General features: G+C 37.8%; 9 protein-coding genes across 20 annotated transcripts; 7 read left to right on the forward strand and 2 right to left on the reverse strand.

Moving 5' to 3' along the window:
* Positions 1-53,964: 53,964 nt before the first annotated feature.
* On the reverse strand, positions 53,965-58,570 carry LOC128146728 (spidroin-2). 7 transcript variants are annotated; one of them, XM_052798389.1, is made up of 6 exons: positions 57,834-58,570; positions 57,425-57,526; positions 56,855-56,993; positions 56,197-56,280; positions 54,936-55,038; positions 53,965-54,458 (listed from the first exon to the last, which is right to left on the reverse strand). In XM_052798389.1, exons 1-3 carry the CDS (start codon positions 58,568-58,570, stop codon positions 56,858-56,860), a joined length of 975 nt encoding a protein of 324 aa, XP_052654349.1. In that variant the 3' UTR covers positions 53,965-54,458; positions 54,936-55,038; positions 56,197-56,280; positions 56,855-56,857. The 7 variants fall into 7 exon arrangements, with proteins under 7 accessions (XP_052654349.1, XP_052654347.1, XP_052654348.1 ...); XM_052798387.1 differs by lacking the exon at positions 53,965-54,458 and adding an exon at positions 54,781-54,817 and having other exon boundaries at positions 54,936-54,988; XM_052798388.1 differs by lacking the exon at positions 53,965-54,458 and adding an exon at positions 54,781-54,817.
* FHIP2A (FHF complex subunit HOOK interacting protein 2A) lies at positions 58,465-94,718 on the forward strand. Of its 2 annotated transcripts, XM_052798375.1 has the most exons (18): positions 58,465-58,592; positions 66,025-66,103; positions 68,052-68,221; positions 70,385-70,489; positions 70,839-70,961; positions 73,512-73,550; positions 75,337-75,621; positions 76,490-76,686; positions 77,882-77,996; positions 78,102-78,178; positions 78,282-78,474; positions 79,711-79,880; positions 80,761-80,904; positions 82,645-82,735; positions 84,484-84,627; positions 89,005-89,145; positions 90,234-90,337; positions 90,429-94,718. In XM_052798375.1, the coding sequence occupies exons 1-18, from the start codon at positions 58,548-58,550 to the stop codon at positions 90,532-90,534; spliced, it is 2,328 nt and encodes a 775-aa protein (XP_052654335.1). In that variant the 5' UTR covers positions 58,465-58,547; the 3' UTR covers positions 90,535-94,718. The 2 variants fall into 2 exon arrangements, with proteins under 2 accessions (XP_052654335.1, XP_052654336.1); XM_052798376.1 differs by lacking the exon at positions 73,512-73,550.
* Positions 94,719-122,082: 27,364 nt separating this feature from the next.
* Positions 122,083-158,642, forward strand: TRUB1 (TruB pseudouridine synthase family member 1). 2 transcript variants are annotated; one of them, XM_052798395.1, is made up of 8 exons: positions 122,083-122,283; positions 124,089-124,181; positions 127,703-127,758; positions 141,439-141,520; positions 147,255-147,327; positions 148,624-148,763; positions 149,891-149,947; positions 151,318-158,642. In XM_052798395.1, exons 1-8 carry the CDS (start codon positions 122,139-122,141, stop codon positions 151,530-151,532), a joined length of 861 nt encoding a protein of 286 aa, XP_052654355.1. In that variant the 5' UTR covers positions 122,083-122,138; the 3' UTR covers positions 151,533-158,642. The 2 variants fall into 2 exon arrangements, with proteins under 2 accessions (XP_052654355.1, XP_052654356.1); XM_052798396.1 differs by lacking the exon at positions 149,891-149,947.
* Positions 158,643-213,698: 55,056 nt separating this feature from the next.
* On the forward strand, positions 213,699-756,212 carry ATRNL1 (attractin like 1). Of its 4 annotated transcripts, XM_052798371.1 has the most exons (29): positions 213,700-214,590; positions 256,974-257,057; positions 259,101-259,214; positions 261,361-261,489; positions 264,758-264,966; positions 278,212-278,386; positions 279,598-279,685; positions 293,704-293,959; positions 302,035-302,218; positions 306,175-306,329; positions 320,464-320,548; positions 322,425-322,633; positions 325,057-325,175; positions 333,158-333,290; positions 334,458-334,639; positions 345,824-346,037; positions 348,108-348,296; positions 353,208-353,426; positions 359,444-359,581; positions 390,544-390,637; positions 420,901-420,953; positions 444,872-444,966; positions 445,610-445,688; positions 446,911-447,068; positions 496,241-496,302; positions 518,081-518,159; positions 617,334-617,441; positions 696,880-696,994; positions 752,307-756,212. In XM_052798371.1, the coding sequence occupies exons 1-29, from the start codon at positions 214,283-214,285 to the stop codon at positions 752,429-752,431; spliced, it is 4,158 nt and encodes a 1,385-aa protein (XP_052654331.1). In that variant the 5' UTR covers positions 213,700-214,282; the 3' UTR covers positions 752,432-756,212. The 4 variants fall into 4 exon arrangements, with proteins under 4 accessions (XP_052654333.1, XP_052654334.1, XP_052654331.1 ...); XM_052798373.1 differs by lacking the exons at positions 696,880-696,994; positions 752,307-756,212 and adding an exon at positions 655,096-657,042 and having other exon boundaries at positions 213,699-214,590; XM_052798372.1 differs by lacking the exon at positions 617,334-617,441.
* A 51,436-nt stretch (positions 756,213-807,648) lies between these two features.
* GFRA1 (GDNF family receptor alpha 1) lies at positions 807,649-959,783 on the reverse strand. Its single transcript, XM_052799707.1, has 9 exons — positions 959,364-959,783; positions 957,973-958,275; positions 956,589-956,672; positions 868,668-869,007; positions 851,709-851,818; positions 846,399-846,533; positions 841,740-841,918; positions 817,742-817,798; positions 807,649-815,694 (listed from the first exon to the last, which is right to left on the reverse strand). Exons 1-9 carry the CDS (start codon positions 959,401-959,403, stop codon positions 815,533-815,535), a joined length of 1,410 nt encoding a protein of 469 aa, XP_052655667.1. The 5' UTR covers positions 959,404-959,783; the 3' UTR covers positions 807,649-815,532.
* A 26,579-nt stretch (positions 959,784-986,362) lies between these two features.
* On the forward strand, positions 986,363-1,006,433 carry CCDC172 (coiled-coil domain containing 172). The gene is made up of 8 exons (XM_052798734.1): positions 986,363-986,441; positions 986,662-986,747; positions 990,189-990,305; positions 991,767-991,932; positions 993,895-993,996; positions 994,957-995,059; positions 1,005,478-1,005,565; positions 1,006,401-1,006,433. The coding sequence occupies exons 1-8, from the start codon at positions 986,363-986,365 to the stop codon at positions 1,006,431-1,006,433; spliced, it is 774 nt and encodes a 257-aa protein (XP_052654694.1).
* A 22,678-nt stretch (positions 1,006,434-1,029,111) lies between these two features.
* Positions 1,029,112-1,048,442, forward strand: LOC128147078 (pancreatic lipase-related protein 2-like). Its single transcript, XM_052799284.1, has 14 exons — positions 1,029,112-1,029,226; positions 1,029,892-1,030,006; positions 1,030,186-1,030,234; positions 1,031,700-1,031,854; positions 1,033,904-1,034,029; positions 1,034,975-1,035,109; positions 1,036,057-1,036,165; positions 1,037,877-1,037,996; positions 1,038,084-1,038,206; positions 1,040,530-1,040,645; positions 1,042,181-1,042,310; positions 1,043,714-1,043,825; positions 1,045,632-1,045,796; positions 1,046,675-1,048,442. Exons 2-14 carry the CDS (start codon positions 1,029,947-1,029,949, stop codon positions 1,046,736-1,046,738), a joined length of 1,464 nt encoding a protein of 487 aa, XP_052655244.1. The 5' UTR covers positions 1,029,112-1,029,226; positions 1,029,892-1,029,946; the 3' UTR covers positions 1,046,739-1,048,442.
* Positions 1,048,443-1,055,738: 7,296 nt separating this feature from the next.
* LOC128147534 (pancreatic lipase-related protein 2-like) lies at positions 1,055,739-1,075,525 on the forward strand. Its single transcript, XM_052800170.1, has 14 exons — positions 1,055,739-1,055,837; positions 1,060,333-1,060,429; positions 1,063,560-1,063,608; positions 1,064,417-1,064,571; positions 1,066,168-1,066,293; positions 1,067,791-1,067,925; positions 1,069,692-1,069,800; positions 1,070,426-1,070,542; positions 1,070,618-1,070,740; positions 1,071,618-1,071,736; positions 1,072,513-1,072,642; positions 1,072,919-1,073,030; positions 1,074,101-1,074,268; positions 1,075,355-1,075,525. The coding sequence occupies exons 2-14, from the start codon at positions 1,060,427-1,060,429 to the stop codon at positions 1,075,416-1,075,418; spliced, it is 1,410 nt and encodes a 469-aa protein (XP_052656130.1). The 5' UTR covers positions 1,055,739-1,055,837; positions 1,060,333-1,060,426; the 3' UTR covers positions 1,075,419-1,075,525.
* A 3,057-nt stretch (positions 1,075,526-1,078,582) lies between these two features.
* On the forward strand, positions 1,078,583-1,094,490 carry LOC128147077 (inactive pancreatic lipase-related protein 1-like). Its single transcript, XM_052799283.1, has 12 exons — positions 1,078,583-1,078,631; positions 1,079,390-1,079,544; positions 1,080,067-1,080,192; positions 1,082,406-1,082,540; positions 1,083,640-1,083,748; positions 1,086,706-1,086,825; positions 1,087,079-1,087,198; positions 1,088,626-1,088,744; positions 1,089,878-1,090,007; positions 1,091,132-1,091,243; positions 1,093,022-1,093,189; positions 1,094,399-1,094,490. The coding sequence occupies exons 1-12, from the start codon at positions 1,078,583-1,078,585 to the stop codon at positions 1,094,460-1,094,462; spliced, it is 1,407 nt and encodes a 468-aa protein (XP_052655243.1). The 3' UTR covers positions 1,094,463-1,094,490.
* The last annotated feature ends 8,270 nt before the right edge of the window (positions 1,094,491-1,102,760 follow it).

Genomic DNA, 1,102,760 nt, shown 5'->3' on the forward strand with positions numbered 1-1,102,760 from the left:
TCTGTGTCAGGATTTTTAGTACAATACGTTACACCTGACTGTCAGCTCAGGAACTCCTCAGTCTGTGACATGATAAATGAGGACATGAGCATACTCAGTAATACGGGTATCTGAGACCATGCCCATTCTCAGCAGCTGGCTTCCCACATGACCTGGTGAGAGTCCTTAAAATGGAAGTTTATTTAATTTACCAGTGTCTTTGTGATATTACATCCTTTGCCAGAATGAAAAGAATATGCTAACGCAATCTCTAAAGTGAAGACTTCACTGTTCTTTTTTATAAGAAATTTAGGTGTGGCACTGAGCAGAAGAATATCATATCCAGATGGAAGGAATGGACACAACTTTCCAGTGTATCACGTTCAGCTGTCAGCAATCACAGGCTGACACAACTCCTTACAGAACCTGATCAAGCTCCAACTTAAAACATGTAACATTTACAAGTTCCATTGGAAGGCTGGTGTAGGGATTAATTTTCTTCTAGCTCCTATACTAAATTTGTTAATGGGACGTTCATAAACTTTTTTCTTGCGACAACATCATCCATTAGTTAAAATAGCTCTTCTCCCTTCACAAGTGTCATTTACTTTTGGATGTATGTCCTGACAGGTACATTTTCTCTTTTGTTAGGCTGAAGCAACACGTCCTTGTTTAGAGACCTAACCACCACCATCCTGTCATCAAACAAGGCATCAACATTCTTCTCTGCTATCATTCACTCCCGGTAAACTCCTACTATACAGCAAAATTCGTTGTTCTTAGTCCCCAAGCACACAAAGGTCTCTTACTTAGTAAAACTGAATTTCAACCTTTTTCTATGACTTGCCCTAAACCCCTCTGTACAATATGCTAATCCCCACTTGACACTGAATATACCTCCCAAATGTCTGTCACCAGTACACTTCATTAGCAGACCTCTATGTTTCTCTTGTCCACCTTACAACTCATGTATGAACTGTAATCTCTTGCAGCTTAATTAGTAATTTCTCAAGAAAAAATATTCAAGCTTATGAATTTGTCCATATTTTTATTTTTATTTTATTTGCCCTGTTTTATATTACCACGTCAAAAAAAGACCTCTTATCAGTCACTCTTGCACTAAGCTGTTCTGGTGGCTCAAGCTGGGTCAAAAGCACTCTGTACCCAGAGTAAAAAAAAAAACAAAAAACAATAGTTAAGTTCTGTCCTTAAGAATTTCTTCAAATGAGTGTTCAATTCAGCTGACATCTTCTACATTTCCAGAATAACCACAGCATTGTTTCAGGAAAAAACAAGAAGTGTAGCCATTTTCACTTTTATTTCAATAATGCCTGTAGGCTTCTACTGAGGGTAAGACACTACTGGGCTAAGATCTGTAAAAAACATAGTAACATTCCTGTACCAACTAAAATCTGAACAGGTGAGATAACCACTGGACAAGAGACAAAATGAGGACATAGAAAGAAAGGAATTAATTACTCTAAATTTGCATACCACAAATCACCAGCAAAGCCAGACAGAGAACCTAGAGGTCTTAGAACGCTCTAGGCAGGAACCCACAAGACAGTTTTTCATTTTTGTTTAAGTACAGATGCGCCTGATGGGAATATTAAAAATGAGAACAAATGAACAACATATCCAACTAAAAATATAATTGTCTCTATGATAACTGTTGCTTAGATAAATCACCAATATATCTGAAGTCCAAGGCTCAAAAATCTGCTAGAAGGGGCAAATCTGAAACAGCTAAAGGCTTTTATAGACCTCCATGTGCTTTAAGTCTAAAGCACAGTTGATAGGCAAGAAGACTGGAAGAATTCAAATGATGCCTTGTAACTCTTTTCTGCAAGGCAATTTTTATCACAGCCTATTGGACTATATTAAAAATTCTTTCATTAAAATTTTATTACCACTGAAATTACTACATATGAGATGTGGCTCCAGAACAAGAAAACTTATCACAGTGATTAAAGCAAGGTGATACAGAAACATAAACAAAAGGGGGTTTTACAACTTTAAATTCAACACCTGTCTAGTCAATAGCCTCACTGGAAATATCAGGCTGTTAACCACTAGTGTATCTAAGTAAATAATGTTTGGGGTTTTTTTGTTGTTGTTGTTGTTATTTTGTTATGGTATGCAAAGAAAACTGAAAGTGCTAGCATAACAGACCTCAGGAGTATCTGCACTCAGTTTAACAAATAAGCAGTAAAGAAAGTTAGGCAGTCAGAAATATGTAGGATTAAAATTGATAACAACCTCTATCAATTTTAATCCTGCTAAGTCAAAAGAAAGGGAGATTTATTCTTTTTTTACACTCACATTTACATGCTTTTATACCTGCATGTTTTCTGTAGAAGTAGGGCAATGGCATTTGCTTCTAGTTAAAATGCTTAAGGGATGCCTTGCAGGATCAGCAGTTCTATTATTTATTTATTATCTGTGTTTCAAAGGATGGAAAATGAGAACCATTTTCACTGCTACCTGCTATATCTAACCAGTAGTTCCACATTGCTATTCCTATTACTCAGTGCCCCACACATTATAAACCACACAGTAGGAGCACAGAGAGCTCATCTGAGTGCAACTCCTTTCTCTGTTCTGCCCAAATTTTCTGCTAGAGTAAGCAGAATTCTGGTCAGGACTTACATGTGGGACAAGAGACCAAAGATATGGAAATTCACATTGACCATCACTCATTTGTCCGGTCATTCACCATCAGGAGGACAGAGTTTAAAAGGAAGAGCCCTGACAAGCAAGAGCAATGCTTGGGGGATGGAGAAGATCATTGCTTATGTGAATACTGAAACTCTTCCGGTGTCAGATTCTACCTTATGGCTAGTGCTTTATTTTACAAGCAGCCCACTGATATCCTTATTGTCTCTTAAGATATGAGTAAGGATGAAAAAATTTCAGCCTAAAAAAAGTACAGCCTGTGCCTACCGACTGCAGACCACTGTGTGCGGATTGGATTGCTGAAGGGCAGCAGCCCCTACATTCAGCAGTCTACTGCCATCAGAATCCCAGAGTCTTAAACGAAAATCACAGAATAAGTCAAGCTGCAAGGGACCTCTGGAAATCTCTAGTTCAATCTTCTGCCCAAAGCAGGGCTACTTTCAAAACCAGATCAAGTTGCTCAGGGCCTTCTTCCATCAACTTCTGAAAATCTCCAGACATTGCACAACTTCTCTGGGTAATCTTATCAGGAGCTCAGACACACTCATTGTGAAAAAAAAGTTCCTTCTATTTAGCTGGAATTTCTCTTGGTGCAATTTGTGACTGCTGTCTTCCGCCCTTTTGCTATGCACCAGGGAGAGTTGGGGAAGGGGGCTATATAGTAAACAAGGTTCCATTCGGGTAACTGAAGCCAGCAACTGTATCTGCCCTTAGACTTCTCTTCCCCAGGCCCACACAAAGCCGGTTCCTTCACCTTTTCCATGTAGGCCACAAGGTCCAGATCCCTCATCAGCACTCCGCTGCCATTGCTCATTTGTCAGTATCCTTCTTGCACAGGAAGGTGGGGGTAAAACTGGAAGAAAACTGGAAACCATTCCAGAGGAAGCCCTCAGTGCTGAACAGAGGGGAGCAATTGCTTCCCTTGATCTGCCAGCTACCTTCTTGCAAACCTCATAAATTTTACTCTGCTCTGCAGTAAGCTTACAGTGTCACAACGCACACTGCTGACTCAAATTCAACCTGCCCATCAGGACCTGCTAGCCCTTTTCTGCAAAGGTGCCACCTGGCCAGCTGCTCCCAGTCTGCTCAGTTATCCCATCCAATGTGCAAGACCACGTTTGTCTTTGCCGAATGTCCGAAGTTTCCTGCTGGCCCATTCTTCCAGACTGCTTAAGTCCCTCTGAACAGCAGCCTTGCTCTCCCTCCAGTGCTCTGACTGTTTCTCCCAACCCGGGGTCATCTGTGAACACGCTACAGGGGTGTTCTGCCCTACCATGTAGATCACCGATGAAGATGCTGAACAGCAGTAACTCCAGCATCAAGCCCTGAGGTACACTGCTTGTCACAGGCTGCTAGATGGACTTCAAAACACTGACACTTGGAGCCTGACGGTCTAGCCAGTTTTTCACAAACCTTGTAGTCCACCCATTTGGTCCATAACCCCTTGTTTGACTAGAAACATGCTATGCGAGATCAATTTCTTTGTATGCTGGCTTGGAGAATAGCAAGCACACTCAAGTTCAAAGCTTTACCCCTGCTACAGACACCAAAGTCCAGACAGAAGAGGTTAAAGGGTGATCACCACTGGGTGAAACTACGAAAAGCTGCATCATCTTTTCAGAACCCCAAGGTATTCATAAGCATGCATCCCAAATGGAAACGATCAACACTTGGGTCACCAACTGGGAATTCCTCCCTTTCCCCTGTATTACTAGTAACAATTTACTCCTTCTGTCCATTTTTTTCCTTTTTTATTCACTAAAGGGATACCAGCAAGGCCTTTTAACACCTCATTCTCTTGTTATTAATTAATCCGCTCTCCTGCAAAGAACAGAAAGCAGCTAAGATGTGGTCTGCTTCTTCTATTTAAAGAATTAGCTGTTATAGTTAGCCATCAATCCCAGATGAATCAGAAAACAATTCTACCCTTTGGCATCCGAGAACCCATGGAACAATTTTATGAACAAAAATTAATACAAGCCAATGAGATTTAGCTGGCATTTAACTGAGCACTTAGTCAGCAATTTATGCACACTGATGACACCCACACACTAATTCTACTAATTTTTATCATGAGTTTCACATTTGTTCCATGACAAATCAAAAGTGAAAAAAAAAACACCCCACCCAACAAATAGTTTGGCCTTTTAGCAGGTTGATTATGTACACTAAAAGGAATCAGAAGCCTAACTCAAGGTCAACTGTGTTGCCAAAGAAGGCAGTTCAAAACAAATTCCATCTAGAGTACGTGTCTCTGATCAGAGATTTGAAAGGCTGGATAACACATACCTTACAGACACCTACACTGGAAACACAAATCCTTTGTTCCACTCTGAGCATTTATCCTTTTTACGTAGACACCTTTACATGGATCACATATTCTCAGAAGCTCAGTTGCCAGATAGCTTTATTATAGTGTCACTAATTTTTCCAGCTCAGAACTATTTTCAGTTTCAGATCAAATGCTATTTTTAATCTTAAACTCTGGCTCATTGCTAGGATTAATTTTATTGTGTACTTAAAGGTGCATTTAGTTCCCATGCTTTTGCAGTGCCAAGAAAATTATCCTGGTGATCTCTGGACTAAATTTACAATTACTATTCTTTTTTCATCAGCCTGAAACACTAAAATAATGAAAAACTATGGTGTTACTCATCAATTTAAAAAAATATAAACAAACCAAAAACCTTAAATGCTGTATTGAGTCTTAGACTCCATATTCAAAAGAGGTCATTTTGTATCAAAAGATAAGGGACTTCATTTTCCTCATCTCCAGGCCACCCGTACCCTATTCCAAGAGGCACCACAATAACTTATACAACTGTCTTTTAAAATCTCCAACTGATCTGACCATACCAATTCCCCCCTCACTTCCTAGTAATCTGTCTTGGCAAATATAGACATACTCTTCACTATTATCATCAACTAATTTGCAAAGCAGTAATTCCTGGAACTCTAGAATGAAAGTCCCATTTTCCAAAAAGTCAGATTTAACAAATTTGAGAGTACAAGCAGCTTCCAAACTGAACAAATGAGCTGGGTCATCACAGAAAGTCATTCTTATTTTTCTTCAATTATAAGCACATAAGAAAAGAAAAAATCTAATCCTGGGAATAATCAGTGTACCTATGCCCTGATACGCATTTTACTCACACTGTCAGAAATTAAAAAGATTGCTCCTCTATGCAAATAGTGTTGCTTTTGGGTAAAACCACACTAAAACCAGAAAAAAGCCTAAGTGTTTCTGTCCCACTGAAGTTGTTTAAAAAATAAAAAACTTCCAGCATATAATGCAGTTAAAGCTGATGAAAAATCTTGGATCTCTAGAAGGCACTGCTTTCTAGTCAACTCTACCATATCAGAATACTTGCTCCTTTCCAACACAAACACACACACCAAAATCTAAAGGCATCTTCTCATAAGTTTAAATGCACGCTATGAATAATACTATCGTAAGGCAATCTGATGGGAGATGAGTTAGAAATACCTTGGAAATATTTTAAATAGCTCCAGTGCCTTGGAGAGGTAATTAACTGTCCTGTGCTAGAACTAAATAATACAGATGCTTACTTAAAAGTAGCTGAAATGCATGTTCCAGACCTGCCTGTAGCGACAACTCTTGTTTACAGCTCAGGAGAAAAAAATTCTATTTAAGGAAAAAACTACTCTTGGGGAAGATGGCTCCAAATCTTTCCTTAAATGAATTCCCACTTAAAGTGCTTTCCATTGCACACTGGAGCAGTAAGGTCTCTGCAAACAAATACTCACAGACTCACAAACTAGGGCTGGACAAACAAGCTTGCATTGTTGCCAGTCCAAGTGACCTCCAGGTTATGTCCCTGGTTGCCCAGCCAGAGGACTAGAAAAAACAGCACCATGTTCTGAGATGACAGTATCTATTCCAGGACTGGGGACAAATGCCTCTGCCTTTGAAACACATGAGAGAAGATTTAGCTGTCCTCAGAACAGTATGAGAATCACCTACACAAGCACCACCATGCTCTGGGAGAATGCTAGGAAGCAGAGAGGCATTAACCAGCCTGGACCACTGCTGGCACGCAGCAGCTGCTGACAGCCTGCCAGCACAAATCTCAAGCACTGCAGTAACAAAACAACTTAATTAGTGGGCAGCCACAGTCTACACTGACTTCAGCTTCTGGACAAGTTCCATATGTAACTCTATGCATGGGCTGTCTTTAGGCCAGTGTAGCTACAGCTTCACAAGCAAGGCTTTAAGGTAGAGTATTTTATCACTTGGTAGCGCCTATAACAATGGAGGCCAGCTCTTTAATTGCAATCCTAATGCACCATCTCATTGCAGCGTATCTCATTACTGTCATATTCCACAGCAGGACTATTGTGGAAACAATCAATTCAATAGCAAGGGACAGTGACTCTTGGGAAGCCAATGCACTTAGCATCTGGTAAGACGGAAGATAAAAAACCACCTCTGCATATCCCTTAGAATTACCTGATAAAAGAAGAGGCCTTTTCTAGGCAGCTCCAAGTATAAAAGGGATCTCCTGGGCTGCGGAATTAGTGCCTGTGACCACCACAATCCTTTAATAATATCGTATGACAGGGCCCTGAATTTGAAGAGGTGTTCAAACAAACATCCTACTTCAACCTGCAGAGAAAGGAGTGTGTCAGAATATTTTCAAACAATTTTTCCATGTGGGAGAGTGGCACAGGCACAGCATAAGAGTGATATTCCAGCTGTAATTTAGAGGGAACATTACAAAGAGCTCAGAGCAGTTCCCATGCACCCATCCTTTCCTCATTTTTCACAACCTTCCTGAATTTAAAAAGGGAGTTACTGCTTTTTCAAAACAATCTTGGCTGAGTCACTAATAAGAACAGCAGCGACAACAAAAAAATTACATGCTGGGACTAACTGGCAAGATCTGGCAGTACAGGAAGCCCTCAAGGCACAGAGCCAGACAACTGGAGCTCATTGGCCAGGTGGTGCATTTGTTCCTTGGGGAACCTGGCATTAGTCTCACCCAGCAGCTGAACCACAGAATAATTCTGGCTTAAGTGTTGGAAAAAGTGTTTAAAGACTTGCTCTCTCAGCTGTGGGTGAAGGTGGCATACATCAGAGCCAGGGTAAAGCAAATGTAAATTACTGTACTGGGAGTAGGAGGTGGGTAAAATCTTATCAGATTTAGAAGGAGTCCTTAGTCCCTGATGCAGGCTCGAGGCAACAGTTTTGCACAGAGGAGAGACTTGGACATTGGGGACATGGCACTGGGTGTAATACTGTGCTGCCTGCAACCCACTGGGATACTGCAGTGTCTCGCTCTTTATAATAATTACCTACTGTGGCACTGAGGACATGTAGCCAGGTAGATTTATTTTTGAGTGCTTGCCGTCTTTACACACAGACTGTAATGGGTTTTCTGCCTGCAGACATTTCAGAAAATTAATTCAAATTAACTTTTGAAATGGATTACAGAAACTACTTTAAAGCCTTTTGTGGACACTCTCGTTCATAAGTAAGAGTGACCTTAATCAATTTCAGTTAGCTCATCACAAGAATAAATTAAGATCAATAAGAGCGCCTTCAACTCTGAATTCACTTCTTTATTTAATTTGGACTAGTTGTTCCTATGTCTCTCCACCAGACTGTGTCAAAATATGAGGCTGGAGAACAAATAGAAAGAAACAAACATTCCTGCATTATCTTCCTGGTCATTACACTGTGAACCCCCTGTAACAGAACATGCTCTCGCGCAAAGCTGTTATGTCCTTGTTTCTAACACCAAAGTAACCAAGACAGTAAAACTCACTGTTTTGGATAAAGGGAAAATATCCTAGTAATATCTGGAAGTGATACATTGCCACTGGGTTGCTTGGACACAACAGTTCCGCTGTTCCATTCATATATTCTAGCTTCTTCTCTAGGCCTCTGTCATCTACAAAAGCTTCTGAGCCCTTGTAACTCCCCAAGAAGGTCTTAGGGCAATGACAGGAGCAGCAAACAACTGATGAATCTGTCATATCTAAAATCCTTCTGTCATCCAACCTCACTATCTCCTAATCCCATGACCAGAGCTGGTTTTGTATTGGCGATTATACTGATGCATGTGGGACAGCACACCCAGCTACCATCTGCAACTACAGCATTACAGAAAAGTGGGAATTGTTTAGTATTTCCCATGAATACTTGGCAGCAAAAGCCTTGTGTACTCCAGAAGAGCAACCACAGCAATAGCTAGGTGCTGCCTTTCTTCCACCCCCAGTCCCCTGAAGAAGTTAGGTTGTGGCTGGAGGTCAGTGAGGGACAATGAACACAGGGTGTCAGAAGTGACAGGGTCCCACGCCTTCGCATCAGAAAAAACAGCAAAAGCAAATGACGCATCTGTCAGGCCTCACTCCAAAGGCAATCACAGCTGAATGCTGTGGATGATGCCAACTGTGATTTGAGCTACACTTGACAGCCCTCAGCTTCTCCTCAAGTGCAGACCATATACAGAGACTATGGAAGGAGCTCAAAGCAAATGAACCAAAACAGCCTGCATTTTACAGAAGTCTTCAGAGCTGGAAATAGGCTCAAGGATCAGGTAGCAGTTGCTGAGCACTGAGACTTTTCCTTACAACCAGGGTTGCCAGCTGCCTCATATGGGGACAGGAATAACCCATTTTGACAGATTTACTGCTCTTGCCATTTCCCCCTAAACCTTCAATGAAGTTTTTATGAACCATTTCCTTCAAACACCCTTTCACCAGTTGACAATGCAAGGAAATTACATTTGCAGAGTGAAACAAAGTCAAGCAGACAGATGGGAGGCAAAACAAGCTGAGAAGAAACTCACACTACTTGCCAAGCATCTTCCTAGTATTTTCCACAACAAGCTGTAAGCAGTATTCCCCACTTTCTCAAATATCACGTCTTCCCTAGGACCACAGTTTTTAAGTCACCTTCTACTCTCTTACAGCATTACTAAAGGAACAGAGTTAGTCAGACAACTTTTTTGCCTAATTGGAAGAGTAGCCTTCTTGTATGTGCCAAGAATCTTTATTCACCCCCTATGCATCTGTAAAGCAGTGAGCACTGGAGAAGTTGAGCAGCATTCCACTGATCAAATCAGTGTGACACTGACTTCCTCAAGAAAATCAGCCTGGTGGTAGTGTGTTAACTGCAGGCTTCACCAGTTACTTTGAAATTCATATGACTGTAAACCTTTGGGACCCCAGAGACTGAGCTGTACTGTCAGTGAAACTTGAAATAGCATAAACCCAGGAGAATTTGTCCTTATGTTGCGACCTATTTAAATTACTATAGGTTTGCATTATGCGTGCATGACTGAGTGTGTGTATTTAAGTGTGAGGGGGTGATTCTGATTCTCTGTGTCTTCAGCATTACTTCACTACGCATTGTTGTGGAAGTGCCAATATTACTAGTACATAGCTCCAAGTGGAAAGGCAGCAAGAGTGAAGCATGGAAAAGCAAGAAGGAGGCGGTAACAAAAAGCATGCAATGGCATCCAAGATGTCTGAGCTTAAACCCCACCTCTGTCAGACTTTTTGAGGAATCTTGGGCACATCATTTCTACCTCACACATGTTAAAATGTATGTGCACTGGAAAACAATGGCTGTTTTTACATGCCTTAGGTCTAGAACTAAGACTGACAAAAACCTATAAAACCTTAAGAGTGCTTTGTCTTCTTTAATTGTAGGTTTCCTGAAAGTTCTTATGTAACACTCATGCAGGAGATGGAAGGAGGAAGAGACCAAACTTTATGCTGCATTACGGAATGCACACCAGCCAGCCATCCACGCTGTCCTCTGAATTACACATGTAGCACCATTTGTCCCAAAGAATTCAAAGAACTTTACAATCTTTAGTGGAATATGAAGTAGGCTGATACAAAGTCCTGACACACAGAACTCCCACTTCGGTGATGTCGTGGTTTAACCCCAGCCAGCAACTAAACACCACGCAGCCGCTCACTCACTCCCCCCCACCCAGTGGGATGGGGGAGAAAATCGGGAAAAGAAGCAAAACCCGTGGGTTGAGATAAGAACGGTTTAATAGAACAGAAAAGAAGAAACTAATAATGATAACACTAATAAAATGACAACAGCAATAATGAAAGGATTGCAATGTACAAATGATGCGCAGTGCAATTGCTCACCACCCGCCGACCGACACCCAGCCAGTCCCCGAGCGGCAATTCCCCGCCCCCACTCCCCAGTTCCTATACTAGATGGGACGTCCCATGGTATGGAAAACACCGTTGGCCAGTTTGGGTCAGCTGCCCTGGCTGTGTCCTGTGCCAACTTCTTGTGCCCCTCCAGCTTTCTCGCTGGCTGGGCATGAGCAGCTGAAAAATCCTTGACTTTAGTCTAAACACTACTGAGCAACAACTGAAAACATCAGTGTTATCAACATTCTTCACATACTGAACTCAAAACATCGCACTGTACCAGCTACTAGAAAGACAGTTAACTCTATCCCAGCTGAAACCAGGACAGGTGAGCAGGAGGAATTTCACATTCAGAGATAGGACTTGCAAATGCAGTAGTAGGAAAGTACTGCTTGAGGGTAAATCCATACCCTGAGACCACAGCAGATTGTCTGAAGCCTATGAACTTCATGGTATGATTGAAAGAATTACTTTTAACCATGAACAACTTTTTCTCTTTGTTTTACTGTCCATCTACATTTTGTCATAAAATGAAAAGTGGTCAAATATTGACTCTCAGAAACGTGCAGGTACTCCCATCCCCTTCAAGACAAAAAACCACTGAAAATAGACCAAGGAGGAAAAGCAGAGATGAAAAGAGGTTAGGAACGAAGGTGACCTATCACTTTGTCGAGTGTTCTACCTGCATGCATTCAAATCCATAGCCTAATGAAGACAAGTTCAAGGAAGACAGTCTTGTGTGGAATGACTTCTACCAGTAAAACTGTAACAAAACAACAGGAAACAAAGTGGTGCATGCAATAAATGTATAAGCAAACTGTAACGCTTAAGACTAGAAGCTGTCCCTTCCACGGAATACAACAATTTCTTGCAACACTGAGACAAGAAGTGGAAAGTACCATAATGAAGTAACCAGAGCCTACCATATCTAGAAAGTAAACTATTCAGTGATACATCTAAAAATATAGCTAGCAGATATATGTGGATTAGGAAAACAAATAAAAACTACCTCATTAAAATTTGATCTGGGATTGCTGAAACGGTTTCAGGAACTTCAGTGCAGTCAGAATCTTGTTTTCACAAGGTATCAAACAGCACCTTCCCAATGAGCTCACTGATACACTGCAATGCCATCTCAGCCCTGACACAGGCAGAAGACTGCACCATGCAGAAGCCTAGGCAGCCATCCCTTTTCACCTTTGCCCAAGCTATTCAAGAATGAGTCAGGTCTGACACTGCCTTACATTACAAAAATTGCATGAGAAGCGATGTGGTGATGAGACCTATGATAGAAGAGATTCACAGAGAACAGAAGACAAAAATCCCTAAAATTTTTAAAGCATAGTTGACGAATATCCAATGTCAGTATCGACAGGCCAAGCATCCGTCATATTCCTTACCTGCAGCAGTTTCCTGGTGAGAGCTAAAAACAAAAAGTTCAGAGTAATGTTTTCTGTTTAGTGGAGTGAATTTTATGTCTTCCTTCCCCTATCACGTCTGTTTATTATTCTAGTGTATTTCTAGCCTTGTCAATGGGCAGGCAAAAGTACTTGTTAGAAGTACTGCTTCCAGACTGACTGGCTTTGGGACTCCAACACTTTATGGTAACTTTCTCCTCTTGAAAAGACTAAACAAGGAAGGAAGGAAGGAAGCCTGGGGAAACTAAAATGCTATTTGTCATTATGAGGCCTCAAGAGAAAACAGTAAGTTTTATTTTCCTCCACTCTTGCATTGGTAATTTGCTAGTAAGTCTCAAATTCTAAAAGCTCTTCTAAGCACTACTGCTATTATCAATTTCAAATTCAAACTCAGTTGTACTTATCACCTTCGCTGGCAAAAAGGGAGACTGTCAGGTATATCTGCATTAAGGAAAACATGTGATGTTGCTCTTCCTTTCACCTTACCGGTATTCAGCAAGCATTCAGGTGAAGCTGATAAGCAACCCTGCTCACAGGTACAGATTCATCTTAGGATATTTCTGAGAGACAGTTTCAGTTGAATAGGAATTATTTATTTAGAAAAAAAGGTTGACAGATCCAGATAGATAGTCCATAGTTCTTTAAAGCATTTGGTTTAAACTATTTTCTTTCTGTAAATGAATGTTTATATAGGACTGGATGAGAAGTCTGCCTGGAAAGCATACCAAATATAACACCATATTCATATTTCTGAGGCCATCCCTGATACTGCTTATAACAGGCAATGCAGCGTGGTAAAGGAACAAGACGGGGATGCCAACAGAAATGGAAAACAGAATTTCCAGGCAAATTACTGAATCTCTTGCTTTGCCTGATTAAAGACAGTCTGTGTGTCACCTCTCAAAAATCAAATTCTAACTATCTGAAATAGCACCCAAAAACTATGGTACCCAAATTTAATAGGCATCCTAAAGAAATTAGCCAAGTGTTTTTCAAAATTTTTTTTCAGGGACAGAAAAGACCCATCCCCCCCATTCCATTTCAGTTAAATCAAAATTCAAGGCAAAAAAACTCACATATTCACAGAAATATAATTTGCAAGTATTTACTTAAACTCTTTAGTACTCCAGCTTTTTAATTTGTGAAGTGTCGTTCTCTTCTCTACTCCCTTACAACTTCATATAGCACCGTCACTGCAGTATCCAACTACCAGAGTACCCAAATTTGTCCAAAGCAGCTTTCAATACTAAAATCTAAATCCTGCAAAATACCCTGAAATCTTTGGAGAAAATACACACAGGCTTATACGTATTCTCTCAGCCCCATGCTATACTATTATAGATATATTAGCACTGCACACTTGATAGCAGCTATATGCTTCAGTAGTGATGGACTAAAGCAAGTTGCATTTCCTTTTAATTAAAAGACACCAATTATTTTTTTATTTTTAAATGGGAGAGAGAAGTCAGTCATCAGCAATGGCAAGCCAGTTGCTCTGAAATGAAGAAAAGTGATGCTGACAACTGTCTAATTCTCCTCCCTGTTACAGGCATTCTGGTAACTCCGTGGGGCAACAGCAAGGGAATTCTAACAGCAGAAAGTAGTGTCTTATAAATCTGGCATTAAACTTGTGTATCTTCACTCATCAAGTTAATTTTCTAGACAAGATAAAATAACATAGGCACTACAGATAGAAAGCCACATAAGCAATGTCTGCCTAATTTAACCGGACAGATGAGAGGCAGGGGAATATTCTTAAGCCTTTCCAGTTTTCCGTTCCTTAGCTGACCCCATCTATTTGCCTATTTATGCATTGTTTCTCCTACATGAATTGTAAGGTTTTACCTTGGCTGCTTCTGTGACTTTGTAAAACTTAACTGTATAGTAAAATGTTGGTGTCTGCTCTTTCTGTTTGGTTTTTATACCGCAGTAACGCAGTATAGCTTTCAAAACAAAAAGACAATTATTAAACACACAATTTTCACAACTCACAGGCTTTTGAACTTTCAAAATGGAAAAAAATTACTGCAGTTACAGTTAAAAAAAATACTGGGGGAAGCTTACTCTCTTTAAAAGAGAAAATGCTTTTTTGTCATAAGTTTTGTACAGCTATGCAGTCCACGCTGTAAAGAGTCCAGGAAAGTTTAGGCCTCTTTCATTTATGACTTTGATGATTACTCAGATACAAGGTTTAAAACAAAAAAAGAATTTAAAAAAATAAAATATCTTCCTAATGTCAGTCTCATCTGTCACCTAACCATGCAGCTACTGTACAGTCTGCCTTTTGCCAAATCCCTTTTATAATTGGTAAAGGAAATACTATTCATTTACATGCAGCTGCAAAAATAAAGAAGGTAATCTTCTTACTCTCGTTTCAATATGAAATAAAACACAATGGTTTAAAAAACAGAATCTCAATATTTTTAAAAACAGGAACAGATAAGATGTTATTGATTACCTACTGTAATATACTTTAGAGAACAATTATTCAGAACATCAAGTTAGATAATTGCAGCTACTTGTAATGAGGCTTGTCTACCGTGGTCCCAGCTCTCATGAAGCTTCTACTCTGCTGCAAAGTTAGAAACAAACTGCAATGAGAAGGAATAGATACAGATGGCAGATGTAATGTTTGTACTCTTTCACCCAAATGAATCCCAGAGAGCTTTACAAACTTAACTAATTATTTTTAAAGTGCCCCAAATCTTACAAATATTTTGCTAGCTGAGAAGTCATCTTTTGGCATTATCTGCCACTAATGGTAGCTTTCCCTGGGCTAGAACAGTATGGCAATCTAACCATACTTGTAATTTATATATAAGTAAATAAAACAACAAAAAAATAATAAACCAGAACACCGGGCAGTGTTTAGGGAAGAGGAATGAAAAGAATACATAAATAATTCTGTATCAGAAATAGTCCAGAAAAAAACATTATTCTCTTCTCCCTTCTATCAAACAAAGGTCAATAAGACATTATGGAAAATGTATGTCTGCTTTACATGTCTGTAATTCTAGGCCCCTTAGATTCATAAAAATTACTTCCAAAATCAAAGGCAAGTCAACATTTCCAAGCCTGTTCATTTCATCTCTAGCATTAACAACATCAATTATTTGACATAAGATGCAAACATTATCATATGTAGAGATCAGTAGCTAAAAGGAAGTTTCTAAAACAAAGTTTCACACAACATAATTCCATGAAGATTTAACCTCTAGAAGAACATATAAGTAACTGAAATACACTTTGTATTTTCTTCTTCTAAGCTCACAGTTGATTTTCATTTGATGGCATGTGGAAGTTTAGAATCCCTACATGGGCAACTCTTAAATGTTACTAACAGAATAAAGGCACCACCGTTCCAAAGTACCAGCAACTACCAAAGGTGGGCTTGCTGAGCTTCCTAATCCTAGTAGATTTAAGTTAGTTTGGAGCGCACCTTCCCTGTTGCAGTGAAAGAGAAAGGAGACATAGGAGGGGACTGAAGAATTCACCAACTGCCAAGACACACTTCAGACTGCCAGCAAGTGCCAGGAGGCATACAGGCTTTCAGTTGATAAGCTCGTAGCCTGTGCATCCCATTTCCATGCAGTACCATCACTCCTAAAGCCCCTGCATGAACAGGAATCACTGGGCAAATGCAGCTGCCTGTAGAGTTCTGTACAGCAGGCATTTAACAGCACATTCACCCACTTAGATCCGGATGCGAAGTACACCACATTCATGTCCACACGTGTCCACAACATGTCTATGCTCTGCGAACTGAAGCATCTTTTGCACAGGCAAAAGATGAATGTAATTTGAAGGTGGTAACAAGATTAATGCTGCTACTCCTTCAGAATACTCCAAAACCACTGACTGAGCAATATGTTCTTTAAGGGCATTAGCATGCTTGCCATCATCTGTTTTTACTGTATACAAAAGGCACTTTCTGCCATGACTTCCACAAAATACAGTTTATTTTAGTGAATTTAGAGGGTTGGCAACTGAGAGGATTATAGGATGTCTACCGGTAAACTGCATTTGTCTTCAGAACATGCACACCTGTGAAGAGCATAACACGTTTTAAAAGATGTGTCACAAGGCAAAAATTGTGGAAGAGTGACATTTACAAAATATATACACTAATTTGGTCTTGGGGGAACAATCACAGAAGAAAAAAACTGTTCTAAAAAAAGTAAATACTATATAAATACATAATATATAGCTTTTCTGGATTTTAAAGTAAGTTCTCACAATGAAAGGCAAAGCCTCAAACTTCAAAAAGAAAAGCAAAGGACGTACAGAATTTTTCAGATAAAAAAAAACATCGTACTGACAATTCTCTGAATTTTTAAAAGGACACAGAAAGTGTTTCTGCAGAAAAACAGACTCCTAGGACTGCATTTCTTGTGATGAAGACAATTACATAGTTTTCAAGGTTCCACAAAGAAAGCTAATATGAAGACTACTCAAGGGGATAATATGGACTGGCAATCTGTAGAAAAAGTACTGGCCTGATCAACTGCACCTCTGGGGATTTATTTCAGAAAGAAATGCAGCTCAGATTTCAACAGTCCTAGAAGCACAGATGCCATGCCCAGGGGTGGTCATGGTACAGGCATCTAAAAATTGTTTGCTAGCACATATTCTTAACTTAAAAAAAAAAATGCAATACCAAATACAGCTATAGCACCTTCTCTTGCTTTCTTCAGTCTCAAAATGCTCTTAAGATAGTGTATAACCTCCTCAACTTATACTCAGGACTTCAGAACCCGCAATTTTCTAATGTCAGTAAAACTAGGCATTTGGATAGATTAGTCTCACAGACTCAATTTCTTTCTTTGTTTCATTAATTTCTTGATTTCATCAAAAGCCTACTGCAATGAGTCTCAAAGTCTAACCAAGCACTCTCATTTTTTCCCTCTACAGGTTTCCCATGATGTGTTTTTAACTGAGTGCCCTGATATTTTTCTTAAGAGGAAAGAAAATAGATGGTCTTTATCTATCTTTATCTCTATCTATACCATTTATAATTTTAGCTACTGATATGACACAGAAGGGGGATGAAGAATAGAGCCTAAGACAATAATCCCAGGGGGGTTTAGTCTTTCATCATGTGTTTCCAGCATGGATCATGTTAGTCCCCGTTTTCTGAACTCTCTTTAGTTTAAGATGAAGTAATCAGAACTGCAAAATATTCCAGGAAAACCTGAATCACCACCCAATATAAATGAATAGTACTTGTTATACGCCACATTCCCTACCCCCTTTCACTTGTCCCTTTGGTCCTTATAAGCACCCTAAGAAGAGCAAGTGTTTGAAAGATATTAATCTTAAGACAGAGTATTCAAGTCATGATGAGTATTTAAGAGAAAAAATGAAACTTAGTCTTTATATTTTCAGCGTCTACTGTACCTCCTAGCCAATAGTAAACTATTTCTAGTAACAGCTGCTAAGAACTTTGAAGAGTATTTTTAGGATGTAACCAAGCTCTGGGTATTTTTAATCTATGATTATACATTGTCTAAGTCAGATGAGCATCAGTTAGGAGGTTTAGCCAGACTCTGTTCTTGTTATCATAGCCTCATATAACTTGAGACTGCTGCAAAACAAATCTTTATGAAGGGCAGCTTAAGAAAGGGTATAACAGAGAAAATTGAGCAGTCCTATCATTTCTTGGGCAGGGAACATCTTCAGGAGAGCCTCACCTGTTCAGCCTCTACGATAATAATGGTAACTCAATAGTAACTGCAGGTAGACAGACTGAAGTTTTCCTAAGTTCCATACACTGTGACACTGATTTTAGCCATACTGGGAAAATTCATTAGTTTCACAAGGTTACTTCAGATTTTCGACAGTGCAGCAGGAGATGAGAATGTGGCTGGTCTGATGAAAAATGTAGAATTCTGCAGCCTTGAAGAGGGGGTACTGGGTCTTTTTTCACTTGTTTATTTCCTCACTGTTTCCAAATACTAAGCAGCTGAGGTGACAGAATAATATAGCCTCAACCTCTTGGAAGTATTGCCAGATTCTGCTGAAGATTAAAAGACAATTTTCCAATTGTTTTTTTCTTATCTTTGGGATTCTGAGAGAGCCTCTCATGGAAATGATGAGGTAGGAGGTAACTATCTTTGTCGGAAAGGCAAAGCCGGCTTTGCACTGAGTAGTAAGGGTATCTTTTCCACCTCCACATTAATTACTTTTCGCTTTGCGCAGTATTATGTAACATATTACTGTGAAACTGTCTTGCAGTTTAAGTTTCTCTACCCAAAACAAAGAGGGACCTGCTCCCTTACTGCCACTGAAATTGCTCACTGGCAGGAAAATAGAGCAAATCAGTTGGAGATTTCCAGACTGCACTGCTGAGAGGAATGAAAGAACAAGTTACTGTTAAATAGCTGCAAGACAGAGAAAAGGGATACCACCCATGCCAGAGTGTTTAACCAACTGAGAGAGAGAAAAAAATACTGCTTGCTTCTCTCCCATAACACAGAACTGAGGGCATATGAGAAAGGTTCCCAGCAGGCCACCAGCTCACACTGACAACAGAAAAAGCAATATAAGTGATTTTAACAATCCCTCTCACACTATTCTCTGCCACAAGCAGTAGCAACAGGATACACATAGATCCAAACAAAACCTGTAATTGTTTTAAATTATTTATTGAAACTCTGTGAACATTTTTCTTTTCTGTTTGAAGACCAGCTGCTTTTATTACACCAAAGAATAGCAACAGGAAAAAGGAACTATAACAAGGAAAAAAAATACCACTACAGCAACAGAGATGCAAGTACCTTGATACCCTCCCCACCCTATTGCTTCAGCTTGACATTATCTGGTATCTCAGTTCTATTTCAGCAAAGGAAAGCCCAACTCAATGGGTAAAGGATAGGGAAGTTCAGCACAGTGTTAGTGTTTCATTTTAGGTTCACTGCAGTTTCCTTACTCTCTCCCCTGGAAGCATGTGCAATTTCACAACTGAGGGAAAGGCTGAGGGTATCAGCCTAGCCCAGCCAGGCAGACTACTCACCCTGACACTTCAGTGTTAACTGGAAAGAAACACAGATGCTGTAGAAAATGACTCCTGCCCTAGGACACTGACCTTCTTTGCCAAGGGAAATGAAAAGTGATTAAAGGAGTTGGGAGAGTCAGAGAGGGAGCACAACTGAAAAATTACCTGGGATGTGGACTCCCCACTCCAAGACTGAACTTGTGAAACACTGCGCAAAGATCTGTAGAGCCTAAAATTTCTCCTTATACCTACTACACTGTGAAATAAAATCGACCTATTGCTAGAACAACTGACTTGCCTGCTTCTTTTACAGGTGAAGCCTGTAATTCCAGAGTCATCACCTGGAAAGATAGAGGTGCTCCAAGGAGGTCACACAGTGCAGTTACAATGCTATGATGTCTGGAGTCAAAAAAGACCAAAGCTTACCTGCTCCAGGGCTAGGCCACCTGCAGACGCAGCTCCAAAAGACTTCAGAAACTGAATTACAGGCAGCAAGTTCCTTTGGACACAAGAATGTCTGACAGCTGCCATTAAGTCATTTCACCTTTCTCTCATTCAAACCCATTTTATAGCTAGGAATGCAAAACTATCTCACAGGAGTTCTGGGATGGCTAATGCCAATCAGATAGGTATCTACAAACAAACTGCCAGCAAAGATGTTCATTTGTTCCCAAGGGATAAGCTGTTTACACACTAGAACAGCATGAAAGCAAGGTGATCAAATTGAGTGAAAATACAACCATTGGACTGCAACTATTTAGTGTCACAAGTCCAAATCTGGTGAACTAAGAGAACTACTTACAGTCTTCCAGAGATCCTAAAGCCTTGCAGATTGACACAGAGGAGGCTGAGATTCAATACAAACATGCAAAAACTATCTGCAATGAAAGCCATGGTGAAAAAAAACTGATGTGGTCAGGCTCCATACTTAACCAGGTAAGCACTCAACCCTGAACAACTATTCTGAGTAACCAGAAAGAGAACCAGCAAAGAGTGGTGAGAAAGTTTACTCCAACACTCTGAGAGGTCAGTATGTGCAGTCTAGTATCTAAACAATCCCTTCACCTCAACTTTCAATAACATCCTGTGCTGAACACATAGGCAATACAGGAAGAAAGCTGAGCCGGACACAGGTACAAAATGGGAAATTCCCACCAAACCCGGGGCATATTATGTTCGGTGTATGTGCTCAAACCAGGAGAACCCAATGATCTTAGAACAATGAAGGGACTAGCATATAAAAATCACAAACTACTTAGGAAAAAAACATTAATTATCTATTTGAGGCATATCATAAGAATATGCAAGAACAAACACCACAGCTGTGGTTAAGGAACAGAAAACAGAGATCCAAACAATTCTAAACCTGGTTTTCTGATCTAAATGCACGATCTTTTTGAACGGAGTTTATAAAAAATAGACCGTACCCCAACATCTTTTTGGATAATTATTTTTAGGTGAGGAAAATTCAGTTTATGTGGTTTAGCAATAGCCCTTTATACAGTGCCATTTTATACAGCGCCATTTTATACAGCGCCAAAAAGGAAAAGATGAGCGTATCTGGAGAAGATGGGAAAATTACAGGTGAACAAGGAAACAGGTGACTACGCGGGAAGAACAAGAGGTTATGCAAGAAAGGCATGCGTCAGCCGAACTCCACCAAAAAGCTGAGAACTACGCGGCTGCGGTTTTGAGGGCAGAAAACATCAATGGTGGGGCCCTGCAGGAAAGCTGTGAGGGAAGCTCAGGGGTCAGCGCGCTGCCCGGAGAGCGGCTCATTCCACCGGCGGGCCTCCCACCTTCATTCCCCGCGGTGTGTGGGCACAGCGCTGCGACTTGCCTGGTCACCAAACAGCATCCCAGCCGAGGACGGCCGCCCGCTCCCGGCACCGGGACCCTCTCCGAAGAAGGGCCGGCCACCGAGGCCCGCCCGCTGCCCGCAGCGCCCTCCTCGCCCTGCCGGCTGACCGCCCCCCCGTTTCCCGCGCTCCCTGCAGCCCGCCGGAGGAGCATGCGCTCTGGGCGCCGGGCTCTGTCAGCGGCGGGCGGGGCCCGCGGCCCTGACAGGGCTGCGAGGAGCCCGGTGGCGAGTGCCGGCCTAACTTCAGCCCCGGGCCCATCAGAAGTTCTGCCTGAGGACGAGGGAGGCCGGTCCGCCGGGCAGCCAGCGCCGAAGTACCTTCCGCTGCCCGTTCTGCTGGCAGAACTTGACAGCCTCAATGCTTACCTAGCTCGGAAGCGACCTTAATTTGTGGCCGGCGTCTGAGGATGGCAAATGGCCTCCATGCATCGGTTTCAGGTTTTGTGGAAAATACGTTTCAGACCGATTTCCTACATCTTGTGATTCTGACTGCCTTGCTAAAGATCAGTAGGTACATTAGAGCTAAAACCATGCAAGGTGCAGCTGTACTTCAACGTTCTCATCTGAATAAAGTCAAGAAATGGATCTAAAAATGCTGGTTTTACATGGATTCTCTATGTAGCAGGCTGTAAGGCCCAACGTTAAAAATGTGCTAGACGGATACTACAGTCCTACCTCACAACCCTGCGAAGGCAGCACACCACCAGCACGTGCCTCCGGTTGAAAGCGCTCCCTGAAAAGAAGTGGCACCTCTCCCTTTATCTGCAACGAAGAATCCACTGCTCTGCCATCCAAAGTGCATTTTATTAACTTGATTCAGGGTCTGTCACTCATTTTGCAGCATCTTACGTGTACCTACAATATATGTCATGGTTAATCCATTTGATGGAACTGTGTTTTTTTGTGCTTCTCTGATGAACTCTTGGCAAGTTGCCTGCTGGTCCAGCCCCTTTACAACAACTTACCAGAGTCCAAATTATTAAAAAAGCTTTACATAGCTTGCTTTATTAATAAATACAAGTAAATAAATAAAGGCTACAAACTGTTTCTCTGTTTCTGCTGTCTATTTAGATTAGCAAGTCCTCTGGCACTGGTCTTTCACAGCGTGTAAATGGTACTCGGCACAATGCCTGTCATTCACCCCAGCCTTGCTGGGCTTCCCAGTGCAAGTCTAATAATATAAAGCATTTTTTTTAGAGCAAGATTCACCTTATCTATCAGTAGTTGCCTAAAAGATAAGCATCTCCTCCACACTACATCATCAAAGCTTTCTCTCCAATTAACATTAAAAAGTACCTACGAACATTAATACATCAGCCTTGTCATACATCTTTTGGGATGAAAGACACTTTTTACTCCTCAGCAACCATTTGGACCAGACACAGTAAAAGCCACCTCAGTCATGTGTCAATGTATTAGCGTCAGTTTCCTCAAAGAAAAAAGTATTTCCCAAACTAAATGCTTGCCTTAGGTCAATTCAACACAACTAGTGTTAAAGGAAATCTCTGTAATTTTAAAAATGGGTGGTGGTGGGGAAATGGCTTTAATGGATTTAAATGAGCTGAAATCATGTTTGTTTCCAAAAACATTTGTTCTTCCTCAAAAATGAAACCTTGTGACACTATCAAAATGGTATTATTCCTCCCCAATTTTCTGTAATAAATTCTTAAATGCATGAGGCAAACTTTTCCTGCTAAGTATATTTCTGATAATCAAAATCCAGATCTTTAAAAAAGCCAGTAATTGTTAATCTCATGACTAAAACTATTTCTCCATTCAGCAACTGACATTTTCAGACTTTAATGCAGGGAATCGCAACACACCATGAAGTAGCCTACAATAAAAGATTAAAACAAGGAGTAAAAGGAAAAGCTTTTTATGGTCAATCCTCACTACTAGGCTACAGCAAGTGGAAAAAACCCTGAAAGAAAAAAACCCACAACTGTAGGAATAAAGACACAATTGGCAGCACACTTTTGGCCATGACCGATGGTTCCACACACTGCTCAGGCAAAGGACCACCATGGAGCATACCCAGCTGTAGGCTCTTGAGGTGGCCTGACCACTCCAAAGGAAGCAATCTGTGCAGCATTTTCACACTGTGTGTATCTTCAGCCTCTTCATCTGCTGGGCAAGCGCTCTCTCACGTATCACCGTCAAAATCCCTATGACCCTATGAGTGAAGCCAAGAGCAGTCAGGTGTACTTCAGTCATAAAATACCATTTCACTGCATGTGACCTAAACTGGATGCAAATGAACAAACAAAAAAGATAGTACTGAGAAAATCACTGCCTTCATAGATCAGATTAGTGTCAAAGAAGGGACAATGGTTTGGAAATTCATATTTTTTTTTTTATTTTTAGTATCTTGACCTTGATCATGTACATCTTAAAACACTGAAATTACACTTGCTGTTTCGAAGGAAAGTCACGTCCGAAGCAATACAGCTGCAAATGGATCATTCCTGAGTTAGCTCTGGATTACAAGAGGCTCCCGAAATGCAGTACCAGCTGTCCCCAACACCTTTTTGGAAGCCTGCACTTAATACAGATCTCCTACAAATCTTACTGGTTTTGCGACAGCAGATACCAGGGCCCTTCCAGCAGATACCTCAGCAACCTACAAGGCAGGATGCCAGATCATTTTTTATTTTAATTTATCACTACAAAGGCAGGTCATCTGTAGCGTGATTAAGTACATCCTGGAGAATACTCCAAGCACGGGGCACTGCAAGAGGTTTTCCCAGGTAATAACAGGAAGGTCACTCCAGGCTTAGGTGTGCTCCCAAGGACAGACAATGTAGACCGCTATTTTAGCCACAAGCCTGTCCTGAATAATCACTGGACACAAACCAAATTCTGCAGTGTCCTACTAATAAAACACAGCCCTCCCCTCCCCACAAGAATGCCATGGAAATCAGTTAATTAACAAACTAGGAAGAACATAATTACAGATTGTAGGATATCTTTATCGCTATGAATATGTCATCATATTTATCACTGTTTCCTGTCACCACATACAAAGAACATGTCTTCAGTGCAGTTAGTTTAATTTACAAGCTCCAAAATAATCATTTCACATCTCTGTGGACATTTCTGGAAGTTATTTTTGCCTTAGGAAAAGCCAACATGAGGATGTGTGAGGCACATTACACAAAGCAGCTTGAGGCTTTTATCTGCCTCAACAACCAAATAACGGTGTTAGAAAAGTGTTACTTCTGCTCCCAAGCACGTTCAGAATGAAATTTCCCAAAGAAAAAGAGTGACCCAGTTCAGCAATGTAAATACATGTCACCTCATTAGCTTCAAAGTTTAGCTGAAATAACGTTCCTTGCACTTCAGACGACAAATTCCATAAATATTCCTTATGATTAGCAGGACCAGCTAAAGAGACAGTCAGATCATTGCAGGGGCAAACTGACAGAGGTCACTTCAAAGGCCACGTTCTTACAGCTGAGGCTTTGCTAGGGAATCCTATGAGCTGTATTCTTCAGATGTTTGCATTGCTTCAAGTAGCAGGTCAGCAAGCGGCACTAAGGAAAGACTAGCAACCCTACAGTGAAATTCAACATCACCAGAGCAGGCAAACTATTCCCAAAGCCATCCCAGAAATAATCTCTGTATATTTGCCTAAGAAAGCCACTCCAAGTATCTTCAATTTATTCCTAATATGATCTGTCTCCTTCACCTGTTAAAGTTATTTTAAAAAATGTTATTGAAGAGGATTAATTTCATTCATAAAGCTTTTTCTTACAGCTGTACTGAGGAGTCACAGATGAGCTGCTTTTGTAGAGTTTGATGTGTTTCATATTTCTTTTTTGGGAAAAAGCACCACCATGCTTTTGAAAACATGAACATATGCCAACTGCACACTAGTATTAGGATCCCACAGCTCTCACTCCATAACACAGCTGAAAAGGGACTTTCAGTCATCAAAACCTTTCCATTTCTCTACAGCTGTTTATAATGAGAGTAAAGAAACACATCTTCTCTCCAATCCAGCCTGGATGATTAATTAACTGATGCAACAGCAATGCTGCAGCTGCGTTTGCCAAGTTATCATCCTCAGGACCATAATTAACACAGACGAAGTTCCAGTGGGAATCAGGCTTGAATGACATCAGTGGTAACAATTAAAGCTCCCGAAGCTTTTACAGCACTTCAGAGCAGCTTCTTAGTTCTCTGAGCAATCCTTCAGTTCTGCCAAATGCCTCTTGGAGGCAGCTAAGGCTCAGTATGTTTTTACTGGACTCAGGGATCGTCCTGGCCGACAGAAACCTCTGACCTAAGGTTTCACTTGTAAAATAACAGTGCCTTGCTTACACTTCCCCTTTATCCCCATTTCTTCCATGTAAGCAATGACAGCACAAGAGGGAAGTCCAGAACTAAAATGGGAGATGAGGGGAGATTTTTCCCTTCAGTCTGCCTTTTGGATTTGTTGGTAAATTCTGTAGTTCAAGCAGGCAAGAGATCATAATGCTAAATAAATATACTTAACTGTACCCTAGCATTGTTTTGGCTTTCTTCCCCCACTCTCCAAATCTTTACAGCACTTAGCCATGGATATTCATGCCTCACAGCATAAAACCCAAACACCAGACTGAAGCAGTATGTTATAATATGATAACATAGTGGATTTTTAATGTTTTTGTTTTACCTAGTGCAGATACTCCCATCTTCACCCTTGATCATCAACCCAGTGTGCAAGATTTCCCAATTCCTCCCACAGACATCAGTCTTATCCCCAGACAGCAGTTCCTAATGAGGCAACACAGTTCTCTCTCCTCTAAAACAAATGCAAAGAGAGGACATCCTTGATCTTTTATTGCCTAAGTGTTTCTGGTGCAATGATCTACTTGCAGCTGACATTTGAAACTTGAAGCTAAAAAGAAATCCGCAGATGGGATTTGAAGGTCATCCAAACACAGCTTTAAACTTGCTCTATTTTGCTCCCTAATGTAGCCTTGATACAAGCCTCTGGTTGTAAGTTATCCTGTACTTTTTTTCCCCTCCAAGTTGATCATCTGGTATATCAATTTATGACTGGGCGGGTAACAGCAAAAATGTATTTACAGAGATTTTCCTGATGATATTTACTTTTAAAGCAGTAAAGCTGGAAAGCTTGATTTTGTCTTTTAACTTACCCTGTTCAAAGAAAAAAACCCCTCTTTTTCTCTATCATCACATGACACCTAACTAGAAAGATTTGCATCACGAAATGCTGTGGTAAGTGCTTGTTACGTCTTTTCAGGACAGTGTGTCAGAGACACTGGAATGCTCCCTGGGCTACCAAGTGGACTTAAAAAGAACTTGCATTTGTAATTCAAAACTGTTGATTTTCAGACTGATCTACATTTGAGCAAAAAGGCTACCTATGTGTTTGCAGAAAAGGCTGACTGCAACCCCATGCAAAGGATTAGCCCACATCTGCATGACACTTAAATCCTACTTGAGCCTATTCCAAATATCATTAACGTTCTTCTTGCACAAATGAGACAGCACCACTGTGGATTAGGTAATGGGAGACATGCTTAGCGTGCTGGACTAGATAACAGGGAAGGAACAACATAGCATTACTAGGTTATGCTATCATCTGTGCTTTCTAACCTCCTTGAATATAATGGCTTCATCTTATACATCCTCTCCTATATCATGAGCTGCACCTGCCATCATAGATCACACTAACCATTGACACCTGGTATGTTGAATCACAGAGTAGGAGAGAAGCTGCAGCACTGAGGAAACTCTTCAATCTGTTCACCAGATTGGCATGACAAGTTTGCACTCAAAGGAAAAGACCAACTTATAGATGACAGCTGATGGCTATGCTGGTGAGAGGTCATGCTCAAAATGTGTTCCATGACTGCTGTCTCAAATTATTTTCATTCCACAATTCACTGATTTTAAGGTATCTACAATCACCCAGTCTGATTTCCGACAACAAAATTTATGATGGTGCACCCGAGTCTCAGGAAATGCCTGCTAACCGGACACTTTACAATGAACTTCACTAACACTAGCACAAGGGTAAGCATGTTTTCTGAGTGATTCTGCATGTGGGCTACGTGATACTTCATCTCCCATAATTTGCACTTCTTAACCATTTCTCTTATACCAAATCTGAAAGTCCTGTAAATACAGGTGAGGTGATTTTGCAGATCAGCTTCTACAATCTGCCTGAGGATTTCTCAGAGCTGTTGAAAGGGAAGTTGTTCTGCAGCTCCTGACCCCACCGCATGGCAGCGGTTAGACTCAGCCCACAGCTCATCTGCACAAGAATAGAAGCACTTGTGTCAAGCCTAGAACTGCTCTTCTGGACATCAGGAAAGGCAGCGAACCACTATGGGCAATCATTTTAATGATTAAAGAGCTTGATCACCAAGTGAGGTAGCACTGATTTAACAAAGTTCCTCTACTGTATTGTGCATTAAAATCACTAATCCTCAAAGCTTTATAAAAAGGACCAACACAGCTGTTTGTGAGCAGCTGTCTTCAGCAGAGAAACCAAAGGCCAAGAGGAAAGGAAGTCACTAAGTGTTAGCCAGACTGCATGTTGACAAAATAAAGATAACACCTGAAGCTATATACATTTATAATCCTGCTGGTTTTCATTCTGTCCAGCTGTGCCACATATGCAGAAAAACTCAGTGACAGGCTGGGCAGCATACTGGGTAGAAATTTGCAAGAATGCAACCAAAAAGGATAGAGGAATTCTGAAATGAATCTCAGGGGCTTGCCTAAAACCACATCAAAAGCATAACCACAGCAGCAGTAGCCATACACAAATGCATATGAAGGTTGGGAACTAACAACACTTAAGTCGCAGTGGTATGGATTTCAGCTCAGCCTATTCACCAAAACATATAGGTCCTTTCCTAAAACTCGAGCCACTGTGACTTCCCTTGTACTGTTACCCAAACTATCTCAATTAAAGATTTTATGCCATGTCATATGGCAAGTTACAATCACACCCCTGATCTGTAGACTGGAGCAACAGGTGGCTTTGATTCCTGCATACCTGGAGTTCAGCAACAGCAATAGTTCATACTGCTGTACGTGGCACCATTTCCAGTCTCCTAACCAGGCTCAGCCTTGATATCTGCCTTCAAGAAACAATTACAATCTCTTTCTGGTCCTAACAAAACACTCACAAGGCCAACTTGCAAGTAGAGGGAAAGTGTCATGAAAGTAATATTCTTCCTCACATGGAGATACACCTGAAACACACAATTGATATCAAAGGGTTCAGGTTCCTAACATAAAAGGGACAAGAATTCAAGCTTCTTTAAAGTTAGCAGATTGGAGACACAGGCCCATCGCTGCCTTGTCACAGGAGGTACAAAAACCGATTATGGGCTGTTCATGTGACCCAGAAGGAAGCTGGACATCACAATCATGGAAGGATGAAACCTCACCAATAATAATGTTTGTGGAATGTACACTTTTGCCCAGAAGGGTGTTGACAGTCTCGTTGTCAAGGAAATAGAAATACCGTTATATAAGGGAAATTGTGCACTGAATCCAATACCATCCCCTGTACCCAGCACACAAAGTCAACACACAAACCAGCAGTAAATCATTCAACCACCTAATAATGCTGTATTCTCTCTCTTCTGCTTTTGGAGCGACTCCTGGAAAAGCTGGGGCAGAGAGCCACAGCAATGCAGGGCTTGGGGAGATATCAAAGGAATAAGATGCACCCTAAATGCAGCCTAAAAGCATAGGCTGTGTAAGCAGTAGCTCTCGGACATTAGCAGGTCCCAAGTGCCTTACAGAGCATTACCGAGAGAAGTACTTATTATTTGTTTTAACTTGGATAGAAACAAAATACTGGAAATTATTTGACTGGTTTCCATTTACTTGTCCAGGAGTTTACTCCAAGCATCCCAGGCATCTTCACACCAAGCTTCCTCAGAGCTGAGAAAACAAGGTGAAATTTCTCAGTAACCTGCATAGCAAATAGCCACTTGAAAGACCCAGCCCAATCCTGATTTAACTTTTCTAATTCCACTGTGCTTACTTTAGAGTTGAATCTGGCCCCTAGATCCTACATTGCTCCACTTAACACAGCTAACGTGTGTGACTAAAGCTCTGCTCAGCTCCAGATGGCCAAACGTCAAATAAATTGAAAAACAGCAATTGCCAAATCTCTTCTTAAAAAAAAAAATTAAAAAAATGCAGAAGAAATCAAAGAGGGACCACAAATTCAGCATCAGAAAACATAATGCAACACACTTCCCTTTTGTAACTCACTTTTACAAGGTATTTACCTTGTAAAAGGTAATGAAAAGATGCAAAGGTCATGAAAACACGCAATAAATCTCTGCCCCCAGCTACTGAACAACGTCTCAGCAATCTTCATCCTGCCGACAGCGTTTATGTCCTCCAAGACAGAAAGCCACTATGCTCTAGATTAGGGGTAAGACCTCCATGCCGCTACTGGCACACAAGCTATTCCAAAGAGGTATTAAAACTAAATAACAACTATAGTCAGATACTGCACTTTCTTTAGAGAAGATAAGGCATGACTAGAAAGCAAACTATGCACCAGGCAAAAAAAATGGGCACTTGCCTGTGGTTCAGCTAACCCAGAAATTATGATCATCGGCAGCTGATCACGAATAACTGAATAAAAACATCTATATACATGCATATGCAACTTGTAGAGTTCCTCGTGTTTCCAGGAGTTTTCCAATGTGGCTGCCAGGATGGCAAGAGAATTCTACTCAGTTCAGAGCAGAGTTTAGCCTGGAGGGGAGAAGGGAGAGAGGGAGGAAGAGACTGCAATATTTTGATTAATATACAGAACTGGAACTCATTAAGAGTAGGATCAATTTCCAGTTTTATACAACTTCTCTTCCCTGCACTAACCTACATCTGACATCAGTCATAACAGTCTAGAAACAGCTAAAAGTAATTTTCACACCTTCCTTCTAGGATAGCCTGTTATCTAGCATGTCCTAGATCAGATAAAGCAGATTGTAGATGAAATACAGACTTTACCTAGACTCTTGTAACTGCCAGGATGAACCATTTCCCATAGATCACACTGCCTACCATTGTACTTCCAAATGGGGGGAATATTTATTCAGCTTCATGTAGCTTAAGAGTCACTGTATATAAAATTAACTGTGTAACTTTTATACATGCCAAAGTATAACTGTCTTCATTATCATCTAAATTTCTAAATAACAATATATTGTTGAGGCTCTCTGTACTGCTGTCATATTCAAATGAACGTGCAAAAAAACCTTGTTTTAAAGAAAGTCTCTAAAATAGGGGTTCAGACTGAACACAGCTGAATAAACCCGTACATCCCATAGCACAGAACCCTAGAAGTTACAAAATACCAATGGAGAAAGGGACTTGAAAAAGCTGTGCCTCTTCCCGCCTCAAGGCAGGATAAACTGTCACTACAACCATTCCTCTGTTCAATGTCTTCCTCTACCTCATATCATTACCAAAAATCTGACCAATTCATCTCTCTGATTAGCACAAATCTGGAATTACTCTGCTGGCCTCCACAGTTATTCCAGATTTACACAACACAAGAGAGTATAGCTCGTCTTCAAAGAGCTCCGCTACCAAAAAAGACTTGTGTCAATATATTCTTTGCCCATAAAATAAGCACTGCAGTTTCTAAACAGTCGTTCAGGCAAGAAATAGATCAGAAATAAAAGGCATGCTGATTAATTTTTGAAGCATTCGGAAAGATCAAATTGCTGTGTGTGTCTCACCCTCTGATACTGCAGAATACTATGCTCAAGTGTAACCAACAGTACTGCCTGACATTTTCAAGACATGTAAAAGAGGAAAATAACCATTTTAGAAAGGCTTTTAACTTCCAGTTCCTAGTGGAAAATTAATTTGATGCTAAACATTTGCGCTCCCAAGATGAACTATTAATATTAAGAGTAGCATGCTTACAGAACCCATAAATATTAGCAGTAAATAATGTTGGACAGAATGAAAAGCTGAATTAAAGATTTCCTACTGGCTTATTTCGCATTACAGAAATTAAGGAGGTGTGGCAGAAAATGAAACTTAATAGTAGTCAAGAACTATTTCAGTCCATGATGAGTATTTTTTCTGGAATACAGACTGGGAAAGAAACATCAATGAATGCTTTACTAAGAACTGCACACTTGAAAGAAATTCTGAGCTGGCACACTAACATGCATTTTAAATGGACCAACACTCTCCCATATTGGTGTCAAAACATCATTTTTTTATCCTAGAACTTGGAAAAATCTCAGACACTCTAACCCTTATGTGGTCCCTTGGCCACACTTTTGATATAACATTTATTGCTGGAAATCAGAAAATGAGAACACACTACGTAAACTGAGCTTTCCTGCCAGCATGAAGGAAGATATAGTCTGACTAAAACTGTTAAGCTTGGGACTGTTGATAGCATTACTAGTGTTTAGGTAGCAGCAGTGATTCCTGTGGACTTTATTTTCTCTTCCAGTTATTCCTTCTGTCATCCTAATTTCATTTACATGAAGTGTATTTTGCAATAGAAAAACTACTTGTTACATTCACAAAACACTTTTGATCAGTTCTGGCTGCATCTGTGGGGCTCTTTAGACACGTCAGAAATCAAAAACACATTGTAGCTGATCTCGTAATTAATCCATTCCCAGTGAGTTAACACAGGACTTCTGTTGGCCTTGTGCTTTCTAGTTTCTTTACATGCCCCAGCTGATGGGGTTTCCTAATTGCCCTAGGAAATCTCTTAATACTTCTGTTTGAAACATCAACTTGCAGTGCAAAGAAAGCATTAGTAGAAAAGAATTAACTATGTATTCAAGGAAAACAGCAGATTCCACTTTTAAGTAGCTACACAGACTGTGTAACTCAGCAGGATGGAAACGCACCAGGGCTGGAGCTGTTCAGTCTCACTGAAGATCAGCTCTTTGCTATGCAAACATGGAAATATGGCACCAAACTCAGTTTTATATTTTTCCCCTGAAAAGTCATATGCTTGCACACGTGCTCCCCCCCCCCCCCCCTTTCCAGGCCCATACGCTGGTGTGATATTGCTAGAGAAGCATAACTTCATAAAGTTGGGAGAGAAACCTAATTGCTTAAAAATAGGATCTGGCAGTGCACCAGCTCCTAGATCAGTCCGTGAAGCGTTCAGAGTTTTTAGGCAGCTAAGAGTTTTTCCTCAGGCAATTACAAGCCAGTACTTCCCTTTGCTTCCTTCAGAAAATCACAAAAATATTTGCAGCAATTGTATGCACAGTTACTCAGCTCACACTCCTCTTAACTGACTGCAAGGCTACTTGGGGTGTCCAAAAAACAAAGAAATAAAAACAAAAAGCTTTTTGACATCAGAACACTTACAACTCCTTTCTGTAACTCTCCAAATGTTCTCTAGTCCCATCTCTCTCAATCTTTTTTAGGTTCAGCATCAGTTCTGGTCCGTATCAGTTCTGCCTCTATACCAGCTTGGAGAAGGACTTCCACGCACTCTCTCTTGCCTCACTCTGCTTTAAATATGTCTCTTTTGCTCACTGTTCTCAGGTGCCCTTCTATTCCTCTTCCACTCTCTACAGCTCTTACTGTCTCCTTCACCCACTGCTCTCATGACTTCTCAATCTCCAGAAGAAAGCGTAGGAAGCAAATTTAACAAGGGCAGAACAAGGTTCAGTCTCGACTTTACTTCCTTCGAAAACTGAGTCATAATCTGTATTAGCAGCATACAGATCTTGCTGGACCTGTACATTTGGAGGTAGGGTTCAGCTACGGAAACTGAGTATCATATAGAAACCATTCCATGTAACTCCGATAATCTTCAGGAAGAGGAATTGTGTGGAACATCGCATGAATTCATCTCCTCCCCTCCTTCAAATGGCTGAAGTGAGCACAGGCGATTATAGTTTCTTTAGTTGTTTTCTATACGTAGACTCCAAACCTGTTTATGTGCACGCACGCACGCACGCACACGACCACCAAAGGGCTCTTTGCTGGGGTTACCCCTTCCCTGCAGTTCCAGCCACAGTACTCATTAGTTTCAGCTGGCTGCCTCCTGACCTACCCTCTCTCAGCCACTCCCTTGGGCAGCAGGGCCAACAACCTTCGACTAAAAATACCTCCTCAGCATAATAAATAGCAAGATGGTAGGATTCTTAATCCCCCTTCAGGCACATAGTCTTTTTGCTTTTGATAAATATGGAGCGGCAATAATGGACAGAGAATAAAAGTGCATCTTATAGTACTGGTCTGCTCAGCCTGTGTGCCTTGCAGGAAGGAAAAATGAGAACTCCCGGTATCCACAAATGCTGTCATCAGAGGACAAGAGAAAGAGGGGGAAATTGCTATTGCAAAAAGTCACAAAATATCCCAAACCTAAATTTGAACATGTTTAACTCAATAGGATTTACTGCCCAAAACACAAGACCAGTGTTATTAAAGAAAGCTTTAGATCCGCAGATTATCTGCATCAAGCTGGGAGCCAGCCAGCAAGAAAACCCGAAGCAAAAGAAGGGAAAGGTTGACTCTTGCCCTGCTGAACTTCTGCACCACCACAAACTGTCCAGAACAAGCCAAATGCACAGTGCCATGCCAGCCCGGCCAAAGGAAGAACAGTATGTAGCCCTTTCACGGCACTTCACTCTTGAAACACCATACCAAACATTACATAAACTTCTCAACACCCCTGCCACACAGATTTGAAAAACCCCTGCATTACCTAGGGACTAAGGTCATGTTACATCTAGATATACAAAATACATTGAAGATCCTAAAATCAACTGCCATTTGAGTCTAAGTTTTCAGCCATTTTCCTTATTGAATGTATTATGGGTAGAAATTCAAAAGTACCAAAGAAACTTTATGAGTCTGTCAGCTTTGTTGATCCTTACAATTCTGCTGTTTTTAAAAATCCCAATTTATGAGGAATAAAAGGTTCAATTTTTTTTTTTTTTTTACATTCTCCTTCAAGTTTTAAAACATTAAACCTGGAAAAATTTGCCACTGTCCAGCTGCAACTCTGAAGGAAGAACGTCACAAGCAGAGTTTCCCACACAAAGGTGTAGGAAAATATTTACTATGTTGTAAGCATGGAAAGAAATACGGCATCACTGTGGTAACTATAATACAGTCACAGACATTAGCCATTTAAAATCTTTAAATTTTAAATTACATTTTCAGAAAGACAGAAAGCAAGATAATGGCATCAAAATTTTATTGTAAATTAATCATATTATGTATGAACATAATCAGTTAACCAGAGCCTCTTTCTCTGAAACACTAGACTCCAAATGTATATTGCCTATCTAAGCACACAAAACATTTTTGTCATTCATCTCAAATATCAAAACATCTGGCAACAAAAAATAGGAAAAAAAATATTTATAGACATTTTTGGACAGAGATTACTTCAGGTCGAGTCAGAAAGCATCCCTAAGCTTCCATCACCAAATTCTTTTATCAGTTATTTTGGATTTAGCCAGCGTAACTACGAGAGAAATATGACATAGGCTTTTTATAGCAGCTGCCAATTCAACAATGATCAAAGTTTTATTATTCCTCCTTAGATCAAAGTCTGGACTAGATAATTTGGGGATTATCTCCAGCTCATAAAGTAGAAGAAACAGTTTTGGATAACCACATTATTATACAACAATATTGTCTTCTTGCAATAAGTTCTGTTCTTGTTTACATATGCCACAGGTTTTTAGTGGATTGTCCGATTATCATTTAATTGTTTTATTGGCTTACTAGGACAATAAAAGAGAAAATTATACAACAGCAGCAGCAGGCCATAGAAACATTCAAATCATGTCTTGTGTATCTACATTCATATGCAGAGGATATTAATGAGAACAGGTGAAATTAAGATTAAAAAAATAAAACTGGGCACAATTCCAGTGAAAGGTAATAGGTCTTAGAGCTCTGCTCATTATAAACAAGACAACTGCAGATCTCCTTTTTGTGGAACTGAGACATTCACACACAGCTCGGCACAGCCTGTTCATGCATGTACACACCCTTCTGACTGGCATAAAGAAAGTCCTCAGCAGAGAAAATTAGTATACTTACATTATGTTGACTTTCATTAGTAGGCATAAAACATTACTTCACAGATAATACTCAGCACAATTCCTTTTGCAACTAAACCTAATTTTAAAGGTGCTTAGATTTGTGCTTCACTCAGGTGTGCTCTCATTCAAGAAGAAAGGGGGTTTCTCCATTTAGTTTTCATTCTGAAAAAAACATTGATTTCTGCATTGTCTATTGACCATCGGCTCAACTACACTCCTGTTCCACTGAATAAGGTATTTACTATTATCTTCAGTGAAAGAGCAAGTCCTAAATCCATCTCTTCTTTTACACCTTAATTCTATGAAATTCACCTTACACAGTCTTTATTGAAGCCAACTCTTCCACAAATGTAGATTAACAGAAGTGGCAACCTAGGACACCAGAGAAAGCCAGTATTTTGGCATAAACTGTTTTGCATTTTCTGTATGTGTAGGGTCACAGAGAGTTAGAGCTGCAACATCTTTTACAGAGCTGTTATTATACCCTCTTAGCTATATGCCTTTTATCATTAACTAGATTTCCACTCTTACCTAACCTGGTTGTCTCCCAGACTTTCTAATGCTAAAAATAAAACGAAAGCTTTCATCACTGGTTAAAAAGAAACTGTAATTTGAACAGCAGTTTTGCTGACTTCTCTGTTGATCAAAGATGCCTCACAGAGCCTGATGTGATAGAAACAAAATCAGTTTTATAATAACAGTAATTAAAGCAGAATCTTTTCATTGAGTGAAATCCCAGTCCTTACTCATACAAGACTTACACTGGAGGAAACAGTAGTTAAAATGAGAGCACATTAGAAATTACTAAGTTGAGGTTCCAGGTATAGCAAAGGGAATTATAAGTACTAAAAAAATGTTAGAGAAACCATTTCAGCTTCACACTTTGGATTAAAATGTGTCCACCTCTATGACAATACATGACCTGTTTTGCCACTCCAGAAACAGAATAAAATATCTTTATTAGTAAGGAAGCAGTAAACCAGAACTTCTTATCATGCCATCCTTGTAAAGTCCACTGTGATAAGACCACTCACTTCTCTGACCTATCTCCAAAAGGATCACTGCTAATTGCCATGCCAATGAGTTACCAAGAAAAAAGTCTATGAGCATGAGACAGAAAAAGACATCCTTGGCTTCATCAATGAACAGCAACACAAACTGCACTTTTCAGCATGCTCCAAAAAGAGCTAAAGGCTAGGTAAAGAGCTAAAGGCTAGGTAAAGAGCTAAAGGTATAAAGGCTTCAGGGAGTCAGAACCTCACAATTTGCTGGCTGGCTTGGACTGGTTTTCTTGCACCACCCTCTAAGTAGAAACTGCAAATATACCACAGGGGAAAAAAGAGAACCTTTTGCCTCACCTTTGAGACCATTGTCTTCTGGACGTTTCCTATTTCATGCTTCCATCCAGAGCTCCCCTCAGTCACAGCTGCATCAGAGCAGGCATCTCTCCTGTGCATCTCTCACAGTAATCCTACCACCACAGCAGGAAAACCCCAGCACCTCCTCTCTGAAGGCAGAGAGCATACTGGTGCCACAAAACACCCTGGCTCATCGTACATTTTACACATCAGTCTTTTTTACAATGATGACGACAGATCCTCCTTCCACTTCAAAAACGTAGAGTTCAGAAGAACAGATTCAGTTTTCAACAAACATAAAGTGCATGCTATCTTTTCTAGCCATGGGGAAGTAACTCCAAGGCTATGTAATTACACCATAGTCATCACCAGAACTGAGTTTGTTGAGACTGGCTGCAACAAACTGCTCACAACAGCACAGAAGTCAACACAGGCTGCAAAATGCACACAAGAAATTGGGCAGGTACTCAGACAGGTAGCTCATATTCAGCTCTCGCTAAAGCTCTACACAATCAGCACCACGCTGAATTTAAGTCTAACTCCAACGTGTGCACGTGAACAGCAGGCACTGCATTGTGGATGTGGCCATGTTTCATGGTTTACATGGAACAAACTGACTCACCAAAGCGCTAATTCTGGCTTACAAATGGGAAAAGGAGAATGTAAGACTCCTCCATCACAGGTGTACCTTGCTGAAGCCTGTCTTGTTTACAAATTAAGGATTTCCCTACATAACATATGGGACTGGTAAACATACCAAATGTAATGCTCAATAATGTTTACAGGATTGGGACTCTTACTTGGGTTTGAGCTTCCAAAAGTAAAGTTCTTTCTGAAAACATGCCACAATAAGGGCTGAGCATATAAAAAAATGCGTGTCACACAGAGTTTTTTTCTCCTATTACCATATAATGTCTAGGAGTTTTCTTTGGGTTTTAATGAAGAACACCTAATTAAAAAGACATTGTAGCCTAAACAGTATGTGATAAAAAAATTAGGGGCTATTTGCTGGTCTCAGAACTTACAGACCAAAGTCTGTTTTCCACTGTGTGTTCCTGCCTTTATACTGCAAAACTAAGAAATATTACACCAGTCACATGAACTAACCATGTGTGGGTTTCATTTTACTAACAGATTAGATTAAAAATAATTCAAAATACTCAATTCAAACCTATTAAAGGAAAAAAAAAAAAAAAAGAAGAAATCCCCAAAAGATTGTTTTCAGAGACCACAAAACACATGAGGTTCTGGTGTTCTTGACTAAAAGCAATTTTGCTGGCTTTTCCATCCATAAGCTGATGCTTATTTTCCTTCTGTGCAATTCCTTTCAAAGCCATGCATCTAAAATAGATTCTACCTCATTGTCCCAGTTTCCTCTTGTTGTTGCCATTAGTCTATGCAACTTTTTCCATGCATTCAGGACTAATTTTCATTAATCACAAAAGTTAAACAGCACAGACTAAGCTTTCTTGAGGGGAAAAAAGACAGGACGAAGAGGCAAAACTTAAAAAGGAGCAACTTAAAACAGATACTACTAAGTCGGATACCTCAGTAAAATATTATTCCCCATCAAAACAAAAGCTCTACCAGGCCTAAAGATTCAGCTGCAGCTACTGATTCTCATGTGCAGACAAGTACAGCTTGCAATGATGATCCAGGTGCTGATCCTGAGCTACTTAAGCCACTAAATTGAGGTTCAAGCCCTAAAACAAGTAACTAAAGAAAAAAACATAAGTCATTACTTGTATTTGGAAGAAATAAACAGATAGGATTAAATAACAGTGTGAAATCAGTACTGAAGAAATTCAGGAGAAAAGCTGGGGAGAAAAACCTTCAGAGTCAGTTCCAAATTCTGCACTGTGTAGGTATTCAAAGTGGGAAACAGCTGCGTTGGCATGACTGCACACACAGCTCTGTCTCAGGTAATGCTGCAGAGCATCGAACCCTGCCAGGAACATGCTCCTTCAGGCTATGGAGATAGCGGAAATCACTAGGACTGGAAGCATTTGAAGCTACAATAATTAACTACTGCAAACATGCTAAAATTCTCTACTTCTAAAATTAAGGAAATGTCCAGCCAGCTCACGCTGCCCCACTCTTCAGGTCGCTTGGCCTGAGAGCATTTGGTGATAGCCACGTACTAGTTAAACCACAAATTAGGGATGTTATTACATGCCTGAAAGAAAAACTTCTCACAACAAGTCAGAGAAACACAGCAATAGATTTCAGAAAATACATGGCAGACAATATTGCTACCTCTTAAGTGGCTGGTTCCTTTAGATATGAGTAAGATTACTGTGAAAATCACAGACCATAGTAAAACATTGACCAGAAGCTCCCAGCAGCTAGTTTTTAAACCAGCCAGCATAGACCTCAACCAAAACCATCACTGCCAGCAGCAGCAGCCATGTCTACAGCTATCTGAGGAGTACAAGAAAATTTGGAAAAGAAAAATAAAGGTTATTGGTAGAATACGTAGCAGCTCAAGATTTAGTACGTAAACTTCTCATTGAAAAATCTGTGATTTCTCACACAAAAGTTCACAACTGTGAGACGGCTCAATCAAATGACATGCACAGTGTGGATGAAGAAAGAACTGTTACCAGAGCAAAACATAATGAGCTGAAGTTTATCACCTTCTGTTAGAAATCTATCATCAACTTGTGTAAGAACAAATTAGGAGCCTGAGAAAAGGTCCAGAAGGCAGAAATTCCCCTGTTCTGACCTGGCTCTGGGACTCAGGGAAATGAAAAAAATCATTTCAGTTCTTGTCTCACCTGTAAAATGATGACAAAACCTCCCTCTCACCATTGTTACAGTGATTTATTTGTCTGACATGAGAAGTGTTCGATCTACATTTGTTAGAAAATCAAATAGGAAAAGACAAGGATTGTAGTATAAAATAAATTCTTAAGCTAAACAACCCTACTACTTTGACTATTGAGTAGGCTAAAAAATGTAATTACCTTCTCTACAACACCCACACTTGTAGCATCAGAGTGGCACAGTACAACCTGTTAATATTAGACAGCAATAATATTTCTTTAACACTGGCTTCTGTCAAAGTTCAGTGATTTTTGTTATGGCACAAAAAAAGGCTGAGAAGACACCACTATTGGCAAACCTCCTATTTTACATGCCTTCGTTTTCCTGAAGAAGTTGCCCACTGGACTTAATACAGCTCATGCTAATTCTTTCAACATTTAGAAAAAAATTTTAGCAAAGATCTTCATATTTGACCATACCAAACAGTACTATTTGTGCCTGTTTGCTCTAGGATAACTGAAGATTATAACAGTTAAAAAAAGCTATTTTTCCATTAACTTAGACCTTCATGATAACAAGTAGTTTTGACAGTTTTTAAGCAGTTTGAGATAACATGCACAAGTAGGTCACAGTTATACTTGGCTTTAGAAAAATGTCTTTCATCCAGAGAATTTACAGCTCTGCAAACAAGCCCTTAGGTAAGCAACAATCTATAAGGCTTACTCCAACACCCAAATTCAGTCATGTATGAGTCCCAATAGCAACTACTTAACAACAGCTGAAAGTAGAATATGAAGCCTTTTGCAAACTGCAAAATTGAAAAGCCCGACTGACGTCAACAGCAGCTCTCCACTGATCCCAACAGGCTGCAGAGCAGGTCGTGAGAGTGCCCTGGGAAGGACTCCAACTTAACAGAGAAGTGAAAAGGGATTTTCAAAGTTCGTTTCAGCTCCAGTTCAATCACCAGATTTCCAAAATCATTATTTGTTCAAGCTTCTGGGAATACATGTCTGTGCTGCTTCACCTGGCATTTGGTCAAAACATCTGCTAGAGCTGTACTAGGAGGAAAGCAGCACAAGAATGTTACAGACCTTACACTTTCGTAACAGCAAGATGTGAGGGACAGGTGTGAAGGACTGCAACAAGCTAGTCTGTGAAGGGTGGAAGAAAATAACGGAAAATTTCAGAAAAGTCATCTTAAAGCACATGTGAGCCATTAGTCCTCACAGCAACCCCTCTGAAAAAGTTAGCTACCATTATTTCCACTGTACAAGTGGGGAAGCATAAAACTCTTCATCTGGAGTTCCATTTAAGGCGAAATTACATTAATTTGTGTTATTAGTTATACTTTATGTATTGACTTACAATCTGTCATAATGTCATTGACTATATGGGTAGTTTTGGTTAAACAGCAACAGGGTACTAGAGCAGAAGAGTTAAAAGGAACGGTCCAAAAGTACAGAGGTACCGCTGGATTTCAGGAGTTTCTTCTGTCATCTGTTGCAGTCAGTTCACTAGACCATGCTGCCTCCTGGAGCAAAAGAGATGAATAGAGAGCTGCACAGATTGATAATATTGTGATGTTTTTTACTATCCCTTGAATATCTTCTGCAGTTTAGTAATAAAAATGGCACAGGTGAATGTTGAATTCTTTTGCTATTCTTGTTATGCTTGGTATATAACCAACAAGCAGACAGCTCCAAGTGTCTGATGCATTCAGAATAATAATGATCACCTTTTGGACAGCTAACACAACATAAAGTATTAACAATCAATATTCGCTGAGCATGCAGTCCCTCATGATACAGTGGTTTTAATGAGACTGCATATGCATGAGGTAATCTGCCTTCCATGAAGCAAAGGGTCCATATCTGACATTTGAACAAAGCCCTAATCCCTTAAAGACTCCCTTCTTATTCGAGCTACATTCTCGTGAGTAACCTCATGAAGACCCATCATACCACGTAAGTGTGTAAAAGTTCATACATAAGATTTTAACAGCAGCAGTGTTTAAAATGGTTAATAATAACAATGGTCTATACTGCTTTACACACAAACAGCCTTTGGTCAGTAGCGAGTATTTACTCACACAGACACATTTTCCAATTAAGTCCATTTGTTAAAACTGAAAAGCAGATACTGATAGAAATTAATATCTTAATCTCTTTCATTAATCTTCTTCACTACTTCCATAAAGTCCTATGGAATCTCCCTCTCCCCAATTAATTACTCTGAAAAAACTAGATGGCACAGGAGAGCCTGAGAAAGAATTCACTCTTCATCTCCAGGCAGCTCTCCAGCAGAATCAAGCAGGCATCAAAGATGATGTGTTGTGCAGATGAATAGGAAAGAAGGATGGGGGGGAGGAAAAGGGAATATGGCCAGTGGAAACATTCCCTGGCTTCCCATTCTGTGTGGTTCAGTTTTGGGGAGCCATCTGCAAAGCTGAAATTGCAGTTTTTTTGTCGCTTCCTCAAATCCAGGTACCCCTTTGAAGACAACAAATCTAATCCATCTTACAAAGATTTGCTGGGTTTTCCCTACAAGTACTAATGCAGCCTTAGCATACCACTGACGCTAATATACTTAAGTGTTCTTCCAGAAATGGATTCTTTGGAGACCAATACAGTCCATTTCTTCCTAAAGCAAGAATTCTACTGTGCCACGAAGAATTATGCTGCTCTAACACCATTTATTATTTATATCTGAAATGGGCGTGATGCTTTAGGAATATGGTCCTAACCACAAAATGCTGACAACCTTTCAGCAGTCACACAATGCCTTCCGTGTGCACGAAGCTCATTTGGGCATCAACAGGAATCCAAGCAAATGAAAGAGCTGGTCCATGCTGAGCAGTATTTAATACATGAAGATGCAGAGAAATAAAGGGACAAACAAATAAGACGTATCCCTACATTCAGGGGTTTGTTAATTTCTAATACATAATTTTTACGAAATATTTTTTCAATTCACAGATAACCAGGGAGTGTTTTTACTTGTCATTATTGTGCAGATAATTTTCTCTCTTCAGGAGATGCTTACAAGTATTTCTGCTTTGTTACGACAACATTCAGAAAATGCTTAACTTTATGCCTCCAGCCCTTTAATTGGTACTAACTATAACAAAAAAACCTAAAGCACCAGTCTTCGGGCCACACCTGCATCAGTTTCTCATACTGGAAGCAGAAGTTTGGGACAAGACAGGATCTGCAGTCAACGAGGTTGATCTGTTCGTCTCCGGCCGAGAATTACCGAACGCAGAGTCAGAGTCTACGCACAAACGCATGCAAAGGACAAAGGCTACGCGAATTTAGACCGTTATTAAAACAAATGAAAATCCGAAGTAAAACTTCAAGATGTTAATTTTAAGCCCGATGCAAATGTCCACCAGAGGTGTAATCTGACGATTGGATCTACCACCCCACCCGAACAGGAGCACTCGCTTTACAAATGACACGACAAGCCAGCTGCCTCACTAGCGCTTGCAGACGCACCAGTACCGACCAGTTAGTGTTTCCTAAGCGGTAACAGCCACCGAGTTCTGACCCTCAGCCCACCCTCCCCACCGTATTCCTTCCTCTGCCCACACACGCTCCCCTCACCATTCAAACCGCGCCAAACCCCCGCACCTCCCTGGCAACCCCACCACCGCCGCCGCCGCCGCCCCCCCGGGGCGCTGGCAAAAGGCGAAGCGGGGTCAGCACGCCTGGCCCGGCAGGTGCGGCGGGCGGGGTGCCCGTCCCCGAAGGATGCTCCTCTGCGGCTCTAAGCCCTGCTGCAGCCCGCTCCGCAGCCCCTTCCACGGCCCGGCTGCGAAATGGCACCGGCCGGGGTGGGGTGGGGTGGGGGGGGGAAATCTCCTCGCCTCCCCCAACCTCCGCCCAAGCGCAGCGAGCGGGGCACTGCAGCACGGCAAGGCGCGCAAGGTCAAGCGCGGCTCCTCCGCCCGCGCCCAAGTCGTTCGCAGGGACGCGGAGCCCGGCGCGGCGGAGACGGAGACCCACCTCTGGCAGACATGGCTCAGGCGGCCGCGGAGCTCCGGCGGCGGCGGCGGCGGCACAGCACGGCCCGCACCGCCCTGCGCCCTCCGCGCCGCGGCGGCCGATGCGGGGGGCGGCGGCGCTGGGCTGGGCCGGGCCGGGCCGGGCCGGGCGGGTCCGCGCCGCCGGCGCCGCCGCCGCCCTCCCTGCGCGCCCTGCGGTGCGTGTGCGAGCCCGCGCGGGTGTCCGTGCCCGTGTCCGTGCCCGTGCCCGTGTCCGTGCGTGTGTCCGTGTGTGCCGCCGCGGACCGGCCTGCCGGGGCGGGGGCAGGGCTGGCGGAGGAGCCGCGGCCGCAGCGGCTCCGGTGAGGCGTGACTGAGGGCTGGGAGCGGCGGGGGGTGGGCAGGGGAATAAGGCGATACCGGCCGCTGGGACGGCGTTAGGGAAATGTCACCGGCGGGGTGTTGCAGGGCGAGCGTCGTGGCACGGCGATGCGCTCGGGGAGAGTCACGCCGGCCGCAAAAGCAGCGCTAGGAAAAGCACCGCCAGACCTTCTGCTCCTTCGAGCGCTGGGTAGACGGGTCTTCTGCTAAAATCGCTGCCAGGGCTGTTCGACAGCGGTTCAGCTCGTTTACGACCCGACAGTGAAGTCTGTGGCACAACTTGAAATTCACCCACCGAACAGCAGCGGAGCATAGCAACTATACACCTGCGTATCTGTATGTAAATAGTATATAAACGTAAATATCGTAGCAATGTTGTCTGCAAAACAATCTTGGCATTAACATACAGAAAAGAGTACTCAGCTTCCTCCTGGCACCTTAATAGAAGCAGCAAGCAACCAACTGCAAAGCACCGAAGAACAAGATCAGTATCTCGTGGACACCCCTCCCCACGGGAGCCTAGCCGCCCATCTAATAAAGCCAAATACTCCCAAGCCACACTAAAAGGAAAACCCCTGTGCCACCAGTTCATTAGATGCTGGCAAGAGTTAAGCAAAACAACACTCTAGTTTGTCAAGAATAACAGGTTCGAAGACCACATCAGAATAGTCAAATTAAAACATTAGAGCACAGTCTTATCAATTTCAGAATGGGCAACTATCAACTAAGAAACAGCACAATCTGTGATGTTCAGTGAGGAGCCAGCATGCAAACTAAACAACAGGAGAAACTGAATCACACTCCTCCACTCTGCACTACCATACGCTATACATCTCCATACTAGCAAGAAGCCTACACATTTTTTCAATCAAAAAAACCCGATTACCAAAATCTTTGTATCTAAGAGAGGTGGCAAAGATTGCATCACAGTGTGTCCACAGAGCAGAAATGGATGCTAGTAACAGACATATCATACATTCCCACTGCCGTTTGACAGTGCAGCCTAGCCAGCATATCGGCTCTATCAGACCAACCCACTGGCAGTGCTTTTATGCCGCTCACCTTCCCCATCACCCCAACTGAGTAGGGAGCGCATATGTGTAAGAAAGCATGGAAGCAGCAGCAGAATGGACAGCACACGCGTGCCTTCTCATCGGGTGATATATGCACAAAAAATGAATCGGCACATCTGGCTGTTTGTCTGAATTTGTGTTCATGCTCACACGCAGCAATGACTTTTAGTCGTATCCAGCTCTATTTGCCATGGATTACCCCAGTGTCCCCCACACCTTAATTCAGTCATTCTCTTTATGTCATTCTGTTGTCTTGCCTGTTGCAAATGTTTCTGAATCCCGCAGCAGGAATGAAATAAATCTCAAGTTGTTCTTCTCCTTCCACACTCCTACGGCATTATCCTTAGTTGGTGATCTGATACCCACTTGAAAAACAGTTCCTTTCCCTGTCTTCTTTTCTGAAATGAGTATAATTTTCCACTTGCAAACAACTCAAGTTTTCCTTCTTGTCCAAAAGAGCCAAGGTTTTTCTCAGTCAATGTAGTATGACAGCATTTTGTATTTTTAATTGAGTAATTTCCTATGCACTTCCTCAGTGAGTTTCTGACTAGCACTATCAAGGGTTCTCCTGTGTCATACTTAATAGATGGCTTTAAAAAGAAGGTTCAGGAACATGCAGAAATTAGCTTTTTAATGAAGAACTTCCTTTCTTTATACTGCTAGGAAATAGGAAGGGAAAGGCATTTGTAACTTGGGTTTCTATAGAACACAAAGAGTTTATTCCATTCACTGTGTAAAGTCTCTAAGGCAGAGAAGTTCAACAGACATGTTGGTCAGAGAATGCTAAAATGGATCAGATACAGCACTCATTAAAAAGAGCTTTTTAGCTGGGCTTCCAGAGGAATTGAGGCTGATAAGAGTTTTATTTTCCTGTCTGTCCATCAAGTCCCCTCCAAGAATTTTCAGATTTGGATATGGAGAATTTCAATTCAAGCTGAATAAAAGCTGTAATTCAGAAAAAGTTCTATAGCCTTACAAGTTTTGTAGCAATTAGCACTTAAGAAGAGAAATTAAAATGAAGGAGAAAAGCTGCAGTGGGAACTCAACAGTTACCAGTTCTGAAGGGCACGTCTTCATCAGCAGCAAGTACCAGTCAGGCAATCTGCATGTGTGCAGCTGAATCAGCTCCTGTAGTTGCTGTCTCAGATCCTGCCAATATCTAGGAAATGTGGAAGGAAGCTGAAGAGGGTGGAAAAGGGAGGTACAGAGAAGAAGTGAGAGACCATGATTTCTGTTTTACAGATGAAGGCCTCAGATACTTGGATAAGAGATGTTGAGTCAGAGAAGATGGACAAGCCAATCCAAGAGTCCACTGCTGCTTCTGCAAGGGGTGGTCACATACTCTCCTATGCACTCCCTCTTCTCTTACTCCAACCCATCTGCTCCTGCTTCCCTCACTGCAGCACCGTTACCACTGGTTTGATCCTCAGGGAACTGCTTTAGCTTAATAATTAGCTAAGAATTGCTCACTTTCTTGCACTGGGCTAGTTTTCTGCCAGGTAAGGATACGGAAGGATACAGAAAGCAAGCAAAGGCTCAGATAAACACTGGAGCTGACAGAAGGCAAATGCAGAACTGCACAGCCAGGAAGGGGTGAGGAGGAACCATCAGAGGGAAAAGAGATGATCGTTTTGAGCAGCAGCAAGCTGTTGAGCTATTTGATTGACTGAGCCATTTCCTGACTACTTTAGAAGTCCATTAAGGAGCAGTGATTGACATTGTTTTATTTCAGGCATCTACCTGAGGCTTCTGAATTAGTCAGCTGGGAAGCAGGATCCTACCTCCTACATTCTCTTATTGACTATACAGACAGCCTAGGCTTCTAACTCAAGTTAGACAGTGTAAAAAGATCCACTAAGGTCAACATTTTTTAAAGGTTTTCGGGCTTTAAGAGATGCAAACAGGCACCTTGGGATTTTTCAGAGGTGCCCAAACAGATTAATATATTTTAACAAACAATAGGTGTTTTCAAATCCCCTATTAGTATTTTCAGATGCCTAAATGCCCCTGAGGAGCTAAGTATGTTGTCCAAGGTCACAGAAAAAACGTATGTCAGAGCAAAGAATAGAACCTGCATCTTTGCAGAAAAGTATCATAAATATTGGACTATATTCTCTGTGCAGCATACCTTGCTGTCACTTAGCCACTGTGCAAATATATAAAAGAAAATTCATTTTTCCTTCCATTAAGTAAACTGGATTTAGACAAACAGAAAACTCTCAAAAGAATTATAATGTCCAGCTAACCTGTAAGTTTGAAATGTGAAAACATTAATTGTTACTGAACTCTTACAGCCAATACATTGCCCCACTCATGATCTGCACAGCAACATGGGCGAGAATCTCTCCCTTTTCTTTTCAGTAGCTTTTGGACCAAGACTCAGACACCTAACATCAGACACTGTACCATCTTTGTAATATACTGTATATGTGCAATACATCACTGCAAGTTTTGTGCTTTGGCTTTCCAACAATTTGCTGGTACCAGTTCCTACAGTCCCTGCCCTTCTCCCTACCCTCTCCCCACCCCCTCAAAAAGAAATAAACTATTGATATTTTTAGCATCAATTCTAGGGAAAATGAGGTTTATAATATCATTGTTTGTCCCTCATCACTTTTGAACCAGTTTGTCACCTACAAAAGTAGGATAGTAGTTTTAAAAATAATTAAGATTCTATCAGTTCTACGTAAATCTTTTTTTTTTTTTTTCATGAAAATCAGGGGAGAATGATGGATGAAAAAGCAGGTAGAAGTCAGCATTACATCTTTGCCTGATGCAGGTAACTCATCAGTCAGAACATACCCATCTTTGCACAACGCAGTATGTGTCCTCTTGAAATTAGATCATTGTGACAAAAGTTAGGGGTTTTTTGGAACAAAAGACAAATTCTTACAGAAGTAGGCTTCAAAGAACAGCTTCTGTGGGCAAGGCAAATGGCAAGGATGGCCAGGACTGGCCTGGACAATCTATTTAACTTACTTCTCTGAACTGATACTGGAATGCTGAAGAATGATGGAAACTACAGGATGTTTCTACAAGTTTTTACCACGTGTTCCACCATAACTCCACTGGCTCCTTTCTTAGGGAAATCAGACCTATAGCAGTCATACTAGAAAGGAACAAAATCAACAGCATTACTAAGTCTTATGATTTAATCAGAATTTTAATAAGCTCACAATAAATACTTCTCTGTGACATGAATGACATGAAAGCAAGACAGCTCTCTCACTTTCAATATAAGACTCTTACTAGAATCTGCAATTAGTCAGTAATGGACAGCATATTCACATAAATACATGGCCCTTCACTGATTTCAGTGAGCTTCAAGGGCAGCTCCCACTAATGTTTTTTGAGAAAAGATCCCATGTATATCTTTCAAAGGAGAATTGAGCTCCAAATTACTCACAGCAAATATTAATAGAAATGCTTTACTGAAGTTTTTTTTTCCCCAAATAGCCCACATATACAAAGAGACTTAACCATGAAACAAAAAAAAAAAAGAAAAAAAAAAGAAAAAAGTTAGAAAGTTCCCCTGAGTGAGACAAATCCTGAAGTCATCTTCCTTACTTTTTTCATTGCGTGAACCAGTTTTCTTAATCCTCTGCATGTTATTCAACCCTCCATACTGTCCGTGGTATATGCACTTTTATGGGAAAAAAATGTAACATTGAACCTACATTATCCTAAGTCAGTACTGACTACTGGACTCAAGAACCCAAACATTTTTACATGGATTATGTAAGATCATGCTATCACATAAATGCTATAGGTTTTATATAACCAAGAAATATTGGCAATCCTGGCAGCTAAGGAAAAGCCCCCAAATAAGCTTGTTAATATGCAGTCTATATTGTTCTTGCATCAAAATGGCTAACCTATCTGTGGGAAATTAGGACACAAGGGCCAAAATGACAAATCCATTTCTGTGAGTCAGGTTTGGAAAGATCAGCAAAAAGTTGGCCAGCATTTACTGCTGAAGAACTTCAGCAGCACCCCTATGTGTGTATCCTTAGCAGGAAGATCCCAACAAAGAGCTCAGAGTCAGAAACTTAATCAGGTTTTACATCAGGTTCTCACAAGCTCACATATGAAGTATGTACCATGAATAAGAGCTGCGAATCTCGACTCCAAAATCTTTTTTTCTTCTAGTTTTGTATTCAGTGCATGCCTTCAGGAGATACAGAGACAATCCCACAAACTGCCTTTGTTGTTAATTATAAACCAGAGTTTTTAGATCTGCATCAAGTAAGGGCATTACCTCACTGTGTGCCCTACTTTACCCTTTACCCTAAAGAATTTGCTGTGGCCAAACTGAATTAAATTATGCAATCAGAGTTGGTTAACTGTACAAGCATTTTTACACAGAGTAACTTTTACATCATGCTATCAATGTAAAACATGACAGATACTTCCTTGGTCAAAGTTCACATTAGCAAAGGTGTTTATGGATAACATGGCAAGAATAGCAAAGAATATTCTAAATAAAACAGAGTCAAAATCTCTCAGCACTCCAATACATGGAGAAAGTTTTAGGAATCAGAAGCAAAAATTCACCTGTAGTTGCAATTACAATCAGCTAGACTCTCAGAAGCATATACATTCTGCTGTGAACAGCCGTGCTTATGTGGGGTAGAAAGTTTGGGGCCAAAGAAATTAATTATCTAAATCAATGTGAAAGCACATCAGTGAGTAATTTGACATTTGATCATAAGAGATACTTAGGTTTCTCCCCGTACTCCTGGAATTCACACATTGTTGAGGCTGTCTTAATTGCTCAAATGCTATTTTCCTTATACGTATTTTCTCTTCCAAACACTGTATTGCAGGGCCCTCTGGCTGAGAAGTATACAAGTGGACAGGCCTCCCTTCAGAGCATATCAAGATCATTCCTTAATTAGCTGGTGGACACAGTTTGATTTGAGAGACACAAAGTACTGGCTCTTTTTTAGGAACTGAATGCCTTGATCCTTAATCATACTAAGTGAAGATAGCAACCCCTCGTCCCAAACCTGGCAGTGATCAGTTTTAGAGCTAAGGCACATGCCTGCATGTAGATACATCCTCCTTGAAATTGTGATGGCTGTTTCACAAGGACTCAGGACACAGTTGGGAAAGAACATGGGCCAACCAGCCAAAGGCACAGTCTTACAGTCACAGTAACAGTAACGCGAATCTTGAAAGATTGCTGAAGAGATTTGGAAAAAAAGAAAAACATTTTTGTGCTGGTTTTGGCTGGGATAGAGTTAATTTCTTCATAGTAGTTGGTATGGGGCTATGTTTTGGATTTGTGCTGAAAACAGTGTTGGCAAGACAGGGATGTTTTCATTATTGCTGAGCAGCGCTTACCCAGAGTCAAGGCCTTTTCTGCTTCTCACCCCACCAGTGAGCACGCTGGGGGGGCACAAGAAGTTGGGAGGGCACACAGCTGGGACAGCTGACCCCAACTGACCAAAGGGATATTCCATACATACGATGTCATGCTCAGCATATACAGCTGGGGGAAGAAGAAGGAAGGGGGGGACACATTCGGAGTGATGGCATTTGTCCTCCCAAGTAACCATTAGGCAGGCGTGCTGGAGCCCTGCTTTCCTGCAGATGGCTGAACACCTGCCTGCCGATGGGAAGTGGTGAATGAATTCCTTGTTTTGCTTTGCTTGTGTGCATGGCTTTTGCTTTACCTATTAAACTGTCTTTATCTCAGCCCATGAGTTTTCTCACTTTTACCCTTCTGATTCTCTCCCACATCCCACTGTAAGGGAGTGAGCGAGCGGCTGCGTGGGGCTTGGTTGCTGGCTGGGGTTAAACCGCGACACTTTTCTTCTCCTGTTAGTCTTGCCCAGTACATTCAGGTACACATATCCTGGATATTTTCTTTCTTTTGCCTGTTGACATCTACCAATAAACTTATCTGTTGTACATGCGAGATATTTAAAGCTCAGGTCTAGCTGAGTTTTCTCCTGCAATTTTTTTCTTTCAATAAGTTTAAAAAAAAAACCACAGAAGGTTTAATTTAGTCACACGATTATTTTTTTCGGTCCACTTTTGAATCTGTTTGAGTTTAGGGCTGATGCTAATTCTCCACAACATTCAGTTGTTTATTCCACAGTAAGTCGCACTGATAGATGCCAGCAGATGCCTGAATTCTCCAGTTAAGCACATTGCTGGAGTAAAACACGAGGTCAGGCTGCCCTCTGCGGGCTATGATCTAGCACTGGGATGAATTGTTTTGCAACAGCTCATGGAAACCGATTAATGTTAGTACAAGATTTCTATGTCTGAATACAGAATTACAACGTATGCTGTACATGTAATGCCAAATATAACAATTGGCTTTCTGCTGCCTGGTTGTTACTGCTAGAGAGGAAGAAGGAAATGCAGACTGCACATCTGATGCAGCAATCGAGCACCCCAGGTATGAATAACAGCTCAATATGACACCACCTGGGAATTCCTGGGAGACCCAGAGGCGGGGGATAACAGCTTCTGAACATAAATGGGTGGAAATACTTCACTTGGCACATGAGCTGCCAGGCAGGAATCAAAGACAGTGCATTACAGCACCACTCCAAGATCTAGTCAGGAACAGGTTCCATTATATTAGGCATATTACAAACACAGGTCTGCTTACTTCAGCATTTTACAACTGAAAGTCAAACTAGTTCAAAACAGCCTGCAGCAAAAGAACAGGGACGAGCAATAGAAACATTTCTAGATGACCCTGGGTCTACTACAGACTTCATTTCCTTTGCTTGTTGTCAGTAGTGCCTCCAGGTCAGTTCCTTAAAGGCTTCATCCAAGTGCAGACACTCGTTCCTACACGGCTGATGACTCAGAAAGAATTATGAAGGATCAAGTTGTACATACTTTTTCTGGAAATGCAGTTTGGCTCAGAGTACACCTTCTGAGCATGAAATTATAACTGGAAGTGTTCAGATGGCTCCCTCTACCCTCACCTACAGGTAAGATAATGCAATGGTGATGTACATGGTCACTCTCACCTCTTTGGGAACCACACAAGAATTCAGTTAGTTGTCAAGAAGGGCCAGTCTTTGAATACAAGACCCTTCCTAAATTCATTGGGGTTTAGTTGTTGCAAAGATGCAAATATCATGTGGGATGTGATAGCCACAGGGCTAAGTCAATGTCTTCATAAACTCAAACCAGTCCTGCAGCTTTGGGAGGCAGGGTCGATCTGCTTGAGGGTAGGGAGGCTCTACAAAGAGATCTGGACAGGCTGGATCGATGGGCTGAGGCCAATTGTATGAAGTTTAACACCGCCAAGTGCCGGGTCCTGCACTTCGGTCACGGCAACCCCATGCAGCGCTACAGGCTTGGGGAAGAGTGGCTGGAAAGCTGCCCGGCAGAGAAAGACCTGGGGGTGCTGGTCGACAGCCGGCTGAATATGAGCCAGCAGTGTGCCCAGGTGGCCAAGAAGGCCAACAGCATCCTGGCCTGTATCAGGAACAGTGTGGCCAGCAGGAGCGGGGAGGTGGTTGTTCCCCTGTACTGGGCACTGGTGAGGCCGCACCTCGAGTGCTGTGTTCAGTTTGGGGCCCCTCACTACAGAAAAGACATGGAGCTGCTGGAGCGTGTCCAGAGAAGGGCAACCAAGTTGGTGAGGGGCCTGGAGCACAAGTCTTATGAGGAGCGGCTGAGGGAGCTGGGGCTGTTCAGTCTAGAAAAGAGGAGGCTGAGGGGAGACCTTATCGCTCTCTACAACTACCTGAAAGGGGGTTGTAGTGAGGTGGGTGCTGGTCTCTTCTGTCAGGTGTCTGGAAATAGGACAAGAGGAAATGGCCTCAAGTTGAGGCAAGGGAGATTTAGGTTAGATATTAGGAAAAATTTTTTTACTGAGAGGGTTGTCAAACATTGGAATGGGCTGCCCAGGGAAGTGGTTGAGTCACCATCCCTGGAGGTATTCAAAAAGCGAGTGGACAGGGTACTCCAGGGCATGGTTTAGGGGGCATGGTTGATGGTTGGACTTGATGATCTTGAAGGTCTTTTCCAACCGAAATGATTCTATGATTCTATGATTCTAAATAACAGCATTTGAGAACCAAGTGGGATAAGTGAACTGCTAAGATGATGGGCTGTCATGTGTAGCAACCAAAGCTTTTACAAGCCAAGTATCACGCAGCAGTTAAGCCCAGAGGTAACATTACTAGTTGGTATACTAATTCGTTCTGCACAGGATACATAGGGTTATTTTTTCCCCCCAAATTAGCTATGAGAGATTCTCTCTGAATATTGCTGCTGTGTGTCCCACAGATTAAACCAGGTCACCCTGTGCCCTCTGCTGGTAAGAGCAGGTTCCTACCAAGAAGCCATGAACGGAACTCAGGAGTTACTGGCTGCCTTCTAAGTCTAACAAAATATTGAAGAACATCACTGGACTTTTGTCATGTAACTCTATGGATAGTGAACACTGGAGAGCGTTGTGACACTAGTATTTGGGCCTTTCTAGATAATTGTGCTATCAATAATTTAAAATTAATCGTGAAGCCACTACCGAGTACCTCGCATCATAAATATTTGGAGACGCTTCAAAATTAAGACATTTTACAATGCCAAAATTTAGTATCAGACTCCACGAAAGATTTCAATTATGCCTCAGGACAAAGATATCTGAATTGAAACCCCCAAAAACCCCTACTTTTAATTGTAGACTAATGCAAAACAGATCTGCTGAAAGTTTCTATACTTGCATAGTAGTATTGCCTGAACTATTCTGCATAACTCGTATTGACTATCAACATCAGCTTTTGCTTATGATTAAACAGATTATCTGATGACATTTTAGGGATTAACAGATTATAGCCCTAAATCCAAAGATGTAAGTAACAATGAAATCTTATTATGCATTAGAAAACAAACAACACAGTCAGAGCCGACCTGAAAATTACTTGGAAATCTCTTAGTAGGGTCCAGGCTAAGCACCTAAATTCTCCCCAGAAATACATACAGATTCTGGTTGCTAGACTTCCCTCTCTGCAAGTACACAGACAAATGATTGAGGGAACCAATTTATAGCAGATGGACCACTCAATTATTTTTTTCCAGTATTTTGGGGCAAAATCCAGTTTTATGTCTATTCATACCACACTCAGACTCTTGCAGTCATTACAGTTGCAATATAGCATAAACCCAGAAGTTTATCCTTAATCTCTTTGCTCCATCTTCCACTACCACAAGAACAAGTAAACTTGTGGTCCTGCTAACCTGCAGACTTCAGTGAAATTGGCCAAGCTCTAACTGATCATATTTGAGAGTATTTTATCTGGTTTCAATAATTTATTACATGCTAACAATTGCAGATACTGTATGGCTGAACATTCATGTACTTACTCATAGAGGAAAGCCTGGATTATAACACTTCCGGTGGAATAGAAACATTTGAGCAAAGAATGATGTGTTTGGAAAATAAATGTCTCATTTCACTGACAACATGGACTTCTGACCTCCTTGTGGTCTCCTTTACAACCCATTATATAAGCTAAGCAGGGTAGTACAGACAGTGCAACTGCGGTAGGTACATAAGGAATAATAGCCTACTGGGCATGCATATTTGTCCATCCAGTCCAGTATTGTGTCTTCCACAGTAGCAATGAGTGATGGAGTAAAAAGACACTTGCAGATGTGACAGGTAAGTAATTAGACAATAGGTTAATGACTAGGAAGTTTGTAACCCATCAGAAGACAAATTAATGTCTCTAGAGCAGGAGTAGACGTGCAGTCACGGAGCAGGATGCACAAACCAGGAAATGCCTGAAAATGGGATTTAAAGAAATACTGCATGAGCTGATTACATGGTGCTACTAGCGAATCAGCAAGAGGGAGCTATTGCACGCAGCTGAGAGCGCAGACAACCAGAAAATTCATGATGGAAAATGACAGCAAACAGAAGCACGTATGATACTACATATAAGACACTGATTAAACTTGGAAGAAGCATAGTTTGGACTTCAGTCACACTATGCTGTTTGGTATCCAATGCACAGAATGCTTGCTTTCTGTAATAAAGGCTGGAATCAGAAGATGATTTTAAACATCTCTTTAGCCCTCCTCAAAAGCAGAGATGATGCTGAGCTGCTAACACTTCATTCTTTATTTCATCCAAGTAGTCACTGAAAACATAGATGTCAATCTGGTTATTATAAACACAATAAATTCCTGCGCAGAATATAAACAGATATTATGCATAGCTCTACTAGCATGTTTTCATCCTGGGGTACAAAAATGTACCTTCCAAATCCTCAGCCTCTCTGAAGGAAAAGTCCAGACTGCAGGAAGTTCTTCTGTAATGTAGACAAATACATCCATTAGAGACTGGCCTGGTGCCATCAATCTAAATAGCAGAGACAGAGAGATTTTCAGAGAGAAAGGCTAGCACATTATCTCACTGTCTCACTCCATTTAAACTGATTTAATCTAGACAATTTAATTTGGAAGAAGGAGAAAAGTTAGTTCCCAAAAGCCCTATCAATTAAAATAGCCTCACTTTCAAGCTGTGTCGTAACTCACATTCAAGCAAAACACTAACTCACTGCATGTGCCACCCAAAAAAAGAACTACTTTGCCAAAGAACTACAAACCCCAAAACCAGCAGAGCTCTGCTCTCAAGAGTATTAAAATAAGTAGTAATACTCGTGGTTTTTCAGGGGAAACATCAAGCATGAGCAGGTGAAGATGTATTGTTGCATATGACATGACATTGGTAGCCTGTCCGTAACTGAGTCATCTCCGGTTGAATCATCTCCAATGAGAACAAGAAGTATCCAGACAGAATGTAACCTCAACTGAGTTCTTTTGCACTGAAACTGGTGAAATAATTTTTCCATTAGTTTCCAGTGACTTGCATTACTACTGGTCTGCCAGTACTTTATCTAATATTCCCAGCAGTGAGAAATAACTCCATATACTTGAGAAGACTGAGACTACTTTAGAAGAACATAAAACCCCCCTATCTACAGTGTGCAACACGTATATGCACCACAGACTGGATTCTGCAGTATGGCTACAAATTCAAGCTCAATATATTGGTAAGTATAAGCAGGTTTATTTGCAGAGACTCAATTTGTTTAACAGGCTTAGGGATAATCACATAATTGTGATATTTTCTTTGTTTCCTTTACTGCAAGGCATTTCATATTGAGGAGTCCTAATAAGAAGTCACTTTTGCAACCAAAATCTGAATTCCAACCACAATGAAATGTTCTGTTTAAAAAAAATGTTTTTATATACATCAGGCACTCTTAGAATAACGAGGCCCTCAAGCATTAGAAAAGCTTTTACCTAGCCATCTGTGAAGAGGTGACTTATGATTTCATAAATTGTGAAGTACGCTTAGGAATACTCTCACTGTTATAAAACTGTCTCCTTTTATATCTTCATGATACCTTACTGTTTCTTTATTCATTCTGCTACTCAGAGACGGGAAGGCCCAGGCTCACCCAAAAGACATTTTTGCAAAAACAAATGGATTGCAAAGAGCATTTTAAATTACCATGTTCTCTTAGACACCTTAATCAAGCACGTGTGCCTTAAATCCACATTTTCTTCAGAAACGATGCAGGCTCCAAAACGGTATCTATGGTGAGAGAATGGGAAGGTCCCCATTAACACGGTGAACACCCTCACATTGATGGGAGAAAAGCTGTACCACTACTCAGCCCACTTGCTGACAACATGTTTGTATTCAAACCTACAACTTGTCATTTGTTTTTTCTTTTTTTAATGAAAGCAATACAAACCTGCAATACAAACCACATAAGCAGGCTGGATGTAGCTCCTGAACTGTACTTATAATATAAAAATACTAATATAAATAAAAATAGATATAAGTATTTACATATAAAAATATACATAAGTATTAATAATAATCTGGATGTATTGCAAAACTATAGTAGACACCACTTAAATTCATCTGAAGAAGGGTTTGCCTCCTAGAGCACATTTTAAAAGTCTAATAGAACCTTTGATGTTAAATCATAGAAGATGGGCACCTTCCAAATGCAGCATCCATCCAGTTAATAATTACCTGAACACAGAGATGGTACGTGTGTTTCATCACATGACTACCCACATAGAAAACTTACATTTCTTAAGAACATCTATAGAACATAACTTGACAAACCCACAATAAGCAGATTTTTCATAATTACCTCTTAAATGTCTGTTATTTGATACATCTGGATTTTGAGAAGGAAATAGCTAGCTCTGCTCCTTAGCCACTTCAGCAAAGGTGTCCACATACAACTAGTATTTACTTCCATACAGTACTTGGACTGTGGCTCTCCATGCCTGCAAAGCATGGAGGTAGTAACAACAATCAGTTCAGCAGAATCATTAGTAAGACTTCACCACAAGATCAACAGTCATCATCAGACTTCCCAGATGACACAACTTAAAACACAGCAGTTAAATAGTAGTTTTGTCCTGTCTTTTGATTCGCCTCTCTCTGCCTGCTCCTAGCATATGAGGAAGTTGGTGTTCCTCTCCAAATATTACTGAGAAAGTTTTTCTCCATTTGGTACTACAGGTTCTTTTCCCTTTGCCATACTGGTCTGTCACCTTCCCAACATTTCACTCTGCTCCCCCGGTGCCAAATCAACCCTGTTCCCCAACTTCCATTTGCCCAGAGCCCCCACACTATCCCATGAACTGTAGCTGTGCCCAAAACATCTCACACCGCCCACTGGCTACACCTATAACCTCTGATCACCCCACCTTACCTCTGCTTTTCCTGTGGCAGGGGAAAATGGCAGGGATGACCCTTCTCTCTGAAGTATTTGGCTTGGAGATGAAATAAAGCCCTCTTTGTCTCGTTCAAAGCTCTGGGGGAAAAAAACAGCAGTGAAACAGGTAAGACGCGCACTGCAACAAGCCCTCTCGTGCTGTGGTACTCCACAAGCCCTGGAAGGACCGCAATCAGCCAGGCCCACGCCACCAGCCCCACCGGCCTCTCGCCCAGCAGCAACAAGATGTGACCGACTTTTCTGAGCTCACCACCCTTACGCTGCTTTGTGGAGAGCCGGGCATTCCCCGAGGACCTCACAGTCCCTGCAGACAGTGACAGATCCCAACCGTCCCAGCAGACAGCAAGCCGGGCCGTCGGCCACCCCCGCCAGGCCCGCTCCTTACGCTCCATGCTGGCAGGCGCGGGTGGAGGCGGCTGTCTCCCAGCCCCCAGGAGGCAGAGCGGGACGGGTAGACCCGCAGACCTTTGTCGGAGGCTGACGGCAGGCCTCTGGGCACGGTGACAGCGGTGGTGGGCGCCCCTTTCCCCCCCACCTCCCTGCCCGGCAGTTGGCCGCAGAGGCGGAGGGCCGGCCCGGGGCACCCCGAGCTCGCTGCCCGCTCCCACCCCCGGCGGTGTCCCACACCGCCCGCACCCTGGGGGCCGGCAGAGGGTCCCTGCCCTGGGCAGCCCCGGCACAAGCGGCCCGGTTCGATCGACAATGCCAGGGGCACGGCCAGCGGCGCCCCCGCCCCGGCGGCAGGTCGGCGCTCTCGGCCGCCCAGGCCCGCGGGCCCCGGGCCAGACCGCCCCGGGCCAAGCGGGCCGGGCCGGGCCGGGCCTCCCCGCGGCGCGGCTGGCTGCGTGCGGGGGGTGGCGGCCCCTGCAGGCCGCGCCGGGGCGGACACCCGGCGCCTCGGCAGCCGGCGCCGCAGCCCGGCGGTGTCAGTGCCACGGTGTCCGCCCGGCAGCGAGAGGCAAGAGCCGGCGGCCGCCCGCCCGCCCGCCCGATCCCCGCGGCCAGGCCCCCGCATGCAGCCCTCACCCTGGAGCGGCGGCGGCGGATCGAGGAGCTCTCGCGGTCCTCCCGGCAGCGGCTGCTCCAGTCGCGGGACAGGATGTTCTCCAAGTTCACCTCCATCCTGCAGCACGCCGTGGAGGCGGTAAGGCCGCCGGCGGGCCCGGCCACGCCGCGCCGGGGATGCGAGCCGGGCCTAGGCGCCGAGCGGGCCCCGCGGGGACGAGCGGCGCGGCGCGGGGGGAGGCTCGGCCCGGTGCCTGAGCGCGGCGACCCTTCCCCGCCGCCGACCCCCGGGGCCTGCTGCCGCGGCAGGGCTGGCGGCGAGGGGCCCCGGCCGAGCCGGCGTATCCGCCGGCAGCCGCCGCCGCCGCCCCGCCGATCCCGGCTCGCCCCTGCCGCGGGGAAGGGAGGCGGAGGCCGAGGGCTGTCGAGAGCCGGAGATGGCGGGAGAGGAGGGAGCGGCTGGTGCCCGGGGCTCCGCGGCGGGCCCAGCACAGCCCCCTCGGCCAGCGGGAGCAGCCCGCGGGCTGTCACGGCCGGTAACGTGCCTTCCCGGTAGGCCCCGGCGCCGGGCGTGAGGGCGGCCCTTGCCCGGCCCGGCCGCTGTCCGCGAAACAGATGAGAAAGGAGGTGAATTCAGGAAAAAGTCCTCAGGATTTTTCTTCTTGTCGTGGCCAGCGGACAACAGTCGCTGTCTCCGGTGCTTTTGTGTGAACGTTGTCACCTCCAAACCGCCGTTTCCGTCCCCGGTTTCTGTTTTAACTGGGTAGGGTGGAGGGGGAGGCCGGGGGCACCCGGGGCTGCGTGTGTTCAGTTGGGTTTCGCCGTGGAGAGTCGCACATCGGTGCCCATCGCCGCGCTGGGGAGAGGAAAGCAGCAGGGCCTGTTTCCGAAGCTGCCATTTCTGTAGGCCGCGTCCAGCTGCCTGCTTATCAGGACTCGACTGTCTGCCCGGTTTCTTTCTGTTTGCTTTTCGGTGAGGTGGGGTCCTGGTAGTAATGTCTCTGGCTTTCAGCACCTTTCTCAGTGAGCCAAGATACCGACGAGGCCGAGTTTGAAGAGGTGCAGCTTTGGTTAGGTGCTAAAAACTGGCAGTGAAATACTGCTGGAAGTGAAGGCAGAAAGTGTTGAAGGAAACGGTTCAAATGGTTGAAAAAAGAGCATGCACGCTAAATCCTACCTCCTGTGAGGGGCACCCTTTGTGCATTAATGTGTACCTTGATGCTGCAAATACTTAAGCATTAAGCATATGCTTGCCTCTATGTATGCCTGTAGTTCTGCAATCTTTAGCAGGACTATTGGGGTTTTAAAGTTAAACATGTATTAAATAATTGCAGGTACCTATTTTGATCTTTTAGTCGTAGAGTGGCAATTGGAAAGAAATGTTTTAAATAATGATGAAACGGCTTAATTGAAAACTCTCTATGACCACATATGAATGCCTTCAATAGACAGTGCTTTCATTGGAGGATAAACAGAAATTAGTGGCTGCCTGACTAAAGAAATCTTGTTGTGGTGAGCTGTGCCACATTTTGAATGAGAGTGGATAACTGAGAGATGCAGGAGTGGAGGAGAAGTTATCCTTTCAGGTCTACTGGTTCAAGATAGCTAATAAAAGTTATTCCTAGAAGAACATTTACATTACTGCTGTGTACAAAAAATAAATAAAAAGAACTGCATTTATTTGAGATCCCTAAAAACTAGGAAAAATGAAAGAGTTGAATGGAAAAGGGGAAAAGTAGAGATAGTAGGGACTAGACGATCTTTTTTAATTTAAAAAAAAAAACCAAACCGGAAACAGATTGATAACATCATTTTGCAAGTGACTGCTATCAAACAACATGCTATATGCCCTTGCTCAGCTCTAGTGTCCCTTTTAGAATTGCCCCATCCTGCTAACACCACTGTGGTGGATCTCCTGATAATAAATACTACACTAAGTTGCATTTACAGGGTTGTGACAAATACTGAGCACCGCATGCTAGGAATGAAACACAGGATCACAAAAGCAAAAGGATATTAAGAATGTTTCTTACTCTATCTAGGAAGTTTGACCCCCTAATTCAAAGACAGAACTGAGAAATAGAAACTTTTAACCAGTTTTGGGGCTACATGTGACTTTAAGTCATTGTTTCATTCTCTCTTTTATTAAAGTATGTGGGCTACTTAGCTTTGCTACCCTGAAAATGAAAACTGGTGTAAATCCTAAATATAAGTCCACCCTGATGCTGCTGCTTGCTGTTTTCAGAACCTAGAGAATTCGGAGCATCATTTTTACTTGCTGTTATTGCTGCAGAGCAAGTATAGGTTGTGCAGCCTCAAATGGACTGTTTCAGCCCTGAATATCAGCAACAGCACTGATAACTAAGATATAAATTCTCATTTGGGTGCCTGCCTCCCAAAGGAATTCAGTTGCAGCTGAACAGTTTTCAGCTGAGCTGGGCACTCAAATACACTTGAAGTGCCTAGGCTTAGCTTTCATTGGTAGGACTACTTTAAATCAGAAATGTTCGGGTAGCCCTTCTCCCCTGTCGTTTCTCCTGCACATCACTTATATAATGCTCCTGTCCTGCCTCAGGGCCTGCAGGCCTGCCGACTTTAGAGATATGCATTTAAATAGTAAGAGTTCCCATGTTATTAGATAATCGTTGTTATCTTACCCTCAATATGCCATCTCTCTGAACTATGACGAGGAGTTCCAAAGGTTGACAGTCTAATCCACGTAGGAGTGTTTGCCTTTCACTTGTTTGAGTGTACTGCTCTTTAATTGCCTGCCTTCATGACACAGCTGTGATGAGGCAAACATAAGGGACCAGCTGCTTTTTATTAAGACCTTTTCTTACCTTGAATAACTCAAAACTTTCAATCTCTTCTGCCTGAATTGTCCAAGTGTGTGAAATCTTATTCCTGATTTTCATTACAACTGAATCCTAATTTTTGCCACCTCTTATCATATGTCAATCCTGCCAGTATTTTAGATATTTTTGCTCTTTCTGGATTTCTCTGCAGCATCCAGATGAGCAAGCACCACTGTGGTATCATCTCGACAGAGCATCCTTAAATTGGGTTGGGTGGGTTGGTGAGAATGGTGGAGGGGACTGCAGTCTTTGTTCTGTTACCTTACCTCAGGGCAGAATAGAAGTGTTGTTGCTTTATGGGGTTAATATTAATGAATCTGTGACAGTTTATATATGGCTTGTCCCCAAGGTGTTTTCTCTTTGCTATGCATACATTTATCCCAAATGTATACCAGGAGCGCTACATTCTCAGCAACATACAAAATGTAGTGTACAATAACAAAGCAGCAAGTTAGACTTTTTTTTTCTCTTATCTTGTGCTCTTCACTCACATCTCCCTAGACAAAATAGCTTGTCTGAGAAGTGGTCACTCAGTGTTCAAAGGACTTTTGTTTGTGGTTGATTTGGGCTTTCAGGAGATGTTTCATCTTAATAGTCAACTCAAAAGGGTGTTTTTGAGCTGTGTACCTTGAGCAGGAAAAATACGATTTTGGTTGTTTTGAATTTTGCAATTTGCTGTCAGACAAGATTATTTGTATTTCTCGGTATCTGGGAGTGAATTTAGATTTTGGTGTCTGCTGCACAATTTTGGGACCCCTCTCTACCAACCTATTATTCCACTGTATCTCTTACACTGGTACCTTAACACACTTTTAAGTAGCTTCTTTTCTGTTCATGTTTTGAGGTGAAACTGAGCTTTGAAAGAAACTTAGTCACTTGCTACAGGTACTGCTCCAAAATCATTAATGGCATAACTACTCAGAACAAGATTTATTCTTCTTGAACCCACTTGATTTGATGTAATGACCTCATATTACTGATTGTTTTAATGTTGTGCTGCTATTAACAAATCACGATGACAAAATTTAACACATGGCTTGCAAGCATGTGCAGTCTTAATTTTATATGTGAAAGCAGTGACTGTTATAAACTGTGCATTCATCAACTGAAGAAATAAAATAAACCTCAAGCATTAGTCCTTTTTCAGATTTTCCCTCAGGGCAAGCATTCACATTAGTGAAGTAGTAAGATCGAAGAAAAACATTGAGTGACTGCTGTAGTTTTCCTTGTTTCAGTCAGGGGAGTGTGCATGTACTTCCCCTTTGTTTCTCTTTGACCCAGTTTCTGCTTGCTTTTATACTCTGGCATCTGACCAGACAGTACCTGTTATTCTTTTATACAGTGTTTTCTTTACTTTGTAAACTTGTCTGAAAGATATTGAGGGATATCACCAGCTTCCGTTTTTTCCATTCTTTTCAGTGTTGAATTGCACTTCTGAAAAGCATACAGGAAAAATATGACAATGATTTTTACATGCATAAAGGAATTGCTGTTAAATTCTGAATATTTATAGGTTTCTTTGCACTTGACGTTTTGGGGTTTTTTTCCTGCCTAAACACAAATTCTATATACTTCTGAAAACTACGTGGAATTGTATTTTGGACAGATTTTATAACGAGCAGACTACAGTTCTGGTCAAAGACCTATAGTTCTCCTGAGAACAGCACTTTTCCTGGAAGGATTGGGGTTCAATCATTAGTAACAAATCATCACCAGAATGATAAGGCAGCATGTGTTAAGTTTAGCTTGTAAATGAGAACACTGACTTGCTCACTCCCAGGAAGCTCGACTGCTGGAGTTTGGGACCAGATGGAAGAGCTAATCAATGTCTGCTCAAATGGCTGTTGGTTTTTAGTAGTGTTCAGTGAGTTTTGGCTATTTGATATACCAACACCTACACTGCAATCTTTAAGACGCTGGGTTTTTTCCCCCAAAGGAGGAGAACTTCACTTTGAGATTAGGAATCGATAGCTCAAAATTAGTAAGAACATACGTAATTACATCAAAATGAATTAATATAACTGTGAGAAATAACTGTACTTTAAGGTAATTCCTTCAAATTAGACAAATGGGAGGAATTAATGGCCTTCACAATGAATTTTGATTTGCTTCAGAATCTTTATACAAGTATGTGTACTTTTACAAAAGAGTGATTATTCAGATTGGCAACTGTAACATATATTTCATCTCAGCTGGTAGCTGATAATTCATCCTAAAATAGAAACTACAATTTCATCCTAGAATTACCTGTCCTAGTAGGGTTAAAGCATGCCAACCAAGTGTTTGGGAGCTTACATTTTTCTAATGCTTTCCAGTGCTGGGCTTTCTTTGTGTATAAGCTGGTGTCTTGGTCTTGGGCTTTACCTTGATTTTGTGTCTCAATAACTAAGTTAAGAGAGTTGGGGTTTTTTTTCATTTTTTGTCAGCAAAATACTTCTCTCAGAATAGTACATAGCATTGCTGGAGCTACATCTCTTTTAAATATTCCCTGGAATAGCTGTGCTGTAAAAAGCAGATTTATACTAGGTCTGCCTGTGGTGGGAAGAGGAATTTGGGGGTGGGAGTATTTGGGGGTGGGGTTACTTTAGCTGAACAACTAAAGACGTACAATTTTTCTATATTGTTGGGAGTTGCTGAGTCTGGTAGCCCAATGCAGGCGAAGCTCCCACAGCTCCGTATCACCAGGTCCAGTTGGTGGCAAGGTTGATCATATATTCCCAATAAGCATGCATGTACACAGGCACAGGTGCACACACATGCTAATGGTATCTCTGTTTGGTACCTCTGTATTGGAGTCGTCAATCAGAGAAGACTCTGTGAAATCACTGAGTAGTTTAATTAAAAAGGGCAAGAGCTGTCCCTGACTTACCTTTTCACCTCTGAGAGGAGTCCCTGGAGGCGTGTGTTGGGAGGGAGAATGTCTGTATCTACAGTTCTCTCCCGCGGTGGATAAATTATTGACAGTGCTGAGAAGTGAAATCCTTTTCCTGGCACTGCTCAGAGGCACTAAATTCATCTCGAGGCAGATGAGGCTAGAAGAAGTGGAGAGGAAAATCACATCAGTCAAGGATAAATCTTTAATGTTATCTATCGTGTGTTACTTTGGAAATAGAGCGGTCTGAAAGGCCTGGTATTCCTCAAAAGTGGTCTCTCTGCTATTCATCAGCCAGAGTTGAGTTTTTGGTATAGTTTTATTACAGGAAGATGCAGAATTACCATTACATTGCTTGAAATACACATCTACAGCAGCAAGTGTGACATACGAAGCATGATACAAAATATCATATGCTCAGTCTTCAGTTTGTTCAGTTACTCTTCTGAATTTCAATAACCTAGTAAACTTTATAGTAAAATAAACTAGTTTTGTCCAGTGTGCAGTGTCCTGATATTTGTTCTGTGGTAGCTGGTGTGCTAAAGTGCTACTCTCAGTGCCGAGCATGGAAATATGGAAGACTTAATGAGTCCACAGACTCTCAGGGAATAGATAAGCAATGTCAGTTTGATTTCCTAGTAGCCATTTGTGAGGGCACATTTCCACACATGCAGGATGCAGGCGTAGATAGTTACCAAGCACTACTACTTTTTTAAAGTCTTGCATTTCAAAGTCCTGTGTGCAAAGGGTCTTTAACAATTAGCATTCCACTTCCTTATCATGGCAGGGCATGCTGTTCGTATACTGGGCTTTATGTCTTTACCAAGATAAATTTAAGTGTCATTCTCTCCACAAAGAGAAGAGACTGATATAGAAAACTTCCAAGGCTTTTTCAAAGAAACCAACACTACCCAGTGTAGAGTATACAGTTATCTGAGCCCTGTGCTTCTGTTTGTCCAAGAACTGAGGCAACTCAGCACTTTTCAGGCCCTACAAGGAGACACTACAGGAATTCAGAGTTACTAGTCTCAAATGTGGTATCTGTAGCTTCTGGGGGGAAAACATTTTCACTGTGAGGGTGACTGAGCCCTGGCACAGGTTCAAGCTCAGTGAGGAAGGAGCAATACTGAGGTTGAATGGGTGGAAGGCTGTGTTTTGTTCTTGCAGCATGTTATTCCTAGGTGCCAGACATGCCCAACTGGCCATCCCAAATTCCTCCAGAAAAGAAGAAACTTCCTTTTCTTTCAGAAATGAAATAAGAAATGTATTTGTTAAAAAAAAAAGCAACCTGTCAACATCTGGGGATGGGCCTGATATGCAAAAAAAAAAAAGAAACAAAGATCTTTTAATAGTTGTGGTTAACAGGGAAAAAAGGCATGGCAAAAACTGTATGAAGCAGCTAATTGGTATTTTTAAGGGAGCGGAGGCAGAAAGGAGAACAGAGTGTACAGAAAGGGAAGATGGGGTCAAGAGCAGATGTAAAAGAACACAATTTTTTCCTACAGGACAAAACTCTGAGATCTAAACAATTCAAACCTACATTTCTGGTGTTGCTTTGCTGCATGAACAGTTGCTTTTGTTGCTTCAAATAGATCATCTGGTCACAGAGACTTCACAAAGATTATCACTGATGTTCACGAGCTAGGCAGTTTGACATTGGGCTCATGCCGTGAATCATGTATGTAGTCCTTGTTAAAGGTAAAAGAGCACAGAGAGTAAGAATTGTAGCACTAGTCTGTAGCAGTTTACTTCCAAGTATAAGATAAAATTCAATTTAATCTCTGAGGAAATACGTTTATTTCATTCCTAACTGGTTTTTGTTTGTTGGGTTTTTTTCTGCATAGCTCGCACCTTCCCTTCCATTACAAGAAGATTTTGTTTACCACTGGAAAGCAATCACCCATTACTACATAGAGACATCAGGTAAAAGAAAACATTCTGTTTTTTTCTCTTTATTGTAAAAACTAGAATTCCCAATTTCGGTGTCGTCAAAAAGTAAAGGTTAAGAAATACTAAAATGAGTCATGTCTTTCATCAAAATACAAACAATAATAATTAGTAATTAAAAATATTGTATACCTCCATTCATCCCTTAAAAAGGAGGCATGAAAAACGATTGAGGGAAGGTCTCCTTTCCTGAGAACCATGTAGAGAATTTTACCTTTTCACATCCAACCCAATTTCTCTCTTCACATACTCTGTTTAATCTAAACAGACAGCTACAGAAATGCAGTCCCTGCTGTTAACCTTTTTATTGTTTTGCATCAGGGATTTTCTTTTTCTTTCCAAGATTTTAACAGAAGAAATCTTGTGTTCATAGATTTTGCCAGACATATATGAATTCTGTATACTCAGTATTAGGTATTTTTTCTTTAGTGTCTTGTCTCCATGAAAGGTATGTTGATAACATAGCTCTGAAAAGTGAATTTGTGAGCAGATTTAGAACACATTTCATTAAAAATTATCCAGACTTTATTCTGCTCTTCTAAAAAATGGGTATTCTGATGAAATATGGCTGTAGTTGCTTTTTCTTAAACTTTTCCCTGGTTTCCTACAACAGTTATGCAACATTTAAATTTTTTTTTTTTTGGTCCTAGTTATTAAACTATTAAGTTTTAAAAGCAAATGTTACCATGCTTTCCTCAAGCTTAGTAGTTCTGCATTTCTGCTAGAGTAGCTATTGAATCTGTGTTTGTGTCTGGGACTGGTGATCTTGTTTATATAAATATTTACTCTTACAAGCTGAAACTTGACCCTTGGTTCTAAATACCCCATCTTTTGGAACGCTATGTGATGTTTCCTAAGGTAGAAATGACAGGGTGGTAGGGGAAAGCTGATACCTGTGATTATGTGGTGCAGAATAAAAGCTGACCTCTCTCCCAGACTTTCAAAAGTCTTATGAAAAACAAGTTTCCACTCAGTGGATGTATTTCTGTCCTCTGCAGTGGGAGCAGAATTATGCCTAGAAAATTCAAGCAAAACACTCTAGGCTAACTAGAGGTTGTGGTAGAGAGCAAAACCACTCTGACATGGCAGCTTTCCTTTGTGATCTTGTTGCCATTTGCATGCAAGTGACAGTTATTTTTAGGTTATTGCATAAGAAGTAGTAACCATTTCCCTAGTGGGATAGTTGTTCAAGGAGAATTTAGCTGAAAAAAATAAAAAGGAAGATCTGCACGTGTGGATGTGCTTTACAACATGTTAATGCCAGCTCCCGCTGCCAGTGGCATAAATCAACAGCATTTTCATGACTTTAGTATAATGAAATCAGAGTCTTACCCTTTCCTTCATGAAGTCTGACAGAATGCTGTCTTAATGCAGAAAGTATAAAAGACAAATCTAAAAACTTTTGAAGAATAAACATCACAGAGTTTGTGTTTTCTTTGTTGTTATCATTAGAAAAACCATTTATTTAGTTGTCTAGTTTGTAAAGGAACTGATCAGCTGCAAATTAAGCTGATGCTAGAGGCTGTTTGTAGATTTTGGAATACTATGTGAAGAGTCAAAGAGGAATTTATCAAGACACAGTGGATACTAACTGGAAGATTGAGAGTGGAACCTTTCTTTCCCTAAGCTTGGTTTCTGGGTGTAAAAGTTTTCATTTTTGACTGTGTAATTAATGCATGTTTTGAAATTTGGCATTTCACCTTTTCCCCATTGCAAGGTTAGATATCTGCCTAATGCATATTCCAGTTTACATTTCCAGATACGGTTCTGAAGATGTGATTTAAGACATGTTAAAAAACTTACATACTATATATAAGATTCTTTAAATGAGTGGTCATGTTGTAAATCTTAAATTTGGAACTGAACTTAAGAAAAGTGAGGACAATATTTTAATAATTCTTGATTGCACATCTCTTCTATTTAGATGACAAAGCTCCTGTGACTGATACCAACATTCCTTCTCACCTGGAACAGATGCTGGATATTCTAGTTCAAGAAGAAAATGAGAGGGAATCAGGCGAAACAGGACCATGTATGGAGTATTTGCTACATCACAAGATTTTGGAGACACTCTACACACTAGGAAAAGCTGATGTATGTACTTCTCAGCAGAGCAGATTATCCTTTGTGTGAGCTCCTAATTGTAATAGGGACTGAAGTTCTACAGTAGGTGGTAGTGTGGGACACTGAACTCTAGCAAATAGGTGTTTGCTTATGTTACCAACATATTACAAATAACAGTCTTTTACAAGTGTGATCAAAGTGAGACAACCAGTAAGATGCTAAGGCAGAAGCCTGAGATTTGTTACTCACCACTTTGATAATATTGACTGTGAAGCTGAAGTAGAAACACTTTTGTTCAGTCTGGAATTTTTCTGGCTTCTACAAGATCAAATTATCCCTCTCTGTCCTTTGTTAAGTGTTGGGAGTTTCTTGGGTGAAAAGTGCTGTATTAAATACAAATTTTGTTTAATTTTTCTGAATGTGATGAGTTATTGCTCAGAAAGACTACCATGTCAGAAAGCATTAATTTAAGCTGATCCCCAGACAGCTTTCACATCCGAGTCTTTGGTATGAATGCAGCCCTTGGCAATGTTGGTTCTTCTCATTTCTGCTTTGTGGCACCTGTGAAATCAGCTTCATAGTCTTGGTGCATTCTTGTTGCTATCTCTCTTGGCAGACTTACAAGCTGAAATGTATGGGGTTGGATGGATCATGGGGGGAATTAACTTGGCAGCCCTTGTGCTAGAACTTTTTGTATCATGGTGCAGATGCAGTTAGGAAAGTATGGTGTATTGTGTTCCAAGGATAAATGGAACTCTCCATGGTTTCATTCTCAGTCAGTCTTTGACATGTTGTCATGAGTTTTTAATCTACTTGATTTTACATATATAGACAATGTAGGGTACCAGCTGTCTGAGCCTGGGATGTTCCTTGCTCTGGAAGGACCAGACCTCTACAATTTCTGTTACTGTAACAGCTGTCCTGTGATCAGGCTAAGATACCTGATGTGTTGAAAATACTTGCTCAGAAATACAGCTCGTTCAGTAATCTGTAAACTTTGTCAAGAAACCAAGATGAAATGGTGACATATGTGAAGCAGGTAATTAGTAGTATGTTTCTAAGAGTTGAGAAAAGTCATTTTGCTCTTATGCAAATATGCCTGTACAAGCAATTCCTATACAGCCTGTCTTTATACTTCGTCACCTGTGAGTTGATACATCTGAAGTAAACACACAGTTCATGCTTGCAAGATGTTGCAAAGATCTGTTGCAAAAAGAACAATATCCTTTCACAGCAATCACTTAGACTTATTATTGTAGACGCACCCTGATGGTACACATTTTGCCATTCTTTTCAATGGATTGCTTGACAACTCAGTGATAATTGGGGATTAATAATCTAGGCATAATTACCTTGGAAGGAGAACCATCTTAGGCAGTTGTCATTCCTGGCTGTTGCCACCCATGCTCCATTCACCTGTGCAGTGAACCAGATGAGGGAAATGATGTGGATTAAAATTAACCTATGAAATAACAGCATTTATTAACATGGTAGAACACATTAGAGTCAGGGGGGATTTAGCTAGAAACAAAGGTATATAAAGGACCACAAGCCATCGGATCTCGCGGAGATAGGAAAGTACTTTCATGTGGCATGATGCATGAGGGATAGTAGGACAAGGGTTTGGATGTTCCACAGATGTTTGTGATTTACATTCTGCTGAATCTCAGGGAAGACAACAGCTTTCTCTTGTCCTGGAACATCTGCGCATTTATAAAGGCTTTATCTGTCTAAGGTTAATTGCTCATGAATTTAAAAAACCTTTTGTAGACATTAAGATGTTTATAGTTTATCATCGTATATTTACAAGTACTGACTCACTGAATTGCTGGACTTCATGGCACAGTACCGTAAAAGACAGCTGACCTGCAGCCATTTAATTCAGAGTTAATTTCCCCTTATCACTGTATTGATAGGGAATATTTCCTGGAAAGATTAGTAGAAGTCTGCACTAGAGCAATTAACTGAAAGTATGAATAATTTGAAAAAGAAAACAGTAACGAGATGCAACATTTTTTGTTGATCTCTGTTAATATCAATAAAAGTAGTATGTTAACAGATGATGATTTTTTTAAAAAATACTTTTGGATAAATTATCGCTGTTTAATTAGCCATTTTGAGTGGCAAATTTGCATCTATGTTTCTCTCCACATTTGTTATGTTTTTGTTATTGTTCATCTGTTTTTGTTTCAGTGTCCTCCAGGAATGAAACAGCAAGTTTTGGCTTTTTACACAAAACTTCTTGGAAGAATACGGCAACCTCTTCTTCCCCACATAAATGTGCACAGGCCAGTGCAGGTACTGTTCAAATTTTCAGTAAACTATGTTTTGGCATGACAAGTTTCTCTTATTCTGCTGTAGCTAATGTTATCTTTAATTCTTCCATTTTCAAGTGAGTTAAAGAAACTGCTCAAGTGCAATATCAGTTTTAATGTATTGATGATTAGAGCCTTGAACTGCCACTGCAATGCAAATCATAAGTAATAAAGAAATCCTGTTCACAGCAATCTAAATCTAGAGCAAATGTTCAAGTCAATAATCATACGTCATTGTAGTATGTGTATAGAAAAAGAACTCAGTCCATCATTCCTAGAAAAAGCTATAACTTATTCTCTGTCTTAATTGTTCATTTTTCTTTATGTGACAGAAATTAATCAGGCTGTGTGGTGAAGTTCTGGCAACGCCAACAGAAAATGAAGAAATTCAGTTTCTCTGTATAGTATGTGCAAAGCTGAAACAGGATCCATACCTGGTCAACTTCTTCCTTGAGGTGCGTAAATCAAATAAAAATTTTCCAGGTGTATTTACTCACAGACAACATCTAATAGAGAACTGGAGGTATCACATTATGCTTCATAGCTTAGTTTTCATTCACTCTGTGATTTTTTTCCTGTGATACTAGAAGTATTTTTTTTTTTTTTTTTGCTGCCAGTGACTTGATACATCTGATTATTTTTACTAGAATTTCATTCAGGGCTCACAAATATACCTGCCTGAGGACCTTATCCTTTGTAGTGAAAGTGCCTTTAGAGTAGGGATATGAATTGTAATGTAGAACACTGTGTGAGGGAGACCTTGGATTTCTGATGTTTTGTCTTCAGCCCAATAAAGACTAAGGGACAGATTGCATGGGGCATTGAAACCGTGCAAGTTGCTAAGTGTTCTGCAGGATTGGGCCCTTATTTGGTAGTGGCACATATGGTCTAGCTGCAGTGCCAGCTCACAATCTACAATATGACATTATTTTCTATCTGTAAGAAAGCCAAATATCTTTACTCCCGCTTCGAACTTAACATGTGGCATTGATGAAATCAGAGTAGGAGGAGAAAGAATTTCTAGACTGACTTTCTGTTCCTATTTAGAAGGAGCATATAAAAGTTTAATTTATAAAAGTCCATTTAGAAATGCCTCCTGCTCCCACTTTAATGTTTCCTATGGTGACACCGTATCTATTAAGCATGTGATATATAGGTGGAAAGATGTAGCTATAGCATCCTCTAGGAATATTTTACAGGCTTTCTGCAAGCAAGATCTGTAACAGCAGAGGCTGCTAAACTGCAAAGATACATTATTTTCCATTGAATATATTAATATCACTTTTAAGTCAGTAGTAAGGAATCCATCTTGAGTTTATTTTTACCTTAATTAAATACCACCCTGATTGCCACTGTATCCACTGTAGCTGTACAAGCAGTAGAAATGGCGTTAAGGCTTGAAAAGTTAGTGTTTAAACATTAAAAGCACTGAGAAGCAAACTACTAGATATGTTACATGCAGAATATGGTAGAAGTCCAAACCAGGATTACCTTTAATGTCATTTGTGTAAGTTGTATGGTTTGAAAAGAACCCTCTGAATGATTCTTATACTCAGATAATGCCCTTGAAATCAAACCCGAGAACCCCAGTCATAAGAACCACAAGTGTTTCATCAGACATTAGTGTTCTTCCCCAAAATAGCAAGATTACAGTATTAAAAATAAGACATGGAAAACCAGATGACTCCAAATTTCAAAGAGATCTCTAGTTTCACAAAATGCTGGCTATAGAATTCAGGCAAGCTGAAGAACATTTCTTGTAGCTTCTGTTTCCTTCACAACATTATTCTCAACGTCGTAGCCTAAGGCATATGTCTTCACAACTTCTGATAATTGTTTGCAGATAAGGTACTTGGGGTGCAGAATTGTCCTTTATTAGAATAAAATATTCTGGTTGTTCACATCTATGCCTCTTAGAGGTGCTATTGTTGTGACTTGATAGTTGTTTCTGACCTTCAAATGCATGAAAGGGTAGATTTACAGAATTCTGTGTGGCATTCCTCTCTCAAATCTCCAGTGCTTATAAACTAAAATGCAGATACATCTCTCCAAAGCAGTCTGTCTGTAACTGTTAGTTTTGCTTCCTTCTTTGATTTTTCCTGCTCAGATTCTACAGTATTTTATGAAAATAAAAATCTGATTATGTACAAACCTAGGGTTTCCTCTGTATGATTCTATATCAAATAGTTTGTTGATAGAATGCTGTTTATATTTTAGTAAAATCGTTCACCTATGTTGCTTAACCAATAAGGCTATGTGGCATACCCCTATCTCTTGGGAAAGTTACTTTTGTTGCAGAAGTAAGAACTGGAAGAACTGCATTCTACTTTTTTAAATCTTTAAAATCCATATACTGATTTTATTTTGGCTTTAATTTATTCTTTTCTTTAAACTGAGTTTTTCGTGTTCTTGGGTAGAGAGAAAGAACTTACATAGGAATGTTTGACTTACCAGGTCTCTTTCAGTCATTATTTTATGCTAAACTTGTTACCTCATGTTTTTCCTTATTTGTTTATTCCTTAGTTACCCCATCTCATCTCATCTCATCCCATCTTATGCAAGATACTCGTTGCAACTGATTGTTCCATCCAAAGGGACACTTGATTCTCTGTGTTTCAGTTTCTGCTCTTGAGACCTTAAACAAGTTCTAATATAGTGTCCATTAAAAAGTCGTACCTTCATTTTATAAAATGAACAATAGTTTCACTATTCATTTCTACTTTCATTACTACAAATTACCAGCTTTATATATCTCACCACGAATTAAGTAGAGATTGTCATTAGCTGTGATATCACTTGATTTTTTCACAGAATTCTTTTTAAATCTGTCTGAACTTAGACATGGCATCATCCACCACAGATTTTGAAACTCTGATAATTACATATCACAAAACCATAAAAATGTATTTTTATATTGTCTGCTCTCTGCTGATGCTGAATTCACTTAGAGGAGTACTTTGCCTAGAAAGCATTGAATATGTGTTTTATGAAACCTTTTCTATTAGGTCATTCAGGATCCTGTTTTGCACCTTTACAGGAGGCAGGTGAGCAGCTAAGCTGCAGAATTGCATGATTAGACAATAGGAAGCTTAAATACATGCAAAACTTCTGCCCGTGTGTTGTTCAATGTACAGGCTGCTTTGTGTCACCTGCCAATGTGACAGTAATGAGCTATGGACAAATTTCTAGGGGCATTTATACATTTATATATTTTAGGTCTTCTCGTTGATGCCTTAGCTAAACAAACTATGTTCTTTCAAATGACAGAAGAGTCCAGACATGAGGTAATAGGCCGGTGTGAGATAAAATAAGTATTTTACAAAATATTATCTAATTTTTGAAAAAAGTAGCTTTTCTCTTTGGCAGCCCTGCCTGCTACTTGACTAGTGCCAGAAACAGTGTATAATCCAGGACTGAAATGCAGTTCCAGCCTTTAGTTCTGCTTTATGTGCAGGGCTCATCGTTGTGATTCAGATATTCGTGTGTATTGATAAAATATATGGGAGGATACTGGAAGACTTTAGAAGATTTAGGGATAGACAGGCATGGTTCAGACAGACACATTTTGGTTGCTTTGCAGCCTTACACATTTCACACTGTAAAAAAATATATATATATGTTGAAGGAGTAATTTTTCTACTGTAGTCAAAAATCATATTTATTTTATAGCATGCAGTATGCTGCTTTTACCACTGGGTTGCCTCTCCAGGGAATTGGTTATATGAGTGTATCACAACATTCGGTACAAATTCTCCACACTGAATGCACATCAATCAAGCAAGCATTCACAGCAGTTCTCTAGTTTGCTGCCTGAGACTGTCATGTAGTTAGTCCCTGCTGGTTTGTATGTACTAAACGCCATTAACCCCAAATGGTTACTCTTTTAAATTATTAATGCTTGAGATATACTTGTAATAATTTTGGTGTTATCATAGAGAAGGGTAACCATTTGGATTTATAATCTCACTACTGTACTCACTTGAAAAAATGTCTTGTGCTGAAGTCTAATTTATGGTTCTACTAAAGTATTATTCACCTGTGCTTGTGCCAGAAGAACACTAAATTCTTGCCTTGCTGTGAGTTTCTTCTTGGTATCACAAAGCACAAATTTAAATGTCTTCTTATGTGCTGGAGACAGATTTATGAGAAGACAGATGGGTTGCTTTCTTTCAGGCTAAGTAGAGATGCTTTGTAGCTTCCGAGAAGTTTCTCTGTGATCTGTTACAGTATCCAGCGCCCAATGCTGACTTCCAATATCTTCTCTCCATTCAATCTACTCAACTTTTTCTTCATGAGAAACACAACTTGAGAGTACTCTGCTGTCACAAAAGACGTGTTTTTCCATTTCCTGTTGAAGATAAAGTCTCACAAAGTTTAGATTGAGTTTAATTGTATGACTCCAACAGGAAATAGTGTTTCAGACATTAGATGAATTTGAGGCCTTGATCTAGAAAGGGATGTTTTATAGTATGTGCTAAGGTCTAAAGGTGCAGTAATAAGGTAAATGAAAAACTTCTATCAAATAGTGGGCAAATGAAGTGAATATGTGCTTTCAGTGGTGGAGAGAAAAAGTTGCCATCTCTTTGTAAATGGCATATTCAGCCTTGAAGCAAAATGGTACAGGGCTTAAGAGAAATTTAAGCAAATTAAAAAATGTTACAGGTTTAAAAGCTGCCAAGCTCCTGCAACCCATTACATTCTACATGGTTACTGTGTCCAGCCTTGTAGAGGACTACTTAAAATGCTGATGTAAAAAATTTGCATTTAGTGAATTTCTGCTTCAGGATGAACAGTAATTTCAACTGTGTAATTCCAAAAAATGCTTTGCAGAGTAAGTTAAAAGCAATGGCTTCCAAAGGATCAGCAAGTGTAATCACAGAAGACATGCTAAAAGGCCAAGACTCTTCGACAACAGACACGGGACAGCCTGAAGAAATACATAGTGCTGCTGGAGCGGAGCAAATGGAGAAGGAAGATGACCTCCCGCAACAGGCAGATGATCTGTCTTTCAGTCTGGATGAACTAAATGTCACATCATCACCCGAGTCCTCCACTGTTTGTCCAAATCAAGACTATAATTTAGTGAATTCTCTACTAAACCTCACTAAAAGTCCCGTGAGTTGTTTTTTTTGTTCTGTTTAATGTGATCAAATGAAATAGTCTGGATGCTGTGTGAAGTGGGCAGAGAGAGTGAATACACATGTATGTACACACAGTATTTTAAAAATAAAAAGTAAAACAAGGTTTGTTTTGCAGGCAGTTTTTGTAAATTGGCAATTTTCTTTGCCAATTCAGATTAAAGTAAAAATATCATTTTAGAAAATTAATATTAAGTTTGTTGATGGTAATGTAAGTGGGTTTTGAGCGATTTGTATAGGATGTTGCATGTTTCACAGACAAGCTACGCAGGATAATCATTAGATTAAATACACCACAGTAGAATATTTAAAAAACTACTTTCAATTGTACTGACTTAACCAAACCCACTTTTTTTTGTAAAGGCACTGGGCTATCTCTAGAGGTTTGATTTCTTTTAAAAACAACTGCTGTATGTCTTACCCAGCTCCATCCTCAAATTCATATTCAGATTCTTTCAAAAAACTTAGAGGAGGGTTGGGTAAGCTTGTAATTGCTACAGCAGTATTGAGAGCAGAAAACCGAATCTACTGATGTACCTTATTATTGTTAAATGATAGTTTACATTGTCTAATATCTTGGTCTTAAGCTGACCTACAGCTCTAGTTCTGTCAACCTGAAGGTTGCAGTTGCATTCTTAGTATTTGACATGGATTCAGGTGAGATTCTTTATTTTTTATCATCCAAATTCACTAGAATTAAGTTTTAATGACTGAAAAGCCAACAAAAATAAATGCATTCACTCACTGGGGGGGAATGGAGAGGTTTTATTTGGGAGATGTTTGCTTCTTGATTTCGAGTGAGCTTCATTCACCCTCTGATTAATTCTTCCATGCCCTTCTGCCAGGACGGCCGGATAGCAGTGAAGGCCTGTGAAGGCCTCATGCTTTTGGTGAGTTTGCCAGAACCAGCAGCTGCCAAGTGCCTGACTCAAAGCACTTGTTTATGTGAATTGTTGACAGACAGGCTGGCCACCCTCTACAAAGCCCTGCCTCAGTCACTGGATCCCTTAGACATTGAAACAGTGGAGGCAATTAACTGGGGGTAAGAATTTTATTTTTGTATTTAATACCCAAGGTGATTTTACACCCCTCCCTGAAACTAATTTTCTATAGGTAGATAAGATGTGTAAAATATTCACACCCCCATGCTAAAGTATCAAGAGCAGGGCTGAGATACCAGCTGGAGCATAGCGGTACAACTTCAGGCGTCCAGTGTACACATGATTTCTGACATGGGGCCAGGTTTGTCTGCCAGTCCCTTGCAGAGATTCCTCAGGGGGCAAGTTTTTCCACTGAATTACGTTAGCAGTTTGTGGTGATGTAGCTGTAGTATCAGGTACAGATTATTTTCTTGTTCAAACGTCAAGGATTTAGGAAACAAACTTTTCACTGTACACAGTGAGCACTGTAAGCTACTGCAGGGGGCAGGAAGGGTGTTTTTGATAACAGGCTGTTGTTGCAAAATTTTTGCAGTAAAAAAAGGAGAAGGAAAGAGTTACTGCATAACTCATCAGCATGAAGCAAAAGACACATGCCTGTTATCCTAACTGCTTGCATGTTAGATTCTCAAAACATTTCTCTTCCCCACACTGCTTTCATTATTACGAATTGCTCGTGATCTATTAGTACTGAGACAAAAAGTAGGTTATTTGCAAAATACCTACCAAAATTTCTGGTGGTTGGAGTTTGAAGTTAGAAGGGAAAAACACACAACTTTGACTAGTGAGATAAATAATTATTGGACTGCTTTACCAAAGAAAATGGTGAATTTGTTGTTCCTTAGAGCCTTTAAATTGAGAGACGTGTTTTTTTCTGGAAGATACAATCTAGTTCAGGTATACGCTGTGTGGTTTTGGTGGACTTGATTGAGGTTGCTTACAGAGTAGAGAAGAACAATTGCCTTCATTTTATGGTTCTCTGACTACAGGAGTTATTGATTCAGTTTCTGTGGTCTGTGTTTCCTAGGAGAACAAACTAGGTGATCAGTTTTCCCTTCTGACTCAAGAAATACTTAACCAAACAGAGTTCTGCTGTACATACTTTATATCCTTTAGCATGCCACTGAAAACGTGTAATGATAGCACTGCCAGATTAGTAGAGACTGGCAGAAAAGCTATTTTAATGTTCACTTCTTTGCAAGTAGATCATTAATTACTCTGTTAAGTTCAATAAGAATAAAGTCCAAGACTCTTCAATTACTTGTAGACGAAATAAGTATTTTTCCCTGTGTTCCCTAGTTTGGATTCCTATAGCCACAAAGAAGATGCATCTGCTTTTCCAGGGAAAAGAGCATTGATTTCGTTTCTTTCATGGTTTGACTACTGTGATCAACTCATCAAAGAAGCACAAAAGGTTTGGAATGTTTACAGATGATACAAATATATTCAGCAAATAAGTAGTTCCAGTTGTTTCATAGCTTTTGAGTTTGAGACATACCATTTTGTACTTTTGTTTCAGACTGCTGCTGTTGCTATGGCAAAAGCTGTGCGGGAACGATTTTTCATTGATGTTATGGAACCCCAGCTGATGCAAACGTGAGTAGCATCCTACAAGACACAGCGGAACAGAATCTGAATCAAGCTGATTTTTTTTTCAGGTGAAATGCACTACATATCTGACATGAAATTTTTTGTTCAGTTCAGAGATTGGAATCCTCACATCAACTGCACTATTGCATCGCATTGTTCGTCAAGTGACTTCAGATGTCCTGCTGCAGGAAGTAGTTTATTTTATACTTGGAGAACAGAGAGAGCCAGAAACTTTGACAGATATCAACAGACATCCATTGCGACACAGGTTAATTGAACACTGTGATCATATTTCTGATGAGGTGAGAAGTGATAATGATATAATAATGTCTTCTGGCCAGTTGTCTTGCATAGAGTCTGTAAAAATGCCATTGTGAGGTTTTTTCATATTTGTGTCAGCTAACTTTTTTTGCCAAGGAAAAGAGTTCTGACTGCCAGGCCTACAAATTCTCTTTAGAAAATGACAGTCAAGCTCTTTTCTCCAGCTAGCACATTGTTCCCATTAATAAAGATTCTTTGCTAAATTTGCTTGCCCCCTATGCATATCTAGTTAGGCTTGCTCATCTGTAAGATAGGGCAAAATCGGTTTCTGTAATTGCATTTTAATTCATGCTTTGTTATATGTTGCATCACTGTTATTTTTGATGTTGTGTCAATTCTGTCATGTTATCACATAAGGTATAGTTAAAAACTTATTATTTTTTATATAACATAAGTGTGGTCAGAGAATATACACAATGCCAATTAAAAGTTGATACAATAACTTCAAGCACTTATCACACAGTAAACGTTGTTAAAATAACTTACTTCAGTAAAATCCCTCCTCAGGAGCTGCTTGTTTCATTTTTTCTGTGAAACAACCTCCACCCTCTACTTTTTCAAATAAAAACGAAGCTTGCCCGAAATACAGATCTGTGCCTTCACATACCCATTTTTTTCAGGATGCTTACCTGCACACGCTGTCAGAATGTGTTATCTGTATAAATTAGTTGATCTTTGCAAAGCTAAGCTCTATAAAGCTGTCTTTAAAAACTGTCTCTGCATTGCTTAAAGTCAGTCTCCTTTTGAAAGCCTACATAATATCTCCATGTAAAAATCTTAGCCTATATTCTAGTCACAATATCCCAGGATTACTTTGTTTTATTCTGCGTATTTATTATTAACTTTTAAGTCCTATTCTGTGTGTCACTTGCACAATGATAACTGTCTTCCAGCATGGATCTGATTGTAATATGGAAAGCTAAGTTGTAAGTTCCCTGGATGTTCTTTGTATTGTTATTTTGGCAGATTTTACAACAGTTTTTGTTTTACAGTGACAAAATACATCCACATACTGATTTTCCAATGTGTGTGAACTCTTCACCCATGTTTATACCACATTCAGCATAACAATTTCCTAATTTTGCTTAGGATTTTTGCTTCCTTCCATAATGTAAATAAGTGATCGCAATGTTCTAGGATGTACAAACCAGATATAAGACAAAAAGCATAAGGCAGTGGTGCATCAGTTTATTGAATTCTTACTTTTTATGTTGCAGATCAGCATAATGACTTTACGAATGTTTGAGCACCTTTTGCAAAAACCCAATGAGCACATTCTTTATAATTTGGTTCTGAGAAATTTAGAAGAAAGAAACTATATGGAATATAAGCCTCTCTGTCAAGAAGATAAAGATGTGGTAGAGAATGGACAGATTGCAGGAGCAGTGTAAGTTTCTTTTTTTAGGGAAGTTTTCACAACAGCTAACTTGGATCCTTATTTTTAGAGCAAAACGGGTTTTTTTCAGTAATTGAAAAAAAAGTGAGCAGAGATAACACTTTGAGTGCTGTATGTATTAATCCATATCCATAAAGTGATGCAGAAATTATTATATCAGCAACTTATGGAAATTTTTAGAACAGTAACAGAAAAGCTAAAATTATCAATAACCTCTTTCCAGAACAATAGGCACTCAAAGGTCTTCATATATCAATTTACTTATGCATCTACCTAGCTTAAGTCTATGTATATTTGTATTGTTTTCAATGAGATTATTCTTGAAGTCAGGCACTTAGGTGTCTTGCTTACATTTATGTTCTTGAATCATTTTTTGATGGAAGAACTTTTCTGGGCCACTTTACGTAAAATCCTTTTCAATACCCTATATAACTCTTGTAACTCCTTTTTTTACTGATGGAGTGGTAAGGACTAGTCACACCAGCTATTTTAGGTATGTTAATTTAGATATTTCTGAGTCATCTAAAATAGTCTTATAATTTGCTGGAGTATAACTCTTATCTCATGTAAAAAATGTGGGTAGAGTTTAAATGATTTAATGCAGTGATTTTGTACGAGTCAAAGATGTGTACTCTGTTGTTCAGATCAAGAAGGTATCATTTTTCTTCAAAACCAAGTTTGTTGGGCATTTGTAAAGGTTGGTATTTCTGCATATTAATTAGGTAAAAACATATGCATATGGTAATGTTCTGGAAAACATCCTAGTTGTTCAGAGAAGAAAAATAGAAAGCATGCTTCTTTACCCAGAGAGTTTCCTGCCTTCCATGACATTCTGTGAATGATTATGTTTTTGTCTAATATAATCTCACAGAGACCTAGAGGAAGATCCATTATTTACTGATCTGTCTCCAGATAACACATTATCAACTCAAGAGTGGCTCAGTGCTTCTCCACCTGTCAGTCCAGAACATCCAAAAAATGATGGGAAGACTGAAGTTCATAAAATTGTAAATAGGTAAGTTGAAACAAACACTTAAAGAAATCTCTGAATGTGTGGGTGTCTGCACACACTGTGCAAATTAAATGTACCCTGTAATGAATGTTATTCTGTGCCAGCTGGTAAAATGACTTCACAGAAGGAAATTATGTGGCATTTTATCAGAAAGTTATTCCTGAAAGATTAGAGCCTACAATAAGTAAAAATAATTCAACATAAATGAGAAAAACAGAAGAACTTTAAAGCTAATAGTCTAGTTGAATACTCAGAATTAATGATGAAAGCCTCATTGTTTATAAAACTTTCTTTTCTCAAAAATACTTGCTATACTTAAACTGCTGTTACAGGACTTGACCTTCCTGGAGAAGTGTGGGGAGTCTTGCCATAAACATTTTAGGGGGAAAAAACCCCTCAAACTTCCAAGTTCCTTAAACAAATATATAAAAGTAAATAATTGCCATGCTAGAGATAACCTTCTGTTCCTTGAAAATCAAGGGGCACCTCTGTCACCTGTAACATACCTTTGTGCATGTTAGACATACTGCAAATTGGATATCACAAAGAGGACAGGCTCTGCTCTAAGCAACTTAGTGATGGTAATTCTCTTAGCAGCTAGCATTAGGACAAATGTGTTTGCTCTGTTAATACACAGTAGCAAAGCAATGCTGGTATTTCAGTGCTGGTATTTCAGTGCTGACCTATCTACTTACCCAGAAATAATCAAAGGTGTTAGCCAAAGGAAGCAAACAGCCCAAGGACAGTCAGCATAGAATGGCATAGTCACTTCTTGCCCTCTTTCCCCCAGTACTGCTATATATAGTTTATGGTGGACATGGTTTGGAGCAAAGACGCAAATAACACTCTCCTAAATTCACCTCATGTAATCTTCATCAGTGAATAGAAATGTTTTCAGGATTTGCAGTGTTTTGCAAATTTGTATTTTTTCAGGTAAGATAACTCTACACGAAAAGTCAGCTACTACATATTTCTGCATATAAATCTTACAGGATCCTCCAGCAGTTCTTGGGGTGTGGAGAAAGCGGAAATTTGGAAACAGGGTCTGAAGGCTGAGTTTTATTTTGCTGCCCAGAAGTTTTAGGGTTTCATATTTATTTTTTAAAGACAGTTCTCTCTAATAAGATTCAGAATTTCCTTATGCTTTTTAGGTCAGATATTGGTGAAGTAATAAGGACATATAGTATTTGCACTACATACCTGGGCAAAGGCAATGATATTTGTAACTGCGACATTTATATGCAAATATTCCTGTATGTTCTTAGATGTTCATTTTTTACCACAACAAACTATGGTAAATAAAACTGCCTATGCAGTAGGTTAAGAAGGTTTTTAACTGTAATTCTTCTTCTCTTTTGGCTCATTTATTCCTCAGTAAATTTTCCATATGCTCTCGTAAGATGGAGTCTGACCTTTAGCAAATACTTGACCTGGTTATGACTATACCTTTTCATCTCCAGTCTGTCTGCTAATTCTCAGAAAATGCTTCCACTGAGTTTTTTACCTCTAGTGCTAGATACAAAAGTTCTGAAGTATATATCTTGCTATTATGAACAGTAGTTAGAATAGGTGCGCTTAAATAGATTTTGTATTCTCAGTTCTTCACATAAAGTTATGGTAGAATCTGTGGATTAATTGGCCAGACAATTCAGTATTGTGTACACTGTTACAGACGATGAGAAAGTATTGATCTGGTGCTCTGTGGATTATAGATATTCATTAATGTACTTTTTTTCTCTTTAGTTTTCTCTGTCTTGTACCTGATGAAGCTAAGTCATCATACCATGTGGAGGGTACAGGTTATGATACTTACCTCAGAGATGCCCACAGACAAGTAAGTCAGTGAAGTCTTCCTTAGTCCTTGAGAATTTGAAATGCTTATGAGAATATACAAATGGTTCTATAAATAGTTCTACTAAATGCATCCTTTGGTAATGGAAAATGGGAAAATTAAATTTATATTTTCTAATGAAAACTTACCTTTGGAGATCTTTTGATGGTGAATCCACCTTGTATTACTCTAGTGGGAATAATGGATGACATTAAATGCATTAATATTCATACAACAAACACACTGAGAGAAGATCCGAACTGCAGATAGATTCTTAATTTGCTTTTGCATTTATCTGCATTCTCTTGGAGAATTGCCTGCCAAGCTGTTTGAAAGGACTAAAGGGAAATTAAAATGCTGCATAGGAGTTATACAATCTGGGCCTTTAAAAATAGAGGCTTATCACAGGGAATGTGCGGCCTAAGACGTTCAGGTTTGAAGTTGGGAGTTTTGGTAGGTAGGTACCCTACGACAGTAGGGTAAGCTTTATGATTTACTGTTTTGACATAAATGTGAGACTTGTTTGTACAAACATGATCTAAAGTTTCCTTGGTCAGAGGACAATCACTGTTCATTTGCAGCTTTCTTATTGAAGCCTGTGCATCTTCTAGAATAGAGAAATTTATGCAAAGGAGTAGAGTAGCTGAGAGAGCTATATTTAGTAGGTACTTCAAAAATTCCATAACCTCTGAATTATGATATCAGCAGTTTAAGATGGGAAGCTTGGATTTCTGTATTTATTATATTGTTTTATCTGTAGTCTATCCTAAAAAGAAAGGGAATAGATAATAGATACTAAGGAAACAAAGGTTGATGTAAAATTCCCCTATGTTCTATTCTTGGATGCCCGAAAACACATATCATCTTTGTATTTCTTTCATGCCTTGGGAAAAAGAGTATTGTGGGAGTTATTAGAGAACAGAATTGGTTTCTGTCACTTCCTGACAATGATATGGCTACTCTTAAAATATTTCCCCCCTAAGAATAGCCCTGCCTATTGCTGTTATTACATCCGAATAGCTGTTCTGCTTCCATATTTCTATTCCTGGAAGCCTGCACAAGCAGGTAAGCTACATGCAGTGAAGAATTTCTGAATTCTGTTTTGTCTCTCTTTTGCTTCTGTTTATTGCAGTGTTCCTTTTTTTCACTGCTATAACCTTCACTCCTTTCAAGGTATAGTTCCTTGAAAGTGAGACATCAGGCAGCCCACAGCAAGTCAGAGGCAGAGGCAGAGGTTGAGAAAGACTGTTACTGGTGACAGGAAACAAAGAGAGGGAAGAGGAAGCCCTGAAGTACTTTTTTCAGTTGTATCTCCTGCATATACATGTGTCTTTCCTGTACTGGCAATTAGGGAGCAATATAGATTGGATAGGAAGATAAGCTACACATAATACAGTGAATGTGTGGTAATGTACTGACAACAAGAATGTATATGAATGCAATTCCTGCTTTGAAGAACCCTGATCAGGATGTGTGGTGTTGGCTTTGCTTTGTGTTTTGGCCCCAGCTGCTTTTTGGAAGCTCTGTTCTCCGCTTGTGTCTTTGAAACTACCCTAATAGCATGACTGTCAAGAAGAAAATGAGGTGCCTACATAGAAACTGATCATGTTTATTTTAGAATGACTGTTCTTTTGAGGCTTAGATTTTTCATGTAGCTACAGATTATGGTTTTAAGGCATATGGACTATTAAAAGCAAAGAAATGGCTTCCATAGAGGTTTGAATCTGTTTTCCTCACTACTTTTTTTCTAGTTCCGGGATTATTGTGTCATCTGCTTACGGTGGGAGTGGCCTGGATCTCCCAGATCTTTGGAAAAGTGCAATTTAGAAGCATCATTCTTTGAAGGACACTTCTTGAAAGTCCTGTTTGAAAGAATGGGCAGGATTCTTGATCAGGTAAGGAAAAGCAGGTTATGAATTCCATTTCTGATACTTTCATCAATACTGAAGGGCCCATCTCCAAGGTCCCATGGATTCCCATCACTCAGATGTCTGTTATAGCATCATATTATTGTGTAATGTCCCATGTCGTTGGTGCAGGTCTCTGTAGATTGCGGGATGTTATAGTGATCAGCATTCTCAAATTAACAAAAGTAGAGAATAAAAACTCTCTTATCTTTGTTACCCACTTTTTTTGTGTACCAAATGTTTTCTTGACCAGAAATATAATATAAATTAATGAGTAAGACAAGAATATCCTTTAAGTAAAAGAAGAGGGTAAGATAGTATCTTAGGAATCCTTCAGTACTAGCATCACTGATTCTGTTTTCATTTTCTAGTATTTACACTTAAAAAGCATGTACATCTTTCAGTAAATAAAATACTGTACAGCTCCCTTCTGCCACATTTCAGTGTGAACTTCAATCTGAAGTTGTGTTCTTGAAGCAGTTTGTGTCACTGTGTAAGACGAAAAGAACTTAGTGTATTACTGCTAACATTTCCCCCATTTTTTCACAGTTAGAAAAAAATGTTATCAGTGCATGGAAAGTTTCTAGAAGGTATCCTTTTCCATCTGCAATGTAAAGTAGGTTTTTTTCCCTGTTTGATTATTTTCAACTAATAAAAGTATAGCTGCCAAGGGCAAACAAGTGAGATATAATCTGACTGGCTCTTTGTTCTGAAAAGGAGATGTGACATGTCAGACCCAGATTAGTACAAAGGAATTTAAAAAAAGTGAATTTTCCTGATGTCTGTTTGTTTCTGTCTTTAGCCAGCCTGCATGACCTAGTCTTTCTGGGGAGAAGTGAAGTGAAGGCTCAGGGAGGTGAAAAGGAGGTTGCCCGGTGTGAAAACTTAATTTTTCTTTGCGTTCTCTAAACTCTGGACTTAAGTTAGTCAAGTCAATGTTGCTGCTTTAGATCAAGAAGATAACTTTTCTTGCTAGCGAAAATGAGCCCTGAAAGTCTATATTACCCTCACTGTAATACCAGCTGGAGTTGCTACAGATGCAGTAGTACCAGTTTCAGAATTGTGTACAATTCTTTTCTGTTTTGCACATGGACCTGTCTACAGAATAAACAATTAGCTGTGGTAGTGCCAGATTTCCTGGTCATAAGCAGGACAAGAGCCATTTGAACACATAAATGCAGTAGTAGCCTCTAGGTCAGTTTTGTGAGTGTTCAGGGGAGAAAGAAGTTTAAGAGTACCAACTTTTGTAATTCAGAAGTCAGCAAAGAAAGCCAAATACTTTTATTGCTGTATTGTGTATTCTCAGGGTCCTGCCTCCAGTAAACACAATCTGCAGACTTCGCTAGCTGAAATGGTTATAGATTAGAGTCATGAAGAAAACTGGGCATCATCAGCTCTTAGGAAAAACAAGCCTCATGCATATGAAAGCCTTGTCTGACCAATGACAAATAAATTTAAAAAAGTAAAGAACCCAAGTTACATTCCCTGAGAAACACCTGAGTGTCAGATACGTACAATTACAACAAAAGTAACATCTGGCATGGAAGCACAGTGTCCATGTTGATATACTGCCTGTCAGCATGACACACGTTTGGGTTAGTCAAGCAAGGTGTTACGATCTGTGGTGTCAAAAATGGTTCTTGACTCCAGAAGAATTAAAATTAACTGCCTGAATCAGACAGAAGGGGTAAATTCTTATTATATCGTACCAAAACCCTGCCCTAAAAAACAAACTGAAATTCCTAGGGGTTATTCATAGTGAAACACATAAATCACATAGAAAAAAAACCAAACCCCAAAACAACAAAACCCGGGTCCTGTCAATGACAAAGTTGACATAATTGGTGCTAATGTCCAGACAAAGTGAAAAATGTTGAAAAGCCTTTAGTGGGGACACAGTACTACTTACAGATTGTGTTCAATGTCTTTTTTGCTTTGTCACAATACTATAGGTAGTTCTTGTGTTTTTACCAGTTTTTATCAGTAGATATCAGAAAACTTTGCAGAGATGGCAGGTATCATTAACCTAGTTTCTGACAGAAGACAGCTGAGGCACACAAGTAAAGTAACTTGTTTCAAGGCTTTTCAAATCCAGTACCTCATCTGCTAGGCAGTACCTTCTTCCTCCTGTTAATACTATACATTTCTGTGGAACTGATCATTTCCTAAGAATTTTGTAAGAATTTCCTGAACTGCAAATTTTGCTGGTTTTAACCTTTTTAGTTACAGAGAAATTTTTTAGGATGTTATCTGATATAAGGCTGTCTTACTAAGTCTGCTGACATGGACAGAAATAAAAGCTCTGTGTGAAGAAGCAGCTTTCCTTAATGCTCTCAATTAGTTCAAATCACAACAGCAATCTGTCTGAACAATGCAGCACGTGTTACTACTTTGTCTCTTTCTCCTCTTGTGAACACCAGATAATGCTCATGGCTTCAAAGCTTCCTAATGAATTGACTGACTCAGACAGCTCTAAAGACCTTCTACAGTTCAGCTAGGTAGGCAGTGGAATGGATTTATGGAAGGAATTTGTGTCTCTGTCTGCAGAGTAACTTTTCCACAATAACTCAAAATGTAGTGATCTCTTTTACCTATAACATCTCTGGTCCAGGGTCTGAAAGCTTCATTTGTTAGAAGATTGGGATGAATCTGTTGCTGGAATATCAAGTACAGAAATAACTGCCACTGACTGGGAGAAATACGTGCTTTCACTTCAAAAGATCTGTAAGGCAACTCCTTTTGCAATGCAACAGTGTGTAGTAATGAATTCAGGAATAAGGTACCTAAATATTAGTTAGGTGTCCACATGTAGTCAGTGGAAATTTTGTCAGAACAGCCCGAGTAGTCTCTGGAGCCGTTAGACTGAAAAGCAAGTAGGTGTGTCTTTTAGTGCAAAGTGAATCACCATCTCAGCTTCCTTGACTGTATTGACTAAAAGCTCTACTCAGTTGCCTGAACTGAGGTACCTGTTGCCATTTTTGTGATGCCCAAGATATTTCCACAAGCTTGCAGTTACAACACAGATCTTGCAGGATCCACCCTCTGTGGAACTGTCAAGAGACCAGCAGATACTTTTGAGCATCTGAGATGGCACGAGATGTTTGTGTGTAGGCAAGTGTATCGAGTGTCAGATCTCTGTTGAGTAGGCTAATGCGAGCTTAGACATGTAGACATATCTAAATATATCTGTCTTAATCTGAAGCTGAATTCTTCCAAATCTTACAGTCTGGAAAAGAGAAGAATCTGTTCTCTGATTTTTCAGTGGGGTGCTAACTTGAGAGCATAAAGATGATAATTTGAGGCCTTGAAATCATCCTCTTCTAGATGTGATTATGCCACTGAAGATGTTACTGCCAATAAGTCAAAGAAATGAATGAGGGCCGTGTAATCCACTTCAGGTAAAATCAACAGGGTTAAGTTAAACCATTTGGGTGTTGGTAACATCTTCAGACTGGCATAGGGATGTACCAAGGGAATGTCTGTCCATCTCTTGTCAATGTAGTCTGTTCCACCACTGAATAGATGGAAGGAAATTCCCCTGGTTTGCAAATGTTGGGCTGAATTAAAATGTCAGCTTGTTTTCACTGTGATGAGAAAATCAAAGATGGAAAAAAAAGTACTTCGAACATAAAGAAGCTATGGTGAAAATACTTGGTTTTATGGAAATGAGTTTCTCACTGGAATGGTAAAATCCTTTAAGCTAGGCACTCTTTGTTTCCTAGAAAGTTAGGTACTATTTTTTCCTTATGACTGATTAGCAACTCAGAGCATCTGACAGTGTTGCCTCTCCCATTTGGTTGATTTGGAGAAAGGAGGTAGAGAAGCAGCTCAGAATTTCATGCTGCTTTCCCAGCCTAGGACTGTCTTGTCTCCCGTAACATGCTGCCACAAGATAACCAGGCCTTCTGCAATGGTTCTTTCCAAGAAAAAAGAAAGTAGAAGAGAAATACCATATTAGCCATAAACATGGATTTGTCTTTCTGAGTTTCCTGAGCTCATACACTTTATAGTTATCCAGGAGAAGCAGGCAGATATATATAACCTAGGCTGATTCTATGCTATTTGTTTAGCTACTGAGCTGAAGAAGTGTTTCACAGGAAGGACTTATCCTACAATAAACAAGTGTGCAAAAGCTTCAAGTGACTGTAGCGATTATACAGATAATAACATCTAATACCTAGCTGTCATATTCACATCTCTTCTGTTGTGGAAAGCAGAGGTTTTGGGCCTGTCTTCTAATCTAACTTTTTACCTTTATTTATTCATAACTTTGCATATAAGGTTCTAGTAGTTAAATAAACACTGGCTGGATGAAAAGAAGCCAGCACGAAAATAACTAAGCCCTGTGTTCTCCTTTTTTTGCAGCCCTATGATGTAAATTTACAAGTTACGTCAGTGTTGTCCAAACTGTCCTTGTTTCCCCATCCTCATATACATGAATACCTTTTGGATCCTTATGTAAACCTAGCTTCTGGATGCAGGTCTCTCTTCTCTGTTATTGTCAGGGTGAGTAAACACACAGTTAATATTTACATATAGCTGTACAGCAGTGATATATTTAGTAACTTTGTAGTTAGTGGTAGTAGTTGCTGGGTAGTTTAAGTTGGCAAATGGCTTCTCATTGAAAATAGATACTTATGCTCTCGATTTGAAAATCAGAATTTTGGATTTTCTACCAAAACCATTGGAAAATTTATTTCCCAGCATTTATTTTCATTCTGCATGTCTTGAAAATTGTTTGTTTGCTTAGTTTCATTGTGTAGATGCAAAATATGCCCTCTGGCAATGATGTTGCTTTAAAGTGAACTAGGTCACATTGTCACTTGCAGGCAATGTCGGGTAGTGCTGTAAGAACAGGCAGAGTACAGGTTTGCACCTGAATGGGAAAGAGATGGCTTTGATTCACACACAAGCAAAGGACACTCCAGAATATCCTGTGCCTGGAATAATATCTCTGCTCATCCTCTTTTTTTTCTGGTGAAGGCTGTTCTTGACAATGAAGTCCTGGATTTATCGAAAGTCCTCTTTCTTTCCCTCTCTGGTTCCATCTCTTCCTGCCAGACCTGCATCCTAGAAGTGCTGGCTGGGTGCCTGTCACACTGCAGTCTTCTCAGTCAGAGATCCCTAGCCTACCCCACGCACCAGCTGTTATTAAGCTGGTCAGGAGCCTATTAATGATGCTTGCCCAGTACTAACGGAGGGCTTAGCTCCCTTTTTCCCAGAAGCCCTTCCCATTTCAAAATCTAATCTTCACTCTCTCCCCTTGTGCTTTCCCTAAACCCAGGAATTTACTGGTCAATTGCCTGCATCAACATTTACTAAGACAAATTAATCGTTGGCATAATTAAAATAAGTAATACTATTTATGGCAACAGCTAGTAAGGCTCAAGAGTTCCTGTCCTTTTGTATCTCTACTTTCTGCACCCACTCACCCTTTTTTGGGGCAGAGCAGCTACTCTGCATGTTGTTTTGTGAGCCTGTGAGGATGCTGAAGTGGGTCTGCATCCGGGGCACTGAAGGCTGTCATTTAAGCTTGCTGCCAGGCACTCTGCAAAGGTGTTAGTTTTATGTGTTGATGGCATTGTGGTTTACAGGTCGTTGGGGACCTCATGGTTAGAATCCAGCGCATCCCAGATTTCACTCCCAAACTTCTGCTGGTCAGAAAACGCCTGCTGGGCTTGGAGCCGGAAGGGCCCATGTGAGTAAATATATTGCATATTCTCCAAGACCCATGGCTGCTTTTTGTGCCTGCCAGTCCTGATTCCCTGCTGCTTTTTTTTCTTTCTCAGCATTGACCACATGACGTTACTAGAGGGCGTGATTGTGCTGGAAGAATTCTGCAAAGAGCTGGCAGCAATTGCATTTGTGAAGTATCATGCCTCATCTACACCATAAGCAGCCTTGATGAGTAGCCAGGCTCTAAGACCACCTAGCTTGTTTCAGTCGAAAAGGCTATTGACAACACTGAGATAAGAAGAGGTGGTGCCTCCTGGCAAAGTGTCAGTTGACATTTGGCAGAATTGGAAGACAAGTTACTTTCACCAGATGTTGACACTGCAAGAAAGAGGGATTCAAATGGACCTAGAATATGATTGAAGGCATTTGGGGAGAAACCAATACATAGCATTTCTAGCCACTGTGTGAAGAGCTGCAAAAGCTGCATGAAGAGCCACAGACATCAGACCTTGGTTATTCTGTTATAATGACAATGTTTAGAGAGTTGGGTCTTTTGTATGTTCTGGGGCTTACATAGCCAATTCGCTTTTTTTGACCATACTACTTTTAAAAAGCAAATTAATTTTATAACATTTTCATGTCATAATTATTTTTCTTTTCAGTTGGATATATGAAAGGAAATCACAACTATAGTTGCAATGTATATTATTAAGAATGAAGAGCTTAAAAAAATCCACTAATCCATATACAGTGGGATATATTAATGAGGAATCATTTTTGTTTTGGTGAATCTTAAAGACAACTCTGAGCTTGATTCCCCAATGGATTACTCCAAGAGATACAGCAGTATAAAATCAATACTAATGGAATCAATCCTGATTCAGCATCACGTCCATAACAAATATATCTGAAGTGCACATGTTTTTAGCATGTTTGTCTCTGTCATTCCAAGTGATTGCTCTTCAGGTCATCTGCGTAACTAGATTTGCTTTAGGTTTTTGCATGTGAACTCTAGTTGCTTGACTCATGTCACCTTTACAGGGAAGTTAATTATAGGTCATTAGTAGTTGTTGCTGAAACAGTATTTTTAATTTCTTTTAAATTGGTATTTAGCCTGAATTGGTTTAAGAATCTTTTGTGCCTTGAAAATTGGCAGCATAAACATTCTGTCATTTTTAGAAATGTTTTTATTGCTTATCTAACCATAGCAGTAGTGGCCAGCAAAAGATTGACTGATGCCAATTCAGTTAAAGTGTTGATACCATATATAGGACCAAAATGTACGCCTGCTTTTCATAGTGCTGGGATGCAGAAATGTCTCAGTGCATCTTTTTCAATATGAATACTATCAGCCAGGGCAGGCATTTGCATTGCAAGCGGAGGGCCATTCGGACTTCAGCGTGCTTTGCTTCTATTTCTCTAGCGTGATGGCAGCCTGCACTTGAGACAGTTCCTGCTGCTCACTGCCACATATGCACTGGCAGGTTCAGGTGGCTGTGCTTTAACCTTCAAGTCACGCTGAGTTGAGTGACTTGGATGAGAGACCTGTCCTGCTCTCCACACAGGTGTGTAGTACCTCTTTCCCCTCCTATGAACGTAACAGCATAGGCAGGCAAGGTAGAGTTTAGCTCCTTGTGTTTACATTGTATTTCTTTGTTTGTCTTTCCTACTATCCTATTTGCACAGCTAATGCCCGTTTCAGATGAGATTGCTTGTACGCAAATATGGACTAATTTACTCGGTCACTAGAATTTTTCTGGATTTACGTAACTGTACTTAGAATCAGATTCTGCTCTGAATCCATGCCTTTGAGGTCTTGTTTTTTAATATTTATGCAACCTGGATGTTGAGAGGCCTTTTGAGTTAGCAGGTTAATTAGAACAGTGTCACAGTTAATGGACTAAATTTATTCTTGTCACAACAGTGAGGAAGGTCCTGCTGTAAAAGCTTCCAGTACAGGTTCAGCTGGAGAGAGCAGTTCTGGAACTGGGGAAACATTTTGGCAGGTAAAAACCTGTATTCATTGGCTCCATATACTGGGAGGCTTTTGTGCAAAGCGTTGCATTTATCTGGCAAACAGAAGCGTATTTTACTTCCTCACCTTCTTTTTTTTCTGAATTTAGGCCCAAAGTGTTTTCAGGTCAAAGTGGCATAGCAGGATAAAGTTTAAAAAAATGACAATTTTCACTTTTGTACTTTAGAAACATACCTTGAAAGTAGCAAATAATTTTTAGTGATATGTATTGCAGTCAGTCCATATTAGAAGCTTTGTTAATGTAACATACCTGACACATAGTTTAGAACATGTAAATGTCTATGCAGAGCAATGTTTAATACATACATTTGTTATAAATAAGGTCCCAATTCAGCAAAGCAGTTAAACATAAGCTTAATTTCAAGAATTTTATTCCTAAACAACAGTCTTTTACATGAACAAAGTTAAGCTGTTGAGCGCGAATGCCGATGCTTTACTGAATTTGGGTCTTTGTTGGTTTTGCTTGAGCTTAATTACTTTCTCCTCAAATCTTCTATTTTCATTATTTATTTTTTTTTAAGTGTATGTTCCAGAATACTTCTAATGTCCCAATTTCAGTGGAAACTGGAAGTGATAATACTACTATAAATGAAAGTGAGAGAAATGTTAAACAAAACTTGCAAGAGCATTCCAAGTAATACAATTTATAAAGCCATTCAAGAGATGATTGATCTCAAATGAAGGCATTAACATCACCTCTTTTGTTGTTGTTGTTGTTGTTGTTGTTTTCACTGATACCTGAGCTCATTACACTGTAAGGACTTGTATCAGTCAGCTTCTGGAAGGACTGCTGCAAACTCTGTGGGATTTTAATGCAAAACAGTCTACCAAGCTGCAAACACAATTCTTTCAAGCTTGTCCATGAGGAAAATAAGTAGATATAACTATAAGCACTCTTAAATTCAGGATCTAATTGTTCGGTCTCCAGCAACATAGGTGATGTTCTTGCAAACCAGATGTTATTTAGTTGTTAAATTTGTAAGACATGGATCCATCCTGATAGAAGTGAAGCAATCCTTGAAGTTGCTTTAGCCTAAACTGCTTTTGTGAGTGCTGCCTACAAACCCTTAATTACCGTACATGATGACAATGACCTTTATTTTTGTAATAGTGATTTAATCTTCCTTAAGAGATGGAACTCATTTAATTATTTTTTGGTGATATTTTTCATGCACTTTTTAAAAAAAAAAAAAAGGTTAGAAGTTAGTTCAGGTCCATGTTTTCACCTTTCTGATCTATGCATGTCATTGAGGTGCCCATTTTGTTTCTGTGCGCGTGTGTTTGTATGTGGTTATTTATTACCCAGAGATGGACACCTGAGAAAATACATGGCCTGAAGTTCACAGCATATGCAGATCCTCCAGATGTCAGTGGGAAATGCAAGTGCTTATCACCTTAGAAAATATGGCCACTAGTATTAGAGTGAAATACTTGAGAGGTAATACTAGAATAATTTTTTATTTCAAAAAGCAGATCCAAACCACATATTAATCCTGATGCACATGTGTGTAAATAGACACATTTTTTACTTTGTTTCCATTTATAGTATGTTATAGAAAATTTTGTAATAAGCCATGTGCTAGCTCTGGTAGAACAAGTTTGTCCTTAGTTTCTCATATGACTGTAATATTCCTGGTATTCAGATCCTGTCTGTGTAATGTTCTTACTATGTATTTGTCTGTGCAATATAAAAGCTGTGACTTGATACACAGCTTGAGTCTGGTTGTACATCGCCTATGTATATATATACATATATATATAAGGACCAGAATCCCGAGCTTGCTTACACTACTATTAGTGTAAAGATTGTCGCACTTGATTTTACAGGGCACAAGTAATCATGGAATGGCTTTGTAAATGCATGGTAATTTCTACCATAACCTGCTGTGTAATTTCACAGATGACATTTTATTGTTGCTATTTGTCTTGCTAAAAGAAATACTAAACCGAAGTGCTAGGTAAAATCGAAGGATTATGTAGTAGACTTGGGGCTACATGGAAAATCCATGTCTGATATTGCGTCTCATATTGGGTTTTCAAACCATGATCCTCAGTGCTTTCTGTGCCCTGTAAAATAGTGTAACTATATGAAATATATACTCCTTGTTTTGCCTCCTGCCTTGTTTACATTAAACAGAGGATATTCAGTAAAATTTTTCTATTAAACTTTGTGTAGGTCACTTACTGACAGTCTTGCCAAGGTTTCGCAAGTGTGGGATTTCCAGTGAGGAATTGTTGAAACAGCCACATTACCAGACGTACAATATTAAGTTTTATGAAGGAGGTTGTGATAAATTCCAACTTTTTGTGCTAAAAAATGCATGGAGGATTAAAAGGGATATTCTCAAAATAAATTAATTTCATCGAAGCGACTGCTTCTATTATTACAGAGTCTGTTACAGGTTTTGTATGGATGGCCTTGAGATAGAAAATGTTTTAACGTTTTACATCATGCCTTTGATCCTGAAGTCCTTTCATTTATTTTTATTACATCCTGAAGTCCTTTCATTTATTTTGAGTCTGTCACTGCAGCATCTTCTGGGGTAAACCTGTTTCCTGTATGTACTGTACCATACTGTACTGTGGAGGGCACGGAGTGAATCAGCATACTCTTGCCCATGAAAATTGGAAGCTAAGGGAAATGGGCAGAATGGAGTCATCCTGAACACAGATTAACGTCTGCTCTTTCTGAGAGCTCTAATATCTTTCAGGACTGCAGCTGGTCAAGACCTTGGATTTCTATTGCATTTGAGTGCAGAGAGCGTCAGTCACAACATTAGTTTATTGAATTGGAAACAAATGTCATGTACGTGAGTAAGCATCATTTCTTCCTTCAGGGCCTTTGAGGAAGGCTTTTATACATAGGTTTAGATATATTTTTTAATATATTTTAGAACTGTATTTGTTGGGTATTTTTTCTTAGTATCTCATCTAGTTTTGGTGTCCTTCAAGTTTTCATCAGCTTTTTAAAAATCTCTTTGCTCTGTAAGATCCCCTCTGAGGACTACACTTGGATGTTAAGCTGTTTCTCCTTCTCAGTATTTAACAGCTGCAAGTGCTCTTGCATCTTTAACAAGAGCAGCGCTACAGCAAGATGATACACTTGACAGCTTTTTTTACAGCTCTCAGCATCTTTCCCCCATCCTCTTGGGTCTCAGAGATTGTCATCTCCCACCCCAGATCATTTATTTGCTGTGCCTGCATGAGGCATTTAGAGATTTAGGGACTCTCTGCTTCTTCAAGCAGTGAGGAAGTTGTATCAAAATTGCACATTTTATATCTTCTTGTATCTTTCTCTTACTTTGATATCCTTGAAATGACTGGATTATTGAAGCATGATAATCTTATGGCACTTGCATTCCGATGCAAGATTTTGGGGCTCTACATCCTATTGGAAAAAAAACAGAGTATTGTCAGTGTGTGGTCTCTTAATTCATATTCATTAACTCATTTTACAGATTCTCAGTCGAAGATCTCAATGTAGATACAAGTAGCGCAGGATCTACTGAATTTGTTAACCTTTAAATATTAACAGAACTGGTGCGGTCAAAGTCTCAGGGATTTTGCTAGTTTGGTATGTGATCCAATTGGATTAAAGTGGATTAATGCTCAGAGAAGTGAATCTGTCACAACTTGTATGAGCCCTTTTGGCCTAAACCCATATGTTCCTGTGCATCCTTTATCAGCTGAGGTTCCCTTTGAAGGATGAGAAAGAGAACTGAAGAGCAATTTAGGAATCAAGTGAAGCATATGGTGGATTAAAGTTTTCAGGTGTCATAAGCTTCTTGGGAATGCCAAAAAAGAAAGTGTGAAAAGTTAAATTTTACAGGTTCAGACCGGTTGCTGGCATTGCCTTTGGAGTCAGATCTGTGAGGATAAAAAGCTGCATCTTGGAACGTGGTATCTCACCAGGCTATTTAAATTGCCCTTGCTAGGATGGTTTATATATTCTGAACTATGTTTCATTAAATTCCTTCTGGTTATTACAATAAATGCTGCTGGTGGTATAAAATCTGCTAGAATAGCGCTGTGGAACTGACAACTTTGTCAGTGTCTTGTAACTTTAATGAAGTAGATGCATCTTGCTGGCTTTGCCTTTCTGCTCTACAGCATCATAATTCAGTAGGGGTTTGGGTGGTGTCCCCTCCCTCTGGTAAAACATTTTACGTACTGAAAAATATGGAAACACCTGAAAGAAAGGACCCCGTTACAGTGGTAGGCTGTAGGAACATGAGGAAAAGCATATTGTTCTTAAGCACCTTCATTTTCAAAAAAAGGTGAACCTCATTATATTCCAAGGTGATCAGTTCTCTGAAATAACAACTGTTGAAAAGAGGGAGGGTATCCTCCACAGGGCCCCCTAGATGGTAAGTATAAACCTGCTTTAGTAATTTGCACTGAGGACAGCAGAAATGAGACATTTGCGTTGTGTTTCAAGGTGTATAGTATCCCATTTCCAGTTTGGAGAGGTGAAGCAGCTGCAAATGTAAGTCATGCTGAGTAGTAACATACAACAAGACTACAGGAAGTTCTGCAGAAAACAGCAAAAGATACTAAACTGATTTAGGAGAGGAGGCAACAGGGGTAACTAAGTTTAGCATAGTTAAATTATGGCTTAGGGTTAGAGGAACATTACTTCCCAGTAAAAAGATTTTTGAAAGCCTTAAGCACCAAGACTGAAGGAGTTATGGAGCTTAATTTATAAGACTGCAATTAAGAATGAAGTAATGTCATTGAGGAAAATTGATATTCATTGTCAATGAAAACTTCCTGGCGGTGAATGCTGCTAGACCAGAAGTGGAAGGAGCCTGTAACCTCACACTTTTAACACCAGACTGGACAAAACATTGAATGTTTCAAGAGGGAACCAGCCTGTGTTGGTGAGGAGATGAAGTAAACGTGCATTTACATTCTCGGACTCCCAGCTAATTAACGGTTCCTGAATAACTTGAATTTGTTCTGCTAGAAAGCAGTGAGGTGGACTGATCCACTTGAGCATCTCCTGTAAATGAGGAAAGTTGCTGCAATCTGAGAAAAGCTGTTTTCAGCCTTCCAAAATGCGACTTGCTTACATAATAACCTCTTTGCAGAAGCGGCACCCATTACACGCAGCAGGCGGTACAGCTTGATTAGCGGGGCCGGGATCCCCCCATGCTGAGCTGCCTTGGAGAGAAGAAACAAATTACCTGTTCTCTGAATCATCATTATCCTTTACTTGAGAAACCCACTTCTACTTCCCTCATCTCCGCATCCACAGGAAGCACCTGTCAAGTTCGTATTTCTTAATTTGGGTCATGAATTTTTATTTCCTAAGGTTTTCAGAGACTCCTGTTTTTACTGTTAGCAGAATGTCCATCAACGCTCTGCATATTTCCAGACAATTTTCATTTCAGCTTCCTATAAAGGAAAGAAATCTTTGTATTGTTTATCCTGCCTTTTGAGACTCAGGTTCTCCTGCCTTGTTAATTCCTCCCTTTCAAATCCCTGAAAATGTTTTTCGTCCTGTCCTTCACCTTGGGGATTCTGCAGTCAGCAGTTTGTGCAGTTCAGCAGGCAGGGAGTGTTAAGGACAATACAGACAAAAGCAGAGCTGCTTCTGTCCACACAGGTCCAGCTGCAGGATCTGCAAGGGAAATCCTATCTACATAGCAAACGTGGCTGGGGGGATCAAGAAGGAAAACCTCAGCACGCTGAAATCAGTGGGAATTTTGCCATCAGTAGAAATGATGCAAAGTCTTCACCCCCTGCTTTGCAAACTCATTTTGGCATTTCTGATAATGTTTTAAGTTTTTCAGAAGGAAAACAGGAATGAGCGTTATCAGAGAAGAAAAAATTGGGTTCACGAATTTCCTATGATGCCTGAAGAAAACTGCATAGCTTGGTCATGTTTAAAAGACAGACATTAAAGGATTGATTTAAAGAACACATCTGCACAAGTAGTGACCTGGCAACAGTTCTGAGCTCGCCAACAGCCGTGTTTGATACCAGCTCAGCGCAGGGACCGTGGACCAGCATCTGCTCAGGCAGGTGTGGGACAACTGGTGTCTCACACCAAGGGAAGCGCGATAGTTTGTAACCCTCGGAGGGGATCGTACAGCGTTACCACAGAAGTAAAGCATAAGCCAAGGACAGGAGAATCATATTTCCTATATGCATGAAATGTATACTTCATATATTTCATATATCTCGTTGCTCAAAATTTTGTTGTTTTGATGGTGCTTCTTTGTTCAAATAATCAAACACAAATTCCTAAGGAACTGAAGCCTGAAGAATTTGGGATCAAAATTCAGTCACCCAAATCGCTTGGCCTTGCTTACATAGGCAAAAACTTGTCAGGCTCATGTAAGATACACATTTAAGCCAGTGATAACTGAAGTATTACCCTCTCATAGCCATATGCCAGAGACAGCTTTGCTGTTGGTAAATAAGACCTTACATTAACAGCTTAGAGTTCTGCTGTTCCCTGACTTTTTGCTGAAACTTAGAAAAAGTAATGGTAATACTGAGTAAAACATGCATCAGAATTGTGCAAGCAGTTTCATGCTATATATATTAAATGTCTGCTTCTCTGGAGCCATGATCTCAGCTTGGATCATTAAATAAGGAGTTGGTTTAATATCAACCAACAAATCACAATAAACCTTGATGTTTTCAAGATGGGAAATATGCAGGAAACTAGATTTATCAAACCTTATTTTTATGTTCTAAAAGATCAAGAGTGAGCATAAACCCTTTTTTCCCCTTTTGTAATTAATTCCAAGTGTCAATTTGATCTACTAGTATGATTCTAATTGCCAAATTTCTAAAACAGTGTTGCCTTTCTGTTTCTAAATATCAACCAAACAGAATAATGAAAAGATAAATGCCTTGATGTGATTAAATGTGATCTGTTCAACCAGTGGGACAGTACCACAGCTTCAAAACCACTCTCTCCAGTTCATGTCTCTCAAGTGAGATGCTGACAAGGAGCGTTCTGGCTGGTTTTGTCCAAGAGAAACATGAACAACATGAAAAGTTTTTGCCTTTTACTTCTGGGGTAGAAAGTGGAAGTACGTTATGATGGATAGTTCGGGCTTATGGTATATATACTTACCCTGTAAACCATTATTTGTTTATTTCATTTTATTTCAGAAAGAAGCAAGGGTGTGGGAACTGTAAAAAAAGTGATGCTAATAATTCTAGCCAGCATATGCAGCGGTTGGTGTCATTTCAAGGAACATACTACTTTTACCCCAATCACTGTGCTAATTGTTTAGTTATTTTTAAGCAGTTTGCTTACTGCCCACACACTGAGGTGATGCTGAGTAATTTGAGCAATTCTACTGGGTTTGTGGTTTTGAGTGACAAATATGTTTTTTTCTCCATGTGAGAGCTGGATGATTTAGTCTATTAATAGAGGAAGCTGTCACAGAGGAATTACATACACAGACTTCATTTAACTTTTTAAAGTACAAGCTATATAGGTGCAATTCATCTTTTCAGCTCTTCAGGTATTAAACTGTTTAGTGGAAGGGGCTTGACTTCTTAGTCTTGACTCAGTTTTCTACAGAAACTTTTTTTGCTCAGCAGCTATATGAACCATTATCAGAATCCCCTAAGAAATTGCTCCAGCATTGGCCCCGTTGTTTGTTACTTCAGGGGAAAAAGATGGACTTCAAGAGCAAGATGACCCAGATGCCAGATAAAGATCTTCTCTGGGTTGAAACTGGAATTCAATATAGAAAACTTGCACCATCATGAGCCAAGGTCAGTATAATTGTGTAACTCAACTATTTTAGCAGCTGAATATTCAACCTGATTAACCTATTTATAGCTTTATACTAATTCAGTACCATTTATTCCAGAGGCTCCATGAAATTTTGTAAACACAGCCAAGGAGGCACCAATCCGGCATGCAGTATTTAATGAGTTGTTTTTCATTAAGGCAGGCGAACAGCAAACTCCTGATGTTGGGCTGATCCCCCCTGCCTGCAGCTCCCTCCCTTGGGTGATGAAGCTGGGTATTAGCAGTGTCTGAGTTGGATGGGAAGCAAATGAGAAACTTAAGAATAGCATAATAATGCAGCTGTGTGAACCTGTTACATCGTAGTGCCATTGCTAGTTAAAGGCCACAGGTTTTGTGCTGAGCTTGCAAGGCCTCAGGGCTGAGGCACGCCACGCTTGCTTTGTCTGAACTTTTATTGGCCTGCCTGCAGCTTTGTTTTAATTTGATTTAGCTGTAACAGCAATTTTTCTTCTGACCAGGTCGCTACGGCTAAATTCTCTTACTTTGCTTATCATTGCAGTGGTACCGCTGCAGTTCTACACTCTAACAACATAACGCAGTATAGAGAAACATGGGGCTGGTACGATGGCTGAGGCCTTGAGAGCATTAGAGCAGAGGAATACTGGCATGGGGCGAAAAGAGATGGGGCACAGGTTTCGCACTGGAGACCCCACAGCGAAGAACTCACCCACGGTCAGTTAAAGAAACGCAGACTTGTAGCTGGACAAAACTGGTTTTAGGTTTAACAAAGACAGCCAAGAAATATCGTCTAGCATACTTAAAAGCTGCTGTACATAGCAAATTCAGATGTGATGTGGAGCTGCAGAACAGTGGAGGAAGAGGAAAGGTGTAAAACAGGTTAGCAAACATGTTAAAATGAACCCAAGTGGATCTCGGAGCGAGGGAGGCAAAACTACCAACATGAACACGATAGTCCTCCTGGCGAAGGACTCCAGATGCTGATGACCTGCTGCAGCAGCCTCCCCCCCCGAATGACAGCACCGACCACAGTGCCCCGAGGAGCAGGGGAAGGGGGCCATAGTGTCACGAAATGGGGCAGAACATAGGAAGAGCAATTCTAACTGGTTTATTATTAGCACTGAAATTTTTTGTGCCTAGAAAAAGCTGCTGCTTTCTGTAATAACTAAATCTGGGCTGATAGTGACTCTTGGAACAGACTGCAAGGATTTCAACTATACTTATAATAAATTCTTGGCTTCATATATAGGGTGTGTTTCCTCTTTGCCTATAAACAAATTTGGGGGCATAACAGTAACAAATACATTTTAGAACTACAAAAAAAAAAAAAGCAAGTAAGAGGATCAAACACACCAGGAAAACTTCAGTCTCCTGCTGCCAGGGAGAAGATTCTGACAAAGCAGGGACAGATACTTCTATCTTCTGATGAAAAATGTCATCTATTTTGTTGTTGGTTTTGATCCTGATACCCTCCACGCTGTGGCAAAGCTGCTTGCGGGTTTTTCCTGCATAAGAACAGTGACATTTGATCTGAAATCTGTCTGGAACCGAGACTGGGGATATGCATGAGGCTGTTGGTAAATACCATTCTTCAATATTTAAATGGTGCTGAAGCCCCAATTTGGAGACTTTAGCCAAGTGCAGCCACATCATCCCTATTAAAGAAACAAGAACACCTGAGTCCAAGCATTTTATAACAAAAGCTCTTTTTCTTTGCTTTGAATCTAGACATCTCACTCAAGTCAAATTCTACTCTGCTACTGCCTCCAGGTTTAACCAGAATAAAAAATGACTACTATGACAGTCAGTATGACCAGACTGCAAAAATAGAAACACAGAATTTCATTTGCATGCTCATCATTATTTAATCCAGCAACCAGTGGACATTAAAATTTCATTTTACCAGAACATATTTTTCTTTGGATTGGGTCCCAAATAATTTGATTCCCCAGTTATTACATTGTTTCAGTGGCAATATACCCACACCATAATTATTCTTAAGGGGGTCAGTGTGCATGTGGGAAACAAAGCGCTCACCAGCGGGTACCACTCTTAGTATCCATTTGTCTCTTGGTTCCCTGAATCACTGTTACAAAGCATTTCCAGGGAGCTGATACTCATGTTTTAAACCATTATGTTTCCTACCATTTATAAGCATGTCTGAGCCAGAAATCATTCAGCGGCTGTTGCTGCTGCATCCTTCAGGGACAAAATGTTCTAAAGAGCTAATGTTGCTCTTTCATTAAGAAACCTATTCAGAACCACAGAGAGTGATTTTGACAGTGCAATTGGTAGTTGCTGTAGGGTAGGAGCTTGACAGGAGTCCTATTTTACACTAAATGAATGTATACTGTTTATTAAAAAAGCAGATTCAGTTACAGATTTTGGTATGCATACATAAGTATATACCTGTGTGTCTCGTGCGCTCTGCCTCTCTGGATTGCACAAAATAATTCTGCCTTGATACATGAAAAAAAAAATCTGTTGTTTCTGGCCAGCCCTGGCATGAAGAGTAAGAAAGGAAAAGGAAAAGGAAAAGGAAAAGGAAAAAAAGAAAGACAAAAAAGAAGAAAAAGAAAAAGAAGGAAAAGAAGAAGGAAAAGGAACACAAAAAGGCAAAGAAAAAGAAAAAGAAAGGAAAAGAGAGATTCCTACAAACCCAACATCAGTCATTTCACCCAGAGTATCTCATGTTTTTCTAGCATGAACACACTTTGCTTTTTTGTATAGAATCATAGAATCATTTAGGTTGGAAAAGACCTTTAAGATCATCGAGTCCAACCATAAGCCTAATACTGCCAAGCCCACCACTAAACCATGTCCCTGAGCACCACATCTACACGTCTTTTAAATACCTCCAGGGATGGTGACTCAACCATTTCCCTGGGCAGCCTGTTCCAATCCCTGACAACCCTTTCAGTGAAGAAATTTTTCCTAATATCCAATCTAAACCTCCCTTGGCACAACTTGAGGCCGTTTCCTCTTGTCCCATCGCTTCTTACTTGGGAGAAGAGACTCACACCCACCCATGTGTTTCAGTGAGTTTAAGCGTGGGTGGAGAGAGAAGAGGACATTTAGTGAATAAGAGAAGGTAAAATGAAGGGCATTAAGGTTCAAAGTGACAGGATAGATTAACTGCTTGCAAAGATGAACAAGGGTATAGTTTCACATTATGGTTCTTCTGGTGGCAAAGCTGGTTTTAAAAAGTTTGTATCCTTAGCTGCCAGGCACCATGTTTTGTTCTTGTTGAAAGACACACATAAACAAGAACATTTCCCTGATCATTGCAACACAGCCCAAAAGGTTCAACCAGCACAGCCAAAGGTTATAAACTGCTGTCTGGAGGTGGAAACGTGAACCAGGGTGGGAATGGGCAGCAAATTTTTATTTGGCTTCATGAAGAATGGGAAAGGGCAGCAATCTGCGGCAAGGAAGGATGGTCGCGTGGCTGAACTGTGGTCTGGGGAGCTGGAAGGAGCTGGTTTCTGTCCCTGACCCTGCTGCACAACCCATCACCTCTGTTACTATAGCATGAGAGAAATCTTACTGAAAGTATCTCTTCAGAAGAGTGTAGTTATGTCTCATTAATGCAAGTTTAATGGAAGATGGTATAAAAACACAGCTTTGTTATCAGTCCCTCTCATCTTTCTAAGTGCCACTGCACAGGTAATTGCAGACTTTCAAAATTAGATCTCCTGGTAGTGCTACTGAACACATATGCTTGTGTCTTAGCAAAATGTTCTTTGCAAGGGCTTTGGAGATCAAAGATAGTCTGGGCTTGATTGGAAACCAATTATCTACTGCTGTGTGGACCTTTGAAAACTAACAGGATTTTTATTTCCTTTATCCTTTGATCCCCAAAATGAGCAATATGAAGATGAGGAAAAGCATAACAAAAGAACAGATGTACCAGGCGAAGAGTGAAAAGGGAAAGCAAGAATGTGCCTATAGGTTAGTTGGATAGATTTAAAAATAAATAAATAAAAAAAAATCAGGCTACTGGATTAGAAAACCCCAACAAGCTACAACCATAAGCAATGTATCTTTCAGCTCAGTATCTCTCTAACTCAGAAAATCACCTAAACACAGAGTTGCAATATGGATTACCTATGGATGTCTATAGGAAAGATATTTTTTTCCTCCATAGGCAACTGGAATTACAGAATTACTTGTGCAGTTGATGCTACTTGAAGTACCATTTCTCCAGCAGTACATTGCTGTACCTTTGATCTTTTTGCCTAATTTCTTTAGCCTTTCTCCTACTCTTTTCCTGGTTTGGCTTCATGTTCCAGGAAGAATCCAATGCCGACAAGCGTGCCTTAATGCTCCAGCTCTAACTTGTCATTTCCAGTGCTGTCAGCAGACTGTGGGCCAAGGCAAACAGCTGCAGATCCATTTGCTTCTGTAGCATTTCACCCACTTCTATGGCCCTATTACTTTAATTTTAGTTTTGCTGTCTGGGGTCAGTCCTTGTACTGAGACAATTAACACTGAGCATCTGAAATCTGATAGGGATTTAAAGCAAAGGGTGAGTGGTTGCCACCTGGTGAGAGGAGGAGAAAGGAGGGGGAGGATGAACGAGCTGGACCTTTTCCTTTTTCATCCGGCGCACATTAGCGGATCAATGACTGAAATGGATGAGGGTGCTGCTGAAGTGTCACGGCAGTGTAATGATGTAGCTGCTATTAATGGCTAGAGCTCCAGTCCGGAAATTATAGTTGAAGAAATGGAAAAAAAAATTTCTGAGGGCTCTGAATTGGTGATTTGAGGATTGTAATTTAGTGCTTGCTTTCATATTTCGTAAAATGGCTACTGTGCACATTTTCAGCAGTTTGCCTGTTTTTTAAGGAAGGAATAAAGTCAATAAAGTGTGCTTGATCACGATTCTCCTTCCATTCCCCATCTAAGGTAAGACACACAATCAGCGATGGTGGCTCTCCTATAAATCAAGATCTATTTCATGCTTTTTAGTAGATCTGTTTGCAGTGGGAAATGTACCGTCAGCTCTCTGGCTGTCTGGATTTAGAGCAGATGTACAAAATATTATAGTTTATATGGCCTGTGAACTCAGCGTATTTCAAGATCAAATTCCTATTACACTAAAATCACTGGCAAAACCATGGTTATCTTCAGGTGGCCTGGATATAGACACAGTAAAAAACCCACAACCACTGGCCAAAGCAAACAAAAAATCCCACAGCAAAAGCACCTCGTCTTGCAAAATTGTCGAAAAGGCCAAATCTGCTGTTCTCAGCTAAATCTGTGACCTCAGGGAGGTTGTACCCTTCCACCAGCAGTTTGACCGATACCAGGATCCAACAGGTTTTTTTCCATATTGACTTTCTTTGGGCTCCCCTTCTCCTACAGTAATTAGACAGGTCAGAGGGGAGAGCATGAAGGGAGGGAGTTCAGCTCCCTCCTCGCTGAAAATGATGCAAAGGAATGTCATCTGCTTCTGAGCCACTAAAAAGTGAATACACAGAAGTCTATAAGAAAGCTGTCTGCAAGAGCACTGTTTCCACTCACGTCTTTCAGGCTAACCTACTTTCTGCTGCCTGCTCTGAGGCTTTTCCCTTTGTCCCTGCTGTGGGCGGCTGCTGTAGCTGCTACCGAGGCTGCGGCTGCCCTTTCTGCAAGCAGGCAAGGGGAAAGCATCCAGCATGGGCTGGGTGAAACAACCGACCAGACCACTCGGCGGTTCCCACCTAAAACCGTCAGGCTTGCCGAGGCGAGGGGAACTCTGCCCTTCACAGGCTTGCGTGACATTGCTGGGGCACCCGCTGGTCTCCGCTCCCAGCCCTTTCTGCCTGCCCAATTAATTCTCCACAGCTCTCTTAGTGGAAGATTTAGTGCATACCAAAAAGGTTTTTCTCTAATTTCAGACTCCTAACTTTTTCTCTGTGCTTCCTAAATAGTGGAGGCTGTCTGATAAGGTGGCTTGGGGTGAGCAAGGAGAGGAGACCATGAGGTAAACAACAATGGATGGTAGCGCATAAATATTTCAGAAAAATGTGTCAGTGTAAAAGGCTTAGCTGCAGTTATTCCTCCTGAGGGGTCAAGTTGCAAAAGCCTCTTCCTCACTCCCCCAGCCTTTCAGGTGTGGCCACATCCAAGTGCGTAATAAATTTCAGGGATGGAGGAAGCAGGAGAGCAAGTATTTACTTTGCAGTAGTAAAACAGCTCTTATAATGCTGCCTGGTCTCTGGCTAATTAAAGCTTACACAGCCAGTTCATCATCAGTCAAAGGCTGCAGACCTTGTTCATTGCAAGGCAGTTTTGCAGCCGTTAAATCCAGCCCGATGTATATCTGACTGTTTTATTGTAACTGAACCGGTTTGTGTGAGCCACGTTCCGCACGGCTGCATGGACACTCACCAGCGGTGGTTTGTAACGGTAATTGGCTCATCAGCAGTTTGACCCTCTTCTAACAGACTATTTCATAGAAGACGCTTCACTGCAACGGGTATTTATCTCAAAATGCGCATTATAGAAAAAAAATCTGTAACACTCTACCCTAATGATCCAAAACACAGATTCAGTGTACCCTGGGGATTTCTGCTGCGCTGGTTCAAGAGGCTGCTCTCTCCCCACCGCCCCCAGCTTATCTGTCCCCAGAGCAGAGGCAGCAGAAGGGGATGATGCATCTGCTCCTCACCTACCCCGGTTCCCAGGCCAGCTACTGCCCTAAATACATCTGGCACATCCTGCAGAACTGTAGCACAACTGTGTTATACTGCAGGACAGACAGCCTGAGCTTTCAGCTTTGCTGAGAAGATGGGGACATCTATGCTCTGCTTAATTTTAACGGGAGCTGGAATCCGAGTCCTCTTAAGCAGCCTGTTAGTGCAAAATATCATGTTTGTAAAGATTGATAAAGAACTTGTGAAATTACTGAAGACTGTGGGCTGTACCATGTAGCGATGCACTCCCTGAAAGTCACATTGGGCCCAAATATTATGTACACAGAAGTTATCTTTAAACCACTCAAGCTGTGTGAGTTAGGGTATGTGCCAGCTTGGGAACTCTTTCTACGGATGGATTCAGGCCGTGAGACTGCCCTGTAAATAAGAAGGTTGTTCATAGTCCACCTGAACTTCATCTAACATTTATGTTTTCTAAATGTGCAACAGTCGGGTTGCCTGGAGAAAAGGAAATGGAGCAAAATCTCAAGTTCTGGGTTCGTCTGAGGGCTCACGGGTTCCTCCTGTGCCCTTGAGAGCTCAGCCAGCCTTGGTGCATCGCAGCCCTGCAGCCACGAGGCAAAAAATCCTCATTTTGTTCCTGGAAGGCAAAATGCTGTCAGAGTCTCGAGGTTCAGAGACATTGCTGGTGGAGTATGGGGCGTTTTAGAAAAGCTTGGTAGTATATTTAACGTAAGACTTTAGAGATCAGGAAACAGCCAGCTGTCCAGCAAACAGTATGACCAAAATTTGAGTCCATACACAATCAATTAAACAAGCTACTGCCCTTCCCTTAAAGAGCTTGGTTTCATTGATTGACCAGTGTCTCCAAGCTGGGTCTGATATTGAACACTACTAACCCCTGTCTCAGGTTATACGGCTTCTTTAACCACTCTATGGAGGAAACACTGATTAGATTGCCTTGCTCATTGATAATTTTTCCTTCTGGTTCTGATTATGCAGAATGATACTGCTAAAGAGGACATTAGAAAGTCAATCAAACATTCCAAAAGATACAATAAAAGCCTATTCTAAAAACCTTTCTTCCCTTATTTCTATTTTTTTTCGCTGTCTCTCTCTGTAAACTCACCTGACTATATTTACATTCAAGATATATAATCAACATAATTTTAAACTCCTTTGTGGGAGTTAGTTAGTTTCTTTACTTGATGTATCTTGAGAAAATATAGCCAGAACATGGATTTTCCTTGTCAGGCCACCTGCTTGGAGATAAATTATTCGTCTTTGGTTTTACATGTAATTTATTAATTTTTAATTAATAGTACAGACAATACTGGACAATCATTGTTTCTTCTTTTGGCCTTTTCCATTTAGCATGGGAACTTGAAAAATAAAGCTTAGCATATTCAAAAAGATTCAACAAAATGTTCCTTCTGACATTGTGTAACTCTCAAGGTTGGTTTCATTTCACATAGAAAATAAAAGTAAATCTAGTATGTATTATTTGAAGCTGTAAGGGAAAAAGCACAGCACCAACACAGTGGTCCCAGCTTCTTGTGCTCTAAAGGTCAGCTGTGAGAATGTGACACAGTGTTAAATTACCAGTGCAAAAGAAGCTGAAACGCAAAAGAAAGTATTGAAATGAGAAAGAAAGAAAGAAAAAGACTTGAAGAATTCCAGGTCACTATATTGTAGTTCTCAGAAGATCCAATTGCTCTGTAAATATTGCTTAATTAAGTGTACCGGGATTGACAGCAATATTTAACTCCAGTTGGATTAGAACTGAATCACTACCTGCAATATTAATTCCAGATACCAAAGCTGAAGCAAAGTAGGAATAGGTCTGAATTTACATCCTGATCAAGAATTTATGGTGCAGGCCCAAAAGCATCCAGTCAAAGGACAATATTAATTTTTTCCAAGGTCATACAGACCTCTGCCTCCTTGATTCATGTTCTCTGCTCCAGCTTTCCAGAAGACCTGTGTAAAGGCCAACTGCTTAGTCTGAATGTCATGAAGAAGAATGAAGCAAATATGGCCACCCCTTCAAATTTTAGCTTCCTAGAGAAAGCTGGTACTACATCAAACAGGTATTTATCTTGGATGCTGAGGGAAGGGAAAGGCATTTTGGTGCGTGGAGCAGCGGCTGAATGGGAAATCTGACATGACTACAAAAAATGGGCTTACGATCTGTAGCAAATGAAGGTCTGTCAATCAGATGAAATGTCAGACTCTGCTAAACTAAATGGGCTTGTTTATCACTGTAATTATGTAGCCTTACAATGATAAGGTATTATATATACATGTCTTACTCTGTGCCAGGAACTGTTCTGCAGAAACCCAGTAAATTTAATTATGAGAGGAAGAAAAAAATTCCTCTATTTCATGATCTATCCACCCCTGCAATGATTACTCTGGGGAAATTCCCACTGAAGCCAAGCAGATGGTTCCTACCTTGTTGTACGCCCAGCTTATTTTCTTTTAAGCTATGAAGTGGTTTACAATGCCATTTTTCTCTGGAGCTGCCTTGCATTTGGCAGACTTCTGACTGTGTGTGAATTCCTTTTTATTGTATATGTGAATGAACCGCTTGGTTTCTTTTTTACCCCAAATAACAAATCCCACTTAGGATTCATATAAATAAGGACATGAATCAGCCAAGTATCTAGTCCAAACATGCTTTCAACAAGATGACTCCCACTGACTTTGTTACAAGGGAGTCAATAATCAGATTTAATATTACTGAGCCACATCATCTCTGGTGCATTTCCAGAAACATGCGTATTGACCTCTTAAAGACTTGTCTATGGACCTATGTTGTGTATTTCTGCTTCTGAGCAATCCCTTACTCCCTTTTTGCACAGATATGTAAGTTTGCAGCAGACTTGAACAGATGTTAGTTCAATGAGGGAACTGCCTGCTTTCTCTGTACCTGCTGGTAACCTACATTGGTCCGGAGGGCAGGATGAAATATTCTTGTTATACTCTCCAGGGCAAACTTTGTCCTTGTGTCAGGAGCCAGCTCAAGCTCTACACACTGTTCAAGGGATCTACCCAGGACAGAGGTGTGGTATTGGATTGTTCTCAGCAGAAAGGTAAATTTCTGCTATTCCTCCTTTCTTCTCAAAAAAATTCCAGGCTAGCAGGGCTCTCAGAAGAAATATCATACAGGTTTTGGAAAACTGATGAACACTGACGATATCTCTCAAGAAACTTTTCTTTAAGTCAAATCTTTGTAAAACAAGAAGGGCCCAGATTAAAGGCTAAACCTAAATTGGCAGGTGCCTGGTCAGGGAATGGTGTATACTTTATCTGATTTGAGACTATGTAGCTCCAAGGAGTTCTTTAAAAAGAGATAAATCATTAATTCCCACAATCAGTTCAGAGCAGCCAGAAAAGAAGATAAAGTTCCTGTGTCTTTGTGCCACATATACCTCCAGGCACCTTCTAACAGATTTCTCTGCAGTTTGAATTCAGCTCTCTACTTCAAGAGTCAGAGACACAGAGGGAAGCTGTGTTTGAAAGCAAAGAAAATAGCTGAAATCTCTCATGAGATCTAATTTAAAATGGACGTTGTTGGGGGGAAAAAAGTTATTTGCAAGCATTATGGCATATTTTTCTCTGCTATCCATTAAGAGCATACATAATACCTGGATGACTTAACCTGTGACCGTTATTTATTGTAACCTACTTTTTCCCCAGAGTGAATGCCTGAATTCGAATCTTCCATTTATCGCTAAGTGCACTTCTGGGAAGGGTAAATAGAATAGCAAAGGCCTGAATCCGCAGGCAAGAAGCACACAGCAATCAAAACCAGAAAGTAGAAAAGTGGCTTTAAGTGTCCTCTTTTGTCCCTGAGCCTGGACTGGCTGTATAAGGCTGGCCCCAGCGGAAATGAGAAGACTGCGCAGCTTGCTCACTCCTCCGATAGTTTGCTTCAATCTCTCACTTTTTACTGTGGAATAAAGAACTCCGTTGCAGGCTTTGGGGAGAAAAATATTCACCCAGGAATGGCTCCAGTGCAGTGATTTGTGCGATGCAGTGATTTGCCACACAGCATCTTTGATGCAGGATTACTGTGATGATCAAAGCAAGTTTAATAAGCTCAGTGGTTTATAAGTGTTTGCAGCCCCTTCTGCCTGCCTGTAACTGGCCGGGATGTCTCCCTCACTTTGGACAGCAATGAAGCAGGGAAAACCAATAATAGCTCTGTGGCCAGCCTTCCCCCAGGCATGTTTTCACCCTCATCCTTCAATGGGAGGACAGATGGAAATATGAATTAGGAGTGGGAGACGTTGCCAACTCTACCCATTGAGGGAAGGGCTTCTGAGGGAAGGTCATCCTTTCTATCTGTTCCCTGCCCCATGAAACCTCTGAAACAAGCTCAGAAGATTTTCAGAAACATTTAGGAGCGTGCGCCTATGAACTGAAGCTCGGCCTACCAGCGTCATACAAGGCTGTTGCTTTGGCTGCCGACCCCAAGAACAAAACACAGCTGATTTTGGAGATGTGATGGTGATTCTCTGATACCCAAGCATCTTCCTGTGAGCATCTGGTCTGGCTCCACTATTGTTTTATGCTAGTCAGATAACGCGAAGATTTCTGGGGAAAAGCAAGTGCACTGTGTTGCTGAATCTCACAAAGCCCACAGTTTTCAGTGTTAAAACAGTTGGACTTTAAAGCTAAATCTGGATGAATCCTTCTGAAGAGGAAAGCAAATCCTCTTTTAGTTGTCTGAACCATTAAGCTGTACTTAAAAGAATGCGGAAAAAGTCTCACAAGTCTTGTTTGATACAATCTGCTGGTCTAGGTTTCATTCTTCCTCCAGCTGGTATTTCCTGCTCTCCAAAATGCAGGGGAAAGCTAAGGCATTATTTAATGGGATTTATCTGAGATAAAAGAGGAAATGTTAACTCTGCTATGGCACAAGGAGCGTCGGTGGCTGGGGCAGCCACACAGCTGGTACCTGCCCAGGAGTGCGTGCTGTGCAGACAGCCCTGGTGAATGAAGAGCAGAGAGGCTGCTATTCCATAAATCTGCCACTGCCACGTCCAAGACAAATCTAATTTAAGCTTTATTTTTGAGGATTTAAGTGGGGAAAAGCCTGGCCCTTGTTTTCTGCACAAGAGGTAAGTTTCCAGCAGCTGGATCAGTTACAATAACTGTTCCACTATTGCTGAAAAATTAAGTATTAATTTGACTATCAAATCACAGATTTCTTTTAGAGTCCCTCTCTCCCATTGCCAGTATTGAATGGACAGGTTCCCATATTAACTTTCCAAGTTGCCGTCATTTGCAGCAGTTCATCTATTCCAACTCTTTCCGCCTTAAGCTTTTTTAGACTGAAACAACTATAAGCTCCTTGCAATTCATGCACTGGGGCTCTCAGTTTGGCAGAGTATCAGACTGACGCCAGGACAGCCACGGCCATGGGATTTTTTTAAGGACGTTTAGTTCCTGCCATCTGTCTGTTGGCTCAACTCTGAGAAATTTAGATTGTGTTGCCTTCCCAAAGTTGTTTTTTTCCCCCTTGGACTGCTGTCAGGATATGCAATCTGTCTCTGTGAGTGTTCCAGTGAGACAGCACTTGAGATGTGATAAAATGCCTCCGATTCTTACATGTGTTACTTTATTTCTTAATAACAGGTGATGATAATGATGCATTAGCACGCACGTCTCCTGAAAGGCAATGAGTACAAAGAGGTCCCAAACTTCCTATGGGGACTTACTGTATTTTAGGAACACTGTAACAACATTTTCTATGCTATTTCCTCATTTTGGCCTTTTAGACCAGGTTGTTTGGTCAAGCTGAGGTGTGGGAATGAGTGACTAGTTTTCGTGCTGCCACGCATCCAGACTGGGGCCTTCCACAGTGGGGCCATTTCACTCAACGGTGCAGGCAATGAGGAAGAAGTGGGGGTAGATGTACTGCTTCTGGGTTCCTCTTGCTTGTTACACCCCACTTTATTTTTCATATTTTTTTATTTTCAAATATTTATTTTCCCCTTAGATGTTTTGGGAGATGGTGGTATTTCACTAATGCTCTGGTACCTCTCCCCATGAGCCTGGTTTTGCCCCATGTTGTTAGACAGCCAGGTAGTCTACAATAACACTTAGACATGAACCTCAGAGCCAGTGCCCTAGGCACCTGGTCCAATTTGATGCTGGGCATATGTATGTACTCCATTAGAGGTTTAAACTCAGAAGTAGTTTATGAACCATTCCTGTGAGAACAGGAAATCTCTACTAGAAGATCAGATCAGAGGATGCAAGTCTCCTTAAGTGAGCTGTTCTTATTAAATTTCTGCTTTTGTGAAACTTGGGATACATCTGAACTGAGCTATATTTTGTGGTCCTGTTTTCAGATATGACTTTTAAGAATGGGACATTCCCAGCGATGAGTCCGAAGGTATGACAGATTCTGTTTGTTTTGGTAAATAGATTACAAGCCCACCAACATTTAAGATATGATTTTAGACTCTGCTTGAGGGCCACCTAGGCTTAGATTAGACCTTTTACCTTACCAAGTTTATTTACTTTAAAGACCCTAAAAATATTACACTGATAGTGTGTTTCTGGATATAACCCATATGAAAGAGACATTTAGTTTATAGAATGAAACCATAAAAATCTAAAAATGTGGGAGTGCAGCTGGTTAATATCTTTGTTCTTGTCTAATTGACAGTTTTAAAAAAATACTGTCTTAGCTTGAAAATATAATCACGACTTTAACAAAAGAGATGTTCCCAGTCTTACTTGATTGCAGGGCTCACATTTTGTATATTCAGCTCAAGTCCAACTAAATTACCTTTGTTTTTTAGCTGACTGCAGTATTTCTGCAGAGAATGATGATAAATCTGCAGCAGATAAAAACCGGATGCTTTCAGTTTCAATAAAAATTAGTTATTTTTTAAAGTGGGAATAACAACAAAGAGGCACAAATTAGACAATGTAGGATTTAGATAAATTTAGGGTTACGACAGCTCTCTTGCCCTCAGCCAGTATAATGAATAATTTAGAGCCAAATTTAGGGGCAGTCCAGGACTAAAGTATTGCATTATCTAATTTCTGTTGTTACTCTGAAGTGTAAGCAGCAAGCTTATTAAATATAAATGGAGTAATCAGACAAATTCTATGACTGTGTGCGTGAGCTTCTCATTAATGTTTCACAAAGAAGCATCAAGAAAGACTAAATAGACTCCACTGGATTTAAAAGTAAAAAATATACTCCAGAACCGAAGTAACTTAATGACCTTCCTATGAACAAAAGGACTTAAACCAAAAGGATACTCAAGCAAAGTATCCTTATTGAAGCAGTAACTCAAGTAGATCATCTTTTGCACATCTCTGGTCACCTCTTGTTTATCATTTGCCAAAATATCATTGACACGGTACATCCATTTAGTACCTCTTTTCAATGCTACATTTATACACTGGTAGTCTCAGCCACAACAGCTTATGGTGATTTTATTACAGCACAGGATGATTGCCGTAAACTGGCTTCTTCGTAGGACACAGAACGTACCTTCAAGCCAAGTTAGCAATTAGGGCATGATTTTGAGCATCCTTTACCTCTCACTGACTTCAACAGATAGCACTCCTGGGATCAAGCTCTTCAGCTGTGTAAGTGAATACTCCTTCAAAATGAACTTCTGAGCTAAAAGAAAAAAATACTTTAGCCTTTTTGCAGCTTTCCAGGAAGGAGTTTTCAACATCTAACAGAGGAAAACATTCTTTATTTTATTTTATTTTATTTTTTTACATTTGAGATTGGATGCACTGATGTTCCTTTCAGAAGTAGAACATGAATCAGGGTACCACGAACAGTAATTCCTTCCCTCATCAAACAGTTTAAACAGAGATTCAGATTAAGCGAAATCAGTTTAAAGTGGAAAAATCCAGACTGCCTTTCTAGGTGATATCAGATTTATAATTCTAGCAAATAGGGTCTTTTTTCTAAGCAAAAATATTTCTGAATAAACTTCTCATTATCATTTCCCCATAGTGGTTACTACAAAAAGCAAACTTTCTCTTTGTCCATCTGTCTAGACAATATCCTTACAAATCCTGCAAGATAAAACAGCCAATGAAACAATGATACAAATACATGAAAACCTGGAAGAAATGTCAGAAAACTGACAAATACTCAACTCCATTTTACTTTCTTATTTCGAGGAAAAGTATAGGACTTGAGATGTGACAGGCAAAAATACAGTTTCATCTTAGGATTGCTCATTGTCCATGATCAAGGTATGGGATGAGATAACCCAGATGGAGTGAAATATTGATGTAGGTATGTGTGCTGCTCAAAATATTTATTACTTTGTTCACACACACATGGTAAATATGGAATGTCATTTTAATGATCACAACCCAGAATAAAAAAGCAGAACACTCATCATCTTTTTGATCTCCTTATTTTTAACAAGGTATCTGTAAAATCAAAGTCTTTCTTCCCTCTGTGATTTTAAGTCCAACTTTACGAAAATAAAAAGCAGACATTATCAATTTAATCTTACAGTTGGCAATTAGCATCTTTACAGACTCCAAAGCCTAAACAATTAAAAGTTGAATAATTTATGGCAAATGGAACAATTTCTGTCAACAGTATTATAACATGCATTAGAAATATACTTCACTGCCTGGAGCTGCTTGATTATTGATTCTGGAGTTCTCATTAGTGATGCAATTGGCAGCCCCCGCCCATAGGCAATGGCTACTTCTGTTTTTCTGCACTTCTAAATTAATTGGAACTAATCCATCGTTACTTGCACTTATTTAGGGAGAGATTCTGCCACTAGAAGAGGATGGAGGAGGTGTGCTATGGTTGTGCTCATGCCAGCAGGTTATCTTCCAGGCAAAACCTGCCAGAATGGCCACTGACTCCTCTGGCCAGGGAACACAGCAAACACCTCCTCAGCTCCAATTTAATTCTTGGGACAATGGATAGCAAATCCACAGCTTTGACCTTCTTATCATAGCTGTTTGCTTGGGCTGGTGATGTTTACAAGCCTCTCACAGCAAAGAAGGTGTTAAGCTAGGCAGACACTAAGGAGCAGTTGCAAGGGGTGAATGATCAGGTAGAAGATGAATATGGGGAGTGTGTCTTCCTTTGAAAGAGTTAGAGCCAAAAGGACTGAATCTTCCTAGGGAACAAAGGAAAGGTGGCTTGGAGAAAACTGTCAGGTTAGCGTTAGGTTGAGAAAGGCGAGTTTCTGCCTGTGTGTGGGATGACTGTTGTGGGGATTTCTCCAGTTAGAGGAGAGATTCATTGATTGAGGTCATGTCTGGGGGGAGATCATCTATTTATGTTCCCACTCTTCTTGGCATGAAGAGCCTGAGATGCTTAGCCATTGCCCTTTGTAGGGTTTCTGGACAGCTGCTCTTCTTCAGTGTGAGGAGAGGTATTTCCTTCTTCTTATGGTAGACCAGACCATTTAAGAAATTGTTACATTTTGGGCTGTAACTCCAAGACCCTAATGTGGAGTGAACCTTCATCTCTGTGCTTCTTCTAACTGCCTTTTGCAGAAAAGCTTTATAGCTGGCTGTCTACTTTCTTACTGTGAGTCACCCAGTGCAGGCCATTCTTGGGAAGGGTATGAAGACTTGTCAGACCAGAAGGAAAGACTAATAAGCAAATAATGACGTGTGCTATCCTACTTCTGCAGAGAATTATTCTTTCCCCCAATAACATAACTTGTGTGCTTGTCCAGTAGACCCCCTAAAAGCATCCACGGAATGGAAGATGGAGCACGCAGGGAGAAAGAGAACAGCTATCAGGCATCAGGCAGCTTCACTGGCAATATGTGAAGTGTCAGGCAGTCAGGAAAGTGTGGTGAGGGCCCGAGACACCTGCTACCATCTATCCCCAGCTCTGTTAATGATGCTGCGTGATCTTACTGGTGCAGAAAGAGGCTCTCCAACTGTGCCCAGGAGACCAAACTTTGCACCTTGTAAAGAGATCAAAAACGTTAATCAGGTGCTAAGAATTTTGGGAAGGAACCAAAAGCACAACAGAAGGTCTTGTTACCCCACACTATAAAACAACAACATGGCCATATTTTAATTGCTGAGTAAAATACTGGTCACCCCATATCAAGAAGGATGTTGCAAAATCTAAAAAGAGATGGAGAAGATAGTTATAATCATAATGAAGATTATAGCCAACAAATAGCCTCTGTCCGAGGAGTGACTAAATAGAAAGCTTCAGAAAGACTTAATAGGATTCTTCAAATTGAGAAGAGACAGACAAGGGGAGAGTGAGATATGATCTAAGGCCTTTCAAATCATAAGAGAGATGGAGGAAATAAATGAGCGAATTTTTCATTGTACTAGAATCAGGAGATACCTAGTGCTAGTCAAGGTAGCTCAAAATAAAGGACAAACTAAATAGGACTCCTTCATACGACTTCCAACTAATTTGAGAAAGTCATTGCCAGAGAGCAAAAGCTGAATGTACATATGGCTTCAAAGCAGTTAGGCAGATTAGACAACCGATGGAAGATTCATTGATAATGGTTAAATATAACAGCCCACATTGAAGCTTTGGCTAAAAATACCTCCGATTGCTGACAATGAGAAGCTGGGTGTGTAAGGGAAGAAGGAAACTCCTTGCAGTCTTCATTCTTATGCTTGCTTTAAGCATTTGCTACAGGCTTCCAGTAGTGGGCTAGGGACCTGAACCGACCCAGTTGTTTGTGCAGAGGAAATGGCTCTGACACTGCTGAAGCCAGAGCACACTGAATCTGGAAGTGCAGGAATGTTTTGGAAGAGAAGCTCTTAAATCTCCACAGACGGGGGCTTCATAGGCTTTAGCTTTCCTGTCAAGAAAATTACACAGTATTTATTTAACTTTGATGTGACTTTAATGTTAGAAGTTGAACGTGGCTTTTTTCTGTAGGTACAATCTGTTCCTTCACTCAAATGAGTAGGTGAGGAAAGGCCGTCATTTGAGGTGTTGGAGCTCAGGTATTCTCTTCACTGGGCATCCGTCTCACAAACCATTAATCAGAGTCTATACATGGGCTCACAAGCTGTGAATAAGTCGCCAAAGGGCTGATTATGAACACATTTATCTGAATGCTGAATTTGTACAAAGCCAGTGGAGAAAACAGGTATAAATTTGAATTACTAGTGAAGCTACAGATCTTTTTTTTTTTCCTGTCTCCCAGTATCTTCAAATCAAGATTGAATGTTTTTCAAGAAAACAGAATTCAGCTCAACTCATACTGCTGAATTTATTTTCTAGCCATGGCATTTAGCAGTTTCTCAGATTTAATGGTGTCCAGGTCCTTTTAACATTATGTTCTGAATTTACAGAGGGGCAGGTTGGACTTGAATTGTCCATATAAAAAAATCCCTCCTGATGCTTCTTTCATATGCGCATCTGGTGAGTTCTTCGTTGTTACTAATTAGGATGCAGCTTCTTGGAAAATTACTTCTTTGACAGCGACTGTAACAAGAAACTGCAAATTTAAGCAAGAACTGAGAATCCCACTGAGACTCTTATTAACAACAATATCAAAGATCTGCAGAATGTATTATTTTGTTTGTCTTCCCCTCAGCATCACTGAATCTTCTGATTCTAGACCATGCTTAGTCCTCTGTCGGTACAGACACACCTGGGCATGTATCAGAGATTAAAAGTAACTTCCCAGTCCATAATAGATCTGTCCTCACTTACTAATGCAATATGTTTAGAAAGGGTCCATAAGGAGCAATTGAAATCATATCTGTATCATATTTCTCCATAGCTAGCTCTACACCATTTGTGACCTACCAGTTATCAGGAAAAATTGCTGTTCTCTTGTTTAGCTAACTGCCAGAACTGCATTTCACATAAAGAAGGAACAGCTAAAAACATTTCGATCCTACTATGTTCTGTCCAGTTCAACTCAAATTGACACTATAAATCTGCATTAAATCAGCTAACCAAAATCTCTCCTTGTCTAAACTATTCTCAATTAAAAATAATCCCTCTAATACCAGAGAAGCCAGAATGAAGGTGGAAAGAAAATATTCCTAAAAATAAACAAAATCCTAGACATAAAATCCAAATTGGTGTAAACCTTAACTACTGATCTTGTTCTGAACAAAATACAAAAATCTGTTCATGAAATACTTGCAGTTTAGGAACCTTTTCTCATGGGGAGAATGACTAACAAAAATTGCCAAACCTAGGTTTAGTGTATGTCATGGGTAGTAATATCTTTCCCTTGCATGCAATAATTGACATTCCTTTTTCAAATTGCTGCAGTTCAACAAGATACTGAAGAACGTACTTTTGTTCAGAAGAACCACTCAAACACAATGAATTATGGCTTTGTGCCCATCTGAATGGGACCAAATGAACTAACAAGTTGAACAGTTATTTATCTACTCCTTATTATCCAAATAGATGGAACAGTTAGAGGAAAAAAAATTCTATGTATTTCAGGCTTTGATAGTTCCAATAACAGACAAAATTCCACTAGCTGACAAGGAAGCAGTTTACACGTCTAGGACCTAAACTTTCAAACAGCTGCAACTCTTTGTTTTTACAGGAAGAACATGAGCCATGATTGACCTCCTTGCAATTATTTGCTCTGATTTGGATACAGACGATAAAGCTGGAATCATAAAGTGAACACAAATACAGAAATGCCCTGTTGCTACTGAATCTAAACGCTGTAATGCAGCACATTTTCTTCTGCACTGTGGTCTGTGAGCATTACCTCAGAAAACGCCAGTCTGAAAGCACACAAAGGAATGAGCATCTTCCTGGAGAAGGTAGAAGGAAATGTTGCATCTCTGTTCTGCACAAGCAAGTAACAGATTTCTCCTCTTCTGCAATAGTATTCATCTGCTGTTTGCACGTACAACAGCTACTACCCATTATCTCCTCTCTCTAAAGCATAATTGTACCAGATCCTCGAGGCATTACTTTGTGCAGTTCCAGTGACCTGAGTGGAGGATTTGGCCTGCCTCTACTAGACCGGTCATGTTGCATGCATAAAGCAACATCATCCTTTCAGCCATTTACCGAGCCCCTTTATTAAGGTTGCAAATAAAGTCAGTAACTCTAATCATGCTTTTGGTTGTTTTGGATCCTGGCTTGGCTAGGAATTGTTGGAGATAAACATCTCATTTCAAATAGGCTACTGAGCAGATGGTAATGACTTTTAATCACAAGCAACACGAGGCAAACCTGAAATAAAACCCCTGAGATGAACAGTTTGGTACATCATTCCCACCATTTTGAATGCTGAATAACCTTGCCCCATGAAGAGAGCCATGTGTGATTTATGTACACATATACTTCCAGCTAACTGAAATACTGACAGTTGTTAATTGTTTTTCACAATTCTTATTTTGGGCCCTTATCCAATGCCCACTGAAGTCAAAGCAAACCTCCTCTTTCTAAGCCTTCAAAGACTCCATCTGCTGCAATAACAAAGTGTTGTGTTTTAATTGCTGATGCAGAAGTTTAGGAGACCTACAAGAACTTCCTGCTCAACACTAAAAATGAGAGTAGGGGGTAGTTTCTATAGACACCTGAAACCTTGTCCTCAAAAAAACCCCAACAAACCCCCAGAAAAAAAGCTTTTTGCAATTTGTGGTAACAGTACTGGGGGTCAGACACTGACCTTCAGCTCATGCCCTATGCCTGTGTCAGGTTAATTACATCATTTTAGACAATTCTCTGCTTAGGTCAGTCCTGAGAAGGCAGTGCAGGGAGTTTTTTCACAGGCCCTGTCTGCTGCTGCATTATTGGAAAGCTGAGGTGCTCTTTGCATTAAGGATGTCTTTATGCCAAGAGTGGAGTTCTCATTTCTGCATAATCTCCCCCTGATCCTTTGCGATGTTTTCAGAACAGTCTGCTGACCCAATGATACTGCTGGCCATGATGGTGTGACAGGTTTGCATTTCAGTCCTTGGGCTGCAACCTCCTTGCTCGGAAACTTACTAACACCCGGAAACTTACTAACACCATTTCTTAACAGTCATGTTTAAATAGTTTTGCTTAAGCCCACTTACAGAGCAATCTGTGCTTAAGCTCTTTGTAGCAGGGAATTGGTGAGAATAGTTTTCGAATAGTTAGCCTGACTAAACCATGTCTGCAACAAAAACTCCATCACAGTTTACAACATGCCTTCCACAACTCTGCTTAAATTTTAACTCCATGTGAATCAGTAGCAATTTTCCTGCTGACCTTTTACCCAAGCGTGTCTTTGCCATTTTATCTACTGGAGAAGGACTCTGACACCTCGCTTCCATGCCCTGCAAAGACGGCCACCTGTACTGCTCACCAGGGAATCCACCCTCGCGACTTATGGTAACAGCAAGTGCTTCCACAGCCAGATTACGGCTACGTAGATAAGGCGCCTGATGAATAATACGTGCAAGAGGCACGCAGGGGAGGCTGGTTGGCGTTGCTGGTGGCAGGAAGCCATTACCCATCTCACGGACGCGGCGGTGGCAGCCTGCCGCTGGAAGCTCTGGGCCCCGTGCAGCTGCTGTGGAAGGCGTGAGGAGGCACGGGGTGAGCCGCTGACTCTGGTCCAGGCTGAAAAACCACACAGGGACCTTGATCCTGCTCTGTACAGAGGCAGCCATTGACTTCAGCAGGAAGATTTGCTTCTCTCAAGCTCCGGGAAGGACTGGGAACATGCATAGCCCTTAGTTAACCATGTATTTATTTCCCCGTAACAGTGTCTCCTCACGGTTTCATCTGCAGGCTCTTAAAAATGACTAAATGAAATGCATGAATGAAACACGCAAGCTCTCGGTGCCTTGCTCAAGCACAGCTTGCTTAAATGCCTTGCGAGCGTTGTCAGAGAGGTGAGTCTGTACAAATCGAGCCTGAAGAGGAAAACGCACACGCTGCGCCTCCGTACGGAGGCGAGAGATGCGAGAGAGAAGCCTGCCTTCCCAGTACTCTCTTACATGACACACAGGAAGGCGGGAAGATTAATGGACTCAGCCGCTAGTCAGCAGAACATAATTCTTTCAAGCTGGGCAACGAAGGTACGACGACTAACGTCGTGCCGGCTGAGGGGCCACGCACCGGCTAGCGACCTTTCCCAGCGGTGCCCGCAGGGAGCCCCCGTGTCCGCTGGCGATACCTACAGCCACCCCGTTTGGACTGAAGGGCCCCCGGCGGCAGGCGTCCCACGCGAGACGCCCCGCCGGTCCCTCCGAGGCGGCCGTGCCGCTGTCCGCCGGGCTGCCTCGGGGGGGTGCCCGGCCGCCTCCCCTCAACCGCCTCCCCTCAACCGCCTCCCCTCAACCGCCTCCCCTCAACCGCCTCCCCGCCGCGGCCGGCTCGCCGGCGGACTACATTTCCCAGCGGCCCCCGGGCGGGGCGGAAGGCGGGCGGTCGCGGCGGGACGGCTGCCCCGGGTCGGCGGGGCCTGCCGGGAGCATGGCTGCCCGGGAGGCGGGAGGCGTCGTGCTGGGCAAGTCCGCCGATAAGCTCTTCTCTCTGAGCGGGCTGTTCGCCGTGTACAAGCCCAAGGGGCCCACCTCGGCCGGCGTGCTCAACCTCCTGAAGGAGAGGCTGCTGGCAGGTAGGCGGCCGGGCTGCGGGCCGGGGGAGGCGAGGCGAGGCGAGGCGGGCTGAGGTGAGGTGAGGTGAAGTGCAGACTCCCCGAGTTGGGCCCGGAGGCCCGAGGTGGGGTTTTGGTGGTCAAGCCAGGAGATCGTGACAGGGAGGCGGGCGTAGGCCCTGTCTGCGGTCCCAGGGCAGGAGCAGGCCGGCCTGAAGCGAACGCACGCTCAGCCCTCGAGCGTTTCGGCCAGGGACACCCTGCCCGGCATGGCGGTGGGATGGGCGTCAGGCGGTAGCGTGTGCGTTCGTTAGGCTGCTGGCACCACAACCCCTGTCAAGCCACTGCACCCTCTTTCTCAGCATTCAGAGAATAAAGGAGGACTGGGGTTTGATTTTTTTTTCTTTTTTTTTTTTTTTTGTGGTAGTTCATAGCTGTGGCGTGGCCCAGAATGGGGGAATGGAGTCGTTGCTGGATATGTTCTGGCTCACTGTGTGAAGCTGCTGGGCCCCTGCGAGACTCAGTGTGTTGGTCACGCTGCATGGTGAGCTGTAAGGCCATATTCACCACTTGCTTCACCACTTTGAGGCAGGCATCTGTTATCGCCTAAGGTACAGCGTGATGTGAGCCTTTGTTTTGAATGGGGATAAGATTTGCCCCAGCAGAAAGCTCCAGCCCTGCAGTGCACAATGCAGGGGATCCTAGCTTGCTTGGAGAGCTGTTGAGCATGGTCCCAGGGACAGCGTGCACCCATCTCCCAGAACAGGTGTCAGAAGCATCTCTGTAGCACAGCACTGGCAGGCTGTTCTGCTTCACTCCTATTGCCGTTTGCCATTAAAAAAACCCGACCACCAAATGAGTGAAAAATACAGTGTTTCGAGGAGTTTGAAAGTCCTGGGCACAGTCTGCTTTTTCTGAATGCAGGGAAACCTGGGTGTCAGATATTAGGGGAAAAAGTGTGATCGTTGTAAAGGTGTGAAGGACTACAGCCTAGATTCTTTTTATAATGGATATGGGGACTTGATCATCTAATCTGGGTTTTTGGGCACTGGCTGATGAAGTGAGAACACACTTTTGGAGTGGTGAGTGCTTATTCAGGCTGATTTACTCTGTAGTGAACTGTAGTGTAGGCACGGACTTCAATTCAGCTTTGTATGGAAGAGATTTAGCCAGAATCACGTCTGATTCCCTGATGTGAAAGGCATAATAGAGAGATTACAAATAGGTAAGGGAGCTTAGAGCATTTGTCATATTTAATACTAATAAATAAGGGGCACTGGACTCTGCAAAATTCCTGGAGTCATCAGCTGCATAGGTAGTACAGTGGGTTGAGATGCTCTAACAGCTTGAAAGCAGCAGTGAGCAAGTTCAGTTCCTTGCAGAGTTTCACAGGGCTACATACAGGCAAATAAACGGGACCCATTACATGGAAGTAAATACAACAGGAATTGCTCAGATTATGTAGCATAAAATTTGTTTATAATAGATGATTTCAGGAACTCTGCTGCTAGTTCTTGCATGCTTTGTTAATGAAACTTCTCAGGTGAACTGTCCACCAGGTTTTCTAGTATAATTTTCTGAACATCTGGTTATACTGGTACGTAAGACTTCATTAGAATCTAAGCGAAAATAGCTGGCAAATTGTTTGGGGTTGGGAGTAGATCTAGATGAAGCATCGGTCTTATTCAGTACAGCAATTTCTGGACTACTAATTCATAATTTAAATAATTTTTTCTTATCTCCTTTAGCAATCTGGAAATATGTGCTATTTTTTCCTATGTTCTAAGGTTATCCTATAATGCTTCCTTTCAATTTCTTATTTGCAGAAGCTGGTGTGCAAACAAATGGGAACAAAAGAAATCAGGTTTTGAAAATTGGACATGGTGGAACTTTGGACAGTGCAGCAGCAGGAGTTCTGGGTAATGAAAAATATAAATACAGTCATCAAAAGATGATTTGAGGAAACATTTTTATGCCTACATGCAATCAGAGGTAGAGGAACAATTTGGGATATGCATGGCAGGCTTTATGGTTTTGCGGGAAGGACGGGTTACTATGGAAGAGTGGTGTGGGTTAAATTTCCTCTGCATATACTTTTACATGCATGTAATGTGTTTCTTAACAGAAGGTTATATTCCACACCCCACCCCAATCCTGAAATAACTTGTGGGTTATTACATGAAAATACAGACTCTTGTGTAATGAATTCTAAATTACCTGAGAAATTGATGGCTTTTTTTACTTAAGCTGGGGGATTTATAGTCATCATAATTTTCTAAAGTATTTGTTCTTAAACTAATGCTTTTCTGGGATTTTGAGGGAGCCTTTTGGGTTGTAATACTCGCCAAATGAAAGATGTATAAGAGCAATTCAGCTGCTGCTTTTTTTGAGGCTCAGCACAGAAACCGTTTTTGTTTCCTGTCCTGTCTTGCATCATAAAGAGGAGTCACCAAAGAGATTTTGTCTTTTAATTTTGATAGCAATCCATTTATTGAATTCCTTTATTTTATTAAGGAGCAGGATGTGTCAATTGCTGGTGTTGAAAACTCAGCTGTGGCTGTGACCATTGGGCTGGATTATTCTCATATCATACATTGTCACCAACAGTTTTGTTGATAAGTAACGTGCAAACTACAGCTTGCTTAAATCATAGCCTTATACCTGTACTTGGCTAGAAGAAATAACAGAAATACTTTTTTGGTATTGAAAATCAACAGGTACAACTATGAGTATACACTGAAAGTAAATCCACTGAGTTTTGATGTAATGATTTCTCAGGAAGAGCTGTGCTTCAAGGGGATGTTGTTTGCTGAGACTGTTGCTGGTAGAGGCCTGTAGGCTGGTAATTGTCTGTCACCTGTGAACATTGCAAAATGTAACATTCTTGGGCTAGAAGTAAGCTTATTTTGTTCCAATTTCCTGTACTGTGTTGCTGCTCACTGGAGAATACTGTGTGTATTGCCGAAGCGGACATTTTCCTTTTACACAGATGTTCCCTTTGAGCATGCTACTGCTCATTGTGGGAAGTCAACAGCATTGATCCATAGGAAAAGAAAAATCACTCGTGCTTCTTAATTGCTTCTCCTACTGTTCTCTGATATCCAGCAGTCTCCAAAGCCTGCTCCTGTGGCATGACAAAAAGTATTTGGGCTTGATGTGCTTGGTAAAGACAGAGAAGTGCATCACCTTAATGTGCTATGGATCGATTAAGAAAAGGCACAGGATCTTTCATTCCACTGCCATACAAAACACACAGAAAAAAAAATCAATGTTAGCTAGATTGGAAAGGACAAAACTGGAGAGCAGTGGGAAAGGAAATGTGCCCAGATTTCTTGTGGGTTTGGGTAAGATAATGAGGAGAGAGGGGAGGACACAACAGAAACAAGTTATTCAAAAAATGTGTGCTGCTGTTTGGAATAGGGCGGTGGGGCAGAAAGCTTTCTTTCCTCATGGACAGTAGCATAATAGAAGTATTTATTTTCTGAAACCTCTAACCTTTCTTGATCTATACTGCTGTTGTCCAAGTTTTATGTACTGCATATCTATAACTTTGTTCATGGGAATTAGTTGATACAGAGTCTTGCTTAGTGTGCCAAGTGTACTGCAAATAACTGGGCAGTGCTTGTCATCAGAAAGTATACTTTTATATTTCTTTTCCTACTGACAGAAAATGTAGATGAGGAAGGACCTTGAAGACAGAGGTCAGTGATCTATGGCATGTAAGTGAAAGGCAGCTTACAGACCAGGTGGCATGTGATGGCCCTGCACCGCTAGGAGCCTGGAGCAACGGCTGTCTGAGAGGGAAAATCTTTTGTCTGTCCCCATCTGTGGCTTCCAGTGCATTTGGAAGCTGGTGGGACTAGGACTCAACTTCTCAACGTTAGGTCTCATATTTCAGATAGAAGAAGCAAGGAACTGTAGGTCAAGCCCTAGTGAATATCTTCTTTTAATACCAGTCTAGGGCTGTGGTTCCAGTTTAGTGTTTCTTGCTGTACAATGGGAATTGTAAACAATTGGCTTGTTTCTATATGGCAGTTGTGAATTATGCTTCCATAGTAGAAGAAAAGATGAAAAAGTATCAAAATTAAAAATTCAGTTAAACCTTGTTACACTCCGTGTAGTCTGGCAAGTTTAGTTTATGTCACCTTTCAATAATACACATGCTACACAAGCTGATGATTAATGGGGAAAATTGTTAGTGTCTTGTTCACAAAAGCATTCAATGTCTCTTTAAAATTATTCTATTGAATCTCTTGACACTCTTCAGCAAATTTCAGCTTAGCAGTTATGTTGAAGTGTCAGTGATGTCATCACATTGCAAGAAAAGTGCTTGGTTATAAAGTTTTATCTGTGTGCTTATCTCCTTTTCTCAGCCTTGTTGCAGCTCTTCCCTATCTGGCAAATATGACAGGAACAGGCTGAACTGAAGGTACACAAAAGCACAAGCACAAGGGCATCTGTGACTAAAAACCCTCAGGAACAAGAGGAGAAGTAATCGAGAGTAAGAAGTAATCTAATGAGTCTCAGAGTGTAAAGATTGAGAAGCATTAGAGCACAAGTATTTGTTTAAAAAAAAAAAAAAGTTCATTGTCAGTTTGATGCTTTTGGTACTGGCCTCTGGCTAACACAAAGCTGATTTCCTGCAAGCTCCCTTAACTCCTGTAGTTTTATTAAAATCAAGGACCTAGCTGTTGCTTATTCCATGAGTTGTACACAAAACTAATTTCCTTATAAAATTTTCGTTGTTTCTTTGAATTGCTGTATGTGGAGAAAATCAATAGGAAAACATATTCAAGGAAAGCACCCTGTTGTAAAAAGCTTTAAAGTAAAATATAAAATAGAGCTCTTTTTCTGTGTCTTTTATGAAAAACTGATTGCTGTTTTGCAGAATACTGGTTTAAGATTGAAAAGATGGTAGTCTGTACATGCACAATAATAGGAAGGTTTGATTATAAAAGATTTTTGATAGAGGCAATTGGACTTTTTGATTATTTTATTTTCTTGCTGTAAGCCTGATAAACAATTTCATTGTGCTATCTTGGCTGTATTACTCTTGGTCACTATCAACCTGTAAAAGGGCTATTTAGTTACAGTGAAGGCTAGATTCATTATTAGTGAGCCATAGCCTTCATCAAACCAGAGATGGTGTTAATCGCACTATCCATTTCTGTGGTGATTAAAAGATAAATAAATCTCGGGGTTGAATTAAAGCATTTTAACAATAGGTGAAGCTTATTTATCTTCTGCTTTAGGCTTTTTTCCTTTCACTAGTCCCATGTTGTTTGAACATCAGAGATACTTTCTTATAAGTGTTGACTATATGCTAATAGAGCATGAAAAGCTGTATTTCTGACTAGCTTAATATTTAGTAGTGAATGGTGTTGAAGAAGGGAACTGCAGAGCTGGTTTTGAAGTGGCATTTCTTCTTCTGTCTTTGCAGTGGTTGGTATTGGAAAAGGAACAAAAATGCTGAGAACTATGTTGGCAGGTTCCAAGGTAAGGAATGCTAAATGACTTGTATTAGTGAGGTTTTTTGTTTGTTTGTTTGTTTGTTTGTTTTCTTCCAATGAAGAGCTGCATCAATAGACAAATATCTCAACCATCCTGCATATTTAGTTTAAATGTGTACTTCAGTTCCTTTTTGTATTTAGTCAGAAATTTGATATTAAGACTTTTATGTCCAGAATGGTTATTTTAAAAACTTTGTTTGTCTTGGTTTTTCTACAAAATGTTAATAAAGACCAAATTCCTATTTCACAGGAAGATTTCTATACTATTTAATGTTTTCAACAAAAAAAAAAAAGGAGAAAAACTGTAATGAAGATGGCACTGTAAATGATGTTTTTGGGCTGTAATTGTGTATGATGGTTCAGTTTTTGGTCGTTATGTGTAGATAACATAATTGTTATTTAGCTTGTAGTAACAGATGGTCTCTGTTTCTTTTCTCTCTTCTTAAATACCATGAGGCCTTAAGAGGCACCTTTTGGAATTAAGTGTGTTTGTTGTTTGTGATAGTAGCTATCGTTCCAGATTGCAGCTCCTGTAGAGGGGTGGTCTACAAATGCATGGATAGGCACCTGTAAGAAGCCAAAGGTAACAAAAGCCCTGTGGCTGCATGAGATAACCCAGACTGGAGCCTTGACAGATAGCAATCTTGTTCATTGCTGCTTTTGATTAGTTGTACTGTGTCTTTGGTGAGTGCACTCCAGATTGTAGGTGTTACATACACAAACAAGTGCATGTACTCCCAAGAATAATCTACCAGTGTTGATTCCTTCTTTGCAAGTAAAACCCTGTGGGTTTAGCCATTATTTTTAAATGAGAAGTTTAGGTAAGAATGACAGATGGAGAAATCAATTAAGCCATCCAAATTTCATCTTAGACTCTGGGAAAGTCAATAGTGGGCTCAGCAAATTGATAGCCTTTCTAATGCGTTTTATTCTGCTATTTTTCCCATTCTCTTCTGGTCTGAACACTTAAGCTCTTTACAGGTGCTGAACTGATAGCTTGAGGTAGAATTTGATTAACAATCTTCAGTTCAACTCAAAGGCAAATAATTTGGCAGAAGACAATACACCTAGGGTAAAAGGACGTAGCTGTAGAGTCTGATCCAAAACTTACTGTAGTCAGTGTCAGTCTCTGCACTGGCTGTAATGGGTTTGCATTTGGTTTATAGGACCAGATTTCAGAGGCATCTGTGTTTTGAAACCTGCAGTAAGCAGCTGGAGCTGGATTTACAGTGGAAGTGTAAGCAGTTGCCACCTGACATCTCCTTTCAAAGAACTTTTAAGTTAAAAAAAGGCATTGAAATACTCCAGCTAAATTAAGTCATCATAGCTAAGTGTGTGAAAATTGTTGATTTAAAAACACGTGAAGCAACTGAAGTCTCTCTTAAGCTGATGTTCACAGTGAAAACAGCTGTGATGGATGAAGTACTTTCAACCTTTTTGGCAGAAGAGAGTGAAGACTTCACTGTGAAATCCTGTAGGCAGTAGTATTATCTAGCCAAACGTTGTCCCCAGATAGCTCAAGAAGGCTTGTAGCTGCTGCTGAGGGGCAACGGAGGGGAACACAAAGGAGAAATGGGCAGTGGGGGCAGTCCAGTAAGCTACCCCAGCTAGATCCATCAGCTCTCACCTGTCCTTAGATAGGTGTAGGCTGTGAACCTTGATTCAATGAGGCAAGCAAAGTTACATCCTTAACAGTAGATCAGGTCTTCCACTGCAAGTGTTTGTGTGTTCTGATGTGGCAGAGAGTGTGAGGTAGGTAACGTCTGTGCCAGGTGGCATGGCAGTCGTGAGCCTTCATTTGGAGCTTGTCTTGTCTCTGCTTTCCTATTTTCTGTTTGTACTTCAATAAATGAGACACACAGTAATTTGAGAGGCTTAAGGAAGTTGAAGGATCTCCCAAAGATACCTGCCTATTTGTTTTTTTGACAACACTGACAACAGTGGCTCATAATGTAACGAGATCTGATACAGATAAATCCATGACTGTCTAAATAGGTTTGAGTATCTTTTTGCATCCCATGCCATGTGCTAGGAGTTAATACTCTTATTTCATCTTTTTTTTACCACTGTGGATGCTGAAGTGTTTGTTGACATTTCTTGATGTTTTTCTTTTGTTCCTTTTATTACATAAAGATTCAGATGAACTGTCTGAGCCTCTCTGGTTAGAATTTACTGTTTGGTTATGTCCTGGTTTAAGCTCAGCTGGCAGCTAAGCACCATGCAGCTGCTCGCTCACTCCTCCCCCACCTGGTGGGGTGGGGAGGAAAATTGGAAGAAAAAGGTGAAACCTCGTGGGTTGAGATAAGGACAATTTAATAGGACAACACAAGGAGAGAAGAAGAAATAATGATATTAATAAAAGGATGTATAAAGTGAGTGATGTGCAATGCAATTGCTCACCACTGGGAACTTGATGCTCAGCCTGTTCCCGAGCTGCTATGCCTCCTACCACCAGCCAGCTCCCCCAGTTATATACTGAGCATGACATCATATGGTATTGAAAATCCCCTTGGCTAGTTCAGGTCAGCTGTCCTGGCTGTGCCCCCTCCCAGCTTCTTGTGAAAATTAACTCTATTGCAACCGAACCCAGGACAGGTTATAGGAATGTATCTTGTAAAGAAATAGTTCAGTCTGTCGTTGTTGGCAGCAGAGCTATGCTGAGTGGCCAAAACTTATGTTACTGCAGTAAACTCCATATGGTGGCTCTGCCAGAGATTGGACTATTTCTGATTTTTTTCCCAAACGTTGTGTGAAACTTTCCTGACTCTATGTGGTAGCTCTGAACATTATCACTTGGTTTGCAACTCGTACACATTATACAAGTAGTGTTACTCTTTCAGTGTAAATCTAGTCCTCCATTGGTTTGACCTCCTTATGAATTAACACAAATAGAAACGTGCAGCCAAGGGCAATACCTACTTAGTGTTCCAGATTTCTCATTGAATTCTTAATATTTATCCAGAAATAAAAATATGTGCAAGCTGGCTTAGGTTTTGTTTGTTTGCTTTATTTTGTTTCAAATGTTCCAAGTGAGGGGGAGAAGCTGAATCCCCTTGGATCTGAATTTAAATACTGAGCAATTAATACATGTTCCATAGGAGAAGCACTGTTCCTTCTTGCATTCTGGGACTTGGACTTGGTCTTGCTTGGACTTTTTGCACTGCATCATTTTGAGAGAAATTGTTTTATCATGTTCGCAAAATAAAGATAGTAGAATGAGAAAATATTTCCTGCTTCACCAGTAAAATGAACATGATGGGGTTGGACCAATTTTTATTATGGTAAATTGTTTCTGAACAACTCGGTCTTATGGGTGACTAATCTGTCTCAAACACGATGTAGAAGTGATTTTTGGGGGGGGTAGATGGGTTAGAAAATGCTAGCTAGGAGCACAGTTTCCAAAGCAGTAATCCTGTTTTAAAACCTCTCATCTACCAGAATGTGCTGTTACATAGAAGCTATGAGGGAAATGATCAGGGACCCTTCAGAGAAGAAAAAAAGGAAGAGCAGTAAGCAATGAAATTCTTCATTATTCTAATACTTTCCATAGGGAGGAGATGTCTTCCAACACATACAGCCTTTATTTTTAGGTGGGATAAAACAGGGTAATTGAAATTTTCAGACTTCGGTTCTATGCTTAACTTGTGTATTTTTCAGTGAGATAACATCTGGGTTCACCCTAAGAGAATTTGAGTCATGCTAGTGTGAATGAAGCCAGAACTTGGCCATCCATCAAACTGTGCTTGAAATTACTGCATGGGCGTATTGGTTTTATCTGACGATGCAACTTCTTGTCATGGTCCACATACAATCTGAAACCCCAAGTGCTCAGTGACGTGAGGGGAATTGCCTGAGTACTTTGCACTGGTTGCACAAGCTTGGGCAAGGACTAGTTAAAATAGAAAATTTAATCTCAAAAGTTGTGGCTTCTCCAGAATGAAATACTATTTTAAAAAAATATGTAATCACTGGATAGAGTAAAACCCAAACTCCAATTGATCACAAGGACTAGAAAGAGAAAAAGAGATTATGGGCAGAATGAAGATACATCAGTGACCTGGTATGTGACAGCTTCAATTTATTATAATTGTTAAAATTTGAGTTCTTATGAATCCTGGGTGGAAAATGAGTGCTAGTTCAGTGATCAGGTCTCAAAACTTGCCAGTCACACTTGTATCCTATGAGAGAGGGCTTGTCTGAGCAGGAATTGGTTCAAAGAGGATTTCTGAGACACATGTAAGTTATTTCTTGCAGCGTGATTCCGGGATTAGAGTTTGTATATTGCAAAATTTTTTCTCTAGAGGGTTGGCACCAGATGCTGCAGAACAAAGTGTCCATGAAGAAGGTTGTTTCTTTACCTCCTGTGATTATCTTACTGTCCTAAAAATTAGGCTTTAATTTGTATCCCTTAACTTCTCAAACATAAAGTTTGCTAGCTTTCTCCATGAATTCTTTTTTTTTTTTTAATTAAGTCCTTAGCTTCCATCTTTTGGCAATGAGTTCAATGAATTAATAATGCATTAAAAAGCACATCTAGTAGTTCTATAAGAAGCAGAACTAATGAAGCCTTTTCTTGTGACTTTGTTTGTTTACAGCTCGTTACACACCAAAGTCCCATGTGGACTCTTTGGTATCCAGTAGTACAGTGGGGCTCCCTCTGGAGCATTTTTCTTAGTGGAAGCTGCAATAGATTTATTTCCTCTCTGCCTATTTTCAGGAGGCTTATAAGAACTCGGCATCTCCGAGACCTCTATTCTTCTGCCAGCATTTGTGTGTTTGCACATTAATATGCACACCATGATGGTGTAAGTGTTATTTCTTTGGAAATCCTAATTTTCTTTTTAAAGAGCCTCACTGCAGGTTTGTTTTTTTTTAAAAAAATATATTTCAAAAGCAGTTTGTACTCCAGTTAATATATTTGAGTTACGAGTGCAAGAAAATTGAGTTGACTTTCTTTCTGAAGGATCCTCTTGGTGGTGTGTGTTCTTACTTTTAATCTTAAAAAATTCTCTACAGTATCACCAGCTAAGCTTCATCTTGCTTTCTTTTGGAGCTGATAAAACCAAAACTACTTATTTATACAGTGCATAGTGATGTGTTCTGTTTTCTTTTTCATATTCTGATATTTTTAACATTCTCTTGGAAGGGCAAGATTTGTGGGTAGTAGTAATACTTTTTGTTAGACTAATTGGTATAGTACAGAAAACTAGGCATTTAGATATGCAAGCCCTTTCTCAGATCTAAAATAGAAACCATGGACTTCAAAACTGAGTGTATTTCAGCTTTGTTTGGAATTTAGTGAAGTAAGTACCTTTTAGACCATTTCTGAAAGAAAAAGTAGTTAATGCTTGTGAGTGTGGTATACCAACAATTCTGTGTGGGCAAGCAATTGTAAGTAAGACCCCAAGACTGTTCTGCACAGATGGGCTACGTTTTATTACCTGCTTTAAAAAAATAGAGTAAGAAAACAATTTATCTCCTGTGTGGGGTAGCAAGGTTTTGTTCACAACCGATCAGCCAAGCTTCAGGTCACAAAGCGAGGGGCACTGTTATTGCTTGCTTGATGATTCTTCAGATCCCATCTTGCTTGTGTTCATCTGTGGTTTCAGTTGGGCTTTTGCTTCTGAATTGCAGTATTATCATATCCAACTGTCTGTATTTGTCTTGGAGGAATCCAAGTAAAAGTGGTTTGTTTGCTCTTTAGCTGTTTCCCTAGGAAATTTTTCATCTTCAACACCTTCTCATTTTTCACTCTGTGGTTCATGCCCTTTTACATTCTCACACCTCTTTGTTTATGGTATCCTATCCGCAATAACCAAGGGTCTGACTGAGTTTCTTTCTTTATTGAGATGGGAGAGGTAACAAAAAAAAAGTGCAGTATGTGACCTGCTCATTTAAGCAAAATGGATTGTAGCTACACAAAATGTCATTACTTTGCCTCTGTTCAAGCCCAAAGAAATTATTGTTTCCTTACAAGGGAGGTAGGAGAGGAAAGAAAGAGATGATAAGGTTATCTCCTAGGGGAAGGAGAGAGTCTGGTAGATTATACATTGTGGCATGTGAAGGGGTTAGTGTGAGGTAACGTTACAGTGTGCCATAAATCCAATGTCTCTTTTGAGCCCATGTTTTTTTTCTGAACCCAGTGGAGTTATGAATTTTAGTTCCCTGGCTTGTTTTGGAAGGTGTTTTATAGGTTTCCCTTGAGGAACAGGGCTGGCAGATCAGAGATGGAGCGATTGTTTTATGAGAGATGTTAACCCACAGGCAGATGGATGTGTTTCAGCCCTTGTAGACTAGCTAGGTGAATTCTTCCTGACATGTAGTGGTTGCTTAATTTCACCAATTTAGTTACCATTTTGTGTTAGATGAAGTATATTGCATTCCTGAAATAGAGGTGTAGGACAGAGAAGTTTTGACATTTCTGTTACATGGTATTTGTTACAGTATTGTGCAAACATTCAAGGAATACCTCTTTGTATGTTTGCACAGTACAGTGCAAAGATGTCATGTCTATTAATAAAACTTGTCCTACTTATGTCTGTAACAGCTATATCCAAGTACTGCTATAGTAGTTTGTTGTTTTTTTTTTTTTTAATCACTACTGATACCTGAGAAAGTTTTGCAGAACCAGAACTTTCTCTTGTAATTCCACAACCTCTTTCCAGAGCAGAGAAGGTTGGTTCAGAGACCCATCATTGTTTATGCAAACTTAGCATTGATTTCTATCCTGTGTGTATTATTTTACGTTACTGACAATGAATTTCTTGTTCCCTGAATGCCTCAAGATACTAACTAGAGATCAATGTCAGTTTATAAAAGGATGGTCATCTTCCTTATTTTGTCACAAGGAAAATACTCATATAAAAGAAAGGCTGGGAAAATGCATGAATAATGTTGGTTTTGATGTGTTTTGAGAATGTGTAGAAGGTGTTACCAAAACTTGGAGTGGTGTCTGTACAAAACAAGATGCATTGAGAGAATATTAAGCCTGCATGGTAGAGGATGCAGGAATCAGGAAGGGCTAAAGTGCTAGCTGGATAAAATGGTCTTAAATGTGACCCTTACGTATTACACGCTGTCACAATCTTTCATTACCTGTTACTGCAAAATATGTGATACATTTTTTTAACCTGCTTTTTTTGTTAACAAATCATAAGAAGAGGCTGATTTGAATATCTATGCCTTCCTGCCCTGCCCAGTATCCCCAAAACAAAGTTGTAGAAGAAGCAGCTGTTAAATAGTATAGATACACACTTTTCCGCAGTGATACCGTTAGTAAGCTGGCTTTACATGCTGTATATTGCTCAAGTCTCTTTTATGCTCACCCCAGAGGCCTAATCTATTAATAGCTCAGCTTCATGCTCTATTAATATTCACACTTTTTTTAAACTGTTGAAAATCTTGAGGAGGCTGCACCTATTGTGCTGCAGGAGCTCTTTCCTCCAAAAATGCAGAATATTTTAAGAGCGTGCTCTAGTGTGATTTTTCTGTTCTTCCATTCACAAGGTCAGTGTCACCTTCTTTCCTCTTGAGTTTTCTATAATTGTGTATATGTCTGTGCTACATGTAGTTCTTGCTTGTATTAATTAAAAAAAAAAAAATCAAGACTGCAACATGGCAAGGCTTTTTTCTCCTTAATAAAAGTCACAGAAAAAAAAGATGTTAACAGATTTAAACTAGCCATTCTGCATGTTTCCTGTAGTGTTCCTTTCTAGTAATTTGGAGATGCTCTTAGCACTGCCTTTTAGAATTTACTGATCTTAGCCTTAGCAGTGTCTTTGAATTCACCTAAAGGCTTTCATGCCTTCAGTTTTATCTGTGAATTTTTATGTACCTATGAAGTGTTACCCCCCTGGAAGGACCATCTTAAATTTCTGGACAGAGAATTATGAATTTCCTTAAAACTCTGTTTCTCAGATAGAAGCTGAAGGTCATATTTGTTTATTTTGTATAATCTGTGGTGTAGGTGCTAGAAGACAGAATGAGGAAACAGGTAAAGATTGGGTATTGAAGCTGAAGATGAAATTAAGAGCCAACCTGAGACATTTTCGTGAGTGTGATAGGTTTCCACAGAGAGCACGTGTCAGAAAGGTTTGCATAAAGAGACTGTGAGTTACAAGCAGTCACTTTTACTTTTGCCCATTAGCCAGCATCCCCTCTTGGATGTTGTGAGCCTGTATTGTGTTTATAAGTGACATGTGGCCATGGTGCTATCTCAGGTGACCTAGTGTTCCTGTCATTGTTCCCCCTCCCACCCCCTTTCCCGCCCTTCCTCTAACACCAAAATTTAAACTTGCTACAGTTTTTAGCTACCACCTTAAAGCTTCTCTGAACTCCAGGTAAAGTATCTTCTGTGGGTTTCCCTATTACAGGTGGTTCTAGTCCTTCAACTTGAAAATCTGGTCACCCTATATGTTTGAACTTTTAAAATAAGCTGACGTAAGAGGTCAGAAAATCCCGTAAGTCCAAGAGTAAAGATCAGACAGTTCTTCAGCAATGACAGTACAATTACAGCGGCTAGCAGTAAATAAAATTTAGTGCAGGCTTAGCACAAAGCCAGCTTTTTTCTTTCAGGAGAAAAAAATGAATGGTAGAGAAGTTGTAATGTTTGTGTATATTAAGAGGACATGTTTGGTGTTGAATAATTTTGAATTTGCTCTATTGTAAAATATGGAACTCCTCCCTCATCCTGCAGTCTTTATTTTGCCTCTGTCCAACCTGCTTTTAAGAGATTAGGGCTCTGTGCTTTTAATATATTGGAATCTGCTTAGTGAGAGTGCTTTGTTTTGGAAAATAATTGAAACTATGGCAACCCTCTTTTTTTTCCAGCTTACTTGTCTACCTCCTGTACTCCTCTGGTTTGGTGGGTGATTAGCATACTGGAAACAACTGGTAGCTGCTAATGTCATACAAACAACAAATATCAGTTATGTAAATATTAAATCCAGAGCACCTTAGTTGTGCTTGAGAAATCATTACACACAAACTGAACGTCACTGTAAAACTGAGAGTTTAAGGCCTCTTCACTATCTCAGTGGCCTAAGTCTACAAAACTATAAGTGCTCGCACCAAGCGTGCAGACTGAATGGGTTTGGCACAGGAGCACTAATTTTGATCAGTGCTTGCCTGCTGTGTGCTTGCTCTGATTTCCTTCAGGTTCTCTAGAGCACTTGGTTTTTGGTATTTTTGTTTGTTTGTTTTGTTTTATGTTCCCTCAAACTTGTCAGCCACACGCAGACATCAGTTTACATAAATTGACTTTCTGTTTCTATCGAATATGGCTTCTCTTTCCCAGCTTTCAGTCTCTTGCACAGGGGACTGTAGCCTTTATTTATTTATTTTCCTTTTACACTTCTGTGTTCAGTTGCTGCTGTGATTAGAAAATGGGTCATCCTTGGATGAACTCTTATGAACTGCCTCTTCCAGAGAGCTTGCTTGCCTGGGAAATTCTTGCAGTGGGAGCCATCTTAAAATTTTCCTGACAGCAACTACTGACCTTATTTCATAATTACTTGTGTTTCTGTCTAGCTCTTCCAAAGTGTTGCTTCTCCATGTTTGAAAAAGCTTTTAAGACATGTTATAATTTGAGATTTCAAGTCTCTGGCTTCTTTCCAAATAAAACTTTGATATATTAACAGTTAAAACTGAGAAGCTCTGTTCCATGGTCTGTCTGGCATTTGCACTGATAAGTGGGGCAGACATGCCTGGCAGTCAGCCCAGGGGCTTCAGCCTCTGGGAGCCCCCCCGGGTGGGTTGTGCAGCTAATAGCTATGCTGGCTGTACAGCCCCTCTAACAGGAGGGGATTCTTCCTCTCCTCCTCTTCCTCCTTTCACAGTTAAATATGTATACTGATAAAGTCATGCCTTTTTCTCTTTTTATGGATATACTTTCCCTTTCCGTGTTAGTATAAGGATTTCTCTGAAACTGGATGTGAAAGAAAAAAGCCAAGTGATAGCTATTCTCTTACTAAAATATTATTGTAAACATCATATGGTTTATTATTTGTGAGAATTCTGACTGTGCCCTGTGGTTGTGACTCTAAACCAAAATTCCTCTCCCCAAGATCTGTCAGATTTATTAGAGGGTTTGTAATTTGGTTCTTAGGGGTTGCTGTAATCCTTTTCTTTCTCCAGTCCTGGCTTTTATGGCATATATCTTTCTAGTCACGGGTATGGTAGCAAATGTATGACTACCAAAGCACTTCATTGTTTTCCTGGTCTTGTTGAGGTTGCATCCACCACATCCCCCAGCGTGTGTGACAGAGTTTTCGCATTATCATTGACAGAGTGCGGTGGTTTGTCACTGTAAAGTATCTTTTTGAGGCTGTCTCCTCACTGGTGTGAATGAGAGTTGCTTATACTTGAGGGCTTCTGATCGCTTTGCTGCCTTTTGTTTCAGTTGCCATAATGTCAAGAAAATGGTTTTCTAGACGGCTGAGAGATGTAGCCACTCCCTGATGCAGGATAGTTTTGGGAAGGTCTGTATGCCCTCAGGGTTGTTATACTGTTGTACAATTGCGAGGTTCTGCTTTGGGATAATGCGGACCACCATTAGAAGTTGGAATTAATGCACGATGCTGCAGTGCTTGCAAGTTGTGACTGGGAATGCTTGATCTTAACTTTTAATGCGCTACACTTGGATGTTGTGGAATCCCGTAAGGAAGCTGAGGTGCTGCTTTTAATCTTTAAATGGTTTGGGTCTAGGTCTCTTGAGATGAGTAGGGGGCAAGGATGTAGGGGCTATTGATTGGCAGAGTGTTCTCTGACGAGCTGCCGATATAGGGACATTTCCTGTCACACTCTGCACTTGCTAGGCTTTTCCACTGCCTGCAACACCTACTACCTTGCTTTTTTTATTTCGGGTTGAGTGGGTTGAAGGCAGCGTGGTTGTGAGCAGTTGCTGTCTGTGTTCCTGCAGTGATTTGTAGTTTGAGAGTACAGGAAGAAATGCCCCTAGATGTATTTTATAAAACTGGAAGAAATAAATGATTGCCAACACAGGTGAGAAGAGGTCGCCAAAGACTTATTAAATGACTCAGAATCCATTGGGTGCTTCTGAGGGCACTACGAGTCAGAGTCTAAAGAGAGTTAATGCTGAATTTTGACAAAAAATAAGAGGAACAATAGATTAAGCCTGGACTCTCATGTTATCACTTACAAGTTCCAGGTCCTGCACACTAACAAAGGGGACGTAAACCCTATTAAGTGGCTAGTAAGAATTATGATATATAATTGTAGATACCCAAGGGCACTCCAGAGACTGATCATAAACCAACTGTAATTCTTAATTTCCTGACCTGTTATAGCCTTCTTTGTGGATTATTGCATTGCTGGCCTGAGTCTTCTGTGACTCTTTAAAGGCTCCTGTAAGGAATTGGGATTTGTGACTCATTTTTAAGGACGCTCTTTTTACAAATTGGATGGCTTTTTGCCCTTTTTGCAGAAATTAAAGGGGAAGTCAAGTGTTGAGATTTGGATTGTATTGTTCATACAGTTTGTGTTTACATATAAACAGATTCAAAAAGCAAGTGGACAGGGTACTCCAGGGCATGGTTTAGGGGGCATGGTTAATGGTTGGACTCGATGATCTTGAAGGTCTTTTCCAACCGAAATGATTCTATGATTCTATGATTCTATGATTCTATGATATTATCTCTGCTGCTGGTAGGTCAAATATAACATGCTATTGTAACAGCCTGAAGCAAGATAGCCAAAACCAGAATTAAGAGCAAGAAAGTAATTCAGACTGAAGTAATATCAGTACTTTGATTTGGAAACATGAAGTTGGTGGGTGAGGGTTCAAACTTTCAGATTTAGAGTTTCACTGAACTGCTAAGATCATTCATCATGCTAGAATTATGAAGATCTCACATGTTTTTATTAACCTTTAGAATGGTTGCTGAATATTGTCTCTTTCTAGCTATGCTATTAAATGTTAAGAACTAGATCATTAAATGTCTTGGAAAGCAGGCAATTTTATGGTCCTAAAAGCAGATGATATACTTTAAAGTTTATTTAAATACTTGTTGTGGAGCAGCCTTCATTCATTCTTCCTTTCATTTCTTTTCCGTGCATTCCAAAAGTATGTAAACTTCAAGATTTTGATTTTAAAATGCCTAATTTTGCAGACTTACCAGGGGATTTGGACATCTGCAGTATTTAGGAAAAAAGTAGCCTTAATATGGTAAGCAAATAATACAGTTATTTTTGTATTAAAGTCTGCACTTCACTGCCTTTTGTCTGACTATTCCTCCTGCTTCCATTTTGTGGCAGTTTGAAGAAATACATTGAAGTGGCAGGTTGTCACATGGAACAAAATCAAGGCATGTCTTAGTAGTCCCATTTTGTAGGTGTGATTTATATGCCTACACTATTATTACTTGAGCTTGTTTGTACTTCACAAGTACATGAAAAAGGATGCATTGCATCAAAGAGTAAAATGTTAGTGCTTATGCCTGTTTGGATGTGTTCCAGTAGAACTTGATCGACCAAATTCTAGAAGATGAGTCCTTTTACAACTTAGTTCTAATTTGTATTAGCTCAGTTGGGAGTAAGTTCATTGAAACCTTACTGGGAGTTAGGTCTGTGGAACACCTTGATTTTTCTCTCCCAGGCTATGTAAATGCTTTACTTTGAAGGCCCCTGGACTTAACACAGGGCTGAGGGAAAGGTAATGGAATGGGACAGGCAGTGGATCAAACCACAGATTTTAACACCTGAAGGTATCTCCAAACTTGACCCAAACTCATGTTACAGAGTGAGTCTTCATGTGTTGGCAGCCTTGTGAAAAGACATGGGGCAGCTGGTTCATGGGAAGCCTTCTGTCAGCTTCAGCATATTCTGCCATATGCCCACAGCCTGGCAGTGCTTAGGGTGAAAACATGGAAAACAAGGACATCAGGTGAAATGCAATAAGGACAAGAGCTACTGGCCTGGGAACGGGTTAATTCCATCTTGCAAGCTACAAACACATACACTGAAGAATTCTTTAGAGAACCCTGAAAAACTCTGAAACAGAAATATCCGGAGAACCCATGATGAGCAGAGATGTCACTCAATAACCTTGCACTCCTTGTACTGGTCACAAGGTCATTATCAAATTCCATGTGTTCAAAACTCTGGCTTTAGGCTATTGCATATCACTGCATTTCATGGCAGAACTGTTGTAGTGCTTTGCCTTGGAAGTGGGTGTTTTACTTTCACAAGTAAAGGTCTTTGTGGTTTTTTGTTTGGGTTTTTTTTTTTGTTTGTTTGTTTTAAATTGTGAAGGAACAGAAAAATTGTGTGTGAAAGGTATTCTATGTGCCTTGCTTCAACAGTGACATATGACACCCCACTGAGACTTTGATTTTACCACCCTGTTATTTTCTCTATGATATTGATGTATTTATAGTAAAAATTAGATTCCATGTTGCTTCTTCCTCGGGTTTCTAAAACTGAAATCATAGGCACATGTAATGCAGGATTTACTTTTTTGTTTAGTTCCATGTCTTTTCATCTTTACTTTTGTTTACCCAGAGGTGCTGGATTGACTATTCAGATAGTATTCTTCCTGTCCTGATTTGAAATACTTGGTAGTTGCAGTCTTTATTTAAAAAAAAAAAAAAAAAAGGAAAAAGAAACAACCTTGAAGACCTGACTCACTATCTCTCTTTTTCCTTCCCAGAAGTACACTGCTATTGGACTACTGGGCAAAGCTACTGATACATTGGATGCTACAGGAAAAGTAACTGAAGAAAAACCTTATGGTAAGCATAAATGTATCTATATACTTGATATAATTTGAAGGCATAAATGGTCTCTATCATAGAAAAGCAGAAGACATGTTTGGGACTCTGTGAATTAATTTTAAATGTGAAATCAAACTAAGATTTCTTTCATCTTCAACTTCAGTGCTCATATAATTCAGACCAGTTTCATGCAATTATATCCACTGCAAGTGCTCATTTCTGTTGGAAAAAAACAAATCGGGCATTAGAATGGGAGGGAAAAAATAGAATTGGGCAGGACTGTGTCATTTTAAATCTTTGACAGGCTGACAAATGACGTGCTGTGTCCAGTAAAGTTTTCCTCCTTCAGTGTATAGTCCTATGCGTGCTCTTTTAGTAACACCCTTCAAGGCCAGTGGAGGAATAAAGTACTTAGATCTTCCCTCTAGGACGCCCCTTTAACTACAAACTGCTCAACAGAAAATGAGGATGGCATAAACTCCTTTCTACATATGTTCAGCTACCAAATCTTGCTCTTGCTTGCAGTCTGTGTCCTAGCAATTTTAATAAATGAACTTTTCTGACCCACAGAGCACAGTGCAAGGGTTTAAGGCTTCAGAGCTAATCCTACTGTGGCTTTGTTGGAGTGGACATTCCACAATACCCAGGGTGTCTTAGAAACAACGTAGAACTAACCAGGGACACACCAAACGTATTTGCCATTAGTTCTTTCACAGCCTGGGAAAAAAAGAAAAAAAAAAACAATAGGTAACTGGTTGCTTAGCAACTCTACAGGTCCGACACTGTTTGTGGTACCTGGTAATAGGTACATGAAGTAAATTATCTTTTTTTAATAGCATGATGGAAAAGGTAGCCTGGATTCCACCTCTCACCCCCAGTTTCCTTTCTTTTGCAGTTTTTCTTTTTGCGCTAGGTAGGCAAGTGTGAGTTTCTTGTCCACATTGGTGGATCATTCTGAATAGTATTATTTACTAGGTAATGTTATTCAGAGATGTTGGATCATTTGCTTCTGCTTCAGGATCAAGTTCTAAGTCTCTCTCTAAGCTTCTGAAGGACTCAGCATCCACATGGTGTTAGAGCTGGCAATGCTTCATGATAGTCGGAGAGAACACTTTATTGGTTTTTATGTATACCTCTCAGAAAGTGAAATGTTGTGGTTCTGCTGCGCTGAGTAGTATTCATTGTAGATACTCACGTATAAACTGTGAAATATCATTTTGAGTAGATGCAACTCCCATGGTCAATTAATAAATAAATAAATAAAAAACCTGTTTCTTGAAACTCTAGTTTTGCTTTTTTAATTTGTATTGTTTACTGCAGACAGAATTGAGAGTGTTGTTTTCCTGCATGTTTCCTTCACTGGCGGCTCTTATTATAGTAGTTCCCACCTCTGCACCACCTCCTCTGTTACGGCGGTTTAGCTTTCTGTTAGACTGTGTGCTTGGGGAACTGATTTGGCTTAAAAATACCCCCTTTTTTGAGTTGCTTATCTTTTTAAACTGAGATCGGTTGCATGATCCAGTTCATCATGCAGTCTCATGAAGAGCAGTACTGGCATTGCTGTGCAGTGCAGTTCTGGGTGCTGGACAAAGTTTCCTTTTGCTGAAGCTGATGGCTGAAAGAAATGCTTGTGAAATTGGTCTCAGTTGCTTTCCATGTTGGTGCAAATTAGTCAGATTTGAATTCTTCAGAAAGAATAAAGAGAGAACATGCATACTCCTCCTTTTTCTCCATGCTACCTACATATGTTGTATTTCCTTCCTTCCTCCTCTTCTAATAAAGCAGATATTTCTCATCTTTTCCAGTGTCTTCTCCAAAGCAGCTTGGGTTTCTGCAGGATTCTCTCAGTGGCCCACCATCCCTAATCCCTAACCCTAATTGGTACTCGAAGAACAGACAAACCAGATATTTCAGCTGAGTTTCAGCTTTCCTTTGACGCCTACAAGGATCCTGTGAGAAGCAGAGCATCTGCTAGGGAATATAAATCCTGCAGTGCCAGCAGCATCCAGGATTGGGCCTTAGCGCAGAGAAAGGCCACTAAAACATCTTGCAAGATGTATAAAACTCTTCTTGAATGATTCCACTGGACCACAAGAGGAAAGTGGCTGCAGAAAGTTTCCTGCTATATTAACTATAAGAAAGTGTTATATTTTAGTCCTCAAAGTGTCCCTAGACAGCAGTTTAGAAAGCAAACTGTGTATTACAGTTAGGCACAATGAAAGGATGTACTGAAGAGACCTTCTTGAATTTAACCCCTCCTGAACTTCTCACAGTTTTTTATTTGTTTCTTATCAGACAACGAGTTTGCATTTCCACATGAAATTAAGTTATGGTTTCATACTGCTCCCAGCCTACCAGATGCTGACTCTGGAAGCAAGTAGCATTTAGTGTTCCTCTGATGTTTTCTTGAGCACATTAATGTTCGTAGCCCTTTTTTTAATGTTTGTAACTATGCACAGGAATGTGCATTCTGAAACCCACTTCTTCCCAGCTGCCTACAGACTATATCCAGACACGGAGAACGAAATTCACGAGGATTTTCTGTAGGTCTCTGCTGATTATGCTGAAATACATGTTTAATAGAGCTACCTGAATAATTTGAAAAAAGTCGTCCTTTCAGCATTCTGCTTGTCTGTTTGCAAATAGTTTGTGCTGGGCCAGATTGAGTTGAGGTCATCTGCTATAGTTCTGTTGGACTGTTGTGGATAATTCTTGTGTTCTGTTTTGATGTAGTTTGCTAACAAGCACAGGCCAGCATCACCCTTCAGTGGAGGCTTCTTGAGGTTGAGGCACAATTGGCACCTTTTGGTTTGGTAACTTTAATTAACTTCCTTTATGATTATAGCAGGAAAATCAGTCAACAGTCACCAGTCTTCAGAAGCACAGCTGTTCTTAAAAATGTTCATGTTGGAAGTTAATAGGCTCATTTTCAATGTCTTTAGAAGCATTGGAGAACTGAAGTTTTGGGTGCTTTGGGATGCTGATAGAATTGTAAGGAATAGTCCACTGGAAGACACGTAGCCTGTGCAGAGATTACATAACCCCACTGTCAGTCTAAGGGCTTAGGAAGAAATTTAGAAAACAGTGTTGAATTTAATGTAATCTAAATAGTGTACTCACAGAGCAGGTACAATCATTTTGTTCTAAGCTAAGGCCGTCGTCACTTCTGGGGACTGGATGCAGTTACCCCATGGGCCAAACCTCGACAATCCTCACTGAAATTGTTGTGAAACAGGGTGGCAGCCGCCATACCCCTCCCTGAAAGAGCAAAGACCTGCAGTTTAAGTCCAGTTTCTAGGAAAAGCTTGTGCTCTGCGATATAACAGATGAGGATATTTGGTATTTGAGATGAGGATATTGGGAGGAGTACGCTAACTCTGGGTAGTAAGGGCAATTAGGATCTATGACCTAATAACAGATCTGTGCTCTGTTTCCTGCAGAAACATTGTCAACCCTTTACTCTGAGGGAGTGGAGAAGGGAAGTCAGATGGGGAGAGAAAGTTTTGGGACTGTTGATGCTAATTAACTTTGATGTGTGTGTTCATATTTCATGCTTGATGGAGGGTTGAGTCCAAATGCTTCCCTAAACTTGCTGACCAGGCAAGCTGTTAAACTACTAAACCCAAGCCCACAGTCAGGTGAGGGAGACTTGTGGGCTTAGGGCCTAAAAGGAGATGGTTCTCCTGGGCAACAGGACTGCATCCCCCCCACCTATGCTGTGGATGTAATGACTGTGGGAGCTGAAAGGTGTTGAAGGAGCTGGTTCCCAATGTGGGCTGTGTGCCCTGCAGAGTCATGAGTCCAGTCTGATGCCTGGGACAAATACACAGTTTACGTAGAGTGAAACTGTTTGTGTGGGACTGGATTAATAGGGCATTTCTTTATGACTGAGAGCTCCACCAGCCTGTGGTTCTAGGAAAGGGCAAGAATCCAGTATAGTCCATTAACACAAAGGCAGTGCATGCTGGAGGAAAAAAAAAAAAAAGCACATGTTTTTAGGTTTTCAGAACATAATACTGGCCAGCTTGTGCCACTATGTATTGCAGAAGACAAACAAGTTTTATTCTAGATCTTAGCAAACTCATCTGTAAATATTTACTTTGATAACACACCACACAACTTTGTTTGTTAATGGCTTAATACATCATTCCTCACATGGGGAATTTTTTTTTGTTTTTCAGAGATAAGTGATTTCGTCAGAGGCTAGATGTAACCTCTCAATCAGGGGAATATGAGATCAGAGCAGGAACTGAACTCAGGTGTCTCATTAAATGCCCTAGCCACAAATTCAGTTCATGGGGTGAAAATTGAAAGAGAATCCCAAGTGACACTTAAGCTTAGATCTTAAATACAAAATTCTAGCCTGAAGCAACCTGGGGTTTACAAGAAGGCTGGCAGGATCACCAGCATAGAGCTGGGTCATGCTAACTTTCTGCCACGTAGTTTTGTTGTGATATGTTGCTAAACTAGAGTAATACAAACAGAAGATTGAAATAACCATATAAGAAGCTCTTCAGAAGAAGATCCAGACTTACTATACAATTGATTTTTTTTTTGTTCCTACCCTATATTCTGATGTACATTGTTCTCTCTTAGCATCCCTGACTGACTTTTGTGCCTTGCAACTTTGCTATTAATGACACTTCTTGAGACAGCTGCTGGGGCGTAGGGACAGCATCTGCTCTTGAGGCTCTAAAGTGTGCTTTGCAAAGGTGAGGTACCACATTGCCATCTTCCAAAGCTGCGGTGGAAAGAAATCTCTTCTTTTTTACTTACAGCATGAAGTACGTCTGTTTTGTAAGATTTGCAAGTAAAGGTCTGTTCCAAAACATAATGAAGACTTAATAAATAAATTTGGTTGGTTTATGTTCCAGGATGGTGTTGACTTAGCAGGGTGACACTAATTGAATTTAACTTAGGAAAAACAGGACTAGTCAAGTCCTAGACAGCAGAAATGCACTGAAGTGCATTGTGATTACAGATCTTATGTCTGTACTCTCTATAAACAAATTAGGGATAAATGTCATCTCTGTTGAGTAGTATTCCAAAGGACCAATGCAATCAGCTACTTAGGTTATAGCCTTCTAATAAAAGTGGGACAGATTTGTATGTGTACTCTTAAAAGAGAGTAGATTGCCTAAAGCAGCTATCTTTATTTTACAGGATTTCCTCAGTAAAATTGCCTTACTTAATATATAACAATACCCTGGTGTGCATTTGCAGGTTAGTTGTTTGATACAGAAATTTGATGTGTTATTCCAGATGCAGTCTTTTTCTTTACTAGAAAAAAAACCCACGATGCTTTTGTTCTCTAATAATCCGTTGTACTTTTCCCCACAGTTAGGTACTCTTAAAGAGAAGTTGCCAAGGTTAGATGAGCATTTTATTCTTTTTGGTCCTTTAACAAAAACTACAATAGGGCAAATTTTGTAGTTTTTGCATAGTTCCCAGGAAAAATGGATATGCAGTCCCGAGAGAGAAGTGGCAAAAGAAAACTGTGTATATTGGGATTTCTGCCCTTCTGAAAGCAACCAGACTGTCTTAATCACCTCGGACAGTTTGTTCCACTCTTTGTGATAATTCACACTCCTACCTACATTCTGGGTTTTATCTCTTTTCTTTGGTGTTTTTCACCCAGTCTAAATTCAGATGAGAGGGAACTCTTCCTTCTATCTGTTTGCAGAACGTGATTGATGCCATTAGTGCCATGTGAATAATCAATGCTAACATACTTACTGTTTTCTTTCTACAGACCAGATAACAAAAGGAGATCTTGAAAATGTGCTGCAAAAGTTCACAGGGGACATAATGCAGGTTCCTCCACTGTAAGTTCCACAATATTCAGACACTCTTGGCAGTTGTGTTCAGCTGTTGGGACTTGCCAACAGAAGTCAGTTCTCTCAGAAATAGAGAGATGCATTTTGGCAAGAGAGTAGAGGCAAGGCAGCCTTAGGTATTTAACATTTGCAACTGCAGGTCATGCCCATTTGAACATCAAGCACAAATGGTAACCTGGAGTCTGTTTTTTTTATGATAAATATTATATAAAGTAGCAAAGCAGTCTTAAAGAGCTTTTCAGGGCTTGGTGGCTTCTATGCAGTCTTCCAATTAGAAAGCAAAGCTCTGAGTCTTTAATTTTAGTTGTGGGGTAAGAGGAGGCTTACTGACATCTGTGTGGAAGTGCCTTAAATGACTTCGAATTAGTTTTCTGAAAACTTAGAGTATGAATGAGTGATTAGTGACTGAGCTTCCGTAGCTTAACAAATTTCTTCTAGTCAGGTGAGCCATAGTAGCTGGCAATGTGCAAGCACTTAGCTTGTGACAGATGGCTTTTATGGTGATTTAAGCTAACGTGCTTTCCTTTGCATTTGCAATGGGTCAGTTACTGCGGTTCCAGTGTGAGCACTGTAAGGTCAGTAATTCATTAGGTGTTCTGCTTCATGTGACCTGTTTCAAATGGCCCTCTGCTAATTTGAGCAAGATCTTTTTTGATTTTTCTATGGTTATCTTTCTGTCAAGACCAAAGTTGGAGCTTTGGGTAAAGTTTCATGTAATCAGTGAAATTATTTTTTTTTGTTCTATAGTGGTCCGCTAAACACCCTAGAACAAAGCTGCATAACTTGGCAGTTGCTGTTCAGGGAAGACCCTGGTGTGACATGAGTAAACATGCAAGGCAGAATTAAAGGAGTTGCCTGAGCAGCTCCCAGCGCTCAGCTCAACATAACACTGAAAGAGTACGCCCTGCAGACTTCTGAGAGACAGTATGTTAGAGGCAGCTGCAAGTGTTGTACCCCTTATAGAAACCTTTTGTTTTCATAAACTACAGATTGAGTGATTAAACACTTTTAAATCTGTACAGCAAGAGATAAATAAAGGACCATCTCTTGTTTTCCAGTTTATAGAGCTGCTGGCAAGTGAGATGATTCTGTGTCCAAAAGATTTCAGAAGCACTTGATAGTGGGTTTTGGTTTTTTTTTGTTTTGTTTTGTTTGTGAGCACTTGGAGAGGATTAGAAGGGTAAAATGTATGCTACTGTAGTATAGTATTAACAGGATCTGGAGGATGGGAAGCTTGTTCTATTACAACCGTATGACACACATTTTCATGCTCTATCTGATCAGCTATTCTGCTTTGAAGAAGGATGGAGAAAGGCTATCAACTCTGATGAAGAGAGGAGAAGCAGTTGAGGCAAAGCCTGCTCGGCCAGTAAGAGTGTACAGCCTCTCTCTCCAACAGTTCCAGCCACCGCTGTTCACACTGGGTAAAGGCCACAGATTATTACATAGAGCGATGCTCCCAGCTTGTTAGTGCTTATTTATACTCAGAATGGGAGTAAGATAGTGAAGTGGGTTTCATTTCCCTCAGCTACTTATTTTGGTGTGAGCCCATGTGCAGAGACTTTCTCTTTGCAGTAAAAGCACTGTATTTTGGTTTTTAAGTTAAGCTGATTATATGTAATCTTGCTGTGAGGGAAAATTCTGAGAGGCTGGTCAGGGGATTATTTGCATCTGTCCATGATTTCGCAACCTCCAAGTCACTCCTCCTTTCTCAGGTCTGCTTGCTTCACTTTGCCCATTCTTTTGTCCAGACGCCCAGGCCTGCTGGCATCTCTCCCAGGGTGCAGCAAGGAGCAGTATCAGTTACTGTCAGGCCTCTTTCTCGGTTGAAGATGCAGGATCTTATCCTTCCTTCTGTCATACATGAAGAAACTTGGGTACTACATTAAGAAGCACATTAATAAATAAGCCAGAAAGACTGTTCTAAATGTTTGGTGGTACTGTGAGGTCAAGATAATGCCTTGCATTGATCAGCTACCTAGTTGACCCATAGTCCTGTTATGGACCAGATGTTATATGATGAGCAGGTATGAGTGATAGAACTCAATGGTGTGTTACTTCAGTCCTTACTTTATGGTTGGGTGACTAGCAGCTCATTACTGGCAGAGGGGGAAGGGAAAGGCTGAGAGAACAGGGAAAGTGGAAGGTGAATTTTAAAATTTTATTGGAGCTGCCTGTGTGCAGTATCTTAAAAGCATTGATAGTTTAGACTATACTTGAAATAACTTGTTATCATCATTAGAAATATGAAACAACTTTCTGAAACCTTTAAAATGAATAGGACTGAAGCATTTGTTAACATACCACAGCAAGTATTTAATTTCTAGTGAGTTAGTTCAGTTGCCATTGTATTTGCTTTCCCTCCTGTCTAGCTTAGCAATCTCATCCGCACATATGTTACAGGATGAATAATTGATGTTGCATCCTATAAATATTTTATCACTGGGTTGTTTGCTTAGTGCATTTTTACATTTATGTGGGGGCATGTTTTCTACGTAAAGTAGATTTCACATTGCACTGGCAATTTACCATGTCACTGTTAACATTCCAGATGTTGAATGTGGTGGTGGCTTTTATGTCAGGAGCCTGGTCAGTGACATTGGCAAAGGTAGGCATGAAAAAACTCATGACAGTTTAAGGGACAAATGTGTCTGTTTATGGAAGAATTTTGTCACTTTCTGTGTCTCCAGTGACCAGACTTATGTGCTATTTTGCAGAATTGTAGTGCTATCACTTGTTTTTATATACTAAGGTATTTTCCTTGGGAGCATGAGGGAATGAAGGTTGAATAATTGCCAGAGGACCTTGGGGGCTGGGGGATAAAAATGGAGCAAGTAATAGCACTGAGCAAGATAATACAAGGCAAGGTGGGGATTTTTTTTTTCCCCCTCTCCTCCATATGTTAAAGCTAACTCAGATTAAGGGTGAGAAGAAGAAGAAAGATACTGTCTTTTTAAACGTTACTCATCACATTTTGAAAACAGATTGCACAGAACATTACCATGCACATAATAAACCTGCTGGAAAGACTTCTACATTTGTGATGGTTTTTCTGGTGTTTTCTTCCTCCTTTACCTGAACTGTGAATGGTTTTGCTTTCCCACAGGGTTATTTGTGTTGTTCTCTGTATCTATCAAACCGCATGATGGAGAATAGATAATCCATTTCAAATTTTTTTTAAATGATACGTTTGCAGATCAAGAAAGCAAGTGATGTGGGATAACCGTATGAATTTCAATGTTGTTATTTGTGCTTAGGCAAGTCAAAGATTCTGTTACTGCATTCTGAGCATACTGGCTTATGTTTAGTCCTTTAATGACAAACCAAGATAAAGTCTATCCTCAGCTGGTTTCCAAAATTTAAAATGCAGTAAAACTCTTCCTGCATCAGAAAGGATGGGACAGGGTATTTTAGTATACCTGTGCACTTACAAGTCAGCTCTGGTTGCTGTTATGTTTTGTAGCCCATCATTATGTAATGCTGTCCTACTGGTGTTTGTTTATCATATCAGAGCCTTTGTTTAATTTTTTTTTTTTTGCTTATCTTAGTTTATATTGTCCTGATAGGCAGCACAGGATAAAAATGTTAAAAATCCTTCTTGAAAGCAAGAAGTGCTAAGGCCTCAAAGTCTGTGGAAAAATAGTACATGGTCTTCTGTGTCGCTTGTGAATACAGAATGTTCTGCTCATGTCTTATGTCATTATTTCCTCTCTTTTCATTCTGATTTAAGTCTGGAAAACCTTTTGACAACTTTCTGTCAGATTTTGAACTCTTTACTACACTGGAGATCTACTGAAATCAAAGGACTTCCTTGGCTCAAATATAAGAAGATATAAATGATAAATCTTCATGAGCTTCTTTCTCAAACAAAGCAGAATAATGTAGAAGGCTACATGTAAAAATACATTTTAAGTGAGTTGCAAATAGGTCAACTTGACCATGCACTGTTTCTAAATCCTCTTTTCTCCTTTACTGTAGAACTCTCTACCTGTGCCACTATGCAAGAGCTGACCCGAACCAAACATGGGCCATTTACGCTAGAGGAGCATGCCCTTTATGAAGACAAATGGACAATTGATGAAATTGCACGATCCTTAGAGCATTGCACGTCTCTTCTCCCGGGAGAGCCATCTCATAAAAAATTGAAGACAGAGCATCCTGGTGAAACTGCTGTGAGCTGTGAAGATAAGTGATACGTGGGGTCAAGGAAAAAGACTGAATGATTGAGACATTTTAAGATTGGATTGTGTTGCGTCCTGTGTAAATTTAAAAGTCTGTACCGGGAGGGTGACAAACTGCAGTGCAAGAAAAATGGTTCTTTTGTTTCTGGGTTTAGAACATGTACTGAAAATGTCCAGCGCTTGCTGTTTCCTGATCTGTTTATTTCCCTTGTTGCACACTGTAAATGGGTCTGCCACTGATGTCAAATCTTCATAAACTTTTAAAGAACTTGCAGGGTGCAATATAGCTTTTGTTACTAATTCCTCTAAAAAAAAAAATATAAACCTTAAGGTTTGCTAAATGTGCTCCAAAAAAAATTCTTTTTTTTATTTATAGCTGCTAATCAAACCCTGAAATACCACGGTGACAGGACTGTCAGAGCTTGAAGGCTTTCTTAAAATCCATTCCAGGAATCATAGAATGGTTTGGGTTGGAAGGGACCTTAAAGATCATCTTGTTTGAATGCCCCTGCCATGGGCAGGGACACCTTCCACTAGACCAGGTTGCTCAAAGCCCCATCCAACCTGGCCTTGAACACTTCCAGGGATGGGGCATCCACAGCTTCTCTGGGCAACCTGTTCCAGTGCCTCACCACCCTCACAGTAAAGAATTTCTTCCTTACATCTAATCTAAATCTGCCCTCCTTCAGTTTAAAGCCATTACCCCTTGTCCTGTCACTACCTGCCCTTGTAAAAAGTCCCTCCCCAGCTTTCCTTATAGCCCCCCTTTAGGTACTGGAAGGCTGCTCTAAGGTCTCCCCAGAGCCTTCTCTTCTCCAGGCTGAACAACCTGAACTCTCTCAGCCTGTCTTTATAGGAGGGTGCTCCAGCCCTCTCATCATCTTCGTGGCCTTCCTCTGGACTTGCTCCAACAGGTGCATGTCCTTCTTATGTTGGGGGCCCCAGAGCTGGATGCAGTACTCCAGTTGAGGTCTCACGAGAGTGGAGTAGAGGGGGAGAATCACCTCCCTCGACCTGCTGGTCACGCTTCTCTTGATGCAGCCCGGGATACGGTTGGCTTTCTGGACTGCAAGCGCACATTGCTGGGTCATGTTGAGCTTCCTGTCAACCAACACCTGCAAGTCCTTCTCCTCAGGGCTGCTTTCAATCCACTCATTGCCCAGCCTGTATTTGTGCTTGGGATTGCCCTGATCCATGTGCAGGACCTTGCACTTGGCCTTGTTGAACTTCATGAGGTTTCTCATGGGCCCACTCTCAAGACTGTCAAGGTCCCTCTGGATGGTATCCCTTCCCTCCAGCCTGTCGACCACACTACACAGTTTGGTATTGTTGGCAAACTTGCTGAGGGTGCACTCAATCCCACTGTCCATGTCACCGGCAAAGATGTTAAACAGCGCCGGTCCCAGTACCGACCCCTGAGGAACACCACTTGTCACTGGTCTCCACGTGGACATCGAGCTGTTGACCACAACTCTTTGAGTGCGACCGTCCAGCCAATTCCTTATCCACCAAGTGGTCCTTCTGTCAAATCCATGTCTCTCCCATTTAGAGACAAGGATGTCATGCGGGACAGTGTCAAATGCTTTGCACAAGTCGAGGTAGATCTTCCCTTATCCACCAATGCTGTAACCCCGTCATAGAAGTTCACCAAATTTGTCAGGCACGATTTGCCCTCAGTGAAGCCATGCTGCCCGTTACCAATCACCTCCTTATTTTCCATGTGCCTTAGCATAGTTTCCAGGAGGATCTGCTCCATGATCTTGCTGGGCACAGAGGTGAGACTGACAGGCCTGTAGCTCCCTGGGTGTTCCTTTTTTCCCTTTTTAAAAATGGGGTGATTTTTTCCCTTTTCCAGTCAGTGGGACCTTCACCGGACTGCCATGACTTCTCAAATATGATGGATAGTGTCTTGGACACTTCATCCGCCAGTTCCCTCAGGACCTGTGGATATACCTCGTCAGGTCCCATGGACTTGTGTACCTTCAGGTTCCTTAGATAGTTTTCAACCTGATCTTCTCCTATGGTGGGTGGTTCTTCATTCTCCCAGTCCCTGCCTTTGCCTTCTGTGACTTGGGTGGTGTGGCTGGAGCACTTGCCAGTTAAGACTGAGGCAAAAAGTCCATTTTACTGTAGTTTTTCCTATGCAGATTCTTTCAGTCAAATGTTACTCAAAATGCATTAAATCTAGATCTAGTGTGAAATACCAGTGTAAGTGAATAGTTTCAAGTATAAACAATTCCTGAAGGTAACTTTGATAAAAAGTGTTCTGAAGAGTGCAGTCATCATTACAGGTGTACATATCTTATCCTGGTACAATGTCCCAATTGGTGACCATCCATAATTTAAAGTATAGTTAACTGTTATGCCCTTCATAGGGCTTATGGAATTTACTTTTGCCATCTGTGTGTATTGCTTGAGCTGTGTCCCATATGCTGCATTTTATGTCTTTGTCTGCACCTTACAAAAAGCAATTTCTCTGTGTGCTGGTATTATGTGAAATGATCAAGTTCCACCCTTACTTTCAATCTAAGAAATGAAATAAATATCCTGAAGTTTCTCATTGCAGGATACCTTTTCAGATATCTATAGGGTTTTTTTGTTTTCTATACAATAAGAAACTGAAGTCTATGCAAGATTAATGAAGCTTTTGTTTAGAGGGAGGATAGAATTTATATTTTATTGTTCAGTAAACAGTTTTCTTCTTTGTATATTCTTAGAAAGAACTTAAGCAAGTGTTGAAAATGTCACAAGCAAATTGAAATGTTAGAGCACTGTAGCAGCAGCATATTTAATGTACAATATGGATGAAGTAACCATTGTAAGAAATTTTAATTTCAGAGACGGGAGAAGAGAGTTGTGTTCAGTAAGAGAACAGTGGGAGATTTTAGTTGTTTCTTTTCAGGGTAGGTTTTTTGGTACTTCGGATAGAAACAGAGAAGAAAGAGATTATTTCCTAAAGAAATCAAATACAGCAGAAAATTTCATTTTTCCAGTATACTTATCTTGAATGATCAAACACTTTGATTGAAACACAGCTTCTCTTATTGTCTAAATCTGTATTTTTCCAAGAACCTAATTTATGTTATCCCAGTGGTCTCCTAGATTAAGCTCTTATTTTATTTATCTTTCTGCTTTTTTAAAAATAGACTAGTAGATATAATTCTATTAGTCTACTTGTTTCATCTACAGGGATTTGTTTCTTTAAAAATTAGTGCAATTGAGAAATATTTCTATTAATAGGGTACATTTGTATACAGTGTTATAAGTGTCTAGCACATTTTTTATCTCATCTGTTTGTTTAATGCTCACTGTGGCTTTCTTGCTATTCCATGTAAGACCCCCTGATATTTTTAATTTAAAAAGGAGAATTATATTTTCATCAGCTTTTAGGTTAGCTTGCAACTGGTCTGTTGTAATTATTGCTAACAGATCTGTGATCCTGAGAAGACAGTATCTGTTCTATAGTCTAGTCACTCGAGAGAAATGAAATGGCAATCCAAAGAAAGCATCCTGTTGACATCAGCAAATTTTGGTTCAGGCTGCAAGCCCTAAATGCATATGGAAAGCATAGGGAAAGAAGGAATGCAGTTGTACGCATTCAGGAATCTGCATAAGGTGGGTAGATAGTGTTTCTAAAGACTTGAGGTATCTTTCAATTTACGAATGCAACTTCCCTCAATGCCTTTATTCCTCTGTAGCAAGTAGAGAGACTTTCACCAGCTGAACTTTTTTTTCCTGGGATTCCTCTCATCTTCGCCAACGCTAGGTTCTGTTATCTTCAGAAATAAAGGCAGAACTTCTTTATCTCAAATTAGTGACAAACATCTCCCCACATAACTTGTACTGAACAGAAGCTATTTCACTTCCAAGTTGGTAGCCAGTATGTTTGGTTGTAGTTGTAAATGGCTGGATAGCATGCAAAACTATGGCAGACAGCAGATAGGTGTTCTTAGAAGACACAGTGTAAAGAGTGCATAAAGTCATGAACAAATTATGCAATAACAGCTTTTTTTATGACCACTGATGCTTGTCAGCCTCATTCCAGCCTGAAACAGTTGAGCTATCTTTTCAGACTTTCAGACTCCTCTGGCTACTAACCAGCATCTTTCCTAGGTGCTCGGCCTCACTTGCATGCTCTTTCCTTGGTACCCCTGTCCTTTAATGGGTCTCTGCCACTTGAGCCATTAGTCCCTGTGAATAGTAACTGGGAAGCCACTGAAAAATCTAGGAATAGCTTTTTTAGATATGTTTTAGTAAGTGTTTAACTCAGTATCTTGAAACTATCCAGATCTGGAAGTAAGTGTTGTGTTCCCATGGGAACCTAGGGAAATAGTCATTTTAACTTCTTTGTTCTTATTAGCATGCATGTCCCTGAGATACCAGACTTCAGAATTGTGGTATACCCACAAAAAAATAGTTTTTTCCAGAACAAAATATCCCATGATCTTGAATCTTGATTGGTGACAGTCATGATGTCTCAACATTAAGGGCTATTTAGAGTGAGAGGAAAAGTGTGTACACAATATTCCTGAGACTAGTAGAAGAGTTAGTACTGAGTGCCCAGCTGAGACAAATGGTAGTTAATAGGAATTTTGTGCTACTCTGCCTGGAAAATATGCATATGTCTGTGATTTACCATTTAAAATATATCCGTGACAAAGACTGAAAGATTTGTCTCATTTTAATGAGTGTTGTTCACAGAATTCCTGATAGAAAGGCGTGTCCCGCTTTTTGAGCTGAATATTGTCTGTCTTGAATTTGGACTTGTGATCTTTAGTCCATAGTAGTATGCTACCATAGTCTGGCCCTGACTCTGCCCTAGTGTTAGTGCTGCTTCAATGAGATTGACAAGGGCTTCATAATTTATCTCCTTCTAATGTCTCTGCCTGGCTGGCTCTCTTTCTTCCTTATTTAAATGGTAGTTTTTCTATGCACGTCATAATATATTTCTGCTGCCAGCGTGTTGAGCACTTTTTTAATGTTTTGTAAGCAAAATCAATAGGATCCTTTTTTTTATATTAATCAAGTCTGAGCCATTAGCAAAATATTCTAGGAGCGCCTTCATCAATAACTAAGCATTTAGCATCTTACCCTGCAGTTCTGTTTTTGATTTATATGTTTATTAGAAGAAAAAGAAGTCAAACTTTGAATAACTCCCCAAAACCTTAGGATTTTATTTTTTAGTGTAATAGATGGTGAAGTTGCTATTCTGAGCATGAATGGCTCTGAGACTTTAACGGCTAGGGTCATTCTGTTTACTTGGCAGAGTCAAGGAATCAGTTGGCAACAGTATTAATTTCATTAAAAAGACCTTAGAGAGACAAAGCGAGAGTCCACTTGTGTGTATGTGAGAGTGTGACTACAATATACAACCAGAGGGAAGTCACAGAGACAGTGAATGGATTCAGCCAGCCTGGGCAAAATTACTGTCCGTATTAAAAAGCAGTCATTGTTTCTAATAGCCATGGGTTTATTTTGCTTCTTCGTGAGACCTGATTAAGTAAGGATTAAGTAAATCACCAATACTTAAGAGCATGTCAAACAAGCAGTTTTGTCATCTGGATGCTTATGTCTCCACCCTGGGTGATGAGATGGCACATCTTTTCTTACTGACTCTGAGATCAGCTGCTAAGATCATATAGGTGTTGAACAGGCAAAGCAAGAAGCTGGTAACTGGGAGCAGATGGTGTCATTGCTCGGGACAAAAAATGGACTATATTGCAAGAAGAAAACCATATTTTTTTCCAGTTCTGTTTTTGGGGAAGTGTTGGAGACACTGCCGTGGCTCAGAGAAAGCATTAGCATGGCTGCCCAAGACAAGCCTAACGTTTTTGTTATGGGTGTGAATGTCTCGGACTTTAATCCTCTTCCTTCCTCACCTCTAGCTCAAAGAAGTGGCGTTAAATCAAAGCAGCAGCCTCTCCCCAACTTTCCCATGTCACATTGCTGTGTGTGTTGTGGATGCTGAAACAATCCGATGCTCAAACTCTGGGCTGTAGAAGGGCTTATGTAGCTTGTCCCAGAAGTTAACAATAACTGGGAATGAGTAGGATGAGAAATGAGCGTATTCATCTTAGGTTACAGCTCTGTGCCTGGCCTTTCTACTTTGCATCCCATTAACTTACCTAATGTTTGTGGCAGTTCATCCTAAAACTCTCATCCTCGCTTTTGAATTCCTTTCCAGGTACATGTAGGCCTTGGGAAAGCGTGGAGCTAAAATGCTGTGTAGTTTCTGGGGGGACAGGAAAGCTGGTAACAAAGTAGAACCGGAGAGGGTGAGGTGTGTCTGGTCCGTTTCTTACCTTTTCATAAAAAAGATATAGTCCTGAATGCTTTAGTGCCATTTCTATGGGACATAGGATTATTTTAGATATTTTGGAATTAAGTACTTCAAAGACAGATCTGCAGCTGAGTGCATGCATTAAAAACAAAATGCATCATTTCACAGATGTCAGACTACTTTTAGTGGCTTCAGAACATGATTTTACAGCTTAAAAGGAGGGGCGTAGAAAAGGAATGGCAAGAGGTAAATGCATAATTCAGTTGTTAAATTTTTGAAATAGGTGAACTCATTTTAGGTAATCATGTAAGAAAATACATTAAATATTCTAATGGAGAAAAGGTAAAGAGAAAGGACACAATTTTTATTACCTTTTCTGTTTCTTTCAGCACATGAAACAATTAGCTTAAATACACCATTTCAAAGCTTAAGAAGCTTTTATCTGGAAATGCATGAGAGGTTGTTACTGGATGCTGATGTGAAAAAAGGCATTTATTTTCATTTCAGCAGTTGAAAAGATAGTCTCCTATGATGCCCTTCAAAAGGCAGTGTTTTGTTTTGCTTATATTGAATTGCCATAAATCCTTAGCATAACTTATTCTTTTGTGAGTGGTATGTTCATATTAAATCATTTCCTGCAGCTGGCTTTCCTAGGGGTCAACAATACTGTTTCAAGTTCTGCAGGTACATAGTACACATTCCCAGTGCAAATGGAACATTGTGTACAAACACTACATATATTTAGAAAACAAGTTTAATTCTCTGTAATCTTTGCTATGCAGATTGCTCTTTCAGTAAAATGTTATCCAGGCTGCATTAAACCTAGCTGCTGCTTTGCTGCATCGCTTTGTATACAGTTTCTTCTTACTTTTATGCTCTAATTTGACAAAGGGCACTGGCAGACTCTGTTGATTTCTTGTCCAGGTGATTAATTTCACCCAGCTGCTGCTCGTACAGAGAGATTACTGGCTTTAACTTCTGTATTTACTAGTTACCATTTCCTAGTACTGTGCTCTGCATCTCTGCTAGAGGCTACCGCCAGCAGCGCTAGCAGAAAGAAGTGTGTGTCCATCTCATCTGTCCCATTCATAGACTGGCATGTAAAGTGTCGATGGTGCAAATTTTGTGCAAATAAACTAGACTGTGTTAGGAGAAGACCATATGTCTCATTGTGTTGCTCTGTTAACCTCCAGCAAAAGATAGAGTGGGCAACAGGGGATAGTAATGTTCTAGTAATCCTCCCTCCAAGCAAGAGTCAGTGGAAAATGTCAGCGAGGTATATGGGTACATAGCTAACTTACAGCATGTTTATTTCTCTTGACTTCAGTGAGAGGAATCCCGCCCTGTTTTACTCAGTTATGTCAATTATTACTCACTGAATTAAGGCCTTATGTATTTCATTTTCACCTATCATGGTTTTTGTCCTTTTATTTTGTTTCTTTTTATTTTAGTAATGCAAACTGATGGATTGAAAAATTGTATTTGTTTTTACAGGAGAAAAAAAAAGACAGAGAAAAATAAATATTAATGATGTGGCACAACACTTAGAGTTGTTCCATGTCTAATGAATATGTAACAGTTCTATTTTCTACTTAAAAACAAACACACAAAAATTGTCAGTATAGAATTAGTGTTACTTTTTAAAATGTGTTTATCTAGGAAATGCATTTCCCTAGAGAGTGCCATTAAAGGCTGTGCAGAATGCATAAACCTATTTGAGTGTGTTGGTGATCTGTTTCTAGAGTTAGGAACGTGTAACTTTTATTGAATTGTATACCATTTCCCTGCACCAATTTTATCTGTTCTCCTCTGCTGTGTTGTAGATGTTTATTACTGGAAAGAGCGTAGTCCTACAATCTGAGCTGGTATTCAGCCATTCTTTTCTATCAATGGAAATACGAAGTACTCATCCCCACTCTGCCCCCCTGCGTTAATGAATCCAAGCTGGTCCTTCAGAATTGTATAGAAATGACCCAGAAATAAGCTGTCATGCCACAGAGAAGGCAGTATATAATTAGGATTTGAGGAGATGAATTTTATCTGGAGGCAGAGCATGTTTTACGGCTGCAAAGACAGACAAGAGAAGTCCAGCAGGATAGCCTTTCCCATGCATGTGCAATCTGGTCCTGAACACACCAAACCGGACAGCTTTTCCAAGGAAGTGCATCTTTTAGAAGAGTGTCCAGCCATTGGATCACAGGAGTAAATCTCCCACTGTTTTTCTGGGTGTCAAAATAATTGAGTAAACTTTCCACCTCTCCTTTGCTGAAGGAGCTCACTGATTTTGTTTCACTCTTGCATTGCAAGGCTGTTTTTCAAGCCCTTCAGTCAGCTCTTGAAATTTCTGCAGTTTCTGGTGACTGGTATGCACACTAGATGTGGTTGGGAGAGCTCCTCTGACACTCCCTTTTGATTTTCTTAGCTCATTTAGTTTGGAAAAAAATAAGAGGGAATGCCTGGCAGCATCTCTTTTGATATAGGCACAGACTTCGTGCTTTGTGCCTGTTCTTGTGCAAGATAAACCTGGCAATGGGAGAGGGCATTCCACAGCTGAATCTCTCCTGGGCTACCTTTCTAATCTCTCTGTGGAAAAAAAGTACAACCTTTCTCCCATTACTTCTGGAACATGTGCATGGTTGGTTTTTTCAGAGTTGGACAGCCTTCCCCAGGTCCTTCTGCTTCTCGGTACCCAAGAATCATTTATCTCTCACTGAAACCATCCAACGGTTTCATAACTGGCCCAAGGCTATGAAGCAAAGTTACAATCTAGGGATGTTGCTCACTGTGTTCCAGAAGAGAGAAAAAAAATTGGACAAGAGTGGCAGAAACAACTGGGAATTCTTGGTAAATCAAGAAAAATGGCTGGTGTCTTAAAACACTGGTGTGGTACAAGGCTGGGAAAAAAGTGTGCTTCGGCTTTCTGACATGTTTTTATAGCACTTAGCTTTGTTCTTTCTTAACAATGTTACAGTGCTCTCAGAAAAGTGGTTTTATTGGTATCAAGTCAAATCCAGTCACAAGTTTTGGGAAGCTCAGTTGATAAAACATTTGTTTATTTTCTGACAAACTTTTATGTATTTATAAATCCCTTAAATAAAATGCAATAGGTAGTCAGCAAAGTTGAAATTCAAACTTGCATATGCACCTTTTCAGGTGCACTTTCCAAGGACCTCTGCTCCAAGAGGAGTGAGTACCCTGTGGATCCCCTGCAGCTCCTTTTTATGGGGTGCAGAGTAATTGCTCAGGATGGCATGGGCATTTTAAGGAAGGGGATGGCTGTGAGGAAAAAGAAATCTTCAGACTTCGTGTTAGTATGTTTAATCTTTCAGTGAGGAAAATGTTTTTTCAGTGTTCATTTTGAGGTAAGGTCAACCCAGCAACTTTTTAATTATATATAAGCCAAGCAGCATGGTTCTTTCTGGAAATTTATTTGACCCAGAGAGACCAGTGAGGAGTTGTTGTCAAGGGAAGAAAGCACTTTGTGTTCCACAAAACTGATAAAATACCAGATGTGTGCCCATGATGAAAGAAATTTTAGGCTACATTCAAGTTCACATTTACCTGAATTCATTGACATAAAGGAATAAGAAACTTTCTGATGTGTCAGCTTATTTCCTTTCCCAGAATGTTTTCTCATTGGCGGGGGTTGCTTTGCTGTAATAATTGTAATTTAACCCCATTGCTATGTGCATCACAGTGTATGACTGTAGAGAGAGACTCAGTTCTTACCTCTAAAATGTATGATCTGTACTGACTTCAGCATAAGCATCTGACCTGGTGAGCTGAATGGTAAGCTTCAACCAAGCACAGCTGCTTTTTTTATTTTGATAAGTATGAAAAACCTTAAAAAGTATCAAAGAATGATTTGAAAGAAGAATGATTTGTATTTTGAAACTTTTGCTTTGGGAAATAAATCTGTCAGTAATCTCCTAGGGTTAGCAGGGAACTTTTCCAAAGCATGGGTTGATGTCTATTTAGAGAGGAGGATTATTAGACATGCCATTGAATATTCTGGTCATTTGGTTCAATGAACTACTGCTCTGTGGGCCTGACTGCCAGCTAAGGGGTTGTTCCTAACTGGGGTCCTGTTAAGTCACTAATACTTAATTTGAGTTTCGTGTTTCTGTCGTGCTGAGTTGGTCAGTATGTTGGCCAGTCTGTCAGGGTTACAGCCTGGTGTATGAAAGCTTGGAAGCTGCTACACAGCTGGATGAATGTAGCTGATCAGAATTAACTCTGTGGGAAAGATGCATCTTATCAAAGAGCACAAGATGTACTAGGCATAAGGGTACTCAGAAAAAAGAAAATGTGTGAGAAGGAGGAAAATTTTTTTGCTTTAAAAATCAGTTTTATTATAACTTATCTGGCTTTGGTAGATCAAACTTGCACTAGTCTGTGCAGGCTGAAGGTAGAATGAAAAGAAACTGCAAATTCACAGAAGTTCTCCAGGTCAAAACTATGATGGTTAATTGAAGAACTGTCAGTGTTGTAAGTGTGCATCATGTAAAGGCACTTCTGAGTATTACTCAATACTTACCTGTTCATCATCTTTCACATCTGAAAGTTCTCCATCTGCCCAGGTACTTACCACAAAGGACAAGCCATTGGAATTAAGATATTATTATTATGCTTTAATTTTAGAAGCAAACAGTAGAGTTAGGACTGTTGACTCATGGTCACAAGAGTGTCAAGCAGGGCTTTAAAGCAATTATTGAGGCATTAAGTTCACTTAGAATAGGATCTGGCATGTGAATGTGAGACAGCATTAATGTGAAACATTAGCGTTCCTTCCCAGATAATGTGCGTATCACAGCAAAAGGTAAGTTTTACCTCTCCATATGTTTCCAAGTTTATAAAAAAAGCCAGGCGTATCATGAGGAGAGGAAATAAACATCCACGTTTATGGATGTGAACTCTTAACAGCAACTAAGATCAACAGATTGCTTAGTTGAGCTGAGATTAGCAGCAAGTTACCTGGATCCTGGCTCTTGTCACCAAACTGAAATGCTACTTGCAGTGTAATTTAGGATTCATACACATATGATTATTGCAAATATAAGCTGGTATCTTAGGGCAGGAAATGCACTTTTTTTTATAAAACTAGTTTTAAAATATTTTGGGGAGTAGTTTATAGTTCAATGTTACGTGCCTTAAAAAGAAAGCCTCCAGCTTGCAGGTGATAAAGTCAAACTTGATCAGAACACCACCCTTTTCAGAGCATGCATACTGCTGTGCTTCCCTTGCCCATTAACTAATTGTAAAATATCTTTTTGTCTCTTCTTGTTGTTAGATCAGTTTCAACTAGTTCTGCTCAAAATTATCTGTGTAATGCCCAAATATTTCCATTGACTTCACTGACATTATTCCAGATTTATATTGGTGTGATGTAGAGCAGAAATCTGCCCTGTAGAATGTGAAAGCCCAAAGGGATTCACTAAACCCCTTTTTTTAATAATAAAAAAAAAAGATGTTGAAGTTGAATGTCATTTGTCATTGTCTCCCATTTGCTTGTATCTAGTTATAAAGGAGGAATGCAAGAAAGCTATCCCATTAGTTGTTAGTTCAAAAGTAGTTCAAAAAGAAAGCCCAGTGCCTCCAGGAATATCTTTGCTAGCAGTAGTCTAATCTCTGCAGGCTACTGTTTGGAGTTATTTAAAATCAGCCTATCCTTAGGCTTTGCTGGCTGGAAGCACCTGTTATCTGCAATCCTGTTTAACTTGCAACTTTAAAACGTAATTGAGGATATTATTTCAAAGCACAGTGCTTTCTGAAGCTCCATTTCTGAGAAGGATTTTGCACTTTAAGAAGTCGTCTTCTGATGCAATGAACACTGACCTCTGTCCTCTTCTCAGTAAAGGTAAAGCTAAAATGGAAAGGCTCTGTCATTCTTTAAAGTGTTCCAGCTAAATATCCTTTTATGTTTCTGTGGTCAAAAACGCAGATAAAATTTAAAAGTCTGTCTTTTATTATTTTTTGTAAAGAAGGGACTTGCTAAGGAGCAAATTATTCCTTAAGCAGTTCCTTTTTCTCTGCACTACTAAAGGAGTTCAGACATAAGGGCTGTTCTTTTATAATGTCACACGTTAGTATTGCAATTCTTACTTGGGGACAGAAAAATAATTTGCAAATGTTAATTAAGGATTCCACCCCAGTCAAGTGGTAAGACATCGACAGATTTTCCCTTGGAAAAAAATGAGTTAGGAGGTGGCTGGCAGATGAGCAGTACAGGGTCCTAGCGATAAGGCTGGGTACCATCTTACTGACCTACTTAACCTCATCTTACCGTTCTGGGTCTTTGCCCTCCCTTTACCTGCCTCTTTAGTCTGAAGTGATTTATGGCAAAAACAGCTCCCCAATGTGGACAATAAAGCTCCTGTTTCATTTTGCGTTTTAGGTACACCATAACATAAATGGATTTTTTTACTTGTGGATTCACCATGGCATAGCTGCTGGTGGATCTATGAGAAGGAGCAACGTTTTGGGCCAGCAAAGCTTAGGCTGAGCTTTATCTCACATTTACTGTGCAAGCTGGAAGGCAGGCCAGACCGCAGGGCACAATGGCGCTGCGCCTTTACTCCCTCTCTGCAGCGGTGAGATTTGCCGTGCTCAGTTCTTAGGTGCCTACAGAGCCTGCTTCTCTACTTTTGAAGGTGAGCTGTGTGTCAGGCAGGGGTGAGAATACCTTTACATCACACGCGTGCTGCTGTGAGCAGCTGGGGTGAGCTGCGCTCAACTCTGCAGCTGCAGAAACCGGGGAAGAGTCTTCAGCTGGCTGCAAACTGAGTGCTTGCAGTCCTGACTCCGGTTTGTGTTCTGGTGCGGTGCTCAATTGTTATCGTGCCTAATAAGCACTGAGAAATGGCCCATTTATGCTGCTGTGTTTATCAGTAGTCTACGGAAAAGCTTATAATCAGCTTGTGGTTAGCAGGTAGTGAAGTTTGCTGAGCAGTGAGGAAGAATAGTGAGGGACTGTGTTATTTAAAAGAAAGCTCTCTTGTACCTGTGCATAACAGCTCTGCAGCATGGCTACGTGAGCAGAGGCCAAAGGCAGGAGAAACTCAAAGCTGCGAGTTCGTGGGGTGTCAGGCTCCTAGGATGGGAAGACACCGAGCAGTGATCGGCTCTGAAGAGGCAAGAGGGAAGAGCTCTGTAAGCCAGCCCTCACTTGTGCAGCCCTCGCTACCCTGTCAGGCTGGCTGCTTGCCCACATCCCTGCGGTCACCTGCATTGTACAAAATGTGGAGGAAGCCACTGAAGACCCATAGGAGCTGTGATGCCCTGGACCATCAGGCTCGGTAAGAAAAGGTTGAAGAACTCTGGAAACATGCAGGTGATGAAGGGTACAATTCAGAGCTGTTCATCAGCAGCTACAGCTTTCACCCAGCACACTATGGAGCAGAAACTTCATGGCTGGAAACTTGTTCTTTGGTCCTTAACATCCTCATGGATGGTTTCTGATGGGGTCTGACCTGGACGTCCTTCTCCTGTCTTCTCCCTACCACAGACAGAGATTTAATACCTGTAACAAGTTGATGCATTATCCTGGGGGAAAAGCCAAAATTCCTCCTAGGTTCACTGCCAGGTTGCAGGATTGTGTCTTCTGTTAGGAAGATTAGATTCTACAGGTGACCTCTGCAAAGAGACTTCAAAGGTCAGTCTAGCTTAGATCTCTTTTAGTTCAGGTCCTAACCTGCAGCTCCCTTAGCTTGCTCTCGGATGCCTGGGGCTGGAGGCTGTTGCAAGGTTACACTTGGGTTTAGGCCAGTGCAGGAGGAAAGAGAGGGAAGTCCAATAGCGTATGAATTGCAGAATGTAAAACTTGGATTTTTCTTATGCTCTTGAGCATGATTCTGATTTTGCAGCCATGGGAGTTATATCACATGAAGTTCAGGTGATGAGACTAGATTTTCTGAACGAGAGAAATTGTTTGGGTTTCATTTTATGTAATATTCAAATGCAGCTAGGCTGAGGGCTTTTGTGTCTCTTCATAGATACTCAGAAAGTGGAGATGCTGACCCGTCAATTGTACCTGACAGTACCATTACAGAAAAATCTCTTCTTTTCTGTCAGTAACTACTATATACTGGCCTAGTTTCCTCCCAGCAGCTGCACAGCATGGCACCAGCAGTGTAATTCAAATCTAAATTTATGAATGTCTGTTAAAGTGCGAGTTGCACTCTTATGCACTGCTTGTTCTCAAACACGTTAAACCAGTTAGAAAATAAAGAAGCGGACAGAAAGAAGGCGCAGTAATGTAATAATAATAGTGGAAAGCACGTTTTCCCTTGTAGTTGTCTAAGAAAAAATGTGTTAAAAGATTCTGAAAGAGTGCTGAAAGCTTGCTGCTGTAGTACATGGCTTGGAAATTTTAGAGGGGGACTGTTCGTCCGTGAAGACGTTGCCTGTTTCTCAGTCAGAAGAGCTGGTGAGCTCAGCTACAGCAGCAAAACATAATCAGTTCTGTGCTCCTTCTGTATTTGGAATTATAGTTGAAACCATCAATAACCTGGGATGCACAGACAACAAACAGCTTCAAGCTGTCGAGGGCAAAAACCTTTCTGAATACTTTTGAGAATCCCAAGCATTAACCATCACAATCCTTTTACTAACTGTTCCCATGCACTAATTATAGCTAACCTTTTTTGGCAGTAACAGTCTTTGACCCAGTCTGGGGTGACTTCTGCACCAAGGTTCCCCCCGAGCACATTTCCTTGTGACCTCTGTTGTGGCAGTGTTATTTCCCTACCTCAGCACTTTCTGTTTACCTGCTCTACTGTTTCTATACACAATCTTTTTTTTTTTTCTTCTTTTTTTTCTGTCTTTGCCTGGCACTATGGCTTGCCTCTGGTTTTTTGTTGTTGCTGTACTAAGAGCCCAAACAGCTGGATTTCCCCTTTCCTCTATCTTTTTGCATTGCCTGTTTTTCCTTCCACCTTAATAAGCATCACACTCCATTGGTTTTCCTGTGCAATGTAGGGTAATTGACAGGTATTCTCTAGCCTTTTCTTAAATGATACTGCCCTTAGCTGTATTATTGTTATTATTTACTGCTTTTTCTTTCTCCTCATTGTTGGCTCCAAAATGAAAAACAGGGCTTCAGTTGTGATAAGAATTGCACAAATAGAGAGAGAGATTCTATGTCAAAGAAGCTGGAATTTGACTGATGAGTCTGGGAGGAAAGATGGACCCCAGAGTGGTGGGTGGTGCCTAGGAAATTTCCTGACACCTGATCTGGTGCCTTTTAACACTTTATGCTGATACATAGCACTCTGGTACCTGAGGAGTTAAAATAAAAGTAATAATATGTGTTAAGGAAGAAAATATATTCTTAGAGGTGTCTTCCAATATGCACTTATGTACCTGGGAAAATGGGAGAATGAAGACAAGGCAATATTCACTATTCAAAGTGATTTTTTTTTTCTGGTTTTTTATTAATGTCTCTCAGTATCCACTCTTCACTTTCTCTCACCATTACCTGCGATCATATACCAGTAAGAGCCCACTGTGGACCAGGATGCCAAAGTACTAGATGCTGGCTAACCTCGGACCAAAAATGCAGTCCCTGCCCCAGAGAGCTCCCAGGGCCGTGCCACCGCTGGGCAATAGTCAGGGGCAGAAGAACAGGGTGAGCCTTTGGGGTGAACAGGAGTGGGAAAAGCTCACAGCAGTAAGGTCACAGAAATGGACTGCAGGGTTTAGATGGGCATGGGAGAACTCTTTCTTAAAGGTATTACTTATGAAATAATTTGCAAGATATAGATGTCTATAAGAACAAACAAAAGGAGGGAAACCAACTCATGATCAGGAATGTCTACCAGGAAGGCGGTGGTGGGCACTGGGAAGAGGAGAAGAACTCGTGGGAAGGGGTTGTGAGTGGGGAATGCTGAGCTCTGTTTTAGTTAGAAAGGATTGCTAGATATCTGTGATGCACTGTTGGGCTGTGACTTTGCTTGAATAAGGGAGATAGATTTGCCTCTCTGGTTTAGACCTGAGTCATCAACAGAAATGGCTGAAAAATTTGTGGGGTTTGCAGACAAAAGATTGCCCAGAGATAAAGCACTGAGGGACACGGGACCAATAATACATCTCGCAGTGACCTCTCTTCACTTTACCTCCCTTCCAGACCTGGAGAGGGAGATGAGCATCCTCCAAAAAATGTACTGAAAGAGCAATTAAAGTTTAAAGGAATACTATTTTCCTCTTTCTCCTTGTTTTCTTCATTGCTTTAAATAAATTTATTTTTAAGTTCTTCCTTGCCAACTCACTACATCTTCCAGGGGTTCCTGTTGCCTTCTAAATGCTGTCACTTCTAGCTCTTCCCTTTCCTTGTGTCTCTTACCTGCTCTCTCTCCAGCATCTACCTCCTTCCAGTCTCACTTTTCCTTCTTTGAATCACTTTCCGAGAGTTTTATCTGTGCCTTTTCCCTACTTTCAGACTGGGGAAGGTGGGGGCAGCTTTCCTTAAGCAAAATAAATGTCTGTGAGCATGTACCTTCAGTCTCTGAAAAGCAGGCGATGTTGATTTGTCATTTGTGAGGTTCCTTAGCTCAAATCATGCAAGGCAGTTTGCCATGTAAGGGTGTTACAGAGAGCTGTAGTCTTAAATTTTGAGTTAGAGATGTCAGTGGCAGTTACCAGGGAAACTTCTAAAATTGCACTGGCAATGTCTCTGCTCAAATACTATATCAGATCTCTGGGAAATGGCACCAAGTGAACAGGCATAGGTTGGGGAAGTGGCACTGTGTAAGACTCAGGGATGCTTTACTTACAAGTAAAATAAAATTCCCTAAAGCTTCATGATGATACAGGGTCTTTAGCTCTGCAGTCCTAAACCAGGAAAATAACATGAATGAGGTAAAAAGCATTGGTTCTGTTAGAATGATACAGATGATAGTTTTAACAGGATTATATTTGTTAGCCTCCATGTTGGGTTTTGGTTTTCAATACTAAGAAAAGAAGAGTTGTTTCTAACAGGTAATTCACAAAAATTGTGACTTGTTACTAGTAACTAGTGGGAGAAGATACCCTCCTGCACACTGCCACCCCTGAGCCCCTTGGACATGGTGAAAGTATAGACAAGTGTTCATCCATATTTAAATGCATACTAATCAGAAAGAACATTTGGGATTGAAGCAAACATCAGAAACCTGTAGAAGGGAGAGTTCCAATTGCACTTGAACAGGCTCTTTACCTAAATACTGTAACACCTTCTCTGGCTGAAGAGGTCTGAGCCACAAGCTACTGCAGATTGGGATAATATTTTAATCACTACCTGTTTTCCCTATCCTGGTTCTCTTTTTTGGCTATTCGTTGTTGTCAGAGGATGGTCAAAGGTCATTCATCGGGCTCAATGGTCTTGTGTCTGACCTGACACAGCCGGGCTTATATAGGGACAAACGTCTGTCCTTCCTGGAGCTGTCAGTCCACTGCTCCTTGGAAGGACTAGCCTGTTATCCTGGGCTTCTGTATCTACCAGCCTAATGGGAATTTGTTCATGGCTGGACTTGAGGTACAAATTGTATTTCCCACATATTACATGTCTAAGTTGTACATATTTTATTATTGTCTTCAGTCACACAAGTCTCTGCTTTAAAATATGAGCTATACTGAGGAGAAAAGTGTGTATTTCACGTTATTAACTAAAATAGATGTTTGTGTATATAAGGCAACTTTGCTTTCAAAATATATTGTCTGGCCAGGCAAGCCATATATATTTATTATCTGATAACAAATGTTGTTGGATCAGCCTCTTGATTCAATAACATTTGTGGAAATTACAGTTACATTTTAATACATGTTAAAAATATCTCTTCTTGCATGGTGCTGACTGCAGAGTATTGATGTATTAACGGGCTAACTTTTGCTGCTTTCGTGCAAGTGCTCTAAGAACATAATCTAAACATATGAGGAATGTACACAGGAGTATGGTACAAATACATCTAGTGACACATAATTGGCCAACTTCAGAACTTGGGAATATGCTGCTGTGAGAAGCTGATTGCTATGCTGAATTCAAACCATAAAGAGTGCAAGTAATTAATCACCGTATGATTAATCAAAAGCTCATCGTGCTCTGGATGTTATGCATGAAACAAAAAGTGCCTTAAGTACCAAACTCCTTTGGGGTTGTAAGGAAATTATTCTAGCTGCTGCAACATGAAGAACAGTGCTGCTGCTGAGAAGAGGAGGATGGCTGCTCCGGCTTACCATACTGCTGTAGGAGTAGGTGGTTGTTTTGCTTAACGTGGATGCCCTGATATAGGAGAGTGACTTTTCTTTTAAAAGTTAGTGATCTTTGAAGATAACATCCATTCAAAATTATCAATAAAGGATCAAGCTCTATTTTAATTTCACCTGCACAAGATTTTGTTTCTTTAGGTTTTAGTATGATAGGATCTGCTGGCAGAGAGCATTCATGCAAGTCTAGTCCTCCGAAGCTGGCGGGAGGAAGGCTCCGAAGGTGAATGGTGAGGTACGGTGAAATTAGCTCGTGGTTGTCGGAGCAGCTTCAGGAGTATGTGGTGACCTCCTGATACCATTTCTTTGTGCTTCCTATTGTTTCGCCAGGAATAAATTTTTTACTCTTGATGTGAGAAGCCAGTGTTCTGAAAACTTCAGCATTTTGAGTCATGTACGTGCTGAAGGGGTGTTACAGCCTTTTTTTTTTTCCCCATAGCAGAAAGCTACTAACGATGCAGCAGCTCCCTTCCTGAGGAGCAGAGCTGACACACAGATCAGCAATTCTGAGAAGCTGCGGGAACATTTAATGAGATGTACAGCAGCTAGTCCTTCGGTTGAACCAACCGCAGCCTGCCATGCTGACAGCTCCTGGGGAAAGGGCAGGTCATTGAGCCCGTTTTGGCTGGCCAGTGGTTTGCAGTGCTTTGCTGGGTGGGAGTAGGCAGAGCTGCCCGGCACTGCGTGACCTGACTCCACAATTTCTTGACCCACCATAGCTCACGGTGTCTTCTTGCTTAGATGTGGGGCAAAGGCAACAAAAGTGAAATGGTCCTTTTCCTCTGAGAAGCAAAATTGCACTTTAGAGACAGAAGTGAGGAATCTTTTTCCCTAGCTCCCCAGAAAACCCTGCAGGAGATGTAGGGGTGTTCAGCATCACGTGCATTTTTTTCTCAGTCATAAACTATATTTTAGGCATAGTTATTTGCAGTACTCTGGTGTAGACAATAAACACACAAAGCTATTTTATGAAAACTTGGAGCTCTTAATTTAAATCCTACTTTTGTTCCTTAATCTTCACAAAGATGTGGAGAAAGGCTGAAAAAATGTGGGTGAGTATATTATAAGATATTCCTGTTTCTTTAGGGTAATGTTTAATGATCAGTCAGTAGCTGAGTTTACATACATTAAATATTTATTTTTTCTTCTGTAGAGCTGAATGGGGAAATGTGCTCACATTCCTGCCAGATAACTAATTGGGTAACTGCGGATGCTTAGGGTATTTCTGAAGCAGCAGTTTTATCTGTGGTACTGGTCTCATTAAGGATTTTACTGTTTGTATTCCAGAAGTCATGAATTCTCCAGCTGGGGCTAGGGTTTTGATAAATTGTCATTTTGTATGCTTGAAACGTGACTTTATTACCGCTGAGTAATAAAAATTGTCAGATTGCTTTTTTTTTTTTTTACATTTTTACAGCACCAATTTCTGTTCGTTTTCAATGTTTGCAAAATCAAGATTTTGTGGAAATCAGTGGGTTTCTACTAGTTGATCTGTCTGCAGAAACAAGACTATAAATCTGTGGGATGTCTGTGATTTCTTACTGCTCGTCTATTTCTTTAATTTCGTGCTCAGATTTCTGGTGGAAGTGTTTTCTCAGCCATTTGTTGCTGTACTCAAACTGGGACCATTCTTCTGGCAGGCGCAAAGTAGCCCTGGCTTTTCTTCAGGGGAACAAAACTCAGGTGGTGACTGGCAGCCACAGGAATGAATCCTTTCTACCTCCTGTTATCGAGTGGTCTGACGCCAGCACCAATCTCCATGTCCCATCTTATCCGTCCCTGGGGTATTCCTGGGGAGCACCTCGTCTGTGCTGGGTTGAATTCTGCCCCAGACACAGTCCCCTCCAGCACTGAGGACATCAGGATCAGCTTTTAAGGTGGTGCTCAGCGTTTGTTAGGGAAGGCAGATGGAGGCTATAGCAGCTGATCCTCCTAAAGTTGTGTTTAATGTCATCCCGTGTCCTGTCTGGGCTTTTTTTTCCCCCACAGGACAAGGATTCCCTTCCAAGGTGCTTCCTTACACCTGCCCTACCCCAAGTTCTGATGCTGGCAGCTTCATTTGTTTTGCTGTCCTCTGCTTCCCATACTCTCTTCTTTATTTTTTATGGGGATAGCCCTCCTCAGGAACTCTCTTCTTTGTCACAGCTGACCTGCAACATCAGTTTAGCCCAGCAGAAAGGACCTGAGCTTGCATAAGGTGTGTAGAGAAGGATCCTCCTGTCCAGAAGGATCTGGACTCAGTGAATGCATCACACATTTCTCCTTCTCAGGAGAGCTATCTTACCTACTGTTTATTTTATGTTCTGCCCCAGCTTCACTTTAGGAGCCTAGGAAATACCTTAACTCTTTCTATTCTTAAGCTTTCAGGTAGAAAATAATATTCAACTAGCATACAGGTGCTAAATCTCCCACTTGTTTGCAAAAGGCCCTGAGATGCTGAAATACTGAACTCTTCAGAGAGGAATTTTTATACTGTGCATTATTCTTATAATGTCATCCTCAAGTGTGCACCATTTCCCGCTCTGAATGTTATTGCATAGTCTAAATACCACTTTAACATTGAAGCTAATGTTGAGTCTTTAAAAGAATTTTCCCTAATGGAATTTTAAATATAGATAAATGAACATATGATATACTAAGTCTTTTTTTTTTTTTTTGAGGTTTGGTTAATCTTAATTGTTTGCTTAGTTATGACTGATTCTTTTCCTTGGCACGTTAATGATATTTATATATGGAGCACCCTAAGGAGGCTTCATAACTAAAATATTTGAAGTCACAAAGGGTCAAAGCTGCCATTCTAAAAGCTCAGTTTAGAGTTACGTTAATGACATCCATAGTTAGTTATTTCTAAGGTCACATCGTGGCAGATTTACTTATCTCTTTGTAGCCCATGAGCAGTCTATTTAATGACTGCTGCCTTTGTATGGAAGAAAAAAAGAATTCAAGATAGATTCTTTGGCACTTTCTTTAAAAATATTTAATATTTATGCTATCAAAGTGAAAACTTCCTTAAGGTAATGACAACTGAAATAATTCAAAATATTTCTACAAGAAGTAAGCTGTCTGCTTTCGAGTTTTGCTTTCTCCTTAACCTGCCCATCCCCCTGCTTCTTTCTTGATTTATCTGCCTTGAAGCTTTTAAGTCATATGAATCTCTCTCTTGCCTGTAAGGTTTCATATAATTTTTTTTTAAATGAAACAAAGGTTATTTGTACGGTGTTTTTTTTTCTGCAGCTAAAGAATTATTATTTATCTGAGCCAATGAAGCCATCCATTTTTATAGTGTTAGCCTTAAAAGCAAGATTTTTCCTTTATAACTACATCATCTTAGATATACAGTAGCATATGTATTGTATTTATTTATGAAATATAACAGCATAGGAGGCTCAAACATCTAACTAAACCATACCATTTGTTGTTGCTTTGATTAATTTGTTAGAACACTTTTATTGTGGTAAGATACATATAGAGAAAATCCAGCCTCTGTGTGTTCTGTTTCAGCATAATGTACTGAATCAATAGTTTCTATAAATAGTTTTAAAGCTGAGGTACACATTCATGGATCTACTGTCATTAGCCAGTGGTTTTCAATGCCTAAATTATGAAATGGGCCTCACTTACAGTACTTTTTTGGGTAGAGTGACTGATCTCAGTGAAGGTGCAGGAAAGTTGTGAGCTCTTTCTGCAGAGAATTCTTTTTTTTTTTGTCTTCAAATATTAAATAAATTGTCTGAGCTTGAGTATTCAATTTATTTTGATAGAATCAGATGAGTTTATGCTGATTTATGTATCTAAATGTAATGTTAACTTTGTGTCCATGGAACTGACAAATTTATCATTACTTTACACACATAGATGAATAGATACAGATATACACATGAAAATGAACCACTAATAGATTTAAATAATGTCAAATACTGAAAAATTATCACAAAAACCCTGGGAGCTCCTTAACAAGACTTTAAGGGCAAAGATCAAAACTACTGTCTGCTCTCCTGCAGTGTCCTGATGCCAGCAAGGTCAGATTTACAGTAACTAATACAACAACACCGCTGCAAATCAGTACAAAGTGCAACGCAATCATTTTTCCTGTTTGAATGAACAAGAGGAACACTAGCTTCCATGGACTTTGTTTTAACTTGTGAATACATTTTTTTTAGAATTTAAATCCTTTATTTGATAAAGCACACAGGTATCATGCCCAGCTTCAGCATACTTTACAGAAACTGTTTGACAAGACAGTGGAGTTAACACAAAATGCAGGTCGTAGTGTGTTTACAAAATCTGGGCAGTAAGTGATGTTTCAGCTCCTGCAGCAGCATTGCTGTGGTAGCTCATTCTTTTAAGGGTACCAAAAAAAAAAAAAAGCCAGTGGAGAGAGGTAGCATCTATTTAAGATTTTAGACCAATAGATACAGAACTAGTTGAGATCTGAGGCCTGACAGCTTGCCAGTTTTCTTCCCTTTGTCAGCTTGCCTATCCCTAGTCTCTGAAACTTCATGTTGAAGAAAAAGCAAAAACTGAAGAGCTCCGCTATGTTTTCTAGTTGAGAAATGTGCGTTCAGACAAGTGTTCACAGGAAGCTCTGACAGGTTTGTCAGCCATAAGTACGTGGTTCCTATGCAGAATGCTGGAAACCTGAGAGCAGAATGGGACCCTATGTCTTCAGTAAGGTAGTTGTACTTATTAACTAATACCTGAAAACTAAGCTGTAATGATTCTCCTCTGCAAAGAGAAAATGAAAGGTATATTATAAAACCTCTGAATTCTGCTGCTTCTAGGAAACCTAACATTTTGCCTAGTTCCACCATCATAACCTGTATCCTAAAGCAGGTATGTTTCCCAAATAGAATAGCTTTCATTTCTTTTTCCTGGAAGTATTCACCATTTAAGTTGAGTGTTGGTTTTGGGAAAAAGTGTTGTTTTATTCTGCATGGCTTTCAGAAAAGGTAATATTTACAGTAGATTAAATCCACTTTTTCCTTCTTTTTTTTATTTTAATGCTTCATCAGGAAACATTAATTCTGCTGTACCATCGCTTAATGGTTTTGTCTGTTTCTAAAGAGGTCAGAAAGAAATATATTTCCTTCTGCTCAATTTTTAGAACTTATTTTTATATCCCCTGTGTATTATCTCAATGATGGCATACACTTTTCATTCTGTTTTTGGCTTGTGCTCTTCCTGAAAGCAATGTTCTGTACTGCACGTTGCTCTGTAATCTTCTTAAGTCATCATTTCACTTGCACTGTAAATAGAAATCCATTTGTGTAATTAATGATTTTGTTATTACCGGAACTTTTTTTTCTTTAATTTAATTTCTTTTATGCATAGATGTCAAACATGCCATCTTTAGCCTAGAACTATCCCACATAATGTGTTCAGGGATCTGCTTCTTATTGAAGACAAAGTTGAGACTTTCACATAAGAAGCTACATTTTTGGCCTCATACTTGCAAACAGATTCTTCTGAAAGTGGAAACCAAACAGCTGAGCAACAGTGTTTGCCCAAGTCAATGTCTCTGCGGGAGCACGAACTTCCCAGTCCCATTACTCCCATTTAGGAGTTAATCCCCAAATCTAATTTATAGACCAACAATCTGTTAACTCTCTTCTTACAAGTGTAGGAAAACATAAGATGCAAAGCTCACAGATGAAGGGAAGGAGTGCAGAGGGAATCAGCAACTGTCTCGTGGAAGAAAAAGAAAAGACATGGAAGAGACTACAGAAAAGCAAAAGGTAATAATAGCAGTGATCCCAAAAAGGAGCAGGTTTTTTTTAAAATTGAATTATGCTAATGTGAGAACACAACAGTGGAAAACTCACGTCCTCAGTATGTGCTCATAATTAAGAGAGTATATCTGAAGGGTAGTTTATATTTGACTTTCACTCTTTGTGACAATCTTTTCCTGACAAGAGAGCGCTTTCTGCTGCTGGCAAATGAGCCTGCAGCATCTTCAGTTCTTACCGTGGCATGTGGACTTTGACCGAACGTGGAATCTGCATCTTTGGTAGAACAACCCGGCTAGGCAGTTTAATAAGGGGAAACATGCACAGTCTCTGCCCCAAGCTTTTTTCTTCCTTAGCCATAGCTAAAGCAATCTAGAATATCCTCCTAGAATTGCTAGAAAGCAATAAATTGAGGTGGGAAAAGATGAAAGTAACTCCAACTTTACTCTAAAACTGTTCATTGATAGGCTTTCATTTCCAGCAAGATGGGAAAACTCTTCTTATTCCCTTTTAAACAGGAAAGTGGTTTCAGGAAGTACAATTTTTAATTCTCTGCCTGCTGTAAGGAAAACGTATCTGTGGTTTTCTCTTGGATCATTCTCATAACTGATTGAAATGCATGCATTTTTCAGCACGTTGATATTTAATTTCTTTAGAGTTCCCATATCTGAATTTGATATTTTGTATTAAAAAGGAATTACCCCAAACCCTTCATTATAATGAAAAACCAGAAATCAGGAGATGTCAGACACGGAGGTAACCATACTCTTTTATGACCCTGTCTTGCCCTTTACAAAAGCCAGCTTAAGTTGGTTAGAACTGCCTGTGATTGCTCATCTTCTCTAGTCATTACTTCCTGCATACACATAGCAGAAGAAAAGTCTTGTGCCAAAGAAGATTAATGAAAATCTACATTACACTTCATTCAAAGCATCTGCCTGCTTAGGAAGTCATGCACTGGCACACATACTAATTAGAGCAGAACAAAATGTGCCTTTTTTTTTTTCTTTTGGGGAGGAAATTGAAAACCAAGAAGCTATTTTCTCCCTAATTTTTTTAAATGGTCACACCAGCTGTGCACATTAATTATCTCATATGCAATGTGCATTTTGTAACCGAGACTGCTGCAGGGGTTAAATTAATAATTCTTCTTTCTCAGAAAAAGCACAATATAACAATCATCCTTGAAAAGGGCAAAATCTACTTTTCTACAAATGAAAAAGTCAAAATGATCACTAAAAATGTATCTGCACCCTGAAAGAATCCACTGATGCTTTTGCACATAGTGCTATATACTGGCTGCTGACTAAGGGGGAGAACAGATGGTATATTATGACTAATTTTTACAGTGGGAAAAAAACACAGGTAATAATATGCCTATTAACAGAGAGGACTGTTGAGGAATTTCCTGAAATTGTGGAATGAAATGTGCAGCAATACGTGCTCATTGTGAACTGATTTTCCTGCCTCATGGCTGGGAGGGGACGGAACGGGAGGAAGACAACTGAATCGATGAGAAAGTGAAGTTGTTTAACCAGTGCAGGTGTTGCACGGGGACAAACACTCCTTGTCCCTTTGCACGCCTGTTGGTTGCACGTTCTTCTCAGAGGCAGGAGATAAATCCAGCACACCAACCCCATCCATGTTCCTGGGCATGGCCTTGCCCTTGGCAGTGAGAAATGCCTCTGCTACGGGGACCGGGACCCAGGAGGTGCAGGTGAGTTGTTGCAGTCACCAAGGGCAAGTCAGTAGAGTTCCTCTGAATTTAGAAGATCACCCAGTTGTCCTCTCAGGTATGAATGGCTGAGTCATCAAGGAAATGATTGTACATCATAGAGAAGAAAGGGCTGATTCTAGGCAGTCAGTTTAACATTTGGGAGAAGATTTCTGAAAAAAAAAAAAAAAAAAAATTGCCACCAATGTATAAAAAAAAAAAAAGTAGCAGAATTGCACTCCCAGGTATCCACTTCCAGGAGATGGATGCGCTTGAAAGAAAGAAAACTTTACAGAGCTCTTCATCTAGCTTGCTACATGGCAGAATAACATCCTTCAGTCTGTCAATTTTCTGCCATCAAAAGGCTATGAAATTCAAAGAAATGTGTTCTTTATACATTATTCAGTGTAGCTTTCCAGTTGCATACTTTGTAAATAGTATTTTTAGGGGTTTCAAAATGATGAGAAGACAGGGGCTGGCCAGTTTTCATTAGACTACCTTACAATTTTCAGCAGAACACAAAATAATTCTCCAGTGCTATAAAAAGGGATAGTGGATGAGGAACACAACCACCCATTTTTCCTAAACATGTGGCTACAGACCCTTCTGTCAGTGAAATGTAGTTTGAGCGAAAAATCAGAGTACATTAGCTATGTGGCTCCAATTCTGTATGTAAATTGCCTTCCCACACCCTCTCAGTATTAGTGCTTTGGTGACAAGCAAAGAATGTAATTCTGTTTTGAGCTTTTTATCTGATGATAAGTCTCTGTGCTCATTGCTCCCTAACTTGTCCCCACTGTGGTAATATCGGTTGCACCTTTAGTGCTTCAAGTCATAAGATATTCAGCATATACTCATTGAAATTCCTTATTTTTCTCCACTAATAGTTTTAAAGTAACTCCCTAGGGTTTTGGGTTCCCCTTGGGGTTAAAGCTAGTTTTCAAGGACTTGTTTCAATAAATTGTTAGCAATATTTGCTTAACATTAATTTTTTTGGGCAGGGGGAGATTATTGCTTTTCTCCAGTTCTATTGAACCTGCGGGCCTCAAGGAGACATCCAGATAGCGTTACACTGCAGTAAATTGGCCTGCAAGATTTTCGGTCGAAAAGCTGGAATTGATTCCACCTCAGAAATTCATGACATAGATATCTGTCTTTGGCTTATAAAACCTGGACCCAGAAAATAAAAACCTGAGAGCTTGGATTGTCCATCTTAGTGAAGTCAAATCAGAGAAATGTTTATATTGATAGCTGCAATGAAATTGTGGGGGAGAGGAGTAGATGCCAGAGAGTGACAGAAAGTATTTGAGGTAGAACAGATAGTAACACTGGCTTCAGTGCAGATAAATAGCCACTTGCGCCAAGTACATTTAAGTTGGAAATTAGACATTTTTTAATGATTAAAAGACTTAGGCTTTGCAAATGGTTTTATAATGGCAGTAGCAAGAGCAAACTACCCAACAGATGTTAAACTGGCTAACGATGAATTTACATGGGGAATCTTATGGCATTTCTCTTGCAATTGCAGGCAGCTTAGGCTCAGGGACACAAAAGTCCCGTTCAGCCCTAGGTCTCCAGAAGCTTTCAGCCTTTGGATCTCATGCAAATGACAAAAGCAAAGCTTTCTGCTGAAGGAGGCAGATCCTGAATTTTAGTAATGTGGTGTTTACAGAGTTCAGGTTCTGTCACAAACTGTCTGCTGTCTTACAGAATAAAGGGGGAAAGAAGGAAAAGAAGGCTTATTTTTTCAGGAGTGCCAACATAAGAAGTTTAAAATTATGCTAAAATAATTTATAACTTTCTGCATCCTATCTTAATTTCCTCAGCTGTCATTTCCCTCCAATACAAATAAGCTATCCCCAGTAACCCTGCTGGTAACCAGCACTTTGTTGATGCGGGATGAAAATAGATTTAAGTCTAAGAAGAGAGACACCTGAATGATACAGGTTCAGGTGTAAATTCAGTGTTTCTTTTAATGGTGCTCAAGAGTTTGAAGAATGAAGCTGCACTGAAGGGGTGGCTTGACAATAGCATCTTTGACTGCTCTATGATTGCATGGGCTTGCAGGCAACTATGGTTTCACGATAAAAAACAAGATTTTATTGTGTTTAGAAAGAGAGACTTATAAGGCTCTTTAGGATGGGGTGTGGAATTAGCCTCTCCCCTTTTTCCCCCAAATGTTGTCATGTCATGAGACACAGTGACATTTGGGAATATAAGCAAGTACACCATCAAAATGAAAACCAGTGGATAGTCCAAAGAGGCAGTTGGAACAAAGCAGGGTTTTCTTGCTCAGGGTCAGTCATAAGGTATATGAATGTAAGGAGGAGCTACTTTATCAATGTGCACTATTTATGAGTGATGAGTGAGAGAATGAGTAAAGAAGTTTTGGTAATGGGTCTGATGACGAGTCCTCTCTCAGAATCGGAAACCAGCATCCTATCACAGCAGGTACACCTTCAGAGAGAGTGTATCAGGGCTTTGAACACTGGTATTATCTTCTATATATTAAACTCTCCCACTGCAGTGGGGAAAGGAGTACAAGTTCTCTGTAGTTTCAACACTTAAATGCCACAAAAATGTCTGTTAATAAGTGGGTAGAGAAACCATTCAGTGGAACTAAGCCTGGCATGGACTGTAGATAATGCTAAAAATGTGTATTAGGTTGTGCTCTCATCTCTGTCCTCTTTTTATTTTGATTGTTGTAAACAAATTCCTATCACTTCATTGTGTCTTACAGTGAATGTCTTATTAGACTGGTGTCAAACACCCTTTATTCTCTCTGATGTATGAAGATGGCTTGGCATCCTGTTAAATTCCAATTTTGAGATGCTGGAGGTATAAAAAAAATGAATTTGTCTTTAAAAGGAGGTGGGGTTTTTGGTGGTGGTTTTTTTTGTTCATTTGTTTTTTTACTTTTCTCTTTCACTTCCTTGTGGTGCTGGGGATGAGAGCAGGCAGATGCCAAGCCATAGGTGCTACAGGACATCCTTCTCAATTCATGGTTTATCTTGCATATCAAAGAGCCTTAGGGCAACCGAGGTTTGGACGCTACAGGTTACTTAGTGTTGCCCAGGCTGAGCAGTGTCCAAGCTACACACTTGATTTCAGAACAGGCCGAGGTTGCTGCAACAACTTAGGAATAAGTGTGTTTGCTAAAGCCTGCTCCAATGCGTCATGCAAAGAAAGACAGCCTAGAATTAGACAAATCTGAAGGACTTAGGCCTGTAAACCTGCAGGAGGCTGCTTAGGATAACAAGTAAATCCAGATTTAAATATTTAAACTTTTAAGTATCTGAACACTAATGCATAAATTTGAAGCCCTGGAAATCTGTTTGTCAGCCTGTGTGTAAGGTAAGGTAACGTAGTTATACCATAGCATTTCCTCTGCACTTTCAGTGCAGTATTTTACTTCTGTCAAAATCAATTGCTGAGCCTTTTTAATGTGTTTAATTGTCTGAGTTACTCATGCAAATTCATATAAAATAGGTCTTCTTACTAGAAAGGCAATCGGTAAGAAAAACAAGTGTGCTCTTAGTTTCTGCACATTTAAGAAATGCTTGAAAAAGAAAATTCTGTAGGATTTATTAAAAGATATGTTTTTAACTGTGAAATAGCAGGAATATGTCAAGCTTGCTTACTTAGGAAATGCTGAGAGCATACTTGTAGAAGTATTACCATAGATGTGGTTTTGTGTTTCATATACAGACAGTTGTCTTTGGAGACAGCTAGCTATGATAGAGCCCCTCAATGGAAACACAATGTTTGGATGAATCGTATTTTCTTGCATCCTTTCTTGTATGCTATGGGCTTAAATAAAATTGAGCTGATCTGGCTTTAGCTAAGAGTGGAAGAGTGGTCAAAAATATAATTCTACTCCAGAAATGGACAGTGCCCTTCAGCTCCAAGTTTGGTCTCAAATTCTCACATTTCTTAGTGTGTGAGTAAGAGGGCAGTGTAGGCTTAAACTATTATTTATTGGTTGTTTTGTTTTGTTTTGTTTTTTAAATAGTGGGCTTAATGCTGTTGTAAGGCTTGAAACAGAGAATTTGTCACCTCATAGTGCAGTCAGACAAATGCAAGGATTGGAAGAGCCTAGTCCTTTCTGATCTAATAAAATGATGCTTTATCTGGAAGAGGGTGTAAAATTACTTCCTATTTATCCACACCCCTGCTGAGACTAAAATTAACGTAAAGAGGTGCTTAATGGCACCTACTAAGCCATCATATTAAACAGCTTTATAACATTTACTTTCTGGGAAAGCACCTTTTCTTTTATTTGTTATTATTTCTCTTACTTGACACTGTGGAAATGATATATACTAATAAGTCTCATGTCACTAGTGGCTTTCAACATTTTTTTGGGAAACAGCTCCCACACTGTTCTTGGCTATATACATATGTATATATATCTTTTTATGCAAGTGGTGCTGGCAAAACAGCTGCTGCCTTAACAAACATTAACTGCTGAGGCAGCCTGGAAATGCCAGTTAATTTGGCCATTATAAATTCTATACTGAATTTTGTCTCCTTTTTAGGGGAGTTGCAGGGGTAAAGTAAAAGAGGGGAAAAGACTGGCTGATGGAGGAAATGATAAGGGTCTGCTTATAATAATTCAAGCAAGGAAAAAATCTAACTAAATACAGTGATAAAATATGCTGAAGATGATTGGTGGCAATTAATATTGATTCTTTGCTTACCTTTTAGTTTCTTTCAGGTATGACATTGTCTGAAGATTTCTCAGATACCAAGGAGTACAGCCTTTCCGGAGCCTGTGGGGCAGAAAGGAGCAGCAGAGGAGCAGAGAATAATAACCAGGTCTCTTGCTTCATAGTCCCTTATTTACATTAACACTCTTCTTCTTCTTGTATGTCATAGCGAAATTGGTGCTGCTCTAAATGCATGAGAAAAAATGAGATTTGTGACAGGAAGGTAAAGTTCAGCAGAGGATTGTACCAACATGGATGGGCTGGATAAGAATCTGCAGAGGTATGGGAATATTTTCAGGGATCTGGTTCCCCATTTTTAGTATCATATTTTAAATGGAGCTGACAAACCTGACTGAATAAAGGTTTAAATTTATGTTCTCTCTCTTTATATATACATTTGAAAATTGCTGGTTTTCTTTCTGGGTAAAGATGATATACAGACCCATGTTTCCACACTTTTTGTAGTACAAATCCCCTTGTGATTCCTTTTAGCAGTTTCAGTAACGCTCACGGCTGTAGATATGTCTTTGATGGAAGCCTGAGGGGTGCACATACCTTTTGCTTATGTGGCCACATCTTTCTGAGCAACTTTTATCTTTTTTTCTTGCTTTGCTTTCTACAAATAGTCAGAAAGTAATTTTCCTTTTTTTTTTTTTTAAACTGTGTTGTTCACAGCTAGCCCATTATTTTTGCACTCAGTTCTTAAATCTATCACGATTTTCTCTGAAAGTCTAATTTGACTAAGGGCTGGACCCTATATTTCCATTCGCTCATCCAGTGAAATGGTAGCATACTCCTATCAAAGAGTATGACAGGCTCATGCTGTCATTCTGGATTCAGAGAAGATGTCGAAGTCAGCTCAAGAAACACAGAGTTGGGAAGTGAGAGGGACCAATGCTGTCCATCCACCTGGACACAATCATTTCACAAAAGGGTGATTCTGAGTCAGTACGTGATGACAAGAGGAAAACTTTATTCAAAACAGCATCTATCCTTAGATGCTTGCCAGTGCCAGCCCAAGCAATCCCTTTCAGAAACAATGCCATGCACTCCTAGAGGTAACACGGCCATCCGTACACATTCTTGGAATTCAGTCCCTGGAGTACGGCTGAAGTCTTCTGCATAAAGGAAATAACAAGTCTGATTTAGAAAAGAAACCAGAAGAAATAGCTACTATTGATAAGAAGTTCTTGAAAGCAAAGCCCAGGATCCCATGCCAGTTGGCATGCTGAATTATCGACCAGATTTTCATCAAAAGGATTTGGATCATTTTGAAGTGGGATGCGGGAATGTATACTTGGGTTAAAATAACTAATGATCTAAAGATTTGTATTAAATAGCTACTCAGCTACAGTTACTGAGTCAGTCCTGCCCACCCTAAACTCCTTTCACTAGCTTGAATCCCCAAAACTGGAGCATTGTACTCTTGGTGAAAAATACTACATTTCTCTGTGTATGTTAGAAAAAAGAAATTATTAACTTTTTAGAAATGATGAACGGTTGAATTCACACTAATTGTCTGTTACATTGTAACTTGCATTTACAGATTCCCACTGTGATACAAAAGCTGAAAGTATTTCTCCTTCAGCTGGTTAATGTATTCAGAATCTTTTAACTATGGCTGGAAGTGATGAAAACATGTCATTTTTCTGACATGTATTCTCAACCAAGAACTCTTTACTTGTCTTTTGCAAGTACAATAGACTGTCTATAATAATATCTCAGCTCTAGCTGTGGTATTTTTGAAGCAGATGCTCATGTTAGTCATCAACTCTTGCTTATATTAGTATGCCTTAGATATACCAATATCTCATTGAAGGCAGTGAGATTTTTCATGGCATAGGTGCACTCTGACAAGAATTGGGGCTGCATTATCCAGTCCTTTGTGTCGAGATCTATGCCCAAGGCAGAATGTAAAATACTCCCAGAGAACGTAGCAAAAGGAAATTGCAAAATTTATCTAAAGCATATTTCGTAGGTAGCATTCATGGAGCATTTGGGAATGGCTACCATATGAACTCCAGTTTCTCTGGGCTTTGAAGTTTGTTCTGGGGAATGAATGTATTTTTGTCTTTTTTTTTTTCCTTTTCTGGACAGAAAATAGATTTTACATTTTTTTGTTTTGTTTAAATTTAAATGGAAACAACTAACAAAAGGAGGACTTCTCAGAAATCGTTATTTCCTGTATGATTTCAAACACGTTACAATTTTATAGCTCTTCATAAGGTCAGCTGGAGCACTTATATATTTTAGAAATGATGACATATTTAGGGCACTATATTGGCATTGTGGATGAGCAAAATGTATAGATAAATAGCTATAGAGGAATGGATATATACACTAGCATGCAAAATGTTCAATGTGGAGAAGCAAAACACTATTGTAGTACCGTGTATCCTTGCCTTTAAGTTTAACAGCCCCCACTTGTGCTCCAGTGGGTTGCCCCCATCCTTTACAGATGCTGCTGGATTCCAGCTGCCCTGTGACCTTGTTCTGCAAACACTGCCGAGCATAATGCTCAATGCTGAGCTCCCCAGGCCACATCAGCACAATCCTTCATCCAAATCCGAAGTGGAGTGTCTGAACGCCCATTTAAAGTGCTGCAGGTACGTGAATCCTGAGGTGGTGTTTGTGGAATGCTGTGAATTGCCTCAGAAAGAAAGGATATTACTGCAACAGATACAACTACTTTTGAGGTCTTTTTCTTGCCCATGTAACTTCAAGATAGTTGTTGTGGCTAGGGGTGGTCAAAGCTTAGCTCGTGTATTTTCAGAGATTTGCCTTGGTTCCTGGAAATAGTGCTGCATATGACATACGTGGAATGGAATTAGTTTGGTGGCTGTACGGTAAACTGATTATTTCAGGTATTGTCATTTTATCTCTCTCCAGTGAGCACAGATTTACATATCTACAGAAAGAGCAGTGAAGAATTACGATTTCTGGAAATGTTCACCTCCTAGCTGAGACTGGAGTGAAATGATTAAATTCATTTTAAAATAGGTTTTTTTAGAAAGTAAGCTGACAAAATGAAGAGGGTTCACTATAGGGCTACAAAAATGATTCAGGGTTTGGAAAACCTGCCACATATTTAGAGGCTTAATTAGCTCACTCTTCTTTAAAGGAAAATTAAGAAGTGATATGATCAGCCTACAAATACTTATTATTATTTTGTCATTACTAGTGACAGCTCCTGTCTTGCACAAAAGCATAACAAGATCCAGCCAAACTACTCAGTGCCTAAAAATAAGAAACAATATTTCTGATTAGATAGATAGATTGATAACTAGCCAAAAGCAGAATGGATACTTGAAATCTTTAAATCAAGACCATTGACTTCCTAGAAGGAGGAACTCAGATCAACCACAGCTTGATCAGGGCTAAAGGACATTCACCACTGTTGTGGTTTAACCCCAGCCAGCAATTAAGCACCACGCAGCCTCTCACTCACTCCCTCCACCCAGTGGGATGGGGGAGAAAATCGGGAAGAGAAGTAAAACTCGTGGGTTGAGATAAGAACAGTTTAATAGAACAGAAAAGAAGAAACTACTAATGATAATGATAACACTAATAAAATGACAACAGCAATAATAAAAGGATTGGAATGTACAAATGATGCGCAGTGCAATTGCTCACCACCCGCCGACCGACACCCAGCTAGTCCCCCAGTGGCAATCCCCCGTCCCCACTCCCCCCAGTTCCTATACTAGATGGGACGTCCCATGGTATGGAATACCCCGTTGGCCAGTTTGGGTCAGGTGCCCTGGCTGTGTCCTGTGCCAACTTCTTGTGCCCCTCCAGCTTTCTCGCTGGCTGGGCATGAGAAGCTGAAAAATCCTTGACTTTAGACTAAACACTACTGAGCAACAACTGAAAACATCAGTGTTATCAACATTCTTCACATACTGAACTCAAAACATCGCACTGTACCAGCTACTAGGAAGACAGTTAACTCTATCCCAGCTGAAACCAGGACAACCACCAAGGATATCCAAAAGATCAGTCTGAAGGAGGAGGTAAGATGATGACAATTCTTTCTGCCCTTGTAATCTGTGACTGTATATAAAGGAGATAGATAGGTAGTAGAGAACAGAGCTTATTTGGAATAGACACTATTTTACAGCCTACTAAAGACTTCAAGGCCAAAGTGAATTCCATAATAATGGCAATTAAAGCATAGCTGGCTATCTTTCCAGGTTAGGCTTTTGAGTTAATTATGCAAAGGTCATTATTAATGCCACTCAAGCACAGCAGAACATGTAAAACCACCTCTAAACCACCTCTGGCAAAAACAGGTTGCAAATCTTATCTTTCTCCCTAGTCAATTAAAAAGTGGTTTGGGGTTGGGGTTTTTTTTTGTAAGCTGTACAGATTTTTTAAAAGATTGACTACTTTAGAATACAAGGCCCATTCCTACATATCTAAAATATTTTACTTATTTTACTGGAATTTCAGGTGTACAAATAGAATTTACTTGAAACTGTATCAATGAAAAAAAATATGGTATCGCTAAGTTCATTTATCTTTTACTTCAGACAAGTAAATAAATACTGAAGTGAGATAAATAAATACTGCCAGAGTAGGCAGGCAGGCAGACAAAGAAATCAAATAATTTTGGAAGTATGCTGCATAGAATGGGTAGATATAATATGTAGTATAGCATAAAATAAGATTGTTTAAAAAAGGAAACCAATTGTACTTCTGCTTTGAAATACAAATATTGCAATCTTATTCATAGAGTTGCTACCCACTATTCCATGCGGTTTGCAAAATTCCTGATGAAAAGAAATATTTTCTTCATTCATTGTAGAAAAGCTGTTTCTATTCAGATATATAGCAAAAGTTCTAATTATTAAACCCTTCTTCTCTTAGTTTGTGCTCCCGTTGCATAATTTTATATCCCTTGGTAGCCCTTTTCCTTCACCTTTTCTCCATAATTAGGAAGCAGACACTGTTTGAATCTTTGTTCGTAGAGCAGGACCTGCGTTGTCAGGGGTTGAGGCTTTTGCAGAGGATGAGCTCTCTGCTGCGCCTCCGCAAGGAACATGCTGCCAATTATTTTGAGGGAAGAGCTGGCTTACAGTAAACATCTCTCTTTTAATGGTGACAGACTTAGCTAGGGGAGTGAAATAATAAATCTTATAGAAAGAGGGAGCTGACCAAATTATTGAAGGAGAAATCACTCCTGCCAGGTACTAAGGAATTTGGTGACAAAGAGAAAATCTCCCAACCCTGGAAGGTTTTATCCATCTCTTGAATAATACTATTTTGCATTTTTAGAGCATTTCATGTCTTCAAGATGCAGAACAGATGTTTCTTAATTCTCCTAATGGTTCTGTGAAGCGGGTGAGCATTATCTTGGCTTTACAGATGGGCAAAGGAGTACAGAGAGGTTGAATGATTTGTCTCGGACCACGGTGTGAATCAATGTCAGAACCAGGAACAGGATCAAGAAGTGCTTGAGAGTACATGCCCGTACTGAAACCACTCAACCACACTGTACCCATCATAAGAAATGGAAATTAATTTTTAATATTCCTGTTTCTAAAGCGAGATTTTGGATTTTAGAAAAATTAAATATTTATTTCATTATGTATGACTTCATAAGCCTATAATTTATACCAGATAGATTTATTGGCTTTATTTCCCCATGATAATTATATAGTCCTTGTTGATCTAATGGGCTTGTCATTTTTAGTAATGTATCCATCTGCCCAAAGAAACAGCATTATTTGCCTCTTATGTACTTAGGAACAGAGTGGAATGGTATGCACATAAAAATTACACTGAGCCTCAATATTAAAATGAAGGGGTTTTCCTTCACCTAAACGCAGATTAAATATACTAAATTAATTTGCTTCAGTTTTCTAAGCAAATTTAATCCTTTGCTATTTATCAGGCTGGCAGCATTGCAGTCCTCTATTTACTTAAAATATTGAATATTTAAACTGCTGATATGTAGCAATGGCACCAGCAGATTGTAGAATTTACAAACATTAGTCACTCTGCCTTTAACAGGAAAAAAAAAGCACCCAATGCCTCTGACTGAGTGGTCATTCAGACCTACGTGCAGGATAGTGTTTGACACTGATTGGGAGAGAGGTTATTCAGGATTGGGACAACTACAGTAAGAGAGGTTTTCCCTTAGTTCCAGCAATCTCCTTTTGCTTCAGAAACTCATGAATTACTTTACTGCTAATAATATGACACTGAAGCCTCTGCAGCCATGGCATCACCATAAATGTAAGTTTAAAACTCCAATCCTTTTTCCAGGTCAGCCTCAAAATTAATTTCTTTCTATGACTCATTTTTTTATCAAAAATGTCCCTTCCAAGAGCTGCTTGGCTTCTACTTTCCCTGTGCAGAAATTGGTCTCAGTCTCCTTGCCCAACAAGTCTAAGAATCCTCTTGTTTCACAGGCCAGTGTTGGGTCCTTAACATTGTTTTTGTGGGTGAAAACAAGGTTAAACTCCATCTTCTTTTGTACAAATAGCATATAGGAAACTGGGAAAACCGTGACATTGAACATAGAAACCCTAACAAGTATCCTGACATTTTCCACAAATGAACATAGCATTTTCAGCTAAAAATAAAAAAAATGTAAGCATTATCATATTTTTCATTTTTGCATTATTATGCTCATGATAAATTTGGAGAATCCTACAGGTGCATTCAGCCAGAGAGTCAAAAGGAGGGCCCTGCTGAGTATTTTTAAATAAATGTGTCCTTTAAAGGTTAAGTACAAATGAAAGGATGTAGCATTTTTGTTCAATTACACTAACATTTTAAAGACAGCATTACTGCCATATAATTCAAGCCAAATAACATCTTAGAAAATAACAAGGATTGAGGGAGGGGGAAATAGTGACACAGAGGACTCTAGACCCTATATAAGTACAGGAAAACAGACAACAGCAGAAAGATTGAGTGGACTGGATTGTGAATGGATATATTGGTTGTGATCCTGCTTTTGCTGCTTCTTTCTCCTTTGGTCTCCTTTGGACTTCATCAGTCTGGGTCCACACTCCTTCCCCTTCCCTGCTCACCAAATTTCTGCTTAGCATTGCAAGGATCAGAACTAATTACCGATGCAAGAGATTCTCATCTGTTTCCCTCCCTTGACCTCCCCATCGGTGCTCTGTTCCTCTCCAGACAGCCTATGCACACATGTGAGAAAGAATTTGGCCAGCATGCTACCAAAAGGGGAAGAATTCAAAAGGGAGAAAAGTAATGCAGGTGGCTAAGAACTACCGGTCAGGGATTCCCAGGGTGCAAATTAGTGATGCTATTTGCTGTTGCAATAGAGGCAACTAACTCTTTGCCACAGAGCATAATGTGGACAAGATACCTGCTACAGGCGTGAGTGGTAAGAATGATAGTTCCCCTTTTTCTTCACCTATTAAATGGCACATAACGGGGACACACAAAAAGCAAAAAGACAGGAGAAATCAAGCTGTTTATGATAGTCAATATTTTCTTCACATGATCTTCTACTTCTCTTATAATAGGTTAGGTATAATTTTTTCCTTTGTCTTGTACTATGTATTAAAGGCCATCCTATTGTATCTGGTTTGACAGTCATATCTGTCTTTTTTATAATACAATCTGACTGACAGTAAGTCAGGGGACTGCAATTTGAACTCCTCATTGTAACTGGCCTGACAATCATCTCTTTCTCATTTATAGTGCAGTTTGATTGACAATAAGTCAGGGGATTGGCAGCTGGTTAGTTTGTTTTTCCCTGAATGCATGTTTCTGTCTAAGACAAGACATCTATTCCTAAATAGTCTGGTAGAAATTTGAACAGAATTCTAAAAGGGTTATATACCTCAGCATTATTATTAAAATAATATTATTCTTTGGCTTTGTACCAATTTCACTTTTAAGATGATGTGTTTCTTTCTTTCTCCTCTGCCAATTGTGCCTCTATTTATCATCAACATTATTAAAGCGCTGTAGAATTACAGTTTATATATTAGGAACTGTTACGTAGGTTCTTGACAATTTTTCTTAAAAAGTATCAAAAAAGACATCTGCTTTGCAAAAGCAATGCCCATGTACTATAATTGGGATGTTTGGGGAATTCTTTTCAGTGGTTGCTGCTTGTGCATTGTTGACTGTAGCCAGTCACTTGCAGGGTATCTTCTTTATTTTTGTAGAGAAGGAATTCTGGCACTCACTATGTTGTTGTTAAGTGTCATCTCTGAATAAATACACTTTCTCCGACACCTGGCACACTAATGCCTTCCACTAGTGGGTTTCAAAGCCAAAACCAGCATAGTTTGTGGTGATGTAATATCAAAGGGGTAGTTTGCAGTGACCTTCTCCAAAACTTGGCCAGGAATCAATGCCAAAAATGTCCATGAAACATTCCTTCTGCAGTAGAATAACAACCTGTCAGGATGCTTAATGCATCCCTGCAATGCCCAAAGGCAGAGGAAAGTGAGAGTATGGAAAACAGCTATCCTAAAAAGCATTTTTCTTTAGGGGGAAAAAAAAAAAAAGCAGATATTTGCATATTAGTGTTGCTCTGCAGTTTCAGTCTGATCTTTAGGCTCTCTCAATTGGATATACTTCATGAGTGCAGCCACTGTGGAGGCTGGTTGAAGGGCAAGGGAGAAAGGTTCATGGGCAGGAAATCAATAATGGTGCAATTCCCAGGATGAGGCAGCAGATTCTGCAGCCGCTTATAAGTCCATTATTCACATCAGTTCTGATGTCCATGGTTTGCAGGGTACTGCCTGCATTACGAAGGGCAGATTCTTCGTATCCCCTACACACCCTCACAAGATGCATTTAATTAAAGAAGTAATACGTCTGCAGAGATACTAGTTGATATTTTTGTAGAGCGTGCATGAGTTTCCTAACTAGAGGGATATGATCTCTTCATAGTTTAAATGTGCCCCCTTCACATGCAAATATTTTGTATACAAATATTGGAAAGGTTTTCTCTAGTCATTGAGTAAATATTCTGCTCAGAAATAGTTTCAAAATTCTTCATAAAGAATCCAGTCAGCTACATCGTTTAAATATGCTTGAGGGACTGAAGGCTGAACAAGCAAAAGTGTAAATTGCACTTGAGCTACTGAGGAACAAAAAGTAGAACAGGTATGTTTCTGTCTACGCTTGTTACTAAAGGATGAAAGGGTGAAGAAAAACTTTAAATTGATGCTGAAAAGACATTAGACTGCAGAATTCTGATGCAAAAATATTCAGTAGAACAAGAAGCCTAAAATGAGAGCTAAAGGCACTAAGCCAGAGGATTGAAATGTAAAGTTTGTTCACGGTGGAGAGAAAAATATTTATTCCTTGTTTTCTATTCCAAATAAATTTCTTTCCGATGCTGTAATCTTAAGCTGCTGTTTATCTCAACCTGTGACTTTGCTTATTCCCTCTTCTCTTCTAAAAATCATTGCAGCTAGTGGTGCATTTAATTAGCTTTTTTCCTAGATGATGCCTGATAGGCAGCATCTTTCCATCAAACACTTGAACTGGTGAATTCCCCCAGTTAAACACCACCATTTTGAACAAGGAAGATTAGCACAATAAAAAAATCAAAGGGAACAGAACTAAATTTCAAAGATACTCAAGGCTAACATAACACAGCACTGAGATCTGTACTCATGCAGAGAGTAGGCATGCTAAATGAAACGTGTTTTACATCTGGATCAGAGTTAGAAAAATGTTAATACTGCTATCATGTCTTGGGATTTTTTTTTTTCTTGACCAAATGGCAAAGAATATAGCAACCACTATTGCTATAGTATGGATTTCATAAAACAGAATGGTTGTGTTTTCTCACTCGTATTCAGCATTCAGAATCCAAATTCACTACCACCTTTTTCAATTAACTATGTTGGGATGGGTTATTTGGGGCACAACAGTAGCCAGTTATGGGGTAGAAGTAGACACAGTTGTTCTTGCCAGCAGTTCTTGCCACACTCCATTTAAAGTGGTCCTACTCCATGACTGGGAGCTGAAGCAGCTATTTCTATGAGCTGGAAAATAGAAGCATCTATGAACACTGTCTTTTTTTTCTTCCTAGGGGTGCCCTAAGCTGTGCTTTCACTAGTAATTACATTTCAAAAATTTTGTAAATTATTGACCCCCTAGCCCCACATGAAAAAATCAAAAAATAGACCATTTTGTCCTCTGGTGAACTATAATGGAAGACTGTAGTGCAGGAAAGAAAGGTACAAGACCAAAATTGGAAGCTCTTAGTTTTTGGAATATGAACTCTCTCCAAGTTGACTATATGAAAAGGGAAAAGAAAGATAACAGCTGTGGGCACAGAGAAGAAGGAGAACATGGAAACCCAGCTTCCCAGTTCAGTAGTCTATTCCTAGGGAACACTACTTAAAGTAACTACCCAAAGACTATAGCAAAGTATACTATTTTTATTGTCATCTCTCTAAGAAATTGCCAAGCAAGCAGCTTCTTCTGATTTATTACATTTATTAACATTTAGATGTTAAACAGTATTGCAGGTAACATTTACTCTTTTTTTCCCCATACTTCCAATTATCACGTCGAAGTTATGTGTTCATAGTTTTAAATAATGGGGAAATTCTTATGTCTATGTGAAAACCTTTACCCTCATCCTTGTGTTTACCACAAATACAGATTCTTGCCTCCTTTTTTTTGTCTAATATAATACAACCCAAACAGTAGAATACTTGGAAGACAGATTTAGGTGTGGTTTTTTAAATTGGTCACTCCCCTTTTTTTATTAATTTTTCACTTTTAAGGAGGAAAAGAATACAGCTAGGTAGAATAGACAATTTTCACTGTTTCCACTGCTACTGGTAAAACATATTTATGTTATATGATTGAAAGAATTTACTTTCAGCTTTGACAGGTTATAAATAGAAGGCATTGTCATTGTCTAGCAGTTCTCCTGCAAAGGAGAGGTAACTGAGTTGATGAATAAAATATTGGCATTAAAAATACATTTTAAGTTAAATCTCAAAGTAGCTGATGAAATATTTCTGTAGCAGTCCTGTCAGCTCATGCTCCAAGTAGTAATCTCTTTTGCTTGTTGTTTGTTGTTGGCTTTTTTTTTTTTTAAGAAGTAAAAAAACCACCCCAAACCCAAAATACCTGAGGTTGGGGAGAGCGTGAGAGTGTCCCACACTTAGAATCACAGAATCACAGAATAGTTTGGGTTGGAAGGGACCTTTAAAGGTCATCTAGTCCAACCCCCTGCAATGAGCGGGGACATCTTCAACTAGATCAGGTTGCTCAGAGCCCCGTCCAACCTGACCTTGAATGTTCCCAGGGATGGGGCATCGACCACCTCTCTGGGCAACCTGTGCCAGTGTTTCACCACCCTCATTGTAAAAAATGTCTTCCTTATATTTAGTCCGAATCTACCTTCTTTTAGTTTAAAACTGTTACCCCTTGTCCTATCGTTACAGGCCCTACTAAGTTTGTCCCCAGACAGCCTTCTTCAAGTTACCCGAGATGGAGACTTTGCCAGACCTGCCATTCACACAGATCCTGTTGAAGTGCTTTGCTCTTTAGTGTCCATCCCCAATTTTGTAGTACCTGAACACCTCGCAATACAGCCTGCTCGTTCTTCAACAAGTTGGCGAGGCAGAGGTGTGCTGCGTTCCCCTTCCGCAGGCAGCAAGCTTGGGTTGCCTGTACACTGTGCTCGTAGAGAGGTCCTGAGTCCTGACTCGACGTCCGTACCTGCTGCCTGCTTGAAGGTGCGCAGTCACCTCTGGCCACCGCACGCTGGGGAGGGAAGGGCACTGGAATCTCTGAGTTGTGGGACCACATCAGACTGCAGCTGGTTCTTGGGGTGCAGTTCAGATATGGTGTGGAAGCAGCCGGGGAGATCAGCTGGTTTGTCCAAACTGGTCCAGATCTGTGGCTGTGTCACAGCTTGAGCTTCCCTGGACGAGGCTAGTGCACTGCCCTCCTGTGCAGAAAGAGGTTAGGGGAATGTAAAAATGGTCTCGGAGTTTGTTAATACCCTTAATGAGGCATTAGCTTTATTTAATATGAAGTGCAGTGTGTGTCATATAAGGTCTGGTATTTCAGGGACAGATAATTTAAAATCTAGCAGCAATTTACCACTCTAACATCAGGCAAAACATCTCTATTTGGATTTTAATTCTTCTCCAGCTAAGGGATGACAGCATTGAAGATTAAAGCTTTTTTTACTTCTCTTTAAGATCTCAGAAGAGTGCAGATTTGAAACACAGAAAGAGGTTGACCTTCGTATTAACCTGAATCTCTTTTCCTGTTTCTTCTTGAACATATTTTATTCTCTTTATGCACAGTGGGGCTCTTTTTTCATGTGCTCCGCTGTTGAACGAAATGCCAAAAAGATGGAGTGTGCACTTTTACATCAAAGAAATGATGAGACCATAAAAACTCATTTCCCATGTGACTTCTTAAATTGTTGCTAAGGAATTGAATGAGTCTGTTTGAAACAATGTGTCCCTTTAAATTCTGTTTTCTTATTTGTCTTAAAACACAAAGCCACAGTTTCATGTAGATCCTGATCCAAAGGCCACTGAAGTCAATAAAAGATTCTTAGTTACTGCAGTGAGCGGTAGGTCAGATGTTTCAAGTATTTCACTATGTAAAACTCAGGACAGACTGTTTTAAAAAGAACTGGCTATCTAGAGGGAAAGAAAATGCCTGATGTATTTTGTTTATTCAGCTAGTTAAAAATTTTACCTTCACATGGACAAGAAGTAAGTGAACTCCGTTCTTACTGAGCAGAATGGATCCAACAAGGACAAGAAAGGTCAAGCAGTAGTTAAATTCAGAAATCCAAACCAGCAAAAATATTGATTTACTTCAGTTTTTCTCATACATAAAGGTGATGGGCAGTAGAAACAAATACAGGAACAAAATCCACAATTTAGACTCTGTTGGAGGGAAACCTTCCCCGGTTCTATGTAACAGTTTTGGATAATCACTCTCACTGCTGGGATGGATGATTTGTTACTACTACAATCCAGTAAGTTGCTAGAAATGGTCTTGATTGGAATGAAAAGGCATTGTAAAGCAATTAAGTTCTGACTATTAACAAAGGTCCCAGAGGGAGCATTAATTTTTAAAAGTAGACAAAGACTGCATTTAGTAGCTGTATAACTGTGGCTATACTGAAATATGGAAAATGCTACAGTAAGTCTACACTGTTGTAGATATTCCTTATCAGTTTCCGCAAAAAGGTTGTGAAGTTCCTATTTAGAAAAGCATTTAAGCATATGATGAACTTACTTTCATTTTAACTGGATCTAAATTAAAGAAATTGCCAAGTCCTTTGCTTAATAAGGAGCGATTTAAGTATCTGCTTATAGCCCAGGTTCAGATTTCATTGAAGTTTCCATTCCTCTGAATTGGAGCCTTAATCCCCTGAATTGTTATGGTACTTTTTGGGTCTATAATCCAGAAAACTCCACTTTTCTTCCAGACAGAAAGCAGTCATCTTCTTAAAGATACCCATAGTGTGTATCCACGTTCCTTTCCAAAGCTCCAGCCTTCGGCTCTCTTTAATTTACAGTGTATTTCTCACTCCAAAGGCCTGTAGTAATTTAAGCAGGTAAATTTACAACTGTTCAAAATAGTGATTTCTTAGTCTACCAGTTCAAGAAAAATCCAGTGCTGGAGAAGATACTAAACCTTCTCTGTGCAGGTCTCTACCTCTGGTCATGCTTAGATGTTGACACTTGCCCTCTGCCCCTCTTCTGTACATCGCAGGCTCCTGTCACTCTTATATCCAGTTTCTGGTTGGTCAGTCTCTATTTTATGCCTAGAAAGAGACAATTTCTGTTATGATTCAATGCTGGGATAGCAAAACAACGGAAAAACATTGCTACCAGTAAAATATGTTTAACTATTTTCAAAATGCTGGAGTGAGCCAACAGTCCATATCTAAGCCTTTGCAAAGGCATCAAGCCAGTTTCTCAGATTACATTGTTTATAATCTCACTTGGGTTATTTCCTAACAATTTAGAAAATGTGTGACTGGTTTTGTATCTGAAACGAGTTTGTCCAGTGCCAAAGTGAGGATATGGGGTATTTACAAAATGAGGCTACCTTGCATGAGTGGCAGTCTTTAGGACTCTGATTAACTGAATGGTTCTAGCAATCCTGTTACTGAAGATAGTTCAACCATCTTCTGAATTAGTTAGGGGGGTTTGGTTTGATTTTTGGTTTTGTTTTTTCCTGGTAGGATAGTTCTGAGCCAAGCGATTGAGACAGGTTTTGTTCCACACTACTGGTTCTGAAACTGTCAATGCAGCAGATGCAGGAATACACGTTCAGAGGATCACAAAGGGATAAATGGACAAATTTGCTCAATGCTTCTGATAGCAGAGTTCCTTGTGCTAAAGCATTTATTCTCTGGTAGTTAGAAAGGAGAAGCCCAACTATACCAGTACTTCGTTAAAAAGAATTTATTGTAAACTGCACTGAAAGTGGACATTTTATACTATTACTTAAAACTCAGATCATCATAATTTTGGTTTCAAATCCGAGGAAAGAAGGCACCCATTTTCAATACCTAATATGCTTTCATGTTAGCTACTGCAGCCCTGATTCCAGAGGATGGAAGGTCACTGGCTTCAGTGTTCTTGGAAACAGAGAAGAAAAGCAGTTTGGAAGGGAAAAAGAAGTCTCCAGTAGATCCAGTTTTCATTGTTAAACCAGTAGGTTGCTTTTTTAATATCCCACCTTGGTACTTTTTCTTTTGCCATCAGAAACAAGTATTTAACAAGTTCGTACCTTCTAATCTAAGAAAAATTGACAGAGCTCACATGTTGAAAACCCATTATACAAACAGCTGAACTCTTCAGACTTCCAGGAGTAATTTAATTACAGGGGTCCTTCTGAGATGCTTTTTTCATTTAAAAAAAATAGTGTTTTCTACCTGATGAAACCTTTGGTATCTTTGTAATGTGTAATAAAATAATCACTACCATTGGGGTTGCTACTCATTTTTCATTGTAATTAATTTTGGGGGGTGAAAAATCTCAATAAATACATTTTTTCAGGCTAAAAAATGACATTGAAGAAGAGGGAAAAGAGGAATTTTCTGCAGTGAGGTTGGAAAAAATTGTTCTGCTACTTGCAAAATGCATTGATGCCTTTTGATTAAAACTAAAAGTGAAAAATCTGACTCTAGTTTGAGAGTCTTAGAGACAAAATTTCTTCAATGAACCAGAGAATGAAAAGAGTACCAGGTAGCACTGCAAACTTCTCCATGTTCTCGAAAATGTGCTGCTCTGGAAGAACCGTTTCTAGAAGTGTAAGGGCATTTGTCTGCAAACACTCCTTAAGCCCAGGTGCTTAACTTATCTGTTATCTTTTGCTTTCTTTTCTTACAAACTGACGTCCAGCACAAATTAAACTGAATGCTAAATTCAGTGGCCAGCTACCTATTAACTGGTAAAATCTGGGTTGAAACAGTAGCATGTAACAGAGGTTAACTCCGTGTGCAGTTACCAGGCTGATGAGTTGAGGATAAAAACCAGAAGAATGAGATATTGTGCTTTCTTTTTAGAAGGCAGAACGCCAGTTTTCATTACTTGTGCTTCCAGAATGTCACTGGCTTTTGAAAATATACAAGGAAAGTGCTTCCTTTCCTGCTGTGATGCAGTGTGAGGGATTCTCACGGTCTATGCTTGTACTTTGTTGCACTCTCTAATACACCTCTCTCTTGAAGAGAACATTTATACTTGAGAAGAACTGAGTCTTTGGTAATGCAACAGAGCTAGAAAAGGCAAGAATGTTACTGACCTCAACCTAGACTTGCAATAAGCTTTGTGGAGTAATTTGGGATATCATCTTGCCATCTGTTTTAATTCCAAATGAGCAATAGAATGTGTAGTTGCATGGCTTGTATTTCAGAACTTGCCTATAAGACCTACAATAAAGGAACAGTGCAATTGAGCGAAGGAGTGATGTTGAGAATGGTAAGGAAATAATGACTTCTGTTGAGATCTTTAGTAACATTTATTGATTTCATATCTACTTAGCCATATAGTTGAAACCAAGACCAATTCTGACTTGGAAGGACTGTAGATTTCAATGTTTGCTAAAGCAAGAAGTCTATAGAGTCAGTACACACTGAATATCTTCATAAAAGGAGTATTTTCAAGAACACTTTGAGAAGACATTTTAAAAAATGTAACATCAGAAAGAACTGAAGAGCATTTGCATAGAAATGATCAGAGTCATTCATGATATCCTAGTTTGTGCCTATGTTTTAGGACATTTATGAAGATTCCAGGGCTGATTACTATATTAATTTCATGAAAATAATAGAAATGTACTGTTTCAGTGCATTATTCTCTTAAACCAGTCATAAGAAAAGATTTATCTCAGTTATCCAATGGTAAAAATTATATTGCTCAATTTCTTCATCTTTAGTGCATGTGGTAGCACAGAAAAATCACTTTGCAAAGTGCTTTATGTCAAGGGAATTCTAGGCCACAGTAAAGGAGTGCACACTGAAATAATGAAAAATGTGATTTGGGCCTATTCACAAAAGAAATAATTAGTGTGTTTGTGAATGTTAAACTCTAAGTCTGTTACTCAGCTATGCACTAGCAGATTATGCAGACATACAAAAATGGAGCATTCTTAACACTGAGGGTTGCATTTATCACTAATGGAATAAAAAAAGAAAATGGTAAAGGGAAAAGTAAAGTTAAATAATAAATTTAATTTTGCCTTAGAATCAATTCCCTGTCAGTACAATGGAATAACTGTGGAAGTGCTTTTGGAACAGAGATGTGAGGGATGGTAGAGACCAGTCAGAGGTCTAGAAATTATGATCTCTGAAGAAAGACTGTGTGAACTGGGGCTCTTTTAAATTAAAAAAGAGAAAGCTAGGCTAGGTGACCTCTCTTCCAGCTTTATATTTCTGTGGTAATGAAAGGAACTAAAGGAGGATCACTGCATCCAAAGACATAATCCTACCTTTCAGGAAATGAAAATTACTTCTGTATAAAAGTTGAACTGTCACTACCCTACAGATTTATATAAAGAAATAAGGGGACATCAGTGTCCTTTTACTCCCAGAATAGGCAGGAAAGCATCTTGCATGGGATGGCAAAATTTTGTTTATATGCAGAAGAGTGGGGTGTTGATTAAATTCTTACTCTTGCTAGAGTGTTCTTTGTCCATTGTTTTATTATTTTATTAATATTTATTACATAAATATTTAGCTAATAGATCAGATGATGCTTGGAATTATGTGGTATTAAACCAGTAAATAAATAACTGTTTTTTAACTGTGGGTGGTAAATGTGTTTACAAGTATCTTCACAAGGAGAACCTGGCCACCTCAGCAGGCCTTGACAACATAACTTTCTAGCAAGACTCCTAATCAATAATATACATGAAGTATATGCCATATGGCCATATACATTTCACTGGGGTAATAAATGGCATTTTAGTTTATGAAAATAATCTTTATAAAATGAAAATGAGTCTTTCAAACAATTGGATAAAAGGTAGAGGAAAGGGAATCTATTCAAAACTGGTATAAACTAACTGGGAAGTTTTCTGTTTACTGTTCTCCAGATAGTCTGTGATAACATTCACTGGTCCTTTTTTTGCTTTGCTTACAGGAGTGCAGAGAGATGCCTTTTCTTTTGGGTTGGTGGGGGGTATTACACACATGATGTTGTAAAAACAGGTAGGCAGAGGAGGGAGAAGATGGATTGAAGAAAGTGTGAATTACAAAGGCTGTTCCAGGTTTAGAAATTAAATGGAATTCTGTGACATGCCCATATAGAAAATCAGTGGTAGAATCAAGCCCAGGACTCAAGTCTCTTGATGTCTTGTTTAGTGTTTACTCTCTGCCATGGTTTTTCAAAACCAGTCCTGTTTATCTTCCTTGACTGTGCTTATATATGTAGGTTGCTACTCTGCCTCTGCACTCTCAACTTGTCCAATGCAATGGAGAGTTTAGCAGTATAGAAGGTTTTAAACAGATGCTTTTTCAGATTGTATTCACATTTAGCTTATTTTTTTTTAATACAGCAGGAACACTGAACATGTGAAATTGTTAATATTTTCAGTTGATTTAGATGAAGAAATATTCCAAAGTTTACTGGTTCTATTTCTGAGAAATTATAGCAATGCACTTCGTCTTTCGGACAATTGCTGCAGAGACTTGTATAAATCTGGCACATTTGTCGCTGTGTTTTTTTAATTTTATTCTTGAGATTCTGCTTGGGAAGGAGTTGTTTTAAAAATTCATTATTATTTGATTGCAAGTTGGATGTCAGCCAACTAAATTTTTGAATTTGAAAGAAAATGCAGCATCAGCTTCTCTGGAACTATAATGGAATGAAACCCTTCAAGCAGTCATTAAAAGGGCTTCTGACGTCTAGCAAAATTAGATGAGGTGTAAATCACTGAACTACCATATGTGGGTTTGAAAGGGAATATTTAATTCTGTAGACTCCAAACCCAAGGCTAAAGGGAAATTTAACTACAGCAGCGTAATATTCTGATGATGGAAGAAGTAATACCATTTTAAAGGTTTTATGTTTAATGTTTAAGTTTAAAAAATGTTTATTGAGGGAGTCTCTATTGATATCTACTTTGTTATCTAGCATATAGGAAAATGCTTGAGGAATAACACTAAAACACAGTAATAACTTTCCTCCACTGAAGAGTTTCTAAGGGCTGTAGAAATATTATTGGAAAATTCTGATTGTAGAAGTCTGATCATAATAATTATTTCTGCCCTTAGCTTCCTCCTGATAATTTTATGCCCTTTGATATAGCTTATATCAGGGGAATTTTGCTATTGCTCCTCAGTCGCTGAAGGATGGACTTGGTTCCATTGTGGAGGTAGAAGGGCTCAGGAGCTGTGAAACAGTCTTGCCTTTGATTTTCCTTGTATTCAAAATGCAGCTGAAAAGTGCTGTTTTTTCAATAACAATAACAGTAGTACTACTAGTAAATATTTCTATTCTTGATCTTTCCATTGACCCTTATTGGGATTGGGGCTTCATTATTCTGATGCCATGCAAGTTTTAAAGAAAAAATGCCTGGCCTGAAGTCTTTGTAAATAGACATAAGGAAAGGGATGTGGTTGTACCACCTGACCAAATAAATACGCAGAAGAATGGATCTCACTGTGTTATACATGAAGTAAGTTTGATTTTGATCCCTGCTGGCTCTATTTGAACTATAGCTTTGTGAGACGGCATAGTTTATTATATGGTTTTACAGTAATTTAAGTTGTCAGGCTGTGGCTCAGCCTTTAACTGAAGTCTCAAGAATAAAGGTGAGTTGGTGTTGTTTTATTGTTATTATTATCTAAATGCCTTTATGAAAGCAGGCAAGGATTCATTTCACATGCCCCAAAAGTGTAACTGCCCCAACATGAAAATCACTTTAAACAAAACCACATTTGTTTTCTTGTTTATATTGCACATAAGAATGGAATACTTCTGTACAGAAATGTACTTCCTTGTGATGGGATGGTTGAATAGACTTTGATTCCTCAAAGAGAACTATTTGTCTCTTCAAGCCAGACAAGGTGGGACTCATGAATTACATTCTAAGAGGAATCACTTTGAAGGCAAGGGAGAGATCATGTGAGAGAACTGGCATTTGAGGAAATCTTATGCAAAGTTTCAAGTTTATTAAGAATAAAGACATTCTTCAGAAAAGGAATGAGCTTTGAAAGGCTCAGGGTGTGCAGCACTGTGCTGAGAATAAGGAGGAGATTTGGTCCCTTCACATTGTTCTCTGGAGTGGGGAAGTGGAGCAGTGGGAGTGTGTTGGGATCAAAGGATGGCTGGTAATTTATTTTGTGTCCTTTTCTACAGCTACTTTGATATCCAGCATAAGCTGAAATGAATAGTGTTCATTTCTTGAGGAAAATATGGTGCATTTGAAAACCAATGTTCAAATGAGCAATAATCCAGTCTGGCTTCCTTTGTGTTATCCAAAGCAGCAGCGTCTTCAGCTTGAGATAAGGGTAGGAAGACTGCTTAATTTCAAAGGTTTTCACTTTTATCTTAGACTGGGAAATCTGAATACTTTAATGGGTTTAGGTTTTTAATTTAATTCCAGGTTGCTCATCATTTCACCTTTCAGCTGGGCTATACAGATAATTCAATCATATTTCCCTTGACAAGTCATCTGAATTATGCTTATATTTCTCTGCAGATGTGAAAATCAGCTACCATAATAGAGAATGTGATGGACACTTTTGCCTTCCCTCCCTCTTTCTTAATTTAGGGCCCGTTCTGGTCTTGCTCCATAATGCAGATGTCCTCTGACATGGGTGCATGAAAGACAGCTCTTGTATGAAAATGTAATGTGGTACTTCTGCACAGACACAATGCCAAAAGGTTTGGAAGTCAGGCTAGAGAGCAGTCATGAGGCAAGAAAGGGATCAAATATGCACAAACAGTGTATTTCGGAGGTTTGGGGGTGTGGGCTCTATTTTTGCCCAGAGTTCAAATAGCGTACTGATCTGTTTACATACTTTCTCCCCTTCATAATTGTTTTCCACAAAGACTCCTTTAATTTTCGTTTTCCAGAGCTATTCCCTTGCTATCCAGCGTATAAGCAGATCTTAACTTTAGACCCAAATACGTGAACACAGAAGAGGATTGTCTGTTCTGATTCTTGATCCCAAATGGGTGATCAGGAAAGACAGAAATATGAGGTAGTATTTTCTTAAATTAAAGTTTTTCTGTTAGACTTTACAAATTAATTTCATGTGTGAAAGTTCTTCTCTAGGAGGTACCCCAACCAAGCTCAAGCATTTCACAGATTTGGGTAAAGGCATCCTAAAATGAATGTCATGACATTTCCATGCTCGGATAAGGCCTGTCTTTTTAATGTTCATCTTCCTTTTGAGGTCACTAAACATGAAGATAATTTTTTTCTTCAACATTCATTTCATCACCTCTGTTTTTATGCCACCCCTGAAGGTCAAGACAGTGACAGCTGCTCGGGAGTTAACCAGTGCTGAACAGCACGCAGGGTGCTCTGCTGCTTTTAGAAGTCCTGGGGTGCGAACTGCTGCTACCGTCATCCCACTGAGACCTTTCTGCCTTCTTTGCTATAGGCAGCTAACGGTACTGCCAGCGTTTTCTTCTAGTTAAGAGGCAAACAGGCATCAAAGGCACATAAAATACTTTTCCCTTGAGGCCCAGACTGTAATTCCTGAGTTTATTCTCTTTAATTGTAGACCGTGCAAACCTCTGAAAGCTCAGGGTCTAAACCTACCCTTCACGTGATATGCTGTTGTTCTGCTGGTATAGTTTTCTGACATTCTTCAGAGAGATGTGGGCATTCATTTTTGCCCCAAATACTCACAGGAAACATCCATACTGTCTGCTATTTATAAAATTGGCATTCATTTTATATTTGGCAGGTGTTCATACACAACCCTGGACAACAAACAGCCTTTTTATTCGAGGCGTTTTTGGTTCCTTACTGAAGATAGTCCCTTTCAGCTGGGGAAGTAATGCCAGGCTCTTTCTTCTTCATATAGGCAGCTTCTAGAATAAGGTGTGTATGTAGGTGAGGGTATGTGAACTGGAAAAAAAAAAAAAGCCTGGAACAATTACAAAATTTTTAAAATGTGCTGCTATGTGCGTGTGTGTGCACATGCACATTCGTGTGTGTGCACATGTATGTACTGACAGGACCGTATCAGGCTAACACAGACTGATGGGTGATGTAGGTAACAATACAGTGTCCTTTTGTAAGGCATAAATGCTAGCCCTGTTCTTTACATGAGATCTCTGTACTATGCTGCTTTGGTAGAACCATGAATGCTAACAACAGAAAAATTAACTTAAAAAATGAATACAGGTTATTTTCTGGGTGTTTGTTTGTTTGGTTTTTTTTTTTTTTTAAGTAATCCAGATAATGCAAAATGAGAGAGTAATAGCTGGATAGGTGAAACATGTTGAAGAACATGTATTTAAAACGAATTTAAAAATAAAGGTAGACTGGTCTGTTAAACAAAACCTCATGAAAGCAAGAGAAACTCCTCTTTCAAATACCATAAACATAGTATTTCGGTCTCTAATTATTGTCAAGAGAGTTCTATAAGCTCTGTTTTACTATGCTACATTTTGCTTTAAGAGGTGCACTCTAAAATTCTCCTCATGTAAAAGCGAGGAGTATTTTGTATCATTTCCTTCAGTCTAGAATTACTTCCAACTGCTCTCACATTAATAAAAAAACCTCTATATTTTTCTAGGGTCAACATGGAAGATAAATAAAATGCCAAATTTGGAAATCATGGAAAAAGAGTATTCAGGTTGATGTAAACAACAAAGAAAGTGAACAGATAAGGTCAGAATGAAAAATTAAGTGAAAACTTTATAACTTGTCTTACATTCTGGAAGCTTTTCAGTCAGTAATTTATCTAGACAAAGTTTATTACAAATTATTTTTGGCAGTGAATTTAGATATTTGAATTATTTAAACAGATGGAAAGTGGCTCAGACCAAATTATGATTTTTCTCACTTTGTTTTTTGATAAATGACAAAGCAATCTTCCCATAGTCTGGAAAAATGAGGGAATGGGAGTAAATACAGAAGCACTAAATACAGTAAGCTTAACTATATTGCTGTGTGAAAAAGTGTTGTGAAAATAGGAATACTCTGCTTCCAAATTTTTTTCAATGAGGTTTTATTAAACCTTCTTATTCTCAGACTGTCTTATAGCCTGAAGCTATTTGTCTTCACAGCATAACAAAACTATTTGTAGTTAGTGGTATAACCTATCCAGAGTGTTACCTTTGAGTATGGGTTCTCGATCTTGATACTGATGCACAGCTAATAACATTCCTTGGCGATGATGAAGCCACAGATCTGCTCCATGAGATGTAGTTGAAAATCGTATTTTATAATCTTGTTCTGAACATCATTTTAATATTTAGTATGACCATGTGCAACTCTGACAGAAGTAAACTGTGATACATGGAATTAATTTCAGTAGGCCAGATGTATGCCTCGTCTTGTAATGACAGTGGACAGTTAAAGTCAACATGGCTGGGAAAGGCACCTGAGAAAATGAAACTCCACCATCTGTCTTTGCTTCAAGCTTGTGAAATTGCTTTTAGAGGACTTAAAGAAGTACAGCATCAGTATGAGATGGAGGATTTGGAGAGGAAAATGGGTCAAAAACGATTGACAAGGCATTGTAATGTGGTATAATCCCTGTGGAAAACAGCAGTCTTCTGATACAAAGCAGTATAGGAGTTACTACTATTTCAAGCACAGATCTGTCCCATTTGCACTGAATATGAATATTATCATGCCACTTGTGACTCATTCTGTGCTTCAGCATTTTTTATTTTATTCTGGCTTGCTTGTGCTATTTCTTTATACTTATCATTATATGCATGTCCTTTTTTCTATATTTTATGGTTTTCTTTTAGATTTTCAGATTGTTAAAGAGTTCTTGATGCAATCATGTTAATTTTTGATGTACTTCTAATCTTTCCTCCATGTCAGGATAATTTGCTGTTGTGCCTTTATCTCTTGCATTCCTTTTTTCCTTATCACTTCTCAGATACTTGCATTTCCCTGAGCTATTTGAAGTCCATTACCCTTATTTTGTTATTTGCAATTTAAAGGAAGAATGGAAGACTTATCATTTTTATGATCTTTTTCACTTGAATTAACTTCCACTTTAAGATTCTCAACCACTTCCTCCTAAAGAATTTGAATTAAATCTAAAATAGCTACTTTCTGTGTAATTTCCTCCACTTCATAAAAGAAAAAAGCAGTCCCTAGCACATTTGAAGAATTGAATAGACAATCTAAGTCCTGCCTTACCGCTTTTTCAAACAGATCCTCAGATAGTTATATTCCCATCTAACCACCAGGTCCTGCCATGCAGGTCTTTCCAGTTTCTGCCCCTTGGATACCTCCAATAGTTGCTATATTGAAAAAGCCTCCTGATCAGAAAATCTTTGATTTAAACTTGTCATTACGTGCACATTACTCTTTTTCTCTCCCATATTTCAAATGGTACTCAACAAATCTTCCTGTCACTTTTTCCTAGACTTCAGGAGAAGTAAATATGCCCTTCACAAGCCACACCACCTGACTTTTCCTACGTCTGTTCTTCTAGAATATGCTATGCCCTTCCATAACTACATTCCAGTATTGCTGTTAACCCAGTCACACCTCTGCAATGCCGGTTAGGTCACACTAGTGTATTAAGACCATAAGGTCTAGCACGTGTATCTCAGACTGCAGTGTTTGTGAATCTGTATTTCAGATGTTTGTTGGCTCACTTCGCAGTCTCCCTTCCTTCTTGCAATTTTTTCCTTTCTCTCCCCTCTCTCCTCCCTGCCTTGGCTTTGACAACGCTTATTCTGAACCCATAACCTGAAAAGGGGGGGAGGTAAAGCCTGCAGAATTTTTTTCACCGGCACCTTTTACAATTAGTTCAAAGCCTTGCTCATGAAGACCAACTTGCCAGGCTGGTAAGAAGGTTTTCCTCAGCAGTTAATCTTACAGACAGCTATCCTGCACGCCCACCTTCACACCGCCTGTGCAGCCAGACCTCACCCCTGGCACAGTCTGGGCCTTTATCCCTAGCTGAGGGCACAGGTAAGGTCAGCATCTCTACCCGTAGCTTCTTTAGCCTCACTCATATCATACATACCTGCAGTAACACCAGCACCCAAGTACACAAACAGGAGATGCCACATGTGAAGATGTTTTGTTCTTTTGTGGCAATATCCATATGTCTAGATATGTGTAAAACTTGTTACTTCAGGGAAATAAGGTAATTCTTAATAATAATTAATTCTACCATTATTTCAATCTGCAGATATGGAAATTAATGTCTTAAGCTAATTAAATAACTGCTTGCGTGCTTGACAAAATATTATATTTATACATGAGCATTATTTCTTCAAATTACTGTAAATACTTTCATTGAATTAATACAATATGCCAGTTTGATTCCTGGCATATAATGCCTGTTTCAACATTAATACTGAGGGAAAATTTAATCTACTCAATTCTTTTTTGACATCTGTATAGTAGACAAGACAGGGATCAATGCACGCATAGCCTATCATTTTTGCCAATTTTATGCAAATCAAAGGGCAAAAAAGAGCATCATTTTATTCCATTATTCCATTATGCCTAGTACAATTACTGTTTCATTATCCTTGTTGCAGCCTATTTGATGCATGTGTGTTTTCCATTTTTTGCAAGTATCGCTTTCCAAAGTTTAATAGCACATCCAAAGTTTAATAGCACAACTACTCAAGTATTAAATGAGAAAAGAAAGAAGTATTTTTTTAAAAATACGTAAAAGGGAACTAACAGGAAAATTCAGTAGGCTCCAAAAGTAGTAACTGGAAAGGAAAATGCAATTTTAGGAAAAGCAAATTATTTCCTTACAGTGTTCAAACAAAATATTGAGAAATTAAGTATAGAGGTTACTACAGTAGCCATTGTTAAAAGTTTTTTAAAAGAAGAGTAAGAAATCAACATGAGATTATACTGAAATAGAATCACTAAGACTAGGCAACCACTCCAAAGGATATGAACGATGATGTAAATATCAAAACACTGATTGTACTGTTGATTTAACAGTTACCCAACATTTTACATTTTTTTAAAAAAAGAGATTAAATTTGTCAGCCTGAAAATATGGACTGAGAAGTCATGCTTTAGTAGCCTTAAAAGAAATTGGAATAGGACTTACGAAGCTCTTAGGTAAAGTATAATGTGATGAGGAAAAACCAGTAAGCCACTAATAATAAGTGCAGTCTTCCTAAGTCTTGCAAAGAAAAAATAGTGGATAAGAGACAATTGAAGCTTATGGTTTATTTTGATTTTCAAAATCTTTTAGTAAGGCTTTTTTTGCCATCATTCAGCAAACTAGTCTTATCCAGAAAAATGTGGAAACCTCTGCTAAATTCTGAAGGAGGGGTGTAAATCCCAGTAAGGTCAATGAAATTTCATTACCATCAAATAAATTCTTCAGCATTTTGCTGAAACTTATTAATAAAAAGAACAAACACAGAAATAAAGGCAGCAGATAATTTCCTGATTTAGAAAAGAATGAGAGAAAATAACTCAAAGTAAATGCTTTCTCAGCTAGAAAAAGTCTAATAGCCGCGTCCCTTTGGGATCGTTAGGGGTATTGGATAAATTCAGTATACCTACTAATGATGTGTGAGAAAGGTTCAGTTGTGAGATGGAGCTTTGCTGACATGGAAAAAATGCCCTAGCTTAGTCAAGATTAAGCAGGATTGTGAAAAACTCCAGAAGGAATAGCAGTGAAAATGAAATGCAGCAGAACAGATGCAGAAAAATACTCAGCAGAAGGGATATTTGCAGTGGAAAATGTCAGTGTTTTCCAAATAATTTGTAATATATTGCAGGATGCATCAAGTTTTCAGCATGGCATACAATTACACATCTATTCAGTAGAAAGACATCTAAAAACTTTATTTTAAAAAAATCAAAAGATCATACTAAGAGTCAAGATCAATGTCAGCAGATTCATTCAGTCGTAGATGGAAACGTTATCAGGTATAGCTTGGCTATTTAATTTTTAGCATGTGTACAGAAAGTACATAAAAAAACATAATATGCTTTTATTTCCTGGTTCAATAGACTTTTATCTGAAAGCAGACAGGTTTCAAATAACGACAATGCCATTGTCAGTGCTGATAGAACTTGGCTTTGTCTAGTCTCTCTGTTTTTCTGAAATGTCTTTCATCTTTAAATGGACCTGAAGCCAACTTGTAATTTAACCTGTTATTCTTCATCCAAAGTCCACAATTTTAAAATTAGTGTGTAAAAACATAATTACTTTTTTTCCTGATGAAAAAATTCCGCAAAGGAACAAACATTTCAGTAAAAGTCTGACTCTTTCTTTGTAGAATAGATTTTAAACCTCAGCTTATGCACATGCATAAAAAATATAGAACAGACCCTAAAATTTTTTTCTCCAGATATTGGCTTTTGATAAAATAACATAAACATTCATTTCCCCCTCCATTGTTTTGTAGTTCTTGCTGAGTTTGGTAAGCTTCCTACAGCTTTTACAGTCTTTATTGTATGGCAGTTTGCTCGCCAATACCTATTGGAGATGATGGTAACAAACATGGCTTAATGCTGTAGCAAAATACATGCATGGGTGATAAGAAAGGTAAGATTTGCTATCAAGGTTTCATTTTAGAAGGGTGCCAGTGAATTTTCTGTGAATTTTATTTCTTTCTAAATTTAAAAAAAAAGAGTAGGCGATGGAGGGCTTATATTTTTAATCTTATAAAATTGATGCCTCCCAAGAGTTGACTTACCGGATAAGACAAATATGAACAGAAAATTGTAACATGCATTATTCTGTTAGCACTAGAATCTGCTGAGTAGGGATAAATTTGTTTTACCTCATGGAAGAGACTGATGGTTTGCATAATACTAGAAAGGGTTACATGGAATGGCTCAGGTGAGTCAGTGTCAGTCAATGAAAAATTAGCATGGAATTTAGGAAAAAAAGCCTTATGTTGTCCTCCATCCAAAGTATTGTGTGCATATTTGGAAAGAAAAGGTAAAGCCTACACTCATGTTATACTTCTAAGATTCAGTAAGAAGCCTGTACACTGCACACCATGAAGCCTGTGCACTGCTCTGATGTGTTAAGCTAGAACAGCTCTTGAAACTGCATCAAATCACTGTGCAGCTATTGCCTCCGCTACTGAAACCTACATGCTAGTTTTACCAATATGTCATAAGGCCAACGGAGATCTATATATCCATGCCCAGAAGCAGCGCAGAGCTTGGCCCCTTTTACTTAATGAGTCTGACAACGTCTGTCTCAAGGAGAAGGGAAAGGGCATAGAAAACATTCATTTCTCTTAATACCCTTGCAAAGAGGTCAACCACAAAGGTAATCTTTTTTTCTCCCTCTTCTCTTCAGCTGCTTATATTGTACTTCTCAACAACACTGCAAAAATACATCTGCACTAGATACCATAAATAGGACTAAGCATCCTTAAGGAAAGATGTCTGCAGCATGGCTTGATTGATATCTGCCTGTAGGAGAGGGCCAGCAGAGTAGGGAGGAGTGGGTATGTGTGTGTGGGGGGTATGGAGGAGAGGATGGATTCTGCTATATTCTTGTCCTCAGGGTCTTGCAGAAATTCTGAACAACGGAAGAAGTCTGTGTTTGAGGGCTGTTTCCCTTGATCCACTCCACCCTGCTTCACAACAGCAACCGTATAGATCTTTAAATATACTTCAAGCTGTTTTGCTGCATGAACACAAATGTATCAGTATTTTTCTCCTTGTATACTAGTGCTTAGGTTTTGATGGTAACAGCTAAGAAGCCTTTATACTTTTTCTTTTTCTTTTGCTTTCCTACTAAGCTGGATATATTCTTGGAAGGTTTTGTTCACATAACCTTCTCCATCATCTTCTGCACTAGTCTGTAATCTCATTATCTGTTTTTATTCAGTAACTTAAAACTTTTGATAAGTTATTCAAATACTTTTAAGTTGTAAATTCTACCCAAGATGCTTTAGTACATTAGTCCTTTAAAAGTGTAAATGATTTCTGTGTCAAGAACCCGAAGGATGAAAGGTGTAAAATGTTACACTTCTAAGGAAAGTGGAACTTACAGATATGTGTGTAACGATGAAAGGATTGACAGATCTGACTTCTCTCAGCCAGATCTGTTAACTTCATCTGACACTAAAAAAATCCCATCAAATCAGCACAGAAGAGAACCAATATTGGCATTTGCACATCATTCATTTTCTAGGGTTATGAAATATCTACTGCATTGATGTGACATACAGCAGCCAAAAGGTTTGCATTCCTTCATTTTCATAGTGTGCTACATTTTAGCTAGGAGATAGCTGTCCAATGCTTCTTCCTTGCTGTTGTAAATCTAGAAACCTTTATAGTTGTGTTTAGTTTTTTAGTTATGATTGTTTATGCAGTAAAAGTACTGTCATACTATTCTCTGCACCTCTTATAACCACCCCAGTCCTTTTCTGGTGGCTTATTTGTGTTTTTTCTCCCGCTTCACAGAATTACCTAAAAAGCAGTTTAAGCTCGAGCAAGGTAAATTTGTATTTCTCTTTTCTTTAGGTTTTTTTTTTTTTTGCATTAATTACTGAAGAAGAGCGTTGGCATTTAATGGACAAATGCGTGCTGATCATTGTGCTTTTGAACAGATCTGTTGCCTGGTAAAGGATTGTTGAGATCTTAGCTTTGCTGTGAATGTTAATTTCAAAAATTTGGCTGACTTCTGTAGATCCGAAGCAAAATCTTCCTTCAGTCTGAGAAAAAGATGGTGCTGGCTTTAGAACTTTTTTGGTTGGTATAGAGGAATTGTGAAAGTGGAGGAGGAATGTATCTCCCTGCCATGGTAAGCAAAACTATTGCTTAAAAGTGTTTCTGGATTACAGAGTAGTCTTGAACTGACTTTCTGTCTTGGACTATAATCTCCTATTAACTGCATTTCTGGTCTCATAATGGTATTTAACAGAGGACAGTTGTTCAGCAGCCTTAATCACATGTAATATTGTACAATTAGCAGACTGTTTGACAAAGGCTTCAGCCTCAGCTTTTTTTCACAAAATATAAAGCAGCAACACAATTTCCATTTCCTCTCTTTGCATGAACTCACCAATTCATTACAAAACACATACAAAGAGATGTCTAATAGCTAAGAAATGTGTCTGATCCAGAAGAATGAAATGATCTATCTCAGCTCTGTTAGGAGGACAATGTACAGACTCCTGGACTGAGAGTGGCTTGTGGGCCTCCTGACATCCTCTGGAATGAAACCGGACATATGACTTCTCATCTCTGTTTGTTTTCCCCACACAATTTCAGGTATTCTCTCCGTCAAGACTGTGACCTCCTTAAGGCACAGACTGTTCCTCTGTGATGTTTGTATCGTGCTTAGCTCTGACGTCCTGATCTTGGTTGGACTCTTACATCACACAAAGTGCAAATAGATACTGCTGGCTGTTGCTGTGCTCCTTACTGTAGTACTGATGTACCTTGATTTTTTTTGAAATTCAGGTGAGTGTTTAATGGTAAGGCTGGGAAAACAGGCTAAACCAACCCCCAAACAATTCCTCCACACTTCAAGGGTAAGTACTGCAGGATCTGAAGAAGGGTAGATTTGGATCTGATTTCAGACTCTAATACGGGTCACTTTGGATGGTACCAGGAGATTAAATTAAATACTGTTTCTTTATCTTCTTCGAATAGAGACATCATGTCATAAATTCTCAATTTCAGCGTTAGGATAAAGTTTCAGAGGGTTTGATTGCTGTTATTTTCTTCACTGCTTGAAAGCAAGGCTCATTATGTTTTTCTTGTAAAAAAATTGTAAGACGAAAACAGGTTATAGCAAAGCTGAAAAAGACGGGCTGTGTACGGCACACTTTGCAGGAGAAAAAAAAGGACAATTTAAGCAACGATTACTTCTGTACAGCGCTGTTTACAAAGCTAGGAACTTTTGTTGCGGCTCATCAGGCTGTCAGCGGAAGGCAACGTCTCGATTTCAACTACCAAACGGGAAGACGGAGTAAATCCTAGGAAGGTCAGGATCTCAAAACAAGCCGTAACCTCTCTTCTAGTATTAACCGTGACGAGTTCAAAGAAAACCGCCTCCGAACTTTGCAGGACCCGAGGCAAACACCAGCCCGGCTCCTGTGGAGAAGGGGTCCGGGAGAAGGGCCGGGAGACACCGGCGCCTTCGCCCGCCGCCCGCTCTCCCCGCTGACCGGGGGCCGAGCCGGGGGCTCCCGCCCGCCCCCTCACTCCTAACGGACGCCCGCGCGCCGAGGCGGGGCGGGGGGGTTCGCCCCCGCCCACTGCCACCCCGCCCCGCCTCCCCTCCCCTCCCGCGGGGCCGTGGGGCCTCCGAGGTCTGGGCGGCGGCGGCAGCGCTCCGCCGGCTTTGTGCGGCGGGTGGCCGGCGTGCCTGCAGCGCGGGGGGGGGGGCGGGCGGCCGGCCGGCCGGCCGGGCCCGGTGCCGTTTCATCTCCCTCCGCCCTTTCTTTTTTTTTTTTTTTTTAAGAAGCGTGGGCGGGAGAGGTGTCTGTCGAAGCACAGAGCGCAGGTCGCCGTCGCTGGGCGCAGGGGAAGGAAGGGGCGGGAGGGGCGTGCGAGCTGCCGGTGTGCGGTTACCCCGGCTGCCCCTTCCCCGCTCCGGTCGGCGGGGACGGTGGTCTCCCGCCCCCCCCGCGCCGCCGGCCGGGCCGGGCCGGGCCCCCCTCTCCTCCCCTCCCTCGGCCGCTGAGGAACGGGCGGAGGGACGGATCCAAACGGACCGGGGGGGGGGCGTTAGAGCGAGCAGGCGGCTCTGAGAGGAGATGACAATTAGCCTTTAAAAATGGCTGCTCGGAAGCTGTCAGCCGGGACACGGAGGGGCTGCTAACCCTCCTCTCCCACCCTCCTCCCGCCCCTCTTCCCTGCAGGGCTAATAACGGAGTTCCTCAGCCCTTTTCTCACCGCCGAGCCCCCCCCCCCCCCCCCCGCCGCCGCCGGTGCGGGATGCCGTAGCGGCTCCGGGGCCCGGCCGCCCTCACTTCCCATCTGACTGACTGACTGACTGGCGAGAGGACGGCAGCGGCGGCCCCCGCCTCCCCGCGCTCCTCCTCGCTGCCGCCTGCGTGTGTGCCGCGGGCAGAGGGACTACAAAGGAGAAGGGGGAGTCGGGGGCTACATGGTCGAGGGTGGTGTGGGTGTGTGTGTGTGTGCACGCCGGTGGGGGGCATCTCTGGCGAGGAGAAAACACAAGGTCAAGAGGCAGTTCTCCTCCTCCTCCTCCTCCATGGAAGAAGACGGGAGCGATGAGCCCTGAGGAGGACGACGAAGAGAAGGGGCGGATGGCTGAGGGCTGCCGGGCTTCCCCGCGGGAGTGACGGGGCGCGGAGAGCTGAGGCGGCCGGAGGAGGCAGCGCTGGGGTCGGGAGGGAGGAGAGGAAGGCGAGGAGGAAGCGGGGGGTTTGAATCTCCCCGGCCGGATTATTTCCCCTCAGGGGAAGCTGCCCCTGCCCGGGGTGCGCGGGCGGCGCTGCCATCGCTGCCCGCCGCCGGCCGCGCCTCGGCCCACGGCCCCCTCGGCGAAGATGGACCCGGGCAGCGCCGCGCGGAGCGCGGGAGCTGCCCCCGCGCCCCTGGGCGCCTGGAGACCTTCCCCCCCCTCCTCCTCATCCTCCTCCTCCTCCTGCTGCTGCTGCTTCTTCTCCTCGCTCCTGGATGTGAACAGCTGGCTGCTCTTCTACGGCTTCTTGTACCTGGCCCTCTATGCCCAGGTGTCCCAGTCCAAGTCCTGCGACAAAATCTCCTGCTTCTCGGGTCATTGTGTCAACTCCACCTGTGTCTGCGACCAGGGCTGGGTGGGAGACCAGTGCCAACATTGCCAGGGCAGGTTCAAGTAAGTCTCTGCCGATTACTGTTCCCTTTTCCTCCTCCCTAACTCCTTTTCCTGTCGTTTTCACTTGCCTGGTTTTTTTTTGCTTGTGTCTGCTATGATTGTGTTCATGTGTGGTGGAAGTATGTGACAGAAGTTAAGGATGAAGTAGGCTCCTCCACCTCAGGGACCCTGCCTCTAAGAACGCAGGACTCAGTCCTGCGATGGAAAATTGTACCTGCTAACTTACCGCTGAAAATAGGCTGCTCCACTTGATGGGAACTGAGAGACAAGGAGAAATCGGCCTAAAGCTGTGTCGCTGCTGTCCCTTCTGGAAGTGTCATGGAAATGACATGTGCACTTCATGGGGCTGCCCAGGGAGCAAAAATTACCAAGGGATTTGAATGACTTTTTCCTTCTGGAGAGTGAAAGTGTTTTGCTCGTTCCAGACTTCCTCCCTTTCTTTCTAGTGTTTTAGCTAAGTGGGCGTTAGTCAGGCACGTTCAGGATAACATAAGCTTAACTTAGTGAAATGTACGTACCTCATGACAAGGTTTGCAGGAGAGGAGAGAGTGGTAAATGTAAACAGTAACATATTTTTGCAAGGGAGTGGTCAGTGAAGCTAGAACTACCTTCTCATTCTTAAAAGTGGATGTGATACTGAGTCATTGATCAGTGAGAAGGAAGCGCATCCTGACACTTGCTTTTCTATCTGTTGTGGAAAAGAAGACTTAATTTATAGGGCTGTCACTTCCCCCCCCGCCCCCTTTGGTATCAGTATAAAGACTGGCTGTGAAGAATACTGTTTGCTGTTATTTCGCTATATAACCTTGGACAGGACATCTCATTTCATTCCCTTGTAAAACACCCCTTAAAAGATGGAACTCTATTTATTAGTATATTGACACATAGAGCTGGAAAGTGTTCTAATATCTAACTAATGACAATATATTGGTAAAGCTGTGTCTTACAGAATTCAAATTCTGTCTTTGGAAAGTACTTTAATTGGTAAAAGTATCAATAATTGTCTACTTAAATTTGTGTTTAAGTTCAGTTTTCTCTTTGGAGTACTAAAATTAGGCTATATAATTTACATCTTTTAAACATTCAATCCGAGGTCACTCATCACTAAATAAACAAAAAGTAAATCCAGTGACTCGTTAGCTTGGGAAGTTGAGTAGCTGGGGGTCAGACATGTTGGCTGAAGTAATGTACGTGCTGCAGAGGAAGAAACAATTCACCGATAGTATCTGGTGGATTATTTCATCAGTGAGATTATAACTGAGTTGTAAAGATAATATAAAGCAGATGTAATACATCTTATCTGCATATGAACTTGGGAATAAGATTTTAAAGTTGGTCATTTGTTGCCTGTGTGTATTGAGGATTTGGGGTTTGTCCTGTGCTGTGGAACAATGGGCTAATTGCGTAGGGATTGAGAGTGAGGAGAGGAGGCCCAGGTGAATCTTCTTTGTGTGTGAGGATCTGCAGGAGACAAGCTTGCAGAGCTATTATTTCCTTGCTTTAAAGAGATTACTTGTATCCTTTGTCTTGATGCCACTCACAACAGACCCTAATAGTGCAAGGACTGAAGCAAATTTTCATTTCTTAAATTTCAAAGCTTGTTGTGAATTAGTATGTTCTCTGAATGATTACTGGAGTCTTTATCCAGTCCTTAACGGGTATTTCCTTGATTATCTGGTAAAACATTTATGTTTCTTTACGTTTGTTGTATTTGTCAAGTGAGAAGGCACAGTGGGGTTATGTTTTCACTTCTGGTAGAAAGTTAATAATCCATCCCCACCTAGAGGAAGTTCTGCCTGAGTGTTGAAAGGGCACCTCTTCTGAGCTAAACTAACACAGTGATTAATTGCTGTGCCGTTAGGAGTTTTGGTGAAAGCAGAACAGATTTCTCATTAACTCCTCTATATTCTTTCATGCTTAGCTTTAGAAATGACAGTGATGCTTGCATTGTGATTTTTATCACAGAAGCAAGCTGTTTCTATTATATTGGAGACCTATTTTTTACTGAGGACACTTTCATAGTGGTATCTTCGATAGCTCATCGTTAATCTTTATTCTTAGAAGCAAAATATACCCTGCAATGAAAATAAGCATTCTAAGATTTAAAGCTTTTCAGGTCCTGTGAGTTGGGGATGGCATGAAATATGTTAACGTGTCTTACAACGCAAGCAGCAACTCTGAGTGGTTGTATTTTGAATCCTGAAAATTCAGATGGGTGTTGAATGGGTGATGAGTCAAGTCTATGTATTTCCAGCTGAAGAGTTGGAAAAAGAATGTTAATCTGCCTCACGGCCGGGTGATTGAAGACCTTTGTGACTTCTGTGGCAATTGATGGTTTGACTTACCGTGGAACATTTGCATATTGTTTCTGTTTGTCTGTGAAGTGTGAATATCTGCTTTATACACAAGTTGCCATGGCTGGACTTTTGCAGCAGTGGTACTTTTATTTGACAGGTTATGTTGGATGTATACCACTTTTGCAGCAGTTGCTTCTGTCAGTAAGAATTATTATGAAGAATGTTTCAAAATGACATGAAGCTTGAAAAGTGTGTTTGGCTATTATAACTGCATTAACAATTAATTTATGGGTTGTAGATACAATCTATAAAAATGTTAATAGAACCTTGTGTATTATTCTAAACATTTACATTGTTTCAAAGTTTCAGCAGTTTGAAGAGCCTGGGTGCGTCTCTGTTATGCAAGACTAAAATTGAACTTTTAATGACCTAAATTGCACACCTGTAAAACCTGTTTTCTGTCACGAGGTTAATTGAGGAAACAGATTTTTTAAGGGTAGGCCTAAAAGACTTGAAAATAAAAGGGTCTTTATTTTTCTTCTTTATTTGCTCTTCTGGGAATGAGTGACTTGCATTAGCAAGCCTCAGAAACATTATTGTAAGAGGAATGCTCTACCTAGGGGTAACTTGGGACCATTAATTCTTTGGTGAGAGATGTGTAGTATTTTTGTCTTTGTTTTACTTCTTTTCTAGACTGAGAAGTAAACAACATAGCAGAGAGACATCAAAAATAATTGATCAATCTTAGTAAGCAGGTGTCAAAATTAATTGACAGTACTATGGTAACCTTGCCTTTTCCCTGTAGGAGAATTACTGAGTAAGTAGACTACTTTGCAAATGTTGCTCTGGTTGAGCAAGGGTGGATGGGGGAAAAAATGGGCAAAAAGATTCGCTAGCACTATTTTATTACTCTTATTTATCAACTTTTGTATTTACTCCTTGTATTGTGAAGCATGTGGTAACTCATTATATACACGGAAGTGTTGTTATTCTTACTGCATTGCATTCATATCCATGTCAGTCACATTTCAGAATGATCTAGGCCTCATCTCTGCCTGCCAGTAAATTATTTTACTCTGTTCAGGATGGATATCTGAATGCAATTCTGACTTTTTTCCTTCTCTCAAACTTTTTTTTTTTCTTCCCTTCTGCTCTGATAGAATGCAAAAAAAATTTTTTTTTCTTTTTTCGGTACCAAAATAAAAAAGGGAAATTTAGTTATAAAAAGAGAGGGGAAAGAAATTCTGTCTGCCTGCCTGTGGGAGACAGGTGAAAGATAAGAAAGCCAAAGGGTGAGCAGGTTCTGTTTTTATAGCAGGGAGCTTCAACCAGCACAGTTCCCAAGATGTAAACAAAACCACAAGCATAAAAGCACAGTGTCCAGTTTTATTCTGATAGATTGATTTATTAAGGAAATGAAGTTTTAATGCTATAACTGCCACTCTTTCTTCCCCTATCCTATACCCTTGAATTTGTTGGTCAGTTACAGTTTTCATGATGATACGAGCTTGGGCAGAAGGCAGAGGGAAAGGCTGCCCAAAGCAGTTGTGTTATGAGACTCCAGGGAATTCAGGGAGGCAAACATTACAAATGGCCCAACTGTAGGAAAAGCTGCAGTCACAGCTTCTATGTATTTAGATGTCAAAGTCAATCAATGTTGAGATGCAGTGCTACAGGAAAACAGGTTTCATTAGTTTTGCTACTCACAGAATGACTTCTTAGAAGAAAAAAAAGTTTCCTTCAGGTTGGAGCAAAAAGTTACCCCTTTCTCTAGCTCTGGTTTATGCACTGGTGTGTGGAAGCGCATTAGAGAAAAAATTGTGCATGAAACTGCTCTTCCTCTTAAGTTTTTGAGTATCTGAATGATTGGAAATTCCAGTCTCCTAAAATGCTGTCTTTAAAAAAGTAGATTGTGTCTTCAGATGATTATGATTGTTTATTTGATAACTTATGAGTCCCAACTGGCGTATGTAACAAAGCAGACTGTAGAGGATAGGTGAGCACCTTTGAGTACCTACACAAGTTAATATGCTTTGCCTAGTCCTAGATATCTAGTTGTTATGGATAGAGTAAGAGCAAACTGAACAGTTTAATTATTAAACCTTGTCTCCAGATGTTCTTATTGCACTTCTAAATTACCTCCTTCCTGTTCTTCTTAATTTCTAGAGCTCCTATAAAAGATTCTGCATTTTTCAAGGACAAAACAATTTCCAAGTACAGGAACCTTCACAAGTGAAATGTTAAAAGTGTATCAAATTTCATTATTCCGGGCAAAATCCTTATTTCTATCTAAAACTCTGAATTTTGCTGTCTGCAGAATGACTCATGCAAGGAAAGTGTCCTTAAATTGCAGAATGTAAATGAACAATAATGCTGTATAAGAAATGATCTTTAGGCAAAAAGTTAGTTTTAGCTGCAGCCAGTTGAAGTTCATGCTGCTGTGAAAAGGGGTGACTTTATCCTTCACGCTTCTCTTTGATTACATCTTTCCGCTTCTTATGTAAGCATTAATATTCCTGCTGAGAGTTGAAAAGTATCAACGGGAACATATCTCCCCACCTACCAGCCAACTGTTCTTAAGCCAGCTCAGTTTCCTCATGTTACTTCACTTGCATAAGTCTCTTGCTGACCCAAAGGAGGTAGCAGGAATGAGCAGGTGTAGATGGGAAAAGAAAATTGTCCCTTTAAGAAGTGGTACAGATTTAGTTTGCCTTAACTTTAATGTGAAACAACGTCACAACTAAACTGGTGCAACTTCTGTTACAAATCCTGAGTCAGGCTATCAGTTGCAAAACTGCCTTTGTCATCAGCATGGCCTGTATCTGATTCAAGACATATGCATAGTTATTCTTACTGACATCAGTGGAATTGTGAGATTTTTACACCTGCAAATTGCCTTTTTATAAGTCAACATGTGATGTTAATATAATTAAACTAGTGGAAATGTCAGTGATTATGACTTTACCCTTATAAAATGTGATCTTTATTTAAATTGATTTTAGTGGTGATGCTCTGAAAAGTATTTCTTCCCACGTGAGTTATTCTCTCTGTATTAAAATCTTAAAATACAATGATAGTTGGTACGATAAAGAGATATTGAATTTGTAAAGAATACTTTTTTTTATTCAAATCTTGTTTTGAAATGTAGAAGCATAAGCCATACGACCATACTAAACTCCTCCTACAAGCTAAACAGCCTGCATTAAAAAGTGTTTTTTGAAAGAAAAGCAATCTTTTTGAAAACTTTAAAACCTGATTGTTATTAGAATGCTGGTGGTGTTTAATACTTCCTGTATGGAATCATTTCAGTTGGAAAAGACCCTTAAGATCACAGAGTTCAACCATTAACCTAAGACTACCAAGTCCACCACTAAACCTTTCGAATATTTTTTTAATGGGTTTTTATAGACAAGACCAGAAATGAGCTCTCTGATTACCTGTTCTTGCAGCTTGCCTTATGCAGGCTGTAGGGTAACTCTGAATTAATTCCTGTTTGAGTTGAATGCATGCTTTAGAAAACCATCCACATATGTTTGAAAGCACTTCTGCTGACTGAGAGCTCATTACAGACTTTCAAAGTTCTTCCATTGGTTAGTTATCCTCACTGTTTTCTATAACCAGTAAAAACAAATGCATAATCTGCCTAATCCAGAAAATCTACCCTATCTCATTTTTTGTCTCTTTGAGTTGCCCTGTTTTCTCATGTTTTGAGTCAGGCCTTCATTGCAGAGCCTTCAGTATGTCAGGTCTATGTTCCCTGTGTAGGTGAAAATATGGTCACCTTTTCCTTACTGAGGATGGAGGAGTGTCCCTTGAGTTGTCTCAACACAAACCAAGTTTTTCCATCCTTGACTGCTCTCTTGGTTTTTAGCCTAGTTTATGAGCATTCTTGAGCTATGAATGCCAGAACTAGATGCTTGTCTTTTGGTAATGGGTGTATTGGTGAAATGTAGCAGCAGAGCAATGTCTCCCCTGCTGCTTGGTGTCCTGCCGCGTGCAGCTGCAGAAAATGCTTCTAAGCGTAGCACTGTGCTGGCAGCTCAGTCCATTATTTTCTGCCTCACAAGTCTTCTCAGAGTTGCTGCATCCTCAGTACCAAGTGATTGATATGTGGCCATGCTTTTCTCTAACTAGTCTGTGAACCGAACACAGCCTCCCCTATTCGGAGTGATATTTAATTGTGGGGCTACAAACATGTGTGTGTTTGGGATGGACCTATGATCTTTTAAAAACACCCCTCTCTTCCCCCAAGCAGTAGATAATTAACAATGTACAGAGATCCTTCCTCTGTGTGTGAGTCTGAGACCATCTATAGGATTGAATCCAAATGCAAGTTGGGCAAAGGGCTTGTGGATTCTGGAGTCTGGTTTGTCTGCAGACGAAGCAGTTTGTTACCTAAGCAAGTGTGAGAGCAGATGGCTGAGGATGCTGACAGGCCTTCAGACAGCACCAAAGGCTGGTTGCCATCACTATGGGCGTGTAAAAAGCTCAGTTGCATCAAATGTATGCTTAAGTCTATCCGTAAGTGATACATAAATGCCTCTAACGGTTAAAGCATTTAATATTTATTATGATTTAAATTTAATTTGGCAAATAAATAGTCTCACACTGTGTATCTCTTACTTCCTTTAACCAAAAAGAAGGCACGATGATCATATTTTGGAAGGCATTACCATAGTTCATGTCATCTTTTTAAAATGAGTATGAGTAGTTTTTGAGAGATCAGTCTATCACACTGCACTAGAAATTGATTTAATTGTATCAAAATGTAGGCAGAAAAGGTAGGAGGTAATATGAGGTGCTACAGGAATATCCTTGGGAAATTCTTACACATACTAACTGAAGTGCTGGTGAAAAAACCCTTGCTTTTAAAACACTACTACATAGACAATAAAAAAATGCATTGGAAAACTCATGCAATATTGAAGAATAATTACCTGTCAGTGTCTGGGGAATTTATTATTAGCTGTATAGTCTAGTCTTGGCAAACATGCTACAAAGATGATGTAAGGAGGAATAAATGATGATGATACCTGAAAACATGGGCACTCCAGTGGACTGCAGCTGTTAACAGTAATAAAGGAACAATAGTAAACTATAAGCAAAGTGTATGTTTTCATGTGAGATGGGCGAGCAGTGAGAATTTTCAAGCTTAGTGTTATAGGTTGCCCTATATATTCTTAAAAGCCTAATAAGTGGAGTTAAGAGTTGTGTTGATTTCAGAGCTCCTTGTGGAGTAAGACGCTGTTGAGAAATGATGGAACTGAGCTCAACACTGTTACTTAGTGTTCATTCACAAGGTGGAAGAACTGCATTCAGCTTTGAAGTCTCCTGCAGACAGAAAAGTCTAAAGCTTTTAGACATCTGAAAAGTAATTTAGCCACCAGCTATATAGAATATTATAGGGTAAACATCTTAAACTCTCTGTTAATGCAACAGCATTTTGTAAAAAATGAATTCACTGTAAAATCTCTCCCAAAATTTAGAGCTTGCATCACTCATCTGGAATAAATGGATTCCAGGATCTGTTTGAATCAGTATTTTATATTTCTTAGCTAAGGATGGAGATGTGCTACTACCATCGTATGATGGCAAAATATCTAGTTTGTTCATTCTAATGGTGTTTAGAAACAAGCTAGCCATAGAATATTTCCAAGTTTTAAGCAGCATGTGACCATGAGCCATGATTTGGGTAGGGAATTTTGAAGCCAGCATGTTCTAGGATTACCTGGCAATGGAACAAGTACTGAAGTACTTAAAGATTGGATGCAGGCACATAAAATGATACTCAGCGTCTACATTTTCATATGGATTTCTTCCATAATTTATGTGCTTCAGTGTCTCATCTGTAAAAGGAAATAACACTTCCTGTAAGGTTAAAGACTTGAGGTGACCCACGACTGTAATGATGAGGGACAGCTAATAAGCTAGGTAAAATTTTAGAGAATGCATTTCTTCCTAGAATGTGATAAATACTAGGGCATGAAGTGCTGTTGTCCAAACTGTGCTATAGATCTCAAAGAAATGAGTAAAATTGCTTCCTTATTCGGTCAGATTTACCTAAAACTTGCAAGCAGTCTGTATTATTGCAGAATATTTGAAGAATACGTTGTTCTTTTATTCAAGAGAATCCTTGGAAAAAACTGTACATTGACTGTCAATGATAAGATTTTATTTCAGAAGGCAAGACCTCCAAAGACCTAACCCCCAACAAACAAAATATTGTAATACACTGTAGTACTTAACAGATGCTTTGAAGAGTTACTGCTCTACTTGTATGAATACAATGTTTTGTATTAGTTATTACATTCCTTTATCAGTATCAAAGAACCATGCATTCCTAATTTGTAGGATGATTGCATTATGTTATTACAGAATTGTGAGTCTGGATTCAGAGTCTTTAAATGTAGATTTTTATTATAGACATGCACTTTTATGCATAGATGTATGTTTGTTCCCATGTGTTTGAGTTTTCAGCTTGTTCCCTGTTTACCTTGAAGGCTAATAACTTGCCTTCAATGAAAAAGTGGGTCATGTTGAGTATGTCATGTGATTATCGAGATGCTGGAGCTGGGACTGAAGAATGATCAGAAGTATCACAGAAGGACCAGATTTTAACTATGTACATTACCAGTTGTAGCAGTAAAGTGTGAGCAGCAATGATTTTGGTCAAAATTCTGGGGGGAGATATTTTTAAATACTCTGGTGAGCTTTGCAGAAACTTTCTATGCAAGGTGTAAGTAGACCATAAGGCACTGTGGAACGAGATGATGAATGGGCTTCATTGATTGCCACCCCCAATCCAAGGACAGAGATAAATTAACCAGAAAAATATCTTGCTAGTCGTGCTGCAGTTTAAAATACTTTCCTTTTTGTAATGGATAGTAGTGGTGAATAAAATATGGTAAGCTTAATTTTCTTGATAATGCATCTCAGCTTTCAAAACTCAAGAGAACTTTGATACACTCTGAATTATATAAAGGAATACTTGATAGTTCCAGCTTTATTAGTAAAACTAAAATGCTGATTAATCCAACTGTAGGATAATTTGCACCTTTAATTGTTCTTTTTTGAATCTAGAGTAAGAGTGTGTGTATGTAAAAGTATGTATTTCTTGCAAAGAAAATCCAAAACAATAAACCAAAACAAACATAAAATATCTTGCATTCATGTTTGTGTGTGCAAGCCCAGCTGATGAATCTACTTTGGAGGATACTTGATAATCAAATGTATATGTGGTATATGCAAGATGTACCAAAGCGGTTATGGGGAAGAGGGAAATGAACTGTGTGTTTCATAGGAAGTATCATAGAGCTGTCGTAATTAAGCTGTGTGCTGCTGTAGTTCTCTTATATCAGCAGATCTGTTTTGTTTGCTTCCTAAGTCAACTGAGGCTTTTCTAAAGGATAACTTAAAACATTGAACAGGAGCTGGAAGGTGCTCTTGAAAAATGATAAATACTGAACAAACAAATGGCTGCTTTTGAAAACATACAAATTTGCACTTGCGTGCACAGCTGTAATATGTTAAGACAACTGTGTTAGAAAATATTTTTGCAGATGTTTTCTAAAACCTAGTGCTGATATAAGTATTAAATCGAGAACATTTGTATTTAAAACTTTGGGTTTTTTTTCCTGGGTATTTTTAATAGTGTAGCACTTTGTAGGAATAATCTGTGAGCATCTATTATAAAATCGAAATGACACATTTTTTCTAGAGTTTTTAATTTCCAAATTGCTTATACTATTTTAGTTTTCATGGGGGACCCTCCCCCATATTCAAGGAAGTACTTACCTCTACACATCTGTATCATACTTTGTATCTGAATATCTTATTTAAGAACTAGGTAGCTAGTTAGTTATCACAGTAGCCTTGAGAAATAGACGCTTATTTTTTGAGCTGTTTTACACATAGGAAACCTGATGTTGTGTGTTTGTCTAATGTAACATAACAAATAAGTGACTGAATTGAAATGGAAGCTTGGGAGTTTATACAATTTTCTGTAATTCTGTCCTAGTCTTCATTTTAGGAATACTGAATTGTTTTCAAATTGTACATTCATTTTCTGCAAGTATACAATATAGATTGAAGTGCTTTGTTTTCTTAGAGACCTTTACTGTGTAACATAATCAGATATAGGAGAAGATATGAAGTTTATTATTCAGGTATGGATGCACAGCTGAGGAGTTTTGTGATGATATTTTAGACCAACTGTTCCAACCACATACTGTACATCATTCAATGAGTATATGGGGGGGGACCTCTGTTAATGCAGGTATAAATGCCAATATAGGTTAGAGGTTGATGAATACTTAGAGAATTGATCTTGAAAGGTGTCCTCCATTCAAATGAGCCAGGACAGCAAAGCTGGACTGAGTTTGTAGTTGGTCTATCTTCTTGTTTTTAAAGGGGGCAGGGGAGACAGGAAACAAGCAAACCACAGCTTAATATATTGAGTTCACAAAAGCTGTTCATTAACAGGAACATTGCTGGATTATTTTATTTGCAGTTTTATATACATCCTTGAAGTGCGCCTACTGCTTTTGGGGTTTGTATGCATTCAGAAATCTGTTCTCTAACATAAAACTCTGAGGTGACAGGCCGCTGAATGTAAGCAGAATATTCCTTTAAAGTCAGACTTAGATTTTCTAATTTAGATTGACTGCATTTATAAGTAGCAATTGGACTGGAAAGCAGAGCCAGTGTATGTTAGATTCTCTTGGAATGATAGAGGCTTGCAGCGTTGCACTGAAATGGAATTTGAGAACATCTTCCTCTGAATTTTTCCTTTGTATTGTCTTGATAGTTTTGAGGTCATGCTCAGTAAAGATCTTAAAAAGCCTTACCTACTATTATTAAAAAACCCTGTGGTTAAAGTACTTGCCTACTAAGGACATTCCTTTTGAAGAGTCTTATGTGGTTTGACACATCAGCCATTGCTCTTTACAGTCACTATTTTTTTATCATCCTGGTAAATTTGACTTTTTGTTTCCATCTGCTGGTGAAAACCAAAGCAGATGAAGGACATGCTTAATCTTACTCCTTATTTTTAAACACAGCAATTAAGATTTAGTCTGTTTTTCTGTGATGATCAAGGAAAGCACTGTGCCATGTGTGATATTCTGGTCTATGTTGTAACTTTCTAAGCTACAAGTTTCCTCATTGTCTTTATGTGACTCACTGGGTATGGAGGTAAATTATTGTGCTTCAAGGCTGGGAGAATGACAAAACTAACATATGCTAATTTGGTGAGTATGAGCATAGCTGTACAAGATCTTTAGAAGAAGAAATATTCTTTGTTCTCATAGTTATGGCATTGCTGGCTTAGACTTCAGTGTATCATATCACTTATTCTGGTGCTACTTGAAGGCATACTTTTTTCTGAATAAAACAACACTATTGGATGAAACAAATTCTCAGATGTCCTATGGTTTAAAAACCTACAAATTTTTAAGGCGCAGCAACTTTGGGGTTTTTTCTCCCTTTTGAGAACTTTCTTGTTATGTTTTTGAGTCCTTCTCTCTTTCAGTTTTTTGGGTTTTTTTTTGGTGTGGTTTTTTTTGTTTGTTTTGTTTTGCTTTAACAGACCAGAAGTATTTAGGAGGCTTTCTGAGATGATGTCAACCTATAAGATAACAAGTTATGCAAGCTTATCTTGAGTATATCATGTATTTATGAAGTATACATGTTCTGATGATGTAGTTTAAATGAGAGGATGCCTTTTTGTGGTGGTTTCTGTTTTTAAGGACAGCTGATCATCCTTGTTGAATTCTCTGTTCTTTGCTCAGTACATTTCTTGTGGTAGGATATACTTGCCTTATAGTTAAGAAGACATTCTAGTCTAAAAGATCTTGTCATTGCTTCTGTAGAAAAGTGGAAACTGGAAAATGCTGTTAAAAATCTGGATGGAAATAATCTGGGAGCCTGTAAACCATGGCTCTGAAGGGAATTAAGGAACTGAGGTTAGCAGGTTTGTATGTAAGGATGTTGCTGTGCAGAAAAAGTTGCATATGCTGATCAATACATACTAACATTACATGTTTCTATTTGTGCATGTGCTCAACAGGGTAAGCTAGTAATACTGTTCAAGGCATCTCTATACTAGATTTCAATGGTAACTGGGGTTACAGGCTGCATAAATCTGGTCTGCTTGCTGTTGTGAATCTTAAGGATTTTTTCATAAAGGTATGAGTGTTTTGCAGGATATTGTCTGTGCTTAATTGTATCAGAAGGATCTTTAGGGTTTTTTCCCATAATGTTGAATTTTACTTAGTCCAGATTCACTTGCGCAGTTCTTTATGATTTTGTGTGCATGTATGCTTTATGACTCCTAAGTTATTTGCTCAGGCAGCAAAGAGAAAATTGCATAGCTGTGTGGATATGTGTGATATCTGCATATCAGAAATACTATATATTTGCTCATCTAATTAATCAAGTTGAAGTTTCAGGAGTCGAAAATAGACTTCTTCAGAAAGTAATTTTCAGAAGTTGTGTGGATAATGGACTCAGTTCAGGGGTTCCATGTACTTGCAGAAATATTTGCTTGAGGCAGGATTTGAAAGAAACTATCTCTAAGGAGGTCACTCTATGCAAAGTAAGGAGTGTTGTAGAAACAGGTGAAATTTGAGCACGTCCACAAAATAGGATTTTGGCTTTTAATTGATTCAGGATGGGAAGTATTTCTTGGTTTTGGAGACAGGTTAACTTTTATTAAGGTATACACCATCAGAAAGCATTCATGGACTTAGCGATAGTTGTAGGATAACAATGTAATATAAATATTTAAATTCATATTTTAATCAATATTATTAATATGCAATAATAAGATTATTAAGAAATAAAATGATATTGAATTTCTATTAAATTAATATTTATGATATAACAAGGAATAATAAGATTGTTCATAATTTTGCACTTGCAATCGGACTACAGGCCTGACTCTCAATTGCTATAGTCTTAAGATGTTGTAATTAATCTCTTTAGGGTTTGTTCTTTAATTTGAAGGTAAACTTCATGAAACTTGTATAATGGAATGGAGAATCAGATTCTTAAAATAATATATATATGACAGTAATGCATTTTTCACGTATAGGTGCTGAAATGTTTGTTATCCTGCAATTTTTTTATATATATAATGTGTGTGTAGGTACATATGCATCACCTTGTTATGTTGTAAAATATTGAGTTACCTTACCTATAGTGCTTGTCTTCATTTTCTAAATTACAGCAAAACGAAGAAAAAGGAAATCTACCAATAAATGAATGTGATAATGATAGGAAAGAATGACACTGATGACCAGTGTTTGTGATACTTTGTACCAATGTTTTTGAAGTTTGTGTGGCTGGATACAATCAGTCTTTTTTAGAGGGATTTTTAAATGATACAAACAAGAATTAAGTTGGTGAAATAATCTTTTCACCTAATGAACTTTTGCGGCCTGTGTTTATCTTCCTGGTACTTTTAAAATCAAGCTGTTAAGGTGTTGTCCCATGCTAAGAATGCCTGTATTATACAAAGAGTTCTCATAGGTGTGATTTAATTACATTAGTGTTGTATTCAGAAGGAAAAATAATTATTAACTGTCTGCTTTTAGCTAGGATTGTGGTTCCAAATATTTTCCTGGAGTTAGAGACATCCAAGGGAACGTTATCCTTAAGCATGTTTTATGCATGTGAAGAAAGGGAAATGCTAGCTTCTGTTCAAGTAAAATTCCCTATCCTCTCTTAAAATATTTTTAATTTATCCTTGTCAGAAGCTTTCTTAGAAAAATAAGAACAGTTGCTATTATGAAATCTCTGTGAGCTTTACTGTGTTTGGATGCAGAAGAGAAATTAGAATCTTGCCATGGGACAGAATGAGCACTTGAAAAATGAAACAATAACTGGACTATGGCATGTGACCATTATTTTGGAGTAGTTGGTTTTTGAATTTATGCTAAAGAGCACAGAAGGAAAAATGTTCAGGATGAATGTTGGTTTTTGATGTAGCGTTATATGCTGAAGGGTAGGAGAAAAAAAATCTTTGAATAAGTGTGGGGTTTTTTGTACAACTAGTATGAAATATGAATATTTGATTATGTATCTGTTTAAGCCTGTTTCTGTTGCTTCATTGTACTAATGCAACATCTTATTTTATTAATTCTCTTCCTGTTTGCAGTAAAATAGCAGTGTCTGCATTACTCAGAAGTGGTATATGTATTTGTCAGGAATGCCTGAAGTTATCAGTGTCATGGGAGACACTTATTTCTCAGCTAATCTTTTCTTTTGTTGGTACTAGACATAACTTGATGTTCTAGCAATCAAGCAACAGGCTTTTGTAGGTGTCCAAAAACATTATCGAAGTGCGTTTAGTTGTCTGATTTAGTGATGCCAGGACCACATCTGAAGCAGAATTCTGCTGTTTGTGTCTGATGGACTGAATTTGCAGGATTGTATGAATAGAAAGGCCTTTTTGTATTAGATAACTTAAAAAATGCATCTGACCAACAAGTATCAGCAGTTAAAGCATTAAACCAGAATGTTTTTAATTATATGTAGAGGACTGTTTCTGATTGCAATGTGTGGTAACAGAACATCTTCCAAAGATTTCAAGTTTTTCTGCATTGGGGGCGGGGGGTACAGGTAGAAAAGAAGTGAAGTTTATGAAGACCAGTAGATTTGATTAGCTTTACTTTTTCATATATAAGTCTGTACTTTGGATAGTGCAGATCCTGCTGTCTGTACTCTGGAACTGCCATTTTTAGCAGAAGGAGTCTCCACTCCAAGGGGTCTCATTCTGTTTGGAAGAATTCCATTGAGGGTGTTGCTCTGTCCAGCTCAAAGACTAAGGAAGGTCTTTGCAAGAGTTCTGTCAGTACTATAACACCACTTCAGTCAGCCTTTCAAAGTCATAGACTTTTCCCATCTGTGCCTCAGAAGAAGCTACAGTTTCTTATTTTATTCTGGACAAAAAGCCTCAGGCAGGGCCTTTCATATGCTAGTTGTGTATTGTTCCCATATACAACTGTATTATCCTTAAAGCATCATATAGACCAGGTAGCAATGGCTAACACTCAGTTGTGACTGCATTAATTGCCTGGTCTCAGTTATTATTCTTAGAAGAATAACTTTTAGTCTATGTAATGTTCAAGTAATTTACATGTAGAGCTTTATTTGTTTATCTAACACTCCTGTGGATAAATGCTAACTTTCTCAGGAAAAACTGAGAAGCTTTCCTATTTTCAAGTAGTTTTTCTGTATAGTTTTTCCTGTTTGTTTGGCTGGATACACAAACAAGTGTATCAAACTACTATGAACTGTTAATAGTCAGATTGTATTATAATCAAATTTTTCAAAGTGGAGCCTGAGAGAGTGGGGTGATCTGGATGAATTAAAGCTCAGTATTTGATGCTAGAGTCTGTTTTTGTTTCTTCTTGAAATATCAAATCTTAGGGAAAAGCAATTTGAAAGCAAATAAATGCCCAACAATCAATAAATGTAGGATCATCATGGAATTTTGAGGGGAAAAAATGTAAAAGAATCAATCAAAACAACTCCCCTGCAAAATGGTAATGGAATTGATTTTTTTGAAAGCTCTGAAATGAGTACTTGGGGATTGTCCCTATTTAAAAACTGCCATGTGATGGTGAGTTTGAGAATTTCATTTCTATGAAAAATGCATTTGAGTTTTTCTTATTGCCTTTACAATAAATTATATGCTTTCTTTTGCTATATCTTTTACTGCTGTATAAATGTGCAGAGAAGTTATGAATTTGTTTCATATTGCTGTGTTGTGATGAAACTGCTTATGTCATAAATTGGTTTAATTGCATAATCTAATGGGGAAGGGGAGGTAGACTGAAGAAGGGGAGGAAACCTAAATAGCATTAGAAATTAACGGATAAAAGGAGAGAAAGTTTTGTTACTGAACTATACAAGCAATGCAGTACTTATATAATGCAGAACCAAACAGTTATTTCGGTTTTCCTTTAACTTAATAATTGTAAATGACAACTTACATATAAATAAAAAAAAGTCTAAATGATGGAAGACTTCATAACACCCTTCATAGTATAGCTAAAACTTTACCTATGCTTTGTAATTTCTAGTCTCAACTACTGCAGTTTTGTTTTGGTTTGAGCTGGCTCCTCTCCGGGGTGTATAAGTGCTGAAATAAAATACTTTGCTTCGTTTATGACAGATTTATATCAGCCATTTGAGAAGCTCTTATAAGGACTCACCTCAGGTCTCTACTAAATGGGAGGAAAAGAAACTCTTCAGCCCCACTAGAGCTCTCTTTTAATTTTAGTTCCTCACAATTTAGGAGACTGACAATATTCATTACATTTGTTTCTAACCTCTAATTCTGGAGCTGCAAGTCTTGTGTGTTTTTTTTATGAAGGGATTTCAATGATACTGGAGCATGCTCACTCTGGATACAAGTTTACAAGTATGAACCATCACCTCACTGATGATAGTCTTTCACCACCAGTGCACAGTTATTTCGCCAAAATGATATGTTTGAGTAATGACTGAACTACTATTGTAAGTTTAAGATAAAATTAATGACTTAAATTGTTAATAGGAGAAAATAAGCAGGATTTGTAAAGTATGTTTTTAATTTATAATTCTCTAGTTATCATCAAAGCTCTGCTACTTTCTTTTTTTTTTCTTTCTTTTCTTCTCTGGATGAACTTTGCAGTTGTCTGAAACTGCTAAAAAGTTATAACCCAAAACAATGGGATAAAGAGGGAACTGAGCCTTATGAAGGAGGGAACAGGGCAGCAGGGAGTTTTAATTTACCAAAAAATAAAAATGTGACCAACATTGAGAATGAAAATTAAATATTAGAGCTGTCAAGTTTGAATGAACACAAATGTTGAAGTTTATTATTCTATTATGGTTCAGCCTTCTTAGGACATTATTGGACCTTGCATTAGAAATGGCAAATAGCAATTATTTTTTTATTTGTTGTGGGATAAATGAAAATTATTTGGACCTTGTGGTATGTTAATTTATAGTTGTCATTTGTAGAGTATTGTAATTTTCTGTTATTTAAATGTAAGCTTTTAAAATTGCTAGGTGCTTTTGCCTCAACTTGTGAATTTTTATTTTAACATGAAGCTTCTGATGATGCCTAGTTCTGAAGTATTGTTGTGGGGATTTTTGTTTGTTGGGTTTTTTTGTTTTGTTTTGTTTTTCCAAGTGCTTTGATTTTTCTAATGACTTGCCTGCCTTAACATTCTGGCAAGTTGGGATTAATTAAGAAGGCGGGCAAGTTGGGATTAATTAGAAAGGCTTGTCTGTAAAGCAGCAGGGATTTGTATGAGTTTAAAGGTGAAGTCTTGTGTATAAAGGCAAAATATTTCTAAAACAGATAGATCTGTATATATGTGTGAGCGTATGTATCTACTTGCATATCTATGTATGTATATACAAATATACTTGAAAAATAGAATTTTCTAGAGTCTACATGAAAGTCCAGATTCCATGCTGTTTGTTCTTTGACTTGAAGCAGCTACCTGAGTACTGCAAACCTTCCCTTATCTAGGGTTAGTGCCTCTAATCATTGCACTGCTGAATAAGAGTGGGAAGGAAAAGGAGGAAGAGTTTCATCTCCTTATGTGCTCATATTTTAAAATAAAATCACTGCCACTGCAATTCTGTGAGCTATGTTCCCAGATTGCCTATCATGATCTCTGAGGAGTGTAAGTTCATATGTCAGGGTAGACATGACACCCAACTTCAGCCAACCTATTACATCCTTTTATGAATGCCTAGAAGCATAGCTGTTGAAGAGTTCACAAGCTGCGACATGGAAAAAAAATAAGGTGGCTGTTAAGAATAGCTGTCTTCAGGACTGGACAGGCTAAGCATTTTGGGTCGCAATTTAGGCTCGAATACTGCTTTTATCCTACTTCACTCTACAAGCTACTCTCTTCTTCCTTTTCCTCCAGATTTCTGTCTGGTGTTACCAGCCAGAGTGATTGAAATTGCTGGTTGTTGACATCTCCACAAAGGGTTCATCTCCTTTTTTTTCCCTCTGTTTTCCCACTCTTGCAGGACTACTACACTAGCCTGTGTACACTGTTTTAGGGGCAAAGGCATCTGTTTGCTGCGACCTAAAAGCTGTGTGAAAAAATAATATAATGCTTCTGGTTTTTTTAATTATTGCAGTAAAATAAAGCCTTGGCTACCTATATGTGGCAAACACATAGTTCCCCATTATTATACTCAGGGATATTTTATATGGAGGGGATGTTATGTGTTTAAATAAAAGAACAAAAAACCATTCCAAAACCCTGCAAACAACTCTAGCAGAAAAATTTGAAACTTGAGCAGATATTTTTTAAAAGCATGCCTTAACGACTTTGTATATATGACTTAGATAAAAGAATCTTTAGTAAACTCTGTTGTGCCATAGTCCCAAACTCTGTGGAGTGAAATGGCAGTATATTGTAACTAAATATGACATAAACCTCTTCAAAGGTTCTTGAATATCACATTTCTGACTATCTGAATTTAGACTGTTACTCTAAATTTGTTCATGCAGTCTCCTTGATACATGCCTATTTTTGTGTGCATATAGTCACTTAGACAAAGAGCTGTTCTCTCTCCATTTGCTTTTCCTTTTGTCCTCTTTGTATGTACAGAGTGTGTAATATTTTTACCTTGGACTTGATTATGCTAGGATAAGCAAGTGTCTTCTTCCTAGGCTCTTATTTCTTCTAGTCACTCAAATAGCATTCTCTGTTCATGTTCCAGTTTAATCTTTCCTATTCTGTTTCTTGGATATGGCTTTGCCCGTCTCCTGTGCTGTGATGCTATTTCTGCTTGACTGCATCTGGAAATCCCACATCTGCATCACTGCCTGATCTCTGGAAATCCCATACTGTAGGATCATTTCTCTTTTTTTCTGGCTGTATCCCATTGGTGGCATATAGTCATTCTGCTGCTGTTTTAATTATCTTCTTTCTTCTCCAGTGGACTAATTAAAATTATTCCCCTCACTTCTAAGTGCATGATTTTACAGACTAAATTACTAAATTTAATCTCATTTCTGTTAGTCAAGCATCAACATCTAGCTCTCTGCATGGGGTATATTAATCTTTGACACTATGAACAACTTCATGCCATTAATAGATTGCACTAGCACACTTGTGCCATCACTGTTAAGTATCTTTTTAAGGTCAGCTTTTGACTACCTGCACTATCCAATGTTAATACCTATATAGGCTGAGATTTTTTTTCTTATGGGCAACCTGTTGGTCCCATTTCTATCCAGCTTGTTACTTGCATTATGGTTCTCACATTAACTTGGTCTCCAGGTTTAACTAATTGCACAGCTTATTATTGAGTCTTCATGTAATGGTAATATTCTTTATAGTTGCTTTATTAAAGATAAAGTGTGTAATGTTAATAAATTTATGATGCATTTTATTCTTTCCCCTCACATCCATATTTTTAGATTGAACTATGAATATAGAATAATGAGAAGCTAGACTAATAGGTTCTATTAATTCTGAGGAATTCCTTCTCTTTTTGCATTACAGTTAGGTACAATATTTGCTAGAATATGACAAATGGTATAATTTAATCTATTTAATAAAGTGCCTACTGCTCTAACTTGCAAGTTAATGTCTTGAATCTCTTGTTTCCGAGTATTCTTGTGTAGAGAGTCTTGTCTCTGTTCTGGTAGGGCAGTAAGTTATTTGAATTTTGTTACTACTAAAATTGTTGTATTGTCCAATTCTATACACTTATTTCCATGAGCTGTCTTGCTTTTGTAAGATAATACTTTACATCATCATCCTGAGTGAAAATTGTCAAACATTTATTTTGTGTTATCTTTAATTTTTCTTGCCTCATGCTTCCTGATGTTTTTGCCAGTTGTTTGACAAGTTTGCAATCATACATACAGGTGTGTATATATATATATACACACACACTCTCATACAAACACATGATCTAACAAACTTTCCTTAGCTGAGAACATTATTTTTTTAAAATTTGGACAAGAATTGGTGGTTCTAGGATTATTAGTGTTACACATTAAAGCTTAGAAGTTTTGGTTTTATGGTTGATTGCCTTGTCATGATGTATACATTCATTAATAAAAAAAAAGTGGAATTAGAACAGGATATAATGCTGATAAAGTTACAGATTATAATCGCAGCATCCCAGTTTATCTTTTAAGATGTAATTAGATATTAAGTAATTCAAGGCTTGTTTAGAGTTCTTCATTAGATATAATGATTTTAGCCTCGCTTGGAATTTGGGCAGTATTTTAATTCTGCCTTGAATTTCCACTTCATAAAGCAATTTTCATGTTGGTTATAAGGTAAATAGCACAACGATCATCTCCATTGCTCCATAAATTTTAATTATTTAGAATGGAAAGTTAATTATGCTGAATACTATTAGAAATACACACATTCCATGTTGCTTCCCTATTTGCTTTCTATCAATTATCTTAATTATTAATTGTGTAAATGAAACTATGAAATACTTTCATCAGATGCTATTAAGTGAACAAACACTAGCTGTGACTTGGAGAGCAAGTTGTAACTGGCAATAACAAAGAAGAAATATCTATTCATAACAGGTTTATGATCCCATGGTATGTATTTTACAAAGTAGTTGGTAAAGATGAATTATTTCTGTGCTTGTATAGTTATTAAAGGTAACAATTTAAGCAGTGTATTTGACTAATCTTCATCTCGGATTACAGCTGGAGTGCTAATGACTATGTACAGCTGCTTTGGCTTTTCTATTATGTCCATATGGATACTCAAATTGATACTGGTACATCATGCATGTATGTAACACTCTTCTGTCTTCTCTGTTCTTTTTTCCCTGCACTAGAAAATTAGTTGCTGATGGAAAATTTAAATGGAAATATCTAAGACTTAAGGATCATACATACTGGTTTAAAAAGTGCTAATTAGTTACACTTGGTACTTAAAAAGTAATTACACAATTTGCCCAATATGAAAAGCTTTGGTGCTGTGATATGCTCCAGTAATGGCCCTATTAAGTACTTATGCACCTGTTACATCTGATTTAGTATCTCTGGTTGATATGTTGTCAAAATAAGTATTTGTATTGGACTTGTATGGTGGAGGAGAGATTTATAATGAATTATATGATTTTTACCAAATCCCTCCCTGAGTAACAACAATGTTTATACAGGAGAAGGTATTAAAGTGTATATGTATCCAACAGTACTGTTCACAAATACCTGGTTTTCATGAACACCACTCTCCTGAAAATGTATGAATGAAAAAAAAATACTTGCATAATCTATCCACACCTCAGTTTTACATGGTAAACTGTACAGTTTTTCAAGACAAGTTCTTTTGTGTTTACTCACAAATCATTAAAAATTCCCAACAAACCAATCTGCTCTGTAATCCAAAGAAAATGGAAGTTTTTATGTCAGTATACATGTGAAATATAAACTAACTTATCACTTCTTTTGTGCATTTCTGTTGGTTTATATTTCAATCTTTATTTCTTGTCAAAAGCAAAGAGATACATCTTATTCCTACAGAAGGAACCCTCTACCCACACTTGTAAGAAGAAAATAAATCAGCTTTGGAGAGTTTTTAAAATTTTCTGTTGATGTATTTTACATACTTCTTAACTGTGACACTAAGATCAGTGGATTAAAGGAATTTGTAAGGGAGTGGAAACATTTAACTAGAAAAAGTTGGCAGACATAACAGATAAACCCAGTATAAACACTGTAAATCTTCTGGGTTTTGTGGTGGGTGGTTTGGTTTTTTTGGGGTTCATTGTGTCTGTGTCCGCCGCTGCCCCCCCCCCCCCCCATCTGTGAGATTGAGTAAATTGTGTCATTTAGAGCAGTGCATAGCAGGCAACTTTCTGGATGATGATGACTTCTGTATGTTTGGTTCACTAGCAATGTCATGGTGAGTCCTAAGATGTCTGTCATCCTGATATTTTTACCTCATTTTTAGAGGGGGGGAAAACCCAAGCAATACAGGGAAGACTAGGATATTATGCTGTTCATCTTTTTGTGAAAGTTGATTACTTCTACTGGATGCATGAGCCAGGGAATAGCTGTTCCTGATAACTGTGAAATAAGTACAGCAGCTGAGCATCCACTGGGAACTTAAAATTTTGAGCCTTGGCATCTTTTTGAATAGACGCCTATCTGAAAACACCTGGATTTATTCTCATCAAATCTCTGATTTGATCAAGTAATGCTTTGTGATCAATTTAATGAAATATTAGCAGGAATGTCCATCTTTGTCCTGAGAGGGCTAGGCTGACTGTACCTTTTTGCTTTAATTAAGCAGAGTGACTTACCTTTCTGGATCCTTAGGGGGCCCGTTTGCCTGATTATGTGATTTTTTTTTTTTTTTTTTTTTTCCCCTTTGCAACATGCTTTGCATGCAGATATCCCTGTTAGCTGTATACCAGTGCTGTATAGAGAATGTTAAATATTGCCGTATTAAGCCGGAATCAACAGCTCTTGTAAAGCTTGCAGCCTGTAAGTGATCTGTGACATAATCCACATGTAAAAACAGTCCCAAACAGGTAATACTTTAAGATCTCTGTAATCTTATTTTATAGTTAATTTAATTTTATAATTATTTTAACCTTACAATTGTTTAGGAAGGCTCTGGTTTTGAAATGAGAAAAGCAAAGACTATGCAGACATAAGGTTAGATGAGTCAACATGTACTAGATGTTGTATTTGGCACTTCTTTCCATGTTGACCCCAGCAGATCTTGGAGATGGGAATTTTTTGGCCTTTTAGTCTATGGGACTGGAGTGTAGCTGGGACTTTTCAATGTTGACCTAAATTATGCCATCCATCCTCTATTAATCTGACTTTTTATTTAATTTGTCTTTGACATTGTTGCTTTTTGAAAAGAAGTCTCCTTCAGGGTGTGGGGTTTTTTTTTGTCTTGTACCTTTACTGTTGGTTGTGTGGTTTCCTTGAAATTTGTTTTTCTCTTGACTTTCATGACAGAGGTCTCTCTTGACTTGAGACTTTCAACTACTGTTACTGCTCCTTCAATGTCTCATTGAATTATTTTCCCTACCAAGGTTTACAAAAATCATTGAAACAACTACTCTTCATCCTTTTTTAGCTGTCATTCTCCACTTGATTGCTTGTCTGCAAACTCTGTCTCTTGCTGCTGATTTTAAAATAAGTTCTTCCAACTCAGCCTGTTTTATTTCTTTAAATAATCATGTCCATTCATCTACTGAGGTAATCAAACAGTTTTAAAAGTGTCTGGAACTCTAAATGTCCAATGATTCAGTAGTGTACTTAGCATTTCTTGCAAATCTCTCAGATAGCGTTGAGATAGAGTCTTAGTCTATTGTTTTACCTGTAAATTAATCCAACTCTCACACCTCTTAAAGTAAAAAAAAAATAGGTTTTTTATGTCTTATTAAGCTCTTATAAGCGAATCCACAGTTCAAGAGTCAAAAATCTGCAAGTAGACATAGGAAAAATTAGTCTTTCAGATAATAATTTGTAAAAGAAATCCTTCAAGAGCTGTGTTAAACAATTGTCATGATATTTTTCCACAGAAATTGTAAGCTGTGTAACCAAAATTATTCTAAGCAGTTTGTGTTAACATTATTATTAAATTTAAAAGTGGCTATGGCAAATGAGTTCTGTATTTTGGTTGCCTCAGAGAGTAGAATATGTTGATACAGTTTTGAAGTGCTTCTGTGGACTAGCTGTTACTGAATTTCTTAATGTTTAAATTTTAATGAATTTCTGAAAGCTCATATGCCTAAAAACCTGTGGTACTATACATCCTATTGATTAATAAACATATTCTCAAGGGCATGTCTACTGAGAACAAGAATGTGACCTATATAGATTCCATTGAGTACCTACCATTGTAGTACAGCATAATTTTTTGCAGAACATGATGTTTTAACATCTGGGATATGTCAGAGAATTTCCTTTTATTTGTAATTGATTCTAAAATAATTTCTATTTTTTTCTCATAGCTTAACTTTCATATCACAGTTGGATCATGTTCAATATTTAACACAACCATTGATCAATATATCAATGAAAAGGTACTTACAGAATATGTCATGGCATTCAGGATTATTTGAACTTTATTATATATGAGCTATACTTTGTACAGAGGATTTGTCTGTAAGCTACATCTGTTTTCAGGATTTTGAGCGTTTTAGTCCACAATTCTTGCCATAGTTTTTTTTTTTCTTTATATTATCATGTACTCCTGAATGTTCAAGCAAAATTATTTCTGAATTCAACACTGTGATTTATTTTTCTTTCTTTTCTTTCTCTAATTAAGCATGTTGGACAGCTGAGTTGTTGCAATGTTTTAGAATGCTCACATCAGTGCTGAGCATTTAAAGATCTTTTCAAAACTCTAACATATGAATGTGCCAGACTTGGAATTCATGTATAACTTTTATTTTAAGATCAATGTGTGGAAGAGGACTCTATTCAGCCTTATTCGTAAGAGACATGGCTCTGCATTCTGGTCTTGTCCATCATCAGGGGCTGTTTAAGACTGTTAAATCCTTTTTATGCAGATATTTATGTAAGGTAACCTGTGACTTAACAATACGTAGCTACCCTGTTTTCTGATGGAACAGCAGGTGGCTACTCAGAGCTTCCTTATGACTTATTCATATGTCCCAGTATTCACTTGTGTCAACATATGAAATGCATTACTAAAGAGGGTTCTTTCCTATTTTAAAGCAGGCAAATGTTACTGACCTCATTTGGGCTGTTAACTTATATAGTATATACAGCAAATGTATCAATCTTTTATGCAGACTAAGCTGAAGCGTGGTGCTGAGAAAATTCAGACACAGGTAAGTAGCACAGATCTGAATGTCTGTGTAGCATGCAAAAAAAAAAAAAAGGAAGAATATGGGAAACTACTGATCTATACAAATGCATAATTACTCTGAAAGCTTACTAAAAACATCATTCCCCCCCCAATTATATATTGTCTCTTTAGTAGCTTAAATCTACTTCTGAAGATTGATGCTTCTTCTCTTAAATATATTTATTTGCAATTTAGCCACCCACTTAAGAGACAAGTCATTCCGCCTAACTTTCTCCAGTTTTCTCAGTTGCTACGTAAAGGATCCCTCTTTCTTCTTTTGGCATGTGCAAAGTTTCTTACATGTTTATATCACTCTTCTCGAATGAGTGGTAGAAACACTAATGAGATGAATGTTCAGAACTACAGCTCAAAAGCGTTGGGAGCCTTCCATCAGGTTTCTGAAGCTGGACTTTGCGCTGTCTTGCCCATAAGACCCAATCCTGTATGCCTGCAAACCCACACCAGAGGTAACATGCTCAGGGCATTGCTAGGGATGAAGAGAAGGAAGGGTGCCTCTGTGTGTGCATGGTAAATTTACAGAGAATATATTTTGAGGCTGGTGTTCTGTAGATTGTCTGGACAGGAAAAGTTCACTTTTGCAAGTACCTGCCAGATTTGATCCTCTTCCACACCGTGATCTTAGCCTAAATACGATTCTAAAGTGAGATTTTATTATGTGAAGAGTGGATACATTCTGCTGTGAATAATTTTTTTTGATCATTAGTATGACTGAAACGACAATACAGTATTTGCATCTTCTTTGTAACAACAGATAACACTTGCAGATTTATACCAAAGTAACTGCAACAAGGACTATGTCCATTTTTAAGCTTAGTTTAAGCTTAATTTTTAGATCTCTTCAAGTTTTTGAGATAGTTTAGGGTATCTAATTGAAATTCAAGAAACATGAGTAAATATCTCCATAAAGCTCACTTACCAACTGAAAGCTTTTTAAAGCAGCCCTGTCAGTTAAAATGCCCTAAAAGTATCATATGTAAAATGATATATACATGTGCTGTATAATCCTATCATTAGTAAATGGATTTGCAGCCTAAGAACTTCTATGAATCAGAACACTTGGATCCTTAGGCTGATTCAAGAAAAAGCATTTGAAAATGTAAAGAGATTTAAAAACTTGTATTCCCAGTGACTTTGTAAGCAAAGACTTAGCTTATTTTCTAACTAAATGCAAAAGCTGACATTAGGCTGGCAATGCCCAAAATCCAGGCTGAAGTTGCCATCTCAATCTTGTATATACGGATAACTCTTAGACTTGGTGTTTAAAAAGTAGCTATTTTAAGTTAGTAATTTGAGGGGGAGAAAATGAGTCAAACCCAAACTGAACTAGAGTGTCTCCCTTGGTCAGAAGATGAACATAGTATACTGTCACTCTGGATCTGACTCCAAACTCCCCAAGGTGGTTGAATGCTGTTTGATGGGGGTGTGTGTGTGCAGCCTGTGCCATGCTGGCTACTTGCGGCTGACCGGGTCAATGCATTCACATTACAGCTCATGTCTGGCTTCCATCCTGGACAGAGAAATTAAGGGAAAAGGGGCTCTGCTTCGTTCTCGGTTAGATGGGATGCAGAGATGGAGCAAAATAACCTTTGTAGAATATTGTGCCTTGTTCTGTCTCTGCTGGCTGGTAGTGTTTTATATGGCCTGGTCCATATCTGGCACCTATTGTTGGGGAATACACATGTTGAAGTATAAATGCAGGTGTGGATTTTATGAACAGTGGACAAAAGTGAGCAAATTTACAGATCAAAAAAAGCTGCTTCCACAAATATATAATTTATTTACTCAATATACTTTATTGGCCTTAATTTATATAGTCACTGGAACTAAGCTACCACATGTTTTGATGAACACTTTTTTTTTCCTTTCATTTCTTCCCCTAAATAAGTTGTTTATCAAAATAGCTATATTTTTAAATCCCATGTCTTAAACTTTTGTCTCTTAAAGCAATAAGTGAACCATCAGCTCCCTAATTGTATATTTTGAGATGCTGTAACACATGTCTAGTCTTGGAGTAATTTACCTCTCTTTGGAATTTTCTGTGGCTATTTTTTCTTTTGATAAAGAGTATGCATCCATAGAAATGTTTTTTAGTTTTTTGCAGTTTTGAATAAAAAGCTTATTTTGGGGATGACTCAACAAGCCCTCTGGCTCTTTTTAGGCTGATGATAACCCTTCAGCTTCCTTACTGAAAAACAAGCCATGCTAGAATTAGTTTGAGTTTTGCTTTAACTATAATATGTTCCAGTTTAATGACCTACTAACAGTCCTGTGCACAATGCTGTCCTCAGAGAGTTGAGGTCAGGAGTGATTGAAGCTCAGATTAAAGTTTTAAGAGCACCTTCTGGTGACTAATCAAAGGCCAAAAAATGCTTGTTTTGACTGTGGTGTGCATGTTTAGAAATTATACAGAAGTATATCCTGAAAACAGATTTGATATGGTTTATACAGGATAATATACTAGGATATAGTTTTCTTTGTAGCTTATGCTATATAAGATGTAACAAAAGAGTAGCAATAACCAGAAACACTGTCAGAAATTCTTAGGTGTAGTCTTAGGTGATGTAGTTTTTTTTCTTGAAACAGCGCTGAATGTTCTTTTGTCCATAACTCCAATTGCACCTGTTTTGATTTGTTACATTTTGGTTCTGGCAAGAGCTTGGTTTGGAAGCAGTCGTATGTTGAAAAGACTATGTTATGTTATATATTGCAGAAGTATTGGAAAGGTTTAAGGTCAACTGAAAGTTTAAGGAAAGTTGAGTTCCTTTTCCTGTGACTTGTTGCTGGTATTATGCTATTAAGCTTGTGTGAATTCATCCCTGGAATGATTTTCTTTAAAAGAGAAATTATTTTTGTATTGATAAATGTGGAATCAATTTTGCATCAATTTTAGCTGATCAATAGGAACTTCAGAGTGTTATCTGAGATAGTAGCACAAATGCAAATTCTAGTCCACAAACTGAGACCTGAATAAAAGCAATATTAAGACTTGCTTTTGTTGTTGTGAGGGGTTTCTTTTGATATGGATACAAAAGCAGTTTTGAAATTCTGGATGAATACTGCTTTCAGACCATATTGCTAATACACAACCTTTCAAGGAATATTTGATGAGTTTTCTTCTGTTCAATAAAAATTAAGAACGTTTATTTCAGTTTATGTGGTTTTCTAGAATTTAGAAGAAGAATCGGTTTTGTTAGTTTGTCATGTCTACTCACTTACTTTTACCTATAGTGAAACTTTCTGAAAAGCAAAAGCAAGCATCCGAAACATTTAAAAATAAATTATCTTTACTCCTAATTAAAAACAAACAAACAAAATATGTTTGTTTTAGTTGAATTATTCATGATATAGAAGGTACTGCTCATGGCAATGCATGCCTGTTGTTTGGAATAGTGGACTGTAAAGGTACTCAAGAAAGCATCTAGTAGAGCAGGTAAGGTCATATAGGCAAGGAAAGTTGATTTTATTTAAACGGGATTGGTTTCAGTTGTCATCCTTGCTGCAGTAATAATCTTCCTCCAGCTAAATACTTTCCTTTCAGTTGTCTGTCTTGTCTTTATGCAAACCAGTGCACTTCCTTCTGAATTTGCTATGTATTCCAGTTCTGTTTAAGCCAATCAAATAAAGCAATAGTTACTCTCTTTTTGATGTATCTTTCAAAGGCCTTTTTGTAGGCATTCCATCAATGCCAGGAAATTTACTCTGCACTTGACTGTTAGATGACTTATTGAGTGAGGTGACCAGGGCAATTTAGATTTCTGGTTTGACACATTGCAAGAAACAACTAAATGACAGTTGAAACATTTAAATGCCAACAGGCATACTCGATGGCATGTTTGTAAGTTGGTATATTAAATAACAAAAGTACATCTTTTGAATGATTCTGTTTCGGTCTACAGTTGTTGAGAGTTGGGGAAGCTTCTCCCACAGCACAATCTGAGGAGTGTGTGCTGCTAGTACTTCTTTGGCATACCATTCATGAAATCTGAGAAGGGGCAGTGTCAACCCATCCTTCTCATTCTCCCTAACCATTCAGCTGCATTGAAGCAATTCTCTGCTCTAGTGCATTTTGCTACCTGAATCATCACTTCTTCTCTAAGCCTTAGGGTCACTGCTTTTTTTTTCTGACCCTATTTCAGAATGATTGCTTGCCTTCTTGTTTCTTTTCTTCTACTTGTTTCCAACAGCCTAATTTACTGGCTTTAGACTTCAGCGTATGGCTTCATTGATTCCTTCTGGCTTTTGGGCACTATGCTGTGTATCAGAAGCTCCTCTCTGTGGACAGGTATAGTTTCTGTTTATACTGCCTTGATGAAGAGTGGGTCCTTGTTTCTAAATCTATTCTGCTTTGTGTTTGAACTGAGTGAGAGAAGATCAGCAGCAGCTCTGAGAGCTTTTTGTAGCAGAAGTTAGATCATCAGTCTCTTGATAGGGAAGTAGGCACAGCCTGTTATCCTAGGAGCAATCCCTAGAATTTCTGCTCATGAAAGATGGTCCTACACTTTCTATATCCTCTTACTGATGAGAAAAGACAGGCTGGCTGCATGTCCCACATGCTGTGCTATATCCTTGTAAGGATAGCATGAATAGGCTCGTAAGAGCTCTGGTCTTGCAGGCATGTATTTTGCTGTTGTACTCTGTTAAAGGGAAAGCGAGGCATTCCAAGCAATGTTCCCCTGACTTGTATTCTCCTTTTGTGGGAGGCTGGGGGCAACAGCCCCTCTGACAAATTCCTGTATGTCCTTTTGCCCCATTCCTAGCTCCAGCTATGTCTTTTGAGGAACTGGCTGGTACTGATCAGTGCCTTGGCAAGCTAGAGCAGAAGGGGTTTGGAGATCTCAGCATAAACTTTTTATGTTATTGTTCATTGAATTGGCAGTGTCCTTATCAAGACAGGATTTGAAGAGACTAAGTTTTCTGTTGTAATTTTTCTGCTTAGCAGAAAGAAATTCTAAAACAAAGTTTTTTTTGGTTCAGTGCCTGTGTGGTGAATAAACCCATGGAGTGTTACATTGAAAAACTTCAGAGTTGTATCTTTTCATAATTATACTAATATGGTGCCTCATTTAAATCCTAAGCCCGTATAAGACTCGGCAAATGGAATAGCATGTGCAGTCTCAGTTGAGTTTTCTCATTAGAACTACAGGAATGCACATACATGGGGCAGTTTGCAGGATGCAACCTGTTCATTTTCCTGGGTGCGTCTTTTCTGGTGTAGAGCTTTAAAAATATATGTGCCACCTTTCAGAGATTCCCATTGGTTTTGTGTTGTATACCAGTAGTTTTTCATTATGTCATGCTTCATTGCAAAAAAAAAAAAAAAAAAGTGATGTAAGAGAGAAAATATTGGAAAAATGAAGCTTTTATCATTTAAATAGCATGGCTAATTTTTTGTCTTGTATTCTTTTGTGTTTCTGTGGACAGTAAAAATAACAGCAATACCTTTTCCCCAAACCTGAACAAAATCACTCTGAATGTATGTAATGCAAACTAAGACTTATTTCAGAATGGCCTAAGACTTGTATGGTTTCGAAGTTGTCAGGATATTTCACACCACCAGCTTTGGAGATGCAGAATCATTGCATTAGCAGGTCTTCTGTTAACACTTCAGTAAATGGGAAGTTGTATTAAGCTCAGTAACAGATGGATATAACATCCAGTTCTGTGTGTGCCCCTGTCTTCTAACGTTTCTCATCACTACCTGCAAATTTTTCTTGGTGTTTCATTTCAGTTGAGAGCCTATGAGCTGAAAGCTAAAATTGCTAAGAAGTTTTGTTTGTAATTTTAAACCTGACTTCAGTATTTGATTAATTCTGGAGGTTTTGCATTGAAATACAGAACAAATTATGGGCAAAAGATACCTTCCCCCTCCCCCTCAAGAAAGCCCCAAACCCCCCAAACAAACAACCCCCCCCCCCCCCCCCCAACTCCTCTAAAAATGTGAAATGTTTGATTTTGTGAAACTGGCAGCTGGAATAGTTAGGACTCAAAATGTCGTATTCTTTCCTTGCTGATATCTCTTCATCCACTTCTAGAGGGAATATTGGAAGTTGCTAACAGTGTTATAACTTACCCATGAATTAAAAAGTCAAGCAGAAAATATGAATGAAATGACACCTGCCACAAATGATGTGTTCTAAAATGATGCTTTTTTATTACTAGTAAGAATCTTTCATATCCCCAAACAGGAATGTCTTGTAATACCTGAGAGACATGAATGCCATTATTCCAGTTCTTTACAGCAAAAAGAGGGATGGGCTTTGTATTTAAGGTAAATGTGTAATGTCCTGATAATTGCTATAGCCACGGAAGTCAGAAAGTAAGTGATGATCTGTATAATTATCTAAAAGACAGTACTTGAAACCTAGTCAGCAGCCAGTCCTTTGAATTTATTAATCAATTAAGTTTTTAAAAGAACTGTTAACTCTTATCTCAACATTTGTACTGTCTGAGGTTGTGTTCAGGGACTGGGAACCTCTTGTGAAGCAGCATGTGTGCTGATGGGAGGTGGAAGAGAGGAAGGAGTTGCTGATTTTATATGTATATATAAATAAAAATAGAATGAAGATGCTGAATTTAAAAAAAAGTGTTGAAAACCAAACAAATCGTAAATAGTATAAAATGAAACAAACTTCTGTTAGTGTAGTCTTAGGGATGCTAAGAGATACTTGATGTCTTTGTTTTTGTTTTTCTTTGGAGTGTGTATGTCAAAGTTTACTACATTTGGATAATTTCAGAATTAATATAGCTAGCAGGAGCTGGTGCTTGCAGCCTTATGGTAGGAGGTAGTTTCCTACCAGGAGAACTCTGTCCTTAACAAACATAAAATTTGATGGTTAGGTATTAATCAATCTAAATGACTGAAAGGTAGAAATAGCTGCTTTTGTTGGGCACAGGTATTTATTAGAAACTTGTCTGAGACAATGAGAAATATAGGAGTAGGTGACACACTGGATTTAGAGCATTTGGCTGTTACCTCAGGAAGCTTAAGTTAAAACCCTGAACTAGGTCACAAATGAAAATGAGATTTATAGTCATGTACAGTGAAAAATTGGCACAGTGCATTATCTTTTTGCCAAGTACCTCAGTCTGCATTGTCTATATGCTTTGTGCCTCACTTTTTAAGATGCTGTAGCGTGTTTGATTAATTATAGAAGTCTTATATATTGAGCCATGTATATGTCTTTTATAAATATATACATATATATGTTCAAAGTATATACAAATACATACAAAGTCACAATTAACTTTATCCTTCATTTATGTTAATCTTGTGATTAAATCAAAACCTGTAGACAATCCTACTTTAACATAGAACCTACTTGGATTGAAATCTGTTTTAGGCAGCAGAGGTGAAGTGAAAGATGTTAACAAAATAATATAAATAATATGTTAGAAAATACACTTAACCATGTTACTTATGGAAATAGAGGGCTGCCTTGTAGAAAATAAAGCCTAGAGAAAAGAGCTCTAGCAATTCAAGAAACCTAAACTATAGCTTTTTTTTTTTTTTTTAAACATTAGGGATGGTAACAAAGATATTGTGTTACTTCTGGGTAATTTTAAAGTAACAATCTATTCAGGTACAGAACTTCTCTAAATGACATAATAACAATATTAATGCGGTAGGAAAAAAGTAAGTAATAGGACCACTTCAGTCTGGCAGAGTGTGGGTTTTTTTTGCTTCTGTTATTTATTTCTTCATTATCTTGGCAACATTTGGCCATAAAAATAACTCTTGGCCAAAATGAACATTTTAAAATGTTAGACCAATGAGGTGTCTCCTTGCTTCCTGGCAGATTCTTTTGTAATTCTTGTTTGCTTCTAATAGTAGCTATATGCATTGATACATGACAAAACTTTGGGACTGCTGTTAGTATTCTTCTGAATCGAGACTGAATAGTCAGAATTTTGAATATTTCAAAGCTTACTCTTTTTATGAGAAAATGAGTAACCATGACATGAAACTGTGAGTGCAAGAAGTTCAGCCAACAAATCGGGGAGATTGTCTGCCTCTTACTCAAAACAGGAATTATCTTTATATAGCTTTTTAACCTTTTGGATTTTATATCTAAAGTAGCATTTGCAGTCATAATTAAATGAGATAGTGATACAGGGAAATATATGATGTCTTGTGTTTGTATCAAGATGCCAAATTCTTAATTTTAAGCATAGTGGCAGGCCTATTTATTGGAAGAATTTTGGATTACATCTATGAACTAGCCTGGGCATTACTAATAGAATAGGTATCTGTCTCATATGATTTTGTCCAACCATGATATTAAAATAGGAAATACCAAATGTGTGTATTATTCCCGATAAGAGACATGAAGCTATGTTTCTTGAAGTTTTTTCAGGTCAGTGGAGGATATTGTGCTATTTGCAGTATCTTTTTAAAAGGCACTGATTTCCAAGTTGAGACGAAGAGGACCACTGCCACCTGGAAAACATTGGCAAGATTTGAAATGCTAATTGGTGTAGCAATTCTGTAGAAAGTATGCAGTTCACTGTTGAACTCTGTGGATTGACTCAACTCCACTCAATTTTATAGAAACTTTCCGTAAATATTACATGTAAATCCATCTGTGTAAAATTAGATAGCATAAAAACTTTTTAAGTTGTCAATAACTTCTAAATGATTGGGTGTGATACAGCATTTAGTAGTTTGGATTTCTTAAAATGTAGCATAACAGCCCTCCTCCCTCTCCCCCAAAGGGAAAGGTTTGCATTTAGAAAGTATTTTCTGACTTCAGGTTAAACCTTGGGAAAACAGGTCAACCATTTTTCAGTAAAATATGTGTACTTGGGTACCTGCGTTAAACAATTAAGTGGTAATCTCTAAGAATCTGGTTTTGTTCATCTCAGATACAGAATCAGGTGCTTTTGAAGTTGTATTTAAAAAAAAAAAAAATTGTTCCTGATGGATATCTACTGTATTTATTAGAGGAGGAATAGTGGCACAATGAGAGTTATAGGTAAGGAGCAGTTTTTCTGAAGATAATCCAAGTAATTTGTTAAAAATCTTTGTGTGTGGTTTTCTTGTTACATTATGTGAATATCACTTCAAAAAAAGGCTAAGAATCCAATGAAGGGTAATAATGCATTTAATGACAGATTTCTGAGCACTGATCTATTTTTTCTTGCTGCCTTTCTCTTCAGTCAGCTTCCTAAAGTGTTTACCATGCTGGCTGCACTCTACTATTCTCCCTCATACTATATTAGTGTCTTGGCAGACCAGATTTTGTTTGCTTTGCTGTCTGTCTTAATTTTTTTTTTTTTTTTTTTTTTTTTTAGATTTGAGCCCTCTCAAAAAATTACTTCTCTTTTTGGAGAAGTTATGTTATTCCAAAATCTGGGTTCATTTACATAATTATAAAAATAAACAAATACTCAATACCAGTAGAGAAAATGGTGTGTTAATTTGCTTAGATTCAAGGCAATCAAGACATTTGGATTTTTTTTTTTAGATAGTTATGGCCTATACTTGCATATTTTAAAGAATATAGGTATGTACTCTGAAGAACAATCTGAAGACAGAAGCCATCCTGACTTTTTCAAGACCCATGCTGTGAAGCTGTGCTTTCAGTAGTGTTATTTGCTACATTTATGGATCAAGCTGTTAAATGAAAATAGTCCGATCGTTTGTGCAGTGAGAGAGAATACTGTGCCTGTTCTTCACCTCGTCTCTTGGCCTCTGTCCATCCAAAATTCTGTTATTCATTTTGTCAAAAAAACTTAAAATAGAGCATTTTGACATATGCTGTTGCTGGAAGCTAACGGGAAAATTTCTCTACTTGCAGAAAAGTAGAAAGTTCTTTTCTATATGCATGTCAATATTTTTCCTCAGATTTAATATTAGAACTGTGAGGAAGAGGAAAACCTTGTGTGTTTGCATCTCTAATTCACACTGCTGATGTCTGGCAACTGCCTGGTTTTAACTAATGCAAAAAATGGTACCGTGTTGTAGTTGGTTCAATGACTTACATTATAGTATAGAAAATTAATGCAACTGTCATGATGGGGACCTTCTACATATGTGCACTTGAGTTTTAATTTTTGTTAGTACTGACTTTATGTTAGTGCTTGTAAGGTGAATGAATAATGAATAATAATTCAAAAACTGTTGACATAGTTGAGTAATAGAAAAAAGGCTGTTACGAAAAATGTAGTTTTTCAAAGAACTTTATGATAAATATACACAAATGGAATTTCATCTTTTCTTGTGGAGTCCATTGATTTTTAAGTAGGATTTCTCACTATGCAGTGTGGCCAGGAGTTGCCATCCTTTAAGTGAATAGTAACCAACTTTTAAGTGAATGCTTATATCACAGAAAGAAAAATAGATTTTCCTGCTGAGAAAGTGATTATAAATGAAACTTCCCATGCAGCAAGTTCCAGATCATGCAAGCTGCATTGATCCCATATAACGCTGCCTGAAAAAAATCGTACTCATGGAATTGGATTCAAATTTCTACACATCAGTAGGCATAATTAACCCCAGTAAGATGAACTAGAGTAATACTGTTTACTTCCTTCTGTGGAGGAAGTTAGCAGTCACAGGGAATTACAGGTTGTATACAAATTGGCATGCATAAAGGCAGTTATTCTGCTACTTACATTCGGGAGAACTGCCTATATTAAAAACATTAAATAATTCTTCTTCTCTGGTTGCTATGCTGGTCAGACTACAACTGGAGTAGCAGGTACCATTTTGAGATGCAGATGAATTGGACAAGTTCTAGAGGAAGGAAGTCTAGAAAACGATGCATGAGGAATACTAGATTAAGTTGCTTAATTCAGAGAAGAAAAGCCTGAAGGTAGATGTTTGTAAAAGGTAAGCAGAAAGAGGAAGAAAATTACCTGTTTTCCAGGTCTGCTCTGAGTAGGACAGGAAGTAATATGTTTAAGTTGAAGTAAGAAAAAAATTTTTAGACATGTAGAAAAACTTTCTAATAATAAGGATAAGTCAGTACTAAAATAGATTGCCTAAGAAGATTGTAGACTTCTGTCACTGGAATTATTAAGAATAAATAAGACAAATAACTGTGAAAAAAGATTTCAGTATGGTTGATCCTGCCTTGGGATAGGGGTTAGGGTGTGTTGTAATTGAATGGCAATTTAAGGGTTTTTGGGGAAAAAAGTCAAGTACCACCTAACATTGTGTGGAGGTAGAAGAAAATCCTTAGGTAGTCTCATACAGTATTTCCACAGTAATTTTAATTTACAATAGAATAAATATTGGGACTGCCTTTAATGTTACTATATTACTTTTATTTTCTGCATTGTGTTTGTCTACGAAGTCTTCATAAGACTGTATCCACATTTGCTTATTTCTAGTCACTTTATAGATTCCCTTTTAAGTCTCACAGTCACACATTCATATATCTTATTCTAAATGACCTGTCATGGTCTATGTTCTGTGAATTTACATTATGCAGCCTAAGGAAGGGAACAGATTTTTTTGAAACTTTTATGTAAGTGAAAATACATTGCTTAAGTAAGATGCTATGTAAGTTTGTACTTTGAAAGGAACATCATCTTCTATGCAGTATTCTTTCAGTAGTTTTTGGGACTGTTATAAAAATGTACTATAGACTAATAGCCTTTTTCAGAAACAGTAAATGAGAAACACGACATCTGTTGGAATTAAACCTTAAATTAATGTTTTGCACCAATCAAAGATTATATCCCTGCTAACTTTATTAAAAACAAACAAACAAACAAAACAACAAAAAAACCCAAACCAAAAAATTCCCCAAACACCAAAACCTAAACACTCAAGAAAAAAGTACATTTGTGCCACACAAGTGTTAAGCTTCTTGAAATAGAGAATTTATTCTTATGGGAGGGAAGATGTTGTATTGTAGTCTTCATTTTAATTTTCTGGGATTTTTGGATTGTTTTGGAGCCTGGTTTTGTTTAAAATAAAGGGAGGAACTGAATACTTTAATTAAGCAGCAGGGACATTTTACAAAAGAAACTGTTACTTTGTCAGTGGATAAAGTAGGGCCTATTTAGGAGCGTGCACTTGATTAGTTGGCATGTGAAAAGTTGTCGTGAATATCCTTACTGTTTCTAAATATACGTTCTTCTATTAATGCAAAGCAGTATGTAACATGTATAGGAGTTTGATTGGCATATGCAGATATTTTCTTAATGTATTAAATGTTTGTTCCTCTTGATTAGTCATTTAAGAAAAAATAGAACTACAGGATGTTCAGTATATCCTGTTTAATATACATTGTCGAAAAAAATTAACCAACAGCAAGGTTCTACAATAAATGTAAAAATGCAGGAAAACCAAATGCAAATTCTTACGATTTTTGTCAGGTGCCAATCAATGGTTTATGCCTGGAAAATGAAAATCCGGCTTTGGATTTTTTCAGAACATGTTGTTTTTCTTCCTTTGAAAAAAATATTAAAAAAATCTTCTTAGACTATAATTTAAAATTTTGGTATGAGAAATGGCCTCTTGATCTCTTCTGTATTTCTTTCTGATATCATAGTGCTCACTAGTTCTGGCTTGTTCTGTGAGGTGTTCCAAATTTTTTTTTCTTCTTTCTTAATGTATTCAGCTGATCTCATCTGGGATACGTGAAGAGCCTCTTTCCCTGCTGTAAAGATTAGGCACAAGATCTTGAGCTAGAAAGATTGCCCCTACTTGTATTTATGAAGGATTTGATCTTATAACTTTGAAGCATAGTTATTGATTTTTATTTTTTTAATAAAACAAATTTTCATAAAAGATAAAAAGGAGATGGAGCAAAATTTTGCAACAATGGAGAGAATAGTCCTTGACTGACATGCAAATACTGATATTGAGATGAATCCATACAGCAAAATATGCTCTGTATCTTATATTCAGGTATATCTGAAGTAGGAATTGCAAAATAATCCAACATTTCATAAAATTCTGAGTAGAAATGTAACACTAATATAGAGATAAATGAACCTCTTCATAACCCCTTCTTTTATGTAACAGTGAATATTTGTAATATTATGACTGTGCCTTATGCTTTGTTTCTCCTAATGTTCCTGTATTATAAATCAGACCTCTGTCTGTCCATCTACCAGCAGTTTTGTGGATTTTCGTGTTCTGCTGATGACAGAAAATACCCAATGACTTCCCTGGTTTAAATTAGTGCCCCTTTGTGAAAGATTTGATGATACTATTCTTCTGCAAGAAGATACAGGAGGTGACATGACTGCATTTTTCACAGATCCATAAATATTACAGCCAAGAAGGGCCATTTTAATAACCTGCTCTGATGTCTTATGTATTGCAGGCCATAGATTTCATCTGACTACTCCTTCATTTTGGACCGATAATTTCTGACTGAACTAGAACATACTTTTCTCTTTTCTTGAAATGCATCAGTCTTGATTTAAAGCCTCTGCAGTGGTAAATATAAATATTACCACTGTAAATACTAAGTCAGTTATATTTGCCATTATTTTATAACAGTGGTAATATTCCAGGGGAATATAGATATCCCCTTGTTGCATGTTTCAGTTGCCCTGTGTTGGCTTCAGCCTTTAGCCCTCACATTTCTGGTATATGTCTGTCTGCTAGATTAAACAACCTATGTATCTTTCACGTAAACTATTATTGACTGATTAGCTTGGTGAGTGACTAATCCGTCACTGATGCTTCTGAATGTCTTTAACTCTGCTGTGCAGCATCCTGACTTCTTTCTATAATTTGGTAGATCTGTTTTACAGTATACAGAGAAGGGAAATGTTCTCTTGGCATGCACCTCTAATTCTTTATAGGTTTTGATTATAACTATGCCAACTAAAAAAATACTGTTGTGTTTGTGAAAGCAGGCATGCAATTTAAAATGACAATATACAACATCAGCTGCTCCCCTGTGCATTCTGTTTAGAAAGCTGGAGTCTAGGTGTGATAAACCTGTGGTGCTTAAGCAGGCCACACAAATTGTTCTGGCTGTCCCCTCATCCCTGAAGCTTTCTCAGCAATGAGAAAGCAATGAGCAGGGAGTTGGTTGCGGCATGTAGGCTTCGTTCTGGCTATTCCACTTCTGTGACTAAAGAGTGTGTGGTCATGTTGGCTCATCTGGATTTTGGTTATTTGACAGGATCACTGTTAGTCACAGAGTAAAACTATGTCCATGAATACCTGGCTTTATATGATAGAGAATATTGCCCTTGATTTGGTAAGAGGTTATGTGAAAGTAGTACTGATATATGTATACGTGTTGCTCATGGGATTTGGTATTTGATAATGTTTGGAAAGAAAAATGGTACAGAAAAGTTCTTGGTATGACTCAAGAAACTTAAAGTAATACCCCTCTGTCTTGCTATGTATTTATTTTAAATAGAACAGCCCCTTTATCTTACCATTTTTCACAACCATTATTACAAAGCAATGTCATGCTCTTACTTATTGTTTACTTTTTTCAGCGAAGTGCAATAGCTGCTTCAAAGGCTATCTGCTCTTCCGAAAGAAACTATTTATCAAAAAATTATCGGCCTAGGTGACAAGGGAAATTGTTTGTGCTTTACTAGTGCCAAAGGGCTGATTTAATAAAAACAACTCTTGTAAGTCATCTCCATTGCATTATACAGCTACTAAGAAGGCAATGGTCATGACAGCACATGAATACTTGTGATATTTCACACTTCTTGCAGAAAAGTAAATGTTCAGTGGCTTGCTATGTAAGACTTTACATCTGTATATAAACAATATGACAGCAAATTGTTTTGATTGGAATTTTATGCATTACTGCCTTTTTTCAAAAAAAATTAATGATTTCAATCTAGCACACATTCAAACGTGGGATCTGGTCCTGTAGTCAGCTTTACTAAGGTTCTGCTAGGGGCCAGGCATCAATATTAGCTTGATTTCAAATCACGTATATAAACATGAAAGTATACCTTTAGGTGAAGTTGATATTTCCCAACAAAAAGAAATATTACAAACTTAAACTGCACGTGTCTTTTGCTTGCTTCGAGCAAAAGTATTCTGTGGCCAGGCATCGATTCACAAGAGAGCACCTGCCAGGAGCATGGTTAGCCTTTCCCCGTGGCCATTGCTGCAGCTTCTCCAGTGTGCAGCAAGGGAGGAGTGGGAGTTACCAGCTGTGCCTCATCACTCATTGCTTTGCTTATGAGCTACACCAGCATTTGTATAGTGCTTACCAGGAACCATTGCTCTTGGGGAGTGGTGTACTGCAGCATTCAGACCAGCTCAATGTATTAGGTTTTATTAGGGAAATTTTCTCTCAGCTGTCAGCTGACTGAAGTATATGGTTGTTGTTGGGTTTTATTTTCTTTTTTCCTCCCAGTCTGTTGCTCATGTTACCAGCTGTTTATCTGCTTTTCTTCTTTTTATTCAGAAACAAAAAATATGTTATTGATACTGCTTTTACACCTTGAAAATGTTTTGAAGTACAATTATTTGGACAGCTCCCTGTATTAGAGAGCTTTGTCCCATTTCATCAAAAGGAAAATGCGGGTAAAAAAAATCTTCATTCAAACCACTAGTGATTTGAACAGAGTGGTTTACAGTGTGCCTAACAAACTGAAGCTAGTTCTTACAGGTGAAGGCACTTGTTTAAAAACCTAAGAGTTTGCATGGACCTTGTCTCATAAATTCTTCTTTCTTGCTCTCTTGTTTTTATTTCCTTTCCACATGTTTATAGTTTTATGTTTGGAATTACAGACCTCTGTTAATAAGTATGCAATTACTGTTTGATATGAGTTCATATGTAAATAACTTGCAGTAGATGTGGTAGCGAATATTTTTAAAATTGGTATGTACAGCTTCAAAGATAGTAGGATAGCAGATACTGAATTCCTGTTCAGCTGGACTCCTGGTGAGAAAATTTAGCCGTGACTTTTTCAGGTTGTTCAGCATTGCCTCTGGACTTAGATCTACTCTATTGATTTATTAAAAAAACTGAAACAAAACAGAAAACCCTAACTGCTTCTTTTTTCTTATTCAGTGATACTTATTCTTAATGATTATCTTTCCACACTATAGTGAAAGGAATGAGCATTTCTGAGTATGTATTTATATTTGTTATCATTGTTGTAACATTTTAAAGAGTAGAATGGTTGGTTTTCCCCGTGGAGTAAGGCCACCAGAGATCTGTGTTAAGGCCTGAACTACACAACATAATCATAAAGGATGTAGAAAATGGGGTAAATACTGAAGTTAGTGTGCTGAAGATACTAAGCTCTTTCAGAAAGCTTTTATGGTAATGGATTATTGAATTTAATCTGCTATTTTATCACTCTGTATAGATTAATGTGAAGTAATATATGTGAATGGAGGAAAAAGGTTCTATTTCTACATTAAATGAATTTCTATATGTAATGAATCTTGAACTATTATCACTCAGAAAAAAAGTTACAGCAGCTAGGTGTGTTTAAAATGTCAGCATAGTAGTTGTTGAAAGAGCAAATAAAATGTTAGGATGGGAATAGAGAACAAAGTGGAAATCATTATTATGCTATTGTAGAGATTCATGGTTCACTTGCATCTTGAACATGTCCCTGACCTGCAAGTCGCTGAAGGTGGTGTAATGCTGTGGGAAGCATCTGTAGGGATTTAAATCCTTTCCTGGATATCCACTGTAGGTCATTGTCAGAGACAGGGTACCGGTCTATGTTGGCATTTTGGTCTGACCTTTTATGGCTTTTAGTATGCATTTTATTTAGTTTCTGTGTAGTTCAATGTTGTTCAGCTTTCCCATGTCTCATCACTGACCAGGAATAAGAGAGGGACAGGCTGGCAGATATGCTTATTTAAATTTATAATTTATGCCTTAATTTCTCTTGATCTGGAACAGGTTTCCCACTGCTGCTGTGGTCTAATTTCAGAAGTAAGATGTAATGTAGTGGCAAAAGAAACAAGCAAACCAAACCAAAATCCTCTTAAACGAAAAGCCCTTTACACTGGCTTGCATCCATTTCATGTGAAGGATAATTTAAATTGTATGTAGTATTTGCTTGTTACTGAACTAGAAAAATTAGAAGTCTTGTGATTGCCTGGGGGAAGAAAGCAAATCAATGATATAGAATAATCAGAATTCTAGTTTTTATGAGCAAAAATAGTGTGACAAGAAATATGGAGAGAGACTTAACTCTTTCCTCACCCCCAATTTTCTCTCCATCCGGAAAGAATCTACTGGCATGTTGATGATGTGCATTCTGTTGTCTCTGGTTTATTACAGCACTGTTTTTTCTTTTGTAGGTTAACAGAACCTTCTGGATATTTAACAGATGGACCAATAAATTATAAATATAAAACTAAATGTACATGGTTAATTGAAGGATAGTAAGTATTTATTTTCATAGCTTAAATTTTCTGACAGTTTGGTACTGTGTATTCTAGAGATCTAAAGAACTCAAGTCAAAACTCAAGTCAAAACTGCATCTGGATACAATATAAACAGTTTTGGTTTTTTGTTTGTTAGTTTTGTTTTTGTTGAAATGTTATAAAGATTCAAAAAGGAAAGAAAAAAGTTGATGTAGGATTTTCAGGATTGCTCAGAGTTGGCCAAATTCCATTCCCATTCAAATTGCTGGCAAAATTTAGGCTGACATTGGAATTTGGCCAGTGCTGCAAGCTCTCAAAACCCTATGATAAATTTGCCTGTTTGAGTACCTTTACATAAGTTCCAAATGTGGTTAGAGAATCCTATTATTTAACTCATTGTCTTACTCTCCAGTGATAAATCAGGAATGGCTTCAAGTACAGAATGCTTCCAGTTTAATTATAATTATTCAGTTACATGTTGCTCAAAAGTTAGTGCTTCTATAAAGTATTTTCTCTTGCATTCTAGTTTTCCTCATGTACTTAATTTTAAAATCATATTGTACCCACAGTTTATATAGTTTAGATGTCTCATGTCTGTTGCTAATTTTCAGTTTATGCAGCACAGAACCACACAGATTTGCACAAAGAAATGATGAGACATATGCACTAGTATGGCTAATTTTTAAAGGCACAAATTTGTTAAATTTCAGTGGGACTTTTTCGCCCCAGGCTATGGATCAGCATTTTGCTGAAGAATTTAGCTAGGTCCAACTTCTACTAATATTCTAAAAGAAAATTGCCTCCTTCTGTATTTCCATATTGCCATCATCTCAATTACCTTAGATGTCTCCTCTGTTGCTGCAGTTCAGTAATGACCTATCTGATCTAATTTTGGTCTGCTTATATGCAGATAGTAACTTAAACACAACAGCAATAAAGTTACGGGTAGTTTGCAAAATCGTTTAAATAGAAGGTTCAATATCTAGGTGACTAGGCTATAGCTGAATATCTTTCTGACATAACTAGACTTTCTCTTTTTACCCAAGCTAGCTCGGGAATATTTGCACTGCACTACACTATACTAAAGTGGAAACATGCCTGAGGACTGTATGCAAACTCTGCTTTGAAGTTGGTCTTCACTCTCTTCCTCCTCTTTGCAGGAGATGGTAGAGTGGGTAGCTGGAGGAAACAATATGCTGCACAGTATGTGGAAGAGTGATGGAACCCAGAAACATAGTGCAAAATGTCAACAGACAAGAAAGTTACATATGTATAAAATACTCTCTTTTAAAAAATGAACAAAGAGCTGTCTCCAAATGGTATCTCTCTCTCTCTCAAAAAAGCCTATGTTTTCCAAACTGAGAAACTGCCCTCGAGCCTGTCAATAGGAGGGAAAAAAAATAAAATGAAATAAAAGAAAATAATCAGTATGTTGCATGGAATATATTTAGGAGTCTGCTAATTTTGTCATATGAGAAAATATCCCTTTCAGAAATCTTACAGTCTCAGTCTGAATCTCTACTGAAAACTGGTGAAATATGACTCCCAGATGTCATATGGGGGAGGGGAGGAGGAAGAAAAAAAAAATCTTGCACTAATATTGCTTGCTGTTTTGAACTTGTGTGTTAAGATTTTTATTTTCAGTAACTAGTATAATACTGGAATGAGTATATGTAGGTGATTTTGTCTTGAAAGACTCTTTAAACCTTATAGTCCTGACATTGTAAAGTGAAGCTAGGATATTTAAATGTGATTTTTAATTGCTCTAAATTCGTGGTTCTGAATACTGATGAAACCTGGTGAACTTAAGTCTCATGTTAACTTTAGCGGTTATTATACTTGGACCGAAGATGTTATTTTTAAAGTTTTCTAAGATAAAGTAAAATATTTGCTTGCCCTGAATTTTGTTATTTAACTCTTTGAAGTGTTCAGTTAGTACTCAAAATGTTGTAATAGAGTTATGCTGGCATGATCAATTTTGCTGTAAGTTCTTTATCTTATGAGCTCAATACTTCTGTAAATAATATTTTACATCAATGTTGTTTGTTTTTTTTTTTTCAGCCCAAATGCAATACTAAGATTAAGATTTAATCACTTTGCCACGGAATGTAGTTGGGACCATATGTATGTATATGATGGAGATTCAATATACGCACCTTTAATAGCTGTATTTAGGTGAGTGTATGTATTAGCCTTTTAGTCCAAGTAGTCATATATGGACATTTTTAGTTTGTGGGGGGAAAACCCCAAAACATTAGAGGCCTTAATTTGTTAAATAACTTGCTTTCTTTTGTTAATATTGTGGGAGCATGTACGTAAAGTTATATTAGAATAAATTGCAAGACGCTACTTTTTTGGTTAGGTAATCGTAGCATAAATCCATTATGTGGCTTGTACTTACTGCTGACATTGCACGGAGTGTTAATGCTTATAGACAGGCAATCAGAAATGCATTTTCCAGTAGGCTTCCAATAGTGACTCCTGAGTTTTAACATGCATTAAATGTGGCACTGGCCAATAGTGTCAGTATCTGATCCTACATAAGAGAGAACTTGGGCACTGTTGCACTATGTGTAAGTTATAAAAAATGGCTGCTAAATGCTTTCTATATTTCTGTATGAAGACTGAAGAGACTTGTTCAGAGCATTTGATGCAAAGGCCGTCTTAAGCACTAATTTTGTAACGTGTTTCCTTAGATTACTAAACTGGACAAAGTCCTGGAGGAGAGCTCAAATTTGCTATGAACTGAAATGGTGGAATTTCTTTCCTTTTTGTTATATTATCATTAGCTTATGAGAATTGCTACACAGCTAAATATTTTTTCAGGTTAATATTTGTTTTCTAGACTCATAGTATTACTTTGTAGCAAGATTTAGAAATAAACACAAAATCAACAACAATAAATGAGCACAGCAACTAATGCTGAATAAAGACTAATTATTTGCCTTTCAAATGACAATAAACTGTTGAGGTAAAGATTTAGGTCCATGCACTGCATTTCCTATATGTCCAAGAGAGAAAAAGCAGGGCATATGATTTTTAACACTTGTTTCCTCCATTCCTGAACTTTACCAAAATGTTTCAGTTGCTTTATTCCTACCCTTTTGTTAAAATTTTGGGAAACATTCCAGAAAGAATATTCTATGCAAGTGGGCTATAGTTTATTAGAGAAAAGGCACAGGATCCTAATCCTTTGAAGTCAGTAAAAGTTTTATCTTGGGATATCCATTGAGTGCAAAGCTATATTAAAAAAAAAAAACCAAAACAAAAAACCCCAACAAACCAGAAACTGTTTGTGCATATATACACAGATGCTCTGTGGGACAGAAATTGTACTTCGTTTTGTGCTATGAAATACTGATTATGCTGCTGAAGTTTAGGAAATACTAATTGCATAAATGATAGTGCTTTCTCCTAAGGCAACAAAGCTCAGGTCATCCCTCTGTCCTGCCCAACTATAGCAATCTCCACCTTCTCTCCTAATTCTCCTCAATTGTTACATAATTGCTTGGTGTTTTTTTTTTTCTCCCCAAAGTTGTACTTGTTAAATGTGTCTAGCTATCATTCAGGAGCCTGACTTGTAGCATGAATGGAAGGAAAGAAGAGGTTCCTCTTCCTGTGTTCTTTACTTCAGATGTCTTTCAGTGTATTGATTTTTAGTGTTTACCTTAGGATTCCTATAACTTTTAATTTATATCTGCGATGTGGCACTGTTTTTTGCATGTGATCCTTTTTCCTCAGTATATTAATATATTGCTTGTTTTTCCTACTTCCATCTTTAAGGCTGACATCTTAGCATCTTTCTGAAGTTTTAAAAAGTATTTTATTTTCTATTGAAAATTGCCTTTTCATGGAAATTACTTAATTACTTTCCAGGTTTGAAATTCTTTAAGATAACCTTCTAAAGGTGCAAATATTATGTGGAAGTAGAATTCTTGCTGATAGACAGTGAGTGTTATGCACCTGTCGGAAGGAGATATAAATATATATATATATATTTTCAAAGTTAAAATAAGTTTTAAAAATTATACTGATGGTGCACGCACCCTCAAAATAAACTGATGTGAAATTTTGCATTACTCTGTGAGGGAGGAGGTTTTGTTTTGATTTCCTGGAAAACCCTACCTTACCTTGCAGAGGCATGGGCAAGTTTTATATGCTGCTGCTGCTTCTTTTTTTTTTTTTTTTAAAGAAGTTTTTAAAATGAGATTTATGAGTTATCTTCTGTATATAATTAACAACCAGAATAGCTAACTCCCTCTCCCCCCCCCCCCCCCCCCCCAAGACTGATTAAAACCATTATTCTCATTTTCTTTTCCAGTGGTCTAATAGTCCCTGAAGTCCGTGGAAATGAAACTGTTCCTGAAGTAGTTACTACATCTGGCTATGCATTACTACACTTTTTCAGTGATGCTGCTTATAACCTAACTGGATTTAACATTTTTTACTCGTAAGTATTTTTAAATAAGTAATTACTTTTTAAATTAGGCTATCATTTCTTTCAGGAGAATGACAAACCCAGGGAAAGTGTTTATCTATTGATTTTATTAATAGTGCGAGAGTTATACTGTGGCATGTTTCTAAAGTCAGGGAGCTGGGTTTGTAATGAGTTGTCATCAAGGTACTAGTTTAAAAAAAAAAAAAAAGGAAAAATGAAGAAAAAAAAAAAGAGATAACGTATATTGTTCTGAGTGAAGCCACATGGCTATTCCAAAAGTATGTTTTTCCTATGCCATATGGAACTAGAATGTATCCCTTCCAGTGTTTATCCAACACATGTAGTTGTCATATGGAATAGAAGGGAGATTATATCTGCTGTCATGTCAATTCCCTTCTCTTGAACTAGGATCATCTGTTGCTTGATTTTTCTTGCTGAATGTACTTCTATGGCTTTTGAAATCTTCACTGAAGTCCTACTTTTATTTTTGTGCCAGCTGCAAGGCTTTTATTCCATTTCTTCTCTACGTCTTAGGTACTTTCCCCTCCTATTGTCCATCTCAGTTTACATTCTGCCTTCATATTTCTTATCTGCACTGTCCAAATTTTAGTTTCTCTGATGGCAGTGTAATCTGCTATAACTATGCTTGCTTTCCTCCAGTGTGCTTTTCTGTGTCGGCAGCTCTAAAGATGCATCCAATGGACCTGAGCCTTTTCCTTGTTATATGCACCAGCTGTTGATTGCAACTTCTGTTTCTTTTGGGACATGCTTGTGACTCATAATGTGATGTCTCTTTATACTGGATGCTTTAATTCAAGAGGGGAGTGCTTCGTCCTGTTGGACCTGTTTCTTCATGTGATAGTTTTCCCATGATTGCAGATATTGTTCCTTTCTTTCAATTACTTGAGATTCTGAAATACTAATTTGTGGGATGTGGTGGCCAACACTGCACTTCAAATGTGGAAGTACATGTAATATTTTTGTCATACTCTTTAATAATTTAAAAATCCTATTTAAGCTTCTGACCATAGCTTTACTCTTGGCAGAGGTCTTTGTTAAATTGTCTATGGAAAGATTGTTTCTGTTATTTGCAGCAGTTTGCCTACCTTTTACCAGATAATAAATAGCTATTCAGAGTTTGAGAAACCTCACTAAATATGTTATATTGGAAATGGCAGTCTAGAAGACTGGGTATTTTTAATTTTTGTCAGTTGACATCAGTAAAATGCAATCACCTGGCAGATTTATCTACTGTAATTAGATACATTTTTCAGTTATCCCTGAAGCTTTTATTGCACTTTTTTTTGTTTGTCTTGGGAGCAAATGGTGATATGACACGGCATTCTTAAGAAATGAGTGTATGTGCTCTACATTCTTTTGTGACTCAGTAATGTGGTGCATGCTACATATCATTACCTAATTTTTTTTTAAGATTTAAAATAAATTAAAAAAACTGCCTGTTTTTAATTCCATTACATATATAACTCAAGAAATTTTATGTACTCTGTTCTTCTGTTTCTTCAATTGCAATGGATACTTCTAAAATATTTTTTTAATGAGTAACTTTTTATGATAAAATAAGTAGCTATGATTGCTTTTTATGGTTGCATTAACTTTTCTGTCACTGATCTGTTGCACTTTGCTTCTGTTACCTTCTTTCTTCCTTGGTTCGATAACCCCAAAGCAGTTTTTGACTTCATCTTGATCGACCACTCGTATTCCTTTATTTTGGGGAAGACAGAAGCACGGCATCTGTGACTAAAATGCCATGCCAGTTGCAAACAACAGTAGTTATAGGAGTTATTCTAGAACTCTCTGAGTAAATTTTCTGTTCCTTGGAGTCTGGCAACCTGCTTCCACCTCTGCTGATCCAGTTTTTCTCATTCTGTTTGAATCCTTAAAGAAACTGTTGGAATGGGAATATGTCTACTTTTAAACTGGTATCTCTATTGCTGGAGAGACTTAACTGTTCCCCTTCCTGCAGAACACTCTTCCTGTGAAGTCAGGGGGAGAGGTTCCTCACAGCTGTGGTATTCAGCAGTTAATGCCACCAATGGTTTTAATGCCATGTGTGTTACTAGGCAAAACCCCTAGGACATTTGTAGTTCAGACATGGAATTTTCTTTTTTGGTAGTGTAACAGAATCAGTCCTCTGAGGTGTGAGTCTTCAGAAAATGAAAACATGTCTCCTGACTTTCCTACCACAACTACATTTGGCCAAAGGCCAGCCTTGAACAATTCCTTGCTAACTTTTTCAGTTCGTTCTTCCTTCGGTAAGAGCAAGGAAGGTTATGAGTGGTGTTCAGCTCTCACATCTACAGGAAGCATCAGGGGTTTGTAGTAACAGTTTATTCTGAGTTTCAACCCAACCCCTTTGCTGTGAGTCATCAAAAAAGGTTTCAAATCCTTTTTGGACTTCGTCAGGCACATACTACCTGAGATTCTGTTCATGGAAACTCTTGGACTCACATACTTCGATGTGCTCCATTCCTCCTCATCTCCAAGGAATTGCCTGCATTTCTGGAACCAGTTTGCATAATTTTGCAATCCATTTGCCTGTGATCTCAGTGTTTGGTAGGGCATATCGCAGAAATGCTAACTCCCATAACAGTCACAGACTTCTTTCGGCCTAATCTTTCCTCTTTTTGCATCTCTGACTGTGGAGTTAAGGAGGCAAGGTTAAGGGGGCTCTATTATTAAGGGTTCAAAGCATGAAGTGCTACCTGTAAGTAGTTTCAGGATATTTACCCATCTTGTATTTTTCCTTACTTGTTTTTTCCAATTTTATTCCCCTCGGATGTTAGACATACTGTTTTACAGCATGGACCAAACCCACTCGGGAAAACCCTTTAACTGTATGCCTGTGGTGGAGAGTTTAAGGATTACTGCTCACAGTCACTTCCAGTGTGGATGTTCCTAGGGAAAATAAGCATTTGAAGGGACTGACTAGAGTGCTGATACTGGAACACAGGAAAAAAACCCCAGATGGTGATCTGTCCAGGCAGGGCCTGTCCTTCTGCCTAATGTCAATACTTCTTGTTAAAGTACAAAGTGTTTGTGATCCTGACTGCATCACAGACTTTGTATGTAAGCCTGGATGAACACCTTTCCAGCTCACTTGCCTGTAAAATCATCATTAAACTTGTGTTTTATCAGTACATAGAAATTATTCAGGAAAAGAAGTACTTTATCTAACAAATAGTCTTGGAATACTGTCAGATAAAACCACTGTCATCAACTCTTGACTTGTCGTTTTCCTTGTTTTACATATTTTCTTCAGAATTAATTCTTGTCCTAATAACTGCTCAGAACATGGAAAGTGTACAACCAGTGTCTCCATACCAAGCCGGGTATACTGTGAGTGTGACAAGTACTGGAAAGGAGAAGCTTGTGATATTCCATATTGTAAAGCCAACTGTGGCAGTCCAGATCATGGGTATTGTGACTTGACAGGCGAGAAGCTGTGTGTTTGCAATGATAGTTGGCAAGGTAAGGTTTTGTTATTTGGAATCAAGTTAATCCTTAAAAAAGAACTGCTTTTAATGCATCCTATCTAGTATGCATATTAGCATCTTTATCTTTAAAGATATAATGTTTATATATATGTTTATCTTTAAAGAATAAACATAAATGAAAAAATAATTTCTGGATTAAATTTTCATGTGGACCTAGATGTGTGTGCTTTAGTGCCATAAAAGGCTCACAGCTTTGATATTTTCTGCCTGAAGATACTGCAGAAATATCTGACTTTCTATCTAAACTTTCTTGTGGTGGGCACTCTTCTTTTTGGATCATTAATTTGATAAAAAATAATGGCAGCAATTACTCAAGAGTTTTGAGCACTTCTGAAGACTAAGTTCCCCCATAGCCTTATTTCCTGTCCTATTGATTTCTTTAATGTCTAGATAGACTTGATTTTCTTCCCCCCTTTCTTATTGTCATATCATCACATCATATTTTTAGGGCTTCCTGAGGTAAGTATTCACTGTCTGGTTTTTTGTTGTGTATTATTTGTATAGCCTTTCAATGAAAAAGGAAGGTAAGCTGTTTTGTTATGGTGGTACAAGAATGTCTGTGTGGACACGTACTGTGGAGTAATGGATGTACTGTAAGCATGTGCTGTAGTTTTACTCCCAGTACTGTAAATAATTGTTTCTTATTAAAGATCAATTATTTAAGATCCTAAATGTTTAATTCACTTACTATAATAACGCTAGATGTTTGTGAATTTTTTTCTTTTTATCCTTTACCACTCCTATTAGAAGTCTCAGTTGGGTTAGCTTGCTATGCATTGAAATTGCCATTCTTCTCTTAAAAGAAACATTAAAATACCTCCAGATTACTTAGCTCATATGCTCTCTTCCCTTTACTTCCTGCCTCTACTTCTGTTTTATTGCTGTTTCTTTTTGCATGTCAAAGGAAATGACTGACTTACTCCTATTAGCTGTCACGCCTATTAGACCAAAGACACCATGAGATTTAATACATTTCTTAATAATTAATGAAGTTGTTCATTAAAAGGCAGTCAGTGCACCCACAGAAAGGAAGTGGGTTAGCAATATGGTCATTGGATGGAAGCAGTGCAGACTTGTTACTGAGTCCTTTACAACCTTCTGTGATTGTAGTGCACAAAAAAAAATCCTGAAAGCTTAATCTCTGTAAGGAAGTTGTGAATAGAACTTGCAGCAAGAATATCCCCCTTTTATTTGCATGTTGATTACTTGTATCTTCAGATCACTATGCACAAAATGGGGAGAAGTCACAAAACTTTGGAAGCACTTTTTAGACTATACCTTCATCTACAGTGGTATAATCTTCATTAGAAGTTTTGAGCATGAAATAAAATTAGAAGTCTAACTTTCAGAGTTAGTACCTTCTTTTCATCTAGCATTTCTGTGCATACTAGCTTCCTATTCTTTCCTACAGTGAGTAGGATTATATAGAGATAATTTGCTTTGCTTGGATTTTCACCAAACCTGCATAGATTTCAATTAATTTAATTTTTTTATTCTGTGACAGATGAGCTGGCTTGGATACATAATTGTTTTTCTTTATTAAATGCAAAGCAATACCAAACTTTGCTTAAGCTATCTGGGGGACTACTTGCTTCTGTCCTATTTATTTATTTATTTATTTATTTGCATCTATATATTCTATAGTTTCTAAACTGACAGTATCTTCTATGTGGGTTATTTGCAATGTTAGAATAATAAATGTTTCTACTTATCTTACTACTCTTGCTGTCTGCCAAGTTTTTTTTTGTTTGGTAATTCAAACCAAGTGGCTACAGTAGGGTCTTGATTTCTATGTTTTTGAAGAGAATTTTATGTTTTTCACATTTTGATTTTTTTGAGTGTGCTTAGTCCCTATATTAAAAAAAAATTATTGGACTGCAGTGATTGAGATGTACAATAAATAAAATCCATGGTTCAGAACTCAAAAAAGGTTGCTCATATTTTACAATGCACGGGGTTTCTTTCTTTTACAATGGTGACATCTTGTGGATGCTGTGGAAGGAGCAGCTCTGCAGAAAATTTCTCGTTTAAAACAAGTATTCTGAGGAAAGAGAACACTGTATTCTTTGGGATAGAATAATAATTTTGAGTAAAAAAGTAGGGTCTTCTCGTTATTAGATACATTTTGTGGAAGAAGGATCTTGTAGATATTTGCAGTTAGCTGCTAGTCGTATAAATATAGAATAAAGCCATGACAGTAAAATCTTCTAGACCTGGAAAGCAAATAATTTAATAATAATAATAACAACAACGATAATAATAATGATGATGATAATGATTATTATTTTATTTTTAACAAAAAGTACATTTTAAAAAATGTACTTGTTAAATGTACTTTTTCTTCAAAATAAAATTATTATTTTTAATAATGCTAATAATGTTTAATAATGTTAAATGTGTCTGAGATTGCTTGTTTCAGAAGTACATATAGGAAGAAAATTTAGTATTTACTTGAAATCTCGTTAATTTAAAATATTCAGGTAACATAAAGTAGGCTGAAGTTTTTCTTGAAGACCGATTCGTTTTATGAGTACTACATCATATTATGCTGTCCCATTACTGGCTAACCTGTCTTGATATTCTAAAGCAGAATGTGTTGATGTCTGGTGATAAAGGCTGGGGATTTAACTGAGGTAGGAAAAAAAGATGCCTTAAAACTACCAACTTGCTCTCCTTTGCTAGGCACAGGTAAAAAAGAAATGGGGACTTGGCTGAGACAAAAGTGGTGGCTCTTCCACTGTTTGACCTGTTGAGGAAGTAGAAAAAGGTGGTTGTAGAAAGATGTTACCTTTTGCCAAATATACGTTTACAGCCAGCAAATTCTCTTTGATACCAGGAACACCTTGTCTTGGATTGTGTCAGGCTGTAAATGAGCAGAAGAGATTTCAAAACAGTTACATTCTGTAACAGGTTTAAAAATTCAGGATAACTGGAAGGATTGTAAACAGTTCCACATTTTTAAAAGGGTTAAATGGACTATCTTTGGACATGCTGAAAATATTGCTAACTACTATGAATGTGTTGTATGCTTTTTAAAAGTAATATTACAGGTCTTGTTGATAGAGATGTTCTTTGATTTCTTCAAGGTGCTTGATTTAATACTATGTAAAGGAAATAAGTAGCCTGCCACATATTAAATAGGTTGAAAACTCTTTTACAGAAGGAAATAAAAATATAGTTACCTGTAAAATATGCAGTAGCTAAGTGCTTAATTGGAGAATTTTCCAGTGACCAGTTTTTGTCTGATGTTAAACAACATTTTTATAAAAGATTTCTATTATTACATATAATTTTTCTTGGTAAAATTTTCAGGTAAGACAATAAGATTCACTGTGTGGTAAATAAAGGAAGATAGTTTCATTTTAAAGAGCTATAAATCATCCAGTTTAAAGTCATAGTGTAGAAAATTGTCTTAATATCACTTAATGTAAAGTGATCTGGGAACAAAGGCTGCAGGCTGTGTCAGCAAAAGAAAGGCTGTCTTAGAAAGCAGCGATCGTTAGAAGACTTGCAAATCACTGTAGGTAATAGTTTTCACATGAGGAATTTTGAGCAGAGAGGAAGTGACCCTTTCTCCGTGACAGGCATTTGAGAGAGAACATTGGATTATAGTGCCCATCTTGGGGATCAGCAGTTTAGGGAGGGGTGTAAATACCAGCAAGAACTCAAGTCACGCCACAAAATTGATATGCTCACTAGGAAACAATCTTGTGATGGGGAGATTAAGGAGTTAGTGGTGACTAATGCTTAGTGGGAGTTGTCGCTGAGAGCCCCTGCACATGCACAGTATGCTTCCTCTCCATTGTCCAGGGTGATGTGGGGCTGCTCTTGGTGCTGATACCTTTTGTACTGGGTGTGAACGGGGCAGGGGGGGGAACAGTTGAAGACACTATTGCATTTAAGAGAAACTTTATTGGTACTTTCATGATTGAACATCAGTACTGCAAGCAAAAAGGGGATCTACTAGGGAGGAATTACAGGGTGCATTTACATTGGTCTTTAAGAAGAGGATCAGCAGGGTACCTTCAAAGCAAATCTGATCCTCCAAGTGTACTGTGTTTTGGATTACATTATGAGGTGGTTTAAAGACACAGGAACTGCATTCCTTTTAGATGGAACTACGTCAGAAGATGAGCTCCAGGGTTGCACTTAATGCACACCAGCCACAAACAGGCATTCAGTCCTAGGGATCAGATCTAGTCCAAAGTTAAAAGACCAATAAAAATTCTGGAATGTGTATAGTTAGTTGTTTCTCCCTACAGAGCTGCTCCTAGCAGATAGAGATGTAGCAGAAGACCAGATTCTGAAATTAACTAATTAACTTTGAAATATGTCTATTAGCAATTCAGGCAGCTTGAATTTTATAACATCTCTCTAGGGAAAAATGAGCCTTTACGTAAGGAGAAAAGTAAACAATGAAAGTATAAAAGGAGTGCTATGACTACTGCAGTGTAAAATTCAGTATTTTGCCTTGCTCATTACTATGGCGTTTATTCTAACAGCATCTTGAGTATGGCCAGAACTACTATGTCGATGTATGTCTAACTTGGATTATCCTGAAAGGACTAACTATGTTAGCGATCGGAAGAAAAACTCATCTACACAAAGTGGATAAGCAGGCACTTCTTTATTGCAGCGCTGGGGACATGGGGGATAGCTCCGCCCAACATGTCCAACTTAATATCAAAATCCATCAGTTTTTATATACTTTTTCTGTCGAGTCATTGTTACATAAGTTCTTTTACATAAAGATGCATAATATGCTCTCTATTAAATTTAACCTTTATAATGATCGGGTCTGTTAGTTATGTAACCTTATCAATATTCTTACCCTCAATCAATCATTGGTCAGTTCTACCTAGCTCTACTGATTGGAATTCTTGATATTCAAATCAAGATGGGAAGGGTAAGGGGATTTCTAGGCCGCATAACTGGTGTCCACGATGGTCTCCTTAGTTTCTTAAAACAAAACATAGAAAAACCCAGTAACTTCCTGGTAAGGTTTCTATGGTTAACTATTTCAAACTTAACAATCCTATACATTATGTTTCATAATTTTCTACTTCTTAATCAAGCCTAACTCTTCTATGTGATCAAATTTTTATTACTTTATCAGAGTATTTGCAACAACTACAGTTGAGTTCATCCCCTCCGCTTCAGTGGAAGGCTTTGAGGTCATAGTCTCATTTGGCCTGCCGTATTCCTCAGTGCTGAGATTTAGCAAAGCTGTGCTTGTGTGGTGCTTGTTTATTGAAACCCATGGAGAAGGTCTGAGATGTGAGGTCAGGCAGTGGCAGTTGAAGTGCAACACTGGAAAGAGCTTGTGCCAAATGCTGAGAGGTCTGAAATCTGAGATTTTGGCCTGTTGTGCCTGGATGTTCTTGAACAGAAAGCATACAAGTATGTATTTTCAGAGAAGAGGATCTATGATGTAACATTTGCTTTGGACAAACCTGTTTTTGGAAGGAAAAAAAAAAATTAGAAGCAAGTGTCTTATAACTGTTCTGCCCTGTGATAATGCCCTCTTTGTCTAGATTTTCCTTTTCAGGTTTTCTCCTGTCCAACTATCAATTCAGTCAGAAAAAAAGGCAGTTTTACCGTCTGGGAGATGTCCTGTTAAATATATGTACATTAATACTACATATGCACATAAAACCACAAACCCAAAGAATTCTTTACTCCCCCAATTTTAAGTTAAAATCCAATTTCTGCACTCCATATTTGTAAATTTCATTATGTGTATCATAGAAATGAGAGTTGTCTATGGAAATTTTGCACATATAGAATTCACAGGAAGGAATTGGCTTAACGTGAATGGTTATTTCATATATACTGGAAACACGTTCTTCAGTTTTATGTTCAGATTGAATTTAATAATTTGTCAAGCATCCTTGGATGACTTTGTGCAATTTGTAAACAAAATATAGCTATCATAATTAGAAATTCAGTGTCTGAAAATTCTGTGTGAGAAAATTAAGTATCCTTATTGCAAAAAAAGAACATCACAGTTAAATGAAGAGCCAACTTCAGTTTTAAATACCTTTGTGGTGTCATCTGATGATTAATGAAAGCAAGTTTAGTAGAATATATTGGATTAATTTCAATAAATAGTTGGCTGTATTAAAGTGGCTGATGATGCTCTGTATGTGCAATTAAGCTGAGATTTAGGAAGAGACTCCCCTACTATTTGTGAGGTTCAATGAGAAATGTAATCCACTTAAAAGAAATCTATGACCTTCTAAATATTTATTTAAAATGCATGCACATGAATGTAGCAAGGTAGAACATGCAAACACTTGATTAAACTAATGAACAAATGCAATACTATGCCCTGAACATGAGAAGGGGTTAGATAGTACTGATCTCCCTGATAAGGAAATATACTAAATATAGTTCATTATCTGTGGCACCTTTGTTTAAGAACAGGAGGAAAGTGATTCACACAGCTCAAAACTTGTTATCTTGATTTCAGCAGTGTGTAAAGTTCTAGACCGTAACTTGAGGAAAGAAATAATTAAACATGTGGTGTGATTGAATAGTGAAACAATTGAAATGTGGATTTATCAATGTAGTTCACACTAAAATAACCTGTAAGAAAAGTGACAAGAAAATGCAATATATTTTATCTGAACCTCAGCATTTGATGATAGGAAATAATTGAAACTGAATAAGTCAGGGAATACATAAGGGAACAGTAAGGGGAACAGAGCTTCTTAATTGTGAAATGTGAGTGGGCGTGCTGAACAGGTAACTTAGGATGGAAAGATATCAGTACTACTTAAAGACTCATCTTGGGACTGATCTCGTTACATAATTTTTATAATCTACTCATAAGACTGCTAATGAAATCTGGTAATATAAAGGTGGGAGTTGCTTTAAATATGAAGGAGGACCAGAATATCCTGCAAAAAAGGGTTAGGGTAATGTGTGGGATGTAATTACTTCAGTATAAATTGTAAACTTATACATTTAGGGACTAAGAATATTAAGAATTTGTTTTATAATCTTGGCTTGAAGTGTGGAAGGTGACATGGAAGAAAACTTGCTTGTCTATCTCAGAATATGAATATTCTTAGTTTTATATACTCTACGAACTATAGGCTGTAAAGTGTCAGGTGCACTAGTAGGATGATCAGTCACGGAATCTACAGTTAAATATTTGAAAATGTTAGTACTCTACTTCATTTTTGTTACTACACTTTTATAAATACAAATTGAAACAGTCTTAGAGGGAGAAGCATTAGGATGGTCAGGCCTATGGAGGATACTAACAGAGCATGGTTTTTTTTCAGCTAGTGAAATGAAGGCTGGGAGGGAACAGCGTTGCTGTTTATAAAAATTTGTGGGGTGTATAGTCAGACCAGCCCTTTAAGTCCAGTGATATCAACACTGGTAGAAGAAAAATTGGGGTAAACTGGCCATCAATACATCTAGTTTGAAAACTGGAAGGAGGCTTTTGAGTATTAGAGCTGTGAAGTTTTCTAAAAGTTGCTAGCCGAGATACTGGAGCTCGATGTCCTGCTGGCATTAGCATGGAGTCTCAAAATCTGTAATCCAATGGGTACTGCCAGCTACTGCTAATCTGAAAAGTCCCTGTTTATTTTAGAGACTAAGAAGCAAAACATTTTTTTGTTTAATATTAAGATGACAAATCCCACGCAGCTTCTACCAAAGAGTATACTTGCGCTCAGTCACGAAAGATTAGGAAAGCTTTCCGTGCAATGTGCTTCCAGTAAAGACTGCCGTGGCATCAGGCCTTATTCTTCTGTACCAGCCTAGCTGATCCTGAGTTTGAGACCTGAAGTCAAAGAGTTAAAGGGCACTGTTGAGTAGAACGCACCAAAGGCCAGCGCTGGGCAGTGCAGCCCTTTTGGCTTGCCTGCTCAGACTGACCCTGCAGATTCCCCAAAGCCCGATCGCCCTTGGATGATCCACTCTTCCTGGCTGAGGAAGGAAATGGGACTGAATAATAGCGACCAGATGGTGTTTCAAGAACTGCATCAGCTTGTGTGCATTAGGATTTCTGACTGTTTCATTCATGGAGGAGGCTGAGTCCTGGCACAGCTTGCTACCATGCTGCTTTAGCTGGAGACCTATCCAGGATCTCTCTGCCTACCATTAAGTCTCATTTGGAGCTCGACTATTTGCAGGAGGGGGAAAATAATTACATCCTGTGTGGATGTTGTGGAGCTGTGCTGTGGCAGTGTAGGGATACATGAATACACCTACTATTAGAATGCTGGTGAGCTGTTCTTGAACATTTATCTTTTCATTTACATAGCAACTTTGTATTTTTATGTCATTTCTTACAGGAAAGTGATGAGATAGTAAGGTGATTTACTGCTTGGTGTAACTTCGAATAGAATTTTTATTGAAAGTATATTCAGATATATTCTCTTTTCTAAAAAATATTTTTCATAATCTCAAATTCATTATCATATGAAGATTTTATTGGGTACTTCAGAATAGTAATACTGTGTTTATATTTGTGGTGGTTGAAAAACTATGTTAAATCAATAATTCTCAACTCAAATGATCAGATATCAAACAAATATAGAATAAATTACAACAAATACTAATATTTAAATGCTTTGATTAGATTGTATGAAAAACAGGACTGTGACATTTGTGTTTAATACATCAATACTTCTGTTTTTTTTTCCTATGATCCCAATGGAAAAGATTAGGGTTGAAGACAGTAGATGACGTTTTCTCATTAGGTGGAAATTGATCTTATGACTTGAACTACTGGAACAGATAGTTACTTTGGCAGTTCATGAAACTCCTCAATAAATAGAAATTAGATTCTTTCTTTTGTGTTGTGTGGGTAAATCACTTTTTTAAACCTATAGAATTTTTTCCTACCTTTGAGGATAACATAATTGACTTCCAATTCAGGTTTATAAAGTCGTTTGCTGTTTTTAAAGCTTCTCCCCCCCCCCCCCCCAGTGGATTGAGTAGCACATTAGGAAGATAAGAAAGAAATCCAATTTTAAATAAATGGAGAAAAATCATATTTGCATAGAAAATAATAAAAATTATTTTTCATTATCTTTTTTCTGCAGCTGTAGTGCTCTCTGTTGCACAAAAGGCATGTATTTAGTGAATGTGATGTTTCTGAAGAGAAAATGTATTTATGCTGAAATAATGGTGATATTTCATGGTATATGTATTTAAGTAGGAAAACCTGTAAATGATATTTATAAGTCCTACAGTTACCTTGCCTTTATAAGCCACACAAAAGCATTTGCTCTTTAAATGATGTTTCAGTAGAAGTCAATATTATTTTATTGCTTTGGGTTTTTTCAACTATATATTCCATTTTTGTACTGATTGATCCATAGTGTGATAACTCCATGAATGTTTTACACTTTCACTGAAGAGGCAGTCCTGGCCGTGCAGTCTTACTTGTGTTGGCACAACTATGCATATGTGGGCAAGGTGAGACATATAAGGGAACACAACCAGATTAAAAGCTAGCCTGGCTGAAAATTAAAGCAAATTTATGCATTCCCTTGTCTGGGTCATGGTGCAGCCGTATGAAAACTTGTGCCAGTAGCAATGATAGCTGAAGAGTAAGCAGTGAGGGGAGGCCAGGGGTGCCTCTTCTGGTGGCAATGTCAACTGATGTCACTTTAATGCATGTGTGCGTCATGCACAGGGTATTGATGTGTTCTTTGAAGAAAAACCGCTGCTTTCAATCTCCTAAACTCAGTTGTGTCTCCTTAGAATGTGTCCTTCCTCCATGCTAGAACAAGACCTGGGTACATGGTGTGTTTCCTCTCTATCTCACTTTTCCTGTCGTTTAGTGTAGACCTGCAATGAAGCACTGAGACTGTAAGAAAGCTATCCGTGACCTTCTTTCAATCACTGAGCTGGTTCACAGTATTGTGAAGATTTTTGCATTGTTAACTTTTTTTACAAAGTTTTTGCTTGTCCTCATTTTAATATAGTCAATGTCATCTAAATTTATTTTGGATTTGCCATATGAATTCCTGCGGTTCCCCGTCTCCAGAAACGAAAATCTCAAATCAATTGGCATGAGTAGTTTGTGTGTTTTATTCAGTATTTGCCACTAGGGGACACTATTGACCACTACATTTCTGTGCAAGAGTGGTAGCTATAATAAAAGACAAATGTTTTTATTTTCCGACTGGAGGCACCGTTTTCATAATTCTAAGCTCTTCCCTGATCAAAGAATACTTAATCAATTGTTTATTTTTAAGCACTTTTAGATTCAAATTAAGTGTTTCCTCCAGTGATTTACCAAATCAGAATCTTGCTGAGGCTACAATTCTATTACAGTATCTATTATTAATGCTTAAGAAATAATATACTGAATTGTTCATGCTCTCATTAGATCTCATTCAAATACCATTAATCTTTTCTGGGAGAAGGTATAATGAACAATGGGAATTTAGTATCTCCATAATTTAATGAATGGAAGGTAATTTGAATACTACCGGACATCATTCTTCTATAGAGTGCTAGGAAAAGTTGACAACTGGTTTGGTACAGATTAGATGTCTGGTTGTTGTGTATAAGAAGTAATTGTAACAAGCTGCCCAAAAATTGATGATACACATTGTAAAAATGTAATATGGCTCCCTGCCCCAGGAAAATAAATTTTAAAATTATGAACTTGATGTAGATAACTTATTTGATTTAGTAAACTTCAGCAGCAATCTCCTAAATGCTTGTCCAGTCTCTCCATGAGTCAGTGTAAACCTTTGCATCCAGACCATCTTTTGTCAGGAGAGCATCCTTGCCAAGGAGATCTTAATACTTTTTGCATGAAGAACTACCTCCTCTTGTTTGTTTTGAATGTGGCTTCTTCAAGCTGCATTTGATAAATCTTGTGTCTTATATTCAGAGAGGCTGTAGACTCTTCATATCCACCCCCTCTGTGTCACTTATTTTACAGACATTTATCATTACTTCCAAATTTTCTTTTTTTCCAAGTGAAAAAATCTTAACCAACTCAGTAGTTCCAATTACAGAAGCCATTAAATTCCTTTTAACATCCTTACTACTTACCTGTAAACAGTCTCCAGCTCTACTACATTTTCTTTCTTGATAGGGCACACCGTTTTCTAAGTGTAGGCAAACCACGGATTTATATAGTATGGTAACAGTGTTCTCTATTCCTAACATGTCTTGTTTTTTTTGACCGTTGCAGAGTGTTGACGTGATATTTTCCTAAGTTATCCTAAGATGAGAGTTTGCTACTGACTAGTGATGGTTAGTTAAGAGACCGTCTCCTTTTCAGTCAATCTAAACCATAGCTTACTTAGTTTAAAATTTATCTATGTTGAATTTCATGTGTAATTTTATTGCTCAGTCACATGGTCAGACAAGAACTTGTTCTGTGGTTCTTCAAAGGCTGATCTTATTCTTTCTGCCCTCTAGTAGTTGCCTTTATCAATAAACTTTCTTCACTGCTCATCTTCTTTTGGGATCATTAATGTGTACGTAGAATACCTTGGATATAGGCAGAAATCCTTGTGGGAGTCCACAGGTGACCTTGCATTCTTTAAGAACTGGCTATTTTCTCCTGTCTACTATTTCTTACTATATCTTACAGTCAATTATTTAGCCATGCAAAGGCCTTCATTCTCTTGCTACAAAAGTCAAGTTTCCTCAAAAGTCTTTGGTGAGGAATTTGTTAAAAGCCTTGTGAAAATCCATGTCAATGTACCAGCTGGATCACCCCATCTTGATTTCTTCACAGAACGTTAATAGGTTTGGAAGACAGGCCTTTTCTTTATGAAAGCTATACTGATTTTTAAGAGTAGACGGCAATTATCTATCTGTTGACTAATTCTGTCCATTCTTATAGTTTCTGCTGATTCCTCTAGTAGAAACAGAAGAATAGTAGGCCAGTAGTTTTCCAGATCTTCCCTGGAACCTTTTTAAAAAGTTGATGTCGTGTGACATTTAGGATGCAGACGAGGGTTTTTTTTTTTTTGGTGTGTTTGCTTTTTGGTGGTGGTTTTGTTCTTTTTTTTTTTTTTTTTTTTTTTTTTTTTTTAGCATGTTATCATTGAATTTCCAAAGAAGGTTTTGCCCATTGTGACTTCAACAGCTTTGCTTTTTAGTAACGTCCAGTAGCTCGAGGGAAGGATTTATCCCAGTTAGGCAGGCTGAGAGGGACATAACGTTGCTTATAGTATCAGCATCAAATTAGAAAAATAATTTAGCTGTTGTACAACATCTGTATGCCATCACTGATGACAAAAATTTTAATTCCATGATTGATAATGCTTAAAGTGGAACACACTGGTGTCCTAAAAATTCAGTGTTCCCCATCTAGAAATAAAGCCAGTCAATAATGATGTACAGGCACTGACAAGAGGCAAACAGTGCATGCATATGCTGTCTTTTTTTTTTTAAGCAAAGTTCTGAATATATTCAGATTTTAAGTAACAAGATTTTAAAGTTCTTCCAATGTCTAGTGCATAAACTAATGATGAAGAAATCACATTTTGGGTACTACAGAACAAATGAAAAATAAATAATTATTTCTGCTGTTCTGATTTTAATAGTCCTGTAACTTAAAAATGATGCATTTCGCTGACATTTCCTTATTTAGCAAAAATTATTGGTTAAAATACACTCTAAAATAATATCTAGTTGTGGGGTTTGGTAGCTTTGTCGGATGATCTATACAATTTTAAAAAACTTAAATATTCAAATCTTTCTTTTTATAAAGCTCTTTACAGTGTATTTTCCTCTTGAAAGATGATGTGGAATGACATTGGAAAAGGGCAAATTTTTATTCCTGAGACTTAATATAGTATAGCCTATATTGTAACTTAATTTACTGTAATGTTATTTGCTAGTTCAAATATAGTGTAGTTTCTCTCCAGAGGTAACATGCAGTGTGTATTGTGCTACACATTTTAGACCTATACAGTGTCTAAAAATATGATGCATTACACCTTTCTCTCAATTTGTGACTCATACAGTATGTTTTCTGAGAAGAATGCAGAAATGGATCATTATTGGTTGAGCTAATCTAACGCTTTCAATTTGACTGACATCCCTTGTTGTCAATTTTTTTTTCATTGAGCATCTGTTAAACATAAAAGTGTATACTGTATTTTATCAGAATGAGCAATCCTGACATCTGTAATTAAGCCTCCCCTGTTTCTGCTTTATTGGCTTTAACATTCCTGTCTAACAGATTGTATAAACTGCACATTTGTTTACAAAACAGGTCCAGATTGTTCTTTGAATGTCCCTTCCACGGAGTCTTACTGGATTTTACCAAACGTAAAGCCGTTCAGCCCTTCTGTGGGCCGGGCTTCCCATAAGGCAGTCCTACACGGGAAATTTATGTGGGTGATTGGTGGATACGCTTTTAACTACAGTTCATTCCAAATGGTGTTGAAGTAAGTGATTTCTCCGTTGTCATATCCTTTCTGATGTGGCTTAGGAAAAACAAGTCTTACCAGGGAGGTAGCCTCTATCCTGCAATTTAATGGAAAGGTTTATATATTTTTAGATTCTTTAATAATGGTCTTATTTTCTGCTTGTAACTTTCTTATGATTAAAAAAAGTGAAAATATGGGTAACATCAAATTATATTTGATACTGATATGTAAATTCTTCAGTTGTGTGAAAACTGTTGCTATACTTTGCTGCAAAACATAAAAATGTTTGTGGTGATAAAATGGTGAAAGAAACCCATGTGCTGATATTTTCAGACAGTACATCTAGAATGCTATCTGCATTATTGAAGTTAATTTATAATTATAGGAGACTTGTATTTAATGCATGCACTTAGCCTGTTGGTGCCATGCCAGTAGGGTTAGGCAGGTCATCTGTATCTCAGTTTTTACGTTTATGACAGTTTGTACATATGTGTATTTGACCACCTATTGAAAACAAAGTTGCAGCAGGTGTAAATATTACCTAGGTGATTTGGATGGTAACTTGTAAATATGTAGAGGCCCTAAATGTGGCAAATGCAAGTGTTAGGATATGTTTTTTAGCATGCTTATTTCTCCTATTTTTGTCTACCTCTTGTTTTCTTCTACTTGTCTGCAATCATCCAAAACAAATCCCATCACCTTTGGTGTTTTTCTTTTCTACTTCTGTCGTTTATTTTTTAGCTCTCTTCCAGCTTGTGTGTTAATGCACTAATGGATTAATTGTTAATTAAAATTTAATGGAAATTAAAATCAGCCATGCAGCTGAGAGGGTGCTCAACAGTAAGTCTTCAAAGTAGTGCAAAAGGTTGCGACATGAGCAGTTTAGCAGGGTGTGGGTTTTTTATGTAGCTAATAACAGTGAGTTTAGCAACTGAGTTTCATAACTTTCTTATAAGTCTGGTGACTTTTATTACAGTCCCATTTTCTGAGATTGTTGATGGGTCCCTGAAAGAGCTGCTCCTGTTCTGCTTTGATGAACACTTATTACACTATCACAAGTTAACATACTGTTGTAACAGTTACAAGTGATCAAGTTACTGCTGCTAACAAATTACCATGTCAGATAAACAGTGACTGGTCAAGTCTGCCAAACAGAAGTTAGTCTGAACATACAAAACCCTCTATTTCTCTGCCGGTAGAAAATGTTTACTGTTCTATTTCTCTTCTAGCTACAATTTGGAAAGCAGTATATGGAACGTAGTACCGGTATCCAAAGGGCCACTCCAGAGATATGGACACACTCTTGCTTTATATCAGGTTTGAACTCTTCAGCATTCTATTTAATGAATTTCTTTGTGTGTGCCATTAGTGATCTTAAAATGATTCGTCATGAACATAGATTTTTGAGGATAATTTAATTTCTAGTCCCTAAACATTTTGTTTTAGTGTCTTCTTCGGTACTGAGATGTAGTGCACAATTTTTGGAAAAAAGATTGCACAGTAGATCTAAGTCAGGTATTAGCTGACCATAAACCCTCAAAGCTAAACCTGCCAATAAAAGGGGGCTAATATAATTAGAATTGCAGTAAGGGAAGGTGAGCTGGGAGCCAAGGGTGACTCCAGAGTGGGCAGTGCCCTTGCTGACCAGGCACCATCCCCAGGTGCTGGTAACAGGGTCCTTTGACAGCCCCAGACGTGGTAAGCGATGACCCAGGTCCAGAGACTATCCAGGGAGTCCAATCAGGAGCACAAAGAGACAGGGTCAGAGGCAGGACCGGAGAGAAGGCTACAGCATATGCTTGAGGGGTCCATCCAGGAGATAAGCTAGCTACAGTGCAGGTTCAGGTCCATCCAGCAGGCAGGGTCACAGGCAGTCAGGGACTGAGGGTCCATGGCTGAGCTCTGGGTGAGGCTGGTCAGGGCCATTAAGGCCTGTTAATGCCCTAAAGGCCATGATAGTAAGACATACATTTTTATTTTTGTGCTATTACTCTTACTACAGAACCAGAGCAGTATTAAAATACAAACGGTTGTTCTATAGTATCTTTTTACTGTAAGTTCAAATAAGTATGAACTACTGGCAGTTTTGCTTCTACTGGTTTCATGTAGTCTGCATGCTGCTTTATTGAAAGAACATTTAAAGACTTGTTTAACTTAAAAAAAAAAAAAAAAAAGATTCTTTGTACTGATAGACTATAGAGGCAGAAAAGACCTTTGTTAAAAAAAATAAAATTGCCTTTTGTTAATTTGTTAATTTTTCACTAGCGTTAGTCATGTCTCCAAAACATAAAGGACCAAAAGTGAATGCAGTGCATAATTTAGCTTTGTACAGATGATGGCAAACTTTTTAACTATGACAGAGAAATACAGAATTTGTATCGCAAATTCGGAGTTGTTGGTATAAGACATCTCCAGTAGGGAAGAACAAAAAAGATTGTATCAAGTCAGACCAGAGTGTTCATCTAGCCTGGTAACATGTCTTGAATAGTGGATAACAGCGAATGCCTAGGGAAGAATATCAGAAAAAATGACAAGAACATATAGAAGCTTCCTCAGAATACCATCCCAGTCTGCAGCTGGGATTTTCTAAGATACGGTAGTAATTTTGCAGAAAGATTATGAATCCATGTTTTTTATTTTTTCCAAATTTTTGGACCATATATTTATTTTAGCATTGATACCATCCTGTGCCTAAGAATTCCAGTGTAGGAAACTGGTACTAGCTGGATTAATTTTGATAATCTCTACTACTAATATTATTTTCCATTTATTTTCTCTGTACCACTCATGATTTTTGGTAAACCCATCATACCTTCTGTTGCGTTAAAGGGTAAAGGAATTTGGCAGAAAATAAACCCCCTTGCGTTCCAGCTTATCCTCAGATGTCAGAGGGGCTGGGGGTGGCTAGGTTTAGTTTCTGAGTAATGTCCAATTCAGCGCTTTAAGTCTGGTCACAGAACTGTCACGATGACGGATGTACTTATAGCACACTGCACTATTGGCTTAGCTGCGTTCAATGCACGAGAATTACCACACTTAGGGAGTCTGGTTGCGTTAACGAACTATCACGACTAGATTAATGAGCAGCACAGTTTATTAAAGCAACAGTACGGGTTCTTTCAGATTGCCAGTGATAAATACACTGTCTGCAAAGCACATGCAAATATCGAATACAGCGCGCAAAATCAAAAAAGAAAGCGACTCTATATAGATTTCTAAGTTTCCTGGGGAAGCACTCGGTACAGCCAAGTGTTCAAATCTCACCCAATAGGCGTCCTTATGGGGGGGGGAAGAGGGGTTCATCCTGTCGACTGATCCCAGAAGTCAGCGATGTCCTCCCGCCTTGTCTATGATGGTATCTTCCCTAACAGTCATCTTCTTTTTGGGTCTTTTTATACTATTTTTCCTTTTAGGTGGAGCTTGAGTGACTCTAGTCATACATACCTTTACTTTGATTGGTATAAAGTTGTCTCGCTTTGCTTTTAAAGGTATACGCTAGAAAAAATTCAGAGCGCATTCTCTGTGGGGGGGCGGTTGCACCTTGGAGGTGGGTAACTTTTGGGATGGAGGTGTGTTTTGGTATTATAATGATATTATAATGAACAAAGTTCACCCAAAGGACATGTTACATGTCAGTACTCCAGAACAGGGCACATGTGATATAAATCAAAAGTAGGTCATTAGGTTGACAGAATGCCCATTATTTTACCTCCTTGCTTCGGTGGATTCAATGCAGGACCAACCATTCTTGTTCCTATCGTTTCAGTTCCCCATCCCTGTGATCACAGAGCCCGGCCGCAGCATCTCCACTCCGCTCCACCCTCCATGTTACTTTTCAGAGTTAGCACACCAAGTTCCCCTGGTGTTGCCAACATCTAAAATTTGCAGGTTTTGTTGCTCAGGGAACTACCATGGAACCGATTCTTTATGTGTCCTCTGCATTCCACCCTGGAGGCTGACCTTCCCTTGAGGGGGGCGTGTCATATCAACAAGTCACCTCCAGCAATCACCCCACAATCCTCTCTTTCTCATTTCTTTTTCATGCTGAAAATTCCTTGCATTTTTAATAATCCTCTGGGAGGAAGCTATTGCCATTGCCTTTACCTCCTCTAGTTCTGTTATATCCCTTTGGAGATAGGGGGAATCACAATCTTTAGTGTATTGGTACCTCAGAGATTAATGTCATAGAATTAATGGTCTGATTCTTAATGGTATTTTAGCTTTTTGAAAATCTGCTGTTGGCTTTGAACTGGTATTTTCACAGAAATATCAGTTATAACCTCAAGATCTCATTCTAGTCAATTCAAAACCCACCACTGTACGTACAATCTTAAAATCGTTTTTTATGTGTATGCATCACTTCATGCTTATCTGTGTGAACATTTATTTACCTTTTTATTTGTCCTTGTATTGCATATTCAGTATTATGAGATTCTTCTGCAATTCTTTGCTTTTGACCATTGTCTCAACTATTTTGAGTAACATAGTATTGTCAGAAAACATTGTCATTTTTCCATTCATCCCTGTGCCAGATTGTTCAACATACTGAAAAACAAACAAATCCCAACTGTAGATCTCTGTGGGACACCACTAACGACCACTCTTCATTTAATAAGTGACCATTTTCTTTTTCCCCAAACTTTCCTTTATCGAATTATTTAGCCTTCTGTTATCTGCCTTGCTTGTTCCAGAGCGTCTTAGTCTCTCTAAGGCATGAGGAACGTTATCAAGCATCTTTTGGAAATTCCGGGTAATTGTGTCAACCAGATCTTTGATTCCTTCAGGAAAATCCAATAATTTGCAAGATACAACTTCCCTTTTGAAAAATTGTTAAGTCTTTTCCTCAGTCTGTCTGTCTTACGCATGTGTTCACTGAATTCTGTCCTTTCTGCCTGTTGCTTTTCAGTCTTTTGGTACTGGCACATTTTTAAGGAGGGATTTACACACTACAGACAGGAGTCAGCTGTTTTGTTCTTAAATTCCTTCAGAACTCATCCTGGTGACTAGTTGCTGATTGTTTTGTCAGTTTTGGTTTTTTTACTATAACATTCTGTTATTAATTTCTGCTGTGGAAATACATGTAAAGTCTACCATGAAGAACTCGCATGGGAAAATTAACTTCATTTTATTGCTGTGGCTTTATCTTCTCAGAATACTCCTTGAGACTGTCTGTTGACACCACAAATTATCTAGTTGGCAGTATTGCTAATGTGTTTGAAAAATGATGTATTAGTACTTTATATATAATTTTGCTCATTAAACTGTTTCATGGCTTGCCTTTATATGTGCCTGCGTTTTAGTCTGCTGGAGGTTTTGAACCTTTATTTTGAAGTATAGTTTTTATTTGAACAGTTTCCATTATCCTCTTGTTAAGTTAAGCTTTATTTATTTTGTTATTTGTAATGGGAATTTTTTTTTTTAAATTGGAAGCATTCATGTGATATGAGCAGATGTCCTTAAAATGTCTTCATATTTTCATTAAAGATTTTATCCTTTTAGTTGTACCTTTTAATTTCTTTTTTATGATCGGTCTTCCTTCTATATAGCGCTCCTTTTGAAGTTAAGCAGAATTGTAGGTGTGGGTGGATTTTTTTTTTATTTTTATTTTTTTCCCTGGCATCTGTTGCTCTTCCAGAGATGTTGAATCTGTACATGGCATGGTTAATATTGTTGAGGTGTTTTTCAGTAGTAACATGAACTAGAGTCTGTGTGTGCCCCAACATCAACTCAAAAAATGCTTTTCTTCTCATCAGTTCCCTGATTCATTACTAATGTATTATCTGTTCTTTGAAAGGTCAGATCTTTCTGACTGGTATCTTTGGTTATTACAGTTCTTGTAGAATGTGGACCTTTTAGTTGGGAAACATTCAAGTAATGTATCATTTAGCAGTTCAGAATAAAGGCTTAAAATATCATTTAACCTTTTCATTTGACAGTGCTAATATTTTCTTGAGATATTGCAGACTAAAAAGTAACCATTTTAGAGATACTTTTACCAGCAAATATTAAATATAATAGACCTTTGTTAATTCAGAGATCTTTCTGGATCTTGGTGAGGAAGTGCAACTCTTGTTAATATTAATGAAAGCTACAAGCAAGTGTGTAGTGAAGAAGCTCTTGCTGTTGTCAAAGGTGCATGTTATTAGTAAACAGAATTCACTAATAATGAACACAGCACCACTAATGTCAAATAATTAACTAATATGTTGCTTGTACTACTGATTATGTCAAATATCAAAAATTACATGGGCCGAAAGGAGCTGATTATGTAAGTTGAAGAAATTTCAAAAGAAAAAGTACATCCTTTTGCAATAAGTTTTTAAATTAACTTGTTAGGATAAACTTTTGACATTTTTCCTTTCAGATGGTCAGTCTCTTGAAAAAACAGAAAAATAATTTAGTGTGAAGAGTAAAGGAATATAATACCTAGAGATGGCAGCTTTGAGCTGTGTTTTGAGCTGTGTACTAGTCATTGTGTAAAGTTTCCTTTCTATTTGAGAGTAAAAAATATCCACAGAGAAGAAATTAGATTAAGTTTTTGACTTGAGCTCCTGAGATTTCAAAGCCTAGCGCTAGACTGGAGTGAGAGCACAGAGCTAGTATTGCTTGATCGCGGTGCAAGGTAAATTGAAGCTATATAATTGACACTGTGGAGAATGAAATAAGTTACTGTGCCTATTTCCCTCAGAAAGCTTCTTTAGTTAAAATTGAAGTACTGTACTTTATTCTGAAGAAAAAAGATCAGAAGACTCCCACTGATGTATAGTTATAACAAGTGACTAAGACTTTTTATGCATTTAAAGAGGAGAGAGTATAAGAGTGTTCTTGCTTTTAGACCAACTAAACTGTTAGATAGTATTACTTTCCAGTGCCTCTTCAGACTGGTTGTTGGAAAGGTGCTACCTATCTCTGTTAGCAATTGTTTCTTCTGTATCTGGGAGATTGTATATAGTTCCTGGCATCTTGATACTGAAAATATCAACATACTTTGAAATAATTCATGTAAGAAATATGATTATAAAGATATTGGTGGAAATGGCTTGTGATATTTTTAAAGTAGGTACATATAGCTTTGCTAAACAGTGACTAGATAGGGAGTTAGACAGTAAATTGAAAAATACTAGATCCCTGGAATAAAGTAGAAGGGGAGTTGCATACATACAAGGTGTGTGTATGGTCACTGCTGGGAGTTTACTCGGTAGTGAGCTTGTGGTTGTATTGCAGAATTCGTCCTTGTAATTAAACTGTTGCTAGTGGTCCCAAGACAGTAGGAAGGATGACTGGGCATTAAGATTTGTTTCCTTTAAGATTGGCAATAGGAGTGAAGCAAACAGGCAGGCTGATAATCGTAAAGTAAGTAATCGTAAAGCTGTTTTCCAGTATATGGATCATTTTATATGTAGTCAAATTTAATTTGACTCATTTGAGTTTTACAAATGTTACTTCTAATTTTAAAGCTTTATTAAAAAGCGGGCAATTGTTTTGATTCCTTTTCCAAATTAATTGGTATTGATGTTGAGTCTGTATATCTCTTCTGGTATTTTTTTTTATTAGTCTAATCAAAAGCTAGTGTTAACAAAGGGTAAAATCTTTTTCTGCTTTAATATGAGTGAGACAAAATCTTTCACCAATTGGTTTATTGTTATTCTTTTAATGCCTATTTTGTTGGCTATTGTAGTATGATTTGGAACAGCACTAGGAATGTGAAAGTATTTTCTAACTATTCTATTAATAATTATTAGCAGATTGTACCACCAAGTTGCATAGTTTTATTATTTTATGACTTTCAATTATATCTTATGCACAACTTGCTTTCTAATTCTGATTTGCAGACCTCAGAAGTATATGAGAAGTAGGTGAGATGACCTGTCACACACTCTTTGCATGTAGTCTAGGTAAAAGCCTATTCAGAGTTCCTCTTCAATTAAATGGACCTTAATCATCAAGAGATTTGTTCCTTTATGTAGAAATGTGATATTTTTCATTCATTGTTTCAACATTATATACCAATTGGTTTGAAAGTTGAAGTCTAAGCATGATTGGCTTTTAGGTCTAGCAGATCTCAAGGCAGATGCCTGGTTAGTACTTTTCTGTGCAGTCTCCATAACTTTTTCCTTCCTTCCAATATGTTTAGTCCAAATATTAAATGTACAAAAGATCAGACTGACATCTCTACTAAAATCCCAGCTTTTAACTTCAGCACTTTTAAAGCTCTGTTCACATAGTTTTATTTGCATGCTTTTCTTCAGCCTAGTTTTCTGTTAAATGTAGGAATGTTAATGCAAACAAGTAAATTTAAAATTTTGGTTTTTTTTCCAAAAGCACACTACCTTATTTTCCAGACCTATATTTTGAATGCCACTGTAGTCCAGGAAAAAAGTTACTGGCTTTTAAGGTATATAGGAACCGACTTAATTGAATCCTTCAATGAATTAATACCTTTAACTGTAGCCAGCAACAATGTGGAAAAACTGTGGAAATAATGAAGAAATAAAGTGTTAGCGCTCTTGATTAGGCTAACCTCCTGACATGAAAATTGCTGCAGTATGTACTGTCTTGAACTTGAATTTGGTCCTGTTGGGAAACTTAGGTTATAATATGCTCCTTGTGTAACTTAGCAGGTTCTCATTCAGGTTCTTATTCAGTGAGGATATAGTTACACAATAAGCTAAGAATAATAAAGCAGACTGCAGGAGGAAGAGTTAAGTGAAGACTGCTTTCCAGTCTGTCAGTCCTGATCTAATGGGAGGATTATGGGATCAAGTAGAGATGTTGATTATTTGTTTTTTTCTTTTGATACAACACATAAAAGAATGTTCTTGATGTTGTTACAATATTAAAAGACGTAATGGTCTGGGGAAAGCAAGAGGAGGTATTAGACTGTCCTAAACCAGCTGGCATGTACTGAATGCAAAAAACAGGCTTGTGATGGATGACTTATTGCCAGATTACTTTTTTTTTTTTTGAGTCTTACTTATATTTTGTTTGGAAAAAAAAAAAATCCCCAAACTTTTTAATGATGTACAGATTCGACTAAACTTTTAGAAATTTCGGGTAAGTATAGAGAACAAAAGTTCTGCTGAATTTTTGAGTCCTGTTAGTTTACATAAAGTTAATTTATATACTAATGCACGGGTACAGTCTATGGGAGGAAAACAGATTCATAGTCTTGTTTCAGGAAAATGAAGAATGACTCTTCTTCAAGTGGTTTGTGAATAGCATTCTTTGGCCAAATTTTCAGGAATGGGTTGGATTTATATAAGAATTAAGGCAGAAAACTTGATTCTGAGAGAGAAAGTTTTCTGTGTAGCCATGATACAGTTAAGAAATACAAAATGAAAACTATGTGGTTATTTTAACATGATTAATTTACTTCCAATTCATTAGAAATGGATTATAAATTACCCCCTTATTGCATTTCTTTTACACTTTTTTCATGGTAACTACCAGATAAGATTCTTTTGGAATGCAGGCAGGATTTGCATAACAGTGTAGCGTTCCCAGCTACAGTCAGAGCAGCTGATAAGTATTGTTTAGGAATGGAGAAAAACTGCAAAGTCTGAAGAATAAAAATATAAGTTTTACAAAAGTCTTGAATTACTGCATTTATATAAAATATAAAATCGATATTAATACTAAGATATGATGTAGGGAAGAGAGCCTGTCCAAGGTCAAAGGAACTAATGATTTTGGCTGTCTGTTCAGGACTCAATGTGAAGTAAGTAGAAGAGTTACTCTGGTCTGGAGAGTCTGTTGACCAGGACTTATCGGACAAGAGGGTGCTCTTACTTGTTCTTCTGGTGATCTTATTGAGTAACTTACTTGCTCTGTTTCAGTTTTTTCTCACTGTAAAATGCTCCCCTGTGAAGGGATTTGAAGTCTTGTTAAAACTGCTATGCAAAAGCTAGGTGATACTGCTGGGGCATGGTTTTTCAGGACAAGTACACAGCCTTGGAAGTCAGGAACATGAGACAGCTGAAGTAAAGCATACTGAATCACCAGTCATTTTTGCAATTTTTTATCTTTTTACCTCTATTAAAAATAAGTATTCATTTACCTATTTTGTTGAAATTCTGTGGGTTACTTTGTCAGTTTTTATGAAACTTCAAATGCACAAATAACCATTTTAATTCATGATTACTCACTTAAAGGTGGATTTATTTTTGGATTTGGAGCCTTTATTAATTTAGAGAAATTAGTGCTTTCATGTAGATCCCCATTTGCTTTGTTAGTTTAACTCTAAGGATAAATGCACATTGAAAGATTTTATTTTCTTTCAGGCTTCTAAAAGAATTTTGCCCTCAATTTTAAAGTTCAGACTGCTAAGCCAATTGCCATTTGTTTACCAGAAGTCTGTTAGTTTTTCCTGTGTCATCTCTTTAGTCACACAAATTAAGTGACTTCAAAGTTTCTGTGCTTTGTTTGTTTGTTTGGTTGGTTTTTTTTTAAGAATAATTTTTTAGTTTTACAATTTGGATATTGTTCATGATCAGCCAATGAATTATTTTTGTTATTGTTTGTAATAGAAAATTAAATAAGGAAGAGGCTTGCCAGAGGTGTGCCTGTATTAAAAATTTGTTTTCATGGACTCATAAAGAATAGTTGAGGTTGGAAAGGACCTCTGAAGATCATTTTGACCAGCTTCTCTGCTCAAAGCAGGGTTGACAACAGCAGGTTGCTCCAGACATTGTCCAGTTGGGTTTTGAATATCTCCAAGGATATTCAACTGCACAACATCTCCTAGCAAACTGTTCCAGTCTTTGACCATCCTCACTGTAAAAATAAATGCTTTTTCTTACATTTATATTGGATTTCTTGTAATCCAATTTGTGCCCATCACCTCAGGTCTGTTCACTGGATAACACTGAGAAGAGTCCGTCTCCTTCTTTTTTACTCTCTCCCACTAGACATTTAATTTTATTTGAATTTAGTTACTTAAAAAACACATTCTCCAAAAATCATGATGATATCAATAAGGTAAAGAAATTAAGAGGAATTTTACTGCCTTAAGTTGTCTTAATTCCTCCAGCAGGCTTTCCAAATTGCGACAATTTACTTTTTATCCTGTATTTGAGTTATGCTCTTGTTTCCATTTTGGCTAGTTGAAATGTGTGTGTCAATCATTACTCTGTAAGAGATATACTAGACCAAATGAATATTTTCTTCTTCTCTTGAGAAATGTGATTTAACTGTTTTGTTCAAATTCTGGCTTTGGTCTTATGATTCCTGCCTTCTGCTGTCATCCTCTCTGCCCAATATGCACGGTCAACTATTTACAGACCATATACCTTTTGTCATCTTTCTTTATCATTATGGTTCATCAAAATTTTTTACTGAAATAATTTTCTCAGAGAAAAAAGCTGATTTGAGAAAATGGAAACATCTATTGGAAAGTTTTGGTTCCATTGAAACTAACAGGAGCTACACTGGCTGTTTTGTTGGCTTGCACCTGAACTGTTGCCAGGAAACCAACTGATGTGATCCGTAGGTGGGAATGTCATGAATGAGCTAGCTGCCTACCTGCTCAGTTTACAGCAAGAAATTTCTCATTTTTGCTGTAATTCCCTACTGAACAGGAACTCTGAATTACAAGTTCAATATACAGTGTAGTTTTATATACTTCGATTTGCATATGGTAATATTTATATGAAATTTTCATTGAAAAAACACAGGATCTTTAAAGGTTTCTGTAACTTCTTAGGTGATTTTATTAATGTGAAGTAATATGTCTAAAATGACCAAGGTTAATTTATTGAGTAAATGCTCACCTTCACTATCTGTCACTCTGATTAAAAGTGTTGCTTTTGACATGTGGTATCAAAACTTTAAAATATGTGTGTTGGAGACCTTGTATCTTCTTGGTGCTTATCTGCCTGTAGTTTTGTAATCTGTTCCTTGGATAGTTTGCCTCTTGGTCTTGTCCCTCCTCCAGCTGAGGAGTACAATTTTTAACATCTTCCATCTGGGCCAGATTCTTGGCACTTTCTCCTCACTGATTTCACAAGGACACTGTTTCATACTCTTGTTGTTTTTCATCTCATTCCTATTGTGGTATGCTATCTTATTATAAACAAATATCTAGAATGCTTTATTCATTTAAAAGTCAGCAGTTTTTCTGTACTAGCACTGTTGAAACTCTGTCTTGTGTATTGTGTCTGTCAGAAAGCCTCACCTTTAGCATATACCTTGATTTATACTTAGTTTGTAAGTTATAAAGTAGTATAAGTTTATGAGCGGATTCATTCTTTTCTTTCACAACCTTTAGGTGAAAGACCTTTAGTTGTGAATGCTTAGGACCATTTGCACTTGTAACCTTCCTACAATCTCTTTCTGATTAGGCTTTCCAGATAAATGTCCACCTTTATGTGCCTAGGATGTTGGTTTTTGTCCTGTGTAACTGTCATGGTTTAACCCCAGCCAGCAACTAAGCCCCACACAGCTGCTTGCTCCCTCCCCCCCAGTGGGATGGGGGAGAGAATCAGAAGGCGAAAAGTGAGAAAACTCGTGGGCTGAGATAAAGACAGTTTAATAGGTAAAGCAAAAGCCACACACACAAGTAAAGCAAACCAAGGAATCCATTCACCACTTCCCATGGGCAGGCAGGTGTTCTGCCATCTCCAGGAAAGCAGGGCTCCATCATGCGTAACGGTTACTTGGGATGACAAACGCTATTACTCTGAATGTCCCCCCCTTCCTTCTTCTTCCCCCAGCTTTATATACTGAGCATGACATCATATGGTCTGGGATATCCCTTGGGTCAGTTGGGGTCAGCTGTCCTGGCTGTGTCCCCTCCCAACTTCTTGTGCCCCCCCAGCCTCCTCTCTGGTGGGGTGAGAAGCAGAAAAGGCCTTGACTCTGGGTAAGCACTGCTCAGCAATAACAAAACCATTTCTGTATTATCAACACTGTTTTCAGCACAAATCCAAAATATAGCCCCATTCTAGCTACTATGAAGAAAATTATCTCTACCCCAGCCAAAACCAGCACAATAACTGTGCGTGTAACTTTTTTTTTTATTCTGTATTTCTTCTCCTGACTTTGGTCTGTGAGCCTTTCTTTCTCCATGTTCAGCTGATCATCACTAACTTTCAAAGTGTTTTTCAGCAGCACTAGGAGCTTCTTAATCTCAGAAATAGCCCTGAGTGAAGCTTAGTTAAATCTGTTTTTGTGGTTGATAAAGCAGTTGTCATGACCTTCTTGTCTTTTTCTCTGTGAATAGTCTTATGTACAGGATCTGCTGTGTCATTTATAAAGATTGCTCCTCACAGAAGTGTTCTTTTATCTGAACTTTGAATCATTTAGGCAGAACTGTGAGGAGGACTTTCTTACTGTCAGCTGTCTGAGTAATCGCTTCAAAGTTCATGCAGCTCTTTAGGTCACCTTTTTTTGTGTAGTGTCTTTCCTCGGTGTCAGAAATATTTTTCAAATACTGTTATATAGCACCTGCAACTCCCTAATTAGTGCTCTCTTTCTGCTGTAGTCTATTATCTGCATTTAAAAATAAATAAATAAATAGCCCACTATGTTAGCAATGCTGATTTGCCTTTCGAGATCTATGTGGCAGTGTAACAAATGAGCCATATTAGGACCCTTTTAAGAAGAATATTTGTTCAAACCATTCCTTTGGATCAGTGCACGGTCTCCTTACAGCTTTTGTGGGTCTTCACCAAGCTCTTTGAAATGTTATTTTATCTCATAGGAAAAGAATGGGTTCAGATATACATATCTAATCCTACTATGAATTCTTGCTGAAGGATGTGAACATCTTTTGTTCAAACAACACCAGTCCAAACTACTCGGTAACACAGAGTATGACTGCATAGGAGTGATTTAAATTCCAAATCAAGAAATGTTTACCTGCCTCAAATGAAAAAATAGTTGAAAATCTTGCAGAAATTTCAAGTGCACTCTTGAAGACAGGTCAGACAGTTTGGTCAGTCATTTACTGACTAATCTGTCTGAATAATAAGGAAGTTTTTCATGTGGTCCTGGACTCTGTTGTTTACCATCAACCGTAGGTTTATAGACAGCATTATAACCCTCTCAAGCCTTTGTTTTGCTGGACTAAATAGACTGTCATTCTACTGAACATCCATATTTTACATGCCTGCCAGTCTGAGTTCATCTTTCTTGATGTGTATGATGATAATAGCATGCAGTTTACTTTTCTATTTAGATCCCATCAGCTCCTTGTACAATAAGGCTGAAATTTCCACATGGTTGATTCAAACTTCTTATATTAGGTAGTTTCTTTATCTTCTAGTCTCTTTTCCTGAGTGTCAGTATTCCATGCCAAGCAAAAATTTTCCAAATGTGCTAAGCCTGCAGCTTCCCTTTTTTTAACCAAGTAAGATTGAATTTAGGGTAAACCCTAGAATATTACATTGCAGTATGCAGAAGACAACTGCCAACTGTACAAACACCATGCAGATGGAATGCAGAGTGTATGTGGCTCTGGTATGTCCTAGCAAAGACTAAATATCATTCTCAGAACCAGAGGCAGTTTTTCTACCCAGGATAAACTGCTCTTGAGCCAGTCTGCGAAGCCCGCAAGATGGAATTTGTTCTGTGACTTCGTATTGGTTTGCAACTCTAGATGAAATCTGAGATTTAGTAGGATTTGCTTTCAGTCAATATTTAAGTAAGTAATTAATTACTTATCAAAACAGATGGCATTGCTGTTTGAGGTCTGTGGCTCATGAAGACTGGAAAATGTTTTGCATCCCTTTAAAAGAACTCAAAGTATTCCACTATAGGATTTGATTTTAGCAAATGTGCCCAAGAGGATGCTATACACACATTGTCCCTTTTCTTTGGGCTCTGATGACTGTGAATTTTCTCAGGACTTAAGTTACTTTGCTATTAAGAGAGAATGTGCTCTCTTGTGCGTGTGCTGAATGAAATCCCCATAGACTGAGTGTGTGGAAAATCAGATTTTAGTTCTGTGAACTATTCCTTGAGAAAACAATATAATATCCTTTCTGTTTAGTGTTTTTTTTTTTTTTTAACAGAATGCTGCAGTATGAATTAGAAGATCCATGTAATTAAAGTTTTTTCTGCTTGAAGTAATCTGGTTGAGATTCATTTTGGTGTCATTTTCATGGCTGGGTTTATTTTTAAGAGAAATAGTCTCCTTATCATTGTTGGTTTAGTTTAAATATCATTGTCTGGGATTAGTGTCTGATATTGAGCTGGTTAATGTAAGATTAAATGGGAAGATTTAAATCAGATTGTTCAGTTATGAAATATTACGTAGCACAGAAGTATGCAGTTCAGATGTTATCTTTCTGTAATCCATTATTTGCTTTCTCTTCTCTCCCTTCCAATTTTTACAGGAAGACATCTACATGTATGGAGGCAAAATTGAAACAAATAATGGCAATGTTACTGATGAGCTGTGGATTTTCAACATACACAGTCAAACATGGAGTACCAGAACTCCTGCAGTACTTGTACACGGCCAACAATATGCTGTGGAAGGTCATTCAGCACACATAGTAGAGCTGGACAGCAGAGATGTGGTTATGATCATAATTTTTGGATATTCTGCCATATATGGTTACACAAGCATTGTGCAAGAATACTACATCAGTAAGTCGCTTTCAAACCATTTTTGTCATGTACTGATAAAAAAAATCCTGATTTTTTTTTTTTTTTAAAGTGAAGAACACCCCTGTTTTCAGAATGAAAAATATGAATTTTGCAAAACAAATAAAACCTCATCTCTCTTCCTTCAAATTATGTAGGTCAGATTTCTTGTTAAGCAGTAGCATTTCATACATATTTGGAGTATAATGGCTTTGGCTGTGTGTTATTCTGTACATGGCCGTGGTACTCTAAAGGGGGTAAAGGTTGAAACCAAAAATTCCACACAGTGGTTATTGTTGTGATGAAACTTACTTTTTTACCACAGGCTTGCTGTTTTTACCATGGAGTAGATAGAGTGAAAAAGAATAAGTAGAGCAAAAAAAGGAAAGGGCAAAACAGAATGCAATGAACAGTGCTTATTACAAGAATTTCGTTATTTTGAAGGGTCTTTAATGTTGCTGTAATACTTTCATTCTGATTTTTGAAATGTAATAACTTAATTCATCATTGTATATAGTGTTCTTTCTAAAGTGTATACATGTTGCTACTATGGGAGAGAAGAGAAAAAGAACGCTATTTTTTATAAATAACCTGCCATGTCTGTCCAGGATTCCCCTTGCGAACTGCAAGTTTTTCTTAGGGGTGATTTTAAATGCTAGAATTAAATAAACCAAGAGAAATTTTTTTTATCTTATACATGGCATATCTAAGATATTATTTGAATAGAATAAACATGAAAATCTACACCATTTTTAGGAATATTTATATATCCACTAATTCAAATTATAATCTTCTCTTACTTTTTTTTGATTCCTTGTTTTCTGTAGAATTGATCTGAGTCCCTCAGTTATTTAAGTAGTCAGAGAATGCATAATATAAAATTTCAAAGTAATATTTATACGTTAAAGAATAATAAATTTTTAAAAAATTGTTCCACTTTTTTTGCATGTATGCATATGTATATAAACACTGTTTAAGCAGATTTATGGGCTGGGGAAATCCCTTCAAAACTCAGAAGATTCTTATGCTTCCTGGCATTATCTCTGATGGTAGTGTTGAAATTTTATAACAATGTTGAAAAAGTATAAAAGAGAATGGGAATAAGAGGAAGAGCACCATGTTGTGCTTTATCCACACCAAAAATTTGATTGAAATGCATAAAACTACTATAAAACTCTGGTCTTACACTATTGTTGTGAAACATCATTCTAAGATTTGTTAAGTATTGAAGGCCAGTTTTTTGAAAAACTTAATTTCTGAAAATTTTTTTTTTAACCTACCGGAGAGAAATTTTTTTTTCTTGAAGAGAGAAATATGTTGTTCTAGTTTTTTGCATGCTCATTCACTGTCATGTCTATTGGAACTTTGATTTATTTGCTTCTTCACATGCTGGTTATTTAGTCTGGAGTAGAAGTACCAATGTTATTCTCGCCTACTATTGTGGTTAGTTTAATTATGAAGAGGGGTACACGATTCACTTGTAGTGTAAAATTTTCTGTCTGGCAGATTTTATTGCTGGCCTTTTGGTTGAAATCTACTACTTGTTCCTATTTAAATTTTTTTTTAATGTTAAAGCTATGTTTGTGGAGGATTAATAAAACAGACTATAACTAAGCTTATATAAAACAAAGAAAGAAAAAAACCCCAAACCTTTCACACCATGGTGATAAGCTTTGAGTAGGAGAAAGCACTTATTTCTCTGGCAGTTATTATGGGTCTGAATTATTCTCAAGTTTTTATGTCTCCTTTCTCAGATGATCATTTTATCACATACTAGTGGGAAATTTAGTTTGTTAGAGAAAATATGCTTCACTTGCATCCAATATAAAGTAAACTTGTAACAAGATAGGGTATTACTGTGGATACCCAGTGATTTCAGTGAGTCTGCCCATGTGATGAAGGATTATTGGCACATGCAGGCTTTGTAGAACATGGTCTCTATGCTGTAATTGAACCATTTCTGTTGTGGACAATTCTCATGTTTCATTTTACCTCGTTGCATCTCTTTCCTTCCCCTTCCCTCTAAGTTAAATGAATTTTGTGGCAAGTTTTCCAGAATTCTGTGTCAGCTATAGCATTTATCTACAGTTTTGCAGCTGTAGGATCATTTTTGACCATAAAATTCCAGATGGTGGTTTGAACTAAGAATGGCTATGTTTTGGGGGGACTTTAGCAGCTCAGAATCCAAACTTAAAAGACATAGGAAGTGATAGGAGTATTGCTGTGAGCCCACCTGAATAGGAAAGAAAATTTGTTATAAGAAAGGGCTTCTGACGTTATGGAAAGAAAAATTAGAGTCCAATTTTCTCTCTCTCTGCTTGCTTTTAAAACATACATTGCCTTAACATTTCAGATTGTACTGCTTTATTCTTTCTAAATGTTATCAGCCATGGCTTTTAGTCCTAATGAAGGCTATTTTTCAAGCATTTACCAGATGCCTACTGAAAGAAAGAGGCATAGAAAGAGGCAATTTACCCTTTGGTTCATATGAATTGAAACCTCTAGTGATCCAGTCCTGTTAATGAACTTTGAACTTGATACATAGAATTTTGGTGCTAAAGCCTTCATTTGTTACGTGACCCTGACTTCCATGGGGTCTGGGTCAAGAAACATCTGAAAAAAGTTTTAATTATTTGTGGATTCCCTAGCTTTTTACATAGGTACGTAGTTCTTATTAACAAAACATATGAATCAAATGTATGCACGGTCTGAAATTTCCTGACATTGTCTGATTAGTGAAGAAAGTGATTTCTATCACAGTCAAATAAATTCTGGAAAAAATTGGACATGGTTTGCAGGCAGCTTTTTACCATGCAAAAGCACGGGAATTCATTTCTACTCCAAAGGTATGGTGGTTGTTGCAGGAACGAAACAGCTTCCTGTTGTCCTTCCTTGCTATACCTAGACTTACGACTTTTGAGGAACCAATAAATCCTGGTATGGGAATTGTGTGAATGATTTTACTAACTTGAACCATAAAGCTTTTCTGGGTTACTCCCCAGGGAAATTTATTTCCCTTTAGGTTAGCAATACCTCATAAACCTAAGAATCTCAATGTGAGTCTCAAGGTGAATATAATAATGGTGTTTTGTTTCAGCTGAGGTTTATAAAAGCTCCTTATATATTAAGAAACTTCTGAATAAGTCTTCTGTGATTTTTATTTTATTTTTTTTAGAAGACAGAGATTTGTTTGGATTAGCAGCATATCACTTTGGTTTTTAGGCTGAATTTTTTTTGTGACTTTATAAGTAGGTTATAGGTTACTTTTGATTAAAAATGTTTCTTTGAAATAGTGTTAAATGAAATGGCCTTATGATGTAACATGTATTCCCTCTTTTTTGTAAGTTAGCATAAGCTTCATGGTTGCTCAAAAAAATTTAAGTTTGTTACTGCAATGAATTGAAGATGGCACACTGACTTGTTTCTTGGACGTTCTGTTCCTTTTATCAAAGGTTGTATTGTGGCAAGGACAGATCAGGCCAATGTATCTATCATTCCTTGGATTTTTTTAGTGAATTTATTACTGCATATTAACCTTTTTTTTTTTTCCCCCCAAACATCTTTTTAGAAACAACTTTATCTCAAAATGCTATTTTAATTATTCTATTTTGAATGATAAAATTATTATTGCTCAAATTTACATTTTTCTTGATTTGGCCATCCTAATCAGTTTCATACAAAGAAATGAACTGAAAAAAAAAATAAAGAATAAGGTTTTGTCTCTTATTTCACTTGCTTTGCATTCCTTGATGATGGAATGGTGTTACATCTTTGGAAGTGATTAACTTCCTGTGAGCAAAAGGCCGGAATTTATCACCTTGGCCATCAAAATCAGTGCTTTTTAAATGTAAACACCATATCTTACATTTCCTTTCAAAAATATATGAGGATTAATCTTAAACAGTTTGGGTTTTCTTCACAGTGTCATTGGAAAATCAGTTATAATTTAGTGACTAGGCATCTTCTAAATCATAGCCTACCTTTATCAATGGTCAGTTTATATTCACTTGTTTTCTAGGTGATACATTATTTAATGTAAGCAGCTTGTCTCCCTTGCTAGAATTCTCTTTGAATTCTACTTTGAATTACATTTATAAATACCAATCCTCCCTTTTGCAAGACTAATTAAGGCAACCTCATCTATTCTGCTCTCATTCTAATAGTTAATCACTATACCTTTTCCACAAGGAGTTCACCTCTCCTGAACATGGATGATTAGAAAAGCCTTTGGGATATTCTAGGTTAGATTTCACCAGTGCCTGGCTAAATAACCTTAATCCTACTTTATTGGGAACACCTCACTTGGTAGGTAGTAGAATGATATTTGTACTGCATCCATGAGAAAGTCATGAATGGCTCATAGACTTTCTCTGATGAAGCAGTGCTCCTACTCATTCTTCTCAGTCATTATCAGCTGATGAGCTTCCATTTTATAGAAGTTCATATTGCTAATCCCAGTGCACAATATCTTTAAGTTATTGTTGAATTATGATCCATTTTTCTGGTAGCTAAGATTGTCCAGTTCAATCTGCATGTTTCTCTGCTGCTTCTGTGAATTGATAGTGTCTGAATTTATGCAATTATTACACCTTAAATTTGTGACAGTGGCATAAAATGCACCCATTCTGACCCTTAAGAAATCTCCCTAGTAATCCCAGCACCTCTCAACATTGTTCATTGCTGCTTCTTGTTCAGTGCCCCAATCCCATTGTGTTATAATGGTTTATTTAATAATTTCCCATTGTGACACTATAGTAAGGACATTACTGAAGCCCAGGTACTGAGAACACCTACTCTTCCTTCTGTAGATAATTGGTTTTTAGGTAAATGTGATGTAAATGGTTTGGTACATTTATATTGTCCAGTGAAACAGTTTCCCATTATTTCAACATTTTTTATTTATCCTTTTTTTTTAAAAAAACCTTTGTCCTAAACCTTTGCATATTACTGAGGTGAGATTAATGTCTGTAATTGTCCAGATCTTGTCTCTCTTCCCTCTGGTCTTCAATGTCAGCACTATGGTTGCTGTTCTTTGGTAATATCTGACCAGCTTTGTTTAAAATGCTTGCTGCTGGGCCTGCAATTTCACTTGCCATGCCTGTCAGAATTTTGGAATGGAGTCATACCCCCAGCTTCAGTACATTAAATTAATGAGTTTAGCTTCTATCTCAGCTGTAATTTCTTTTTCTGTTTATGTGTTTTTGTAGATGCCTTTTTTTCTTTTTTCTTTCACTTTGATCAGTCTCCTGGAAATGGTCGTGGTAAAGCTGGACATGAAACGTGTGATTCTGTTTGACAAAGGTGACCAGAATATTGCAGCCTGTAACTGTGTCCAGCTGTTTAGGATCCGCCAGATTTAATTATCTGAAGTTATCATAGTGACTTGCCTAAGCATTTCAAGAGGGACTTTATGTGGTAGAATTCTCTGGAAGATTGCCCAGATGTTGATGAAAAATGTCAAATTACAAATGAAAAGTAGAAGCCCCTATTACTGGAATGATTTTCTTCTTGTGATTTTTTTCAAAATTCATTTGACCTTATTTTTACAATATCTATTAGACTTACAAATTGAAATCTGGAAATAATAATAATAATAATATTAATAAAAATCCTATTTCCTTATTTCTGGTTTATTTATTCATAGACCTCTTTCTGTATTTGGCTTTTTAAGCTGTTGAGGATGCAGAGTTTTGCATGACTGATTTGGTCAATTGAATACTTCATCTGATCTAATGACAGAAAGAATGGGATCTCTTTGAGTATGAGAAGAGTTATGTAAATACATTCAATAAAAATTGCATTTCTGTTTAAGAAAAGAGATAGGTGAAGATCCATATCAATGAGTTGTTTAAAAAAACCAGATCATATGCATAGTAATGTCTTTAAATTCAGACAGAAGTGTATTTTTGTCTGAATGATGCAATATTCAAGATGCTGAAGAAGTGTGAAAGAGATCAAAACTGCATATATACATTTCAGTATTCAAAATTCAGGCAGCTCAACTAAAGTTTAGAATGGGAAATAAAAGGAGAAACTGTAATACTGCTTTTGACTTTTATTTCAGAAAGATGTTGCTGGACCTCTTTTCTCAAATTTAGGTATTTATCCATACCATGTGGTTTTTATGCAAGAAGGAACAGCTATTCATATTTCTGTGCAAGTCATGTAAAGCTATGCAATATACAATTTTACTGTGACAGTGTTCCAAATGCTACATAAACCAGTCAGATATAAATGCAAAATATTCTATTACGCATATGATCAACACCATTGTGTAAATTTATGTGGAGAAATAGTCATTTTTCCCTGAAAAGCATATATGCCAATCTTTAGGACTGATGACTGTTTAAATGAAAAAATGAGGATGGTATTGGTGACAGAAAGGTGTATCTGCAGGTTGACTCCTCGCGAACCCTCTTACATAAATTGTATCAAGTAAATCTATTTGTTAGCAAGGTAATATGTATGTAAAATACAGTTTTACATTTTGTAAAGTACAAATTTGATATTTGTGTTCACAGTTGCAGTTCTTAATAGCTTGATAATATCTAACATAGAGATTGGAATAAAATACTAGTTACATTACACCACATGTAAATAATAAAAATGTACTGTGTCAGATATGAATGCTGGTATTTGTGTAATACACTATTTATACACACAAAAAATCAGCACAAGTCTTCCAGTTTAATCTATGCTTTATAACTTGCTATAAACACTTGTTACTGAGAAAAATGTAACTAGCTTATAGAGGCAGTGCCTGGAAACCATTTAATGAAAGTAGAATAACAGTAATAACTGAAAGTCATGAGTCTATTCACTAAAAAGAAGAATGCAGAGGAAAAAGAGGTAATCTTAAACTACCTACATAATATCAGATAAAAATTGAGATGGAATTTAAACTAACTTTCAGATGAAGCAGAGTGTATGGTGTTGTGTGCTAGCCTTCGATAAATAACTTTATAATGGCAGCCAATTTAGGTTAAGAATTAGGAGACTGCTCCATTTTGGAAGTCCTTGTCCACGCTTTCTATTCTTCTGACATAATCTTCAAGAGGCTGTAAGTAAATTATTTCTTCCACTTCACATCCATAGAACTGGCTGTGTAATCCTCATAGGCTCTTTTGAACAGGCTGGTTTCTACAGGAAATATTACCTCCTGGCTTGCTCTTTTTGTGACTTACGTCATCAGCTGGGAAGATGGAGGGGAAAAAATTGGGAAATTTCAGGGCCACAGGCAACAAGGATTCACTTAACCTCTCTGTCTTTTTTTACTGCTATGGTAAAATATTTTCCAATTGTGTTTTATTCTTCAGTCATAACAGCTATTGTGAATGGTTTTATTTGGTGTCTCTTTGCAGTTATTAATGATGTGATGTAAAATGTGGATTTAAGTGCCAGTTTAATGAGCTGCTATCAAATTATCCTTCTGTGAGTTTTCAGCAACTGAGTAGGTATATTTGCAGTTAAATAACTAAGAAACAGTAGTTAGAAACTGATTTTAGCTCAATAATTTTACAGTTTAGTAGCAAAGTGTCTGTCTGTTTCCATGTGTACTTCGAGCTACCTTACGTTACATGCTTCTCACAACTCACAGCAGTTCAGTTTCTGCCAAGCTTCTCCAGACAGTTTCCCTGTTGATTGAGTACAGGTGTTCCTAATGCAGCTGAAGTAGCTGGAGCACTGAATTCTCATCAGCCATCTCTGGTGGGACATAATTAAGGTTGACAGAGAATTAATCGTAACTCTTAATTTCATATTTTCCAAAAGGTTTGGGCTTTTTTTTTTTTGGTTTTGTGTGTGTGCTGAACTCGCACATGGGAGAGTATGAGATACTGCCTGGCACCTGTAACAGTGATGTATTTGGGATTTCATCAAGAATAGCAGATAATAGTTTAATAACATTATCCATTTGAAGATATTTTGATACATTGGTATAAAATTACTTCTTAAAACAAATCCTAGTTATTGCTGTATTTAGAATTATAGTGAAAATTATTTTGTATACTTAAAACTCCTAGTATTGTGCGTTAGCAATAGTAAGCCTTAAACCTATGTCTTTTGTACATTTGTTCCAGGGTCTAATTCTTGGCTCGTACCAGAAACAAAAGGAGCAATTGTGCAAGGTGGATATGGCCATACTAGTGTCTATGATGAACTGACAAAATCTGTTTATGTCCATGGTGGGTACAAAGCATTACCTGGCAATAAATATGGATTGGTGGATGATCTTTACAGATATGAAGTTAATACTCGGACATGGTAAGTGGGATTTATAAGGTAGGAAAAGAAGTTATTTGTTACTGAAAAAGACAACATAAGCATAGAGTAGGGTAGAATAAGGTTCTAGTAGTTACGTAGGCACCTCTATATCCTTTGCATGTTGCAGAACAGTACGTTCTCTGCAACAAAATGGAAGAATTGTGGTGAGGGATTAGTCTTTAGCCAGTGGATTAATGGAGCTACAGATCAAAGGAATGGCAGGGACGAAGCTTTGCACATGTTCTACAAATGAAGAAAAGTTTCTCCTATCCAGGCATAACCACTATGCAGAAATAGTACACGTGTGTTGTTTCCGCATGGTATGAATATAGTGCTGATGCACATTCAAGTACCTGTTATTTATGTAAATAGAGAAATCTAATAACTGTGGAAGGCTATTTTTCACAAAACTATCAGAAATAAGAGAGAAAATTTCTGGTATTGTATAGGGATCCTTAGTTATTAATGTTCTTGATGTTTATTTTTTGTCAGTTCCTTGTCCCTCAAGTTTATTGTAACTTATGAATGCTACTTGTATGTTATGTACAGAAAGTGACCTTAAATGTTTTTTCTTATCTTAGAGATGATTTGAGATCAAGAACCATTTCTTGGAACATTTTATTCTTGCAATTTAATATTTGTGTTGAGCACTAATGGCTTAACTTTAAGCACACAAGACTTGCTCTCAGATGTTGGAAACATGTGGGTTTGATTTCACTGAGTCTCTTGATTTTGAACGCCACTAACTCATGGCACATGGAAACATTATTACATGATTTTTTTGTCCCTTTTAATGTATTTTTAATGCTTCCTTATTATACTCTATTCTTGGAAAAAAACGTTATTGTATACTTTGATGGTCCTGTTCAACAATATAATAATAATTATTGGAAGGTTTTTTTATTCATTATTCATACAAAACCTAGTAATGAATGCTTGTATCTCCTCTATACTAATGTGGCATTCTCTGCAGCTTGTGGAGAACTTTTTTTTATTCATGAGTATTACACTGGAAGTTAATTGTACTATGGGAGTGAAAACTGGCTGAGGATGGGGTAATGACACTTACGTAGTAATAAAATCTTTGCTGTCTCTGTGACATCTTATAATCAGTATTCAAAGCACTCAGTGAGGCAACTGAGCCTGAACGTGCCACTGGCTAGGTGGGGTATGAGGAAGAGGTGGAACCACAATGGCTTTCTCATGCCCATATACGTAGCTTTTTTCACACTTGCATTTGCTTGTCATCGCTGTCTCTGCTTTTCTATTGCACTCACTCTCTGTTTCTCTGTGTGATCTGGCTGAGGTTCATATGCTTCACTAAGTCGTGGTATACAAAGCTGATTACTTATTTTATTCAGTGGCCTGTGGGTTTTTATTTCTTCATATCAATTAGGCATAAGCTTTGTTTCTTGGAATGTGAGGGGGTGACATTTTAATTCCTCATGTGAACATTCTTTCTAACACATGATGGAGAATTACAGTGTTTGTAATACCTGCATTGCTTTGCATTACTTGCATGCTGCTGCAGTGGGCAACTGGGGGACAATGTGGTGCTGGTCTTAGATAATGGCCTGAAACAGTGGAAGCACCTGCTGGCTCCTGGGTATTTCTATTACCATTGAAATACCATGCTGCTGCATGCAATGCTTGGCATAATTATAGTTAACATGGACTAATGTTTGCAGATACACGTGTATGTGCATAAATAATGAGTTCAGTGTAAAGTGTGCTGAGACTCTTGCATAATTTGCCTGGGGTTTATATGTGCTGGAGAGTTCTGAAGATTGTTCTCATCAGTGATGCTAATGAATAGTGAAAAATATGGCCAAATTAACAAACTTGGTCTGTATTGCACTTCCACTTCTGCTGGATCTTGGGGAAAATTTACTGTTACCACGAGGGATGAAACTCAGCACACAATATGCAGAAATTAGGGGGACCAAAACCCATGTACAATGTGGGGACCAGGGCTGGGGCAATGCAGTTGGGTGACAAGTGGAAAAGTGAGTAGCCCAAAGAAAAACTGCAGGGATTGCTGTTATATACACTGTGGAGAGTCCTTGGTTTTCTCCAGAACAGTGTACTGTTCTTTAGGCCTTTAGTGATCAAGACAACTATTTGTAGACAGCTGCAAGGCAGTATAATCAACACAGAGCCTAGTGTATAGCAATTAATGTAAATTAGGAGATAGGGGCTGTAGAAAACTGGTGAAGCAAAAGACAGAAAGAAATCTATAGTCCTAATGGAATAAGGACAATGTGTTCTTATATTATCATTCTTTCAACTCATAGCAGCAGTATTCCTCTATTAGTAGTTGAAAATAACTGTTGAAAATAATGTCTTGTTCTATTTCCCTGTCATTCCTCATTTTGTATGTTGCTAGCTGATGAGTTGAAACCAAATATCACGTTTTTTCTGGGTAGGTACCATAAGTATCCTGTATCAAGCTAATTCCTGGTTACAAAACCACATGTACGTGGTGCTCTGTTTTCAAATCAGAAATACAGAACAAAAATGCAAGTATGCTGGTGGCTTGAAGGAATTATCGTATTTTTAAGCAATAATAAAAAAAAATCTCATTTACTTTCATTTAGTCTTTGTTATTTCCTTTGATGTTACTTTCTAGGAGTAGGGGGCAATTTATTTAAATAGCAATATGAGAACTTTAGGTTTAATGCCTTCCTCTCAGCTTGTTTAAACATATGATCTCTTATCACTTAAAATCTATTGATTGATTTACATAAATAATAAAAAAAATTGATATTGTTTTGACATCATGATGTCAAAACAATAAGACATACTTGAAAACCTCTCCCCCAAACCCTATGATGATGTAAAAATATTGAACATTATCAGTGTGATCTGAAAGAGACAGTATTATTCAATCAGAAGGAAAGATTGTCAAGTCAGTATGTTCGTTAGGAAATGAATGACAAAACAGTTTAATTGTAAGTATGAGCAGTGTGCAGTAAGACAAGTGAAAGTGAGACTCTAAACTCAAACTGTTAGATTACTGAGACAAGTAAAAGGTTGTTAGGGGAATGTAAATAATATTCTGTACTGGTGATCTAATCAGCTCTTCACAAACATGTTTACAGCTGGTCTACTTAACTAATTCAAGCTGGCAAAACCCACAAATGGTTACTCTCTCCCTTGGTAAGATTTATTTACTGTGATTGAATCAAGTTTGTATTCTGTTCTTTCTACTAGCCCCACACCTGCCACTTTAAAACTGTAGTATTGATAGCTCTTGGCTACTGGTGGGCCCATGTTACTGCTCTGGCACAAAGCAGACCACACAGACACAAGCTAAAATGAACGAAGAGAGATCAAAGACTCAATGTGCGTGGAATTTTTTTTTTTTTGGTACTGAAATTCTGTATGTTTGAGTTTGCCAGCCTGAATATATTTATGAAGCAGTGCAAGTGTTTTTTGATTTCTACCGTTTCTTTTACACGTCTGAGTGTTCAATTAATAAAAAAAAAAAAAAAAGCTCCTACTTTCCCAATACTTAGGATGGTTTAAAGATTCTTTTAGCCTTCAAAAGATTTCTTTATTGCATTTCTTGAACAAAAACCCGACATGGCTAAGGATGTGTAAGAATAGGAATTAATAATATGAATGGGTTTTCATTCAGTTTTGAGTAAAATTTACCATATCATTAATCACTTCTGAAGAATGTAAACATGATACAATTTATTTCAGATACATTGACAAACTGTTTTTTTAATAAAAAAAAGCATGACATTTGAAATGAATGCTAAATATATTTGTTGTAACATGAGAAAATTCATAATCTTAGAAACAATCTGAATACATTTAATCATTTTTACTGAGTAATAGCTTTAGTGTTTTCCTTGTATTTTATATTGTTTTCATCTATAAATTTTCTTGATGCGTGTATACAGTTTATCACATGTTAGTATGTATTAATTTGTTCTTATATATTGTAGGACTATTTTGAAAGAGAGTGGTTTTGCAAGATATCTTCATTCAGCTGTTTTAATCAATGGAGCTATGCTCATTTTTGGTGGAAACACTCATAATGATACTTCCCTGAGTAATGGTGCAAAGTGTTTTTCTGCTGACTTTCTTGCATATGATATAGGTATGTATTGTATTGTATTGTATTTTTCTCATTTGGGTTTTAAATACCACAGTGTTTCTTTCTCAAGTCTAGCTAATCTGATTCTTTAAAGTCTTGATCCCGAACACCTTCAAGTTATTTATGAATTATGTTGTAAAATTAAAAACAGGCTTCTCTTCCATAATATTCTTAAGTTTTTGGTTTGTGGGACAAAGCGTAGTAGCTAAAATGATCAATTTCAAAAAATGTGCCTAATACTGTCTTATATGAATGACGGATATGTTGCTAGATGAATTGCAAGAGTTTGGTGCATTTTGGTGCTAAGTGTGTTGAACAGAGACCCTAGTGGTTATTACCTCCAAGTGTTGATTTATTTTTGATACTGAATATCTACATAGTACTAATAAAATATGATGCTGGAATTTAAAAAACCAGAACTCCCCAAAACTCCAACCCACAACCCTGCCCCCCCAACCTGAAACCAAAACATTTCCCCACAAGTAACACTTGAGAGGTTCCTAAAAAGGTTTGGAGTTGGTGGCAGTTTGGAAAATGCATTGCTCAGTGCTTATATCAAGGCATCACAGTGAGTCTGAATTGAAAATCAGGGAGTGGAGAAGCCAAGGTAGGCAGCAGTCTGAAAGGTGAGGCAGGGGTAGTCAGGTGGTGATGCTTAGGAAACTAAGAAAGGTTCAGCTGCCACAAGCTGAAGAGCAATGTGGAAACATAGGAAGTCCACACCACAAGAAGCAGAGCATAGAGAAATGGCCTCTTGGGAGACTGATTGTGGTATAGCTGGCTGTAGCTGAATGGATACAGGATTTTGATGGATAGCTTCCTTTGACAAATTGCCCTCCCTGCTCCTACCTTTTAATATGCATTTCAGGTCAGAGTATTAATTAAAAGATTCCTGCCTTTGAGACTGAAGTACATGATCAGGATAACTACCTCGGTATATGTCTGTTTCACATGGAGCAATACCTCACCCACAGTCTAGCATGAGCAGTCTTGCTGAGTGGGAGGAAAATTCTGGGGGTTACTCCCTCATATAGATTAATGGGATAACTACATTAAATGAGTCAGGGCAATAATAGGCTGTGGAATACTTTTGCAATATTACATTAAGGATAAACTGTGTTTCCATGGACAACAGCACAATGAAAAAGGCTAAGCTATTTGTGCTTAGTTAGATGGGACAGAAAATAGTCTTAGGAGGATGGTGCTAAAAAAAAAGTTTACTTCTGAAGCACCAAAGCCTGCTAGCATGCAGTACAAGTTTCAAAATACAGAATTCATTCCCAGTTACCCAAGTTCAAAAGTAGAAGTGAATAGTAACAAAAGAACCTCACAAAACTTTGCTGACAACCTGTTGGGAGGAGGCCGTACTGTCATTCAGGGAGAAGAGATGATTGGAAATGACAGTCCACCTGAGAGAACATTTAATGGAACAAGGTGCAAGTCATACACTTAGGAAATGAAAAGAATTTTCTCCTACAAACTGAAGGAAATGACAGTGGCTTGTGTGTCCAAGTCCAGAGTGGCATGTGACTGTGGAAGTGGCCTATGCGGTCCTAATGAAAAGGAGAAAGAAGCATCGATGGCATTCTCCAGGCCCTAGATATTTTTGTAGAATTTTGGCAACACACATTTAAGACAGACAAACTCAAACAGGGCCCTGCATGGCAAGTGGTATTAAGGTTGACTGAAGCATGAGGAACCTGTAGGAGATAATAGAAAGATGTGTGATATATTTAATTTCACAGCAGAGTAGCTGAGACCAGAAAAGATTGTTGTTTATATGATAAGAATACACTTTGGAGGAAAACTGTTTAAGGTGAAAGACAGTCTGGAGACAAGACTAGGTGGGTGTAAGCTTTCAGTCTGTAGAATGGTTCCAACCATTAGAGCTGTGCAGGTATGGAAAAACCTCCCTATATGATTGTGGAGGCTGTAAATCTAGGGCAATTTAATGAGTCCATAATCTGTTTCCTGTCTTGTTTATTGCCACTGCTATTCTTACCATAAATAGTTTTTCCCTAATGTTCATGTCCGTATTTTATGCATAGGCTGCAAATATAAACACACAGGTCATATTTGGGCCAAAAACACAGCCACTTCTCCTGGGAGCTAAAAATGGGGAAATGTGTCAGAGCAGTCTGGGAAATGGACTTGTACATGATCCTGTAAAGAATAGCCTGTGGATAGTGCCTGGATCTATTTTTGGCAAGCGTTTATCAGCTGACTCAGTGGTAGGGAGGGTGAGACATGATCTGTTTTATAGGACTAGTTGATGGCTCTTTATGGCTTTCTGTATAGGTATCAATGCAATGTGTTTGCTTTCATGCAAAAATAATCAGTAAATTAAGTACATGGAACATATATGTGTTATTTCCTGCGAGTTTCACCGAGTGTGTGAATAATGCTTTTTCAGAACAGTTAAATTTTTTTTACTGTATCCCTATATTACATATTCTGTAGCTTCTTGTAGGCATCTGATGGTGTAAGCTATTGATTTTGCTCTCACTTCAGTTTGCATCTGGTTTTAATTTTTAATGAATAAGAACTCCCTCATCATTTTAGAGGATAATATTACTTATTGGTCTACATTTATTTGTAGACTGTGCACCTGAGAATCAATAGTATGAGTCCCAGGATCTGAATAAGTGTAACTTTCTGACTTTCAAGCACCAGGAGTTTTTTATCCTACTTCATGAAAATGTTGTGTGCTGTGTGGTGTTGTGGTGTTTTTTTTTTTTTTTTTTTTTAAGGTGGAACAATATTTTGGTTTTTCTAGCTGATTACAATATTTAATACAATATCTGAATTTTCTTGCAAGTCACATCCTCCATGTGTTATCAAACTGATGAAGTACAAAAGAAATGGATGTAGTAATTACCCTTAAAAAAAATTTTAAATCTGTGAAGATTGATTTGATTCAGACTTAATCTTCTGTATTATTCATTTCATGAAATAAAAAATGCAATCTCACAGTACACATTAGGTAAAGACATACTTTTTCAGAAAACAGTAAATACTTATTTTACTAAAAATTAAATAATTATTGAATGGGTATATTTCAGAATTTTATTTACTTTGTATCATGAGTATTTGAACAATACTTGGAAGAAAAAATGTATGATGCTATCAGTATCATGTTTCCTAGATACCTTGCAATTGATGGAGTGTTATGCTCCATCTTGTAAAAAATGGGTCCTGTCTGGAAACCAGCTGAATCCTGGAGATAGAGCCTATACTATTTATGTTCAAGTTGGGCTATAGAGTACTCCTGATTATATCTCTTATTATATGTGACATAGTCTTATGGATAGATTGCCTCAGCTTTTTTTTATCTATGAAAATGCTTACTGTTTTTCATATTAATGTGAAATAACTATTTGGGGGGATTAATCTCAGTTAAGTTTAGCTGTCTAAAATGTTGGTTTCTAATACGATCTGGTAATACAGAGTCCTCCTCTAGTCAATGGAGGGAGATAAGTATCTCCAGAGAGCAATTAATTTTACCAAGCCTAGGACAGAGTTGCTCTTTTTTTCTTCTTTTGTGGAATCAGTCATTACTCTCTAGGTACTGAACTTGGTCTACATGCATAAGTTTCAGACAGTTAAATGTAAGTGTCATGAGCCAAGAGCTCAATTCAGTCATTTTAAATGCTTACTGCATCTGAATATATTTGGTAAAGCTGAAGACTCAAGAGATCTGGAGATGTTATAAATACTATTATGATGCTCTAATTTTCATAGTTTAATATTGTTCGGTGTATTTACTTAAATAGCAGTAAACATATTTAGATGATAAGTCTGCTGCATAAAATGACCTTTAGAAACCTGGCCTTTGGTATGCTTTTGTCCTCCTCTGATATTTTACCACTAGACTTGCTGCCAAGTTGCTCTGGCAGCTCCTTAAAGATCCACAAATGGTTATCCTCATAGAGGTGAGCTGTTTTCCAACCGTGCTGTTATTGCTTACATTATGCTGAAAAAGGAACCTTGGCAATAGGGACAGAGCTACTGCTGGGCTCAGTCTTGGATGCTGTGGTTGACCTGCAGTTTTCTGAGTGATGTTGGTTATGACTTTTCTTTATCTACTGGTCACTGGAGTGCCATAGTTAGCTGTTCAGTATGTAAAAAAGTAGCTGAAGGACTTCAGCTGGTGAGATCCTGCCTATTATGGATGTAATGTCAGTGTTCAGTCTAGGATCTTTACTCAATTCTTCCATTATAGCATTTTGAAAGATACTTGCAGCAGTTTTCTCATTCAGAAAAGGAATTCAAATAGATGTATATAGCAAAAAAACCATAAGCACTGCGTATGAAAATCTATGCTCTGTGACAGCTCTTTGGAAATCAGTGAGCTACATATGCAAAGGACAGTTTGTGTATAGTCATCATACATAATAATGACAGTTAATACAAACTGGGATATGTATGTATGAAAAACTGGCTGCATGCTTTTAATTAACTAATAGGGATTTATCTTTCAAAATGAGATATTATCTTGTTCTTCAGTCTTTGCTGTGTAATTGAGAAACTATATATTAGGACCTGTACCCCGAGTTCTCCCAATTCCTTAGCACTACTTTGTAATATATAAAAATTGCATACCTTTGGGAGACTGAGACATGGTAGAAAAAGTAGATAATCACCACTGACTTTGGATTCTACAAATTGCTTAGATCCCACAGAGATTAGTTTAAATAAATGTGTTATAGAACTAGAGAGGAAGCATGACACGCGTTAGTATTGATGTTTTGCTTATGTTTTCTTCTTGGTACAAAGTTTGATGTTAGTTCAGTCTGCTTTTTTGTCTTCAGGAACAAAATCACACAAGTTGGTTACTGCTGGCCTCAAGTTTATCACTGTGTTTTCTGCCTACACAGTGGAAGAGCGGTTCAACCAGGCTAGTGTGCTGGGGAGTTTTTTCTGAATACTTGATTAATTTAATTATGTACATCATATTAGGAATAGAATACACTTCAGAGAGAAACCATGATGATGTGTCTACCGTACAAAGTTCTAGTCCCACTCCTGCTCCAAACAAAGTATTATTGTTTTGCAGAAGTTAGTCTAATGAGTACACATCTCAATAACTGGGCTGAATTCTGTGGAAGGATGAGAGCAGTGAAAAAAAATAAAATTTCATGCAAAGTAGTTCTTAATTTTTTAAACATTTATAAACAAAATAAAACCACTTCATGAAGGCATCTCATTCTTTGGCCATGACTAAGGATTATATGGTGCAAGTTAGGAAAATTTGAGAACATTCTTTATACATGCATTTACATGAATTTAAGCAAAAATAGCATACTTGAATCAGCTATCAAATGGGCTCCAGTGTAATCAAAATGAGCTAAAAACTATTATGGATTCTTCTTGCTGCTATTGGCCTTCTGGTTTTGCAACAGTCATGGAAAACCCTCCCAGAGAAAATAGAACTCTGTAGTATTGTCCTGAAAAATGCCAGAAGTTACACTGTGAATATTCAGTCATACTCTGTCTTCTGGGCTATATCAACAACCAGCTTTTTGGAACAAGATTATGTCTGGTGACCAGATTTGGAGCAAGAATCCTACCTTGCTCTGTTCTCTGCTGTAGGCTTGGGAAGAAAAGAGGGGTGCAGCATTACAGTTTTGTTTCTTCACTTTTATTCTCAATCTTTGTACCTGGTATGAAGGTTTAAAAAACACATCATGTGTGTGTCTTCCTTATGCTGCCCTACAATTAATGTCACAGTGCTGATAAATGTATTCTATAAATTTGATTTACAATTTGTATGACATTAGCATTACTGGAAATCTTTTCTCTTTCTAAATGTGTAGATGGGTAGTTGGAAGGTCATGTCCATGTGGGTTTTAATTTTCTGAAGGAGAGCTCAATTTTCATGCTGGGGAACCTGTTGAAGTACTACTTAAAACTAAAATAACCCAACCACCACACTATGTATTTCTATATGTATATGCATTAAATACATATTTATATGTATGTATATATGCAAATGTGCAAATGTGCATGTTGAAGAACATGTTTTCAGCCCACCTGGAGATAAAAAATTTCAAAGCTGTACTCTAAGACTTTAGGATAGATTTTTGAAGTATTACTTTGGGTTAATAAGACCCCCTTTTCTTTTTTTTTTCTTTTCTTTTTTTTTCTTTTCTTTTTTTTTTTTTTTTTGTAATTGTAAAACCATGATACAAGAGCTCCCCATGCTTAAAAGTCTTGCATTTCTATTCCAATCAGAGCTTAGGAAAGTAATTTAGATTATATTTTATGAGTATTCAAATGCAAACTTTGCAGATAAAAATAGATTGTTTGGACACACAGAATCAGAATTAAAACAGAGATTCTAACTACTGAGACCAGTATATAACAACAACAACAACAAAAGCTTTTCCAAAGAGTAAGGATATTTACTTTAGTTCCTGGCCAAATGGTCATGTTAGTAAATATATTTCTGTATGCCTAAGGCAGTTCCTGCAGTTTCAGTGTATGAAATATTCAGTCTCTGTCCTTTTGTTTCATGTATGCCAATTGCTAAGGTATCTGGATAGCCTAGAAATGTACAGAAAATGACTGATAGGGAACCTCTATAAAAGCCGAAAACTGAAAACATTGGAACATGGCAGCTGCTTCCATGGTCTCTCCTAGTGGTAGTTGTATTTCAGCTTGTCTGTATCTATGGGAGAAGTGCAATAACCCATACATTTAAGACAATAATATACTATCCAATGTTTCTTTTGTAAGTCTTGTTACTGTTTGGATTTCAATTTTTTTATTATGGATTAAATAGTATGCAAATTCAATCGCTTATGAAAGACAATATACATGTGAAATATTAAGTTTCTTCTAGGGTATTCATACAAAGCTTAAAATCTTTTTCCTGTTTGGAAAAAAATTTCAGGATTATCTCATGAGATTAACTTTAGTTTCACTTGTAATCAAACATATTGTTTGTATTTTGGAATAAAATGAATTGTTTATTCATAAATTGTTTGTAAAACAAGTTGTTTCAACTTTAGTCTGTCATCAACAAAATGAGTAAGTTTAAATGTCTGTAAAGGTTTTTTTTTTGTTTTTTTTTTTTTTTTTTCCCCCCAATGCAAACCCATCTATTTTTACAATTCTCCCCTCCTTCTGGAGTTACAAATGGATTATCAATGTGCTATTACAAAGAAAATGTAAAGCAGTGGCTGTGATAGATTAAGTTTTATGTGTTCCTGAGCACTTAAGTCATAAATGTAGTTCTGGTGCAGTCTGTAGTAGTGATTACTTCCGTATGACTGTACTATTAGAAAAGCAAAACTATAATAATATAATGCACTAATTGCTCCATTTAATAGTAAGGCTCAAGGTTGTTGGCTTTTTTTTAATACTGCTTAGGGAGTCACTGTTATGTGTATGGACTTTGCTATAGATGTTAGATCTATAGTTTAAATTCAATTCATGCTGTTTCAAACATATTTGCCTTTATGTTTTCCTGAGAGTAAGGAGATTTTTATTATCTGAATAAAGAAAAATATTTATGCAGTTTGGAATGAATTGGAAAATAAGTTTTTTGTTCATACCTAACTTCATGGTGGTTTAGTTGTCCAGTCACAAAAAAAAGAGAACCAGACAGCAGTGTAATGTGTGTCCATACTCTGTGAACCAACATTTCATCTTTTGCCTGAGTAAAACTAACTGAGTAGTTATTGGAAATATGTAAAGAGAACATACAAGCATAATCTGACATTGGTTTCTACTTGTATGTAAGGCTGCACTGCGGTTGTTACAGAGAGTGTGATTGAGCAGGATCAATACATTGGCATTTCAAATCTATTTAAATACTTTAAAAGTGAGAAATGATTTGATAATGTAAACATAAAGTAGGTAGTTTTGTATACCTTTTCTTAAAGCATAGCTCCAAATGTAGTAAGAGGTTGTCACTAAATGGGCCTGCCAGTGCAGAAATACAGATGTGATCCTGGAAGTAGAGTATGGAACACTGGTCGTCCCTTTTTTAGAGACTGTCCTAACAACTTTTGCTCCCTATTTCTAACCCTATTAATTTTTTTCTTTTTCTGTTCAGTGGAACAGCATTAACTTGGAGTAGTGAAGAGTTACCTAGCTTGAACAGGTAGGGCACTTTCCTCAGAGATGAAAGCCGTAGGTTTAAATCCCATTGGGTAGGAAATGAACCCGTTTCTCCTATATCCTGGATCATTACTCTAACTACTATTAAACTATATAAAGTAAGTATTTTTCCTTTTATTGTATTTTGGAAGTATGAACCTTTTCCATTCTTTAAAGGGAACAGTAAGAGTATCACTTAGAGTTCCACCTGCAAGTTCTGACTAGGCATGGTGCCTCTGTTCAGTCTTGAGTGCAGTATTGGGCATTGCAGGGTGTGGGGGGGAAATGAAGTTGAGGTGTAAATAAGCTTCTGTTCAGTGCTTACAGTTTTTCTTCTGAGTTTCTATAATGTTTTCTGCAAAGGGAATATTTCAGTTCCTTGATATTCTCTTATATTCTTTACAAAATTTTGTAGATTTGGGAGCGAGATGTCAAGATTTTCAGGGTCATTCTCATAGTCTTTTAGTTGTTGTAAATAATTGAGATGTGCATAATAAATGTAATAAATCAGATGAAGAAAGGGGAGAGTAATCACCTCTAAACCAACTTGTAGATGTGTGGTTCTCTTAGATTTTCAAAATTTGAACTGGGAATAGTTGGGTGCTCAACTTGCATAATTTTCAAAACTGCTTTATTAACTTAATTCAGACAGGAATTTAATGGAGCTATGTTAACTTTCTTCTGCTCCAGATCTGCCCTAATGTTTAAGTAATACATTGTTCAAAATCAGATGTGAATGATAAGTGCAAACTTTATACTGCCCTCCACTCTTAAAAAGGTTTTTAATGGTATCTTCAACTGTATGTCTGAAGAGCAAAAGTCACTCATAAAAAGACTTGCAAGACTAATAGGATGAGATAGGATGCTATATTTTCCCTGTTTTTCCTTCAGTCACATTTTGCTAAATCTGGTCTTAGCTAAATATTTTAAAGCAAATCTATGTTCGAGTATTTTACTGATGTGACAATGTTGATTAGAAATGTGGTTGTTACTTTTGTATAAAATCATACTGGGAAACATTCTAGTAATGTATGAATACATTATACTAGTGTGTATATATACACTAGTATACTATATGCTACAGCATATTCCTCTTGCCCTACTGTATATGCTATTATGGTACCTTTCTATTGATGTAACTGGTTGTATTTTTAGTGATCTCAGCAATGGAACCTTAATGGTCCCCAATGAATTCTCAAGGACTCCTTCTCTGTGTCTCTATGTCCCTTGTAGACAGCCTAGATTCCCACCTGAGTTCAAGCTCTGTGAAATTTTCCTTACCGTTGAGAACTTTTCTATAAAATGCCTTGGTCGTCCTCTCTGTGATCGGTAATGCAATACTGCTAATAGGATGTAGATGAGAAGGGTGCAGGAGACTGGACAAAGTATAGGGTGTCGAGGTCTGTCCTGTTGGAGCGTTGACCCTGGAGCGCATTACCCCACGCAAAGTTCAGTTGGGGTTTTTCTCTGCCAGCATCAGCTGGATCACCTCAAATCCGGTGCATTTCTGTGGTGTGTTTTGTCATGTAAGTGATTTGTATGGTTGGCGAATTCACTCTGAGCCACTTCTGGTAACTATTTAATCTACGCTAGGGAGGAGTATGAATCCTCTTATAATGAGATAATGTGGTAGGACTAGTTCTTGAAGTTAAAGCCTTACTAATAGGAAGAAAAGCCTCTGTATTCCTCCTTGTACTTTTCAGTGACTAAAAATTCTGGTAATCAGTTTGGAATGAATAGTATCACTTCTTCATCAGCTTGGTAACTTTTTCTATTAAAAGCAGGATATGCTTCCATGTGCTGTATGTTAAACCCAGATACATACAGAGAAAATGGTAAGTACAACCAGTACCATATCTGCTGCTTACAATCTGTATAATACCTTAAGAGTGCATGGCATTTTATAGAGGAAAGTATTTTATTCTTTACTCCGTAGAGCTTACCATTCTTATTAGACTTAATACAACAAATACAATGCACAGAAGGCTGTAATAGTGATAAACAATGTTGAAACTCATACTGCATTTGCTGTTTGTCACTTTCTTCTTGGAACTGTAAATTTGGGTACCTTGAAATGTTCAAAAGAAGTTTGAAGATGATGGGCCGGGACGAATTCTATTTGATTCTTTACCAAAACCCACCAAAAATCAGTTGGTTAACTATCTGTATTTTGTATTAACCAATCTGTACAGAGAAGCTTAGATCAGGAGTTTAAAGCTGAGCAAAAGTATTATTCTTGCACAATGCTCTGTTCAGTGTTCAGTAGTCATTGAGAAGGCTAGGAGGAGATAAGAGGGAAGGCTATTTGTAACGTGCTTCCCTCCCCCTTTTTTTCTTGTTCTCTGTTGAAAAGACCTGCCAGTTTGACAAATACCATCGGCAAGAAAGGAATTATTATATCTCCAGCCCTCAAGGGTTTCTTATCTCAAAACCAGCCTTTATTATGGTTTTATGGTTTTCCTTTGGCATTAAATCCCACTTTTTCTTAAATAAATTTCTAAGTACAGGAAACACTATATATTTGTATATATGTTTGTAAAAATACAAAAAATAATGTGCAACATTTTCCAAGATCAGATGAAAATTTAGTGTGGTATTTTTTTTTTTTAAATTGTTTCCTTTACCATCAAAGGCATATGAGCTCAAACATGCTCTTTCTGTTTATGTGCAATGACTTACAGCAGCAAGAACTTGATTTTACAGTATAGCAGCAAGATTTTGCTGGTCGATTGTAGCATTAAAATGTTTGATTTTTATAGCTTTTAAAATGGAAATATTTTATTGCAATAGAAATTGAATTAATTATTGTTGATCACTTACTTCCAATGAAGAATATTGCTCTTAGTCTGAATCTCTTACATATAATTCAAACACCATGAAGGCATCAAATGCCAGTGTTATGCTGTGATATGGGGAATATACAACTTTTGTATTAAATATTACTCCTACCTTCATCTGAAGCTTGTGATCATAAGTGATTAATTGGTGCCCTAGTACTGTGATCTCTTCTGTTGAAACTTTCAAGAACAGCATCTCTCTGGCATGTATATACTTTCACCATTCTATTTAAGTGGAGAAAATAAATAAGGAACAATTGTGAGAGAGAAAGTGTATTAATAATAATTTTATGATAATATAATGTTAACAATGATAGTGACAGAAGGTAGAAGTTGAGAAAGAGGCAAAATTTTGGAGATGCGTTGGGTCTATAAGACAGTGAGTTAAACTTACTATACTTTCTTTTTCTTCAAACTACTAAATTCATTCTGAGTCCACCATCTGATGTTGAAATTATTGCTGTTTGGACCATCTGTGTTACTCTGGTAATAATGTGCTTTTAGTTTCTGTTTCCAATTTATAAAAAGATGTAATTGATTTATCTACCATAGCCAGAGTCTCTGACTCTCTTTATGGGCTCAGGCTGTGATTCTGTGGAAGCCTAAGTCAATCTAGCGGTGTATTACTGCAGTTTTGCCCGTAGCCATGCCATCCTGCCCCCTCTCATGTGCTGCGTCCACCCTCGCGTGACCTTGCACCGAGATGTTTCAGCATGCTAACAGGACGCTAACTGGACAAAGTGCTGTTGTGAATAATTCTCTGCATTAAAAGTGCCAGAACAGCAGCACCAGCAAAGATGAACTGTTCTGACAGCAGGAACGAGAACAGGACCAGCGCAGCCAGCAGTTAGAGTGACTTAGGCTCTGTATGACACCAGCCTCGAGGACAATTTGTCCCTCTTGGATTTCCTAATATCCATTTTTGTTGTTTTAAGCTGGGGAGGGAGGGAGGGAGGAGGGGTGTTTGGGTTTCTTTTTAATTTTTTATTTTTTAACCTTAAGCAGTCTTCCTTGAAATATGTGGTCTGATGGTGATATTTCTTTATTTTTTTAATCATATCTATAACTTGCATAAATTATTCCAAATTTTAAAATTAAGTTACTATACCTTACTTAGATGTGGCTGTCACTGGAATCTTACAGGTAAATGAACTCAGCAATATTAGGTAAAAATCAACTCGTGTAATAATTGCATTAAGACCCTGGAAACAGTTAGGTTTCAGATGTGCTCCCCACAGTCTTGCTGTATGCCAGTGACCTTTTCTGACTGTTGGTCTCTATAGGACACTTCTGCTTCTTTGTGGTACTACCTGACCATGCAGCTTCTACAGGCATGTACTCTATCCACTTCTGCGTATTATGGAGAATATGCTGAGCAAATAGGTCTTTTTTTTTGTGTGTGTCTTAGTGCCCAAATTGATAGCTTTGCCACTGGTTTAAAAGAAGAATTGTCATCTTGTTATTCTGGTTTCAAACCACATTAAGGCAAAATGCAAGTAAGTTTTCACTGAGAATATCTGAAAGGCCAATATAATTATCAAAGACGTAAATATATATATATGTGTGTGTTCATGTGTGTATGTATATATAAAAATATAAGTAAAACCACACTTTTATTTGGATTGGAGAGGTGTCTCTCCTTTTAAGTCCTTTTCAACTTCGAATTTAATCCTTGTCTTTTTGTGTATAGCAGATTTTTTTTTTTAAATGAGAAAACTGTAACCCTCTGTCTGATATGAAAGTTTTCCTGAAAGTTTACCCTACCTGTCTATAAAATCTGTTATGATGACAAATTATAGAAATGCTTTGCCTGCTTTATAGAAAAGTACTTTCTTTGCTCCATTTTAAAGGGATTTCTTTGAAGTTTCAATCTCCCAGTGCTCCCTATTTCTATTACTGTGGGATTTGAATATTTGAAGTCAGTAAAGTTCAAGTAGGAAGTAATGAAGAAAGGACTAGTTGTTCTAAAGAACTAAAATCCCAGTCAGGACAGAAAAATGAATCCACACCAAAACCACATTTGTAAATGCTCCTATAGCAGTACTAAAAGAAATATGTTTGGATAGTTAATTTGACGTGAAGATACTGATAGAACCTTCATCTCAAATACTAGGTGAAAGGAAAGTAATGAAATACATATGAATTGAAATCCTTTGGCTAATTTGGGAGTGTGTAATGTTAGGGCAATATTACTGATCACTTGATGACAATGATGGCAGTGGTTGTCGTTGTGGGTATTGAAATGGGCTATGAAGGTGGGGCCAACTGAAGTGATTCTATGATTCTATGATTCTGTGAACTGTATAATAAAGAGACGCTTCTGTGAGTGTCCTCTGGCCTTGATAAATGCCATGAAAGGTAAGTATTGCTGACAGGTTCTTGGAGCACCTACTCAACAAAGGCATCTAAAAGGAGTACCTGTTGATTTATTCTTGAGCAATGCAAATATAGCTTCTCAGAACTAGTGACTGCAGTGTGCTCAAATCCTGCCATTTCTAAAGTGTAGAAGAGTCTTTCTTTATGCATATTAATCCTTTCTCCAGAAAATCCATCAGTGATGCATTTAAAAGGGGGATCTACCTAAAAATCTAAAGCCTACTTAAAAAGAAATGAAAAGAAGGACCAAAATGGCATTAATGGAGTGTGTTTAAAGACTGATAGTGTGTATATCACTGATCTATGATATATGTTGATAAATGCATATCACTGCAAATAAAGACTCTAGAAGGACCCTATGGAGTCTGAATAAATAACAGATTTAAACAGCAGAATAAAGCAGATTATTAGGAGTAGGAAAAAACAGCTTAGCTTTTACCTAGTGACAACAGAAAAAAAAAAGTCTGTCAAATCCTGCTGATTTTGCAGAACAATTTTAAAAAACCCTAGAAGCTAATATTAAGAATGGTTTTAAATACATCAGTCAAATTTTGTTTCATAGTTCATGAGACCAATAGGTGATGAAAGCATGTTAAGAACATTTCAAGGTCATGAGGTATAGATGGTCTGTTTTTACAGTGGGGACAGCAGGGGTTACCTGCACTGATCCCTCTGGGAAAGGAGGGTAAATAGGCAATAAAGTTAGTTGATACTTAAAATACACAGAGAGTCTGATAAAATCCATTTTGCAATATTTTGCTGAAAGCTTTTTGAATTATTTTATATATGTTTTCATATGGTTTTGTTTTGTCTTTCAGCTTGTGATGAATGGAAGATTTTACCAAAACCTAATCTACATCGAGATGTCAACAGATTTGGTCACACTGCTGTTGTCAGTAATGGGTAAATGACGTGTCTTTTAAATTTTCCTGACCGTTTTTTCTGAATGAAAAACATGTGGCAGAAATTATACCTATGTAAAGTATGGTTCAATAGCATACAACTGATGTAATTCGTTAACATGAAAAGTAGTGCTCATCAGGGGCTTTACTTGTCTTGAGTAATCAGTACAGCTAATCATCAAACTGACATGCTGTGGAATCTGTTCAATGGCATTTTATATGAACCTTCTAGTGTACTGAGGTGTTTCCTCAGTATTGTGAACTACACTGAATTTGAAATTCAGTACCAACTATAATCCTCACTTAGATGTGATGGGAGAAATCCTTTTCTCTTTGCAGCATGCTATAATTCCTTGTTCTTCTAGAATGATAAAATCAAAAACATGTAACTAAAATTTGCTTGGAAAAAGCAGTATTTTGATGATATGGATAGTTATCATCATTAACCACTTGCAGGAAAAAAAGCCTGCCAGCATCTAGACTATATTAAGTCTGTTGCTTATCCTCTAGAAAACGTAGCATACTTTCATGTCATTTGATTAGTAGAGGAGCTCAGTAAAGCTTCATCATCTAGAAACAGGAGATGGAGTGGATCTGGAGTTTTCTGGATTTGGTTGCTGAACTCTGCTTCCTCCGCTGCAGCCCGCAAAGATAAAATTGTGGGACAAATGTCTCCTTTTTTAGTGGAAAAGTTGTAGAAAACTGTAGTCCGGTTTAAAAAAATTTCTACTCTTTGCTTGTTTTACTATTGCTCATTCCCAAATGGCCCAATATCTGACAGTTGTAGTACTATAGATCATTTTACTACTGATCATTTCTCTTCTACATTATTCATCATGCTAATAAACTCAGTATCTAAGTATATGCAGGAAACTTACAGATCCTATACATATGGATATTGTATAGGTCAGAAATAGTGGAGGTGGTAAGTAATACTACAAATAAGAGTTTGATTTTAACAAAAATAGCAGTAAATTGTAACTTTGTACAGAGAGCACTCAAAATCAATCAATGAACAGATTACTTCATTAAGAGAAAATTGTTTGGAATTAATGAATTCAACAACTGGTAGCTTTTCATTCTGATTTGTGTTGTTTTAAGACATACAAGCTATGTCTGATACTTCGAGGACTGTCCCTTTCAATGAATTAGATTCAAAGTGAAAATGCTCCCCCCCCCCTTTTTTTTTTAACCCCCTGAACTTAATGGTATTTTTAAGTAGGGTTTTATATACAGAAAAGTGTAATATGAGATACTCTCCAAAGATTTCTGCTATTGGTAACTGTATGATTAATTCTGTTGTAAGAGTATATGATACAACAGATCGTACAGGTTCTTTATTATTATCTTTTACCTGAGGCTGTTTTTTTAAATGAGAAGGGTAAGATCTCAAGACTAGCCTTCTGGTTCTGATGTCAGCAACTACTGCACCGGAAATGTTACCAAAAAGAAATATCCATCTGCCAATTATTACTGGCTGTCTTCGAAATCTTCTTGAAGAAAAATGTTCTCATTTCCTGCAGCCCATTATTTCACACTCTGTTCTCATTATCTAACTCCAAAAATGAGTGGTTGCCTCCATAGCTGCTCTTTCTTCTTTCCAGACATATGGTATATGTCACTCACTAATACATATAGCACAGTGCACTTTGAGCAATTTTTTTTATTAGTCTAAACTTCCATGGAGAAATACATTGAAAAACTTATCAATCTTTATAATGGAAGCACTGACAGAGTCTTTATTAGAGAGAGGTGAAGAATGTTTTTTATAAGATTATGTGGTTTTTTTTTTTATTGTATATCAAGACAGATAAGAAATCAAGAAAACATATCTATAGCTACAATAACAGTTATATGTACTTGCTTTTTCCTAATAGGTCCATGTATATATTTGGGGGTTTTTCGAGTGTTCTTTTGAATGACATCCTTGTGTACAAGCCTCCAAACTGTGAAGCATTCAGAGATGAAGAGCTGTGTAAAAATGCTCGTCCAGGGATAAGGTGTCTGTGGAACAAGAAACATTGTGAATCCTGGGAATCTGGACATGCTAATAATATCCTTAGAGCAAAATGTCCTAAGAAAACAGGTAAGTGAATTCTAGTCTTACAGTGTCAGATTTGCAATGCGATGTAGGAGCTAGGGGGGGGACCCCCCAAAACCCAACCAAGTGGAACTAGTGATTGGATAGTTAAGACTGTTCCTCTCAGAATACCCAATGCAATAGATTTATGGATTAATTTTTAAAATCATTCAATTCTGGATTTTGTTTTGATTTTTAAATACAGGGAAGTAGGTGCAGAAGAACACAAGTTTAAGGTGCTAAGGCATACAAAACATAAAAAGATAAGAATTTAATTCATTGGGGAGCTAAAGCATAAAATGACTTTAGATTGGATTTGGCTCAATGTGTTTGAAGCATTTATAAAAGGGTGAGCTTTTGTAACTGAATTAATTTTCCTCTTTCCTGTTTCTCCACCTTCTCCTGTTTTGGGATACGCACACACACACACTCACTCACACTCACATAAGCCTTCATATTTTTCTGATTCAAAGCAAGCATAACAGCAGTCAGAGCACAGATGGGCGCTGCAAGTGATATCTGCCATTACAGGCATATGGCACTCTCGTGTCCGTACATACCAGTAAGAGAGAGGGAAAGCGTCGCTGCTTCAAGTAGATTACTTATCAAACAGGAGCATTTGTATAGAAGAATATAGTACAGTCACAGCCAGAAACAAACTTGAGGCAAACAAGCCCTTTGCTGCAGTATGTCAAAATGGGTTCAAGTTTGTCATATGAATTTCTGTGCGGCATTGTGATAGCTGTATTGTTTGAAACAGCAATTTAGCGTTATGAATAACTGTTTCACCCTATTCTGAAGTATTTTGGCTTGTCACAGATAAATTGCTTGTGAAAGTGTTGTTCTTATACTTCACATGAACAGAATATGCTTCCCTGCTACATGCACCTGCTATTTTTAATGTGCATCTTTCCTTGTAGCACAATATAAAATTGCTAACCAAACTTTGGCTGTGTGCTACATGTACACACTACCATATGATTAAACTGCCATTCTGTTTTTATGTTTATTAAAAAATTATTAGCTCTGTTATTAATCAATGCTTCAAGACAGTTTATTTTTCTGTTAGCTTTTATTTGTTATCGAACTGGATATAGAGTTCCAAACTTGGAAAAAAGGTGCATTATGTAACAAAAAGGTTACATAGGTAAAGTTTTCTGAAGAACTGCTTTTGCACGGTTTCATAACACTTAGAGATCTAGAATCTAGAAAGTTTCAGCTCTTTGTATAAAGAAAAATCTCTAGACACTAAATTCAAAAGTAATACAGATGAAAGTCGATCTTATAAAAAGTTGATCATATCAACAGGTGTTTAAAAAACCAAACAAAACAAAGCACAGACAGGCTGAAGGAAAAAAGTTAGAGCAGTTTCTAAAGTACAGCTGCTGCAGTGGGAATGAACTACCACTAGACTTGCAAGAGATGAGGTGTGTAGAATTCCAGTCCCAAAGAAGTTGTGTGGACAGCACTGCTTCATTGCTGTCAAATCCTTCCAGTTTGGGGTGGCAATATTCTGCCAAAAGCCAATTTTTCATATATTCTTTTACACCACTTGTCTCAATTGTTACCGGGTTGAGAGTATCATCTGAGGAACCACTGACAGTCAATATTAAAGGAGAAGCAGAAATTTTAGTGGGTTTTCACTTCTTGAATAGCAAGGCTTCCCTGGCAAGAGAATCTCTTAAACTTGCATGATGCCGAGATGAAAGAAGCCAAACCGCATAGGAGTTAAACACGGTAATCAGTGTAGGAGATGGTAGGTATTCTCCTATTTTGGGTCATGGTGATTTCTCAAATTTTTGCCTCCTTTAAACAGAAGTAATCATTTGTGTCCCAAACTGTTTTAAATAACATAAATTTTAGTCCAAGTCCTGAAGGCTTGTATTAAGGATTTAACATGAACTCTGCCTCAAATATTTTTTGTAGAGAAAAGGCAGAACTATAACTTAACAATCATTATTGGGTTTATAAATTAATTTATAGACTTAGAATGTTTGTGTGTTGCTAATATCAATCTTAGATTTTTGTTTTTATTTACTACTTTTATCATTGCCTTCTTGCATAGCAAGAAACCTGCATCTGAAGAAAATCTTTCTTCTGTGTTAGAGTGAAGAATGAGTAGTTTAAGAAACTTTCTGATACTGTTATTTTATGTACTGTTCTAAGAGAGCTTGTATGCTGCAAATCAGTGAATATTCCTTTAGTTGATATGAGACTTATGAACCTTCAAATACAGTTGTTACTAAAGGAATTTTTGAAGGAGCAAATCTTATTAAATGAATAGAATTAATTTTCTACAGTAACTTAAACCTTTATGAATGGCTAGAGTTGAAATGAAGGATGTAACAGAAAATGCTCTAAGCAAGTGTTTGAAATGTGGTGTTATTCTCCTGTTGGATGTTTCTTTTTGACTTTCATTTGTATTATAGCTGCTGCAGATGACAGATGTTACCGATACGCGGACTGTGCGAGCTGTACTGCCAATACAAACGGGTGCCAGTGGTGTGATGACAAGAAGTGCATTTCAGCAAATAGTAACTGTAGCATGGTGAGTCTTTGCAAATCTATGACCATGTTATTAACACGGTTTCTTTTCTGGCTAAAGCCGAGGCTTGTTGCAGCAAATGAAGGGGTAGAGTAGACTAATAGTGGCTTGTTTTGAACACAGACATAAATATGTTTGCCTGGCTTTTGCAGTAAAAATATTGCAGAGGGCAGAGTTGGACTGCAGCAAAGATATATATTCCAGGGGAAAAAAATTAATGTATTCTTTAGGATTGTGTTAGCCCACTGTATATATCTCAGGACAAATACTGTTGTCTCCTAATTAATGACATTTGGAATGTCCCAGAGTCATTATCAATTTGGATTTTGTGCATATGCAGTGTACAGTATGCAGGCAGAAACTGTGGAATCCCATGAAGGGTGGCTGCTTGATTCCCTCCCCCCCCCCCCCCCCGCCCTTTCAAACAGGACCAGGTCAGTCTTGTTAGTCTTGGTATTCTGATCATTGCTCATCATAGAAATTTTTTTCTTTAAGTCATGCAGTTACTTGTTATCTAATTAAAGGAATATGAGCCTCTGTCACCATGAGATTAACTGGTTTATGATTCAGTAAGATTGTTCTGATCTTTGTAAATACAAGCAATAAGAACATACAGATTCATACAAGTTTATATTTTTCTATTTTTTATATTGCTTAGTGCCACGTTTTATACTTTGTTGTTGTCCGCCAGCTGCTGCATCTCTTGCATGTTCATTTGATTTTTGACAAGCTTATAATAGTATTTTAGCTTTATAAAATTTACCTCCTTATATTTTTTCAGCTAGCTCCAGACACCTGGCTGTACTTGAGTTCAAAATCCTTTCTTTACCCACTTCCATTAGTGAAAGTAGCCTGCTCTCTGGTTTGAACCTGATGCAAATCAATCTTATTCTCTAGACAGACAAATTAAGGTGTGAGTTGGATTGACTACGACTCAAATCTTGCCCATTCAGAGTGAGCACAGCCAGCTCTAATCACTGGCATTTGTAGCTAGTCACTACTAATAAAAGCAACACAGACACAAATTCATCAGCAGTCATGTTATAAGTCTGTCAGAGGGATTTCACATTCCAGGCACTAATGGTTAGTTTCCTTTGTGATCTTCAAGGGCTCTTCTTTTCCTAGCACATTGTACTATATTAGGTGCCAATTTTCTAACTGTGGTTTTCAACTCCTAAGCAAGGAGCAGTTGCTAAGGAGCAGACCATCTTCATCCCTAATAAATGTGGAGCACTGGGTATTTTAGCACAAACTTCTCAGTTCAGTATCCTTCTTTGACAACCTTTCATGATCAAGATTGTCAGCTTAATTAGCAACTGATGCACCAGTCTTCTCTATATCATTTCCTGTCTTTTATTGAGGGATTGAAGTGGATAGCAAAGGCTATTAGTGGAGTTACTAAAGAATGGGATAGTGAAAATTCATCGAAATAATTTCTAAGAGTTACTATCATAAGTTGAAGGTGGCTATTGCAAAATTAGTGTATTGGCTGGGAGATGATGGAGGCAGAATTTTGCAGCTATCAACATAAACCCACCAAAATAGCATCAACAGAATGGCACCATGTGGAGAAACGAAATGGATCAGGCTGATTTTCCATTTTCATAGACTGCTACTTCTGGACTAGGCCTACAAAATGAAAATGTTGTGACAGTACTGTGATGGTAATATGGGATAGCAAGCTGCAGACTCAGAAACATCACAAGGAGAAAGCCCCATTTTTGCAGCTGTACAAAGGCCTTGATTTATGACTTAGATCATAGAACATCCAGATGAGACAGACAGTAATGTTTTAGAATCTGTTGCTTTCGCTTCATGGAGACTGGCCAGCATACTAAAGATATGTTGGCAATCAGTTTGGCATTGGCCTCATGGTCATGGATATTTGCAAAGCAGTGACTGTTCTGCTGATTGGAAGGGCTGTAAAATATGGAAATTTCCCTGAAATAACTCTGTTTGGACAGATGGACTTCATAAGTAGTACTAATGCACTGATGATACACATATACCTGCCTATGCTCACCATCTGATGTGGGTCAGCACATTAACAGGACACTATATTCCACTACTGTGCAGACTCGTGGATCATCAAGGTATATATCATGCTCATATCTGATGTAATTGCATCAGGGGCTTGCAATGCCAGGTCGTTCTGGCTCAGCACTACCAAGCTGGTTTTTCTCCCATAAAAACTCACATAAGTGGGATACTTCTGCAGCCTATGGTTTTAGTTGACCCCATCATATCTGATGCAAATGTCGAGGGGTGAATGCTTATCCTGTCTTGCCCAACTGGGAAACAGTTTACTTAAAATATGTGGAGTTGTTCAAGACAGCACTGACATTTGGCTAGTGAGTGGATTGAACAGCATGCTAGCAGTAGTGCCTTTTTGTCTGTTTTCTACCATTAACTGCATGTATAAGCGATTTTGTCTGTTATAATAACGATTTTGAAGGTTGCCTTGAGAAATTACACCGTTGAAATTCCCCAGATTGCTTACAGTGGTTTTACATAATACACTGAATTTATTCCATAATAAAATATAGTGCTCATATATAAGATAAAAAAAAAGTTAGTTAATTTTTATGTTTCAGATTCATGGATGGTAAAAACGGGAAGATCACCTTTTCTACCTTTTTTTCAAAAATATGCAAATACAGATACTGGTTTGCCACAGGGGCAAAAGGAGCTATAATACTGTCATTAATACTGTCTTATGCCAAGTACAGACTTCATGCAACATGACATACTAATATCTGTATAACTTCCTCTTTCAAGCTATTTCATAGAATATTGTATAAGATTTTGTCACAAAGAAGACACGATGTCATTGAGGTACCTATTCTTTTTCTCCCATTCACTGGATGCCTGCATCAAAGATGGAAACTTAAACAGGAATATTTTGATTGACTTGCAAATCCTAATAGTGTTGCATACATCTCCCTATAAGCGCTACATATCGCTCTTCTAAAATTGGGAGAAACCACTTGTCATGCTCATATCTGCCTTTTCTTTGGCTTCTCTGTCTTACATCTTCCTTCTTTTTTGCTTTTTCAAAAAAAATTCTGTGTCTTTCTCGTGGTATATATCTGATTTTTGTGGAGTAGATTGTGTTGACTTTTACTAACAGTTCACTGCCCTTAAGTCTATTACATTGATCTTGCACTTTGACACTTTCATTTGTACTATATAATATCCTATGTGTCTTCCTGGTCCTCACTGATTCTGATGGATTTTCCTATTTCTTGATAGAGGAAAACCACCAGATCTGGATCTCTTTAATACGTTTATGAAACTGTATTCACTTTGTACATCTGCATATAAAAAGCTTTTTCTTGCATCCTGTGAGAATGATACTCCCTTGCTGATTGTGTTGTTCAGAAAATTGACTACATTTATATTTTTAATGGAAATGTTCTCAGGAAAAGCTCTTAATTTTACAATTTTACCTTCCAGTTTAAAAAAAAAAATAAAATTGGGGGGAGATATAAATTTCATTTTAAATTGCTGCACCTTTACAAGGTGTCACTTTTCTTGAGGTAGTAGCATGGAAGAGTAAGCAAAGAATTGGTTTGCCTCTCAGTTGGAGCCATCCCATGAAAGTGAAATCTTTTTCTACCTTCTGATAAACAAAGTGGTAAATGACTGAAGAGGGCTGACCAGTTGCAACAAAAGGCAAGTTTCCTTTACTGAGGAAGACCAGAGAGAGACTGAATTTTTGAGTAAAAAAAATTAACTTTATCAATTTTTTTTCTCTTTAGAAATGGAGCAAAATATTGGTTGATAACGTGGCAGAGTGCCTTAACATATTAAGAGAGTAATCATTTTTAAGGACAGCAATATATCAAGTTCACATTATGGCCATAAAGCTGTTTTATTTTTGTAGGCACATGTAGGCACATTCAAAAAGTGTGATTGCATTGAAGCTCTGAAAGTACTGGAATGCCTCCGGCTTGCCAGCCTTCTTTAAGAAATGTGCTTGAGAAAGAGGAGGGTGAGCTGAGTTTGGACATGTGCCGTGCCACTTATATTTGTGATTGGCTCAAGTGCTGATAGACTTACAGGCCGAAAAATGTAAAAATATTTATGTGCACATGTAGGTTGTTACTGGACAATATGTTGGCTTCTTTTTGATATTTATATGTGAAAGAATTTTGAAGGCTTTCCCTTCTCTGTCTTTTCTTACCTTTTTTTTTTTCTTTTTCTCCAACCCACTTTGTCTCCTCCCTCACCCCGTTCTTTGGGAAACAATGGAAAAATGCTAGCGCTAGTTATCAAACCAAATTGGCTTTGATTCTTTATATCATTAGAGTAACTCTTCCCATTTCCTGGCTCCACACCAAACTCCACTTCAGATCCAAAGAGCAGTCCTGAAAGGCACGCTTCAGGAATTAACAAGAAATGGTTTCCTTCTCCCCTTCTGTTATCTTACTCCTCTACAGTAAAAGCTGAAGTAATCACTGCAGATAGGGTAGCTGCAGTAATATGCTCCACTGGTTGTCTACAATGTTGGCCTATAACCCTTCAGTTTATAGAAATGTTAACTGCCCACACTAGAAGTTTGCAAATATAGTAACCTACTCCCATATTATTTAAGGAAAGTATTTTGAAGGCTTGAAATGCAGCAGTAATATAATACTAAACTTTACTTGAAAATTGAGAACGCTTAATCAGTGGGGATCAAGAACACCACGCAATAGCACGTGCATGTAATACTTTTTTGGTCAGGGTATGGTCTCTGATCTATCTTTTCAAGTGGAGTGCATGTGATTTTCTTGTTTGGAGAGACTGTGATGGCACAGCTGAAGTATTCCTGCATCCAGTCTGTATTGCATTTTTGAAAGCCTCATTGCTTTCAAAAGCTACAAGGGGGATGTGTTCCTTCTGTAACTGTGACCAACCACACCCCTATTGCCAGTAGCAGGCTCTGAATTTCTTGTGTGTCAGTCTCCATGCATGCAATACAATAAAGCTCCAGTTGATATAAGTAACATAAATACAGCCCAAATTGGTATGTGATTTAAAAGTATTTTATATCTGTGGGGCAACATAAACTAAATGTTGTAGAACCCATGAAGGGTATGATAAAGAGTATCTTGTTGAGGGATATAGGATACTAGAGGATGCTTCAAAGAGAACCGTTGTCCTACATTGTTAAATATTTTTCCACAGTGCCTTAAACAAAAGAATCATTGTCTTTCTGTAATGCTTGCACTGCTTCCAGAACGTTAACATGCTCTTTCATGATGGGAGTCCTTGGATGCTGCACTAATACTAATACTAATAATAATAGCAATCTGCCTACATTTGAGAAATTCAAAGAATAGTCAAGGGGAAATGTATAAAGTAGTAGAAGGAATTATGAATAGAATCAAATTTATCTTGGAGGAAAAAAAGAAAATTTAAGACTAAGGAGTACCCAATAGTAAGATTTGGGAGTAGCTTCAGAGAAATAATAGCAAATCTATTAGATTAATATTTACAGTTAGACTAGGCAAACCAGACAAGATTATACTGTTAACCTGAAAAATCCAGGAAGAGGAGGAGAGGTACATTATATAATAGCAACTTCTGAAATTCTAAGATAAACTACTGTAATATTTTCATTCTACCGTGGATATTTAGAAAATCACTGCTGTTCATAAGTCTGTCTATATACCACCATATCAAGATGAGTACTGAAAAAATCTAAGTAAATCAGACATAAGTGGGAAGCTTTATACATAACATGATTTACTCACACTTTGGTGTGTAAACATTATAAATATCCTACAGCAATATAGAACTTCAGTAACAGATGAGCTGTCATATTTCTGAATTTCATTGGGTTTGGTAGCTTAAGTTATAACCTTAATATTGTGTTAATATGAATTACCTATTGGATTCACATCTACATTGAACTAATGAGATTTTCAGGCAAGCAATGTTTAAATTGGATTTAAGGGAAATAAGTGCTGGGAATAAGGGAATACAACAGAGAACATTATTACAGAATAGTCACTAGTACTTTGAATTTTATTTTAAACATTAAATAACCAGCACACAACAAGCTTCACGATTAGAAAGTAATAGAACAAATACCTTGGTTTAGTTGGAAAATTGTAATCTGTATGTAATGTCACTAAAGTATATAATTTTCAAAAACAAGCTGAATGCTTAAGGGTTTTGACTATGTCATCATGAAGTGTTAAAAGTGAGTATTAGTTGAGGTGTTGTAAATGAGCAGATGGTGGTTAGTTGTGCTCTAAAATTCACTTTAAAGCATCTCTCAGGCAGTTTTGTGATTATGCTTCATGACTGAGTGAAACTAAATGTGGGTTTGTAGCAAAGGTTTTTTGTGCTTTACTGTTCTACGCATTTATTGGCCTAGGTAGACATTCTATTACTTTATGGCATTGCCTTTGGCTCTGTTGCACACTCTGGTGTTGATGCCTTCTCCTAGAACTGCTTCTCTGCTTCTTTTTGCTTCACAGTAGCCTTTCTTATAGACCAGAAAAAATAGTGAGTACCTTTTATAATAAGCTCCCTGATGGGCATCTGATCCAATAAAGGCAACAAACAAATCCCTAAACAGCAGTGTTCTTCAGCAGGAATGAAGCTAGTCCTGTGTGAGATTGAAAATTCATTTTAACAATTGCATTATTTCAGGACTTTAAAAAAAAAAAAAAAAAAATAAAAGGAGGATGGTTGTCTTCCCTCCTGACTGCAGTAGGCTGATGCCCTATCATCGTCGTCATTCCAGTACCAACAACTGTGTAACTTATTGTCATATTGCCCCTTTAGATGTGCTTTATCCTACTCCAGGAGACTATTGGAAAAGAAAGCAATCAAAATTGTCATGTAAACCATATATTTGCTAAGTGCAATCCATTTTTGCTATTATGCATAAATTAATCTTTTCTTGTTAGAGAGAGACAAGAGTTGTTAGGGTTGGACAAGATGACCTCCAGATGTCCCTTCCAACCTCAACTATTCTGTTGTTCTGTTGAGTATACAGGTGTCTTGAATTAGGACTTATTTTTAACTCTTACCTTGGAATTAAGTTAGTAGAGACAGCCTTATGGATAAGCTGATGAATTGGCTGAGGATTTGGGGCAGTTTATTAAATAAAATATCAATATTAGGTCTTAATTAAAAGTACTATGCAGAGGGAAAAAAGATTTGTATTCAAAATGCCTAACTTGGAAAGGAAGACCTCAGGTTTCAGGAAAAAAACCCCACCCCACCAAATCCAACAAAAAACCCAAGTAAAAATTCCTAAAAATTCCTTCAGTGTTTACTCCTTTTCTTGTATACTGAGGTGCCAAAGGAATAATGTTATTCCTGGTTTTATGTCACTGTTTGACAAAATGGTTTCCTGTAGATTCTGTAAGTTTTATACTAGCTATGTTGCATACAGTTTTGCAGTTAAATCTGTAAAAAAAACATGATTGAAATTTTTGACAAATCCTTCTTGTGTTTTGTGGCTACTCGTCCTATAGCTCCTATTTTTGTTTCTTTTAATCCAGATAAAACAAAGTAGAGCATATTCTTGCACCTTCAGTCAATGATATGTAATTATTTTAGACCTGTATCGTGTGCTGTTTTTTATATTCTGTTTGATTATTTTGCTTGCTTTAACCTGCATAGGATGAAATAATTTAGTGAAAGCATATCCCTTAACTATCTAAGAAATAGAGATTTAGTTTAGTTCTTTAAGCTCTTCCTGGGCTCGGTACAGGGAAGTGACATATTCAAAGTACTGTTTGACCCACTCAGAGTTAGTTGTGTAGGACAGGTGGGGTGATTTGTGCTTTAGAGGTGCATTTTTTACTCTCTGCAATTGATAAGGGAATCTAGACAAAGAGCTTAAATTCATCCTGGCTTTTAGGTGGCTGTGGTCTTCTGGGAGGGATCCACCTGCTCTGTATTTCAGTTCTGACTTCTGGTCTGTTGACAGTTTGACATATGTTTCAGATCCTGTTTTGTCTGTTTTATTTTTATAGTCGGTTAAAAACTACACCAAATGTCATGTGAGGAATGAACAGATCTGCAATAAACTGACCAGCTGCAAAAGCTGCTCGCTACATCTGAACTGCCAGTGGGACCAGCGGCAGCAGGAGTGCCAGGCACTACCTGGTAAGGGCTGTGGGGCAGCAATGCTGCTTTTTGTAGTTGATTTCAAGACTGAGTCAATCTCTTCCATTGTTGCCAAAGAATCATTGTTCAATGAGTAGACCTGGATTTGTTTCACTCATGCTGACTCTCCCTGCCTGACTGCGCCTGTGCAGGTGAACACAGATGTAACTGCACCACTGATTGGTATGTCAATGCTACCTTTAATCCTGTTAGGGGAGATAATAACATTAGCAAAGGCATAATGGCATGTACCTCTGCACAAGCCAGTGACGAGTTCTAGATCTAGTGTCTTGATTGTCTAATAGTTGGTAATACTATGAAAGTGTCCTAACAGTGCATATTAGAATGCTAATATAAGATATTCTCAGAAGGTGACTGTTAACATTCTGAAATAATATTTATTCTGTAATTAGTATTCATAACTACATATATGCAGTTAGAGATCAGAACCTTTTCCATTTAATCCTTATGCCTAGATGAAGTTAATGAACACAGGTTTTTTTCAGAGTTTATTCATTAAATAAATCAATTTATTCTGTGCAGTTTAAAACTGCATTTGTGTAATTTTATAAAGATTAACTATAACAGTTGCTCTGAATTACTTACTTATCTTTTAATAGTTATCCGAATCTGAGTAATGCTGAAATATGTTGCAGAGGCAATATTTTCTCAAATGTTACCTGAATTTCCTATCATTCTGATTGCATTTGTATTTAGGCAAATATAAATGCAAAGATAGGATGATAAAGCAAAGATAGGGTCAAGTTGTGATCTCTTAACTTTAGGACAGTTGTTTTCAGATTTTGGAATTTATATAACTTTCAGGTGAAGTGATTGTTTAAAGCACTATTAATTATGTACATAATCTAATCTTTAATATTTAGTTGTTCTCAGATCTGAATACAGGGAAGAAATAGTGTCATAACAATATCGTTATGCTGAAACGTAGCATATACCTTATAAAATATTTTATAAGTTGTTAAAAATTTCTTTTTATAAAAATACATTATTCAATATGATAAAATTTAGAATTTAAATGACGAGAAAAGGGAAATGGAGTGTGGGATGTATTTTGAATTATGATCTCAGAAAGATAAAATTCAGACTTCTTTAGGTTTTTTTAAAAGTTTTTTCAACTCAGCTTTAATTGTGTGCTTTTTACACTAGCTCATCTGTGTGGGGAAGGATGGAGTCATATTGGAGATGCCTGCCTCCGCATAAATTCTAGTCGTGAAAGCTATGACAATGCCAAACTGTATTGCTACAATTTAAGTGGGAATCTTGCCTCATTAACAACCTCAAAAGAAGTGGAGTTTGTTCTGGATGAAATACAGAAATATACACTTCAGGTAACTCGAGTAACTGTAATTGATGCTTATGTGAATTAAATTTGCATTGAGAAATCTATTTTAGGGATTCATCCAAAGAGAGGAAAGTTTATGCCTTCAAAGAAATGTAGCGTGGTGCTAAAGACTGGTGTAAGTGGTGTGTAGGATATTAAGGAAATGTCATGTTTAAAGCTAATGACACAGCAGTTCCCAAGTGTTTCTCCTTACCAGATTTAACTGTTACAGGTTACTGTTTACTTTCAAGATGTGACTCAAGAGAATGGCTGGAACACTGATCTGGGAAATCCCAGCCCTTTTCAATACACTGTGACAGCAGGAATCAAAACAAGACAAAATATTTTTCACTGTAACAGAGAAAAAAATCCTTACTTTCACATCAGTATCCATAAAACTGCTTGCAGGAATGTTTTTTGGGTGGTGAGCAGCGAGGCTGCGAGCAGTTGAGAACAGAGAGGTACTGAAGGTGTATACTTCTCCAGAAAACCCTAGCTCCCTATGTAACTAGTATGTGGGATCAAAGGGTCACAGAGAAGCTGTACTAGTATGTGAAGCATGTGGAAATTCCCTGCACAGCAGCACCGGAATGAACCAGGAGCTAATTAGCTTTCTGTGATAATGGTGGGGGAGGGAGAGGGCTGAAAACTCTTACATGCCTCTGGCAAATATAGGAAGCTGCCATCAGAATATTCCTTAAAGTGATCCATATTAATTTGTTAACTGTGGGACAAGAAAAGGGAAGTTGAAGATTAATTACCTGTCCATGGGTGGTCAGGTTCAGTTTTTTTAGCAGTTAAATGTCCAAATGCTGATTGCTCTGTTTAAACTGTTGGAAAGCCTACCCACATTGTTGGTACTCGTATATGAAATATATGTATGCTCAAAAGACGTCAAACCCAACAGTGTACACTCAGACGGGATGTCTTATCAGAATAAGATTCCATGACAAGCAAATCGGTTCATCTTCGCAAAGGACATTTTTAAAAGTGTGTATTTTGGTTGGTAGAACACTTCTTTGTATAAAAATCCTAATTTTTAAGTAGCTTAGGATTTTACAGTTACAGGAAAATGAAAGATAATTATGAACAATAATTAAAGCTTATATCAAGCTAGTATGTGATTTGCAAAGCTGTTATGTTGCAGATGAATTGAGATGCATACAAAGAAAAGGGCAGTTAAGGATTGCCTTTGTGTGATACTAAATCTGAATGCAAGAGTTTAGGGACATATACTGTGAATCAAAATATTCTTTATTATCCTTTTCAGTGTTCCATTTCAAGAAGGAGATGCAAACGTAGGTTATGTACTTAAGTTTTTTGGTTTTTTCCCAATAAATGTAGGACCTGGACCGCGCAAAATTTTTTTACTAGAAAGACACGTATTTTCTATTATTTGCTAATAGAGGACAGAGAAAAGTAATTCTTCTATGTCAGAACATCTCCCCTGATATTGTACTCACTGCAGCCTTGAAACGCATTCTGTCTGTCTACTCTTTAATATGAGATAATGTTGAAAATGTAATTGAAACCAAAATAAAAAAATCACAAATGGCAGTGATTTCTCTAGTTATTTATTTTGCTGCCTCTTCCCTGCCCCCTGCCCTGGTTCCTATTAAAATACTGCACAGGAGGCCTTCAAATCTAATAGTGTGTGATAAAGTATTGATATGACTGATATTACCTGACTGGCTTGAGGTGTAGATGAGAAATAGCTTTTTTTAGTGCTTGGAAGCTAGATTTTTCTTACATTTCAGTGTTTAGAACTTCTACAAGGTGACATCCTGCTGAGCATATCTTTATTTAAAGGAAGTATGTCCTGAGCCAATGTGGTGATGTAAATTTGAGATACCTCACATACAGTTTATGTAATTGTAGACAAATGTATGCACTTTAAAAGTATATCTTGGGTTAAACAATCATTTATTTATCAGAATCTCTAATAAAATGCTACCATGACTTATCCTGGTGTTTTCAGTGGTATTTAGAAAAAAAAAAAAAGTTTTTCCGTTGTATCTGTCTGTCCAGTTACATTTATTCTTTGTGAGACAGCCTAAATGTCTTATCAGGTGTGACAGAGGCTCTCAAACTTCTTGATTTTCTTTTGTCTGCCTTTTCCTCTCAAACGGCAATCATAATGATTTAAGGAGTGAGATTTCATTTTAGATGGCTTGTTTTTGTAACAGGTGGTGGTGTGGAGTTCACAAATGTAGTGTCGGAGCAACTGTAAGGTGAATACTATGGCTTTTAATCTGTATTATCAATGGTGGAGTTTGACTTGTGTGTTTAATATCAAAGGCTTTAAAATCTTTCGCCTATGTGAAACAAAAGCTTTCAGGATTAGTGAATGTATCAGAGCAACATTTGGAAATAAGAATATGGATCTGGTTTTATCTCTACCTGATATACTGAGAAAAGAAAAAGAACTTTGGTAACTGTTGTGTATTTTACAGACTGTTAAAATAGTGTCAGTAAATACTATGGCCTGGAAAGACTTAAGAATTCTTTATTTTTCACAGAAACAATGTGGGACTTTGTAGATTGTCTTTCTAATACACAAAGTGCTTGTTCTGGGACAAATTTAGGACAATTTCTTCATCATGTTTAGAATAATACGAAACATTGATGCTTTGGAAAGGTTCAGAGGGAGGAGGCTGCCATTGTCTCCACACCCTGTCCAGACCCCGTTGTGTATCACTAAATTCTCTTGATTCCAATACTAAATTGGAAATCAATAGATTGTCTCCTTTTAAAGGATAAGGTTCATTTGGTACTAAAGATAGGGACAAAACAAAGACCTTTGTAGTATAAATTCAAAACACTGTTGAATTTGCAGATGTATTCTAAAACTATCACCAATAATTTAAAGTCTAATTTGTATTTTTCATTGAAAATAAAATAAATTCTTTAAGAGAATGCCAAAGTAAACACAATGGATAGACTGCAGATTCATGTGCTAAAGCTAAAGACACTTGATATTTTTTCTTATATGCTGTTTTATTGACCTAGTAAGCAAAATATTACAAAAAGGAAGATTCGAGTTTTTCTGCGAAGTAGATTAAACAGCAATATGAGGTTAATTAATTGTTCATGCTAATATTCAAATGTTGTATATTCATTTAAAAATGCAATTAGTTCTCTTGGGAGTTTGCTCACAACTGTGGGATTTAACTAAAAATAATAATTTTCTTGTTAGCATGCAATAAATTCTGAGAAGATTTAGTTTTGGTGTAGTAAGCATAAACAAAGATAAGAACAGTTTTAAACAATGCCTTTCATTATATAAACTGTTTGCAACTTTTCCTTTAACCCACTGTTCTCAAGGCTAAGCATCCTTTATAGATTACACTTGAGTGTAGGTTGCAGTTAATTAGTGAGCTTTGCATTGCAATGTTATTCCTTGTTGGCTCAAAGTATTCTCAGAGGGCTAAATGTTTTTGTGGTTTTATCATATGTTTGGTTGTAGTGAAGCTGACATCTACTTTTTTTCTGAATTAGTCTTTTTACTACAGTTTCTAGCAGTCCCACTTTACTATTGTGGTTTTGGAATTCTAATAAATTATTTCAGCACTTTGCCTCCATATTAGAGTTGTTATGTTGACTGTCCATTAGTTCACCTCCAGTTTAACTGTCTTCCTACTTTCAGGAAGTGGGGAACTCAACTCACTTTGAATGCCTGAGAAGACAACCTGAATTTCCAAAAAAATTGTCCCCTGTAAAGAGGAAGACTCAAGAGACTCAATCTAAACCAAAGTCCCACTGCAATACTAGTCATAATCTCTCTAGATGGAAATTGGGGAAGTTGTAGTCTTTTCAGTTTGCCAGATTTTATGTGTTGTTTTAACCAATGCCACAACAGCAAAATTTGAAGAGAGTGGGAGAAATAAGAGTTCTTATGAGCTAATGCAGGACTCCTACTACTAATTATATCTAGATTTCATCATTTGTGTCTAATAGACACCGAGACACTTAAAAATCATGAAGCTTGCTTCCACTGCTTATAATGTGTCATTCGCTGGGTAAATATTTACAAAATATGAAATGTGTGGGTATCTAGCATAGTTAGAATAGATGCATAGTTAAAGAATAGAAACCAAGCAATGAGGTAGTAAATAGAATGGATGGCGTCTCTTCATATAGCTCTTATTTTCAGTAAGTAGGTTTTTTTGTTTGTAATGATGCAGAAGCAGCAAACTAACTGCAAGCCCTTCTCAAAACTGTGAATGTTGTGGAAATTTGAGCACTAAGGGGCCACTGTATTTTCAAAGTTTAATTGTATGTTTCTTCCTAGGGCAACTGTTTTCCTAGAAATCAAGGAGTTCAAACAATTCCTGAAAAGTTTGTTGAAGTTTGGTGATAACATATTGTGATTCACACATTAGAAAATGAGTCAGAAGCATATCGTACACTTCCAGGACAATTTAAGATCCAAAATGAAGTGAATTTAAATAAAGGTGGGGATAAATTTCCGGAAGAGATACATAATTCCTTAGCAATTTGCAAAATTAAGAAATGTAGGAGAATTTTGAACCTCAGAAGTAATTGGCTATTCAGTAAAGGTAGACTTGCTCACTTCACTCATCTGCAAAGTATTCAGCCCTCATTAAATTAGTGCTGAGTCAGCAGTAGTGCCTGAAAAATGTGTCATGACTATAAATGCTCACATTCACTGTAGATTTCAAAGCAACTTAGACTGACTTAAATTTTCTGAGTAAACAGTGGATTTAACATGAAGCATCAGCTCTCTAGTTAAGGTTACATAATTTTCATTTCTAACATAGTTCCATAATTACTACTTAAAAGAAAATTAAAATTGGGTCATTTAGAATAAGAGTACATTTTTGAAGTTAATAAATTCCTGTGATGGCTAAAAACTTGCCTTATGTTCAGTTAAATAGGCCTGTAGATGTCAGTATAGAATGATGTTCTATTGGTATGCATCATACCCTTGCAATTTTGCTCTTCTGTCAGATGAAAATAAAGCCCCGTCCAGCAATTTGTCTCAGAATTTAATAATTCCTAAATTTTTTCTAGCTTAACATAAAGGTTGATTTCTCACTTAAAAGGCTTTTTGGCAACTTGTTGTCACTGTTATAAAAGATTGTTCTATAAAAACAGATAAACCGTGACTAGCTGCATTTCAAGCATGGGTATATGGCTTCTAAGCTGGGCTGTGAGCTTTAAAAACTGGCCTAGAAAGAAATATATGAGAAGAGAAACATATTCTAGAGAATGGTTCTAAATTTTAAACAGTGTAGTGGGACAAAGCTATAGAATAGTTTCTAAGATATATTTGGTTGCATTCTCCAGTGCAATGTTAGTAAAGGCTCATTACAAGCTTTTCTAAGATGGATTTGGCCACCTGCTGTGTATTGCATTGCTTTGTTTTACTGTAAAATTTTACTTTGATCATTTCTGGGTATTCCCCCCCCCCCCCCCCCCCCCCCCAATAACTTACCTAGAATGCTATTGAGTAAGCTTGGTTATTGATGTTGTTTTGACATGAATTGTATACAGTGTGTAACGGCAGTTTTCATATATATACCTTGGAGGCTGATTTTTTTTAAAAAACTCTCCACTGAAACATTTGAATGTATACATAATTTTTCAAAATATGGTGAGTGATAGTATTCCAGAAAAAATTGTTTCAATTTGAACAGCCAGAATATGAGCAGTGGTATTCTATAATCATGTTTAAGCAAATTCTGTCCTATACATGTTGAATAAAAATAGAAAAATAGTAGATTGGAATTCATATTTGCTCCTATGAGCCACACATGAAGGAAAAATTATTAAGGCAAAGTTTTATGAACTTTGCCATTTCACATAGAAATCTATAGTGTAATTCAAATAATTCCTAAATCCTATAAAGAATAATTATCTGTATTATTTAGTCAAAAAGCTATCATTTGTTTTGGTGACTTTTTGTGGATGTATCATGATGTAGATGAAATGTAGCTTTTTGCTCTTAATGATTTTAAATGGGAACAAAAATGTTCAACACTGATGTCCAAAGTAATGATAAATCATTATTTAAAAAGATAATGACGTTTAAAAGTTAAAAAAATTTAGAGGCATAAATAGAAAATCATTCCCTGGATACAGTTGAGAATCTTGGTTAAGAGATTAAAATTTAAGATTATGATTCAAAGCAATGGTTAGTCTCATGTCTATGCAAAACAGAAGCTTTCCCATTACTTATTAATAGCAGTAGTAGCAGGTAATAAGGCTCCAGTATAAGGGAAGTGAAGACATCAAATAGAGAAGTATTTTGATAGCTAATGTATAAAAATATGAAGTGCTGTTATTTTAATTACTAAATTTTTCCAACTGTTAAGATATTTTCTTTTGCTTGATTAAAAAAATACCGTATTAAAACAAACATGACAATTAATTTCTGCTAGCTAGAAAATTATTTCAATTTAAATAATTTTAGGTCTTGTAATGTCAACAAAGAAGTAGGAGATATTGCCTGTCTTATTGTTCCATATTCATGGAAGAGTGGTAGAGCTGAATATTAATAGAACATGAGTAATACATTTTCCTTGTGGCCTTTTTGTATGCACTGTGTCACTGGAAATTCACTGGTCTGTCTCTGTATGTTTGTGCATATGTGTATGTAACATCTGAAGGGACATCCTTTTACAATACCTCTCTGCGAGACTGAAATCTTTATGAATAGCAACGTCTACTTCCACCCTGCATGCCCGCTACTGCTTTGCTAATCAAGAGACAAGAGGGCAGAATGACCACAATTTTTACGAAGTTTCTAGGTACTAGCAGCTGTAAAATGGAGCTGTACCATTTGTTTGGCTTCTAAATGAGAGAAGGTAGCTACAGTCCCAAGCTGGACTAGATTGTCCAGTCTTTTCTTGAAAGCTAGAGCGTGGCAGAGTGTACTTTGCATTAAGGAATTCTTACACCTTCTCTAGAGAGAGCAAATGCTCCCTTCCTTTTCTATTTCAGAGCAATGAAGGAGAAGGTAGCTCTGATAAAAGCTTTAGATTCTAGCAAAAGATATCAGCCTTGCTGAAATCGGACAGATTCTGCTAGGAAGCAAGAGCTGGTGTGGGTCCTGCTGAGCTTAGACAGGGAAGGTCTCCAGATGACCTTGTTACTTCCTTACCAGTGCAACACATGATGATCATACATTTGGCATTAAAGGAAAAGTCTAGTAATGGTAGGAACCACATGGTTTTGGAGTTCCTGTTCATTTCTGTCCCCAGTGGACTGGCAACTCCAGCAAGTGTGGACTACTTTTAAGCACCCAGGAAAACTGTGACAAACATTAGATACTATAATAGTCAGCTTGAAGAACTGAGATAGGCACAGTCAAATCACTTAGAAAAAGTTTCAGTACATTTCCACTCACCTGTTTTCTGGCTCCTTAGTAACAAGCTAAGCAGTGGGATGGCCCTGCTGTGGTGAGGCAAAGGTGTCTTGAATAAGAATGATTTCCTGAACTAGGTCATGTCATTGTTTACTGACAAGTTCTTGCATGTGTATGTGTTCACATGTGTACATGGTCACATGTGTGTTGGAGTTTTTCCTCCTTCCTCAAATAGAAAAGGAACTGATTCTGACTGAGTTGCAGGTTCCTCTTCGATTCTGACTGAGTTGCAGGTTCCTCTTCGATTCTGAATCTGAACAACTTACCAAGTGCTAAATACAGTGAGAACTGGAGAGATTTCTTGGTTGTGGTTTTTGGACATCTTGAAAGTATACATTCATCAAGACCTTGAGAAAGAAGGAATAAGTCTTCAGAACTCTCTGAGGAGTAACTTTCTTCCCACTTACACGTTGAGCAAAGATCACCTGACCTTCTAAGAAAGAAGCTGGTACTCTTGAGAAGAAAAAATTAGACATATTTGGGACTGTTTTCATGTCAGCAAGTGTTTTTCTGAAGTGAAGATTTGATTTGTACTGTGTTTTTCACCCACCTGGTTTGATAACAATATTTTTCAAGAGGCCTGGGAACTCGAATCTTACATCAGTGAGTTCTGGGTACAGAGAACAGGCAGTCTGGTTTCCTTCCTGTCTGAGCCTCTTCAGAAGCATCTTTAGCAAGTTACTCAAAGTAAAGGAATCAGTTTCCTACATTCATTTTGCATTAAATGTAACAACCATAGAGTTCAAGTGAAGGGTGTTCAACTCTCATTATTTCTTAAGCCTGAAGAAGAAACTGGATTGGCTTCCTCATTCGGCACCTTTGAAGTCCCTCAGTTGCTTCAAGTACTTTGAGACTCCCAGCTATTATGACTGAACCTTTCATCAGTTTGAGAGATAAGGACTAAATTTATGCTTTTTTTTGTGAAGAAATTAGTTTGATAGTCACAGCACACTGGTGGCTGCAGGTGTCATGGGCGGAACTTCCTGAATTCTCTATTCACTATTTGTTTTCTTCTGTTGGCTTTCATGCAGTGCAGCAGCAGTAATTTTTTCTGATAAGCTTTGGTGATATCAACACACAATCTCTGCTATCGCCAGCAGTCTTCAGCTGTAGTCCACCACATCATGGAGTTAATGCCACATAATTGAATATGTGCTTTAAGCATGTCCTTGGAGCATTTTGGTGGCCTACTTCTCAGCTATTTACCGTATTTTAATCAGACATTAAAAAAATGTTTTGGATAATCTGTTTTTGGCATCCTAACAACATGCCCAGAGCAGCGTAAGTGAGCCTGCAAGGCAGTAGCTTTGATGGTGTGTATTTGATAGCATGCTAATCAGCGCTCAGGTCTGTACTTTGTTGTGTTACACTAGCAAAGAGCCAAAGATGGTACATAGGGAATTTGAGATATCTGACGTGATGATTATGAGTTGTCCAGATACTACAGCTATTAAGAATGATGGTGACTACGTTATGTGTTGCTTTTGCTAGAAGTCTTTCAGTTCAGGGGTGCTGCTTTTATCTCCTAAGGCTGCTCTGGCTTTTGTGATCATCCTTGGGGCTTCGCTATCATTAAAGGGGTTCTGAGACACTCTCCCACTCAAATAGAAGAATTTCCCTCCAAATGTCACTGCTGCACCATTAGTTTTCATTATTGGCCTGACATACTTTTCACTATAGCTGGGATAGGTTCTCTGTTTTCTATATACTGATGCTGAGGCCAAATTATTTGGCAGTGCAATTGAAATAGTCAGTAATATGTTGAAGGTTCTCTTGGCTGGAATTCCTCAGCCCCAAAGTAGGCATTTAGGGTTGTTTTAGGCCTGTGTTTGTCAGCAATTTATCCTGCCTAAGTCCCTGACATTTTTTATACATGCCTGGTGTGCACGCTTAGTGTTCTACAGCAAGATGTCTAGAGTCATGCATAAATATCTACCGTTTTCTGATGCGTGTGGACCACACACATATACAGCAATCTAGGAGACTAAATAACAAATAAGACAATGGATGTACTATCTACCATCTTCCAGATGCCCAAGTTCCACTTTTACTGCTTGCATCATGTTCTTTCTAGTATGCAGAACCTGGGAGCTCTCACAGACACCTGGAAATTTGGTCACCTGGGATAGCAATGAAGTTATGAAGTAAATACAGAAGACATAAGAATGGGTGGTGGCATTTTTGCTGGATGTTCTTGTTGGTGTTTGATAATCTCCCAGAGTACATCACTGCTTAAGGAATGGAACATTTCTTAGTTGTTTTCTGGTTTATTTAAGTTTGTTCTCGCATCTGTAAGTCTGTTAGATGCTGTAGCAATTCTTGTTTGATCATGCTCCTGATAGGACAGAAGAAGGAGAGAGCATAGGGAGTACATTTTAGGGAGGTCAGGAATACTGACCTAATATCTACCTACTGATTTTTTAAAAAAGTAATTACCAGTGGTATTTCTGAAGAAAAGTTAATAATCCTTCATATTTCAGTTTGATCTAATGAGACAGGGGAAAAAGAGGAATGCTCTGATCAGGTGTAGATTTAAGAGGTCCGAAAGATTTTCAGCCATGGATTAAACCTGAGTGGCCAAAGAAAGATGTGAGATCAACGATGAAAGATCTCTCTGAGAGATGATGGCAGTGACTTGGTTCACTTGTGAAATACCACATAGATCTTGAATTGTGGCAGGTTCCCTTTAGGTATATTATAGTGTTTTACCCACCTTGGCCTGTAAATTTAATCAGTTGAGAACCTAATTCACAATCAGATCAACATCTCTGCTTTGGAGCTGACAACATCTGTCCTTTGCCTGGTGCAGATAGCTGTGCTTGGCTCTCTGGTATTCACCTACCACCACATACCTGTCACAGCCTGTAGTCTCTCTATATCTCTGTTCCTTATGTTCAAACTGGGGTTGATGAAAAACTGCCTGCACAGAGATTAGATGAGGAAAAGTGTTTGTTTTCAGTATCTTGAGATTTTTTTTACAGTGATAGGAGCAAGAAATGTATGTAGATTTATCCTGGAACAGGCAAAAGCCTTTCTTCCTCAAAATCTGCTTTTTCTCTTGGTAATTGTATAAAGAAGATAAAATGATAAAAATGGGTCGAATTCGTGTGATGTAATTTTACTGATACGTCCTAAATATTTTTTGAGTACTAATGCTTTTGTGTTTTCTAGACTAGTTTGGTTTTTTGTTTTGTAGCTTTATGAATCAATAGAAGTGTGTTCAATGTCTATTTAATGGCATTGGAATTGTGCATGTGCCACTTTCATCTATCTCTCTGATTTGGCTAAAGATGTTGATCAGTATCAGCAATACAGATTTGAGAGGATGGAATATTTATCCTGTTTTTTTCTGAAGTTTGATTTCTGTGAATTGCTGTTGACTTATGTGTATTTTATTATCCATTTTGGCCTAGCAATTAGTGATTGATATAGCAGCCAGTGCAAAAAAAACCCCAAGAAAACAATTTCATTATGACCATTTGGCCCGGTGTCTGACTCTTTATCAAATAATAGTAATCAGGATTGACTTTGAATAGAACAAACACAGATGTTGAGTAGAACAGAAGTATATAGTGGGTGTGGTGTTTTTGTTTGGTTTTGGGGGGGGGTCAGCAAGGTAGAACAATTAAGATAAAAACTATATCGACAATGACCGATGAGGTGATAAAGTGAGAGAAGAACATGGTGAATTCTCTCAAAATGTGAAGTTGTTGCTGTTGAGTTATTCTTTGAAATGTTTTAACAACAACAAAAAAAAGCATTTAACTAATTATCTCACATTTCTTTCATTCTGATTCATAGAAAATTTCACCTTGGGTAGGTTTACGCAAGATCAACATCTCCTACTGGGGATGGGATGACATGTCTCCTTTTACAAATACTACTCTGCAGTGGCTTCCTGGAGAGCCAAATGACTCTGGCTTCTGTGCGTATCTAGAAAGAGCAGAGGTGGCAGGTCTGAAAGCGAATCCATGCACTGCAATGGCAGATGGTCTTGTGTGTGAAAAACCTGTTGGTAAGCAATCTCTTATACTCAGTTACTGTCACTGTCATGATTAGCAATCTGTTTGGGCTTTCATTTGGCTAAGAGGAATCTTTGGACAATTTGGATTAAACAAAAAAAAAATTACTTTTATATTTTTTGAAAAATATGGAGCTTTAATCTAGAAAACAAATAATATTCCTAAAACAGCAAATATTTATTTGTGAATTAGTTTACATGGCTTAGTTTGCATTACACCAGAAGTCTTATAAATTGCCTCTAAAGCAGTAGTAGTCAGTGACAACAGTGATTGTAGCACAAAAGCGTTTGTGGAGGTGTTCAATAAGGCTGATGTTTTCTTTCTTAATCTCGCTGAACATCAGTGAACATTTTAACGGTCTAAAAGACTGATGAAACCAAAGTTCTTGTTTCCATCTTGTAGGTTGGTTTGTGTGTAAAGATTACTGTGGCAAAGTTGCTTGGTAGCATGATTTTCGTGCTTCGATTGTCCTATGTTTCTCTTCATAGCTGTGAGGTTGAGCACATGAAGTTTAAATCTGCCCTTCAGCTTTATTTTGTGCATTGTCTGTGCAAAACTGGAAAATAGCTGCATTGTTGGTGTGTTGGGTACACTGCCTATCAGTCTGATGGTTTTGCTGTGAAATTGTCAGAGTTGTTAATTTGTGTAACCAAAGCGTGATCTTACCAATTCTTTATTCTCTTATAAGCAATTCCAAACAGTAATGTTAATTTTAAAGTATATATTGTACACTTGTTGCTACTGCTATCTGTATTTCCTAAAAAATTTATCTTTCACAGTGTTCTTAATTTTGAGTTAATAGTTAATTATTTACCAGATGTTTCTCAAAATAGTAGAAGATATAGTCACATTGGAAGAGACTTCTCAAAATGTAAAGGATACACTAGGTGGAACACAAATGACATTATTAAGATGCAATATTTTGCAATTAGATCAACATTATATGTGTCTGTTACTGGTGTCTTGTTTTAGCTTTTTTTTGTGATCTTGAGGTGCTTCAAAGACTGTAGAAATCAAAGTACTTCAGCCGTATGAGAGTACTTTTACAGTTCAGCTGATTTTTGTTAGATTTTTCTTTGTATTTTTTATTAATTGCAAACCACATTGAATACATGCATAGTAGGTCAAACCCAGGAACACCCTTGGTTAAGTGATTTGGCATACTATATTAGCAATGCAGAATGGCTTGAGAACTCGGGTGGTATTGAATATGAACCAATAATACACAAAAACATGGCAATACATAGGAGGGCTTAATCCTGATGTTTCACATGGTGCTTCTGTGTGGAAAATATAGTACTATGTATATTTTTGTGTTCCTACCTAAGAATTACTATACTTTTGTTCTTGTACATTTTACAGTTTTTTTTGAAATCAAAGCAAAAATCAGGAGTTAGCATATACAAGTTCTTTTTGTGTGTTATGACTTTTTGAGATAACGTACAACATTAACCTAGTCAGAATATGGTCACTAGTAGAGAAAAACACCCCCCCCCAGTCAAAAAAACCCCAACCAAACAACAACAGAAAAACCCCAACCCAAATCTGTTTTGCATTGAACAATGTTCGTTTTATTACTTTCCCTTTGGATTCTAGTGACTTTCATATGTATACTGTAAGGCAAGGTTTTAGGGGATAAGTAAGTCATAGGTAGAATATTTGTTGCTTACATACTGTCAAACTAACGAGAACGATAGACCGAGAACTCTACTGTACTTGTTATAGAAGTTTGAGATGTATTATGTCACGTATGTGCACATAAATAAACTGACATTATCACACAATTAATATTGAATGTGTTATTTCAGTATATAGATAAAATTGCTGTGAAAATTTTTAAATGAACTCTATAGTGTAACTCATGCTGAGTATTACTTAATAGCTTTTATAAAACATTATTGTATTTACATGCTGCAACATAAGTTTGGATGAAGTTATTTATAGCTAATTAAGGAAGCAACCACTTTCACTGCAACAAGGATTCTTCTAATAGAACATATGATTAAAGAAAAAGGAGATTGAACTTCTGTTCAAAATTAAAAATGTTTGTGGTTCTTTTCCAGTCAGTCCTAACCAGAATGCCAGACCCTGCAAAAAGCCCTGCTCCCTGCGAACAACCTGTTCGAACTGCACGAGTAATGGTATGGAATGTATGTGGTGTAGCAGTACAAAACGATGTGTTGACTCAAATGCCTATATAATCTCCTTCCCATATGGACAGTGTCTAGAATGGCAAACTGCCACGTGCTCCCGTGAGTATCTTACTACACGCTCATCCTGTTAAATATAGTGTTGTATTTTTTTTCCACTCAAAAGAGCATCTATATGAGTAGGATTCAGCACATTCACTAAAGATAAAAATAATTTCAGATGAATGACCTTACATAGCTAGTAATGTGAGCAGTCAATACTGTGTATTTTCTAGATACAGATAAATAACTGGCAATTCTTTTACAATGAAACATTTAGTCTTTTGAAACAGTAAAAAGTGTTTAATGTTTTCAGATGAAGAAAAAATACCATGATCGTTTGTATAACCAGTCTTAGTGTGTCAAACAATGGCCATGAGCTGGAACACAATACTGTTAAAATTAGATAAATAATATGTAGAACTTAGACTTATACAACATCAAGTTGATAAAAAAAGGAGATGAGCTGAATTCAGAGTTTTTAAGATTCTGATTTATTTTGTCAGACTCAAAGCAGCCCATTTTCCTAGCATGCAAATATAAAAACAATGTTATAATAATGGTCGTAATAGTCTTGAGAATATTGTAACACAGATGCAAAACAAATGGTCATGGTCTTCCTTAGATTCTTCTCACTTGCAAATGCTGAATATTAACCATTGCAGACTGTTTATCCTCTCCATGGAAACAGAAGGAATCCTGCTAGGCCTTCAGGCAGGTAAAGGAGGTGCAGGAAACTTTGGTCCTATGTGATCAGACTGGGTCAGGCTGTGTTAATGTTCAAAGTTGCTCATTTCATCCTTTTGAGATAAAAGGCAAGCGATTTCTTTGTCAAGCAGCAAGGATACCCCCCCAGATGTCCGTTTTGGAAGCACATTTCATCAGAAATTGATACAATGCCTCCCTATGAGAAGAAGAAACCTACTCAATGTACTTTTCAGTATACCGTTCAGCTGAAGCTACTTCTTCCCAAGTCTGTAGTAACTGGACCTTGTTAAGTTCAGCACCATGCAGTTCCAGCGTATATCGGTGCCATAATTCACGCAGATGCTGGAGCAAGCTGCCTGGTGCCTTAGATTCTTGTCTCAGTTGTGTTTTATTTGGAACAATTCCTCAGTCACCATCCTACAGAAGACTGTTTCTTAGTATTTTTACTGTCCTTCAAGATTTGATTAAAATATTTTCTACCTGTAAAAGACTCCAATCCAGTGGGACCCAACCTTAATATATAGGACTTCTGAGGTGTACCATTGAAATCTTATTATTGCTTTTCTCTGTGAGAGTTGTTTTTTTTTCAGTTACTTCCAACTTCCTTTCCCTCTCCTTAAGGGTCTTTTGATATCAGTGCCTCTGGAACACCTTATTTCTGGATATGTTCTGGCAGGATTGATGATATTGACAAGAAGCAACTTGCTTCAGGGTCATAATTAGATCATGTTTCCATTTAATAGATTTTGGATACAAATACAAAAAAATACAAAAGGTTGTTACTTGCTTTCACCTAAGCATCGGGAAAATATTAAGTAAAGTAAGGTCATGCCACATATGTAATAGGAACCATTGATACATTGTAATCTTAGGAGAGAAGAATGACTGTACGTACCAGGTCACTACATATATCTGGGTTAAAGGAAAACAAGGCATAGGAAAATTTTTCTTTCAGGTAAAACTGACCAAGAGGCTGTATTCCTCTTAACTGAGATTCCTTTTTCATCCTTAGTAATCATAGAATATAACAAACCAGTACAATGTTGACCTGTTCTGGTAAACTTGTATGCTTAGTTAGTAAATTTCAGATGTTAATCCAGGTCCTAGTGTCCAGGTTCAGTGTGGACTAGTAGGGTTTACACGTTCCTTGGGTCCTTATGTCCTCTAAACCCAGCCATCAGCCCATGTATGGCCTAAAAATAAAGAAATATTAGGAACACTTAATCTCTTGTCCCATGTATTTTGGAGTAATAATACTGTAATTATGTAAAGGTTTCTCTCTCACAACAGTTCACTAAACTTTTTTTCACTCCTATAGGGAATCAATTTTGCAACTTATAAAATATTGATAGTGAGTTATGGCAGAAGATAAGTAGATTGAAAATTTGGAGATAAAATTGACAGAACGTCACATGAATGATGCTTAGCTTTTTAAAATAGCATATATTATGTCAGCCTGAACTTTTAATTCTGTTTTTGTGTTTGTGTAGTATTTGTACATCATGCAGATTCAATCTGTTTGGGGAATACAAGAAATTGTTTCTAATTTAATTGTCATTTTTGTCAGGTCTGTAAAAGTTTATATTAAATAAGGTGAACGGGATTTGCTATATACCAGTTCATCATTATGTAAAGTCAGTTTTGTATGAAACAAGTTTCCATGTCCATAAGCAGGGTTTTTTTTCCCCTCAGAGATTTAAAGCATTAGATATTTTGCATTTAAACAAGAAAATGAATGTCAAAATGAAACATAGTTCACGCATCTTCAGTCTAAATGACTCGAAAATTTTATTAGTTAGATACATCATTATTGCTGCTGAGGTAACGAAGTATTAAGTGGATTCCTTTATCAAGGGGTAGTGTTTTTACTTACCTGAAGAATGGAATGTAACTATACCTGTAAAAAAAAAAAAAGAATCCTCTTTTTTAAATCTTATTTTTATTTTGAATGACTGATTTCTGAGTTTTTGGATGTTTTGCTCTGAATGAAAAAAAAATCACACAAGCACGTATGATTTGAAAGGAAAAAATAGAACAACTGAGAACTTCACATTTATTTTCACAACTTGGAATTAAAATGAAGAATACTGTTTTATTGGTGACATTTTGTCATTTTAATACCTGCTTGCCAAAAAGTTGCATTCCATTCTTCCCCACGTCTTCCATCCATTATGACTTTTGATTGAATAGCTGACAGTTGAAAATCTTGGACCACCTCTAGAATTTCAAAGAAAAAAAATTTCTGCTTGAACATTGCCTTTTTCTACAAACAATAACTTCTCAGTTAGCTCTCTTCAGTTTTTTAGCTGAATGCCACTACAGAGAGTATCTGAGGATTTCCACTTTCGGTTCTGTTTTATATTCCATGAAGATAGTGCAGCTGATACTTCAGAGCTGTTTTCTCCTAGCTTTATAAATAGCAGCATGAGAATTGTTTGGATCATCTACAGTGCATCTCTGAAAGGGCAAGCCAGCCGGTACAGAATGATGGTCTTTATTTTTCTGCTGATCTTCTAACATATTCAAAAAACTAAATTTGCATCATTCAGCTTCAGATCTGATGAGGTCTGGTTTAAAACTGATTTGTCACATGATTGACACTGATTTCCAAGAACAGATGAGCTCCTTCCCCCCCATCCCTTCCCATATTTGGGAAACTTGAAACATTTCCTCCTATTTTGGATCCTTCCAAGTCTAATGATACAACAACTCATGCTCCAGCTTTCTGCACTGTTAAAGTCCTTTTGAGATTTCATTCAGATTCTTAACTGCCTGTTTTCTTGATATCTGCATGTATCTTTAGACTACTAGAGTGTTTTTTTTCTCTGACATGACAACTTTCATTACTTTTAAACAATTTTAATAGTTGCTGAAGTCAGAGTAGCTAGTTTTATTCTGCTGTCAGTTTATTTAATTAGAAATGAAATTGTTCTGCTTAGTATACCCTTTATAACATGGATTCAAGTATTGCTTTTGTGGAGCAGAGTGGTCCAGGTAGCTGTGAACCTGAGTATTAGTTGGATGTAGTGTCCTGGCTGCAGCTGACCCAAATTGAGAGGTTACACTCATGTAGAAGCCATTTGAGTGTCCTCCAAAAAACCCCCCATGAACCTTTAAAATACCTTCTTTTAAAAAAGTAACTTAGACTGTTTCTGTCTTCCTGGTAGGATCTTCCTGAAGTTCATGTATGCTTTTAAAATTTATTTTATAAGTGTCCACAGAGTTAACGTGAGAAGATACGAGACCCATAGTGATCAATGTTCAAATGATTCTGATGTTAATTTGATTCAGTGTTACATCATTAAGTTAAAAAATTTAAGATGTCACAGAAAAAGCTCAAATAAACTTGTGAACTCTAATGGTGTTTCTGAAGATACTAAATTGTTAATTTCTTATTAATAAGAAATGGCAGTAACTTCAGAATATGAATTTTATTTGGTTCTAAACAGATTTAAAATATCAGGAAGACCATTTCGTGATAAATTATTTAAAAAGAGTAGAGTATAAAAGATCTAGAGGGAGATTTGATTTTTAGTATGCAAATTAAATAATGAAACCAGATTCACTCTAACAGATGAGACTCTTAAGATATAGTTCAATTAAATGGGATTGAATTATGACTTGTAGTTTAAGAATCCTTTTTTTGGAAAGATATGTAGTATGCTAGCTTGTTTCAAAATTTCTATATAACAAGACTGAGTCATATTTGTAGGTGAATACTCAGGTGTGATCCCAGGATACTTCATACCCAAATAAATTTTTGGTTTGAATTTGAATTATCACAATTTTTGGATTATTATTATCACTCTTATTTGGATTATTGACCTTGTCTTGAGTTCTAGAGTCTTCCTGTTGGAAGGGCTCTTTGCATCAGTAGAATTAGTAATATATGCATCCCATAATATATATTAATAATAAGCACAGAATGTAGATTTTATCATGGGATTTAATGAAGATGTGTAATATTATTGTACTGCTTCATTATCTGTGTTCATTTGAAATCTTTATTGTTGCATTGTGGTGTAAGAAACACCTGCTGTGTATCTTGTGATCTTTGAAGAAGTACAACTTTTAAAGAAAACTGAGATATTCTTATTGATGTTACTGAAATTTTTTAATTTACACAAGGAAATAGAAATGCAAAATTGTTTCTTCATCAGCTGTTGTAAAATCCCAGCATCTTAATTTAAAAAAAAAACACCCCCAAACTAAAACCCCCAACAAAAAAAACCCCTTAGCATTAATGCTTTATTCCATGTAATAAAGCTCAAAACTGCTCCGGACTGAGGACCTGCGGACAGTGTTTGGAACAGCCTGGGTGCGGATGGTGTAACGATCCCAGTAACACTGGAAAAGGGCAATGTTTGGAAGGATCATCAAGAGGCCCCATGAAGCCTGTTGGCGTGCACTCTAATGAAATGGTGCTTGATGCTGCTCTTTGTCCAAGAGAGAAAAATTATGAGTGGTCTTTTATCCAGTGTCCAGGTAAGGTCTGCTTCCGTTCTTTCTTATATATGAAGAAGAGATGTTTCTCTGTTTAAGCATGACAAATCAGCATAATTATTTTGAGTAATACAAGTAACATTTGCATGAGAGATTTGTTTTTCCAAAATATTTCTTAAATATATAGTTTGTTAGTGTCTGTCTGCCGGACACAAATGTGCTCACTGTCATGCAGGTTCACATGTGAAATTTGATGCAAATAGTTTAACCAAAATTGCCATTTATTTATAAATAAGTTTTCACCCATCCTATCCTTCTACTTTTTCAAGTCCAACTATACGAATTTGCTTCAGCTCTTGCTTTCTTCTGGCTTCTGTATCCATCAAAGAAGAGTGCAGCTGGGGAGAAATTATCTATAGGCGACTGGTGGTGGCCAGGAGCAGGAACTTCTTGCATCGCCGCTGCTCACACAAAAGCCCAGCTGGCTGTGAGAATGGGGGGCTGCCAAATACCTGAGCTGTGCCTCCAGTCTACCTTTTAAACATCTTGAGTAAATAGAATGTATGCTTTTGTAATCTTAAAGAGAATCTCTGAAGTCTAATTTTAAGCCCTATCAATCTGATTATAGTATTTTAATTTTAAAGTTCATTGGAAAAGTAAGCAAGGCATCAGGTACTTTAAGACCGTGGAAGCTGAGCTGGTACCATCTCCTGTATGGAAATACTCAAATCCTGAAAGCAGCGTGTGAAAGCAGCGGTGTAGTAGTTACAGGCAAATGAAAAGCACACTGGGGAGTTTGACAGACCTCCAGTGGTAATTTACAATAAATAATACAGTTTAAAAGACAGTTTGAAAACTTTTTTTTTAGAATAAATGGTGTAATTGTGCTAAAGTTATTTTTCCAGCAAGTGTTCCTACTGATGATAAATTTGGAAGCTGGAGCTTCTCTAGGATCAAAACTTTTATGGGTATATGCACCTATGTTTGTTTGCTCTCCTGGGTACTTTTTTATCAGTGTATTCTCTGTGTGTGTGTGTATGCATATATCTGTGTGTTTACATATATATATATTTATATTTAAGTGTATGTATCACTATATTAGTTAGAAAGCAGAATCTCTAAAGAAGGTTTTATTTTGGTGACTTTTTTTTTTTAAATACATAGGTAAAGAGTAGATTCCTTTTTTTTAGGTTTTAGAATACTAAAGTGAAATGTAAAACCAAGTGAACACTGTCAAATGTTCTAAGTTAAAACCAAAAAAATCCAAACCATTTCCTGAACAAAGAAGCCTGTCACAGTTTAGCCCCAGCCAGCAACTAAGCACCATGTAGCCACTCACTCACTTCCCCCTACCCAGTGGGGTGGGGGAGAGAATTGGGAAAAAAAAAGGAAAACTTGTGGGTTGAGATAAGAACAGTTTAATAGAACATAAAGGAAGAAAATTATAATAATAAAATGACAATAATAAAATGACAATAATAATAATAATAATAATAATAATAATGTCGTGGTTTAACCCCAGCCAGCAACTAAACACCACGCAGCCGCTCACTCACTCCCCCCCCACCCAGTGGGATGGGGGAGAAAATCGGGAAAAGAAGCAAAACCCGTGGGTTGAGATAAGAACGGTTTAATAGAACAGAAAAGAAGAAACTAATAATGATAATGATAACACTAATAAAATGACAACAGCAATAATGAAAGGATTGCAATGTACAAATGATGCGCAGTGCAATTGCTCACCACCTGCCGACCGACACCCAGCCAGTCCCCGAGCGGCGGAAATCCCTGCCCCCACTTCCCTGTTCCTATACTGGATGGGACGTCACATGGTATGGAATACGCCGTTGGCCAGTTTGGGTCAGGTGCCCTGGCTGTGTCCTGTGCCAACTTCTTGTGCCCCTCCAGCTTTCTCGCTGGCTGGGCGTGAGAAGCTGAAAAATCCTTGACATTAGTCTAAACACTACTGAGCAACAACTGAAAACATCAGTGTTATCAACATTCTTCACATACTGAACTCAAAACATAGCACTGTACCAGCTACTAGGAAGACAGTTAATTCTATCCCAGCTGAAACCAGGACAAATAATAATAATAGAATTGGAATATACAAAACAAGCGATGCACAACGCAATTGCTCACCACTTGCTGACCGATGTCCAGTTAGTTTCTGAGCAGCAATCGCCCCCAGGCCAACTGCCCCCAGTTTATATACTGGGCATGATGTCACATGGTATGGAATATCCCTTTGGCCAGTTTGGGTCAGCTGCCCTGGCTGTGTCCCCTCCCAACTTCTTGTGCCCCTCCAGCCTTCTTGCTGGCTGGGCATGAGAAGCTGAAAAATCCTTGACTTAGTATATAAACACTACTTAGCAACAACTGAAAACATCCGGGTGTTACCAAAGTTGTTCTCATACTAAATCCGAAACATAACACTATACCAGCTACTAGAAAGAAAATTAACTCTATCCCAGCCAAAACCAGGACAAAGCCTCCACTAAATTTCTGGAAACAATAGAATGACATTACATTGCATGGAAACTTCAGTACTTGGTCTGTATGTTAAAATACAGGTATGTTGATAATAAGTGCGTTGTTAGACTTTCACTGCAGTACTAGTAGCTGCCACTAGTGAAACTGTAATGGATATATATATTGCTTGTCTAAAATGTTTGAGTTAGAAGATTTCATCACCTTATTTGCTTAATACTTATTCTTCATAGATAAAATTCTGTATTCATTGTATGTTCTGATCAAGAATTCACTGAAGCTCCCCTTTAGCTTAAAAACCCACTAGTTTTATGAGTTTGAGGCAAATCCTGCAGAAGTCATAGAGCTAAAATTTCAGTTGATGGTCAAATATAATTTTGATTGGTATAGGCTGTCGGTTTTGTTCCTAAGCTTTTGTTTTCATTTTCTTAAAATATTATCTGTAATGGATTATACTAACACAGTTTATTATTTTTAGTACAGCAATCATCTGATGTACTTGAAGTAAGATAGAATTGATATTAAGTCTCTCTCTATATAAGCCTACTGAACAGTTTATAGTTTGGATGAAAATAAAAATAAATAGGTTATGACATGTAGTTTGAAGATGATTCTGCCACATTGATGAATAGTTGGCTAAACGATTCATGTTCATTCATGTATGCACTTAGTTTTCTTTGTAGTTCATAACCATGCTCTTTATAATGCCTCTAGGCAATTGTGTTGGTGGTAAGTATTTTAAATTCATTCTTGTTTTCTGTCCATTTAAATCTTTAAAACTAGTATTCAGCAGGTAGCATAAAAAATGTTTCTTTTTGTGACTGCTCATTTTGAAATCAATAGTCCTCAAAGCAGCTGTCATAGTATGTCTTTTGCTATGAATACATTTTAATTTTTTTAATCGGATTTGTATTTTAACTGAACTTTTATTATAAATAAAATGGCAAATATCATATATACATATATATAAAGAAAGAAGAAAAAATAAATAGTGTTGGCATTTCTTCTCATGAGAAGAGCAGTTTAAGTAGAATGCAAGCCCAAGTTTGTCTTTAAAGCCTAAATTCCTCCTTTGAAGAGAAGCGTGAATTGATTCTAACTAGTTTGTTTAAAACTAGATGAAGTATCTTTACACTAGATCCAGATGGTAATGCAGGCATCCTTTTTATATATTTTCCTAGTATTAAGTATTTTCTTAAAACTATTATTATTAACAATTGTCAGCATCATCAACCATTTCAACACAGAGGTCAAAAACAAATTGCAAAAAAAAAAAAAACCCAATGAAAAAAACACCCAAAAATTGCTTACCTCCAGGGCAGCCTCACTGAAGATTCAGCTAAATCACATTTATATGTGTGAAGAAAATTATTCTGTTGCTGCCAGTGATGTACATTAAAATCACTGAAAGAAAAAATGACTTTTAAAAATGTAACTCCTTGGTCTTATTTAAATGATCATTACAGTGTCTCATTATTTTAATTATTTTTTTAATTATTTAATACTGATGTCTCCAGTTTGATCGCACTCATCTGTATCACAGAAAGTTGTGGAATTGTACAATTCTTCTGGCTCTTCACTTTTATCAATGAGATACATATTTTTAGGAAAATCAGCAAATACATAATATAATTTTAAATGATGTGTCATGTCAATTGTAGATTGTATTGCTTCTTATTGTATACATATTTTTTGAATTTGATTTAAATCTCTTCCATTTTCTTTGTCTTAACAAATTGTAAGAATTAAGAGCTATCATATATGACCAGATAATATTATGACTTGCAACAAACTAAAATTCACAATAAAAAATTTGCTTAATTAAGGTTGCTTTCATTATCCTTTAGATAACACAAAAATTCAGAAATATAAACCTAAGCATTAGGAAGAATAGAAAATTTATAAATCAATGACTCACTAGTTGGAGAATATCAGAATGAAACATTTTCCCTACATTGATACAATCTTTAGTTAGGCAACCTTACTTTAATAGAACATCTATTTAATGCACTATCTGTTTTTACTTTTGATTTATTGAGCTGCATTTTTCTTTTTAACATTTGCTTTAAGTAACTTAATGTGTAAGACACGTAAACCCAAAATGGAGCTGCAATTCATGGTATTTTTGTGTGGCTTTTTCTGAGAAAGGCAACAAACTGCAGAATGGCAAACTGCCTGGAGGAAGATACCACAAAGTTGTCTAAAATTCAAGTATTTTTAGGAAGAGTAAAACTTGTAATTTCTAAAGAGATTTAGTCAAGACAGTGAGAAAACTTCTTTTCCAGTAGTACAGAAACGTTTGGTACTTGTTTGCAAGATTCTATAGGCATAGCTACAGAAGAAGGAAGAGATTGTCAACTTGGGAGATTTAACGGTTTATGAGCCAAGCCTGGCAATGGCTGTAAATGTATTAAGTTACTAAAATCTAAAACAGCTCTAAACCTTTTAAATCATGCAGTGAGATTCTCTCTCCCTCTCTCTTTTTTTTTTTTTTCCCCCTAGCCAATACACCAGTCACTGTGACATTTAGATTAAAAATCCAAATTTAAAAAAAAAAAAAAAAATCTTACTGAGATAGCTGTCTTCTGCTGAGTCTTACACAGCCTTTGCCAGTAAGGAATCGACAGGTTTGATGTAGTCTGACGTTTGACAAGCTGCTGTAATAGACAGATTGCTAATCTGCTGAGCACTATCAGCTCTGAGTTCCCACCCTATAGAGAGGTCATCCTTCAAAACCTCTTGGGTGTTCAGCCGAGTCCTGGCAGCAGGATCAATGATTCTGGCAGAATTCACTTTGTGATTTTCCCGCAATAGTGATCAGTACTCGCTGAGTTTCTCCAAAACATGGAGCACTGGAGTGGAGGTGTGGTGCAAGATCAGTGGTTTATAGTGTTGTTATTTGACAAAAAGCAATTTTATGCTTTTAAGGTCAGGCATAAAAAATTTATGTCAATAGGAGTCCAGTGTTTTTACATTCACCAGAGTTGACTGTAATGAGGAGGGACTGGGGCTGTTTGATATGGCCCCCATGTCCTTAAAACCCCTTAGTATGCCAAAGCTAATGCGAGGATCAGAACTGTTAAAAATAAGATGATCTTTGGTTAATTTTTTTGTAAGTTCTCTCTCCCCAGCAGGTATAAGTTAGTGTGAGCTGTTCATGTTCTCCATCACAGTAGCCTTTCAAATGCTTCACAGCAGGTTGCATGTAGGTATGGGGGTTTAATTTGGTCTCAGTTGGTGAGTTACTGCCTCTTAACAGGTTTCTTAAGTGACTGGGCAGCGTTTTAAAAACGAGGATTGGATTCAGTCACTCACAATGGCAAAAAAGACTTTCTCACACACCCTAAACTCACCTGTCACCATGTAGTCAACTTCTGTGGTCTTCTGTGTGTGAATTCATGTCTTGTCACAATGTTATTTTAAAAAGGTTCTCTGTCAAAGTACAAATATATATGCTGGTCATTAGTCAGATTAAACCCCTCAGATTCTGCTACGATTTTGTAATCACATAGGAATGATTTTGTTCCCAAGAGCAATTTAGTAATGGCTTTTTAAATGTTATGTTCTAGCTTGCCAGTGTAATGGCCACAGCACCTGCATCAACAGTAATGTCTGTGATCAATGTAAAAACTTAACAACGGGAAAACAATGTGAAACATGTATGCCAGGATATTATGGGGATCCCACAAATGGAGGACAATGTACAGGTAAGTCATTCTGCTGGGAGGAAAAAAAAAAATGAAATTACATTTTATGTAATGTGAATTTAACTTTTAATATAACATCAAATTAACTTTTCTTTAAAGGTTAAATGTTTATCCGATAATACGGATGAGTTGATCAGCTAAATTAATGATTCAAAATCAGATTAATATTTTTAAGAGAAACTTTGCATTCAGAATCATCATTTTGCAGTTGTTGTTTGGTCTGGATGCTCTGAGAACAAGATGGTAATTTACTGACGGTCTCCCAGTTAAGGAAAGGAGGAGAAAGAAACTGTCTTGTGGGAGCAACACCTTAAATCCTGATATTTCAGAGAGGCATAATTTCATTCCAAGTAAACAATCCTCTTAAAAGTGGTGAGAAAGTACTTATAAATAAAGTTCAGTATCTACCATAATGTCTGATAGCACTGATTGGTATAAATGTGTGATGCTAGTGGAAGAATTATGCGTTTGACAGACCAACAAGTCTTATTCCTGTATGGTTCAAGCAGAAAAGCCTGGTACACTGAGGATTGTAGGGTACCCTAACCTATTCAGTCTGTTTAGTTTTGTAATTGTGGCATTGGAGGATTCACCTTGAAGTGAAAGAGAGAAAGAAGCCCAATACTCTGGGTGGTTTTTGTATATTGCCATAGGGCTGCTTTTTCACCTGCATGGGTGATTTTAAAGCTGACAGTAACTGTTTCCCTTATAATTAAATGGGGGAAGGGGGGATATATTCAATATGAAGTCATAAAGGTAGTTGAGATTGAAACTAGGAGGGTGCTAGAAAGTTTCATCCCATGATTTTTTCTTCTCTATTATTGATGTTTCTTTAACTGGACCTTTGCTACTCAAGGAATATTATTCATTTAAAGGGTTCACTTGTTCCTCAGCACTTTAACATGCAGTAGTCAGTGCATAAAGCTGCATATCTGGTAAACTCAAGCACAATATGTAGAAAGTGTGTTCAAGGGGATGGAAAGATTAATGTGTACCCCTATTGACAATTGCACATTTTGCTGCTGCTTTATGATGCTTTAAATAATTCTTAATAGTTCTCTTATTTCCTGAAGTTGACAAAATGTTCTTTTGCTGTCTATATCACCTTTATGGCAAAATGATGTATTAATATAGCTTTTATTCTTCAGGGATACATTAGCTATCAACCAAATAAGCATTCCATCACTTTTAGTGAATTATGTGCAGTGCAATAATGGCTAAAATCAATTTATAAGACCAGTAAAATTATAAATTTTATGACTTGTTTTTTCAACCCTAGTCTGTAAGAGTACATATTTTTATTGGTAGACATGATTTTAACAGGAGGTATTTAGACTAAAGAATGCTTTAAAAAAATAAAGATGATAATTATTTTGAGACTTTATCTGCATTGGTATATTATGTTTTGTAGTATAGAGCCCATAAATCTGTTTAAGTCTTTAAGACGTTTTGACGAATGTACTCATTATGAACTGTTAGATTTTTCTTCAGTATCATGATTTTTGTTCCTGTGATAGAGGTGCCCAAATTGTGGGCCAGGGATTTCTGCAGAAAAAATACCAGTGATCCATAGATAAGGCAGATCAATTTTGGTTGGATTTAAGAGGATTTTGGAATGCTAGTTGAGATCAGGCAGTGTGCAAATATAAAGAAAGAAACAGATGGTTCTATTTGTGGTTTTTTTTATTTTATTTTATTTTCCTTCATTCTGGTAATGCTTTTGGTAACACAGAAAAATTTTGAAAATAGCTGCAGGTTAAAACCATAATTAAAGTAAAAGCATAAGGGTAAAATATGAGTGAAAGAAAGGGCAACCTCGTCAGAAGCTGAACTTGTGTGACTGAAATAATTAGAAAACAAGACAGGAAATAATATGGAATAGCCAATCAAAGAAAAAAATTATGGAGAACTGAAAAAACCTAGTCAAAATGAGTCATCCTCATAGTCCTGTCTTGCATTACTTTGCTGCTGCTGGCTGTTTCTGGCTGGACCCTACCAACATTTCTTTTCTACTAAGACTTATCCTTCTGTATGACGGTTGAGACTGCCTGAGCATGTGGTGCATTTTTTCCTCAGAGCTCCTGAGTTATTTTTTTGAGGATCTAGATTGAAAACTTTTTGAACGAATGACAAGATAATGATTATAACTCTTAAAATACATCTGTAATACTATAATATTCTTCATATAACAAGTTGCTATAGTTACAAGGGTGTAACTTGGTTAATGAATTGGAGAGCAGTTGAAGCTGGGAAAAGAGGTTGTACTCGAGCTCTACAGTTGAGAGGCAAAACTGGGAGAAGAACTAATTATTTTCTTAACATACTGATGACAAATGACATAAAATAATTTTTTTCCCAGTGTCCTGACAAAAGTACTTATGTGTTCAGTACACGTATTATATATTCTGCTGTTGTGATATATGTACTTATAGGTGAAATCTGACCTCCCAACTTAGTTTGACTATCAGTGATATAGATTAAAAAGATTTGCAAAAAAACCTTCCTTTTCTTTTATAGGCTGGATTAGCCTTTTTTGTTTCTTAGATCTCTGATGATCTTGAAAGGAAGGAGAAGGAGATGCATAGCAAGTTTTTCAGTCCTTGGAAAACTTTTTTTTTTTTTTCCTTAACTATGCTAATCCTTTCCTACATCCTTTCTGTTTATACTTCTAGGAGGTCATTCAAAAAGCTCTGAAAGAAGCTGACTGTCCACTCCTGAGTGATGAATTCTGTTCTGACCTTTGTCTGGGGATGGAAAACTCTGTAGAAATATAACTATTTTCCTTATTCTACTCTGGGAATAATGATGCCTTTACAACTGTCATCAGATAACCGATACATTCATAGTGGTATTGCATAGCATTATGCTATCAAATTACTATGGGATGAATAACAGTTGTTATAGGAAAAAAGATATAATTCATGTTTCAGAAGGTTTTGAATAGTTGTGATTAAAGAATGGATAAAAATTTGACTTTTCTGGATTTTCACTCCCTATAATTGTTGACATTTCAATAGCTTTAAAACAAATCTAAGGACTTGCTTTGCATCCTGATATGATGCAGGCTTAGTAGATGTGACAAACCTAAAAAGAAGGACAAAGAAAAGATGGAGGCATAATAACAGGCTTCAGATACGTGAAAGGAAGCTAAAAAGAGAGAATGATGATAGAGTGCCTTCTCCCACGCCCCTGTTTTGGTTGAGGAAGAAGTAATGGGATTAGGTTGCAACAAGAAAGATTAAGGTGGAATACAAGGAAAACTTTCTACTGGTTAAACTGTAAAATAGGTTGCCTAAAGATGTTATCAAATCTGCATTATCACCTACACTACATTTTTAAAATTTTTTAACTTCTCTAGTTTTGGAAAAGGGCAGTGGACTAGCCAATTCCACATGTTCTTCTCCAGTCCTAATTTTCAAAGGATTCATGGAGTCTGAGATCTAGAATGCAGGGAGGTATTGAGTAAAGATAAAGTATTCCGATTATATAAGAAAATGATTTATGTATAGCAAAATGATTATGGGTATTTGCTAATGCAGGTTTACTCTGTGATTGACCCTTGCTTTAGTTTATTTTTGTGTCCGAAGTGTGGTATGTCGGTTGCTGATGGGCAATAGTTTGACAGTGATCATATTTTTAATAATCAGTTGTTGTACTTTTTCTTAAAAAAACATGCCTAATACCAATTATTCATTTAAATTCTGTCACCTGAAGTCTTTTCTATACAGGGAATAAGAATTAGAGTTTGTATTCTTGGTGTATACATGATCTTTATATTCAGTAGTCCTAACATGTGGCTTGAAGGAGTTCATACATCTTTACAATTCTTTACAATATTTCATTGTACAATTATCTAGTTTGAATTATTTTTATATTTGATTCATTGCTGCATTCTATACAAAAATCAGTAATAAATTGTAAAAGCCTTTTATTTTATGTTAAAGAAAGTTCTGTGAGTGTAATTTATTGCAGTTATCTGTTCTTAAACTAATTAAAAATGGTTTCAGGTAGTTATTATGTCTGTGATGTGAAACAGGTAGCCAAAATATAAAATGAAATTAATTTGTGACCTTATATTATGATACATTTTTAGTTACACAAAAAAGATTTGCAGTTGTTGTTGGAAATAAATGATACACAGTACACAAATTAGTAAGTCCAGACCCTGTGTGCATGCTTAAGATTTGTAAGCTAAAGCCCCTATATGGCAAAGAAAAGGGTAAAGTGATTGTACCATCAAAGTTACATGTAAAGTTACAGCATTCTTTTTAAGAGTTGGCTCAATGTGCGAGAAGGTAAGAGGGAAGCCAGAGGTGAATTCTGAACATGAGGGAACAGAGCACTTTAGCAAGGGACAGGTTTTGGGTTCCAGACCAAGCTCCAGTTCTGTTTATACCTTTTATCTGACTGATCTTGAGTGCAAATGCATGAGCAGCCCTTGGAGAGCTAAATGCAGTGCTATCAGTCAGTGCCAGAAATATTTAAGGAGTCAAACCCTCTAGGGATTTAACAGAATAAGACACACTCACACTCTGTATTGTGGTGAAGCTTAGATGAGAGATGCACAGCTCAGCCTTGTTTGCTTCTGAGCAGGTAAAGCTATCCAGATGTAGGAAAAGTAGGAAGCCTTGTAGTCTGGGATGTTGACAAGTTGGAGGACAGGTACTTCAAATCACTTTGATTCATTTTTTAAAAAATTCTGCTCAAGTCCCATTTGAGGTACAATTTTGACGGCATGAATACAAAAATTCGGTAATAGAAAATTCATCACTAAATATTGATGGATTTTGGAAATAAACCCCCTCTGATTTGTAGATGGGAACAGATACTGGCTTGCTGTCTTGGTGGTTTCTCTTAGGGTTATATTTTCTTCAAGGTCTTGTTCTGTACTACTTGTCTGGGAAATATGCAATGTTTTTATAGAAATTCTAGAAAAAATAGTTAGATGTGTACTACATACTGCAGCATAAAGTGGCAGAAGAAAACAGTATGGGAGATTGCTTGGAACAATTTTGTGTCATCTTGGCAACATTTTTTAGCATTATTTTCAAACTTATTAATCATCTACTTAGTTGTCAGTGTTAAAAAAGATTTACTCTAGCTGCTTATCATTCTGTCACTTTGTGCATGGTATTTTTAAAAAATTATTGTTAATATGTATGAGATGAATAATATAGATGAGAGAATTCTTTATGGTAACTTATGACACACACTGTGAATGTATAATACATTTAATAATAAGGTAACGTAAGCACTTTGCTGTATTGCCATTTTTTTCATAAAGTGGTAACATCCTGAACAGCATTCAGTTTTCCCATCATTGTACTACCATTGCTGTTGCTTTTGCAGTAGGCGTAAAACTGTGAGTACCAGCACAGCAGGGTATTGCGTTTTAACATGCACTGCTCGGTCTCTAAGCAGCCTTAAAAGGTATGGTGTTTAAGACATTGATGACCATTCTGTAAAAGCCTCCTACCAGATAGGCTGTGCACGTGAAGGTTTTTTAAGCAAGCCTGTAGCATTTCTATTGCCTTTATAGATCTGTCCCCTTCTCTGCTACCACACAGCTTCCCCCCACATTTGATTTGTAATAATTCTGTTTGAAAATGTGAAGTTAATTGTTTACTGGAAACATTTGATTTTTTACCAGATTTTCAAACTATTAGCAAAAGCCAACATGTTTCTAGTGAGTGTACACCATATGTGCATCAAGTCAGTAGCATCCACTGCAGCCAGGTGAGAGGTCTGGGTGCCTTTTTTGTTCCTCCAGTACGTAGAGTGTGAAGGCCAAAGTAAAGCTGAGCTTTTCTGCTATTCTTCTAAAGCATCTGTCTCTGTAAGAGCATGCCTTTTGCAGTGTCTGCTTCTTTTGCACATTGTGTAACTCAATACTTTTCACCTATATATGTGTGTGTGTGTGCGTACGTCTACACATACTACTCCCTGAATTCGTTCCACATGAACTTTGGCATCTATGCATTAGCCATCCAACTTACATATATCTACAGTAAGTGCCTCAAGAGATTAAAAAAAAAAGATAGGCATCAATAAAAGGCTAAGTTGTTAGACTAGCTTTAAGGTACCTTGACTTAGGTGAAATTGACCCCAGCAATAAAATAGTTGCCTAGATATAGTTGTGATTATTTCTGTTGGCTAAAAGAAGAAAAAATAAAACTTATAAGTTGATATCTAAGATACATCTTCAGTAACAGGAGGAGGAAAATCCATGCTGTTCAAATCTTGCTGCTCAAAGAATGTGATTATTCTGCTGAGTAGCTGACATCTGAGATGTGGGGGTTTTGAGAGAAGGGGCTGAGGACGGCAGCGGTCATTACTTCTAGTGTCTATGAAAGAGATATGAGAAGGATGTTAAAGTCATGGCAGCTAATTGAAAATGGTGTCCTTGGTTTTTAGATTCTGTCTAACTTTGAAAGATGTTAGATCTACTAACAGTAGATCTGCTGGGTAGACTTATAGATCATTTTTCTCTGGCACTGTTTCCAATGTTTTTACCTATTCAGCAGTAGCAACCTTTGTAACATATTTTTGTCATGACAGTCTATGGAGGAACTGATACTGGTTTCCTTCCCTGTGTCTCCAAAAGAAATACTGTTAAAAGCTACCATGGGCACCATTGAGACCAGAGCCCTGTTCCTACAGAGTATAAAGGGCTATCAGTGTGGAAGATATTTGGAGGGGGGGGGAAAAAAAAAAAAAAAATCAGTTTCATTTACAAGGAGTACATGTGCATTACAGTGGGGTTTTTTTGTAGGCAGCACATCTAAGAAACCCCACAATTACTTTGAAGTAATCTGTAGTCTGATTTATTAGAACACAAACATCAATTTGAACAAGATAATCTGTGGAAAACTAGGGGAGGTGTATTAAAGAAAATCAATTGGAAACAGATCTACCTTGTGCTACCAAATAATTTCAAGGTGGGTGTCCTCCTTTCCCAGTTTTCTTTCCAATTCAACACTTGCTGTGTCCAAGCTGAATCAGACTCCATACGATCCACATTAGATCTTAGGAAAGTGTCTTTTCTACCTCTCCTCCAGTTTGATTCGATTCTGCTCTTTGATATAGATAGGCCTCTTCTTTTCTGAAACATCTCCTAGTTTCTACTCCTGCTTCAGGTTTTCTGCTTTTTGACATCTTCGCTCTCAACCCTGCCTGCTGCTCCCAACAGTTTTTGTAAAGCTTGTAATTTTCATTTGCATCCGGGAAGAAGCAGTTTCCTCTCCCCTCTAGAGAGTCCAGCGTAACCCATAGTGCCCAGAACAATGTAAACAGGCAGTCTTTCTGTTTGCTCCCCAGCCATACTCTTAGAATGTATATACACACACATATGTATGTGTGTGTGTATACATACACAGTGCACAGCATTTGTATATTAAATTGTAATACAGCAAATTACATAATTTCACACATTACAGAAAGCAACCTGTCTTTTCTAAAGGAAAAAGTTGATAACGTGACAAGGAAACCAATTTAATGTTCAGTTTCTTTTTTGAACTAAAATATGCTGTTGTCTACTTAGTTGATAGAAAGGTACCTGGTAATTTCCCTTTAGACTTATTTTTCTAAGTTTCAAAAAGTTATACAAACAATGAGGAAACAGAAAGCAGCAGTCTTAATTTTTCACTTCAACACTATCACTACGTAACTTTTAAATTACCTGTAATTTGGGATTGCATAGGTCAGGTGTAGGGAAGTATCAACCTAAATATTCTGAATATAAATACTTTATGACTGTATTTACAGCAGTAAACTTAAAAGTAGAAAAAAGTATTTCCCTAAGAATCATTTTATTTAGTAAATATCATAGCACAATGACTTTATATTTGAGTTTTAGTCTCAAAACACTCAGAGACTAATATATCATAGTATTAGGAACTGTATGATGCTTCTTTAAATGGCAAAACTAGGCAGATGCTGTTGGCCCGAGTAGTTGTTTTTGGAAGGAGAAATAAAATCTTACATTTAAAACTTCATCAAGGGATTTTTTGTCAGTAACCTGAAATCGTTTTATTCTGTTGTGATTTAGAACTTTGCAAACAGATTCTGCAGCAATCCTGGCCTTTGTAAATGTTTTCAGCTAAAATGGGAATTGAAGATTCTGTCTGTCAGGAAAGTCCCACCACTGACCGGTGTCTATTGGTTACTTTTCAGGGCTGTCACAAAACAGCTGTACAATTGAGGGATTTGTTCTCTTTAACAACACGCTTAAGTATTCTAGTCATTTCTAGTTGTTGGAGGTAGTTCATACCAGCAGTCTGAGCAGTAGGAAAGTAAGTGATAAATGTTTTGTTTTAGATGAAATTTATAGTCTGCTTTGAAAATGCTGTTTTAGTGTGTGCTTTTTTTTTTTTTTTTTACTGTGAGCGTCACTGAGCACCAGAGGAGATTGCCCAGAGATGTGGAGCCTCCCTCCTTGGAGATACTCACAAGGCTTCTGGATATGGTCCTGGGTAACCAGCTCTAGGCGGCCCCACCTGAGCAGAGGGCTTGGACCAGATGATCTCTAGGGCTCCCTTCCAACCTCAGCCACTCTGTGATTTGAAAACAGTGCCATATACTAAGGCATTAAAGACCAGACATTCCAAAACTTCTATGCTTCATGTCCTGCTATTTTACAGGAATACAGCATCTGTAATAGATTTGTGTAGTAGATTTAGGCTCATCATATTTTGGTTCCACACACCAGTCCTAAGGGAGGGTAACGCCTATCTCTGTAAAGCTTGCAAGAATTCTTCAAATTTATATTTAAGTTACCACTAAGTTCCTGTCTTGTCAAGTGTTTAAACAGTGATTTACAAGGGATCTCTCCATTGCCTTCATATTCATTGGCTGGTTGAAGATCTTCAGTGTGCAAAGTTGGAATAGTGTCTCATAATACCTTGATCCAAGTAATTTTTTTTGGTTTAGAGGGTTCATTACAAGTTGACCTCAACTGTTATGGGTATTCATGCTATTTTTTCCTAGCTGTAACTTTTTTTTTTACTCTATTCACTGTAATGTTATATGATTCTGTATTTCCTTAGAAGTGCATGCAAAATCTGCACGTGTCATACAAATAGCCTGTGAAACTTCATACAATAATTACTTCTCTGCTTCAGTAAAATGCTCTTTACGTTTCACCCACTTCTGTCTAATTCTGTGTCCTTTGCAAAGTGGAATTAACACAGCTAGATAGGGAGGAGACATGCTGCTATCTGTGAGTGGCTCTGCAACTCCATCAGTTTTGCCCTGACTCATACTGTGGAAGGGTTGATCCAGTGCTTGGATTCCTCATACCTTGTTACACTACAGTTATCCATGCTTTCCCTGGGGTGTAGCATGAAGCATTTTAGCACTAAGGCGTTTCAAAATCCAAATCTAATGTAAGTGCACTCTCTCATTTACATGATAAGCTTCTAAGGAAGTTATTTACACTGTTATTTTGAGGTCTGGCAACCAGTGCGTTTCTGTGTAGAGTTCAAGTTGCCTTTTCTTGGTTTTTTTCTCATGTGCTAGGTTCTGGACTTGTTAAACAGCTGGATGTGTGGCAAAGCTTTTCTCCCCAAAACACATTCAGTGGGCTGAAAAGTTGTAAATGCTAGATGGACTATCAACTAATAGCTGTTAGAGGATCACAGTATTGACCTCATACTGCGAGATCCAAAAGAGCATTTGATGACTGATGCGCAGCTGTCAAATGTTATGTGCTCAAATCAAAGAGAACAAGAAGAGCCAAAAACCCCCAAGCTCCAAGCCCCCAAACAAAAAAAAGCCCCCAAAACCCCAACCCACAACAAAACCTCCTTGCCTGATTGTTCATTACAATTCTTAGCATAAAAGCTTGTGCTAATTTTTATAGCCCTGTAATCTTTCTTTTGTGCCTTTATTATAAGGCTTTATAGTTGTATCGCTGTTTTTTGCACGTGCTTTTAGACTTGACCTAAGTGAACCAAATGCTTTTGAATCTATGAGTAAATAAGCTTTTCCCAGAAGACTGAGACATCTAATAGTTTTTACCTGCATGCACCTAGCTACTGTTCTTGATGAACTAACCATCAAAGCACGTATTGCCTAAACTGATTTTGTACTCTGAAATGGGGCATTCTGTGCACATTGCCTGAATTCTGTGCATAGCATGCTTAGACTATATCCATATATAAGGCCAGCACTAAGATCAGCTAAGAGCACATGAACTGCAGTTAATTTTGTTTAAAATCAAGGTGCTGGAAGGAGCATCCCCCTTTTGCATAAGAATTTCATGATTAGTGCACCCAGGGTTGTTTCCATCCTGACAATCAGTTGATTCAAAAGTGCATTTCCTTAGTCAGCATAGACTAAACTATCACAACAGATGAAATTTGCCCTTTGGGGAATTTCAGTGTCAAACTCCCAAACTTCCAAGGTGTCAAACTTCCAGAGCTGGAAGCCTAATGCCTTAGTACTGAAATCTCATTTGGTAACCTGCCCTTGAAGCTTTCCCAGCCTCTGATACCCATCACTGGCATCGCTTCCAACATCTGTTAATAGCAGTTCTCTGTGGGGAACAGTCATACAGACTGTCATTTTGATGAAAATATATAGGAATTATTATAGGCCGTGATAACCAAGGAAACAAAAAATAATTGAGCTCCATAAAGCTACATGTTAGAGAATTAATTGATCATTTTTTGTAACCTCTAGAAAATTATATGCTTGCAGTTGGAACAAAATTTTAAAAATAGAGCTAGTTTAACTAGTATATTCATTTCTTTATTTTATTTGCATTAATTTTTTCTGCTGCTATGACCATGAAGTGGTGACGTGTCCAGAAGCATGTTTTTATGAGCCTGTAGTAATGGTTGGTTTTAATAGCACAAAAGCTGCTGTTCTTAGCTATTAATCTTCAGTGAGCAATGACCTGATGTTTTGCTCATATCGTGTATTATTTAGAAACAAAAGACGGATGTTCACAGTCCAAATTAATATAACTTAATGCATTTCTATATAAAATGATTATACGAAGAAAGTAGAAATTTGAAATAGAACATCTAAATTTTGGCTCTCAAGCAATCATCAATCATTCCTCCCATTGAGTCTGGCAGTCATATAAAATTGCTTATTGAAGTCAGGTAAATTAAAACCAAGCTGGAGTACAACATTTAGTTTTTTAATAAATGGTGTATAGATTATTTCTAAGAGACTTTAAAAAAACCACAATTTTCTGCATTTTTTTTAAACGATTCCTCTCTTGTATCTAAATTTTCAAAATGGGGAATGTGATGTGTTCAGTTGCATGAGTCCAGTTAGTACTAATAGAAGTTGGAAAACAGGACCCTGTAGCTTTCTTACACCTGGGGGGTTTTTTTGTTTTTTGTTTTTTGTTTGTTTGTTTGTTTTTTAGCACTTACCTGAAGCTAACCTTCTCCTCTGGTGTCATGTGGATAGGGGCTTGGTGCTACATTTAGCACAAGCATGATACTGAGAGCTAGAAAGTCCCGGTGGGGATCAATGCCACTACCTGGAAGGTAATTTCCACCCCTGTTTGCAATGATATTTTACTCTTCAAAATGTTTGTTCCTGTACATTTCATCCTGACTCTGCCTGTGCCACAATGCCTGGAGTTTGGATGCTTTTGTCCAGCATTGTCCATAGAGGTCAGCACCCACACTGTTGTGAAACTAATGAGAAGGGCAAAAAATAAGCTCTATCACTATGTAGAGTTTGGTTTATTAGTTTTTAATAGAAATGTTAGAGTGATATTCAGTGTTTAACTTGATATCAGAAAAAAGATAAGTGTGTGAATTCTACTACTGTTGTAGACAGCTGTAAATTTGGTCTTCTACAGGGGAATTCTGTTTTGAAAAGGTTTCTGGTCCAAAATCTTACATTTGGAGGCCTCAAGTCCTATGTAAGGTAGAACTAAGAAAGAGGACAAAGAGCTTTTAACTGTCATCTGCAGGAAAAAAACTAACAGAAATGTAGAAAGCATATAGGAATACAGTATCCTCAACTAGCAGTATAAATAGCAGCAAAAGCATTTTCTGCTGCAACTTCCTAAAGTAGAATTGGGAATGAACGTGAATTGATGGGAGTTTTGACTCTCTTAGAGAATGACGTGGTAATTTGGGATACAAGGTTTTTATACAGTTTTTCAGTTTAGCAGTTTTAATGTCTAGCATGTAGAGAACTGCATTTATGGAACTCACTGATGCATTAAAGATCATGGGTTCAGGCATTCCACCATTAGATTTCTAAAATTTTAGAGGAAATTTTATATTGGGTTAAATATTATGTTCTAGAAGCCTTCTTTTCACAGTGACCAATTCTGTGTAGTTAAAAATCAAAAGCATCTTTTAGTCCAGAAACTTTGTGGTTATTCACATAAATAACAGATATTCAGTGGACTGGAGGCTTACAATACAGACCCCAGGAGTCTACATGAATAAAGACATTTTACATAAAAATGGATAAATGTTGGAGATCAGTGGAAAAAAAGAGTACAGTATGCTTCATATTGTCTTCAGGCACTAGAATATGGAACTAAATTAAAAAAAAAAAAATCAACTCACTGTCTTGTACCTTGGTTTCTGAGAAACAGTAGGTCACAAGTTCATAGTAAAACTGTGATAAGAAGCTGTAATTTAAGATTATTCAGAAGAAGAAAAGCTCACATGTGATGCTAAATTCCAACAAAACCCATGGTTTTGTTTATCCTATACAAAGTAACAACAAGTTTCGACAAATGAGGGGTCTGTCAAGAAATCGCATTTTGCAGTAGTGGTGGTGGTTTTTGTTTTGTTTTTTCTTTAAAGTGTTGAATAGAGATAAAGACACCAATTGCTCATTTTTGTACAATACCTTATTATAGAATAGAAACACTTAATATTAACTAAAATGCTGGGATTTGTTTTTAGTAGTAGGTAGAGGGCTTAGCACATATGAAATATAAAGAAAAGAGATCATAGCACAATAAGGTATTCAAGAGAAGCTTCATATTACTTTTTTCAGAGAGATTGTTAGAATAGTTAGAATAAGCACTCTTTCTTTAAGAAGACCTTTTTCCCCCAAAGTGATTTGAAAATTTATTTTCCTTCCTTTAGTGAATGCTGTTTATTGAACAGTGTTCAAGATAGTGTGAGTACTGAGTGAATAAAATGCCTGTACTTTGGCTTAGTTATGAACTTAAATTAAATTCACTCCAATCAGGATGTATTTCAAATAAGTCCTGTGCTACTAAAGCAGAAGAAAAGTGGGTTGCCAAAAGAAAAAGTTAGTTGAGGAACTTCAAAAAAGACATCTTTAACAAATTACTGTTCCAGTTATTTTTTGGCTGCCAAGCAGAATGTGCTAAGCAAACTTTTCAGTATGCTATTAATTGTTGTGTATACATATAATTTTCTTTTTGCTTTGTTGTAGATTAGACCTGTATTATAAAGTATGATTTCTAGCATAATTAATTGTAAATTAAAAGCAAAAACTCAACTAAAACTAGGAATCTTTTTATAGATACATTTGTATTCCATAACCTACTTATATTCAGAATAATCCTAGATGAAGGACCTGGAGTTTCACTTCAAGGAAAGTGTCATTGTCAAGCTGTGTTTAGATATCTATAATTTTATGGGAGAAAAAAAGAAGAAACAACTGTTGAATGTAACATTCCTCATGATTAACCTCCAGAGAGAGATTATTTGGGTGGCTGTGGGATTTCGTAAGGTTTTGACAGGATGTCTGTTTGGTGTATTTAATCTTTTTGATGATTTTCCTTGATTGCATACAGAAGACTTTTATAAGCCTCCTGTCAAGCACAACCTTTTTAAGCTAATGCTTGAATCTCTAAATTTGATTTTACTTACTAAATCAGGACATGTGCGTTCATTGCAGAGTGGTCTGATTTTAAGAACAGCAAGCATGGGAGAGTACTGGTTCAAGCATCAGTTTAGGATTGCTATTGAAAAAGTTGGTGTTCGTGCAGAACTGCTAACTGACAGTGTGGTGGGTTGACCCCAGCCAGCAGCTAAACACCACTCAGCCACTTGCTCCCTCCCTGCTCCCCCACAGTGGGATGGAGAGAGAACAGGAAGACCAAAACCAAGAAAACTCATGGGTTGAGATAAAGACAGTGTAACAAGGGAAGGAAAAATGTTGGGGGGGTGGGGAGGAACCAAACCAAGCGAAGGCAGTCGCTCATCATCTTCCCTGAAGTGGACCGATGCCCAGCTGGTCTCAGAGTGATGGCTATCTCCCAGACCACTATATTCATGCACCACTCCCACCCCTAAATTTTTATTGCTGAGCATGACCTTATATGGCATGAAATATCCTTTCGGTCAATTCGATTCAGCTGTCCAAGGAGGCATAACGTCCCATCCAAACTACATAATATTTTTTCGATTATCAACATAATCAGAAGGTAATAAGTTCTTGCAGTTCCTGACCATTAAAACTCTTTTTTTTATTCTCAAAGATGATTAAAATAAGTTAGTTGAAGCATCTTTTTGACTCCTTTGAAGGAGATTTTTCCTTGCATAACAAAACAAAGTTTTCTTTCCTCCTTGAACAACCACAATGTAATTGTGTAGCTATATGCCTGGTAACCAACTTCATCAATTATAGCTCTGTTCCTTAAGCCAAATTGCTACAGTATGTTGCTTTGCATAAATGTAACTTCACCATCCAGCAAAGTTGATTCTAATTTAAGCAAGTGGAGTGAGAACAAGGTAGCTTTTTAAAAAAGAAAAACAAAAGAAGGCAAACCTATTTCTGAAATTTTACAAATGTACAGTCAATACTGCATATTTAATAAACTTAATCTGAACTTTTTTTTAGGTCTATTATGCAACAAAAATATCTGAAATAGTAAGAAGAACAGTAACAACTTGTGCTCTCTTAATCTGTTTAGATAGCAGGCATTTTGTGCTTATTCAGCACCTTAGCCTGAGAACTAAGAATTCAGGCATCCTTTAATTGATCATCACTTATTACTTTTATAGATATTGAAGAGATACAGCATTTTGATTTATATTCCTTTATCTCTCTGCTTATTTTACCTTTTTGCAAGGATTAATGACAATTCTGTTGCTTTCACTGATGTTGGTGATCAAGTCCTCCTGCATGTTATTGTATAATGTAGTTTTTGGCAATGATGAATGAGTTGCTGTGCATTCTTATTTTTGTGTTATTCAGGTTTACATACTATAAATTTATTTTATGGAATAAGGAATATTTATAAAATGTATTTGATGTGCTGAGCTGTGTATCGATATGTTCACCTTCCTAATGAAATTTGTCAAGTCCTTGGTTTCCAAAAGATGTTCCCAGAGGAGATAGGGCATGATTTAGAAACTTCTAGCTGTCCAGAAATATAGTGATTTTGTCTGCCTCTTATAAGCAAACATATTTTACATTGTGTTGAAAGAGAAGTCAAGAGCTCACATAGCTACTCTGTCTAGGCTGAGAAGATGCCAGCCTCTGACTGAGGGTTGGTACTTTTAAGTTGAAGATGACATTTCCTTAAATCACTGTTACTTGATCCTCAAATAAGCGTTTGACTACAGCCAGAGTCTTCTTGTCCCAAATACGGTAGAAATAAAAAAAAAAAAAGGTAGCCATTTTATATGTTTGTGATTTCCAAATCTACCCTTCTAGATGTTTCTAGGTGCTGAGAAGCTCTCATTCTCTCTTGTTACTGCAACCACTCACAACTTCCCTATAATTCTCATAGTTTTGAATGCAGAGACATCTGCAGTCAGTCAGAAATTCCAGCATCTCTGTCCATAATCCTTCCCCAGGAAAATCCCACAAATATGTTTCCTGACAGCTGGTCAGTCCGACATGTAACATCTCTTTTTTTTAAATCTGGTTATGTACCCATCAGTTTAAATTAGATCAGAGACTGCACATAGATCAGAGGGGTATGGCAGAACCTCCCAGTGTGGAGTTACCTGTTTGAATCCCTACATGTGAATATGCAACCAGGACAGAAGAGTCAAGAAGTAGTCATTTTGCATTGAAATGGTTATCCCTCTCCCTAAGGGGTGTTGGAAACCCCCTACAGGCTGTTGAGAAAATAGCTTTTGAGGCATCATGCAACTCACTTTCCAGCTGGTAGAATGAAGATTCTCAGAAAACCTCTTGTAATGGCATTTCTGTTTGATTGCAGTTGATTTTGCCTTCATTTTCTGAGTGGTAAATGCAATACATTACAATGGCAGACCACATTAGTTATTTAAGGGAAAAAAAAGTTTCACTCACAGTTGAATGCATTAAAAATCAGTCGTATTTTTTACCTCCTAATGGCTAACACAGGGAAATGATTTGCTGACTTCTTTACATTTTGTGGCATTTTTGTCTGATAAATTGTGTAAGGCATTTCTCTTCTTCGGGCTTTTACTCTGAATGACCAAATACACACAAATAGTTGCAATCACCAGTTGTTGATTTCAGTTGTTTTTCACCTTAGACTGTATTTTTTTTTTTGACATTTAAAGCCACTATGAATAGCTACTGAGTGGTTTTAAATTGTTTTGCTTTTCATACTGCCTTATATAATAATCTTTGATTTATTTTTTTTCAGTTATAATTCAGGAAGTTATATGTTCTCTTTAGAGAGAGGGGAAAAAAATGGCAGCCTTCTGATGAAAGGAGGTTTTTGGCCAAAATTTTCAAAATAGCCAGTAGAGAAGCTGCTGTCTTTTTCAAGAAAATTTAAAAAGACACAATTTAAAAAAAAATGTGCTAAGCCTTTGGTGTCCGAAAAAGTCGTCTTAAACACATCTCAGATTAGACATGCAAAGATATATGCATCCAAAATCATCAGTCTGTATTTTTGCTTTAAAAAAAACAACCAACCAAACAAAAAACCAAACCTCACTGTTTTAGTTTTAACTAAACCTAGTAAAAGTTTCAGTCTGCCAGATCTGAAATTACTTCTTTTTTTAAATAATTCTAATTTTACCTTATGTTTTCATGTGAGAAGCCTCTTCACAAACAAGAAAACTAACAGTAATTTAAGGAATAATATTTTTAACTCGTAGGCGTGTGAAAGAAACATGTCATTAAATGCTTGCATGCTTATGTACCATACCTCAGATCGAGAGTTTAGGTTGTGATGTGACCTTGCAAAACCTGCAGCTTAACCCACTGTAAAATTTTGTAGGCTGTTTATTTCTTAATAACACATTGCTGGCTGAGGTGATCAGCTCCAGTGCCGGCGCGTTCCGCAGCGGAGCGGAGGATCATGGCGTACAGGGGCTTTTCCTGAGACGGGGAAACCCCAGGGGAGCGCGGGGACCCGCCAGGAGCCGGCAGCTCTCATGAGGGAGAGCGGGTGAGGAGGCGTGGGTGGGCCAGGAGTAATGGCGGCCGCTCCCTGCTCCCACAAAAGGCAGCCCCGGGGAACGCCAGCGAACAGGAGCGTGGCGAGCAGGCCACGGCACGGCAGTTTGTGTGGGAGGGCACCTCTTCGAAGGAGGAACATTCCGCTGGCCGAATGGAGGGGCTTGAAGTCCACATAACCCAGCGACCGGGCACAGTTCTGTGACCACCTGCGCAGGCCAAGGGCATTCATGCTCCCTGACCCTCAAGGCAGAACGGCGGGCGCTCGCCTGAGAGCGAAGGCTGCAGGGGTCTGCACCGTCTACCCCAGCAGTGGCCGATGGCCTCCACCCAGATGGAGCTGCTGAAGGGAGAGGCTGCAGTGCCGGTCTCAGGCTGCAGGGAGGGCCGGGACCTTTCTCCTGGGGCAGGGACGGGCAGCAGAGCTGCCTGCAGAAGGTGTGCCCAGGCGCAGGACCTCCTGCCGCAGGTGGCTGAGCTGCAGGAGGCCATGAGAAGGCTGCGTAACATCAGGGAGGCTGAGGAGGGGTCACATAGCTGGTTCCAGGCACAGTCTGCAGCGGGCTCATGGCCAAACAGCCAAAAACTCTCCCACTGGCGCACACAGAAGAGAGGGCAGCCAATAATGCAGAAGAATGGAAGCTTGCAAGGGCAAGGACCTGCAGGAGGAAGAGACTTCTCCCAAAGCCTGACATGCCCTTGCAGAACCACTTGACCACTCCGCAGACTGAAGAGGAAAGACCTGTCACATCAGGAGAGATGCTGGAGCTGAGTGAGGCAGCCTGATCTGCTCCCTGTGTAACAACGAGCACAACTAAGAAAAGGTGATGGGTGATAGTTGTAGGCGACTCTCTTCTGAGAAGTATGGAGGCACCCATCTGCTGACCTGACACACTCTTTAAGAGGTGTGCTGCTTACCGAGGGCTCGTATCAGGGATGTCACCAAGAGACTACCAACCTCATACAGTCCACTGACTATTATTCACTGCTGTTGTTTCATGTGGGCACGAGTGATACAGCCAGGAACGGTCTGAGGAGTATCAAGAAGGATTACAGAGCCCTGGGAGTGGCAGTAAGGGACTCTGGAGCGCAGGTAGTTTTTCAACAATCCTCCTGGTCAAAGGGAAGGGGTTTGAAAGGGCCAGTCATATCTGGCAAATCAACAAATGGTTACAGGACTGGTGCTACAGCCAGTGGTTCGGCTACTTAGACCATGGGACTCGCTTTGAGAAACCTGGTCTCCTGGGGGCTGATGGGGTACATTTGTCAGAGAAGTGAAAGAGCATCTTCAGTCATAGGCCAAGCTGGCGAACAGGGCTTTAAACTAAAGTTGCTGGGGGAGGGGAACCTCAATCCATCTCACTCCTACCAGTTTGAGGTCAGTGGCAGCAACAGATGCCCAGAGCCTGGAGAGGGATCACAGGTCAGCAGGAGAGGACCCGAAGAGCAGCACAAAGGAATTCCAGCCACCAGAGCCAGTAAGTCAGCTTCATCGGGGACCCAACTTAAGTTTGCCTCTATGCCAACGCACGTAACATGGGGAATAAACAAGAGGAGTTAGAGATGTGCACGCCTGCAGGGCCATGATCTTATTGGCATCACAAAGACATGGTGGGATGGCTCCTATGACTGGAGTGTTGAGATAGCATATGGGCTTTTTAAGGACAGGCAGAGGAGACAAGGAGAGGGTGTCACCCTCCATGTCAATGACCAGCTGGAGTACATGGACCTCCACCTGGGGATGGATGAGGAGCCAACCAAGAGCTTATGGGTCAGGATTAAGGGGAGGGCAGGGCCAGGTGACACAGTGGGTATCTGCTACAGGCCACCTGACCAGGAACACAGAGTGGATGAGGCCCTCTATAGACAGATAAGAGCAGCCTCACGTTCACAAGCCCTGGTCCTCATGGGGGACTTCAGCCACCCCGATCTCTGTTGGAGGGACAACACAGCAGGGCATAAGCAATCCAGGAGGTTCCTGGAATGCATTGATGACAACTTCCTTCTCCAAGTGACGGAGGAGCCAGCAAGGAGAGGTGCTATGCTGGACCTTGTTCTCACCAACAAGGAGGGGCTGGTGGGGAATGTGAAGCTCCAGGCCAGCCTTGGCTGCAGCGACCACGAAACGGTGGAGTTCAAGATCCTTAGGGTGGCGAGGAGGGTGCACAGCAAGCTCGCTAGCCTGGACTTCAGGAGAGCAGGCTTTGGCCTCTTCAGGGATCTGTTTGGTAGAGTACCATGGGATAAAGCCCTGGAGGCAAGAGGGGCCCAAGAAAGCTGGTTAATATTCAAGGATCACCTCCTCCAGGCTCAGGAGCAATGCATCCCAACAAAGAGGAAGTCAGGCAAAAACACCAGGAGGCCTGCATGGATGAACAAGGAGCTCCTGGACAAACTCAAACACAAAAACCAAGCCTACAGAAGGTGAAAGCAAGGACAGATAGCCTGGAAGGAATACAGAGAAATTGTCCGAGCAGCCAGGGATCAGGTTAGGAAAGCCAAAGCCCCAATAGAATTAAATCTGGCCAGGGACATCAAGGGCAACAAGAAAAGCTTCTATAGGTACATCAGTGATAAAAGGAAGACTAGGGAAAACGTGGGCCCTCTCGAAAGGAAATGGGAGACCTGATTACCCAGGACATGGAGAAGGCTGAGGTACTCAACAACATTTTTGCCTCTGTCTTAACCGCCAAGTGCTCCAGCCACACCGCCCATGTGGCAGAAGGCAAAGGCAGGGACTGGGAGAACGACGAACCACCCACCATAGGAGAAGATCAGGTTCGAGACCATCTGAGGAACTTGAAGGTACACAAGTCCATGGGACCTGATGAGATGCACACTTGGGTCCTGAGGGAACTGGCAGATGAAGTGGCCAAGCCACTATCCATCATATTTGAGAAGTCGTGGCAGTCCGGCGAAGTTCCCACTGACTGGAAAAGGGGAAACATCACCCTCATTTTTAAAAAGGTAAAAAAGGAACACCCAGGGAACTACAGGCCTGTCAGTCTCACCTCTGTGCCCAGCAAGATCATGGAGCAGATCCTCCTGGAAACTATGCTAAGGCACATGGAAAATAAGGAGGTGATTGGTGACACCTAACATGGCTTCAGTAAGGGAAATGGTGCGTGATAAATTTGGTGGCCTTCTATGATGGGGTTACAGCATTGGTGGATAAGGGAAGAGCAACTGATGTCACCTACCTGGACTTGTGCAAAGCATTTCACACTGTCCTGCGCGACATGCTTGTCTTTAAATGGGAGAGACATGGATTTGACGGATAGGCCACTTGGTGGATAAGGAATTGGCTGGACGGTCGCACTCAAAGAGTTGTGGTCAATGGCTCGATGACCACGTGGAGACCAGTGACAAGTGGTGTTCCTCAGGGGTCGGTATTGGGACCAGCGCTGTTTAACATCTTTGCCGGTGACATGGACAGTGGGATTAAGTGCACCCTCAGCAAGTTTGCTGATGACACCAAGCTGCGTGGTGCAGTTGACATGCTGGAGGGAAGGGATGCCATCCAGAGGGACCTTGACAGTCTTAAGAGGGGAGCCTGTGTGAACCTCATGAAGATCAACAAGGCCAAGTACAAGGTCCTGCACATGGATCAGGGCAATCCCAAGCACAAATACAGGCTGGGCAATGAGTGGATTGAGAGAAACCCTGAGGAGAAGGACTTGGGGGTATTAGTGGATAAAAAACTGAATACAAGCCAGCAATATTTGCTCGCAGCCCAGAAAGCCAATCATGTTGATTGGCTTTCTGGGCTGCATCAAAAGAAGCGTGGCTAGCAGGTCGAGGGAGGTGATTCTTCCCCTCTGCTCTGCTCTTGTGAGACCCCACCTGGAGTACTGGGTTCAGGTCTGGGGCCCCCAACATAAGAAAGACATGGACCTGTTGGAGCAAGTCCAGAGGAAGGCCACGAAGACGATCAGAGGGCTGGAGCACCCTCCTATGAAGACAGGCTGAGAGAGTTGAGGTTGTTCAGCCTGGAGAAGAGAAGGCTCTGGGGACACCTTGTAGCAGCCTTCCAGTACCTAAAGGGGGGCTACAGGAAAGCTGGGGAGGGACCTTTTATCAGGGAGTGTAGTGATAGGACAAGGGGTAACGGTTTTAAACTGAAAAAGGGCAGATTTAGATTAGATGTAAGGAAGAAATTCTTCACTGTGAGGGTGGTGAGACACTGGAACAGGTTGCCCAGAGAAGCTGTGGATGCCCCATCCCTGGCAGTGTTCAAGGCCAACCTGGATGGGGCTTTGAGCAACCTGGTCTAGTGGAAGGTGTCCCTGCCCATGGCAGGGGTGTTCGAACTAGGTGATCTTTATGGTCCCTTCCAACCCAAACCATTCTATGATTCTATGATATTATAATTAAAAATGAAAAGAATAAGTGGATGGAATGAAAAGGAAACTGATAGGACATGTTAAACCTATCTCCAAATAAAGTACTCTTAATAATGTTCTCACCTGGAATTTTTCAGTTTTACATGTTCAAAGTAAGTGTAAAAGTTTCAGTTTTTCACGCAGATTAACATGGAGAAAATTATATTGGTGCTACTGTAGTTCATGAGTTCTCATGGAAATGTTTTGTTTTGGCACAGTTTTTCTGTAGAAAATACTGTCCTCTATGGACATTATTCCTGAATGATCCCAAGAGCAAACTATAAAAATTCTGAACTGTAGTTCAGTATTGGCATGAAAGATTCAGGCACAGCAAGACTCCTGTTAATTGTTTAAGATTCTGTTCAGTTCATAACAAGAAAAAATATCCTGTCTTTCAGTGTTAATCTTCTGTGTTGTATTTTCATTATCTACTTGTATAAAACAAAATTATGGTTTTCCAAGCTGACTTTGTAATGTTAGTCACTGATGATTAAAGACAGATTTAGTATGATTGCTTGAGAGGTATTTATTACAAACAAACAAAAAGAATCAGTTCATTTTTCAGGATGAATGCTTTAAACAGAAGAAATAATGAAATACAAACACTGCAGAGCTATTTTACCAGTGTAAAAATGGCTTAAGAATAAATATAAGCCTTTAAATGGAGAAGGTTGCCATAGGATTGTGTTGGTGTAACCAAAGTAAATTTTGTTTTCTGCAACAGAAAATTGGCCTGTTTGTTGTTTTCTAGATTTGTTTTGGGATTTTTAGAATAAATATCCTACTTCTAGAATGTATGTATCAGTCCAAAAAGCTAGAGAAACATCACTTGTGATTTCCAGATTGTTTCACTGTGTGACACAGTGTTGCTTTTCAGGAAAAAAAGGTAATTGCCTTACTAGTGGTCAAATGATCTCAGCAGGCTTAGGTCACAGTCAAGTAAAATTTGTCTGTGTTTTGCTGTGGCTATAAATTCCAGGAAAGAGTTAAAATCACATTCGGGCTTAGGTGAATTGCTCTTTTGGAATGGGAAGTGACTAAGGACAAGAGCATTTCAGTAACCACCAGGTTAGCCTCTAAAAGTCCAAGGAAGAGCAGAGGGCAGGCTGTGCTGTGGTCTGAGACAACTGTTGAAAAAATTGCAATGTGAGGAGTGTCCAATTTTACAAAAATGGCTGCCAGGGTGATTGGGCATATTTGCCTTTTCCAGAACAAATTTATATCTGTTATTGATCTGGTAAAATGATTATCTAATTTTTATGAATATTGAGAATAGCTGACCTTGATTTAAATTATATACACATGATATATATATGATTTGGGTGGTTGGAGAATTCCTGCATGTTCTGCATATGCAGATTCTATATTTTACTTATATAAATCCTAGAAATATGTCTATTCTGTCTACCTTTTCTCTCTGTCTCAGTCTCACAGTCCTTAGTACTGTGTCAATACTTCTAGATATGTTTTTTGTCTTTTCTGTGCTGTTATTGTACTATAAAAAATAAATTGGCTTGAAACCAAAGAAAGATAAATCACAAGATAAACCAAGAAGGATGAAAATAAAATTAGTTATATATGTGCTAATTAGTCTAATAAGACTGGTTTATTATGAAGGAGAACCATGTTACTATAAAATGACAGTTGCATTTGACCTGCATGTACATCTTTTTCTTTTTTTTTTTACACTTCTTTTCATTGCTCATTGCTTTACAGAATTTATTTAGCTTAATTTTAATGCTACTCAATTAGTGATATTGCATAAGTGTTGTTGGGCATATCTGTTTGCTTTTACGTTGCCTGTCTCAAAGGTTGAATGCATGTATTTCCTACAAAAGTAATTGTTGAATGCTAAAAGGGTATCAGGGGCTTCCAGCTGAATATACATTTCTAGAAAAATAAGTGACTAGACAGTTTTGTAATATTACTAATGTAGAAAATTGTCTCAGAAGGGCAGTTCTCATATAAGTAGACTAAGGGATTACATAAGTGAACACTTACAGTGAAATTCAGCATTACAATGTTATATCTCATGTATGTTTATACTTGCTATTTCTTACTTAGCCTAGCTGTGTGAGAAAGACTGTACCTCCTTTTTTCTGATGTAATGTATATGTTTTTTGATAGAAATTATGCTTTGCCTGTTACCAAAATTAACAAAGTAGTACACCTCAATATTTAAAGCATAGTCATAGCTTTCCTTTTAAAAAAAACTAGCAAGGTGTCTTAAAGGAATTACCCATGTGCAGCTACTGGTTTAGTAATTTTTGAAGTAAGCAAACACATTAAGCTAAAGTACCATTTGTAGTGAGCTCCATTTGAGAGAAAAATTGCTCTTGCCAGCCATATGTTGGAGATGGGGGCTAAGCAATAAGTGTTTTTAAATTCAATTGTCTAAAATGCATACTTCATGGAAATAGTGATAGGTATTCTTTTGTTGTCAGCATCAGCAAGAACATTTATATGCTGAGCTAGCAACTCAGAATCAATCATGCTGTGGATTTATCATTTAATAAATTCTATAGGGTTGTGATTTTGCAGCATAGATTTACTGTACTGGATTGTATTGTTTTCATATAATCTTTCTGTTCCACTTAAAATCTGCATGTTGTACAAAAGAGTAGTCTGAAGTGCTATTTCCCTAAAAATAGAGTTAATATTGCAGGGTAGGGTTTTTTCTGTTGTTTTTAAAGCTCTGATGTCATCATTTCACTTTAATATGTAAAAATAACGTGACAAAAATAGGTTAAAAATTCTATATTTTAGGCAGGTTTTTTTATTGTAAGCCATAGATTATTTAAAATGTTTAATGATTGGTAAAATGTTTGTGTGGTAGTTAAGTATTTAAAATAACTCTTTAAACAAAAGCATATGTGCATAATATAAACCTAGGTTGGAGGTGAGTGCATACAATGGTATGGGAAGACCCTTGGAGTTCGGCTGAACTCACTGTTTCTATCCAAAGATGCAGCACAGAGTACGAGTGCACCTACAGCAGTGCAATAAGTCACCCTCACAGTAAAAAAGTGTTGTATTTTGATGGAATTTCCTGTGTTTTCATTTGTGGCCATTGCCTCTTCTTCGGTCAGTGGTCACAGCTAAGAGTCTTATTCCCTCCCATCAGGTATTTATACATGTCAATAAGATCTCCCTGAGACTCCTCTTCTCTAGGTTGAATCCTAGCTCAATATGAAAGATGCTCCAGTCCCTTAATCACCTTTGTGGTCCTGTGGCCATCTTCTGTGAAATTGAGTTCATGGACATGGAGTATGATACAAACCGAAGCATGGTACGAGGGGGATAACTGGGAGATTTGTTACAAAAGTTGACTCATTATCTGTGCTAAAATACTTAATGTTAATGAGACATTAACTTTAAATGTTGCCAGTCAATCTGGGGGATCGTTTCCAGCATCTACAGAGGACTGAATTTTTAAGATGTATCTATACCTAGAACATAAAAGTGATCAGAACTCATTACTAAAGCTCAACCTGGAGGCAGTTTATATAGTTTTGTGAACTTAACTCATGTTTCTCAGTCATGATGGGGGTGAATGAATGGTTCCAAAATACTGCATCTAAAGCTTCCTGTCTTACTTGCAAGAAGAATTTTTGTAGCTGACATGATTTTTTAAAAATATACATGTCATATAATTTATATAGATTTTGTAAGTTGATTTAAAGAATGTACACGTGTTTGGGCAGGAATTTGCAACATGAAATAAAGTCTCCATCAGAGTTGTACAATGTATTTTGAATTAAAAGATATCTCTCTGTCTATATTCTGGGTCTGAGCTTTTCACACACAAAATTGTGACAATTCTAATTCCCATCTTTTCTTGTATCTTTGAGTGAACTATGGTAACAACTTTTTCTGTGTTTTATGTACTGCAATTTATTTTGGAAGGTGTAAGGCTAATGATAATTCTTGCCTAATAGAAGGTTGTGAAATCCAGCAGAAGCTGGCATTTATTTTGAGACTTAAGCTTGTCCTTATAATAAAAACTGTTAGCACTGTGTGAATTATGAAATAGAGAATGACAGATGTACTTCTTTCCCATGAGGGAAAAGGAGCCATGATATACTATCAATCCCTGTTGTATCCTAGAGGTGTGATTATCTCATTGAAAATACATCTCCTGGAATTAACTTACTGTTATTATTTAAAGTCAGTAGTGTTTCGGGATGCAGAATTGTATATTCTGTATATTTCATTTTAACCAGTTGATTTGCAGACATTCATTTCTGAATTTTGAATACTGAATATGAGTACTTAAATTAGGAGGAAACAGAGAATGTGAACAGAATTTAATAAGACTGTTAGGATGTTATTGTATATTAAACTTGCTATAAAGTTAAAGCAGGATTTCAAGCTATTCTCTGCATTGATGACTGTCAGGAAAGATTTGAGAGAGGATTAGTGTCATTGTAACCTCTTGAAAGTGTTTGAGTATTATGCTGCTATGAGTGCTGGAATATGTGACACAGCAGTAGAATCTGAATCTGACGTACCCTGTAGATAATCATGTCTCTAACAGCCTTGTACTACTGTTCATATGGCAGTACTCAGCAAAAGGTATAATGGCATTGGTGAGGCTAGTTTTCTATGTTGGTGGTGTGGTTTTTTGGAGGATAGGGCCAAAAATTGACTCTAGATTTCTTTAAGAAAAAAAAAAAAAAAAAGAGTATATTCTAAATAAAAAAAAGATCAGGTTTAGAGAATCTTTCCCTATTGGGCTTGTAAGTGTTGTTATCTTTCTATTTGTTTCTATCTTTCTGTTAGGGATGCAATATCCCTAGCCAAAAGCATAAAGATTGTTTCTGCTTATATTTAATTTGTCTTAACCCTCTAATTTTCAAATGCTTCATCCTCTAATTTTAAGCCCACTGTCAGTGTCCCAAATAAAATAATTCATCTTAAGAATTGGACATTATTTAAAGCATAATCATGATAGAGAATGTGTTGCTGTCAACCTAACATCACTTGAGGGATGCGACAACGCAAAAGATTCACACTGTGCCTAACTGGACATGTGAAAGAATAGTGTCTATCAAAAATCCACACTGAAGGATATGGAAACTAAATGGGAGAAAAGAACTCAGTTAAAAGATGCTGAAACTTGGTAAAATGCACTTGAGTGGTGCAGAAGCTGAAACTGTCTTTACTGACTGAGAATCTCAGTGGGATGGCTTACCAAACTTCATACACAGCCACAGAAAAGACAATGTGGTAGGAGAACACTAAAGTACAAAAATGAGATCTCAGAAATTTTCCTTGACAGTGTCTCAGATATGTTAATGAAGATGGGGGAGACAGGCCCAGAAAATCAAAAGTGATAATGTGAACCTCCCACCACCTAGCATTAAGTAGTCTGAGCCTGGGATTTTCGTTCCAAAATCTCTGCTTACCACCATGCAGTTCTACTCAAACTCTTAAACCTTTTATTAAATACAGAGTGGGGGGGAGGGGGGAAGCAGAAAAAGAGAGAAGCATTTAAAATGTGAAGTATTAAGCATAGCTTTTGTTTTAAGTCTTAACTCTTATTTCCTTTTCCTTCAGCTTTAGGGTGTTCTTACGAAGAAAAATCATGTTAAGCATTTCTTTAGATCAACATTAAAGATAATAACTATTCTTTTTTTGGAAGAAAAACAAAGTTACTTAATACAGGCTTTAGCTGCAGTGGCTGCTACTGGAACTTAAGCCTGATTCCTTGAAAACAAATCCATGGGGGTGGAGAGGGGTGGGACCTCAAAAAAAAAAAAAAAAAAAGGGAAAATATAAATTGCTTCTCTTGTGCTGACTTCTACCAGCTGAGAATGATTGGCACAAAATATGCTTTTAAAACTGATTCCAAGATTTAACATATTTCTACTAGCATTAGACTGCAAAGGATACTACTCTAGCTACAGTTTTAACTGTCTACTTACAGTACTATAAGAAGAGAAACCATTCACTGAGAATGGTTAAGCAGAGAAAAAAAAGTAGAAAATATTAAAGAAAATATGGAAATATTGAGGTAACTGAAGAATGTAAATCTTCTGTTACCTTGCAATCAAAGGTAGCTTAGTGTTGCAGTTTATTCATTAGTAAACATACTTCATATTCAAAGCTTGTAATTTCTTTTGTGTTATTCAGAAATAGGCCAATGGAAAAAACCTGCAGTGAGGCACAAAGATAATGGCATCTAAAATTTTTTCCACTGAATGTACTCTAATACCGTCCTGCTTCTGCTGTTGCATTTGTTTGATAACATATATTCACATTTGCTTCAGTAACAGCAGGGATGGCTAATATGTATTTTGTTTTTTCAGTTACTCCCCAGATAGAGGTCCAAAGATTGGTTAGGAATCCATTTTTTATCACAGACTTGCAAGCCTGAGATTAATTAAAATATGCATATTCACTGCTGTTAAATAAAATTTGTCCAGATGAGATTTTTAAAATAATGCAGAAGTGATTAGCTCCTGATGTCCTTTTTCAAGGTATTGTCCAGGGAACAGTTAAATTACTAGCAACTTGATCAATGAGAGTAATTTCTCTTCATCTTTTAATAGAAGAAAATGAGCTGCTAGACTTGTCAGAACCAGCTTTTTCATTGACGAGGAATCCAAAATACAAGGTTCTGAGTCTTCTGAACTCCTTTCTTCTCCTTTTCCAATCATACCGATCTTAGCGCTATTGAAGCTTCATATCTGTTGTGAAAATGCAGGTGAGGTAGAGCAGCCATTTGGTGTTTTTGTTGAGAGGGACCAAACTATGAATGTATCCTGTATTTGTGTGTGCTATGAATACACACAGGTCAAAATTTAGACATGAGTCTATGGGAAAATACCATCCAATGTTTATGTTATTTAATGATTTTCCAGTATAAATCCAGGAAACTCCAAAGACAGAGTGCAGTGACTAAAATTTGGTGCAGTTTAAATGGAAGGAGATATCTGGCTGATTGGAGAGGAGTTCATCTGTGGATTGCTGTGTGAGTAAGCATATAGTACACTAAAGTGCACTATATAGGTGTTGATTTGATTTAGATGTCCCCCGGGATAAATGGTGCTGAGAAGTTTGATTTACCAGTAATTCCATGGACTGGGTATACAAGTCATGTCTGAGCTGCCAAAGGAAACGGTTTTGCCCTTCCACAAAGTCTCATATGGCTACGTCTGTTACTTTTACTGTGTAATCCATCTTACCCCCCCCCACCCCTTTTTTTTTTTTTTCAAGAAGATGATAAAGATGCATAGTGTCCAAAGGCTTTTAGTGTTTAAATACTTTTACTAAATAAAAGGTACTCAAGTAAAGGAATTCCACTTTCACATTTGTGATCTTCCTATTAAAGTGAGCAATAACTATGGGAGTAATCGATTAAGGTTGGTTGGCAATAGCTTCTGTATTTGTCAATATATTTACAGCTTTTGGAATATGATTTGGAATTCAGCCTTTTAGCTCCTTTATAACTTTTGTGCTGTCTTGTAATGGTGCATCACTGTTAAGTGCATTTAACCGTAAGCTGAATAAGCTGTTAAGAATATATTCTTTTGTCTTTCACTGAAAGTATAGCAAAGATTTACACATTTAAAATTAACTTTTGAGAAGAAGCTTTTCCAGCTTAAAGTGCCTAAATAATCATTCCATAAATGTAGAGGGGAAAACGTGAATGGATTTAGGAAAACATAAGTGATTATATAGTAGCAGCACTTCAATGAACATTTATTGTAGAGTGTCAAGATCATAGCAAAATTACAAAATTTAGCACTCTGTGGTAACTGTAGGTGTTTTTCAGAAATGTTGTTACAAGCCATATTATGAAAGAGAAGAATGTCAAGCATAACTATATGCTGCGTAGGAATTGCTGGTATGTGTTTCTTGCAGACAGTTTGAATCTCTAGTACGTACCTCTTCAGTAAGAATCGCTCCTTCCGCTTCAGCTGTCTATTTAACGAGTTCTGAAGGCTGAACAAACCATAGAATACCTGACTTTGAAATAGTCTGTCAATAATATCTTAGGTTTAATTGTGGTTCTAGTCTGGCTGTTATATTACCTTTTTCCCTATTTGTCTTAGGCTGGGGCAGAGAGGTTAGAGTGTGTATGGTATGGGACACTGTCACAGAAGTATTCATTGTGTGTTATTCCTTATCAGTAGAATAGGAACATTAAAACTCAATCCCTCTGATAGAAATTCAATATTAGGATTATAAAGGGGAAAATAAACTTTTATTATATACAGGTCACCACTTAGTATCATATCTGTTCCCAAGCAGGAGACCACATATTAAATCTTTTAATTACGACTAAGATAAAACTTCAGCGAAAGCATAGTATGAACATCAAGGTAGGTTCAGAGTTATTTTGTATTAAAGAAAGACTTTAAATGTAGTGTGAATATTAGCAGGTAGTTATTCCAGTATGAGGTAGGAACTTATTGACACATTTACCAGAGGGAAGTTATTAAGCTTTGGTTAGAAAAGAGGGAGGCCTGTCTAAACAAGGTAGCCATTCATATAAACATGGGAGGGAGAAGCAAAAAGAAAGCTCAGGAATTGAGAACAAGAAGGTTTGTTTTGAGGTGAGAATCAATCAGGCAGCAAGAGTGGCAGTGAGCAGATCACTGTGGAGAGATTTACTTTAGGCACTGAGTTTAAATAGGAATGATGATGATGTTTCTGTGATTCTCCTCCAGTTCAAATTTCAGGAGCTTTTAAAGGTGCCTGTTTTTTGCTTCTGGAATATTCTTGCTGTGGACCATAATTGTAGTATTAACTCCACCTTTGTTCAAATGGTTTCAAAGTTTTCTTTTTGTTCGCTTTTGTCAAAAGCAAGAGTTCCAATTATATTAGACATTTTACCAAACATCTGCAGTAACACTTTCTTTAATTAGATATTTGAAACTAATGGAGTTTTGCCATTGCTTTTGCCATTGGTCAGAATTTCACCTTGTATAGAAAAGATGTATTGTTAGTAATTTCCTGTATTGCACATTGAAATGGTAGACTTTAATGGCTATTCTCAAACTGCTGTTAAGGTGTGGAGCAGAGCCCCAAATGACACATGCATAGTTCTTAACTCTACAGAAAATAAACTAAATTATGTGCTAGTGAAATGTTCCTCAAAGAAGCTTATAATTTGAGTAGTAATATATATATTTTTTTTTAATACAGCTTGTAGGAAATGTGTTCAGGATGAAGTATTAAAATCCATGAAAATTCTTTTAGTTATAAAGTAAAATATGGGTGACGAAATCTCACTTTTCCTTCTTGATTTTATAGCTTGCACATGCAGTGGACATGCAAATATTTGTCACATGCAAACAGGAAAATGTTTCTGCACAACTAAGGGAATCAAAGGAGACCAGTGTCAACTGTGAGTACAATTAAATGTAGCCCAAAGTTATTGCAATTCATGCCTAATCACTTTTTCCTGGTTTTGTTTTGCTTTTGTTCTTGGATTTTGTGATTGACCTGACAATGTTTTAGTGATGAATCTAGTGTTCCCTACATTTCTTAGGAAATTTCAATATTACTTAGTCTTTTGTTAAAGAATTACATCACAAATATTAATAATACTTTGCAGACACTACAGATTTTAAAAAGTATCCCATAAAAAGAAGTCACTGGAGAATTACCTGTAGTTGTCTTCCTTTTTTTTAGGATTTTAAAAAATTACTGTAAATAAAAAATATCTGTGAAATTGGTAATTATATTCAGTACGTTTGTCGCGTATCTTGATCAGAATCTACAGTGATTAGATTTTTAGAGTTTTAGAAACACATTAAGGTGCACAATGTTTTAGACATTTTCCCATATCATTAAATATAGAACAGAGGAATGTGTAGACCTGTCATGGAAAGTACAATTAGTGTATCTTGTTTTGTACTGGAATAGCTTATTGGGTTTGTTTAGAGCAAGAGCTTGCAGCTTAAGATAAAGCATAACAAATGGGAGGACTAAGAATGAAGAACTACTGAAGTGGAGTAACTTGTCAAGTAGGAGAAATAACACATTAAAGTTAACTATGAATAGCTGTATATTTAAACATGTTTCAGTTCATTCTCTACTGTACATTGCATTATCCAATAGGAACCTTATTCATTTCACAGTCATATTTATTTTCAATAGTATCTGGCCCCAAAATTGTTGTAGCAGTGTTGGTTGGAACTGGGGAAAAGGCATAAATACAGCTTACTCCTCTCCAGCAGGGAGAAGTGCCAGAAGGTTATGTTCTGCCTGCCACAAGGCATATTCTTTCACAGGATTTGTGAATTCACCTTTGATACACTTAATAAACTGGCTTGAATCCTACCCTTAACGCTTTGCTTGATAAATAGTCAAGAAACAAAAATATCTGCTGCAGAGGCTATGTGTATATTCATGAGAAAGAGCTGTGCTGGCAGGTACAGTTTCAGTAGTACCGCTAGGACCTTTTGTCTAGCTCATTGGAGGCTCTCAGGCTGAGATGGGAAACCACGATTAGGACTAAATGATGAATTTTTATCATGACAAAAGCTGAAGAGTGATAATATCTTTAAACTCTGAATTAAGTCTTAACTGAGAAGTTATTTTTTCCTCTTTTTATGTCCAAACACTTAATCAGTTCTAGATGTTAACGAGTGGTTTGATTATGAGTGTGCTATGGACATACATTGATGCCATTCTACCTATTTACAAAGAATGGGGTGAGGGGGGGCAGAAATCCACTCCTTTGTACATCATAACACTGGAACTACAGGAAACAGTTTGTTCATAACTCCAGTCCTCCAGCAACTACCATTCAGCCTAAGGCACTCTTTATAGAGCTTTTCCCCAGTCTGTATTTCACATACCTATTTTGCTATTGCTTTCCATTTGTCTTGTGTCTGTTTCATCATTGTTTTCTCCACTCTGGTTTGGAACTTTTGTCTCATATGGTCGGTTGTGCTGCTCAGCCATATCAGTCTGCTGTCCTGAGTTTGTCTGTCATAAAAGGTTCTTTTATGCCATTTACTGAACTAGAAGAGAAAAGGTGTCCTGGTGGTGGATTTTCCTGTGCTGGTGAAGAGTTACAGCAATTCCACTAAATGGAGAAAATGGAGATCTGAATTTTGACTTTTTAAAAGTAAACTTAAAATTGCAATTTCAGACTGAAAATCCCTGGTTTTGTCACATGTAATACATTCCCCTTCCTAGATTCTTACATAGACCAAAGGCTTACACAGGGCAAGCTATGGTGTTAAAGCATTTGGTATTCCAAATGGTTTCTTTTGGATGAAATAAACTCTGCAGAGCAATTTTCAAATTGTTTTTGGCTGTGATCACATTTCAGATTGTGAGCTTCACATCTGTTGGGTTCATAGGCACAAATATTAGCATAAAAATTGAATTTCTGCTCTTAAATCCTTTCCTAACTCTGGTCTTTAAAAAAAAAATTTAAAAAAAGGCTATGTAGACTATCTAGTTTATGACAACACATGTAGAAAGAGACCAGTTCCAGTTATAGACTCTTTGAACGTATTAGGAGACTATCTAGGATAAAATTTCAGTACTAGAGACTCATTGTTAAGATCACTGGATATCCTGAGGAAAGCTGATAACCACAGATTTAGAGTTTTAGTACATGTCATCAGACGATACGCTTAGGATTTGTCATTTTACTGTGATGCTTGGTTTGGGAGAGTGATCCATTGATGTATGGAAGTTTCCGACAAATGTTGTTTTTTTAATTATTTCCCTGAGAACGTCAGGAGATGAAGAACATTAAAAAATAGGTCACTCATGAATCACTGAATCCAGTCCCATACTGCCATCTAATTTGTAAACTTCGTATGAAGAATGTGAACTTGATCAGATCCGTATTATGTTTAAAAAAAAATAGAAAACTATTTCCTCTGTAAAAACCATCCTTACACTCAAAACCTGTTTTGAAAGTATCATATTATATTGTCAAAATATATATACAGTCATTATCTAGAAGATAAGGATTATTTAAAATCAGCTAAATGCTTTGCTTGTATTTATTACTTTATTATATTTTGTATAAATAATCTGGAACTTGATTCCAAGTGTGAATACTGTTCTCCATAGCTCTGGATAAATTTTTTTTTTTTCACTTGTTAGATAGGCTGTTGTGCAATCTCAGCAGCAAACCTATAACCCTGTGATTTCTAAAATAAGGATTTCTGTGAAAATTCCAAACTCTAGTTGTTTGGTGTGAAAGTTAGATTTATATTCCTGTCAAGAATCCTATTGACTAGAAATTCATAGCTGCTGGGTTATATGTTATCTCTCTTTCCCTCCCTCCGTCTCTTCCTCCTTCCCTCTGATGCTTTCATATCTGCTCCTCATGTGAAGTACACACCATGCCTTGGGGACAGAGTTTTTAGGAAATGAAGGAAACTTTACAAAGCTTTTTTCTTTTTTTTTCTTTTTCCCTCCCTAGGTTAAAAACAGCTAGTTATTTGCATTTTTATGGAGGATCATCTTTATTTTTTTTCTTATTTATCTATAATTTTTTTAGTATACCCATTTCTTAGTTATATTATTTTCTGAATTGTACTGTTGGATACCATGAAGCACAGTGACATTTAAAATCAAAATTAGTATTCAAAGGCAGCTTTGAGCATACATTTACATTCTATTTTACAGTGTTTCTTTAATGACACATGATAACATTTTTTTTCCAAAAGAAATATTTTTGTTTCCTTTAAATAGGTAGTTTCAGTTGGTAAAAACCTGTAATACTCTCCTAATCAGGAGGAACTGATTAGAATGCTTTGAATATTCAAAGTAACTAGACTGTAAAACAATAAAACTAGATACAAAGAAAAATACTTAGGTTCCCCTCCCCCCCTTAATTTTAATAATGAAATTAGCCATTGATAGTAATAGGAAAATCATATTGACTTAAAACATATTTTTAGGTGAAAACTGTTACTTTAAGATAATTTTATTTAATTTTCTATAATATTTGATTTGCTAGCTGCTCATTTTATTCCCTCATAGAATTTTGTCTACAGAGGTTTTAAAATTTCTATAGATTTCAGTGTATCAATATGCAGGATTATATGCACAGATAACTTTTCAGGAATAGGCCTATGGAAGTGTCAGGAATATACTAAGGGGGTGCTTCAAAGTTCAAATTTTGATATTAAATGAGAGAACTTCTACTGGATGCAAGGAAGAAAAATATGAAAATTATAGAATTAACTGAGTAGTTAAATCATTCTTTGAGAAGTTTCAGTATGTCTGGGCTCTTCCAATAGGCAGCCTTCACCTGGAGATGTGTCTGTACCTTTTGTCGTCCCTTGTACATCTGTGTAAATCTGGACATATTATGAGCATCTGGAAGGGTTAGAGGGTTACAAATGCTGGGTGGAAATAGGGTTTCATGGTGAATTTTTCAAATTGTCAGGTTTTACTGGATGTATTGTAACATTTATTGTGCTGTACTTCCCAGTTACAACCATTGCTGTAGTTTTGGGGGAAGGAAATCAATCTCTCCTGTTAAGTACTTTCCACTGTGGCAGATTTTAGGCTGTTGGGCCTGTCTGGTTGGTATTGAAACTGTATCTTTGAATGATGGGCAGGTTAGATATAATTTTAGTGTATCTAAGTTCCCAGGTATAAATCAGAATAATAATTATTTTACCTAACTGGGAAACATTAAAATGTTGAGAACGTCTACTGTGGTGCATAAAAAAAAAAAGAACTACCACAAAAACATGTAAGAACTGGGCAAAAACTGGGCTTCAGGAATTCTGTAATGAAGAACTGCTAGGTGAAAATAAAATATCGGGGGGGGGGGGAATCCTTATTTTTAATATAATATTTCATAGTATATTTTATGTAGTTGTAAGAAGGATAAATGTAAGTGTATAAAATGTGTAGATCCAGGGTATTCTGGAATGAAAAAGTAATATTTCGCTCATTTTAATTCTAATAAATATTCAGACTATTCATTTCTTAGACATACCATTATTTCTTCTGAAGAGGTGAAAGAAATACTGTTTTATTTACAAAAATATACCCTGTTTATTTGTTAAAATCCTCATTGTATGCAAGCTTTAAAAAGCTGTTTAATAATGTAAGAATCTGTGCATAAATAATAAGCACTTATTGATAGTCTGATTTACATAAGAATAAGATTTAAAAATATCCAGCTGTTGTCTTCTGTATAATTCCCTTCCACAGAATGGTACACTTCCTCTTACCAGATGGAAAGGCAGGTAAAAATATACTGGGTTATGAGTCAAATTCACCTTTCTATTGATATCACTGCACCTTTGTTTGCTGATAGCAGAGTAAATCTGTTCGCTGCTGTTTCCTCTCAGAGCTTCACTTTCTGCTTTCCAGTAGGGGAAAAATTGACAGCAATCATATAACAAATTCACTTTATTAGAAATTCCTTTATGAAAGACACCCCCCACCCCCCCCATCCCCCCAAACAAACAAACAAACAAAAACAAGCCGGCAAGATTCTAGTTGCTGAAAGTTTAATAAAAAAGTTTCTTCTATTGAAAAAGTTACTTTTCCTGATAGAGAGTAGAATCCATTTAATACTAGTCACTATGATGATCTATTCTTTTCTAAAGTGAATCTAAAAGTATAATATTTAATGTTTTAAAATACTAGAGGAAACTGTATTTTAATTTTTTTCTTTTTTTCAAGATTTTTTTCCTTTTTCTGTCACATGGTCATATTCCACTATTAGGCTTACATATTTGGTTGTGTTTGACATGAGGTGTTTTCTCCTTGTGCAGGCTGAGTCTAGTCCTTGGGTTTTCCATTTAACAGAAAAATTTGATGTGCTTATGCATGTTACTCCATTAGCTATGATGTTTCAAGGAGAATTCCAGCAAAATCTGGCATGTAGATGTAGGTGGATTTAGTGACTGACTGTGTTCTTATTTAACTGCCTGAAAAACTTAGCTTGCTTCTGTAAGGATAGGTTCAAGCCCTGAGCTAGTTCTCCAAGAGCTAGATCCTTAGGTTGCTGAGGAGAACAATAAAATAAAACTCCCACTTCACCACTAAATACATGTTTTAAATGTACTAATTTTCTGCTCTACATGTAGTAATTATTGCTAGATCTATCAAGGACTTGAGATACTTCTTTTTTTCTTTAATTCATGTTTCTGGCATCAATCATTTTTGCTTAAATTGCAGCTTTCATTCAAACAATACATCTAATATCAAAGCTTCAGAACATGACCCAAATGCACTCTAATGGCTTAAACACTCAGAAGGCAAATACCAGGAATTTGAAACATTTGAGATAGTTTTTAATCTAAAATTAGAAGAAAAAGAAAGTTTGTGATTTGTAACAGGCTTTGTGCAGTATTTTAAGGGGGTTTTGGCAGTATTGTATGTCACTATCAGCCCTTTTTTTTTTTTTTTTTTTTTTTTTTAAATTGTGCTGCAGTAGGATCACCTTCTCTTCAGTGTATTCAGTATACGATATGTAAAGTTCATGAGGCTCTCTGGGATCTTTCGGAGTTCTCGGCTTTCCGTAAATGTGAAACAATGCTTTTTGTAAGCATTGTTACATTGCAAACTTACATTTTATTCAGGAAATTGCTCAGCTTTGTAAAAATGGAGAACTGGAGTTTGAATGTCCTGTATTGTTCCTGGAAGACAGTATTCTTAGTGAAGAAATAAGAATGAGCTAGTGGCTAAGGGAGCAGCTGCAAGCACTTAGCCAAGAGCTTTGTATATTGGGACTTTATTGTGGGTCAGCTCTGAATGTGTTAAATCTGGAGAACGCTGCAATATTGATATTGCAATGTAAAACTAGTTACGTTAGCAAGATGTCTCTTGCCAGGAGCTGAATTAAAAATGGTACATGTAATTTTCTAAGGTGTTCTGTTCCGATGAAATATGCCTTTTATCTTTCTGAGTTCAGTACTAATTGTCTGGAAAATGGGGAACAGTTTGAGCATGAGGGTTTCTCTTTCATGAGAATAAAGTAATTTTGCTTTTGGCTTCTAAGTTAGGCTCCTCCATAAATGACTGTATGCACATATATAAGTATGTCTTTTGGTTTGGCAAGCTCAACAGAGCAGAACCTACTCACCACTGGGCTTCAGTTGTTCTCTAAGGTTTTTTATATTCATTATTTCTTCTCCAGGCTACCTCCAAAAGTACAAACTGCAGAGCAAAACAGACTTTCTTTACAACTTTCCAGATACTCCTAGCAGTAAAATAGGAATGCAAGCAGTGTACCTGTCTCTTGTGCCCAACTGGTTTATGTTAGCATTCATGCTGGATATAGGTTTAATTAAGTAATATACTTTTTGTTTCCTATTTGAAAAAGATATGATGCTGGATTTTTCTTTCAAAATAAGTGAATCAAAATATCTTGTTTTTAAAAATTGTTCCTCCTGTGCCATGGCTGTGCCATTCAGTGATTGGCATCTGAATAATCTGGTTTGCTTAGTGCAGGATACATCAGTGAAACAGTGGAACAGGGCAGGCTGCCTAAGTCTTTCACAGATGACATGCCAGTGAGACCTGTTTTTAATTCCAGTGCTCAGGAAACATCCCTTCTTCTAAGAAATGCTAGTAATTTTTAGTGCCAAGTGTTGCTATAGTCCTTATTGGCTAAGGATGTATGGGTAAGGTAATGCTTCTACGTTTTATTTTTATTATGATTGAGTAGCAAAGCTGAGAAGAATAGACAGGTCTGAAGTAGACCCATAAAGATTTAAAGCTAAATATAAGCTGAAGACAATTATTCTGCCTTTAATAGGTATGTATTGAGTCTGGACTGGGATGAATTTAGGAATGGGGAGTGATGCTAATGGGTACTCTCATACAGGAATGAGCGAAACATGGATAGCCTGTGCCACATGGAAGAGTTACTGGGTAGAGGAGAGGAAGGGAGGTTATGACTGCCATAAAACTGCTTTATTATTGAGGCTGATTTTTTGTTATCCAGCAAAGTTGTGGCCTTGGCTTCTGTGCTTGTTGTTAGAAAGCATTTGGGAGGTTTTGAGGCTGTTCCTGTACAGCTAAGGAGGCAGTGAAGGGCCTTGTGGCTTGGGTTGGCTTTACATTTTGCCTAGGGCTAACTTTAAAGTAGAATTGCATGTATCTGTGTAGCACAATGCTTCACCTTAGTCTCAGACAGGGTCACAATAGGTTGCAAAGACTTATAATTTGAGGGGTTTTTTTCCCAGTTCAAGCTGTTGAAAATGCTGTGGGGGCTGTGCAGCGTTGCACCCTTTAGGGTGTGCAATGAAGGCACCTGGGAGTGTTTCCCTGTGGCCAGGACTAGAACTGCAGTTAAGAGCTAGTGACACTAAGGCTTATGAAAAGTAACATAAGCCAAAAATCAGTATGAACAACACTTCTTGTAAAGCAACCAGCCCAGTGGGAGAGGTGCGTGCAGTTACACCACTTCTTGGCACTGCTTCTTTGAGAAGATGTAAAAGGAGACTGGAGCATTTCTTGTAAGACAGCCAACATAAAGTGTTGTTCAGATTCCAGAAAAAACTTGTAGGAGGTTGCTGACAGTGGAGACCAGCTTCTTTTCAACATGCAATTCTACCAGCCAGTTGTATTTCCTAATCTGCGTGACCTAAATACCCCCACAGGCTGTTCCTTCTGTTCAGATAAGATGCTGGGGTCCCCACAAATCATAAGTGCATCCAGTTTGAGTATTATGGTCACTAACTCTGTTAACCATTAATATAATTATTCTGTTCTTTTCATGCTGCTGTGGTTGGATGATAAACTGTTATTTTATAAACTGTTCACAGGAGGCATAATAAATCTCACAGATCATAAATTGTCATGTATAGGATAACGTCTGTGAATTACTCTAGTACAGTACTCTTTACTACTCCTTCATTAATGAACTTCTGTGCCTCAATATAGCCTGGCACTGTGTGTCTGACCTAACCATTTTACATCTTAAATATTCACTATTCACTGTTCCTGCTGTCAGATTCCAGCTCTTTTTCAGATAGTAACAGCTTGTCCCCTCATGTCCTGTATGTCTCACACCTGCCCAGTGAATATTCTGATCCAGCTATTTCTGTCCAGAGAAACTGTATACACACCTAAGTCCAGTAAATGGTTTTGATCTGTAACTCCCAGTTGTACAAAAGACATCTAGGTGAGTGTATGGGTAGCTAAGAAACTCTCAAACTGTGTTGTCTGTAGGCACCTAACTGCAGCCTGTTTGCTGTGCAGGCAGTCGTGGTAGTTCTGTGTTTGGGAATTCTACTCGAGCAACTGGGCATCTAACAATTTGGTGGTGCAATAAGAAGCATTACAGCACATATATCTCTTTGTGGGTTTGGGCTCCGATCATTCAGTTTTGATGCTTTCTTTGTTCCATTGCATCCCTCTTAAGGAGACAGTGAAGTTGGAGTCTTCTCCCTAGGTAGTTGTCCCTCTTTGAAGTCTGTTAAATCTTTCTTTACAGACTTTATGCCATAAATTTAACTCCCGCAGACTGTTTTTTAAGAGTTAAAAAGATAGCTTATTTTTTTCTAAATCTCAGACGACAATACTTAATCCTCCATCTCTTCCTAACCTAAACCCCCACTTCAATTTTTAAGAGTTAGAATATTTGCTGCAGGCAGGGGAGAAAAAATAACACAGATTTCCAGTGGAGCATGAAGTTGTTTGGGTCTTCCTACTGCTTTGGTTAAAGATAAGGGTTTCTCTGTATAGAAGGAAAATAAAGTAATTGCTGGCTTTTCTGGCTCCTCATCCTGCTGTCATCAGAAAAAAACCCTTCAGCTGAGTTGTGACTGACAAAACCAGATATTCGAGGGAGTTCTTTTTAAAAATTCTAGTATATACTGCCATATCGTAACGGATTATATTCAATGTATGCTATGCTATAGTAACAACCCACTGCATCACTATTATTATTGCTGACTGCTACCAGAGGCAGCTTCGGACAATTAACTATGGAGCAGAAAGGAGGAAAGGGATATTTCCTTTGTGGAAGGGGAATATTTAATGAGAATTTTTTTTCAAACTTTAAGAGTAAACACTCCTACAAATGTTATGGAGAACAAAACATTTTCAAGGGGAGCATCTTCCAGAAAACTAATGTTGCTAGTAGAGTTTTTCATGGACTCTTTCTCTAGAACAAAGAATTTGACATATAGGATTATTTTTGCTTTCATGAAACACAAACACTGGTCAGCTTTAGTATATGTATGCATTTGAGAAATCAATGCTATCAGAATGATTTTAATACTTTGGTCTTCCTAAGACCGACCTTTGGTGGTAACCAACCTTTAGTAACCAAAGCCTTCCTTTGGCTACTGTGTAAGATACAGATCAGCCTTAAAAATGGTTTATAAAAATTTTATGTATCATTATTGGTCCTTTGTGCTGGAAAAGAGCTGAGGAGGAGAGCCAAAGAGTTTCCTGACATGCCCTCATCTTTGCTGTTGCTCATAGTCCATATCAACATCTTAGACAAAGGCAGTTTGTCAGTTGTAGGGAGGAGACAAGAAGGAAAAGAAGGCAAAAGGAGGGCTTACAGGAATATTGTTGTCACCTTAATCAAAACTGTATTTAAAAAAAACCCTACAGTTTTGGATGTCCAAAGCCACCAGTTTTCAGGTGTTTCAAAACCAAGCAGGTTCTTTTTATTAGTTTTCAGTTTAGGGTAAGATAAATAAATCAAAATTTTCAAAATTGTGACTGAAAAACATACTTAGAATGATGCTGGATGGTGACAATGATAACAGCAACAAGAAGAAGGCAATCAGGAGACAAGGCAGAATATCTGCTGGATTCTAGGAGCCATACACCCAAATATTCATGTGGCAAAGAGTCGTAAGCACATACTGCTCACCTAATGAGGAGTGAAAGGTTTGTGAATATTTCCAAGAAACCTTCCCCCTGCCTTGACTTCCCAGGAATCCCACTTCTCCATTGCAAGGTGAGATGTGCTGGGTGTGCAGCTCGGTCGCAGGATGTCCTGCTGTTGTCGACCTTGTTGGCTTGCTGCGCCCCACAAGCGCTTTAAATTAACCAGCTGCTTCTTGCCCCAGTGCAATGCAACTGCTCATTACTTACAAATGGGCACCAACATGAGATGTTAAGTAGCAGATGCTGATAGACTATTTTGATTACTATGTCTGGAGGTACATTAATTGTTTATGATCTTCTTTGTACAGCTTCACTTTTCTCCTGTGGTTTCTACCAAGCATAAAATAGATACTTAACATTTTCTGGTAGAAGCACTTAAAAATAGTCTAGTAAAAACCCTTTACGAAATTCTTTCCCCTGAATCATTCATGGTAGCACTGTATTGGGGAGCTAGCAAGATTTTTTACAGTATGTTATTAGAGAGAAAGGAGAATTGATCCATTTTCATTAAACGATTATCAACAGAATTGAGGTTTGGATGGCTGAAGTTTAAAGAGAATAGAGTTATATTATAAAAGCAGTATGATTTAAATACAGACATTGATTTGAATGTGCAGAACTGGTATTTCATTAAGTACTGTTAGGCTTTAAATACTCTGTAACAGAAACTCCAGTTGTGAGCAAAACAAGTAAAAATTCTTGTGGGCCACAGGTGTATTGAGTTTTGATACAAATGATGTGGTTTTTTCTCATTTGAAACTGATCTGTAAAAATGAGATGATTTCAAAGGAACCCCAGCTGTTAATTTTGCATGTTCATGTAAAAATCTTTTTTTTTGAGGTTTGTGACAGGGAAGATTCTATGCTGAGCTTATTAAATAGTATTGGATGTTCCCCAAAACTTTGTGTTTTGCTTTTTTTTTTTTTAAAAAATAAGGCTGTTTCTTCCTGAAATGGCAACATTCACCGAGGCACAAAGCATTGATTCTCAGTAAATGATGAATAGCATTTATGCTTTTTAAATGACTGAAAATAGTTTGGTTTTTTTTTTAATTTAAAGAAAAATCCTTTTAAATAGAAATGAGTAAGCAATTATTTGACCTGTTCTATAGTTAGTATGTCTGTATATTGTTAATATCCATCATTTTCTGAGATACTTGATTAAATGTAGTCTGAACTTTATTAAAATGGATTTAGTTTTAACTATAAAATAGCTTTGTAATTAAATTCAGTAGGAAGTATATATAGAAATTACTTCAGTAAAGTTCTCTCTTGATCTATCAGGCCATAAAATAAAATAAAAACATATAGGATATTGCCTGTCAAAATAACTTTTTCTCTTACTATTTTAACACGTGGAAAATTCAAAATATATACCTAATGGGAGGTGAGCTGGAATTTAACCATCACAACATATATTTCTTTCGTAAGTGTAACTGATGTAGCACACACCTCTCATATGCTCCAGGTTTTCCTTTTTAAGCTGTGCAGAGAATGTGTTCAAGGAGCATTTACAATGAAAATAGTATTTTTCAATAGAATCTGTATTAAGTTTGCCATTTTAAAAAAACATCAGGTTGAATGATTTGAAGGTGATACTGATTTTATTAATTGACAGGTAACTGAAAATATTGGCTATTATAGAGTTGTTTGTTGAAAACAGTTTTGTAATACTAGAGTAAGCGTTTGGTAGCTTTCAAGTGGTTGTGTTGCTGATGCTGCTTAATCCAGCAAACTGATTACATAATTTTGACCAGGACTGAGCAAGACTCAAGGGACTACCTTTGTGTGTCTGTTGTCAGGGCTTGTGCTATCCAAGTCAATACATTGCAGTGGATTTACTTCTACACCTAGTTCAATCATGATTTGCATGAATTAATTTGTATTGAATGTAGAACTGTTTAAAGCAGGAAGAATATATTGATGATAAATATTTGCTCAGGCCTACTGTTTTGTCTTATGAAATGAGAATGGTTCTGCATGAAAGTTTTTATTTCAAGGGAAAGCAGTTTTCTAAGGTAGACCTGTCCTGAAGGTCCACATTTTCCTTATTTCCGGTGTGCAAGTTTAATGTATATAGTAATCAAAACATTTGAATCTTTTTAATGAAATGAATTGTGAATTCAATGAAATAGATTCTGTGAATCTTGATTTCTTCTTAATAGATCTACAGTGCTTGTGACTTTTCAAAGCTCTTGAAAATTGCTTCAGTATTCTCAGATCTTAACCCTCAGCTAAAATATTATCCATTGCACAGTGTGGATCTGGGCTTATATTTTACATCTGATAGGCCATTAGTATGATAATTAGTAATTGGTACAAGAGTTGTTACAGCTGAAATAAACATCTGGTTTAATCAATTTGTCATTTAGCTAGTACAAGTATATAGGTAGTGGTGGGAAAAGAAAATACCAGTGTGATAGCTCATAGCTCTCTATAAGCTATCAACACATAGCTAAGTCTGAAATTCAAATAGTTCCTCTTTATGTTGCTTGATATGGATTGCTCAGTACTCAACTTGCACAAAATACAGTGTTCTATTTTTAATTTTAAATCTATTTTCAAAATCTTACAAATAAGTAAAAGCAACGAAGCTACGTTTTGATGAAAACCCTGTTGACAGATATATCTATCAGCTTTGGCTTGTGATATTTATTCATTTTATTCACTAATAAAGGGGAAGAAAAAACAGTTTTTATACAGCAATAAGGAAATGCTAGGTCAGATGGGTACTGGTGACACTATTTGTTAGAAATCTCCTGGTGATGGAAAGATTGCTTTTCTTCTCCTCTTAGGGTCCCTAATAGAAGTAATATGCACCTTCCTACTGCTGTTTTCATTTTCTGTTTTCTCTTTCAGTCAATTGTATACCTTTACATATAGATGAAAATTTAGCTGCAATAGTTGTATTTCTGGTTTTAAAGTTAAAACATTTTGTTTCGCTTTGTTGCCAGTTATTAGTTTTAAATTGCTTCAGTAGTTGCTGAGAGTGTTAAAAGAAGTTTGCACATAAAGGATTAAAATTATGCATAGATAGAACTAAGAAATATATTTTGGTATTAAGACATGGGAGTGAGAAATGCATTACTTCTCGTTTATTTTTTCATGAAACTGCTGATAATTACATAGACTAAGCACATCAGTTACACAGTGCTAAATCATGCTTAAAGAGTCCTCAATTTGGGGAGCCTTCCAGTCACAACAAACTTGCATTCTTCTGCAGTTGTATGTGCAGGTATCTAGAAGTCATGCAGGTTTTCTTATATATTGTATCTTCTTTCCATCTCAACTCTGTATCTGCAATTGTTGCAGAAGAGCCCATGTTCTCATGCTTCCCCATGTCCCAAGTACAACCAGTGCTAGAAAAGCTTTCTGTAACACTAGCTTCTGTATTAATAATGGGCTAACTAAAATGATATATTCTTTTTATTCTGTTATGAAGAGTACTGCATGCAACATTTTAAAGAGCTGCTTAGAAAACAGTAAATATTTGAATTGTAGTTTAACAATTAACATAAAGAAAAATAGGGGGCTATAAAAACTCTGTTGTTTCAGAAATGGGGTTAAAGTCCTATTCTATAGTTGATTGGTGAAATCTGATGTGATTATCTATATTGTTATTCTTCCTTGCTGCAGATTTGTTTATTTAAGAGGAATAATTGTTTCACTTCTGTTTAAAAATCTGGAGATTGACTACCTGAGATAATGAATTCTGCAGGCTGACCATATGTAAGCGCGTATGCTTACATAAACACCATTTTTTTTGCCTTTTCATTCTTATCCTGGATTATCATGCGAATGACATAAACAAAATATGAAAAGGCAGTAAGTTAAAAATAAACAGTATTACTGAAAATTATCTGTAATATATTACCTTTTATAATGTAAACTAGCAAAATTTGATACCAAAAGGAAGTTCTCCATCATATGCAAGGTATTTTCAGGGAACGATAACTGATAGGGCAACAACAAATAACATAGGCCCAGTCCTGTCTGTACTCACCAGCTGAAAGATAATAATGTCTTAATATTAGAAATGCTCCCTTATTCTTTTCTTCTTTTGTACTGAAGAATCACCTTTAGAAAGTATAAAATATAAATTAAGCTGCATAACCTTTGCATGCTTTGAGCTTTATTTTTTTTTTATGGATGTGTTGAAAAGTAAGTGGTATTCTTTATCTAGCTTATTAGATAATGGGGCTGGGAAGCTTGATTATAAAGGCATAAATCAATCCAAGAGCCCTGATGATATCCTAAACTTCAACAGTGAAGCCTGAGTGGTTTATTAGATTATCACTTCAGAAGGATTGATTTACAGCTTTAGTTCTCCATCTCCATCTATTATTTTTATGTTACAAGAAAAGGAATTTTTCAGCAATTTAAAAAAAGAACAAAGTGCTAGAAGTCAGAGTAAATACGTAGCTAGAAAAGCTGTTTTAAATAGTGACACGAGTCTGATTTATAATCAAAGCAACCTTATAATCAGGTCTGGAAATTTGACATGGCACAACACTTTTCTTTCACTCACTGTTACACAGAGCAATGATAAATTTAGGAATACTAAATTACAGCAGGAAGCCGAAGGGAGAGCAGTGAGATTGCCACGTTAACATAAGAAACGTGTCCAAACGTCCTGGAAGAAATGTTGTTGGGCTGCTCACAGAGAAGTGATAAGAATTAAAGGGTAAAGGAACAGTCAGATATGCTAAAAGAGATTTAATAAATCAGATTTCATAAAGAAGGTTTAACTTTAAAAATAATAATTCGGCCTGGAAATGAGTTCTTACAAGATCCAGAAGGAGATGAGGGCAGCGATTACTTTTTAACAGATGCTTCAAAATAACTTTCTAATCCTGTTCTTGTTTAGGTCATTTTATCCTTTCTTACGTATAGTCTTGATTTAATCACAGATTTGGGCCCTGATTCAGATGAATATTTAGATAAATGATAACACCTTGTTACTTAAGTTTAAGAGGGGATATTTCGCTGATTTGGTGCGAATTGGGGAACATATGGTTTACTTTTACTTTCTCCTGTTCTTGGGAGGCTAATTGTAAATTGTCATGTACAGAATAGCAGGAAGAGTTTCACCAAACTAGTTCACAAAGTTCCTCCCATCTGCTCTTGATACTTTGCTTCTCGTCATTCATTCATTTTCCTTCTCTTTATTATTATTTGTTGTTTTCTGGACTTGGTAAAGGTAAGGTTTTTTGAGGTAAGGTAACGTTGAAGGTGACAAATGATGACTGTAAAAAATGAAAAAATATATAAATCAGTCCTTCATGTTGAAGAGAAAGATTGCCTCCTCTATATTTATGAATAAAAGAAGAGGTAACAGCACATCTAAACAGATGAACAACTTTACTGCTGTTCAGTGTCATCCACATAAAAGTAAAATACCTCTAAGATTCAGAAGTGGGAATTCTGTAAATCTGTTCTTTGGGGAAGATATGCATTATTATTTTTATTATTTCTTTTAAAGAAAATGCATTTATTATTGAATTGTACTTAAGGATTTTTTCACCTTTTTCTGTTGTATTTAAGCCACCCTGACGTATAAAATTAAATGCATTTTGCAACCCTGCTTTTAGGGTAGAAAAAGGATAAAAATTCATTATGTTTTTTTTCTTAATGCTCTTGTCTTTTTGTCATTGACTTTCATGAAACCTTTCCTATACCATTAGTTTATTGCTTTTGTTCTTGTTTTTTTGGAAAATAGTTGCTTTTTTTAAAAATTGTTCAGTACATGATTTAATAAATGGTTTGACATTTACCCTTCGGAAACTTTGATTACAGCTTTCTCTGTGCTCAGTTTTGTAGAATTGTATCTACCCGTTTTTCATCATCTACTCAATGTTCTCAAGTATTTCTGTGCAGTTAAAGTTATGATAACATTGCAGGTTGTTTTGAGACTTAGTTGTTATGCCACAGGATGTTGATTCTTTTAACTGAAATATTTGAGCCCATGCATGCTCTATACCTGTCCTCAGCTTTTACCTTTGACAATTAATTTCTGCAACCTAGAAATCTCCTGTCTTTATTGTGTTTGTATCATATGAAATTTTCTGTAACACAGATGCCATTTAAGTACTGACCTTAAAATAAATTACAGTGAATGTTCAGCAAACAATAGTTCTTTCATTGGGTAAAAAAGAATGAAAGAAATGGCGACTGACATGGCTTTGTTATAAATGTGATAGAAGTTCAAGTTAAATTATTCCAGTTAAATGAAGGCCTAGAAACAGAAAAGAATCATTGAATAATACAACCAAAATATTAGTCTGATAAATCTTCTTCCTCCATAGTGGATATATCGAGCTATACACCAGATATATTCAGCTTTATATGTTTCCAAGTAGTATAGTATATCCGATTTTCTGCCTTGTCGTAATATAGTAGATTGTCATACATTGTATTAACACACTGTATTAAAAACTACCAGGTAACATTTTGTGTGAGTATTTTCTTCTGCAAATTCCAGTCATAGCTAGAAGTCATGAATATTCTGTAATATTCCTACAGAAAACTATACTTCTTTCAGAATCCAAACCAGATTACCAAAATTACGAATTACGGCAGTAGGTCATATGGCGCACTCTTTTTTCTTTGTTTGTTTGTTTGTTTGGGGTTTTTTGTTTTTGTTTTAATAACTCTCGTGGTGCATAGGTCTTGTCAACCGGGGTTGACAAAAACTAAGATATTTTTTCCAGGTTTTGGAAATCTTGATTTTTTTTTTTTTTTTTTAAATGACATAGAAACCATGTCTTTCCTGGGGAAAAAAATCAGGAACACCTGCACTTTGTTTTTAAAACAGAATGTTTCCCAAAAGTTCTTGTATATTTCTTATGAGTAGTTTATTTGAATTTGACATTTTGTCTTTTGCGTGTGTGCTCATTCTTCTTGATAGTAAATGAATCCAAGATTGCTTATAAAATATTCTGCCATTTCAAAAATGATGTGGTGCTTAAGACACTTCTCCAAAGCCACTTTTGAATTAGAACTTTGAAATTACACAGTCATTTCAGTTTTATTTTCTTTAAAAATAAAAATCCAAAAGGGAACCAAAAAAAAGTGAGAGAAAGAAGATGGAAAGCTTAAAATTGTAGTACAGAAGATGCCATTTTTTTTAAGCCTGTCTTGTGATGGAAAATATTAAAATTAAACCCTTAGATTTTATCCAAGAGTGAAATGTCTGCTATAATGCATTAGGATGCTCTGCAAACATAAAATAATCATAGAGTGAATTCTTTGGATTTTTTCCACTCTGATCTTCCCAAAAGAGCATTCACCTCAGAGTCCATTTCTCCACTGTGCTCTCGGTTGATTTCTCTCTCTTATTTATGGAAAATGTGACAAGTACTTTGTTTTTCTGACATGATGGACCATTTCAGTCACCAGAATTGTGTTTCAAGTGACATTAAAATATTTTGCATTTCTAATTTGTGGGTAATGTTACAAATTATAGCATTACTTCTGCATAAATTAGAAACCCCATCTGAAAACAAGTGAGAAACCAGACCTTAGGACATGAGAACAATTGAGGATAGGATTGTATTTTAAATCATTTTAAAATCACGCTCATAATGCAGAAAAAAAATATGTATTTTACTGACAAATATTGTAACTGAATTTTTCCTCTTTAGTACTAATTTTGAGATTATCTCTCGGGTAAAAAAAATCTGAATATTTCACTATATTAAAACCATTGGCTAAATTATTGGACTGAGCAAGTTTATTATTCTTTGACTTAAGCAAAATGACTTGGGACAGATTTTCATGCTGGCACGCAGAACAAATTTAATTCAAACTGAGATGAAAGGCGGTTAATGTAATTGTAGCCTATTATCCTATGCAGGCTTGAGTTAAGAAGCAAACCAACAGACAGTCACAAAATGATGGATAGAAAATAGAAACGCTCAAGGCTGGTGAAATAGAGACTTGTGAAGGGATTATGCCATAACTGTTCCCACACAATCTCTGCATCAGTAATATCCCACCTCTACCGTATGTTTGGATTACTAAACAGGATTTTTGTATGCCTCCTGGGTTCTCTTTATTTCTCTCTGACGTCAAAAAAGGTCCTTGTTTAGTAAATTTCAGTACTCTGTAATCCTGATTTTTTTGCCCTTAATCTACCACTTTCATCAGTCCTTGGGATGCGGTAAAGCATTCTGTTACAGAACTTTTTTCTTTTCTTTTCTGTTCTTTTTTTTTTTTTTTTTTTTTAAATTTGCTATCGTACAGAGACAAGTGGTTGGTCACATAAATAGTTAAACTCTTTGGTCTTAAGCATGTCTGTGGGGCTCATTGCTAGCAATAAACTATTATTTTTACTAGAGAATTTAGTTAAAAAATAGTAAATAATAATCAGCTCTTGGGTTTTTCCACTGTAAGAGTGGGTGTTTTGTTTAGCATGGCCCTTTGGAAATAGTATATTTCAGGTAATCAGGTGTGGTTTTTTAGGACTGCATTCTGACAGTTTACCTATTTTATTATTATTCCATTTCATTTTTCAGTAGCCAGTATTTGTATTTTTTGAATATATACTACATTTTGCACTGAAAGCTTTTAAAAATGAAAAAGACATGTCTGTCTCCTCAGAATACCTACGGAAAGGTGCTAAATTTTGGAATACTTTGAAACATGTTAATTACAAAAATATTTGGACAGATTTGTCTCCCTTGGCATAGCCCAGAAAGCAAGGAAAGCACCTTCTTTCCCGTAAAATAACTGATTACACCTAGTGTAATACATACATCTCAGGTAATTCTAGCAATAATTACTTCAAACATCTACTGTGATGCTTCCAAAATACAGGAGATCAAATACTAACCAGAAGTCCAAGTAAAGCTGCTGTCTTATAGCCTCTTTGCAGAGTGATTGAGTCTTTGAGGTATGTGGGCTGGGATGATAAAATAGCTTTTTGAGGAGTGTAGGCTTTAGCTTTCCCAGTCATTCCCAGCTGGGATGCAAGAATTTTCTCATCCATTGCAAGTTCTATCACCAGAGCTCTTGTAGAAGCAAAATCTTCCCCCCCCCCCCCCCCCCCCCCCCCCCCCCCGTCATTGTTTAGGGTGAGATTTTGTGCATTTGAAAAATGCTTTGTTCTGTGAATTGCCCTTTGGGAAGTCATGGGGATTACTTACAGAGTTAAAGGCTCTGTTCTGCGCTGTGCTCACACAGGAGCAAGCATTGCTTTTCATGTTAGTACTCTGCAGCCTGCCTATCAAAACCAACATAAACATAGTTTGAACGGATCAAGACTGACAAACCAGGACTCCTGTTACAAAATACTTCACAGGACCCTGCTGTGAGGCTATAGTGTCATTTTAGTCAACTTTTCTTTCCTTTTTTACAGCCATTCCTTTCAACTTTTCTTCTTAAAGGGCAGGTAACTTTTCTAGGAGAGTCAGCCAAGACTGGAAGTGTTGGCAGATATAGCATTGTTGTTGCAACATAGTAACATTTATTTCCACTTATTTGGCACTTCATAAAGAAGTATCAGTGTCATCTCTGCTCCAGGAAATTTGCGAGATTATCTGCTATAATGGAGTAATGGAGATTGCGGCTCTTCATAGGAAAGGGACCAGAGAAAAGCGAATGTGTGTATTTATCTTCATGCTTTCTCCAACCACCCATGCTCTTTTGTGTGTTCTATTCTTAATAGATATTTCTGTATCTCTTGGATTGGTATCTTTTTTTTAATAATGTCAAATAAAAGATGGTGCAGGTTAGATGGGAGTTGATATCCTAGATATTAAAAAGGACTTAAAAAGAGGCCAGACGTGGTTATGATGGAACAATGGTAGGCAATAAGGCATGAATTTGATAGACTGCCCTGCAGGGGTGGGGTAAAGAAAGTTCTTTTAGGCAGGAAAAGAACTTGTCAGAACAACATATTGAACAGATTTATAGATATTGAAATGGTCTGATGGACAAAAATGTGGTTTTAAAGACCATCAGGACAAGAAGGAAGCTAGGAGTCTGGAAACTGCCATGCCTCCATATTTGGTTTCTAATGATTGCTTTCCCATAGGTCACTTGTGGTATTTTTTTTTTGAAGGCTCATTATTCATTGTAGTAGGAGGAGGTATGATTCTCTGACAATTTCTGTCAATGCCACAGGAAACAAGCATGATGAGTAAATATTCTGGACATACTTTCTGAATACCTAGTCAGAAACTCCCCAATCATCTAGGAATATTGAAAGTTATTTGAAAATACCATGAAATAGCTAGAGTTTTGGCTTCCTAAAAGTAAGAATGATATCTTGCCAGTTGTACTATATATAATACTTAAACCTCTAACATTTATGCTTCATGTTCATATAACATCATTAACACTGTAGAAGTTGCTGCAGGTAGAGGAATAATTTAGATAACTTCACTATTTTCTAAAATTCACTAATACTGTATAGCTGACAGCCTACAGAAAAATATGACATTCTCATTTATTCATACCTTTGTCTTCATTGGCGTTTAATATTCTTGAACATTCAATGTAGAAGCAGCATTTGGGCATCGCTAAGCTGCAATCTCCACTACCAAATGCGTGATGCACTTTGCTTCTGGATCGTCATTTTTGTGTTGGCTTAGTCAGAATTTTTATCACCTTTTGAAAGTATTAATTGCTATATTGTGATAAATTGTACTTAAATGACAAGAAAATGATCAAAGTTACCTTAGATAATTTGAAGTAGAAAAAGTAACTTGCCTGTCTTCATACCCTCTTCTGGAAATTATAGTGTATGTATGGCATCCTGAAATAAATATTTCTTAAATTGCTGTTTCCTTAAATTGCCTCAAAATTAAATAAAACTTGGTAGTCTTACATAAATAGTGGTTTTGTTTAAGAAAAACAAAGAAACAAAACCCACCCCAACATCTTGCAAGCGAAGTAAAATGAATGCAAGGAAGATCAAATGAAAACAGATGAGAACCCTATAGCACTCTATACTTCTATAGCATTGAACTTTCTGCATTAAGATTGTAACAGAGTATTTCTTTGCAATCATTTCCCTCAGTGACTGACCACAAATTAATTAAACAATAATAAAATAGTCATATTAATGCACATTTTTTTAAAACATGATGTAAGCTGTTCATAGTTAAATATACTCTCTACAAATATGCTTATTAAGAGTACATATTTATGATTCAGTGATGACTAATAAAAATGCAGTAAAACACTTCAGATTTAATGAATGTGTATATATATACTTTTTTTTCATCTGGTCTAATTGCTGTAGACATTTACAATACATTTACTCGACTGCCAGGGTCTGTCAGAATATTTAATGTTGCTGATGTGCTACCTCTCCTGCTCATTTTGAGGACTGGTTTCTAAATAACGAAAATACATAAACACCCTTGGAAACTCCCAGAATATCACCAGCAGTGAATAGCATGAGAGATGATCATATGAAAGAAATTTTTTTGTATGTCCTTTGTGTTTGTTTTTAGTGCACCTCTTTCATTTTGAAATTTCTGACGGAAGAGTTCATACTTATGAACATGAATTTTTTCAATGCCGTTAACAGTGCTATTTGAACAGTGAGATTTTGTAAGGTGAAGAAATTTAGTCATTTTAACCAAAGAGCTATACTTCTTGTTGTCATGATTATATGAATATTCTTTCCATGAAATCATAGTGAAAATAAAAATCAGTGTTCCATGGAGGAGAACTTTATATTAAAAATGATTGCAAAAGAAACTCTTTACAAACTGCTTATGCTTAGGGATGCAGATTCATGAATACTCTCTTGTTGATATTAAGCTAACATTTAACACATTTCATCAATATTTATCTTTTAAAAGAATGAAACATATGTAAATTTTGTGAACTGTTCACTGATTTTTGCAAAGTATATTTCAGGAGGAGCTGCATTTTGGTTTAAGCAGTAATAAGTTTTCATAAACTGTGGATGATATTTTACCATTGCTTCTATCTAATTCTTCTAGCTAAAAGGAAAGAAATAGTGAGAAAACTATGCTAATATTTCTTGGAGATGTAGTTCAGTTCATTGTAAACATGGCATCTTATTTTGAGCCGTCTGTGATATTTCTAACATTTAATTTCCAAGGGCTGGAGAAATGTCTGAAATAGGTCAGAATGCAAGAGAAGAAATGTGCATATTTTTCCTCCCCCACTTTGAAAGAACAGTTTCTGATAGGAGGAAAGTTGGCTTTTCCAAGTTCACCCTTTTACATATATAAAAGTTTGTGTGCATCACTGCCAAAACACGACCATTCATAGAGAAAGAAGGGTGCCAGAGGTAAAGGGTAAGGCTGTGGACACGAGATTTTCTGGTTCAAAGTGAGCAGCATCAAATTATTGGCATGTGAAATCCATTTGGTCTCCAATTCATGAAGGTTAACAAAGATATTTTTGTGTCCAGATAGTTCCTAATGATGGCTATAGGTTACTTAATCTTATATAGAAGAAGAGATGAAAATACTATCTAGAGTTTATTAGAAAATCTTATTTTATCTGTTAACTGATTTCTCTTAACTATATAATTAGGTGATATTTGTCACCTGTTTGAAAATTTATTTTCTCCTGTAGTGCAATGTATTTAGTGATTTGAAATATCCTTAATTCAAAGAGTGTATAAAAACCCTATAATATTAATTATTCTTTATCTTGCAGGGAAGAAGGATTTGAATAGCATGAGGGAAATCTGTAAATGAAAAATTTGCTTATGAAGCTAGAATGTTTTGGTTTTTCTTTTGGGGAGATCAGCCTAGATTTAAAAAAGAAAAGAAAAAAAAAAAGTATTGCTGGCCTAGCCCTTTTCCATGAATTATATGAAGAGGATACAAATTAATCTGCAGAAAAAACATTGTCTCAAGACATCATTATAGGCACTTACAACAAGAAACAAATAAATCATTTCCCCACATTATTAAAAAGTCCTAACTGGAAACATAAATCCTAGTACCTTTTACCCTTTTAGGTTATCATCATCTTAAGAGGTAGGCTGATAATTCTTTATATCTAAAGCAGAAAGGTTGCTCATGACTGGAAGGATCTTGACACTGAGCGAAGTGAAAGTGTCCAATTTTTACACTAGAACCAAAGATGCTTTATTGTAGCTCAAAAAAGTTGAGACAACTATTCACGTACTTGAATATTAATGGAGAACATTGGGACACATAGTGCAATGTCAATACAGTCACGAAGCAGACCCTTAACTATAAGAGGGATATATTTGCATTTATAGATTATTAGTTTGTATATTTCACTGCAGCAAAATAAAGATTACAGTAGAAATACAATAATAGTTGACAATTAAACAAACCTACTCTGAAAATCACAATGCATTCATTAACTTTGCTGATGATACCTATTTTTCATTAAATATATCATCTGAGCTCAATTATCACACCTGAATCTTAGCACTTCTGCAGAAGAATGATGCTGCTTCTGAATCTTTTAGACATGCCTGAACTCCCAGTACATGAGACAGGCTGGTGTAGCATAACTGCTGGTTGTGAGGTCACTCACTTTCATTGGTATCGACCATGTCTGTTTAACTGTTGTTGGTGGTTAGAAGATGTGGCTGTTCTTTGGCAGTTCTGTGTAAATGGTATTGAAACCAAGCAGGCCTGAGTCAAGACCTGGGGATTTTTATTCTCCTGCATCCAGGTACAAGTGTGAATTAGGATTCCAGGTATCAGTCACTCGCTGTTCTGGGCCAGTTAATAACCCAAGAACAGCTGAGGTTGGTGCTTTCATCCACGAGTCACCACTCTTGAGCTGAAAATCAGCTGTTTCTATGGCATCACTTCCAAAATGTTATGAATTACAGCCAATTACAGTTATTGACTATAGTTAAGCATACGCCTCAGCTTATTTTCTCATTGCTGGAAAGGTACTTTTAGAATAGGAAGTCTTGCATGACTTTCAAGAAGAGCTAACCAGCAAGCACGATAAATACCTGTGTATGAATCTGTGCTGAGCTCAGTGTTACTACATTGTTATTACTAAAGGTTCATGAGCTATCTCATAAGTATCTGTAAAAGCTGCAGCCACAGCACCATGGGCATATTTTTAGTGCTGAGGATGTAGTAATATATAGTAGTATGTAGTAATGCTTCATAGTCCAGTTATGATGCCACAGGCCTAACCATGTGACTAGAGAAGTCTTTAAGTTTAGCTTTACAAACACTCTTTGAACTTTGGTTATGAGGTCTCCCAAGTAAGCAAATTATGTTATGTTAAATGGTAGTCCACTATTGAAAACCACCATAGCATTACACCACTGTGGTACCAGGAAAGTAGAATGAAAACAGGAGCCTGTTGTGCAAGACCAGGAACTGGGGCAGGGAGATCAGGAGCAGAAATCAGTGATGGAGGACAGCAGGAGCAAGACCGCTGGCTAGATAGGGGACAGAATGAGAAATAAAGGCTAGAAGAGAGTTGAGCAGAAGTTGAACAGTAGTCCTAGAAGATATTCTTACTGATCTAAAAGCTGGGGCAAGCCACCAGTCAGGGTCCAGGAGTAGTCTGCCAAGTCCGTTAGTCTTTATTAATCAGGAACCTCTTGTAGATGCAATGCTGAGAACCTAGGCAAAATCCCAGACCTGTTTATGACCAGCTGTAGATCAGAAAGATGACAGCTCTTTCCCAGACTTTGTGGAAGTGGTCTGTGTTAATTTGCAAGGACAAAATATGAGGTAAGGGTCATAAATATCCACTCAGTATAGTTGACAAGCCTGCGCCTAGGCCGGAAAAAGATACAATTGCCTCACCAGGTAATCAGTTGAATAAAAGATTATTGTCTTTTAGAGTGGTCTGACATACATTTTTGTCTTCCCTGAGAGTTTGGCATTAAAACCGAACTCAGGTAGAGGAAAGACCAGCCATACTTGGGTTAGTCTTCCCCTGTTCCTCTTTTTTTCTTCACTTTTAATTGAAAGGAAAGATTTACCAATTAGTGGCGGCAGCAGAACTGCAGAAAATCTTGCCTTCACGATCAAAGGTTAGATGAGCTCTTATAAGACAGTTTCCACACAACAAAATCACTAGTCTAGAAAGCTGTAGATCTAGGTTGGTGTTATATTCTGTTTCTTTAGGTAAGAAGCTTGAACATATACCCTTCCTTAAGGGAGATACCAGTAAGCACGATAAAATTAGACGTGTATATATATACCTCTATTGCCAGTTCCTTAGATTTCTTAAGGTTGGTAGATGCAGATGTAGTGCACAAGTTCATACTCATTGCCAAACTTCAACAGAGGGACACTTGTAAACTCTGTCTTACAAAAAAGCCTTTCATTCATTAAAAACCCCCTCAAATCTGTGAATCTTAATGTAAATGTGTACTCTTGGAGACATTTATGGTATTTCATGAGAAAGCCAAAAATTATCATTCACATGGTCATAAACATGAGAAAAGTTATTTTTTTTAATGCATTTGTCCATAAGTTTTATTTTGAACTCCCAGGAAATCCAGGGAGTAAAAAAGAAAGTGAAAGAAAATAGTTCAGTTTTGAAAGGATAATTGAGGGAGAGGTTGGGGAATAACTGCTAATAGCAGGCCATCAGAAGGTCAGTGAGCTTGATGAATTGAATACTTTTGTGTTGGAACAAACCATAGAACTTGTACGTAACCCGGTAGCAGCCTTTCTCCATTTGTCCTTGTAAATGGGAGCTGTGTCTTTGGAGTCATGCCAGAGTGGAACTGCTCATTCATTATTACCACTTAAAGCAAATGATCATAGCCCTATGGCACATAAAATAACGAGTGTAGCTCCCATTTCACAGATACGAAGCATATATTATGCTTCACATATGGTCAAATGTGCGCTGGCTTTTGGAAAAGGTACAAAAATTACTACAATGAGTAAAGCTCATAAGGAAATAATTCAGCGAATAGGAAATTTTGTAATTGGAGCCATAATTAGTGACTAACGCAGGGCAATATATATGCTTAATGAAATAGGATAAGATTAAAAGACAAACCTAAATTTATTCAGAACCTAGCATACATACTCACGTGAATAATTTTAGATGTATTCTAATCCTATTAGTTTCATCTTTTCACTCCACTGAAAACTAAGTGTTTAAATAGCATCTTTGATTTGAATTAAAGCAGGCTTCCCTAACTAGTAAGAACTCCACCTCACGCTATTCCTAACATACATTATGAAAATGTTCTGCACCAGGGGACAGAGGAGGAAGCATAAGAGAGGCGGTGCACGGATCTTTCTGTATCTCAAAAAGGCCTGGCAACAAATGGCATACTAAACTAGCTTTTTTAATAAGATAGTCTAAAAAGAGGCATACAGAGAGCAGGTAAATCTTATGCCCCTTCAGTTGCTGGGAACCCTGTGTGCCTGCAGCACTGGATGGGCCCAGCATGGATTTTCCTCCGGAGTACTGCATAGCTCCTGTCTGTGGAGAGGTGCCTCCTCCCTCCCATACTATGGTGCCTTTTATCTTGTGTAAAAACAAAACTATGTATCTCCTCCTGACAACCTGGAAGGTTCTCTTTGATAACAACCACCGGCGCACAGCCTTCCAGCACCTTCCCTTACAGCAGCTACTCGTGCTCACAGACGGGCTTGTCGAGCCTGATGAACAAGGACTAGTAGATCAGACATGCCTTGCCCAAAATCACTAGCTCCTTGAGTACAACGTCTGCCGTGAGGCTCCCAATATAGAAAGTACAATATATATGATAATATATCAAAATTGCTGTGGTGTAATTCACTGTTCTTTTTTTTTATTATGCATATTTTATCATTTCATCATGCATTATGCTGAAACAACTGAAATGACTGGCTGTAAAATTGCATTGCTATTTTCTCTTCAAGATTCTTGAAGGTCACTTCTATAATTGACAGGGAATTAGTAATTATTTGGATTTGAATGAATACTTACAAATACTTGTATATTGCAAAATACTCTGTACCCGGTAATTTTCATATTAAGCATTCTTTTGTGTGTTCTTTTAAGTAGTGAAACCTGTGGTGCGTTAGACGGATTTTACAGATATTTTTTATTTTATGTATTCTTGTGGTTTTTCTGTAATATAAATAGAAATATAAATACCAGAAAGGTTTATGTGATGCTGGAAATTCCTGGGTTCTGGTAATTATTGATCCACAGGAGAGATGGTTTCATCTGATCAGAAGGATAGCTGAATGGAGAAGGGAAGCTGTATGGAAACAGCTTTTCTTTTTCATAAAGATTTTCAAGATTTAAAAAAAAAAAAAAAAAAAAAAGGTAGTCCTGTTTTGTGTCAGGAGCAAACTAAGCTTCTTTTAGACCCTGGGTCAAATCACCACAGGTGAGTACTGTGGCCAGCAAGAGTTCACAGCAGAATTTGTTTAGTCTGTCCTGATGGAAAGTTGTACAGCTTATTGTTACTGCTGGTCAGACATTGCTCTTCCATGTTGTACATAAATCAGTGCCGTTATCAGTGAGGAGCAGGGTAAGTTTCTTGCCTTCCGAGAAAGTTTCTTGTGTTGTCTGAGAGAAGACTCTGAATACACAGTTATTTATATAAAATATATTTTTGTGTTCTGGTATAAAACCCAAGCATATTCTGAATACTGCCTGTATTTAATATCCTACTTTGCCTTTGAAACAATTCAGAAGAAAAAAAAATTCCTCTTATAATAATCTCTATCATGTTATTATAATTTGTTGCATGATATTCTGTCTTGTTTGTGTGACAATCTTACATACAAGAAAAGGAAATTTTTTTAAACTCTTCATTCAAAAATGACCCTTTTCCCTTAGCTCTTTCTTTCAAAATTGCCAACCTAAAGACACTTTCAGCCACAAGAGTCTATTTTTACAAGCCTAATCTGTTTTAGTGAGCTGTTCTTTGAAGACTTTAGTTAGTGTTTTGCGATGTTTAGGAAAAAGCGTGTAAGGCAGACCAATATTATTACTTGAGATTATTTTCTCCTTTCCTTTATAAGTACATGCAAGAGAGATACTTCAGCATCAATCCCTCTTCTAAATTCTGTGGAAAGGACTGTAGGGCCAGAGTGTCTGTGTGTACAAGACCACAAATTGTGTGCTGCAGTTAGAGTTGAAGCATATGGGTTTTTGGTTTCTTGGAGTTTAAGCAAAAGTTTTTCTATATAAAAGAAATGTTAAGTTTCTGTACAGTTGATCCTGCAAAGAGTTCTCACAATGACATGAGATTGGGAGTGGGCAAGGGCAGAGTCGAGAACATTTTTTTTTTCCCACTTTTCCATTTTATTGCTACTGTTGATTATTTTCTTTGTGATATTGTAACAAAGGGTCAAGGAGATTCTCTGCCTGTTTTTTAATTAAAATGAGCATGTTAAGAATCACCAGTTGGAAACTACTGAAGAGACCAACAGAAATATAAACATTATTCTACAGTCTGCAACTTGTTAAATGATATGACGTCTAAGTTAGAAAGTTTTGTAATATTACTCACAAATAAAATAACACAAAAAAATCTCCTTGCAATTTAAGTTTCCTAGAACAAAGTGACGAAAAGGTAGTCCAAGCTATTAAATGATCCAGATTTCTTCTGGGAAAATATTTATATGGAACTTAATAGGCAGCAATAAGCTTCCTCTTTGTTTTATGAATCATTCTGTGTATTTAAACAGAAAACTATAATCTTGCTGGAGACTTCTGTGGAATAGCCAAGAAAATCAAAAGCAGGATAATCAGTTTCTATTAAGATACTTAGCATTTTTAGAGAAAAGTTATATAATTCAATTTGATCACTGTGAAATTCTGTAGGATATTTCATGTCTCTGAAAATAACTATATATCTTATCAATAAGAAAGATATTTCTCCAGCTCTTACCATGTACATGTCTTGTCAGCAGCATCAGTACATTATATTGAGTCTAAATTTCACCTAGTGCCCTAGGTGGTCAATGAAGAGAAGCAGTTGCCTCAAGTTGAGAGAAGCCAAGTAGCTCAGACACTGCTGTGCTTACAGTGCTATATATATGGGTACAATTTCTAGCCCCAGAGCCAGTTGCCATGGCCTAATTGCAGCTACGTAGCTTAGGACTAGCCTTTCTAGAGCAGACAGCATAGCTTTGGGTCACCTCTAGGTCCTCTGTTGTGCTGTGAAAATGTAATCATTATTTTATGCTTAGGGGTATTTTGGGGTTTGGGTTTTTTTTGTTATTGTTGGGTATTTTTTTCACTTAAAGAGTTGGAAATATATGAAGGTTGCATTGCAGCCCACCAGAGTGGTGTTTGTGTGGTTGGAAATGGAGAGTGTATGTTCCATCCCTGAAGGGATGGCATGAAGAGGTGTGGAAGGTATCTGAGGGTGCAAAGCCTGGGCTGGTAGTGTTTCAGGACTGTGGTATGTTAGAGGAAGACATATTTAGGAACATTTTCTGCAGTGAATGATCTCCCTGATTGATGCTCAGCTGTTCTCTTGGAGAGGGCCGGTGGGGGGATCAAAACCAGCCAAGGGAGTAAGCTGTCACTGAAGCATCATGGATAATTAGAGATCCAGGGCTCAGCCTCCCTGCCTGGCTCTCTCTTGTTCATTAGTGGAGACATACCACCTGTGTGCGGTAAATCCTACAATAGGCACTGACTTTAAGCACATGACTGAAGTGCCTTCTTCAAGAGCCTGGTCACTCTGGCTTTCTTTTAAAAGGAGAGAGGAGAGAGAGGTGCCTCTGGAAAGTAGCACACCCTCATTAGGAACTGTATCAAATACTTTATATTTTCATGAGTAATGAAACTCATGCTATTTGGAATAAATATTCTAGCTGCATTTTTCTTAAAACTATACTGTTTAATGGGAATGTTTGGTTTTGTCTTTTTTTTCCCCCTGCAGCTGTGACTCTGAAAATAGGTATCTCGGAAATCCGCTTAGGGGAACATGTTACTGTGAGTACTTATATTTTTAATGTTCAGAACTTAAATGCTGTTTACATATTATGTGATAATTTCATTTCCTTGGAAAAATGAAATAGTTTTCTTAAGATTTTCTGAAGTTGGGAACATTGATATTTTGTCTGAAAAATAGAATGCCCCACTGGGCTTCTCTGTTACTTTGTCCGCAAGTCTACTAAAAGTTGCTGCCTTACACCTAGGTTAGAGGGACTGACCAAGCCATTGGGTTATTCTCTGTATCTCAACATATGTGAATGAAAGGAATAAGTAATTGTGTCATTGTTTAAAAGACAGAATTTGTGGTGGGGAAATGGAAATAGGCTAAACAGTAGTATTTCCTGGGGACATTCTGAATGGTTTAGCCACGCTGCCTCCCAGGAACATGATACACAGCTGCTCTCCAGAGTATCATAAAATGATACTGTGTGTTGTCTCCATGTTCTTATTGTAGAAAAGGTGTCTCTGGCAAATTTACTTTAAAGCATTACATTTCTGATAGTCATAGTGAAAGACCTGAAGGGATGAGAATGCTTATTACCTATGTGCAGAAATCCCTTAGTGAGCTGTGCCAATTTTGCTGTGCCAATATCAATGTTAAATAGTAATTTTAATCATCATAAAAACATATGGGATGTTGGAGAACATTGTTTTACCTTTTGTGACTTTCGCACATACCTGCTCAATGTCAGACAATTGGATCCATTTGTCTATTGTTTCCTAACATCATCCCTACCTCAAACTTAAATTTACATAAAGACATATCTCTGAATATATTTATAGCATCCATTCTGATCTTTGGCCTTGTTTGTTAGCATTTCATTTCAGAATGTACGCAAAAGCTTTGTTTAGAATCTCTTTAAGGCATCATTTACCTAATAAATGAATGTTTCTTTCTTTTCTACCTTAAATGGTTTGCATCTGCAAGGTATGTTTTAGAGAACAAAATAGACACATACTATATTACAGATGCTGACATATCCCTAGGCCTAAAACATTTATTCCTCTTGAGTATTAAAGAAACTTGGTGTGGATTGGTTTTTTTTCCTCACAGACAAGTTAAGTTCAAATGTAATACTTTAAACTGGAAGATAATTTTAAAATATTGTATTTTGAAGATACTGTTAACATTGACAGTTTACATAAAATACACCAGGTTAAAAATACTCCTTAAACTGTGTTCTAAAGATACTGTTGATCAAATAAATTCAATTCCATTTGTTGTTTGTTGCACATGAATTTTTTCTTATTTCAAAACAGAAATTTCAGTATTTAGAAGAATGAATTTTTACATCTATGAATTTTATAAATTTTGTAGATTTAAGTTCATACTATGAAGAGTGTGCCATATAGGCTATTTGGATATGTGTATCAATATTTGTTTTGTCCTTTAAAAATAAACATTATTAAATTTAAGAGATGGAAAAGAAATGATAGTAATGAGATTTGTAGACCTCAGGCACCTCCATGAAAAACCTTATTTTTTTGCTATCATGTGGCAGGTTGCGTCTATAAATCATGTTGGAGACAAATTGTACTACATTCAAGATACCCTTTCACCTTTAACTCACTACTATTATTTGTCTCCTGTCAGATTTCAAAATATTTTAAAGATCTTGTTGTTCTGGAATGATAAATCTTCTTTTAATACTTTCAATCATTTAAAATATTGTATACAAACAATTTTCAGAGTTATTTTATCTGGAGGTAATAAGGAGCCTGTGCTAATTTAAAATAACGGATATCTGCATTTCTTACATTTAGTGGCTGATGCATCATAATGGGAAATAATTTGTTAATTTGTGGATAACTGACTGACCTAAGATTTCAAGGACATTTGCTTATCAGCACCGTCCATTACCTGCTAAATCATGTATTAGAATATATATATGTCATAAAGAGATGCTCCAATTTCTTATCTATATAAGTATTTTAAAATATGGCCTTACCATGGACTATAATGCATACAAGAAAATGTTTTGTTTTTGCACAAGACAGGCATTTGGATGGTATTTTTCTGTGCTTATTTCACTACTCTGTAGGAAACTTTCTCTTTAGACACTTACATTGTTGCTTTACTTCTCCTGAAGTGAAGAATATTCTTATTTTTTACAGCACGGGAATACTTATTGCTCAGGAGGGAGGAAAGTACTGAGGAAAAACAAATTGTATGTACTTATGAGCAGTATAAGTTTATGAGAAATAAAAATTCTAGGCATACTTGTTTCTACCACTTAGAATCAAAATCAGTGAATGGTACAAAAATAGGAATACAACTAGTAATTTGCTGTATGGTTGGGATCTTCTTCAGGAAAGCTTTTAGTCACATGCTTGAGTTTAGCCATCTTCAAAATGACCAGTTTTAGGTGCTCAAATTTTATCTTTTTTTCACTTGTGTAAATACTGCACTAAATTGGAATGCTTTTCTAAGCCAAAACCTTAGAATTCAATCCTGAGTGTATGGCTAACTTTTGTATGATATTGGATGACCTCAATTTCTCTTTAACAGCAGGATGTGGATTGAGAATACTTGTTGCCTTAGAGGAACTTTCTGCAATGTGTGATGTTGTGAATACCCACTGTCCTATAAAAGTTCAGCTGTTTCCATCTCTTGCTCTCTGCCTAGCTTACCCATTTCTTGCCTAGTCCTCTCCTCCCTCTTGCCTGTCATTGCTATCCTCAAGCCTAGGAAGGGGGAATAGACTGTGTTGATCTAAGCCCTGGTATTAACATCAATAGACTGTTTAAGATAGTAAGTAAATGCTAAACTTAATAGAGTTAGCCAGTGGGATAGCACAGATTGTTTTAGTTTCTTCCTTATTTGTTTCCTTTAGTAGTGATGTAGGAGAGTAAGCAGAATATTAAGACTGTACATGGATCGCGTTATGATTGGAGAAGTGATCTGAGCACAAATGAAAACACAGGAAAATTACAGATAGGTGTAGCATGATCAAAAAGAATGAGATTTATATAGGAAGTAACATGCTGAAACATTGCAGGGACTTAATCTAAATACAGATAGTATGCCAAAAGGGTAAACACAGATAGCAGCAAAGCCATCAAATCCTAGAGATAACAGGAGCAGTTCATTAAACATCGGATTTCATTCTAATATGGCATTTCAAAACATGGCAGCACTGGACATGGGTAGTTTTTCTACTTTAAATTATCAAAACTTAAGTAGAGTAGGAAATGCATAATAGACAGGGCATGCTATAGTGTATTATCCAGATTGTGTGAAAATCATCACCCATTGCTTCTATTAAAATTATTTTCATTTCATTCTTCATGACTTCACCGTATGATTGAAAAAGCACAACAGAGAGAACAAACTTCTCAGAGTAAGAGAATGAGAACAAACCTCACAGATATAAAAATTAGAAATTATATTGAATGTATAAGAATGCATGAGCAGCTGCATGATGGTCTATCTGTTCTAGTACCCTGTTGTCAGTAGTGGCTGAATATGAATGCCAGGGAAGACTGTAGCAAATGGACAAGTATACAGTGATATTTTTGTCTTTACATCCAACAATTTGCAGCTCAGGAACTTTGTGAGAGGGAGGATTTCTTGAGCCAAAAGTGTTTGGTGTGCCATTGTTTAGGAATATCAGAGGAAATCTTATCAAAGATTTCTTATACATTATAAAAAGAAGAATATGAAAACAAAAGCTTCATGAATTTAAAAGCCACAGTTTTGCTTGTCCATGTAAATATTCTTGTAGGTTGAGTACAAGTCTGCTTCTGGATTGTGTCTCTGTATTTCTGGTAGGGAGGCTCTGTATCCCTAGGCCTTTCTGTTAGAAGCCAATCTTTCTGTGAATGATCGGAAGCTGATTCAATCCATATAAATGAATTCTGAGTGGAGGCCAGAGATGGTTGTGCAGCTGACTTATGCATGTACACAGACCATAAATATAACATTTTGTCATGATGCATTCGTATTTGTTGTTGTTATAGTTCTTTGGTATCTCAGCCAGCATGATGTATAACAGTGACACCTAGATAGCAAAGTATGCATCCAAATTGCTACATTAGTTCTTCGCACGTCAGCATTAGAAATACATTGCTGTCGGAATCAGTGCTCCTGGGTGCAAAGGAACATGCAGCAAAACCAGATGGTTTTAGACTGATTGGGAGGAATTACTGGGACAAATGCCACTTCTGTGATTCTGACCTGGGTTATATACAGACGCAAAGCTTTAAATCATAAATGGATAAATAGTTAAACCAGTGTTCTAGAGAAAATGAGAGTTTAAATTTACAATTCATGATTTGTTACTATACAGGGGTGAATTATAGGCTTGCTAAAACCCACTTTTTTTGAAAAGATGTGATATTTTCCTTCATAAACCTCTTTTAGATATCCATATTTCTAAGGTCAAAACTTTCCAAAATGTCTGTTTTATGTACATTACTTTGAGTGTCCAATGCTACATTTCAAACAAGAGATACAACTGATAGATTCTAATACTGCTACGAGCAGAAGCATAAAAGCTTACAATAAATCGGTACTGTGAATGTAAATGGCATTGTTTGTCTGCATAGTTGTTAGAATTTCCAGATGAGTTTGGCACTCAAGAGTTGCCTATTCCACCAAGAGAATTCCTAGGTAAGACCAGTCTAGTAGCCAGCTAAGATAAAGTAGCTGAAAAAATATATGTGGATTTACATACCTTAGTTTCTTATACCCTTTTACCCTTTAAGAGGATGTTAAGAAGCATTTTTTGTTATTTCTGGATACTACCATCAACAATGGAGAGAAGAGAACAAGTAGCTTCTCCATTTGGTTCTGCAGATTGGTTGACCTTTTAAAATAGGCAGCAATAGTGGGTTACAGGGCAGCACGCTTTAGAGTATGAAACTCGCATACATTCGAGAAGATTTTCTCAGCTATGCACAAGAAGAATGTAGTTACAATGCAATAAAATTGCAATAAATTAACAATTGTGATTAACCTGGTGCTTATCTTTGGACTGGACAGACAGTTTCATGGGTCCGTGACTATGTGTGAACTCAAAAAGAAGTGGAAGCTTGCCTTTTGCGTTTAGAAGTGCATTATGTATCCAGGGTAACACTATAGAGTTTACTGTGCTGCAGAGCAGACCCACTTTTAAATTTGGTAGAGATTAGAACACGAGCGTTGAGAAGGATTAGAGAATCCAGGAATGAATAGAGGTCAGGAGGGATGGGTCATTTACAAAGAGAATTAAAACAGGGAGGGGCTGAATGATTCGTAGTTTTTGTGGAATTAAAACCTATTTATTGATCATTTATTCCACGTCTTCACAAGAATATATGCCTCTGATGGAGGTGTTTGTTGGATTTACAGCCTTAAAAAAGATGAAGCACGAATAACTGTACATAAAAGAGGCTGAAAGAATGTACAAATTTTATTTTAACTGTTTTCCTGGGTTCATTGTGTTTCTTTCCACAGCTCTTTCTAATCTTTCTCTCACCTCAGTGTTTTATGAAATGTCATTTGTGGATGGCTTCACACAGTGACTCATCAGCCACTATTTCAAATGTTCTTCTGGGATGAAGCATGCAAAAAAGGGAAGATGGTAGGCCCATCTGCAGAAGCTTTAAGGGTCAGGTGTACTACAGAGCACTGGCACCACTGAGCTTTTCTAGTCAACCTCATGGACATTGAGGGAGGAAATGGAAAGCCAGAGAAAACGTTGCTGACTTCTCAGATGTTTATCACTAAAAATATCTAACACAATGACTACTAGGAAAATAATATTCATAGATTTTTTTAAAATTGTCATTGGATAAATTTTGTTAACTGTTTTTTTTCTACTTAAAGTACACCACAGGAAAAATATATGATCATATATGAGCTACTAAATACCTTGCAACAACTTTTTGGGGAGTGACCTGAATAAATGGTTTATGGTTTTACCATCCCATTCTAAACTCTGAGCCATAAAATCATTATAGCTCATAACACTATTGATTGTTTCCTTGGTATGCATACAGAAAGGATAACAATAAGCAATTCTCCAAGTATGTCAGCAACTCACGAAGACGAAGAATGGTACTTTAATGTCCAAAATTGGTGAGGAAGCATGAAATATACATTCAGTGAAAACTCTCAAGATAATATCTGGTATCTGTGCAGGGAGCTGGGGAGAAAGAAGGAAATTTTGCTTCTGGCTGTAGAACCTCGTAAGGATTCTAGTCCAGTCCTGGAGCTGCATTAGCCCCTTACTGCTGACACGCCAGGGCTTCAAAAAGGGCAAAGTGAAGTGTTAGTCCTTACCTATAGTCCTTACTATTTCTTACAGTAAATTTTTATTTTAATTTAAAACTTTAAAATCATATTGTTATGCAATATATGTGGTGCCTGAAACAAAAACAAACATTCATTTCTTGTTTATTTAAAATTCATCTCACTTGATAAAAATTAAGAAAAGAAGTCTTAATAACTTTTTGATATCCGGGCTTTGGACTAAAGGCCCTGTTACTCCTTTAGAGGTGTTACTTTATGTTTTTCCTTTCTGACTTTTTTTTATTTGCAATAGTAGTAAGTAGAAAAATGGTTTGATAGGGGACAGATTATTAAAAGTAGATAATTTATGACAACATAATACCCCTAATGACATTTCAGAAACATTGGCTCAATACTGTCTCAGAGCAAAAGCGTCAGATAATACATCTTTATTTATGTTGTCAAAATATAGTTTAGGCTTAATGTGACCTATTGATGTGGTCTGATAGTTCATCCCACCTGGTGTTTCCTTATTATTTGAACATACCTTCTTTTTTCTTTTTTTTTTTTTTTTTTCTGGGCTTATTCATAGTCCCATAGTTCATAGTTCATATATCAAAGTTCTGAAACAAGCCAATTTTTGGTAACAGTTATTATATTACAAATGTTATAATTTTGTAAAAAGGGGAATTAAAACTGTCAAAAGAAATCTCTCTAAATACTATGCCAAATTTTCTCTTGTGGTCTAGCTGCCTTGCAATAATCTGGCAAAATGAAGGGGCAGAAACCAAGATCGTCATCTTCACAGAAGAGTGGACATAAGCAGACAGAAGCAACCTCTGTGAAAGGCATTGTTCTAGGGGCAGATGGGTGCTCGATCTGGAATGAAACTTGGCTCTGGTTGCTCTCAGTTTGTGAGTGGCACACTGGCATCTACCATAAACTACATCTTGGGCTGCTCCAGCCCTGCTGCTTGAAAATTTATTTTTGTGAAGGGAATCTGTTTGTGCTTCCTTTTCCTCATCGTTCCCCAGCTTTTGTCTTCCACGTAGGGTGCCACTACCAAAGACTTGTTGCCCCTGTATCCCAAGCAGGTAATCTCAGCAGCATTTAGCTCAGAGCCCATTCCAAGACTGTCTTCAGTGCTGGGGGTACCACAGTGTGATGGCACTCCCCACCAAATAAGAGGCTGTGTATAGAGCTGCACTGGCCCAAAGACATATTGGCTTCCCTAATATTTCTCATACTATACTGATATCTTATTTTTTTCATAAAATAAATTACGGGTTTTTCCTTTTACAATCACTGTGAGATTTTCAGATCTCACAGCAGAAGAGCACAGTTATAAGATGGTTGCATGCTAGTCAAGAAATGCAAATATGGTCTAATAGCTGTTGAAACATGTAATGCAACCTGTCAGGAAGAAGATGCAATGTGATTTTTATGTACTCTGAGTGTGTGTAGGCAAACATGCGTGTATATGCAGTCAGGAACTTAGAGCATGACATCTTTTATTAAAAAATTATAAAAAAATAATTATCAAATAAAATGTGTATTAGAGGTAGCCATAAAGCACTAGGTGGCAGACTTGCTATACTTAGAGAAAAATTAAACTCAAGAACATTCCAAGGAGAGTATTTTAGAAGATAAATAGCAAGTAGCACTTTTAATAAAACTGTTAGCAGAGATTTTCCAGATATTTAAAAATTATGTTGAAACTTAAAGGGCATAAACAATAAATTTTAGCTATTGAAAAGGTGTTTGTTTTAGTTGAGTTGTGAGATGTATACCAGCAGTTAGATGCCTCGCTACTGATTTGTAGAATTCATGTTTCCTTTTGGGACAGCATTAATTTAAACTAAATACATATTGTAATTGTAAAACTGTCACGCTTGACTTAAAATAATGAGTTCCACCAATTATATCTAACACTGATTGACTTTGATACAGACTGAAACAATTTTTATTATTTATAAATACAGTAACAATAATGACTCACATTCTTTTGAATATATGGTCTTATACAAATAAATTCTATTTAAAAAGAAATCTTCTTAGTGTTTAAAGAGTCTAGTGGAACAGATTATAGTTTAAATCAGACAATTCTAGGAATGGTTTGAGAAAAGATTAGCCTCAACAAACCTACCAACTCAGAACATATAAAGAGCAACACACAAACGGAGTCTTTGCCCTGAGCTAAAATAACCACACAAACCAACTGTCGCCTTCCAGAGAATTAAAACAATAACCACACCAAGAATCTGAAGCTCCTAATAAAGTATTATGATCTCACCCCAGGCTCTGCGTACTCATTTGCCAAATGCTAGGTTGGCTTGCAGCTTTTTTGGGCAGGCTAAAGAAACAATTTTGCTGCCAATCATTTTCAGACTTTACTGTGAATTGGAGAATATTTCCCTGTATGTATTTACTTTTTTTTTTTTAATATTGGGGATTTTCTTATTTTAAAAACCCCACACTTTATCTTTTAAATGAAGATTGTTTGCCTTCTCTGATGGCTTTTGCTGATGTATCAGTGAATTTACTGACTGGAAAAACTAGCTTTCTAACTGCTAAGGAGAAGGAAGTAATAGATAAATATACATTATAATGTATGCAAATAAAAGTCTGAATTAGAGTCCTTCATCACCTGATACACTGTTCCACAGGACCCATAATTATTTTTTATATTATTATTTATCTTGCAAACATAATATGTAGTATTACAGTAAAATACCTATTAGTATGAAATTTAAAACAGTATAAATTATGTTTATTTATAGAACTATAAATTTTGAAAAGCTTGATGAAGCAAGAGTGAGAGAGACTCAATGGCTTGGAGAACTCATTCAGAAGAAATACTTTGCTTTGTAGGGGACTGTAGCCCATGTGTGGAGTGGTTTTTTAAATGAGAAGGAATCCGGTGCAAATATCTACATATATACAATATTTGATTTTGTCCATATATTGAGCTGGGGTTCATAGGGATTAATACTTTTTGAATCATTGTGCTGTATACACAATGTACTGTGTATGCGTTTGTTTCCCTAACATGTCCACAAAGAAAGGAGCTGTCACTCCTCAAACACTTGGGAGGCCTTAGAGCTCCCCACGACTGGACTTGTAAGAAGCAAACGGAACAGGAGAGGATCCATCAGTGTCCCTCTACTTTACCTTCTGACGGCGAAGGGAAAACCTTTGTGGTGGTTTTACAGTTGCATTGCTTCCTGTGCTGACTTCCCAGGGAAAAGAGAAAATTCTTGATCAGTGGGACTACAAGGAAAGATCTGTAGTGAAATCTTGAACCAATTGAAATAAGACCCCCCTGCCCCCGACTTCAGTAAGTAAGTGGCTTATCGTTGTGGGAAAATTTGTGTTGGTTCCTTTGATTGGGAGTTCTTGGCCAAACTAGCACATTATTCCGTGTCAGCTGTGGTACTTTTCTCCACTGGCAAATATGAAGCACTTGAGGACAGTTTAGCCTCTTCCATTATTATAGGCTGAACACCTAATGCAACTGTCTAGTTATTGTAAGGTACGCTATTCAGGTGCCTTGGGTCCTGAACCACCTAATCTTAGTGCACGCCTATTTGTAAAAGTCGAGAGAGTAGTCAGTAATATTTTCAGCTTTAGAACTGGTGTTGTGAAGCCCTTGCAGACTATTTGAGTGAGGGGCTCTGTAGGATCATTTAAATAAATTGAGGGTCATTTCTATCTCAAGATGATGACAAAACCTTGGCTTATATAAACTTTAAGAAATCTTATATTAGGTTAAATGTGGACATTGGCAAGTTCAACTTTGGCTAACTCAGCTCAATTTCAGCATATTGTAAAGTAGCCTATGAGTCCTTGATATTAATTTATTGTCACTTTTTCTTAGCTTGAATTGTGAATATTGTTTTAAAATATGTTTCAGAAATATAACCCGTTGATGGCAAAGTGTAATTTGCTAGTCACTTGATATAAAGAGTAGTGCTGACATGAAATGGAGGAGCAAACTGCGTGAGGTCAAAAAGCAGCAGTATACATTAACAAAATAGATACAATAGCAAACAAGACGGTAAAGGAAAGTTGAAAAATGTATCTGTCAAGGAGTATGAAGATACACTGGTAGAGAAGTAATATATATGTATTTGATTTGTCTTTTTATGTTATGGGTAAATAAATATGCTTTACTGGGTTACCCCTTAAGGAAATGCCACGGCCATCAGAACAAGTTTGGAAAAATGACAAGCTATGCGAAATGTGGGCAGAAAAATCTTAAAAGGGCAAAAATCTCACATTTTTCTCATCAATGAAATGAGAATTTTAGAATTCTACTCTTGTTGAGTAGAAATAAGTACCACTTTGTACAGGTTCATGAAAATATGGCTAGACAGATTATAAAGTGCCTTTAGTGCCTAGAGAGCCTTTCATGGCCCTAGGAATGGCTAATGAAAGAGATGATGAAGAGGGGTCATTATTAGAATGAACAGTAGTCTAAATGTTGGAAAGAGAAAAATGAAATTAATCTAGGGAAGACAATGTCCAACTATGTCATGCAAATATGTCACTTCATGTTCATTGGCAAGGATTGCCTAGCACAATGTATGGTCTGTGAGGGTCAGGTATAGATGATATGAACAATCAGTGTTTTTCAAATACCAAGAACAAACAGACTGTCAGTATTCGCTACAGTTTGCTGTTCCTTTACATGATAATTCAGTTCCTAGAAAAGCTGTGTCAAAAAGTTTGTGCCTGATATCTTTCAAAAATATCTTTTGGGCCCCTCACTACAGGAAAGACATTGAGGTGCTGGAGCGTGTCCGGAGAAGGGCAACAAAGCTGGTGAGGGGCCTGGAGCACAAGTCTTACGAGAAGCGGCTGAGGGAACTGGGGTTGTTTAGTCTGGAGAAGAGGAGGCTGAGGGGAGACCTTATCGCTCTCTACAACTACCTGAAAGGAGGTTGTAGTGAGGTGGGTACTAGTCTCTTCTATCAAGTAACTAGTGATAGGACGAGAGGAAATGGCCTCAAGTTGCGGCAGGGGAGGTTTAGGTTGGATATTAGGAAAAGTTTCTTTACTGAAAGGGTTGTCAGGCATTAGAACAGGCTGCCCAGGGAAGTGGTTGAGGCACCATCCCTGGAGGTATTCAAAAAGCGCGTAGACAAGGCACTTCAGGACATGGTTTAGTGGGCATGGTTGACGGTTGGACTTGATAATTTTAAAGGTCTTCTCCAACCTAAATGATTCTATGATTCTATGAAAAAGTAGTGGTATCTATCAATTGTTCTCTATCAAGCTAATCATTGGGGAAAAAAAACCAACAAAAGAGTAAGAGGTTTATTCTGTTTGTGCATTTCAGTTAGCAGTGCTTTCTTTCCATGGCCAAAAAAAAGTCATGAATTAATGAAAGCACAGCTGTATCTAGTTCCTGGTTTATAGAAAAAGTAGTGCTAGGAAAACAGAATATTTCTTTTAATGGCTGGCAGCTGTTTGAGGTGGAAATTGAGTTTTCCAAGTCAATTTCAGAAAGGAGTCAGTGAGTCCTGCCACAGTGGCCAATGTTCCCTCTCAGTCAAAGAATAAATCTCCTCTGAAGAGTGGGTGACTGTGTTGGGGTTGAGAAAAACAACCTTTTGGGCTCCATATTTCCTTCCTCTATTATTTCCATTTGCTAGTTTAACCAAGCAGTTTATTATTTTATGTGCTTAATGCCAACCCTAGAAGCTAAATTTGTAGGAAGTGGGGAAAAAAATCTGGGTTTATTTTTTCTCAAGTTTGCCACTCTGTACTTTACACTAAGGGCTGAGGTATTTCCTCCTATCTGTTTCAAAGGCTGTGTAGGCTGGATTGGGCAATATTACAGATATGTAATCTTATTTGTGAATGTTTGGAATTTTAATATTCCATCAATGCTTTGCTGAATTGACACTCAATTCTTAGCAGGAGCAAAAAGCAGTGAGAATGTTATTATTTAAATCAACAGATTTTGCTTTAAATATACCTGATGGTGTTTTAAATGAAGAGGTGCTTATGTTACATCTTCTTTTCAAAATTGTAATGCAAAAGAGTTTCTACTGTCCATTGTGCAAGTATGGTGATTTAGCATATTATATTTTTTACAATACAAGTACCTGTTGCAATTCATGACTTTAAAATAGGGGAGACTGCACAGTGAGGTATACGACATGTATCATTTCTGTCCAGTATGAAGTGCAATTTTGCTAAAAGTGTTCTGGATTTATTTGCTATAAGAGATTTTAGTTCTCAGAACTAACATGTTAAAATTGTTTGAGAAACAGCAAAGAATATCAGCAAAGTTGAAACATCTCAACTTCAATTTACATTGTGTATTTTGTACAAATCATGTGGAGTCAAGCAACATAGGCTAAGTTCTGACATTTGGACTGTAGATTTAAGGTTTCTTAAGCAAAGTTCAGCTAAATAATGAGAAAAAGGAAGGAAGAGAACTTTGAAAATGTTGAGATATAACAGGAACACCTACTTATCTCTGTATATTTATAGCTAATTTACGAAGTGCATGTTCTGTCTCCTTGTAAGGCCTAATCAACCAGAGGTTGCTGCTTTAATTGCTGAGATCTGTGTTGAATTATTTGAGAACCAGGATAAAAACTCTGCTAATAATCCACATAGAAGTTATTTGCATGAATACCTTCTGAATATTCTGAATTTATATGAAAACTTGACGATATAAGTGTATAAAAGTATAAACAATTTTAAAAGTAGTATTTATACTTTTGCCATGTCCATATGATGGGCGTTGATCCATTTTAGAAATAAAAATCAATTTCTTTATTTCTAAAAGGAAACAAAGTACCTTATTTGTAGGGATTATACAATAAACTGAACATTATAAGAGCCAGATTTAAAATAACATTAAAATTTGACTGCTTTCATTAACTACCTGATAAGAAACATCCCTCTGGCAATAACACATGAACTCAAACAGTAATTTAATGTTGTTGTTTCTTAGATATGCTATTTCAGTTGTCAGAACAAGCAGATCAGAGATCTTTTCAGTGTGTATAGACTATATAACTCAAGAAAAAAATTAGAATTACGTTAGTGAGTATTGATGCTAGTATATTGCAAAATGATGTTGCATGTTAGAGTTGTAATATTAATGAGTGTTGTAAAGCTGGTGATGCATCTAGATCATTATGAAGAAAATTTCATGGAGAGATAAATTTGAATTTCTACCATAATATTTTAATGAGATTTTTTTTTTCTTGTTTTTGTTTGTACTTATCTCCCACTTTTCTAACACTTCAAGAACATTACAAGAATTATGATGTTACAAAGACTTTCCATGGTGACAAAACAAAAGTTCATTTACTGGGCAGTCCTTACTGTCAAGTAATAACACTTGTATTTTTGACTAATTGTAGTGCCTGTGGCATGAACTTTGAAATGCTTCATAATCAGAGACATCTAGACCTTTTTTCTAAAACCGATGTTCAAATAACTGCCAACTGATGTACTCACTTTTCTTTGTTGTTGCTTCTTTTACTAATATTTTGTTCATAATTCTCTAGTTCATTGGTGTCCAAACTGTTTATAGACCACGGTCCTGGGCAGAACTTGAAAAGGGTCTGCAGCTGTTCACAGAAACCCTGTCAGTTGTTGCAGTGTTTTCAGTTAAGAGTTTGGTGAAATATCTATGAAAAACATGAGGTCTGGCTGTGGTCTATGGTTTAAAAACTTTAGGAACACAATCTTCAGACTGTGTGCTTAAAAGAACCCAGGTAATTATATATGTTCCTCAGTTTTTAGATCTCAGCATCAAGTCTTCCCTTGCTTACCATAACATTGACATACCTGCATATTTACTTCAATGACAGTTACAGTGAGAGGCATTTCACCTAACTAGCTTTTTAAAACTTATCTGCCTAGCCTTAGTTAACCTTCTAGGTCTTTCTGTAGTCAGTAGAGAGAACCAAGGGTTACTCATCTGACCTCTGTGCATATCTGGCACAGAAAGAGATCAGTCATCTTCAGAAAGTTTTGGTCAATGTAGAGTAAGCCTAGACTATTAGTAACATTTAGCTGAATAAAATTTTAACACAGGTCAGATTTTTCTGTACCTGGCCCTCCCTTAGGATCAAAATTGACAGCTATTAGAACTTTCCAACTACCAGCTGAAAATTTCATAAAAGATTTCTGTTTAAAATAAAATCTAGTTACCCGTTTTGCTGATTATGACACTAATCCCTATGTCTGTGGGCTTTTTAGCCTAGTACATCTTTTTAAAGTACAGCAAAAGAAACAATGAATTGTTATTGCTGTATGCTTTTTAAAAACTTTGAACTTCTGTGAAATTCATTCTCACATGCTCTTTCTTTACATGGAAAAAGGCATATAAATAGTAAGTGCTGGCTTATTTTGAAGCTCAGTCCTCTCATTACATTTAGCCAAAATGCAAGTTTTGCTAGTTTATAGTAAAGACTTCACAGTAAATGACTTTTTGTTTTGTCACAATGGACAAGTAATGTCAGACACCAACTAATTTCAATGTAACAATGAAAATGCGGCACTGGATGACTGTTAGGTATGGATGACAGAGGAATGAATCAGGCAGCTGCTCTGAAAGTTCAAAATAATTATCCTGACTGAAAATAGGTCTGGTGGTAACCCCCTAACTTAGATGTAATACAAGCAGAATTTATTTTTGTCACAAATGAATATGATTTATAGCATTTGATAATGGAACTTGGTTTCAAAAGCAACTTTTTTGCTGATAGAGAGGAATATGAATAGGATTGTTCTCAAAAAACTCTTACTGGAAATAGAGAACAGTGGCTAGAAAGAGCGGGATAGAGGCAAACTGCCTGTGCAATGAAGAGGTGAGAGTATGAATTTTAGAATCAGCATGAATAGAGAGTTCCCTAAATAGAAAAATGTGGGAAGACTGACTGTGACGGGTCCGATATTGCAATTGTGAGGGAGGTTCTTACAACTTTAAGTGATTTCAAGAAATAAAAATAGAACAGCACTATTTGATGAGGTTTCTATTAACAAAATCAGTTATTGTAGTTCAGTAATACAGAATTATGATGAAAATGTACCAACTCAGGCACGTAATTGTCTGCCTTTTAGTGTAATAAAGATATTGAAATAATGTTACTGGTGGAAGTGAATGGCTGAAATATAATTTCTTAACTGTAGTCTTAAAAGTTTTTATTAATGCGTACATGGTTGTATATAAGGCCAACCATTTATTCAGTGAATGAAGAAGCTTTCCATCTTTTTCTTACCTATCCTTTGCTATTTTCTGTTTCATGGCTAGCACGCATAATAGTGTACCATCTCTTCCTTCAGTTTTAGTGATTATCATTTCAAGTTGGCCATAAGGATTCCCTTCAAGTAAGCACATTTTGACATCTTTTGATGTCCATTACACTAGTTTTTAGCATAATTTAAGTATTATTATTAGTTATCAGAAGAAAAAATATGAAAAAACACTTTAGTCATTGATCAGGTAAAGATCGTGTGATCCTCACCTTACAGTTATAAAATATGGTAATTAAGTTGTAGTTGGGAACAAGACTATGTTGTGAGTGGGTCTGGGCGCATGCTCTGTTTGTATGGCTCTGACATACGTTGCACTACTTTTGGCTTAGAACTTTTGCTAAACTAATTTTTAGAGCCAAAATGCTAGACGTATTTCTCAGAAATTCTGTATACGTATGAAAATCTTTTGCCATGTTGTTCAGTTTTAGAAATGTGTATTAAGAAACTATGTAACAGGAGCCAGGGGAGAATGGCCGGTGGCCAAAGTTAGAAACCCCATGAATGTGTGAAGTTCTGTATGTTCTTGCTCACTTTCTGGGAACTCAGGTTCATACTTCCCTCTCTGCTGAGAGATGTAATGAACTGGGATGCTTTACTGGAAAGATTTGGGGAAAGGGAGAAGCCAGCTCAAAAGTTAAAGTGGTTCTCTAGAATTTACTCCAGCCTGATTCGTAAATTAAATTACTTAACAAAACCCCTTTATTGAAATATGCTATTTAGGCAGTGGGTGCCAGGAAAGTGAAAGAATTAAAGTTGCTGGCACAATAATTTTTTATTTGCTTCTTTATTAGGGCATCATTGTGCAACTTTTAATAACATGGCTACATACTATTTCCCAAGGAACTTTCCCTCTACAATGCACTGAATGAATTTGCAGGGGATAAATCAGTGATAGTGTAATGGAAAGATGAATGTATGTTCCTTTCCTGTTTTGTTGTAAAAGTGGAAAGAATTACAATGAATGATGGAAGGAACTGCAAAATAAGAATGATCATATGTAGTGTTATATAATTCAAAGTATTATGAAAAATCAAACTTGAGGTATTTCAGATTGGCTACTCATGATTAATAGATGTTTTTGTCCTTGGTCTCTTTGTTTCATTTCCTGTCCTATAAAATGGGACTAATAATGCCTGCTCATCTCAGTAATGTTGTAACAAATTCATTAACTTTTCTGAAGAACTTAGAAAATGATAGTGATGAATACTATAGAAAGCCACATTATAAATTAATTCTGTCTTTAGAAAAGAGTTTGTGTAGTATGTAGTAAATGAGGCATGGGCCCAACACTGAGTACTGAACGTAGAACAAAATGTTGAATAGCTGCCCATTAAGTGAGCACTCACCCAAAAATAATTCACAGGCACCCTTGATTGTAGTGGTTCCTTTTACAGTGTTAATATTCCTCTTTAACATACCTTTTTGTGTATAACTTTATCACTAATTTATAATAAACATATCCAATTTTTAAAAACTATTTTTTAAAAATAATTACCAATGAAATTATATATGCTTAGAGAGTTGTAGTGGCACTCAGAAATACTGAAGTAGAATTTCAAATCAAGACTTCTGTCTGGCCTTTGTTCTTTTGGGAACATTCTGACATTTTAGAAAACACAAAGTTTTCTTTTAATACAAAAGCTTGAGTATGGGAATAGGTCTGTTCTTTGTTGGATATGGTATAAAACTCCCATATTAAGCCATATTAACCATATTAAAAGTCATGGGCCTTCATTAAAGAAAGAAAACAGTTTCTTGAAAATTAACAGCAATATTAGGATTAAACGACTGCTTTGAAATTTATTTTCCTCATTTAATTAAATGTCTGTCTTCGCCTAATTATTGTTGTGTTCTCACATGCGCTCATTACTGACATTTTGAATTGATTTTAATGACTCCTTTTGACTGTGAAAGCAGTCAAGGGTTTTGAAAAAATCAAAATAGAGATGTGAAAAGACTCAATAACCGTAAGGCCTTGTTATATTTGACCGTTGATGATGTCAGGATAGTATTGTAGTCTTATCTCCCAGCATTCTTTTTCTACTCTGTTCAATGATTTTTAATACAAAATGAAGCAACATGCCTGGAAACCGAAATTAGACTGCAGGTCTCCCCTCTCCCTGCTGAGTGCCTGTCTCATTTGACTTCCTCTGGTCTCCTTCTCTCTGTGTGCAAATGGAATCTTTCTTCCCTGCTGGCGTGAATCCTTCTGCTGCTTCTCCCTTGCCTACACTCAGGTGATGGGGCACACCCTGCTAGGCAAAAATAGGAGGAGCTGGGTTTAATACTGTCAAAAAGAAGGCAGCCTACAACATGTTGTACTGGTGAGAGCTCTGAAGAGGAGGCGACGTCGTGGTGACGTGCCAGCTGATGTTTGTGCTGAACTCTATAGTAGCTGTGCTTAAGATGCACTGGGCTGACTCCTGGCGAAACTTTGGCTCAAAAATACCCAGCTTGGGGATTCCAAATACTGTGTGTGGTGGGGCATTAAGATCTGAGCTGTGGGCTCAATTTGCGTAGGAGATTTCTATGTCCTCAAGAACTTTTCCTGTGAAACTAGATATAATAGTTCAGGGAGTTTATAGATTATATTCTAGTGTGCAGCTGTCTAAATTCTGTCTGGCTGCCACTTGAGTCACCTGTATCTTGTATCAGATTTGAGATGAAGGTCTGGGCTGCACATCTGTGCCAACAACACACTAGACATTTTACAGTCATTTGTACCAGCACAAAGTAGGAAGGGATTATTGCTGTTGTAATGTGATAGTTGTTCCTTCTCTTTCCATTGCCCATGGGTGTAGTGAAACTCTGAATATAATTTTTAAAAAAAAAAATATTTATTTCAAACATATTAAGTGGGAAAATGTAAATGTGGAGGATATGGATGGCATAAAAAAATTTAAATGCTGGCTATTAAGATTTTACTGAAACAATCCAAAACTAAGATGAAACTGTCTTCTGCATATTTCCAAAAGATAAGGGGTATGTAGAAAAGCAAGTAATTGTTAAAAAAAATGGTGCTTCAGATAAACTCTTTTTCAGTTAACTTTTTTTAAAAATAAAAGAATGCAACACTCATTCTGTAACGCCATGAACATTCCTTCCATATTTAAGGGAAGCATCTATGCAGTGCTCAAGATAGTTAACTACCTAATCTCTTTCGAAAATCATTATAGCTAATTGACACTTTGTGAATTTAAAATGTGTTGAGAATTAAGTTTAGATTGAGGAAATATGTTTTGAAAAAAGCTGAGATTCATATTCTGGAAGTTTTTAATTCTTACAGAAAAATGAAAGAGTCACCAAAATGAACCACAGAGTGCATCAATGGTAATTCTAGAGAATCAAGCATTTTCTTCGATAATTCACTGAAATAATTCTATAAGTTTGTATTTTTAATTTTTGGATGTTAATGGACATCGATAATATTTTGATTGCTACCTCTTATGGAAGTGGTGTTGTTTGAATTTGTTTATTTTATTTTCAGAGTTCGCCAGATTTTGAAAAGAGTTTTAAAATCTTGCTTCCATAGGTCAGGCAGATGAAAATTACAAGATTGCTTTTGTCAGGTGCTGCTCATATGGCAGTTTGATGATTATGTTTAGTATTTGTTATCTTTGTGCTTTCATTGTCATCCTATGCTATAATATAAATGCAGTGAGTTTTTTTTAGTTTCTGTTTATATGTGATCCAAATTTCTTTCCTAATTGAAGCAATCTGTTCTGTGTGTGTCTTTATAAACCGAAGCACTTATGAAAAGTCTCATGTGTTTATGTAAATGGTAAAAATACTTATGGTGGCTTTTTAAAGGTTTAAAGTAGATACAAAAATACGTGGAGTAAAGTCTCGGGCTTCTCTAAATTCCTGATTGTAAATATACACAACAATATATATCAACAGGATATACTGAATGTACTTTAAATAGCTATTTCTACATTTAGCTATTATACATTTGTCTATTTATACATTTAACTATTCAGAACAGGTCATACTCTTACAACTAAATTTTACTTTAAATTTTGTGTTTATTTCCAGGCTAAGCTGTCTAGGCTGAATGGCACTATGAATTGGGAAATACAGTGTGATATACTGTGTAACTGCTTAGTTTTGTTTATGTGAATTTATGATGTATTGGCATAGATTATGTTTTAGGGTTATGTTCAGGATGGGGCTTGGCAGTGGGAAGGAAAGCTGTTCTGCCTGCTGCAGTCTGTAGAAGGTGAAGCCTTCTGGAGGAGAGGGAGGTGATATTTTCCCTGAGAGCTGCTGAATATATGTGGGGAAGTCTCCCCTGTGGTGTAGGCTGAAACAGATGGAGAGAGGGAGAAAGGAGAGTGAGACAGACAGCAGCGGGATGCAATAGATGGAAGAGAGACTTCTTTACAATCCCTTTTAATTTCTACTCTCACTTTGAGTTTAAACTTAAATTAGTTCTACTAATTCATATTCTAATAAAATCTAGCTTTAGAGCCTTCCAGAGATTTGGGGTGTGCAACTTAAGAATAGGTTGAGGCAAATCGTTCTCAAAGTTTTGGCCAACCAGAAAGTATCCTGAGTATGAAAGTGAACCTTTCTCCAAGCTGTGAAACTTCTTCACCATGCTTTTGCAGTCCTCAGAAAGATGGGAGGGAATGTTTGCGCAGTGTCAGCTCTTTCATTTGCACCCAACTGCATTTGCACTGTTGAATCATATAACTGCATTAGGCAGCGCTCTCCACTTCATTCAAGTCATACGCTTTTTAGATATCTTCCCTGAATTAGAATCGTCTATGAAGAGATATGTATTTCTGCTTTGCAGCATCCAGTCTGTGGCCAAGATAGAGATTTAACGGTTTGTCCCTCTCTACTGCAGGTCTCTGGGGAATAAAAACTTCATAATTTGTGTTTGTTAGTGCTAAGAAATGTGCTCCCTCTGAATAGGTTAGTGAAGATCTTCTCTTCCCATTTTGTGGGGCTAGCTTGGCGCAAGTTAAAGGTCCTTTGGCACCTTTGAAGAATCCCGAGGCGAGTTCTGTGTGTTGGCACTCAGAAGTCTTCTGGAATAACACAAGCCATGTTGTTCAAGGCTCTTTGAGTACTACAGGGGAGATGATGACTACAGTGTGGGGTATATAACTATAACTTTGAAACTATTAATGGAGTGACTAATTAATTGTTAATTAATTAATGGAGTAATTAACTAATTAACACCACCATAAAATACGTTGGGATATTTCGAGTATAAAAGACACTATACATAACCAACTCTTACTGTTTTTCATTATTTGCTGTTTCAACTGTATTGCAGGTTGAAAATGCAGTAAAAAAAGTGGAAGTATTTTTCTGATTTGTTACAGATGGTAAAGTTATGAGGAGCTGTATAGTTTAATATCTTTTATTAGTGTAAGGACTTTTCCTGCAATCCTTGAAAAACTAGTTCCTATTTTCTTGGCTTTTAGCAAGGAAAACAAATTAAAAAAAAAAAGAAAACAAACACCAATGCAACAACAACAAACCCCAGGAAAAAAGTAGTCATATTGTTTTAAGAGTAAATGACTTTGATTTTTTTTTTTAAACTTGTGTGCAGAAAACCTGCTCATTCATATGACTGGGAGGCAAGAGTACCACATGGGACTCTATTCCCAATTTTGCCTTGTGATGAGATCTTAACACTATATCACTGCTGGTCTTTGGCTGATACTCTGCATCTCTGAGTGGGCGCAATGTGGGCTTAGAAGAATACTATGACATTTTTAAATGGTCATTTTCCACATACTGTGAGAAAAATCAACAGGATCTTGTCCAGAAGGCCCATCTACACTGCTTCTTGCATCTTGTAGCCTTTTCAGTAGCCAGAATTTCCGCAGGAGTACATGCCGAGGTGCTTGTCTACCATACATTTGCAATAACTCTGTTTGCAAAAATTCATGCTAAAGCAGTCATTTGTATTTTGTGGGACCCCAAGTTGACCAGATCAGGAGATTTAGCGTATCTATACATTAGTATACTAGCCTTTTGGCCTTGCAACTCATGATTATTAAAGGGTTTATTAATCCCTTTAATAGGGGTCAATCTCTAATTGCCATCTTTTGTTGTCCTGCTACCTTTAAATACATTGTGGTGCAATGGTAATCTTACTGTTAAATATGTAGATGTGGCACACTCTTACTAATAGAGTCAATGAGACTTTATCAATTAGATTTGCATAGTTATAGAAGTGTAGAGTAGTATTAATAAATAAATGGGGTCTTTAATATTTATTCATCTTTTGCCTTCATAAGCTTGCAAAAACCTGATCAAAACTCATTATCTAAGACATCTAAATCAACTTATTCATATTTTAATAATGGAACTGTAGTGGCTGATAATAGAGAAAGTGGACTTTTCCGCTTCGAAGGTCATGGTAAATCCTTTCATGTAACTCCTTTATTTTCTAATTTCCTTTCCACACTCAGTGTAAAAAAACCAAAAAACAAACCAACAAAAGAACCAAACTCATTTTCTTTAACTATTAAGACAATACAGTGGGCTATATTCATGCTTCATTGACCAGTAAGCTTTCTTTTTCTCCTCCTATATCAGGCATCCCATGGGATACAATAGAGTGTATTTTTTCAGATGATGTGTTGCTGCAGAAAAGGTGATTGTCAGCAGTAAGCAAACTATTGAGTCCAACAAAAGGCTGAGACAGCTTTTTTCCTGCTTTGGCTTAATCTTTCACTCTCTTTGTATTTACTGATTTTGTCTTTATGATCACATATTTTTTACTTGTAACACACTGCTTGTGTGGTGTTGACTAGTAGAATGTCATCAAGACAGGGATCAAAATAGGGCTTCAAAATTATTCACTAGGATGTAGCATCAAAGATGACTTGAATCCAACCATATTTTAACATGCACAAAATAATAATCTGAGTCATGTACATTTACAAGTCACCTCCTTATTTCCCGTGACAGAGCAAAAACCAGAATTTTTTGATGCCTGTAGAACTGTAATGGTCAAAGAGTTAGAAGATTCATTCTGTTAGTTCTGAAGATATCTGCCCCTGTAACAGAGCATTCAAGATCCATCCACTGCACCCACTTTTGGTTCACAACTGTCTGTTGCACAAGGATTATTTATCTGCTAACACAATTTACACGTCTGAGGGCTCTGCTGATTCTTGCCTATCTGACTGCAGTGAACATTGCTTGCTGGGATTCTATGTGGCACCCTCTATGAATTACAGCAACAGTCATCCCTGGTGACGGGGTCCTTTTCTTACATTATGGAGGTGCTGGAAACCTGCTTCACCCTGACAAGTCCACCTCTACCTCTTCGTCCAGCAGAAAAGTTCCTTTTCAGTCATTCCTAGTGCTATGACCCGACTAAGGGTTAATCTCATTCCTCCAGCTTCATGAACACAGTGGGATAGCTCAAAACTTACGTCTTCTGACTTGTCCCAATCATTTTATGCTCCTTCCAGGAAGGGTTAAGCATGGTTTGGGTCATCTGAGGATGGCCCTTTCTCCCTTCTGCACCTATGCCAACTTTGGCTGGCCATCAGGGCAGTGCTGTTAGTATGCAGTGACAGGAATGGCATGAATATTCAGGAACTGCCTGGTGGCCTCCATTCCTTTCATAGGTTGAAAGAAAAATGTGTAGAATAAATGTCATTTGGAAGTGAAATGGAATCTTTTTGAGTCAATACTAGACTGTGACTTGTTTCTCTTGTATGAAAAGTTCATATCACTTGCCACTTAGAAAAATCTCTTGGAATTCTGGAAATTTAGAAAGGAAGTGCTTGGTGGTCACATAATTTCTATTCAAAATTCCACTGCACCGTTTTATTATTAGCAATTTTATTTACTATAGTATCATGAGCTCATACTATATAATTTTACTGTAGATGCAACTTTTTTTCTAAAATGTTTAAACCTAGTAATTCTAAAATGTGTTATAGTAATGTAGCTATGTAAACCATTTATATAACACAGTAAAGTGTATGAATGTAAACCTAAAATATTTACATGCATTTTGAACAGAACATTTGAATAATTATTTCAGAGTAAAATTAGGGAACGGCTAACACTCTAACGATGCTTGATACTGTATTTTGGAATAATTACTTTACAAAGAATGACTATTTCAAGTTATGTGTAATAGCTGCTCTGACTCCATGATAGAATCTGTTTCTTAATTTAGTTATTTTTCTTAATTTTATTTTTTTATTACTGCTTCACCTAATTTTATTTGTTTTTTATTGCTTCAAGACATTGTAGTGCAAATACTTAAACAGTTAAATGCATGTGAATAATTCTGACTTCAAGATTATTTCATGTTTTTTAAAATAAAAGTAAGCAGTAAATTTTTAGATGCTTGCATAATATATTTTTAATATGTATACACTTGAATCTATTTTATTATTTCTAATTTCTGTTTTGTCCACAGACAGCCTTTTGATTGATTACCAGTTTACCTTCAGCTTATTACAAGAAGATGATCGCCATCACACTGCCATAAACTTTATAGCAAATCCAGAACAGGTAAAAAATTGTTATTAACATTAGACAAGTTTTGGAGAGTCATGATTAAGATTTCCATTGTATTTGACCATGATTAAAGGTTTCCCAAGTGCCTATAAGGTATTAGAGATATTTCAAATCTTTCTGAGAACTGAAAATTATTCCAGTGCATTTACTGAGAAAACTTTCTAAATGGTGCATGCACTTCAGATCAACAAACACTCCAAAAGATTATCAACTGGTTTATTTTATTGTTGTTCTCATGAATAACAAGTTTTATTATCTTCCTGAGATGAATTAAAGGAGTATATCCTTCAGTTAAGAAATCTTTATAAGCAGATTTGAAAAGTAATTTTTTGATTGTAATTAAAATGTAGCCATTTGCCATGTATTTTTTCTTTAGTTTTGTAAAGAAAATTATTTCATTATTTTTATCACAATCTGAAAAGATAACTGGTGTAGTTATATGCTTACTTGTACCCTGTTCTTACTGAAGCAAAAGAGAGGATTGCCTTTGGCTCTGAGTTATTACCATTTCTATTTCTGTTTAAAATGAAAAATGCAAGACAATTAAAAGGCTATATTCAGTTATGTGCAATAGGGTTATATTCAATAGGTTCTGATATATTTTCTTAACTTCAATATATTTTCTTTTTTTATCTAGTCAAATAAAAATTTGGATATATCAATTAATGCATCAAACAACTTTAACCTCAATATTACATGGTCCATTGGTTCTACAGGTGAGGGTGAATTTTGGTGTGATGAATTTTTCCCATGTGATTTCATGATCCTTTAAGCTGTTTTAACCTGATTGTCTCTTTGTTGCTAATTTTGATAATAAACATTTACCAAATGTGTTCTTTTGCCATTATCATTATGCCATTATTAATTATATTATTTAAACCTCAGATGATAATTTGCAATCTGAACAAAGCTTCATTAATATGTTAACTTTCTCTCCTATTCAATTAAAATTACTTTGGTAAGAAAAGCTTGTAGTCTATTTAAATTTTTAAAATGACAGTGTTATGAAATGCTGTGATTTTAATTAAGATAAATTGCTTCCTTAACTACTGCAGAGACTGAGATTTTATTTCTTTGTTTCAGTGTTCAAGCTAAAAATTTAATTATTAACCTTAACATTGATATCAAACAATAAAGTTCTTCTGTGTATGCTGATAAAAGGAGCTGCTTATCTATTTTTCTCCAACTTTGAACCCCATTACTCTTCTTTGTTTTAGGGAGGAAGAAAAGCTTTATTTAGACAGTTTTTCTGAATTGGTTCTATTGACTTTCTGAAAACACATCCAAGGAGAAGTATTATGCTTAAAATAAAATCATACTAAAATTAAAAAAAAAAATCTTTTTAAAGAAGGTTCTGAGTTTGTCTTACATAAACTCACAAATTTTTTCATCAATGTAATTCTGAAGTATTTTAACATACCATAGTTAGTAAATTTTATTTATTGCTTTATTTTCACTTCGCACAGTCACCCATATATTTGCAAAAAATGATACACTTTTATTAGTAGGTATGTTATAAAAGCTTTCACAAACAATTAAAACTGTACAGCAATAATGTAAGATGTAGACAAATTCAGTTTCAAGCTTTATTAATCTATGAGTTTTTATTGAAATGGAATGTAAATTACTAGAGGAAAGCATATTTTCTGTTTAGCTGACCATAACAACTTTCTTCTGAAATTCATGTAACTTCTATCAATTTTATGATTTATTCATAATCTTTTGAAACCAGAGTAAGAGTTTCTGTGAATTCTCTGTGTGTACACAAAATATACCTAATGTGCCATGTAAACCATAGTAAAAGATTATTAAAGTTGTAGAATGAAGACACCAAAAGTAATTGCAGAATTTAAGTTTCTTGTGCGAATTTACTTTGGCACCTTTAATGATGATTGATATTTTTCATAAATATATATCTCTACCTATGGGTTTTTTTAGCTGGAACAATATCTGGAGAAGAGATTCCTGTTGTTTCTAAGGCTAATATTAAGGAATACAGAGATAGCTTTTCCTGTGAAAAATTTAACTTTCGGAGCAACCCAAACATCACTTTCTATGTCTATGTCAGCAATTTCTCCTGGCCAATCAAAATACAGGTTAGTATGACTGTTTTGTGCTTATAGAGATGTTGACATCTTAGCTTTACATTGAATTTCATGTTTTCACTCGTACAGAAACTGTACAAACAGTATTATTTGCATGCTGCATTTTCTGTGTATAAGAATTACATTATGATGCTTGTGCTTTCAGTAGTGAATCAGACTTCAGACTGTCAATTTTAAAATCTGAAGTTAAAATTATTGAACATAAATGTTTACTTGTAATATATCTTATGCATTTAGATGTATACGTAAAAAAGGGCATACAAATACATATGTATGTACCTAGATATTAGAGTGTAATCTTTTGTTAATCATTAGCTTAGCCTCCGATTTTCTTAAAGGTTGAAGGTCTATATCATATTGCAATATTACAAACTTTAGTTAACGCTAAGTATATTTGGTTAGAATTTATATTCTTCTTTGACTTCATTGGAATCAATTTCACTGATTATTTTCTGGAGTAGTCAGATACTGTGCAGTGGCAGACTCAAAAAAATCAATGCAATGATGATGATTATTTTTCCAACCCCCCCAAGAAGTTTCAGCAATATTTATAGTTACCATTACTATAGCTGCATTTGTAAATACTGCATCCCCTGCACCAATCAAGGAGCTCTTTATGTGCATGACCAGCTTTTGGCTATAGCTCCCTTATGGAATTAATTCTTAAAAATTAAATTGTTAAAATGATAATAAAATTTCATAATTCCTAGTGATTTGCTCAAGAAACCAGAACAAGCTCAAAATACTTGCCAGTTAACCACAATTACAAATATTCTACAGATGTCCATTTTGGTGGACCCCCCCCCGTTTTTATAAAATACAGACCCCTGTTTCATATATCTATATAGATATATAGATATATATACGATAAAGTAATCTGCTGTGGAGCCTCCTGGATTAAAGCAGTCATCTTCTAAGTAAACTGGCAGAGAAATATTATTCCTGTGTTGTGTTCAGTAAAGCTAAACTTTTCTTAATCATACATGAACGTTAACTGTAAATATGTGTTACACAGTGTCGAAGGATGAATTGGTACAACTTATTAACAGTTATGCATGTACTACATTATATAAAAAACCCTGAAGTTTAACTGCTTGCTTTTACTCTTCATATTATGGGTATTTTTTACACTCACCAATCCCACTTTCTAAGGATAGAACAACTTCAGTTGCCAAATAGCCTTCCTAAACAAAGCCATGAAACAATTTAAGTGGTAAATGCGTTACACACTCTGTTCACCTTTAAGATTGGAAGGTGCCTATATCATCATGTAAGACAAACATTTTTAAGGTGATGTATTCCTAAGATATGCAACTCTTTGTCAGATGTCAGCAGATTGCAGCTCTAGCTTGTGCTATTCCCACTGCAGCATAACATCTTAATGGCAACATGTTTTAATGCATGATAAAGGGAATCTCTGATCATTGGTTACATCCCACATCCCTTCTTTATTTAAAAAAAACAAAACAAACCAGACTTCCTTATCTGCCACAGTTGCACAGATTTTTTTGTATTTATTTTTGAGGCCCATTGAAATTCATCAGTCTAGACAGTTCTGTCTGAGACATGATGGTGTTTGAGTATTGCATTCCTTTCCTGTCATGCTAATTTTTTCATAAAAAACCTTCTTCCATCTAGAAATTAAGTCACTCCAATTTTATGCAGCAGCTAAGGTCCAATTATGAAAACTCTTTCAGGATGTTAATATTGTCCTCTGTATTTGTCTTTCTAAATCAACAAGATTATTATTTAGCTCTCAACTTTTTTATGCTGTGGTTTGTTCTTTTCCAAGGAAATATCTGAAGTTCACATCACCCATATAGATTTCTAATGTTTGGTGCTCTAGCAGTAGATAAGATCTTCAAATGATAAATGGAGTAGGAAGCTTTTCAGAGAAAACAAGTTTGATTTTATATGTTTACTTTAAAATTCTGTATATAATAGAAATTTAAAAAATACATGAACCTTCTTATGACTTAGGGTTCAGACAGGGAATTCATGGCTCATACCTATCCAGAGGCTGAAATTTCCAAGGCCAGTACTAAATGGCCTCACAGTTCTAATATTTATGCTCTTCTACATCTACATCTCTTAGCATTCCAGATTTCACTTTCACAATATGCAGAAGTTGTTGATATCAATCTATTGTTATATTAAAGAGCATCCATTTAAAGGATGATAAGTCTTACAAAAATGATGTTACTGTTATACGGGTGAAAGGACTCTTTGGGAGAGTCAAGATACTGTTGATGGATTCAAGTTCTGGTTTGGAATGGGGAACTCTCTAGACGGTCTCTGAATTATTTTTCAAATGGTCTAGGAAGTAGTTTCCTGAATTAGCCACCTTTGCCTTTCTGTGGTGATTAGAGAGTTAGCTCCATGTTCTAGTGCAGGGCTTTGGATGTCATGGAAGCTGGCCTATGCATAAATAGTCTTGGACACTGAACTATTTGCACTGTAGTCCTTTCCACTAATGCAGTCACGCTGCATTGGTCAGATTGTGTTGATTAAAAACATACTAATATTTTATATCAACTCAGTACTGAAGGTTTCATTTAATTCTGTTAGAACTAAGGAAATTACTGTGACTTCCTTGAGATGTATTCTGTTCGTAGGAATAAGTAAGATAGCAACATGAAATTTGTCACGTGCCTTTTACACAATACTTTTGTAGAGGACTAAATACTTCACATCTAGCGTTTTTTAAATACAGTCTAAGTACCAGTATCCTGTATTTATGTTATTCATTGTGACTTGTCAAGAATAGATTATGTAACGAATGAGTTCCTAAGGAAGCAGAATAGTGACCTTACTTCCCATGTAACTGATATTTCAAGTTTCGTTGTTGATATGCATTTCACCACTCTCCTTTTATGCCTCCTGTTATGCTGGCACTGGAGCTAAGATTGCTTGTGTCTTTCATTGGGAAGGTTTGGGTGTTGGTGTTGGAGTTAATGCTATTTACCATTTCATTTCCTATTGGAGAAGGAACAGCACTCCTCATTATAGAAGACATTTAGCTTCATTTTCTGTCAAACTCACCTATATTATCTCTATTTTTGCATTCAGTTCTCTTCAAGATTTTCATGACTACAAGGAAAAACTGTACATCCCAGCAGGTGACTGTTTATTTGGATCAATGGCTCACAGTTGCTTCCTCAAGTACTTTTACTATACAGGTTACCTATTCAGCAAGCTTGGAGTTTTTTCCCTAAATCTTAATAAATTCCTGGTGATTCTAACACAAAATATCCCCTTCTGAAATATGACTTCCTGACTTTGAAAAAAGAGTATGTGATGGTTGTTTCCATACAACAATTTCCTGAAGATGTGCTGGTCTGTGCTAATTATTCACCAGCAACTACCCAGCGACCCATTTTATTTTTGTCACTGGTAAGTCTAATGACCTCAGAATACAAGTTCTTCAGCACTGGATAGCAGTGAATTACTTGCCAATTATAGAAACTATGTAGGAAGTTTTCAGTTTCAGATGAAGTCCTTCTCTCTTTATAAAATTATACTCTAGGTTCCCATTAGTCAGCACCCTTCTGTCCATAATGGCTATGGGCCATAGCTGGGTGCTCAGTCAGGAAGAGAGCTCTGCAACCCTCAGGGGAAAATGCTGCATTGAAATTTCCTGATGCTAAAAGCATTTTATTTAGCTATAAGATCTCTTGTTCCTTGACATCAAAGGAGAAACAGAAATGTGACATAGTTGCATAAGGGGTCATTAGAAAGATGGTGATATAGGACATCTTCAGCTCAGAGCTGTTTCCACAAATAGACCTGTTATTGGGTGTAACATGGACAGCTACCAGTTTTTCTCAGAAGTGTGTAGTAGTTATATGCCAGCACACAAATGTTGGATATTTTCCTGTTGAATCATTGGAAGAGTTTATACCACACTTTTTCTCCATTTCCTGTAATGCAGAGCTGAGTGGAAAATAAGGATGAATATAGACCCTTAAGCTTAGCTCTTCCAGACTTTAATAGGCAACAGTAGTTTATGCATCTTTTCAGAGGAAGTCTTTATAAAGTATCTTTGTTATTAGAGGGTTCAAGCGTCCAAGTAATAGGACATGATTTATCATTCAGACTTACCATCCCTATGTTTGACTGGGTGTCGGTGACAGTCCCAACCCTTTAGGTGTACCATGTCTTGTATATCTGTTAAACAGGACTCCCTGAGAAAAAGCTGTTGTCTTAGGCTAGATTTCTGAACAGAATACATGGCAAAGCCCCATAACTTGTTTCTGCTCATTTTTTTTATTTTATTTTGAGAGTAGATGTAATTCAGACTCCGCTGGTAATGGAATTTGAAGGCTGTAACATTTATTGAAAAGCAGTAACTCAGGCTGTAGCCAGCACCTCAAATAATGGTCAGTGGTCCCTGAAGCAGTAAGCAATCATAAAGCTTGGGCTTCTGACAGCTATGCAAATATCAGTAACAGCAGTAACATGTTCTTCACTTTCAGGAAGCTAATTTTATGGCAAGGGATTTTTGTCATTGAAGCTGGTAACAGATGTCGTCTTTTTTTTTTTTTTTTTTTTTTTTTTTTTCCCCATCAGTTGCTCCCATATTCTGAAAAGTAGCAAGTGCATATGAAACAAGCAAATACCCTTAAAACGCTGTCCTGGCCATCCAGTTGATGTGCTGTCTCCCTAAGGACAGCAATAGCATTCTTGCTTTTGGATCAGCTGCTTTCATGCACCTATATCTCTTTATAACTGTCAAACCTATAAGTCTGATCTCAGCTTGTGCCTTAACAGCAAAATTTTCTACCAGTTTTAAAGCTGCATCTGGAGATAATAATAACTCTTCTACTAGTTATTTCCTTTCTTCCCTAAAGTGTAAATGAAAGACTCACAAGTGTCTGAGTTTTAATTGGGAGGGTCAGTTTAAATTATAAGGTTCAACCTAAGCAGCAAAGCACTGCTTGGCAAAATTAGGTTTGTATTTAATGAAAAAAAAATCTTTTTATTCATTTTTCATCATAGAATAGTTAATCTAACAGGTTTCCACAGCATAGAACAATTATTGTTACAGTGAAGTTAGACATGATGTTAGTGTACATGTAGAATGCCCAAATGTGTTGGAAAGAAGGAATGTAATTATTCTTAAACAAGCCTACTGCAAGATTTAGTAGAATATTGTTGGGTTCTTTTTTTTCTGCACTGTTCTTTCTGAGGAAAACTAGCTTTGGCACCCTGTATTAGTTTGTATGCCAGAACAGAATAATGAATTATGGTGAAGATTTACATTTTATTTGTTTGTAGCACAACAAATAAAACTACTTCATATATAAATTTTCAAGGGATTTTTTTTTTTAAAGGGGAAACTAGTGTTCTTTCAGTTTACTGGCTCCTGTTTCAGAATTGATTTTCTTTCCCCTGTTAATAGCCTGCCTGTAGCAACTGCAGAAGGACTGTAATGTAAATCAAGAAGCATATCTACCCTTGTAATAAAATTTACTGTGTCGCATAATTTATTTCAGCTTTTTTTGTTTTGGAGTTCATTTTGAATTTTTAACATTCATGAATGACTTATGTGTTGTAAAAGCTCCAAGAAGTAAAACTTGTCAGTCACTGCCATTAGAAGTTAAAACGGTAGCACAAACCTAATTACTAAATTAACAAATAAAGATCAGAACTTTTTAGTTTTTAAGACCTATGAAATTTGCAAAGGTCATGGTTCTGGAATCTTTGCTTGGAAAATGTGTATTTATCCACATGTAGCTGTGTTTGTACAGAACCTCCTCCCATCAGTGACTGCATACCTAAATCTAATCTCTATGATTTATGGTTTATGATTCAATTTCTAAGTGCCTTAATGGTTTTCATAGAGGCTGCTGAGTAACTGCATATAGCTATGTGTGAAGACACTATAATTCTTGAAACAGTTAACAGGTATTGATGATGAAGTGGATACATTAGCGTCCAAAACAACTTTGACGTTTTCTTACAGTAAATATAAAATCCCTCTTAAAAAGAGGTTTGAAAGTATACCAAGAACAAAAACCTGGGAAATCAACCGAGCTACCATTTAGTTCCAATTCTGCAAGGAGCACGAAATTCTTTTGGAACAGAAAAAACCCAGGAATAGATGGCATCTAGCAGTACAGGGTGGGTTAGTTCATAGATGACTGAAGTACAGCCTAAAATGTAAATATATACTTGGCTTCAGTTTTCAATAGGGATTATGATATTGATCATAGTGTAAAGTCAGGATTGATAATAATAATAATTAACACATATTTATGAAAATTATCCTCAACAGAGTTGGATGCAAACCTCAAGCTTAATGTGCTCAGATTAGGCACCAGGTAATATCCGTCCTAGAACGTGAAGGAAGTGACATGTGAAATTGCAGGGCCAAAAGCAGGAGGGTAGGACCAGGAGACTGGAGAAAAGCAAATGCAAGTTTGTATCTGAACGTAGGAAGGAAGTGATTCAGGTAACAACAGGTTTAGTAGTATACAGTGCTTTGGGAGAGATTTTGAAGGAAAGTTATATTATAGTATTTAGTTTTTTGTCAGGTTTTATGCATTGACTGTAGACATTAAGTTAGACAGTAAGGGAATTGGCTGATGATTGGAAAGTAGAAGAATGTAGATCTAAAGAAAGAGAGATTTCTGTAACAGATCACGTGGCTGCTTATGATACGTTGGCACTTTGATATTCTGCCGAAGTGGCTCATCTAATTACCTTTCTGGGCATGTCAGAGTGGAAACATTTAGCTTGTTTGACAGAAAAAAGTCTGGAGATTCAGATTTATGTCTTACATAGGATTGTTTGTTATATCTGATTAAAATATATGAAAAGATGTTTTCATTGTTTTTCAATTCAATGTAAATAGAGTTTTTGCTCTGGAGTTATTTTTAGAAATAAACAACTCCACTAAGTGAAGGAATTCCAAATTATTTTAAAATTGAAATCAGTGGGACAGCAGCATGGTGGTAAAGATTCATTTCTTTCAGTACTAGATTCTAAAACTAAACTCCGTTCTGTTGTTCAACACATTAAATACCATTATTAAAAATTCTGTGTCATAGTTACATTATTACAGGTATATCTGTTACATGTATAATTATTGCATTATATGAAGTACTTGAAAATTACTATCGAAATGTGGACTGTTACAGCAATTATGAATACCTTTTTTCTTTCTGAGGTAATCAAATATAATACCAGAAACCTACTGGTTCTTGCCTTGGAAAATTAACTATCTATAATATGTATAATTTATTTCCTTGTAGTTGCAAGGCCAATTGTGTGGAGAATAAATCACAAGACTGTATAATAGTCCCAAAAAGCTTAATGTGCCCAAATCCAATCTAGCATTTTCCAAAATGCTTCCCGTAAATCCTGAAGTATTGCTAAAATGAGGAGGTGTTTTCTGATGATTAGATTATACCTTTTTTCTTTAACAAATAATGATAGACCTGTTAATGTTTGTCTTAAAATATACTGGAACAAGGTTGCCAACCATATTGTGCCAACTTCTACACCACTCCAATAAATGTAAATGCTAATTTCATTACTCTTCCTGGTACATTTCTTTTTCCAATCACCTTAGAAAAGGTTTAATATGAGCCACAAGAATATTTCTAAGTATTTAACATAGTTGATATATTTCTGAGAAAGCAGAAGCACTGTTAATAGTTCAACTATTGATTTAAGGGAACCAAAACACCTAATTAAGAGATAATTAGTCCTCAATGATGCATAGTTTTAATTGGTGTGTAATTTGAATGTTTGAGATAAGAACTCCCGTAACTGATGTGCCAATTGTATAGGGTTTTCTTTTCCAGACAGACCAAGGCACCATCTACTGGTAGCTGTATAACACAATAGAGATGTATAGATATAGTATTTGCTAATAAAAATTATCTCCCTGTGATGTTTAGCAAGTAGATATTGAGATTTTTTTTCTGTAATTTCCATTTCCCTTATCTACTTAATTAAGTAAGTTGTAGTTAGAACATTTAGAATGAAATAGAAAATGTTGCTCAAAGATAGCTTTTTTTTTTTTGTTAAGGACTTTTGATTAGCTATAGGAAAATAAATCAATTATTCATCTTGGGAATTTGGGAGGGAACATATGACAGAGTATAGAAACCTGGGGTTTTTTTAATAATAAGAAGAAACCCTTCAAAGATTAAGATTCTCCCTGAAGAAAACATCCATGCCTTGCTGAACCACAGAAGCCTATAAAGGTCATACACAGTGGCTCCCACACAGTCAGAATAATTTGAAAGTAAATGTTTGGCTCATAGGGAATGAGAATGGAAATAGGAAGATAGTGGTAGATAATAGATATTTTCATCCTATTTATCATGACTGTTCATTCTAGAAACCTTAGTTACCCTCTCTAACTAGGATTTTGTAGATAAATGTGTACATGCAGGATTTCTGTTTCTCATATTTTTGTTTAAATTTGAATTTGTGCCAAACTGGAACAAATCCATGTTTTTCAACATTTCTTAATAAACAAAGTGTTAGTGGCCCAAAATCAACTTAAAAATTCCAATGTAAGGTGTTTGTGAAGTAGGCTTCTCAGGAGCCCTGCATCTGCTGAGTAGTGATGACAATCTTGTCAGCCTCACCAACATGATCATGGTCCTGACACTGACAGGAATTTCAGGTGTTAAACTTTATATATGCTACTGGAAGACAATCCTTGAGAATGGAAAGTAGTTGCCTTCTATTGATCTTTGGGGCCTCTTCTAAGGTATTTTTATTGTGATGAGATATTTCACGTAGACCTCTTATTTTTCACAAAGCTACGTATTAATCTTTTAACCATCTGGTCAATGTATTAATTCTGTGGTGAAATAACAAAATGAAAATATTAGTCAGTGAAACTCCAGGATTTTCAAAGCCAGAGCCTTTCCGTTGTTCCTCATGGATTAACTAATGCTTACATGGTTTGAGCTGAGCTAGCTAATGCGAAGATATGAGGAAGTCAAAGTCCACAAATGTCATTCCTGAGAAACACAAAGTTGGGCAGAATCACAAGCTCTTTCTTTAGCAAGAAGACCAGCTCAGACTGCAAACTTGGTGGTTAATTGGGCAGATATTGGGGAGCTGTGCTCTTTGTTAGATTATATGTTAGGGCTGTGATCTCGTTTGCCTTCATTATGAAATGTTGATGGTTAGTTCTTATTTTGGAATGTTTTAAGGACCTTTAAATTGTGGTAATGATGTCATTTTAAAAATCTCTTTAATTCTTTATTGTCAGGAAGCTAATTGCATATATTTTGAAGAAACGGAAAACAAAATCCCAAACTGCTTGGTCTGTATTAGACAAACATATTCTGTGCCTTCAGGGAGGCAGTACAAACAACTATCAGACAGCCAGATGAGCATATTAAACAAGAGGGTGGAGAGCTTGCAGGTCATCTGCTTTTGTAAAAATCTGTCTTTAAATACATTAGTTACTTGTCATTACTTTTTCATGTAAGCACTTGATTTCATTGCTACCTTGGTGTTATATCTCATAGATGATAAATCCAGAAGGGGCTGCCGTGATCATATAATCTGAAATGAGACATAAACTAAAGCATAGGCTTTTACAAATTAATTGCTGTTTGAACTAGACCATATATTTCAAAAAAAGATCAAGTATTGGCTTAAGTATTTCTAGAAATGGGATACGCACTAGACTCCTACTAAATAGTTCTGACTGTTAATTATTGCCACTGTTTAAAAACATGTGATTCATGGTAAGTATAGCTTTCCACAGGCTAGTCTTGAAATATAATTTTATGCTAGAAAGAAGAGCTTCATCCTATAAAGGATGTGCTGTTGTTGTAAATACCATGTACTCCATCACGTTTTCTTCAGCTTTTCTTCAGTCTTACTGTCGTTCTTGTGGCTTTTCTCTGAACCCTCCAGTATTTCAGTATCCCTTGGGAATTATGGATGCCAGAACTGGATATGCTTTTCCAAGCCTGATTACATCTGTTTCAGATACAGAGTTAATGATGTGCTTGAGGGGGCAGAAAAAAGGGTGCTTTTCAGCAGCTGCCTCATGGGTCACGCTGCGCTGCTGAAGGAAGCAGAGCAACCTTAGCACCACCTTTCCTGCTCATTAGTGTGACTCCAGTCCACCTTTTACAGTATTTTCAGTATTAATTAATTAATATTCAGTATTTTCCTCTATACATGCAGGGTTACCATAGCCCTTTCATCACAGCATTGCGAATTTAATCATTATCTACCATAACCCCAAATGTTTTTCAGTGTCACCGAGTCCAGAATAGCATCCTTGAGAATGATCTTCATTCTTTGATTCCACATTTGTACTATCAAAGGCAGTTTTTATTACTTTTACCTTCCCCTTATACTCCTGTACAAATGGCTTGGTAAAAGTGACCTATTATTTTCACTTTCTTCCCTCAGCATACCAAATAAAAATATGTTAATAATGATATTGGGGTTTTGCCAGTGTCGTGGTTTAACCCCAGCCAGCAACTAAACACCACGCAGCTGCTCCCTCACTCCCCCCCCCCCCCAGTGGGATGGGGGAGAAAATCAGGGAAAAAGAAGCAAAACCCGCAGGTTGAGATAAGAACGGTTTAATAGAACAGAAAAGAAGAAACTAATAATGATAATGATAACACTAATAAAATGACAACAGTAATAATGAAAGGATTGGAATGTACAAATGATGCGCAGTGCAATTGCTCACCACCCGCCGACCGACACCCAGCCAGTCCCCCAGCGGTGATTCCCCGCCCCCACTTCCCAGTTCCTATACTAGATGGGACGTCACATGGTATGGAATACACCGTTGGCCAGTTTGGGTCAGGTGCCCTGGCTGTGTCCTGTGCCAACTTCTTGTGCCCCTCCAGCTTTCTCGCTGGCTGGGCATGAAAAGCTGAAAAATCCTTGACTTTAGTCTAAACACTACTGAGCAACAACTGAAAACATCAGTGTTATCAACATTATTCACGTACTGAACTCAAAACATAGCACTGTACCAGCTACTAGGAAGACAGTTAACTCTATCCCAGCTGAAACCAGGACAGCCAGTTACTGTTAAAAGCTTTAAATAACACTAGAAAACAAAGATCCAAGAATCTTGCTATGCCTTGCAGTAGAAACACATTTGTAGAAATGTGAATCCTCTATTTGTGATTACTTTTCACATTAGTTAAAGTTTAATATCTGCCATGTTGAATTTGTATTATCCTAGTTTCTCAAAGTGGTGCTTTTGCCAGAAAGATTAGTGCGATCTCTTTGTATGTATAAATAGGAAAATATCCAGAAGGAATAGAAGTTCTGTTACTTGTTTTGTATTGCTATGTATGTTGTTGGGAATGGGTTAGGAGATGGTCTATGTAGGCATGAATTGGAGAGTAGTGATCTCCTGTGAAAATGTGTAAGAACTGCTGGTTATAGAATCCTTGTTCTGAACACATATATTAAAGTTGGTAAAACAAATTTTTAGACCAATAAGCTCTACAGATTTTGCTATTCTATTCCTACATTATTATTTATCTTACTTGAACTTTATTCATAGTTCTAATCTTTCATTCTGTTACCCCTTGAGGAACATACCTTACACAAAACTGGGGGAAGGTGAATCTTCTGCCTTTCCTTCCTTTTTTCTTCTTGTTTCATGATGTCCTTATTTTACTTTCTTGTCTTTTCCTTTTATTATTATTCTTTACTGTGACAAGAAAAATACGCAAGACTGACATTGTTACAGATTGCAGTCTTGTTAAAATTGCCATATTAACTAGCAGTCCAGGTAGTGAAAAACCATTCAAGCTGTCAGATATTCTCAAATGAGTGAAATAAAAGCTGTTTGTATGTATATAGAATCATCATTTGTCCTTCGTCTTGTAATACCATCTTTGTGCAGGCTTTGAATTGTTTTCATTTAGAGGTAATTTTATTTTTGTTTTATTCCCAGTGGTAGTGTCTGAGAAATGCTCTGCTGTGTACATATGAGAGTTTTACAGAAATGACAAATTTTCACAGATAACAAAGTTTTTGTATTAATTATTTCTAACAGAAGTGTTTCATATTGGGTTTCTTCACCAAATTAATACAGACATAGCACAAAATTCACTTGCTGTGGATACAGAAGTTCTGGGAAACACAGAATAGTTTATGTTGGAAGAACCTCTGAAGGTCTACAGTCCAACCCCCTGCTCAGAGCAGGGCTAGCTTCAAAGTTAGATAAGATTGCTCAGATCCTTGTCTAGTCAATTTTTTTCCGTGTCTCATGTTGCAGTTTGTGTCCACTGTATCTAATCCTCTTTCTCTGCACCTCTGAGAAGACTCTGACTCTATTTTCTCTGCAACCCACCCATTAGGTAGTTGGAGACAGCGATAAGATCCCTTCTTTGCCCTCTCCTTAAGACATTCAAAGTTAATGACTTATTACTATGTGATAAAACATGAGCTCAGTGAATTTATGGAAGACATTAAGATCAGTCCCAGGAATTCAATGCAATTCAGTGCATTCTCCTTGAAAGTCCCTCCAACCCCAAGGATTTAAAAATAATGAAAATTGTTATAATTCTTGCAGTCATTATTTAAAATAATAAGTTGTATAATATAAATACAAGATAGTTTATTTTGATATTTATCCAGCTGTTAGGCCTTTTGAGCTCAACATTTACATCTGCCTTCTCGAAGAAAAAAATGTTACTTAAATGGCATCTGGATAGTCTCCTAAGACAGAAGGAGATGTGGCTTTTGTAGACACTAATTCTAATTATCATAAAAACAAAATGTGTGAACAGTATTTTCTGACATAAATGTAGTTTTAAATTTTATCCTGTCAGACCTTAATTATTCCCTTTTGGAGTTGCTGTCCTAGCGAGTGGCCTCTTTCAATAAGTTGCTTATTATGCCTGCAGAGGTGAATTAACATGTAATACTAGGAAGTGATATGATCAGATGTTTGTCTCAAAAAAACACCTGGGAAACTTGTAGCTCCTACCATGGTGGGGACTTTGTATTACTTGTAGTTGCAAGCCACATCCATCGTACAGAGCATAACATATGAAGTGCCTTTTTCAATTTAATCTTTCTTTTCAACTGATATCTTTCCTGTATAGCATAATCATTATCCTTATTAAAATCTGTTTGTTCCCTGCCCCCCCTTTCTGGCATATGATTATTTAAATATACATTACTGTATTGAAAATTTGACAGTGCTTTTGTATCGCGACTAGAGATTGGAAAGAACAAGGATGAAGTGCATCTCTTCAGTAGCACCAAGGATAAAAAGGTGGAAATAGTGTAAAGCAGCATTTTAAACTGAAATATAAGGGTGAAAGCTTTACAGTCTTTATTGTTACTGTTACACTCTGCAGAGCTGGTGGTGAGATGTCAGTGGAGAAAATATTCATAACATGTATATTCAAAAGGTTTAAAAGGAACTTTTTGGCTCTGCTTCCTCATTGGGGATGTATTCTTGCAACTTGCAACGCTCATTAACATGAGCATGGTGTAACTGTATCACCGCCAAAGCAAAGGCGTTCAGTGGCATTCTTTGAAGTGCTTATGTCAGCTCTTCAGTGAGGATATAACAAAAGATGTGTGTTCTACCCTAAGTGACAGGTATATTAGCACTCTTGTGGTTAAGTCCCATGTGCATCAGTAAGAATAGATTTTTCCTTAGCTGTTGCCTTCTCTTTAGGTATTAGAAAAGGTGTAAAGCTATTTAATTGACATCATACCTGTATTAACTACTGTAAGCTGATAATGATAATGCTTTTTTGTAAAATGATTACACCCTCCCCCCCCCCAACTAATAACACTTCATTTATATTCTATGGGCATTAACCACAGAACTTCATTTGTTTTGAAAACCCTTTTTAAAGCTGTATTCATCTGTGGTAAGGCTAGTAGTGGTAAAAAAATCAATTGCAGCTGTATTATTTGCAAAGTAATCAATTCACTTCTCCATTCTAACTAGAAGAGGCATCCTGAGGAGCTGGAAAAATTACACTAATCTGAAATGCTTGGATCTTTTCTTTGTTTCATTGTAAAGACTGATACTCATCTCTTTACATCCACTTCCTTTGAACTTTATTTAGAGTTCATATAAATAAGGGCTACTTGAAAATATCTTGAACATGAATATAATCACCCTGTTCTTTTGAAAATCCTTTGCCTTATTTGGTCTTATTTTGGCTTTTCTTATGAACTGGGCATATTTAAATGGTGTATTCATCTTCTGTGTTAATTATTTTGACCTGAACAGTGTCTCAAATTATGTGTTTACAGTAAGTTTGGAAGGGAAGCATATAGTAACTTTTCAGTCCTTGGTTTTCATGCATACTAAGCATTATTCTATCCAAGATTTGATTCCATTATTAATATTTTCATTAAAATAAATTTTACTTTTTTTTTTATTAACTGCTGATGTATATGGTTGTTTAAAAAAAGTGAAGGGCTACAAGTTTTATGTGCTGGGCTCCAAGTCTTGCAAATACACATGGAACATTAAAGTGGTCTTCGACATCTTATTAATATAGGCTTAGGGCTGTCAGGAACCTTTTCCATCATCGAGATGATGTTACCTGATGTTGCAAGCAAACTTTTGCATGAACTCATCCATCTGTTTTAAAAAGCAGATTTTGTCATTATTTGAACTTAAAATATTTTCACAAAGCTCCTTTATTTCCAGAAATGTAATCATACAGTTTATACGTATTTGTTATTATGCAGCCATTTTCTATGACATCAGTAGCTCTTCATTCTTCCTGGTGTTTACCCCTTTTTGTGTATTTATACACAGCAATCATATTCCTTATCAGCCTTTGATTTACTCAGCTAAGCAAGCTCTATTCTTTGCTTTTGATAAGATTCATTTTCTGTTCCCCTCCTGGCCATCCTAATGGTTCTTCACCTTCAGTTTGAATCCACCTTTGAATAGAGTGACAGTGCAGTGTACAGTTATTAGTCTGTCAAGACATCGCTTTGCAGTTAGAAGATTAAATTGCACAGTACCATTGTTATTGTTACAATTTCGGTTACTCCATTAAGATGCCTCACATTCCATTTGTGTTTTTCTTTATGCTTGGCTGGTGTAGTTTGAGGAAGTTTCTTTAGTGGTGCTTATTCTGCACATGATGTAGTAGCCAGATGTAAAAGAGCTGGGACTTAAAAAAAAAAAAAAAAAGCATAATTAAATAATAAACTGATCTCATCTGAGGTGACAAGTTCAAATGATATTCTAGTATGATAGAATTTAATTTTTTAAAGCAACCACTGAAAAGCCACATGTGTAATTGCAACGCATAGAGTCCTTGTCATACTAATACCAATGTGAATTTATACTCCTGAATTTACAAATAGTCGATCAGATCATTAAATGCAGTTTCATCTGTGGGATGTTTTCATATAGTTTATCATTCACAGTGATAAACTGCATGATACTATGATATTAAACCATTAGTTTCTGTTCAGGTCCACTTACATGCTCTCTCCATTAGCATGAATACTGAGTTACTGGGGTTGCTCTCACTGTGGATGAATTGCTTTGTGTGTGAATTTTTATTTTATGAAATACCCTACTGTTCAAATTCTTGCTTATTTTTTTTAAACTGATTTTCATGATATTTAAACATTACCTTTGTTTAACATTACCTTTGTTTGACCTCAGTCAGTATGGTGAAATCAAGCAAGTTATGGAGGAAGTAATTTTTTATTTTGGTATTTTCAATTTAAATTGATAAATATACAAGATACAGTAGTGACAATTTACTAACAGTATGATAGCAGGTGTGCTAAGGTTAACTGTTTTCTGTCAGAAGGAACTTAATGGTAAATGGTACATCATTGCAAGAGCATTTCTAGAGTTTGTAGAGGGAAATAAATTCAATTTTTATTAATGATATATAGTATTAATAAGGTTTTTAAAGGCTTTTTAAACTTACAATGTAGTGAAAGCAAGTTTTTATTTAAATGATCATACTAAGTAATATTATACTTTTAAAATTCTATTGCTAAGCTGACACTTCTTGTGTTAATATTGTTCAAACAGTAACTCAGGATACAAAGAGGACAAAATGAAAATGAATCCAAAGACATAAAACAGGATTAGTTACCTTGAAGAACAGTGTTTTAAGTGAAACTTGTAAAGCAGTCCTTTTGCTTTACTCAGCTTTTTTTGGTTTCAACTTGAGAGTTCAGAGGGTAGTAAAAATTGCAAAGAGGTCTAGAAAAAATGACTTGAGGAAATATTGAAATGATTTCACCTGTTAATCTCACGAAGAGAAGATTTAAAGGGTGATACTGCAGTCAAGCAGCTAAAGATGTCTGAGTGATGATGGGGGAAGGAGATGGAGAAAGAGGGCTAGAAGAAGAAATGGGCCTAAATATCAGTAAGAGATATTTAGTTTAGACATGCTAAAAGGAAAGGTGGCACAGGCAGTTTCTGAACTCTAAAATTAGAGGTTTTAAAAAGAAATTATATAACCATCTATCCTCATAGGTTTGAGTCTCCTTTGGGGAAGCAGGTATGTCCCATCTACTGTACTTGCTGTGCTTTTATTATGTTTTCTGTGATATAATGATCTTTTTTCAACCTTCCATGTTTTATCCTTTTTGATGTGAATCATTTGTAACAACAAAAGAGAAATGACTCCATTAGTGTCATCTTAATAAAGGGCTAAAATAATCCTTCTCATGATGTGACAGGTAGATGCCCTAGTAGTTGTTCTTGGGAATTGTAGAGGAAAACAGTAATGGGGATGAAGAGCATTTACAATTATTTCTGAAGTTGTTAAGAAGGACTAATAACTCACAATTAAAAAAAATAGTCATAGAACTAAGCAGTGATAACTAGAAAGCAGTTAATGGGCTTCAGAAAAGGACAATTAAACTGATCCAGTTTTCAGCTTTGTAAGTTTCGTGCGAATGTTTTGGAAACAAATAAAACTGGTCTTTTACCAATTGACTCTTCTTTTATTGCCAATTTGTTGACACTTACAGCCCTTTGCTCCACAAGGAATGATAATACAATTGGTCTAGTACATACTCTTTAATTGAATTGACTACTCTGCCCTGCTGCTCAGGGAATTGATAAATTGCTCCAACCTTCTGTTCTGAAAGTTGGTGGGGGTTTTTGTCTCTTGTTTCAGAAATAAAGTTAAAAAAAAAAAAAAAATTCAGAATTGGTTAAAGACATCACTGAATTTGTTTTGACTAATGATATCTTTGCAGTCTTAGTTCTGTGAAATATTTTACGAATTAATCAGTCTTTACTGACATTTCTGTTTCTGGTTAATCATGTAGGTAAAATAAACTTTCATAATCAATATGACACTACTGGTAGAATATAACTGTGTTTTGAACTTTCAATAGCAAAATTATTTCTTTGACCTGAAAACATTGTTAAGGAGAATGTTTTTCTTGACCTCATAAAGTGAACATTAATATTAGTTTTATAAAGGCAGTTGACCTGCAGACACAATTTGAATGACAATTTATTAAGTCATTCAGTTCTGTGTTGTGGAGAGGTTACCCATTTATGCACTCATACAATGAGACCGCCATCATTTGCTTCACAGAATCACCATATGAGTTTTAGAGAGCTCTCTGGGTTTGTGTGTCCCCTGCAGCTGAATCCATGGCTGGGTATATTGGGGGATTTAATGTCAGACTACAAAATTTACATACAAACGTATCTTCAATACTTTTTAAATCTAATTTAATGCCAATAAATCAATAATTTATCAGTTAGTCCAAAACATGTCCAAGTCAACATGAAAACATGATTTAGTAAGTGATGGAAAGAAGTCTTTTCTCAAAGAAGCAGCAGCTATGTTACGCTGCTGAAAATTAAGAAATAACTTTCATTCCTTTTCTCAGTTTCTCCTGGTATTTTTTGTTTTGGTGATGTGGCTTTTTTCCTCCGATTATGATGTCTGTGTAAGTATGCTTTACTCTGTCTTTGTATGAAATAAACATGCTTTCAGCAAATGTTAAAATGGCTGTTTGATCTGAGGAAAAGCTTAAACTTACCTTTTTTTACCCAAGACAGACTACAGTTCTCATTAGTATAGAATGAAAAGTGCATCATTATGCCATAGTTGGGAAGTTTGTGGGCATGTTTGACGTGCTTTTTCATTTGATTTGTGTTTGACATTATTCATGATTATAATTCATTGAGGAAATGCACTAAAAATGCATTTTTATACCTTCCATTTGAAACTGTGTAAAACACTCATGACCTTTAGCAGATGCAGTGTACTATGTATTTCTTGGAAGGGTGTCCATTTTATTCTTTTTAAACAGTTGTACTGCCCTTGTGCTTTTATAAGGCCCCAGACATTTTGGAGAGGTAACTCCCAAATAACCCACTGCTGCAAGAGATAATATTTGATTAACACCTGACCAAAGATAACTGTGTCCATCAGGATATACAGAAGCTTAGTTAAACTACTTCTTTTCGGTAAAGGTTCCAGGAGTCTGAGAAGTTGCTCAGCAAATGCTTATTAATCAGATAAGTATAACTTCCTTCTTTACCCTTCTATCAGTGACATAAAATAAATCATAGCCCAAAAGTTAATCAAAATTGCTACTAGGATTTTAAGGCATGACTCCATTAACTTAATGTAGTTTGTGTTACTCATGCAAGATGTGAGTTTGGCATTTATTTTTATAAGCTATAATAGTTCCTCAGAGGTTTTTCTCCTTTTCCTTCAAGTAATACTGAAGCTCAGATTTTGGTCATCATGGCAAAATCAAGTAAGTGTTCTTTATGGTTTTACTTCAGTTCTGTGTATTTTATTAGTTAAGGACACACTTTGGTCTAAACTGAGTATAAAAGGTTCTGAAGTTTGCCAGATTATAGGAAATAATAATACACAGCATCCCTAGCTGTGATTGAGGAGCTACTAATTCATGGGTTATTTTCTGTGAGCCAAAACATTTCTTAGATATTCACCATGCTGGTGTGTATGCTGAATTACCTTGTTCCAGGAGATGTACTAGAAGTATTTCCTATGTCTTTCTCATGGAGGTGACCATCCATCTCTTATTAAAGGAGATCGGCCTTCATTTCATTCATCATGTGAGTAAAGGAGAAGATTAAATCAATCTATTGAATGTTATTCAGTCAAACAGTGTGTGATAAATTTTTAATTATCTCCCTGGTTTTATAGGGTTTAATTACAAAGCTTTTTGATTTTGTCCTATTACTACATTGAACTATATGCCTGAAACAAGTAGTGTGGCTGTTGCTTAATGTTTGATGCTGTTGAGACAGTCCTTGGGATTTTTTGTGCTTGTACCCCAAATAGTAATAAGTAGCATGCAAGAAAGATTGCTCTCCTTTAAAATATGGCTTGGACATTTCCAGGTAGAAAAGTCTTTTAAGTTCTGTAGCAGCTCTCTGTTTTCAGAACCTGGTAGTCTGCAAGTGCAGGGCGACATCATAACTTGAAAAGTGTTGCTGCACTGGGCGATTCCTGTGCTCTGAGAAGATAAGAACCTTATTGAAGGAGATTCAGAACTGCATGCTAGAACTCAAAAGAGAAACAAAAACTTGTACTGAGTTAGAGCTAGGAGGTTTCAAGAGGAGAACTGGAGACTCCTTCAGGTCGTACGCTAAGATTACTTTTGTAGTGAAGGAAAGACATGGGAATATCAAAAAGAAGTATTATAAGGATTGATATGAAGTATTATGATTAGATTGATTGCAATTTTTTAATTGAAATATGTTAGAAATCATTTTCATTTTAACTATTAAACCATGTAATGGTGGAATTAACTTTCTGAGGTTATTAAAACTGCAGCTTTGAAGAAAGTGTTTGATAAGCTAAGCAGCATGGTGTTTCTACCAAATATGACTTTTAAACAAAACATTCTTCTTATGTCCTTGCCTACTTTAGCTTTCATATATGGTGACAGTTTTGCTGCCTGACAGTGTAAACTGTTACTCTGTTTCATCCTTCTTTCTCCTAGGATAGCTGATATGAAATGTGTATAAAATACCTTGTGAAGAGCCTTCAACTGGACCAAAATTCAAGAACATAACATTTTTTATATAATTGAGGATGGTACATTAAAAAAATGTAATGTAGGATTTTAAGTCTAGTTAGGGCTGTACTTTTATTTTTATTTTAGATATTCCAAATGTAAAGACATTTGTACCATTCAGTTCCATCTTGCAAAGTAGTCAGAATGATCTATTGGAACCTCATAGTCATCAAGGAAATTTTCAAAATGAAGTTTAACCAATTTAAATTCTATGTTCTAATTCCAGATTTCTGTAATAATATGGTCCCATATTTCTGTACACATTATTTTTCTCAGTGAAGCGTTCCATTATTCAGAAGCAGAAAGAACAAAAGAATTTTCTGTCTTCATCAGTCATTTTGTCTTCCAAAATGAAGGTCTCTTTAATCTTCTGGGTAGAAGTTGGTAAAAGTTTAGTGTAAAAAAAAATATCCTTTTTGATTATTTTGTTTTCCTTTGAATCATTCCCTTGTCTCTACAAACACAACATTGGTAATTGCTCTGGTTTAAGCATCATTATACTGCTTGTAGTTACATATCTACTTTTTCTAATCTGATAGTTATCATATGCTAAACTTCTGAAGAAATCAAGTAGTGTTTGTGTGCATGCTAGGAGAGTAGGTTTTTTCCTGTTTCTTGATGTCTGTGGTCTGAACCTATTTTATCACATAGCATCTGTCTTTATTGTTTTCCTTCTGTCAAATAAGCCCGTTGCTGTTCCTATTCTATCAATAGTCTCACCTTCTTTCTATCCGTTTTCTTTAAAAAGTTCCCCTTTCACGCAAGCAAGTGGGGGTTAAACATGGGCATTTATTAGTATTATTCTATTAATAAGAATGATTGTGATGTAGTGCCAGTCTGAATCAAAACCTCATTGTGGTGGGCTGTGTGAACAGACAACAGGAAATTATTTCCTCATTCTCAGATATCTTCTATGTCAGGAATCCAAAATGCATTTCACCAGCTGCTGTCCTGGGTGGTGGCTGTCACGTCAGCAGTGTCACTCTTCATGGTGCTAGCAGGTACATCATTGACAGTAGCTGTGTGACACCATCTTCGGTTTTGGCTTCTGTTGAGATGTCATTGGATTCCTGGGTTTTCCATTTGTTTTCCTTAGCTTTTGAAGAGCTATTTTAATCATCCTCTTTAAATTTGTGTAGAAACTTTTTCATTTAAGAAATGTGTAATGCAAACCTTCAAAATCAGCTTTAAAAAACATTACTGTATGTATTAAGCTCAGTTTTTTGTAGAAAATTTAGCTTTAGAATTAGTCAGAGGTCTTCTTTTGTTAGTTTAGGGTAATTTTTTCATGTCTTTTCAGTGCTTTCTTTTCAAACCCCTATCATTAACTCAGTATTCATGTCTCAATGAAAACAAATTCTTCCTGTGGTTGGGGGCTGTGATGAATAGCCTGAATATTGCATGTTGATTGCTCACAAATTGCTTTATATATGAACTCCCTATTTTTGCTTTGTGATGGGCTAAACAAGATATATTATCTTTTATAAGGGAATGAGAGTAGTTAATAGGAAAAATGGTATAAAGAATTACTGATCCTTTTAGTCTCTCAGGAAAAAAGATAGGAAGTGTTTGTTCAGTTAGGAAAAGCTAAACTGTATGGATTATAAAGCTTATAGGACATTCTTATGCATTTTCAGAAGATGCTTTTTTTATGACTTTGTATGAGACATGACTGCCAGAAAAATTAAGTTCATATGATATTAAAACTTAGTTTCAGGTTTAAAGCTATTTTTCCTCATCACACAATCGTAACAATTTGCTCCAAAGCAGCATCAGTTTTCTGCAGTAGGAGTTGACTAATCCTTCTTTCGCCAGAAACAGAATTAATTTAGTTACAAAACAGATTTTAACAATAAGCCTGAAACTAATTTTTCACAAGTACTGCATCAATATTCAAGCAAACTTGTTCAACAATATGAACTCAACTTTATTTAATACTTTCCCCTCACCTATTCTGTTGTACTAGAAATAAAGTATGTCAGGGAATTGGTGATAGGCATAAGAAGATACTAAACTGAGAAGAGAGAAACTGAATGGGAGGTAGAGATATCTAAAGCTGAATGTGGCCTGCTGGGTACAGGTTCCTGATGCCATTTACTTTTCATTTATGTATGTATATTAAAAAAAATTACATATATATAAAGAATATATATGTATGTTCCTTGACGTAATTCTTTTCCATACATTGCCATATTCATTTCCATATACACGTCAGAATGATTTCAGTGTCAGAACTATATATTGTTATAATCCTATTTGTCCTGAGGTTAAACTAAAATCTGTCCATTTAGGCTGTTCATTATGGTACACTTTGTTAGTGAAATCATCATTTGTGGAATAATGTTTTGGGGTTTAGCGTATTCATCTGGATGATGGGGCGGGATCCTCATGAAGGAACCTCATGAAGTTCAATGATGGGAAGTGCAAAGTCCTGCACCTGGGGAAGAACAACCCCATGCACCAGTGCAGGCTGTGGAAAGCAGCTTTGCAGAAAAGACCCTGGGGGTTCTGTTGGACACCAAGCTGACTGTGAGCCAGCAACATGCTCTTATGACAAAGAAGGCAAATAGCGTCTGGCGCTGAATTAGGCGGAATGTTGCCAGCAGGTCAATGGAGGTGATCCTTCCTCTCTGCTCAGTACTGGTGAGGCCACATCTGGAGTACTGTGTCCAGTGCTGGGTTCCCCAGTACAAGAGCTACAGGAAAGAGTCCAGCAAAGGGTCACTAAGATGGTGAAGGGACTGGAGCACCTCTCCTGCGAGGGAAGGCTGAGAGAGCTGGGGCTGCTCAGCCTGGAGAAGAGAAGAGAAGGCTCAGGGGGATCTCATCAATTTATATAAATACCTGAAGGGAGGGTGCAAAGATGGAGCCAGATTCTTTTCAGTGGTGACCAGTGACAGGACCAGAGGCAATGGGCACAAACTGACACACAGGAGGTTCCGTCTGAACATCAGAAAATGCTTTTTCTGCTGTGAGAGCCAAGCACTGGCAGAGGTTGCCCACGGAGGTTATAGAGTCTCCCACCTTGGAGATACGCAAAACTTGTCTAGGCATGGTCCTTGGCAACATGCTCCCAGTGGCCCTGCTTGAGCGGCAGGGGGTTGGACAATTCCAGAGGCCCCTTTCAACCACAACCACTCTATGAAACCCTGATATATATATATATATATATATATATATATATATAAAGATTTGAGCAGGTTAAAATTTGAATACAGTAAAAATATTTTAACAGGAGATGCACAGATTTTGTCCTGCCATATTGGCACTAAACCATCCAGCTATCTTATTGTATTATCCAGTAACAATGAAGTGGTAAGAGGGAAAAAAGAATAACCGAATTACAGCTTCTTCAACTGTCCCTTACACCTCTGCTGCTTTTCTAATAAAATCCTTCACTTTTTTTTAAAAATATTTTTCAACAAGTAAAGCAGCTGTTTGCAGAGTGCTACAGATATATTGCAGACAAATATATCATTGCTTGAGGGCAAAATATTTTGTCAAACAGTGAGCAAACAATGAAAGGAATTATATCCCTAAGCATCAAATGTTTAATACAGTTAGCATAGAAACTGAAAAAAAAAAATTAAATTGTACAATATGTATTTGTGTAGATACATTTTGTGATTATTTTGTATCCCAGGGGCAGAGCTTCTTATGTATCTTGAATGTTATCGTGGCAGTTTTTAATTTTTAGTGAATATTGCAAAATAAAATTCTCACTAAATTGCCAGATTAAATATTTTAATTGCCCTTTATAGCTTTAACATAAATACAGCTATGTAAATAGCAAATGACAGTTACTGATGGGTTTATCCTGATTTTTAACATACTTTTATTTGTGAAAATGTGTTAGATACAGCTTGTCATAGCTTAGTTTGCACTGATGTTCACTGGTCTTGAAGACCAGTAAGTGCAATATTGTGCGGAAAAAAAGCTGACGATTTGGCGTATGTCCGTATTGTTCTTTAAAGTGTCCTTTCATTGTACTTTCACTTGGTAGTATTAGAAGATCTCAAAAGCGAAAGATCACAGAACTCTGTAAGGTCACTGTGAGTAACTCCCTGAAGATCTCAGAGTTCAAGCATATTCTTATTGTCCAGAGGGAGGGCTGGTATCCTGGATCTGGGAAGAACAGGAGGCTCTTTCATTTTCTCTGGATAACCAGAAGGCCCTCTGGCAAGCAGCAAGGCTGGGAGAGCCCGCTTGATTGCAGAGAGTTCCCAAGGGGGTGGTTTCAGTCGCAAGCCTCTAGAAGATCTCTCTTAAAAAATCCTTGTTATCCGTTTCTGAATAGGCACAGCTAAGTTTTTCCAGTCCATTTCCTTCAAACCATTTTGAAAATAACTGGTTAGCAGCAAAAGTCAGTCATAAATAAAAACATCTATTCTGAATAAACTAGAAGTTGCATCCTGTACATATAGCAATAAATAGTTGTCATCAGAACACATTAGCAAAATGGTTATATAGTGTGATGTTAAACCTATGTATATGCTCTTATTATTCAGTGACATTTCGGTTGCTGTGGCTGGCATCCAAAATGCACGTTGTGTTCTGTTGGTGTTTTCAGGCAGATTAGGTATGAAAACTCAGGGTACAAGTTGGGCTGTGCATTTTAATACTTGTAGGTTTATAAAAAATTGTGGCAGTGAGAGGTCATTGGGTCACTATTCTGAAGTCTACACAGAAGTATAATGTACCATTATACCGTGGTACTTCATGGTACTATTGCAGAATAAGGAGTGCAACACGTTTTTTTCACACTTGAATAGAACTGCTCAGGGCTGAAATGGTATTTTATTTGTTTTCGTTCAATTTTTTTTGTGTGGAGTAAACTAAAGAGTGAGGGTATTCAAAGTTTGTTACGTGATTTGGCAAAGGATTGTGATCCAGAAGGTCCTATGGACTTCCTAATGTGATAAGGTCTTTGAAGTCTTTGGTTTCCATTGTCTTTGCTTTTCAAGTTAATACGTAGTTGTGAGATCCTTTCTTTTATTATGTTTTTTTTAATTCTAGGCAGCAGAGAAGAACATAAGTTGTTCAGGCTTTCTATGAGAAGCCCTCCAGATTATAAAGGCAGAAAACATCATTGCAATAGCCAGATATTTATAGAGTACTAAAGGATATTACCATAATGGAAACAAGGAGATTTTTGCTGTTGATTTCATTTAGCTAAGATGCTTGGCTACAGATGAATAGCTTTTCCCTATTCATCTCCTTCTTTTCTAACTACATGGATCATTATTAAGTGTTTGAATTAACTTAATTCTTTAACCATTTTTCAGCCAAAGGTAGGCATCTGAAAACTTCTCCAATTAAGACGAATCTGAATATTTGCTGATTGTTCTAAAAGATAAGTGTAGAGCTGAGACTAATTTTTATTTATTCATCATTGTATGAGAAAGGTTTTTGAAAAAGTTTTTGCAACTTAATCTTCCCAGGAGGTAGGCTGTAAAAACTAGGTTGTGACTTTGGACCACTGGTCTAATTTATTTCAAAAATCTCCTCTATTTTCTAATAACTGGAAAGATTCTCTTATTCTTTTAAAAATTTCTTTTGATAAAAAAGTAAAATACATTAAATATTTTGTTTGAATTAAGTTTGAAACTATGTTTTATGGCCACATGATAAAAAAATGTAAATTTCAAACTTTAGTATACTGCATTTTTGAAGAGCAGTGATTGTAGCTGTATCTCTCACAAGGATAAGCCCATGTCAGTGTGGGCTGTTGTATAAAATATGGACTGCATTTGTAGCTCAGTTTGTTTGCAAAGGAAGATATTTTTTTCTGCATGCTAGAAACTTGTGCTGTAGAGTTAGTTGGCGTGGAATCCAGATTTAATTTTATTAACATTTGTTTTTATGGTTCCTAATACCGTTCAGTTCTGTCTTTGAAAGAACAACAAAAAATACTGTAGTTTAAACAGTAGTAACTTAAGAAACTTAAGTACTTTATATTCTTATGCAATAGTCTACTAATCAACATTTATATATCACAGCTAAAATTGAATTAAATTAGATTGAAACTAAATTACAAGGTCCTGAGTAAATTGGATTTGGTAATTTACTATTGAGTCAATCTGCAACTGATGTCATAATTTAGATTTGCTTCTTATGTGAGAATGATGCCAAGAATTATTCTTTCCTTTGCAGTTTCAATTTGTGAGCATGAAGAGGAATGTACTTTTGTTAATGATCATGCTTGAAGTATAAAACTAGTAACTGACCAGATGTTAATAATGAATGTGTTAAGATGCCATTACAGGTTTTTCAGCTCATCTTTTCTTGAACTTGAGAGACAAAGTTGGGACTCACTGACTCTCAAGAATGCTCTAAGTAGGAGGTGTGTTATGGTTTGTGTATGTAAAACAGACAAGATTCAAGATGTAGGAGAAATGTTGCAGATGTCAAATTTAGCTGTATTTATAATTGCTGTTTTTATATGCATTAAACTCTGTCCTGTGAGCTTTAAGGAATTTTAGCTTTTAACCACTGACCTGTTTATGGTTTATCACCCTAAATTCTAACAGCTGGCTTACCTGCAGGATATATGGGAAATTATTTTTATAACAGGTATTTGAAGATGAGGTCCATATCAACTTTTTTTCAATTTTAGCCTTCAAAATATATATTTCATTTTTTGGAATCTTAGGAAGGGATGGTTTGACATGATTTCCTACTCTCAGACATAAATCAGGAGACCGTTTTATTACATAATAGCGTGGCTTGCATAAATGCACTCCATTTATGAAACCTCTTACGTATTTAGGGAAATTTCATAATATGCCATATTACTGTGAGTTGTTCTTCCCAGCTGGAACAACGGCCTTGGGCACGAAGCCACACAGTTGGGCAAAATAATGGCATCATTTTATAGCTTGATAATGGCACCATTAGCACAAGATATTATCATATCACCTTTTTATGGATACTTATATTTTAAACCAAGCTCTGTTATATGACATATAAGTGCAGCATTGGAACAGACTTCAAAAAATAAAAGTATAATTTCTCTTTCAACAAGTTAAATATTGTAACATTTATGTAGCTATTATCTTTACTCTTTGTAAAACAGTGATCTTCTCCTTTAGACGTTTAATTGAAAAATATACATAATTCCAGCAATTTTGCATCTGAAATAGGTACTGAGGTATAAGGTGTTTTTTGACCCATCAAGTGTGACTTTTACTCCCAAACAGATGGATGAAAGGTTTGCTCTTGGCCAGTCTGCGGTTTCTGATTATTCCAGTCTGATAGAGTCGCTGGTGCTTTGGAGATTATACAAACCACAAGTTCAAAAAAATCAATTTCTGACTGTTCTGGAACTCAAGTTTTTAACTCTAGCCTCAGTTTCTAATTATTGATCTGCTTACAAACTGCAGCCTCATCTTTGAACTCAGGCTTTGCTTCTGATAGGACATCTCCAATTGCAATTAAAATGTGGAAGATCTACTCCCTCAGACAATCAGCTTTTTTATGACAGTCAAATCCACAGTAGTAAAGGTTTCTGAGAAATTTTCTATTATTTAGTAGATCAGTCTTGACTATGGATGAACTACAAGTACTCTGAGGTCTGTGGACAAACAAACACTCATACCATAGACCTTAAAAACCTGGCTTCCTCAATACGCTACAAAATTTTGGTAAGTCCTTTTACCATCATAGCTTGTCCTTTCTTTGTATAGAATCATGTCTTCTGGTTCTCATCTTCTGAAGCTGCTAGCAAATGTCCATTCCATAGCATTTCACTCTCATCAACTTCAAGTCGCCACGACTCCCTAAGTTGTTTTTGGGTCTTCTATCTTGTGATTAAGAGCTTATTCTTTCTCCTTTTGAAAGTGGAGTGTGAGTGTACAAGTTTACTCTCTCGATGGTGCTCAGAAAACTAACTGGAATTTGGAGGTTCATATAAAGACACAGATTAACAGTAATTGGTCACAATGCACAGTTGAGTATCAGGTTTTACACATTCAAGATATAACATAAAGTGCAGCAAATAAGCTCATGTTAGTAGGGTAAAAATATGAAATTGGGAATACCACTTATTTCATAAGATAACACATTAGGTTTTGGTTTTCTAAGGAGTGTATTGTGCAATTCTATTACAACTCCTTTGAATAAAATTTAAGATAATCTTCTTATCTGTTCGAAGTTACCTATCCCAAAGAATAGATGAATTGTTGCTTAAATATTTGATCTTGAAATTTGTTGGGCGGTTTGGAGTTTAAAATAAAAAACACAGTTGGGATAAACTGTGCTGAAAGAATTATGGAAAATGATTAAGACTTTGGTTTGATTTGAAAGCTGTACCTTGCCTTTCACTTTAGTGAGAATTTTTACATTCCAAAAGCCACACATTTAACAGATGTGTCAGATGGAATATTGGTATAATGACTTAGCCTAGGAAACAGATCAAAACCCATCAACACTTAATAAAGAAGGAGTTGGCCTGAAATTGCACTTGAGTTCTGATATCTTTGATTCCTGTCAGGCTTTTAAATTATTGCATGATGAATATTTGGAGACCTTGAAGAGTCACTAAAAGTTATAGATAGAATTTTAGTAGATGAGATGCAAAGGAAAATAAGGAGAAATTCTTCCTTTAATAAGTCGTCATCAGAAATTTTTATGGTAGAGATGTGATTCAATATTGCGATGTGTTCATCCTTAGCATTAAGATTTTTGTTTTCATGATAAATAAAAAGTTAATAAATTATTCAAAAATAAACAAGCAAAGAACATAACATTTACAACACAGCAGCAGTTTGTATTTTATATAGTTTTGACCGAAAATTTACACAAAGATTTATTGGTAACACATCCATTAATCTTTAATTTCAGATCACTTAAAATCTCTCGTTTAAGTTGGTTAATTTTGGAAGGATATTAATCAGAACTGATTAATCCTATTTTTTTTTTTTTTAAGGGTAAGATTGGAAATGTATCAATAAGAACGAATAAGGTGTTTTCTGTTTTTTTGGTTTTTTTTCGGTTTTTTTTTAAGATAATTTTGAAGAGTTTTAAAGCTTTAATGCCTATGGCTTATTACTGTATATTAGCATTGTTGGAAATTGAAAGTCAATACATATTTGAAACACCAGAATAGCAAAAGGCAAGATCCTGGACTGCCATGGAAGGATAAGGCAATCCTAGCTCAGATAATTTACAATGTAAATTTAAAAAAAAAAAAAAAAAGAAAAAAAGAATACAAGCAAATGACATATTTTAGAATTTCTCATTTCTAGTGTTCATTCTGAGAAATAAAACACAGTTCTAGATGCTTTGCCTTCTAAACATTTCAGTATTTAAGCTATGTGAGCTTTTATTGCCATAAAGATGAAATTCTAGGTCTGGTCTGAAAATAATTATGTTTCTGGTATGCTGATACACTGTATACAGATATCCCTTTGATTCTAATTTGAATATAATTCATAAATATTCTTTCTTTAAAAGGAGACTATGTGTGTGTGTGTATGTATGAAGACTCTCAATAGAAAGCAGAAATACTGTGTTACCTCTTCTGCTTTCTTCTGTAGTCATTCTTTATTTTAATCGGTACGTTCTCTATCCTATTTTTTTTTAATCCAATCCTTGAACTAGAACAAGACATTTTCAAATACTGATGATGATGAAATAAAGACTCCTGTTTTTAGTAAAGAGAAGTTTTACGTAAGTCTGGCAGAGTACAAATGCAGACATGTGAAGGGATTTTTTTTTTCCTGTGCTTCATTAAACTTCTAAATTTGATTGCATGTAAGAACTATAAATTACCAGAGATTAGTTGTGCAAATCAGATTGTTTAAAGTTTCATGGTTTTGACTCACATGAAGAACATGCTGGTGACTGCCATTGCATTTTATCTTCAACTCCTTTTTGGGAGTTCTAATGTAGTAACTTTATTAAAGTTTATGCTGGCCACAGCCTTATTAATAGCTTTTCTGGTAGATCCAGTTGTAGAGATATTGATATCTGGGACATTTCAAGCAACCCATGTCTATATGTACATAGCATATATCAATCTATATTATTTTTCTTTACCATTCTGTATTGAATTTTGCAGCTATTGAGTTTCTAAATTAAGTGCAAAGAATTTTAATACTGTAGTTGAGATTTTATGCATACCAAGAATCAGGATAGGGAAAGATAGGCTTACTGCAGCAATTTCAGCTCTTGTCTCTTAATTTTATTGGTATCTCAGAATCACACAGTGGCTGAGGTCGGAAGGGTCCTCTGGAGGTCATCTTGTCCAACCCCCTGCTCAAGCAGGGTCAGCTAGTACAGGTTGCCCAGGACCATGTCCAGATGGATTTTTAGTATTTCCAAGGATATCTATCAGGTGTTTTCCTTCCCTCCCTTCCTCCTTTCCTCCTTCCCTCCTTCCCTTCTTAATTGCTGGGGTTTTTTATTCCCATCTAAGTTTTTATTTTGAATACCGGCAAACTCAGGTTGTGTCTGAGTAACAGCATGAGTCTTGAGTGTTCTGTAGACCTTGGTAAACTAACCATCATTCGATGAACTTGAAGGTCTTTTCCAACCTAAATGATTCTATGATTCTATGATGAAATGCTTTTCATTGTGGGAGACTAGATCTGATCACCCTGTTCTGTTCTCCACATTCCTATTTTCCTATGTCACATAAATTTGAATGTTCTAACTTTTCGCTATGTAAAATTTGACCTGTCATCACATTCACCTAATTCATGTAAAGGACATGTTTAACATTCAATTACTACACACAGTTGTTATAAATGTTCTAATTACAACAGTTTAATAATAAGCAGTTTTATAAATCCCTAATCAAGGAACAGCAGAAGGGGCCAAAAGGGTGCCATCAGGTTTGTGGGCTCAATTAATTGTCATAAAATGCGATCAGCTTTCCAGCTTGTCTATTAGGAAAAACATTTTTAACTCTTTAGGTAGGTTAAAATTAAATGAATGGTACTGTACAAAGATTGAGTCATTGAGTAGATATCACTTCACAATGCAATTCTTCAGACCAATAATGAAAAAGCATAGAAGTGGTCTTTACAAAATATAAGCATTATATTCGTGCTTCTGCAATAGCATGTTGCAGTAAATATATATTAGATTACATTGTAGTGATAATCTTTTCTTGTCATTACCAGAATGGGGGCATTTTTTTCAGGAACTTTTGATATAACAAACTTTGAATGATCATTCTGTTTCTATCAAAATACCAGTTGGTACTTCTTTTCGTGTTTGATATCAGTAGACATTGGCAAGACATCCCTTATTTTATGAAACTGCTTTGACATTAATGAAAAACATAGGTGTCTGGTAAAATACATGGAAAAGGTTAAGTTTGGTTTGGATTAGAGAGTATTTGTTGTTTTAAATTAACACTTCTAATGTGGATGTCTCTGCACTTGTCAGCTTTGGAAGAATGGAGAGAAAATTAAATCTCTCAAATCTTTTTTTCTGTCTTGTCTCCTGTTACTGACACAGGGGCCCAATAACCCATACTAACAACCTGTGAGAAGGGAAATAATCATGCCTAATCATAGAACCACTGAATGATTGTGGTTGGAAAGGACCGTCTGGAGATTGTCTGACCCCTCAAAGCAGGGTCAGCTAAACCAAGTTGTCCAGGGCTTTGTCCAGTCAGGTTTTGAATATCTCCAAGGATGGAGAATCAATAAGCAACCTATCTGAGCAGCCTGTTCCAGTCTTCGATCATTCTTGTAGTAAAAAAAATTTTGTATGTTTAAATGGAATTTCCTGTATTTCAATTTGATCTGATTGAGGTTCAGGTTTAAAAAGGCAATTGGTATATAAAACACTTTTACAATATTTTAAAAATTATTATTGAGAATGTATTTGTACTAAAAGAATGTTGCTGTATAGAACATCTCATTTGTGAAAATCCCCCCTAACCTTTGAATATGGTCACATGGTTTATTTTCATTGAACTGTTTCCAAACTGGCTAAGTCAAGATTTCAGTAAACAACGTAAACCAGCATTAAGCCCTCTACAGATGCATAAAATGATTACAAAATAAACTCACTTGCAGCTAGTAACAATTAAGCATTAGTTCTCAGAAATAATAAATATACAAAATCTTCTCTATTTTTATATAGGTATGTTCTTGTCTCAGTGAAAACCAGGAGTAAGTTCTCATTTGGAGAAAAGGGTGTAGGGTGCAATACAATGATCTTGGGAATTTGTGTAGCCATTGGGTGGAAAAAAACAACTCTTCTTTTTGAGTGTAGTCAATGCATTTAGTTGGAGATATCTTTCTGCAGTATTCTTGTCCCAGAAAGCATACTGAAAATCTTTCCTGGAATACTCTGAGGATATCTGTTACATATGGCTGTTGGCAAGAAAGATACCTTTAAAATCTGTACGTGAGAAAGTTCACCCTGCAGGGAGTAAACAGTATGATTTTAATTTCTCAACTTTATTTTTCAACACCTTCCTGCGCTTGAAGCCAGATAGTCTGGATTGTCTTTTAAGGTATGCATCTCTTTGGGGACGGCATTGTTAATATTTGTTCCTCTGTGCCCTGCTCAATACCACTCTTAAAAAAGCCTGCTCAGGCTTATAGACTGCAATAATTGGAGTTTGTCAAATATGATGATTTTGTAGGAAAATTTGGGGGGGAAATTGCCTTTTTTATTTCTAAAACTTTCCAGGAAAAAATTTCAGCGTTAAACCAAGTTTTCACTTCATTTTTTTTTAAGCAAAACCTTTTTTCCATTTTCACATTTTAGAAAAAGTAATTCTTCCCTATAAAGGCTGTTCAGAAGTGTTTTGCGTTTTTTTTGGCCACCTCAGCCAATAACAACCTTGTCAAAACTAGTAGCTATGGGAGCAAGCAGCAACCTCAAATTTCCTAGGTTTCTGCAGAAAACCTGATACTTTGTCCTGACATTCTAAAATTAATGTGAATAATTGATGCTTTTGTAAGTATTTTCTTCCATTTGCTTCTGTGATGTCTGATAATGTGTGCACTCGTGTAGGTGTCTTTTCTTCAGTTGGTATATTTAAGGCCATCTCTCTTGTACTTTTGTTACAAGTCTTGTAGGCGCTGAATTTTTAAGACCCTTAATCTTCTATGCAGTATGTTTAAAATCAGTCTTTGAGTCCAAAGCTGTTCATGCAGGACAGGTAGAGCTACATTCTGTAGCTTTTATTCTTAGGAAGCAAAGTTTTGTTAAAGGATTTCCCAGAAATTACTGTATTAAACTTCAGAAACATTTCATAGTTAAAAGTAGAAATTATTTTACTGAGGCATAGAGGAAGGCTGGAAGATGCTCAATCTTTACTTGACTTTTCCAAATAGGTTTCTTACTCACTGCCTAACTCCCCTGCCATATAGATTCGGTAAAGCAAATGAGGTGTTTCAGAATTCCAAAGTATATGTCTGTGTAACAGAAACTGAATTCATTATCTTTCTGAATGTTTTTTTCATGCAGGATCTTTGCCCTGACTCATATACTTGTTTCGTCAGAAGATGTTATTCATTCTGGGATCAAATTCTGCTCTGCAGACACCCTTTCTGCTCCTACTCAGATGGAAAGAATCTAGATAGTTGAACGAGTACCCCCAAAAGTAGATCTTAATATTTCTGCCTTAAGTTAGTATGAAGTATTGAACATGAGAAAGGAAAAGGCATTACCTATGTCTCAACAGAGTTCAGGCCAGCATTATAATTATGTAGGGCTCTTGAAAAGTATTTTCCTTTGCTCTTTGAAAGCATGAAGTGCTCTAGCAGCAAAAGTGTGTTTATTTTCTTTGGATTTGGATTTTGTTAAAGCTGTTCAACACCCAAATGGTTTCTGTTCATTTGCACAAGCCTAATTAAACAATTAGAGCTTCTGGAAAATATACTTACTTAGAAATACAGTTTTTAAAAAGTGAGAATAAAAAGTACTCTCAGTGCTGACAACTCTGAATATTTTTTTTTCTTCTGAACAACTAAGGCCTTTATGAATTAAAGTGAACGTGAATTAAGTGTCGTGCCGTTTGTCCATGAGGTGGGAACAGCCCATTCTGAACTTGCAGGTGGCCTCCAAGATCACAGTTATAGGTGATACCTCTCTCATACTACACTGTCATTTCTATATTTCAGTTATAGAGCTTTTGTTACAAACATTGCTGTTTCAGGGAAATGACTGTCGCCAGAACCTGTCAGTGTAGTTCATTGTGTCATTGCCAAAATGCTAGCATGGCTAGCCTAGTTTCTTGGAAGTTGGTTTCAGCTGAGCAGGTCCTGCTCTTCTCTTTGGTTTACATCACTCTGAATCTGCTTGAGACCCTGTTACTCATCCACCTTTCCCCACCTAATTACTGCAAGTTATTAAAAAATACAATGGCAAAGGTTCCTGCTTACTAGCATTACACATTTCTCTGCATCTTTTACAAATACTTTCCTGGATCTGACTGCGTATCAGTCAATGATATGATATGTAATATACCAATGATATATCACCCTGACTCTACAAATTTATTATGAGATTGAGTAAAATCTAGAGCTGTCAGTTGTCTCTGCTTTTTTTCAAATTTATTACAGCTTGCAATGTAATAGGAGTTTCAAATGAGAGATAGAAGTTAAATGAAAGAGAGTAAAATTAACATAACAAAATTGGATCACAATGTGTTCTGTTAATCCTTATCATTTAATTTTCATTTTATCTTGTAAAAGTCTCAGCTGTCACTTTCTGGATTTTGATCACCTCTTCAAGGAAGAACATTAAACTCATTTTCTTCCTTCTATGTTATATATTTTCCTTCTTAGTATGTTGAGGGTTTTTTAGGTTGGTTAACCACTTCCACTTTATTTGAAACAATTAATATTTTCACATTAGTGTGATCTGTTGTTCTTTCAGCAGCAGAGCTGTTAGAATAGTCTTGTCCCTTGTATAGATAAGTGGACATCATCCCTTACATGCAAAACCCCACACTTCTCCTTCAGTGGAATATACATGCAATACCGAAAGCCTAACCTTTTTAATTTTTTCCTCATATCTTTTTAGGTTGGATATTCTAAATGATATAGCTTATTACGTATCCTCTTACCTTCAGTCTCATTCACACACAAGTAACTGACTCCCATACCCTTCTTTGCGTATCTCAGTTTCTCTTATCATTAGATGTGGATCTTTAGTAAAAAACTGAAATAATGATAAAGCTGATGGACATTTTCTCTGTACAATATAATGAGGTTTCTGTGTCTTCATTTGTCATCATTTCACAATGATGGTAAAAAAGTTTCAGTTGGATACCCGTAGTCTTGAGAAAGCCATTCTGCAGGAGATGCCTTCCTGACTTGTCTTTTGACTAGTTATAGTTTTTCATGAAAGGAAGGACGAAGCATTTCAATTTCTTGTCTTAGCATTCTGCTCTGAAATCCTGGTCTTTCTGAAGCCAAAAGGAAGTCAGTAGGTATTTACCATTAGTAGTAATGTAGTCAGCATTCATCTCTGGAGAAAAAAGTGAGACTATTTTTTTTAATTCTAGGTTTATTCTATGATAGTGGTGTTTATAGGATGAACAAAATTCAAGTATTTGTTCTCTGAACAGCTGCTGGAATACAGATTCCTTCCTCTTTCAGAAGTTTAATTGCATCAAATATGCTACAATGACTTCTGCTCTCATTGTAGTAGTGCTATTTACATCAAGGAATTAAAGCCTCTGTCTTTCATGGTCTTATCAATAGGTGAGGAGGGGAATGAGAAGCTACATCAATGAATTTCTCTGCTGAATGGGAATGCTGCTTTTTGGTTGTTTTACATGTTAGAGAGGGGAATCACCAAGCACCACGCAAAAGATCAGAAAATGTAATTTCTACAAAGTGGTATTATATACATAAATCTTCTGAAAGACAGATACCTTTGGGATATCGTAGGCCATAGACTTCTGTGTAATCCATTACCCCTGCTGATATAAACCTTTGATTTGCGGGTTTAAACCTGAGGCTGAGTAACCTCATAAATATGCTAATCCACAGTAATCAAGAAAAGTGCTATTGCAAATACAAAATTTTTATTCCGCAGTTCCAACAGCTTTATAGCATGCTCCACATTTATAACAATAAACTTTGGGAAATTACTCTCTTCATGTTTAAGAAAATGCTTTGCCCTTTTCCTGGCATCTCACCAATGAGTTTTACATACATTATTTTGAATGGCATGATCTTTATGCAAAATTCAGTGCATGTTTTGCCTTTTCTAACCAAGTATTTGATTTCTAAAATGAACAAAACATTGCATAAATTTTAAAAATTCAGCTTTTGTAGCCCTATAAAAATTTTATTATCATTTTTATTAGGCTGGAGACCAACCAGTGGGTTAACTAGTAGATTTTCTAGCAAAACCAGCTCTTCTGTGTATTTAAGAAGATAAAGACTTAGCAGATTTTGAAAAAAACGTATCCTTTTTAGCAGCACATTTTCTATGTCTGTTATAAGTATTTCTACACATACACATAGGCATGAACTTTAAATGCCATAGCCATTATATTAAGTTCTACAGTCATTCAAATAGTTCAGTGTAGATTTTTTTTTAGGAAAGGTGAAAAATATCTTCCATGCAGGAAAGAAAATAAGACATTTTTCATATTTATAAGCTTCAGAATATGAGAATTCTGCTTTTCTTTGGGGGTGCAATTTCTGTGTACTAAGAAATCCTCACTGAATGCTGTATATAAAACCAGTTGTGTTTAAAAATCAGTCTTTTCAAGAAATAAACAACAGTTTTCTTCAGTTGATATTTCAGTTCCCAGATACTGCAATACTAATATTTAATTGGTTTGTTTTGAGTAATCCCTTTTCTAATCCATGTCTAAAGAAAATTGAGTTAGTTTAAAAATGGAGAAAAAATAATGTCACTTCTGAAATCATTTATTCCTTAGTTCATATGAAATACCTGTCAAAAATTATTATTTTCTAGTTTCTGTAATCAGTAATTATGATTTTTTTTTTTACATGCCTGAAGAATTGAAATCTAAACATTGGTAATTTGAGCAATATAGTGTTTTCCATGGTGTTAGGTTTGTGCTTGCCAGATTAACTGTATAATGTAGATGTATCTCCTTCCATATATGTCTGGTTTTTTTTTTTATTAATATAAAATCAGGGTCCATTTTTTGGTGAGCAGACACTCACACAAACAACTAATTCACTCTTCACAAAATAAGATTGTATTTTTGTTTTAGGTTTAAATGTGACATTTTGTAGAAACAAATGCTATTAGCCTCTTTAAAAACAGAAAATAGTTCAATACATATTCACTTTGAATTCCTTCAGACATTTTAACTTGAACCTCAGATACTCTTTAAATACATTTGGTGTGGTACAGTACCACTGTTTAGATTTCTATACAGAGTAACGTTGCTTCTGAACTCCAGTCTACTTCACAGTAAAACTGAAATCCAGTCACTGGAAGATGAAAAGCCAGAATCAGTTGCTCTATGACTACTCTTAAGGGAGCTCCCTGCCCCTGAAAAGCTATTCTTGTTTTCTAATTTGATATGATTACTTTTGAATTTTATTGGTTTAATAGTCCACAACAGTAAACAAATTACATATTGATAAATAATAAAAGGTCGATTATGCTAAGTGGTCTGGATAGCTTTGTAAATTAAACTCGTTTGAACAGTATGCATCTTAGTAGAGCCAAGTACAAGGTTATTAACTGCCTACAAGTTTAAGTATAACATTTTGGCACTTGTGTATTCTTCCACAACATCCCGTTGCTTCTATCAGAAGAGCAGGATATACAGACTTAACAGAGTTAAGATGTCTGCAACCTTATCCCCAAACCATTAATTTTCTCCTGTAAGCTGTAAGGAGCAAGGGGGGGTTAATGTAATCATATTTCCAGTAGAGGCTCATTGTAACAGACATGGGAATGACTACCTAAGCATGCCATTTTAGGAGACATTTTGTGTTCCACAGGATTATGTTTCCCCTTTCATTTGCATGCACTTTCCCCAGGTTGCTTCTGCCCAGTCTGTGAGCATTTCCATTCAAGAAATGTAGACAATTTGCTTCAATGCTGGCTTTGGTGGACTGTGCAAACTAAGGAACACAACAGCCTGTTCTTGTTGTAGAATTTTGGGTCCACATGTGCTGTATGGCAGGACAGTGGTAGGTGCACATGTGCTGCAGAAGGATTCCCTGAGTCAAGGGTCAGTGAATAGGTGGTTTCGGGTTGGCATGTCAATTGTAGGTGAAGTGGCTTAGCGCAAGCCAGGCATTACAGATGTTTGCTTTAGCTGCCCTAACGGAAACATTTGCTCAGCTTGAGAAGATACAGCTTGGTGGCTTTTCTAGCTGTTCCTGCAGTGATCTGTTCGAGGTTCACTAGAGAGAGATGAGATTTTGCAGTGCTGACTGGTGTGTATTGGAACTTTGTATTTCTTGAATTTCAGAGATTTTTAACTCTTCATGTGGGAAAGAGTTCTGAGCCACCCTCTGCACTTTACGGTAAGTGCTGTGAAGTGACCCTTTCACCTCAGTGAGATGTTTTCAGATTCATCAGACAACTTGATAAAGTTAAATATACCCTGACACAGTAGCATTGATTCTGTGATTCTGACTTCATCCTCCAGGAAATTTTTCTTTTAACAATCTACGTGGATTCTATAAAATATATATTTCAAGTAGCCATCCCATCATGTCAATAATTACAGAAATGTGACTTAAAAATTAGCTGTTTAGTGGTTGTGGCTAGGCATTTTCCTGGCATTAAGAACCCTGGAAGAAATCCAAATTGCTTCATCAACTTAGCCACATGTTGACAGAGCAATATGATAGTAGTGTGCCAGCACTAGCAGATTTAAACATGAACCACTAATTCCATTTTGACATTGATAAAAACATCATATGGGTCTTTTGCATTTGAGAAGGTATCTTTTAGACTCTCTTTTGAGAATGGAAGAGATAGCACTTTAGTTTTTCTGTGTTAAATGACAGTCATGTTACTATTTTTTTAATGCAATATTTTTTATTGAACCATTTTTCCTCAGAAATATACAGCACTTTGAGGAGTGAAATTAACCTGTGTGGGCAACTGGTTTGTGTAGAATCATAAACAATGTATGAAGTTGGAGTTTTCCTATGTTTATTTTTTTAATAAATATAATTTACAGTTTTGACTTATTATGGTATCCTAGAGCCATAGTAGTCTGCCAGTTGTTTGGATAGGATTCTCTATTATTGGCAAGGATTCCTGATGTTTTGCAAGTCCATTGATCATGCTACACTAGATGAGAATGAAGGTATTACTGCTCAGCATCCAGGTAGTTTCTCACACTCTTTAGATGCAATATCACCAGCCTGTGCTTTACCTAATTTAGCTTTGACAGGAAAAAAATCTAAATTATGTTGTCAGAATGGAGATTGTTTTTTGAATAGGAATGAATCAGAAAGGAACTTGAACACACACTCGTTTGAACATGAATTGTAAGGGTAGCACTGTAGGTCAAAGGACCATGGAATTTTTTAAGAGGGTTGAAGACGAGCATGCAGTTGTCATTGTTTTATCCTTAGTGTGACTGCTATTGGTACCAGCTTCTACAGATAAAAAAAACCCCAAACCAAAACGAGAGATGCATCAAGGATGTGAAAAGGATCAAGAATCTATTTTAGTTTGAAAAATGTCAACGTTAAAAGTGTTTTGTTTATCAGAAGACCAAGATGGCTTGATGTTGAGAGGGAGGGGGTTTGATATGTCAAACAGTAGAGCTTTGATTCGGGACGACCTTAGGAAATTTGAGGACTGGGCTAACAGAAACCTAATGAAGTCTGACAAGAAGTGCAAAGCCCTAACCAGGGTGGAATTACCTAATGTCAGCTTGAATATTAGCCAACAGTATGCTCTCATTCCAGTTCAGGCAATACCCAAGTGTGGGACCTCATTAAGAGAAAATTATCCCCTTTTACCCAGCTCTGGTGAGGCTGCATATGAAATGAGACTCCAATTTTTGGTGTCCCAGTGCAGAAAGGATATTGAGAAGCTGAGGGAGTCCAGAAGTGCCACAAAGATTTTTAGGGGCCTGAAGCACACAAACTAGCTTGAAGCTGTGGAGCTTGGGCTTGTTTAGTCTGCCAAAGAGCCTCCAATAGTAGGCTACAATTACTTGTGGAGGAGATACTAAGAGATGTGGAAGAGATGACGAAGTTAAATTCTTCTCTGTTGTAGCAGGTGGTAAACCAAGGGGAAGTGGCCACAAGTACACCTTGGGAAATTCTGATCGAACATTAGAAAAAATTCATTATGTTAGCAATGCTGTATTGAAACAAGTTTCCCAGAGTGGCTTTGGAATATCCATGCTTGGAGGTTTTCAAAACTTACCTGGAAGAAGATGCTGTTGACCTGATCTGGTCTTGATGGTAGCCTGGCTTTGAGTGGGAAGTTGAACATGAGCTTGTGATGTTTCTTCCAGTCCACATTTCTATTAGTCTGTGATGCTAACAGGTAAAAGCACAGTCCATAACAGGTGCAGCTTTCCTAGTGGAAGACTAATTTATCAAGTTGTAATAAGGTGTCGTAAGAAGTCATAACAAGAAAGCTGAAAAGAGAGAGAAATCCCATTCTAGCAAGTGACAGAAATGGCTTTTCCTTAATGTAGTTTGACGAACAAAACCATATCACTATGCAATGCTTCTCTTTGTAGTAGAATTTAGTCATTCAACTCTGCCTGACAAATTCCCTGACTCCACTCCTTTCACTTCTATATTTAATTTTCCTGCCTGTTCATTTAATCTAGCCAGGCTTTTAAAAACCAGAGTTTTAGAATATGTTGTCTAGAAATCTGCTGTTTCACACTCAGTTTGTAGAACTCAATCCTGCAAAGATTTATGTCTAAAATAACTTTCCAATACTATAGGTCTTTGTGTCAACTATTTTTACTCTTTTTTTTTAAATTTAATTTTGAAACATGCTGTTTCTCCCTTATCTATGCCTTTTAATTTTCTTTCATTCTCTCATTGACTTTAACACTCAATATTTCAATTTCTTAATAATGTCTGTATTAATCATTATGAAGATATTTTGCATACTGAATTAAACTGTAAGTTAGATAACAGTTCCCCTCCCCCAGATTTTCTCCTTCACTTCTTGGAGGTTATTAACTGAGTGTTTCTCTGTGTGGTATGCATTTGTTCGTATGTGTACACAAACAAAAAATTAAATAAAGCAGTGAAATAGCAGTGTTTGCATATTGAATTTAATAGGCAAAGTGCAAGGTAGGAAAAAATTCAGCTGTAAAAACCTTCTTTAAGAATGTCATTCATCTCACTTGAATACAAACCTAGATTGTCTTTCAGCCTTTCATGACTCTGAATAGTGGAAATAATATCCTGTAATTATTACATTGTTTGAGAAAGAAAGGGGTGGGTATTTGGATAATCTAGTGTATGCCATCATGAGACACAGGACTTCAGCATGCAGAGATAATCTATGGAATCTGTTTATCAAATCTTGATGTGAATACTGTGATTCCGAGTCTGATTTTCTTTAAGTTATCTTTCATTTTCTGTTTATGTTATCAGTATGAAAGTTTTGCTATCACTAATTCTCATCATCTGGGAGGACTGTTTGTCAACATAAACCTAAATTCTTTACTGGGATCAACACAGCAGAAAGCAGTAGGATTCTGCCAGCAGGCACTTAGCTCCACATTGCTTCTCTGATCATTTCTTCCCAGCAAGAAGAAATACTTCTTTTTCCTGTTTTAGCATTACGTTATTTTGCAGAAATACCCAATCAGTTCTTAGAAACTATGGGAGAAATTCATTTCACGTAACATTTATATTCTACGTTTGACATTAGATCTATAGTCTGAACTAATCATAGACTCCCTGTGTTGTTAGCAGAGAGAAATGGCAGCTCCATAGGGTAATTCATTCCACATTATGAGAGTCCCACATCTATTTTAGAGTCACTCACCTATAAAGTGCCTTCCTATCTCTGCCGATTATTATAAACTAGCTGACTAATTTTGACTAGATTCACATATTTGACTAGATTTGACATATTCCACATAGCAAAATTCTGATAAATTTTCTTTAAAATTTCTTTTTCAAGTTCTAGGAAAACCAATATATAGAATAATTGTGTGGCATTTTTAGCCTCCGTGTGAAAGTGTTTAATGTTCCCTAATTTAGACAGTAATAATTTGCATTAATTGTTGGTAAGTTTGTCCTTTTCTTACCATGTTCTCTTGGATTTTTTGTTTTCCAAAGGAAAAGAAAATACATTTTGTGCTTTGCCTGTTAAATATTTCTATTGGGAAAATGACAGAATTTCCTACCGTCTACCTTTCACTGGTACAGGTCACTGTTCACATTCAAAGTCCAATGTGAAAGAACAGTCATTACCATTTTTTACTCTCTCTAAAACCCCCCCACATAACTGTAGTTATATTTAAGCAAAAAAAAAGAGTGACTGATCTTCTGTTACATGATTACTGAATAACTACTAATTACATATTTACTGAGCTTAAAGATATCCATAGATTTTTTACCACCTAATTATTATGTAGTACATAATAACATCTTTAAAATAGTTTATACTTGGGTCTCTGCAGTCATGTTTCTGCACAGCATATATCTAAACTTCACTTTATACAACAAATAGTAAATGTGAAAATTTATTATGTATCTAAATTTTCTAACGTCCTGTTTCAAATTATCACAGTATTTGGTCTTTCCCATTTTCCTGATAAAAATGTTATACACAAAAATGTGACCATCTACACAAGTATTTTCCTCAGCTGTCTTTTATCTTTGTTGTCTAAAGTTGCCTCAGTCAAAAAGTGTTCCTCAAGAAAGTGTAAAAGAGGTTGGACAACAAAATGTGTTAGTCTTTATGTTCAGTCAATATCCATTTCTTCTGCTTCAGAACATACATAGTACCAGTGTGGGAGTGTATAATAGTTTTATCCAAGAAGAAATTAAATTACAGTTTTGATGATACTGAAGGAAGTAATAATTCTGCAGGGTTTAAGTATGCAGAATCAGCACAGTCCAGGCAGTTTAGTTTGGGTTATGTCTGACCTTATTGTATTATGTTTCCAGGTTTAATAATTAGACCATCTACCAAAGTTTTACCATGTATTTATTTTAGTTCCTCTTATTTGTTCATTCTTAATTTATTAACAGTGGAAGATGAAAGAATTATATTAACGGAAGTATTTGTTCATTGTCTGAGAGCCCGAGCAGATAGACGTTTACATTAGTGGATAATGTCATGAAATGGAGCATAGATTAAAATTGCTTTTTATGTACGTTATTTGAATATATGAACCATTTCATGGATTAGGTTCAAGTTTCCTGCAAATGTGGAATTTTGATTTAGTGCACTCCTGTTGTGCCTAACTTTCCCTTTTTTCCTTTTGCTAATTTGGTTTCATTGGAACTGCAGAGACAGCTTCTCAGCACCTATATTTTTCAAACTAAAACACAAAATTCTGAGGCCAGACTTACTATTTCCATATGAAAGATGTCCCTAGGTTAGACTTTAAAGATTGTCTCATTTTTGTGGTGGAACAGATCTTGACCTATTATTCTGTAGGACTGTATTATTGCCGCATGTGACATTCAAGGTGAACGTGAAATGGAGCATCTAGAGCAGTGGAAAAAAAATCTGTTCCTGCAGACATTAACTTCTGAAGGTTGGAAAAACCCCTGCTTTCAAAAGTTGCTCCTATTTCAACAGAGGTTTCCATCCAACATTATTCAGTGTAAAGTGTATTTCCTACATCATGCATGTAACAAAACCATCAGAAATTAAGAAATAGTATACATTGAAATGTTGGTTGCAATGCATCCTTGTATGCAGTACTCTCTGCCATATTCTGCCAGATATCTGACTTTTGAATCCTCAATTGCTACAAAAGATTTGTCAGCAGTCACAATGTCTTGTCTTCCAAATAGGTCATGTGATGTAAAGATCTTAAGTACTTTCTTAGGGGTTTATGTTTGTTTTTTAAAAAACGTATTTTTCAAAGACTTGAACGTGGCAGAGAAAAAAGATAGACTTATCAGTAATGCTTGTTGGAGCAATCACCACAGCTCATTTATTACCCATCAGCTTTTTCTTCATATACCTTTCTATCTCAAGACTGTGAGCTGGAACATATGCGTAACACATTTTGCTTTGGAATCTTTTCATTCTGTCTTTGAGTTTTTATGATTGTGGATTTTAGAATTTATATTTATTCTGTATATTGGTATTACTTTGATCTAATGGAATACAAATGTAGTGGACTATAAGATTGGACATGAAAATTAAATTTTGACATGCAAGTGCTTCTTCATGTCTGATACAGAAGCATCAGACTTCAAAGCTAAATCCAAGTTGAAAGCAATTGCTCAGAGTTTAATTATAGAGCATTCTTCATAAAAGAGTCACTGCAGTTCTTACCTCTGGGTCCTGCTCCTCACGACTCCTTCACAAGATGAACCTTGAGTCTAGGATACAAAAAACCTTGGCTTTAGCAGAAGCATCAGTCTTATGTCACATTATAGTTTCCTTGCACATGCTTATCTCTTCATGTTTCACAGGGTATGAGCTATCCATGTCTCTTTTTCATTACAACTTGCCTATCTTACCAACTCTTCTTCCTCCCTCACCTGTCCCCTCTACTTTGCAAACAAAACCACACAAGAAAGACACATTATATGATCTAATATACTAAAATGAGCAATCTTCCCAACTTTTATTTTGGTTTGAAGTCCTCTGTTCTGAGCATCAGAAAGAACTTGCATGCTCAAGAACTTGACTCATTTTTATCTTGTGGAAAAAAATATTGATGCATACAACTCTTTCTTGTTATAGATCCTCATAGCTGGAGTTTCACCACCATTAGAACGTCCCGAACTACCCCACAAAAATTCATCTTTTGTCACATTGCTCAAGGTAGAGATCATCTAATCATAGGACAGCTTTTATTCTTGATGGAGGTGTCTCACAATTTTATTTTTATTTATTTATTTATTTTTAAATTCACAAAGCTAAGGGAAAGCTCAGACAACTTCTAGGTTTTTCTGTGAACGAGGTGTTGAGATTAGACTTTGCCCTACTGGAGTACAAAGCTAGGAATTTCTAAGTCCTGTAATGTTTTTCTTTCAGCAAATTCATTATAGCTTCATAATCTAATAATCATCTGCTAGTAGTTTTTTAGCAGCAAATGACAAAACTTTAGGTCAGCTACAAATCAAATGGCATTGGCTGCATTCAAGGGATATTCCACTACTGTAACCAATTTATAAGGAAAATAAAACTGAGTAGTGTTATGAAATCATACTAAAGGTTTTGTTGCATATCTTGAAGCCCTCAGAATATGGTTCTTTTTTTGTTTGGGGTACAGTTTGGGATGTCCTTATGAAAATTATAACTTCTGATTCACCTTAAATTTTCTAATTATTTTTTTTTTCTTTGCTGTCAATAGCAGAGTATTTAAAAATAAGCATCCATTTTGTAGATTTTGGCAAAACCTGTCATTATTTATGTTGCAAACCAACAATTTATCTGTAACAGTATTGGATCATAAAGTCACTGAAAGCTTGTAACCCTAGCCAAACAGAGAAAAGAACTGTTGCAGTTCATGAGAAGTTTTCTAGTGGTTTCTGTAAAGGTGGGAAAACTGTCCAATAACATTTATGACAGATAGCTGTCTATAAGCTTGCCTTTGCAGAGAAGCATAGATCATGGACAGTTAGTGAAATACATCTGCTTCTATAGCCATATCTCTAGTTGCCATATTGATGTCAGTCAGTCCTAACTTCTCTTTTAGAAATCTAATGCTGGTGAATGAAAGAATTGGCATTTGCACCTGAAATTGTATTTCAAGTAATGTTTTATAGTACTATAAGTAATCCTACTTTAATTTTTCAGTGTTAAGCTGTGTAAAGCAGAGGTGTTATTGTTCCTCTTTCTTCAAGAGAAGTAGTTTTATGCTGGAAATTCTGTGTTCACTCATAGAGGTTATCCTTTACATAGAAAATTATTTTCCACGTGGCACTTGTTGATTCTATTCTATAGGAAGTGATGGAGATGATATTTATCTTGATCTTCATTTATAAGAGAAGAGAGAGATAATATTTGTGGTTCCATTGGCTTATTAGACATTCTGGTGAATCTGAGGACTACTTAGGCATGATACAAATTAACAAAAGAGCTATTAATCTCTAGTATCTTTAAGTCCAAAGTGAAAACCTGGGGTTGAAAGAATTTTCCTTGTCATGTCCCTTGTCTATGTAGGCAGAAGAAAAAAGACAATAACATTCATATCTAGATGAAAATCCCATGGAAATAAATCTTTTAAATTGTATTATGGTTCTTTGTGTCAGGCTTAGATTCACGACATTTACTTGCTCCTTCATGAACTACATTTAATTAAAGTATGTATTCTTTTTGCTAATATTCTGTATTGAAATTAGTCTAAGATGCATGGTACTGTTTCTTCAGAAAATACTGTAGTTCATCTTTTAAACATGAAGTCTAATGTAATCATTAGAAGATAATGTTTGATTACAATTTGAAATTACTTCTAGGATGGAGCTTTATATTTTACTGTGGTTTTGCTCTAAAGTATGAGTACTTTCAAGAATATCCCATACAACCAAACAAGTAAGTTTTACAGACAGAAGTTCTTCCATAGATTTGCAAACATGAACTCCAGCAAAAGAACATCACAATTGTCTTAAGTAGATGATTTGATTAATAGAAGGTGGAAAATGTAAAATCATTCCTTTTGTGTCTGTTTTTGTGCAAAAATGATCTATCCCATCTTGATCTTAGGGATATGCAAATAATTTAATCATTAATAGGCATATAAAATCATTAAATTGTTGTAAATCTGCTTACTTCATATTTACTGTGTATTGAAAAAGAGAAATAAAGGCACTACAATTTCTTAGAAAAATTTGAGGTAAAACTTTCCTGATATGACTGTGATCAGATTGTGGTTTTTGACTGCAGGACTTTCCCTTGACTGTAGTTGTTTCTAGACTAACAGTTGCTGTTAATGAATGCTGACCCCTTGAATGAAAATAATCGAAGTAATGAAGAATATAAATGCTCCTTCAACAAATAGCTTTTTAACAGGTCACAAAAGGTGAACTCTGTTCAAACCGGCATGTTTTTTTCTCTTTGTGTTAGTTCATCTCCTGAAGTATGGTACTTGTAAAAAACATTCTGGAAAAGCCAGCAGTTAATTTGAATACTAAATATTTTTTGAAGGGAATCCAGCCTGCATTTAAAATAAAGATTGAATATAGAGAGCTTTTGTTTTTCATACAAGATATTCTTAAACAGTTGTTTATGCTTGGGATGAACTTTATATTGGGCCAAAGTAATCTTCAGATCTTTTCTCAGCTTTTATCTTTTCTATGTAAAATAAAGGCTACATTGGCATTAACAGATACTTTAACAGTTATGTCTACTCTGTAATTTCTTCAACTCTTCAACTTTTTCCTATTTTTACTCCCTGATTAGGGAGTCTTGATACAGTCTCTTCATTTTGATACAGTATTCATCATGACAGTAACCTAAGTTAAAGTTTCTGAGAATTTAAAATTTCCAATTATATGAGACAAATGTGAAAAGATTTGTATATTAAACTTGAGTAGTGAGTCAAAGAGTTCTTTCTCTCTCCTGCTTCGTTCCCACGTGGTCTTCAGCTTCATGTCTTTCCACAGGCTCCTAGGCCAAAATGTAGGTTTTGCCCTGATCCAAACACAGCAGTGTACTTAAGCTAGGCACATTTAGATTTCCTCTCTAGAGAGCAGATAGATGATAGCACTCAAGGAGTTTAGTACACTAAATTATATTCTGATTCATTTATCAGGTATCTTTCCTGATAATTTGGGCTGAGAAATTTGAAATATCTGCTTTCTGTACTGAATTCCAGAGCTCCTAGAGTTGTTTGCATTGCTTACAATTGTGCATTATTAGTGAAGAGAAAGGAGAAATTACATTTTAGAGGTGTGTGTGCATGGTGGTGCCCCCTATGCTTATTCTTGGAATGATGCAGTTTACATGCTGTTCCTTCCTTAGACTTTAAGTAACGCAACCTATGGTTAGCTGCGTTTAGCTGGCATAATGCACAGTAACACCATTATAATACTAAAGTTTACATTATAGCTTTGCCTTAAAATAAAATACAAAAAATTCTTGAGTGTCATGAGTTATCATTTCAAAAGTTCACAAGTCAGCTATGAATGGGAATCAGAGTAATTTGGTATAATTACTAGTGAAGATCAGATCCTCAGTGCACAAAGATCTCTAAAAACAACTATTATTTGAACAGGCTTGGAATATAGTTAGATAAACACTTCGTGCAATTCAAAATATTCTGTATATCTTCAGTTTGATAATTATAAACAATGAAACACTGAACAAGACAGGCACTTAAGGATATTTGTAGATATAACTTAACTATTAAGTACAGTTCTTAACATTAGCAAAAAGTAATTATAATAATAATTATAGGCTCTATTGCATGCAAGTGTGAGTGTGCACCTATGTGTCTATGCTGTCTTAGAGATAATTATTAAATCTTTGTGAAAAATTACGGTAAATAGTTGAACTGATGCATGTTCTAGTGAGGCTGTAAAAATGTAGCCTAAAAGAATATTTGTTACTTTGTCTTTAAAGTAATTTGCTTTGAAACAGCTTGTTTTATTATGCAGCAGATTTATCTGTTTTTTAAAAATTAACATATGCATTAATTTTAATATGATATAATTAAAATATTTAAAATGTATTAATTTTAAGCACAAGATTTTTTTGTCATTTCTAAAACCTTGTTTCATTGTTGTAATTAAAATGGAAAACGGTAATAGTTAAAACAGTTGACTATAAAGAAGACAATTTATATCGATATGACTTCTTAATATTTTGCATGTTGTTTTCATTGTTTATATCAAGCAAGTTTTATGTGGCTATTTCTATTAACTTTACTTCAATAGAGAGCCTATATTCCATTATTTGTATTTTGACACAGGCAAACACATGGGAGTTAGTTGCTCATCTCACTTTATGGTAAATGCAGGTGTGTGTGCACTAGAGTGAAATTACACTTGAAACTAATCACCCGTGGAGCCATAAAGCCCCAGCCTAAAAAGACCTGTTGACTCTGAAAATGTTGTAATTTACTTCTATTTTATTTGCAGATTGCCTTCTCACAGCACAACACTATCATGGATCTGGTGCAGTTCTTTGTCACCTTCTTCAGGTAAATTGCTTTTTCTCTCTTCTGACTGAAATCATGCTGATTCTTTTCCATCAAACGAACATCTTAACCAGCTTCTTAATCTTAAGAAATGCCTGCAAGGAAGCCTTTAAACTATGTTCTCTCATTTGCACCAGTGGAGGATCCAGGCCATTGCCCTGTAACTACAGGCAGCTGCTGGCATCTTTCATATATTCAGTGGTACAGTCTTCACACTTCCTTCATAAAGATTAGCTAGAGATGTACTGCATATTACAGTGATTAAGAGAAACCAGCTATACTGACTTAAACTAGTAATTTATGTGTGTGAATTTTTTGTGAACTCTTTTAAAGAATTATTAAAAAGGATGGTTCTGTTCAATAGCTTTTTCTTTTTAATAAAGCACCCCAAATCACCACTAATGCTTTTATGATTGAGAGATTAGTTGTGAAAGGCAGTAGGTGATGCATGAGATTTGGTTGTGGCAGCAATGCAGGCCTTGGCTTCAACTGCAAATGGACAACTGTTCTAGGATCTGAACAAAACTCCACTGAAAGACTTCTTAAAAGTTCAGCTGTCTTATAAAATGTCACACACTTGAATATACATGAATTAGTTACGGTGCTTTGAAATCTTTCCGTGAAAGATATTCCCCAATAACCACGAAGTGTATGCAAAATGTGAACAGTGACAGACAAGTATGTTCATCAGACTTTCTGGATTTCTAGAACTGCCATGCATTTATTTTACAAGTTCATAGCTTTTCTGTTCACTTTAATCACTGTGCTCTTAGGAACTGTGCCTGAAGAATCAGACTCTTAAATGCTGTGAACAGACCAACTTTTGTTAATTGCTGTCACCAAAAAGGGCGCAGAAATGAGCAGATCCTGAAGTCTTCTGTACCCAATGCACTGGCTAATGGAGAGCGGTTTAGTAGCTGATGCAAAGCATCCCATTTCTCCTCAATTCACCACAAACAGAGCCATAAAATGCTGGTTGCCTAAAGATCAGTCTAGTAGTGTTTGGGGGTTTCGGTGTTTGGTTGTTGGTTTTGTTGTTTTTTTTTTCTGAGAAGCCAGCAAGATCTAAAAAAAGATGACACTCATGCAAACTTTTAGATGACAAACTCCTACAGAAGAAAGCAAAGTCTGTCCAGGTACATTAGAACAGAGGGGCCCTGTAACAAATAGCAGAGGTAGACTAAAAGCAATTTATTTCTGCTTTGTGCCCTAATGCAGGCTTAGAAAAGGTGAACTATAGGCTCTTTGATGGTGAAGCTATCTCTAGAGATATATTGCATTAGCTCTTCTGGTGTGATGGTCTATCTGATATGGTTTATTCTGGGTAAATGCAAACTCACCGTGATCCTGATGTAAGAAGAGATCTCTCTGCCTGAACAGTAAAATAATTGGAAGCCAAGGCCAACGTAATCCCCCATATAGAGAGAAAGGTGGTAGGATAGCTGGCAGCTATCCTACCGCTGCCTTTGACTCAGCCTCAGTCTAATCGTATAACCAAGGCTGTCAGCTGGCACTCAGATCATTAGGGGCTTACAGCTATCTTCAGCATAACATTAATAATCAACCTGAGGAACCTAGCTGCAGAAATATCTAAAGGAATCAGGAAATGCTGTGAGTAGCGCATTGCAGTAATCCAACCAAGGTACAAAACTTAATGATAGGGCACCATCCAAAGGCACATAAAATCAGGCTAAGGTTTGATGGTTATGATGAGAAATAGAGTGTTTATCAAAATATATTTTAGAATCTTGATGTAAGGTTCTATGGTACTCTTCTACAACTGAATTGGTGTTAAGGTGTCTGTGGACATAGGTAGGATGTCTAGGAGCTGGAGCTCTCATATTGTGGTTCTAAGAAAAAAATAGAAACAGAAAGAATAGCACACAGTAGATTCACACCTTGCAAAGCACAACCTGAGAGGAAAAGGGAAGGGAGAGGAGAGGAGAGGAGAAGCTTGAGTTGGTTCTGAATTAAACGACTGGTTTTCATAGGTGTTAGAAGTCCATTTATTTCTTACCACAGAACGAAACCAATCATGCATAATGTCACAGCGACACTCCGAATTTGTAACTGCTGCAAGCATAGCATCCTCACTGACATCAGAGCTAGCAAATGGTCAGTCCGTGTAAATGATCCAAAGCAGAAACTGTTGGGTTGTTTGTCACTGGACTAGTAGTTGGAATGTGTTGTAAATAAAAGTAGGAAAAATACTTAGTGTGTCCTTTACAAAAAACAAGACTGAGAAATTTAGAATGAAAAGTTTCCAGTCTAGGCACTATTAAAACTTTCAGTAGTTATTCAATTGGATGTTGTTTCTACAGGATCACTAGTCTTAACAAGCTGCAGAATAGTTCTGATAGGAAAATGTAGCAATAATTAATTTTTTTTTTTTCCCACAATAGTGGACAGAGTTAGTCATACCTGAAGACAGCATCAATACATCCTCTCCAAAGTGGTTGATACTGTTCAAGCCTTTATCTGAAAATTTGGTTTCAACAGTTCGTAGCCTAACAAAACTTTTTAAAATAAGGGTTGGTTGGTTGGTTTGTTTGTTGTTTTGTGGTGTTTGTTTTTTTTTACTGCATAGGAATGCGGTATATTAAAACAGTGGCAAATTACATTGGTAACAGTAATAACCCAGGCCATGTTTGCTAGGATTACTGACAGAGACAATAATTGTGTTTAAAGACAAATTTGAATGTGCTTGATAACAAAACTTGTTTCAACCTGCTTTGATAAACGTGTATTTACATTTCTCCTATCTAGTATTACATTTTTCATATTTCTGAACACATGGTACAACCCTGTTCATCCTGGCTGCCTAGCCAAACCAGCAAATAGGTTTATTTGACAAGAACATATTTTTTTAACAACCATTCAAAGTATAGTTTAAAGCTGTTCCTTCACAGGGGTGTGTTTCAGAGTAAAAGATGAAATGCACATTTTACTGCTTGAATCAGAAACATGAAAATAACAAGCTTTCTTAGATTTTTCCCAATATATCAAGATCAACTATTTTAAAAGTACTGTTCTGTAAGGAACTTATTTAAAACTATGCATAATAAATTCTGTAAGGAATTTATTTAAAACTATGCATAATAAAGCACAAAAATCTATGATTAGATCTGTAATTAATGCTTGATCTACCAAGATACTGTTGTACATCATAGAACAGAAAAGTTATAGAAATACAAGTTCTTTTGAAAAAATAAGCAGAATATTACAGCAACTGTAGTGCTCCAGACCACGTTACTAATAGTGAAAAAAAGAACCCCTATTTAATTTCATTCTTTTTATTCTGGAAGGTTTTGTTGTATCTACTGGTTCAGTGACCTTTTCTTTAAGAGTAGAAATGTAATCAGATATGTAATATAAGAGTAGTGACAGATTCCTAACAGTCTTCTAGAAACTTTGGCATCTGTGTTGCTTTAGTCAATGCTTTTTAGCTCATGCCTTGAAGACTTTTAGCCATCACACAAATTGAGAAGTGTGTGACTTTTTTTTTTTTCCACCTGCTTTGAAGCAGTACAGATCTCATTAGAAAATTTCACGGGCAGCAAATGTGGATGATCTTTCTTATACTGAAGAAATGCAGTCTCCACAGTTAAAGAAAGTCTATTCCTGTATTACCCTGACCAGTAAAACACTTAATAAGCTGAAGCCTGGCTCTTTTTCTAAACTGTAAGTGATAAAGCAGCTTTCAGTGTTTTCAAATCTTACATGAATATATTCTTTTAGCTGAGTAGGTAGCCAGGACATTTTAGGCATTTCATGATGGGATATGAAGTATCTTTAGTTTCTGAAAGCATTATTCACTTTTTCTTTAGACCATATTCTATCATGCGTAAAATTTGACAATGTTCAATATTTCTTAGTTTTTAGTATATATGATTTGAGCAAATCCAGAATTGAGAGCCAAGAAACTCTTGATTTCTAAACCTGCTTTTAAATGAAATTATAGTTAAGAATTTATAACAGTACTCATGCATTTCTCGGAAAAACTATTTGTATCAAGAATCTGCCGCAGGAGTTCTGGTAAGAAATGTGGTTTTGTCTCATAATCAAAAACCAGGCAAACGTGAAATCGATACAGGTGACAAAGGCTAGCTATTAGTATTTTTGTCATAGGTAATGATATGCAACTGCTGCTGTCATAACTATTTTTTTAAAGCCTGTTTCAAATACATAATACCAACCACTAACTAATCAGGTGCTTTCTCTGAGTATACATCTTCTTTATGCTCTCAGAACAATTCCTTCCATTGCCTCTTGTTCAGCTCTTGGGGTGGAGCTGCCAACTGGTGGATTTTATGACTGGCTGCAGTGGTGCACTTTAGTCACTTTTATAACTTATCTGCTTACTATTATGAATTACAGAATCTCCAATTTGTAATAAGTAAGGTGATATTAAGAAATATGGATACTTTAGAAGTTTAAAAATCCTTCTTTTGTGTGTGCTTTAAGAAATTCTATGAAAAATTATGGTCATTTAGGATCAGAGGTGCATTCTTTCTGACAAATCCTTCTGTGAGCATTTCAAGTGAGAGAAAACAATATTCAAAACATATCCAGTGTTTATTGCAGGAGGAAGGGATGGGCATTTAGGTTAGGATGGGGACTAGCAGCATGAGCTATAGTAGGAATTGCAGCAGATACTGAAGAACCAGATTTATCACCCCCGTATGTATAACTGTGTGCCAAAATCTCAGAACAGTCACTTCAGTTGTGTTTCATGCAGTGGGAGTGGTTGGCTGCATTTCAGCCAGTTGTATCAGAGCTCCCGAGAGCCTCAGTACCTGAATCTGCCATTCCGGGTATAAATTTGCAATGGGCGATTCCCTTCTCTATACTGGCATCCTTTGGTGTGTTTGCCTGGCTTCGTGTTTTGTTTTTGTTAAAATAAGAATGATAAACTAATGCTAGATTTTGGCATGCTTAGCTTTATGAGATCAGATATTAATCTCTGTAAGAAAGACAAAACACAGTGTGTCAGGATCAGATCATGTCCACCATGGCTGGGTTCTCAGAAAATGCAGAAGCCTTATAAATCTAAATTAGAATATTTTCCAGTAACATGAAAATCAAGTTATCTTAGGAAAATGGATTTTATATTTGGGGCTAGAATAAAATTGATTTTTACTTAGTGATGCATTAAACAGTTTTCACCTCACCTGGAAGCAAATAGTTGTCTGACTTCCACTGGGACAAGCAGGTCTATACTGCAGTGGGCAATCCGAGTTGGTGGGGTTTTTTGTTTAAAATGTTTGTTTTGAATTGTGGAATGTAGTTTTGTGTCTTCCGCTCTCTGAATCACCCAGAAACTTTGTCATCGCTGTAGAGTTATTTGGTATATTCATATTTCCTGAGAAGGCAGCCACTTGTTATTGGCCTGCAGACAAAGGAGATTCCCCAGTACCACTGGAGTGGTTGTTCTTCAAAACAACAGATGAGTCACTTAATCCCTTGGTGAAGAGAACTGTTTTCCGTTATTTCATTCTTGTTTTTCTTCTTTCTGTGTTTGTCGTTTGAGTCATTTGAAAGTGCATGTGAGTGCAATTGTGCTTGCCATACTTTGGTTTCAACATACGCTGTTCCTCAAAGTAAAAATAGATGCTCAGGTTGATATCTGAAGGTGGCCTATGTACTTGCTTGATATACAGCAGATACGGGCTTTTCCTTCCTTCAAGTAGGTGCATTTAAAATTTTGAACTTCTCACTTCCTGTATGTATCAAATCCAGTAGGTGAGAGCTTTTTCACTGTACCCGGTGAAGTGCTTAATTCCAATTTCTGCTCAGTTCATAATAACTAGAAATAAGTTCTGGAGTTGCTTAAGTGCAGAGGGGAGTTGTAGGATGAAAGTTTGGGTGACAGTAACAGGTTCTGAAAGATTTCTTCTCTTTTTTTTCTAGTCTTTTTTAGAGGAAAAAAAAAGAAAATCTTAAATTGCACTCTTCATTATGTATGGTGCTGTAGCCTAGCACTCCAAAAAATATTTTGTCACTACTTCTGCTTTTAGAAAATCTTACTGGAATCAAAGCTGGCACTTATGCAGTAGTGTTCACCACAGAAGTTTCAGAAGGTGACACCTGGAATATACTTCCCAAGACACCTGAAGAAAGTATGTCTTTTTTTGGAGACTCAGTACTTTGGAGGCCTCCTTACTCTGAGACAGTTCTGTAATGTTCTCCTTTCAGGGATACGTCTTTTTACAGCTGCATTTGTTTCCTAAGAAGCATCACACATAATTCATATTGTGTTTGTGTTTTGATTCACTACATTTTATATCGTATTTTCTTAAATCTGATTAGTCAGTTGTTTTCTTAGGCTAAAACAACGTCAGTCCTCACAGCTATTTGTCTTCTAGAGTGCTTAATCCTGGTAACTTTTTTATGAAACTCCAGTTCAGTGTACTTTAAACAAAAGAACTAGAACAGGTTTTCATCTGTGATAAATGGACTTGAAATTTTGCTTTTGTCATTTTAATTCAAAAGAGAAGCAATTCTGTCATCTTATGACAAGGTATATATACCAGTTGCAAAGTTAACTTCAGAAGTTTATTTCCAGATGTAAGTGTATAGTGAAGTGGGACGAAAGCTGATGAAGAAAAATAATAACAAAAAATAAAGGATGTAAAAAATATTAGGGTTTTCCTTTAGGCAATAATGTCATTGTCTGTTATAGCAAGTGACAAGCAGCTTTCTCAAGCACTCTGCCAGTCTGTCTCTGCAGACGCAGTCGATATGGCATGCTGTGAGGTGAGTGACATCGCAGAAATGAGCAATCTGTTTATGGCAGTAGAGAAATATTCAGGGTCCTTGTGTTCAGTTGTAATAAATCACAGAAAGAGAGAGAAGAGAGTGCTAGACAGTATGTTATGCTGTGGATTTCATAGATATTAAAATATTAAACTTAATTATTACTTTTGAGAAGAGACATCTGAATTCAAAGGAATTCATCTAATGAGCTTTTTAAATTGAATATTAATAAAAATATTCCAGTAAAATTTCCTGGTACTGAGTGAAGCATTTGGTGTGGAAGATTTCGAGGTTTTTAATTTATTTATTGGGATTCGAGGTGGGGGGGCTACATTTTGTCAATAAGAAGCAAAATTATGGAAACTCTGCTGTGGACTCCAAAAGCCACACTGAAAATTATACATTAAAAAGTAGTTACATCATCTATTTCAATTTTTAAATCTGAATTTCATCTGCATATGTGGCCCAATTGTGTTCTATATCATAATTGGTTTTCGATGCTTTCAATAATTTTTTGTGATTTTTAGGGAAACACTCTACAGTTTCAAAATTATGTTTCTTTCTTTACATGTCTTGAATCTTTTCAGTCAAAATTCTAAATACCAGGTTGAGGGGACCCAGGGGCTTTGTATTCTTTATACAGTACAATTACAGAACAATTATGATGCTTCTTTGGCCTGGAAATCTAAAAATCCTTACTCTGACTTCAGGAAAATTTCATGTTAATAGGGCTTTTAATAAGGAGAGTTATGACTTTTCTACACCTACCACTTCAAATATATTTGCCTCTTTGGAAAAGGCATTGGAAGTGTTACATAATGAAGGGAAAAGTCCTTTAGCAATTTATTAAATTTCCTGATGATATTTGAGACTAATATGCTACACAATGCTGACGTGGCTTGGTGACTCTAAATGTATTTTGTATTTCTGTGATTTATTAACAAAGGATAATGACTGCACTAGAGAAACAGTGCAGTGAAAGAAAAGAATGAGGGGAAAGCGCAAAAAAAAAGTCTTGAAATAATGTGAATCTTTTGGTTTGGAAGGCTGTTGAAATGTGGCATTGGCTGGCAGTCCTTTTTTACCAAATTCACTGATTGACCATCTAAATGAGTCTCCCCCCCCACCCCCCCTTAATTTTAAATCTTAAATTAGCATGAATCAGCAAAATAAAACAATATATCAAATTTCTAATTCTTCTTGAAAGTTACTGCAGAAAATATTAAATTCTATATTTCATAATTTGTCTGAAAATCTAATGGACATAGATTATTTTTGCTTTTTTAAGGTCTTTTTTTTAATACACCACATCACTTGAGAGAAATATAGAGTATTTCACCCATGAAGGGCAAAACCATAAAATTATATGAAATATGAAAGTCTCTTCCACGAGTAAAAGAAACATAATCACACTTTATGGGTGTGATGTTCTATTTATTCTATGGAGATTAATATCAGTTTATGTTAGATTAAGCTCCTTTGATTGTAAATCTTCTTTATTTGCTCCTTCAAAGAGGTGAAAGGAAGAACTGCTGAGAGTTAAAGTTCATATCTATAGCTTTATTGCGTAATATATTTCAGAGTCCTTTTAAATGGTTCACTTTAGTTTGATACTGTATTGGCAGAATGAAATGTGAATGTTGGTCTTCTGGATAGCGTCCTGATGAATGCTATATCCATTTTTCCTTTGTAGTTGTATATAAAGGCTGTTAGTGTAATTGATCATTCATTCATACTTTACTATAGTAGCTTCTGGTATGGCTTGTGGTATATTTAATAGGAAAAGACAGCTTTATGTATATATACATGAATTATATATGTAGGAAAATAGAAATATAAAATATGTATGTGTGCATTTATACATTGTATAGTTACTTTTTAATAATTATTTTATTTACTAAAGTTATTTAACCCCCCCACGTTCTCTATAATATTTCGGCGCATGCACATAATGGAAAAAATCAATACTTCTTTTTCATAATCATTTTTCTGCAAATAACAAATTCCTCATTCAAACACATTTCTTTCTTCCTTACCTTCAAGAAGTATTTTGATGTTTCATTGCACAGCAAAGACCAATAAACCCAGGCTTTGTAGAGGCAGTTGTCAGAGATGTTTTTAAACTATTATAGGAGTTTATGCCTCAGGAGAGGAAGGATTAAGTTGGTTTTCTACATTCAATATATACTAATAAATAATTTTACATGGATGTGGTAGCTCTTCTTACCAATAAACTAATATGTATTATATTGATATTTCATTGATGCTGCTTACTTTAAAATGCAATTTATGTAAAATGCAGTTGATACTTCAATCTCTATATTTTCAGTTATGCATTCAGAGCTTAAACTGCAAAGATTTATTAATACCATTATTGAAGATTTAGTTTACTGTTTTACTTAATTTTGCTCTTCTTCCTCAACAAAATTATTTTGGTTAGATTACTAATAATTTTAAATATGCTCCCCTAGAGACTTATAGCATGCTTTTGGCAGTATACTGTTTTTTAAGGCTCATTTCCCTTTCATATATTTCTCTTAACTTCTGTAGAGCAGTCCAAATGTTCTGTGCCACAATAACATCCAGTGGTCCTGTGGAAACCAGTCAGAAAGGTCCACAGCAGAAGGTTACTACTTTAATTTGCCCATGACCTCTATTTTGGCTCCTCTGCAATGCTGCAGATCTCCACTGCCAAAACCAGTCTCTAAACAGAAAGGCTGCTACTGTCAAAAACATTTACCGAGGCCAATGGGCCACCTAAAGGCAACAAGCATCTTTTACTACAATAAATGTTCATTACTTCCAAAACAAGTTGCACCCTCCATGCAAAAGAGCTGGAGCACTTCAGCCTGTGCACCTAATCCTTTGTTTATAATCTGTTGTATACACAGGCATGCATTGTGCTGCTAAGTGTCGGTGTTTGGGTGAATCAGTCCATGAACACCTACCATGAATACTGTGCTGCCCCACTCAGTACAGGTGTTCTGGGTAGAAGTACTTGAGTAGAGGCAGCTCATAGACTTTTCTTTGATTTTTGTTGTTGTTATTTATATTGCTATTTATCTAAGCAGTAAAACAATCACATTCTATAACTCAATTCTTCTCCCATAATACCTACTTTTTTTTATTTTTATATATTTAAAATATATATGCACATATATTTCACACAGGTATACTTAAATTTTTTTTTTAGTGGAGTCACAGCATACATACATAAGTGGTCCAGGTGGCTGTGGTGCAAACTTGTCAGATATTTTGGAAAGTAGTGTCATTGCGGTAATTCAGACTCACCTTGTGGAAGTAATAGTGAGCTTGGATCATACATGTCCTTACTCACTTTTTGGTTGTTGTTTGGCTGGGCACCTAGAGATGGCCTGATGGTTAGTGAGAATTCCTCAAAAAAGGAAAAAAAGGTACGAACTATGCAACAGAATCCAGCTGCAGTGGATCAATGGTATCATCTCATGATCACAGTCAGGTTAGAGTTGTTCAGGAAGCACCTAAAAGGTAGTGCTACCTTTGTGGAGTTGGTGTAAATTGTTTGATTTGGGATTTCAGAAGATTAAGCATATAGCCGTACAGGAGGTGATTTCTTAAAGGGGCTTTACTTTGAATACTTTTTAAGATATAGCTGTAACACAGGTCATACGCTAAAAGAAATGATGCTTGGATCAGATACTGCTGAGGATATGAAATTCCATGCCCACCTGAGTACTACTGATTCAAAAATATTATGTCAGTTCAGAGATTTAAATACTATTTGCCATTTAGGAAAAAAAATGCGCTTAAGAATTTTTGCTCATGTCTGAGTGTGCCTCCTGCAGTGGCCAGTGTGGTGACGTAGTTATGTGATGTCTTTAAAGCTAGGCTGTGCCTCTGATTTTAGTAGGGCTCTTTTCTTTAAAATAAGTTACAATATCCCTATGTTTTCCAGGTATTTTTCTCAATTAGACCAGGGAATAAGATCCTTTCTGAGGAATTCTTTTACAATCTTCCTGCCATAGTCAATAATAGTCCTCCAAGATAGAAATAAATTTTCATCTTCATAGCCATCTACTCTGTGGGAGTAGAAATTCTGTAGAAAGATCTGCTACTCTGATCTGCCAAACTTCTCTTTGCTTCATAAAAACATCTAATCTCTGATTCTAACATAGAGAAAGACAGGAATTTATTATGTGGGAGTAGAGTTCCCCCCAGCCCATTTTCTCTGAAAATATTTCGTTTATAGAGCTCAGGATCATCAATGATCAATGTCTCCTCTGCCAGGGAAAGAGAATGTGTTGACGTATACTTTCTGAACTGAATTTTTACTCAACAGCCCAAGTACTCTGTCCATGGCTCCATCTCAGCCTTCCTTCTTCCTTTTATTTTATTCTAAGTGAGATAAGTGCCAGTTACATCTGTTTCCAAGCAGAAATATTCAGTTTGTGTGTGATTCCAAGAGACAGATGTTATGAAAATAAGAATTGTAGTATTTTCCTACAGCAGGAGTAGGAAATTCTTTAGATGTGGTCTCCTGTTCTCCTCAGTTGGAAGAACTGCTCTGATACTAGGTGGAAGTCTTCACAAAGGTTTGATGTTTCCTTGGGGTATAACTTGAGTCTGCACTGATGATACTCGATAGACGTTAGGCTGGCATTGAAGAACACTATGTTGAAATGCAGGAATCTAAAATCATTGAAACCTATTCTTTTGGGTTTCCTTTTTTTTTTCTTTTTTAAATACATGTTAAAACCTCAAATAAATAGAAAAGTTTATACCATTTAGCAGTTGAGTTTATTCTAAGATCTGATCCCTATTGTACACACTCTCAGCCTTTTCTCACCTTAGAATAACTATGTATTAGTGTTTTCTATACCTGCAGAGCTGTTCATAGCAATTACTTTGCTGTGTGAACTGCAGAAATGTGTATACAGACTTTCTATTGCCATCTTTAAGAAATTTTGAATATATTAAAGAAAAATGCTTTCAGTTGACTCTCCATATATGAACGGGTTTTTTAATCCATGAGCTAAGATATTTCCATTATGCTCTTGTAATGGTTTTAAATCTTCATTTAAAACCTTGGTCAGTAACTTTATGGATGGCATCTCTGTGCAGATGCTATTCCTGTTAATCAACCATGACACAGTAAAACAAATCTAATGTGGATATCCTTTACCTTGCGTTCTTACCAAACATAGGGTTCTGGCTGGGAGGACCAGACTAATAGAAGGCCATATATATTTATTTTTAACTGTTACTCTGTTTTTTATAAGGTTGGTAGCTGTGGACATGTGAGAAGTGAATTTTAGGGACAATTATGTGACTTTCATGAGACACTTCATGCAAGATTTATTTATGGGAATATATAGATTTTCAGGACTGCATCCAAAAATAGCATTTTAACCTCTGTCATCTGGATAAGTAGAATTATCCATGTAATTAGTTTCAAATGAACTTGAAAGGTGCTGCTTAACTTGTGTGAATTCCATTTAAGACACAAATAAATAAATACAAATTTACATTTAAATGATTTTTGGTAATACTTGAAGATCTAAATACCATTTACTTCATATTCAGACATTTCTTTCTCTTTCCAGTTCAGAAAGCAAGAACTGAGGGCTTGAACCCTTTGTATGGTTTTAAGGTTAGAAGGTTCACAGCTGAATTAAATTTCCCTTGCATTCCTTTAATTCATGGAGAAACTGTGGGGGGAAAGTTGGAGCTCAGGAGCTATTGCATTGTTAAAACAGGGGCAGGAAAAATCTGACACAGAATGAGGCATAGATCTAGGCTGATGTAGGAGGAAAAAAGCCCTGCTGGTTCATGGAGCTGCTGGTACTGGTAGTATTTCTCACAACCAGTAAGAAAAAGAGAAGGACATTCCTGAATCACCTAGATGGTAGTGGTGGCTTCGTAGGCAGTGTGTTTCACCGGCTGTGGTAGCCAGAGCTCTCAGACCAGGAAACAAGCACTACTGGCTGATATGCCTTGGCTCCGCAGGGTCAGCCAGGATTTATTACCCTGATCCCACACCCTGCGTTACCATGGTCTGGAAGCTGCATGCCCTACTCCATTGTTAGCCAAGACTACATTCCTCTAAGTCTTCACACATTTTAATTTGGAACCGTAACACTTCATTCCTGGAATCATTCTGAATTGCTAATCATTGAAATACTCCTACTTATAACAGTGTTTGTAAAACTGTGTGATTCAGAGCAATTTAATTAATCATTAAAAACATAAAAAATTTTATACTGTTCTCATACGTATCAGTCTCCTAATATTATGTTTACAGTGCTTTGTACTGCAGATAATCCAGTTGAAATCTTTGGAGCTGCTTGTCATGTGTATATTAGTTAACACAAGGAAGGATGGCTGAAGCTAGCACATCATAATCATAAACACAATGTTCTTGTCAAGTACAATGAGAGAAATCAATTGCTGTGACAATAATTGCTATTTGAAGTCATGGTTTTAGAAAAATAATTGTTCAACTATTTTCATTTTAGAATTGTGCTTGCTTTATAACATATCAATTAAAATGTGCTCTATTTGCCAATAAAAACATGGTAAATAATATGTCAGAAAAACACTTCTTAGAAAAACAGTATACATTCTCTCTTAGGAAACTTTTGCAATATTAATTTAAAAAATTAACTGGGATATAAGACTTGTTTTCTTTACATGTGTCTACATTAAAAAGATTTTTGTCTTTTTTTTTTTTTTTTTTTTACTGAATACTCTTATTTTTTGTTCATGTTTAAAAATACCGTAGTTAGTATGAAGGAGAAACATTAATATAGTGTGGGGCCACTGTTAGATTGCTGTTTAGTGCAGTGTACATTTCTGTGCTCTTGGCAAAGAAGGTGAGACCAATGGGCAAGAGGTTTGTGGATCTAGAGGGATGTTTAACTACTGCCTCACGCAGCACAGCAAGGTTCAAGTAATTAAGCAATAGTCACCTTGATGGCCCAACTCCTATTTTCAAAAAAAAGACTTGGGAGGAGCTTTTAAAATATGTGTAAGTATACATGTGGGCAGTCAGTGAGACTGCTGTGCACCTAAATAACTTCATGAAAGCAATCTTTGGGTGCTTATGTCTCTATTAGTAAGCAGTGTGGACAAGTAGGAGATCATCTGTTGAGTAAAACGGTGCTGAGGACATGACGTCCACACTATATGCATCTTGTCATTGTTTCACTTTGGACTAGCTCTAGTTTAGTTCCATGGACCAAAAGCCCATTTGTGTCTGGAGTGTACGTTGAACATCTTCCAGGTCAGCTTCTACATCATGAGCTCCGAGATTGCTCCACGGTATAAGCCAAAGCACAACAGTGGTGACAATTGGGGAATTTGTTCAAAAGCCTACTCCAGATCCACACTAATCTGGCAATGCAGGCATTCCCCTAGGAATTTAAGGACATGTCTGCCACATATTTGAGTATGGTGACAGTATAACCGTGTTAGTGTGATGCTGCAGTCAAGCTAACAGACCATCGGTTTTCTTGTGAGATGTTAGAATAGTCTTGACAAACTGTGCTGGCACAGCTATGCTGCTCCCAAGGTGGGCTTAACTGCTGATAGCTTAGGGATTCTGCACCATGCTCAGCTGTGTGCTGCTGCTGTACTTTGTCCCCTGTCATAAGACGAGTAAATGTGATGGGCGCTCAAAGTAGAATCCCACACAATTTTTAATTTTAATAGAATTAAAAATATACTAGATTTAAGGTAAAGTTTGAAAAAGTGTTTGCTTTCATCCAATATGGAAATTTATACTGAATTATTATGCAAATTAGTGGCTTAAGTAAAATCATAGAAACAACAATTATTCATGCATGAATGTTTACATACCTTTTCAGACATTTTAATTTCTCTTTGCATGTTAAATAATCAGAGAATGAGAAAAGAAATAGCAAAGGATGGAACACTTTGTTTTGTTCTGTTTACCTTCCATTTACAATATTGGTCCTTAAAATATTTGTATTTAATTCATGAAATAGTTCCTTTTACATCACTGCAAAAATAAGTAAATTATTTCATTTTAATGCAAGTACTCTTTTGATACAGTATGTAGCTTACTTACAGGCATTAATATGTAATGAAAAAAAAAAAGGAATACTATAGGGTGTTTATAATGCATTTATAGAGCTTAAGGCACCAATGTGTCTTTAATTCATCTAGTCCAGCCACACTGACCATTACGTTTCACAGATTTTCCCCTGTATTTATCCCTGTAATTTGAGTTTCTTTAAAGATCTACAGGTTTTGTTTTAATTTGCACATACCAAGCAGCAACACATCCACTAATTCCCTTTACAGTTTTCCATCTGCCTCCTAAATGCACACACAGAAAATAATTTCTCAGTTATGGAAAACATTGCCCTCTCGCTCCTCAGCCAGGTCTGTGAACTGCACTAAATAAGTCTAAATATGACCTCTGTAAGTTAAACATTTACTCTGTATATTGCAAAAATAGTTATGCAGGCAGTAATTGTTCCTTGCGGTTTTCCTTTTCTGTGTTCTATTAAATCAGTAATTGTATTTTCATGCTACCCAGAGCTCTTCTGGGAAGATCATCTGTCTCCCTAGACCTTACTGCTAGACCCTGTTGTTCTGCAGGCCTTCCTTGCCCACTTTCCTCTGCTGCATTGGACATAAACTAGTTATGTTCAAGGCTTCTTCCTCTTCAGTTCATCCATTCTCTTATTGTTTATTGTCTCCTACTTAATACTAAGACGATAACTTCCAATCAGCCTGTGATACGCGCTAAGGGTGATGAATTGCTCTTTTCCAAGCATGCTTTTTTAGTGTTTTCTCCTATTTTGTTCCACAAGGTTTGAAGGGGCAACTGTGCAAAGCTATGTCATTATTTTCTGGCAGATCATTTCTTTGTTCTAGAGAATACAAAGTCCTGATAATGCTTGGGCTGCTGTGGCTTTAAGTGTGTCTTAGCATGATAATTGTCTTATTGGGAAGATTTACATTCATAAGTGCAGAAAGTCATTCACTCTGTACTCTGTGTCAGCATTTCGTAAGCCATCTGCATTGCAAAGGCATGTATCTGTTTATTCAGATGTCATTCAGAGTCTCAACTAAAGAGTCAGAAATGGTGGACCAATAATCTATGACCACCTGGATGAGTCTGTGTAAGCACAATTATTTTTTGTACTCCCTGTTTACCACCCATCCATTTGCTGTATCTTAGATTATCTGGTCATTGCAGCATAGTCAAATCTTTTTTCAGTATATGTAACATTATTTTATGATACAGAAAGTAAATCATAATAATGTCTGAATTTAATTCAAATGTGTCTGCTTCCAGCCATTGTTTATTACCATGCATTTTTGTGCTAGATGAATGAGAGCCTTGGTATTTTCTCCCCATGGAAACTTGTACACACTTGTCATGGTTTAAACCCAGCTGGTAACAAAGCACCATGCAACCGCTCGCTCACTCCTCCCCCCTGGCCATGGTGGGATAAGAAAATATAAAGAAAGGCTCGTGGGTTGAGACAAGGACTGGGGAGGGATCACTCACCACTTATAGTCATGGGCAAAAGACAGGCTCAACTTGGGGAAGAAACAAAATCAATTTAATTTTCTACTAATCAAATCAAAACAAGGATGTTGGGAAGTAAAACCAAACCTTAGAACGTTTTCCCCCCACCCCTCCCTCCTTCCCGGGCTCAACTCCACTCCCGGTTCTCTCTACCTTCTCCCCCCCAGCGGCGCAGGAGGACAGGGAATGGGGGTTGGGGTCAGTTCATCACACGTTGTCTCTGCCGCTCCTTCCTCCTCAGGGGGAGGACTCCTCACTCTTCGTCCCTCCCATGGGAGACAGTCGTCCAAGAACTTCTCCAATGTGAGTCCTTCCCACGGGCGGCAGTTCTTCACGAACTGCTCCAGCGTGGGTCCCTTCCGTGGGCTGCAGTCCTTCAGGCACAGCCTGCTCCAGCGCGGGCTTTCCCACAGAGTCCCGGCCATCTTGGGGGGCATCCCCCTGCTCTGGTGTGGGCTCTTCTCTCCCCAGGCTGCAGGTGGGCATCTGCTCCCCCGCTCCCCTCCGTGGGCTGGGGGGGGACAGCCTGCCGCCTCACCACGGGCTGCAGGGGCATCCCCTCCTCCCCACCTTCCTCACTGGCCTTGGTATCTGCAGAGGGGTTCCTCACATTCCAATCTCCCCCCACTCACTGCAGGTTCCTCTTCTTAAATCTGTTCTCCCAGAGGCGCTACCGCCATTGCTGATGGGCTTGGCCTGGGCCAGTGGTGTGTCCGACTTGGAGCTGGGGAAGCTTTTAGCAGCTTCTCACAGGCACCACCCCTGTGCCCCCTGCCCCACTACCAAAACCCCACCACCACACAAACCCGTAACAACACTGTAGGCAAGTCACCACTTGGTCTTTTTGAAAAGTGAAATGATTGAGCTTGTTAAATCACTGTCAGTAAAGGATTTTCTCCAACCTTTGAATATTTTTTGTGATTCTTCTCTCTATTCTCTCCATGTTTCCAACCTCCTTTAAAAAAATGCAAATACCAGAATTTCAAGAACATGTCTGATAGTATCTGCTTTGGCAATACCTTGTAGAGTGATAAATTCATCTCTCAAGTGCTGCTTACTACTGTGCACCTGAGTATTTAAGGTTGTTTTAACCCTTTTTGTTTCATCATGCCAGCAGTGATTCATACTGAGTTGGTCATTCATGCTGATCTTTAAATTATTTTGGGAATTGCTTCATTCCAATGGGAATATATATCCTTTGCTCTGTAAATGAGGCCTGGATTCCTTGTCCTTGTTAATACAACTTAGCAGTGATTGTGTTTAAAAAAAAATAAAAAATTGCTGAAATAGGTACAATTGACCAATTGGCATACTGTATGATTTCTTTGTACTCCTTACCATTAACCTTTTTTTCTTCAGTCTTTGTGTCATGCACAGACCTGTCAGCTATTATATATTATCCTCATCAAAACTGACTGGATCTGATACTCTGGGAACCTTGCAAACCTGACTAGAAATTTCCCTTTCTGATGTTGGTCCCCTTCTGACAATTTATTTTTTAGCTGTCAGCTGGCCGATTTTTAATTCATTTATTTTGCACTGCACTGATCTCTGTTTTGCCACACTATTTGTGATTGTGCTTTCTTTTCTTATATCTCTGCCACAAGAAGGAGCTAAGAAGTATGCTGGGGGATTGGAGAGTGTCCATCTATACTTGTCCTGCTGTTATACTGTTTCCCTATGATGTTAATGTCTTTATCATGTCTTACTTCAACTTTGTTTCAAAACTGAAGAGAGCTTATTTCTACTGCCATTCTATTCCCCTAGCCAAGTTGACTGTACTCCTTTATACCTTTTAAGTTCAACTTAGTGTTTTTGAGATGAGGTGATGGGTGCTTCAAGATACAGACATCCTATAGATTTATGCACTGGCATCCCAATGCTTTCTGTTTTGTTCTTTATTGCTTTTCTAATCTCTCCTAACATCCTATTTGCTGTTTTGACAGCCACTAAGCATTCAGTTGATATGTTCAAAGAACTATCTGCAATGACTTCAAGGCCATTTTCTTGAGTGGTAATTGCTAATTTAGAACCTATCATTGTGTATTTGTAGCTAGAGAGTTGTTTGGCTTTTTTTTTTTTTCTTTTTCTTGTGCACATTGCCTTCAGTTCATTGGCGCTGAATTTCATTCTCTTATTTTATTGCTGAGTCACTCAATATTGTGAGATCCTTTGCAGTCAGCTTTAATTTTTATTGCCCTAAATAAACCAAGGCTATTATCTCACCACAGCCTGGAACCATGTTAGTTTAATAAAATCTATTTTCCATGTCTTTCCTCTCTTCGTTAACATGAATTTTAAAATTTCTTTTCCTTCTGATTTTTTCTACTAAAAAAAAAAACAACAGAGAAGAAAGTCAAATAGTTCATGTTTACTTGCCAAGGAAAAATCATACAAAAGCATTAAGTAAACATTTCACATTGTCAATGCTGTAATTTCCAATGATTTATATTATTTTATGGGTGTGTCTTTGAAACACTTATTTCTGATTTTGACTTTGCACATAAACTAAATGATGTTTTGACTGGTGACAGGAAAGTTCAATGTGTGACCCAGCTCCATTGGTGTACAGACCACAGAAGCGATTTGTCTGAAGTTTTTCAGCCAGAACTCTCAAGTTTTTCTCTTCTACTAGCTTAAGAGAATTGTTCAAGAAATTAGTAAATGTGAAGGAGAGAATTTTCTGAGGAAAGTGATTCTGTTCCTGGTCTTAATGAAGCAGTTGCACAGTGCAAGGCTGTCTTAGTTTATTGTGTCCAGCTCTCTTGAATGTATTAATCTTTTTCAAATTCTAGGAGCTTTGAGTTCATAATTTTAAACAGAGTTGCTGATATTTCCCTAATTTAGTTTTTTTGGAAGGAGGAGAAAAGTAAGTGAAATGGCTTACCCTTACTTCATGCACAGCATAATAATTTATAGCAACATGTCAGTACTCCGATGTTGCCCCTAAGCATCTGTTGCAGTTACTAGCTAGACAGTACAGTATGTGGTAGGGAAAACATTTCTGGGAAACAGTATTTGTAAGCAGCTATTGGCTTTAAAAGATGTTGCTGCAAAACTGGATTTATTCTGGTGGTCAGTGGGTTTTTTTTGTCCTGGTTTTCCCTAGACACCAAATATAAATTCACAGTCATCTTGTACTCACTTTCAAAGGAGACTGGAGAAAGGGAGACAGCTAAAGACAAATTTTAAAAAGTGAAATCAGTGCGTCAACTGGAGTGATGCATTAAACAAAATGGTGAATGTTGTCTGATGATCAGTTTCTGTCATAACATTCTTTGTGCTCCTTAGATATTTTCTTTTGAAAACTCTTAAGAGAAACTCTTCTAGTAAGAAATACTGTGCTAATAAAATGGTGTATCAATTAAAATGTTCTTACTGTGTTAGTTCCTTTCAGCAAAGGCCCCCAATCAGAAAGATGATTTACGCTGAGATTCATTAAAGTGTAAGGTTGAGATTTCTCTTCTGAATTCCCTAAGGTTCTTGAACCAGCACTTGCCCTCTCACATCCTTTTATTACAGATCGTTGACTCTTCCAACAATTTTCTATTGGCAGAACGGTTCTTAAATATGCTGAACTGTTCTGATCCATTGATCAGAACCAATCAAAATTAAAAGTGCCTTTTTTTTTTTTAAAGGATCTGTGCCAAGAACCAATAAAAGCTCAATGCAGTATTTAAAATGGCCCTACAAGGAGAGAGAGAGTATATATCTTCGTTTCCATGAAAATCCCTAAGTCCCAAAGAGCATTAAAAAACTGCTAAAAAAATGCTGGTGGTTGACATTGGCTGTTAAGAGGAAAGTCAAACTGTGCATCTAGCAACAGATCCTTTAACCATTTTTTCCTTTCAGGCTCAGAACAATCAGCCTTCTTGGAGCTAAACAGACAGAATTAAGTCTCTTAAGTAAAAACCCAAGCTGTTAATTTTAATTGAGCATTCTATGCCCAAAACACTTTACATATTTGGTACTTTTCTCTTTCAAACTTGGCCTCTCTCTGGCAGGCTTTCTCAAGGGTGTTCAAAGAAGAAATTGGTAAAAAAGAATTTTGAAAGCTTATAGTGAAAAGAGTTTTAAGCAAATAAGATGCTAATAGAAAGCCATATTGATTTGTATTGCTTTAACTATCAAGGAAAGCTTGTGTTATGGAGACTGACTTTTGAACATACTCAGAGCAATGGTACTTTTTGTTGTCAAATATTGAGTGGTACAGCTGATTTTGTTGCTTGCAGACGAAGGAATGATTGGGTGCTTTCATTCCATTACCATAATAGTGACATTAAACTACAGTTGCCATAAACAGGTTTCTAATAGTTTCCATATTATAGATAAATATTGAATGCCATGAGCTGTTACTTCTGGAGATGTATCTTCTAGGTCATAATTTCAGTCCTGTTTACAGCATGATACAGGGAAACATTGGTGTTACTGCATGGATAAGGATTATATTTCACAGGACTTCTCTGAACTGTACTACTTCAGGGAATTCTTAGTATGTCCCATATTAGTTAAAGAATACATTTTGAAGCTTTTTGGCAAAAAAAAAATTACAGATGACTAGTACAATTCAATAGTTACAGGGTTGTATTAATTGAAAACAGTGTACATGGCAGATGTTGTAACATGACTGAAAGTTCTTCACACAGCTAGAAAATCCAGATACTTTTATAAAAAACTATTTAAAAAATTAAAAGATCTTCTGATTGCTTACATTAGGTGTCAGCTTTAGAAGCCTTTTGTCAGTATCCAGAAATTCACTAAAAGAGGTTGAGAGTTCAATGATCTTTCTACCAAAATCCTTTATGGACTAAATGTTACAAATACAAAAATATTGGAGAAAAAGAGAAAGCATATGCTCCAGTTGTGAACTGCAGAAGTTTAATAATTTTGATTTTTTTTTTTTTTTCTTCTTCTCTTGTGTCTTTGGGACTGTAATGTGGTGATGTACTTTGGGATGTTTCCCCTGGCAATTCACCATAGAAATACTCCATTTGATAAACCAGACCTATTGTCATGTGCAAACCTGGTTCCTCAAACTAATTATACTCCCTGCATAGTTATAATTTCTGCATTCCAGGAAATTATTCAGAATTAACAAACTGAGAGAAGTATAAATTGGTATAATTTCTTGCTATGTTTCACCCTCTTTTTCCATCTGCTAAATGTGGAACATGCAGTGCATATTTGTTGAGACTGTTGTGGGTGTGTGGACGGTTGTAATGGAGCTTATCCCATGCTAATGGAGATAGTAATAGCATTTTATGGAGAGAACCACAGCATCAGAGGTGTGCATTCTCTTTTGACTTTGAACTTTGATGGTTGACTGTTGTATGTTATCCTAGTAGAGTTTAGGTTTCCTCTATTTTTGTGGGTTTTTTTTCCACACTTAAATGTATTTTTGTTACCATTGATACCCTAAAAACATAAGCTTTTTTAGACCATTATGTTACAATTATTTTTTTTTTTTTTTTGTGATTGCAGTTGTTTCTTATCCTTACTGCTGGTAGCGGCTGTCGTTTGGAAAATCAAACAAACCTGTTGGGCTTCTCGACGGAGAGAGGTATCAATAACTTTAAGATTATTGTAGTAGCTTTATCTTTCAGAATATATTGAGAGCTTTGATGAACAATCATACCTCTACTTTCTCCTGTATACACAATTTAAATATCCCTCTAAACATTTTTTTTTACCCTGGACTTTTTATGCCGAAGAAGAAAACTTTGTTTCTTCCTCCTGTCAAAAATTAAAAAAATTACAGCACTAGGTTGCAGAAAGCTATATTTTCTTTATGGTGGAATATTTAGAATATTTAGAATAGAATAGAATATTTCAGTTGGAAGGGACCTACAAGGATCATCTAGCCTGACCACTTCAGGGCTGACCAAAAGTTAAAGCATGTTATTAGGGCATTGTCCAAATGCCTCTTAAACACTGACAGGCTTGGGGCATCGACCACCTCTCTAGGAAGCCTGTTCCAGTGTCTGACCAACCTCTCGGTAAAGAAATGCTTCCTAATGTCCAGTCTAAACCTGCCCTGGCGCAGCTCTGAACCATTCCCACGGGTCCTGTTGCTGGATACCAGGGAGAAGAGGTCAGCACCTCCCTCTCCACTTCCCCTCCTCAGGAAGCTGTAGAGAGCAATGAGGTCACTCCTCAGCCTCCCTTTCTCCAAACTAGACAAGCCCAAAGTCCTTAGCTGCTCCTCATAGGATATGCCTTCCAGCCCTTTCACGAGCTTTGTTGCCCTCCTCTGGATGCATTCAAGGACCTGAACATCCTTCTTAAATTGTGGGGCACAGAACTGCACAAAATACTCAAGGTGAGGCTGCACCAATGCTAAATACAGAGGGATGATGATCTGTTTTGACTGGCTGGTTATGCTGTTTAATGCATCCCAATACTCTCAATAGCCTCAAAATAGTAGTGCAAAAATACTGGTAAATTGAGTGAACGCAGAGGATCATAGTGTAGCATCTCTGACTTTCTAGGAAGCCATTTGATGCTGTGACTTAGGCTGCGTTGTTATCGACAGTCATTGGAACATAGAGTAGGAGACAACCCTCTCTGCAAAAAAGCTTATACTTTCTTCTTTTTTTATTCTCTCTTTTTTGTTTGTAAATATATTTTTTTTTATTCTAAGCAAAATTCTATCTCTATTAGTATCAGTAGTTCTGTCATTAAAACCATGGCACAATTGAAGCTCTTCAATAAGTACTCATACATAAAGTCACCTTATTCTTTTGTCTAAATTGTTATAGCTCTGTTGGAAAATTTGGCCCAAATATTTGTTCTTACCTGTTTAACAAATGACTGAATTTAGATGAGATTAGAGTTAGATTATGTATACTGCTACATGTATATAGCGTGATTGAAATGATGTATACTGATAGTTGTCCTATTTCATTTTGTTCTCATAAATAAGATGTATAATTTATAGACAGTGATTTTTTCCCCTTGAAGCTTCTGATCTTGATAATTTTTGGAAACAGCACTTGCTTAATAGTACTGTAATCTAGATTTATTTTTTTTTAAAAGCCAAGTCTTTCTCTAATTAATTAATTTTTCTTAGTGTACTAGCACTATGAATGTTTAAATAGCTTCTTTTTTTTTTTTTTTTACTGTAGATCTACAGTGAATTTATATATGCTTTAAAAGTGCCAGGTAACTAGCACTACAGTTTTCCTTCACTGAAATTATGGCATTCTAATGACCAGTTAGCTTTGAACTGGTGCTACAAAGAAAAATGTATATGATTGTAGTTATTTCATTTAGGTATTTTTTTATTCCGATGAATATTGTTAAGCATATTCTCCCTCTAAGGGCAAGTGCTCATATATTTGTTATGACTTGCAAAATACAGATGAAATTTACTTTAAACTACAGTATTCTATTCAACTTATTAATATTTCATTTGAATTTGTCTCAATACTTAACTTGTTAATAGTTCTGTGCAAAATTGTGCAGTGATGGAATGTAGCAATTCTTTGATTTAATTTTTCACCTTAACAAGGTTGTTTTATTGTTGCAAAGAATTCTGAAGTACCTACTTTTAAAGCTCACCCATTTAGCAGATGAGCTTTCCATCTCTTTCATCATTCTTGAAAGACAGGAATTTTTGACTCTTTAGATGTTACCTTCAATATGGACACAAACTACAGTAAGAAGTGAATATAACAAGAACACAAACAAATATGAAAAAGCATGCTGTTAATAGCTATGCATCCATTTATTGTTCATCCCAGTCTGTTTTCCCCTAAAGAAGGAGAAACTTTAATATCCAGTTCTTCTGATGTTTTAGTAATGAATTTTATCAGGCTGTTGAGGTAAGCAAAAGTTTTTGTAGACTTCTACGTGCAGCTGAAAATTCAGAACTTTGTCCTTTTTTGCCTTCTAACTTTAATGCTTGGCTAAATTGGGTCATTATTGATTCCAAATGGAATGGTGTCAATCCAATACAAAGCAAGAACAAGTTGTTTGCATTGCGTCATGGGAATGTCTCAATTTTCCCATGAATTTAGAATTTTTCTCTCCAGTTTCTTTTCTAATTCATTGCTCATTGAGCAAATATTTGTTTGCTGCCTCTTAAGATATACCTTATCTAATGCTTTTTGAACATCTATATTTATACTTTAACTTCTGGCTGAGCTTCTCTTCTTCTTTCCTACCTTCTAAAAGGGCAAGAAACAGCAGATAGACTCTCTCTCACCTTATACAATCAAAGTTATTCACCTTCTGCATTGAAAGAAAATGGGAAGTGCCATTCTTTTATTTCATAGTTCCAAAAAGATCAATGAAACTTTGAGCAGGAGAACATGAACAACCTCCTGCCTGGCCTCCCTTCACACTTTCTCCCACTCATCCCTCCCATGGATCCACGACTTTTAAAAAAAGGTTTTTAAGAAAGGCTGATGTAAGATAGTGAAATATTGCTCATCTGAGAGAGCTTGATCCTTGAAAGGAATAATACAGAATATGATGAGATGATTTCCAAAGCATTATTCTTATGGCACTATCTTTCTTGAGAAACAAACCAGAAGGAATTGGGAACACTCTCATGGGTACCAAACCTCAAATTCCTACTTACAGAGCAGGACAACATTTGCAGGTAAGCATGGAAATTCATGTAGGAGTAGACAAAGGGCAAGATATATTTGTTTGTCAAATAAGTTAAAGGAGTTCCTAAATATTGCAAAGTTTAGAAGCAGCAAAGCATTTCTTAGAAGAGTCTTACACTACATAAAAAGATCAGATATGTACTCTAGGTTTTAATCTCTCATCCTTCTTTTTCCTCCAAAGACTCACAAATCTTTCTACCAGTACTTTTCTCGGTGAAATTTCACTTCTTAGTTCACTGGATGAAAAACTGAGAGCTGTCATTTTCTCCCAAAAGATTTGTTAGGCCTCTTGCATTTTATACCCAGAATTCACCCAAGAGCCCATCCATGAAGTTTCAATCTGACTCTGTTTTCCTTCTTTATACAAAAAAAATATATCACCCAGATTTACTGAATAAGAAAATTGAAGAGAATATTATTTGTTTTTTCTGCATGTTTCATATCTAAAGTATTCATTCAATCTTCTGTTGACAATGGGTACAAGAGAATCTGTTCATAGATCATTTTACTGATAAGCTTGATAGGTTGCCTGCCGGTTTTGTAGTGGCTCAAAGGTTTTGTCTCATGAACTTCTTCTGATTGAAAGGCACTACACTGCAGATAAAATTTGCATCCAAATGATTTCTTATTAATAGTGTGTCAAATTTTTCTTTTTGCTGACTGAGGTCACTAACAAACTCATACAGATGGGATTATAAACCACACAGCTTCTAGTTGAGTTATTTTAGCAAAGTATTTGTCCTTCATAAGGTAAAGCAGTTGCTGCTCAGATACCCTTCGTACTATTCATTCAGCCAGATCTTTTAAAGAATTATTACCTTTAATCCAAAAGCATGCAATCACTGCTGTACATACAGACTTACTTTTCCTCCCCCCACACAAACACACACAAAATACGTTTGTGTGCCAATGCATCATTATATAGAATCATAGAATTGTTTGGGTTGGAAGGGACCTGTAACAGTCATCAACCCCCCTGCAATGAGCAGGGACATCTTCAACTAGATCAGGTTGCTCAGAGCCCCGTCCAACCTGACCTTGAATGTTCCCAGGGATGGGGCATCGACCACCTCTCTGGGCGACCTGTGCCAGTGTTTCACCACACTCATCGTAAAAAATTTCTTCCTTATATCTAGTCTGAAATATACATTTGTGTATATTGGATCAGTCAAGTAGTTAAAATGCAGTTTTACATCTTTTCTTATGAAAATCTCTTTTTTACATATTATTATAATTACACACTAGAAAGAGCTTACATATCTTACAAAGATGACTTAGAATCTTATTTCCTCATGTAATACACTATAAGTCTCTTGAGCAATGAGGAAGTAATGCACGATTGCACATTTATGTAAAAATGTTTGAAAGCACGGTATTATACGTGTAAAGTGCTTGCCTAACTTTAAAGGTTAATATCATTCCTTTATTGGATTTTTCATATTTATATATAGCATTTCATTATACAGTCAGCTGTGCACCATTTGCATGTCTGAAAGAATAGCATATACAAGCATAAAAACATGGAATTATAGAGAATGCTTTCTTTACACAGTGTGTGGGTGCCACACAACTTACTGCTTCATTTTATTAAATAACCTTATGTTTGTTTAAACACCCTCCCTCCTTTCTAGCCTTAATTTTAATATCAAGGTAGTTTTATTCTTGTGAATAGTCAAAGATTCTTAAAAACACACCAATGAAACCGAAATAGACTACTTCTTAATAACAGTAACAATTCATGTAATAGCTTTAGGCTCATTTCTATGGTAACCCTAATAAGAACAAGAAAGTTCAGTTATATCGATAGTACTAATGAATGTAGACAATATGTGAATTTCAGCTAGAGCTTTTTTACTTTATATTGTAACAACACTGGCATTTTTAAAGTATTCCTTTTTGAAAAGGCAATAATGGCTGTTGGTGTATGTAATATTGTTTATGGAATGCAACATATTTAGTGTAGGAATATTAATATGAATAGAATATGGTGTATTCTTAAACAACAACTGAAGGAGAAAAAAGAATACTTTGGTTCATCTAGATGTTTTAATGTGGGCAAGGAACCACCAACAGTAGATGTAAGGAAACCAAGAAATATTAATACATACAATTAAAGTACCCCAATGCGTAATATTATCCATGTGTGTAGGTGTCTACAGGATTATATGCTTTACGTTTAAAAGTTGTTAATCTCACAGATCTCTTTTCTTTTTTTGTTGCTGCTTGTCTGTTGCTTAGCAAATATCTTACACATCTATATGTACTTACTCATAGACTGTGTGAGTAATCCTACTGAAGTCAAAGGAGCTATTCATAGGACCAGAATCTCAACTTGTTATATTGCTCAGGCTCTTCTGAAATTGATAGAGCTATGACTGCTTATTTCAACTGTGGATCTGGTTTTATTGAGGATAACTGGGGCATTTATTTTAGGCTGACGTTTTCTGCATTCTCTCCAACCTAAAATTTAGGTTCCTCTCTGAATGAACCTTTCAAGTGATATGCCTAGTTAGTTGACACTAGATCTTGTCTCAGGAATCCCTGTGCAGTCAGTATAAGAGACACCTCCAAATGACACCTTATCCCACCCAATTTTCGCAGTGTTTGCTTTTATACTCTGATACTTGTGGGGGGCTGACTTGCTGTTAACAATATAAATAACCCAATGAGTCAAATCTTCTATACTGAGAGTTAATCTATGCTTTAATTTTGTAAAATTGAGGTTGTATTTATAATACTGTCACTTCATAAAAATAAGCATCTGATTGATTCCTATATTAGTACTGCTCACATCACGCTTATTCTCTTTAAAGAGAAGTATTGAATGGTACCAGTGACAGAGTCAATATTATACTGGAAAGATTTATTTTGGGGGGTGAGTTAAACAAGGTTGATCTAATGCAGATATCTGAAAATGTCATACAGTGTTAAGAGGATTCCATGAACAATTATCATAAGAGTAGGGGCATGAGATCGAAGAGCCCATCTTAGTTACTCATGGCTATGTAACTCCTGCCAGAGGCATTTATCCCAGGAAGTAATCCTAGCTGTCTTGTGTCAACTCTGCTTATGAATTGCCATCTTCAGTAGGAATTCACCATGACCTTACTGCATAGAGTTGACCCAAGTTTTGCTTGGGCCCCACACAGTTCTAAAGCTTTGTGCCCTTTAGTGGGATGGCATGGCCTATGGAGGCAGAGGTCTGTCGGAATAGTGTTAAAGTAGTATGTAGACTGGAGGAAATTTACTAAGAAAATCACCAGGGAGGTAGAGGTAAAAACAGAAGCCAAATTACGCTCCAAGTGAAAACATTCCTTTGAAAACACTACAGGTAGACAGTGGAAACCTTGAAGCGTGGGATGTATATGTTGTAAGGCAAAAAGTAGTGATCCGGTTTCCTTTGCAGACCTTCCCTTCCACAAGTTTATCAGTTTCACCTTAAAGTCATCCTGTCCAAAGGAGAATTGAAGAACATTATATTATACTATAGCTTGTCTCTTGAAGTTGTCCTTCTTTAGAACTCATATAGGTATACCATTTTCTTATATATTGTACTACCATATTCTTTGGCAGGACAATTGGCAGGATAATTTTTTCTTTTTTCTTTCCTACTTTCTTTTTTTTTTTAATTAATGATGAAAAAAATCTGTAAGTTGGACGTAGAGAGCTGGCTTTTGGTTCTACCTTTTCTGGTGACCAAGTATAGAACAGAAACAAAGGCAAATCAGCTATTCAAGGTTGTACACCTGAGCTATGAAAATTCATTCCTACCTCTAATACCTCTAGTCTTTTTTTTCTTTAAAGTAAGTACATGTAAATATGTCTTTTTAAACAAGTACATGTAAAAGACACTGGAAATCAGTGTATGCATGCAGAAAAAACACCCACTTTTAGCTAACACAAGGCTTTATGAAAGCTTGCTAACAGATCTGTCTGTTTCTTCATTCCACCAAAATTCAGAAGGTAAAGAAGATAACTAGATTTTGCAAGGAATATTATGGGCTACTTCTCTTTATTAAAAAAATAAATAAATGAGGGAAAACATAAACTAAGTAGGTGTTTTAATTATATCTGCATATGACCAGGAGAAAAAAAATTGTTCATGGTTCTTAACAAAATAACCAAAGTTCCTTCTCACATTTGCATAGTGTAGTTAGCCAGAAGAATCCCAAAAGGCAATAATCAAAACAAATTATTTTCATTATATATGATTCCTGGGTGTACGCATAGAAGGAAGCTTCGATGTAGTTATTAGTGATGATAACAGTACTTTAAAATTAATAGTTGTGGAACTCTGTTCTGTAGAATTTATTATTCAAGTTGAGATTTCTAAATATTATTATAAAATAATGCTGGAGAGAATATTAATGTTATAATGGACTATATTAATTCTTGCTTTCTGTCACAGACCTGGTTGAATCTTGCAAGTGTACTAGGTTAAGCTTTCAAGCTAACAGGAAGATAAAATTAAGGTTATTTAAGAGAAAGAAGGAACTGGCCAAAATGAAAAAGACTGCCTGAGGCAACTGGCCACTTGGCAGAGCCTAAGGAGCCTTTGAGGTGTATGGTCTGAGAGGTTTCCATGGGACTGGTTATAAATGTAAGAGCATCAGGAGAATTTTTAGCAAACTACCTGTCAACAAAAAGCAGCAGACAGTGAGAAAGGCAATCCTTAGTGAGGCCCTGGGAAGAAGCCAGATAACTTCTTTTGAATTTCTGAGAAGAAAAGTCACTTGGATTTGTTTCCACAGTGTTAAAGGAATGAGGATGGTGAATATGTTCTTTGTAAATAAAGAGGATTGCACCAAAATAGATGATTCATTTTTGTCTCTTAACAAAAACAAAAGAGCAGGTGTTGAATATTGGCCCAAAGTGGTAAGACTCCTTACATTTGTATTCCCTCTGTGTTTGCAGTATAGTGTCAATTTTTTGTCCCCTTTAAAACACAAACTTCCCATTTCCCAAAGCCCTGTAAGAAAGAAGTGAGTGGATTTGGGTGCAAACAAAAAAAATGCTTAGAAACTAGGAAGAACTCTGCTATGAAGAGAGAGTGAAAAGTTTTGAGGGTTTACAGTAAGAGCTCTTTGAGGGAAATGCAAATCCTCGCCTTTAGTTCCTCCTTAGCTTTTCTCAGAGTTGGGAGCAATTTTAGTGTCACGGGCTAGACAACTTTGGCCCAGGTAAGTCACCTGCAATAGGGGAAGCATAAAGGAAACTAAGTCAGAATTGTCCTTCTTCCAAAGAGCAGGGAAGCAACTCAAAGTCCAAGCCTAGAAGACATATTTAGTTCCTCTCTCTTATTCTGCTCGTCCTTTCTACCTGAAGTTCTGTTTATTTACAGTTTGAATGTTAATCATGTCTTCCAAAAATTATATTAAATTGTGGTAACAATAGTTTTGATTGCTTGTAATGTATGGAACATTTTCTACTGGTCTGTAGACAGCTGATGTCAATATTATTGATGTTCTTTCACAAATATATCTGCTTCCACAAACATCCAAGTTCTTGCAAGTATATCAAATATATATTTTTTTTCAGAGCCGATTTTTGGGTACGTTTCTGTATGTGTGCAATTGAGTAGCAGTAAAGAGGGATTAATATCATGCCTGAATCTATTCGAAAGAGTTTGCATTTCACTTTCCCCAGCATGGATAGTATGTGCCTTCTAAAATAACCACATCGACCTTTTTCTTTCTTAAAGTTAGTGTCGATAATATACACAAATATTCTTTCTTTCGTTCTTTAAAAAAAATTTTGAAGGCACTGAAATTTCTTATGTGTAGACAACTCCCTGTTAAGGTCAGATCTTTAATAATTTTCAATGCAAAGTGAATGCAATGATCAATGCAAGTGGAAATTAGTTAACTTCACCAACTTATTTTTTCAGTGCCTGCACTATGAATTGATTTACTCTCTCAGCACAATGTGTTCAGTGCCGTGAAAGTCAGTATTGTTGCTATCAACAAATTCTATGGGGAACTTCTCCACTTTCTGTAGATATTTGTCTATACAAACATTCCTTGGTGTCATCCCTCTGAGCAAACGGTGGCTGTGCAGTTCATCTGGGAACCTTCTAGGCTTCTCCCCCTTCTCTGGGTAGAAGGCGATAATAGTAGGTTCATGGTGACAAAATTTGCATATGTATGCTCATTTCTTGAGGAACCTGCAACTACAAACTAACAGTGGAACCTTAGGCTGGAAAAAAACAAAACAAAACAAAAAACCTTTAGAAGAAAGTATGGGTGAACGACACAGCCTACGAAAAGGTAGACTAGTTATCCTTTCTCAAGGATATAATGATGCATTGTTTATCCTTCCTGGAGCTATAGTTTTTATTGCTCCAACAGTTCACAAAAAATAGTTGAGAGTTAATGTGACCTGATATAAACTAAGCTCATTACATTCATTTTCAACAGATAATTAATAATTAACATATAACCTTTGGCTTTCCTTTTATCTTCAAGTATTGACAGAAGTCACATGAAAACATACTATGTGTGGAAAAAATGCTTTGAAATGCAAAATTTAATTAAAATTAATGTAATGTTATTTTAGGACAGTTGTATAGTAGCAAAAGTACTATAGGGAATATGAATATTTGAACAGACCATTATTTTTATCCATGCTGTTCAATTTATACACAAGTGATTTCTGGAAAACAGAATACCATTTGATATTTTTGTTGGAATTTATTGGATTGAGTGCACCATGGCAGTTAAATTGTAACATCAGTAAATTACTCTCGACTGCTTTAACAATCAATTGACCCACATGTAATTAACAAAAACGAAACCACAAGGAACCCTGTAGCTTGAGCTGTTTTGGTTGTCTGTGCTTCACATACATTTTGAAAATCCCAGTTAATTAGACTTATCCTATCCAAATAGCTGTAGTTTCTTAGTATTTTATATTTGTGCAGCCACAGTCAGAAATACTACTGGAGGAGGCAGGCAGGGAATAGCACGTTCCAGTCAGCAGAAGTTTGGGTTTAGAAGACAGTCATTTTCTTAATGATGTTATAGGTGCCCTTGTGCAAATTGCTTCGCTGCCTGGGCCATCAGTTTCCCCATCTGTAGAATGGAATCAGTCGTACAGGTCTTCTTTATATGCTTTTCATTAAAGATGCAGTTGCTATTAATTGGGAGAGCCTATTCTCATGACTGTTTTGTTTTATTCCCCAATAATCCTGTTTGTTCCTAGGCAATTTATTTAGGCATCTGTCCATTCAGGCAGGAAAAGCGAGTGAAATGGACACTGGATTGCTCTCTTAATTGTTGTCTGGGTGCATTGCTGCTAATCAGAGATACAAACATGTTGTGAAATACAGTCTATTTTAATGTGTTATATTTAATACATATTTCAATATTTGATAAAATTCGTTATGAAAGTTCAAAATATCTGATATGTGTTTCATTTTTGGCTTGCTTAAAACCAATCACCCATTTCTTAGGGTTTAATGCTTTCTGAGTATGTTAATGATGTACAATACTGATTCTGCACACTTTTAACCTACCATAATAATTTGTGCCTTCGCAAAATTAAGGAATAATATTTCCAGAACAGTGGGAGCATGTTACAAAAATACCATACCCAAGCGTATGTGACCCACATGCGAGTGTCAGACACACCACATTTTGACTTAATACCTTAACAGTGGCCATTAGTGATATTCCTGAACTTGTCCTCTTCCCCATTCACATGGAAAGCAAGTCCACTTTGTTAATGTTGTTAATGACTAAATCAACCATGCATGAAATGTCCAAGTTTCATCTCTGGTTAGAGCATCCAGTATACTGTAAGCTCATAGAAAACAATGAACATAAATCATTTCAGTAGAAAGGGAGGAAAAGAGGAACCAGAGAATTATGGTCAGTAAATTCCCAGAAACATCCTTCAACAAAAACTAAGCTGTTTGTAAGCACCTGTGAAAAAAAAGATTAAAAGCCTAGATGTTTTTTCATGAACCAAATCACATGAAAAGAATATGCTTTTCTTCCAAGGCAGGATAAAAGTCCCTTTGAATGGAGGGGAAAGCATCTGATGCTTGTACAGTTTGGCATAATAAAGCCTTTAAAAAGTCTATGACATGGTACTTTAATGGTAGGGCAAGGAAGCATTGTCATGTTTACATAGCTGTGGAGTAGGTGAAAACCTGTCGGAAAAACATACTTGGATGTTCCTTATCAGTAAAATGAGGTATTAACTACATGTTGACTGTAGTTAACTGCATTAACTACAGGTTAACTTCAAAGAGCTGGCCTAGCTCTGGAATTCATCAGTGTTTTTATTAATGACCTAAGTTATGCAATTAGAGAATACATCTATTAAATTTGCAGATACTAGAAGCTGGGTTGCAAGTGTGTTGCAGGCAGGATTAGACTTCAAAATAATCTTTAGAAATTGGAGAGAATATCTATACTGGTGAATGCAAGCTTTTTACCTGGTAGAAATAATCATCTTCACAGAAACAGCATGAGGAAAAAGCTGATTGTGCTACAATTCTTCAGAACTGATCAATGGCTTAGAAAAGTTCACAAGCTAAATGTAAGTCAACAGCAACCTAGTTACAAAAAAGGAATATATTACTGCCTTGCGTTGGTAGAAGTAATAACTCTAAGGCGTCTAATTCTTGTGCCTTACTGAGTACAGCCTTAACTGGAGCATCATGTCCAGTTTTGACACTCTCATTCAAAAAGTACATGGAACAATTGGAAATGTCCAGAGGAGAGTAACTGGAAAGTATGGCTGTCTATAGTTGTATAGTGTAAAAAGAGAACGTGGAGAGATGTGGTAACAGACTTGAAGGTAGGGAATGGAATAATGCATTTGCTGTATCTGTTGTAGAAAGGACAAGAAGTGAGGCACCTGTGTTGCAGCAAAGAACATTCAGGTGATGCAATGAAAAATAATAAATTATAATGATTATGGTAGTGTAGTTCTGGAACAGATTGTCTTAGGGATTCCAGAGACTCTCTGTCATTGAAAGCCTTTAAGAGTGGGGTAGGCAAATACAGGACAGAAATTAGAAGACGTAGATATGTCTTTGCAGGGGGGTGGATGGTGTCTCGACAGTCTCCTGAGGTCTCTTTTAACCATATGATGTTCTGATTAAAAAAACCTACTTCATGTTGTAGTCAGGGAGAGGTGTTTTGCACATAACAGTAGCGTTTTTATTTATCATAGAATCACAGAATGGTTTGGGTTGGAAGGGACATTTAAAGATCACCTAGTGCAACCCCTGCTGCCATGGGCAGGGACATCTTTCACTAGAGCAGGTCGCTCAAAGCCCCGTCCAACCTGACCTTGAGCACTTCCAGGAATGGGGCATCTACAACTTCTCTTAGGCTGCCTACTGCTGGGTGATATGAAATTACAGCAGCATATATCTGTAATAGTGCTGTAATAGTACCTGCACTTCGGCATTAAAGACTATTTTAAATTCTACATGAATTTGATATTTATACTTTCATTGCAAAACTGTGTCCCAAATGACAATAAGTCAAGTAATTATCCAGTTCAGTTGTTTTTCCATTGAAAAGGCTTTTAAGTGGCAGCTTTCTTCTTTATAAATCTTGTATGCATAAATGCAGCCTTTGATGTTATTGATGTTGTGCACCATGGTTAAAACTTGCAAAATCTCAGATACTAGAAAATCAGGGTCAAAACTAGCCCCTTACATTTTATACCATTTAAGTTCATTCATATCCATGATGTCCATTCAACTGACTGATTGAGCCACCCTGTGATTTTTTTTTTTTTCCCACTTTAACTACTATTTGTATTTTTTGGTTTCATGATTTGAGCTGGATTAATTGTACTGGGCCTAGCATCCCTTTCATTGTGCAATTCTACTGGCTTCTATGTAAGAGTGGCAAGCAAGGCAAGGTAATTTATTTGAGATTAAAATAAAAAACTGTACATAGATCAGAAATTGAGCAGGTTTTTTGTTGGGTTCTTTTGGTTTTTTTTCCTGTAATACATATTTTTGTAATTATTCTGGTTCTCCTTTAGCTGAACCAGTTTCACTGGTCTTTTAAAATACATGTACATATTTTTTACAACAGCACTGTTCAGCACATGCAGAATTCTTATCAATTGTAGAATACTGCATTTTGTGAGTCATTCTTCTTACATTCCTGTATCCTATGACAGATGATTTATCTATCCTGCAGATGGACAATATATTATATTTCCACTATTTTCAGAATGGCCTGTTGTTTGCTAACATGAAGCTAATGTAATTTAAGCATACTTTCTTCCTTTATATAATTAATAATTTACATATAACCTTTGGCTTTCATTTTATCTTGAATCATTGATATAAATTATATAAAATCACATAATTTGAGCAAAAATGCTTTGAAATGCAAAATCTAATTGAAATGAATATGGTGTTAATTTAGGATATTTGTGCTGTTGAAATATAGTGTTTGGGACATCATCAGTATTTGAACATGCGATTAGTTTTTCCATGTTGTTTGTGCCTAAAAGTGGTTTTTGGTAGAAAATTTGGATGAAGCACAGTGTGACACAAGATCTAAAATATAGCTTTATTAAATTGCTTTAAATTGTTTTACCAGTTGAAATGCATGCAAATAGCAAATGGAAAAAACACCTACAATTTGCTTTTTATTTTTTTTTTTTGTACATCTACTTACAAAGCTGTTATTAATTGGAAATAATACTATGGCATAGAAGCTATTACCAAACACCTTTTCTGCAAAGATATTTATCTACAGGCTGAAAATCTCACTTTTAGTGGAAGGTAAGCAGCTTCATTTAGATTAAACTTTTTTGATGGAAGAGGCAAGTAAGTATATATTTCTAACATAAAGAAATAAGGTGATTTAGCTGGATTGCTAGCAAAATAGGATATAAAGAAATATAGTCTAGCATCCCAGCAGTAAATAGGTTTTTCTAGTAGTTGATACAGTCAAAAATTCACTGTCAACCCGTATAAAATTCTTACTCATAGTGAAGACTTATGAAGAAGAGTTTATATCCCTCTATTTTGCTAGCATCTCACTCAGGTCAGTCCGCGATCATAATTTTGAAAAGTTTCCGCTATCTTTGAAGGATCTTTCTCTAATCCAGATATTTTACGGGATGCTATTTCTGCTACCAGCTTGAGCATTGGCTTCACTTTTTCATTGCATCCCAATTCTTAAGCTCTGTAAATGCCCATTTACTGCTCAATCCTGCAGCGTTCCTATGTCCAGTACAGATATTCATAGTTTATGGGACTTCTCACTCCAAGAGCAGGAAAATATTGTCTGTTTGTGGTTTTTTTTTTTTAAAGTCCCTTCTTCTCTTGTTTGAGTCATTCCAACATAAGCTGCAGGATATATCTGTCTGAAAATACTATTTTTTCTTTTCTCTCCATAATGGAGGGAGGCTTCAGGCAACTAGTTGTCATGCAGCACTTTCATACTATTTTGCTTGGTGTCCTCCAGGTGGGAAAGTAGCATGTTTACAAAATGTTTCTCTGATCAGAGATTCAGCTTCTTGTAGGCTTAGTCCCTCAATGGGGCTTGGCCCTCTGTTAGCAATCTGGGATTTCAAAAGCAGTGTTTACTGGACTGCTACCCACCAGTTGAAGAACCCACTTGAAGCTGCAGTCTGTCAAAAATATGTTAGTGGTATTTGTAGGAAATCAATTGCATTTTTTACATACCATGTGAAAAACATTGACTTGGTTCACACATTTGTTCCTGTATGAAAACTCTTCCCTATTTTACTCAGGGCAGTATTTTCCCCAGAGTTCATGTTAAGAGCAAGCTTTATCTACTCGTCAGTGCCCTCATATTACTGTCATAAAGAAATCAGATACAATAAAGATTTTCAAACTATAGGTAAACAGTCTTCTAAATAAAGTATTAGTTATTGCCAGTTAGTTCTGCCTGGTGGGATGAGGTAGCGTGTAATATTATGAAGAGAAAGTATATGTCTTTCTCTAGTTTACCATAATAACGTGGCACAAATGGGTAACAAGCAAATAAAGAATATGCAGGCATAACTCCACCTACATTTAATGCTTTTTCTAGATGTTCTAGGAGGCAGACTAAAATTTTGAATAGATAAAATTACTAGAAGGGAAATCCTATAGAAGCTATTATCAGATTTCCTATTGATTTAGAGGGGTTAAAACATTGCCCTTTAAAATTAAGTTGCTCTAATCTAGATAGTGTAATGCCCCGTTGTGATATTGTATATAAGCATTCTAGCCTTTGAAAAAAATTGAGGTACACAAGTGCCGCAATATGGTAAAATGTTCATGATGACTTCATATTGTAACTGTTCTGTACCTACCTCTGCTCTGCTTTACATCAGGTGGGTGTGATTGCTCTGAAGAATCCAATACTGTTTGTAGTCCACACCATTCCCAAAGACTAATTTCATTTTAAGCAGGGAAAAAACATATTCTAAATATAACATTTTTATTTTTTGAGGGCAAAAAGCTATATTTTTTTATCATCTTTTATTTACAATTGTCTTTGATTTTCACACCTCAAAGTACCATAAAATCAGCTTTTGATCTTCATACATTCTTAAAACAATCCAGTAATTAAATGAACAAAGGCAAAAGGTAGGAAAGTAAAATTGTTTATGAAAGATAGTGAATCAAATGATAAGTAGGGTTTTTTTGTCTGATTAAATTAGAATAATGTTCTGGTTCAAAAAAATTGCACTGTGACACTGCCTCCCATACTCACATAAAAGTTGGTCAAGTGGTGCTTATGTGCTTTTGATAATAATGAACAAAGTTCTGAAGTTCTGGAGAGTTTCATTCCTATTTTAGCTGTTGAGCAAATTTAATATGTCTCATTAATGTACTTCTAGAGCTTTTTTCTTCGAAATAAATGTTTGTTGAATCCTAAGTGAAGGTACTTTTTATGTTGAATGGCTGACGCTTGTGATAACAACAAAGTAGTAAGTTGGGCAAATTCAAGTACAGTCATGTCTTGCAGCAAGTTATTCTTATATGTGTGTGAAGCCAGCATATATAGTAGAAGTCTCTGAAGAGACCCACTGGTTAGATAAGAAAAAAACCCACATCTTCCTGGTGTCTTAGGGAGTTTATAGTCATACTTTTATTCAAAATGGAAACTCATCATTGATGGAGTGATGTTCTGCTTGGATTTAATCTTTTAATAAACAGAAAATAATACTAAAAAGCAGTTTTTAAAAAATTCCATGTTTATTTTCTTTCCATGGTATTGGTATCAAATGTCACTCTCCCAGAAGGAAAAAGCTGTGTTACTGCTTTAACATTCATGCTTAAATATACACTATTGATTGTATTAATTGTGGATAAAGGGATGTGCTTTACTGCACAGCTGCTGAAAAACATGGGCAAGCTTTGGCACATACAAGTTCGCCTGAAACAGAAGTGGCAACCTTGAAGGTAAAAACAGGCTGAGGATGGTTGTTCTGAGTTTTGTGTGGATAATCAGTTAGACATTCAAGGGAAAAGGTTAGAGGTAGCTGGGGACATTTATTATGGTGATTGTGTCAGTAATATTTACACCTGTAGATTATTCTGGCACTATCTGTTCAGTGTTTATTGCTTCATGGGAGATGCCTTTGACAGCTAGTTAGGCACGGCTGGGGCTTATCTGAAGGCTGGGACGAAGAGTGTTCCTGAAAAAACAAACTGGCACAGTCAAACTAAGAACAGTCGGCCAGTGACTTACTGTCAGGGAGCTGCGACCGCCCGATGGAAGGGGAGCTGGGGTGGCCCCAGCGTGGGCAGTGCCCTCTCCCACCTGGCACCATCCTGCAGGGGCTGAGCCTGGTGGGGCAGAGCCGGGTGGGGGAAATGGGGTCCATCGGTGGCCCCAAGCCAAATCCAAGGGCCATCCAGGGTGTCCAGAGAGGTGAAAAAGGGCGCAGGGCCAGACACAAGGCTGGAGACAAGGCTAAAAAATAGGTCCAGATCCGTCCAGTCGGTCGGGTCATGGCAATTAAGACCTCTTACTGCCCTCTGAGTCCTGACACTTACCCTGAAGGTTGTTGCTGTGATTTTAGACATGAGGAACAGTGTAAGTTTTCAACTATATAGTTTTGTGGTTTTTTTTTTTCAAAATTAACGTTAGCTTTCTCTAGAAATATCACTTTTTTTTTGTGTCATCATGCTGTAACAACACTTCTTTCACGTTTAGCTGTAATTCAGTTATACCTAGTATTTTGTTACACAAATATACAAATGCACACTCTATCTGCCGCTTATTCAGAGAGCTCCAGAAGGAAAAATTAGCTATGGCAAAGCTTTTTCGTGAGAAGCCTCTCCAAGTAAGTGACAAGCCTGTTCAGTTATATTCATTTTCTTATAATGTTAGTCTCTGCCAGAAAATATGGGAAGAGGTTGTAATAAGCATATTAATTTACCTTATATCTTTCTTCCCTCGTCCTCCTGATTTTGGTTGTGTAGCTGTTGTCTTTGATTTTCCCCCTGTTCTCATTCCCTCTCACATCACATACATCAGTTTCTCCTTTCTGTTATTAATCGTTAGTTGTCTTTTCTGTTTTGCTAGTACTTGAGTGTGCTCTTATGAAACACATCTCGGCTGTGTTGTGTTTTTGTTAAAATTGGCACTTCTAAAAGGTTAGGCCTCTGCCTTTTGGCTGTTATACTTGAACTCAATTGTCAAAATGATTTCTCTAGATTGATGACTTTAGAGAAAGCACTGCTTTTGCCTGAGTGCATTGCTAGTACATAATAATCATTAAAGATGAAACTATCTCTTGACTGTCAAAATCACCATATAAAAGGTTTGAGGACAGAAGGGACAGTACAACTTGGTGTAACGAAGAAGAGAGGATGCAGCAGCGTAATATTATTGTCTTGTGCCAGGAGAGCACTTGCCTCACTACTCAGGGCCAATGCAGGAAGGGAAATGGGAAACTGAGGACTCAACCTCTCTACATTTGGACATGAACATTTAGGGCTCTCCTTATCCTCAGGGATCAACCTAAGCGTTGAGTATAACCACAAGGAATGGTATTTCCAAGTTTCATTAACGCTAAGCAGTTGGGCAAGCCATGGTTTAGTATCCACTCAAAGGGGGGGCATAAAAGGAAATACAAACAAGTTCCAATAGGAAGAGTTTTACATCAGGTGAGTGTGATTATGTTATACCAGGGGTATGAATACCTTAAAAGCATATACTATCAAAAAAAGGTATCAGATAGCAATATAGCACAAACATCATAAAGTATCTGTCAGTGCATTGGTAGGGGATTATACCTTTAATTCTCCAGAAATAGTTCATTTGCTGGAAGCTTTCTGAAATAAAAGGAATAACTATTCAGATCCCCAGATGGTTATTTACATTTGACATTTTTTAAATTTAAAAATATCTACAAGCAGCATTTTATTAATGCTTTTAATTTAAAAAGTTGTTTCCTCATTAGTGGTACATATACAGCAGAAAGTGAAGCAATGCAGAAATTGAAAGAGCAAACTGTAATACATGGCTTAAATAAGAAAAAACAAATTGCAGTCTATTAACATGAATTTCAGACACAGCTAGCAAGTTAAGATTGTTTCTTTCAAGTCAATGCATTTTCTGGAGGAGTACAGGTGAAGGAGAAAATGCAGAAAGCTCTCATCCTATCATTTTGTTTGATGTTAGGGATGAATTTATAGGTCGCTACCTACATATTTTTCCCACAGTTATTTGCTTCTGCAGCTTAAGCCGCTTGAATGTATAAAAGTATCTGCCATCGCTGTGTCTCAGTGACTGTCCTACACACAGAAAAAGTGCATTTGCAAAAGTAAAGGGCCAACTGGTGCTGCCAGAAGGCTTGCATTGCCCTCTGGAGTAGCATGCCTTTCCACTGAGACCTGAAACTTGATTTAGATTCCTAAAATTATAGCACAGGAATTCCTCTGTATTATAGCAAGTAGCATAAACTAAGAGTAATATGTGATGCAAGTTTCTTATCATAACTGCTTACCCTTGTATCTTTGTCTGTATATGCACGTAAGGGTATTCCATATGGTCAAAAAAACCCCCAAACACAAAATAAGTCCTTCACCCCCCCAAAAAGATGCCACAAAAGGAGTGGACTGAAGGGATGCAAAAATACCAATAAATACTCATAGAGCTTTCAGCTTGTGCCTCTGTGGTAGGAGCTACTGAAAGAGTTTGTTTCTTGGGGATATTCCTTGGCTGTATTAGATGACATGGTAAATGGAGAACTGCAAGGGTCACTATTTTATACCCTACCCTTAGAACTTTCTCTGTTCCATATGCTCATTTCTTTTTCTTGGAAGAGAGATTAATATCCAAAACCAGATTGTACTCTGAATTTAGTATCAAGGTTGATTCCATTTCACTGCATATTGTATCCAATAAATGTTCAATAGCTCCCCCTTCATATTAGATTTCAAAGTTGCCGTTTGCTACTTTAACTCTATTAATATTTTTTTTTATCTTTTGTGAGTTTTCTTATCCTTTTCTTAATGAATTTTGGGAGTACAGGTCTGAAAAAAACTTTATGTCAGGGGAGTAAGTTCTGTAGCAAATTCTGCCACTGTAGAACACTTTTATTCAGCAGTATAACTAAAAAAATCTGAAAAGTCTTCATAGTTAAATTGTTTCATTTTACAACTATAATCATACATACCCTATATATTTTACATAATTTGCATGATTCCCAGTCTTTATATGTTGAATTTTATGGTAGGTTACACAAAGAAAACAGGCAGCAATGATCACTAGTCTTGCTTTAAGTTGTTGGGATTTGTTTGGTATCTTTGAGAACTTTTATCTGGTGACGCAAAGGTTCAGAAAGTTTCTACAGATTCTTGGAGATCTCTTTTTGTTTTTTTATAGCGTGGCACTTTTAAAAGAATGCAAATGAAAGTTACCAGTGCAGTAGGCATTTTAATACCTGAAGCAATATTTTGTGCTGTTCTGTATTGCTTTTGGCATGTGTTTGTTCTGATTTTAAGCCTTTAGAATGAAATTATGCATGTGTCACACATTTCACAACTTTCAGATATTTTGAGGTACTTAACATTTTATGTTTAGTACTAATCCACTTTTTTCTTTTAGTACAGAGAAATAGACTTAATCAGTGTCAGATAGTATTTTGGGTTGTGTCTCTTAAAAGTGAATAGTTTTGGATACACAATCTTTAAACCTTCACAGCTTGACATCACTGAAAACTAAAGACTTGTTTGCCCTTAAAATGGGGTGTATCAAAGGCAGCAGAGATATTTAGCCACAGCTCCCAGTGAATGAGCTTTGCAATCAGTGTTCATGTCCCTTTATTTGGTTTCTTCTATCAATTGCCCCCAACTATACCAAGTTTGTTTGAGTTTTTTGTAGCGCAGAGAATTGTGTATAATACTTTTGGTCCAAAATTAATTAAAATAAATTTATGAGGTCCTGATGACTTCAGTGAGAGTTGGATTCTGCCTCATTATCTGGACTGATGTCCTCATCACCTTTTACATCCATACCAGACATACTTCAGATAACAACACTATAAAAACAGAACACTGACATCATTGAAAATGATCACATTATTTATTGTTAGGCAGGACAATAACTGTTACAGTACTCTTCATACCTTTATTATAGCTGAATGAAATGTCATCATCTAAGTTTCATAAAATGTACCTTAATAAGAGGTTTGTGAATAACAACAATTCTATCCAACAGATGAGCCCTGATATGCTGATATACATAGATTTTGGGCTTGGGGGTGTGTGCTTTTTTCAGGTGATTAGAAAGGCAAAAAACGTTTTGTGCCCTTGCTGCAAAGTTAACAAAGCATTATATTGCCACCTGGCCATCTGTTAGGATAAAATTGTTGTTATTTTCAATGATGTTACTTTGATTTTTTTTTTTCCCCAAACTCGTGATTCACATTTCACATGTTATACAAAGGGGCATTTTTTCCAATGATTTTAGTTGAAAACTTGTTGGCAAATTTTGTGTGCTTATAGCTAAATACCCACTTTCACTATTAGCTCACGGAGGGTGACAGTTATGTTTTATACATTGTTTGAATTCTTATAGAGGCAACTACCATTTTTTGCTCAATGTTAGGTAAAGCAAACCTATGCAGTTATATTTTCCAGGAATCAGATTATGTTTGCTCACAGCCAAGGTGCCTTGCCAATTCTTTCATGCTCAGGCAGGTGCACTCTCACTTTTCCTATGTCCCTCCCCAACTGGCATATGCTAACGTGGCTGTCTCTGTGCTGCTGCTGTTCTTTTAGCAGCCATAGCATATACTCAGGCAACCTTAATTGCACCAGAATGATTCTGCAATTTATTTATTTTTAATTAGCAATGTCATAAACATAAATAGTTACTTTCATTTATGTATAGCACATTTCGTGTGTTTTGAGACAGAACAACTTGTAGTACCTCTTGTTTTTAGAGACAGGTACACAGGGTAGAGATTTAGATACACGGTGTGTCAGCTTATCCTTGAATATATTTCTGCTGTTTCAGGTTGAGAAAAAACTGAAGATTAATATATCACTGTAAATCTGTATATCTTGTGCTAGGAGTATTGCTTTTGCTATTTTCTATAGTTGTGATGATCAAAACCATGCTTTAAATATACAAAAAGTATAAGATTATGATTAAGATTTTACTGAAGATTATCAAAATTCTGTAAGGAAAGCCAATGTTTCTTCCTACTACCCACAGAGAGGAAATACTGCAAATGGTCTATGCAAGAATTACATTCACTTTGTTTGCAGATCTGAGCTCCTTTGTTTTTTGAGGATTATACAAAGTGAACATATGTGGAATATTGCTACCAGCTTGCATTCTTTGACAAATCCAGACGGGCAGGAGAATGCTGGTGGCAGAAAGTCTAGGATACTGGTGTTTCTTATGTTTAAAACAAAATCTGGAAATTCTAGCCCTTTTGAACAACAAATGCCAGTGGGATTAGAACACAAAGTGTTGGATGAATGTATTTCAAGTGTTAAATATCAAATGTTAATAGCAAATGTATTTGGCAATAAATTAAAGGTTTCCATTCTGTGATTTCCATAGATCTTCTGCAGTATATGCATGTAGCAGAGATACAAGCAGAGATTTCCATTCATAATTAGAGCCAAAAAGTGATCTTTTTGCACAAAACATCTGATTTGTACTGAGAGGCTTTTATATGCCAGTAGACTGTTCCAGCTGTCTTGTAGCTTCCAGCAGCACTGCGGTGGTAGGGGTCAGGGTCTGTCAGTTCAGACCTTTGCTGGTCAGCAGACATGAACTGGTATCATTACGCAGGCTGTCAGTGCCAGTCTCAAACTTCATGGGGTTCCCTGTCACTCTGAATGACCAGCTCTGGAATATCACTGCTGAACTGAGAGAGGAACTATGAGTACTTCAAGGAATGTTGTCTAATGTATGACTTCAGACAACCTTCTCACAAATTTTTGCTTAAGGAAACAGAGATTATGTGATCTTTCTCTGTCCTCTGTATCCTCCCAAAATTTGTAATCCATTGGTCAATGTCACACTTACTGGACAAAAAAGGAGAAATCCCAGAGGTAATGAACTTCAACAAATATCAGGAAAAGAAATGGATGGGTAGGGGACAGAGACCCATCCTATTTCTCCTATTGAAGGAGGGACCAGCACACCTACACGTGTTGTGTTTGTCAGTAACCAACAAACCACTCTGTGCGAGATGCAATAACCGGTCCCTAAGCACAGCAGAACTGACAAAGAACACCCTAGGGAATCTGATATCCTTATAAGTGAAGGAAGGTGAAGAGTCAGGGGACAAAACCCACAAATCAAAAGGAATCAAAGCTTCATTAGTTCTGCTTTAATGTAATTTATATGTTACATCTTTTCTTCTGTCCAAGTAGCAGGACCTTAATCATACAGGATATTGTGGCTTTTGGTAGAACAAATATTCCTGAAAGTGGAAAACCAGACCTTGCTTAGAGATTTTTAAAGTCCATTTCACAACATGCATGGCAATGACTTAAGTGTTTATACATTTTTCACTTGCAATAAGTAGAGAGGACTTGGAATGGGATAGAATCTTTTGTCTTTTAACTGAGGTACTTTCCATTAGTATAAACAAAAATTCTTAATCTGCTTTTAGTGGAAATGCATGATAAAAATTTCATCTCATCATAATAGAGACATTAAAATCTGGTTTAATTTGGGGCTTCAAATGCATGCTGTGGATTGGTCTTAGCCTGCATTTCCTTGGTGGTCTTGATAGTCCTTTGCTGAAAGGCATTGTCAGCATCAAAACCATCACAGATAGTATAACTTGCTGCTGCTGTGATTTCCTTGCATACATCAAGGTTCTAGGACATCCTCTTGCTTATTCATCTGGGACATCCCTTTTTTCTTTGAAAGATCAGAAGGAATCTGGAATTAAATCAAACTGCTGACTAAACTGGCATAATATATTTTGGAAACATTTAAGTTGCTATGTAAATTCATCGGGCTCTGTTATCAAAATATTGTACAGTGCTTGTCATTAATTTCATCTGTTCTTTTTTAATAGTTATCTGATTTAACAGCCTTGCCTTTTCTATGAAACTTTTTTGACTATATGGTCTATTGAATTTTGCTTCCATAAAACATTATAAAGATGATTCTATAGATTCATTTTCTTTTCTAGCTAAAACACATTATAACCTACACAAGCAAAATTTTGAAAGAGATATCTAAAATTAAATACAAGCCTTGTAAATAATATATATTTTTGTAATATGAAGTATGTAAATATAAAATTATGCCACATCCAACTCAATTTTACCTTCAGCAGTAAATACTTGTGAGGAAACATCCAATTTTAACTTAGCTAACTTTCTGTGTCAGTAGCAAAATACCGTAGGAAAAAACACACTATTCAAATTTGTATTAGCAAATATTATTTACTAAAAAGAGAATAGTAACAACCTTCAGCCCAAAGTAGAGCGGAACATCAAAGCATGAGTATACTCTTGCATTTGTTATCTGACGTCTGAGGCTTAGTGTTGCTGACATCTGGGATATTTCTCAATGTGTTTGTATAATGTGTTTCTCTCTCTCTGTTATTGATCATATATCCATTTGCTATGCAGTCAGGTTTTCCTAAATGTTTGGAGCCTCAGTTTTATTCTCTCTTCCTCTCTCACTGCAGCAATTTTACATTTGTTAAAATTTTCCTCAACAAACAGTGGAAAAGAGACAAAAGTTCAAGAGCAGACCGAAGACAACCACCAAATGGAACTGTTGCATGTGGAAAATGTAGCTGTGGTGGTTCATTTGGATTTAAGGGAGATTAAGTTTGTGTTACTTCTCTCTGACCAGATCTTTAAGATAACAGTTGAGTGGTATCGCACAGGTTGACAAAGATGTTTCATGTCTGCCTACGCAAGTGGGGTAGAGGATAAAGAAGCATGGTTCAGTACAGTGGGTGAAGACAAAGGAAGTGTAGATATTCAATGAACAATTCGTATCTTTCTGTTGTATTGGAATATCGACCTCTTTCACTGATTCACTGAGGAATCTTTTCATCGACTTCTGTGGATGTAGATTGTCCTGGGTTTCCACTGGGGTCAATGTTATGAGAGACACCTGTCTGGCACTCTGTTTGTTTTTTAATAAAGAGTTTTTATATCAGTTTAGAAAATTTTTTCCCTTTGAAACATTAGTGAGAATTTACATTGTATTAACCTGCTCCTTTAAATTAATAGCAACATTAACCTCCATATCCTAATTATCTGTATCTTAGTATCCACAGTGAGTATATAAAAGTGTAATTTTGGAGTAATTACTTGGAGTAATACAGATTTCTATTTATAATTTGTTTTATTCCTGTTAGGAAATATTCTCTGTTCTAATGGCGAGTATAATTTACTTCAAATCTTGCAAACGTGCAAAGTAACCTAGTTTAATAAAAATTTGCAAGGTTTTACTTTGTTTCACTACAGTTAGTTTTAAGTTTCTCTGAAAGCTGAAGGTAGATTTTGCTTACTCAGCTACTTATTTTTTCCCATCCCACTGCTGAAATCTCATGGGCCAGATAATCTACAAAAGCCCAGCAGCATAGCTACTGTGATAATAAACACTTAGATTCCCCAGTCAGATTTTATTTTAAGTTACTGTGACACACTCTGCTCTTGAATAAATGTTTTTATTTAAAATGTGTAATTTGTACTGAAGTCTTTTATAACTGAATCATGGAATAATCATAAGACAAGGCCCTGAACTAGCAATAGAAAGGTCAAGAGAACATGGTCAATAATTATGTGATCATGTTGCAACTTCAGGCAGCAGGCTTTCTATGTTGCCACAGCTTATCAGGCTTTTTTATGCGATGGACAGAATTGTAGCTGACACGGCGTGTGTGTTAGATGTCTGTCAGGAAGATTTAACAGAGAAATGTATTCCAATAATGTGAAACATAGCACATAGGGAGTCAAAACAAATGAGTTCAGTTTGACCATTGTTGGGTTGGAAGTGTGGACTGCAGCAGCCTTAAGAACAGATCTGAATTGCAAAGAGTCTGATTGTTAAATGATTACAATCATTTACTGCCATAGGCTATAAAAATTAAAAAGGTCTAAGTGCTTCTTTCAGACGGAGATGCAGAGACTAATTTTACATGAATGCATATCCTAACAAGATTAGCTGGCTTATTCAGGCGTATGAATTGCACTTCTGTTCTTTGTGTTAAACAAGCTTGTATCATCAGAGTCACTCGGTGCTTATCATGATCTCAATCAGGCCTGTACTTTCACTCCGTGTTTTCCCTCTGTCTCACTATTCTAATGCTAGATCTCTGAGGCTTTGCCTGTTTTCATGCCGACATTTGCTATTTCTCCTCAGTTTGAATTCTTCATTTTCTATGCTTATGGTTTTTTATTTTTAACATATTATTCTCCTAACAACTCTGTGTATAATGCAAAATGATGTCATAGTTTAGTAACACTGTGCTAATGAAAGAATGGAAATGATCCATTTTTAACAACATTTTCTTTGTTGCAGTATATGCTATATTCCTACAACCTTAGTAGTGCTATTAGGATAGCCACTGTTTCTACAGCAATTATGCAAGCAGCAAAGAATTCCTTTCCTTTCATGGAATTAAAGATTGATTTTATACATTGGCTAATTTATTGATGGTGAAACATTAAAAATGACTAGATTACTGCAAATATAAAAAAATCAATTCTTCTGAAATTTCTTCAGCTTCTAAGATCAAACACAATGTGCTCCTTTATGTTTTATGAAGCAGTTTTGCTGAAAAACTGTTAAAAGCATTAATGCCTTTGTCATTTTCGATGGATTAAAAATCTGTAATATATTATGCATCAAAATATTTTTAAGGGAGCCAAACAGAATTTTGTTTTCTACAAATTTGATTTTCTTTTTTCCTTAATTTTAACTTTTGCAGTTTATACCTCACCTTTAAATTCAGGGCTAGTACATGTCACGTATCACCTCACAGGAGTTGGAAATTTCATATTTTTAATATATCTTGAAAACACCCATTCATTTAATAACTTGATTTTTTAAATAATCCTAGATCAGTACGTATATCGGTAACTAGTATTTTTAACATTCCTTTTTTGTCACTTTGTGTTCTTACCAGCTTGCATATACTTACTTTTAGTAGTAAATATAGCAGTCATGAATGTGGACTTTAGTATCTAGAACCTAAGCAAGGCTTCACTGAGATAGTTGCTTTACATAGGGCATGCCATTTTCCAAGCCACTTGTGTAAACATGTGTGTATGGATGTGTGTGTGCCCACATGTGCATTTTTCTACTGTATATAAAATTGTCTGGGTGCTCAACTACGCTGATTTCTCATTTTCTTTCCACTTTTTTCTAGAAAAATGACAAATAATTTGCTTACGTTATTTAAAATTTCACGGCCTTCAGATACAAAGGGAAGAATAATAAAGCTTACTAACCCCAATTTTTATAAAAAGTTCATATGCGAGAAGGTTTCTATATTGCATATTCATATTACAGCAAAAACTTGATAACAGTTATTAATAATATTTATACTGCATAATATAAAATTAATTTTGAATTAGTTTCATCTGATTACATTTAATTGTATTCCTTTGAATACAATTTGAAATCTTGAATACCTTGGAAACCTCCTGGGTTTTTGCCCTGGTTTTATTATTACTGTTGACTCAGTTCCTCTTTTGTCATTTGGCCAGACTGTGAAAGTTTAAATCTTAGATCTTGTGCCTTAAAAGAAACATAAAGGAAGAAGCAAGCTAGTTAGATAATACAAGAGAAAATATAGAGGGAAATAAGTAAGGTAAAAAATTATACATGAGTGTTGGAAACAGCATTAAAAATAGTAACAAAAAAAGGAGCACAATAACATCTAACAGTCAATGTGAGATCCGCCTCAGAAAAATTGCTTCAGTTTTGACTCTCAGGTAGTTTTTGAAGTCTAGAAAGGACGGATGAGTGAAGAGTCTGACAAACATTCCTGTTTTATGTGAACGTGGTTTAACATGACATTGGATATCTTTTTCAGGACCTAGATAGAAAACATTCTATGTTCATCAACTTTCTTGAGAAGTTAGCTCTCAACTAGTAACTCTGCAGTGTAACCCTCCCTATCAATTTGGTCTCCAACAGTCAAGAAGTAAACTGCTTTATTAGTTGTATGGTGAGGTCTTCTGTGATAGCTGCCGTGTTCCACTGCTCATGAACCATGAAAAGCAGCAAATTGTGAGTACAGATTTTTGAGATAGCAGCTGCCTGGTAGTCCATCTGAGAACAGCTTTAGGAACTGGTGAATGCAGTATCCCATCTCATCACAGCTACTCTGGCAGGTCTAAGAAGAGGCCGAATGCCTATACATATTGACTGTACATAATATGACTATCCATACTACAACCAACACCAACATCCTAGAGTATGGTGCAGTATTGCCCTCACTCTTCTCAAGTGAGCTTTATGTATTAGGAAAAACTTGCTCCGTTCTGCATTTATATGAGTCTTCCAAAGGGTCTTCAGAAGCAACCAAACTGAAAATCCAGATAAGCCAGATTTTGAGATGAGGTGCTGTCTCCATAACAGATAGCAAGTGAGATCAAGTTTACACCTTTGTGACTCACTTTATGATTTTTTTTTTTTTTTTAAAGCCATGATCTGCAAAGCACAGCTTTTATTGACTTCATCACTGAGGTTTTTATATACAAGTATCAGCATATCCAAGCAATAAAACTTGTCTCCTATGAAGAGACAGCTAGTAAAATAGACTTGTAAGTAGTTCCACATCCCTGTTAGCCACAGCAGCACTTCAGTCTCAGTATCACAAAGCCACATGCCAGCCCTACTGATGTAAGACTTGAACTCAGGTATTCAAATTTCAGATTAGGCCAGAAACCTGGCCCCTTGTAGTACTCTTGCCTTTAGAAAATGAAGTCTTCTGTGCAGGTGAATGGGTTTTCAAATATGGTGTCAGGGACAAAGAGATTGCAAAAATCTGTTCCTGTCTTGACTAGAATGAAGGTGCTATTTGTCCTTGGGCTATGGGAGGGAGATCGGAACTCAGAGAAGAATAGGAGACAGTGCAAGCCAAATGCTATGCACAAGATGAAAAATAAGTGCAAGGGCAGGTTTAAAAACCTATGCTTTCTTCAAGTTTCTCTATATTATTCTGATTGAGATCCTACATGCTGTTTGTCTTGTTGAAAAATATATGGGCACATAAGTGACTGAAGATAGAACCTCCAAGGGATTCAAAGCCAGCCTGGAATAGCCGTCAGACATATCGCTGCTCTTTGATGCACCTGGTGGTGAAAGCCTGGGTCAGTTACAATGAATGAAGAGCAGCAAGAACAGAGATATTCTAGCAGACCTTAGGACTGTCTTTCATTCCTTCATATTGTGTGCCTGCTTGCTCCCTGGCAGCATCTTCACCCACTTGGGATTTTCCAAGGCGGGTGGGGGGGGAAGAAAAAAACCTGTTCTGCACTAGTCAGAGCTGGCAGTAAACAAGTTATCATGAAAGCTGGAGATCAGACAGCTGCAGTAAGCAAAACATCTTGTTAGTTTTGGTGTGGCCCCATGCTGACATGGGTCTACTGATTTGAGACTGAATTGTTTTCTTTCCATGAAGTTGCACTGTACCATAAGCATGTCTTGCAGAATAAAACATGTCTCTGAATTTTTTGCCAGGCATTAGCAAATGCCTTATTACAGCATTTGAAAGAAAATAAGCATTTTGTTGCTTATGTTGCCTGTCCTGACACATTTACATAGCCACCTGAAAGCCAGTTTTTCAACAAACAAATATGTTAAAAGGGTACAGAAATATGCAGACTTTTTATGAAAGAAGTATCATGAAGAGGGACTGTTAGGGGGAGCGGTATCCAACTATGTGGAAATAGTTTTTCCTTAGCGGGACAATGACATTTGCTAATTAACTACTGTAAATTCCCTTTACATTCAGTTGTCTATCTAATTGCTTGGTAACATAAAGGCAACCACATTCAAAGTTCTGAAAAGCCAGCTGGCTGCTTTTCAAATGGACAGCCTTTGAAATTGATTTGAAACTCCTTTGTGCAGTAAAACAAATGTAAATTGTTGACGTACTGATGACACTGCACGTACTGCATTTCTGTGAAGGAGCAGAATCAATTATTTTTCCTTCCACAAAATGAATCACCAAGATGTAAACCTAAGCAGGATCTTTTCTGGCTCGAGTAGAAACATTAGATTAGTCAGTGTTTTTCCAGAGGTGACATTTATGATTCACATTTTCTGTGAGCTGATTCATCTTGTTTCTCATACATTAAATGATTCCAACAATTTAGTGATAGATTTCTAATTCACATAATTAATGTAGAACACAGTTATCTTGAAGTGTATTGCTTGTCTTGAGATGCTTGAGTGGATGAAGACCTGTCTCGGTTTTGGAAGCTTGAATGCATGTGTGCATCCTCAGGTGGCTCAGAGGAGGAAGTGCAATGATGTGATTAAGCACTGTCCTCTGTGGCCAGTGAAGACCACATTTTCTTATTGTTTCATGTAAAAAGGAATCCTCCAGCATGAGTTAGTAGTTCATTAAACTGTTGGACTTTTTTTTTATTATTATTATTATTCCTGTCCTGAGGTTATATCCTTAGATATAACCTACCATTTTTCTAGTTCTGACACTCCAAGTTATTAGTAAGTTAGAAAATGGGAGTGAAATCTTCCTTTGTGCAGAATGTTGTTATAGCCTTATCTGTGTCTCTTTCATTATCAAATCGTGTGCAAGGTGGTTTTGGTATGCTAAGTTAGATGAGCTAATCCAAGTCTTCAAACCACAGAGCTGCTGCCTTGTGATGTTCATCATGGATAGCTACCAAAATATTTACCTCAATACCAGCTAGCTATTTCGGCTCACTTAATTTCCATTCTGCTGACCTATAGCATTGTGAAAAACTTGGTTATTAGCTTCAAAGCTAACTGAGGTATGTCTGTATTACTTGGATGAGCTATACCCTCAATTGTTCTTTCCAACTATTCTGTAATGGTTGCCTAGGTGATTTACCCATCTTCATTTCTAAACTAAGTCTAATGAAATCACATGTGATCAGATGTGTTACTGGTTTTTATTTCTGTGGGGTTTTTTCTTTGTTTGGGTTTTTTGTCTGTATGTGTCCCTTTAGGCTTATAGAAAAGGATGAACACTGAGAAAAGCAAAAAAATTAGATTAAAAATTAATCGAATGGGCTAGTGAACATGTATTAATAGGACTATTTGGCACAAGCATGGTATGTTCTTGATAAGAAAGGCTCATTTTAAACTGTGGTCTCCAAAGTTAAATATTTAAGATTCAGTAAGCTAAAGAATTTTTAGAAATTGACTTTAAACATCTTTAACATGGACATCTACATCTGAGCTAACAATCAGCTGCATGGCAGAATTCCTGCTGCTTACTGTACCTGTTCAGAGCCTTGGGACGCCTGAGAGTACCTGCTGCCAAATGAGGGGTGAGGGTATGTGAGGCAACCATCAGTAGATTTGGTACCAGACTCTGCCCCAGTGACAGTAAGCTTGACTCTCTGTGGACACCTCCAGCTCTCCATCCCAGCACAGTCTTTCTCCTCCTATTTTTAAAGGATAGGGCAGCAAGAGGCTAATTTGATGTTGACCTCCACATCCTTAGAGTGACACAATGTAGTTCTTACCCTGCTCAGATTTGGTGTTGAGATAATGCAGAAGATGATGTTTTACTTAAACTCAAACGTGTAAAGCTTTTGAACATGCAGCAATATTGTATATGAAATGTGAGGCATCGCTTTTTTAAGGTACCTCCGGCTGACATGTATTACAACCACCATACTGCCTAACGTAAATGGTAATAGAACAAATTCCCTCAAAGGTACAGTATAGTAGGCAGTCAAATACAGATCTCGGCTCTCTCTGAATCATTGAACTCCCAGCCATATCACTGCTGAGCTTGCTTCAGCACTAATACTTCATGGCATATGAAGGACAGGAATTATCTCTCTCAGTAACTCTAGTCCACACATGGGCTTTATTAGAACTTAAGCATGCAAATAAAGATATGGATGTGCTTTGCTGAACTGGGATCACTTATGGTCTTTGTGCAGTGAAGAATGATCACAGAAGAGGAGGTGAAACTCTGTTTTAGCTCTTTGTTCTCCTTCAGCTGACCGAAAAGTGTTAAGGGAGCCTGACAGCCCTATACAGTTTCCTGGCTGTCACTCAGGTGGGTAGATGAGAAAGAATCCACTAAGACTAAATTTCTCCCTGACTGCTAGCAATCAGGAGGACGCAGCAAAAAAAGGACCCTCGGAGAGATCTCGTAATCCTGCAGTGCCATATGCCTTTTTTGTCTCTCCTCATTTAATTAAACACATTACTGTCATCTGCATCCTAGGGAAAGATATATAGAGCTGAGGACGCTGGAAGTATTATTTATGTTAACTATCACTTGTAAAAACAATGGAGATCTTGACCTCACTGGACTAGGCCTTACTGTTTCTTATCATGTATAAGCACATAGTTGAGAAACAGTTTTTCCTTCCAATTATGTTTAAGGTCAACTTGGAAAGGAAGAAAGAAAGGTTGGAAGAGAGAAGGTAGAAGTTTGTTCAGCATAAGCCTCCTGCTATTTATTTACATACCATATGCTTCCTCATGCACATTCGCACCGGATGATTTTATTTGGATAGACAACTAAAACATCAAAAAAGTAACAACAGTTTTTGCACAGTGTGAGGCTTCTATTACAGCAGCTTGCCATCCACTGCTAAGTTCACTTCGCAGCTGAGCAGTTTTGAATGCAATACAAAGAGAGAAAGCTGGCACTTAGTTTCATTGTCACAATATTGAAAACCACCACAATTCATAACCATGCTCATTTTCCTTCCTTTAAAACAGTTCCACAGCTTCCAATATCACATTTAGGCTTAGTGGCCTGAAAAATACACTTGTGCAAATACTCTGTCTGCTGACTATCAGTAATAATTTCTGAACCCAGTGGCCAACTGCAACTGGATTGCTTAGATACAATGTCCAAAAGTCCTCAATTTCTACCAAGTCTTGTGAAAACTGACAACTGTTTAGAAGAAGGAAGCCCAGATTTGTGAGAGCAAAGCCAAGAGACCTGACCATTTAGCTGTTCTGTAACCTAACCAGCCCCCCAGTTAGGGGACATGTATTACCCAAACCATCAGCGTAACCCCAACACCAGCCACAGAACACAACCGCACACTGGCTGCAGTACGTGCTGTTTGCCCAGCTAAAGTGGTAGGGAACACGGGAGGGAGGAGAAGGAGTTATCTGGGGAAGTATTAGGAGTATAGAGTGGAGCCAAGGGTTATGTGAGGGGCCTTATAGGGTGGAGGTGTAGAGATTTTAGAAGGCCTGTGGATCTGAGGAAGGCTTAAGGGTGATGAAGCTATAGGGGCTATGGAAGAATTGAAAAAAATTTATTAGCGTATCTTTCCTCTCTCCTGCTTGCCCTTCTGTTTCTCTGGGAACTGCGAGCAAGAGTTTTTGTATCTGTGCCTAAGAATGGTGGGACTTTATGATACAGGAATAAAGACACTTGAATCCAAAACCTTTGTGTTGTACCCAAAAGCATTCAGATTTGTGTTGTATCTATTGAGATGGATAATTTCATAGTTTCCAAATGTGCTTTCTACTTCTTTGAAAATACTTGAAAGCAACGTTCAGTTGAGCATAACAATATGTTTATTAACAAGGAAGTATTTAAAAAATCTTTGTGAGGGTAAGAAAAGAACTATAGGTTAGTTGGTTTTTTTTGTGTGAAGAAGGACAAGCTAGAGGGATGGAATGAAGTGAAAAGGAAAGAAGGGAAGCTTTGTACAGTAGCATAATTAAACTATTAACAGATTATGTTGAGGTCTGAATGGATACACGATTAATTTCATTTTCCTGAAGTGGGGCTCAGGTCTCCAAAAGATGTCAAAGCAAAGCTTTAGATACCCATTAAACCTACACAAAGAAATACTGCTTTGCAAATGTTTGCCACTCCAAGTTTCAATGCTGTTTGTCAGCTGAAAATTAACAACATGCACAAAAATAATTGCTAAATCAGCATCTCTGGGACTTCCTAAACTCACATTTAACTGAACAACCTGATTTTTTTTTTATTTTGCCTATACATTAATATGTTCTTCCTTGCATCATGTAGGAAGACTCTGACTAGTACAAAAGGGAAGTATCTGTGCTGTGCTCCAAGTGCCTTAAGTACAATTTCATAAATGAGGAATGTTTCTTCTGAGTGGCTAAGTGAATGAAACTTGGACCTGCTGTACTGGAAATTGAGGTTTTAATGCTAGCATTGCCAGAAGTGAACACTGTACAACCAAAACTTTCTGTTTTGTAAGGTAAGAGAAATGAGATCTCTTCAATATGAAGGGCTCTTAGTGGACAGAGTAATCAATACCGGTCAGTGGCAGTGCTAAGAGGAGAACTCCTGTCCTCCCACTGGAGGACTCCCGTCTTCCAAGCCACAGGGATGACACTAATAGCTGCTGTTATTGTTTCCAGAGATGTTGTTCTGTGTCTCTGGTGAAAAAATGTTTAGTAGAGGCTTGGAGCATTCTCAGGCTTCAATTCAACAAAATATTGACAAATGTATTTTAGACTCATCATTCTGCAACAAAGCAAAAAAAGAAATCCTTGTGTCCCACTGCAACTTGGGTTCAGAAGACCAGCCTGTGCCCACTCTATCACCTTAGGGAGTGCTAAATTCCGTCCAGTTAAAATAAACACTCTTTGAAATAATGATAATGATGGATACATCAACTAGCTGATTATGTAGGTTGAACTCTATAAATGTCATTAATGTGCACACTTGCATTACGTGACTCAAAAGATCAGGATGTTTCATAAATGTTTCTTATTTCAAACACATTAAAAAAAATTACACTTTCCAGCATGACATGGAGGTTTACAATCATTTGAGTCAAATTACCTATTATGTAACAATGCATTGTTTCATTTTGCAGGAAGTTAGAGTGCTTTTGAGACATTTGCATCCATGTGGTAAAATCGGCATACCGAGAAATGCTTCATATATTGGTTCAATGGTGGTGATCAAATTAAGGGTTTTTTTAATATTTCTTTGGGAAGATTAACATATTTTTTTTAGCAAGAACTAGCAATACTGTATTAATGTAACAATATACATTCTACTGGTGTAAATAGAAATTCAGTTTATATTGTAGAAAAGTTTTGCAATTTGTCCTAAGAATTTATTTCTTGGTCATGCAGACACATGTTAACATATATAACGTTACTAACATGGGCAATTCCATTGTTTTCAGTAGCTCTGGTTAGGTATTTGCTTTCATGTTTTAGGATTGCCGGCTTAATGAGGAAACTTTATTGAAGTCTGAGTAATACAGATTAAATTAGTATTATTCTCAAGCTGAGGTGTCTTTTCATTTTGAAATAGTAAATCTGTTGAGGTATCAGGGAGCAGCACCAGGAGTGGGCTGCCCCGTAGGGGAAGATGAGCTGGGAGCTGAGGATGACGTACGTGGTACCCATACCGGCACAAGAGGAGCAGAGTAGGGCTGGCGACCGCCGTCGGGCTCAGCCGCCACACAGTGAGTGCCAGACCAGCCTGCAGTGACAAGGGTCAAGCCGTGAAGCCAAGCCAGCAGGGCAAGGTCAGGCTCTGCAAGGCACAGGTCTACCTGCAGCCTAGCTCAGGAAGGACCAGATCCTGGGCTTACGTGCAGCTCCCAGGAGAGGGGCAGATGCCCCAGGCTAGCGCAGCTCTCTTCCAGGCCTGGTCCCAGGTCACACAGCTGCCCCGCATCAGAGCTGACCTTGAGCACAGGCAGCTGAACTGCTCGGAGGAGGGCAGAAGACACAAGGCTCAACGTTACGGTTGGCGCAGCAACCAACTTAGCGTAACAGCCGGGAGCTCTCAAAGCATACAAATTGCATATCTAGGTTGTGGCATGCAAAGGTATTGTCTGTTAAAGAACCTTTTTTAGCAAGGCTGAGTATTACAGGCTATGTCTATGTTAGAAAGTAATTCAGCACCCTGGGGTACCCCAGTAGAAGCAGCTGAATTTCCTACATATCCTCTGTATGGACTTCAGGAGATTTCCAACCAGATTTAGTCTGCTTTCCTGTCCTGCGCATTCCTACCCTGTGTACGGTTCAGTTTTCCAAAGGACCTCTCATACATAGCTCAGGACGCCCGCAGACCCATTGGGATTGCAGCATTTATGGTGCACACATGAAACAGTTTCTTGTTTGGTTTCCTCCAAAATAAGTTTAGTGCACCAAAACTTCTCTGTGAACCTAGCCAAAGACAGAAAGAGGGGATGGTGGGGGATTAGCTTCAAAACCAAACTACTGTGTTTGACCAAAACGCTAATGGTGCCTAATTTATATGTTCCCCTCTCTCTTTTTTCTTGGCCAACTCCTTTCTGCTCAGCTCCTGTAGAAAGTTCTGCAACACTTCCGTCCAAGATATTTATTTACAATTGGACCTACAGTAAAAAATCTTGAACTTGATATCCGTGCCTCTTTTGAGTTAAAAATTGAGACATAAACTGTACTTCTGTTTTGTAGTTTTCACCACTGCTGTAACATTTAATTAAATAGTTATAATAAAGATCAATACATACTGAGTTCTTTGTAGTGAAAATATTATGTTTCTTTTTTAGTCTGCAGTCATTTTTTATATAAAAATAATTTTACTGTGAAAAAATTGTTATAGATAGATGCCAACAAAATTCTTTTTAATCTTTGCTTTTAGCTAAGAGCACAAAAAAGTCTTTATTTAAAATCTGTTTTATAGAAGGTTTGAGTATGTGCCTAATAAAATTCTTTCTGAACTGCTATCCTATATGCTTAGTTTCAGATTGCGAAGAATTTTGTCCTGAAGTTATAAACCCTCTGAAATAGGGACATAAAAGAGTATCTAACAGACCATTAACTATAGGGGTAGTACCAAGCGTAGCTTTAATGTCATACAGATCTTGCCTTTTAGAAAGATTCAGTACACAGTGATGTGAATTTTAAGTGTGGTCGTCAAATATTTCTAATACATATATGGTCAGACTTAAACGAAAGAAAAATCTTGTTCTTTTTTTCCCCCTACTTTGAGTGAAATATGACCCCAAAATGCAAGAAATATACCTTGAAAGTTAGCATTACATCTTTCTTGGATGTAAAAGCTGAAAACTGAAATAAGGAAATTATCAGAAAGCTACTACTAAGTATTTCTAGATATAAACAATTTAAATTAAGATGTTGGATTTTTGAGAAATCTCAGAAGAAAATAAAGCTATCTTATATTTGTCCTTGCCATAAAAGAATTCTAAAGTCATTTAGGACCCAGAATCTTCTTCCTCTCTGAAGACCTCTTGTCTGGAAGAAGCACTCAGAAGTTAAAACCAAGAACACACAATACTAACTGCAGCTTTCAAATGAACCTCAGATCACCTGTCATCTCTGTCAAACTCCATTTTCCACTGCACTAAGTGAAGAAAAAAAGTGGTCACCGTAAAAATGCCTTTAATATGGCAGTTTCAAGTATCATTAAGCTCTGTTCCATCTGCTTAAAGAGAATGTGGCCATCTAATTGCTAAAAACGTTGTTATAGACCAAGCAGCCGAGCACACAGATTTAGCATATGGAGTCTGAAAAAAATTCAACTTCATTGATGTTCTACTGCTGTTTGTTGAATTATTATGAATGCACTCAACAAGTTTGTATCTTCCTCATTTAGTCTTTAATCCATATAAAGAAGATAAAGAAGCAATTGAAAATCAGGGGGTTTAACCGTCTGGTATATAGTTCATCATCTCTTGTTGACTCAGTAATTAACGTTTCTTTAGGAACTTTTAAGCCATAAGATTCAAAGCACCTTACAGCAGTAGGTAGGTATCATACTGTTTTACAGATGAAGGCAGAGGTGTGACGGTAATGTCGTAGATGAAATGCCATATACGGTGAGCAAGTTTAAGTAAAGATCTGAGTGCTATTTAGTGAACTTTGCCGTTTCCTTGTATGGTCTCTGTGCTGTACATTTTTACCTCCTCCTATCCTTCTCTGCTCTTTTAGTGTTCTACTCTTCACTTCTTTTTCACTTTAAGCTACCTCTATTTGTTCAAGTTGATGGATCATGAACACTTTTGAAAACCCTGTGTTAGGAATTTTAAGTTTAGCATTATGATCTTAAAGAAAAGGAAAGGTCTTGGAAAAGATTCAGTATTGACTTTGTCAGCTGCCTCTACTGTATATTTGATTTATTTGTCTCTCTGTTACTTTATTATTACTTCCCTCCCCACTTAATTTGCCAAGGAGTAAGGAAGGCTTAGTGGAAAAAAGGGAAAAGGAGGGAAAAACCAGATGAATTTAAATGGATGTTCAGGAAACTTGAGATGAAGCATTCCTAATAAATATCCCTTAAGACATCTTTTTGCCAAAGACATCAAATGAACCGTCCCATTTTTTTCTTTTCCTGCAACCAGATCAGCATTTTAAATAGATATAAATAAAAGCGCCACATACTCCAAGTAGTATGAAATGTACTGTCAACATATTCTGGTGGAAATCGAACTGATTTTCTTCAAAGGTGAGATGTTCTGCCGTTCTTGGCAAGGTCAGTAAGTCAGGTTTGAGTTTGAAGTCTTTAGCTTCAACTTCTCTAAGTAAAGAGAGAGCCAAAAAGTTGAATTAGAACATTCAGGAAATGTATCTCCTTTTATATACATAACAATCAAAGGAACAACTGAAGCAGTTATATATATATTTTTTTTTTCCAAAACATTTCACAAAATATAAGGAAATGTATCCCAAAAGAATTTTTTAGAGAAAGTTCTGTGTAAAATAAACTTGAAGTAAGCACCAAATGTAACATTTTGGCAAAATGCTTAGTATAATATAGTTGTAAATTACAGGAAAACATTTTAGGTAAGATGGAACAGAAATATTTGTAGTCACAGACATGCTCCCTGAGATTAAGCTTTTTTAATCAAAATAGTTAAAAGCAATAAATCTAATAATAGGTTTAATAATTTTTAATTTAATAATTGTTAATATTGAACAACCAAGCTGTTTCTGATGCTGCAAAAGTGAAAGCAGCGACATACCCATAATTACTATCACTTCTGAATAATGTGTTTCTAAGTGTATCTACATACATGCACAAAGGTATTTATTTTTTTTAAAAAAGCATAAATAGAAGCCTTTTGAGTGCTCATTTCTCACTTTGTAATGATTAAAAATTTGGTTTGTTCCAGAGTGCTCTTTTATTCCTGGGAGTATTTCATATTATATTGCATAGCTGCATTAAAACTTTTGTTTCCTGGATAAAATTGTGGTTTTATAATCCTTTTAACAAGAAAACATTCTTATATATGAAGGAAATGCTCTACATTTTGCCATGCAAGAAAACAAGCAGCTTTTAAGAGAATGTTGCTGGTTGGCTGTAAGGAAAGTTATAACATCTAAGATTTTCGTGTTATTTTGGCCCCAGATTAAAGTATTTCTTTGGGTACCAAGGCTGAACTGTCCTCCTGTTAAGCTACAGAGGAGTAAGTAGCTGTATACCTCAAAGCATATATATTTGAACTGGGTGCTTGAATTTGCAGCACTATATGCTTTGAATTAAATGCACACTCATCAAAATAATTAAAAAGGAATTTAAGCTTTAGCTGGTGGGAAGATGCAGTCCTCCTTTGTGTACTTCTCATCTATATAAGGTGCAGCACTTGAATGTAATTTTCTGATTTTAAAATGAATATTTAATTAAATTACTTTAGAAATACTTATGGTTAATGAGAAAACTCAATTTGCAGAAAGTGTACTCTTGGAATACTTTCGTGACATTCCAAGCTTGATTCCTCATATGCAATTATTATGCAAATATTATTGCTTTGGCAAATGACCTTTGCCACGAGTTGTTTTATAATTGAGCAAGGTTATTGAATGCTGTATATTTTTAGGGTTTGGATTGTTTTTTCAGCAGTGGTTTCTGTGACAATGCTATACGTAGAACACAAAGACTAATTGCTGACAGGAGAAGCCTCTGCTATTGTAACTGATGCTTTTCTGTGTTTTAAAATGTCAGGAAATGAGACATTTAAAAATATTTAAAATTTATTAGTTAGTGTTTCCTGAAATATGGTTGCTATGGATGGCAGCTCATCTTTTCCAGTAAATGTAAGAACTGTGATTGTGTCCAGCTTTTCTTTTCCAGCTGTCACTAGCAGAGTGTCATAATATTTAGAGATACGCTCTATACCTGTCAGAGTTTGTTACAGTTCAGTGATGCATGATGAAGTGTGAGGGACATAGTCTTCCTACACTACTAACGGTATAAATGCAGTGATGATACTTCACAATGACTCCTTGTTCAAGGTCAGTACAAAGAAACGCATCTGTAGTGTTCAACAACTCACTTATTAATTGTTGAGGTCTAGAATGCAGGGCCAATTTCTTTAATATGTCTATAATTTTATGGAAATATTCCTGGGTATTTATGAGAAATACAACAAACTTTTATAAAAAGGGCAATTTTTCCCTACATTTTCTCTTTCAAAATGAACTGATTTAATCATCTGAAATTATTTCTTTGTTCAAATCCTTTGAAATTAAATACGATAGCATTAAGCTTTTGCTATTTTACCTGAGGATTAGTCCTGCTGGTATTTGAAGATATAACTGAAGGGGTACCTCTGACTAATACTTATTCTGGTAATTTTTATAACACCTTGAAAAAATTAAAACTTGCTAGCTAAGGGATTATTATAAGCATCTAAGAATAATATACACCTAACTCATTAGACTTATTCTTCTGTTTTGCTAAAATATGCAATTTTAGGGCTTTAACAGCTCAGGTGCTCTTGGCTTATTTTGTGAATGCCATTTAAACACATGCTAGTGTGAGTTATTCCATTAGAATATTTGCATGTGCTACTTTTCCAGTTGCTAATTATCTAATAAGAATACTTGCTAATTTACAGATGTTCTCTTACTGCACTGTTGTCCTGAAACCTTTTTTTTCTCCTACACTGTTCCCTTGAAATCATAGGGCTGTAAAGGAGGTATGACTAATTGCATTATTAATGGCATATTGAGGTGTTTAGATCCTTGGAAAGGCTTCTTTTTAGTTATTTTTTTAATCTAAATAAATACATACAAATATTACAATTTTCTATTAAAGACCTACAGCTCTGCAAACTTGAGCAACATTTTATTTTTTTAAAAAATGCTGTTTAAATCATACAATAGAAAAAATCCTTTACACAAAACAGTTTCAGGTAGAAAGTAGTTTTGAAAATCTGAGAGAAAATTGTTATGAAAACCATCTTTAAATCACAATAAGGACGACAAAGCTTTGTGTATTTTCTGAATAGTATCCATCTTTGACAAGATTTGCTGAAATCATCTCACTGGATTGTGACTCCTAATAAAGCAGCATTCACCAAACTCCTGGGCAGCATCTTTCCAAACCTGCAAATGAATCAGTACAGCACGGACACTATGGTGCCACTGGGGCTGAGGTGGATGACGTCCTCTGAGTAGACTCTCGTCTACTGTGCATCCTTCTCGCTTCCAAGTGTTAAACTCCATAGCATTTCTTGGGGCAGTGGGGGGTTGTGGCTTTCCTGATGACTTTATTCATCATCTGTCTTTTGTCTTGTATTGCAAGATTTGAGAGGAAGACATCATATTTTCTTGCTCTGTTTTGGGGTGGGTTTTTTTTCTTGTTTGTTGTTGGGTTTTTTTAAACTGTACTGAGTATAAAAAAGGAGGAGAAGTGGGGCCAGACTGAAACATGATGTATAGTGTAGTACATATGCTAGTTTAAAAAGAGTCTACTTGAGACTCATAAAGTCAGCAACCTGCTTGGTCAGTTTGTTTTCTGGGCACTCACATGGGACAAGAACAACGAAATGTGCCCTTACTTGCTACAGGTTTTGGCTCCTCTTATATCACTTTAACCTCCAGGGCAATGATGTATAGGAGATCAGGACTTCAGCTTCCAACAAAGGCTCCCTTCACAGATTTGAAGGAAAAAAATAGTATGTATTTCTTGCTTATGTCACAGAAGGAAGCATGATGCCTACTGAGACCTGAAAAGGTAGTAAGATTGACTGATTTTGGTGTATTTTTGCTTTTGGTTGTAATGTAGGTTAGTTCACCTACACATCAATTGATGTTGACATCAGAAGTTTCTAAATAACTTAAAAGTATGCTACAGAGATTACAAAGATTAGTTTAAGGTATAAATTTTGCTGAAGAACTAAACAGCTTTAAGCCCTGAAAACTTTACCCTTATCCTCAGCATTTGTCTTGCTTATTGAAAAGCAACCCAATGTCCATTATGTATTTTGCTATTTGACATTAAACCGGAAAACCCTGAAGAGCTCTACGGGTATGAACTGAAGGTGTGTAATATTAGGCCTGAAACCTGAAGTCCTACAATAAAGCTTACAATCGCTTAGACAATAATCAATAGCATATATGAGTTTAAAAATTACTTTTATTATAATCCATTAATCTATTTACCATGTTTGCTCCTTTCCTTAAATATTTATCTGAAATATCTCTGGCTGGGTAATTGTAAAGGGATAAACAGAAGAGAGACGAGAATTTGTTTGAGGTTTGAAAAAATGCTTATACGGACAGAGACTGAAGATCTCAATGCAGTTAGCAGAATGAAGGTTAAGAGGCGATCTGATTAGAGTTTACTTCCTCTTTAGGGAGAAAATTACCAGCTTTAAGGCGAGTTCTTTAATATAGCAGGAGATAGTATAGCAAGATCCTATAAAGAGAAAGAGAACTTCTCAATGGTTTCAGGGATTCTCTACCACTAAATAAATGTTGTACAGCTGATGCATAAACTACTGGGGGCAATTCTTTAAAGTATGTTACGGATCAAGTCAGACTGGATCATCATAATAGCTCCTTGGTGGGCCATTGGTTTGGTCCTTACATAGGCATTAGAATGTCACCTTCTTCGAAAGTACGCATCATTCTTTTATGCACATACTGATCTATTCTTGCTTTTTCTTAGTTTATGAGATCTGATGTGTCTCATCGTGAGGTAGGACAATGGCTGACAGGTCTGTAGTACAGTTGTCATAGCTTACTTGAAAATAATTGTAAGTGCCAAATAACTAGGTTTAGTTTGTATGTCTTCTATTATGCTTATAGTCAATAGAGGTAAGTTTTTTTCTGTTGTTCTGCCTTATTGTACCACATTATAACCTATTCTGCTTTAAACACCGCAAACTTCTGCAGTTGTATAGCTAAGGAAAATATTGGAATATATTAACAGTAGATTGTCATTAGTTTGACTCAATCTCCTTTTGTGAGTGAACTATGTATTGGCTGCCAGGTTATGTGTGGAAAAATTTCATTTTCACTGGTGTAGCATAAAACCCTGCCATGCAATGACAATTACTGAGACCTATATCCCATAAAATGTACTTTAATTTTTTCTCCCTCTGCAGTGTTTAGGAGCAACTTAGACCTCTTGAACACTTGGAGATTTACACTGAAATTATTGCCACCAAATTGTTTTTTTAAGCATAGATTGCAAATCTTTTAAAGCATTTATTAGAATCTGTGTCATATGCTTCAATTAACTTGCCATTACTTGCAGCTGCCCTTTCCAGTGAAAAGATTAGAAGATGGGAATTTATAATCAGGAAACCTCAACACAGCTGTCAAAAAAGACTTGGGATCAGTACAAGTAGTCTCAAGGGACAACTTGAAAGGCAGATTTGAACTGTGAACTTCTATGTCAGAATTTTGATTGCCAAGGACCCTTCTAGGTCACACAACAAGGATAATGAGTGCTACAGTCTTAAATGCTCTCGGACGAAAGTTTATTATAACCGCACGGAGAAATAGCCCAAATATGTCACAGTAGATTCATGGTTATTACTGAAACAATGCATTAATGTTGGCAGTCACTTGAAATATGGTATGTATATAATAGTTTCATTTAGTATCACTTAAAGGTCTCTACTACAAAGAGGCATGACCTGTCACTGATGTATGCTGCTATAACAAAATCTGAGAGTTATCCCTTTCTTTTGACAAATTTCAGATCACTCATCTACTGTACAAAACAGGAGGAGTGTAGGATAAGTTATAAAGAACTTAATTCACCACTTTGCTGGGTGGTTCTTATTCTAGAAATTCAGGTGATTCTCCCCAAAATAAGGAACATCAGAAGATTAGGTATAGTTATTATTTTAATTTAAACAAGCAACCCTTTACTCGCAATGAAGAGAGAAAGTAGCTTTAAAGCTTCTTGGGTTTATATTTTTTTTTTCATGATGGCTAAAGATATTTCATTTGAAATAACATTCTCAGATGTATATGTAGTTTATTCTGAAATTCTTAATTCAGAAAAGAAATGTAGTATGCCAAAATAAATATATAATAAGAAAGTGTCTGTGTCTGCCATAGAACTGACAAAACCTGAAAGAAATTATTGCTTTCCTGATGGAAAGCAAAAGTTGTTTTCTCTAGTATCTGTCTGCTGTTACTTTTGGAAAGAATCAATGTTTATGTTACTGTCGAGCTATTATGACACAGTTTTCAAACTGACTTGCATGTCATGCCATGGTGGTTGGGAAGATAGTGAATGCCACCAGTTTTCAGTAGGAATATGGAAAACAAGATTAGTGCCTCCATAAAGTGCAGTAAATAACTTTGTCATTGTAGCTGATGCTAGGAAGACTGAGTTTGTATCTTACCATAAACTCTGATAGCATCTGAAGTGACAGCAACGATTTCAAGATCTCTAGTGCTGCAATTTTTAAATCACTGCAGAAATGAAATAAGGAAAGACTGTGGAAGTTCTTGGAAAAAAATCTACAAATTTTGTTTTACATTTAAAAGACCAAATGCAGTTAATCTGATAATAAAATCTACCAAGTTTGAGATTTTATTTCTAAAATGTATTCAGAAGTATAGCCCTATTGAAGAGACTGTATTGACTGTGTGATTCAGGATGAAAAAAATGGATGAAAGAAGAGTTTAATAAGGTGGAACTGATTGGGTTGGACATTCGTATACCTCTGTGAGTATTGTTTAATTGTCCATGAGATTGAGTTGTTAAATAAGCAGACTAATATAAACTGAGTAACACAAGAAAGAGAACTAATAAGAGATCACAAAAATAATTTTGTTTCTAATATATAGTTCTTAATTATAGTGATCGACACTCAATGCTTCATGCTTGAAAACTTACATTTCATGTCTTTGTTGAAGGAAGCAAAATAAATGTTATTTACCAATACCAGAATTTCTCTCAGGTACATACATTATGTGCTTGACTTTTAAGACATGCAAGAATTCATGGATTAATTGAAATGCTGGTTGATGCTGTAGATACATCTGGAAGGTGTAACAGAGAAAAGTTTAGGATGCATTTGTGATCTTATTTCACGAATGCACAGAATGAGTGGCTGACTGACCGTTAGATGTCCAGATCAGGAATGCACACAGTATTGGTTTTTCATTCAAGTATGATGGTCTGTCTTCCAGGTGTAAAGGTATCTGTTCTTCCTGATCCAGCTGTGCCAGTGGAAAAGGTTATAATCCTGTTTCTAACCCCAGCTGCTCATCACTGCCTTCTGCTGAAGGTTATCATGCTGTCAGCTGTGCTGAATGAATTGCCAGGCCTCACCTAGGCCGTTTCAATCAAAATTATCTGGGCTAGCAAAGATGCACCGTTTAAATCATTTAAGCTAATCTGGGGCTAATTATCTTTGCCAAAGAGGGTGACAATTGACTGGGTGTTTGTCACCACGTCTGGAAAAAGCTATACGTCTGCAGCCTTTGATTTCTCATTATTTGGTTACTCCATCCAACTTAGTAAATCCTCAAGATGATCCTGGACAGCAGTTGGTTGTTGTGCCGAGGGGAGACTTTTCTTTATCTATGTTGGCACTGACCAGCCTCGCATATACCAATGAGAAGTTTGGCAGTGGGACAGTTACATCCATAAGGTATTTGTGCAATGGTACACATGTCGTCTGTGAAGATATTGGGCACGGTGGTGGTTGTTGTTCATCTGAAAAGATTGTACAGTACCTGAACAAAAAATCTATGATTCTTGCTTTGCCTTCATTTGCTTACAAGTAAATGAGATGAGCTGGGCACATTTGGAGATAGGACAAGAGGAAATGGCCTCAAGTTGAGGCAAGGGAGATTTAGGTTAGATATTAGGAAAAATTTTTTTACTGAGAGGGTTGTCAAACATTGGAATGGGCTGCCCAGGGAAGTGGTTGAGTCACCATCCCTGGAGATATTCAAAAAGCGAGTGGACAGGGTACTCCAGGGCATGGTTTAGGGGGCATGGTTAATGGTTGGACTTGATGATCTTGAAGGTCTTTTCCAACCGAAATGATTCTATGATTCTATGATTCTATGAAATGAAGATATTTCATTTATCTTGCTTTCAAGCCAGCTTCTGTGCTTTCTGCAGTCACCACAGAATTTGAGGTAATAAGCGGGTTAAACATAAAAAGACTAGATCATTTGACACTTTAAGAGTTCGTGATAGTTCTGGTAGTCTGATAGTTCATGACTTGTGTGAGAGGAATCTGTATGAACCCTATATGGTGTACACTTTAATTGGTCAAAGCCACTGCAGTGTAGTTAAGGAAATATGGTACCACATATATTACATGGGTTGTGGTAGTCTAATTTTTAACTTGAGATACGTCTCTCGCATTGCACTGTGCCATCACAAGAAATAATCTCCCTAAAGCACCATTGAAAGTGGATGTGGCAGGTGAAGAAGGCAGTTGGGATCACTGACATGCTTATAACAAACTTAGTCAGTGTAAGATTTTATTTTTCATTGTCTGTGATCAGGCACGTATGGAGTACACAGAGAGTGATAGTGATTTCAGCCCAAGGTGGTTTCTCTTTATTGTGTACATATCCTGAAAAGCAAGGGCCAGATACACATCTTCCATGTATCTCATACAATGTTTTTCTCTTAGAAGGTACGTTTCTCTTGCTCCAAAGCTGTAAACCAGTGTCTTTGACAATAGTTAAATTAAGGTTTCCTTCCTAAAAGGCTAAGTGGACTTCAGTGCCTCTTTGTTATGTTTTCAGAAGTCAGGAGGATGTGTAAGTGACACCACTCGGCCTCACATGACCATTTTGCCCTTTCTGGAAATAATTTTATACCAGAGTAAAGCTTTTTCTTGATACACTTAGGGTACTGAAGTGCTATATAATAGCACTAGTCCTATAGGTCTTCAGCTGATATAATTTATAAACATTATATTTGGACCTGACCATTCCATTTAAGTTAACCCAAATAAAGAAAGCTTGAAAGCATCATAGGTAAAAAAAAAAATTAAAATTGTTTCTCAAAAGGTTGTTTTTTGTGTTGGTTGTTTTTGTGATTTTTTTTTTTTCAAACAGCAAAGCAACTTAATAACTCTAGCCCATTTAAGTGGTAATGAAACGGTATATTCCTAAAGACTTTTTCACACAGGAAATGTATGTAATATTGTGAATTTCTTTTTTTTTTTTTTTTTTTTTTGTAATTTAGGCTGCATTAGGGTCAAACTGTTAGATGATTGTGATAAGAAATGGCTGAAAAGTAGTTCACCATGAAGTATTTATGTAGTGGTTAGTCCTTCATGGAATAGTGAAGGGAAGCAAGCATAAAAGATAATGAACTTCAGCTACAGTATCCCTTGAGCATTAAAAAAGTATTCCCCTGGAACCAATGTTGACTGAATTTTAGAAACACAGATTTCTAAATAGCTGATTTGATGAAATGTTCTCTACTGCACTGTTACATGGTGACCTGGGTAAGATGCTTTGAGAAGCTACACAGCATTATGGATTTACCATAATTGACATGGGATGTCTGCCATAACAGTGACTTATTTTGTGTGAATTAACACTCACAAATTTCTTCACAAGTGTCCCTTTGTAGACCAACGTATGTAATTACTATATGTAATTTGATTTCTGTTAATCATGAAAACAGCTGTTTCATCACATCATCCTATTTCTAAATCTGCCAGCATTAACAAGCATCCAGTAATGAAAATGCTCTCCAAGTAAAAACTCTGCAGGATTCTAGGTTAGCAGAAAGGCATCTATTGTTTACACCAAAGAGGATCTGACTCATTATCATTAGTATTTTAACAATGCACTATAAAAAAGAAATTGCTGCTTCTTAGTGCTAACAGTGGACACAAAACGATTTAATGTGTTGGCATTGATGTTTGTCAGAATGAAGTTTAAGAGTCAGAATTGAATGGATTTAACTATCTATAGCGCACTAGACAGACTAATCATGTGAGTTTACTTTGACACAATATGAGATACTGGGGAAGCATACTGCAATGAGGAGTTAGTTCTGTCCACCCTCTTTGGGACTGTTGGACATGATGGCTTGTACCGTAACTCACTCTGAAACCTCAGGTTATCTTTGAATTGAATTACAGTGCAAAGTTATAAAATCAAATTTGTTGCATTAAAAATAATTATTTAAAATACACTTCCAAAAAAAAAGTGAACTGCAGAGAGCAGGTTTTAGTGTTCATTTTTATATGCCTTTATAGCAGGCAAACACAAATAAGCAAAAAATCAGAACTAATTCCTCATCGTAACAGGATTCAAGCAATGTCACTAGGATTCAGTAGTCAGTTGAAATGACAGCAGCTCTTCAGCTGTTAGAATGAGTTCATTAACTTATCAAAATCAAGCATATGTATTTTGCATAAATCAGATAAATTTGTGACTTCAAAAACATTCATATGAATGTCTGTGGCAGAAAGGTATTGTAGAGTATAAATAATTACATTCATAATAAAATGTGGTGTTCAGGAAAGCCTGTTAAGGGACATTTTTTTTTTCCCCACTTTCCAACTTTAGATGCTATCACACGTTCTCTGTGTTACCCTACCTGTTTATTTGTGTTGATTCTGGCTCTGGCTGAGGGAGGGCAAAATATTCTGCATACAGCAGGAGAACAAGTTGTAAGCTGCACTGAATTTGCTCTGCAAGAGCATGCTCTCTTTGTATTTTTCTTGGCAACTACTAATAGACACACTTTAAAAAACTGCCAGGGCTCTGGAGGATCCTTGCTATCGATCTTATCTGAGGGAAATATCTGCTACCGTGGTCTCAATTTTCTCCAAGTATCATGCATTCCAAAAGTGCAAATTTCACTCTGCCTAGTGACATGTAGTGTTAGTACAGGTCAAAAATCAAAATGGCTTAGTAATAGAATTTTACAGCAATATAGTAACAAAGTCAATGGGATATGTATTAAGATTTCTGTAAGATTATGTATTAACCCCAGTATACAAATTTGAGAATCTTTGGCAACCGGTCTGGAAAGAAAGTTGGGTGAAAGAGGAAAGAAAGTACTATTTGTAATAAACAAGTGAAGTAGTTACTCTTTTGTTTTGCAGAATTATATCTAACTAGAGAGGAATCGTCATGACCTGAAAGACTCATGACACTACCATTGTTTTACTGCTAAGCACAGTTGCTAAAAAGCAAGAGTTTAATATAGACCCATATGTTGGAAGACCTCAAAAGTTTCAAAGAACATTATTCCAAAGTTAAGAAGTCCTGAATGTAGGTTGCTCAAGTTCCTGCATAACTCATGTCTTTTATATTTGTGTTAAAATAGTCTTTTATTATCTGATCACAGATTTTGATTTTTTTCTAATGAAAAAAAGCAAAAGTCATAATATTAATATCCTGCTGACCAAATTTCAAGTTTATCTCCAAAGGCTTAAAGTACAAGATCCTCTTTGACCTTAAAAAATGGTCAGACTGTTCCTAATGTGGGGGGAAAATGTGTATTTTAATTCTTAGGAAAAAAAGGATACATGTTATCTGAAACGTATGCACTCTTGAAAAAAATTCACTTTGACCGAAGTGTTAATTGTGGAAAATTTTTACTTAACAGTTAAAATTTGGTGAAATTATGAGGAATATAAAGTATTTCCTTCCAATAGGAAAAATTGAGTGATCATATACGAGAGATACAAAGTTCATACAAAGCAGCTAGAGACTGTTAATGAAAGCTCAGACCATATAAGATCATGGCTTTATATATTTTACATGAAAATGGTTGAGATTTTACTTTTTAATATATTTTGTTTTAACTTTACATTTGTGAAAGTAACTTACTAAAAATACTAGAATTAACTACATTTTTTATTTACAGAGTTACTTACCTTTGCATACAGTGATTATCCCCATCATTTTAATGAACTACATATATTAGCCTCCTTGGTAATTTTTCTAGAAAATTAATGAAATATTTTGTATTTCCAGTTTATGAAGCAATTGCTGATTATGTGTTATGAGAAGAGATGATGTCAAATTCTGATGCAGACAAATAATGTAAGAAACCTGAATCAAATTTGTGGAGGTTGTGATATGGTTACTCTGTTTTAATACATACAGACTCATACACTTTTAAGAGGGCTGAACCCCCTTTGGGCCAATACTTGAAAATCAACATAAAGAATGAAAGTGATTTAATCCCAATAGGAAATGAGATGAGGTAGACAAGAATTTGGCTGCTAATTCACTCTGAAAAGTTTCACAAAGGGGATAATATGAAGACTGAAGAGTGAATTTGAAATTTTAGGGTGGTTTATTGACTTGCAGGCTTCTGTCAGTACAAAATTCTTTGAAAGGTACCACGCCATCCGTGTACATTCGTTAATGTGAGAGAGCCCATCATCTCTTCCAGCCAGAAGGAATAACCTTGCCAAATTACACATTTACAAATCCTGCAGTGGACTTTCTGGTAATTTGCCCACTATCCATTTTTCTTGCTGAATAGTTGTTTTCCTTCCTTTTTTCAGCTCCATATAGAATACTTTACTGTTATTAAAAATACTTCTTAAAGGCTTGTAAAGCATTTTTAAGAAGTTTAGTTTGAACACAAGCATGCCGTTAGGACTCAGAGGTAAAAAAGTGCTAAACCCAAGATATTCCAAGATCTCAGGAAATTGTAACGTCTTCAAGAATGGATTCCATTCAAGTTAATGGACTGACAGATGACATTCCAGAATGAGATCATAACATCTTCACAAGCTAACCCTGAAAGTGGTTTCTTTCTCTGTCCCTCTTGCTGCTGTTGAAATCTATGGTTATCTTCACTCTGGTCTCACTGGGAAAAGGCGAAGTTAGTGACCATCTATAAGATGGACGTATGTGTCGTTATGCCAGCTCTACTGTTGTGACCAATATTCAACGTATTACATATTCATTTATAAGTGAAGTCTGTAGTGACTGCCTTCCTGTGGCAGAACAGTGCATTTCCCTGGTGTGCAGAAGGTATATTCTTCTTGATTGTCTAAGCAGCTAAGTTAATACAGTGTCTGCGGGTGAGAAACATTTTACTGACCAACACTGAGACGGAGAACAATAATGTTTCTGACCAGGAGGAAGAATCCTGCACCTTTTGTAAAAGTGCAAGGCATTAAGTAGGAGCAGACTGTACCCTCTGTGATCAAAACCAGTTGTGCTGGACTGTATGTCTGCATGAGGGACAACCTGGCATCTCAGCTGACCCTCTAAATTAGGCCATACTATCTACCTGTTGAAAGCAATGTAGCTGTTGCGGTTTCTCATTTTGGTAAATTATTTGGCCAGAAAATGCAGACCTATTAAAGAAAAGGGAAGAAAAAAAAAAACAAACAGTGGTGGGATACAGAGGAGAATAACCTTGTCTTTTGGTCCAAAACTGGAGACAGTGCTCCAGGTACAGTATCACAAGGCATATGCTATGGGTTTTGCAATAGGAATACTTTACATTACTTAATACTTTACATTACTTCTGGTAGAATTTTCCTCAGTGCTCACTGTTTGTTGTAAATGTAAAAAGACATAATAAAATTATACAACATTTAGGAATTGTACCCCAGCCAAAGTGGCTTACATTCATTTGAAACATCATCTGTCTCAGTAATTAGAATACTTATAGTTAACAGGGACCTGGCCCAAGCTATTTGTTTTTGGACTATACTCTGTTTAAGCATCTGCCCTTGAGTTAATTTTTTTAAATTTCTCAGTATGTTCTAGCTGTGGTCTGCATATTTACTTCCTCTTGAATATTTTTCTACCATTTGTGGATGCATGACTCTTTCAAGCTAAAAAGATCTTGATATTTTGTGTGTGCATAGAATATAGAACCATATTATATTCCATTATGAGCAATTCCTTCTTATTTATTTTGTTCCACCAATTTTACTTCTTTTTTTTTCTTAATTTTAAGACCTTTGGGATATGAGTGAAAGAAAGAAAATTTTCACCTCATTGTCTTTCCAGAGTAAAAAAAATGCATAGAAAGACTGGAAATTATGTGACACCATAAGCAATAAATATTATGCTAGGGTAGTAGATAATTATACGACTTTTGTTATTTTAGAGTACAATCATTTCAGTTCAGTTACAGTATTTTAAAATTATGTTTTGGGAATAGGTTGATATATTTGCATAATGTTGTCCTGTGAGTTACTTTACTGTTACCTCTATTTGACTTATTACTGAAGAAGAGAGGCAGCAGTCTGGTTTTAGAATATTAAAATATTTAATAACATTGAAATATTTGTCATTTGAGAGATTTGTCAGGATATCAATCTCTCAAAATCAAAGTAACATGAAAATATTTACAGATTCATTTTTTTTTAATTCCAGAAGTTAAAAAGTCAACATTTTTAATATTAATTAGTAAATAGAGGGAAAACTCCCAGTACCTTTTGGTTTTATTTTGGATGTCCTTTCTTTCTGCAGGGGTAAGAAGGAAAGGAGAAAAATGTTTAAAAAGTAGAACATTGCTGATATATGTTGAGGAAATCTGACAGAAGCAGTAGAGGCAAAAATTGGGTCAAAATTTGACATAAACCACTTCAGTAATGACAGTATAATGTGTGCCTATATCTGCATCTGTGTATGTAGTTTTCATACCAAAGCGACTCTTCTCTTTTCCCAAGTGAGTTATAAGATCATATAGAGATTAAGAAAGAGAAGAATTTTGTATGCCTCACTTTTCATTCAAATATCTCAAAGTACTACAGAAAAATAAGGACTATCATTCCAGTTTAACAACTGGAGAAAATAAGGTCTGGGTTGTTAAATAACTCACTGCAGTTCACAGGTTAAATCTGGGCAGCAATGGGAGAACACTGCTTTTCTTCTTTCCAATTTACTGTCGGCTCTGACAAATGCCAGCTTTGGTGTATTCCTGTCGCTAGGTCATTGCTAATGACATTTGAAATATAGATGTTAAATGAAAGTGTGAAAAATTCTTAATAGTTGTTTTGTCAGGAAAAAGTTATACATAAAACCACTTTGTACTTTCTATGGAAACAATTCAGCTATTAAAGCGTATTTAACAAATCCAATTTTTTGAGGCGTGTTATGCCATAATTACCATCAACTTTTATTATCTTTGGCAAATGATCGTTGCTGTTCTCTGAATGACTTCACCTAGACAGATTTTTCCATTTCATGCAACACAAAAAGCAGTTCATTAGTTCCTGTAACAGTGCTTGCATTCAATCAACCATATTAAGCAGTGACCTATTAACAGGATGGTTCAAAGGCTTAGAGATACATGTTTGGCTTTAGATTGACTTCCACTGTCCTAGAAGTTAAACTCAGTCTTTTGTAGCTCCTAGAAATCATGTTGGAGCAATGGCTTTAATTGACTGCTGGTTAGTAAGCAGATAGTATGTAGAAAATCTATATAAATGAGTACTCTTAAGCCGAATGGAGTTACTGTCCCCATACGAAGGAATCCTTAGCCATATCATGTTTTAGGTCCAATCATCAAGCTTTGGTTTACTAGTTCATATACTCCTAACAGAACTGAGTGTTGTGAAATGCTTATGTTAGCATTTTCACAAACCATCATCTTTTGCATGAGAAAAATGAATTAATGTATGTTTTAATTTTATTGTTATCATGTTAGACCACTCCGTTCTCTTTACTTTCCTTATACAGATGACCGCAGAGAAATTTTAGAGTAAATTCACATATTTCTAGGATACTTAAACATGTTATAGTTCATTTTTGTGATCAAACTGAAGATGAAAATTGGCTTTGTTTTTATGCCTGAGGTTTATTTTCCAGGGAATAAAGTAAGAATTGTGTGGGGGGTTGTATGCTTTTGATTTATATTACTTATTCACTACAATTATATTGACAATATGTTGTAAATTTTCTAGTTACGTGTAGCATTTCCTTCAGTGTGGCTGTTTTAGAAACCCATTGTTTCTTATTGGGTTAATTTAATTTCAATAGATACAAAATTTTCTGTCTTCTGTACGGAGGATTTATTTTGTCATCCATTGAGAAGCTAGACGTACAATCTTTCCAGAGTGGGGAGTGTGCTCCTTCTTGGAATGGTGTAGACTCACGAGGGATCAGTGACTGAAAGTTTTCCTCTAGAACCTTAGTTGTGCTGATGTTCTTCCTGTTTGTTGCGAAGTTAGGTAGTAATTCTACCCACAGTGACTATCATATCTCATAATAGTTTTGTTTGATTTTGCTTGCAGAGAATTGTGTCTTCGTTTGTATGTGTTTTGCTTGTCTTTTTCAGACATAACCAAATGATGTGTTTCTAAAAAATGTTTGTTCCAAATATTTCATGTGGTTCAGAATTTAATAACTTTGGATTGTGTTATAAACATAAAAAATCCCTGGATACAATTCTAGGGTTAATAGGCTTTTTTATATATATATATATATATATCAGAAAGATTCTTTTTTAATTTTCTCTCTTCATAAATGTGTGTTTTAAAGATATGAAGGTAAATGTGCCACAGAGAACTTAGAATTGTCTATAGTTTCTATTGTGTGACAGAGGAAAAAAGCAGTTTGATGGCATCATTTTCCCTGTAAATCACAGTAATAATCATGAAAACCAGAAGTTGTTGACCTTGAGTAGAAAGAAAGAGAAAGAGAAGTATACACTGAACATGTAAAATGGTGGCTCTGGAGACTAAAAGATAGAAAAAGAAATTTTAAGAGTTCTCCTTCAGTGAAATTTTAAGGTTCTCTTTCTGTATTGTCTTGGTACGTGTGGCCAAAGGTGTCGTTCTGACAATACCCTTTCTTCCATGAGTCAGACAATATAGATTACTATTAATGAAAGTTTTTTTAATAGTTATTCATACAAAAGTTCCCTAAGGGAATATTTTTTTCTGTTTTATTTCCCTGCATTTTCTTAGCTTTAATTGGAGAGCACAGCTCTCCAAGTTTCAAGCTGTATCTCCTGCAGAGCTATTGTACCTGCTAATGATGGATACGCAAGCTGTTTATTTTGTTTAGGCCAGAGAGATTTGAAAAGCAACCTTTCACTGTACAACTTCTTACTTCACATGAAAAAAAAATACAGTTTTGTTAAGCTATCACTTCTAAAAAATAAGATACGCTCTTTTTCTGCCCTTGGCAAATCTCTTTGAAAAAGTCAGAAGCTTCAAGAGGATCTGTGCATTGCCCTTTAAAGATTTCTTCCAAGAAAGGGATCTCTCTACCTCTTCCACTAGAAGGGCCACAAAAGTACCAAAACACCTTCCAGGAAAGGTTCTTTTCATCTTCTCACAAATATATTTCATACAAATGCTACTGTACGTTTTATAAAAGCTAGTAAGATTTACAATGGAAGTAATACCATCACCAGTTCATCAGAAGCATGCCTTGTGCATCTATAGTAGTACCTCAGTACCACTTTACAGTTTATTTTTGAGGTTTTCTTCTTTCTTGAGAAGTGGTACATAATAGCTAGGGCCATGCAGAATATCTGATGGATTTCCAGTCTCAATCAGATGCCATACTCTCCCCTCAGGTAGGTAAGAGTCAGATTATGGAGGCACTTTTTGCATTCCTGTTGTCTGAGGCTATCCACTGAAATGAGAAGACTATTTGAATATGGGCTTCTTTTGCAAATTCTTTGAGAGTCCCCTGCCTCCACGAGGCTGCAGCATGATTTGTTATTACTTTATGTAACATCATTCAGTGCGTCAGACTTCCTGATGCAGAGCAGACTTTGTCAGGTCAGTCCTTTGTTTTGTGTTTCTGCAGTCTGAATTTGCCCCCCCCCCCCCCCCCCCCAAAGATGGCTTCAGTAATGTATTTGGAATATGCAGAAGAGAAGGAATGGTTACATGTCTCTGAAGCAATCTGGGATATTTTGGGGATGTGATGGGTATTTGGGATGCAATTCAGCTACACCCGTTCCATTTGAGGCATATGCATATCCAGTGCACTTGAGTTAAGCATTTGTTTGCAGTAGTCTTGGGGACTGCTGGGGGGACATAAGCCTTGACTGTTATTGCAGTCTCAGCTAGTGGCATTGGATGATATGACTGCCTCAACTCCCGCACAGTTCCTAAGAAATTAAGTACTGTGGAAGGCTAATCTGGATATGCAAAGACTAAAGACAAGGAGAATAATGACAAAATATTTATGGTTATGTTGTCCCATCCTGCATGGTTTGTTTTTTTTTTAATGTGCCTTCAGCTTTTTGTTGGAAAATAAGTATTTTTCTGTCCTGAGCCTGAATATCATACACCTAACTCTTCTTCTACTCTCCCACGGAAAAAACAACAATGCAGCCATCTACCTAAAAATGCAAGGCCAGGAACTGGGAACAACAGAGCACCGGTCTCTCTCCTGTTCACTATCCTTTGCTTGATCTTGATACTTGGACTCATTCAGATCGTTGCACAGACTGTCAGACCATCTGCCTTCCCCTACTCGTGCAGAATCATAGTGTCTAAAGCATCCTAACTAGAGACGCACTTCTACAACTAGCACAGGAAGGTGATCAGAGAACTCTGGGGAGATCTCTGTGTTAACTAGGTAGGCTCCCTTACAGAGAAATAGCTCCACTTTCTGGATCTGTTCTCCCTGTCTCATTACAAGTTTGTTCCCGGCTCACTAGTCTGCAACTGGTTTATAGCTTATGCTGGTATTGAGTCCAGACCTCCTCCTTTTTTATCTTTGAGTTATTAGAGTCTGCCCCATGGCCTTTCACCTTTCTTTTGTTCCCTAGTAATTTCTGCCCTCTGTCCCTTAGGTAATTGTAAGTACTGCCTGCCTACGACCCTCGTATTTTTAGATCCTTCTTTCTCCTCTTTTTTTTTTCCCGTAGCTGAGCTTTCTTCCTTCCTTTCAGCACCTTTCCCTATGAATGGATATTGTCCAGGTTCCACTTTCTCTCAGCAAAGTTACTCATCAGCTGTTGTTAATTTGTCTCTCTGATGTCCCATTGACGTAGTCTGGCCAGTAACATAGGGCCAGCTATTTCTGTCTGTGGGCCCAAGTTTTGCAATAATTTAATTATTTTTTGGACAGAATAACAGCAGGTTCTAGTAGTCATTTACCTCCTAAACAGTCAGTGCGGTGGTGAACTCACATGCTAGTTTAACCCATCATAATTTCTCAGTCTAAAAAGCAACATCTCGTATCAGCAACATATCCGTGATCCTAATAAGGTTTGTGGGGTTAAGCTACTGACTTTAAGAAAGATAAAAGAGCAAACCTGAAATTCATTACTTCAGTACCACCATTAGAATTGCACTTTCACTGTTTGCACCATTTGGTCTTGTGGAACAGCATGCTGTGTTAGCCACAAGTCAATAGTGGAAACAACAACTTATCGGCAAAACTTCATCCAGCTTCGCTCGGCCTTGGGTGGCATTGGGGACTCCTGTAGTTCTTTTGTTAGTAATGGTTCTTCATAAGTGGATCTGTTCCTCAGATTCCCTAAGGAAGATTTTGTCCCTTGTGCCTGCTTATCCAGATGATGTCTGAGAGTTTCAGGAGCTTTGTCATTGTCTGGCTTGTAACTAAAGGACGTGCGGTTGGCTGTGGTCCAAGATAATTCATTCAGTTGCTTGATGTCCTGTAGCCTGGGGATAAGGAGAAGGTGACTCCACCAAATAATGAAGACTATAGTCTTATTGGCTGGATGGCAATTCTGTACAATAATAAAATAAAATAATTAGTGTATTTTAATTATAGTCCTCTTTAAAATCCTTTGCCTTAGCATATTTTTCCAATAATGCCTAACTGAATGAACAAACCCAGAAAATATACAGATGTAACTCTTTTAATAATTCATACATACATTTAAAATGCAGTTTGAGAAAGGTACAGAAACACAGGAATTACTGAGCTTTTTTTGTTGTCGTTGTTTCCTTTTGAAAAAACTGGTTATATTACATTTCCAAGGAATATTTTTCCCATTCTATTGCTTTGAGGATAATGAAGGCATCTGAGACCACCATTACCTATCTGCAGGTTATGTTCAAATATGTTGATTTCTTTTAATTGCAACTAACTTAAGTTCTTCAGTAAAAGTAGCAAAGATTTTGAAAGGTATGAGAAGATATCTTCCCTGAGTTTGTGATAACAATGCATACTTCTGTACAGGAGAGATTTTAAGAAACCTTAGTATTTGGCATATCATTTCATTTCATAGATCAGAAAGCGAGTAATTCTACACTTCCATTCTTTTCCTTCCAAAATTGAGAAAACAAATGTAAATGATTTAAAAGCAATTAGTTGCATGCGTATTGTCCTGGCAAACCATTCTACTCCTTTCTAGTATGTAAATTTTGAGGCAAGCTTGATTCATCTGACTCATTGATGTGAAACAGGGGAAAACCAAGGCTGCCATTCTAAACCGATGTAGGTTGTTTTCCATTCTAATTTTATTGTTATAGAAAAATAAGACAATTTCAAAATCAGTTTGAGTCAATAACAGCGTAATAGCATCCTAAAATGATATTATTATTTATTCATGCTTAGTTAAATATAACTGTAACATGAAATAAATGATTATCTGTTTTGGATATAATTTCATAATAAGGCCTTTGAAGGTCGTTTGAACTACTGCACTAATTAATGTTTTATTTCCAGCCTTCCTTAATTATTCTTGCCAGATGGTCCTTTATTTATGTTATTGCTTGGAGTTTCCAGCTGAGGTTGTTTGATTGTTGAAGAAAAATATGTGATGGCACCATAAGATAACTGTAATTGAATTGTTAGGTATGTTAGAACATTCAAGCCTTCTGTCCCTGCTTTAGCCACATCTGGGAAATAAGTTTGTTAACAAAGTGCTTTGGCACCTCGTCGAATACTTGATGTGATATATGAAAATGTTTAGAGCAAACTCAATTAACATAAAAGCCTTTAGAAAAGAGAACTCTTGTAGCTTCTCATTCATTTATGAATTACAAAGTCTTCTGGGTAAAATGCACAAATGGGTAAATTACCAGGTGGTAGATTTTGTTTTGGCTTTAGTTTGGTCTTGTTTGTTAGCATCTGACTTACTTTTCTCATATCTAGACAATATTGCTTTTGTGGTTATAATACAGTATCTTTACACTAGACAAAATAAGGTGATGAAAGCATAGTAATACTCATATTATCTGGACATTATGTGGCTAGCTTTGATAAATAATATCTCAGGAGTGCTAGTTTCTAAAAGGGTTAAGTTCGACACTGGAAGATACTGGATTTGGGAACAGGAATGTAAAGACAGCATTTACAGAAAACTAACTGTTTTGTTTTAATCAATCATCAACATTTTTTGCATTATGCTAATAAATAAGTATCCCACTTGTTCTTTGAAAGTTCCATGGTATCAGGTTCTATATAGCAACACATAAACATGCACGTTCTAAAAAATAAGAGGAAATAAGGGGAAAAATCGTATCTGATAGTACACAAATGTATAATTTTGTTCCAACAGTGTAAATCAAATATTTGTTGTTATCTCTTCTCTCTCTTTTCAAAACATTGTTTTCACCATTTTTCTATAATCATTGCAAGAAGGAGTTTTGGGAAATAGAGATGAGTTTACAGCCCTAAAACCAACACAGCAGAAGATGTTGAATATGTTTTACTGACACATGTGTCAGGGGTAGCTGGGAAGAAAGAATTGAGGTGTTTGTGTAGGAAATTGGTTAATGGATGAACAAGAAATGTATTGACACAAAGGTTCAAAATCAGAAAAAGAAAATAATTGTCTCATCTAGAAAATGAAAAGTGAGACTTGTATTTTTTGTCTCACTAATAGCTGTGTACTGCAAGAGAAGTAGGTAAAATGTACTGTAAGAAAAGGTAAATCAGCTACAAATTAGAAATTATAAGGAAAAGCTTAGCATAACAATGGCTAGTAAGAGCTTGTTGAATAAAAATAGTCTTAGAGAAGATGACCTTTCTCTGGTTTTCTTGTGTTTTGATTTTATTAGCACAATAGAAAATGCTCTGGAAGAAAACTATCTTTCTAGTTGTGGAAATTAGGTCCCAGTGTTGAAAATATGGATGGGCTATATGAAGTTTCACAAATCTATTACAGCGTTTAGAAATATTGGTAAAATTTTGTGTTGTCTTTTTCTATTGGAGTATGTGTTTACCAGCTCAACATACTTCCTTGGCAAATCCTCCTTTGTTTGCCAGATGTAGTTTTCCTGAGCAGCAGATAGTGTGGGTACTCAGAGAAATACTCTCTCCCTCAGCCCGCATCAGAGAAGTGTGTTCTTGGCTTTGAGTACTGTGAATGTAAAACTCTCTTCAGATGTTATGGAAGATGGGAAGCAGCTGCTGTCTTTCAGAGCACAAACGTAGGGTTTTCAATGCACACTCTGTCTGCCATGGAGCAGGACGGAGTCCATACAATGGAGCCCATCACACAATACAGATGTACCAAATTAAGGCTCTACCCGATTGGTTTTTGCTACTTCCTGTGTAATTCAAGCGCTTTGTGATTTGTTAACTCGTTAGGCTGTAAAAACGTTATAAATATGCATTATCTGAATTGCTGCTCTGAAAAATGGGACCCTGGAGCTGGTGGTAACATCTCTGCAGCAGTGGTGGAATGAGTGAGCACTTCTGTCAGCTGCAGGAGAACTCCCCATTCATATTTAAATCTCGTCCTTGTGCCAAAACAGAAATGCAGACTGTTCACGTGCTCATCTTCTCCAGTGTTAAGCATGCATGTCTCTGAACCACAGACAAAAGAGAGCCCTGAATTTCTTTAACGACCAGTTAAACTGACCAGGAACTGCTTTTAGAACTGGTTGACCAGGAACTGCTTTTAGAACTGGTTGCCCAAATAAACAAAATAGGTAAAAGAAGCAGCAAAACTACCAGGGTGATTTCACCTTAGTAATTTTTATACTCTTTTTGCTTTTAGCTTTCTTCTTTTTATCAATTTATCATTTGTCTGCCTTCCACTTCTCTCCCTTACTATACAAACCAAATTTCCCCAACAATATTGCCTGGTATTTGTAAACACAAATTTTAAGGCAGTATCTGAACTTCCTTCGCTCCTCTTCCCTCTTTCTATCTAGCGTTGCAAAATAATAAATCAAGGCCAATGCCCCCAAGTTCCATAGGTGCCTTGTCATCAGTGTACTTCATTCTGCTGCTTTGTAGACAGAATCTTTTCCAAAGTCTTAGAAGAAGTTCTGCATTTTGCTGTTCCCACTTGGTGCAGCAGGAAGGAGGGGTGGCCAGCTGGGAAGAGAGAGAAATCATAACAGAAGTGAGCTGACCTCTGACTTCAGTATCTGTGTGAATGGGAGGTTGGTCCCGGACAGTCTTTTACTGCAGCAGGATATCCCGGTGTGAAACGCCAGCATGAAATTACTAATTATCATGCTTTTTAACTTCAGGCTATGCTGCTAACTTTATATTTTCGTAAAGTCACCATAGTATTACAGAGGTATGTGCAGAAAGAGGTATTATCTTGCTATTGTGACATTAAATTGTATCGGGGTAATTGAGCAGTCTTTTGTAACACTTATTTTAATACTCCTGCCTTTTATAGGGATTTATAAAATTCCTGTCCAGAAAAAAAAAATCCCCAAGCAAAAGATTAAGTGGTTTTTTTAACCTTGTTGTGTAAACCGCTAAATTCTTTGACATTACGTATGGTTTTTCATGGTGTAAAAGATCAATATCAGTGTTTCTTCTTGCCCACAATGCAAGATGTATTACCCAAGGTACACGACATACTACCCAACCAAAGCACCCGCTGAGATTTGTAGGTGGTGTTAGGTTACCACTGTTTTTTCCTGGAGGCTAAAATTGCCTAAATCTTGGCTCTCGCTGTGCTGTTTTTTCCCTCATTATATATTTAAGAGGGTCAAATCATTCATCATTCTCAATTACTGGGATATAATTCACTGCATGCAATGTGAGCTACAGACCAGATGCCTGGAAAATTCCTGCACTGACCAATAATCTTAGGTCCCAGTACACATTCTGTTTTTAATACAACAGTAACATGTTTGTTTCCTATTGAATTATTTGCAGAAGATGCATACCCAATCAAAGCTTCGTCAGGCAGGTGGTTATCAGAATGGGACACAATCAGGGAGACTCAGAGCAATATAAACATTCTGAGCTCTGCTCCTTTTAACAGCCTATAAAATGCCAATAACATTTAAAAGGAATAACTTGATTTTATTAAAGGGCAGGATCTGTCACGGGAACTTGCAGCTGCAAGGCGTTTAAATGAATGTTTCTTAGTGGACTGGAAGTCCTGCCCTCTGGTACGACTGCAGGTACTAGAAAATAAGTGCTTTCATTTTTTAAGTGTTTCAGCTTGCTTGTATGTCCTCTACTATTGTTGCATAAAATCTTTTATTCTTCGTGGTGCCACATGGTAAATTCATCAGAACTAAGATACAGATATCACAGTAAAATAAAAACAAAATTCAAAACAGTCTCTGCGTAAACAACCCATTCTAGTTTTGAATTTTTTGTTTTAACTTACTGCAGCGTACCAACCTTCATACATTTTGTGCTAATTCTTGAACCATGCCAATGAATATAAGCTACTAAAGGAATTTAAAGACTGGGGGTTTCCTGTGTCAATGAAGTCCCAGTACCTGGGATTCTCAAGGGGTCAATACTCACAGCGTTTGGTTCTTTTAAACATGAATCTGCAGCATTAACTTGGTTTGTGTCCAACAGAGCTTTTAAACTGAATAGTTTCTGGAAAGCTAAGAAGTGAAAAAAAGAACAGGTGGAAACATAGTGGAACGTGGTCTGTCAGATAAGATTGTGACGGTGTGGAAGCCCATACTACTCATTCAGCTCAGTACACCGGTGGCCTAGTTTAGCTCAGTTTTCTGGACATGTAGTGTCAGAGCTGAATTTTAAGGACTGATGGGAAGGCTGACAATGGCCTAAGTTTTTGGGTAGCCTAAGGGAGAGTGTAGGGGAAGGTACAAATGGTCTTCTGATTTCAGAAGGCAACATTAATTATTCAGGAGCCATAATGATAACATATGAGAAGTGCTAGGTAGGAGAGAATAAATTGCAAAGGATTTTGAAATTAAAGACAAGTAAAAGGTATTTGATATGATAAGGAAAGCGAGGAGCCAGTGAAAGGATGTTAAGCAAGGGATGATATGATCAAAGTGGTGACAAGATAATGATCTCTCTAAAAATGCTGTGAATAGACGTAAGTGGGCCAGGATTGCATTTCTCAAGGCTAGTGAGAGGGCTGCAGTGGTCGAGGTAAAAGCTGATGACCACAGGAGTGAGAAACAGAATTGTAAGTGTTATTAAATATGCTCACACTGTTCTGTGGTTGCATTTTAATCTATGTTGTTGGTATTTGCAAAGCCAGAACTCAGATGAATTAATTCTTCCCCTCCTTTTTAACTACAGTTTTGTGAAATACTGAAATTGTCAATTTTGTTGTTATTGTTCATTGGCAGTCCTAGAAATGGAGAAGAAATTTATTTGGGTCAACCCAAGTGATTTTTTTTTTTTTCCCCTCGGATTCTCACTTTTATAAAATATCAGGGGAAATTAAATGCCAAGTTTAACATGGCATCTACTTTTAATAAAAGTGAAGAAAACTTGGAAATGAAAAATCAGAATCGTAGACTTCGATGCCATTCACAGTCCAGAGGAGGAGGAGCTTTCATGAAAATGATGTGCCTTGTTTAATTCTTGAGGCACTCATGTATGTGTAAGATAGGAAATCACAGAATTATTCCTATGTCTTATCTGGAGCAGAGAGCTGGAAGTAAAACTTTCAATTTCTTAAAGGAGTGCCCCAAATGCTAAGTTAGAACATTCTGGAGCATCACACCCTCTGAGCCCATCTTGTTGATGTTTCTCACTGCGGGGAAGAATTAATTGGACCAAATAGCAGGAAGTGAGGACTAGTGCCCTCAGCAGCTGGGGGAGATCCTAGGTTCCATTTTTTTGCTCCAAAGAATAATTTATATTATAGATATGAATTGGAATGACTTAAAGAGGAGAGTCTTAGGGAAATCTCAGAGTAGCCCAAATATAAACCAAAAAATTTTCAAAAAGTAACTGGGAAAGTAGGAGGTAATTGTATTAGCAGGGGTTTTCGGGTTGGGTTTTTTTCTCTTAACTTTATAGTTGGTGATGACTGAGAGGGTCCTCTAGAAGTTCATGTAGAACAGGAGCTGGATTCAGGTGTTTTGACTGTCCTGTAGAGAAGCTTGCCTTTTTCTGTAGAATACAAAAGAAACTCAGCCTTAGATGTCCAAAGCTATATGGAGTGCCTCCATTGTTTCCCATTCTTACACTGAATCAGCTGTAAATGACTCCCCAATTCTTTATGGCCTGTTTTGTTCCTGGCTACCTCTAGCACATAATCAATAGAAGTTGTCTCAACCTCCCTCCTTCTATGCAGAGACCACGTGGGAGAAATGAGCCCAGAATTTCCTACAGAAAATCCTGTGTTAATGCAAATGTTTCTTCTTTCTTTCTCAGACAGTAATATAGCATTGATATTTTCCATGACTACAGGTATTCTTTTAACCAGAATGGTCACTGGGCACCTAAAAACTAAAAACAGTGTTTCAGGATATATGTTAATGTAATTACAATAAAAGGCATTATTTGGAATATTTGAAATATAGATGTTTTTTAAAAGAAGGTTCTATGGCAAATTCATAAACTTGGATAAGCCTGATGTACTTAGTTGCCATACGTGAGGAAAATTAAATTAAACAGAAATTGAAGAACTTGAGTTACTTTTGAACATGACCATGTCATGTGACATTTTGGCTCAATATCTAGTTTCCAGTTGTCAAATAAAGATGATTATTTGCTGACAGCCCTTGTTCCCTCTGGCCTGTATCACTTCTGTCATGTGAGTGTGGTGCTTTGACTTTAGTTTAAGTAAACTATGTACTGAACAGCACAGCCTTTCCCCTGTCCTCTTACTGCAGACTCTCCACATGTTTTTCTGTCACAGCTACACTGGAACTTAACGTATTTCCAAATGTCTGTAGGAAATATGGTGATGTAAATGCTATCAGGATTGAATGGTGATGACTTAGGAAAAATGAAGTCATATTCAATTCAAACAGTGAAGCATGATATTAAAAAAAAACCCCAAACCTTCAGTTTTTGGTTACTTAGTCCACACATTTCCTGGTAGTCATTCTACCTTTTCTCCCTCCTTAGTGACAGGTCATGTGGTTTACAAAAAGTGTAAATTCTTTTATAGTAGCTACTTGTTTTCAAGTAGAAATTGAAACCCTGAGATTGCAGTGAGCTACGCTGGGAGATTTACAAGAATAGGGATTAATCAAGTTGAATAAGGACTTCAGGTTTTCTTTGGGAAAACTATGTAATTGCTTGTAATTGCAACATTCCCTGAATCTAGTTCACCTGTGGGTTTGGGGTTTTTTTGATAATGTCTAATGAAAACCAAACTGGTTTATGTCAATATCTGTAATAGTGAAATGAACTTTGAAGATTACCCTGCTCTAATCTTTAGGCAAACTGTTACATTTAACCTGAGATCTGATTGACAAAATAAAGAAATATTAAAGCAAATGTAAATTCAATTTCCAAACCTTTCCTAGTCTTCAGTATCAGGGATTTCTGATTAGTCTTAAATACTGATGGAAGTGCTGTTACTTGATTAAAATCATATCATACCATATATGAAATACTTTTGCACTATTATTTCAAAGGTTTGGCAGCATGCATTAAATACTGACGCTTCTAAAAATAATTTCCTTTAAAAAAGAATAGCATAAGTTTTCCATTTAAACAAGAATGAGGAATGATACAATTACATTTGCTATGAATAAAAAAAGAGTTTTGCGTCTCAATTTGAAAATTAATTATGTGGATTTTTAATGCTACTTATATTTGTTTTAAGACTTATGAGGAAATTTATGATGATAACTATAATAATGAATAATCACTTTATATAAGTATACATAAAATTCCTTCACGTATTGTAATTAAGCATCTAAAGATACATACTTTTCACTCATCTTTAAACATATCACATAGATTAATTTGCGAATAAGGAAGTCGATAATTGGACCATGTGATCCTTATCTGAAACTTTTCCATTATACTTTAAAAGTTGGAGCCATAGCTACTACAGACCCCAAACATTCTCTTCATAAAGTAGAATTTTATCACTAATATGGGGGCTTCTGCAAAAACTTTCCATCTCCCATCACTGGCAATGAAGTATATGCCATTTGGTTGTCAGCTAGCCTTGTCGTCCATTTTCTTAAGATTTAATTCAATTTCACATGGTCCTTTGTGTATATATATGGTAGTTCTGTAACTTATTATGCAGGCTGTTGAGTTTGCTTTCCTGTTTATTCATGCTGCTACTGTCTCTTCTAGTACCCATTCAGTGGATTTAGGGAGTAGTAGGAAACTACTGTCTTCTTCAAGGGCTGCATACTTCTCAAGAGCATGAGGAGGAAGTAGATAGGGTTCCTGTGCTCTATTTTGGGAACCAATTTCCCATTTTATATGAATGTCTGATTTTTAAAAAAATATCAAGGATTATAGAATTTTGTAAAATAATAATGTCAAAACATAGTCTAATGTTCTGACATTTACTTGATTCTTTGATTCAGGTCTGAATATAGCATTGTTTATATTTGGTTGAGTATAAGGGTTGTTTTTAGGAATTTTCATGTCAGCAATTTTTTTTCTTGCCTATATTGCTTGGCTATAAAGCCCACGTATTTTAAAATGTATTTCCATTACTATATTATGTGAACACTTAATAATATTAAATGGTTGTAATCTCAAAAACTTTTGCAAAGTACTGCTATGTGTAGATGGAAAAGTGAGATTTGGAAAGACTAAAGTCCTCAAAAGTGTTTAGGTACTGACTTCCTTCTAGACATAACTCCTACTGGACCCATGTTCACATTAAATTCTTCATCTCCTGTAATGAGTTAAGAGATATTGTGGATATGGGAGAATTAATAGATAAGGAGTGTATTGACTTCAGGAAACTGTCAAAGACAGCTGGAAAAGGCAGCAGCTACATTGCAAAACAGGATTATAGTCTTGGAAAACTGGAGAAATATATATTGATGCCAGGGTGTAGTGAATATCAAACTGATCATTATTCAAAAGTTAATGTGGGGCGGGGGAGCAGAAAGCAAGTTCTGTATTGACAGATAAGATCTGTAAAAGGCATGAAGTGCTTTTTCCACTCTGCTTGGTTTGGGCAATGTTTCATTAGAGTCCTATGTTAACTTCTGAGCCCTGCAATTCAAGGTGCAATCTGGTTTTAGAGAATCCAGAGAACAGTATTATGTGAAGTCTCTTCCACTGTGGTTTTTTATAATCTATGACTGTATATCAGATGTCCTTAGAAGAACAGGGTCATGACTCCATATCTTGCTGTTCTGAAGCAGTGACCCATTCACTAGACATACCCGTAATATTTATTCTTCCTATTCCCTGGCGGTGGTCCAGACTAGGTTACATTGTTTTCTTTAAATAGGTATCCTTAGTTTCTCTTTGAGATTTTAAAGGTAATTTTGGAAGGATTTTTTTCCACTCCAAAGACTGATTTTTCACAAGGGTCCAGTGGAACCTATCATACACGAAATATGATGTCACCAGGAAAGGGAGCACACAGAGTATACTTCACTGTCATCAGTATGCCGATGACCTGGGGCTCTGAGATTTATTTTCATTAAACTTTATTAGTGAAAGGTCTCCTTTGTCTCCACCTTCACAGAGTGTCTGTGAAACTGGATTTGGATGACAATGAGCTGGCTAATGCTCTGACTAGGAAAAACAGACACTGCTCATTTGTGAACTTGAGATTCATTCTTATCTGTAGCGAGCTTCACCAAAGGTTCAATTTGTTCACTGAGATCTATTAGGTTTGGTGGCCAAGAATGGTTTTTTGATGTGCATTTGGGTAGTTATCTAAAACTTTTTACACTAGATGTAGAAGTGCAGGGGCCGAAGTGGATCCTTAATAATCTTACATGATTAAGGTCCTGTTACCTACACAGATCTTTGTAGACTGCTGATCCAACTGGCTGTACTTTAAACCTCTGTTGTGGGGAGTGAGCATTCTCAGTGGAAGAACAATGATCTTCTAAGACATAAATCATAATCTGTCTCTCCGCTCATGAAGATAAAGCTAGTTCTTTTCCTTTACTTCTTAAATAAAAATAAAAGGCTGTTCTTTCTTAAATATTTTGTGTGTATCCCCTCAGGAAAAAGTTTGTAGCAGACCTGGTTATGTAGGTTTTTTGTGGTTTGTTTTGTGGTTTGTTTTGTTTTGTTTTTCTGAAGGGTCTTTGTTGTCCTATATTTTACTACAAGATTTTTTTTTTTTTTTTTCATTTTGCCCTGGCAGTAGAATAGGTGGGAGGCATCCAGGTTTACATTCTGTAGTTCTAGCCGACACCTCATAGAAAGTAAAAAGCATCCAAAACTATACAGATAATCTGTTCTATTGTTTTTAGTGATTTTCTGAAGTTACATGGAGTAAACATTTCCCAACTGGAAATCACAACCTTTTTCTTCTAGAGCATATTCTGTTTGAATGAGCAGAATATCTCTAAATACACACTTCAGTTACAGTAGCACCAGGCCCAAACCTGTTCACATAGTTATGGCCAAATTACTCATCTCATTTTACAAAGTCAGCAATGAGAGCAAATTACTGGGTCATATTATGTTGTTATTTTTTTCTTCCAGGTAGTGTCTTGTGTGCTTCTTTTCCATAATCCACCTGTGCTGCAGGTGGCTGGTTGCCACTATGAAAAATAGACTTTCATTTTATTTTTTTATTTTACTTTTAAAGTACAGATCCCACTTCAAGATGGGATGAAGACAATATTATGAAACACAGAACATTAAGTTTCAGGCTTAAAATACATATAACTTGTATTTCTTTAAGTCCATGCAAGTTTAAGTTCTTTACTGCACTGCGGGTGTGCTCTGTGGCATGGAAACCTGTTACTGTGAGGATAATCACTTTCATTCCCAGTTCCTGCAAACCTGTGTTTACATCAGTGCATCATGCATGTACGTGGCAAATAGCAAAGCAACAAGATAGCAGCTGAGCTATTTATTTTAACAGCTACCACCTAATCCCTACCTGCTTTGTATAATACACAGATATTTGAAGAAATATTGGAAGTAGCCGTATGTTCAGGAGTGATGTTGTTTTATTATAGGGTCATAGGGTCTTCAACTCATGGAATTTGTCAGAAAGGGGGAAGATCTGTTTTGCTCCGATCCACACTCTGTTTTGGAAGGAATAGGCACTATAAAGAATGTATACAAAATAGAGATTGAATCGTAGACAAATAATTGTTTGCTTTCACTGTGATGAAAGATACAGCTTAAAGATAGACAAATGTAATGGTAGGAAGATCTGTAAGTGCATTATCATCCTGCAATTTAATTTAGTGTAGTCAGATATTAACTGTTGAATGAAAACTGACACAGCACAGATTTATCAGGTCAGGCAGCAAAGTACGTCAGAAATTATTTCTTTGGAGCTAATGGATTTTTCTTCATTTACACTTTTGTATTAGAATCTTTCATTTAAGTAACCTACATTTCTGTACTGGTCTTGCTGTTCAGCCACCTGGTTTGAAAGATGTCATTAACATTTTCTTTCGAATTAGTCAACAATTAGTTTTATCCAGGTAAATATTTACAAAAAATTTAATTTGTAAAATTATTAAACTTTGTTTTCAAATATGTATGCTTTTTAGTGTTTGTTTATTTTAATGGTTAATTTTGTAAATTATCTTGTAAACATTTAACAATACTATTTGATAAAAGGACTTGGTAGCACCTAATATCACTACAACACATCACATAATGTGCTACTACTTGCTGGTATGGCATACTGTGAGATAATATACTTCTTGAAATATGTTTTAACTTATATTCATGTTAATTACTATTATTTTTTCTGGTTTATTCTTAGAATCTTTCGTGTTGATTGCAATTATCTCAGGGCCAGCACTGTAGTACCTTGGGTTCTGCCTAAATCAGGCAACATGACATCACAGATTATATACCAACCTCTAACAGTGTGATCCTAATTTTCTGAAGTTAGACACCTAGACTCCTCATGCAGCTAATCTGAGAGATTAATATGCGTGCCCCCATGATGAGTAGATGAGTAGGGAGTAAAGTTTAGCTGTGATTAGAGATAGCCGGAAGGAAGTACTAGACAGTTTAATCCTATTACTACCACACCTGTTTACCAGCCAATTTTAAAACAGTAAGAAAATATGAGCTGCAGTAAAAGCTTTTTGTTTTTCTTAATACAGTACAAATATTTTGTTTAATAAATAGAATTACTTCAATCTGAAATCATTTCTCCCTTGGCATAGAAATCATTAATTACAGAAATCTTTGTGGTTTTATACAAATAGCAGAAAGAGTTCAGAATTAGTCCTTAAAATATCTGATCTAATCTGTAAGGTTGCTTTTGTCATTAAAATGACTTCCATTTAAATCATGCATTGGAGAAATTCCTTTACAAGATTTCTAGCTTAATGAACTAGTTGAGAAAATCTCTGCCTTTTTGTTTTGGAAGCTAGAATGTATATTTTTATTTAAGCACTCTGTAACTACGAAAAGAAATTATGCAGATGGGTTAAGTTTCTGGAATTTTTCCAAACGTGGTACCTACTGCTACAAAAGACAGTGTGCTCAGAAGGAAGTTTCTGTCATTTTTCACAGCCTGATTTTTAACAAAGTCTTACATTTTTTTGGCACATCAGTGAGGTATCCTTTGTTTTTTTAAGACAGTGAAGCTAACAGCCTGATGGCTGATATTACACATTTATCCATGAAAATGAAATTTAACACACACATTTGCCCTATACATAACACAGAATAAAATGTGATTCTAAAGTGAAAAAATGTAGACAGCTGTTTTTCATCTCCATTTTGTATACCAATACACATGCTAAGTGGTAGTTAGTCTCGCTGGTTTAAATTGTTATTCTGTGTATGTATAAGAATGGGGACTGATCAGCAGCACTTACATTCAAGCAAAAAGCAGGAAATCTTGATCAGAACAAGAATTCCCTATATATGTACATTTATTATGTTTTCATACTCTCTACAATTATCCTACTGTAAGAAAAAGCAGAAGGAATTTCTGCTGAGCAACACCTTGTCACACTGTTGTTCTACGTTAAAGATACTTTTTCAGCTCCACTTTACTTTGATGCCTTCATGACTCAATTCTGGCAACACCGCCAACCTACGGTCCATTTACCAACCATAACTGACCTACTTTTGATCCTGCAATATTCACTTATTTTCTTTGGTTTATGCCTATATTGCAAGCTTTTTGAGACAGGACTTGTTTTTTCTTCTGCGTCTGTAAGACACCTAGTGTTGAGGAAAACAAAGTTGAGGCTTGTAAATGGTACTTGAAGGTGCTACCCTTGGCTGAGTGCTGTCATTTACAACACAGTGCCTTGCTAGGAATATTTTAGTTTGTGGACGTTTTCTATTGAGAGTTGCAGTCCAACTAGTATGTTTCCATTGGTTTCGCTCACAAAAAAAATTCCTGAAATCAGACAGGAATGCTGTTGCTAATCAGACAGTCATCATTTTGTAACAATTGTCCAGAAGCACTGCCAAGAAAAACATCTTCTGTCTGTTCATTGGATCACAAAACACAATTATTTTGATTAAATTGGTAGTAATTTTGTGTGATTGTATTTGAACACCTCTTCTTTATTTCTGGATACAACTTCATTTCTGCATTTTCCTCATGTATTCTAAAGTATTGTGTATGAGTATGGATATGGTGTGGGTATGAGTATTCATTTGTAAAGGTAGTCAGTTATGTTCCCTGAGGCAAAAAAAAAATCAAATTCAAAAATTTACAACCATGACGTGAGACATGAGTGGGATGCTGGACCTGAAGGTTCAATACTGCAAAATGCAGAATGTCCATAATGCACACGGAAGTGAATGAGGGTTTTAGAATGGGAGCAGCAGTACATCTGAAAATCAGGGATTGGTTATAGCAAGCGTAAATGTAGAATTGGTGAATACTGTTGTTAAGTAAAAGCTTAATTGATTCTCTTATTTCCACATACTATAGAGAATTTGTTTTCCTAGGTCTTTGTTCACACACCCTTCAATTCCTAAAGAAAGGCAAAGCATTGTTTGGAATGATTCTAAGAGAAAATAACTATAAGTAATTTCTGTATGTTAATTTAAGGGAAATTGACTAAACAGTATGAGAATGTCCTTAAAGTGAGGTCGGTTTGATTTTTTTACCATTGAAGATTTTGTTCTTGACTATGAAATTCAAATGCCTTGTTATATTTCAATCGAAAAGAAGGTGGGACAAAATACTTAAAAATAAGTGATCCTGATACTGTTCCTGCAAAAATGTTTGACAGCTGTATATAACCAAATATGCATTTGGGTCGTGAATGCAATTGTCAGATATTTTGCAGGAGTTGTGAAAGAATGGGTTATTTCAGTCTTTCTTAGTAGCACTATTCACATACAACAGTGTCATTGGCAGGCATAACATTTTTGTAATTCCATGAACTTGATCTCTTGAGAGAGTATGAGTTAGCCCTAGGACACAGTACTCATTTGTTTTGCTTGTCTTAACTCTATCAAATGATGTTACTGGCTATCTGATGATCCACTGAGACAGTAAAATATTTGGGCTTTTTGTACAAACAGTGCATATATTTCAAAGGAAAGCAACTGGGTCACAATATCCTTCTATCTCATTCAAGTGAGAAATGCTACTGCATGTGATTCTTAGTAATTGAGGATAATACAGTGCTGCCTTGTTCAGGGTAAGAACGCTTAGCTCATGTAAATGCGTAAATCAAACCACAAGCTGATTGTTTCGTAAGATGTAAGCATACAGAATTGATTATATGACTCCAAAAATGCATCACAGATATTTGCCTACATCATATTTTTCACCTTTAGTCATGATTATCAAATATGCATAAAATATTTTCTTGCTTTCAACAGATTTCCATTTGCTTCTGAAGGAATTCTAATAGTCTGTTGTCCCACTGGTGCATGGAAGTGCGTACGGTAGCTTCTCCTGAACTTAAGGATGGCTTTCCTTAAAACTCATTTATTATATTAAAACGCTAGAAAACTGCCAGGTACATACAGTTGGAGGATATTCCAGATGGTAAATAAACCCAAAGCACATGGTAGAAAAGGAAGCTAGTAAAATTTTGTGTTGAAAAGACTTTTTTCTTTCATTTTGTATTTCCAGGTAAAACCTCAGACAAGCAATTCAATGGAATAGTTTCACCAGAGGTTATAGCTTATTTCTGTTGATATATCCTGACACTGTTCTTCCCACCTCATCAATGTCTCTTACTAAGCAGAATTCCAAGAATTACCAGTTGACAGTACGTGCTTTTAGAACTAGAACCTTTAAACTGTAACTAGTGTTGATTTTAATTAAAAGAGCTTATATTTATATTATTATATATTAAAATGTAATATTATTATATTATTCAAGTAATATACAAATATTACTTTTGTTGCTGCATTTCACCTGTTGGCATGTTAAATTTTAAAACTGTTTTTTTTTTAAGTAACAACTTTTTAAAATCTACAACATAGTCAGAAAATATAGCTTTTCCTTTTTTTACGTAGGTATTAGCTTCACGTTGCTGTCAGTCTTCAAATAAGATCATTTACAATTTTTTTAGTCTGAGATTTAATAGGAGTACAAATGCAATTTTCAAAGTCTTCATGCTAGGAAAAATGTTTTACACTTCCTTAAATCTCATTTATTATATTAAAATATTAGAAAACTGTCAGGATTTTTATCAACACTGAACTGTTTAGAGTGTACATGGTTATGAAGAGTAGTGACATACATTTACAGGGATGTTATTTTTTTTTTTTAGAAGTAAAGTGTACCATCCCTCAGTATCACAATTTCATATAGTAATTCAAAAGCTAAATCTAAATTAATTGTTCTGCCACAGAAGTGAGATATTACAATAATTTTATCTATATTAAATAAGGTCTGCCATTTATCATGTTCTATGTATCATGAAGTAAATCCTGTGCATAGTTGTGTTTCATTCTTCTTAGGGCTTTATTTCATACATTTTTCATGAAATCATCAAGACTTTAATGTTTTCCTCAAAGCTGGTTGCTATAGTACTATTTATACAGTCCTATACTGTTATTTTAGCTCACTAAATAACTTTCCCTCAGGCAAGTAAGATCAAAGTGCTTTGTGCCTTTAGTTATTGTCAGTAACCAGGACAGTTGCTGTTTGAATCTTTGGTAAGCAATGATTTATGATGTTTTGCTTGAAGTCACACAGGATATCTTTGTCTCTTGAGGCGTGGGGAACTCCCTCATCACTTAAGACAATCTCTAAGTATCGTACTTTATTAGCATCTGCATACATCCACTCAGTATCAGTATCTGGAGTTAAGTATCATGATGAAAGCTCTTTGTGATTTTCTATTTTCCCATAATTGTTTATTCTAATAAACTAACTTTTGGTGGATAAAATGAACAACAAGATTCAGAAGTTAATGAGTCTAAAGGAACATCTGTTAGAAGGACCTTCATTACCACGCATTTCCAGGGAAATTAGAACATAAGGCAAGACAGAAGCTGATGAAGAGCCTGTTTGGCTTAAGCAAATGAATAATGTGGCCCAGGACAGAAGATGAGCTTTTCAGTCAGATACTAATAAGCATTGCATTGTTTCTGGCAGTTAACCCCAGATGTTAATCTGGTGTCAACTGCATTGTTCTGTCCTTTTTTCATGCCAGTGTAATTTATTCATCCTGGCAGGATCCACTTTTCACTTTATTTTTCCAGGGCACAAAACCCAATATATTTTATCCAGTAGGCTTAAAAAATACCTGTCTCTTCATTTAGAAGGTAAAATGGTTACCAGTCTAAAATTAAGTTTCTTAAATCATCTTTATGCCATGCTGTAGAACCCAGTGAATGAGCAAAGAAACATTGGTGTCTTTTGTATTAAGAAAAAGAAATCTCAAGGTTGTTTGCATAATGAATCATTTTATTTCTCCCTCTTTCCCTTTATGATCAACTATGGTAGTTAAAAATGCATTTTGTATAAGTGGTTCTAGACACACAAAACAAGCTTTCACACAACAGGCACTCTGAGATGAAAAAACAATTGCAACAATACTTTTCACACAGTGAAATCTAAAGCACATTTATTAATCACTCAGTCCCACATTTACTATTTTGCAGCTAACACTTTTATTCTGACATGGCAAACAACATATAATGAAATAAAATTATGTCTCTAGACAGATCTGGTATTTATAAGGAAGAGACAAGAGTCACTCTTGAAGTTCTCATTGATGCTAGTTCTCCATTATAGAACTGATTGACTTAAACATCTCTTTATTACCCCAGAGATACTAAGCTTCTGAAAATTTGCCAAGTACTTTTTTTCCACAGACTAGACATTTTATAAGAAGTTTGATAGAACTAATGCAAAGAATTCTAAAACTTGAGCACTCTGAAGTGAGGTTGCGGTATATTTTTAAATCAGTCTGATCCTGGGGGAGGTGGGGGGTAATGACACCTACAAAATTACAGCTGCAAAAAAACAGAAAATTTTTTTTTCCATGGCTTGGACTAAGGAGACGCTTAAAAATGTATCCTGGAAAGTTCACAGGATGTTTTTAAGAACATAAAATAAAGCCTGTGTATATGTAAATTGACTTTGCATCTTTTGACTGTAGCTGATTTCCTAAGGTGAAAAGTTGATTGGAGATGGGAGGAAATGGGGCAAAGAACAGGACACTAGGAAAGATGCATCTATGTATAGCAACAGATTCAGTGATCTGTAGTCACTCCTGTTGTTTAGAAGAAGGCAGAATATTGATCATTTTCTGGGTAGACTAAAAGCCTCCAGTTTCTTCTGGTATTCCTCACGACCAGCTGCTTCCCCTAGATCTCATGGCTGTCCTGATTTACTCCAGCCTTGAATTCCAACCTTGAACAACTTCCCCATATCCAGCTCCTGAGCCTAAATATTCTTTTAATGTTAAACAAGCCTATGTGTGCTGTTTCTTTTGTTGTCATTTGGTATAGTAAAATTGTTCCCATTTGTTTTGAAGGTGGTTTAGCATACCTTGGCTCAGTGCTTACAATTTCTTTATGACCAGCCTGATCCATTTTGCTTCATTTTCAGAATTAGATATGTTCCTTAATATTAGAGGCATCAAACTTGCTTTCCAGGGCTGTGCAGAGCAATTAAAATGAGAGTTTTCAGGCCAATTATTTCTTGATATTTCTCTGCTCTGCTGAATAATAGACTCAGATGATATCACCCAGTGGTGGCATTATCACAGCACACTGCACGTTCATTTTCACTTACATATAATTATTAAATCTTAAAGTAATTTTAAAGATTAATTTCAAAACTATTGTATGCACATGCTGAAAGAATGGTTGCTTTATTATTAAAATAATATTTTTTGTAGTAGATCAAATTCAATCTTCCATAGTTTTAAAAATTTCTATTACTTTTGTAATTCTTGGAAATACAATGTTTTCTTCTTTTGCTCAAAGGAAATTACTTAATGGGAATAATGACCGTGTAAGCAATTTAGTACCTCTTACAATTCATCTTGAGAATATATTTTAGTCAGTTTAAAGAAATATTGCTATTCACCATGAAGGAGCAGAACCAGACCAGCAATGTTTTCATTTAATAGTGGAGTTACTTTTAAAACTCAGATTCAGTTTCAAAAATACTTCATCAGATTTTCAAATTTTGACAGCCTCACTAGTCACAAGGTTTCTGTAGTGGTTGCAATTGCCTTCCTGTGATAGTTATTCATTTGGGAATTCGATTATTGACTTATAAGAGAGTTCAAGTCTAGTTTTATATTTAAAATTCAATAGTGATGATTACTTGTTTAGCTCTATCATTATAATAAATACAGTTGGGTAATGGCTACTATCAATTACTAAGTTTTAATGTAAAATAACATCTACCTTATGTTTTCAGTGTTTTCAAGAAATTATATAAACGTAGTGTGTCAGGGTATGGAACTTGTGACAATGTATTTTACCTGATTATGTGCTTAGTAACGTAGGAAATTACTGATATATGGATAGATTATCGTGTTTTGCATTTAAAGATGTCCTTTAAAGGCAACAGATACAGATCTTGGGATGGCAAAGGGACACGACAGTACTTCTACTCTTAAAAAATGTTCTGATTTGCAGCTTAAAACATTTCCAGTTGTTCTAAATCTTTAGTAAGCATACATGGGCATGTGTTGTATGGGGGAAAAAAAAGTATTTTATTAATTTATAATAATCAAATACATTTATTTGTGTTTCCTTAGTTTCAGAGGACATAAAACCATACATCCTTAAATCTGAACAGGTTTTTCTTTAGAGTGCCCCAATGTTCACTACAGATGGAAAAGTACAGTAAGCACCAGGTCTCTTTTTTACCAACCCAGAACTTTCAGCGAGACTTTGGGTCCAGAAAATAGCAATTGAGCAGGAGTTGTAATTACTACTTATTTTGAAGTAAAATAAGTATATTTACTTACATATTTTGAAGTAAAATTAGTTTTACAGTTATAGGAAAAAACATTCTTTTAATGGATATTAGTAATTTACAGTCTGTTGTTTGTGTGTGTGGTTTTTGGTTGGTTGGTTGTATTTTTTTTTCTGCTGCCACCTTTTTTTGATAGTGGATTGAAATTCTCTTGTAAATAGGCATGATTCCATTGATGTTAGTAGTAGTTCAGGCATTTATACCTAAAGAGAATTTTATCGTCTTTACTGTCAGTTTATAGCAATGTTCAGCATGTCTGGTAATGGTGTTTTCTGAACGCAGACTGAGAATTGTAATAGGAGCTGCATTATATAGCTAAATGCTTTCTGTTTTTGAATTCCTGAATGCCTCATTCAGATTATCTTTTACTCTTCATCAAAAATTAACAAATTATAATATAAACTCTCTGGACCATAAACCCCCTCTTTCCTTTGTTTGCACAGCAGCTAATGCAGAGAAGTCCTGGCTCATGGCTTTTAGGCAATATACTGTATATAAAAATAATAATACAACTAAATTCAACTTTAAAGTGAATAGATTATATGGAGGCAACATCCGTGACGAGGGGCTTTGCCTCTATTAACAGACATGTTAAGTGAAATGGTAGTTACTCTCATTTTATTAGAAGTATTGCATTTCTTTTTCTTGAAATTTGTCTTCACACATTGCTTCCCATTCTGCTACTGCTGTTGAGGCAAAGCTAATGAAAAAGAACAAATGATAATATACAGTGGAGATCAACAGAAATTTCAATCATTTGGTTTTGCCAAAATAAAAAATACTGACATATTACTGGAGTCTTAGTCTACTCCTTTTATCTGATGCCTGCCATTGTATTAGTACTCTAGCTTTTCAAAATAAGCAGGCCCCGATGCTGATTTTTATGCTAGTTTTACACATATTCACATGGGGGTTTTTTTATTTACAGTGATGTGAGTGAGGAATGCCTCTGTGGATTGTTATTTGTACTTTATTGGTCTGATTTTTTAGAATTACTACATTTGACACAAATTACTCTAGAGTCTGCAAGCCTTTCCAAATAAATACTGATTGTCCCGCAAAATGGATGGTACAAGGACACACCATGATGTCACTGCGATTTAAGTTCTTTACACAACACCAGGATGTGAATGTAATTCCAGTATTTCTCCCTCTTTTCAACTTATTCTTCCTTAACATGGGGGCCATCCACATCTTCATGGCACAGTTCATGCACCTTCCCAAAGTGAAGGCAAATGCAAATTAATCTTTTTCTCAAAGTCAGGGTTTAAACCAGTCCCCTGCTTTTGCATAACACATGCCAAAATAAGGAGACATTCAATTTGATGGCATCACTTTTCTCTAGTAATACTCCATGTAGCACAGTCCCTCGTTAAGTACACATGCGCTGTGTTTAATTCTGTGGCTAAAAGCACTGGTGGAAATTAGAAGATTCTTATTTCTTGCTTCCATATAAAACCAAAGTGATTCTTCCATCCCTGCAAGCAGTGAATTCTGACATAACAGCGTTCATTTGTTGTGTTACTGTAGCAGTCTTGGTCTTGCTAAAAACATGTAGGATGCTGTTAGAAGGTGGGATCATCCACTGAGACCTCTCTCCTTTAAGGAATTTGCTGATGGTAAGATGCAGGATGGAAAAACTAAGATTCTGAACCACTGGCTCAGAGATAATCAGCAGGTAGATCAAAAACTTGAAGAATAAATTGGAGAACAGCAGCTCTATGCTGAGCTGTTATCAAAAGCCGCGGACCCTGAATAAATGTTTCACAGGATAATGTCAGAGGCAAGTATCGTGTCACATTTCAGAACATGTCCCAGTTGGTTTCTCTGTACCATAAGTGCTAGATTTTAAATGCTTGTAGTTTTTTAAAACATTACAGTATAAAACTCGGTGAGTAGATTTTTAGATTTTTACTCATCCCATGATATTATGTTTGCCTTTTATTGAACATGTCCAGGGAAAATAGGACTAGCTTGTCTTGCCTATTTGCATAGGAAATGTTCTGTGCTTTTGCTAGTTGTAGACTTATATCTGTGGCAGTAAATTGATACCTGAAATCTTTTTTCTTCAGCTAAATTGCTTTTTAGCCCCTTTTTTGGCTTCACACTTTATGTGCTACTTCAATAAAAGACATCTACCTGTACATATATTTATTGTAGTCTTAATTTATCTCAGCATTCTATTAAAATCCACATAATTTCTGCCCCACAGCTAAGAAGAAACCAGATTAAATTCTCTAAAATATTATTTTCTTTGGAGAGTTACTGCTCTGTGTGTGTATCTGTATGCATTGAGCAATATTTACTGCTGTGGTATGTGTATGGGTCCTAGGAAAAGCTTGTCATTCCAGAAATCTTCTGTATATTTGCAGTGTATTTATTTCCTCTTTGAGCATTATCAAATGAGGAGGAAAATATTATTATGAATTTATTCTTTTTTTATAATTATTTTTTTCCTCACAATAATTGCAGGAGAAGAATGGTAAATTCTAGCTTTTCTCTTTTTGCTAGTCAAGCCATTCTTATGTTGGTGACAAAATCTCCCACTTCTTGTTTTGTTTTGTTGATTTTTTCTCCCCGAGTAGAGTGCCAGCATGGTCCAACAGGCAGCTCCCAAGTAGGGTCAAACAAAGGATGCTCTTCTTGTTGTCTCTGTTCCTAAATTGAGGGAGTAGTTGGCGAACCAACCCAAGTAGCGTACCACCACCGAGTGCACAGCTTGGTCTCCTTGTACCGCTGCTGCCCCTGCCTGCATCGTGGTCGTGGGAGGCCGTCAGGGAGGAGGAGGTCTGAAGGAGTGCAGAAAGAGGTGTTCCTCACACCCATCCTTGGCTGTCAAAACCTCAGAACAACTGGTCTCTGAGGAAGCAGGGCAAAGAAGGGCTGCCCTGGGCAGGTTCTGCTATCTCTGAAGGGAAGAGCAAAACCATCCCAAATCTGCCCTGTCTGAGGTTGAAGAGAAAGGGAAGGGGCATCATGGCAGAAAGCCATCTTACTCTATTATCTGCGTGAAAGGTAGGACAGGAGGGACGGCACGGGTTCGTGAGGGGAGAGGAGGGATGGCTCCTGTCCCCCCGAGCTCCCCGTGGCTGCACCCAAGCGTCAGAGCAAGGGCTGCAAAGCTGGGGGCTCGCCCCAGCAGGGTGGAGACTGCTCCCTCCTAAAATCTGCCTTGTAAGGGTCATTAGCTGAAAGCCATGTTGCTACTTATGAATTCTGTTACATACAATATTAAATGCATTTTAAAGCAGCGAAAAGAGAGCTGGGCAGCTGAGAAAGAGTCTTGTAAACATTTTCCATTTGGTTTTTCTTTGTTATTGCTTTTGTTTTGCACAAACATTCTTGTGGTTATAATCTCTTTCTTGGTAGCATTCCCCAGTGATCTTATTCACAGTAGTGCATTGTAATAAGAAAATGGACAGTCTTGTACAGGTCAGTATGTGCTGGTTTTATTGACAATAATAATGAATGAATAATTCTTCTATTTCTCTAGCTCCCTAGATTTTAAATTTTTTTAAGTATTTTAAGTATATGTGTGTTTCCTTTGGATAGATTGTGATTATATTTTTTTTTTAATATAGCATGAAACACTTCCATAACAGATTCAGACATTTTCTAGTTTAATATTAAAATGGAAATAATAATAAGCCACACAGAACTATACAAGAGAACTGAGTTAAATCCCCAGAGTCAGCATGATCAGAAAGAAGGGTGAAATGTCAGACCTGGTGTAACCCACTTCATTATGCCTCGTTTTCACAGCGCTCACACAACAGCAGATGATCTTAAACATCATAATTGAATAATTATAACTCAGGATGTTTTGCCTTAGGGCATAGTTTCAGCTTTTCCTGATGTGGCAAATAATGCTCCATGTCATTTTGCATTAAGAAACACAGTGGGCAAGCTCCATATTATGCACTGGTAGTTTTAGGCTAACAGCACACAATTGTCTGCAGTATCAGGTTAAAACAACCCTCTAAAACCATCTCTATGGAAAGCAGGCAGTTATTTAAGGAGACTTTCACATATCCTAAGTCTCGTTGATGTCTGCAAACCTTTGCATCAAAGCCTTGTATATTTTTAGCAGAAATAGCGACATGCCCACAAGTAATGCCCAGTTGTTTGAGGTGTTTGTGTCAACTCGGTATGCAGGTTGGTTTGTTCATACAGCTAAGAATTGGACCTTTTATTAGAAATTGTATGAAAATGTTAAAAAAAAAGTCTGTATTGAGCCACCTGTATATATACAGCATTATTGCTGATGGCATTTCTTTTAAACAAGTAAATTTACTTTGAGAAATGCAGCTGACACCACAGAATGCATGGCACACAGTAAGATTTTGCATAGAGGTTTACTCTTTGAAAAGTAAATGTAATTTATGTCCAGGTGAAGTGGTGTTAGATGTCCTTTTCATACATAGTAGAGTGTAGGTCCAGCATCTCTTTGTGCTTTATCACAAAAATAAATGATGTGCTCAGGGAGTGCTAGATCTCATCACATCACAGCTTGATTCTTCTGCACTGCTGGTGAGTTTGCCAGTGGCAGCTGAGGTGATATTAAATGAGTTTGCTTCTGGAGAAGAAGTGCCCCAGGAGAGGAAAATATGAGAGCTGTTTTTGTACAGCTGAGTCACAGCTGCCAATCTGCAGTTTGTATGAAAAAGGGCCAAAACATTGTCTGGAAACACAAGATTAGCAAAAAAATCCCAGAGTAAATTCAGTAGACTGGGTGTCACCTCTCATCTTGGCTATGTCTTACTCCACGCAGTTCAGTGTTGTTTATTTTGTGCATAACAGTTCACGTTATTCTGTGATGTACTTTAGGATCAGAAACATTTCCGAATGACTTCAAATTATGTATAGAATGAGTAAAATCTTGGAAATGATGGCAGTACTCCCTACGCTAAATGCTTCTCATTATTTGTTACTAAGGCTAAATAGCATGTTTTTCTTTTCAAAAATATTACTTTATCTAAATGTCAGCTTTGTATGAGTAGAGATATTTCAGGGAAAATTTCTAATGAGTGGATGAAAAACTGAATTATTTTGTTTCAAGTCAGGTGAACATTGATCTCTGAAATGTTCAGAAGGCTGCTATGCCTTCTGAAAGCTGGAATTCCAGGTAGCATGAAGTGCTGTTCTCCATCATCTGTGTCCAGCTCCAAAGCTGGGTTATATCCAGGTACAATTTCTTCCAATGGTTCAGATGCCACAGTTCTGTACTGTGTAGAGCAAACGTGATCGATTCCCTCCACACGAAAGAGTGCATTTCTATCTATCACACGCTAGCTGGCTGGAGAGCTTTGACATTACTACCCACCGTCATGCAGCACATGAGAACGCGTTATATGGGTTAGCTCTAGCTTTCCCCCATCTTTGCTCTCCATTGTGTGTTGCTGAATAACTTGACACTTCTTTCTGCAGAAGAGGAAACTGGCTTACAGGTATCTTGGCTTGTTTAGCAGACTGTAGCCAACATGATTCTTCAGTTGACCTTCCATCTGTATTACAAAGTACTGTTCACTCAGCAGTGAAAGCCTAATATGCATTGGATTTAAATAGAATACATGAAATTTGGGACATCTATGTGTATGTAAATTGTTTGCATTCATTCTGTGTAAGCCTTACTTTGACTTAGTAAAAAATGTCATGTTAAATATGTTAGACCTAACTTAGTGTTTGAAACAACCCATTTTACACTGTGGGAAAAAATACTGCCAATATCCTGCCATTCTTTCCTATTTGTAGTTGCAGTAAATGCTGATATAATTATTATATGTGCTGGTGTGGCCACTTACATAACTGTATATAATAGTAAGTTCCTATATATTGCAAATTTTCAATTTATGTTTTACATTATAGATTAATATGAAGAATTTTTAAATTTTCCATTTATACCAAATAAAAATTATTTAGATGCATAATATAAGTAGTGGAAGGAAACATAAAGGGAACACTTTCATTCCATGAGATTTAACTGTGTTTTATTTACTTCTAAATATTGGAGAGTGTTGCTTTATGCAAATCCCTCTAACTAGTTAAATATTTTGTTATGGTAATACTCAAGAGTAGGTGAATCAAACTGTAAAATAGTATCTACAGGTCTCCATGTTGTCTATGCGTGTGCAAAAATATTTGCAGAAACAGAACGTAAAATTTATCAGAAAAACAAATCAGAATTTATCATTAACTAAGAACTTAAAAATTGGTATCTTTCATTGATAAGATGTGGAATGCCATCTCTTTTTTTTTTTTTTTATCAAATTGGTGACAGGCAGTAAACGTCTGAGAAAAAGATATATGACATTTTCGCAGCTTGTGCTGACCATTTTGCTTGATTCTGCTTTTCATCATTAGCTTTATTTCTGTTGTACATGATTCTGGTTTAGTATATCTTGGACCTTGTCAGTCTGGGTGACACCAACTCTTACTGTCAGTGTAGTTCACACTATAAGTTTCACGTTTTGTTTTCTGAAAACTGGGCAGGACATGATTAGGGAAGGACCTGATCTCTGTTGTGTATGTTACATGGTTAGAATGCAGGGACTTAAAAAAAAGAATAATTGAGATACTCAGCTGCAGTAAGCCTTGACTCATTGAATATAAATGAAGAAAAGAAGACTAAGCTGAAGTGTTTAGTGTACATGAGTCTGTGCTCCTGCACCTGTGAATTCCAATGATTTTTTTTTTTTCTCTGGTCTAACTCAGATACAGGCACCATCCATTTCTGACTTGAGCATTAAATTGTACAACCTGTACTTTTGCAATCAAAGAAGCCGGAGTTTCTAAAATAAAACCATACTTTTAAAGCCGTGATGGAGCATACACAAACTGATTGTCAGAAACATTGGGTGCTAAAGAGGTCAACGGGACCTATTTTATTTTCAGCATAGGAAGAGATACTACAGCTGAGAATACCTTTTAAGGTATTTATTTTAGAAATTTTTGCATGACTCAGAAAAAACTTGAGGACTCTGACCAACTTTTATAATACAGAAAAACAGATACACTCTCAAATTGTTTTAATTTATATAGTCACTATGTATCTAAAATGTCAGTACAGTCAAATGGAAGATTGCATTTGTGGGATGTGACTGGTTCCACTTTCAAAGAAAATAATTTAATCTACCACAAATTTTAATTTATTTATTTTTATTGGAGAACCTTTTATTGCACTTGCATTTAAAAAGCCATGTTTAAAAATCCTTGACATCTTTTGCCTTTAAAGTTGCAGAGAATTAGGTCAAAATTTCCCCCTATAAAAGACTGAGAGACTCAGAAATGACTTTTGCCTGTAGGACAGGAATGAATGCATGTTAGTTTAAAGGACAGTGAAATATAACTGCAAGCAAATCTTTACTGTTGAAATCATAAGATTCATTCATCAGAATTGAAATGGAAGAGAATCAAAATGCTGATAAATTATAAAGCAAGGCAAATATTCAAATCCTTTTTCAAAACTATTCATTTTTCTTTTCTGATAAGGCTGTAGTCTTACAATCAATGGAATGTAGGTACAAGGGTATCCCTGTATTAAACTAAATTTGCTAGTGTTATGTTTGCCCCCTTTTGTGTTGGAGCATAGACAAAGCCGTAAATGTGAAACAGCCATTTTGGGTAGATTTTTATATTTGATTCACGGATATTGGCAATTGTAACTTCATACTAAATACATATATTGTCAGAAAACAAAAATATTAAAACTTTTCCTACTTCATCTGAGTATTCATAAAGAAATAACCTGTGGGGACAATATAATTCTTTGCATTTTGAACCATGTATAATTTTGAAAAAATAATGTAATCAATTGCCAAATATAACCAAATTGTTTGTTAGGAACTCTTTGGAGCTACTTACCCAGGTGTAAAGTAGCTCCTGCGTACTGACCCCCCAAAATGGCTATATAGGACATAAAGGACATAATATAGTCAGATTAATCTGTGGCTATGTGCATTCTCAATTTAGTAATGTTGAGCTTAATAATCTACTGAGTGTGACTGTTCGGTCTACCTTTGCCTATCATCAAGGTGTCTCTCTCTGCTGCTAGATTTTCATGTTACCTTCTCCTAATACAAGAGTTAAGGTTGCACACAAGAAACATCACAAGAGGTGCTAGTCTTTCAGACCCATATCCCAACAACGCCAAGCTGCCTGTGTTGATTTCTGGTCTCCGATTCCAAACTGGCCTTTCCAAATTAGTACTCCACATTGCAGTCCTGCAATTGGCGCATAAGGAATAGTTGTACTTAGCAATCAAAGCAAGATTTCCTAGCGGATGAGAAGCTGCCAAACCTCCCTGTATTACATGATTCAATCTAACCAGGTGAGGAAAAACATCTTTCTCATCTCCTGATGGCATTAGCTGAGGCCATTGGGACCTATTAGCAATATACTCAATTCCCAGTGCCAAATCTGAATAGTTTGTCTTAAGCACTGTCAAAAGCATTGAACACCGATGGAGAAAGAAAGGAAGCTGCAGTGGAGGCATTATCCAGAAGTTTTTCCTGTGGTACCTTTAATGACTTCTGTACTCCACCTCTATTCATGTGTGGCAGGGAAGGATCAGAGAATCCTTTCAGATCATCACACCCCACCACTGCTCTTGAGCTTCACATATTTGTGGTCATTCAGCTCACCTTTACTGAGAGGAGTCTGGTCTTTGCTTCATAGAGAGGAGTTGCCTCCTCCACAGTGCTCTCAATTGGCATATTGCACCTGTGCTAGATCTAATGTTGAGAGTGATCCTTACCCTGATACAAAGGTAGAACATTTGTTAGTCCCCAGTTAGGTGGGAGAGAGAATGTAAATGTATCTCTGCAGAGGTGAATATCATCCTTAATTCATGTGTGTTTTTAAAACATATCTATTTAAATAACGATAGTTCATGTAATCAAGAAATAACTTTTTCCATGTTAATAATCAAGCAACAACCACAGCCCCAAGTAAGAAAATAAAAACTTACATTGGAGGGTTTGAGCATTACATACTAGACTACTTCCAAATCCAAATAAGTAGGGAAAATTAATTAGCCAAATCATAGCTGTCATGCTCTTTTTAAGAAGCCCCCGAGGGCAAGTCCTTGCTTTGCATGCGCTGTGATAAATAGGTCTGTTGAGGAAAATCATTGAGATGGGTGGCACCTTTGACTCATAGATCATATCTTTGTTTTCTTTTGTCTCCCAATTAAAGTTGTTGTTGTTTTTTTCTTGGTAAATAAATTTCAATTAAAGAAATTCCAGCTGTCTCATACATTATGGTGGTGTAAATTTGAAAGCATTTAGCAGATGCCCATATAAAAATCCATTAACACATAGCAGGTTCCCTGACATTTTAAACCAATATATCTCCCCCTGGAACAAATAACAGAAAACAAGTCCACATTCTTGAAAAATTTATGGCTCTTTCTAATGCAGGTAAAAGGTTCCTATGCAGAAAGGGGCATATTGTGGAAGAATATAAAAATGTCTTATATTTTCAGTTTTGTAAGAGGAAAGCCATGAACACATTTTGTTGCATTCATTTGCTCTTTATACAAACTGTACAAGACTACATATAAAAAGAAGGAGCAAAATAAAATTCCAGGTAAAAGACAATACTGTCTCTAAATTTTTACTTAGTATTTATCACTCCTAATACCACGTGAGGGTCTCTAAAAATTAGCAGTCAGAAATTCTGATAATTTACTTGTCTCTAAGCATTTTAATCTGATACAATTATTAAAAGAACTTTAAGACTGCCATAAAGCCTATTAGTAGTTCAATACTTAAAATCCTACCGGCAAAGCCAAGCTTGGGGAGGAAGTAAAGGAATGGGAAAGATGACCTTGACTTGCCTAAAGCTTGCAATATTTATTTTGGAAACAGGCCATATTAGACAAAAGCAGCTAAAAGAGATGCATGCAATGCCAATATGCACAGAAACTGTGATGGAAGTATGGAAACATACTTTTGGAAGCATGCTCAGTCTGGTGAAGTAATTATTGCAATATGTGCATTTTTAAATGCCTACGTTCATTTGCCTGTATTAAAAAAAGTGTTCTTTAGGAGATGAGGGAAACTGGATGCTGTGTGGAAAACAGTCTTTTTGTTCTTTTGGTTTCTTTCTTAGTATTTATTGTGGTAGAAACACTAAAGCTGGCTTTTCATCCCTGTTGTGCAAATTCACCACTATGCAGCAGGCTAACACAAGGCCCATTTTCCATTTGAATCCATCTAAGCCTCTAAACTGCAATTTAAATGATGCACAGTGCTTCTGATCACATCCATAGCAAAGGGAAGAATTCTTAATATAAAATATTTTGTAAAGTGTAAGGTTCTTCAATACTTTTCTGTGTTTCACTGTGATTTAAGTTATTGCACTGTCAGTGTCTTCAAATAACCATGGCAAATTCAAATTTAAAGTCTGTCAGTTGGAAGGCAAATTCTAACAATTTACTGATGGTGATTTTCCTTTAAAATAGCTAACCTATGTCCTAACCACATACAGTTACAATAGCATTCCAGTAGTGTACTCATCTATTTTAAGGATTTAACCGGAAGGGTAAATCACTGTGTAAGGTAGATTTATACAGAACAGTGTCCATAGAAAGGCAGTGACTGCAGGAATGACTGCTAAAAAGATGTTTAGCACATTGCTATCTTAAATGAGGATAAGGGTTGTCAGATCAAAGCAAATGAAAGAAACTAAACGTGGCTGGAGATTTTGACCCAGCTGAAGCAGCTGTCCAGAAAAGCCTACCATTCTTGCGAAGCAAAAGTGCTGTGCTTCCCTTTTGACTGTGTCATTGCCACAATCCTGTACTTGGCTGTCCTCTCTGTTGTAAATTAGAATAGATGAAAGCTGTCGAGCCAAGCCAGTGATAGAGGCTAATTTGATGTGATATAATTGATGAACTCTAAATCGTCCCACTTCTCTCTCTTGAAACAGTCTGACTGGAGCTCAAAATGCCAGAGTACTTTGATTTACACTCTCTGTCACTTTTATATTGAAAGTCTCATTGTGGCAGCAGTGAGGGATTAACTTCTTCACAGCATTTTTTTCTAATCTGTAGAGTATGTACACACACAGACCAGTGCAACCCCTTGTAGGAACACTAGTGGGAAAGTTGGATTTCCTTGTTTGGAGTTGGATTGTGCACAAAATTATTATCAAGATAAAGAGAATAACAACCTGATTTCTGCTGCTACAGATATTGCCAAGATAGTCTGTTGGAATTAGTGACGTGCTTATTTCAGAACTGAATTTTAGACTGTAGGATTAGGGGTTTTAATGCTTGAAAGCCCTCTATTTCTGAAATTCTGATGTATCTTAAATATTCTAGGAGATTAGATGGGTTCTATTCCCTTCAGTAGCTGTAGCTTACTAAGTAGCAGTTCAACTCTTAAAATAATTCTCCATTAAATTATTACTAGTTTCAGACTTCCTTATCTCAGCAGTTTCTTGTTATTCATACTTTCCTGTTCGAGATACTTGAGCTCAGAGCAAACTGCCTTGGTTTCTTGGTTTCTTTCAAAGGTAAGGGATGGTCACTTGCCTTGCTTGCTTAGTTCTATAGAGGGAGTGGAAAGCTTTGTGATCAACTTATTGAGCAACCACCATTAAAAGGTCTAACATCTCACATCTGCTAAATCAGTTGTTTCAAACTTTAAAACAACATGAACAAAGGTGAGCTGCTTTAATTCATGTTATTACGCTGATCAGATAGCAGAACTGCATCTGTTTGAAAGACGTTCCCTCCCCTGCACAAAACGAGTTGGCTGTGGCCACATGCCATTCCGACTAGCAGTGTGTGCAAAATTCTTGCTGCCTTGAATGTACTAGGTATGGTGAGCAAATTTGTGAAGTTTGGAATATTTCTTTGGACAAGCACCCACATTTCAGATTGGTATCCTAGCTTTATGTTGATTAGCTAAATCCCTTCTCGCTGAAAATGCCAGGCGGACAGGATTTGTTATAAGGATTTTCTGTACGTTCTGAGTGACAGACTTTTTTTCACACTTCCTGATCCTGGGTATAACTTAAAAGTAGGGCTTTACTAATATTCGTAAGTGGCTTGTTGATGTGAAAAATATTGGCGTTTAGAGCTTCTCCTGGATGGGGCAATTGCACTAAAAAGGCTATCAGTGGCAGGATGACCCCTGTTTTTTAATGAAAAAGGAGGTAGGTAACCAAGTAACATGAGCTCAAATTTTGTAAAGATTGTCTGGAAAAGCTTTACTCACCCAACACAGTAGCACAAGGTACTGTGGCATGTCCATCCAGCTTGTAATAGCAAGGCTATTCAGCTCCTTGCACAGGATCCATGTAGATCAGGGTATTTCCATCCTGAGACAGGCAGGACTACTGGTAAGTGTACCTCTTTTTGGTCCCCTTTGCAAGGCAGTGAAAATGATGGTTATTTTACTTAATATTTTAAGAATTAAAGCTTGAAAACATTTAAAAGCATCAGTCATGGTACATCACCAGTTTACCTTCCCTAATGGTAATGTCATTTGTGCTTTAGGTAGCTTCTGAAGTACTGCTTCAGAATAGTTGTATAATTGGCAATGATGCTGCACTTAAAATGTTTCATTTACATTGTCACTTTATCAGTGTACCAGTAATTTCAAATAATAGTTGGTTTTAAAGAATTAGAGGTAATAATAAAGGCAAACTTCACCTTCGTTGGAGTACAGCCCAGTTTTCCTGCTTAGCATTTTTTATTTCTTTTCTTTCATCATTTTTTACTTTATGTGTTACAATTTAATTTAAAAAAAAAAAAGTAGAAAGAAAATAGTGAAGAAAAATAAATATAAACCTTGGATTCAATGTAATTTGAAAAAAATTCTTAAGATTTTCATCACCTGAAGTCACTATGTGGTCTAGGGTCCAGGTATGTTTCAGAAAATTCAGCTTTTTCTAAACTGGCATAGGTTCAATTCAGTCTTTCTAATCTGGACCATATGTTTTCATATCAGTTCACATAGGAAACAAATCCAGTGCCTACCCTTTTTGTTGACTTGCAGGTTAAAAAATGCATTGACATTATTTGCAAATTAAAATGTATGTATGTCCCGCACTTGAACCTCTCTTTAAAGTAATAGTATGTACACCCCATCTTTCTGAATTTGTCTGCGCTAAGAAAAGAGTCTGTTTTAAAAAGCACTTTAATTAAGACCTCTTTAAAAGTCTGTTAGTACCTAGAGGGAAAAAGGGATACAATATCAAGCAGTAATGTAGAAAGATGGGTTAGAGAATACTTGCTAAATATTTTCAGATTAGATAAGATGAATAAATTTATTCTAGACTATTTAGAGAACTGGCTAAGCTCATATGTGATCCTGGAGCCTGTAAGGGTTCTGAGACTTCAGCTAGGACAAGTGAGGTTCAAGAAAGGGATGACAGTATTTCCTATCTAAGAAAAGAAGGGGAAAAACGAAGGGCTGGGCAATTAGACATCAGCCAATTTATCATTAATTCTTAGGAAAGTACTGGAATAAACAATTTTTTTGAATAATCTATAAGAATTTAGAAAAAAGCAAAGATGTGAGTGGCATTCAATGTTGTTTTTCCAAGTACAAATCATGTCAAGCCAAACTGATTTCTTGATACAACAGACTAACAAACCTTTTAGATAAAAAGGAAGTGACTGTAAAACTGTATTCTTGGAGCAGTTAGTTATAAGTCATTCATTATGAAAAGGGAAAGGTATATCAAGTGGGCTTCTGCTGGGATCTGATTCTGGTGTTGGTTTAAGAGATAGACCATGGTTATTGCATGTGTAACTGTCATTGAAGTAAGAGAGACTGCAAACATACCATAGGACAGAATTATAATCTGTACAAAAGAAGATGGGAGAATCTGAAATAATTGATTGAAAAGCTGCAATTTCACAATTCTGTAATTGGCAAATACACAATTCTGCACTGAGAAAGAACTAACCATCTGCAAAAAAAAAAGGAGGGGAAAATAGGCAATGAGCTTGGTAAGAATATTCAAAAAATGAGGTGGAATAATCATGAATCAGAAGTGAATATATGTCACCATACTTTCGTTGTAGCAAAGATGCTGGCATAAAATTATCAACAAAAAGATCTGTAAGGCCTGCAAAGTGACCCTTCTGTTCTCCTATGTAAGGTTTGGGGCTCCACTTTTTGACAAGCGTCCTGCGCTTGGAGAGCCCAGAAGGGAGCACTGAAAATGGGAGCAGGGCTGGTGAGATAATACTTACATACCCACCTTTGTTTACAGTTCAGAAGGTTAAAGGGAAACTTCAAATTTATAAAGAACTCCTGTAAAGGAGAAGAGAGTTTTAGTGTTTGTTTTTTTTTTTTCCTCACTTGTAGACAGGGAATGCTCTCCACAGTAGACAGGACAAGAAGCAATTGGCTTAAATGTCAGCATGGAGATTTAATTTAGATTTTAGAAAAGACCTTTCCAACATGGGGATCATCAGACACTCTGGACTTCTGGAGTGACTGTGGAACCTCCATCACTGGGGCCTTTTTAAGAAACTTATACATCTGCTAGAAGGATCATAATCACACTGTACCCTGCCTTTGTGTAGGGCCAATGCACAGAGGTGGACAAAGTGATCTCATGAGCTACCACTTATACCCAGTTTCTTTTATTAGACCATATTTACTATCTTTAAAGCAACCTGAATTGCTATAGGAACAGCATAAAACTTTATTTCAGAGCTGGGAATTATCAGCTTGACATCTGTTGTCTAAGGTAAATAAGTAAAGCTGGTTTTAACAGTCATGATAATAATGAATAATATTCATGATGCCTCATTTCAAAAGCAGTAGCTTAATAATGTTGATAGGATGCACTGAGATTTTGTTAATGTAAGGTAGTTTCATACTGTGTCTATTCCACTTATAAAGATGGCACTTATGTTTAAAGTACTACACTATCAGTGTTAGTAATTCTTTAGAAGACATTTTGAAAAGCATTATTTATGTGACACCATTGTAAATGAAAGAGTCCCAAGGAGCAGTTTGCATAATATGAGACTTGAATCTCTCTTTCATATTCTGAAATAATTAATTTTAACACATATTTTAATATATTCATTTATAAATAACTGTCCTTGAGCAAATACAGTAGAATGTCTTATGTGAAAACATTTTAACATATATAACTAGTGAGTCTGGCTCTCTTTTTCTCTGTACACAGAATTAGTTTGCAGAATAAATATTTTTAGACATTTTCTGTGAATTGAAAATGGCTCTGCTAGCTAACAGCAAAAGCATCAAGAGTTTTCTGAAAGGTTTTTTTAAACCCACTTGATTAGGAAGAAGAGTGCAATTCTGGGGTTAGCAAGGCCTACAGAAAGACTTAAGTACCTCTAGAGGAACCTTTAAAATGTTTATGGTTACAGACCTGTGTAAATATGCAACATGGATTCTTAGTGATCTAAGTGAAAGAGATAACAGGATTAGGTCTTGTTTACCACTTCTTAAATTTGAAAGCAGTGAATTGAATTTTGAGCTTATTATTGATTCTTAGCATCCAAACTATCTTCCTATGCTAAACTAATCTTTAGAGAAAAATTCTGAAGGATTGATCACAACTTTATTGTAACATGAGGCTCCGTAAATTACTGGCAAATAAGCATAAACCAGGGTGCCATTTCCATTGTAATAAGCAGCTTTTCATACTCTGAGTATTTTAGAGATGGGAATTCTATTCCAGAATCAAAAAGGTCCAAAACCTGAAGTCACAGTAGATTCACATTTTGCTCTTAGCTTGCTAATGTGCAATACATTAAATGTCTGTTCCTTGGATCTAGCAACAAAATGACCTTTTCAGGGCTCATCTTTTTTTCTCATTTTTGATTTGTTCAAGGGAAATTACAGACGACTGGTATTTGGTTTCCAAAAGGGATACATAAAAACTTGACCTTTTGGAACTGTTATTTTTTGGGATGTGTACACTGTATTTTAAGTATGTCTTAGCTGTTGTTTGCTGGACTATGTCTAGTTTAAATAACCCTTCATTTTATTCAGCATAAAGCTAGGACAAGAAGTATAACTCCTCTTATTTTTTTTCCCATGGCAGACCTTTGAACACACCTGAGAGCACTTTTTCTTTAGGCAATTTTAAAAGAAAGTGGCATGGAATAGGCCCTGATATCTTAGGAAGTTTCCGTACAGTCTGTTTTGCACTGCAAATAGCATGTTATACTATGTCCATCATTGTAATATCTCATTGCCTACCTGGATGCAGTCTTGTGTCAGGGCACTTTCCACTTAACAGAGTGGGAAATGAGGCACAATGAAAGCAAGTGACCAGGATTATTTAGGAAGTTCATGATGGAGAGGATGATTGAATCCAGATTGTCAGAGTACTGGCATAAGTATGATTATTCCTCCTGCTTGGTTTCCTAAGCCAGCTTTTGTCCATCTCTTAAAGTCACTGTATCTCCTGCAATCATGGCATGGTAAGCTTATTTCACCTAAAACCCGACAAAATATTTTAATGACTATGATATGCCTTTCCAGTGAAATCAGCTGACCTGGAAATTAACCAAGTCAAATAGGTTATTCAACATGTAAGTGAGAAATTGCTCTTCTTTCCAGCTATGTAACTAGCTAATTTAATTTGAAGAGATTTGTAACGCCAAGAGTTACAATGAGAAAAGTTAGAGAAGGCAATCTTTGTTTTGTGCAAATTATTAAAGCAAATAATCAGAGCTTCATTGAAATATCACTATGTTTGAGAATGAAAATTTAAGACTTTTGGAAAGAATTAAATTGTGTTTCTAACTAAAATGCCTGTGGTCCGCTCAGATCTGTGTAGGCATTTAAACCCATTTAAGTTACTTCTGTTGATTAGATATGGCAGTAAGAAACCTCAAGAATATGTGAGCAATGACTGAATTGCACTGCTTATAGAGACTCTGTTTTTGCAGGGCTGTCCATTTACATATATTTTTAATTTTTTTTTTAACCCTTAGAGTCTGTCAAATGCAATGTGATCAGAAATTAGTCAATGCAACTCTCCATGAGGTTTTGACATTTTTCCTCATTGCAAACACTTTTCCTATAAAACTCAGATTTAATGCCTGGTGTGGTTAACACTTTTGTTGTAGCCTTTGGTGTTATTCACATCAGCAGTTGACAGCATAGAAACAGGAGAGGAGGAGACCAAGTTGTAACTACAAAGTAAAACCTGGATGATGAATAAGCAAAATAGGAATTTCAGATTAGACATTTGGAAAATTTTTTGTCACTAGGAGGGTAGCGCAGCACTGGACTGGGCAGCAGCTGCCAGAGAGATTGTAGAATTACCATTCTTGGCGGTTTTGAATACTCACCTTGACTAAGTCATAGATGTCCTGGTACAATGTTGGTGGTGACCTGATCTAGGAAAAAACAAACAAACAAAAGAAAATCTAAAAGGTGAAGGAAGAAAACCTAGAAAACCTAGGCAGTTGTTGCTGTTGATAAAATAATAGGCACCCTTTCAACTGCCATATCCTTCCTTATTTCTGAAATAGTGTACTGGGACTGCCTGGCTCTAAGCAGCCAAAAGGAAAACATTTTTGGTCTGGCAGTCAGAAGTCTTGCTAATATTTTTACAAGTGTTTGCCACCTCTTATACCTGCCCTAACTGTCAAGCTGCTCCATGAACTTGGGCATGCACACTTGTCTGTGCATATTTTATGGCACACTCTGACATGTCCCTTGCTTGCCAAGGGGCTAAACTAGCCCACAAAGGTGCCAAGCAGCAACAGAAAGATCTTTGAAAGGATTTTTTCTGATCATCCTATTATGGCACTAAAATGGTCTCATCCTTTTCAACCATCCTAACCTATCAGTCCCTCAAGAATGTCTGTTAACTGTATAACAAAGAGAAAGTACACCTGTCCTAGTTCCTAACATCTCATGTACTTTACTAGGTTTTTTTCAGTTAGGGCTTTTCTAGGACAGTTATGCTGGAAGGTGAAGAGAAGAGCATAGAAAAAGCAGTGCTAGTCAGAAGAATAATATCCCATTCCACATAAGAGACCAAGTCTGAAAAATTGGGGGGGGTGGGGGGGGTGGAAGGAAGAAAAGAAAAAAAGTCTTCTAAGTAGGAAAAAGAAGCAAAATGGTAACACTTCCTAAAACACAAAAAATTCAAAACATGTCAGCCTGGGATTGCTGAAATGTTTTATTCTGTTAATGTTAAATCATTGTAATATGGTAATATATATTTTGCATTGAGTGTTTTATTGTACATGAATACAATAGGGGCGTTAAAATATTTTGAAAATAAGTCTAAATGTTATCAACCAAAAGAAAAAAAATTAAAAACATTTCTACTTAAATAAGAACTTTACAACAAATAAATTTTCTTATAGAAGATTATACAAGATGCTGTGGAACATTTTAATTCACTCCAAACTGCATTGATCAGAGGAGAAGTATCCCCCATGAGAACTTTTTGATCAATGGTAAAATTGAATTGTATACCCAGGCAAATACTTTCCTGTGATTTACTTCTAGATGGGGAAGCAGGTCCTATTTCAAAGGTACTTATTCGACTAGCACACCAAAACTCACAATTAACATAATCTATGGGCGAAGATGTCTACATGTCCATGGAGAATCAGGTGAAATGTATATTTCCATGACAAAGGACTAATGATGCCAAAATGGTTGTTTTTTTAAGAAATGTTCTCAAATTATATGGGTTTTGAGTGAGAAATTGAACTAATTTATAGTATCTTAACATCCTACTGTTCTTCACTGATGACAAATAGAATTTTATACTTTACAAGAAAAACTCTTTCATAGGATATAAATTAATACTTTGAAATTGCTGCAAAATAATAGAGATGCTTAAAAAATTAATCTTGTCAATATTCTTGTACTTAATGAGATTTAAAATTACGGTAGACCTTGAAATCGGTTGTCTGCTGAGTCAGATAAATGCTCATTGAATTTCTCAGTCCTATGCTGAGAAAGTAATGTTTTGAATTTCCCGTAGTTTTAAGTGAATAATTAGGCAAGTGCTTAATTCTGAATATTATAAATTAAATGTGTGACGAAATATTCAAATATTACATGTTAATAGTGTCCATCTATTCTTTGTCTCCAAGTAAATATCCCTAATTATGGAAGAAATATGTATTTACTTTTTGTTTGTCTGATTTTTAAATGCAATAAATTTTTTTGGATATGTGTATATAAGTAACACCAGCATAGTTCCACTTTCCACTATCCCATGTTTTTTCTACCTCAGCTATGATGAAATCTGTGTGGTTTTTTTTTAATTTCTTTGGCTTCTGAGAACAAGGAAAAGAAGAGTTTTTTCACTCTTCTGGTAATACTCATGTTCAGAGAGTTTCCCTGTTTCTTGGCCCATGGCTGAATTACAGGAATTTTCCCATATCTGTATGGGCTACGTGAAAAGAGTGTGTGACTGGAGCACAGAGTGTCACACCTGAATGCCACCTGCCATGCAATAACCCAACTCACAAGTTTTTCTATAATTGGAACTTTGCCTTTGTCCCAGTCTTGGTACACGGACAGTTGCAGATGGTGGGAGTTAGTGATCTTTTCCAGTCACAAAACTGATTTTCAACATCGTAATATCTTCTTGTATTTCTTGTCATTGCTACTTATTTTTCCTGTTCTGCACCTTACAGGGAGCTTTAAAATGCTGAACAGAAAGAAGCAGTATTTTGAATAGAGCACTTTTCTTTGATGTGCAAGTGCTCAGCTGCTAAACTCAGTAGCGCTTCATGGGCAGCTGAACATTTTCAAGTTTTCGTTCTTGTTTACAGAGCTAATTAAGACTCTTCACAGTACTCTTCTCGAATGACAGAGTATCAAAATTATAGTGACTACCTTGTGAATAAAACAGTGTTACTGAACACATGACCAGGAGCAGAGGTAAAGAAAACTGCTAGCCTTAAAACACAGAGAGCATACCAAATATACATTCCTCTATAGTCTGTATTAAGTAAACCTTTTAAATAATTGTTTGTGCATTTGGAGCGTGGGTTATTCTGCTCATTTAAGTACTTTCCCCAAGCAATTCTATTTGTTTAAAACAATGTTTGGTTTCCCATTAAAAAGTAAGCATTTGCCAATAGCTCTGTAGACTTACAATACTGTAATGAGTTCCATATGGCAGGACTGCTCTAATAACATTGTTTTCTTTAATTTTTGTTATTTTAGGAAGAGAATGAGCTAGATATAGTCATTTTAGCATGTAGTGACTCAGTATTTTATGGTTTACATTTTTGTGGTCTTTGTCAAGTTGTTGGTAAGACTGGAGGGTCATAGTAGTTCTTTCTGGTTGTAAAATCTATGAATATATTGTATTGATGCAAATCAGTGCTGATGTAAATCAGTATACAGAGACTACCAGTTTCATTCTTAAAGGAGGGTTAAAAATGTAGTTTTTAACCATCTAGATACTCATACTAGGCTTTTATTTAATCTGAATAGAAAACATGCAGTTTCACCCACAGACATATCAATTGTCCTCTTTGTATGATATACTGAGAGCCCATTTGCGCAGGTGCTTACTGACAAGTACACTGCATGTTTATAAAAACAAGGACTTAGGAATATACGGGGTATGCATTAGGAGACTACTAAACTGTTTTGATTTTAATGTTATAAGTGCTTCTTTGGATTTCTATAGACAATCTTAAAATGCAAGTCAAGAAAAAATGCATGAGAAGTATTACAAAATGAGCTTGTTGGTTTGTAACAGACCTTAAATCAAGAGTGTTTATTAGTAAGCAGCCAGCAAATATTTGCTTGCATACCTTTTATTATTTCAAAGGCTTTTATGAACACTACGTCACAGTCCTAGTGTCATTTACATTCAAATACCTGTTTCTAATGTTTTAAGATTTCCAGAGATATAACAGGGAGAAAAACACTTAGAAAATGAAACTTAGATCTTTTCTAATAAAACATTTTTGCAAGCATTTTGTCTCTTCAAGATGCTGTGACGTCCTGTTCAGTTGAAGGAGCACACGACTTTAATTGCACGACTCATTCACTTTAAATATTTAATAATGCTTTTATTAGTTGCACTGAACCAGTAAAGTAAGATCTGTAATATCTAGTGCTGGTCATCATTTTTATTCATCGTGGTTTAATAAGCGTTATAATTACAGATTGAGGAAGAAATATGAGTTAGCTTTGTGGTTTTGTTTGGGACTTCTGTGCATAGTGGTATGATTGGAAGGGATTCTACAAGCCTTGTGAGCACAACTGATTGTATTCAAATACACTGATGCAGGCTTCCCAATCCTGACACATTATTCTTCATATATAAGTAACGGCAGGAAAGATACTGCATAAAATTATGAGCCCTGACACTATTAACTCCATCTGGCTTAGTAGTGAAATATGAAAATTCGAAGGCCAAGTGGACTTGTTCTTGGCAGGTGTTCTAATGCATGTGTTATCAGTGGATTTAGACTTCAACTATTTTTACCAACCATTTCCCATATTTGCTTGCAACTTGCACAAATAGCAAAGTTATTTAGAGCAAACAGTCAGTTAGGGAAGCTTTCAGTTGGAGATTTCATTAGAGTTCAAGCTGAAAGACCATTTGTAGACAACATAAGCCCTCTGGGCTCAGTTCTTGAGTAAATATAGATGATCATAATTTGGTATAACTTTCTCCCTTTAATATTACAAATATAACTATTTGCATGCTATTTGCATTCTTATGTTTTAATGGGAGGTATAGTAGGGCAGACTAATATCTGGTGCCTTTTTTAATGTTTTGTTAAAACATCATTTTTTCCTCATCAGCAACTTATGCGGGAGCGACAGCAGATGGCCAGCCGCCCCTTTGCTTCTGTCGATGTAGCACTGGAAGTAGGAGCTGAGCAAACAGACTTTCTACGAGGGCCATTAGAGGTAGGAACAGTGGTGCTGACAAGGGACCATTGTGATTTGCATATTGATATTGCTAGTCTCATCTGCATCTGCTTCTGAAACCAAGCAGCGTCTGATTACCTGGAGCTGACAAGTCTCAGCTATGTATGTTATGCCATTTTCAAGGCGCGGAGTTTTAATAGCTTGACATGAGCTGTAACAAAAGCCACTGGAGAATCTATTAGCCTGGGCTGGAGTGACAGCCAGCTCACCTGGCAGTCCTGTCGTGATGGATGTGAGCTGAAGGAATGCAAGACCCAGGCATTAAGGAGGGAGCAAACCTCATGCTCAGTCCTTAGAGTATACAGTGCCCCCTAGTTAACATCTATCTTAATTAACAGAGATTACAGCAAACAAACAAACAAACAAACAAATAAATAAAGCAGCTGTGAGTCGAATTTCAGTGTTGTGTTCTATATGTACAGGTTTAAAGAATACAGAGTATACTGCATATTGTTTGTAGATAATGGCTACATTACTGCATTCTTTTATTGTAATTGCAGCACATTGGAAGAGAAATAATAATATGCAAGGCAATGTGATATTGGAACGGTGTAATAATGCATGAAATGGATTCTGGAAGTTTCACCTGAAAATAGAGGGAGATTTACAATATGTGGATAATAATGAATATCTAATCTAGGTTGGGCTTTTGGTAGATCGTAATCCTCTATTCCTTTACTTTTATTTACAATATTGTGTTTACAGTTATTACTTTATCTTATTTATGGTGGGACCCGGGAATGAGGTGTGATAGCTCTGAAATCTTTCAAGATTGTACTTTTCTTTTCATTGCTGCCAATTCCTCTTAAATTCAAAGCTTCTCTTACTTTTCTCAATAGCCTCTTTCAATGGAAGATTAAATACACTCTATCAAATCTCTAAGGTTCATGGTGAAGTGAGCAATGTGAAAAACAGATTCATAGCAGAAGGAAAAAGAATCAGCTCTTGAGTACTTATCAAATTGAGGCGCTCTGTCCTACTACTGTATAGGAAGCAATCACAATTGTTCTTGCTGGCATAATTTAAATACTTGGAATAGATAGTGAATAAAAATGCCATATCTCTTTGAAGAAGCTTTGTTATTTTCTGACCAAATACTAGAACCCCCACATTCTTCACCAATATCACCATATTTCTGTCTCCTTTTATCTTGGAACAGAAGACCTCTCCAGCTCCCCAGGCTGAGGACACATTACACTTTAGTTAAAAGTTAACTTTTTTAGAATATGTTTTCATTGTTTCTGCACTGGCGTCTGGGAACATTTTCTCTGTTGTCTTTTCAGAGGGAAGCAATGAGTGGGAGCTGAGGCATCCCAACTCTAATTCTCTACATACTGATTATTTAATTAAACTTTAGAAGTAAACATCCCAAGCTAATTGCCACATTTTCTTTTCTCATATCTTTTATTTAGCACTAAAAGAGGTAGATGCTAAAATATTTTAATTATATTTTACAGTTTTTATTAGCTTTTTCTTCCTAGCCTAGCATTTTGTAGTAATTGTTTAGTATTCAGTATCCATAGTGGTTTTTCCTAATTAATACAGAGTTATACACAGAATGAAGTCCATTCGAAGTTTCCTTGGAATTACAATATACTGATCTATATCAAAACAAAGCATAGTGCTGAGGATTAAATGAATGTGATTCAGGGTATTGATTGTTCTTTGATGTATATTCTGTAAGAAAGAGCTATATTAAGCTTCTATTCCCAGTCTATCCTCAATTTGTGAAAGGACACTAAAAGTTGTAGTTGCCATTCTGTTCTTCATTCTCAGCTCTCTTTCGGACTGAAGGGAATTTGGATCACACATGTATTTCCAGGATGCGATGCTTAAACAATAGGATAGTATGAAGTAGCTTCATTTTCTTGTATTAAGTTAGAACCGTTAAACTATTTTAATAATTCTGTGATATCTGATGCCTACTGGGATCTTTTAAAGTTAGCTATCTTTTGGTAAAAATGAGGAATATTGAGTAACACTCTTCAAAATGTTCCACCAGTGTTGTGAAGATCTTGCCCTGATATACCAGGGGTTCCAGTTTTGATGGTGGTGTAGTGCATTCCCTCACCTCACACTTTTATTGACATTGTAATAACTCTGGCAGTTCCAATGACAATGTATTGATCCATGGGTCCTTTGAGTGTAATGTCATTGAACTGTTCCAAACATTACTGCAAGTCTCCCATTTAACTGCATAGTAAGACTGCTGTTCATTAATGTCATCTGGCTTACATGATGGTTGTTTTGTACAGCTGGTGTTCTATATTAATACTGATGGTCTGATACATGTCAATATTCCTACGACTATCTACATGGTAATTCCAGTATGCCATTTGGTTAGCTTTTGTTTTATTATTTGCATTTATTTGTAGATATCCAGAACAGCTGTTTCACCGTAGAGTTTTAGCTTGCAGTAGTATGGCATTTTTTGCCCAGTGTTTGGAAAACATATCTAAAAAGATGAGTATGGATACTGTACTTAAAATGATTGCCTAGTTTGGATACTTACAATACAACTGGTAATATTTGGGTCTATTTTCGGTTAGCAGCAATTTGCAACAGATTAAAGTAAAATCCTGAATATGTTACAGAAAAGAGTTGAATCTCTGTTATTTTGGCCTCTCTCTCTGCTTTGGAGTCTTTACCTGCCAGTCTATCTATCGTAATGTTTTGCCAACAAAGTGACAGTATCTTGATATTAAATCCTTCAGAAAACTTTAATCTGCATCATATTCCTTCTGTGTCCTGCTGTCTGAGTGGGTTTTCAAGCACTGGCAATAGCCTTTGCTCTTCCCTATTTAAACCATATTATTCATCAATCTTTACCTCTTCAGGCTGCCTTTCTGTGTAACTGATTCACAACTGACGTTAACAAGTCTTATCTTGTCATCCATTCTGTCATGTTGGCCTTATATCAACTATCTTATTGTCAGCTTAAACTTAACACAGAAGAAATCAAACTTAGTTTTTCCCTTGTCCTCCTTCCTTCTTGGTATCACGTCAACTACTATCTTGCTAATGATATTGGTAGCACAGTAGTATCCTAATTCTAAATCTATGAAGCAATACCTACTCCTGCTGTGGCATGATATTCATGATCTGATCTTGTGCACAATTATCCTATTTAACCCATGCCAGCCCTAATCTGCATCTTCATCTGGTTCCATTACGATTGCCGTTTCCCTACTTAGAAGTGATGAAATCCGCATGACCCCTTACAAGGGAAGACTTACACTCTTCCACCTCCCTTTTGGGAAGAACAAGAGCGGCCTAAAGTTACTCTGGTGGAGGAGGGGAAGGGAAGTCTGGAAGGCAGTGAACCTCTGGACCCCAAGAGGGGAACAGTCAAGGGGGGCTACAGTGAAGTGGCCAGTGCCCCAGGGGAAGGTAAAAGAAGAGAAAGAATTCCTAAGGTCCCCTTGTTAGCAGTTTCACATAGCACAGGTTGTTAAGAAGCAGAATAAGAAAACACCAGAAGCACCCTGCCCAGAGAGTTTGAGGATATTGTGATATTTTGTGATACTACCATAATTTTTTCAATATCAGAATCGTAAAAAATTAAAGTAGCATCATAGATCAATAGATACAACGCTTCTTGACGCTCAGTGCTCTCCGTGTTAAAACGTTTTTTATTCCTTTCATTTCTTTTTTCTAGACACCTAAGCCATTTCCAGACCTGGTTGCTTTTTGCTGCTCAGTATATCTTAAAAGCTAAATCATTTAGGCTATCTTCATATTCTAAGTCTCATTTAGGCAACATTTTTTTCCCCAAAATATAAATCACTTTTGAAGAGTCACTTCCACTGTGCTGCTGACAGTTATTTTAGTTAATCTGTATGTTGAGTGAAAAGTAATAAAAATGTTTTTTCTGTCCTGCTTTGCTTAACTTCTGGGTATTTTTCAGTTAATTCAGAGCCCATGATTTTTTTTTTGAAACAGGGACAGATTCTTTCTTTAGGCCTGTGAGATAAGGTGGGCACTACTGTAAACCCTAATGTATGGTCATGCTAAGTCTCTAGACAGCAGCATCTACTGTGCTACATCTGCTGGAGTAAAGCCAGGTGTATTATTGCCTGCATAAGAACCAAGTGCAGATTTGCTCTTATGATGATCACCTGTTTGATATCTTTACAGTATTACTTGGATATCTATTTTTTTTGCAAATCTATGTTGCTTAATAATTATTTCTGCAGAAAAACATGCAGTAAATCTTTCAATTATTTATCCATCAAGTTACTGCGTTGCCTGTAGAATTGCCACAGATGTTAGATTGTTCTCTATTTCTGACAAGGTAAGATGATCTCAAGAATTTTGAATTGCAAATAAAATCTAGCTTTGTTTCTCTAGCAAGCAGTAAGTAATATGTATGGTACATTAAATAAGTTTTGAATTTCAGGCACTTCTGATAAGTATGAAGCAAAGATCGGCCATTATTTCTCATTTATTTGAGTAAAAGAATTGGAAGGTATGCACTGATGCTGGTAGCTATTGTTACACCAAGACTGGCTATTGGAAATCAGAGTGACTTATTAAAACACATGAAAATCCTGTACCAGAAGTTGGTGGGGTTTAGGTAATTGAAGTTTATACTAATAAGCTGTGTTGCTGGTTTCTCCTGCCAATAAGATGTCAGGACTTTTTAGCTTGCTTTACAAATAAATCCAGTTAAGTTGGGTTCATTTTCTTGTTTAATTTGAATAATTCAGTGAGTAATTTTTGAAACTGCAACCTAAGCATGCTTCATTATTTTGTACAAAATGAAACTAGTTATATGCTTCATCAGCATTACACCTGCATTATTTTGATGACATAATGTCTAATATCAAGGAACAGACTCTTCCCAACTCTTTGTTACAGGTCATCAGATTGCCCCTTGCTATTCTCAGTTTCTAATTTTAGTCTCAGTATCAGAGGATAAGTTCAATCCCCTTGTAAGAAAGTAACAATTTATTTAAGATAATGATGAAATTGTCCCTAGGACGGTCGTCTTGTTTCCAGTGACCATAAAGGCATTGCATATTTGACAACAAGAGCTATCAAAGACCATTATACTCGCAGGTCTTTCTTCCTTAAAAGTCATGCTATATAATTTACAAAGTTGCAAATGTTGCTCATGCAAGCTTATTAGGGAGCTCAACTCTGGGAACTTCAAAGAAGATATTAGTATATTTTATTATTTATTATAAATTTTGTTTAATATATGATCAAATCTGATTATTCTTTATTGTTATGGTGGGATAACTAGACATTATCCCACACTATCTTGTGGGTAAACCAGACATTCTCCTGGATGGGGAAGGATAGTTTCACTGGCTAATCCATGTTTCTATCCTTGTCATGCTTAGGGCTGAGGAAGGTGTAATGCCAAGTGTAGGATACAGCCTGTGAGCCAGTTCAGCCACGATCACATAGGACAAGTTGCAGGTTGTTCTGAATGATTGCAGGGACTGCAAAAGCTGTAGCTGGACTCAAAGGAGCAGCAACATAGTTTAGAAACACTTACCCTGTTCATGCTTTTCAGTGTTATTCAGAAACAAAGGTTACATTGGTTTTTCGTAACCTGCCCCTTAAGTGGCTTTAGATGTGCCTGTGAGGAGTTGGTGGTTTTAGAACTCTCATCCCCGAGTTTAACTCTAATTAGTTTCCTAACTAATACTTTTCTTTCCTAGAAAAGTTTTGTTTGTTGTTTGGTTTTTGGTTTTTGTTTTTTTTTTTTTTTAACCTTGTGCTAATTTCAAGTTTGGATTATTCATATTGTCCATATGTTATGTCTGTAAGCCAAGCTCTGCTTGGCATTGGAAAGGGCTTCGCTAAGTATTGTGTCTGGTCTGTGGCACTGCAGCTCAAGGAGGACCAGAGGAGAGACAATCTAGATGAGAACAATGTGAGCAATCAGAGACTTAGAAAATATAACTGCAAGGAAAAGTCAAGGAAATTGGAGTAGACTATAGAAAAGAGTCAGAATAATAACCTTCAAATATGCAAAAGGTTAGTAGCAATCAGGAGGGCAACAATCTTTTCTTTGCATGCACTGTAGGCAGCAAAGGTGTAATGGACTTAAATTGTAGCAGAGGAGGTTTAGGCTGGATATCAGGAAAAACTTCTCATAATAAAGCTGAATCACTGGAAGCAGTTGCCTGGGGAGGTGGTGGAATTTCTTTTATTGGAAGCTTTTTAGAACAGGTTGGACAAACATTTCTGAGGTACCATGTGTTACGGATGCACGACTAACCAAATCCAACAGGTGTTAAAACTCAGATTTATTCTTCAGCAAAAGTTAGTTAGAAGTCCAATAACATTCTATAAAATCACAGGCTCAATGATGTAAAGAGAATTAATACTACACGGCTGACTTAAAAATTCCCAAGATTTAAAGTGATGGCTCAAAACGCACGTATCACTCACCTAAAAGCTGAGGGCTCTCTCCCTCGAGGAGTTACCTCGGGCAGTGCCCCGGCCCGAGGGGGAGTCCCCGACTGCAGACCCGCTGCTCCGAGGAGGACTGCCAACGTGTCCTCCGGCGGGACCCCGTTTATACCCCTGTCGAATCTGACCTGTGGTCATTTAATTCTATTGGCTAGGAGGGTCACCTCGGTGTACCTGGCGCATCTCGATTGGCCAGTTCAAATTTCAACCTGCAGCCTCCAGGGTTTCCTTCCCCTTCTCCCTTCCTGGAGAAGTTTTGTTTCCTGCTGGCAGGATGGGGGGGCGGGATGTACTGCCACACCATGTACCCATAGCTGCGTTAGCTTCTCTCCTTTCAGCTCTGTCTTTATTATTCGGATTGTCGCCTAGCTCTTCCTTCTGCATACTCTATGAAATTTTTCCATTTCTGTTGTTTGAACACTTTAATTACCTTCATTGCACTATTAGTTTTCTGTTACTGAATATTTCTGACGCTTCTTTTCAATTTTGCTGTTATCTTCATTGATTTATGTCCTCAGTTTTCTTGCAAGATCAGAAACTCTTAAGTTATCTCTGACCCCCAGTCTCTCTGTGACTGTAGGTCTGCCTAACATGATCTCCAATCCATTCTGGAATAGCTTTAATGTTCTCCCTGAAGTCTGTATTCATGATGTAATTATTTTTTGGCTTAATCAGTGCATTACCATTTTTATAGCCTTTCAAAATCCATGCATCTTAAACTACTAGATCTCAGAGAAATGTAGTCAGACGATATACCTGACACTGAAGAGAAGAATCTATATTGGATCACATTTTCTGTTTTTCTGTATTACTCAAAGATCATGCTAAATTTGCTGTCCACTGCCTCAAGAACTCCATTATCTTGTGCTACACTCTGACCTTGATGGCTTATTCCATTCTTCTCTGCCCACTCCCCCAGTCCTGTTCATCTGGAAAACTTTCTCCTAAACTATTGAGTCACTTTATTTTAAATCCTACCTTCAAATCTTTTTTTTCTTCTTTGCAAATGATTGATTCACCTTGGGTATCCTTTTGTGATACCATGTGTGAGTGTTATATCATACGCAAAATTCATATTCAGCAGTTCCTCCATTAGAGAAAAGCTTTTACCTGAAAGTAGCATTGTTTGGTTTGCAATAACTCCTTCCTCATATAATGAACTGTTTTTCATGAAATAAGAATTTTAGATTTCACACTATTTAATTCCTCATTCAGTGGTCATATACAACAGTGTAGCTCTGCCCCATTAAATATCTTTACATTTGCATAAGAGTTTTGTTGCTTCTTTTTAAATTTATGTCTAGCAATGTGTGAATGTTCTGAGCCTGTGATTCAGAACAAATACCTAATCTAGTTGCTCATGCATACTGGTCATAGCAATGATTTTTTTATGTGTGTTGTGAATACTAACTCTATTCAATCTAAAGTGTATAGATGTTCAATTCCTTGTACAGAATCAAGTTAACAATACTTTAAGATTTCTAAGTAATAGTTTTCTCCTTCAGCATATGGAAAATGTAAAAATAGTCTGAGAAATGCTGCCTGGAACAAACCACATTGTTTTTTCATAGAGACCAAATTTTTTTGTGTGTGCTTATTGCTAAAATATATACTAACATCTCAAAACTTGTTGATGTTTTGACAGAATCCTTAACGTAAAGGAAGTTTTTAAAAATGATGGATTTGTTCTAGAATGTATCCAGTCTCTAAATTTACAGAAAGCATATTTTTAATCCCTACATTCTCTTGTTTGCTTGCTTATTTCTCTTGAGCCAATTTACCCTCATGGGCAAACAGACATTGCAAGAATGCCTTAAACATGATGTATAGGAGATTTGCCTACATGCAGGTTGATGTCCTAATATTTCATACTAACAAGAGAGTAAAGCCTCCGCTTATTTGCTTATGAGCTGTAGGATCTGTGAATTCACAATTAGTTCTGAAAACCTGATTTTGTTCAGGGTTTTTGATAGAAGTGTATCTTTCCACTTCACAAAATTTATTTGGCACATGTACTGCATAATCAGATGACTATAGAAATTGTTTGGATAGAAATATATGATTTGTGTTGAACAAAATTGCCAACAAATTTCATGCTCAATTGGAACAATTAGCAGGAATTTTGGCTGACTAGCTAAATGTAGGTGTTTCAGCGACATCGGCATGCTGTGAATAGAAATTGTTAAATTATTGTATTACTCATAGTTACAAATTGAAAGTATCAAAATAAATATTCTGATTGTTTTCAAGAAGTGTTTAGATGTGTCTGTAAATGTTATGAATAATGACACTGTACATGTCCTATGTTCATTAAAATTAATAAAAACAATTTTTCCAACATCTTATTTCATAAAGTAGGTAGGTACAAAATTCAGTGAATGCAAAACAAAATAGATATGTACCTCTAGGACTGTCTTTGAACAAGGCTTGCTTATGGGAATCTTGCCTTTGCATAGCAAATCCATGACAATGAGATTTTTCCAGGATTGTTTAAATTGAACATACCAAAGCATGGAAATAATTATTCTATCAGGATAGCTAAAAAGCACATAGATTGAAATTTTTCTCTGTTTGATTCACTGGCCCTTTCTGTACACCTGATCTGTACATGCCATGCTCTGACAAGCTGCTCTTTCTAGTTATATATATTTTCTTAGTATTTCTTTTGGTTTTAGATCAAAATTTATTTCTCATCTTTAAAGTAGGACATTTCTCTCTTTAAAAGGAAAGGAGAAGAAATAGATACAGAAACTACAGTCTGTCATCAGCTATTTCCCATGTTTCTGGGTGGAACTGGCTACTGTAGAGTGTTCTTTGATATTTGGCAACTTGTAGTCCTTAGCTTTGCTTCAGAGACTTTACCTGCATGCCATTTCCTAGCTCTGTACTTGAGTTTCAGTTCTTCCTGCCAACAACAATACATATTGAAACTGCAGCAGACAGGAGACAAAAGTGCAGTGCCTTTGCTTTTCTTCACAGAACTTGACAACCTGCATGTATTGTTAGGTAATCTGATAGGTTATGCCAGTTTTCAGTGAGGTTTTGTCGTTCTGTAACTTCTATCAAACTAAATTTGAGTCTGAAGTGAATGTGAATTCATTGCGTAGAAGGCAATGCACCTGCCCTGGACAGCAGATGCCTAAACCTCACCTAAGCTTCAGAGAGCCATCCAATTTGCTTACCTGACAAGACTATTCAACCCTGCAGGCACTTTCCTACTCGGTCTACAGACTCAGCTATCAGAGAGTTATTAGCTAAGCTTTGCCTGAGTCCACAGAAAAGACTGAAATATTATGTCTGGTCAGGACTACAACTAAACTAATTTTGAGGATGGCAACCTTTTGCACGATAAGATAGTGAGAATAGTATTTGTCCATGAGGTAAGAAAGCACTGAACCTGAGGGGGACTATACCTACATAGCCCCAGGCATCCTGTGGGAGCACACTCTTATTTTTACAGCTACAAGAGTGGATTAATCAGGTGGCAAAAGGAGAACGGATTAGAGGGAATCTGCCTGCCTGCATGACCTGGACACTCCTCTGGAAAGGAGCAGATGTAAAATGTTCCCTGTGGGCAGGATCCAGAGCTACAGAGTATGCTCTTTCCATCTTGGTGTCTAACTTTGGTTCTGCCTGCTGCGCTTTGGGCATCGTGGCTCTTGAATTTCTGGTTGCATCGTGGCTCAATTTCAAGAAAAAGGGTGGAGCATGTTCCTGTTTAGATAGATCATGAGCCCACTGGACTGAGTAGAGCCTGAATTCAGCTTTCTCCTTACCGGGATCACTGTTTAGATGTCTGCTCTGCAAATGCGGATCCCAGTCTCATTATGTGCCCATCATCAGAGCTGGGGGAATTTAGTATAAGCGTGCTGCATAGCATTTCTTCTTGTTCCTTATGTTCTCTGTGAAATCATGGAATCGTGGAATGGTTTGGGTTGGAAGGAACCTGTAAAGGTCATCCAGCCCAACCCTCCTGCAATGAGCAGGGACATCTTCAACTAGATCAGGTTGCTCAGAGCCCCGTCCAACCTGACCTTGAATGTTCCCAGGGATGGGGTATCTACCACCTCTCTGGGCAACCTGTGCCAGGGTTTCACCACCCTTATCGTAAAAAATGTCTTCCTTATATCTAGTTTGAATCTACCTTCTTTTAGTTTAAAACTGTTACCCCTTTTCCTGTCTCTACAAACCCTATTGAAAAGAGTGTCCCCATCTTTCTTACAAGCACCCTTTAAGTATTGAAAGGCCGCAATAAGGTGTCCCCAGAGCCTTCTCTTCTCCAGGCTGAACAACCCCAACTCTCTCAGCCTCTCTTCATAGGAGAGGTGTTACATCCCTCTGATCATTTTTGTGGTCCTTTTCTGGACCTGCTCCAACAGGTCCATGTCCTTCTTGTACTGAGGAAGAGGAGGAGTCCTATTTTTCCCCCTGCGTATTGTGAGAGGCAGTTTCCATTTTTATGCTGATTCTTTAGAAAGGTAAGGTAGTAATTACAGGCAGACTAGATCACTTCTTTGATGTGAGGAACCCAAAATTTCAAAGAGGCTATAAGGAGGCTGGATATGTAATTTATAGGGCATGGATTCCATTCACTGGCTGTAGCAAAGCAGAGGTATAAGATGTTAGTTTCAGAAACAATCTCAACAATTTTTTTATTATGGAAAATACCACAATATTAGAATTTGAAAAATGAGTGGGCTCAATCAGGATTTAGGGCCCAATGGTATGATTCTTTAAAGGTCCTGAAGGAGTCTTGTCCTTGTACAGTATCTTTTGGAAATCAAAAGATTATGAATCGTATACTGCAGTAAAGTAGAAGCTGCAGTAAAGTAGAAGTTACAAGGGCAGTTAGACTGCAGTGAAATTGGGAAGATCAGTAAGTTTGTATCAGGGCCATCCCTACAAGAGGAACTTCTTTAAAAATTAAGCAGTATTTGTGATATGTGATCGCTTCCAGTTACAAATATAGTGTACTTTACAAATCTATTAGAGGTTTCTGTAACAAAGACCGTAAAACATTATTGTTCATTAGTGTGAAGCAGTAAAGTTTTTAACAGATATGTATGAAAGAAAATTTTCCTTTTTTCATCTTTGGTATATATTCATGTTATTGGAATTTTATTTAAAGTAGAAATTTGCCTTTCGAAGTGCTATTCCTTATACCATATCCTTGGCAAGATGACCTTTTTCTTATCTTTATTATCCAGCTTTCAGTAAGAAACTGGGAAGTTTAAAGAGACACTTGCTGTCAGCTTCTTGTCTTAACTGTTTAGGCCTTTAAAAAAGATGTATAAATATTGAACCAGCTGGATTTAATAAATAAAGTTATTCTGCTCTACAGACAACTTAATGGTTATTAAAGGAAAAGCCACTGGGCTTTTGGAAAAGTAGACAAGCAATTTATCCTATATTGAGAAATTTTTCAAATTGTAGGAATTGGAAGGAATGAAATGTACCCTTCTGAACACACTTAAATACCAGTTTACATGCAGAAAAGAAAGGCATTATCCAGTGACTCACAAACATAATTTGTGTTTTGCAACACAAGACACACAAGTGTAGGACACTCTTTAAGATCACCACTAAAGATACCAAGAGGCACTGACGTGACTTTGGCAATGAGATCCAGTGAGATCATTTTCCTCTGGACCTATGGATGCCATAAATTGCGTCTTTCATTTTTTTTGCAAGAAGAATATATTAAAATCATACTAAAAGAAAGAAAATATAGTACCATTTTGTTATAAATAGAGCCAGACAAACATCATAAATTGAATATGCATAAAAAAATCTCCAGAACCTACTGTTGTGTACTCCTATGTACCATCAGGGCTTAATCATGAATGTTACTTGAGTTACATTCTCCCATCACTCACTTGCTGAAGTCAAGAAAGGTAGAGTTGCACCAGGTCCAAATCCAGCACAACATGTGTCTGTAGAGCACCATTAAAACTAGACTATTGAAATAGTATACTTTGATGGATTTGTTGAGGAATAGTGGGTTTGTATGTATGGTTAAATACTGAGTAATTGCAGAAATGTATTTTAAAGAAATTGAAAAAAACTTTTATTTTTCTCATTTCCCAGTATAATTAAGTGGTAGAAGTAGTACTACAATCTGAATATTTAATTTACCTTTTCTCCAAAAGAGTTACAGCATCTGTTTCTGTTCTAGTAGGAAACATTCGTGGACAATATCCATTGAAGTGAGTGCAAAGTGCAGTGTGGTTGTGATCTACCAACAGTTTATAACCAGTTTGCCACTATTTTGCAAAATAAATAGCTAAAGAAGATTTTTAAAGCTTCCCTAACCCAGATGTCTGTCTTATTAGTGACTTTCTTTTAATTATATGAAGATGTAACAGCTCAAGGTGAAAAGGAAGTAAGAGGAGAACTGGAAGCGGCACCCAAACAATCTAGGTCCCTGAAGGAAAGCAATAATTAATGTGGGGCCATACAGGAAGATGCTTTGATGCTTTGGGAGCAACAATTATATATCCAGAAAAATGCACAAAATAGCCACCCATACAATGGCACAAAACTGCTTCTGTATCTCCCCTAATGTGACCTCTTCACTGAATAATATGTTGATAAAATCTGCATGCAACCCAAACCATAGTTCCCAAAGCCTAGACATAGTGCTACAATTTGCATATGCACTACATGTAGCTATTGATATTTACAACAGGAAATGGCATAAACCCAGTGCATTTAGTGTAGGAGTGTGTGATGTCATGCTTAGTTTTGTTTGATGTATATGTTTTGCCTTGCATTTATGTGAGAGAGGGCAAAGTCAGAGAAACTTGTCTAGGATTTGGGGTAAATGACAGGGAAGTTTGTGAAAGTCTGCAGACCAAGTAATATTTCAATAACATTATTGACCTGATCCTAAGGAACTTACATCTCCTGTATTACTTGGAATTGGTTTTGTTCCAAAAAGTTCCATTGTGCAAGATGAGCAAAAAAAAAAAAAAGTTTTGATCACAGACCTTTAGGCAGTGTTTTAGATGTGCCGTCTTAGCCACTGAGTATGTTGAGGATAAGGTCTGAAACCTTGACTTTATATTCTTTAGAAAGCCAGCACAGAAAGCAAAGGGTAGGTCTGATGTTTTTACAGCAATCTCTGCAATAGCCTTTGCTACTGAGGTATACTCTATTACTCTGTTTCAGATAGTTTTTCAAAGGGCTTAAAATGTTCAAGTATACCATAGAACTGTAGTTGCCCTGAGAGGTGAAAATAGTACAATCAACTCATTATCTTCCAGAAGGTGGGCAACACCTTTAAATCAACTGGGAAAGGCAGGAGGCATTATTCAGAAATGCTGCTTAATGAGAGCTGGGACTGAATGAGAAATTCAAAAGCTCTTCTATACAATGGGTTGTATTGATCATTGTTTGGTACATCTTCTGTGTAACTGTAGGGTCTTCTGAATGCTCTCCCCTGCTCACCTCTGCCTTGCCCATTTTTAACTCTAAGCAGATTGTCTTCATCAGTATGCAGATCTTCTCCAAGCACCATTCTGTTTCAGCATTATGATCGCTAAGATAGTAACATGGCGAGCGCTTCTCACAGACAAATGCAGCTATTTGTTAGCTGAGTATTTACAGCACTAGAGACCTCATCTTCTCATCAGCTCTTTTGGAGACGTTCCATTAACAGGACCAAGGAACCGATCCTTGTTAGGAGAGTTCATGTTAAGCTGAAATTCAATATTTTTGCTTACTGAACTTGAATTAGGCGGTAAACCTAATCTGTAGAAAACAGCATTCATCATGCACAACAGAATCATAGAATAATTTAGGTTGGAAGGAATGTCTTGTAGTCATCTGTCAGTCAAAGACACTGGGGATGAGCCAAACCTCTGAGCAAAGTCAAACCACCTTTGATCAGATTGCTTAGGGCCCTGTCCAATGGTGTTTTGAATATTTCTAAGGATGGAGACTCGCTGGCCTCTGTTCAAATGACTGACTGCCCTCATTGTGAAAAGCCTTTTCCTAATATCTCATCAGAATCTGCCTTCTTGCAACTTCTTTCTGCTGCCCGTTGTGTTATCCCTGTGAGAAAAGCATGGCATAGTCAGAGTCAGCAATAGGATTGCAACTTAGCCTTCTCCTTTTAAGACTGAACAAATCCTGTACTGTCAGGCTTTCCTTCTAACTCCTAGGCAACCTATATCTCACTGTTTTGTTTACAAAGACACCATGGAAGACTGTTTTGAGAGTCTTGCTAAAGTCAAGGTTAACACCATCCACTGCTGTCTTCCACTGAACTAGTCATACCATCACTGAAAGTAACCAGGTTAGTGAGGCAAGCTTTGTCTTTCATAAATCCATGCTGGCTATTCCTAATCAAATTCTTGTCCTTCATGTCCCCGGACAGGGCTTTTAGGGGGATATCCTTCATAGTCTTCCCAGGTATGGTGGGAAGCAGATTAAGCTGCCAGTCTGAATTTCCCCAGATCTTCCTTCTTGCCCTTCTTAAAGATGTGTGTAACATTTGCATTTTTACAGAGATCAGGAACTTCCCCTGATCACCATGACCGGTCAAAGATGATAGCATTTTCTCAATGACGTTGGCCAGTTCCCAGTATCCCATCTGGTCCTGTGAACCTGTCTACATCCAATTTGCTTAAGTGGTCCCTAGCTTATTATGTCTCTACTATGGATATTATCTGTACTCTCTACTAAATCAACCAGATGAAAAACATTAGCAAAAACCAAAATCTATGTTGCTCAGGATTTCAGGTGCTTTTTTTGTATGTGGAAAAAAGTTGGATATAAAGTTCTTGTATAAACTAGAGAAGCTTTGACTTTAATGTAATCAAAGAGCTGCTGTAAAGGCGGTAGCAGCATGTAAGAGTGGTCAATGTCTGCTTTTCTGCTGCTATTTCTTGATGAGACATATTTGAGTTTTTCTTTTTATGCCACCACATAAATTCCAGAATTTTTTCCCGACCTTTACATTTTGGTATTTGCAATGTGTACCTTTATATACTATGCACAGTGTTTTTCAAAGATTGTGTTTAAATATTGGCAGTGCATGTGCAGTTACAAAACACAGCTATGAGTTTGTGTCTCATGTATGGTGAGATGAGTTCAGTTTTTGGGGGGTTTTTTTGGAGGCTTTGTGGTAAACTAGGCACAATTCACAGGGTAACAAACCAGAAAGGTTAATGAAGATCCCACTCATAAGCTTTTACCTATCCTCAGCTTTGACCAATTAGCCAATTAGAAAACGCAGCTGTAAATGCCTAGATCCAAGTAAATAACAAATTTGCAGGCTCTCCTGAAAAGGATGTAGAGTTGGCCTGAGAGGTGCTGCAGAAAGAATTTTGTGTGAAGAGTAATAGTTGACCACAGAAAGCAGCCTGGAAACTTGGTGAGCTGTGGAAAGAAAAGTCTCTCTTCTCTCTTGTTTAATGCAGGATGCTTTGGCTGGAGTTCAGTAAAGGTGAACTGTACTAAAGCTGCTTCTATGCTGTACAAATTGGCAACGCTATTTTAGTTCTTCAAAGAAACAAAAGAAAAAATACTTTTCACATACCTATTACTAAGAGTAAATGAGAAAGATGTTTTTCTCTCTAGGTCTGATTTTTGTTTGCTTGGTTTTTCTTTTTTCTTCTTTTTCTTGGTAACATGTTAGTCAGTTTTCTTATTTGTCTGTGCCAGCTGCACTTTAAGAGAGCCCACTATTAAAAATCATCTCTTTTTTAGTGCATGTTAGTACTTTTTTGCTAGTGTTCCCTCTGAAGCTTACCAGGTAGTCCAGGCAAATGCAATTTTTCTCCTTAGTATGTATTTTCTTTTTTTGCATCTTCTTTTTCCATCAGTCAGGTTGGCCACTCTTCTCAATCATAATAAAGTTTTGCTTAAACAGATAGCACCTCCTTTTTGGAATGGGTGTGTTCATCCAATTAAAAATTCCCCGCATCATCTTCTTTCAATGATTTATTGACACGGTTCAGTCCTCAAGTCTCTAGACTGTATATTTTAGGTCAACAGGTATGTTAACAAATATAATTGATACATACAGTTTGCTATTCAGGTGTTTATATCTTATTAGTGGCTCTGGTTGTCAACCAAGATGATGGAATGGTGTACTCAGGTACTGTAGAGTGAATCATGCCAAATACCTTTCTCCTAAGCATGTTAGATCACTAAGCTATATGAACAAAAGAGTGTGTTAAAAGGATGCTCTAATTGCTTTCACAACAGTGGTGGTCATGAAGTCTGAGCCCTTGCTTAGTGGTATCCTTACAATCTGTCATCTGATTAGTCTCAGCAATCACTTTGCACTTGTTCTCATGTAACTAGCACCTCTTCTTTCTCGGCTCTTCCAACAGATAAGTCATATTTAATGACAATCATTGCTATATATTAACTTGTAGCTGTGAATAATGTAATGCATGTCCTAATCTGTCAAATTTGCATGTGGTACTGTCCTTCCAAAAGTAGTCCATCTGACTTAAAAGGAAGTAGGCTGCTGCAGTTAAGCGTATTCATACAATTTAGCAGGATCAATTTTATAGTCAGTTGCACTATAATAGAATTTACAAACCGAATTACTTGTGTGATTATTGTATCTGTATCTTGGGAGCAAACTCTTGAGTATGTGATATAAAACAGCCTTGGAAAATGGAGAATTGGTTATCTTGGAATGTGAATCTTTAGCGTTGCATGCAAATACTTAACAAAGCAAAAGTAATGAGTTATTTAAGCTACAAATTGAGAAACTGTCCTCTCTATATGATCTGATGTTACTAATGCAGACCACTGATCTACTTCTATAGATATTTTAATCTACAATGAATGTGATAATGAATGTATTAAGTGTTAGTGTTGGTACCTGTTGTGGTTTAAGCCCAGCTGGCAACCAAGCCCCACACAGCCGCTCGCTCGCTTTCCCCCGGTGGGATGGGGAGAGAATCGGAAGGGTAAAAGTGAGAAAACTCGTGGGTTGAGGTAAAGACAGTTTAATAGGTAAAGCAAAAGCCATGCACGCAAGCAAAGCAAACCAAGGAATTCGTTCACTATTTCCCATCGGCAGGCAGGTGTTCAGCCATCTCCAGGAAAGCAGGGCTCCAGCACGCGTAATGGTTACTTGGGAAGACAAACGCCATCAGTCCGAATGTCCCCCCCCTTCCTCCTTCTTCTTCTTCCCCCAGCTTTATATACTGAGCATGACTTCGTATGTATGGAATATCCCTTTGGTCAGTCGGGGTCAGCTGTCCCGGCTGTGTCCCCTCCCAACTTCTTGTGCCCCCCCAGCCTGCTCGCTGGTGGGGTGAGAAGCAGAAAAGGCCTTGACTCTGGGTAAGCACTGCTCAGCAATAACAAAACCATCTCTGCATTATCAACACTGTTTTCAGCACAAATCCAAATTATAGCCCCATTCTAGCTACCGTGAAGAAAATTATCTCTATTCCAGCCAAAACCAGCACTGTACCCATTTCCTCAGTTGGAAACTTCAGTGAAGTCAGTGTATTAATAATTGAGGTACATAGTGAATCTTCTAAAATTTGTATTCAGAAATTCACTGTCACTAATTTCATGCAATCATAAGCAACTTAAAGTCAATGTGACACAAGAAATGATATTCCACTGTCTCATCTCTAACAAATGACAGTAATTAGCCATATTTCAAGCAAAAGATAATATATCACAGATAAGGGAGTTCATATTTCATACAGTGCCCATTACCAGAAATGTAGGGCCAAATGAACTCTCACGTTACACTCCTTTATAAGCTCTTCTGTCAGAGAATATTATATTAAAATGATGCTTATAAAGTAAGTTTTAAGACAGAGGAAACTTTTGAAAATTGATGGCTTTAGTGAGCAGTCAGCATTAGTATTTACTTTGCTAAGGACTAAGGGAATACTCATGGGAATTAAAGAAAGCCTATGTATCCTTGTTGTGTTGTCTTCCCTGCTGCTAATAAGGGAATGGCAGTTTGGTTCACCTCTGGTCACTTCCACTGTGACTTAAACAGTACCAGCTTTGTCTTTTTAAAAAGGCTACGAATAAAACAATTGTTCACAAGTATCTAAAAATTCTTTGCTGCTTATAAGGCCTAGTATGCATCACTGACTCTATGATATGGGGGCCTTGGAAATGATCTATGCATTGGGAGCAAGGCTTCCCACATCGAGTGGAGATCCAAATCTTTCCCTTTCAAGATTACAGTGGTCTGAGTTTCAATAGCAAATAACTGATTAATGCCATAAGCTATTTTGTCCTAGTCTCTAAAACCAGTGAATAGGTTGAGCAGCTGGTAAATAAAATTGATTCCATTTACCCACCGTAAATAAAAGGGTGGAAAGTTGTGAAATGGTGAGCAATGGAGTGAGTAAAAGCTGAGACCTAAGCCAAATCCTGCCCATTGCAGTAGCTGCAATAAGTAACATATCTATACAACTCTTGCAAAGCAGCAGAAGAGGGGAACGTAAATGTACCTACCCTTTATGCAAAGCATTCTTGAGTGATCACAAAATGTGTGTAACACAGGTGAGTGAGAAAGGTGGTGCGTTTTGGAGGGAGAGGGTGGTAAGAAGGCTGTGGAGCAGCTATTGTTACAGTGCTGGGAAGATGCACACAAGTGAGGTATAGTATGGATCTAGTCTGCTGCTACAAAGGGCCATCAGCTTGAAAAAGATGGACACAAACCAGTTTATGCTGCTTTGTGCAGGACTGAGGCATCCTCTCTGATGTGAAGACACACAATGCAGGCTTGTTCATAGGAAAACTGTAGTACTACCCTGTTTGATTTCTCATGTGAAAATGTAACTCAGTATATGCTTTGTGTTCAACTAGAAACTCAAGATTAAAAAGCAAGATTAATGCATACCTGGCTATTTTCAATAGCATCTTACTGAAAATAGTCAGTCATGCCTATGATTTTTACATGTGATTCTTTAACAATTGTTTGCTGGGAGTTTCACCCTTGCATAGAATAAAGGGGGGAGAATATCAATACTTTCAGCATTCTGAAATCCCTTAATCTGCATTCCTGATAAGACTTTGTTACTGTTTTCAAGGAGAAAACCAAAGTAAATTCTTTTTAAAAGAAATAATAAATATCTTTTTAAACCCATTTGCATAAAGATAATCTATGGAGCCTTTTCTAAGATTAAAGTTTTCTTGTAAAAATGAATGCATGAAATTTAGTATTTTCTTCTTAAATTACAATACTGTTTAAATGGACATTGTGTTTGAAAAGACCCATAGCTTTTCTTCTTTTGCAGTAGTTGCAATGGAGTCTTAGGTATTTATACATGTGATGGATTCAGATAATAGTACAAATATGTATGTTACATGATGTGGGCACAGATTAAAATTAAAAGGAGTGATTTCAAAGGAATAAAAGGTATTCCTTGTAGTGGAACAAATATTCTTTTTATATGAACGCTACCTGAAGTGTCCTGTTGATGTGTTTGCATGTTCAGAGAAAATCAACACTGTTATACTTCATACTTCCTCCCTTATAAAATGAAGCTGAGTGTCCTAGTTTCAGCTGGGATAGAGTTAACTGTCTTCCTAGTAGCTGGTACGGTGCTATGTTTTGAGTTCAGTATGTGAAGAATGTTGATAACGCTGATGTTTTCAGTTGTTGCTCAGTAGTGTTTAGACTAATGTCAAGGATTTTTCAGCTTCTCCTGCCCAGCCAGCGAGAAAGCTGGAGGGGCACAAGAAGTTGGCACAGGACACAGCCAGGGCAGCTGGCCCAAACTGGCCAACAGGGTATTCCATACCATGGGACGTCCCATCTAGTATAGGAACTGGGAAGTGGGGGCGGGGAATTGCCGCTCGGGGACTGGCTGGGTGTTGGTTGGCGGGTGGTGAGCAATTGCACTGCGCATCATTTGTACATTGCAATCCTTTCATTATTACTGTTGTCATTTTATTAGTGTTATCATTATCATTATTAGTTTCTTCTTTTCTGTTCTATTAAACCGTTCTTATCTCAACCTGCGGGTTTTGCTTCTTTTTCCCTGATTTTCTCCCCCATCCCACTGGGTGGGGGGGGAGTGAGTGAGCGGCTGCATGGTGCTTAGTTGCTGGCTGGGGTTAAACCACGACACTGAGTTATAACTCTACTAGTGGTATGGCCCAAACTGTTTTTTGAAATGCTGGCAAGGCTCCAGTTTGTCTTGTTTTTAAGTGTCACAGTTAACAATGTGAGGTTATTCCAGTATTATCTAAGAGTCATTGTTATAATCCAAGTGGTATTTGTGGGTATGGAGTCAGGCTCCCTGAAGTGGGAATGTCCTTTTGCTGATTTACAGTTTTGCATTATTTAAGTAGTAAATTCTGTACAATGCCGATGAGAACCTTTGAGGGAAAACAAATATTATAGTCATTCAATATTTCAGTAGCCTTGTAGCTATTTGAAACAGTCTATTAGTAAATGAAGTTTATTTTCATCTTTAGGTATAAAAATGCTTCTTATATATTAGTAGATATCAATACCACTTTACACACAGGAAAACCGACAAAGAAAAATTGGAAGAAAGCCCAGGGTTTTTTTGCTCCATATCCAGTGACCTACTCATAAATGACAGTATTTATATTGGCCCTTTCTATCTTCGATCTAGATATGGCTTTCAGCATAATAGAAGCCATAAAATATAACCTAGTAATTACTACAGCTTTCCCTCAAAATCAAGGCTTAACTAGAACTCATTCAGAAATATGTGGTCAATTTAAAAACACCAAATGAAGTGTTGGGATAAATTTCTCCCAAAAGATTTTGCTATTGTAATGCCCGTTGCTGTAGTAATCCATTTTTAGATGCCTGACTCAGAACCGAATCCAGAGCCATGTGTGGAGCAGAGCCAACAGGGAATACTGAAAAGGGACACATCTTCAAAAGTACCTAAAACAAGCTGCAGAAAGCGTCTTCTGTCAAGTCAGGATTCACATCTAAAAATGGTATCCTGGATTTAGGTGCTCATGCTTTCAAAAACAGAGGGAGTGCGGTTGTGTTTATACTTTGTACAGCAGTTCAGTGCCTCAAACAGTCACTGAAAATACAAGAGATGGCTGTTACGGGCCTTCATCAGCCAACAGTCAAAGAATCATTTCTATGACCTTGTACTGGGTTTGTGTGGCAAGGTTTTGGCAGCAGGGAGGCTACAGGGGTGGCTTCTGTGAGAAGCTGCTGGAAGCTTCCCCTGTGTCCGACAGAGCCAATGCCAGCCGGCTCCAAGATGGGCCCGCCGCTGGCAGGTGGATGCCCAAAGGCGGCTGTGACCCTGTGGGAAGCCCACGCTGGAGCAGGCTCCTGGCAGGACCTGTGGCCCCGTGGAGAGAGGAGCCCACGCTGGAGCAGGTTTGCTGGCAGGACTTGTGACCCCGCAGGGACCCACGCTGGAGCAGTCTGTGCCTGAAGGACTGCAGCCCGTGGAAGGGACCCACGCTGGAGCAGTTCATGGAGGACTGTCTCCCGTGGGAGGGACCCCACGCTGGAGCAGGGGAAGAGTGTGAGGAGTCCTGCCCCTGAGCAGGAAGGAGCAGCAGAGATAACGTGTGATGAACCGACCACAACCCCCATTCCCCGTCCCCCTGTGCTGCTGGGGGGGAGGAGGTAGAGAATTCTGGAGTGGAGATGAGCCCAGGAAGAAGGGAGGGATGGGGGGAAGGTGTTTTAAGAATTGGTTTTATTTCTCATTACCCTACTCTGGTTTGATTGGTACTAAATTAATTTTCCCCAAGTTGAGTCTGTTTTGCCCATGATGGTAACTGGTGAGTGATCTCTCCCTGTCCTTATCTTGACCCACGAGCCTTTTGTTATATTTCCTCTCTCCCGTCCAGCTGAGGAGGGGAGTGATAGAGCGGCTTTGGTGAGCACCTGGCATCCAGCCAGGGTCAACCCACCAGAGACCTGAATGTAAGGCTATAGGCTGCTCTTGTCATTTATTGTCATTGCTGTGACTGCTGTTGTAGAGAAAAGGGTTCTCGATCTCAACAAGTCTGGTGGAAGAATGACCTGTGACCTAAACTGCTGTCCTGGGAGACAGAAGATATTGGGTATAGGTTTTCTAATCTCTGCGCCAAGTGATGTCCAAGCCTTTAATCCAATTGTACTGATGTAATGTGTAGTTCATGAATTGCCCTTCGAGGCAGAATCAAAAACTTTGTCTCTCTCCCTAGTAACGTATTAACAATAGGTTACAAAATTGTACTTTGTTCTGTAGGGAGGTTCAGCAAAGGAATGCTTACTTTGGTATTGCTACATGTGCTTATGTAAGACATAAACATTGAAGCCATTAACTGTTTAGACTGCAGTAAATTCTGAATGCGTGAAAGTTTCTCTGTGTACCAACAGGAATTTATTTGGGTTTGGACTTAGGTGCCAGTAAAATAATGCAGAAATTTTTGGGGGGGAGGACAATCACGATAGGAATAGGTATCTAAATTCCACATGTCTTCAGTCCAGTCACAGTTGGCCCTTTTGGATCTGGATCTACAGCCTTCCAATGGTTAATACTTTTCACCTGGTTTTATGGGCCTGTTTAAAATAATACATCAACTTGAGCTATGATAAATTTAAGAGCCACTTAAGTTTGTTTTGCCTTTATTAAAGTGGTCTCAAAGTCTTGTACTTTTATTGGAACTTGTAGATTTTGATTTAATAGTCTTTTAAAAGTTGTTCAGTAAAGCAAATCAAGTTCCTCACATTGCAAAGCATGTTTCCCAGACCACAGATGGTTCTGGAACTCTTCTCTGAATGCAATGCAATTCTCCATCTTTTGTCTTCCTTGTTTGGACTAGGACTGGAGCCAAAGGATGAAATCTGAGAATTGGTTGTAAGCTGGTATGGTTTTGTTATTGGTTCGTGCTTGGTAAGGCTCTTCTCAAAAATGAACATAATCTTACAAATGCTGTATAAAAGCATCACTGCACTCACCTGTAACTGCTTCCCAGTTCCCCCTTAAGGATGAATAAAATCCTGTGTCTAGGTAGGACCTTGCATTCAGCTGTATTGTGATGCATACATCTTCCTTAAAGTTGTCTTGCTACATAGTGTCTGGCAATGGTAAATAGCAATTTCTTAGACATCAATGTTATTTATAATCTGAAAGCTTTATTAGAAAGGCTTTATTACCATGTAATGATTAAAGTAATGGATTGTATGGAGTCAAATATCAGTTGTCATAGGATGCCAATAGAAATACTAGTTGATACTTCATCACAAATACCATTTATTATAACCAGCCTGTATTTTAATGTATACTATTACTTGGATCAGTCAATTCTGATGTTGAACTGAAAGTAAGATCCACTCATGGTTTTTCAGTCATGTGGTAATGCCTTGCAACCTTTGGAATACTATGGTTTTTTGTTCCGATGTAATTGCAGATTCTTGTAATTCTAATTTTGTAACAGTTTAAGATGTGATACAGACTTAAACTTATGAAGTATGGCCACACTTCTCTACAGAGAAGTTCTTCCAAACAATTTTTTTTCAAAACTGAAACATTAAGTGGTTTTTACTAAGTTTACGACATACTGGGGAAGCAGCAGGGGGGGAATGCTTTTTAAGTCTACTACACTATTATCTTGATTCAGTAAATATAGATAAGGTTTTTTGAACCTTCTAAGTGTGTTTATGATAAATACATACACTCTTAATTGAGAATACATTCCTTCCCTCCCCTTAAAAGGAAAAACTCAAATGCTATATTCCTCCTCTGCCTTTCAAGTATCAAACACTTGCTGACAGGGTTGGGAATAACCATTTGATTGCTGGCAGCATAGGTATGTGAGGTGTTAGCTTTGGTAGTGAAACTAGATTAAGAAGTTCCCATCTCTGATTGCCTCTTCATTTGTGTCAGTATAGCTGTGGATCAATACAGTAAAAGACTGAAACAATGTGGTTCAAAAGTAATCCTCCAGGCATAAGGTTATTTCTGTTATTACCAGAGGCTCTTTGGACACGGTCTAAATAGCTCTCTATTTGACAGGATTTTTAAATTGAATTTTTAGAAGTTTCAGTTGCACTTTAACATTGCAGACGTACTAAGCCATACCTATTCTGCAATGGTCTGCTTCTGAAATGGGCTTCTGTAGTCTGTCCTTGCTCTGCTGTGCACTGACAGCAGTTTAGGGTGTTCCAAAACGGTCGTGGAAAGAACAGAGTAACTTCCTGAAGCTGGTCATCCTAAGCTGTTCCTGGAACAGTAAGAGCAAATGGATCTCAGAAAATTCAGTTAAATGTTCTCAAGGAGGGAAATATCAGACTTGTAGAAATGAAGATTTTTTGAGTTGAAGTAAAATGTTCTGCTATTAGTCTGACTAGAAGTTAGAGCTAAAATACTTCCTCACTTATGAAAAAGCTTTGTGTGAAATCTAATAGACAGCGATGCTAGAGTAGTGCTGGTTATGTGCTGTTATATTTTTAACTAGGTTGGTCAATATCTGTGTTCAGCCTGCAGCGTTTTTCCAATGGAAGCTCAGTCTCTTAGCTCTAGGATAGGCTTAGCCAATGGATTCTTTTTTGCTAACAGAAATGATCCATGGGAGCTCCCATAAGGAGAAAAGTCATAAGGCAAAACACAGCCTTTCATGCTGTAAAAGAGAAGCTAGGAGGTAAGAGTCTCACCTATTTTTGAGGTGGCATTTCAAAGACTTTGCTGTTGGAATTTTTTTTTTTTTATTAAATCAATTCATGTTATTAAAGGAAAGTTGAAAAGGCTTTTGAAACCTTTTAGTTTATTGCTGCTTGTTTGCAACTATGATCTTTCCTGAAGCCACAGATTACAGGAGAGTATTAATACAATAGTTATTTTGAAATATAAAGTGATCTGCATCAGCTAATGGACGTACAGCACACTAGTGTGAGGTAGTTGCAGCAAGTCAATGAAACTGGCAGTTACCTTTATGCTCACTAGTTTTACAGATATGAACACAAGTTGGTGGGCTTTGTCAGGTACCTATTGCAAGCATGCTGGAACGTGATTGGTTTCAATGCCTTGTCTGAAAAGTAAAGAAAAAGGCTGATAGTATATTGATTTCCAGAAACTGCAAACTGTTGTGAGAGCATGTATTACAATTGTAGACATAGATTGGCATGGTTCCTAGATGTAAAGCTTTATGCAGATTAATAAACTCTTAAATAATTATGCTATCTTAGTTTATTGCTAAATGTAACTGCATATTTGTACTTGGGCAGTGCTAACTGAAGTTCAGTGAATATTTGAAATCTGGAAGGGGGAGGTCTTTTCAGAAGAGTGTTAAATTGTTTCTAGCTGACAGCTTCCTAGGAGCCATTAAGAAACTGATGCTTTGCATCATTTTTCAAAGGCTCCAAGTAGAGTGTTTTTTTTCTTGAAACTTTCCTTGTTCGTAATTGCCATCAAATAACCTAAAAGACTTCAGAAATAGGATGGGGAAAGTATAAGATTAACTATACTCCTCCCTCATCCCAAACCAGAGCAACTTTGCACCCTTTCACTCTGCTTATTAACCTGTGAGCAGAATTCTATTCTATGCATTTTCTTCTTCAGCATCTGGACATCAAGTTGTCCAGATGTGCTGAAATAAAGTGTAGTAAATGCCTCCACATGTGGTATATTTGCTAGCATGCATGACCTAAGAGACCCCACAAAGTATTTTGGCTGAGTTGGTCAGAAGCTACATTGGATGCTACATCTTCTCAATGTTATTAAAAACACAGAGTCAAGTCTAATGCTGCAGCAGTGGGGAAGCATTTGTAATGAAACATGCTGCCAGTGTGAGGAATGGGGGTGTCTGGATGTTGAATACAGTTGCTAAATACTTCCTAAGTAATCAATGGCAAAATTGAGTTATAGGCTGCTTTAAATTATTTACAGAAGAATTTAAATTTGCAAACTTATTACAACAAGCTGTTGCATTTAACAACACTTAAGTTCTTGAAAATTCAATGCTAAAATGAGTTATTACAAGTAAGTTAGCTGTCTGAAATTAAATTAGGTGATAAACAATCCATTTTTCTGGTGTAAATTGGCATTCATGACACCTAGTCCTAATATGCACCTGAACCCATTATTCCTGGCACTTCTTAAAGTGGCAATTGATAGAATTTGTATTGACGGACTCTTATTGAATATAATTTCTCAACAGGAACTAGCTAATCAATTAATTAATCATAATGTTACTCAAGTTTGTTTTCATGTTGCTCCTTCATTCAGAAAATTAACTGTTAACATTGTTTTCAATTAATATAACTTAAACATTTTAGTTTTCATTGGCTGAATTACCAAGCTTAGACTAATTAAAGTGTTAAAGCTCTCTGAATTGCTACCAAAACTGAATATTATGTATGCTAAGTTGCAAAACACACAACAAATCCTAATTCTACTATATTTACCATTATGCAATATTTAAAAACAGAATGTTTAGTCTTGCATTCCCTCTTGAAAGCTGCTTGGGCACACATGGAAAGACCTAGCCACTTCCGAAAAGGCTTGAGGTAGTAATCGTCAACAATATTATGATGAAAAGCACCATCAAATCATGTTCTTCTAAGGCTATCTAATAAATATTTGCATCTTCCTTTGCATTTAAATAAGGCTTTCTTAAAAGTCAGAGGTCACTCCGTCCTACTGCCAGGTTATTCTGGGCAGATGCTCTAAGTATGTGAACTCCACTGACTAGGGTGACTGTGCAGAGAATGCCAAGGTTCACCAGTCTGGAGTGCCCTTTAAGTCAAAAGGGCTTCCCTGGAGAGCAGGGGTCTTCTCACCTGTCCCTGACCGCAGTAACAGAACCTACATCATTACATATTTTGGTTTGTGATGACATAACTTAATTATGTAATATTAAAACCTTAAATTCCATTAAATGAACTCTTGCTTCGGTAAACATGAGTCCTGGCCCAGAGCCCATGTAAGCGCAGAATTCCTCTGACAAATTAGGAGAATGGCCCTGATCACCTTTTTTTGAATAAATAATGGTAACACTGGATGTAGAATATACAAAATGCAAAATAATCTGGTAATACTGACAAACTTGTTTGCCAGCTCATATACTCAGGGAAATGCTTTGAAATGTAAATTTAGGTTGTATTTTGTTTGTCCTTTGAAAAACTTCTGTCTTCCCTTTTCTAGCATAGCTTGGTAGAATAAAACCTGCCAGTCATTCTGTGTCTTGGATCTTGTTTGCCAAGTGACAGTTTTAGAATAAGGATAAATTACACTTCCATTAATACATTACTTTATCAAGGACGCGTAATGTTTGCTTTGTAAAGATATTTAAAGTTTTTTGATTGAGCTCTTTTTCTTTTTTTCCTGAAATAGTTAAGGCAGAATATTGAATTTTATGAGCAAGTCCAGTCCCTTCTTGTGTATATTCCCAAAGACCTTTGGCGTGGACTGAACCAGCAGCCATAGCCATCTTCTAAAAGAATGAATTCTCTTTTTTCCTCTATGTCGGTCTTGTTCTTCAGGGTTCTCATCGTCACTGAATAACTTTTGGATTGTTTTTTTCCTTAAGGATTGGCCTGAAGCTGAAAATATGAAATAAGAAATGAATGTCTGAGTCTTCTATGGATCAAAGTTACAGGGATGTAGAACTGGGTTTGTCCAGGTTCTCAGACACCTAAAACCAATAATGGCAAAAAGCATCACAAGCAAATTAATCTGATCAATTCAAATGCCTTTTGTCTTCCTTTGTGCACTGACTTGATTTCAGATGGCCCTTTCTTTTTGTCAGTAAAATCAAGGCTATGTGCCTGACCGCTGCTATCAACCCCCCCTTTTTACTTATTAAAAACTTCCAAGACACAGGGTGTACCTAAGCACTTTATCTTTGCCTCTTGGTATTCTGAACAGTTGTATTAAAAATAACATGTTAACGTGGTCAGAAAATTAATAAGAGATGGTAATTAAGTGTATCAACACAATAATAAATAGTCCAAAGAGAAAGTTTGAAATAATGGACACTTCCTTTTTAAAAAGGTCACTAAGTACTTCTTATAGTGAGAAGAAGTCAATATTCCAGTTGGGAAACGCATGCACCAATTAATAGGGGAGGAAGGGAATAGGACTGACGAGGGTGGTGGTGTTCAGTTCCCGCTTGTTACTCCCTGTTCTAATGAATTGATGGAGTAGAGCATCTGGGAGCATAGAGGGGTGTGCTGCACTGCTGGATTTTGTAGCTGGTGGTATTTGGAGAGTACTCAGTTGGTCCATGGCTGGCAGAGTGATTCATGGACAAAGCTGGGTGTCATGCAGATTACTCTGGGTTTTACAGTGCAGTAAGCAATGACTTGCCTGAAGTCAATGCATTCAATTTAAATTCTTCTTGTCATTGTGAGGGGAAAAAAAAAAAAATGATGGCAAGTATGTCCTCTCAGAGTAGGCCATGGTCTAGTTGATGTTGATAAATTTGGGGGAGATAAATGTTATTAACTCTTTGTCAGAGGCAGCTGAATCTGCATGTCCAACTTCTGTGAATCTTGTGGCAACTAGGCTGTATATAAAGGAGCTCTGATCCCATCTCCATTTCACATATTTCTTGGAAGGAAAAAGCTGGTATGTCTGTCAGAAAGAACCTGATCCTGAAAACATAACACTGATTGGCACTGAAACCATCTACTTAAATTAATTCTTGGGTGGAATGAAGGCTGTGGAACTGTAATTTTTCACCTTAATCTATATTAGCATGGGTAGACATAGGGCTTTCCCTGTCAGACCACAGATGCCTTTTGTTCATGAAAAAAAGTAGAACTTTCAGCTTCTGAGAGAACTCTAGGGTTAAAAACTAATACTGGCCTTGTCTAGGTGGCCATCGGGAGGGTTATATCTTTTATCTGGGTCCATGAGTAACATTTGGGTACTATTCTAGTTACCTCTGGTTCTCTTCAGCAGTTTGTATTAAGTGAATGTTTTGAAAACTTTTTCAAAGATTATAATGATATATGAGGTATGGGAGGTACCTCCTTTATTTGGTCACTAAATAACAATACAGTGCAAGAATTTTAACAGTTAAATAACATTTTCATCTTATGAGTCATTGTTTCAGGGAAGTGTAAGGTACGCTGATGTCATCCAAATGCCTGCTTTCTTCTTGTAGAACTGGCAGGAGTAGGAGCTGGAGGGAAGACTGGGGCTCTGGCTAAGTATCTGAGCAAGGGGTGGTACGGTAGTTGTCCTGTCTTAGCAGGAATCCTCCAAACACCTTTTTCTTTGTTGCTAGCTTACTTCAGAAACAATCAAGGATTCTCTCAAAATCACTTCCACTGTCTACTAATTACTGTCAACTAGACTGAGCGTGAGAGATATTGGATACATCTCATTGATATATTAATATAATATTGAGGTAGAAGATTTTTCATTTTTCTGGTATATAGTGTAATCTAAATTGGAATCGGACCTGTGGGAATGGAGGAAGCCTAACGTGAAACACTACTACAAAATTTCTGATGCATGCTTTTTGTCAGGTCTCTTTTAACACAGAAGAGCTAGGATGCAATAAATCAGTTTAGATACCAGAGAACTTGATTGGGATGCTCAATTTTACTATAATAGCCTAATCTAAAACACTCAGCCCTTTTCAGCTCTTCTGTACTCTTCCAAAATTGTTCCTAACAAGAACAATCTTTAAAAATGGGGCATTTGAGACAAGTTAATGATGCTATAGCTACTCAAGATAACCATTGCCTAAGAGTAACATTTGCTGCCTAAGCAAAAGGCTGGATACAGTGAATAGTATCTAAGTTGTTCTCTAGCAGCTTGGAGAGACCTGAAAAGAAAGATGCATTAGCCATTAGAAGAGCTGTGCAGTTAGACAAAACCACAGGTTTAAAAAAACCCACAGCTGCATTGTAAAAAGAAATGAAAAGTGAAAGAGAGGTTAACCTAGTTCTAAAGTTCACTTCTGCTTACATTTTGCACCAAGTTAAAATCCAGGAATTGGGAGTTTTCTTATTCTGGCTTAATTTCACTTTCAACATTATTTCTTTGATATTTTTATCAGTGCTTATCCCACTAAGTTTGTTCAAAGACACTCTCATTACACCACTTCCCTCAACCTCTCTCCAAAATTTTCATGCAATTAAATGCTTGCCTTCAAGTTACCAACTGTGGTGGTATAGTGCTGTATTGAAATATGTATCCTGCATAACTTATCTTGCTGTGAAAGTTTGATTTGCCCTATTGATTAATCTAAGTGTTCAGTGTGACCATTAGCAGTTCCTCTGTAATTACGTGAAAAGATAAAATAACATGCAGAAAGGAGACAGTTTCAGGCTTTGAATTTAGTATCTCAAGGGAGGTTTGTGTGTGAAATGGAACCGCTAAAAACAAGAGTTCTCTACTGAGCTGGAAAGAAAAATTAAAATATTTTTTCCCCAGTCCGTTTCTGTTTTCTCAACACTCTAATCACTTCAATATTTAACTGAATCTCGTGTTCTTTTTGGCAGGGAAGGGGAATATATCTGAGTATGAGGAGACAGGGGTAAATTGGTTGGTGGTTTGTATTTTTTTTTTTTTTTAAAAGAACCCCCCCAAGACCCCAAACTTTCTAGCCCAAACTTGAGGAAGCAAATGTTGTCAACTCTAGACCATTATAATCCCCTTCCAGTAGATCACCTAACCCAGTTCCAGCCTGCTAAGGAGAAGGTGCATCCCTGAGATGTACTTTGGCACAACTTCCTCCCATCTCTACCCATTGCCAAGTCTCACTCCTGCTTTCAGAAAGGAAGCAGAAGTATCAGAATATCTTTGCAAGCCTTTCTCATCCTGGCAAAGAGGCATGGTCGACTCCATTAGTGATAAACATTAGAACACTGTGTGCTTTTTACTTCAAAACTTTTGGCCTTCAAGATTGCATATGTATTTCTAATCAGTTAAAGAAAATTGAAAGAATTGGGGAAAGCAGTATATATTGCATGCAGAGAAGACATCACATAAGTTATTATGTCTTTTATTTACTAGGGTATCTGAAATACACTTATAAAGCCACAAAACTTGCTCCCATTTATCATTCACTGGCAAATTAGTCTGTGCAAATAAAGCAATGGGGGGGAAGCAATCTGGTGGACAGGGAAGAATCTAGCTAAAAGTGACTTCTCTTCAAAAAAAACCCAACAAACTATTCACTGCTAACAAAGCTGAAATTTACTTTTTTCTTCTTAATGGTGGGTCAAATAAGAACCTGCAAATAAAGCACAGCAGTGAGGCACATCATCACAAATGGCAAATCTACCTCCTAGAAGAGTTGGCACTGGGAGCAATCAGACTGGTGACTGGGAGAAGGTATTGAATAAAAATAATGTTGAGAGCAGTAGATTATTTTAATAAAAGCATGCACCGTGATAAGGGAAGTTAGGTCTTCTGCTTTGAATTGTACTACTGCTGGCAAGCTGTTACTGACCCCCTACTAAGTGAAAGTGTTGCTGCCTGGTGTTATATACCCATTCATAAGCAGACCTGTCTGGGCAGGATAAAAGGGTAGGTGGTTACATTAAAGTCTGCAACACCTCCTTTATTCCCGTTACCTTGTTTTATTTCGCGTTCTTGGTTTTAAGTCAGATCAGAATCCTAGCCCAGATTTTCACCTGATTTAAATGAAGTATGTTTTCCTCCCACCCCAAGTGCTATATAAGCACTAACATTTTTGAACAATAACATTGTTAGAGTATACGACTACTTTCTTCTTCCTTTATATTGTATTGTCTGACCTCTCATTGATGTGCCAGTATAATTAATGATGCATAATTACCTCCCACTGCTTACAAAAAGCTGCAGTGTTGTTTTCTTTTGTTAGCCAGGGCCAATTATCTGTGAAGTCACCCTTTTGAATTCTCTACGTTCAATCATCACCTAGGTATGTAAAAAAAAAAAAGCTATTTCATAAAAAGTTTTATTTCCCCTCACCCCACAGTTGTGTGGACCCATATAACAGTGTTCTTTCTGTCATCTTTTTTCCTCAAGTAATTGTTGATTGACACTCACTGGAGTAGTATATCAAGTCTTCCTAGATAAACTTTCCTCTCTAAAGTTGAAATTCAAACTTTACCACTAGGTTAGTTCCTTCTCATAATGAAGATATTTCTCAATGGGGGAAAAGCATACACATAGTGCTGTAGTGCTCAGGCTGCACATGCTGTGATGCTACTAGGATCTGAAGGTTAGAAGGCAGCACTGAAGGTCAAGAGCATGGGGGAAGCAGAGTAATCCCTAGCTGCTCTCTGGGCAACAGACCTCTGGTGACTACTTGTCCCTGTATGCAAGTACTGACTCTCATTTTTGATGGAAATATAGATCTCTCTGGATGTCAAGATTTGAATTTATCTTTACACTAATACACATCAAACCTTCCATATCAAGAGACACTTTCTTTTCTAAAAAACTTGATGTAAGATGGGGAAAATATATTCCTTTTATTGCATAGTTTACTTGTAAGCTCTGTTATTCTGAGTTGGTTTCATTTTCATCCAAAAAGAAAAAAAAAAATTATTTAAGTGGGTAGATAATTGTAACTCTAATGTTGTTGATATTCCTAGCTGTAAATCGTATAAGATTTGGCAGCTTTCTTCCTTTAAACACAGCATTTCTCTTTAGTCATTTCAGTGTTATCTGTTTGAAGATAAAGGGCTGAAAAGAAAAAGCTACAGATAAAGAAAAGCTTGGACTTTAGGAAAGTTGGGCATTATTAGAGGTGGATGCTATGTTATAAGAGGTCTTTTAAAAATAATTCTATATGCTGTACTTTGTGCAGGGCAAAATACCGAACCCTTTAAAAAAGTACAGCTGCAGAAATGTTAGATCTTAATGAAAGTGGTGGAAATCTCTGTCTGACACTTGCAAGATTATTGCAGATATGCTAGACACTTACAGTCACTGTCAGTCAGTCTGTGACCTGCTCAGATGCTAAGCAGAGTAATGAACACAACTGAACATCCATCCTTGAGATGAATAAAGTAAATTCAGGAGTGGGATGTGATCTAGTGAGTGAATGTGGTATTTTTATTCATCTCAAATAAAACTGAACAACATAGTCTGACTACAGGTGAGATCTATACCCCTTAGCAGATGAACACATACAATCTTTTTATAGCTAGTACACTTAATTGTACGATTCTAAAAATCTTTATATCAATCAACAGGCAAGTCCGTCCTTTAACTATGTAATAAGTGGTGAGAAGCCTAAGTCAGGGTACCTGGTCCTCTAAAACATTCGTAGGCTTCTTAACTGTTGAAAAAGAGCTTAATAGAAGTCCATTTAACCAACAGAGCACTAGGGTGTTTCAATTACTTGGCGCTCATCGTATGGGAGCAGTAATAGTATTCCCACTATCAGCCTGATTGCAAAACTTTAGCTTGCATGCTTTCCCTCATTTCCTTTTCCTACAGCTCTCTAACACTTAGATGGATATAGCATAGCACGTGCACTTGTGAGTCACGGTATGAGTACAGAGAGCGGAGCAGCGTCTGGCAGTTCAGTACTACAAATTGTGCAAATAATTTCACTTCCCTTTGTGGTGCTGTGACATCTTGTGAAAAAGTAATCAAAGGCCCTTGCTACTGCAGCCCTTAAACAAATATGACAATAGGCAAACGTCCCATTGCAGAAAATGCAAGAGTCAAAGCAGGGCCCTAGAGCAGGTCAATTATTTCAATTATCTGGAATTCATGATGAAAAACAGCAGCAGCTTTCAGGAAATATGCACAAGTCTGGCAATTGTTTGATCAGTTGTGACAGTCACTGCCAAATATCATGTCCCATCAGGTTTTGCAAAGGGAAAGCTTGGAACAGTTGGATTGTTTTAGTTACCTATGCTCCGTCACAGGAGTGCAGCGCAGTTCTCGGGAAATCTAACAGGCCACCATTTGCTTGATTAAGTATGACATCATTGGCAAATATAACAAGGCAGTAAGTAGTCGCAGTATAGGCAGAAAGAGAGTCCATAGAGCAGATGGATTGTTTCAATTATTTGGGCCCCTTGATGAATAAGAACTTCAACTGCCATCAGCAGATCCTGTGGCAGGCGAGTAAAAAGCGCATTGCTGTGACATCACTTTAAAATCTGGTATGGCTTAAGTATTTCCACAGCTGTAAAGCTTAGATTTGTCTTAGCATTGACTTGACCCACAGCTAGCTTCAGTGCTGAGAACCGAATGCTGAGAAAATTGTTTGTGAGTGCTTCCAAGCACTTCATGGTATTTCACCACTGCAGGGAAAACATTGAACCACCACCAAGCTTGCTGTTGGTACGTTATTTTTTTTTTTTGTACTGGATTTTTCAGAAGGAGTCAGCAGAGGAAGGCTAAGGACTGCTTGCTGTCAGGTGCTGGGACAGAAAGCAATAACTTAGACCTGTTTATGAATAAATTTGGGAAGGCCTGAGCATCCAGAAAATGATCCTTAATTGTATAATATAGTAGGTCCAAGATCTGATAGGCCTGAAATTTGTTAGGAAAAATTGACCTAAGAGCACACTCCCTCATTTTGCCTTGTCTTCCTCCAGGCTGCAGCTGACACAATCTGCCTTAATTTCTCTTTTTACATTTGTCTTGATGTTAAAACAAGTTTATGATGTTTGCTTTCACAAGATGATACATGTGATACCTTATATCACTATCCCCTTTCAGCTAAAAGTTGTTTATTGACTCTGGTGCACAGAAATCTAGTTTACACATAAAAAGCTAAAGAACAGAGGACACTAAAGAATTAATAAACTTTGAAGCCTAGAGTTGTTGTTTTTTACAAACCAAATCCCATTTGAGTTTTATCAGATTTAAAGTCTGAGATCTGCTTTGGTCAGGCCTTGAAGGCAGAATAGAGAGTCAATAGGAAGCTTCTGTTTGAGCTAGTGTGTCTTGTTAACATCATTCAAAAAGTTAATGTTATAAAGGATTTGATTTCTGAATCCTTCAGTGTCTTTAAATTCACCTCAGTGCAGAGTTGATAGAGAAATATTTCCTTTAAGTAATTAACCCAGTTATGCAAACATAGCCTCGTCATAAGGGGGTATCATTTATGTTAGAAGATGGATGTCAAAGTGTTTCTAGTCAAAATTTTAATCCTTTCTACTCTTACATTGGAAAACTAGATAGGACTGTAAAAGAAGTTAAAAGAAGAATCCCCGAGGGCAATTTAACTATATTAATTCTAGAAAATATAAACCAGCAATTAAAGGTTTTGTGGGGGCTGAGTGGAGTAAAAAAAAAAAAAAAAAAAACCAAACAAACCCCACCACCCCTTTTCCTTTCCCATCATATTGCTCTGAGATAATTAAGGAGGAATATTGATTACATTCCATCCAAGGAAAAAGTAATCCTCATTAGTATCCTTTATCTGACCTGTCCATTTCCCATTACAATGGAAACAGCTTCTAATTTAAGATCAAGGAACGACTTTTGATAGGAACAAATCTCTCAAACTGATGAGGAAAATTGAGCTTTTCCTCCATTTGCTACTGATTTGAAATCTGCAAAGCACCAAACCCTTGTCACTTCTGGTCATTTCCATCCAAAACTGAATAGAAGTTACTGACAACATTGCTGCCTGTTTCTACAACTTCAGTGTAATGAGTGACATTTTAATGGCATTCATGTGGTGACTGCTTGAGATTAGCTTTCCTTTTTTTTTTTTTTTCTTCCCTTCCTCTAATATTCTGATCATACAGTATGTAGTGCTAAATCAGAACAGTTCAAAATCAGGTATGGACTTAAGCTGTTGCTATGTGGTCTGGTTTTGTATTCAGACCAGGTTTAAGTCTATCCCTATGAGAATGCTAATGGTTACACAGCTTAAAAATCATAAGACTTTAAAATATTAGGGTTGAATTATAGCCTTTCTGACCTGTGATTCACTACGTTAAGACAGGAGCATGTTTCGTGCTATTCTTGTAACCATCAGAACTTGAAACTTTCTTTTGAGAGAGGTTTCTTACAAATTTCCTTCAGAAGCTACAGATTTAATAGTAACAAACTTATTTGAAGTATTGTAATAAAATAATGAGAACTGACAGCACTGCTTGCAAAGAGGTTTTGTGTGTTTTAAAACCATGCTGAAGATCAGCTTTCCTCCAACTTAGTCTTGTTATACCATCAGAGCAAGGCAGGGTTAGTCCCTTATCCTAGAAACAGTTTCTGTGACCCAGTTGTTTGGCAGGATGATGCAATAGCAGAAATTTGGTAGCATGTGAAGAAATAATTGAGAAGACAGGAAATGACTGGGTTTTAGGTGAAAGAGAGATGTGAAGAGAAGTGAAGACTGAAAAATAATAAAGGCAAAGAAGAACTGGACGTGACTGTGGGGCAATAGGTTGAAAAGGGGCAGGAGGCACAGAACTAGTAGAGAGACTGTGGAGAACAAAACAGAGTTGTGAATGATGCAGAGGGAGAAAGGCAAAGATTAAATCATAAAGGGGGGCTTATGGACCTGAAGAGAAGAGTAGCAGGGAAAGGCTACCAGAAGAGAAAAAGGAACGAAGATATTTGAACATAAGAGAGAAAGGAAGAAGTGAATAGGCAGCTCAGGGAAAATAAAAAAAAAAAAAAAAGGCAAAGAAAGGATTGGAGAACTTCATATTTAAAAAAAAAAAAGAGAGATGGAGGACAGTTAAGCAAGCTAGATGATATAGAATACTGATGTGCAGGTTAGAAAGTGGGACTGGTTTTGAAACCAAGATTAGCTGATGCTTTTTTTTTTTTTTTAGCAATCACAAGTTGCAATTGTAGGGGTTTTTTTTATTTTCTATAACATTATCATGCACTGTTAAATAACTCTCTTGTTTCCTCTGTGAGGAAACTCTGCTGCTTCTTACTCCAGTCAAGCAATTTAAGTGGATACAAGAACGTCCTCATATGCTAGAGTTTTATACTCAAAACACTTTCTAGTACTGTAGTATGCAGGCAGGGTCTTCTATCACAATTTTTATCACTTTAGAAATATCGTCCAGGGAAAGCTAATAGGTAGTCTTTTTAAACTGCTGTCAGCACAAGGGAAAAATATTGTGTTCATACGTGTGGTTTTCCAGAAATTCTATTTCATCTTGGAAACCTTTATCTAAAGAATTGACCAAAAACCAAACCCCCAAAACTATAGAAGGAGAAACGTTTCAATGTGCTGTGGTTTTAATTGAAATATCTCTGAATCATTTACCATTTTGCGCCTTTGACACAATACTCTTATACAGTCGTCCTAGAGATAAAACCATTGAAGATTGTATTTGAAGGAATGAAGATAGTTTTTATTGGTGTTCTTTTAGGATCGACCACAAGGACTGAATAATGCTCCCAAAGAAATACATTTGGATGAAGATGACTGAACATGCAGATCCAAAGGCTTTTTAGGATATGGTGAACCTTTGGCCTTGGATGAAGAATGTTCTTGGATGAAAGAACTCCAGCTGAAAGACTTTGTCTTTGCCTTTTGCCTTGAGAATTGCAAAGATATGAAAGACACAAAAGAAACAAAGATTTGCAAAGCTGAATTCTTGCAGGGTGCAGTTACAGTGGCTGAGGCTGGCACGCAGCCAGCCTGCCTCACTACTATGGAATGTCACATGCTTGTACCCGTTACCAGTCTCCTACAGCTCCCCAAAAGCCTCTCACATGTTTTTTTCCCCCCTGCTTTCTATTTGCAAATTATATTAGCAAATTTTAGTTGCATAGTTTCTGTAGTGAAATTAGCACCTCTGGGATTTATGTATATCATGTGTAGCTAAAAAGGTAAATGCAGAAAATGCTTATTATGCTGTTCATCGGATTATAATACCATGCTTGTACCTGCAGCTGAACAGATAGTTAAGTAATAATCTTTGTTCTTGTTCATGGTTAATGACTTGCCTAAGTTTAAAATGGCAAGAGTTCACTAACTGAGTCAATGAACTGACATTCACAACATGGTCAGCCGTGGCTACCTGGGCATTCGAATGGATTTCTTACTCTAACATTTGAACTATGTTAAGTCAATAGGAAGACAACTAGTGACTTTAAGTTTCCTTACTAAATATTCAATATACTTGAAACTTGGTTATACATTTAACTATTTCACTTCTTGAAGTGTCCTTATTTTCACTTTCTAATAAGATGCAGCTCTGCTAGACTGATTCTGGTTAGTATCTTAGAATAGGATTTGAACCATAGATCTCATGTAACAGTGTTTGCTAAAGTTGACCTTCAAAGTGTGTCTGTATACAGACACCTTGCCTAACATGTAAGTAATTCTGCTAACGTGTCAAAAAATGACTACATACTGAGCAATGATGTACCAAAGTTAAAGGGCTTACTTTGCCTTTGTCTCTCCTGGAATCAATCCACATAGAGAGAGGTTTAGTAATTTTCACTGTCCTGGGTAGAATTCTGTAATTATTCTTTTTTCATACCAACTCCCACACCATAGTAGCTTTTGTGCCAGCTGGGCTTTTTTAGGTCTGCCAGATTTCAGGCATTTACAGTATCTCTGTTCTAAAAGGTGGCCACCAGTATATGTAGTCACCAGTCAGACTTCTCTAAGGACAGACCTGAACAGAAACTATTTAATCGAAAGATGCGTCCTCCACCAGGGTAGCTTAGGTGAGCCTAGCCTTATCAGATGAGGACATATTAGTCTAATTCTCCTAAATGTCCTCTGCAAGTTGTTAAGAAAGTTTTTCTCCAACAGCTATTTCTTCGTGACCTCCCACCCCATCTAGCTTTACAAACACAGTTCTAGAAACTGTTTTTAGCCAAGAAGTAGACTTTTCTATATGATAATACGGACACTATCTCTTAGCAGCCCTTAGCTTTTGACCTGAAGAACTGGGAGACAATAGCCTATCTTCAATCAGTGAATTTGCTTGCTTGTCTTTTCTCCTCACAACACCCTGTGTCCCTTCCTCTCTCCCCGCTCTTATCTGGCCTTAACTGATCACAGAAATTGTGCATGACTATTGGAAGTGTCAGTTTACTGCAGGGTCTCCGTGCTGGGCTGATTAATATAAAATAATTCATATTGAGATACACATGTATGTGTTTGTGCAAGATGTTAATATAACCTGCTACCAAGTAGTAAATATGCATTGAGGCTATTGGAATGTGTGTATATGTAAAGAAAGCTATGGCTAGCACTTCAGATATCTAGATGCTGGACAGTTAAACTCCATTGTTTACTATGAATTATTAATGTACTGACGCTGTTTTGTTACTGCCCTAATAAAAGAAACTTTTACCAATGCTTTGCTATTGAGTAGTGTGTATGGCAAAGAGGTCCATGGTATCTCTCCAACAGGAGACAAAAAAACCAAAAGACATGTCTGGCTTGACCAAAGCAACGTGTTTTTATGGTGATCATGCCCCAGAACAACTCAAGTCACTCATGGATTAACTTCTAATGGCTATGCGACTTAATTTTTCCTCTTTCTTTGGCCACCATTAAAATTGACCAGTATTTCTGATTTTGCATGTTTCTTCCATGTCAGGTAATGCTTTATGTTGTTGTTCTGCAGCTCTCCGTAAGATTGGGGCTACATCTATTTCTGGGTCAGCAGGGGAGTATTTGCAGTTATTACAGAGCCATTTTTTTTTCATGTGTTTGGTCTAGAAATTTTGCTGAATATATAAACCAGCAAACCTTTCTGGATAGGTTTGTGGCTTTCAATCCAGTTTAGTACTTTGTTTTTCTGGTGCTAGAGCCATGCTCTATTAAAGATCTGTTGTGGCTCCCAAGAGGTGAATAACAGAGTCAGGCTGGATTAGACCACAAAATGTTTGCTTTTTCTTGTGTTTTCCAGGAATTCCTCTTACTCAATGTTTTCACCTTGTGTTAAGCATCATCAGTACTGCTGTGTTGGCAAATGCGGATTGCCCCTCAATAGGGAAAATGTTGTGTGTATTCATCTCTTTGGTCAGTAGCATGGCTTCCTCTAACTTTGATAGAAATTCACCATGCTTATTTACTAATACTGTAATTAAAAGCACTATAAATCTATGATATAACTGTAAAGGAACTTTAGAGGTATAAATCCTAGTTTTAAAGCTGTGTATGAGGATTTCCTCTTTTATTTCCCCTTTGTGCATGTGCTTAGAAGTTCTTTTCAGTCACCTCTGATAGGTCTATCTTAACATAGAAAGGACATGGGAAACAACTTCTATTAGGTCCTCTTCTTTTTTTCTTTTTTTGGGGGAGGGAGTGGGGGGAATGGATCTCTCTTTTGTCTTCCTTTAAATCTGAACCTCTGTGTTTGACTCTTGTTTTGGAGGTGGAAAAAATCTATTTTGTATTTAAGATGAAATCTAACCTCATCTTTTGTTAAAAGCATTGAGCCAACCTTAAACAAATTCATACAGGGGCTTCCTTTTCACTTCTGTTTTCTTCTGTTGGCTTTTCTTTGTCACAGAAAAGTGTAAGGGGTGACATATCTACTCCACACAGAGTAGATGCTTGGTATTGGGGATTCATTTATCATGAAGAAAAAACATAACAAGATCCTGAGGCTGAGTCTGAAAGTCAGAGAATTTGATCAGGAAAGATGATGCCCATTTTAAGAAGCCAAAGTATTTTATTATTGGAATGCATCATTCAGGGAATATGATAGATTTTCCATTAGTGGAAGTCTTTGATCAAAATTGCATATCTTTCTAAAAGAAAAGCTGCCTCAAGAGCAAGCAGCTGAGCCTGATGTAAGAATTATTGAATGAGGAAGTTTTGCCCTTTTTTTTATGCAGGATGAGTCAGATATGGGTACCATAATACCACAAATGGTAGCAGTTATTGTAGAAAAGTGAGATTAGACTTTTGCTACAGAAGTGGCACTTGGAGAAAATTATTAAAATGGAGCCTAAAGCAACTACATCTCATGCTGCTGGCATCAGAGAACATGTATGATGAATGATATAGTTAACTTTGTTATAGGTAACCTTGTGTCTGTGTGATCTCAGAAGTGCCTGTTGAAGCACGCAGGTGCCTTTGCGTAGGCAGGAGACTTAGAAAAAAAATTGCAGCAGCTTTTAGCTTCACGGGTCAGAGCTATAAGTTCACAGGGATGATGTTACTGTAGATTTTCTTCTTTAATGGTTAAAACAGCTACACAGAAAGACTTGGGTTCTAGACCCTTTTCAGTCTGAAGGGTTTAACCTCAAGTGTCAGGAGAGGGCCACAGCTATCATGTCAATATATATGTTGTATGAGTATGATATATTCCCTTATTTGATGCTGGGCTGCTGTAGTTGCCAGTGGTCAGGAGCACAGCAGCAGCAGCAGAGAACCTCCTGGTGGACTAGAAGTTAGGGCACTAACATTTGCTGGCAAACAAAGAGTTAGAGTTTTTCCTTCTGGGACTATTCTGCGTTGATTTGGTGTCTTTTGTTTTTTTGTTGGTTTTTTTTTGCTTTACAATCTCATTTGTCTGTTATTGAGTAAGATAGTGTAATATACACAGATGGTGGATGGAGCATGGTGCAAACCCCTACCTTCCTCTTGGCTGCATCAGGCTGCGCCTTGCCTGCCCATTTCCACTTGCTGCTGTCCCACAGCCTGGCGGTGGGGCGGAGGGGGTTCCCTGGGTGGGCTGCTGCCTGGGATGTGCTTCTCGTGAGGTGACAGCTGATGCCTACAGCAGTGGCACCCCTGCTCAAAAAAAGGTTAAATTGCCTGGATTTCAACTAGGTATGTTCACAGGATTTCCGCTAGGTAGAACTCTGCTATCACATGAAGCCTGTTACAGGATTTAGTCACAGCATCATCTTTACCACTGCTGGATTACAAACACATAACAACATTGGACCCTGCATAAGCTTAATGCTGGACAGAACAAATCCCTTTGGCAGTTCTGGGAATTTTGTTGTAAATTACCCAAATTACAGAATTAATTTTTCAGGCTTAAATGTCTTATGAATGTTTATGTGCCATCCTAGTCTTTCCATTGCAGCATCTTATTCTTCAGAGTTCTTGTTAGTGTACATGGTTAATAAAATCTTCAAGTGCTACAGAGCCCACTATTGTGAGAAATGAGGCTATTTTCAAACTGTTGTGTTTTTTACAGGCACCCTCATATCTTCCAGACACAAGGACACACTTTAAGTACATAAATTTCCAGTTGCTTTCCACACTTTCAGGATGGTCTAGAGGCTTTTTCTGCTCTGGGTACTCATTCCTTTTCATTCCTAGAGCTATGTGTTCATCACTGATCTCCCAGATCTTACTAATCTTGCTCTTTTTCTGTATCTGACTTGTGCATAGAAAACTGGAACCGGAAAAGTTCTGCAATGTTGAACCCACTTCTGTCTTTCTGGGAAATTTGGGCGTCAAAGTTCCCTACAGTATAAGTATCAAACTTTTTATATTGTAGGCCTTGCCTTTAGCCTTATCCAACGATTTTGACCTTGTCTAATGAATATCTGTGGGTTGGTCTTCCAAGCGGTGCTATTACTTACATCTCATCTCTTTAGCTTCACTTTTACAGCCTCAGTTGTTAGATAGGCGATATCAGAGAAATTACCAGGTGATAATTTTGTTTGTAATAATTGTTCTTTTCTCCCACTACATCCCTCTTCCTTCCCCATAAAGTTGGAACCTTTTTTTACCTTGTTGTGTATAATCTTATTGTGAAAGTCTGTTACTGTAAATGTGGTCACATTATTAACTTTTATTGATAAATGTCCAGTATTCCTGCTTCTGATAGGTGGAACCATTATGCTTTCATTAACTGCTATTGCTATGTGATGTGGGAGAAAGGAGAGAGAGGGAGAGGGTAAAAAGTATCTGCAAAGGATAATTTTCCTTTAGGAGCTGAGGAATGATTTTCCTTCATCACAGTAACAGTTTCTTGAGAGCCTGAAAGAGGTGATTTGCTCCTAGATACTTTCTGCAGGGAAAGCATGAACCGTGAAACGATCTTGACACCAGTACCAAACATGGCAGTTCTGCCGATCTCATTGTCCCTTTCTTCTGTTGTCCAACGTGCACATAGCATGTCATAGGCAGCTTTAAAGTTGAATTCCTATGGGGTGTATGAGACCGTGCTGCAGTTCTGAAATAAGTCTGTAATTCTTCTTCTTTGTGTTGAGCTTCGTAACAAGCCATGCTACCTTCTTGTTATTAGAAATGTCACGTTTTTATACTTCCTCCTTTGTATGAACTTTTGTATTCTGTTGCTCTTCAACAGTGCTTCAAAAAAGCTATGTGCTTCAGAGCCTAACACCTGAGTTATTCCATACTGCTGCTTCCAAGCAAGAAGGGTAAAATATAATTTTTAAAAGAGCAGAACTAAGACTTGACTATTGAGATTTTTTATTTATTTATTTATTTATTTGTTTGTTTTAAGTACAGTCAGTGTTATCTGGAAGCTTTGCCTGGGGCCTTCAAAGGCACTCTGAAGTTGATTAGGGAAATCATATGTCCACAGAAATTCTATTCCATCTTTTCCATGGAAGCTTCTACCAAATTTTCAGGTGTTGCTCTGGCAATTCAGCATTACATTGGAATATTCTGAAGTGGGATGCCAGAGGAAGACCTTTTGTTATTTTATGACTTAGCTTGTATCTAGTATGTGCTAGCAGGATTTTCATAGATGTGAATGTCTCTGAAAACAAGATGTGAAGTGTTTTTAATAATCACAAATTAGTAGATTTTTTTTTCCCCCCAAGAAAACATCTTCAAAATTAATTGTTCACATTGAGATCCAAATGTTTTCGTGATCCCAGTTTTTCCCCATTTTTCTCCTTTACTACCTCCCCCTTCTTTCCACCCCCAAGATTTCATTGCCTCCTTACAAGGTATTTACTTTGTGAAAGTATCCACAAGAAGAGGGGTTAGAAATGGTAGTCAAGTGATAGGCTTTATTTTGTACCAAGTCATACAATTTAGTTTTCAGCTAACACAAAAAAAAAAAAAAAACCCAAACCCTAAAATGCAATATAAGTTGTCAAAAAGCTGACACTCTAAATACCAGAAAATATTAACATCTATTGTTAAGAAAAATAAAAAGTATGAATCACTCCATCTCCATGACACATTTCAAAACTGCTATACACAGCACAAATTATAGTGTGTTTGAGGGTATCGGGGATAATAGTGCTTGAGAGTTCCTCTCTGAGCGCCCAGCGTTACTACTAAAAGGGTTCAATTGTCTTGGCTTACACTACAAAGCTGCAGAAAAAAGATTAAGGTTCTCTGAGGTCATCTTTGCTAAAAATAAAACGTGATACAGAATTATTGTTAATAACTTCAATCAAAGGAAATTAGTTTCATATTTTGTGTATTACATTCTTCTTGCAAAACAAAAATTATATCTACATGTCAAATATTGATTTATTTTCTTAGTGCCTTGGAGAGTATTTCCAATGTGATGTCCCCCTTTTCACCAGTTATGTCCTACACAATCCTGTATTTTAATTCCTGCTGTTGTCAAGTTCCTGATAAGAAAATCAGGAATGCTTCCTGTGGTCAGCAGTCCTGCCAGTCCTAAACAGAGGAGTCAGAAATATGTCAGGAAAGGCTAAAATAAAAAAATCTTGCCTGTCTGAAAAGTTTATGAGGAACCGTCCTCCTTTAGAGAGGCCATCACCTTCGATTTTTCTTGCATTGCCCTTAGCTAGTGGTCTGTGCTTCGAGGGAGAACAGCTTCACTGAGAGCTGTGGGAGATGCAAGTCTTTCTCTTAGTGGCCACTTGTAGGCAGCATCTTGTTTCATTTCCAGGGAGAGCAGCGAGAGGTAAGTATTTTGTCCGGAGCGGTTCCTCATGGAAATTCTAGAACAGAACATTATTATTTGGCAATACGGAAGAAAAAAACAAAACCAAAACCCTCAAAAAACCACAAAAAAACCCCCGTTAGTTGTAAGGTCTTGTATGGGGAAATCACTGTTACTTTCAGAGAATGCTATTCAAAAGAGAAATAAGTGCAGAACTTGAAGAGCTTGAAGAGTTTAAATTATACAGGGGGAATTTGTTCTGTTTCTCATTGAAAACCAAATCCTAGTTTTGGTGGTTTGGGGTCTTTTTGGAGGGGTGGGGTGTGGTGATTGTTTGGTGTGGGGATTTTTTTGTTTACTTTTTTTAGTTAAAGGGCCCAACTGTAATTCATTTTAACTCTAAAATAATCATTAGCTTTCTATCTAAACTCTGGGAAAATTCAGCCACTGTAGAAGGGAAAGCACTGTGATATTAATCATGCAATTATTTGGTTTATTATTCACGTGTAAGAAAGAAATGTAATTTTGGCTTTTAATACTGAATTTTACCCTAACTGCAGGCGTGCAGCTCCTGACTAATGAAAAGTTTGATAGAAGAATCCCTGGGGAGGGTAGTTGCAATATCCCTGTGGTTACTCGATGTTGAAATGGACCAGATAGCAAGAGGAATAAGAGGGTATAGAACATCATAAGACCTGTTACTAATATATTAACCTACCTGGAAAGAAAACAAATTAATTGTAAATCAGAAGAGAGAGCACAGGTACTTACATAGATTGCCTGACATACAGCGCGCATCTTTGAGGATGAAAAGGTCATTGTTAAAGCAGTTTCCTAACAGGTCTGTCTTCTGTGTCTCTGGGGTTAACTGCGGTATTAAAAAATACAAACAAAAAAGTTTTTTAATTATGTTCCATTTAGATTGTCTTCATCATTACAATGTCCCAATTGCCTCCAGCAGTTAATTACGGAATGCAAATAGTATGCAACTTGTAGTTTGTTCTTTTGACCCTGCATGTATAAAGCAACTGAAAAGGATGGCAAGCAGCTGATTCTGTTCAGTTTTGCATTTTCACCAACAGGACTGTGTCCCTTAATCCCATCCCTGATGCCTGTACAGAATTCTAGGAGTCAAGGGACCTCCGTGTGCCATTAGAGACAGAAGTACAAAGACCTCAGCTGAGTGTGCAATTACTACAAAGCCTTTTTGCTTAAACTAGTTAACCTGAAGACATTTGGTGTGGATATGATTAAAGTAGAATGGGGAGGCAATACAATTTTTTGTTTGTTTGTTTTAGAAATTGAGGTCTGATGAGAGCTTAGTTTTGTCCAATAAGATGTACTTTAGTTCTTTTCCTCAGGGAAAAAACAGAGGATCATCATTAAAAGGGCAAATTGCACTTTTGTTTTTTGAGGAGGAGGAGGAAAGATGCGTGTCGGATATGATGGTGCAATGTAGTAGAATAACTTCCCAAGACAAATAATATAAGTACTGCTGTTGGAGAGAGGTGAATGATGTAGGTTGAAAATTATGGTTGAAAATATGGAGTCTGGAGCAAGTCAGTGTTGAAAGAACATGTGAAGTGGCCTGTCGATATGGGTCTAATTTCTACCATGACTTCATGTTATTTTTAAAACTTCTTTTTCTTCCACAGTGTGAAATTACTTTCAGAGATCCCATCCAGTTCAGTGCTGGCCTCCCTAGTCCTCAGTATTTTGTCTATTTGGGTCTCTCTGTGTATTTCTGTCATAAGGCAGATTTTTACAGTCATAGGTGCAAACAGGATTAGTTCTTGTAAGAACATTTAAAAGAGAGGATTTCATTGGCAGAAAGCGAATTTGTGCAAAATGCTGATGATATAGGCAGCGTGTTGGATGATATAGTCTGAAAATGAAGCTGCTAAGAAATCTTCAAATCAAATGCAGTTGTGTCCAGGAGGAAATAATTTGCATTAGAAATTTTGCTGTAGCTTGCTGCACAGGCTTGGCAGCCCACACTCCCTCTGCTCTGCGTTATCTCATTAACATTATTATTTGGGAGCCAGAGTCAAACACTTACATTGGGTAACAGTTATGACTACTTGACACAATGTCAGTAAAATGCAATTTTTTCATATAATTAGAATTTTGATAGGACAGAGAGGAAGAGGCAGAAAATGAGAAATTAGTTATTTCCTGTACCTCTGTCCTTGCACACATTAAGCTTCACTGGTGCATTTTGCATGATCTCATGGCAGCCCCTTCACAGCAGCCTGATCTCTGCCAGATTTAAAGACAGGATGAGTAAAATAAGGAATGATGAGTTAGAAATGTTGCTGGTTGGAACAGTAGACCTTTTAGATTTTCTAAAATCACAGGAGGTCCAAGACAGAATACTGTAATTCTGATCTTGCTGGGAATCTGGGTTTATGAAAATACAAATTTTAAGTAAAAGTTCCCTAAATTTTCAGGTACAAAATTGCGCTCATTAGCCCAGACCCTCTGTAGAATGACACTGAAGCTTTTTATTATCCAAGGGAAGTCAGTGGGAGTAAATTCTAAAGAGCATTAGGGCCATAATAAATTAAAGTTTGGGGTTTTCTGTTTCTGATTCTGAAAGAGAGCTTATTTTCTCACCCAAAAAGAAAGATTCATCCTCAAAGTCGTTAATATGAAGCTCAGATTTCAGAGATCAATAATCTCTGCATATAAGCAGACATCTGCCACCAGACCTGCATCTGGGACAGATATTGGTGAGGCTAATGTCCTTAGAATTAAAAAAAGTCAAATTTTCCTGTGTCATCTTGGAAGGACACGTTCATTAAGAAGTGACATGTCTGCTTATAGGAATAATCAAATAATAAGGTTTTCAGCAAAGTGTATTTATTCAGCACTACTCACAGCACTATCCAAATTTTGTCATTTGATTTTTAAAATCAGATTAATTTATTACTTTTTTTTCTCTTGCTGCTCTTTCATATCTTTGTGGCTGCATAATTATATGAACTCCTGTTATGCTTTATTTGGGTTATTATACACATAGCAGTCCCAAGTGAAATTGGAATTCCCACTGGGCTACACACAGTGCAAGATTATGGTAAGAAAAGTCTTTGCCCTAAAATGTTTGCTTTATAGTTGAATAGAAGTGGGCAAGAAAATAGAAACACACAGAGGTGAAGTTACTTGATGAGGGTCACAGAACAATTAAATGGCAGAGCAGAGATTTTTTTTCAGCAAAATTTCCAGAGATTGATCCAGTCAGGTGATACTGAACTCAGCAGTGTGGAATATCTCCCTCTGCTTTAGGTAGAGATCTGCTAAAACAAAATAAGCTGGCATCAGAGCAAAATACTGACTCATTTTAAGTAAAAACCAAATTCCCTCCTTTGGCTCCTCTGTTCCTCAAGTTTTCTTTTTCTTTATAAGATTCATATATTGCTTCTATATATAAAATTTCTCCATTCATATTTAAAGTTACAAAGTGATTATGACAGGCTGCTTTTAATTCTTGTCCTGCACATCCTGAGATTTAAAATAATTAGTAATAACCCTATGATACTGCTGCGTTTTTATTTTTCTTCTACAATCAATGAAATTGGTATAAAAACGTATCCTGTTCTTTCCTGCAATGCTTTTGGAAAAGTTAATACAAAATTACAAGTAATATTATAACACACTTCATTGTGTGCTCCACCTCCAAGTTTGACACTAACAAAAAAACCACTTAATTTGTTTCTTTCATTGGAAGTGGAAACTGAATTTTGATAGCTAGTAATCTGGTCAGTATTGCATCTTGCTAATGATTTATGGGCTTAAGTGTATGTTTTGCTCTTTGGACTAATGCTGCAATCAATATGTGTGAACTTGTCCATTATCTATTTGTATTGTATTGTTCAAATTTAAATGTTGGGTTCTATCTGATAACCTAAACAGCATTCAGTAAATCTGCAATGTTCATTAATCTCCTTTTCCTAACTCATGTCACTCTCTTTTAATCTGATAGTCTGATTCACCATCTTCCTCTGACATTTTAAATCTTTGACAGCACACTATGTTTAGACAGTGTCATGACAATTTCTGTGGATGACGATAGAAACTCTTTTTTGGTGTCTCATGTTAACAGATGTGTATGGCTAGATAGTGATCAGGTTAATTAGAATGAAGTGAAATAAATCTCAGCCTGAAAGGGTTGTATCCCATTGGAACTGCTGTTATAGCAGATACAGGAGGTGTAGCTTGAGTTGAAAAGTCCCTGGTAATGTTGGCTGTGCAGACCAAAAGCACAGCATTTCATCTCTCAACTGACAGGAGCTCCCACTTTGATCTATGAAACCAAGCTGCTTTTCTGGTTAGTCACAGTTCTTCAGAAAAATGTGCAGTGGGGAAAACATCATGCTCAAGATTGCAGTGAATCCAGACACGAAGTTTTGTTTGAAATTGCCCTTTCATGTATGACTTTCTCCTAACATATAGATCCTGTCACATAAATCCATCACATCTTAATAAAGTATGGATGCAACTATACAGGTAATGAGTACAGACTTCTGCTACTTAAGAAAGTGATGCAATATTCAAATGACAGTATTCCCTGAATTCTCAGACCCTATTCTTGAATAATGATGCTTCAACAAAGTGTGGAAAAAAGTGAAGTTCAATAGATGTTATGTTTTTTTTTAATGCCTAGCTAAAAATTGTCCTTATCAGAGTCCCTTGTGAAAAGATTAAACCTATACTGATGAAAAAGGCTGGGGGAAAAATAAAATTCAATTTTATTTTTCTTGGTTCTTGCAAAGTTTACCAATAAACTTTATTTAGTTTATTATATTAATAGTGCGAAATATATAGGGAAAGGAATAAAATTAAGAAATTTACACATTTTGAAAAAAGTACAAGTACATAAAACGAGCTGAGTTGGATGTTTGATGAAACCTCAAGCCTATGGTGACAATTTCTGCCACTGGTTGTTCTACAGAACAGGGAACTGTAGAGAAACATTCGTTATCACAGTTTTCAAATGGGGGGACTGTGTATATCTTTTGATGCTCTTGTATTAGAACAGCACACTCGGAAGTGTCACATTGGTACTTCTAAAAGTACTCCATGGAGCTTTTTGTATAGGTTTCACTTGTCACGCCAGGAATCATCCATTTTAAATAACTGGACTCTCCTCTGGGTATGGAGGTTGTTGAAGAATTCTGTGGAATCTCTGTAACATGTAAAATATTTATCTGTCTATATATACACAGTCTGTGTTTGCATGAGGAATATACTGTAAGAGAAACAATAGCTAATGCATGCTCAAGTCAATTGGCAACTTATTTTTTCTAGATGTTTCTAGAAGTATTTATGCGTGTATGTTGATGGTAGAGCAAAATATATATTGTGACTGAAGGGATCTGGAAGCCTCTCTGATTCCTGTTACAAAGCTCCATCTTTTTGCCTGTGCATTATGTGTCTAACAAATTTTACTACTTCTTCTTTTTTTTTTTTTTGTTTTTTTTTTTTTTAATTTAGTTCAGTGCTTTCAGTTAGAAAGTGAAGAAAATTAGCAGGTATTTGCACCAAAGGTAGAACAAAGCATCTGCACAGCTCTATGGAAACCCCACAAAGAATTCCTGAAACTTCACAGCATTGTACTAACATCAGTACAGGATCCAACAGACATAACTGACAGCTCTATAATTTCACCTTCCAACATAATATTCTTGGAACCTCATAAAAATGCAAAATGAATTCTTGCTAACAAATCTTTAGTGTTATATGTAGTTATACTCTCCTCACTTACCAATGAGGATTTCTTTTCAAGGAGGATTTAAAAGTGGATGGAAAGAGGGTCAAATCACACTTAGTCTTGATAAATGTCACCAAAAAAAGGAAAATTATCATTATAAATCGGATAGATACATTTCAAGTTGTACTTTGAAACTCTGTTTGTTGTCTCAGGATCAGTGATGTGCAAGTCACTGGAAAATGGGTTGAGGAGTGATTCTTATTCTGATAGAAGTATATTAAAACCCACTAATATTTCATAATAGTAGCATAAGGGGGAAATAATTGACTTTATCTTGTCATATGGGAATACCTTATAATCTAACTAGAAATCAAACATAATCATATTAATCTATATGAGATGTTTATAAGTTGTCAGAAATTAAGTCATAGGAGAATAATACTAGCTCATAAATCAGTAAATGAGATCAGATAAATAAATCGGTGAGATTTTGTAAATGCATGCGGAGTGCTTTTGTTCTCTTCCTTGGCTTTCACTTTTGGGGTTTTTTTCCCTTTTAGGATTGTTATTCCATTGGTTGAATGTTTAGAAAGAGGAATATATAAATTGTAGGATTTATGAGAGCTTCTGACATTTATGGTATTTTTGATTAACACTTTTATTAGACTTGTCTGAAAAATAATTCATTATTTCAGCTATTCTTTGCAGTTCTCTAAAAAGCTGCCATGATCATCAAATAGATCAGGGCATGTAATAAAAGCCATACAGCCAGTAGTAGAACATACTGTCATATAACCATTAAGACTGTTCTAAGAGCCAAAATGTTGGAACTAAAAGTATTTTTAATGACTTGAAATTGCTTGAAGTGCTTGCTGAGAGTTGAAGGGTGCTGATTTATTTATCTAGTGTACTTACCTAAATTAATTTGGATAGAACTACTTTGGTTTTAATCCTCTTACAGTGAAATTTATGTTAATATTTTTAGATGGTGCATCATTTTGTCTGAAGGATAGAGTTAAATAATACTGGGCTGAGTATTGTCATTAAATATAAAATGTGAACAAACTGGCCAAAAAAGCACTAAGGAGTGCAATCTTACCTGGATTATAGTAATAATTTTTAGAAGTGACCTTGCAGGAAATGCAAAATTTTGGTAGTATCTTCTCTTTTTCTCCTTTTAGTTAGTCTTTTAGCATGGCAACAGTCAGTAACGGAAGTACCTCACCAGCTATTTTAAGCAATTTTGTATCATATCTATATGAATAAATTTATTGTTCCATTTTCCTTTTCTTTAATATGCTTACTGAGAGGAAGTGTATTAACCCGTTGGGACATATTGTAGATGATGTAATAAGCAAGTTAAAGGCCTGAATGTTTTTGATTTTACTGTTTTTTCTGCTGGTAGAAAAAGACTGCTCACCTCGGTTTATCTCCTCAGCAGCCATTTTTAGCCTTATTCTACTTACTGCATTGCTACTTTCGGGAAATCTGGTAGCCTAGTGTCCAAGCTGCTTCTTCGTTAACCATCACTGTGATAAAACTTGTCTTCATCAGTGAGAGTAGCTCCTATCAAGACTTTTTCCTGCCATACCACATAGCTCTCCCAAAGTAATTTCCCCCAGCTCCCATCTACCTCTTACTTCCTATGTGACTGATAATCCTTTTTCCTTCATTCCTCCTGAGCACTGCCTCATTTCTGCCACACATCTTCATTAGCTAGAACTTTGTTGCAGTCCCTGTAGTATCTGAATATCCTTGATGAATATCTGTCCCTTCACTGACAGGTTTACCTGCCAGTAGATATGGGCTTTCCCTTGTACATACGCTTGTTTTCCTAGGTCTGGCTCTAGTAAAACAGAGCAACCCACTGATTTATACACTGATTTATTGAAAATATATTTGTTTCTATTGACTCTTGCTTACAATTTGTCCACTGCCAAACTGCAACACTGTTCTCTTGGCAAAAATAGTTGTATTATGCAGCAGATATTGGTTGTCAAAGTCTCTGGGAACTGGAGAAATGGTGTAAGTGTCACAAAAAATTTACCAACACAAAATCGTGATGCTGAATACCAGTTTTATCCTTTCTCTTTCATGATCTAGAAAGTGCAGGAAGAAATACACCCCATATCATTATATACATAAATATAGTATACAGATAGTATAAATAGAAGGGTCTGAGAAAGAACTTCTCATTATTGTGATTAATTTATTAATCTGGTCTAGCTGTTTGATTTCTTTTAATTTTCACCTCTTTCAAAATGATAAGAAAAATAAGATTTGGGGGTAAAATTACTTAAAATATCGTTTTATCTTATCAAAGAAGGAAGAATTAGGGATTTCTTCTTTTCTAAGTCACATACATAGATTCCTGAACTATTAAGGGGAGGAACAGAAATTAACCTTTCATTTTTGTCAAGAATTTAAATTAAAAAAAAAAAAGTTAAATACTTCACTAGCTTATGTGGAAACTTGATTTCTTAAAATATCTCAAAAAATAACCAAACTTCAGTGAGATGACATTGTGGAAGATTTTATGATTTCAGAAATCTCATGGAAAGTGATACCTTTCCATTTCTGCATTTTCTGTTCTAGCATGTCCCAGGCCAATAAAAACTTACAGTTATTATTTCACTCATAACTGAAGGTTATTATGACAGGCTGTGCCTAATTTATTTCCCTACTTAAATGTGTCTGCATTATGCAATCTCTGCCAAAACAGCAGTACCTAGGAACCTGTTTCTAATTGCAGAAAAGTGAGGCAATGCCCCAGAGCTCTGGAAGCGTAGTGCTTTATACCTTTCTGTGAGCAAGTAGTGAGAGGAGTTACTTTTGACTTCTGGTTTTCTTCACTGGTAAAGCTGAGGGGTTTTTTAGATCAAGGAAGATAAAGAGCTGATATAAAAAAACCCCGCTCTCTGGGGGAGGGAAATAGTGGTCATTTTTCCTGCAACAGACCTAGTCTTCCAGAGAAAACTGAGACAAGATGGTTAAGAGGCTGGAGAAATATATCCTGCTTACATAAAATTTAACTCACAAGCCTGTTAATCGCATTCTCTGTAGGAGAATAAAGATTTCCCAGAAAAGCCATGTATTTTATTAAACTAACTAATATATTTCTGAAATAAAAAACAGGCCAGCTTTAAGGCAAACAAGACCTCTTTCAGTCTGAAAAAAAAAATATGGCAAACTTCAAGTTAAATACAGGTTCTAAACAATTAGTCTAAGTTCGATTAGTATAACTAATATAAATGGTTAGTCTGAGAGAAATTAGCTCCTGTGAGCAGAGAGACATGCTAGCAAAGGAATATGTAGGTTGATGTTTGCAGCTGGTTAGTGGCAGTACTGGCTTGCAATATTTTCAGCCCTCTGCATCAGGCCCCTATCACTTATACCTTTTACCTGTATGCTTTTGCATGTGTCCCCCAAAACTGCTTGAACAACCACTCTGTTAAAAGACTCGGGGAAGTTATCCTACTCTAAAAAACCTCAACCTGCTTTTATTTTCTCGGGTTATTTTTAAGGTAGATCATTTCAGCTGTCCAGCTCTCAGGGTGTGACTGTATGAATCGTTGCGCTGGGACACCTAGCAGGGCAGCGTGCTGCGATGCAGAGGTGAGAAGGTAACACCAATTCCCAGCCCAAGAGCCGAGCAGTTAGCGCACGTGGAGTTTTAAAGGAGATACTGTGCTCTAAAACTGATATCTTAAGTCTGTGGGGGTTTTGTATAAAATAATTTACAGTCATTTTTACAGTAAAGTACCACCAGCACACGTGGGATGGCACAGCACGTGTTGCAGTCAGGGATAGATCCTTTAGCCTTTGAACTAGAATTTCAGCACTGTCATTAAAAGATTTTAAAAAGTATCTTAAGGACCTTAGGGCCTGAATATATTTGGCAGGGGAGAAGGGTACTGGGGCTCAGGTGCAGTAGAGCAAGAGTGTCTGTAAGGAAAGAAAAAATTGAAATTAATTTGGATTAATGGCCTTACTTCCATACTGTTTGAGGTATTCAGTATATCCACTGCTCACTATAAGAGCTTTTCCATAAAAGAAAGCAAGCTAAAAGGCCTCATGACTGCTGTGCACTGTTACCATAGGTGACCATATAAATTATGGGAAGATTTGCTAATACACAACATTTTTGTTTGCATCTGTTTGAGGGGAAGGAAAACGGGGAGCTAAAACTCCCAATACAAGAAAAGCAACAGCAAATCTGAAAAGCCGTCATTCATTACTCGTCTCTTTTCATAAACACACACAAATTAGGTGTAGCCAAGTTGATGGAATTGGTTTTACACCTCTACAAGAAAACTTGCTAATAATACAATATTTTGGTTGCTTCAGTTTTATATTTAATGGCTTAGAGGTTGTAGGGGTTTTGTTTGGTGGTTTTTTTTCCATTTAAGGTAATAAGGAGATCTTGATGCTGGCTATCGTGTGACTTCTGCTTTATTGTTATGAGTGATCTTTTATTCCCCTTTTTCTCTTTCTTGCTATAAACCCTGATCTGGTGTCATTCGTTCAGTCCCATGTGTGTTACTGCCTATAAGGTTGGCAGCAGGGAGGACCGTGTTTCTGCAGGAGTTAGCCTGCCAAAGCACAGATACTTTGTTATTACAGAAATTGGCAGATGGAGGTGCTAATAGCTAGAGACAGGGGTCTGCTTACTTCATTAAAAAAAAAAAAAAAAAAGCCCCCAAACCCTCTAGCTGAAGATGAGGAGCACAAGCTGGCAGCTCTTTTTGAACAGGAGAAGTGCTCGTGCTGCCCAGGCAGCTTCTGTGACTTCAGGGGTAAACGCAGGGGTTTGCCTGGCATCTGCCTTGGGCTCGCTTGCCAGTAATTTGGTTCCTCTTTGTTCCCACGAGGAACGGTCTCCTTTCTCTATAAGCGCCTCTCCTTCTCCCTTCTCAAGGTGTAAGCTGTGATGCCGAGGGCACGGTTCAGGCTCTGAAGGTAGGCCACAGCAATCACTTACTGTTTAACTTGGAACAAACATGGCAAACTCCTCTTATCTGACACAAATGTTTTGTTTAGAATATAAAAGCAGATATGAGAGCAAAACAAAGTATTTACTGCTTAATCAAAGGTGAATGCCACTCCATCTATAATGAGCAATTTCATTTAATCTGTCATAATATCCAGGCTGTTGGGGCATATTTCTTTCTTTGTCATCGCTTTTCAGTTAGAGGCTCCTATCCGTGAAGTTGCCTGAGGGAAGAGGGGACTCAATCCCTCCACAGGATACAAACTGATTTGTCTTCAAGTATTCTCTGTAACATACATGTTCACAGATAAATTTCATCAATATTTCCTATGTTGTTTCTCATTTATAGCATCAGTTGTTTCCAATTTTTAAACTTGCAATAAGTTTATATATTTGATTCCATTCAGAATTTAAAAGATATTTAACATAGTTGTTGAACCTGTTATTGTCCTCGATTTGAAAAAATCACTTTAATAATAACCTCTTCACTTTTAGGAAAAGGTTCACTATAAATGAATGGACTTGTTATAACCTGAGTTTATGTGCATTTTTCCCAGCGTGCTACCTACTCACTGAACATTCAATACCGAATGCAGCTATAAATTATCATGCAAGATCTACAGATATCAGGAACATTTAAAAAAGTTTCTTCCATTAGTGCATTTTAAGCTTTACTAACTACTATATATTATCAATGAATCAGGTAGTGCACCTTCTTGTTTTATTAATTGCAGGGTAATGATCTGCATATAGGAATAAAGGAGAATAATATAGCTAGCGGCTTCTATGCGACAGTAACATAACTTCTTTTGATGCTTCTGTATTGTGTTTCATACATGAGTCCTTCAGAAGAAATGGTCAAGAGTTGTTATTTTTTTACCTGGAGTTTTTGGGAAAAACTCCTTAAAGGACAGATACAGATCTTAATGCATAAATTTTGTAGAATGACTGACGAAGTTGAAACTTCATTTCAAAAAGCACTGGGCTTTGTTTAACTCTGTATTTTTAGTATCCAGAGTTACTGAACCAGACTTTACTTAATTAATAACTATAGGATGTGAGGCAGTTCCAGTGCTGCTTTTTCTATTAACTTGCAATTTCCTTTAGGAAATGAATAAACTGGGGGGGAGGGGGGCAAGGCATGGCTGCTGAGAATAAATGTGGTACCACTGTACATTGCCAAATTCATCTGAATTAGTTAACAAACATGGTTTATAAATTAAGTAGGTTTAATTCCATAACTCACACAACACATTTTGTAGGAAGAACAAAAGCAGAAGGATTTTTAAGCTGAATATGGACTGAGATTAGGAAAGCCAAGAATCATTTCTAAATGTTCATTATAATAGTATTCTAATGTTAAAATTCACTTAGTAGTTTATCACTATCAAGGCCCATATTTAAGTAAGGTATTGAGACATTTCAAATACTATATTGAAAAAAAATGAATTATCTGGATTGCTTTCATTGAATTTGCATTTTGTTGCTGAAAGCAGCATCTGGAATGCTCCGGATGTTAACAGTTTTGTAAGGGTTGGGCTAGGCTTTAAAAAGTTACCTTTGTTTGGAACTGAAAATCTACCATGGAAGTGTAAGCTGCTGAAGCCTGTGGCTATTTCCTGAAAATTGCATTAAAACTAGAGCCTGAATGTTTCCAAACATTTTCCACATGGATGAAGAAGGACAATACTAATATTTGATGTTAATTAATGAAGAGTTTAGTCATAGTTTTGCCCATTAAATTCAGTATATTTATACTCTGAATCTGTGTTTTAAATGCTCTAATTTCAGGAGTTTATCACTTACTTATGGGGAGGTCTTGTAGTTAAGTCATTCTATTAATTGTAGGGACTTTTACCTGAAATATCTTGTTTTCAATTGTTATCAATTAAGAATGCAACTGAAGTAGCAATGTTGTGTGTTTGAACACCTCAAATGCTGTAAAATTCTCCATTTTCTCAAATTAAATATTTCAGGACCTACATTTATTGCCAATATTGGTATTTTAACGTATATTTGAATAGGAAAGAACATAATTCTGTTTCTGGAATTGAATATGTACAGTGAGTTTTCCACAAATACTGTTTATTTCCTGTGTTTATATGGCACAGTCAGTAAATATGATTGTTGAAGCCAAAGGAATTATGGTTAGGCAGCTATCAGAAATAAGAACATAACAATCTCACATTTGCTGCAATAATTAATCGAACACTAGTGCATTTCTCATCTGGAAAAAAACCCCACCTATATAAGAGTTTTTATTATTTACATGCAAACATAGAACTACTAGCTCTGAACCTGTAGTATCTTGTATATGGCATAAATTGCAGAATGAGTCTTGATGTAGTTTCACTGTCGTTTAACATGTGCTCATTAAGGAATCAACCCTGCTTCCAGTTGTTATTTATTAGACACCTATGGTCGGTGCCTGTGTTTATAGTCTTTAATATCATAGATTCATCATTCATGTGGATACCAGTTTAAAACATTTGTCTTTTGTTCAATTTAGGCTGTGTATAAGCATCTAGTAATTTGTGTACCTGAAATTATTTCTTGTTCTTGATTAACATGTGCTAGTGAGTTCATCTGAGTGTGTCTTGTTATTAAGCTTCTTTATTAAAGTCACCTTTTAATTTCCTGAGTTAATTAAAGATTTCTGTTACTTTTACAATCTCCCTAGTTGTGTGATGGCAAGTATAGTACCTTTTACTCGTTTGGTTTCTTGTAATTTACCACGCTGTCAATGGAGTTGTTGAACTAATACTTTGTATTTAAGTATTAGTAATGAGTGACTGAAACAAATTATGTTATAATAGCTAATATATATTTGTAAATGATATTAAAGTACTATCTTGAATTCATGCTGAACATAGGCATTGAATGAAAAGTGACATTTCATCATTTTGGTCTTTGTCATGGATGAAGTATAATGAAGGTGTTGGTTTAGATTTAATTTTGCTTAGTACTAAAGAGCTAACTATATTTTTCTACAGCTATTCTTTCATTTCTGTGTTCTGCATTTAATCAGGACTAGTGGAAGAGCACACCACCTCCCCTGCCCCCAGATAATTTTGGGGCCAAATTGACTATTGGCTAGTCATCTGCAGGTTCAATATGCACCTGTACGTGCCTACAGATGAACGAGCAGTCAAAAACTATCAGTGACAGCTGGCAGGAAAAGCTGACTTAAAGTAATTAAAAGTCATGATTTCATTAAAAAAATAGAGGTTGAAGGTGGGCCATTAAATAACTAGAATAATGTAAGCATCCGAAACAAAGAACAGGAAAAGAGGCTAAATTGTACCCTTGCGTTTAAGCACTCCGATTAGAGAGGGAGTCCCGTTCCTGCTCCTATTTAGTCTCTAATCTAAACCTTGCAAGTGGTCTTGATTATAGTGTCTGTCCATGTCTCCTGCCACTAGAATAATAAGCTTCCCCAGTGGGGACTATGCCATACCCTTGGCATACCCTTTTGGGAAAACTGTCTCCAGAAAATCATAGAATCATAGAATCATTTAGGTTGGAAAAGACCTTCAAGATCATCGAGTGCAACCATCATCTCTGTCCACTAAACCATGTTCTGGAGTACCTTTTCTACGTGCTTTTTGAATACCTCCAGGGATGGTGAATCAACCACTTCCCTGGGAAGCCTATTTCAATGTGTGACAACCCTCTCAGTAAAGAAATTTTTCCTAATATCCAACCTAAATTTCCCTTGCAGCAACTTGAGGCCATTTCCTCTCGTCCTATCTCCAGCCACCTGACAGAAGAGACCAACACCCACCTCACTACAACCTCCTTTCAGGTAGTTGTAGAGAGCGATAAGGTCTCCCCTCAGCCTCCTCTTCTCCAGACTAAACAGCCCCAGTTCCCTCAGCTGCTCCTCATAAGACTTGTGCTCCAGGCCCCTCACCAAAATTGGTAAAGTTGTGTTTGAGTGTCCCCAGTTTATGGGAGATTGAACCCAGGATTTACTCATCCTGGATGTGTACTTTAGCTTAAAGATTGTTATGTAAAAGGCATGCAAATTATCCATTTTTAACATGAGGTAACATGCATTTTTAACAAATCAGGCCCCTGTGTGAGGTTTAGATGTGTCGTGGTTTAACCCCAGCCAGCAACTAAGCACCATGCAGCCGCTCACTCACTCCCCCCCCACCCAGTGGGATGGGGGAGAAAATCAGGAAAAGAAGTAAAACTCGTGGGTTGAGATAAGAACAGTTTAATAGAACAGAAAAGAAGAAACTAATAATGATAATGATAACACTAATAAAATGGCAACAGTAATAATAAAAGGATTGGAATGTACAAATGATGCACCGTGCAATTGCTCACCCAGTTAGTCCCCGAGCGGTGATTCCCCGCCCCCACTCCCCAGTTCCTATACTAGATGGGACGTCCCATGGTATGGAATACCCCGTTGGCCAGTTTGGGTCAAGTGCCCTGGCTGTGTCCTGTGCCAACTTCTTGTGCCCCTCCAGCTTTCTCGCTGGCTGGGCGTGAGAAGCTGAAAAATCCTTGACATTAGTCTAAACGCTACTGAGCAACAACTGAAAACATCAGCGTTATCAACATTCTTCACATACTGAACTCAAAACACAGCACCATACCAGCTACTAGGAAGACAGTTAACTCTATGCCAGCTGAAACTAGGACAGATGGTGATGAGATGCCCCTCCTAAGAGACTCCAGTTTCAGCAGAATATAGGTAGTAACCAAACACTTAGCTGCAAATGAGGACCTCTTCTCTGCATGGAGACAGCTTAAGTGATCAGAATGATTTCTGACCGAGATGGAGAAGCTCAGTGAGTTGATGGACCCTCCAAGGTAAAGCAACACAGAAACATAGGCAAGGAAATTTTGTTGTTTAAATTACCTTAGACTTCATCAGAATTTAGAAATGTATCAGGGAACCATGGTAGATCTCATCCCTGTAGCAGTAGTCTCGCATCCCCTAGGAAAGTGCCTCAATTAATATGCTATAAATTAGTATCTTACAGGTGATCCATCCCACTTGGAAGCAATTAAATAAATATTCATCAACAGTTAATGTTTGACCATCATATGGTAGTATGGTGTGCACCTCGGCTGTGGGAGGCACAGGCGCAATTCCTTACTTTTAAACAAACAGGACTTTTGTCCTTATTTCTCACATTCTTGGTAGAAGCGTTCCTGCAATTATTTGGCTTTGCCTCTATCTTCTCTCTTGCTCCATTCTCAAGACAAAACTAATTTTTTTTAATAGGAAAAATTTTGTAATTTTTATTTTACTAGCCACACTACATACTGCTTGCACATGTGAATTAACTGATTGGTTGAAAACCCATCTGATTTGTATCGCAATGGGTATCATCACGAAATTGAATGTAGAGACAGGAAATCTACATGCAATGAGAGAAATGACTTTCAGCATTTGGAAATATTAAACCAGATATATCTAAAATAATACCATCATGCGCTTGCATACCTTCAAATCTTTCTTAAGAGCTGCCCAAAACAATATAATAGGCAGGTCTCAAATGTGTAAAGCACTTCACCATGGGTTTATTCATAATCAGTGTCCATTTTCTTACAAGTTATCACGCTGGTACAACATCAAGTGGTTGAGTGATGTTAAGTTCAATGTGGCAGATAGAGTTCAATCATTTGTTTCAATTTGGGAAGCTGGAATTAGGTTGTAATTAGCTGCATCAGTTCATTCTGTTTTCTTACTCTGACCTGACCACTATGGCAGAATATGAATTGCATGGCTGCAGTTTTTAGAATGAGCTAGCTGCCAACTCTTTGATTTTAGTATTGATTAGGAATAATTTAAAATGTATATCCTAAAGATTTACAAACCATATCCTATGAAGAAACTGAAAGGTCTATAGATAGTTTAGAGACTTTATGAATCAACATTTAGAATTTTGTACTTGGTGTTTAATATACTGAAAACACTTTTTTAACAAAATAATCACCTTTGATTTATTGCTGAATGTTTCACAGCAAATACTTAACTATTGAATATATAGTTATATTCCTATACATCAAATAAATTCCATTAAAATAAGAACATATAAGGCCTTTGGAGATAGTGTGACAGCTTCTTAAAATTTGGGATATTTGTAGTAGAAATTGTAGTGACCAACTATAGAAAAAAATCATAGAATCTTTTACCTTTAATTCTTCAAAATTCAAAAAACTGAGCATGTAAAAATCTGCCCCTAATCATTACATGTCAGAGAGATGTTGATGGTGAAGGCGTCAGATGCCTGTGAATACTGGAAGTTGTAGAACCTCGGTACCATCAAAAAAATAAGAACCAGAAATATATGCTATAAAACCCCCCTCTTATTTATCAAATGCAAAGCAGACAGTAAAAATGGTCCCTGCTAGATGAAATTATAAACTCAGAAGATTTTACAGTCCAGTTTTCTAGTTTTCAGCATTACGTGGTTGAATTGATGGAAGCTAAGGCACTGAGTTTACATCCAAAGTATACAAAAACTAGTACAAGAGGAAAAATTTCACATTTCTTTGCTAAATTACTTCTTTTTCTAAAATGTATAATGTATTTAGAGTGCATAATTGTGTGATGTCAGTTAGCGTTATGCCTTCTTCAGCATGACTTGCATAAGCTCTGACATTCAAGAATAATGTGGCCTTCCTAAAGTGATATTCATTGAATGTTTTCATCTTTTATATGTGTGTGAGCAAGAGTTTGGGAGGACTGCATTACTCATAAATGAGCAATATATGAGTTATATAGATCACACCAAACAACCATCAATAAAAGCTCTGTAGATTGCATTGTCATACATTATGCATATGCCACATGTTTCATAGCAGAAAAAAATAGAAATTAAAAACTGTGGTATGGGTTTAGTTCTTGTATTCTTAGACTATAAAGCTAATTCCTTCATTTGTATCAATCTAAATCTGAAGTCCTGAAGCAGGTGCTGTGTATCTCAGTGGAAAGCTGTGAATTTTCCCATTTAGGTTATCCAACCCTTTAATTTCCAGCTCCTAAAATCATGAGATAGCAGGCCCAAAAGAGCCTACTGGCGCTAAATGAAATATCAAGCACATATATCATGAGCTTTTAGATGAATTCCAGATCTTAAAAACAGAAAAGTGCCTTGGCATTTTGAGTTAGGAAAAACTATTACAAAATGTATTTAGATATTTTCAAAGTCAGACTACATATCCAAAAGAGTGGGGTTTTTTCTTTTAAGCATATAACGGGCCAACAGACGTGTACAACGGATTATGTCAGACACAACAGGTATAATAATAGCCTGTGTGGATACAGGAGAACATTAATTTAATCATTTGCATGTACATGGTAATGGAAAGGAAAGACAGCGGTGGGTGCCATATTTAAGAACACTGGTAACAAATTTTTGGATGATTTGATGAGTTTACTTTCAGAAGAATCTGGAAGATTGCACAGAGAAGATGTCTCATGTTGCACAATCTGTTGCAATCAATGTGAAATAGATGTGCTATAACAAAACTGGATTTTGAGGGAGATCACTGAGTCAGAGAAAAGTAGAACTGCAGAAAAAGGAAGATGAAAGCCCTCAGGTTAGATCTTTGATTTGTGGCTCTGCTTTCCTCCTTCATAGATTTTTTTTTTTTTCCCAACCCTTGGTGATTAACAAGTTAATTTTATTTCTTTAATTTCTTTTCAACTCCTAATGATCCTGCTCAGTTCCTAAAGACTATATAGTAGGGATCTAATTACATACAAGTGCTTTCCAGAAAACAGTTCTAACAACTGGGGAATTAAAGACAAAATAAATTGCTTGGAACATAAGAGTTAAAATGATCCCTTGCTGAAATATTGGTGGAAAGCATAAAACATTATCACTGAGATACTAACACTAAATAAAAATGTGAATATCTGCCTCTAACATCATCTATGCCAAGTTACGTGGATTCTGTCATGTTTTCTGCTCACATGACATGCTATGTAAAAGCAGTCACTTCCACGTACGTGTTTTGTGCAGATGGTCCAGTATTTGTGGTCATCACACAAAATCTTTGGTGTGGATTAACAGGAATGTAAGTAATACCTGTAATTTTCAAAAGTTATAGGAAGGTACTGAACAGAATAGGGAAGGATGAGAAATAGATATGATGGCAGAACTGGAAGGGCCTCAGAGTAGCTGTAATCCCTTCCGTGTGATTGAGTGGCACCCTTGATCTGCCTCTGTGCGGTAAAAATGAATAATGCCTACTGACACATATCAGTAAGTTATCTGCTTGTAAGAATAGAGAAGATAGTTTCCTTTTGTGCTAGAAATTGGTCTTAAGTATGGACAATAACTTAGTGTCTGTCTCTGTCATGGCTGTGAGCAGCCCATAAGAAAAGAGCTAGAGGCTGTGCATCAAGTCTTTGTGAACATATGTGGTCCATAACCGCATACTGGGAATGGGATATATATATATAAAAAAATATATAGTGCCTTAAGTATATAATGCCATGCATGTTGTAACAAAAAAAGATATCCTCATTGCATTAGCATGCTCAAATAAGCATGCTCCCCAGAAGGAGGTGAGAGACAAGATTTATTAGGGAGGTTAGTTACTCTGCTTGGAGCTGTTCAGAAACTCCTGTGGTCACTGCAGAGTGTAGAAAGTGCTAGAGTACAGAACTAGGTAGATGACAGCTTTGAAAACAATATTAAAGGAAAATAACTGATAAACTTATTGATTAAAACCTCAAAAATATGAAAGAACTTTCTAGCAGGTGACCATTGGTGTTCTGGAAGACCAGGATCTTTGCAGATGCTCAGAATAATGTGCCTTTCTTTTGGGGGAAAAAAAATATCATTTTTATCTGAGTAATTTTATTTTTGAAAACTGTCTCTCTATTACTTTCATCATAGGAACATATGATCTTCATTATCCTCACTTCTTATAGCTATGGAATACACAACTCTTAGTATTGCTAAAGCACCAGACACTTCACGGGAGCACCAGACACCTGCAACTTTTGATGCTTTCTCATAATAACAGTGACTCAATTAGAGAGAATCCAGTGATCCACAACCTAGACTGTGAGTCACTTGTCTTTTTCCAATTACTTTCTGTATATTGAGAGAAGTCAAATATTTACAGCAGGGCAGAGTGGTAGCATAAGGCCCTTACCAGCTCACAATAAATGGCTGAGGCCCTGCTACTGAACAAGGGTTTGTTTACAGATGGTTAATTAGGGACCTAACTAAATCTTTTAGAAGGATAGATGCGAATTGATTAACACCTATATCATCTACATGAGCAGCCATTAATAAGAATCTCTTACAAGAAAAAAATAAAGTGATATATCCAATTAACATCTTCAGCTTGCTCAGCAGTTCACTGAAAATTAGGAAACTCTAATGACCAAAACCAGGCAAACTGGAGGAAAATTACAACTATACAAAGAGGCCTTTAATGCAGACATGAAAAATTGTTTTAAATATATAACAAAAATGTAAAAATAAAACTCAATAATATAAAGATCAATTAAGTGTTAAGCCCCCAAATTAAGTTTGTCATTAAGTATGTGTTCAGATACTTCCCATAACTGAAGGTTATGCAAAGATAAAATTTTTCTTAAACGAAAAAAATATTCATCTATATTTTAAGTTATATTACTTACAGTAAATTCATAGAAGTTTGAATAAGGACAAAACCAATTGGAATGTGAAGGGCAAAGATTGCTTGAGCAGAGTGTTAGCTGATAAACAGACCAAAAAAGATAGTGTTTGGAATTGCAAATTTCAACACTAGGTGATTCTGCAAAAACACGGGCTTTGCAACAATCAGAACTGAAAGTCATCCAGAAATGTCACAGCAGAAGAATCAGGGACAAGGGAAGTGGAGAGAGTAGAAACCATTCTGGCAATTTATGATCAAAGAGAACTAAAAGACATCTATGAAATTCTTAAATATATTGATGGCTCTAGAACCTCTTAGTGCAACTCATTTCAATAGACATTTGGGGAATTATGAGAAACTGCTTTGTCTGGGACTGAGGAGGTTTTTGAGAGGGTTTCTCTTTCAAGGTCTTTGACATAGTTTTTATTATGCTTACATTTTTGCTTCGACATAGCATTCCAGAGGTTTCTGATAGCATAATTAGAAATAATGACATATACTTGTGTGTGTAGTGTAGCTGCATGTATGTATAAATACATATGTATTTTTTTTTACATTATGTGTACGGTCTACATAGAATACAGCAAAAAAAAAGCTAAGAAAAATTAAACAAACAAAAACCCTTAGAAAAGCTAAGTTGCTACACGTAAAGGGGAATGGGTTTGGCTTGCTGTAGGCAGGTACTGAAGGTTGCCCTAACTCGTAGCTGTAAATGGCAACTTGCTCAATTAAGCTGGGAAGTAGGAGGCAATCAGATTTGTTGCTAGCTGTTGTAATTCCTTGAGGGCCCCCATCCAAAGGACTTTGGCCGTGCTTTGGCCGTGTTAGGCCCAGCTGTCTGTAGCTTCTCCTCCATGGAGAAAGCATGACCTATTGCGCAGACGTACAAAATCCGTTAAGATGTTCTGAGTACGGTGCATAGGTAACTGCCATTTAAAAGACAGCTTGTGTGTTCTCTGAACCCTTAGCCTTCCTGTAACTACAGTATTTAACTGCAGTGTTTTCCTCTCTGGATGTTGGTCCATCAGGACTTGTGCCATGCTTTAAGTGCATTCTTTGTATTCAGTCCCACACAATCACTTCGAAATTGTAACTTTGTCTTCATAAAACATGCCTGCCTTGTCTGTGATCTCTTGCTTTGTCTGTGACCTGTTTCCAGAATATCCTTTGCCACACATCTCTCACACTTAAAATGTTTTACAGATTTTTTTATTTTATTATCTTCAGCATACCGTTGCAGACAGCACAAATCACCACAACTAAAACTTTTTAACCAGCTCCTTATTTGTGCTCTTTTGCTTAATACTTTCCTCACTATGGCAGTATTGTCCTTTAAAATAGATACCAGTGTCCCATGTAGTTCCATACTTCTGTATATTCTTATGGAAATCTAATCATGCTCTGATTGTATCACTGTATTTTAAAACAGATTTGTTTTACAATAATGAAAGGCAGGAATCCTCAATGTTACCTGAGTCAAGGCCAAGTTTTAAATTAAATTGTAAGCCTTGGATAGAACTGGTATTAGGAAAAAATGTTAATTGTCCCACCTCTCAAAGATAGCTGGGAAGTTTCTGAAAGACTTGGGCAAAATTGTCTGTTTGAACAGAAACACAGTATAGAAAGTTAAAGGAGATTTTGAGCACATGACAGTAAGTTGAGAATGAAAACAGCTTTGGAATTTTAATTATAATAATCAGAAGTTGCTACCATAGCTGTCTTGAACATCGCTACAATTGGAAATATTAGTGGTATTTTATCCTTTCTAAGGATTTCTCTGTGACAGGAGACAGAAAGGCCTCAGAGAAGGAATATTTCCCATATCCACAATGCATTCATTCTATAATAAAATTCCTTTTAATTTCCTTGCATAGCCTTAAATACAGTTTTCCTTTCCACGTGTTATAATAACAAGCCAGCTTTCACCTGCTTAACTTCAAATAGAAGTTTGCCCTGTTACCTGTCTATGGGTAGTTTAATTGTAGCAAGAGAGAGAGGTGGGTAAGATACCAGGCACAGGTTGGGGTAATGGGACTTTACCTGCCCCTTCCCGCTGGCGCAGGCTGCGGTGTCCCCTGGCAGTGAGGGCTGTGACCTGCTCCAGCCCTCTTCCCCGGGGATGCGTGCAGGCTCAGGGTCCCTGTGCTGCTGGAGTCCCACTGACTTCACTGGAACTGGGATTCAAATTTTTACTCTTCCTCTTTTATGGTTAAGAAATAAAGCAACAACTCTGAAACTTGTGGTTCTGATATGACAGGCCATTGAAAGATGCTTTCTGAGTGACGCGCATGCTTCACAAAGTCTACTAAGAATGAAGAATGGTTTAATTGCTAAAGAGGCTGGGGCTGGCATTTAGTAACCACTGCTGGTTTTGTGCTGCTGATCTAACCACAGGAATTAGCAGTGGGTTCCTGTTTTCCACTACTGCTGAACAGGGAAATGCTGATTTGAGTGGCTGCCCACAGGAGGGGGGAAATGAAACAGACGGGAGTTTAGTGCTGAATGAGTACAGTGTGTGTCATTTTATGGATGACTGGTATTGTGATACACTATCTTTTAAGACCTATAGAAATCCTCTCTTGTAGTTAATATTGAAAGCAAATAACCAGAAAGAAAATATGCGCGGTTGATAACTTACCGTGGGATGCAGCGTAATGCAGAGCGCTGTAGTTACAGCGCAGGCTAATAAAGAAGTGTTTGTTTGGAATATTTTACAAAGCTTGGTTTCTATAGTAACAATCATCATGAATACTTTCAGCTTCAGAAATAACATCTGCTTGATGACTGATCTCAAATCTCAACCCTTGTTTAAGTAAATAAGATCCTGCTCCTTCTGCTTATTGTATTAGTCAGTGCCATTTGATACGGGGCATTTATTTCCATGGAAAGAGCACCCAAAGACTAGGAAAGGTGTTGGGAAGGGGTGGGAAAAGGGAAGAGGAATCAGAAAACAATGGCAAAATGCAAGATTTGCCTCATTAGCCTAATAGTAGTCACTGCTAAAGTAAATTAGTTTACACATAGTACAAAAGTAAATGTGTTATACTATTCTTTTGACTGAAGTATAGGACAAGCATTACTCTCTTTTACTACTGGCAGTGGATTAAACTCTCTGTGTAAAATTAGGGGAAGAGAAATCATTTGGTTAGATATGAAAAATATATGAGGGGGAGTGCAAAGCTTCATGGAATGCAAGGATTGGAAGCAAACTCCAATGAAAAGTTCACAAATCTGTGATTTTTCAGGGAAACCCTTTAAAAAAGATGGTCAGTCTGCTGTGAAAATGGTATGTCTTTTGAAGAAAAGATGTTTCAAGTGTCATCGCTGCTGCTAAATTTTACAATGTAAAATTTAAAGTGAGAACATTTTTGAAGAAAAATAACAACATTTTCTGTACTTTCATGCAATAAGGATGGGGACTGTAGAATTCAATGTGAATAACGATTTTTGTTGGTGGTGACTGTGTAATACCTTACTGAAGGAAATAATAAAATATAAAATAATTAGAAGGTCTTGCTGTGCCCTAGGAAACACACATGGAATAGAAGCGTAAGCTGAGCTGGACTATGTTTCCATACCACTCATTTTCAGTTAGCAGTGCTCAAGGGGCTAAGCAGGCTTGGAATATGGTACTTTCTAAAAAAATAACACTTACTTTCCATAAAAGTAAGTGTTGAATAAGTAAGTGGGATTCAGCAAATCCAAGTTCAGCAAATACTTTATACAGTAGATCTTTGCTGGTTTAGTAAAAATGATGCAGGTTTTATAGTATTTTAAAGGAGCAGACTTTTTCCTATTTTGTTATATTAAAAAAACCTGCCTCTTTTTCTTAAAAAAAAAAATTCCATCAGTTATGTTAAGCTAACATGAGTAACATGCATAAATAATTCCATTCATGCGAGTAATCCTGTTTGCTTTAATGCAACAGCTTCTCCAAGCACTAATTCTCATGTGTCTAATCATTTGTCAGATTAGATCCTGTAAATTTCATTTCTTGTGCATTTTCAGTGAAGTTCCTAATATGTTTGTGACCACTGTAAGTACTAACAATCTTGATGGGGAGCATCTTGGGAAGCAACATTAAGTGATAATACTTGAGTTTATTTGCAGGATTTTTCAGGGACACCACTGAGAAATTAATAACATAGTGTCAGATTTGCAGCTGGTATAAATCAACATAGTTCTGCTGTTACTTCAGTGTTGTGCTGATTTAGGCAGCTGAGGATTATCTCACAGATATTTGAGATTTGAATTAATTCATAAGCTTCAAGTGGAAAAACTACCGAATTATGCTTTCAAATTAGTGAATGGGCCAGAGTAGGTGATGGAGGTCCTCAAGAGAGGAAAGTGAGAGACGCATCTTGCAACACCTTTAAAAAGGTCTGGTTTGTGCTTTCACAAGCCTGCCAGACTGAACTCTCCCTCTCTACCTCATTGGCAGCAACTACTGCCAAAACCGCTAGTCGGTTTAACACATGCTGTTGCTACTAGTACATGATAGAGCAAAACTAGGTTCCCTTTTGCTGCTGTCGCATACCTTTTCGTTGGGATAGAGAAGTCTTTTATCGTTGTTTCTTCCTGCTGCTGGAGCAGCTATGATCTGATCCACACTATCCACACATACTAGGATGAAAAACTCCATAGACTTACAAATCTTAAGTAGTGGGATAATTTGTTTCAGAATGTTTTTGGCTATGGTGTACACATTTTACAGCTGTCCTTGGACCATGGCAAGGACAATCAAAATAAAAGCTATGTCATGCTTTCAGACATTCAGTTCGTGTCTTCCCTACATTCAGTAGGCTGTGATCTGTGTAAGTTGTCATGATAGAAAGTAATTTGTTATTCTGGTGCCATTAGCATTTTTTTCTGCATTAAGAATATTGCCAAGTTTGCACTTTAATCCCTTCTGCTGACAGCTAGTTTTCACAATGTGTCTTGATTTAGTTCTCTTTTTCATTAATACAATTCCAGGTATAAATATTTTAATTTATCATTTGCTAGGCATCCTGCATGTGGCCAGGAGGTTACACAAGAACTTTAAAAGACATTGCTGAAGAAAAGTTCACTAAAAGTGTATTATTTTGGATGACATATGGTGTACTATATTTTCTTTCCAGTTTTGCAAGAAATGCAAAATACTGCATAATAATTTCAGGACACTTGCCTTTCCTAACCCTCAAGTCTGGCATAGATCTCCTAAATGATAATCAAACCTTGTCTTTAATGACTCTAGGATGCTGCATATCTACAGGAATGAGATCTCTGTGGTCACAAAAGGCACCTGCTAGTCAGAACTTTTGATATCTGCCCAAGATTCATTGTCTCAATGACAGATTGAAATTTTCTGATCCACCACGAGCAAAGGACAGCCCATGTTTATCCACCTCGTGGACATTTCAGAAATCTGTAGGGGTGTCGGTTTGCTTGTTCCCAATGAAAGTAACCTGTACTGTGCTCATCCTTAGCTCAGCATTCCCCTGCCTTCCACCATAGCCACCCTCGTTAGCCTGCAAATTAGGCAGAATTTAAAGTGTGCCTAGTACTTCATCTTTCTCACCCTGAAAAGTTAGTAGTGGCTGTGGAGGGACCATGTCGTCTTCTGTCAGGCAGTCTGGGATAAAGTTAACCCACTGTGAAATATGGGAGTGACAATCTGGTCGTAAGTGATCAGCCCAAATTCAAACAGTGATGGACTGTCAGTGATTTGTCACCACTGAAATGTGAGTTTTCACAGACAAGCCTTTAAGGTTGAATTGTGAAGGAATAACAGAATTCTCCAATTCTTGTTTCTAATCCTTGGAGGTCCAACAGATACACCCATCTGGGAAACAAATGCCCATTAGCATCACTTCACTGCACAACACCACTTTGACTTACAGAATTTGAAATGGCAGTCAGAAGAATTTACAGGAAAGTATCTGGGGATACATGATGCTTGGTATATGCCACAGACATAGGGTCTCAGCTGCTTTTCCCAACAGGATCTAGCTAGCTGCTGCCAAGATAAATTTCTTTTCACAAACTGGACGCTAGCGTTGCCAGCCTTTAATCAGACTCATACAGCTTAATAGGGGAATGTTCTGGAGGCTCTTGGGGATACCTCTGGCAGTAATCCAGTACAAGTACTACACACACCATCCGTTGTAAGTTATGTTCAATATTTTCCAGATTAACCTGAAATTATTTTTATTAGTGAGCAAGATGTAACAGTAAAGTAAAACCAAGTTTATTTAACAGTATGAAGAGATAGGAAACTGCATACGTGGACACACAGGAAAAGAAACGCAGTGTGCCCTGCAGCTACCTGATATTTTGATTTAACTTCAATGTCTTGTGTTCTGTTCAGCCACTTGTGAAAGTCAAGAAAACTGCAGGATGGTTCACACTAGTGTCACAATTCAGAAAAAGCAACCTCTAGGCAGTAGGATGAAAGCTGACTAGGAAACCTGACTAGGAGTTCTTTCTGGAAACCCCATTGAAAATAAATGCCTCTGCAGGTGTTTCTCGGAGCTTTGTCTTAATAAATCAGTTTTAATCAGAATGTCAATTCATAACTCTTGCTAATGAAATGCTGTATGACATAGTATTAGGTTTTGAAACGAAGTCTTTTACTAGATTAACTGAGAGTAACTTTGTTGCAAACGAATATAGTTCTTATAATAAAAATATGGCTCTTCTGAGCATAAAGATTTTGAGATTAATACATAAATTTAACATCAGTACATAACCTTCGTTAACCACCACATTCTACTCAAAAGACTGCAAAGAAGAATGCAGCCTATCACTGCATATTGATATAGTTGAGAGAGAGTTAAGACAATAAATTGAAGGATAACAATACGGTTTGCTCACTGGGGCCATAATCACAGCTTGGTAATCATAATGTGTTCTTTTTATTGTTAATTCCCACTGTTTTTCATATGGAAAATAATGGACCAACATATTCTAAGATTTCCATTGCTATTTTGAAACAAGGAAATTAATGGAGATTTATATTCTGCAAAGACAATGGGGCAAAATTACTCGGGAAAGATAACTCAGTATTAAAAAAATCTCTAAGAAGAAATGTTAGTATAATTTTGGTCAGGTTGCATTTTATTATCAATGAGCCTGTTGATCTCAGCTCCATTAGACACTGTAGAAGTTTTCAGGGAAAACTGGTTCATTCTGAAGGTCAGGTAGAATTGGTAGAGTCCTCCCAGTAAATCAGTGGTGGCTGGATGACTCAGAGAAGCAAAGATGTTACCTCAAGTTTCTTTCACTAAAGGTGGAAGAATTGTAAGGTACTCCAAAACGTTCTCCAGTTTTTACTGCTGTAGGTAACGCAGCAATGTACTCTGCATGGGTTAGTGTGACCTCATTAATCAAAGTTAGAAATCACAGAAATCCTCAGGCAAAAGAAGGTGCAGTGTAGAAGCCCAGAGCGTTGAGGACACTCAGGCTCTGGGCTATTCTTGTAGGTTTAGATGAGGTAAAACTTTCCGCTCACTAATCGCAAGAGAGGAACTTTACGGGATGGATTAAATGAAAATCTTTAGTGGATGCTTACAATTTCAGTAAAACCCTAGGGTCATAAGAAGAACTGGAGTTTCCTATGCCAGCCACAAAGCAATGTTCAGAACTCCAGCCTTGCTTATGTAGTCTGTTGTGGTATTTCCTAAAGTATATTTCTCCTGGCACACAGATGATGTTTGGTGAAAGCTTTTTTTTTCCTGTCATTAAGGCTTATTACTCATTGAATCAATCTGTAGAGAAAATTGTCAAAACTTTTGGGTGGGTGGGAAGCTCATACTCAAAAGTAGGTTAATGAGCGTTAGTTAATATGTACCCAACATTGAGAACAGCAATGCAGTATAACACTGATAGTCTAAGAAAACAGCAGTACTGATTACGGTCTTTGGTTCTGTCTGAGGCATTGCCTTCGTTTCAGCACTCTGGTAGAAGTGCCACGTTCTCCTCGGGGCAGCAGTGGGTGCTGTGAAAGCGGTGAGCTGCTGCTGGGAGGAGCAGACAGCGTTTCTTCATTCCTCTGACATTACTTTTGGTTTTGATTCCCTCGGCAAATGACCATGGAGAAAATCAGATGGGGATAGGATGAAGGTTGGCTACGGGTGGGATTCTCCCATCTCCTTCTATTGGCAGGATAGCTGTGCTAAGGACATTTGGAGTTTCTCCAGCAAAATGGCCCCAAAAGGCCCCACCAAATGACATCAATGGAATTCTGTGAATTTGAAAGGATGAATTTTCTTTTTCTCCCTTGCACTGCTGAAAATTCTGCCTTTACTGCACTGAAAATGGTCAGAGCAGTCATCGCATTTTACTCCACATCTTTAATTATAGGTCAGAGTATTTCACCTCAAACAAGCATTTAGTAAAAGCAGAATAGGAAAACCAGGATTAATCCTTTTTCCACAAAGAACAGAGCTACCTCTGCTTTCAACTGCGTTTTAAAAAGAAAGTGGCCACAACCGTATTGTAAAAATCTAATTTACTAAGCTTGTTTTGAAAACGGCTACCTAGATCAAGCTCTACATCCAGGGCAGCTGCAGGAATGCCAGTGAATCCTGAGTGGGTGTAAGAGAGACCAGGATGTGCCTGGGCAGGTAGTGGAGAGCTTCAGTTATTGGGAAATTTTTAATATTGAAATTAAGATTAACAGTGTTTTGAGGCTTTTGATTTTGCATGTGGGTATCTAAATTTGACCAAAATCCAGCTTAGGTACTCAAGTGCTTTTCTGAATTGAGACTTGCTTATCACAAATAAATCAAGAAACTCAGAAAATAACCAAAGAATTCAGGAAAAGAACCTGAAGCTGAGGGAAAATGAAGATGTGATTACTTGTAATACAATGGTCTAAATTTTACATTTCCTCCTTTTCTACATTCCTTACCTCTTCAGAGGATGCAGTCTTGTTTCTTTTCTTCTCTCCCCTCTAAAGTCCTGCACACTGATGTCCAGAAAAGTGGCTATTTACATTCTGAGTCTGGTACTAATCCTGTCACAACAACAGATTTGATTGTTTATTTGCCAAGCCATCAAGCTTAGTTTATGTGGAATTCACCAGATTAACTCTGTTTTAATAATATGATTTAAAACTAGGTTTAAATGGGCGTCATTTATTTCTAAAACAAAAAAGTGTAAGTCAAGCTGGTTTTTAGAAGAGATGAAGTTTTATTTATAATGAATTCTTGTAAGTAGTACTAAGACCATTTTAGTTAGGAAACTTTACAGTGATTAATGCATAGTTGTTTGCATTTAAATTCTTGATTTATATATCAGAACTGTATTTGTGCACACTGTCAAACTTTATTCTGTTCTTGTCAAAATACTTATTACTGCTGACAGGTGTAACATGCTCGCATTAATCCTTAATTCCTTGATTCAATTTTCTAATTGCTTTTTTGGCATGAGTTTGGAGCCATTTAGCCTTACGTGATCTATTTGTCTTATGGTGTAATAATGCACTTTTAAAAATTGGATGCACCTAACAGGATGCTGAACAGAAAATATATATATAGATATTACTTAGTACTGAAAATCCAAATTTTTATAGCACTTCTGTGGGACGCCACTTCTTGGAATACAGATAGAGCCAAAACACTTTACACTTTTCATCTTCCTGTATTCACAGTATTTAATATTTTCGTGGATATGAATCAATGCTAAAGTTTCAGTGCATTTCCCCCAAAGAGATTCTGAACCCTTATAGCAGATCCATGAACATCCCCTTAGTCATCGTTGTGTTCTCCTACTCTTCTCACCTCTTCATGCTGCTGCCTTCTGCTGCCTGTCCTGCCCTCCAAGAATGACAAAATATACTTCCCACTTTCTTCTTGGTCTGAACTCTTAAAGCTGCTCATTTGTGTTATTCCTAAACAGCCAAATAACACAATGCACTTTGTTACTTTCTTGTCATAAAGCAGATGTCCAAAGTTACTTAGAAACAAATATTTTTAATACAGGTATGGATATACTATATACTGACATATGTTTTTATGCCAGTAATGGTAGTATTGTCATCTGTCCTTTGTATAGGAAAAAAAATCCAGCCAAAATTCTTATAGAAAAATTTCTTATAGAAACAACTCAAGGGTGAGCAAAGAATCTTCCCAAAGCTCGGTAATTCCTCACAAACTCACCCAGGCAGCTGGACTTTGGCTGGGTCTTTGTAGGATTTTCGGAAAAAAAATCTGGAGACTGGAGAACGTTTTCTCTGACAAAAAACTAGGACCCTGGGAAGATAACTTCTGATACTTGTTTTCTGTGAATAAATATATGACAACACATTTAAATTGTGGATAAAACCTTATCTCATTTTTTTTATTATTATTCTCTGTTTTATTCCCTATGCTCTGCACTTATTTCTTCTTTCTATATCCACTGACTTACTCTTCTTTTCCTGGTATCAATAATAATATATACTCTCTCACCCTTCTATTCCTTCGTGGTTTTCTTCCCCTTTCTTTTTCACCTTCCCAACTGACATACCTCCTTCTGTCACAGTGAGTGTAAGAAAGGGAATATAAGAGTAAAACGTTGTTAAATAAAGAAGTATTTGTTTATTCTGTCTTCCACTGATAAAGTTTTATTAACTCTGTGATTGTCATTTGTGCTTTTTGGCAGAAAAAGGTAAGTCACTTTCCGTACAGGGGGAAAAAAAAAGGTAATTCTAGCAAGTAAATCATGGTAGCTAAGTGCTTTGGGCAAACAAACATGTGCCTTATCTCTTCCAAAAAACCCGTGGAAAATGCATGATAAATGGCACATTTCAGAGAACATGTTATGTCACTGTGAAATAACTTTGATTCATGGTTATGTATTTATCTTTAAACAACTGACAAACCTTAGGGTATCTAAATTATTATCATTTGCTCTATGCTTCTGTGGTTTTTTGCTAGTGAATCTGAATGATGTGAGGTAAGATAAGACATCTGCTTTTCCAGTCGTAATGTTCTATAAAGAACAAATAAACACAAATAGAAATTCTTACTGTATTTGATTTTTGGATGAAGTCCTCTGAAAAATATTTATCAGAAATAGTTCCCTCCAATTGTGTTTTGAAAAGCATTAGTATAAACTTCAAACAGAAAAGGATGGGGCCTGTTAATAAAAGGTTTTATATTACACAGCAATAGAAAATATCATCATTTTGATTTAGAATAAAGTAATTTTTCACCAAATTAAAAGGCACAATGGTAAATTTGTTCCTTTCAGTTGTGTGTCTGCATAAACTGTATCCTGAATTACATTTTAAAATGAAGATTTCATTTTTTCTGCCTTTTGAAATTGAAAGGAATCATGTTATTTGATTTGCTGTTGTGACAAATCAGGAAAGATGACTTAAATGCTCTATTGCTTGCATTAGTAATAGCAACTATTTTAATCATAAATGCTGTATAAGGGTTCAGGTGCTGTTGTTCTCGTATATAGTGGAAGACGGTCCATGACACCCCATGCAAAGGTATTTATCATATTAGTGAGTGCACGGGAGTCACTGACTAGCCACCTCCCCAATTTATGGCACTCTGTCCATGGATGTGAAGAGCACCTGGTCTGCTCCGTTCACAGCTCCTGCTGCAGGAGCTTGCCTAGAGCTGGAAAATCTATTTTGCACTGAAGATGCAGGAGCAAGGCCAATGCAGGGTGACGTCGGAAGCATGGGGTCGAAGTGAGATGAGCTTAGCTGGCATGGAGCTGCATCCCTGTCTGGATGGTTGGGGAAGAGAGATAGAGGTAGAACTGCTGGAATGAAGGGGCACGTATTTAGGTCTAAGGGGAGCTCTGATATGAGTGTGCGACAGTTGGGAAACCCTAGATTTTGACAACTGAAAGCGCAACAGGTAGGAGTGAAGGAAAGCGTGTAATAGTGGGAGAAGTAAGCAGAGAGGTCTACACCAGACTGCTGTCAGTGCTGTGTTATATTATATTATGCTATGCCTACACTTCTCTCATTAGGTTTAAACAGCCCAGGGCACAGACTAGCTGCTAATCTGAATGATCCCATCAAGACCCTTTTCTATATTAAATGTTATGATCAGAAGAAATACCATTATTTTTGTATGGTTTTTTTTTACATTGCCCTTCAACACGTGTAAGTCAAAGAAACTGTAATAAGAAAGCAAACTTTCCCACACCATTTCTTTTCCAATAATCCACTCGTGCTACTTTTGTGCACGTACAATCAATGCTGCTAATATTAGCAAGCTTCTTATTCTGTTTTCCCCCTTCCCTGCATTGCTTTTAGTATAGAATCATATCATCCAGCAATGCCTGTCCAAATGTTTTGCTGATAACAGGTTTATGGAAGTCAACAGATATACACCAGCTTACACAGATTCAGAATCTGTTCTCTTCATCTGTTCCTTTGGCCTATATTGAGCCAATGCATTACAAAATATTATTAGTAAATGCTACAAATCCAGTACATGCAGATTAGAAAATATTTCTTATGTTGTTTTTTAAAAAGTTACTGGTTTTAGCTGAAGCTTTTGGGGTTTTACTTTTCTGTTTCATCATTTGGTAAGGCTTTAGTGAATATAAGTTGTCATTCATTATGTCATAGCAATTTTAAATTCGATGACATTCCTTGCCCAAGTTATTTTAATGCTATCGCCTCAAATGCATCTACAGCAATTCCTTTCAAATATGACCATGAAGTAAAAAATAAGTATATTTATCTATTGTTCGATTTATTGCTGTATTCTGTTTCCTTATCTTTACTGATAAGGAATGTAAATGTTGGTTACTTGGAGGCAGAAAAATAGAAAATGATAATTGCTTTACATGATGGAAGCGCCTTTGTTTTCTTTATATCTAATACTTCGCAGTGTATTTAACTTGGCTAAACTATCATTTTTCTTAGTAAACTTGAATCAGTTGACATTTATATATACATTGCATTTTGCATGTCAATGGAAAGTTTTATGGCTTTGAATTTTGAATCAAAACATCAAACTCGTATTTTGCCTTGGAACACGACAGACATTCTAAAAATTTACAAACAAAAAAAGAAACAAATGCTTATGCTGATTTTGACCTAATGTTTTTAGAAATATCTTTACTGCTTGACTAAATGTTTAAGCTCTCCAAAGTGAAATGCCTATCTCTTAGTGAGCACAAAACACGGAAACATATAAATATGGAAACACTGCAAATTGCCGTATTAGAAACTTATTATTCTATGGTTTTGTAGACTGCTTTACTTTTTTCCTGCTCCTAGTATCCTCAGTCTTGGTAACTTGAGAACAATATGGTAGCAACCATTTTGTTGCAAGCTAACTACAAATGAAAAGATCTCTACAGCTAATAAGAGAGAGATGCTTGGTAACAGCACATACCTCCCACCAGCAAAAACAGCATTGTCATAGCTTCATATAAGACAAAGTAAGATGATAATCGCACAGGCAACATTTTCAGAGCTTTTCTAACTTTATTTAAATATAGTAACACTGCACCTGTTTTCTGCATATGCAAAAAAATTCAGGAAGTTCCTGTCTCAAAGAAATCATTTGCTTACCAGGACAGACATAGAGAAGGCAGACTTACTGGTCTGGGAAGCTCAAGAGGGATTGGTTATCTTTGTATATATCTATATTATAGAGATTTGCTCTCATTTTATGTTTTTGGCATTAGGAGGGCTAGGTAATGGATGCCACTGAAGCACAGTTTTTTCACATGGGTACTTCTTACTAGAATAGGGGAAATTCTGGTACTCTTAGATACCAGTGTGTATACCAAAAGGTTTTGTTGTTTTCTAAGCTTTAAGAAGTTGATATCTCTTCATTTAGTGAGCTATAAAATTAAGTATAATTTTGTTGTCTTTATGATCATTTCATTTTTTCTGTTTGGTTAGATTTGCAGTGTGGGCTGCTGTTAAAGCCCATTTTTAAGTCAATTAACATGGGTAGGACAGTCTGTTTAAATGCAAAGAACTAATTGGGAAAAAATATCTTCCTACTGTTACAGTGAACCTTAAAATAAGGTAAAGATGTACAAGTAAAACCAAAATGGAAATCTCGGACATTACATAGGTATCTTCCTTTTTCAGGGTGCTCCTAAACCGATTGCCATTGAGCCATGTTCAGGAAACAGAGCCGCAGTCCTCACGGTATTTTTATGTCTGCCCAGAGGATCTTCAGGAGTCCCACCCCCTGGTCAGTCAGGTAAGGCTCGTGTTGCTGAGCGTCATGTCCGTTCTCGTGCAATGCCGTCTACTTGGACAAAGGCACCCACACAGACCCAAAATAATGGCACAGCAGGGGAATACAAGGGGCTACTCAGTCCAATTGATGTTAAGTTTAGGGCCAATGTTTAATGAGGAATTTCTGTTTGGAATTTGTTGTGGTATCCCAAATAAAAAGCCCAGTGGTCAGACTAGGCTGGTGTACAATGCCATATCTCATTAGTACTTCCTGAAACAATATGTGTGCATACCGATATTCTTCAACCTTGCCTTGTAGGGCAAAAAAATTTCAGATGCAGACGCTTCTAGAGTTTCAGTTCAAGTTGTGATAAATGAGGCTATATAGGGAATACCAGTGAGTATTCTCAGTTCAAGTTGATGTTTAGTCCGCTAACTTCTAGTTAAGTTCCTTTGCACCGTGAATCCCAATGCTATGCTGTCCAGGATTCAATTAAAATATTAGCATTTCCCAGAATGCCTATCGGATGAAACCTGGGATTGTGTGAGTGGAAGTGTCTGCTTCATTAGGAAGGTGTTCACTTTGGAAATGATCCCAGCTCCTTTTAAAGCAGCATTTGCATTATCTGGAAGCACTTCTTGTGGTAATCTACCTTATCTGATCTACGCTAGATTGTTGTACAAAACCATTACACCCATTCTTCTAAAATACTTCCTAAACAGGAGGTACTTAAATACACTTCTAAAATCCTCTAAATAACTGCCTACAATGATATGATACAAAATGGCCATGACAACAAGGTTGAGACAGTAATGTGGCACTGCACAGACGACCAGCTTAATGTTTCAGAATTCTTTGGAGCTGTTGCCAAAATGAACACCTTTGTAAAGAATAGTAAGCTACATAGTATGTGCCCAAAATGCTCCTATAAACCAGAAAATATGCTTTAAGGCTAACTTTTCTTATTAAGAGCCAAAATGATATCCTTTTAACCTTCAAAAATCCATTTAAGAGATTAAAAAGTATTGAGTAATGATGATAAGGGCAAACTAAGTTGACTTATGTTGGAAATAAGCTCAGCTGAGTGTTCGTTCTTCTTCTTTTGGCCTGATGACTATCTGTTATTTATTTGGGTTTTTTTAGTTCGGGGTGGGTTTTTTTGGTTGGGTGGGGTGTGTAATTTTTTTTTTCCCCTGAATCCTGAGATGAGGACTTAGTTCTTAAAATGCTGTTTATGGCTTGGAATATCATTTCTGGAAGTGCTATGAAAATAAGTGTTACTGATGCTTTGTCAAATACATTTCCTGGAAGAAGTATATAAATGTAAGTGCTCTGAAGAGAGCAATGAGGGAGGAAGGATGTTTAGCATATTACGTGTTCATGTTTTAATGAAACGAAAAAGAAATGAAGGTGTTTATAGTCTTACAAAAAGGAAAAACATTATGAAAGGAAATTAAAAGTAATTGTTGAAATTGGAGCTTAAAATGTTTTTTTCTGTTGTTTTCAAATTTACCTATGATGTGCTTCTCGGCAGTAAAAATGTATTTATCTAGTTACTTCATAATCAGCTTCTATTTACTATATACAATTTTTTTAAAAGTAATTGCTGTTCTTTGCTGTGTGTAAAATGTGGACGGAATAGGCTTTTTGAAACAGGACTTGGGTTCAACAATACGGCAGATGTGTCATTTTGAGTGTTTCTCAATCTGTGACAGAATACACCTCTTTTTTACACGTTATGTCCTCCTGTTCTGCTCTGTCCTCTTATTACTTTGCCTTCCATCAGCTTTGCAGGCATGTATTTCAAATGCTATTCCTCTGTTTGTTATTATAGTGTTTGTCAGCCATTTAGTATTTAAAAATATCTAAAATTTTTAGTCCCACAACTCTCACTTTGTTCAGGGTCAAAAGCAAATAGAAATGCTTGAGGTGTGTAACCATGATGAGTCAACCATTAGATTATATTAGATTATATTGCCATAATTGTTTTTTCTTGTGTGTAATGAATTTTGGTACTCATGGACTGCTTTCACTGTATGTAACCATGCATAGTCTAGGCAGAAGCTATTATGCAAGTTTGTTGGCATACCTGTAGCTCTACTAATTCACCACATTCCTGTCCTGCAGCAATACCTGCTGCTTCTTTCCTGGGCTTCCTGGGAGCAGATGCTGCGAACTGTGCCAAGTTATTTGAAATTATGTGGAAGCTTCGTGTGGCAGACATGTTTGCTATGCAGTTGGTTTCCCTTATGACTTAAGCTAGGTTAAAACAATGATATTTAGGTGGATGGAAGTAGTGTGTTCAGTAATTATGTCTTGCCAAGTAATTTTAGAATCCTCTATTACTTGCATATAACCATTTTCAGTCTCATTGGAATCATTCTAGGATATAACTGACAGTGTGTCACACATATTTGTTTAAATGATATGTCAATGATACTGATTCTCAGTTCACAATGAGAGTCTGTGGGTTTCATTTCTTATATGCATGTCTGAAATATAAGAAGGGAATGCCTGTTTTGTTCTGCATTACATTGTTTCTCCAAAAGCAAGAAAGCTAATTCTTTCCACAAATAACTAGTCTATGCTCCACTGGATTTGTTACTGTATCCCTATGTTTTTAAGATCTGAATTTGATCAAAAGCGAGTTTTACTTGTTTCCAAGGTTTACATTAACAAATATTTTGTTGAAAAATGACTTTGAATATTACAAAAAAAACCCCAAACCAAACCCTAATGTAAAGGTTACTCTTTCTGCAGCAAATGTTCTATACTTCACCTTTATCAGCAGCTGGAAGAAAAGTTGAAACTACAGATGGTGGGCTTTGGCCAAAGGCTATGCAAGGCAAAAAGTTCTCCAGGAGAGACCATATGTCCCAGTGGAGATCTGAGTGCTCTCTACCTCCTGCAGAAAATACTCAGAACTTTACAGACTTTTGACAGCGTTGTTTAGTTCTATGTGCTAATCCTATAAGTATACAAATAACGGCTATGTTGACACAATTAAACTGCTTAAAATTAATATGTGGTTTAAGATAGGTCTAACACAGATTGGTCATGTAGGTTCAGATGAATTATTAATAAAAATGGATTTATTGCAAAAAAGAAACCCTATTCATTGTGACTCATTTTAAAAAGGGATTTCATCAATAAAGGAATGATTTGTAGAATTAAACATCCTGAAAATCTGGAAAGTCAATTAATTTTACCATTGTAGTAGGTTAGGTGTAGCACAGTAGACCTTACGTTTTCTTTTAGGTGTAAGCTTTGAAGAGGATCCTAACAATTCAATCATACTTCTCTAGAGTAACAACTGTTTTTAAATGAAATTTTGCTTGGATTAAGGCAAAAATTAGAACCAAATTATAAATAAATTCGAATGAGCAATGAAAAACATTAAGGAAGTTTAGCAGTGATAAAACCTAAAATTTCTCAATTTTGGATTGACCGGTAGAACACATAGTTTCCTCATTCTTCAGTTGTCTTATTGGCTGCATTGTACCTAAGTAATCAGATCAAAATTCAAAGGTTTAAAAAAATAGCAATTCTCTGTACAATTCATGAGTATATCAATATGCATGCATCAGTGTATGTGCATATCAGAAAAATCACTCCTTCAAGCAGTTGTGGGCAGATTATAATATACAATGCACATACATGTCTTACAGATTTTATGACACTTTGGAAGCTAGAGATCATCTGTTATTGCTGTGGTGTGTGACCCAATGCTTTAAATAGCTTAAACTCTTCTTAATATCAAAGGAGATCTAATAATGAGAGCAGCTGCAACCGTATCTCTAGAAAGAACTAAATTATACATCTCAAATGGTATTGAACAAAACAAGCTAGACACACAAAAAAAAAGGGGGGGGGGCGGTAATAATATATAAATTACTTAATGCAGAAAAGGTGTCAATGAATTACCAGCAGTGGAAAGACCAAGAATAACTCCTTCAAGGTCTTCATACAGCTCTGGTGATATATTGGGCAATACAGAAAGAATAGCTTGGTAGTGTGAAAAATTCTGTGACCATATCATCCTTATTATTAAAGCCAACTAAATCCCACATGTTGAGGTATCGAGGTATTGCACAATAAGTTTATAAAACTCTGACATTTGCATTGTTCTTGGATAAGGCCAGTAAATGCTTTAAAGCACAATGTAATTTGTGAATTATTTACAGGTTTGTGGCTTTCACACAGCAAAATTTCCTACCAAGGAGGTAAAAGTGGTAGACCACCCAGTAGCGGTGCTTTCCTATTAGTGAGCTGTCTCTGAAGGTGTATGTATATGTGCCTCTCTATTAAACCATAGAGGAACTCTAACATCTAGATGGCTATGACTATGTGAGGTGAATCTAACTTGATAGTTAAAAGTAACAATTGGAAATTAAAATCAAGAACTAAATAAAATATAGTAATTAATAGGGCGACTTCAGTGGAAATAATTTTGCAGTGGAAGTTGTGAAACATACATCCTGGAAGACTGCGTGCAATATTCTGTTGTTATAAATATAAATGAAGATAGCAAAATTTCATGTTCAGCAGGCCTCTCCAACAGTGCTATCTGAAAGTTACTCTCCAATATCCTTGAATCAAAACAGAATTTCATGTAATTCTGGCCACACTAACTGTGGTGTTCAATCCTACTTAATCAGCAAACTACAGTAGGATCACAGAATCAATAAAATTACCATGCCATCTGCCTTCCCTGTACTCACCACCATAATGAATAACGACTCATTAAGTGTTCTACAAGACAATTAGCTCTGGATGGGGGGTTTTCAGTAACAAGGCTTTCTTGGTTCTATTTCTAATTTTCTCTGATTAAAATACAAGAAAAGGCAATACATATCATAAGAGGCACCTGAATATAAATATGAAATAACAAATAGTTTTTATAAAGTGTTATATTTAATGATATTGGTCAATTGTTCTGACCCTTGGAAGCAAAACCATAGGTTAGGGGTTTTCATACGTAGATTGGGTTCATATGTGTACCTATCTCAGTACGCAGTGAAACAGTTGCAGACATAGTCCAGGGGCAAGTAAGTCCCATGAATTTCTACCGGCTACAAACACATTCCTTGCTTAGTCCCTTCACACTTGCAAAATAACCCGATATAAAGTCAGTAGGACTACAAGGATAAGCAAAGATTTTTTTGGTAGAAAAATGTTAAAGTTGATGAAAATATACTGTAATTAAGATGTACAGAAGATGGTTGAATCTCTTATTGCCTTTTTTTGTGTTGGAGGGTTTTTACAGAGTACTAAAGGAGTGAAAATACAGGACAAATTAATGAAAAAGTTAATAACAGAATATAAATTGAATTGTACAGTGTGATGTATGGAGTACATATTACTAAGGGCCTGTGGGTGCATTTTGAGGGTTCTAGCATTTCTCGTATACTCAAAGGGAAAAGACGAGGGCAGTAGAGGGAAACACCCGAATCTGATTCTGCATGAGCAAGTATACCTGTGTGCCTACTGAAAACCTCCTGCCTCCCAGTAACAGTGAGGCTGAAGAGTGAAGGGTGAACTTCAGAGGCTCATTTGCTAAGGACCACTTTAGCCCCTTGTCTTCTCAGACATACATGTTCTGGTACACTATTTCACCACTTTGTAGACCTTTTCTTATACTGAGAAAGGGGGGGGGGGGCTTGAGGCTTGTTTCTCTTTAGAGCAGAGGGCTAGGCCGGATCATTAATCTTGTTTGTCCTTTGTGTGGTCTCTGTTCAAACGGGAAAACAATGACTTACGAGTTCAAGAGCTGTAGGTATGGTATCAAGTCAGGTAGCTAGTACAGAGGAGTGCTGGCAAGGTATCTGTTTTGGAATAATGCTTACACTAAGTATACGTTTCATGCTGTATAAAATGTGGCATTAACTATAGAGTCTTGCATATGCAGCATTTTGAAGGCATATATAGACTAATACCTACTAACAAAAAAAGCGCCTTCAACTGAGTGAAAGAGAACCAGGGAAAGAGAAAAGCTTAACCTAGAGAAGAGGTACTGAAGTTATATAAAAAGGCTTTATTTCTCATATTCCTTCATTTAGAAGTGGGACTTTTAATCATTCATATATATAACAGGCTTTAGTGAAGAAAGACCATGAGTACTGAACGATGGGAGAAGAAAAGGGAGTTAGAGGTAAAAATGGGAAGATATTCATAACTGGTAGGCTATTTAGACTCCTAAACACATAAAAAATCTAAAATTGATATTGCAAAAGAAAAAAAGAAATCTGTGAAAGGGTGTAAGTCTAGATAAAACAGAATGTATTTCTGCATTCTGTTTTTTCTCAGCTGGTTTATTACTCCCATCAAAGTAGTATCTGGGCATCCTACATGTGTATTTAAGTAAACGTATTTCTCTGCATCATCCTGTTCTTTGTTCTGTACCCATCCGCCTCTCTAGACTGAGTGTCATTTCTCCTTCTATGTAATTTTGGAGGCAGACTATTGGCTTATTTTCATTATTTGCTGTTTTATTGACATAAGTTTTTATTGATGCACCAAAGAAGTAGATTTTATATTTATAATCTAACAATACTATTTAGGTAGAATAAAATGACATGTAAACATGGAAAGCATTATAAAAACACTGAGCAAAACCAACTTCACAATACCCTTAGAAGGGACATTCCCCCCCCCCCCCCCCCTAAATAACAAGATTTCTCCTATGAAATATTGAAAAAAAATCTCAATTCTATTCATCTTCCCTGAAGCGCCAACATGCAACTGGAAATAAGCCAAACTATGCATTGCAACAAAACAGTGTTGATGTCTAGAACTTGTGTTAAAATACAGGGGTGAGTCAGGCATTTTATCTGGGCTGAAACCAAAGTACGGTTTACAGCGCCATATAATTCACCATGCCTAAAAAAAAAACTGTTTCCAGAAAATATTATATATCTGGATTACAAAAATGATGCTTCCATGATGGAAATGACAGGGACAATTCTCATAGCTCAGCTTGCAAAGGTGCATGGCTGTATTCATTTGACCAGAAGGTCTGCAGTTAAGGTGGATTATTTTAAAAGACTCAGTAAGGAACAGAATTTTTTGGAAGTTTACCTGTACTGTTTAGACTGTATGAAGACTGAGTTTAATCTGACTCTCTAACCTAAGGCGTGAATAGACCATTTTGTATAGAAATGCAATTTTGGTAATTGCATTGAGGGATACTCCATGTGAGTTACCAATATGCTGCCAGTTAAATGCTCAAAAAAATAGAAGAAGTTAAAATTGTGTAAGAAAATCAAAATGGTCTTTGTAAGAGTTTAATGACTATAAATAAAACTAAACTCCTAATTAATATATTAAGCTGTAACTTCAACTTATTGACACTGAGGGACTGGTTTGTCAAGTGCCGTGGTCTCAAAAGAAGTGAAATCTGGAGTTGTTTTTAGTTAACTGGAGATGCTTAGCAAAATAGCTCTTTAAGACTTGGTGGAAACTGATTCTGAAGATCATTTTACAGAAAGAGTTGCTTGCTTTTAAATAGTAAGGCCTATTTTTGGAGTGCCTATTTTCTGCTTAATTCCATTCTTCTGCACTGCATCAAATGAGGGAGCAGACTGTGTTTATAGTATTGACACTGTGAAAAGAACACAGTGGTAAGTGGCAGATGGTGCTGATGATTACTTAAAAAATATTTATGGCAATAGCAAAAACAAAGTAGATAATAAGACCCAGTAGCTGCCACCACCCCTCCTCCAGCCCAAACCCAAAGCAATTATTTTTTGCAACCTGCAGGTAAAGTCTACCTGAAAAGCAGTGAGGTTCTTAGCGTAGTAAGCTTTGTAAGTGATGAAGAATGAGGTGAGTATTGATTTTGTCTGGTGTTTTAAAGAATTTTAGGTGGTTCTGTTATGAATTAGTTTTTACATCATTCTCGCCATAGAACCTTGATTCCTTTATATTCTGAAGAATTTATTTGAAGAGGACATAAACGCTTTAATATGAAGAACATGCAGTATAATGTTAGCAATGTGTCTTCCACAAATCTTGGCAAAAGTAACTTATTGATTAGACAGTAAAACCTGCATACTGCAGAGCTATCAGCTGGAAAAAAAAAAAAAAGGAAAAAAAAGAGAAGAACAGAGGACGTAGATATGGTTGTTTTACAACTTTATCGCTGGAATTCCTGCCCTAGAGGGATTCAATATTAATAAAAACTGTTAAATACCATGAACATTTCTTTGACAACTAGTTATTCATTGTTCAAACCAAAACTGTCACTGTTCCTGCAGAGTATTAGAAATAGGCTTTTTTTTTTTTTTTTCTTTTGGGGACTTTTGCAGCTTTAATTGCATAAAGGGAACTGAAAGAATATCTGACAAGGCTGTAAAAGTTCTGAACACTGTTAAATGTAAGTACAGTCACGTACATCCCCTGTGCTGTTCATGGAGGTTGGCTGAGCCATTTTCAGGTTGCATCCAGATGGTAATTTGGTGATTTCTTCTCCCCAGTCATCATGGGGAGTAGAGATGCAATGATGGATGCTCATGATCCTGAGCTTCTGGCTGTGAACGGATGCACGAGAACCCAAACCTTCAAATCGAAGGCTCTAACCTGGAAAGAAACAGCATCCTTCAACCATACCTGCCTGCTGACCATCAGCTGAAGTATTCAGGGGTTACCCTATTTTCAACATGACATCTATCACACACAATGTTTTAACACAGCAATCATATCTCTTTTTCACCTTCATTTTGCCAGGCTAAGGCAAATGAGGTCCGCTTTAAACATGTTCTTCAGTCTTTTGAACACCTTTGTAACACTGTCCCAGTTTCAGCTTCAGTTCAGCTTTTTTTACCTTGCATGGCCAGGTTGTACTCAGAGTGCCATGTGAAGGCCCATCTGGTGTTGCCCAATGGCACTAACATTTCCTCGCTGTATCCCAATTAACTTTTACTTTATTTTAAACAATTTTCCCCCCTTCCAACTCAGTCTTTCTGTGGCCAACTTACATCCCTGCCCTTCTTCTCTTCCTCAAACACTGAACTTTCAGTGTATGAGTTTCTGCTTGTTCCCAAAATACATGGCTTTGAAATTTGCACTGTTGAATCTGAGTATATTTATATTCCTTGATTTCTTGAGGTCATGCATCTCTTTCTGGATTATATTCTACTCCTTTTCTGTATTGTTGATACATACCAATGTTTGTCACGATTGAATTTCAACAACATACTCCTACTTTTATGCCAAGCTCTTTAATGAAAATATTAAAAAAGACTGGTCAAAAGATTGATTCTTGTTGCCATGCTATACCTTCAGCAGACTCCTTCCTCTTCAAAACTACCCTGTTTTCTCTCCTTCATGCAACTGTCCACTCTCCGTAACTCCTGTACTAATCTCTCATCTTTTTTGTCTGTTGATAATTTCCCCCAGTATAAGATTTCAGAAATCTAGAAAATCTTCTGCATGTTCTTACCCAGAAAATCAGTTAGTATTATAGAAAACTATCAGGTTGGTCTGGCACAATCTTTGATGAAATGTTGATGCATTTTGACCCATTTTCCATTTACCTGCCTTTAATTGTTCTTTCTTGCCAAGTATCATATAGCTGAGTCTGATTAATAGATCAGTAAAGAACTAAATATTTTTTCTTGAATCTAGACAATTTTTAGTATGAAATAAACAGCACTTACTATTCTCAATTTGTATGCCACTGCATTTGACATGACAGATTATTAAATTTCCCTGTTACCAGCCTTTGTTTTCTTATATTCTTACAGAAGTAGTGTTCTGATTACCCCAATGTCAATGCATAAAACTTTTGTTGTTTCTATCTCCATATCCTTGTTCCGTTATCCATGTTGATGGTACCTTCTTTGATAAACATTATCTCCTCCTTGAAAACCATCAAATAATTCACTCCTGGGACGATACCTAGAAAATACTTGATCTCCGCCTCATTCTTTCTACAAAATGACTCTTCTCTTTTTTTTTTTTTGGTCTCTTATTTATTTATAGAGTGAAAATCTTTGGATGCTTGTTTTAATAAACTTTTGCAAGACTAACTCAGCTTGACTTTTGGCAATTCTTATTTCACTCTTACATTTCTTTACCTCTAAAACACAACCTCCTTTATTGCTTGATGTTTTTTATCCATTTTCATAGGCTTTCTGAATTTAAAAAATGTGCATAGCCTCCTTCCTTTAGAAGTTCATTGGCTCCCATATAGCCTAGTTATAATGTATTTGTTGGAAGTCAGGGAAGAGTCAAGAATTTTTCTTGATGAATGTATTGCAGGTCAGCAGTAACCTTGTACATTGTGCTTTTCTGTTGATGTAGAAAAGGACAGATTTCTAGCAGTGATTCGTCCCTTGGAGGCTCTGAGCAAGATTTACAGTAGCCAGGACCTTGTGCTCTGTACCTTGTCAAATGGCAGGGACAGCCTTAGGATCCCACGATGGGCTCCATGTGGAGGAGTGGGGAACTGCTGTCCCTTTGATTTTGGCCCCTTTCTACTCGCAGCTCTAATTTCCTCACCATGACCAATTCCTCTAAACAAAGTGGTAGTTTACAGACCTTGGTCTTATTTTCTTTTTTAGGCTGTGAAATCCTATACTTGTATTACTGGATGTGATGTTTTTTTTCCTTTTTGCCTATTCTGTGATGAGGAAGGCACAGGATTAGTAGGGTTCGGAAAGTCAGAGTAAAATTGATAGGTTGTACAAAGAAAAGTAATTCATGAATAGGAAGAAGAAAATGTTCTGTAAAGTTAGGTCTTCAAATTTTATTTTCTCCCAGGCAGACCCTTAGGCACTCTGCAGGGCTAAGCTTTCCATAGTTGAAAGAAATTGTAGTCTGCTTTTCTTCTTTTAACATGAACTATACAGATGTTGACAAAGGAAAGAAAAAGAAAAAAAAAAACCACCAACAAAAAACCCCCCAAAAGCGATAAAGGCAGCTAACAAACATGTGAAGTTCTCACTTGAGAATTATGCTAAGACAGGCTATATGATACTTATGTTATTTTTAATAGAAATCTCATGGAAAAAAAAAATCACTTGTATGATTTATTTTACACAAATGGAAACATTGGTGATCGGATAATGCTATTAAGCAGTGTTTTGTTCTACTCTCTTGATATTGACACAAAGACCCAGAGTTCCTCACACAGAAAATAGGCAGCAGTGGGGCCTGCCTTGTCTGCATTCAGCCCACATGAATGTACAGCTTTACCTAACAGAGCATCTTATTTGGACATGTTCCTCCTGAAAACCAAGCAGGTTATTTTAATTTTGTGCTGTTAAACTTTGAGGATTCAATAGATGTCTAGTTTGAGTTGCAAAATTAGGTAAAGCGAACAAACCCCCATGCAAGTGACACACTGGATGATAAGTGTCCTTCCTATTTGAAATTGGTGGTCTGGTTTTATATTCAGTCAACACATACTAGGTGGAGCAGATGGCTTACAGTTAAATTAGAACCATAAACCTTTCAAAGCTAAAGTAATAGATGATTTAAATCTTTCAGCAGGGGGTCCCTTCACCTATTTCTCCTTCCTCTAACTTTGAATTCCTTGAAGAGAAGAACCTTTTTTTATCAACAGAAGTCAAATCTGTTCAAATCTACCACTAGAGTGAGTTACATTGAGATCTGCCCTCATTCTTAGTCACACCATCATGGAAAGTTTCATTCATCACTTGGACAATGCAATTGCCCATAATCTACCTTCTCACATTTATTTTATCACACTCTTGGAGTAAGATGCTTCCACTGTCTATTTTTGGGATAAAGCTATCCAAAATTATAGAGAGGCCAATCAGATTTATCATTCTGTGGCATTTGATGGCATCCATCTGTTTATTTATGAAACCATTAAAGACTTACTGAGTTATGAGACTACAGAGAAAATAAATTGAGTTATCATGTATAGTTAAATTCAGTCCTTGCAACTGCTGCCTTTTCAGCCTGTATGGTGTTTTCTGAAATTACGCTGGCTTGCAGACCCAGGCTTCAGGAATACATTTACTTCACAGCCTTTTTATGCCATTTCAAGTGAATTTCTAATGCATGAGCAATTTGTGGTTCAGGAAAATGTTGACAGAAGGATGTCAGGGCTTTCTGTTGTTAACAGTTTGAAAGCCTGATAGGGATGGTTCTTGCTTAAAAGTAGTTCTTAACAGTTTGGAGCAGCTCAATATCTAGAATTGTTTGATCTAACCCCTTCCAATCAATATTGTGTAACTATTGTAGAAGGCTAGGTTTAAAGCTTATGGACACAAATAAATTAATATCACTATCATTATTATTAAGTACAAAACACTTTTAAGATGAAGGATGGGAGATGAACTACTCTCTGTGCTTGATATATTCAATTACTATTGTAAGTACAAAGGAAAAGACACAAGGTTTGAAGTTCAAAACTTTCTGTTAATAAAATTGGATAGCAGACTGAGGAAATTCATCTTAATGGGATACTTTCATTCTTGTAACGAGTGAGTTCATAACAGTGAACTCAGTTATTGCCTGCATCCTTTGTGGTTGTGGATTAACTGTCCCTTAACTATGAAATCACTAGAAATGTCCTTCTGAAGGAACTAGTCTGGATCCAGCAAAGATATTAACTCAAACCACCTACAGATAGCTGAGAACTCAGGGTTGGTGTTAATTAGCTCACGGTTGTTAGAGAAGAGATGTTGCTTGTTATGATATCTTCCTTTACTGTGACAGATTCTCAACTTCTCTTATTCGTGTGCCTTGGATAGTTCTGCTTCATAATTCTGGTACTGAGAGGTATAGGGAATATAGTTCAGAGGCATCTACTTGTCAGCTGATGTCCTGTAGGAATATAGTAGATCCAGGTCAGTACTGTCTGTACAAGACCAGGGCTGAGTTCTGCATCTCCCTGCACTACCCTTTTAGCATCTCGGTATGGCACTGTGCCTACACATACAACCAGCTGAACGGTGCATCCAAATGACTAAGTCTTTGTGGAACATGAAATGGGGAACAGTGTAGAAACCACCAAATGCTGCTTTTTGGAATGAGTTTGAGCCTAGCAGGGCTGTCAGAATTCATACACCCTGGTGAATCATACTTCACTGCAGAGCTGCTCAAGAATTTCTGCAGGATGCACCACTATCTGTAGTGCATACACTAAATGGGTGGGCTTCTCTGATATCAGGGCTATTCCTGCCTGCAATTACCCAGGTGGGGAAAAAAAAAAAGTTAGAAGGTGATTTTTCTGCTCTTCCTTACAAAATATAGCAAAGGTAAAGGTCTGCGGAAACAACAAGAAGGGATAAGTTTAGGCATACAGAATTAGCAGGTCCATAAAATGAAAACAGGCCGTTTAAAATATTGTTTTTGAAAAAAATCCAAACAAAAATCCAAGGATCAGTTAAATCCGTAAAAAATGAAGATAAGGAAAATATTAAATGAGATGAAGCTAGGTTTCTGTAAATATTATTGGACCTGGCAAGTAAGTCACACACCAAAATGTATATATTTTTCATACTGGAGAAGATGAGCTTGAAAATGACTGAGAGCTAGTTAATATGGAAAAATGGTAGACAAAATAATCCATCCATAAGAGGGACATTTTAAACTAGTACTTGTATATGAATCACTTTTAAAAGAATGCCTTTTTATAAACCTAATCTTCCCAAAATTCTTAGATCTGAAAAATGTTAATATTAAGTGAATTTTCCAAATTGCTAAGCATGAAGCATGAACTGACTGGTAGCAGAAAAAGACCCCTCTTGTCACTTTAAGTCTTTCATTTCAATAAAGTTGTCTTAAGTGCTCAAAACATGCTAGGGTGTAAAGGAAAGATTACAAAGAAAATTACAATGGCAAACTATATTTAGGGTTGAGAGTGACTCAATGTGACACAATCGTGGAAAGTTTAGAATGACAATGTATCTACCCTTTTCACCCATTCTGTGTTTAATTCCTACTATTTTTATATATATTTATTACTTATAATTCAGGATTCAATGATACACAGTCCTGAGTATCTTCTGTGAAGTACTCTGTGTCCTCAGCTTGCTTTGAACGCGACTGACTGTAAGAGGGAGTTAAAATATCTAATGTCTTGCCATAGGGCAAACCCAGTAAGGCACTATACTTGGATTTCAGTGATCAAAAGGTAACCTTCCTTATCCTTGTCCTCTGACAGTGATATACCAGCATGATAACCATAGCTGCAAATTCAAGGCTTCAGACTTGTCCCTGGTAGCATCATTGAGGGCACTTTTCCAGGTATATAACTCCTTCAGGCTTGTGCTCTCTTTTCCCCATCAACCCTTCCCCTTCCTACATATTTGTAGCTGTATCTGCCTTTCACTTCTTTAGTACAAATTCACACCACAGTGGCTTCAGCAGAACTTGCTCTGTAGTGAAATGGTTTCACTGACTAGAGGTAAGCAAGGAAGTTTTACATGGCTGATGGTAGTTAATAATATCAAAAAGGAAGAAAAGACTTGCTGGGACTTGTACTTACTGGAACTAGTATCCAAAGTAGACTTTAGTCCCTGCTCTATTACCAGATCCCCATGTGTTTGTGGATGGACACTGTTTCTCTATACTCTCTCTGAAATGGGAATTCTACTTTGTGAGGATGTTGTGGGAATAAATGAATTAATGTTTGAGATGTTCTCAGATTCATTGTTGTAAGTGTAACAGAAAAAATATAAACCATCATTCATAGCATGGTTTAGTGCATAACATCATTCATTAATTTCCAGATCCTTGCATTGCCTCAGCAGGAAAGTTTGAGTCAAGGACAGAGTTAAGAACTCTTCTTCAGTATTTGTTGATGAATTTTCAGATCAGTATCTCAATATATAAGAAAGTCTGTTGTTTTGTTTTGTTTTTTCCATGGAAGTGCAGATTAATCCATTATTCTTCCTGTAGATAAATGATTCCTGTCAAATATACTCATGCAGGAATCTTTGTCCACGATAGAGAAATACTGATCAGTCATCATGAGGGAAAAATAGATAAAGAATCTTAGGTAGCACATTGCAGCTGAGAGTACACAATGAAGTTTTTTGTAGAGATATTTTGGTTACCTGAAAATGTATCAATATGCAAAAAGCATAACAAGTTACACTACAAACTATTAGAGCATAACACATTACTTTCAAGAAGAGACTGTATCTTTTGCTGGAGAAGCAGCAAAGGAATGTTGGCCATAAAGTGCAAAATGATCTAAGTATAAATGTGAACTTCAGATGGAATTTTCTTTACAATTTCTGGAGATTGTAATTATTAAATTCTAAATACCAACTATTGAGGAAATATCCTTTGAATAAATTCTATTTGCATTTGTATGTGGAGAGGATGAAAATAATGGGGTTTTTTTTAGAAAACAGCAAACCATAGTTGGCAGCACAGTGAGCCATATCCTGAGCTGCATCAGATTGTTCAGACTGACATAGGGAAGAGTTATATGTAGAATTATATCTTCTGTTAGCCTGAAATTAAAATATATCCTTTAATTTAATGTTTTCTGATGATTTAAGACTATTTGCTTAGAAAAATATTTAGAATAGAGAAAGCTCTAATTTATGTGAAACAATGCATTAGAATCAGTTACTCATCCACCTAAGAAGCATTATCAGCTACCCATCAGCTTCAATTCAGAACAGAATCTGAAGAATGGCCAGAAAGAGGCATCAAATTTCTTCTGCTTTGTAAAGAGCTTGGTAATGCAAGATACTGAGTGTGAAAAATGCAGCTAGGTATAAATTACCACCCTTCTTGCAGCTACTGGAGCTCGAGGTCCCACTTCTCTCCACTAAAATGCACACAGTTCCACCTTGGTTTGTACCGGAGGAAATCTGGAATGCCATTACAGAACACTCTGCAAGCTGCCATTATTTTCAATAGGAGTGATGCCAAGCTCCTTTCAAAGTTGATTACAGAATCATAAAAAAATAAGGCTGGAAAGGACTTTTAGAGATCATTTAGTCCCATCTCCCCTGTTCAAGGCAGTATCAGCTGCATGTAAACAATTCCTGGCAGATGTTTGTCTAACCTGTTCATAAAAGCGTACAAAAATGGAGTTTCTGCTTCTTACCTAGGAAATTTTTTTCCCATGCATTGCTGTGCTAACTGTTAGAAAGTTTTTCCTAACGGTTAACCTAAATTTCCTCTGCTATGGTTTAAGCCCATTACTTTTTATCATGCCCAAAATGAGCATGGAAAAAAGATTATTTCCTTCCTCCCTCTTCTCTGCAGCCTTTTATATTTTTATGTTTCCCCTCCATCACCTTTCTCTATATCAAAATAATTCCAGTTCCTCCAAGCTGGTCAAGGTCATGTTTTCTAGACCTGATTGTTTTGTATTAGTCCTCTATATTATGCCTATGCAAAGATAGGTACAGCAGGAGAGTAGAATACTGAGGACTGGAGAGGGCAATTGAGTATTTTAAAAGGAAATCATCCTAAAATGATACCAAGCATTCAATAGCATTTTTGCAAGTACACCACCTTATCTTTCAGTCTCTTCTTCAGTGTGCCCTTTTCACAAGCACAACTTCCATCCTTCTTATGCTGTTAATTACTGATGTTTGATATAGCTGAAATGATTTGCTGAAAGGCTGGCATACCTAAAATGAGAGGTGGGTGATACAGAATCATAGAATCATTCAGGTTTGAAAAGACATTTAAGATCATTGAGTCCAACTGTCAATATCTTGACATCGTAATTCTGAACTTGGGCAATATGCAGGATCTATAGGGTAGCAGGAAAATGAAAGCTGTGGTTGATTCAGTTTTTCTACTTCCCAAATCTTAATTTTACTAAGTGACTTGATACCGAAACCAGAAAGCTTACTCCACACTTCTTCCTAAGTTTGGCTATTTTTAGGATTTCCTGCAGAGATCTTGGCTCTGGGCTTTAATTCCTTCTTCCCACAAACATGCCCATCTCTTTCCATACACAGTGGAGTCAATGATTCATGTCTGGTAGAGTCAGCCAGCAGGGATCAGTTATTTCTTCCTGCAGGTTTATGGCACTTTGTAGCAAGGTGCAATGAAAATTGCATTTAATGAAGAGGAATTTATCTTAGGAAGCAAATGTGACTTAGTTCCCAGCAAAAGTGGTGCATGGCAATTTAGGAGCTGTAATGTACATTTTGCTTACAAGGATGTGTAATTCATTCACAAGGGAATTTGTAAATTATTCAGGTAATCCTTACCTGTGGGATAAATATTGTCTCCTAAATATTGACTTGCATATACCTTTATAATCTGATCATAGAATCATTGAATGGTTTGGGTTGGAAGGGACCTTAAAGATCATCTTGTTCCAATGCCCCTGCCATGGGCAGGGACACCTTCCACTAGACCAGGTTGCTCAAAGCCTCATCCAACCTGGCCTTGAACACTTCCAGGGATGGGGCATCCACAGCTTCTCTGGGCAACCTGTTCCAGTGTCCCACCACCCTCACAGTGAAGAATTTCTTCCTCACATCTAATCTAAATCTGCCCTCTTTCAGTTTAAAACCATTACCCCTTGTCCTATCACTACCTGCCCTTGTAAAAAGTCCCTCCCCAGCTTTCCTGTAGCCCCCCTTTAGGTACTGGAAGGCTGCTCTAAGGTCTCCCCAGAGCCTTCTCTTCTCCAGGCTGAACAACCTCAACTCTCTCAGCCTGTCTTCATAGGAGAGGTGCTCCAGCCCTCTCATCATCTTCGTGGCCCTCCTCTGGACTTGTGCCAACAGGTTCATGTTCTTCTTATGTTGGGGGCCCCAGACCTGAACCCAGTACTCCAGGTGGGGTCTCACGAGAGCAGAGCAGAGGGGGAGAATCACCTCCCTCGACCTGCTAGCCACGCTTCTTTTGATGCAGCCCAGAACGTGATTGGTTTTCTGGGCTGCGAGCAAATATTGCTGGCTTGTATTCAGTTTTTTTATCCACTAATACCCCCAAGTCCTTCTCCTCAGGGTTTCTCTCAATCCACTCATTGCCCAGCCTGTATTTGTGCTTGGGATTGCCCTGACCCATGTGCATGACCTTGCACTTGGCCTTGTTGATCTTCATGAGGTTCACACAGGCTCCCCTCTTAAGCCTGTCAAGGTCCCTCTGGATGGCATCCCTTCCCTCCAGCATGTCAACTGCACCACGCAGCTTGGTGTCATCAGCAAACTTGCTGAGGGTGCACTCAATCCCACTGTCCATGTCACCGGCAAAGATGTTAAACAGCACCGGTCCCAATGCCGACCCCCGAGGAACACCACTTGTCACTGGTCTCCACGTGGTCATCGAGCTGTTGACCACAACTCTCTGAGTGTGACCGTCCAGCCAATTCCTTATCCACCAAGTGGCCTATCCGTCAAATCCATGTCTCTCCCATTTAAAGACAAGCATGTCGCGCAGGACAGTGTGAAATGCTTTGCACAAGTCCAGGTAGGTGACGTCAGTTGCTCTTCCCTTATCCACCAATGCTGTAACCCTGTCATAGAAGGCCACCAAATTTATCATGCACCATTTCCCTTACTGAAGCCGTGTTAGGTGTCACCAATCACCTCCTTATTTTCCATGTGCCTTAGCATAGTTTCCAGGAGGATCTGCTCCATGATCTTGCTGGGCACAGAGGTGAGACTGACAGGCCTGTAGTTCCCTGGGTGTTCCTTTTTTACCTTTTTAAAAATGAGGGTGATGTTTCCCCTTTTCCAGTCAGTGGGAACTTCGCCGGACTGCCACGACTTCTCAAATATGATGGATAGTGGCTTGGCCACTTCATCTGCCAGTTCCCTCAGGACCCAAGTGTGCATCTCATCAGGTCCCATGGACTTGTGTACCTTCAAGTTCCTCAGATGGTCTCGAACCTGATCTTCTCCTATGGTGGGTGGTTCGTCGTTCTCCCAGTCCCTGCCTTTGCCTTCTGCCACATGGGCGGTGTGGCTGGAGCACTTGGCGGTTAAGACAGAGGCAAAAATGTTGTTGAGTACCTCAGCCTTCTCCATGTCCTGGGTAATCAGGTCTCCCACTTCCTTTCGAGAGGGCCCACATTTTCCCTAGTCTTCCTTTTATCACTGATGTACCTATAGAAGCTTTTCTTGTTGCCCTTGATGTCCCTGGCCAGATTTAATTCTATTGGGGCTTTGGCTTTCCTAACCCGATCCCTGGCTGCTCGGACAATTTCTCTGTATTCCTTCCAGGCTATCTGTCCTTGCTTTCACCTTCTGTAGGCTTGGTTTTTGTGTTTGAGTTTGTCCAGGAGCTCCTTGTTCATCCATGCAGGCCTCCTGGTGTTTTTGCCTGACTTCCTCTTTGTTGGGATGCATTGCTCCTGAGCCTGGAGGAGGTGATCCTTGAATATTAACCAGCTTTCTTGGGCCCTTCTTGCCTCCAGGGCTTTATCCCATGGTACTCTACCAAACAGATCCCTGAAGAGGCCAAAGCCTGCTCTCCTGAAGTCCAGGCTAGCGAGCTTGCTGTGCACCCTCCTCGCCGCCCTAAAGATCTTGAACTCCACCGTTTCGTGGTCACTGCAGCCAAGGCTGGCCTGGAGCTTCACATTCCCCACCAGCCCTTCCTTGTTGGTGAGAACAAGGTCCAGCATAGCACCTCTCCTTGCTGGCTCCTCCATCACTTGGAGAAGGAAGTTGTCATCAATGCATTCCAGGAACCTCCTGGATTGCTTATGCCCTGCTGTGTTGTCCCTCCAACAGAGATCGGGGTGGCTGAAGTCCCCCATGAGGACCAGGGCTTGTGAACGCGAGGCTGCTCCTATCTGTCTATAGAGGGCCTCATCCACTCAGTCTTCCTGGTCAGGTGGCCTGTAGCAGATACCCACTGTGTCACCTGGCCCTGCCCTCCCCTTAATCCTGACCCATAAGCTCTTGGTTGGCTCCTCATCCATCCCCAGGTGGAGGTCCATGTACTCCAGCTGGTCATTGACATGGAAGGTGACACCCTCTCCTTGTCTCCTCTGCCTGTCCTTCTTAAAGAGCCTGTATCCTTCCATTCCAACACTCCAGTCATAGGAGCCATCCCACCATGTCTCTGTGATGCCAATAAGATCATGGCCCTGCAGGCGTGCACATCTCTAACTCCTCTTGTTTATTCCCCATGTTACGTGCGTTGGCATAGAGGCAAACTTAAGTTGGGTCCCCGATGAAGCTGACTTACTGGCTCTGGTGGCTGGAATTCCTTTGTGCTGCTCTTTGGGTGCTCTCCTGCTGACCTGTGATCCTTCTCTAGGCTCTGGGCATCTATTGCTGGCACTGACATCAAACTCATAGGAGTGGGATGGATTGAGGTTCCCCTCAACCTATTCCATCAGTATAGTTCTGTAATAAACTTTCACTAGTTGTTATTAGGTGACCAGAGCTTTATTCAAATGACATTTCCTTGACATTATGCTTCAGTGATGCTTTCTCTGATGTTTCTCCATTGATCAAAAGTAGTGATATGAAAAGAGATTTTTAGAAAGCACCATTCTCCTGCATCTTCTTATCATAAATTATTGGTTTTCTTCTTCGATGGTAGGTACATGAAAATATTCCAGATAGTCAAATGAACAATCAGAAACTGTCAAGCATTTAAGGCTCAGTTTTTGCATTAGATTTAGAATTTGGTTTTGCCAACTTCAGCACAAGTAGTTTTTCTACACTTAGGGGAGGCCACTTTGCACTTCTTCCCTGCTGTGACAGTCCCTATGAAAAATTCGAGACATATTGGATTTTATATCCCAAACCAGACAAATGCCTATCGTGGACTAGAATGTGAACAATGTAATAATCAACAAATGTGACCACAGTCACAATCTGTCTCACTCAGACAGTATAGCCCAACTATTCAAAGAGAGTTTACATGAGCCAACAGCAGACAACATCCTGATATTGTGCTACACAAAGCTCAGGGAAGACCCAGAACCCTTCTTCATATTGGAGCAATTACACTATCGAATCTTACTCAACAGCTCCAAGGAGTGCTGAACAGCCATTCCCTGTTCTCTAATCCCTCATTAGATCCCATCCAAAATGTTCAAACATGGAAATGCTAACAGACCTAATCTGGAGTGCCTGACTGATTGCTACACAAAGCCTGTAGCTGCCACTTAACCATCAAAATGGAAACTGATACAAAGACAATGAATTTCTAGAAGGTACAATCAATATAAAATAATTCACCTCAGCAAGTGTCCTGCTCTGTATCATCATATTCCATGTATTCTGTGCTTTTATATCCTCTAATGTACCAAATGCATCTATTTCTATAGATACGTATAGGTGCAACTAAACAACTGCAGCACAGCAGAGTGAACTTGCAATCCGTGGAGGACAGAAATTCCCAGCTACCAGTAAATTAATATATTTTACAAAATTTTAGTTCTCAGTCTTGAATTAAGTTAATGTGAGCCTATCCAAATGAAAAGGGTAGGTCCCTCATCAAATCAATGCTTCTACTGAATGAAAGGTATCTAGCCACCTGAAAATATGAAATTAGTTCCCAAGCTCATCTTCTAAACATATTTTATGGGTATACTTGTATATTTTTTTTCTGGCCTATTTCAGGTGTTCGAGTAAAAGTTGATGTCACTTCAACCATATCTCCTATAGTTGACTAAAGGATGGAACATAATTATAATTGCAGTAAAATTTTTGTTCATTTACATATTCACTAATAGTACCCAAATAGCATAAATGAAAGCTTGGCATGCACACTGTTAATAAGCTAATAAAGCAATTATGTTTAAAAAGATGAATTCCAATCAAAAGATCTATGCTTGCACAGTGCAGCCTGTGTGGACAAAGTTAAAGTGTGCAAATATACCATGTACTGGGATAAATTATTACCTTTCTCTTTCAGAAGTAAGATATGCTGCTGTCACCACCTTTATATCAATAGATACATCTCCAGAACCTTTTCCACATGAGGAATTGTATCACTATAGTGATACCAGTGCCATTAAAACAGTTTAGGTTTTTGAATAAAAAACTCGTAGAACAGTCCCAAGAAACTTCACAAATCAAATAATTTCTGTAAGCACTCAAATTAACCAGCTTATATGTTTCTCTTGTTTGTTCCATGTTTTGACTACATCCATTTTTGCACAGTACCTGGTCTGCCTTCTTTAGCGTGTGTTGCATTGCTTGCGTGCTTTGGATGAAAGTACTTGTTAAGTTCTCCTCTTCGAATTTCCCTATCTAATTGCAATAGCTACTGTATGTATTTTCTTTTCCCTTTTGAAAAGCAAAAGTTGAGAGACTTTGCTTCCCCAAATTATTTTTCTTTTGATATCAAATTGCATGCTTGAATTTTAATGCTGCATTTCTTGCTTTGGGAGCTGAAACCTTTGTTTATTCAGCTGAGCACGGTAGCACTGGTAGTTTTCCCAGCAGGGCTCACCGATGTGTCTGGTCCCTTACTTTGAAGGAAGCTGTTTCTACTTATTCCTTAATGCTCCTAGAGAAATTGCCAGCAAATATGGATGTTAGTAAGGGTTATTGAGGTTCTTGTAATGATTTTTCTAGTAGAATGAAATGAAAAAAATACCGCATTCATGTCACAGAGAGCCCCAAATAATAATCAGATGATAGCAGTAATAATCTGTAGCTGAAGAGGAGGACCACGTCTGAGCACTTAACCTGCTTCGTATCTGAAAGATTGAACTGAGCATAACTTGAAGTTATGAGCTGTTAACTGTTGGGGGGGGGGGGGGTGTATTATTTATAACTTTTGGATTGCAATACAAGGGGCCTATTGAAAAGTCAGTAATGAGTAAAAGCCCCACCTTCAAATCAGTAGTTCTAAGCACTCTCTACAGTATAGGGAAGAGAATGGAATATTGATTTCTCAAGAAATCATATATTAGAAAATGAAACAGCTTGAAAAAGGTGGGCTGAGGTACCTCATTGGCAATGCTTCATGAAGTGCATTCTGATCTTCTTTGCTTTTGGATGCCACTTACACCACAAATCTACCACTCTCTAATTGGAATGCTGTTCTGCCAGAGCTCGAAAAGGAAACATTTTTTTCTGTTCAAAACATTTTCAGCATTTCAAGCCAAACAACTTATGTAGAGAAATAGATCTCTGTTTAAAGAAATACGAGCAGACTACTCATTATTGCATCTGGAATCTTGCTTTAACATGTTCTTTGTTTTGGAAGCAAGGCTATGAATTATTCTCATTTTATGACCTGACCAGTCATGAATTAAAGAGCTGGCTGATTTTGTCTCCATAGTTATGTGCCTTTCTTGTAAACTCTGAGTATGTTGTAATACCGTTTTCTTGTCCCAGACTGGTAAGGTTGAAATGGAAAGAAAAGAACCTGATTGAAGTTGCAGGTCTACTTGTAGTTTGTTTCATTCTAGATGCAATTGAAACCAGTTTTATTTCCCATTAGTGAAGAAGAAAAAAACATCCAGTCTTATATACACTGACTCCACAAAGAAAGACAGATATGCTACAGTTCGATTTCCTGGATCTCTCCCTGACTAAATGAGAAGGCATTGTTAGACAAGGCCGTAAAGTTAAATACCCCATTTGTAAGCTGAAATGCCAACATGGGATCGAATTGTTACAGTAGACAGCTTTTTTAACTGTGATGTTGCACATGGGTGTAGTAATGTGATAAAAAGTAGTAGTTTGGGTTTTTTTTCAAATTGAATGTGATCTTCGTATTGAAAAATATTTAATTGGGAAGAAACTTCTGACACTGTCCTGCACTTACAAATATCTTTCAAGCTAATGCCTTCTCCTTCTTTTGAACAACAAAACCAGAAGCAGAAATGCAAAATGAAGTCAACCTTAACAACACATACCACTCTTTCATTAGCAACTTTAATTATTCATTGTCTGCATATAGAGTGGTGTGTTGATATCACAGCGTAAAATATTCTGACTTCTCCCAGACTTTTAGGACACTTCAAGGTGTGATTATGGAAAGTAACATTCAAGAGATTGAACAAGTTATAACATATTACTTGGAAATGACAAGGAAATGACTACTTCGCTGAGGAAGTAGATGTTGCTGCAAGTAAACGTCCCTACACATATGGGAAAATGTAATTTACTATGTTCTGTTTGTGGAAGCGGTTATTTTTATTATTTTAATGGAAAGACAAGAATCTTACAGTATTATCTGGTATTAGTAATTTAGCTCTTCTTTCTACATATTCAACTTTCTTTTACACATACCTGTATATGCATATTTGGAGAACAGGATAGAAAGTATGGCTCTATAAGGTAAAGGATTTCTTTTTAGGGTGAACTCAGCTAATCAAAAAAATGAGCTATGAAGTTTTAAGTGCTCTTAAGCAGATGCTTTAGAAATTATTTCCATAGCATAGTGCCATTCCTTCTATGCATTTGGCTAAAACAAGAAAACCCTGATAACCTGTACTATTTTAGAAATGTTGAGACATTTGAGTGTATTTTTAAATGCGTGTGCATGTGAGTGCACAGGTAAAAAAATTGATAAAATTCCATGATTCTTAGCCACCTGAATCATAACACCCTTGGGAACACTCTCTTTAGAAAGCTCAAATATGAAGAAGGGGTCCTGTTTAAGAAAGTCTGTGTTTTTCCAACTTTATCAATTGGTCAATACCATCTCTCCATACAAATCCTACCTCAGTGTCATTTAATGATGTATCACTGTGATGCATCGTTAAATATCAAACCTTGATTATGTAAGTGCTTCAGTACTTAGTTTTGTTCACTGTACGTAGAGTCGTGAAACTTGGCCAGTAAGTTCCATAGTGGGAAGAAAAGACAGAAACACTTTGTGATGCTGATCTTTTAAATCGAAGTTATGTAGAAATTAAGAAGTTGGAGATACGCAATGGTACAGTTTGCAGATCTTGAGAGCTACTCAGAATAAGTGGACAGAAGAACCTCAGTACTCTGAACTTTGCCGTTCTGAACTAACTGGGGGAATTACTTCAAATATTGTAAATAACAGGATTAACTGACTGCTTGTACTTATTTATGCTCAAATTCTGATTCCTTAGACACTAAGTAGAAGTTTATTTTCTAATACTATTCCTGATTCAGTCGGGCTGTGTATAAGGCATTAGTAACTATATGTAAGGTTGTCTGTATCTGCAGCTAGCTATCCAAAGCAATTAACAAGTCTGAATGCAACTGCTGTCACATGGGAGCCTATTTTATCATGTTTATAAATTTGTTTGTGAAGTGCTTGTGTAGTTATATATGAAACATATATTTAGACAAACTTAGGGCTATCTGCTAAGTTTCCCAGCACATTGAAATGAAAGATTTTTGCAGAAAAATATGGTTACTTTCAAAGGCAATTTCTAACACTTCTGTTGTTTACAGCAGACTTTTAAATTTGGTCAAGGAAAAAAACCCCATGAACTAAAGAAGTGCCATTTCTTTGTTCCCTGAAATCAGTCCAGTTTAGTGGAATCATAAACTGTAGAACATCACAGTTTTCTTTCTTTTAGCTGCATTTCATAGGAAAAAATGGCAGCAGGCCAAAATAATAACTGAACTCAAACATTTTTAAAGATTCAGGTTCACATTGCTGCCAGAGCAGCTGTAGCAGCACAGGCTGCACTGTGAAGTATTTGAGCTGCTGGAGCAGTGGGGAGGAAGGAGCAGGCAGAGTCAAGGCTCTCTGCTCTACAACCATACCTCTCCAGACCTGCCACTGACCCTTATCATTTTGCCCCTTCTGGAGGGTCGTAGAAGAGATAATTTTCACCCATGGGATTATTGTTGACAATTCATATATTTGGTCTTGAACATACAGTTGAAAAGTCATGTGATTCAGCTGATATGTCCGGTATCAAGTACTGGGGCTTTGGGGAGAACATTGCAGTTAAGCTAGCAAACTTTTAAAGGCTTTTCCTTTAAAACAAACAAACAGCAAAAGCCAGAAAAAAATGCTTCAAAAGTTGTTTTAAAAGGAAATCAGTGAAACTGGAAAGCCAAGTTCTTGGAGGTAATGGTTTGCCAGATTTGGCTGTGCAGCCATTTTTCAGTTCCCCTGGGTGAGTGCATTGTGATACAGCCTTCAATAACGTAACATCATCGCATGTTTCTGCAGAACACCTGCAACATTGATTGTGTAGGCTTGGACATAAGAAAGGACAAAATTATGTTTGTGCAAACAGCTGCAATGTTTGAATGTTTGGTATTGCCACTTACATATGTTTTAATATATTGTGAGTGTGGATACTGTTGGATGCACATATAGTTATAAGGGTGGGGGTACATATGTGTGCGTATACGTGCGCGTGCACCTGTAATTGAGGAAATGAGGAGATTTTTGTTGCTGCACAAAAAGAACTATCAGTTTCTCAGAAGAAGAATGCTGTAGGGCCAGCTTAAACGTTTTAGTGCTGTAGATGTATGATTTTAAGCCCTGGGTAAAAGCGGACTGAATATGTCATAGACATGATTTGTCTTTGCATGGTAGCAGCATCTCTCACAAAGCACTCCACTCAATCTATGGAATGATATTAGTAGTGAATGCGGAGAATGCTTTTTTCCAGTAGCTTGAGGTGTACTTATATGAAGCTAGCTGGTGAGTGACATGGTAAATAAAATCCAGAGGAAAAATGATATACAGTTAAAGATGTATTTTAGTGACAGGCAATGAAGCAGCAAAGACAAACAGAAATAGATCCCTGCAGTAGGCACGCAAAAAATAAGAAAGAAGAAACAAATGCCTTCTAGAACTAATGGTCCCTTGAATGTTTTATCTGTTATCCCAAATTAGACTAGGAAAGATCTATTTAACAGAAAAAAAAATATTCTAGTGCATCTTTTACTAAATCTTATATATTCCGCTCGGTACCCACACTTATGAAATGCATCTTAGGAGAATGGAATCGTTCCATTTGGAGAAAAAAGTATTATGCACGTATTAACTGTGTGTAGGTCTGTATTGGTACATTATTTTACCATCTAGGTAGTTTAAACCACATTTTTTCATATCCTTCTGACACTAATTCTAGCACCAGAATCACATTAGTCCCCATAGTGGATCTCCTTTCCTGACAGTAGATTTCTCAGCAAATGAAAAATCATCCAGTCATTTCTCTCTAATTATGTGTGTCTCTAAATACCCAATTATCATTGGGAATAAATTGCATGCTACAAAGATAATATTATGGAGAACTGTTAATCTGTTAAGATGCTGCTCTTGAGTTTTGAACAGTCGATACAGCTGTTTTAAAACAAAATTTTTGCCACCTGGACACATCATTACCATTTTGTTGTAAAATTCAGAAGCAACTGATGAGAAGCCAGAGTACTGGACTTACCTTCTTCAGGCATTCTGCATGTCACATAAAGAAATGTATCTATATGTCCTTCATAATCTATTCTTTTCCATGCTTTAAACTAGTTTGGTATTCTTAGAAGGTGAGTCTGTGGCAGCAATAAATATTAAATTTTCTTTCAGGTTTATTTAGTTTGTTAATAGCTTGGTTTGCATTGTCCACATATATGTGGCAACACAGAATAACACAGTAGATTCATGAAGCTTTCTTGCCAAATAAAATCTGCATAGAAATTACAGGTTTCTGTAGAATACTTGATAATTGTGCTTAGGTGGCTTAACTGTAATTAATGTGTATTGTGCACCTTGGCTAGAAAAGAGAAATTACCAGGTACTTACCTCATGATTATTTCAGCATGCACTGCACAGTTGTGTTTTGTGGTCATAGGAGTGCAGTCTGCTAAACATCCTCAGCTCCTGTTAAAGTCCATTGGTGCTAGATGAGGTCCTGAATCCCTGAGAAATATATAGTCACTGTATATAAAGCATAATTTATAGCTGATGCCTGCATACAAGTAATGCCACTGCTTGTTAATGATATCATCAAAAATTCTCAGCTCAAGGACATTCCTGATCACTAGAGTCATAAAACTTTATTTGTAGTAAAACCTCCTTTTAGAGCTGAACTTTTGGATTTCTCTATATTTTTTTTTTAATATCAATTCTTCAGACTAAAAGATTTTAAAGGAGACATGTATGTACTAGAGTGCTTTTGTATGAGAGGTAAACACAGCTGTACACACATTATCTATTTGTATTGATCTGCTAATATGAAACCTAGAAAAAGGTGGACTGGTAATAAGTTGAGAGTTCAGTTCTAATTAGCAGTCACCATGCTGCCACCTCGTCTATGTAATCAAATCGGCAAAACACTGACAATATGAAAGAGAGGTGCTTGAAGGAATCTAAGTTAGTGAGACCCATTAATAATCTGATCTCATAGGAATACAGCTAAAATTTATTCCCTATTTTACTTTCATGAAAAAGTTAATTAAACTAATCAGCACTTTAAGAATCACAAGAGAAATCCTGTCCCAAATTCTGCTCATCTGTATACAGGCAGCCTTGAAATGGGAATAAGGATATAACCGTGCCACGTCCCTTGCCAGCATCTGCAGGCGACTTGTGAGGATAGCTGTAAGCATTGTGAACTTCCCTGGTTGTGTTGGCCGGTCCCGACGGACGCGGATTCTGCATCCGTGGAGTTTTGGAGATGTTATAGGATTCATCACTTGCTGCATCCAGAGACACACGTGGTGTTTTGTTTCTTTGCTCTTCTGGGATCCACTCACAGAGGCTTCTTAATCTTTATGTCCCCCTCCGACATACTAGAGATTTGACTGCGTGACCATGAGTATTCCTTGTGCTGTTGTGGGGATCTAGGCGGACGAGCCTGAGGAGCTAGGCTTGGAATCCAACCAGGCCAGGGGTGGACAGAAACCAAGGCATGAGCTGGTCAGCTAAACAGCTGGGAGAGCAGTACTCCAGGCAAGACCAAGACAGACGGAAGGAGGAAAGAAAGGGTGTAGTTTAAAACTGCCACAGGAGGTAGCTCGAATTAAAGGTCCTAGACATGGAGTGCTCACACGCGCTGTTCCTTCATCTCTTCTCTGAACGAGGTATGGGTCCAGGCATGGTAACACACACCAGAAGGCAGGAATGCCTTAAACCGATGAAGCTGTGAGTGAACATCTCCTTACATCCAAGCTGGCTTCAACAGAGCTGGTTTCAAACTCCAACTTTTTCTGGTAAAATAGAGAAAGGGAGATTCTGAGCCTGCTTACTTTAGAAGAGCCAAGACACGGGAAGCAGAGCTCCAGTACCTGAAGAACACAATGCAATAATTTGACAAGTTTTATTCAGAGGAAAGATGATTTAGCTAAAAGCCATGACTGTGAGAGACATTGAAAAGCAAGAGGAACACGAAGACTATTTTGCAGTGGTGACCAAATGGACCAGTATTGCCGGGTAATTTAGTTTTGGTGGAATTTGATTCCTGCACGTTGTGATGTCTGCGAGGCAGCATCTGTATCCGGCACTCCAGCTGGGTTATTTGTGAGAATGTTTGCTTGTTTGTATTATTCTAGTGCTAGGAAGCCCTAATCATGGGTCAAGCCTGCATTGTTTTAGGCTCTAAATGAACTCAGAGCAAAAAGGCAGTTCCGCTGCCATAGAGGTTATAACCTAAGTACAAAACAAGAGACAACAGATGGGGCTAGACAGACGGGGGAGCATAAGGAAGCAATGTGACAGTACTGGTCAGCCAAAAAGCCAGTGTTCAAAGGAGAGCAGCAGGCCAGCTATGAGTTTTCTATAAGCAACACATCAAAGACAGGATCTGAAATGAGATAATTAAGCCAGCTTTGCAGATGACTGTAGGGAACTCCTTCTAAGAATGAGGCAGTTTGATGGGGAGGGGCTTTGGAAGTAAAGCCAAATATCTGGGGGTTTAGGGCATAGAAAGTAGGAAGCCAGTAGAAGGCACACAGACAGCGGCAATATCACCAAAACTTTTGCAGAAGTACATGTTTTTTGCAGCAGCATTCCGTGTAGGTAGGAGGGAGCTAAAGCTGCGTGCCTTTGATCTACTTTGTAAGTGTGGAGCACCCTCCAAAGAATGCTCCTTCTTCTCATATCCACTGAAAGATTTCACCCCCATCATATCAGCAGACACTTCTTGGCCATGGAGAGTTTGATGACATTCACTTTTGAGTGCATTAAATCCTTTATTTGGCCAAGGAGGTTACAAAATACTTCTGTACTCCCAGAATTCAAAGGCTACTGGAACAAAAGCCTGGATTTGGAAGTCAAATTAATTTCTTTTCTCAAGCAGAACAGGAAAATAATCACAAGACCATGTTTGATGGTACTGGACAGTTGGTAAACAACTTGACAGCAATTTCATCATACGGTTACATTAGCTATTATTTTATATGCCAGTTGTATTTGGCAAATTACAATTTCTCTTTGAAAATGATCCTTGGAAAATAATACATGACATTTTAAAGAGCCATGATCCATATATGCAAACCAATAAATGCAAGACAGCTACATACAGCTAGATGGCGTTAACTGAGTTAAAAGAGCCTTTACGGTGAGATCTCTCACTTTAGTATTTCTGTATCCCATGGCTATATTAATAAAGTTCTCTGTATTTAAAACGACAATTGCTTGCAAAAATATATGATAAGCTTTATGTTTGTTTTCAATTTCCATGCTGTACATAGGGAGGAGAAGAGCACTGAGTATCTCTTAACAAAATGAAATCCCTCCATATGGCACCCTTCTCCCATTAAGATGAACCCAAAAAGCATCTTTTAAAATAGTTTTATAGCTGAAATGGGATTTTAGTTTAGCTTAATTTGTGAATTGCCTGAAGCAAGAATTATCTTTAATGCTGTCTGTATAAGGCTGCTTCCACAGCTGTTCTTAACCAGTTCTATATCAAAATAACCAGGAGCTGTCTCACATTCATCTAGAAGTTAGGTTTCTAATTTAAGTTAATCGAAGATTCCTTGATAGTCAACAGAAAGAATGTAGCACTTGGAGAGGACATCTTGTCCTATTCTATTACATGAACTCAAAATAAAATTGTCTTTTAAATCTCACTCTTGAGGTGGCCCTACTCCTCTGATGTCTACAGAGGGAGCCTGGATGATTAGCTTAGCCTAGTCACATCACTCTAGACAGCTGAAGTTGGATGAGCTTAACAACAACCTTTGAAACTGAGCTGAATTGTTTGTTATTTCAGCCTGTCAAATGTAGTACGGAGATGCAGTTAGCAGACGTATCTTCGAGCAGCAAGTATGGGAGGAATGTAAGGAAAGCCTGTATAGAGCCAGGGTAGAATAGTTGCATTTGTTAACCTGGATGTTATACAGCTAAAAGGATGGCCAGGCTTAGTAATGACTACTAGTTTTAACAGGAACTTCTCACCTTGAGAAGCTCTGACGTTTGAGGTAATTCATGTAAGAACAATGTCATATATTGAGTGCTGTGTAAATAATTAGTAGTAATGCACGCTATGATTCCTACATTAAGAAGAGGCTTCACTTAAAAGAGCAGTATGTTTTTGCATGACTGGACTGTTCTCATATCAACCTCTTTAGTTCAGCCACAAGGTTCTCGCCTATCTGTACACTCAGAGCACTCTTCTGTGCACTAGATTACTGATGGCACCTTAGTGTGGCAGCATCTATTATGCCACAAACATCTGATCTGTTGAATGCAAACTGAGAGCTTGCAAGAGTGTTTCGTCAGCTGTAACATACTTAATTCTTAGAGCTATTTACCAAATGCAGATGCATTTGATTGAGTGCAGGGACCATGATTCTGTCTCACCTGCTCCCATCTGTCACCTGTTTTACTACTTGCTCTGTTAAAAGTTGTGGTAGCCCTGCTATTTGAAGGACTTTTATGTAGTTCTCAAAGCCTGTAAAATAAGCCTTTTTCATAAATCATATTTTAAAAGTGCTGCTCCAAGTGATTTGACATTTTTTCAAAAGTAAGATAAAAGCTTACATGCTTGGAAATGATGTCTCTAAGAAGTATGCACTTTATATTTTATTCATTTTGATAGCTTATGTTATGATACATTTGATAGATCTTGAAAGACACTGTCAGTTTTAAAGATACAGCCAATAAACTTTTGGTAGTGATGAAAATGTGCCCCATAATGATCAGATGCCTCTGTCTATGCAAAGAGATTGTATCAACCTTATGACATTTTCTATTTTCAAACATTTTTGTTGCACGATTTTGACCAGCGTTATGTAACATATTCCAGAAAAGGAGTATTTGACAAACAACAAAAAGAAAGTTAAATAGTAAAATTAAAAAATAAGACTTTTGCAGCTGAGGAGCACGAATTCTCTGAGATGATAATCCTTAAAGAAACCAGGTACAAGACAGTAATGATATCTTTTCTTATCAAAGTTTGTTCTGAAAATTGCAGAAATAAACCCATATATATATATATATATGTATATCTATATCAGTGTATATATGGTTCCAATACCTAGATACCGCAAGTAACATCAGTTAGGACATTAGTGGTTTGCTAGCTGGGCAGAAAAAGAACCAGAACCCCAGCTAGCCAAATTTGGGATTAACCCATTGCCTGTAGTAGAGAGCATCCATTAATACCAGCCGAAGATATGACACATAGCTCTTCTGAAGACTTCAACATTATCTTTCATAATATAATATGTTGTAGAAGGGGTTTTTTTCTTTATAATGGAACAAATTTCAAGGGCAGTGTGGAAATTCAATGAGCCGAAAATATGAATTAATCAGTAATGCTATTTAAAATAACATTCCTCACAAAAAAGCTCAACGAGATAAATTTTTCAGCTAGAAAAAAATTGAAATGTAATTACTTGGTGGGAAAGTTTAAACAGATACATTAGTCTCTGGCATCCTTCAACCAGTTTGAATGGTGGATTACAAGGTGAGAGCAAGACCAACACGAAAGTATTGTGTAGGTACTGAGGTGCAGTACAAGCGAGAATGCAGTGTAGAGATAAGAGGCTACTTAAAATCCTGCCAAGCAGTTCCTCTGGTTTTGCTCTATTTACACGAACTGATTCAGCAGTCAGAGCACAGAGGATTTTTCTTTGTCTTGCGAAGGACCGATAGTTCTGAAATTTCATAAGAATAATACCGTGATTTTTACTGAAGCAGGAACCTCCTCACTGCTGTGTGTTGAGCTTTTGCAGGCAGTGAGAATACAAGCAGTTGTTACTGTAGTTGTTTCACAGAATAATATAAAGTAGTTGTTTACAGGCATATTTTTAAACTGAGAAGAGATTTGAGTGTTTTATAGCTGTAAAAACGTTTGCAATTCTGCCAAAGCATGTCTACATGTGCAATGTTTCGCTAACATCTCCTTTCCACATTCATTCTGTATCACAAATATCTCCTTTCCCCTCCACTTTCTACCAAATGTCACAAGACATTTACTATGTCTGTATCCACTCGACAATTAAGACAATACCAAATTTGAGGTATTTGGTTGGGGATATCAATTACCTTTAATAGTAATTTTATTGAATAAATTTTCCCTACTACAGTATTTGAATTATAACACCTTTTCTAGGTGTCTCACCCTCAAAGAAAACTTTAAGACCAACCCAGTGGAAAGTTGCTGCCACATGGATAAGAATTATTGCATTTATTTTTTCTTGACACAGTGGACAATGGACCATGGTGAATTCATGGTTTGCCACAGTGTGCAGTCAAGAAGCGTCTCATTTTGGTTTTGAAATGAACTGTCTATAAATCTGTGAGTTTAAGGCAGGCAGTCAGGGGGACCTTGTCCTTTGCAAAGACTTCCACTTAGAAAATCCCCTGCCAGAAGACCTGCCTTGGTGCAGTCCTACAACGGGAGGGACCTCGCTGAGCTCTGCTCAGAGCCTTCTGTGGGCACATGACATTTCCGAACGACCTAAAGTTTGGTCTCCCTACTAGTGCCCCAATATTAAGGTTTCTCCTAGGCAATTCATGAATTTCCTGGTTTTATTTAGCTATATCCATTAACATTATACTACAGTAGAACCCTGTTATATGTAGAAATCACCACTTTTCTTTCTGTTTTGTTCAGGTGTCCTTTTGCAGTGATTTACATTTCTAGTTTATTTGCGCTCTGGAATAAAGTGTGGGAAAACAGTACACATAAAATTATCTTAATGATAAAAGCTGAAGTGTTTATAGTTGGTAAACCTAAGTATACTGTATAATTAAAACAATTATTTCATCAAAAGATGCTTTTTTAAATTGCTTTGCAATTAGTGCCATTGAAATAGTTCTATTATTTTACATGCATTTAATTTCTGTTTTGGTCTCTCCAAAGCACATTTTCCATAGAAGGCAAAACAATTTAACATCTATAATTATAGTTTAAACAATTAGAGGTATGCATGATCAGATTAAAAGCCTAAAGTAAACCTTACCATACGGGGACCGAAGCACAGGAGAATATAGCATGGTGGATAACTCTGTTTAAGGTTATGAACATATGGGTATGCTTATAATATTTTCCAGTTTCGGTGATATTGTATCACTGTATATTCCTAGAAAGTTGAAAAATTTCCCGCTCCCAACACATACCTTACAAATAAGTTCCTGCTGAATAGCACAGTACTGTTTTATATATTGTAGTAGTAGTAGTGGATCCCTTGTTATGGGTATGTTTGTAATACTGATTTCCCTTCAGTGAGATTTTATAAAAGCTTCACATCCTTGTCATGCATCTCTGGTCTAGACAGTCCAGGTATTGGCCCCAGTTTGTGAAAGAGATTTGCAAAGAGAATGTTTTTGTGTGCACAGTTGCATCAAGGCTGTTGGAAAATTGGTTTGAAGCAAATGTCTGCTATGCTTGAGGGTCATTCTGCAGTTCTGATGTTAAATGTCCCGAAACCTGTGGGCAGATCATCTCTTTCCACAAATAATTTGTGGAAGACAACTGGAGGGAAGGAAAAAATCATGTGAATCTCCTAGAAGTGTTATTAGATGCTTCCATTAAGGGATAGATGCTTGATGGGTCCCTGTAAAGTCCTGATCAAGATGCTTGGGTAAAAGTTTAAGCATGCAGTGGATGCATTGACTTGATGGTAAGCATTTGTGTACATAGCTCCAGGAAGAGATTAATATTATGAGGAATATTTCTTAAATCAAGAGGAACAAAGTCCGACAGACAGGAAATCCACCCAGGTCCTGCCCTTTCATTCAGCAATGAACACCCACTTCTCTTCCCCTTTTTGATCTGGCAGGTTGGGGGGAGGCTGCAATTCTTGGAGAGCAACAACTCCCCTCAAAGCTCCCTTTTCAAGAGGAGGAAATTGAGTTCATCCAGTGATGGTTCCGTGGGTGCTGAGTCCAGTGTTGAGGTTCACTGTATCTCTATCGCACACCTCCAAGGAACAGTCTAGTAGGGAAGAGTCTAGACAGTGGAAGCTGTGGACCAAAGTCCAGCAATCCTGTCATACTGGAGAGAGCAGAACCACAAAGAGGAAGCCTCGTGCATCATTAATTAACCATTCCCTGAAAAACTTCAAAATGTAATCAAGAGAGATTAGTCATGCAGAAAATGTCTAAAACTTAATTTCATTATCGCAGTAAGAACCACAACATACAACTGTACGTTCACTGGGTGGCTCCTGTACGGGGTTTGTACACTCCTGGCATGGAGGACGGGGCTTTTTTCACAGCAGAACACTCAGTAAAGATAAGGTATCTCTGAAGGACTACAGTTCTACTTCTTTTTTTTTTTTTCACTTTTAAACAAGACTTATAACTTCTTTTTGATATCTTTTGATGCACATAAGCTTGTGTCCATAATTCCCCAAATCTAGGAAGATCTAGGAAGACCTTTCTGTAGGCAATACATTCTGCTTCCTTTTGCCCTCCCTTTTGTTCATACCTAAGTTTTAACCCTTGGGTTTGTCCCTATAAAGGGACAAGGTTCATCAGGCTTAATTACATACAGCTCGTTTAAGAAAACATAGTTGCAATGTGAACACACAACTGAGTTTCTTCAAAGTTTTTGTGACTGAAATGCAAGTAGATGGTGATCTGAAAATATATGATATTTACAGCTTAATTTTAGATGGGGTTTTTGTTGATTGTTTACAGACTGAAAAACCCAAAATGTATTGATAGTTTGATGATTTAAATTTTGTTTTTCTCATCTAGAAGCTTATTTAATGGGTTTATTTTCATTTGCTAAAAATATTTCATTTACTAAACAGTGTAGAAATCCATATTTTCAGATAATTTGTTTCACCCTGAAATTATTGAACTATCTTTTCTGAGTTCCTCAGTTTGTGACGTTGACAGAATAAATTGTCAGCATATTATTAGTGAAATATGTTCAGTTGGAATAACTATATATATGTGTGTATATGTATACTTATATATATATAACCGATTTTTAACAAGGCACTTTGGCATTTTTGTAATTGCTCCCCCCTATGTATGTTCCTTTCAGTGCTTTTCTGTCATGGTTCTTCTTCTGATGGTCTACCTCCAAGTCTGTTGACCTTTCAGACTACGCTCAATCTCTTATTTTCACAGAGTTTAAGATGTGAATCATTGACTTACCTACTCTGATGACTTTTTTATCAAAGTTCCTTTAATTTAATCTCATTTAGGTTTCCTGAGTTCAACCTGGATGTTAAATATTTCTTGCTGAAAGGGTGGAAGAGCCCTTTTAGCACATGATCTTTCTTTCCTTACAACCTCCAAAATGTATGCAAATCTTTTCCCCTTTACCTGACTCATGGAGAGCCTTTCTGAAGCCACTGCTTTGGTTTTGCTATATCCCACATTATTGTTCCACCTGTGTAACTTCATATTTTGCTATAGTGGCAAAGCAACTGAAAAGAAAAAATATTTAAATATAACCCATTTAAAAAACAAAGAGATTTTTTTCTTCCTATGGATGCCATCTTCACCACTGCTGACTGTTCTGTAGTGTCTATCTCTGTTGTTGCCAGATTTTACCATAAATGGCAAGATTGAAGAACACAGGACCTGTTAGGGGTGCATTGTAAAAAAAAATGTTCAACAGCAATTCCCTGTGACAGCTATTTTTGTAAATAGTTATATTTATTGTTCCCTCCTTTAATTTCTTTTATAGCAGTCTCATCTAATCCAAAGGTTTCACATAATCTGTGCCTATTATTTTAGATGTGTTATGAATTTGATCACTTATGTTTCTTTCTTAAAGCTTCTGACAAAGCGCAATTCAGCCCACCTACAATCTTGATTCCTCTTTGGACATGCCTCTCCACTGATTTTTCAAATCTGATGTGATACCTTCATGATTTGGATGTCTCAGCAGATGAGATGAATTTGAGACCTTTGTCCCCATTAGAAAGACCCAATCTACCTTGATCTGATGGATTTCTCTAATTTAAGCAGTCTGTTCCCACACATGTATTGTACCTCTCTCAATCTTCACTTCTTAATGTTCTTTCTCTCTTCCACACTTCCGTCTCTGCAATTTCTCTCATTTCAGAGTATTCCCCAGTTGCCCCACGCTCAGCTTAGCTCCACCGCTGCGCCTTTCTTCCCTGCACTATTAGCTTCATCTTTCCCTGCCCTGTCCTCCTGCTATGCCCATTTCATCTCTGCTCCCTTGAACGTTTTGTTTCTCCATTTGGGAAAAAGCATATTCTTCCTGTGTTTCTAAAGCACTCTACAAATTGGTCTATCTGTATATATTTTCATAATTATCACATTGCAATTTCAAATAATACTATGCATAATTCTCCTATTGTGTTGTTCAGTTTACCCAAGATCCCTATTTCTATTTAACTGATGCTGTAGAGCAGTGTGTTGGTCAGAAAGCTTTGTACTATAATTGAGTAACAAATTATTATTTTCTTCTCATGTGTTCAGTGAACTTCTTTTGCAGATCTTTCAGCTCAATTCATTATGAGCAAATGGAGAAGCATTTGTTTCAATAAGATTTTAATCTCTAGGACTATCTTTTGCATCAGTGACTTTTCATTGTTAATTGCTTTCTTGTCCCCCATTAAGGTGTTCTTGCAACTGCTTCATCCAAGTTAAGCTCCTTGTCTACACACACAGTTTGAAAAGGCTCTTTTCTACTTTTTAGGTAAAATAACCATTGTTGCCTTCTTAATGCAGCAGTATGGTTTTTGTGTATTGTCCTCCCTCGATGCTGAAAAAAACTATACAGAACCACCTCTCAAAGGAATTTTAGAAATATCCTGAATTCCCCCCAGATATATCAGAATACAAAAAATACTTTTATTATTTCATAGCACCAGTTAAGAACACCAGGGCACGTAGTCTGTGCTGGATGTTTGTGAGTGAGTTACCATTGATATTAATGATTTAAAAGGATATGCACTGACTGGAGCACACCCGTAATGTCTCATAGTCAGCCTACTGAGAATGATTTTTATTATAACTTCTTCTAAACCTGTTGCTACTTTAAACCCCATAATGGGCACAGGAAGCAAAGACTTCAAACAACAATTTTAAATATGCCCCAAATTTTACATTTTGAAATAACAAAATGAGGGGATGAGTTCCAGTCGTTCTCTCCCTTTTCAGAAATCAATTGGTTGTGAATTTATTATTTTAACACAGCTGACAGAGAACATACAGAAGGAATTCAGTAATGAAAAGCATTTGGGGGTTTTGACAGGTCTTGGCTGAAATGAAGTCCTTCGAGACCAGCATTTGGAGGCAGAGGTGAAAGTAGAAATTGGTTTACCTGAAGATCTCTGTATATGGAGTATAAATTTTCAAGGGAGGCTGCCTGCCAGTGTCAGGGCTTATCTTTTGACACATCCAGCCTGAAATCTATCAAAATCTGGAAACTTCTTGACTTTTCATTGTAACTTCTGTATGTGTGATTTTCTACACAAAACTGTTTGCACAGGTCCTAAAAGCTTCCCAGAAATTTTGTGCTAATTTTACAGTCTGTACAAAACTCCAAATCTTTTTTTACCTGCATATTCTGTGTTAACTCTAAGCATAAGCTATTTTTAAATAAAACTCATTAACTCCTTCCAATATTAAAATTATCTATACAAGTCATAGAATTTTGCAGCTTATTTATTTATTATTTTTCACAATAATTTAGTCCAGTTCTCTCGGAAAAATGTTAATGCAGTCTTATTGCTCCATAGACCCATGCAGCAATTATATTGACAGGTTTTAATGTAAAATAGCATTTTTTTACTTGTGTTAGAACTGCAAGGCCACTGTGGGTAGGCAGGAGTGAGGTAGATTGTGTTCTTTCTTTTACATCATTAATATAGCTGTTTACAAAGGTCTACTCAGTAGTAGTTGTGTAACAGGATGTCAGAAATATAATTTGAAGCCTCTGAACTACACAGTGTAACTGAGAGTGATAGTGATTTGCAGAACTTTTATTGCTTAGTAGGTTATTGCATAAAAGAAAAGTCCAAGTAAATTTTCATGTTCAGCCTGACTTTAAAAGTCTATGGGTTAAAGAGGTCTGTGAATATGTTTCTTTTAACATGAAAATTTAAGCACAGTGAAAAGTTGTTTCGATTGTAAGCTCTTTGGTGCTGTGCTCATATTACACCCAACAAAGTGGGAGCTGTATCCCTGACGGGCTGAGAGAGGTTACAGGAAGATGTCTGAGTAACAGTAATAGCAATTGCACTGAAAAAGAAAATGAAAACCCGTCACACTATTTGAAGAGCCATTCTATCCATGCATGCTGTAATATGTAACATACATAGAATACATTTCTGTGTAATTTTAAATATTATTCTTAAGTACTTCTAACCTAGGAATTGAAATCAATGTGATAAAACTGGCTGCGTTCTAGGAATTTTTCCCCAGCACTCAGAGCATGCATAGAATTATACTATTATAAAATAATCCTTTCTTGGGGTGATGCTTATATATCTTTGGAAATCAGATTACTAGTTATATATTTATTTACACATTCGGTATTTACTGTCCAAAATAATTCAGCCATGTGTACTTAGGGCACCGAAGGCAAAGCCAAGCCCTGAAGCTCTCAAAGCTGAGTCACATTAGATGGCACAGTGATGCACCGTATTCATCCTGAATTGTGCAAACCAGAAGATATTGCTTGCGTTTGAAAATGTTGGCAACAGAGTATTTTAACTCTCATGTGATCACTGGAATGCTCTGTGCTAGCTTTTGAAAACATAAAACGTAAGAAAAATATGAAAACCCCCATAACCTCCTATCAGACGTTGCAGCTGCCAGAGTGAGTGTTCAGCAGGAGTTAAAGATGGATAAAAAGTAAAAGGTACAATCCATAGAAAGGGGTAGCAGATGAGCTGCATTCAAGACAAATAGATTCTTCATGAAAATGCTGACATTTATTTTCGATATTAAAATTCAAATGCAAGTGTTTAATATGTCTCATACACATCAGCTCTTTCTGTAGTTCTGGGACTGGCACAGTTTTGCCCTTAGTCATTTGGGGATTGCTTTTCCATCCGCTTTGATCACATTGTGCTTCTGCAATATTCCCACCAGTTATCCTAAGAACTCTGATAACTGAATCTTGTTTCATCTGCCCTAGAAAATAAAATATTATGAAGGAGACTCTCAAAAAAAAAAACTGTGGAGGAGGAAAAAAAGCAAACAACCACCCCAAAATGCTTATTAGCACCTCTAATATAAACATTGGTATTTATGAGGATTTAACCACACTTCTCAAAAAAATTTAAGCACGAATATATAGAATGCACAGCCAGTATCAAACCTTTTCTTTCCTACACAAAGGAAAGCATTTATCATTCTGGTAACGCAAGGGACAGAAAACAATGCCAATTCACAAATAAAACCTCTCATGATTTAATATTGTTGTTTTGTCCCCTGCGATCCTAGAATGATAAATATTGTACCTTCTTTTGTCAGTATCAGAAACACTTTCATATGTGGAATAAAGGCGCATTCATTATATTCATATTGGGTTTTTTTCCAGATTGCTTTTTCCAAGCTGTTTCAGTATACATCATACCAGTGATATTGTGCCAGCTTTCTTGTGGTCATTACAAAGCTCCACAAATACCTGCGATGTTACCAGTTTCATTTCTATTTATTACTATTTTTTGTTGTTGTTATTATTTGTATTCTTGAGGCTTTCAGAGGCCTCACTGTGGCTTCGGACCTCATTACATTGAGAGGTGTACAAACATGTACCTAATCTAGCCTACGAACGCTGGAATTTTACGTGCCATGCAAGTGTCCATGGAGCGTGGTCCTCTGGGAAGCCCACAGGCAAAGTCTGTTTGTTTGGTCTGCTACTTTTTTCCCCAAAAGAGGAGGGATGGGACAGCCCCACAGAGGGGACAGCACTTTCCTCTAAGTACTTTCTGTGCTATGTGCTCCTGAGAAGATGCTGTGAAGGGTCAATGCCTATGAAATTTATGCAGAATGCAGTAGTCATTCCAGGTGAAATGTCTGTAGCTCCATCTTCATCCCACCTAGCCAACAACAATCCATTATGGTTTTGCCTAGTATTGCAATCTTTCAGTAACTCAGATCACATCTTGATTTCAAAATGTTTCTCCGAAAGTAGTTGTCTTTTGCAAATAATCTCAGTACTCTAAATAGACTTACATTCTTTTCAGTGGAGAATACACAAACATTAAGCACATTATGTTTGAAGAAGAGCTGCCCTGGCTTCAGTGTGATACCAAACCATCTCTCATTGAATGATGGCATTAGAAAACATAGTCATTGCACTAAACCTAGGCAAACTAGCTAATCACTGTATTAGCAAGCATTGGTTAATTTTTGTGTAGCACTCTGGAGATAACAAGCTCAGTATTTTAATACTATTTTTCCTCCCTGGACACATCTCTTTTCTTCATATTTAAAGCACTGTGGAAAGGTCAGTAAATATTGATTTTATAAAAGAAAGCTCTAAAATATGACTTGAAAGAGTTAGTTTTTTGAAGAGGAAAAGAAAAAAAAAAGTGTGAAAATTCAACTTAAGTCAGGCCTTCAGTTTGGAGGGCCAGATTTCTCCTACCAAGCCTTAGATCTCTTAAAAAGCTCATATATGGTTAAGCATTTGTTTCACTAAAAAATTCTCATTTTCTGGACCTATTGCAACTGCTGGTATGGACCAGAAGAGGCAAGTTTCAGGGCAATAGGTTGATTTTACCTGGGTAAATAGGAAGGCAAAGAGTAGGAAGCCAGATGAAAATGTAAAGACTGTATCATGACTTCGTCCTAGATGAGGCACCCAGTTGTCTAAATTACTGAGCATATGCAGCTTCAGCAGAGCACAGCAATGACGTACCTCACCCTAAAGGCTGTTTGTTCCTGCAAGAGCCTCCTGGCCCTACTTCCCTCCCCTTGAAATCCATCTCTGTGGATCTGGAGAGGACTCAAACCACACTGCCTCAGCCTCTGCGGACCTTCAGCAGCTTCATGCACATCTCACACTGGCACAAAGGATAGCTGTATCCTTGAGGCCATCCCAATGAGAAAAACACAATTCCAACCCTTTTGCAGCATGAGCAGTGAAAGTACAGTTAAACACATCAAAGATGAAAAGTTGCATAAAAAATGTGCACTAGTTAGCACACCGCTTTTAAAATCTTGAATGTCAATATTGTTCTTAAAGCACATGTGGGACTCAAATAAAGCAATAAGGCTGGCTGTATTGAGATTATTCACAATCTATTTCATCGCTCTTAAAGAAATAATTAGATCATCGTTCAAATGTGAACAGTTATTTTTATCTCTCTTTGTAAATAGTGGACGTGTGTATTTTTCTTGGAAAAGAACTGCCCACTAAAATGAGAAGTCAGGAGAAGGACAAATAATATAAATGATTGTTAAGATGTTTGCAGCTTTTAAAACCTGCTATACTACCACCTCTTCACACTAGTACAATCGAAAGAGATGAAAGAATGTGGAAGGGAATTAGAGTAGTCTTAGTAACTAACATCAGATTCACAAAGAGAATTCCTGATTATTGGAAGTCTAAGTAGAGAAAAACAAGTACTTTGTAAAGGCAGTTAATTAGTGTGGCGACTCAAGCTTAATGGAACAAGAAGCAGCAAAAATAAAAATGGAAAACGGAGGACTATTTGGAAGGAAGGCAATGCAAAATAGTGTAGGAAAAAGCCAGGAATCCTATATATTCCACTGTCGTCATACTGAATGCTTGTCCAGACAAGACAGAATGAACAAAAATCAACTCAAAAGTTCACATGTCCGGACACAAGCCTTACAGAGGTTTAGATAAGTCCCTCTCATCTCTGATGCCTCCCCTTTGGGGGGATAATACCTTCTATTTCTGAACCTCACACATTGTTACATCCCATTCCCACAACTGGCTTTTTCCCCCCCTCACCTTTTAAGACAGAGGTCATAAAAAACCCGGTGCCCCACCTGTTAGAAAGAAGGTGCAGTTTGCCACTGATTACCTACCCTTTCCATTCTTGGCACCCAAGCTTGCAGTAAGCTTTTGATGAACTAATCCTAAGCAGGAACTATGCTTTTTATTATTGCCGCCTTTTCTATTCTTTATGAAAATCAATGTTTGCTTATGGCTGCTTCAGAGTCTCAAGTGTATGGTGTCTAATGGTATTGCTTTAAAGTTTTATATTTTATCTTTATAACTTAGGATAATTATTTATAGTTGCAAATCATAATGTAGCAGCATTATGGGAAACAGAATGCTGGATTGCATTGCAAAGGGAAGAGCAGATTCAGGGTTTATTATATTATTATATTATAGAAGGCACTTCAGAGGCTACGGAAGAAAGAAACTCAAATTGTAGCAGTTCTCAGAAGCTGGGATAGTACAAAACAGATTTCATTCACAACACACTCTTGTATCATCATCACTGTATATATAGCCATTAAAGTATAATTGAAATATAGAAAATCAGGAAATGAGAGAACTGAAGCTAAGTTTTTCACATGTGATCAAAAAGCATATGGGAAAAAATAGAGGGGGAAAAGGTCAGCAGTTAAATAGAAAACAGAAGACTCAACATAATTTCTGCTTTTAAAAAACAGATGGGAGATTTAGCAAAATTGCAGTGAGGGAATTCTAATGTCCTGCTGAAGGTTTGTTTCTCCTTCATTACATTATAAAAACTTTTTGAAAATACATAAATGAAAACTAGCTCCTAATCACATCCTGGAAATACAAAGCCAGCATGGTGCTTTATACAGCATGTCAGCTTTTAATGAAAATATTGTGAAGAGCAATGCACAGAATTGCTCTGAATTTTGCCTCTTGTCTCAAAGAACCATCCTGACATTGGAAAACTCCAAGCAGAGTGTATCGCTTGCCACATCTTCTCCCTGGCTTCATTTCTGCTATTTCTTCCTGCCATGACTAGTGATGAGGAAGGGTTGCTGTAGTAACTCTTCAGTTAATCTGAAGGTTTATTGTCATTGAGCGCATCTTTCGGGAGCTGACATTGCTAGGAAATGGACTTTATGAGAATTTCTGGACTGTATCTTTCACTTGGTTTCTACTTTTTACTTTCATATCCATTTAGTAGCATAAGTCCTGTGCAACAGGAAATGAGTGAGAGATTTTACTTTGTTGTATAAAAAGGTGGTGTGCACATCAGGCTCAGATTTATGCCAAATCTCATGCCAAGAGAGGAATATTTCACAGCTCCTGCAACTCTTGTGGATGTAGTTCCTAAAAGGAGAAACACTGAACCTGAATTTGGTGTGTCAGGAGGATCTTTCTCAGGTTTTTCCAGTTAAATCCTCTAGATGCAAAGCAGCATCTAGAGGAATGTTTTAAATGGCAGAAGTTATAGTTTGGTAATCTTCGTACCAGAATAGTTCTTCTAAAATTTTTAATGGAATTGATAAATGAGACAATGAGTGCTACTTGTTGGAGTGTGAGCGCACACAGAGCTAGGTAACAAGCTGTGACTATCTACTGTCAGTTTTCTAGTTTTTCCTCTCCAAACTAGGAAGCATGCCTAGAGCATATAATGTATTTTCAGTGATATGCAGTCATAGTATTACTATCTCGCAGTTTCAGGCATTTGCTCTACCTGCATATGTCACACAAACAGAAATGGTTCTCTGCTACTATAATTTCACTGATATTTATCTATATTGACTGTGCAGGACCAAGTGTATGTAATCAATTATGAACACACAGTGTTTGAAATGGAACCCTGTTTCCATACATTTCAACAGTAACCAGGTCTAAGTGTGTCATTTTGCCTGTTAAAGTTATAATATAGTGTTTTCAGTGTAACATAGAAGATTCAGGAAAGAATAAATGAGTAGCTGTATAGCTTGCCTGTATATACTGGAATCCCATTCAGAATTATTCCCTTTCAGTGCTGACCATGATTCTGGTAGGGCCATTTGTATAAAATGTTTGGGGTTTTAAATGTTTTTTATAGTTTGAGCTTTTCAGCCTTTTACCAAGCTTTTCTGCTAGAATTAATAAAAATCAATATTCTGCATAAGCTGATGCTAGCTTTGCTGATGGAGCCACCCTAATACTGACAGCAGGGCATTTGTGTCTTCTTTTTTTTTTATTTTTTCCTTATTCTTTGGCGTTAGTAGCTACTGAAACTACAAATACCCTTATGTTAGAGATCCTGAGGACACTGAAGTTGTCACTTTAGTAATATTTCAAAATATGGTTCAAAATTCTGGGCACGCTTTCTGTCCTGTTGACTTCATTCTGTGTTACATTCCCAAGATCGTTTATTTTGTCAGAGTGACTGCTGGCTATGTAGCTGGGGATGTACTGAATGTCTAATTGTGGAAATCAGCAGAATACTGAAAAACTGGCATTGTTATTTGGCCAGAACCAAATTACAAGCCAAACAGTGGTTAGAGCGATGATATATTGCAGCAGTATGTTGGAAATGGAAAACAAGTCCAGTACTTCATCAACCTTGGAAAGCAACACTTACAAGTGAGAATGCATTATGGGAAAGCACTGCAGATATCATGCCTACTTCTGATTAAGCTGCAATCCTATTGAATTTCTGGTGAACAATAATCATTCGTTTGTATGAACATATTCATCACTTTCTGGTTTAAATAAAATTTTTGACAGTGGAAGAAAAACCCAGCACCTGCAAAATAAAGGTGCAAGAGTGAGAAACAGCATCTTTGAGGATTATTGCTCTGATCTTCTTCCTTAAAAGTAAATGATAATGTAAGTAGTGTTGCTTTATCTCCAGTGGGGGCAGAATCGTCCCCTCTTGGGCCCTTAAACCTATTGTCTTTAAAGTTGTGTGTTTTGTCTTGAGGAGGAGACTAGTAAAGCTGCAAATCTGACAATGTATGTTATGACCCAGATGGAACATTAGAGAGGTATTCAAAAAAACTGAATTTCACCTGGTGAGGTTAATCACCCCCGATTTCCTCTACAGACAGAGAGAGATCTGCTTTAAATCACCCCCTGCAAGTAAGGCCCCTCCGGAGGGAGGCAAACCCAGGTGAATACCTCTGCCTTTTCTCCTCCTAACTGTTCTCCTGATTGCTCAGTTGCGTTCGAACCTTCTGTTTCCCAGGTACTCATACACATATATATGCGCGCGCACACAAGTGCAGATACTCCGATTACTTAATTACATGAAATGATAGTTTAGCACTGTATTAATGGAGGGTCGATCGCACTGTTTATACGGATGATAAATCTCTGTCTCACAGGTGTTCATCCTACGCATGATGTTTAGCAAGGCTTTAGCTTTCATTGCAGTGGTTAGAGTCCAACTGCATGAATGGATTTGGGTAAAAAGCTTGTAACTCAAGCTCATGGTTTTTTACAGTTTTCATATCTTCATTTTTCTCTGATTGGCATGCATGATTCCAGTAAAAGGAGATTGCTGAAGACAGAGACAAAGAGTAAAATAATGCTGTACAAGTAACCTCAATGTACTGGTCTGGAGGAGGCTTTCGCAATCCAAATGTGCCTAATTACTATAGAGAAGTTCATAAACTAACCCCAACTGGGTCACAGCTGTGATACTGACTTCTAAACAAAACCAATTACAATTTTGTTTGTATTAACACAGGTATTGCTAAAAGTAAGTGAAAATAGTGCTTCTTCAGTACTCCAACTAGATTTTTTTCTCTTCTACAGAAATAGGTTTACAAGACCAAATTAGATTCTGGCATGATTAATGCATCTCACCAAATTCTTGCAGAGTAGCAAATTAGTTTATAGTGATTTTCTTGAAAACAAATTAAACAGCTGCACAACATCACAAGAATAGAGACGTTTTTCATAACATATGGATAAATGATTCAATGGAAAGGAGATGTAATCAAACTGAAAATGTAATCATTTGTGCAAAAAAAAAAAAAATCCAAATGTTTCGAATATTACTGTCCATTATAGAAACCTGTGTAATTACTTGCATTTTGACACATGATGTGTAATATGCAGTGGGAGAGAATCAAGGAATTAATCTGCATGAGGTTTGCACATATTCTAAGCAGATTATTCCTTTTTAGGTATTTTTAATACCCATTGGTTAAAAACTAAAATGCTTCTTTTGCTAATAACTTAAAATAACAGTTATTTTGTCAATTACAGGTGATTTGCCATTCATGTACTTGATTGATAGCTTTCTGAAAATGTTATGTATCCTATAAATTTGCTTTTTACCCCCTAAAAATGTAAACATATTTTGCTACTGATACACCTGTTTGAGTCTCCATAACTTTTATTCAAGAAATGCAGGGTAGAGAAAGTCTGATCACATGCGTAATTATTCATGCAGTAATTACTTGTTGCTTCTTTTTTTAATGTAAAGGGAAAAAAAAATTGCACACAAAAATCTGCCATCATTTTGTATAAAATAAGCCATGCTGAGAAAGACAATGGAACAGTTAGGTGCATTGTCAGATTTCTGTAATCACCATTTGTGGTCCAAGGTCCAAAAATTACAATAATGGACTGAAATAGATCACTTGTCTGTAACTACTGCCAAGGTAAAACTTCTTAGATAAAAACATCAAGATGCTTTAATTCTCTTAGCTCTGCTATTCTGTGAGAAGAATATATTTCTTGACTAAATGTGATGCCTGCTTTATTAATTGAAATTTATTACTGATAAGTATTGCAGCTTTAGGAGCTATTACTAAACTAGTCTAAATGTAACCATTTCCCAAGCCTATTGTAATATCTAAAGTGAGTGAATAAGAGGTTTTGAGAAGAAAGTTTTATCTTCAGACTCAGCAGTCAAGTACAATTCTTTTTTTATTATTTTTTATAGTCTTTGGAGTCAGTCATATTGCTAATATCACTGGACAGATCCGTGACAAGCTTTGCCAGCGAGCCCCAAGGAGTAGGGTCCAAGAAATAGATAATATACCTAGTAATGTTGTTTAACCATCATAGCTTAAGGTGTGCTTTACTCTTAAAATGTAAAGATTTTTTGGCAAAGCAAGGTGTCAGAGATCTTGGGAAAGTATCTGTAGTTCCATTTCTTCCTCTATTTGTAGAACTGTATTTGACTTTAACAGAAGCCTGTAGTCCATACACCTAGATTTGGGTTACTCTTCACTAACAGGTTGGGTCACAGACCAGTTTTATGTAGTTCATTTTTCATTCCCACAACATTTTGCATTTCTTCATATTAGTTTGTATTCCACTGTTTTCCCTTGAGCATGTCTTAATGCCACTATTACTTACACTTGTTGTCCCTCCGATCTTGCCCAAGTATTCTTTGACTGTCATTCCTTTGCTTCCTCACCACCAGTAGTGCCTAGTCTTGCTGAATTCTGTTGCTGCAGCCTCTCTGAAACTCCATCTTCCCTCTGCATCGCCAAAACAATAGCCCTTGCCCAGGATCTCTGCAGCTTGCTTCTGAATTACTGCCACCTTGAACAACTAGTGTCTTAACCACGTTTATTTCAGATCTTTTTCTTGACTATTTCTTTTTATTGCAGAAGTCATTTTTAGTAGCTCCACGCACTCTCTTTTTCTAATGCCTCAAATATCATTATTCATCTTCAAGACCCGCCATGATTTACTGTTCTTCGCCTGTCATCTCTTATGCAGTTTCAGATGAGAGGTCCTCTCCCAGCTCAGGTCAGCCATTATCTCAGTCTTCCTCTCCCACTTGTTAAGTAAGTGCATTTCTATTTCCATCGGTGCTGCTTTCCCTGGGCAAGGTGCACAGGTCGGATGGGTGCACAGGTCTGATGATACAGTCCAGCTAAATGCAATAATCTCATGTTACCTCCTTTTAAAAGTAATCACTGAAGGACCAGCTGAGGGAACTGGGTTTGTTTAATCTGGAGAAAAGGAGGCTGAGGGGAGACCTTGTCACTCTCTACAGCTACCTGAAAGGAGGTTGTAGTGAGGTGGGGGTCCGTCTGTTCTCTCAATTAACAAGCAATAGGACAAGAGGAAATGGCCTCAAGTTGCGGCAGGGGAGGTTTAGATTGGATATTAGGAGAAATTTCTTCCCCAAAAGGGTTATCAAGCATTGGAACAGGCTGCCCAGGGATGTACTTGAGTCACCATCCCAGGAGGTATTTAAAAGACGTGTAGATGTGGCACTTAGGGACATGGTTTAGTGGTGGACTTGGCAGTGTTAGGTTAATGGTTGAACTCGATGATCTTAAGCATCTTTTCCAACCTAAATGATTCTATGATTCTTGTGTTCCAGGAGGGCTTGAGTTGAAAAAAGAGTGTGGGAGACAAAAGCTTCAGTTAATCAACATTAGATTGCACCAGTCCCGCTACCATAGTGTCTCCAACTCCTCACTAGGTCCCCTTCGTCAGTACGGTGTTTGTTTGCCCTGCTGAATGGACAAGAGCTATCCCAAACTGCCAGAGAGACCAAACAGCCCACGCTGCCTCTTAGCCACTGGAAGGCTGGATAGTTTAAAGGCACCAGATGTTGTACAGACCTGGATTACAGACTAAACTACAGATATCTCACACAGAAAGGGAAGGGGAAACTGCCTGAGTGTACACAAAAAAAATCACTACTGACCCCTTGGAGCACAAATATTTCACACAAATATGTAGGGCCATTTCCTTTTCAAAATGAGAAAAATTGGGAAAGGCTGAACATTGCGTAAAAGATCCTTTACTGTATAGTCTGCATTTCCCACAAACTGACAGCAAGTAATTTATAAGTCTGTTCTTGGAATAAGAGTTTCCTAGCCCCTTATAGATAGCTGTTATTACTAAATACCAAGGGTATAGTACAAAGGATCATGACATCTCCTCTCTACTAGTGTGTGGCTATTTAATTCCACACTATCATTATTTAGTTTATTATTGTTATGGTTTAAGCTCTGTCTCATATTTTACTTATTTAATTAAGTTACATGCATAAGAAAAGGAAAACATACCTCCTGGACTCGGCTGTCTTCCCATCTAGCAAAAATTATCACTGAAAAAAAATGATGGGGTTACTTGCCCGAAGTAATTTCCTAGTTAGTTTAGTTTGTTTAATATATCTTTCTCATAGTAAGAGTGGTGTCAGCTTAAAATACACATCCATGCACCAAACAGGAAGAGAAGCCCATAAAAAGACTTTGTGATTCTGAGGGGCTGTCAGCTTGTCCTTTTAAAAAAATTCTAATTCAAATAAAAAAACATTCAATATGACAGGTTATGAAGATTCTTATTCTTCTTGGCAGTTGCTTATGATTGTTTTTTCTCTGTGACTAAGTCCGTGATCTCTGGATATCGTCTAGGCACACCTGCCAGATCAGGACCCTCAGATACTCATGAAGGATTTGACTACTTTCTGACTTTGAAATGAACTTAGCTCTGTTGTGAGATAGAGTCGTTCCTCTAGGCATGTACAGTCTTGAACTTCAGATGACTCTTAATTTTTCTCCTGGAAAGTAGGCACTTGAGTATCAGGTTTGTATGTGGTTAGGAGAAGGTTTTGTGGATCATGCTTTTGAATCCCAGATTTTGTTCTGGTTCCATTTTATGTACCTTTTGGATATCTCCTGACATGACTTGATCTACAGCACACAAGTGTGCAGCACAAACAACCTTCTGGCCTTTCCAGTCATGAAAGTTAATCATGAGTTAGTCTACTTGGAGAAAGTTTGAGTGAGAAAGCAGGAAAAGTGTAGGAAGTACCAGACAATCTTGAAAATTCTATCAAACAACTAAACTGAATAAGAATATTCCTAGCACAATGTCTCACAGAAAGTGAGAGAATTTTTTCAGTGGGTACTCAGAAACACTCGCCTAGTGACAACCTTCTTGAAAGTTATGTTCCTCGCCATTATAGACACTATAGCTAACATGTATGTTTCCTGTGAAGAATAAATGTATGCAGTCCTGGTATGCATCCCTAAAGGTTATGGTGAATGTGATCTGCTTCATCAAATTAAGAAACAGATAATACAAAACTGCATTATTAACAAGGTGGGGTTGTATATAAATGTCATTTATACACACTTACTATACATTGTGTATTTACAAAACTTTTCTTTATCAACCTGAAATAATGATAACTGACAGAACTCATTAAAATTTCCTATAATAATAACTGGTAGTTTTATTGATGAGCATGAAATTGTCTTCACTGGCTTCACTGTGTGTTATGGTCATCTTCATGAGGCACTAGAGTCTGTAATTCTCATCACTTAGTATGTCTTCAAACTGTTTAGATCCATTTGTACAGATATTCATGGACATTGCATCTTGTACAATGGAAAGACTTCAAATAACAGATCCTTTATGATAAAAGGACTCTGCCCACTATTAGGCGACCATGTATAGTAACACGTCTTTAAAGAATCAACAAATGGAAATAACACAAAGACTGCTGGGTCCTGAAGGGTGAAGCTATTACTTTAACAGTACAGCGTTTACCCAGTCTTTTCTGTTTAAGTCTCTCTGTATGGCAGCTGTCATTTTATTTTCGTTACTTAAGGTCACCTTAAGCAATGACTATAATTTTGGTTAAAACGTCAAACAAATCTAATTGATCTACCCGAGTTGTAGTTATTTTATTGTCTTCAGCTTTCTGAATGTTCTGATTGTGCATAACAATGAAAACGTGTAGAATTTAATCAAATGAAGACATCTATCCAAATGTTATCTCTGAATAATACATATTTAAATTGAAAAAAACATTTCCAGTTACCTGCCTAACCATGAATCTGAGGTCATTCTTTGTTCCCTTACTTTTAACAAAGGGGATAGGAAGAACTCAATGCATTTCTCATTAAAATGAACAATAGAGGAGGAAAAAAGATTTTAAATATGCACGTCAGCATGTAAGACTAACTTTTTCAATGTAAGGGTTTTTTTCTACTTTGAGAGATAGTGTAGCCTTACATCAGTTCAAATGTAGCTGTATACAATCAGAGGAAAAATGTTTAAACATCCCAGCATGGGTATTTCCATTTAAATCTGATTACAGTGAAATAAAACTGTAGCTATTAAAGGTTTAGAAGAACTACAAATACAAGCAGTAAAAGAAGACAGTTAGTAAATGAGGTAGTAAAACATTTCAGCAGGGCAAACAGTTTATAGCACTCAGCCTTCCTGTAGCAGACTGTGCTATTCACTACAGACTCGTGCATTGTTCCCTGAACTGCACTTAAACCTGCAATTAACCTTTCACGCCTAATGAAGCTGTTTTGCTGCAAAATTAAAATATATAGTACTGCCTGTTTTTACAGAGACTGGGAGGAGAGCATCTCAAAATGAATGACTTTTTCAGATGCTTTTGTTCAAATGCAGAATTAAAGTGCTGTTTGTATATAAATCGGGAATGCGCTTTTCAAGGCAATCTCTTTTGATGTGCTGTATTTTATTCCTGTACTTATTAATTGTTTTGCATAATTGTAAAAAAAAACAACAAAAAATTCACACACCAGTAATTTTATGATTAGACACTTACTTGCTGAGAATAAACTATTACCATTTAACTTCCATTAGGAAAGACAATAGTTCTGCTAAAGATAACCAAGTTCATATTGCTTTCTCTGGTATTTTTCTCATTGTGGATGCAATTATCTCTTACAAAAATATACTTTCCACTTATGTATTTGACTGGGCTCACTTCTTAATGATCTTCCCATACATATCCTTAAAACAAGCTAGAGGTTGATTTAGCTGCATAGAACTAGGTCAGGTTATTTCTATAACATTTAGTAGAAAAACAAACTAAACTTACAAATAGGTCCGGTTCTGCAGCTAGGCTTGAAATTCCAGAAATTAGACTATTAGAGGTGACCCACTGATTCTCCATGTGGGGTGCTTACTGATTCCACTGTTCCTTTCTGCCTCCTTACTCAAGAGTCAGAAGCAACCAAAGCCCATGTACTGGTTTGGAAAATACTAGTTTGGATGGTAGGTAGGACATTTAAATGGCAGCATTCAGGGAAGATGGGTAAAAGTAATAACTTATGAACCGAGGAAACAGATATAGAGCACTATAGGATTTACAATTCCAACTTCAATGACTATAAATGTATTCACAGTTGTTTAGATACAAAACCTGTAAAATACAGGGAAAGTTTTGGGTTTTTTCTTTTAATGAATATTTAAGCCACAGCATTTTTATCAAATCTTCTGTTGTATTTTGATGTAAATTCTGCTTGCTTGCAGTGCCTGTGCATCAGCTTGACTTGGTAAATGAAATTCCTTTAGACTGCCAGTCTGAAATAATGAATTGTTCCCCCAGTTAATTGTATTGCTTTGATAACAAGGAACTATGCTGGGCGTAGAGAACATAATAAATGAATTTCATCAGATGATTTGTTTGACGTTTTGAAAAATGATCTTCTGTAGTGACCCGATTTTAATGGAACTCTAACAGCATGCCAGTATATCCCAGTATGCAGCATTAGATTTGAAGGAAATAGTTCTTCCTTTCTGTTAATTGTTATGTAAACTGAGGTTAGCATTATACATGCAAGTATATTTTAAAATATCTTATAAAAAATGGAAAATCTGTTTTCCTAATAATATTCACTCCATTTAGCATACTCCCTAAGCCTAGCTGTTAAAGACAGGATCACATGTAAGCGACCATCAAAATGTTATTTAGGTTTTATCCTTGAATTTGCTAATACCACATACTGCTGATACTTTAAAGGTGCCTCAAAGATTTCAAAAATTTAATTTATCAAAGTCCAATTTAAGGCATCACTAGCTCATGCCAGGAAATAAATGTGTATGTGAGAAAAATGACTTGAAATGTAGCAATGATAATTGTACTTAGCATTTTACCGTATAGTGCTGTACATTTTCAAAAAGCTGTATGCACATTAATTAATTCTTGCAACATTTTTGTGAAGTAAAAAAGGTAGTGTTACAGTGTGCAATAGCATAGATTTTTTCAGGATACTGGAAACCAGAACCAAATCTGACAGTACATCATACACTAAGAAAGAAGCCTGTAGAAACACTTGTGAGAAATATTTTTTACACAGTTTCTTAGTAGAAAAGTGCTGTAGTGAGGGAACACCTGAAAAATATTGCAAAATTGGATTCTGTAATAGATAAACTGAGTTTGATATTGGCCTGAGTTAAAAAATAGAGACTGCCTGTTAAACGTGATGAAAAGTATTTTCAAGGTTTCCTTGTGGAGTAGTACTGCTATTGGTTAGAGATTGAGATGTATTGGGCAGTATGGAGAACCAGCACCATCTTTACCTACATTATGGGTCTATATAGATGTGCTTTTGCAGATATAAGTGTAATGGTTTTATTGCAGTTGTGGTGCAGTAGAACATATGAATGATGTAAAAACTCCGAATCCATTTCATTGCAATATCACCTGTGTGAATTTAAAAATTCAGAACCACCATGTATTAAGTGTGTTGTCAACCACAGCATTTCAGCAGAAGTCAGTAATTTCTAGCGCATATGCAGTAAAAAGCAAATCAAAGAGTAAATTCTTAAACTACTCATTTCCTAAGCATGGCTGTCCCTGCCCTCTATAATACCCTGTTAAGATTATAACAGGTCGTGAAATATCAACAACTTAACCAGAATCTGCAAAAGAAGAGTTTTGGTGAGTTGACAACATTTAGAATTTATCCAGGCCGACAGCATCACAGTTCACTGTCTGTTCACAAATCCATGCATTCTGGAAAGATATTTTCTATCTTTTTGTTCATGGTAAATGCTAACTTCTTCATATTCCCAAATTAGGGAGGCATTGCAAAGGGAAATATTCAAGGATACAATTTTGTCTTAACTGTGGTCTCCATTTCTCCTTTATTTTCTGATTTGATAGTTTCATCCATTTCTAAATGCAATGCACAAATATTTAATAAGAGAAAATCCATGTCAGAGAGCTGCTGGTCCACCATAACCATAACCAAGAAAATGGTGATAAAGAGAGGTGATGCTAAGATCACAAAACAAATCAATGAGAGACTTAAATGGAACTCAGTTCTCCTGATTTCCAGTCTAGTGTCTTAACTGCACTTTTTTTCTTCCTCTGTTTCTTCACTGTTACCAGGTAGCATTTTAAAAAGTGAGAACTTGTTATCTAAGTCTGAAATAAAACTGATCACTTCTGGGAAAGTACAAAAACTTGGCATGAAACTAACCATCACACTGCTCTGGAACTCTTCTCAGGAAAGCTGGGTATTAAATTTTGTTTTTCCTTTATTTATCTTACAGGTCTTGCAATTGCAAGTGCACTGATAGACATTTCACAACAGAAGCCTGCGGACTGTAAAGATAAGAGTTCAGGAGTCAGAAATCGAAAACATCATCTTTCAACACGTCAAGGAACTTGTGTCTGAGATTCAAAAACTACAATTGTATATTCTGTAATGTTTTCTTTTTAAATGGCTTCCATTGAAAGCTATACTACAGCCTCAGTTTTTATGGAGGCAAATCTATGAATGAACATATGAGGTACTGTGCTCTGTTGTAGTGACACAGCCTACTATACCCCAAAGCAGAACAAACTTATGGTAGGTTATGAGTATGTTTGATGAGCTTTAATATAAAGAGTGGATCCTGATATCAACAAAATATGAAACAAAATACCTAGTAGTCTTAAACCTGAACATATCAGAGCAGGGAAAATGCTTGAACAGAACTAGGAAAAACTGTACATTGTTTTGTAATGTAGAAGAAAATTGTATAATTGAAAACTAAGCAAATTCCAGGAAACTAAAGGACATTTTTGTATAGCTTAATGTAACAAAGAGAATTGTACAGTTCTTTCCTTGTAATCAGCATTAAGATTTCTTTCCAGCAAGCAGGAACTAAAGAGGATAATTTGGATTTAGGTGTTCTTTTATCATTGCCTGAAATAGGTAGGCAGCTTTTGAATTTAGCATAGGTATAACCCAAGAACAAGTAATATTTGAAACATAATTCCACAAAAAAAACGTGATTTGAGCATTTCATGATTATTTTTCTTTACCTTTCAAAAGCCTCAGAAACATAATCTGGGCTGCAGCAGAGTGATGGGTGGGCTTTCGTGTTTCTGTACCTAAGAGTCTATTCTGAATTCTGAATGATATGTTTTACAAAGAGCACATGTGGGTCCTCCATGCCAGCTAACTGATTAGCAAAATTAATTGAGCATGGAAAAGCTTCTTCTGCAATAAAGTTTGCTTTTTTTTCCAAGATAGTCTCCAAGATTGCAAATCTAAGGAGAGTTTAACTTGCTGTTATTCTGCCTGCTCCCATTTCAATATTGAAATTTGCTAGTATCTATATATTGTCCTGACCTCCAAGCAGAAGAAATGAATCCCAGTCAGCACTTTGATCCTTGTTTTTATAATAAAGTATGGATGGTTTGGTTTTTTTTTTTCTCCCAGCTGCAGAATTTCATCTCATTCTCACTTTCACACCAGTTAAGGAATTACCCTGCATAACAAACACTAAATAAATAAATATTTATAAATCCAAGTTGCTTCCAACAGTGGTTCTCAAATCCAACATCCAGCATGGAACCTCACAGAATCAGTACTCAGCAACAAAAAGCAGATGAAAGAGTTTCCTTTCTATAGGACATTAGTCTTTTAGAGGCTCAGTCACCATGACGGATAACCTAGCAAACAGCTTTAATGGCCCTCAGTCTTTTTATTTACTCAAAATTCATGAATATACAAAAGAGTAAGAGAATGCTAGGGGGTAGGTAGCAGATGTGTCATATTCTCATTTACGCATTACACTTTGACAGCAGTATAATATGAAACTAGTAGTTTTGTACAAGCTTGTTGAAAGTACAGTTTCTCAACTCCAAATTTGCCACCGTACTAGTACAGGAGAGTGATACAGAGGTATAAATGCCTCATGTAATGATAGACTTTTGGTAAATACGAAAGATATAAAAAGATAATTGATGTTTACTACTATATCTGTATTTTTCATGTTCTTTTTATTTCATGAAGATGATGACATTTTACTGTTTATAGTTGACTACATAGTTACTTGCATGCCATGGTGGTGCAGTAGCAGTAATAAAGCCCTGTTGTGAGTTGTGTTTATTTCGTAATGCCATTCATACATAGAAGTACTCAGCTTAATTTGGATGAAGACTAAATGTAAAAATAACTATAAAAAGGAACGATTGTACAGTATGTAGTTATATCTTATACAGGAGTATTAGGTTGCATCTAACCATGACTGCTCTATTGTTTTGATAAATTATGCACTTATGAATTATGGTATAATTATTTCTTATGCTGGCATGATTGTTTCAGTATTTTCATATCTTAACATAAGATTATTATCCTAAAATAATGCCATCACAATCTTGTGAATTTTATTGCCTATTCTGACCTCAATCTCTTATATCTTAAAACTTTAAAAATTCCTTTTTAAAGCTTCTGTTGGGAACTTTCAACCAGTGCTACTTAGCATAGTGGAAAAAAATGGTCTTTTGAAAACAACCCTTTCTGTCAGTTTTAAAGCTGATCTGTTCAAATGACTATAAACCAATGGAACTGGTTTATATGATGCATACACTTATGAAAAGGAAAGAACCACTTGTCTGGAATATATTCCAAACTCTGTATTATCATCAACCTAAACATTTCACATAAGAAATATACAGTGTGTGTTTTGTGAATGTACTGGAAACCCCATACACAGAAAGACCATGTAGTCTTGTAGAACAGTTTTGACTGTACTCACTCATAAAGGATTACATTCCTCCGTATCTCAACTGGAGTTTGATAAATACTTGAAAAGCAGGTATGAGTTTTAAAGGGATTAAAATATTGTATTGCAACACTGAAGATGGGCAAATAGCTATCAGCCATTTTATTGTGTTAACAGTTAAATATGTTATTTTATTGTAGAAGAAAAGCATGTTTGCCATGGGATCATTCAGCATTTTCATTCACTCTGAGAATGTTTTTTTCTAAAGTGTTTTTCTTCTCCCAGAATCCTTGATTGCATGCAAATTAGTAAGGTCATATAATAATAAAATAAATAAATAAAAATACTTATATAATGGCCATACTTAAATACCAGAAGTTTGCCAACACATCTCAAACCAAAGTTTCAAAATAACTCTTACAGCCTTCTATTCGAAAGGTATTAAAATAGCATAATATGTCTGATAACTACATTTTGTTAGTTGTTGGCAAGTGCAAACTTTTTAGTAATGATCACTGTACATCAGATGAGATGTTTTATCAACTGTCACATTATGATTGCTTCATGAAAAGGCCAATTTTCTTAAACCCTGTTCTCCAATTTAACTTTTGAACTCTCTTAGAGTCAGAAAATGTTGAATGGCTTGTTTTACCCCTAATGTGATTTATGTTGGATGAAAAATAAACAACTAAGCGCTGTTCAGGAAAGTAAGCCCCAGTGAAGTTCTGACTGTCAGGATTCCACCTCCACTCCCTCAGTCCGTGGATTCTGATGAGGGAAATTCAGCAGCTATGAATTACTGTTCAAAACTTGAGATAGACTGGCCATGGTAGCATGGGTTCACCAGTACTTCAATTCCTCTCTGTACTTGTATATTTATATAAAGTCCTGAAACTACTTAAATCAAATTTGTGCACATATAAATAACACTTTAGAATACTTCCTTCCATTCATTACATTCCTATGAAATGTAATGAAATGCTAGTTTACCTATACAAAAAATGGTTGTCTATATGTTGCCACTATTCAAATTATATCTAAAAAAAAAAAAGGCCAAATTCTAGATATGTTAAAGCATGAAGATACCATTAATTAGGAGCACTCAGATTCATCTGGTTTGAAAATTTTCATAGCTGACTGCTCTCTTTATAGTTAGAGTCCCCTCTCATCTTCCCAAATCAAAAACATTTAGACAAGTTCAGACTGGGATGTGGAATTTGTTATGGGTAAAATTTGCAGCAATAATTATTTTCCAAATAATCTAATGTGGAGAGCTGGAAACCTGATGGTAAGAATTTTAGTTTGGGATCACTTTAACAGATGTTCAGTCTTTATGCATAATATCTTTCACAGTATTCATCTAAATTATAGAATCATTATGTATCTAATTTCATTACCAGTTTTTTAAAAAGCATCTGAAAGGTTTCTTGACAATAAAGGAAAAGTCTCTGTTAAAGGTAATTAACAATCCCTCTCTTTTTTTAAGCAAAGTTGTCCTATCCAGAATGCTTGACATTACTGGGGAAAATTAAATAAATTAACTCTATTTTTTCAATCTCTAAGGTGCAGCATTACCTGAAAAGCTGTAGTTTACTGATACTTATTTTGGATCATCTCTAAAGTAAAGTATAGAATACCTAAGGCTATTTTAGATGTTTATGGCAAATAATAGCAAAACTACTGTTGTCTACAGGTGGCCAGAACTTCCCCTATTGTCTTCAGCTGTACTTGCTTGTTAAATACTAATGAAGAAGAACAAAGCTGGCAAAAACAGGCCTTGCAGAACCTGGGCTTGTACAACTTGGGGCCATATGTTGTTTCAACTTTTCCTTATTTAATGCTATTTCTCTTTCAAAATGAATGCTTATATTTCTATATGACCGCATATACAGCAATATGTGGTCATTTCTATGGCTACAGATATTTCTGATGTAAAAAATCATCATCTTGTACATGTAGTTGAAATTATAGTGACCCTCTGAAATTTATCGTGAAGCTGAAAGGGGACTATTATTACCCCAGGCTTTCTTTCGTTGAAACTTCTTTGGTCACTAAGTTGAAGGTGAGTCATGTTTTGGTAAAAAACATCTCTTTGCACCTCTTCAGATATGTTAAAAACTTCCCTTTTCTGAAATAAGAAAGCAAAGGTGGGAGTGATGAACAACAAGGGAAAAAAAAAAACCACAAACCAAACAACCCTCTCTAACACTTACAGGAAGCATATATATATCTGTATGTATGGAATTACGTAATTGGTTTCACAGCTGATCTGAATCAGAACATTTTCTCAATTTCCTTACATATTCTCGCATATCGTATTGAACAGTATGAAGACTAACTGAATCAGTGACTATTTATGTGTATACTAATGGTCATTTCTTTATCATTCTGAGTGAGGATATAGAAGTCTGTTTGAAATACTATGTAGATAATGTTATCAATTATGAAGTGTTATCAATTATTATCCATTGGCTATCAGTAATTTCAGCTTGTCTGAGACTGAGTGCATAAAGTGAGGCAAATGTCTTCCATCCTTTTATATACTTTATTTTTTAGTATATTTTTCTGTAATAATAGTTTTTATGTGCTAAGGCCATAGTTAATAATACAGGAAGCTTATATGAATTTGGAGTTTGAGAGAATTGTTACTCATTTACCAGTAACTGTTTACCTTTCTATGTTATCATCAAAACAATGCTTAGCTATGTTCTTTTCCAATTTTAGCAAATGTTTTTTTCTAAAAGACCTTTTGTTAGACAAGAAGCAAGAAAAGAATACAATGGGGTTTTTCAAAGACAATTCTAGACCTAGAAGATATCTTAAGCATCTTATTCTACTGAAATTCTGAGTCATTTCAACATTCCTTTCCAGGTCAGTACTTTTCAAAAGTCATTGTTATGACGTGATTTTTAGTGGTTAACATGAAAAGGAAATTATTTTTTCATGTGAAGTCCTAAAGCTCTTTTATGATATCCAGTTATAAAATGTACTTGAGAAAAAATAAACATAATTTTGGAATATAATGTTTAGGATAACCAATATGGATGTTCTTATGACAAAACTCTACCCAAATTGTCTGTGTCCTAAAGTTTTCTCTCAGAAATTAAATTGGTTAATATTCCTGCAAGTCTCTTCTTCCCCTCTTCCCAGAGCACAAAGAACCAAACGGTCAGGTATAAAAATCTTTCTGTGTATATTAATACAGGTAATTTTGTTTCTGCTTCTAAATAGATGGTTGGAATATGGCAAATCATTTTTTCTGCTTTAATTTACCTGACTGAATACTTAGGAATGATAAAATTAACCTTACTAATGACATGGGAATATTGAAGATTAATTAATTAATATTTAGAGAGTACTCAGAGCTCTTTACGGATCTAAAAATAACAGTCACTGTGTGAGTGCTAAGTATGTTTTAGTTATTAAGTTATTCAGTATCGGATTTATTTAATAGTGCTAGATGTTGCAGTTTTCTATACCACAACTTGAGGCATAATTAAAAAAAAAAAAAAAAAGAAAATAAACATTTGAAGGCAGACATTAAATAATTCATACTCTGTGGCTTTTCACACAATAGCGGTCACAGAATTTGCTCTCAATTTCTCCTACTGAGGTCATTTTCCCATTGTTGGTAAATCATTTTACTAATCTACTCAACTTACTGATATCTTTGATTAATCAGGCTTCTCAGATGTCTGATTTTATGTTATTCGTTCTTTGTTTTTCTTCTTCAAGTAGCCATTCTTTTTACAGTACCTTCTGCTTCATTCACAGTTGCCCAGACCATAGGATCCCAAAGGTGCTCCACTATTTTGATATTCATTGTAGTCTGAAAATGTCAGTGATTGTACCATTTTAACCATGTTGAAGAATATCGGGGATAATACATTTCCATGCCTTAATCCCTCATTTATATTAAATGGGCCAGAGATTTTACACCCTCTTCATGCTCCATCTTCTTCATTGGAAATAGTGACTATGCCTTTTAAAAAATATTTTATGGAGTTATAAATTCCTCCAATGTAGCTCAAAGGCCATGATATAGCATCATAAGATTTCTTAAAATCTGTAAGTCTGCGTATTCATTCTGATTATAGAGTTATATCTTATCAAATCTCTCCTGAAAGTACTTGATATTTGGTAGAACTCTTTTCTAGGATGCCCACCAGTGTTATTGAACTGTTCCTGCTTTATTTAAAAAAAAAAAAAAAAAAAAAGTAAAGCCTTCTGAGGAAGCTTTATGGACTTTAAGAAAAAGACACGTACCACACTAGCTTTTACATTGCATTTATGAAAACCACCTTCCGTTGCTCTGAAACTTTTTCAGATATCTGAAATCAACAGAATTATTCTGTACAGCTTTTGGCTTCATTTACCTCCTCCTGCTTTTAATAATTTAATGGCAACCCTGTCAACACATGGCGCCAAGCTCTTCCCAAAGGGTTGTAATTGCCTCTCGGATCGCTTCAGAACTGAGCTCCACAAACAACTCGGGTCCATCCCTCTGTAACTTCCTTCTTTGAAATTAGAAGTTTTCCACTGTTCAGCAGGTTTGCAAGAAAATGATACCCTTTCCTCCAGGCATAGCCTCTGCCACCTTCTCAGGCATTAACATTCCTCATCTGTTCCACCATGCCCTTCCAATATTGTCTTTTGCATTGGCTTTCTCTCTTGGCTTTTCCTTTGGATTCAATCTCATCATGAAACCGATCCAGGTTCTGAAGGCACACAGGCCTTGCCGCATGCTGATCCTGACTCCTTTCCAAATTCTCTTATCTTTCCTCTTGGAAGTATGCTGTTGGTTTCTTCACCAGTTCTCCTACTGTATCTCCAATCATCTTACACTTAGTATCAGCATCGTCTGCACACTTCATATAGAAAACTTCCAAAACTTCAAACCTGTCCTTAGCTGCTACTCTGTGATTCCTGGATCCCTCAGAATTTGTAAATTTTATTTGTAGCATATATGTTTACTTTGACTCTGCTGGGACAAGGCTGTCTCCTGCACAGGCCTTTAAAGTTTTGATATCCAGCCAGTTGTTCCCATTCCCCTGCACTGCATTTTGGCTTCACTTGCACCATCTGCCCTCAAAACATTCTGTGTCCTCGGTGTCCCCTCTTTCCTTAGACCTCTGCAGTTTTATCTGCTTTCCCAAACTTTATTCAAGTGTTTTCTAAGATTTTATGCTTCTTTGTGAAGAAAAGGCCTTCAAATCCAAGCGATACTACTTTAATATGACCCCACTCCTTTAGCCTGCCCTGATTTTTACAGTCAGCAGAACTTTTGGAGTCACACATGTACCAAGGTATTGTGTTCTGTCAAGAGCCAGAGGAGATGTGCCAAACTATTGCCTTATTTTGGTAGTACTGTAGATCTGGGGGTTGTTTTGTGCAATACTTGGAGGGCGAGGGGAGAATGTTTGAGAAATTGAAATATTTTAAGTGAATTCATCATATTGCCGTATAGGTGTTCTCGTCTTGCTTAACCTGATTGCCATTTTGTATGGTTTGCCTCCCACTGTGCCTGTCCCAGTCCCATCAGAAGGAAAACATACAGCTTTATGTTCTCTTCACCACTGAGCCACTCATCTTACTAATAGTAAACGTTATGTTATTATTTAGTTTATTTTCTAAAATTGTATGGCTCAATGGTAGCTCAAAATCAGAACTTGTGATTTACCCTGTATTTGCTCAACCTTCTGTTATGACAAACTGCCTTTGTTATAAAAATTACCAACCCAAAAGGAGTGCATTGAAGCTTGGTTGGCTTTTGCCAGCTTTGCAAAACCTTGCTTTGATGGCAAACAACACAGAATTGCAAAGGTTTCTTTATTTGTGTTCCTGTGACAGTGCAATGTGCTAACAGTAGTTTTGCTGTCTGGGAAGATCAACTAGTTTGGTTTATAGACTCTAAAAATGAAGGCCAACAGGAAGGGCATCAGAAGCTGTACCCATACAGATTATGATTTCAACAACAACAAAACCGGCATCACTAAACTCTAAATAAGTAAAACTTAAAACCAGTAAACAACATGACATTTTGCTTTCTGATTTCTCACTTAATTGTTAGGAGTGTGATGTACAGGTGAAGTTCCGTTTCACAGGAGGAGAGACAAAATAAAGTGCTAAGCTAACTCATAGATTACCCAAAATGATACATTTGTGCTCACACACATACATATATACGTGTCTCACCTATAGAAGTGTTAGGTTGGCTCAAGGCCTGTGTTTTTGCTTGCAAATATATGATATCTTTCTGCATAAAGAGCGCAGTGTCCTCCAGGGGCTTGAGGAGTTTTCTGACTTTCCTTTCTAGTTTTACATAGACTGTAGCTAAAAGGGGGGGGTTGCTTTATGAGTGGATACCATCCTTAGTTGCCTAGGAGAAGAATGAGCCCCACTGAAATCTTTGAAAGTTTCTTCCAGTTAGACAGAAATTCATGGCTGTGGACTGAAAAACGATCAAGCAAACTGGATTTAGCATAAGAGGCTGGATGTGCCACTCCTGTCCTTCAGGTGCCAGAGTACTAAGGCCAGAATGTAATATTTAGATCAAGTTCTTTAATGGATCTTAGAATCACCCTTCTGAGGTATGTCAGCAAAAATTCATTGTTGATAGAGTAATGGCACAGGTTTATAGGAACTGGGAGCAAGCCCAAAGCTTTCCTGTGGTGTTGGGACTCTTTTTAAAATTTATTACTATGGTGTTTATCCTTTATATTTATTGGGATCATCTTGTTATGTCAACTGCATGCATTGTATTACATTGCATCAGGGTTTTGTATGCCAAAGATTGTAAGGATAGGTTTATATAGCGTAATGAAGTATGGTGCAGATGTCTCCAGCTAACTCGAGGTGAGTTACTCTGGGTACCAGAAGGGCACAGCTGCATCAGCACTGTACTGCACCCCTGCTAATAACTTACTGCTCTGCAGAGCTAATTAGCTCAGTGAGAGAGCACAGGATACTGGCACTGGTACAAGCCAGCTTGTTCCCAGCTAACTCAGGTAGTTCTGCACAGTGTTTAATTTCGCTGTCTAGTTTCAAAGTTAGCAACACTTGCTGGATTAGCCTTAGTGCCAAAGCAATGTAAATAACAGCCCTGCTCCAGGAATACGCTCAGTGCTATTGAGTGACATTTTTCTGCAGGATTTCTTCTATCAGCTGGTGAAGCAAAACAAATGTTAAGATATTTGTATTAGTAAGTATATTGTGCCCTTAAAAAAGTCAGTTACTCCTTCTCCTATGAAGGCTGGCACTAACTGATCTGTGGAATTTGAGTCATAGCTTAAAAAAAACAACAGTCAGAAGAACTGTGTACCAAAGAACAAGCAACCAAGGAATAGCAAATATTCCTTGGATTCCTTTTGAGCCAGGTTTTATGAAAGTTTGTTGCCTTTTTGTCTGCTATTTCAAGCTGCACAGTTACTCACTGTACCTACGTGTCTGACATTTTGTTAGGTGCTTCTGAGTAAAATGCTCCAGCTCCAGAAGTATTTAAATTTGTATCAATAACGAACAGCTTTCATTCTTTCTCTGTCAATGTTGGCATATGCAAAGCAAATTGAAAGCTATGATCAACATAATAAACTGAAACATCTATCTCTTCCAGTCAGCCATTTCCTTGCTATTTTTTTTTTTTTCACTTTAGATAAACAATCTACAATGTGTTTACTGAGGCTTGTACTGATATCCCTCAACGGTATAAGCGAGTCTACTTTTATTCCAGCAGACACAGAGAATAAGCCCACGGTGCACAGTGCGTGCAAACCCCTTTGAAACCTAAGATTATTTGTTCTCTGACTGTTCTAAGGTAATTAAGGAGCATTGCATGTTTCTCAATTAATGATTCCTCATTCAGCTGGGGATCTTTGATGCTAATTTGTTTTAATCAGGACAGAGACTGCTAAAAAACTAAACAATTCAGTGAAGAGGAACTAGGAATTTTTAATCAAGTGGAAAAGATCTAAATGCTATGAGGGACACATCCATCATAAGTTTTCGCTTCTTGTTCATTTAACTTTGTTCTTTCAGGTCTCATAAAATGCTGCGTTAATCAATGCAAGAAAGTTTGTTAAGATGAAGAAAGTGCGGTATTTTTTCCACCAGCTGATGTGAACATTTGTGCAAAAATGAGGTGCTGGAACAAGAGTTATGATATTAAAAAGCATTCACCACTGCTTCTTGGTTATGCGCTAATGTTATAGTTTCATGTTTTGTCAAACATCATGTAGGAGCTGTCAATCGTTGTGGTCTTAATATGTTGGGTAGTCACTGGAAAAAAAATGCTAGTTTTGTGAGGGATAGGATGCTCTCCATTTAAATGTTAAGTAAGTTTTTAGTTATTTTGGTATCACACTACATGCATTCCTTGGCCAAAGTGACCTTCTGTAATCTTCTGCTCATGGAATTAGTATTTCAAATGCTGCAGCCCATGCTACATGAAATCATATGGTTTCCAAGTAGACCATGTATATGCTTGATAAAACAGTGTTTTATTCCTAAGTAGATTTATTTATAGCACTGAAGCAAAAGCACTTCATGGTTCTGCCTCCTCCAGCTGCTTTACCAAGATAGACTTCGTGTCTTCCACCATGCAAATAGTACCAATGTGCATCTTCTACTCCTGTGGTTTCAACAGATGGGGGTGCTCCCAAGCCTTGGCTTCCAGGGGTCTTCAGCCATCTGACAGAGTTAAAGCCATTAAGGACACCTAAGTCCAAAAAGTTGGTCTTCCTGTATAAGCAGTAATTTGGCACCCATTCAATTAAAGGCAAATTGTAGGTGCTAAGGAATTTCCAGATCAGAAGGAGAGGCGTTTAATGGCTTTGAGGTTTTTAGTGTTAGGAAACGCTCTCAGATTGCTAATTCCCATGTGACCTCCAGCATCTTCCCAATTACTGCTTTTAATGCATGAATTCTGTTTTGGACTGGTACCTAACTTCTAGTTCTGAATTGGTTCCTGGCGAAGTGCTGTGTACTAAGCTCTAAACGCCAAAAATATGCAGAGAGCCAAGAAATCTAAATGGCTTCCTGCCATCTTGCCCTTCTTCCTTTCTGACGGTGAATCACTCTGTTTATTTTGTAGTTCAGGAGTCCAAATCAACCGAAAAATCCTGCTAAAAAATTCCTAATGACCTATCTTAAGGGTGAATGAACTTTATGCAATTTAATAGCAGCAAACTCTCTATTTTCTATACTTTTTTTTTTAAGCAAGCTTAAACACACCACAGCTAAAAGTAGAATTCTCTATGTTAAGTGATTCCTGTGCAAATGGAAGCACAGCTGTCTAAGAGTTTCCTGTAGAAGATGGCTTTTTTTCACTCAAAATCTGTCCGTACACTGTGAAACACAGTTCAGATGCTTGAACTTATGCTAATTGAAAGATCAACATTTTTCTTTCTTCAGTGAGTACCCTGCTCTTTTTGTCTTCGAGATGGCTCTCCCATGTGCAAAAAATGAGCTGTAATTATGCCCAGCTCAAGGCAATCTCAGGATCTAAAATATCCTGCCAACCAGTGTGTTCTCAATCTGCCTTGTTAGTTCACAAAATTGTGCATGTGCCTTTGCTACAGTCTCCAACCTGATAATGTCACATCATTGGGACAGGAAGCATTCTCTGATCTTATCTGAAGTGACACTTGCAATTTCAAGTTCTAGCTTGATGAGATCACATTGTCAGGGCTCCACGTAAGTGTGATCTTTCCTGATTTGCAATTGTATCTGTTTTGAACGGTCTTTACACTGTTCAAGCAAAAACATATGATAATGTATTTTGTCAGATGCAAGGATAATGAAAGGGTGATTTCATGTTTCCACTTTTAGAAAATCCAATTCATGTGACTAAATTCAGCCAGTTTTCGTACCAGTTCAACCCCATCTGTCTAATTCTATTTGCACTTGGAAACTCTAGTACCCGCAAATATGAGCATGTCAAGGTAGCTCATCCCCTTCATAAAATAGATGAGCCTTATTACCTTTAAACCTCTATTAATTCCATGAAGCTCAGGGCTATAAAATGGTTTACACATGCTAGAGTTGTTAAAACATATATTATGCCGTAAGTAAAAATATTTAACATAGTAAGAGCTTGTAAAGCTGAAGAATACTTTAAATACCGACTTCGTGTTATTGGCATTAAGAAAGGCTGTAATATTTAAAACCAGGAGACTATGAAGTCACATTTCAAATGGTTTTATTCATGACATTAGTTTCCTTCAGATGTACAGCATATGGGAAGGAAAGAGCTGTTGTGAATGCTGTATTTTCCTTTTCACCATATAGATTACCGAATCCTGTAACATCAAGTAAAAATAGAAGAGGAGAGAAATATCGCATATAGCTAACCTATTAAGACATCAGGCGTTTCTGAACAAAACTACGGTGGTAAGGTCCAAAGGCTTAGACCTTCAATCCCCATTTAATATGCATTATGACAGAGCCCTACATCAATGCAGACGACCAAGACAAAGAGCAAGTTTTGACACCTCTGTTAACAATAACATGATAGCATATTTATTTGTCTGGACTGTGGCAAACAGATCGTAGTAACAAGCAAGACAAACCGCAGCTATTTGACTAAACTACAGCAAAGCCAAAAAGTGAAATAATATTTATTTGTCCATTTGAAGTGCTAAAAATAGAAGGCAATAAGAATCTAGAGTATTTTAATTTCTTGAATATTAAGGTGAGACTGGAGTCTTGGTCCTGGAAGGCTGGAGGAGTGGAAATAGAGGACTTTCTTGGCAAGCAGTTTTGAAATCCATACAAAAGCTTTGACAATTATTTTTTTCAGTGGAATATTATTCCTAACTAGTCATGTCCAAGCCAGAGGAAACACGATTTCTAGTTTATTAGAGTTATTCCCATATTGCAATAATAATTGTATCCCTCCTACTACAAGATTAGATAAATATACAGTTTTGTTGTATATCACATACTGATATATGACCCAGATCAATCACTAAAAATTAAACTTAAAGTGTTGCATTTGGACTGACTAATCCTAGACAAATACTATTTCTTTAATAATGAATCCAAGCCCAAAATGCATTGTATTGTAAGGGAAGTGACAGTTCTGCCAAAACCCTACATACTTGCAAGATGCAGGCTCATGTGAGATTACTGTGTACTGTGCTGACTAAGAAAAAGAAAGGACAGAATTAGGTTATTGTGATGCTACCATATATATTTGTCCATTCCTGAGATGAGAGATGCATATATAGTGCTGCCTCTGTGCATCCCTTCTAGAGTCAAAGTGCTTTCCAAGTTTTGCTTGTATTTTGGGGACAAAGTAGGCAGATGCCTCTCTCTGTCCAATACGTAGGATATTAAAAGTTCTTTTACTGAATATTATCATATCGTATTTATCGCAAAGCTACTCAGATTAATGTATTTGAAGGAGAAAGCTGTCTTGCATTATTTCTAAGGGACTGGATTTCTTCTAGTTGCACGATGTGGTTCTGTATTTATTCCCATGATGATTTTCAAACTTTATGACTGGATAGTCTAAAATGTTATTAGATGGCAACAATAGCTTCCAATCTATTGCCTGGTCAGCTAGATTTTTATTGTTTAAAACAGCTTAACCTTTCTCTACCATTTTACAGTATATAGAGAGCTTATTCCAAACCCCTTTATGCTTTGACTGAAAGATGTATTTAGTAGATAGACTTCAAAAGGACTGTGATTGAAAATCTGCATCCTATGGAGACATTTGCAGTAATCTGTTCTTGGCCTAATGCTAGTTATTCTTTAGCAATGATCTGGAAGAAAATATAAAATCTCTGCTGGTAAATATTCCAGATGACATAAAAATTAGTGGAGTGGCAAATAATGACAGGACAGATCATTTCTATATTCTGGATTTGCATCATTCCGTAAGGTGAGCTCATCTGAACAATATGCATTTTGATACAGTCAAATACAAAGTCATATGCCTGGGAACAAAGAATTCCAATCACACGTACAGAATAGCAGAAAAGTACCCTTGAAATACAGTGATATTGATGAAGATTTAGAGTTTGTGATAGGTAGTGTCTGAATATGAGCTTCCTGTTCAATATAATGGCTAAGAGAAAAACATTAGCTTTGAATGGGTAGGCAGTGAATGTCAAGCAGGAGGGAGGATGAGTTCATGGTATGACTGAGATAATTGCTAGTGTTCTCTGTCCAGGTCTTGTTTTCACCCATTTAAAAAAAAAAACAACTGAAAACCAGAAAAGGTTCAGAGAGGAACAAAAGAATGATTCTGAGCCTGTGGTAAAAAATTCCAATAACATGTGATTTAAGAAACGTAATCTACCTAATTTATCTAAGTGTATGTTAATAGGTGTATTGATACCAGTCTTCAATATCTATGTAAAATAGCTATTTTATGATTGTGAAGAAGTGTGAATACGTCACTAAAAAGGGTATCAGTATCTAGTGGATGGAAGCTGGAGCTAAACAAATATGGACTTTAAATAAACCACACAATGTTTTAAAACTGAGGGTAATTGATTACCAGAACAATTTATCTAGGATCAGAATGTATCTTCCCCCTCTGATTATCTTTTTGAAAAATGTACTATTGTTTAAACAGAAGTTAATTTAAAATAGATTATCGTAACAATCCCTTTGGTTTTACAATCCATTAAAGAGACATTACAAATCTCCAAATATGACCCAGAATGCAGATTTTTGTTTGAAGAAGAAAATGTTTACAAAATGAAAGACCTATAGGAATATGTGCTTGATTCATTTAAATCTCCAAGAGAAGTGTTTAAAAGAAATAAGAAACCTCTAGTGGTAGCTGCAACCCAAATATTATGCGTCAGAATTTAAAAGGGAAACCAGAAGAGCAGTGACATGAGATTCTGTTAACTGTCTAAGCTGTCCCAAAATGCCAAAGGAAAAAAATAAACTGGGAAGGTAAGGCACTAAGAATTGAATGCAGTTACAGCATAATTATTGGCATATTGCTTATGATACACCTTGTTTATTGCCCTTTTTAACTTGCCACTGACTTTCTCTTTTTACCACTGAAATGTAGCCAAGATCGTGACATAAAACTATAGCCATTAGATAAGAGTTTTGATGAGACATTTTTTGAAATACTGGTATCACTGCTCTATATTTCTGTGGCTTGTCATGTGAAAGAAATGAAGAAAAATATTAGTGAGGCATTAGAAAATGTTTGAGTCTTTAGTAATGCTCTGTACCAAGTCATGCGAAAGAACTGCTCCCATTGCTGAAGACACACAAGGTAAAAGACATTAGTATGATAATGACACCAGAAAGAGTCAAAGGATGAAGGAGTAATGAGAACAGACATGTCAGAAGGATGAATAGGTGTGGTCATTAATTTCAGCTGAAGAGGCAAAAATGTAGATTCTGGCAAGATTTAGAGGACAAGTAGAGGCTGAATGTGATGCAATAGCTATAGGACAGACAAGAGTAGAACACATTTGGATAAGGCAAGAGAGAAGAGAAACACTCTTCCTGCATGTAGCATTTATTCTTTTTTACAGGGTAACACCTCATTCTGCTACAGGGTGAGCTCAGGGACAGAAAGGGAAAGAGAGCTGCCAAAAGGCAGACTGCTTTTGTCTACCAGGTATAGCTTTTCAAAAACTGCTCACCTCAGATGATTCAGGGTAGCGTCCGTTTCAGAGCAAATGATGGTAAATGCAATGACTGAACTACTTGTGAAAGAAAGTGCTTAAGTACAGAAACTCGTGGAAGATAAATTCCCTGGACTCAAGAATGGGAGCAGCAACAAGAGGGAGTTTATCATTTCATACCTCTCCTCTTGCTTTAGAACCATTATTAACACTGCTAGGTAACAAGAATGTATATAAACTAGGGGCAAGGATCTCAGCAGGGTACCGTCGCAACAACCCTGAAATCCTAGTGAGTGCATACGTTGGGTTTATAACATTGTTATGCGTGATACTTGCCTAATCATTTTTCTGGCTGAATACCTACAGGAATGTAGTAATACTAGAAGTGCAGTGAGGATGAGAGGATATGTATATATATTTTAATGGCAAGGTCTTGAGCACTGATGTAATAGAAATAATTATCCAAGTATCTTTGACTTTCTGATCAAAGACACCCAAAAGCAAAGAGTTCAGTTATTTAGTTTATGCTCCCACATTTCAATTAACATTCAAAGAAATCCTTCCTTTTAGGATGAACAGAAATGAGTTATTGATATAATTATACCAATGAGGAGAAAAAACGTAAAATACCAGTTCTACCAACTGATGCTAGGAACCTATTTCTTTTCAATATCCCTTTAAATGCTTTTTCCTTTTCTATTTGGCAGGGCCTCAGTTCAGCAAAACATTTAAACGTTTGAGGTAACTTATTCTATTCAACAAAATACACAGTTTCATACTTACCCATATGTCCCATTGACATTAAGCACATACTTAAAGTTAAGCACACAATTAAAGGCTTAGCTGAACTGGAGATTAAGGTCTTTATAAAAGAAGTTAGTTGCAAAGAGAAAATGAGCAGGGGTTCATTTCTACTTAGTTGCGCTTTACAGCTAGATCTGTGTTTAAAGAGTATAGTGTCTAGAAAGAAATAGTTAATCCTAATACCTCTTGCAGGAGTCTCTAGACAGAGCCGGTTGCAAAGGAAGACTGATTGGAAAATTAGGATTTTAGGACTAGCACACCAAGGACCATCAATTCTAGTCACCCTATTACTGTAGACAACCATGTTGCCTGACACTTGTTAGCTCTTCTTTTGGTCTAGTGGCCAGATAGATCAGGAACTGAGGAACCATTGCCAGCTGTCTGCGTGGTTACCTGGGCCAAAACCAAGTCTTTGATGGCATTTCATAGGAGCTGGTGTTTCTGGAAAACATGTTACAGTAGTATACAATCAGGAAGGTAAAACAATGTAACATGCATCCCTTTAGATTGTGGAATCTTTAACTCCCATCTTGTACTGCTCTCTCCCTTCTCAAAGTTCTTATATAGACTTAGATGTGATGCAGACCCATCACCACAGTTGGGCAGTAAAGTTCATAATTTAGAGCATTAAACTGCTGTTGCGGTTCTTGAAAAGCATTTGGAAGAGATGGTAATTTTCCTTTTTGGACTGTCAGGTACTTTTCTCCTAAATTCCCTAAACCACAGATTGATATCTAAGTGTATGTATGTGTTATCATTAGACCTCACACCATTCTCATAACCATTTATGATTACTGTTATTAATTTCTGTCACATATCATAGTTTGGGTTTCATATCACCTCCAAGTCCTTTCTTGTAATAAACAGCATTACTTATGTATGCTTATCCAGTTCGATAAACAAAAGATTCCAAGAGAATCTTTATGCTACAGTTGGATTCAGATAAATAATCTTTTCAGCACTGCTATGAGTACAAGTGACATTTTTGAACGAAAACTTAATAGAGAGCAACTGGAATAGCTGACTCCTGATTTTTTGTGGAGATAAAATGAAACTTCAGTCTTCAGACAGTCCTATCATTGATTTTAGTCTTTTATCTCCCATGAAAACATCCCCCTCAAAAATCATTTAGCTGTGGATTTAGCAAAAAGAGAAAGCAGATTTTGTCTGTTTTCAAGCTACCCCAGTAATACAGTTATCTGACTTTATTAGGGCACAGAGATGCTAGTTGTAGAACAAACCCACTTCTAAGCTTACTTAACCCATTTCTTACCCTGACAGGAAGAAATATATTTAGTATGTAACCCTGGCAAGTCACATAGAAAGAGCTTGGTGCTGGGAACAAAAGAGACGACAAAAAAGAGCAAATGGAATAGTAAGTGGAATGAGGTGTCTGCCAACCCATAGTTCAAAATTCTGGATTCCCAGAAGCTTCATGTGTGTCGTTGTAGCCTTGCTGCTGACCTCGTAGTGCAGTTCTTTCTCCTGCCATCCATCCTCCTTACCTCTCATGTTTACTTGAGCATAACCGGTATTGTAAGCTTAATAGGAGCATTTAATCACCTGTTTCCCATAGGCTGCCAGGACTCATCAGGTCCTGGGATAGGCCAGTGTCTGGGGCCTGGGGGGGGTCCCATGCCTAATGCATGGGACCACCTACAACGGGGATGGAAGAGCCAGGAGAGGAAGACTGCTAGCTCCCATCAGAAACGCTATTGTGCTCTTTCCTCTGCTGACTCCTATTTACTTCTATGACCAGAAACCCTGCCCTCACTGAGGGCCGGCGTCGGCATTCCTCTAGAGGTGCTCCTTGTTCCCCCTGCACCACAACCTCCAGGACCCAGCTATCGGCTGTGTCGGCCCACTTCACTCGCATTCCTGTACTCTGTGGGCCTCCTCGTACGTTAAGAGACTGTCGATAACCCTCGAGCTGCGCAAACTCTTGAGGCAAGGCCATGGAACAAGGCTGTCATTCTCTGGTAAGTCCAACAGCATGCTCTGCTTGGCAGAAGGAGCGCAGCGGTACGTGAGCTACTCATGCACTCTAATCCCCACACGTGTTCAAAAAGTACTACTTGTGAAACTGTGGTCTAGGAGCACACCTTATCTTTAGACTGAAAGTGCTGTGGATAGTGACTGTGACCATGTGAAGCTTGCACCTGAGACTGATTCAGTGGCTACTTCCCATTCTTGGACACCCCTCCACTTGTGCAATCGATCTTTCAGATCTTTCCAAAAACTTAGAGTACTGTTGAGCAAGGGTGTGGGAAGTCAGAGATGTGAACTGCACAAATGGGAGCACTACAACAGGATGATCTGGACAATGCCAGGGAGCCTCTGCGTGGCTGCGTGGGCTTGTAGGTCTGTTCCTGAAGGACTCTACCAGCAGGAGTGGACCTTCATTCAACCTGCAGACTTTGCAGGTGCCTAGTTTCAGGAATGTGAGGACATTCAAGCAGTGGAATGAATTTATGGATGCTCGGTACGATAACAAGGGAACAGGATAAAAGCTTCTCTCTAGTTCCAGATGAACACGGGAGGGAAGGAGGGAGGAAACAGAATTTGCTTATGAATGCATAGTAAAGCCTGAAGCAAGTGTACTGGATGAAGGAGCAGAGAATCTATTTGCATTAGCTTAGCTGTGTGTGGTTATGTTTGTCTAGTAATTGGGCAACTAAAACCTTTGGGAAGTCTTTCCCTAAGAGCAAGTTAAATGAAAAGGCAGCAGTTACAGAACGAATGTGTGCAGAGATGTGGAGAGAAGGAGGATGGAGGTTGGGTATGTCAGTGTTCTGCAGAGTGAGAGTGGGAAACTCCTGCTCTTTGTTTAAATGTCTGATCCCACCGTGGAAATTCTTCACTGCTATTAAAAAAAAAATGCAGTGGGGACTGGGTTTAATTGCCTAGTTACTGAAGAGGAGAAAATGGTGACTCTATTGGAAACAATGGTAATAAGGTGATAGCTCACAATCCTGCCACAGGCTTTTCTTTGGTAGGGTCCTGATCCTCAAAGTTGCTGAGTGCTAAGGCAATTTATACAATGGGACTCCATGTGGAAACAGATTGGAGGAGGTCAGGTTTTCCATGGTGACCTCTGCTATCACCACCAATTGGGTGGTGCCTTTGTGCATCACTCAGTATGGCCCACTGTGTACATCTCACCGTTTTCCCAGAGCTGCTGGTAGAGTTGGCATATTTGCCTGTTTGCTAAAGGTGAAACGTTGAGGAAGCCAACTATTGCCTTCATTTTGATAAAAAATTTGATTGTACATCCTATGCTAATAGTAAGAGAGCCCTTTTGCTGTCTGCCTCTGCACATACATCTCTTGCAAGCCACTGCTTACTGCAGCTTTCTTCATAGTGCCTAGCAGCTGGTGCTGCAAACAAAGAGGCTTATTGAGCACTTCTTGATGCTGAGCACTGCTCTGGTGGCTGGAGCTGAGAGAACCACAAGATGATTCAGTGTTTGTTGATCTCCGCCACTGTGCTCTACACCGTCCAGAGCTTGAACCCCAGCTTTCAGAGCTGCAGTTCAGCTACCCCATATAAAGCACTAGGACAGCTGCTGGTCGTAGCTTTGGACTGTTACAGCAGCATGGGCTCAAGGTAGCCTCCGAAAATCACCCATGGATGATCCCCATGTCCCCATGGGGAGATATATACCCATATTTCTCATCTCTCACCTGTACCTGCAGAGTGTGAGGACAGGGAGCAGTGAGAGCTGGGAACACAGCTCCCCCTCCCCTTTTTGCAGAGCACAGAATGCTTCTGTCTTGCCCATTTTGTTTTGTTTTGTTTTGTTTCCCCTCATGTAACCCCTTACAAAAAATTACTGAAGAGCTCTAAATCCTAGGGGCAAGCCATCCTGCTCAGCACTTTGTTGCAGCCCGTGTTTGCCTGGTGCAGACAAGCCTATGTGCAGTCCAAGCTGTGTACAGTACACGACAGATCTCAGAGCTGTACAATGCTGAGATCATCCCGGTGATGTGAAAATAACAGTCAGGCAGTGAAGATCTCTGACAGTCAATACATAACACCAAAACTGGTAGAGGGAGAGTGTATGTGAAAGAAAGAAATATATAAAATTTAATGTGGGATGTTTTGGTTTTTTTTCTTAAAGATAGATATGCAGTTTCCATGGACACCCATTTTTATCTTATAGTATGTTTCCTTTTATTAAATATGCATAACCAGGCTTTCTCAAGATGTGAAGCCTGGTGTTTGATTTTCTTTACATTGTCACTAGGGAACTACTAATAGGCAAGCAGATTTCTGAAGACATTTAGGACAGGTTTACCTTCCTGCTATCAAAGATGGCTTAACCCTTAGGAAGCCAGCCAGATACAGGGAAAGGACAAAGAAAAGAGGGAAGACAAACTCCTGTACGCAGTGTGAAAGGCTCATCTTCCCCTAGCATGGCCCGTTTTTCCACTGGATCGGTCTTTTCATTCAGCAGGCTTTCCTACCATCTAGTCCTTCTCTTGTTTTGCCTTTTACATTAGCCTTGATAGCAGCAAATAGTTACTACTGATAAAATCTGGTTGCTATGGGAGGTGTTGGCCATGGGACTTGAGAACTTGTGGCTGCATGGGGAGCAGGTATATGAAGCAAGAAAGCCCAGTGTTTAAGGGGGGAGGACTTTGGAGGGTTTTTTGGTCGTTTTATTTTGGAGACATATTGGTTTAGAAGAGGAAGCTTTAAAAAGACAAAAGGCCTCATCTACTTTTTAGGATAGCCTGGGAGGTACAGTGTGCCTACCTTACTAAAGTGTCCTACTTCAGGAAGCCTAAGCAGTGAATTACACTGAACTTAATACAGTGCATAACCAAAGAGAAAAAGTAGGTGGGTGGGGTCTTTCTTTGAGTTTTCTTAAATTTTAGTGCAGAATTATTTATTTTGGCTTGCTGATGAGAAGGAATTATAGGTGGCAGACAGTTTTCTGAAGTTTTCCTTCTGTTTTCCAGTTAACATAAAAGCTTAGTGTTTTGAATATCTTCAACTTAAGGCACAGCACTCTTAAATGATCTAACCTTCACTTAGCTTATACTACAGATGAGTGGTTATGAAAAGCTATCTTGGCCATATGGAAACTTAGCTCTGGCCTTGGAGAGGGGGGGAAAGCAAGGAATAGCTAAAATATCTTGATTCACATGATGGTATTTCATACAATTCCGTAAAGTCAAAGAAGATGCAGAAAAAAATGGTTATGTTATCTTTTTTTTTTTTAATCCAGATTCCTTCTTTAAATTAATTTCTTTTTTAATGTTCAGAAACAACAACTGGTGCCAAATTCAGCAAGTTTATTAAAAGCTATTGATCCCACATTGTTCTGTGTTCAGGTCCCCACCTGGTCATCTGGTTGAGATTCATAATGCTTTTTACATTATTGAAGCCTTCTGGAGTCAGGAAACATATATTTCTCTGTCAGGTTTAATGATGAGAACATTGTCAGTGTCTCACCTATGTGCCATTTAGAAGACAGAAGGCTAAAAATTCAGAATTATTCTACCAACTTCACTTTACTCTTCCCATTAAAAAGGAAGAGTATAGGGCAGGTTCCCCACAAATGTCATCACTTATATCTGCTTGTACTGCAAAGTCTTCTACCTGAAAGCTCTCATGAAGTTTTTATCCATTAACCCCTTCTTTTTCATGCCCATTTTATATTATCTTGGACACTGTACTGAGCAACAAACTATGAAAGCCAAGAAGTACAGCAAAGGGCAGGTGGCACAGAGGCTGATGCAGAAGGAGGTGACTCATTTGGCATTTCATCCTGATCAGATTACTACATTTAATTTAGACATTGAAATCTGAGATCTTCTGACACTTCTCATGGCAGACAGGAGGAGAGGTGGATGGGGGGAGAAAATGTACAAAGCTCTGAGATGCAGCAGGGCAAAAAAAGATTTGTTGCCATTCTTTTGTATTGTTATGCTGGCAAATACAAAATAATTGCTTTCTAGCACAGGTACAGAGTCTCTTGGCTGTGACTAGGAGGCAGGTTACGCTGAGTTCAGTGCATGTCCTTTCTGGCAGAGGAGATCAGGCCTGAAAACGCATCTACGGAGATTGAATAACTCTGTCTTCATGAGAGGCACGGACAAAGCGACTGAGTTATGTGAGGCCCTGGTGGCCTCGGTTGCTTCTCTCATATAGCAAGTACGGGATCCTGGCGAAAGTCTGTGGCCTGACCAGGTGTACGGCCATGTGCCTTAAAGTCCTGTTGTTAATCAGTGTTAGTTTATAGCCTGAATGTGCGTCGGGTAGCTCTTCAATAAAGCAGAAGTGGATTCTGCGTGGTGAAACCTTGAATTTCTTATCCCAGTGCTACTGATGAGAGTGTGAAAAGGACTTAGAGAGGTATGTGGTTACCCCTTCATCTGTGCCTATGTAAATGCACACACCTCTCGCTTACCTGCCTCGGGGAGCTCACTTGTGCATCCTCCTTTTACCATCACTCTCCCGCTGCCTTGTGGGAGGCAGGGAATCAGAATTAGCAATTAACATTGTTTCACTAAAGTGCCTTTAGAAGAGATTTTTTAGCTGAAGCCTCTCCAGTGATAATGATTTCCAGCAGGGCTGACTGCCCAGCAGGGCTAGTGATAACCTGCCGCCAAAGTACTAAGCAATGCTTCGATTAGTGCGGCTCACTGCAGTATGTTCAATTTGCACTTAGTGTAGACACAGTCTTGAGTTACTTTTCACACCAATCTTCTTTGGCATGGAAGGGTAATAGTGAGCTGCATTGCTTAAGGCATGCAGGCATGGTAATGTATGTAGTTTTCATGACAAACAGGGATCAATATCAATGACCCAACTCTAAGAAGGTGGTCTGTGGTCTACAGCTGCCAGTGCCACGTGTGATTAGTCAGCTGTAATGCTGAACTCTGCAGATTAATGTGTTGCTCTTCTCCCATTATATCCCTTCTCCATGAGGCAGTCTATCTCTTGCATCAGTAATGACCAGCTGCAGAGCCTCAGGGCTTTCTCTAGCTACTTTTAACTGATCTAGCACTTCTTATTTTTACCATGCTCTGCCCTTTCCTTGATTGGTAAATTCCCCAATGTCTTTAATCAAGTTGTGTTGAGCCTAGCAGCTCTGGCAAGCTTTCTTTTGTTTTAATAAAAGGTGAGTTTGTTCCTCAGGCAGGTTCTGCTAGCTCAATTTCAACTATTGCACATTTGTCTTTAAAAAAGGGGCCTCCCGTCTCACAACCATAGGCAATACAATAATATCCTGGGTGAACTCCTGCAACTCGCCCTTTCCCCTTCAGAGGAAAAAGGGGCTTTTCCCTCCCACTTCACTGACGTCAGTGTTTTGCCCAGTGCATTCTTCATTCACAGCTTCAGGCTAATGGACACAAAGGGTTTAGTTGTGCGGCTGATGTCCAGCTCAGTCTCAGACCTCAGATGGCCACTTGGGCTCTCCAGAAATGTCCTTAACTAATATTCTGACAATAAGAATGTTCAAACCTGCAAAGCCAAAGTTAGGCATCCTTGAGATCTCAGTGCCTGTCTCAGTTCTCCACCCCTCCCTTTTTTAGGCATTTTAGATCAAAGCTGGGAGAAATGTTTCAAGTACGCAGACTCTTTGGAAAATTGCACCTAAAAGGGGAGAGCAAAACTGTTTATGATTTTGGTTAATGTAGGTGAGTGGATTTGGTTAAGATACTTTTTTGTTATTATAATTTCAAGCTCTTCTTGAGATATTACCTTTGCAGCAGCTCCTAATATTTACAAGCAGACACACTGGTTATGGAACTGGAGGGCAGGTGAGGGGAATGCCAGGTAACTCATGAAGACTGAGAAGCCAAAGCAAAATAGACTATCTCAGCTCCTGAGTATCCCTGCAAGTTGTCCTAGTGCTCCCTCTGGATATATTGTTCCTTCTGTCAAGGTTGTTTTAAAAACCATTCTCAGATTTTTATATGGGTTTTTTAAAGCTTCCAGCTATCAGTAAAGCCAGAAAATTCAAAGGTAAGCTAATTTATCAGGAATACTTCCAAAATTTAGACACTAGAAGTGTGAAAATTGCTATTAAAAGCATCTCTGTAATTCATCTAGCCCTGTATAAATAGAAGTGCACTGAAAAGTCAAAATGAGTGCAATGTAGGGCTATTTCAGGTGGGAGAAATCAAAATAGAAATACTGAACCAAGTGGTGTAAGAAATCATCAAAATTTATAAAATGCAGTAATTTATTTAGTTCTATGGAATATAACCCAAAATCTGTCATTCTTAGAACACTGATTACAGAAAGCAGGTGATGGCTAATTAACAAAGGTAGGAGGTATTTAGATACCATCCTCCTCTCATTCAGTATGTCATTGATTAGTTATAGTCACCACAAGATAGAGATCCAGATTTAGCTTCTTTCCCTGCCTGATGGACATAGAAATCACTTCCCAGGAGAAGCAGGTGCTGGATGCCACACGCTGAGCCTGTCCCGCTCGTGTGAAACGCTTCAGCATTCCTAGGAAGGAGGGAGGAAGGAAGGGAGACTGTGTGAACCTCAGTGTAAGGGTTAGGATTTTCAGCTGGGATGTGGAACTGCCTCACAAGTCTTGCTCCAATTAACATTTGCTTGAACAGTGTCAGAGGAAAAACTACCTCATGTCCCAGGAGGGATGTATGAACCCTTAAAACAAGGCCATACCAGGATGGGCTGGATCAGATCCTGTGCGCGTTTCCCTTAGGCTTCACCACAGTTCCAGATATGCAATTCAAGCAAAAGACTCCAAATTTCTTGTTGCTCACCATTCTCTAACATCTTGCTAGGTGGGAAGACAGGGAAATGAGGGAACAGCTGTAACGGTCCATCTTGGCTGAAAAGACAACACACAAATCCTGGCAGGGTGGGAGATGGCATACTGCTTTCTGCTGAGAGGAAGTGGACCTCAGTAAAAATTAATTGAGTAGGTCTGCATTAAACTGTTGGGTAAAAGGCAAAAACACCATCTACCATCTCTTCTGAGAGTCCTGGCTCAGTATTTTTTTTCTCAGATGGAACCATTAGGAAACTTGACCTGAATTCAGAAATAGTTTCTGGACAACAGAAAATGCGTTTCTTGGTGACTTTATTATTGACTCAAAAAAATATGTTTACCCAGCACCACTGCAATATAAATAGCTTTTATCTCCATTACAAACAGGCTTATTTTATCTATCAGTGATGTACTTTAAATCTCATATTTCTGTTACAAACAGGTTTGTTTTATCGGTGACTTACTTTAAATCTTGTAGTAGAGTTCTGCCAGCCCTGATTTTCTTTATGGCCAGACACGGACCAAAGAAAAGTGCATGACATATACTCCACATTCACAATCATGAAAATATGGGCTCAGCAAGCTTTCCTTCCCAGTTCAGGCTTTGTCTGTACAGAACAGAATGAGAGGGAGGTATTGGGGCAATTCCTGAGGCTTTCCAGCCATGGAGGAGGGAGAACTGGGGGCAAGTGGTTAAGTTAGGGAGCCCTGCAAATAGAGAGTGAGACAAGGAGGAGCTCATGCCTAAACCACATGCGGGGCTCCGACGACTGTAATGCTCCCTCTGCGTGGACCACCAATTATACAGATGTCATTAGATATAGGATGCAGTATGTCTGCATAAATAAACCTCCCAGGCCCAGATCAGGAAATTACTACACTTGCTTTCTGAACAGAACAAAGATTAGTGTGGTGATGAAGCTGTGCACTTAACGTTGAAGACATGAATGTATGAAGTCAATTATAAAAGGAAAGCTCTGTGGTGTGCAAATAATTGGTACAACTACAGTGGCTCTTCCGTGTGGATTATATCCTTAGTGTATTGCTGCAGCCTTCCTACACAACCCAAGAAAAGTAACTGATTAGAAAAAAATAAACACACCTTACAAAGTAAGTGTGAATGGAACAAAGATGGGGAGTTGGGAGTTAGCAGTGGGGTACATATTAATTAATATTTTGAAAGCCCCAACTATGAATTTCCATACTTTGAGATATTTGAGGTTCTTTGAAGTACAGCCAGAACTCAGAATCCTCCGAGTCATTAATGGCTGTGGTGATCATTAGTGCTGGGCACCCAGTGAGTGTCAGAAACAAAGACAGACATAGTTTATGTTCAGAAGTATTTACAATCTGAATTGAAATTGGGCACAGTGAGCGGAAATGATGAGCAAACAAAATACAAGAGAGAGGTTGTTAAGTCAGAGTTTTGGTAGTGCTCCAACACTTCGATGAGACTATTTTAAATGTGTAGATTGCTGTATCACCCCTCTCCATCCCTTCTCCACAAAGCAGCTTTGCCAGAGGTAGTACCCAAGGTTTATCCTCACAAAATTTCAAGTGTATGAAATTCAGGAAAAGTCACATAAACCACATCATGCCCTCAAACCTTTGAATTAGCTGATCTAATTTAGTCACTTAGGCCATGGTCATTTCAGCGTATACGCAGCCTGCCAGAGAACAAATAGCTTCAAAACCTCTTGTGGGGTTGAGTCACATCAAAACCTCTCCTGGCAGCTCTGAGTTCAACACACTCTCTTCATCCCTTCCTATGTCTCCTGGGCGCCTGATTTCCCTCTCATCGGCCACCGAGGTAAGAAAGAGGGCTGCCGATAAGCAGGTTCTTGAGGGTGCTCCATCTGAAGCCTTCCCGGTGGGAATGCCTGGCAGGCAGCACCAGAGCTGGTCCTGAGAGTGCTCCAGCGCCTCTTGGGAGCCACTGTAGTGGCTGTGCCCCTCCGCAGAGCTACTGCCCAGCTCAAGAGGAGGAGGATATTGCCTCCCCAGAACTGAGGGCTCCCCCGGTGTGTCATTCATGGGGTTCCACGTTTGGGATGGAGGATTTCACTACCTAGATGAGATTTGGGGGAAGTCTCGGTGCTAAGCAGAGCAGTGCTTAATTACAGCTATATCTGGAGAGTGTAAGTAAGCACCACATCCCATGCTTCGTGTGTTATGTGTCTCATTAACGGGCTAAGTTTAAAACTGTTTAAAACCCCAGAAAGACTCGCATTAGCTCCTGCTTCAAGTAGCAGAGGAACACAAGAAGTATTTAAACAGTGTTCAGTATCCAGTATTAAACTCAATTTAAATAGGATTCTGTGTCTAAACGCTAGGCAACCTTTTCCATGGCCATTTAGGATTGAAGTGGGGCTAGCATAATGCAGAGAAGAAATTAAGCCAATAATAAAAAAGATTCAAATGACATTTCAAAGGAATTCTAGCTGCACACATAGTTGCTTGCACAGTGGATGGTCCATCTGGCAAGTCATTAGAAGGCTGGAGAAACAGGAAAACAGGCACTGAATAACAAGATGGTATACATTTTTTTAGACATGGTGAATTATTGGTCCATTATCTGGCTGGGTTTTCCTCTCTCCCTCCCTCCTTGTTTTTAGGGTTCATAATATTGTCCACTGGCATAGTCTTGAGGGGCTTTTGTGGAGTCTCTGGCATGTCTTGTTTTTTTCAGATTTCATTCATTACCTCTCCTTCCTTCATTTAGAAGCAGGAGGGGGAAGTTCTGTCCTATTCCAGGCCAGAAGGAGGTGTTGGAGCTTGAATGGCTGCAGTGACATTTCCTATGTAACGCCTTGGCCACCTCCACTTTGGTGGAGGATGGTGACCACGGAGCAGCCCCCGGGCTAGTTCCTACCACAGGAGGTTCTTCAGAAGAACCTGGGCAGGCTGTGGGGCTCTGACAAGCTCTCCTGGCTCACAGATAGCACAGCAGGATTTGGCCCACTTTTTGTCTTCCTCTGGTGCTTCTGCTAAATAAGAAGCACCTTTCCCTGAGCTGCCCTAGTACTGTGGAGGTAAGAAGAGGTTACAAACAGAAGTCTTAATTCCCTGCACAGCATGGAAATAACACTCAACATCTAGTTGCCAAGGAACAAAGTTTCTCCTCAGGAATAATGAACAATGGAGAAGCCAAAAATACTATTAGAAACTATTTGGCAATATACCATGTTTTTACTTTGTCTCAAGCCTTCATCTTATGATTGCCTTGATAAAGGTGTAGAGCACAGGATAAAATGATGGAATGGGCAAGGAGTATAGATCATTTGTTTCCTGTTCTATGTCACTGCTTTGCAGCGAGGACGTTCTTGCCAGGGGACATGTGCATCATTTTTCAAGTTCTGTGTCAATCTTCTAAAGAAGATATCTGTTGATCATGCTCAAATTTATCCAGGGACTATATCTCTCAGCAGAGAGAAAAATAATTCAGTTTTTAGATCTGCCAGTCAGAGCAAACATCTGTCCTTACAGTGAGGAAAAATGATAGGATCCATATCCTCTGTGACAAGTTATCCCCAAGCAAGGGATGAGTCTCACTGTTAACATGATCTACTGAAGAAGTAGTTGTATGCAGCAATAGCAAGAATCACTTTCCTACAACAGAGAATATTTATCCCTAAAAGTTCTGATTTACACTCTGCCTCATTGCTGGAAGAATTTTACACCACTCCCAGAAAACCGTCAACCCTTTTTTGTCTGCATTACTGTTCAGATTTAAAGAAATGGAGTACAGTTTCTCAAAGAGAGAGGTCTCATGAGCTGCATGAGACTATAGACTGCAAGGAGACACCTTCCAGCTTTGAGTCCCAGCCATAGACTTTGGGCTTCCCTATCTTATCAAGGTGTTTAGGTCAATAGAGTGTCTTTAAAAAGTAAATCAGACCTTGAAGGAAGAGAACAAAGCCTATCATGTCAAGTGGCAGAACACAGGAGTAAAGGAATAGTGGCTATAGACTTTGGTGAAGACACGGGAAGGAGAAAGATAAAATGAATGATAATCAGGTTGCCATGTTTACAGTTTTATGACCTGTACAAGCTTAATAGAGTTTAATAGAGTGGAAAAGCCATACCTTTGAAGCTGCTGTTGGAATGCATATTGCCTTATGGGGTTAATTGAAGAAGGCCCAGAATTCTGTAAAATCATAATAGTGCCATTTAAATGGGTAAAATATATATTCATTGTTATGTTAACAGAATAAAACAATTAAAGCAGTAGCTCATGGCTGTACTCACATACTCTCTGCTGTATATTATCTTATCCAACTTTAATGTGTTTTCTTTATCCTCCCTATGTGCTAGTGCGGTCAAACCATCCCCCTCCCACTTTCCTTGTCCTTTTTGTAACTGTAGACACTGTTTTCATCTCCTTCCCCTTTCTCTACCTTCAGCACTGCATTCTGCTCCCCCCTGCCTTTTGCCATAGACTATACAGGGTGCTATGTTTTGGAGCCCTAGTTACAAGAGAGTAGAGAGACAAGCAGCAGTACCTACTCATAAAGCTCTGGAAAGCCCTTTGCCAAAGCTATTGGGATGTCATACTCTCATTGTTGGCTTTGAAAGTTTACAGCAATTTGAGACAGAGCTATTGATGCAAAACCTTTATTACAGGAGGAAGCTTTAAACTTGAGAAAATATGGGAACAAGTATGGCTATAATATTTTGGGGAGGAGGTGGGAGGTTTGTGTTGCTTTTCTCAGCTGACTCTTTCAGTTTTGACTTGTCTTCTCCGTATTGGGTCGATTCCATTAATGCTTCGCTAGGATATACCTATAAAACTATAGTTCTTAAGGCTCACTAGCTATGTAGTCATATTTAGATTTCTGAAAAGAAGTAACACATTCTTAAGGGCTCTTAAGTACGCTAGCACTAATGATAACTGAAACACTGAGAGATCTTTCCTTTCTTGGGTAAAATACTTCTGCAGGACAGTGCCACAGCCCTGGCTATATTCCATCAGTCTCATCTTCCCTGGCTCACTGTCAAGGCTTGCTAGTCTGGAACAAAGCTTTCAGACATGTTGCAAGAAATAAAAAATCTTAGAGAGAAAGAGAATTAATGACCACAGTCAGAACTATTAACATCAACCAAAGCTGAGTTAAAGGAACATGTGGCAGATCTACGCACCAGGCTCCCTTCATGACTCTTTGATCCTGTCCAGCTGTAGAACGATTCAGCATAGCAACGCCTGCTGTAAAACAGCTCAGTGACTGTGCTAATTGCTAAACTGAGGAAAAACGGCATTAAATAACACGAGGGTGACCACACTGTTTCCGCCTTCAATCACTCAACAACAGATCAAACACTGAGCTCTGCTGATGAAACGCAGTGAGAAGGAACAGGAGACCTGGCACTTGTGGTGTACTTAGAGCCTGAGTCTCATCTAATACACTCAGGGGAAGAAGTTGAGGATAACTTTAAGGCATTTGGGGTGTGTGGGGCCATCTTTTCTGCTCTTCCATCAGTGCAGAACAGGTACATATTCCTGATGAATGAGTTTGGGGGCTGGAAGGCAGCAAGTGTCTGCAAAACCCAAAATGCACATCAGTCAGCCCCAGTTTTCTGATGAAGGAGAGTCACTGAGGAGCCATGAGACCAGCTCTTCACAGATGGGACAAAACTTCTGGCCAGAGGGAGTCTGCTGGGTAATGTTTTTGGCCCTGCTGTAGGAAGTCTTTAGGCAAACAAAGAGACCTGAAAAGATTTTAGTCTGTCTGAGAAATGGACTGGTAAGTTGTGAACTGAACAACATCGAAAAATGTAGTGGACAGCCTATCATGGATGTGGATACTTATTATTCAAAATACAGAGTATTTTTCATTATGAAATTAAGGTAGGTGTGAACTACAGGAGCGGGATAGTACCTCTACATACTTTTTTCCCTTGCAATAGGTGTTACACTATTTGCTATTTGCAGATCTGAAGCAGGCAGCCTTTTGTCAACTACAGTCATTGCAGGTGCTTTCACTGTAAAGATCTGGGGAATGCAACAAGATGGAGATTAATTTGCAGGTCTTACCTAAAATAGCCCCGTCCATGTATTTTAAGCATTCCTTCCAGTGTAAGACAGTGATAAATTAGAAATCCCTGCCCCAGTAAGGCTTGTTAGTAAATCTGATACGCAGCTAGCTGACAACTCTGATGCATGGAGTTTCAAACCTGCTCGTTGGAAACCCTGCCTTCTGCCCACCTCCCACCCCACTGTTAGAAAGTACATCCATCAAATTTTACATGGGATAGCTCAGATTGCTATTTGGATGATAGCAGCAACATTTTCTGCATTAGCAACTCTCTACAGATAATGTCTCAAGGATCGAGAGGGGGAGATTAAGTCTGAATAAATATCCCATGATATTCATATTTAATCATTGTACTTAGAGACTGTCTAATCAGTCAAAGCAACAACTGTTACTGACATACAGGTTTCATAAAAATATATACTAAACTGAAGCAATAAGCCTTGTCCCTTTAAATTCACCTGGACCCTGTCAGCGGCTCTCAGACAGAACGAACTGTGACCTTGGAAATAGAAACTGATGGCTGTAATGAAAGAGCTGTGTTACCCAGGAATGACAAACAGTGACTTTGGGCATACTTGCATGGCTGGAGGTAGGGGGAAGAAGAACTTGTGCTTTGAGTAACTTGGTCTGGCAAATAGTTACCTTTGTAACCCTGTTAGCTTCTGAGTTTGGGACAGATTAAAGCTGTTAAACCCATGTACCCAAGTCCACATGTTTTAACATCACCACCTTAGTCTTTTTCCCCCTTCATAAATGCCAATAGGATGGGAGGAAAGGGAAACAGCAGGGGGAGAGGGGATGGGTTTGGAGAGAATAAAATGTTTCTGTTTCTCTGGGTGCAGAACTACAATACTTGGCAAAAGGCGGGTAAGTGACATTTGGGGGAAGAAGGAAGGAGACAGTGAAAAAGGGCTGAGAGAGGGACAGAGATGGTGATTTGAAAATTTCTAGAAGAGACAGAGCAGATATATTGCTGATGTACTGTAAGTAGAGTGCACCATAACCAGTTTGGCTGAGGTGAGCTGGCATGTGCTTTCACAATGAAATTTGGCTCCTCCATCACATGAAATATTCTTTGGTTGCTGCCCCATCATCTAACTGCATGGCATTCTGCTTAGGACAGAGCAAGCTGTTCTGTACCTTTAGAGACAGTGAGTACGTGTAGCTATATCTTGAATGTTTTCACTGTAGCATATAATAGAAAACCTCTCCACTGTAAGCATTAGCAAGGCAATTTCATAACTATCTGTTCAGACAGTGCACAGGAGCTTGAAAAACAACTTGAGACACTTTATTCCCTCTGGGAAATGCCATCCGAGAATATGTTAATCTGACAAATATGCGAAAGGCTGTCCCCTATTGGTGAACCATGAAGAATACCACCTTCTTTTTTTTTTGTATGTATGTGAGATGTGCTCCTCCCTGCCGAGAGTGGAACCATCCTTACCCTCTCATAAAACCAGACAGCTGAAAAGTACAGAGATGTTGTGCTGCCTCTTTTGCCTTGCAATGTGAATTTGATATTTTCTGTACTACCTTTGACAATGCACTTGAAATTAATCAGAGGAGAAATGTCTTATTTGATTATATTTAACCATGAACATTGATCAGTTGCATGCAATTTTAACTTGAGAGCTGTGTGTCCAAAGTCCTTTCTAAAAAGGGCAAAACGTTACCCAGAGGTACGTGGGAGCTTGTATTATCTGAGTCTCTCAAAAGACACACTCAGGGGAATGAGTATGTACGTCTGGGAAATTAAGAATCATTTACTATGAAACTCTCTGTGAGAGATGGACAGTATCAAAAGAAAGATCCCCAAAACATCAATCCTTTGCCCATTCCATGTTTTCATTGCAGTTGTCTTAGCTCGTCTTACTTTAAGATTCTTGCATTAATTTCTGGCAGACTAGAGGCTCAGTCAAGTCTCTGAGGAGACCATAGCAAGACCCACTGTTCCTCAGCATTTCAAGCGGCACTGGAAGCATCCGACTTCCCTGCCTGTAGTCTGAAAAAAACCCCATGGAAACTACATAGTCCTCTAGTCCTTTTTTAGGCTTCCTTTCTGCCACAGGAGACTTGCTGTGGCCTTGGGTACAAGAATAATTGGGCATCCTTAGGGCAGATCAGTCAGAGGATCTATCAGGCAGAGTCAGACAAAGTCAGGTGGGCTGAGACCTCTACACCTACACAGTATGCAGCTTGAAGGCTTTACTTTGGATGTAGCCTGTCTGGTCCCCTAAATTAGTCTTCCCCACCAGGCATGTTAAAAGCTCTGCAGAGGCGCGGTTGTTGGTGCAGACCATCACATCCCCATTAATGGCTGGCACATGTTTGGTGTGTGCCTGGACTGGAGATTCAGACCTAGCTGCCTCCAAAAGCTACCTAGCTGGCATGCACCAAAACGGCTCCACAGACTGAACAAGCACACAACGGCATTGCTCTACTGATCAAAACAGTTGTGTTTGTGAGTACTCTGTAGGATGGCAGTGGAAAACTTTCCACTGTTATTGCTTGTATCTTAAATAGGTAGAGATCATCACTTGCCAGTCCTGGCCCTTGTCCCCCTGTTTCTTGGGATTTGGTAGATCTCCCAAATTTGGTCTATCCCAAATAGGCCAGCACTTTTCACTGACGAGACTAATTTAACTTAGGGTGAACAAAGGAAGAAAGGCAGAGAAGAGATGCTTATTGTAGCATGTAGCAGGATAGTGGGCTGAAGATGAAAATATGTCTGCTCTACTCTCTAGTCTAGAGCTTGTGATAACTTATCATTCCTCAGCTGCACGGGATCTGTGAACTCAAACAGCACACATGCTCAGGCAAGCTCCTCTTTTCCTGAGAGAGAGTGTGGATTGCCATATTTCCCCCACCTTTCTCAAAGACAAGAGACTTCAGTGTAGTGAGGCAAATCTCCATGTCCTGACAGGTTTTTCTTGACTGTCTCTCAGATTCATCTTTCTTTCATAAAGGGCAATAGCTTTTCCTACCTCTCACCCCCTAACCTTCCTGCTCTCCGGACACCCTAAGGGTCTTGGATGGCATTTCCTGGAGGGAGTAAAGTGTCTCAGGCTAGTTTTCAACAGCTTTTTTTTGGAACCTGAGGAGGAATTAATATTTAACAAAAGTGACTGGGTGGGTGGAGGGGGGAGCCTGTCTACAAAATCCACGTGTTGATTGGGATTCTGGGGTGGGAGCAAAGGAAGAAAGCTATGCAGGGAGTGTTGAAGCTCTTAAGAGCATGTTTTTCCAAGTGCTGTTTTTAAGCATAAAACTGTTAATAATAAGAGCACAGTTGGGCAATATAAATGACACAAAAGGCACTCTTTCATTGCAAAGCTGAACGGTTTGTGGTTTAGCAGATTTTTATGATAAAAGAGACAAAGGAATAAAAGTTTTTCCTTCTCAAAAGCTACCATGCCTAGTAACATCTTTTGCTAATAAAAAGAACTCAGCCTCCACCCCCTCCTGACATATGTTCTTACCCAATTAAAGTCCTCCTGCAGATCTGTAGGCCTATTGACAACTTGTTCCATGTCACTAAGCTTGGTTTGCTGCCCTGCTACAGAAATAACAATGCAGTACCTTTTAAATGGTCTTAGTGTTAGTAAGTAGCAGAAGAGATGGAGTTTTGCAAGCTGCCAGCCTCCTACCTGGGATCTTCATTCAATCGTTTATCTTTCTCTTTGTTTTCCCTTCCATCTTGTTCTTTGTCAGCAGCAGGGCTTACATACCAACAGGAAGAGATTCAGTTTTCTTTTGTATTGTAGGAAATCAATTTTTGGTTGTGGTGTTGTTGTTGGTTTTAGCCTTTTTCTTTCTTGCAATTTACTCTATGCAGGCTGGAGGTGAGAGGCTCTGAAGTGTGCAAATTTGCCACCAAGGTACACAGAGAGAGGTTGCTATCTGTGAGCAGATGGGGAGGGGAAAGAAACTGTGGGAGAAAGTAACCAGTGTCTCTTACCATTAAATCAGTCTGTAAAATCTTGATGGAAGGGAGGATATCTTTTTCTGTGCAGAATACTAGGAGCCCAATTCTAGTCCAAATAATGAAACCCTCTCAAAGTAGACCTGTAGATAAGCTGTGCAAGCAGCATTAATGCCAACTATCATTTCAGCTGCAGCCCACCAGCTGGTGCAGGCTATTTGTAAATCTGAGTACGCTGTTGAAAACGAGGCAGTCCCCCATTAGCAGTTCAGTCACCTTCTTATACAAGTGTGCGGAATCCACATAAAACTGACTTCAGTCCCTTTTCAACAGGAACATTAGGAGTAGAAGGTGTCACAAGTTCAAAACATTGAACTGAGGTTCTTCCTCAAGTGTTCACTTGGTGGCAAAATCTAAGGATGAAACCATGTGGCTCTAAGAAAGAGAATACATGACTGTAATGCCCACAAGAGAGCTTTGTAGTCATTTCCCATCTCTTTCACAGACTGTGTGAAAAGCTTGGGTGGGTATCTGGCACGGTTTCTGTGAGCTACTGAGGTATGTAACTCCCTCTGAAATTAAGGGAAAGGCCTTAAATAACTTTCTGCGAGTTCTGCCATGTTTTATTATTGATATATAAAATAGAAATTATAACACTTCTGGATTTTTTTACCCTGTTTATGTATATTGCCTGTTTAGATCTGGATATTCCTTGCTGAATGAGCTTTTTCCAACCACATACAGAGCTCAGCAAAAGGAGGTCCGATCTTTCGGCACCATGGTAATTTTAGGCACAGCTCTGCTGTACCGACAGAAGGGCCTAAGCAGTCTGTAGTCCTTGAGTTATCAGGATCTACCACAGCACTCGCAGCAGAACACCTTGCCTCTCTGCCCAGCCGCTGGATCCATTCCTGATCACACATCTGGTACAATAACCCTGGGTGGATCATCAATGGCTCTGTAAAAATGCGTGCACGAAGGAAGGAGGTGTACTTTGCTGCATGGCTCTAGGCCAACTCACTCTGCAGTATGAGAGAAAATGCCTAATACACTGTTACCTTGGTCTTTGTTTCATTTCTCAGATTAAAAGCAAACCTTTGTCTGCTCCGCTGGATGCATTTGTTATCATTAGTTCATTGACTAGTGCATATACAGCTGGTTTTAGCCTTCATATAAAAGGCAGTGAGTTTAAATACTGATGTGTAGAGTGCAGCAGGATAAATAAAGGTGTACTTGAGTAAACACACATTTAGTCATTTATTTTTCTACTAGCAGTTTTAGAGAGTTGTGGGATTTTTTTAATCTAATCCGTTCAGTCAGCGGTCTCAAGAGTAAAAGCTTCTGCCTCAGCTTGGTGTTGATGCTTGGTCGAGTCTTAAAGCTTCATGGTTTTTTGACACTGCACTGTGTCTGAAGCTTTGATGTCTGAGACTGCTGCCTGCACAGAGTAAATCATATTTTAAAGTTTATCAGTACGAAGAGTGTGCCTTTTCTCAGACATACACACATGCATCCACACACAGCATCTTTCCACTTCTTTTAGCTACCTACAAGTTTCCTTAGGATTAAATGTTTCTTTAACTTACTGTTCCCGCACAGACATTGCCATCTTTAATTGAAAGCTCACAGCATTTGTGGGCTAAGGTAATACATACTTGTGCTTAGCAGTGGCAATAGAGGGCCGAAAGGGAAACGAAAATGTTTTTCTTATTCCACTACCATAGCCACTGTACCTGGTCCACTTTGGCTATGTATCTCCATGTAATTACAAGCTGTTGCTGAAACTGGTGGGACTAAAGCAAAGGCCAGGTCTGTGCATCAGCAGATACTTAGTCCAGCAACAGTGCTGGCTCACTCTGCTCTTAACAGTGTGTCATGAGATAAGAAGTTTCTCCCATGTAAACCTGTAGCTGCCACAGAGACCACCGGTGTCTTTTGGTGTGCGGATACAAACAAGACCAGCCTCCATGGGCCTCCAGGGAGCTCATTTCATGGCTTGGCACAATCGCTGTGTAGCTCCTTTGGCTGTGACCTTGCTGTTCCCCTTTTGGCTGGGTCTGGGGAAATGTACAAGCCACCTCTCTGAAGCGTGGAGTGCCATTAGTTGTGAAAGTCCAAATCTGCCTTTCACAGGGTAATGGAGCACATCGGGGCATGGGATTAGCGGGATTAGTGGGATCAGTGTCTGAATTGTAGCTGTTCAAAGCTTTCTCCAGTGTACAGACGACTGCTGGCAGGAAAGAACTGTGGCTCCCCATGTGAAGGACAAGACACTGACTAAGCAGCCATTCTTCTCTTACAATCGGTTTCTCTTTTCCCAAATGTGCTTTATATAAGAAGCAGATAGTACAGTTTGCATGTGGACGTGTGCCTTTGTGCTAGATGTAAACTTTTTAACAAACTATTCAAACCAGTGGCACTTGTGATTGCCTTTGTACGTCTCCTGGTTTCCATCCACGCAAGTGAGAGAACAGTAGAGCAGAAAGAGATTGCGCAGGCTAAAACTAGTGCTGAATTTCTTCACACAAAGTTGTAAATCAGAGCAGCATCCAACACAATTCAGTGTATCTGGCACTGAGGGCTAGATATGTTGTTATTCAGTTCAGTGTCTTTTGAGGAGACACTGGAGAGATGGCATCACCAGGGAGAGAGAATATGGAGGAAGGCTGGGAGTGGGAGTTTGTGGTAAGTGTACGGTTCAAGTCATGACCACCCCATACCTGAGAGCCCTTGCAAACATGAGGCCAGGACTCTGAAGAGCTGAGAGAGCAGAACTTTGTTCTCAGCACAAGTAAAAAATCTCTTAATGTAATAAAAAATTAAATCTAATCCAACATCACCTGCAGTTATGAAGGGTAATGCACAAAATCTGCTGTTCCAGGTGTTAATTGCAGTGTGGCATTTCAGGCAAACCTAAAGAATGTAATACCTGTCAGTGGGACTTATGCTCCTGAATCCCATCAGTGCTTTAAAGAATCCTCACTGGCCCCCTCAAGAATTACAGTTACCACTGCCAATGTCTCCTGAGGTCTTTTGCACCTACTGGGGAATGTCTGGAAGTTCTCAGGGCAAGAAATAAAGCAGAGGGTTTTTTTTTCTCCTGTTATTTTTAACAAAACTCTTTATCAGTCATTCTTTAAAGAGCTGGGATACTCTCTCTTTAGCACCTACCGTCTGCGGTTGTTACCTAGAGGAAAAAGCGAAGTATTCAGGCTTTTTCTCTCTTTCTTCAGAGTAGCTGCACAGAGCTCGGATGAGAGGCATACTGAAATACATTAGTAGCACAGAAAACCTCCTCCACCTACTCTATCATCTCGGCATTTTTCCTCCAGCTTCTATTTATCTTCTATGTATAGATACCCTGAATGAAGAAAATTCTTCAAGAATTCATGATTCAGGCTGTGGGGCCAGGAGGTAACTGGGGACAAGGAAAGAAAGGGCAGGTAAAACATAATTAATTGTCTGTACACTGCTTTCCCTCAGCCATCTATATAACTCTTTCCTATGGAAGTGTAAATGCCTTGGTATAAAGGTCAAGATATTAGCGCACTGGGCATGATTCAGACAATCTTTGTTCAATTTCTGCTGTTGACTCTTTGTATGACCTCAGGTAGGTCCCTCATTTCTCTCTGTCTTAGATCTCTATCTGTAAAATAAGGATAAGCGTATTTCTTCTCCTTTTTCTAGTCTATTTGGACTGTCAGCTCTTTAAGCCTTGGTGTTAGCTGTAGATGCAAACACATCCACAGCCATGGCTCTCAAAGCATAATGATGGGAATGCAAATATGTAGGACTGTACCTGAGCTTCAAAATCTGAAATTAGAAGAAACAGCACAGTTTATCTGACTTCAGTGTTACTGATTTTTTGATTATTTGTATTCTTTGTATCAGTTACAATCCATGCTTTTAAAACAGTAAACTAGGTATGAGCCCTTCTGTAAAGAGCAGGGTGTTTGTGAAAATCTTAAGCCACCTTCAGACCACTGAAGCCAATAAGAAACCTCCCAGGCAACAGGTTCATTTGTAACTGCAACTTTGGGCTGTAAGGACTTTCTTTAGAAATGTCTTGCTGGCCAGTGTGTACAACAAGGCGCTGGACTACAGAGATCACAGGCTGACCTGGCATTGAATTCCCTGTTGTCCTCAAAGGTACCATAAGAAAGTGTAGCAGAAAGTGGTATGCTATTTAAATTCACAGCAGTAACAGCAATAAAAGGTTTAAATGTCCCCATGAACCAGCTTCTTAATATCTTAATATCCCATCAATGCTACTTCACTAATACCCCTGCTGTAACTGAGAGGAGCAATCGGGGAGATACAGGTTTTAGCAGCGAAGCCGGCCAGAGATGCGTTTCCCCCCGGCCAATTCCCACCTACCTTCTTGCAGTTCATCACCCCTCAGCTGTGTTGATACAACAGTTTATTATTAACAGTTATTTTCAGGCTGTTCATTTCAGGAATCCAGGTTATGGCTCAGCTCCACAAACAATCATGATGGCACAAGGGAGGCATATCAGACACGGGGGGCAGGAGGGGACGTGCAGAACGAGCAGCTGGGGAGCAGGCACTTCTGAGGCTGGGCTTGCTGCTGAACCAGGATGCAGTCAATGACCCAGGTCTCACTGCATGCAGCCTCATGTCATCCTGTTAGCTGCATGTGAACGAGTGTATGATGTGCTTTCCTGAGAAGTTGGGTGCATAACAAATTCCTAAGGCTATTCATGGCACAGCGTTCCTTGGGAGAATATCTGTGCTAATTCACATGTTCATCTCACGGTATCTAGGAGTTGGAGGCACTGCTAGGAAACATAAGACATCTGGACACGTGACACGCTGTGACAAAGAATGGGGGGCATGGAACATAGACCCTGAGACATCATAAACAGGGCAGTCAAACAGGAATTATGATATAAGATGACTTTTCATGAATTTTTATTTTTCCTTTCATTCTTTTTTAGGGGGTGAATGGGGATGGTGGCTTACTTTCTGGCTTGTAACCTATAATTGTAACAGTGATCTTACTAAAACATTGTTGAACCTCATTACGCTTGAGTTACCAAAATTGACTTCAAGTTGCATGCTTGTGCAGAAGCTTACGCTAGGTAGGATCACAACATTTATGGTCTCCAGATGGTACCTGTTTTGATAGATGAAGGTCACATCTTTTTAGATCTGTTTGTTCTGTATCCATAGGCAAATTGGTTGAGATTTGGGGCTGCTTTGAATCAGAACGAATGGCTGAATGGTGGAACCTCAGCTCCCATGCAGCACAAGAGGGTAACAACTGAGAGCTACTAAGGATACACCTATTGATCAACAGATTGGCCAATGTCAGCAAGCACTTTTTTAATCAGAAAAAAAGCCATACCTGGGGACACATGCTTTGAAAATTACTGGCAGGGGAAGGAAGTAATTTCACAAGGAGAATATTGCTAAATTTAATCTTCCCAACAGAAACTGTGGAGATAAGCCCATTAACAACCTTCTGTTTCTGCTTCTCTGCATTATTTTTCTCTTTCTTAGCTGCAAAGTTTAAGAAAGCATTTCATCTCTTTCAAAATATATAGAGCTTTATGCCTATTTGTCTACTTACTTCCATTAGCAAGGGTAGAAAGAATTTTTTGTCAGTTATCATATCATTAATCCTGGGCTTCTAGGCTTGATTTGATTATTGTGAATAGAGTCACTTCCAGAATCTATCTGAAAATTATTATATCCATGCTTTTCTTGTGCAGAAAAATTGGTCAGCTTTCTGAAAAACAGTGTGCATAACACCCAGTTGCATTCTTACAGGTGGACCATGCAGCCTTAAAATGACAGAATTAAAGCCCAGGAGAAAAAGTACAGGCTGAAGAGAGCAGAACAAGGCTGGATTCTCAGAAGTGACTAATGATAAGAGGTGCCTAGAAGATCTGGCTTTCAGCTAGCTTTGAATGCCTAATCTCTGAAGATTAGAAACATTTAAGATGTCTCAAACCTGAAGCCAAAATCTTCTTCACTCTGGAGTTTGCTCACTGATTCTTCCCTCTCTTCGGGCTGATGACTTCATTTGTCCCACAGGTCCTTTACCAATGCATTTCCATAGCGTGCCTGTACTCCTTTCATCTCACCTCATTTCCTGAGAGAGCTAAACTGCTTGGAATTCCTTTCTGTTTCCAAATAGAGAGTTCAAAGGATGGATTTTTAATTAACTATTCCTGATGAGTGGTTTCATTAAATGAACAGAAGGGAAATTGTTCTAATAACCTTCTGTGTTGCAGAGAAGAGGGATAGTGAATTCGAGATCTTATAAATAAAAGGGCAGCCTCCCACAATACTGAGAACTTCCCAGAACTGTAATATGCTGTTTTCTGCAGAATGATGTGGATGGTTTGGCCACGCTGCTACACTCTGCTTTGTTGAAATCAAGATGAACTCCACTACTAAAGACAGTGCCCTTCCTTGTTCACAGCGGGGATTGTCCCAGTGTGGTCGTAATGGTTCACTAGAACTAGGACAATCTCTCTGTGAAGGAAGATTATACACGTAGAACCAAAATCATAATGCATCTCAAGCCTCTGGGTCCATTAAGAGAATATTTGTACAAGAAAATGCAGTATTTGCATGCACTATGACTATTTTGGGGTACTGTATGTGTTAGTTGTAGAGCATCCAGTACAGTTCCTTCCAACATAACCGGAGTATTGCTGCTATACACTGGTCTGAATTGCATCGATAAACACAGTGGGACTTCCTAATGCTGTGATGGAATCAGTCATGCTCTTGGCAAAAGACATGTAGGCTTGTGAAGATTTTTCAAATTACTATTAAGATAGATAGGGTCAGATTTAGTCTACTGTATTTAGAGGGTAAGACTAGCCTAGGGGAGTCTGTGGTGTATAAAGCTTAGAAGAAAGGGTAGTACCTCCTCACTAACAGTCACTGGGTCAGGCTCCAGAATGCCTGCAAACTTCTCCGAGAAGTCGAAAAAGGGCTGCTAATAATGGATTTTCATGAGTTAACCTTTTCAAAATGCTGTCAAGTAACATGAGTTATATGCTACCAGATGATTTTCCTAAAGTGGATTTTCCTACAGTGTGCACCAATGATAGTCATGCTCTTTGTCTGGACTATCATTGTAGAATGTGCTTTAACTGCATCTTCTGTAGGATGTAGCCACTCAGGGAATCTCTCAGAAACACAATTCACTGCAGACAATCCATCTTTTATGTGTAGTCATGCAAAAGGAAAAAAAACAAATTAAGAATGAAGGTGTCAGTCATCTTTGAATGTATCTGACTTCCTTCTCCCAGGAGAAGGCAGAAAGACAGTGGTCATAATCTTGCTGTAGCTTGTGCAACACTTACAACACTGATATTAACACTTGTACGCATGTTCTCCCTGATTTCAATGGAAATTCTATGTGGTTTTGGTGAATTTTGAAACTCTCAGATGAGGAATTCATTGATGGTTACCAGCTACAAGGAAACAACAACCAGCTCAACCGGCATTGCTTTCCAAACCAGCTTCAGCACAGGAACGCAACATGACCAGGCTTGGCTTTGGCTACAGCCCTGTGGCTTGTACTCCTCTGAAGGGCATAGTATGAATTTGAACTTCTTCAGGCCAAGCAGGGCTTGGTCTCTGGGTTTCCCACATTTTGCAGAGGTCTTTGAGAAGTAGAAATTAGCAGTAGGAGTCAGTACTAGCACAGCACCCCACTCCGGCAGTGTTTTCCATTGAGAACCTGGGCAGAGTTGAGGCGTTTTTCTGTGTATCCTTGAGGTGTGATTGATGGCACTTCAGGTGGGAGACAGGCACCTTTCTGCTCCACCCAGGGAGCCTCCCAGCATGAAGAAGTGCTTAATGAGCTCTGGAGTCAAGCACGAAGGTGCTGACTGAATTAATTAACTCATCATCTTCGGGACTAGGCAGTGTGGAGAGCAAATACTATACATCACCTTCTGAGAGGCTGTCTCCTAACTTCAATTTAATCCCTATTTGGACTGTTTGAACCTTTATGTCCTGTCCCGGTTTCAGCTGGGATAGAGTTAATTTTCTTCTTAGTAGCTGGGACAGTGTGTTTTGGATTTAGTGTGAGAATAAGGTTGATAACACACTGAAGTTTCAGTTGTTGCTAAGTAGCGCTTATCCTAAATTAAGGATTTTTCAGTTTCCCATGCCAGCAAGGAGGGCACAAGAAGCTGGGAGGGAGCATAGCCAGGACAGCTGACCTGAACTAGCCAAAGCGATATTCTATACCACAGGACATCATGCTCAGTATATAAACTGGGGGGAGGTGGCCTGGAGGGGCAGATTGCTGCTCAGGCATCGGTCAGCGGGCGGTGAGCAATTCCATTGTGCATCACTTGTCTTTTCTTGTTTTGGTTTGTTGGGGTTTTTTATTATTATTTTGTTATATTCCTTTTCATCACTATTATTATTATTGTTATTAATTATAATATTATATTATATTTTATTTTAGTAGTAGTAGTATTACATTTTATTCTACTTTAGTTATTAAGTCATTCTTATCTCAACCCACGAGTTTTACTTTTTTTCAGTTCTCCTCCCCACCCCACTGGGAGGGGGGGAGTGAGAGAGTGGCTGCGTGGTGCCTAGTTGCTGGCTGGGCTTAAACCACAACGTCCTCATCCATAAAATGGATTTAACAGCATTTTCCTGCCTCTCAAGACAGCTGGGTAAGCACACAAATGTGTGTGCCTTAGCACTAACGAGCTCTTATGAATACTGTAAATGAGTACCGTCTAGATTAAAAAGCTACGGGGGCTTTTCTTTATTTTGCTGAAAGTAACTGAATCACTAAGGTCACTTTTGAGGGGGTATCCCAGAGGAAACCTTTATATTTTGTGGAGGAAACAGTGGGGCCAGAACCCATCAAATGTAAAGGTACATGCATAAATATGCATAGAGCAGTCCAACATTTTCACCCTGGGGAACCCATTTGTTGTGGTTTGGTTTGGTTTAGTTTAGTTTAGTTTTTTACTTTTTCCACAGCAAAAAGACTCAAGTAGAGGCAGCTGAACTAGGGAAAGAGCTGATGCCTCAGATCACTGTCTTTGGGCTCTGAACCCCAAAAGTGATGGAACAATTCCCAGGCCTTTCAGTTCTCCCTTTCTCATAGAAACAGAGGGTCAAATGAGAGAAGAAAAAAAAAAATCCATGTTTCATACACAAATTATTTAATACAAATCTACTAATTTTGATACATGCTTATAGACTCTTACTAGCGTGAAACATGGCCACATCTACCCTTTAACAGAATATTTTTATTGTTCAGAAGGGACAAACATGAATTTGAACTGCATATATAAAAGCAGGCTATACCTGCTTGCCCAGAGGTACAGCGGAGTCATTCCTCTCATGCCTGCTTTGCCTTTTGCCCTTTACTCACGTGTGTCTCCCTTCCTTTGCTTGTGCCCATTACTAATGGTTGATGCAATAAAATGTTAATTTGTGACAGGATCAGGAAGCGATAACTCTAAGCAAGAGAGGAATATCATGGTATAAAATGACTTGAACTTTAAATTGCTACTTGAGGCCTGAATCCAATGGACTTTATTGCTTATAATTTGAAATAATTGAACAAAACACTCTTCCTTTCTTGGTTTTCTTTCCCAGGTGTTTGAAGTATGATCTTTTGAAGCATCCTCTGCCGTTTATCACGTAACCAGCTGCAGAGCAGAAACATGCGAGATGTACAAGGCAAAATGAATAGAGGTTGTCATTCTTTCTGGTTTGTCTCTTCCTATAGGCTTTCTGAGGTTCCCTTGCAGCGATACCAATCATGTGTGATTATAGTGAGCATGTTTATGTCTGTATGCTTAGTACCAATTCCCAAGCTGAAGACTATGATTTTATTGTGTATTATTTATAAAGTTCCTGCTAGGCCTAATGCTAGCTTCACAAGAAATCACTGTTGAATATCTGAACTGAACATGTCTCATTCGACTTAACAACCCACTTTATCAGCATACTGTCCACAATAACGCTGAACCATGCCCACTTCACACCGGGGTAAATTTTAACTGTTCCATTACCTTATCAGAAGATTGGCCTTCCTTGTTGATAAATACCTTTCTAATACCTTGTACTGAGTGTGCCACCTGACAAGTGTGTCAGGGTTTCTTGCACACAGTTGAATGTCATTTCATCACCGGCATTTTAGTCTGGAAACTTTGGACTACTCTCAGTTTTTCAAGTCAGCAACTGGATCATACTTATTTAGGTCTGACTGTGCAAATGTATTGATTTGTAGCCTGTTATTGTTTTGTGCCTTGTATTTATGTGGCTTTAATGGACTGAAAGTGTTTCAAAATGGAAGGGGATTAAAATATAGAGCTTTTTCTCTAAGTAAGTGTAGGGAATATTATCAACTTGAAATCTGTTTTAAAATATGAATTTACAGCATATATACTGTGTGATGGGTTGACCCTGGCTGGACACCAGGTGCCCACCAAAGCTCCCCTATCAGTCCCCCATCTCAGTTGGACAGGGGAGGGAAAATATAACAAAAGGCTCATGGGTTCAGATAAGGACAGGGAGAGATCACTCACCAATTACTGTCACAGGCAAAACAGACTCGACTTGGGGAAATTAGTTTAATATATTACAATCAAATCAGAGTAGGGTAATGAGAGAAAAAAAACAAACCTTAAAACACCTTCCCCCCACCCCTCCCTTCTTCTGGGCTCAACTGCACTCCCGATTTCTCCACTCCTCCCCCCGCAGCGGCGCAGGGGGACGGGGAATGGGGGTTGGGGTCAGTTCATCACACGTTGTCTCTGCTGCTCCTTCCTCCTCAGGGGGAGGACTCCTCACTCTTCCCCTGCTCCACCATGGGGTCCCTCCCACAGGAGACAGTCCTTCATGAACTTTTCCAACGTGAGTCCTTTCCACGGGCTGCAGTTCTTCATGAACTGCTCCAGCGTGGGTCCCTTCCACGGGCTGCAGTCCTTCAGGCACAGACTGCTCCAGCGTGGGTCCCTGCGGGGTCACAAGTCCTGCCAGCAAACCTGCTCCAGCGTGGGCTCCTCTCTCCACGGGGCCACAGGTCCTGCCAGGAGCCTGCTCCAGTGCGGGCTTCCCACGGGGTCACAGCCTCCTTCGGGCACCCACCTGCTCCAGCGTGGGGTCCTCCCCGGGCTGCAGGTGGGTATCTGCTCCACTGTGGACCTTCTTGGCTGCAGGGGGACAGCCTGCCTCACCATGGTCTTCCCCACGGGCTGCAGGGGAATCTCTGCTCCGGCGCCTGGAGCGCCTCCTCCCCCTCCTTCTGCACTGACCCGGGTGTCTGCAGGGCTGTTTCTCTCACATATTGTCACTCCTGTCTCCCGGCTGCAGTTGCTGTTTTTAACCCCCCCCCCCCTTCTTAAACATGTTCTCCCAGAGGCACTGCCTCCGTCGCTGATGGGCTCAGAAGCCATCCCTGTAGCCCGCTACAAAAACCTTGCCACACAAACCCAATACATATTGTTATTTTAAACTCTGCCATCCACTAATTGAGAACAAAGCCATGAAAAGAGTAGACAGAAACTGGTGTACAGAGGGGAAACAATGAAGTTGGCAACACAAACCCTTGTCAAATGTGAGGAATGAGCTTTGAAACAAGCTTTGACTTTGCCTTAGCAGCAGTTGCTTGGTCGAACAATCATCTCAGCCCCTAGCCAGACGTCACCATATGGCCGGTGACTGCTTTCCATTAAAGGCCTGTCATGTTTATCATCTCCTTTTACATATGGATAAAAAGCAGTCCTGTGATCTGCCCATTGCTTCTGAGAGGTGTTTGTCCTCCTTCTTTAAAAGATGTGCATGCCTAGACTCACCCCCATCCTTAGTGCTTTAAGTTTCCAAGCCCAGTTTTAGCATTTTGAACCCTGGTTCAGCCACTGCCCAGCCCTGAAAACTGGATCGAGCCTGCATTTTCAGAAGTCCCCAGGTACTTTGGATGGGTTTTGGAAAAGCTTAAGGCTCAATTCCTGACAGTGCTGAAAATGTCGTTGTGCAGTTGACTCAAGCCCCACATGTTGCTGCACCTGCTTTGGCTGCCCACCTATCCAAGGGGCTTCTCAGAGCACGGCTACACAAATACGAATGTCGTGTCATGCACCTCAACTATCGAGCAAGGAACCTACTGTGTTGTAACAGTGCCAGTCACACTTATTAAGGAGTGCCGGCACCCTTAATGAATGAGGGAAAGGTGCTAATGATCCAGTCACCCACTCGTTCTTGAGATCGCTTAATCTTTATACAACAAATTTGATTATAGGAATTACCATGTGTTTTAAGTTAACTGGATGTCCTCATATGCATGGCTGTGCTTTCCTAGTAATCCTGTACAGTGCATGTATCCAAGGCATCCTTGCAAATCCCCACAAAGCAATTACTGGTCTTTTTACATATTCAGAAATTGTCAGTTTCAGGTGCAATTAAAGTAAAATTGCTTTCAGTAGATACTTGACTATGATGACTTTTGCTGGTCATAATTCTCCCTACACTTTGTTGTTTCTTCAGATAAAAATTATATTTCTCTTGTGCCCTGGAATCTCAAGCTCATTTTTGACCCAAAGTATCCTCAGAGAGTTATAAAACTTAGATGATATAACTGCGCATTACCTAGTAATGAACGTTGTGAGAATCAGGCCAGGAAGATGAAGACAAGAGCTATGAATTAATGTTTTAATAATCTTCCTCAGATTAATACAAGTCATACAGGCATGGATCCCAGTAACTGCTGGTGAGTGATACAGCTCCTCCAGTATGGACTGATATTGCTTTATAACTCTCCAAGGAGACGATACTCTAACGTCTGCAAGGACGGATGGTCACTCAGCTACCAACAAAGTTATAACCTTGTCCCAGCAGTATGGTGCAATGTGTGCTTTGGACAGAACTGCTATTTACAGTGCCACAGCATTGCTGAAGACACAGGAAGGTGATTGATTAGTTATTTTTACTTCTATTTAATCCTAGGCTATGCAAGACATTATTTTCTACTGATCCAGGGTATTCACCACTTTTTTATAATAGAAAGCAAGGACCTGTTCAATTTCTGATAGACTAACACCAGATTTGAATTGAAAGTTCTACACTGGTATGACTGAATACTTGTTGGAGCAGTATCTCTGACTGCACCTTTCTGGTGTTATCCTTCTTCACTGCAGGAGTCAACCAATACAAGACATTTTGCAGACCTACAGAATACCAGCCTTCCCACACATACATGTATGCTCTCATTCAAGATCTGCCTTGATTGCTCTATGGTTGAAATAACCAGAATAGTGTCTTGTTCTTGTATTTTAGAATACAAAGAATATTCAAAGTCAGTGCAAAGACTCTGTTCTGACATCTCAAAGTGGCAACCGGGAACCCCAAACAGTACAGAACGATTGTCCTGGTTTCAGCTGGGATAGAGTTAACTGTCTTCCTAGTAGCTGGTACAGTGCTATGTTTTGAGTTCAGTATGCGAAGAATGTTGATAACACTGATGTTTTCAGTTGTTGCTCAGTAGTGTTTAGTCTAAAGTCAAGGATTTTTCAGCTTCTCATGCCCAGACAGCGAGAAAGCTGGAGGGGCACAAGAAGTTGGCACAGGACACAGCCAGGGCACCTGACCCAAACTGGCCAACGGCGTATTCCATACCATGTGACGTCCCATCTAGTATAGGAACTGGGGGGAGTGGGGGCGAGGGATCACCGCTCAGGGATTAACTGGGTAAGCAAGCAATTGCACTGTGCATCATTTGTATATTCCAATCTTTTTATTATTACTGCTGTCATTTCATTAGTGTTATCATTATCATTATTAGTTTCTTCTTTTCTGTTGTATTAAACCATTCTTATCTCAACCCACGGGTTTTGCTTCTTTTCCCGATTCTCTCCCCCATCCCACTGGGTGGGGGGGGGAGTGAGTGAGCGGCTGCGTGGTGCTTAGTTGCTGACTGGGGTTAAACCACGACAACGATATACTAGAGAACGGGTTTACCCATTATAGACTAAGACGCTGTCCTCTGGCACTATGCAAGGTGTAGGACTTGCCTGAATTATTCTTTGAACACAACTTTTCTCTGGGAAAAACACTTTGTCTGGTTTTAAAGATTTTGTTCAATGGTGGAGAACACAGTACAAATCATGTTTACTTACCTTCTCTGCTAAAAATGTGACACTTTTCTACCCTGAACTGGTCTAGATTTAACAGCCAGCCAGCCTTGTTAAAGCTTTGTCTATGGGATGGAAAACTGTCTATTTATTTTCTAATTTCTGTTCCTTGTTAGGTACCTACAGTCAGTGTTCAAGACAATACATAGCAGTTTTGTGATGAGGTTTACTGAGATGTACTATTAGCCATGCTTTTCACAGACTCTTAGCATCATCCTTTTGGCTCCTCTTGGAACCATCTTCAATTTCTCAGCACCACTTTGATAAGATTTACTGAAAAGGGACAGTACTGACCCAGATGGCTTCCCACCCAGAGCTTTCAAAACAGGCAACACAACTTCCATTCCATGCATTTTACTATCAGTACAGCAACAAATACTGAAAAGGATTTAACCTTACATTTTGAAGTACCTGACTGCTGTGAGATCAGTGCAATGTCACAGAAATAGGACTCAACGAAGCCAGTGTGCCTCAGTTGACTCTATTCCTCCACTTGGGTGGTCCAGAAGATAGGGCTTCAGTACAAAAGGGAGTACATCTGCAGTGGCTCTAGCAGATACAGTCTTCTCAGCAAATTTCCCTGATGTCAGTATACCAGAAAATTGGGAACAAGGGTCAGTTAGTAGAGAAACTGTTATCACTGCAACCTCCTTTGTTTTCTCTAATACACCCTCTTGATATGTTCTATGTTCAGAGTTACCTTCCAGTTTGTCAGCCACTGTTAGTGCAGCTCCTGGTTGACGAGTGTTTAAAATAAGTTAACCAATAAAAACCTCAGCCAAGCTCCAAATGAGCATCTGGCATTGGTTGTTTAGATGTTTCCGTGAGTAATGGCAAGCTACAGGAAAGCCAAGCCAGTATTCAGACATTACTTTTTGGCAATGGGACTTGCTGTGTTATTTCTCTTCGGTATTAACAGAAAGGGTCTGGCTTTTGTTTTTTAACCTTGTTGTTTCAATGCCAGAACAGTAGACATATAACACAAGTTAAAACAATAGCTCTTAAAAGATGTGATATTTTCTTTCATATCCTGTTTAGTAAGCAGCCTTGGTAGTGCCATTTCATATAAAGAACTGCAAAAGTCACAAGGTCCAGGAATACAGTAATTCCAGCAATGACAAAAAAAATGACCTCCTTTGTCTTTTTATTGACTATAAATGTGGTGAAAAATGCCATTCCACATCCTCAGCTGTAACTAGTTAATTATTTTCTGTTGTTTTTTGTAGATGTTTCTAACCAACGTTAAGCAAAATGTACATTGTGAAACAAACCATCCATACAGTATATGCCATAATTACTGTTTAGCAATTTCACACTAGCAAAAATTTATTAAAACTTCACGACTCATTAATAGTAAGTGATCATAATCGCTTAATAGAAAAGGAAACTGAGCTAATGATAGAAGTGCTGATTAATGTTTTTGACCTTAAGACAGGAAGTCAAGTGAAATTAATGTCAGTGGGTGTTGAAAGTTAAGTTATTGTCAAGTGTAGATAGTCTGTAATCATACAAGAAACACCCCAATTACACAAATTTTGTGTTCTCATCCAGCAGAAAAATATTCTTTTCCTATACTGAGTGGCATTTTTAAAAATCTCACTGCTACATTTCAAGTAAGCACAAGATCGCCTCATTTATTATAAAAATTGGTTAAAAAAAGAAGTTATCTAAACATGCATATATATGCTCACTTCAAGAGGCACCCTCACAGCAATACTTAATGTGCTAGCTACCAAGGGGCATTATATGCAGCTATTTATCTCTTCTTTGGTCAGCAGGATTTCTTTTATGAGCTCAGGTTAAACATTATTCAAGGGAATAACACGGTACAGCTCACCAGTCAGTTGCCTAATCACATATCAGGCACTTGGGCACCACCGGACCTGACAGGACGACTGTTTCTGCAGCCAGCTGTGTGCCTGGAAAGCATCTTCCTCAGCTTCACATCTGGCTGCTTCTGATGCCCACTGGGGCCGTAGCAAGTGGTGGCATTTGAGGCGCAGCAGGCACTGGACTGCACTAAGGGGTCTTGTGACCCGCCGCAGGTCAGATTTATGTGGCAGTGTATCATCTGTGTAGACCCCAATGTGCAAGGGTCGCAATCTCTGAGGTAACACAGGTACCGGGTTGCAAGCGGAAAAGTCTCCTGCTTCAGCTGTAAATTTTTTTTTAATATGTGCTTCTTTCTTTTTTTGAAATAAGACACTACTTTAAACCAGAGTCACCAGGACATGCGCATTCTTAATTATGCCACAGCCCTGTGCGCTACGTTTAAGGAGTACGAAGGTTCAGGAGCCTCTCACAAATCGGTCTAATCCTGCCCCACTGAAGAGGCTGAACAGACATGACTCAGCCTTTCACCCCAAAAGGCAAACTTCTTTCCATATGCTAACTCAGGTTGCTAGCACTCCAAAACTCAGTCTGAATCATCTTCCTCAGATTATTCAACAACTTCCATGATGGGCAGAGAAGGAGAGACAGTTTCTTGCAAGTACGAGCAGAATCCTGGCTATGTGTTAGTGAGCTTTAAGTTCATTTGACATCAAAGTCACAGAGGGAAGGACAATCCCTTTCTAATAATGTCACTCAATATTTAGCCTACCTACATTTGTATTAATAATAAAGCCCTCAGGCAGTGAGTTATGTGCAGCCATTGATCTGCTCAAAACAGCACTGCATTATTGACAAATATTGTTTTGGAGACAAATAAAAGCTAAACTGTATTTATAGCCACCAGATTCTGACCTCTGACAGACAGGCAAATATCACTGCTCAGCCAGGTTAATACTACCTTTGAGGCCTCTCCAATCCAGAATAAGGCCAGCAGTGGATTCGTGAATGTAGATTTATTTTTTTTTTATTGTTGTTTTTATGCTTGTATAGCTCTGTGTGTGTACTTTGTGAGACACTTTTGCAACAGCCTCTCTTTAAGACTTTTGCATTAATGTCTCTTTTGAAAGCAAGAGGGATGTGGTACACACGCAAACCCAGAGATAAAGACCATCTGTTTAGCTAACCTCACTGAGAATGTTGGTGGAGTGTTGTTCTTTTTTTTTAAAAATATATATACAATAGCAATTCAGAGGCTTGAATGCCAGGTCCTTCCAAAGCAATTGACTACCAGTCTTTATTTTATAATGCTACAAAACATAAATGTGTTTTTTATTAAAGACTCTCTGAATTATGCTTTCTACCTCAAAGCAACATATTTTCTAGCATCCTCTTTGGAAAAAAACCCAACCAAACAAACAAAAAACAACCCCTCAAAAAACCTCCTGCACAATTACTTTGGAGCAACATTTCCCAGTCCCTATTTTGGGCTTGTTCCTGGCTGTTGCTCTACAGTTTTTTTGTAATTAATATAGCTAAAAAAATTTGGCGATGCAGAATTAGGGTGTGTAATTTGCATCCAGGGGCAAAAAAGACATGTGTATCACCAAAACAATTGAGTTTATTGTTACCAAAAAATTCTTTCAGGAAATCATATTCCTGTCTCTGAATGTAAAACAGAATCCAGCATGAAACAGACAATAACACAGACAGGTTTTGTTGCCAACACACAGGAGCTCTGCAAGTGTTGGGGCTGGCCGACTGCTCGGGCAGAGTGGTTTGGAGAGCTGTAGGAGCATACTTGGAAAATGGTTGAGACCACCTTTCAAAATCCATGTCCAAGACAGCTGAGACCCTCTACTGGTTTAATGGCACACTGGAACTGCATCTCTAAGAAAACTCCTCATGGGAAGCTGGCCAATTTGCCCCTCTAACGTGTCCATCATATGCCTGCTTGGAAGATGCCAAACTGCTTTCTTCATCTGCTTGCCAGGGTGTCATTTAAAATGTCTCTGCATAACTCAACCCATGGATCTATAAATGTCATTAAAGGTGGATAACCCGGCTTATCTGGGCATCACTAGACTTTCCTAACATTCCCACTGAAAGTTAGACAAATTGCCTGGTGAGACAGGCATTGTCGGTTTAACACCCAGCAACCAGGACAGTGGAGAGAGAACGCAGTTTCTTCACGAGGACACTGGTCCTTTCTGTCATGACAAGAGATTGATGCTATGAGGCATCATTCTTTATTAATGGCATACTATATACATGTGGAAGAAGGGCAATGTGGCACAATGGCTTATAACTGTGCACCTTCGAGGCAGACCCCTGGTACTAACTTACCCGGTTGGCCTTTGTCCAGTAAAAGTAGCCCTGTTGCCATTATCTCTCAGCCCAGAGGGAAATTGTCAAAGGGAGCCTACGTGAGCATAGTAACAATTAAAATTAAAAAAAAAAAAATCAACAAAACAAAACCTAAAAATCAAACCCACAGACGATGTACACAAAAGAACCCATCTGGTCATGCATAGCTGGCTGCTTAGTGGTGTCGAACACAGCTTGGCTTCATCTGTCCCTGGAGAGGCTGCTGCTCAGCGAGTTTGTCATGGAGCTGTACCTCTTGAACAGAGGCTTCACTGCTCTCCCTCCCTCCCCATTCTCATCTTTCAGAGCACTGGTGCTGTGGCAGCATAGAGAAAGAAGGAAAGCAAATAGAAAGAAAGCCTAATGCTAACTTGTGCTGTCAAATATTTTGATTGCTTTTGTGCATCACATTCCCCATCTCTGTGTCTTTGAAATGGTTAAACACTTAGAGCTGGCACTGCAGGAGCTGAAGTACCTGCAGCATTTTATGCACAGGACCATAATAGCAGCAGAGTGACTCCTAAATCCAAGCAACCTCAATAGGTGGCCCAGGAACTCAAGCTGAGCTGTTGGATGCTCCCACACAGATTCTGCTGCCTTCCCCTGCCACCTCAGAAACACAGATCATCTGAGCAGCAAACGATGCCAGGACAGCTAAACATCCCCTCCTGCTTGCATCAATCCCCATGCAACTCTAGCCCCTTCTGGAGCTGCCAAAACGTGACAGTGAACATGTAGGACAGTGACCTGCTGCTGTGTTAGTTGGGAAATTTTTTTCCAGCCCTAAAAGAGCAGCCTGTTCATCTTGGATTAACCTGCATTTCTACCACTCCCATCTTTCCTTCTTGCACCCTGCCCCCAAACCTTGCTTCCCCTCTCTGAGGCAACAGCAACTGAAACTATTTTGGTTTAAAATGGTAGGAGGCTCTGGCCTGCCCTTTGCTGCGCAGTTTTCCGCAGGCGGGTGTGACTGCTCTTTGCCCAGAATATATTCATTTGTTAAGTCTCCGTTTGAATAGGAGTAAGGCTGCAATAATTTTCCTGGTTTCTAGTCATCAACACGAGCAAGTGCATCATGAAGGCTTGTTTGTCCACCTTCCCCTTCCAGCACACTCAGCATTTCCTAAAACATCCCCCCCTGCCCCCCCAGACCCTTTTGTCTTCGGAGCCTTTGCAGCTCTTTTGCTCCCGTTGTGTGGAAATAGGAGGGAGCCCTTCCTTTCTGGCCTGCCAGGATGAAGGGGTGGGATGGGTGTGGAGGCGGGTTTGCCTGCCAGAGAGCCAACAAGTATGAATAGGGCCAGCTGGCCACTCTTGCGCCCGTCTTTCCATCATTTCCAGCTGATATTCCCTGCTCATTGTAATTTTGCAGGCCACATTCACTAACACAAAAAGACTAGGGAGCAAGCAAGTGCACGGATATTTAAAGGGAAAAGCTTTATTTCTTATTTTCTTAGATCATAGTGGACTGTAAAACAACAGGGAACAATGAGATCAACCTTTAGTAAGCTTGTTTTGCTTTTTTTTTTTTTTTTTTTTGCCAGTCAAGCTTCCTTTTTTTTGTATAAATCAAAACAGAACAACCAACCAGGAAATTTTTCTCACAAAAACATGCTTTTTAATAAAAAAAGAGAATAATGTTTATTGAGAAGGACTGTTTTCTGGATATGTACAATACTAATGCAGGAGGATTATGCTAACAGAAAATGCCAAACATCATGAATTGACTTCCAAAGTGTGGACGGTCCAAAGAGCAATGTCCTCAGAGCAATGTCTAAGTCAACAGGAACAAGTGAACAGTGGTTTGTTTTTTTCTTTACAACAAGTTACCAGCCATTATGACTGAAGACCTGACACATAATAACCTGCAGTGAGATGTACAGAAATCCATTAGACAACATAGAATTTACACAAGAAGGTTACTGTTTGTGCAAGAATTTCCTCCAGAAAATGGAAGCATGTTCTAGACAGATAGTTTTGTAAAAAGAGAAGAAAAAAAAAAAAAAGAAAAAAAAGGCAGGAAGATACTAACATTGGATATCCTCAGTTCACAGTGAATGCCAGTCTTCCTGGGTCCAAATACTACCTTTTACCTTTATCTGCATCCTTTCTGCCTACCCTCAATTAATCCTTTTATCACTGCAATGTTACAAAAATTACTTTTACCTGAGCCTTCCCCTGCTATTTGCTCTTTGCTGCAGGTCTTGTCAACTTGCACTTTACACAAAAAGTGCAAACATAGACATACCCTCAGGTGAAAGACACATACACCTTCCCAGCATGAGCGGTACTAATCATGGCTAATCATTTCACCACTAAGTAACGCTACACAAAACATCATACAAACCCTGTTAAGCAAACTCAGTAGCAGTAATTTTGGGGGAGGGGAGAATAGAGATTAATAATTGCCATCGGTTAATTTTCCCACGAGTTGCAGTGCTTTGAAGCAATTTCTTCCTCTGCCTGCTTTTTGGTTTGGTGGTGGTTTTTTTTTTTTTCTTATCCAGAAACACTGGAGGGTACTGGGGAGAGGTAAGAGGTTGATTTTATGCCTCACAGAGAGGAGGCAATACAAAATTCAAGACCATATTTTTGCTTTCAATTTTACCTTCACTTACTTTTTTGTATGAGCAGTGTGTGACTCAGCTCAACCCGGATTGCACACACCCAGATGCAATCCACTGTGGGGCTTTGTTCCATTTCTAACAAGCCTTACAAACACTCTTCCTGAATTAACTTTCATTTAAGGGTTAAAGTCTTTGTCCCACCCCAAAGCATGCAGAGGATGTCATTACTAATAATCAGGTTTGGGGGTGTGGGAAGGAGACCCTGTGCTCCCATCAGCTGCATTTTGGTTAGCATACTCCTGAGAGAACTGCTTCACCTCTCAAAAGGGGCAACAGTTTCCATGGGCCAATTCACAAAGTCAAAGAAAAAAAAAGTATGATTTCTCTGTCTTCTACCTAGCGGGACATACATTTCTATTTCTCAGCAGTGTGCTTTCTCCAGTATCTTCTGCTAAAATACATGGTGGTTCCCTCAACAGTAATTTTTGTATCTTCAGGCTTTCTCCTGTTTTTGACAAAAGCTTCCTTCTGTCATATATATCCTATTCCATAAACATTATCAGGAGAGGACCATGATGTTTGAATTCTATTTTGAAAATTACTCCAGAGTTTCAGCATATTTGCTGGCTTCTGTGCTTGACGGAGTTCACATGTTAGTGCCCACTGTGGTCCTGCATTATGCAGGTGGCCAGTAAATATGGACTGAGATTACTGACCTGAGATGGAGTTAGGTTACTCAGACTGATACCAAGAACTGGGTGGCATCAGTCAACCATCTTCAGCTCTTTGGTGCTTCCAAGGAGATCGAGTGAACGAACTCAGAAAAGGGTGGAGTAGGGGTTGTATTTCAGACAAGAATAAAACAGTAAAAGACGTAACATTTTTGCACTTACAACAGCAGGACTTTGAATGTCATCTCCTACTGTCAAAGCAATGTCCAACTGAAGGAGTCATGAGGAACTTTGCATCATTGGTACCAATGCTGGAAAACGGCTTGACACGAGCTGGCCAACATGGGGAGTAGTGTAATGCCACGACACCATCTCTAATTACTTACGTTTATCCATAACATCAATTCATAGAATGAGTGGCTTGAAGAAGCCTGAAAACAAATGTGGCCTCATTTACTGGAAGCTGAATCCCCAAAACTCCTGCTTAGTGTCATAAGGACTAAAGATGCTGGGCAGGGGGGATTCAATGCTTTGGAGGATAGAAGTCCGTAAGAGGTCAATTATTGTGGTATTTTGGCAGGAGGAATTTGAAGAAAATTGCCCTTAAATCTGTGACTCATTTTCTCCTGGATTCTAGGAAATTCTCCTTTTGACAGATTAAAAAGTAGTGCAAAAGAATTAAAGTGTGTTGGAATAACTAAGAGCAGGGGAAAAGGGGCTAAGGGGAACCCTTGCTGAAGTGGGATCGGGTTTGGCTGCTGTAATCTAGGCAGCAATTAAGTCTAAGGGTGTGCATGGCAAAGTTCGGCTATTGGCAAAGGTAAAAAAGCAGAAACTGCAGCTGCCCTGGTTAACTGTGCTCAGAGAACTTTAGTGAGCAGTCTAGATGGCACCAGTTTATAATACCACAGTCTATATTGATAAGAAATGCTACTGAGTAGGTGGTTGACCCTGTGCTCTTTTAAACTTCAGATAATCTTTAGGCCCATCTTGAATTTGTTGCTCTGGCTTTTATAAATGATAAAAGAGATGGAGCATCTAAGTAGGAGTTGCAGGACTTGGCTTCTGATTATTGATGTGACCATATCTAATATGTATCTGTTAAGCATAACTGTCCCCTGAAGGCGAACATACTCAGATGAAAAGAACACGGAACAAAGGTGTATGAGAGTCCAGATAATATTGAGTTAAAAATAGGAATTCACCACCCTCCCTGATTTTACCTTAAAAATGGACCCATCAAAATTTCCCAATGAAACTTCTTACTCTTGAAAAAAAATACTGCTTAGTGAGACTGTATCTATTTGGCTGAAATTCTAACTGGAAAATACATTAGAAATATTTAAATATTTCTAAAAGATCGCGAGAGTTTAAAACTTTTTAACCCTTATTCAGTACCAAACTAAATTTTAAATTCCATCTGGGGAATAGCAGTATCATGTTTTAGCTTGTTCTAGTCAAACCTGCGCTAAACAGATAGAATAGGAACTTGCAATTTCCTCCCCCTGTAAAGGTGTTGGTTGTTCAGTAGATATATATTCCTGGTCACATTTTTTTTTCTCAGAAGCGAAGGCTGTAATTAGAAAAAAAACCCAAACAATACTGAGGCAAATCTATAAAGTGGATTACTGTAGAGTATGGAGAAAATGACCTTCTGAAGTTAAAGGAGAAGCTGAAATAGCCAATAATTGAAATGTCATAGGAGGAACTGAGCTGTTAAGAAAAAGCAAATATTTAAAGATGAGAAATATTTAACAAGTCACTGGATTAATTTCTCTGCCAAGTTCATCAGAAGCAAATATATTTCTATTTGATGTCCCTGACATCAGGTAGAATCTGACGAACCCTATGGGCATAAAACAACCTTGGAGGCCTCTTTAGCCCAGAATAGTTTTAACGCAGAAGTCCCATCAGTGAACGTATATTTTTCAGTGAGGTAGATCCACCTTGGTGTTGAAGACAAACAATTGCATTTTATGAAAGAAAGTTATAATTGCTGTACAGATAACTGCTTATTCTTCCATCTTTTACTGCTTGCTCTGAGGGAGCTGCTGTTCTAGCAGAATCCAGCTCTTTTATTACAAGCTAAGTAAGAGATACTCCTGTCACTTAACATACATAAGATGTATGTCCCTTCAGGGAGCTGTTCTGAGTTTTGCTCTTCTTCACTGGTTTCTCACCATCTCTCCTCCATGGAAATATCGTCGTGATTAAGCCAACAATCACAAATTAAAATCAGATTAAGATTTCAAGGTGATTCCTTCTCTGTTTTCTTCATCTCCAGCCTAATTGCACAGGCTTAGCAAAGGTGTATACTTTCGTGTTTTCAGTCAAACTGCACCATCCCTTAAATTATGAACAGCCTCATATTCAAAAGGTTGTGTCTTAGAGGGACATAATTTCATTTTAAAAAAATGCTGAGAAGAGGTCTCCAGACAGAGTCTGTCTATGCAATGCTTTGAAATGATTAAGAATTCCTGTTCCTCCTAATTCTTCCTAATGACACAGTGGGAATGAAGCTGTTCAATGGGAAGCGGGCAGTGCCCCAGTGAAGATGGATGGATGCCTCCTGCTCAGTGCTCAGTACCTCCCTCCCCATTCTCTTGAAGCAGCTGGGATCGCAGGGAGCCGAGTCAGTGAAACGAAGGCTGCGCTCCTCGTTACTGACCAAATCACTGCGCAGACACTCCTGTAGGACTGCTGCCCGTGGGTGGATGTCAGCGCCTGCACTAGGGCAGGGGAAAGCCTCAACTGCTATTATTTTAACTAATATCTGAAAGGTTCGTCTTCAGTGCCTTTTTCATTGGACTAGCTTGTGGAACTAATATCTATGTTAACACTGCAAAACCTTAGCCTTGTATTTCAGTTCATTCTGAATTTTATCTTTGTGCGTACTACTTTTAAGAAGAAACAAACATAATAATCAGGTTATTTAACATGGCAGAGTATACACACTCCTAATAATACTAATGACAACATCTGTGCCATTACATTAAATGAAAAAGATGATTTGTGTATGTTTACAGTAGCCCATGATTTAATTTACACACATCTGAATTGGTTAAATTTACAATTTAAACAGTAGATCATCTGTATGTACATCTTGTAGTTGGACGGTTCCTAGATTATTGTTATGTTGATAAAATTAACGTATTAAAGGAATATATAAGGCCCAGCCTAAGCTTGCTCATTAAAGACTCAACACATGGCATTTTAGTGACTGAAAGGGACGAAAATTAAACAATTTGCATACTTCAGTACTGTAGCAAATGACTGCATTGACAAGGTCACCATGCTAAATTGACATCATCCATACCACATCCAACATCTAAAAACCCTCCAATATTTGCATGGTGACGCCTGTAAAAACCTCATCAAGTGTCAGACTCTTAAGGTTTTTTTCCCTTCTTGCCTGTTTAATAAGCAGTTTATTTTTTTTTTTGATTAAGAATTCAGTATGCTTTTAATTTATACAGGAAAAAAAGCTTGAGTGGTCTGGTTTTTTGGTGGTAACATGGCTAGCTGTATAAAACGCCATTTCTTCCTCTACTACATACATAATTGTATTTCCAAAGGTAACTGTCATTGAGTCAGCTAACTAGCAATTTCTTTTGTAATCAGAACCTAATTAGGTTGTTGTTTACAGTATAAGTGATCAATAGCTTTTATTCTGGATCACACAGTGTCAAAGCTCTAATAATTGGTATTAAATGTAACAGAGATACTGTAATCAAACCAAATATAAAAAAATCTTCAAAAAGTACGTACTATACTGGGAGGTTATTAAAATTCCCGATACTGCTTAAAATGTTTAATGTGCTGAATACAAATGATCTTTTAAAGAAAGCTTTGTGGATCAAAGATGGATTTAATAATTGTAATGTTTATGAATTTGTTTTGAAAATATTTTTAATTGGATAATGTCAGACTTTTGAATTATAATGCTATGTTCATTAGCATTTCAATACGTTATATTATCAACTCCTTTCGACATAAAATAATTTGATTTATTTTTTAAATCATGAATCTCGTAATCTTTTTTCTGTTGTCACTAGTTTTCAATAATTTGATTAGCTTCTACAAGAAGAGCAACAGGAACCACATGGGCTTTGCTGGTAATGATGTGCTATATTTTTCTTCCGTGAAAGCAGCTTTGATGCCTTTGAAAGTAATTTGCAGTTTCTTATCAGTACAGAATTAAAGAGTAATATTGTCTAATTTGTTATGTTCAGTGGCACAGAGTATCCTAGAATTCTATCACACACACAGTGCTTTGAAACCTATGTTATTTGACCATAATCGAGTACATAAGTGAATTTCAGAATTTATGACAGTGTTTGTTATTAGCTAAGAAAAAGATCAAAAGATGAACTTGTCAATAGGTTTAATAATCTCTTAGTAAGATGTGTATTCTGCACACTTCCAAACTTCATTGCAGTTTATAAAACAGTAATTGTACTTTATAGTTGTATTGCAAATAACTGATCTGGACTTTTCAGAGCAGGCCTGGGCATAATTGTGTAAGTCTCAATGTAAATCTATAAATTCAACATGATGAACTCCCTGCTTGGTAAAGTTATCTTCTACTTTCAATAGAAACAAAAACTGGTTACTGTTGATCATTTAGTCATAACTGCTTGTAACAGTCAACAAGCCATCACAGTAAGGTATAAAGACAGCCCTTAGGAGAAATGCTGCCTATTTGATGACATTTAAAGCTTTAAAGAATTCCTTCTAGATACCACAGAAAATCATCATGAGCCAGCACAGGCTGTCAATGTCACTGAATGAAAACCAAAGCGATCTAATCATGTATACTGGCAATATTGCCATCCAAACCATTAAAACAATTTATGGAACTGGTCTTGCAAACAGTTCATCATGTCAGCAATGCCAAGGTCTGCAGTATGAACTACCAGGGTGAGAAAAGCCTGTCACATGGGTGAGTGTGCATGATGCTGCCTTGTAATTGGATCAACCATCCTTTTGTGTTGATTTTAGCAGTCTAAGAAATAAAACACAGTTGAAATGATATCCTACTACCTCTTTTCCCTCTACAATATTGTGATAAGAGAAGTAAGGCATGAAGTTCCGGTAACTTTTTGAGCTGACGTTATCAGCTACGTATAAACAGATAATGCTGTTTTACTAGAGCAAATAAATTGTATGTCATTTTTTATTAAACAAACAGTATAATAACTGGACTATATTATCACAATGGAAGCATAGAAGACCATAGACTGTACAGCTGAAACCCTGAAGCAAAATTTGTTTCTACCGCTTATCCTCAAATTTAAAGAAATGTATCTTTATCAAGTTTTCACAATGGCTGCTTCTTGTTAAAGAATCTTCACCCTTGTTAAGGCTAGATGATTATAATTAAAAGATAAATGTACTGTTAGAAAGTTATATGCCACACTATTTTTATGAGAATTTAACTGAAAGACATACATTATACCTGTATGTGAATTATAATGGCTTCTCAGGAGGGAACGCAGAATCACTTACAGTACATAAACATTTAAAGAGGAAAATGCTAATACACTGAAAGAGTTTAACATCAGTAGCAATTTATCAAATGAAGATGTTTCATAAAGTCCACTCTCTGGGAGAACATTCACCATTAGACAAAAGCCTGGCATCCTTGATAGTCTGAAGTTCAATCAATTTGACAACCAAAATCATTCAATGAGATAAATAGGATCTTAAGAAAACTGCCATCCTCCTTCTTGGGTAAAAGCCAGAATTAAAATAATAATTATTAAAATAATCCAACCAGGTCGCTTTACAGGCAAATTTACACACTGTCTCTTTAAAACACTGCATGCCCAAAAGCCTTTTGGGTTTGGAATGTAGCACTGCACCAAGTATTTCACAAAGCCTCTAAATATCACAAGAAGCTTTTTTAGAGAGAAAAAAAAAATTCCAGCTGACTGAAACTGTTCTAGCAGGAGTGCCTCAGCTTAGCTCCCAGACCTGGAATTCCAGATAAACAACAGAGGACAGGAAACAGATTTTTTTTTTTTTTTTTTTTTTTACAAGTCCTTTTGAAATGCAGCTACAAGACGACTGATGAGCTTAGGGACAAACAGAGTGAGAGTGCAAGTGTCATCAGAGTGAGCAGTGTGCTTAGATAGAAGCTTCTAGGAAGAGCAAGCGAATTCTCCGAAGATATGTGACTGGTAGAGACTCCTGCTGTGTTGTCCTTCCCAATAGCATTCTGCAAGACACAATACTTTCCTTGGTCACCATTACACATTTTCTTTGCAAAAATATTTAAATCTACATGATGAAGTTCATCTTTTGGTCACGTCCCACCCTCTACTGTTACCTGTATATCACTGTCACAGATTGAAAGATACAAAAGGCATAAAAACAGATGTCACAAGGATTTTAAAGTGAGTTTAAAGGATAAAAACTCCAGTACAGCACAATTCAAAAAAAAGAAGAAAGTATTAAAGAATCCCTACTTTAGCAATGGTCCCATGTGTAAAACCTACCCTTGTTAAGTATGGCAATTTTTTTAGCGATCTGTGTTTATCATGTGAGTTTATTTTAAAAAGCAAATGCAGGGTGCACAGAGAAACTGCAACTTCTGCACAGCCAACAGAACAACTCTGTTTAACAAGTTACTTCTGGACAACAAAAAATCTAATCCATGGGATCAGAAAAGACAGAGTTTTCTAGCTTATGAAAAATTTCTTTCTAACGCCTTTTTTCCCTTGATTGCTGCATTATTTACATTCCTTGTCCTCTTTGGTACCAATAATTAAACAGTTTGTATATGTAAGTACAGATTGGCAGATTATAGTGAACTATTTAAGGAGGAGGTGTAGCAAGAATATGTCTCATTGTTATCATCCTCAGTAAAAAGAAAAGCCTAACAGGTATAATCACAGTAGTAGAACAATTTAGACCAGAAGGGACCTCTAAGGTCATTAAGTCCAAGCTACTCCATGCAAAGTTGCTCAGACCCTGTCCACGCGGGATCTGAAAATCCCCAAGGATGCAGCTTCTACAGAGGGGACAAGCCTCCCCCATCCTGGAGAGGCAATGGGCCAAGGCGCAAGTTAGAAGTACCCAGAAGAGCAGATATAAAGAATGAGTACAGAGCATCAGTATCCACAGGAACGACTGTCTACAGAGCCAGGGAGGCATTCATGGATAAACCTCCGTGCCATTCCCTCATTTTGGTATCACCTGCTAGGACGGGCTAACTGGAAGGCCTTGAGATGCAAACTGCTAGAAGTAGTAGAGGCATTAGAGGAATCATCACGATATGCTTTCTTATACTCAACCCTGGGCATCTTCTTTTTGGAAGCTGTCACAGAGTATGGGGTAAGATGGACCAGCAGTTCTTATGGTAAACTACAGTTACTAGGGCCTTCTTGTGTAAGGTCTTTTAGCCAGCACAAGATGTCAACAGATCTGTTAACATTACTGCATTGTTCCCTCACTTGTTATTACATTCTAGTATCTACAGGAAATTCTTAGTAGAACCTAAAGAATTAGGAATGAGCTATAAAACTGTCATTGTTTAGAAGAACTGGGCAAATCTGGAATGGTGAAGGAGAACCTGAAAGATACGGTCACATCCTTTTGGTGGCTTATGCCCGTACAGCTGGTCTTGCTCCAATGCCTAGGCTATGTGCTTCCACACTGTAAAAATTAATTTATGTACATCACTAATTATTAAGCTTCCTGAGAGACTCAGTACAAAGGATATGGACTGACAGACATGGAAACTGATGTAATGTTTACGTCTGAAAGGGGGCCTTGGAGGTTAGGCTGAGCAGACTACTCAAACAGCACTCAGAGGTTCATGTCTCTTGGGGCTGTCAGTCTATCTCCTGATGTATGAGCATCACATCTCCTGATGTGAACATCGTTTCATGCCCTAAATTGGTCATTTTTATTAGCCACAGGATGATGTCCAGTATATTTCTGTGTATTTGTTAAAAGCCATATCATCTTGTGTTCCTGCAGATTATTAACTAAGTATACTTGCAAGGTGCAATGGTAATTACCATGGGATCTGCCTAAACATGTGCTATACAGCTATTAAAATACAGTCATCGGAGGCCACTTTGAGCCCAGCTCCAGATTTCTGAGTAAGATCATTCTTTAATACATTATGGTAAGCAAACATAACAATACTAACAAGACTTTAGTGTGAGGTAAACCCATTATAATCTTGACAGACTTTGACTGTTTTATATTATGGGGAGACACCTGTGCTGTGAAATATATAGGATCCATACTCTTACCTCATTAAGACAGAGCTCTGTATCTACAGATTCATTGGATTTCCGCTTCTTCTGTGCCTATGAACAAATACAAAATTTATTCCCTGTACAATTTATACATACAGCAGTACAAAACAATTAGATAAATTTGCATGGGTTGTCATACTCCTATAATTTTGACAGTGATTTGCACATGATTAGCAAATAAACTCTCCAAATGTAACTGCATGTTTTCCAATAACATTCACATTCTGATTTGAATTTACAGCAAAACTTCAAATAGTCAGCTAAGGGTACTTAGTAATTACAATGACGAGTGCCATGAGCTGCAAAAAACATGTTATGTTCTGTGGCCCCTTAAAAATGGTGCTGGATGTTCATGAGAAGAAATGAAATATGACAGTTAATAATTACCGTAATACCACTGCACATTAACAAAAAATCTATCATATGCCTCAGTTTTAGGAAAATATACAACACAGGAGTATTTTATCCTTAATGATTCTTGCAATTTCTCCATGTATTATCATGAAAATATAAATATAATTTTAATACATTGCATGGCTGCCACAAAGTCTCTTCTAGAAAGTTACAAAAAGAATCGTAGAATCATAGAATGGTTTGGGTTGGAAAGGACCTTAAAGATCACCTAGCTGCAAACCCCCTGCCACGGGCAGGGACACCTTCCACTAGACCAGGTCGCTCAAAGCCCCATCCAGCCTGGCCTTGGACACTGCCAGGGATGGGGCATCCACAGCTTCTCTGGGCAACCTGTTCCAGTGCCTCACCACCCTCACAGTGAAGAATTTCTTCCCAATATCTAATCTAAATCTGCCCTCCTTCAGTTTAAAGCCATTACCCCTCATCCTATCACCACATGCCCTTGTAAAAAGCCCCTCCCCAGCTTTCTTGTAGGCTGCCTTTAGGTACTGGAAGGCTGCTGTAAGAACATTTAATGTCTTTTAAAATACATACCTGTAACTCAAATTCAGCTGTTTGTTTACATTGCATTCACTGATTATTATACATGGAATATTATTAAATGCAGGAATATTTTAGATAATCAAAGCCTAAAAAATGATCTGATATATCTTCGGCCATGTCTTATGATGAGCACCCATCTGTTGCTATTATGGTGTGCTCTCCACACTGACTCAAGTAAGAAACATTTCTGGTGGCAGCATCATACAAAATGAAAGCAGCAGTGTGCACTCTGTCTAGCATCATACGGTGTTTAGTATTTCCATTGCTCAAGTGAACATGACTGGGCTGCGAGTTTTCTGCTTTTCTATAATAGCAATAGCAATCTCCATGGTGCTGAAGATATTTTCAATAGATGGTGCTGTGGCTGATTTAAGTACTTCAGTGATTCTCAATATAATTTCTTTCTTTGTATATTCCAGAAACATAAACAGCACTCTTTTATAGGAGCTACCCGTGTTAAATGTACAATCAAGTCTTATAACAGAAGACTTGGATTTACACACTGAAACTACTGACTGCACTGAGCACGTCTGATACTTCCTGGAAGTTTTGTTGGACCTGGAATTCATTTCCTGCAAAAAATGAGGATCTGAATCTCACTGTTTTGCATTCATTTTGCACTGCAGAATTCCACTGGTTTTGGCAGAGATGGACTGGACTAAAGCTGATGTGAGGAAGTGCTGAGCATTCTTATTTTATACCCTCAAAAAATTCAGTTCCATGTATGGCTATTTTATTTTATATCTGAGAGCCATTGGTGCTGCCTATGGATACAAAATAGTCTTCTACCTAATTACTGATTTTAGAATCCAAATGAAGGAACTGAAGTTCTCATTAGGAAGCACATTCCCTGCTTTTCATGATACTTTTACATTTATAAATAGATATATTAGAGACAACTGAAAAACTAAAACAGCTGGGATATAAGAGAAAGACAGCTTAGCTATAGTAAGAATGCATACTATATATATGTTGATAGTTTTCAAATATATGACAAAATAATAGCTCAATTCATTAATACACACCCTCTGTGAAATCTCTCTCTTACATACCCTTTCTTCTAATTAGTACCATTAAAGTGGTTATGGTAAGCATAAATTTAACTATCTAAATGGAAAAAGAAATGCCTGGAAGTAAATTTGCTACAACAAGCCACACAGTGACGCCTTCCTGCTGTGTTTGCAGTGGTGGTGGTATTCACACAGGTTAGGAAACATCTTTTAGTGGCAACTGGGTAGATATCAACTCCTAAATGGCTGGCTCCAAGGAGATGGGGAAAGTAGGAGAAACTGGATTTCAGTCCTGGTTTTCTTATATCCTAAACACCTATACTACATTGCGTTGGAATGTGAGGCTTCAGAGGAGGTATGAGTTGATGTTCAGATCTCAACAGTGTAAACTCTAAGGACCACACAAGCCTCATATTTCTTAGTCATTCAGTGCTAAATTTCCTAGTCCACACAAGCATCTGTCTGTTGGAAACTGTGCTTTGCTGCTTATGCCTGCTTTGGATTCATAACACTGCGCTAACTACAAGTCTACCCTTGGTAGTTTGTCTCAACACCAAAGTTAGAATTTATGTTCCTTCTGTACTGTGTTTCTCAAATGAGAAAAGATAAAAATATCATTATTTTGTCTATATGCAGTGAAGTCTTCCTTTACTTCATTCAGCCTGATAAACAATAGAGTGCAGCAGCTAAAACATATTTACCTTTGAGAACACTACTTTAAGGGTAAAATCAACAGCTAGAAACAAAATCAACTTCAAAAAGCTTTTCAATCATTTTGATCAATATTCCCTAGCTTTCATTTGGAAGGTAATACTTCTTTGTATCCATTCTAACATCAACAACACTTATTCACTTGCATCCTCTATTATAAAGTCCTCCTTTCTTAGAACTGAAAAGTAATTTTAATAATCATGCAGGCTTTTCTCTTATCAAAACAGGAATGACAATATCTTCCATTTAAAAATAAGCAAAAATGCAACCTCTTTTGGTGGGGAGAAGGTGAAGGGAAAGAAAAAACTATCATTTTGAGGATGAGATAAGACATTATATGCCAAGTTTCAAATTGGAAGAGTACATTTTTACTGTTGAGTTATAAACCTGTAAAAACAGGTTATAATGGAAATGCTGGCATAGGCTGCACTACTATAATACAACAGTGCATCACTAAATCACAAGTAATAGAAAAAAAACCCCCACACAACTATTCGTTGAAGAGAGTGCTATAGACAGTATGTGCCTTTTAATTACAACCTAAGGGGAAAATTCTTCCTGCCCTACTCTTGGGCAGAAAAAACTCTACGTGTAGCAGAACCGCTGTATTTGTGCTACAGTGATTGAACACCTTATCAGAGGTAAAAAATCAGGGCTTGGAGGTTATGCTGATAGCCTTGGTGGAAAAACACCCAGACTGGGAGACATGCATTTGAATTATGAAGGATATCCTCAGCCATCGGATATGTACTTTATAACATCTTCCATTATCCTAAAAAATTAAACGATAGAAATGTGTGTCCATCCCATACACCTGCAGACAATTCTGACAGGGATTATCTACGCCATCAACAAATTTGGGAAATGAGAGCTGGTCATTATGCACGATGCCAAAGATTCACTGCCAACCCCCATCTCAGGTATCCTACATGCCTAACATACAGGCAAGAAGGTACCTTCAAAGGTGCTAAAGTGCCTAAGTCCACAGGAGTAAAATAGAACACACAAATGGCTAATGAGTCTGTATTCAAACTTGTATTTTTTTTTTAATTTTAATATAAAGTTCTTATCTGGTGACAAAAAGATCTATGGGAATTCTGTCATTAAACAAAAAACAATCAGGGCTGGGCTGATAAAAATAATAATTAAAAAAACAGTGAAAGAAAAGCAGCTTAAAATAACTGGTTAAACATATGGAAAGAGGTATGAGATTTTTCTGCTGAGGTGAAATAGCATTTGCTAATGACTTATACACTCAGCTGTGACATGCCTCTGACTGTAAAACAAAGTTATGTAAGATGGGTTGACACTCACCCTGGCTTCGCAGGGAACTATAATTCAGTAACGTGTGCTACTCTGACGAAGCTGCCCCCATACTGCCAACAACCTTGCACTCACTTAAGCTTTTATATTCTGTAAAAATGAACATCTGCTTTTACAGAGAATCTTATCACTGTGGTAGCACGAGCAACAAATGATATTGGAAGATAATCATATTCATGCACCTCCTGATGAGCTTCAGTATCCTGTCCATTAGTCACACCAGCCTTGTTTTGGTCTTTGCAACATTTAGCTTTTAATACTTGAACTAAAGTGTTGGACTTAGTCAAGGGCTGGTAAAGAAACCAAGTGCATGTCCAGAAAAGAAAAAACTCTCATGATCAGAAGCAGAATTTTACTTATTTCTTTCCTAAAAAGAAAGGCGAATCAGGAGCAGCAGAGGAGCTAGTGATTTTCTGAAAGGAGAAAGGAATATTGCTCATAGAGGTATTTCTCTTCCAGAGGACTCTGTAGACCTCCATGTTTCCTTCTAATCCCAGTGCCTCCTAGATGACTTCAATCATATGTTCTTGCTCTGACACACCCTAACCTAGTCTCCTCTTGCCCTGCACCTAATAACCATCGTAAGATCCTCCCAAACCTAGTAACTCCCTGCTTCCCACTCCCCAAATCCCCCTACCGCCATCCTTTGCAGACACTACAGTGCTGAATTTATTCCCAGAAATGCTATCTTGCAATTATGCATCCAGTTTCTACAAATCATAGCACTACATGGTTAATAAATGCATTAAACACTGCAGTGGCATCTCACCAGGAGTCAGTACACACGTTATTTATGGCTTGTCATCCAGCAATATTTTTTTATATCCACTACAGCATGCTTATCTGCTTTACAGCAAGGAAAAGGTCTGACTGGGGACAGCTCCAGAGGTGAGCTTTAATTTGGAGGGAGGGGAGAGAAGAAGCACTTAAAGGGAAATAAATGCATTGGACCTGAATGCAAACAGGCACAGAGTGGGTGTCCGAACTCAGAAACCAGTCCCTTGCCGTGAGCTACATGCTTTGGTCCTTATGTGCTTTATGGTCCTTATGTGCTTACACGTTACAGTGAGAGACAACAGAAGTTTCATTACGATAGGTATCTGTTATGTGGGTTGTTTTTTCAGCTAATTTTAATGAGTGTGCCTATGTCCTCTCCTGAGATGCCTGGTTAGTTATGCCCACATTAACAAGCCTTTCTGAAGAAGAGGGACAAATCTCCCAGAATACATCCTTCAAATGACCATGCTTCTGAAGTAGCTACAAAAAATGAGGGTGCTTGTTCTTTTTGTTCTCTTGTGTTGATTAGAGAGATTTACTATGCAACTAACCTGTTTTTCGAACAGCAGGGTACAAACAATAAGCAGAGAAATATACAGACTGTAAAAATGCAATCAGTTTAACTCTTCTGCGCTCAGTAAGCGGTATGTGCATCTATCACAATTGTCAATAGTATCTTCTTATTAGCACAGTAGTACTATGCCACGCTGGAGTATAAATTACTTTCAACAGGGCAGATTAGCAAAGTGTGGGTCAGAGACACAGGCCACCAAAATAAGGATCCAATTCAGCACAGAGTAGTTTTGAAACCCACACCGTACAGCCAGAGTGCAAAGCTATTTAAACTATAAAAACAATCAACTTTGCGCAATCCTATAAAAAAGAAGTCAGATATTTTTTTCTGCTGCTTTTTTTTTTTTCCCTCTGCTAAATCAGCCCTCAAGATGCAAGCTTGGGGCATGAAATTATCAGTCATCATTCTGCATAAAAGCACTACAGTTCTGTCATCCCACTTTGTAGAGTGAAGAAAGTATCTTTTAAAAACCAGCATTACCAAGACACTGCTGGCACTAGTCTCCAAAGCTATGTAGATAACACCCAGCATAGTAAGAATCAAATCACAAGTTTTTTCAGCTGGGAGACATTAAAGAAAGCAAACCAATTATCCCCTTGTGCCCAAATATGCACTGGGGAAAACACACACAGAGTTTTACAGGCTGCAGTGCAGCGCAATGAACGGTTTATCAGCCAGTCCCTTCAGATCCCATCACCAAGCTCCTGACCCCCATAGCTTTGTACCTATCCTAAAATTACACAGTTTTTCCCCATTCTCCTACGGGGCTCTTGTCTTGCTTCTCCCTGCAGCTTTGCCCCAGCTGGGCAGGGTGGCAGACCCCAGGCAGTCCTGAGCACTGCAGGACGCCCCGAGTGCCTTTGGGCCCAGCCACCCTCTGGTTTCCCAGTTCAAGCATTCAGAAGTCATGGGTCAGGCCCCATCCAAAACCAGCAGACAGCTGCTCAGTGGGCTACACCACACAGCGACAGACCTACCTTCACAAAGCTCTGGCTTTCTTAAGGGAACACACATTGCATATAAAAAGTCCCCTTATCCCTCAACATCAGTAGATTGTTGCTGGTTTTGAGTACTTAAGCATCAGAAACAAGGCACAGAGGGACTACCGCAAAGCAGGGAGGTTCATTTTCTGATCAGGAAAGGGAAAAAGGGGTGGTGGGTCTCCTGAGAACATTTCCAAGCATTCCTTCAGGAGGAAAGGGCCTTGAAAAGAAATCTTCACCCCAGGGCAGGCATGAGGAATCAATCCTGTGGGAAGAGGGGCTAGGACACATGTAGGTCCCTGTTCTGCTAAAGCCAGCTTTCCAGCTCTTTAGTCACCAACAAGGGAGCACTGCCCAGTCTCTTCTGGACAGGGCCAGGTGGGTTGGAAATGGTGTCTCTTCCCCAGACCACTGGGTAACGATGGATCAAATTAGCTCTGCTCTAACAGGTGTCGAGTGCAGACACTTGGGTCTCTTGATAGCTGTAGCTAGAAACATACTTAGCAGCAGACAAGACTTTAGAAATCTGAGAAACAGGCCTATTAGTCGATAAAGTTCAATACAGGTAGAAGAAAATCTCCTCCCTCCAACCTCTTCAATCTTAAAATTATAAGAAAATTTGACTGGGAGGGGTGGGGGAGGGGGTCAGTAATCTTCCCAAACAACCAGAAACAAGGGTGGAAAGAAGGAAAGTTGACCCGTGCCATACGAATTATTGCTGGACCATTCCCAGATCCTTATGTTAGTAAAGATGAGACCCAATTAAGCCCCATCTCTCACTGCACTTATATGGCAGGGACAATATGGCACAAAAACTGCCTAACAGCAATCTTAAAGGTTTTATAAAAAACAGATCCTATCAGAAACACCAAACTGATCAAACAGCTTACAAGGACCAGACACAGAGATCTTCAAATATTTATTTCAAGCAATTAGTTTCCCAGTGCGCACAGCACAAAATATGACACCCAGCCAAGACAACTGAACTGACTGACTTACCTTTCATGGCAGTACAGTAACTTGCTTACAATTTTGTTTTCGTGTTCAGTCATTCATTTATCTGAGTAAAATGAATTTCCACAGTCCTAGATTCTTCCTTCCTATTTTTAGGAGATATTACGCAATTCTCCTAATATGGTCTTTTTATGGATTTGCCTTAAGCAAATATTTTTGCATTAAGAAGGGCAGAGGAGAAAACAGAATACTAAAAAGCATAGATGGAGTAAGTTTTGTTAGGTTAATATCTCAGTGGCTTAGGCTGCCTAGGTTTTCTTTTTTTTTTTTTTTCCTCTAGTTATAAAACTGAACAGTCATGTAATCCAAAGTCTAGTTGTTTGGGATTTTATTATTAAAACCCATTTCCCTAGTGATTCATGGCAGCTATCAACCCAGTGCCATACACAGCAGTTACAGGTAGCATTTGGCTGTTGCGCACCAAAGAGCATTTAAAGAAAAGCAGCGTGAACACAAAGCCATTACAATCCCAGTTAAAAGACACACTCAGCTGTTAATTTTGAACAAAGGTAAGCCACTGAAGAACTACAGATCCCACAACACTTCCCCAGGCTGGAGTGTGTGCCCGTGCGTGTCCAAATATGCAAACAAAGTTGTTCTGTTTGGCAGCCGGCGAAGTACCTACCTCCCCTATTAGACCGGGCTACGTGGTGCACTGGAGTGTGGTGTAAACACTCCTGAGCAGCTGTCAGCCACGGCTACTAGGGGACTAAAAGCAGCTCAGCCAGAACAGCCCAGGCCCGCGTTGCACTAATGAGCCTTGAAAAGAGGCACCATCCTAATGCAGCTACGGTGCCTCTACACCGTACCTCACACCTCCAAGTGTGCCTAGGCTGGAGGGTGGCTGCGACGTGCTGCTCTGCGCTTGGGCAGGCAAGTTCTCCTTCACGCCAAGAAGATGACGGGACGGTGTGGGGCTGTGACTCTCCGCTAAGAACAACCTGGGAGCCTCCGAAGCTGAAAGCGGAGCTGCAGGGAGAGGGCTCAGTAGGGATGCTCACCGCATCGGTCGGCCTCATGAGACATCCAGCTCCCAGCTGTCAGTAGGTGGAAGAGATTAAGAAAACAAGGTCACGCGTTGCCTCCGCACTCGGGCAGCAGGACCAGGGGTGGTGTCCTCTGGTTCTGCAGCTGGAAGGAAAGATCAGGCAAGCTTGCTTGAACATCAGTCTGCACGAGGCCTTGAGCGCTGAGCATTACAGGAAGCTTCCGTTCATGCTATGCCAACCTTAAGCAACTGATATTATTGCTGGTTTCTTGAGCACTGCATTCACTCATAAATTTTAAAAGGGAAGGGAAGAGAATGACCATGAACATCTGCTTTTGGTTAAATGACTAAAAACGTTCAAGACTTTTCCCTTTGTTAACCATATGCGTATGCACGTATGCGTGTGTGTTGTGAGTCCTGGCAAGGTTACGCCCAGAAGGAAAACACAGAAAGCCTTAAAAGGGTTTCGACAACACTTCAGATAAAAAGCGACTTTGCTGTAATTACAGGGAGGCAAAAGCAAAGGCTGCAGATACTAAAGTGACCTTGCACGGAAAGGTAGAAGAAACTAGCCGCTTAGTTGAGCACCCATCATACAGCTATGCCCTCCCCTCCTCAGTTTTGTTTGCGCATTTTAAGCCCAATTTATTAGTTTCCTTACATCCACAGTTATGTGGCTATGCCTGTACCCAAGTACCATTAAATCATGACATGATTTAGAGACTGTTTTTTTTCTTTTAAAGTAACTCAATCTTCAACAGCTGTGATTTGGAATAATGGGTGAATTTTGCATTTTTGGCACAATCTGCTCTCCAGAAGTGCCACTGAAATAAAAATTTAAAGCATTTTCTCCCTGTTCCTCTAATCCTGTGGCTGAATTCTGCAGGTGCACAGATGTATCCTTAGAACCGGCAGGGCTGAAATTTTAGTGAACTTGCTGCAGTACTTGCCTCAGTATCCATGTTCCTTTCTGGGACTGAAAATACCATTCAGAATAAAAATATCAGAGAGGGTTTTTTAAAATAATGCAGTCAAATTTACCAAGGTGAGTCTATAACAAAAACAAATTAGGGCATACTGTGGTTTTGACAGGCAGTTATTCCCCAATAATTCAGCCAGAGCCACACACATAACATGAAGAATTTCACCCAAATAGTTAATGTTTTGGCAAAGTTCAAAGTCACTGCATGCATGATTTTTTTAATGCGAAATGTAAGACAACTTCAAGCATAGCTTCTACCTGTGTCTGTAATAATCTATTTTTATTCTCATTAGAATATATGCCTTTATACTTTTGTAGAAAGGCATTCAAAATCATTGTTAGTATTCCTGATTAATAAATTCTGATAGCATTTTAATTTCTAAAAGTGAATTAATATCACACAATTTTGATTGTTGGCATTTTATTTTGTACAAAAAGCATATGTTTCAATGGATTTGCGTCATGACTGAAAAAAAATAAACATCCTGTTGGTCTTGTCCACAGATCTCCATTAGCTAAGCTAGGCTTTGGCTTGTCCTGTCAGCTTCCTAAACGTTATTAAAAGACCCTTGCAGCATGGATCTTAAAACTCAATACTTAAGAGAGACTTTGATGTAGCATCCTACATTCATTCTTCCCCTGCTGAAGTGAGTGAAGGAGAGAAAAATCATCCCTTCTCAAAAATACTAGGACTGAAATCCTAACACTAATTCTCTTTAATGGGCTATACTATAGTGGACTACACTTTAATGGATGATATTATAGTGGCCTTCTTCATATCCATTACTTATACATGAATGATGCTCTCACACACAACAGTTACACTGTAGTTAATGAAGCTATTCAAATAAGCAGAGAAACTCTCATGTAAGAGGAGTCTGCAGAATCATGACCTTATTAGAAAGGTGCCTTATTCTTTACTGCCCTGATCCCACCGCACCAAGGGGAATTCTTCCACTGGCCAGGCAGCAGCAAGTGAAAATGAAAAGTAACTTCCTAATATCATCTGTATATATGGCCTCAAATTTGAGCTCAGTAAGAAGTACAGAGAAATTTCTTCAATCACTGAAACAATTTCTTAGACACAAAAATTATTGTCAGTGTTAGATGTTTAGTAATTATAACCCCATTAAAACAAATCTGAGCCTATAATAACCAGATTAAGCAAATAATTATCAGATTATGCAAAATTGTATTCACAGGATATGATCCTGCTTTGTTTCATCACACAAATCATTCACAGAAGGACAGAAGGCTTACATTTATGTTTACATTTAATAAACCAGAAAATACAAATAGATGAATGCTAATAATGCAAGTAATGGAGATCAACAGGATCACTTCGGGTACATTTTGTAAGGTTTCCATACTAAACTGGAAGAACCTTTTGAAGATTTATTGTGACTAGTTTGCCTACTTTTTGAAGTATTATGCTGTGGCAGACTGGATAGTTCAGGGGATTAGTAATGGGATATACAGCCTTATATTCCAAGGTAACTAGTTTAATCTAGCTCAGGTCAATACTGACAACTATTCTGTAGTATTTTTGAAATGAGGAGGTGGTTCTGGAGCACTTCTTCTCTTAAGAGGACAGGTTCAATGCACAAAAGTGGCACTAATTTGCACCTCAGGCAGTGCGCTTCATCAAAGAGACTGAGGAATTAATGGGATATAGGTTTATAACATCGCAAAGCACTCAGGATATTTCCCCATGCCCTTCATTTCCCTTTCTGTGAGATGAGCTGCTCTGTTAAAAAGGGACAGTCCTCCTGTATCCTCAGATTTTTCTAATTCCATTGCAAACCCTACAGGAAAAATCTTGAAGGTGCCCTATGCTACCAAATTTTAACATCCTTTAGTGGGACTCCAGAGAGTGATTAGAAGGTTTCACCTAGAAAAACATCTTGAGAGTGCTATCTGAAGAGAATCGTGATTGATGATGGTTGGCAGCAAATATTTCCCTGAGTGCAGAACAGTTTTATTAATAGTTCTGGACTGAGCTGAGGCAAGTAGAAAACAGACCAAGTGAGGGGTGTTTTTTGTGATCTACCTACTCAGATGCATCTAATACTCGCAAGCATCAGCTTTGTCTTACTAGCAAGTCTCAGTGTCAATAAGTTGTCATCAAGTTTCCAGAGAGGAAGCATTCCAAAAAAATACATCCGAGTGTGTGTTGACTACAACAACAATATGGCTTCTTGTGTTCCTCCTACCTCCAGACCAGTGGGTGGAAAGTCAGAACTAAGATAGCATTACTGGAGATGAGGGATGAGTATAACGCAGCTGCGTCTCCTGTATATTAACGTATGTATATTGTATATGCAGGCTGCATATGCGCACCACCACTGATACTGAACTAGTGTATTGAGCTGTCCCAGTGAGAAGTGAATTTAATGGGTTGAAGAGATGCCATGTTCAGTGGCCAAGATGGGATTAGCCTCTCTAGTATTTGAGAACAGCATCCTTAAAAGGGATCTGGGATATCACTATGCTGGTCACACTCAGTGACCACATGAACAGCATGGGACATCGCATTTCTGATATGCTGTGCATGGATGAATGTAATTGCACTACAACAGGCTTTGTACATAACAAAGGGCAGCAGATGATGAATGAGGACTTGCAGAGCATATATGAGCAGATGCGCCTCACTGGCTTGGAGATTATTTGGAGCTGCAGCTTTGCCAGTTGCTCTCTTTAAATGTTCATGAAACACCAGAGTCCAGTCCCCTGTTACACCAACATGAGCCAGCATGACTTGTGTTTTAGGGGCTGTCCCTGTGATGCGGACCCAGGGCATCGAGTTCAGCTCCCAAAGAGCAGAGCTCTCTCACTAAGGGCACTTACCAAAGAGTTGTACTGCTACTAAATACAACATTGTATCTGAGCCATCAGCCTGAAGGTGAAAAGCCTCTGCTTAATTAATGATTCCCAAGTATCCTCATTAAGCTGTTCTCTGGGTATAGACCGGGTGTGTTTTTTATCTAAACCTGTTCAGTTGTGCCTATAACAATCTGAATTTCTCATCTGCAAATAACCGTGACTGAATCCTTAGGAATAATCAGGAAATCTTAATCAAAAGTAATAAGGGTTAGGCCAACTCTTGATGAGAGCATGATTCTGCAAATAGTTGCATGAATTTGTCAAACTAATTAAGTTCAAAATCAGTATGAAAAAAGGGACAATTTTTCCTTCTGAATTTGCATTTGACTTCTGAAATAGTATACAGGCAGTTAGTTCCCTGCAAGAACAGATCCCTAAATTTGCCCTCAGAACCAGATAATTACAGTGCGTATGTGATTGAAGTGTGCAGAATAGCATACTGACATAGAATTCATTATATAATGGTCTTCAAGAATTTAACTCGGATCCATGCAACTGTTAATGCACTACTTTTTCTAGAGGAGGGCAAGCCATTGTAAAAAACATACTAAACACTGTTGGTCAGAAAAGTTCTGATCAAGCCACTTTTTTACATTTGTGCAGACACAAATTTAGGAACAGGTTTTCTTGGATTCTTGTAACTGCTTTGCTTTCATCCACGCACACTTAATTTATATGACCACTTACCCAACTCTCTGCACAAATTAGGTACTTATGGCTCCAGGTAGCCATTTAGATCCTACCTGGTCTTAACTGCAATGTACATAACAAATTTGAATGCACACATTTCAAATCTGAGCATGAATTCAGTACATCCAAATGTTTATGTGCATGTGGTAATGCATATCTAGCCTTGAATTAGAGGCAACTTGAGGCTTCTGAAAATGTCAATCTGGAAAAATAAAGTAGTACCATGTAATGCAGTATTTAGTAAATTACTGCCCTGAATACTTAATTCTGTTTTAAGAAAGACATGAGGGAGGATAATCCTATAATTCTTTAGGACACATGCTGAGTGAACCTATGAAAAAATATCCTCCATTATGCACAACAGTCAGTCTGTTTACTTGTGTCTCACAGAAAGAGCTAGGCATGCAGGAGAGCTTAACCTGAGGTGGGAATATTAGGCCAAGTCCACTGATTAGAACTATAATTTGGTGTGAAATAGTTAGGCTCTCCTCCAAAGTACAGACTAAAATAAATGTTTTGAACTCCTATTGATTTCAAAGGCAAGGAACTGAAATGGGTGACAGCGTCTCATGTTCTGGAACTCAATAGCAAGTTGAAAAATGCTGTAGAGTAGAAGGCTTGAGAGTAACATAGAAATCTATTATTCAGGTAAGACAGCTGATTAGGAGTCATAGTGATAAAAAGTAAGTAGGAGATAAAGGGTGTGATTTATTTCCAGTATTTGATTACTAATGTACAGTGAAGACTAAAAGTAAAATGAACAGACAGGTTAAAAGCAGAACAAAAATATATTTATGTTCAGATGTTTTGTTATCATTAATGTTTTTTTATTAAGAGTATATGTTAGCCAATTTGGTTAAAAGACTGCGTTTCATTTTCTGTCCTATAAACTTGGTTTGACTACTTGAAAAATTTAAGCATGCTATGGAAAATGTTCTGAATTTTAGCTCTTCCACAGTATACTATTTTTGCAGCTATGCTGCCTTGTCACCAATGTATGATTTAGAATGATTACTTACTATTGTATTCTAATTTCCATTGGGCTTTTCTATATTTCATTTGCTGCTGGTTACAAGGAAGAAACTATTCCTAAAAAATCTTCTTCATTATTACTGAAATGCTTTTGATCATATCTGCCACACAATAACTGTGAGCCTGGGTAGTTTATTTTTTAAGAACATTAGTTTATGGTTTACATAGAAATATCAAAGAATGATGTATACATATGTAAGGAGTAACTGATAATTACAATGTACACTTAAGGATAATTGTAATTTACACAGCTGTGGAGTTATTCCATTTTTACAAGTGTATAAAGAAAAGCAGAATTCGATTAGGTCGTGCGATTGCCTCTTTATACTCAAAGGACTTTATATGCATAAACATTCATAATGTACTTGGGTTTGCTGTTGACAGAGGAAGGCAATGTATCCTCTTTACTCAAGGATAAGGAAGCAGGGTTGCCTCACACATTTTTCCCAAGTCAAAATACAGACCTACTCCAATCTCTTAACTATGCCCCAGTATGGCCATAACGCCCAGCCCCTTCCCTTTCCCCCTTCCCCTTCTTCCAAGGCAGCCAAGCCAGTGATGGCATGGTGACTCCTCCTGTGCTATATGGGCTCAGCACCCCTCCAGCTCAGTCTTGTGCAGTATTTTTCCCCCTGAATCTGCATTTAGCCATGACATCATTAGAGGGAATATGGAAAAATGTATACTGATAATTTCATACCAGAATAAGTCTATGAGGCAGTTGAGTGCCCAGATTACAGAATGGATCTGCAAGAAGAAAGGACAAAAAAAAAAAAAAGAGGAAAGGACAGATAGGAAAAGGATCTAATAAAGACTAATGGCTAACTGGAAGTGAGGTTTCGACATGGTGTAGAAATGCCAGTAAATTGAGACTAATAGTCTAACAACTCACATCACACAAATAGGCAGAACTAGTCTTGGTTATCGTTTCCTGAAGGGGAACTTTCCTCCATGATAAAATAGTGTATTTCTTGAATTTCTATTATTTCCAATAGGGAGGGTTTCCAAGAGTACAGGAAGGTATTTAAAAAGGATCTTTGTGTTTAGAGCTGCTATTCATGTATGAGTTTAAGGGAATCTATCTCTCTAAAAGCAGTGTGATTTTCTTTGCTGGTACTGCAGAGATGTTTAGACCTCCAGAGGAAAGGTTACAGTTCTGTGCTAGGGAAAGTAATGTTGCCATGAGACTGAGTGTAAGAGGATGAACAAAGCTGCCACATCCACTTCCACAATTGGCATGTTCTGCAAGGTGTGTAAAAGGAGAGAATATGGTAAATGCCTTCAAGCCCATTTTCATCCAGTGGGTAACATCAGCTTATCCTTCCTATTTTTCTGAGCATTGGAGTACTCAAATTCATACACCTTCCTCACATGTTTTAACTCTACTACATTCTTCATAATGATTCAGCTAAAACCAGCAACAAAGCAATGTGAACACTTGAAACGACTAAGAAATAGATAAGTAAACATGTGCACAAGGCTCCTGAGGCTTGTGGAGAATGCTATTTCCCTGAAAGCTGCTCAGGACCTACCACAACAGGGCAGTGGCTTCTGTATATTACCCAATTCTTATCTTCTTTAAAATTATTTTGCACTGAAAATAAATCAGAGCGAGCTGTGAGCATAAGAAAGTGAACTTTAATGGACACTTTGCCATAGCAGTAGAAAAAATATGATCAACCACTTGTCCCAAAAACCAGCACAGGTTTGGTGTGCTCTACGAAATAGATAGCTAATCTATGCAAACATCCTGTTGATCATTAAGAGGCGCAAAAATGTCCAGAAGTGTCTGCAACAAGCAGACTGCAAGAGCCAACAAGAGTGACAGCAAATCAGAGAATCATAGTGGAATCTGAATGCAGTAGTCATCCATGAGCTCTTCTCTACCCCCTCATACACCCAAGGACTCATAAAAATACCGGGGAACAAAGATTTTGGGAAAAGACTCTGGGGCGGGCAGCCTCACAACCCTACTCCAGGATCTGGGAACATCTCTCCAACCTCTGGGGATTTCAGGGAGCAGGACAAGAAATGAGGCAAACCCCATGACCCTGCAGCAGGATTGTGCACAACGCATCAGGGTCCCTCTCTGGCAGTGATCCTTCTCCCCCATGGAACGAGGAGGTTGTGCAACAAATTGCTACTCTGCTCCCGAATTGTCACCCCTCTGCACCATCCCCCCCAAGATGGAGAAGGGATGTAATTTGTAAAACTGTATGCATTTGTGATTAAAATGCTTCGCTATCGAGAATTATTTAGCCTCCATGCTGTCATTTGTCCTAAACTGTCACACTACAAAACAAAAACATCAATACCTGCTTCAGTAACAGTGTTTAAAAATACATTTCAATTATAAAAGTCTTGTGAAATCCTTTTGCTTGCCTAGCAAATAACAATTTTTTCAAAAACGGCAGAATTGATAAAGATTTTATTTGTTAAATTTGATCTATTCTGGCAACTGCCAAGCTATTTTCATACTTTAGAAAGAAACGTCTTTGTATTGACAACTGCAGCAATTATCTGAGATAGTACCGGTCTTTTACTTTGGTTTTCCTCATGTATCTCTGTGGATACACTTTTTGAGGATAACACAGTGCATTAACATAGTTTATAATAGTAAAATATTTATTGTTTCTAGAGCACTCAAATACACTATGTGGTTTTCAGAATAAATGAAGGCTATGAGGTGATATCTTAGCTTCACTGAAGTTAACTGCAATTCATTGGGTTTTTAAGGTCAGGACTACCTTTTCATTATGAGCCTGTGGAATAGCTAGTATGATGGGATTCTGGTCTATAAGTAGGACTCCCGCAAGCTATTCCAGTTAAAATAAAAAAATACTAATGATTTCAATGATTCTATTCTTATTCTCCGTTCCATTAAAAACCTGGTGGCACGATCGTTTTTGCCTGCACTTGCTTTGCAACAGGGTCAGCCTGCTGCCATAACCAGAGTTACATTCACTTGAACAAGTATAAATGGAAGCAGTGTCATGGCTAAAACCTAATATTTGTTAACAGCAAACAATATGTCTTAAACAAAGCACTTTGTCAAGTCCCATAAACGCACAATATATTATGAACTATACTTCCAAAGACAATATGATTAAACATCTACCATCGCAATGCAATGACCTAGAATTTTTATTAGTAGTAGTTATGCCTTAAAATTAAATTATAATACTGTACTCCATTTTATGGCTGGTTTTTGCAGGCTGTAGTGAGTTATCTGTTTTAAAAGGGAAAGACATGATGGACTAGATATTTGATTGAGAACTAAAGTTGGCTGGCATTAGGAATACCTTTAATATGATGAAGAACCACATAAAGTAATAACATGGGCTATGAATAGTTTGATTTGGCTTATCTGATGTGATCCAATTTTCTGATTCCAGTTTATTCCAGCACTTTGTATTTTTGTGGGTATTCCTATAAGAGGATACTGATGTGAAACGTAGAAACAACAGTGGCTTAGGGGAACACTGCAAATGCTACATCTGCTTTTAGTAGCAATAATTTGCAAAATTCTTTCTGAGGATAAGAACTATAATCTGTCCAAAGAAATTTCAATTTTCTGTAAAGGTGTGTAGTACATTTTAATAAAGTTGTATTTTTGTAAGTCATTAAATTGGTTTTTAGTAACCTCATACTCATTTTCAATTGAACAATTATTAAACTATAAAACAAAATTGCATGATTCCTAAAACTGTAGCCTGGAGTTTTACAGTCTGCTATAAAGCGCTGTATTATTATAATACACTAAAGATGCTCAGACTATTAAAACTTTTTTTTTAAATGAACTGTAAAATATTTTATCATTGATGAAATAATTCTGAAGTATTATGCTCTCCAGCAGTATACATGCACAATACTTCCGTATAATGAAAAGCATGCTAATCAAAAAACCATAATTTAAACTGTAATTCTAATATGCAAAATAAACCATTTTGCTGTCTTTTGGAAACATAAGTTTATTACAGCCGAATTCCAACATTAAAAATGTTTCATCAGAGTACTGATCATTGAATATAAGGTCCAGCTTACAAAGAGCTCTACATGCCAAAGAGACTGAACGTTAATCATTGTACATCTGTGTAGCTCTGATGATAACAATAGAGATGTGCTGACTTACACTGTCGGAGAGTTTTTAGCCTGTATTTTACTCCACAAATCGTGACTGATCCTGCAATGGAGCCCAATGTTCGACTAAGAAGTTCAACCAAGGCTGGTAAATGAGAACAATTTTCTACTGACTACTGATCGCTGATGTCTCATAGCAACACTGACGCTAATATGATACTTCTGAGCCTAAAGGGTATGATACTTGGCTACATCCTCAAACCGTTCCTTTAATGTTCAAAAGAGAGGCAAAAGTCTCTCTGTACTTAGAAATTAATCAGCTCTATTAATCAGATCCTTAACTTTAGCAGGATTTCAACAAGCTTGAAAATGATCTATCTTGTGTGGTCCTGAAATTCTTTGGCAAAGACAGTGAAGAACCCAAGCGCAACCTTGCTCCAAGTGGGAGCAGTCTACATGATCATACCACTAGTGCATATGTATGTATATGTTCACTGCAAAGCAGCCTTTTGGCATTGAGGTCCACTGTTTGCACAGTAATGTAGGTGGACCGCTGACCACTTCCCTGCCTGTGAACACCAAGATTGCCATACAGACTGAAAACTCAAACCTGTCCCTCGCTCGTGGTGAGCTCACCTTCTCTGGTTCTGTCTGAAAGGTGCAAGAGTCATGTAGTAAATGAATACAGTCTCAGGGAATTTTATATATCCACATTTTTTGAGGACCCAAATTTTATATATCCACATTTTTTGAGGACAGCATGGTGCTGAAGCAAACAAGGATTAACTTCACTTGAAATCAATGCCAATGAAATCAATGGACAAAGCAGTCTCCGTTTTGGTAAAACACAGAATTTTCTTAGGTGCTCCCCAAATTAGAAGTATAAGATTAGAGATGAAACTTTAACTTATCCCTGGCTGTCAGATTTTAATCTGAACATGCAAAGCACACAAGACTTCTTCAGGTACAACAGGATTGCTACTGAAGCAAATTAAAGATGCTGCTTTTTCAGAAGAAAAGCTGCCAATAGGTGTTCTCTAAATCACTTGTACCACCAGGCTGACCCCATTATATCAGCTAATCCTGAAAACACGGGAGGTAAATTTAAATCTTTTCAAATGAAACATTTAGTCAATATTCTTTTTTCTTTTTTTTTTTTTTTATTTTGTTCTGGCACAGCATTGGGAGTTTTATATTCCTGTCCATCTTTTGCCCCAGACTATAACTTTCTGTGTGGTTGCAATGCCTGGAGGAAGAGGTCCAAGTATGACTTCTCCCAAAGGACAGAGCAGGCGGGGCATTTGAAAGGACAGTGCTTGTTTTTCACAAAATGATAAAGAAACAGAAAGATCACAGGCTGTGTGAAGGGATGGGGGAAAGAGGGTGCCAGGCATATGGGAGAGTTAATGCTGATGCTCAGGGGATAAATCAAGTTCCCTTTGTCTCTATTCCAGCGTACCGTCTCAGCCGTTGTACTATCCCCACATCAACAACACACCTACATGCTGCCTGTGTTTCCTGCTTCTGTTCACCCACCACCCAATTACCAGTCCATGAAGCTCCACACCTGCTGTGCCTTGATCCTCAGAACACTACACTGAAGCTTTTAACCCTCTCCAAACACCTACACAATACTTTATAATAATAATATTTAGCACATGCGAAGCTACATTAAATAATTATAGACAGTACTTCAAACACCAGATTAGCAGTTCCTCACACAGTGCTGAAGATCTGCAACAGATAGATCTACAGCTGAAAAGCACAGTCATTTTCAGTCTGTGAGTCACGTTTAAGTCCTAGTCTCCTCAGAGAATCACAAGCCCTGTCTACGGGTTTTGTCCTAAGACTCGCCATAATAGGTGTTTTTTAAAATCCCAAGTTTATGTGGAATTATGTGAATTTGTGGAAGAACAGCTTGCAATATGACCCACGTCTGTTCTAAACACTAATCTTACATGCAAATAGAAAGAATTGACTTATTTAAGTATCTAGATTTCTCTTTTGCTCCTTGTTCCCCACAAAATGTTTGAGCTTTTAATTCCTATCTCATAATTTTTTAGTTTTGCTGCTGAGAGTACAAAGATATTCACATACTGGACTTGACTGAAAAGTACTTACCTTCCATCTGTATCTCAATCATATGTGTCCACTGCTTATATTTCTTCAAAAGCACAAAAACCTTAAATTCCCTCTGAATGCTGAACTAAGGTTAACTAGAGCAAGACATTGATAATAAACATGGGAAAACAAAGTATAGAACTAGCTAGGGAGTTGATAGATTTTGATGCATAAATTTAGACTTAAACAGCCTTAACCGTCTTGACTTCTATCATTTTTGTCTTGTGCAAAATGTCCTCTAAAATATTATAGCAAACCCAGTATGATATTCTTAGGTTTTTATTTACCTCTGCTGATGACGTAGTTACAATGGGTCTAATCTAATCAAATCTATCACTTGAAGTTAATTCATTGTCATCTTTCAGTTCCATGCATCTCTCCTAAATGCAGAAGCAGCATTTTTCTTGATGAATACATGGTGTGAGTACACATCCAAACTTGTTCTTTTGTCCCTTTCAAATAATCCAACATGATGGTTCAAGTAGTGGTGATAGAATGTGAGACTGAAAGACCATAACCATTTTTTGACTGGCGTACTGAACACAAGTTATGACTGAGAATGAAGGATAAACAAATATGTCAGTTAAATAGAAAATGTTAGAGTGAAGCTATCAGGAAAAAAGATAGGGATGGCAATTACTTAATAAAATGTGCCTGTATAAGGAGAATGTTGTTGGCATTCATCTTCCTTTTTGTTCACAATATTTTATGAATTATTTTTATGTGGTGCTGAGGATCCTTTGCAAGATGTCAAGCACCTCAATGAATACTTGAATTTAGCATTTTATATAAAACTAACCACTATTTACTCTCTGTGTTTAGCAAACTTTGTTAGAAGCCAGGTTTATAAAAGAGTTTATAGGATGCTTGACAAAGTTAAGCATCTTCCTGCCAAAGATGGAGTGCTGATTTAATTAAGGGATAAAAAAAAAAAAAGTATATTACACAAATCCATCCATATGTAAACATAAAATAAACACATATCAGAAATCAACATTTCTCTGTGTCAACTTGAAATAAGAAAATACCACCATAATAGGAGAACTGTAAATTCTTGTAGCAATGGTTAAGTTGTAATGAAGAACAATTTCTAAACAGCATCACCGAAACAAAAATTATTTAGAAGTCCAAACCTTCAACAGGTATTCGAAAAAAATATTGAATACAGGTAAACAAAGAGTATCTCATATTTTCTTCAAGCATTCACAACCCTTCTTATTCCCAGGTTTGCATGTGTGCAAGAGAACATGGCACAGCGACAAAACCATTAGTATATTCTTGCTTTTCATACAACCATACTGAACAAGTTAGAAAAAAATGTATCAAAAATTGCTCAGTCAGTGACACTCTTGGCAGATTGGGTTAGTGCCCTGTATTTTACAAGGCCAGGAGGTTAGTATTTGTTCATGGCAATTTATACTAATCAATCACTTCCTGCTCTTTCTTCTTTCACTGTATTTTTAAACCCACTAACTAGGATATGCAGCTTTATAGCATCTCACTGATCATTTCCTTATCCCTGCTCTGCCATTGTCTTTTTGTGCTGAGACTAATGCTTTTAATTCTACTTTTCATAGTGTTTAGGCTACGTTGCCTTTTTGAAACCTTTCAGCTCAACTGCTAAGCATATAACAAAGCCCTTCAGATTGCTTTTGGTCGCACTAGTTCATGTTTTGAAAATACTACAAAGGCATATTCTTCATGGGAGGAGAGCCATGGAATGAATACACTTCTCCAAGTGTGATACAAATGCCTCCAGTTCTTTTGTAAAATTTGCATTGAGGTTTCAGTCTCACGTGCAAAGTGGCACCATACTGTCCAACAAACACAGGTTTCTTCCTTAAAAAGTGTGAGCTTGTTTTGGCTCTATTCGTAAGTTATTTTTTGAAAAATGCATTAAAATATAAGAGTTTTGTTCTTTGTGTTTCAGTTCTGACACAAGGGAGTAGTGAGCACCAGAATGTTGTACTCCACAAGAATAGAACTGCTTGATTCACATAACTTCAGTGACCTTTTAGTGCAGACTTATCTATAGTTTCTACAAAACAGCAGAGGGAATTTATTTAAAGGAAGCTGTTTTCCCTACAGAACTTTACTTCTTGTGTCAAGTATATCAGGGGTACACTTGAAGTCATAATATAGCTTTAAACCAGTGCTGATAAACTTATGTGGGATGTGACTTCAAAATGCCAGAGTAACAGGAGTAAGGACAGGGAAGAATTTCATTCATTTTCGAAGCACTGGGACATCTATTCAGGCTTGAGGACCATTTGCAAATCAAACTGAATCCAATGTGATCACTTCCCATTTCTTCAGTTCATTCCTTATCATGTGTACTTTGGTAGCATCTGGAGGCCTTACCCTATAGGGGACTACAAACACTGAAGGAAAATGTGACCTCTCCCATAAAACAACTTTTTACTATAACATGAATAATAATATCCCACCAAGGTCTTGCTTTAAATGCAAGATATTCCAAGTTTCAGGTTTAAAAGGTTACATTTCTTTTTAACATATTCTATTTGGTCAAATGACTACTGCATATAGAAATATATCCCTACAACTATCTCTCTTGCATCAATGACTTACAAAGCTTAACTAATAATGAACACATAGATGTGAAAAATAGAATTAAAACAGAAGGACCTAAACTCAACACCATCTACCATTAACCCCATATACTTTGTAACTCCGTAATGCCTCTGAAAATTGTTAATTTATATGCAATTTGCCAATGCAAAATAAAAGGAGAAACTAGAAAAGGATGAAGGTGAGAGAGTGGTGCAGGAAAAATTAAGAAGCAAAATCCTTTTCTGAGGGATGCTAATTGTCCGGTTTAGTGAACACGGAAACTTTGATACAGTTTAATATGAAGAATACAAAATCAATTTTTTATAAGTAAGTGAAATGTGAATGCTACAAGTGTGGAAGAGTTTGGGAATCCAGAAAAAATGTATCTTAATACCAGATGAGACCTTAAAAGTTGGACACTTTCGTTTGTGTCACATAGCAATTTTCCTTCTGTAAAGACAAAAATAAACAGGCCAAGCTGATCTATCCCTGACCTGATCTTGCATGTAAACCACCAGAAATGTTTATAACCCCAGATTCTAATCTGACCTAAAGATGTTTCCAGTTTACATTTCCTGTTACCTCTTTCCTGCCTTGATTTTGCTGTTGTCTCCTGCCCAAGTTCTTCAAACTTTCTAAGAGCTAGTATATTGCCTTCAGCAAGTGATGAGCCTCTTTAAATCCAGAATCAGTGATGCACCATGAATAGCCTAATTGAAGTGTCAAAGAATATGGCTGCAGCCATTGGCCAAAATCACATCACAACCTTGACCCCAGTTCAGGAAGGCGCCTGATTCAAAATAGCTTCCATCTTTGTCCAGCTTTTTCATCATGTAATTTGTAGCACCACATTTTCTCTAATATCCAGCCCTACTCAGCCAAAAAACCTCTTAAGTTTACTGCCAATAACATAAGAAAAAAGGCAGCAGGACATGCTAGCTGACATTAAGAGTTGCCTCTGAATTTGGATTACTCAGGGGATTAATTTAATCTGCCATATCCTGGCGGGGTTTGGAGAGTGCCACATTCATATCCAAACCTGTGATAACAAATTAAATACTATGCCCTGTTTCTGAGTCAGAGAGTCAATAAAGTCAACTTTGAAATATGCATGTTTCTGATTTAAAATAGGAGTGTCTGATATTTTACAATATATCCGGGTTTTAACTACAACATGGGAATAAACAGATATTCCAATTTAAGCAGGCATCTATTTATGCAGCAGGAGACTACTCCGTATACACATCTATGAAAAACTTCAATTTATGCACTGCAACAAGTACAAGACTCTCTTACCTGCAGGTTTGCACATGCTGGTGAATCGTTGTGGGTGGGTATTTCATTGTTGGTGGTCTCTGAACCTGTGTTTTTAAGTCTGGAAGCCGTTGTAGTTGTGGCTGTAGTGGTCTGTACTGGTAAGATTGGCTGCCACACATTCACATCAGTACCATTGCCGAAGGCCTGAATTGCATTTTCTGTAAAAATAAATCACAGGAAAATTTCTATTTCTAAACAAATGGCAGAAAGCAGAACTGACTTTGTAACCATTATTATTATTATTCCATTGAAAATGTGTATTTATAGAAACTCAATTTTTATGCTGCAAAATGCATCTTAATTTTGAACATGTCAGAAACATGAACTGAGAGTCTGGGGTCACATAATTATCTGGTGCAGCCTCTTCTTTGTAATGTTCCCAGTAATTCTTGACAGAAGCTCTGGGACTTACTGTAATCATATTTGTTACCACCCAAAAGCCTCAAAAATTTACTTTCAAGATTTAGAATACAGTTTTAATGTTATGTCCTAATTCAGGCAGGCGATGTTACATAGCAAACTAAAAACAGAGAGCAGGCAAAATATTAATTTATTTCTACAGCTTGCTGTAGTAAAACTAATATGCCTATAACTACAAAATGGTTTAACTAAGACAATCTTTTCCTTACAGTTTTCAATCAAAATCTGCATAATTAGGTGAGGGAAGCATGCTTAAACTAAAACTTTAGAATGTAAAAGTTAAAAAGCTTATCATAGTTTCATGGGATTAAAGAGTGTGTTTATGGCATGAGTAAATTGGTTGGGGTTTTTTATAAACAAATAGAAAAACAGTTTTTAATCAAGTCTTTGGGGATTCAACATGGATTTAGGGATTTCTTATTTCAAATTCTTTGTAGAAGAAATCAAACAATTTCACTGGGGACTAATATATGGAAGTTATTAATACTACTTCTCAGTGGTATTCCTTGCCTTATAAAATAATTTACATTTAATTCTCATCTGAAAAAGATGTATTTTATTCTGATACTAGTTCTTAGAACTCCAACATACAAAGAGAAGAATTCATAAAAGGCACCACAATCAGCTGGGTTGATGGAGACAAAGTGGGAAGAGTGGAATGATATTTTTCTAGGTTTTACCTGAATAAGGCAATATATAAAACCAATATATTCCTATGATTTCCTAAATTAACAGCAACTCTTTGTTTCCATTATTGCAAGAAGGATCACAGAAATACATGCAATCCTTCCAGTTTTCTAAGTAAAAGTGGTCTTTACGATTAATCTTCTTTAATTATTTCATAGAATCATACTCGATGATCCTTATGGGTCCCTTCCAGTTTGAGTTATTCTATGACTCTATGATAGAACCATAGAATCACAGAATAGTTTGGGTTGGAAGGGACCTTTAAAGGTCATCTAGTCCAACCCCCCCTGCAATGAGCGGGGACATCTTCAACTAGATCAGGTTGCTCAGAGCCCCGTCCAACCTGACCTTGAATGTTCCCAGGGATGGGGCACGACCACCTCTCTGGGCAACCTGTGCCAGTGTTTCACCACTCTCATCATAAAAAATGTCCTCCTTTTATCTAGCCTGAATCGACCCTCCTTAGTTTAAAACCATTACCCCTTGTCCTGTTGCTACAGGCCCTGTTAAAAAGTGTGTCCCCATCTTTCTTATAATCCCCCTTAGGTATTGAAAAGCTGCAACAAGCTCTCCTCAGAGCCTTCTCTTCTCCAGGTTGAACAATCCCAATTCTCTCAGCCTGTCTTCATAGGAGAGGTGTTCCATCCCTCCTCGTACTTTCGTAATATAAATTATATTTTAAATATGTATTTTATATATATAATTTTCATACGTATTTCAAATAGATTTAAAAAACCATAATGACTGTGAGGAGGTGCTTCAAGTGTGTAACTGCTCTCGTAAAAGTCCTTTCAATAATTTTTATTAACTAACTGACTACTTCATGCTTTTCCTCCCACTTGCCAATTTCTTTTGCTGCAGTATGAAGCAGGTGTGAACAAATCCTTTGAACAGATAGGTAGATACACTGAATCCCATTCAGTTCAGTAGGATTTCTAGAGTATGTAAATGAATGTCAGGACATTCATTTTCAGAGTAGCTAAAATAAAGTCTTAAGATGGATTTCCAGAATTTAAGATTGGCCAAACCCTAACTGGATAGGCAGCAATTAGGACCACTGTAATATTACCAATAAACTTGCATCTTCCAATAAAAAGGATAAAAGTACAAGCAAGGTAATACACAGCCCCAAATTTTAGGGTGGAATATATCTTACTTGGGGCCTATTAATTTGGACTTTTAGCTTTCTTGAGATTGGGCCAATTTCACAGTTCTGATATAAAGCCATGTTCTGCAGGACAATGCTGAGATAAAGAAACACTTTATCTAATACATGTAAAAAGAAAACAATGCAATGTTTGTCTTTATTGGGACTAATTATTAACAGACTGGAATTTTCACTTGTATTTTCACACCCACCTTTTGAAATCAAAACTTCCACCCTAGTTTCAAGGGTTTCCACTCTGTTGCAAAAGGCTTTTCAACTCTAGAGTGGAATTTCCAGGCAAGCGCATACAGAGGCACAAGAAAGACCAGGACTTCGGGTGTGTATGTGGGACATGGTAAACTCAGCTTCATATCCCAGCTCCACATCATGCACAGTAGGAATGTGACCCTAGGTCTCCTGCTTTCTGAGTCCCCTAACCCTCAGGGTACAGTCTCAGCTATGCCACTTTGCATAAATAACCAAATGGGCTTTGAATAAACATTTAAGCCAGGTTTTCCACATCTTCTGTAAATGGCCCGAATTACTGGTTTATTTTCCAGTTTGAAGGGGAAGTATACCTTAGCAAAACAGACTAGCAGGAAATTCCTAGTTTCATTCCATCGTGGAAAAAGTATTTTTGTTTTGTCTAAAAAAAGTAGGAGGGATTTTAATCTCATCCAATAAACAAATGACATTTTCTTCAGGCACTGTAAAGCCCATTAATGACAACAACAATTAAAAAAAAAATTGGAACTTTTTCCACTCTCTGTAAGAGAAAAAACTTTTTATTAAACTAGAAACATCTTTAATTTCTTTATGAAGAAGACATCTCTTACAGCTAGGATGACTATAATTTGTCTCACAGTAACCTCTAATGTCTTTGATTTGTCTTCATTAATGCTATTTTACTGATAGCAAAAGAAAGGACAAGGGATCACTCTGTCTTTATGTTCTAAAAGGAACCTGTAACATTCTGGCAATAATATATTCACAAATGAATAAAATCTGATGTATTACAGTATATATAAATGATAGCCCCATTAGGTTTGAAGAAGGTCTGATGCTATATTGTTAACTTTAATCCAATCATAGTCTGAACTGTTTTCTGGGTTTTTTTGTTAAATGATCTTGAGTAATTTATTCATTCTTCCAAAGTTTAATAAAGAGTGTATCAAATAGCAACTCAAGTCACTCACTTTTTGTATGCAAAGCTCCTCATGTCTTCACAACATGCTGCCTGTTGGGAAGCTACCAATGGAGATTTTCAGACCGCTATACTAAAATACAGACTGAACCCTGCATTAGCATTTGCTCAAGTATACAGGGCTGGATGGGACAGTCTGGATCATCAAGTTCATTCACTATTTTTGAAAAAAGCAACTATGTATGCTTCTTTTCATAAGCTGATGAAATATGACTTTTAAAACCGGTAAGAGTTTTTTACCCCGAAAACTCCTGCTGGAAGCCTATTTCTTAACTTTAGTTTGGTGGTAAAAAATTTTCCAATTTCGAGCCTAAATACGTATGGCCAATATCTTGCTTTTTGATCTTGTGCCAACATTGTCCTCTAGGTTAAGTAATCCTTTTCCTTCCCTGGGCTTGCCCCTCTAATGCAATTTCAGAAGACAATCACGTATCCTTTCAACTTCTGTTCTGCTAGGCTAGGGAAGCCAAGCTCTTTTGGTCTCCTCATTTATCTGAAATTAAAACTCTGATGCACACTCCACATCATCCAATTACGCTGCTCCAGGCAGACAGGAAATTTGAAGAGAGAACCTGCCAAAATCGACTCCACTGAGCCATTCTGAAATTTATAACAGTCCCTAATTTGGAAGTGAGTTTGACTGAAAAAAAAAAAACAAAAACCCCTCAATAATTTAACAAAATCTTGAAAATAGGTACCATCCAGACCTGTGTTAAAAACAGGCATCTGAGATCAAGTAGCCTAAAAAACCTGAAGCTTGGCTATAAATTGCAAGCACAATCCAATTTATACTTACCTACAGCAAATCCTTCATATCATAAACTACATGTCTTTTTTTATATGAAGTTCATAAATTATACAGAAGTCCCTCAGGTGTTGCAAATTTTTGGTTCAGATGCTGCCTGACTGTTAGGGTCCTAACATGATCTGTGATGTAAACATATTTCTGCACGATACAACTTTGTTATTTGAATTTTTTTCCAAGAGCTTCTCACGTTTGCAATCTTGGCCATAAACCATAGTATCAGGCATATTTGCTTGTTTAATTCTTACACCTACAGCAGAACCATGCTTATGAAGTGCAAAAAGATGGCCTTGATGTATCATAACATACTTAAACAGTAAAGAAATTCCAGAAAACATCCTAGAACACATTTAAGACATCGGATTTTGTACTCACTAAGGCATGTATTGTCCTGGAAGAAATTCAGAAATTTCAGGCATTCATCTATGTCATTACCGCTGTTGCTGCAGTCACACCATGGGGCAACGCTGAGACTGTTTGAGTCTATGTAGTTTGGTGTCATCACTGTGCCTATTAATAAAGAGTGAAGTACAGTACTGTGAGCAACCTTTGCACTGAAATATTTTTTCCATTCTAAGAAGATAGCAAACAGCACTTGGTAAGTCATGTATTCAGAGCTGGAATCGCAATGCAGACCCATGGCAGGGCTCTAACGTCCAGACTTAACAGCTCCTGGCTCCCTATGCCCTTTGACACCCAGCCCTATGCCATACTGCACACCCTCGGTTCTTTGAATGCAACCACTTTAGGGACTGTAAAATGACTCATGCAGTAAAGACCCATTCCCTTCTTCCAAAAAGGTTTATATTGCATTCCCACAGAGAGCTGTAACAGCAGAATTGACAAGGGGAAAACTGTGGCACAGGGGAGGGATGGATTGGAAGAAGGTGGGAACCTCTTAAAAGAGCTTTGCTGCCAAATCAAACATAAGTGGACCTGTGTCCTTAGAGTTGCACTCTAAAAATCCAATTTTTCTTCCTCACTTGTGTTTTTTCTCATTTTTGTTCTAGCTGCAAATAGATGGCTGAAACTAGACATCCAGGCCTGAGCTTCCTCCCTGAGTCTGGAGCAAGCCTGAAAAAAACACTTCTGAAACACAGGAGCAAGGAGAATGCTAGTCATGCTGAAAGGAGCCCTAATACATCTTGAAGGAGCGTTAACCCCATAGTGCTCATTAGCGACTTGCCAACAGAGTGGGTTATGGTGATGAACAAAGCAAACACATAACCAGCATGCATAAAATGGTACACTAGATTCTTTGCAGGAAATAAATTACTATTAATCTTGGTGTGTCACTACTTTTTCACTACAGTGATTGTTTCCTAAGTATTGTCAACAACTTGCAACCACAGGTTCGCTCTAACTTTATTACAAATTCTTGGGTAAATATTCTCACATTTCTATGTCAACTCAAGGCTACCAAGAATGAAATGAAACCAAAGAATGCATTTTGTGTCTTAAAAGATACACAGCAACTGTTCATCACTCATCTGGATCAGGCAACTGTTAAATGATCAGCACTTATTCAAACAAGTAGTCTCACGGAAGGCATTGCCCCAGCAGGTCAGAGATTTCAAACTTCCCTAAGGATTGAGAAGTTTGAACCGTTATTTTATTTGTCTGACCAACAGGAAAGATTAAATAAAAAGGGGCAGGTATTCCAGACTTGTACTGGTGACAGCTGTTTCAGGAAACATGTTCCTCACTTGGTAATCTACAGTTCTAGGAGAGGCTATATATCATGAGGAAATGTGATCATATCTCCTCAAAACTGACATCAAAGTAGTCACTAGGAAGATGGAATAGATGAAAGATAAATATTAGAGACCCAAAGTGGACGCTAGCAGAGAAAATTTGGTCCATAGGTCCAGGGTCCAAGAGTCTGCAATAACACAGAGGAAAGGGCTATCAAACATCAAGTTAAAAGAAGGAACATTAGAAATAACACAAATCACAGAATGATGTCAAATAGCCTTTCAGTCACCAGGCAGAGCTGGGAACTGAACAAATCAACATGCAAACTTCTTCATACATGACATGGGAGACAAAGGAGAACAGACATTAAGGGCTGGCCTGAGAAAGGCAGTAATGTATTTGAAAATGAATGCAGTCCCACTGCCAAACTCACAAAAAAAATCTTCTGTCTTGTTTTGGGGTGTTCTTAAATTAGAATGCAATCCCATACCTTTATCTACTTCCAGCTTTTAACAGATAGTTGCAGTAATAATTGCTCAAATTCTACATGAGATTAGCACATGAGTAAATAGCACCGTTCAAAATTTATTAAATGGAGGTACAGAATTTAGTAAAATAGGCAAATATCATTTGCACCATTAATGAAAACTTGACAGTAGATAAATAAGAAGAGGAATGATTTTAAATTAAAAACAAATGAAAATATCTGTCCATTATCCGTTTGATGGTTCAGTACACTATTTCAACCATGTAACATGATCTGAAAGAAGTGAGAGAAAATGAAAATCAAGAGGATTTTGCAAATGGAAAGAAAACAGTAGGCCTCAAAAAAAAAAAAAAGGCTAAGTAGCAAACGCTTAGTAAAGGGTTAAAAAACCAGAAAGGTATTAAGGAAATTAAAAGGTCACTGATGTAAGACTTTGTTATCACAAAGAGGTAATAAGGTAATTAAAATGGGTCAAGATAGGGGCTAAAAGTGTAACAGATACCAAGGTACGATTAGGGTTGATGAATACAGGGAAGACAGGACTAGGAATGTGTATACACAGCACACAAACTGTACATCCAGCAAAAACAGAGTGGCTGAAAGAGCAGCTAGTAGAAAATCAGTCTGTCATTTAAACCTGGGGGCAGATGTGAACCCAAGCGGATTATATGCTTGGTTTCCTGGGGTGGATTTTCTTACTTCCCTGCAATGTGTGTGCCTTCCCCTTTCCCCTCCCCGCTAGCTGGCATCTTGGAAATTCTGCTGAAGGACACTAATGGATCAGAGAAACCATGACAGTTGGCAGTAAAGTAGGACATGCTTGGTTTTCTGTGTTCTATGTATCAAATAGTTCTGTGATGGTCACAATAGTAGGCAGTCAGGTCTCCGTATTGTAGAAAAAACAAAAATTGACCTGAACACAGCCAAGAGGTTGCTCAAATTAAGGTCAATTAAGAATGAGGAGATGGATGGCGAGTCCAGGACGAGGGGCATGTGACTGAAGTTCCTTTGGCCCATAGCAACTCCAGCTTATTCACACAAACTCTCATGGAATTCTTGGGAATCCCAGGGAAATTAGAAGGATTTTACCAAAGACAAGGGAAAATGTGTCAGAAAATTAATACTAAAGCAGATCTTGAAGTCAGCACTTAGAGCAATACTTAACTGATGTGGGAGTACAGACAGGTCCAGATAGTTTAACTAGGCTGTAACCAAAGTACTGAATCTCAAACATGGCTAGCTCCAGTCTTATTCTGCATTTAATAATTTTTTATATTTTTCCTTTAATTTTTTTAAAAAAATTAATTTATCCCTATTACTATAATGAAGACCCTAAAGCAATGAATTAATATTTTCAAAATTCCTGTAAAATACACATCTTTAAAATTATATATGTAACACCCTGATGCACTTAAAGCACCCTATATAGACTGTTCTCCATTTAACTTGTAAACCACCTCATACAAAAACTGTGCCTGACTCTATTTCCACTTAAGTCATTCATTTCAGGTGGGATTCCACTAATTTCAGTGAAGTTAACTCTGATTTACATCGCTGTATGTGACAGCAGAATCATATCCACTGTACCTTCCATAAAGAATTCTCAATTTCCTGAACAAACTCTATAGAGGTGCAATTTGTGCTACATTTAATGAAATGGCTAAATTAAATAATATTTTATTTTAATGAGCAATATTTTATCTTAATTAAAACACCTGGAGATCCTGAAGCTCTGATGAATGAATGGATCTGTAACAGCTTCTTACCTACAGTCTATCTGTCTCTTCTTCCTGTGTTTTTTATATACTAAGCAGACACTTGAAAGATTGTACCTCTGATTTCTATCTCAGCATCTTACAAATTTGATGGTCTTCACATAATTTACTTCAGTTTTATATCAGCTTGATATCGGAAGAAGGAATTTACTGCTTCAGCACATTTAATTTTGTTTTGGTAATTTTCTTAGTTTATCAGAATTACTACCAAGAACTAAAAACCCTTGTAACACTATTCAGTTCCTATCTTTTTGCATGTGTCTAGGGGCTAGGAGGAAGGATTTTGATTTCAACTCCTTAGGGATCCATTCCACATTTCTGACGCATGACAGTGTTTTGCAGCATGCTCAGCCACAGTAACACAAAAACACCTGACTACAGGAACTGGGTCATCCTTGGGGTTAAATTGAAAAATGGATCCAACAAAACTGCCAGCAAAATTCACTAAGTCCAGCAAGAACTTCTTGGCAATTCTTACCCAGAAGTATCTATTAGTAACAGTTACTCTTTGCCAGCAGCTAGACTTCTTAATCTCATTGACTAGATCAGATTTCAAGGCTATTCAATTCCTTGTTTTAGAGTCAAATGACATTCTGTCATAACTGTTCATATGTTATACCCTTTGCATACTTCATCTCTTAAGTCATAGAAGCATATCCTTTGAAACCATCACATCTTATTTTACCAGTTGCCACATGGACTTACCTCACTTGTTAGCTGCTAGAATAATAAGCCAGTGAATATAGCTTTCAGTCATTTTTCAGTAAACCCAACCTATTTTAGAAATATTTTATTTTGGATATTATCTCCAGAGACATTTACTTAACAGCAGGATCTGCTTCAGGGCCTCAGCTGGGACCTTCACGCCCAACAGAAGGGGATATTACTGCATCGCAGCAGGTGCAGGCTGTAAGCTTAAAAACATCTTATCTGGTGGCCTTTAAAATTTGTTTGTTTCAGAGTTTTGACATTCACTTATTCTTTACTGCCCAACCATGGTATTTCTACAAGTTCACCTTCCTGAGATGATCTTTCTCTTCCAGGAATCAAATACTGCGTGTGGTATATGGAAACTGTCTTGCATAAAGGCACCCTTGTGCCTGTTGACAGTCAGGAAGGTGACAGCAAACAAAATTAATTATGTTGGGGAGGGAAGACAATTTCAGAAGATAAATTTGGTCTCAGTTCACCTCCATTGACAGGCATCTCAGACAACAGTTAGAGTGGACAGAAGGACATGATGGAAAGAATAGCAGCTGGAAGTGAAACAAGGCTGGAAGTGAAACAAGGCTGGGTTGGTCTACTGTCTCATTCCTCAAATGTCCTGCAAACTTTCCCTGAAGACCAAGAGGTATTTACCCAATCTCATGATGACAGCTGCAAAATCAACCAAGCTGCAGTTTCACTTGTTCTTTTTAACTTCCTACGTCATGGTCCTGTCCAAATTCAACCACCTTAATAAACTTTACTTTGTAAGATTGAATTTATTTCAAATTCAAGCACCTTTCTCCCCTTATCTTCTATCCTTAATTTCCTTGCAAAGTACAAATTTACCCCAGGAATCTCTGTAAGGTAACACACGGCCAATACGCTTAGGTGGAGAATTTTGCCTAGTATCATATTGTACAGTATTACATTCCACAGCTTTTATTTTATGTGGGCCTTCAAAATACAGTTGGGGTGTTTTTCTTAGACTGAGCAAGCCCCCACCTTTCCCTGCCTTCTTACCAATAAGCCCCGAGTAAGCGAGGAGGCAGTCAGCATAGTTCTCCTTCAGACAGCTACTAACAGACCGTGACTCAGGCTGGCAGTTTGTGAAGAAATCTGCAAGGCGAGATCTGCAACATGAAGAAAAATGCATATCTTTAAAAATCAAGCCTGCAGGCATTCTTACCTTTTACACTCTTCTTATTTTTGGACAAGGCTTAATATTCTTTAACTTAAATGTATATTGGACACATTTCAGCTGATGAGAGTCTTTTTCTAAGATGCATCTCTTTCCTGAATCCATTTTTGAAGTCAGAACAAAAAAGTGTAAGAAAACAGTAAAAAGGGACAGATCAACAGGGAAATGTCTTCCCTTTACTAAAAGAAATGCTCTGCAATTTCATGCCAAAAAAAAAAGACAAAGAGCAATTTTATCATATGAGCAGTCATTTTGCCTGGATCTGAACTCTAACTGGAATCTGTTATTCTACAGATTCAGAACACCGTTTCTGCTGTTTTACTGATTGCACAAAACTGAATGTTTGTGCTCACAGAGTTCTCTTACTACCTGACTTGAGGCAGGACCTGCTTTGGTACCGCCCTGAGTTTCCAGGGAATGGGCTTACCCCTGCTCTGGACTGCCCTGCAGAACCAGCTGGCCGAACTGGGGGTAGCAGGCAGATCCAGATGGCATGGTCTCCACAGCCCCCCGGAGCCATGGTACTGAGAATCTATTCGTTCTTGTAAAATGTGCATTTATCCGAAGTCTACAGTATTGAGCCCACGGCTCAGAAGAAGGGAATGTGTGTTCTGCATCAAGTTCTGCTGCTGAATGGCTGTATTATCTTCACTTACCTCAGTTACCCCATGTCCAAGCGGGGAGAGCACTGCTTACTTATAGGAAGTGCTTTAAGACTAGGAGTGAAGCTGTATTGCAATTAACAGATTACTACTAGGTTGGAAAACGAAAGAAAGGACTAGCAGCCAGGAACTCTTCTGGTTATTTGCACTTTAAAGGCCACATAATGCTCCCATTCAGGTCTGTAAAATTTGAGAGGCATCACTGAGGTGGGTCAAGGTCCCACATCCTACAGCCGCCCTCCTGCCCATCTTGGCTTGCTCTCCTCAGCTCCGCTGGTGCTTTCACTTAGACTTGTAAACCTGGAGCAGTAACTTTTGTTTATTTATAAAGTGTTCTTTAGACCTTTATCTCTGTGAACAAAATTATTTAACCTCCCTACTTCAATCTTCTCTTCTGTGAAAAAGGGATGAAAATGGTTTTTTGTATATAACAAGTCACAGTGATGTTTCAGGATCAGGTGCTTAATCTTTGCAAAGCCCTCTCAAAATCAGAATTGTATTATCTATGCATTTTCAGCACTGCTCTAGCATTATGTAGATTTGCAATATAAACGCCCTTTTCTAGTTTCGCAATGAAAACACAAAAGTTAGCAGAAACAAGTGATTTGCAAGTGATTTACTTTATTTGTTTACATGCTCCAGAGACTAATTATCTTTGTTTGCTTTATTGTTTTACCTGTCTCAGAATGGTATTGGATGTACATCATTAATTGGCCTGAAAGTAGTGATGGGCAAACTTCAAAAGGTTCACAGGCTTAGTTTGAGAAAACATCCTATAAATAGACCGTATGCAAACTGTACCTGAATTCATCTGAGCTATTCTTATGACCTCTTTTCAGTTCCATCCCTTGCTAACTGTACTGACACCAGCAAATCCATGGTTGCCTTCAAACCACAGTCAACTGTAAGCTTTTCACTCCCTCCCTTCCCTTATTTAAACATTTAACCTTGAGATGAACATCTGTACCCTGTTGCCTTTAATAGCTTTAAAAAGTCAAGCTCTCTACCGATACTTCAAGATGCCCTAAATGTATACATAAATTTCTAAATTTCCATAAAATCTTTACTTTGCTGGTGAATATATACTGTATGTACCAGGGGACAGGCTGAGAAGAAATGGATTCCAAGGTATGGGAAGAGATAAATAGCAGCACCATGAAGAAAATCGGGGCAAGGAAACCCTATGTCACTGCAGTGATTCCTCTCTCAGTCAATAATTAAGATAGTGGCTCGGATCCAGCCTTGTGAGCAACTGGGAACAAAGACAGTTTCCAAGGTTTTTACAAATTCTACTAATACCTGGATGAAGTCTGTTTTAGGACAGAAGAGCCTATTACATCTATCTAGTATGAAAAACCTTTGCCATGGTAGAAAGAGCAAGCCTGCTGTATGTGCAGTATTTTTGCGTTTCTAAAACAAAGTAGCTCCTCAGATTTAAATTTCATTATTTATGTGACCACAAATAAATCTTTTTGGAGATGCAATTATATGACCAGCGTCTTGAAAATCCTGAAAACTTTTCTTGCAATCATTTCATCATTCTTAAATATCCAGTTCTCCCTCAGATTATTAGGTGCATTGGTCCAGAGTTCATTTAATACATTCCTCTTCTCTAAATGTTTTTAAGGACTGATAACTATGGAATAACACCAGCCATTTACTACCCAGTCTGCTTAAAGAATTTATTTGTTGTAAACCCTAAAGGAGGCTAAAAAGTGCTCGGCTGATCCCTTTTGCATACAGCTTGATTTCTATGCTAATTTCTGAAGAATTTTTGTGGTCATAAAAGGTAATGGTCTGACAACGTTGCACATTTAAGTTTTCATAAGCCAAATATAGTTCAGATATCTCTGGTCCAAGCATTACTGGACATCATCATACACGTCCTCCCTAGTGAGTCATCCAAACTTCATACTATCAAAGTTCTCTCTCCTGAGCTGTTAACTATACCTGATATTTATGTGGATTCATTTCCACTGGAGATAAAGTTAAGGCCAGCAAATAAAAATGGAGACAGACCTCCATCTGCCATAAAATAACTCCATTATTTTCAGCAAAGTTCTGCTGATTAACGCTCACTGAAGAACTAGCCCCAAACATTTCCAGTAGACTGGCACTGATGAAAGAGTGCTCATCAGCAATACCAGAACAGTGGTGCTGTTATTTATCTAGAGAGAGACAAATTAGCCTAATTAGGAACCACAGAATCATTTATCCTAAAGTATTGCACATGACAGTAAGAACTGTTAGGGTAAAAGAGACAATCCTTTTACAGATGCTGAAAAAGAGCAATCAGATGATTGAAGTCCTATAAAAATATGCATATTGGGTTATCTTAATGTTCCTTCACCAAGAAGCAACTTGTAGGTAGTAACTTGTAAGTGTCTAACTCATGACTGAGCAGTTTGGTAATCTAGAGAACAAACAGAGCTCACAACATGTGTGCCTTCAAGTGTGCACAATTTTACATGTGCAATGTACATATGTGTATCTATTTGCTAGATGGCTGGATAGAGACAGCAGTTTTATATTGCGCATAACATACAGCAGGACCACATGTATAAGAAACTTATTTTCTTCTTCTGTTGAAGAATCACAAATCCTCTTTGTGCACAGCAGCATTAATGATTTTTTTCTTTTCCCTTGCATAAAAAAAAAAAAAAGTAACTGTAGAGAACTATCCAGAAATCTTCTTCGTAGGAAGAAAAAAAAAGAAAAAAAAATTCTTTTTGCAGGGCCACAAATTAAATGCTGGTTATCTTAGCCCTGTAAAATCTCTTCAAAGTAAACTGCAGATCTTCTGGAAAGCTTACTTTAAATACTTTGTATACCACTAACTGAAAAAATAAGAATAATCCCATTGGCAAATTCAAAGAAAATCTGCTCAAACAACAAACAGACTTTCTGAGAAGAGAAAAAAATCCCAAACCTGCTATTCTCTAATGCTTTGTATTCGTAGCAGTAAAATCATTTGTAACAGTTAAAAATACAAAGAAAACAAAGTTAATTTGCTTTCCTTATGATAGTGGTTCTTCAAATACTCAGCAGGATAAATCAAAACTTTCAAATTTTGCTTACAAATAAGCTTTGTTAATAGCAGTATTGTGTTTAATCTGCATATAATTTTTGAGACAATTTAATTTTATATTAGCACAGCCTGTTGCGTACGCAACATTGATTAGGTTTTCACTATTTTTTATTCTCAAGGTTTTGTAAAAGTTCTTTGATGTTCTGAAGTTATCTTTGATATTTATCAGTTCTCCCTCTTTAAAGTTGGTCAACTCAGCTTCAGTACCGGTGCAATATTTAAAAGCATGATATAAATGATGAAGTTGCAGAAAAATTCTAAAACTGCATTTTTAGCTTGGATCTGGTATAATTCGTGGCCTATTGGAAAGCAACTCTACGAACCAGACATGTGAGTCATCCCCAGGAAGTACCCCTATCGCTGGGCTAGCACATGTCAGATTTCTCTGACTTCTTTTTTTCTCTCTGGCTGTACGCATCTTCAATTGCTGGTACGGAGGGGCTGAGCCCTGAGAGGGACAAATCTTCTCTCTTAGCCTTGCCTTTGCATTGGTGACCTTCAGACCAAGAAAGACAACAAATCCGGACCTCCCGCTGACTGCACACACGTACGGTATGATGTCCAAGTGAGTGGTTACAACTACTTGCCCTGTTAGTGAACGCAGGGAGCGAAGGCTGCTGTCCTCTGCGCTCACCTCAGTGATGTTAGGTGAAGTCTGGACACGCTCACCGCCATCTCTCTTTACATTGCTGCCTGTGTTTAGGTACCTATTTATGGCTCCACAGCAGTAACATAAAGAGTGCGTAAATGCCAAAGCTGAGTGACTGGGGTGACTACACTAATTAGTCAAAGCTGCTCTAGCGTCTAGACACCATTTGGCAGACACAGCATAGTCACGTAAGGGAAGTGCTGCATCAATATTCAAAACAGAAAAGAAATATATATCTGACACTGAAAAATTCAGACTAAGTCAATGAATATGTGTCATAGTGATAAATGACACCATTATAGAAAAAAACAAGCCCAAATACTTGTTCTTCTTTTGTGGGGGTCAAATGCAGTATCCTCCTCTGTAGCTACAAATAGCTCCCGTAGAGCTTGGGTGGTGTTATTTCTGTTGGGATGCAATAGTGGCAAGAGGGGTTGGTATGTGGCCAAACTAATGGCTTCATTGTTGGAGGAGCTATACATTTTCTCTTTGTTTCATAAACGCACGGTGAGTGGGCAGTGAGAAAATGAGGCAAAGACTACATAAACTCTATCAACCAGTGAGCCGAAAAAAGCCTCAGAGCAGCTCCGTCACAAGAGAGATGACCCTCCCAGCACCTAGTAATGCAGCTTTGACCCATTTTTTTTTCATTAAAAGACACTAGAGCCGTGTAATACTAATACATTTCATACCTCCTTAGTTATGTACACACACTATTGAGCGCCTGTGAGCACCTATAAATTTTGACAGTTTTTTTAAATGGTCATTTTTACATATATTTATTAAACAGCAACTCCATTAATTTTTTTCAGCAAAAAGCTGAGTTTTTCTTTGGTTGCTACCCTCCTTCTCAATGACAGTGTCCAGACCCCGAGGGCACTAATGTCCCTGCCCACCCCCAGGGCTTCCCCTACCCAGCCTATGGCCCAGGACCCCATTCCAGTCCCCCCAGGCCTCAGTCCCTGCCCCAGCAATGCCGTAGGACCTCGGTTCCAGCCCCCCACAGCCCTTCCCTGCCCAGCCATGGGCTCCACTGAGCCAGGTCCACCCGTGAGCCGATGTCCCAGCCCATCCCCAGGGAGGTGCCTGATGTCCGGGGCTGCCCCCGGCTGCCCCGCTCCCTGGCTGGGGTGGGGGGATGAGCCCTGCCTGCAAGGTCCTGCCCTGCCTGTCCCAGGGGGGTCCCCATGGACCCCAGGGAGCCCCCGGCCCATGCTGCACCCTGACACACAGCTCAGCATTTGTACCTTTTGGGAAGTGGGAAGGAAGGGTAAAAAAGTAAAGATCTGATGGCAGACCATTTGGCCCGCCAGCCCTGAATACCGAAAGCAGCATCTCTCCCATAAGCAGACCCAAATCTTTTGCATCACTGGCAGAAACCATTACAGGATCTTGGACACCAAATACCAGCTACTAACCGAAAGAAGTTGTTTTTTGTCTGGTTTTGATTCTGTTTTGTTATTTTAAATGACTGGCAGCCTAAGCCCATGCAAATATTTGATTCTGGATTCAATTTATCTCTAAAAATTGTGTTGTTCATCTGGAAGTAAAATACAGACAAGCCCCAATTACATACAGGCAGCCTATTTGGACTGTGGAATAACTGGATACAGAAACAACCAGAGACCACACAAGACTCATGCAGACGCCCCTTTGCATCACAAATGCTTGCTCAGAGCATCGGGCACAGACACGACAGTCCACCAAAGCTGGTTCCTCCAGCTGAGCACCCACACTCCACCCAAACTGGCTGGCTGACTGTCTCTACCGTGTTCCCCACCATATCTGCCATTACCTATGTTATCCAGGCTTTTTGTTTACCGGGGCCTTCTAGACATCTAGTACCCCAGATAATGGAGAGCTATTAGAAATTCAGTCATGCAAAATTAAAAATATTTCCATCTATGCATGTCTATATTTTAAAATTAACAACACAAACATTCCTTCTATTTTTCTACTAACAAACCTAATTTTTTTGAGTAACAAGTGTTCTAAAGTAAACATACCCCACATCCATGTTCTATGACTGTATGTTATGCAAAGCAAAATAAAGTTATATACCATTTTCTGTTAACATTATCCTTTCCTCTTGCTCATGTCATCTGCTAGAGACCTGTTAGATCTTTTTACACAATGTCTGCTACAGAAAAATCAAAAGAACTTAACAAAACACTAATCTCATAGTTTATCAATGTTGGTTAAATCCTCTAAGTGACTCAAGATCGTGCATGAGAGTAATTTTAATTTAATATATTAGGTGTCCTTTGGGTTTAAGGATAACTACTAAGCTCAAATGTGATTCTAAAGAAGTATGATTTATTTGCAATTGGGTAATGTAAGTATTTTTACACTACTGACTCTTTGTGTAATAAAACCAATTTTGAAAAATATGGTGCAAATCCTGAGCACAAGGTAATGCAATAAAGAATTAGAACAATGATTCTCAGATGCAGTGACACAAACCAGAATTTTCTCTTTCTGCTTGCAAAAAAATTACCTCACATCATTTTTTAGAGGTCTGTTTGAGAGAACATCTGGAAAGCATTCCACAGGAAATCAAACCTATATTAAATATGTTTTGCGGGGCTCTGTTTCCTTCCATTGATTTTAAGCATGCATAATGTGTTTCTGTCTTCTCAGCTGCAAAGAAAACACTTCTCTGAGAATCTTCTACAAAATGATAGGATGAACTGTCAGTCTGTGACTTCTATCAGGGGATGCTGGTAAGATTTCTATTTAGTCTATCTGTCTCTGTACCAAAGCTCTCCAATAACATGAACAAATCCACTAGCTGCTCTCCGAGTACTGTGAATTTGTATATTTTCATTTCATTTCATTTCCTTTACGCTGTTTAATTTGAAGCTTCTAAATATACATGACTGTCATGTTTAAAGATGCCCAAGCCTCAGAGTGTCTCTTGATAGCCTGTTACTCAGGAAAGAACTAGTGCATTACGGATAGAGTTGTTCTCACTTCATTAGCTGGGCAGACAGGAGTGTCTTTGAATTACAGGCTGGAAACCTAAGAAAATCATTGTCACTCTCTAAAAGCAAGCCAAAGAAATTAGTGCCACTGCAAGTCCTTGAGTGTGCCACTGGATGCTTACGTGTTTGCTAACAACTATATCGTGAGTGCACACTGAAAAGATGTGGTTCCAAGTATCTGAGAAAGATGTCCATGACAATAATATTCTCTGTAACCACTTGAATAAACTATAATAGAATATTTCTGACTCAAGCATGAAACTGTTGTGGAGTTTGGAGACAAAAAAACTAATCTAGAAAGTCCAATACAAGTTCTCTCTTTACCAGAAAAGTTTCTGTTGGCAGGTGCACTGGATCATCAGGTTTCCTAAGGCTATGTAGGGATGGTTTTTGCACAGGAAAATCCCTCAGTGGCACTGTGGTATGTGTGGCAGCATTCCTGAAGGGAACAGCTCCGTGTCCCCTTGCCAGCGATGTGGCTGAAGGAGAGAAAGGGTGCCCACTGTGTCCTTGCACTCAAGTCGAGCAGGGTCTGTAGGCAGCCAACATAGCTGAAACTCATCCTGAAGCTACTCTAAAGACTGTTCTGACCTCAGGAGTAAGACAACAAATATAAAATCAGAACTACAGCAGATAAAAGCAGAACCCTGCAAAACAAAACAAGAACAAAGCAGAACAAAACAAGCCTCATCAAACTGCAAGTCGAAAAGTTCTGGCACTAGCAAACCAATATAGCATTGATCTTATTCAACATGTTTTACTTGCTTTTAGAAGCTATATGGATATATAATGCTAGTACAAAAAGCACTGATTTGTAGCATAAGACTGGAAAATAACCAATTTTTACCAGTTAAGGATGATCTGGCTGTCTTAAGAGGTTTTTTTTGTCTCCGCTGTCAAAAAAAACTGAACATGGCCACTGAGGCTGAGAGCTGACAGCCTGTGATATATCCAGATGTTTACAGAAGTTGCTCTGAAAGACATTGTCCATTCTGAAGAATATTTTGCAATGCTGCATGATGGCCAGTTAATGAGATGTATCTCCAGCATTTCACAGTGCATAATTAGAAAAGGGAGCATGGTAACTGAGAGGACAACCCCTGCAATTTATGCTTGAATTGGAACAAAAGAAAGTGAACTGAACAAGTCATTTTAATTTAACAGAGGTTTTAGTTATATCTGCTTTATAATAGAAAAGCTTGCTGTAATGGTTTATAGAATGTGCTTGAACAAATATAGTGTAAGCACAAACATGTGAATGTAAGGTCATCTATTAATAATCTTAGGCAAGGGTCACAGTCAGCTCACACAGAAAATCTATATTCCACAGTAAACACACACCAGAAAACTTGTTCTGTGTCACTTGTTTTAAAGCCAGCAGATAATCAAAGCATAGGAAACAACCACCACCTCTGCTGAGAAGTCTTTGTGGATACTGGTACATTTGCATCTGGCTTCCACTTAACAGTAGTTACTCTGTCAGTAACATGGTACTGCTTAAAACATAATGAAAGCAATGCAATTTCTATTCAGTAAACATTAAAATGCTAAAATTTGAAAATATGCATGTGGCTGTCACTTGCTCTGTTGAGAAACAAAGTTTTATTTTTAGTTCCAGTGCTTACATTTTCTTGCAGCTATTTTAATAGATGAACTGCCACCAGAAATATTCTCTCACTGGGGCCTGATGTAGAATGATATAAATAACCTTTACAAAGTCCAGCATAATGGAATGGTAAAATCAGTTGACATTCTTTTAATTAGTACTGCCTCAAGATTTACCTACACAGAACAGGAATAGCCAAATTCACTCCTGGAATAAATCCACTGAAGTCACTGATGTCAGAGGAAGCACACTGGGAATGGACTTGATATAATAGCTCTGTTATTCACATTAAACATACAGCAGCTTCTTGCCTGTAGCATATACATGGTTTGAGGCAAATGAGAAAACATTTTGATTTATTAAAGAAAATGCTGTTGTGTGATATACACACCCTTTCTTTGCCCCAGAAACAGCAAGTTAGCCAAATGTGACCAGGTGTACATTAAAAAGGATCAAAAATCTTCTCTTCAGCAGATTTAACAGATTAGTGGGTGGAAACTACTCATGCAAACCGATGGGTGCTAAACTCCTGCTCTCTGTAAAAATCTCTCAACTAACAATTCAGCAAATCAGCAGTAGCAGTACTCTTACTGGAACCCCACCCAGCAAAGCAATTAAGTGCTTGCTTATCCGTAAGAACATGAGTAGCTCCAAATTTAGATGTCTATTAAAGTTTAAGACCAAATTTAACTTTCCTGGATTTCAATATTTTTAACTAAACCTAGGAGAAACTGATTCATTAATATCTGTAGTTTAATCTTTCCCCCATGATAAATGAAGAAAACAAAATGGGTCACATTTGCCCTGCTGTAACCCCTTTCCTGGCTCATCTTTCTAATCTGTAGTCATCTTATTTCTTCTATTATACAGGCAGTTTTCCTTTCTCACTTAGAATAACAAAACAAGCCTCTTCAGACAAAATGATACACAGAGATGAAGGACCAAATTTGGATGATACAAATGCCCCCAAGTTCTTAGAGCTAAAGTTTACTGGTGGCTGTGAGTACTTCAGCCTACCGAATCGTTTTGGCTAAAAAGGGACTAACGTGGAAGGCAGGATATCTAAATATGGCCTATGAAACTCTAATCATTTGTATCCAAGTTTATTTTACAATTGCTGTATGTTCACACACATACTTTACTCCCTCTTTCACTTTTTCAGCCCTGTAGACAGGTAATAATGAATATTCAGTGCCATGGTTTGTTTTAACCTTAAAAGTAACCAGAAAGGACAAGCAGGACCTCAGCCACATCAGGGATACTGCCAAAGCTACACCATGCACAACAGAAGTCATCTGAATCAAACAGTTCTGACAATGTTGAGGTATAACTTGTGTTTTGCAGGTAATGGGCACAAAAGAATTACACTCCCTTTTCGTGGAGACTGGGTTTCAGCAATCAGCAGAGGTTCTAGCTGACTGAAGGATGCTGCCTGGAGAGTTTCAAGCTTGCCTGACGAGGGACCTCAGTGTGAAGATACTGTCTAGTTACTGCTTCTTGGAGCATAAACCCCCTGTGCGTGAGCTCTCTTCGTTGTTAAAGCACAAAGCGATGTGAAAGTTGGGTGCAGGAATAAAGCTGAGCCATTTTTCTAATTACTATATCCTTGTGTCTTTGCTTCTTTCAGAGAAATGTCAATCACCCAGCAAGCTTTTAATCTTCAAGACCCTCTTAAGCAGAACAGAGAGAGTATAAATGAGGACTGGCCAAGCAGATCCTGGCACCGCAGAATGAGATCCATCTACACTTTAACAGGGACAAAGCAGTCTTGTTTTGCTGGGTGCTCTGATTTTTGGATTCCAAAGGGATTTATGGATATATTTTAAGGAGGAACTGCTTGATTCATTCAGAGTTTTATTCAGAGGGAAGAAATTTAAAATGACCTTTGTTTATGGGGTGGAGGGGAGAGTAATACTTCGCCTATTTTACTCTGCTAATAAAAGACATCAATGTAATGAATCATGTAAAGGACTAGACGGGAAGAAAATAATACAATATTGCAGCATTTTCTATCTTTACTTTGACTTGACTTGAAAGGGGTTTTGCTTATTTTGCAGAGACTGCATTAATAATTTTTTCCAGGCTAGCAATTCTCCCCACACATACTCCACTGCGCCATCATGTTTCCTCTGCAGAGCACATCAGCTTCTGTCCCACCTGCCCCCAGATCCCATTTTTTGAATTTTCTGAACTGTGATCATTCCTCACTATTAATTCATTAAAGTGAATTAATACCTGGGGTGTTTTTCACTTAAATAAATATGGTACCTCCAGCAATATATACATATATACATATGCTTATATATACATATAAAAATCATTCTTCTTCAAATTCAGGCTATGCTTATAGATGTGAGGTGAGCTTGTGGGCATGCTGCAGTATATGGGCCGAAAGGTAGCTTTACTTTTTTTCCTATCCCACTTGGTATTTTGCAGACAGGAGCCTTCCTGATACCACGTGCAGAGAGCAGGGAGGATTTGCAGGTAGCCTGAGCTCAAGCTAACCCTATTACACTGCAGACATCCTACATCTAGTGCAGGGTGAGTCAGGCAGCACACAAGGTTTTTCGCCCACTCCCTGACTCAGTCTCCAAACGTACGATATAGGCATAGCCTGCATGTCTCTAGAAATCAAGAGTGTCCCTGTTTTAATGTCCTCAAGAGCATTACAAAAACTATGTTGCTGTCCTGGTTTTGCATACCCACAGCAAAACAATCATCTCAAGGAGCTGCCAGACAGCTTTGAGTGCCAAACTGATATAAATACCCTGGAGGGATGCAAATCCGGCTCTGTTTTACAGAACTGTATAATGTCCTTTTAACACATCAGGCTCAAGTCAGTCTGAGACTGAGCAGTCAGGCTTAGTAGCTGGCCAACTGAATTGTAACCAATATAAGCTACACGGTTCAGAAAGGGAGGTAGCACCTATGTTTTCCCTCTCATTTTCTGAATTATAGAAGATCACTGGACTGTGGCAGAATATCGAGGGAGGAAAAGAACAACACGGCGAGGAGCAGGTGAGGAGGGACTGTAAGTGGCCATAATAGAGAGAATTCAAACGTGGTGGAGAGGCAGTGAAAGTCAGATAATGACTGGGAGATCTGGAAAGAGAAGATGAAAGGAGACTAAGCAAGGGGATGAGGCATGAGAAAAAAAGCAAGGGAGAAAGTGAGAAAAATGAAAGATAAGTCTAAGGAATAGAACATTTGAGGAAAAGGGCATATTTCTTCCTCCCGTCTTCCCTCTCCCCCCACACAACCCTTTACTGCACTCCTCCCTGCTACCCGTTAATGCTTTAAGCGAAGAAGGCTCTCTTCTAACACAAGGTGCTGTGCCCTCCCTCTGCCGTAGCAGGACAAAAAAGGCTGACTGCACATTTATAACATCTCATCATAGACTTGCCTACAGTGTTTAACCACCCCCTCCTCTGGCAGATCTTATCCATGACGGTGTAGGGTTTGCAGTCAGTAATGGTACATGTTGCAGGAACAGCCCAGAAGTCTTACACAGAGAAGCCACTTTTACAAACAGGTACTGGTATAAAGCACTTGCAGATTGCACATGCCTTATGGGAAAGGAACATAGATACAGTCCCTCCCTTTCCATGGTAAATTATCATTAAAAATGTTCAACAGAATATAAAGAAGGAAAACTAATTTCTTGGCAAGTTTCTTACGTTCTCAGGAAACGTAGCAAGCAGCTGAGCTTTTGTTCTAGCTTTTACTGTGGATGAACTCTTTTATGCACTGCTGAAAATGTTTGCATATTTTCACACAACGTTCTTATACCTGTAGATGCAGATATCTTTCATACAGAACTGAATGACTGGGTGGTTGCAACAAAATTAAGACTGGATAGGACAGGTGACCAGAAACTGGTCAAGGGGTAAGAACACACCAATGAAAGTACATTTATAAAGATTTAGCTCTCTGAATACACAGTGCCAAAAATATCTTTATTGTCTTTTCAGGGAGATGACCCATCTATTGAAATCTAATGGGACATTTCACTATTATCCTTCAGCTATCCCATGAGGAAAAATTATTTAAATATATTATGCAGCCATTTTCTCTTTTTTTTTCAGTATCAAATAGCTGTAGCCAGCAACATGTGCTTTTTACAAAACTAAAGGCAAAACATTAAGAATAGTATCTATTTTAGCCAAAAAAAAAGGTCCAAACAGCTGTCTTCTGAAGTTAGTCAAGAACTACTTTCTGTCTATTTTACCTTAAAAACAAGCCTCAGTGATTTGACCAACCATTTTGAACATAGTAATTGTGGAGGACAAGAAACATGCTGTCACTAGATTCTTATGTGAACAAAAAATGCCTCATTTTATGCCACCCTTCTTTTCAGATCTTTGCAGCACATGACTGGATTGATACTGTTCTTTACTAAACAATTTGTCTGTATCATTATCATTCTGGGCAGTGCCTTCTGAATGCATCCAGGAGACAGAGAAGTATGCAAATTCAAAACACAGATTATTAAAAACACCAAACTAATGACTCACACTTTCATTACTCATAGAAAATAGTATTTGAAACACTGTTAAACGTGATAGTGGCAAAAATGAAGCACACTGCCCTGCATTTACAGCAGAATGGTATTTTTAAAACATGCCAGTCAACTTTCTGAAGTTTAATGGGTGGCTGAAGTGAACAGAACAGGAGGTTCCTGAGGTTTGAATTATTCCAGGACAACATTGTTGGTGAAAGTTTTTGACAGTATATTGACTTTCCTTGGAAGTTTTGTTAATGTTCATAATAAAAAGGAACTCTAATGGCTTCTTTTTGTTCTTTGGTTTTTTGCTTTGCTTTTCAGTGAGCATTGACAGGCATGCCTGACAGACTCCAGTTGGTTTCAAAGCTGGATATGGACTGGGATACAAGTAGAGGCAGCAGAAAACTGGTAATGAAAGTGAACCATTCAGTATTCTGATGAAGGTGAAAAATTAGGACTATTTACATAAGTCACAACTTATTTGCATTTCCTGACATTTCTGGTCCTTTTCTCCCTCAATTGAGAGTTTATGTTATATAACAGATAGATTAATGAATAAAAAAGAAAAAAAAATAAGCAAAGCGTCCTGCCTTGTCAGTTAGTGATACCTGCATTTTGGCCAAATCGCTTCTCTGCTCTTAACACTGTTTCAAAAACAGATTCAGTGATTTGTGCATTCAGGACAAAGCTTTTAACGAGGATCCAAAACTGAGTGTTTAAGTACTTATTTGCACAGGCCCAGTTGATATTTTATACACACTATGAGCAGATTCAAATCTTGCATTTCTGAGTACGCCGCATTCGTAAACCAAGGTACTTTCAGAAACCCTTTAGAACTTGTCCCCCTTGTCTTAACTAGCATTATGAAGAAGCTTTAATAGATATAATAGGCACACAAAGAATAGTTTCTAATATTTCTACTTGTTTCACAGTAGGCATAATGTATTCTCAAATTATTCTCCCATTTAGATACTCTTTTTGATTTCAAAATGAAATAGAAGTTATCAGAGCTAGAATTATATGTCTACTGACTACTGCTTTTAATTATTCTAAACATATCTGGAATTACTATGTAGACTGATATTTATCAGTGCCAATACAGGAGATCTTCTCCCCTTTCTCTCCTCCCCTGCCCAAGTCCCTGCTTTCCTGCAGGACAAGGGGAACAAATCACACCAAGTCCCTCTAAGTGCACAAGTCACAGAGACAAAATGTCTTCTGCCGTTATTATGGATAGGCTGGAATAGCTCAGCTGCTGATTTCTCCTCTCCATGACAGTAGAGAGGGAAGGTATTAAATACACTAGCAGTTTAGACAGCCCAGGAGGTATTAACACCTACGTGAGATGACTCTCAGCAACATATCAAGCTTGCTTTACCTCCAGGCATAGGACCTAAGTACTGCACTCACTGACTCTGCCCCAGACCCCGCAGGCATTTGCCCACCCATCCCCTTTTACCCGTGCTGCCTCTCGCCTTCACAGCCAGGTCTCACTGAGCCTTGGAAGAGTTCAAACTTTTTGATTTTGGTATTTCAAAGAAAAGAAGCCCGGGAAGAACCTGTAAAGAAATCCATTTTCACCCCAGTGCCAGCTGTAACTTAGGGCAATAGGAGCAGAGACTTTACCAAGCTTTCCTCTGCAGCATTGCAATGGAGAAAGCATAACACCAGACTCGTGAAGTCAAATTAAACAAAACGCCATTAAAAACTTAGCTGCTGAGACAGCATTAGATCAAAGCTGACCAAAGGAAAACACAGTCATGAGAGAAGTAATGGCATTAATTTATCTAAGTTATTCCTGAACACTACAGCCCGAATAATAGGAAGAAGTCTCCCTATAAAATCCTCTCTCCCATTTCATTGGCACTGTAACACACTCTAAGTTTGGCAGAAAACACAATAAAGATACTGTAACTCTACTAATTAACAGGGCCTGTGTATAGGGAAGACAATATATATATAAGCAAAAAGACTAATGGCACAACATGGAAATGGAAAACAGGTGGTTTTACAGGACTACATGTATCCAGCTTTCATAAACTGCAATAGCATCAGCTGTGAAGGTGCTGAACGCAACTCACCGGGCCAAAAAAAGAACCTGCTCTGATTTAAATTTGCTCTAATTTGGGTCAGCAGGAAACTGGCTCCAGACTTCCCCTGAGCTGCCGAGGGTAGGACGCTGCGTGCCTCCTCAACTCTGAACAACACTCAGGCACATCTGAGGTGCTATGGCTAAATGCTTAAGATCAGCAGTGGAGATCTTACAAACAAACTTCAAAGTAAATATTTTACCAGGCATATGTAAGTACTTAGTAAGATTTACATCATATCTTCAGTGTCCTTGACATTTTACAATAGTGTTTATTTCCTTACTTGCTAATTCACAGAACTGGATAATCTACAAGGAATTTACACATTAGAAATGAGCAAGATTCTTGGGCGTAACTTCAAAAATACAACATTAGCACAGCAACGCTGTAATATAAACATACACAATGCTAAGTAGGAAGAAAGCATTTCCTAAGGGCAGAGGAGGTCCTGTATGCCACTGTTGTGTGACAACCTGCAGGGACCTCGCTGAAGGCGAAAGGACCCAGTTTGTCCTGTGAAGCAGCGCTCTGTGCTGCCTCTCTGGGCTGAACAGGCAGAGGAAAGCAACTGGGAACTAGGTCACTGAATCAATGACCCTCCAGTTGTATCAGCCCAGCACCCTTGTCAGGGGAGGGGAGATAAAACAATTCCAAGCCCAAGACAGCTCTAAGAAGACAGTGGGATCTAATCTGCAAATGTGGACTCCGTTTCTTTCCATGAAGAAAAAGCCCATGAGTAGTCTGTGTATTGTGACCATTTACAAAGACCAACATGTAGCTTGTATTCACAGTTATTAGTGCTCACATGTAAGATTGCAATGAAAATAAATCCCATTATAATGAGTAATACTATTTTCACCTGGTCACTAATGGGACATAAAAGTCATTCTGAGACATCATTTCACAGAGACACCATATGAAAATGTTTCCAACAAAAATCTGTAAAAATTAAACTGGGGGTATAATGATTCCTCCACAGTGCGAGGGAGTAGCTGTGAACAGTTTTGGAGAAGGCACACACTGTAGCCAGATGCAGGCTTTTGTTATTCTGTTAAGGATGTCAGTGGCATTTGCTTTTTTTCCTGACTCATCCTTTTCCCTAGTGGATATTCTGACCCTTAGTCCTGGCAAACCTAGCAGTACCAAAATGTTCTCTCTGGTACCTCATTAATCACTCCCCTGCCATGTGCTATCTTACCTGCAGATGTAATTCTTCTTGCAGGATTCTTGTAAATTCAGGCAGTTTGGTTTCTCCCTGTCCTCATATGAACACACAGGAACAATAGTCTGCCGTCTCCTTTCTGTACAGGCTACGTCTCGACAGGAGCAGAAGAGCATCCCGTAGCTGTGCTTTGGGGGAACTTTGTCAAAAAATAGCCGGAGGGCCTTATGACATTTCCGCTTGTTACAGATTTCATTAGACGTGCTGCTGGTGCAGGGGGTTATGTAAGCAGATCTGAACCTCTTGCAGGTATCATTTAGGTTACAAGCTTTTGCTGCATCCAAGCAATTGTTCCCCTTTGAAAGTACTGGCTCCACTAGAAAAAACAACACAACAGCAGTAAGAAATGCGTCACATTTATATTGTGTTTTGATGTTTGTGTTTATTTCACTGTTAATGAGATCCTGGTTATATATTTGTTACATACAAAACTTTCAGTGCCAGAAACTGCGACCAGTCCTTACGTTTCTTAGGGTAATGGTTTAACGAGTGAACAAGAGCATAGGCATGCGTTAAGATCAGAATGCTGGCAAATACATGACGATTACACCGGGCAGGCTGTACTTCATCTTCTTTGTAGCAGACATGCAAGATGAATATTGGGTAAGACTTGGTCTCACTAAAAAACTATTAAAATCGCTGGTAAATTGGAAGGGATACGTTTGGCCTATCGCACAAGAACACAGTGAGAACATGGGCTCCCAACTCTGCTTTTGTAAAGCTCTGACATTTTTTATTTTTTCCTTGAACAGTATAAATGACATTCAGTTTCTACACCAGGTAACAACATTTAAATGTAAGTTGGGTACTCCGCAGAATGTAAAAGCCACATGCCTGTTACTACAGTTTTTGAGGTATGAAAACAGCCCACCCAGCCAGAAAGGAAAGCAGGTGCAGCCCCGCGACTGTGAGCTCTCTAAGGCCACCCACAAGGCCTGTAAGCTCCATGCTTAGTTAAAGACACTTTTATAAGATCTATAGATGCCACCTGAACCCTGGAAGTTTTATGAAGTTTATAAGCTTTGAAGAAGCTGATGTAGAATTAAAAAGTGACTGTGAATGAAATGCTTTAAAACAAGGAGTATGCCTCTCACACACCCACATGCACACGCTACAACAAGTTATAGGAAAAATTAAACTCGGGTAAAAGTTTAGACTATAATTACACATTTAATTTTGCAATACATTATCGAGATATTAAAACCCAATATATGCTTTGCTTGAAAATGAAGGCAACTGGCATTAGAATGAAAAATTCAATTAAGAATAATCGTAATGCTGCTTTGGATATTAGGAACGCCAACATCACAGATCCAAGAAAATACATTAACTTCCCATTGCTACAGAATGTGCAAGCCGAACAAAACATTTTGCAAATATCTAAAACTCTGCAGCAACCTCTTAGGGGGGGCTGGCCAAAGATAAAACATCTCAAATGATCTAAAGCTCTAAGTTCCTCTTAAAAAACCCTTTTTTTCTAGATCTTCCACCTTTTCCCCAAAACTCAGTCCAAGGCCATTCTACAACTCAGTGCCACTCCTCTACATTCTCCTACCACTTTGCCTCCCATTCCTAGATCAGGACATCAACCTTTTATCTTTTTCCATGGAAGGAAAAGATGATGTAGCTTGGTGGACATGCTACACCGAGGTACTGCAATTGTCTGAACTGACTGTGCCCAAGGTGGGCCTTGGTGCTAGCACATGCTTCACATTATACAAATACATCACCTGCTACTATTCCATGTATCTCACCTAGCCAGAAGTAACACAATGCCTAAGTAGCATTAGATTTTTCACTCTAGTGATATGCTGTAACTACATTCAGTGGGTGCGTGCATTTAACCTTTGTACATTTAACATTCACACTCCAAGTCCTTCCCAATACCAGTTTCTTGCACAATTATCTGCAACTTTTGGCTTATCTTCACAAATTACAAAATTATAAACATGCAACATTTGACTATAAATAACAGAGCCAAGCATTTCTCATAATAGCAGCCTACCACAGTTTAAGCAACACCAGATGCAGAAGAGATGATATCCAAAATACAACCCTTTCATAAAATTGTAATGTTTTTACATAAAATGTTGTATTACATGAGCTTACAACTATAATCTTAACTATGAACTCTCAAAGTTTTTTTTTATACAGTATATAGAATTATACGTCTAGTACAAATATAATTACTATGTAATCTGCAGGGCATATAATTATGCAATATATGAATAGTACATGCTAATTACTATGTGATTGCAGAGTAATTACATGGTTATTTGTGCCTGGGAGTCAACTGCTGAATTCCACTCTTTAAAACAAGATTCCATGGAAGAGCTTCGAATGGGGCATTTCAATACGAACAGACATCAGCTTATTGTATGATCTATTAGAAAGCATTCTTTAAAAGAAAACCCAAGATGTAATAAAGCACCTCTTTGCTGATAATCTTATAAATGTTTTCAATTAAGGCTCCAAAATGTAGTAAATGCTGATACAGAATTAAAAGGCACTGTGAATACGAACACCTCAAAGATCAAAAGGGACAGGTTAATCAGCCTTCTTTAAAAATTGAGCACAAGCCAATTCACTGATGACACAAACAGCAGTGAAAGTTATCTTGGATGAAAGTTGAATTAGGTGCAAATAGTTCACAAACAATAGTTATGCTCATTCATATCTTTCACACAATTTATATCTAGTCAAGACTCACATTCCTCTATATGTCAACTCTGAACATCGACCAGGTCTTTGGGTGTTTGGGTTTTTTTTCTAGAACTACCCCTGGCTGTAACTTGCCACTAGCCTTTTCTATTTTGATACATATGTCTCTAGCTATTGTTTCTGGCATATTTATCATCACATTATACAAATTATTTCTACCTTTTAAAACAAAGACTAACACAGCACGTAAGAGATATGCATCAGCTGCATTTGAATTAAACAAGACTGTCTAAACCAACTCTTCTCATTAATGCCAGCTTTTCCCAAGCTTTTAAATTGTGTTTTAATGCAAAACATACGGTCCAGAACACACTTTATGCTTTATTTTTTATTGCAAAAGTACAACATAGTTATTCCTAAGTCCTGTGGTAACTACAAACAGTTAACAATACTGAGAGTGTTTCTGAGGATTACTTACGCAGCAGTAATATATAAGGTCAAAATTTCACCCAGCTTCTGTTCTGCAAAGCTTAAATTATTAAGACAGGCAGGAGTTTGGCTCTTACTAGGTACTGACTACGTTAAGAGCAAATGGATCTAATCCAGAGCTACTTTTCCTGCCAGCATCCTTTGAGAAAGGTCTGTAAGGAGATCCTTTTTCAGTTCCCCCCTCTCTTGGGGCACTTGGATATGGATCGAGGGCGGTCAGAGCAGCAGCCTGGGACAAGTAATGATTCCTTCCCACCACCATTTCCCCACGCAGAGCTTCCTCTCTCCCAAGTCCACTTTGCCTTGGGTCCATTCTGGAAATCTCTGCCAAACAATGCAGCTCTGCGCTCCTGCCAAATCACTGCAGACTCCGAGGTAAGTTACTTCCAGGCAGGTGACAAGTGATGCCTCATGCCTGTGTGTGAGCCACTGGTTCCCACCCATGGCAAGGGGCCCAGCAGAGCAGATCTGCAAACACCGGGATGCTGTCTCCCAGCAGAAGTCACCAGCAGCTGGGAGCTGCTTCGCTGGTATGGGTGCTACCCTGATGCGGTGCAGGCAGAGTCAGGAAGAACACAGCCAGAGCCAGGAGCTGCTGCCTTGGTGGGAAAGCACCCGTAGAGTTAGGATGCCTAAAAATGTCCTCCTACCAGGCCGTTTGCTGTACGCTATGTGCAAAAACTCTGAGGCAGCAACAATTGGCTTACTGATACTAACTGACCTCTACGTGGATCACTGTCTCACAGGTCTTCTACTGCACATGTAACACACACATGCAAGGTGAGATGTTTTTTCTGATAAATTTTACTGATGAAAAAGCAGGCCTTGTATTATAGTACAGGGTGTAACCACTTCGGTATTTGTTATCTCCTGCACCCCCCTCACCCTGGCCCAACATTGTTACAGCTGCAACAGTTCTGGACTCAAGCTCCCATACGACAGCAGAAAGAAGCCAGCCAAACGCTCGTCTTTCATCCAGAGATGTTTCTAGAGTTTTAATAGGGCTTGCTCTGCCCTGTGTGTTCTTTCTTATGCTTCACCCTCTTTCACAGTCTCTTCACCTTTATCTTTCATCTTCCTTGCATTTCCACTTCTATTTCATTTCTGCACCTACTGAGCCTTTGGCTGTCTCCTCAACTCCTGTTAACCCCATGGTGCACAAGAAGGGATTCTCCGTGGATATTGGGAGCTTCTTACTCATACTCCCACTAGATGGAAGGAGCGAAAGGACTATTACTTGTTCTATAAGATTCTTATTAAACAGCAAAATGGACACTTAGTTTTCAATTTTCTTACAGCACATAAAAAGCAATTTACTGAGGTTGGCATTAAAATTACCATTACTATTTGCAAGTAATTAGCATTAGTAGGTTTTCTAGGGGTTTTAGTGAAGGGAATGCTGTAAAGAGAGCAGTAAATGTTAATGTGATGGAAAGCAAAATTACAAAGTGCTAGAGGTGACCACATGGGTATGGGCCTACTCCAACACAGGTGCAGTATATGGCATATAGGAACCAAAACCTGACCAGAATAAAGAGGAGAACCACGATCCCACTTTAACAAAAGTGCTGCTATGGAATTCACCAAAGTAATTCTGCTTTGTAAGAAGAGCAGATTAAAAAATAAGGAAAGCATGGGAAATATTGTCATCTGCATCTTAATGGATTCAAATAAACTACCATTTTCCTGGACAAATTATTTCTAATCCCAAATGGCAGAGAAAAAACGAGTCACCCCTGAGAAATCATGAGACTGATACATGTACATGTTATTCTGAGGTTCTACTTGTCTTCTACTAGCATTTAAAGAACAGTCAGGCCTACTTCAATCCTTTTCCATAATCATAATAAGCTTTACTTTTTAAATTAAAGTTAATACATTATCAGCTATAACCAGGGCTTTCAAAGCACTACCAAATACGACAAGATGCATGTTGAAATCACAATTGACAGCAACAGTAGGTACACCAGGTGACAAGTATGAGATTGACTCCTGTGTGCAGAAGGGCACACCCAGGGCTAGAGCAACAAAAGGACATAAACAAACAAAACTGCCTAAACTGAGACTTTTAGGTTCCCAAGACCAAAGCTGGAACATTTTACATTCCTGGTAAGTCATGTAAGTCTTTGATAACACAAATTCCACAGGTGCCTAGAATCCTTTTCTGAATACACCCATAAATCTACTTGAGGAGGTAAAGACTGTCTCCTGTCCAAGCCCTATAGAGATCAGGAACATTTACATTGCTTAGTATGAACCAACAGACATGATTTGGAAGTGTTCATCACTCAGCTACCATGTTATGCACAGCTGCTACACCCAAAGTCTTTTTCAAAACACCCTGGCCTTCGTTTTTATGAGACTCTGCTGGTGAATCATCAGTCGGGATCTAGAAGACTTTGGTTCAATGCCTTCCTTGACCTGGAGAGTCAGAACCACTGTTCTCATTTCCCAGAAGGGTTCTCAAACCATCTCGCTGTTGAGTATTCTCAAGAAGGTGCCCAGGAAATAGTGCATATTGCAAAACACAAGAGAGAGCATCATGCTTCAGCCCAAAGATGAGACCTCTCCCCGGGAGGCAGATTGCTGGGTTCTGGCCTGCACCCAGGAAAGAGAGTTATTTCTCTCACAAGAGCAATGACTGGAAACCAGGATTGCCTCCCTGAAGATGACTCCTTTAATTGTAAGTCTGCAGAAGTGTCATCCCATTTGTGCTCTCTTCTTCTAATCCCTTCTAAAAAAAACATAACCCTTTCTATACCATCGCTCCTCCCCTTCCTTCCAGACCAACCTACTGCCTAATCCATAGGGTACCCTCTCAGGCTTTGTGAAAACCTGTAGAGAAGAGCAGAAAGCAAAGCCATCCCACTTCCTCAAAGACTATTCTGATCACTAATAATGACTAAAGCACCATGACATCTTCTGCTAGGAGCCCATTAAAAGAAGAGTGACTCCCTACTCCCAGGAGCATACACTGATTGCTGTGTGGGCAGATGCACCTGCCTGAAGCTGTGAATTTGGCTCCTTGGGTCCAGAATCTTCCAACAAATCTCAGTTTCTGTATTTCTTATTGTCCATCTAGACATTTATTGTGCAGGGTTTTTTATTGGGTGGGTTTTTGGTTGGTTGGTTGGTTGGCTGTGTTTTTTAACACACTATTGCCTGTGCACTTTATAAGGATTCGGAGCATCTTGCTAAGGATTTTAGATTATCACCTGGAAGCAAGGGCTCCTGACTTTTAGGTGGATAAATCTATCTCTTGGTCTCTTCCTGGAAGTGTATTCTACTAAGAGGGCCACATGCCCTACATGCTGCATTTTGCATTGCCCAAGCTCACCACTGGATCTGGGCTCTAGTACTTAGCAGGACGCTTATCTCAATTTAGAGTTAGATCCTGCTACCTTTAGTTGACCATTTCCTGGTGCATTTCATAGACACTGCATATAAAGATTGCAGGAGAAAACTCCTATGCTGGATATGTGTTGATGAAAAAGGGGAGAAATGATGTCTTAAGATTTCCTTTGATACTTTCAGTCTTTTCTGGGGAGGAATGGGGAAGGCTGAGCAGAAAACTCAGAGGTGGCTGAGCCCTGTGGGTTGGCTGAGGGACATCTGCTTAACTTACAGGTTATGTTAGAGGGAAGTCTTATAACCCTACAGTGAACTGGTTTAAATTTTTGTTCCACGAGAGCAGGGAGGGAGAGGAAACCCTGCTCCCCAGTGTTAACAACATTGTGGTCTGCTGCTGAAATTCTTTCTGTCTTCACTCACACAAATACCCTGATCTATCACCTTTCATTTCTGCTACAAATCTAATGAAAGTTTATGCCAGGGTCCCTAGTTTTCCACCTGGCACTGAGGACAGCATAGTTAAATCTATTTTATTCACTAGAGTTATTCTGAATGTTCAATAATCTAAATTCAAGAATTTGGTTCTTTAATGCTACTTTTACTTCTTCTGTCCAAGGTATCTCACACAGGAGGCAGAAATATGAATAAAATCAGAAGCTGCTAAACAAAGAAACTTCCAATTGTTGCAAACTGATCCAGTCACTGTTTCTCACATTACCGTACCAATGATTTCAGTTCTACCCTAAAGGGTTTTAGGGTGTAAAGGTCATTTTAACGTATCTACACTGCACTAGCATTAGGAATGGATTATGCATGGCTGGGACCATATACAGAATATATTTTTTTCTGAGGGTGTTATCTCAGTCATTCCATATACAATTCATGCTCTGTACTGAGTCAGAGGCTGGTTTTGTGATGTGGAAGGCTATCGCCACGGTTTCAGCTGAGTTCTTCTAATTAATTTCCCCTTAAAATATTCAAAGTGAAAATGTGTTACTGCATATGCTCTCATGTTATACAGTTCAGTATTTTATTATTAGCTAAATACTAGGTCAACAGAACTGAGAAAGAACTAGCACACACAGAAATACAGAATAAACCTGTGAAAATATTCAAACCCAAACGGTTGCCATGAGAAGTGATTTACTGCACGCAAGTTCTCAAGACACAGTGAGGGACTGTTTACCAAAGTCATGCCAATTTACAGGGCAACTTTCAGCATTTCTTTTTATTACTGCAGAATTGAATTCACAACTTGTTTCCTCTTTTCCCCAGGCTTGATTAATTACCGTGTTAACATAACTACTGTTCTCCTGCTTATAATGGGCTCCCTCTAAAGTGCTGCCCCAGCAAAATAAACCAGGAGAAAGCTTCTAGCTCTTTGGTCTAGCATTGCAATCCTTTCTAATCTCACGATTTTTCAAATTTATGTTCCATTCCAATAAAGCTTGTATGAATATCATAGCAAATCAGATAATACAAGGTTTTGACCCTTGTAATTGATCCTTCAAGGTTCTTTTTGCCTTTTTCCAGTTGACGTGGTAAAAATTACATTTAGATGTGCTTGTTGACACTTGAGAATTCACTTTGTTGGTAATATACACTGTTTCAGAGAGATCACATTACATAATGATGTATTTCTAGTGCTTTATTTCTTCTATACCTACAACCCCATTAAGCTGTAAGCAAACCTCCCATGGGGCTGTAAGACTACAAGTATCAAGGGGGCAATGCTGCCATACTGTTCAGAGGGAGTATACCTGGAGAAACTATTACGTGAGGATACAGGGTTAAACATTAGCTACTATTTTAAAATATTTTCAAATAAATAAAAAAAGCAGAAAATAAAATGTTCAATTTCCATTTGTAGAAAAATACACATTTTAATGAACACAGACCATGTATGCCGGCACTAGAAATCAGTTATCTAGCAATGGTTTCTGTATCACATGACCAGTGGAATAAAGTGATTAATTGGACTGTCTCAGTAAATGCGATCATTACACTTTTAATTAACCTTTTCAACCTCTCGCACCTTTTAGTTTTGTTATACATTAGATTTTTGCAGTTTTCCAGTTATTATGCTTGACTAAGCTTAAAACAATACAGAGTTCTGTTAGAAAGATAAGAAAAACAATTCAAACAGCTCTTACTGTTCCTAATAAGAAAATACCCCTGATACTGTCATCATAAGGGTAGTTATAAATCAGGTGGAGGACAGACATTCTGAACTCTGTGGCTAGGTTCCTACCTAATTTTTGTTTTGGCAGCACACTGTTATTTAATGGCTCTGGCTACCAGGAAACTAGCTTTTGAAAATTCTTTCTCAACCTAGTTATAATTACTCCATATAAATCATACAATGATCAATTATAATAATCTTAGCTTCATCCATTATTTAAACTTAGCATTTGAATCTACACAGCAGGAGTGCAGGAAATTCCGAAGTCCTTTCTCTGCTCACTAACAACTGCTTTATTCCTGAAGTCATGCCAGTTACAGAAAAGAAGGGGCCAGATATGCTCTTAGCTATGACATCGAAACCTAAATAACCACAGATTTCAGACAAGGAAAGGTTTTTAGCTCTGAATATAGTATTTTTTTCTAACCACACTAGTTTCCTGTTGTTGAAACTAAATTCAGATTTTGCTTTCATTATGTTGGTGCACCAAAATCAGAGGAGTTCTACAATTATATGCACTAACAGCACAGTATATTCTTACTTTAAAATGGCCTAGACCTTTCTCATATGTATACATACATACACATTTGTACACACATGTGTATATGTACACAGAATGTTTCCATACTATTTGGCTTCATGTCTCATTTCACAAGATAGCTACTTATATATTTATTAATAAGCGTGAGAAATAATCCAAATGTTTTTGTCTAACTTAAGGCTGATTCTAAGATATCTGAGCTCAGTGTGATACGAAAATTAAGTCTGATGGAAAGAGGAAAGACACTTAAAAGAAATGAACTTTCACAAAGGCTCAAGCAAAACATCCAAACATTTTTAGAAAAACTTTAGAACTATAACTGGATTTTGAATTACTAACAAGGATTTTTAGAGCATTTTAATAAACTAACTATGTATTTTTGACTATGCAAAATATTAAGCTTATGATTATTACTTTTTTGTACCTTGTCCTATTTCAGTCTCAGCCATAATATATGTTATAAAATGTAAATATAGGGTCTGGTTTGGGGTCTAATATTTTGAAATTTTCCAACACATATTTTAGTGTTTCAACTACAGGCCAAGAATTGCTTTGTCAATAAAGCTGTATTTTTCGCTTTTATTTTTTTCATTTCATTAAACAATAAAGTTGTTAAAATGTGGGCAGTGAACATGTAAAAAGTGTTAGGATATATTAAAAAAAAATAAAGTGGTGCTTTTGCACATAGAGAACCGCACCTTTTCTCAACATCTAAAGGAAGAGTAATAGGTGAACCAAAGGGAAAGAGGTCGAAGGTGGGAACGTGAATAGTGTCTGGCACAACAGGAAAAGGGCTGAGAAAGCCCTCAACTTAAGACTATAAATGTACATACAAATGGGCACAACTCCAACACCAGGAACAAAAATATGAATCCATATGTCCAAATTTGGGCATCACATGAAATTTGTCCATGGACAAAGCACAAGTAGAAGCTCAGCAAATGGTGTGTAAGTAAAAATTAACTGGTAGGATTTTCAATTTTTTTTTTTTTTTTAAATAACAGGCATATATGACACACAGCAACTCTTTTCACGAGATAAAAACTCTTCCTCAAAAGTCTAACTGGGAACTTCGTTTAGCTCATCAGATGGATAAATGCACAGTGGAGGAACCAAGGAACTTCTCTGTGCTCCTCAGCTGGGCAGACTTTGGGCTGCCCAAAGCCTGAAAAAGCTTGCAGCATTTAGATTCAAGCAGAGAAAGGAGATGTCAAGGAAGGAGAGCTTGTCAGAGCAGGAAGGAAATCCTAGAAAGACAAGACCTCATATATGATAAAGCTGGCATTCATATTTGATCTTAGAATCACAAGGTTGGAAGGGATTTCATAAAATAATGCACTCTCCTGCCCCACAGCAAGACCAGCTGTGGCCAGAACAAATCCTGACTGATGCTGTCTTAGACATACTCAAGTCCATAGGACCAGTGGGTATGCGTGCAAAAGTGCTGAGGGATCTGCCAATGTCACTGTGAGGCTGATCTCCTTTTCATAGGTCTTGGCAATCAGGGGAACTTCCTGATGGCTGGAGTAAAGCAAATGTCACAAATAACTTCAAGAAGGGCAAACAGAAGGATACAGGGAATAACAGGTGGGTCAGCCTAACATCAGTTGCAGGGATATTATTGAGCAAGTCCTCCTTAAAGCCATATCCATGCACATAAAGGACAAGAAGGTGACGAAAAACAGTCAGCATGGATTTACCAAGGTCAGATCAGGCCTGACTGCCTTCTACATTGAGATGACTGGTTCAGTGGACAGAGGGAGAGTACGGTATCAATTTAAATTTGACTTTAGCAAGCCTTTTGATACAGACTCCCACATTAATCCTTGCAGACAAATTGGAAAAACAGAGTTTGGATAGGAGGACTACAGGGTGGAAACTGGCCCTGCTTTGAGTGGGATCTCAATGACCTCCAAAGGTCTCTTCCCACCTTAATTATCTGCCTAATCTATGCTCTAACCTGTTCTTCAGTAACTCCACAGCCTCTCCAAATAGCTATCCAGTATTCCCTATGCATCCCATTATATTTCTTTCCTGGTATCTAATCTATCACTTCCTGCAACATAATTCCCCTGTTTCCTGCCTAACTTTACTCCTTTCCTCTTAGCAATGGCTTTTTAACTTCTTGAAGACTGTCATTCTCCCATCTCTCCACTCTTCTTTTAAACTAGTCCTCCCCAATCTACGAATTCTTTCTTCATAACATAAGTCATGTTTTCTAGGTGTCTAAACTTATGCTATTTTATTCTCAGATTTGGAAAAAAAAAAAATGGAGATTACCAAAAAATCCATTGACCAAGAGTTACTGTATGAGTTGTACTCAGGAGATTGCTACAGACAGACAAAACCTGTTAATTCAAGAGTTGCTGAAGCATAGCTTACTCCAGCCTCAAGCAATACCAGTGTAGGTAGGGATGGTTTACACGCATTGACTGTCTACTGCAGGAGTATATATTAGCTTATCTATGACAGCAGCTTGCTCCTGATGGCTATAACCTGAAAAAAGAGTCAAAGTATATAAAACCTTAGTAGAAAAATTATCCTGCTTATTCTGCGGTATTACTCTTTCGGAAGGAAAATCAAGAGAGGATAGAGGGCTGGAGAAGGATTGTGAACTGAGTCTGACAACAGCAGCTGATGGGATAAATCAGGAAACATTTGAAGGCAGAGAGTGGGGAGAGATACTCTCTCCAGCATAACAAGAGAAGCTCTACAACTCTCCTGCATCTCCTATCAGGTAGACACGATGTCTCTGTGGTCATGACAAAAGTACATTAGCACATGTAAAAGAAGAGACTAAAATCATAGCAAAAGCAGCAGTAACAGAAACAGGCAGATGCTCAATTAGTGACAGCAGCAGTAGGGGTGGGGCGAAGGTTGCCATCATGGCAGCAAAGAGAGCAATAGAGTCGGAGAACAACAAAAGTCACAGCAGCTGTGGAGGCACGGAATAACCCCCCCTTTCCCTGCTGCTAGTGAAAACCATTTGGGGCAGTTATCTGGCCTATCTACCAAACAATATGAGCCTCATTCCATTAATCCACCACCAGCTGCTCTTCTTTTCTCTATCAGTTGGTCCCAATGCAATCCTGTTGAATACAAATAAATTTACCATAATGTGAAGAGGGTAATACTGGTAACTCTTGTCTATCCATGGATTTGCTGTGGATCAGCTTCAGGAAGCTTATGTGAGCTGCAGTCACTGAGTTGCTGCTAACTTCATCTTAACTCTCATTGCAGAGACTTCAAAAGACAATGATCAAGGAGATTTGTGCATTGAGGCAGGTGCACTTAATGGAACAAGGGAAATAAGATACTTCGGAAATAAGTAACTTAAATGATACTGACTTAGAGATTTAATAATGATTATGATGGTCACTATCCTACTGTGTGTCCAGAAGATAAAGTAGCACGAAATGAAGGTAAGGCATCTGTGTATGATGTATGTCACTTACCTACATGCAACTGGGGGTTTATTAACTTGAGATTGTTATGTTATTTAATAAATTAGACCACACTAATAATTAGACCACTGCCTACTCTAAACTACATTTCACTTCCACTTATGCTGTGTATGACACGTGGCAATCAACAGGAAGCTTCTTTCTGTTTTGTCTTCAGTGTTCTGGTCTTTCCCCTATTCTCTCCACTGATCCCTCTCCCTGAGCTAGTCTGGTTTGCCTTTACTTATCTCTTATAAATAAATGTCCAACTTCTCTTTTTTTCCAAATGTTAAAATGTAGTTTTTCCTGAAAAAGGCAAGCAGGAAATCAAATTATTTTGACTTCATTGTTAACTACGTGGCACTCGTGCCTCTTTTTTGAGGTGCTGCCCCCATGCCTCAGCTGTCTGTTATTTAATGTCCAGTCTGAAGCCCACTGAACACAGTATTTTGACTTCCATTTGCTTCAATAAACTCTGGATCCAAGTTTTATGCCCTAATTCAGCCTGTGCTTTAAACCCATTTGAATCAACTAAGCATTTGATTAAGTGCTATCATGAACTGGGCATCAGCTTACACTCTCCTTGGCTCCATTTTAACTCTAAAATACATACAGAATGCATTGGCTTTTATTTAGTGTACATGTTTACAAATATGTGAATACACATGTACGTAGGAGTAAAAACGACTGAAAGAGAAAACCAGTGTTACACTAAAATTAATTATTTCAATGTTCGAACACTAACGTAAAATGAATGTCCTCCTAATTAGGGAGGAGTGATCCTCACTAAGGAAAATGACAACATGATTTACATTTAAATAGTTTATTCTATTCAGAGTCACTTCACACACATGCATGCTACGGAATTGCAGCCAATTCTGGAGGGGTGAATTATACCTATCCAGCACCAGCAACACTCTCCAAGAGACACATGGATAAGAGATGAACTAAGAGTGTATAATACTCCTGTAATCAAAACTAGAACATTTACCCAAATCACTATTTTTTTTTTTTTTTCAATGTTAACACTCCTGATCAGGTAAAAAGTGTTACTGCTGTCAGGAATTCAGCCATGAGACTGACATCCCAACCCACATCCTGCTGGGACACTTGTGCAGTATTGACCTAAATGGATGGTTTTGAAATACTAATTCACCGGTATTAACAATATTAATCACATTCCCTTCATTGCGGGTGCAGCCAGTACAGTGTTGCAGAGACAGCAATTGTACAGTGCACAATAGTTGTACAGCGGTGGAGTCACTCCTCTGGAACGTAACACAGCCTACTGATCGCTATGTGAAGTGGTAACATGGAGACTACAGCTCCCTGAACTTCCTTGCACAAACATAGATTTAGTTTATGACAGTTGCTCTGACTTTCTGTGTCACTGAAGCCATGGATGCAGGATGGGTGCGGAGCCTTTGTATTGCTAATTTCTGTCTGCAAACTTTGATGCTTAACCAAACTGAGCAGAAAACTTTGGTGAGTTTCAGTTTCCCATTCTTCTCTACCCTCTTATTCTTAAAGAATGGATTCGGTAACACTGTTAGGAAAATCCTGGCAGAAGGTTAAAATAATTAGAACCCGTGCCCCTCACAAACGGGCTGATGAAGAGTTTCTTCTCAGTCCTGTTGGAGATAAGAGATTAACAGCACCCTATGTCTACTTGCTCTTTCTTTGTATTTACATTCTTCTTCATCCCCATCAAAACCAAAAAATAGTTGGCTTCTATACCTGATGATTAGTGTCAATAGCAGTATTTTTACTTTTGAATATACTTACAAATGCCTATATTTAGTTAAAAAATAGTACTCAGATTAAAGCCTGTGACCTAAAATAAACCTGTCTTGAAGCTAGCGATGTTCTAAAATTATTGTGATGTATGAGAGACATAAAATAATAAAGAGCCCAGCCCCCCCAAACAAGCACAACACACAGAAGCATTGAGCAGAGAACAGAATCTCAAAATTCATTACACATTGCATACCACCACGCACATGCATGTCTCAATCAGCAACAACTCTTGCTCGCCAAGGCCCTCATACAGCTGTGAAAATTTCATACGTCCGATTAAGTGTCCATCCAATACAATAGTATAGTTTCCTCTGTAATTCAAGAGCATGAGAAAGAAAGATTAAGAACACTATTGAAATCAACACCAAAACTCCAAATAAAATGAATCATGATTAGCTGTTAAAGCTAGAATTATGTAGAAAGGGGAGATATTCACAGTACAGTAGTGCACCAGTAAATAAATAAAGTACAAAAGTCCCACATATTTGACATTTGAAGAACAAAACTATCCATCAATGTCTTGGCACGGATCGATCACACAGAATGCTACTGCCGAAAACCTAATAGTATGATGGTAATAATGTAGCCATAAAGCCTCTACTCTATAATTGACTGCTTCCACTTCAAGCTAACATGTCTAAAAGAGTGACTAATGTTCCACCTAAAGATTTCACTTGCATTGAATGACAATCAGCTACACCTCATGCTATTCTCTGTAGATTGCTTATGCTGGGTAATTGTTGAGGGACATGAGCCAGAGGGGAAATAGTCTACTTAAATAAGGAAATTTATATGAAGAATGGTATGATAATCTCAAAGGAAAATATAGAGTTTCTCATCTGATTGTAAAACACAACACAATACTTCAGCCAACACATTCCTTTCCTAAAGCAGAAGCAGAAGCATCAGTACCGACTCCATAAATAGGTCAGAGTAGGTTTTACATTTCAAACAGGTATTCAAACTTTCACCAAGGTATAAAAAATACACTGTATGCTTCCCAAAATTACAGCTGATATTCTTTGAATAAAGAACATATTTCTGAGAATTTACAGATAGATTGTATGTTTGGCCAAATTTTCATTTGGTAGAGGGGAGAATAATGGAATTCCGCTGAAAGTCAATAGAGTTAATTAGTGTTACAAAACCAAACAGAACTATACACTTCAATGACATGATCTGTCTTTTTAACTTACTTTTGTGATCTTACAGAGCAGACTATCTCAAAAATAGTATGCAATAACACACAGTTTATTTAGTTTTAATTCAGGAGACTAAAATGAATTTAAGCCTATTTTTGTACTTTTCTGAATGAAAAAAACCTGAAAAACTGAAGAATAAGTTTGGAGTTTTTTTAATTTTTTGAGGCTAGAATGAGAAATTTAAATTTTCTTTTTAAGTTTCACTGCAGATAAAAATATATTTATAATTAAAATGTTTGGAACTCTCTAATGGACCATGAGTGTAAGTCAAATTGCTCTGTCGCCTTTGATATATACTTAAAGGTAATTGGCTAGTCTTAGTGATGTATTTTTAAAGAGCTACCTATTGATTAATAATGTTTCAGTATTAATATAACCACTTTGTGTGGATCAAGAAACATCAATAGCAGAAACCCATATTTATCCACAAATTAACTGGATATAGATCTGTTGCTTTAAGCCAAATGGGGTGCGTTCACTCATTATTTTACTAGAGGAATGAGATAACTGTAACAGTCAAGATTAAAGCAAAACTTGGTTTTATATTTTAGCTGCATACAATGGATAAAGTTCATGCTTTTATGCTCTTGCAGAATGCATAAGGAAAGGACGCAAAAGGAAAACTCCTGCCTGCGGGAATCCGTGACACAGTAGTTTTGTACTTTGGGGCCTTCTGCTTAAATCCTGGACAAAATGAAATGTATAGTACAAACAGAGGTGGTTTTTATTTCTTTTTTTTTTTTTAATCCAGTTAAAAATGGATTAAACCAGTAAATGATCTTGTAATCTGACCCATATAGCCAGAGCTCTTACAGTCACACTCATCTCACTGTCACCCAACAGGCTCCATAAGGACACAGAGGTTTGCTGATTTAAAGAGATATTTGAAAATAATACTCTGGCCTGCATGTGGTAAGCCATCACACAAATATATAACTGAACATGAAAAACTGCTTGCAGATGAAAGTTACCTACCTGAGACTACAGTGTACATTCACACGGTGTATGTAAATGTGTGAGAAAAAAACTCAGTTAATTTCCATAGGAAATGGCAGAAAAAAGTGTGTTTTGCCTTCCTACTGCAAACACTAATGAATAAATTCAGGAAAGCCCCATTGCCAAGTATTTTACCAAGCAGTTCAAAACCTGGATTGTGCTGTGAAATCTTAACAAGATCACAGAAATTCAGCGCTGGAAGGAACCGTAATGGCTATCTAGTTCATCTTCCTGTGGCAAGCCAAACTGAGCCCATCCTTTGCAAAATATCGGTCTGTATCTCCCAGTGGAGGGGATGCTACAGCCTCCAGGGTATTACGTACGGTGCCTAGTTATTCTAAAAGTTACATTTCTTTTGCCTAATATCTAACCTAAACATCACATACTACAATTCAGACCAATTAACAATTACCCTGTCACAAAGGATATTAGACTGCTTTGACATTTGTTCTTAATGACTCCACACTGACCCTTCTTATCACCTTACATCCCCTGGATGCTTTTAAATCAATTTTTTTAATACCCTATTCTATCATCCTTCCAAGCACTGAGTTTGGGAACTGGATCATAATTCCCTGGGCCTTTTTCCTAGGTTTATTTTATTGATGGTGTATTTTTTTTTTTTTTAATAAGGTAGGTACTATATTAGTCTTTCCACAGCCCCCTGGGATGCCCTCTTTCTTCCATGAGTTCTCAAAGATAATTGCTAATAGTACAGTGACAGCTTCAGCTTGTTTTAAGTACTCAGAAAAGAATTTCATCAGGCTTTTGGAGTATTTTCATGCCATCAGAAGGAAAAAAACCCTAACATTTCGTGTGTGTTTTTCTTCGTTTCTATTCAAGACACAATTTAACTTGAAACTAAAAAGGAAATAGAAATCTTTAACTTTTTTTTTGGTGCCATGTCCTGTGATAGCATACCGTAATCTTTAAACTGCCTTCCTAAACTGCTTGAACGTTGAATACTTTTTAGATGATCTTTCACCAGTAGACAATAGTAGTTCTCAAAGTCAAAAAATCTGTCTTTTCACCTCCAATACATACAGATCATCAAGGAATAAATAGACACAGGAAGTGAGGCCTAAGGTATTGACAGTCTTTGGTTGTTTTTTTGCTACTCTGGAGAAGGAAAACAAACTTTCACCCCAACTGAGAAGTTAAACCAGATTTCTGGTGACTTTGTCTCACCACAGTGGCCCAGAGAAGTAGAAGTATTCTGACAGATCAGCCTCTGAAACAGAGCAAAGTTGGCCAAAACTTTATTACTGTTGTTTCATTTATGATTGAACACATAAATGGATAGCCTTTCTATCCAAATTAACTAAAGCCACCTATGGCAAAACCAGGATCCTCCAATGTGCACTCACATCTCTAGAGCTTCAAAGCCCCAAGCTACAAGCAAAGTGTCTTTATTCAAAAGAGACCACAAGGCCACCAGATTAGGACAACCTATCCACCACCAGTTGCCCCATCACCCTCTTAAACTTGTATCCAACCACCAGGATGAATAAAATAAGGACCTCTTGAATCTCAGATGCATGAAACTGCTTACCTTCTTTCCTGTTTTCCTGAGCCAGAAGCTGCAATCTTTCTTAATCTCTCTTCTGGTCAACATATGGGCGAACTATTTGAACTAGGACAACAGCGGCTAAAGGCTACTGCTATAAAGAATGTGATACAGCTGAAGAAACACCCAGATCCAGATGGAGTCTCAACAACGGGAAGCAAGACAGCACAAATAAGGCTACTCACTACCCACAGCAAAGATGGTACCCAAGTCATGAGCCCCAGTGCTACATGGCTGTGGATCCAGCAAGTCAAGGGCTTCTACAACGTGTACTTTACAGTCAGACTTTTTCGCAGCATCTGTCCTCAACAAAACTAGATGATTTGTTGAGCCTAAGGGATAATAGGGCCTCTTCTATCTCTTCAGGAAAGTAGTGAAAACAAATGGACTAGAGAAGCTAATCAGTGCCCCAAAGCCCTGTCCCTGCGGAGCTGTCAGTCAGAGCCTGGGGACCTCCAAACCCCCTCTCTCAGCATTTCCTCTTCATCTACAACATCTCACGAAGCTAGTGAAAGGACAGTGCCAGGAGCATCAGTTTCCATTTCTGAAGGGCTCCTGGAAGAAGTGTCAGTCTGTTCAGCATTCAGCCCCCTGTGTGGTAGGGAGCTGAAAAGAGATGGGATCAGGGAATACCGCGTCAAATCAAATGTAATCTATGGCCTTTAGATGAGGGCCATAGCCATTAAATGATCCCCCAAGTGCAAAACTATGGAAAGCCCTGCTATAAACAAAGGAGATCTGGTTCCTGGATGAAGCACTTTGTCCTTCCCTAATCAGTAATTCTTTTCAAGGCAAATTAAAGTGTTGGGATAGAGGTACTACTATGTTAGAATGGCTCTTAGAAGAGAGCCTTCTCCTCTGAGTTTGCAAAAGCTTAGAATAAACTCAGTTACAGGGTATCCACTCCATGTTATGGTAGACCATGCCATCTTAATTCCACAGCTGGATTCTTCAAGCTTCTGAAGCAGCAAAAGCAGGAAAGGGAAAGTAAAGGAAGCATAGTTTATTATAATCAACAATTTATTGTGGATCTGCATGTCCTAAAATTGCAGCTACTGCAGAAACAACACAAGGATTAGCTGCTTCAACAAATGTACAACTTGCATAAAATTTCCCTATTTTATTTGTTTCCTAAGAATAATTCTAAGGTCATTTTTGCCTTTCTGTAAAAAATTAAATAGTCAACTTTTCTCATTTGTCTTCATCCAAATATTTCTGTAAACTCATTAATGATTGGACTGCTTCTGGAACAGCTCAATTTGTATGTAAACCTTGCTGCAAAGTAAGTTGTGAAGAAGTAACATGGCAGTACATCAAATGATGTTTAACATTTACCTACTTTCTTTTAACCAATCTCACAGGTGCTTTACATTTTGCTACAATATTTTTATGCAATGCAGAATCCTAAGTAAGTCACAATGACCCACCCAAATTCCCAACTAGTTAAGCAGATGCTTAAGAAGCAATTCAGAAAACAAGCAGTAACACTAAGAAAAAAGCCATTAAACATGCAGAGAAAGCTTTTACCAGGGCAAAGGGATAGGTCAAGTTGTGCAAAAAGGAAATACAAGGAGCAGTTTAATGGCCTTAAATGCATCAGTAATTTTACAGCATTTGCTTTTTTTTTATAGTGAAAGGATGTACTCAGTACCTAAAAGCTACTATATTTAACTGGAAAAATGAGTGACCACTGTTTACTACTACAAAATCCAGGCCCTAGGTCCATGACAAAAAACTACTATTTACTTCAATCAACCAGCTAAAAGGCTTTCGTGTATTTAAAATACATATTTTTCTGAATTTTCACTGAAGATTCCTCATTGTCATTTTTGAGAAATCGCAGCAAATTAATAAGGATCTCCATCCATGGTTGAAAATATTTTTTGTATAACAATGAAGTCATTACTCTTTTTATTTCTGTAAATTCCATGAGAGCAAGAAATAAAAGCACAATAAAAATCTTTTTCATAACAGTTGATTAGAAAATATGGCCTGCAGAAAGTCTAACTCTCTCTGCACTTTGCACATTAAGAATCCAAATACGTTACCAAAGCTGGGATTTTAACCCCCCACAGCTTTAGCACAAAGAAGCACATTAATAAGATACAATTTAGATTTGCATTTTTTAATAAGCAAGGGGATCAAAGAAAATACGAATGCTGAAGGGATGTTAAATCATGTGCAAATTCAAACATCAAGGTATACTACAGAATGAAGACACGTTTGCACTAAAGTAAGTATAGTAAGGTTTTCCAGAAGTTGTGGTGAACAAAATGTTCTTTATGAACTGTTTGCCTGCGCCTAGTATGTCTAGGAGAGAAGCAGATGCATTCAAGTTGCACCAAATATTTTGAGGATTTACACATGTGAATGGTTGATGGCAAATCAGAAGGGATGATGGACAACCAGCAATGAAAGGATTAATCTTTCTGATAACCTAGTACTGTTCTCATTAAAGACTTGAGCCTGTTTCTACATGAATATATGAATATCTTGAACTACCGTATATTTTCATTCAGACATCAGGATGGCATATCTCATTAAGGTGGCCACACTGCTGTAATCTACTGGGAGTAGCCATTAGTCTGGGCATACCAACCACAATGGACTGGTACAAAAGACTGCTGATGACCTGCCATTAAAAAGGGCTATGTATGCACAGCTGCACGTCCCATGAGGTGGCTGAGCTACCTCCCAAAACGGCAGAATGCAAACCAGTACCAGCACTTCTGCCATTTGTATATATCTAGGACAGCTGACAGGTACATAAAGGGCTATACAGCTGTTGAAAAGGGCACCAAGAAAACAAGGAGGAAATGGCCTTGACAGGCTAATGACAAACATTCTCTGTAAAACTGTTTTACATTTTTTGAAGAATTGAGTTCAGAAGCTAAAGCTGCCTCCAGGCGTGACCAGCATTTACTCATCAGATCACCACAGGCCTCAATGACCTTGGCAGTCTTACGAGGATCATATTTTTACATGGATGAACTGTTCCTGACCAACTTCTCCAAACAGAATTTCTATCAATGTCAGGCACACTTGATTTTTCATTCTACTTCCCCTTCCTTGATTAAACATATTTATAGTGGACATTTAAGAGAGAAAAACAAGTCTTCACTAACATGCAGGTTTCATAAAATTAAATCAATCAATCATAGAACTAAAATAGTGTTTGCAGTTATCACACTCTTCACTGCTTGCATGCTTTGTCCCTCTGTCTGTCCTAGTGATTTACTTTGTAAGTTCATCAGGATAGGGTTTATCTTGTAGTCCATGTTTGCGTACAGCCTGGCAGAATGGTACCTCATTCCCAAATGGCTCTTGAACGTTATGTAATAAACATGATTCATATGTGGATCACCTCCATCATTCTTACAAAGAGTGACAGAAGATAATACCTTTTGAAGGAATCACTTTCAACGCTTCAGTGTCAGTGTGCAGCAATGGCATACGCTTATTGTAAACTTTCAGTCTAGGAGTTTCCCGTGAATTTTGAGGGTAAAATGCTCAGTGCAATTGGGAGTATACAATGAACTATATTCTCTGCTTGCAATTAGACTCAAAAATCCGGAGTAGCTTTGTTGCTTCACTGAAAGATGTCAGATTCTTTCTCATTTCATAGCCTTCTCCCATCTTCAGAAGAGACCAACACAGAAGAAATCTAATCTACAGCTCTTTAAGCATCACACAGAAAAAATGAGAATGACATTTATTCTTTCTCTGCATAAATCATGCATAATAGAAATCTGTATATTAAATTAGGGAAGAAGTCTGTTCTAGCACCTCCATGAAGGAGGAATTTATAAGCAGAATTCAAGATTTAGTTTTTAATTACCATTTCCTGTCTTACCTCCACCTGTACTAACAGCAAATTAATTGATACCATGCCACATATACACCTATTGCACTACAGTAGAGTTTAATGGAAAAAGGTACAAAAGTGTCCTGGAAAGCAGCTGTTATTGGCTGCTGTCAGATAGGGATAGATGGACGTCTGTTCCAATTCACTGCAGAAGTCTTTCTATTCTTAAATTCCTAACACATGCATAAATCGTAAGAGGCTGAACAGTGCAATTACTTTATATCTGAACATTATGGGTTTTTTTCTTTTTAGTGGAAAATAAACTTGGACAAAAACATCACCAGACAAACTTCTAAAAACTTGCCCTAATCATTGCTAATTTTCAATAATATATTTATTAAGTCATGTTTTCAGTCAAAGAAATACAATAACAAATGGACCAATCTACCTCTTTGAAAGCAATAAATGAGTTAAATTTCTCAATTCAACAACAATTCAGCTAGTGCCCTGTGAAAATTTTAAAGCTTGGCTGCCTGAATGTAAGATGGCATGGGTATCACATGGCACAGTAATCATCCTGGATAGATACTTGAATTACTCACTGGGACAGATCTATCAAGCTTTATTGATTTGGTAAAAACAAATGGCTATAAAGATCAACTTTGGTTTATGAATCTGGCCCATAGAAAGAAAGTAAGAAACATTTATTCAAATCAGTTTCCAGCACAATAGCTGAAAGCAAGCAACAGACAATAAAACAAATTGGTGCTTGATCTAGTACTATTTGATATATTTTAAATATTTTCAAGTATGCACTGTTGTATATGTCTTATTCAAAAATTGTTCCAATTAGCTGTTGAAACAATACAGTATGATTTTAATGCCAAATCTTAAAAAAAGCTGGTTTGGCTCAGCCAAAATGGGAAAAAAAAAAACCCCACAAAATTCTAATTTTCTGTACAACGCTGTCACTAGATATATAGCATGGATACTGAATTGTAAACTAACTAAAATGAAAGAATCACCATTTTAATGAGTGTAATATATCATGACAATGTCAATTTGATTAATGTAATGGGGCCACATTTCAGAAGAAGGAAATTACAGGTCATTAGGGTAAGTTAAAATTATGTTATAGATTTGAATTATTTTCTCCATTTTGCTAAAAATTTATCAAATATTTTTCTTTTGATTTCTTATGTTTTTCTTTAAAATCTCACACCATTCTTCTTGCCTCCAACCAGTTTTAAGTCAGAAACCGATAAGCATGAGTTGTAACGCTTTGTCTGATTATACAACATCTGGATCGATTAGAAAAGAAAGACAAAACTCGTGAATCTACTATGAAAAAACCCTCCTTTTTATTAATATAATTATACACACAAGTCCCTTTTTTTATATAGATTTTTTAGTAAACATACAGTTGGGTAAGTTTGTGCCTTAGAGATACAAACAAAAAATGACAAGCAAGACAAAGCACAAGGGTTTAGAGGATGAAAGTGAAGACTTTGGAGGCAGAGGAGGCATCTTAGGGAAAGTACAATTTAAAAGAACAAGATGAAAAGCAAAATGGAAGGATGTGATAACATGGGGAGAGGCAGTTTAGGCAGAATATGTATGTAGGGGAGAGTGAGAGCGATTGAGGTTTAAAGGTAGAGACGAAGAGCTTGAATGTCATCTGGTAAAAGATGAGATCTAAAGGATGCACAAAGCTTACAAAAACAAAGAAACCACTAGCCTGCCAAAAATGAATAATTTCATGTTTCTCCTCCCAGACTTTTAAAAAATGAACTGGATGCTAGGAATGAGATTTTCCCCACTACTGAGGATGGCAGAGAGCGTTAACAGAGAGGAAGCATGGAGCCACCACAGGCGCAGAAGATGCCCCAGAAGAGAGTGATGGATGGAGAAAGAGGACATCTATTCATATACACCTATGCAAATGTTTTCTTTTGGGGACAGAGAGGAGGCCTACTACTTTGTCTTTAGCAAAACCAGGAAGGCATAAAGCAAGACTTCTATAAATCCATGGCCAGCTCCAGTGACCTGAAGTCACAGTGCAAAAGAAATGTGTCAGTTAAAACCAATTCAGATCACATCATGCTGGAACACTAAATGCTTGAGTGCTATCCTGATCTTGGAAGGCTGCTGCAGAGAGTGGCTGCTTTGCACACTATACAACCTTTCTGCCCACCCACAGAGCATCTCCCAAATGCAGTCAGGTTTCAGCATAAGGGCATGGAGTTTTGGAATCTTCCTGTGGGATTATTTTGCCTCACTACCCACAGTTGTTTTAAAGTAAAATTAAATCATCTCTTGACTCAAGCTACTGAAAAAAAAAAGACTGATGAAATCCAGCAAGTTGAAGATGAGATTTCATTATGGATTTTTGCAAAATCTGTTTAGTATTTGATTTGAAGCAGGCAAATCATCGTTCAAATCAACAGATCTAAGCATAGATTTTTATATTTGATGTTTGAGTAATTCTGGTTTTTTAATCATTACATATTTCTTTCTACTACCACAAAATATTAATGAATTTGTCATTTATCCTCCTAGTATCTCAGAGGGGCAACATTATAGTTCCAATTTATAGCTACGGAATCTAGGCATAGAAAAAGTATTTATGACTTGGTCAGACCACATGAGAAATCTGTGTATTCACAAGGGATTTAAGAGATAGCTTGAGCAGAAATCTTACGTCCTGCAGTAATTTCTTCATCATAACACCATCTTTCCATACAAAATTTTGATATATCCTAAGGTCTTAGTTGATATTGCAAATAAATGGAACTAGGCATTGTCCCAAGCACTACTGAAAGGCTGATTCTTTTGTGGGTCCCAAAATCCAAATTCTAATAAAGCTTTTAAGGTAACTTTACACATTGTTAAGAAATCTTTTTCATGTATTTTAGAGAAAAAAAACCCAACGTGTCTTGAATGATATCCCAAGTAAATTTGAAACTTATATTTTCATCCAGTTATTGATTCATCAGTCAAAGCCACATTCCCGGTCTGACAGACTTCCCAGTAACATTTACAGAGGAAGCCAAGGTTAATTTTGTTCAAATGTGGACAGCTGAAATGAGCTCTTAGCCCAGTAAAGTTTTTTCTTCTTAAAATGGCCATAACAGTTTTTCAGGAAACAAACTTGAAAAGGCTGAACACTTCACTTGCCAGTGGTAAAACAATGATCCATAAACCGTAAACCAATACACAACATTATATAGCATGACAAAGACTACTTTAAGTCTACTTTGCTGTATGAGTTATAATTCTAAATGGGTTAAAAATCAATGACCAATGTACAGTTTAGAAAATACATATATACTGTCTTTAAGCCACCATACATTCAGAAATTTGAAAGCAGTATGGACCACTAGGCATTTAGCCATAAATAGATTTATGATATTCTTACACATACTGTTTTTAATTAGGTATTATTTTAACATGTTCTCTCTGAAAGCAGAAAGGCATATGTCAATAACAATTATGAATGATTAATTTTTCTGTTACAGGATCTTAATTTACTAAGCAGGTAACATAAATTTGTCTAAATTGAGCCCTAAGTATATTACAAATGTTAATAGAGGGCCAGGTCACTGTCTACATTAATTTGATAAACAAAGTGATGTTTTTCATTATTAAAATGTGGTTCCCTGAAGTATAGATTAAAAAAGATGAAAGGACACTAAACAGAGATCGATGAGATTCAGCTTTGTGCTGCATTGCATAGAAGTAATCTCAATGGCATGCAATCCAAGACAGCTTCTGAAAAACCAGATGAAATCTGTTTGAATAGATTAGACCTCCAAAAAGATGACCTCCTTCCACGTGTGCATTGTAGTGAGAGAACTCAAGGAGGGGGGGAGTTGGGAGAAGGATATCTATAGGCAGATGTTTGTGAAGCCAAAATGCAGCATCTGTAGATGGCAATGCCTTGCCAAAAGGTCTGATGGCAACAGGTCTGCTCTGTAGGTCTTTATATATCAGCTCCAGCACCTAGGGAACAGTCAGTGCCCAAATCAACTAGAGACGTAGAGAACTGAGTGCCTGATAAATCAATATGCTCTCAATAGTACAAAGAAACTCAAAGTTCATTAGTATCTGGGAAAACTATTTCAGTGCCTTTGGATCCTACAACAATTCATAAGAAGTTAATCAGATTCCTATTTGTCACTAATATTCAACTATTGTAATTATTAGATATTATTTAAACAACTCCCTTAGCATGCTATTCAATATTCCAGCTTGGCATAATATGTTACTTTCTAGCATAGTCTTTCAAATAAACCTACTCTGAAAACTAAGGCAAACCACTTTGTAGCTGAGACATGACATAAGGTATTTCCATCCATGATCAAAACTCATGGTTACGCAGCTGCCACTTATTTTTAAGACTGTTCAGTTAAGCCACCCTTGACTTGGAATTAAAAGAAAAAGAAGAAACTTTGCTGGTCAAAAATTGCACATTTTTACCAAAAGGCCATTTAACAGGTCATGTTCTTATTGTGCATAAATGCATCAACATATCGAGACTCTCACATATACACACACTAGGTATACAGTGGAACGTGAAACTCAACATGCTGCTATATAGTAACATTTTGTAACTATGATTAAGTGCAGTGAGACTTTACATTTTTCAGCCGCTACAGTAAGCTGATAATGCTGTTCTTCCATTACCTCACGAGAATGTAAGTACCAAAACACAGCAGTCTCCTCTGTAATGTGGAGTACACAGAGAGATTGAGAGACAATGGGAGGGAGAGCATGAAAAATGGCAGAGGACACTCAGTAATGAATAAAGAAAAAAACCCACTGCTAATTTCCCAAGGGGTGGGTATATTTAACTGTCACATCTGGAATCCATGTTTAAATATCATTAAGGGAGTTGGTTTTCAAAGAAAGGTTATAAACTGAAGTGTTCTGAAATCACTATGCAACGCTCTCTACATAGCAGAGTGGCTGCAGGTTTTACAGCTGCATGTTGGATACTGATAGCCACAAGAACCAGTAACCCCACAGGGAAGCTCACATGTATGTTGTCCCTGCCAAAAAGGGACATTCACAAAAGCAAAGCAGCTTAACATCAGCCAAAGAGTTTGAAAGTCTCAGATACAGTTCTAGAGCTATTAGTACAATAGCCTCTCCTGGGCCAAAAAAAGCCATGTCAAAGTACTGCTTTTATAGATTCTCATCGCGGTAACTACACTCCAGCCAAGTGAGTGGCTGAAAGAGCAGCAAAGGACAACAGTAGGAATTTTAGTGATGTGGCATTTGAAAAACACTTCACATATAAAAGAAAGTCTTTGTTTTGAGAGGTCTAGCAAAATGCAGTTCTCAGTTTCCTCAAGAAAATCTTTACTCCAAATAACATCTTCTAAAGGCATTCAAGGTTAGCAGGAACTCTGAATTAGTAAAGGGCCTGAAGATTCAACCTCTATTCATCTGTGCATACATGCACTTCACGTTGAATTTAAAAGCCCCTAAAACAAACAAACAAGTGAACCTCAGTAGTTTTTTGGAAAGGTCAAAAGCTCTTTGATTACTAACAACATTGGTGAAGTGTTTTGGACTGCTAGTGTAAACATCTTTAGCATTATGGTAAAGATGAAAAGACAGAGAGCGGCAGACAAGGTACAAAGACACTGTATTTCTCCTGCAAATGCATATGTGAATTCTGCATGTGCTAGTTTGCTTTGAGCTATGTTAGGTCATGCTGTGTGACACGCATTTGATTTGATATAAGATTTAGAAGGACACACCTATCAAAATATGTTTATAAACTGCCTGCAGAATTAGTCAACTGCATTTTGCCTACATCTGAAGTAGATGTGGGATGTTTATTTGTAGACCCAAAGGCTAACTGCAGTCAAGGAATGCTGCTGGATTCATTTTTGTAGGAAAAACAACTGGTGTTCATTCTATTGCCACCATATTTATCACTATTTTGTTTGAATGTGGAACTTGGGAATTAAGGCTATTTTCCTCAGCCTGTTAGAATAATACAGTGCAACATCTTTGCTTAATTATTGCTTTTAAAATATGTGATAGCAGAGAAAACATAAGACAAATTAAAAATGAAAATGAATTGATCTGTTTACATCTGTACACAGGAACACTGGAATGAATGACACTGCCATTATAAAACAACATTTACGCGTGAGTAAATGAGGTGTTACACTCTATTGGAAGAATATAACTGTATCTTGGAGAGCACTGTTTAAAACAGCAGCACACAGAGTTTGTATTTATAGAAATTCATACTTTCATTTCCATCTATTACTGCACGGATCTGTACAAGCCAATTTTTACCTGACAAAAGGGTGTTTCCAAGAAGAACGCCTGTGGGCTTTCATCTTCTTATAGACTTCTTTCTTTTCTGCCAAAGTCCTCAGAAAGGGGGGGGAACAGAAAAAGGTACACAGATTGGAATGGACTATTCCTATATAAGGGAAGTTTAACATACACCACCATCTTCCTTTGGTGTGGTATCCTAGTCTGGATTTTCTCCCATGCACCCAAGGATGCACAAACCCATTTCCTTGTGGTACTTCTAGAATGAAGTGCCACACACAGACACTTTTGAGTTTCAGTCACCAGGCTGCAAAGACAAAACATGCTCCACAGGTAACGTCTGATGGTTATGGGTAATCTGTCCAATTTTAATTTAGTTGATATATTAGGTTGGATTTTAATTCTGTGTTTATCTGCAGACAAAAGGCTACATTCTTAAAAACATGCCTGAACTGTTCAAGTGAAACAGAGATCGAAATGCTAATTGAGTCTTCTCCCAGAAAGGTTTTGCTTAGATCTGTGAGAACACAAAAGGCCAGTTAATGGAAATATATGCAAGAAATTTTGTTTATTCGGTTCAAATCGTATAGACAGGTTAATTAAAAATTCACAAAGGATTTGTTTTCTGTGTATCAAGCCTAGGGGTTCTTGGTGGTGTGTTTAAACAGGTGCATAAAAGAGCAATGAAGGGAAAATAGGTATGTACCCTGAAAGAGGAATTTAAAAAGAAAATCAATATCCCAGGCAATAGAAAAGATGGAATTTATCATTTGTGCATGCAAATGAGAGGGTGGTTGGGATAAGAGCTAATGTAAATTTCTTATTCCTTTTGTAGTCCACCCCATTCTGAGACTTCAAATTTCAGCATACCATAATAAACTGATAAAGAGCTGTATCATGAGAAGCCCCCAAGCAAAGAAGCATGTGAGATGTAGTGCATCCCCCACATGGTGCACAGAGGCCACCTTGTTAGGGAGAAGAAGGCCAAGGGCCAAATAGAGCTAGATTCTCCCCCTGTCTGGCCCACAGAACAAGTAATGCACTTCCAAGGAACAGGTAAGTTTGGGTAAATTCCTTTTGCAATTTATCTGGGATAACAGAACAGCCCAAGTTGGAAGTGACCTCAAAAGATCATCTGGTCCAACCTTAACAGGCATACTCAGGACTGGAGTGGGTGCCACAAAGGGATGGTACTGTCCAGACGTACTACAGATCTGACAGTGAAACCAGCTCCAATGGAAGCTGGTCACTTCATATCCTGAAAACATCTTTTCAATGTAAAGAAAGATTCTTCTTATTTGATCATTATAGCTATAACTAATTTTCTTTTCTTATGTCCAGATCCAAAGTATTAAGGCTCCCAAGAGGATGAAAACATAGGGGCTGAAACAGTAACTTGGCATGCAGGTACTTTGACTGAGGCCCCGGAGTTTAAGTCAATTCTCATCAAAGTCAAGAAGAATAATTCCATAGTTTTTATGGGTAAAAACAATGATGTATCATTGACTTGTATTTTCTATTTTCTCGCTGTTCCATAAAAGGCTATTTAATACTTACACTGTTTAATCTATTATGGGAAATATTTCTAGCTGGCACACTTGAAGGAAACAGCTCTGTCCTCCAGAGGAGAAAGATCAGCTTTAACTACCAGAAGACTGTGGTTCCCTTCAGAACAATTTGACACAAGGGCCACTGCACAGGCAAATGCAGACAGCAGGTCACAGCTCAAATACGAAACACCAAAGACATGCCTCCAGTGGTAGACACCACCCTAAGCAAGGGGCACAACATTACTATATAATTGATTCTGTTAGACTAACAGGGTCTTTCTGCCCCCTATGCTCCAGAATTCTGTATTCCTGACAGAGTAACGTTCAAGAATAGAAAAGGGTGGCCTTAAATGGGTAAATGCTACAAAGGAGAGAACTTTGAAGAATGAAGTTTTGGGGGATGGAGTAACAGAGGAGGGGTGATGAAAACAGTAAATGGCATGTGTAAACATAGGCCAAACTAACACAGAAGACAATCAACAGGTAACAGATCACTCAATACAAGCCATTTAGAAAAGTATTCATATAATATGCCAAAGCACTGCTTAAAAAAAATATCTAAAAAGATTACAAGCTGATTTTTTACATGTAACATGCTGAGTATGCAAATACGATTTATGAAACAGATTTTAAAAGATTTTCAAGCATACCATTTTTTCCTCCCCTTTCTTACAAGTACAGAATTTTACTCTATATTGCCCACTTTTTCCCATTTCTCTGAACACAGTTACAGTATTAAAAAAGCAAACAAGGATAACTGATATTCCAGCAAGTACAGACAAATCTGCTACTACAGGCTGAGTTGGAAGCTCTCTTTGGCAAGAGAGGAATTGCAACCATTAATTCTTTCAGAATATAAGCTTTTACAAAAATAAAAAGTACATTAAGAGCAAAAGGGTATACCGAGTTACCTCATGTCATACTTCTCAGTAAAAGCAATGTTTTTTTCTATAGATATTCAACAAACTGAGCTCATCCTGAGTTACTGGTAGCTGGGGAAATGTGGCAGCTCTGAAAATCACTTCGATCTGAGTACCTCGAGAGGAACTGAAATGCATACCTTCACGTATGCAGGCTTGACAAATTTGGCCACTGTTCCCAGCCCTTATGGTTTCAAAGAACCTTCCAAAAGTGAAGTTAATGTAAAGTAAATGCAGAATTGTCCTGTTGAAGCTGCTGGGGTGGAGGTGTTTGACACAAATCAAAACCCCAAACAAAAATAACTGAGGAAACGACACAACCTCCACCTCTCAGCTGCTGCTTACAACTTTTCTAACGTGGCAAAAATCCCTAAAATTGACAACATTCCTGTCATAACATGGATGCCATTAAGAACTTTGCAGGCTTCTGCAAAGCTTTCAAAAGCCATGTCATTTCCATGCTGCTGTAAACTGGGAAATCTGGGAACTGAAGCACGCGTTAGCACCAACTTCACTTTTTTAAGGAAGAAGACACAGCAGATTTGGAGTCAGAGGGGTACTACAATGGCTGAGATCACTCCTTTCTAAATCCAGAAAATAAAGCAAGAGTGAACATTAAACAGTAGAGGGGATATAACCTTTACCCATGACAGAAGGACAGGAGAAAAGGTAGAAATAGGAAGGTAGAGAAATAAGTTAAGAAGGACACTTCACCTTCCACTTCAGGTATGGTTATGCAAATCTGAGAATTTGCACAGACAGAAGAAAGCAGAAAGAAGCAAAAGAGCAACAAAAAAGGTGTAATCTATGCAAGATTTACCAGTTAAAAGTTTGTGTCTAATCTAGGCTTTAGACTGCACTCTGAAACAAAAGCTAGTGAAACTTGCAAGTGCAAAGAAGGAAAATTACATTCCCTCTAAAGGGTTGTCAGAAGTTCAAACTTTTGGCCCTTGGTTTCTTTCTCAACTTTAAATGCCGTTCTCTGCTAGGAGCCATCTAGAACCAGCTTTCCAGTAATGTTTCAAACATATCTGTGCCTGCTCTTAGCTGGAAACTAAGCACTTAATCCAAAATTATGAGGTTCCAGGCCCCTGCTCAGATGCTAGAAAAGAGACACACATGAAGTCCACTTTATTTATAGCCCTGAAGTTTCCACGTGTTTGAGGTTAGACCTTGGACTTTTGGTCATGGCCATAATGCCACTCATGTCACTAAACCATATTCTGAGTTCAGTCTCTGCACTTGTGCATAAATTCACTGTTAATGGACAGAGCAGCTTTCCATTTAGCTGATAACAAAGTCCCTCAAAGTCCACATAGGAAATGTTCTTCTCTCTCCCAGACCTAAGAAGCTTAAAGCTTACTGGAATTTATTTGAACTTGCTTAACAAACTGGGTGCTGCAAAAAATGCAGTCATCTTAACACATGGCCAGGACAGAAAATGAGATAGTGACAGTCATCCGATTCAATTATTTCTGTTAAATGCACAAGCAATCCTTGGAGCAGAACTGGAACTGTACTCCACTTCCCCAGGAGAAGGCTGACCACTAGGTTACAGAATCGTTATCACTCTTACATTCTCTCATCTCCTTTTTGTCACAGGATGTAAGTCCTTGCGTGGACATAGGGCCTAATTAATTTTGCAAATCTGACATAATGTAAGTGTCCAAATACATTTAAGCAGTTTCCAACTGGGGGTGGGGGAAAGAAGGATACTAGAACCTAGCAAAACTACCCTCCCCCTCAAGTTTTTGAACTGCATGCATCACAGCACTGTCTCAACACTTGAGGGCACAGGAAAATCCTGATTAAATGGACAGGGCTTGGAACAAATCCAAAACATCAAACCTCAAGCTTAGTTAAAAAGTACCTACTATTGTGTAGGACTTATTCTCAGCACTATGTAGATCTTAAACTAAAATAAAGACAGAATTGTACGCCGCTTGTTCAAAAAAGAAGTAAAGACCTTATTTTTCAAGAACAAATTGTATGTGACTTTAATAGTATGAATTCTGTCAAGTGGTCCATAGAATAAATTTGCACACAGTTCAACATAACATGTGCACATTAAATAGGATTTGGCATTAAAAGACCCAACATTGAATGGAAATCGAAAATAAATGCCCACATTCTCCCCAGAAGACTATTCACCCCAAGGCCTTAGGCATTAATTTAAGTGAATGAGGAAGCCACTAGGGCAGCTGTCGGTAGCTTATTTGATTTGTGAATAAACAATGGCTTCATTTTAAATGCTATTTACTCCTACTCCATACTAATGTAAAAATCGAAAACACAAAAAAGAACTGACTATTTAAAAACACACATTTTTAAGAAGGCTTTTATACTGCAAAGTTCTTCACTTCAACATGGTAGGAAAATAAAATAGTAAGAACTTCTGTTGCATTATTAATTTTTACTGCTACTAATGTTAAGAAGCCCTGAGGTTGTATCTTATACTTAATTGATATTGTGCATTTGGCTGTATATTAATGAGAAGTTAGGGTATCACAGGTCATTCCAATAAAATCTTTGGGCTTGTCAGCTTGAATTATGTATCTTTACATCTGTAGAAAACAGTGGCAATATGATAATTACAGTAGTTGATACATGTTGTTATAACTTGTTAGTACAATCAGGTACATCGTGTCCAAAGTGCAGATGCCAATCCAGTCTGGCACGAATAATCCATCAAACAGATTATTAATTATGAACAGTTTCTATGCAAAGAGAAGCATTTAGCTGCACAATGAACTTTCAGATTGGAGCACAGTAATTTCTTCTTGATATTACAAAGATTTAATTACAATACAAAGCCACCACGTCCCTGGCACTACGAGATGAAAATGAAGACCCTTACCCTATACATCCATATACAAAGTGCTGAACTTTATGAGTAGGTGTGCCTGTAGGTTTGCAGATAATTACATATATAACCTCATGCAACTGTTTCGGTTTCATATAAAACCGCTTCATATTATCAGGATTCATATTTATATGTAGGTTTTACCTTGTGCAGAATTCAGAGAGGATCTGTCTAGAAAGGTGCAGTTCTATAGCCTTCCTCTAGCAGAACATACATGCTGATCACTTCTTGGTTTCCATGTAATTTGTAATTTAAAAGACAAAGGAACCCGGCTGCCCCAACCTACGCTCAATTTCTATTTCACATATAGACATCTTGCCCTATGATCAGATTCTTGTTTGACATGTAATAGAGGTATTGGAGTCTAAGAGAAGATGAAGAATTTACATAAAAGGAAAAGAACTGTTCCAAACAATAAGCAAATTGTATCTGTTCATGAATGCTAAATCTGACTATACAGCAAACTGAGTGCACAAGTTAAATATGCCTTTGTGCAACTGGCACTTACAACAGCCGATAGCCCAAGATGAAACTGCCCTTGAAAGCACTGCAGTGACAATCTATGGATAAATTGTTCTTGGAACAATTTCTCCAATATACATTAAGCACAGAAAGGCTTGTTTTCAACACACACCATACAAGTTCAGCCTTCTTGGTTTTCCCGGTAAATATGAATAGTCAGGATAGCAAAAGAAACGAAAAAAAAAAGTCTCACTGAGCAGTTCCCATGCTGATCTCTGCTGCTAAGATGAAGACTGAGATCCAAAAGCTGCTCTGAATTTATGGTCTGTTTGTAAAATCGGAATCTAGCCCTACATATTCAAATGCATGGGCTCCAAAGGCCTGAGCCCACATATATGTTACAAATGAATAAACATTTTTACCTTATTCATTTCAATTCACCCAGGCTGTCCTGCACAAAATAGCACGGTTTAGAGAAAGAAAAAAACATAAAGAAAAACAGACTGCAGGTACTCCTGTCCATGTGCAATGAACCAGTCCAACAGCTCAGGACATTTCTGTGCACAAGTCAGCTCTATAGCCCGCGTTGAGGGAGGGAATACAGCTCCTCCCAGTGTTTGCTGTACATGGCTATATGAGATCTTATGTGCACACCAGTTCCAGCTGGACTGCCAGATGTCTGAGATTTATGGACATATGGCAGCCTACATGGTAGCATCTAAACTTCTAGGACATGCACAAAACCCAGACTAATCTGTTAAATTCTTGAAATCTACATGGACAAGAACCCTGCATGCAAAAGGGAATGTGTCCAGGAGAATGCAGATGACTGGTGGCTGACATGGATTAACGGCCCAACCAACCTAGTCTCTTATACTCAGAGAGGAGCCATGATCCCCACTAATTTTTCTTTGAGTTACACAGCAGAGCTCACCGGGGCATATTCAATATATTAAGAGTGGATTGGCTGTAAGCATGTTTTGTCTTCCTGAGGTATTGCTCAGGTGGTGCAGTTCTGCATTTCCTCCTCCATGGGCTGATATTTAGCAAAGGAGGCACAAAGGAGCCCCCACTGAAAGCTCAGGGTTGGTGTATTATGGACAATACATTGTTGCATCTACAGTAAAGGATAAAGATAAAAAAGAAAGCGGACTGAGTTGCTTGAAAAATTTCTCTCTCATCTATGAACTCAGATCTACAACCGAGTTGCACAGTACACAACGTTCCAGCACGTTACCTCTGCTGAGCAGCAGTCGCTGTCTGTGTGCGTGCTCTGGGGGAGCAGCATCAGGTCGGGCAAACCGTGGCCGTTGTCAACTTTTGAACCAGTTTTCTGTGCCAGGCTTCAGAGAAACATGAATCGCAGCACAGCTGAGGGAGGAGTTTCTGGCGACTAATATGACTTACGAGAACGATGCTTCTAAAGCATCTGTATTTTCATTTCCTATTTTGTTTCAAGTGTTTAAGCAAAAGAATTCTGCTTCTGGGCTCTTGGATTCCAAATATTAAGCACTGAATCTGTATTTCAGTACCTAAACAGAGCTGGCCTGTTTCTCAGTACCATCAAAGCCATACACTTTGAACCAGTGCTTTTCAAGTTCTTTCCCACTCTTCAAAAATTATTCGTCTTTTTCCTTGCATAAAGAATGCTCAGATTAATAAGACAAGGAAGAAATGCCCTTGTAAAAGAAAAAGAGAGGGACAGACATACAGACACCACACTCACTTAGGCCTAACAACAGGCCTTTTCATTCATTATCTTCCTAATGATGAGTTCTTGAACAATACTGCAAAATTTCATTCAAAATCGAACTACTCGCTGGGGAAAGAGTGCATTTTATCTTGTTCCCTCAAGAACTCTGAAGCCATCTTCCTCATATTTATATTCTAATCTTTCTATGCTCACTTGTAAAAGCTGATAATTAGGAAAGCCTCTTTGATGGTCAGAAGCTGCACACTATTTCTGTGTGCATGGTAACAGGATGAATCACTGGCTGCACTAATCCTGTAAGAGTGTTAAAGGTCCCATGTGACAGTTACTGTGAATGCTAAACCTGCCCTATATTATGCTATTTCCCACTAATCCTAAGAAAATTAATGTTAATTTATCATGAAAAAAGGTTAATTATACATTTACTTCTGATTTAGGCACATTAGACCAGACTCACAAATAATACCGGGGATTTTTTTGTGGTTTTTTTTTTAAACATGAGGATTTCTCTTTTAGCATACAATCAGGGACTATACTCCAAAGTCATATCACGTTGGGGGGTAGTGTTGCAGAGGCAGGACAATGACAAGACCCAATGGTAATTCTAATTATCCTTCTGATCCAGTTTAAAAAAACTTTAGCTTTTGTTCTTTATGCAAAACTTGCAACAGTATCTGTTTCATCTCTTCTACTAGTAGTTTTCAAGTATACACTGAATGCCAATTCTGGTTCAGAAAACAGATTCAAGTTATTTAATTACCTTTTCATTGCTTATTAAAGTAATAACTTATAGAATAAAACTTGTTCCTTTATGAAATACTTTACTGTAATTAAATGACAGCATTTACCTGACATGAAAAAAACAGTAACAAAGCCCTACATTTTGAATGATTTATTAATATTAGCAGACTCTAATCCTTAAGTACAATCCTGGCATTTTACCCAGGGTCATGTAATAGCTGTACTACATACTATACAAACCAACTTTCACAGATTATTCCCTGTTCATCCAGTAAAAGTGGGAGCCTGTTGTAACAGGCTGTTTTTAAGGTTGTACAAAGCATCTCTGACAAAGGAAGAGATAAATTAATAGAAAGACCTTTTCCTGAGCTACCCAGTGTAGCAATTCCAATTCTGATGTAGCTAACTGGTTCTTGTATGACTTGGCCACCAACTCTGTTTAAAACTACACAGACATGCAATTTCTATGCTGTGGAATATAAGCAGCATTTAAAGGTTTAGGTAGCTATTATATCTTCTATCAGGTACTATAGTTTCCATAATAAGGTGCCAAAAAGCGGCAACTTTTTTTGCCAAGAGTTAACCCAAAACCACATTTCATACAATATGTCTTTTTAAAAAACTGGTTTTAATAGCCACTATTGCCTAAAAGGAAATGTATTTTTTCACATTATGCTTAAAAGTCACTTGTATGCTGCGAGCATGTCGTAAAAGGTTCCCAAATGTCTGACCAAGTTCATTTATAACCAAATTCACACCCAATTTTGGCAGGTGCAGCTCCACTAACTATATAATCTTGTATTTTTCTCTGATTTGCCACTTGTCTTAACTGTCGGAACTAGAAATATTTAACGCAATTGCTTTGAGGGCCATTTACTGTTTAGACATGCTACCTCATAGTGAAAACCATAGAGCCTTGTCTCTTCGGAAGTGCATGATACAAGAAAACAAGTGTTTGGGTTGTAGGTTTTTTGGTTTGGTTTGGTTTCCTTGTAAGATCAACAAGCAGTTGGTTTAATTATTAGGTTATGTACCTTAATCAGCATCCATGTCTTCTGAACATGTCCCTGCTGCGAGACTCAGTCTCCATCTACCTTGATACTGTTTCAAGCAAATCAATATTTGCATGTTTGGGTTGATTTCATTGCCCACAACATGAGGTAAAGAGGAAGGGCTTTATAAGCAAGGGATTTAATTCACATGAGGCAGCTTCTTTAACATCTAAACAGAAAAAAAGCTCTCCCTAAGCCACCCCCTTACCGCCGAAGTGTGCTTCCTAAAATTATCTTTTGGTCCAGTGCTCTAGCATCTCCCTGTCCCACCACACAGAAGCATCTGCATATTCCTTAAATTCAGCACAATTTGTGCAGTATTGCACAGTATCTGCCAGGAGACAATACCAGTGGGTCCCCCCTTGCTTCCAGCCAAAAACCAACCAACAAAGTCAATAATGTACATCACTAATATTTCTCAGCTACAGAAGTTAAAATTTAATTGACCAGAAATGGAAGAAGCTAAATCATTTGCATATATCCCAGTGTTTCCTCTGGTAAACCTTAACTTCTACATCACTATTTATAGTTAAATGCATACTTTTATAACATGATGTGGATCGGGTCCAACTAATATTACTAAAATAGCATTTACATTGTTGCTTACTTTTATATTAGATGTACCATCATAATGTGTGGTGAAAAACCATTTCAAATTCAGCTGCTTTTCAGAAAAATTGTAACACCCAATTATTAACAGACAGAGTCTATCCTATTTCCTGCATCTTCCTTTTGAAACAATTTCTCTGCTTAATGTCCTATAAATTTTTGTTAGAAACATTCTTCAGTGTCTGTGATAGGAAAATTGTGCTGAAAATCAATAGTCTGCATATTTCTTTGCCTGCAATATGTTATATATCATAATCCTGTTTTATAAGAGTCTAAAACGAGCTAAAACAGATTCCATTTTAAGATTCAGAATTCAGACTAATAGGTTTTAATTTAAGAAAATATTCCTCACTGTGAATAGGCAAACAAATGGATTAGATCCTCCAGTTTTATTTCTTAGCCCATAAGTGTTAAACTCTCAGCAGAACCAACATAATATACCACTATAGATTATCAAAAGTGACTACTGACTGCCGTGAATTATTCATTTGAAGGGTTATGCACCAGTGATAATATAAATTATATTTGAAAAATATTCATATAACATTTTAATAAGCTTTAAAAAATGATTTCTTTCCCAATGTTTAAACTAAAAATAATATTTAATGTCTCAGAAGGAATTATGGATTTATTGGATGTGTTCCGAAGTCCTGCCATAAGGTATCTGAGACTTAGGGGGAACTGATCATCTAAATGCTCTTTAAGATGTACTATAAATAAAAGATAATACATGTACAATTCTCTCAAAGGCCTCTAATCAAATTATTCTCATGCATGTAAAGAGCTGGTGACTGTTTACAATTTATGATAAAACTCAGGAATTCTTGCCTGTGCTGCCGGAGAAAAGGATCTGAAGGAGAACTTAGCACCCAGGACAGGCAAGCATATGCACCGACATTGTGTTTTGCGTAGCAAGGCAAAAGAAGCTCAAGTTTCATTAGCAACACCCAGTGCAGCACCTGAACTCAGTCCACTGTTGCAGTGTATCTGCACTGCTCCCTCCAATACAATAAGCTATCAGAAAAAGAAAGGTTTTTAAGATTTTGAAAGCATCGCAAGACTTTTTCAAGCATAGTGATTTGGGGTATGTTACGCATGGCAAAAAGTGCCTAATAGACACTGCTGAAGAAGCCTGATTTTCTCAGTATCCACTTACTGAAGCAAAGGCCCTTTTAAAATATATTTTAAAAGATATTCTGAAATTGAAATATAAAATGTCTCTACTCACACTTGAAAACCTTAGTCTTCAATTCTTGTATCATCTTAACATTGATAAACGAGAGTTTTTATTTATTCTAGTGTATAATACAAGATTTTATAATAGCTTACAGTTATATTTCAAAATAAAGTGGTTGAATCATGGAAGGAAAATTTAGAAGTTCCTCATCTACTTGTTGATAGCAACATCTGACATCTTTTTCTACTTACCCAATGGTAATAATCTGAATCAAGTTAGACCTGACCTGAGGAATGAATCCTACGCGTTGGATAGAAAAACTATACCAAAACTGAAGGACACTTCTAAGCAGCAAGAATGGAGTGTTAGGACATCCCATTTGGGCTTCCACTAATTAATATAGATTCCTCCTCCTAAAAATCAGAAACCAGCATTTTAATTCACTCCTTTCTCCCACCATGGTTGTCCACTGTAGGATTTGACAGGCCAGCGCTTCATTTTTCTTCCTTTTGCTTTCATTGATCTCCAGTGCAAAATCTCAGCCAGTCCTCCTCCCTAGTCCTTTCTCAGAGAGTTCACCTGCTCTAGCTTCCAGCACCATTTTGACACTGATGAATCACCGATCTTCACTTGCATCTTTCATTTCCCCTACGTTGCAGATTATGTCACTTCTTTGCCTGCTTTTCAAACACACAATTTTGATGTCAAAGTCAGCCTCTTGAAAATTGAACTTATCTTTTCTTCCAATTCTCACCTCCTTGCCATTACTGTTGACAATACCACTATCTTTCTCAATTCTCTAGATTTCAAATTTCATGGCCCATTCAACTCTTTTCTCCATCACTTGATCACAGCTCAAGATGTCATCAAATCCTATCACTACTTTTCTATGATATCTCCAATATCCACCCTGTCCTTTCCAATCCTTCCACTAAAATCTTTGTCCAAGACCTCACATTACTTGCATGAGTTACAGCAAATTCCTGTTTAAGGTCATCTTCCCTATGCTCTAATGCATGTAAAATATAGCTGCTAAAATAATTACTCTCCTTGCCTGCATTGACCATATCACTATGGTCACCCATTAAAAAAAAAAGTTACATGAAGTTACCCATTACTCTCCACTCTTAATTACTTTTTTTTACACTTTCTCCTTTTCTGCTCCTTTCTGTTTCCTACAAACTCACTTACTACTTCTTTATTGTTTTTCTGCTTCTCTCAAAACCTCATACATGTCACCACAATGCTGAATATACAAAATATCTTTGTTTCTTCCCTTCCAAAACACAACTCTCTGTCATGCTTACTCAGGTATCTCTTCTTAAAATTCTCTGCTTCCTTTCACCTGCAGTTAACCAGTGGAACTTAATCCTTGCCTTTATTTTGAAAAAGGAAGTAAGCTTCATAATTGAGCCACTTCTTATTCTGTCCAGAGCAGTTTTGCTGCTCCTGCCTGGAGCTTTTTCTTTTAAACTAGTACAAGCAAATCATTCCACAAGAGTGACATCTTCAAAGATTTAAAAAAAAACCCCAAGCAAACACACACAAAAAACCCCTACAACCCTCTCCTCCTAAACAGGAATAATCAGTTTAATCCACAATGTATTTCACTGAAAAATCAATGCTTACTAACAACTAAAAATCAATCTTTCTTTAGAAAAATCACGAGACAGTAACACACAAAGCAAAATTTAAATCAATTATAGAAAGAGGGGCTACTTTTAAGCCATGATTTAAATCAAGATTAATTAATTAAATTAATCCACTCCGGCCCAATGTAATACCACAGTACATTACATTACTTACACAGCAATGCATATATTCAAAGTCCTTTATAAAAAGTTGCACACACAATTTGATCTGGAGGAAAGCTGAAGTGATTTCATTCCCATCGAACAGATGGATAAGCTGAGACAGAGATATCAGTCAGTAAATCAGTGGCATATCTAAAGCCTTGACCTAAGGTCTGCTGATCAGACAGCTCTGCCTTCCCTAGAGAACCAGTTGAGTCCCCCTGAAGATCATGTCTTTTGTCTGCACATTTGGACATTGCTACTGAGCCAACAATTGAAGACATGAAACCTGAACAAAGACTACAGCAACAGGCCAACTTCAATATCATCTAATCACCATTTTCCAGATAAATTATTTGAGCACAGATATATAATAATTCCAGAAACAGCTGTAGTGACTTAACGGTCTATCACCCACAAGGCACTTTGCATGACCCCTACAGAGGTGACATTATAATGGATCATATGTCTTTCATATGAAATCACACTGCAGTAGTAATTCAAAGTTAGCTCTACAGAATAAGACTCAGTATCATCCCATGACCTATTACAGAAGCTCAACTATGGGGAAAGGTAACATCCAAAGGAGCAGTAAGAATAATTGAGCCCACCAGTTTCTTAAGCTTCACCAGCAGCTCCCCCGGGGACACCAAAGGGATCTCTAGCAACACTTCTGATCATTGTCACACCATATTTGGAGCAAAGGAATTTTTGGAAAGGAGCAAAATGAGTATTATTATAATCTATTTTACAAATTCAGCAGTGTTTTCAGACTCCTGATCAGCTCAGACAATACTGGAAGCCACTGTTTTTAGAGCAGTACAGCAAGCAAAACATTCTCAAAAATGAAAGACACTTCCCCAAAAATATCCAACTCCAGGATTTTCCAAGATGATAGAAAAGATTTAAATATAAATGTCAGTATGTCAGTCAGAAAGTCTTTTTACACCACAAATGCAAGTAAAGCAATAACACTTAAGTATACTGCCCTTTAATTGTTTTACTATTTCATTATTTCATAGGTACAACCCCAAAATTTAGCAACACAAACATTTAACTCAAAGGATTTTCTAGCTATCAAGACTCTATTGAGCACAAAAGCAAGAAAAACAAATCTAAACTAAAAGCGCAATGAAGTGATTATGATGGTTATGAATCAGCCCTCCATTATTGAGCCACTTTACCAGCATGTAATAGATACTGCTTAAGCTGTTTAAGCTGAATTACAATGTACTATTAGAAGACTACTCAATTAATATTTTTCAAGGCCCAGAAGCTAATTTTACCAGCATCCACTATTTTTTACCAAGGTCTGATCAGATCTTACCACAGACTGCTCAGCGGGAAGCAATGAGCCAGCTCTAACTTTACCAGGCCTGCTAATAAAAACTTCAAGTTGGTATCAAAGCTCAGCGCTCTGTCACTGTGTGGAAGCTTCTCCCCATGTCACAGGTAAGAAATCTAGGATTCCCCTTGGGAAAGTTACAGACATCACACGCTTGTAACAGAGGCAATTCCAATCAAAATTTGCCTGTCTGGACCTGGACTGGGGTTCGCCATTTCAGAAGCAGTGCACTACTGTAAAGCTATTAGATGCCATGGCAAATGTTTAGAAGCCAAGACAAGAACAACTCAAGCAAGTTTTCAAATCAGTTTATACGGTGCTCCTGGCAATGGAAAGTGATAATCACAGCATAGTGTTGTTCCTTTACTGCACAATAGATTTTGAAATACTGCAATCATTCATGTTCCCATTGGAAAGAATACAAGACACAGTACTGTCTCCTGTTTTTCACAAAATATAAGCAGGACTATCCACATTTACTAGAAATGGCAAGAACTGCAACAAAATGGCACTCCAGCAGCTCCATCTACAGAAACCCTGGGTAGGAAATGACTGTGTCTACCTTAGAGACAGCAAACTGCTGTCTCTGACCTATGGGTCATGTTAACATCTAGGGAGAAAAAAGGTTTCTTTTATGAGACTCCTAACCAAGATGGTATCTTACTATAACTTTATAGCTTTTTTTTATTACCTAACCATTTTCATTCTAGTAAACATTATGAATTCTTAGTGTGGGTATTTCATCAATAAAAATAAGCACATTTTCTCCTGAATGCTTCAAATACCTAGTTTTGGTATTGAGAATCATGTAGCTAAGACAGTACAAGTTTAGCATTCAAAAAAAGGGTTTTTTTCCAAGTTTCTGGATGTATTTTTGCAGTCTGGAGTATTTTGCATACTACTGAGGCTACATGGCACCAAAATCCAAATTTAATTCAAATGTTTGCACACTGAATCCAATGTAGACACAGCCCATCTAAACCAAGAGGTCTCTCAGATTAATATATAAAACAGTGCACAGTCATATGCCAATTCACAAGAGCATGATCATAAAATCCCCTCAGCCTTGTAATAAAAGGGATTCCTCAGGCAGGTTATCCTGTTATAATTATACAATTATCCTGCTATCCTGTTATAAGCATCTCTGAAAACGTACTGAGAAGAGTTTACTCTTCCAATCCACTCAACTGTCACCCATTTTTGAGAATGTTGTAGTCATTCTTTATGACTTCTACTAAGTAGAGCCCTTAGAGCCAGGTTCTTCAATGGCATGGTGTAACTTCACTGCTATCTGTTCTTAATCTTGTCTCCGAAAAATTACATTTTAACTTCTAGTACTTATCAGTAATTGATAAAATATGTTTCAGCATCTCCTTTGGTTTACAGCATTTTCTTTTTTGTGCTTTTGTTTCACATGGAGCAGTAAGTAGCAGGTGTATTTTCTTACAGCCCATAAATATTTACGGACTGTGAATAACAAAGACCACTGTTTGAAAAAAAATGCTCTCTCATATTTCTACATACAGCAGGAGGAAAAGGAAATTTCCCCTCCAGAGCCCATGTGTGGGAGTGAATGCCTTGGCACTGTGTGTCAAGGAACCATCTGAGACAAAGGGGCTATGTCCGTATTCTTACAGTCATCCAATTATTCATATATATATATGTACGCATGTGAGTCCATGACATCATGCACCTTTAATACATTTCCTATAATTCAGGCAGCTGGTCTTTGAATCAAGTTTTGAAATCCCACCAGCCTGGAGACAGTAGGAATTTGGAGCAGGTGAGTAAGTTGTCCTGGGAATTTCTCAAGTCCTACACTATTATTACATTATTTTAAATTTCCTTTAAAAAATAATTGGAAAAAGTTAGTTTACATATTAAACCCAACTTTTTTAGTGTTGCTTTAGTGCCAGCTAAAATTTGTCCGGTCCCAGATACTTACAGCTAAACAGTGGCTGGAATATACCTTAGGTGATCCGCACTTCTGTAGCACTATCTGAGTCTAGCTGTCTCTCAAGGAGGGCTTTCTAAATTTGTATGAGCAACCTGAGGGACACACCAGTGAAGAGGGAGTCAGTTCTTCCTTTGGAGTAGTGCAATATACTCTCTGAATGTGCTGCCATTAAGTAATGTGAACGGTTGCACTGAGGACTAGCTGTGAGCTTCCAAGTAACCTTTGCAGTTATCCCAGTACATTGTGGTGCACTGCAATATTGAAATGTGGGGTTCATATGGGTATAAATAAACTGGTTCACAGAGAAATGGCTATGGTGAGTAGACTGAAAAAATAGTGTCAACAAATTCTTTTTAAGGGTTATCGTTTACAAATCTGAATAGATGTAAATATCGTAAATCAGCTCTGCATTGTCCCCTACCCAGAATGGAGGGTTGTCTAGGCTATATGTGCCTCCCAGAGTAATGGTTTTATCTCCATTTACCTGAGTTATCTAATTGTCACTCGGGTTTTGATCTTGCCTAGACTTCAGGCAAGCAGGTCTTTGCACCACCATCATTTTTAGTGGAAGAGCACGGCTCAGAGTCACCCACATAGTGTCATTCAGCCTAAAATCATACTCTTCCCCCGCTGTTTTTACACAGATGAGTAAGGATCCCACCAATGAATGATCATGGCCCAGATGAGCATTAAAAATGGATGAAAAACTGTTCAGCACTAACCACTTACACATGTCTTTGAATGAAAAGGGAAATTCTCCCACCTACTCCCACTGGAGTCCACAGGTAGGTCACTAAAACCTGTATATCACTGTCGCAGAGCTGCTGGAATGTTTACAGTAGCTTTGGTTTAAATCTGCCCACTTTAATAATAGTTCAGTCGAGATTCTTTTCTATATGTAACGACTTTTAAAAGGAACAGCATAGGCTTCCAAACATGAATTAAAAGTAGTTTCATGCAATGTGTCTGACCCCAAATCTGTACATGCAGATACATTGTCCCTCCTTTGGCACTCAGGTTGAAAGGCAGCAACAGAACCAGTGAAAAAGGCCATGCACAAAGTGGTGTTGCACATAAAACACATGCCTTGGAGAACAGAGGAACTCTGTCCTCACAAAAGGTGATCTGTACCAGGGTAGGTTTGCAAAGACACTCTTTTGATCTGCAGAGAAAAGGATACTGAAACACTATCATCTAGGAAGACTGTCTGTCTTGTTTGCAGCCCAGGCTTACAGTGGTTTAATGATTTCTGGCAGTTTAGTTACTGACAGACATAACTTCACTGTGCCCTTCGTTGTGCCCATTCCCCCTAATGGATGAACAGCAATCAGCTCAGAGAAGCCTGTCTGCTAAAAAATCACCAGTAAATGGCTTGCCACTGACCTTCTAAGCAGGTTTAAGTACAAATATTCCTTTCAAATAAGAAAACAACATGTTTTTCATTTCTAAAATACATGCTCTCAATTGTATGAAAACTAAGTATGTTAATTAAACACTACATAGAGTAGGCTGCTTTGCAGATGTGTTACCTTAAGAGCAACCCTTCCTATATGCCTATTGGATAAAACAACATGTTTGTAATTTTAGTATAAAAATTCTACACTGAACTTTGTGATATTTTAAAAATTCTATATAGACATCTTGAAGTGTCCAACTATGTTTGTACTCCAGGACAGATGAAATGTGATATATGATTTTTTTTTTTCCCAAATAGCAAAATAGCAAGAGGGAGAAAAAGTGTTATTCATATACAGACAGTGACAGTTTCTAATTATTGATGCATCACTAAGCAAGGTTTTGCTAACAGCTAAATGAGCTATTGCACTTACAAAATGAGGGCACGTGGCATATCAGATTAGTTTTACTTATATGTCTATGATATTATGTAATTCTAGAAGGTTGATATCTCTTCATCTTTTGGAAAAATGTGCCACTTAAAGGAACAGTTGTATTAAATGCCGTATTGTTTTCTACCCAATTATCTTTTGTTTTGAGCATGCAAATGGAAAAATGCTGAGTGCTCATTTTAAGTCCCATATATCATCATAATTAATTGTGAGCTAGCTTCTGCTTGTGCTCTTCACATACAGAACATAAAAGAAATTAAATATTCCTGGCAGAAGAAGGTACAGTATTCCAAGAAATCTGCTTTTTGCAAACTAATGAAACAATTTTTAACAATTTTTATTACAAGCATCTGTGAGCTCCCACCAGACTTGTTTCTGCTTATATTGCTCAGTTCCAAGCTAATGTCCCCTAAAGCTGTTAGGCTGAAAGCCAACAGAAGATAGATACACAAAGAGACCTGACCCTTATCCCTGCAACTAATAATGTCTCCTGGAAGTTTCAAGTTAATAGTCTATGTGAGATTCTTATTAGTGAAACTTTGCCTTTTTCCCCAACCATATTTGGTGAATTATATGCTTCAGGCAGTAGAAATCATGTACAGGAACCAAACACACTGACGTAAAAGGAACAGACTGAAAGGGAAATTCTCTAACTACAAAATGTTTGAAGTCTCTTAAATAAATAAATAAATAAGGTCTAAATCTAGAATTCTCTTTTCCTTTCTATTTTTACTAAAAATGCTTTTACTTTTCCGCTTACCAAATCCCAGAAGGTCATCTCTGGAGAATTTGGGTGCCTGTGAATTCTGTTCTTAATTTCTGTATTCCCACACTTCAGATATGTGAGAGAATCTTTCTGTGAACTATTAGGTAGCATAACGTCTCAGCCACTGGAATACCATGGTTGTTCATGGGTTGTGGTTTTGGGTTTTTTTTTTTACCTGTATTGCTCTAAAGATTCTAGCAACAGAGGCCAGTGCTTTGACCCTTATCAAATGCCCTTGTTCTTGAGACAATTTTATGTTTCCACTACTGCAACCACAAAAAATACTGCACAAAATGGCATCAGTAACCTTAGTAAGCGAACTGCCTGATTGAAATTATTTGACTTTACAGAGTGGTAAATTATGTGTAGTTGGAGTTTCTGAACACTGGAAACTGAAGGCGAAACGAAACCAAAGAAACCACAGAGGTCAAGACTTCTAGAGCAGGAAGCTTCAAATTAGGCTTCTTTGTCCATATTTAAATACTTAAGCAAATAGTAGTTGGGTCTTCTGCAACAACTTTGACCTATACTTAAAATGAATATGAGTTGCAGGTTGTTCTGTTGGTTAATAGCCAAATTCAGAACAGAAGCTAGTCTGGTGGCTCTGAGGCCGATGTCCTACCTGTGTAAAAGCACTGTCTAACCAAGAATCATTTAATGCATGACTGAAAGTTCCTCCCACAGAAAGAGAGAGGTTAAAAAAAAAAAGGAAAAAAAAAGAATTCAGTAGAAGAAGGAGCTGAAAATATCAGCTGCCTGAGCCAATGTGATATGACAACAATTTAAAGGAGTGGATCAATGTCTAACGCAAAGCATTATTTGTAGGTAAGATCTTTCCTCTGAATACTATCTCCAAGAAGATCTGCAAGAACACAGACACAATCCTCTTGCCTCAATGGGAGCGATTAAAGTACTAACCAGCACAGTCTTCTCTGAAGCCATTATTTGTACCGTGCTGCAGTTCAGACTAACTTGCACAGGACAGAGCAAGAGGCTATTTGTCAAGTTTGGAAATGATTTTTTGAGCTGTGGATAACTCAGAACTGTATTTTCATTACATGAAAATTAATGTGAAGTACTGCCAACAAGTCTATCACCCTAGATTTCATATGTATGGGGTAACATAATGTTGTGCAAATACCTGCTCATCTCTACCTATAAGTTATTACAGTATTTACTGATAAAGAAATGCAGATCACATGGGAAGATTAATTCAAGGATATTTTATGAATTTAACCCAAAACATATCTTTCATCTAGTTACACACTATCTTCTATCTAGTGACACAGGACAACTATACTTCACAGTAGAGATTAGCTAAAATGTACACCTTCAGTTCCAAATTACTTTGTTTGCTGGAATTACAGGAGTGCAAGTTTTAGGAAACAGAGCATAGAGAAACTACAAGGCTTTACAGCTACCAGACCTGAACACCAGCCTATTCATGACTTCTTCCTGAATAAAACCTAGATTCAGGCTTAATTTAAGGGATCATTTATCTTCTAGGGTTTTTTAGAAAAGCTCTTAGCCCACACGAAAGGATTAATGGTTATATATAAAATAACAACTAAAAAAGATTTTACAGAAGGCAGTAACATACCACCTGAGTCCCTGCACTAGGGTGTGTAGAAGAGTTTTAAAACAAACCAAACTACTGAAGAGAAAACCTCTTGGATATAATGAAGTAGAATTTATTCTTGTAATCATCAAATTCTGACACTAAATATTCTGAAAGGTACAAATGGCAATTAGGCACCTAAGTCACCTGGAAGTTTTCAAATTTCTCCTTCCATAATGAAATTGAGATGACCCCAAGAAAAAAAGGGACATGTTGCTATTTCACTTTTGCTACACCCTTATAAGCATAGAAGAACACTGATGAAAAAGATCTGATAAACTGATGGGAAGATGGAGGGAATGTTAAGGTTTAAAGTTTATTCTCCTCCCATATAGTAAAAGAGCAAGTGCTTTGTGCAGAACAGTTTGGCATAAACGAAATAATTTCTGGATAGCCGCCAGTGCTAAGGTTAAAATGCAACATTACAAGGCTTCCATGATGACAGCCTACTGGGAGTCATTTGTTGAAAATTGCTTTGCCTATCATTCAGTCAGCAGAAAGAAAAAAAAAGAAGGAAAAAAAAAAAAAGCTTTGCAGTACTAGTTATGTTAGAGCTATGTTGAGTCTGTATCTATAAATGATTCAAATTGTAAGCTTATAAAGCCCCCATACAGGTGCAATCAACATAAAAGCCTAGCATTTCCCTTCTTTTCTTTCATATTGCAAAGTTCTATATATTTTCACCATATGCTGTTCCAGTAAGTGTGTGTAATTATAAAGGAACTATGATCTAAGATTTAGATTCAAGTTTCAAAAATTAAATTAAAATTATTTTTTTGACAACAGGCAATAAAGTTTTCACCAGTTACACTGTGAACAAGTAGAAGCCTTAAATCTTGCAACATCAAATAAAACAACATGTTTTAACTATACTCTTTTACTCTGCAGGAAATGACAACTTCGGCGGTGCAAGTACTAAATTGTAGTATTTTAACTGCACTATATATGTCTGCCTTTGAAAGTCCACTAAATACATGAAAGTCTTTTACAATAGTTTGAAAGAAATAAGAATAAAGAACTAAACCTCAAATTTTCAAAGAGGTCCATACAGACTGTCATTTGACTCTCATTTAAATTAATGGGATTCAATCAGCTACTTCCCAGAATACTGCTTCAAAAACACAGGGCTAAGTGGTCAGAAGGGTTTTTTCAGTATGGCTAACAAATTAATATTCATATTCTACAACAGCTTTTATCTTTATATTATCTGTAACTGACAAAAAGAAATTAGAATTCTGATCTGTGTTTCAGTATCACTAAGTGATTCAAGAAAATATCATTTGTGGTTTCCTTATTTAAGAATTAGCTAGTATCTGCAAGGGAAACTGGATTTAAAGTGATTCTACGCTGTAATCAATGGGCAAGAGATTATGCATATGTTACTTCAAAATAATGGTTCATTTTACAGCTTTTCTTATCTTTCTGGACCAATGCTAAGGCAAAAGCATGTGTTTTTGCAACAATTTCAACAATCCATTTGTTTACTTATCCACAATGTGTGGAAAGCCCCCGCAGTTGAGTGTCATCACTGGGGACTCAAAGCGTGTGTTGGTGGTTTTTTGTGTTTTGTTTTGGTTTTTTAAATTCACTTCCTACCTCTTTCTCAAGAAATTACTACTTTTCCTATAAAAATGAAAATAGACAATCTAATGATGAATTCCTAAAGCCACAGAGAATTCATAGCTCTGTCACTAGCTCCCCTCTTTTAAAGAATTATTTAGAAAGTTTCTCTCCAAGACTTGACATCCTTGTGACAACTGGATAAGGGTTCAGTGTAACTTACATAAAGACAACAGAAAAACTATTTACTCTAGTACTTCGAACATAAATTGGTCTCTGATCCTTAAGCCAAATTATACTTGTGTATGTCATATTTTAAATAAAGTGAAAGACAAAAGTGATTGATGCTGGTCTCAAGTTACTATCTGCTTACATGGTATAAGACAGTTTCTGGCTCTGTGGTAGCACATAGTATAAATTTCCCTCTAAGAAATAGGAACTTCTGATATAATTTTTACACCACTGGTACAAACTATACTTGGAGATTAAAACAATGAGTTTTCTTATTTCATACTTACAGAAAACAAATGGTAAAACAGTTTGATAGAATTATTGCAATTTGAAAATAATTCTTTTTCACAAGACTTTTAGTAATTATGCTCCTACTGGCACCTCACATTGTTATGCATCCATACTTTTTGCATCCATAATTATGAAAAAAAAAATTTCTTCTGCAGTTCCAGAAATGTTGATATGGCTAATAGTTGAGTTCAATTCATATTCTTTATCAAGTCTTTCTATCCCTAATTATTTTGTATATCAAAGTCCAAATTCAGCATACCACAAATAGCTAAAAATTCAGTGGTGTTTTATTTACTTTTACACAAAGTGGTGTGTGACAGTCTGACAAATTACAGTCAATGTCTCAAACATTCATTAAAGAACTTTGGTGGAGAAAACAGCCTCTGTAAAAACGCTGGAGTTTTGTGAACAGGACAATGTGGCCAGAGGAGAGGGCCCCTCTGCCAGAGGGTGGGACTGCACTTCTCCAAAGCCGCAATTCCTTATCTTAAGTGACCAGGAGAAGGAGCACAGCATATGCACCTGGAGGAGGAGGCCCCACGGAAGATGGGACTGTGCTTCTATCTTAAGCGGTCATGCCAGCAGGGAAGGAGAGGCAACTCTGCAATGAACCCCCCCCGCCCCACAAAGCTCACTGACCAATTCCAAAGAACCCCGGGAACAGGAACTGCGCATGTCGAGACCATCAACTAACACACTATAAAAGAAGGGAGAACGAGTTCTCAGTGCGTGCCCTCCGGAACTGGATCTCTACGCTGGGTGGACCAATGCTGGACCCAGGACGGGTGAAACCCTTTTCTTCTCTCTTTCATTCTTTCTTTCTCTCTTTCTCTCTCTCCCTTCTCTCTTTTCCACAGTCCCTACACCTCATCCTTTTAAACATAAACCGTTGACTAAGTCTGAGACTAGGAGTGGATCTAGCCGCCCCTGGGCTCCTCTTTGAGAAGGAGTCCAGAAAGCATGGGGGTCTGCTCTGAACCTCGTGACTCAATGGGAGGGCTCTCCTTCTGATACAGTTCCATGTTCTTTTTTCCATTACTTTTTCTACACCTCCCTTCTCTTTTCAAACAGCGGCTTAATGACATGTTGCAAGGTTCATATTGATAAGTTCACTTGTACTTGGGCAAGGTTAGCTAGGTTGAATAAATGTTGATGTTCGAACTCCCCTGGTGTCATTTCACCTTAATTCTGACAAGGAAATCCACGAACCTGAATCGCTCCAACTTTGGGATGCTACATGGTGTCAATTTTAAATTTGATCTCTCCTATCATACCAATCAGCCAGTGACTGTCAGCCTTTTTTAGTTCCCTAAAAGCCATTAAAGAAACCCAAATGTCAAATCTGTGCCATCATCCACAAACTGACTAGAGATGGATACAGAGATGGAGGCAGAAATGCTACATGATACTGACAAATTAAATCAAAGGGAAAAAAACAACCCTAACATTTTACATAGAAAAGAAAACCCTAAAATTAGTTTTGTACAAATAAACCCTGACTTGACAAGAAGTTAGACAAATCTAGCTATAGTGGGTGACATGCAACCATGACATTCCAGATAAAAAGTTTATTTAAAGAGAAGTGGAGAAATTTCCTTTTTCCAGTTGAGCATCAAACAAATACAAGTGAGAATGACCTCTTGGGCCTTTGAAAAGAATCGTTTCTATTGCTCTGTGCGGCTGTTAACTACTTTTCATGGGTATCGTCACCTCTTTCCACTCAGAGATGTGCTTTCCCACAATGTATCTTCCAGCTGGGTAACCTGATTTGGATAATACTAGTAATACAAAAACCCAAAGAAAGTTATGATATATGTATAATTTTTGAGTTAGTTTGGGTAGGTATTTTTTTATTTTAAAAGCCATACTGAGAAAGAAAAATGTGAAGGAAGGAGAAAGGTAAGTAAAGGGCAAAAGGAGGATTGTGGTGTCAGGGAGGTGCAAAAAGAAAGGAGGACAATAACCAATATCACTCAGCCTCTAGTCCACAGTTGCAGAATTATCAAATGTGACATCAGGACATTGTTAATATTTACAAAAAATCTTATATACAGAGGCTGCTAGGTGAGACAGCCCAATGATACTCCCCTGAGGAAGGAAAGCTCAATGGGTAGGCTTCACTCACCATATGTAATGTCACAGGAGGGGTGGAACAGCTGTGGAGCTATGACATATCTATGCCTGCTATGTAGATGTTGTGCTGGGGCACTGGCCAGTAATTTGTATGCTTGCAGGCTCACCAACTGCTACTGCCAACCTTCTCAACATCTTCAACACACCATTGTGAAAACAGCTACCATGGAAGTTACCAGCTCTGTACTGCTTGCACCTATCCCATACATCTAAACACTGCAGCTGTGATGTTTTTCATACTTTCAACACTTGCACCCCAAGGGAAAGAGAGATTGGATTTGGTCCAAAGGATGTTACATCTATATGCTTTTAGAAGGATGAAATAGATAACAATTTCACTCTGACCTCTAATGTTATAAGAGCTGTCACCAAAAGATATTAAGAACAGCTACATGGGTGGCAACTGGAAATGAACTCAAAATCCACTGACTACTGCATATACAGTGCTCATCTAGTCCTTTCTTGATTTTATGCTGATTGCCATGCTGTCGTAATGCAGAGAACACCTCAGGATGAATACAGACTTTGCTTATGAAACACATGTACACACATGTACAGAGCCAAGCAACCTGGTAATTTAGGCTATTATATACCTATTATTACACTTCAGAAAACACATCTCTTAATACATTCCACACTGGTCTAAAACAGGAGACAGGGCAACAGGAAATGGTGTCAGGATGCAAGAGCACTTTGTCAGTGAATGCAGAATGGCATCTCTAACAAATGTAACTCTAAAACTTACGGTCCACTGGCCCCAGCATTTAAAAACCACTTGCAGGGAGTTTGAGGATATGGCTCATGAAAGAATCTCTGTGACAGCCTGGATAGCAGAATTTCTAAACTGGAGAGACACTGGGCTGTTACTTATATTCAACACATACAAACACATACAAACACACAATTAAAAATAAATACTGTACAGACACCATGCTACTTAACATAAAAATGGAAAGTAAATCATTGGTAGGGTAAAAACAGGCAACAGAGAAAGGGGAATTATGTTTTACTAGTAAAATAAATACCAATTCCAATAAAATAAAGTATGTTGAGTAAAAAACCTCCCTCTTCAACCTCCCAATCCTTCAGGCCTTGTCTCAGTAAGTGCTTCTACCCCTTGTATGGGGCACTAAACATACATACACTCCCCTATCATACTGCCAGTAGTAGGTGACAAGAAAACCCCAAGCATGGCAGCTCCCACGCAGGAAATCAGGGATCTGCTGTACTGAAAAGAGAAAACCCAAGAAATGACTGATATTTTCCATGCAGGCTAAGCAGTGTAGCTACAGCTGTAAGTAGAATTTCAATGAAACAACAACAAATACGGTTCAACACCCTGCTTCTCCAGCAATGCAAAGCATAAACCCACCAAATGTATCCTTTTGACAACGATGCAGCAGAAGCTGCTCTGGGGATGCGTTTGGCCCAGGGAGGGTTTCTTTGCAGAGTACTCAGGACCAAGTACAGCAGCAAACTCTGGACCAGAGGGTACCAGGTGGTACCAGGCTGCTAGACAGCGAGTCGGAGCGCAGATGCCAAGCGTCTCCGCATGTGTCCTGTCTAGTGGCGGACTGAGAGGCATTACCGGCAGCCTCACAAACAGCTTATTCCGCATACTGGCCAGAGGGCGAGTGCTGCACTGGTTACGGCAGCTGGGAAGGAGTGTGTGGAGAGGGGAAATAAAAATGGGGAAACATGGAAGGTTTCACTAGCCAAAAGAGATAAACACACACACACGACACACAAATAATCACTGCAGCTTCACAGCCTCTTGGAAAGCAGCACTAGCTGCAATTTCTAGATCTTTCTGTCATATTCATAATACTCAGAAACAGGCATAATGGAAAAGATTAATTTTAGAGGATTTCTTAAGTTTGCAATATTAACTGGGGTGAGAAGAACTAAAAAGCCCCCACAAAGGACTACTGTAGGACTTATGCAAATATTTCCATCTGGGTTTAGAATAAAAATCAAAGCCCTGAACCAACCAGCAGACACTGTTTCACGCACTGCTAATGAAGAGAGAATTCAATTCTCCTGTTTGCTGAAATGAATACTGAACTTGTATCTTGATGTTTTACAAGAATACGGTATGTGTGTCAAAACAAGGGTTTCACAGACGATAGCAGGAGCCCTGGCAGCTTCCCGTAATTCTTAAGGGCTAGATCATGGCTTTAGCCTGAGACCTGAGTTGCCGTGCCCCCACTTAGCCATATTTGAAATTCATACAGTAGCCAATGTGATGGCTAGGTGCCAGCCTGCCCTCGGCATGGCCCCCTTCCCTACTAAATGGATGATACACACATACAGACTGGGATACGTTTCACAGCAGTACAAGTTAGCCTATATCCTAACACATGCTCCGGCACCTGAACCTGCCAGCTATTTTCCTCAGAAAAAGGATGGGGAAGAAGCTGCGCTGAATGGACACCATCCAGCACTTAGGGAGGGTGACAAAGGGACAAGTTCCCGTCACTGGGCAGCAACAGATGAGCACATGCATGTTGCTCATACAGCAGCCTGGAAACAGACAGCAAGGGCAGGATTAGAAAAGGAGGAGGGGAAAATCTGTTGTTTCACACTGGTGATAGAAAAACTGAAAAAATGGTAGGATGATAGATGACTCATAAAAGTGTTAGACTACTGCCAAAAGCAGGAGATTTGGCAGCAATGCAAGATACGCTGCCTCAGGAGAGTCACGCTTCAGTCCCTTCCTCCAGTGGGGAAGCGAGATGCATGAGCTCCCATCCAGGGCAGCTTCCTTCCTCCCCGCCGCGGGCTCCGTTGTACCGCCTCGAGTTTGCTCTCTGCAGCATGATGGTGATGCCACAAGCCTGTCTTTTCCCCCTTGGTCCCAATGCTGATATAACACTTCAAGTAACAATTTGACATTAAATTAATAAATGTATTCCTACACTGCTAAGTTTGAAATGGTTCATAAATTCCATTTTTTTCCCCTTGCCATATTACTAAAACTCTGCTTTCCTTCCTCCCTCCTTCACTAAAATCTTTTGTCTTAAATCTTTCATTTGCGGCATGTGGGCTTGGGATTCTTTTTTTTTTTCCCAAAACTGTTCAATATAAATCAGACAGGCATTTGGGAAATAAAGGAGATCTGAAAAGTGAGAGGAGTTGAACCTTTGGAGATGTGCCAAAAAAAGCTTGAGACAAATTTAAGGCAGTAAATACATATCGATTACTCAGGGGAAACTTTTTACAATGTTTTATCAAAGGTTACCTGCTCCCAATCCTTTCTACTCTAAACCATTATATTGCCAAACCACAATACTGTTTCAGCATTTATCTGTCCATTCTTTAAATACAAGACTACAAATTAACTCTCACTCACCACAGGCAGGCAACCAACACAAACAGACACTCTTTTGCTTCAGGTGCACATATGCTGACTGCAAGAGTCACTAACAACTTTCTCAACCCTTCCTTCACCTATAAATGCAGGTTACTGAAGCAGCGATACATCAGGAGACTCCCTGGAATTTCAGGTTCCATATCTGTTAGGTCTTTGGCATAGGCTCATAACAAAAAATGTTCATTCCTATCAACATACTTTTTACTATATTTTTGTAACAGGCACTGTTTGGGCTAGAGAGCTGTACAAAAAATCCAGCAAAAGTAACATTTCCTGTTGGCACTTGAGAGTACAACTTTTTTCAAGCAGTCTCTCGAAATAGAGCAAGCATATGGTGTCCTGATACTCCGAAGACAGGTTTTAAGGTAAAAATAGGCACCGAAGTGGGTTGGTTCTTTTGTACAGGTCTAGGGCTATGAGGAGGAGACATCCAGAGAGTCAGGGACAAGAGAAGTTTCATGTAGCTTTCAGATTCAGGGAAAGCACAAGCCCATCTGGACTCCTTCATCCACTTGACGTCTATTGTACAAAAGGTCATTAACAAAAAACTGGGTTTGCACATACGTTTATGTGGTCTTCCGTAGCCTTCTGACAATCTTCTCAAATTGAAGATTTTTTACTGGCATTAGGTACTCCCCTCTGTAATTTGATCCTGTCTCACACTAACATTAAAGCAGAAATCAAGTCACCAGCCCAGAGAGCTCCAACTTCAGTGGCCGGAGTTATGAAAGCTCAGTTACTGTCTTGTCTCTGAACTAAGAATGAAGTAGATATTGCCCTTGAAAGTGGTACATGCTCTGCACTTTTAGGCAACAGGAACATTGATATTGCTATTCTGCAGGCTACAATCATCTTTTATATTGTTAAATTTTTGTTACTTCCATTAACAGCCAAAGAAAACTCTTGACGTGACCTTCACGCTGCCAGCCTTCTAGCCCTGAAAAGCTACAGTGCAGGTGATGCAGCAAAGCAAACATCCTACGGGCCCAAGTAAAGTGTTGAGCAGGACTTGCCCCTAATCAACTTGTACCAAATGCCATGAGGCAGGGGAGACACCAAATACTGCTGGCATGAAGAAAGGCACCCTCACTATCGCTGCTGAAGCAAGCTGAGGCTGTACTTACAACATCGGTCAACGTTCAGCACCAGAATCCCATCAGCAGACCTTGCAGTTCATGTGTGCAATGTGCTCCCACAGGTGTTCCAAGGCCTGTCACTCCTTTGGAGGTTTCATCCCATCTAAGAGTACTTCTGACACTTTATGAGAATTTTACTACTTCACTGAGAAATTTCAGAATTCTAGACATTTCAATTATCAACCCATTCCTTCCAGAAACTTATCAGAGAAGGAAATAAAAAGGATAAAAGGGATGAAAGTAATAAAAAATATTTACTACAGAGTTAAGAGACAATTAGTATTTTGGAAATGAGGGCTACATAATTGCAGCAATTATGCAGATATTGACAACTACAGACAATTTTCAAAATTCTTGTTTCTCAAAAAGTGTTTCCTCAGTATTTGTTGAAAATAAGCCAGTTTCAAATATCCATAAATCATCTAAAAAGTTCCCTGGGTCTCCACATTGAAAACTTCTTAAAAATACCGGCTGTTGTGTCTGTCATAGTTTGATATATGTGCGGGTGTATGTGCAAATGTGGCAATGTTCAGGGGCCTGGCTATGGCCCTTTCATTCAGACACAAGCTACACCACCACTCTTCCTTGCTTTTAAAATATTTCTACTCTGAGAAGTTCAGAATTAAGCTGTCATTATACAAAAAGTTTGGATTTTATATGATACTGCCAAACATCCAGCATGCTACTATGCAACGTGTCATTCAGAAAGCAATTGTATTTATAACTTTTCAATTACACTTGCTGAACCTAACACCAACTTTGGGTTTTTTTCAACATTCTAAGCAAAGATTGAATTAAAATAGTGAGAGCAATAAACCATATATCAAGCCCAACAACTCTAACTGCCTTACATCTAAAAACAGAAGAAAACTATAACCACAGAATCTCTATGCCTTTACACAGTGACTCTTAAAGCACTGCCTTGCACACAGTAAAAATTTTTTAAATGTTTTTAGCACTTCAATGTTCGTAAGGTTAGTAACTCCTCCCAACAAGAAAACTGTTCTCATATAATAATGTGAAGAAATAACAGTATAACAACAACTGCTCCAGTCTTTAAAAAATGCTACCGAGTTTCCAATTACGAGAAATTTTTGTAAGATTATGTTTAACAGCATATCGTGTTACTGACTGGCAAACCCTACAAACAGAATGGCAAATTTTACAAAGTATGGCAAGCTATTTAGTAATAAACCTAAATTTATTCTTTGCACTTCAATGGTGCTCACAAATAAAGCACTTAGATTTTATCATCATAAATGATAAATCTGTCTTGTGTTTTGCAAACAGAAAGACTGTTTCACAGTATAAATAGATACTGTGATAACATGAGAAATACAGTCTATACTCTTGGTTATGGTTATTTCTAATTTATAAAATATATTATAGCCAAAGCTGTCTAGATGGCTCAAGCCAATTAGAAAGATTCCCAATAGATACGCATTCCCACAACAGATATTTTATTAAAAAAACAGCCTAATCCCCTTTTCAGTTTTGTTTGTTCAACCTCAACTAAATATAACCTCTAATGCAACTTACAGCATGTTGGGTTATATGCATTACACAGAAAGTCTCTGTAGGAAAAAAAAAATTATAGTATAGCCTCTGGAAATAAATAATGGATAGCCTACAAACAGTAAGCATCTTCTTTCCCATACCATATGCCCCCAGTATTCATTAATACATCCTAGTGTTCAAGAGGCAGACAGACAACTGTGTAAATAAATAGACTACTATGGACTGCATTTTGATAGCTCTATGAATGAAAAGTGTATTCACTATTCAATTAATTTAATTAACGTACAAGCTTCCCAAATCTTTGGGAAAACATCAACAAGCGTATAGCTATCCACTCCCAAAGTTAGGTATTTCATTCATTAATCTTAAAATGGTGTCAGAAATGGATGTCATGGATCTGCAATAGGAGCGAGGAGACACTGAAGTCTACACCACTCATTTGGTGGATCAGTTCTTCCCACCACAGCACATACCCTTCTTTGAAGGGTCTCTGAAACAAAGCAAATCAGTGAGAAGAGGAGAAACATGAGTCATCCTTCTCTGAGCCTCTTACCCGCAATGTCCTTGGAAAGCACAGTGAAAAACATTCAGGCCCAATCTGATTTGATAAAATGTTTTCTGCCCATTGTGTGCAGGGACAGTGGTTCCATAAAGCAGAAGGCAATAGAGAATATGACTCATGAATTGTGAATGAGAATTCTGAACCTCCTCTCTGTGGATGGCAAAACTTTCAATGACTTTTACCCACGAAGAACTGGCCTTCTATTACAATCTGTTATTCATACACAGAGTAATGCCATATTACAGCATAATGAGATCTGCATATTACATCCAGATACCATTTAGGAAAAACTCAGTTTTGCCTTATTTAACAAATGCAATATACACGTATTCTCAAATGTTGTTGATTGCTCATTCATAAAATCATAGAATAATTCAGGTTGGAAGGGCTCTCAAGAGGTCTCTGTACAAAGTACTTCTAAAAGCAGGGTCAGCTGCGGTATGAGACCAAGTTGCTCAAGGCTTATCCAAACAGGTTTTGAAACCTCCAAGGATGGAGAGTGGACTTCACACTGTACATTTTATAATCAGCTTGCAGGGACATAAGCAAATAGATAACCTGTGCAACTGGCTTAACAAACGCTCTGTCAGAGAGCAGCCAGGAGATACGCTGGGCAACATAGCTGGGGAGCCGAATTTAGTTGTTTGTCCACAAGGCCAGCTTCCTTCTTAATAGCCAAGTACATCTTCCATCTCTGGGAGATTCTGCCTTGCCTGCTCTGTGAGCACTAAAGGTCGTCTTGATCTTCTGTGTAAATCAAGACGGCACTTGCTGTACATTGCCACTGACCACCCCTCAAAACCCAAAAATTTGTCTTTAAAAAATCAGAGATTTGAGTACAATCACCACTCATGGTACAAAAGTACATTTCTGCTTTTACAAAAATATCCTCCTATTTACAAGACTATCCTAAAATGTTAATCGTGACCAAATAAGAAAAGGAGCTTTACACAAGAACAATCCAGAACACATTCTATCTAGATCTCCCTTTAAGTGGGCACTGAACTAACTCCAATCCATAAAATTTTCTCCTTTTTTCTCCTACAACAATAATATCAATAGAACCAATAAATAAGTTAGGATTAATTTGTCCAAAGATCAATTATTGTATCAATAAAGCTACTGGTCTTAAAACAAAGGGAACAGTATGAAAGCATAAGCACCAGGTTTTTTTGCATATTGAATAAAGCTTTTGAAAATGTTTGTCTTTAAAACAAATGCTGGCAATGTGAAATTTGATGATCTTAGCAGCAAGTTACTGTAGGTAACTCTATATCAAAGATGAATCCTAGGCCTAGGGACATGGGTCTTCTGAAGACAAAGTATCCATTCCTGGACTCTCTCCTAAAGTTGTTGTACAAAAGTTGTTTCAAGAATTCTTTCTTCACACGTCCGGTGAACCACAGACAGCTGTATACAACATAGTCATGAGATTTTTAAAAGTAAGAGTTATGTGGGTGTTCTGTTGGGTTTGGGTTTTTTTTTAATTCCCTTTGCCTGTTTCAGATATATCTTGTCTGCAGAAATTCATATAGGATATTTGTATCAGCTGTCTCCTATTTTCAGGGAGTATAATAATTTCCCTTTTCTGGAAGAACTTTCACCTTCTCACCTTCACATTCTGTCTCTAGCAATTAATTCCCACTCCCACCCAAGCTCTATTCATTCCCATAAGCATCAGGATCGAGAGTACCCAAGAGAACACCCAAACATTTCAAACTGCTTTATCTAAGAAAATTGAGATTTACCATGAAAAAATCTCAGAGGTCATTCACGTTTGGGAACAGAGCTGCAGCTCTCAATGAACTACACCTTCTCTGTCCAACTGTAATATTAAAAAAAACCCCAACACCTAGATCTGACTTTCTCTGTCCTAGACATGTATGCTCACAGTGCAGCTCCAAAGAGAAGACCCACATGATCTCAACCAGTCTGGTCAAAGAGAAAAGATTTCTCTCCAGTTTTAAAAAGATTCCAGTAAATTGGATAGATGTACATTTGGATACAAAGTTCTCTGTCTTAAGCCACAAGATAGAAGAACCTCGAGTAGCACAGGGAATGAGTCATGCTGGATGGGAACATAACACAAAACCAGTTTATTTCTGTGTCAGATGAACCTGATTGGATGAACTAGAAGGAAACTTCCTAGCTTAAGGAGTAACTCCTCCTTCCATACTGAAACATTACCTTCTTCCCCAACCAAAGATCAACAACCTTCTACCCCGTAAACAAGGGCAAGCAAATCGGACAAAGGAAGAAAACCTTTCTCTTCCTCCAAAATGACGTGAATCCCAGACTAAGCTTTCCCCTTGCACTTGATCATTTCAAGAACTGCCCTATTTTGAGCTTTCACGAATTTCACAGTTCCACACGCTCTTTTACAGGACCTGTGTAGTTTTTACCATGCCTTGTTGCCTCTAACATACAATTATTCTCATTCTCCTTCTATCTAAGTCACAGTTTAATCACATTTGCCAAGTAAGCAAGCATTAAGCTGTATCCCTGGGTGAGTTTCTAATGCTAACAGCATGCAACAAAAGGAGAATCCCATCACTTTATTGATTGTCTCCACAGAAAGGCCAAAACCTGATTTAGCGTGAATGGGACCATTTCTTATATTTAAAGGCTGTATCAGAATGAATGCTTATATTGCTTCTGTACATGATCTGGGGAAAAAGACGAACACATTGCTCAAATGTATAAAGTTAAACATAATACACATTAAATCTATTTCAGAAGTGCCCCCAAACTGGGTAATGATTTGATTGCAATATGGGAAATCATCTAGAAAGGTAACAAAACAGGACAATAATCCATCTTCCAAAATAAACTACACTCATTAGGATATTAATTTAGTCAGTCCACTTAACCTGATTGTAAATCATATCATAGAGTACAGGGATAGAAAAGCTGTAACTTAAGATAAAAAAGCCCAAACAAAACACTTCTCTTAGAATAAACCAAAACGTATTTCTAAAATAATAGCATAAGAGCATCAGCCTAACGCTTATTTTACACTTGAATACTTTCTAATATCCAGACAACCTCAGTGTGCAAATTGGTATAGTTCATAAAACTAATTAAGAAGACAGAATAGAATATCTAGACATTATAAACATTTTAGGCAACTAATAAACCTTCTTCATCTTTCTTAATAAGTATGTTCAACTATCTTTCCACCCACAAGAATATTCTGAAGAAAGATTATAGAACAGGATGCATTTATAAACAAAATAAAATAAAACTATGAACCCCAAAAGACAACCACTTTTTCAGTTCATTTTAGAAAATAAGATTCAGAAGGAAATAACACAACAAGACACAACAGAGGAAAGCTCACTCTGTTGCAGATCACTACACTGAGACTTTATGGGGTTCCTGCCAGAAATTAGTTGCATTAAATGGAATTCATTGGTAGTAACGTAATTTAGGGACAAGAGATAGGGGCTGTGAACAAGGAGGAGAAGTAATTTCTTTCATGTAGGGGCATGGGTGTTAAGGATCATAGATACTTAACACTAACTCACAAAAAGTGAAGATTAGCATGTTTCATCTCCGATCCAGACATCCAACTCCTGGCTGCCATGCTCCCTACTACTGCCTAGTCTGAAAAGCAGCAAACCAAGCAGTTTAACTGCAAAGATGATCAGTTCAGACAGGTATGCTCTGAAGAAGCAAAGGGCCTTGCACTGCTACACAGCACTGCCTGCACCCTGTTCAGTTCGCAACCCACAGTTGCTATGGCAGTTGTTTATAGATATATAGATAGGTATATATGATAGACATAGATATCTCTGTAGATACAGAGAGAGAGGGAGGGACTGAGAAGCTCTTTCTATTAAATACAGCACTGCACAAAGTGAGAAAGCGCTCTTCCTACACACAAAGAGCATTACAAACTGCATCCCAGCTTCACTGCAACTTGCATGTTGGGAGAAGAATCTCTTCTCTCCATTGTATCCTAGAGTGGAGAGCCAAAGCTCCGCTACCCTTCAAAGGAGGACTAAATACATTTTATAATACCACTCAGGACCTGTCTTTTGTACAAAAGCAAAACATTAAGTAACTATATTTCTTTTTTTATTTTATTTGGTAGGAATCACAGAAATTCTAATATGCTTTTCTCTTTATACAAAATATATCCAAATGAAGAAAGGATGAAGTAGATGTCTCAATGTGGATCTATTTAAAAGAAAAAAAAATCAGTGCTCAATCTCACCCTACAGCATAACTACTGCTGCAGAAAAGGAGTGACAAAATACTTTGCCTATCATTTGAAGTCCTTATAAAAATTTTAAAGATTGCTCCCCTATACCTACATGTTATTACTGAGAATATTCAACCATTGGAGCTGTATGATTCTTCACAAGGACACAGTCAGTCAGTAGCAATGTTAGGACAAGTTTAAAGTCTTACTTTAAAGTTTAGAACATAATTCTTTCTACTGCAGGATTTCTACTGCAAAAAAGTTTGAAAAAATAGGGTGTTTTTTTTAAATACATCTAGTCAAAAATTAGACTAATAAGACTAATTTGTATTTACTGGGCTGCTAGTTTGTAAATATCTGTGATTTTCAATGTTTCCTAAATATTTTTCTTCTGAGGAAGAGGCCTGTGTTTCTTGATAACACTAAAGGTTCTGGACAGAAAAGTACAATCCCTTTCTCTAGGTCTTCGGGTCTCCTTTTGTTCTGCCTCATGGAAACCAATTATGACAGTATTGTTCTATTTTTGCTCCACTGAATTACCATGGGTTTTGATACATGTTTTAAAAAGATTTGCCATTTTTTCTGCTGTTGGACTCCCTTCATTTTTTATGATTAGGAACAAGCCTCCACTTGCCATTTTCTTTGCTTCGGTGTCTATTCTGTCTCCAAGTAGTATGTACAATTGAAGACGTTTTCCACTATCTCAGTGCAGTGCTGTCAGGACTCATTTTCTAGACATTTTGCTAGCATCCCTTGCAATTCACATGTTTCAGAATATCAGACCCAGATCACTTCCCATTTTCAATATGATGCAAAATACAAGGCCATTCTGCCATAGTTTTATCTTTTCCTGCCTCAGATCTTTAAAGTATGATTCTCTGTTACGAAAGCTATAAATGCTAGCTGTGCTCCAAAGGACCATGGAGAAAACATATGACCAAAAAGAAATCCCCCACACACTTGCTTATGTTGAATGGACTGCTTTTTGCTACAATGCTTTACAGCTTTGATTTTTTTAACAGATTACATATGTAAAAATAAAATAATAAAAATAGCATTGAACCTGTAATAAATTTACAGGTTTTATGGAAGGCTTTCATGGTTATGGATCATACTGAATTCACAAGGCAACTCTATTTAATAGTGATGTTTTTAAATGCATACATTGAAGTGCAATGCTCTTTTCTGTTCATAAACTAAAAGCCAAATTCAGAACAGGGCATTTTATTAGTAGATGTATGCAAATACATCAATTTATATCAATTTAGAATTTCTTAAATTGAATTACTTTTAATTACAATACATGTAATTCAGGCATAAGGAACTCAAGTACAAATATTTAGGCTGTATTATTAAACTCCCTGGGATATAAAAATATATTAAACTCCATCCCTCTAGCAGCTACTGATGACTTATCTGAGTCTAGCAAAGCAATATAGATTACTTTTTTTTCCCAAATACCTTGGCAAGGTCACTTGTTTGAGAGTTGAAACGTAAATTACTTATATTACAGCAGTATCCTCAAAAGTTTTCATTTTGTGGATTAGCTCCCTCTCACTTCATCTGTGCTATTTTAGGATTGTGAAGTCTGAAATGTTTGTTTTCATAAAAAGACATGTTAGGACAGAACCGAGACAACGATCTGGAAAATTAGTTTCCCTTAATGTGACAAACGTGGCTAGGTCCTCCCATTGCCAATCCTTCTTCACCCTTGCCTTACAGAACTTTGTATTTATTAAGCAGTTAATCTCCCTTTGCTCCCCATGGCCTCTGCCACTCTAATCTCTCGAGGTCATTGCATTTTGGCCTGGCCAACAAGAGCATTCTTGGCCCATCTGGTTTTGTGTCACCAACAAATTTGATCGTTGTTGAAATTGCATCAAAGAAATACCCAGCAAAGAAGATGTGAAGCAGCTGCACATCAGACAGAAAGGCAACAGTTTTTAGTTTCCGTCATGAAAAGAGCTTCTGTAAATGCAGCTATCCAGAATAGTCAAACACTATTTGAGAACCAGTACAAATTTTACTGGTATAACAGATGCAGCACACCAGCACGGACTGTCATACAATTTGTCCCCAAAAAGGCATGTATCGTGAATAAGATCTTTCCCAAAACATGCACTACTATATCTAAGTTATGTCGCTGAAAAAGAAACTAAGAGTGTTTCATTAAATGATAAACTACAATGTGATATCCCCTATGAAAATAAAAACACATGCAAAAAGCCAAACAGATATAAATATGCATTTTTAATAAGACCATCTTGTTTAAGCACCCTGTTCTTTGAAACTGATATTCCATTTCTTTGTCCAAAATCATAGACCAGAGAGAAATACTTCTCCAATACAATTTATATGTCCCAAGTGAACAATGGATTCAAGTTGCTAAACTTCACAGATCTTTTTTCTAACTTTCTGAGAAATGCTTTTTCAGCTGTATTTACAAGTCAACTGACAATTAAATCACATCTATATATTCCCTATGGAGAATACAAGAGGTATTTCAGAGGTCCTATTTACTGTTTACAGCAAGTAAGGTCTGAATACAAATAGGATGGTGACTGACACTCACTGCACATACTGTCTTGCTCTTACTTAGCATTTATTTCAGCACACTTTTTTAAAAATAAATCTAGAAGAATGACAGTAATCATTACTATGCTAAATCGGCACCAAAATATTGTGTAATCTGAATCTGTGGATGCAAAATGCAATAAAAGCTTAGATACTGATTCAGTTCCTAGTATCGAATTCTTGTTGTCATGCTCCGGCCCTAATCAATATCCAGAAAATTTTACTGGTGTAAACTACATTGATAATGATTTTACACTTATACCTCACCTTTCCTTCAGAAAAATTCTCAGTAGTTTACCAATCACACACACATTTAATGGGAGAATCAGTTTATACATCCCTGATACCCAAGCATTTTTTAAGAGGATGCAGGTGATACAGTCATGCTATGCAGCAACAGGCCTAACAATGAAGACTGCTGTACAAAACAGAAGTGGAAGATTTCAAAAGAGAGAAAAGAAAAAAAAGAATCTTAATTTGGATGTGACACCACAGCAAAGATTCCACAAAGACTCAGGAAATAGATATTCATGGGAATTTTAGGAAGTTTAGCAGAACCTATGAGGAATTTAATTTTTAATTCAGTTGAAAAAATGAATTCTCTCCCCAGTGATACCACAAGATGCAGCTGGTTTCAGCAAGTCTGTTGGAAGAAGATCCCCCAAAAATGTTTAATTAGACCAGTTTTGTTTTCTCCTATATACTATCATAGTTTTTTCCTGAGCAAGGAAATACCAAATACAGCAGCAGATAAACCTAAAGACTGAGAAACCCCTTCATCCCCCTGAGGTGCCAATAGTTAGGATTCAGTTACTTTTCCTTGCCTCTTTCTTTCCCATTCTTAGATGTTTACAACCTAGAACATATTCTCTTTCTGAAACTGGAAACTCAAGGATTTGATAGTAACAGTAATAATGATATTAAATTCATAATATGCCCCATCAAGTCCCTTAGGCATTGCAATAGAACACTCAGAAGCCTCCAAACACAAAGAAACACCAAAATGTGTTGGCACTAGAAACAAAGCAGAAGGAAAGAAAAGGAATCGAAACTATCCATGTGCCCTTTCTTTGTTCCATCTGTTTTCCAGCCTATGTCAAAGCAAGACTTTTTGTGGTCAAGTGCTTCCTAAAATAATGCAGACATTAATTTCTCTAACTTGAAAACACAGAATTTTTTGTTAAATCCCGTCAGAAGTAAATACTAAACACGGCCATTTTATAGATATTTAAAAGCAATTCTTTATTCCTGAAAGCAATATGTATTCCAATGTCATTACCCTAGAAACTATAATGTGCTCAATTTCTCCACATCAGTTACATTTCATGGCTTTATATGGCAAGATGTAATACAATGTGCTCAACTACACAACAAGCAAGTCAAATGCTTGAGAGAAATGGGACTTCTCCAAAAGTAGATTTGAGAAAGTAAAAAGCAACAAAAGTATTTCCAAAGTTTTTTGGTTAAAAAAAAAGAGAACTCTGGAAGTGAAACAGACATTGACTGAGAAGATCTGGTACTTTGAAAGAGAAGAATTTGAGAGTACTAGAAATCTGATATAGTCTATAGCAGTGATTACACAGAGCAATAAAAATTGAGCACGCTATTGACAAGTTTTATTTAGCTTAATATGGAAGCAAACCTCCTTTGAAACAATGCAAAATATTTGAAAGCTCAATAATATTGGCAAAAATATAATAATAATTAAAAGTCAATGGAGGAAGGAAATGCAATTGCCAGATACCTCACAGAAAGTACACCGCTGTCCCTACACTTGGAAAGTTTGATCTCAGTCAAGCCTGAACATAACCAAAGACGGTGGAGGTGCTGAGGATTGCACAGTGAGAGTCAGCAGATGGTGCAGGTTCACTGGACAGTCTGTGAACCACAGGGAAAAACACTCACAGCACCTCCTCCTCGCAATTAATCCGCTCAGTTCAGGGTTTCATGAAGCATCCTTCTTCCACCTGTGGCATCTTTTCTTCCTCAATGAGTTAAATCTGGAATCACGTGTCCACTAGTAGAAGATAATAGGATAATTCCTGCAGGGTATATACACTATAGCATACACGATAGTGTACACACTAAATACTCTGAAACAGTGCTGTGCACACTATATACTGCACTGGTTTAAACAACTCTTAAGCAACAAAGCTGCTTCTTTGCGATTAAATCCCTTAAGTGACCCAATCGTGATGCTCTCAACCCCTTTATTAAAAATAAAACCTTGGCATCATAGGGTGTGTCTATATAGCATAAATATACATTGAATAAAAACTCAAGTTCCAGATAGCTGCATTAGCAGTTTGTTCTACTCAAGCTAATTAACCCCACTGAAAAGATGCACTTTTCCCCACAGCCTGTGATTCAAATCTGACTTCTGATTACCATTTATAGTTGAATAAATAATAAATAGGATGCTATATGCCACTAAATTTTTTTTCAACACAATTTTTTATAGAGAATTATTTTATTTAGCCTCTAAATGGTAATTAACTTAGGAGTACACTCAGCAGTTGTAAAATTCATGCTGTTCTGCACTTGTAGAGGTACAAAAGGTCCCTTGTCTGCAGTACTATGCTGATTGATTCCTATGGTAGAGCTGTTGATTCTCTGCATGAGTTTTCTCAGATAACACATGGCCTTTTAAATATTGGTGCACTGGGTATTTATAAAGCATATATTTTCTACAGATAAGCTGGGCAAAGAAAGCTTATTGAACTTAGTAATTTAAATCAAACATTGAAAAATTATCAAAGTTTTATACAACCTATTTTTAAATGATGAAGGCAAGTTTTATAATGACAAAAATGACCAGTATCAAAGAGAAATATATTATAAATAGCATTTATATACTGGAAATTTCAGGTACTTAAAAAGTGTATTTGTGAAAAATATACCCAAATTTGCTTTACCATATCAAAAATAATAATTGTCTGATAAATATCTGTGATTTTTGCAATATTGTGGTCAATGGGGCTGCACTACAATACGTTGCCAGCAGCAAGTACCTCAGCTGTCTGACCCTGGGACCTTCTGAGGTCTATGCCCAGCACTGTGTAGTGCTGCATATATGACCCCTAACTTTCACTGCTTCTACACAGCGAGATAGAAGGTGGAGTAGTAGTTACTCTCTCCCCTTTTCCTTGTAATTCAGATCTTGTCAGCAGTGTACTTAACTGACTAAACCATCTTGAAGAGCTGAAGCGGCCACGGGAGAGTGTCATGATTTAAGCCCAGTCGGCAACAAAGCACGATGAGGCCGCTCGCTCACTCATCCCCCACGGTGGGAGGGGGAGGAGAAAATAAAACGAAAGGCTCGTGGCTCAACACAAGTACAGGGAGGGATCGCTCACCATTTATGGTCATGGGCAAAAAACAGACTCAACTTGGGGAAAAAAGTCAATTTAATTTGTTACCAATCAAATTAGAATAGGGTAATGAGAAATAAAACCAAATCTTAAAACACATGCCCCCCACCCCTCCCTCCTTCCCGGGCACAACTCCACTCCTGATTTTCTCTACCTTCTCCCCCCCAGCGGCGCAGGGGGACAGGGAATGGGGGTTGGGGTCAGTTCATCATACGTTGTCTCTGCTGCTCCTTCCTCCTCAGGGCAAGGACTCCTCACTCTTCCCCTGCTCCACCGTGGGGTCCCTCCAATAGGAGACAGTCCTCCACAAACTTCTCCAACGTGAGTCCTTCCCACGGGCGGCAGTTCTTCACGAACTGCTCCAGCGTGGGTCCCTTCTGTGGGCTGCAGTCCTTCAGGCACAGCCTGCTCCAGCGCGGGCTTTCCCATGGAGTGCCAGCCATCTTGGGGGGCATCCCCCTGCTCTGGCATGGGCTCCTCTCTCCCCAGGCTGCAGGTGGGCATCTGCTCCCCTGCTCCCCTCCGTGGGCTGGGGGGGACAGCCTGCCATCTCACCACGGGCTGCGGGGGCATCCCCTCCTCCCCCGCTCCTCCTCCCCCTCCTTCCGCACTGACCTTGGCATATGCCCAGGGGTTTCTCTCACATTCCACTCCCCTCTCTGCTGCAAGTTTTCCCTTCTTAAATCTGTTCTCCCAGAGGTACTACCACCATCACTGATGGGCTCGGCTTTGGCCAGTGGCAGGTCCGACTTGGAGCCAGGGAAGCTTCTAGCAGCTTCTCACAGGAGCCACCCCTGCAGCCCCTCCTCCCCTACCAAAACCCCACCACATAAACCCAATACAGAAAGCGATCTTATTTTTCTTTGGGTGCATGCCAGCATAAAGCCAGGCAAGAGTGATGGCTAAGCTGCAGTCTTTTCAGAGTGGTGGCATGAAAAGTGCCAACATTATCAATTAAACAAAGATGGGAATACTGCTTTCCCAGTGCATCAGCTCTGGATCTAGCGGCTGTACACTTTACAAATACGAGCAGCTTGTTCTGTTGGGGAGCCTTCTAACTTTCATAAACTAGATGGTTTTGCAAACAGGACAAGATGTTGCTGAGGATCTGGCAATGAAGGAAAATACAGCTGCTATCTGATTGCTGAGCTATAAACTGAGTTTTCCACATAAATAATCCTCTCCATCTGTAGTATGAAGTTTAGGGGAGAAACATAAGGCCACCAATTCTGTTCTGCAAAATGCAGGCATCATCTTTATGAATGAATTTCATACAAGGTCTCAGCACTATTTGTTCCTGATAGAGCAAGGCATATAGCTTTTATACCATAACTGTCTAAAGCTTGCTTGCCCTCCTGAAGTGAATACCAATTTTAAGAGTCAGACGATGATCACGGCAGTGCTTAAAATACACACAAGATGCATGACAAGCATCACAAACAGGACATTAGTGTTCCACAAAAACCTATTTTGTCACTAAAAGGGTCTTTAAGAACTTTCACCAGTATGAGACAGAAGTAAAGTATTGAACAGTGACACACATGTGTTACTATCAGATGACCTTTTGTCAATGTAAGAGAGGGTATGGAACCACCTATGCATTGTAAATAATTACCGGTCTTTAATTTCAAGATTTGCCCACATGAAAATCTCCTCTATTTGGAAGGAATTTTCCTGACTCTGCGTGATGTAGTCTCCTTATCAGATCGCTCAAAGCAAAGAAGCAGTAGTCGTAATATGAGAATAATTATCAAGAACAAGTCCTGTTTTGTGGAAGAGATCTCTCTAGGATTATCTGTCAGAGGCATCAGACTACTGCATGAAAGCCTACATAAAACCTCTGCGAGCTTTTAACCCATATTTTTTATAACTAATGAAAAACAACATTTAGAATTAGACCAAAGGCATGAAAAATATTTTCTTTTTAATGTTATGGAGCTTAGAAATATACCATAGAGGGTAAACATAATCCTCTTTCCTCACATAACTTAGAGGGAAGGTAATAGCTGTGTCCCTTTTATGTGTGAATAAAGCAGGCACAACACACATATGGCATTCCAAAAGATGCAATTAATCAAAACATCTCGAGGTCTCACAGACAAGGTATATTTGCAATCTAGAATACACAAAGAAACATCATTGTTGACAGTGGTTATATTCTGCAGCTTGCTTGGGAAAGCTTCATTTGATCTTAACAAAAATTTTGCCCAAGGAGGGACTAAAAATCTGATCTAGTGAAGCTGATTTTCATCCAACTCTGATGTAAAACAACTGGAGACTCAATGGTAGCTGAGGGCCTACAGTACCCATAACGAGACCCTGATAATAGAATGTAAATGGGTATCCTGTGACTAAAAGCAAGAGAAAACACTCTTCTGCAGTTAACTATAAAACATATTCTACAATAAATATTTGTCATAATTTAATGCTATGAATATGGCTTCTCCAGGTTAAAAAAATTCTTTCCAGATGAAAAGACAAAATAATATAAAACGTATTTTGCCCCAGTGTTTCCAATATACATGAATGGAAAAACAATGAGAAGCCAATTTCACAAGAGCTGATCTAACCCCCATATTAAAAAAAAATCTGTAATTAAAAGAAGTAATTGGCATAATACTATAATTACTGCAACATATATTCTTCAAAGAACAATGCAACCTGATGAAATATACAGGTTTAAACATGCAAATATCACTTCTCTTCCTCTGCCAAGTGACCTTAACAACTACTGTTTTGCTTGCAAAATGGCTGCTGCAATTTGACTGGTCTCCATATAACCAAATTTCCCTGTAACATATCTCTAAGTTTCCCATTAGCGACCAACTGACAACCAGTGAAAATAGCAACAAATTGAATAACATTTATGCTTCATTACAAATTAGGATTGATTGTATTAGAATATAACATAACACCAGAGTTCATGGAATTCTACCATGTTAGAAAGCAAACTGGTTGTTTCTTTCTCTTCAACAGCAAATAGAGGCACTACACATTCTCCTCCAGGAAAACGTTGCCAACTCTCAAGTTTTGGTACTCAGTGGAGTAGCTTTTTGATACACGTGAAAGTAGACTGAAAACAATCAGAGGATTTTCTGTTCAAATATGTCTTTTACACTACCTGAAGCTCTCCAATTGAGAGTTTGACAAACTCTTTAGTTTTATTCACACGCAAAATGTTGCCTTCTTCCCTTCTACTAGTCTACCTCATTTCAGATGTTACTTTTAAAAAATTACATTTCAATTGATTATTCAACATTTACTTGTCACCAACGCAGAAAAGAATCTGCCAGAAATTTGGCTATTTAAATTCTAAGTACAGCATAAAAATTAATGCTGTATGACAGCCATCACAGGATACATTCACTAAACAACAGAAGACAGATTTTCCTTATGAAGCAAATGCAACTTGGTTCTTCCTTGTTTGTTTTATTAAATAAAAGTGGTGTGATTGTCTGTATGAAGTACAATCCACTTTATTAACTTTAATAAAATAAATGGGCTCTGAAAGCCAGATGTGAGATGGGACTTCTGCATATTTGTTTCCTACCAACTAACACCCTGGAACTTATTTCACTGTGATGCAACAGCACAGACAGAAAAATTAGTACAAGTAAATAAACTGTGATATAGCTTGCAATCCAACAGCAACAAATACTGCTTTGAGAATATTTGGCCTTACACTGCTAGTGTCTTTAAAAACATGCTGACCTAGTGTCCTATGGTTTAAGGACATCACATTGTATTACAAACAGGAAAGTTTGGCTTTTTACAAATTGCAAACTGTTGTTCAGCTGCATGAACAGATATGTACAGACACATCTCTCCTCTGTACAGTCCTTCCTAAAAAGCACTATGGCACAAACTGGTGGCCCTTCTGATGCCACCTGTAAGGGTTTTGAAAACTCCTAACAGGAAGAAAAATGCAGTCTCACAGAATGACCAACCTAGATTACAGTCAGGAAATTAGGATAACTGCATTTTTTCCAATGGAAAAGAGCTATTTTGGGGGAAAGGTCTGGAAGTTTACACAAATGAGTCTCCTAACCTTCCTTTCAGTAAACCTGCTGTTGAATGATTTATGAAAAGAAACTTTCCAGTCAGACAGACCCAGAATTAGAGATGTGTTTGTACCTTAACTCTCCCTTTAATATACATCTTAGTCAGATTTTAAGTACATCAGCAAAGGTGATCTTAGGCACTGGTACAGCATTGATTCATATCACATACTGGAAAAGGAGTGTCTGAATGTAATTTCAAGCCTGTGTCAGAAAGGAATTGTACAAAAGAGAAAAAGCTAAAGTCGTAAGTTTCCTGACCGCCAAGTGCTTGTGTCTGCCAAATATACATTAGCTCAGCTTTTACATTTAATATGAAAAAAGCTAGAGTCCTGCCAGCACCTATTCACTCAAGTCTTAAAACAGCTAAGGATAAAACAGTCAAAAGAATCAACTCAGCCACATCTTCTGCAAACCGTGCAGCTTCTCATGCTAGCATTAGATGCAAAGAGAAACAACCTGGGTTAACATTTGGGTGTTATAATGTGAAATAGGGAAACACTTCATTTGCCAATTAAAATTAACATGATCTTCTATGACAAATATGCTGGCTGCACCTCTTCCAACACAAGTACACCCCGCACCTTTCAGGTGAACTCAATCATTTAAAGCAAATCTGGGGTACTCCAAACTGTACAGAAGAAATGTGAACAGCAGGAGTCCCCCAGTGGTAAAAATACCTCAAAGAAACCTTCTCTTCTTCCCAAATACCTACTATACAGTATTTTGGGCAGCTAGCCAAAACCTTGTCTCTAAATAGCTGCAGAGTGACTTAGAGATGTATTTTAATACTTTTGCCACTCTTTAAAAATAAATAGTTCAAAATAATACATTTACTGCACACTAATAATACACATCTGAAAAGTTAACACCTTTTAAAAACCTTTCTAGCTTTCCTGTTATAGTCTAATAAATCATTCCTAATATGCACAGTAATTTCTGGAACTTTGTTAAAATACTCTTCTGTTATTGTATCATGTCACACAACAAAAAGACATTACCCGCAGTTAGACCACTGCACTCAGCTACAATCTGGGGAAAAGATGATTTGTAAAGTATTACTCTGAAATACCAAGGTTTTCTGAGTTTAAACGTATTTCAAATATTATAAATCCTTTTAAAATTCTGAAAACCACAAGGAAGGATAAGTAATAAACCTTAATTCTCTACGACATGCTCCTTGAGACTCTGATCTTGTTCAACATGTAGCATTCACACTCAGGAACATTATGAATTGTCAGCCTAATCTATCAGCGACACTCTTTGCCATAGAAGAAGTACAACCTGCTCCGTAGATAGAGGAGCTATCTGTTACAAGCACTTTACACGTCTCCCATCCTGATAGCTGCAGTGGGAAGTAGTTCTTCTCACCACAGTCCAGGTCCAGAATAATTTATTATATTTCTCAGTATGGCTAAAGACAGAAAGTACAAGCTTGAATATTGACTCTTACAATCCAATCCTGAGTCCTTCAATTAGCACGTATTACTGCTCAAGGGGAGCTAACCATTGGCTCTGTTTTATTCTTTCTGTGACAAAATAATTCATTCTGTAACTTGTAAATTACATTTCTCTTCACAGTCTAAACCAGATATTGCATATTGCCTGCATTACAGAAATCTGTGATTTTTCTCTGAAGATCCTACTGAGAACAGCTTTATAGAAAACATTGCCATTTATGAAATCAGTTTCTTTTGCCTCCTCTTAGTGTCCCAGGTATAGTTGCTTATTGATTAACTTTTAGGTATGATTTTAGTTTTATTATGTCTGTCTGTGTAGGATTAAATACATATTTAAATCACTGAATTAATTTAAAATAATGATCAAAATCAGTATATACAGTTGCAGTGCTACAAATACAATTTTGATAGGCAAAATAGAATAATGTTTCTTGTTTTCTTAGCTTGACAAAGTATTGATATCTGAAAGATTTTTATGGTGACATTTTCTCTTTAAAGCAGGACTGAAAGTTTGCAACATTTAAATCCTTGACCTAACACAACAGGAAGGAGATAACTCTCTTTTTAATAATTTGAGGAATTTATAAGCTTACCTGCAATTAGCATAAATGAAAGCTAGTATCAGACTGTACAATTACTGCACAGCAATGCAGTACCTAAGCCCTAAAGATGACAGCTTCACAAGTGCAACCATTCTCTGTCTTGTTAAGTAAATAATTTAAAGTAGATAATTAAGAACACTGCAGAGTGGCTGCTAGCAGTGCGTATCACTAAAAGTCATCTGTTTTCAGAAGTATCCCTGTAACATCAAAGATGCCCAGATACCGACACATTTTTTAACAAATAAATAAATAAATAAAGCTCAACCATCACAATTATTCACCGTTTATGGCTGTGGTTATGCCATTAACGATGTCTTTAATATATTGACAACCTCCCCTTTTAGTCTCTAGTTCAAATACAGTCCAAGAGGGTAATGACTGAAAGTATTTATACACTGCATGGTGAACTACACAGAACAAGCCAGGTGGAAAGGGGGATGTTAAGGGTTAGACATCTGAGCTACAGAAATCATCATCATAATTGGCACCTTGCTAGCAGCTTCTGCAAGGAGGGAAAGGGCTGAGTGGGGAATGAAAAATGAACTACCTTCCCACTTCTAGGACTACTAGAGCCCTGCTGTAGTAGCAGGTTGCTTTGCCCAGCTCTGCCAGGCTGGACATGTTGTAGGACTGACAACTTAATACCATTTTGTGAATAGCTAAGTCATTTGGTACCATTTTCTTCAAATAGGCTAATTCTAAATTTATTCTCATTTATGCTTTTTAATCTTCCCACAGGTCTTAGAGAAAGGTCAAGGGCATGAAGATAAGATATTTTTAGCTATACAGCAGAAATGTATTGAAAAGCTAAATGAAGCTCCAAGTCAGATTCAAGTAATTCTCTATTTACTATATTAAAAACACCGTATGCCTTTCTGTCTGAACATTAACGCAGTTAGAGTTAATACATTCACTTTCTACCCAACCCAGAAGAGAGCTGTCAGGATATTTTTAAACTGTGCAAAAATTAAAAAAAATAAGCACCACACCAAACCCTGTGTTCAACAATTCTCACAGCAATTTATAGACAAGATTAAATACACTAACACACCACATTTCTTTGCAAGTCTCCTTTAATTTTCTATTGCGAAGGTGGGACATTTGGCAAGGGGAAGAGACATCTCACACCTCAGCAGCCTTGGGGAATGTTTGCTTAGAAACACACACAGTTTGACCTCTCAAAGGATCAAAGCAGTTTACTGCATCAGGTCATAAGTGTTACCAACCACTGCAAGTTTGTGTCTCCATTTCACTATTTAGGAGACTAAAATTAAGTAAATAGATTATAAGAGGAAGAACTGACAACAATTTCTCAGTCCATATGGGTTTATTATAAAGCTATGATTTTCATGACTTTTCATATGGGAATACTATAGGCAGTTCTTATCTATGCAATCCTTTAAAGAAATCTGACAAGCAAATTTATCAATTTCTAATAGAATTTCAAATAGTGCAGACACCTCGCTGTCTTCAATCATGTCTTGTTTCATGACTGTGTATGTGGAGAAAAGACTTGTTTGTCTGGATCCTAATGGATAACATGATGTACATTCCCATGGCAATATAAAATGAACAACAATAAAAATGATAATTTACTTTGCTGTCAGGTGCTGATCCTGTAGGTGTGAAGGAAAGCAAGTAAAGCTGCATGGACTGGGTTTTGATCTGGTATTGTATTTAAATATTCTGTAGTTGAGATCTAATTGCACTTAATCTGCTCAATAAAATTATCTTCACTGTTATTAGTATCCCAGACTTGTGTTATTATATAATACTAACCTATTTTTTAAGCAGACATTTTAATCTGCTGCTTAAGCGTTCATTAATGCAAAGCCACTGCTGTGCAGAATACATTCCACTCTATATGCAAGCGGCAAGCTTGGAGAAGTCTGGGTATTTGGACCTGAATTCTTTGAAACTACTACCAAACGCTAGTATCACCTTTCTTAATTTTGTTTATGACCTTACCACAACAAACATCAGCAAAACTTAATCTTTAATCCTAAAAATATTCCATCTGAAAAAGAAAATGACTCTAAAAAGTGCAGTGTCATTTGTAAATACAATGTGGTATCATCCAAATAGTCAAAAGCAATAGAGGTGTTCACATATAACAGCTTTAGGATGGGTCCTTTGTTTCTTGTTTCATTTCTAAATCTGAGTAAATAATCTTCATGCCAACTAACCTAAATGCACAAATTATTTCCCATTTTGAGAATCCCAAGACGCTCAAATATCTAATACAGCTAACTGTCAGCCATCTACTGTACTTAACTGTCTGTATGTTTCAAGTCCACTGCATGTTTATTTATATCACTTGCATGACATGCTAGATGTTTTGTGAGACTAGAATAAGATGAGTTATGTCACGGTCTAATGCTTAGCGATATGACAGAAGTCATATTTGCTTTTTTTAATCCCAATTTTTCAAGGCAATGTAGGTAAATTGAATATTAGTCTCCTCTATCTTCTCCACCCCTGCAACTCCCAGCGATTTTTTAACCCATAGGACATACTTGGACAAATTTGAGAGGAATGAATATGAAGTTCTTACAAATTTTAGGAAAAACTGCAGGTTTTAGACCCAAGTAGACCTGCCTGCCGAGGACAAGGCAGGCACGTCTCTGGCTCTGAGCCATTCCAAGAGGGAGCAGGTGCCTGCCTACCTGCCCCTAGAGTCCTTCAGCACGTGTGTAACACCAAGCCAGCCGCAGGACGTGCTGCCCCAGAGATCAGAGACATGGGACAGAATTAAGGACTAGTGAAGAGACAAGGGAGAACATGCAGAGAGGGCACAGCACAGGGAAAGAAGATAGGAACTCTGTCTGTGCAGAGAGTGGGGGCATCCAGGAGATGGAGGACTCTGGTAGGAAACCAGGCTTTATTAGTTCCATTACTCAGGAACAATGCCTTTTATTAGACCACATCTCAAACTCTTTACAGGGAGGGTGAGAGAACAATTTGGAGAATGCTGGAAAAAGCAGAGTTTAAGGGAATCTTTCAAGGAACAGAGAAGGCGCTGCCTCACCAGAAGTACCAGAAAACAGAGGACAGGGAGGCAGTGGGGGGAATGGAGAAAGGGAGAGCAGGGTGGGGGCAGAGGCAGACTGCAAAGCAAAGACATCAGACAACACAGCAAAGACAAGCCTGTTGTAAAAAGGAAAGGGAAAAACTGTAGTCAGATTTCTGAGAAGTGGGTAGCTGAGGTGGAAAGCAGAGCCGCTTCATGTTGCAGCAACAGAGAAAGAAACCACCGAAGTCCTACAGCTGGAGGGGACTTGGAGGAGAAGTTACAGTTCAGAGAGAGCAAAGTTGACGATCAAAGGGACAGCAGTATATGGAAAAGGTATGTCATGGCAGGAATGAGTTGTGGTTATTAGCTCAAGGAAGCGACAGTGGTTAGCACTAGCCTGACTGTCAGGGTTAAACGTAAGAAACGTCAGCAGTGGGCTGGAGGCTGTGGGACTAGGGAGCAGGGAGAATCACGGTACTGTCTCCGGCGGAGGAGGAACAGGGAAATGGCGATTTCTGGTTTTGCTTAACTGAGCTTTAGTATTGAATTTAGGGTGCAGAATTTAAAAGGAAGAGAGTGGAAGCTTTTAACACTTCTGAACCTCATCAGCTGCATGACAAAACTTTAATGGGAAGATGCATTTTATGGACACCAGACAGTGATAAAATCGTATAACCAGTGAATGCAGAAATTCATCTTTATTTATGGATTCCTACTCAAATTGTTTGATATCTTCAAGCCTCTTTACAACCCATCATTTCTGCAAATTTCTATGCAGGAAGAGCTATCTCTATGCCATTACACTTTGTGTCACGCAACTCTCATGTTAAATCTCAGGCTGAGTGCAGATTGTACGGGACAATAGCCTGACGCTTATAAAAATTGTCAAAGCATCATAGTAACTAAAGAACTACTCCAAAAATAACTTAATTGTGTTAATGCCCTAACTATACAGACAGCATTGTCGCTGCATTAGTTTCATCCACAGAAAATGCAAGAATATAAAAATAATACCAAAAACTAATATAAAATAAATTACAGAATTAAGTTTTCATAAACAAAAATGGACAAGTTTCTAAATATCAAAGCTGTAAACACATTCCCTTCTAAGATTAAAACAATATAATGTAGATCTTAAAATAAGAAACGTTGGATACTTATCACAAATAAGTTCTGCCTTGCAATCCAGAAATTCTTATTTCTTTTCATCACACACAGGCATTTTACTCTTAGCATTTTTAACATACTGCCAGCTCCTGACAGAAACCACTGGCTCTTCCAAGACTGTCAAAGTTATCCCTGAGAGTCAAATACAAATAGGGTTATAAAAACAAAGTTTTAAAATAGTTTAAATGTAAAAAGCCAGAGTACAAATTGCCTGCCATAAACTGCACCTTGCTGTGCCATCAAGAGACAGAAAGCTGCAGGATACTGCTCTTCTGGGCACTGTTCTCTGTATTTCACCAGGGGACACAGCTTACAGACAAGGCTTTCCAGGAGCCCTCTGAGGAAGACTGCCATGGAAATATGCCTACTCAGCACAGGCTTCTCTTCTGCGCCAGTCCTTACACCACCTTTATCACCGCAGTATTCCCAACAGTACGCTTAGCACTGCACCAAAGCTATGCCACATGAACCATGGGCTTTTTCTCACTCTCACCACGTCACGTCTTCAGCAGCCCCATTAGCAGGCTGGTTGTGTCCAACTGCTTACCCCTGCAACAGCAGTCTGTAGATACCTGACAAAACTGGGAACTTCCAAGCAAGTTCTATGTTTCTAAGGTCCCCTGGCAGCCCATGCCTGTTCCTGCTCACCACATCCTTGAAATGGTGGTACCTCTCCCCATAGATAACCAGATTCTGCTTCCCTCCTCAGTGACTAGTAAGTACCCGATCTCTCCTCGTAATCCCACAAATACCGCTAGCAGTACCTGGTGCTTTTGCTCCTACTTCAGAGGAGCTAGCGTAGCACTTACGCAAACCATAACGCTGGCCTGTAATGGGGAACAAGAATACACAATTTGCTGCTCAAATGTGGATACGCATTTGCTCATCTGATATCTGGCCCACCACACTATAATTGAGGCTTTCCTGCAAAGATACAGACTAAAGGGATGGCAATTCCACTCTCCAAAGATGCTACTCTAGACAAAGAAAAGACATGGTTCACTGTATACATTATACATTGTAAGCAAAATGCCTGGCCACGCTTATTCAACTAGCCATCTCTCAACACTCTCCTTTGAGGCTTCAGGAGAATACTGCTCTCCTTTGGGTTTCCTCCAAGACTTAAATATTCTCTCTTACTACTCCCAACATTCAAGGAGATGCTGAATATTCATGCATAAAAGCTCTGTGTTGTATCATCAGATGCTTCCTCCTTCTATGGAATGGATTTCATCTTGTTTCCCATGTTGAAACAGGTGGACGAAGTCTGCCTAGACTACTGGGACAAACAGAAACTCTACATTTGCCCAAAGCTGTGCATTTTAAATACTTGAGGAACACAGACCTTTTCTTCTGTTTTACAGATCTTCAAAGAAATTAGCAAAAAAGTTCCAATAATCTCACCAAGGAAAGAAATGTGGACTAAACTGAGGATATTTACATATTTCTATTTGGGGTTTCAAGGCCTGTTCATGTTCCTGATCAAGTTAAAGTGCGTAGGCACTGCCTTTATAAGCTAGTCAATCAGTTACTTCAGCAAGGTACTTAATTCCCCTCTCATAATCAGATCTAGCTTCAAGAAATGCAGAAAACAGGAAATTCAAAGAGCTCCTGCAAGCCAACAGTCACCAAAGTGATTTTCTTTTGTGTGAAGTCCAATCTGATTATGAAAATGCAGAAGTGGAAATCAGCAACTGGTATCTATGCCCTCTTGATAACTTGTTATCTGACTGGAAGCCAGCCTAGTTGTCTCTGCAAAGAAAATCTGCAGACAGAAATGTCAAAGAACACAAACATTGTACATGCTTATATTAGATTTATTTTTGTCAAACTATTTTCATTTTGTTAAAGGCAGCTAAAATAGATGCCTGTGTTGTTTGTTTTTTTTCTTGCAACAGGCAAAGGGCCACAAATTCTCACTGGGGAAAGAAGAGTTAATCTGGATTTGTAACTGTAAAGCCAATATTATATATTGGTCCAAGGGCTATTATTTTAATGTATTACCTTACAAAGGAAAATATAGTTGTGCATGTGACAATCTAGTGTAGGCTAAATTAACAACGTTTTTACTTTTCTGCTATCAAAAGGCTCAACCTCACATCAGAAAACCAGAACTAAGCCAAAAAAATTACAACAGGAAACAGAATACATCATAATCAAATAAAAAGATTTTGATGTGTTATGCTTACTTCAGTGGGAACAGAATCAGATTGCAAGACTCCTATTAACTTAATAAGATCTGGTTTATTGTTTATGAAATCGGGTGAATGTGCAAGGTAACTAACATGAAGTATCTCATTTTTTTTAAATAAACTGCAATAATATGGGAGGTAAGAGCTAAGAGCATTGTAAATAGTCAAGAAAAATCAATGTTTTTAATATTTTGTAAATTAAATTGCCTTTGTAGAAATGTGGCATCTCAGATATTCTTAGAGAAAGGTCAGAAAAAGGCATAGTGTTAAATTAGAAAAATATGTGGAATTTGAAATATACACAGATTTAGGAATACAACCAGGATTAGAGGCCTCAGGCACTAGGAATTGGGGGTGTCATACAGTATTAATTCATGGGAGAAGCCACTAATTCACATGCTACAAACCCCAAAAGGAAAAAGCAGTGAATCTGTTGGCTAGGACAGAGACTCTAACTTATCTTTTTGATAAACAATTTAAAAAAATGCTATATATGGATTCCACAAAAGTAATTTACCAGGTAGGAAAAAAAGAAGCAAATGATAATTAAAGTGTCAGGGACCTGCTACTCAGAACACAGCTCTTACATTAGTTCAAGAATTTTAAAATTAATAGGAAAACATTCAATTCTTGATTAACAGAATTTTGGGGTTATGAAAGTTTGGACAAAATTAATTCACTATGACATGTTGTTTACTAGTTCTACAGTTCCCCCATACAGGGAAGGTATGAGGAATCCTACAGGACCTCAAGCACACAGACAAGGAAGCTCTGTTTCTCTGGATCCTGAGAATTCATACTGAAAAACCCCAACCTTCTTCCCCCACCTTTGCTGCTAGCAACTGTTCCAAAGGAGACACTTGCAGTCCGTTCTCTGTGATGTCTCTACCCCATCCCTGGGAAGGATAAAATAATGGGGAGCTGTCATCGATACTCAGAGCAGGTTTTATGCTGGGGAGAGGGAAGTATTCCCTGATAAAAGTCTGTCAAATCTTGAAGGAACTGTTTTGCATACTGGCCTTCATTCTTTCCCAGCACTGACTTTCTACTCTGTGAACGCCAATGATACAGGATGCCTAAAAGACTTTGAAAAACTCAGAGGAAAAAGGGAAAACTACTAATTAATCCACTGTCCTTCTGAACAATGTAGAGATCCTAGAGGGACACCCAGACCCATCTTCATGAAATCCTACAGAAAGAGTGTACATGAGACTGCCTAATTTAAAGGCCACCAGCACACACACCCTTCTGAGAATTCCAGCACTGCTAACTTCTTATAGTTTCAACTTTTAAAATACAATAAAAGGCCATCTTACTGACCATAGTTGTTTGTATTTGTACTTACAGCTTATTCAATATGCAATCAAACATGCTAACTTCATGTGCTGTGCTACTCATGTTCTAATGTGGAATGATACACTCCATTAAGAAGCCCTATGTGCTGTTCTGTCTACTGAACTCTTGGTTTTAATTAACAAATTTACCACAATAAATACAAAATAGACCCTTTTCTAAATATAAGCTTCCAGATACCTTCTGCAACAGAAGATTCCCAGAGTTTTTAAAGAGTAAACAGCCTCTCATGAGAATGGCAGAATCAGGAAACGCTCCTTTTGACATATAATCATACGAGACAGTTTCTTTTTCTCATTTGTTAATGATACAAAAGGCACTTTGCAAAAACAGTTTACTACACTAAAAAGAAATACTGGCAAAATAATTAACTTCTACCTGTCTTGCATTTTAGCAACTAGAAAAAAGACATGACTAGCCGCATATAACTGACCAATTCTCCACAGATTACCAGCAAAACCTATATGTTTTAAGAAATATTCTGATTTATGTACCCTGTTCTTTATTTCTGAACATGATAGATGTAAAAGAAAGAAGGAAGGCTACACAAAGCTGAACAATGAGATAATAAGCCTGTGATTAACTAGGCAACTTAAAAGTGAATCCATGGGAGGAGAGCGTTATGTTGTCCAAAACACATTGATCTAAATAGTCAATTCTTTTTAACATCAAGTATTCTATTTACACGACTTCACAGACATGGCTTAACACATTTTATTCAGCTTTAGTGGCTTTCCATTTTGTGTTGAAATGAATGAGACATTTCAGAAACATTTATTTTGTAAGTATTTCTACAGGTATGTGCAGCTACAGTTTTTATGCAGGATATTTTCTTATAACATGCCACAGAGATGACCACTATATTGTATCAGTTGATACCACAATAATAAGATATCTTCCAGTCGCAAGGCTCAATGTCAAATACAATACAAATTCAAGAGGCAAACTGTTCCCCAGGTAGTAAAAAGCTGTAGATAGCTTTAAAAAAGTGACTAATTCAAGCACCTATCCTTAATTTGGTATGAAACTCACCTCTGAAATCCAGTCAACAGATTTTGCATTTACTGTAGTTGTGACAGAACTCAATGGCCTTAAAATGTTTTCACCTCTCAGAAGTTGTTAAGGTTTAAGGAAAAATGTCTGTTTAAGCAAAATCTTTACATCATAATAACTAACCCAAATCTGTTACTCTCTGAAACACACACACACACAAGTCTTCAGTAATTTGAAGAGCTGCCTACCAGCAAGAAATTCACACCCTTGAGGCAGAAGCACCACATCAGACATAGTAGTTCTAAAGAAAATTCAGACCAAGACATGCCCAAAACAAAAAACAAGACAGCCCTGTCCTTCAACTGGGAAGACTCATAGTCCTGGATGTGGCCACGTGAGGTGTCAGAGGACTGACTTTATAGAAGGAGCTGAATTATGAACTTAAAGTGTAGATGGAAAGGAAAGAAGATCAGATCCTTGAATACTCAGGATACGCCACCACAAGTAAATCAAACTATGAACACACATTCCTGTCTTAGCTATCAATTTTTTATATATATAAATATATTTATGTATATAAATTACACTTTCCTGGCAAATACAGTAGTGATTCAAATGCAAAATTCATGCTTGTTAGTATCTAAATATATGATATCCTGGGCTTAACAGCTAGTACTACAATAAATAATTTTGTGTGTTTAGATTTTTCTTTTCTGTGTTGTTGGACATTGTTTTAAGTTTTATATAGAACACTTAGCTTGTCCTTCTAGTTCTAGGCTAACTATACCACTAGTCCCAGTATAATACAGACCACTTAAAACTATAAAAAAAAGCTTCACTTTAGTAACACAACTGCATCACTTGTTCCACTAACATAACGGGAACTGAAGAGAAACTACAAACTTAGTAACAGGTTTAGCAATATATTCCTGATTTTTGTTTTCAATCAACATATTGATGCTTGAAGAATTAATGAGAAAGTGGCATCCTGTTTCCATAGGGGACGCAATTTTGAACATCTTTCAGTACAGAAATAGATCAACTTTAACTGCTTTTAAAAACTGTCCTCCATTTCTTAGACTTATGTATGCTACAAAAGACTTATGTAACACACAAAACAGTCATCTTAGCCAATGTTTTCCCCTTTTACGTACCACGAAAGACGACTGTTGTGATTTTCTATACTGTCTCAAAAATAAATAAAAAGGATGGCAAAAGCATAACACTTGATATATACCAAGTCACACAGTACAACAGAATGGCCTTTGTGAGATGAAAGGGTTAATCACTGCTTTTAATTACACCCAAGTAACTTTAATGAGAGTGAATACTGCAGCAACATCTATAAACACAGTGACCACATTAGCAGAACACCAGTTCTGAAGCCCCTGCCAACACTGCTTGTACAGGGGTTTTTTTGTTTTGTTTTAATCAAGATATAAAAATCTTACCAAGTTCTGCTGTTTGGGGTATTTGCAGAGCCCTGCAAAAAATCTGTAAGACTAGGCAGCTTTAAAGAATGTAACACGCAGTAGTAACCATGACAATAAGAAAAATGCCTTTCCTAATCTTTTCTTTCAGATAACAATTCTTTCAAATACTGGTGTTTTTCCACTGTATTACAACTTCTGTTTGTTGCTCCCTATGAATCTAGGCCTCCAGTCCTTGTAAACCTGAAAATTTTGACAAAGTGAACAGCAATTTGGGGTGCACTATAACACAGAATGAGTCCTAACCAGTCCACCAGCATCTTCAGTGACTGTGGTAGGATGGACATCACTTGCTGGCAACTATGTCTTATTTAATTGTTGCACAGAACAGGTAGAAAAAAAATTATTACATTTTTAAGATAATTACTTTGCAAGTAAATGGGGAATCTAAAAAATAACAGAAAGGCAGAGTGTACATAGGGTATTTCTATGGAGATCATAAAACTGCTGAGGTAGGTTAGAATTTGGCCCTCAGCAGGCTGACCATAAACTTTAAGAAAATGGCCTGGAACCCTTCTGCATTGATTCTGTCTTGGTTTTGTATTAAGTTGAGGTTTTTAATGAATAAAAAATAAAATAAATAAAGATTCTTCAGAAATTAATCTTTGTTCTCTATTATTTCTCCAACAGACTTGCTCGCCAAACTAGGATAATGCTTTCAAAAGATGTATGTGATCTGGATCTGAAGTCTCAATTTGAAAAGTGACTAAACGGCTGATTTTCAAAGGCATTAAGATACCTAGAGATGCATTAAGCACTTAGAATTTTTAAAACTGCATGGGCATCTAACACCTATTTAAATCACTTAGTCCTTTCTGAAAATCCCAATGGGCAGTTACCTACATTTGATATGTCTATATGCCTTTGAAAATCTGTACCATTAAATACTTCACAACCTAAGTCCCCCTGGCTTTTAATGAGACTTAGGGTCCTAAAAAGTGTAAGTACTTCTGAAAATTGGTCAAGCCACTCTCTCTGGTCTTTTCTTCATTCTTTTAAAGAGCCATCTACTAATGCTTATCCATAGCATGTCAGTTAACTACATCTTCAACACTGTCAGACTTACACATTACACTGTGCATATTCAATTTTTTATGTAACTCAACAAATAAAGGTCCTGAATACAGACTGCATCCTCATAAGACTTTCTGAAACTCCGAAAAAGAAAATTAATTCCAACCTGTAACCCCTGTGAGTGCCCCAAAACCATTGTTTCAATAAATATGATCCAAAATGAGTATAATTTAGGCTGATAAAAAACAAACAGGTTTAATTACCTAGCAACATATTCAAATTACTACAAACAAGTTCTGAAAGACAGCCACACAGCAACAAAAAATGTTTAGAGAAAAACCAGAAAAAGAAAGAAGTTGTGAATAGGCTCTTTAAACAGGTAGCAGTTCCAGAAAAGAATACAAGCCTTAACTCTGAAATTTCTTTTTTAAACAAAAATGTATGAAACTATAAAGCATTCCCTTATGCAAACATTTGAAAGATTTAGCTTCTGATCTTCTTTAATGTCAATGGGAGGTAACTTGCACTGACCACATTCCCAAAAAGGAACTGATTTGTAAATTAGGAACGTAGGGAATCAGATTGCCACCTACAGGAAAATTTAGCATTTATTGTCAAGAATGACTCAAAAAGAATACAAATTGCCATCCTGCCAAGCACTCTTTCAGTTTTAGTTATTATTTCAAAACCAATTAGTATTTTCTTTGGTGCAACTATATCATGAACTTCCTAAATCCAGAAAGCCATTATCATTTCTTTTTATTTAAGAGAGTATTGCTTTAAAGTTCCATAATTCAACTACAAAGCAGCAGATTGTAATCATGTTTCAGTTAAAGAATTTTAAGTCTGCTTACCTGATACAATTGGTGCTAGCCTGAATATGTCTGATAGTCTGCTGTTAACTGGCTCATAAGGGGAATCTTCAAGCAAGTCATTTCCTAAAGACAAAAAATATTTGGATTTTTTTCTTATATGAGAATTCAGGATAAGATTTTGTTGTTTACTTTTACTCTGAAATGAAGTCATTCTGTAACAGCAAAAGGTACTCCCCTTTAATCTGTTTATTTGGCTATTTCTCCTCAAAGCATTACCTATAAAAACACCTGAAAGAAGCTAGTTGTTTATCCCTGTCACTAGTTCTTTTCTCTCCTTCCTCCATGGATGAGGTCATAATTTGCAAAGACAGCCTGTGACATCACAGGAACTGTCCCATCTCATGCAGCAGGAGACAAGCTGTAGCAAGGATGTTCCTTTTCATTCACCCTAACAAAAGAGCTCTGTTTTAGAGGAGCAGCACAGGTAACAGCTAAAAACTAGCATCTTTGGAATAAAACACTCCTAACAAGATGCTGCTGGAAGGGAAACTTTTTATGATGCAGAAAATGTCCAAGAGTAGTGTAATTTATTATGAAAGTTAGAACAAAAATATATATTCTCATTAAAACGTTCCAGTTGATGCCTGGATAAATGAACAGAAAGGGATGACTTCCCTTTTTGCAGAAGCAGCTACAGAAAAGAGTTAAATGGGGACCATACTGAAGTGAAAGATTGCATCTTCAACTCCAGGGCCAGAGCAAAACAGGGCTAAAAATTATATATCTCATCTAAGAACCTGACTGCTCTCAGTAGACTACGGGAAATTTGCCAGTGACATCAAGAACAGAAGTCCTGAGTCAATCACTGTCACATCCCTTCTAACTGGCACTTCTACACACTCTAGAGAGCACAAACTTTTTTTTTTTCTGCCTCAGCATGCCCATGGAATATTGCTAGTAAATACAGGAAAGGAAAGAAAAAACTTTTCCTCAAAACAATGCTCCTCTTCATAATACATTAACTTTCAGCAAAGAGCTAAGAAACTAGTTCCAGTGTCCTGTGATCTTGTTAGGTGAGTTCTAATTAAGGAGTTTAAATATTGTTAGGAAAATGTCTCCAAATGATTGTTTTTGTAGCTCTTGCACTTGCTAGTGCCCTTATCTTTTGACTCTGGTTTAGAAAGGTCAGCTGGGTCCCCTGGAGGAAACCCTCATTGTGGATTTCCCAACAACAGGAGACGGAGCAGCAGCTGTTCTTGAGTCGGATGAAAGGTCCTCAGTTTGCAGCTGAAGAGCACAATGTGAATTACGGGGTCAGACCCTCGGTTTAGCCTCAGTGGCGGTAGCTAGCTGCGGATGCGAGGGGCTGCAAAATCACACACTGCACTAGGGGAGTGTAACATTTCTGCGTTTTGCAACGTACCCTGTAAGCTCTGGTACATGCTCCAGTAAATGCGCAGGCAGTTTTTCTCCTTCTTCATGCCCCTCTTACAGCGGCAGTTGTACAGAGATTTCTGCTTGAGAGCTTCCATGGCGCTTTTGCATTCGTCCTTTGCCTCCAGGCCTGTCGTCCGGCTGAAGTTGCTCTCTTTGCCGGCTACACACTGCCTCAGTGTCCTGTATTTAGTACTACAGCTCTGCTCCTTGAGACACTGATCGCTGGCTTTCACGCAGTCGAGGCGGTCCCCTCCAGGCAGCCCGCTTACTTCTGCGGACAAAAGTACATCTAGAGAGAGGAGACACAAACCAACAAACTCTCGTTGAGGGATGAGGCTGATTTAACCAGGGCTCCAAGGCAGGCATCTGGGAAGCACAAGGCACCTCCTCACGCAGCACATGCAGCCAGCCCCACGGGCAGCACCTTGCAAACCTCTGGGCTTCACGCTACACCTTAGGAAAAAGCACACGGGGTTTTCATGGTCTTAGATCCACTTTTGTGGGAGTCCAAGGAAACAGTATGTTTTAAGCCTGCTGGCTGATTTATGAGAAAACACAAAAAGGAAAGAAAACCCACAGGGGTTAATGTGCCTGACAAAACAAGCACTCATTATTCCTTAGATCCACTTTGGGGAAACAAATAACCTTTCCATTCGAGTGTTTAACTGAGGGGTTAAATATTCGGCCTCACTTTCCAGAAGAGCTTTGCTGTAATTTCAATTACATCCACGAACAACCCGCTCAGAGCGATAAGTATCCTCACTGATTGATATTGGCCTCTTTTTGCGTCAGTCACTTTTTAAAGGCTGTACACATTTTTGCTTATTCTACATGTATAAAGGTAGAATTTATGACTCCCCCCCCTCCATTTCTCTCCACGTATGATGCTTTTGCAGGAGAACAAAGCAAATTACATTAACTCTCTCCTCTCCACCGTGCCCCCTGTCATGCTCCCTCAGACACACGCAGATAGAAACGCAAACATCTCCTGTGGAAAGGAAACCAGTTTGGGCTGCAAACCACTGGCAGTCGGGCAGGCTGCCAGGTTCAGGTGAAGATGTAATCCTTCAGCTGGCTCTTGTCACCCCCCCACTCTCCCCACGCAGCCTTATTTTAGTAAAATGAAAAGTTTCCCTGTAACTTGCGAGAACCCAATTTAACAAGAGGTTACATAGGCAAGTATCTAAGTCTGTAATCTCCCAGAGCTTTAAATGTAGACCGGGCTAACTGATGTGAGGCAGAGCCATAAAAACTACTGGGAACTTCACTGTTTTGCCTAAACAATAGACTGACAACTGTCAGGCATCCGACCCCATAAACCCTACGCTTTGCTTTATGAAGCGATGTACAGACAGAAATCAGACGCCAGCAACTTACCCACTAAGGGCAAAGCGAAATACAAGATAACGAGAAACATCTTGCTGTCTTCGGATGGTTTCCCCAAACGAGCTGATGTGCCACAACAAAGAGGATCAGCATGTAGATATTCCAAAACCGCCGAGGTCCAAAGACTCCAAGTTCAGATCCATTGAATTCAAGGGAAAAAAAAAAAAACAACAAACCTCTCTCCTCTTCACCGCTACCACCACCAGCGGCAGGAGCAGCGACGCAAACGCTCAGCTTTTTCCTTTAGATTTCAGGTCTGAGCAACCTGAAAACACAAGCACTGACTTCAGTGAGGGAGCGAGAGAGGCGCACGCACGGGTAGATGCGTGTGCGAGTGAGCGAGCGGGAGCGGGGCAGGAGCGCCGGTCGCCTCCTTGGGTGGGCAGCGCCTGTTCCCAGGGAGGGACCGAGAGCACACACGGGGGGGTGGGCGGGGGGGACGGAACGACACGAGATCCGCGGCGCCCGCCCGCCCCCGGCCCCGCAGCCGGGGCGAGCCGCTGACAGCGCCGCAGCCACTTGCAGCCCCTGGCTGCGGCTCCCCGGGGCTGCCCGAGCACCTCGCCGGGGCAATTCGCCTCTTTCCACACACACCCCCCCCCCCGCCCCGGTCCGCAACTTTATTTATTCGTTTGCGCCGGGGCGGGGGAAACGGTGCACGGTGCGCGGGGCGGGGGGGGCGCGTAGCTTGCGCGGTGCGCTCGCCGCCTCCGCCGCCGGGTCGGGGCGCGGCGGGGGCAGGTGCCGCGCTGCCGGCAGCCGCTGGGAAAGTTTGGCAGGGGAAATTGGGACTGAACGGGGGGGGCTCGGCGGGAGGCGCGGAGCCCCGGCGGGGGCGGTTGCTCCGGTTCCGCCGACCGGAGCGGAGCGGCCGCGGCTCCGGGAGCACGCCGGGCACGGCGCCCCAGGGGCGCCCCGGAGCGATTCCGAGCGGAAGCCGCCGCCAACTGAACCGAGCTGCGGCGGGGCGGGCGCCGCTGCCCGCTCCCGCTGGGGACGGCCCGGCTTCCCGGCCGCCCTCGCCCTCCGCGGGGGCTCGGCGGCCACGGCCTCCCCCTGCCGCCCGTCCGTCCCCTCGCGGGGGCAGGCCCCGCGCCTGCGGAGGAAGCGCCGGCCGGCGCAGGCTGCCCTCGGCCGGCCGGGGGAGGCGGGAGCCGCGGGCGGTGCATCCCCACGGTGCTCGGCGCGGGCCAGCGGTCGGCCGGGGCCGAGCTGAGTGTATCGGCTTCCACTTGGCTCCTGAATAAACAAAGCGAACATATGTCCCGTATTCGTGACAGATGGTTCAAACAGAGAACTATTTAGTGGTTTTCCCACAGTTGCTACTATGTAGCGCTCCCCCGAAACCCAACAAAATGCAATTAGCCTAAAATAGCGTCAGTTTCCAGATTTCCTTGTTTTCATACGCAGAAAATTTGATTCAGGTGGTTTTATGTTTTAGCTGCAACCAAATGTTGGGATTTTTTTAAATAAAAAAAGTCAGTGTGTACTTTACTTGGCAATTTTGTCAACAAGCTATTTGGCCCATTTGACTTAAGGAATTTGCTTCGCCTCACAATAAATTTTGCCTAAAGGAGTTTGCCTCACCTCATGAGATGGAAGATGATCAGGCTGGCCACTTTTACAGCAAAAACTGGATGGCAGATGGAGCTAAACTGTTGTAAGGTACTTCAGAAACCTTTAAAAGCTTAGCATATGCCAGGATATACAGAGAATACAATACTCACAGAACCCAAGTGGAAGCTTTATTTTTTGTTTTGTTTTCCCCTCCTGCCACTTTTTCTTAACAGACAGATTTGTATATCTATCAAAAAAAAAAAAAACCAACCCCAAAACAAAAAATAACCTGTCCAGAGTACTGGTTCTCTCCATGAAGTAGTAATAGTGATGTTAAGTTGCAACTAATTAAGTCACAACTGTTTGTGTTTTGGTTGTTTCGTATGAAGGGGCATATACTATTATATGGTCACAAAATCTATTACCTGCTGCATGTACAAGGAGATAATTGGAGAAACAAAGACAACAACCAGATTTCTAGAGTATTTCAAGATAATTAGAAGGTGCTAGGTTGGTGACGGCACTGATGATTCAAGACAGGTTCAGCTTTTGAAGTAGCTGGTATTTAATGAAACAAGTTGGCCTTCCAAACACTTCAATACAAATCAAACTGGGTGATATAGAGAGATGATTAATCATAGAACAGAATAGAATGGTTTGGGTTGGAAGGGACCTTAAAGATCATCTAGTTCCAACCCCTTGCCATGGGCAGAGACACCTTCCACTAGACCAAGTTGCTCAAAGCCCCATCCAGCCTGGCCTTGGACACTGCCAGGGATGGGGCATCCACAGCTTCTCTGGGCAACCTGTTCCAGTGCCTCACCACCCTCACAGTGAAGAACTCCTTCCTAATATTTAATCTAAATCTGCCCTCTTTCAGTTTAAAACCGTCACCCCTCGTCCTATCACTACACTCCCTGATAAGGAGTCCCTCCCCATCTTTCCTGTAGTCCCCCTTTAAGTACTGGAAGGCTGCTATAAGGTCTCCCCAGAGCCTCCTCTCCTCCAGGCTAAACCACCCCAATTCTCTCAGCCTGTCCCCATAGGGGTGGTGCTCCAGCCCCTTCATCATCTTGGTGGCTTCATTACTTCTTCACTGGTAATTTTGACACCATTATGGCACATGATAAGCTTTGTACAGAAGTTATCTGTACGTCTAATACACAGGTAGCATTATTCTCCTGTTATTTACAAGTCTATGTCAGGAATAGCTACGACATTCACAGCAGAGCAAGGCAAGTGGAAGTAAGACTGAAATCCAGGCTACTATTTACAAAACCATTCATACACTAATGTCCTGAATACGTATATATACACACACACATATATACACACACAGAGTATTATTTGGCATATAAAAGCAACACATTGCAAATCTCTGCATTAATAGCTACTTTTGCTGTTATAAAACACAGCTTTTGTGGGGTGTTTACTATTACAGTGAAACTAAAATCATGTTTTAAGTGTTAAAAATTGAATAAAATGCTACTGATAGTTCAGAAATAACGAGACAGCTGGAAAGCATGCATCCAAAATTCTGAATATTGTAACTGAACACTCCTCTTGCCAGTATTTTGACTCATCTCTGGAAAACTATCACCCAAAGTGAAAAAAGGTTAAAATGTCTTAATCCAAAAATGTTTTAAAATGCAACCGTGTTTAAAAAAAAAAAAAAATCCAAGAAGCAAGTCCATGCTACATAGAGTTGCTCAGAATATCCAACTCCTGCACACTCTTTAACAGGACTGCAGGTGTGAGAAAGCTTCTTGCAAATTACAAGGACATTTGTTCCACAGCAGAAATTGCCAATTTATCTTTTTTTTCTTTCAGAGATGGAATTATTTATAAATCTTGTCAACTTATTTCCAGTATTTTTTAATTAATCTGAGGATGCTATCCTTTCCATTTATTACTAAACTAATTTCCATGTCCTGCTAGCTAGCACTGAGACAACACAAGTACTTTACTCTCTTTGTAGAGGAATCGCTGTGGTTTTGGGTAGCTGAAGTCACGTGCATGTTGGACTGGTGCCATATTTACACACAAGGTATGCAGCTTTTCTCAAGTACCATGTTGTATTACTATTTGCTCTGCCGCAAATCGTAGCTACAAATAATTTTCATTTTTTTCAAGAATTTAAAAAGATACCGGACAAAAACCCATAAGCCACTCTGTGGCTGGAGTCATAATCCTTCTGCTCTTTGCACATTCTATTCCAATTGCCTTTTACCTCCTCTGAGGTAAAATTAAGTCAATGGATGCTTTGCTGTTGATTTCAGTCAAACCAAGGTCCACCTTACAATTTGCATCTGACAATCGCTCAAACCATAAGGCCCTTCAGCCAAATGAATAATAAAAAAAAATAAGCCATACAGAAATCCTTAATGTGAGCATTTTAAAGATATTTAAGCTGGTTTTCTATTCTGTTGATTGAGTTTTATAAAAAAGTTCCAGAACAATTAATATAATATAACATATATAAGGTACAGCCAGTAGGGACAAACATTTCATTAGGAGACAGATGACAACATGATCACCTCTGAGTTATTGTTTAAAGGCCATTACAATATAAATAATGTGGAAGACAGTACTACCTACTTCAAGCCACTTTCTGCCAGCATTTACTGCTAGTACTTCAGTCTTTACATAATTTTAGTTACTTGGTTCTTTCTAGTTACCTACATTAGCTGGTACTCTTTCATTGAACACTTTTAATAAAGACAAAGTAATGATGATAGAGGGGTTATTTGATACTAAAACTTCTGTAAAAAACAGTGCTTCAAACACTGTTCTTTCAAAGTAGGTTGAGGTAAGTGAACCCTTAACTATGGGCAGTTTTAAGCTTCCTGTCACCTTGCAGCCTGAATCCAAATACCCTGAATATAGCAACAGCATCAAACTACACCTGTAGTCAGGGCCATATGGTACTTGAGGCCAGCCATACAAGATGTGCAAAGCTAGAATACTATTTTTTCTGCATTCAGTTTCACTTGTTTTCCTTCTGCCTCCTCCTTTGCATGTAAATTAACGGCTGACAGCAAACTCTCAGAAGGGTGTCACGTGCAAAAAGAACTGACTCAAATGCAGTCGATATTGTTTTGCAGCCAGTCCCACATGCAAAAGCTGCGGTGTTGGAGCACTGCATTAGGTTGTTATGGCTGGCAGCAGTTCAGATGACAATGTAACAGTAAACTGACAAGAAGGTTCAATTAATACATTGACTGGGCCACAGTTAGCCTGCAGATTCCCTTTCTCATCTCTGCCATAGACCTCCTTTTAAAGACTGAACCCTGCAAGAAAATATTGAAGTTGGAGCCACTGAGCCCGAGGAACATTACACAGTACTATCTGCAGGCCCGGTAGCTATGTGAAGAGAAAGTATGCTGAGAATAAGAACAGTGTCATGAACTTTAAATATAATTCTTTGGGGAAGGAATAGGTGAAGCAAAGCTGAAGCTGAACTAATGAGTCAGATATAGCAGGTGGGGGATAGCAAGCGACTGATGGGAAAACGTCTGTGTGCGGTGGGAGCACAAAAAGTAGTGTTTACACAGGAGGCTTTATTCAATAATGACTAAGGGAGAATAGACAAGTTAGAGAATTACTAGGGACTGGGGGAACAATCTGAACTGCATTTTTTGTCTTACATTTATCTGCTTACCATGAAGTCAAAGTGCCTAGTGGTGGGAATAAGGAAAGAAGGATTTGCTCAAGGCATTAAAGTTTTGTAAAGGAGAGATTAAATAACAGTGCTCCAAAAATCAATTTTGAGGGGCTTATGAAGCCTTGAACGGGCTTTTGCAGCACAAAAGCAAGATTGAGTTTTTACTGAACCTGTCATTTATTTGGGTTTAGAGCTTTCAGTATCAGGAAAAACATAAAACAAAAACATTCACACGGTAATCAAATAAAAAACATGTGGAAGTGAAATCCAGATCACTGAGTGACTTAATTGATGCAAAAGTATAAGAAAAGAAAGCCCCCCCCCAACTTTAATCAGACCTGGTAGTGAATTCCCACAGCTGTTCTTGGCCAGGAGTTTTTCCTAAACTCTTGTTTCCCTGTCCTCACCAGAGGTTGTGTTTATGTAGTATCAGACCACCTGGAAGCAGGAAAAAAAAAAAAAGAAAAAAAAGCTGCAAAATTCCTCCGTCAATTCATATCTAATATGTGATCTGATTATGATTTCAGTAGAATAGATACATAAATACTAAAACGGTACAATGCAGTTCAGAGAGATTGTAGTTAAAAAACACAACATACTAGTTACCCTTAAAGATTTGACAATATGGACAAAACTGCAGCCACTTGTAAGCTCTGTATCTTATACAAATGATTCCATCAAACTTTAAATACTGATATACAGGCATAGACATTGATGTTTGCCCAAACTGGTAAGGAAAAAGTTGTTAAAACAGACTGATAATAGTTGTATCCCTGGATTTACGTCTTGTTGCTTTAAAAATGGAATAATACAGCCCCCTAGCTGTTCTTAGAGGCAATTCATGCTAACGTGGGAAAGGGGATTCATGCCTCTACATCAAAACAACGTGCTAAATTCCACAGCACAAGAGGATACAGTCGGCAAAGAAACTTGATGTGATGCAGTTAGGTAAAAGTATAAAAGATGAAAAAACATGAAATATCATCTATTAAGTAGTAGTAATCACATGCCTAGAAAATCTAGAGCAGTACTATTCAGATGCTAGAACAGCTTGGAACTTCAGATTCTAAAGAGTATGCCAGCAGCATCAGCCTTCAGCATCCCATGGGCATTAGCAACTAATGTAATTCAGCCAAGGTCACAATTTGGTTTGTTAATTTGAAGCCTTCCTTTTGTCTTTTAAAATTTCTGTGATTACCAGCAAATTGGTCTTGTGGAAACCATGCAATCCTGAACCACAGGACAGGAAACCCTACCTTATACTAGGTAAAATATATTTACATGAATGAACCTCATAGTCTTTGCAGAAAAACTAAAGCTCTAGAAAATTACTTATTCTAATTGTCTATTGCTATAAGAATATAACATCCAGGCAGCTTTAAAACAATTATAGAAAGCATTAACATCTCAGAACATTGAAATCAGATTCTTGAACAGCATGTGAGAAAATCCATGTAAAAAATGAGAATGTTGGTATCTTGTATTTGCATACTGCTTCACTTATATGGAGGTTCATTCCCCCTATGTTTAATGGAAAGTAATAAATGTCTCTGTATAGAATGGTATGTAAAAAGTAGTGAGATGTTCTTTTTGAACATGCACAGCTCTAGCTAGTCATGGGTATTCAGCTTTCACTGTTCATACTACACCGGATACACACACATTTACAGAGCAAAGAATATTAAATCATAGAGGAACATTTTGCTTTCACTTACTGTACATGTCTTATTCTAAATTGTAGGACCAAATCTGCCCTGACTCCTGCATTGTGTAAGGAATTCAAAAAAGATGCGTGGAGGTTAAAGTAATTTTAGAATTCAGTGACCAAAGGCAAAACTATCATCTTGGATTTTCAAAATTGTGTTTTCTGTACATTTGCTAGACTAGCCTTGATGAGTAAAATAATTTTTTCTTCTGATGGTATCACCAAAATTGTAATTTTATCGGAAGTTTCTCAAAAGGTTAGCGACTCTGTCAGTGTTAATTTCTACAATCTCCGTTTCATCGGTCTTCCTCTGAGCTGAGAAATTTAGGGTACAAAATGTCTCAAGATATTTATATTGGAGGTGAAAGGAGATCAAGAAAAAATGTATGTGGAAGAAACCAGTGTTGTAAATGCCTTGAGAATTTGTCCTACAGAGAAAGCGAGACTATTCTCAAATATCTGCCATCAGCTGCATGTAGCAGTCTCTCTACTAAAGGTACAGTGATATTTGGGGTTTTATTGTTTGCTTTGTGGGTTTTTTTGGGGGGTGGCGGTGTTTATGGGTTGTTGAGGCTTGAGAGGGTGGGGATTGTGTGGTTTTGTGGATTTTGTTTGGTTTGTGGTGTTGGATTTTTTTTTTATTATTATTTGGGGTGTGTGTTGGTTTGTTTACACCATTTCCTGAATAGCTGCAAACACTTCAGGAAAAATAATACAGAACACAATTTGAAATTAGATGTTTAGTCATAAAAAGTATTCAATAAATATGGGATGAAAAGACTAAGTATTTCTTGAGTCAGCAACAACGGCTCCTTAATTAATACATGCTTTATTTTTTTTTATACTTTAGGAAGAACCTTATGATGAGACAATTCTCCTGTAATCCAATTGATTATCAGCTGGAAACAGTGTTGAAAATCAAGACCTGTTTGTTCTACTAAAATACCAGATAATCCCATTACGTGGCTTCTCTGCTACTACTTTTGTAAAATTCTGATGACAGCAGAATACCCACTGGGCACTGTACACACCAAAGAAGTAAACGTGACAGGCTACTCTGAAAAGCAAGTCTGAAAGCTAGACTCACAACTGATGTTACTTGCAGTTTCTTTCCTCCACGCTTTTCTGCAAGCGTTCATTACATCAACTACAGCTCTACCTGTTAAAGAAATTTTCCTGGTTTAATCATGTGATGCACAGTTAAATCTACAGCACTTTATTTAGATGGATATAGTTACCTGCTGGTAACACCAGTAAAAAAAGCTTTTATGAAGGAATGCATGCATCTATCCTGCAGTTTTACTAGCAGACATAATTCAGTGGAAAACACCACATACTTTTAAATTATGAAGATAACTATTCAAACTTCCTGGATGCTGTCTAAAATTGATCCCAACGCAAGTCATTTACATGTAACTGCATCCTCAATATTCCTAAATAAACTATATCCTAACTTGGCAGTAAATTAACCAAATGTAAATGACTCCACACTTTTGTCCATCTGTAAGGGATATGAAGGTGGATTTGCCATTTTCTTTAGGCAGACACACCAAAGCATTCTAATCTCAAAACTGTATTTTATTAGAACAGAAAATAATGGATTAGACTGAGCTTCCTTTTTTAGTAGAGAAAACTCATTTTAGCTGGGTGGGCCTGACTAAATACAAGGTTTGAAAGCAAATCTTTCCTCCACTACTGTATGGATGGAACATGAGTCTTTTTCTTCAAGTGGTTTCCTGACTTGAATAAAGTTTACTCAGATTCTCCTGGAGTTACTGAAGTCTCTTGGTTTTTGCCATCACCTCCGAGGCTTGCCTTTGGGTCTATTCAGGCACTCACAGAGAAGAGCCTCAACACTTCCCAGAAACCCTCAGCACCCAACTCTCCAGCCCTTGCTGACTTTGTCATGCCTGCCTTGCCATCCACTGCAGAAGCTTCTTGCTCCTCCTCCCTCTAGACGACCTGGATGCAGGAACCAGGCCAAGGAGGACACACGGGCATCTTTTCTGTTGTCCTGGGACACCTTTCTAACACCTGGCATAACATCTGAAACCAGCAATTAGTGGTTTCTTTGAAAAAAATGCAGGTTAAAAAAGCACCTATTTCAATTTACACCTTGCTTCAATTTTACTTCATGTTTTCCTGGGCACTAGTGAATAACTATAGGTCCACTAAAGGGAATAATGTGCTCCAGATTATGGAGGTTCAGCTGTACTGTGTCTGTAAAGCACTTGAAAGGACAATGTCCTGACCCTAAAAAAGGTTAACAGCCAATCCTGTAACATTAACTGGAAGAGCATCCAGCATACAAGATTGTCCAATGTCTTTTTGATTGCTTCTTACAAACCATACCTGAAAAACATTCTAAAGGCCATACTTCTGAACACAGCAATGGCTGTAGATACAAGCAACTGAACTGTATAATTTATTTTATATATGGCAAAAAGGCTAGGAATCTGCAGCCCCAAGTAAGGAAAAGAAAGAAGCTTCTGATGGATTCATTTTCATAGGAAATTCTGAGTTATTAATTTATGAAAGAAGCAAAAACTATGTTTGCAGACAAAATGTTAAGATAAAATGTAAATACTTTATAGTAAATTTAAAGCTGTAACAAATTACTAACACGCCCACAGTGTGAGCCCTCCAAGTTTCTGACTTGGTTAATTATCCAGTAGATCACTATTTATAACAAAATAATGCAAACTTGTTTAAACATGTACAATAATGGCATCTTGCCAGAATGAAATGTAAGCATGATGTTCCCAGAATTACAAAAATCCAAAGCAACTGTGATTAATATCATGATTTCTGAACTTGATTACATTCTAATCTGTATGACTGGAGCTAGTCAGAACATCCTGACAGATGCACGATCAGGATATTGTGAAACACCAGGACAGCACATCTGAGTTCTTTTTTCTTTTTTTATACATCAAAGAAAGGAAGCAATGAAAAAAAAAAAAACCCAAGCACAAAGGAGCTTCAATTTAGGGGACAGCACAACCGAACTTTCAGGGATACCTGACTGTGGAGGACCTCCAGGGATGCATGGGACCAAGCTCACAACCACCACACGTAACACCCTGGTCCTCTAGATTACTAATAAACACTGCTCCTATCAGCAAGAAAAGGAGAAGCAGAGCTAACCACATTCCTATAACTTTGGATATTTGTGGCCTCTGTGATGGACTGACTATTAATGCACAAAATAATACCTCACATAGTTTCATTTATCATGTAGTAATTCATGCATATATTTAGTCCATCCTGACCTAAACCATGACATCCTCATGAACAGAAACTTGTGCATTTCCCTAGAATATATCCTTGTACTTAGATCTTTGAGATTCAGATTTCATCTTTGTAAACTGGGTAGTCACAGTTGCCTTCCATTTTGGTCTTGACTATGTATGTTATAAATGCTTTGGAGCAGGCACTGCTTTGACACTGTTCAGAGAGTTAGAAAGGAGGCTACAGTATTGGCTAGAACTGCAGGAATTACTGCAACATTAGAATCCAAACAGTTTTGGTGAAGACATTTTGAGAGAGAGAATCTTAATTCTAAATATCAAACAAAACTGGTAGGTGATGGTGCATTAAATTATTTGGTTTTGGAATAGTTAGCTGGGCCACAGTAGTTTTTGGAGACCTGGAGAACACAGGGAAAAGCAGAAAGGAGAAGGCTGTTCATCTGAGGATATCGATTTCACTGCATTACCACAGTCTTAGTTGAAAATGCATACTTTGCACTTTTTGGTGGAATGCGTTAAAACATCTAAATGTTCAGCCTAATTGGTTAAGTCTTTTCATTCACATTCAGATAGAATACTGTTGTATTTTAATTTAATTCTCACATTTGGATGCTTAAACTTCTTCAAATTTTACTTGTTGAAAATGCTTAGAATCATCCCATTATCACTAAATAGATTCCACAGATAGATGATCAAAGTCCTAGAGTTGACCATACATTTATATAACAAAAGTGAATAAATTTCATCTTCAGCATGCAGACACCTGTGCAATATGAAAACTGAACTTCAACAGAGCTGCCTTTGCTGGAAAATACAACACTCAAATTCAGCATCCTTTTTTTCTTCTCAAAACACAATTTGGAATTCTTTTGTATTGCTGCTGTTAATATTAAAAGCTCATGTTATTGACAGCACTGCTTTGCTAATCGTTTGCCCACCTAAAGTATCTTGAAAATGTGTTTTTTCTTCATTAATGATATGTTTTATAAATTCTTAAAAAAATTTCAATATGAAAAAATTATTTTAGTCTGATTGTGGTCACTGTCTGTAGGTTATATGTAACCACCAAAACAATGCTATTTCCTATGATATTTTGAATTTGCACTTTTTTTGCAAGGCTTCAATAAAGATACAGTTAATATTGCAAATATCAAAATTATATTCCTTCTACAATTTAAAGGAATATTATTCAACACATTTATGTGCTTTGTGACAATTGCCCATACCCATTTGTATTCTACTGTAAACAGACTGAATTAAAGTGATATGCCAAACTTAAAGTACAAATAGCACAAATTTCAATTGATTTCTGACAGTGCTTACAGGCATTAAGCAATACTTTTCTAGACACCTGAAACAGCTCACTTCAGCATAGAGACACTGCACTGAAGGAAAGCTGAAAATGTGTTGACTGCCCACTCAATATTAATTTAAAATTCAAGTTTAGAATTTTTTAAAAAGTGAAAAAAAATTAACTTAATTTTTCAATCGTCTTTTATCCCGGGGGGGGGGGGGAGGGGGGGGGGGGGCAGAAATCCCTGCAGAAAGAGAAGTAATTTCCCCAGAGGAATAACCAGAAGTGTTCTTCCTGCAAGGTTTCCACAAATAACCACAAGTCCTCTTTCTGTAAGATTTCCACTTTATGTGGAATGTCCCATGTTGATGAATATTGACTAAAAATGTTTAAAAGAAGTGTCAAGCACACAGAAGTTTCCCTCAGGCTGTTTAACTCCCTTGAACATCTTTAAGTGATACTTTTAACTAGCAGGAATCCTGAGAAAATAAATCCTAAACCGAAGGTGAAACTGAAGGGTTTGGTAAAAAGACCTGGACTTAGTTACAGTTCTGAATCCTGCTAAGATGTTGGTGTCCAACATCTTGTGACATACTGAGACAGGAAGATGCTTATCAGCACATGAATATATGACAGGGAGGTGTACGTATATTCAGCTGTCTACTTCACGGCCAAGCTGACAAGTAGTAGTCAGACAGAGAGGGCAAACTGATTGCAGGCTCCCTTCCTGAACATGATTTGCAATGCTAGCCCAGACTTGGCCAGTAAATTTGGGATATACCCAAACAGAAATCTCCCAGTAGTTGGGGGCCAACAAGGTCCTATGCTGAGCTTTCTGATAAAGAACTAATAGAGTGGTGTCCATGGTTTGAATAATTATGTGACTGGACTGACAAAGCTACCTGCACAAAATTTATTTTTTTAAACATTTAAATGGTAATTTTTTTTTTTTTTTTTAAACTTGGAAGACAGCTTCCCCTCTGAAATCAAACGATTTCTAAAATAAAGCACTTGGTTGCTGAATTGAGTTTACTGTACTTTAAAGCCACTCAAGAATGTTTTTATTTCTGTAATGATTATAGAAAAGTCAGGTTTCCCAGGGAAGTCTAAAATTTTAAAGACAAGAAAGAACTAGGTGTTGTATTGCAAACCACTTTACCAAGGCAGGGTCACCACATTTCTGTGTAAGAGTCACAAGACGAGTATCTATGCCTATGCTGTGCAAATGCAGCTTTTATGAAATAAATTAGATGTTGGGCTTGCCATGCAATTTATTCCTGTGCAGGGACCATTTATCCTAGCTGTCCAGATACCTATCAGCTTATATGAGGCACTGACAAGACCACCAGATATCTAGAAAACCCAGAGAAACGCCTAATATCCTAAAAATCTGTTTGTATAGACTCCAGAGGTTAGTCTCAGAAAATACAGGCATCTAAATAGACCTGTGTCTAGGCAAAGCCTACAAGTATTACTAGGGTGAACACATAAGATGGCCACAACATCTGCCTGAGCTACTAAAATACATTTTGGTTTTAATACTGTGATGTGTTATTCTGTTTTGTTTGAATTGCGCACCCTGATCCTGGATCAGAAGAAAGACTATAGTTTATCTCAAATGCACTGTCCCAATTGAAGTCCTATTCCAATACTTCCCTGCTAACACTCATAATCTTAGCGCTTCTTAGAAACCACCCTCAAAGATCTCTCCCTTCTCTCCCTTCCAAATACTAGCCATTTCTCTATACCCATCAGCTGCCCGTGCTTCAGAGGAAGCAGCATACAGCAATTACTGCTGACCCCTGTTTCACAGTACCAGATGTACATTTAGCCCAGATGGAATCCAGTACTATAAAATGACAATCAGGACATAAAGCCTCCTTAGGAAAGAAAATTAAAAAATATATTCCTTCCCCCAATACAACTGGAATCTGTTAGAAGCCTAGTTTTGTAAATTTCTCTAAAGTTAAAAGTGACAATTACATTTTAATTAGGAATATGTATTTAGGCTAATACTGTAACTGAATCAATATCTAAGGCAAAGAATAAAAATTTATGCCAGATTTTGGAAGGTAATCTCATCCACTGAATACCAAACCCATGTTCTTAAATCTTTCCCTAAGATAACCCATTTCTTAAAACCGTTTGTCATATGGATAAGGCCCATCTCATTTCAATTGTGATACTACACAAAAGACAAGCCTGTCTATAATGAACTAAGACTATACTTCAGACTTAATATGTGAAAGTGGAAGAAGTATTCTGAAGACTCTAGAAACATTTTGCACAGTTGTCAGATAAAAACAGTACTGGAAGCACAGTATCATAATCATTAACATACCACGTTGCACCACACCTTGCTCGTTGTTGTTCTTAGCCCATAACTCTTGCACAATTTGCTGTTCAATGTCCCCGTCTGAAAGAGGTGCCTGGTAATATGCTAGGAAAGTAAGATTTTTTTAATTCCCTAGTGCTGTGAGAGAACAGAATCAAAACTTTCCTGTCCTGGGCAAATACTCTAACCTCTACAATACTTCTGCCACAACATGTTCTGAGAGCTCCTAACAATACAGGCCTTTCCAAGAGATCAACCTTTCTTTTTTCCCTCTTCCTCAACCCAAATCACTTATGTGGTATTCCTACCACATTTCAAGATCTCAAGCCAACACTTTTGTAGGGAAGCACAATATCATGGCAATTAAAATGAACACTGAAATACTGTACTGACTCCTCTTCATTTATACATAGTAGAGTTCACTTTCCATCTTGTGGGTGGACTTGCAACTATAAATTCAGCCCTGCTCTGGTTTCTAACAGGGACCTTGAAAGGAGATGGCTAGACGCTTTGCTACTCAGGCTGAGGCGATCTGGGACACATGTACAGCACACAAGTAAAAGGACAAGAAGGTAACTAACTTTCTGCCAACAGATACTGGTGTCTGTTTAGCAGAAGGACTTTTTTTGATATCAGGAACCTAAAGGCTTCCCAAGTCCCAATTTATGTATCAAAGTTTTCCTGTGGCATAAAAGGAAAATAAATGTCTGATAACAATAATTTAGACAACAATAATAAGGGGGGGGGGGGGGGGAGAAGTATTATGCTATCTAAAATGCTAAAATGAAAACGATCTGACAGAATCAGCTTCAAAAATCCTGTATTTCTAACCAAAACTTAAAATAAGTAAACTTAAAATGACTCAGCAGAAACTTTTCAGCTTAATCACACAATTTATTAGGAAAAAAGCATTTTCAGCTGGATTTATGTGCCTAAGACAATAATAAAAAGAGTTAACTTTGTTTTATTACTGTTCCAGATGATAGCCAAAAGGGACTGAGAAGCGTGGGAGTAACCATTCTCCATCTACGAGGGGGTTGGATTTAGAAAGTTACATATGACATGCAACTTCTATTTCTTAAAAGGTTCCATGGCTTGTAACACTGGACTCCACAGAGACAATGATATGAAGAACAAAGAAAAACTAATTTGGTGATTTTGCTGTTTGTATCACTAGCAGATAACTAAGCATTTGCTTAATTCAAAGCAAATGCCACATGAGGATTTCGGAGGACTGGCAGGTTTAGACATTCATTTTCTATATATGTTTCAGGCCATCTCTTCACTGAAAGATAATTTATCTGATTTATGACTCAAGAAAACAGATACAGACTACATTTGACCTGACTTATGAATCTGCTATTTTGTTTCTCTGACAAGAAATGTAAGGAGAGGGACAGACTGAGCAGCAGTAGATTATACTGCCATTTAGTAATCTGTGCTTTAAGAAAAACTTTCAAACTCCAGCTTCCTGGATTGCAAGAGATAAACCACATCACAGAACTGATACATTGATACCACTGTACAGGTTATGAGAAATAAACTGCACAATTTCAGAGTACACTTATTCAGAATTCACGAAAAAATACAGAGATAAACTGAGTATCTTGTTTTTATTGATGGCAAGAAAGACATCAGCATAGCCACTACAAGCATAAGTATATCAATAATTCACACTGAATTACCTAGTAGATTTTTAACACCATTATGTCCTTTGTGGCCTCTAGTCTGAGGATCCATATTTGTGTAAAAAGCCATCATTAGAACTAAACATTATAAAACCAGTACATTTACACCCCATCTAATTGTACCCACTTAGCTATGACAGGTGAGTTAGGAGCCCAATTGCCATAGACTCCTTATACATTTAATGAGATAAAGCACTATCACTTTTCAAGTATTTCTTTTCAGGTAGTAGTAGTAGTCAAGAAACCAAATCAGAAGGAAAAACAATGTGTCTGTAGTTACCATAAAATGGATTTTATAAAGCCTGAAGAACCTCAATCATTTAGTAATAAGATCAGGCATCCATAAGTGTGTTACTGGAATACCTAATCTAGAAAGCCCTGAGAATCTCAGTTAACAAAATATGATATCCTCTAAATAGTTTTTAAAATCCTTTGAGCTAGAATCATCAAAGGGCTTTTTCTGCTATAAGGTCTCAGGAATATCTGGTCCACAAAAGTGATCAACCTTTTCTGTTTCAAAACTTATCAATACATATGAAGCATCCTTGAATGACTCTTAATCAATTCCATGCTACCTCAAAAAAGCAAGATTTTCTTATTCAGAGAAAACCCTTAAAAGTTCTGAAAAAGCAAACATTGAATCAAGTCTTGTAGTATACTGAAATAATGTCCTACGTTATAGGCACACCCCCTTGTACCTCAGGAGAATAAAAGACTGAAAAACACCAATGTGTCAGAAAACAGTAGAAGATATAAAAGCCATGAGATTTCCTGACAAGCCACATCTTAGCAGTCTGCAAGAGCAGGTACTTCACAAGGTAAAAACTCACATCCCATTCCAGACAGTTTATGTTAGAGAGGAAAACAATACTCTCCATTACCCCAGCCAATATAACTTAGAGAAAAATTACTTCCTGATCCCAATCAGGTGATCAATTTAACCCTGAGCATGTAAGCAAGTTATAACCAGTTAACACCTGACATCCTAACCAACTGCCCCATTTTTACCTGCTGCCAATCTTATCGTTTAAGAAAGGGCAGTCCCCTTCTTTTCTATGCACCAAGAAGGAACATAAAAGTCCTTGTATATGCAGAAGAATAGAAGAACTGGCACATGGACCAGTTAAAATCATTTCTGTTTAGGGACTGCGTAAGAAAAGTACACAAACAAGTTTCCCATTAAACTTCTCTGACAATGTCAGTAAGTATCCAAAGCTTTATATCACAGACTTTATATTCTGACTTATGATCACTTCACCATGTCACACATATCCTTTCATTAATTTATAAATTTCCATCTGGAAGTAGTTCAGGTCCCTGCCTCCATGACCTTGTCTGGAAAGCAGTTCCAGAGCTTTGCACAGATTGCCAAGAACCTTCTTTTAAATTTCTCATTTATTCATAATTGTTTGTAAGTATCTGATCTTGAAATAGTGTTATCCTTTAACATAAAAGTCTTCTTCCCTCACGTCTACCCCCACACATACTTATAAAGATATAACCATATGCCCTTTCAAGCTTTGTTTTGCCAGATAAGCTATTTTCATCTCAGCTGAGAAAATAGGTACTCTTTTCCCCTAACCATCCCACTCTGCACCTGCTGTGAATCAATGTGGGTCATGAGAACTGTAAACAATATTCTGAGAGTTGTCTTACCAATGCCTTGCAAAGCAATATTAACACTTCATTGTCTTCACTGAAAATCCTTCATCTAATATACCCTGCTTCACAGCCATGACATAATGATGGTTCATAGTCACCATACAGCCGACTAATGCATTAAACCTCTTCCCTTTGCTATCTCCAGCAATTATCAAGACACCAGCTTATACTAAAAGAACAAGATATTAACCCCCAAGCACCCAGCTCTACATTCTGTACCATTAGGTTTCCATTTTGTTCAGTCCATAAGGTCATTTTTTTTTCTGATATGCTAGTCATATTCAAATTTTGTGCCATCTCTTGTTGGCATATCCATTCTCCTACTTTTAACAAGTTCAAAAATACTACTTAAATCAGTGCCAAGACCAGTCCCAGAGGAATTCTACTAGCAAACTCCTTTCATTTTGGTATTTCCATTTTTAACAGAACCCTCTTTTAATATAACCCTTTACTCAGTTCCTTTTCCACCTTACAATTCTTGTATTAAAGCCCATCTTCTCCACCTTAAGTAACTTCCTACAAGGAACAATATAATGCCTTATTTCGATCAAGGTAGATTAGGTCTACTGCATTACTCTTCTCTGGGACAATTATCTTATCAAAGTTAAGTTAGTCTGATATGATCTGCCCTTGATAAAACCATGTTGTAGTTTTTCCCACTTTCCATTTACCTCCAGGTCCTCGATAATTTTTTTCCTTCAAAATCTACTCTAAGACCTTGCTTAGTGTTGAGGTCAAACTACCATGCCTGCATTTTATTTGACCACCTCTTTTCCCTTTTATGAATACAGGGAATAACTTTATTATTCTTTAGTTGTATTGAGCTAGCCCTGAATTGAACAGATACACATAAAATCTCTGCAAATGCATTCCGTGCAAATCAGCATTTGCGGATTCTTTAAGTGCCCTGAAACGGGTATTGTTTAACCCTCTCCATTTTATCACAGTAAGCAGGCTATGTTCAGCTGATAGCTCACTTATGGAAACTTCCATTGCTGTGTCTTCATTTCCTTAAGCACCTTTTTACTATTCTTAGTCACTATATTATCCCCACTGAAAAATGAGACAAAGTATTCATGTGCTATTTCAATCATACCTAGATTGTAGTTAATCTCCATTTTATTCCTGGTATTCTGTGTTTCTTTACTTCTTACTTCTGTGCTGCCTTTTACTAATGTGTCTGAAGAACCATTTCCTATTTGGTTTAATTGTGCAAGCCAATTCACCTATAAATTCCTGGCCGTGCTGTTATTTTTATATCACTTTTGAGAAGATCCATTATGAACTAGGAAAGGGTGTGGAGTATGATACTGAGAAGACTGACACATTTCTGTCCTTTATTTCCTTCAGCACTCCCCAGAACAGTGAATTGTGCCTTGATGCATAATTACACTAACTTCAACAAGGAGTACAGAGTATTGGCCGCAACACAGAAATAATTTACTAAATATTTAGGTGTGTTCGTGCTGATAGGACCTCATCCTTTTCAGCCTAAAAATTTGCAGGAACCATTCAAAGATATTTCTGAATTGCTAGAGCCTGTCTTAAAGAATTCATGGAGGACTGGTAAATTCCCAGAGAAATATGACAGGCTAAACTTAGTGTTTGTCTTTATTCTTTGGCAGAATTTTACACCAGATTAAGTTTTAAGAAAGGTATTAGGACAAATTATTAAACAGTTACACTGCAGATACTTGGAAGAAAAATAAACAAGTATAAAACACCAGTCAGCCTTGGTTTGTCACCACAAATCATGTCGCTCCATTTAACTTCCTTCCCTGATACAGCAGCTGGCCAGAAGGATGAAAGTGACACAGTAAATGTGTTGTACCTTGACATTGATAAAGGATTTTGACACCGACACTGGATTTTCACACTTTTATCATATTCTCATAAGTAAACTAGTTTCTAAATCCAAAATAGAAGGTCATACCGGGGGAATAGTCATGTCATACCTATTTTCTTCTTAGATTCCTTGGGCTTCTACTGCTGGCCATTGTCGCAGAGAGGCTAGGTATTCCTTTGGCCTGAGACAGCATAACCATGATCCTGAACTTCCATATAGTCTACAGTGATCGCTATTATCAGAATGCAGAGCTGATTGAAAACTTGCTCTCTGTGAATAGTTTTCAGTTATTTACTCGTCAGGCCTTCACAAAAGGGATCCCACAGAAGTCTGAGCCAGGCGCAATTCTATTCAGTGTTTTTAACATCTTGGAAGATGGAATAGAGAATGTACATACAAAATGTGTGCAAGTCAATGTATAGTACTGAGGAGGGGACAGAGGCTGGAGAAGGGGAAGAGAAAGTGGTTTGGAGGAAAGAATCAGAATTCAGAATACCGTGACAAATGGGAAAGATCGTGTGGAATATTCACTAAGGGCAAGAGCAACACAGTACATTTAATGACAATAAAACTAATGTACATGTGCAGGATAAGGAATGTCTGGCCAAGAAGCTGCCCAGCAGAAAAGGACCTAAGATGGAGAATATGGGGAAAGAAACAAAGACAAGAGGCTAAGAAAATATGACTGATGCAGAAAGGGTGGAGGAATTGGGTGTGTTTACTCTAGATAGTAAACACAGGACAGGGAGAGCCAGGCAGGACAGCAATCTGCCAGGACCTCCTGCAAAGTTCTGCCCATGCAGCAGTTCCCTGTCCCCATGAGTCAGGCAGTCCCCGGTGCGCTTTTTCTGTCCTGACTGTAGAGTTAAAACAGACACTCCCCTGCAGTGCTTTTCAGCCCTCCATGCCTATGATTCTTATGTCATCCACTCAGTGTGTCCTACTGGATTATTGCTATAAATAAAGATTACAAATATAAATATGTGTGTGCATCAGGCTCTTCATCATTAAGTCCTTTGATTAAAGAACTTTTCTCTTTTTTTCTCTTTCCAGCACTGGAAGATCTAACAGCATTCACAATCAACAACAATTGCTTCTGAACTGGTATTTAAGCTATATTTATTTTTTTTTAGCAATGGAAGGGGAAGGTTAAAAAAGCATAGTTATGATATGATTTTTTAAAAAAAGAAAGAGGAACAGGCCAAAACATATGTGAAAACACATATGAAAACACTGTGTTATTCACTTTTATAAACTCTGCAGCCTCAACAATGGATATTACTTTTGTATTCAAAGAACTGACTTACTGAGGATATTTTAAATATGCTGATTCAATTCTCAAAATAGGAAAAATGTAATTATTTTAAAGGAAAAAAAATTTTTGCTATTTTTTCTAATTCACTTCCCATCTGTTATCTTCTTTCTAAAAAGAAAAGCTGTAAAAAGACAAACCCACAAGAATTATTTATATACTTTTGACACAATCTGTGAGTAGACATGTTTAATGCTTCTGAAAAGAAGTCACTGTGATACAATGCAAATTATTAATTTATGAATGTGGCACAATTGATAATACATGCTTACCGCAGCTGTGATTTTCTACTCTGCTTGAATTTAATGCTTTTATTATTCTGCCTGTGTGCTGAGTCCTGGCATATGTATGCAGATGTGTGCCATGAAGCCTTTGAAAACTTCGGAATTAAAGATAGCTAATCTCCCAGAAGCATCAGTGGGAAGGAATATGGAAGGGATAGAAGTACAACTATAGGCTCTCTTTTATTATGTCATCTTTAAAAAAGATGAAATGACAGCATAACATCTGTATCAATAGGCAGTTAAGTTTATATAATGTTATTTATCATTGTTAAGTCCTCGTTAAATATGTTCCTCTGCCCACAATGGGCTGTACAGAAAATAGAGGGCACAGTTTATAGAGATCCCTTTATTAGATTGGATTTTACAAAGTGGCTTTTAAAATCTGCAGGTAGAACATACCTTTTCCACAATATTCTGGAGGAAAGAAGTATTCTGAAAACTGTTCAGATTATTTTGAAGGAGTAGGGACAACAGCTTTTTTTCTGAATAAATATTTAGAATTGGGAACTTTGTTACAAAACAGTTTGTCACTAAAAAATACCATCTGGCCCAATTTTGGTGAAAGGTTTTATGAGATCATGCAGTTTCAATAGTTATGTTAAGAGCAGGTTTTCAGCTTTAGGATAGGTGTTTTAGTCAAAATGAAATAGCTCTTCCCCAAATAGGCAGTGCTTCCTTGGTTTGGGCACTTGAGTGGAATGTGGAATAATCTCTACTGCTGCCTAATTCAAGCCATGGGCATGTATCCAAGTCCTCCAAATGTCTAAGAAAACTGTCATATTTTTAAGCAAGAACGTGGATGTAACCATAAAATTAATCTAATGAAAACTATGAGCAGAGAAGCCTAAAAGTGTAATGGACGACTCTTGGTTTCAGATGAGAGTTATTTTCAGCATGCAGAGAAACTCATTTGGCTTTAATGCATACAGCAAAAGTATAGCAGTTATCTAACCTAGCACTAAATAATGCTTCTGTTATGAATACAGACAATAAAGCAGTTTCATTTAAGTCATCTACACATATTCTTTTTCCTATAATTGCAGCATCAACTAGAAAAAAAGCTTAAAGAGCAAACAAACATTTTAAAATCTCCTGAAATATTTTAGAAGAAAAAAATGACAGTTGCTCATATAATAATGTAGCAGCATTGTAAATGAACTTCTAAGAATCAAGTGAAATGAAAAAAAGATTTATTTTTTTTTACTTTGATGAACTAACTGTAGAATTATTACTTTCTATCTTTCAGTGTTCATTAAGGTTTTTCTATGATTAAGATAAACTTTATGTGACAAAAAGAGATAAGCTAGCATATTGGCATTATATGGTTATAGGAAACATACCATACTTAATTGATTAAAATGAAGAATTTTCAACAGATTGTTTAATGCATTTCAATCTTGCATGAAAGTCCCAGTCCTCAAAATGTTTCTTTAACAGCCCTTTATTCAGAAGATTTAATGGCACCCATCTTCTTATAGGATATTACAACATAACAGATAATTCATTTTCATTTCTGCTAATACAAAATAAAAAAGCCAATCTCTTATAAATGGAAGATAAAAACAATTAAAATACAAAAAATATTTTTTCACTGTTTCTGTTGTTGCTTCCACGGGGTGCCAACTTAGTGATAGCCAGTATTGATGTAAAGCAAACTGCAGTTTTCCAGCCAAATAATTAAGAAAATTTACTATGACAATGCAAAGCCAAGGCAGTATTTTGTACTGTGATATGCACTCCAGATCTGAAAAATTCTTTCTCCATTAGAAAAGTTACTACCATTATGCCAAGATAAATAAGAGCTCTGATAAATGTTTCAAAATGAGAGCCTCATTTGTTGCTTATCCAAATACTGCAGAATAGCAGAGTAAAAAAGTTTTAGGATAGACTCTTAGATCCAGCAAAAGAGACAACTGAAATACATTTAAGACTCCAAAAGACTGCAGAGGAACAACGTGGATACCTATATATCAGCAGAGTTACCAATTGGCAAAGAAAGCAGGTGCTGCATGATTATAACGAAAGACAATAGAAAACTTACATTTAAAAACATAAAAGAGTAATCTTTGTTTTTGTAACCCAAAGGGACCTCATGAAGCCTTTCCAGATAGAATTAAACAAAATCTTGAATATAAGTCTCAAACGGAGGTATCATAATGCAAATAGCGGGCTCTGTCCTTATAAAGAACATCTGTTGTGAAGTTGTTTACATTCCTACCAAAATGAAAAAGAGTATAGCTAATTCTCCATTGCAGCCAGACATGTTAGGGGCAGTATGAAGTTACTTCTTAGTGGTTTTTAATACATTATAAACACACAAGGCTTTTCACTAACTCACAATTTTGTCACCTGAAAAGGATGACAAAAAAGGGATTTGGGGCACAGAGAAACATTCTGTATTCGTTTGCATATAATTTGCCCGGGATTTATTTCTACATTTTCCACTATTTTATATTTTATTATATGAATTATTGTAGTTTTTTTCCTCTCTGTTACAGGGAGGAAACAGAGTGTTCATTCATGAGTCCCTTGCTGAGCAGTCTACTAGAAATGGAGACCTTCCAGCCTGTAGGTTAGTGGTTTGCTCTCACTCTTCCAGAGATAATAACTAGACTGTGTTTAACCTGAGTTCCTCAGGAAATTAAATAGGTCATAAATTATAGGTTATTACTGCATTTTAATATTCCCTTTCTCTGCTGTCCTGCTCTAGGTTTTCAGAAGTAGTCGAGTTCTCTTTTTTCTCTTTTCTTTTCCTTTTTCTCCTTTTTTGTTCTCTCTTTTCTTTTCTTTTCTTTCTTTTTCTGTTTTTATTACTAGGAACTCAAATATATTCAAGCAGAGATCACCAAGTGCTCGTTCTGCTGTTCCTGTGTTCCCCCCATTCCCACACACACTGCACAGGAAACAGGCAATGGAAGAGGCAGAACAGCTCCATCGTCCCCTGCAGTGCAATGGGTGGCCAGCATTAAAACCACTTTAGTACATGTTACCACTTTTCACTGCTTGCTGTGTTATAACAATGAAGTTTTAAAATAGGAGAGCTAAAGCTTTCATTTTAAAGGCCACATTATAAAATTAATTTTGAATAAGTCTGCTTTTTTTATGCTTACTTATGCCAAATAATTACTGGGTTTCTCACTATTTGTGGTCTCTCTCCATCAGCTTTGCTGCTCAACACTGCATTCCAAGTGGTTAGTGCTCTCTCTTTATTTTATATACATATATATATATATACATAGACACACACACACATATATATGCTATTTCCCAGTAAAGGATAGCTCAGACTTCAGCACTGAACACAATATGGTAGCTGTGAATTTATTACACAGAATAATCTGGGTTTATTCCTTCATGTAGGGTAGAAAAAAGTTAGTGCAAAAATAGATGGCAAATACAAAGACCACCAAGAGCAAAGGGAGACCAGAGATGTAGTTTGGGAAGAAGGTTTGCTATAAATACAGCATTTCAGAAGTAAGCAGTATAGTTTGTATATGGAAAAAACAGTACTAACAGAGCTTAAGAACAAAGACAAAATCTATTTGTAACTATAATCCTACAATTTCTAGCTTCTACTATACATTTTTTTATGGTGAAGACCATATTGAATCATGTAATCTTTACCCTGCTGTCATGGTTTAACCCCAGCCAGCAACTAAGCACCACGCAGCCGCTCACTCAGACAGTTAACTCTATCCCAGCTGAAACTAGGACACCTGCCACTTCTTTACCTTTGCCTCTTTCATTCTTGGCTTTCAGAAAAACAGTTTTTGAAACAATCTGAGCCTATATATTTAGAAATAAATTACGCTAATAAATATTTTTATAGTGACTTGAAATTACAAACAAAATCTTTCTTTTCTTCTTTCTACACAAACTAGAGAATAAACTTGTAGAAGAAACTTTACTATTAGCACGGCAGCCTGATTACAAAGGGCAATTACTAATTTTGAAGTACACTAGAAAGACATGACCTGATTACAGCACAGTGATTAGGATACAGATATAGATTAAGATTACGATGTACTGATATGGCCAACAGAATAAAATTAAAGTCACCTTTCCAGCAGCTAGTGATTTACAAAACATCTTATACTTTGCAAAGTTGGAGTCAAGCAAAGGTAATTCACATTTCACTTTTATTCTGAAACATTTAGGTTCATGCCATCTCATCCATTTCCATGGGAGGCAGGCAACCACACACCTTTGAAGTAATGGCCTTGATCCTGATTCTGAAAGCACTTGTAGATGTTTCACATGTGTGGTTCACTTTATACAATCCTGAATTATTATTGTGAGTTACTTACCATGTAAAAATCAAGCACATGGCAAATAGCTACAGGAGTCAAAAGCTTAATGTCAAATACTTGTCCCACTGAATTTTTTCAGTCTCTGAAGGAATCTTTTACAGAACTGTTAATCGTGCTGAATGGTCATTCTCAGACAGTGAGAAGTATAGTTGGAGCCAGACCCTTCTTTCTAGGGAGAGCAGTTCCTTTGCCATAATTAGAGGCACTGAAGCACCCTCCACAAAACACAGTCATTTCTTTAATAAGTGACACTGAACACCATCCCAGCCTACAGCAGCTTTCTCAGTTTGAAACACAAAAGCAGTCAAGTCTCAAAAACTTCAGAGAAAGCTTTTCATTGTATTTTCTCCTTGATCTACTGATAGAGCAGTTCATTTTCTTGAATTTTGTGAAATGACTTTTTTTTACTCATCAGACCTGTGTAAGAAACCACTGTCTCAATCACCACATGTTCCCGTTTGACTCATCCGCTTTTCCTTTGGCCTTTGGGTAGGAAGCTTCACTTCTGAAACATTTTCTAAATTCACTTTTGTGAACTCTTCTCCCTCAGTTGCACTTTGTTCCATTTTAAAAAATAATTGCATTTCCTGCAACGTAATGTGCTAGTTTCAGGTTTTTAAATTTCATCAGAATCCACATTTTCTTTCTTAGATAGAGGAATGTCTTTTCTTTAAAAATCACCATTTTATAGCGCACTATCAGCTATAACATGGCGCTTTTTAAGCAGTAAATGCTATAACAAACCCTTTTTCCAGAATTCTCAGTTTCATTTTGCTAACTGAGAACAGCTTTTCCACCAATAAGACATTTGTACTCTCATGTATATTGTTTTGCTTCTTACGGTCAAAGATTTTCTAATTTCTGAACTTTGCTGCTGCAGTCTATTCTAAGACAGTATCTCCTCTGAGGAAAACTCTTTAACAAGACAAAACTGTCAATAATCCTAATCTTTTTCAATGTTAAAAAGGCTGGTAGGCTATAAAGTTCCATTCCTCCAGGCTTTTTCTGCCTCAAAGCAAAGAGGCCAACTTCACATAGGTATTCCCTGTGGGGAATGGTAGTTAATCCTTTTCAAGATGTAGGAACAAACCCCGTAATATGAATTATGTTTTCAATGGGGTATTTACATTTCCAGGTATACCATCCAGTAATGTACAAACCAGAAAGCTGCAGAAGCTCAGAGCATAGTAAACTCATACACAAGTATTCTCCAGAAGAGCATACAACAGGCTGCATTATGATCTTTGCTTACTGAGACCAACTGGAACAGAAACATTGCCATTTTACGTTAATGGTGAAATGCAGCTGAATTCAGTCTGATCACTGTTACGTAAGTTATATGTAGTCAGCTTTACCATCATCTTCTGTATGATAGCAGATTTTAGCCTATTTCCTTAACTGCTAAGGTTAGACATCAATCCTCAAAAGATAAATAAATATGAGCAGATATAATATTTAAAAAGGATGGTGATCACTCCATAGAAAAAGTAAGGGGTAAAAAAACCAGCTTCTGAACAACACAAAACCAGTATAAAGCGTATGGTCCCAGAGAAATAAAGAAAGTCAGAGCTGTTTGATCAAAACTCCCCAGACTCTGAGTCAGAACCCATGTTTCACAAATGTGCAGAAGTTTGACAGGATTCAGTGCCAGCCTCCTTTTGCCTAGCCAAATTATCTTCTTTCTCCTGCTCCTACCATGCTGCTGCTCTGCCTGCTCATTTCCATCTCCTGTGATTCCCACGTGGGCTCCCCCAGCCAGTCATCCACGTTTCCCTCTGCCCGAGGTTCACTCTCACTCCCCACTTCCCGCAGCCCACACGTCCCACTCCGTCACCTCTTCCTCCTCAGCTGTGTCCCAGCTACCACTGCTGCTTCCCTCTGTGGTCTGGGGTTTCTTTCCCGACCCCCGGCCGGCAGAGGCCAAAGGGCAGAACCAAGGTCTGGCAGGGCACAGGGCCCTGAGGGAAGGGCTGTGGCCGGGCCCAGCCTCACCTTCCTCCAGGGCATCCCAGCTTTAATCAACCAGCCCTCCACAAAGACAGCAAGACCCGGAGAACTCACAGATTCCACGAGAAGAGAGAAATGAACCTGGATGCTTTGTTCCAGCAAATACAGCTCACAGAGAAGCAGGCGAGGGAGAAGAGGCACCTCATCCAACAAGGTCTGCCCTGGGGCTGCCATTTTGTGGGTCTCCATTAATGGCCTCTCCATTTCCTGGGGGAAGAGCAGGGTGGCCCCACTGTGCTGCCATGAGGGGACCTTTATCAGTGAAACCTTGGCAGGCAGCCGGGCTGGCTGCTTCTTGCCAATGGCATGTTTTTATAAGAACATAACTTTTACAAACAGAGCACACATTCTTACAAGTTTTTGTTGTGTTGCAGCTAAAAGCGACATAAATAGAAGTTATGAAAAAATTAAGCAAATAAAGGAAGAGCTAAGCACTGCTAAACAGAAATTAGAAACTATGGTAAGCAGGCATGTTTATAGTATACAAAATAATGAAATACATTATATTTACAAAAATATGACCTATTCTTTCAGGAACAGATTCATAAACACTTTCAAGGAGTATGCTTCACCTACCAAAAAACACAGCATTGAGAAAACTTACACTGTGCATTTCTGTAGTGAAAAAAGGTCTGTCAACGTCTTTCCCCTCTCACAAATCTCACCCTTCAGGCTGGGTCCTGGCTATGTTCATGGACTCGCTCACCTCAGGGGTAGGAACGTTTCCAGATAACGCTTCTAAAAACTGGAAGCGTTGGAGACAGCGCGTGTGCACGTGAAGTCAGTCCTGCTCCGCAGGTAGAGCTTGGCAGGGAGCGGACCACCATGTCAGGTCAGTCCGTTCACAAGACGCAGCCACCAGACGTCAGCTGGAGGCAGACGAGCTGTTCAGGTACGGTGTGAGCGGCCCTGCCCTAACAGTCCTGGAGCTCGTGATAGCACTATCCTTCAGAGGCCCGGAAACCATTCCTTTGTTGTCCACTGCCATTCATTAAAGGCCTTTCACGAAAAATACATGGAAACATTCCCTGTGTTTACTTCACAGGATCTTGATTCATATACTAAAGATCTTCCTGTGAGTCTGAGCTCACAGTAAGGGCTTAAAAGGCCTAAGTGTTTTTCAGGGATGCCAAAGACAGAGGAAAGTTTCTGAATCTGTTTAGTATTTTTAAGATTTTAGTATGCTTTCCACTTAACCAAACTGCAGACATATTTCAGATTAAGCTTCCAGTTTTGCAGAGCTTTTCACCATTAATACCTGTGGTTACAAATGATTTAAAAGTCCATTTGCTTGTGCCTGAAAATGAAGTCTAAATATCATCCCCCGTGCTCTTAAGTATCTGCGCTGGCAGAAAGTGTATGCACAACAGGAAAGCATATGGAGCCTCCTTTGAAGTCAGAACTGTTGTATCGTATCACTCAAATAAACACCTTCAAGAAACTTTGGGGACTGCCTCACCTAATTGTGAAAATATATGTTTGGGGGATGATTTTCATCGTTCCAAAACCAGGCTCTTTTGCCTTTTGTAAAAGACTGTGTAATATATATAATAAATATCAACATTACTGTGAGGGGGTCAGAATAAAAGAGAACTCATTTACAAATATTTACTGGTTGCAAACTGAGACTATAATCATGCAAGCAGTTATTCACGTACTTGCATTTATGCACGTACTTGCATTTATGCATGCCACAATCACAGAGCCCAAAAGTGCTTTAAAATAGTAACTTATTTAACCAACACAGATTATATCTGGGTGTTGCCTGTTAGGTAAAGTCCTTTGTAGTCTTGCTCATAAATTTATTTATGAACATCACATTTTATGTTTATACTACTAATTTGTTATTGATGCATTGTGATTTATAATCAAGGTTTACGTGGTAGGTACAGAACGTCCCAAGAGTAGAGCCATTATTGTAAACGACTAATGGGAAGAGCTGAAGAACTATTCCTAATTAAATCTTATGTGCTTTACCCACCAGGATTAATAATATTCTCACTGACATCCACAAAAATATATTTTACTTGCCTGCTTAGTCTGACATCATTGATTCGTTTATAGATAGGAAATGGTATAAAAAACAAGCGGAATGGGAAAATGCATTTCAATCAGGCTGTGTTTAGGTTTAAAGATTATATAGTTACTGAAATTATTTAAAGTAATTTATTTTTCAGTACAGGAATTCAGGTTACGTATGTCTACAATAGTTAATGTAATTCAAATAATATTTAATAATGGTGTTGAGCTAATGCTGTTCCATTTGTCCCGCACCAGATAACTGCACTTCTTTATAAGCATGCATATCCAAGCACGTGCATGCACAGCAGCTTATACCTGACCAAGCAGATGAGACTGAGTTCAAAGGTGTTTTGACCTCTATTTCACAGAGACTGCCTGTGGTCAATCAAAGATTCCTAGGAAATGCTATTTTTTTTCCTCTGTTCTGTGAAATCAGGTAGCATGTAATTAGAACCCAAATTATAGCATTTTGCTTTTCATGGCTTAATGATTTCTTAAAAAATATCTGTTGCAAATGCATAGCTTAAGTTGGCATCTTACAGATGGAGAAATTACACTGCATCTAGTTATATTCAGTAATATAAATACCTTGGTATAAGACCATCTACTCTCTTTGAATTAATAGGTAAAATAAATATTCCTGAGGCAAGAACTTCCTGGACATTTAGCATGCCGGACATATCAGGGATAAGGAAAAAATCTGGTCCTTTTCTTTCCAACTCTCACATTGTAGTCTTAGGGCATTTGATTCCACTATCCTCTTCCTCCTGTTTTGATCAGATGCACTTCATCTGCACCCTCTCCAAAATCACCTACATTATTTCATTTTACAATCTTTTCATTTTTACCTCTGTAATATCATTATTATTTGGTCTTTTCTGCTTCTGCACACACAAACAGTCATGTATCATCCTGGCTATTCAGTTTACTTCCTAATACTTACCCTGTGCCTTTAAAGTCTGTGGGCAATTCTGCTAACTTGACTTTTCCTACTCATGGTTCTGAGTATTACAGAATGAGTCATTCTCTTGACCTCCTTTTCTCCACTTCACCAGATGAATGATTCTCATCCTTTAAGACTGTTCAACACTTAGCTGTTCCCTATTTATCTGCTGTTATAGTTTATCCCACCATATATCTTAACTTAGATTAGACAATGATACAGTAGATGCACTGGAAAATTGAGACGAACTTTTCAGCAAATTTTGAAAATGCAGTGGTTGAACAGCATACCCTTCTATCAGATAAACTACTGTTTAAAATTAATAAAACTAAAAATAAAACTATATGCAAAATAGAAGTTTGGGACTTGGGGGGGTTATGGTCAAACTCTCTTTAACCAATAAGCTAATTTCTATTACACTTCCTTGGCTAAGAATTCCAGAAATTGTGCTCAGAACAATATAAGCATATCCCTCCCTCCTTCACATATGCAATAGTAGCATTGCAGAGCTGATGATGTGTACAGCCATTCAGTAAAAACAATGATGTTGGACCCCTGTCCCTCTGATATTATTGTCTGAATTGGTACGTGATGAGCTTTACACAATTAGATGGAGGACACTGTATTATGTTGGGTAAAAGATCCCATATGATCAATATTTTTCCTGGTTTTAACCTGAAACTGAGCAGACTTTAAAATGACACTTTAGATAGATGGACCAGCACTAAATGTGTCTTTTAAAGAAAGGATACTTTTCAAAAGCTTAGTGGTATATTGGAAGATTATTGGGGGAAAAAAGAGCTGTTATGCTTTTGCTAGTCCAGCAGCTATGCCAACTGTGTTTTAACTGGACCAAGATCCTTATGTACAATATCAAAGTATATGAAACAATAAAACAATAACCTTACTTTATAACCTTTTTTTTTCTCTTGGAAGGTTCAGCATCTGTCTGAAAAACAGTTCTACTTAGAAATTCTGAAGAAGCGTGAAGACAGCTTAGAGAAACAGAAAGCTGAACTTATTAATCAAAACAGCAGTCATCTTAAAATCTTTGTATGTTTCCAGCTATGATATTCAGACAACTCTTTTCTACTGTATGAGAGTAGGCAGCTTTAAAATTTGAAAATATGGAAGAAGTAATGTTTTAAATCTGGAAAATATATTCTTTTTGTAATCTAACATACCTAACAATGTAAATGTAGATAAATTCTCACTTTAAATTTAAACCATGATCTAAGGTAATGTATGCTGCAGTTTATCTACAAAGCTGATTTAACATTCTTGACTTAATTTTCTAATGTCTGCTGTTGTATGACTGAACTCCAAGTCTGACATATTATTTCCTTTGTAAAAGAAAACTAGGAAAGTCTCACCTTAAATTGGACAGGCTCATCCACAATAAAACATATTGAGAAGGATCAAAGGAAAAACAGGGAGGCCAACCCCACATTTTAGGAATCCTGACATACCACACAATCTCTTTGATGCTAGACACACCTAGCCACCCCTTAAAAGGTAGCTATTTGCAACATATACAAAACCCAAGCTTTTCAGTTCTCTCTTGTGCTAACCTGAATATATTGCCTTCCTCTTACTTCATTGTAGGTCCTTGGATCTGTAGCTATTAAGAAATGCCACAGATGAGTAGTCTTCTCTGCATATGTATTTGTATTTTAAATCAGCAGAGCTAAATTTTAAATATTCAGTATGAATCACCAGTATTAACCCTAAATCTTTAGGCAGATATCCTTTTAAGTAAGTAATATTTCTTCAGCATCCAAAGTATTCCCATTCCTAAATATACAAAGAAAAATAAATATTACAAGTATCATAGAAAAAATTATTAGCTATAAAAGCTAAATATCCTTTGAAGAATTGTGAAGTTTCTTTTAATTGTAACCACTCAAGTCTGATATATAGGTTATTGTTTCTTTCTTCCTGTATATAGGGGTCATTTCATTTTATTTAATTTAGCAATCAGTTAGGATTTTTTTAAAGGAATTTAATATAGCCTTTCTCTTTAGAATATTTTTTCCACAAAATGAAACAGTGACTTCCTATCAACTATGGCTTTCTTGGTAGTTACTGAGGGAGTTAAAGTAAGTCTGCATTCTGCAGAGGAATAAACACCACTTTTATTTCATTAAATAACAGTCTAAAAAAAAGAGTGGCCATGCTATGCTACTGACTTTAAACAGAACTTTCTACTAATTTCAATAAAGAGTTGAACTGAAAAACTGCTGGTACAAGTCTGTAACATAATGTAGTGATTTTTTAAATTTTTTTTTATTATTAAGAATATATCCTTCAATTTTTCAGAAAAAAAAAAGTTAAAGCAACAGACAAAATGATAGAGCTGTAGACCATTTTCATGTTCTCATAACTTAGGAAAAGTAAATATACTACATTTATACTACAAGTTTAAGGATAAACAACAGTGTGTTTCAGTCTGCCTAGCTTAACGAAGACTCTTTTTTTCACCTGAACATTCCATTTTCCCTTTCTTTTTTTCAGAGAGATGCAAAGAGAAAAATGACTGAAGAGGAAGATAATTTTGCTAGAGAAGTAACAGAGTTTAACAATGAGTATGGACTAACAAGTAATAGAGACCTTCTGATTAAAAAAAAAGTCAAGACTGAATTAAATGATTTAGAGAATGAGGCAGCTCTGTTGAAAAACCGTAAGTCTTATATTAAACTATTTTATCTTGGATTACCAGAGAATGAATATAAATCAGTAAATATAGCTATGCAAAACAATAATTTTAATTCCATTCCCTTGCTGTCTGGAACTTCCTCTTAGAGTATGGTCTGACGTACCACATTACACAAGCATAATTAAAGCCTCTTCTGTTCCCTGTCCTCTTCAGTCCTTTCTGACTATGAGCACTATGAGGAGAAGCAGCAGTCCTGCAGAAGTGGCTTCCAATGTCTAATGTCAACCAGTACAGAGGTGCACTGTCACACATAGCATACTGTACTAGGTTTGCGCTGATTATAATCACCCATGGTTGAGCTATTTAAATTTCCTTAGCTTCAAAAGAACCATATGCACAGTTGTCTTGTAGGACTGGTCTTTTACTGCCACAGTATAACTTTATCTTTGAGTTAAGATACAGAATATGAGATTTCTCAGAACAGAGAGTCAGACTGAAAAGCAATCCTTCAGCAAGGAAATAGGAGTCATCATGGATCACAAGCTGAACATGAGTCAATGACATCAGAACGCCAACACCATACTGAGACATAAACATAATTCTGACCTCTAAGACATGCGAAATAATCCTTCACTCTATTTAGGGCAGTTAAGCTCTTAGCTGGAGTACTATGTATCCAGTTTTGGATGTTAAACTTCAAGAAAAAATGTGGACCAGCTGAAGAGAATCCACATGGGACCAGTGAGAGTGATCAGAGATCTGGAGAACATGAGAAGGAAAAAAATTAAAGAATTAGGACTATTTAACCTGTGAAGGAAAAGACTGATGGAAGATGGATATCAATCTTCAAATCATTCAAGGATTCTGTAAAAAGGAAATTAATATATTCTCCATACCTATAGTGAACTGAATAGAAAGTACCAAGTGTAAACCACAATAAGGGAGAGTCTGGCTGGCTGTTTAGAAATCTTTCTAAGAAGAACAGTGAACAACTTAAACATTCTGCTTTAGGAGATTCCATTACCAAAGGAATTAGGAGTCTTCATTACCAAAGGTCTTTAAAAACGGGTTAGACAAGCATCTGGCAGAAATGACAGAGGTACAGCTGATGACCCTTCAAATTCCTTTCCACTCTCATGATTCTATGATTCATAAGCATCAGCACTTTGAATTCCCGATATCTGATGTAAAGTTACTGAAATTTGACTATCCATTTGAGTTTGTACTTGATGGTACCTTCCTTCTGCATTTCCTGTGGCTCTGATTCTGATTTACAACTAAAAAAAAGTCTGTATTTGGTGGCACCTGTTACTTTTATTGATTAATTTTTACATATTCAGGCAGATCTGATCAGTCAAATGATCAGTAGGACATGAAAGGCAACTAACATTCCTCTCTAGGTTCAGTTGCTGTCTTGATTCCATCCTTTTAAATTGCACTTTTTTTGAGGTACAACTTGTCTGTCTTTCTGTCTGCTACAGTCCTGAGCACACTGACAACACTAAAGAGAAAAGTTTACTTAAACTCATAACAAGAAAATTATGTGAGGACCTCCAGTTGTCAGGGAAACAATCACAATTAATTCCAGATGCTGTCAATGGTCAGGTTCAAATGTCCATAACACTAAACAAAATAAGGGGTTTTTTTAGTCCTGCTGAGAAGTGTCTGTTCACCACCTATTCAGTAAGTCATCTTCCTTTACAGCTGAAGTAACTCTAAAGCAAAAATTCTTTTTATGCCCAGTCAACAAAATATGTCAAATATCTTAATAACATTAAAAAAAATTTTCTTTCATAGTTATGAGTACATTATATGACATAATTTCCTGTGAACTGGGGTTTATATGACTGATTTTAGTTGATTTTAGTTTTATATTTAAGGTTCTTTTTGACTAGCTGAAGATTGGTAGTAGTTAAGAATATTTAAGATTATATCATGAAGACTAAAACTGCAATGTGTTTTAATTTAAAACATATTTTTTCTTAGAAATGGAGTCAATGGAACATAAAAATGTTCAGTTAAATGCACTCCAGCTGCAGAAGAATGAATTAAAGCAGGATTTATTTACTCTCCAAAGTGAACTCAAAGGTGTGCCTGACAATCACGTTATGATAATTATTTGTGGCTTGACAAATGCTTTTGAAAAATCTTTTCTCTCAAGTTATTTTTCTCAAGAAAAAGAAATCATACAAACAAGATTTTAATATATTTTTACATTATGTAATACATCATTTTTAAATATGGTTATAACAAGTTTTATGGATTTCAATAAGATTTATTTTAAATGTCAGTGATACTGAGGTCTATAGATTTGCTGAATCATAAGCTATAAATATGAAAAAGAAATTTTTACTTTTGCTGGTAAGTGATATACTTAAATGGAGAATTTAGTGTTTCAAAGTGAACTTAAAATCAACATAAATATTGTTTAAAACCCATTAACCTATAATTAAAGATTCAAATGTTTAACAAGCAACATGGCTTGGACTGATAAAGACAGATTTGGCCTCAGTGCTAAACCTCTGAGTTGTAAATTCAACTGTCATCTCTTTACTGACATTTGTCTGTTCATGTATGAAAGTCTGTGCATTAAAAAAAGAAGTCCATGCACAAAGCTGGGAGGAATGTGTTGAATACACAGGAAACCTATAAAAGAAAAAAACTAAAAAGATACAGAGAGAACCAAGAAGGGTTCTGTGTCAAAGGTGATCACAAGAAATATGGATGATTTTGAAATTTGGATTAAAAGAAAATGTAATCTAGAAGTGGTTTAGTAACTTTTTTACAAATGTGTAAATAACATCTCACAGTAAGAAAGCTAAGAAAGACAGGCCATAAATAAGGGAAAAGGAAGGAAATTTTCTAGAAGACTGCAATATGCGTACCAATTACAATTATAAAATAATTCATGTTCTTTAATCTGATGCCTTTACCCTACAAACAGTTTCATGAAGAAATATTAGAAAAGATAAATTTAGAAAATGTAGGAAGTCTTTGAATATGGCTGATTAATATATATTTACAAGGTAATTGTTATTTTATGTTTAGACCTTGAGAAAGTAATCAGGGAGGCTGAAAGAATGACAAAAGATTTAGAAGCAGAAAAAGTCCAAGTCATTGAAAAACCTCAGACTGATCCTGAATGTTTAAGGTAAGAGTCTTATGTTAGTAAGTTCCTAAATTTAATTGTAGGTCTGTAACTTCAGACCAGTCCTTGTGGCAATGACTATTTTACATTCCTGTACAATATTCCTTTGAAATCAGAAGAATCATTCATTTTTATTACAGAACACGAATTCCTGTTGTTTGTTACAACCTTTCACCCTTACATGCATACTCCAATGAACTAAAAACTGGAAGCGTTTGCAAGGAAGTCAGTCAAACTTGGAGGCAGAGCAAAAGACTGCTCCTTGGGTGGAAGGCCAGTTCTTAAGTTTTTGTAAAAATAGTGGTGGTACACAGAGTACTGATGAACTACCCAATGCTATACGTACATCTGCTGACTGGCTGTACAACCTTCCCCAGAGCCTGACTGCAATGGAATGGATTGGCCACAATAACCTCCTTGGGTCAGGTGGGCCTTGAATCTACTAAATGTAGATTTGTTTTCTCTGTGATCTCTAGCATCAGTTCTAGTTTGCCTTCTAAGTAAGCTGGTTTAGAACAAAATTTTGAAGATTCAACCAATACAGAACACCTTGCACAGCCTCCCTTAATAGTGAATATTGCTTCCCAGGAACTGAGTGGCAATAACTCATTTCTTTCCAGTTTGCTTTAGTGCAACATTTACATTTTCACTATAGAGAAAATAATGTAATGTTTTCAACAAAAATATCTTCCAATGCAGAAAGCCCCATATCACAGAATTAACCATCTTTTTCCTATTTTATGGTGTTCCAGATGAAAGTGCCTGTGGATATTTAAAAATATTTAATAGAAAATGCAGAGGAACTCCTCCTAGAAAAGCTGGTCAAAAATATTCTCTAACAGAAATTGTTAGGGAAAACACAACTTTTGTTACTATCGCATTTTTTTCCTATACATTTCTGAGTTTTTGACAAAAAATAAATATAGTATTTTTTTTTCTGAAAACTTTCAATGGAAAAATAAAATTTTGCAGAGAACCCTGAGCATTTTTCTGAAAGACGATTTGTTAATGGCCCATTTTTTGCTGAATATTGGGTTTGGAAAGAAAATGATATATCAGCCCTGTTACTAACTCTCTTCAATCTCTTACATGGTGTTGAAACATGGCCAAAATTCCCTCAGCATAAAAATTAATTAGCTCACAATTCTGCATACAGTAGCAAAAACTTTGCATTCAACATATATATAGAAGACACAGTGTAAATAATAACAACAGAAGCAATTCTGTAAGACAGCATGTTATAATTCACTTCTACGTTTTTCATTGCATCGTGATATATTAGGTTTTGTGATACATGAGGTTGTCAACTTCCTTCTAAATAACATACTTCCCTTGGAGTAGTTTACTGCCATGATGCCACTTAATATCCCAATTGGTGTAATTAGTTTTCTATAACAGCTTTCCTGTGTATAAGGAACAGAGTAGCAAACAGCTCTGCCACTGATGGCTATGAGATCCTAAGCAAATCATTCAAAACCATGTATGTCTGTCTTTCTACATAGTAAAATTAACTCACAGCTCTGTGGAACGATACTTTGGTTTTATCTGGATGGAAAACACAACAGTGGGTAAAACATATTAAATTCTATTAACTACAAAACCACAAAGTGTCATTTACAGCCAAATCAAGAAGGATGATGAAATTCTTTTATTTCATAAAATGCTTCATTTTATGGTCAAGATAAGCTTACATTATTTGATAATTGCATGTAGTGCAAAATATGAAGTGTTCCTACTGCTGTTACTACCATCACAAAAAGCTAGGTCTCCTTGAGGTGTAATAATGTATTGAATAAATTTTCTTTACATTAAAATATTTTTTCATTTCAGATACTGGAGAAAATTTAGGACAGATTTGTCTAAACCGTACTTCTATCTTGCACTGGCTTTTGATCAGAAAAGCTCAATGCTTTACAGAGGGAGATAGCCCTGAATAAGTTAACTCAGATGCCAGAAGCAACATAGCTATGTTACTGTACTTCCACGTCAGCATGAATAGATTCTGCTTTTCAGTAGAGCCAAGCAGGCAATCCTCATTTGTCTATTTCTGTAGGCATAGTGCTGTGCTGTTTAGAATTATCCCAAACTTTATCAGACTCATACAACTTTATCAATTCTTTTTTTTGTTGTTTTTTAACAAAACCTGCTCATCACTTCTTGGTTTGGACTACTGAATTAAGAGAATGAAAGGGAATTTAAAGTATTATATGCTATAAATAGTGCAGTATATAACTAGTCCCCCTAGAGGTACCTGATTGCCCTCCAGTACCTACAATGAGGTCATCAAGAAGATGGAGCCAGGATCTGCACAATGCCGCACAAAGGGAGAACAAAAGGCAGAAACCAGAAGTTGAAACAAGAGGGGTATCAAATGAATGTAAGGAAAAACTTGTTTATCATGAGGATAGTATAGCAAAGGAAAAGGTTGCCCAGAGAGGTTGCATAGTTTTCATCCCTGAAGGTTTTCAGACTTGACTGGATAAAGCCCTCAGTAACCTGGTCTAACCTTGTAACTGATCAAGCTTTGAGAAGGATATTGGGCTAGATGACCTCCTGACATCTCTTCCAGTCTGAATTATCCAATGAACCAATAATCATTGTGAATTACGCAGCCCATAGATCAATACATGTGCACTGGTTTGTGCCTACACTGCTCAGAGGCAGCCTTATCTGCAACAAACCAGTCATCTCCACACTGCCTAGCATTTGGTGAGATCATATCTGCTCCGGTTCCTGTGTAGCATCTCTGTGACATTAAAATATAATGTCATCTATATACACATATTTTCCATTCAAAATGCATTAAATACTTAAAGAAGTTATGTCCAGCACAGCAGAGTGCTGGTTCAAAATGACAATACATAGCACATGCATTGCATGCTCTATGATGTGCCACAGAAGTATTTGAGGGACCACAGCTGCTGCAGCAGAGCACGTGCTGATGCAGTCCATGGCAATAGTCTCTCTGGAGCAGATCCTTGAACAAACTATCCTGTCCACTCCTGTGGGTGCCCCCTGAAGGGAATCTGAGAATAAAGAATTCATGCAGTGTCAGTGGGAAAAACTAAAGTACCAGCCACCTGGGGTGAACCAGGAAGCCCTCCTGACAGTCTAGTTACACCTTTGGCATTTGCAAAGGACCTTTCGCAGCCAAAGTACCAATTAATGCAATTTCACATATACTAGTGTCTATCTTAATAGGAGTCAGGGATTGAACCTACTGTGTTTGAGAAACAACCCTAACAAGATCAGCTTTTTTCCCCATACAGAATCTAATGCAAGAATAGAATTTTAGTTTTTACTGAAAATTGCATTTAGTATATATAAAGAGAAGACTATTTTGACACAAATATGTATTTTTGATCCACATTACTTTTTTTCCTAAGAAATAAGCACAAAGTTTGATTCTTTTTTTTTTTATTAAAAAAATCAAAGTTTGATTTTTTTTATAGAGCAGGAAACCTCACCACTCTTTAATGGTAAAAATACCAATGTTTTCAATCCTTCCTTAGAACAAACGTGAGAGACATTCAGCATCAATAACCAGATATATGTAGTTCCCAGAACACCCTGTAAGTCTGTTATTGTATCACATACCTAGTCCCAGCTTAAAAATCAATATCAAAAGTAGCTGGCAAGGCAAGAATCTTCATTATAATTAAGTATATATCTTAAAGTAAATTGCATTTCAGCTGAAGAGTGTAGCCAGCAAATTCAAATTACAGCAATTCATCTTTGAGCTGAGAAAAATGCCCTGTACCATGTCTGCAGTTTCATAAAATTTCTCCCAAATCCATCAAAAAACTACAAAAGGTCATGAGAAGCACATACCGGTAATTCCAACAGCTGTTGGTGCTGCAGTTATAGGCTTGTTCTAATACACATCAGATGTAGGAAAAAGCTAACCAAAATTTGAATGTTAAGCACAGATGTAGTTATGGATAAGACACTATACCCTCTTCCTCAAAGTAGGCACCCTGGAAATTGTAAGTCTCATGATACAGGTGCATATCAGAGAAATATTTAACAAAGAGGGCTTTTTTTTTTTTTTCCAGAAAATATCTGCAATTAAAATCAAAAGCCTTATTTTAATCACCTATTCTGCCAGTGCCAGCCCCAAAAACAAAACAGCAGGAAAGAACTTTGGCATCAGCTCTCTTGAGTCACATTTCCCTGGCAGGTAGCAAGTAGCATCACTTAAGTGGAACAATACAGGGGTCAAGCAGAGACTAACTGATACCACTAAATTCCTAGCTATGTCATTTCACTATTATATTCATTGTAATTACTTACTATATTAATTATTTATCTTCTTCCACATTTTAATTTTAAATTTATGTGTTGCCTTATGTAAAGCAACCTAGAAATAATTTTAATTAACGTTTATTTAGACTGAGAGAGTTTCTACCTAAAATTGATATTTTTCCTACTATTCTAAAGGTAGACTAAGGATAAAATGTTTCTTTGAAACCTAAATTTCTGTTCTACTTCAGAAAAACAGTAGCAGAAGGGAAATGCATGAAGTCAGCCTACTTTGTAAATAGTTCAAGGCTTTGTATACTTGCCTAGTTCCTAAAAATGTAGTATTGCTTCTTATACTTCATAATACAGAAAAAGAAACTCCCTTACCAAAATTAGGAAGGAAAAAGCAATGCTTTCTTTCATACAAATCATACAGGAAATATGTTCATTAGAGCTGAACAAATGGTTCACACTAACAGTGGACTGCCTAAAGCCATGCATGGTTCTGGTGGTTAAAAAAAAAAAAGTTTGCCATTTAATTTTATGTTAAATTTTATAATCAGGAAATATCAATCTCTGGAGTAATATATGTAGTTCAAAATGAGTTTTTTAATGACAATCTCCTCATCGATTTTTTAAGCTTTTCTTTTTAATAGCAGTGCCTAGTGGAACTATTATAGTTTGAATTATGTTAAAATAGGTTTCCATTATAAATTGCAGTATGGATTTACAAAAAGTAGATCAAATCTGACTAACAATATCTTTCTTTGATAAGTCAACCTATTGGTTAGACAAAGAAAATGCAAATGCCATCCACCTAGACATTAGTAAAGTATTCGGTGTTATCCCACATGGGAAACTACTAGTTAACCTGGGGAAGACATATTAAAAATTTTAAGTGAGTAAGGAAATGACTGATAGTAACAACAGTAATAGGTCTGAAAAAGGAAATTTGGGGCTGGAAGAAGGTAACTGCAGCCACAGCTGGTCTTGCTAATGTTTTAAATCATGACTTTGGAATAGAAAATGTTTTAAGGCAACAGTGTAAAACAATTGAAAAACTCTAGACCTTGTAGACTGGAGCTGCTAAAAAAGAGGAGGAATATAATTACATGCAGTGCAAGTTTATGTACTTGTACACAACTAAGGACTTCAATAATAGGTACCTGGAAGCAAAGAAGAGACGCCTGAACATACTATGTAATCAAAAGACAACTATAAACATCAAAAGTAATTATAGCTGTGGAAAAGATAAAAGCAAGAGGCATTTCCAACAATAAACAGGAGGGTGTAAGAACACTGTGTATAAATTTCTCACCTACTTTTCAAGAAATATGCATTCAACCTGGAAGATGAGCAGAGAATGGAGAGCCCATAACGCAGAAGGAAACAAGGACAATTCTAAATCCTTTCTAGCTCTGAGAAAATTATACAGTTCACATGAAACAAAGCAGAATAGTATTGAGATACTAATTTCAGCAATAGGGTAGCCATATTAATACATCCAGATTGAGATCTAATTTTCCCTGTACAATAGAAAAATCAAGATATTTGAACTAGAAGGATCATTGACCCATATTTATTTTCCCTGCCTTTCAATAGGAATCTTATTGACCCCTAGAAACACATTTCAGTTTTGATGTGTCTGATGCTTGTATATTTTTTTTTCCTGTGTAACTTGTTCTTACAGTTCCAATGGAAAGTAGTCTGTATAACTTTGGTTTGTTGTCTGCACAAAAGCAAATCTATTCTAAATGTGCAGTTTAATTGTGTGCCTTAACCTTTTCATGTTTATTCATCTACAATAACATATTCCTTAAAGACTTCTTGTGATATTTGATGTATTTGGGGAATATAAAGTTTAAAAAAAAAAAAAAACAAACAAAAAAACCCCCATACTTTTCAAGACCTATAACTACTTTTATAAATAGTTGCCTGATAGCATTCACAAAACACAAGCTTTAGTCAATGATAATTATGTATTTTACATAGCATTTGATCCAGAACAGTAAAAGCTGAAATTTTCTTATTTTACCTAAGGTATTTCTATTTATTTTAATTTACATTTAATTCCCATTGTTATGTAGCCTAGTACCCTGTTCACTTTCATGTTTCATCTTCTTGCTAGCATTTATTATTACTACTAGATCACTTTCTTAATTTTTATTCTATTTATGCTCCTTCAAGCACATACTTTTATAATTTATTTGTTCAACTCAAGTGCTTGAATTTATGTTTTGAGATACTGAATTCCATTTAGGACTCATTTTCTTCCTTCCTCAATCAATTGACAATAGTCTGAAATTTATTGACTTCTTCAGCTGTATCAATAGCATTTTCTGTTTAGTAGTGTCAGCAAATTGTAAATACCCAGCAAAATCCTGCTCTCACTATAGAAACATACACATTAATTTAGTCCTGGTACTGAACTGAGACTGAATGACCTCAATGCTTTAGCTCTACTTTGGCTTCAGACAATAAACCAAAGTCTTCTATACTTTTCTTCAGTGTCAATAAAGTCTTAGAACCTTGATAAATGTTTCTCCTGACCTTTATGATAAAATTCAGGAAAATCAACATACATACTCTCAAGTTTATATATAACTTCTTAGGGAACTTTGTTTTGTACCATAAATTCTATCAGGATTCTATCTGGATATCAGTGTCAAGCAATTCTGTTTTATAATACACTATAATGTTTTCCCTTGTATTTATGGTTAAAAAATAAAATGGTGGTCATAAACAAGGCACAGACGAGAAGGAAAATATGAAAAAAATATTTTACTTATCTCAGCAAAACATAACCAAGAGACAGTCTGCTCCTTCTGCAACTCCAACAATAACGAGGTAGGGTCTTTCATCCCCACTTAGAAAAAAAAGGCTCTAAAAATACATATTCACCCTGCCTTCTACACAAACTATTTCTTCTCTGAGACCTCTTTACATAAAATTATTCTTGGAATGCAAGTTTTGGCTACTGGAGTCTTGATCCGATAATTTGAATCTGTGGATGATTTTCAGAGAAACCTGTTTGACAATAACATTATTTTCATCATAGTTCAATTCATAATACGAGCATGTATTGATTTCACAATTATTTTTCCTATTTGCCTTCTGCATATACAGCTGAAATTCAAGAAGAGTGTGTATCAACCACAAATGCCAATGCATTTAATAGCTGTGCTCATTTCAAAGCTGCAAAATCGATTGTCTTCAGTGATCCCCTCCTTCTTCATCTCTTTGTCACTTCTGGCATTCAAGAGTAATGGAAAATGGACAACTGATAGCAAAGCTCAGTCTGGGGCAAGCTAGCATCCAAAAAAATGCTGATGCTTTTGTCCCACCTACCTGATTTAAGGCTAGGTTTTGCTATCGCTATTTATCTTGAATGTTTTTCAAAGGAGTAGTCAAGCCTCCTTTCACAAATACAGCATTTCAACTCCAGCTGTTCACTAGAGCCCATTACCTGTGATGCTGTAACTTACCAATACACTGTTAATTCAGCGCAATAACTTTTTTGAAAGATATATTTTATTGTCATCAAGGAGACCAAAATGCTAAAAAAAAAAAAAAACCAACAACAACAAAAAAAACAAAGGACATGGAAGGCCAAATGCTAATGGGATTTTTCAGTTTGTTTGGGGTTTTTTTTCTGTTGGGGGTTTTTTTGGATGTTTTTTGGTTGGTGGGTTTTTTTGGGGGGGGGGGTTAAGGTATTTGCTTTTTATCATAGTCATAAGGAGGGTATAATTGTCATATTAATCCTTATTCTGGCAAAAGGTACATCTCTTTCCATTTCCGAAGGTGACAGAAAACCTGCCCTCCATCTAGAGAGTATAGTTTCATGAATAATTGGTTTGCACATTCAATCTGATAGTGGAAAGATGAATATGAATATCCTGCTTATCTTAAGTGTAAAATGAAAAAGCTAAATCTGCTTCCAGGTTAAGCATTTTTTTTTAATAGTTCCATTGTCTCACATTCCTTCTGGTAAAACTTCATCATTTATTCAGTAACTCAGGCATCCCCAATGCATTAATTGTGTAGACTGTAACTTAACAGACAGCCCTTGTTTTGTGAGTATAATATTCCTGGCACATACTGTAATTATCTAGCTTCTAAATAAGAAAGGAGGAAGACCTGAAAGCAGAATCAATTGATTAATGTAAAAATTAATCACCACATTTGAACGAATGTCTTTTATCACCACTAACCCATGCTATGTAAGGAGTTGTGCTGTCACCACATTTAAAAGTTTTATAAAATATTTTAAATAAGATTTTAAAATCCATATGCGAAATGTTAAAGTTTCAAAGCACATCATCAATAGTAATTAATTCACTATCCCAAGACACAGACCGATAAGCAACTCTTACTGCTTATCTTCTGGTTGTTCTATCCTTAGCGTACACCTAACATAGAGTGGTATCATTCTTAGCTGACAACTAGCAAACAGACTATGCATCAATTTTACAATGTGGAAGACAATGAGAGCATTTTCTCTGAGATTAACAGACTATGTCTTTTCCTAAAGTAAATTAGGCAAAGTAGGGCTTTTGTTTGTCTTAAATTAGGGTTCCAATATCACACTAACAGAGAACACAGAGAGAAAAAAAAATGAGGAGGCAAGGCAATGAAATTAAGCTGATTTAATCAAGTTCAGAAGCTGATCTTAGACCTTGGAATGAACTTCCCTCAATGAAAATGGTCTGTAAACTAGCACTGTCCTATAGTAAATATTTCATTTCTTAAAGTGTAGTTCAAAATATCCTTTTGTTCGAACACTTGTATGTATTATAAATGCAGGAGAAATATTCCTGAAAGAAGAGGCATTTACTCCTTCGTAGTACAAACCCACAGAGCTCATACTGTTTCCGTATTGATGGTAAGATATTTACATTTTCCACAGGAATAGCAAAATTAACTTATGGTCCAGTCTTATGCTACTATTCTAATGCCACATGGTGACTAAGCTATTCCTCTCATATGAAGCTAAACCTTTTACTTTTATTAAAGACATTTTCTTGTGTAGAAAACAATCTCCATCTGCAGTAGGACAGCTAAAGAGGTGCATCATCTATATAATAGGGTTAAATAATTTATTCCCTATTATAGCATATAAAAGAAAAAATAGTTGCTACCTCCTCTTTCAACTTCAGAAGAAATGAGGTCCTGCTTTGATGCATCAGTTTAGCTACTTAATGATAAGCAGAATATATACTTTTCCTCCTTTTTTTCAGTCTGTCTATATGTCCCAAAATATTCACATTGTTTGCTGAAACTGTATTAAGGGTAAGCAACTTTATCTTTCTCATTATGCTTTTCTTATGACAGCCATGGAAAGACTCAGTATAATCTCATCACCTTGTATTCATCAGATTACTAAAAGCTCTGGCATAGATTTCTCTTGGCCTACCGAGTATTAATTTAAACCACTACAGTCATTGATGTGCAAAGTTTAGGTGTCTCCTTTTAGCAGGACTAAATGCTCTTCTGAATGCAAAAATCATTACATTAAAATCAGTCCTTACTGTAGAAAAGTTGGGGAATTCCTGGCCGAGACTATTGGGAAAGAGTCAGTAAGCACTGAAGAATAATAAGAGCGGTGGGGAGAGAACAGCAGCAACAGCAAAGGAGTCTGCGGAGGAGTATGGAGCAATCATTGCACAGGAATGGCTGCACAGGGTCAGGCAGAGGACCCATCTAATCCAACATTCTGCATCCACCAATGGCTACAAGCAGATATCCAGGGAAAGTAAGAACAGTAATGTATGGTACTTCCTAAGTATCAATGTTCAAATTCGCATGTTTAAATAAGGAAAATGATGACTAATGAGGCCATAAATCTTTCATGCTTTATGAAAACAACACGGTCCAGAAATTTGTCTAACAAAGTACTTAGTCAAGATATACTTTGTAAAAACCCAAAATGTCATTTTCTGAAGTTCCTTACATTGCCATCACAACTGCCCGTGCTGAATGAAATCCAACGATATTGCTGGAGAGCAACATATTGGACTGCCAATTACAAAACCAGCAAACTTAAACCCTGATCATGCAAATAGATCAATGAGGCTTTTCTCACATAAGTCAAATTGACAACTGGAACCAAAGCTGAAAAAAAATAGTTACTCAAGTACAGTTCCCTGATCTGAAAATTTATTTGGTTTTGGACACAGGCTTAAGAAAGAATTGGAAAATTGCAGAAACGATGATTGGGAAAGCATCTGTGAGACTCTTCGAACAGAAATTGAAATTCTGCAAATGGTATGCCATTTTCATTATGTATTTTAAGTGTTTGATAATTTTAGTTTTAAATGTGTAATTTAAGATGATTAGCAGTGGTTTTAGATAAGCAGTTTTTTATACTATGTACACAGCCAAACATCCTTGCCTTGCAGGTGCACTCCAATTCTCATTTGTTTTAGCCTATTATTTCCAAATGTCCAGGAATATCATTTCTCACAGAAAAGGGAAGTACAGAAAAGCATTTAAAGATACATTTTTAGTACAAGACAGACCTATTTAGGGGACTAATACTAATCATTATTTTCCTGAAAGCTGCAAAAGATTACGCATTTAGGAGCTAAATTAATCTTTACATTCAGCTGTCATTTAAATGGAAGATGGGAATATGGAGAAATAGGATGATAATAGCATCCTTTTATGTAATATTTTATTTTGTCCACTCACAAATTCCTTAAAAAAATTAAAGTGTGGTTTTTCTCTAAATGTGAATCCTAACTTCAAATTTCTTCATTGTCAGTCTGTGTAACAATACAAAGAGAAAAAAATATTTTGGAGTCCCATTCTTGGAAATAAAGGGTTTTTAAAGGTTCATTTCAGAGCCCCTGATTGAGCTGCCACTAGGATCAATAGCAGAATAACAATCATGGGAAATTTGTATTACTCACTTTTATGATCAGTTTCAAGTTTCTGTTGGAGGAATCAAACTTACTTGCACTTTATCCGCTAATTTTATCAAGCTTGTCAAATTTCAGAAACAAAAAAACCCAGCTCGATGCTTAAAAACTTCTCTGTAAAGAACACATTGAACTAATTAGATTTCATTTTCTATAATTCAATTCTTTCTCTTTTCCAGAATCTATCACAAAAAAAGTTTTCAGAAAAGTGAAAAATATATGGCATATGATATGTAGTGTCATAGAAGCTAGTCTTTGAGTATTTTGAAACCATTTTACTCGGGCTACATCAGGTTTGCTTCTGGTTTTTTTGTTCAATTAAACCACAGTTTGTATCTGCCTTTACTTTTCATTAAAAAAAAAAAATATTCATTTAAAAGTGGTGGGATTTTTGTGTTTTATCCTCAAGTTCAACAGCTATCCATCTTTAGTTCCCTCTTTGTTGCCCATGAATGGACAATACATAGTCCACTACACATAAAGCTGAGTTCCTATATTACTAGCTCTATTCTCTATCACGTCTCATCACATCCATCTGTGTGTGCAAATAATTTTCAATTTGCTTCCCACCTGGGGGTTGGGATGGATAATTGTTCTTCACTAGTTTTTCTACACCCAAAGCTCTCCAAGCTACAGAGGGTGTCCGTCACACATAAAATTGCAAAAGATGTTTTACCAAGAAGGGAGGAATAAATCACTTTTGGAAGCTGACCAAATTCTGCCTGTGATGGAGAAAGGTTTTCTCCTCTTGGGACACAGCTGCAGTTTGAAGTCTGGCAAGGATTTATCTGCAGCACTGGTATCAAAGAGTATTCTGATCCACTGGGTTAACAAGGATAATTCCAAGAGGTTGGAATTATCATTCTTAATAACCAGTGCTGTTGGAGCTGACATCCTTATAAGGTTTTTTTTGTCTCTTCCCTAAGAGACATCCTCTTAGGATGTGCTTAATTTTAGACAACTTAGTCCTTCTGACTTCTATGGGACCATCTGCCTCTTTCAAAGTTAGGCAACTACTTCTTGTCCGTTTTGATCAAATCCAGGGCGTATTGCAAAATGATACAGTTGCATATCAGAGCGTCTACAGACAGCTAAAGCAGGGCTATTTCTGGGTTTAATTGCTGGAAACAGATATAAATTTGGGATTTGCTAGCATGGCTGAGTTTATCCTGATCATTTTATTCATTTAAGGGAGCTTGCTTACATTAAGTGTATTGGTTAATCAACCAGGAAAAACTTATTTTTAAACTTCAGGTTTATCCACTTATAGTTGCTTCAATTTACAAGAATCCTTGCATCTCTTTTGCAATGGTCTCATATTTATATAGTAGTTTGTTCCATATAGATTAAATACTCACATATAACATGAAACAGAACTCATTGGCTTATACCAGCTTTCTACATACACATTTAGGTAAGTGGCATAAGCAATAGCATCCAATAGCTATCAATTAATAATATAAATTAATGTCCCTAAGTCACCTGAAAAAAACATCTGGGGTAAAGAAATATGGTAAGCCCTTTTCAGAGATGATTCAGATTCCAGGAAACCAGTTGCAACTTCATTTTGGGGGGGAAGTTGTTTGTTTGTTGGGGGGGTGTTTTGTTTTTAATAGCTGTGAAAGTCTAAATTCTTGATTATTGTAGTAGAATTACAGCATAAATACAGCAAAATTTTTAATAACTCAAATGGCTAAAGCTCTCAGAATCAATATAACAACAAAACAAGAATAAAGCTCACCAAAAAAAGTGAAACAGAAATCAATACAAATCCTATTGGGCTAAACAAATCCCTCAACAGCTCTGAAAAAATACAATGCCAGACTAAACCAGGTGTTGCAGGGTGAATGTAAAACATACTAATTTCTCCAAGTATAAAAATACATTTGTCACCCCTGTCTTATGAGTAATGTAATTTGGGAGCAATATAATATTTCTGTTTGGAAGACTCAAACTAAAAATTAACCAAAAGTTTGTGTTTTGTGGATTTTCTTTAAAATTCTCAAACCAGGGATGAGTCATCTTTTAAATAATGAGTGCAAAAAAACGGAATCTTTTGGCATAAATATGCCAATTTGCCATAAATATGTTAAGGAACAGAACATTGCCAAATTGCCATGAAAATACACACAGAGTTATTTTGAATAAATAAATTACTTCACAGATTACATAGTAAGATTTTTTTTTAAAGGATAGATTATATATTATATACCTTGCATATGAAAGTGTAACAGAACCTCTGTGGCCAGAGGAAGTAGTTGTCCCTTTTGATGACAAAAAAAGATTAATTAGAGCCATAGAAGTACTTGAAGCAGTTAGTGAGAAAGAGGAATATAGCCCAAGAAAAAAGTTATTATTCTACAGAAAAAAAAGCATAGGGAAAACTAGCCATGCTTCTGTATTGAACCTGGAAACAGTTGCTTTTAGGATCAACAGATAAAGACTCCCTCATTTTTTAAGAGAAACAGAGAAATACTTTAGATTACTAAATTTACCTGGTAAGGATTCAGATTTGACAAGCATCAAGTCCTACATCCTTCATGAAAGACTTGATGAATTGCAGTTTTATCTCAGGCTTACACACTGACACCACAGCACCTCTCCTCTACTATGACCACATACCTAAGACACAGTTGAGCAGCCTGATTTTTTTATCATCAAACCATAGCTCCCAGCCGTGCTTTGTACAAGGTACTTCCTAGTAGCAACCTGATGCAAACAGGTTACTGCAAAGGAGAATCCAAGATCCATTTGAAAAAATCTAACAGGAAAATGATTAAGCCAGGCCATGGACTTGATAAAGCTTGGGAAAAATCACTGAACTTTCAAAAAGTTTACCGGCCAGGGTGAGTAAGGTCTGACCATAGAGGCCCAAAAGAGAAAGCCTGTTAAATCCTGAATCTACAAGATTATGGGTTTACAAATCAGCCTTAATGAGTTTAGAGGTAGAGCAAGGACAACCCAAGGTCAGGAGCCAAAGAAACTGGGACATATACTAAGCCAAAGTCATGGTCAGAGGCCATGCTAAGGAGCAGAAGACCCAAAAACCTGAACAGCCAACAAGCCAGCAGACAGAACACAAACCACAGTGAAGATACAGCTTAACTGTGTAAAAAGCACCCCCATGACCAAATGTTACTTACCCAGATATGTACCAATTCTTGAAGCAAGAAACAGCTACAACTGGGAGGAAAAACAAATAAAAAAACAAACAAACAAAAAACAAAACCAAAAGGAATCAAAATGCAATTTTTTGTTTCTTATTAAAAGGATTTAAATTACCACATTTTCATGTTATTACTAACAGCCAATTCAAAGACTACCAAGAAAATCACTACAATATCTGACCACAGAATAAAATTACAATTTGCTAATACAACAGTGCACACAGAAATTACCTCTAATTATTTGACATAAATATGATTGAATTGGTGATAGTGCCAAACTAATGTTATAAAATGAAGAACGGCAAGAAACAAAGAATGAGTCACCAAAAAAAGGTGCCTGTAACTGAATGACACACTGAGTCAGTGAGAAAAAAATTCATGTGTGTGACACAGGGGGCAAAATATCAATTGAGGTCACACATCCCTGTTCAGCTGATCTAGCTTATGGGGTCCTCAGTCACAGGGCAACTGACAGTCTCCAGCTACAGGGCCAGTTGCCTGTGTAGAGCTTGACAGTTTGGCAGTTGACTAGTCTAGAAAAATTAGACCCCAAGGGAAAGGAGTATTTGTTTGTAAAACTTGTGACTGAATTACATATAGAGATAAAAAATGGATAGGAAAAGGACCTGCAAGGCCAACCCCTGCCACAAAGGTGTAGCGGAGAACCTGAGAGCACAGATCCTACGAGAATGACAAAGGGGAAGACCAGAAAGAGAAGACGTGTTCCAGCACTGTCCCCTTGTTAGGGATGCTATGCCTGGTAAGCACCACTACCTATCTGTAGCAGGTCCTCCTTGTCCTTCGATAGGATAAAGAGCACTGATTTTGGATTTGCCATTCACTCTATTTCTGCAGCAGATTCAATCAATACATAATGGGGTTAAATACATTAGAATTTTGAAGAGCTCTGTGTTTATCTCTCGGACTGTGTACCTGTTTGGGCGCTTTCTGCTCTAATTGATACCATAATATCAAGTCAGAGTAAACTTGAATGAAACAATGAGTATTCTCTCTATGTTGTCATGCTGGTTCAAGTCTAAACTCGTACTAAGTCAGTACGCTAGCTCAGGTGTAGAGTGAGCCAACTGGCTTACCACAGTCATCTTCAATTTGATTGGAGTATTTAACACGAGATTTTACCACTAAGATGAAGTAATAAATAGGAACCTGTCCTGAAGCTTTTAATAAGAGAAAACACCTCCAGGTGATTTCCACGAGAAAGATAACAGGTTTAGTAGATATGCTGCACACCTATTTCCAAAGACGACAATGCAATAAACTGATACTGGGTAAAGAGGACTAGCAAAATAGTTCCAGTCCTCTGCTCTGAAATTAAATGTGATACTACAGTATGTTAACTGAGTAAAGGATCAGATTCCATGTCTAACAACCTACGCCTTGCTTGTCAATAGAGTATTTAAGTAGTAGCTCTCCTTCTTTTACTGATTGCAGCTGACATGCAGTGCTTATATATTCTAGTGATAGCCCAACCTTCCAAATTCCCATCATTCTCATTGTGTCTGCTAGCATTTGTCAGCCCCTTATCCAAATAACTTTTGTAATTATTTGGTTGTTCATTTGGTGAATTTTGGGGGCTGAATTTATCAAGTTTCTAGATGCTTTTTTTTATATTCTAGATACCAGGCTGCTGTTAATAGCCCTTTTGTGTAGCAAAGCATCTATACTCTGGGCTGAAAAACAATTATATTTAGTAATACCTTTATCTGCAGAAGGACAATCCTCACCTGGCTCACTGGTAAACCTCCTAAAGACTAAACTGTCAAAAACACTTACAGACCTTGAGTTCCAAGTAGGGGACATGCTAGCTCTGATTCTCTGAAGGGCGAAACTGAAGGCGCATCCAGACATTCACAGTCACCTCTCCAGTCACCCTGCTGATACATGTAGGGTTTGAATGCATTTCAGCATGAGACTGTCATCGGCAGAAAGCTTGCATTTCATTTATTATTTGACTAAAATTGTATCAGAAAGTATAATACTACATGACTTTCAATGTTAAAACACTAGATGTGTTACACTATATACCTTCTCCATTCCTTCAACCAGACCTATACAGTAATTCCCAGATATCTGTTTCACCACTCCATGATTACTCCCATCAGCACAAGCTGAGGAGCTTAAAAATTTCTTTGGAAATGTGAAGTGGGAGCTAATTCCTTTCTTCCCACTTAATATCTTGAGTATTTAAAGACAACATGTACTTGTTTGGCAGGAACGGCTTTACAGTGATTATTTTACATGTAAATAATTTATTAAATAGATGAAATGCCACAAAAGAGTCTATAAGCACACAGCATATTTCTTGGGTTTTACTGAAACAATAATTCCTGTTATTGTGTACTAATAAATTTCCAAGCAGTCTTGATGCCATGTCCTGGTGAGAGAGGAGCCCATAGCCTCTGTTTCACTTCAGAATAGAGAATTGCTATAATTTATTTAACTAAACCTACTCTAGCAGGAATGGAACAAGGCCTAGGCAGCAAGCAAACTATGGATTGGAATGGTGTTCAATTCCGTATTCTAAGGAGCATCTGGTATAATTTGGTACTGATTAAGTTCCCTTAAACAATGTTTCCAAGCATTTAAGTGCATAAAGATAATTCAGATAATCATAAACTAAACAGTGAATGGTATATTGTGTACAATAAACAGAAGGAAAGAAAATTCATCCTGTCTAATATCAGAATTTTATGTCGCTTGGATTCTTCATACTATGGTTCATAAATTCTTTTTAGTCTTGATTAAAAGATATGGATTATCAGGCTATCAGTCAAAGCAAGAGGATTTGTAAAGGGATGTTTCACTGCCATCTAGTGGTTTTTCATATTAATAAAAAATGTTCCCTCATATGGGAATTTTCATTTTATAATTTTGCTACATCTATATGCTTATTTTTTCCTCAATTTTATACATAATGATGTTGGTCACATTACATTTAAAATAATTCTATTGGCTCTGTCTAAGGACATACTATTTCTGTGCAAAAATAGAATAAATATCATGGAGTGTGGGAATACACTAAACGTACAAGGAGGAGGCATCATACTGTGAGGCTGAGACCAATAACCCAGCCAGGTGAAACCCCATCTTTTGGAAAGGAACGCAGCTTCAAGATTTCAAGGGGGCAGGTGCGTCAGACCTGTTCTGCTGACTAATTGGCATGCTAATCTTTGCCTAATTGATAGTTTAAATGTGTTGGCTGTAGCTTCTAGCCCTTGGTTTTTCTTATGCTTTCTTCTCTGAGATTAAAAAGCTTTTTAATACATGGTATATTCTCTTTATATTAATACTTCTGTGCTACAATCAAGTTACCTTTCAGACTCTTCTTTGATAAGTTTAACAAACTGCATTCTTTCTGTCCTTCACAGTAAGGCATTTTTCCAGCGCTCAGATAATCTTTGTGGCTTTCTTCTTACACCTTCTCCATTTCTCGCACTGTTAGAAACACTGACAGCTGACTTGTAAGCAATATTCTAGTACTGGCTCCATCAGTGCTTATATAAAAACAAAATTGCCTTCCTACTCCTACACACTGCCTTCCTGAATAGATTTACAAATTCTTGTTAATCTTTTTTACCTCACACATCACATTAGAAGTCTGTTGTTCAAGCTGATTTATAAGAACTTCTCAAAGTTGGTGTTTTCAAGGATACTGTCCTCCCCTTCATACTTATAAACTGCATTTTTTCAGATATACAACTCTGCATGCGAATATATTAAAACAGTAGCTAATTACATGTGTTCATTCTGCTTAGCAAACTATCCATGTTACTCTGTGTGACTTCAGCATCATTATCTATCATGCTGTCAACCTCTGTATCATCTGCGTATTCTATTGACAGTGATTTTATATTTAAGTCCATGTTATACATAAAACCACTTTGGTTTGAACGCTCTTCTTTGGAAGACACAATTGTAAACAGCCTCACTGGATGACTATTTCTCACTGGCATTAGCTCTCAAAACCATCGGTTTCAGATTTTAATTCATTCCTTATAGACTGTATGTGCTACAGTGCCAGCTATTTTAAATGAACAGTAGTATATTGTGCTAGCTGAATGTCTTTCAGCAGTTAAAGCATATGCTATCTACACAGTATGACTACATCTGTAATCTCTTGAAGAGCTAAATCATGCCTATTTCCTATAAAATCACACTGACTAGCATTAGTTGTATTCCTATCATTTAATTCTTTATCACCAAAATCCTTTCCCACTATTCCACCTGGAGATCACGTCAGGTTAACAGGCCATTTAGCTACAAGTCCTTTTTAAATACTCATAAGCTATTCACAGCTTTCATGCTTCTGCAATTTCCCCAACACTCAAAAATTCTTTACAAAAGCTGGTTAGTGTATGTGAAGTGCCTCAGCCAAGGGTGTTTTCTTTATGGACTTTCAGGTGTGAATGATCCAGATCTGATCATTTTAAAAAAAAACTTATCTGTAGCAGACACCTAACTTCTTCCTTACTTATTAATGAATTCAGTGGAATGAGTGCATTAATACACTTCTTTCCAAACAGAAAACAGAATGTATTGAAGCTCTTCACCCTTTCTGCGTCATTCTAAATAGCTCTAATATTAATCTACTTGAGGGGTCCATTTCAAATGTGTATTTGGGAGCACTGCCCAAAATCTTAAAGAAAATTCACCTGGAGTTGTAAGACCATCAGTCATAATCTTTCACTCCTCTAAAGCTCCTAAAGTAAATCTATAGCCACACCTGCCTGCCATGTAAGCATGATAGCAAAAGTAAAACCAGTGATAACACGTTATAGAAAGAGCCATTGCTGGTATGATGGCCAAACTGTAACACCGTATTTGATGTTTCTCTTAGAATAGTTTATCAGAAAAGTATGTATAGCTTATAGCCATATACTTACAACACTACAGCTTATAATTATTAAACTGATTTGCATTCTGTTCATATTTGAACACTTTCCAGTCTCACTAAAGTCCAAGGAACTATCCATCAACCACAAATTTGGCCCTCAAAGTCTGTACCCTAAGATTTAAAGACTTGGCTTTTCATGGAGGTAAGATCCCTTTGCCAAAATCACACTGGAATTCCAAATTAGTGAAACTTCTCAGTTATTTATGTGTTTATAGGAAGTTTGATCCTTCCTGTCTCTTTAGATCTGACTCTTTCAAATGAAGGAAATATAGAAAAAGAAGAGGCCTGTAAAAAATACTTGCTCATTGAAACTAAAATGTATTTAGTTATTTCAGAGTTTAGCTAGCCCATAAACAGAAATGCTACTAATATATTTGTATTATTTCTTTATATGAAATGAGTATACATTCTTTTTTTAAAGCAAGGGCAAGTATAGGTAGTATTAGAGGAAGTTCTGCTGCACACCAAGTTAACTATAGGTCTATTTTCCTTATTGACACAGCATTAAAATAGGGCTGGGGAATTAAACATAATAACAGAAAGCATCAATTTGGCTAACTTCTTTTTAAAAAAAATAAATTATAATATCTACTTTTGACTGTGAAATAATTCATTAATAGAGACAGAATGAAGATTCCGATATAAAAAAAAACATGCAAACCATTTGTAAATGGACAATGTTTTTATATATATTCATTGTGATGTAGCTATATTAAGGACCAAAGTTACATTTGGCCTTTAGGAATTTTATTTAAACAATCCCTGTATCATTTGAGTATGTTTATTGGGCATACCTTTTAAAAAAACCGGACTGTTTCATGAGAGAAGTAGAATGGCACCAAAGTTATAGCTACACACTAGGAATTAGCAACATTAGCTGTTTAATCCATACCATTCTTTGTTAAGATCAGAATGCTAATACTTATGAACTTAGAGATTTACTGTGGTTTTACATACCACAGCACATGAGATCAAGATAATCTACTCTCCTTTTCCAAATCACACTTCAAATATTAACAGGGTACTCATACAAACCAACCATTGTTCATTCATATGAACCCACAGCTGCATAATTCAGCAGGAGTGTAGGTGTGTATTATTGTGCTAGGGGAATGATTACTATCTTGAAATTACTATATACATGTGAGAAAATAGGCATATAAAGGATGGAATCCAGTGTACTATTTACAGAAGGCTTAGAGGTAGAAGAACAATCATGTTCTGTTTCTGTTTCCTCCATTAATATAGAGTTATTACTATAGTCAACAAGTGCATCAACTAGATTAATTATTCAGAGGAATTCATTAATTATAAAGACATCATACTGTATAATGCTGTTGCATTGAAACATGAATTGCACTAGGTGGTAGCATGAACTTGCGCCTCATGAGAAAATGGTCTAGGGTTAACAGTAATAGTTGTGCTACTCATTAAAAAATCTCCAGTGCTTTTTCCTTTAACCAGAAATACTTTACCTAGGAGAAGCTACTAAGCTTAGTGTAGTAGTAAATACCAAAAAGTGGAGAGATTTTTCAGATATTAACTTCCAAAAAAGAAATACAACTCAACCTTGTCTCATATGCATGCCTGTACATCTATAACCAAACACATATGATGTATCTTAATGCTTCCTTAATGCTTATAAGCTAAGCACACAAGAAGGAGGCAAAAAGATACATGGGTTCTAATCCTTTTTTCCAGTCCCTTAATCCTTTTTTGGCTCCTTCAAAAAGATTTTTTCATTCTGAGTTTTCTTAATTTGCTCACTTATTTTAGGGATCTTTTCTTTGCCTTACCTACCTGTATGCTCAGCACCAGAGTGTTTCTAGGCTTCTTTCAGATACTCATGCTAACAGATTTTTCAAACTTGTCCACTAGAGAGCCCCACCATCAAGTTCAGAACAACACACTAGCTTTTGAAAATCTCTATGATCACCAAAATGACTCAAATTTACCTCTCTGATGGCACCTCAGTTCCAAACCCCATACCAGCATTTCCCATTGAGGTTCAGAGACTTTCAAGCAGCTCCTTGGATGCCACCTCACATACATAAGGGCAACTAGAATATTCTACTATAACTCAATGCAAGTTTTATACAGGGAAGCACAGACATAAGCTTCACACAAAAATTATCACCTATAAATTTAGAGCATTCATGTTTATTTATGGCACCTGGAAGTGAACTGGTGCCTCATGGCACAGACAGATTACATGGCATCACAGAAGAGTTAAAAATTCATTTCAGTCACCAGCAGGAAGCACAACTGTATGATGAAGGGAGGACAAACGATGCTCCTGTAGCGGGGCTACAGAGTTACCCTGAGAAGAGTTGAGTACATCCTTATGATACTTACCCATGAACCGAAGTAGAAGAATGTATTGCAGGTGATGTGTAGGAAGGGGAGAGGTGATAAGAGCAGATACTGAGTTCTAGGACTAGGAGTGGCTTAGTAAGAGGACATGTAGCACAGGAGCGGTGAACAAACAAATCAAGGCTGACATTATTAGCTCAGCAGTGACTGCGGCAGCTCAAAGAGCGTAACAAAGTTGTGAAACTAAGTAGAGAAAGAGTTATGTTAATTCACTTCCCTTAGGTAACCAGCTGTAAAGAAAAATCATCAATGAAAAAAAAAACTTGCAGATTCTCACTGGAGCATATTTATAAGTATCAGCTGTTATCCATCGCTCTGTCACACTTAGAAATGTAGACCATAACTCTGGCTCCTGGCTGTAACTATGCCAGGGCCAGTGAAAATAAACACTCATCCAATCAGAATATGTTCTTATTAATTTTATCAAACAAAACAGCACAGATAAATAATACTAATAATTAAAAAGACTGCAGTGAGAAGGATCCTTCTCAAGTTTCCAGGGAAACTACCTCAACTAACAGATTACCGAAAATCCTTTTAACACAGTTGTCCCCAACTATATCTTCAATACAATTATTTAAACCAAATGGTTCATGCTGCTGCTTCTCAGAAAATAGTCAAGCAAATATGATATAAGAAATCAGACATATTTGAAGATCATATTACTCTGGGTCTGATTTATTCCTGTTGAACAGAATGCACAAAAATAGAGCTTTTCACACCCTTTGAGGATTCAAATAACATAAATTGTAATTCTCTACCTGATAGAAGATACTAGTATATACCACCGGTATGGATACTCTTGTATATGCCACTTTGAAGATCTCAAATGGTCAGATACATACTTATATCCTAAACTCTAATAACAACATGCAACAGCCATTTGTGGATATGTGGTTGCATGCAAATATTGCTATCCGCTTGCCAAGACTCCTAGCTTTTATTTTATTTTCTTTCAAATATGGTGCTTCGGTAGAATGTGAACTCCATTGAATAGCACCATTCTGTTTTCAAACAGGATCTGCTTCACTACCAGAAAGGCAGTTTTCAGGGGTTTTTCTTTTTTTTGGGGGGGGGAGGAAATTAACATACAGTTTCTCACTGTAATTTCTGCAAGGAAATACAGCATCACAATTTTATTATTCAATCATGGGGAGCAGGAAGGTGTAGCTCATCTAATTTAAGGCTTAATTCCAATCCTCAGAAAATTCAACAAGCTCTAACTTTTCATATGTGAGAACACAGGTATAAACTAGAAAAAATTTCACAGAAGAAATGTAAATATGTAAGGACAGTAAATACGAAGGGACAAAAATACCAGGCCAGTTGTCATCTCTGCTTCCTTTAAATGCTTCTAAGAGACGCTGCAGCATAGTTTTACCTAGAGAATCTCATTAACTCCTGACCACTAATGGGGTAGGCAGCAATGACTGCTGTCAACCATCTCATACTTTGCTTGGTTCATCACTGTCGGTCTCTCCATCCCTCCTGTTTATTTCAGCTGTTAGCTGCATCAGGATCAAGATCCTACCCTTTTGTGCCTGTGTAGCACTAGCTCTGGTGCTGCTGTGATGCAAGTAACTGGCAATAAGGATGATGGAAATGACACTATAAAATTGAGATAAAAGGTGCATGCAAAATTGCCCTCAATTTCATGACCCTCTGTATTAACTTCTGAGCTTTTTTCTTCCTCATAAAATATGTACAGGTGGTTGTTGATCCTGTCCTGAGTAGTAAAATGCTTGCTCTGTGGAGATTACAACAACTACAACTACTTATTAGCTTCATAGGAAACTCCAAGCACATTTCAAGACCCAAACCATCAAGTTCAATCCACAAGAGTGTCTTGCTCTGAGTAATACATGCCTGTTATATTTTATTATCATTTCTAAACCCTCATTAAGTGTTTCAGTACTTCAGGCCCTTAGATACTGTTCTGAAATTAATATTTGATAATAAAAACTACTTGCAAATTATTTTTAAGTAGACGTTTTAAAGTATTTTCCCTTTAGGCAGCTAGTGAAGTGATCTGAAAATGCCAGTATTAATAAAACAATACGTCCATGGCAGTCCCAGCATCTCACAGACTCTGAACCCCATGGAGTGCCATTGTGTCTCAGCTGTGGAGCTTTGAGTTCATGCAAACTCCAGAGGTGAGAATTGCTGACTTGGTCACTCTTGCTCTAATTTAGGAAGATTAGCTGCAAGTATCTTGACATGGTACTTGTGCAGGGCCTGGTATTTTGCACTCCTGCTTCAAGCAAAGCTTCCTAGGAACATCAGTAATGCAAATTAGTAATAAAAGTAGAGTGTATTCCCAGTGCTACCATCTCATACGCCTAATTTATCCTTCCCCAAAACGTCATTTGGCAAAAGCATCATTTTCAACCATCAGATGCCCTCACCTGAACACAAGAAATTAGGAGGCCAAGTTTGCACTGCACTAAAGCAAGAGCATTTTCAAGTCATCTATTGATCTACCATGCAATCTAAAATGCAACCGGAAAAGTGATGTTCCTAGTAATTTACTTTCAATTTTACTGATAAAATGCCTGCATATATCAGTCTAATGGGATTAACTAATGAGGCAAGCTAATAATTAATACATTGTTTAGAGGCTGTACTATTTTAAGGCAATAACGAACTAGTGGTGCTGCTCAGCAATGCAATGAAACTGGTTTCTTTCTTTAGGTTTAAAGACTGGGGCTGTCTGGGGTGCACTATACAGCTCTCTTCCCAGCTGACTGCAATGTGAAGAGGGGTGGTGCATGTTGGGTCTCACCCCCATGTATAATGAGATTGTTGCCAGACACAGACCCCGGCCTGAGAACCAGAAAGCATTCCTTCCTGGGGCTGATAATCCAGATGAATCATCACATATAATTAGGGATCAGAGTGTCTTCACCAATCAACTGAAACTATGGGTAGAGATGCTGGTATTCACACATCAACCTAGCTCCTTTTGGAAGGACACCTCAGCTATTCAGGGAGCCCTCTAATAAAATGAGGCCCTGATTCTGTTCACCAAATAATAATTTCCTGAGACATATTATCCTTCTTTATCAATTCTCTAAATGCATATATTGCAACAGATTGAGGCATATGAACATTTATAGCACAGACAGGCAGAACTCAGGGATTGTTCCCTCTGCTGTTTCAGTAACCTAGACCGTTACTCCTCTGCAGTTCGCTGTTCTGAAGTTGTTCATGGTTAGTACTTTTTCTTTGTGGGCAAGGCATGGGGAATGATTCATTAATGAAAGAAATTAGTTTATCTTATAATGGAATACCAAACATGTCAGACTTTTGGGGGCATTGTGAATGACAGACTTGCGTGTGCTCCTCACAGACTGGGAGGGCTGTGATTGCTTCTCGTTGGGTCCCAGAGCTCCCTGTAATCAGCATTTACACAATGGAGAGAAGGATTGTGTAAATCTTGAAAACACATACCCAACTCACTCTCTGTCTACAGATTCTGTAGTTGTCTGAAGACAATTTTCTCTTATCACCTGAATGACTTATTTAATTTCAATGGCATTAAAAATTATGCCCAGTAAATACCTCATTCATGTGTCATACAGACTCACGTACAGAGTTCAGTAAACATGTTGAAAGGCACACATGTACATAGTGCATAAGAAATAATAATTTAGATTATTAAATTTCAGGAGTTTGCAAAGTATTACTGCAGGATATGAGTAAAGTTTCAATGGTGAAATCCTACTGGGATAAAGGGTGGAGCAGAGAAAATCTATAAAGGCAAAACGGAGAACTCCTGAAGTGCCATTTCCACTACATTTAAGATTTCATGCCAGTAAATGCACTTCTAGTTATTATAACAAAAGTGTTACACTAAAACGGCTAAAAAGGCCTTTAACTTCCTTATTGCCTTCATTTTGTGTTATAAATTGCAAATTAAAAAAAGAAAAAGTATTAGCTTACCCCACCTGGTAAATTTTACATTTTATAGCAAAGAGAGAATTATTACTTTAAGAAATGACAGCAGCTAGATGAAGGCGATTAAAAACAATCCCTTTGAAGTCTGTTTTCGAGGCTAGCAGGAAGTCTTTCAGAGAAACAAAAGAGCTGATTTTGTCAGAACCCAAGAAACCACCAGCGATGAGGATGCCCTTTGATTTCTTGGCCAAACGCTCCACCTTCTCGGGCCAGGCTCTGACGTCAGTGAGATCACTGGGCTCGGGTCTCCGGCAGCCGGAGGTAATCGAGCAGTCTGGAGATCCCTTACTTTTTATCACACCTGATGCAGGCTCTGACTACTGTTCATATCGCCAGTAGCCCCAAGGACTTTGAAAACCGCTGGCTCCCAAATGTGACTTGCTTGGCTGACGACGCGTGCTCATCCTGGATGAGTGCTCGAGGCTCCCCTTTGCCTGGACACAGGCGGTCTAGCATGTCTACGTTGCCTATAAATAATAGAGCGTGCTGAGACTGTGGGCTGGCACACTAACCCCAGCAGTGAAACACTGCAGCTGAGCAAGATATAGTTTGTCCCAGTGGTGGCAGTGGTCCTGATGAGTCTGGCAAAGGCTGCGGAAAACTCCCAATTTACCAGGGCTGATCCTGCATGCAGCCCAGGTGTCATTTGGCTCTCGCCTCTTGTAACTGTTGATAATTCTAGCTTTGATCATTAGATGTTTTGCATTAATCTCAACCAACTTAAACTGTAGTCTGGCTGGTAGTAACAGAAAGCAGATAATGGTTGTTTAAAACGTTTACATATGTTGTGTATCACTAATGTTGCAGATGACAAGAATAATCAGTGCTGCCTCCTTTGCATATACCAGCGTTGCTCAAATCAGTCCATGGTTAGCGTGTCCATAGCGGAGTCTCAGCATCCTCTCTCCCGGAGAGGAGACAAGAACGTACATATGCACAGTGCAGAGCACATCTAAAGTGCTCCAACGCATCAGGGAAGCAAGTACCTGCTCTGTACACTGCATCTGTAATGTGTCCAGTCATGAGACTGAGGAGAACTAATAGCCTAGAAGCCCTTAATTTGCCACTGGAAGATTTTATCATTCTGTCACATAGCTGTTAAAATGCAGTTTAGAAGGATGCCTAAATAGCCATTTATTTTCATAAGATTAACTGTTAAATAATCCCCAAACAAGCACAGCTCCATGAAAACCCAAGGCCTGCACGCTGCAGTTGTCTACAAGTGATGTGTTCACAAACAGCCCAACTGCATTTCAGAAGCATGAAGCCCACACACAAATCAGTCCTAAAGCTTTTTACTTGCCAGTTCTTCACACTCAGCATTTAGTGCCCGTCCAGTAACGGATCACTGAAATGTTACTGAAATCTGACATCTTTTCCAGACATTTGTATGCACCTCGAATACAAACCACAACTATATACACCCTGAAAACAATACTGCAATGCTGGCTTCTACCCTTGCTTATTGAAGACAATAGCAATAACTTCAGATGACTTAAAAAGAGGCCGGGTTGGACACACATTATGAAATACTCCAGTTAAACTTATTAGGTCTAATCGGTGTGGTAATGCCTTTATATGTTGCATGCTGTGGCGATTGCAACATCCCACTCCCACATTCCTTGGGCTTAAAATGACTTTGTGCTTTGCAACCCTGCCTCATAATTCTCATTTGGGGTAGCCTTTTAAACAGTTTTCTCTGTTCCTCATGTCTGTTTTCTTTATAATTTTTCAAAAAAATCTGTGGTTTTGTAACTTCAAAGCCAAAAGGCTTAAAATTGAAATGGCTATGCACAATTTCTCTGAAGTCATATTGAACCTGATACTGATTTAGCTGGCCTGAAAAATAAACAGATGCCATCTTGTAGCTTTTTCATTACTTCATTTACAGAAAGATGCTCTAAATTAGTTACTTTTCTTTATAGTCCACCCTGTATTGACTGGCCCCTCTCAAATGAGTGTTGAGAGACCTTCCAAAAACAGTAAAGGGCAGAGGTAATTCTTCATTAAAAACTGATTTAATTCCAATAGTGGCCCAGAAATTATTAAAATTCTGACAGCATTCTCAAAGTATACTAAAAAACCAAACTGACTGAAGAAACAGCAGTATTCAAAAGCAAAATAAAGAAGCCTTCCTGTTTACAGGCAGTCTTGTATCACAAGCAAATACGATAAAAGGTTATTCCCTGTGTAAGTCATCCCTTTGTACAGGTAGTGGCGACGCCAGTGAGAGGCACCAAGCAGACCTCAGGAACCATCCGTGTACTGCTTCTCCTTCTGTCAGCCCCTTCCAGCGTCCTTCTGAGGAAGAAATCTATAGATCCTCATGTGCCTTAGGTGCACAGGTCCGAATTCAAACCTGCTCTCCAGACCAGACACGAATCGGGGACAAACGCAAACCTGCGGTCAGGCTGCAAGCATAGGGGATACTACAAAAACAATATGCAGTTTTATTAAACCATTACACGTGTTGCCACACCACAAGTAGTTAAGAACCTAAAGATAGTGACACAAACATAACAGCACCTTGACGTAAACCTCCTGTACTCAACTGAAGTTAAAGGAAATGCGATGGAACACAACCAGTGCTTGCAAAATAACAACCAAATAAACCAGGCCACATATCACATCAAAGGCCAGACATGAAACCGCTTAATTATTTTATTAGGTGTTTCTATTTAAAAGCAGCTAACAGCTTGTATAAGTTAATATAATTCTATTGACTTTATCATTCATTTTTAAACATGGAGCGTTCTGCTCCAACAATTACAATCATTTAATGGTTTGAGAAAAGTGAGATATAAGGATATTAAAAACCTGATAAAGATTGAAATGCAAAGGAAATCTCGTGAGGGACTAGAATATGTAGAATGTCTATGTCTCTATCTTTAGCCTTATCTTTCAGAAATAAATACATAAAACGATTTTATCAACATACAGAAAATAATTCAGCCATCCTGCAAGCTGATATTACTTGTTTAATATAAAATGTCATCTTTAATTTCAGACAGAAGCAGCAACTAAAAAAAAAATATAGTGCTTCTAAAGGCAGAGTGCTTCAGTAATTATGCTACCAGATAGGGATTTGTCCCAATTATCTCATAAAGGATGGCTTCCTATTTTACTAATAACCACCAGCTTTAATTCAGAAATATAAAATCAAAGGCCTTCAGATAGAGCTTCTATCCCACCACTTCATGTAATCTTTAAACTGTATAACAAAATTAATCATGATCAATTACGATTCATTTACCACAGCCTTCTACAGGGCTGTGGAAAATAGCTATGATTAGAATCTTTATTCCATGCTTTCCCATTAATCTGTGAAATCCATTTTACATGGTATTTAATTGTCTTTTCTTAAAATAATTTCTAACTTTTCAGAAGTACAAAACCAGTAATTTCATGCTAGATGGCTGATGAGAGAAAGAAAGAAATGGCAATTGGTTAGGAAAAAGTCCAAAGGTTTACTTCTTTCTTTCTTTTTTTTGCACTGTAGTTAACTAATTTACATCCTGAAATTTAGATCAACACTCGTAGTGTCTGTATGCCTTAAAATACCTTGCTGGAGGAGATTTAAAATTTTCTGTTTATATCACATTCTTCAGTTCCCAATTTTGTACTTCTAACTTCAATGCTGTCCTCAGAATACACATCAAGTACAAGAGTGTTTTATCACAGAAATTATGAAAAACTAACTCGCTTGGAATTCCGTTTGGCACAAACTAAGACATAACTGCAGGAACAAATTTATTTTGTTTATTAAGACACAAATTTCGGATCTTACCTGCTGTAAATATCTGTTGAATTCAGTCAGTGACTCTGACCTACTGTATCTGTTTCAAATATGTAACCTAGACTCTTACAATCTGCAAGTAGCTGCTGTAGAGACAAGCATAATCTATTACTAGCCAGATGGTTATTAGGAATTGCGCCATTATTATGTGAAAGTAATAAAATACATGTCTTCAAGCTTGAAAGCTTGAAGTCACTAACACTGCTTGAATTCTTTTCTTCCCTAAACTGTTCCAGGGAGAGGGATATTTTATCAAACTGAAGCACTATGCAAATATGATTTTTTTTCCCATTTTTTCCAATCTGAAGTTGATGTTACTGAATTTTGCCAAATGAAACTTAAACAGTGCTAGGGCTGAGAGAGGATGCTTATCTCTGCTCTCTTACATCAACAGGATATGGATCTCCAGTTTTCTAGGAGCTCTAAAGTGACACAGAATTAAATAACTTTGTAGCATGGTAGTGGGACATTTCAGACCTACCCAGATATGCGAGATATGTCCAGGACAGACCAGGCTAGACAGCACTTCTTGATTTAGATATTGGAAGGCCAGATGAAGCTCAGGGGAATGTTTCCTGCAGTATTCCTTGTGAAGTTTAATCATTCCTCGCCCATCTTCTCAGGAGTGTGAGTAAGTGTTAACCACAGAGAGGTAAGCAGTGAATAAATGATGGCTAATTACACAGTCACATCCTTGGAAATACATATTGCTATGAGGAGAGCAGGTACAAGCCAGTGCTCTTAAACATCTTCTTCACTCTTTTAATTTCTGGGACAAAACATAGTCAGGAGCACGACAGATCAAATCTCATGGCATCTCCAGTCTCACCTCAAGAAGTACAAGAAAAAAAGTGGGTTTCCATGGGAGGTATGAATAAGTCACACAACAGCTGTTAGTTTAAATGGTATTAAAATACAAAGCAAGTGGAACTTAACATTTGGTGCTCTCTCTTTAGCTAAGAAGTATTTTATTCTATGAGTGATCCCATTGGGATTGGCATCAGTAAAAGTATTAGAAGCTGGATCATAATGAAGGAACAGCAGATAAAAAGAATAATAATCCCTTCATATCTATTTCAGCAGCCAAGCAGACTGGAAAGAATAGAAAATTTCTTGCTGTTATTTAAGTTTTTTTATTCAAATTGTTACTTCCTTAGGGAGGGCCTTACAACTGATGTGCTGGAAAAGGTGACCTTTGCATTACTGTTACCATTTGTAATAAAAATTATTCATACACTACCCAAAACTGAATTACACGCCCCACAATGTGGAGAGATAGGTAGATATGTAGGTCCCTGCCCAGGAATTTACTCTCCAGATTAAGACGTGACAAGTGGGTGCAATTACAATTAAAGGACAAAAAGGAAAAAAAAAAAAGGGGATAAACAACCCTCCACAATAACTTAAATGAATTTTCTCCATTAGTCCTATTTTTTATCATAACATATTATATGCACTGTACCTCATAATGTAAGTTCCTCTATTACAGATGTTGCTATAGAAGGGAGCTTTTAGTAGAGACTGCACAAAAGTGTGTTTGAGCTGCAGAAAGAACTTTCGTCCACCTTTGGCCACTTCATCCCTCAAGAAAACACACATTCATTGACAGAACTTCAGGACAGAAGGAATTTTCCTTGCTGGTTTTGGTAATGGAGGGCAAAAGACTAACGTTCATCTACTCCAGCCGAATGGAATAAGCAGTTATTTTCCAACCTCCTCTGGCACATAAGGGAAAAACAGAAGTCAGCCTGGAAAAGAGATGGCGGTGTGAATGTGGTCTATAAAATGAAGAGGATCGTGGAGAAGGCAAATACAAAATGACTCATTCATTTGCTTCCATGCTAGTAACAGGGGCCATGAAATGAAGCTGGCAGTTGCACACCTCAAGACGAAGGAAAGGAGATGATTCTTCTCACAGTTGCGTAATTACAATGTGGTTGATACAGGATGCTGGGTGTGCTAGAAGTGTGCATGAGTTCAGGGACAGCTTGGACAAGTTCAGGAAGAGAAATTCTCAAGAACTTCTAAGGGATGGAGAGTTAGTACTTTATGGCTTGCTAACTCCTACACAGGTCCCAAATAATACTGAAGTAGTTAACCCCATTAAAGTGAGAAGTTTTCTAGAAGCCGATGCAGAAGTGCTGACATCTAACAATGCTGCTGAGCTACGAGCTTTCCTGGTATTAGTAAACTAGCATAGAAAACCCATTTCATGCTTGTCTGCTGGAGTAAATCCTCTGACTAATTCGTTACAAGTACGAAGATGCCTTGCTCTCCCAGTAACCTTGTCTTAAACACTGGAGGACACCTGACTGCTGAAAGGCAGCATGAACGTCACTAAATAATCACTTCATGTGTTCTGAGAAAAGCCTAGAGAAGTTAAGCTCCAATTGATACTCAATACTATCTGGAATGATGATTTATAAGAATTGCATAGTACACATTTGCATCTAGGACGTGAGACAATGATGGTCTCATCATAGGTAAAATCAAAAGCCCTTAAATATGTTGTTGTTCTAATTTTAACTTGGCAACATCACTGAATCTTGTAAGTGATCTGAAATCTTCACTACCAGACTGCTATTGAAGTCCATTTGCAGCAGAGGGTTGAGGTATGGTTTGGGCATGTAATACTAGGTTCCAGAAAGGCTTCTTAATGTAATGCGTAATTCTGATTTCTTGAGCTCCCCAGAGAGCATATGGACTAAAATACTCTAAATAGGTAAAATATATGAATTCAAATTAACAGGAATAATTCACTGAATCAACTAGATTAATTTAAAAGTTTGGGTGACCTGTTTCTGCACTCCTTCTGAAGTGGGAGAAATTGCGAGGATAGAATGAAGTAAGGTTTTGGCCCAATATTATATATAATAGAATTAAATCAGAGGTGGGTAATGTAGATTATTCTGTGGGGCCCTTAAATTCTAATGAATCAGCCTTTCTGAGTTTGTCTATAAATTCTTAGAGATACAAAAAACCAAGCATCTACTCCCTTTGAATGTGATACTGTATCACAGATCTGAGCACCTGATCACCAGATCTGAGTACACCAGACACTGTAGCATCACAGTTCTGAGAACCTATTGACTATCACTGAATCCAGTTTTGGCCAGGATGACCTAGGATAACTTGGAAGCAGATTTTTTTGTGTGTGCTTCTTTTAACCATTTCTTCCAAACACCTAGTCAGGATTTTTGTTTACTGAATTCTATTGGTGACTGCTTAACTGACCAATTTGCACCCTAACAACAGTTAATTATGTGAGCAGAAGGTAACTAATGAATTTTAATGTGAATAATTCAACACTGTACTGGACTAACTTAGTCCTGAAGAAATGAAAAAAACAAAGTAGCCTTCCTTCTTAATTTTCTGCTAGGGTTACGGAGCACAGAGATGGAGGATCTATTTTCTTCTACAGTCTGCATCTGAAGAAATCAACCTTTCAAGGCTAGCTAGGCAGAAAAAAAGCCTGGAAATGGTTTTGTACCTAGCACTCCTGAGAATCACTTTAACCCAGTTCATATTTATACATGCTAGATGTGAGATAAGTCATCAGTCAGTGGAAAGGATTATTCCAAAAGGGAGTCTCCCCTTCCTGTACACCCTGGGCTTAGGAGGTGCCAATAGTCACCCAATATACTTAAAGGGTTTAACATTAAAATGTTGAGACATGGGTTTCTCATTTATGTCTACATAGAATCATAGAATCATTTAGGTTGGAAAAGACCCACATACAGGAACAAAGATTTCTGGGAAAGCCTGATCAGAAATGTTAACATAATAGTATGACAACAATATAGTACTATGTGAAAAGACGTTATTATCAAAACACTAAAAACTAAAATTACTGCAATTAATACAATTTCATTATGAAGATTCATGGTGATTGGATGTGGTGACAATCTGCCCAAGGAACTATTCTCCCCTGTTTAAAAGCATTTCTGTCAGCTTTTCAAAGAAAAATCAGGTAATTCATCCACTAGCAAAATTATAGATGAGAGAACTACAAGATGAACAAATACAAGATGACAGACTGAGCAATTTAATTTTTTTATCATTTTTCATCCTTCTCTCTTCTTTCTGCCTTTTCTCGGGTAACAGCTTAAACTTTGTTAACGTACATGCTAGCTCATCCCAAAACACCTTGTTTATGTCTTAATGTAGTAATGGTAGATGTAACTATCAAATACAAATTTGAAAATTTTCCTTAAGACTGTAAATTATTTAAGGTGGGCATCAGCTCCAGGAAGGAGTGGTTTTTCTGTTAAAACTCTGGAGTAGGACCCAAAAGATTGGGGCTCTGCTACAGACCTCTGTAGCTAAGGCACTTGAATCCCAACTCAGCATCACGCAGAGACGAGCAGCGCAGCCGAAGGCAAGAGCCTTGTTCCTGATTCTGAATGGTGGTGTGTTTGTTCAGTCTTTACATCACACTTCACAGCACTTTTTAGCTTTAAAAATAATTACCGATGTATGACAATAACACCCTATTTGAAACTTTGCATTAAACAGGTGGAGTCAAGCAGCAACTGGTCTGACCTGGTTCGTGTTATCTCAGATGAAGCATGCCTGTCACAAGGAGATCTCTTTTGGCACTAGCCGACAAAGTCACAGATGCAGCTGGGAACCCAAGCGTTGTGGAGCAGCGGTGGGTGAGCGTCACTCCGCCGCGTGCCCTCGGAGGGCAGGCGCAGTGCTCTCCTGCTTCGTTCCAGGCTCCTCACAGGGATTCTGCAAGCTTGTCGTGATCAGCTGAGAGGCAAACCCAAAGAACTGGCTCTGAGCTTTGCCAAGGTAAAATGGCATATGTCGGAGCCAACATCTAAGGAACTGAAATAAGATGCATCGTGATAAGGTGCGGGGTGTCTGGTGAGTGGCTGGAGGAGAGGAGATGGAAGCAGGACATGCTTGAACCTGCAGTGGGTTTCACAGGGATGAATTCTTTGCTCCTAACAGTGGACTATGGACTTGACTGGGGGAACTGGGGGGACTGGGGGTGGGGAGGTCAGGAAGGGGATGCAGGGCTCTGCCTGTGCAGGACTCATTGGAGGATCAGGGCCTGATACTAGAGTTTTCTAAGAATGATCTTCTTTCCTTTGAAGATAAGTTACTAGTAGTAGTAGTGAGACTACACTTAAAAGGCTTTCCCTACTTCACCTCAAAGTACATGACTAGTTCCATTTACTCTGATGCTTACCTATCAGCTGGTGATTAAGCGATCAAGCAGATCAGGGCTGATAAGCTTACATGGCTGATAGCAATGATCAAAATGAGTTTTCGAGACTATCTATATGATTTAGAAACACAAATTAAGTTTGTTCCTCGGTTCTTTTAAATACAGTCACTGAACACCAGTTCTATGAGTAACTTTTCTTTAAATGTTAAAAGAAACTTCACTCTGTAAAAATATGTTGTTGCAAATCCTGTAAGAATTTCATTTGCTTGCCCATAAATTGCAGCTCTAGAGGAAAAACAGCTTCTGTTCGTCAAGGTCAGGAAGACAATCTTTAAAAGATGCTTAGAGGATATCCTGCATATGCAAAATCTCCATGGCAAACAGAAAGAATCCCAAAGGTATTTTCTTGAAACCTTGCTATCTTCAAGGAAGTGTTGATTCTTTTGGATCCAACTGATTAAATGCCTGAAGTACTCTTATGGCCACTATGACTTTTTTTTAATGGCCAAGGAAATCCTTAGATGAATTCCAGATTCTATTTTTAATTATGTTTGAATTGTGTTCTTATTTGCTTTAGATGTTTGCAGTATGGATCACTACTCTTTTTCTTCTCAATGCAGCCAGAGGTAAGACACATAGTTGATGAAGTCTATAAACAGTAAAAATTATTGTGTGCAGCTTACACCAGAATATCTATATTTTAGAAAAAGGTTGTGCTTTGGAACAGATTGAACATACTTCTTCATTAGGAGCACTGGGTTATGTCATGTCTTTCCCACATTTAACCTATTACTTTTTAATTCTGTAAAGGTTTTTACAGCTAGCAAACAGAATGGGAATTAGAAAGGTATTTTTGTATATGAATTGATACTAAAATTCTTCCAGAACAGGTTCGCCTACCCACCCTCAACCCATACCAGTATTTATGGTAGCTACAATACTTGTAATGCCAGCCTGGGCACTTACTCTTCACAGTGCTATGCAGAGAACAAGAAGATAGTCCTGGTCCAAAACACCTCTTTACCGATAGGAAAGAATACTTCAAGAGGGACAGACACACAGAAAGAGCAGAGAGAAACAAGAAGACACAGTCCAAAAGTTTGCTGGCATCAGAGGAAAGACCCCTGTGAAAATGACTGGGTCACTTGTGGAGTCTCTAGCTGCAGCTCCACAATTAAATCTTTTCTTTCTCTAGATGTATTTCCAGTACATATCACTCTACCCCTGGGTTTCGTACAGAGCAATGAATAGAGTAAGTCACGGTCTAAGGTAGAGTGAATCTGTCACCTATCTTAATTAACAATAGTTTCTCATTGTTTTCAGTATCTTTTTAATAGCAATTAAAATTATTTGGGATTTCACAACTATTGTGGTATAATAGTGGGTAAGGATGACATTTAATGGCAACACCCGTACGTCATATTTGTATCATTACTGTATTAAAACCACAATAGAAATTAGGAAACTCTAGTCCTTCAGGCAGAGACCACACTTCCTGAGGCTGTGCTTTTCTCTAGGCTTCCATTCAAATTCCACTTTATTGCTTCCACTAAAATCTTATGGTAATAAAAACATAAGGGAGATGTTTAATGTATGTTGTGGAGCAACCAGAGGTATTTATTTTAACATTTTGGTTTCTTTTTACTCCTTGAAGAATTGTTGCACAAGAAATAATTTAGATAATCCCTGGAGCATTAGGACTAATTTGAAGGACTGTTCTGTGCTGGCAGCAAAAACTGGTTTATTCTCTGGATCCATAAAGGATCAAGATTTTATTGTCTTTTTCCGACAGCTGTGTTAACCATATCTTTGACCAAACATATCCTGCATTCTCCTGAGTTCATTGAGCTGAGCTCTACACTATGTTTGCAGCAGGAATTAGTCTTGAAGTTCAAGTCCCTGCTACATGCACAAGGCACAAGAGCACAACTGAGCCCCTTAATGAGAAATGAGCACAAGTGCCATCCTAATCTGAATCAGCCATTTTCTGCTTCCCTGGTATAACCACTATCCTGCCAGCTTCTTGTAAAGTGGTGGCAGCATAACCTGCTACGTTCCCAGAACTCTAACATTTTTCTTTGCATACCCCAGGAAGGGAAGTTTGCTACAAAAGGCTTGGATGCTTTACAGATAGCCCCCCTTGGTCTGGGATCCCAGGGAGACAACTGGCAGGCTTGCCCAGCTCTCCAGAAGATGTGAACACAAAATTCCTTCTTTACACTAGAGACAACATCATGAAATATCAAGTAAGAAACTGCTTTGTTTTTAAATACTGATGGTAAACAACACATTCCACAAATTATATGGACAGTTTCTTTTCTCCCGTATTTTTGCTCATAAGTCTCCCAGGAGAAGCCCCAATTCTATATTACACGCAAACAGTCCGTCATAATTTTCTTCCATCTTTTTTCTTTTTCCTCATTTCAGCTCTCTGATGAGCCAGGTGTATTTACAACATATTAATTGCAGCCTTCTAACACAAGTCATCTGAGATATTTTGGATATATTCTATATACTCTACAGTAAGCTAATGGCCCAAATTCAGTTTCAGGTTTAGCATTATAAAGCCAGAGGTAGGGAGGGCAGTACAAAAGGAAAGCTCAATTTTGGCTCCTGTGTGTCTCCAGATTAAAAACATGTTTCAGGCCCATACATATGACATAGGGATGTGGTTCATATACATGATTACTAGGTCCTCTGAACTACGTATGATTGGTCTCAAAGGCTCTGCTTATGCGGTGGCCAACGCTGAGCCCTAAGAGCAGGTAGATAGTTAAGAGTGAAGATCAGAAAATAAAGTATCCACGTTCACCAGAGACAGGAATGAAAATAGGATGAAAAATAAAAGGAAAGCTTAGAAAGTAAAACAGGAGACTAAAGAAAAAACGAAAGAGAGAATGAAATTGTGTGGAAAAAGAAGGAAACAACCAAAAAGAGAATGAAAAGAGGATGGATAAAGAAAACAAACAAATATTAAACATTTTTTGGAAGACTGGGACTGAGGGAAAATGGAGACTAAAAACCTAAGACAAAGACTTGGTAAGATATACCATGGAGAGAGCTTGAAGGTTTCTTTTACAGAGAGCTGAACCAGGTTATCCCTCATGAAGACACATCAGGTAGAGGAGCATAGAGACAGCAGACTCTGGAGCTGTATGGAAGATAAAAAGTTAAAAGGTGAGATTATCTACAACATCTGCAAACTAGTGGCAGCAAGAGGAAGCTCTGGACTGTGACAGTGTGATAAATGGAAGTAGCTAAAAGGAGCCTGCAGGACTGTTTAGGATGGATCAAACGGGAACGTACTGAAAGAGGCCAGCAGTGTGTCAGCCCTTTCCTCTGAAGATCAGCAAGTACTGGGAAAAGCTCACAGCACAATGCTCTCGAGGTGTTGGAGGTGGGCTCATCCATAGCATGAAGCAGTTTTGTGGAGCTGTAGACTAGTCTGGAGAAAGAAAAGAAAGGACCTTCAGGGAGTGTGAATTTTACTTGGACAAAGAGCAAGAAAAATGAAGCAAATTAATATGAGAAGGGGAGGGGGAACAATTTGTTGTTGTTGGCTTACACTACGTGAAAAAGGCTTCCTAGTTGTTTTTTTATATAAATGGCAGTCACAGACAGTGGAGGTGTTCAATGATTTCACCTGTTTGAGTCACCTCAGAACAAGTCCATTCAGTCTTTCACTGAAGGTGAGATGTGTGCTAATTAGTGCATGACATCCCCTTTTAAGCTTACGAAACCTCAACAAAAAATAAGTAAGAGCCAAGTTTTAAAACAACCCAGTAATCAGAATTTCTTTAAAAGAAAATAATGCCTTCCTTCTCAATAAACCCCAAAATACCTACAGCCTCTGATGTTGTAAGCCTGGTGGGCTTTCTCATAAAATAAGCTTAGTGATGAAGATCTTATCTTCAAAGAAAAAAGAAAGAAAAATAGGTATAGATTCAAAGTCAACTGCATAATATCTTACAGAAGATGCTATCTTTGTATTTCTATGGCCAAGTTGGATAAAATCTTGTATTTACATGGCATGTTGTACCACTACATCTCAAAGCATTGTGCAAAAGATGCCAGTATCATTAGTTCAATTAACTAGCAGAAGTGAATCATTTGTTGAAGCGATTAATTGATATCCCCCAGCAAGGCAGTTTCCGAGTGAGGAACAAGACCCGTCTCTTCAGAGTCCAGAACTATGCCTTAACCATTGGGCTACTCCACCCTGTACCAAAATGTACACTGGGATGGAGCAGTCACATCCTTGTTGTGTTGTTTGTTGGTTGGTTTTTTTGACACAGAAAATTTCTGCTACAAATCCTTCAACTATCAAAGCTTCAAATTTCCGAACACACAGGAAAACTCGCTTCATTATACATGGCCATCTTGCTGGAGCGGACCTCCCCTGGATAACAAATATATGCAGGGTATGGTATGACTATGGTCTGACAGTCATTTTACTTGTATTGGAAAGTGCAAATATCCACATCACCCTACCAACTGGCTTAAAATTCCCACATAAAATGTACACCTCTGTTATCTTGTTTAATTCAGGGAATATATGGGGGGAAAAAAATTCAGAATGAAGCTCAGTTGCGCATGACCACCCTCTTGTTCCCAGCTATGAGCATAGTGCACTTCAGCCTTTTGCTAAATGCCCTTTTGCTGCATTCACCTCCACAGGGAAAGCTATAGTTGATTTTTCAATTTCTTGTTAATAATAAAGGTGGAAAAAAAGTCACTTACTTCAGCAAAAGGTCAAAATAAACATTTCACTTTGAGTGAGGCATTTCATCTAATAAAAACAAAATGCTTCGTTCAGCAGATTGGTTTCATTTTATTTAGGCACATTTCAAAAATGAAATTGTTTCAGAATGAAAAATCAGAATGTTCCATTGCCAGAAGTGTATAAATATAATATTTTGGTTAAAATATTTGAACTTTGGGGCTGAGCAATTCAAGCACATGAACACAAATTTGTCAATCCTTTTAGATGATCCAAGCATATAAATATTGAAGAATAAAGCTTGGACAATAAAAAAGTAGTCATACTATCCTCTTTTTCTAACTGGGGTACTGTCATTAAGACAAGTTGATACCCTAAAGCCAAGCAAGGCATCTGGAATGGAAAACAGAACTGAAGGAATCTTCTGTGTGTCTTTATATGGTGTTCAAATCACTGCCTCCACTCTGCCTCCTTGTGTTCATCCTTCAGTATTAGCAGGAATTTATATACTAAAGATGCGTCTCTACCAGTCACATAAACAGAGTCCCTGGCTATAGTGAAACAAAATATTGCTTGCATATACCCTGCTACAATGGTAATTCATGCCTGTTTGCTTCTGTTCTCCTGTTTTCATGTTTTCCCCCAGTTCATGTTTCACACTGAAGACGTGAACTGCATTTTGACCGACTGGAGAGGTGGCTCTAGTGGCTTGTACACTGAAGCAGTTAACAACGTCCGCATTGTAGGGGCTGAGCTGGTATATCTGGTGAACCTTCTTGAGGTAAAAGTATCATGGAACACGAAAGCTGGCGCATAGTCTGTATGGTAAAGGCTGTGTTCAGGGTGGCACCTTTAGGTTTGATGCAATAGAGTCGGGAAGTACAGAGGTACTCAATAACGCAGCTGAAAATGTCATAAAAAGTCTCTAATCCTGCACCAATGGAAATACTTACTTTAGTGTCAGACCACAGATAAACAGGTCCCATAGTTTCTGAAAGTTTTGCTCATGATTTTTACTGGATAACACATCAGATTGGAGACTGTCTAGCAAAACCAGCAGGGGGAAGAGTGGTAATAGAGAACGAATAGGATTAAAACATCCCGCTGTGTGTCACACACGCTGCCTCCTGAAAGAACTGAACCACAGCCCAGAGAAGTGACTCTCCTGCAGCCACCAATGTCAGGCTTCCCGTGCAGAAGCTCAGCTGAGCCTGGCACACCAGCAGTGTTCCTGGCATGGTCCTCCCCGTCCTGCAGGACCTGCGTGGTGGAGCATCTCCATAGCAGGACGGCCGCTTGATTCACACGGAGGGTATGCCACAGACAAAGGCACTGAAAACTCCTCCACCACAGACCACTATCCTGACTGGACAGACAGGTTCAGGGGTGAGGCAGTCATTCGCCTTTTGGATAAGCGATCGGTGCAAATGTAGGGGAGCTATGTGGAGAAATTCCCTTTTTCTTCTTTTCTATCATAAGGGCCAATTCCTGATAGACATTACTCCCTTCCAGAGGCGTGATCTAAGAGGGGATGGGATGAGTTGGGAACGGCTTCACTTTAGGTACAGATCCCACCACCCGCAACAGTAACTTCCCACCCAAGACACTCCCCTCCATCACCCGCTGGTCTGGCCATGGCCTGGCACAGCATGGGGCCATGATGCAGTGCCATAGCCTTGTATCCCCTGCTTAACACGCTTGCTTTTTCCTTTCCATACATCTTCACAGAAAGACTATGGCTACTCTCCTGCCAACATTCATTTCATCGGCCATAGTCTTGGAGCACATGCTGCAGGGGAGGCAGGGAGAAGGAAACCTGGCATTGGAAGAATAACAGGTACTGAAGCTATTTCAACTGATGAAGCTGTATATTTTCATGCAACTTAAGAGAACTGAGGAATCGGTGCTGCCTTATAAACACACAATACAGACCGCAATATGCTAGTTTGTCTCAATTAACAGGACACAGCTAGCATGACGGCACACAAACGAAGCCATGTCCTATCACATGCCATGCATTTCACACGTCAGCGTTCACAGGTCTGAGAAAGGCTCAAGTGCGACAGATCAGAAAGGCTTAACTGTCCCGACTGTGGCTGAACAGAGGTCACTTTTCACAGGTCACAACATGGCCCAGGGAACACTTGGTTATGATTTTTAATTATATAAAAGAACAGGAACAAAATACTGTATTACATGTGGAATAACAGACTTGTAAAACACTAGCAACTCATTGTCATATTTGGTTTTAAAAGCTCACTCTAACATGACTTTTCAGCAGTTCAAAAGATTGAAGAGCTGAAATGAAAAATTAAAAACACTAGATCTAGTATGTCAGGATGAGACAGTAAACAGCCATGGATGCCCTGAAAAGGAAGAAAGCTGTTAGTCGCATAGCTACACAGAGAGACACAGCATCATGACACACTCACACATCACTTTAAAGGCTATTTTCTGCTCTCCTTTCTCCTCCAGTCATTTCTTTTCTCTGCTGTCATGGTTTAGCCCCAGCCAGCAGCTAAGCACCATGCAGCTGCTCACTCACTTCCCCCCCACCCAGTGGGATGGGGAAGAGAATCAGAGAAAAAGTAAAACTCTTGGGTTGAGATAAGAACAGTTTAATAGAACAGAGAAGAAGAAACTAATAATGATAATGCTAATAAAATGACAATAGTAATAATAAAAGGATTGGAATATACAAGCGATGCACAATGCAGTTACTCACTACTCGCCGACCAATGCCCAGTTAATTAGTTCCTGAGCAGCGATCCGCCCCCCAGGCCAACTTCTCCCAGTTTATATACTGGGCATGACGTCACATGGTATGGAAAACCCCGTTGGCCAGTTTGGGTCAGCTGCCCTGGCTGTGTCCCCTCCCAACTCCTTGTGACTCTCCAGCCTTCTTGCTGGCTGGGCACGAGAAGCTGAAAACTCCTTGACATTAGACTAAACATTACTTAGCAACAACTGAAAACATCAGTGTGTTATCATCATTCTTCTCATACCAAACTCAAAACATAGCACTATACCAGCTACTAGGAAGACGATTAACTCTGTCCCAGCTGAAACCAGGACATCTGCGTAGACATTGCACATAAGCAATTTGGAGAAACTGGGATCAGAATTGTGTTGCTTTAGCCCTGAAGAGAGCTCACTGACACTGAAGTGAAGGGGTAACATTTTCAACAAAGCTCTTTTGGAAACAAAAATAGATTTTTGACCAAATCAAAATGCTCAAACAAATCTGCATGCTCAGGGTAACATAGCAAGATTTCATATTTTTCACTAACATGCAAAAAACCCCCCCAAACCTCTTCTTATAACATCGTTCCCCAAAAGTAAGCCAAGCACCCATCAGCATTTTACTGTGCTGCAATGCCTCCAGCCACCTTTCTATTAAAACTCTGCTTGTTTTGCTGGCTCTGGACCACAAAATGGATTTTTATATGTAAAGGCAGAAATGTAATGACATACAGTGTACACACACTCTGTGTGATGACATATGTATAGTATTATTTACTCAAGCAGATGTATCTCCATTCCTTTAGGTTTGGATCCAGCTGGGCCCCTCTTCCAGTATACTCCCACAACAGTTAGGCTGGATCCTTCAGATGCAAAATTTGTTGATATAATTCATACTCATGCTGGTCATCTTTTCTTTGACTTTGGTAAGTTTTCACGCAAAGGCTGAAACTAACTCAGAGGTTGCCCACAGGGTACCTGAGTGATCAGCCTCAATTCATTGTGCATTTCAGCTCCAGGAATTCTCCAGACTTGTGGCCACCTGGATTTTTACCCAAATGGTGGGAAGAAGATGCCAGGATGCAAGCAGCTTCGTGTACCTCCTGCAACTCGGAATATCAATGACCTTATGAGAGGTAAATATATTTTAAAGAAGTAATACCTCAGTATATGCTATAGTTAGAAATAAAGGCTAGGCTAAGGTAAAGCCTTTTGAATGTATATATTATTTATATAGCTCTGATTTGGAGTAGGGAGAGAATGCTCAAAAATGGAAGATTTAAAGCTGCTTGTGAAATACCCTCCAATTTTCTTTTGTATTAACCAATGCAAATTCCAGATGGAAGCTTCAGTTAAAGCATGCAGACTTATTCTTCACAACCTTTCTAAGAGCCACTGTGCTAACAGACTGACCTCAGTGGGAATTCCACACATGAAGGACTGGTAAAATTTCATTCAAGGATAATCCAAAAATGAGTATTTTAAAATCTGAGCTTCCTTTCTCCCTAGAAAGACATCAATCCCAATATTACTGGGGTTAGACATATTCATCCATGCCATTAAAAGCTTTAGTGTCTTCAAAGGGAACAGCACAAGGTTAAAAATATAGAAGATGAAAAAATGACTGCTCCATTGACAGTTCATGTTCTTCAAAGAAAGCTGGGCAGTTAATCAGAATTACCCTGGGATCCAGTACAATAGATCCCCAAAATCCTGTCTTCTGATCCTAACCTACAGAAATGAGAAATATTTTGAAATCCCTACCACTAGTTAAGTAATTGGCTGTCAAAAATGCTCTGTCTTAGAACTTGTTGGAGAACTTAGTCACAAAGAGGACTGAAAGCTGGCTCTGCACAAAGTCACTTGGAACCAAAACACTTTCCAATTGGACTGCATAAGAATGTCTGCGTTTTCAGCAGAAAAATTAAATATTTTCCAGACACATTTCACAAGGCTGTTTGCAATATTTTGTGGTGAAGGAGAAACTCAGCTCTATTGAACACGAGCAGATGGAGTTGGTTGTTCATGTAGCTCCTAAAAATAGAGACAGACTTAACTCCTGCCTCCTGGTCAAACCTTACTTTGTGCATATCTCTTCTGTTTGATAATATTTACATTTATGTAGTGCTTTTATGTATTAAGTGTTTTAGAAATGCTATTTAGTAACTTCTTTCTACAGCTTTTGACACAGTAGGGAGAGAAGTATTATGTTCCCATTGTATAGATGTTAAGTGAATTTGGCACTAGCACAAAGTAAGCGAACTGTAAGAGCTGAGGTTTTTAAAGTTAAAAGCACAGACCCTTCTGAATTAGATTTAAAGAAGGAACTATAAAGAAAACATACTCAGGAAGCCCTGATGATGCAGATTACTTTCAAGAAAAACAGACAAAGATACTTTTCAGAGGGGTTTTGGTGTGTTTTTTTCTTTCCTTATGTAAAGGACAATGTGTGTCAACTGGTCAATACCAACCGGTTTGTTTTTAAGGTGCATAAATATTGAGAGTAGGTGAAATTCTGATTTCAGTGTAAACTGTGCCAGCTCGCAATTACTTCAGTGCCTCCAAGACTTCACCCTGTGATTAGGTGAGCCCCCACACATGCTGAAGCAGAGTAGAGCTTATTTTTATACAACCTAACTTTAGTATATTGTGCTTTGATAAAGGAGAGACTTCAGAGCCAATGAAGAAAATACTTGTTACAAGGGACCTGTAAATACAACCCAAATAGCACTTTCTTCTCTCCTGCACTGACTGCTTATAAATTTCACTCTAATGGGAAAATGTACTTGTTTCAAATAATTCTGACAAAATCAAGGACACACTGCCAAACATCTTGCTTCTCAGAGCATTTCACAGAATCACCACTGTCAAATGACCCCAGATTTTCTAGAGCTTAAAAACATTGAAAGCCACTGAAGTTAAAATAATTACTACAATTACTTTTAATTCTAGAAATGAGTGGAAAATGTGGTTTAACAAAATACCATGTTGTGATAGTGGTAAGCAAATGAAAACTACTTCATAGTAACTACTACATGCTTTACAAACGCTGTCACTATGAATTATTCCAGTCTTTGAAATATCGAAGGGAAATTCTCCTAAATCCTCCTCGGTTCTCATGCTAAAATAAAAGCAGTTAAGTACACCTAGCAGGATGGGAGGCTGCACGAGGTCCGCCTTGGTGCATCTCCAAGTCTGTTAACTTCAGCATGAGCAGAGGGACACGCAGATTAGAACCTAGCTCTTCTCCATCGAAAAGATATATGTAGCCATAAATACACTTTTTACTGTAAAACCAAATAATTCACACTTTAAACATCTTTTAATTATTACTATTTTTTAAACTGAGATGTCACTATATGTGCAAATGCTTTTGAGGAAGAGACCCACAAGTGTTGCTCTGGCATGGACTTCAGGTTAATGATAGCTTTAATCTTTTTTACCTGGGCTTTTTCCCAGAATATAGATCTATTGGATGTGGACATAAAAGAAGTCTCCGGTATTATGCCGAGAGTATTATCACTCCGAATGGATTTGTTGGGTATCGGTGTGAAACATACAGAGCTTTTGTATTGGTAAGTATCAGGTACATATTAATCTGAAGGGTTATAGCCCTGCCCTTCTTCTCTCAATAATTTCTGGGACAACCTCTACGCTCTGGATCATGGGATACAAGGGGGCTATGCAGACCCACTGACTACCTTCAGCCAAGACCATATCCAAAAACCAGGCAAGCAGCAAAACCTCAAAAAAAAAAAAAGATCTAGAAGAAAATAAGGCAGTAAATATAAATACCAAACCCAGTTACAAAGGGAGAGATGAGTTGAGTAAGAGGGCAATGAGAGGCAGTGGCTGGGTTCACCTTTTGTGTAGGTCAGCAGTGAGGGACACTCTGGTTGAAGGAAGTCCATCTCAACCTGGTGGAACCCATCATCGAGAGGACAGCCTCCGCATTTCAGAAATGTTTAAACATCTGTATAAACAATAAACATCCACAGCATATGGGGCAGGGGAGATATTTATGCAGCACAGCATTGCGCACACAACCCACAGGTGGCACAAGAAAGAAGGCAGCATAATGTCCTGGTGTTTCATGCCTGATATAACTGGGGTTTTAGTGGACCAATTCTGGCAATGCAACTGAGGACTAGTCACGGAGGAAGATGAGTCTGAATTTATTTCCATCTACTCCCAAACAGAATTATTACAATACTACAGAAAAGTTGTTAATGTTTTAGCAATGTTACCACATAACTTGAAAGTCTGATGTAATTCAGGACTTGAAAACCTCAACCCTGTGCAATTTAGTGATGTGAGGGAAATGGTTTTTTCAATCTTGTAATAAACATGATCATTTAGCCTTTTATTGCTCTAATGCCCAAATAGCCAAAGATCCACAAACATCAGTTCCTGCAGAACCTCCCAAATACCAAAATTGAACTATCTAAATATAACAATGCTATTTTTTCCAATGGCAATTAAATCAGTTTCACTGAAAATATGCACGGTTACCTTTTTTTTTTTTTTTTTTTTAAATGGACGTCAAGGTCTTGATCTGAATGCTTGATCTGTGTAGACAGATTAATTTCATTAAGGTTCTGCATGGGAATAAAGGCTGAAAAGCAGACAGAACACATCGCAAAGTGAGACCCCAAGCTTCAGTATTCCTGAGCTTAAATATCTTTACCACATGAGTGAGATATCCAGCCAGACCTCCTTGCAAATATGGTTACCCACCCTATAATAATTAGCAGACAACCTTTCAATAGACCCTATGAAAGGTGAATGTATTACCTGTATTTTACAGATCAGGTAATAAGGCACAACATGCATTAAGGTGTTTACTTATGGTTTCTGCAAGAGGATAAGGAATTAGGCCAGATTTTCAACCTGTTTCTCTCTTATTTTCAACCAGATGAAATAAGCTGACTGACCATCTCAGCTCCTTTTTTTACCACACCAATAAATACTGAAGATATGATCTGAAGTCAGAAGCAAGCACCTTTTCAGAAAAGCTGGGAAAAAGCTGAAATATCCTAATTTCTTAAACTTTAAGAAGTGGGATTAAAACAGATAACGTCTTGTAACACACATTGTTATTTCCCCCCAGGGAGACTGCTTCCCATGTCCGAAGGAAGGATGCCCACTGATGGGTCATTATGCTGATAAGTTTTTACATAAAACTGAAAAGGAACAGCAAAAGGTTTATTTAAACACAGGGCCCTCCCCTCCATATGCTCGTAAGTGCTCATTTTGGGTGGTGAACTCCAAAGTGGCAAAGAATTATGTATGAACAAATATCTTACATTTCTACAGAGAGCTGCTGCAGTTAATGAGTGGCACTTGGTCCAAAATCTAGAGTTTCAGGTGTGTTAGGATCATGCAGTACCAGCATTATCTGGGAAAGGCTGAGATAATTGTAGAAACAGATCAACTAATGCTGACGTCTGAGTTAGAAACCCTGCTAAAATTTTGTTAATTAAATGATGGTTTCAAAGATTCTATAAAGCTGAAGGTGGAAGGAATGTTATGCCGAAAGTGCAAAATTTCAAATCAGAAACAGTTACGTTGTTTTTATCGATAAAAATTTATAAAACTGGACAATTTCAGGATATTTTTTGAAAGCTCATCAAGTCAAAATGGCAGGGAGTAATAAGAAATATAGTTTTAATTGTGATTAGTGTAGAAGCAGCCACAGAACTGGGAAATAAGAAAATTCATAAATAAATTGTAATCCATCACAGATGATGAACTGCAAGGGCAATGAATGATAGAGAGTCTTTGAGGTCCTTAATCACTAGGCACTAAAATACGAAAGCAAAATTAAGAACAAAAAAAATCTTATATCATGAGTCAATAAGAGTAAAAAGTAAAAAAATGAATTTGAGTATAGAGAAACTAGTCATTTCTCAAATCTGAATGAATACATTAATTTCACATTTACAAACTGTTGAGTTTATAGAAATTATAGCCTGAAACGAAGTATAATCTTATGAAGTGAGTGAAGAGATTCTCCTTTCAATAGCCCAAATTAAGGCCAGTACAAAAACTTCCCAAACCAGGTTGCTTGAAATCAATATTTGCTATTGCATCTGAGACCCTGCTTCTGCCTTAGAAAGACATGTGGGATGACAGCATCTCCTGACAGCTGTCGGGCTGTGCACAGGTATAAGAAAAACCCTAAACACTCTGTATATCGGCATCATCCTGGGAAAGCAGCCAGTTTTGTTTAATATATCTTTAACAACACAGCAGTCCTGTGGACCTCACTTCATAGTTGAGAGCTAACATGCTACCCATGAGCCCCCCCTAATTGCTCATAAGTGTAAGAAATTACAAAATTAAAAGTGAGGCCAAGTGGAAGAGCAAGGTACAGTATTGGCCATGGCAGACTAAATACTCAGCATAGTCAATAGGTCAGCAAAGACTGGATCTGCGATTTAGACCACTGTCAAGGGAATTAATACCACCAGAACCACGCAGAACTAACATTTGCCTTAATAAAGAGTGACATTTTGTTTGCTTACAAGCACATTTTTGCAATCCTTTCCTCTCCCTGAAAGACATTGAAACATATGAGAAGTTTTACCATTAGGAAAGAAATCTCCTTACAACCATAATCTATTTCATTTTGCTTTCAAAGGCTGGCGAAAAAAGATATGTGTCAGAGTATCTGCAACAGAAACCATGAAGGGAAATATAGATGTAGCCTTGACTGGAACTAATGGGATCAGGAAAAAATACACAATTGACAAGTAAGTTTAACATGACTGTTGAAAAAATGGCTCTATCATAGTTATCATATTGAATTTATACACAGCTATTTTTACATGTCTCATCTTGTTCTACATGATCTGTGATTTACACCGGTAATAAAAGTAGCTGAATAAGTGGTTGAAGTTCTTCATGCTACAGACTGGTCAAAATCTGCTTGTTGGTCTCTCTTGCTCTGTATTTTCTTTGCTGAGGATGATGATTAGCATAGCAAAGTGGGCAAGAGCAAAGAGCTCTGTGGCTACTGCTGAACTCAAACATCATTTGGTGATCTTCTCTGAGAAGACAAAGAGCTGCACAATGTACAGTCATTTATTTAATCATTCCCTCCTCTAGGGAATACCTGAGTCAGAAAGTTGCAGCTTGCTTATGAACTGTGCTAGAGTCTGGGATTCCTGTCCACTCAGCCTGGCTTTTTCGAGTAAATGTGAATTTAAATCTCATAAACTGATCCTTGTCCAGAGCACAGTTTAAATATTGTAAAGCCAAACTCCTCTGAGTTTGAACATAGCCCTGTTACTGGTCTGTACCAGGAGTACCTTTGGTTGCAAATACACTACTGCAACGATACACCTACAGGTAATTTCTATGTTAATATCACGCAGTAATGTGCATTCCATTATAATGAACACTGATACCGCAGAAGGCATGAATGTAAACTATAATTTTCAATTTTCTTCATGGTTGAGAGCAAGCAGAAACACTGAGAGAACTTTTTGACTTGGATTTTTTTGAAGATAGCTCTCGTTTTCCAAAAATAACGTCTAGAATAAAACCCGTGGCAATACTGACAAAGGCTAGGCTAATTAATGTAGTGTTTTCATCCTGAAAGGCACAGATATTTAAGCAACTAAGTCATTTGCATACTTCTCTAGATCCCTCTGAGTAGCTATCTCCTCCTTAGGTACCAACAAGCCTATACATTGGGTCGATAGGCTGAAAGCCTGTAGTGGGATCCACAATAACCTCTCTATATAAGTAGGAATGGTGTTTCCTCTGCTTTCTCAAGTAAGGTTAATACAGAGACTTTGCGGCCTTCACTAATTTGCCTAGCTGGTATCTGCACCACAGACTTCAGCCAAAGGCGTAAAAAAGTGACTTTCAGTCCTCAGAACTTCCTCCAGGTATTCAGGATAAATCATGCTGGGACAGAAGAGGTAGCCTCAGCACCGCCCCAATAGCTTCAGGGAAGGCAAAAAATTGCAGTACTGATTTGGAAGAAGAAATCAACCAAAATGTCAACGAGACACGCCTTCTTAATCCTTACAAAAAAGGTTAAATGAAAAGTGCATTATATATATTGGGGGGGGGGGGGGGGTGTTAATCTTCCCTTAAATTCAGCCCTGTTACAATGTTTGTCCAAAAAATTATTTGATATATTTTATGTATGAAAAATCTAAGGTATAAGGACTTTATAATAGACTTTGCTACATGGCTTGAATGACTAGTTAGCAGAGAGGACAGAACTTGGTGTTTCTGGACCTGAGACATGATCCCCTACTGCCTGAGCTGAAAGCCTCGGATCTGCATGAGGCTCTGAATCAAGAGCCCTGTGCATTCCCCAAGGAACATATTCTCCAAGAACATGTTCTAAGCTAAAATTTTGCATAACGTCCCTGATTGGTAATTCTTGGGAAAAAAAGTAATAAAATTATAATGATAGTATTCAAAGCTTCGACTCCCATAACATCCCACAACTCTTTTCCCTTTCTGCCTAAACTGTAGCAGCTTTTTTTCCTCATTTGTAAAGAACACAGAGCATCACTTCTGTGCTTTTCTTTTGGCAGGGGAACTTTCAAACCGGGCAACACATACTTGAACTATATTGATACAGAAATTTCTGGGAACATTTCAAAAGTTGAATTTCTCTGGAAAAAGCATCCAGGTCATGTACACAGAGGCTGCATGGGAGCTGAAGAAGTCACAATAGTCTCTGGGGAAAACGGAAACGTGTGAGTACACAATCTAATGTTGTTCCATTCTATGGGTCTCAGGTGAGGCAAAAACAACAAACAAACAAAAGCAGAAAAAGGGAAAAAATACCCAAAACACCTTTGCATGGTATCATGCCCCTTAAAGCAAGTGGGTTTAAGTACTGAAAATAAGAGCCTAATCCAAATTTCATGGCAGTACCTGGGTGTTTGGCTGACTGCAGTAACTCCCACCAGCTCAGCACCGCAGCCAGACTTCCCCAAAGAACAGAGATATCAAATCTGAAATTCTGGGGGTGTGTAGCCCTGCACTTGTAAGAAAGGTACAAGTTTTTCTCCTAAATTACAGTTTCATGTGCCTACATCTCCATTAGCATGTAGCACAGCACATCAGAAAGAGCTCTGCACAGTGCAACAGTACACTTGCCTTGGCAGAGTACTTTAGGCTCACTCCAACCTGATCCCATGGACCGGGCACCCACTGGCATCTCCAGTGCCTTAGGTACACTTCTGGAGCACACCTCTCGGCTTAGTTTTAACCAAAATGAATCCAGTTGATGTGTCCCAACACCACTCTGTCATGTAAACCGAAGTGTGGTAAGTGGGGAAAATGGAGTGAGAGATTCCCTTCAAAAGCACACTCCTGGTCCAGATTAAAATGCTAATGGAGTCTGAGCATAAAGGCAAACACATCTTAAAATTTAATAATTAGTCACTAACAGGTAATTCATTAAAAAATCATTTGATAACACACACTTTATGTTCTCAGTGTACTAGAACTCATGCCTTGACCTAACATGAAATAAAAATAGGATTTATGTTGATTACCTTGGGCTGCTGCTAAGAAAGTGTCCCACTGTGCTGAAAAATATTTCCTTAAATTCTTCCTCCCTCGCCAGGTCTGTGTTCTGTGGCTGTGGAACCGTGCGGCCGAGCACGTGGCAAGCCCTGGCACTTTGCTGAGGCTTGGCAAGGAATGCAGTGGTTGTCCACTGTGGCAACCCTCGCCGTCTGGAAGAGGACACTTCTCCAGTCAGCGCCAAACTATCAACAAGGCTCCTTCAATAGATTATGAAAAATTTGCCCAGCCCACTGCAAAAGCTCTATTTCCAAATCAGTGTTGTCAAACTTTTTTCATATAGGGGAGTTACACTTCTGTGAATTCCAGTTACAATGACAGCTAACGTATTTTACTAGTGACACACACATGCACTGTGGTTATATTTCACAGTCAAGGGGGGAAATAATAAAACAGGAAAAAAAAAGTTCTAGCCAATTCCTCTTTGAAATACATTTAATTATCTTAGGAGGATCATCCAAAAAGAAGCAACAAGAAGAAAAAAAAAAAAACGGAAGAAAGTTGAAAAAAAAGAAAGAAGAAAGAAGAAAAAAAAAAGAAAAAAAAAGAAAACAAGGGAGGGTGGGGAGAGAAGAAAAAAGAAGTATAGACAGCCAAATTCCTTAATAGTGCCTACTTACTTGTTCAGGAAAAGGACACCTACATGCTTTCAGAAGCATCTGATTGTTTCTATGTCAGGAGTCTGAGGAATAATTTTAAATATAAAAATAATCACAGTTTGAATGGCGTTGCCTGACCTGTCCTTCCTTCCTGAAGAACATTTAAACAACATTTTAGCAGCACATCCAAAAGACTACTTAGGAGGTGGGACTGCATATGGAGTTGTTCAGTAGACCTTGAGAAACTCTACCATCAATGTTCACCATGTGTCAAGCAGGACAGCTGATTGTACAGCAAAATGTTTGTTTGCTGCCTTTTTCCTGGGGAAGAACTCACTGATATGCTCTATTCAGCTCTGCCGCCCAGTGGGTGAGCTGGGACTCTTTCTCTATACCTGAAACAGGCATCTTCTTTATCAAAACTATGTTGCGCTATTGAGGATCTTCAATTTTCTGGCAGCCTTCAAAGTAACTGTTTTCTCTTTACTGGTGAAGCTGAATTTTCCACCTCTATCTTGCCTTTCTGAAGCCGCTGAAGTCGGGCCTGAGCTGCATTATTTGCATCACTATGTAGCATTGCCCACCCCAACTCTGGCAGCATTTTCATTATATTGGTTAACAAAACCAGACCACTAAGAGTAATCAGCATCAGCCAAAATAAGCTAAGATTGTTTCTGTTTCAATACAAGCTACAAAAATCCTTTCGTTTTTTAATTGCCCACTGTGGTGGGCTAATTTTTAAATCTAATGTGAGGTTCATCATTTGGGTGCAGAAATCCTGCGTGTGAATCACATTGGGCAACTCTGTTCTGTCCCACCCTAACAACTAGCTATTTCAGAATACTTCCAGTGAGGTTTACCAGAAGGTGTTAATGATATGCATTACACCAGGCTAAATGTGAGTGATGAACAGGTGTGTTTCAAATTATGCAGCAATAATTCTGAGACGTCAGAATCCAATCACCTCTTACGAAGTTTGCCACAGGAGCTTGCTTAGGAGGTTTGCAGCAAAGTTGACAAATCAGCTGTCTACCTTCTCAGACTCACTGCTTCAGTACCCTTACCATCTCCACCCGTGCGGAGTAGGATCCAGAAACCATCCCGAGCAGGGAACTCATCCTCCTCTACCCCTTAGGGAAACTCCTTAGGCAAGACCCTCTTCTTGCATTAAGTAGGGACTCCCCTCTTCTGCACTTCCCTGGACAAGTACAAAACACCCCCCCAGGTACTTCTACGCAGTTGGGAAATACCTGTAGCTAGTAATTATACCATCTCTGACATCCTTCATAAATCAGCCATGGCGCTCTGCCCCAGAGCAGCACAAATAAAGGAGACTCAGGGAGAGAAGAAGGAAGACTTATTTTCCCTTTCTTACAGCCAGGAACTGAAGCAAAGGAAATGTAAATATTTTCCTTAGGGTCACAAAAAAGTGTGCAGCAGGGGCAGGCACTGGATTGGGTCACTGGATTTAATGACATGAGACAGCAGAGCGAGCAGTGCAATGCAGGCCATCGCTTCCCACAAGAAGGAAGCACTGTCCTGTTGAACTCAAGACTTCTATAAAGCCCATCCCCTCCTGCCTCCATACTTGGCTGTGCTACTTTGCAATTCTAAAAATTAATTTGATGTTTTTATGAATAATAAATAATCTTCTTACTTTCAAAAATACAAGCTTTCATTTTGTTTAATTTTAAGGTATTGATTTCAACAGCATTCTGACAAAACATGACAGCTTGTATAGGCTGATGAATTCTGCTGTAAATGTGGTCCAGCTGATTAGACCACTTAAAAATATACATTTCCTCACCCAATCAGTTCAGCTAAAAATAAAATATTGCATTAATTTCTTCCCCTTCCGTTGTCCTGTTTTGCATTTTTGTCATAGACTGTTTCTTGAGGTAATTTTCATTCTTTGGTATAGTAAACATCAACACTGCACTTCTTTGCTAATACATCTATAGACATAGCAAGAGAGATTTATTTTTATGAGCTAAAGGTGAAAAAAAACATTGACAGTAGCTGTGTGTTGCTGGTAGCAAATAGTCTTTCTCCTGTTTCTTTCTGTGTTTAAAAATTAAAATTGTTACTTGTATGAAACCTTTGGATAGTACCACTTTGTATTAATGGAGACAGTCCAAAAAATGCAAGGGTTTGATATTTCGCAAGACAATCTGCCTTTGACAAAGACTGGAACAGGTAATTCTTTCATACCTTCACAACAAGGTAAGCCAGCTTTTTAGAACAGTTTAAATTGCATCTTTAAGATGTCAAGTGAGATGCGCCATTTGATAGATTTGGCTGTCATGTTGAAAGGTAGCTTTTTTTTTTTTTAATCAGATGTGCTTCATTTGTCTAGGGTTTTTAAAGACATATTATGATTTGCATTCAGTCTTTTACATTACTTAAATATTCTGCAACACTATGAGTGCTTCAGAATTACAATACAAATTTCATTTAATAGTCCTTAAGCATTTGTTCACTACAAAAACTATGCCAAAGTTAAATTACTAACAAAGCCATTTTAAAGCATTCTGCCTCAGTCCCTTTTCTTTCTCATGACACTCTTTGGCAATGGGGTAAGGTAAAACACACACACGTACAAACAAACCTGTTAAATATTTTATAGAAGAAGGGAACAGCAATAATAATAAGTAATCCAAAATACTAACTCTCTGCTCCACTTACATCATCTGTATTTACTTTATATGTAACATCAGAAAAATAATTTTAGGAGAAAATGTATGTTTGTCATAAAGTGATATAAGCAGGTATGCTAATGAGAAAACAAGGACCATTTTTGTCAGACTTCTCCATTAACAGGAATAAAATACTCTATTGCATAGCACAGCAAACTCTCTTCTTTCCCAAAAGCACAGCCTATCAAAATGTCCCTCGTAAATATTTGTGAGCTCAGAACCAAAAGCATAAGAATAATAAAAATTAAATAGAACTAATAGGCAGAGACCTCAACGTTCAGTTTATGCAGTCATCTCTCTTCCCACTTTTGATCCTATCTATTTTATTCCTGTGACTTTTCAGATTTTTTCGTGCTACTCTAATATCCTAGAATATACTGATAAAATCCTTTTAAACAAACTACGAATTTGCAATGAACTACGAATTTGCAGAAATAAGCCTACCAAGTCCTTTTGGTCTTTCATCTTTGTTAGAGATGAAGCTTGACAAGGCTCTTGTACAGAAAGCCTCCTTGGTGCCTTCATTCTGCCTTTAAGATTATCTCCTTTCTGATTATGTCGTTTTATAGCCCAGTCACTTGCCAGCATCTTTCCTTAGAGAAACTCCATGGGAAACCATAATTTCCTCCAGGTAAAAATACATCAGGCTTTTTTTTCTTCTCTAGATAATCTGTATTTCACGTGTTCCCACATGATTTTTTATCAGTTTTTGTTTCTCTCTTCAGGCTTCTGTTTCCCCAAGAAAAGCTAATTCTTTTCTACAAAGCTGCATTTTGATAAGTTTTTCTGACTTCTCCCTTTACATTTAATTTAGGTTAGAGTCTTTATCTCTGGCATACCAGAAGTGAGTGAATGATTACAGTGGTTCAATGCCTGGGAACACACATCCTGAAGGTACTTTTGGTAGATCTGAGAACTGGTTTTAATTTTTTCCATCCCACAGCTGTGTCCAACCCACCTGTAAGATCATATCGCCTGGGAGCAAGTCTATTTTCCCAGGTAGTATTCTTGCAGGGGGATCACCTCACTCCCTTCTCTTGCATTTCCTCCTAGATATTCTTATAGCAAAATTATTTACCTACAGTTCCCCCACTGTCTTCCTTTAGTGCAAATTACTGATTTTTCCTAAAGCAGGCTTCAATTCTCAAATGTGTGTCTGTTATATAGAAGGCAAAATAAAATCTTTGGAAAGTGATTTTGCTGAGACTTTAATGCAGTCAGGGTATTTCTGGGTAACCCCCGGCTCTAACAGATACATTTGGCAGGCTTCTGCGACAGAAGCAAAAATGAAAATCTTTGTGCATTCCCAACATTTGAGTTATTCTTCCAAAACCAAAGCTGACTAGGGTTGGAATTGCCACTGGGAGGGTAAACAATTGCTCACTGACCTATCAGCAAATCTATCTGCACGGGCTCTCTGCAAAACTTGTGGCTCTCCTATTCTTCTTTTGTAGTAACACGGTATCAGGGACTTTGTAATTTCAAATAGCCTCCAAGCTGCTTCAAGTTATTCTGTTTCCAATAATTAGGAAGCAAAAGTTGATAGCATGTGCAAATCTATTTTTATGGCCTATTTCCAAGACAAAACAGAGCCAAGAGTCTGTTCTTTATCTTTAACTATCAAGGATCTCAAAACTTCCGGAAAGAACATGCATCATCACCAACCCTTGCACAAACAGAGCACGCCTACATTGCTGTGCTGCAGAAAAACATACCTCTCCTCCCAGCGACCGCAAGGTTGGATGGGGCAAGTGTCTTGCAACACCGGAATTGTAAGCAATGTGTGAAAATACAGGCTGGCATTGGCGTCAGTCCCCTGTTCATCCCATAAGTTTTTCCTTTTTTTGACACTCGGAAAGCTTGGGACCAAACGTAGGAGATGCCCAGAGTCCTAGATGGCTAGCTTTGTTCCAAGCCACTGGTCTGTATCCAAGCTGGTCAGAGCCGTTCTTTCATCAATCTAAACATTCACAAAGATTTGCATTTGCATTTGCCTTTCAATCTCCAAGGCAAATCTACAGTTATTCCCTTTTATTTCACCTGCTTCTTTCAAATAAGTTTAATATTCTAGCATTAATAGGAGATCAAGCATTCAGAATAATGGACTTCACCCTCTTCCCTTTACCTCTGCCCATTACTTGTAAAGCCAGCCTAGCTGTCCCTACTGACTCCTCTCTGTCTTCAGTTACTTTCATCATCTGCTCTAAAATTCTCTCCTAGTGTTATTTCCTTTAAATGGTACTATGCTCCATCAGTCTCCAGGTCACAAAACCAGAATTTAACATTGTCTTTGCTTGCTTTGACTGATTTAATTAGCAGGCAACATGTATTATGGAAGGTCATAAATATTTATAATTTCCAAAATATTCCTTTTATTGCTGTTGTGCAATACTGGAACGGATACACTAAGGCAAATTGGTTTTGCCTCTATTTATTATAAGATTTGTTCACTTGACCAGAATGAACACATTGGAGTTAGACAATAGAAATATCAAGAAAGTCTTTTACTCATGGCTTTGCCACTCAGAGACTAAAGGTAAGATTCTCCAAGAAGGTGAGTGGCCTTTGTCTATATGTATTAGCTGTTCTCTAGGGGATGGAATACAGAAAGCTGCTTCCAGATGACCTCCATCCAAGCTAAGAAATTCATTAACCATCTTCAATCTAAAATTGAAATGAGAGAGAAAAATGTTGCTTTTACAATTTCATTCACCTATCTTTCTACGAAAGCCTTGGTAATTTATATATTGCTGCACTTGAAACACAGTTGCTGAGATTGGAGAACATTACTCTCAGTGAGTGTTTTGATCCTCTTTTTCCTATCTATGTGAAGGCCACTACTATCAGAATGCATTTATGTCCTTGATAATTCTCAAGCTGACATTTATAAAACCACCTGGATGTGTTCACTTGCATATTGTCAGAGGCAACTGCAAAAGTCAGCCTTTTCTGAGTGTCCATAAAAACCTACTGATCCTCTTAAGACATAAAACCAGACCCAGAAAAACTGACCATTCCTAAAAGCTAGACCTCAAAACCCTACAACATGGGCTAGAAATTCTTTCTACTATTAATTCCAACTTGCCACACTGGCCTACATTAATTTAATCTGCACCACTGTGTATTCCCTTTGAAATATGCCAGCAGTGAAACTCCATGTTGAAAATGTATATGGTCCCCCTGTATTGACCAGGTTGCCACTTACCAATGTACAGAGTAGATCAAAAAGCAAACTAAAGAAGTTAGTAAACTTATATTCTTGCCAAATGCAGTTTTCAGCTATTTGTGTACATTTGTCCCTGGAGGTATTCTTGCAAGCCTGTACTTCTCTTTCAATCTGTAACTGTACTGCTGGGGGGGTCTCAGTGGCACTGTTTCAACACGCACACAAAGAACTAACTCTGGGGAAAGCACAGCAAAATATTTGAGCAAATCCAGCAATCCTGGTCCCCTAAAAAAAAACATTTCAAAGGGGCCAGATTTTCACACAGAGATGTTCAGCAATTTCTGAAGATGTTTCATCATTAATAGAGGCACCATTTTCACCAGCTGCTTTCCATTTAACTTACATGTGAGTATTTTGACAAATGGGGCACATGACATTCCTTATCTCTTTTCCATGGCACCCCAGCTTCATTCCTCCCCAGACTTATCTAAGGAGCTACATCATTCTGAGGAGATACAGGTCCTGTAACTGCTGCCAAATTTCCATCTTCCAGTCAATGAACATAGACTAGACTATAGATAATTTCTTATTAGCTAGGTCTGTTCTGTCTTATCTGAAATTACATATGTGTCTTCAGTGTAAGCAGTAATTAAATACAAGATCCAGTCACTGACTAGCCACTGCTTCCTCCAGATTCCTCTGAGACTTCTTTCCAATGATTATCATTGTACATGGCACTGGCTTGCACTACTTTACCAGCAAGAACCAGACTCAGATCCAAACATTCATATAGGTGCCACGTCCTACAAGGAGTGACAGACATTCTTGACTTGTTTTTTACAATGGCTAGCAGGCTGAGTGCATTATGGATAGCTCAGCAAATGGAAAAACATACTTTTGGTGTTATTTCTGAAATTATATCTTCTCTCAGGCAATGCACTATCTCAAGACCACAAATTGGCTTCTTATATGACCTGCAGATTCAACCCAAGTTACTTCCTGCCCTTAGGCACTTGAATCACTCCTTGTATAAGGATGACAGTCACTCTTATACAGTTGCCTGAACAGGTGATTATGGCAGCACCCATCCTGTAGATAGCAGTGTAGTGACTTGAGGTCTTGCCCAGGAACTGAGAGACCCAGCTTGTGACATAGCTGTGACCCACAACCTCCAGAGCACAGAAGAGAACCTGAGACTTACATGATGGACAAGTCACGAAGGCATTACAGAGAAAAAGATGAATGACACGATGTCCTAGTTTCAGCTGGGATAGAGTTAACTGTCTTCCTAGTAGCTGGTACAGTGCGATGTTTTGAGTTCAGTATGTGAAGAATGTTGATAACGCTGATGTTTTCAGTTGTTGCAAAGTAGTGTTTAGTCTAAAGTCAAGGATTTTTCAGCTTCTCATGCCCAGCCAGCGAGAAAGCTGGAGGGGCACAAGAAGTTGGCACAGGACACAGCCAGGGCAGCTGGCCCAAGCTGGCCAACGGCGTATTCCATACCATGGGACGTCCCATCTAGTATAGGAACTGGGAAGTGGGGGCGGGGAATCGCCGCTCGGGGGACTGGCTGGGTGTCGGTCGGCGGGTGGTGAGCAATTGCACTGCGCATCATTTGTACATTCCAATCCTTTCATTATTGTTGTTGTCATTTTATTAGTGTTATCATTATCATTATTAGTTTCTTCTCTTCTGTTCTATTAAACTGTTCTTATCTCAACTTGCGGGTTTTGCTTCTTTTTTCCCGATTTTCTCCCCCATCCCACTGCGGGGGGGGGGGGGGGAGTGAGTGAGCGGCTGCGTGGTGCTTAGTTGCTGGCTGGGGTTAAACCACGACACACGATTATCATCATCCTATCCTTCTCCTCCTGACAGAGTTTTGAATGAAAGTGGCTGTGGTTTCTCTGCTCTAAGTGGATCGCAATATTGTCAGTAGATGCCAGTTATATTCAGAGCATGCCAACTGATGAGAAAGCTTGGTACAGAGACACAGAAACTGTGAATCCCACATGGCCTAAGAGGACATAGATTAGTCGAAATGGTAGTGGGTAGACAGAGGTCCAGTAACTTCATTAGAAAAAGCTAATAAATGCTCGGGCACCTATATTTTCCCTAAGTTGTAACACAATGTTTTCTTACTCCCCCCTTCTTAAAAGAAGCTAGCCTGCTCTATGTAAAAAATATGAACAGCTTTGATTATATGAAAACGTACAAGGGTTTACTCCACAGGGCATGTACGTCAGACAGATAACAAACAGATAGCTGGTGACTTCCAGTGGGTGAGACAGGGCAGCAAAATTAAGCTGCTGTTCTGAACTTCCCCACAGAGGAGGTTCAGCCCATCGCCTGTAACAGGAGCTTACGATAACCGGCTAACTCTGGGAAGCATTTCACGTTGACTGTTATGAATGTTACATACAGGAACCCCTCTGAGGGCTAAAATGGCCTCGTCCTGCTTTTCTTCAAACCCATAACAAAACTTCAAGAGGTGCAAATTTGGATGAATTAGATATGATGAGAGACAAGAAAAGGCAACATCTGTTATATCCAGCAATAAGGGTATCATTCTTACAAAGGTTCTCAGTCACCCACATGAAGCCTATAATTAGACACCGTGTGGGCAGGTCCGCACCCACCGTCGTGGGACTGATTCCAAGTGAAAAGAGCCGGTAGCAACCAGGATTTGACAGGGAGCTGGCTGAACGGAGCTTGCAAGCAGCAACCCTTTCTGCATTCAGAGTGGTAAGTGGCTGAAAACTTGGGAGGGTTTCTGGGCAAGTGTCCTTACTAACTCCTGGTTGGGGCTGGAGGACTGTAAGGACTCCTGCTTAAAAAAAGACCGGCTAAACGGTATGGTCTGAGTCAACAGGCGAAAAGCAAACAGCAGCACTCAGAGTGATCCTGAGAAGACCCTGGCAGCAGTTACAAGGCTTAAAACTTTTCAATTCCAGGAAATCCCACTAGGAGATGAGAATTTCTGGGCCGTGACAATGTAATGCAGATAGGAAAACAGGGTGGATTCAGTGGGGCTAAGGTAATTTAAGACTGAATACATCACTATGTTTTTAAAGGAAGAACAAAATGGCAGTATTTGCACATGGAATCTGGACCCTTTTTTTTTTTTTTAAAAAGGGAAAATGCATGAGAACACAAATAACAGCTGACATGAAAAAGGAGAACAAATTAGGCTACAAATCAAGCATTATTAGGAGCACTGCAAATTTAAAGTGAGAATGGAAGTGGGAAAGAATTACAGAACTGTTACATGAAAGAATGTGGCAAACAATGTATTTTGGTAGAATCCATATACAGAGAAACTTGAACTAGTCATCAGCAAGGGCCATTCTGCACTTTAGAAATGGCAAAAGGAAAATAGTGTTGGTCTTAGAGCTCACTAAATTTAACAATAGCCTGATCGTGAAGAGGAACAGTGAAGGTCCTCCCGGAAAGACAGACAAGTGGCCAGATGCTGGCTGCAAGTGGGATGAAGGCTCCCTAGTTAGCACAGAACTGGCACAGCCGCCTCCCAAAACTGAATCATGTTTGTTGGGTTTTTTATGATGCTTGTAGTCAGGTTAAATGATCATAATTGTCTCTGTAAATTTAAATGTATGAATATCAGTGTAGGGTCAAGGTGAGAACCCTATAATTTAGGAAATCAGAGCAGGTACTGCACAAAGTCCTGAAGTGGGAAGCCAAGGACTTGATATTTAATAGGTTTTCTTTACTATTATCTTGCAATTTCTTTACATTGTTCACTATTTCTAAGCAACTGACCTAAACACCTTAAAAGCCCAAATCTTACTGAATCCTCCAATGACAAACAAATCTATGTACAACTTTGCCTACATATTAACCTTTTATTGGAACACTTCCCATGTTAAACGCCTCAAGAAAAGAATTTGCATCACTATTCTGAGTCATTATTTCAGGTTAATGCCCTAGTTCACTGTCTCAGAATCTGTTTAAGGGGTCAGTAGATACACAGAAAACTCTATTACCTAGGCCAGACAACATAAGTGAGCCCTGCCTTGCCTTGGTTACTACTTCGTATTGGGTGGTTTGGAGAAGGAAATCTACAAAAGGTTCTGGACATCTTTGCTCCACTACTAAATTGATTTATCTAACGTTAAATTTGTGGGTTTCAGAGCTATTCAGTTAAGATCAGTTTCCTCCTGGAGAACTTAACTGTACGCAAAAGCTGGTGAGCCAGCAAGAAAGGAGACTGGCTAATGCCAAGATGCACTTTTACTTAGTATTACTCGTTTGTATCGAAGCAGTGCCAAAGGGCCTTCATCCAGAATCAGAACCCTACTATGGGCTATTTATGGGGAAGGAGCTGAAGGTGAAATTAAGTCTTTTATCAATTATGCCAATTACTCTGCTACCTGAATTAGTACACCATATCACCAGCACTTTATCCAGTACCATGCACACAAGTTTTCAGTATTTGATAGTCTGTGTCTGAGCTACCAAATGGGGACTGTGCCTAGAAAAGATGATATTCTTTGTACACTTGTAAAGAATGGGCTGAACAACAAAATTACATTCAAATAAAACAGAAAAAATTATAGTGTACTTTCAGGTATTTGCATATGGGTAAATACATACCTGATCCCCTTTATGAGGCCTAAAGATACTATTGTAATATTTTTTTCCTTAGTCTCTCTTACCATTTTGGGTAATGTTACAATGCTTGGGTGTGCAATTAGCAAGTGTCCTCTAAGTGCCTCAGGCTCAAAGCCATGCAAGAATTTGCTGAGAGAACGGGAAATTTAACCTGTAACTTCTATACCCAAGGCTTATATGCTAAACTCTAGATGGCTTCTTCTCCTTTGTGTTGCCCTTACACTGTTAACTGAGCGCTGTGCCAAACTACTGAAAAATATGAAAGGCTAAAATAAAACACTGAAAAGATAGTACTGACAAAAATATTCTTTCTTTAAGGACAGTGCCAGTTCAGAAATTATAAGAAGTATTGTTGGAGTAGTAAGGCAAGAAAAGATGGGAAAAAAATATAAATGGTGAAAATTAAAAAGACTTGAAAGAAGGTACAGAACTTAAACTTCAGTACTGAAGGGGAAAAAGCAGACCTGAAAATTGGAAAGACAACATAAGACTGAAGGGACAGAAGATACTATGCTTAGCTTTGTTGACAGATGAAAACGAGCTAGCACTGCAGATCGTTACTGCAGAAGGAGCTGCTCCTGCTCTACCACTGCTTGCTCTGAACATAGTGATATTAACGAAGGCTGTTCCCCACCTCAGCATAGGCTGCTGAGGTGACCCTTTAACTTACCATTTGGCCTCTTTGAAACACAGGATGAAGAAGTGGAAGGCACCATCTAGGTCACTGACCCTCATCCATGCCACTTCTCACTGTCACATTAAAATGCGATAAAACTCCATCTTAAAACTAGCTATGTTTTTTGCCCTGTGACTCCAGCCGGATGGCTGTTTCAGGACAACACGCTGGACTTCATTTTTTCATGGCTAGTTCTTGTTCCACCACTACTGCTTTGTTTAAGTATCACTGCTCCTCTTCTGGTCTCAGGTTATATCTTTGGGAAACAACCATTTACACTCCGAGCCTTTGTACCCCTAGTCTAAAAGTCCTCCTTTCACTTCTTGCTCTGCATTCCCTCTTTTCCATTCTCATGATGATCCAAGAAGACTTTCTCTCAATCTTCTCCATTTTCTCAATATCCCTCTTGAACTGTGCATGCAGCACCAATGAAACCTCTGTACTTTTTAATTAATACCCCCATCTATATATTGAATACCATATATATGCTGAAAATACTATTGTCCCAACTGTCTATGTGGAAACAAAGACTAACAAGTTGCCTGGCACTTCAAAAGTCACTAATAATACATTAGCAAGACTTCAAAGGCCTTTTCAGTTATTGCTTCCTCAGGTGTTCACCTCCATTCTCTATGATATGCAGTGTGACAGCATTTACTTTCCCAAACAATAAAACATAATCCCACATTCATGACCTGTACTTTTTATTTAGTAATCCCTTAGTCTGGATGTCAGTATTTTTTCAGTATGAGCTCATGTCCAGCAATACCAGTGTTGAAAGCTGCCATGCAGCGTAATGCCAGGAACTGATTCCTCTAAAACCCTAATCAGTGATGATCCATCATGAGCAGTGAGTAATTACAGGGTCAAAAAACACAGCTAAAAAAACATGATCACAGCTTGATCATGATGTGATGCGAGGGTGCACAGTAGGAAGAACTCTATTTGCAAATCCAGGAGTTGCCTTTTAGTTCTTTGCCTTTAGAGTCTGAGATGCAATAATTACTTAATTTTTAATTTACTTAATCCATGCATTTAATTTTTAATCTACTTAACTGTTGTAGTAGTGCATGTATATAATTTTAATTTCTTAACCAAAATACCAAGTAGCAGAGCAGATCTTATTAAAATCTGAGTATCATGAGACTTACAATGTTGATCTTATAAAAGTGTCACGTTAGTTTGTCATGTCATGTAACTGAATTCGATTATACAACTTAATCTTTTAACAGTTCTTCACAATTTTTCTCTCATGAGTGAGTAACCTGTGGAGAGTTTCATTATTCTGCCTCAGGCTGATATCAGACTGAAACTCCATGGGTCTGAAATTCCTCAGGTCATTCATCCTATTTTTTTTTACCTGTTAGTATATCAGTTTTCTTCAAACCTGGAATTTTCTCACTAATCAATAACTTAACAAAAAATTGTCATTATGGTCTTTCTATAGCTTCTTATTTTTTTAAGGATCCCAGCTACGAGTTACCAAAGTCCAATGATTTTAAAATATGTAGTTCCAGCAGCTGTTCTACAGCAGATCTAGCATTATTGTCTGAACAGGGTATCTCCATGAACTTTTTTTCTGGTGTGAACATCAGCTGGTTTTGGTAAAGAGAGAAAAAGAAAAGCGTAAACATTTCACTTCAGTTGCATCACTGCCTTTTTTTCCATTTTATCTAGTAATGGACCAAAAACATTGCATCTTTTTAATTCTTCCATGCATGAAGGACTCCTTAATTCATGTCTTAATTCTACTGGCCATAAATTTACACGTTGGCAATGCTGTTTTCCTTATGAAACCTGTGTGACTTCTAGCTATTAATTCCCAGTTACCAATATTCCCCTTTTTTGTACTCTTGTATTCTTCCAGTTTCTTTCACTTTACCAAGTTGCCTGTAGGTTTTTAATCTCTTTTCTATCACTTTTTTTTTCCAGTATAAAGGTACCTAATCTTCATTAAAGAAAACAGTGGCTGTTTTGTATCCTGTTACTGTTCACCAGGAAAAGAGATAAGAAGAGTAATAAGAGAATGGTGAGTAAAATTCTTAGCAATTAGATAAATAACATATGTTGTTTAAAATTTAAAAAAAAATCTATTTTTGTAGTGAGATTATTAGGTTAAAAATGCTGATAATTAAAACCCCTGAGATTTGGGCGACCTTCTCATGAATAAACTGTGTGCGTGTTTGTGCGTGTCCTGAGGAAGGTGTGTGGGTATATGTGTGGGACTTAAAAATACCCTGTTGACAGTCATTATGCAGACTTTCTCATATCTCACAAACCATCCACTAGTGGCCCATGAATCACAGGTTGAGCAACAGTGTCCCAAAGGTGACTTGATGGCCTATTGTGAAGGACAACTACTGCTCCAGCGTAGGTTTTATATATTAGGATGTCAGTCCAGGAATATTTGTAATTTATTACTATTTTTTTCTGAGCTGAACAGCAATTTGGAAATATTTAGTGCTGTTTTCCTTCAGAAGTGCATATCCTCTGTCCATTGAGTATAACAATTGAGCTCAGCATTCAGCAGCCTTCTTGCCAGCAATACTGGCTAGGCTGAGATCACATTCACAAACAAGTCATTCCAGTTCCTCTTGTTCAGCAGTAAGCCTCTTAAATGCCTAGTGGAAGAATTTTCCCCCATCAAACTGCATGTTGCCTCAACTCTTTTTACAAAGACATAATTTCTTAACCTCTTTGCAATCTTTTTGTCATTAAGTTAACATAGACCAATATAGAAAGCCTACCCACTAAAAAATTGTCTCCTACCCAAACTACACCTCTCTTATTAACAGAATGAAACAATATTCCACAAAAAATAAAAATTAAAAAAACAATTTTCCTACATCTTCTATTACTTACCTAGCTACATGTTAATTTCTATTTTCTGCCTTCAAAAGAAGAACCTCTGAAAGGAAACTACTAATCACTTTTATTTGGCAACAACCTCCCACATTTTCTAAAATCATTACTCATTAGCTGCCTTTCAGATTTTGGGTCTGAAAAGAAATTATACTACCCCTCCTGTTGTAGTGTTCTCAACACGAACTATACATCTCCTGAGTATGAGAGCTCTCCATTAAATATAAGCAAATCCCACTGAGCTCTCCAATTCATTTGATGAGCCACATCTTCTGTGATTTTCCTGCACTGTCATCAGGTTCTCATCATGATGATGGGTACTTCTTGACAGATATTCCAGCTGAACTGAGGTCCTCCTTTCGGCTAACAGTTAGGACCTCTCTGTTCTTGTCTGTCACCAGCTGCTTAGAGTAACTCCTGATCCTTTATCCCTCCTACTCTTACTCACTGCCAGGCTTCCTCTCCACTTTCCACTCTCCTCCAGCAGCTAGTTTTCTTCTCTGTTAACTACATCAATGGATGTGTTAGACTTGGGAACAAAATTGTATTTCCAAGGAAATTTCATGATTCCTCTCAGCTCTGCACTTTGCAACTCCCGCTCACTGTTTAGATATTCAGCCTTGCTCCTCTGCCCTACCACAGAAACAATGAGCTATTACCACACAGGGATTTCAGAGCTGATTAGAGAGTGCTCAGAGACACACTCTCTGCGCTCTGACCTTACCCCATTTGGCTTGGTTAGAAAAGCATGTCAATACAGCCAAATAATCCAACTTCCACCAAAAAAAGCACATAGGTGGACCACATATGCCTCCTGTCTGTCATTTGACACACAAGCTTCGAGGACAAATTCTGTGAAATTCCCAATTGTTTCATGTTTGTTTCTGAGAGCATTTATTAGTATCAATGACCTTCAGAGCACTGATTTTCCAGCTTTCTCACACTGTCAAATCTCTAAAAATATCCCTTGGAGACAGTTTCCCACATAGGAAGACTGTACCTACTAAATTTACCATTTTTTCTTAGTTACTTCTAATAAGCTATCTCAGTGGCCAGGGGTGACAGCTCAAAATTTTTGCTTTACAAGAAAAGCAGTATGTTGAAAATGGGAGACAGGTACCATAGGAAACACCTAGAAGAAGAGGAAGTTGAGACCAGTGAATGAGGCAAACAGGAGGGGAGAACGGTGAAATACATGGAACCCCTGCCACAGGAAAGCCAAGTGAGGAGAGGAATCTGAATAAAGTCAGGGATACGAAGGTGCATAGATGGAAAGAGCCCTGGGTAAAAACAGCACAAACAGCCTGAAGATACAATCATAGAATCATTTAGGTTTGAAAAGACCTTTAAGATCATTGAGTCCAACCGTTAACCTAACACTGCCAAATCTACCACTAAACCATGTCCCTAAGCACCACATCCACATGTCTTTTAAATGCGTCCAGGAATGGTGACTTCAATGGTGACTTCAATGGTGACTCAAGCACTTCCCTGGGCAGCCTGTTCTAATGCCTGACAACCCTTCTGGTGAAGAAATTTCTCCTAATATCCAATCTAAACCTCCCCGGCGCAACTTGAGGCCATTTCCTCTTGTCCTATCACTTGTTACTTGGGAGAAGAGACGGACACCCACCTCACTACAACCTCCTTTCAGGTAGCTGTAGAGAGCGATAAGGTCTCCCCTCAGCCTCCTTTTCTCCAGGCTAAACAATCCCAGTTCCCTCAGCTGCTCCTCATAGGACTTGTGCTCTAGACCTTTCACCAGCTTCATTGCCCTTCTCTGGACACACTCCAGCACCTCAGTGTCCTTCTTGTAGCGAGCGACCCAAGCTGTCAAGCATGTAGACTTTACCAAGTTACAGGTATCACTGTCTTTGTTCTACCACACTTCCCACCTGTCCCCTCACAGCTGGCAAAAATCAGGACCTTGTGATCTGATTCACTCCCTCAGCAACCTGCATGCAGCATTGGCTGTGCAAGAAATGCAACGAACAGCAAAACTGAGTGGAGGGGAAGGATAACCTCCCTTGTGCGGCTGGCAACACTCCTCCTGATGCAGCTCAGGATGTTACCGGCTGCCTTTGCTGCAAGGGCATGTTGCTGGCTTATGGTCAATTGGTGTCCACCAGGACCCTCAGGTCTCTTTCTGTAAAGCTTCTTTCTGGCTGATGGGTCCCCAGTATGTACCAACCAGTGTTCAGGTGCAGGTCTTTGCATTTCTCTTTGTATTACACTCTTTTTAAAAGGACAAATCGCTCTAAATAAAATGCTTAATGTATATATTCCATTTGCTTTAGGTGGTTGGAATGTGGATTATTGCATTTTATCTCCTTGGCACAGTAGCAGGTGAGACACTATATCTATAAAAACTATCACTAGAAGGTGTATTCAGACGAAATAATATATAGGAGATGATGACTGGTATTTTCCCTTACATTGAAGTTGTAGTATGGTTTGTGGGTCATTGTATGATGATGTCTATTACTGTGCATAGAACTAATGCTAAAAGGCTCTACTCTGTTTAAATTTTATTATTAAGAATACAAGAGACATAACTCTGTGCTGAAAATTCACAGAGAAATTCAGAGTCACGTGTCCTCCTTCTATCAAGTCAGTGCACGAGCTGTCTTTACATGACTGCTGTATACAAAGAACTGCTCAGGAACATGGTGCTTAGCACAACAGACAGTGCTAAAATATAAAAGTTGAGCATAAGTGAGCAAGAGACCTGCTTGATCTAGAAAAAGCTACTATATTGAAAGAAATGATCATTTCATTCACAGTACAAGGTTACTGCTTAGATACCCTTCATTCCTGTGAGCAGAGACACAATGCTTTGGAGGAGGAAGAAGCATGCAGGAGCAATGCTAACAAGCACTTCTTAAAATACTTTTTTTAAAAGAAATTGAATTAATCCTTTACAAGCCTAGAAAATGGTGTCAAAACAGTGTCTGGGTCTTTACTTGGTTTATCCTCAAATTATTTAGCTCCCCTCATGTTACCTGCTTCAGACAATATCCATAAAGGAAACAAGAATGTATCTCAGTTTCCAAATTAATCATAAAATGAAATCCTTAGTTTTCTGCTCTTCAGACTATACATCATCAAGCGTAAGAGAGTCCAACATATAAAGAAGTTGTTTCTTCCACTCTAGGTAAAGAAGTTTGCTACCACAGGCTTGGCTGTTTTACAGATGACCCACCCTGGTCTGGGGTACCAGGGAGACTTCTGACAGGTTTGCCTGACTCTCCAGAACATATGAACATCAGCTTCACTCTCTACACCAGAGAAACAGGCAATAACTCACAGGTGACATTTATTTTTAACATCAAGAACTAACTAAAACTACAAATGTTTGTTGACTTGTTAAAAAGTCTACATCAGTCATCATAGGCAAACAAGTCAGAATAAGAAGATAGTTTGAAGGTACAGTAATGAATGTACTTTGGGGTAAAGCATGAAAAAAAATGTTGTGAATGAACTGTAGGACACAACGGCTTTCCTGGCATTTTCCTGCACAAGGATATGGGTTATGGCAGACTACCTTTTGCATGCATTTAGCTCTCTGAGAAAAGTTGAAGACTTGTTCAAATAAACAGCTTTCTGAATATTCAGATAGGAGAACAAATACTGCTGATTTACAGGAACGCTGAGCTAGGAAGGTATTGTGACTTTTAAAAATAAAAGTCTGAAGAAGACTGATTTTATGCGATTTCCAAACCCACGCTCCACCTTGAAATCTGAGTGATTTTACATTCTTACCTGTCTCTCTGCACTCTAAAAATAAGACAGAACTCCTCGAGTTGCTTATGCCCTGAAATACTGAGCAGAGCAATGCAGAGGAACCTGTAAGATCAGGAGCTGGGACCACATCACTTCAGTAAATGGTTATGGAGCTACTAAATGCCTTTCAGGCTCCCAAACCTAGCGTCCCGTGAGCTGTACAGGGATGTTTAGGATTCCTCTGGCATGAACTGTGATACCATCACTGCTGTTGCAGACATCATTGCTTGCAGCAAACCTGGTTGCCACGCTGAGAATCCAGCTCAGGCTCTCTAAAGGTGACAGGTTATACCTGTAATAAACTTTTACAATCTGCAGAGAAGGGACAGGTGAGCACACAAGATGCATTCAGCAGCAGGTTACTCCGCACTTCTGTTGATAAAATAAGTCAAAATACACCTTGCACTACTTCCTAGCCACTAAACTTAAATGTATCTATGATCTAGGGCACAGCCCTTCTACACCCAAACTCCCTGAGCTCACATCACAGACCCTGTATTTGTCTGAAAACGATACAGACAGTCAACTATCATTCTCAGAGAAAAAGGAAAGTATACAATTAAGCAGCTTGCAGCAATGTGTGAAGATCAGCTTCACCCCTATTGCACGCAGCTCTTGCATGAAATTCTTTCAGCCTTTCTAGAGTAGCAAAACAGGCATAGAAACATCACCTATCCACAAAAAAAAAAAAAAAGCTGTTGCTTAGATGCAGAGCAGCACGTTGAAACCAAAGGTCAGGTTAGTAAAAGGGCAAGCTGAACCAAGAGGTGCGGAGCTGGTGGGCTGCTTTCTGGAGGAACTTGTCCGACTTGGGCCAACAGGCATCATCCGACACTGTAGCCCTTTTAGGTTGCTTCATATTCCACATAAGGGGGTTCTCCCTGCATTAAGCAAAATAGATAGGAGCAGCAGAAACCACATGGGCACAACTTCTTTGGAAACCATAGTGGGACTGAGAAAGGCGAGATACAAGGGTCCCTAGACCCAAAATCACAGACTTTGTCCATTCAAAGCAGTCCCTTGAGTCCTATAGAGGGGATGACCTAGCTGACTTTTTTCAAATGTTTGAAAGTATGAATAGATAAATTTTTTTTCTTTTTTTTTTTCTTTTTTTACACACAGGTGATCTCAGCAATAAATTCGTCAACCATCCAAAACTCACATTTTTCCTCACGTAGGAAAACCTCTTTCATCATTCATGGATTTGGCAGCACTGGAAAAAAAGGCTGGGTGGTAGAAATGTGCTTGGTATGAGAGAGTATCCTCTGATTTCCATCAGCAGTTGTAACTACAATCTGTCAGTATCCTTTAGGCGCTAATGCTCACCTTCCATTTTGCAATTCATTAGGTAATAGCAGATACCAATCAAGAAGTAAATTTCACAAAAGCCAAAATGTTCCCACTCTGGAAGATGCAGCATAGTCAAGGCTTCTTGGTCATCTCTGACATTTTGCTTCTCCAGAGAGTTTCCATCCTCAAACCCTACAGATCAGACCAAAGCCATAAACTGAACACAGATGTCCCCAGCCTCTACACCAATGTCAGAATATCGGATTAGACACACCAACTCACTACCTCTCCCATTAGGAGCAATTGAACCGTCCTTCAGTCAAAAGGCCTTCCTGAGTTGTAAAGCTCAAGTTTCATTCTGCAGATAGTATTCTTGTTCACCACTATTCAGTTCTTAAAAAAAAAAACAACAACACCAAAACACCAAACTTTTTGTTTGATCATAGAGTGCAATGTAAAAAGATTTGAAATGTGGAAGCTATCACAAAACCAGCAGAGTGCACTGTGTCAATGACAGCCTTGGCTCTGATGGATAAGCGAAACCTACTCTAGTTTCTGCTTCTTCCACAATGGCAGGGAAAAGGACAAGCTAGAAAAAGACCACCACGAATACTAAGTCACAGATCTGCAGCATTATTTTTGTTCATAAATCTATGAAAACTTTTAATCTAGAATATTAACTTTCCAATTTTTTCAGTTGAAAAGAAACAGCAATTCTATCTGCCTCTCCACACTACAAACTTATGGTGCCTACAGGAGAGGAGAGAGTCCAGGATTCAATACACTATCACTTCAAGCTTCTGTTTTCCTTGTCATTCACCTTCAGCTGTTTATCATGGATTAATTTTTGTTTCCACTCCTTGTTCTTTCTCAAACCTTAAGTGAGCCTTAGTGACAGAGCGCTACAACTGCAGACTTTAATACATGATTCTTCCAGTGGAAAAATCACTGATCTCTGCAAGACTGACCAGTACCAAAGTGACCAATGCATTAGCTTGCTTTGCTGAAATAGCAAGTTTCTACTCTGCTCCAAAACTTGCCAGTCTGACAAGACATTCTCAGTTTTAAAGGCACTTGGTAAATAAGTCTACTTCCTATGCTAGTCAGTTAAACCACCAACATCCCTCAAAGTCACATACCGTATATAGAAACTACTGTGCAGTTGTGTGGCTTTTTCATATTATTTCAAATATGTATACAAATGGCTTATAATGTAAAATATTTTTATTAAGGTCTTTCATAATTGATACTTTTTGGATGAATGCCTTGTTATATTCCACTTTGTAAGAAGATGCATGTTTCAGTGTCATACGGGCTACAGTGAAGAGTACTGGTTAGTAAAGAATGAGAAATTCCATGATTATATTACTTTTTAACATTTATTCTGATTTAAGTTGAATCTCTGTTTGTTATTTTGTTTCCTTAAATACTTTGCTTTATGTGTTCCCACATCAGCTTTTACTGGAAGTGGAAAATATCAACTGCATTGCTGTCGATTGGCACGAAGGTGCAAAAGGCACCTACGTCAGTGCAGTGAACAACATCCGCGTGATTGGGGCTGAGGTTGCTTATTTCATAAAAACTTTACAGGTAAAAGACACAGCTACAATTCTTAAGTGGATGTAGTGGGGTTATGATGCTGCTGCTTTGATTTTGAACCTGGTCCAGTATGGTCAGCCAGTGCTTCAGGAAGAGCTGTACAATGCATGCAGTTGAGATCCATCTAATTATACTAATTATCAACTCTGGAAGGACTTCTCACAGTCACAAAAGACGCAAATTAAGCTAATGTGGTTGAAAAGAGCTGCCAATTAATTAAAGACCAGTAGGTGGCAACATTTCCATATGATGATACAGGCAAGAAGGCATTCAATGGAAATGAGGCAAGGCCTACAAGTTCAGTGCTTACAGGATTTTTTCCAGCATTATATACGTGTGCTAGAAGCAAATTAGTATCTCAGCACCACTGAAACGAGCAGGAGCTGGCCCACTTGATAATGCCATATTTGCCTGTCTACAGGCACGATAAACTGTCCAGTTGTTGCCTTCTAGCTGTGAATTTCCTGAAGGCAAATGTTCATTTACACATATAGCACAGAACTGCTCGGTTGCAAAGTTTAAGAGTACCAGTATTTCCCACTGACTTCAGAAAGACTTGTGAGTACTTAGAACTGCTGAAAATCAGAACCCTGCCCAGCTATGGACTTGATCCTGCTCAGGAGGTGTTCATCTTAAAGTGCTGCAAGAGAGAGTTCAGAGCCCACAAGGCAAAGTGCCAACTTTTCGAGCACCTGAGTATCAAAGAACACCTCCCCAGAATGTGCTGGGGTACGATCTACTGTTTCTACCTAGGAAACTCCTATCTAGCCTCACACGTTTGCTTCTGTATCTTTCTTCTTTGTGTACAAATCCCAGGGCACTCGAAGATGGGTTCAGTTTCTCATTTAGTATCTCTATTACTGCACCATTTGCAGTCTAGGCCTCTCTTTCTTCCATTACAAAAATGCATAAATAATCCTTAGACTTTCTTTTCTTTTCCCCAATTTAAAAGCTTCTGAAGTTTGACTTTAGGAAAAAATAAGCTGCATTGTAAATAGAAGTACTGCAATAAAATGTATTCAGAGGAATCTGCTGTTTAACAATAAAGGTAGACAGGCCAGTACTACAGATATTTTTTTATTTTGGTAGATGCATGATAAAACAAAACCAAACAGTGTAAAAAGCAATTAGCAACCAATCCTTGTTGTCTTTGGTCACTACAAAACCCAGCAAACCCCTGGATGAAATGTGACCCTGCATGCAGCCTACACGCTGATTAATATCCATTTCCACCTTCAACACGTGTAATATCTCAGCAGTGCAGGTCTTGTACAGGTGACATCTGGCAAAGAGGAGAATGAATGTCACCCCACTAAACTTGTCAGTGGAAATATTATTGAGTGATATGATCACATGTTCTAAGCAGACACATGGAGAAGAGACTTGATAAAAAAGGGCTCCGTAACAGAGCAAATAAAGAAAAAATAAGATCATTTTGATGGAAGATGAAATTAGGGGTTGATCCACATGAAAAAGAAGGTTCGTATTTTGTCACCAAGGGTAGATGAATACGGTAACCATATGCCAACACTACAACAGTGAATCTGTCATCACTAGACATTTAAAATTCTAGATTGGATCATTTTTCTCTCAAGTCTTAGTGTAATTCAAACAGTAATTAACTCAAGGTACTCTCACCCTGTTTGCTATGCAGAAAGTCAGTCTAGATGGTCCCAAAGGCCCATCATGTAAGACACCCTCTTTGCTTGCTACTTAAAGCCTGTGTTCTTGTCTCCCACCACCACCTTAACAATCAGAAAATCTTCAGATATTCCCCTCGGGAAATCCATTTAATTGGCCACAGTCTGGGAGCACATACTGCAGGAGAGGCGGGAAGAAGGATCCAAGGCATCAGACGGATAACAGGTAGGCTGTTCACTGAGGTGCAGAGCTAACATAGCACGGTTCTAAAGGAAAGAAACTTGCAACACACTGGTCTGTAGACTGGAATTAAATCATTGGCAGTGTTGGAGACACCTTGCATAAGAGCAGGCAAACTTTATGCTTCTCCAAAACAAGGGTAATTATTACATCTTCTTTCTCTAGTTAGGTTAAAAACTCTTTAGTGGAAGACTTTAGTGGACAGAAAAACATAGTTAATAAGTTTGTAACATTTTTGTCATTCACTGGGTTACATCAAGCCCTACACAAAGACAAAGCAACGTACCAAGAATCCTTAGTTTTTCCTATTCATAAAGCTTTACAGGCTAGTAATAAGCTCACAGGTTATAAAATACCTCCTTCATAGTAATACGATGCCATTATACAGTCTATTGGAAAATATTTTACTTCTGTTGGAATAAGTTTGCCAAAAGGTTCATAAAACCATATGATTGCATGTTTTTTTCAGTTTAGCTCAGAATTCACATCATTATTATTCAAGATGCCTTCTGCAATACTCACTATGTGATGTTGTAAGTTGGCAAAAGACATACTAACACATGCAACACTTCTCTCCCTCCCTCAACCAATAAATGTGGGGTTTTTTTAGGCTTAGACCCTGCTGGGCCCTATTTTGAAGGTACTCCTCCTGAGGTGAGACTGGATCCTTCAGATGCAGACTTTGTTGATGTTATTCACAGTAATGCTGCTCACTTTCCCGCCATAGGTAAGTGTTCATGTGCAAGTAAATATCTGCAGGGATGGGCATGCCACTAAGACACTGGTGACATGTGTATCTCAGGGCTTGGAATGTATAACACCACCGGTCACCTGGACTTTTACCCAAATGGAGGAACTGTGATGCCTGGATGCACTGATTTCATTCCAGAGATGAAGCAAAGTGATTTTGAAGTTATCATTGCAGGTAAACATACATTCCCAACATGCATAGTACTTTATTTTCATTCAATCAATCCTGAAACATGAACTGTGAAAGTAACTGTCTGTTTGGGAGAAAACAGCAAAACAAAATTGATTTTTGCTTATTTACTCATAAATTAGAAAAGGCAATAAGAAACAATAAAGGCTGGATCAGAAAAGTGTTACCCAGGGAACGCTGTAGGGAAAGGAGGTATAATGCAGGCCTAAGCTTTACTTCTGTAATTTGAAATTGGACCTGCAGAACACAAAAAGGCAGAGAACAGGGAGTGTGCAAGTCCAGCAGCCCAACCACCCCAGCAGGAGGTTTTCCAGGCTGAGATAGGCCAGCATCATGACTAAACCGGCAGCATGTCACCACCACCTTTGGTTCCTTGCAGATGCTGCAAAGAGCATCCGACACTTACAGAGGCATGAATTAGGCAAAAGCACTCAGTGTTTCCAGGGACCGTACACCTCTCCACCTGAGACTTCTCTCTCTTCACAAGCTTTGGAGAGGTTGGCAGAAGGCTGGTGGATTCCTCTTGCTCTATTAAGCCTTTTAAAACTATAATTAATGTCATCTTGCTGTGACATCTCATATATATGGCTGTCTTCTTAAAAGGGACTATTACACCATAGCAGACTAACGCATCTCACTTGAAATTTTGGCGTAACTGGCACACAGTTCTCTGGATAAAACACAGACAAAACAGTAACTTTTACTGCAACTAGAAATGTGTAAAACTGGATGAAAAATTATTACAAGACCATGCTGCTCTTCTGTTCCATGCCTTGGCTGTTTCCATGGTGAGGCAAGTGCAACTCTTGTACTGGAGAACAGGAGGTTATTTCACAGATGCTCGTAAACTTTGTTCCAACAGATGCTACAATCGTTGGGGGGTGCCATCACTCACGCAGCCATGACTTTTATTTTGAAAGTATCCTCTATCCCACTGGATACTTTGGATATCCCTGTGAAACGTACAAATCCTTTGAGTCAGTAAGTATATCAACCCAGGAATGGGTGAGCCGTAAAGAAAATAATCCAGGTCTCTGCACTCACGATAGGTCCCACTACGTGCACAGAGCGCTTGGATGCTGATGGTAGTGCTCTCATGGTGTGGTTTGGTAGGAGGAAGCACGCAGCAAAGCACAGGCACAGTGGCTCCATCAACTATTCCGCTCTGAAAAATGAATCCTGAAGCACAGATGATATCACCCAATAGGAAAAAAAATTAAACCCCGTACAATTCTCACCCTAAACTTTTATGCAAAGAGCACATAGGTTAGATGTATCTACCCTACTAATTCCTGGGTGAAAGAAGAGACGTTTGGAGCCTCCAAAATCATTGACTCTCTTCTCTAATTTACACTGGGCACTGATTAGAGCACCTAAACAAATGCACTTATGAATGATGTTCCTTTTTTTCCCCTCCATATTGTGTTGCAAAGTGGATGCAGGCAAGTTCCCTTTCACTGGGAGGGTAAAATTGGCTTATATTTTGTCCTAGACTCTAGCTGAAATATATTTGAACTAGGGATTTTCAAACCATCATCCACACAGGTATCCAACCTGCTTATTCCACACACCCCTGGCATGCCTAAATGCAGAAGCCATTTTCTGAAACAAGTTTATCAGGTTTTGGTGGTAAGATATGACAACACACAGCACTACCACAGCCTTGCAAGATCAGAACAGCATCTTGAGCCTTAATTTTGTCGGGGCTAGGATGAAAAAAAGCACTCCTCATTAACTGATGCTTGTATTTTCCCTAGGGAGACTGCTTCCCATGTTCCCAGGAGGGATGTCCAATGATGGGCCACTATGCTGACAGATTCCCAGCTAAATTGAAGAGGGTAAACCAAAAGTATTTTTTAAATACAGCAGCAGACCCACCTTTTGCTAGTAAGTGGAGGAGGTTTGTTACAGTTGATCATATGTTTGAAAAGTGATTGCCTTGATGTGATTTACAGCCATGCACTTCTGTTGCTTCTATAAACAAGTGCTAACATCTCCGACAAAAAATGCTACATTAGTTACCAAAATTCAAGCTCACCAAGTCTTTCATTTGCCAACATGAATGAATTCCAGTTAGGAAAGAAAGAACTTTCCGGTATACTAGCATTTTTAGATATCTCATATCAATGACAATCTAGTTTTATTTTGCTTGTCTTTATGCAGCTTGGAGACAAAAAGTATTTATCAAACTGTCTGGTGTAAAGAAAATGAGGGGGGACATAAACCTAGTTTTCCATGACACAGAGGGGAACACAAAAGAATATGAAATTGCCAGGTAAGATAAACTAATATTTCCCTACAGCATTTAATGCTGCTAACCTTAATCTACACATTTTCCACATATTTAAGCAGTGCAAACACTTATTCTGTGTTGCAGACATTCTACTTAACATCAGATATGAAAAAAAGTTATCCCGTAGATAAGACCTATGAGGGAAGATGGATGGTTGCAAAAAGGAAATGAAAGTCACTTCCTTTCCATGAATTATGTGACTTTACAATAAATTAGGAATACAGTTTGACCGGAGAAGTGCTGTGTTTCCCTGAGTTGCTCTTAAAAAAAATAAATTTACACCTCTGGAATGCATGTAATTCATAGAGTGCTCATTCGTTACATACATGCTTTAGCACTGCCGCTCCCACATTAGCACGGCATCACACGTGTCAGCATACTCGCTCCACGTGCTGACAAGACTCTCTGCTCTGCCAGTGACTTGCTGTATGATCTCAGGCAAGGTAATCCTGTGCCTGAACTTATCAAATTTGCAAAGTGGATACCTCCTTCCTCCCTAGGATATATTAAAAGCCATCACTACTATATAAATGGTACATTTATATAATCTGGTCAGTGAGCTTCATTCACAGCTCACATCATCTCCCACTGACTACCAAAATAGCAGCTCCCACAGTGTTCTGTACCTGCTCCGAAACAAGCACTTCCATGCGTTCTCCTGCCATCCTCTGTGCACGTGCAGACCAAAGCCCCACAGAAGTTCCCAGCTCATCTATAAAATCCTCCCCAAAAACCTTGCCTGGAGCTCTTCCTGCAGTGATACCTGCAAAATTCAGCACACTTGGGGGCTGGAGACAGCCTCACCCTTATCACCCGGTGGTCTCCTGCCACATGCATATTTAAAGTTTCCAGTATTGTTTTTCATCCTCTCCCTGTTCAGAGCATAACACCCCAGAGTCCTGGTCCAGTGCTCTGTGCTGTTGCAAAGAACAGCAAAAGTGCAAATTTCTGTTGTAGCAAAGGGGAAAACCCAACTCTTGTGCAGAATGTGATGTAGTTCAGTAATCTCTAAACTGTTAAACTTAGCATTGCTGTCTTCATTTTATTTGCAGTGGAGTCCTCTCTCAAGACCAAGTTTATACAAAATACCTTGATGTTGAAATTAACCCCCAAAATACTAAAAAAATTGAATTTCTCTGGAATAAAACCATATTCACTCTGCTCTGGGCAAGACTGGGAGCAGAAACAGTCAATATAACTCATGGAGAAGATGGACATAGGTAAGTATATCCCTTTTACAGGTCAGAAGGAATGGGAAAGGAGTGCAAAAACTCTGGGACACAGGATTGAAAACTGATCTTAATAAATTGGACACATGGTTTGTAATCAACAATGTGAATTTCAGCAACGACAAGAACAAGGTATTACACTTTGGACAGAAAATCAAATGTTCGAGTACAAGCCAGGGAATAACTGTCTGGAAAGGAATACAGCAGTGAATAATTTGGAATGTATACTGTTTTGCCACTGCAAAACAATTACAAACCAAGATAAAGCAAGTCTCGTTCCAAGGTGCATTACCAGGAGTATTGTATAGAAGATCCAGGGAGCAATTATTCTAATTTGAATAATTGGGGTAAGACTGTAACCAGAAGCAGGGTCATTTTCAAGGTTGGAGACTATACTTCAGGAACAATGCACACAGACTGAAGTCTGGAAAAATAGCAAAAGAAATTTAGAAAACTTGATCTGTGTAGAGCAGCTGAAGGAAATGTGTTTCTCAATAAAGAAAAGCCTGGAGAGGAGCATAAAAACATATGCATAAACTGTCCATTAAGGGCAACAGTCAACTATTCCACATACCTACTGGGTTTAGGTCAAGGTTTAATTGATGTATTTTACACAGAAGAAAAATTGGTTAGATATTAGGAAAAAAACTTCTTCACAGTTTGGCATTGACATAGATTATTTAGAGAAGCTGATGAACTCCCTTTCAGTGTGAGCTCCTAAAAGAAAAACTGCAAAGCTTTGATTGGGGAAATCTAGTTAAGCACCTAGCCTAAATAAAGGGAGCTTAACAAGACGCCTTTCTGACTTTATCTAGAGCTCTGTATTTATGAATTTAGAGATTATTTTTATTCATGTATTAAAACTCAAATTTTACAGCTGCTCCCCAAAAGAAGGAAATTCAGCTTGTTACTGTTAATATGCAGATGCTAATATTCTGTACAGCAGGCTTTTAAGAAGGCTTAAGTGGGATTATGGATCGAACTAACAACCCTCAAGGAGACAGCTGACAACCTGTCATTTTTCTTTGGGGGAAAATAGATAAATAAATCTTGATTCAAGTATTTTCTTCTTCTCAGGTCAACTTTTTGTGGCCATGGAACTGTGACATATGGAGTTCCCCAGTGGCTTACACCTTGCTAGAAGGTCACCGGGTACAACTGTTCTGTAAACGGCAGCTGAGCAAACCATCAGTCCTGTGCATGGGAATGTTCGTACACAAGGCTATTAAAGCAAAAAATCAAACTGCCTATTGCTTCCTTTATTTTTTCAGTTCTTTGCAAACACACTTGTCAATGTTTTTCAAGTTTGAACCAAGTTTATTGTGCTTGTAATTACGGAAGCAACACTGCAGTCTTACTCTACCAGTGCCTCAAGATAAGAACTGTTTCCCACCACATTGATAATTTGCCAGATATTCTGTCTATCAAACACTCTCAAGGCAGCTCATTACCTCAGCACACGCCTGGGGCTGGGAATAGTCCCAAACACCTCCTTTCTGAAACCTATGCTACTGCTCAAAACTTTCCAGCCCCACACAAGAGCACTGCCCTCAGAAGATGCTGTGGGATGAGGCAGGAGCAGAACAAGACCAGGATATTTCTTCAGCAGGTCAGAACAGGACTTTGTACACTGCACCTTCACGGAAGCAACAGATGAAGGCAAACCTCAAGTGTTCCCCGCTTTGGAAGAAACGAAACAGCTCAATCACAGCACCTGGCTACTGCTTAATTTCAAACACATACCTTTGCTGTGGCCTCTGACAATCCTGGAGAGAAACTCTGAATGACTCCAGGTTTTGCAAAACCTGGGATTAACTATTTCACATTAAAATGAACACTACTGCTCTGCAAAGCATGGCATGAGTAAGCCACCTGGAGGTTTAGGAGACCAAGGCAGTGGATATTTTTCTAAGTATAAAAACCAAACTGAGTTAATGAATAGGAAGCAAGAGTTAATAATTTATTGAGTCCCGTTTCCCCATGTTTGATAAATGATGTACAAGCACTTGGGCAGATAAACTTCTAAGAAATAGGAGTAGAAATACAATATTAAGAACATATTTATAATGAGTATAAATATCTGAATGAATTTTTTTTTAAAAAAAGAACAACAGTCATTGTTGTATCCTTGACTAAACACTAACCAAGCCTGTATGAAATTAGAAGCATAATTAAACACAAGCCTGAGGTTCAGCCAAGGGAGACCTGCAGTCCCGAGTACCGCAAGTGCCCCAGGGACTTGAGAGGTGGCAAGGGAAATGTGAACAATGGTGGGAAGCACCGTGCCGCATCCCAGGAGAGCGCCCCGGCATCCTGCAGCGCCAGAAATCCAGTCCTCTCCTCTGCCTGCTTCCTATTCCAAACTACAGCTTCTTCAGGGCTGCAGAAACATAGCTGGGCCTTTATTTATCACTTTCTTTCTCAAACGCTGTCTTTCTTCCAACAGCTCCTGGCTGTAAGGCCGCAAGGACCAGAATGGCTCCTCCAGGCACAGAGAGCATCCTGCATTGTACTGGGGGACACACATCCCAGCCCTACCCCTTCTTCCCAAAGGAGAGGCAAGCAGCTGAAACCCATCTGACCATGGCCTAAGGAATGTCTAGTTAGTCAGTTTGCCCTGTGTTAACACTGTGTTGAATAAGAGCAGCAGACTAACTATGATAAAATCCTAACTCAAATCTTTTCCACCAGCTCTTAAATTAAATGGGAAAGACTGTTCCCCCCTCATTTTGAACAAGTGTTAAAACTTGTCAGTGTACTAGGGCATGTACTGGTTCTCTCGTATCACTGATATGAACATGTTTACAGACTAAAATGCTACTTGAGTTAAGGACGGAAGCACTGAGCTCTAAATTAGTATCAAAGGTGATATTTTAGAAAAATTAAAAACTTCACTACTGTTTAAAGAAATAAACCCCACTAGTATGGATGATAGCAGTGTAATACCTATACACACAGCTGGTATCCATTTGGTTGTTCCCAGAGGTGGAGATTAGGGAACGTCAGCTCTGCAAAGATAGGTGGCCACAGTGAAAAAGCATAGCCACGCTGACAAAGCTTTCTCGGTAAAGAGTTAGTGGAGGTCTCGCTTCTTCTTGAGTTCACTTACAGCCTTCTCCCGGAGATGAACAGGACCAAGGGGTTCCCAGAGCTAGTCCTGTTCATTTGCACAGGCTGTTTTCCACCTTTCATTTGATGTGTCTCATCACTCAGAGAAGAGCTTTCTCAAAACTTGGGTTACATGGGTAGTATAGAAAGAATCCAAAGGGGTAGACAATTGTCCTTCTATATCTATTTATTTCAATAAGGAAATGAAAGAGACACCAGAAGAAGGTCAGGCTCTTTCACTATGAAAAGACATACTAGGCCCACTAAGAAGTTTACCTAAAGGATAAGGCTTAGCCAAACTGAGCTGATGTCAGGAAATGGGCACAGAAGACCCAGAAGCACAGGAGCATTCCACATCCAAAGTCACTTGATGCAAGGCAGGGGAGGGGACTTAAAGACAATGTGGCTCCCTGCTAACTTCCCCAGCAGACCCCCTACATCTCAACTACACAACACTAAAAACAAAATCCTTCCCAGCCAAGACAAGCCCCTAAATGCACTGCCACACAGATCCACAAAATTTTTTAATGTCCCACTCCCGATGTGATGCTGCCTGGGGATTACCCTACCTCTGGAGCTCCAATCCTATTCCGGGCTCCAGCACACCAATTCAAGAAGTCTGTGTCCATGGATCTTGGAGTTTTCAGAGAAAACAACCATTAAAGTTGTTTTCCAGCTTAGTTATAAACTATAATCTGAAATAAATGTTCCTATCTTTCTGGGAACATTTCCAAGGATAAAGCAGACTATAAAAAGTACATGCAAAGTTCGCACATTAGCACACGGGGCTTCAAGGCTGCAGCGTAAGTAGTTCAGGTTTGGGGGTTTTTCTTTTACCTCATCAGGTGTATGGCTTCCCAAGACCCAACAGTATAAAGGGGAATGGCAGCTCACATAGGCATCCTTACGCTAGTTCTGAATTAGCTACTATACTTCCGATTAGAGGTGTAGCCTCAACAGGACAAAAACAGGACTCTGTATTTAAGCTATGCTTTAGTAGATTTAGGAGCCCCACAGTCTCTAGTGGAGCAAGCAAACATAAAGCTGACTCATAGGTATCTCACATAGATACATGTTGCAGAGAAGAGAGACACAGCACCCTTTTCACCTTGAGAAAATTCAGCACCAGAAAGCTCAGTGCATTTGCTAATCAAGCAGGTTATCAAATCGTAGCTGCTTCTTTTTCTACTGTTCTAGATGATCGGAATTTGGATACTTGCACTATTTCTGCTCAGCGCAGCAGAAGGTAAGCATATGGGGTCAGTATTTATATAGCCTTTCTATGCTGCTATATTTTGTGAGATATTATTCTACACTATGATGCCTTAAAACTTACTGATTGAGGTTACGTAGTTCACTTTCCTATACAAGAACAGCGAGACAAGTGTGTGTGCATGTTGTCCTTCCTCTTCTCCACTCTGGAAATCCCACCCTAGGAGCGTGCAAGAAATGCTGGTGTTTTCCATCTCATAGCAAAGCTATTGCTCTACCAAATCTAGGAAATTATTTGTTGTACTCTTCTTTAGTGATAGAAATGGAGAAAAAGCCAGGGGCAGGGGGCAGAGGCAGTCTAATGAGGGTATAATTTTATATTCAGCAGAAGCCACTGACTTGTATAGTATAAGAGTTCTCATGTACAGTGTAGTCAGCTCTTCAGCACAGTCTCAAGTTATTGCTGATTATTTGCAATATCTTGGCTTGGTATTAGGAGAAACTCATCAGCTGTCTTTGCCTTAGGCAAAACACAACTGGGGAAAGACCCAAGGTATGGTGCAGGATACCCACGGAGAAACTCCACTGAATACTTTGTTGATGAGCAATAGGATGGCTTCTTTCCTTGGGGCAACTGTAGCCTTTGAAGATCTGAGAGAGGGCAACTGCTGGTCTTTGCTTTCTGTTTCAGGAAACCAAGAGACCTCCAGAGAAGAGGTGCTATGAGTTATGACTAGCCTGCTCCGCTTCTTTGCTCATTCACATATTATTGATCTCATCTGTGGGCTACAGGCAATGAAGTTTGCTATGAAAGGCTTGGATGTTTCTCAGATGATATACCATGGTCTGGGACTGCAGAAAGACCAATCCATAAGTTACCCTGGGATTCAAAAAAGATAGACATTCACTTCCTCCTGTACACAAGAGAAAATCCTACTGTCTTTCAAGTAAGTATTGCGGTTTAAACATTAGTAAGTCATACGCAAAAAGAATAAACAAACACAGACTCCAGCTGTGTTCCTGGAAAGCATTAGAAATGGCCAAACCTCCACTTTATGCAGGAGACAAGCTCTTCCAGCTCCTTGGTAGGGTCTCTAGGACAGAACACTCACCCTCTTCTAACCCTCACAAAGCAGCACTCCCCCATTTTTTCTGTATGGCCACTGAGAAGTACTGGGAAACTGTGCATTTTTTTAAATTGTTGAGTAATTTTTTTTCCACAGATAAGATAAAAACACATTAAAATAAAGTCCTGGCTGCTCTAAGATATGTGTCAAAGCTTGCTTTGAATGGAGACAGAGATCTCAAGCCATAGTCACACAAACACTTGCAGATGAGTTTAACATTGCGTAATGTTAATGCAATGCCTGTACAGATGAGCATAGTTCAGGTCTTTGGAATTTTGACAAACTATTTTCAGAAAGCAGATTTAAATGTTTATTAATTTATTAATTTAACATCTACAACAGGAGATCTCTGCAGTTGATGCCGCAACAATTGACTACTCAAATTTTAATGCAAGTAGGATAACCAGATTTATCGTACATGGATTTATAGATGATGGAGAAGAAAACTGGCTGTCAGACATGTGCAAGGTAGGTACCACGGGGAAATCGTGTCCCTGTGAAGTTCCTTAGTTTGCATTTATAAACACATTCCTATAAATTGCCTGTTTTCTCCATTTCTAACCAATTTCTCTCATGGTACTTGTAGTGATAAGAAAGGGAAAAAGGCCACATTTTCAAATTGTTAGCAACTTACATATGTAGATCTGCACCTTGAGGAAAAGCAGGAGGTAAAATGCATTCAATTCTTCTCTTTAGTGAAGTGAGTGAGTGACAACAAGATTTGGCTCAGTAAGCGTCCTTTTTCTTGGTGAAAACAATACAAACCCTGGAGCAAGATACTGCTTAGGAACTAGGGTGATTCCAGAAATAACTGCAGACTCATAATTATTGCATCATATTTCTCCAAACAAGAGACAGGTTTCTAGATGTGGAAAGTCCATCACAAAGGTATGGGCTGCCACGTGGGTGTTGGAGGCTGAGGACATGGGCTGACCATTAACAGAAGCAATAAAGCTGTAGAAATGTACATCTGGAAGGGAACTGAAGGGCATCATTTAGAGCAAAGCTTTCAATTTAGGACTTGCTATGAGCAGTGAATGAAATAAAACACTCTGCTTTATTAATTTTTGTGCTAATTCTCCAAGTTATTTCTTAATCCTGTCCCCATATAAAGTTGCATTTCCAGCTTGTGGTCTTCTCATATCCTATAAACATGCTTTCTGATGCAGCTGCAGCTAACGAAAGCTACTAGTCATACAGCACAGAGCAAAATACCAGTTGATGGCACATGACACTTTTAGGATAAGATTTTTCAACTAAACTATTGACACAACTACAATTTTGTTCAAATTCTGTATTCCTATTTCACTTATGAGAACACTATGAGAAACAAGTGAAAGTCCACTAAAATCAAGGTATTTCACATTTATTGCATCCCTGTTACCTGGTTCTCTTTAATACTAGGTCAAAAGAATATAAATTAAATTTATTTGACAGTTTCTTGTTGAAAAAAAGCTATGTTGATTATCAATTTATGAACATTGAGGAATGACTGTTGGATTTGTTAGTTAATAATTTGTCCAAAGTATCAGAAGCAGATTGATGTTTTTATAATTCTCAGTCTCCCATTTTCCCACTCTTAAAATAGAGATTTTTTTCTAGAACCTCACAATCTACAAGATAGCTCACATTTTGCTTCAGCTTAAATCCTTTTCATCAATTTTCACAAGGATGTAGACGCATGAGATAGATAAATCTTTAAATTCTTTCTCTATTACGGTGACCTATGTTTTATCACAATACTCCAATTTATCTAAAAAAAATAAAAACAAAAAATTGGTCTCAGTGAATCTTTTCAGTAAAGATCAGAGCAAATAGGATTGTGAATAGATCAGCCCCTCCTATCTGTATCTGTTATTTACTTTCCTTCCCATTAAGTAATAATCCTATCTGCACATTTATTTTTACCACTTCTAACATAGCCACAGACAATTCTATTGCCTTTTTTGTCCTTTGCCAGTCGTAACTTGTTTTGGATGTTTTATAATGTCTGAACTTAAAGCAAAGAAGAATAAATATACTAAAGCTGCTAAAGCAAAATACATTTAGCCAAACAATCCAGCTCAGAGGAGAAAAGCAAAGCTTCAGATTCTGCGGCAAACAATAAAGTATCTGCCTGTATATACATTGTCCCAATTAAAGCCATAAATCTGAAATGAATATTCAGTGACACCAGCAATTTATGCACCCTCTTATAAAAACACAATCTCTTTCTTACAAATCTGTATCAGAAAAACAATTTTTATCACCAAAAAATATAAGTTCTAATTGAATTTGAATTGAAGAAGTACTTTTAAATCACTCGAATCTGTACAAGAGTAGAGCTCTCATTCAGTGTTACATACAAAGTTTGACTGAAATTAAAAATTAAAAGTATCAGTATTTGTAGTGTTTTCCCTTCTGCAAAAAACACTGCTATAGCTATTTGAAATGATGGTGTGGCCATTACTACAGCATACCACCCTATTTCAGCGTTGTGTCCCTATTTCAGCATTGTGTGAGCACACATACACCTGTGAGCAGGCAGGGCCACATATATATGCTAAGGTTTTGGTTCTTAAAATGTTCTTATACAAATTCATGCAACATTTATGAATTGAGCTCTAATAAGCAACATGAATCAATTCCAGATTGCATTTACTGTGGGGATCTTTGGTTTTTACTTTTGTTTTACAAAACAGAGGATGTTTTCTGTGGAAGATGTGAACTGCATCTGCATAAACTGGAAAAAAGGCGCAAGATGTCAGTACACCCAGGCATCAAACAATGTCCGTGTTGTGGGCGCTGAAATAGCTTATTTTATAAATGTTCTTATGGTAAGAATCTTGCAGTTATAAAGCTATAGTTATAATGCTGATTTGAAAGAAATACATTCACTTTCATGAAAGTTCTTGAATAGTAACCAGCAGAAAACATTTTCTTCTACTCAGTGATCATTTTAGAAGTTGTGCTGAAGACAGACTTTTTTTTTTTAAGTTAGAGAACTATGTCATAACAGCAGGGTTAGCCAACTTAGGGATATGAAGTTCTACAAGATATCCCCATAGTATAACCAAACAGTTATTCCATAGATGTTAACAGATGTAAAGTGTTGTGTAGTTTTAAATACACAAACAGACACAGCAAACTGCCTTCTCAGGAAGACAAAACCTACCAAACTGCTCTTAAGAATGCCAGAAAATCAGCTGGCAGCCAGCAGCAGCTGGAGGACAACTGCTTTCCAGTGAGCAACACCACCTGGGGACAAATAGGACCCAGCCAGCTGCCTCAGGGGAAGGTCACTGTGTACACTGCCCAAATCTACAGAAGGTGCCACGTGCCCCCTTTCTTAGCCAGCTTCACATGGGAAGCGATGCTTGGTTTGAAGCCTTCTTTTAATCTAAGTGCTTTCAACACACAATTCCCATAAAAGAACTGTAAACTACTTAGATAGTAGGCTGGGTCTAGGAGTGCTCTGACCCACGTCTCACTCTCTACATCTGCATTGCAGCCACTGAATCCCTGTCCAAAAAGGGTGAAGGCATTTCTCTTCTCATGTCCTCCTCCAGCTGCATGTGGTTCCTGACCTGCCAGGTGTAATTAAGAGTTCCTGCCTGGCTGAAACTTGCAAGCCAGATAAGCATCCTGTGAATCTTAATGGGTCTAGGATGTAAAATAGATACAGAGCCTCTCAGGACTCTGTTGACAGAGCTGTCTAGAGTTTTCACAGCCTCCAAATGAGGGCAGCACATGAATAAGGAGTTTTGAAAAATTATGTATTGGACATAAGTACATAAACTGGGAAACAGATGCTGAAATACTATAGGAGTTCCTGAGTCTGTAGTCAAATTAAAAGTAGTTTTTCAGCCCCTTTTTACTCTTCCCTGTTGCAGATGAAAACAGATGTAGTAATTTTTTGTATTGTTATTTTCTCAGGAAAAATATGGATACTCTCCAGCTGATGTTCACATAATTGGCCACAGCCTTGGAGCACATGCGGCAGGTGAGGCTGGCAGAAGGCAGCCAGGGATTGGAAGAATAACTGGTAAGTCAGTGACTAAAGACTTCACCGCTTAACAAAATGTTGCTGTTCATTTTCTGTTATGATTGTATCTGACTGTGGGCTGTAGTTTAGTCAAGGGTAATTTGGACATTACAGAACTTAACTTCTTCTCACAGTACACCGGGGAGTGGTACCCTGGTAAGTGTGGGAAAACAGTCAGTGTGATGATTATTTTGCTTGCATATGTTTACACAGCAAAGGAAAGGCTCCGTACAGCTAACAGAGACAGAAGGCCCCCTGCAATACATTAATTGACTTGCTGATAAACATTAATGGTTGTGGCAATTTCGGCAGAGCTTGCTTTCTGGTGCTTCAACCTAGCGGTGTCACTGTTAGACCAGTGCTAGTTTGGAGCAGGAAGGGAGCGATGCTATAACATAACAATACTCCATTGTCGCTGCTAAAAATGAACTTGCAATAACTACCGTACAACCAGAACCAGCTTTAGTTGCCATGATTGTTTTTCATAATGATTTGTCCAACACTAATGTAATAAAACAGACCAGGAGAGTAATTCCTACCTTCCCTGTCCTAGCAGCTTTTCTCCTGCCATTTTCATCTTTCATTAATCTGGCCTGTTATACAGCAGCACATCTGATGCACAACATCACCCAGTGCTTGCAGGTCCCTCCAAAGCATGCTAGAAGCAGCACAACAGTGAGCAGTTATTTTGTACTGTAGTTTTTCTAACAAATATCATTTTCCAGAAAAGGATGGATTAAACCTGAAGTTTCAGAAGCAGTAGGCTAACCTTCCCGATATACTCATTATCACCTTGCTTTGCTATGTCTACGTAAACTTTTCACCTAGTAGAGTACATTAACAGTAATTAAATTATCTTTTCTTTTGTTTTTATTTCCTGCAAACTTTCTAAAGTTTCATTTCTTCACTTAACTGTTGATACACTAATCTCTGTATTTCCTTGGCAGCAAAAATTGAGTCACACAGGATTATATCATCTGTCCATATTCAAGTAGACTTACTAAGAAACTGCACTCATACTTAAAGAAACAGTCAGATTTCAACCAAATCCCTTTTTTTTTTTTCCTGAGGGAGATCACAGGCATTATGTTTAGACAACCTGTATTAGTTTGAGCTACATGAGCTCCCTCTTACTTTCCAGATAATGTCAGAGCTGACTGATCAGAAAGCAGCCCACCATTTTCACTATATTCCTAAGTAATAGGTGTCCCTTTTAAGTGCTCCCACATTTCTGAGTTTAGACATTTGTAAGGAATATGATGTTGTTCTCTTAATTTTTGGTCAGCTGTACTGATTCACTTTTCGCCTGCCCAGCACTGGATTGCTCTGTTGTCTTTCCCTGTTGCAAGTTACACACCCTATGCTCTGAGAAAGTGAGAAAGCCTCTCGCTGAGCCAGGTTTTCCTGTTCAATTCTATCAGAGAGGGCATTTTTGGTTCTGGTTTGTTTTATAGCTGTCCACATATCGCTCTGAATACGCAGAATCTGGACATCCTCCACTGGTCCCATAAATAGTGCCTGTGTCTTGCAAGATCTAACAGATCAAGCCTCTGTGACTATTGGCCAGAAGCGTTTTCGTCTTCCCTTTGATCCAACAGCAAGTTTTCCTTTTTCAGCATCCTTTGGCTTGTAATCTGCTCTCTACCCACACTAGCTGAGAGCAAACGACTCTTGAAGGAACCATTTTGCAACACTGCAAGACTTAAATGATGAAAATGCGTATGGCCAAGAGGCAAAGCGAAGTTCCATGGAAGCGCAGGCTGTCTCAGCTCTCTGCCCACAGCAGGAGCATCAGTGCAACATAGCCACTGCATAACCATTCACAATATCCCTGCACTGTTCTTCAAGGGATAGCCCTCATCGTTCTTAAATTGTTTAACTGACTCTTTAAGAAAGAAAATGGCAAACAGGTGTATTTATTGCAATATGAATTCATTTCTAAAAAAGATATTCAGATATTCCAGAGAACTCACAAAGCAGAGACACCAGTTCGAGCATTTTAAAACCTCCAATAATGTCCCAGAGAACAAAACTGAAGAGAGGTATTATCAGCTGAACTTGTGATCAAACCACACCTTTCTCAAAATACAGGAAACTCACCCTGCAGTCTGCATTCTTTAGCAATTTTTTAACACGTTCAGCATTTCCAGAGTTTAAAGCCATGGGCTTGATCTCCTTATTCATCACGGAGGCAGCGCCAAGGGCGGTGTGCATTAAGCAGAGTGACCTTTCATACACAAAAGACGATTTTGGATATTATTAACACAGCCCTTTTCAATTGTTACATTTCCTCAGGGATTTCAGGCTTGATGAACCTTGGACTAATAGTCTACAAAATAGTTTACTAAGAGCAAAACCAAATCTGCTGCCTGGGGACAAGAGATGCAAGTATAAGGTAGCAAAAATTATGCAATTTTCAAGACTTCACAAGCTCCTGAAATTGCTGCAGCAATTTGGGAAGCAAATGGATTCTGTTTTCTGCTAGGATCAAAAGCAAAGATCATAACTTCAAAACTAGATGTTTTTCCAAAACCTGACTGGAGCCACAAGTAGGCAAGCTGGTTCCAACACCTCCAAGCACATGGGGTGCTATCAGCATCAATTACTGTTTGAGTACATTGAGTTACATGGGATGCAGACACAGCCACCTCAATTTGAGCAACATTATTAAAGGGAAGTTCAATTTAAAAAAAAAAGTTACATCCAAGTGTTGGGAGTCAATATTGGTGTAAATCAGTAAAATTTAATAGGCTTCACGCAGGTAACCCTTTCTCCTTCCTAAAAAGCCACTTGGTAAGAGAGAGCACGTTATCATTTTATTAATGCCTATACTACTTAGATATAAGGAACCATAGGCAACTATATATGTAATATTCGTTATATACAGTCATAGTGTTATGTAAAATGATACATCTATATCTCCTTATCTATACATAGCACTAGTCTTTTTCTTTCAGGACTGGACCCTGCTCAACCTTATTTCCAAGACACTCCACTTGAAGTCAGACTGGATAAATCTGATGCAGAGTTTGTTGACATTATCCACACAGATTCAGCTCCCACAATCCCCTACTTAGGTGAATATTCAGCTCTACTGTATTAATACTAAATTATTTATGCTTTGTGGCACTTAAGTATCCTAATTGTTCATCAAGACTCAGTTGTGCTGGGTGGTGCATAGACACAGAACAAATACACCATTCTGGTCACTAACAGCTCATATCCTAAAATACCAAGCACAGACAAACTTCAAGCCAGTAGCTATAGGTATGAGAAAATACTAGACAATATTAATTTCAAACCTGCTTACCCCCGCTTTAAATGCTCCAGGTTTTGGCATACCCACAGCTATAGGACATCTTGACTTTTACCCAAACGGAGGAAAGCAAATGCCAGGGTGTGGGAAGAACCCTGTTTCACAGATTGTAGATCTCGATGGCATCTGGGAAGGTAAGTGTGTTGATTACATTACAAATTCAGGGGAAGCTCACCCCTCACAATGTAAGGACTTAACTTTTCTTAATTCAGGTGTTTTGTATTAGCTTTTGGTGTGTCCATCAGCAATGGCAGCTGCAGAGTGCAGTGAAACTGCTGATATGCTCAAAACACACTATTTCCCAAAGCTTATTCAAAAATAAACAAGACAAAGGTGTTGCCTCTGGAAAATATGCCTCCTCTAAAGTACTTTACAGCAGAAACAAAAGTTACTGAAACTGTGCCAAAAATTTTGAAGGGTCTGTAACAACACATTTCACTTTGTTTCTATTTAGTTGCCCAGCAGCAATACTGGGTGGAGCAGGGCAATGATGCTCACAGCTATTTCTGTTAGGGTATCTTCAGCTGCGGTTCTTCTGAGATAGAGCAATTTAATTTTTTTTTAATTACCTATTATAATCTGGGTTGCATTAAAGCAACATCATTGTGTCTATTTTTAGTCAGCTAAAAAAAAAGATTGGCACATAGCTGCTCAAATACACTGTTCTCTGTTGTTTTACATGGTTCTAATAAAAGCTCTAAATATTAGAAAATTTCCTTATAAAGTTTAATTGTACATAATATTAAAAAAAACCCCAAGATTTCTGCCGTAGAGATTTTTCAGTATATTATCTGAGCTCCTTCCTACATTACTGCAAACACCTTAAACTCTGACAATCCAAGAACTTATTTGTGATGGCTAGCCTTTTTCTCCAGGTTTTATTTAATGCAGCTAGAGGCATTACTTTTTCTTTTTTTCTTCTTCTTTTTTTTTTAATAAACTTGTTATCAATAATGGTGAATTAGAGCACAAAGAAATAACTGTGTTGTATATGATCTTTTTAACCTAAAGTCAGGAAAATAAAGGCAACACAAAGGAAAATAATATATTCATTATTTTAATTTTAAGAGTCTCCCTTCCTTAAGCACCCCCCCAATAATAATAATTTTGTTTTGAAGTCCTCAGCTGGAGCAAATCAGCATTGCCCTAGGAAGTTCACTGTTAAATACTTTTCATTTGGTTTTCTTTTGTTATGGTAATGCAGCTGTTGCCTACAAAAGACCTGCTTCATGCAGTTCTCATTTCTATTGTGAAACTCGGTCAGATTGCTTGAATAAGTGTTTGTGAGGGAAGGGGAGGGGCTGAGCTGAGCTGAGCTGCACAGTTGGGCTCCACAAAGCATTTCAAGTTTGCATTTTATACCTGTTGAGTCAGTGACATTCCTTAGAGCATCAATTCATTGCGAGAGCAAGCTTCAAACCTTACGTTTGATACTCCAAGAATTGTGATGAGGCTTTTGAGGAGGAACGATGTATCCCAATGACATGGCAAGGGCTGTGCCAGTGTCTTTCCTCAAATGGTAACAGAAAGGGAGAACTAACCTGGGAGCATCTTTTCACAGGAACTCGGGACTTTGTGGCTTGCAATCATTTGCGGAGTTACAAGTATTACTCTGACAGTATTATCTACCCTGATGGATTTCTAGGCTATTCTTGTCCTTCATATGATGTTTTTGAAACAGTAAGTATTTCTCAGAGCCTCAGGATGGACCATATCAAAAATAGTGTCTCTTATCTATACATCTGAAATTCAATTTATTTATGCTAGCTTGCACCCAATGAGTGCATCTGTAAGAGAAGTAAGTGTCAGACATCCTAAAGTATTATACCTCGTTCAGCTGACATGGGTCAAAGTAGAAAAAGGCAACAACAAACAGGGACATCCCTCGTTCTGTGCTGATGTGGCAGGCCTGAGGTACTACTGGAGCTAGTGTGGCTTCTGCAGGCCTGCTCTGCTGCATCAAACTGGGGAAGGGGTAAGGAGAAGAGCCTGTCCCTGTAATCACCAAATGTATTTATCAAACTGCAATGAATGGAATCCCATACTGTAGCTGATGAACTTTCAAACACAGCTTAAATGTTTTCTTTTCAAAACAACAAGAAGGAAAATAATATGTGATGACCTGATGGGGTCAGTCCATGATCAAAGTACTTTGGTGACTTAAGATGGCCTCAGGGACAAAGCACAATGGTTTATGGACCAAGGTCAGGAAGCCCTTCCCTGTCCCAGACTGGGAGATGGGGAGCTACAGCCCAAGAGTAGCAGGGAGGCAACGGGCTTGTCATATCCTACAGACAGAGGTATAAACTTACATAGTGCTTAGATTGACCTTTACACGTTCTGAGCAGGTAATAGAGATCACACTTCTCAGGTCACTTTGGGAGAAGGTGACTACCTGCTTCTGTCACCACAGTAGAAAACTGCTTTCATGACAAAAATGAGCTTTGTTTTCAAGACAAAGCCTTTCTTGACCCAACCTGAAGGTATAAGGAGACATAATTCTTTCTCATCAGTTGCTGGGAAGGACACCTTCTCTTCCCCGCTCCAGTTCAAGACTACTCAAGGATGTCACTGATGTGACTGGATTGAGCTAAATGGCATGAGAAAAAACATAGAGCCCTGAAAAATCAGAGCCTTTGAGAAACTTGTCTAGCTTATATGATCTTTCTTAAGTCACAGAAAGTGTTACTTCAAATTTGTTGTTGCTGTGATGCGGGGTCAGTTAGGTGGGTATGTTAAAAATAAGTCCTATGACTAATTTTTTTCTTGGCTGGCTGGATAATTTTATTAATAGATATATTTGTTTTCAATAGGAAACCTGTTTCCCTTGCCCGCGAGAGGGATGTCCAAATATGGGTCACTTTGCAGATAAATTCAAAGGAAAAATTAAAAACAATTTCCCGAAACTTTACCTGAATACTGGAGAAGCCAGGGATTTTGCTCGTGAGTTTCAATTGCTTCCATTGCTACCTACTCCTTGTAAACAACCCTTTTAATTTTCCTGTTTTACAATTAATTTTAACAGATGAACAGACCTCATAGCAGTGCAGTGGCTATTCAGTCCTTCATGCCTTTTTCTTTTTTGCTCCAACACCAGTGCACAATTTTGGGCCCTCCAGTACAAGTAAGATACTGACAAACCATAGAGTCTAGTGGAGGTCACTGAGATATTTAGTGGACTGCACTACAACGTGCAAGGAGAAAGGTTAGGCAATGCACAGAAGTTGCAGCAAGGGAATTTCTTAATTAAATAGTATGAAAATTACTGTCACAATGACAGTAGTTAAATGCAGGAAGAGGGGCCCAGAGAAGCTGGGAAATCGCCGTCTTTGGAGATGTTCAAAACTCCATTTGACAAAGGCCAAGAGCAAGCTGACCATAACTGGCCTTGTTTGAGAAGTGGATGGACGAGATGACCTCCTTTACAACCTCAGTTATCCTAAATGTCAGCTCTCACAAGACTGTTCTTCCTTCACCTTTGTAAACAAGAATCAGAGGGGGAACAGCCGCTTTTGCTAATTGCACACTCAAAGAAAGTTCCCACCCACAAAAATGATTTTCCTTGAGCTTCAGAATTTTTTTACACTCCTTCTACACTGCTTATATTCTGGTATGTATCAGTATTTATTCCTAACACCTCCTTCTTTCCAACTTCACTGTATATGAAAACCTTCATGGTCAAAATGCTGAGGTCTACATTGTGTTTACCATGTTATGGACTAGCGCTTTTTTTTCTTCCCAGAAAGTAACACAAATGTCTACCCATTTCTCATGTTGATCTCATTAGGGCATAATGACAGATCTGACTGCTGGTGTTTTGTATTTGTTTTGCATAGTTATAACCCAAAGAAGAACAACAAGCACCAAGATTAACGTGTGAGAGCATTGTGTTAACCCCTTTGAGTCCAGACAGCCTGTGATGTAGCCTTGAGCTGAAAGTGAAGGACAGCGATAATTTTCTTTTCTTTCAACTACAGTGCACAGACTGAAAAAAAAGACAACACTTGATATTTTGGAGACTATTTCTCCCTGGGTACAATCTAACTTACTGTATTTCTTCTGTGTAGTTTGGAGGTACAAAGTAACCGTGACCCTCTCTGGAAGGAGTAAACTAAAAGGATATGTAAATATTGCCCTGTATGGAAGTGGTGGGAACACAAGGCAGCATCAGATCATCAAGTAAGTTAAAAATTCAATAGAAAAGAAACTTCTCTTCTAGAACATTTAATTCATATTTTTAATTAATATTTCTGTTTAAATTGGTCTTATTTTAGAGGTAAAATTCTACCCCTGATGTAAATGCAGCGACAGTTTGCTCACTCTGGCTTTACATTTGAAGGGAGAAGGTTAGAATGCAGGATTTTAAAATGTTAGAATTTGATGTCACTTGTCTGCTGTCCCGCTAAGGTCTTGCTGGACCTACACTAGTGGAGTTCTTATCTTTTTGTCTTTCACAGGCTTGTAAAATGTTCCTGCCACAGCTGCTTACAGCTAAAGTTACCTCATGATTTACCATATAAAAATCTACTTTTTTATTGCTCATAACTTTGCCTGCTTACACTGAAGCCGCTTGCTTGCCTTATGTGGTTTTGTTTATTTGCATTTTTCTTGTTTGTTTCAACTAAAATATCTGAAATGATGAAAAAATAGGGAGAAGGTATTTTGACGTCGGTTTTGGGTTTTATTTTTTGGTTTTGTTTTTTGTTTATTGACAACCATGTCACTTCCACTTTTCCAAGAAGGACTTTGCATCTTCACACTTGGCAGCAGGTGTTTGCTATGAGCTGATCCCAATTTGCTGGCATCCATGCATTCACCTGAGACAAGTCTGCCAGTACTGAATGCACTCCAGCACTCTCTAGCTGCCATTTGCAGGGCCTGTGTCAATTCAATTGCTGGAAGTGAACTTTAATTTCCTCAGCAAATCTTGCTCTAACCTACCAGGCACCACTGTGGATCCAGTAAAAAAACAAAAAGGCAAAGGGATTTTGTCCTGTCTCTCATTACTTCCCCTACCATAAGCCTTTTAATATGGAGGAGAGTAAATATCATCTTCTGAAGGCAGATGAATGAGAAAGTGCAAACCTAGGGGAAGGAATAAAAATCCTGTCTTTCTCATGAAGCTTGTTGAAACAGTAGAGGTTTCTGCTGGGTGGTTCTGCCGGGTCCTTTGCTTCCCCCCCCCCCCCCCCGCCCCCCGTATCTCTCAGGTCGCGTCTACAATAACAGTTCTGCAGTGATAAAGGCATCACACATTCAAATGTCTCTTGACTTCATACAGCAGGAGTAAATTTAAGAAAGTAGCCCTTCACCTTCAGAGCATGGGGGTGGGAGGGGGCAAAGGAGAGGATCAGAGAAGCATTGGCTCATATTCAGTGAGATGTAGTAGCTGAAGCCATTACCGGTCTCAAACTGCTGCCATTTAGAGCTTTGATGCGCGTGAAATGAGTAGCCAGATTAAAACTACGGTTACCCAAGAGCAGATGCACATTTGACTCGGCCACGGTGCTGCAAGTGTGGGAATCTCTGCTAGAGAGCAGGGCTGAGCAGCTGGTAGATAATCCTTTTGGCCAACCCCCAAAAATGCAACATCTGTATCATATAAATTAATTAATATTAAATGAAAATTTCATTTATGTGCAAAAAAACCTGCCTACATAAGCAACAGGGAGCAAGCTCTACCTTCTCCACAGGGATTGTCCTGTAACTGGGTCTTCATTGTGAGGTGTGACTGCGGCATATCAGGCCTACCTGCCTTTGCTGCTTCTGGCAAACACTGATTTGGGATGAATTATGTTGGAAAATGGGCAATAATGATGTTACTATATTATAAGCTAAATACTGTCTCTCTGTTAACTTTCTACTCACTTGCTACCACAGCCAATCAGTTAACAGGACTGGTAATTCATATTAAATGCTAGCATGCCTCACATCCATAAAATGTTATTTTTTCACAGGGGAACCCTCAAACCAGCCAACACTTACACAAACTTCGTTGATGCAGAAGTTAATGTTGGAACGGTTACAAAAGTTAAATTTCTTTGGAACAACAACCAGTTAAATCCAACTTTTCCTAAACTAGGAGCTGCAACTATCACAGTACAATCTGGAGAAAATGGTACAGAGTAAGTACATGCATTGTGAAAATCTTGAAAGTTACTCGGTAATATAGGTGACAAAATTATATGTGGGGTGAAAGCATTTTCACAAGAAAAGCTATTTAAAGCATTAAAAGACTCTCAAGAAAACCTTTTATTTCTTTCCTTTCAAGACACTGTTCCTCCATAGTTCAATTCACTACTACTTCAACTCTTTGCCATAAATAACTTCAAAGAAAAACTTAAAATATTTCCAGGCTTCAGAAGAGCAAACTTCCTGTATAACCCTTTGGGTGAGAAAAATTAGCCATGGCTTGGATTATCAGCATCATTCTTGCCAGGCTCCTACTGTCCACAAGAATAGGTTATCTGTGCCTGAGCTTGCATTAGGACGTCTGATTCACTGTCAGCTGGAACCAGCAGACATTTTCCATTGATATTGATGGCCCCTGAGATCATAATTGATAAAAGAGGACAGTGATAATAAGCCTACCCCTCCAATAAGCAAGGCTAATACTTGGAAGCTGCGCTTAAAAGGCTACATATAAAGTTGAGGGAGAGAGGCTAAAATTGATTTCTCTAGACTTTGTGGAATATGGCTTGGATGTTCAGGTTAGAATTATGATTTACTGATCCAGCTTTAGTAATTTTCCTGGACGTTTCAAAACAAACTCCTTCATTTGCTTGATCAGTTATTTTATTTTATCCACCCCACGACTGGGTATCTGGAAGAGGAGGTAGAGTATATGTCTTAGACCCATATACAAATTCATAGTTAAAATGCCATCACTTAAAAGACAACATGGGAGATGGAAACAAGCAAAGCAAAATGATTACAGCCCAGCAGCATTACCTTTAAGCAGAGGTCCTAAGTCCAGTTGTAGTTTCTATTCACCAAAGCACATTGCTGACGAAGCATACACCTGTAGAGAGGCCCTCACTCTTCTGTTGACTCATGGCCTTTGCACAAGTAGTTGTGACAATCTACATAGTGATGGTAGCACAAAATCTGGAAAAAAAAGAAACTAAAACTAAAGGAAGGCAGGCAGTGAACCAGAATGAATACAGTCCTTCAGTGCTTTCCCTAGCAGTAATATTTCAAACTTAGGAGCTCAAAGTATGTTGTGTTCAGTTGTGTCAAATGGCAAACCAGGTTACTTATATTAAAACAAATCCACTTATATAATCTCAACAAATGTTGACAACTCAAGGCACTTGTATCTTTTTTTTCTTCAGATTCCGTTTCTGTGGTTCCGAGACAGTGAGGGAAGATGTTCTGCAAACTCTTACTGCTTGCTAACAGCACATACAGATGCCCAAAACCTTGCTACCAATAAAAGCTAGTCATGCATAAAACACTGGAGTCTGCGGTCGCTGGAGTTCTAATACTGGTGATGTGTGTTGGGGTTTTTTTGCTGGTTTGGGAGGTGGGGGTTAAGTCTGTGGATACCTCTCTATAGACAGAATTTTTAGAGTAGCTTTAGGAGTGAATGAGCCAAAGCCTGTTGAAAAATTCCCCTGATTTCAGCCTGTTGTTTAAAAATAATTTCAGACAAGGGGAGGAATGGGGGCAGGTAACAGAATCTGGAGTGTGGCTCCTGGGCAGTACCAAGAGAAAGCAGACCTGCTTGTGAGTAGAAAGCTCCAGGGAGGCCTTATAGCAGCCTTCCAGTACCTAAAGGCAGCCTACAAGAAAGCTGGGGAGGGGCTTTTTACAAGGGCATGTGGTGATAGGACGAGGGGTAATGGCTTTAAACTGAAAGAGGGCAGATTTAGATTAGGTATTAGGAAGAAATTCTTCACTGTGAGGGTGGTGAGGCACTGGAACAGGTTGCCCAGAGAAGCTGTGGATGCCCCATCCCTGGAAGTGTTCAAGACCAGGCTGGATGGGGCTTTGGGTGACCTGGTCTAGTGGAAGGTGTCCCTGCCCATGGCAAGGGGTTGGAACTAGATGATCTTTAAGGTCCCTTCCAACACAAACCATTCTATGATTCTATGAGAGGATTAAGGAAGCTGATGTTCTTAAACTGAAGGCTAAACCCAGAATTAGTGTGAGATAAAGAGGAAACAGAGATAGGAGGGTGAGTGGTTACAAAATGAGGACAGAAGTTTAATTTTAATTACCTGTGAGAGAGGGAACAGTGAACATGATGGAGAACTGGTATTATGTTCTGGTGTGTTAATGCTGAACTAAGCTTGTACCATATAATCTGGACAGAATGAGAATCTAAGAAAGCTGCAGAGCAAATTTCAAATGTTAATGAAGCTTCACTAAAATGCTTATAATCAGAACAATCACCAAAGTGTCCTGAAATCCCATATCCTGGCCCTCAGCCTTGAACAAAACTGCCAGATGATGAGGTCAAAACAGGTAATGCAATAAGGGAGTCACTTTTTCCCTGCTTTTTGATAAACACATTCAGCTGAAGTGTGGATAGTTCACAAATTAATTTCTGTCCCTACGTAATCCTGTCTCGGCTCCCTCAGCCTGCTGCTGCTTCTCCTCTGCTGCCAGGGGAACCCCATCCTCACTGAAAAAAACCACAGAACTGCTGGGGCCTGGAGATCTACCACTCCTTGGGACCTTTTGTCTTCACCAGTTTCTCTTGAGGTGCCCCAGACTGGGGCACTCTGCTCTTTCTGCCTCTCTGTCTGGCCTTTCCTCCCCCAGAATGTCTTGTCCTGAAGGACATCAACCCCCTAGCAAGGCTTCAGATTCCTCTTGCAGTGGTGGAGGTGGAAACCAATTTATTCGGTGTTGGAGCACTACTTTACTTTTCTAATACAGAACAAAAAGCAGTTTGATTAATTCAGTGCATTCTGCCAGCTCTCGCAGGGTGATGGGAGGGAGAGGGGGCTGTAAAGAGTACAAAAAGAACCATCAGCACTGAAGATTGGCAACCTGTGGGCACGCTCAGAGCTGGAACAAGTTCCTTATGGGAAAACCAAACTGTTCCTCGGTTTAACCTAACTGAAAAGAATATGCCCCAGCAATTTCAGTTTTAGTCAGAGATGTGCAGGCTTGCTTTTATGTTTAAAAACTAAACTGCACTTGTGCTTCTTGCCCAGATTAAAAGTCACTACCCAATTGTGCTGCCCCATGAGCACTGTATGAACCAAATTTTGATGTGGAGAATCACTGTTTTCTGAGTCCCTGAAACCTTGGCTTTAGGAGGATAACAGGGAATAAATACATGAATTAGTAAAGGAGACACCGCTTGCTATGCTGTCATAGATGTGTGGGGTAGTAAACTGCTAAGCCAATTTCTTGTCCAACTTCTCTCAAGAGGGAAAAATGGATGTTTTTCACCCTGACGATATTACTTGTGTCTTCCCCTCATTACATTGCTTCTCTCCCTGTGCAGCTCCTCATGGCAGCAGCAAGAGCACAGCAAAGTTTGCTTTCTGTGTTTTCTCCCCAGCCTACACTGTCCATGAGGGGTATAAGCTAACACTTATTTTGGCTCCAGTTTTTCCCATCTGTGGTCAGCCTTATAGTAGAATAACAGGGTAAGGTTTAATAATCTCAAGGATGTTAATTGTTTGTCCTGCATCAGGCTGTGATAAATCCAGTTTTGGGTTGCTCCTGCAAAGCCTTTCTCAGCTCTCCGCAGCTGCATAGCCACGGCTGTGCAGGAGGCAGAGGATCCAGCCGCAGGACTCTACACGCTTTCACACTTCATTCATGTCATCCAGTCCATGGAGAAACACACATCCCCCCTCCAGGGCGATAAATAGTTATGGGTTTACTCAGAGGACGCACAGCCATAGACACGGGAGCTGGCATTCGATGATGGGTTTCCATGTACCCTGCGTCCCTTTGACATCGCCTGCTTCCTTCGGCCTTGACTGTTTGTCTCTTCTAGAATTTGGCTTCCTGATCTCAGTACCTCCTGCTGAGGAAACCTCAACAGGGTTATTAACTTCCTAACACTGCAGAAGGGTTTCTCCTTTGTCTTTTGTTCCTTTACCTTAGTATAAGCAGATTCTTGCCTACACAATTGTTTTGACAGTCATGATATTCTCTGCATTATCCTTTGCCATAGCCACTTCAGCAGCCCATGTAATTTTAACAAACACATAACAGAATCAAGATGTTAAAGTTGACAATAGCATAATAAAAAATCTCCTTTTAATAATGAACTGGAGCTGCCGTCATCTTGTTTTAGCAGAGTAAAATCTCTCCCCCCCACCCTGAACACTTTACAAAGCTATTACATAAAATGCAATGTTAAATGAACAACAAATTACTTTCCCTTTAGCTAGCTTTTAATGCTAATGGTGCTATTTATTCGTGACCTTTTGAAATATTAGATTTTTTAAATGACAACATAAAAAGAATTCTTGTTTGAAAACGCAAGCGACTTTAAACCACATGTTATTACTTGTAAGTATAGCATGCACATGCATCATTCATTTCAGTGTCCCATTTATGGCTAATTGGTATATATTTCAGTTGACATATATTGTTCTCCTGCAAACGTGTCAAATTCCTTAACGATGTTGGTGACAAAAGCATAGTGCTCGAGATATATAAATTACGCTCTTTACCATATAATCATTCTTATCTATTGGGAATGCTATTTGTGACAAATCATGTTCAAAAATACACACTAAATTGATTATTTTTTTAAACTTTAATATCACACCATTCGTGGCAAGTCTTTGATTGAATCTTTAAATGTAGAAATGTTTTGATTTTTATCTGCACAATTTTGTAGCTTTTGAAAAGCTCACTTTCTTTATTAAAGGAAGAGTAACACAGCGCAGATCTTAGAATGTATCTTTTGTTATCAGCATAAGAAAAAAAATGGGCTATAATTGTGGATATGGAATGAGTAATTTGGTGAACAACACTTTGTGCTGTAGTTTAGGTTTTATAATTCCTGCCAGAAATTACTATTATTTTGTTGGTGGGCAGCATTGCAATCAGAATTTTAAATATGGGAGCAACTTGGGCCACATATTTTCATTACATTTTAGATTGCCACGTGCAATGTATTTCTCTCCTGTATTACAAATCATCTGAGAACAATTAAAAAAAAAAAAGAAGATTTCATGTGACTCTAATTATTACTGAGATATAGCAGTGCTCATTGTTGTCTTTAGACAATGCCGTCTATAGTCATTACTTTGCTCCATAAATCAGTAGGATAATGAGGTTCTATCTTTCAAGAAATGTTTGAGTGTATCTTAATTTGGCATTGATGAATTCTCCTTCCTGAACCTCTTGAGGTTTTTTTTAATCTAGTTTGTCATATTAGAGCTTTCATCACCTAGCCACAGCTGACAGTGTTATGTACGCGTATTTATTTCCATACCTTTCTGGGATGTGTCCTCAGAGGTTGCAAATAGGAATTTTATGATGTTATGCCTGAAGGCTATTTTGTTCTTAATCTGAGTGTAAATCACAAGCTATTTTGCCACACCCTCATACTTCAGAAATATATACTCTGTATGGTTCTATTTAACTGTGAAAAAAACAAGGCTAAACTTAACATCTTGTTACTTATAAAAATTGGAAACAGTTTCTTTGACAAAAGAGATATTTACTTGAAGAAAATACCATCTTTTGCCAAAGAAATTATATAATAAGTTCAGATACCCATTTTTTTTTCCTCTGCAAACCCTCTCAATTTGAAGACAATGAAAGGGTAAAATGTATCAGCATTCTTAATCAGTCAAAACAGAAGGCTTCAGTAGGGGGCAGAGGAAGAAAGGAGAAGGTCGATGTGATGCTCCCACAGCCCTAAATGAAAAAATACTAATCGTGGCCTACATGCCACTTACTTCTAAATTGTGCCTGTATACAAACAGAAAGGAGAAGCAAAGTACTCTTTAAATTAGTCTAAATGTTGTATTCAATTACACAATAACAACTGAGTGGCCACTACACTTGCTAGCGCACTGAAGACATATATTATGTGAGACCCAAAGACAAAAGTTGCATTCAAGTCCCTCTTTGTGCTATGGCCCTTGTAATTATTGTTGCGGTACATACCCTATGAAAAATCTTACCATTAATTGCATTAAGTGGATAATTGCTTCACAGCAAACCAATTAGGGAGGTGAAGGGGAAAAAAAGGGGATCTAAACCTCCAAAGCAATGCACTTTTTTTCATAATAATTTGCCTTATTATAATTTTGCATATAAGTTTAGATAAACGTAAGTCTCACTTGCTCTCATTAAAAACAACAGCAATGAACAATACTGGTGGCTTGGGTGCCTCAGTTTCAGAGTCTGGATTCCCCTGGGAGTGTTGATTATCCTCTTTGGAAAGTGAGGTTTCCCGTGAGAGCGGTACCATTTCTTACTCAGAGGAGGTTCTTCATGGAGGAGGAATATAGTCATCACCTTAATTACACAGGATACAAAATACACAATGAGCATGTGTATGTCTTGCCTGTGATGATGGAAGAGTAGAAGTCATGCCCTCCTCTGAACATGGAGTGCTGTGTCTGCTGACCACAGCCTGAGTCGGGCTACAGAAACTTCTAAAGGAGCTGCTTAAAAATAAACCCAATCTCTTGTTTTAGACTGACAACCTTTTCCTCACTGTCCTTAATTCCTTGCTCAAACACCAACCATCTCTCATTTGATGTGGGAATAAAAATCAACAGGAGACAAGTGTGAAAAGAAGTTCTCCACCACCTTCAGCTCTCACCAAGGCTGCTGTCAGTTCCTCAAGGAGGGTCTGTGGCCAGACCTCACATCTCTCTCCAACCTTTCTCACCTCCCCTTTGCTGGCAGTTTGGAAACTGGTGCCATCTGACTGTTTTATACCCCTGCAGAGGCACACTAAGTTCAGCAGGGAGTCAAAGAGGAGGATGCGTTTGCTCTCTCTGCACCCTCACTCTGCAGTCATCCTTCTCCAAACCCGCGTCTCCCACAGAACGTGGGGAAGGAGGGCTTGGGAAAGGAGGTTTCTCCACTTCATTAAAGAGAGACTGTAGATCCTCAAGCCTTTGCTTTAATCCAAAAAAGGACTCAAAATATCTTTGCCGGGTCATGAAAATCAGCTTCTCGGTTCCTCCCACTGAACCTGAATTACAAACCCTCTCCCGGTGGCTGCGACAGAAAGGACATTGAAGGGCAGTTCATAGCAGCGATGTGACATTTCTTGCTGGGTCTGAAGGGATGGCGACATGGCAGCAGAAAGGAGCATACTTTTGTTGCAAAGGGCGCTTGTAGGGGATGAAAAACTTCTTTTAACCAAGGAAAACATTAAAAGTGAAGAGAAAAGTGACTGCACCAAAGAATAATTCTCCTTTTGACCCACAGAGAAAGAGGTGCCTAATGAAAATATATGATCACGGACAGTGTGAAGGTAACTGTCTGATCAGATAATGGAATTGTTTTCAGTGATAAGAATGAATCCATTACTAATGCAAATAACGATAATAATTATAATTTGCAATACAGTAAAAATCACCTAGTCTACCTCCTCCTCTGACAGGAGACTGTATAATAAATTATAGGCTGAGAAAAAAAAAATTCAAAGGGATAAAGGTTAAAAGATTAAAAAAAATTCTGAAACTTAAATGCTTAACAGGGAAGTCAAGACCTGAAAGCAGAAATTGGTGCTATTAAATAAAGCAATTGTGAAGAATGAGATATTATGGAATTGATTAACAAACCAGAAACCAAACGTTTCCTCGTATCACTACCTCTTGTCACAGATTTCAATAATTTTGAAAGAACAAAAAATTAAGAGTTGGCGTGTAACAAGAAAATTAATTATTTAAATGTAGGTGAATATGCTAATAGTACTCTGGGAAGATGAATATAACTTAACACACAAAAGGCCCCCTAGAATCGTTCAATAAATTTGAGGAGTTTCACCAGTTGTTTTTGCTTTGCTTTGGTATCCAAAACAGGTCCAGCTGTTCTGTCACCCCGAACCAGGACTGCATTTGCAGACCATGCATATCTATAGGCCAGATCTTTTGGGGTTCTCTGGGCACACCAAGACGCTCATATCAATTCCATAATCTTCTTTGTTCATGTGAAGGCTTTTGGGTATAGAGACAGTGTGAAAAATGCTTCATTTCACCTTTGTGGAGGAGTAGAATAGGGCAGATGAAACAAATTTTGTATTACCGAGTTTGCACTACAGTGAGCTGTTTTATTGTTTACAGCAATTCTGCTTTCTCAGTCAGTTAAGCAGAGAGGAAATAGTGCTACATACCATACCTTGCTGGCATCATACCAGTCATATAAATTTAGGTGATGGAGCATTGGGAATCTACCAAGAGATCATGTGATTCTTCCACACACATCAATTCTGAGTAAAACAGCAATTAAGTGACCAAGTCTAAAGCACTGTCTTCCAACACTCTTCATTTAGATCTTTGTTTACCAAAGCACAGTTTGTCCCGTAACAGCCACATCAGAAGAGCCAGGGATTTTTATGACTGGGTGTGTGTAAGGGAGATTTAAAGACCAGAGGTGCTGACACCTAGTCAAAAGTAGGGGTGATGACCAGATGAAATTAGTTTTTAACCTCAGAGTGGAGCCTGGTTTTCTGCAGTTGGAGTATTTTATTGCATTTTAAATTCACGGTTAAAAGCTCAATGTATCCTGCCTAAACTTCCCCAGCAAGTCATTCAGGAAGTTAAGAGATTTCTCACCCTCTTTGAAGTTTTTCATTGCAGCATGTTTCATGTAGCTGAAAAGCTCAACACACTTCAGGTCAGTAAAGCACAAGTAGTTTATCAGAACTTCCACAGTATAGGAGTTCAAGGAAAATGCTTTAATGATGCAAATTCTAAAAGCAAAATGAGTGCAAAACTCACAGTATGTTTCATAACCATGATTTGTGGTTATCTCATAAGTGCAATTTATCAAAAATACACCCAGCTAATATAATATTAACTACCGTAACAAGCTCCTAAAGTTTAAACATGCACTCTTCAGATTGCACACAAGAAGGCCTTTAATCAATGTTTGCAAAAGTCAAAACCACAACGTGCCTCAACTACTCACATCACATTTCATTGTTCGTTGATGCTTCTCCAGGGCTTTCTGTTTCGTAATGGGATGTGCACAACACAAGTCTTCCATGTATGTGCACACAGAATGACTTCAGCATCGGTTTCCAAATGTCCTTCCAACAATGAGATGTTAATCTGCAAAAAACCACCATCCAGTGTTGGATGTTGTTCTATACAGAAAATCCCTTTGGTCAGTTGGGGTCAGCTGTCCCAGCTGTGTCCCCTCCCAACTTCTTGTGCCCCCCCCAGCATCCTCACTGGTGGGGTGGGGTGAGAAGCAGAAAAGGCCTTGACTCTGGGTAAGCACTGCTCAGCAGTAACGAAAACATCCCTGAATTATCAACACTGTTTTCAGCACAAATCCAAAACATAGCCCCATACTAGCTAGTATGAAGAAAATTAACTCTATCCCAGCCAAAACCAGCACAACTGTCTAATCTTCAAAGCTGCCAACAGAGCCATAAAAAAGATCACAGGTCCATAAAATGTGATTGAAAGACCTGGGGTTTAATTAGGGAATTAGATTCAGGGCAAGCATGAAACTAATCTTCAGATATGTCAAAAGCTGTCAGAGCAGGAATAGGATGAAATGTTCTCATGTTCT

Source organism: Harpia harpyja, chromosome 10, assembly GCF_026419915.1.
Source record: "Harpia harpyja isolate bHarHar1 chromosome 10, bHarHar1 primary haplotype, whole genome shotgun sequence".
Classification (NCBI taxonomy): Eukaryota; Metazoa; Chordata; class Aves; order Accipitriformes; family Accipitridae; genus Harpia; species Harpia harpyja.

Coding starts and splice junctions, on each gene's coding strand:
- FHIP2A (XM_052798375.1), top strand. CDS start 58,548: ATGTTCTCCAAGTTCACCTCCATCCTGCAGCACGCCGTGGAGGCG. Junction 58,593..66,024: donor TGCAGCACGCCGTGGAGGCG/GTAAGGCCGCCG, acceptor TTTTCTGCATAG/CTCGCACCTTCCCTTCCATT. Junction 70,490..70,838: donor ATGTGCACAGGCCAGTGCAG/GTACTGTTCAAA, acceptor TTTATGTGACAG/AAATTAATCAGGCTGTGTGG.
- LOC128146728 (XM_052798389.1), bottom strand. CDS start 58,570: ATGGAGGTGAACTTGGAGAACATCCTGTCCCGCGACTGGAGCAGCCGC. Junction 57,527..57,833: donor CGCGCCTGCCAGCATGGAGC/GTAAGGAGCGGG, acceptor TTTTTCCCCCAG/AGCTTTGAACGAGACAAAGA. Junction 56,994..57,424: donor CTGCCACAGGAAAAGCAGAG/GTAAGGTGGGGT, acceptor CATGCTTTGCAG/GCATGGAGAGCCACAGTCCA.
- TRUB1 (XM_052798395.1), top strand. CDS start 122,139: ATGGCTGCCCGGGAGGCGGGAGGCGTCGTGCTGGGCAAGTCCGCCGAT. Junction 122,284..124,088: donor GAAGGAGAGGCTGCTGGCAG/GTAGGCGGCCGG, acceptor TCTTATTTGCAG/AAGCTGGTGTGCAAACAAAT. Junction 141,521..147,254: donor AACTGAAGAAAAACCTTATG/GTAAGCATAAAT, acceptor TTCTTTCTACAG/ACCAGATAACAAAAGGAGAT.
- ATRNL1 (XM_052798371.1), top strand. CDS start 214,283: ATGGACCCGGGCAGCGCCGCGCGGAGCGCGGGAGCTGCCCCCGCGCCC. Junction 302,219..306,174: donor GAAGTTAATACTCGGACATG/GTAAGTGGGATT, acceptor TATATATTGTAG/GACTATTTTGAAAGAGAGTG. Junction 325,176..333,157: donor CAAATAGTAACTGTAGCATG/GTGAGTCTTTGC, acceptor TTATTTTTATAG/TCGGTTAAAAACTACACCAA.
- GFRA1 (XM_052799707.1), bottom strand. CDS start 959,403: ATGTTTCTCGTTATCTTGTATTTCGCTTTGCCCTTAGTGG. Junction 958,276..959,363: donor TTTCGCTTTGCCCTTAGTGG/GTAAGTTGCTGG, acceptor TCCTCTCTCTAG/ATGTACTTTTGTCCGCAGAA. Junction 815,695..817,741: donor CAGAGCTCTGTCTTAATGAG/GTAAGAGTATGG, acceptor TGTGTCTTGCAG/AATGCTATTGGGAAGGACAA.
- CCDC172 (XM_052798734.1), top strand. CDS start 986,363: ATGAACCTGGATGCTTTGTTCCAGCAAATACAGCTCACAGAGAAGCAG. Junction 986,748..990,188: donor AACAGAAATTAGAAACTATG/GTAAGCAGGCAT, acceptor TTCTCTTGGAAG/GTTCAGCATCTGTCTGAAAA. Junction 995,060..1,005,477: donor ACTGATCCTGAATGTTTAAG/GTAAGAGTCTTA, acceptor TTTTGGACACAG/GCTTAAGAAAGAATTGGAAA.
- LOC128147078 (XM_052799284.1), top strand. CDS start 1,029,947: ATGCTTAGAGGATATCCTGCATATGCAAAATCTCCATGGCAAACAGAA. Junction 1,030,235..1,031,699: donor TCTTCTCAATGCAGCCAGAG/GTAAGACACATA, acceptor TGCATACCCCAG/GAAGGGAAGTTTGCTACAAA. Junction 1,043,826..1,045,631: donor AAAAAATACACAATTGACAA/GTAAGTTTAACA, acceptor TTCTTTTGGCAG/GGGAACTTTCAAACCGGGCA.
- LOC128147534 (XM_052800170.1), top strand. Junction 1,070,543..1,070,617: donor TGCTCACTTTCCCGCCATAG/GTAAGTGTTCAT, acceptor TGTGTATCTCAG/GGCTTGGAATGTATAACACC. Junction 1,072,643..1,072,918: donor AGCAGACCCACCTTTTGCTA/GTAAGTGGAGGA, acceptor GTCTTTATGCAG/CTTGGAGACAAAAAGTATTT.
- LOC128147077 (XM_052799283.1), top strand. CDS start 1,078,583: ATGATCGGAATTTGGATACTTGCACTATTTCTGCTCAGCGCAGCAGAA. Junction 1,078,632..1,079,389: donor TCTGCTCAGCGCAGCAGAAG/GTAAGCATATGG, acceptor TGTGGGCTACAG/GCAATGAAGTTTGCTATGAA. Junction 1,091,244..1,093,021: donor AGGCAGCATCAGATCATCAA/GTAAGTTAAAAA, acceptor ATTTTTTCACAG/GGGAACCCTCAAACCAGCCA.